Source organism: Schistocerca americana, chromosome 7, assembly GCF_021461395.2.
Source record: "Schistocerca americana isolate TAMUIC-IGC-003095 chromosome 7, iqSchAmer2.1, whole genome shotgun sequence".
Classification (NCBI taxonomy): Eukaryota; Metazoa; Arthropoda; class Insecta; order Orthoptera; family Acrididae; genus Schistocerca; species Schistocerca americana.
In genome coordinates, this window is record NC_060125.1 from 70,420,310 (window position 1) to 71,485,649 (window position 1,065,340).

At 43.3% G+C, this 1,065,340-nt stretch overlaps 1 protein-coding gene and 1 non-coding gene across 2 annotated transcripts; one reads left to right on the plus strand and one right to left on the minus strand.

The window, feature by feature from the left end:
- Positions 1-109,130: 109,130 nt before the first annotated feature.
- On the minus strand, positions 109,131-674,241 carry LOC124622709 (acetylcholine receptor subunit alpha-L1). Its single transcript, XM_047148499.1, has 9 exons — positions 674,110-674,241; positions 673,760-674,008; positions 333,084-333,128; positions 274,700-274,809; positions 223,573-223,753; positions 200,414-200,570; positions 170,863-171,206; positions 155,451-155,900; positions 109,131-112,370 (listed from the first exon to the last, which is right to left on the minus strand). The coding sequence occupies exons 1-9, from the start codon at positions 674,239-674,241 to the stop codon at positions 112,179-112,181; spliced, it is 1,860 nt and encodes a 619-aa protein (XP_047004455.1). The 3' UTR covers positions 109,131-112,178.
- Trnat-ugu lies at positions 609,293-609,367 on the plus strand. Its single transcript has one exon. It is a non-coding gene; the product is annotated as a tRNA-Thr (tRNA).
- Positions 674,242-1,065,340: the final 391,099 nt, after the last annotated feature.

Genomic DNA, 1,065,340 nt, shown 5'->3' on the forward strand with positions numbered 1-1,065,340 from the left:
TGCAATCCACCTCTTTCTTTTCCAATTTGGCGTTTATATATACTATACTTCTCTGTCCTACTTTTATGATTTGTTCTTTCTACATATTGCAATAATAGCTGATACAGTCAGGGGGTTGTTTGCTTCTTAATGTGTTAGTAAGTTGAAATGATAGCATCTCCGTAGTTCTTTCTCTCTCAGATCTTATCTTTTTATTTCTCACTTCTTCACCACGGCCACTTTCTTCAGATTTTTCATTTTTATTTTTATACTGCCATAAATAATTTATTTTAGCAATTCGTGTCTGCATCTGGTAATGTGCTCATGTTCTTGATTCCATACCTGTACCTTTCTTCCAACAATATAGTATCAGTTTGGTTCCTATATTTATGCCCTGGCGATTTCCATGTGTACAGCCTCTTCCTGTGACTTTTAACCATGTATTTGTCACTACCAGCCGCCCTCCCCTGCAGAAGTCTTCCTTCCAAGGCGATGACTTCTTACTACGGTTCCCTTCTCCCACAATGGCGTCCCATTTTTTCATTACTGTTTTGCAACGTCATCTCATTCTCACATCTCACTTATCCACTCCTACCCATTTAACCCTGCCACTTGCATACATTCTTACCCAGTTCGTTTGTCGTAATCACCCCAAGTCTACTCCTTCCCTTCATTTGCCCTGGGCAGTATTTTACGTATTCGTCTGTAATTCACCACACCTATCTCATCTTACCTCAGCAACTGCGATCTGGTTCATATCATTCTTTTCCATCTCTCTTTTAAGGTTTTATTGTTTTCCTGCTTGTAACATTGTTCTGACTTTGCAGGTAGCTATCCTTCTATTTCTATTGCGCCTCCCTTCAGATCAACTTCATTGCAGGTGCGGAAACCAAAACAATGTTTGCACTTAGTGGTAGCTTCCGACAAAGGCTATAACAGCAACGTACATTGCGACATTCATTTATTTTTTATTTACATGAAATTGAGACAAAATGTTTAATGTCGACGTGAAATTCGATTTGATGTATTCGCAAACAAAATACGGGGTGAACATAAAAACCGACAAGCTACAGGAACGGATTCGTAACTGGTAATGGAGGGAAAATGGTCGCATGAACACGTGTCGGGAAATGGATGGTGTGCGTGCAACGATAACAAATCGTCCCGGAACACAGTACAGAGCTGCATCGCATCCACGTCACAACAGATGGTCGTAGTGGCCTCCATGGGATGCAGTGCACACGTTGGCACGTGGCATCATAGATTGCTGTACTCGTTCGCACGTTCCGTCCTCTCTCTGAATAGTGTCACAGGTGTCGTAAACACGATGTGGAAGGTTCTGCACATCAGTAACTGGATCAGTTTACACAACGCATTTCAGAGGCAAGAATCCAGAGGGTTTAAGTTGGCGATCTGCCAGGCCATCCTATTGGGCCTCCACATCCTATCCGACGTTAGGGGAAAACGTCGTTGAGATGTCTGCGAACTGTTACGCGGAAGTGAGTGGTGCTCCTTCATGCAGAAAGCAGATATCCTGTTGTATTGCCAAAGGCACATTCTAAAGCAGCCGAGGCAGAGAATTCCGCAGGAAGCCCTGGTACGTTCCTCCGTGGAGGCTTTGTGGAATAACAATCGGTGCAAGTATGTGGCCACCAAGAATCCCTACCCACAAACTGATGCTGGACCGATGCTGATGAGACGCCTCATCCTCACCCTGAGGATTGTCTGTAGCGCAGAGGTGACGATTATGAGACTGATGATGCCATTTCTGGTAAAGAGGACTAATTACAAAAAGCCTGTGACTGTGATGGTGTGATGCGAGACCCATCTACAGAATTCTTGCCGCTGAAGGAAATCCGATGCTGATAATCCTTGCACTCGTTCCAGGCGACAGTGATACTAGCGGTTGTCAAGCAAGATACACATAATCGTACTTTGGTTTATATCATGTTGGCAGGCCACTTGCCTGGAGGTTGTCGTAGGGCTGATCTCAATATCGCGTAGAACCCTGTCCTCCAAATCTGGTGTACGCACAATCCACCGCCTCCGTGCACGTTCGTCTGTCTCAAAGGACTCATGATCACACAAACGCCAAAAAAGGTCTTGAAATATTTTGCGCTGTGGTTAGTGTCTGTGAGGGTACTTGTTCTGGTATATCCGTGCCGCGTCTCTATCGTTTCCATGTACTTGGCCTTATGAAAACATTGTCTCGGTTTATTCCCAAACTGAATACCCGACTATTTTGGTGCTTTACAGTACGCTGTGTCAATCACACAGCCTGCGACACACAAAGAACACGCGGTATGTGGTCAAAGGAACTTCTATTCGTCAGTGCCATCTGCCGTGGCAACGGTGCATTTCCGGACATATGTTCATAGGCCGCTTTTTTTTTTCCATTTCAAGTCAAGAATTCGTCCTTGCAGTTTGTCGGTGTGTGGTCAAAGGAACTTCTATTCGTCAGTGCCATCTGCCGTGGCAACGATGCATTTCCGGACATATGTTGATAGGCCGCTTTTTTTCCATTTCAAGTCAAGAATTCGTCCTGTGGTCAAAGGAACTTATATTCGTCAGTGCCATCTGCCGTGGCAGCGATGCATCTCCGGACATATGTTCATAGGCCGCTTTTTTTTCCATTTCAAGTCAAGAATTCGTCCTTGCAGTATGTCGGTGTGTGGTCAAAGGAACTTCTATTCGTCAGTGCCATCTGCCGTGGCAACGATGCATTTCCGGACATATGTTCATAGGCCGCTTTTTTTTCCATTTCAAGTCAAGAATTCGTCCTTGCAGTTTGTCGGTTTTTCGATGTTCATCTTGTATACTCTCCCTAATTAAATCAGCCCGCCTAAGTGAGTGATGGAATGCAGCAGTTCTGGATGGCATGGATTCAGCAAGTCCTTCGTACGGTCTGGAGCTATGTGTATCCAGATGTCGAAGCACAGACCACACAGTTTCCGTGGAATACAGGATCAGTGGTTTTTCAGTGCGGGGGTGATGCACGATAGTGTCACATCCATGTTCTACCGATTTCAGATCAGGGGAATTTGGTAGCAAGAGGTCAACTTGATTTCACTACCTTGCTCCTCAAACCACCGCAGCCAGATTCTGGTCTTGCGACACTGACAGGTATCCTAAAGCAAGACTTCGGGGAAGATATCAAGTTTGAAGGAATGCAAGTGGCCAGAAATAACTTTCACGTGGTTCACAGCTGCTGTGGTGTCTTTGTTATCACAAATGCCACAGAAACACAGGTGAAAGTCCCATACCACAATACTATCCACATTAGCCTTCGTTGTTATCATGGTGTATGTTTTCAGGAGGCATTCATCCGAGCCAGCGACACGCTGAAACGTATCGGTTACTAGAGTGCTGACAAGTGTCAAAACTTGATCTAGGCAATCTCCCACACGCGATAAAGACGAAAGAGCTCTACAAAGTAGGTGACATTACTACCTTTCGTGTTTTTGCCATTCCTCTTCCTTTATGAGCTTGGTAATCGCAATTACGACTGTTTAAGTACCATGAGATGTTATTGTTTTAGGGAGAGTCACGTAGCAATCTGTCTATAGGTGTATTAGTGAACAGGAGCTTAAAGATTCCCCTGTCCTAGCCTACCTTACGAAGCTCGTAGGCAAAGAAAGCTGCGGTACCTTCTTCACACAGAACCACACCTCTGTATATCCGAAGATTATTAAAATTATTATTTAGACAGGTCCACTCCTCTCTAGGTCCACTCCGCTCTAGTGGTCGAATTGTGGACGTAGAATAGTACAAATGCTTCAAAAAACCATCTTCTGGCGCAACAATGTGTGTTGAAACCAACGATCTTCTTCTTTTCGTTTATCCATTAGCATGCAAAGCTAGAATGACTGATACTAATATCCGTAGGCACAATTACCTCTCGTAAGCATATTAAAATTTTCAAATGCAGTAAATTTTTTAAACTTCGTGGCAGATTAAAACTGTGTGCCTGGCCGATGCTCGAACTTGGGATCTTAGCCTTCCGCGGACAAGTCCTTTACCAAGCTACCCAAACTCGACTCACGACCCGTCCTCACAGCTTTACTTCCGCCAGTACCTCGTCTCCTTCCTTCCTAACGTCACGAAAGCTCTTCTGCGAACCTTGCAGTACTAGCACTCCAGGAAGAAAGGTCCCGAGTTCGAGTCTCGGTCCGGCACACAGTTTTAATCTACCAGGAAGTTTCATATCAGCGCACACTCCGCTGCAGAGTGAAAATCTCATTCTGGCAGTAAATTATTAATTTTGTAATTTGTGTTAAATGTAGACGCCTCTTGAAAAATAAAACTGATAAAGTTTCACTGATATACTCTATCAGATCGCTATGCTTTGGAAGTCATTTCTAGATTCATAGTTTATTTCTTTTTTGGTAAACTCGATAATTCAAATATTAAACACCATTTTCTTTTATCGTCGTGAGCCACATAAATCTTCGTTCACTAAAAATCGATGCTCTTCCTGATGTTCACAAACATCTCAGTATAAATAAACCGGAATCGTTAATTCACAAAATAATTACTTATGTAACATTTTTCTTCTTAGAAGACACAAAATGTTTTATCGCGTAACACCCCACACACAGATGACTGCTAGGTAAACATTTCAGTGTACATCTGCCATCAAGTGTTGCTCTTTCGGTTGAGCCAACATCGAACTCTGACATGCAACTAAAATTAAAACATTACATTTTTGTTTATGACACATAGTTTCATTGCTTAAAACGTAGGCCACAGCATCTAAGGTAAGTTTGCTGCATCTGCTTCCTACGCACAGCCTTCGCCTCTCTGACGTCTGCGACCGGCGACTTCAACATTCCGACACAGATGGAAGATTTCTTCCGGTGCCGCTTAGCTGCTGCGCCGCTCATGAAACATAAGAAACAAGAAACACGCATATCTGAAAATTTCAAAAGAAGAATTAACATTTCTGTGTTATACCATAGCTAACACGAACAAGTTTAGGCGGATATGTGGTTGCTGCCGTAACTGCTACTGTAAACAGCCCTGTATCATCACGTAGGCCATCCTCGGCACGACGACATTTGGCGGTAGCTAATTTAATTCGTTACTACTTCTAATATTACTAACTGGATAATAGTTTTCATTCCCTCTTGGGCAATGATCTCTGTATGTCAGATACTGTTTAAGACAGTATGGTCTGTACATACAGGGTGTTACAAAAAGGTGCGGCCAAACTTTCAGGAAACATTCCTCACACACAAAGAAAGAAAATATGTGGACATGTGACCGGAAACGCTTACTTTCCATGTTAGAGCTCATTTTATTACTTTTCTTCAAATCATATCAATCATGGAATGGAAACACACAGCAACAGAACGTACCAGCGTGACTTCAAACACTTTGTTACAGGACATGTTTAAAATGTCCTCCGTTAGCGAGGATACATGCATCCACCCTCCGTCGCATGGAATCCCTGATGCGCTGATGCAGCCCTGGAGGATGGCGTATTGTATCACAGCCGTCCACAATACGAGCATGAAGAGCCTCTACATTTCGTACCGGGGTTGCGTAGACATGAGCTTTCAAATGCCCCCATAAATGAAAGTCAAGAGGGTTGAAGTCAGGAGAGCGTGGAGGCCATGGAATTTGTCCGCCTCTACCAATCCATCGGTCACCGAATCTGTTGTTGAGAAGCGTACGAACACTTCGACTGAAATGTGCTGGAGCTCCATCGTGCATGAACCACATGTTGTGACGTACTTGTAAAGGCACATGTTCTAGCAGCACAGGTAGAGTACCCCGTATGAAATCATGGTAACGTGCTCCATTGAGCGTAGGTGGAAGAACATGGAGCCCAATCAAGGCATCACCAACAATGCCTGACCAAACGTTCACATAAAATCTGTGTTGATGACGTGATTGCACAACTGCGTGCGGATTCTCGTCACCCCACACATGTTGATTGTGAAAAATTACAATTTGATCACGTTGGAATGAAGCCTCATCCGTAAAGAGAACATTTGCACTGAAATGAGCATTGAAACATTGTTGGATGAACCATTCGCAGAAGCGTACCCGTGGAGGCCAATCAGCTGCTGTTAGTGCCTGCACACGCTGTACATGGTACGGAAACAACTGGTTCTCCCATAACACTCTCCATACAGTGACGTGGTCAACGCTACCTTGTACAGCAGCGACTTCTCTGACGCTGACATTAGGGTTATCGTCAACTGCACGAAGAATTGCCTCGTCTATTGCAGGTGTCCTCGTCGTTCTAGGTCTTCCCCAATCGCGAGTCATAGGCTGGAATGTTCCGTGTTCCCTAAGACGCCGATAAACTGCTTCGAACGTCTTCCTGTCGGGACCCCTTCGTTCTGGAAATCTGTCTCGATACAAACGTACCGCGCCACGGCTATTGCCCCGTGCTAATCCATACATCAAATGGGCATCTGCCAACTCCGCATTTGTAAACATTGCACTGACTGCAAAACCACGTTCGTGATGAACAGTAACCTGTTGATGCTACGTACTGATGTGCTTGATACTAGTACTGTAGAGCAATGAGTCGCATGTCAACACAAGCACCGAAGTCAACATTACCTTTCTTCATTTGGGCCAACTGGCGGTGAACCGAGGAAGTACAGTACATACTGACGAAACTAAAATGAGCTCTAACATGGAAATTGAGCGTTTCCGGACACATGTCCACAAATCATGTTTTCTTTATTTGTGTGTGAGGAATGTTTCCTGAAAGATTGACCGTACCTTTTTGTAACACCCTGTATATGTAACAGTGCACATCTCGGTCTATTTTTCTTTCACAGTTCCGTCGCAGGAAAACTATTATTTCAGCTGACATGTCAACAGCTTTTAATCATTTCCTTTTATCCGAGTTATTGCGAACCGTCTCAGTCACATTCTCTTAGAATATATGGGGCTTTACATGCAAATAAAGTCATATGTTCATCTATACACAGGGATACGAAATTTGACGCTCTTTTGCTTTTAAATTAAGTTAAAATAAAACTATAGTATATAATTTCGTTGTCCGTCCCAATAGCTGAGTGGCGCCGGCACGGTAGCTCAGCGTGTTCGGTCAGAGGGCTGCATGCTCTCTGTAATAAAAAAAAAACTGAGTCAAGGAATCAACGATCAACTAGAACGGATGTCTTGTGACGTCCGCCCAGACCAAACGCAACGAACTATATCAAAGAAAAAAAATAGTGTTTAGCGTGACAGATTGCCGTCTTACGGGCCCGGGTTCGATTCGCAGATGGCTCGGAGATTTTATCTTCTAGGGGACTTGATGTTATGTTGTCTTCTTCGTCATTTCATCCCCATACGGAACGCAGGTCCCCCAATGTGGCGTCCAATGTATTATGGCCTGCACCAGGGCGGCCGGACCTGCCCAGCAAGGGGCCTCCCGGCCAAAGACGCGAAACGCACATTTCCATTATTTCATTGTCTCGAAGTTAAGTGGTTTACTTTTATCACTCACTCGTTTCTTCAGAATAATCACATGTGCTATTTTCAATGTATTGCTTTAACCTCCCAAAACAATTATCACTTGCGAATTATGAGGATGGCGCTTGGGTCTATGTGCATTCAAAGTTCAACATTCAACTGCGAGAAGCTAGAACATTTGCTAGCCACATCTTCCCTCTTACTTTTCAGTTACGTGTGACTATGTTGCTTTTATTTACACATGCGTAATAATAGTTCTACGCGTCTAAGTGACATCCTTTTCTTAAACATTTTTAATGACATATATCATTCATTTATAATGACTTATGTACCATGTCAGGCTCTTTCCGGTCTTATCTGTCTACGTTACAGGTCTATATTAAACTTTATTTACCATAATTAATTGTTCTGGGGCAACTTTTTTATCACTACCCAGACACTTCCCGTCCACATAAAGCGTTTTGCTTCAGCAAAACATCACTCATGGGAGCCGCTTATCTGCGACATTCCCGCAACTAATACCAATATCTGTCTACGGTAAGAAACGTTTTCTGCACTTAGCCACTGAAACGGATACAGTCAGAACCGAACGACCCGGATCTGAATCAATTCTCGGAAAATGCGTAACTTAGGATGACCCGTTTTGGCCATATTATTTGCAGCTAGACTATAGAAAAACCATTTGCCATACTTAAACCGCACTCTGTTACTACACATCCACCCCTTGGTTGGAGGACGTACTAATAGAGAATTTAAAACTGTCTCCGCCATCTGCATTATTATGTACCCATTTCGAAGCCCCTGCTTTATGTTCTTTAATAATAGAGGTTGCCTTAGCCAACAATCGTCACAATGGGGATTACGCGTCCACTTCCTTTATTTCAGTAACTGGTACTGCCAATTTCTTCTTATGTTTTCTGAAAACCAGGAACCGTTTTACCTATTCTATTCTTTTAATTTGTAAATCTGAATGTGCACGACGACCTTTTCTTAGTTTGCACTTGCGTGGTCCACTGCGTTTGTTATAACAATTTATTCTTATCAGATGACGTAAATTCCTTGTTTATTATGTCTTTTACAATGTTTAGCGAAATTTGCACTAATAGAGCCTACTAATTCAATGTATGCTAGAAGTACCATTAGAAAATTAATTGTCTCTAACTTTCTTATTTCTTTTATATGTACCTTACTCATTACATGCGTCTTTTGCAATAATCGACATTTACATATATGTTCTACATTATTTAAGCCGCTTTTGTCTCCAGTAATAGCATATTTAAGTATTTCAGCTTTGGGGTTTTTTGGTTTCAACTAGACCCCAGGTCCTTGGTTCCTAATGCAAAGTTTCTTAATCTTTCTCTTATACTTTGAGCTACGTTAGTGGGCTTCAACCAAGACCAAGTGCCCAATATCAAATTTCGACAAGTACGCTAATTTCTTGTGTTTCTTTAATCTTCGTTCATTATACTGCCTAACTTGGCCCACTACTTGTGTTATAACATATGTATTTCTCTACGTTTGAGGAGGCCACCTTAGCCTATCTAATAGTGGCTCCCCTCTCACCACACTACCTAACTGCTCTAGTGGAGCAAACCCTGTTCTTATACGGGGTAATTCGTTTATCAGATTCTCAAAGTGTTTCAGTTACTCAAACCACTTGCTCCGCATGCGCGCACAATCCGTTCTACATAATCTGCCTATCGCTTTCATTTCCCATTCAGCCAGGTTTCCCCAAGAATGAAATTTCGTATCTTTAGGTGTTTAATTCCCTAATCTTTCAAGAATTGAGGAAATATCTTTCCTGTGAGCTATCTACAGTTATCAGATAGTATGCGGTGCGGGACATTATTTTTTTAAAAATTGTCTTTAAACATCGTATAATGTTATGAGCTGATGAGCTGTCGCAGCTCTCTAATTTAGACCAACATTCCAATGTGACAGATATATACCGTACACAACGTCTTCCTTCGAGATTATCCGCTAGAATTCCGTAGTACGTAAGTCCCAGATTCCTTTAGGAATAATTAGATATAGTCATATTTCACTGTGCTCGTTAAATTCTTTCGCCCTTTGGCAAACTATACACTTCTTAATAGTGACTTGGATTAAATTATGTAAGTTGTTACAAAAATAATATTTATTCACATGTAAAAAACATTTTCTTGCACTAAAATGGCCACAGCATCTATTCCTTGTGCGCACGGCCTTCGGATCTCTACCATCTGTGTCCGGCCACTTCAACATCCTGGCCCTGGCGGAAAGATTCCTTCAAATGGTTCAAATGGCTCTGAGCACTATAGGACTTAACATCTGAGGTCAGAAGATTCCCTCCACTGCCGCTTTGCTGCTGCGCGGCTCAAGAAACAACAAACACATGTATCTGTGGGCTCCAAAACAGAAATTAACATATTTTATATAAATGTTGTCTGTGTTCTACTATACATAAAGTGAATAACTTCAGGCGGACACCTGCCATATACCGTTGCTGCGATAATTGATTCTGTAAAAACCCCTATATTATCAAACTAGCAGGAGTTTCAAAGTAACTAAGTACTGCGTCTTTGTTTCTACGCAGAAACGTCGCGGAGCGTCATGCAGTCAAAGTTGGTAATAACCGTATCTGTGGACTCCATCGGGGCTATAATGGTGCGGGTAGGGAATGGTGAGCACGAACGATGAAGATGGCTTACCGCGAGAGAAAATAAGCCCACACCCATCCACGACAGTTGTGTTCGTGTAGACTGTCCGAGATTGCATTAGAAGTTGAATTAATTTTTCAGTTTTCTGATACTTTCTTTGCGTAATGAAACACATGGGTTGTGAGTCAAATGTAGTTCACGCTGAATGACTGTGTTCATGGCGTCTCCCTTTTCTCTATAAATTCTAGAAAAGGGTTTTGGTACCTGTATCAATGCAAATTGGTTAGTTGATTGTTCAGTTTTGAGATACTTACATTGTGTGGCGAACCGTATGGACAGTGGTGCATTAGATCTTCCACAGACGGAATAAGTATTTCCATAATGTCACCCTCCTCAATTTAATATGCTGCAAGTATGGTTTCCTTGGCATTTTTATGTACCAGGGTGAATCATTAAATAAGTCACAAATTCAAGAATGCTGCATACCGTTTTAAATTTAGCACTTTTACGTATCTAGAAGGTGGCAGCACAAGCCACGTGGAAAGTAGCCGATACACAGCATTCTGTAGTCAGACGAAGATGGCAGATGCCTATGAGTGTGTACCTGACTAGGACAACGCGTTTCGTATGTGCCACGGGATTGTCCCCAGAACAAGCTCGAAGCGAAAACCGTCCCGTATGTGTTTAGAACTGTATTTCATGGAGATTTGTGTTTAGTTTGATACAGGAATTCGGCAAATGATAAAAAACGTCGCAAACAAGAAGCGTCCAGCCGCCCTGTTTAATTGGTGGTGGCACGTTGTTCCCCATACAGGGGTAATCGCCGCCCCAGCGACATGTCGGTCGTTTGGGTTGCAGCAAATTAAGGAACCAAATAAACTTGTTATATCTCGGGAGGTCACTCGTTAGATGCGAACGCTGCCACAAGAATTCTATGTAGTAGTCTTCTAACCCCTTGTCGAACGATGAGATAAGTGTTATGAAAAGGGAAGTTGATACGCACCATACAGCGGAGATGCTGAGCCGCAGATAGGTACAACAAAAAGTATGTCACAGATAAGCCTTTTGTCAGAAAGGCCTTCGTCAAAAATAGACAACAGACACACACACACACACACACACACACACACACACACACACACACACACACACGAGCGCGCGGGCGCGCGCGCGCAAACGCAACTCACACGTACATGACTGCAGTCTCTGGTAACTGAAACCACTTTTTGACGAAGGCCATTCTGGCCGAAAGCTTATTTGTGACAGTATTTTTGTTGTGTCTATCTCCGACTTAGCATCTCCGGTATATGGTGAGTAGAAACTTTCTTTTCATAGTATAGTTACATTCTATCCTGGATTTTCCTTTGTTTGGTGGGATAGGTGTTTATGTTTAAAAGGGGAATATGTTGAAAAGGAAAATAAATTTCGCGCTGGTACACGCTGCTCTGACGTCTCTGTTTTAGTTTGTGACTTCTTTATTGACTCACCCTAGTATATTGTTAATTTAATTGCTCGACTACGTGATACAATCTTTTTATGATGAACCTCGTGGATGTATAGGCAGCTAGGAGGCACTCAGGCTGAATGAATTTTTCTGTCTTCCCTCACCTAACACTACCGACGGGATTTTGCTTGCCGCTCTATACAAATTATGGGTCTAACTGATTAATTTCAGCGTCCTCATTTTGTCTGAAAATCCACGTGGATTGTATATCTCACGACTATAGGGGTGGTGCCATGGTCTGAAATAATTTTATATTCTAACTCACTGACTGGCTAAGCTTACGCTGAATCACAGCAGCTATTGATTGAGAAAGATTCGTACACTTTTCTATTCATGTATTTCTATAACAAGTGGCTCCTCTGATTACCACCAGGTAATTCAGAACCTCTTCAGATTTTGCGTCTTAACTTTTCCTTACAGACATGGAGAGTCCCAGAGAGTATATTTGTTCTTACCGCTGTTATATTTTGTCTGACCAGTGATTAACAATTGTAAGGTACTCCTAAACAGATATGTGTCTTGTTGTCTGAATTTTTGTTGCTTGTTTGTTGCAACAATTTGAAAAGTACTGGAGGTGCATCAGTAGCAGATACAGAAAAACCTCAAGGAGTGGGCGCTCAAGATATCTTGAACTACCTTTGCTTTTATTGTAATAAAAAATAATCAAGTCTCATGCAAAGTTTAAGAAAGTTTTATTTAAACTGATTATACACATATACAAGACAATGCCATCTTGTGATACAAAAATTTTACAATTGTGGTTCTCTTCCTTAAATGATGAATTCTATTAGCCTCTTCTTCCTGACAAATTGGTTAATTATATCGTCAATAGGACAATCAATGTCAGGGTGAGTGTTCAACATAGCTAAGCCATTAAGGCGATCCTCCTTCATTGTCGACGTCAGCTATGTCTTTCTACGCCGCAGTGTTGAAAAACTACGCTAGTACACTTAGCACAGTCACACTTCGCGTATTTCTAAGATCACCAAGCATCACACTGACTGAAGTCCGTGGTAACAGCCAATAATCGCAGTTGTTCACTTTTTATCACTTCCAAGTAATTGCAACGACTGAAGCTTTCTAACTGACTACCTGGCAGTGACTCTGCTTCCGTTATATATGTGGCTCGGTTGTTTCGAGAACATTAGCTGCCAGAATGTTCGCTTCCAGACTTTTATCTATTGTAAAAGCGACAAGTCAGGGTGCACCTTACGACGTATCACATAAGGGAGAGTTTCCAATGATGACGTCATCCGCCCATTTATGTGTGTGGAACTTCTATTGTCAATTCCTTTCTAGTGCATTCGATAGAAGGCTTTTATAGTAACAACGCGCTTTTAGTAATCCTCTCGAAAGTCACTATTACCGGAGATACAGGCATCAATAGTTTCCCATCCCTATCTCGTAATAGGAATTAGATATGGAAAACTATTGTTACGTTAATAGTAAAAATATTGTTAGGAGTCTCGTACGAGTCTCGTAACCACATTTTTACTGAGAAGCTACTATGACTTACTATTATTAATACTTCACAATCAACTGATCACTCTCACTTTTGACTAATCTTCGCATTTGCACTTGCTACAACTAGTACTTTTTACTTATTCACTCTTCAGTCTTAATATTCCTTCTTCTGAATGTAAACTAGCTTCGTATTCGGCGAATAGTCCGTATTTGTAACGCTACGTATCGAAGGTTGTCTGGACAAGAAAACAGTAGAATATTCGCGACTTTTCTCGAACAAATGCCGGACAGAATAACTCATCGATATCAGTAGAATGGCGGCGACATTTCTCGTAGGTATGTGTTAACTATCTACATGACAGATAGAAACGTATAAAATACGATGACGCGGACGCGTCTGCTGCATAGGAAAGTACAACTCGATAACTCGATTCAGTCGAGTCGACTGACGAAAGAAACGTATGAATAGCGTGCGGGCTGACTGGTGGGGGCGGATCGGGTGGCAATGCGGTCGGCGCCGCAAGGGCAGGGTGGGGTGGGGGGGTGGGGTGAGGGTGCATTGCTGTTAAATAAAAATCGTGATAATTTCCAGGATTTTACTTACCACCCAGTTTCTGCCCCAGTATCAGGAAAATAAATGTTGATGTGCTGTTAATGTTACACTCTAGTTCGATAGCGCCACAGTAGTTAATGTTTTTGATCTGTTCTTGTGAACTAGATAGCATGATTATGTTGTTAACCCCATATGTCGTCGGTTTAACCCGAAAGTGACACAGTGATTCCCTGTGTCAAGTTTTTATTTGCTTGAGTTACTATGCTGATTGCGTATCATCTCTGCTTGCGAGAATGTCTTCCCTCTTTTGGTTTTAAAATATTCAGGCTACTTACTGCGTTTCTCACCGAACCAATCTCAAATTTTGAAGCTCCCGTACGCCCTCCAACCTTAAAATTATCATGTCGTAGGATCAATGTAGGAACATGTAGGGTTCGCTGCTGCAGAACTCTGTGTTCAACGACGTCCTTGAACAGTGTCCTCCGAAAACTTACTATGCTACAGATCACAATCTACCCTTCTTTATGGAGAGACCTCCATGCTCTGTGAAGAGGTGTTGACATCCACCACTTTCGACCTTTCATGAGTTCACCATCCTTCAAGCACTTTTCTTGGATGCTCACAACAGCCGCCCCAGGACAATCGAGCAGCCTAGCTGTTTCCGAATTGTTAGTCGGAATGCGCTGCGACATAAGCAGCAATCCTCCCTTTGTCAGATTCAGATACGTGAATGGATTTACCCATTTCTGACCCACATCGTCCCTGGGATGACTCCTCTTTCATCTCTACTCCGTTTATGTATTTTCCTCAGCGTGTCGCATGTTCACAACGCCATCAAATGGCATTCGGTCTCCTCGTGAGCAGTAGTCATAAAGTTGTTGCACAGTAGATCCACCTACCGTGCATCCGTATAATTTTTTGGAATTATTACTTGGTACAGCCGGAAGAGAATCGGATTCAGCTAATATGGGTATCACAATCACAGTCGCCAGCTGGGGCATGTAAAGAGTACCGCTGGTGCAGAATGCAGGGCGCCGCCCGTAATAGATTTCCACACCGAGCCGAGCCGTGATAAGGGAGTAAAAACGGCGTAGTATGATAGCACCCAACTCGCCATTCAGCAAGGCCTGGAATACGGCGATATAACATGTAACCTCTGAGCTCAGCCTCTCCACGGCGTTCCAGCTCTGACGGAAATTGTGAAGGCAAGTGGGAATGGCAATAATTAAGACACCACGTTGGGGACGAGTCCACTGACACCTCCAGATAACTAGGACGAATGACTGCATCGCCAGCCGCGATGACGTTGTATCCAGCTTAAAGACGACCGTTTCAGAAGCGTCAGACTCAGTGTTTGGCTATGTTCAATGCGTATCCCATTCCGATTGAATGACACTCTCGCTAGTTACAGAATAATTTGCCTGGCGAGGCGTGATGTGCTAAGCGCTGCCGAGATAAGACTTGGCCTCTGAGACTGCAGTCACCTGGCTGCAGGGGAACTTAGCTGCTGGAAATGCCAGTTCTGTTGAGTCACCTTCGTCACTGAAGAAGAATTGGACGAGCCTGGTCCTTCCACACTGGTGATGGACCGTACCGATTGACTGAGAACTACCCCCAACAACCTCTTGCGTAAGACTCCTGAGTACCGCCTCCCTGGCTGTATGCTGCGTTGCTGGTTTTGCTGCTAGACTTCTATATTCGTCACAGACGCCGTCTGTATTATGCTGCTGATGCCCGCTTAAGCACACATGACTTACAGCAGGCTTTCGTTTACAGACGCCTTTTACAACTACCTGCGCGATATCACAGTCGGGTCCTGACCAATACCACGGCCGCAGCCAATGAAACACATTGTCCGCATCCCTTGTCACATTGGAGTGTGCGAATCAACACACCTTCTGCCGCTCCAGAGAAGACGATACGTACCGTAAAAGCACAGGTAATGAATATGTTTTCAGACAACGCTGTTTCACTGATACTTTTGGGCATATGACACCCACACGCGCCAGCTGCACCTACAGCGTCACCAAGTCATCCGCTCAGCCTCCATGTGCGCTAAAAACCCTCACCCGATAGGGGACCACTACAACTAGAGATCAGAGGTGGTCCTCATGCTCACGCCGCTGTAACCGGAGACGAGAAGAGGGCCTCACACTGTCATTACTGCGATCAGCGCCAGCCTCTGACGTCATCGTCATCACCACAGCAGCTTTGCTTCGGCATGCTGTGAACCTGAGAATCAACGTTTCATACAAAGCAGGACTCTGATGAAAAGTATTTTGTCTAGCTGCTAATTGTCAATTTTTATTGTGTCATTGGCGATGTTGGATCGTTTGGACATTCATTTTAATACGACAGTAACTCTTGTACAAGCAAGTGAACATAATGACTTGTGTAGTTTTAAGGCTAACTGTAGTGTGTCATATTCAACACCAATCATGTGTACATTTTAAAACTTACTGGATACGATTTGCCATGAGCGAAGGCTGTGTCACCCATATCGACGTTGCTGTCATTTGGAATGAGATTGTAGCGAGTGTAGGTGGGCTATGATTCGCTGTAACAACTAGAATAACCTGTTGTGTATGGTGTGCTCTGCAATATGAAGCTGGTTCGTCCCCTTTTGTGTCACTTACTGAAGCTCCAAAGAAATGTCTATAGACATATGTTTTCAGATACAGAGATATGCAAACCTGAAGAATACGGCGCTGCGGTCGGCAATGCCTATATAAGACAAGCGTCTGGCGCTGTTGATAGATCGGTTAATGTTGCTACAATGGCAGATTAACAAAATTTAAGTGAGTTTGAACTTGGTGTTATAGTCGGCGCGCGAGCGATGGGACACAGCATCTAAGAAGTAGCGATGAAGTGGGGATTTCCCCGTAAGCCTATTTCACGATTGCCGGGTGAATACCAGGAATCCGGTAAAACATCAGTTCTCTGACGTCATTGCGGCCTGAAAAAGATCCTGTAAGAACGAGACCAATGACGACTGAAGAGAATCATTCAACGTGACAGAAGTGCAACCCTTCCGCAAATTGTAGCAGATTTCAATGCTGGGACAAGTGTCAGCATGCAAACTATTCAATGAAACTTCATCAATAAGGGCTTTCGGAGCCGAAGGCCCACTCTCATACCCTTGCTGACTGCACGATACAAAGCTTTACGCCTCGCCTGGGCCTGTCAACACTGACACAGTAAACACGTTGTCTGGTCAGACGAGTCTCGCTTCAAATTATATCGAGTAGATGGACATGTACGGGTATGCAGAAAACCTCATGGATCCGTGGAACTTGCATGTCAGTAGGAGACTGTTCAAACGGGTTGACGCTTTGTAATGGGTTGGGGCGCGTGCAGTTCAAGTGATATGGGACCCTGATACGTCTAGATACACGTTCTAACATGTGTGAGATTGGTTCTGATCTATCTTCCTACCACAGTTGCGCAAGGACGCTCTGTGAGTGTTTCAGGGGTTTGGTGTTGAACCAATGCCCTGCAAGGTAGGAAGATAACATCTGACGAACGCAGAGTTAAGAAAAAAGCAGCAGTAAGGACAATGATGTAAGGATCCAACGAGCTCAATGTCAGTTCCACTACACTCCCTGTACAAAAAACGTTATCGCTAATAGACAATAGTCTGTGGGTTCAGGTGAAACTATATGTTACCAAAAAATGAAAATCTTAGATTTTCGTACACAAGGTTTATTTTTTCTCTAAGTATGACTTCATAATATTATAATTATAATACATACAGGATGGTAAAATATTGACATTGGGTGTTCCCAACTGTGAAGTGAAATTCCTAACTATTCTAAGGCTCCTTAATTGTAATATGGTTGATGACCAAGTCTGGGGGTCGATAAAATACAAATTAAATACATCTAGGGCCGCAGATATCAATTAAACTAAAAATGCACAATTGAAATAACCAATTAATGGATAATAGTCAGTAAAGAGCAATCAAAAATTGTACATAATTAAAACAATTCAAAAACTTCAGAGTGTAAAACACGCTACAGTGGCTGGTCAATAATTTTTTTTGAATCAGATATCTAGCGTTTATGCTTCAATTAAGCCCGGCAATAGTGAATACGTTTAACTACAGAACATAGTTGACTGTAAAAACAAAATAGGAGAGACAGGGGAGACCGCCGTTCACATTGTCTGAATATCACTTGCTGGGTTAAGACGAACGCGCTTGTTTATCTTTCGTCAACGGCGACAGTGGCACCATTTGGCGCAAGCTATGCACCGGAGAATCTATTCTAAATCTCTCTCGGCTGTTTAACACCAGTCTGATATACATTTACTATGTCTTCGGTGAAGCCGTGACTCCTAGTTGTTGCGTAGCTAAGTTAATTGGCATGGTATTTGGCTGAAATAGCGCTTAAGTCATTTTCCTCAAATTGTTCGCAAGTGTTAACTGTCAGTGCTCGGTACGAGTCTCCATACTAGGAGACTTTGCAGTTTAGCTCCTTACGAGTTAAGACGAGCCTGTGAACAAGGGTTCACATAATGACTCTCACAATCGTCTCAGCATGGCACGAGTCGCGTTGGTCAAACACACGACGATTTGTTGCAAGAGCAAGAGCGAATTTCTCTGTCTACATTTGCCTATATCAAAGTGGTGGCCACACATTTTCTTTCAGGTCAATCATACCGTTCGTACTGCAACGACTAAAGTTTTTGTAGCATACCACAGGCGTCGTTTCTTTCGTAGGGCAGAGCTTAACTTCTGCTACGTAATACTGGGATAAACAGCTTTTGGTTTTTTGCAAGTTTTAACACAGGTGGCTACAGTGACTAGGGTTTCTCCGGTCGATTATCTGCCCTTTCCAGCCGTGTGCCTGTAGAAAGGCTTTGTGAAGGGTCGTCGTTAAAAGCAGGGACAAGGGCAGCTTTTGCCGCTGGCTCCGGCGTCTCATTGTGTCCGCTAGATGTCCAGTTAAGAGGGTTTCAGCCTAACACTGGTACGGGCGTTGCTGTCATAAAATTCTGCTTCCCTCACAATTGGGTCTCATAGCTTGGGTCTGGGAAATTACCTGCATGCAATTACTAGCGGGATGTTAGTTGTTTATGTTCACGAAACGATGGCTTGTTTATTCGCTTTGTCTATCAACAATTCGTACATTTTCACGTAACTATGCTGTGTGGCGTATCGATTTAACTGGAATTGTTTCAGGAATTCAGTGTAAGAAGTGGTATTTGTTTCACATCTTACAACGTATGTAAGCATCCTGTCTGATCACCTGCATCCATTCATGTTCATTAAGCATTCTGATGGACTTCCGCAATCCCACCGGAACAACGCGACGTCCCACACGTCGTCCAGAATTGCTACAAAGTGGCTCCAGGAACACTCTTTTAAGTTTAAACTCTTTCCCTGGCCACCAAACTCACCAGACATTAACACTACTGAGCATATCTGGGATGCCTTGCAAAGTGCTGTTCAGAAGAGACCTCCACCCACTCCTACTCTTACGGATTTATGGAGAGCCCTGCAGCATTCATGGTGTCAGTTCCCCCTTGACTATTTCAGACATAAATTAAGTCCATGCCACGTTGTTTTGCGACACTTCTGCGTGCTCGCAGGGGGCCTACATGATATTAGGCAGGTGTACCAGTTTCCTTAGCTCTTCAGTTTTTTACATGTCTCTATTTTTGGGTAGTAGCAAAATATACACTATGCTGACAGAAACACAAAGCGCTAAGGCGAGTGGTTCTGTGTCTGCTATGAAAGAGCAAAGAGTTAGGTTACAAGCAGTTTTTGATTAGTAAGCCGGGGAATTAGACTGTTATAAAGACTAGGCAGAGCTACTGTGTGCTGAGATACAACAAGTACCAGGGCAACTTTAGGAAACTGATACTATACTGAGTGTATCCTTTCCTATCAATCCAGCTGTACCAAATTTAATATTGTGTCTTTCTGGCAAGCAAACAGAGGACATATCCGCTTTTCTTGATGATGTCTTAGCTACAGACCGGTTGGGCGCTTGGTCTGGTGAAATTTGAGTTCGTATGTCCAATTTTCGGTTGATTGCAAACGTTAAGGCTTACTTTGCAGTTGATACAGCAGGGGAAGGAGCCAGACATTCGCCCTCATGAGCATCCGTACCACAGGATACAAATTTGGCCGGGTGCCAACTGGACATTCGAGTGTGGTTGAAACGATGACACTGGTAACAGCACCTCGGGTTTGGAATGTACGTTCTGACTGTGATAACTTCGTAACCTTCTGTGATCTTGGACGGAAGCACCACACTCTCAAAAGTGAGGAAAAGAGTAAGTATGGGCACTAAGGACGCATATACCTTGCGTACTGCGCAAACATTCAAACAGTTAGCTGAATGTTCATGACAGTGGTACCGTGTGCAGAACAACATTCGCTTCTTTAGGGAGCAACTGGAATCGTTAAAGCAGAAGCATAATGCATCTGTTGAATCATTCCCAGATCAGAAAATCAACGTCCAAACGCAAGAGTAAACGTAGAAGGACGGATTTAAGACAGCGCTAGGCTCACAACGGGGCTCTGAACAGATTTTTGCGTTGTATTACTGCTGAAATGTTACGTAGAGTTAGGCTGGAGAATCTGCCTGAGGTTCGAGTCCTCCCTCGGGTATGGGTGTGTGTGTTTGTCCTTACGATAATTTAGGTTACGTAGTGTGTAAGCTTAGGGACTGATGACCTTAGCAGTTAAGTCCCATAAGATTTGACACACATTTGAACATTTGAATCTGCCTGATTTGGCTGCAGCTATGGAGCTATGGAAACGCCACACAGTTGGAAACGAGACACAGAGACTAGGGGAAGTGGTGACTGTCATATTTCTTCTTTAGCAACAAGACATCATAAGTGTGGATGTGCGGGCCATGTCCAACTACATTGTCGATCAACCGGAATGTTATGACTGTGGAGGAGTGAATCACAAAGAACGGTAATACAGGCGTAAGAAACAGGAAAATCGGTATTAGCAAAATGGTTTGTTAAACACGAATGAAGACATATCAGCTGCCGAAGAATGTTCCCCATAAAGTGTACCTGATACGGCGTAAAACCAAGCGCCGGCACGCCAGTCGGGAACGACAGGGAAGAGGAGGCTGTGAGAAGAAGTCAGCCCACCGTACGCTGACCGACCGCCTTCCAGGATGACAACGCGACAGCAGCGGCCCCTATGTGAAGAGGATAAGCGCCGTTCCCGGCTGGTGGCAGCCCACTTCTATAGCAGCATCAACGATAGCGAATTGGATAACAGCGCCAACATTAGGCATTTCGATAGCAGTTCAGGAAAGACTTTTGTCAGTTATAAATCAGCAGGCACTGCAAAGACTGTTTATTTCGTATGTTGCCCTTCGCTTGCGACACATCTGTGTAATTGGCAGACTTAAGTATCCGTAATTTGTAATAAAACTCATTAATACGAGTTATTTGATTGATTGTCTAGTGAACCGAGCAGGCGGGATTCCTAGACACAACAGCACTATTGCACAATTACATGCAGAGATGAAATGTTGTTCGTGGAAGTTCGTTTTCAGTAGATACAGGGTCGCATCTCTCTTTCGTCGCGCTAGATCTCTTGGACAGAAAAACATTAGGGCGCCTGTGTTACAAGTTATGTGATACTGGTGATAACTGTATATTCTAAGGTGACTGGGGTCAACATTTCTGAAGTTTAATATTGGGACTCGCGCTATTTCTGAGAACACGAATGGGTTTCCAAGGGATGGTGAAGGGTATTCTGCAATTCTCTGGATTGATTTCCTAACTAAACATCGTGATAAAATCTACTCCTAGCTCAGCTAGGAGTAGATTTTTTTCAACAGGGTGATACCGTTACAACTCAGAAAATCTCGTAAGGTGCACAATCATGACTGTGTTGCTATCTGCACGGCATGCAAGCACACTTGGATATCTCATGATAATTTACTGTAAGATTCCATGAAAGTAGGTTGGGTCTCTGTGAGTACATATGTACCACAGGAGATGTTATATGTGGTTCAGCCACTTTAAAATAACAAGCATTTGGATATTATGCACTGTTTTGTATGCAGAAGTGTAACATGCATTACTAATGTGAATGGTGAAAGTATAATTCCAAGTAGCCTGGACAGTGGATAATATGTGTCGACCAAAGGGCTTAATAATAGTCACATTGGATATTTTGGATGAAGAGGATATAGGTAGGTCACATATGACTGCAGCCACAAGCATTCCATCAATGATTCTGCATTACATTACAAAGTGAGTCATCTGCAGAGCAGTGACCGGAGAGCTATGGAAGAACTACCGTTGAAATTTAAGAATCTGTTTAATTCATGGGGTAAATTGTCCATGATCCCGGTCATGTAACACTGCATACTGACAGAAACTAAGGCTGCTCTTTATAGGAATCCATATTATATACCAAAGCAAATTACAACCACACATAGAAGATTTCATTGACTGGCTGGTAGAAGGAATCATAGAACCCGGAGGTACTGCATGTGTGACACCCATGGCCCTGTCCCAAAACAGTCGATAGATGGCACCAAAAAATATCGCTTTTGTAGCGGGTATAGATACCTGAATGCTCGAACCAGCACCGATGCCTTTCTGATACCCACTATCACGGAGATTCTTGATAACTTAGCAGATTCAAATACTTCTCCACAATGGATTTGCGGATTGATTATCTCCATATGAAGGACCTTAAACAGCTTTCACGACTCCATGGGGGCATTTACAATATTGCAGTATCCACTCAGGCTTAAAAATGCACCAGCCACATTTCAGAGTTTGCTAGACGAGGTTTTGCGTGGCCTAAAACACATAAAATGCATAGAATGTCTTGATGATATTACAGTTTTTTTCAGAAGCTATGAATGGACATGTAAAATGGTTGGAGGAACTATTCAGTAGGATATGGTGAACAAGTCTAGCACAAAAAATCGAAAAAGGCAATCTTCCACATTCTCAAGTCAAGTTATGTTATTAGTGCTGAAGGCCTACGAATTGATCGCCGTTTAGTGTCCACAGCTTCTGAATTTCCAACCCCTCAAACAAGAAAACAGTTGTACTCTTTTCTGGGCCCGTGTAAGTTTACCTCAAATTTGTTAAAGATCCATACAGATTGCTCAACCATGAATTATTTTGCTGAAAAAAGGTGTTAAATTTGAATGGTTGCCAGAATCTGAGTGTGCCTTTTATGCATTGGGACTAGCATTAATAGGAGACCTAGCACTAGTGTTTCCTGGTTTTGACAAAGAATTCGTTCTTTCCTGTGACGTCAGAATAGTGCTCTTGTTTGCTTCTCTCTCTGGATGCAGATCATCAGGAGCATCCGAAGCATAAGCGTTGTGACATAAAAACACAATAGAAAGCTATTACTCTACTATAGAGAAGCGGATGGTGTAAGTGATCTGTGGGAACATCTATTCCCAATGTTACCCGTACGCACAGAAATTCGAAGTTGTGTCAGGCTATCGTCAACTGAAATGCTATTTAGCTTTTAAGGATCCCTCTAGCAGGTTCATAAGGTGGACTCTTAAGTATAGTGACTTCGACTACATTCACAAACCCGTGAAAAAACCACACAGACATGGATACTTTGAGACGCAAGGTCGCAGTGCCACAGCCGGTTGGGAAGAGCGTGAATGACTCGCATAAAGCGCAGGCAAATGGCACATACTCTCAAGAATTTAGGACGCAGCTGCACTTCATATTGCACGTGGGTTTACCATGCAACTCAACAAAATGCAGAAAACACGAAATGGTCCCATTGTTGTTGAGGAACGAAGTGTTGCAAAAAGCACATGACCATTTGTTGTGGCATCACTGTGATCAGAGAACGGAGGACAGAAGGGCAGCAAAAAATTTTTGGTGCAGTCTGAGGAAACGTGGTGTGGATCAGTATGTTCGAAACTACACATCATGTGCGCAGCAGGTCGATCTTAGCCGTAAGCTTGGCCTCCTGCACTTGTGATATCACCACCTTATCAACTCAGTTTCCACACCCAGTAAAAATCCTGATCCGAGGGGTGACTGTTACGGAGATTTGACTCATCAGTGCTCTATAGTCAAGTTCCAAAAGCGTCATTTTCCTCGTTGGCAGATGGGTCTTCTGTAGTAATACTGTTTATATCACCTGTCACTTTGCACAGCAGAAGTACAAAAGTCTTAATTGTTGTCTGACCATCTGTTGAACAGGCACAAAACCACCAACATGGACAATACATTCAAGAACACACCAGACGTCGTTGACCACTAACATAACGTTTCACTCTGATAAGCAAGTGCCTGTGTCGAGACAGTACCATTTTCCGTTTAATATAAAACTAGGAACAAGTATACAGGTTGAACCAAAATTCGATCCCCTTGCACCACAGCATATGCTAACAGTGAACAAATACCCCTAACAAAATTTCATCCCATGCATATTTTCGGCAGAAACTCGACTTCAAATAAAGACAGTTTGGCGACATTGTGACCACGTGTGCGATGAGTGTTTTGATTCAGTATCGTTTATCTCCGATGCCCAGTTAGTGAACAGGGCAGAGTTCATTAGTTAGATTCTGGGTAGAGACGCAATTTCTTCTTTAATTTCCTAATTTTTGATTACAACATGCAGTTTTTAGTTTCTTACTCGTAATAGAGAAATTACTCGTGTATTTAATTAATAATAACACAGAAATGAAAGTACTATATTCCCAGTACGTTTTTGAAAGCGAGTGTTTCCAGACAGTGGAGTATCGTCAGGATGTATTATGACGGGATCGTAGGACCATTCTTGTTCTCCCCCCTCTCTCTCCATCCCTCTCCCTGCCTAACTTACAAAACTTAACAATATGAAATGAAAGCAATATGAAGCTAGATAGATAAACATAAGAAACTCTCCTCTTCCTGTGCAGTCACGAACATTGTTTATATAAATATTTTCCGTAGACTTAGAGCAACATTTTACAATTTTTTAAATGTAACATTAGTGTTTTGTATCATGTAGCCGATGCAGTTAAACTAAATGTGTACAAATAAATTTAAATAAAACTTATATCAGTTTTGACTCTGGGGTTAGAAAAGTTCAAATTCTGGCTGTGGACACAGAACGCCGTACGTAATTATCATTTAAGTGAGGTACTCAAACAAATGCTCACTATCCCGAAAGTATAGCTCTTGCAAACGACTTGCGGATGAGATGTAAAGCTTTTGATTTCACAGGGCGACAAGTTTCCTCGTTGTGCTGTGTGAAGTCATCTGGGGTTCGCTTACTTTACGTCAGTTACTGTACCTGTTTGTACACTACTACTGGCTTTGTATATGACAGAGCAACTATACATTCTACGATATAACCGAACGCGATTTCAAACAGAGCATCAAAGGAGCTTGGCATTCCGCGATATCAGGAACCCCAGATCTCGCCTGCATGTCATTTAGAAGGCGTATCGTGATAGATGGTCTCGAAAATCGGAACTCCTTTGAATATGTCACTTACACGAAAATACCGCCACCAGAATATGCATCTGGACACAGAAAATTATGTTCTGAGCGTTGCACCCATACCTACATCTTTAAAAGTTTCTAGCTGCCTAACGAAATTTGACAGCAATTGTTTTGTAAAGAATGAGTTTCCATACATCAGACGCATGACAGAAAACAATAGTGTTTCATTTAAAAATTGAAGCCTATCTCTGTAACTGTTCGGAACTTTATAAACTGTGTTCATAACTCCAGAGAAAGAATAATATTTCATACGCCTACATGTCGAAATGTATAATTCTTACATTTATTATTATGTGAGTTGCAGAGGAAGACATCTTATCCAAAACACCTTGTATACAAAACATAAGAATACATCAAAGACAGTTGCGATAGTAATACACGAGTATGCACAGAACCATCGCTCAGAAATATAAGACACGTACGAGATTCGAAAATGTAAACCGTAACCACTTGCAAGACTAGTTACGCTACGTTTCAGCGCTTTAAAACACATTTGTACTTGATTCCTCGGATTAAAATCAAAATATTTTTAAGAGACTGCTAAATAATGCCGCAACAGAGGAGAATGATGCAGATACCATAGGTATTCGAAAGTTGTGATTTATTTCGCTAACTGATGCCCATTGGCGTCGTTAGAGAATATCAGGGCATTTCACCTACATATGGCACTGCACCACATTTACTCAGGTTAACTGGTTATTGTCCACAAATTTTCAGGAACTTCTTCTTTACCACAATAGTGCTCAGGTTGATGGCGAGTTCCTTGATTTCAGGAAGGCATTTTACATCGTCCAGCACGTTCGTTTAAATACAAGCTTACCTAGTGTCTACCAGATTTGTAATTGCATTCAGGACGTCTTTACATACAGAAACCTACACGTCCCGCTTAAAGAAACAAAATCGTGAGATGTAAAGGTAATTTCTATAGTACTACAAGGAAGTGTGATAGAACAGTTACTGTTTACAACTTCCATAAAAGATCGAATAGAAAAAGTCGAAAACTCCTTAAGAGTATGCGGTTCTCTTCAAGAAAGCAGCAAAGCCAGAAGACAGCATCGATGTTCAGAACTACCGGCAAAGGTTTGGTGCATAGTGCAGGCTCTGGCAGTTAACGCTGAATGTAAGGAGAGATGACATAAGGCACATATATAGGGAAATAAATCCACTACTGTACAAGTACACTATTGATGACAAATTTCTGAAAACACTATCAACCGTAAAATATCCAGGAGTAACTAGCCTGATCGACATTGAGTGGAATGACCACACGAAACGAATAATAGGGAAAAGCAGATGTCAGACTGAAATTCACAGGAAGAATCTTCAAGAAATATCACTCAGCCACCAAGGAAATGTCTTACAAGGGGCTAAGTTGACCGATTCTTGAGTATTGTTCATGAGTATGAGCTCCCTACCAGGTAGGACTGATAGAAGAGATAAAAATGATCCAACGAAGGGCGCTGCGCCGGCAAATGTGGCCGAGCGGTTCTAGGCGCTACAGTGTGGAAACGCGCGACCGCTGCGGTCGCAGGTTCGAATCCTACTTCGGGCATGGATGTGTGTGATGTCCTTAGGTTAGTTAGGTTTAAGTAGTTCTAAGTTCTAGGGGACTGATGACCTCAGAATTAAGTCCCATAGTGCTCACAGTCATCTGAACCATTTTTGAAGGGCGCTGCGTTTCGTCACGGGATCGTTTGGTCGGCGCAACAGCATTGCAGAGATGCTCAACAAACTCTAGTGGCAAACGCTACAAGAAAAGAGTTGTGCATCACTTATAGGTTTACTATTGAAATTTCGAGAGAACAGTTTCTGGGAAGAGTCGGACAGTATATCACTTCCTTCCAGATACATCTCAAGTAATGACCACGATGAGAGAATTTGTAAAAATCAGAGCTTACCGAGAATCACACGCCATTCACAGGTTGAACAGGGCAGGGGGAATCACGTAGTGGTAGGGGAAGTAGCCTGCGCCACACACCACTAGTTGGCTTTGAGGAGTATGATGTCGATGTAGGCACATGAAGTAACTGTCCCGTAACACCATTATACTTACACATACCTATATGTCTTTTATTCCATCTTCGTACTTTTTCTGACAGTCGCCAGTGTACTGCAACAGACTTTCAGTGAATGTCTGTGCTTACCACTTCAGCAGCCTATTGCTCCCATTGCTGCCCGCTGCTGCTATTGCGGACCAGAATTATGCGCGAGAGCAATAAATGTGGACGCCGCGTCACACATGTCGAGCGGCTCTACAGCTCATTTCCCGACAGCCGTCCAAATGTCCTGCCAATCCGCTCAATTGGGCGCATGATCCTCTCCATCAAAGTCCATCCCCTGTCCCCTGTCTGTGTCATGCCATACCAACTGCTTATTATCGAATGCAGATGGCATTAAATCTAAGCAATGCGTTTCCATCTGTTACCAATCATATGATAGGTTTCAAATTAAATGTAAACTTCCTATTAAACTCTCAGTACTAAGTGATGAGAACGTAATGAAGAACCCGCTACGGAGTATGAAATTGATATCCTACATCGTTACCACTGAAACGCCTATGTTACAAAACCCATACTGTAATTTGACAAAAAAGAAATACTTTTTGCGAAATTACGCAAGACATAAAATGAGAGCTCCTTCACGTCAAGGTAAAAATTTAGACAAGGGCATTACTTTTCTATGACGTTCTACCAGGCACAGCTTTTCATGTCATTTTCACGGTTCATTGTTAGAGACCTCTACAGAGAGATATCAGAGCTCACAGGGAAAGATTTAAGTGTTTGTTTCTCCCGTGCTCTGTCCGAAAATGGAACGGCAGAGAAATAGGACGAAAGTGGTTCGATGAATACTTTGTGAGGCACTCGAATGTGAATTGAGTAGTAGATGTAAAGGACACCACCATGTTACCTGCTAAGCTGCATCACGGGAAACATTTCTTATCGGTATATCACCAAGTATCTCGAGTGCAGAGAAGAGAGTTTGAACATTTAAATGTGTGTCCATACGTGTGACAAGAAAATAGTGTAAGTTTGCGATGTGACATTCCTTAGCAAGTCCTCTTGGCAAAGTGTGAAATCGATACTTGACGACAGATGGTACTGACGAGAATTTCGTCTCACATTAATCTGGGACAAGCTGATACCATTTCTAGTTTGGTAATTAGTTTAAGTTATGGTTATTAGAAACTTGAACAAGAAAGACGAATAGAAATGTTTTTGATCAGAAACACATCTACATACATACTCCGCAATCCACCATACGGTGCGTGGCGGAGGGTACCTCGTACCACAACTAGCATCTTCTCTCCCCGTTCTACTCCCAAAAAGAACGAGGGAAAAATGAGTGCCTATATACCTCTGTACGAGCCCTAATCTCCCTTATCTTATCTTTGTGGTCTTTCCGCGAAATGTAAGTTGGCGGCAGTAAAATTGCACTGCAGTCAGCCTGAAATGCTGGTTCTCTAAATTTCCTCAGTAGCGATTCACGAAAAGAACGCCTCCTTTCCTCCAGAGACTCCCACCCGAGTTCCTGAAGCATTTCCGTAACACTCGCGTGATGATCAAACCTACCAGTAACACATCTAGAAGTCCACCTTTGAATTGCTTCTATGTCTCCCTCAATCCGATCTGATAGGGATCCCAAATGCTCGAGCAGTACTCAAGAATAGGTCGCACCAGCCTTCTGTAAGCTGTCTCCCTTACAGATGAACCACATCTTCCCAAAATTCTACCAGTGAACCGAAGACGACCATCCGCCTTCCCCACAACTGCCATTTCTGTGTGCCTTGTAAACACATATGCTTCAATTGGGTTTAAATCAAATTACTTGAATAAATTGGGTTTAACTGCTAGTAAATTGTAGACTTCCAGGAAACTAAAAATTAAACAAAGTGCGGAGTTGTAACGTTGATTCTAAATACACATCTTACACAAAATTAATTGTTGCATTCTCAACAGGATATAGGGTTCACTGTTTCATTTAAGGCTGCTGTTTCTGCTGTATGCTGACAATACATTAAATTTATCTAGCTCTGTTCTCTCAAAATGTTACATGGTGAATCATAAACATGGTATCAGTAGTAAGTGGATAGGTTGGGTGCACTCGGGGATAATTTCTGAGCAAACCCAACCCACCTACAAAATTATAATATAAAAAATAAGATATAAAAAATTGAGTCATTAAAAAATTAATCATACAACAAACTCTAGATCGTAAAATTCATTATTTTTAGTTCTCTTCTTACATTTATACTTTAGGTTAATATCACTATCTTTAAAAAATTGAAAGTCCCAGTTATTTATTATTTTATTAAACCTTTCAGACAAAATAATTTTAAATTTATCATCAAGCTCCAACGAAATTTTCTGCTCATACCTAGTTTTTAAATGTTCACAACCTGTAATGTAATACCATTTATTTACATCTAGCTCACTAATCTTTTTAAACAAATTATTACTGCTTGTGTTATCTAGATTCTTCAGTAGAGTATCCATTTATATAGAAGAAAATTTTAATAATCTCTTAAATTTTTTAATCTTATAAATATGACTAATGTATGGGATGAATTTAAATTTGACATATTTGTCGATAGAAATAACAAACTGCAAGAGATACAAGTTGAATGTAATATTTGTAACAAATATTTTAAACCATCTTTAACTATACAACATTTGAGAAAGCATAACCATGATGTAAAATTAAGCTATACAGAAATATGGGAGGAAATAGAAAACTCAGGTCCTTTCTTTTTTATGACTGTAAAAGTAATAGCAGATCATAATTTACCTATAAATAATTACCAAAAAAATTATAAAACTACATTAAAGCCTACTCATTGTTTTTAATTTTTTTTATCTATAACCAAAAAGTTAGACATCAGAGAATACAACAAAAGGCAACTAATAAATTTAATCTATTGGTGTAAGGAATGTGGTATGAATTTTTTCTATTCATTAGAAAATACAGATACATTATTTAATTATAATTGTATCTTAATATTTTGTAACTACTCTTTTATCACACTGAAATGAGAATACTTTCTGAGTCTGTTTGTTGACTACATTTTTAGTATCATCATCTCTAGTAATCTGGGTGCATTTTTGCTGTATCTTTCCCTTCACAATGTTCAAAATGTTGAAATGTGTGTGAAATCTTATGGGACTTAACTGCTAAGGTCATAAGTCCCTAAGCTTACACACGACTTACCTAAATGATCCTAAGAACGAACACACACCCATGCCCGAGGGAGGACTCGAACCTCCACTGGGACCAGCCACACAGTCCATGACTGCAGCGCCCGAGACCGCTTGGCGAATCCCGCATGGCTATCTTTTCCTTCACTTCACTCTCAATTAATGTCATCATACATTTGCCATTCAGATGTTGGATATTCTTGTAGTTTAATATGAATCCCTTTACTTTCATCTGTGTTTCTTTGTCATTTTTCGCATAATAGTAACTTTTCAGGCCAGTTGAACCCCATCTATAATCCAGTTATTTCTTTATTCATCAGTCCATTCACCTAATTTAAGACCTGTTTCCACAGTATTTTCACCATCATCAATATATACCACAGAATTGTACTCAAAATCTATAATGGATTCACTTAGTTTATCTAACATATATAATCTAAGCCTTGCATTTGGTGTAGTGAATGCAGCTATAAAAGTATTTGTCGCTGTGTTATTTTCCACACAATAGTCCTTGAAATTGAACTTCATCTGAACCATATTGTTGTTATGAAAATTTATATCTATATTCTCTAATCAATCATTCAAAAGTATCTCATAAATAAGATGTAAAAATGTTACATATTCTGTTTGACTCATATTTTGCCTTTGCCCGAATTTCCTCCATAATGAATTAAGACATATCTTAGCAACAGCTCATTTTCCATTATTTTCCCTTATGCTATCAGGGTCTGTGTCAATATCTAATTTCTCTTTAACTGGTTTAGCATACTCTTCACCAGTTTCAAAATCATGTGGGCTGGTCTCTAATTTTATTTTCGGTAAGCCTTTCAAATAATTTTTAAACAGCATATTGCTTTTATTTTTCAAATTCCAAACTTCATACACATTTAAAATTTCATGACCTTTGTCTACAGCTTTCTTCACTTCATCAATCCTCCAAGATCCAATAAAACTTCTTCCATCATCACTGTGATTGCAGTTATCTTTTTTTCTTGAGCACTTTTGACACATAATGGAAACATCAGTTTGTCATTTTTTATCGATTTGTACACATACAGGCAAAACAGGACGATACAATCCTCTAGGCGGCAATATTTTACATTTTATTAAACCATACCAATATTTAGAATAATATCTTTGTCAATATATTTTTATCGGATGTTGTTCAGAATAAAATTCATAAAATTGCACAGTAGGATAAGGACTACATATGTCAATATATTTTATTTTTATGCTAACACCATCAGCTTTAGCTCTTAATTTTATTGCATTTGTTTGACCACCTTAAAAATCAGCACATGTATTCAATGGTTCAATAATTTCAGGTAACTGTTTTAATTTCTTACACTTTTTATACACTTCTGGGTTAAGCAAATCACATTCCCATATTTCCACTAAATTGTATCCAGCATTTCGTATTTCTGCACTACTCATTAATGTCTTTTGATAAAGGTCATCCATTGTTTCTTTACTTTTATTGTTAATTGTCCCACTTTTAAAACTTTTTCACAACCATGCCAATAACAGGAATGGTACTGATAAACAGTATTAGTTTCTTTTCACTAGCTATTGTTACTTTACCACCTTTAAAGCCATATGAGGTAGTATCATTGTTTAATACTGTAGAGTCAGTGTAAAATATAAATTTGGTACGGAACGCTAGCATCTTAGGAATCATATTCCACTTGAAGAGGCCCATCAAAATCTGAATACCAGTAGTAAGTGGGTACGTTGGGTGCAGTCGATGATAATTTCCTGAGCAAACCCAACCCACCCACAAAAATAAAATATAAAAGAATACGATAAGATTTAAGAAATTAAATCAATAATAAATTAATCAAAAATGAATTCTAGACCATAAAATACATAATCATCGAATTTTTCTCTCCTCAATCGATTATACTTTAGTTTAATATCACCATCTTCAAAGCATTCAAAGTCTGACTCACTTATTGCTTTATTAAATCTGTGAAGAAAAAAATTTTAATTTTAGTGTCAAGCTCCAAACAAATTTTCTTTCAATAACTAGTATTTAAACATTCATATCCTGTAGTGTAATACAATGCATTTTCCACTAGTTCACCAGTCTTTATAAAAAAACTATAATAGCTAGCATTATTTATTGTCTACAGTAGAGAGTCCATTTATATAGAATAAAAAAATAACAGTGTTATATATTTATCCAAAAATACTATTCTGAGCATCACATGTTAAATTTTTCTTACCATACATGTCTATGTAGTAAACTATATCTATAGGGATTTTATCATTAAAAGTGTCAACAAATTTCATTGCACTTTTCTGTGGCTAACACATTCACTCTTCTACACATATATATAACAAAAACAGAATAATTCTCAATTAAACTGAGAGGATTTGCACTGACATGATCATTCATTTCAGTGACTCTTAAAATCAAGGAAAGCATCATGTGCTTTCAGATAATTATTTGGTCGATCAAGATTCCAAAATCAGAGGGGAAACTTCATCTATTCCATTTTCACATAGATATTTTGTAATTTAACATGATCGAATGAAATAGAATCAATTAGTTGATTATTTTTTCGTTTAGTTTGGAAAACAACAAAAAAAGTAAGGTATGTCAAATTTTGAAGAATTATAATAATTAGTAACATCTTTTTCCTTCTAATCTGGCTATTTCAACTGTTTCTTCCTTTTTCTTGCTCTAGTGAATATTCTGGTTCATACTTTCCGACAGGAATACGAATTTCCGTCGATTCGACTACAATTTTACATTATTTTGGTTGTGTATCTTTTATTTCAATTTCAGCATCTTTTTTATCCGGCTATCTAAGAATAGTATCTCAAGCACTTGAATTCCAAGTAAAAATTACTGTTAAATCTCCTTTCCACATCACTTCTTTATAATCTTTGAAAAATTCGCCAAACATATCTGGTGGAAAAAGTACTTCATTTTTCTTACTTTTTATCTTAGCATTATCAAGTATATGACCTTCTGTAGTTAACTCAGGGGCTACAGTCGAAGTTAATCTCATAAGGACTGATGAAAAATTGACCGGATGTTCCCTTCTAGACAAAATATTGTTTCTTTTCACTATCCAGCTACCATAATACTAAAACTCATATATAATTGTGCTTCATTTGGATGAACCCATACATCTCCAATATTTATATTAATCTCTGTGTTCTTCTTGGGGACATTTAAATTATTTTTAATCTTCTTATTCACAACAAATGACTAAAACTAATAACTCTCGATTTTGTTCATGATTTAATAAGAATAAAATTTATTAAGACATATCTAAAACAACTGTTGCATATGCACCATTAAAGTCAATCAAATTGTCATTTTCATCAGTTATAGTCATTTCCAAATTTTAAACTGGTTCAAAAATTGGAATATATACAGGTTAATGTGGCTTGTTAATTATTGGTCCACTAAATTCTGCATTAGTTTTGAATGAGGCAATAATTTCAGTTTCTTTATGGAAATCATTGGTATGCTGTACAAACATCGTCCAGCCAAATTAAAATTCATATTCATTAATTCAAATAGAATAATTTCAGGAACATCATTAGCAGCAGTCTTTTAATTACCTTCAACAATTCGGTTAGTAAATCAAAGCATACTTCCAATACTGTCTTTACATGTATATACAATTTTACATCATTACCAATAGTAAGTCCGTTTAAAGTTTCATCTGCTCATCTGCTTTAATGTGAATATTACTGTTTCTCGAATAAGAAAATTTTTCCAAGTTTCTCAAATTATTCTGATCAATTGAAATTTCTGTTGTTTCTACATCACAATGTAATTTTTTTTTTTTCAATGTAATACTTGGTGTTAAAAAATCCAACATTATTGAAGCTGTCTTGTACAGGCACAATTAATCTTTTTTTGAGAACAGATGAGTTGTGAGTCAGTTGAAATAATCTGCTCATTTACTATTCCAAAATTTATTTCATTAAATGAACAATGTTTGGTAACAAAAAATAAGAATTCCAGAGAAGAAATCAAAAAATAATTATGGAAAACATTTACCAAATTATCTTTGATGTACAATCATGGGACCAAGAGGTTGCAGAAAAACAACATTAATAATCGATAATTGTATTCCAGCACTTTGATGGTTGAACTAGGATAAAATTAATCATTTGTACATTTATTCTAAAAGTTTAGATCAACTGAAATATTGAGAATTTATAAAGAGTTTCGAAAAAATTGAAGAAAAGTGTAACAAAAATATTACTAATTTTATTGAATATAATGAAGAGATCATTCCTTTAGATCAATGTCAACAAAATTAAGTAGTAGTATTTGATGACTACATCCTTGAAAATTAGGATATAGTGAGAGAATATTTTACTAGAGGAAACATAAATGACAACATTGCTTTTATGTGGCTCGAAATTACTCAAAAATGCTGAAACAGTTAGAGATAATCTTAATTTTTTAAATATCTTGAACGAGATAATGCGAATTTAAAACATATTTATCGTGAGTGTAATAGTGGTAATTTAAAGTTTGATGATTTTGAAGATATGTATAGTCAAGTTGGAATGATCAGTTTTGATTTTTTATGACCGACATAACTAGAAAAGTGAATAAAGGAAAGTTCACAAATAAAATACATTTCATAGCAACATAAACATTAAACATAAATGCTAAAAAAATTTTAATTAATGTTTTTCCATCTCGTATAGATGTTTGCAAAATATGATCCAGAAGAAGCTAGGTGAAATAGAAGAGTAAAAGAACAGTTAAAAGAAGAGTTTAAAAAATGGAAGAAACAATGAAGAACATAAAATGGGAAATATAAAAAAGAAGATCTACGAGTTGTTGTTGCAATTGAAATAGTTAAATAAGGTATTGACGGATTACGTGATAATGTTTTGAAAATAGAGAAGTTGAAAACCGAATGGTTCCTTAATCTCATTATCAGATAGAAGAATTTAATGACATCCACCAATTAAACAATATGGAAGTCCACAGTGTCAGTACCCTTCAAGTGAATCAGATATTCAAGATTTATTGCTGAAGTATGAAGAAGAAAGAAAAAAGAATAAAAATGTTAAAAAAATAAATGTAAGTGGAAGAATTTTACAATATTTTCATCACAATGAAGATAAGGTTTTGGATTGGGGTCTGTTGGTTCATTTAAATTCGTTGGTAAATTATCAGTTAAATTTGATGGAGATAAATTAACTCTTGGTGATAGAACATATGAAGGTACAGCTGATTTAATGAATCTCCTAACTAAAAACAGGTAACTATGATAGATATGAATACTTTGTTCACTGGTACTGTGTCATCAAATTATTATACAATTCAGGACCATTATATTATGATAATAACCCTAATAAAATAAAATTGAGTGGAGGGAATAAATAAAAACAATTAATAAAGGAAATTGTTGATGGTATTTTTCCAGCACTGAGACAAAAGATTTAGGTGATTCATTGAGAAGTGAATGCTTAGTAAAAAAATATTCAGAGAAACCAATCGAATATTTCTGGATGAATGATGACCATCAATTAATTGACAGATTAGCTCTAACATGTGGGGAAGAATTAGTTTGGAAATAAAAATTGTAGCAATAATGCAAATATTGACAATCAAATTTAGTGATTGTGTCATTTATAATTCAAAAGGAATTCCATATTTGATCAGACTTTTGAATAATCTCCTTCACACATTTTGAAAAAGTGAGAAACTTGGAAAAAGATTAGTCAGTTGGGTTTAAAACAATGTACCAATGCATTATATGCATGTACTAGGATTTAATTACTCTGGACTGTTCACTAAAATTGAAGAAAGATTAGCTAGAGTTTATCCATTAGATGAAGCTTGCATAAAACATGATATGGCCTATAGAGATACTCAAGATGTAGAAAAAGACATGAAGCAAATAAAGGACTTCAATTAGCTGCAAAAGACAGACCACATGCAAGTGATGCAATATTAAAAGGAAATGTTTCCACCACTGTAGATACAGGCATTTGTATGGAAAACGAAAATTATATATGGGCTTAGGTTTGGATGACAATGATTGGGAGTGTAAAAAATATTAATCATTATACTTTTTTATTATATATAAATGAATAACTTTTCAATCGATTATACTTTGCTACAAAGTGGCGAGACTAAACCAAAATCAATTAAGTTTAAACTGAATAATGATAAATTAAATAGTATTCTACCATTTTTAAGTAATGCACAAAAAAGAAAGGTAGAGGAAAAAACTTGTTGTAATTTACTTATTACACAAGGTATTGCTCTTGTGAAAAAGATTATTGAATATCTAACATAAAAGAAGGAAGGCACTGGATTAACAAAACATGAAGATTTTTACTATTACTTTTGATGAAATACCATATCTAGCAATTATTGGTTCACTTGCTGGTGGATCTGCAGCAACTGCAAAGCTGATAAACGATTGGCAGAACAAAAAAGAGATAATGCAGCAATGGAAAAGAAAGTTGCAAGATCTAGAAAAAATTTCAAAAAATAATCAATTTGTGTGCTAATGCATTAAGTAATTTCGATATAGAAGAATTTATTAAGCAATTAAAAATCAAATACTTTGATGATTTTGAATGATTGATGGATTAGCAAATCATCCTAGAGAATATGGATATGAAATAGTTAACTTTGTTTGATACATTTGATCATTTTGTTTCTCATTGGATTTGTTAGCATAAGAATATAGGTATAAATTTTTTTGATTCATTTGGTGGCAATATACAAATTAATCTAGTTAATTATGTGAGAAAAAAGATCTGTACTATAATGCTGAGAGAATGCAAAATTTTAATGAAGAAATTTGTGGTCTATTTATGTTAAAATTGCTGTCATATAATTACCAGTTTAATGATATATGACTTTAATATATGGACATTTCTGGAAATAAGATAATAATAATTTAGATTTTCAACCAAAAGTAAATAATTTAATTGAACAATTTCATAAAGAATTTAATCCTATTTTTAAAGTAACTAGAGGTTTTATTGGCATTAAAGGTAGAAGAATTGCGAATGTAAATGACCCAATGATGCAAAGGATGTAGTGAACAAACATTACTTACTGAATGAGTTATTAAATGTTGTTACAAAACCTGAATATACAAGTAATCTAACAAAGTCGAATAATTATGTCACTAAACCTAATGTAACTAATTAATGTATGAGACAGAAAAAAGAAAAAGCCTTTTCAGATTGTTCCTGAAAAACAAATTTAACTCCATATTGAATTGATTCAGATATCTTAAAGAAAATGTGTATGATAAACAAATAACTGAATTTTCATTTATGACTGGAGGTTAACAAAAAATACACAATTGGGAATATGCTTAAAGGCTTAAAAGAATTATTGTTTTTGGTAAGAGTATTAACAAAGATTTACAGTCTGATGACTTTCACATCACTGTAAGTGTGGCCTCTAAACTATACCAAATAAATAGTGGTTATCAATCAATAATAGTAAACAAATAAAATTTTCTCACCATAAAGTTAAAAGATACTTTTAAAACTGAAACTTCCTGGCAGATTAAAACTGTGTGCTCGACCGAGACTCGAACTCGGGACTTTTGCCTTTCGTGGGCAAGATCTCTACCACTTGCCCATGAAAGGCAAAGGTCCCGAGTTCGAGTCTCAATCGGGCTCACAGTTTTAATCTGCCAGGAAGTTTCATATCAGCACACACTCCACTGCAGAGTGAAAATATCATTCTGGACTTTCAGAACTGTTCCAGTTGATGTAGAGTTAACAATATTTGCTGAAATAATTTAGTTGTTTTATCCTATATAAACGGAAAATCATATTCACACCGTTTGTTTCAAGTGCAAACAATTTAATGAGACTCATAATCCATGCAGATTAACAACTAAAAATGGAGGACATAGATTTGGACGTCTTTGTACAGTATATAAAGCTAAAAAGGCTAGATTCCTCATAAAAATTTTGTTGGTGAAGTGGGTAGCAAGTCCCTACTCCATAATATTCGTGAGGAAATAATTAATAAATTACATAAAGCAACGAGAAAGATTTTTAAATGAAGAAACGTAATTTCTCTTGGTACTGATGATCTATGGCAAGCCAATCTTGTAGATGTACATCCTGGCACATTAAAAAGAATTTCAGAGATAAATCAAGGATATAAATATTTATTGACCATTATCAATATATTTTCTAAATTTGTTTGGGCTGTCTCAGTTAAAGATAAAACACGTAAGAGTGTACTTGAGGCTTTTGAAAAAAGCGAAAAAATTTACAACAGATAATACAAATCATTCTACAATAAAGAATTTAAACAATTGATAAAGAAATATGACATTAGAGATTATTCTACTTTTACTGAATTAAAAGCATCTTTGGTCGAAAGATTTAACAGAATACTTAAAGAAAATATGTCAAAAAGATTTGCTATTCAAGAAATTTCAATTTCAATTTCAGAAAATTTCTGTTGACCAGTTGACATGGTACCCAGTTTCAAAAAGCCCTTTAAGTTTACTGATTCTAGCTTTATCTCCTTTTCTAAGTTTTGGAGATACCAGACCTATCTCCCAGATGGGGTCAAATTTTTCTCATTGATTTCTATTGGTTTCATTTTTATAGCTAAATTTTTTGTGTTACTGTATTCATCAACTTGCTCTTTCTTCATCACCATTACATCAGAAACTATACCTTTTAGTTGTAGACTTTATTTTTCCTTTTCTTTTAAGTCTTGATCTCTTACTTGTATTTCTATTGGTAGCTGTTCATTAATGTTTTGATACTGAATGGCACTTAATTCCTTTGTATGGCTAACATAATACGAAATATTTCTTCAAGTGCAATATAGTAATCTTTAATTTCATTAGCAACCTTTGTTATTAAACTCATTACAAGTTTCTTGAAATTTATACAAATAGTAATATCCATGTATTTTAACTAAGTTATTAGGTGTTAATTGTTTAGTTTCATTTTGAATATATTGATATTCTAAACCAAGTGGATTATAATATTTAATTTCCTTGCATTCAAGATTGTAATTATTTAAAGGTTTAATGTAACCTCCTTTTGTTCATTTAATGTTTTCAGGATTGACAAGTGTTCCATACTTTAAAAAAACACAAAATTTCTTCTGTGATCAACACACTTTTCTCTTCAAATAGTGGAACACAAATATCTTTAAACCAACTGGCTAAATTTAACTGATAATTTTTATGGTGATAAATTCAAATAAATTCATAATAGATGACTGTAGTGGATGTATTAGCTGTTGCTGGAATCAATGTCATTTATATATTAAAAAAATGTATTAAAATTCTATAGCATTATTATTTTTCAGATGCAAAATGTTTAGCACCTGGAATTCCATTTCAAATTTAGTTCTATAATTTCCTTAGATTGTGTCATTATAGATTACAATTTCTTTTTCATGAAGTGTGTATTATACTGCAAAGTTATAAATGCTATAAAAAATACACAGTGAAAAAACTCGTCATAGGAAGAAAATTAAAAGTGTAAATATTTTAAGTATACAACTATCTATGCCACAGCAACGAGAGAGAGAATTCATATATTAAGGAATAATTTTAAATAATCTGATGAAAAAAATTGTCTCAATAAATGGAAGTGTTGAAAACGTATAAAAAATGCAAAGTGGAGAAGTCACTTGATAACTTCCATTCACATTAATATCCAAAGGATAAACATTCACATATGTGTAAAGAATGTTATAACTACTTAGAAGAAATACATATAATAATAAAAAAAGTACATTTTAAACAGTTTGTATCTAATTGCAAGAATCCTTGGGAAAAATATGAGAATCTGAAAGATTTTCTTTGTTTTTACAATCAACAGCAGAAATAGCGAACAACAAAGTGAAGCACAACGTAAAAAATTTATTGGTTGTCAAGGAATTAAAGATTTTAATTGTTTTTCTTATGTCATACATCTAGGGTCAAGCTCCCAGGTAGATGCAAGTCTTTTCAGCTAGAAGATATGCGACAAAAGAAAATAGTGTATACATGTGGGAACCAAATAGTTAAAAGTGCTCTCACCAAAGAATTACAGACAAATAGACACATAAAAATAACTGAAAGTGAAATCAGTACATTTCTCTCCTTAATAAATGGAAGCCTCTCTGAGGAGTTTACAATCGAACAACTCTGTGATTATTAAAGAAGGAATTACTTACATGTTTATTGATGTGGCTTGGCAAGACAGCCAAGCCACTAGGAGGAAGCCGAAACGCACGCGTTTAAGCTCACGCAGGCTGGCGTGAGGTCTGGAACAGTTAGAGTTGAATCTAGTAAAAAAAAGTACATAGCTTCTAGAATACTTAACTTTAATCCATAATTGGTGAACATCGTTCTGACGGTACATGCATCACAAGATAAATAGCAAATGATAATGGCGCCTTGTTAGGTCGTAGCAAATGATGTAGCTGAAGGCTATGCTAACTATCGTCTCGGCAAATGAGAACGTAATTTGTCAGTGAACCATCGCTAGCAAGGTCGGCTGTACAACTGGGGTGAGTGCTAGGATGTTTCTCTAGACCTGCTGTGTGGCGGCGCTCGGCCTGCAATCACTGATAGTGGCGACACGCGGGTCCGACGTATACTACCGGACCGCGGCCCATTTAAAGGCTACCACCTAGCAAGTGTGGTGTCTGACGGTGACACCACATTTATAGCAGATTTAAACAGATGACTTAATACATTTAACTGTTTCATATAATTTACCTACACTGAATTTTCAAAAGTCTAATGAAAAATTTTCCTACTAAAAGACGATAGAATTAATCTCCCACTAAGAGAGTTTGCAGTCGCTCAACTTCATGATCATTGCAGAAGAAATAATTTACAATTTTATAGCTGATTTATAAAAGATCATTTAATTAATCTAATAATTTCAAATAATTTACCTCCTCCTACAAGAGCCCTCGAAAATTTGAAAGTAAGTGAACTCAAAGCTAGCACTAAAAATTTTGGTATTAGAGGATAAAATAAATTAAAGAAATCAGAGTTAGTTAATGCTATTGTATTACAGGAGTTTCAATTTCATCCAGAATTATTGAAAAAAACTAGATCAAGACCAAAACGAGTACCTAATATAAATTATTTTTACAGATTTCATGATGATGTTATCAAAAAAACTCGACCACCAATTCAAGAAAAAATAGTTAGACTAGATGAAATGTGTCCATTCAATAGTAACCTATTTGAGCAAGATAACGAGACCGAACCATCCAAAAAGCATTTATATGATATTAAAAAATTAAGTCATGATTTAATGAAAAATTTAAGGCTTGATCTGTAGACTGCCAAATCGTTTTTAATGATGTCAGTATTTCCAAGCTCAGTACTGTCAGTGAGAAAACAGAGTACATAATGAAAGCTGTCAATCCTATGGTAGATGTAGCTAAAAAGAGAACTAATTTCAGGAAAGGCGATAGGGTGAATGTAACAATGAACAATCCAAAACTGTTTTAACCAATTTCCACAGAACATAAACCATCAAGAATCTGTTCAAGTCTTGTACAATAAAAGCAGAGATATATGAACATCAGATGAGACTATTGATAAGCAGATACCTCATTTAATATTCAGATGATTGCAGTTTCTAGAGGTCAAGGTGGTCGACGTAAAATAGTAACAAATCTATTACAATAATTAATAACAATGTTAAATTGTGTTGTTCTAGAGCAGTAATTGTGGTATCAGCATGCCATACAAATAGCCTTTTGGGCAGAGACCTTACTACAAATGAGATTAAGAAAATCAGATTAGGAGGTAAATACAAATTACAAAAAGAGCAAAGTGAGATACTATGTAATCAATTGAGTGAATACAATGAAGAAGGGTTAACTCTAGATGACATTAAAAATGTTGAAGAATTGTTGGATATCCAAATAAATGTTGCATTTGCAGAGAATTTTAATTCAGTTATCTATAGTGGTTCTGAGAAAGAAATAAAGATATATCTGTATAAGAATCACAACCAATTCGATGTAATTAACAGTATGACTGTTTTCTTGGGATTCGTATATTTCTGTAGTAAATATAATAAGCTGTATAACATCTAAAATAAACATAATTGCAAAATAGAAAGAAAAGCTGTATACTGTGCAAAGGTTCAGTGCATGAAATTATGGAAATCAAGATATACTGTGAAAAGTACAAAACATACTGTTATAATGAAGAATGTTCAAACAATCAACAAGAAGTTTGTAATACAGCTTATAAATGTAAAAACTGTAAATAGATTTGTTTGAGAACTAAAGAATATAAAGGTGGCATTGAAAATTGGAGGAATTGTAAACTAGCAGTGAAAATCAGGAATCATAAATGTTACACACAATACAATTTGCAAAAAGGGGGTATTTGTGAATGAAAATTTGGTGAAGGATTTATAGTGTAAGGTGGTCCACATTGTAACACATACAGTTGCTAGGTTAATGGAGAATTCAAATATTTTTATATTTACCAATGTTTCATAAGCAGTAAAATAATTACTGGTAAACAGATTAAATGCTTTGAAGATGGATTCCCTAAGAGACTGTATTGTACCTATACAGAAGGATACATGTGGTTTGATAACGAAGTTCAACATGAAACTGGTATACATATTCTGAATCGCACAATTGTTCACAATTTTAAGGCAGATACTCTTCATAAATACGAGACAAATAAAGAACTCTGTAGGTGGCTGATATCTGAAAGAAAAACACCTATCACACATTCATAGCTCCCTATGCATAAGGTTTAGAGTTCCCAATTCATTATGAAGTACTGTGTTGAAAATGCAATAAAGCTATGTACCATCTACACAGGAACTCTACTGATGTTACTGGAGATCAAAAAGTTAGGTTTAAAAATTATAAGTAGCACTAATTTTATACAAGTTGCTTTTAGTAGTTTTCCAAAAACTTTTGGTTTGAAAGGATTGAAGAAACGCTAATTCTCTCATTTGCTCAATACACAAGAAAATAAAAATTTCATAGGACCTATTCCAGATACTCAATATTATAGTGTTGGCACTATGAAGCCAAAAGATAGAGAAACATTTCTAAAATAGAGGAACTCCAGAGTCAAAGAAAATTATGTGTTCAATATGAAGGAAGAAATTGTTGAATACTGTAATTCTGATGTAGATCTTTTGAGAAGAGGTTATTTAGAACTGAGAAAACTACTTCTAAAAATACGTAATATTTATCCTTTCTGTTATTTAACTTAAGCTAGAGTTTGCATGGCTATTTACAGATCTATATATTTACCTGAAAATACAATTGTTGTATTGGATAAAGAACAGAGAGAGAATTAAAGTAAAGAATCCATAGCTTCGTTAAACAGTTTAAATGTCCTAATTTTTGTAACATCTGCCACCTCTACCTGCCTAATTTGGGTCTGCCTGCGGTATGAGTTGTAACTTTATAGTGATATAAGAAGTCAAAAACCTTTTGTTATGTAAGCTCAACACTTCAGCAAAACATCGAGAAACATTTTATTTATTCATTAACTGCCAAGCAAGGAGCAAAAATTCCATCAACGTTGTTCAGGCGTGGCTCGCATTTAAATGCTCTGAGGTGGAGGCGCCACAAAACATACACGAAAGATATTTTGCAATAACGTATTACAGAATTTAGATGATCAGAATGTATTTCGCATATTTCTCACATGGATGCAATTAATGGTGCTCAAGGTTTTTGAAACTATTGATATGTGATCCCAAGCGATGTTTCTCAAACAGGTAGTAGCTAATATTAAGGCTGTGCCTTGAAATGGCGCTTAGCTCTATGTAGCGAGAGTTTGGAGGCGTGGCTTCCACAAAGTAGAGTTCTTAATGGGCGTCCCAAAGGCTCTGGTGTTTCAGCCTAAGGGCGTTCTACCAACCTGCACCCAATATACATGTTCCAGTGCTTAGATGAGAAGGGAATAAAAAGAGTTTCTGAAACTTCGTTATCGGATCCCTGTCTCCGTATATCTCCACTATGCTTAATTGCGTCATCGCCGTTTAATATTATTATTTATGTAGAGTTTTAGTTTTTTTTCTTTCACCCATCCATTGTTCGAATGAGCCTTCAAATATCTCGCCAGAGTGTGCAGTAAGAATACATACCACCACCTAGTGAGAGTTTCTCGTGAGCGAAATAAGTTCCGTTACTCTAGTTTCCTTGGTTGTTGACTGTGGATAATGTGTGCTACTAAAAAATCACTTTTTGTTGGTGCATTACGCATCGGTTTAGTGAGTTTCACGTTTTTGGGATTAACAACGGCATTCCACGAGGTCGTAAACAACACAATATGAGTTCAGTGTGTAATTTATCGGGTAAAAGTGTGGAACATGCCCTAGGATGAAAGAAAAAATAATTTGGTGCGTCCAAATCCGATGTAAATATGAAGAAATAATAAACGCCGTGTAAATCCAAGCGAGGATATACAGTATACACACAATTTTAACAGAGCAGTGAAAAATCCAGATGACTGGTTGTGAGCGCTTTATCACTAAAAATGCATTTTTTGTGATACATAACTATAGATACGACAAATACGATGTGTGAATTACCACTGCGTTTGATTGGCTTACTCATGTCAGTCTATCACAGCACAAGATCCGTGACATCATGGGAACATCACTGTTTCGTCATGCTAAATCATAAATGCCGCGGTTGAGCACGCAAAACACTAAACATATCAAGTTTAGAAATGAAAATACCAAAAACATTAAGCATACACAGGAAGTAACATATACATCATTAAAGATCTCTCCAAAAGGCGTATTTTAGTGCTTTTTGTAGCAGTAAACCGTCGGGAAACTTGACTTTGCGGGATAATTAAGCTACCTATACACTTTAGCTTGCAGTGAGCTTTTGATGTTATTTAATAGTTGACTAAGAAACGGGAAGAGGGTACAGTGCGTACACGTTCGGTTAGATTATAATATTGCTCCAACTCCCCACCCCCCACCCTCTCACACCACCCCACCGCCCCAATCCTCCTGATCTGAAGCGTAGCCCGCTGGTCAAGGTTAGTTCCGATCCGTCAATGTCGGAGTCTTCCCCTGTGTGGAAACGACCAGCCGCGCCTGACGTTGATGTATATCGTCTCTATCTGAACGAAGAGCACTGACACTAACTGTAGCTAGAAGTTTTAGACGACTTCACTTGGCTTGCCGTAAACGGAAACTGATTCATTTTCTCTTTATCGTTTAAGTCTCTTACGTTAATGTTTAAGCTATAACACTGTCGAAATACCTGGTGCCGTGATATTTTACTGTTAAGCATAGTACGCCCTTTCCTAATGTGTTCAAAATGAGGACGTACGAAAAATCGTTGTAACAGTGAATATATCTGTAAATAATGGGACCCGTCACATAACTTTTTTCTTATGTGAAAAGGAGGATTTATCGGAAAACTGAAGCTACAGATAATGATCCATGGAAATCTGCCACATCCTTCCCTGTATTTCTATTTCTACAAAATTAACGTTGTTCATATGAGGTAATCTATGTACACCAGCTATTCCGTGTTTAAATTGTGAAGAAGTAAAGTTAAACTAAACTTTTTAAAGTGTAAATTAGTTTCTGTCAGCTCTTGAGAGCTGAACTGCATTAGCGTTCGTCTTCTACAAGGAACATTATGCAAAAGCAGGCTGTTTCTGTCTGCATCTCTTTTAAGTCATTCCGCAAATGGGCTTTGCAACATTAATGAACCGGCGTGGGTCCTTAGTTCGCTGAGGTAGCAGAGAAGAGGAAGGAATTTTAAGCACCCCTGGTGTTTGCTGACAAACTTGGTGTAAAAATCTTTTGTATTTTCTCGCACCAAACAGAGGTATACCTGCAATGATAGATGAAACTGTTGTGTTTTTCCAGCAACTATGCCATTTTAAATTATGTCAGTGCATTCTTTGAGAAGGTATTAACCAGTCCTACACAGGAATTAATAAATCTCCTTGTTTAAAACAGAAATATTGCAGAAAGCTAACTGTAACAATAAAACAGATAGTGTAACATCCTTCTGAGCTATTTCAACGTTAGTAATGAGCTGGATCATACCTATGGACGAAAGCAGTCTTTTCACGATGATTTAGGGCTATGTAAAAAAAAAAAAAAATTCGATCTTCACCAATCACTTCATAGTTACGAAGGTGTACTGCAAAGTAATGCTTCCGATTTTTAGTTTTGTTCACAATATCGGTTGCGGAATTATGTGACATGTATGTTACTCGGTCGACATAGCTGCTTTGTTGGCGGAAGTTGAAACCCTCTGCCGCTAGGGGGCTCCGATTTGTAGCAACGTGTAACATAGCGGTGTGTAACGGCACTACGTCCGTTCGTGAGAACCAGAGTGTCGTAATCGAGTTTCTAACCGCAGATAACGTGCCTTCAGTTGAAATCCGTAGAAGAATAAAAGATGTGTACGGTCATGATTGTGAATCTGGTTGATGAATCGTCGGGCAACACAGACTCAGCTCTCAGGTAAGTGAGGCGTATCACAGGAATATGTAGAGGCCATCACAGCAGAACTGCCATCTCCGGCGGTAATTCGAAAGGAGACCGCCCTTCGATTGTGCCATTGCAGCACTAATCGAAGCGTTAGGGTTTCAAGTGCCAGCCAGCCAGCAGCCAGCAGCCAGCCAGCCAGCCAGAAGCCTGCAGCGGTCCAGCCAGCAGCCAGCAGCCAGCAGCCAGCAGCGGTCCCCACCAGCAGCCAGCAGCAGTCCCGGCCAGCAGCCAGCAGCAGTCCCGGCCAGCAGCCAGCAGCGGTCCCAGCCAGCAGTAAGCAGCGGTCCCAGCAGCCAGCAGCAGCGGCGTCTTCGCTGGCCAGCCAGCCGGCTGACCCCCTGCCGGCAGCAGCAGAGTGGATCTTCGGCCCCAGTGTTACTTGTCGCCTCTCCGTCCTATTTCTTCTGTTTTCGTCATCTTGCCCATCCCTTGTTTGCCACTGTCCTTTTGTTCTGTCCTATGTCTTTCTCTTTTTCACAATGTCGACACCCACCACCACTACTACAGCCACCACCACTGCCATCATCTACACGTCTCCCCCCGCCACTGCCACCACTATCAGGTGGTGTGCCCAATCCCCTCCCACTCAGTCCAGCCCTCCACTCCTCAATCTCCATCTCCCTTACTTTTGTCACCCCATCCCCAGCTCCTCCCTCCCACACCTCCTCTGATCCCTTCCCTCCACTCCCTCCCTCTGCTTCTTCTGTTCCCGCGGCCCCCACTAGGGTGGTTGCCCGGAGGGCCACGGCCCACGCTCAATTCTCCCCTTCACCCTCTTCATCGTCTTCATCATCGCTGTCGCCATCGCCTTCGCCCTCACCATCTCCGGCGCCGACTCCAGCACAGGGACCTGCCGCTCCACGCCACCTTCCTGTTGCTCCCGTCCCGCAAACATCATCCGCCGCTGTCAAACGTCCCAGTGGCACCCGTGCCTCCTCTGCACCTAAAAAGGCTCCGCCTCGTCCCCCTTCCCCTCAACCGATCCTCATAATGACCCTTCCCCGAAGCACATCCGTGACTATTCCCATGCCGACTGGAATGCCTACTGGGATACCCTCTCCACCCAGGTCGATGGCCACACCTTCACCTACCACCACCCTGACAACGTCACCCATGCCGCCTCCTTTCTCCAAAAGACCTTGTCTGCGGCTGTGAAGGCCTACGTCCCTACTGTCACTGTCCACCCCACTGTCCTACCTTACCCCCACAGGCCATCCTCCTCCTCCATGAATCCCATCGTCTCTACTGTGCCTTCCTCCACACATGTGACCCGAACACACTACGACGCCACCGGCAACTTCAGTGACACATCCGAAACTTGCTCGCGGCTAAGAAATGCCGGGACTGGCAACAGACATGCACCTGTTTAACTGCTACCCTTCCTATAAACTCGTCCAAGTTCTGGTCAGTCTTCCATCGCCTTACTGTAATTATACCCTACCCCTACTACCCTCTTCTCCATGATGATCACCCCTACCCTGACACCCTTAGTAAGGCCAATCACTTTGCCTCCTACCGTTCCGATGTCTTTTCCATCCCTGACAGTCCCCAGTTCCATTACTCCCTCTTCCCGGATGTCCGTGATCGGACTGACACCTCTGTCCCTCCCCTCGCTCCTGGTTTCCAGTACTTGGACAACATTGCACACACGGAACTCAATGCCCCTATCAGTACACTGGATCTCATTGCTACACTCGGCACAAAATGCAACACTGCTCCTGGTCACGATCGTGTCACCTACCACCACCTTCGTGAAGCCCTCTCTCTTTCCTCTCCACCCTGGCCAGGCTCTGTAATGTAGTCCTGTCCGCCGGCTACTACCCTGACCTGTGGAAAACCTCCCATATCCTGATGTTCCTTAAAACCGGTAAACTGCCGTCCGCCATCTCCTCCTACCGTCCCATCAGCCTTACCTCGGTCTTCAGCAAGGTCCTGGAATCCATCCTCACCCAACACATCCACCAGCATCTCCGTCAGCACCGCCTCCTTCCCGTTACCCAGTGTGGCTTTCTGCCGTCCTTCTCTTCCAATGACCTTCTCCTTCACCTCACTCATCTCTCTCTCCGAACAGCTTAATTCCCGTCGCTCCACAATCTTCCTCTCTGTGGACCTCGATCGTGCCTATGAAAGCGTATGGCATTCCAGTCTCCTCTTCAAGCTCCAAACCTTCGCCCTTCCCATTAACTAAGTCCATCTGATCGGCTCCTTTCTCTCCCACTGTCCTTCCTATGTCACCATAACACGGATTCCTACACATCTTTTCCCTCTGCCGGTGTGCCCCAAGGCTCCGTCCTCTCCCCCCTTCTGTACCTTTTGTATACGGTGGACATGCCGCCGCCGTCACCTCCCGTCCACCTTCTCCAGTTTGCCAATGACACCGCCTTCCTTGCCCTTGCCCCCACCCTGCAGCGTTCCCAACACCTTCTCCAATCCCATCTTGACTGGTTCACCACTTGGTGCAACCAGTGGTTGCTAAAGGTCAATCCCTCCAAAACTCAGGTAATCATTGTAGGCAAAACCACCCCTGCCTTCCGCCTCCTCGATTTCTATCTCACCATCTATGGCCGTCCTATCGCCCTCACCCCCACCCTTAAGTACCTTGGCGTCACCCTCGACCGTCGCCTCTCCTGGACCCCCCATCTCCAGACAATCCAAACCAAGGAATGTTCCCGACTCCATCTCCTCAAGCTCCTTTCCGGCCGTACGTGGGGTCTGGACCCCTCCACCATAATCCACACCTATAAATCCCTCATCCGCCCTATCCTTTGTTACGCCCATTTGGCCTGGATCTCTGCCCCCCCTACCTTCTATAAATCCCTTCAGATCCTTGAACGCCATGCTCTCCGCCTCGACTATCGCATCCGTCTCTCCTCCCCCACGCAGCTCCTGTGTGACCTCATTCCGTTCCCCCACCTCCTCCTTTTCCTTGGAAGGATACGGATCCTGTAAACTCGATCCTCCTCACCCATTTGTCTCGCCCATCCTCTCCCACCCCTGCCCGCTGCCATGCCTGTATTCCCATGTCCCACCCGGTCTCTGTCTCTCCATCCTCCTTACCGTCTCCCAAGGTGTCTTCTGCCAGCACCCCCTCCCTGATGATGTCCTCCTCCCCTCCATCTACCCCTCCTATCAACTTTGATCCTCCCCTCCCACTTCCTGTGTCTTTTCCTTTGGGCACCCTCCCTCCCCTCTCTATCCTTTTCCCCCCATCCCCCCTTCCCCTTCCGCCACCCCTCTTCCCCTGATCCTCCCCTCCTCCTTCCTCCCTTCCTCCCTGCCCCCTACCTCCCCTGCCCGTGGCATCTCTGCTCTCCCCTCTCCCTGTCCTACCTCCCCCCCCCTCCTCCACTCTTGGCAGGTCCCCGGACTCGTTCACGCTCAGTGAATCTTCGCGCGCCGGAGATCAGCGCCTCGTGTTTCTGTGTGTGCCATCGTTCGTGCTCAAGTGGTTCGGTGTTCTTCGTTCTGTGCTCCTACGTTCGCGTGTGACAATTTTCGTCTCTGTGTGTGTCCAAGTGTCTGAAAAAATTTTATCTTGGACTCTACGCCCCTAAACGGCTCCATGTATTTTAAAAGTGTATGTCTCTGTTTACATGTCCACCGTATTTTTTGCCTAATTGTCTTCATTTGTATCTTTTGTGTTCTCTGTGGCCAAAGAGCGTTGTACTATGCCGCTGATGGCCTGCCTGTAACAGGTTTAAAAATAAAAATTAAAAAAAGCAGAACTGCAGTTTTGAAAACTTGTAAGGTCGCTATAATTTCGCATCTTACAAGCACTCATTCACATACTTTGCCGTGAACTACAACCACAATTAGGTAACATTTGGTAGGTTGTACATCGTGTATATGAATGTCTAAAGGAGACTAGCACTGTCACGTATGCCTTGTACATAACTGTTAATGCTTAATGCATGAAAGGTGACGGGGTGTCTTTACTATCAGAATGGTGTAATGAATGATTGTCTATACTATTAGAGGTTGGAACAACAGTGGAAATGAAACGGCAAGCGGAACTCTAGCCCTGGGTGGATGGCGCACACAGGTGTGGTGGTCCAGCTCCACACAGGAAGTGCCAAGACGGACAGTCTGGATACCTGAGCGCGAAGACACAATACAGGGGCGACCGGCCGTTATTGTAGTAGGGACGGATGGATAATCGGATAATACCTCTCCGGCCGGGGTGGCCGAGCAGCCGCTACGGTCGCAGGTTCGAATCCTGCCTCTGGCATGGATGTGTGTGATGGCCTTAGGTTAGTTAGGTTTAAGTAGTTCTAAGTTCTAGGGGACTGATTACCTTAGAAGTTAAGTCCCATAGTGCTCAGAGCCATTTGAACCATTTCATAATATTTCCGAACTCTGGAAAGCTTGAAAGCACTGAGAGGAACGAAGAAATGCCACCTCGGAAATCAAGCAGGGTGGGTTATTTCCAAGGATTTTAACTCAGAAGCGTATCATTGTACAAGTTTTTCCTCGCAATCTTTCCGCGCTGGACGACAAAAGAGTAGAATATGGTTGATCGGTATTCGGAAGAATCTGTAGAGAGGGAGAATATTTCGTTGTTTCGGGAATACGATTCGTTTTTGGAATTACGAAGGTGGGGAGCCGAGCCTTGCTGGGAAGTGAGCGGTGGAGAGACGAGGTCTTCCGTTGTGAGCGCCCGTGTGTGTCGGTCACTCGGTATCAGACGGACTTACTGTCTTTGCTCACAGGAGAGTTTATAGTTAGAACAGTCAGGCACTGTACTGTTGCGAACCTATACGATTCTGGACTTCACCCCCGGGTTGGAAGTCGTCGTTCAGTATGCAGCGTTCAGTAATTGAGAGCCCTTCGTCTTCCTATACTTACATTGGGACGTTATCTGAACTTCTTCAATGTGGCTGGGAGTTCGCGTTTCTCTCCCGTAGAACGCAGAGAGGAGAAGGCAGTATTGGAGTATATTAGCCAGAGGACCGCTTTCTGCCATCCTAGTGTCTGAAACAGTTTATTTGTGACTTGAGTTCTTCCATCGTCACAGACGAGTACAAGAACCGTCACTTCGACGCACTGGACAAGGTTCATACGGTGATATCGCAAATTGCTTCGGCTTATTAGGGCTATAAGGCTAAACAGCTGTGATTACGTTAGTTTCTTTCCACTGAGGTTGCACACCACCGTACATCATCTTTGAAAGTAGTGTCTTCTAGTGTTTGGTTCGTAGATGATGTCAGTCATTTCGCGTTAGTGATATTAGACTGCACAGTCATAATAAGGGGCAGAGTTGGGCAATTCATTAATAATTTGAGTTAGGGAATGTAGACGATTGTACATAAAGGGTTGATTTTAATCTATAATAAATATATATTGAACAACAACGTTTATCATTTAGTAGTATTAGTTGCCTTCATCATTCATTTATGTTTAGATTGTAATTTATTTGTAAGAAAGAGCATTAAGAGATCCTAAGATCTGCTTCAGGGTGTAGGCAGACAGGGCCAAATCATCATTTTAGCGTTTATTATTTTCCGTTCCGCACATTCATTTTTACACTCGCCTGGAGTAGCATCTTGGAAACTGTCTGCACGGTGTATGACTTCAGTTCTTACTCCCGACGTGAAACAGAGGAAAGTGGACATTAGTCAACGAATTCGTTTGCGTTTCGAGCGTGAGGATGATGATTTTCTTAACAACACTGTGACAAGTGTTGAAAGGTGGGTTCACCATTTTGACCGAGATAACAAGAAACCATCAATGGAGGTCCGCCACAGGTCATCAATGCCAAAAAAGCACAATACCATGCGATCAGTAGGCAAAATCATGCTCACAGTGTTCTGGAATAATAAAAGTGTGGTGCATTTGGAATCTGGAATAATAAAAGTGTGGAGCATTTGGAATTCATGCCCACAGGCACAATCCTAAATCCTGTAAGGTAGTGCGACGCTCTTAGAAAACTACAAAGCATGAATTCAAAAAGTTCATCCATGCGTGGAGTACTCTCTCCTTCAGCTTGACAATTGTAGGCCACACACGTGCGCGGCGACATCCGCATGAAACCGAACTCCTTGGTTTTGGTGTGGTGTCAACCATCGTACTCCATACTGCCCCGACTTGGCTCCATCCGAACTTCATCTGTTTCCAAAACTCAAACAGCACTTTCAAGGACTCTTCATTTTGATAGTGACGAAGCGGCGCAAGCATTGGTAAGTTTATGTCTCCGACAGCGAAGTCAAATATTATGCAGTGATAGTATCAACAAACTGGCCTCGCGTTGGGAGGATTGTGTTCATCGCCAGTGTTCGTCTCGACTGCTTCGAGAAATAAACATGCAGACATGAGAAATAAAGATGCAGAATGTTAATATGTTGGTTTCATTAAAAAGAAAGCTTCAAGAGTTTTCACATAAAAAAAATCGGAGGCACTAATTTTCAGCACGCTCTTGAATTAGTATCGTACCTGTTGCGTTACTGCATGTCTTGAGATCTTCGCTTTCAGTGCTGTCAACAATTTTTATCATTCGCCATCTATTGGCTGTGTTACGTATTTTAGAATCAGGTGAGCGCTCAGAATGAAGTGCGTACCGATGTCCCAGTATTTTCTAGTGAGGTACACAGACGGCAGTTGTCTTTTGTGGACTTTGTATATAACTGAGCACTTACAATGCAACATCTCAATACAGTCCAAATTGCAAAGGTGGTCAGTTTGATCTAAAAAGGATGGACGTGTTGCTGTAGATACCAACGTCTCTCCATGTGGGGTCAATCGGTTCTGTTCACGCTACAAGGAGACTGGTCAGTACACAAGGAGACTGATTACATCCCCATGTAATGATTGTTATCTGATCATTTCTGCCCTGCGGCCTTGTACAAAATACCGGCAGAGCACGTCAAGACGACCTCATAGGTGTCAGAGGAGCCTTTGTGTTCGCTCACACAGCAATAACCAGGATACAGGGACATTTTATTTTTTTTTTTTTTAAATCTTATGGGACTTAACTGTTAAGGTCATCAGTCCCTAAGCTTACACACTACTTAACCAACATTATGCTAAGGACAAACTCACACACTCATTCCCGAGGGAGGACTCGAACCTCCGCCGGAACATTATTACTCAGACGTCCTGTTACAGCACCCCAGTGGACACGACAACGCTTTGTAGGTCGCCTTCAATTCTGCTATTGTCATCTCAACTGGCGAAACGTGTTATCCGTAGACGAGTCCAGATAGCCTCTGACGAATAGTGATAGCCGAGTTCGTGTGCGGAAACACATGGTCAGGATATGAAGGATTTACAAAGTTCTATTATGTTGTGCGGAGGATTCAGTCTTGACAGACATACAGATCTTGGATCACATATTTTCCATCGTCCGCATCGTCACCTCAGCGCCAGACAGTACACGAAACAGATTCTGCTGTAACCTGTGATGGCTGCTACATAAGGTGGAGGCCCTGAATTCCTTCTAATTCCAGGGCCTATGTGGCTGGCGTCAGCAGGCATGTCTCACGAAGCCTGCGTCTCGAGGTGACCCCATTCTCAATATGTAGGACATGCTTGATAGGCGTCTCCTGGTCGTCGTGTACCACCACAGACTCTGCAAGAGAGCTAATGGTCTATCATTGAAGAATGGGAGCGGATGCCATATGATGACCTCCATAGACTTATACCCAGAATACCACGTAAGTATCAGGCAATGACAAACGGCCACGGGGACATAAACGTTGTGGAAGCTCTATATATACACAGAGCAGTAAAACCTTAATAGAACAGTATATAGAACAGTGAAATCTTAACAAAACACGCAAAGTGACAGCTCATTAATTTTTAGGGATTCGCTCTAAGACTCACTATTGTGATTTTACACAAACCCCGACATTTAAAGGTATTACCAAATGTGGTCTACTGTCATGCAGTCATGACACAGACAGGCGATCATAGTAAGTCTGTCAACATATGTATATATGAGCCGTGATCTCTCCCAACTATGCGTTTTCGTGAACTTCACTGTCTATCTGTGTTTGGTTTCCCGCCCTTTTCGTGGTTACATCCTGGTTCTTCTTCCTTCTACGAGTGGCAGCAGTGATGTGTATCGATATCTTTGGTTTGGTCCATATAATTTCCGGCAAGGGGGTCTTAGAGAGTCGGTCGGTTGTTGTTGACGAGGGAAGTTAACTCCGTGCGGTGCAGTCGGCTGGGGCCGCTGGCAGCCTCTGCGCAGTGTCGGAGCGTGTGTGGAGCTGTCCGATCGCTACGAGCTTCGTGGTTCGCCGACCCAGGACATCAAAGTGAGTAGTGGTTTCAACCACCCAAGCAACGTCTATACATGTTGTCATGGTTCGATTCAGTGGTTTGCTGTTGGGGTGGTTTTCCGGACTGAGTGGTTCTACTACTGAGATTTAACCGCCATGCAGTGCAATTAACTATTTTGGTATACTACGATTTGAGTGCACCAGTGGAATTTTCTGTCTTGCGCCTGTTAGTGTTCTGGTTATCTGCCTTGGGCACTGACGTAAATTCAGGCAGTGTTCTTTTGAGCCAGTTAACTATTATTGTGTTTCAAATTCAAGTGTACCAGCGGATTTTTCTGCCTAGCGGCCGTTAGTGTTCCAGTTACCTGCCCTGGCCACTAACGTAATTTCAGGCAGTGTCCTTTCCCACCTGTTGTCGCTGTCCAACATGGTGTGTAATTTTGACAGCTAATATGTACTCCATTGTGGATTATCACGTTTGTAACATTGCCGATTTGAGTTCTCATTTACTGATTGACGAGGAGCAAGTCGTTGTGTCAGTCGGTCCGTGGCTCTCCCCTGGTTGGGTTCTGATGGATCACGTTTAGTTGGGATCACCATCTATCTCACTTAAGTGAACGAAGGCAGACCGACCTCCCTGGAGGCTTTCTGAGTGCCACCGGTGTTTAATTCTCTGTTGTCAGCTGTTTTAAATTTTTGGCTCATGGTTATTTCTTTTGTTTTCTTAAAGTTTTGCAAAATTTAATTTTTAAATTTGTCGTTCAAGCTTAAACACTGAGGCCTTTTGCCTTTAACGATTATGGTAATATATTTTAGAATTTTGAAGTTTAATTGTGGCCTCTAGCCATTGTTATTGCACCTTGCATATGTTGTCTTTAAATTATTTTATTGCTATCTTAATTGGATTTTTATCTCGTAAATTTTTAAGATTTCCTGTTGTTAAATATGCCGTCCTCCTGCCTTTAAAGGTCTCTGGTAATATATTCTGAAGTTTTGAAATCTAATTGTGGCCCTCAGTCATTTGTGTTGCACCTCCATACGTTGTATTTTTGGATTTTAAATTATTTTATTGCTGTCCTAATTGAATTTTTTTGTTTTTTAAGATTTCTTGTTGGCCTTCTGCCTTTAAAGGTCTATGGTAATATATTCTAAACTTTTGGAATTTAATTGTGGCCCTCAGCCATTTGTATTGCACTTTGTGTATGTTGTTTTTGAATTCTTTTATTGCTATCTTAATTGGATTTTTATCTTGTTGAGATTTCTTGTTGGAGGCCTTCAGCCATAAAAGAGTTGCATTCGGTAAAAATTCGACTATGTGCTGCTTTGGTTGTAAACAATAAATCATTACAATAAATAATAATTAGAAGCAGAAACTGACCTCAACCCTTGGCCATTTCCACAATTCTATTGCCTGCGGGTTTAGCGGGCGTCTTAATATATATATATATAAAACAGGAAAATCAAATATTTCTTGTATTTCGTGATACCGAAAGCCGTTAGATAGGCAATCTGCAGCTGAATTTGGTGACTAGATGACAACTTTTGCCGTTTAGTAACGTGTGCACGTAGGTATTTGACACTATATATCGCACGATAGTTAGCTTCCATGTTATAACGTGTTAAATAGAGAAAGTTTAATTATAACCACCCGGTACCCTCTTTCTAACTGGATTTGTCTAATTGGAATAAACCTTTAGCGTATATTAATGAGGTAATTAAGACAGGATTTTATGGATTTAATATATATATATTAAATCTATATAAATATAATATCTATAATATATATAAATAATAAAATGCAGTAAATGAAGCAGGCAAAGAGGAACACAAACGTCTCAAAAATGAGATCGACAGGAAGTGCAAAATGGCTAAGCAGGGATGGCTAGAGGACAAATGTAAGGATGTAGAGGCTTATCTCACTAGGGGTAAGATAGATACCGCCTACAGGAAAATTAAAGAGACCTTTGGAGATAAGAGAACGACGTGTATGAATATCAAGAGCTCAGATGGAAACCCGGTTCTAAGCAAAGAAGGGAAAGCAGAAAGGTGGAAGGAATATATAGAGGGTCTTGAGGACAATATTATGGAAATGAAAGAGGATGTAGATGAAGATGAAATGGGAGATACGATACTGCGTGAAGAGTTTGACAGAGGACTGAAAGACCTGAGTCGAAACAAGTCCCCCGGAGTAGACAACATTCCATCGGAGCTACTGACGGCCTTGGGAGAGCCAGCCCTGACAAAACTCTACCATCTGGTGAGCAAGATGTATGAAACAGACGAAATACCTTCAGACTTCAAGAAGAATATAATAATTCCAATCCCAAAGAAAGCAGCTGTTGACAGATGTGAAAATTACCGAACTATCAGTTTAATAAGTCACAGCTGCAAAATACTAACACGAATTCTTTACAGACGAATGGAGAAACTAGTAGAAGCCAACCTCGGGGAAGATCAGTTTGGATTACGTAGAAACACTGGAACACGTGAGGCAATACTGACCTTACGACTTGTCTTAGAAGAAAGATTAAGGAAAGGCAAACCTACGTTTCTAGCATTTGTAGACTTAGAGAAAGCTTTTGACGATGTTGACTGGAATACTCTCTTTCAAATTCTAAAGGTGGTAGGGGTAAAATACAGGGAGCGAAAGGCTATTTACAATTTGTACAGAAACCAGATGGCAGTTATAAGAGTCGAGGGACATGAAAGGGAAGCAGTGGTTGGGAAGGGAGTAAGACAGGGTTGTAGCCTCTCCCCGATGTTGTTCAATCTGTATATTGAGCAAGCAGTAAGGGAAACAAAAGAAAAATTCGGAGTAAGTATTAAAATCCATGGAGAAGAAATAAAAACTTTAAGGCTTGCCGATTACATTGTAATTCTGTCAGAGACAGCAAAGGACTTGGAAGAGCAGTTGAACGGAATGGACAGTGTCTTGAAAGGAGGATATAAGATGAACATCAACAAAAGCGAAACGAGGATAATGGAATGTAGTCGAATTAAATTGGGTGATGCTGAGGGAATTAGATTAGGAAATGCGACACTTAAAGTAGTAAAGGAGTTTTGCTATTTGGGGAGCAAAATAATTGATGGTGGTCGAAGTAGAGAGGATATAAAATGTAGACTGGCAATGGCAAGGAAAGCGTTTCTGAAGAAGAGAAATTTGTTAACTTTGAGTATAGATTTAAGTGTCAGGAAGTCATTTCTGAAAGTATTTGTATGGAGTGTAGCCATGTATGGAAGTGAAACATGGACGATAAATAGTTTGTACAAGACGAGAATAGATGCATTCGAAATGTGGTGCTACAGAAGAATGCTGAAGATTAGATGGGTGGATCACATAACTAATGAGGAAGTATTGAAAAGGATTGGGGAGAAGAGAAGTTTGTGGCACAACTTGACCAGAAGACGGAATCGGTTGGTAGGACATGTTCTGAGGCATCAAGGGATCACCAATTTAGTATTGGAGGGCAGCGTGAAGGGTAAAAATCGTAGAGGGAGATTAAGAGATGAGTACACTAAGCAGATTCAGAAGGATGTAGTTTGCAGTAGGTACTGGGAGATGAAGAAGCTTGCACAGGATAGAGTAGCATAGAGAGCTGCATCAAACCAGTCTCAGGACTGTAGACCACAACAACAACAACATATTAAATCTATAAAATCCTGTCTTCGAACCATTCTCAAATGGTATCCGTACAAGATCCGTATCGTACTGCAGCTTGCACGACAAGACGTACAACGAGGTGTTGATTTCGCTGTCCACTTTGTCGCAAGTACTGAAGTTGATTAGGACTAGCCCTGGACCATCATATGGACAGAGGAAGTCCATTTTCCTCTCACGGGTGAGGTGAACACAAAAAATTGCCGAGTGTGCGAATCTTCACCTCCAGTCACTGTGCATGAATTTCCTCTGTATGGTGAACTTATCACCGCATGCTGTGGCTTCACTGCTACGTTCATCATTGGCCCATCCTTTTTTGAACAGGTTGACTGGCCGGCGTTACTGCGATATGTTTCGTCTGCATGTCACACGCGCCCAACAGGAGAGAGACGCACTGAACTCAACAGTTTCCATGCAAGAGCATCTCAACCGCACATCACTCTTGAAGTTTACCTGCTTTTCCGAAATAAATTTGGAAACGATCGAATTATCAGCCGATCGTTTCCAAATGCTTGGTCGGCACGATCACCTGATCTCACTGCCTGTGATATCTGGGTTTGGAGGAGCTGCCTGAAGGACAGGGTTTACCAGACGAACATTCTCACATTTGCTGATCTGGAGCGCAGCATATCAAGAGGGGGGACCCTGCATACCTATGGCTATGCATCAATCTGCAGTGCAGAAGGCAATTCTGCACTCTCAGACTCTTCCGAACACTGATGGGCGTCATATTTACCCCTTTTCTAGCAGTAATGGTACCTGTATGTAATGGTATGATGTGCTGTAGCAGCCCATTAAAAGTCTTTCAGTTGAGTTGATTCTGCATTATTTCTCTTCTCCGTGTCCTTGAAATTAATACTTCCAAGTTTGACCCTAATACGATAGTTAGTTCCCTTGTTGTAATGTGCTAAACATGGAAAGTTTAATTGTAATCGTCAGGTATATGTCATGAGGTAGTGCACCTCATATTCTTTTAGGCGTCTGAGGGTACATCGCGTGCCCCATATAGCTTGAACTCCAGGAAGAATAGCTTTGTGAAGTTTAGATCTCCGAAGGATTTCAGAAAAGCTGAGGGAAGGTCGACTACAACTGTTTCGATTTACGTCTTTCAGTCCTCTGTTAAATTCCTCTCCTAGTACCGCATTTTCCTTTTCATCCTCATAAATACCCTCTTCTGCTTTGGACAGAGCAGTTCAAATGGCAGTCGCAACAATAGTCGGCGTGACGACTGATTGCAGTCCTCTGTGTGTATACTAGCTTTTATGCAAAATTCGTGAATCTAGGCAATTGTGGAAGTTCTATATAGCCAAAGTATCAATACTATTTCTAGTCTCATGGGGCCTTCGAAGTCGCACATGGAGCGTTGCATAATCCTCCTCTTAAATCCATAGACTGGATATTCGCATGACAGTCATGGGATTGAGATCTACATAAGCAACAGTATGAAGGAAAGGTATAGAGCTGTCTCCACAAGTCGCTATTCTGCCACTGTCGATTTGCCATTCTTGCTGTCAGACGTTTCAGCTTCATGATAAATAAACTATACTTCGAGACAAAAAAAAAAAAAAAAAATACATCAAGAAAGAATTATCCGAATGGGACGGAAATCGGTGGACTTGATGTACATGTACAGACAAACAAACATTTATTCGAGAAGAACTTCACAAATTGGCCAAGCCAATAGCGCACTGGTCCACCTCTGGCCCTTATGCAAGCAGTTATTCGGCTTAGCATTGACTGATAGAGTGGTTGGATGCCATCTTTGGGATATCGTGCCAAATTCTGGCCAGTTGGTACGTTAGACCGTCAAAATCCAGAGCTGGTTGAAGGTTCCTGCTCTCGACTATGCAGAGATTCGGCAACCCTGCTGCCCAAGGTAGGGATTGGCAAACAGGAAGACGATCACTAGAGACTGTCGCCTTTTGAAGGCAGGTGTTACCTTGCTTAAATGTAAGCCCAAGATGGTTTATCACGAAGGACAATAAAACTTGTCGTGGAATATCGTCGACATACCGCTGTGCTTAAGGATGCTGCTGTAAGGATAACAACCAGAAGAGTTGTGCTATGTACAGAATCACTATGGCGAGCGAAGGTCATGTCGATTTTCCACTGCCGTCCAGGGCGTCACCGCTTCCTCGCTGGTCATGGGGGTTCAGTTCAAAAAGGGACTCGTTACTGAAGACAGTTCTGTTCCAGTCAATGAGACTCCACGACGAAGACGTGTCTGGAGCGACCCCAGACAGTGGTGGGATACGGCTCGACAAGCAGCAGTGATGTTCTGGGGTGCCATTCCTTTGGTTGACATCCGCGGCGGTCTTAAAGCACAGCGGTGCGTCGACGATATTTTACGCCACGCTGTGATGCCCTTCATGGGAAGCCATCCTGGGCTTACATTTGAGGAAGGTACTGCCCGAACGCCCAGGGCAAAAGCTTCTACTGATTGTCTTCGTGCTTGTCAAATCCCACCTTGGCCAGCATGGTCGCCAGATTTCTTGATAGTTGAGAACGTCTGGAACATTATGGCAGTGCCCTCCAACCATTTCGAGATTTTGACGATCCAAAGCGCCAATTGGATAGCATTTGGCACGATATTGGTCATGAGGACGTCCAACAACTCTGTCAATCAATGCCAAGTCGAAGAACTGCTTGCATAAGGACCAGAGGTGGAACGACACGGCCGGACGCTGTGGCCGAGCGGTTCTAGGTGCTTAAGCCCGGAACCGCGCTGAAGCAACGGTCGCAGGTTCAAATCCTGCCTCGGGCATGGATGTATGTGATGTCCTTAGATTAGTTAGGTTTAAGCAGTTCCAAGTCTAGGGGACTGATGACCTCAGATGTTAAGTCTCATAATGCTTAGAGCCATTTCAAGCATTTTTTGGAACGACGCGTTATTGGTTCAAATGGCTCTGAGCACTTTGGGACTTAACATCTATGGTCATCAGTCCCCTAGAACTTAGAACTACTTAAACCTAACTAACCTAAGTACATCACACAACACCCAGTCATCACGAGGCAGAGAAAATCCCTGACCCCGCCGGGAATCGAACCCGGGAATCCCGGCGCGGGAAGCGAGAACGCTACCGCACGACCACGAGCTGCGGACGACGCGTTATTGATTTACTCAGTTTGTGAAGCTTTTTCTCTTGAATAAATTATCGATCTGAATTTTGTGTGTCGGTACATGTACACTGTAATATTTCTGGCTTATTCAGCCATCATATTATGGTCCAGGAAGCTATTCCCAGTGCAGTGGAGACGCAAGAAGCATAGAGATGACACAATGTGGGATGAGGTACCGGTGACAGATGTTAGATTCGGTACCATTCCCGTGAGAAAGACCGCCTGCATGCTGCTGCTCTGTGATTGGCTGCTGTGTTCGATGGTAGGGCGCCAAAATATTAAACTTTAGTTGCTGTTATTAATTAAACTGTCATCCAAATTACTTCACTTTTTTTAAATAAACATCTCTCAACAGCCATCTATCAATCAGTCATTTCAAAATTATTAAAATCAAAGTATTACTAAAACAAAAGACTGACGATATCACTGCCGATGCACTTCGGTGGCGTTCGGGTCACGCCTTGCTGGTTAGGCGCGCGAAGTGTCTCGGGCAGTCCGGCTCTCCAGTTCTGACGGTTCCAGTAGACAGACATGTTGTCTGTGGCAGGATGTATTTCATGTTATTTTAGCCAGTTATAATGACTGTGGAAAGATATGTCCAATACGTCATGATCAAGAATACTTTCTCGTGTCTATATCAATAAAAACGCGAGTGGCATCCCAAATGAGTTATAGGTTATTCGTAGCAGCAGTTCCTTGCGAAGGTAATTTCAGCCTCAAGAAAAAGAATCCACGACCTGAGTGCTGTTTTTCTGCGCTGGGGACATCATCATCATGAAGACAGCAGGTTAGTGAAGTGTACAAGAACTTATGTATTCCACGCAGGGCAGTGGAAACAACAAGGCACCTCACGTGTACTGCATGCACAGTACGAATGTGTTCAGTGACACGTCATCTGCAGTAATGCAGAGGGGGTAAAGAAGGATGAAAGTATTAACACTATCTCACTTTTATTCCTTTTTCTTGCCGTAACACCACATACATCGATTTCCGTATGATTCAAATATAATTCCTTTTTGGTGCGTCGTTTCTTCTTTCCCTGTTTCCATTTTCTTTTTCCCCCTAGTATAACCCATCAACAAGGTGTTACTTCTGCTTACTTTGAGCTGTTTACGCTATGTGCTATTGAGTCACGTATCCTAACGTGTAAGACAATTTGTGGTTTTGGGCTTGTTGTAATTTTAACGGCCAGCATTGTTAAAGAAGAGGTAAATACCAACATATAGCTCCCCGCTGCGGTGCTGATGTATAGCTTCAGCCTGATGTTCTACTAGGAGATGGCAAGAGGACTGGCTGAGAATTTCCCAGGGTACCAGAAGAGCACGTAACAGCAGAGGTGCACTATCGCGTGTGGACAGTAACGCACGGGGACAGCGGATTTATTGGCGGACGCGCAGCGGAGGGCAGCTGCCGCGGTGCTGGTTGTTTGGTGTTCGGTACTTGCCGCCGGGAGGCGCCACTGAGCGATGGCGGACGGCTGCGGCCCCGTGTTCCACGCCTCGCGAGGTTCGGCGGTTCAACAGGACCGTGACCGATGCTGCAGCGTCCCTCCCAGCAAACAGCAGGCCGACACTTCTCCTACTCTCACAGACAGCACCGCATCCATTCGTTACTTTATGGTAACGCTTACATACGGGTAGGTCTTGACGTTGTGCACAATACTCCTTAAGAGTAGGGATGAAGGAGGGGTGAAATATGGGTACTTTTACAAGACGGCTTTCCTCTCAATTCTGTAGCTACGCAATCAGCTGGTGCAAATTCTTTACACTGGCTGATTCAAAAATCGTTTGCAAACCGACGAGGCACATCGGGTCTACAAGAAGGTTGAGTAATCACATAGGAACCGAGGTCGCAAACACCACGAGAGGGCGCTAGGGTTACAACAGGGCGTTGCGCTTAATTGAGCCGTACATTCCCGAGGGTCGAGATGATCTTAGTACGTATCACACAGTCCTGCGAGAGGTCCTGCCGGACATGTTGGATGATGTTCCCGTGCCTGTTCGTCGGCGCATTCGCTTTCAGCACTACAGAGGCCCCAGGCAGTTAAGTAGACAAGTCGTGCTGCATCTGCAGGCAACCTTTCTCGATCGCTGGATTGGTCGCGGTGGGCCAGTCGCATGCCCACCACGATCACCCGATCTGTCCCCAATCGATTTTTTTTCCTGTTCTGTATCTGAAGCGTCTTGTGTATGAAATACCTGTTAAATCGGTGGAGGACCTAGTGGACAGCATTGTTGCAGCATAAAGATATTTTCGAGATACAGCAGGTACCTTTGAGATGGTGCGCCGTTCAATGCAGCGTCAATTTCTGGTGTAACTCGATACGTCTGGACAAAACTTTGAGCATCTGCTGTACTGGTTGTCCATTTGTAGCAAGTGACGAAATAACTGCAACGCCATTTGGTACACCCGGATGGTCCTTGTGACCGCCAGTTCTTATGTGATTACTGATCCTTGTTGTACGCCAGATGTACCGTGTCAGTTTGTAAACGTTATTTGAAATCTCTCTGTATATTTGCTGCCAGCTTCTGTCTCTATGAGGCATCTTCCGGTACTGGTTAAAATTTTCTTACAGCATTTTGTTCCTAATGTATTCAACACAGTTTTCTTGATATTGATTTCAAGAGGCAAACATGTGTAAAAACATACTCACCACTAACACTCCACCCCTGACTCGTTAAAGCATAGACCTCCCATATATAAAACCGATTTATTCGGGTGATTAATTTACAAAGGAATAAGTGTGTTAAGTATTTCACGGTAAGCGTGTAAAGCCTTTATGGATCAAAACACTCGTTGTCGAGGTAGCCAGATTTACACATATAGCAATGTTTATGGCATGATATCACCTGGAAAATATACCATATATTAATGTAATTTTCGAGGTACATCCAGTAATATACAATCCATAACAAAAAGAAAGAAAGCCACTATCGCACCACGAAGCAGTTAAAAGAATGGGAAGGAAATCGATAAATGTGACTTACATGTGGGGCAAAAGAGAATACAATTTTAGTAAAACTGGATGACTTACTCAAGAGAACAGAAATTGAGCAAGTCCGTAACGTGCTGCACCTCCTCTGGCCATTATGCAAGCAGTTATTCAGCTTGGCGCTGTTTGGTAAAGTTGTTGGATGTCCTCTTGGGTGATATTGTGCCAAATTCTGGACTACTGTCGCGTTAGGTAATCGAAATGCCGAGTTGGTTGGAAAGCCTTGCCCTAAATATTCTAAACGTTCTGACCTGGGGAGAGATCTGAGGACTTTGTTGGACAAGAAGCGGTATGCCAAGCATGAAGGCAAGCACTAGGAACTCTTACCGAGTGCGTGTGGTCATTATATTGCTGAAATGTAAGCTCAGCATGGCATGCAACACAACGGAGCGTGGAATACCTTTGACGTACCACTGTGTTGTATGGGTGACCCAGATGAAAACCCGAGCTGTGGCATCCGAGACAATCACTCCTGGCTGTCAGGCCGTATGGTGGGCGACAGCCACGTTGGTAACGCTTTGCTGTCCGGAGAGTCCCCAGTTACGTCTTCGCTGCTCATCGGGACTGAGTTCAAAGCGGTACTCATGACTGTAGACAATTCCACTTCAGTCAATGAATTCCACCTCGAAGACTTGTCAGCAGACGCCCCAGATAGTGTTCAGATACCATTCTGAGTGTTGCCCCCAGCACAGATGTACTCTTAAAGTACAGCCATATGTCGACAGTATTCTATGCCCCATTTTGTTGCCATTCATGGCAAGCTATTATGGGCTTACAATTCAGCAAGATAATGACCAGAATGAGATTTTCACTCTGCAGCGGAGTGTGTGCTGATACGAAATTTCCTGGCAGATTAAAACTGTGTGCCGGACCGAGACTCGGGGCCTTTGCCTTTCGCGGTCAAGTGCTCTACCAACGCAGCTACCCAAGCACGACTGACGACCCGTGCTCAGATCTTTACTTGCGCCTTCCAAGCTTTACAGGAGTGATAGTTCTGCAAGGTTCGCAGGAGAGCTTCTGTAAAGTTTGGAAGGTAGGAGACGAGGTACTGGCAGAAGTAAAGCTGCGAGGATGGGGCGTCAGTCGTGCTTGGGCAGCTCAGTTGGTAGAGCACTTGCCCGCGAAAGGCAAAGGTCCTGAGTTCGGGTCTCGGTCCGGCACACAGTTTTAATCTGCCAGGAAGTTTCAAGATAATGACCGCCCGCACTCGGTGAGAGTAGGAATGGTGGCGTTCACGCCTGCAAAGTTCTAACTTGGCCAAGAAGGTCGCCGAATCCCTCCCAAACTGAGAACGTTTGAAATATTACATGTGCATCACATTCATCGATTTCTCTTCCATTCGGATATTTCCTTCATAATGCGTAATTTTTTTCTTATAGTGCATATGTATAGGGGGTGGTGCAGAAAGAAAACGTTTGACGATGCTGCAGGATAGATTTTTCTGAGAAATAATTGTTACGAAAATGGAATTCAATACGTTACGCCGTTTCCGAATTAATTAGCACTGATGTTATCCAATCAGGCCGCTGCTCTCCCAATTTCAGCTGCGTACAATTACTGTCAGTTTTTCTCATAACATAGATCATAGCGCACGAGACGGCTCAGCCTTTGGGTTGGGTTCGATCCTTACTACCATCCCATGTCCAAATCTTCTATCATTCTCTTGTTTGATCTTAGGAAATCAAACGAAGAACACATTTGGCGACAACATCACAAGTAGGCCGCTTGTATGTTCGTGGGCAACATCCGGATTGGCTAACTTCAATGCTAATTAATTCGGAAACGGAGCAACCTATCGAATTTTTTCTTAACCATTATTTCTCAGCACCATATTTCACGCAACAGGCTTAGAAGCTTTTCAGACTGTTTCTGATCACCCTCTATAAGAAGTAATGGTCGATATTCAGGGCTGTGACAGGAATGATCATTCGAAACCAAAAAATGTGGTAAAGATGGGCTCTAAAACGCACACCTCAGGAACTGTGACCCATTCCTGATCTTCGACTCTGTGAAACAGATCTCTTCTACTGCAAGCTCTGTGTTTTCTATATTTTTGGGAAATGGTAGTATGAACAAAAAAATCCAGGAAACATGGGCACTAAAACGCATCATTTAAGAGCTATGATATGAGCACCAGCTCATGTTCGCTACTTTGAAACACGACTCTTCTAATGAACACGTGCTCAAAACTTTTAAGGTATGCATTGTAGAACACATGTTTACCGGAAATTTTTTTCTTGTTTCGTCCATCCTACCTCTTCCCAAAATATGGAAAGCAAAAAGCTTGCAGTAGAAGAGACTTGTTTCACAGTGTAGAAAATCAAGAATTGCTCATAGCTCTTACAGTACGCGTTTTACAGCCCATGTTTACTTGACTTTTCTGTTTCCAATGATCATTCCTGTCATATCCGTGAAGATTGACCATCACTTCTGAAGCAGCCGGTATATAGAATGAGCCTCGTAACACCCCTAATATTTCGTGAACGTTCGCACATATCGAAACGCAACTGTTAGAGCGTCAAGGGGCACCTATTTTTTGTCTTTTTGTTAATGTTTTTAGCGCTGGTATCAACGAACATATTGAAGAAAGTACCCTTTTGAAACGGAAACGTTTACTTTTTATAACTTCATTCGATAGCTCTTGAGAAGATAGTTACAGTGATATAGTGTCTGTTAATGTAGACGTTGACACCTGTCGTAAAAAATTTGAGAAATCTTCTAGAATTTGAGAGCACGGTGGCCAGTATTGGCATTAGCGGTCCAGACACCGCCATACAATACTCTCGTGCTACGCTGTGTCGGAATCTCAACATATTTGCCTGTTTACTTGTCTGCAGTGCGGGCCGTTCATTTCTACTTGTACACTCCTTGCGTGCTGACATGTACACCAATGAGGAGAAATTGGATATATTGCTTTTATATAACGAATGTAAAAAAATGCCGTAAAAGCAGTACAGCGCCACAAGGGTTTCTATGCCGATCACCAGTGTCCGGTGCGACAGGCAATTACACGAATTATTAAGACGCTAGAGCGCACAGGCTGCTTGAACGTCAAAAGGACACCAAAGAAGACTGCAGCTGACAGAGAATACGAAGAAGATGCTCTGGCTGTGATGCTAATGAACCCGCACGGTGGTACGAGATATATCTCCAAGGGATGTGGAATGAGCCAGACGAGTGTTATTCGCAACCTGCATCGACAGAATTTTCATCCCCATCATCGGTCACTACATCACGTACTCAAGGACCGTTATTACATTTTGTCGGTCCGCCCTTCAGCAACTGAGACGCGACCCTACGTCTCTCCAACGTGTGCTTTTTACCGATGAAGTAACGTTTACTATCAAAGCTAATGTAAGTTTACATAACATGCAGTACCGGGCAGTCGATAATCCACACTGGCTTCGTCAAGTGCAACATTAACGGCCGTGAAACATAAACATATGGGGCGGCATCGTATGACATTACATTGTGGGACTTTACTTCATCTCAGACGCTCTAAACTGATATTCCTATGCACAGTTTCTGACGAACATTTTGCTGGTTCTCTTAGAAGAGGTGCACCTGGATATGCGACAGTGTACGTGGCTGCAATACGACGGTTGTCCAGCTCTCTCGTCCCATGCTGCAACGCAAATGACTAAATGAGAACTTCCTTGAGAATAGGATACGAAGAAATTGTGTTATCAAATAGCCTGCGAAGTCCGCCGATTTGAATCCTTTTAATTTCTTTCTATGGGGGAAACTCGAAGATGCAATCTATGACCATGCCCCAACTATGGCAGACAATATGTATCGTCGAATCGCCGGTGCATGCTCTAACGTATCATGCACCGGAATTACATCTGTTTATCTTTCTTTCGAACTGAGATTGCAAATATGCCTTTCTGTTCAAGGTCAACAGTTTGAAAACATGCTTAAATAAAAGATAAAGTTATTTTTTGGAAGAAAAATGTAACATGATTTAGGTGGTTACCAAATCCTTCTTAGTAAATTGTTTATTTCATTTACGTGTCTACGAAACTGCACTGCCATGTCAAATAAGTTGTAAGACATCATGGTCTCCTGACCTTCGTTGCTTACATATCCCACCCTCATATATTCCGCACATCAAGACACTTCATTCGAACCCAACTCGAAAAGATAAAGTCAATGTTGTATGAATTCATGTAAACGATATGCAAATAACAAATAAATCACAAGTGCGCACCGTGGTTGAAATATTCGAGGCTGGCATACACACACACACACTCAAGACACGACGGTCACAAAAGCTTTTAGTTTGGGAGAGCAAACCGCATGCCAGGAGGCTGGTCCCTTCAGAGGACGAGTCAACCTATCTACGTCAGCCGGCGACTGCCCGTAGAGCAGACAGCGTTTGTCCGAGTGAAAGGGAGAACGACGCCTTGTTCAACTTAATAGCAAATTCCGCTACATTGTGTGGGAGCGCCTAGCCTACGCATTCTTTACAAACATAGCATACAGTTTCAGAGGTTTTCACAGGGAGACAGCAAACGCCAAACGCCGATGCAGCAGATTTCCGGATTGGTCGCAACGCTGATTGGCAGACGATATTCCTGACTCGTTGAGCTGAAGAAGTAATGGAAGAGACCAAAAGATATACTCCTTCATGTCTGGCGTGCAGAGGGGCCGTTCCATTGTCACTCTTGGAGCGAGAACACATAACGATAGTGTGTGCGCTCGTATGTGTACTCAAAGAGTGAGGAACAAGTCTCTCCTCAGTACTTTACTGGGAGAGCACCTATGTCCAGAGTGAATCAGAGTGCGACTCTGTATTGAGTCCTTGCGGTTAAGTGTTGTTCGCTGTGTTGGCCGCCACACTTATTGTGTGGTGTGAACGGACAGAGTTATAGTTAAACGCCTGTGAACGAATTTTGACTGGCATCGCAGTGGACTGGTTATCTGACCGGTGTACCACGCCAATAATTAGACTAGGGGCGAATAGGAGTCCTCGACTTCATCAAGGTGTAGGGAGAGCTTGGTTGGCGAAGGTCAATCCAGATAGAACGAGAGTTATCTTATTTGTCAGCAGCGAGTGGCGCAGACAGCAGTCATTGCAGCTTACGGTATTGTGCGCTACAGCTCTTGCGAGCCCCATATTTCCTCCACAACAATACACTTCACTGCATTTCACACATGACAGCCCCAACCGTACCTAGCAACGTTCTAATGGATAATTATTTAAGTTGAGTAGGCGCGGCTCTCAGTCATTCTGCCAAGTCAATAACAATCTTAAACTTTGTATAGAAATGTCATTAGCGAATACTATCCTTTAGAGGTAACTTCACATTCCGAAAAGAACCCAGAAATAACTTGTTCAGCTCATAACTAAAAGTGCCATTGTGATTTCTCAGAATTTTTGCAAAAACATAATAATAATAATAATAGTTTTCGTTAGTTTCATGTTTTTATTACACTAACTAGCACTACTCCAGTACCCAAGTATCCCACTAGTTACGTAAGAAATTTTGTGAATTTTTGTGTCATTTCCTTACAGCGAACGACTCTAGAAGATATTTATTGCTGAAAGTTTTTCAGGCATTTCTCTTTAGAACGTTAGGAGCGTCTGTCTGATTTCTGTAGTAGTATGAGGGTAGAAATTGCATCTTGCAGGAGTCACAGGGTAAAGGGTACATCTCAGATTAATCCGTGGCACAGAATGACAGAATAGCACCCACACGCTCACAAAGTCGACAGCGTGTACTGCACGTAGCTGGTAACACTGTCATTACTCGCTTACATTCAGCATGAAACGATGTTTCGTTAAGAAGAATATTTGTTTTGCGGTGTACAGGAGGTCATCAAAGTGTTTTAATCAAATGTTTAGTTCGGAGAATGTCTCACATATAACAGAATTTAAAGTAGTATAGGCAAAGACAGTTGCCTGACTGCATGTATTTCACCTCAAAGAAGCACACAGCCACGTAAGCAAAAGATAGGTCAAATCTTCCTTCTTACATTTAGATATTTAATACAGTAGTTACTTTTTGCAACAGTTGATTTCTCTGTTTCAGCAACGTTAATCTGAGAGGATACGCAAATGTGAAACAGTTTTCCTGAGCCTTTTGTGATAAGCCAGAATCTAGCCTATGTCGTATTTCCAAACACAAAATTCGTAGGTGAACCTGTATCTACTTCGTAAGTTGGTTCCAGGGGAAAGATAGCTTTATTCTCGTAGCACAAGCCTGCCTTACGGTATATAAGTACACAGCCTAGTCCGACGCGTCAGCTTGACATTGTCTGCACCGCAAGTGCCTTTCTCGGCCACCGTGCTCTCACATTCTAAAACATTTCTCGTAACTTTTGACGACAGGTTTCAAGGTAACATTAACAAACGTTATGTCACTTCAATTTTCTTCTCAAGAGATATCGAATGCAGTTATAAAAAGTGCACGGTTGAACTAAGAAAAACGAACTTACTTCAATATTTCAGTTGATACCAGTGCTAAAAACATTAACCAGACAAAAGTATACGTCCTCCTCCATGCTCCAATACTTGCGGCAAACAGCGTTTCCCTATGTGCAACCGTTCACGAAATAAATGGGGTGCTACGTATATGGTGTTTCTCCTGTGAGTCGTCAGGTGCATGTTCTAAGCGGATATCTGCTCTGCAGCAGCTTTTGCATTGTGGAGCGTGAGTCATCCCAAACAAATACTCCTCATCATGCCCAGTGTAGAATCAGAGCGTTGGTTTGTTTCCCGTAAAAAAACAAAAAAATTATCTGAATTATCTTCCCTTCAATCCTTCAATAGAGCAGTCCCAGATTAGTCTAGCGCGATATCTGTTGTGCGGTCCCAGTGACAGTTGTGTCTTAAAGACATTTAAAACAAACAAACTTGGAACGAGAAGTGTATATCGCGACGAAATAAATGTACAAAAACCTTGCGTGTTTCACCGACCACATAGGCGGCGTAAAATTTTCCTGTTTTATAGTAAATATTAAATTTAATCTTAGTTTCAAGGAGTAAACTCTTTAAATGTAATAACTGATATGCTATTAATAAGGGAGGAGAACGCTCCTAGATTATTCTTCTCTTCCTCTCTCTTCGCTTGTTCCTGATATTGGGAAGCAGATATCTTGTACCACAAAAACAATGTAAGCATTTACACTGTTAACCTTGTTGATATAGTACCTTAAAATTTATATGTGAGTTATGTCAATGTACACTGAGCCCTCTGTCATGTTCCTTGCGTTGAATTAATTTTTCTTAAGACGGTTACAGCGGCCGCTGCTTCAGCGGACACCATTACGCGTCGACCAATAAAGCGACGTCATAGCGGAAGCGCAGAGATCGCCGGCTTTAACATTTGACAAACATTTTTTCGCAGCAATGAGCCGCAGCGGAGAGCGTAATTAGTTTTAAGCTTTCACTTTTCAGCTTAGGCCGAGAGACAGGATTGGACTACTACAGTGTGCATATGATGTAAGAGGAGTATTCTTAGAGTATTGTGTGGGTCCACAATAATTTAAATATGCTCTTAAAGTACAAATACGCCGAGGCTAATTACAATTCTGCTGAATTTGCATTCTCAAGTAATATTCTTGGAAGCAAGTCAGTCCATTATGTTTGGTGATTTTACTGCTCAGTTGCGGGTTACGTAAAAGTAAAACCAATTCTGAAATAATTTTCTAAAATAGATAAATAACTCAAAAGTCAAAAATCAAAGCGTATATTTAAATCTCTTTGAATGATAGATTTCAAGTAAAAATCATTTAACAATTTTTGCATATTGGACAACACAATTACATTCACGCATGTTTCCCGAAGAGCCACTTCACTTGACGCCCAACTTCGGCTCATGAAAATTTATATATGTGTATGTATTTATTTATGTACTTACATAACCATTGTGTGATATTAATGTGTATGCAAAAGTTTTTTCGTGCACACAACCAACAGCCTGAGACGAAAGACGGAATATGTTCTTGAGAAAGGAAACGAAAGGAATTGAAATAGAAAAAACCTGGATACCAAACAGGTAAGACTTAAAGTGCAAGAGTCCTGGAAAAACTTGTGCGAAATATCAATATCATACAGACATGAGGAATCCGTGGTAAAAGAGATAAGCAGTGCTAACAGTGCAATGAGTGCATCTGTGTATGTATTTGTGTGTTTTGTTTTCGAAGGGGTATATGTACATTTGTGTTACTGATTGAACTTTTAATTGTGCCAAATTAAATCCAAGATGGGTAAAGTAGGTCAGGCAAAGGCACCTGTATCGGACGAGCACCATTTTCTCGATATGGAAGTAGAAAACAATGTTCAGAATGTAAATGAATCCCATGCCACCGCATCGGAAAATATACCTTCCCAAGCGGAAGGGGGGGGGGGGGGGCGAGGCTCTCTGGATACCACCTAATGCACCACAGAGTAATGAACATGTGTGACCTATAACTCCACTGCATGTGCAGGGGGGCGGGTCAAGTAGTAGGGCGGGTGGAACACCGGTGTGTTTACCTATTGCCGCCCCCTTCACAGAAATTTTGCGGCGACTGGATTAGAAAGAGCGGGAGAGAGAACAAGGGTTATTTCAAATGCTGAATGAGCGTGAACAAGAGCGTGATAGGGAACTGGAACAAAGAGATCAAATTTTAGAGTAAAAGCAACAAGAGCGTGAGAGTATACTGGAACAAAGAGAATAAATTTTAGAGAAAAAACTGAGTAGCATACATTCCGAACTTGTGGGAATGCGTGGTGTATGCAAAGAAATACCGGATATAATCCATATCTTAAATAGTGAGATGCAAAATTTACAAATAGAACACACTAGCCTTAAAGACGAGGTTCAAAACTTGGTAAGTCCTGTCGAAAATATGGAGCTTGAGGCACTTCAGAACATAGACAAATATCTATAGGTCCGAGCACTAAAGGTCGAAAAAGAGTTTGATGAGTGGCTATCTGTAAAGGATCGCGACATCTCGTCAAAGATCGATGTAAGCTTAAAATCAGCTGTTGAACAAGCGACAGCGGATCTGAGCGCGAAAACCGACACCATCGCTGCCGCAATTCAAGCAGCATTAGTTCAGATAGAGTCACGTATACCAGCGGAGTTGCGCGTTTGGCAAAGAGATGTCGCTAGGAGACAAACCGAACTGTAATAGCAAGCTGACAGTCGACGATCGGTAGCCACTCAGATTCCTGGGTTGGAAATGAGCAATAACATAATGCGCAGAGCGATTACGCGCATGCACCACCGGTTGACAACAGCAGTTCACAGTTCGGAATGATTTACAGTTCACCGCCGGATCTAAGGATGGACATGGACAGTGGAAACTCACTGTACCATAAAGAGGATAATGTTATTAAACATAGGAAGTTTCCATCGTTTAACAATGAAAAGCGTACCGTACACCCCGTGGTGTTCATTAAAAATTTCCGTAATGTTGTTCCGCGGGGATGGACGGAAAGGCAAAGAATTCAATTCATTGAATCACTAATAGAAGGGGACGCGGCACTCCGGGCAACGGACGAGTCCCAGAGATGCTGCAGTTTGACTACGCATTTCTACAAGAGTTCTGGTCCAGTTGTACACAGGAAAGACTAAGGAAGGAGTTGTACAGTTCTGAGATGTTCAATCCAAGACTGGGAACCCTCCGCAAGTATTTTGAGAAGTATATTAATACGACTATATTCTGGGATGAACCAGTGTCTGATCGGGACATAATAAGGTTAATTAAGATGAAATTACCTAGTGATATACAAAATTACTTTATTAATGTACCGGAATATGACAGGGAACAGTTTATGGAGGTTGTTGACTCCGTAGATTTGCGTATCGAAGACAAGAAAAGTGAAGGTAAACTTAATCACGCAGGTTGTAGCGAGCAAAATCTGAAAACAACTGCAACACTATTAACCAGACACCTAATGGTAACGGTAAACGTAACGAATAAAGACAACAGAATCGGGGGCAGAATGATGGGATGGTATACGAATCAATGTAGGAAAAGATGCCACGACGGGTGCATGTACAACGGATACTATTGTAACGGTAGCCCTCAGTGGCGGAGTAACAGTAACCAAGGGCGCGAGTACATTGGACAACCAGCGCAGTGGCAACCAAATACGACGCCACATTGAGCACACAATTCCAACCAACCTCCGAATATGACAGCTGGTTACAGCAACAAACAACAATATCAAAATAATATGGCTTATCAAACTACACCACAGGGGAGGCAAAACAGCCGACCCAACAATCATAACAATAATCAAAATCATAACGATGTGGCCGAGCGGTTCTAGGCGCTTCAGTCCGGAACCGCGCTGCTGCTACGGTCGCAGGTTCAAATTCTGCCTCGGGCATGGATGTGTGTGATGTCCTTTGGATAGTTAGATTTAAGCCGTTCTAAGTCTAGGGGAATGATGACCTCAGATGTTAAGTCCCATAGTGCTTAGAGCCAGTTATGAATTGTCAACCAACTATAACCAACGCGTCCAACTAAAACCAACCACAATCCGCCCCTCATTGCTGCCTGTGAGAGGGTATAGTGAGGGCACATTCCACACGCAAGAAGCAAATCTAAAAATGCTATGGTACATTAACAGAGTAAGCATTGAAGATGGATTAACGAACGTACCTCAGAAGTGTCAACAACCTGATAAAGACTTTGCGCAGGCCGTATTACAAGCATAAAGCTACAGCTTTCCGATACAGATGATAGTGGGCACAGGTACGTCGGCAATTTTAATTTGAATTTGCCGTTAGAGTTCAGAAAAAGTGTTATTTCTTGTTAGTAATTACGTATGTAGTCATAAATGTTGTGTATTATGCCCTTAGGATATATGCTGAAAAAAATGGGAGACGTATGAACACTGATTTTTAACGCGGACACGAGAGTAGGGTGCGCTGCCACCAAAGACACCTCATGTGTCGTCTGTGCAGGAAATTACGCATTTCACATGCGCATCTAAAGTGTAGTTGCTGTTGTGGTCTTCAGTCCAGAGGCTGGTTTGAATCAGCTCTCCATGCTACTCTATCCTCAGCAAGCTTCTTCATCTCTCATTACCTACTGCAATCTACATATTTCTGAATCTGTTTAGTGTATTCATCTCTTGGTCTCCATCTACGATTTTTACCCACGATGCTGCCCTCCAATACTAAATTGGTGATCTCCTGATGCTTCAGAATATGTCCTACCAATCTCTTTTACTAGTCAAGTTGTGCCACAAATTTCTCTTCTCCCCAGTTCTATTCAATACCTCCTTATTAGTTATGTGGTCTACCCATCTAATCTTCATATTCTTCTGTAGCACCACATTTCGAAACCTTCTATTCCCTTCTTGTTATTTTTCTTCCCAAATAGCAGAACACGTTTACTGCTTTATGCGTCTAATTTCCTATTCTGGATCCCTGAGCATCACCCGATTAATTCCACTACTTTCCATTATCCTCGTTTTGCTTTTGTTGATGTTCATCTTTTATCTTGCTTTCAAGACACTCTCCATTCCGTTCAGCTGCTCTTTCAGGTCACTTGTTGTCTCTGACAGAATTACAACGTCATCGGCGAACCTCAAAGATTTTATTTCTTCTCCATGGTTTTTAATTCCTACTCCGAATGTTTCTTTTGTTTCCTTTACTGCTTGGTCAATATACAGATTGAATAACACCGGGGATAGGCTACAACCCAGTCTCACTCGCTTCCCAACCACTGCTTCTCTTCCAACCCCTCGACTTTTATAACTGCCATCTGGTTTCTGTATAAATTGTAAACAGCCTTTTGCTCCCTCTATTTGACCCGTGCCACTTTCAGAATTTGAAAGAGAGTATTCCAGTCAACATTGTCAAAAGCTTTCTCTAAGTCTACAAATGCTAGAAAAGTAGGTTTGCCTTTCCTTAAGCTAATTTCTAAGATAAGTCGTCGGGTTATTACTGCCTCACGTGTTCCAACATTTCTACGGAATCGAAACTTCCCCGAGGTCGGCATCTACCAGTTTCTCTATTCGTCTGTAAAGAATTCGCGTTAGTATTTTGCAACTGGTTAGGTAATTTTCACATCTGACAACACCTGCTTTCTTTGGGATTGGAATTATTATGTTCTTCTTGAAGTCTGAGGGTATTTCGCCTGTCTCGTACATCTTGCTCACCAGATGGTAGAGTTTTGTCAGGGCTGGCTCTCATAAGGCTGTCAGTAGTTCTAATGGAATGTTGTCTACTCCCGGGGCCTTGTTTCGACTCAGGTCTTTCTGTGCTCTGTCAAAGTCTTCACGCAGTATCATATCTCCCATTCCATCTTCATCTACATCCTCTTCCATTTCCATAATATTGTCCTCAAGAACATCACCCTTGTATAGACCCTCTATATACTCCTCCCACCTTTCTGCTTTCCCTTTTTTGCCTAGAACTAGGTGTCCATCAGAGCTCATGATATTCATGCAAGTGGCTCTCTTTTCTGCAAAGTCTCTAATTTTCCTGTAGGCAGTATCTATCTTACTCCTAGTGATATACGCCTCTACATCCTTACATTTGACCTCTAGCCATTCCTGCTTCGCCATTTTGCACTTCCTGTCGACCTCTTTTTTGAGACGTTTGTATTCCTTTTTGCCTGCTTCATTTACTGCATTTTTGTATTTTCTCCTTTCATCAATTAAATTCAATATCTCTTCTGTTACCCAAGGGTTTCTATTAGCCCTCGTCTTTTTACCTACTTGATCCCCTGCTGCCTTCACTACTTCATCCCTCAGAGCTAACCATTCTTCTTCTACTGTATTTCTTTCCCCAATTCGTGAGAATTGTTCCATTATGCTCTCCCTGAAACTTTGTACAACCTCTGGTTTAGTCAGTTTATCCAGGTCCCATCTCCTTAAATTCCCACCTTTTTGCAGTTTCTTCAGTTTTAATCTACAGTTCATAACCAATAGATTGTGGTCAGACTCCACATCTGCCCCTGGAAATGTCTTACAATTTAAAACCTGATTCCTAAATCTCTGGGATACCATTATATAACCTATCTGATATCTTCCAGTATCTCCAGGCTTCTTCCATGTATACAACCTTATGATTCTTGAACCAAGTGTTAGCTATGATTAAGTTATGCTCTGTGCAAAATTCTACCAGGCGGCTTCCTCTTTCATTCCTTAGCCCCATTCCATATTCACGTACTACGTTTCCTTCTCCTCCTTTTCCTACTATCGAATTCCAGTGACGCGTGACTATTAAATTTTCGTCTCCCTTTACTATCTGAATAATTTCTTTTATCTCATCATACATTTCATCAATCTCTCCGTCATCTGCGGAGCTAGTTGGCATATAAACTTGTACTACTGCGGTAGGCGTGGGTTTCGTATCTATCTCGGTCACAATAATTCGTTCACTATGCTGTTTGTATTAGCTTACCCAAATCTTATTTTTTTATTTATTATTAAACTTACTCCTGCATTATCCCTATTTGATTTTGTATTTATAACCCCGAATTCATCTGACCAGATGTCTTGTTCCTCCTGCCATCGAACTTCAATAATTCCCACTATATCTAACTTTAACCTATTCATTTCCCTTTTTAAGTTTTATAACCTACCTACCCGCTTAAGGGATCTGACATTCCACCCTCAGACCCGTAGAACGCCAGTTTTGTTTCTCCTGATAACGTCTTCCTGAGCAATCCCTGCCCGGAGATCCGACTGGGGGACTATTTTACCTCCGGAATATTTTACCCAAGAGAACGCCATCATTATTTAACGATACAGTAAAGCTGCATTCCCTCGGGATAAATTACGGCTGTAATTTCCCCTTGCTTTCAGCCGTTCGCAGTTCCAGCACAGCAAGGCCGTTTTGGTTAGTGTTACAAAGCCATATCAGTCAATCATCCAGACTGTTGCCCCTGCAACTACTGAAAAGGCTGCTGTCCCTCTTCAGGAACTACACGTTTGTCTGGCTTCTCAATTCGCCGTTGTGGTTGCACCTATGGTACGGCTATCTGTATGGCTGAGGCACGCAAGCCTCCCCGCCAACGGCAAGGTCCATGGCTCATGGGGGGTGGGGGGCGTCTAAATATAGGCCCTTGTAAAACGCAACCTTGATTGAAAATACTAACATTTTTTTAAAATTAAGTATGATTGATATGCATTTCGTTAGGCAGTCATAAGCATAGAAGCTTGCACTTTGAGCTTTTATGAATGTCTTAGACGTAAAAAAATAAATGAAAAAAACACGGACAAGTGGGCAAAAAGTGCAGGCATGACATGGGACTCACCACAGATAGGACGAAAATACAATAGTGTTGTCTAAAATCTGTTCGAAATATTCTGTATATATGCAAACACAATTATGAACTGTAATTTGTAAAGGAAAGAACTGTAGAGCCCTGAGTGAACTGGAAACAGACTTGAATTTAAAAATGTCAGCGCCGAATTTGCTAGCCCAGATAATTAACCTTGAACTATGTGAAACTGTGAAAGTTAAACATTTTATTGTAGGCAGTGAAGTGCAGGTATTGAACGTCATATAGTGAAAAGACACAAAAGATGACAATATCGTGTGTGTGTTCTCTAAAAGTGTGGAAACTGTAACTCAAGGCTAATGCCTTTGAGACTATACTTTCATTTAAACTAACAATACGCATTTGCTCTGCTATGCGCGGACGGCGCAACGAATGCTTGGTAAATAGTAGCGTACTCGTGATTGGACGCTAAAATGTGTCTTTGAGTGCGACATGTGAATAAAGTGTCATTCACAAAACTAGAGTGAGCCGTCTGCACGAAAATAATTTAACGTGTGAACTGCGTGTCAAAACAAAACGTGTCATGAGTTCTGCCACAACGTGCTGGCTTGTGACTTCAAGACCGGCGAAAGCTTCCCATTAGCTGCCAGGTTCGTCCTTTTCCCACTAGTTGTAACGTCTGTAGCGGGAAGGGAGTGTTACGTAGTGTGTATATTTTTCATGTACACTGACGGAGACGAGTTGCGGTGCGTAGTCTTGTCGGCGAGCGGGGCGGCGTACCTCACTCCACTCCGACTCGCCGACAGATGATGGGGGCGAGGCGCTGCATCAGCTGGCCACAACCGGCGCGCCATGGTCTACTGAGCCCCCACGAACCGGCCGTCGACTCTCCGCCTCCAACGGTTACCGGCCAGCGCCTACCAGAACCGCTAGGAACTAGCCTCAAAAACATGGCGCAGAACAGCTTTCTCCGCAACGAATGAACTATTTGTCATACATAACTTCACATTCACCTACATCATTGCAAAAATGAAGCATATCCTATGGTATTACCGAAATCTTGCAATAAGTAATAGTTCCATAACTATAAAAATGGGTCATCTTATCGCTCCGCCTTAGGTTTTAACCTAGGGTTTCCCTCAGGCCTTGCCAAATGGGGAGCGATCAATGGGAATTTGCAAAATATTAGACTATCCCATATACGAGGTGCGACAATAAAGTAATGAGACTGATGTGAAAAAAAAAATGTTGCTTACCGTTTTAGTCAAGTTTAGTGTTGTCATCTTCAAAGTAGTTCCCTTCTTATTGGCCACACTTTTTCCAGCGCTTGTGCCATCTTCTGTAATATCCTCCAAGACCCTCGTCACAGCTTTTTGTACATATTGTGTTGTCTGAAAATGGTGTCCCTTGATCGCCGTTTTGACTCTTGGAAATAGAAAAAAAGCCGCGCGGAGCGATATCTGGTTAATAAGCTGGCTGTGGTAGTACTGAAATTTGCTTTGAGGTTAAAAATTGCTGTAATGACAGATCAGCATGGGATAGCGCATTATCGTGATGCAGAATCCAATTATCAGCAATTTTGGCATGGACACGAAGAACTCTTTTACCGTTTCTCGATTGATGTTCAGTTCTTCTGCAATCATTTTCATAGGTAATCTTCGATCAGATCGTACGAGTTCACGTACCCTGGCCAAGTTGACATCCATCCATGAGTTTGATGGTTGTCTACTGCGGTCTTCATCTTCAACATTCGCTCTGCCTTCACTAAACATTTTATGACAACGAAAAAATTTAGCTCTTGACATAACCTCCTTTCCAAAAGCCTTTTGAAACTTACCGTAAGATGTCGCGTTTTCACCCAGTTTAACGCAAAAAGAAATGGCATACCATTGCGCAATATTATGCGTTTCCATTTCCGTGATGAGAGACACAAATACGTGTTAACTTATTACAGCACAACTCACGACTGAGCAATTGCATCGATGTGCTGCTAGGACTAGAAGCAGCTTATACACCTAGGTGAAAGATATTGTGCCTACGCAAACCTAATCAGTTTCATTACTTTATTGTCGCACCTCGTATGAGTGTCTGTGAGCACAATCTGAGCTGCAACAGCCAAATTCAAAGCAACGAAAGTAAGATAAGACCTCTGTATAGCAATAGAGTTACTTCGTTTTACAAAACCAAGTCAGAGAAGATTTATTCACTGTAATATCACTACCAGTGTACGTAGTGTTTATCTTATTTAAATTCTGTGTAACTTCATGTTTTGTCTAAATAACTACAGATGAAAATGAAAACGAAAAGAACTTGTAATCTCGACAACATGTTGAAACTGTTACTTAAGAGTGAACAGCAAGGAATTTACAAAGTGTGCGAGTGCTGTGCATGCACGCAAGGAAATGATAGTGACAAACAATTGAAAAAAATTGGTGTGCCACGGACATTTCGGGTGGCCTTGTGACGTCCCAGTGACAGTTGTGTCGTAAAGACCTTTAAAACAAAACAAAAAAACAAAAAAAAACTTGGAACAAGAAGTGTATCTCGCGACGAAACACACACATCAGAGTAAACTTTGCATCACCTCGGTTCCGAAAGATCCTGAACTTGTACAGAAAATTGGAATAGAGATCACCCTACATAAACATCATTTCCGCCCTTTTTATTGCTCATGAAAAGCACACATTTCATGTTGTACCGCCATACAGTGAGACCTTCAGAGGTGGTAATCCAGACTGCTGTACACGCCGGTACCTCTAATACCCAGTAGAACGTCCTCTTGTATTGATGCATGCCTCTATTCGTAGTGGCATACCGTCCACAAGTTCATCAAGGCACAGTTGGTCCAGATTGTCCCACTCCTCAGCGGCGATTCGGCGTAGATCCCTCAGAGTAGTTGGTGGGACACGTCGTCCATGCCGGCCGAAGTGGCCGTGCGGTTACAGGCGCTGCAGTCTGGAACCGCAAGACCGCTACGGTCGCAGGTTCGAATCCTGCCTCGGGCATGGATGTTTGTGATGTCCTTAGGTTAGTTAGGTTTAACTAGTTCTAGGTTCTAGGGGACTGATGACCTCAGCAGTTGAGTCCCATAGTGCTCAGAGCCATTTGAACCATTTGAACGTCGTCCATAAACAGCCCTTTTCAATCTATCCCAGGCATGTTCGAGAGGGTTAAGTCGAGAGAACATACTGGCCACTGTAGTCGAGCTCCTCTCGAAGAGCCACAGTCCAGCAACGACAGTAATGTTCTGGCCAGAGCTGACTGCTACCGCCAAGAACGCAGCAATAAACTGAGTCGCTGCTGGAATGTTGTTGATTCTTCGTGTTTTGCTGTCCCTGATAACTATCGATAAAACAAAAAACTTGGGACTATAGTAATTCGGGAGAGCTCTATCGAATGAACATGTAAAATTCCGATTTAAAAGTCACTTTCTTTGTAACGGGAAACAAATCAACGCTTTCAGTCGACGCTGGGTGTCACATGAAAGATGTGACGACCAGTAATTTTTTGAACTGACGCCGGCTACACGGTGCCAAACCGAAATGTGAAGTATCTGCCGAATTACCAGAAAAGTGCCCCTAATTACTTTTAGTTGAGACGCCCCATGTGTGTGTATGTGTGTGTGAGTGGGTGGGGTGATTCAGTTGCCCCTACAGATGGGTTTTATGCAATCCGCATTACGTCTTTACCACGAACGGTACCCAGACAGGCTGTAGCGAACGGAATGACACTGTAAAAAATGCAGATGAGGACTGGTCATGGGATACACGGTATTTTTGGACTGAGACATACTTTACTTCTGCCGCACTTATCTAGGTTTCTCCAGTCTTTGCATAATTAGCGTTACAGTCATACGGATTCATGATGTCTCTGTGTGTTTATTCCGTTTATAGTACTTAAACATTCGTAAATTGTTCGGAGGTTATGTCCTGTTGTTAGTTTCGCTGTTTCCGATGGCGAAACACACTTTATTAGGTAAAATTTCTGAACCACTTACGAAAGAAAAAGTAACATAAACGGAATGGACTTACAGAGACATCGAAAATCTGTATGACTACACCGCTAATTACAGTTTGGAGACTCTTCCGTAAGTTAGGCAGTAATAAAGTACATCTTGTTCCAAAAATACCGTGTTACCCCTTGGCCAAAGTTATGAGAAAGAACTTATATCGATCACGTGGCTGTCGCATGTCTGGATACAGTACCCGAAATATTGTACGGGTTACATAAAAAGAATCGGTAGGGGCAGCTGACTCATCTTGTATGTGCGTGAGTTGGTATTTCTTTCCATGGTAGCACGATTCCTTGACTTCATCTACTTCGAGGGCCCCTGTTTTGGTGTTACGTTTGTTGCTACTCACAATTACTTTCGTTGTACGAACGTATAAACGTATACATACGGGCAATTTCAATACATTCCACAAAGGAGCATGCCGTAGGCAGTGTCTGACTATGCCTCACATTTCATTCAGGCTTAAGGGTCATGCCTCATATCACAACTGGAATCCAGGTCACAAGCGCTGCTGTTCGATAGCATTGTGTGAATGCATTTGTTTCCTTCCTCTACACAGCCGCATTAATAATACATTAGTGAAATATGGAAACGTTACTCACCTAAAGACATTTATCGTTTCCAGTCTATTTTATTTCATGATGTGGAAATTATTTATTTTTGTTACATTGTAGCTGAATGACTTTCCTAGAGCAACAATCGTCAGTTAACGGTTAGCATCTGTGAATCGTGTGAGCTATATCCTGGGTGTCATCATGTTTAACTAGTTGTGTGTAGTGTTCCGTACGCCAAATATCGGTAATCCGGCGCGCACATTCGTTTCTGATCGGCGCCTCCTCTAAGTCCGTGAACCGGCACGCAACGTAAGCTGTACGTATTTTTCATAAAAATACGTGTATGGTGAAGAAAAATAAATGTTCGCACTAAGTAGAATTGAAACTCAAATCAGTTATCCAAAAAAAGAAGGAGGAACTGGCGATTTACGATGTCTTCTATTTCCCAAACTCCCTATGACCAATTTTGTTTCCGAACTCTTTTGTAAAAAACATCTGATAACCAAACCATAGATTTCCTTGTTATAGTTACAGCTGAAAGGTAACTCACTAAATTCTTCATTTGTAAAACTGCAGAACTGTTTCATTCCGTGTTCACAGGGAGCAATCGAGGATGAGCAAAGTACATCCAGATAATACTATGATGTCATTCTTAAGTTTGCCTTTTATTCTTCTAGTTTTTTGTTTGGAAGGAGATATTGAAAATGTACAAATGTGTGTGGACTCCTAAGGGACCAAACTGCTGAGGTCATCAGTCCCTAGACTTACACACTACTTAAACTAACTTAACGCTAACACTCACATCCATGCTCGAGGGAGGACTCGAACCTCGGGCGGGAGTTTGGTGTACCGTTCATTTGTTTATTGTTATGGTCTTCAGTCCTGTGGTACTCTCAGATAGTACTCGCAGCGTCGTTTGACTAGAAGTGAAATTTCCCTAATAGTTACTGCCTGATAGTTACTTGTGAGTATTTTCTACAAGTGTCTGAGAGTGTTGTCAAAGCAGGTGTCGGAAGCGTTTACATGCAGCAGTGTGAGAGAAGGTGTGAGAGCTGAACGATCGCTCTCTGTGACATTTTTCTGTCGTAATTGTATGCATGATGGAAGAGGTGCGATGGAAGATTGTCGGGCTGCAGCTGAACTTTTAATACTTTTAGTGGAAAAAAAAAGTAGAGCACCGTGTTAGTTTTGCATGACAGAGTGAATTAGGTGGCCGGATGATTTTGGAGCGTACAGGAATCTCACCGTAGAGCATTGCGACAGAAGATCCACAGCAATATCGAAATTTTTCGAGAATCACAGCGATGGAAATAGAAGAAACACTCCTTACAACTGAACCCGAAACTGCCAAGCAAGGCCCTATTACTGTTAAAGACAGACTGCTTATCGCACTGTGATTTCTAGCATTAGGTAAGTTTATTATCTTTAATATTTCGTAAAATTACCATGAAATAATGATTCACCGCATTTCATCTTTATACCCATCTCATTCAAAAGTCAAATAAATAGGCATACATGAAGCTTTTCCACTCATAAATTTATTTTGTTGTTTTCACTTGTATTGACTTAAGGAACAACACTTAAATTCCTGAGGATCTACTCATCAACGCTCAATACAACAAAATAAGTAATAAGTAATTTTCTGGGAGCCACACGATTAATTTCAAACATAGCTTCACTTGTTTCTGTGTGTTAATTAATCTATGTTATAAAACAACTTCGACTGATCTTTAAATTGTGAATATTGTGGTAAACACAGGTACTATGAAATCATCAAACCAGATCAACGAGAAATTATTACCAACATGAGAACGTATGATCCCTATTTATTATTATTATCATTATTAAATAAAATAGTCTTTATACACTGCGATGCTTCATCTGCATAGCTCTTAGTAAACCCGTTTATGCACCTGAAAGTAGTCTCCAACTGAAAAGTGAGTGTCGCTACGTAGATTATCCCTCATGGATGCTGCGAAGCTCATTGCTGACGAGGGAACGTTCAGCTGCGATATTTATTAAAAATAATTACTCATCTTTTCACTGTTACTGCTTGGACTTTTCTGTAATGGAGAGCAGAACATTCTCGAAGTACTCCCTCGCAGTTATATCTCTTGTTGACCTAGCGTTCTGTCTTGAAAATTCTGTCCAAATTCTGTCTCAGATTACCGATTTTATTTCACAACTTTCAGCCCACTGCAGAATTTCTACTTCAAACTGCTCATTTATTCATTCTTCACATAGCAGTACGTAAAGTATCAAAAACCGACAAAGATCACCAAATCCCACATTTTCCTGTGAATTTTCGAAAGTGTGATGGCAAAGACAATACGAATCTCTATACAAACAGACGGGGATGAATTTATCCTTTTACCAAGGAGCCGAAACATTTATTTCGATTTGGTCTCAAGATCTGGAATTCCAAGTGACATTTTTGCGCACCCGCTTTATCTTGTGTCATTCATTCCATATACCAGCAAGAAAACGCACCGTATTGACATCTGAAAACACCTTTCCTCAACAGGTCATAAACGCATTTACGTTACGTTAAACGCCACTCTTACTTATTTCTGCAACGCATTTTTGGTAACATTTGTTTTGTAATCCACGTTTTGGGTATTTCATTGTAGTTATACCATTACCTCACTACATAATGTTTTTACGGGGTGTGTACAGAATGCTTATCGTATGTGCAACACACCCACAACCCCTAGGCGAACTGGATGCCGTGCTATAATCACTTTCACGTTTTTATTTAACATCACCGCTTTGCGTTCCTGTAACTTCAGGTAAGCAGAGTTTACAATTTTTGACACTGAATAATGTAAGATTTCACCATTTTTGTATGCCTATATCTGCATTTCACTAAATTACTAGATATGTGAGATTACAGCTCCCTATAAATTTGTCTTTCAGGAAGGCGTAGAATTTTAACAAGTGATGTAGGGTGGACGTATGTGTAAAGCTGTTTGTAAACGGATGATTATGTAAATAATTCGACGTTGGTAAATGAGCTGTAAACAGAACGAAATACACGCGATGACGTCATTATGGCCAGCCGGGATGGTCGAGCGGTTCCAGGCGCTACATTCTGGAACCACGCGACCGATACGGTCGCAGGTTCGAATCCTGCCACGGGCATGGATGTGTGTGATGTCCTTAGGTTAGTTAGGTTTAAGTAGTTCTAAGTTCTGGGGGACTGATGACCTCAGAATTTAGGTCCCATAGTGTTCAGAGCCATCTGGACCATTTTGACGTCATTATAACTAATACAAGACATTTCGTCATAAATCCGTACATATTATGCTACGGTTGCACATATGCTGTGCTACTATGGTGCTTTTAACAATATTGTTTGTTGGAAATTGAATGTTTCGTAACTTAAATAAGTGTCGGACAGTAGTGGTAACCACTTTGTTAGAAGAAATAAGAAGAGAGTACCCAGTTATCGTTTTTCTGCTTCTTAAAGTGTATTGTGCAGATGCCTATAAATTTATCTTTCAGAAAGGCGTAGTATTTTAACAACAAATGATGCAGGGTGAAACTATATGTAACGCTGCTACTAAATGTGTGATTATGTAATTCCAAATATTGTCACGATGTCGGCAATCGTGCGGTAAATAGAATAAAATACACCCAACGACAGGATTCTAACTGCTACAAGATACTGCGTCATTTATCTGCATATATTATGCTACTGTTGGACATATGCAAGGTGACAATTGTGCTTATAACAATATTACTTGATAAAAATTGAGTGTTACAGAACTTAAATAATTGTAATTCAATATTAGTAATCACTTCGTTATTAGAAGTAAGAAGATTGTTGTCTACTATCATTTTCCTGATTTTTTTAATTTCTACCATAACAAGCAGAAATGTTTTTCTTAGAAGACTGTTTATACTTAAATTATTTCAGGCATTTCAGCTCTTTTCTAGGGAGGCCGCCGAACTGCTGCAGACGTTGACAGTGTGGTGTCATTACATGAGGGCGTTGACAGTGTGGCGTGATAATGAATCATTACATGAGGACACGCCATGCCTCAAAACTACCGTCCCCCTTTTTAAATTTCAAAATTGAGTTCGTTTCGGTCATTTTGTAAAATATTCCAAGGAATGCAATTCACACATTTCAATCGTCGTTAAAGATTTCCTAAAATTGCTTGGTGACCGAAAGACATTAGACACATATTTTTCGAGAACTAGGACTGCTACAACTTGTCTACAGGGTAATATATCCTGTGTACGCCATCATCTCACAATACCCGAATTCTGATGACGAGCTACTGCACATGAAACGTAGTTCATTATTTTGGGAGAAAGGAACTTCCATACCTTTCCAGTCAGCATCATTGCCAACTATAATACTAATAATTAATGGAAGATGTTGGATTGTCTGCGATAAGTTACCGTGTAATGAGTGGTTCACATTTACAAGTTTTCACTTGTGAAAAAAGTATGAAGCACGAAGCTTGTCGTTTCGACGGTTAACAGGTGACAGCCTCAGAGACGAACAAAGTTGTACCCTAAGCTGGGGAGTGCTGTGTACTTGTTCCCATGATCCATGAGGGTGCATTTTTGTCTTAGGCAGCTGCTTGAGAAAACGGATGCTCCAAAGCAGCAAGAAGTTTTCCATCCATAGCAATGTCAGTTACCCGATTTGAACAGTAGTGAACACCAGTGGTTCGTGTGACACTTTACAATCCGATGAATATATCATATACCGTCATCTCTGACACATCGTATCAATTTCATGTCTTACCTATTCGGAACACATACTATTTACCACAGTTGTAAATCAGACAGAAGACCTCAGAACATCTCATGTACCTTTCGGTCTTTTCAGATTGTGGGTACTACCAGTTTTGAATGTCTGTTTCCAAAAATTTAAGGACATTTTCTTTCACAATGAAGACAGCTGTGTCTAGTAACTCATTTACAGCTATAAGAGCACCAGTCTGCCTTAAAGATTGCATTTGATGATAGTAGGTTCCGCATGCCATTACTTACACGGTTTGTGTCTCTGGGCGAACAGAATCTAGATTTCAGAGATTTAGGCGACTTGGTGAGACTACTTTCACTGTTTAGATATCTATCTGTGGACTGAAATTCGCCACTGCTAGTGAGCCGAGTTGCGGGAGATCAATAGACTGTTGTTGCCAGCAATCACTCACTCTCTCGGACTGCATTAATGTCTGAACATAAAATCAATTCTTCCGATGGCAGTGGTGGTCACAGACACGCGAAGGCCTATCTTGCCTAACATTGTTATTCGGCATACACAATCGGTTGAATTTAAAACGGCTTACCACTTCTGGTTTGATATGGAGCATGTGACTGATTAATCATTCCAAATTTTTGCTGATTAACGGGAAGAGTAGATGTAACGCAGGTGAATATTTTAGAAAAATCTTATAAAAATGTGCGGAATCTTATCAAGTCTCTCTCTCTCAGTGACAAAGGTAAAAGAAACACCACTGTCATTCACTGCTTTAAGAAGTGATTAATTCTGAAATGTATATCGTGTAAATGAACAACTGCCTATTGAGTAAAATAAAATGAGATAACGTAACACACAGTGAAATTCCAGCATAGGCGGGAGATGATTTCTGTTACTGAGTGTTGAGTACGGCGAACTGCTATCGGAAGAGAAACTTTCACTAGCGTACACTTGTAATACACTGGCTGGAGAAAAATTATGTCACGAAACTTTTGTCCTGGATGTCTGATGTCAATAGGAATCAAAATTACTAATGTTGTGTAGGCCGACAGCGCACAATTTCTAAACTACGGAAACTTGGCGCCACGCGCTCCGATTGGCCACGGGCGGCTTGGCGGCGTATCCGCCGGGGTCCTGACACATCCATTGCAGTTTCATGATAAGAAGTATCTAGAACAAACCCATTAACAGCTGTTAGTTCGCGTACAGAGTTTTTTACAAGTTGTGTCGGCCCTGAAATGGGCCATTTTTTGAAGCTAGGACATTGTGTACTTAAAGTAGGTGCTCGAACTGGCGACCCTCTGAGATTTAGGTCTTGGACAGAGTGGAAACTAAATGGATGCTGGCCGTCATCTCTCAAAACCTCTCAGACTAACCGAAAGAGAGATCCCCTCCCTCCCCCCCCCCCCCCCATGTCGTGTCCAGCCGTTCGAATACTTGTCGCAGGAGCTTCCTGGAAGTGCTCGAGAACGGTCTCTTCAAATGTAGCATCCCGTCGTGTTCGAGGTCTTCCAGCATCACCATGATATAGCGCTAACGAGACTGTTTCGCTAAGTCGCCGGTGAATTGCTGTAACGTTTCCGGGTGTAGGTGGCATCTTGCTGCGTACCGTTCCTCATACAACCGTCGAGCTACATGCGCATTGCCTTCGTCTAGCCCCTAAATATAACCGATATCTCGTTGTTCTTCAAAACAATACTGTGCCGCCATTCTTACCGTATGACTAAACCGCAGATGACTTTTGTGCGCTCCGAAGCGAAGCTTATGTATGTATGCATTTGACGTGAGGTGGGGACAAACAGCAAAACCTATTCGACACGTGTGCGTATCAAGTTGGGGGAGTGACGGGGCGAGGGACGTTTGTGTGCGTGAACCGACAACCATAGCGCTGCCCGTCAACCGACGAGCGTTAACAGGGCAATCCCATGGTCAATCGGAGTTCAAAATGGTGCGTTGGCGACCCACACAAGAGCAGTAATTTTGGTTCCTACTGGCATCAGCTATCCAGCGTTAAAATTTCGTGACAATTTTTCTCCACCCTGTACATTAAGACCTAACGCGTCGAAACCATTACCACAGGAATCTACAGCGTGATTTTTTTCCACCGTGTACACTCTCTTGTGATTGATCGATGAGAGGTTAGGAAACAGAAAAGGGTCTAACGAAAAAGCATGGTTTCCAAGCTAGAGGCCATCCACTCAGTCACACTTTGTTACAGAGACTGCGGTCTAATATGAGCTGTTTTTCTTGTGCAGTGTGCGCTGAAGAGATCATCGTTGATGACTTATTCTTCTAGGATGCGCTGTAAGGATAAAAGGGAAACACTTTATTTATTACACATTCAGCTAGGCTTGGGCACTCAATGGGTCCTTTAGCCTGCTGTCTTTGTTGATGTCTGTCTCCTGTGCAAGGTGAGATATGTCTAGGATGTTATGAGTGACTGCTTCCTCGTGTTATGACAGATCGCCTAAGGGAGGGGGGGGGGGAGGGGGGGTGAAACGTTATTGACTTCGGTACTCGATACTTGTGCCACTTTGCTGGGTTTACCGTTCCTACCGATTCTAATTGTCGAACTTCGTCCCTAAGGGCATCGATTTCGTCAAAAACTCGTAGAGCCTTGTCATGGACCTTCTCTTGTATAGTGGTCTCGTGGAGTGCGGTGCGGATGTCGACGTTTCTTGTCCGCCATGGAGCTCCTGTGATCCATCGGAAGCAAATGTTTTCAAATGTTTTGCAGCGCATGGAGTTTGTTGTAGTTGGAGACGCGCGGAGCTCCCCGCTAGTTTTTTGTCAAAGTGGACGCCGAGGTACTTCACTCCCGGCGACCATGGGATAAATTGATCAGCTATTTGGGGTCTGTCATTCAGAACTGGTTTCCTCCGTGTGAACAGAACGGCTGCCGCCTTCGTCGGGTTGATCGTTATCTTATCTTGCAGCACTCAGCATTCCATTACATCAAGTTGCCGTTGCATCCTAGCGATTAGCTGGTCCAAGTGTCGTCCAGTCGTCAGAAAGGCCGTATCGTTCGCATAAAAACTCGCCGTAACAAGGTGGACTGTTGGGATGTCATTTATATCTAAGCTGAAAAGCAAAGGTGAAATGACAGAGCCCTGCCGAATTCCCGCGGACATCAGTTTCATTTCTGACTTTTTGTCGTCCACTCGGACATACAGTTGTCTATAAGTCCAATGTAACAATCCGCAATAGGGGTAGTGCGATGTAGTTTGACGATAAGGCTCGGCCACTACACCTTATCGTATGCTTTTCAGATGTCAAGGAAGACACCAATTGTGAAGTGCTGCTTGTTGCATCCTTCTTGTATCCGCTCGGTGATCCGTAGGAGTTGAAGTTCGCCTTGAAACCGAATTGTTCGGGTCGTATAACAACATGCGCTGTAAGCGTGTCGTGGAGCCCCTTCAGCAGCACCCTCTAGAGCACCTTGCCAAGGATGGGCAAGAGGTTAATTGGCCGGTAACTGCTGGGTTCTGCTAGATCTTTACCTTTCTTTGGGATTGGAACTATTCGAGCCTTCTTCCATGCCGTAGGAAAATATCCCTGTAGGAGACAGCTGTTGAAGATTCGGGTAAGTAGTAGAGTTGGCTTCCGGGGCAACTGTTTCAAATCGGTGTTGCTTATGAAGTCGTTTTGCCCGTTATTCCGTATCTCTCGGATACTTTTACGGATATCTGCTGGTGTGGTGAGTTTTGGCCGGCTCTGCACAGGCGTAGTACAAAAAGCAGTCCATTCTGCTGTAATGACAGCTTCCTGTTCTTGCAGGCGGACGTCGCTAATGGGGGTCGCTGGTGTAGACATCTGTTCTTGGTAAGTCGTAGCATACTGCTGCGCCTGGGCGAGTTCGTCATAGAGGAGGCCATCGGGTCCTCTGATGGCTCGTTTAGGTGGCCACTGGTGTCGTATGTTCTTGACTACCTGCCCATTCTTGGTTCGAAGTAAGAATTCATCCATCTTATCTTCCCAGACCTGCTGTCGCCACTCGGCCACTCTCCTGTGCAGTTCTCGTGTTAAGACGTGTGTTTCTCGACGATCGACCGGGTTTCTATAGCGAAGCGAACGTCACGTGCTCCTGTTTATCTGTGTCTTCAGTTCTTGGAGTAGAGGCGGGAATTCGTCGAAAGCTACTACATGGTAGACAGTGTAAGTAGCTGCCCTCCATTTGGCTACCTTTATCTTCTCCGTCAAAGTTTGTACAGTGAATTCGATGGCTTCCGGTGTTGAAACGTCCTGGTCGGGCGGATGTTGTTGTCAAGATATGTCCGAAAGTGACCCCAGTTCAGAGTTTGTAAACTGTGGGGAGGAAGGTTGGTCGTTGCGTGTTCCACTATGTTGAGAACAGCTCGGTGGTCCGACGAGAGATCGTCGACGATGCTGAGCTGAAGGTTCGTCTCACGTTTTTGATGAGAGCAATATCTAGGACGTCCGCTTCTTGCCAATCGAAGTAAGGAATCCGTGCGAGCTCTCGTGGACCATGGACTGTAATATCCAGTTCTTCTTCCATGGCAAACAAAGTTCGTCCATGAGGGTTCGTACGCCGGGAATTCCACGTGACGTGCTTGCTATTAATGTCATCTCCTAAGAAGAGTTTGTCAAAATTGGTGAAGATACTGCGTAGGTCGTCTGGCACCAGTTGAGTACCGGGACTGTTGTACGCCGCGATGAAAGTGATGTTGCCAGCCGAACCGTTACTGCTGCCACCTCCAGATGTTGGAGGGGAGGTGTGGTAGTGTTTCATGATGGTGGCGCAGCTCCCTTTTGAGCAGAACCGTTGTCCATCATCCTCGTTGGCCTTGTCTGTCCGTTCTATAGACGTACATGTTACGAAATCTGAGCTCAGCTTTTGGACGAAAGTGCGTTTCCGATAGAAGTGCGATGTTGATTTTGTGACGTTGGAAGAATTCAGTGAATTTTGTTTTCTTGTGTTTCAGTCAGTTGGCGTTCCATATACAGATTTTCAGGTCTCTCGATCCATCTCAAGGTGTCCCAAAGGCCTTCAGTACAGTTTGGGTTAAAGAAAGTATCCCCACTAGTTGTGGTGGGCGTGCTTCAGGAGGAGTCTGTACTACTGGCTCCCGTGTCGTCGCCGGCCGTTCTTGTGATGTTTGCGGACGGTGTGGCGGTGGGTGTGGCGTCAGGTTGAAGCTCCGTATTACAGGAGTCCTCCGTTGAGAGGGCTGCGGAGGAGACCGTTGTCTATATTTCCTGAGAAGTTCCTGGTACTTCTGGCACGCAAGCTGCAGTAATTAGCTGTATGTTCGAATCGCTGGCAATGGCGACATTGAACAGGTCCTTCTTGTCTGTTGTAGGTTTCAATAACGACTTTAGTATATAGAAGGTATTTCATGTCATAAATCTTGTAGTTTTCCTTGTGGGCTGGCAACATGAGCAGCTTGAGGTGGTAATTCCTTGGTGTTGTTGTCTCGATTTTTATACTGGTGGACGTTGATGACCGGGAAACCCTTCTCTATCAATGCATCATTCATTTCGTCCTCCGTAAACTTTGCCTTGACCTACACAAATTATACATATAGGTTTAAACTTTTTCAGTCTGTCTTCTAAGACAATGCGTCGCTTGTTGCTTCGTTTCTTCAGAATCGAAACTGACCTTCGTAGAGGTCAATTTCTACCGGTTTTTCCATTCATCTGTAAATAATTCGTGACAGACTTTTGAAAACCATTACTTCTTAAATTAATTCCTTGGTATTATTTACACAACCGGCTCTTGCCTTCTTTAGAATTGGAATGATGACAGTCTTCTATTTTACTGTTCACTTATTATTGGAAACGAAAGTAAAATGAGTCATATGGCGTTGTTGGCTGAGACATCCCGAAGGGCGGGTTCAAGCACCGTTGTCCCATTCAAGCGAAGGATCACCATCAGTATTGTCTTTTGCTCTAGCCCCTTGAAGCACAGCTGATGGGTTTTGAAATTAATGTAGTACATTTTCGCAAGGTATCGCGATCAGGGACTTTGAGCCACCACGTTTCCTGCTCTTGCCGGTAAAATACGAGTGGTGGCAATTTTTTCTTTTGGCAGGGTTCATACCGGCAACAACTTTTGACCTAGTCGATCTCCACCAAGGATGTACGTTTATTGCTGCAGGGCAATTACTTTTAAGACTATGATTGTCGAGGTCATTCGGTCGCGAAAATCATCTTGCGAACATTCTCACAACTGCGATAGCTCGCTTCCTACTATACACACCAAGATAGAAAAACCACGAAACTATCCCCGAAATCGGTAGATATGATGAACGACTACAGACAAACAAATGATTATAATTTCAGAAAATTGGATGATATGTTAAAGAGAAAGAACTTCACGAGCTGATCAAGTCAATAACTCGTTGTTTTGTCTTTAGCCGATATTCTACGGCCGGCCGAGGTGCCCGAGCGGTTCTGGGCGCTACAGTCTGGAGGAGGATTATTGGTTGGACCCTCCAACATGCTCGTGATTTTGACAGCCTAACGAGCCAGTTGAACAAAATTTGGCACGATATCCCCCAGAAGGGCATCAAAAAAATCTATCAATTAATGGAAATCCGAATAACTCATTGCATAAGGGTCAGAGGCGGACCAGCCCGTTACTGTCTTGCTGAAATAGCAAAGTGCATTGTCTTGAATAAATGATTCAATTTTTCTGAAATTGTAATCATTTGTTTGTCTGTACATTACATCACATCTACAGATTCCCGTCCCATTGGGACAATTCCTTTGTGGTGCGTCTTTATTTCTTTTTTTGCCTATGTGTGTATCCAGAGACTGGTTTGATACAGCTCTCCATGCTACCCTATCCTGTGCAAGTTTCTTCATCTCTGAGTAACTGCTGCAGCCTAAATCCTTCTGAATCTACTTAGTGTATTTATCCCTTAGTCTCCCTCCACGATTTTTACCCTCCACGCCTCCCCCCAATACTAAATTGGTGAAGCCTCAGAACGTGTCTTATGAACCGATACCTTCTTTTAGTCAAGTTGTGCCACAAATTCCTCTTCTCCTCAGATCTGTTCAGTACCTCATCATTAGTTGTGTGATCTACCCATCTAATCTTCAGCATTCTTCTGTAGCACCACATTTTGAAGGCTTCCATTCTCTTCTTGTCTGAATTATTTATCGTCCATGTTTCACTTCCATACATGGCTACACTCCATACAAATACTTTCAGAAACGACTTCCGGACACACAAATCTATACTCGACGTTAACAAATTTCTCTTCTTCAGAAACGCATTCCTTGCTCTTGCCAGTCTACCTTTTACATCCTCTCTACTCCGACCATCATCAATTACTGTGCTCTCAAAGTAGCAAAACTCTTTTACTCCTTTAAGTGTCTCATTACCTAATCTAATTCCCTCAGCATCACCTGACTTAATGCGACTAAATTCTATTATCTTCGTTTTGTTTTTGTTGATGTTCATCTTATATTCTCCTTTCAGGACACTGCCCATTCCGTTCAACTGCTCTTCCAGGTCTTTTGATGTCTCTGACAGAATTAAGATTTCATCGGCAAACCTCGAAGTTTTTATTTCTTCTCCTTGCATTGTAATTTTTACTTCGGATTTTTCTTTTGATGCCTTCACTGCTTGCTCAATATACAGATTGAATAACTTCGTGGATAGGCTACAACCCTCTCAGTGCCTTCCCAACCACTGCTTCCCTTACAACTCCTCGACTTTTACAACTGCCATCTGGTTTCTATACAAATTGTAAATAGCCTTTTAAATGGTTCTGAGCACTATGGGACTTAACTTCTGAGGTCATCAGTCCCCTAGAACTTAGAACTACTTAAACCTAACTAACTTAAAGACATCACAAACATCCATGCCCGAGGCAGGATTCGAACCTGCGACCGTAGCGGTCGCGCGGTTCCAGACTGCAGCGCCTAGAACCGCGCGGCCATCTCGGGCGGCTAAATAGCCTTTCGCTTCCTGTATCTGACCCCTGCCACCTTCAGACTTTGAAAGAGAGTATTCCAGTCAACATTGTCAAAAGCTTTCTCTAAGTCTAAAAATGCTAGAAAAGTACGTTTGCCTTTCCTGAATCTATCTTTTAAGATAAGTCGTATTGTCAGTATTGCCTCGCGTGTTCCAATATTTCGGCGGAATCCAAACTGATTTTCCCCGAGGTCAGCTTCTACCAGTTTTTCTATTCGTCAATACAGAATTAGTGTCAGTATTTCGCAGCCGTGAGTTATTAAACTCATAGTTCGGTAATTTTCACACCTTTCAGCACCTGCTTTCTTTGGAATTATTATATTCTTCTTGAAGTCTTAGGGTACTTTGCCTGTCTCACACATCCCCCTCACCAGATGAGTGAGTTTTGTCATGGATGACTCTCCAAATGCTGTCAGTAGTTCTAATGGAATGTTGTCTACTCCCTGGGCCTTGTTTCGACTGAGGTCTGTCAGTGCTCTGTCAAACTCCTCACGCGTATCGTATCTCCCATTTCATCTTCATCTTCATCCTCTTCCATTTCCGTAATACTGTCCTCAAGTACATCGCCCTTTATAGACCCTCTATATATTCGTTCCACCTTTCTGCTTTCCCTTCTTTGCTTAGAACCGGTTTTCCAGATGAGCTCTTTATATTGATACAGGTAGTTCTATTTTCTCCAAATGTCTCTTTAATTTCCCTGTAGGCTGTATCTATCTTACCCCTAGTGATGTATACCTCTATATCCTTACATGTATCCTCTAGCCGTCGTTGCTTAGCCATTTTGCGCTTCCTGTCGATCTTATTTTTGAGACTTTTTTATTCCTTTGCGTCTTCTTCATTTAATGCATTTTTATATTTTCTCCTTTCATCAGTTAAATCCAGTATCTCTTCTGTTACCCAAGGATTTCTACTAGCCCTCATCTTTTTACCTACTTGATCCTCTGATGCCGTCACCATTTCATCTCTCAAAACTACCCATTTTTCTTCTACTGTATTTCTTTATTTCTTTCCTCCGTTATTGTCAGTCGTTCCCTAACGCTCACTCTGAAATTCTCTACAACCCCTGGTTCATTTAGTTTATCCATGTCCCATCTTCTTAAAACGCCACCTTTTTGCAGTTTCCTCAGTTTTAATCTACAGTTCATAACCAACAAAATTGTGGTCAGAGTCCACATCTGCCACTGGATATGTCTTACAATTTAAAACCTGGCTTCTAAATCTCTGTCTAACCATTATATGATCTGTCTGAACTCTTCCAGTGTCTCCAGGCCTCTTCCACGTATACGACCTTCTGTCATGATTCTTAAACCAATTGTTAGCTATGACTATGTTATGCCCTGTGCAAAATTCTACCATACGGCTTGCTTTTTCATTCCTTACCCCCATTCCATATTCACATACTACTTTTCCTTTCCTTCCTTTTCTTACTATCGATTTCCAGTTGCCCATGGCTGTTAAATTTTCGTCTCCCTTCACTATTGATTCTTCAGTCTCTTCATCTGCGGAGCTAGTTGGCATATAAACTTGTACTACTGTGGTAGGCGTGGGCTTCATATCTATCTTGGCTACAATAATACGTTCACTATGCACAGCGGTGCGGGTCTCTCGCAGCGTCCCCTACGCCCCTCGGAGTATCGGACCTCATCATCATCATGCTCTTCGTAGTAGCTTACCAACGCTCCCATCTTTTTATTCATTGTTAAACCTACTCCTGCATTACCCCTACTCGATTTTGTAATTATAACCCAGTATATACCCTCACTATAACATACGTCCGCCTGCTTAACTGGGTGGTAACGTGTTCGCCTCCCAGGCAAGCGGGCCCAGATTCGATTCCCGGCCGTGATGGAGATTTCGTCCGCCCGTGGACTTTGTGTTGTGTTGTCCTCATCGTCATTTCATCCTCATTACCAGCACACCAGTCGCCCAATGTGGCTTCGACTGAAATAAGACTTGCACTCGGCAGCTGAACTTCCCCGGATGGGGCCTCCCGGCCAACGACGCCATATGCCCATTTAATTTCATTACAACGTACGTAATACTTATTGTCAAAAAAAAGCAATTTAAAGCCCTGTTGAACAGATATAGGGAATTACATTTAAGTTTAGACCTGCATGCTTCACTTGGGGAGAGTTGCTATAAACTTTAACTTCGCTACGAGACTAACGGGAACGGCAGCTGTTGCCAGTCTAATCATACACATTGAAACTGAAACTTAGCTGTAAGGAAACTTCAGCATTCTAACAAAAATAATGTCACCTCCGCCCATGGATCTCGCCATGGTGGGGTGACATGTGTGCCCCACTGGTACAGATGGCCGTAAAACGGATGCAATGGTAATGGAGGGTTATCTATGAAGAGAGCAGACTAACGTATGGTTCCAGAAGAGGTAGAGTTTTCAGTCTCTGAATGGGAAACAGTCTGAATGATTGACTGATTTGGTCTTGTTACAGCAGGCAACGTGGCAACGGTATGCTGGTTGTACAAATAGGTATGAATGGAAGCAAAAGAACATTGCAGCCACTATATTTCCCGAAGACATTCTGATCTGCTGTATGGTTTAATGATGTAAACCTCTTCAGTAAAATATTCCGGATTCAAAGTGGTCCCCTATTCTAATCTAGGGAAGATTCTGTCTTGAGAAAGATAAAGTAGGAGACGAGCATGGATTGTCAGACACTTCAGTCACAAAGGGAGCTTTGAGAGCCTGCAGTGTGACTGTCTACAGATTTGAGCAAGATTTGGCGGGATATTAATGAAGTACGATGGCAGGAAGAACTATATGTTTGTTCAAATGAGTACAGGGCCTTCAACACAAAATCAGATAGCGATAATATAAGAGAAAGTTTAATTGTGAATAAGAAAATATTAATTCGTATCAAATGCAATTATAATTCTAGAAAATATGGACACAACGGAAACACCCAGAACCGAAAAATGCTGGAAGAACATGGATTGGGCGGCGGGGGAGGGGGGCAGGGGGGAAGAAAAGAATTGGGAAGTCGCCTGGCAAAAGTTTTGACATTGCATACTTTAATAAATAAAAACATTTGCTTCAAGAGAAGCATTCCTCACTGTGGGTGAAAAAGCAGTTTGACCAGTATAGAATCAACTTTATGGATATTAATGGCTCATTTGGCAAGCGCATACAAGTCAGAAAAGGGAAAGTTGAAAATTGGAACGAATTTTTGCAAGGGCCATGTAAAGGAAATGATTATGAAGGCTGTATGTTGAATGGTGGTGAGTTGGACACTGGAAGTTACTAATACTGAAGAAAAATGGATCATCGAATGGGGAGGAAGAAAGGAAATGAATTTCCATGGGTTGAGGGGGTAGGTGATGATATTTCAGTGATTACAGTATCAAGTCAAATTTACAGAGAACTTTGCAGTATTAGGTCATTGATCAGTACGGCGTTACACGCCATCTGGTGTGGGTGCACGCAGTGACTCGGCTGTAAGGATGTCGTAAGGACGCAGGTGGACTCTCAGCTGTTGTCACTGATCCTTGATAGCTGGCGCTGGGACTGAGTTGACGCCTAGCCTGGTCCCACATTTGTTTCATCGTGAACAGATATGATGATCTTGGTGGCCATGGTAGTGTCGCAGCATCACGCAAACCGTTCATACAGTATACCGGTTACACGCTGTGTAAATGATAAGTCACCTGACATTATATTTTCGTAAAAGACAAAAGTACGTTTGACTGGCATGCAGAGCTTGTCGATATACCCATTGGGTTAGGAATATGTTTTGCTGCCTTTGGCCATAATCTGTTTCACAAAGCATGGTTTGGTGTCTCTGTGAATAAATCTCGGGTTAAAAAAATAAAAGAAAAATGCCTGATGGATAAACCTCTGTTTGCCACGTCATCGCCAATGATAACAGGCATATCGAACATCTCATAACCTAAATCCAAATCTCTGTAGCGACGTCTACACGATGAATAAAGTGTGTGGACCCTGTAATTTGTAACTAATTTACATTCTTTTCATATAATTCAAAAATTGTCACCCTTATAATGACTGTGCCTAAAGCAGTAGATGTCAACCGTAGGAAGGTAGGTAACTGCAGTACAAATTTTTATTTTGTATTATTTGGTAGCAAAATATATAGCAAAATTGTTGTTGGTTTCAAATTTATTTTGCCACCACGAACTTCAGTGTGAGATTCTAGTAGTCCATCACGTAAAAAAGATTGCGACCTGACAAGAAAGTTGTGATTTTATCATATATATCGGTTTTCAATTTGAAGAAACCTTACAAAACATGTTTTATCAATTTGTTTTGAAAATCTCGACGTCTCCTTATAATTTTACGATGGTCACTCCAAAAGAATTGCGCACTATTCTTGTAAAAATACAGTTTTCATTCTGCATTTGTGAAAGTTTTATAATGTGTAGATTCATCCACCCCGTTCGTTTTCAAACTTAGTTCAATGTGTTCCCGTAAGTGGCGTCGTCACAGCATGTCTTCAAGATGGCTGCTACACTTGACGTTCGTCAGCAGCAACGTGCTGTCATAGAATTCCTGTGCTGTGAAAACGAGACAGTGGGAAACATCCACAAGAGGTTGAAAAAGGTGTATGGACATGCTGCTGTCGATCGCAGTACGGTTAGTCGGTGGGCAAGCAGGTTACGTGATGAAAGCGGGCACGGGATTATTGAGGATTGTCCACGCAGCGGCAGGCCTCGCACCGCACACACTCCAGACAATGTTCAGAGAGTTAACGAATTGGTGACTGCTGACAGACGCATCGCAGTGAACGAATTGTCACGCTACGGTGGGGTAGGGGAGGGAAATGTTTGCATAATACTGAAAGTGTTGGCGTTAAAAGGTTTGTGCCAGGTGGGTTCCCACGATGTTGATAGTGACTCACAAAGAAACAAGAAAAACGGTATGCAGCGAACTTTTGGAACAGTACGAGAATGGTGGAGATGAATTTCTTGGAAGAATTGTGACAGTTGATGAAACATGGCTCCATCATTTTTCACCAGAGACGAAGAGACAATCAATGGAGTGGCATCATACAAATTCATCCAAGAAAAAAATTCAAAACCACACCTTCTGCTGGAAAAGTTATGGCTACGGTGTTTTTCGATTCCGAAGGACTCTTGCTTGTGGCCATCATGCCAAGTGGAACAACCATAAATTCTGATGCATATGTAGCGACACTGAAGAAACTTCAAGCTCGACTGAGTCGTGTTCGACCACATATGGCAAAAGCAGGTCGTTTCGCTGCAGCACGACAACGCACGGCCATATGTCAGTCACAATACCATGTAAGCGATCACAAAACTCGGATGGACAACACTGAAATACTCGCCTTACAGTCCTGATCTGGCTCCATGTGACTATCATCTCTCAGGGAAACTGAAAGACTCTCTTCGTGGAACAAGGTTTGAAGATGATGACTCCCTTGTGCTTACTGCCAAACAGTGGCTCCAACAGGTTGGTCCAGAATTTTAGCATACGGGTATACAGGCGCTGGTCCCAAGATGGCGTAAGCCAGTTGAGAGGGATGGAAATTATGTGGAGAAATGGAAATATTGTTCTTAAAGGATGTATCTACACACTGTAGCCGCGCGGGATTAGCCGAGTAGTCTCAGGCGCTGCAGTCATGGACTGTGGAGCTGGTCCCGCCGTAGGTTCGAGTCTTCCCTCGGGCATGGGTGTGTGTGTTTGTCCTCAGGATAATTTAGTTTGTGGTGTGTAAGCTTAGGTACTTCAAATCAAATGGCTCTAGGCACTACGGGACTTAACATCGGAGGTCATCAGTCCCCTAGACTTAGAACTACTTAAACCTAAGGACATCACACACATCCATGCCCGAGGCAGGATTCGAACCCGCGGCCGTAGCAGCCGCGTGGTTCCGGACTGAAGCGCCTAGAACCGCTCGGCTAAGCTTAGGTGCTGATGACCTTAGTTGTCAGGTCCCATAAGATTTCACACACATCTAAACATTTTTTTTACACACTGTAAAACTTTCAAACATGTAGAATAAGAGATGGATTTTTTTAAAAAAAATAGTGTGCATTTCTTTTGGAGTGACCCTCGTATGTAGAAGGAAGAAGTATGGTATTTTCCCCCGATATACTACAGAATGTATGTTAGTTTCCGTATAGTTCGGTGTACCAACCACAGCAAGTGACGAATAATAGTTGCTTTCCACGCCACACGGGCTAAAATACAGTTGCTCTTCATGGTTTTCTGCTAGGCGGCGAGGAATCTGGCGCACACGCAACTTCGGGTACACTAGTTGGTGAAACAGTGTGTCAGCACTACCAACAGAGACGTGCAGTTGAGCAGCGAGGTGTTTGATTGTGATCCGTCGATCACCTCGAATGAGAGTGTCCGCACGTTCCAACATTGCATGGGTCACAGCTGTGTGCGGCCGGTTATCACGCGGGTGAAATGACGGGTTTGCGCGACCATGTTGCGATGTCGACAGATGCCTCCCCAACGACTCATCGTGCTTCTGTTCACTGCCAAGCGTCCGTAGACATTCTGCAAGCACCCATGAATATACTCGAAGCTCTGGTTTTCTGCCAAAAGGAACTCAATGAGTGCTGTCTGGTTGAAACGCAGACGCCATTTTGAAGGCTACATATAGCACCGCCACCTATCTGAACTTCGTGAAACTATAGGGGCTTACGCAGGTATATTCCTCAATGTCCCACAACAAATTCCGTATTTTTTCAACTGAAACTGTCAGAGAAAGAAACATTTAGCATTACTTAATGAACTCCCCTCGTAACGCGCAAGTACACCTTTTCGCATAGCAAAAACGGAACGGAGGCACCAAAACGAATAGGATCATGACTGGGATATACTTTTATCTTCAGTCGATCCTGTCTATTCAGGCAAACAGTACCTCAAATGGCTCAAATGGCTCTGAGCGCTATGGGACTTACCATCTGAGGTCATCAGTCCCCTAGACTAGAACTTAGAACTACTTATACCTAACCTAAGGACATCACACACATCCATGCCCGAGGCAGGATTCGAACCTGCGACCGCAGCGGTATCGCGGTTCCAGACTAAAGCGCCTAGAACCGCTCGGCCACACTGGCAGGCTCAAACAGTACCTCTTCGTGTTACAAGTATGTCAAAAATAAAATCTATGGTACAGATATTTTTAGCTAAACGTTCTTACCAAAATGTTAGGTGCAAATCCTTGACAGCAGTTCACGTATCGTTACATTGAAGCTTTCTTAGCGAATTGCCCGCATCTCGTGGTCGTGCGGTAGCGTTCTCGCTTCCCACGCACGGGTTCCCGGGTTCGATTCCCGGCGGGGTCAGGGATTTTCTCTGCCTCGTGATGGCTGGGTGTTGTGTGATGTCCTTAGGTTAGTTAGATTTAAGTAGTTCTAAGTTCTAGGGGACTGATGACCATAGATGTTAAGTCCCATAGTGCTCAGAGCCATTTGAACCCATTTTTTCTTAGCGAATTAAAAGAAAATATACAGACGTGTGGCACTGTGCGCTGGGAGACCACGAAAAGAACGTTCGGCCACTTGATGAGAAAGTGCCTACGGTAGTCTCTATCTTAGCGATGAGTAAGAGCTGTCTATTGAATGTTTGTGTTACGTCTAGGTGGCTGTATATGGATGGGTGTGACTATCATGAGGTGTAATGTTAGTGACAGATTACCCCGTCCCGACGCAAAGTACGCTCCTCTCGAACAGGGCTGCCAAGCATACAGTTCGCGGCAATACCTTCAGGTCTACTATTTGCCCTCTCTCCGTGATACTCTGAAGACAGGTTTGAAAATTAATGCACGACATTGGCATACTATCCGGTGCTCAGTAACTCTGTTCCACAAACTCTCCTCCCTTTTCTGGCGAAATACCGTCGGTAACAATGTCTTCCACGACCTCTATTCGAAACGGCTACTTCCGTGTTGCACCTTACAGTCGTGTGTTAGCGACCACACGTATGCCAGCGCATCTGCCAGAAATAGTACAGTATAATAAGAGGCAGCTTCTTATCTTGCTTGATTTCGCTCTTACAGTTAAAATATTCATTCATACTGTAACGATTACTGCACTGGACTCACATTTGGCTCCAAATTACTTCTCACTCGCCGGCCGATGTGGCCGTGCGGTTCTAAGCGCGTCAGTTTGGAACCGCGTGATCGCTACGGTCGCAGGTTCGAATCCTGCCTCGGGCATGGATGTGTGTGATGTCCTTAGGTTAGTTAGGTTTAAGTAGTTCTAAGTTCTAGGGGACTACTGACCTCAGCAGTTAAGTCCCATAGTGCTCAGAGCCATTTGAACCATTTTGAACTTCTCACTCACCCGTCTTGTCAGCTATTTAAATTGTTGCCGGGCACCAGACTGCTGAAGTGAATCCAACAATGATGAGATTAAGAGAAGTTGGAATAGATCATAAGAAGGAAAAGAGGCCAATAGGGAACGACATGGTGGAAAACACACTAATTATTTGTTGGGCTGCCCCAAAAAAAAATGGCTCTGAGCACTATAGGACTTAACTACTGAGGTCATCAGTCCCCTAGAACTTAGAACTACTTAAACCTAACTAACCTAAGAACATCACACACATCCATGCCCGAGGCAGGATTCGAACCTGCGACCGTAGCGGTTACGCGGTTCCAAACTGACGCGCTTAGAAACGCACGGCCACACCGGCCGGCTGTGCTGCCCAAATAACGAGGAAATTAAACAACTGAAAAGTAATTCTGGGAATTGATTTGCCTCATTGGGTTGTAAATTGTAAGTCAACTATCCCGCATGGGATAATGAATGCAGTCGCGTGATGCATCTTGAAGAGGTAGTGGGCAGATGAGCAAGTTGTGGACATTGTTGAGATTACCGTGGTCCCCACAGAACACATCGTTCACGGTGGACAGGGAACTGCCCCACTGTCACAGTAAAGAAGTTTCGTACTCATTACCATAAGTTAGTGGACAGTGGGTCATTATAATTCCAGCGTTGTGAAGGTCCGTCGCTTGCCGAATATGAATCTAGGCATCTCAGAAGATTAGGCGATGCAAATTCCAAAGAACAGCGGTGAGTCACATAAACAAATTTTTGTAACTTATCGACTCTGTTGTTTCCAGTTCTCGTCAATATTGAGCCAAATCTTATGCGACTTAACTGCTAAGGCCATCAGTCCCTAAGCTTACACATTACTTAACCTAAATTATCCTAAGAAGAAACACACACACCCATGCCAGAAGGAGAACTCGAAACTCCGCCGGGACCAGCTGCACAGTTCATGACTGCAGCGCCCTAGACCGCCCGGCTAATCCAGCGCGGCAGTATTGAGCCGTTCATCCAAAGTGATACACTGTTTCTCCAGTTGTGGAATATGTTATCGCTCAGTAATACATTTCACTTCCTCTCCCTTTGTTAGGGAGTCTAAGAAACCTACTTGACGATCCTCACTCCACCGACAAACATTCAGAGGCTGTTCAGGGACAATTTTCGAATATTTTGCTGCAAGGGACTATCCAGAGAAATGCAAACACCGTCAGACAAAACACTATGCCGTGATGTGGATGCGTCGTTGCGGGAGCAACAAACCATAGCGTCGTTGCGTCTCTGTTCCGTTGCAGTCAGTGAGTCCCTACAGGAGGTGCTTTGGCGTCTGCTTACGCTCTTGCCCGCGAGCAGAGCAACTGCGGCGTGTTGGGAACTGAGGGAAATTCGAGCGTACCATGTAGTCGCGATAATACAGGCGGAGCGCAAATTACTGTGAAATTGGGGATGCTCAGTTTTCACAGCAGTGCCCTCTGATAGCAGCAATGTCCAGTCGGCATTATGCAACACGGACAATATCTTCATACAATCCGCCGTGAGAGGAGTAATTTTACACAAAAATACTGTATTTAGTGTATCGTATTACCCTGAATACCTACAAGAAGTTCAGTTTACGAAAGCACATCTCTTGCCACATCAAGGAACAAAGAATACGGATGCGGAATATCTGAAGGATCTTAGCGTGTAAAAGAGATTTTAAGAGGCGTTTGAAAAGTCCGTGCAAAAATAAAAACTGCTTACGTGTTTGGGGTAAACCTTTTTTATTTTTCGATGCAGTCTCCTTTTAGACTTATACACTTCCTCCAACGCTTTTCTAATTTGTTGATCCCTTCCGAATAATAGGAATTGTCCAAGTCTGCAAAATAGCTATTATTGCTGCAATCACCTCCTCGTTTCAAAAAAATCTTTGTCCCACAAGCCATTTCTTCAAATTGGGGAACAAATGGTAGTCCGAGGGAGATAAGTCTGGAGAATATGGGGGATGTGAAACGAGTTGGAATCCTATTTCCATTAATTTAGCGACCACAAATGCTGAGGTGTGTGCTGGTGCATTTTAGTGATGGAAAAGGACATTTTTGCGATCTAATCGCAGGAGGTTTTCTTGCAGCTCTGTTTCCAAACGGTCCAATAACGATGAATAATATGCACCTGTAATAGCTTTACCATTTTCCAGATAGTCGATGAGCATTATCCACTGCGAACACCAAAAGACAGTAGCCATAACCTTTCCGGCCGAAGGAATGGTCTTCGCCTTTTTTGGTGCAGATTCGCCCTTGGTAACCCATTGCTTAGATTGTTCTTTGGTCTCAGGAATATAGTTATGTATCCATGTATCATCCACCGTGACGAAACGACGCTTAAAGTCCTGCGGATTCTTCCTGAACAGCTGAAAACCATCCTTCCAACACTTTACACGATTCCGTTTCTGGTCAAGCGTGAGCAATCGCGGAACCCATCTTGCGGATAGCTTTCTCATGTCCAAATGTTTATACAAAATATTATCAACCCGTTCATTCCAGATGCCCACAGCACTAGCAATCTAAAGCACCTTACCTCTTCTGTCATCCGTCACCATATCATGGAATTTATCGATGGTTTCTGGACTCGTAACCTCCACAGGGCCTCCAGAACGTTCAGGGTCACTTGTGCCCATATCGCCACTCCGAAAATTTTGAAACGACTTATAACCTGTTTTAATCGAAGGTGCAGAGTCACCGTAATGTTTATCAAGCTTCTCTTTAGTCTCCTGATGGTTTTTGCCTTTCATAAAGTAATGTTCAGTCACCACACGAAACTCTTTCTCTTCCGTTTTTTGACAATCACTCGACTTTCTTGATTCACACGAATGCCAAACACAAAGAAATAGACCAATATGGCTGAAACGTGGCGTGTGTTCTTTCCAAAGATACTACTAACTAAACATGATCTCGATACACGCCAGTGGTGCCATCTTTCGGACTGTGCACGGACTTTTCAAACGTCCCTCGTAAAACGTAAAAGAAGCTCTCTGATGAAAAGAAAAGAAAATTCGAACGAATGAGCTACAAAATTGCACTGCTTTTAGTAAAGTCTTAGCGCTCTTTCGTGTACGGTAAGGTAATAAATGAAAACATGGTGGTTTACTGTTGAACATTTATGTTCATTTCAGGTAAAACAGTTTTGTGTGTGGTGTTATCAAACACGACAATTATGCGTCCCGCCCAGTTATGTCAGACAACGTCCTGAGCCAGTTTGCTAAGCCTTTGTAAAGATTTTTTACATATTCTTTAGCGCTTTATGGATGTCTAGGTTTCATGCATGTGACATCCATAGCAGCGCTGCAGAAATACGCTGAAAATTTTGTCATGTCATGAGATATGTTAGTTTATGTGTCTAAACGGATCAGCGCCAGTGCCGTTGGGAAATAAGTCGGGAGTCGTAGCACAGCTGAATGTGAAAACGAAAAGAAGCTGGTCTGCAACTTCAAATAACTGATCTACAGTGCGAACAGCCAATATAAAAACAGTCCAGAGTTATTTAAGCGTTTTATAAGGATCGATCACCTCGTTTCCACAAGTTTCCACACGGCACCCCACCATATTCTCTGTGATACGGAGGAGGTAAAGTACTCGCTGCTCGCAGGCAAGAGCTCAGATTCTGCTCACGGGACACGTTTACTGTGAAGCCATGGTATAACGTCTACTTCTGTTGTCAAAGGCAGGTACCGTCAGAGCCTGTGTAAGAGATACCCAGCGCATGCCGTCGATATTAGCCATGCTGTGCACTATTTTCAGTGTAATACAGATGAAGAGCTAATTGGAGCAAGGAACCAGACGAAAAATGTAACGAGCCACCTGAGGTTGTGGGGTCCCTTACACCAAAATACCCAGAAGATATCCGTGAACATACTATAATCAGACCTATGTTAAGACGCGTTGGATGCAATAGTGGATGTGGTGTCTATTGCCATTTTATACACCTGTAAGTCACATTCAAATTACTCCTTACTCACATAAGACCTTTTTTTTTAAATTTTCACGATCGTTTTACTATACTGCGACTAGGGAACTGATGCTCTTGAACCAATACACATGTACGTTTCCCTAACAGTACTTTCCTCCCTTTGTTTTTATAGGCTGTCCCCCCTGATCTGAATGTGAGTCAGTTCACGCAACTGAAGTCCTGCTCGGCCATTTGGTCAGCAGTCCTATGGTCTCTTTTACAGAGTCCTTTCCATTGCTCTGCGGCAGCCCAATCGTTTAGTGCACTCTCCTCACTGGAGTTTACATTTTCTGTTTTATCCTCCAGAGTAAACGTGCGCGTAAGTTGTCTCCCCTGTGTACAGCGAATGTGACTTGTAATTACGTGCCGAAAATTTCTTGTTGCACTAACGGAGCAACTTTCAATTGTATACATCATCGTACTTACATTTAGTGGGTTAAAACACTTGCTAGTAATTTCTTTCCTAGTTTTGTGAACTACCACAACTTACACAGATCTGCTGGCGTTTTCAGATTTTGTTTTCGATGCTGTGTTTCTCGATTTTGTATTTCTTCTGTAACTTACCCTTCTTACTGAAAATTTTGTAATAAGTTGACCTCTAAATAAATGAACAGAACATTATAGTAGCAAAGTACATTATGATTGCTTCTACAGATATGTAGTAAATTTATGGAAAATCATATTGCGTACAGCCAACAGAAAGCAGAGAACAACACTGAAAGTTTCCTCATATGTAATAGTTTATCCACCAAGAATATTACACAGTACATTACAAAAATATGTAGTATAGTGCACACACACACCTATATGTAAATGACGTCGAAAAAATCGACACTTCATACCGGTCTCTTTGGCACGACACCATGGGAAAATGCAAAAATTTACTAACATGTTGACAATATTTTAGCTTGTTAATCATGAATACCTACTAAAGAAACCAGTTGTACAGTAATCAGAATGCCGAGAACATCAAACAGAATAATTATGCATAAATACTGTTAAAATTATATTTTTCGTTAATAATTGATGAACTGGAACATGTAAGACATTCTAGCCCCGGCTACAAACGTTTCGTACAGGAAACCAGAGCTGTATCAGTCTTGAAAAAACTCTTATTTTATACAAGAGTACAACTTAGACCGTATATGGAGTATTGTTTACTGGCAAGAAAGACCAAACAGGAACTAAAGTAGAAAATACAACTTTCCATAAAGCGTGAATAATAAACTTTACATCTTTCAACTCTACTGTATATGGCAGGTCCACAGTGGTAACGAGACTTTCATGTAACAACAAATAATCGTATTTCAAATGAAATTGTTTAATTTGGACCACCAAAGCATTTTATATCTGTGGTGCTACGAGAAACCTTTTTTTTTCTTTTTCCCCGAAAAATGAATGTGTGTAGAACTCAGTCGTACTCACTGAGCAAACAGGATGTGTTATAAGTCATACTATTTTCGTGAAGTGTGACAATAATAAAAAATTCAGATACCTGAAATTTAATTCACAACTCACTTTTAGTTAGATAAAGAGCAATAAAAAATCATGAAGTAGTGAATTAATTGTTGTCCAGATGACTAGGAATTGTACTACTTAAACTTGGTAATTACGTTCCCCTACACGCATACACCCATCTCCAATTGTTTCGCTAGCGCTATAATGAACAGTATATCTATTTATTTGATCTTCTTTTAGTAACGCGTTTATTGTTAAATTACGCCTCGGGAGATGGGATATCGATTTGACATCAAGCTGATTAACTGTTATGTCTAACTGAAATGGATAATGCCTAAATATGAAATGTAGCTGTGATGAATGAATGTGAAGAGAGGAGAAACAACCGTTTTCTTTCATTTTATCACACTACAGAAACAAAAAACCACAGACATTGTAAAAGCTGATATAATCGACACCCCATCAATAGAACGGCATAAGAATTTTAAAATGTCAGTTTATCTAATCACTCCGCCGGACAATGATTTTTTTTACAAACTTTAGTTACTTAGTTTAGTGAAATTGTTTAACTGAGCTATTATCTTCAACACTCCTGATTTTATTTTCTACCACGTGAATTGTCCATAATTTTTGACAAATATTAAACATGATTAAATACTTTGGAATTATGATTCAATACCTCGTGATTCGTGGGCCACATTTACGAACCTAATGTTATATCCTGCAACACGTGCGGTTCGGTAGTACTACTACGTCATATTTCAATGACGAACTTTGTATCTACTACAAGTTTCAGTTCTGTTATTCGCGGAAAAGTGTGAAGAAAGAGAATGAGGCTTTCCTCAGTTGCAAGTTAAATGCAAATAAAAGAAAATCCGTTTCAATCGAAAAACAAAAGAGCCGCATGATATACGTTTAATACTTGACTAAAATTTTATGTTGCACTGCTCTCAGGCATTTTTGCGGCGGTTTTGGCAGGAAGTGTGCGACGAGCTGCCCTTACAAGGGAAAAATGTAGATCTATAGCGGAATGTTGTGATTAGATTCATTCAGTAACTTACGTGCTCATCTCACATTACATTTGCCAAATAAGGCATCAGCTTTGCGAAATTTGGACGAATGATAAATACTGCAGTCGACATGCCTTCAGTATCAATACATATCTCTTTTTAATACCATCAATAAGTGCATTAGTTACAGCGCAGCCTCTGTGTATGTAGATCCATTAACGAACACTAACATTATCGTAATGTGTTACAGTTATCCTCCTGCAGCTGCTTCCGGATCTTTCGATGTTTTGTGGCGTATCCGTGTGTGCGTTTATACTTCATATCTGCGAATATTTGAAGAATACACTCTTAACGTCAAGATTACTAACTACTTTAAAAAAAATTGAAATACTTGTTGTTCATAAATGTAAAATACAGTTTTTTTTAGAATATTTCCTCCTGATCAGTGCGTAAGATCGCACTGGATTTTCATGTAGATATCCGGGTAGGCAAGATTTGAATGTGCATAATACCTTTTATCCGTCTCAGTCCATAAACAGCTGTTTCATGGGCGATGACGATGATGTATGTGAAAGTATTAAATTATTTATGTACCATTCGAATACCTTTTAAGCAATCCTGTGTCACATACGGGTCCATTAATTCAGAAGCCCAAGTATAAAGCTCATTCACTCCATACTTGCAATAAAAAACGCATGTCTCAATGTAATTCTGATATGAAAAATCAGTAGCAAGATCTGAATAGGGGTATGTCTAGCGCGAGGTTACAGTTTGAAAACTGGTACCTATTTACGACGTCCATAATTGTAGCTATTGTAAAATATTCTTTTGAGCTGTTATAAGATACAGCAGAGATCTAACATACTCCCAGTGGAAGGAAACTTCACGGATGTCGAAAGTCTAAGGACCTTTTACCCGCATGGTTTTCATATTCAACCAGTAAACAATTTTTGAAGTTACTGTTCTATCTTGCGACACAGCAGTGGTGTGATTCTCCGTATATTGTGAATTACGGAATGGCTTGGGACACAGCATCTCGCATTAATGAAATATCTTTGGTTTCCGGTGGAGGTAACTGGATTAAGCTCCAGACTGTCAGTCAACTCGAAGCTTCACTCACTGAAATACTGGTAAACACGACAGCGTAAACTGGCAGCGGAGTCCACTAACATTACTACGATTCGCTGATGTAAATAGATTCAGCACAAAAGCAGACGGCTTTTATTATTCGATCTAGGTTCCCAAATCTCGGCGGTATCAGCTCGTCGCAGACACCCGTCTCGTGGAGCCGGCACCTTAAGACGGTCGGAGGTCGCCGGTCGTCCACTAGAAGTCGATGTCCGGCAGGAACTGCTGCTGGGCCACGGACGAGAGCTCCATGTCGATGGGCTTCGTGTCGTCGTAGAGAGCTGGAGCCTCACACAGGATGGCGAAGGTGCCCACGATGGAGGCGATGGTGAAGATCCACAGGAACAGCCGGTCCAGCACCATCGCCACGAAGCCCCAGTCCTGGTCCTCCTGCAACGACAACGTTTCATTGAGATATCGTCTTTCGTCGTGCTCTCAACTGGTGCCATTCCGATAGGGTGGCAAGATACGACAGAGGGGACGCTAAAAACTATAAAACAGCTGGCGGCTCAGTCTGGAACCGCGCTGCTGCTACGGTCGCAGGTTCGAATCCTGCCTCGGTCATGGATGTGTGTGATGACCCTAAGTTAGTTAGGTTTAAGCAGTTCTAAGTCTAGGGCACTGATGACCTCAGGTGTTAAGTCCCATAGTGCTTAGAGCCATTTGAACCATTTGAACTATCAAACAAGCTGAGACCAAATCATATTAGTTAGAATAAATAACCGCTACTAATTGTGAGTCCTTTCTCAACGAAGACGACATTTTACATATGTTAACGGAACTAGCTGAGTCACCTGGATATACACTACTGACCATTAAATTGCTACAACACGAAGATGACGTGCTACAGACGCGAAATTTAACCGACAGGATGAAGATGCTGTGATATGCAAATGATTAGCTTTTCAGAGCATTCACACAAGTTTGGCGCCGGTGGCGACACCTACAACGTGCTGACATGAGGAAAGTTTCCAACCGATTTCTCAAAGACAAACAGCAGTTGACCGACGTTGCCTGGTGACGTTGTTGTGATGCCTCGTGTAAGGAGGAGAAATGCGTACCATCACATTTCCAACTTTGATAAAGGTCGGATTGTAGCCTATCGCGATTGCGGTTTATCGTATCGCGACATTGCTGCTTCCGTTGGTCGAGATCCTATGACTGTTAGCATAATATGGAATCGGTGTATTCTGGAGCGTAATACGGAACGCCGTGCTGGATCCCAACGGCCTCGTATCACTAGCAGTCGAGATGACAGGCACCTTATCCGCGTGGCTGTAACGGATCGTGCAGCCACGTCTCGATCCCTGAGTCAACAGATGGGGACGTTTGCAAGACAACAACCATCTGCACGAACAGTTCGACGACGTTTGCAGCAGTGTGGACTATCAGATCGGAGACCATGGCTGCGCTTACCCCTCACAGACTGGAGCGCCTGCGATGGTGTACTCAACGACGAACCTGGGTGCACGAATGGCAAAACTCCATTTTTTCGGATGACTCCAGTTCTGTTTACAGCATCATGATGGTCGCATCCGTGTCTGGCGACGTCGCGGTGAACGCACATTGGAAGCGTGTATTCGTCATCGCCATACTGGCGTATCACCCGGCGTGATAGTACGGGGTGCCATTGGTTACACGTCTCGGTCACCTCTTGTTCGCATTGATGGCGCTTTGAACAGTGGACGTTACATTTCAGATGTGCTACAACCCGTGGCTCTGCCCTTCATTCGATCCCTGCGAAAGCCTACATTTCAGCAGGATAATGCACGACCGCATGTTGCAGGTCATACAGAAAATGTTCGGCTGCTGCACTGGCCAGCACATTCTCCAGATCTCTCACCAAATGAAAACGTCTAGTCAATGGTGGCCGAGCAACTGGCTCGTCACAATACGCCAGTCACTACTCTTGATGAACTGCGGTATCGTGTTGAAGCTGCATGGACAGCTGTACCTGTACATGCCATCCGAGCTCTGTTTGACTCAATGCCCAGGCGTATCCAGGACGTTATTACGGGCAGAAGTGGTTGTCCTGGGGACTGATTTCTCAGGATCTATGCACCCAAATTGCGTGAAAATGTAATCACTTGTCAGTTCTGGTGTAATATATTAGTCCAATGAACACCCATTTATCATCTTCATTTCTTCTTGATGTAGCAACTTTAATGGCCAGTACTGTATATTTCATTTAGTCGGAACTAGCGGAATACCCAGTGTCGCCCGGGTACATTTTCTATCTAGCTATTACACCATCTCCTGCTTCATCTCCTCTCTATCCATCTCCCACTCTTCATGTCTCAATCCATTTTCTCCCACATTCCTTTCCATCTGCTCCTTCCGCTTTTGTTCGCGTCCTCCCTCTAACTCCATCTCCTCTTCCTCTTCTCTTTGTTCATCTCCTCCCTCCTCTTTGCCCATCTCCTCTTCCTTCATTTCTCTGTTTATCTCCTTCTCTTCTCCTCTCCTCTCTCTCTGTCCATTTCCTTTCCCCTTCTCTCTTCCCCTCTCTCTGCACATCTCCTCCTCCCCTGTCTGCGTCTATCACCTCCTTCCCGCTCACTGTCTATCCATCTCCTCGTTCCCTCTTCGCTCTCCACGTTATGACAATCATCGCAATAAGATGCTGCTGATTCTCACCCACACAGCATTTCACTCCATATAGCAATCAATATGACAAATTTGGTTGAAGTCATTCCAGGGGTTTAGGATGAGCATTTAACCATGGATTTGCCCACGTAAGCACATGACAAATATATTTCACACATATTTAACACATTTCAAATGTATTTGTTCACGTGTTACACCTGTATCTCTAGCCAACTTCCCTCTGCAGTTTCATTTTCACGCAGCTCAATGTTTATTATGTCATATCTCCTGAACTTTGCGCTGTACAGTGATATAATCTTTCACATACATCCAGTTGTACATGTGGCTACCGTCCATGAAATGTGTTGCGAATAGTGTTAGTACTAAGAAGTAATAAGTTAAAAAGACGTGTATGTTGCAGCAGTTGCTCACGCACTGAAGTGTTTTTGACGTCATTTCTCCTGAACTTTGCCTCGTACTATGATAGAAATTGTATGGCGAATACGGTTAGCAGCAAAGAAGTAGAAAATTAAAACATCTTACTCTACTACGTCAAGTACGAAAGCATGGCACGCAAAAAAAAAAAAAAAATATTTCCTCCCGTCAGTTTGTGCGGGTTGGCAGCGAGAAAAAGTATAGTAAAGGCTTGAAATTATGTGTAAAGTTTGTAACAAATCACTAAGTTTTCACATTCTCAAATGCTGGGTGATTAGAAGATGAGTTTTCCCGCATCGTTGGCTACACTGTTTTCTCACACCCATCCCCACCCCTTTAGTACGTAGGTAGTTCTTAGCCTCACAGCCATGATTTCCAGGCAGTAAATGATATGTGACTCAGAATGGTCACGCGGACGATTTGTGTTTATAATTTATAGCTATTTCGTGCAAACTAGCTGAAATAAAGTCCCTCGTCGCGTTTTTCTGTCTGTGTATGAAGATCAGTCTCAGCAACTAACATAGTGACGTTGACAAGGTTTTCATGGACAAATACAGACTAATCCCGAAGAATGTTTTTGTTCATGACTTTTTAAAGCTGTCCAAGCCAAGTGGTGTGCGCGTAGTTACATACTGCTACATGTGCGAAGCTAGTGCAATTCACTAGTTTTCATGTGTTTCTGGAGCTGTATTACACATTGTCAAAAAAATAGTTAAAAATTATGTACATACATGTGCATGTATATAAGTATTTATGTGAATGTTTATGTTGTGCAGTGTGTGTATGGACTAAGTAACCTTTCGCTCTAATAAAGTTAAAAAAGCCACACTAATTAAAAGACAAATAACCAATAAAAGAAAATTCAAACCAAGCACTGAGTTGTCGTGATATACTTTTAATTTGTGTCTATGACTACGTGTTTACCCAAGTATTCACTCACCACCTTACTAACATTTCCTTTCAGTGTCGACTAATTCAGCTAGGTCTACATGCGGAATGTTGCGTCTAAACTCCTCCGAAAAGCTTGGATTATAATACAATGTAACAATTTTAGTGAAACATAATTCGAGGAATAATGGTACTACGTTAATGAGAAAAGAAAACTGGACCCATTTACCACTGAACTGACTACATAGTACGAGATATGACAACTGCAATAAGCTTGTATTTAGGCCGTATTTAATATGTTGTCATATTAGTGTACGTTCCTCGTATTAGGACTATGGAAATTTTTCTCGCCGCAGTTACACTGTTGTGAACCCCAACAAGTATTCACAGCAAAATCCACTTTATAAATATTAGCGTAACACTTCATCTCCTTGCAGAATTGCTGGAGATCTATGCGATGACTCGCCAACAAATTCCTTTTACGAAACACCTAACACCAGAAACTTGCCAATTAGAATACACGAACAAATCACTACTCGGACGAAAAGACTGCGTCACAACGGACTTACAAAATAACTCCTGCAGCACAATCCTGCAATGTTTAACGTGAAGAAATTCAAGTATGCATTGCCTGGCTCTGAGCGCTATAGGACTTAACATCTGAGGTCATCAGTCCCCTAGATTTAGAGCTACTTAAACCTCAACAACCTAAGGACATCACACACATCCATGCCTGAGGCAGGATTCGAACCTGCGACCGTAGCTGCAGCGCGGTTCCAGACAGAAGCGCCTAGAACCGCTCGGCCACAACGGCCGGCAGGCATTGCCTCCTTACATAATTCCCGAAGTAGTAAAGGGCTCACACCAAAACAGTCCTGTGGAAAACGAAGAGTCAGTGAGATTGTCAACAGACAAAAAATCACCTGCAAGGATTTGGGATGGTATAGTAGCCTGATACAGAAAAAAACTACTGAATGAGCGATAGTACTGTAATCAGTTTCTGCAGAAGGAACTTCTAATCAGTTTCTGCAGAAGGAGACGAAGTTCTCTAGATCGGCAATATTTTCCAAGATTTAAGCTTTCGCAGAATGGGACAAAAATTATTTGCGTGAACAAAATTCTTCAAGATCAGAATGTTACAGTATCAAGGCTACTAAGGTAATAATAAGATACATAAGCCAGAACAACAGGCAGACAATTACAGCTGAGGTTTTTTCGACCGGGAGTTTTTTCCCTCAGCCGTAAGGCAAATACCCATCCTACGCGCAAGTCGCCGAAGTGGCGTCAAATTGAAAGAGTTGCACCCGGCGAACGGTCTACTCGACGGGAGACCGTTGTCACACGACATTTACATTTTAGAGAAATGGCGGAATTTAGAATAAAGAAAAGATAACATCATCCTGCCATCTATCGATTCACCTCTAACAAAAAATCTTACAAAATTAAATAAGCGTCCAATTACTCTAAATAAATTGTGTCACAAGAGAAAAGACTACAAGTACAGTCAAATCTCGATATATCGAACCTCAATATATCAAAGGATTGTCTAAATCGAATTTCGTTTTTCCTCCCTTCCCTCTGTAAGCCCAAAACCTTTGCATAATTCGAAGAAAACTCGTCGTTAATATCGAAGCTTTTGGAAGGTTCGAGAAGGACACATTTTTTTCTCTACATATCGAAGTTCAGTGGATAATAGCTCTATATCTAAGTTACCTCTATGTATATCGAAGTGTGCGCAAATGGGGGAATCCCAGCCCTACCCCTCCCTGCGTCGATGAGATGCGTCATCGAGTTGTGTGTAGCGTTACAGTTCCCTCGCACTCTGTGCAGGTGCGATTTTATTTGAGGCAGTGTTTTTATTTTTTTATTTTTATTTATTTATTTATTTGATCGAGTGTAAGCTGTAAGAGTATTCTGGGTAAAACGTGGAGAAACGTCAAGGAGTCAAGGAGCAAACTAGTCAACTGCTTCCGAGCATGTGGATTTCCGACAACAGGTTAAAATGAGCAGCTGCTACGTTTAAGGGTTTAATAGTTAAGCATGTAAAATCTTAGTCTGATTCTGACTCTGGTTAGTGGTAATTCTGACGGTAGTTTTTATTTATTCAATGCTTACAGGAGACACCGCCTACCAGTACCCTCGAGTCTGAATGAACGAAAGTGGTGACTCACTTTAACACCGCTAACGTGCGTTTAGAAGTTTCTTGGATGTGGGCATAGATGTCGGAGTAGCAGACTGACTAGCAGAAGCCGATATTGTTGACCCTGTGAAGGCAGCGAACGTAAAGGAAGGCAGCAACTATGACGAAGAGAGAGGGGAAGATGGGTAGGGAGAGGTCGAGGAAGCCCAGCCAGAGACGGCCAGGCAGGCCAAAGCGGCTGTCGACACAATGAGAGCGAACGCGGATAAGTGTGAGGAGGTAGGGGATGACGCACAGCTGATGAAAAATTTGAAGCAACCCAAAATTACGGATTACATTTATACCCAATGATGTCTGAAAATTTTTATGTATGTATTGCGTGCACTTTTACAGGATTTAATTTTTACTATAGAAGTATTTTATTTTCAACTTATTAACTGTTGTCTATTTCAGAAGAAATGAGACGATAAGCATAAAAATCTCCCATGAATTCAACACTGGAGCGCCAAAGAAACTGGTGCACCGATGCGTATTCAAATACAGAGATATTTGAACAGGCAGAATACGGCGCTGCGGTCGGCAATGCCTATATAAGGCAATAAGTGTCTGGGGCAGTTGTTACATAGGTTACTGCTGCTAAAGTGGTACGTTATCAATATTTAAGGGAGTTTGAACATGGTGTTGTAGTCGGGGCATGAGCTACGGGCCACAGTATCTTCGAGGTATCGATGAAGTGGGGATTTTCGCTTACAACCATTACACTAGTGTACCGAGAATATCAGGAATCCGATAAAACATCAAGCCCCCGACATCGCTGCGACCGGAAAAAGATCCTGCAAGGGACCAATGACGACTGAAGAGAACCGTTCAACGTGGCAGAAGTGCAACGTTTACCCAAATTTCTGCTGATTTCAATGCTGGGCAAGTGTCAGCGTGCGAACCGTTCAACAAAACATCATCGATATGGGCTTTCGGAGCTGAAGGCCCACTCGTGTACCCTCGATGCTTGCACGATACAAAGCTTTACGCCTGACTTGGGTCCGTCAACACCGAGATTGCACTCTTGATGACTGGAAACTTGTTGCCTGCTCACACGAGTTCGTTTCAAATTGTATCGAGCTGATGGACGTGTACGTATATGGAGTCACTCTCATGAATCAATGGACCCTGCATGTCAGGAAGGGACTATTCATGCTGATGGAGGCTCTTTGATGGTGTGGAGCGCGTGCAGTTGGAGTGATATGGGACCGCTGATACGTCTGGATACGACTCTTGACGGTTGACACGTACGTAAGCATCCTGTCTGATCACCTGCATCCACTCATGTTCATTGTGCATTCAGACGGATTTGGGTGATTGCAGAAGGACAATGCAACACCCCACACTTCCGGAATTGCTACAGAGTGGCTTCAGGAAGACTTTTCTGAGTTTAAACACTTCCGCTGGCCACCAAACGCCCCAGACATGAACATTATTGACCGTATCTGGGGGTGCCTTGCAACGTGCTGTTCAGAAGAGATCTCCACCACCTCGTACTCTTATGGATTTACGGACAGCCATGCAGGATTCGTGGTGTCAGTTCCCTCCAGTACTACTTCAGCCGAGTCCATTCCAAGTCGTATTGCGGCACTTCGGCGTCCTCGCGGGTACGCTACACGATATTAGGCCAGTGTACCAGTTTCTTTAGCTCTTCAGTGTATTTTATATTGCCGGAACTAAAGGTAGGCCTATATCGCACACAAACGTGAAAAAAAACACAATACAGTAATGTAAAAATCGTGGGTTGTAAACCATTTTATTTCTGAAACCTCGTTACATTGAATCTCCGATGTATCGAATGAATCTTGCTTCCCTAGAGGTTCAATGTATCGAGGTTTGACTATACTCGATGAAAGGGACTATACTCTCCTACGGACCTCAGAGACTGAGATGGAAAAATACACAGTCACACAGCAGATATTCCCATTTGCGTTGCTTGTTGTAACAAACCACCGTGAGGCATTAAGCCTGCATTCTGAACTTCTGCTCGACTCTCGGCCCATTCCGTTCGCCAACAAAGCTATTTCCTGATGAGCCATCCGCTTGCAGCTTCCGGCAAAACTCAAACTACTAGTTTGCCAATACCTGCCTCTACCGTTAATGTCCAGCCGTTAACATCCAAAAAGCTATCATCTATTATTGCTAGTAGAGCAAGGTAAGTGCGATAGCTTCTGTGAAGTTAGTGAAGCAGGAGAGACATAATCTACGTGGATGGTCGTGGGACGTGTCTGGACAACTCAGCAAGTAATAGTGTTCCCCACAATATGCAAGGGTCCTGGCACCAGTCACGGACTGTCGCACAGCTTTAATATCAGAAAATTTAGGCTAGTCAAATATCGTTTTAGTCCTGTCAAGTAATGACATTGCTTCGGTCATCAGTCTAAATAGTCCAATAAAAAAGAAATAAAGTCAGGGTGAGGAATTCGTGTAGTAGCAAATTTTTGTACAGCAGTAGCTAAATATCCTGTCTGACCTGGAAATTATTAAAATAAGTTGCAGTTTTTTCAAAGAAAATGCCTTTTGTATGCTACACATAAAATTTGTATTTTAATTTGTTCACCCACACGCGTTTCGCCTTTTTAGAAGGCAGCTTCAGTGGGTATCCTGAGATATTACATGATTTGTCCTTTTTACACATAGGTCATTCTTTCACATCTAGGTTATAGATTTAAAAACAAATCCGTAACGTTTTTTACGAAATGTGAAGGTACTTACAGGTAACTTTTAATTCACTGCATCCAAGCAAACTGCTTGCTTTTTCTCATCTTGCAACCAGGTGCACATCTTACACTTCACTTTCAGTTCACTGTTTTCATTACACATCGCTGTAGCTGCCATATTTTTAATACAGAGATTCATTTGTTTCTCTACGTGTTACCAGCTGTTTTGTGAATGTGTGTGTGTGTGTGTGTGTGTGTGTGTGTGTGTGTGTGTGTGTGTGTGTGTGTGTACTAGATAAGGAGAGATATTTTTAATAATGAGAGGAATCAGATGCGTAATCATTTGTTGGGATTTCTGTCTATTATATGATCAATCAGAGTAAACACTGAGTTGTTGGTCATATTTACTTGGTCATTTAGTAGTTTTTCTTTTCAGCCTTTGTTTTGTACATATGATAATTTTCCTGTAAAGTTAGGAGATATCTTTCACTATTTATTCTAATTATTTTCATATCCTTTTCTCTTGTAGTAGGTTTGTGGTTGTTTTCTCTCAAAAGTTCTGCAATAGTTGAGTGGCTCGTTCCATATTTCCATGCACTGATATGTTCTTTGTACCGGGTGCCAGACGTTCTGCTGGTTTGTCCTATATACTTTCCATCACACGTGTTGCACTGTAGTTGGTATATTCCTGCTTTTTGGTAGATATCTGTGTTTTTTTGTTATTTTTGGAATGTGCCTTTGGACTGAATTGTCTGTTTTGAATGCTATGTTTATCCCTTGTATTTTGAAAATGTTTGTTATTTTATGTGTGAGTTTGTGCTTGTATGTCATTGTGTACCATCTTGAATATTGATTTTTGATGTCCTGTATTCTTTGCGTCGTTATTGTTCTACATCTGCATCTACGTCCATACTCCGCAAGCCACCTGACGGTGTGTGGCGGAGGGTACCCTGAGTACCTCTATCGGTTTTCCCTTCTATTCCAGTCTCGTATTGTTCGTGGAAAGAAGGATTGTCGGTATGCTTCTGTGTGGGCTCTAATCTCTCTGATTTTATTCTCATGGTCTCTTCGCGAGATATATGTAGGAGGGAGCAATATACTGCTTGACTTTTCGGTGAAGGTATGTTCTCGAAATTTTAACAAAAGCCCGTACCGAGCTACTGAGCGTCTCTCCTGCAGTCTTCTGTCACTGTTTGTGCCTGTTTGTGTAGTGTTTTACTGTACTGTTGTTTTTGGGTGTTTATGTACTGCGTTCAAGGACTGTTTTTGTTTTTTAAGTTACATTTTATAAGTTACGTTGACTAAACACAGGAGTTCATTCGCAAAATAATATAAAAAAATTGAAATCAGACCCAACAAACAGATTTCAGCCCAAGGTAAGGAATATGTTAAAAAATATAGACTTAACACTGGATGACAAAGAAAAGGTAAATTAATTCAGAATAATCCTTCAGTAGACCTAGAAGAATGCCGTGACAGAACGTTGCTTCCTCCAGTACAGTATTTTTTACACTATGACGTGGTACGATACTCAGAAGACTGTTATGTCAAATACTTTTAATAATTGGCGATTATTCCATCCTGTGGAACACAAGAACTCTTAGTTCAAGAGAAAAAAATAATAGAAAAATTTTAATAGGAAATTTAATGTAGTTTAATTTTGTTCTGGGAAACATTTCCTCTCGAAGTCTCGTTTTCCTTGTTATTCAAGACAAAAACTAAGAAGTATGCTTTATCGTCCCCCCCCCCCCCCCCCATACACCACAGGGTCTCATTCCACCTGTCAGGATATTTAGTGTGCTGCTCATGGCACTCCCTCCCACCACTAATGCAAAAAATTCCCACGTCACTAATCTTTTCCCGAAATCGACTTTTTCTGGTCTCATTGCTCACGCTAAAAGATATAGCTCTGTAGGCTAGTCTGCACTGTACATGCCTCTTCATCTCTTTGTCTACTGTAACCAACATCCCCTTGAAGCTTCTTACAGTATTCGTGCCTAGGATTCACTCTACAGTTTTTACCTAATACACTTCCCTAAACTGCAAAAGTGACTATTTTTGTACTGCCCATCATGTGTCTTACCAATAGATAGCTTTTCTTGACAATTTGTGCAATAAATGTCTGTTTCCCCCTTCAATTTATTATCTCCTCGTTAGTTATTTAATTTATCTATATAATCGTCAACATTCGTACAAAGCACGACACTATAGAAGCTTCTTGCTGTCTTCTTGTCTGAACTGCTTATCGCACACGTTTCATTTTCGTATAGGGCTCAGCCCTGGACAAATGTCTTTAGAAAAGACTTTGCAACACTCAAATTTGTATTAAAAGTTAAATATCTCCTCTTCCTCAGAAATGTATTGCTTTAGGCTAAGGTGACAAAGGTCACGAGACAGCGATGTGCAAATATGCAGATGGCGTTAGCATCGCGTGCACAGGATATAAAAGGACACTGCATTGGCGGAACCACTGTTTCCACTAAGGTGATTCATCTGCAAGGGTTTCCGACGAGATTGTGGCCGCAGGACGTTAATTAACAGTCTTCGAATGCCGAATTGTAATTGGAGCTAGACTCGTGGAACATTTCATTTCGGAAATCGTTAGCGAATTCAGTATTTTGAGATCCACAGTGTCAAGAGTGTGCCAAAAATGTCAAATTTCAGGCATTACCTCTCACCACGTACAACGCAATGGCCCACAGCCTTCACTTAACGAGCTAGAGCAGTGGAGTTTACGTTGAGTTGTCAGTGCTATCACACGAGTAACATTGCCTGAAATAACGTCAGAAATCAATGTGGGATGCGCGAAGAACGTATTCGTTACGACAGTGCGGCGAAATTTGGAGTTAATGGGCTGTGGCAGCAGACGTCCGACGCGAGTGACTTTGCTAACAGAACGACATCGCCTGCAGGGCCTCTCCTGGGCTCGTGACCAAATAGGTTGGATCATTTTTTTTTTTTTGGTCATCAGTCTACTGACTGGTTTTATGCGGCTCGCCACAAATTCCTTTCCTGTGCTAACCTCTTCATCTCAGAGTAGCACTTGCAACCTACGTCCTCAATTATTTGCTTGACGTATTCCAATCTCTGTCTTCCTCTACAGTTTTTGCCCTCTACAGCTCCCTCTAGTACCATGGAAGTCATTCCCTCATGACTTAGCAGATGTCCTATCATCCTGTCCCTTCTCCTTATCAGTGTTTTCCACATATTATTTTCCTCTCCGATTCTGCTTAGAACCTCCTCATTCCTTACCTTATCAGTCCACCTAATTTTCAACATTCGTCTATAGCACCACATCTCAAATGCTTCGATTCTCTTCTGTTCCGGTTTTCCCACAGTCCATGTTTCACTACCGTACAATGCTGTGCTCCAGACGTACATCCTCAGAAATTTCTTCCTCAAATTAAGGCCGGTATTTGATATTAGTAGATTTCTCTTGGCCAGAAATGCCTCTTTTGCCATAGCGAGTCTGCTTTTGATGTCCTCCTTGCTCCGTCCGTCATTGGTTATTTTACTGCCTAGGTAGCAGAATTCCTTAACTTCATTGACTTCGTGACCATCAATCCTGATGTTAAGTTTCTCGCTGTTCTCATTTCTACTACTTCTCATTACCTTCGTCTTTCTCCGATTTACTCTCAAACCATACTGTGTACTCATTAGACTGTTCATTCCGTTCAGCAGATCATTTAATTCTTCTTCACTTTCACTCAGGATAGCAATGTCATCCGCGAATCGTATCATTGATATCCTTTCACCTTGTGTTTCAATTCCACTCCTGAACCTTTCCCTTATTTCCATCATTGCTTCCTCGATGTACAGATTGAAGAGTAGGGGCGAAAGGTTCAAATGGCTCTGAGCACTATGGGACTTGACATCTGTGGTCATCAGTCCCCTAGAACTTAGAACTACTTAAACCTAACTAACATAAGGACATCACACACATCCATGCCCGAGGCAGGATTCGAACCAGCGACCGTAGCAGTCGCGCGGTTCCGGACTGAGTGCCTAGAACCGCTAGACCACCGCGGCCGGCAGGGGTGAAAGGCTACAGCCTTGTCTTACACCCTTCTTAATACGAGCACTTCTTGATCGTCCACTCTTATTATTCCCTCTTGGTTGTTGTACATATTGTATATGACCCGTCTCTCCCTATAGCTTACCCCTACTTTTTTCAGAATCTCGAACAGCTTGCACCATTTTATATTGTAGAACGCTTTTTCCAGGTCGACAAATCCTATGAAAGCGTCTTGATTTTTCTTTAGCCTTGCTTCCATTATTAGCCGTAACGTCAGAATTGCCTCTCTCGTCCCTTTACTTTTCCTAAAGCCAAACTGATCGTCACCTAGCGCATTCTGAATTTTCTTTTCCATTCTTCTGTATATTATTCTTGTAAGCAGCTTCGATGCATGAGCTGTTGAGCTGACTGTGCGATAATTCTCGCACTTGTCAGCTCTTGCCGTCTTCGGAATTGTGTGGATAATGTTTTTCCGAAAGTCAGATGGTATGTCGCCAGACTCATATATTCTACACACCAACGTGAATAGTCGTTTTGTTGCCACTTCCCCCAATGATTTTAGAAATTCTGATGGAATGTTATCTATCCCTTCTGCCTTATTTGACCGTATATCCTCCAAAGCTCTTCTAAATTGACTCCTGTTTCTTCTTCTATCACATCAGACAAATCTTCACCCTCACAGAGGCTTTCAATGTATTCTTTCCACCTATCTGCTCTCTCCTCTGCATTTAACAGTGGAATTCCCGTTGCACTCTTAATGTTACCACCGTTGCTTTTAATGTCACCAAAGGTTGTTTTGACTTTCCTGTATGCTGAGTCTGTCCTTCCGACAATCATATCTTTTTCGATGTCTTCACATTTTTCCTGCAGTCATTTCGTCCTAGCTTCCCTGCACTTCCTATTTATTTCATTCCTCAGCGACTTGTATTTCTGCATTCCTGATTTTCCCGGAACATGTTTGTACTTCCTCCTTTCATCAATCAACTGAAGTATTTCTTCTGTTACCCATGGTTTCTTCGCAGCTACCTTCTTTGTACCTATGTTTTCCTTCGCAACTTCTGTGATGGCCCTTTTTAGAGATGTCCATTCCTCTTCAACTGTACTGCCCACTGCGCTATTCCTTATTGCTGTATCTATAGCGTTAGAGAACTTCAAACGTATCTCGTCATTCCTTAGTACTTCCGTATCCCACTTCTTTGCGTATTGATTCTTACTGACTAATGTCTTGAACTTCAGCCTACTCTTCATCACTACTATATTGTGATCTGAGTCTATATCTGCTCCTGGGTACGCCTTACAATCCAGTATCTGATTTCGGAATCTCTGTCTGACCAGGATGTAATCTAATTGAAATGTTCCCGTATCTCCCGGCCTTTTCCAAGTATACCTCCTCCTCTTGTGATTCTTGAACAGGGTATTCGCTATTACTAGCTGAAACTTGTTACAGAACTCAATTAGTCTTTCTCCTCTTTCATTCCTTGTCCCAAGCCCATATTCTCCTGTAACCTTTTCTTCTACTCCTTCCCCTACAACTTCATTCCAGTCGCCCATGATTATTAGATTTTCGTCCCCCTTTACATACTGCATTACCCTTTCAATATCCTCATACACTTTCTCTATCTGTTCATCTTCAGCTTGCGACGTCGGCATGTATACCTGAACTATCGTTGTCGGTGTTGGTCTGCTGTCGATTCTGATTAGAACAACCCGGTCACTGAACTGTTCACAGTAACACACCCTCTGCCCTACCTTCCTATTCATAACGAATCCTACACCTGTTATACCATTTTCTGCTGCTGTTGATATTACCCGATACTCATCTGACCAGAATTCCTTGTCTTCCTTCCACTTGACTGACCCCTACTATATCTAGATTGAGCCTTTGCATTTCCCTTTTCAGATTTTCTAGTTTCCCTACCACGTTCAAGCTTCTGACATTCCACGCCCCGACTCGTAGAACGTTATCCTGTCGTTGATTATTGAATCTTTTTCTCATGGTAACCTCCCCCTTGGCAGTCCCCTCCCGGAGATCCGAATGGGGGACTATTCCGGAATCTTTTGCCAATGGAGAGATCATCATGACACTTCTTCAATTACAGGCCACATGTCCTGTGGATACACGTTACGTGTCTTTAATGCAGTGGTTTCCATTGCCTTCTGCATCCTCATGTCGTTGATCATTGCTGATTCTTCCGCCTTTAGGGGCAATTTCCCACCCCTAGGACAAGAGAGTGCCCTGAACCTCTATCCGCTCCTCCGCCCTCATTGACAAGGTCGTTGGCAGAATGAGGCTGACTTCTTATGCCGGAAGTCTTCGGCCGCCATTGCTGATTATTTATCAGAAATTAGGCAGTGGCCGGGATCGAAGACGTTTTGATTATGAATCAAAGACGCTACCCCTAGACCACGGTTGGATCCTAGACGACTGGGAAACTGTGGCCTCGACAGATGATTCGCGACTTCAGTTGGTAAGAGCTGTTGGTAGGAATCGAGAGTGGCCCAGACCCCACGAAGCCGTGGACTCAGGCTGTCACCAAGGCATTGTGCAAGTTGGCGGTGGCTCGATAATCGTGTCGGCAGTGTTTACATGGAACTGGAAGGGTCCTGCGGTCAAACTAAACCGATCATTATCTGGAAATGGTTATGTTTGATTGTTTGTGGATCGTTTCCAAGCACTCATGGACTTCATGTTCCCAAACATGTCACCTGGCTGCAGTTGTTTGTAACTGGAGAACACTGAGGACAATTCGAGCGAATAGTTTGGCTACCCCTATAGCTCGATATGAATTCCATCGAAATTGTATGGGACATAACTGAGAGATGATTTCGTGCACAAAAATCCGGCACCGGCAGCACTTTCTCAATTACGGACGGCAGGGCTCAGTATTTCTGCAGGGGACTTCAGACGACTTGTTGAGTCCATGCCACGTCGAGTTGCTGCGCTATGCCTCCCAAAAGGAGGTCCAGTACGATATTAGGCGGTATCCCATGGGTTTTGTGACCTCGATGTATATTCTTCCCACTTCGAAGATCATAGCTATATTGCTGCCAAAATAACAAAACTTATCTACTCCTTTTACGAGGTGGAGTTGGTAAATAACATTCCCATGTCGACTGTGGGCAGAGTTGTGTGATATGGGCGAAAGACGACACTGCTGGCGAACGCGCACATGGAAGACACCGATACACCATTGGGTAGAGGTCGACCGCGATCAAGCAGATGGCGCTGTCGCAGTGCCTGCGCAAAACGGAGGCCAGCCGCCCAGTCTTTTCCCGGAGCTATGGAGAGAATGTGCGTTTTGGAGTCGTGGTCAAAAACGGAAGTGAGAGCTGTTATCCGCTATGAATGGGCACGTGGAGCATCAGGCACAGAAATTCATAACCGCTTTGTTGAGGTGTATGGGTCAGGTGTAATGTCGAGACAAATGGTGCGGAGATGGTGCCAGCAATGCACTGATGGACGTCAGCAAGTGCAGGACATACGAAGACCTGGACGGACGCGCACGGCCACTACAGATGCGAATGTCAGGAAGGTGGATGACATGATTAAAGCGAACCGGCGTATCACCATCGATGGAGTAGCGGCAGAACTTGGAATCGGACATGAGCGACCTCACAAGGTCATCCATGATATTCTTCGATACAGAAGGTGTCAGCACGATGGGTGCCCCGCCAACTCACCCAAACACACATGGAACAACGCATGTCGTTCAGCCTGGAACAGCTCGTGCGTTACCATGCATCTGGCAATGACCTCCTGTTTCGGATTGTGACGGAGAATGAAACGTGGGTCCACCATTACACGCCCGAATCGAAGGCCCATCCATGGAGTGGAAACATCCGCCATCACCTGTCCGAAAGAAGTTCAAAAGCACTCCGTCTGCAGGTAAAGTGCTACTCACCGTTTTTTGGGACGCCAGAGGAGTTTTGCTGCTGGACTTTCTGGAGGATGCAACCATCAGTGCTGCGCGGTTCTGTGCCACACTGTCGAAATTGTAAGAGGTGATTTGGAAAAAGCGGCCTGGCCTTCTCAGAACTGGCGTTCTGCTGTTGGATGACAGTGCGAACCACACACGGCGACGGCAACGCAAAACCATGTTGCAACTCTTGGTTGGGAGCGGCTAGACCATCCACCTTACAGTCCGGATCTCGCAATAAGTGACTTCCATCTGTTTCCTGCTTTGAAGAAGACTCTCGGCGGAAGGCGCTTTGGCAGCAGTGCTGACGTCAAACAAGCCGTTCAACGCTTCCGTATGCAGCGCCCTGATTTTGTCATGTAAGACTTTTTGAAGCTTATAAAGCGGTATGACAAATGTCTCAATGTAGTTGGAAATTATGTAGAAAAATAAACATATGTCTTATCTTTAATGTCTCATTCTCTTTTTTTTCCTTTCGCACACAACACTGAGCACAGTCGACAGGGGAAACTTATTTTCCAACTCCCCCACGTATAGTCCCATTTCCTAATGTAATTCTGTTAGCACCGCCTCAATTACTTCGACTAAAATCCATTAATATCCTTTACTTTTGTCGATATCTATCTCATACTCTCCTTTTTTCTAGCCACTACTCATTCCGTACAAGAACTTTTCTGGGACCTTTTACGTATCTGGCGGAATCTGAATGCCATGATCAAACTTAAAGGTTTTTATTTTGTCTCTCAGAGCTTTAATTCCTTTTCCTTATTTCACCCAGGCCAAGTACTATAGTAAGCGAAACAGAATTACCTACACGAAATTCTGTGTTCATTTCCACTACGCATTCCACCACATCTCGCAGGTGTTATTCCTAGGACTAGCGCTGCATCGGTATTCATGTAGAGCCGCAATCTGCAGCAGTTAAATGGGAAATATTGGCGACCGTCACCTAAATTACGAATTTATATCAGCGTAGTGTCTCGCTTCGATGTAATATTTAGCCTCAGGGACGTTAATTATCGAGAGTTATTATCGAAATATTTTCGTTAATTACCAACTCCACACGGCGTTCAGCTAATTGTGTTGTTCCGCAAACCCAGCTGCCACACCGCCGTATTTCCAAATCGTGTACTTGGCACAAAAGCAATACACTCACGTTGGTGTTTAATGTTTTTGCAGCGCTACGTTCTACAGTGAACGCAGACGAATTTGCGTCAATTACGTGAAAAGTTTTGTTTTCTGCAGAAGACAGGTGAGCTGTAATCGATGTTGCTCTTGTCCAGAATCATTCCAACTTCCTCGTTCATAATAACTTGAAAACGATAATTCCTCGAAATGGGATTAAATTCAAACAAACGGGTATCACATAATTAAGCTAAATATGAACTACGCTTTGGTTTGACAATGTTGACGTAATTGTATTACGACCTTATTGAAGAAAGCAGACAATTTTGCACATTAATTACATTTTAATTCGACCGCAATAAACTCATATTTTTAACAATAATACTATCATGTAAATGGTAGCTTTGAGTGCAGTTTCTGTCGTCAGTTGCTCGCTTCCATAGTCATATAGTGAAAGTATTTCTACTTATGTGTGGCAATACTAAACGAAATACTAATCAACACCACACACATACACACACACACACACACACACACACACACGCACAAATTAATTTTTCATTTTTGTTTTCGGCATTTGATAATATTGCCCCAGAAATAAATTAAAATACTTCCAATCTGCAGTTCTAACCAATGTTTTGGGGAGGTTTCCCTTGATTATCAAATGAATGCTGAAGCGGGAAGTTACTTCCTAAATACTCTCAGCTGTGAATCTCTCAGCCTCTGCCCTGTCCTTCTCACAACCTATAGGGAAATTGGGTTGAAAAGACCGACCTTCCGTAATAGGAGAGTCAGTTCTGATGAGTAAAAATGAAAGACGCAGGAAAAGGTCATCTAGCCCTGATGAGTAGGAAATGAAAATAAATAAATAAATAAATGAAATAAGAGTAATTGAAATGAAACACTCAAGGGGAAACATCACATGTTAACTTTCATTTCATTGTGCATTGTGGATAAATAAAAAAAAAATTAACAAAATGAAGTCCGTATTTTGTTCGAGATAGTAACAGTTTTTGCATTCCATTTACGCAGTCTGAGGTTTATATTAGGTGTGGATCTTCTAGGAAGAGGCACCACCGATGACCGATGCATTGGGCATAGTGTAGGGTGCCGACTGTTGTTGGATCATACCCATATACCGCACAGGATCAAACTGTGGTGACTAAAAGAGCGAGAACCCAACAGATATGACCACGAAAATTAATCTAAAACAAGGATACTGCCACATAATGGAAAAAAATATTTAAATGAATATTAATACGAGCGGCCTGGTTAAGCATGAAATTAATGGCTACCGCAGCACTCACGTAGACATATATTGGGAGGAGGGAGCTTCTGGCTACGAATGGAAGCAAATTGCCACTATAACAATTAGATTTATTATATGTAAACGTTATCTCCCAGATTTTCATAAAGAATCACTGACCAACGGACAAAGGATGTAACATTATCACAGGCCAATGGCAAGAATGAAACTCAGTAAGGTTAATAAATCGCGGACATGGCCAATGAGTGGTTAAGTTCTTAGTTAAAGGTAGTAAGAGTAGAGCGTACGCGGAAAGGTAACAGCAAACACCATAACACCGCCAAAATTCCTATTGAGAGCAGCAAGTTGAATGTGTGACTTTATGATCACATACTCGGCACCGCAATGGAGAGAATTAGCACTGCAATTGGACGACGACCACACGTGTAATTATGGCCCATCTTTCCAAACCACGCGAAGCGCGAATACGAAACCAGGCAGCACCATCTGCTGGAGAATATGACTTTTGCCCTCTCTTTGTAGTTAGTGCCTCACTTCAGAAATCCACCCAGTGGCAGCAAGCCTCATCTTGTCAGCATCTCTTCTGTACTAACCTGAAGTCTTTTTGTCTTCAAGAGTCAAAACCCAAGTGTTTGCTAAACAAAAGCCTAACGACAAGTGTGTAGTTTACGAAGTGTCCTCCTTCTTTCTGCTCAGGAAATTTGCTGTTCTTCGTCACAGCAGAAACTCACTGGCCATTGTTGGCACCAATCCTGAGTGCTGACCAGTAAAATTAACCTGCAGATGTTAAACGTTCTCCACTCTCATAAATTTTCTGTATGTTGAGAAGTACGGTTCTTAGTCGTGGAGGAAGGCAAAACAAAAATCTGTCCCACTCCACAGTACAATTCTGACAGCGCCTATCGGATGCTTTTCGCGTTGACACACCAAAAACGCGCGGGCTCTCCCGACCCAATCAGAAAGCTGGGTTCTGAAAGTTTTAGCCGAACGTTATACCGAGGCGCTGTAACGAACTTTCACACGTCCTGACGGAAGGCACACCTGCATAGGTGTCTCTTTCTAGCCAAAAGAATCCTGTGAAGAATTTCCCGTTCTTTTGACAACAAAAGCGTGTCCCGAAAACCTTCTGGATAGCGAGCTATGGGAACGAGAATGGACGGTAATGCCAGTCTGGCTACCTGCGGTCAGTTTCATGGAGGCAAATCCCTCTTAAAAGGGCTCTTATTTCGCGCATCTAACTTGCAACGTTTCAAGTCTTCGAAACTTTCTCCAGCTTGGTAAGAAGCGCAGGAAAACAAAAAGTGAAACGAAAATAGCCACTGATTAGCTAATCCATATCTTCAATTGCAGACCAGGGTAACTGAACGACTACTTGACCAAGGGAATTTGCATATCATCCTCTGAAACACGCTAGTAGACAGTTTCAGCGAAAGATGGTCACATCACATTAGGTACGCTTAACATGTCAAACAAGTCATTGACTCGTATGTACCGAAAGAAATATACCTATACTTGCAGTAGGTATTCATTTATTTGCTAATAGCATATTTTGTCTTCTGCCCCCCCCCCCCACCCCACCCCTACCCCACGAATCTCTATCAAGGACTATCGGGAGGCTACTCTCGGTTTGAAGGTAAATGCCTGAACCGGAGATTCCAAACGTGGACACAGTCTGCCCATTACAATCTCGTCTGGTATTTGGTTCCAAAGTCATAGTGTCCAGTCAATCAAAAGTCAAATATCGCACTCTATCTATCTTATCTTCCCTACCCTATCCCCCCTCCCACCCACCCCCCTTCCAAGGTTTTGACTTAGAACTGTTGGAAGGAATGGGAAATCGCCTCCCAATGGCTCACTGTACCCTCTGGGACAGAGAATGAGAAGAACTAAAAACACAATCTTGGAAGGCCTGCAACATAAATTATGTCGTCCCAATCCCCAACACCGACTTAGTTTTCCCAGACAGTGTCCTAGGTTTTCAGTCGAATGCCTGAACTGGAATTCCTATGTCAAAATATTCCCAGAGAGGATCTCTCAGACTTATTCTCGACCGATTGGGTGTTCGCGATTGGGTGTTCGCCTGAAAAGAACAAAGTTGTACATTAGCTCGACCAGTTTTCATGAGTAGTGGAATTAAAAAAAAAATATTTATCTGATCAAAACTGGACTCCCATTACTGGATATTAATATAGGATGTCTCCACCTTTCACCTTTGTGTCGGCATGAGCTCCGCTGGGAGCACTTGTAATGGAGTCCTCGAGTGACTACGGAAGAATGGCAGCCTATTCTCCCTCAAGAGCCGAAACCAGAGACGATAATGATGTTGCTCTGCGGCATCTGGACTGAAGTCATCCCAAAGATGTCGGGAATGTGGGCAGGCAGTCCATTTCAGGAATGTTACTGTCCACAAACCATTGCCCACGGGATGCTGCTTTGCTACGGCTCAGTCAGATTCGTTTCATAGGACTCGCATTCTTGACACATCTCCCGTACTTGCTGTGCTGGTTTTCACGATGCACATGACTTGATTCAGTTTGCCAGCAGGGTCTGTAAGAAGGATGAAGCAATATGTTCAGTTATTACTCTCGATACAAATCCTCACGTGTCCTCACGTGTACCAAAGCCGATCGTGAATGAATGAATATACGTATGCCTCCAATCCCAGTTATTCCGACACCAACCATAGGTGCAATGGACGTCGTGGAGTTATTGCCAACTTGACCTGTTGGGTTACTTTAGCACAGAAGGAAAATTAAGCGCAGAGCGAAAGATGAACATTAGGTTCAAACTTTGGCGTGTGGTAATTGCTCAGATGTAATGGACCTCTCTCCCCTCTACCGGATTTGAAAGTGGTGCCTTTGTACAGTTAGACCTCATTCTTTCGCCACTCTGATAGCGCCAGGGTTATTTAGCTATGCTGCTCTTCTGATCTAGCTCGTTCAATTGCGGACGCATGTGTTTGAATGTACTAATTAACTTGCTGTAGTGTTTAATGTGTTTTGTTTCAACATTATTTATGTTCGATATCCCATAGCATGGTTGGTCCTGTCATTTAATTTTATGGATGAGAGTAATTTGATGGACGTTGCTTTGTTCACACGCGAATTATCACGTCGCGTTGTCAGAGTTGCTCCTTAAGCACTATGGGCTCGATCTTTGATTAAATGTATTTGCTGAATGATCCATCGTGTGTGAACTTAATACCATTTTTAATCGGTCATTGTTTGTGTTTAACATCAGGCCTTTGACCATTTATGCACATTTTGCGATCTCGCGGCTTTTGCAAACTGCTACTATCGACTTTGTACTTCGTGAGATTCTCTCCCGCATCAATCCCTACATCCAGGGAGAAGTATTACTGTTAACAATTTTTCTGATATTTAATATAATGCTTTACATATTTCCTACTTTGTATAACGGCAGTTGCGGATTTCTCCATTCACTCTCTGCTTGGGTTCGTAGTAATAGTAGTAGTAGTAGTAGTAGTAGTAGCAGTAGTGGCGCGTAGAATAAATCGTTACCCACGTCAGAATGTTCAAAAAAAGTTCAAATGGCTCTGAGCATTATGGGACTTAACATCTGAGGTCATCAGTCACCTAGAACTTAGAACTACTTAAACCTAACTAACCTAAGGACATCGCACACATCCATGCCCGAAGCAGGATTCGAACCCGCGACCGTAGCATTCGCGCGGTTCCGGGCTGAAGCGCATAGAACCTCTCGACCACAGCGGCTGGCGTCAAATTTTCGAACTTTGGTGTAATTAAAACACGTCAAATATATTACTGATTTTAAAAAAATACCCGTTACCTGTATGGGATGGAGTATCCCAGAAATAAATTATAAATACACGAAGTGGCCATAATGCCTGAGGTAGATCCGAGAGATCGCCAGTTAATGAAATTCTTCCATTGTGTTTATGGGCCTCGGAATTCTCACACAGTACCATGAGGAGTTTCCACCTCTTAGTAAGTCATTATTAGATTATCTGAATCTGTTACAGGGTGTCCAGAAAAGGACTCCCTGATTTCAAAATTAAATATCTCGAAAACATAGATCGATAGAGGAACGCAGTAAACGGTATGTTTATTGTGAAAGCTATAAGAAGTTTATGCAGCACTTTGAAATAATAGTTAGAAAAGCTGCTAACAGATGGCGCTGTAATCGCCATACGTAATGCCTAGTGTAAATAGTGATCCGAAGCCCAGAGCGATCAGTTCCACTTTTGAAACGTGAAAGGAGGTTAGCGTACCGAAGGAAGAGATTAAAACCATGTACTCTATTGAACAACGCGTTTTTCTGATGCTAGAGTACCACAGGTTAGAAGAGAGTCCTACGGCAACAAGGCAAAGTTTTCAAGCACGATTTAATGTTCCAAAAGGACCCGATGCGAAAACCATTCGTACGCTCTTCGCAAAATTTCAACGAACAGGCAGCGGAACTGATGATCTAGTGGGGCATGTTGGCCGCAAGCAAACCGCAGTTACGCCTGAAAATATCGCCACAGTTTCTGGAATTATTCACCGAAATCCAATGTCATCCGTCCGTAGAATTGCATCTGAGACTGGTTTGAAGCGTTCCAGCACGCAGAAAATACTGAGAAAGAGCCTACACATGTTTCCATTCAAAATTCAAACGCACCAGGCCATACCAGTACGAGCTGTGCAACAAATGGTTGCCTTTGCTAATCAGATGCTCACAATGATTGATAGTGAAGGATTTGATGTTGGCTGCATCTGGTTTACAGATGAAGCACACTTCCACCTGAATGGATACGTGAATAAGCAGAATTGGCGATTTTGGGGTTCCGAAAAGCCATATTGGTGTGAAGCGAAACCCCTGTATTCTCCTAAAGTTACTGTGTGGGCTGCAGTATGCAGCAGAGGCATTATTGGCCCTTTTTTCATTCGAGAATCGGTCACTGGTGCACGTTACGTTGCAGTTTTGGAACAATTTGTCGCCAAACAGCAAGCGTTAGAGGATCGACCAGGTGCTGAATGGTTTATGCAAGATGGATCCCGACCACATCGGACCGAACAAGTGTTTCGCTTTCTTAAGGAATGCTTCGGGAATAGAGTCATTGCTTTAGAATATCCCAAATTTACTGGTGCAGGTATGGATTGGCCTCCATATTCACCGGATTTGACTCCCTGTGTCTTTTTTTGTGGGGCACAGTGAAAGACATGGTCTACCCGAAGCATCCCACCACGCTGGACGAGCTTGAGTCGGCGATCTCTGTGGCATGTGAATCCATTTCGGTTGATACACTACGAAATGGCGAATTTCATTCTTCGTTTGCGCCACCTTAGTAGTGCCAATGGTGAGCATTTTGAAAACATTGTGACGTGATTGTTTGCAAAGATTGTTTTCATACGATTATTTCACTTATGTACGCTGATATGAGCTGTACAGCGTACAGCACCATCTGTTAGCAGCTTTTGTGACTATCATTTCAAACTGCTGTATAAACTTCTTACAGCTTTCACAATAAACATACCGTTTACTGCATTCCTCTATCGATCTTTATTTTCGAGATATTTAATTTTGAAATTAGGGAGCCCTTTTCTGGACACCCTGTATGTAGTCAACTGAACAGGACAGGAGAGATTGCCTGTCAATATTCCATCAACAACAGAGAATAACGCAGGGGTCTTCTACAAATGATACCCTCATATATTACCAATCTAAATACATCTGCGCGGAAAATTCTTTTGAGACATTACCTTCTGGGGCTTCGTAAGATTTCGAATCATCCGATACATAACGGCAAATATCATCAAGTTTCAAGTTTAGCCTACGCATTATCGTTTAACGACAGCAAGGTGATGGATGGTCCGCCACAGAGATATTCAACAAAGATGCGCTTCGGTATGAGATTTCAGTTCTGACGAAAATATATAGAATTACTTCGGTAGCTCTGTGCTCCCATCCATCATCCACTACTCATTCAAGATGACACAGCCCACTTACACACACTATCGCCGAGTCATTATATACTTTATCCCCTAAACAAGATACTATCAACTATTTAAGAGTTATACGATTTTGTTGTGCCCGTGTTGTTTAGAACTACGATGCACGCATGCATTTTCGAAGGAACAGGGAATGTGCCGATTACAGTTGTTATGAAATACATGAAATGAATTCGCTGTTGCGAATATAGACAACCATCGGCTGTATACTGGAATGACGATAATGAATATTTGTGCGGCACCGGGACTTGAAGCCGCATTTCCTGCTTATGGGGAAAGGCGCCTTACCATTATGCTACTCGAACACGCTCCACCGCCACACCCAAACTTCCATCTGTCATCAGCGGGTCCGGCATGTATTTTCGCTGTCGTCATTCCATTATACAGTTGATGATTGTACATATTTGCACCGGCTAACACATTTCGTGGATGTAAGAGTTGTCTCTGGGTATCATGCGATCCAATGCTGGTATTTCACCACTCCTGTTTTAATGTCTCTCTGCATTTCTCAATGTGAGAGTGCTAAACGCGTCAATCCTCACACTCGCGTCATACTTGTTAGTGCGTTCCTGTTGACTGGTAAAATAATCAGGATTGTGTTCACTGGAACAGTGGAAAAGAACTTAGTCGTAAGATTAGAACAGCACACAGATGAACAAGTAAATAACTGCAAATACTGCGCACCTTAATGTAGGAGGAAATGATATGAGCTCAAGAAATTAATATCAGAATTCCAATGCCTAAGCAAGCATTCAAAGGGAAGCAGGAGCTACTGAGGAATTGTTTATATGTTTTCTGTAGAGTGTGGCTCTGCATGGTGCAGAAACATGGGTGTTAAGGAAGGAAGATGAGTAAAATGCGATGCGAAGAAATTCGAAATGCTGGTATGCAGAAGGACGGAGAAAAGAAGCTAAACAGGACGAACTAAGAATGAAGAAGTCTTAAGAAAGGCTGACGAAAACGACAGCGTCTTAAATTACACTCTATTTCCTAGAAACATTTTCTTCATCTGAATTTCGTTCTCATCTTCAGCTATCATCTGCAAAATGATGCACCATATTTCGGGACAAATTGAAGTCATGTCTGCTTTCTAAGAATGATCGTACAGCACCGACGTGAAGTATGAAAGAAGCAGAAATCAAAACACACAACGTTGTTACAGCATATCTCATCGCGTATGACACTTGATCATGAACATGGTACGTTGAATATCGTCCTTGTTATGGGCGTAGAACTACTAGCTAGTTTAGTTCATAGATGACTTATGTTCTTCACACGGTGGTGACGGTGTTGCTTTCTGAGTATCACCATCACTGTGCGTCGTTTGAAGATAACGAGTGCTTATGACGCCTCGAAACTTACGCAAACGTAGAGGTTTTGTGAATATATTTTACATAAACTTTTGGGTATGCGAAACCTTTCAATCGATGGGCGCCATGTTCATTCGTCGTCGGCATAAAACACATGCAAGGAGTATCAGCCGTGAGGATTTCATTAAACGCATTACAATTGCTTTATCCAGTTTAACAACTATGGATTAACGTCTCGGAAGGGAGGGTTAAAATAGATGAAAAAGCACCAGAGGATTAAGAGACGGCTTCATCTGCATGGTTATGAGTTCTGAGATTATAACAATTTATATTTACAAACTATGTATGTCGTTTTTCTAGGCTTCAGTCCTGTAACTGGTCTGATGCAACTCTCGATGCTAATCTATCCTGTGCAAGCATCTCTACGTAGCTACTCCAACCTACATGCAACTGGACTTGCTTACTTTACTCGAGCCTTGGCCTCCGTGAACCCATACACCCATACAAGAAAATCAACCAGATTAGAAGGTCATAAAGCCCGACTATCCGACTACAGCTGCACAGCTGTAAGAAGGCGGCCATGAGAGGCGAAGAAATGCTGGCAAACTACAAATGAGAAACGACTGAAAGTATATGGTGTTACAGATTACAACTGGGAATCAGGAGGTTACAATGTGCCGTGTAAAACCACACTGTGATATTGCTGGCGACAGAATGGTAGACAAGCTAGCCAAGGCAGTCTTCTATGACGGGGATGGGGAGAATGTGGAATTACCAGCTACAGACGTTTTAGAAGTTATCAAATTTACAATCAGACAGAAGCGGAACACAGAATGGCAAGAGTTCTCAAAAGAGAAAGTCAAGGATTATGTTAAAGTGTACCTGGTGCTGATTTCTAACTTCTGTCACGAGAAACATAAATACTCCATAAGAGTCAAGAGCACTATCAGCCGTTTTAGCTTCAACCGCGGCTGTTACCGGAATCATCTACAGAATATTCGTCTGCACGCATCCCCACTCTGCGTCGGCTTTAAAGGAGAAGCTGTAAATGAAAAGATTTTTCGGCTCCCCGAATAGATGCAGCGATGACACACGGCATTTTGGCATTTGCCCCGGGTTCTTCGGCTGACGTTTGTTTGAAGATTTTTCTGACATTTCGCCAGCACGAGCGGCTGGCATACACAAAACTTCACTGTCCATTACTGGAGGTGGCTGAGACTTTGACAATGCTAGTCGTTCGTGCTGAAGAAACGTCAGAAAAATCATCAACAAGCATCGACTGAAGAACCCAAGACGGTCGGGGTGGCCGAGCGGTTCTAAGCGCTACACTCGGGAACCGCGCGACCGCTACGGTCGCAGGTTCGAATCCTGCCTCGGGCATGGATGTGTTTGACGTCCTTAGGTTAGTTATGTTTAACTAGTTCTAAGTTCTAGGGTTTTTTTTTTTTAAATAGAGATGGGGCCCCTCCACGCCCGCACCAACGTGGTGACCAAACCAAAAGTACTACTGTCACCTCCGTAAACATGTTAGTTGTCTAGTAAGTGGATCACAGGATGCTGGGCTGTGATGTTGTCCGTGCGTCTGGGTAAGGCTACGCATTAACACGGTCCATCAGGTGATAGACAGTGGACGAAACGCGAGTGAGGGTAGCGATTTGAAGAGCAGAGGGAAAAAAGAGCCATGGCTCGTGCCGTGGGAGAAAAACCTCTGCGACAGTGGGATGGGTAGTAAGAGCAGTAGTGGCTTACTAGCTGCGATAGCTCATGCAAGGTTGGATTTGTTACTATAGGGGTCATGCATCTAGGGGACTGATGACCTCAGAAGTTAAGTCCCATAGTACTCAGAGCCATTTGAACCAAGAACCCAAGACAGAAGCCAACAGTTTGTCAACAAGTGGCCATGAAAGCCTTTACAATTGTTTTGGATGCAACGACGTAAGTCAGGCGCTCCTACGTCTGGTCAACCATCTGTTTCTGTTGCCGACATGTGTAACTGTAACGCTATCGTTTAAGTCTTAGATAAGATATAGCTTTTATATACGTTTCTGTTAGAAGAACACGTCAAATTTTACTATGAGAAAACTGTAATATTATATCGATATTCGACGCGCAAGTCGCCGAAGTGGCGTCAGATCGAAAGACTTGCACCAGGCGGCGGTCTACACGACGGGAGGCCCTCGTCACACGCCATTATTATTATTACTATTGATTTACAATGTACTGGGCCCTACGTATATGAGCGTTTATTTCCGAACTTAGTCTCCATTTCGTTGACCCTGAGTCAACGTTATCTAAGAGCATGTATTCACTGTTAGTAGAAACTGGTGTCCTGCGTTTGTAGCCTCGTTTTCATTGCATTAATTACACTCTCATCGGCTTTAAACTGTAATACAAGCAGAGATACTTAAGTGGGTCATATGGCCTATATGGCGGGTGAGCAAATGATGTACAAACCAATTTGGTAATGTGTTTTCGAGTTTTGACGCTTTTGTATGGGCGTATTTTGTCGTATAGTGGGAAGTCTGTTTTGGATTCTTGTCAGACTTCTAAGAAACTGTTGCTGATTTTCTTTAGATTCATGACATAATGCCTGACGACTCTAGCAAAACAACCAAAGACTGACATCACGACTTCGTTAGCAGATGGAGATGGAATTTCTTCCGCTTTGGAGATTGCAAGTGGTTTCACTCCTGCGACTACCATTTCGTTTCCAGCTCTGATTTTGTCAGCTGCATCTACGCATATGATTCATAGCAAAAACGTTTCTCCATCAAACTGCTCAGACAGTGGAGATGAAATGTCATTTCTTTGTCTGAAGTCAGCATTCATGGGACCTATCTTGAGCGCATATATAGATATCTCAGTCATTGCACTTCCAATGGTCACCAGTAACTGTATAGGTATCAAGTCAACTACCTAATTCTAATGTACACTCCTGGAAATGGAAAAAAGAATACATTGACACCGGTGTGTCAGACCCACCATACTTGCTCCGGACACTGCAAGAGGGCTGTACAAGCAATGATCACACGCACGGCACAGCGGACACACCAGGAACCGCGGTGTTGGCCGTCGAATGGCGCTAGCTGCACAGCATTTGTGCACCGCCGCCGTCAGTGTCAGCCAGTTTGCCGTGGCATACGGAGCTCCATCGCAGTCTTTAACACTGGTAGCATGCCGCGACAGCGTGGACGTGAACCGTATGTGCAGTTGACGGACTTTGAGCGAGGGCGTATAGTGGGCATGCGGGAGGCCGGGTGGACGTACCGCCGAATTGCTCAACACGTGGGGCGTGAGGTCTCCACAGTACATCGATGTTGTCGCCAGTGGTCGGCGGAAGGTGCACGTGCCCGTCGACCTGGGACCGGACCGCAGCGACGCACGGATGCACGCCAAGACCGTAGGATCCTACGCAGTGCCGTAGGGGACCGCACCGCCACTTCCCAGCAAATTAGGGACACTGTTGCTCCTGGGGTATCGGCGAGGACCATTCGCAACCGTCTCCATGAAGCTGGGCTACGGTCCCGCACACCGTTAGGCCGTCTTCCGCTCACGCCCCAACATCGTGCAGCCCGCCTCCGGTGGTATCGCGACAGGCGTGAATGGAGAGACGAATGGAGACGTGTCGTCTTCAGCGATGAGAGTCGCTTCTGCCTTGGTGCCAATGATGGTCGTATGCGTGTTTGGCGCCGTGCAGGTGAGCGCCACAATCAGGACTGCATACGACCGAGGCACACAGGGCCAACACCCGGCATCATGGTGTGGGGAGCGATCTCCTACACTGGCCGTACACCACTGGTGATCGTCGAGGGGACACTGAATAGTGCACGGTACATCCAAACCGTCATCGAACCCATCGTTCTACCATTCCTAGACCGGCAAGGGAACTTGCTGTTCCAACAGGACAATGCACGTCCGCATGTATCCCGTGCCACCCAACGTGCTCTAGAAGGTGTAAGTCAACTACCCTGGCCAGCAAGATCTCCGGATCTGTCCCCCATTGAGCATGTTTGGGACTGGATGAAGCGTCGTCTCACGCGGTCTGCACGTCCAGCACGAACGCTGGTCCAACTGAGGCGCCAGGTGGAAATGGCATGGCAAGCCGTTCCACAGGACTACATCCAGCATCTCTACGATCGTCTCCATGGGAGAACAGCAGCCTGCATTGCTGCAAAAGGTGGATATACACTGTACTAGTGCCGACATTGTGCATGCTCTGTTGCCTGTGTCTATGTGCCTGTGGTTCTGTCAGTGTGATCATGTGATGTATCTGACCCCAGAATTGTGTCAATAAAGTTTCCCCTTCCTGGGACAATGAATTCACAGTGTTCTTATTTCAATTTCCAGGAGTGTATTAAGTTACGCCAATAAGAGCATCCGCACGATTTGCAAGGACAGAGCAACAGCACCCCTATCAGCTGCGCCAACAGCATACACAGCAGACAAACTTTATGGATGTTCACCAAGGTTCCCACCTCCATAGCAGAGAACTGAGTTACAACACCCTGCTTGTAATGGGTGTTTTACGAGGTGCGACAATAAAGTAATGAGAGTGATTTTCTTTGCAAGATGTGGCAACCCTGCAGGCTTGCGTAGGCACAATATCTTTGACCTTGGCCCATAAGCTGCTACTAGTCCAAGTGGCACATTGATGCAACTGCTGAGTCGTAAGTTGTGTTGTAATAAGTTAACACGTGTTTGTGTCTCTTGTCACGGAAATGGATCCGCATAATATTGCGCAACGGTATGCCATTTCTTTTTGCTTTAAATTGGGTGAAAACGCGGCGACAACTTAGGGTAAGCTTCAGAAGACTTTTGGAAAGGAGGTTATGTCAGGAGCTCAAGTTTTTCATGGGCATAAAATGTTTAGTGAAGGCAGAACAAATGTTGAAGATGAAGACCACAGTGGACGACCATCAGCCTCACGGACGGATGTCAACTTGGCCAGCGAGCGTGAAGTCGTACGATCCTATCGTAGATTATACGTGAAAATGATTGCAGAAGAACTGAACATCAATCGAGAAACGGTTCAGCTAATAATAACTGAAGCTCGTGGTATGAGAAAGATTTGTGCAAAAATTGTCCCAAAAAATCTCACACCACAACAGAGAGAAACACGGAAAAATGTGGCAGCCGATCTGTTAGAGGAAACGGAAATGAATCAAGAATTGTTGAGCCATGTTATCAGTGGTGATGAAAGTTGTTTTTTTCTGTCCGATCCAGAGACAAAACGCCAAAGTTCGCAATGGTGCTAAAAGGGATCGCCAAGACCAAAAAAAGCTCGCATGTCAAAGTCAAAAGTGAAATGCATGCTTGTGTGCTTCTTTGATTCCAAGGGAATTGTTCATAAAGAGTGGGTGCCTGCGGGACAAACAGTTAGCCAATATTACTACAAAGAACTTTTAGACGGACTTCGTAACAGAGTTTTTCGTGTCCGTGCCAACATTGCTGACAACTGGATTCTGCATCACGATAATGCGCCATCCCATACTTCTCTGTCAGTACAGGAATTTTTAACCTCAAAACAAATTTCAGTACTACCGCAGCCACCTTATTCACCAGATATCACTCGGTGCGACTTTTTTCTATTTCCAAGAGTCAAAACGGCGGTCAAGGGACTCCATTTTCAAACAACACAAGATGTCCAAAAGCTGTGACAAGGGTCTTGGAGGATATTACAGAAGATGAGTTCCAGAAATGTTCCCATCAATGGCAGAAGCGCTGGAAAAAGTGTGTATAATCTGAAGGGAACTACGTTGAAGGAGACAACACTAAATTTGACTAAAACGGCAAGCAACATTTTTTTTTCACATTAGTCTCATTACTTTATTGTCTCACCTCGTACGTAGACCCCAAATTGTGGGTTCACTACGGCTCTGCCATCTGTTGGATTTGTTCAAAACTTCGCACACGGGCAGAACAATCATCTAATTTGGAGCGCCTAAACTGGTGTTTTGCTATTATGAGTGTTGGCAAAACAAAAATGGGCAGAAAAGTATTACAAGCAAGACAGACCAACCCAAATTAGAATGAGATTTTCACTCTGGAGCGGAGTGTCCGCTGATATGAAACTTCCTGGCAGATTAAAACTGTATGCCGGACCGAGACTCGAACTCGGGACCTTTGCCTTTCGCGGGCAACTGCTCTACCATCTGAGCTACCGAAGCACGACTCACGCCCGCTCCTCACAGCTGTACTTCTGCCAGTATCTCGTCTCCTACCTTCCAAACTTTACAGAAGCTCTCCTGCGAACCTTGCAGAACTAGCACTCCTGAAAGAAAGGATACTGCGGAGACATGGCTTAGCCACAGCCTGGGGATGTTTCCAGAATGAGATTTTCACTCTTGCAGGTTCGCAGGAGAGCTTCTGTAAAGTTTGGAAGGTAGGAGACGAGATAATGGCAGAAGTACAGCTGTGAGGACCGGCCGTGAGTCGTGCTTCGGTAGCTCAGATGGTAGAGCAGTTGCCCGCGAAAGGCAAGGGTCCCGAGTTCGTGTCTCGGTCGGGCACAAAGTTTTAATCTGCCAGGAAGTTTCAACCCAAATTATATCATATGTGACCGTGGCAGACGATGTAAGTTGGGTTGCTTATCTTAAAGCCAGTGAAACATTTTTCCTGGTCGCTTTATTTTGTCCGTTATGTATATTAATGGCTATATAAAAATTACGGAATTATTTACTGCAGGGCCCTGATATTTAAACCTATATGTCTTATATGCCCTCAAGAGTCCTACTCAGACGTCGAATTATACTACACACGGAAAACATTAATAAAGCCGACAAACTGTATGGACGGATTCCTGGCTGGGAATGTAGGGAAAATGGTCCTATGAACACGTGTCCGCAAATGCATCGTTGTCATGGTAGATGCCGCTGACGAATGACACTTCCTCTGACCACATCCTCCTTGTGTGTTTCAGACTGTGTAAATGATGCAGCGTACTGTAAGCAGCAGAATGGTCCGGTTTTCAAGTCGGCAACGAGCCCAGATGGTGTTTGTGCACACCAATCACATGGGCCGGCCGCAGTGGCTGAGCGGTTCTAGTCGCTACGGTCTTGAACTGCGCGACCGCTACGATCGCAGGTTAGAATCCTGCCTCGGGCATGGATGTATGTGATGTCCTTAGGTTGGTTAGGTTTAAGTAGTTCTAAGTTCTAGGGGACTGATGACCTCAGCAGTTAAGTCCCATATTGCTCAGAGCCATTTGAACCGTTTAAACCAATCACATGGAAACGGTCGAAAGACAGCAAGCACAAAACCAGTACCCTGACAGACACCGCAATATTTCAAGCCCTTTCTGGGCGTTTGTGTGGTCATGGATCCTTTCAGGCAGACGAACGTGCAGAGAGGCGGCGGACTGTGCGTACACCAGACTCGAAGGTCCAGGTTCTACGGGATATTGAAACGAACCCTAGTATAAGCTCCAGGCAAGTGGCCCACCATCTTAGTGTACGCCAAAGTACGATTACGTGTACTGTGTTCCGACTCGATTTGTTGTCGTTGTACGTACACCGTCCGTTTCTGGACACATGTTCATAGGACCTTTTTCCTCCATTTCCAGTCAGAAATTCGTCTCTGCAGTATGTCGGTTTTATTAATGTTCACCCTGTGTCGCTCATTTTCTTAATGTTTCGCACCACAACTGTATACTGTATTTGTTATAGGACGCTTTGAAGCACTCCACCTCGACTATTTTTTCCGAACTATTCAGTTCTTTCTACCTTACATGACCGGCCAGTTTTGGTCTCACAAGCTATTTTCAAGCATCTTAAGTGTCGATGTGCTATACAATTATTATCCTATTAATAAACGGCGATAAAGCCGATCTGTTTTTTAACGTTGTTACCAAAACCTCGTTGCTTCAATAATCTCGAAAAGTTGTTGATCCACTTAATTCAGATTTTTGCATGTTATTCTAATAAACATTTATACACATATAGGCTACATATTTTTTTACATACGCAGAAATATATGTATCTGTCTATACTAAAATATAAAGACGAAACGTCCTTAAGCATTCCCTCAAAAGTAATTCACCTATTTATTTCAGTATTTTAGAATGCTCCAATAAATATTCGGATGAGTAGACGCTGTAGGTTTTTTTCGATATTTTAATACACATATATGGTAAATACGTTAGTGTGTGTGTGTGGGGGGGGGGGGGGGGGGGGACGTAGTTGAGTTCTTGAGTGAAATTTTTACTATGTACTCTACCGAACGTTCAGATAGAAATAGACTAAATAGTGTTTTCAACAACAATGTGCAGGTTTTCTGTTAAAAACGAATACAGGGAAGCAAATGATTGTGCTGTGAAAATATGCGGTATTATTTCTTTCTTCTAATTAGTTTTAACTACGGTAGAAGGGCATGTAAACCCATAAGACAGTTTGTTTCTCCCACAAACAGGGAAAGAAAAATATGTACATTCGAACTTCTCAGCGCTATTCCTCACGTACTAAAAATACCAGAATGCTCTTAAAAAAATTTCGTACTGTACATATTTCCGGCAGTAAATGGAAGTTCAAGGTTGGCAGTCTGGCAACACTGTAACCTCATGTACGGTAACTACATCTTCTAGACCCCAGAAATGGAAGTACAACCGTTATCACTGTCAGCTTTTAAAGAGGTCTTTTGTATGTCGTGGCTGAGAATTGTTTCTCACCACTGCATCTATTAGATTCTGTATACCCTCCGCTAGTGGTTCCATCGATTAGTACCAACTATTAATCGTCCATCTTTCAGGTCCATTAGATTTCGTTAGGGCCTTACGTCACCAGTGGGCTAGCAATGTGGTTTGCAAATAATTTTCAAACCCGGTCTCCATTTGCACGTATTATCAGCGTGGAACCACTAATGATGCCTTTTAACACTGAGTCTGATAAGTGCATGCTGTTTACTATGTCCACGCATTATTATTATTATTATTTCTTTCTTGTCTCAAACGTTATGTCTGGTTAAAAATGGAAGGTGACGCGGACCTTGATCAATCGTGACTTCCTTTTAACTGTACGGTATACGTAACATTGCATTTAGGAACTTTCGGGAAATTGAACAAGTGTCAATAATTACAGACTTCTGTAGTTGTATATATAAGTTTGGATGTAGCTGTATTGCATTGATGTACCGGTGGATATTGTGTGGTATGACTCCTGTAGTTGATAGTATAATTGGTATAATGTCAACTTTATCCTGATGCCACATGTCGTTGACTTCCTCAGCCAGTTGGATGTATTTTCCAATTTTTTCTCCTGTTTTCTTTTGTATATTTGTTGTGTTGGGTATGGATATTTCGATTAGTTGTGTTAATTTCTTCTTTTTATTGGTGAGTATAATGTCAGGTTTGTTATGTGGTGTTGTTTTATCTGTTATAATGGTTCTGATCCAGTATAATTTGTATTCATCGTTCTCCAGTACATTTTGCGGTGCATACTTGTATGTGGGAACATGTTGTTTTATAAGTTTATGTTGTAAGGCAAGCTGTTGATGTATTATTTTTGCTACATTGTCATGTCTTCTGGGGTATTCTGTATTTGCTAGTATTGTACGTCCACTTGTGATGTCATCTACTGTTTCTATTTGTTGTTTGGAAAGTCTGCATTTATCTGTTGTGGTATTGGGATCTTTAATAATATGCTTGCTGTAATATCTGGTGTTTATTGTTTGATCCTGTATTGCAATCATGAGTCCTTCCGTCTCACTGTATATATTGCCTTTTCTTAGCCATGTGTTGGATGCGTCTTGATCGATGTGTGCCTGTGTTAGATGATATGGGTGCTTGCCATGTAGTGTTTTCTTTTTACAATTTACTTTCTTCGTATCTGTTGATGTTATGTGATCTAAAGGGTTGTAGAGGTGGTTATGAAATTGCAGTGGTGTAGCCGATGTATTTATATGTTCTATAAAGAATTTTCTTAAATTGTCTACCTGTCCATAATGTAGGTTTTTTATGTCGATAAATCCCCTTCCTCCTCCCTTTCTGCTTAATGTGAATCTTTCAGTTGCTGAATGTATGTGATGTATTCTATATTTGTGGCATTGTGATCGTGTAAGAGTATTGAGTGCTTCTAGGTCTGTGTTACTCCATTTCACTACTCCAAATTAGTAGGTCAGTATTGGTATAGCATAAGTATTTATAGCTTTTGCCTTGTTTCTTGCTGTCAATTCTGTTTTCAGTATTTTTGTTAGTCTTTGTCTATATTTTTCTTTTAGTTCTTTAATATTTGTATTATCTATTTCTATTTTTTGTCTGTATCCTAGATATTTATAGGCATCTGTTTTTCCATCGCTTCTATGCAGTCGCTGTGGTTATCCAATATGTAATCTTCTTGTTTAGTGTGTTTTCCCTTGACTATGCTATTTTTCTTACATTTGTCTGTTCCAAAAGCCATATTTATATCATTGCTGAATACTTCTGTTATCTTTAGTAATTGGTTGAGTTGTTGATTTGTTGCTGCCAGTAGTTTTAGATCATCCATGTATAGCAGATGTGTGATATTGTGTGGGTATGTTCCAGTAATATTGTATCCATAATTTGTATTATATAGCATGTTGGATAGTGGGTTCAGAGCAAGGCAGACCAGAAAGAACTTAATGAGTCTCCTTGGTATATTCCACGGTTAATCTGTATTGGATGTGATGTGATGTTATTTGAATTTGTTTGGATATTAAGTGTGGTTTTCCAATTTTTCATTTCTATGTTTAGGAACTGTATTATTATTATTATGGTTATTATTATTATTATTATTATTATTATTATTACACTGAAGAGTCAAAGAAAATGGTACACCTGCCTAATATCTTATAGTGCTCCCGCGAATAAGCAGAAGTGCCGCAACAAGAAGTGGCATGGACTCGACTAATGTCTGAAGTTGTGCTAGTGGGAACTGACACCATGAATCCTGCAGGGTTGTCCATAAATCAGTAAGAGAACGAGGTGGTGGAGATCTCTTCTGAACAGTACGTTGCAAGGCATAACAGATATCCTCATTAATGTTCGTGTCTGGAGAGTTTGGTCGCCAGTGGAAGAGTTCAAACTCAGAAGAGTGTTCCTGGAGCCACTCTGTAGGAATTCTGGACGTGCAGAGTGTCACATTGTCCTGCTGCAATTGCACAAGTCTGTCGGGATGAACAATAATGGATGCAGGTGATCAGACAGGATGCTTACGTACGTGTCACCTGTTAGAATCGTATCTCGACGTACAGGAGCCCCATATCACTCCAGCTGCACACGACCCACATAATTACAGAGCCTCCACCAGCTTGAACAGTCCCCTGCTGACATGCAGGATCCTTGGGTTCATGAAATTGTCTCCATAAATGGACGCGTCCATCTGCTCGACACAATCTGAAACAAGACTCGTCTAACCAGGCAACATTTTTCCACTCATCAACAGTCCTTAGTCGGTGTTGACGAGCCCAGGTGAGGCGTAAAGCTTTGTGTCATGCAGTCATCAAGGGTCTACGAGTGGATCTTCGGCTCCGAAAGCCCATATCGATGATGTTTCGTTGAATGTTTCGCACACTGACAATGGTTGATGCCCAGCATCTGCAGCAATTTGCGGAAGGATTGCACTTCCCTCACGTTGAACGATTTTCTTCAGTCGTCGTTGGTCCCTTTCTTGCAGAATTTTTTTCCGGCCGCAGCGATTTGGGAGATTTGATGTTTTACGGGATTCCTCTATATTCACGGTACACTTGTGAAAAGGTCAAACGGGAAAATACCCGCTTCGTCACTACCACGGAAATGCTGTGTCCCATCGCTCGTGCGCCGAATATAACACTACGTTCAAACACAGTTAAATCTTGATAACTTGACATTGTAGCAGCAGTAACCGATCTAACAACTGTCTGATCACCTGCATCCATTATTGTTCATCCCGACAGACTTGTGCAATTCCAGCAGTACAATGTGACACTCTGCACGTCCAGAATTCCTACAGAGTGGCTCCAGGAACACTCTTCTGAGTTTGAACTCTTCCGCTGGCGACCAAACTCTCCAGACACGAACATTAATGAGGATATCTGTTATGCCTTGCAACGTACTGCTCAGAAGAGATCTCCACCACCTCGTTCTCTTACTGATTTATGGACAACCCTGCAGGATTCATGGTGTCACTTCCCACTAGCACAACTTCAGACACTTGCAGTCTTACATAAGCGTTGCCGAAAGCACCACCATATTCTGCCTATTTACTTATCTCTGTATCTGAATGTGCATGCCTATACCAGTTTCTTTGGCGCGTCAGTGTATTATTATTGTCAATGGAAATGAGGAAACATCACGTCCATTACCGTTAGGGAAAGAGTGTGATTCGAAAACGAACGTTCCATAATTAGCTGTGTTGGGATGAGTCATGCAGAAAAAAAGTGAGAGCTGATGCGCATTAGATGAAACAGCACGCTGCTATTGATGACGTGTTTGTACCGTATGCGCTGCTCATCATAAGGGACTAGTTGCTGGCGGAGTAAGGCCCCGTGACAGACTTATGTACATTCGTAAACACGTCATATCACATTTGCTTCTTGTGTTATTCTAGAACAGAGTGGCATGGCATGGCATACACAAACGATGAGTATGTGGATATGCTTCTAATCCTTGGTGCATCTGACAATGGACTTGTGTCGCTGCTCGTGATAATCCTGGTCGACATCAGACAGATAAAAATGTGTTTCATCATCTGGAGCTTCGCCTTTGGGAGACGGGTTCTCTTCTTCCACTATCGGGTGACAGAGGTCGTCGGGGACCCACCGGACTCCAGAAACTGAGGGAGCTATTATTCTGGAGCTCATACACCAAGAACCCGAGCAAAGTACTCGTAACGTAGAAAGCCACCTGCGTGTTTCACAACGCACGGTCGTCGACGTGCTGCATGGGCTTGGGATGCACCCCTATCATCTTTAACGTAACACTTACCTCCCGCAGACCCCCGTCTGCGGATGCAGTTTGTGACTGGTTCCAGCAACAACAGGAAGCCAATTTCATAAACACTGTAATATGATCGGATAAAGCAACATTCACTTGTGAGGGTGTCTTCAATATGCGCAATGCCCACCATAGGTGTGACGTTAACCAGCACGTCGCCCGCGGATATCAGGTTTGCTTTCGCATCATTGTCTGGGCTGGAATATTAGGAGACAGGAGTTTGGATCCCTAGTTGTTGTTTGAACGGCTGACTGCACTGAGGTATCATGCTCCCCTCTCCAGCTATTTGTCTGACGCACTTGAAGACGTTCCGCTTCATGTTCGGCAGAGATTATGGTTCTCACATGATGGTGTAACATTGGAATTAATGTGCGACGGTATTTAGACAGAACATTTCCAGGGAAATGGCACGGACTGGGGGTACAGTTTTATGGCCTCCAAGTTCACCTGACCTAAATCCCGTGTATGTCTTTCTATGGGGACACTTGAAGGAGCAGGTGTATTCTACACCGCCAACACATGTGGAAGAAGTGATAGCACGTGTTCATGCTGCTCTTGTATCTGTTGATGCAGCCACGTTGAGAAGAGTCCAGAGCAGTATGATCCAGCAAGTCGAACAATCATTCATTTGGAAAGTGTTACTGTCACTGTTTGCTAACGTGTTACGTCTGACAGGTGTACTGCATGTAGTACAGACGAGTAGTAGATGTTCAGTTATTTACCTGTGCAATCATCTTCAGCATCGTCCGCCCCCGGTAGCTGAGTGGTCAGCGCCACAGAATGTCAATCCTACGGGCCTGGGTTCGATTCCTGGCTCGGGTGGAGATTTTCTCCGCTAAGGGGCTGGGTGTTGTGTTGTCCTAATCATCACCATTTCATCCCCATCGACGCACAAGTCGCCGAAATGGCGTCAAATCGAAAGACTTGCACCCGGCGAACGGTCTATCCGATGGGAGGTCCTAGTCACACGACATTTACATCTTATCTTCAGCATCTCGAAATTGATATCGTTTTTGTAATTATTCTGTTCTACAACAGGTCATTTCTTTCATCTGTCTATTACTGACTTGCTTCACCACGTTTTTGTTAACTTCGCCGTTACAAAACGCTTTACTACGTAAATAATGTGGAAAACGTATGGCTTAAGAAACAGTGTATACTACAGTATTATATCGCAGAATTAAATTGGCAAACAAAAATAAACACGCCTCCTCCCAGAATCGTACCTTCGACCCAACGCATGCTAAACCAAAACGGTAGCCACTGCATCAACTGCACAGTACTAGCCCTGTATGCCGACAGAGATAGTTACCGTACATGTGATTACAGTGTTTAGAGATTGCCTATCTTTAACATCCATTCAAAGCCGCAAATATGCGCAGGATGAAATTTTGTGAGAGACGCTTTTGTGTTGCTTCTTTGTGACGAATCGCACTGCGAGGTCCGAGTGCGCGAATTTTTCTTTACCCTGTATATTCTTTCTTTTTCTATATTATTTAAAAAAATTGTATGCACAATAACTTGCTCTTCTGTTTTCTTCCTCGTCATCGCTTTTGCAGAAAACAGTAAAGTTGTAGCTATATAATCTCAATCTATGTAGTCCTGCTCATTCGGAAACTAAAACTGTGCAAAACATCGGCATTGAAGCTACTAACGTTACGGATACAGCACCTCGGGACGTCTCAGTCATACACTCTAAAAAATGATACTAACCGTTATACCCACTGGTTTCATGCGACTTCAATTCCCATTCTAGGTCTGCTTTTTTTATTTCAATAAACATGGCTCAAGGTCAGAGAGGGACGGGGGAGGTGGGTTAGGAGAAGATAGACTGATGGAGGAGGCAATGGACATAGAGAAGGGGACAGAGGAGATGAACTGAGAGGGAGAAGGCACAGGGGGTGATGAGATGGACATATATAGGGGAGGGTAGTGATGCATAGATAAACATTGGAGGAGGAGGGGATGGACAAAGAAATGGGGGGAAAAAAGATGGTCAGACTGGAGGGGGAAGGATTTTAGGATGTAAATCAAATCCCACACATACAGGGTATAACGTGTATGATACAGACATTTTATGTGTGGTACCTCAACATATGCACACATCAGTGTGTTGTTTGTTTCCTTCTCTCCATCTAATCGTTTTGCATCCTTGTGTCCACACTTTAACACCTGACCTCCTGCCTGCCGGAAAATAGGCATTACAGGCTTGCTCTTGCTATTTGTGCTTGGACGTACTGACCAACCTATAAACATGCTATTAATAACAGTCGTAACTATTACTCCCCAAATAACGTAAATATTTATGTAATAGTGCTCAGTAACCCATTCTGTTTACAAAAGAAATATCTGCACTTACACCTGTTGGATCCTATATTTAGCAACTACGAAGCATTTCTAGATTCGCTGCTACAATAGAGTCTGGATATTTCGAGCTGGGACTTACGCGTTTCTCTTAAATCCGAGCCTCATACAAAATAAAAATTAAGTAGTGTATAGTGTATCGTTCCCTGATCCGTTTTCTCGACTGGCTCATAGCATAGTTCCTATCAAACCACTCACACTCCTTTGTTGTGACAGAGCCAGTGAGCCCAAACATAGCCTTCTCCCGGTTTTTAATATGTTGACAGAAGCAGAAGTTATGTTCAAAGTGATGTTTTATGTTTGTTATTGTCTGTCAGTGCAGTCAATTGCTCTGTTCCGTTTTATTTGTCGAATGTTTTTGGTTATACAACTAAAACTGAGTGCTGTAACAACGGAATGGAAACTTGTGACTTCAGATGTTAAATTAGAAGCGCTGTAACTACTTGAGAAAAGAGAAAGAGTAAACAACCTTACTCTGGAGTACAGCGTCGTGAAGTTAGTTTTTGTGACTGGAGAAGAAACCAACTCAAACATGAACAGTCTTCGCATGTCCATCTTTCTAGAGACGGTTGCGGGACGCGGCTGTTCGCTACAGGATGTCAAACTAAACACGTTCCAGACATCTAGTTTTCTAGCACATCGGCAGATGATGTTAAAGTGATAAAAACAGCAAAAATCGACTGATACCAGTATTGCTGACCCCTGATTTGATCGCAATCGAGGAAGAATCTCCCTACACGTCGGTCAGAGGTCTGAAGATGATAGAACTCTAAAACGGATTGCCAAGTAAGTAAAGAATAGAAACTAGACAGCTAGAAGGTGTTTCATTTGAAGCAAATGCTATGTAGTATCCCTTAATCCCGATTTTAACCAACATGGTTGGGAGTGTCAGTGAACTTACTGATGATAATAACTTATGAAGAAAACACCACCATTACAAAATATCATTTATTTAAAATGACCGGTTTCGACACACACAGTATGCCATCTTCAGATTGACTGCACGATTTGCTGGAGCTGCGGAAGTGTTGAGCAGCTGCGAGTTGTCAAGACTATAAGCTATTATATTGCGAACATGCAGCTGCTCAGCACGTCGCCAGCTCCAGCAATTGGTGCAGTCAATCTGAAGATGGCCTACCATGTGCCGAAATCGGTCATATTAAATAAATGATATTTTATGATCGCGACAGGTTCCTCACAAATAATTACCTTTTACCTGCAAAAACTGTCGAGAAGTTGGAGATTGAGAAAACACGTGAGGCGCTGTCGATGTGGTTTTTTCATGCCAATGCCGTTTTATAATGTTAGTTAAAATCCGTCCTGATTGCAGATTTCTTCCTCATCACTCACACGACCGGCTTCGGCCATTTAGAACCATCCCCAGATCTGTAAAAATAATGATTATTTTTACAGATCTGGGGATGGTCGACTTCCTTCCCCATCCTTCCCTAATCCGATGGGACCCATGGCCTCCCTGTTTGGTCCCATTCCCCAAATCAACCAGCTAACCAACTGAATGGATGCATCACATTCTCTCATGACAATAACGTGCCTCTCTGAATTGACGATACGATTTGCACATACGTAATGATTATTTTTACAGATCTGGGAATGGTTCTGAATGGGCCGAAGCCGGTCGTGTGAGTGATGAGGAAGAAATTTGCAATCGGAACGGATTTTAAGTAACATTATAAAATCACTGATTGCTGTTATCCCATAAGACATTATGTCTGTTTTTGCATTAAATGTCGTTTTAAATTTCGATAGTGCAAGGGGGTCACTTTGCTGTGCTGTAAAACACTGTGAGAACGCGGCCGCACAGTGACTCACCGCGTCGAACTCGTCCTGGCGCTGCATGTGGTTCTGGATGAAGAGCACGTTGTGGATGGCCTTCTCGAGCTCGAAGGGGTACTTCTTGCGCGTGGCGACGTCGCTGAGCGAGCCGTCTAGCCCGACGACGGAGGGCAGGCCGCCGAAGGCGCCGGCGCTGCCGCCGAAGCGGTTGGTGGCGCTGTGCAGGCCGTTGCAGCCGCCGGGCCGCTGCAGGTGGTGCAGCTGCAGGTGGTGTTGGTGCTGGTGCTGGTGCAGGTGGTGGTGGCGCAGCGAGTCGGGCGACGAGGCGGCCGAGGAGGAGGCGGCCGCCGCCGCCACCGCCGCCGCCGCCGCCGCGCTCAGCTTGGAGTTGTGCGCGTGCCGCAGCAGCCGCTTGCTCGCCAGGTCGGCCAGCAGCTGCTCGGGCACGCGCATCAGCAGCAGCTTCGGCAGCCGCCGGATGAATACCTGCGGCCGGCCACGCGCAAGCGGTCAGCTTCAGCACTCACTCGACGTTCACGTCAAACAGTGCGCTCGTGAGGATACGGAGGAAAGGAATCTTTATTACTGAACGTCTGCATTGGTCACCCCCTCCCCCCCCCCCCACCCCAAACTCTATAAGTCCCTCCAGATCCTTGAGTGTCATGCACTCCACCTCGCCTTCCGTATACACCTCCTGTCCCCCACGCGGATCCTCTATGACCTCACTCCTTTCCCCCATCTACTCCTATTCCTCGAACATCTCCGGATCCTCTATGACCTCACTCCTTTTCCCCATCTACTCCTATTCCTCGAACATTTCCGCATACCCTACACCTCCCGCCTCCTTGAGCCCCCTCACCCCCTGGTTGCTCCTCTCCTCTCCTGTCCCAGCCCCCTGCCATGCCTTCACTGTTGTGCCCCCCCTACCCTCCATCTCTACATCCTTCACCTCCTTCCCCAAGGTGGTTCCCATCAACTCCCCCTCCTGGATGATGCTCTCTCTCCCTCCATTTATCCCTCCTATCAACTCTGATCCTCACCCCCCCTCCTTTCCTCGTCCTTTCCCTGTGTTCCCTCTTCCCCCTTTCCATCCTGTGTTTCTCCCCACCTAACCTCTCCCTACCCTCCCCCTCCAAGTCCTTTTGTATTCCCCTCCTCTGCCTCCCCCTCTCCATGTCACATCTACCCAGCACCACCCACCCCTCTTATGGGTCCTCATCCCCCATTGGCTCCTTTCTCTGCTACCCCCTTAGCTTTTCCTCTCCTTCCCCCCTTTTTAATTTTTCCATCATCTGTCCAGTTTCCCCCCACCTGCTATCGGTTGTGGTATGTCATATCTGCCAATCTTTTAGTGCAGTGTTCCAGTGAGTATTCAGTGTTGTTTCGTCTTTCAAAGTGGTGCGAACAGAAACTATGCTGTCGCTGGGTGTGAATTTTATGTCTTTTGCCATGTTACCATTTAAGTCTCCGATTTCATTGCCTATTTTTATTATATATTATCTTCGCCTTTTTAAAACAAAGTCTGTAGGCTGAAGAGCGGCATACTAAGCTGCTGCCAGCCCGCCCCCTTCGGAGGGAATCGAAATTCAATAAAGAAAAAAAAAAAGGTCACCCTACCAGCGCCTTCCGGATGATGAAGTTCGCCATGACATCTACCCTTTTTACCAACTGTAGCCCGGCCTTGTTCCCCCCACCCCTCCCTACAGTCCACAGACCCCATTTCCTATCCCCTCCTTCCCCGTAAGCGGTCCCCCCCCCCCCCCCCTGAGTCACTGCACTCCCTCCTCAGCTGTTTTCCTATCCTATCCTTTTCCTCCCCAGCCCCTACAGTGCATCTCCCACTCCATGCCCCATCCCCCTTCCCTCTGCCCTTCTAATACCACCCCTTCCCCCCTCCAGTCCCTCCTCCCTCTTATCCCCACCCCTGGCAGATCCCCCAGCCTTTTATCCATCATCGAGTGTGCTGTGTCAGTGGTCTGTTCGGTGCAGATCTACAGTGAGGTCATGTGGTGTGGTTTTTAATTGTATGCTTGACTTGTGTGTAGTTTTGCTGTCCGTGATTTTTCCAAGCTACGCCCCCCCATCACGTGGTGTTTCAATCGTTCTGCAACTTTTTATGCTCCTGCCATACTCGGACATGTGTCTGTTAATTCTCACAATGTGTGGATTTTTTATGTAAAATACATTTCTGATATTTATCTCCATTTTACAGTCACCCCCTTTTTTAATACTTTCTTCCATTATGTTCCTGCCAGCCGCTGTGGCCGAGATGTTCTAGGGGCTTCAGTCTGGAACTGCGCTGCTGCTAGGGTTTCAAGTTCGAATCCTGCCTCAGGCATGGATGTGTGTCATGTTTTTAGGCTGGTTAGGTTTCAGTAGTTCTAAGTCTAGGGGACTGATGACCTCAAATGTTAGGTCCCATAGTGCTTAGAGCCATTTGAACCGTTATGTTCCCCCTTGTTTATATCTATGTTCAACCATGTTTCTCCCTTTTATTGTTTTAAATGTCCTCCTGTAGAATTGTAACATCTCTACGCTGAAGAGCAGCACCTATGCTGATGCCTGCCCGCACCAGGTGGGGAACTGAAAGTTCAATAAAGGAAAAAAAAAAAATTGGTCACCCTGATCCCCAATCCCGTTTGCAGGTTGCCTACACAACAGATTCCAGGGAAAACGGAAGTGTTCTATGTTGTATCATGGAATGCTTTTCAGACTATAGCGAGCACCGTAGAGGAAATATTACGTTACACTGACTTAAAAAAAAAAGCACCTTGAACGACTGGAGATAATTCAAATAACAAGCACATTAGTATGTTCTGCAAAAATTATTAGCATTTGAACCATGTTGGTCTGCGTTTTCAAGGCCGACATCTAATCGCCATGCAACAACCCCTACCGGTTAAAAATGCCTCCAGCTCTCGTTATCGTTGTAAACCGAAGGTAATCGACCAGTGAGATTTGAACACACGTGCAAGATACATCGCAGACGTATGTGCAAATCGTATCGTCAAATCAGAGAGGCACATTATTGTCATGAGAGAATGTGATGCATCCATTCAGTTGGTTAGCTGGTTGATTTGGGGAATGGGACCAAACAGGGAGGCCATGGGTCCCATCGGATTAGGGAAGGATGGGGAAGGAAGTAGACCGTGCCCTTTCATACGTATTATCCTGGAATTTGTCTGAGCGATTTAGGGAAATCATGGAAAAACCTAAATGAGGATGGCCAGACGCGGGTTTGAACCGTCGTCCTCCCGATTGCGTGTCCAGTTTGCTTACCACTGCACCACCTCGCTCATCCACCCGCCAAACTGCTGCTCGTGTAGGACAAAATCCTTCAGGACAGTGTAGGGTGTGTGCCGAATGGTTCACGGAAGGCCACGTAACACTACAGAATGGGTCGGGTCGTACTACCCACACCACCCCCTGAGAAGACCGACATCTCACCCAATGGCATTGCAGGACAAATCTGCGTCCTCCTCGGCTCAGGCGCAACAGTGGGAAAGTGTAACATATCATACAGGGGGCGTCAGTACGTCCCCGAATATCACGGCATGGGTTACGTACGCGTCATCCACTTCTCCGCCTACTGCTAACGAATGTGCAGATACACACGATGGAAATGGAGTACAGAACGACGTCACTGCTGGAGACAGATATTGTTTTCGGTCAAATTCCGGCTCTGTTTGTTTTAAAATTATGGCCGTATTTCGGTTCGCCTCAGACAGGGGGAGTGGCACCACTCTGACTACGTTTGCACAGGACCAACCCATAGCCTTATGGTGTGGGATGCTATTGGGTACAACGACAAATCACAGCTGGTTTTGCCCGCAGCTCGTGGTCTAGTGGCTAGCGTTGCTGCCTCTGCATCACGGGGTCCTGGATTCGATTCCCAGCCGGGTTGGGGATTTGTGTTGTCATCATCCTTCCATCATCACCATCATCATTCGTGATTGTGGCTAGACTGGAGTGCGTAAAACATTGGAATGTGAAAAAATTACGACTTTGTACGGGCGGTGATGACCGCGCAGTTGAGCGCCCCACAAACCAAACATCACCATCACAGCTGGTGTGTGTCCAGGGTACTGTGTCCAGCGTAAGCCACGTGAACGACATCCTGTGACCCGTAGCAATGCCCGTTCCGCACAACATCCCAGACGCCTTTCACCAAGACATTCACGATCACATGTTGCTCCACGAAGACGTGCCTTCTTGATGTCACAGGATGCGAGCTTTTGCCCTGGCCCGCCAGATAACCAGACTTGCCACCAATCGAAAACGTGTGGGATACGGTGAAAAGGCGGTTGCAGCACTGTGACCCAATGCCAACTACCATAGACGAACTTCGGAACCAGGTGAACGCAGCATTGATGGATTTGCCACAGGACGCCAGTCGCGCCTTATACACGTTGATTCCATCACGCATCGCACAAGTTATCAGAGCCCATGACGGACCGTGTGGCTACTAGGCAACTGGACACATGCTGAGCAGAGTGACTTAAATGCTAATCTTTCTGCAGAATATGTTGCGTGAAAATGAATGGCCTATCTCTAGTCATTCAAGGTGTTCTGTTTTTTCTGAACTTATTTGCATGGCCATCTTTCACATCAGATGGTAGAGTCAATTATTATTGGCTCCCCTATCTTAAGCTTACTGCATCTTCTTTGGACATTCTGGAAGTGGGCGTACATACACTCCTGGAAATGGAAAAAAGAACACATTGACACCGGTGTGTCAGACCCACCATACTTGCTCCGGACACTGCGAGAGGGCTGTACAAGCAATGATCACACGCACGGCACAGCGGACACACCAGGAACCGCGGTGTTGGCCGTCGAATGGCGCTAGCTGCGCAGCATTTGTGCACCGCCGCCGTCAGTGTTAGCCAGTTTGCCGTGGCATACGGAGCTCCATCGCAGTCTTTAACACTGGTAGCATGCCGCGACAGCGTGGACGTGAACCGTATGTGCAGTTGACGGACTTTGAGCGAGGGCGTATAGTGGGCATGCGGGAGGCCGGGTGGACGTACCGCCGAATTGCTCAACACGTGGGGCGTGAGGTCTCCACAGTACATCGATGTTGTCGCCAGTGGTCGGCGGAAGGTGCACGTGCCCGTCGACCTGGGACCGGACCGCAGCGACGCACGGATGCACGCCAAGACCGTAGGATCCTACGCAGTGCCGTAGGGGACCGCACCGCCACTTCCCAGCAAATTAGGGACACTGTTGCTCCTGGGGTATCGGCGAGGACCATTCGCAACCGTCTCCATGAAGCTGGGCTACGGTCCCGCACACCGTTAGGCCGTCTTCCGCTCACGCCCCAACATCGTGCAGCCCGCCTCCAGTGGTGTCGCGACAGGCGTGAATGGAGGGACGAATGGAGACGTGTCGTCTTCAGCGATGAGAGTCGCTTCTGCCTTGGTGCCAATAATGGTCTTATGCGTGTTTGGCGCCATGCAGGTGGGCGCCACAATCAGGACTGCATACGACCGAGGCACACAGGGCCAACACCCGGCATCATGGTGTGGGGAGCGATCTCCTACACTGGCCGTACACCACTGGTGATCGTCGAGGGGACACTGAATAGTGCACGGTACATCCAAACCGTCATCGAACCCATCGTTCTACCATTCCTAGACCGGCAAGGGAACTTGCTGTTCCAACAGGACAATGCACGTCCGCATGTATCCCGTGCCACCCAACGTGCTCTAGAAGGTGTAAGTCAACTACCCTGGCCAGCAAGATCTCCGGATCTGTCCCCCATTGAGCATGTTTGGGACTGGATGAAGCGTCGTCTCACGCAGTCTGCACGTCCAGCACGAACGCTGGTCCAACTGAGGCGCAAGGTGGAAATGGCATGGCAAGCCGTTCCACAGGACTACATCCAGCATCTCTACGATCGTCTCCATGGGAGAATAGCAGCCTGCATTGCTGCGAAAGGTGGGTATACACTGTACTAGTGCCGACATTGTGCATGCTCTGTTGCCTGTGTCTATGTGCCTGTGGTTCTGTCAGTGTGATCATGTGATGTATCTGACCCCAGGAATGTGTCAATAAAGTTTCCCCTTCCTGGGACAATGAATTCACGGTGTTCTTATTTCAATTTCCAGGAGTGTATTTTTGCACATTTTGGCAGTTACTGATTAGAAACGGTATTTGTTTGTAAAGTTGATGTGCCATTTACTTACTATCTTTTGTTCGCAGATTCGGCAAACCAATACTTTTACTCCTTACCATTCAAAGTTTTTTATGACGCTAGCTGTATGTGGGCACTGAAATGTGTCGGTGGTAACAGATGAAAATTTATGTCGGATCAGGGCTTTAATTTGCCTTTCCCACTTGACGCGGGCCATCGCTTTGTTACCTCAGCCATCTGAACTTGCTCCCTTTCTAACTCAAGTTCCCAGCCATTTACGCACTACTGACATCGTGACACACTTAAACCCCTTATTCGCAGTTCCTGATCACCGTAAGAGAGAGGGAATAGTGTGCATCCGCACTGAAAGAAAATATCGTTCATAGTCCCACCTTGCTGACACAAATGCGCGCGTCTCTTTGGTCTCTGCTGGCGAGGCCTCTGTGTGTGTAGAAATTACGTGTTTGTTAGGCGACGCAATATACTGTACTGAGTGAAAAAGTTTCAAGGGACACGGGGTAGGTAATACAAGTATATTATTAACCAAAGAGTATTCATGTGTGATTTATGCTTGCGTACAGCATCAACACGTGCAATAAGGAGATATTTCAACAGCAATTTCCTAATACTAAATTTCCTAATCCAAACAAGATTCATCGATTTTTCAATAAATTTCGTGAAACGGTGTTACTGACAAGAAAGGTAGACAGCCACGCCACATACAGTATGAAATTTTCACTCTGCAGCGGAGTGTGCGCTGATATGAAACTTCCTGGCGGATTATAACTATGTGCCGGTCCCGAGTTCGAGTCTCAGTCTGGCACACAGTTTTAATCTGCCAGGAAGTTTCATATCAGTGCACACTCCGCTGCAGAATGAAAATTTCATTCTGGAAACATCCCCCAGGGTGTGACTAAGCCATGTCTCCGCAATATCCTTTCTCCCAGGAGTGCTTGTTCTGCAAGGTATGCAGGAGAGCTTCTGCGAAGTTTAGAAGGTAGGAGACGAAGTAATGGCGGAATTAAAGCTGTGAGGACGGGTCGTGAGTCGTGCTTGGGTAGCTCAGTTGGTAGAGCACTTGCCTGCGAAAGGCTAAGGTCCCGAGTTCGTGTGTCGGTCCGGCACACAGTTTTAATCTGCCAGGAAGTTTCAGCCACATACAGTGCTTACAGAATCATCTCCACATGACGCTGGACATGCTGGTGAAAGACCTCCTGGAAATCCGTTCGGTATATTTTTCAGCAAATGGGAATTTTGTATGAACTATACGATCCCACGAGCCGGAGGGTTGGCTACCAAGTTACAAGCCTATAAAATATCTGTATCCAGGTTAAGCGCCACAACTTAAACCGGATGACCCTTCAAAAAGGTTGCAGTTCTGTAAATGTTCAGAAAGTAGGAGTGTGATGTGATGATGATAGTGGTGAGAAAATAATAGGCCCCATTCTTTTCCCTTAAACATTTAACGGGGAGAGAAATGTAGATAATATTTTGCTGCCTTTTGTTGACCAATTAAGTGAGAGAGAATGTGCTTCGCGGCCCTTCAGCAGTTCACTGCGGTGGCACACAGAGCCAGCTTGTCATTAAATGAGATTCATGACCTGTTTCAAGGCACATTTACCACATGAGACCCCCTGTTCCCCCGACTTAACCTATTGCGATTTTTATTTCTGGGGACGTTAGAATAGAACGTGTACCATTCCACAGGATTTAGAGGAGCTTAAAACCAGCATTCGTCAAGAAACTGCTGTCACTTCTCAAAGGGAACTACAGAGTGTAAAGAACAATTTCCAAAATAGGTGTCAGAAATACTTGAATAATGCAGTGGGGCACTTCTAGCATCTTCTTGCTTAATACACGTGTATAATCTCCGCTGATCATGTAAGACATCTTCAATAATACACTGTCTCTCTCTCTCTCTCTGTCTCTCTCTCTCTCTTTCTCTCTCTTCCCTACACACACACAAACACACACACACTAACACACACACACACACACACACACACACACACACACGCACACACACACATTAAATATAAACTTTTCTAAAAGATTAAAAGGCAGGCAACGATCACAGCCTACACGAAAATCAAATGAACAACCATAAATACAGCAATACCGTGCTGAGTGCGAACAGATGTAACTGCACTTCTATTTCTGAAGTAGGGTGAAATGCAAATGACCCCAATGCTGCGTAAGAGAAAGTGCAAAAAGGCAAAAAAGACTCACGTCCAGAATATGCCTTACGGGCATGTGAGTTCCTACTATCAGGACGAGAAGGGTCTTTGGTGCTCGAGAGATGTTAAGTGCCAGCTTAGGAGCACCGTGGGGCAGTGGTGGGATGCACGAGGAATCGGATGGACAGTCGGTTACGGGAGCACTGGCTGATGTCAGACGAAAGTGTGAAGAGGGCAACGTGTGACACAGGTTCACACGAGAGTGCCACATACGGTGTTCGTGATTCCTTGTCGACAGGCTCACCTGTTGCTGCTCGTCGACTTTCTGACTACTTTCATATAGATGTCGGTTGAAAATGGTGAGTCCCCTTGTGCCATCTTGTCTTTGAGGTATCTTTGGCATTACATCATCACGTTGCGTATTAGCGCTGACAACAATTTCTCAATACATGGGCCCTATCTTATTTGGTCCATGCTTCAATTAATTTTTGTTTTCGCCAAGGGTTAAATGAGCACAACAATCGATTTTTCTTCCAGTCTCTTAGTTTCTACAGTTACGATATACGTTTATTTGTGCTTGAGGACGTTCATAAAATTTATTGAGCAACACCACCTACCCGACCACTCCAGGTCTTGTTTTATTAAGAAAAATTCAGTAAAGTGTTCGTGATGGGGTCTTGTACCCATTAATAACTCCACGAGTTCAAGGCTAATGATTCTTTCTCTGTCTTACAAAGTGTGTTTGCTCTTGTTACGCGTCCTGCACCGGGAGACGTTTGGCTGTATATATAGCGAACGCCTAGGGGTCACCTGCACCCGCTTGTGTGTGTCCCCTAGAAGACGTGTACGTGAAAGGTACTGTGTTTTTTTAAGAAAAAGTCTTTGGTATTTGTTTACATAGTCACTCTTTAGTAGTCTTCTTCACTGGTTGTCAAGTGTTTGAGATTATATCGATTTGGTTATTTATTGAAGGACTTCAAAAGAAAATACAAAGGTCATATGATTCCATGTGTTCCGTATAATATTTCACGATTACGGGCTATAGTTGATTTGTTGTTTATCGCTAAAGATTTCTAAGTTTTTGAAGAATTACATATTTTTTTTTTTTCTAAAACTGTATTGTCTTATGTATAGTCGGACTTTTCTTATGTGTCCCATTTGAGTACACTGTGATTCCAAGCTTTGGTTTAAAATTAAAAAGAAGATTGTTTCAAAAATTGCTAAATCTTTAATTACAAAATAATTGTCTGTATGATCTGTAAACTTTCACTGCACATTTCTGACATCAGCGAAAATGCAATTTTCGACTTTGTTATCATGATTTGAAAATGGGTCTCGGCCCAGTCTTCGAATGAATAAGAAGTAAAAATTTGCACTGGTTTATCGTTCTATTGATTAACAGAAGTTGCTGATGCAAGCTACTCCATTATGCTGGAAGTTCGTATGTAAAATAATTGTTCTTGCTCACTGATTTAATACATATGTTTGGCAAGTGTACTTATTTCCTGCAAGCACACACTCGTTGTTGTGAAAATAATAAAGATTTTTAGCCGTTATTGCATTTTTGTCTCAGTCACCACCACTCCCGGATCCCCATGTCGTGTTATCACATTTCTTTCGATCTCATCCCAAGCTAAAAAAGAAGGAAAAAGCAGTAGCTTGCAGAATATGTAAACAAGTGGGAGGTACACCATAAGTAAATTCCACAGCAACTTCATAAAGAGACACTCTTTCTACTCTATCAAAACAAAAATGTAGAAACAAATGTGTCCATACTTCCAGAATGACCACAGAAAATGCTTTGTAATAAAAGTGAAATGTGTTCGGTGTAAAACTCTCTTTAATTAACTGCAGTAAACTTTAGGCAGAGAAACCAATAATAGTTTAAATGTAGAATATTCTCTTATTCCGTTGTTAAATGATGGTAGCCTATTAATTTTATGTGCTGCAGTCCATTTCTGAAATTAAATAAATTCCTCTGGAAAATTAAGATTTTTTCCAAATGTTAAAACAATATTTCTTTTATTTTAAAAGCGTTGCAATGCAGAAAATCTTGTCACTAGTGTATTTAATAAAGTCTCTGTTACTTTATCACTCTGCCAAACACCAGTACTCTCTAAGTGAAATCATTATGCAGACATGTTATTAAAATCAGTTGCAAGTTAAATACATTTTGATGTTGAAGCTATGTAAAACTGACTGAAATTCCCATTTTTATGTAGGTGAAATTGTTAAGATATTAACAAAACTCAGTTAATTTTCCAATATCAAATGTTTCATGGTAAGAAAAACCTTCTTCTGTTTGGCGCTTGAATTAGGAAATATGACTTAGCGTTATACAAGGTGTCCCATAAGGTTTGGGCAATATTCGGGGATAAGAAAGGAATAATCGTTCAAAGCAAATAAGTATAGTAAACGTGGGTTCTAAAATGTATACCTGAAGAGGTGTGAGCAGTTGTCCATCTTCACCACTGTGAAACACGTCTCTTCCACTGAACAACAACACATAGCTCTTATATTATGTATTTTGTAGCCCATGTTTACTAGACTTATTTTCTTCGAATGATCGCACCCTGCATAAACAGTTTTAAAAATACATAGAATTTTACGTCACAAAGTTCTATAACTAGGGAACTAATAATATATTCCAAATAATTTTAATATATTATATAGCTCTTAAATATGTACAAATCCAAATATTTACAAATGCTGGCTAAAATATAATCCCAAGTCTAGCAACAACAAAAATTGTAAGAAATATGAGATATTCCTTATGCCAGTCACTAGTGGCGCAATCCTTCATTTGATTCTAAAATCAGTCAATAGACAGAAGTGCACACATAGAAATATCATGTGTTCCTGGGTACGCTATCTGCTACGTACAACAGTCTCCCCTACTTCGCATAGTTATTGAAAATTTATTAATTTAAAATGCTGTCATAATCTGCACATTCCGACGTACAAAGGGCAGTCAGATGAAAACGAGACACATGGGATAAAGTACGTAAACTGTTTATTATTTCAAAAGTAATCACCATAGTTGTTATTAAATTTACCACTGGGCCCATCCACACGTTTTCAAGGTTATTTTACGTAGGCTTAGAAGACCTTATACATTCTCTATTCAATTTAGATACCTCACTATGTGATTTCCATATTGTTGGAGCCCGGAAAAAAGAAAAAAATACATAGCATTTGCGTCCGTCGATTTACTTCGACGACGAGGTGTACAACTGGGTACTATAACGGTTCCGTCCACAACATTTTTCCATGAACGCAGTGACCGTCTTGTCTCCATAGAATAAAAGTGTTAACAGTTATGGGCATTAATTTTGAATTTATGAACGGTTTGTTTACTTTTTTTACCACCTGTCTAGTTTTTATTTGACCACCCCTCATATAATGTTAAAGGTTTAACACCACAATTGAAATATTGAAATTAGGAACTGTATACATGTGCTGAGACAGCGAAACTCACAGCATGCAAATTTTCCAGACTATTTTTCATCCAGCATTTGAGAATGAGGCCACTTACCGATTTCCGGTAAACTGTACATGTAATTTCAAACCTCTTCTCAAAATAACGAAATAGGAAGAAAATATATAGCTTACTACATATTCGCCGTTGATGCAGCAAAACCTCAGCAACAGGCACTGTTTTTAATCTATTGCATCTTTTCTAGTAAATCTACCTCTTATCTTTGGCTCTGAGATGTTGCACAGCGATCGCAGCTCCCTCTGGCAATATGACATCGAGTATGGTGAAAGTAGTATCTGTGGAGGAACCAAGCGGAAATGAGGCCTCCTGTCGCTACCCCACCTGTCACTAGGTTGGCGTAACCTGGGAAGGTTAAACAGGGGGCGTGTTCGCCTCTGTCTGGAGTGCAGAGTGGAGTGGATCACTGAAATCCCGCCGAGCTGTCAGAACGTGTTTACCGAAATTGTTCAATTCTCACATTCTGCTTATTGCTACTGAAGTCCGCGCCCGCGTAGAATTTACAGGCTAAACTTTATAAGCGAGGATTTGTGCGTTAAAAAAATCCGTTTAATATTTTAGTTAGATGTTTGTATATTTCATTATACTGGAAGTTTCATCTGTGGAACGTAAATGTACTTGGCACCTTTAATTTGGGTTAATGTTAGCTTCCACCTCTACAAAGAAGTCTGTTGTGAAGTTCGTTAGCAGGTTAGTAAGCAGTGTAAGTTAAGTGCTTCTATCTGACTGTTATTAATAACTATCAGCTGATATTAGTTCTGGATCACGGTATTGGTAGATGTTTAATATTATCACAGACTGTCTGTTCCGTGGAGTGGAAGTGGACATTCGTGTTGCGCGAATGTTATCAGGATTAGTATTAAGAATCGTGTGACTTATGATTAATTTAAACATTTTGGATAAATACTGTGCTCTAATATGTCTTATTCGTTGAGGTTAACGTATTGCGTATTCTGCTTCAGGTTATGCATATCGTGTGTTTATTGTATTTAGGTGGTTTATATGAAAATTTTAGTTTTTTTAGGACACATTGTGTCAGCTTGGCCTGGACTGTCTATGTGCTCAGGAGCCGCAGAATTTAGGGAAATTGGTTAAGAGTTGGCTCAGTCATTGTTCCAGCAGGATTTGTTACAACCATTTAATTCTGAAGATTCCTTACGTCAACTGTAAGTGGTGTCTTAAATTTTCTACTAACTTCTTAGAAGATTGTTAAATTTCGAGTATCGCTCCGTAAGAAATTGCATTAACTACTCAGAACGTAATCATTATTTACTATAATATTGGCTGTGACTTGAGCTTACAGTTATTGGAATTAATCTGAGCTGTAGAGAATTTTGTTGAGTGTGTTTCTGCTCTGGCGTCGGTGCTGTTTACAGAACCTTGTCAGGTCAACTCATTCTCAGTCCAACAGGCTTGCACAGCCACCTGTTCATGCGATTCTATGCACAAGCCTTGGGCAACTAGAGCTCGCGCTGTAAGTCTATCGCAGAGTTATTTCTTCCAAGGGCATCCGTGATTTCTAACGCTGCTGTTTAAAGTTAAGTTGAAATTTTAGAGCAATTCTGAGGCATTCTGTTTGTTAATTAAAGGTGCTTCCTTTTTATAATCTTATTGCGTAAGTTATTTAAACATTTTACTAGCGGCTGAGATCTGAAACGTCATTCTTATTTAATGTTAATTTTAATTATTTGAACATTATTCTCAAATGCTATAAGCATTGCTACCAAGCCTGTTGTGTGAGGTTTTAAATCTTTTGTTCTCCTTCTTTGGTCATTTTGCAATATAGTCTAAGAATTTTTTGGCTGTGGTCTTTTAAGTGGCCTGTTCAGTTTTATTAGATTTTTTATTGATGTCTTCGCCTCATGAAGTTTTGGTGATTTTTATGGCTCTTTAAATTTGGCTCGAAGATGGTATCATTGGTCTTAATTCTTATGGTCTGACAAACAGTTATTGCCTGGCAGTTATAATTGGCATTTTCTGCCTTTACTGATTATTGTTCAGTATTAATATTAATCGTTGTTTAATTAAATTCTTAATTTGGTTTAATGTAATTCAGCCTGTGTAAAATAAATTTGTACGTTCTGCGAATGAATGAACTGTGCCAAGTCCTCATTGGTCTATCCTTTCCTCGTTTTCTTCCTAGCGAAAATAAGACGCCGTATCTTCAGATTTCAATTGAAGTATGTAAAAAGTAGCATTTCTTATAATGGAGTGCTGATTCCTCAGACTATACTCATACACAGTTGCATACTGTTTCATAAAGACAGAATTTATCGATTTCTGTTAAACTTTTGACATGCTGTTCTATACAGGTGAGGGCGGAGAGCCTCTGGTACAATAGAAGACGAGTTACATGAGAAATAGTGAAGGTAGCAGAGGATCAAACAGGCAAAAGAACGAAGTTCCGTAGAAGAATGGAGTATTGAATACAACTGATGAAAGGAGATAATATAAAAATGCGACAAGTAAGGCAGGCCACAGTCGAATAAAGCCGTTTACAAAAAACGATTACTACTCACAAAGAGTGTGACATGGATAAACGGCAGTGGATGGGGGAGCATTGAATGTGCGATTTAGTTTCGTTGCACATCATAATAGGCCCACGTTCTGATGACTGCATTCATCACTCTTACAATAGTACCGTTATTCGTAATATACCAATAATGCGGCAAAGTAGTAGTGCTAACGCACTGTCAGTCTACATTATTTTAGCTTAATTCAAATAAAACGAACAGTTTTATCCCTACAGCCTTATAACTAGATATAATATAATCTTACAATAATAAAAAAAGTCCTGTCATGTAGGTGTAAAATTTTGTTAATTTTCATACTCAGGAAGTACTTCAAAGGAAACTAAAACGAAGAACGACGCAAATTTCGCCAAATACGGGAATGGAGACACTGATTTACTCTTGAACATAGCAGCGTTCGTTCCATTCGTTCCTTAATTGTGCTCTTTTTCTTTCTGTTTGAAAAAAATTGCTGTCATTATTTTCGGAACATTCAGGGGTCTGAGAGTAAGTAAGCGCCACATTTATTCTTTATACAGAGGATCTACGCGAATTTGAATAGAATATCAGCAGTTGGGGTGGGCTTCATGGAGGAAGCATTGTAAGGATAGTTAGGGATAGTGACAGCCCATAATAACAATACTTTCTATATATTGCTTTTCAATTTAAAGTTATCTTCCTTCAGAAAGTTACGAGCATCACGTTTTTACCTTTCAAGGATGATTCGTACACACATACAGAACATCTGAGGCATCATATTATCCTTGGGCAAACGTACGTAACTTTACGCTCAGTATGCAGCGTTCTAACCAATGATCTATCAGGGGAAACAAAGTTGAAAACATTTACGAAAATACAAGAGCTTACCGACCTACAAAATAAGAGGTTTGTATGCGAAATTCTGCCACACAGAAAATTCAATTAAGCAACCAATACCCATAGGTATTTTGATTGCATATTCAATTCAGTGAATGTGACGTGTCATGACTATTACTGAGTGATGCTATAAATTAATTTCTTAACTTAAAGAGATTGTTCCTAATTCGGAAGGTGTGACAGGTTCGAATGAAATGTCCGAAATAGTGAGTACGTCGGTACCGTATCAAACGGAGAGCAGGCAGGGGCTCACCTTTCTGACCCAGGGCGCCATCTTGTGCGTGCTGGGCTTGCGGTAGTGCACGTTGAGCACCATGATGGTGATCACGACGGACAGCCCGACGAGCACCATGGTGAAGAGCAGGTACTTGCCGAGCAGCGGCAGCGCCAGCGACGTGGACGGGATGATCTCGGAGATGAGCAGGAAGAACATGGTCTGCGACAGCAGGATCGAGATGCAGAGCGCGATCTTCTCGCCCGAGTCGGCCGGCAGGTAGAAGACGAGCACCGAGAGGTACGAGATGCCGACGCACGGCACGATCAGGTTGACCGTGTAGAACAGCGTCTTGCGCCGCAGCGTGATGTTGAAGAAGATGTCTGCAACAGCGGCCACACACGAGCCCCATCCGTAACAGCTGCAAATAAATCTCCACTAACAGCACTAACTTTTCACCTCTTGTTGCGCTGTACCATCACTCGCACAGTTAGCTGCCCCGAAACGAACTGAAATCGGTTGGTTTTAAAACCCTCCCGAATTACTCTTTTTGACAATTCTATTTTCCGTCAGAAAATACAAGTTGAAGGGTAGATACTTCATTAACTGTAGAAGTCGATTATCTGTGCTTTGTAAAATGGCCGTGAAGAGATCATATATATTTACTTTGGTTTTGAAACTCCGTGAATCACAGACCATTTTATCGCTACAGAATGTCGTTGACATGCGAATTTTATGAATCGCGGGAAGCACGCTGTTTCGGGTTCGTGATAGAAGCTTCTCTGATTGTTCAAGCAGTGCAATCACGGCTTCTTCAGACGACAGCGATGAGTGTCAAAAATGGAAAAAAAAGAAATTAAAAAATACACACGTATATACGTGTAATTAAACAGAAACAGCCGGAATGAAACAAACTCCATATGGAGGCTGCAATAAAACTAAGTAGTGTATCGACAAAATTGTTATCTGCGTTCCAAGTAAATTTTCTTGTTAGCCTAGTATTTACTAATGATACATGACTTAATTATAAGTAACTATTAACTTATTCCAGCGTTTTGGTTTCTAATGTTGGGATTGGTGAAATATAACCTATTTCATATTTAGAATAATCTATGATGTAATTATTTGTTCTTAATACTAGGTGACAGGAAATGTGATAATATCTACATATTGATGGAGTATGCCCCACTGGTTACTAATGCATTTAGGAATAATAGAGTTACAGTCAGTGTTCAAGAACGGAATGGTACTGTTGCTTATAAAACCTGGTGGCCTCCCTTGTTCTGCCCGCCGCGGTCATACTGTTTTGTAATGAATATTGTTTTAGAGATGTTGCTAAAAATGTCCCACATTTACATTAATGTACAACTGGCGTCGGAGTACTGAGCTCAAAATAGCCAGGTGTCTCACGAATACGTCTCGTATACGAACCACCTCATCTCCCATCACAAGAAGAAGTCCATAGGTCTGGAGGACGCCGTGACCACGGTACTGACCCAGCCTTAGCCATCCAACACTTGGGAGAACTTTATCTGAAACTAATGTTCGTATACAAATTAAATTCCGTGTACAGATTTATAGAGTTATTAGAGCAGATAAAAACTAATACTTTTGTTTAATATATAAATATACGTATACATATACAGATGACGGTAGCACCACGTACAGAAGGTATAAAGTGGCACTGCTTAGGCGGAGCTGTCATTTGTACTCAGGTGATTCGTGTGAAAACGTTGCTGACGGGATCATGGCCGCCCGACGGACTTTGAACGCAAAATGGTAGTTCGATCTAGGCGCATTGGTCATTCCATTTCGGAACTCGTTACGGAATTCAAAGTCCCCAGATCAGCAGTGTCAAGATTGTGTCGAGAATACCAACTTTCAGGGATTACCTATCACCCTGGACAACCCAGCGAGCGGCGGCCTTCACTCAGCGACCGAGAACAGTGGTATCTGCGTTGAGTTGTCAGTGCTAACAGACAAGGAACAATACCAGAAAAACCACAGAAATCAATGTGGGATGTATGACGAATGTATCTGTTAGCACAGTGCAGCGAAATTTGGTATTAACGGTCTTTGGCAGCAGATGACCGAAGCAAGTGCCTTTGCTAACAGCACGACAACGCCTGCAGCGTCTGTCCTGGGCTCGTGACCACATCGGTTGGACCCTTGACGACTGCGAAACTGTGGCCTGGACAGATGTGTGCCGATGTCAGTTTGCAAGAGCTAATGATAAGATTCGAGTGTGGTGCAAACCCCACGAAGACGTGGAACCAATTTCTCAACAAGGTGCTGTGCAAACTGATGGTGGTTCCACAATGGCTTGGGTGCCGTTTACATGGAACAGGCTGGGTCCTGTGGTCCAACTGAACCGATACTTGCTGCCGATGCTTGACTACCTGGACACCATTTTCAGGCGTTATTGGACTTCAGTTCCCAAATAACGGTGGAATTCTGTGGATAACAAGGTACCATGTCACCGGTCTTGAAGAACATTCTGGACAGCTCGAGCGAATGCTTTGGTGACCCAGATCGCCCTACATTAATTCCATCGAAACTTTTATGGGGCATAATCGAGAGGTCATCTCGTGCACAAAATTCTTTACCGGCCGCACTTTCTCAGTTATGGACGTCTATAGAGGCAGAATAGCTCAATATTTCTGCAGGGAACTGCCAACCACTTGTTGAGTCCATTGAATGTCAAATTGCGGCATCAAGCCCGGCAAAAGTATGTCCAATACGATATTAGGAGATATCGTATAACTTTTGTCACCTCGACGTACACTCCCTACTTCGACAATCATGAGTTATTTTGCTGCAAAAATAACAAAATACAGCTACTCCTTTTAGTGTCCCATTTCCTAATATAATTCCGTCACCACTTCCTAAATTAATTCGACTACAATTCATCACTTTTCTTTACTTTTCTTAATCTCTATCCCATATTCTCCTTTTCTTCTAGCTGCTATCCATTCCCCTGAAGTGCTTTTCTGAGTCCTTTTACGTCTTTGGCGAAATATGAATGACCTAGTCGTCCGTAAAGGTTTTTATTCCTTCTCTCAGAGCTTTAATTCCTTTTACGTATTTCTCACTGGCAGAGTACTGTAGTCAGAGTAACAGAATTACCTACACGAAGTTATATGTTCATTTCCACTTTGCTTTCTACCAGACCTCACAGGTACTTTTCCTAGAATAGCGCAACATCGGTATCTATAATCGGCATTCACTTGAGTCGATGACACGTTGAGCTGCTGAACTACGCCGGGCAAAAGGAGGTTTGACGCGATATTGGGAGGCATCCCATGACTTTGCCACCTCAGTACATATCACAAACGTCACAGGCCAGCGTTTCCTCGTTACGGGTCGTTGAAGTGTTTGACGCTTGAGTTCCGACATGCCGTCGCCACTGCTGTCAATAGTGAAAACTTATCCTTTCAGGGCATCTAGATTGGGGGTTGGCGATGGGTTACCACTCCAAGACAGAAAACTTGTTAACGGTAAGCTTACTACAAGAAAACCTCGAATCTGATAACACGAAATGAAGAAAATGTGTGAACGGCGTATACGATGTGGAACGTAGAAAATTCGCAGTTTTTACAAAGCAGTTGCCTCATTGCAGCCTAGTCAAGGTGATCGAATGATATAACATGGATGTAAAAGCTTTACAAGAGATTTTCTGAGAAGTTACTGGTACCCTCGGTGTGGAAAAGTATACCATCTTTTATGAAAGCTGCGAGGCAGGACAAAAATTAGATGTAGGATGTTCTGTGAGTAAGGTTATACTTGCTAACTCATGTGGGATTTCGCCACTGACGTCTAGAATAACAGTATTAAAGTAAGCACCACGATATGTAAAGTGTCGTTTGTGAATTGCCATGTACTAATAGAAGAAAGCACATGTCGACTGAAGGATGAATTCTACGCGAGATCTCAGGTTGTCATGGATGGCATTTGCAACAGCAATTGTAAAGTCTTACTGGCCGATAGGAATGCTTAAGTGAGAAGAGAAGATGTATTCCATTCAACAACTAAAAGACACAGTTCACATGATATCAGCAATGACAACTGCATCGGGTTCCTTACCTTTGCAACATCGAAAGGGATGTTCATCGACAGCAGCTTGGGTGCTGCCAGATGGTAAAACAGTTAATCAGATAAATCGCATTGCAGTTGACATCAAAGCAAAGAACTGGCTGACGGATGTAAAGATAGCACGGGGTGTAGAGTGTGGGAGCGACCAGTTTCTAGTAAAAAGCTGGCTACAAGAACAACTCACAGCCAGAGCTAGAAACAATCTTAAGAAAGTGACATGCAAACACGCCAGTGTGTTCAAAATTGCTAAAAAAGAGACGAATTTTTGGTCCAACTCAACAGCCGCTTTGAAATTCTGCAGGAAGAGAATCCCTCCCTACCGTCATCCCCCACCCCCAAAAGAAATCATGTAAAGAGGATAAAGAGCAGAAGCGATTCAGTCTCGAAAAATGACGTCAAGAAGCGCACTCCTTGATGGCAAAAGCGCTCAACCTCGCTAGGCTACAGACAGTCGATCAGTAGGATCAATAGCGTTCAAGAAGTTCACATTTATTTCTCTGATTATTGTATTGCACACCTTGTGTATCAGATTGTTCCAATACCGGTCATACTCCTGCCGCCTTAGGAGATGACCACCGATTCGCAGCCACGGATGACAGAAGACAGCCTCCAGTACCAGCCGCCACTGACGGATAACCCAGAAGCCCACAAACACTGTGTCAGCCTGGGGCACAAACTGCTCTAAACTCCAGCATCGCTTGCGTCAGTCGGCCTACCATATCGGCAGGTCAGGATCGGCATTCAGCATGACCTCACGCCATCAGACATCGCCATCCATATGATGGGAAAACACGGGCAGTGACCTTGGAGGGATAGTATACGCCCAGAATGATGTTTGAGAGACGGCACACCTGTGGCGTGGTCACTCCTTTCCCGAGCGGAGCTTCCGACGAGGTGCGCCTTCCTCACCAGGGTCCAACCCTGCTGATTAGACGTCACCTCGACACAGGGTTGATGCAACGACATATGGCAGCATGAGTCGGCCACTGGAATCAGCAGATGCCTCGACTGCTTCCTAAGCCACCAGAGATGTACGCTATGTGATCAAAAGTATTCGGACACCAGGCTGAAAATGATTTCCAAGTTCATGGTGCCCCCCATCGGTAATGCTGGAATTCAATACGGTGTTGGACAACCATTGGTCTCTGTCAGCTTCCACTCTCGCAGGCATACGTTCAATCAGGTCCTCGAAGGTTTCTTGGGGAATTCGAGCCCAATCTTCACCGAGTGCTGCACTGGGGTGAGGTACCAATGTCGGTCGATGAGGCCTAGCACGAAGTCGGCGTTCAAAAACATCCCAAAGGTGTTCAGTAGGATACAGGTCAGGTCTCTATGCAGGTCAGTCCATTACAGCGATGTTATTGCCGTGTAACAACTCCGCCACACACCGTGCATTATAAACAGATGCTCGATAGTGTTATAAGATGCAATCGCCATCCCTGAATTGCTCTTCAACACTGGGAAGCAAGAAGGCCCTTAAAGCATCAATGTGCTGTGATAATGCCACGCAAAACAACAAGGGGTGCATCCTCCCACATGGAAAACACGATCACACCATAACACCGCCGCCTCCGAATTTTACTGTTGGCACTACAAACGCTGGCAGATGACGTTCACCGGGAATTCGCCATACCCACCCTGCCATTGGATCGCCACATTGTGTACCGTGATTCGTCACTCCACACAAGGTTTTCCCACTGTTCAATCGTCCAATGTTTACGCTTCTTATACCAATCGAGGCGTCGTTTAACATTTACCGGCGTGACGTGTGGCTTATGAGCAGCCGCTCGACCATGAAATCCAAGTTTTGTCACCTTCCGCCTAACTGTCATAGTACTTGCAGTGGATCCTGATGCAGTTTGGAATTTCTGTGTGATGGTCTGGATATATGCCTGTCTATTACACATTACGACACTCTTCAACTGTCGGCGGTCTCCGTCAATCAACAGACGAGATCGGCATGTACGCTTTTGTACTGTATCTGTCCCTTCACGTTTCCACTTCACTATCACATCGGAAACAATGGAACTAGGGATGTTTAGGAGTGTGTAAATCTCACGTACAGACGTATGACACAAGTGACACCCAATTACCTGACCACGTTCGAAGTCCGTGAGTTCCGTGGACCGAACCATTCTGCTCTCTCTAGATGTCTAATGACTACTGAGGTGGGTGATAAAGAGTACCTGGCAGCAGGCGGCAGCACAATGCACCTAATATGAAATACGTATGTTTTGGGGGTGTCCGGATATTTTTTATCACATAGTGTATTCAGATAAATAAATGAGGCAATATTTAATCCTGTTTTACTGTGCCTGCCGACGCCTCACAAGCTCCTCCGTTTTTTTCCTGACAAACAATAGGTGTTTCCTTACTGAAGATATAAATGAGATAATTACTAACACTTTTTTGCAACTCAGACAACTAATGGAAGAAAGGAACAAAGGAAGTGTCGCTTCTATTCTAATTGTGTTTCATATACCATTTCCATTGTAATCCAGTGAACTGCAGCGTTTTTATTGCGCAAATATCTGAATTTGCCTATCCATATACCCCACAACCCACTATACGTGCTAGGCGGAGGGTACTTCGTACTAAAATCATCGATTTTGTTCATGATACAACCGATGTTGAGTGAGAGAGGAATAACTCTCTGTGTGCCTCTGCGTGCGTCCTGATCTCTGTTATCTTATTGTTGTTTTCTTCGAATACAGGGTTCACCGAGGACTGCGTCGTCTTTCTTCCAAGGATGCTACTCAACTTCCACGAGCATTGGTGTTGCAGTTACGTGTAGGCTACACCGGCCTGTTACACTCCTGGAAGTGCTGTAGGGATACGAAGTCTTTTTGGACATTAGTACTCTCAATGAGTTACCGACCGACGTTGCCAAGCACCGATATCACTTGTTAAAATATTTTCCTGTAATTTAAACTGTATTGTAACATTCCCTATTATTTTGATTACGGGGCTGTATGAAAGGTTCTAAACAGCTGACAATCAGGAGTTTCATGTTCTGTGAGCAATATTTTTGGAGTTAATAGTGTTTTATTGAAATTTGACCGAAATTGCGATCCACTAGTTCCAAGTCGCGAACAAAATTTGATACGAGGGCCAAGTTTAGACGTCGTATTCACTGGGTCGGCACCGTTTTCTGAACGAAGCAGTAATTTTTCAGTTTCCGTTTCCATTTCATTGCAGATTATCTATCATCAGTTGCGGTAGGGGGTCAAAGTTACTATTTTTTTTATTTATTTACACGTCAGGTTCTGCAGGACCAAATTGAGGAGCAAATCTGCAAAGTCATGGAACGTGTCATTACATGAAATTACAACATAAAAGTAATAACAGATTAAACACATGTTTATGTACCCGAGAAAAGTTAGCCCATAAGTTTAAGTAAACGCACTCAACAATACAATAAGAATCAGCTTAATTTTTCAAGGAAGTCCTCGACAGAATAGGAGTGACCCATGAGGAAACACTTCAGTTTAGATTTCAAAGCTAAGATTTTTGAATCTGAGTGGTAGCTTATTGAAAATGGATGCAGCAGTATACTGCACACCCATCTCACAAGAGTTAAGGAAGTCCGATCCAAATGCAGGTTTGATTTCTGCCGAGTATTAACCGAGAGAAAGCTGCTTATTCTTGGGAGTAAGATAATATTGTTAACAAGAAATGATAGTAAGGAATTAGTATCATTGTGTAAGACAATTGTGCAAAGAATGAGAACTTCCACACTGATTACACCAGGCGTAGGGTATCATAAAGTTCGCAAAACAAGTTAGAAAAATTCCTGCATGTGTATTTTTAAAAACAGACGTTGGACTGAGAAGAAAGCACGTGATATTCATTTAAGGAATAATTCCAGGAAGGTGATGTATTTCTGGTATGGGCACTGGGAAGCGGTTGAAAGGTTCATCAGATGGTCGCCTGACTGTAATGATATCTTTACAAGTGTTAAAATCTACAATCTGTTTGCATGCAGTCTATTCCTATCAGATGTATCGGCTGTCCAGGAAATGTTGCGACAAACTTCTAGAGATTGCAGACGACCGTTGAGAAACAAATCTAGGGCAGGAAACCGTGTCCGGAAACGTCATCCTTCGACGCTACAGAACGTAGAAGTTATAGGCACCCACTCCTTGCCACTAGGTCACACCTTCGGCAGCATACGCGACTTTGTACCCTGACAAACCATTGGTGCAAATTTCCGCAATGATGTTTGTTGTTCAATGACCGCGACTGATTGCCACGATCGCCAGTGGAGAAGGTGGACCTAGCAGCTGCGTTGAAACGCCTTGTCGCCTATGATTGGTTCAAATGGCTCTGACACTATGGACTTAACATCTGAGGTCAACAGTCCCCTACTCTTACAACTACTTACACCTAAGTAACCTAAGGACATCACACACATCCACGCCCGAGGCAGGATTCGAATCAGCGACCGTAGCAGCAGCGCAGTTCCGGACTGAAGCGCCTAGAACCGCTCGGCCACTTCGGCTGGCGTCGCCTATGAATGCGATGGCATGTTGTCCCAGTGGATGACAGTTTCGGACACGGTTTTCTACCCACAGTTTATTTTTCTTCTGGAACTCTTTAAAATCTTCGATATTTTTCGGTGTACAGGAGAAAAATAAACTGGAGAAGGAAACGCGTATCTGAAACCGTCATCCACCAAGGCAACAGAGCATCGCATTGATAGGAGACAAAGCCTGTCTATACAGCGCCTAATTCAATCTTATTCACTGGCGACCATGGCGATCGGTCGAGATCACTCAATAACAAAAAACTTTGTCAGACATTCCGCCTATGGTCCGTCAGCGTCCAAGGTCACGTTTGGTGCTGAAATGTTGGTCTAGTCGCAGGCCGTTCGCGCCTATAACTTCGACGCTCTGTCGCATCGTTGGATGATGTTGCCGAACACGGTTTCCTATTGTCGACTTGTTCCTCAAGACACTATCCACAGCCCATTCGAACCTTGTCGCAACATTTCTGGGGCACTTTGTATAAAACGTGAGGTTTGAAGCTGGCCGGAGTGGCCGAGCGGTTCTAGGCACTCCAGTCTGGAACCGCGCGACCGCTACGGTCGCAGGTTCAAATCCTGCCGCGGGCATGGATGTGTGTGATGTCCTTAGGTTAGTTAGGTTTAAGTAGTTCTAAGTTCTACGGAACTGATGGCCACAGAAGTTAAGTCCCATAGTGCTCAGAGCCATTTGAACCATTTTTGAACTATGTCTACATATTAAATTCTATGGGTAGAATTTTATTTCACTTAAATACGGAAGTTTGTTTTTTAAGTATGTCTAAGAGATGGTTCCTCGACACACGGAAAGATGGCACGTTTTCTGGCTTTACATTCAAAAACTGATGTTGGATTGACTGCGAGTAATTGGGAGGATTAGGTATCGGTCACGGAAGTTGTTACTAAGCTTAAGCCAACATAATTCACCTATGTTATATTACTATTGCAACCAATACCCTGACCAGGTTCAAAAGTTAGGCTGTTTGACAAGGTTGTAGATACTCGTTCTTTCACTGACAATCAGCATATATCAGGAGGGGACTATTATCCTCCGCTATCCCGTAGTTTTTACATTGTTGACGAATATGATGAAATATTTCAACGTTTTATTTCTGAGCTGTTTTTGCTTTGCAGTATTCCCACCTTTAAAGAAGGCCATTTTCGCGAAAGACTGACCAAAAGAAACTGATTTAGGAGACACACTTGCAGAAATGACACACGTTCACGGAGCTCTGGTCATGTAGTAGTACTGTGTTTTTCCTTACAATCGTCATTTACACAATCATTAATTCATAATTATACCACGTATTATAGCTTTAGTGATCTAACAAGTTACGAGATTCAAAAACAGTTGCAGGTGTTTCTCCTATACAAATATACAGGTCAGTTCAACGAGGGTTAACATTTAGTCACCTGACAGCTCACGTACGTGTTCCGTTTTGTCCTCTTTGTCACTCTGACGGTGATTGTGTGAACTGGGTTTCAGAATTAAATACACGAATGTTCCATAGACAGCTGTGAAGTATGTGTGAAACATGCCGTCTGTCGCATACATATGTTTCATCTGGAAGAATAAGTTTTGAGTAAGCCAGACAGCGAGAACGATGCATTTGAGGAGACACATTTGAAGCTATACATGCATGAACAGATTTGCTGGCTATACGTAAAGTACGAAAAGAAAAATCTCTCTACGTTGCTCCTCGTGGCGAAACACGTTGTCAGAAACTTGTGAATGAATTTAAATACTATCTGAGTCCGCACAAAATGTGTGATATTCAGAACGTTGCAATGCGGGACGAATCTGGAAAGAAAAATAAACGAGGAAATATTTGTGGAAGTACACCGAAAGAGACTGGAAAAAAAGTCTTTTCGCTTCTATTGCGTTTCCTACGGACCAGGCTATTGCGTCAGGCACAGCACGGAGCGAGACATTCTCGTTCAGTTAGCGTCGCTCCAGAGAGAAACAAAATGCTGTAGCGCCCAGTGTTAGTTTGAGTTAGTTTGAAAGAAGCGGCAGTGGCGCAGCTGCGGGTGGTGTGCACGTGTGGGAACCAGAAGGGAGGAGCAGGGGCGCTGCGGGAGGCGGTGGGGGGAGGGGCGGGCTTGTTAACGGGGCGAGACACCTGTCGGCAGCAGCGCCGCAGTCGATAACAAGCGGCGCCGTGTGGGGGCCGAAGCCGGGGGCGGGCCGCAGGTGTTGGCTCCAGCGCCGCCCCCCAGCGCCGCGCGCGGTACACGGCTGCTGGAGAGGCTCCCTCTGGCTTTACGAACTGCGGCGACCAAATCAGGGTGGCCAAAATACACCGCTCGACAACTGGTAAGGAGAAGTGCCATTGTTAGGAATAATCACAGGCAGTTATGGACAATATGAAACACGGAGCATACCTAATACAGGTGGAGCTGTATATTTGTAACGAACAGTGGTACGGACTGGAAATTAAGGGGAAGCAGGATACCAGAGATATACAACGTGAGCCGTGTAGAAAATGGCTTTTTTGAAGAGCGCGCCGCAGCGCGTTGTGTGAAGCAGTCGCCCTCCGTTTCTGGCGCTGTCGCCGCTGCGGCAATCGCAGCTTTGGTGTCTCCCTCTGGTGGTAAAGGGGAATGGTTGCCTGTTCACGTGCATTTAAGGGGCGCTATGAGCTCGCCAGTCGGTCAGTCGGAGTGAGTCTGGGTCAGTCACTCGTCACCAGTTGTTGGTCGGTCTCTCGTTCGCATTTGTGCGGTAGTTAGTGTCTGTCTGTCGTACGGAGTGCTAGTACGTCTGTCGTTTGGATCAAACTTTAAAGCCGGCGAAATCAGAGTCTTGCCACTCCGCCAGTAACGGAACAGTTAGTGGTCGCCCGGTCGGGGCTGAGTTCCTGAATCTGAGTCTGCGCGTTAGGCCGCCAGTCTGCTCGAGTTGCTCGGGCAACGATCATTGGCGGTTGGATCGATCGGTTGGTCGGTCGAGCACTGAGACAAAAGATGACTTGTCCGCCTTGAGCGTCGGCGCATGTGAGGTCGCCACGTGAGTCCAGTGGGACGCGCATACGGCGCGGCCCACTGGATGGATAGTGGCTTCTCGGCCGACACGAGAGTAACAGGAGTCAACCCACGACATCGGTCTGGCCGGTGCGAGCTGCGACGCCGTGAGACGGGAGATCGGCGCGCCTTCCTGCGTCCGTTGAAGCGGCTGGCAGCGGACGGTTCGGGAGAGCGTTAGGGGTGCTGCGCCAGGTCTTCGCCAGAAATCGCAGTTTATTCGAAGTCAAGTGATTGCAGATATGTTGTTTCATTATCTATTAAATTCTACTTGTTTTCTTGGTGAGGTCACCAGCTGCTTAGTTTTGTGGTCGACCCACCATTCTTCTCCTTTCGCCCACCCGCGGGAAGGTGGTTATTTATGAATTGTGTGGTCCGTTATTCCCTTGTGGAGTAGGGGCGGGTTAGAGCAACCAGCGGTTCGGGTTGTTCAGTAGTCTCCCTGTCAATCTGCCACACGTAAGTAGCTGCTTCTGCCATATTTGTCGGATTCGGTGTTAAGGAATTTTAGGCGCGCAGTCCGGAACCGCAGGACTGCTACGGTCGCAGGTTCGAATCCTGCCTCGGGCATGGATGTGTGTGATGTCCTTAGGTTAGTTAGGTTTAAGTAGTTCTAAGTTCTAGGGGACTGATGACCACAGAAGTTGAGTCCCATAGTGCTCAGAGCCATTTGAACCATTTTTTGTTAAGGAATTTATTGCTTGAAGTGTAACGGCCGAATTCCTGAAATATGTTTTTATCTTGCCTATCATCTTGAGAGGTGGTATATGTGTAATGTGGAGCATGCTTGGCTAACTTTGTATATTTTACGTAAGACTGCATTTCATGTGTTTTAATTTAAATAGTTATTTTAGTATGTGAAGTTGCGACCCTTCCACCATAAGAGTACTTTTTTTTAAGTTGCACCTTCGGTGGCAAGTTAATCTTTTAATGTTAGTGTTTTGTACCATTTCCATCCCTCCTACAGGGCGCATAGGTTATGTGCTTGTGTGAGTTGCTAAAATTTTTAGTCTAAGGTAATCTGATGTGTTGCGGATTTGCACCAGTGTAGTTTTTCAGAGGTTGTTGTGAATGGTCGTGAGTACGGACGTGTCAAAAAGGAGCGGCAAAGTTCTCAGCCCGAAAGCTCATACTGTCAAAAATTTGTTCTTTCTGCCTCTGAATAAATTGTAACTTGATATTTAGAGGGTGCTTTCTGATTATAATTGTAAGTCTGTTTAAAAAGAAAAGGCTCTTAGGAATAAACTTTCAATTTGTTGAAAGAAATTTGATTTGTTTTCGTCTGTTACCAACTGCCAACTACTTCCATTCTGACATAGTGTGATTAAATGTGTTAATGTTCTTGATGAATCACTACTAAAATAAAGTAAATTCTTAAGAAAAGTAAAATCACGGTTCACAACGAACATGGTTGACACAGGTCATACTTCCAACATAAATGTCGACATCCGATTCGCAGTAAGGAACATGCCCTCCTCGGGCACTAATGCACGTTCTGCACCTGTTTTTCATGATGGCTGCCAGAGTCCTCTCCCAAGGCGGTTTCCAGTTCTTCCACGTTTTGGGGGCCAGGTGTTCGTTGAGAAACAGGTGTGTCACAGGCATCCCAGCTGTGCTGTATAGGTTTTAGTTCTGGGGAGTACGCCGGCCGTTTCGCACTATCAATATCTTCACTTTCTAGTGTATCTTGCACGTCGGTGATCTTGTGTGGGTTAGCATTAACAGAAAGTCGGTGTACCGCAACCCTAAACAGAAAAACATGATCAAGAATAATCTCCCTGCAATACCTCTGTGCTCTAAAGGCAGCTCACACGAAGATATACAGCGATGTTCAGACACGGTGCATAATGTTTGCCCACACCATAACACCTAAACCATACCGGTGATGTTCATGAACATTCTGTGGTGTGTAGCGCCTTCCCCTCTGGTGGTCAGAACCACTTGCCACAGTAAAACGGGATTCGTCGAAGAACATCACTCTGGACTCCGTTGGTGACTCAAAACAACATGCTTCCTTTACCAATGTACTCTTTCTTGACGATGGTGTGAAGTGCGAAGTATTTAATAGGCTTTTAATAGGCTTTGGAGCATACAAACTAGCCTGATGTAATCGCCGCGAAATGGTTCTGTAAGAGAGTCGTATACCGGTAGCGGTTACAAGGTCTGCAGAGACACATGTGTTCCTTTTCACCACTAGGGGTACATATCGATCCTCTTGCGACGCGGTAGTCCATCTACAACCACCGGCATGCTTTAGGGTAGCATTTCCATCTTCAGCGGACTTTCGGATGCATCCATTATTGTGGCCAGAGCCGTGACACTTCGACCGGCTTCGAACCGGCCAACTTCTTGTGCACGATGGTAAGCCCAGAAATGATGTCTTGCTGACATGTTGCCGTACGACACAGAATGTCGCACTAATCTGTTCCGCAATAACCTTCGTCAAACACCGTACTACATGAACTGTCGAATGCACACAGAATTGCAAGTAATACGTCCCGCCCTCAATACTTGCTTTTACTACTAGTGATCCGGTGTTCCGTAACCATCGTCGGCTGTTTTCAGTTGTTCCATAACAAGTTTCAGTTGTTCCTTAGCAACTGTCAAATCGTGTAAAACTGGCCTAGAAAATATTTCATGCACCATTTTCAAAAGCGACGAAATTTGCGACATAACAAAGCTGTCAATACGTATTCCTGGAGATTCAGAAGACGACTGCTTAATGACTAAAACACATTCAATAAAAAAACGCTCATCAGTGGATACATCACTTCTTGAAACTTTAACTCACATTATAGGTGTACAGTATGGGTACCTTTTGAGGCACGGGAAACGTCAATAAATACGTGCAATTCATTAGCAAGAGTTGTCCTATGAGGCGCGATGCAGTACGCATTTTATATCTGAAGTCGTGAAGCAATTCGAGTGACAATAGTGTGTGGAGGCTAAACATCGAAACTTGAAGGCTGCTCAACCTACAGGCGCAGGCTGTAATTGTAGGAACTCTGCCAGCCATTATTAGGCTTTTCTTTACCCATGGAACACTGACATATAATATTAGTATCATGCAGCGAGTTTTCACTGGTTTCCCGATAGCGTATGATGGGGTTTAAATGTCCCGTTGGTAGTGAAATGGTTGAAATGCCTGGAAATGTCGTCGCATGGATCACTCCCACGCAAAAGGAAAGTATCATTCTGGAAACAGATACATTTACAATAACTTAACCCATGGTCGTCGCATCTGCAGTGACGAGCAGTCCCTCTCAAAATATACGGAGGGTCTCATTGAAGCCTTCACTGACCGTAATTGTCCTCCCCCTTGTACCAAAACAAATCTCCCGTACCTTATCTTTCCACTCTCCCACCACTTCCCGAAGTCCCACAGTCCGGCCACAGAGGAGCATTCCCCTCGTAACTCAGTATCATCCGGGGCTGGAGCAACTGAGTTACATTCTCCGCCAGGGTTTCGATTACCTCTCGCCGTGCCCTGAAATGAGAAATTTCCTGCCCACTATCCTTCCCACCCCTCTTACAGTGGTATTCCGCAGTCCACCGAACCTACACAATATACTCGTCCATCCTTTCACAACCCCTGCTCCCAATCCCTTACCTCATGGCTCATACCCCTGTAATAGATCTAGATGCAAGACCTGTAAGACCTGTCCCATTCATCCTCCTACCACCACCCACTCCAGTCCAGTCACTAACATCACCTATCCCATCAAAGGCAGGGCTACCAGTGAAAACAGTCATGTGATTTACAAGCTAAGCAGCAACGAGTGTGCTGCATCCTATGTAGACATGACAGCCAACAAGCTGTCTGTCCGCATGAATGGCCATCGAGAAACTGTGGCCAAAACACAAGTGGACCACCCTGTTGCTGAGCACGCTGCCAAACATGATATCCCTCATTTCAATGACTGCTTCACAGCCTGTGGGAAATGGATCATTCCCAAAAAAAAATGGTTCAAGTGGCTCTGAGCACTATGGGACTCAACGTCTGAGGTCATTAGTCCCCTAGAACTTAGAACTAGTTAAACCTAACTAACCTAAGGACATCACAAATATCCATGCCCGAGGCAGGATTCGAACCTGCGACCGTAGCGGTCTTGCGGTTCCAGACTGCAGCGCCTTCAACCGCAGGGCCACTTCGGCCGGCGATCATTCCCATCAACACCAGCTTTTCTGAATTGCGCAGGTGGGATCCCTCCCGGCCTCAACCTTCGTTAGTCACTGTCCTCACCCATCTAGCCCCTTCCCTGTTCCCATTCCAGCACTACGCAGCCGGCATTTCATCGCCACACCCAATCTCTTAATTTCTTTTTATTTCTCTCTTTTCCGCTACATACCCCCCCCCCCCTCCCCATATTCTCTAGTAGCCTCCGTCTAAACTGCAGCACTTCACTGTCCGCCACCCCCACCATAATATCCCTTCCTCTGCCCGCCCCACCCTCCTCCTTACCTTACCCAGTCGCCACTGACATCATGCACTGGTACTGCTGCTCGCAGAGTGGTTTCAGTTGTCTGAGACTGCAGACGTGTGTGCAAGTTGCGTTTGCGTGTGTGTGTGTGTGTGTGTGTGTGTGTGTGTGTGTGTGTGTGCACACGTGTGTGTATATGTGTCTATTGCTGACAAAGGTCTTAATGGCCGAAAGCTATAATTCTGTGAATCTTTTCGTTGTGTCTGTCACGACTCAGCATCTCTGCTACATGGTGAGTAGCAGCTTTCCTTCTCTAATATCGTTACATTCCATCCTGGATTTTCCATTGTTTCATTTTTACCTTTTCTTTGCAGCATTACATTGCTTTGACGTTTGCTCATGGAGGCTTTCAAGCTGCTAAAGCGATAACTGCACTGCACAACAAAGTTGAAGCATCACCTGTTTCAAAACCTCATAACTGTCTTCCATTGCGACGCATAAGTTCGGAATTTGGCTCAAAGATGCCGATAACCTTCTGCTGTAACGGTGCAAACGTGTGGCGCCCTATGAAATCTCCCTCGAGTTCAGCGATGCTTCAAACAGCAAGGCGTCGACACATGCGAAAAAAGAGCAGAGTCCAGAGATTCATGTGAACAGTAAGGTGTGTTAATGATGTCACATTAGCACCGAATTTCGCCAAAATTCTGCCCAACGGCACCGTAAATGTGTCACACTGTGGGAAGGTCGTCACTGTCTCTCTTACCCACATTTCACATCCTGTTTACATGTCTATGCGATGGACGTCAAAACCTTCACACCCAGCGTTGCAATCCCTCGGTTTCCTTACAGGACGCCTGGGGAAACATTTCAATCACACCGACGCTCAGAACCGACACGAAAAGGTCTCAGTGAGTGCATAAATGGCGGGAATGAAACCACTAATTCCCCTGGGACGTTAATTTCCGGACAATGCGCTGCTGGAAACGACTGTTCGCTGTGCTATGAGCAACAAGAAGATGTTCTTGAAAAGCTTTGACACTGATAACAGCCTCGGACGTTTCACCCATTCTCCATGGACATTATTGGGCTGCATTCCCACTGAACATTATCGCATTCCTTTGGAGAGCAGTCTGACCGCAGTTTCTCGTGTACACGTTGCAACCAAAAGTGACAGGTGAAAATCATTTAACGAGTACGATCATCATCCGAAACAGCAGAGTATAGTTATGCTCTTTTAGCCCTCGTGTTTTCTGCCTTCGTGTGGCGTTATCACGCTGGAGTTCAACATTAACATCTGTGTGAATAACACGGCAAAAGGTCTCTCTAAGCCTCCCACAGCTCGGCAATATCTTCGGTGCTGCCTATGCCATTTTGTCTGACACGTTACAAACGTATATGTCAGAAACTTCGACACCAATTCAGACTGGCGGCTGCTCTACCATCTGAAGGTAGGCAAACCACACAAAAGCGATGTCGAAGGACCTGGCTAACCCTCAGGCGTTAGAACAGCAGCGATGCAGATTTTGTATCGGAGTTTCTGAAGATGCGTTTCTAACGTACTTCACAAACGTGCGTGAGTGGCACTGAGGGTGTAGCTGAGCTGAGGGAGGGGGGGGGGAGGTCTTAGATTGGGATTGTCCGTTTGTCCTCTTATTCACGCAAGTGTTAATACTGTACTCCCGCCTTATCACGTCATAGGAGAATCGTGCCCAGATTTGTCTAATGGTTTTAAGGTCCCTAGTGGTTCCATCGTGTACATGTCAGCAAATATCGCGGTCGCACTGCACTACAAAGGCATGCGATCGCGTTCAATGAGGATGCAGCCCCACAATGCTCTTGTGAAATGGTTTAAATGTCTGACGGTATCAGCAGTGTCGAAAGTCGTGAAGAACATCTATGTGTTGCTCATAGCTCTGTGCACTTTCTTTTCAGCCGTTAAATATGTGCGATTCAACACCATAGGGCGAGGGGTGGTTTTTTTGACGCTCTTTATGTTACCCCCTGAGGCCTTTTTGTGTCTGTTCGGAGCGGCGGTGTGTCTGAAATGTCTTCCTAAGGCACCCCTAAGGAAAGCAGGTGACTCGAACGCTGGGTGATGCGGTTCTGACCTCGAGAGCAGGCGAATCAAAAGAGAGTGAAAGGTGGGCAACAGGGTGGGGGGGGGGGGGGGGGGGTTAGCGACCACCTCCCCATCGTGTGACACGTCCACGGTGACGGTTGGCGGAATTGTGGTGTAATTTGATGTCAATTTGACATCATTAACCTCACATTAGCTTTCAAGCTGCCGCCTTTTTAAGCTTGTGTCGCCTCCATACTGTTCGAAAAGTCGCCGAACCCGAGGGTGGGCCACGCTTTTCCACCGTTACAGATGGAGGTTGTAGGCAACTTCGAGCCGAATTTACTACTTGTGCGTTGCAATGGAAGGCAATTATGAGGTTTCGAAAAACTGATCGTTTCATTCTGTTGCACAGTATGTACTGTACGTGACGACGCGCCTTCAGGAATTGACTCGTGCACAATTCTGGCGACGTCTCAGCTTTCGCCTACAGATAAGTGCAGGAAAACACGTGAATTTTAAATGATACAGATCTCACTACCACGTAGACCTGCCGATTATTTTAATGTTCCGCTCCTCACGCACATCTTTGCTTATACAGTAGTGGGTAGATGTAACTGATCATCTCTGAAAACTGCTCGACACAAGGACGGACGAATCATTGAAACTTCACAATAATGATACAGGTATGGATGACCCTCTACATTATTCAGGAACATCCTGAAGCGGTCCAGGATGGAGGCTTCTTCAACAGGATGACTATAGATTTGTTTGCTGTTTCAGCAAGTAGTTCCATAGCTTATAGGTTGCAGAGCAAGTAAATTATTTCAACTTCTGCATATCAAATCAGTACATGCAGCACGTCAACAGTAGTTCACCAACATCTGCATTAAGGTGACCAATCTTCGATGCCACCTCCCTTTTTTTAAAACTAAAAAACTATTTAAATTTTGGGATTGGTAAATGAGTATTAGAATTCACCTTGAAGTGAGCCGCAATTTCACCTTATTTGTCAAGAACATAAACACACTTAAGAAAGGAAGGTTGCTTATAAGAATACCGCAATCATGCGCTGCCATGAGGTGTAATCGGTGAAAATAATAGCATCGACGCAGGAACGCTAAAATGCTAGATGGGACGCCAAATTAGCGCCACAACACAGTGGCGAAAATCTTAGTCTGTCGATAGGAGAAAGATATGGGCGTGCTGTAGAGGTACTGGGATATTTAACAATTTAAACTGAATACTGATGGCATAAGATGCGTGACCGTCGACTAAGAGAATTCTCGAACAGGTTTTGATTGTATCAAAGCGATGCAAAGAATAAAATAATGTGGTGCTACCAACGGTAACGCTCTATGACAAAAATTGTTGCTGGAAACGATTTGGGAATAATAAATAATTTCTCAATAGGAATTATTTTATGTCAATTATTTTATTTACTCTCTTACCGATGAACCAATGCCAAGAAAATATCGACCCACTCAAACAGATGTCACCATCACCTTCGAGGTAACGTAGAGAAATTTTGCTCATGTGCAGAAGAACACTTCTTAAAAGTAGAAGATACATCAGTCCATTGTTTCGAGATATAGACACAGGGATTACGGTAATGAAAATTAAAGTTTGCGTGAAGTTTGTCCACTCAATAACAACCCAAGTTACAGCTTGTTGTCATGTACTGGCACAAAACAATGTGTCCATCTGCGAAAAATAGCACCTCCCTATGACCTCATATCATAAGTATTACTATCTGTAGCCGTCACAATACGCTTCCTTGTTGTGCACCTCAACTTACCTTTACATTTTTTTATTTTGTTACGAGTGACCTGTTGCGTTCCACATGCAAGGCAGCCCGAAACCTATCACAAACTAGTTAGATGCTCGGTAGGCGCTCGTTTCATACGCAAAATGAAAATTTGGAACCTAATCGATCGCTTTCCTGAAGTCAAGGCACATGGCGTCAACCTGTGCGCCTTTGTCTATGGTACTGCGGATCTCATGGAAGAGAAGACGTGATTATTTTTGCAAGATTTCTCCAAAAACGTCATACTAATGTGAGGGTAATTCGTGTTCTATAAATCCCCAAGAGACTGACATTAGCGGTGTAGGCCTATAACATTCTGCACGAGTCCTACGGCCCTTGTTGGAAACGGGAATGACCTGCGTTCTTTTATGGTTTCATTTGCTAAGTACCGTTCATTGCCCCAAGGTCTATGACAAAATCAATTTATCCAGTGTGCAAACGGCAACTAAAGTGATCTTGTAAACACTGTAAGATGCCAAAATTTTTAAACCCGAAAGATACTGATAACGAAAGGCGCCCATTTTTCAGGTAGTCATCCATAACTGATTGCAAACATAAACTATACTGACTGGTACCTCAAGATAAAAATGGAACTCCTAAACAGTGCGAACGCGTGAAAACGTCCTGCGATAAAGGGAACAGCTTATTTCTTTGCTTGTGACTCAAAAATCGTGTCAGGCACAGTACAGATCTGTGCATTTCAACGTTAGTTCGGTGAAAATTTCTGCTTGTTCTTTAGTTATGCACGCTGGTTGAAATGTCATTTCAGCATTCACTCCTGTAAGTCTTTTTCTCTTTCAGATCTTTTGCTTACTGGTTGTCTGCTTGTATGTGGTATTGTATATGATATTGGCGTAAACTGTTTTTAGTTCTTTAAGGGACTCCGCAAAGGCTCAAAATCATGAAAAGTTCAATTTTTACTTTTTTGCGTTTTCTGAATCTGCAGACTATTACCTTTTAATAGATATATAATTTATTCAATTCCGAAGACTACAACTATTTTTAAATTTTTTTTGAAATGTGTTCTACATGGGCGTGACCCACTGTGGCGCTGTTAAACTGCTGTCAAATGGTGTTATTATTAACGTCCGTGTTCATCAGGTACATTTTAGTGATGTGAGATAAAGTATGTGTTGTGGCTAACCTGTGATGGTTCAATATATATCGCTGGTGTGATTGTCGATTGTTTCATGTTTATTTACTCTGTCGTTATCTCGAAAATATTCGTAATTAATTCTGTTTCTTGAGTCTCTGTTTTGTTGAAGTATGATAATGAGTAAAAGTAAAGTTATTAGAAATCCTCTGAAGGCTTTTAAGAAAAGGAGAAATGTTGGAAAGCCAAAGGTACGTGTTATTACTGTGGTGTCACCGCCAGACACCACACTTGCTAGGTGGTAGTTTTAAATCGGCCGCGGTCCATTAGTACATGTCGGACCCGCGTGTCGCCACTGTGTGATCGCAGACCGAGCGCCACCACAAGGCAGGTCTCGAGATACGGACTAGCACTCGCCCCAGTTGTACGGACGACGTAGCTAGCGATGCACACTGACGAAGCCTCGCTCATTTGCAGAGCAGATAGAATAGCCTTCAGCTAAGTCAATGGCTACGACCTAGCAAGGCGACATTAGTAACATTGCATGTATCTAAAGAGTCTCACTTGTATCGCCACGATCTCCAGATGTACCAAAAGGATGGATTAAAGTTAAGTATTCCAGAAGCTACGTACTTTTCTTTATAGCATTCATTACGTATCCTGTTTCAGACCTCACGCCATCCAGCTTTAGCTTAGCGCGTGCCTGTCGGCTTCCTCTCATTGTGTCTAGGCTGTCTTGTCTAGACACAACAATTACTGTAAACAATAAAGACGATAACCAAGTGAGTGAACCTAACCTCTCAAGTACACCTGCCCATAGCAGTCAAAGTGGGAAAGAAAATACTTCACAGAAGAAGCTTGGTTCAATGAGTGAAAACTATGAATGTTTTATGGGCGAATCGGATGTGAATGAAATATTTGATATGTCGGTTCTCAAAGGAATTTTTTCAAACTGTGTAAGATGTATTCATTGTAGTGAAGTTGGTCTGGAACTCTCCATAACAAAGCACGTAGGACTTGCTAGTGAAATACAACTGAAATGTGATAAGTGTTCATACATGACCACCTTTTGGAACAGTGTTTCAGTAACTGCAACTGAAGAAAATGGTAGCAAAATCTACGAACACAACAACGAGCGATGCTTGCTTTAGACAAGGAACGCCTTCGGGCTGCAGACAGGGCTGTAAAGAGTCTAAAAATACAAGCAAGAGTAAACAGGAGGAGGAACAAGAGGAAGCTGGAGGAGGAGTTTGCAGAGGATGAAGATAATCCATCCTATGGACCTGGAATGCACTAAAAAGTTAATCCAATCTTTGTCGCTCGATTCCCGAAACTTTTATTTTCTCATACTAATTACGTTTTCTAAGGATCTTCCAAACAGATTTGTTTCAAACTTTCAGTAAATGTTGCACAGTACTTTCTGCATAATTTAACACAGCCTTTTCCAAAAAACTGTATATTTTTGAATATATAAATAAAAATTGCAAAATAATGTTGTGAATTTTCATTACAATTGAAAAAAAATCATCTTTAATAACTGAAATAAAATTTTGTAAAATCCCTGTGTTAAGTTGTAGCCCATATACCAATAAATAATCTGTCAAAAGTTCAACTTCCTACCTCAAATACTTTGTGAGGAAAGATGTAATTTATAAGCGTTATTTTAACATTGCAAGTATAGGGCGTTCCGGAGCTCCTTAAAGAGCTGTTGAGTATGGAAAAAACGTTCAATTGGAAATGGTTATCAGTTAGGGTAAAGGATAAAGGTGAAGGGCCTGGAAGTGGTTAATTAAGTAGCAGAAATCTGTCCGTCTGCACGTGCCTACGTTCGCCATTAGACTAAGAAACCGAATTTTATAACTTGCGTAACGCATTACTTTAATGTTATGTATAACTCTGCTATGTACCACTACTTTAACTACAAGAGAAAGTAAAATTATTCCAAGCGGCAATACTGTTTTTACGAGAGCTGTTCGGAAAGGAAGATCGGTGGGGTGCGAAATGGAAACCACAATGAAAAACCGATGAAATATTCAAATGGTTCAAATGGCTCTGAGCACTATGGGACTTAACATCTGTGGTCATCAGTGCCCTTGAACTTAGAACTACTTAAACCTAACTAACCTAAGGACATCACACACATCCATGCCCGAGGCAGGATTCGAACCTGCGACCGTAGCAGTCGCGCGGTTCCGGACTGCGCGCCTAGAACCACTAGACCACCGCGGCCGGCGATGAAATATTGCACAGGTATGTTGGGCAGTGTCTCGAGTACGCCCGTCGATGTCTTCACGTCGCTCTTTTCAATTCTGAGTGCACAGTGAGCACGTAAAGATGCTTAACCGAGCGAGGTGGCGCAGTGGTTAGACACTGGACTCGCATTCGGGAGGACGACGGTTCAATCCCGCCTCCGGCCATCCTGATTTAGGTTTTCCGTGATTTCCCTAAATCGCTCCAGGCAAATGCCGGGATGGTTCCTTTCAAAGGGCACGGCCGACTTCCTTCCCCGTCCTTCCCTAATCCGATGAGACCGATGACCTCGCTGTCTGGTCTCCTTCCCCGAAACAACCATCCAACCAACCAAAGATGCTTAGAACAATCGTGTCTCCCGCTAAGTACGAGGGCCCAGTGAGAGATTTTGCCTGACGTCATTAAGCCCACATAACATAACTGTCATCCGTTTTTTTTCTGCATGATAATTCTCGGCCGCACTCTGAAGATGCTCCTGCACCGTTGTCGATGGGAAGTGTTTGTTGATCCGCAATAGAGCACGTAATTGACTCTCTCTGAGTTTCATGTGTGCTCACATGAACAGCTAGCTATGACGACACGACAGCATTCTGCACAGACAACGAGCTGTAGACCAGCGTAGAGAACTGGCAGGAAGCACAAGCGGTTTGCTTCTATGACGAAGGTATTGGAAAGTTGGTACAGCGCTACGACAAATGTCTAAATCGAAGCGGCGTCTTTGTAGAAAAGTAGCTGGCAGGTGTAGCTAAGTGTTCCAAATAAAACATTTTTTGATATTCACTGTGGTTTCCAATCTGCGACCGATCGGACCTTACTTTCTGAATAGGCCTCGTACTAATTAAAAAGAAGGGCCAATATATATACATAGAGTGACCCAGAACTCCAGTGACAAACTTTCAGTGGCTCTTCACAGATGTGTTCTGTGTACATCCGTACAAGTGAAGTGTGACCTCCGGCGGCTGGTTACAGAGTATTACGGCAACTGTGACTTACTCCGTTTGTTACAACAATTATCTCGGTTTCTGTGGAAATACCTTCACAACAGAGGAAAACCGGATAATATGCAATAATCAAAACATACAACAATAAAGACAGAGTGATGTAAACAGTCGTCTGATACAAACGTTCTGCCATGTTGTTCTCATCGCCGAAGGTAAAGTGCAGCGTAGCGTTATTTCACCGCTGTTTCCGTGCATTCAGTGAACCTGGACACGACGTGCATATCGGCCAAATCTTCCTCATCAAACCTATCCATAGAACTTCCGTGTACCACTGTTAATGAAAAATTGATACTTCTGGAAAACAGGCCCAAGAGAAAATCGAGCACGACAAAATGCAAGCTTAACGGCAAAAAGTAAAGTGGTCGCTACCGTTGGCAACAGGACGTACTCGTATCGAAGAAGTTTTTTTCCTGAAAAAGATGCACAGCACATACCGTCGACACCTGCACTTTCTGCATTATTTTAAGTGCAGTACAGACAGGAAGCTAACTGGGGCAACCAACACAAAAATTTTGGCTATTCTGTAACGAGTAGCCGGAGACTGTGGGCCCCTCACATTGAAATACTCAGAACGTGTCCATGAACAATTTCTGGTAACTCGTCGATTGGAGTCCTGTGTCTCCCTGTATATTCGGAGGACAGAATTGTTTCAATGTGTATCTGTGAGAGCTATCTACCCACTGACGGTCCGTGGTAGAACATTTTCAAAACAGTCAGAGTCTAAATCTAAAGTCCCAGTTATCATTCTTATACAGGGACCTTATTTAATAAGGAAAGGCATAAACATGGGAAATGAAGAGCAATTACAGGTTCTGTTGGATGGAAAGAAAATTCTAATGAGACACAATATGGATTGAGAGTAAATCGAAGAAAGACGAAAGTAATAAGAAGTAGGAGACATGAGAATAGCGAGAGACTTAGAATTGCTGGTCACGAAGTGGACGAAGCTATGGAATTCTGCTACCTTGGGAGCAAAATAACCCATGACGAACGAAGCAAGTGGGACGTAATAGCAAACTAGCACAGGCAAAAAGGACGTTCCTGGCCAAGGGAAGTCAGCTAGTGCCCAACATAGGCGTTAGTTTAAAACACAAATGTCTTAAAATGTAAGAATCACGGACGATGGGAAAATCTGATCAGAGGAGAATCAAAGCGTTAGAGATGTAGTCCTATAGAAGAACGTTGAAAATCGCAGGGGCTAATAAGATAAGGAATGAGAAAGTTGTCTTAAGTATCGTAAAACTTTGGCAAGAGATAAAGACAGGATTATAGGACACATGCTAAAGTATCAGGGATTAAGCTCCATAGTACTAGAAGTAAGTGAAGATGGTAAAAACTGTAGGGGAAATCAGTGATTCGGCAAATAACTGAGGTCGTCGGTTGCTAGTGCTAATTTGAAATGAAGGTGTCAGTGCGAGAGAGGAATTCGTGGCGGGCTGCATCAAACCCGTCATTAGACGGATCAAACGCGCGCGCACACACACACACACACACACACACACACACACACACACACATAGACACAAAATCTCTTAATAGTTTCCTGAGGATCTTTATCTTAGGCTCGTTACCGCAGTTTTTCACCTGTGACCTTTAGAACTGGAAGAAATAAATTATTACTGACCTTAGCACTCATGACTGAATCACTTTTAAGTCAATTCAAGCTTCACTTTCAAGAATGAAAGGCGCCACAAATTTTGGTGTTTGATTTGTTCAAATAATGTTTGAAGCGATTCTACGTGGTCGAAAGGAGGAGCAAAGATTTTCAAATTGGTTATTTTTTATTGTACACCACAAAAACAAAATACATTACTCCTCTTCCATCTGAGGTAGCGATGCTGCGATGCGGTTTAATAGCACTGAATCTTCGTATTGCCAGTAACTGGCAGAACTAACCAAACGCCCTCTAGAACTGTCTCTTATTATGTGACCGTGTAGCGTGATTCTTATGGCGTCAGACAAGTTCAGTGTCAGAACTACATAGTCTTTATGAATCAAAAATGTATCTATACAAATATATAGGGTGAATTTCCTAAACCGTGCACCGTAAATACTGCGGGATTGGAAAGTGCTCTTGATGTGAGGTTCTCACGGAATTGACTGATAGTGAGGGGCTCGTATTGTTAGCCACTCAATTAATTGTCATAATACTTAGAAAGTGTAGCTTTTGTGTAAACATATATTTTCTAAGTGGAGAGACGCTACTGACACTGACAAACGAAAAGTACTGTAAATTAGTATGTCAGCGGTGATTGTTGCAAGATTCTACTGCGAGTCGTTAACGAGATGTATTTTGGATAGTAGATTTTGTAAAATATTTGTGGTAGCACACAGTAATGGACAAAAACAGTGCTCACACTTGTTATTTCGTGGATTCTGACCAGTGTCTAGACAACTGACCATCACAGGCTGTGTTCAGACAACTGACCATGACAGGCTGTGTTCAGAATGACCACAGGCAGCAGCAAGACACGCGTCCTGTCTGGCACGGAACGACTGCTCACACGTGCTGGCATTTCACCGGAGATATTCGAGCAGGCTGAAGTAATGGGTCTTGTGTATCACCGAGTGCAGTTGGTAAGTCCTTGCTGACAACGTCTTTCAGCAGTCTCCCCAAAAAAAAGGTGTCTTGCATATTACTAACAGGTTACATCCGCCTTCGTTTTTTTCATCGTTTCATGTCAATGTTTGATAATATACTGTAAATGGTTAGAAAATATATTCACGAATTGGCGGCAGGAGAAAATACATATAAACGTACAGAAGTTTGCAAGCTTCCGGAGCCAGTGGCTCCTTCCTATGAAAGCAGCGTTGAAGGGGAACGAAGAGGGACGGAGGAAGAGGACTGGCGAGGTTTGGGAAATGGTGAGAGTTCGGACAATTCGTCCAGAACACCGTGTTAGGGCAGACTTTCCGGAGAAGATGAGAACGAATGACTGATCGTTGGAGACTGCAATGGACGGGATTTGAATCGTGCACCAGTTAATAAGTGCGGAGAGGTAAGCGCACTGCATGTGATAGAGGTGGGGGGGGGGGGGGGGTGGTAGGGAAAGGCGGAAAAAAAATAGAAAGATCGAAAAATAATGGCCACAGAAAACAAAAAAGGCAACGGAAATGGAGTAGTTACTGCGATGAAGTGCTGAGACCGAAGAAATTGCCGGCCGAAGTGGCCGTGCGGTTAAAGGCGCTGCAGTCTGGAACCGCAAGACCGCTACGGTCGCAGGTTCGAATCCTGCCTCGGGCATGGATGTTTGTGATGTCCTTAGGTTAGTTAGGTTTAACTAGTTCTAAGTTCTAGGGGACTAATGACCTCAGCAGTTGAGTCCCATAGTGCTCAGAGCAATTTTTATTTTTGAACCAAAGAAATTAACGTAAATTAAGGGCAGATGGGTACCATGAAGCAAGGAAATGTTGTAACGCAAGTTTCCATCTGCTGAGTTCTGAAGAACTGGTGTCCATCTGAAGAACTGGTGTCTTGGGACAGAATCCAGATGGCACGTGTAGTTAAACAGCCACTGAGATCACGACTGACACGCTATAGAGCTTTTTCTGCGATGGGGTACTCTGTGTTGCCAGTATACGCCCTCTGGCTGTGCCCATTCGTCCTAACTGAGAACAGGATGGTAGGCATACCAATGTAGAAAGCTGAACGACTGGTACACGACGTGTATCGCTTCAGTGATGTCTCCGCTATTGATAGTGTATTTTTTGCCAGTTACATGGCTGGTATAGGTCGTAGTAGGAAGGTGCATAGGGCAAGTGGCACAGGAGAGGACGGTCCCACGGGGTATGAGCGACAGGGTCGGGAAACGGGTGCAAAAAGGACACAGGATCTGACAAGGATATTGCAGAGATAGCGAGGGCGACGGAAAGCTGTTCTAGGTATGGTGGGCAAAATGCCGAACAAAACTGATCTCAGGGCATGAATCTGTTGAACAAAACTGATCTCAGGGCATGAATCTAGCAAGTCATAGCATTGTCCCTGATTAATACTTGTTCATTCAACACCAGAATAATACTGAGTGACAATAGTGTACTCATAAGTTGTTTTTGTAGGGACCAGCAGTAACAGCATTGGGTGTGATTGTCTGTGTTATCCGCTTTTGAGCTAGGATAGTGGGGTAATTATGTCTAGGGAAGACTGATGTGAGAACCACTCGTCATGGGTAGATTTTTTTTCTACCCAGTCACATAATGCTTAGCCGCGCGGGATTAGCCGAGCGGTCTAGGGCGCTGCAGTCATGGACTGTGTGGCTGATGCCGGCGGACGTTCGAGTCCTCCCTCGGGCATGGGTATGTGTGTTTGTCCTTAGAATAATTTAGGTTAAGTAGCGTAGGGACTGATGACCTTAGAAGTTAAATCCCATAAGATTTCACACACATTTGAACATTTTTTTGAACATAATGCTTAAAGTAATTAATCTTCTTTTTGAAGCAGCAAATTATCTTTGTCGAGGTGTTTCGACCTTGTACATACTTGATTTACTTCAGAGTTCTTTTCAGAGAATGTGTTGAAAAGGAAGTTCCGAGAGCCAGTGAACAAAGTGAGCTTACTGACATGATTCAAATGGCTCTCATAAGCACTATAGGACTTAACATCTGAGGTCATCAGTCCCCTAGGACCTAGAACTACTTAACTACTTAAACCTAACTAACCTAAATACATCACACACATCCATGTCTTACGCAGGACTCGAACCTACGACCGCAGCGGCCGCGCGGCTCCAGACTGAAGCGCCTAGAACCGCTCGGCCACCGGACAGGCCCCAGAGCTCCCACATCAGGCTTTGCAGCAGTGGTATATGGAAGCTATCACCCACAAGAGCTGTTAGGTCACTGGGAGTAAGACGTAGTTCTAGCTAACATTACAAACTAGTATTCTGTGGATGATTTCTAAAAGAGAAATCAACTAAGAAAACCATGGATCAGACCAACAAAGCTGCCAAAGTAAACCAAGCAATATGTGCGATATGGAAAGAGAATAATTTCAAACAGTTGTATATAGTAACCGAAAATGTCGGTAGTGTTACATCAGGGCCAACAGTTATTACGTGAAAATTTTGGATATGACGAACAGAGAGTCTCAGGAATAGATCGACTGGTCGCAAACGACCCTTGAAGTACGAGAAGGGCGGAGGATGCAACAGAGTTATGCTACAGTGTATGTTTGTTGATCACAGTCATCAGTTTAACCCCGCAGCTAATCAACGCATTCTGTCTTAGTGCACTAAAGATCAGGAAACCTACTTCAGTTCCTTCCATCAGAAGTTCCTCATCCCCGAACACGACTGGCTTTTGCACAGTATTGCTTTCAATTTACTCACCTGGGTAGGGTTCGGCGCAGCAGGGGTAGTACTTCTCGTGTCGCTCTGCGGGCACGCCCAGGATGTCCCATTCGACGCTGGGGTAGTACTCGCGCAGGTCGATGCCCACCTTCACCTTGTTGTCGTCGTACTTCTGGTTTATGTGCTTCAGGTCGATCTGCGGAAGGGCAGAGAGCATTAACACGCAAGTCCACTACTTACAGACCAATGGGGAGGGGAGGGGTTCATTGTGTCCACTACAAAAAAATCCAAAAATAAACAGATTTCGTTATATTTCGTTATTTTTTTTACTAATAACATCATTTTAGTTAGGCATTGATACATAAACAGGGTCCAGATAACATCCCTTAGGACAATCTTAGCAATAACAATGCATTTTCTGTAATGTATATGCAGAGAGATATGGACAGAGAGATGGGTGCCATAAAAAAAATATTTTGTGGCATGTTAGTGGTGATGCACTGGCTTTCCACTATTAAATCCATGTGCATTTATGAAATGTTACTCATTATTAATTCACATATATTATTTTTACCGCAATAATTCTTTTTAAGTACAGTGGAGTGCTAGGATTCTACGTGTCAGTCGAAATTACGAGTACGTTAATAACGATGGACATAGAGTTTCCTGTACTCAATATATGAGCTTATAGTAGTGTTCGGTATGCTAAGAATATTACAGGGTTTATTTTGTTTGGATATCGAAATAGTAATTACGTGTCTTCGTTCCACATGGCAGTGCTGTCTGGTTGAAAAAGGGGTCGCCCAAGCGTAAGTGCTAGTTTTTTAAAGGTTTGAACATGGCTGCGTGGTCAGCGACCATTTACAAAGTAAAATTAAAGGAATAACAGCCCTCGGTCGCAAAAAAGAAGTCAGCAACTACAATCAAAAAGTTTTATGCTCTATAATTTTGTATTTATGTTATAGGGCAGTTTGAGTGTTTTACTTCTGGTGAAGGCACTCATAGTAGTGCCTAAACCTAGGTCAAAAGACTTTTTTTGTGACCGAGGGCTGTTATTGCTTTAATTTTGCTTTGTAATTGCTAGTACTAGAACCATGATGCTTGTGGGAGGAGAGGGAGTTTGTTGTGTTGAAGAGCACTGAAGGGGAGGGGACTGATTGGCACTTAAACTGTTAGCAACGCTTATATGCAAGGGCGTCAGCGAGTTACAACGGGTTTACTCTGGTGGAAAGCTCCCTCCCAGAATACCATATCTGCACAGCACTGCCTTTCGCATCAACCACCATGCTGGAGATGATTACACTTATGATTGTGTATCTTCTCTCGACCATTGCTAGTGTGGTGCTCACGGCTGTGCCCCACAAGTCAGAATTCGATGTGTTGGTTGTCCTGCAGATGACATGCTTTTTGTGGAATGATGTTTCAGCTACTGGTCAACTCTCTAGCTGCATATTTTGTAGTGCTCTGTTACACACACAGTATCTTTGGTTGAAAACATCAGAATTTTGGTATGATGTCACACGATCTAGTAATATAGCCGTGGTTTAGTAGGCTGATATCTTCAGCTGTGTGGTATCTCTTACATGCACAATATCTTTGGTTGAACTTGGCTACAGTAATTTGCTATGACGTCATTAACATGACATGAGGTCATTATTTCTGCTAGTGAGTTCGCTTCTAAAACACATACTGTGGCATCACATACACTAGTAAATGAAATGATGGCTTAGCAAGGATGAAGTCAGGGTAATGCTACACTGTGATTTGTTGATAGCTTCATAATGTCGACACAACATCAGGAGCAGTGAACTCAAGTAATTGTACAAAATTTTGGAAAAATATGGGCAAAATATTTAACTTAGTATTGAAATACTTAAATGGGAAGCTGAGAGTGCTTACTTATCGTTCTGGGTATGATATCTGCTGGAGCGACGAATGACGAAATACTAAACTGTTATTAAGAAATGGGCTTCAAGTGACGTCACTTAACATAATTTATTGTTATCAAATAGACACAGACTGATCCTCTTCCTACGCTGTCTGTCTCTAGAGTGGATCCCTCACAGTTATAAAAGATGATACGGGGAAAGAGGAGAGGTTTCCTGATCTTCACTGGTAGAAGTGTGGGTGACAGGGGATGAGGGGAGGGAGATGAGAGTGATGAGGTTCCATTGGGTGACCTTGATCAATTCCTGGTGGTTGGCCAGGTGGAGGGAGTCGGAGGTGACCTTGGATGTAAGGCGACCAAGTGCGTAACATGATGCCAGATGTATAATCTGTTACTAGATGTGGTAAGAATGTAATGTTCCGGAACTGGCATTCATAAACTACTCACCTTGACTTCAATTAGGGTAACTATGATTTTCCTGCTGAGCTAATTTGAATAACAATTGATTTTATTCAGATAGACAGATAGATATTCAGCGATCACAGGCCCTGCAGACCACGCTCTGCTTCCACAAACTGCCTCCATTCCTTTTTGTTTTGTGCCCGGTTCCTGCAGGTGTCTTCAGTTCCCAGGGCTGCTAGGTCCTTCGCCAGGTCGTCCATCCAGCGCTGCCTTGGTCATCCAGTGGGATTTTGGTGTTTGGTTTCCCTGCTAGTGCCTGCTAGTGCCTGCTAGTGCCTGCTAGTGCCATCTTCGCCTGTCTTCCATCTGGCATACGGGCCACATGGCCCACCCATTTTATTCTCATGTTCTTTATCTGATGCTATTATCATTTTATTCAGACGTTCCGTAATATTTTGACTAAACAGCAGAGCTGTATTTGTGCTTGTGTAACACATTTTATCATAATCATTGAGCAAAACAATGCGAAGCAACTGAAATACAAACACACTCTCACACTGTGCAAGTTTCTCTCCATGCACGTTCATCCTCAGAATGGCGCCGCTCTTTCGTATCAGAAAGTCCTAGATCTCTGTCCTGAAATCCTAGGCAATCACGGGCCAGGGATCCTAATAAGGACTGGCTCTGGGCAGCTAATGGGAGACGGGAAACGTATTTTTCAGCCTCTTCACGTGGTAGATGTAATTCCGACGTAGTGTGTCTTGCCTAAGTGGGTTTGGCTCTGAGCACTATGGGACTTAACATCTGAGGTCATCAGTCCCCTAGAACTTTGAACTACTTAAACGGAACCAACCTAAGGACATCACACACATCCATGCCCGAGGCAGGGTTCGAACCTGCGACCGTAGCGGTCGCGCGGTTCCAGACTGAAGCGCCTAGAACCGCTCGGCCACACTGGCCGGCTAAGTGGGTTTATCCCCGTATACAGCGACATTCGCCTGAAACGACTATCTCCTGAAATCACCGTAGGACCAATATTACAAAAGCATTTGAACAGTTCTGCGTTATAAGGTCCACATTCATTTATTATCCCAGTTCTCAGTTACCCCCCTGACCCGTACAGTAAATCCACGTCGTCGTAACTGACACGGTGTGCGGTATTTTCCATCCGTCATGTACAGTCGTCTTATGGGATCCGACGTTGAGCGCTGCTGATTTAGATGCTAGGTCGCGCGGGCGGCGCCGATTAGAATCAATGCACGGGGGAGCCGCACGCTACACGCTATCACGACCAGCGGTGCTAATCGAAGTGGCCGTCGAGGAAATCTATGCTAACTGTAGCCGGCGTTAGGGGGCGTAATACCGGCGACATATCATCTCTGGATACCGCGCAGTACGTGTCTGTTGCCATGGCTACCCGTCTGCCGCCGGGTCGCTTCGCATCCTCCACGGGCCCAGGTGTAATTGTCGCTTCCGATAAATGCAGATAGCGGCGATCGCCACCGGTTACCTAATGCGTAGCGCTGACACACAAGTACTGTTAACGTCGCAGCTGTGTGCGTTGTGAGCAAAGAAACGTTTACAGTTGTACCGTACTGCGGTAGTTGAAAGACAATGAATACAACAGAATACCGTGAAACAATACAGGGCTATTACAAATGACTGAAGCGATTTCATAATTTCACTGTAGCTCCATTCATTGACATATGGTCACGACACACTACAGATACGTAGAAAAACTCATAAAGTTTTGTTCGGCTGAAGCCGCACTTCAGGTTTCTGCCGCCAGAGCGCTCGAGAGCGCAGTGAGATAAAATGGCGACAGGAGCCGAGAAAGCGTATGCCGTGCTTGAAATGCACTCACATCAGTCAGTCATAACAGTGCAACGACACTTCAGGACGAAGTTCAACAAAGATCCACCAACTGCTAACTCCATTCGGCGATGGTATGCGCAGTTTAAAGCTTCTGGATGCCTCTGTAAGAGGAAATCAACGGGTCGTCCTGCAGTGAGCGAAGAAACGGTTGAACGCGTGCGGGCAAGTTTCACGCGTAGCCCGCGGAAGTCGACGAATAAAGCAAGCAGGGAGCTAAACGTACCACAGCCGACGATTTGGAAAATCTTACGCAAAAGGCTAAAGCAGAAGCTTTACCGTTTACAATTGCTACAAGCCGTGACACCCGATGACAAAGTCAAACGCTTTGAAATTTCGGCTCATGGAAGAGGATGCGTTCAGTGCGAAACTTGTTTTCAGTGATGAAGCAACATTTTTTCTTAATGGTGAAGTGAACAGACACAATGTGCGAATCTGGGCGGTAGAGAATCCTCACGCATTCGTGCAGCAAATTCGCAATTCACCAAAAGTTAACGTGTTTTGTGCAATCTCACGGTTTAAAGTTTAGGGCCCCTTTTTCTTCTGCGAAAAAAACGTTACAGGACACGTGTATCTGGACATGCTGGAAAATTGGCTCATGCCACAACAGGAGACCGACGGCGCCGGCTTCATCTTTCAACAGGATGGTGCTCCACCGCACTTCCATCATGATGTTCGGCATTTCTTAAACAGGAGGTTGGAAAACCGATGGATCGGTCGTGGTGGAGATTATGATCAGCAATTCATGTCATGGCCTCCACGCTCTCCCGACTTAACCTCATGCGATTTCTTTCTGTGGGGTTATGTGAAAGATGCAGTGTTTAAACCTCCTCTACCAAGAAACGTGCCAGAACTGCGAGCTCGCATCAACGATGCTTTCGAGCTCATTGATGGGGACATGGTGCGCCGAGTGTGGGAGGAACTTGATTATCGGCTTGATGTCTGCCGAATCACTAAAGGGGCACATATCGAACATTTGTGAATGCCAAAAAAAACTTTTTGAGTTTTTGAATGTGTGTGCAAAGCATTGTGAAAATATCTCAAATAATAAAGTTATTGTAGAGCTGTGAAATCGCTTCAATCATTTGTAATAACCCTGTATATTGGGTTGGTGTATAAGTTCGTAGCGTTTTTCCATAAGTTTAGCGAACACAACACATGCACCTAACAGAGCTTTCAGTCATCAATAGTATATTGTCCTTTGCTGTTCACAAAAGTATGCCGAAGCGAGCGTAAGTTTTAAATTCTGCGACTGCAGAAATCACGCGATTTTGAGCTGGGAAACTTACTTAGCCATGTTAGGAGAGCATTTTCATCCAGACAAAAATAGAAATGAGTGTATAGCATTGTCGGCCGGTGGGCCTCATCTGGGGAAGTTCGGCCGACAAGTGCAAGTCTTATTTCTGTCGATGCCACATTGAGCGACTTGCGTGCCGGTGATGAGGATGAAGTGATGATGAGGAGAACACAACAGCCAGTCCACGAGCGGAGAAAATCTCCAACCCGGCCGGGAATCGAACCCGGGCGCGTTTGTATGGCAGGCAAGCAAGTTACTACCCAGCTAGGTAGGCGTTTCATCCGGAAAGGTTATTCGATAGAGAGAGAAAAAGGTGAAAATCTGAGGGCACAAGATCAGATGAGCAAGGTGGATGTGGAATGATTTGCAAACATAACTCCCGCATAGAGCTTTTTGGTCAGGCTAGCATAATGCAGGTGGGTGTTACCTTAGAATGGCTTCACTTCACGCAGTTTTCTGGTAATTGTTCTTGGATTGAATTCTGCACGAAGTCTCTGTTGTTGACAATAAATTTCAGCAGTGATGGTGACACCTCGTTGAAGCAATTAGTATTAGTATGTCATACCGTCACTGTTCCACCAGATACATAACATTACCTTTCGTGGAAGCGCGCAGGTCTCTGTAGGGAGGGGAAGGGAGGGGCGGGAGGTTGCCTCTTCGTTTGGGCTTAACCATTTCTTTCTTTTCCTTGTGTTAGTATAAAGACACAATTTCTCGTCACCAGTAACAACACAGGATACGAATGGTCGTTGTTGTTCACAAGATAACTTATGAAGAACAAGCAGAGATGCACATATGGCAAATTGAAGATTTTTGTAATTTTGGCTTAGAGCATGTGGCACCAATACTCCAAATCTTTGACACCTTCCTCACTGTAAGCAAATATCGGACGATGGTGGAATGACCACAGTTCATCACATTTTCCAGTACTCGAGTACACCGATGTGGATTAATGCGTTTAAACGGTCTTCATTAAATCCCGAAGTTCTTCCTGAACGTCACTAACTTCAAAACGGTCCTCCTTAAAACGAAAATACCATTTTATTGCCGTGCTTTGTCCAATGTCATTAGCTTCATTCACGGCGAGAATGTTTCTGGCTGCCTGCTCTGCTGTCAACTCTCTATTGAACTCAAACAGAAGAACATGTCGGAAATGTTCCAATTTCTCCACTGGCCACTCTATTTTCTAGAGTACCAAGAGTGAATTAGAAATAAAGGATAAATAACATACAAAACAAAAACGCTACGAAATTATGCACCAGTCCACTACGAAAGGTAGGGTGTGAATCAACAAAAAGATGAGAATAACGTGGCGCGTGTATTCCCGAAAACAACGCAGAAAAATATGAAATAAGAAAAGCGTATTTTTAAACTGTAAACTACGCTTGCGAATACCATTTTCTCGGAGTGAGTGCCGCTGATTTCATTGATCTATCATAACCACAATCCCAGTTACGAATTTCTTCAGTGTCTTTAACTTCTTCATTTGGTGAGATGACAACTATTAGTCAGGTAAACAGTTAAACTGTGTAATATTCAATGCATTAAAGACGAGTGGCATATTTTAGATTAGGTAAGACATGTACTTAAATTCAACAAAATGTGAAATGAAAAGGAAACAGCTAAAATACATATTTTTCGAGATCACATTTACACAAGATCCGGACGCTAACAAGTAAGAGAACCATTATAAATGCAGCATCTGCATGAATAGTATCTCCAGGAACTTCTTTTTGCACTGCAATACTTTGAAACATGGGCACCAGTACTTTGGGCAGAGTAACACGCCGTGATAATGTCTATAGGATTGTTCTTGATTTATTCATGGAAAAGATACTTTACTATTCGACACCGTCGTCAATAGTAGAAAAATAAAAAGCCGATTGTGGCTGCTCATCACAAACTGGTAGAGGCAGTAACTTTATTATACAAAAATTTTTGCAACATATTTACGTACTGTAGCGTGAAAGTGCGAAAATACTGAACCCCGGAATGTAATGTACGGCAGATCTTTTCCTGACACAGGAAGCAGTTCTGTCACCACAGGAGCTGGCGTTAAATTACTTGTTGGGTTTTTATTTTCCACTTGGATCCATTTCAAGACATAACTGTTCTTCGACAGTTTTGATACACTTCCTGTACCTCTTCTGAATATTTTATATATAGTCTTTCTTTTCTTTTAGCAGACAGTTAATGATTCCATGCGTTTACGTCTTATTATATTTCAGGTATTGGAAGGAATTATTAGCAATGTCTTTTTTTCGATATTTGTTTATTTTCTTTATTGTTTTCAATGTACCATCTAAATATATTTAATCTGCCGTTCATCCTCGAATTATGCCCAAAGTATATCGTTAACTGAATATTGGTAGAACAACATTATAATAAATGAAAATGAATAAATGAAAATGTTCTACAGTATTACTTTTATTATGTGAACCGGTTTTCGGCTGACAAGCCATCTGCAGACATTTACTATTGTCACCAAAGAAGTTACATTGCTTGTAAGCAACGTTGGAAGAGAAGTTACATACGGTTTGCGTATCACTCTCCATGTTTCATACCTCCTGAAGTACCCTTATCAAGTACTTATTTTATTTTATTTTATTGGTTTTGTTTATTCATATAACCAGGCTTGCTGTTCCTGTTTTGGTGGCCGAGCGTTTCTAGGCGCTACAGTCTGGAACCGCGCGGCCGCTGCGGTCGGAGGTTGAATCCTGCCTCGGGCATGGATGTGTGTGATGTCCTTAGGTTAGTTAGGTTTAAGTAGTTCTAAGTCCAAGGGGACTGATGACCTAAGCAGTTAAGTCCCATAATGCTCAGAGCAATTTGAACCATTTGTTCCTGTTTTGTGTTAAAGTTTCTTCCTGATTACCCTTTTTTTGTTTGTTGACTGTTCAACTGTTTACTCTTTACATTGCATTACCACCGCACTGTCAAAAATATTATTAACTGTACGTTTCTGCTTCAATCTAGACGTGTAACTTCTCATCCAATGTTGCCTTGTACGCCGAAAACCGGTTAAGAAAATAAAAGTAATACTTTTAGAACAAGAGCAAATTACCACTCAAAGTATCTATTGATGTGTGTTTAAGGCATTGGACTCTTATTGGGGTAAAGATGGGCTCAACACACGCTCATTGATTAATATTTAGATTTTCCAAAAATCACTTTAGGCGAATACACGAAGACGGACATCCTTTCCATCACTCTACAGTCTTTAACGTCATCTATGCTAACGCGTTTCTAAACCATTATCCACTAATCTTCCATTTTTCCACTAGAAAGTCTTTTAATAACACATAAACAGGTGTATATTCATTTCTGTTCAAGGGAGTAAGATGGGAACATGAAATACGTTACATTTCCAGCTATTAGCTACTAAAACACATGCGTCCCTGTGTGTATGAAACTGTCAATTTTGTACCAAAGCATCAGTTATTCAGTTTATATTAGTTAGCTGTAAAGGGTGTCTCAGAAATGTTGCGACGAACTTCGAGGGGTTGTAGAGGGTGTCTTGAGGAACAAATCGAGGACACTAGTCTGTGTCGGAAGCTTCATCCACTGACGCTAGAGAGCAGATGTCGTCAGCTGCCACTAGCCCTCCCTTCCAGCAGCAAACGTGACTTCGTACGACAGACCGTACGTGGAACGACCCGTAGGATTCTCTGTTATTCAGTGATTGCGACTGGTTACCACGATCGCCAGTAGAGAAGATGGAACTAGGTGCAGCGTCTCCTATGAATGCAGCAACAAGCGCCATAGTCTCCACTGGTGACCGAGGCAATCACTACCGATCACGTTAGCTTCCGGAAGGGATGGCTAGTGGCAGCTGCCGAAGCATAAAATTTCAACGTTCAGTAGCATCGGTGGACGACGTTTGCAGACATGGTTTTCCCATCCTTGATTTTTTCCCTGATGAGCGATATTTTAATTGCATGTCCTTTTAGGTAACATTTACAGGTGATGCATGGAATACACTCATGCTGATAAATTAAGGATGATAGCAGAATGTGGTGCCATACAACATTGCACTACACAAAACTGGCGCTAATAGCATAGGCATATAGGGAACACACACGACACAGATCTGTAAGACCACGGTAATGGTGATAAGTAGAGAAAACCATTCCTAAACACATGTGCTAAAAAACGCCACTGTTTCCTGCGCATGTACCCCGACACCATTAAGTGATATGATCACTATGCACACGTACACAGGCAGCACAACGGGTTGGCATACTCTGGATCAGGTGGTCGACCAGCTGCTGGGGTATAGCCTCCATTCTGGCACCAGTGGCTGTCGGAGCTCCTGACGTGTCTTAGGGGATTGAAGACGTGCAGCGATACGTCGACCGAGAGCATCCCAGACGTGCTCGATGGGATTTAGGTCTGGAGAACAGGCAGGCCACTCCATTCGCCTGATATCTTCTGTTTCAAGGTACTCCTCCACGATGGCAGTTCGATGGGGCCGTGCGTTATCATCCATCAGGAGGAAGGTGGGACCCACTGCACCCCTGAAAAGGCGGACATACTGGTGCAAAATGATGTCTCGACACACCTGACTTGTTACAGTTCCTCTGTCAAAGACATGCAGGAGTGTACGCGCACTAATCATAATCCCACCCTACACCATCAATCCACGACCTCCATACAGGTCCCTTTCAAGGACATTAAGGGGTTGGTATCTGGTTCCTGGTTCACGCCAGATGAAAACCCGGCGAGAATTACTGTTCAGACTATACCTTGACTCGTCCGTGAACATAACCTGGGACCACTGTTCCAATGACCATGTACTGTGTTCTTGACATCAGGCTTTACGGGCTCTCCTGTGACCAGGGGTCAGTGAAATGCACCTTACGGGTCTACCGGCGAATTAACCATGTCTGTTCAGTCGTCTGTAGACTTTGTGTCTAGAGACAACTGTTCCAGTGTCTGCGGTAAGGTCCCGAGCAAGGCTGCCTGAGTACTCCGTAGCCGTCTGCGGGCAGTGATAGTGAAATATCGGTCTTCTTGTGGCGTTGTACACTGTGGACGTCCCGTAGTGTAGCGCCTGAACACGTTTCCTGTCTGCTGGAATCGTTGCCATAATCTTGAGATCACACTTTGTGGCACACGGAGGGCCCATGCTTCGACCTGCTGTGTTTGACCACCCTCCAGTCGCCCTAGTATTCTACCCGTGATAAAGTCATCAATATGTGTTCTTTGGGCCATTTCTAACACACAGTCACCATTAGCACGTCTCAAAATGTCTGGACACTTACTCGCTGCACCGTACTCTGACATGCACCAAAACACCTCTGTGTATGTGGATTGCTGCCAGCGCCACCGTGCGACGACCGCAGGTCAGACACACCGCATGGTCTTACCCCGAGGTGATTTAAACCCGCAAACCGCCCACCACAGCGTTGTTTCACCATATATCAGCATTATCCTTAATTTATGAGCATGAGTGTATTGATATATTAAGTTATACAGAATATTCAATGAGTACACCACTCCATAAATTCGATATCACATTGTTACTTAACACAACACTATCTGTTATAATAATTTTTACACTTACTTACACAGTTTTTCCATGGCACGAACTAAGAGGCGTAACAGTGCTAAACAACGCAAAACAACGCTGTCTTTGTATGTTGCTTTAGCAGTATAGGCAAGGTTGTGGTAAGTAAGTGGATTAAATGTCATTGAGCATTTGTGACAGTTTCTTGACGTCTCCCCTCATTGATGCTCTACATCTGCTTCCTGTCGAATCAGTTACTGCCACTCCGTTTTGTCTGAAGTTGCTCGAGTTTCGTTTGAAAGTTTCTGTTATTATGAGCAACTGCGAAACTTCTTCTAATTTACTCTGTATATTTGACTTCCCTGGGAACATGGTTGCTTTCTTTACTGTTGAAACTGCAAGTTCTTATCCAGACAAGTTCCTCATTTTCATTGAGTTCTTAAGTGATCATGCGTTAAAAGGTTATGAAGTGAATTGTTTCTACTCCACGTGCTTCGAAAGAGATGCGCCGTTGGTCGAATTACTGGGTCGGGAATTTTATGATCAACAGACATGAGGTGGTATGCAGTCTATAGAGGCACATGCAGATAGTTATAGTGAATAAAAATAGAGTTATAATGAAGTTATCCGTATAATAATATCAGGTACAAAAATTCACTCATTATTACTATACGGAGATTCAGAGGCACACTCACTGAAATGGCGGCGCAGTCATGGATGTTGTAGCAAGTGAAGGATACTAATCGTCAATGTTCACCAGTTTACAGGGTGGGACACGAAATGTGTTACCATTTTGTTTTTGAATATAAATTTTATTGTCAATACAATCTGAAAGGAACATATACTACAGTGAAGAGTCGTCCATGTAGATTTGTTCTAAGTCAGTACACCCTCAATATGTCCACCATTTCGTTTCATAACTTCCTTCAATCGAACACTGTAGTTAGTGATTACCCTACGGCACACGTCTTCCGTAATTTCACTGCAAACTTGAAGAATAAGTCTTCTGAGCTCCATTAAATTCTACAGCTTCTTGCTACTGCCCTGCCCTTCAACATGCAGTGGTTCATACAAGATGGAGCAAGGCAACATACTGTAAACACTGTATTGGAATTTTTACACGAGCATTTAGACATGCGGATCATTTCACTCAGGTCTCCAAGTCGCTTCAATGACGGACAAAATTGGCCCCCCAATAGTCCAGACCTCAATCCATGTGACTTTTTTCTTTGGGTGTACCTAAAGGAAAAAATTTCCCCGAAACGTGCACGTGATTTAATGGAGCTCAGAAGACTTATTCTTCAACCTTGCAGTGAAGTTACAGAAGGCATGTGCCGTAGGGTAATCACTAACTTCAATGTTTGTTTGAAGGAAATTAAGAAACGAAATGGTGGACATACTGAGCACGTGCTGAGTCAGAACAAATCTGCATGGACGGCCCTTCATTTTAGTATATGTTCCCTTCAGACTGTAATGACAATATAGTTTATATTCAAAAACAAAATGGCAACACATTTCGTACGGCACCCTATATTAGCAATGAAATCTTGCCCCACCAAGCACCAAGTGATGTCATACGCTCTTTCCCCAACCGTCACTCAAGGTTTTAGATCCCACAGTCCAAATATGTCCATAAGATGAGAGATGGGACGGTCTCACGTGACCGGATCGTTGGTGCAGCACCACTGCGTCGCAAGCTGCGGCCGTGGCTGCCAGTCGATAGATGGCGGTACTTGGTGAGTCATCAGACGGGGACGCTGGGCGAGCTGAATTACACGCGGCTGGAGTGCTAAATTGCTCGCGAATCGCTGATGGAGCCCTTTTAAAAGCATCGAGCTTCGTTAATTGCAGAGGCGAGAACAGAGAGAGACTCCTCCTTCAAACCTGCCCTCTCTTTCCCCATAGCTGCCGATGGATCTTGTGTGATCGAAATAAATACTTAGTCACCAAGTACAACAAAGAAAAGCGCCGGCCGGAGTGGCCGTGCGGTTCTAGACGCTACAGTCTGGAGCCGCGTGACCGCTACGGTCGCAGGTTCGAATCCTGCCTCGGGCATGGATGTGTGTGATGTCCTTAGGTTAGTTAGGTTTAAGTAGTTCTAAGTTCTAGGGGACTGATGACCACAGCAGTTAAGTCCCATAGTGCTCAGAGCCATTTGAACCAACAAAGAAAAGCGCTTTTAGGAAGTTCGCACTGAGACGGCTAATTACTGCCTGATGTTATTGTTCCTAAAAGTTCTAGGCTGTCAGCGACTTCTAACTATCACGTAAGTTTTTCACATAATTGACAATGCACATTTTTCCTGTGCAAGTGCGAAAAACTGATGTCCATGTGAAAGTTATTATGCTTGAATTTTTTCGTTAATAACAAAACTATCTTTGTTCGGAAAGAAGGTTATTTCATCTTTTCTCCTTTGTTGATCCCTCACATCTTTTCATCAACCACTAAAATCAGCTTGCTCAGTTTCTTCCTCTCTGAACTTCTGCCAAATATGTTCCTGGAGCATAAAACTCTTTGGCGCAACAGTGCTACGTAATAGTTCGGTTTTATCGGTATTTTGCTTCTTCTGTGAACTCTAAAGGGAAAGCTAGTCTGGTTACGCAGTCATTATCGGAACACGGCAGAGTATCAGAGCCGCGTACTGTTATGGATGTACAAATATGACACACAAAGCTGTCGTCATTTTTATTTTAATACTTCGACGTGGAAAATTCCCTCCTGTAACTCTCACGCATACGTCTTTGACTCTGTAAAACCCAAGTGGGAATCAACGATACTGTTCCGCAACCATATGCTAGGCCTCAAACGTCCCCCAACTATCCACAAGATTTTATTTTATAACAAATCGAGTACCCGGAATTACTCGGTTATGTATTTAGTCCAGTCTTCTATTAGTCCCTCTACCCCTTCCCCCTCTGTCTGTCCTTTTCTTCCTTCATCCCCTCTCCGTTCATCTCTTCCATCCCCTCTCTCTGTCCACCTCATCCACCACCAGTCTCTGCCCATCTCCTCCTGCCCCTCTCCCTATCCATCTCCTACTCACCATTTCTCTGTCAAACCGCTCCCCCCCCCCCCCCCACCCTGTCCACCTACTCCATCTACCTTCACACCTTTCCTCCTCCCTCTATCTCCTCCGCCCCCTGTTTTTATACATCTCGTCCTTCTCCTCTCTCTACCCATCTCACCGTCCCTCATCTCCCTCCTCAACTCTTTTTCTTTCCCTCTGCACCTCTCTGTCCACCTCCTCCTGTTCCCTTTCTCTGTCCATTTCCTCCCTTCCATCCGTCTGTTCATTACCTGCTGTCCTTCTCCCTTCCTCCCACGCCGCTATCCATCTCCACCTTTTCCCTCTCTCTGTCCATTTCCCTCTTTCCCTCTTTCTGTCCATCTCCTCCTTATCCCAATTTCCTCTTGCCCACTCACTCTCCGTCCTCCTGCTCTGCCTCTTGCTCCCTTATTCGTCACGCTCACCCCAGTAGGAGGCTGGTGGTTTCATACCCACAGAATTTCTTACCAGTTTGTAAGTAATATGTGTACCAAATTTGACTGAAATCGTTCTAGAGGTTTAGGATGAACGTTTTACCAATGGCTTTGCGTATGCCAAATATACACTGGTGACCCGTAACATTATGACCACTGACTCTGTGACGATGGATGCCACCTGGTGGCGCTGTGGGCACGTGACACGCTAACAAAACCATGTAAGCGGAGCAGACACGGACGGGGGAACACCCTAGCGGAGATATTGACTGAAAATGGGGAAATCCATCGAGATAAGCGACATTGACAAAGGGCACACTCTGTGACCAAATACCTCGAAACCGACGAAGCTGGTCGACCGTCCACATGCTACTTTTGTGTGCATCAATAGAAAGATTTGGAAGGACAGTCAAACTACTACTAGGCGCCAAATGTTTGGACGTCCACGATTCTTCACAGGACGTGGAGTTCAGAGGCTTCTCTGCTCTGTAAAGTAGGACAGACGATGATCCGTGGCATCTATGCCGAGAGAGCACAATGCTGGTGCACGGACAAGTGTTTCGGAGTACACCGTTCATCTTACATTGTTGAAATGGAGCTCCACAGTATACCACCCCTACGTGTTCACAAACTGACAAAACGACATCGTTGCTAAAGATTGCAGTGCACACGAGAACATCGAGATTCGATGGTCAGTCAATGGAAACGTATCGGCTCTTCGGGGAATCACATTTTTGCTGCACTATGTCGATGTTCGTCTCCACAAACGCCGCCATCGGTGTGAACTGCGGCTCGAAAAATGCAGCGTGCCACGTACGCATGCTGTTGCCAGCAGTATCATGCAATGGGAGACATTCTCCTGCGCTTGAATAGCATCTGTGGTAGTAATCGAAGACAAGCTGTCAGCTGCAAACCACCTGCATCCTTTCATGCTCGACGTCTTCCCCATCAGTGATGTCATCTTTCAGCAGTATAGTTGTCATTGCCTCGAAGCCAGAACCATGCTACTGTGGTTTGAGGAGCATTATAGTGAGCTCAGGTTGATGTCTCGGCCTCAAAATTCCCCTGATGTAAATCCTATGGACCCCATCGTGGTCACTATCGGGCGCCATCATTGCATACACAAATCAGATGCCCGTTATTTACGCGAATTACATGACCCGTGCACAGACATGTAATGTCACATACCTCCACAAACCTACCATCAAACTATCGGATCCCTGATAGGATCAGTGATGTATTTCGTACCAAAGACGGACAAACAAGCGTTAAGCAGGTGGTCATAATATTTTGGCCCATCAGAGTATTTCACATACGGTATATTTAAATATTTCACCTGTATTTGTTCACGTATTTCATCTGTATGTCTAGCGAATTCTGACCTGTAATTTCATTTTTACGCAGCTCAGTGTTTCTGACGTTGTATTTCCTGAATTATGGGCTGTTGAGTGATATAATTTTGCAGATATATCCAATGGTAAATGTGGCTGCTGTCTGCGAAATGTGTTGAGAATAGTGTTCGGAGTAGAGAAGAAACAAATTAAAATGTCATTCGTAACGCAACAGTTTTTCACGCATCTCACTGTTTGACGTCATATCTCCTGATAAAGTTCGTAATAGAGAACTAAAAAATTAAAAAGTTATGCTTCATGCATTTTACTGCATCAACAGCAAAAATATAGTAAGCCATAAGCTTTTTTCCTTTCATCATTTTGTGGTGGTTGTCTTCGAGAAAAAGTTTCGTAATGTTTTGTAATTATATGTGAAGTTCGTTGCACTTCTACACGTGCTCTCATTCTTAAATGCTTAATGACTAATGTAAGCGTACTCGAACGTCGTGGGCTACACTACTTGATCACACTCACCCCCACCCCTATGATAGATAGGTTGATCTTACCCCCACAACAACGATTTACAGTCAGTAAGTGACATGTGTACCAATTGTAGCTAAAATCTGTCTAGTGGTTTAGGAGGAGATGTGGAACATCATTCTTATAATATCTGTGGATACAATACCCACAATCTGTTCACTTAGGGTGAAAGAAGAAGAAAATTCGTTCTCCATTTTAGAACAGCACGAATAGTAATAATAGAACGATACAGAACGGCGAACTAAAATGTAAACATGTGCGTGTCAGTACTTCTACACATAAACAACTATTTTAATGGCTATGAACGCCTCATGATGAACTGAATTCGGTTTTCTGTTGCATTTTGTTCAACTTACTAGTGTAGCGTTAATTGCAAACGTATATCTTCCATTCCTAGTTTAGATATCTGAGCTTCTTTTTTTTAACCTACGTTAGACGTACTTCCTGTGATTGTATCCAGCTTACCATATCAGCAAAACGGAGCATACAGACCTCAAATCACGTAAAAATTTCCATCATTTCCTGCAATAAAAAATTAAGTTCTTACAACAACTGTGACAGAAGTTCTTTGGTATTAAAGGAAAATCGAAAATTAATAAAACTGTAGCCATTATTTGTTCTCCCACTCAAGCAAAGTACAAAGTTTACTTTATGCATTGGAATGTTACACAGAGTTCAAAAATGCTGATCACAGGAACCGTATGCTACACCCAGCATTGCAAACGCTAATAAAATTCCAGCTACCGCTTACGAGTATAATTACTAGCACTTTCCTTACTCTTCTTCGATTTTATAGCCGTTTCCACTCGTTGCACGCTGTCTTGCACGCGCACACACACACACACACACACACAAACAGAGAGAGAGATAGAAACAGAGAGAGAGAGAGAGAGAGAGAGTGGGAGAGAGACGGAGAGCGAGAGAGATGTGGTGCCGTCTCTGCACCAGCTAAAGACATTACGCTTCCCCTTCTGTACGATACGTCATCTGTTGTTGCTTCTCAGAGGAGAAATAATTGCGACTTCACCTCACACGCACTTCGTGCCTCTAATTACCCTTGAACTGTGATTGATCAACCTACAGAAATCATTACAGTCGAAGAATAAAATGCAGAAATAGCCGCTTTCAGTGTTTCCTTTCAACGGCTGTCTGTGTTCATGAAGGCTGAGATCGTCATGTGTACTGCCAATAGAATGATTTTATTCTTATAACAGAAAAAAGGAAACGCCATGAAGAGGGATTAGTTATCACTTTATACAAGCAATTTTGTAAACAAAACTCAGTACAATTCTGCAGAAAGTCTATGAAGGCAAAAATGAAATGGCATGAAGTGCAAGTACAGTTAATACAACGTTAACCTATCTATAGCTACATTTACATCAACATCCATACTGTATAAAGTGTATGGCAAAGGCTGCTTTCCATTGTACCAGTTATTAGGGCTTCTTCCCATTACATTCACACGCGGAGTGCGATAAGGATGTTTACATGGCACTGTGCGCGATGGAAGTTAGCTAGTTCCAACGATCGATGGTGGGATAAATACTTACTAGGTTGCAGTATACTTCTAGGTTCACGATTTAAAGCTGGTTGTTTAGACTATGTAAATAGGCTTTCTCGCGATAGTTTGCAAATATCTCCCAGTGTCTGCCACTTAAGTTTCTTAAGCATCTATGTGACACTGTCCAACAAGTCAAAAGAAGCCAGTGACCTTTCGTACTGCCCTTCTGAGTATAGGTTCAGCATCCACCGTTAGTGATGAGGACAAAGATGTGGAAAACAAATAGAAAAAATTCCAAAGGAATCAATGACTTTGAAAGTAAACTTTGTCAACCGATCTGAGTAAAAGCCCTAAGAGACTTTGATCGTATGCAAAATCAGTAAGTGAGTCAAAATAATCTGTTCATTCACTCAGTGACCATATTGGCACCGAAACGGAAGATGACAGAGAAAAGGCTGAAATACTGAATTCGGTCTTCCAGTGTTTCACTGCGGAAGATCGTAACACGGTCCCGCCTTTCAATCGTCGTACGAACGTCAAAATGGCAGGTATTCAGATAACCGACCGCGGAACAGAAAAACAACTACAGTCACTTAGTAGTCGAAATGTATCATGACTCGATGACATACATGTGAGATTCTACAAAGATTATGCGAAAGAACTTGTTTCCCTTCTAGCAGTAATTTATTGTAGATTGCTTGATGAACGAAGGATACCTAGCGACTGCAAGAAAGCGCAGGTCGTACCCGATTTTGAGAAGGACCGTAGGACACACATACAAATATGTCGTTGACGTCAATCTGTTACAGAATTATGGAACATATTTCGCGCTCAAGAATTATAACGTTCTTAGAGAAGGAAAACATCCTCTATAAAAATCAACATGGATTTCGCGAACAGAGATCCTGCGAAACTCAGCTCGCTCTGTTCCTCCATCAGATCCAAAGTGCCGCTGACAATGGCGCTCAGGTTGATGCCGTGTTCCTTGACTTCAAGAAGGCATTTGACGCTGTCCAACACTTCCGTTTACCGAAAAAAGAATATGACCTTTGAGTATCGGAGCAGATTTGTGACTTGATTCAACACTTCCTTGCAGTCAGAACTCAACACGTCGCTCTTAACGGAACAAAATCGACAGATGTAAACGTAACTGCCAGTGTACTTCAAGGAAGTGTTATGGGACCGTTACTGTTTACAGTATATGTGAATGATCTAGTAAAAAGCGTCGGATGCTCTCTTAGGCTGTTCGCAGATGATGGAGTTGTCTATAACAAAGTATCAATGGCAGAAGATCGTAACGATTTGCAGAATGACCTCCAGAGAATTGAGGAATGGTGGAGGCTGTGGCAGTTGATCCTGAACGTAAATAAATGCAACATACTGCTCATTCATAGGAAAAGAAATCCACTACTATACAGTTACACTCTTGATGACAAACAGCTGGAGACAGCATTTGCCGTAAGATATCTAGGAGTAACTATCCAGAGCGACCTTAAGAGGAAAGACGACATAAAACAGTTAGTGGGAAAAGCAGATACCAGACCCAGATTCATGGGAAGAATCTTAAGGAAATGTTATTCATATACCAAGAAAGTGTGTGACGTTGCAAGTTATTACGGGATAACATTTATTGCAGTAAGATACCTAGATGTGGAACCCGGTGAATGTACAGGAGGCTGCAAACTTGTGTCTTAGCGATGACTCAAAGCACATCTGTCGCTACTAGCCAGCGTGAGAACGGGCTTCTGTGTCACTTAGAACGACCGTACATTTATACCCCCTACGAATCCAGATAAAACGTATTAAATATTAACCGATTATTTTCAAACTTGGTATACTGTTTCTTGTTATTCAGAAGACAATCTCCCCCAAATTTCAAAGCTGTACATATAATAGTTTCGGAGACTCAGAAAGTTACCTAGGACCCACCAAACCGACACTCAGGGCGAAAAATTCAGTTAGGAACGATTACGGTTTGTCGTTTGTTACCATTTGAAAGCATTCACAGAGTTCTCACTATATCAAATCAATCAGTTTGGATTTTTATTTTCAAAACTTTAATAATTGTTCATTTTGTGGTATAAAAATTCAGAAAAAATTGTGTCTGTTTATTACGTTGTTGCGTGAACAGAGGAGAATGAGTGAGAGGGTGTATGTAGGGCATATGAAAAAATTCAGTATTATGTTATGCATAACATTACGTAATTGGAACGTGGGAAAGATGTAATTTACCCACATTACTAATGACGTATGTCTAGGGGTGATTGCTTTTGTAAGGAGGCAACAAGAATATCAGTTAAAAGTGCATTCGTTTTCTAAATTATTTTCAAGTTTAATTTCATTTCGTTTTGTTTTATTAAACATTGTGTTAGTATTTGCATTTTCGGATGACGTAAATTGCTTTCTGAACAGTGACCGGCTTAGGCGAGTTTTGCCTGTGAAAATGATCTCGGAGGATCAGAGAGAGTCGCGGACGTGGAAGGACATGTTAAACGTGATGATTCTCATTATGTGTAAAATGAAGGAATATTGATTTCCTCGCGTTTAGTACGTGTCGTGACTAACGCTGACGTAGTTACGGCGCAGTCCGGAACCGCGGGACTGCTACAGTCGCAGGTTCGAATCCTGCCTCGGGCATGGATGTGTGTGATGTCCTTAAGTTAGTTAGGTTTAAGTAGTTCTAAGTTCTAGAGGACTGATGACCACAGAAGTTAAGTCCCATAGTGCTCAGAGCCATTTGAACCATTTTTGAACGTAGTTACGAGCAGTTTGACGAAAGTTTGGTGTTTCGGGAGTGTTTTGTTGGAAAGTTAGTCGCGTATGAAATTTCGACCTTTATGAAAATTCCGTGTGGCTTATTCTACATTCAGTTATGGAGTATTTGGCGAGCAGTTTCTTTTAAAGAAAGCCACTGTAAAGGACCGAATGTGAAACACATTTGTACTAACGGATCTGTGACTGTGAGATCGCGTTGTCAATCGGGTCGGATTAGTGTAAATTTCTGGCTGCTTTGCGTGTGAAATTGTTTGTATGAACTGTGAACAGAGAACTATAGACACGTTAGTTAGGTAAATGCGGACTTGACAGCCCATTTTCATGTGTGCTAGAAGCAATAAAAAAGGCTTGGCTACAAATTTTTTGAACATTTGCTGTGAGAGTAAATGCATCATATCACTACCAGAAATCTTAATATATGTGAGATTGCAGGAACTGAAATACAACTAGAGTTTACGCGGACATTGCAGGACAGACAATAGGCGGCATTTTCTTCAACGCTGCTTTTTCGCCGTGTAGTAAGTACACTACTGGCCATTAAAATTGCTACACCACGAAGATGACGTGCTGCAGACGCGAAATTTAACCGACAGGAAGAAGATGCTGTGATATGCAAATGATTAGCTTTTCAGAGCATTCACGCAAGGTTGGCGCCGGTGGCGACACCTACAACGTGCTGACATGAGGAACGTTTCCAAACCGATTTTACATACACAAACAGCAGTTGACTAGCGTTGCCTGATGAAACGCTGTTGTGATGCCTCGTGTGAAGGGGAGAAATGAGTACCATCACGTTTCCGACTTTAATAAAGGTCGGATTGTAGCCTATCGCGATTGCGGTTTATCGTATCGCGACATTGCTGCTCGCGTTGGTCGAGATCCAATGACTGTTAGCAGAATATGGAATCGGTAGGTTCAGGAGGGTAATACGGAACGCCGTGCTAGATCCCAACGGCCTCGTATCACTAGCATTCGAGATGACAGGCGTATATCCGCATGGCTGTACCGGATTGTGCAGCCACGCCTCGATCCCTGAGTCAACAGATAGGGACATTTGCAAGACAAAAACCATTAGCACGAAAAGTTCGAACCGTTTGCAGCAGCATGGACTATCAGCTCGGAGACCATGGCTGCGGTTACCCTTGACGCTGCATCACAGACAGGAGCGTCTGCGATGGTGTACTCAACGACGAATCTGGGTGCACGAATGGCAAAACATCATTTTTTCGGATGAATCCAGTTTCTGGTTGCAGCATCATGATGGTCGCATCCTTGTTTGGCGACATCGCGGTGAACGCACATTGGAAGCGTGTATTCGTCATCGCCATATTGGCGTATCACCCGGCGTGATGGTATGGGGTGCAACTGGTTACACGTCTTGGTCACCTCTTGTTCGCATTGACGGCACTTTGAACAGTGGACGTTACATTTCAGATGTTACGACTCGTGGCTCTACCCTTCATTCGATGCCTGCGGAACCCTACATTTCAGCAGGATAATGCACGATCGAATGTTGCAGATCCTGTACGGGCTTTTCTGGATAGAGAAAATGTTCGACTGCTGCCCTTGGCAGATGTTACAAGAGAGGCGTTGTGCATGACGGAGAGATTTACTATTGAAATTTCGAGGAAGCAATTTCCAGGAAGAGTGGGAAAACATGCTACTCCACCCTACATATGTATCGGGTCACGACAACAAGGAGAAAATTCAAGAAATTAGAGCCAATACAGAGGCTTGCCGATAGTCAGTTTTCCCACGCGATACTGACGACTGGAACAGTGTTGGAGGGCTCAGTTAGTGGTAAAAAAGGTACCTTCCTCCACGCACTACTAGGTGGCTTGCGGAGTATAGTGTGAATGTAGATTAGTCACATTTGGTTTGGGTAATACACACATAAACAGCAATCTGGGATGGACCGAATGAGTGTTTTGTATGCACTCTGCTTTGTTGATTCACTGCATTTTCCTGCTAAACTACATATTTCACCTGCTTTATCTACAACTGAGACAATGTGACCGTTCCACATCATAAACGTACAAAGTGTTACATCAGGGTGTGAGTTCACTCCAGTTGTTATTCCTTGGAGCAATGATCACAGAATACTAGTTTTTTAGTATTATAAAGTTTTTAGCGTTTTTGAACATTTAAACCAAGTTGCCAATCTTTGCAGCACTCTGAAATCTTATCGCGGTCCGACTCAATATTTGACAAACTTATTTTTATTAGATAACTGCATAATCTGTGAAAAAGTTTGAAGTTACTATTAACATGAGATGTTTCCAGAATGAGATTTTCAATCTGCAGCGGAGAGTGGCAGATTAAAATTGTGTGCCGGACCGAGACTCGAACTCGGGACCTTTGCCTCTCGTGTTCAAGTGCTCTGTGAGCTACCCAAGCACGACTCACGCCCCGTCTTCACAGCTTTACTTCTGCCAGTACCTACCTTCCAAACTTTACAGAAGCTCTCCCGCGAACCTTGCAGAACTAGCTCTCCTGAAAGAAAGGATATTGCGGAGACACGGCTTAGCCACAGCCTGGGGGATGTTTCCAGAATGAGATATTCACTCTGCAGCGGAGTTTCAACATGTGATGTGTTGACTCACCTGGTCTCCGTCGTAGGTCCAGGAGCCGAACTTCATGAAGCACGTCTGCTGGTCGAACGGGAAGTAGCGGACGTCGATCTCGCAGGACGACTTGAAGATGGCGGGCGGCGTCCAGACGACCTTGCCCGTGTGGTGCAGCACCGCCTTCGTCATGGTCGTGACCACGTACTCGCCGTCAGCACTGCGGACACACGTATGTCAGCGGGGCGTCTGCGGCTGTGTCAGTGACGACAGCGCACAGTGGAACAGCCTCGCGGCGGGTTTTCCGTTTACGAAATAATTACAGTCAGTTTGGGTTGTAATCTATTAAGTCTTATTCGCTTTACACATGCTCACGCACGCACACACACGCACACACACACACACACACACACACACACACACACACACACACACACACACAGCCATGATCCGAACTTGGCTCAGGCACCAGTTTGAATATATGTTACTTCTGCTTCCTATTCAATATAATTTATCTATGTGGTGCCACATAACTCGCCAATATTTTTAAAAAGTTCTGTGCACCATTTCCATACGCTGACAAAGAAACATTTATTTGCAAGCGGTGTCAGTCTTCCTTACCATCAGCCAGCTTCCGTAGCAACGGAGAAATTATATTGGATATTGGACGCAAAAGCTTGCAGGATATAGAGCCGCGTAATGTTTCCAAACTAATTGTGATAATGTCTCGTCCACGATTCGTCTGTGTGATGTCGTCAGTCATACGACCACACCGCCGCCTGAGAGATCCATCCGCCGGATGCGATTCTCTCGATAAACGGAACAGAAGAACGGGTGTGTCAGCCAAAGAGTACACAGCCAGTCGCAGTACTTATCCTCGCCGCGAGGCCACTTCATGTGCAGCAGGAGAGCAGTGCAGCTGTGCCAGTCTACAGTTCGTAGCCGCGCTCAGTGGTCAGCCAGCGCCGATGTTAGCCAGTCATCGTTTGCAGCTCAGTCATTGCTGCCATCAAGTCTTTGTAGCTCCGTTCCAAGTCAGTCCTCAACTTCACTGGATTCAGACATTCAAGATTACGAGAGAGTAATTCGTTACTGCAAGATTTGTGACTTGTAAATTATGTCATTCTACAGACGCTTAGCTGCGCGGGACTAGCCGAGCGGTCTTAGGCGCTACAGTCATGGCCTGTGCGGCTGGTCCCGGCGAACGTTCGAGTCTTCCCTCGGCCATGCGTGTGTGTGTTTTTCCTTAGGATAATTTAGGTTAAGTAGTGTGTAAGCTTAGGGACTGATGTCCTTACCAGTTAAGTCGCATAAGATTTCACACACATTTTTCGAACAGACGCTTAGTCTAAAAGCGTCTTCTATAACTGTCAACCAACTGATCATGGACTACAGCAAAGTAATAAATACTTTCTTATTTTTTACTCCTGCTAATTAATTGTGTTTTCCTGTTGTAGCTACCAAGAAGTCTTGGCATAGTAGAACCCGCGTTTCCACCTCCTTGACTACCTCATATTTGCCACCTCATGTTGATGGACTCGATTATGAGATGGAAGATCGAGAGCCAGTAGTGTGAGTGTACTGTTGTACTGTCGTTTCCATAATCCACTTACACAATGTCCAGTCACATTAATGTAAACACCTCTTCAAAAAATGGTTCAAATGGCTCTGTGCACTATGGGTCTTAACTTCTGTGGTCATCAGTCCCGTAGAACTTAGAACTACTTAAACCGAACTAACCTAAGGACATCACACACATCCATGCCCGAGGCAGGATTCTAACCTACGACCGTAGCGGTCGCGCTGTTCCAGACTGTAGTGCCTAAACCGCTCGGTGACCCCGGCCGGCTGTCAACTGCTGTGGCCTTCTCCACCAGACATCACGGCGCCCAGAGGATCAGCAACCAAACTGACAGCCTGCAGCCGCGGGTTGCCCGCTCGCAGGGACACCAGAGCACTACACAACCGACAGGCAATATTGATGAACGGCCACAACAGCAACAAAACAACACCAACAACACTGCAAAGACACCAGCGGCCACCTGGGGCCACTACCGACGCACATTAACATAAGGAAGAGGTCGCTGCAGATCCCGGAACTATTTTCACACGTCACCCACTTGCCACTTGATGGAAAATAGTTCCGAGGTACTCATCCGCCGAAGCGCTATAAAGACCGGCGCTCGGCCGCACATCGGCAGTTCATCGACCGCCAGCAGACGTAGATAGCTGCCGCCCCGGCAACCCGGCTTGGATCTTCTCGCTGATCTCTGGATTAGGCTTGGTATATCGGAGAAGTCACTGGCGGAAACTAGTAGGAAATTATTTCTGTTGTTTTCTATATTATTCTTGTATGTAGTTGTGATTCGAAGACGGATCTCTATTTTGCGTTGGTGTTACACTTGGAGAATTTTTTTTTGTTAATTGAACAGTCCAATAAATTGTTTTCGGACTTTGATCGTTAGTTTCTTCTGCTTACGCAGACATAGCATCAACACCTGTCAAAAGCCTGAAAGACGACCTTTTGCAGTACGAACGGATGCGAGGTGTGCAGGGAGACAGTGAGGTTCTAGAAACTACTGACAAGTATGTGGAGTCATGTCGACAACAGTGCCATAGAAAACTGCCCCAGGTTTCTTTGTTGAGTATCCATGGCGTGGATGTCCGATCGAGATGCTCCCACAGAGTCTCGATTCAGTTTAAATCCTGGAAGTTTAATGGCCATGAGACTGTGGTAAACTAATGCTGCTGCTTTTCAAACCGCCCACGCACACTGCGAGAGCTGACACATTTCATTGTCCTTTTGGTAGGTGTCCCAGTATCTAGGAAAAACAAGGCTCGTGTGAGTGTGGACATGGTCTCGACATGATCCATTGTGCCTTCCAGAATGACGACATCACCCAACGTATGCCACGAAAACATTCCCGAGACTGTAACACTCCGACGATTGTTGCAAGGTACCTGCTTTGAGACGTCACGCCAACTGCCATCTCTCTGGTGTAGCATAAACCGTAATTCATCTGAAAAGGCCACCTGTCACTATTCACTGGACGTCTAGTTGTGGTACTGACATAAAAATTCCAGCCTTCGTCGCCGATGAACAGCAGACAGCATGAGTGCATGAAACAGGTGCTGCGGCAGAGAAGCCCATACACAGAAACGTATCTCATTGGTAGCCCCTTGGTTCATCTGAGCGGTCAGTTACTCAATATTTGCACGTCTATTGGTTCATGGATGTCTCGCCACTGTCATTTATGGTCCGTGGTGTACCACAGTTGCCTCGGTACCGTTCTTGGACAGCGCCATTTTTCCATGCATGGTATACATGAACCACGGCGGCACGTGAAATGTTTACAAACATAGACACTTCGGACGTGCATCCACCTTGATCCGGAAGTCAGTGATCTTGCACTTTTGTATGTCAGATAAGTCGCCCCGTTTCCGCATTACTACTACGACTGCAATGTTTTGCGCTCCTGTCTCCGCCCCCCCCCCCCCCCCAATCTCCCCGACATTCTTTATACGGGGTGAAGAGAAATTCGTGCACTTGGACTTCACAGCGCTATTCCTAACATACTAGCATTGCAAAAATATCTCTCGTATGATTTCATACTGAGCATATTCCGGGCAATAAATGGACGTTAATGATTGGTATCTGGCACCACGGTAATCACAATTAAGGTAACTATCTCCTTCATCATTTACAGCAGTGCTGTGCAGTTGGTGCAATGGATAGCCTTCTGGGTCAGCTTGCAGGAGGCCAAGGGTTCGATCCTGGTTGAGCCTTAATAGTTTTCATTTTCTAAATGTAGTCTACGTCGTATGGTATCTGGCGTTTTAATCGACATGTGGCGATTACAGTGGATATTCTAGAAAACATTTGCAGTTACGTACTACGAACAAATAAATCGAACTTATTTGCAAAGCACGTTGGTAGCCCTACTAGTGACGTAAGCCCTTAATGTAATGGAATGGATCTGAACGTGGCAAGAATAATACTTGGTATTAACAGATGACACCATTAGGGGAGGCTACACACAAAACAAGTTTGGAGTGTTGTAGATGCAGTGGTGCGAAACAGCTCGCGTCCACGACATACAAAAGATTTCTTTAAAAGCTTACGAATAGAAACGACTGTGCTTCCACTCCTGTGTAAACGTTTTGTAGAAGACAAACTGTAATCGCTGTATGACGATTAAGACGCCAGATACCGTACCACACAGACTACATGTAGAAAACAAAAACAAATAAGCCTGGACCAGAATCGAACCCTAGACCTCTTCCATGGTAACCCAAAAGACTATCCACTCCACCAACTGCACAGAACTATTGCTATAGGCTGACAGATTTCATTAGCGCACAACTGATTATAATGTTTCCAGACTGCAAATCTTCAATGTCCATTTACCATCCGAATTATGCGGAGGACAAATTTTGTGAGACATTTTTGTACTGCTAGTACGTGAGGAATCGCACTCCAAAGTCCGAGTGCGAAAATTTTTCTTCACCCTGTATACCTTCTGCTGGAAGTGTTGCCACTTTCCGTCTGTGAGAGGTTCTTGCATGTTGACGTCGAACATGGGCGGTGGTCACGTTAATGTGACTGGACCGTGTACTTCGTCATAACCACTCTACTGGCCATGGCACTGCATCACATACACTCCTGGAAATTGAAATAAGAACACCGTGAATTCATCGTCCCAGGAAGGGGAAACTTTATTGACACATTCCTGGGGTCAGATACATCACATGATCACACTGACAGAACCACAGGCACATAGACACAGGCAACAGAGCATGCACAATGTCGGCACTAGTACAGTGTATATCCACCTTTCGCAGCAATGCAGGCTGCTATTCTCCCATGGAGACGATCGTAGAGATGCTGGATGTAGTCCTGTGGAACGGCTTGCCATGCCATTTCCACCTGGCGCCTCAGTTGGACCAGCGTTCGTGCTGGACGTGCAGACCGCGTGAGACGACGCTTCATCCAGTCCCAAACATGCTCAATGGGGGACAGATCCGGAGATCTTGCTGGCCAGGGTAGTTGACTTACACCTTCTAGAGCACATTGGGTGGCACGGGATACATGCGGACGTGCATTGTCCTGTTGGAACAGCAAGTTCCCTTGCCGGTCTAGGAATGGTAGAACGACGGGTTCGATGACGGTTTGGATGTACCGTGCACTATTCAGTGTCCCCTCGACGATCACCAGTGGTGTACGGTCAGTGTAGGAGATCGCTCCCCACACCATGATGCCGGGTGTTGGCCCTGTGTGCCTCGGTCGTATGCAGTCCTGATTGTGGCGCTCACCTGCACGGCGCCAAACACGCATACGACCATCATTGGCACCAAGGCAGAAGCGACTCTCATCGCTGAAGACGACACGTCTCCATTCGTCCCTCCATTCACGCCTGTCGCGACACCACTGGAGGCGGGCTGCACGATGTTGGGGCGTGAGCGGAAGACGGCCTAACGGTGTGCGGGACCGTAGCCCAGCTTCATGGAGACGGTTGCGAATGGTCCTCGCCGATACCCCAGGAGCAACAGTGTCCCTAATTTGCTGGGAAGTGGCGGTGCGGTCCCCTACGGCACTGCGTAGGATCCTACGGTCTTGGCGTGCATCCGTGCGTCGCTGCGGTCCGGTCCCAGGTCGACGGGCACGTGCACCTTCCGCCGACCACTGGCGACAACATCGATGTACTGTGGAGACCTCACGCCCCACGTGTTGAGCAATTCGGCGGTACGTCCACCCGGCCTCCCGCATGCCCACTATACGCCCTCGCTCAAAGTCCGTCAACTGCACATACGGTTCACGTCCACGCTGTCGCGGCATGCTACCAGTGTTAAAGACTGCGATGGAGCTCCGTATGCCACGGCAAACTGGCTGACACTGACGGCGGCGGTGCACAAATGCTGCGCAGCTAGCGCCATTCGACAGCCAACACCGCGGTTCCTGGTGTGTCCGCTGTGCCGTGCGTGTGATCATTGCTTGTACAGCCCTCTCGCAGTGTCCGGAGGAAGTATGGTGGGTCTGACACACCGGTGTCAATGTGTTCTTTTTTCCATTTCCAGGAGTGTATGTCGGTATGGTTACTCCCCTATGTAGGAAAATTTTATTAGATTCCTACAGTAAAACATTCGGGCTGAAAGACGGGGTCGATATATAAAACTATTTCCTGACCTGCTTTGGACTGCCTTAACAGATATGACTTGTTAATGGTCTAAGAACTTTTAGACTTTTCGCCGATGATATAATTGTCTATCAGAAAATGGGAACGCCAGAAGACAATGTCGATGCGCATAATGACCATCAAAAGGTTGAAGAACATGCGGGCTCTGGCATTTCACTCAGAACGTAGATAAATATTGCGCATACATAGGAAGAAGAAGTCCACTACTGTACCGCTACACTATTGATGACAAATTGCTGGAAACAGCATCTACCATAAAATTTGTACGAGTACTGAACTGTAATGGCCATATAAAACAAACAGCAGGAGAAGCAAATGTCAGGCTGAGATTCATAGAAAGAATGTTAAGCAAATTCACACATCCACGAAGAAAGTGGATAACAAGGCACTTGTTCGGCAATTTTTTCAGTATTTTTCATCAGTTTGGCATCCTTACCTGGTAAGATTAATACTCGTAGAAGATATACAGAAAACACAAAGAATGTGAGTTAACGAGCATTGCCCTCTCATTTAAATGTATGGCGGAAAGAGTCACCCTACGGGAATTGTGAAACGAACGCTGTCGTAGGACCGTGTGCCACAAAGGGCACAGATTCACCACGAGATGGGGAAATTCACAGGCGTCTATTGAGGCCTAAGCGCTGTCGTGTGCGAGTGAGACAGATAAGAACCTACGTCATAGAGAAACCCAATAGAACCCGCTTGCGGCCGAGGAGACGTATCAGTGTTAAATATGGCGGACCTAAGATCGGCCATAAAGGGGAAACATTAATGAAAACTATTCAATCCTGTAGCAATGCAGGGAATCAAGCCACAGTAATTTTAATCTGCCAACCTCCATGAATTTTCATGGTGATCCCAATAAAACTTGAATATTGACTATATTTGTAAAAATTTAGGATTTACTGTTAAAGTGAAATTAACAAGTTTTGCAACAAATACCTGAATGCTGAAATCTGAACGCTTTGGTCGATCTTAACGATCGGCATTTCATATAGAAGCGCATCATTAAAATGACAAATGTTGTAAATATTAATTCTGTAACTTCATTTGCTTAAAAGATATAGTAAATTTAAATTATCAGCATTTTCAGTTAAGGATCAGAACACCATTTCTTCCACACAAAACACATTGAACAATGACAGCGTGACACCTTATTGAAACATTAAGTAATAGAATATTTGTTTTAAAGTTTAGTGCATAATAGTTACTTTTATTCTTTATTTATTTATCAGAAAGCACACTGGTGCAAGATTACTGGCCGTGACATTCGAAGTTAAGAAGGAAATTGTATTGGCTTTATGTAAAATAACTTAACAATGGATATTATTGTTACTTTATCTGGAATGTGAAAGTTGTCAAGCTTGGGTTATTCAAATCTGTTGAAATGTAAAATAATGTAGAACAAGCTGTAGCCAATCAGATGGACAGCTTCAGGAAAGGGAACTGCCCTAGTCAGTTGAGTGACGATGTTCGGCGCGCGGCAAAGCGCGGCCGGAGACGGGCAGAGAGGCAGTTTTGGTCTAGACACCAGAGAGTACAGCTCGGCTCGACACACCAAAGGGCACAGTTGGGATTGAGACGCGAAAGCGGACAGTCGGTCTTTAGGCAGTTAGGAACTGAAACGACTTTGAAAATTCCTCGTTGTGTGGTATAGCGGGACTTAATCACTGAGCGGTGAGCAGCCGCGCGCCTGGTGTGAACTCTAATTTTTCGTGAAAATAACGAGGTGGAACATCGGACTTGTATGTTGCCATGAGATTGTGAATGATCGAACTGTGTCAAATGGATATGCGCTCCAGTGTAACAGAAATTCTACATACGTCCACTTTCGCTATTAGTTTGCTTTGTGAACAAACATTATTCTAACAAAATGGCAACAATGTGGCCTACATAATTTATGGGTCGTTAGTTTAGTTCCCGATACTACTATTACCGTTACTATATTTTATATTATCTTTGTATTTCGCAAACTTGCCATCAGCCAGACAATTTAACCAAAGGGTCACATGTATCTAATTTAGGGCGTGTAAGGCGACACGTGCGGTTCAACCCCTAGACGAGTTTGAGTCAACACATTACCATGAAGAGGAACCGCATGTGAGCCTGCACATCTATGGGGATGTTAGTTCTCAAGCAGAGTGGCGCGTTTCGTCACGGAATCATTTAGACGGCACGAGAGCACTACATAGACGTTTGAATCTTGCATGGTATCAGTTCTGGAAAAATGTATTGTATGTGTAGGGTCTTCACGACCCCAAAATGATTATACCGTCTATACGGCGATAAAAAGTAGAACGTTTCCACATTAACAATAATGACATATTGCGAGACCCAAGAACATTGTTGGAATTACAGCTCCACTGTTGCATGCCGTCAATTAAGTTGCAAACTTGTAGAAAAATTATATGTGGAATTTTTCCTACCGTTTCCCCTCAGAAGATCAACTAAATCATGTATCCTTGATTTATTTGCCCTCATTGAGCAGACTTGCCTGTTCACAGTTGTGTATTTACGAGATAAATGGTCTCAAATCTACAGAAGCGCACTCTTATATCCTTTAATGTCCAGGATTTGAGGGAATGTACACCTTGCACGGACACCGTCCCCCGTAAGTACACAGGTGCTCATCAAATGTAATATTAGGCCCAGAGACATAAGACGAAGTGCCTGTATAAATGAACATTTCAAACACAGACCGTAAAGGTTCACCTTTTGATCAAGAAACTCCTTTCTTTCTTCTCTCTTGGGCGTTTATCACCGAACCGCCCGTCCTCGATTCCCGACTTTGTCGGAGATTTTCTCCGCTCAGGGACTGGGTGTTGTGTTGTCCTAATCATCATCATTTCATCCCCATCGACGCGCAAGTCGCCGAAGTGGCGTCACATCGAAAGACTTGCACCCGGCGAACGGTCTCCCCGACGGGAGGCCCTAGTCACGCGACATTTACATCACCGAACCGAAGGCGTATCAGAATATCACGAAATTTTGGAAAGCTCACTGTGACTAGACAAATGGTTATGCCATATTCATCTCATCGAAATTCACCCAAGGTTTCACACGTGCGTTGTGTAAACTAATTATTATTAGTAGACCAAAGAATGCCTGTAGTTTTGTAGAGTCAAGTTCAATCCAGCGTTCTAGATACAGATGTAGAACTTTACTGTCTTCTGTAAGATTATTGTTACGCATTAGTGTCACACTTTTCATGTTATTTGTGATAAAAAGTCTGAGACAATCTGCCCTTATCTGTATTTGTGGTCTAAGATGACATGGAATATGCGTAGTTTCACGTATTATTCTCCTGGAAGCCTGTCTGCACTTGGCAGGTGCAATTATGTCATATGATATCTGTCCACTTCTATATATAAGAGAAGGTACGCTAGTTTCCTGAATACTATTATCAGCTTTCTCACATTCATCAACATCCACGTTATCTCCGACCTATATACCGTCCTATCATATGTACATCAGCATCACTCTATAACGTTCTCAAACCAAAGGTCAGGATATGTGAGTATGAATCCCAGAGGGATAACTTATTAATAATTTTTCACGATTGTTTGTTCTTGTGAGAAACATTTCGTGGCCATGTAAAATCTGAATAGAAAACCGAATAACAACCTAATTTGAGTAACAGATTTACGCACTGGATATTATAACTATGTGTATGAACTATTATCCCTGGAAAGCGAACTGTGTAATATTATCTTTTTTGCCATAAGCCGCATTTTCTATCTTATGTTTTGTTTCGTATCGAGTGCAGTGGCCGTATTTGAAGAAGTGCGATTAAGATGTGAGATTCTATGCTTAAAGCTTAATATGTGTGTCATACGTTAATTCAATTATCATTTATAGAAAAGTTGGATCCTTATGTCACGATTTTAATTATTTCAGCATTTCTAGCATTTTCTAACTGCAGCGCTGTCAGTTAACACAGCATCGCATGTGGAGGACAATACGTCTCCATTACGCAGCAAATTCAAATTTACTCAAATATTGCTATTCGTCTTTTTCAGTAACAGCAGGAAAGTGTCTAAAATTATTTCAATTAAGGGTGTTTACCAGGCCATCAACATATATTTCTGGTTTCCTCAGTCTTCTTAATTTTTCATATCCGAGTTACGAACAGCTGCTTTGGCCGGTACTACTGACAGAAATTTAAATAATCTAAACCATGTTCGTCACCGTACATAGTACAAGTGATTCTAAGTAACTTTTCATGGATAATATTAAGAATAATATTTACTTTTACAGTTCTTATTTCGCTCATGTCCTACGGAAGACAGACCACAAGATAAAGTTATTTTTCCTGTACGGCAAGAAGTGAGATAACTCTCATCTCCATTTCCAAAAACTGATTCGTAATCACTGTCACTCTTATGTGTATCTGATAAAATCTGCTCTAGCCAGAGAGAGGGAGTACTTCGCATGGAGAGTTTGACAGCTCATTACTTCCTCCCACATGTATCTCATTAAATGTCCACGAGAAGAAAATTCGAGAAATTAGAGCTAATAGAGAGGTACACCGACAATTGTTCTTCCTACGCGCCATTCGCTAGTGGCACAGGGCTGGGGGAATCAGTTAATGGTACCAGAAGTACCTTCCGCCACACACCATAAGGTTGATTGTGGAGAATGATGCAGATGTAGATGTAGAACGAAGGTGAAACCACGAGTAGGTGACAATGTGTCAGATGTCGGTGACTCACTTGAAGTTCGGAGGTTTGTAGGCTGTAAAAAGAAGGATAGGCTGCGATCTGTGTTAGATCTATCGACAGACTACAATGCTGGAGTAAGTGCAAGCGTTTCGGAGCACATCGTTCAGAGGGGCTCCACAGTAGACGACAAGCAGATAATCTCATGTAGAGCCAACGACGTCTACAAAAAGAACTGCTATCGGGATAGGATCACCAAGTTTGCACCGTTGACCGACGTAAACGCGACTTATGGTAGGATGAACTACGGTCGTTAATATACCAGGTCGATGGTCGCGCACGGATAGGCCGTCACGCATGCTAATGGCTGTCTGAAACATGCACCCTATACGGAAACAAATCGGTTGGGACAGTATTATGCTATGGTGGGATAGCCACCTAGCGTTACATGGAATCTTTTATGGTGATGGAAGGCACCATGACATATGTGGACTTGGTGAAGATTTCTGTGGACCACCTACAACGGTTCAGGCTAAATGTTTCTCATCGGTGATGGCATCATCCAGCAGAACAACTGTCCGTGTCACAAAGACAGAGTAGTTCTACAGTGATTTGAGAAGCATGAGAGTGAATTCAAAATGGTTTCTTGGTCACCAAATTCGCTCCACCTGGCTCCAGTTGTACACATCTAGGACGGCATAGGGCGCCAGTTGCTCACACAAACGGATAGTAGTTTACGCGTATTTGGTGATCTGCGGTCTCAAACCTTCAGAAACTTCCATGCAGAATCTCTTCTGTTTTGAGCTTGCGTAGCCCACCATGCTGACGGTCATAGCGTTTTGTCTTATGACAGTTTCTGACACAATTCGGTAGCGATGGAGTGTTGTGTTGATTTCCTGGTGATGGAGATTTGTTACTGGTTTCTACAGATGGTCGGACAATAAGTTCCTGTACTGTAACACGACTCTGTGTCACGCCAATGTAAACATCACCAACAGTAGCATACGTCCAACTCTCAAAACAGCTTTGTCCTACTAGCAACCGAGTAAGGTGGCGCAGTGGTTAGCACACTGGACTTGCATTCGGGAGGACGACGGTTCAATCCTGTGTTCGGCCATCCTGATTTAGGTTTTCTGTGATTTCCCTAAAATCGCTCCAGGCAAATGCCGGGATGGTTCCTTTGAAAGGGCGCGGCCAACATCCTTCCCCATCCTTCCCTAATCCGACGAGGCCGATGACCTCACTGTCTGGTCTCCTCCCCCAAACAACCCAACCCTCCTACTAGCAAGAGGGATATATTGCCCCATGCGGATTACGATGTATTACTATCCGCCACTTGAATATACCAACTTAAACTGAGATTTGTCAGTTCCGGCGGTTCTTCGATGCTTGGAGAGCCCAAAGCCCATATTTCGGCTCCCACATTAATTTCAGCGTCCTGCGACGAGTGAAGAACAGAAGTACGCTCTTCGGCCGCCATTGTGAAACATCACAGAACCGAGGTGGTTCTGAATGATATTACTGTGGTGCAGCCTTGAACTGATGATTGATTTACTACAATGTGGTCCATCTAGCCGCTGGTAAAATCCACAATAGCGGACGAATGTCTCTTCTCATTAACACGCTGATGCTTCTTGCATTCGACATGAATGTAACCCAAATATACGTAACCACGATACACTCCAGAGTCGTATGTGGAAGCTTCGGTGATAGCACGTATTCAGAGACGATATGTCACGTCACGTGCATTCTCTCTCTCTCTTTTTTTCCTTTTAAATTTTGTATGAAAGACTACGTTTCACAGCCGGCCGGAGTGGCCGAGCGGCTCTAGGCGCTACAGTCTGGGACCGCGTGACTGCTACGGTCGCAAGTTCGAATCCTGCCTTGGGCATGGATGAGTGTGATGTCCTTAGGTTAGTTACGTTTAAGTAGTTCTAAGCTGTAGGCGAATGATGACCTCAGAAGATAAGTCCCATAGTGCTCAGAGCCATCTGAACCAACTACGTTTCACACAATTACCTCACATTAATATAAATGGAACTCAGTTTATAAAATACCACGTGTTGTAACAAACGCACGGTGCAGTGTTCGGTGTAAAGGTTGTTGGACTAAGGGCCAACTTGCTATGAAACTAAATTGTTACAACAGCGCCTGCCAGCCACGTTACCGTTGCGATCAGATCCGTCGATACAGCGCGCCTAGCAGATCCTGCGCTCCGTATGATATTGATGGCATCCTAGCCAAGTGATACGTCCAACCATTTTATTCGCCAAAAGAATAAGAGACACGGCCCTGTCTCGTTCTTTTGCCGATGAACATTTCAGAATCACCAGGAGAGGAATCCATTTACCTGCTACACCAAACTTCAAGAGATCTAAACTATAAAATCTAGACGGATAGAACCAAGGTCTTTGCTTTTCCACGGGACGAATTCCGTTCGCTTGAAACTGTGATCCACGTGATTTTAACACGTTACATACCTTTAAAAATTTGGCTATCGCGACATCAACTAATGCGAGCGACACACTGAAGACAAGGAAGTTATATATAGTGCTGTACGTAGTTCGTCGTTGACGCACTGCAGAAGAGAAGTATCTTCAGTTCTTAGGAGTGAGACCTTCCCTGAAGAGGTACTTCGAGAGTTTTCGGACGTCGTCTCGGAAAACAGATTAACACATTGCTTTCACTTGCTATTGCAACTGGTCTAAGTATGTCGCTTGTGATGGAGGTAATATCAGACACCATTTCGTCATGTCTCACACACAGTCAATCGGAGTTTCGTCTTATGATGATGTTGGATAGGAAGTTGGTGAACCTACTGATTAGAGTGCTGAGTACCGCAGTGTGCGTAGATCATCTTTCGAAAGCAGGAAATTTCTCTGGTGTAGAGAGGTAACAGAATCGGATGGTGGCCTCCTAGCTGCATCCGGCATTTTGCAGAGCTCATTTAAAGATCATGAGTACTCACACTTCGGTTCCTTACTCAATCACATTACGAGTTAGTTCTGTTTAAACCATTTATAGCCGGCCTGAGTAGCCCAGCGGTTCTATGCGCTTCAGTCTGGAACCGCGCGACCGCTACGGTCGCAGGTTCGAATCCCGCCTCGGGCATGGATGTGTGTGATGTTCTTAGGTAAGTTAGGTTTAAGTAGTTCTAAGTTATAGGGGACTGATGACCTCAGAAGTTAAGTCTCATAGTGCTCAGAGCCATTTGAACCATTTGAAACCATTTCTACATCTACATCTGAATCATCAAAAATACTCTACTGGGGCTCGCAGCGGCAAACGTAACAAAGGAGAGGAAGGAAGCCTCCTGTTTGCGCTTAGTTATTTTCTTTCCCGTGTTTCCGTGTTTCAAGTCTGGACGTGGTACACACGCAGAAGCCTAAACTCAGATTAGAATGTATACCGCAGAGACAGGCTGGGCAATGAGGGGGAGGCGTGCTTATAGCGATAAAAAGTGCGATAGTGTCGAAGGAAATTGGCGGAGATCCGAAATGTGAAATAATTTTGGGTGAAGGTCACGGTTAAAGCAGGATCAAACATGGTAATTGAGTGTATCTATAGGCCTCCTGGCTCAGCAGCTGTTGTGGCAGAGCACCTGAAGGAAAATTTGGAAAATATTTCGAGTAGATTTCCAGACCATGTTATAGTTCTGGGTGGAGATTATAATTTGCCAAATATGGACTGGGAGACTCAAACGTTCATAACGGGTGGCAGGGACAAAGAATCCAGTGAAATTTTTTTAAGTGCATTATCTGAAAACTACCTTGAACAGTTAAACAGAGAACCGACTCGTGGCGATAACATATTAGACCTTCTGGTGACAAACAGACCCGAAATATTTGAAACAGTTAACGTAGAAGAGGGAATCAGCGATCATAAAGCGGTTACTGCATCGATGATTTCAGCCGTAAATAGAAATATTAAAAAAGGTAGGAAGATTTTTCCGTTTAGCAAAAGTGACAAAAAGCAGGTTTCAGAGTACTTGACGGCTCAACACAAAAGTTTTATCTCAAGTACAGATAGTGTTGAGGATCAGTGGACAAAGTTCAAAACCATCGTACAATATGCATTAGATGAGTATGTGCAAAGCAAGATCATAAGAGATGGAAAAGAGCCACCGTACTACAACAACCGAGTTAGAAAACTGCTGCGGAAGCAAAGGGAACCTAACAGCAAACATAAACACAGCAAAGCCCAGCAGACAAACAAAAATTACACGAAGCGAAATTTAGTGTGAGGAGGGCTATGCGAAAGCCGTTCAATCGAATTCGAAAGTAAAGTTCGATGTACTGACTTGGCAAAAAATCCTAAGAAATTTTGGTCTTATGTCAAAGCGGTAGGTGGATCAAAACAAAATGTCCAGACACTCTGTGACCAAAATAGTACTGAAACAGAGGATAACAGACTAAAGGCCGAAATACTAAATGTCTTTTTCCAAGCTGTTTCACAGAGGAAGACTGCACTGTATTTCCTTCTCTAGGTTGTCGCGCAGATGACAAAATGGTAGATATCGAAATAGATGACAGAGGGATAGAAAAAAAAATTAAAATCGCTCAAAAGAGGAAAGGCCCCTGGACCTGATAGTATACCAGTTAGATTTTACACAGAGTACGAAAAGGATCTTGCCCCCCTTCTTGCATCTCTAGACGAGCGTAGCGTTCCAAAAGATTGTAAAAGGACACAGGTCATCCCCGTTTCAAGAGGGGACGTCGAACAGATGTGCAGAACTATAGACCTATATCTCTAACGTCGATCAGTTGTAGAATTTTGGAACACGTATTATGTTCGAGTATAATGACTTTTCTGGAGACTAGAAATCTACTCTCTAGGAATCAGCATGGGTTTCGAAAAAGACGATCGTGCGAAACCCAGCTCGAGCTATTCGTCCACCAGACTCAGAGGGCCATAGACACGGGTTCCCAGGTAGATGCCGTGCTTCTTGACTTCCGCACAGCTTTTGACACAGTTCCACACAGTCGTTTAATGAACAAAGTAAGAGCATATGGATTATCAGACCAATTGTGTGATTGGATTGAAGAGCATGTCATTCTCAATGGAGAGAAGTCTTCCAAAGTAAGAGTGATTCCAGGTGTTCCGCAGGGGAGTGACGTAGGACCGTTGCTATTCACAATATATATAAATGATCTTGTGGATAACATCGGAAGTTCACTGAGGCTTTTCGCGGATGATGCTGCAATCTATCGCGAGGTTGTAACAATGGAAAATTGTACTGAAATGCAGGAGGATCGGCAACGAATTGACGCATGATGCAGGGAATGGCAATTGAATCTCAATGTAGATAAGTGTAATGTGCTGCGAATACATAGAACGATAGATCCTTTATCATTCAGCTACAAAATAGCAGGTCAGCAACTGGAAGCAGTTAATTCCATAAATTATCTGGGAGTACGCATTAGGAGTGATTTAAAATGCAATGACCATATAAAATTAATCGTCGGTAAAGTAGATGCCGGACTGAGATTCATTGGAAGAATCCTAAGGAAATGCAGTCCGAAAACAAAGGAAGTAGGTTACACAACATTTGTTCGCCTACTGCTCATCGGTGTGGGATCCGTACCAGATAGGGTTGATTGAAGAGATAGAGAAGATCCAACGGAGAGTAGCGCGCTTCGTTACAGGATCATTTAGTGATCGCGAAAGCGTTACGGAAATGATAGATAAATTACAGTGGAAGACTCTGCAAGTAAGACGCTCAGTAGCTCGGTGCGGGCTTTTATTGAAGTTTCGAGAACATACCTTCACGGAGGAGTCAAGCACTCTATTGCTCCCTCCTATATATCTCGCGAAGAGACCAAGAGGATAAAATCAGAGACATTAGAGCCCACACAGAGGCATACCGACAATCTTTCTTTCCACAAACAATACGAGACTGGAATAGAAGGGAGAACCGATAGAGGTACTCAAGGTACCCTCCGCCACACACCGTCAGGTGTCTTGCGGACTATAGATGTAGGTGTAGATGTAGATGCAGATCGGACGTGGGATACCATTTAAAACGTATTTGGTTCCGTGAGTGAAACACAGTGATTTTTTAAAATACAAGATTTTTAACTCTCGACGCAGAGTCGTTAATGTGCATGACGTAGGTTATATCGTACCAGTGCCCTCGCTCAAAGGCCGTCAACTGCACGTACGGTTCACGTCCACGCTGTCGCGGCATGCTACCAGTGTTAAAGACTGCGATGGATGCCACGGCAAACTGGCTGACACCGACGGCGGCGGTGCACAAATGCTGCGCAGCTAGCGCCATTCGACGGCCAACACCGCGGTTCCTGGTGTGTCCGCTGTGCCGTGCGTGTGATCATTGCTTGTACAGCCCTCTCGCAGTGTCCGGAGCAAGTATGGTGGGTCTGACACACCGGTGTCAATGTGTTCTTTTTTCCATTTCCAGGAGTGTATATAGAACAAGTAGAAGGTACGTACGTCTGAAGGTCCCTTCCGCACACCTCTTTGTTGCAAACGGACATTGCACCAAGCCACAGACACAAATTTGAATACGACGAACAGACACGTCAATGACCGGACGGACATTTCATAATTTTGCGAAAAAATAAAAAAAGAAATGTGACACGTGTGAGACTTGAACCTGGATTTCCCCCTGCGGAATCCAGCGCCGTGACCACACAACCACGACACAGCGGCTACCCAAATATTCTCGAAATTACACATCTTGAGTTTGGACAGTTCACTGTTTTAATTTTGCTTCTTTTTTCAGAGTCCAGCACACCTTCTTCCTATTTTCATGCTCGATCTATGTCCAATTTTTGATGGGCTATCCACTGGGCCATCTTACCCCTAAATCTGTCCGCCCGGGTAGCTGAGCGGTCAGCAGGACAGAATGTCAATCCTAAGCGCCCGAGTTCGATTCCCGGGCGGGTCGGAGATTAACTCCACTCAGGGTCTGGGTGTTCTGTTGTCCTAATCAGCATCATTTCATCCCCATCGACGCGCAATTCGCCGGTCAAATCGAAAGACTTGCACCCGGCGAACGGTCTACCCGACGTTTACATTTACTCCTAAATCTGAGGGGGCTGCGACGAAGAGTTTCCCTTGTAGGGAATAGCCCGCTTAGAACAGGGAACAGCGACCAGGGTACTGGCCAACAGGTATGTGTGTACAGGTCCTGTATTCTCAGCTTCCGTGCCAGTGAGAGGCATACGGCCAAGATTCTACAAACTGCGGCACTTGCTGTGCAATCGGGGACTCTGGTAAGAAAGCCGATTATGATGAACAGTGTCACACGTCGGGCCAGTGTAGAACAAATTACTTTTTACACGTCGGTCTATCTACCCAAAGAACAGCAAGGTGAGATGTTGTTTTCGACAGTAAAGCTTTTTCTACAAAAGTGGAGGTTGCCTGGCTGTTCGAGGTATATTCATCTCTACTGTTTCGCTGCAAACTCGAAGCACTTTTCTCTTCTCCGCATGGAGTGAGAGTTTCTCTTTCTTGCAAGGTAGCAAGGTAACTAACTGGGTCAGCTAAAAAAATATCTGTAAGTGGAATTTCAGGACATCATTTTCTAGAAAATTCATACGTGAAGAAACAGCCCACTGTGTGACGTAAAAAGACATGTAGGCACTGGTCTTCTGACATATATATATATATATATATATATATATATATATATATATATATATATATATATATACTCCTGGAAATGGAAAAAAGAACACATTGACACCGGTGTGTCAGACCCACCATACTTGGTCCGGACACTGCGAGAGGGCTGTACAAGCAATGATCACACGCACGGCACAGCGGACACACCAGGAACCGCGGTGATGGCCGTCGAATGGCGCTAGCTGCACAGCATTTGTGCACCGCCGCCGTCAGTGTCAGCCAGTTTGCCGTGGCATACGTAGCTCCATCGCAGTCTTTAACACTGGTAGCATGCCGCGACAGCGTGGACGTGAACCGTATGTGCAGTTGACGGACTTTGAGCGAGGGCGTATAGTGGGCATGCGGGAGGCCGGGTGGACGTACCGCCGAATTGCTCAACACGTGGGGCGTGAGGTCTCCACAGTACATCGATGTTGTCGCCAGTGGTCGGCGGTAGGTGCACGTGCCCGTCGACCTGGGACTGGACCGCAGCGACGCACGGATGCACGCCAAGACCGTAGGATCCTACACAGTGCCGTAGGGGACCGCACCGCCACTTCCCAGCAAATTAGGGACACTGTTGCTCCTGGGGTATCGGCGAGGACCATTCGCAACCGTCTCCATGAAGCTGGGCTACGGTCCCGCAAACCGTTAGGCCGTCTTCCGCTCACGCCCCAACATCGTGCAGCCCGCCTCCAGTGGTGTCGCGACAGGCGTGAATGGAGGGACGAATGGAGACGTGTCGTCTTCAGCGATGAGAGTCGCTTCTGCCTTGGTGCCAATGATGGTGGTATGCGTGTTTGGCGCCGTGCAGGTGAGCGCCACAATCAGGACTGCATACGACCGAGGCACACAGGGCCAACACCCGGCATCATGGTGTGGGGAGCGATCTCCTACACTGGCCGTACAGCACTGGTGATCGTCGAGGGGACACTGAATAGTGCACGGTACATCCAGACCGTCATCGAACCCATCGTTCTACCATTCCTAGACCGGCAAGGGAACTTGCTGTTCCAACAGGACAATGCACGTCCGCATGTATCCCGTGCCACTCAACGTGCTCTAGAAGCTGTAAGTCAACTACCCTGGTCAGCAAGATCTCCGGATCTGTCCCCCATTGAGCATGTTTGGGACTGGATGAAGCGTCGTCTCACGCGGTCTGCACGTCCAGCACGAGCGCTGGTCCAACTGAGGCGCCAGGTGGAAATGGCATGGCAAGCCGTTCCACAGGACTACATCCAGCATCTCTACGATCGTCTCCATGGGAGAACAGCAGCCTGCATTGCTGCGAAAGGTGGATATACACTGTACTAGTGCCGACATTGTGCATGCTCTGTTGCCTGTGTCTATGTGCCTGTGGTTCTGTCAGTGTGATCATGTGATGTATCTGACCCCAGGAATGTGTCAATAAAGTTTCCCCTTCCTGGGACAATGAATTCACGGTGTTCTTATTTCAATTTCCAGGAGTATATATATATATATATATATATATATATATATATATATATATATGTATATATATATATATATATATATATATTGCTTTTTTCACTGCTGTTAGTCTTTGTAATAAACCTCCATCTCTAAACGTAAGACGGGTCCTCTCTAGCCTATGGGCTGGCCTCTTAGCTGACAGACAGAGCGATACGACCATACTCCGAGTGTCGTTGCCCGTACCCCGCCAACGTGGAGGTGGACCACTAAGCCCTCTTTCTGAGTATTGATTTGCAGCCATAAATACTTATTGAAAAATGACTATACAAAGATTTGACAAAATTATAGTTATAGAGTTGTGAGAGCTGTATATGTGGGAAGGTAGTTCACTGGCTAACTAATAAAACGTTTGATTAGTGGGGCGTTGGATTGGTCTTTTAAAAGAAAAAATAACATCGTTGGCCATTGTTAGGCGGAGTCTTCACAAGGTGAGGTATCTTTTGTGAGGGTTTTGTGCAGAGCAAAGAGGTAAAACAGAATTTCTCAGACGTTCTGGATACAGACGTGGGAGATGATATTGGATAAAGGCACGGAAGTTGACACAGATGTGGAGAACCAGATGCTCTGGGACAGAGAGAAGGAAGAGGACACTTAGACTTCAGAGACGCAATAGACTGTAGACTTGCATATCTGACGTACAGCCTACCGCACACAGGGTGACGATCAGCAGTTGGCAGAACAGGCATCCTTTGGAAGGAGGAAGGCATTTTTCGGTGCGTTGCATTTAATCTTGATTAGTTCACGTGATGTAGCTTTTGGTCAGGTATTCAGAGCTCATCTACGGTCGAACTAGCTTTGTCATTTTCAAGTGCATTTCATGCATCTTTCTGATCGGAGCAATCGGTTCATGCTTATCTGCCACTGCGCTTTTTCGATAATGTCCTGTTGAGATGTCGCTCACTCCTCTCTCACTTGTTCCTTGAGGGCTTTGCCAAATCAACGGAAGTCTCTTTTAATTGTTACAAAATGGAACCGCTGAAACAAATTTGTATGAAAAGTTTGAGTGCAGAATCGCGGTTTTCGGGTTTTGGTGCTGAGCTCCGGTTTGTGCGAGGAACACGCGGTGAAAAGCTTTTGGTTTAGCCTTGACTGGAGGCTATTTGTACAGCTATTCGAACATCTGTCTTACCGTAGCTAAGTCACAATATGTTAAGGAAGCTTTGATCGACGAACCGGAGGTGACACCCGGACAAATTATGCACATCGATTAATTCCTTTGGAAAAGAATATTAATTGGGCCGAAATAAATGCTCAGCTAGTGGCACGTTTTGTATGTGCTCAGCTCGTATATTACGTACAAAAACAGTCACTGTTGTTCGGATTTTGCATGCATAAACAGTCACCCTTAAATAGCTCCGCAGTGGAGAGAGACAGATTGTTCAAATTTGGTCCACCGCCTTATCGGACCTTCGTCTAAGAAAAGTTTTAACCGTTAAAAAGAAATATTGGTGCGTTTGGATTTTACGAGCAAGAAGCTCGTTTTTCTGGCTGATTTTTGAAATGCACCACTTCAATACTTTAAATTTGTACGAATATGTTCGCATCTTGCGCGATGGTAGGTAAATGGATGAACTAAAAACGAGATTTCTTTTGATCCAGTAAAGTAAATCCGTTGTTGAGATAATATGGTTTAAATTCGTGCTAAACATACCGCGTAAAATTCTTTCTTTCCTGAACTGAATCAGATCAATAACATACGCATTCCTTCGATAAAATTGTAAACTCGCTCTCTAAAATCTAACTTAATTCGGATTTTACTAGCAAAAACACGTTTTGTGAGGATGTTCTGTTTTCTTTTTTTTCTTTTTTTTGCCATTTCAAGTTTCAGATTCGTGCGAATCGTATCAAAGTTTGCAAGAATGTAGGCAAATATGTGTAATTAATTGTCGTCCAGCTGTTTGTGGAAGTTTTATCCACTGCCAGAATGCTGCTGTCTAAAGCTGCTCATAAAACGTTCGTAAAATCCGTTTTTACGAGAATCACACGTGCTGAGACGGTCTATACTGACACGGGTGATAGTAAAAAAATGGTATTCTTACGATAGTTATAACAAGCGTTATCTCACATCGTTCGGGTTTTACGCGCACACGTGTTTGCACATTGTTTCGTAGAAGTGCCTTGCATTTTAAGAGCCCTATTTTGATATAATTAATTAAAATGTGTATTTCATTTGACTATGGTTCTATTGTTTGTATCCTTAGATTCACTAAAGGATAATGCAGAGCATTATATCAGCTTGATTCTTAACGGCGAATTTCATGTATAAATGACTGTACACAACAACTTAAATGGAAGAAAGAAGTACGTATGTAAGCTCCACACGTATTAAGCATTTTATTTTTTACAATGAATAGTTGTTGCCCAAGAATGGGATCCTATAAGACATCAGTAAATGAACAAATGCTACAACTTTTTTTCTACATTACTTCTATAAACAAAACGCTTGAAATTATTCTTATGGAAAAAATAGTCCAAGCGAAGCGCTTTAGCGGTTCTATTTTATAGCTCTCCAGGTTAAGTTTTGATTAAAAATTCGGAAATTTGTGGCAAGGTCTTGTGCGACCAAACTGCTGAGGTCATCAGTCCCTAAGCTTACACAATACTTAATCTCACTTAAACTGACTCACGCTAAGGACGTCACAGACACCCATGCCCGAGGGAGGATGAACCTCCGACAGGAGGGGGGGGGGGGGGGGGGGGGAACCGCGCGGGCCGTGACAAGACGCCCTAGACCGCGCGGCTACCCCGCGTGACTTTCATTAAAACGCACACCTAAGAACATAGAAGGTTATGCGCTGTTTAATCTCTCTTGTTGGTATACTTGATTAATAGTATGTGAGACATTCTGACAGTTCAAAGAGGTATTAGCTGTTTTAGTGTGCTGTTTCAGAGTTTAAAGCTAGGTAGTTTATGCAAAACCAGTCACTAACTTTCACAAAAAGCATCATTTACTTATTTCTCTGTGCTTTATAACAATGCTTCCATCATCAGCAAAGAAAATATTAACAGGAAAAAGAAGTTTATTCGCGCTGCAGTTCAGACAAAGGAGACGAATATTTGTTGAATGCGGAGGTGTCCTTTCAGAATGGATGGGACGACACGTGTTGTGAGATGTACCCTCCTCTCACTATACAGGTGTTTTTTTTTCGGGCACATTGTAAAGCGGTATAGCACACGGGGTATTAAGGGCCGCAGCCATCTGTAAGCTCTGCAGCGCGCCACAGTTCGCTGCCCGGCCGGACGATGCGCTCGTGAGCGCAAAATCCAATTAGCTGTGGAGTGTGCAGAGCGGGCGGGGATGTTTAACATGGCCTATTATGGTGCCTGGGGGGCCTCTTTATGCAGCGCAGCGCGCCCGTCTCCTGAAAAACTAGCGCCCTTTTTAGTCCCTTTTCGCCTCTTTTCTCCCTGCCTTTTCAGCGCGCGCACTGCTCTTAAATCTATCCATTATTATTAACCTATGTGCGGTCCGAATTTGAATAATTGCAAAATTACCACAACGTGGCTACGGAGGACTCTGTTCCGGTACACGGAGGGCGAATTTCGAGAGCCTGTAAACAAAGGAGCGATTTAATATGCGGCTGCGTCAGCCGGATTTCGACGGAACCTGCCCGCGGGATTAGATAAATGCAGAATGTAAATCGCAGCATGCATTTTAATAGCGTCGCCCTCATCAGCCGGAAATGGCGACGGAGTTGCTGTGTGTGTATGTGTGTGTGTGTGTGTGAGGAAGAGAGAGAGAGAGATAGAGTGAATATGTGAGTGTGTGGGAGCGTTTACAACGCAGCAGAGAGGTGGACAGCACAGAAACAATAGCGTTGACAGGGTGGTGGTCGTTTGTACATACCAGAGTGCCACAAGGGTGAAACTTACGGGCCACAGATTATTGTCGTAATGAATTAGGTATTAATTTCCTCATCTTACTAACTTACTGTAATTCAGGGTAAACTGTGGTATAATATTTGAAATGTTGAAGCCCAAAACAATTTCTGACATCAGAGTTGTGTATTTGGGACCGAATAGCACCGTACGTCTTGCATAATCAAGGCATCTACGCGTATGACAAATGCGTCGAAGCAGCTAAGCTCAAAAAAAAAAAAAAAAAAAAAAAAAAAAACGGTAGCAGTTGTTGGAGCAAATGCAGGCAAGCTACTCAATGCTGGGTTCACTTGAGTACTTAGCTACAGAATATTGTACCCCTGGATGGTAAATCAGCGCACATGTAAGTATGGTAGATGTTTATCTGAATGAGAATGAGGGACCATTTGTGACACTGTCAGATGCACTCTGGTTCAGTCGTTGCCTCCTCCTTGCGGTACTGTTTCTCCGAATCTGAGAATAAAACCTACCCTGGCGCAAGTTCTTAACAACGCAACAGTCTGATAAGAAATAGCTTCTAAGTATCTCTTTCCAGATTTCACCAGAAATGTGTTCTTAGGCAAGCAAGGCAACATTGGTCTATATTCGGATCAGAGACGTTTCAGATGTCACCGAGAAGTGGAAAGTATGCTGCAATTAACATCTACCCTAGTATAACCACCTAATTTAACACTCGAAGACGAATGCCGGCCGCGGTGGTCTAGTGGTTCTAGGCGCGCAGTCCGGAACCGCGGGACTGCTACGGTCGCAGGTTCGAATCCTGCCTCGGACATGAATGTGTGATGTCCTTAGGTTAGTTTGGTTTAAGTAGTTCTAAGTTCTAGGGGACTGATGACCACAGTTGTTAAGTCCCATAGTGCTCAGAGCCATTTGAACCATTTTTGGAGACGAATGCTGGGCCGGCCGGTGTGGCCGGGCGGTTCTAGGTGCTTCAGTCTGGAACCGCGTGACCGCTACGGTCGCAGGTTCGAATCCTGCCTCGGGCATGGATGTGTGTGACGTCCTTAGGTTAGTTAGGTTTAAGTAGTTCTAAGTTCTAGGGGATTGATGACGTCAGATGTTAAGTCCCATAGTGCTCAGAGCCATTTGAACGAAAGCTGGACTGTCCGCTCTTCACCGTCGCGAATGGTTCAGATTCAGCCACATTCAAACGGGACACGACGGATGTGACAACGTCTTGTGGAGGTTTGGTCCTCGTCAGAGTGCTGCGTGCAACCGTGGTGCTGGGGAATAGACAATAAAAGAATTTCTGGCTAAATACCTGTTCTATGCTTTCAAAGGCGGCCTCGAAGATTTGTATTATGTGACATTGACACTCCGATCTGGTTGTCAAATGTAGACATTAACCTGTAAATACATTGTGTACGTAAACAGTACGTGCGAACTAAGACTGCCCCCCCCCCCCCACCCTCACACATGTACACAGAGCGAATAAATATATCGATACGCGTTTTTCGCCAAGTTATAGCGCACAATAAGGCGAATTCCGTGAAGTTAGGAAGTAAATTTTATCTTTTATACTAGCCAAATAGCCGGCCGGTGTGGCCGAGCGGTTCTAGGCGTGTCAGTCTGGAACCGCGCAACCGTTACTGTCACAGGTTCGAATCCCGCCTCGCACATGGATGTGTGTCATGTCCTTAGGTTAGCTACGTTTAAGCAGTTCTAAGTTCTATGGGACTGATGGCCTCAGATGTTAAGTCCCATAGTGCTCAGAGCCATTTGCACCATTTGAACTAGCCAAATTACGGCACCGATTTTGTTTTCTTTAACGAAACTATATAATCTATTTCTGTGATATTTGAAAGAAGCTTCTAAAAAAGACAAGACATGGCGGCAACGGTATTACATGTAAGGCAAAAGCATCTAACGATATATTATAATTTTTCTGATTTTGTTACAGGCTATTATATCAAGACCGTCGTTTACTTACGTATTAACAAAGCATCGTTGCCGAAATGGGCTCATCGTGAATAATTCATAAAATAAAAACCATTTAAAGAACAGTGTAGGTGGATGATATTCGTAATAATCATGTCATTAAAATGTATGGGAATTGATCAAATAGTATCAACAAAACAGCGCCACAAACCTCTGTTCCGCCGTCAGGAGGTGAGATTTCACAAACGTCTGCCCTGTTATACGAAATGTAAGCAAACCTGTAGCTCAGGTACACTTTTCTTGTTGATTATTATGGCTGTCATACCAAATGCTCAAGATATTTACCTTCGACATTGCTAGATGCCAGAAAACGATTCAGGAGAAACAGTACTCCACGCTGCTAATGGACACCTTGTTTTAAATTTCGCCACCCGTAAAAGCATAAAAGTGTTAAGTTTGGTGAGCGTGTTGACAATTTTGCGTTTCCTGGAAGGCCGTTCCCATGATGTCCAAATTTTCTCTTAAGAGGTTCTGTCATCGCAGTCCGGAATTGGGAGGGGGGGGGGGGGGGCATCATCCGTCATGTTGGTACGAGACTGATGGGCCTACGTCCAGTGGGCAACAACTGCGGCAGCAGCATTTTTGAGGAGCTCGTGATATCTGAGTTCACTTTCATTCCTATCAATTAAACAGGGGCCAATGATATGGGGCTTGAAAAAATCGCACCAAACCTTAATTGACCAAGAGCATTGTCTATATCCATTTCTTTGAGACAGTGTGGATTTTCAACTGACACTGCGTAGATTGACTTGCTCTCCATGGTTTGTAAACGAGGTTTCCAACACAGTTTTGAGTAGATACACAGCATTACTTTGCACTTTTCGTAGATAAAGTTTGGAAAATAGTAAATTATTCCGGAAGTCATTGTCATGAGTTTATAGATGCAGCGAAATGTGAAAAGCATGGAATAAGATGGAATGCAGTGCTCGTAAAATACTCGTTTACTTGGTGTTCTCGTACTTCCGAGATACCTCTTAGTAACATTTCCATTGTGTGTTACAGTTGCTAAATGTTAATTTCATTTGCTTCATAGGTTGTTCTTTTTCCTTGGCGTATTTTACTCTATACACTTCCAGATTCTAGAACATTTTTTATGATGTCTGCAAAGACAGATCATGAGTGCTTGGCACGATTTGAATACTGTTTAGTACACAACAGCACTGCTAGTCTAGTCGTTTGGCGACATTCGCCATAAATCATATCCACTCTTTCGCCTGTGGTACACATTTTGAGTGTCTCAATAGCTTTAGCAGCAGGTTGTCTAATTGTTACAACAGCAGAACACAGACTGATGGGATCCAGGAAGGTGAATACAGGAATCTTACCTGAGTTATGTGTCTGCTAACATTTGGTATAATAGGGCAGACGTTTGTGACACCTCTTCTCCTAGCGGCGGGAGAGTAATTTGTGGCGCTGTTATCATGAGACTATTTGATGAAGTCCCTTGTATTGTATTGTATTGTATTGTATGGAACCAGGGACCTAGAAACGACGAAGAGGCTTCGTCTCCGCCATAGCCCTCAGTGGTTTACAACCCTACAACAGGCTACAGCAATCCACTCACCCAACCGCCGCCCCACACCGAACCCAAGGTTATTGTGCCCAGTGAGCCCTCCCGGGAACGTCTCCTCCAGACGAGTGTAGCCCCAATGTTTGCGTGGTAGAGTAGTAATGGTGTAGGCGTACGTGGAGAGAGTGTTTGCGCAGCAGTTGCCGACAGTGTGTAACCGAGGCAGAATAAGGGGAACCAGCCCACATTCGCCGAGGCAGAAGGAAAACCGCCTTAAAACCCATCCACAGACTGGCACACCGCGTTTCGACACTAATCCGCCGGGCGGATTCTACCCAGGGACCGGCACGCCTTCCCGCTCGGGGGGAAGCAGTGCGTTAGAGCGCGCGGCTAGCCGGGCGGTATATGCGCACTATGGGTACTCTGCAAGATCACTGCTAAGAATTATGTGACCAATTAGGTTGATGCGGTTCGTCCCAAATTGTGATGTAGTGCTCCAAGATGACAGGGCCCATGTTCACACGGCTCTCATCGTCCAGGAATGGGAATGAATTATCGCATCCTTCCTGGCCATCATACTGGAATATTTTTGTGAGTTGGTAGTCAACTTTGCATAGAAGGGAGCGTGCTCGCTATCCCCCTGTAACATCCTTTTCTCAACTTGCCACTACGTTCTAAGAAGAGTGGTATAGGGTTCCCTCCAGAAATCATACATCATGTCCGTAGCTCTAATTCCATCAATGAAGTGTATCAAACATGGTTCTATATTTCACTGTTTTAAGACAGTTTGTGTTAAATACTGCATGGATACAGTAAATCATTTACCGCAGGTGGATAAACTTGTTTTCTGGAGAATTTTAGAAAGAAGTGTACATCTACATTTACATTTATACTCCGCAAGACACCCAACGGTGTGTGGCGGAGGGCACTTTACGTGCCACTGTCATTACCACCCTTTCCTGTTCCAGTCGCGTATGGTTCGCGGGAAGAACGACTGCCGGAAAGCTTCCGTGCGCGCTCGAATCTCTCTAATTTTACGTTCGTGATCTCCTCTGGAGGCATAAGAAGGGGGAAGCAATATATTCGATACATCCAGAAACGCACCCTCTCGAAACCTGGACAACAAGCTACACCGCGATGCAGAGCGCCTCTCTTGCAGAGTCTGAGTTTGCTAAACAACTCCGTAACGCTATCACGCTTACCAAATAAGTCGTCATTTTACCTTTTATCTGGAAGTTACTTGACTTGTATTTCGCGTTCTATGCTGTAGGTGTGACTAAAGATGTGTAGGCTAAATCCTAAGATAGTCTTGAGGAACGTAACTGTTTACAATAGGAACGGCGGTTATCTCTGAAACAGCCGGTTTTCGGTTATATTACGTTTTTCCATGCCAGTTTAACCTGACTATTAAAACCGCTCAGAATAACCGGTTGTGTAAAATAACATTTTTTTTATTTTCCTGTAATAAACGCAAAAATCCAATAAAGACTGAAAAATTTTGGCTCACTCGGTATCAAGATACATAGAATAAAGATATTAAATTAAATAGGCTTATATAAATCTCAGTCCGCCCACCATTCGCTGCTTCTCTCGAAAAGTGATAAATGACTGAATACTAAAAAAAGTCAGGAATATTCTACTATTGAGTCTAATTTTTCGAAAAGCTCCTCAAAAGTCGTATTGTAATCAGAGGTCATACCTCTATTTGGGAATTACGAATAGTCAGTGCTACAGCGGGAAAACTGAAGATGAGGAAGTTTTTTCATGTTAGTTTGTCGGTTTTCAAGGACTACAAGAGGAAAAAGAAGTATATGTAGACACTACAACAAATCTGATGCTTTCTATTTTTCTGTGTATTACGTACGAACGAATCGTTAAGTTTTTAATTTATTAACGTTACCATAATTTCTTTCTACTTTCATTATTTCATAAAAATGGCAGATTAATCTTTGAAATCAAATGAAGCACAGTACTACTTTGCTATGTCACTTCACAAAAATATTTCGAAACTAGGTGTGGTGCCATTCTGCAAAGAACGGATCTACGGCGACGTCAGCGAGAAACTACAGTGCAGAACAAGTGGGGCAGGTGCTGCACGCTGCACGCACACGCGTGCCTGGAGAGGCGACACACGGCAACGGGGACATTATTGTCTCGGCAATGTTATACCAATTCTTATGTCACGTGTTTTGTTTCTGTTGCTGACGCCGGCTGGGGTAGCCAAGCGGTTCTAGGCGCTACAGTCTGGAACTGCGCGACAGCTGTGGTCGCAGGTTCGAATCCTCCCTCGGGCATGGATGTTTGTGATATCCTTAGGTTAGTTAGCTTTAAGTAGTTCTAAGTTCTAGGGGACTGATGACCTCAGAACTTAAGTCCCATAGTGCTCAGAGCAGTTTGAACCATTTGTTGCTGTCGGCATTCTCATGAAAATAGCACTGAACACTTCTCCCACTTCCTATAATTACGCAATATTTCAGACCAATCCAAATTTCGCGATCAAAAATTACTCCTTTTTTGAAAAAGATGTATCTGCAAACGAAAAATTACAGACCAGTATCCCTAACTTCTGTTTCTACAAAATCCTTGAACGTGTGCTTAGTTCCAATACAATAAACTTTGTTGAGACTGAGAAGCGTATTAGCACGAATCAGCACGGTTTTACATAGAATTGCTCGTGGGAAACTCAGGTAGCCCTTTTCTCACATGATATACTGAGAACTATGGAAGAAGGTCAACTGACAGGTTCCATATTTCTAGATTTCCGGAAAGCATTTGACACGGTGTTCCATTGCACGCACTGAAGTAAGGTACGAGCATATGGAATAATTTCAGATATGTGAATGGCTCGAAGACTTCTTAAATAATAGAATCCAGTATGCTGTCCTCGACGGCGAGTGTTCATCAGAGACGAGGGTATCGTCAGGAGTGCTCCAAGGAAGTGTAATAGGAACTCTGTTGTTCTGTATATACACTCATTCTCATAAATTAAGGATAATGCTGAAACATGGCGAAACAACGCTCTGGTGGGAGGTTTGCGGGTTTAAATCACCTCGGAGTATGACATGCGGTGTGTTTGACCTGCGGTCGTCGCTCGGTGGCGCTGGCAGCAGTCCACGTACATAGAGGTGATTTGGTGCGTGTCAGTGTACGGTGCAGCGAGTAAGTGTGCAAACGTTTTCAGACGTGCTAATGGTAACTGTCTGTGTGTTGAAAATGGCTCGAAGAACACATATTGATGACGTTATGAGTGGTAGAATACTAGGCCGACTAGAGGCTGGTAAGACACAGCAGCCGGCCGGGGTGGCCTAGCGGTTCTAGGCGCTACAGTCTGGAACCGCGCGACCGCTACGGTCACAGGTTCGAATCCTGCCTCGGGAATGGATGTGTGTGATGTCCTTAGGTTAGTTAGATTGAGTAGTTCTAAGTTCTAGGGGACTGATGACCTCAGATGTTAAGTCCCATAGTGCTCACAGCAATTTGAACCAAAACACGGCAGGTCGTAGCACGGGCTCTCCGTGTGCCACAAAGTGTGACCTCAAGATTATGGCAACGATTCCAGCAGACAGGAAACGTGTCGAGGCGCTACAGTACGGGACGTCCACAGTGTACAACACCACAAGAAGACCGATATCTCACCATTAGTGCACGCAGACGGCCACGGAGTACTGCAGATAGCCTTTCTCAGGGCCTTACCACAGCCACTGGAACAGTTGTATCCAGACACACAGTCTACAGATGACTGAGCAGACATGGTGTATTCGCCCGGAGACCTGCAAGGTGCATTCCACCGACCCCGGGTCACAGGAGAGCCCGTAAGGCCTGGTGTCAAGAACACAGTACATTGTCATTGAAACAGTAGTCCCAGGTTATGTTCGCTGAAGAGTCCAGGTATAGTATGAACAGTGATTCTCGCCGGGTTTTCATCTGGCGTAAACGAGGAACCAGATACCAACCCCTTAGCGCCCTTGAAATGGACCTTTATTTAGGTCGTGGTTTGATGGTGTCGGGTGGGATTATGAATGGTGCATGTACACCCCTGCATGTCTTCGACAGAGGAACTGTAACAGGTCAGGTGTATCGGGACGTCATTTTATGTCCGCCTTTTCAGGGGTGCAGTGGGTCCCACCTTCCTCCTGATGAATGATAACGCACGGCCTCACCGAGCTGCCATTGTGGACAAGTACCTTGAAACAGAAGATATCAGAGGATTGGAGTGGCCTGCCTGTTCTCCAGACCTAAACCCCATCGAGCACGTCTGGGATGCTCTCGATCGACGTATCGCTGCACGTCTTCAAACTCCAAGGACACTAACTCCGATAGGCACTGGTGTAAGAATGGGAGGCTGTACCCCAGCAGCTGCTCGACCACCTGATTATGCCAACCCGTTGTGCGTCCTGTGAAGTGTGCATGGTGGTCAAATCCCATATCGGGGTACATGCGCAGGAAACAGTGGCGTTTTGTAGATGTGTTTCGGGACAGTTTTCTCAACTTATCACCAATACCGTGGACTTACAGATCTGTGTCGTGTGTGTTCCCTATGTGCCTATACTATTAGCGCCAGTTTTTTGTAGTACCACGTAGTGTGGAACCACATTCTGCAATTATCCTTAATTTATGAGCCTGATTGCACATAAATGATTTGGTTGACAGGGTGGGCAGCAATCTGCGGTTCTTTGCTGATGATGCCGTGGTGTACGGTAAGATGTCGAAGTTGAGTACTGTAGGAAGATACAAGACGACTTAGACAAAATTTCCAGTTGGTGTGATGAATTGCAGCTAGCCCTAAATGTGGAAAAATGTAAGTTAATGCGGTTGAGTAGGAAGATGAAACGTGCAATGGTCGGATAGTGTATTACTACTGTCCTTCATGACACAGTCAGGTCGTTTCAGTACCTGAGCATAAAGTTCCAAAGCGATATGAGGTGGAACCAGCAAGTGAGAACTGTGTTAGGGAAGAGAAATCGTCGACTTCGATTTATTGGGAGAATTTTACGAAAGAGAAGTTCTTGCATAAAGGAGGGTGTATATGGGACGCTTATGCGATCTGTTCTTGAGTACTGCTCGAGTGTTTGGGATCCGTACCAGGTCGGATTGAAGGAAGACATCGAAGCAGTGCAGAGGAGGGTTGCTAGATTTGTTACTGGTTGATTCATACAACACTTAAGCGTTACGTAGGTGCTTCGGGAACTCAAATGGAAATCCCTGGAGGGAAGGCGACATTCTTTTCGAGAAACAAAACTGAGAAAATTTAGAGAACCGGCATATGAAGCTGATTGCCAAACAACTGTACTGCCGCTTTTCCCTTCGCTGTATTTGCGAGTGGAACAGGAAAGGAAATGACAAGTAGTCGTACAGGTTACCCTCCACCGCGCACCGTATTGTGGCTTGCGGAATATCTATGTAGATGTAGAAAAATTTCAGCACTGTTGCTATGGCTAATAGATATTTCGTTTTCTTACTCGCTTATTAGTAAAAAATGAGACACCTACTATAGCCAAGACCAAACAAATAGCGAAAAATACCCATTACTCCTAACTAAAGTAACGGTATCGTTTTTAACGGGTCTCAACTCTAGTCTGCGATGTATATTGACCTAATGGGTAAGATTAGAAGCGCCATGGGGCTGTTTATGGACGGTGATTTTGCTGTAGAAAGGTAACAGCGACAGGAGAGTATAGTGTAACGTAGGAAGACCTAGAACATTTTGATTACTCGGAGATGACTGTCAGCTGAGCATGAACAGGGTAGGAGAAGAAGTCCACTATTGTTCATTTTGCTTTCAACGATAAATCATTGAAAACAGTACCAACAGTAAAACACCTACTACTAGTTGTTCGGTGCTGTGTCAGGTGGAGTGCTCCCAAAATATGAAAAGCAAACGCCAGGTAGAGATACATAGGATGAAAAGGAAATTTAATTCATCCATAAGAGAAGTTGATTGCAAAAGAACTTGTAAGACCGATTCTTCTATGTTGCTCATGACATTAGGACCGTTATCAGGTTACAGTAATAGAAACGACAGACAAGATCCAGTGAAAAGTGGTGCGTTTCATGACGGCGTCGTTATCTATGCCAAAAATCGTTATGGAAATGCTTTCATAAACTCGAGTGGCAGACGCTATAACACTGGCTTTGAGCTTGATGGAGAAGTTTAGTGGTAAACGACTAAAACTCAGAGAGCTCTATGGTGAACCGAGCAACATAAATCTTCCTCCAAATTAGGCCTGTCCAAACGACCGCGACGAGAGTATCTCCAGAGAAATTAGAACTCTTACTGAAGTTTAACGAGAGCTGTTGTTTCCGAGTGCCATTCGTGACGAGTTAACATGTAGATGGAGATGAAAAATGAGCTTCAGTGAATACAGCCGATATGTTTCGTTGCTCTAGAGAAAACTTCCCGGAATACAGTGTTAGATATTTTAAAGTTGCTGGGAAAAGAATGCAGTTCACTATTGTTGCTACTACAAATACCGTCGTCTTCATTTTCACGAAACCTGGCATCAGCAAATATTGCTGTAAAATTGCGATGGCGATGACAACAACGGAGGAAAACCGAAACGTAGTGAGACATTCGCATAGCACTAATGCTATAAAAATGTCCTTACGCATTATTTATTTAGCGGTTATCTTCAACCCTATAGGTAGAGTCTGATAATGAAACTCTGACACCTATTCAATGCGTGCATTACACAAATCTTCTGATGAAAGTAAGAGTCTTAATGCCTTATAAGAAAAATATACTTCTGACAAGATTTGAACAGATACAACACGTCTACAGCCCAGTGGCAAGGACTCATAGATAGATAAAATATTCAAGCAGAAGTACGAGGTTATTCGGAAAGTAAGGAATGGAAAATACAATGAAAATCTGATGAAGCTTTGCACAGATGCGTTGGGCACTGCTTCTAGTACGCCCGTCGATCGCATCATGTTGCTCTATTCAGTTCTGAGCTCACAGTGAGAAGGTAAAGATGGCTAGAAATTAGCGTCTCCTGCCAGGTATGAGGGCCTGGCGAAAGATTTCGCCTGAAGCTATGCAATCCACATAATTGTCATGCGGTTTGTTCTGCACGACAATTATCGGCCGCACTCTGCAGGGGCAATGAAGATGCTCCTGCAGCGTTTTCCGTGGGAAGTGTCCGATCACCCACAATACAGCCCGTTATTGGCTACCCCTAGGTTCATCTGTGCTAAAATGAACCGCTGGCTATGAAGACAATATTTTGACAGAGACAACGAGCTGCAGTGCAGAGTAGAAAATTGTCGAAAAGTACTGGCGGCTGTCTTCTGTAAAGAGAGAATTGAAAAGTTGGTACAACGCTACGACAGCTGTCTAAGTCTGAGCGGCAACTGTGTAGTGAAGTAGCTGGAAGGTGTAGCTAACCGTTGCAAATAAAACAGTTTTGATTTTCACTGTGGTTTCCATTTCGCGACCTATCGTTTCTAACTCTGCGAATAGCCCTCGTATCTTTGTGCTATCTGTTTGAACGTCCACATTGTAGAATGATAATTTTTATATTTATAAGTACCTGTTTCTCCTCTTAGCATTTATTTTAAAACGTTTGCGACTGTGTAGCTGAAGTGCGGAACGTTATTGAAGGTGATAGGTAATGTGAGTATTGTGCTGCATATTTATTCACATCTTTGAAACACTAGCCACTTACAGCAGAAGAATGGCACTAAGGAACGTACGAAGCGGTTCAGTGATGTTACCTCACGTTCATAAATGTACTGCAACCACTGGAAAACAAACTGTTTTTGATGAAACTGTATGAAGGACTATGTATATTTATTGACTGACAGCTGCTTTTATGAGATATTGAAGCATTCACTATTCCCTTTTGCCTCAGCTATGTAAAGTAGGAAGTCCGAATTTTAAGGCTAACTTTTCCTATGGGCGCTCTGCATTAGAGGGTGGAGCTTACCCTGTCCACACTGTTCCTCTCTATGCAAAAGTGTATTAACGCTCACATCTGCGCATCCTTTAATACGACTTCCAGAAAGGATCTCTAAGAATTCTTTCACGAACTCCAATTTAAATGTAGATCTGCTAAACGTATCTTCTTTCAATCTGTTGCGCTGAGTCCTCACTTAGGTAATAGATCAGTTTTCCCAGTTTCTGAAGTGTCATAACTTCACCGACCGTGCCCGAGAGTGAAGATGCTCGTAAAACATTTCGAATAACAGTACTCTGAAAAACTTAATGTTTACAGTCGGTGCATCACTAAGTATAGTTGAATTACTATCAACTGAAGTAGCTCCATTTGCTACTGGTTTACTGCTTTTCAATACTACGAGGTCAGAAAGCAAAGGTTTGTGTTTAGCTCGACTGACTTCAAAACGTTTTCATAACACTAAGTAGTGTTTGATATGGTCTCTTTCATTACATATTAAACATGATGATAGTGACCCAAGAAGCTTGAGAGTCCCCAATACTCACTGCGGCCTGGACCTGTTTCTTAATTTTCAATTTTTTTGGCTTTGTTCCATTTGCGATGAGGAAATATAAATCCACCCAGAGCTCGTTCAGAACTGCGTGAACATTTTCTCAATTCTGCAGTCGGAATTTTATAGCTTCGCTTGGAACTTCTATGGCATTATTGATCAAACGCAGGTTTGTCCTTGGTGAATTACAGTTTCTCCTTATACTTTCAACGTAACGTTTGCACTGTTTGTTGTGGACTGGCAAGACAGCCAATCCACTATGACAGGAAGCCGAAAGGCACGCGTTTAAGCTCACGCAGGCTGGCGTGAGGTCTGGAACAGGTCAGGGATATGAGACTAGCAAAAATAGTACGTATCTGTTGGAATACTTAACTTTAATCCATAATTGGTGAACATCGCTCTTGACGGTACATGTTTTACAGCATCAATAGTAACTGGTAATGGCGCCTTGCTAGGTCGTAGCAAGTGACGTAGCTCAAGGCTATGCTAACTATCGTCTCGGCAAATGAGAGCGTATTTTGTCAGTGAATCATCGCTAGCAAAGTCGGCTGTACAACTGGGGCGAGTGCTAGGAAGTCTCTCTAGACCTGCCGTGTGGCGGCGCTCGGTCTGCAATCACTGATAGTGGCGACACGCGGGTCCGACGTATACTAACGGACCGCGGCCGATTTAAAGGCTACCACCTAGTAAGTGCGGTGTCTGGCGGTGACACCACACTGTTGTTTATACTTTTTTACACTTTAAGAAAGTTTATAACCGACGGAGGTTCGAGTCCTCCCTCGGGCAATGGTGTGTGTGTTTGTCCTTAGGATAATTTAGGTTAAGTAGTGTGTAAGCTCAGGGACTGATGACCTTAGCAGTTAAGTCCCATAAGATTTCACACACATTTGAACATTTTGAATGTGTATAAACTACGTCCCTATTCCGCATAACACGCTCTGTAAGAGACGCTACATTAGACGGCACAAATACAACTGGGATTCGATCCCGTCACCTTCCAGATTCCAGGCACGCTGTTTACCACTAGACCAACAGGACTGATCGGTGATATACAGTGGGTCTGGTAGTAGTATTTTTCTTAGAAATAGAATCCACATTTGTAGTTTCTGAGCTCGTGGTCACGCGGCAGCATTCTCGCTTCCCGCGCCCGGGTTCCGGGTTCGATTCCCGGCGGGGTCAGGGATTTTCTCTGCCTCGTGATGACTGGGTGTTGTGTGATGTCCTTAGGTTAGTTAGGTTTAAGTAGTTCTAAGTTCTAGGGGACTGATAACCATAGATGTTAAATCCCATAGTGCTCAGAGCCATTTTTTTTTTTTTTTTTTTTGTAGTTGCTGAGCTGTTTACTCTTATGTATGGTTGTGAGGGACGAAGAGGGCTACCTGAAGTTTGTTGTCTATAATCAAGTGAAATTTAGCTTCATAGAGAAAACTTCTCTATCTGGCTTTTGTTTAGTTGAGTGGTGTTTACTGTTTTAGAGGCATGTACAAGAGGATGTTCTGTGTCACCCACATTTTTTTTTAATGAAACTACATCGATATTGTGTGTGAAGGCATGAATGGCAAGGACCAGTTATCTGCTAGGGTCAAATGCGGATAGGCAAGCGTCATGCCGAAGACCGTGATATAAACAATCAACAGCAAACAGTGGCCTCTGAAATTTGTCAACTTTTTGCCTCAGGAAGGTGAAAAGTTTGGGTATATCTGATGCCTGGGGGATAAATTTCCCTTAATGTTTAACTTTGGCTAAAAAGAATTATAGTTATTTAAGATTGGTTGGGGGGGGGGGGGGGGCGGAATATGATGATGGATCTGTTGCTGGTATTTGTTGGGCGCAAGCCATGAATACTAAGGATTTGAACCAGATAATCAATCTCTGGCTTGAAGAAATCACATTGATGCAATATGGAGCGAAATCCATTTTATTGCAAAATTTGAAGAGAAGGGGAAGGTTGCTGAGAAGTCTTCCCCTCGATTCACAAGCATCGAGAATGTCATCCAGGTTAGTGCAGTTGGGAATGTGACGGATAGAATGTTCTAGATAACGCTGAAAGATTGCAGGGGCAGCAGTCGTGCTGAAAAGGAGGCGAATGTAGCGATACAGGCTGAAGGGAAAATTAACACCATGAACTGCTAACTGTAGACATGACTCTGCTAAATAAGAGTTAGAAAAGTATTTTCTTCCTATTACTTTATACACAGGTTAATCTGGACGAGGAATGGCTTAAGTCTCCACGACTGATCATGTACAGTTGGTTTAAAATCTGCACAAACGCGAATTCTCCCTTCAGGCTTTTGGAGAAACACTTGCGAATTAGCCCACAGACTTGTAGTAACTGGAGACAGTATGCCTAACGCTTTGAGGCGGTAGGCGATCCTTTTCGGCGCTGAACGTTTCGCGAAGTGCAACAGCTATTACAATGGAGCGAAAGGACGGTCGAAGGTCGTTAAATCCACTTCAGGGTGCACCACACAATTAGTGACGCAATTATGACAGGTATTGAAGAGAGATAATAACACTTCACATACCCCGGATTGTCGAATGAAACCACAGGGTCTTAAATTAAATTTCCACTGGGACACTTAACTCTCTAATTTATCTACGATAACGCTGGAAGCTGAAGAAGTGAATTAATATCTGTGCTGCAGCCGGGACTCGAACCCTACGTGTATCTGCCTAGTAAGCAAGAAGACCCGGGCTCGAGTCCCGGCCGTAGCACAAATATTTATTCACTTCTTCAGCCTCCAACGTTATCGTAGAAACCATAGGGGAAATCATATTTACTGAAACGTCATTCATTTCCAGAAAGAGATAATATTCAAATTGGAACTTTTCAAACAAGGTGGAAAACAGAAGAAATTCTCCAAAAGCGGGCCATTTCAGTATCGGATGAGAAAGGATTGCCCCAGCAGCGGATATATATATATGCACGTGCCCCGCCTTTCTCAGTCATGCTGATTTCACTGACCTAATAGGTGGAACACTGTACACAGTGTATATTTCATGACTGTACTTCCTCCCCCATCGTCCTCTTTCATTTGTATGGTCTACATCTCTTCGAATTTCTTTTCCCTCGATGACATTTAGCATTCCAATATCTTCTGATATCAGTGATCAAGTTCACGCGGTATGTGTAGTCACAAGTCCTGTAAGTGTTTAATAAAATGTTAATTTGACGATGCAGTTTTGAGACCATTGCAGTAAATACTTTTCCTTAATGAAAATAGGCTCTGTTAGGTGCTACTTATCTCGCAATTTTGTAAGAGGTGTCAGTTCATTTGATGACTGTCGATCTAAGTTCTTTAAACTGCTCAACTCTGTCGGAAGCACTATCACCCAATGTTACTGAGGTGGGAAGTTCTCCGAAAGTGCTTCCCCAGCCGCCATATAATTTCTTTCCTGTTGGTTAATCTTTAGTACCATGTTCCTTCTGGCCTGCTCAAATGTCATGAAAGTCGCTACGAATTCCTTCCGGATTCTTGAAACTTGCATAGTCGAGTATTTGCACTGATTTATAAAGGTTATTCCCTAGCTCAGCTGCTCTGCGTCACTGATCACGCTGGCCAAGGAAACGTTAGAATTGGGGCACACCAGTACCCCTCGTTGCGTTACACCATCTCGCATATCTGGTGGGTTAGAAAACATGCCTCCAGTTCTTGTAATAATCTGTAACTGGTTAGTTGGCATTTTCAAGAGCCTTAAAAGGATTGCAGTAATTCCTAGTACAGTAACAGCACGGTAAACATTCTCCTATGCCATCATATGCTGATTTGTAGTAAAGAAAGTGGCGAGGCGTGTGTCCCAAATTAAACAGTCTTTTCTCAAATTTGCTTTACGGTGAATATTTAATCTATTGTTGATTCCCCTGGAGAAATCCACGTTTGTGTGACCCAATCTCTCTCTCCGAACAACTGTCAGGAGACGTTCAAACCCTATGTTGGGAAATACTTTATATCCCAAATTCAGCAGCTTATATATATATATATATATATATATATATATATATATATATATATATATATATATATATAGAGAGAGAGAGAGAGAGAGAGAGAGAGAGAGAGAGAGTGATATGTATTGATATTAGATGGAAATATGGAGGATATTAGAGGGAAATACAGGGTGTCAAGAGGAAAGGGTCAACTGATAACCAGGTGGATAGATGAGAGTCGTGGAGGACCCGAGAAAATAGCCTGTAGGTTATAGAAAGGGCGTTCATCCGAGATGACTGGGAGAAACAGTTGAAAAGGAGAATGTTCACGGATAAAAAAGAAAGAGAAGAATAAAATCAGCTTGGAAGCAATGTACATCAAATGTGTCAAGACCAAAAGAAATTTAAAAATGGTCTGAAGGAACGACGGTTAACGTCATGCGAGATGCGAGAATACCTCCTAGTGCTCACAAAACCAGTCCTGGACGATGCGAGATGTGTGAACAGGGGTTCTGTCATCCTGGGACACACATCTAGCTGTAGGGGAAGAAACATTGTACAATGGAAAGTGCCTGATCACGTAAAATGGCCACAGAGTCATTGGTTGTACTACCACCTTCAAGTTGCCAGGGGTCACAAGGAATACCACGATATCTCTGCCCAAATCATCATCTAACCCCCGCGATATGTTTCACTCTTGGAATGCAAACTCGACCGTCCATATGATTTTCCTCCATTGCTTCGTAGTTAGCGTTATTTGGCTTCGACACAGCCTTCCCCTGTTACGGAAACTCCAGCTCGCTCTGCAGTTCCCTACTTATGGAGGTCCATTTATGTTGCTTTGGCACTGAAAGGGCTCGAGAGTGCGACACTCGATTCTGCAGTGACTTTTTCAGCAGTAGTGATTTAGCGGATGATTTCGGCATATAAAATTCGAGCTCTAACAGACTGACAAAGTTCGAATTCACTTAGGTCCGACACAACGCACTCAGGATTATACAGAACACTGTTCTGATCGGCACTGACTTTTGCAGTGCCCTGAAGGCATTTCGGAAGTGCCGTTCTTGGTCAAACAAAATAGCGAGGCCTATTTCCAATCCCTGTACTATCGTTTGACCGTTTCACAGACTCCTATATGGAGGACATAGAAAGGAACATCACTGGCTTTCATAACAACTGAAATAGTTGAAAACAAAGAAGTCAGTCGGCCGGCGGGGCCGAGCGGTTCTAGGCGCTACAGCCCTGAACCGCGCGACCTCTACGGTCGCAGGTTCGAATCTTGCCTCCGGAATGGATGTGTGTGCTGTCCTTAGGTTAGTTAGGTTCAAGTAGTTCTAAGTTCTAGTGGCCTGATGACCTCAGAAGTTAAGTCCCACAGTGCTCCGAGCCATTTGAACAAAGAAGTCACCAGGTCCAGACGGAATCCCTCTTCGGATTTACTATGTGTACTCTACGGCATTTGTCCCTTACTTAGTTTACATATATGGCGAATGCCTCGCCCAGCGATGGGAAAAAAACGCAGATGACTCCTTTATTTAAGTAAGATACAACAATGGACCCGCATAAGTACAGATGTCTATCCTTAACAATCGTATCCGCAGAATTCTTCAATATTTGAATTTAATAAATTTCCCTGAGACAGGAAAGCTTCTGCCCCGAAATCAACGCGGATTTGGAAATCAACGCAAGTGCGAAACGCTGCTCACCCTTTCCTCCACTATATCCTGCGAACCATGGATGATGGGTGACAGGCAGATTCCATATTCCTAGATTTTCGGAAAGCTTTTGACAGGACGCCTTAATGTATGTCCGATTGTACAGAATAGATTCCCAGATATGTGAGTGACATGAAGACGTGCTAAGTAATAAAACACAGTACATTGCCTTCAACGACAAGTGTTCATCAGGGGCAATGGTACCAAGAGCAGTGTTCCAATGTAGTGTGATGTGACTAATACACATAAATGATCTGATGGACTGGGTGAGCAGCATTCTGCGGGTGTTTGCTGTAGTATACGGTAAAGTACCGTCGTCCAGTGACCGTGGAAAAAGATGACTTAGATTGAACTATTTGGCGTGATGTTCTAAATGTAGGAAACGGTAAGTTATGGATTGAATGGGGGGTGGGGGTGGGGGGGGGTGGGGTGAGGGGGGAGAGGGAAGCGAGTTACCTTAGGTTTATGAAGACTGGGAGAAACAATCTCGTGATGTTACAACAGAGTTATTAGTGGTTTGCTGCTGGACAAAGTCCCGTCCATTAAATATCGAAGAGTAACGTTGCAGAGTGATACGAAATGGAACGAGCATGCTAGGACATTGGGAGGAAGACGAATGGGATCTTCGGTTTATTGGGAGCGTTTTAGGAAAGTGTGAGGGCTGCATAAACTCAGGCGGAACCCCTCAGCAGGCACACTTGGCAGGGGACTCTCACGTCGTCACTGTGGGCTCAGAAACGAAAACTGCGACGTGAGGCGATTGACGAGCCTACTAGAGACACTGTGGAACACATCTGTGCAAAGCTTCATCATATTTTCACTGTGGGCTTAGTTCCGCGATCGATCAGAGGTAAAAAAAAAAAAAGAGAAAATGATCACTTTGGCTTTCGGATAAAATAAATCATCAGTGACTGATAATCGAAGGAAGATTTAAGAAAAATCACTTCATTGATTTTGTCGGTGTAGAGAAGGCACTGGAGAGTCTAAAATGGTGCAAGATGTTCAAAATTTCTGACAAAAATAGCTGTACACTATATGTAAGAATGCTTATTATATAGTACGTGCAAGTTATTCATTTGCTTTTGCAGCTGTTGTAGTAGCCATGTTAGCGGGGAAAATTGATGGATTAAATGTCAGCCTCCTCTACGTCCTCAAACATGTTTCAGCAGCTTTGTGACGTCGTCACTCAGTGCTCTTTATTCAGTTCTGTAACATGTAAACGTGTTTAAAGTGATAGTCATTCTAACGCAAATTATGCATAAAACAATGTTTCACAGTCGTTATGGTCAACTACATTTTTCTACATGACTGTGTTATATATGATCCTCTACACATTATTCGACACAGATAGCTTGTCATCTGCAACTATATAATGTTACTGTGAGTTTCGTTGGCGAATTAGCAAATGACTTTATCCCTAAACGTTATTTTGCTGTCCAAAAATATGGAGTGACTGTATTTTGCGATTACTTACAGTTCGGTTTCGAACATTCGTTTCCATCTTGTTGAGACGCACACACAAACACAACATGTATTTTGTGAAACTTCACTCGTAAAATAACACTTTTCCCCTTTATAAACCACAGTGCTGTGTGTCCGGTTCCTGTTGATGGTCACTTGTCCTCACATCAGCTGGGCGCAAAATACGTATTTTGTTTACTTTATCCCTCCCACGCTGCCTGTGTGTGTGGTTCAGTTGTTCATGTCGTCTTTTCTATACAGCTCCGTTAATGTGTCACACAGTTTGTCACTGCACAGTGTAGTGTAGTCGTTTACAATCTGTTTTCCTTCAGCTAATACCTTCTGTATGTGGATGTCTTCTTCCATAGTAATTTTATGTCACAGCCTGTGGTTGAAGTTTAGTATTTTAAAATCTGTTTCTATTTTAGTTGCGTGATGGTTGTGGGCTTTTTACCGGCCAGCATATGTGTTAGGGGAGCTATTCCATTTTAGAACTCTGACGTGTTCTGAATATGTTGCTTTAACATTCCTACGTGTATGCCCCATGTATACCGACTGACAAGAGATGCACTAGGTTTGACAGAGACGTTGCTTACTGCTGTGGCATTTCTCAGCCTTACTTGCTGTTACAAAAGTCGACTGCTGCTGTCGAACTTTTAGAAACTCTGGGTGCGTGTTTGATTTCATTGAATGTGAATTGATTTTGAGACATATGCTTCTCAACTGTGGCAGGTATCATAGTCATCACTTTTGTTAATGCTTGTTTGGTTTCCTGCGACCAACACGCACAGCGTTTATCAATACGCAGTCTGACAGCCACAGCACAATTCACAGTTCATAGGAAACCTGAAGGAACTTGGTCGGTGTGAGCGAGGAAACTTGACAGTGGATGAATGATAGCAGAAAATCAGCGAGTCTTTGCTAAGTCCTGATCGGTACAGCAACTGCAAGTGTTTAGAGCAATCCAAAGTCCAGACCAGTAGCAGCATCCAGGATCCAACAGTGTGTCTCGGAAATGATGTGTTCAGACTCCAGTCGGCGAACGATCTTACGGTGATGTACCTGGTCTCTGCTAATGAAGGTGTTGTGACCCCTAGGTTAGGTAGCGGGACCAGCCGATTCGCTGAGTGCCCTTCCTGTCCATTGCGATTTGCTTTGATCATCTCATGATTTTGTAAGACGGTAAACTACAGTATCATTAGAAAACTATGGTGGCTGCTCACATTGTCTCCTAAAACGTTTATGTAGGTCAGGAACAGCAAAGGGCCTACAACACTTCATTGGGGAACGCCAAATGCTATTTCTGTTTTACTCGATGACTTTCTGTCAATTACTACGAACTGTGACCTACCTGACAGAAAATCACAACATCACTCGCAAAAACTGAGACGATACTCCATAGGCACGCAATATGATTAGAAGTCGCTTGTGAAGAACGGTATCAACAGCATTTTGGACATAAAAATATGAATTAATTTGATATTCCCTGTCCACAGCACTCATTACTTCGTGGAAATAAAGAACTAGTTGCGTTTCTCAGTAACGATATTTTCTGGATGTATGTTGGCTTTTTGTCAATAAATCGTTCACTTTGAGGTAACTAATAACGTTCAATGCAGTATATGTTTCAAAATCCTACTGCAGGTCGACGTTAAGGATATAGATCTCTAAATCAGTGCATTACTCCTACTTTCTTTCTTCGGTGTTGGTGTGACCTGTGCAACTTTCCCATCTTTAGGTTCGGATCTATCTACGAGCGAGTGGTTGTATATGACTGCTAATTATGGGGCTATTGTATCAAATGTTTCAAATGGCTCTAAATATCTGAGGTCATCAGTCTCCTAGACTTAGAACTACTGAAACCTAACTAACCTACGGACATCACGCACATCCATGCCTGAGGCAGGATTCGAACCTGCGACCGTAGCAGCAGCGCGGTTCCGGACTGAAGCGCCTAGAACCGCTCGGCCACAGCGGCCGGCGTTATTGTATCGCCATACTCGGAAAGGAACTTGACTGGTATACGATCTGGACCGGAAGCTTTGCCTTTGTTAAGTGATTTAAATTGTTTCGCTACACCGACGACACCTAGTTCTAAGTTACTCATGTTGGCTGATTCGAGTTCAGGAATAATTGCTCCATCTTCTTTGATGGAGGAATTTCGGTAAACTGTGTTTAATAACTCTGCTTTAGTATCACTGTCAGCTGTAGCATCACCATTGTTATCGAACAGTGAGGATGTCTCCTAGCTGGTATACTTTATATATGACAAGAATCTCTCTGTATTATTGTGCCAGTTTACGAGACAGACTTTCGTTGTGAAAACTATTAAAAGCATCTCGCACTGAAGTTCGCGGTAAGTTTGGAGCGTCTGTAAGACTTCGCGGTTTTGCGTTCTTTGAAATTTGGCATGATTTTTTCATTGCTCCTGCAACAGTGTTCCGAGTTCTTTTGTATACCATGGGGAATCAGCACCATCTCTTATTAGTTTAGTTGGTATGTATCTCTTAACTGGCGACGATACTATTTCTTTGAATTCAAACCATCTGGTCTACACTCACATAATCGCGTTGGAAGGAGTGGAGACTGTCTCTTAGGAAGGCGTCAAGAGAATTTTTATGTCCTTATTTAAACAGAAGTATTTTGCGTTTATTTTTGGAGTATTCTGATGTAACGGTATCTGTTCTCCGTACAACAGCCTCGGGGTTGCTAATCCCTGTATCCATCATGATGATCCCTACTTGCTCGGATTATTTGTTGCAAAGAGATGAAGTAAGTTTTCGCAACCATTTACCCTTTAGAGTGAGCTCCTGAACTAATTGTTCAAAGTAATTTTCTAAGAAAATAATCAAAACTATTTCGGACGACTGGCATTAAACACATTTTTTAACCAACATACCAAGGGTAGATTGATGTCACCGTCAACTGTCATTGTATGATTGGGGGTACCTATTTGAAACGAGACTCAAGTGTTCTTTGAACTGCTCAACAATTGGATCATCTGAGTCGAGGGTCGCTAGGATGAACCAGTAATTAATTTACTATGGTTTGCAATCTATACCCACAAGAACTATCTACTTCAGTTTCACTACAAGGTGAACTACTTCTGACAGCAACGAAAACTCCACCACCAACTGTATTTAATCTATCCTTCCAGAATACGGTTTGGTCCTGTGTAAAAATTTCGGCTGAACATATTTCCAGCTTTAGCCAATTTTCCATATCTTTAACGATTTGAGCTTCAGTGCTTTCTATCAGTGCTTGGAGCTCTGGTACTTTTCCAAAACATATGTGACAATCTACGACTACAATACCATTTGTTTCTAAGTCTGTGTTTCTCCTGCACCCTCTTAGACTGAAGCCCTATCTATACTTTGTAGAGACCTTCTAATAACCGCCCAGTTTCCTCCACACGGCTCCTGCTACATATGTAGCTGCTTCGTGTAGACCCCTGTCTATCAAGCAGCACCTGGTAACCTATCACTCTATGGAGCAAATATAGGAATCTGCAGCTGACGTAGTCTAGAAACGTCTGAGCTTCTGATTCAGACCCTCCACTCGGATCTGCACCAAAGGACGACAAGCGGTTCTATCAACAATGCTGCATATGGTGAGCTCAGCCTTCGTCTCGCAAGCAAGACTGGCAGTCTTCGCTAACTAATCCAGTTGCCCAAAACCAGAGAGAATCTCTTCTGATCCAAAGCCACGCATCGTCAGTGCGGACATGAGCCCCCACCTGCAGATGGCCGCGCCATGTGCTCTACGTAGCATCTGGTAAGTACTTCCGGTCTGCACACAGAGTGCACACTGGATTTTCTTCTCCTCCTCGGCAGCTACATCACGAAAGAGAGCCATTACGTTCATAATGCTGGAGCTCCGAACTACCTTTAATGCCCAGACCTTATGGGCCGAGAGGACTCCTCCGGAACAGGGCGAGAGACTGCATCTGGCTCATGGATTCTGATAGCCACGAACTTTGCCCCAAACCTGTTCGTCAGACGAACTCTGGGTAGGCAGTGGGAAGGGGGAGGGGGCCAGGGGGAGCCTCCGATCGGCCTCACAGAAAGTCTTTCGCTGCCTTAGAGAGGCCTTTCATGCGACCACAGTTGAGGGATCAACTTCATTGTGGGAAGTACCTGGCGTGGTAACGTCCGGTCCCCCACATGACGCCAATTGGTAACAGCCCCAAATTGCGTAACCAAAGCCTACACTGCCTGGACCTGTGTGGTAAATGTCACCAACTCAGCTCACATCTGAATACAGCGCTCACACTCTATTTCCGTACCAAAGTAAGGAGAACAGTGCACTACACGGTTATAAGAATGGATGACTGTGCCTAGTAATCACACGGACACGCAAGGAATTAAAGAACTAAACTAGTATCGACACAAATAACTGAAACTGAATCGCCCTGTTTGAAGTTCGTGAATATAGGTCGTAATCGAACGGTGTAGTCACCGTTATCTGTAACAGGAACACAATGTGTTGTCTCAATGTTGGTCTAACCGACGCTTAAGTTGCATGAAACATTTTTCTCACCCAGTATAAAGGGGTACTGGTTGCTGTATTCTTCAGATAACACAAGTATTATCGAAAGGTACACCACTCTCTCGGGACATTGGAACCAACTGATGGAAACACAAGGTGTCCATACTTAAAAATAAAGTTTCAAAACGCTGTAGAAACAGATCTACTGCTCAGAATGACACCAAAGTTGAACGCGGGGGGAAACGCCATGGAAGGAAAAAACAGTAGTCATTTTAGCAGTCGATGGCACCTGTAACAGTCTTAACGTAAACGGAGTCAGCTACTAATAACAGATGAATCGCAATACGACGGCTATGGTTCGAGCTGCACATTACACCATTCTACTGTTCAATGTGAATGAGTTCACAAGTTCGGCAGTCAGCACTAGTGACGCTGTTAGTTTGGTAAGCCCATCCACCATGATAATATCGTACCACATCGGATGGGAAGAATACTTTTGTAACTGTCCTGAGGCCAAAACTCGCATAAAAAGCAAAATGACATCATTTTTAATTGTCCTGTCGCCTACTGCATGAAAAGCAAAGTGATATAGGCTTCTAACCGTCGTAAAAATGACGCAGGACCTGTTCAGTACGCTGTCCATCGGTTTCAGCTACCAGCTGAAACAGAAAAACAGCATATTCCACAATAGATCGGAGTGTCTCGTGTGTCATGTTCAGAATGGGTTGCGTAATGCGAGCGTTCAATACAGCTATGTTCGTAACTGGAGCACTGAACACATCTTTCAGATAATCCACAGCGTGAAATCACACGCTTTAAGATCAGGCGATGTGGACGGCAAGACTGTAGGGCCATGATGGCCGATAATTCTAGCATTTCAGAAATGCCTATGCAGCAGCAGCTTCACTCGCTGTGCAATGTTCGGAGGAGCGCCATCTGGCACACGTCGACATCAGTGAACTGCTGGAATGACGTTGGTGCGAAAACACTTTCATAGCGGTCACAGTAATGGTAGAGGTAATAGGTGAGTCACTCGATAAAATACGGCCCTGTGATATAGAATTCCGTTAATCTGTACCACGCACTCACCTTCACAAAATGATGTGGTACCGGCTGATATGCGTGCGGATTTTCCGTTATCCATATTCTGCAGTCCTGCGTATTGTCACGTTCTTTTAGATGCAAACGAGTTTCGTCTGCTCACAGAACGTTCCGTCGCCATTCCCTGTCCACTTCCACGAGAGCAAGAAATTCCAGAGCGAAGGTTTGTATTGCCGGTCGATCAGCAGGAAACATCTCCTGAACATGGGTGATTTTGTACGTATAGCAGTGCAGGATGTTCCGGAGGATTTTATGCACCGTGCTCCCGGGCAAGTCCAACGTTCGGACAATTCCGCGTGCTCAGCATGTCTGTACACCACCGCTCAACCCCTCCTGCAGGTGTGTGGCCACATCTTCGGCAGACGTTGGGTCAGCTACACCGAAGAGCCAAAGACACTGTTATGCGTGCCTAACATCGTGTAGGGCAACCGCGAGCACGCTGAAGTGCCGCAACACGACGTGGCATGGGCTCAACTGATGTCTGGAGTAGTGCAGGAGGGAAATGTCACCGTGAATGCTGCAGGGCTGTCCACAGATCCGAAAGAATACTACAAGGTGGTGATCTCTTCTGAACAGCACGTTGCAAGGCAACCCAGATTTGCTCAATAGTGTACATGTCTGGGGAGTTTGGAGGCCAGTGGAGGTGTTTAAAAGCATAAGAGTGTTCCTGGAGCCACTCTGTAGCAGTGCTGGACGTGTGGTATGTCGCGTTGTCTTGTTGGAATTGCCCAAGTCCGTCGGAATGCACAAGGGCATAAATGGATGTTGGTGACCAGAGAGAGTGCTTACGTACGTGTCACCTATCAGAGTCGTATCTAGACGTATCAGGGGCCTCATATCTCTCCAATTGCACACTCACCACACCATTATATAGCCTCAACCACTTTGAACAGTCGTCTGCTGACATGCAGGGTCAATGGGTTCATGAAATTGTCTCCATACCTGGACGCGTCCATCAGCTCGATACAATCTGAAACGAGACCCGTCTGATCAAGCAACATATTTCCACCCATCAACAGTCCTATGTCAGCGTTGACGGGCCCAGGCGACGCGTAAGGCTTTGTGTCGCGCAATCATCAACAGCACATGAGTGGGCTTTTGGCTCAGAAAGCCCACATCGATGATGTTTCATTGAATGGTTCGCATGCTGACACTTGCTGATGGCCCAGCGTTCAAATATGCAGCAATTTGTGGAAGGGTTGCACTTCTGTCACTTTGAACGATTCTCTTCAGTCGTCGTTGGTCCCGTTCTTGTAACATCTTTTTCCGGCCGCAGCTATGTCGGCAGTTTGATGTTTGACCAGATTCCTGATATTCACGGTACACTCGTGAAATGGTCGTACGGGAAAATCCCCACTTCATCGCTGATTCGGAGGGCCTATGTCCCATCGCTCGCGTGCCGAGCATAACACGTTCAAACTCACTTAAATCTTGACAATCTCGCATTGTAGCAACTTTTGTATCCCGCCTGGAAGGCGACGCGCCGGCCGAAGTGGCCGTGCGGTTAAAGGCGCTGCGATCTGGAACCGCAAGACCGCTATGGTCGCAGGTTCGAATTCTGCCTCGGGCATGGATGTTTGTGATGTCCTTAGGTTAGTTAGGTTTAACTAGTTCTAAGTTCTAGGGGACTAATGACCTCAGCAGTTGAGTCCCATAGTGCTCAGAGCCATTTGAACCATTTGAAGGCGGCGCGTGGGTCTGCTCCTGTAAACGGAAAGGTAGGCCGAATGTAGGAAATGAGTAGGAGCAGGAAAACGTGAAATGCTTCGGTATCGCGTATGGGTTATAGCTCTTTTACTTAACTTTGCGTACAGACGAGCACGTAGGTGCGAAGCCGTTCATCAATCAACTCTAACAGCGGCTAGAAGTTGCAAAGGCAAAACCTGTAGTGGCTCGCCCACTATGAAATAGAAACAATGTTGCTTGGTCGTCTGCTCTTGATCAAATGGGGTGAATCTGGAGCGGAGCTCGTAGAGCTGCACAGCGCCGGCTAGAGGGCGCTGTCGTCGGTGTCTGTCGTAGTGCCAACCTAAGAACTTGCACCTATGTCGTGGCATGATAGCTATTGATAGCACAGCAACAGTAACCGATCTAATAGCTGCGCCAGACACTTGTTGTCTTACTTAGTGGTTTTTCGACCGCAGCGCCGTATTCTACTTGTTTACATATCTCTATAATTGAATACGCATGCCTACACCAGTTTCTTTGGGGCTTCAGTGTCCATTCCTTCCACTGCCACACTACACTTCGAAGGAACCTGTCTTTTCGAATTTTTTAATAATTTTCTCCAGACCTTAAGCAGACGTTAGTCCAAAACATTATTTCTTATACTTGTCAGGAAATTCTGCAAGGCTATTTGCGCAGTCACCGTTCTCGTGAAACAGCTCCATCAGCAGCATGCCATCCTTCATGGAGACAGCCATGGTGGACGTCACGGTTCTAAACAGGCGAACAGCAGTGAGCCGCGAGTCTGTAGGTGTGCGTATTCTGACGTTTACATCCGTCAGCCACTCGTCAAATTTTTGTTACATGACGTTTCTCCCTGCGGTCGTGACAGGGTGCTCAGATTTGACGTAAATTTTAGCTGTAATTCTCTTTCAGCAGCGTTATGGAACTGGAACTTTAGTTCTGGACACACTATAGGAGGAAACAGTGCTAAGCTGTCAGCTCAGTGAGCAGGGCGGATCGCTGGCAGGGAGGCAGGCGCGAGCAGATCACTGAGCACTTACTTGTTGTACAGCACGATGTCGGGCAGCCAGATGTGCTCCGATGGAACGTACAGTTCCGTCACGCCACCGTACTCTGCCGGATCCCACCGGAACTTGTGGTCCTGCCATTCCTGCAAAGAGGAAACACGTACGTTACAACGAGGAGGCGGTCTTCACAGCAACCACAACTAAGGAAATACTTTTACCGTCGAGGTGTAGTGAAAGACAGAAAGGCTACAGTCTGAAGGATAATACGAATGTGTCATGTTGTTGCGAATGGTAGAAAATAGAGTTAAAAATCAAGTATCATGTAGGCTTGGAAATTCTTGCTACCAGCGCGTGTTATGTAATTTCTGGAAATCCAGAATCTACTCTGTAGGAATCAACATGGATTCCGGAAACAGCGATCGTGTGAGACCCAACTTGCTTCATTTGTTCATGAGACCCAGAAAATGTTAGATACAGGCTCCCAGGTAGATACCATTTTCTTTGACTTCCGGAAAGCGTTTGATACAGTTCCGCACTGTCGCTGATAAACAAAGTAAGAGCTGACGGGATATCAGACGAGCAGTGTGGCTGGATTGAAGAGTTTTTAGCAAACGGAACACAGCATGTTGTTCTCAATGGAGAGACGTCTACAGACGTTAAAGTAACCTCTGGCGTGCCACAGGGGAGTGTTATGGGATCATTGCTTTTCACAATATATATAAATTATCTAGTAGATAGTGTCGGATGTTACATGCGGCTTTTCGCGGATGATGCTGTAGTATACAGAGAAGCTGCAGCATTAGAAAATTGCAGCGAAATGCAGGAAGATCTGCAGCGGATTGGCACTTGGTGCAGGGAGTGGCAGCTGACCCTTAACATAGACAAATGTAATTTGTTGCGAATACATAGAAAGAAGGCCGGCCAAAGTGGCCGAGCGGTTCTAGGCGCTACAGTCTGGAACCACGCGACCGCCACGGTCGCAGGTTCGAATCCTGCCTCGGGCATGGATGTGTGTGATGTCCTTAGGTTAGTTAGGTTTAAGTAGTTCTAAGTTCTAGGGGACTGATGACCTCAGATGTTAAGTCCCATAGTGCTCAGAGCCATTTGAATCATAGAAAGAAGGATCCTTTATTGTATGATTATATGATAGCGGAACAAACACTGGTAGCAGTTACTTCTGTAAAATATCTGGGAGTATGCGTACGGAACGATTTGAAGTGGAATGATCATATAAAATTAACTGTTGGTGAGGCGGGTGCCAGGTTGAGATTCATTGGGAGAGTCCTTAGAAAATGTAGTCCATCAACAAAGGAGGTGGCTTACAAAACACTCGTTCGACCTATTCTTGAGTATTGCTCATCAGTGTGGGATCCGTACCAGGTAGGGTTGACAGAGGAGATAGAGAAGATCCAAAGAAGAGCGGCGCGTCTCGTCACAGGGTTATTTGGTAAATGTGATAGTGTTACGGAGATGTTTAGCAAACTCAAGTGGCAGACTCTGCAACAGAGGCGCTCTGCATCGCGGTGTAGCTTGCTCTCCAGGTTTCGAGAGGGTGCGTTCCCGGATGAGGTATCGAATATATTGCTTCCTCCTTCTTATAGCTCCCGAGGAGATCACTAATGTAAAATTAGAAGAGATTCGAGCGAGCACTGAGGCTTTCCGGCAGTCGTTCTTCCCGCGAACCATACGCGACTGGGACAGGAAAGGATGGTAATGGCAGTGGCACGTAAAGTGCCCTCCGCCACACATCGTTGGGTGGCTTGCGGAGTATAAATGTAGGTGTAGATGTAGATGACCGGACGTAGCTTATGTGTAATGTTGACTCTTCCAACAAGATCGGACTATGCCGCATCACGAGGCTCGACAGCCGTCGCAAGACGCAACCCTGCAACCCTTGGACAGCGGCATACGGCCTGCTACCGCGTGACACACACGCAATGCTCAAGAGTACTAGAAACTTCTAGAACAAGTTATGCTGGGTGCATTACCGCTATAAAAAGGCTAGTTGCCACATTGTTAGGAGAGTGATGGGAGCGATGGCTGTGATGGAGTAGCAGGTCAGTCGGTCAGATATGGTTTAGCTGGAGTTCTGATGCTGTGATATCGCAGTGCAGTGCTGCGTAACTACGAGAAGATTTAGACTTATTTCCATGTATCAATACTTAGTCTAGCGCGCTCGCCTCTGCAATATTGGGACTTAGGGATGAGGAGCTACACTATAAAGAAGGCAGTTGAAGGCAGTCCGTAGACTTTGTACATATAATTGTTTATAAAACGGATGTGCCAGGGGTGCTTGCAGTGTATATATGCACTGATTTATGATTGCATCCAGTGTACCCTGTAATCCCAGCCAAGTTCCGTATTCTAACTCACCCTACAGCCATCTTTTCAGTGGAGCAGGTGCACAGCACAGAAGGCAGCCCACGACCTCGAGACGTCCTGTGGAGTAAGTTTTTTGACGCGCATCCTTGCGGTCCTTCACTCCCTCTCAGGACTCGTCAGTGGGACACGACGATGTGTGCACAGAGGTGATACTAACATAACAGATTTTTTTGATATGTTGCTGCAATTTTGCCAGTATAACGTTACCTTCAGCACCGGAAAAGGTTTCTTCATACGTTTTTGAATATACACTCCTGGAAATTGAAATAAGAACACCGTGAATTCATTGTCCCAGGAAGGGGAAACTTTATTGACACATTCCTGGGGTCAGATACATCACATGATCACACTGACAGAACCACAGGCACATAGACACAGGCAACAGAGCATGCACAATGTCGGCACTAGTACAGTGTATATCCACCTTTCGCAGCAATGCAGGCTGCTATTCTCCCATGGAGACGATCGTAGAGACGCTGGATGTAGTCCTGTGGAACGGCTTGCCATGCCATTTCCACCTGGCGCCTCAGTTGGACCAGCGTTCGTGCTGGACGTGCAGACCGCGTGAGACGACGCTTCATCCAGTCCCAAACATGCTCAATGGGGGACAGATCCGGAGATCTTGCTGGCCAGGGTAGTTGACTTACACCTTCTAGAGCACGTTGGGTGGCACGGGATACATGCGGACGTGCATTGTCCTGTTGGAACAGCAAGTTCCCTTGCCGGTCTAGGAATGGTGGAACGATGGGTTCGATGACGGTTTGGATGTACCGTGCACTATTCAGTGTCCCCTCGACGATCACCAGTGGTGTACGGCCAGTGTAGGAGATCGCTCCCCACACCATGATGCCGGGTGTTGGCCCTGTGTGCCTCGGTCGTATGCAGTCCTGATTGTGGCGCTCACCTGCACGGCGCCAAACACGCATACGACCATCATTGGCACCAAGGCAGAAGCGACTCTCATCGCTGAAGACGACACGTCTTTATTCGTCCCTCCATTCACGCCTGTCGCGACACCACTGGAGGCGGGCTGCACGATGTTGGGGCGTGAGCGGAAGACGGCCTAACGGTGTGCGGGACCGTAGCCCAGCTTCATGGAGACGGTTGCGAATGGTCCTCGCCGATACCCCAGGAGCAACAGTGTCCCTAATTTGCTGGGAAGTGGCGGTGCGGTCCCCTACGGCACTGCGTAGGATCCGTGCATCCGTGCGTCGCTGCGGTCCGGTCCCAGGTCGACGGGCACGTGCACCTTTCGCCGACCACTGGCGACAACATCGATGTACTGTGAAGACTTCACGCCCCACGTGTTGAGCAATTCGGCGGTACGTCCACCCGGCCTCCCGCATGCCCACTATACGCCCTCGCTCAAAGTCCGTCAACTGCACATACGGTTCACGTCCACGCTGTCGCGGCATGCTACCAGTGTTAAAGACTGCGATGGAGCTCCGTACGCCACGGCAAACTGGCTGACACTGACGGCGGCGGTGCACAAATGCTGCGCAGCTAGCGCCATTCGACGGCCAACACCGCGGTTCCTGGTGTGTCCGCTGTGCCGTGCGTGTGATCATTGCTTGTACAGCCCTCTCGCAGTGTCCGGAGCAAGTATGGTGGGTCTGACACACCGGTGTCAATGTGTTCTTTTTTCCATTTCCAGGAGTGTATATGTGGTGTCATACGAAGTGCGAGGTGTCACAGCAAACTTGGTGTCTCGCAACGCAACCACAAAAAAAAGACAGTCGCTGCAAACCACATCGACGAATGAGCGACACCGGCGTAACTACCCTCCGAAACGTTTCGCTATGCGGCCGCAACCGATGTTCTACTTACGGCCGAGCACAGCACAGCTCTGCCCAGCCTGAGATCATTGACTAAGACGACAGCATCGTCCTCTAGTAGGCCAGCTGTGTGATCAATGTCTGTGGCAGAACTGCAAGTGAAAGTTGTTAAATGTACTCTGAATGTGAAATTTGTATTCTTGTCTGTATAGAGTGATACGCTATTGTTGGGACACAGTTGTAAATACCCATGACACTCGTGTGGAACTGGATTGTACAAAGTTAAATAATTCTTCTTATCTATGTTATAATAAAGTGAACTAATACTTTATGTGTTGTAGTATACACTCGGTGTGCTCCCGGAGCAAGTAAAGAACCCACTGTTGTACAACAGTACATAAATTCAGCAGAGACGAATGGGGGCGGTGCGAGCCTTAATGATAAGCTGAAAAAGAAAAGATGTGAAGAAAAACAGCTACATATTTCTGGACCAAGTATGACCTGACAAGCAGAGAGGAGGTTCGAATCATTTCAATGAGTCTACGTGGCGGAAACAGGGAAATCCATAGACATAAACGAGTTTCACAATGGGAAAATTTTATGGTCCGGTTGTTGCATTTCGGAAAGGGCGAAGCTGGACGTTTGTTCGCCAGCTAATGTCATGATTATCGATGGAAAGTGGTTGGAGAACAGTAGAACGACGCGAATTCGAAAGGTGTTAGATGTCCACTGCTCATCCCTGCTCCGTAAAGTGGGAGAGCCTGCGATCAATAGCAGATCAGACGCAACAGACGACAGAGAAGACTGGTGGCGCAAATATGAGGAGCAGTAAAATGAAAACCGAACACCCGCATTCATGGCTGTTTTGACTTTAAGGCGTGTCGTAGTTTCTGCAGTGTCTTCATAATTCTGTGCATTGATTATCGTTTCACTATCGAGGAACTGGACGAGCAAAGGACCCCTACAATTGAAAAACTTTGGAGTTCTTTAGCGGAGCAGATGTGCCACTATTGGCATTTCGTTAACCCTCCGGTTGCTGGGGTGCATCACACAGAATCATCCTGTCGCACGATAACGCCCGCCCTTGCACTACAAATCGGACGAAGGCTACGCTTCATCGATTTGCTTCTTAAACACTGCATCGTCATCCGTTGGTTAGCTGGTTCGTTGATTAGGGGGAGGGGACCAAACTACGAGGTCATCGGTCCCATCGAATTAGGGAAGGACGGAGAAGGAAGTCGGCTGTCCCCTTTCAAAGGAACCATCCCGGTATTTGCCTGAAGCACGTACAGCCCGCATCTTTCGCCGTGTGATTTACACATCTCTGTTGATCTGAAGAAAGACATGAGTGAACGTTGGTTTCAGTCGGACGATGAAATGCAAGAGTGCGTGCAGTTGTGGATCTGTCAGCAGACGACCGCGATATACCAAACAGGAATTGATCGTTTCGTCTCCCAGTGGGATAAATGTCTTAATGCCTGTGGTAATTGCTTTTGAATGGAACCATTCTACGGTCTGTTGTTGCGGGTCGCAGATCCGGTGGAGGCAGCATTATACCTTAGGGACATTACTTCGTGCTTACAAAAAGGCGTGTTAATAATTAAAGGCACCGTGACAGCTGTGGGCTCCACGATCATTATTAAGGACCACGCATATCCCTTCGTGGTTGATGTCTTCCTCGACAATGATGGGATCCTCCAGCAGGGAATGGTCCTCGTCAGAGGGCCAGCATGATGATGTTGATACTCTTGCCACAAATTCGCCAGGTCTGTATACAATGGAAGACATCTGGGACGTAATCAGCCCTCACGAACCACGGGCACAGAATTTACGGAATCTGTGGTAGCTGCGTGTAGGAAAACAAATCGGTCAATATGGTTCACTTTGTATCCACAGGCACATCCAAACATTGCAGCCTGAATGTGCCAAACTGTTACATATCTAGGTCGACCCCTCTTATTATACTGATTCCACACAACCGAGTGGCCTACAGTGACCCATTCACTTCTATGGTTTATGTCAGACACGGAAGGTGAGATGACATCCTGGTACCAGTCCTACACCAGCTGCAGGCCTCCAAAGTCACCAATCAACGCATTTAAGGGTTGGCAGTTACGTGTGCTTTTCTGGTGGTCTAGCATACTACGCAAGCAAGAAGGCTTTATTTCAATGTGAAGTTGAATCTACCTTTGACTCGAGCCTAATCACAAGCACTGAAGATCAAGTTTTGGGTCTTAAAAAGATATGAATTTTGTACTGAAACAGAATCCTCAGACACATACCTCTAAATTCTGATTCATGCAGAGTCACGATGCCTTCTTGCAGTGAACACTCCTCTGTGTCCGCTGCTGAATCAGTGCCTTCCTTTCTGAGTTACGAGGGCTCCCGCTGCCATTCTGTGCTCTCTCTCTTTCCAAGCATTTATCCTGACTTGTGGGGTCTACTGTTACGGTTAACCGGATTTGGAGTGTTACTTTTTAAGGGGTCGCTGCATTCCCTTCTCCTCGCCACCCCGTACCCCCCGGGACAGAATGTTTGTACCCCACCTGTCTGCATCTAGTGCAAGCCATGGTGTAGTGCAAACGTGTTTCAGATGTCTGCGAGTCGTGTAACTGAGGCTGAGCGTGGGGACCAGCCCAGTATTCACCTAGTGGGATGTGGAAAACTGCCTAAAAACCACACCCAGGCTGGCCGGCACAGTAGCTCTCGTTGTTAGTCCGCCGGGCAGATGCGATTCTGGGCCGGCGCGCCTACCCGAGATCAGGAAGCAGCGTGTTAGCGCTCTCGGCTACCCTGGCAGGTCGCTGCCATTCTGCGCTATTTAAACAAATTATTCAGTCAATTCTTGCATTCTTCAATTTGTAACTAACCGTAAACCTATGTAGACATTTTTAGGCCCTCGCTAAGTATTTTTCGTACAAAACGACACAACATCTGAAACGTTTGACTACTTTCATCCCCAAATATCAGTATCTGTCACCCTACAGATTTTCCGCTCACCACCTCGATATCGATTTTCTCTCTCGAGACCCTCTGGATTCAAAACGTATCCTTGATCAGTTTTTGTTTAGACAAATACATTTGTTGTACAACTGACTGCTTCAAATGCTTTCGGTTTTAGTCACCCACGAAATTGGTCAAGATCTGATACTGTGGAAGTACCTTGCTGAGTAACAAAATATCTCTGTCAACACGAGACTCACTTCCTCATGACATCATTGGTCTCTCAAGCAAGGAATGGTTCTGCTTTCCGTGTACTACGAATGTGGTCGATTAGTAGTAGTGCCTCGTACACTACGTCGCTGAATCTTCTACCTATTGCAGCAGTTTACACTCGGCAGTTGCTAACTTAACAACGTTGACTCGCTGTGATTTCTACGGACCAGACATTGATTCACATCTCAAACAGTTCGTTTATCCCTGAGTAGCTGGCAACTGTGAAAGTTTTCTCTTTGGCCCACAACTGCTGAAATGTGACAGTGCATGGATTTGGAGTTCACACAACGGTCTTTGAATTACGTGTGACTTATAAGCTGTTAACACATATTCTCATTTTCCATATGTGTGCACAGAGGGTGCTACTACATTAGATGGTTCAGTCTTCACCAGTCAGTTAACAGCTATCTGGAAGAATCTCACGTTTCGAACTTCTTAACCAGGCACTTCAAAAGGTTATGTGAAGTGTATTTCTCAGATGTATCGTTAACAGAGACACTGCGAAAGATCTTCTGCTCATAAATTCCTTGGAGGCAAATAAGCCCCGCCGATATCTTCTCAAACACATCTCAAACTAACATCTAATAATCGACAAATTCCGTTATAAAGCAGTCACGCTGCTGCTTGGCGCTTTCACATTTCTCCTCATAGAGGACAATGTCAACAGCCACGAAGCTTTATTTTGTGCCTCAGACGTAGCGAGATTCATATTGATATGTAATCTCAAATAGGTGCCATCATCTACGATGCAGCAGGACTAAGATTTATATTATTCACTTTGTTTTCTTTTGTCTCCTTCTTAATGAAAAATGGAGACGACACCAGAGAAGTTAGATCACGTCTTTTAGCAGAATGAATCACGGCCAGTGTAGGAGATCGCTCCCCACACCATGATGCCGGGTGTTGGCCCTGTGTGCCTCGGTCGTATGCAGTCCTGATTGTGGCGCTCACCTGCACGGCGCCAAACACGCATACGACCATCATTGGCACCAAAGCAGAAGCGACTCTCATCGCTGAAGACGACACGTCTCCATTCGTCCCTCCATTCACGCCTGTCGCGACACCACTGGAGGCGGGCTGCACGATGTTGGGGCGTGAGCGGAAGACGGCCTAACGGTGTGCGGGACCGTAGCCCAGCTTCATGGAGACGGTTGCGAATGGTCCTCGCCAATACCCCAGGAGCAACAGTGTCCCTAATTTGCTGGGAAGTGGCGGTGCGGTCCCCTACGGCACTGCGTAGGATCCTACGGTCTTGGGGTGCATCCGTGCGTCGCTGCGGTCCGGTCCCAGTTCGACGGGCACGTGCACCTTCCGCCGACCACTGGCGACAACATCGATGTACTGTGGAGACCTCACGCCCCACGTGTTGAGCAATTCGGCGGTACGTCCACCCGGCCTCCCGCATGCCCACTATACGCCCTCGCTCAAAGTCCGCCAACTGCACATACGGTTCACGTCCACGCTGTCGCGGCATGCTACCAGTGTTAAAGACTGCGATGTAGCTCCGTATGCCACGGCAAACTGGCTGACACTGACGGCGGCGGTGCACAAATGCTGCGCAGCTAGCGCCATTCGACGGCCAACACCGCGGTTCCTGGTGTGTCCGCTGTGCCGTGCGTGTGATCATTGCTTGTACAGCCCTCTCGCAGTGTCCGGAGCAAGTATGGTGGGTCTGACACACCGGTGTCAATGTGTTCTTTTTTCCATTTCCAGGAGTGTAGTTGCCAGGGAGTAACTGATGAAATCATAACCAAATTCATTTTAACAAATGGGAATTTTATTCACTTTAATAGTGCCTAAAAGCATTTTTAAAAGAAATAGATTTAAAATTATAATCAGATAGCTCCCTCTAAATATCAAAGTTATAATTTATTCAGAGGCAGAGAGAAACAACTTTTGACTATATGAGCTTTTGGGCAGAGAACCTTGCCGCTCCATTTTGACACGGCCGTAGTTACGACCGCTCGCAACAGCCTGAAAGACTACACTGGTGCAAATCTGCAACACACCAGATAACATTAAACTAAGAGTTTTAACAATTTACCCAAGCACACAAACTATGCATCCCCGGTAGGAGGGACGGAAATGGTGCAAGACACTAACAATTAAAATATTAACCTTGCCACCCAAGGTCCAACTTGATTTTAACTTCTAAGAAAAGACTTACGATGAAAGGGTGGCAACTTTATATGCTAAAATGATCATTTAAATAAAAGCCCATGAAATGCAATCCTATATAAAATTCTACAAGGTTGGCCAAACAATAGTTAAGATGCTCTACAGTACACAGATACTGCCTCTCAAGATCATAGCCAATAATATCAAAGTTGCCAAAGATCAAAACATATTTCAGGTATAAGGCCGTTACACTCCAAGCAATAAATTCGTTATCATACCAAATCCGACAAACATGACAGAGGCAGCTACTAACGTACTGTAGATTGATAGGGAGATTACCGAACTACCCGAACCGTAGGTTGCTCTAACCCGCCCCTACTCCACAAGGGAAAGACGGACCACCCAATTTACAACAACCACCTTCCCGCGGGTGGGCAAACGGAGAAGAATGGTGGGACGACACCGAAGCAAAACGGCTGGTGATCTCACCAGGAAAACAAGTAGAATTTAACAAGAGTAAATCAAACGACATACCACCAATCACTTAACTTCTAATAAACTGCGATTTCTCGAGAAGACCTGGCGCAGCACCCTCAAATCGCTCTCCCGAACCGTCCGCTGCCAGCCGCTTCAACGGACGCAGGAAGGGGCGCCGATCTCCCGTCTCATGGCGTCGCAGCTCGCACCGGCCAGACGGATGTCGTGGGTTGACTCCTGTTGCTCTCGTGTCGGTCCAGAAGCCAGTACCCCTCGCTATACGGCACGACCCACTGGACTCACGTGGCGACCTCACATGCGCCGGCGCTCAGGACGGACAAGTCATCTTGTGTCTCAGTGCGCGACCGACCAACCGATCGATCCAACCGCCAATGACCTTTGCCTGAGCAAAATCGAGCAGACTGGCGGCCTAACGCGCAGACTCAGGAGAAGGAACTAAGCCCCGACCGGGCGACCAGTCGCTGAGTTCTCTTACTGGAGCAGTGGAAAGACCCTTATTTCGTCGGCTTTAAAGGTTGATTCGAACGACAGACATACTAGCACACCGAACGACAGACAGACATTAACCGCCTAACAAATGCGGACGAGAGACAGACTAGCAAGCTGGGGACGGGAGACTGACAGACTGACCAACTGACGAGCTCATAGCGCCCCTTAAATGCACGTGAACAGGCGACCTTTCCCCTTTACCACCAGAGGGAGACACCAAAGCTGCGATTGTCACAGCGGCGCCACCGCCAGAAACGGAGGACGACTGCTTCACACTACGCGCTGCGGCGCGCTCTTCAAAAACAGCAATTTTTACCATGGCTCAAGCAGTATGTGGTTCATGTTCCATGTGTGGACAGAAACGCAAATTTCACCCTCGATAATTCTCAGGGGAAATATGTGTCGCCCAGCAGCATCTATGCTGTGGCGAACGGATTAGCGCTAGAAACCGTCCACATTAAGCATTTCCGGGAAAAGGACTATTTCCGGGAATGGTGCGTACGGCATTGTGGGCCCGAAGTCCCCCATTCGGAGAACGTCGGCCGCCGAGGACAAGTACTTGTTACATTCGACGCCACATTGGGCGACTTGCACGTCGGAGATGAGGATGAAATGATGATGAGGACAACACAGCACCCACTCTCTGAGCGGAAAAAATCTCCTGCACCAGCGGGGAATCGAACCCCGGGCCCTTGGCGTGGCATTCCGCCGCGCTGACCACTCAGCTAACGGGCGCGGACAATTCTGTGAAGAAAAAAATGGTTCAAATCGCTCTGAGCACTATGGGACTCAACTGCTGAGGTCATTAGTCCCCTAGAACTTAGAACTAGTTAAACCTAACTAGCCTAAGGACATCACAAGCATCCATGCCCGAGGCAGGATTCGAACCTGCGACCGTAGCGGTCTTGCGGTTCCAGACTGCAGCGCCTTTAACCGCACGGCCACTTCGGCCGGCTTCTGTGAAGAGTGACTGCCACACTGGAGATGCTCGTTTTCTGCTTTCGAGACGCCGTGGAACGTCTTCTGCCCGACCCTACGGGGCTGCCGAACCCTCCAGACACTCTCCCAGCTACCGGAAATGAATACCTTCCATGCCCACAAAATGTGCCAAACTCAAAGAATAAATTATAATTTGAAGAAAGCTGAAACAAAATCCCAATGTGGTGAGCTACACACGTGTTACAACATATACACGGTCTCTAATACACTTCTGGCCACTACAATTACTTCACCAAGAAGAAATGCAGATGGTAAACACGTATTCATTGGACAAATATATTATACTAGAACTGACATGTGATTACATTTTCACGCAATTTTGGTGCATAGATCCTGAGAAATCAGAACCCAGAAACCGGCCGGAGTGGCCGTGCGGTTCTAGGCGCTACAGTCTGGAACCGAGCGACCGCTACGGTCGCAGGTTCGAATCCTGCCTTGGGCATGGATGTGTGTGATGTCCTTAGGTTAGTTAGGTTTAATTAGTTCTAAGTTCTAGGCGACTGATGACCTTAGAAGTTAAGTCGCATAGTGCTCAGAGCCATTTTAATCATTTGAACAGAACCCAGAACAACCACCTATGGCCGTAATAACGGCCTTGATACGCCTGGGCATTGAGTCAAACAGAGCTTGGATGGCGTGTACAGGTACAGCTGCCCATGCAGCTTCAACACGATACCGCAGTTCATCAACAGTAGTGACTGACATATTGTTACGAGCCAGTTGCTCGGCCACCATTGACCAGACGTTAGCAATTGCTGAGAGATCTGGAGAATGTGCTGGCCAGGGCAGCAGTCGAACATTTTCTGTATCCAGAAAGGCCCGTACAGGACCATCAACATCCGGTCGTGCATTATCCTGCTGAAATGTAGGATTTCGCAGGGATCGAATGAAAGGTAGGGCCACGGGTCGTAATACATCTGAAATGTAACGTCCACTGTTCAAAGTGTCGTCAATGCGAACAAGAGACGTGTCACCAATGACACCCCGTACCATCACGCTGGGTGATACGCCAGTATGGCGATGACGAATACACGCTTTCAATGTGCGTTCACCGCGATGTCGCCAAACACGGACGCGATCATCATGATGCTGTAAATAGAACCTGGATTCCTCCGAAAAAAAGACGTTTTGCCATTCGTGCACCCAGGTTCGTCGTTGAGCACACCATCGCAGGTGCTCCTCTCTGTGATGCAGGTGGTTGTTGTCTTGCAAACGTCCCCATCTGTTGAATCAGGGATCGAGACGTGGCTGTGGCTGTTCGATGGTTTCAGTAATGAATGTGCTTTGACTTGTATTGTGGTGATCCTGATTAATTCCCTGCCTTCCTATTTCGACGTGATTATGGTTCAGACGTGAAAATACATGTAAGTGTTACGCTGTATGTATTAAGAAGCGAAGTACTAAAACCTCGCTTTAGTGTTGGTTTATCTAAGGTAATTTCACATAAATGGCGTGTGTCATCACATTAAAGGAAACACACTGAGATTGTAAAGTGATGTGCCACAATTGTGTAAAAACTTCACTTATTACTCTTTAATAACGTTCCCATTAAGTAATACAACATTAATTAAGGAGACCGGTGCGTAACACTGGATTCGCATTATTGATAACTTCAATAATTTAGATTTTGCAACTGTTCTACGAGGTGCATTCAAGTTCTAAGGCCTCCAATTATTTTTCTAATTAACTACTCACCCGAAATCGATGAAACTGGCGTTACTTCTCGACGTAATCGCCCTGCAGACGTACACATTTTTCACAACGCTGACGCCATGGTTCCATGGCAGCGGCGAAGGCTTCTTTAGGAGTCTGTTTTGACCACTGGAAAATCGCTGAGGCAATAGCAGCATGGCTGGTGAACGTGCGGCCATGGAGAGTGTCTTTCATTGTTGGAAAAAGCCAAAAGTCACTAGGAGCCAGGTCAGGTGAGTAGGGAGCATGAGGAATCACTTCAAAGTTGTTATCACGAAGAAACTGTTGCGTAACTTTAGCTCGATGTGCGGGTGCGTTGTCTTGGTGAAACAGCACACGCGCAGCCCTTCCCGGACGTTTTTGTTGCAGTGCAGGAAGGAATTCCCTCTTCAAAACATTTTCGTAGGATGCACTTGTTACCGTAGTGCCCTTTGGAACTCAATGGGTAACGATTACGCCCTCGCTGTCCCAGAACATGGACACAATCATTTTTTCAGCACTGGCAGTTACCCGAATTTTTTTTGGTGGCAGTGAATCTGTGTGCTTCCATTGAGCTGACTGGCGCTTTGTTTCTGGATTGAAAAATGGCATCCACGTCTCATCCCTTGTCACAACCGACGAAAAGAAAGTCCCATTCAAGCTGTCATTGTGCGTGAACATTGCTTGGCAACATGCCACACGGGCAGCCATGTGGTCGTCCGTCAGCATTCGTGACACCCACCTGGATGACACTTTTCGCATTTTCAGGTCGTCATGCAGGATTGTGTGCACAGAACCCACAGAAATGCCAACTCTGGAGGCGATCTGTTCAACAGTCATTCGGCGATCCCCCAAAACAATTCTCTCCACTTTCTCGATCATGTAGTCAGACCGGCTTGTGCGAGCCTGATGTTGTTTCAGTTTGTTGTCACACGATGTTCTGCCTTCATTAAACTGTCGCACCCACGAACGCACTTTCGACACATCCATAACTCCATCACCAAATGTCTCCTTCAACTGTCGATGAATTTCACTTGGTTTCACACCACGCAAATTCAGAAAACGAGTGATTGCACGCTGTTCAAGTAAGGAAAACGTCGCCATTTTAAGCATTTAAAACAGTTCTCATTCTCGCCGCTGGCGGTAAAATTCCATCTGCCGTACAGTGCTGCCATCTCTGGGACGTATTGACAAAGAACGCGGCCTCATTTTGAAACAATGCGCATGTTTCTATCTCTTTCCAGTCCAGAGAAAAAAAATCGGAGGCCTTAGAACTTGAATGCACCTCGTATGTTACCTGAAGTGGCGGTTATGAGGCGAGCGACGATGATCGTCCAGAAGGCAGGCAACACGGCAAACAGAGGAGAGGCCGGTTTCGGCGCTACACAGCCGCGACATGTGCGCCACACCTTGTGACAGTAAGACTGCTCACTTAGCTCCGATTCAGTTGCGTTTCCGTGTCGTTCAGAAATTGAACTGACAAGTTTTCCAGCTGATGGCTGCTAGACACTGCTTATTATTAGTGAGCTGCCTAAATCAGCCGTATTCCTCTTGTTCTGAGTTAGACTTGTAATAATTTCAAGAGTTATGTTGCAAATTTATTTACTTTGCGAACTTAAGGACTTGGTTAAATTCATCATTTGGAGAGTGGTGCTTGCAATATTGGTGAAAAACTTTACATTTTTGTTGCGGCATTTTTTTATTGAACTACGGCTACAACATGGACAGTAGAGAAGATAAGCTTTCTTACTACTGCTTTTAATCAGTGTTCGTGAAAGTTACGTCGTCCTGTCATTACACTGTCCCAGTGAGAAAATGGTCAGAGTTTCCAAGCTAAAAACTATTCGCGTGCTGTTGGCTGAAATTATATAGTTTTTTTAATTGAACTCAGATATCAGGGAAGTAATTTGAAAATTCGTAGAATCGCATCCTGACAACACCATTTGGAAAAATTTGAACATTCCGGTCTAACCCTATCTAAGAGCAAAAATGGAGCGGATGTGTCGATTCTAATAGATTACCAGCAAACTAAAATGGGCTAATATACGGAGAAACTGGCACCAGTGCAATTCCGTTGTAAAACGCACCCGCAGTAAGACTGCAGACTGATACCAGTTTGCGACGACTACGAGCAACCTTGAACAGCGTATTCACCGCAGTTAATATACATCAGAATAATTCAAAGTGATACGACAGATTCTGAAACTAAAATATGTTCTTGGAATTGTACGCCTCTTTGTCCTTGGAAATACAATCTCTAATGGCATTTCAATACGAGGAGTGATCTATGATCGTTAGAACTGGGTCCACACCTCACTGATCCCTCCAGAAGTTATTGCCAGTAGGTGAGACCGGGTTATGCCGCTACACCTTTATTCAGCCAGCCCTCATTTTGACTCCTGAGGCTGAATGCGTAACGTTCCAGACCTTCCTCAGAAAAATTCGAGAAGCTACCGGGATGGAACCTACGGTCTTACACATCGAAGGCAGCTGTTTTTGATTTTATGAAGTGATCATAGAGCCACGTTCAAGTCTATTTCACGCCAATTCAGCAACTTGCACGCCTTTGTGACGAAGATAAGGTGAAATTATTAACACAACACAAACACACAATCCGTGAGCAAAGAAAATCTCCATCCCAGCTGGTAATCGAACCCTAAACTCCACGATCTAAAGACAGAGGCATTACTAATTTTTTTTTTAGTTTTATACTTTTTTAAACTGGATCTCCTTACCTCCCCTGTCATCCAGTCCTCCAGTTGTTTCTTTGACAGCAAGCTTACCCGCAGTAATTTTTTTCCTGTTAAGATAATTTAATACTTACTGTTTTTTCAGCTTTTTATCGTCTATATCTTTTTATGATTTTTTGATAAACAAATGAACGCTACTTGGCGGGACTATTTAAGAATGTCTTATTCTAATTAAACCTAAAATTCTTCTTCTTTCGTAGTGGTACCTTTCCGTAAAGGAAACTAAAATCTTTTTGTTTCGTGAATACTGAGTTAAAAGGTTTTTCCCTTCCATGACAACACTGGCCTTAATTTATAGCGCATGGAAGATTAAAAGAAAGATAATGGAAAAAATTTCGTTTTCTCCACCGATAAGCATGATGATTACATGACGTAAAAACAATTACATGTATTAGATTAAGAGACCAAAAAATAAATAAATACACTGTAAGGCAGTAACTGATTCCTTATAGCCGAGCTTACGTCACAGGACGTTCCACATGATCGCCAAATCCCACACCGCGCAACTCCTCGTAATCCTCCAAGAAATTCGGAAAATCATAGATCATCATCATCATCATCATCATCACCATCACCATTACCATTTCCTGCTGTTTCGCCAACTCCTAAGGAAACAACAGGTACGACACGTGTGAAGAGGGAAAACAATGAGGTTTACCATCTGACTTCACTAGTTCATCTCTGTCTTACAAGAGGAAAGAGAAAATTGCAGTTGAAAACTTCCAAAGAGAGAAGGTCAAGGTTTGCAGAAATGCGCTGGATATTCCAGAGCAAATTCAGAAAATGATTCATATTCATCTTACTTGAAGATGAGTTGGAAGAATAAAACATCCTTAATGATTCACTATAACTGTGAAGAAAGGGGAATGGATCAGGTGTGCTAACTGCAAGCGGTGACAGCCTGTTTCCTGATCAGCGTCTTAGCCTCAACAGAGGCTTTGAAGAATAAATTGAAATCTTGGCTTGACCCAAGCTTCCGATCGTTGTTACGCCACGGATGACTGATGATTTAGCCAAAACACGTGCTCACACCTAGCTCCTTTCACTCTACGAGGGGAGTTCAATAAGTAATGAACACTTTCTTCTGAAGGCGGGTTGGTTTCTCTCTGGGATTCCTAAACATCGAATTATTCTCCACTCTTTTGGCTAGAAAACCCAGTTTTCCAAATCACCTCCCTTTGGTGCGACGACTTTACGCCACGTTACTGGGACGGCCTGTATGCCCGCATGGTACTATGCTACTGGGCGAGGTCGGAGCCAACGTCTTGCTGCATCAACCACCATCCTCTCACCCACATTCTGCCTCCTGCGGAATGCATCCATCATTGGCCAAAACAGATGAAAGTCGTAAGATGCGAGATCCGAGCTGTGGGATGACAAGGAAGAACAGTCTAATGAAGTTCTGTAAGCTCCTCTCGTGCGGTGTCTTGCGTTGTCGTGCACAAGGAGAAATTCATTTGCATTTTTGTGGGGACGAACACACCGTTTCTTCAATTTCCTGAGGGTAGCGCAATAGACTTTAGAGTTGATCGTTGCACCATGTGGGAGGACATCAAATGAAATAATTCCTTCAGTGTCAAAGAAGGCAGTCGCCATTACTTTACCGGCTGAAGCTCCGGCTTTCAACTGTTACATCGGATTATACACGACTGGCCATTAAAATTGCTAGATGACGTGCTACAGACGCGAAATTTAACCGACAGGAAGAAGATGCTGTGATATGCAAATGATTAGCTTTTCAGAGCATTCTCACAAGGTTGGCGCCGGTGGCGACACCTACAGCGTGCTGACATGAGGCTAGGTTCCAACCGATTTCTCATACACAAACAGCAGTTGATCGCCGTTGACTGGTAAAACGCTGTTGTGATGCATCGTGTAAGGATGAGAAATGCGTACCATCACGTTTACGACTTTGACAAAGATCGGATCGTAGCCTATCGCGATTGCAGTTTATCGTATCGCGACATTGCTGCTCGCGTTGGTCGAGATCCAATGACTGCTAGCAGAATATGGACTCGGTGGATTCTGGAGGGTAATACGGAACGCCGTGCTGGATCCCACGGCCTCGTATCACTAGCAATCGAGATGACAGGCATCTTACTCGCATCGCTGTAACGGATCGTACAGCCACGTCTCGATCCCTTAGTCAACAGATGGGGACGTTTGCATGACAACAACCACCTGCACGAACAGTTCGACGACGTTTGCAGCAGCATGGACTATCAGGTCGGAGACCATGGCTGCGGTTACCCTTGACGCTGCATCACAGACAGGAGCGCCTGCGATGGTGTACTCAACGACTAACCTGGATGCACGAATGGCCAAACGTCATTTTTTCGCGGGAATCCAGGTTCTGTTTACAGCATCATGTTGGTTGCATCCGTGTTTAGCGTTAACGCGGGGAACGCACATTGGAAGCGTGTATTCGTCATCGCCATACTGGCGTATCACCCGGCGTGATGGTATGAGGTGCCATTGGTTGCACGTCTCGGTCACCATTGACGGCACTTTGAACAGTGGACGTTACATTCAGATGTGTTACGACCCGTGGCTCTACCTTTCATTCGATCCTTGCGATACCCTACATTTCAAAAATGGTTCAAATGGCTCTGAGCACTATGGGACTCAACTGCTGAGGTCATTAGTCCCCTAGAACTTAGAACTAGTTAAACCTAACTAACCTAAGGACATCACAAACATCCATGCCCGAGGCAGGATTCGAACCTGCGTCCGTAGCGGTCTTGCGGTTCCAGACTGAAGCGCCTTTAACCGCACGGCCACTTCGGCCGGCCCCTACATTTCAACACGATAATGCACGACCGTATGTTGCAGGTCCTGTACGGGCCTTTCTGGATACAGAAAATGTTCGACTGCTGCCCTGGCCAGCACATTCTCCAGATCTCTCACCAATTGAAAACGTCTGGTCAATGGTGGCCGAGCAACTGGCTCGTCACAAAACGCCAGTATCTACTCTTGATGAACTGTGTTATCGTGTTGAAGCTGCATGGGCAGCAGTACCTGTACACGCCATCTGAGCTCTGTTTGACTCAATGCCAAGGCGTATCAAGGCCGTTATTACGGCCAGAGGAGGTCGTTCTGGGTACTTATTTCTCAGGATCTATGCACCAAAATTGCGTGAAAATGTAATCACATGTCAGATCTAGCATAAAATGTTAGTCTAATGAGTACCCATTTATCATCTGTATTTCTTCTTAGTGTATCAATTTTAATGGCCAGTAGTGCAGGTGGCGTGGTACTACTCCTGTCGTTTTGTTTGGGTTTGAAGTGACGATGTTCAACAAAATACTCTCACGATCAGCTTCGTAACGCGAAAAGAACTCGGCACATGTGGTCCTTCGTTGCTCTTTATGGTCTTCGCTTATGCGACAAAAAACACGGGGGGCACGCACCTTTGTGTACTCAACTGGGGGACGAGTGTGTAAGCACTACCAACAGAGTCGCCCATTTGTGCACCGAGGTGTTTGATTGTGATCTTTTTATTACCTCGAATGAGAGTGTCCGCACGTTCCCACGCCGGAAGAGTCACAGCTGTGCGCGGCCGGACAGCAGCACGCGTCAGATCGGTCAGATATGCGCGACCTTGTTACGATGATGACAGACGTTTCGCCCAGCGACTCACCGTAATTTTGTTTACTGCCAGGACGCCGCATTCGACATTTACTTACGAATATCTGTGAGGCTCTGGTTTTCCGCCAAAAGAAACTCAAAGACAGCTCTGTGACTGAAAAGCACCTCCATTACAGACGTCATTTTGAAGGCTAGGTATTGCGTCAGCACACATCTGCACTTCACGAAATTGTAGCTGCTGAAAAGGTAGTATTCACGATTTCCACTAGAAATTCCTCATTTTTTCAACCGAAATTGGCCGAGGAATGAAACGTGTCACGTAACTTATTGAATTCCCGTCTTATACAGGGTGGTCCATTGATAGTGACCGGGCCAAATACCTCACGAAATGAGCATCAAACGAAAAAACTACAATGAACGAAACTTGTCTAGCTTGAAGGGAGAATCCTGGTGGCGCTATGGTTGGCCCGCTAGGCGGCGCTGCCATAGGTCAAACGGACATCAACTGCGTTTTTTTAAAAGTAGGAACTCCCATTTTTATTACATATTCGTTTAGTACGTAAAGAAATATGAATGTGTTAGTTGGACCACTTTTTTCGCTTTGTGATACATGGCGCTTTAATAGTTACAAATGTATAAGTAAGTGGGGTCACGTAACATTCCGCCAGTGAGGACGGTATTTGCTTCGTGATACATTACCCGTGTTAAAATGGACCGTTTAACAATTGCGGGAAAGGTCGATATCGTGTTGATGTACGGCTATTGTGATCAAAATGTCCAACGGGCGTGTGCTATGTATGCTGCTCGTTATCCTGGACGGCATCATCCAAGTGTCCGGACCGTTCGCCGGATAGTTACGTTATTTAAGGAAACGGTAAGTGTTCAGTCACATGTGAAACGTCAACCACGACCTGCAACGTCGTGCACAGTTCTTCCACTGGGCACAAGAGAAATTACTGCACGATGACAGATCTTTTGCACGCGTTCTATTTAGAGACGAAGCGTGATTCACCAACAGCGGTAACGTAAACCGGCATAATATGCACTACGAGGCAACGGAAAATCCACGATGGCTGTGACAAGTGGAACATCAGCGACTTTGGCGAATTAATGTATGCTGCGGCATTACCGGAGGAAGGATAATTGCACCCCATTTTATCGATGGCAATCTAAATGGTCCAATGTATGCTGATTTCTTAAGTAATGTTCTACCGATGTTACTACAAGATGTTTCACTGCATGACTGAATGGCGATGTACTTCCAACATGACGGATGTCCGGCATAGCTCGCGTGCGGTTGAAGCGGTACTGAATAGCATATTTCATGACAGGTGGATTGGTGGCCGAAGAACCAGACCATGGCCCGCACGTTTACCGGATCTGACGTCCCCGATTTCTTTCTGTGGGGAGAGTTGAAGGACTTTGCTATCGTGATCCACCAACAACACCTGACAACATGCGTCAGCGCATTGTCACTGCATGTGCGAACATTACGGAAGGTGAACTACTCGCTGTTAAGAGGAATATCGTTACACGTATTGCCAAATTCATTGAGGTTGACGGACATCATTTTGAGCATTTATTGCGTTAAAGTGGAATTTACAAGTAATCACGCTGTAACAGCATGCGTTCTCAGAAATGATAAGTTCACAAAGGTACCTGTATCACATTCAAACAACCGAAATAAAATGTTCAAACGTACTTATGTTCTGTATTTTAATTTAAAAACCTACCTGTTACCAACTGGTCGTCTAAAATTGTGAGCCATGTGTTTGTGACTATTACAGCGCCATCTACGACAAAGCGAAAAAAGTGGTCCAAGTAAAACATTCATATTTCTTTACGTACTAAACGAATATGTAATAAAAAATGGGGGTTCCTATTTAAAAAAAAACGCAGTTGATATCAGTTTGACCTATGGCAGCGTCATCTAGCAGGCCAACCATACTGCCATCTGGTTTCCCTCTTCAAGCTAGACAAGTTTAGTCCTTTGTAGTTTTTTCGTTTGACGTTTATTTCGTGAGATATTTGGCCCGGTCACGATGGTTGGTCCACCCTGTATATTCAGGTAACTTACGTTCATATCCTGACGTAGATTCATCTTTGACCTCAGTAAATATGTCAACTGATTCACATATCTCAACGTTAGACTGATTTCCTAAACAACTAAAACATACCTTATTTTAACATAGCAAATGTCTGTCATCGACTCGTCGATTTTAGTAAATTTTCCACTTTTCCGTCTGGCTTTGTCCTTCTCCGTAGCTCTGCGGTCAGCGCCGCTGACTGACATGCGTGATACTCGGTTTTGATTCTCGGTACTGCCAGATATTTTTCCGAGGGGGGAAGACGAATCAAATTGATATTTGTGGCCCATACTAAGATCTAAGGTCACCTGGCAGTACTACATCTCTGTTTCAGTTTCCTTCGTCCCACCCGCCCGGACGTTACACCTTTAGGTCAGTTTCATTATTCGACTCTCCCCTTTTTTTCTATTTCCGCAAACATGCAATGACTGGAGCTCTTGCACCGACTGGCTCGACCGGACATTATATATTACGAAATACAATAATTTCATAAACCTGAAGATGGAATTTTAAAATCTCGAAACCGGTCTTGGTTTTAATAAATAATTAGTACAGTTGAGGCTGGTCTCCCTAAATTAATTATCATAACAGTTTGATAAATGGAAGCCTCTAAGTCAATGAATTAAAAGATACGGCCACATACGTTCCACAATTTGATATTCGCTGAGTCAATCTCAAAAGCTAAATGGTTCTTCACGCTGGCCTAGACACATCACATTTGCAAGGAGCAAAGGATTCACAGTAAAGATAATAAAAAAAAATCCGAAACTTGTTAATTTGTAATTATGTCATGCGTATAGATATTTTTTTCATCATTTGTATCCTATTTCAAGCTGAAGATTAAAACGTTGTCGAAAGTCTTTTCTTTTCATATGTTGTTCGACTGTCTGTCTGTCAGTCAATTTATTAAGACGTTTTCATCTCAGGAACATGTAGATATATCAAGTTGAAACGTATATCACATACAGAGATCTATGTTTCCTTAGCGATGTACAAAAACATAACCTTCTAAGTCAATACAATCGAAACATACAGACATTTGTCACGTATTTTGATAATTGCAAACTCACTCATAAAAACTCATACGGAATGTCTCGTTGACCAAGAATCATGTAATTTGGCACGAAACAAGGTTTCACAGTACCTGCAAAGGAAAAGATCCGAAAATTGTTAATCTATGATCATATCACGTGCAAAAATAATTTTTTATTTGTTATCCGACTTCAAAGTAAAAATTAAAACAATTTCGAAAACGTCGGATTTCTCGGGACCGATGCCTTGTTAGTACCAATGTAGATAATAGCCAAAATTGTGGAGATTATCGATTACAGGGATGCATGAACTCGTCATATACATAGCTGAGTCTGTACGGAACCCTCTGTGTGTGATTCCTTCTCGCACGTACTTTTATGATTTTATTTATGTATTTAAACTGGGGAGCCACCTTACCTTATGGATCATTGCGTTGGTCGTTCCACCGTAGTAATGGCTCTGCTAGTATCCACAGATAGTTTCCCTAAACGTCCAGTGATTATTTTCTGCATATCCCGAAACAGAATACTGTCAGTCTGAAACTTCCGGCAGGCGATGCTATTCGCTCATTGGCAGCAGTAGGTACTGTTAGTTTTAAGTATATTATGCACTGAAAAACACTCCTCTTCTTCGAATGTGGCACATGCAAGCGAAAAGAATGGACACCCCTGTCATGGAGTAAGAAACATATTGCCACGTGACGCAGTCGTCAACAATGCAACGGGTCTGTGCAGCAGCCACATCGTTGCTTAGCAGCAGTCTGTGACGAGGCGGCCAACGAGGAAAAAGAACATCATCGTCCGAAGCGAGCGAAATCTCAAGGAAACCGCATAATGGAATGAAAACACGGACCAACGGCAGTCGTCAGAAGGTATGCCATTAATGACAGCCTGAGATCCGCCAATCTGTAGCACCCTAAACACAGGCGTCCAGCCAACAGCACTTTCTGCGCAGGCGCAACGTAAGTACACACACACATTTAAATGCAATAAATATGATGTAATGCACCGTAGTTTTGTTCAGGCTAATCTGATGTTGTACACAAGTCATTCATACTGGCCGCACGGTATAGCCGCGTGGTCTCAAGCACATTGTCACGGCCCACGCGGCTGCCCCCGTTGGAGGTTCGAGTCCTCCCTCGGGCATGGGTGTGTGTGTTGCCCTTTGCATAAGTTAGTTTCAGTTAGATTAAGTAGTGCGTAAGCTTAGCGATCGATGACCTTACCACAAATTTCCAATTTTTTTTTCCATTCATACTGTTTATTACAGCTTATCTGAAGCAGTTTCTGTAAGAGAGGCCTGGAATTTATAAATTTTGTAATAACAGGAAAGTCGGAACACAACAATTAACTCCTTCTACACCGAAAATTCTCTAACAATTTCACTTCCGCATTCGCTCATATACTTAATGTTCGACAAGTGGAGTCCGTACCTGTGGTGCCTTAAAACACCTGCTTTCCAACGACATATCGTAAGAAAAAGTACGTTGTATAAGTATTTATGACGATTGGAGACTAAATTCAAACATTAAGGTGTATTTTCCTTTTTCAAATGGCTCTGAGCAGTATGAGACTTGACTTCTGAGGTCATCAATCCCCTAGAACTTAGAACTACTTAAACCTAACTAACCTATGGACATCACACACGTCCATACCCGAGCCAGGATTCGAACTTGCGACCGTAGCGGTCGCGCGGTTCCAAGCTGTGGCGCCTAGAACCGCTCGGCCACTCCGGACAACAATTATAACTTGCCTATTATGTCAAGTGTCGTATTAACGGAATGAAATGTGATTTTAAATTACTGTTTCTGTTTACGTATAATGCAATGATTGGGGTAGCTTTCGTCTTTGCTCCCAAATTGTCTTGGATTCTCGTCTCCATAGTACTGAACCGAGAGAAACCGCGGGAATTCGAGCTGCTAGTACACAATTTCAGCTATCAAATCATGTTGTGTGGAAAATGACTATGAGCCGTCATTTTTTAATGCTTCGTTTTATATCCATGGCAAGTACATCGACGCACTGAACGCAGTTTCATGTGGTAGCTGAAATCGAGTATATGCTGTGTTCCATTTCGGTGGTAAGTAATTGGTACCAGTGGGTACCATCTTCAGATGACCTCTTCGCCTCCGAATACCACCGATCAGACGAAACAAGAATTATTTGTGCATTCTGATGCCACCCTCGGAGCAGTGGCAGGCGGGAGTAGCTTTTTCGATACAAGATGAAAGGCTGTGTATCACTTGGGACGGATATCCAGTTGTTTCTGGTTGCTGCCAATTGTAGCTTTCAATACTGACTGTAAAGAGTATCCCCACTAAACGTCTCATTAATTTAAACCATTTTAAATTCAATGACATATAAAGTCTCTCTGATCATTGATTGAGCCTGTTGCGTCTGCTTCCGCTTTCGAGTACGGAGACGTACTGAAAACTATGTCGTCTCTTAGCTAAGGCTGACTACATGATTTGTAATTCCTTTTTCAAAATAATTTGATAAAATAACTTTCATTCTTTCAATACAGGGTAACATTTGACATGAGTGACAGATTTTACTATTTTTTTAGTTTTAGTTTTAAATTTTTTTTCGTATCTTTCTTTCAAGTTTCAGGACCCACTCAACCTCCGTACTCCGAGGGCATAATGTCGTCCTTGTGTGAAGAATTTTAGTTTTGATGTAGAGAGAATGTTGTACCTTCGTTTGCTTTTGAGATTATTGCCGCTATACCTCCATGTAGTTTAAGTTTACTATATTTTGAAGTAATGGCATTCACTTTTTTCGCGCTGCAGTCTTTTCTGAGATTAGAAAAATTACTTCGAAAAATTATGGCTGTTCCAAATGTGAAAGCGTGTTCCAGAGTACTACATGGTCATGTACTGTACGTAGGAACAGACGTTCGGCATTTAGTCTTCTATCTTTGACATTATTACTCTACTACACAACAGAAATCAGTAAATGAAATGACATCGAGCAGAAGTATTGTCAAAAACCAGTTAAGGATATTTCGAAGTAGAAATTATTCGAAACTAAAAGAAGACGGTAAAACTGCTAAGACAGTGAAAAATATCAGTTCATCTGCAAGTATCATGTGTTCCACAATAAAAGATCTTCTGCTTCGAAGTACGAGATGGAGAACGACGGACGAACTATAGCTTAACTCATGTTGTTTAAATAGTTCTAAATGTGCATAGTACCTCCTTCACCACAAAATTCTTTACATCAAGAATTAGCAGTATATTCCAAAAAGCTTTAATATATTCTGCAGCACTGAAATGTCTGGAACGCGAAGTATTTACAAATGATGCGCAAAACGCAACCTTACGTCTAACACCCCCCAAAAACTGCAGTAAATGTCCAAAACTGCCTATGGCTGTTTCTAGTTATTATTATTTCACGTGATTCTTAAATTAGTCGCTAGACTGTAGTACCGACTGTTATATCCTAGCCAGTAATGCCACCCGAGCCCGCTGCCAAAAGGTTGGCAGCATCAAAGTCCGGACGCCGTCCGCATAAGCAGCGCCAGCGAGACAGGAAATCGCCGCAAGTCTGCGCGCGCCACCGCTGGCTTCTGGGTTCTTAAGCGCTGGAGTCGCGAGCGGTAGGACAGTTCTGTATTCGCCGCTCAGTTGTATACTCGCCACCGAATTGTGTACTTGCTAGTCAGTCGTGTGTTCATCGCAGCAGAGTTGTTGTTTGTCGTCAGCCGACGCTGACCTAGCCGCTCCGACTCGAACTAGACAGATTTCGGTAGACACGGAGTTCACTACTGTGTTGCTGTATCTTCGTTAATAAAGATAAGTACCGACTTTTATTTAATCAGAGTGTTTGGGTTTTCATCTTTCTGTTCACTGTTCCAGCGGACCGGTCGGCCCGCTATTAAAAGTGTGGCGGTGACTTCGTAAGCCGTTTCTACAGCAAATTGTTTGTCGCTACGAACACCGCTACAAAACCGACCAAAAACCATCGTGTGTTACTTGGTACACAATCCTCTAGGTATAACATATTGCCATAACTGGGTTTCAGTGCATTATTTCTTGCAATTAAAGCTTGCAGTATTCTTAAATACTTTCATCTTCAAGTTCTTCTGTTTCGCAACCTCTTTCAATAACCTCACTTGATACATTAGTAAATTTGTAACTGTTGTTAGGGCTCATGATGGATTACATACAAAAATTTATTGGTAGACTGCTTCATTCATGAAGTGATGGAAGCAGAGTACCAATAACTTTTTTCTCTCTACAGGGAAGTTCAATAATTATTGCAACATTTTTTTTCTCTGAAAGCATATTTACGATTCCACTACATCATACACTACTGACCATTAAAATTGCTTCACCAAGAAGAAATGCAGATGATAAACGGGTATTCATTGGACAAATATATTATACTAGAACTGACATGTGATTACATTTTCACGCAGTTTCTGTGCATAGATCCTGAGAAATCAGTACCCCGAACTAACACCTCTGGCCGTGATAACGGCCGTGATACGCATGGGCATTGATTCAAACAGAGCTTGGATGGCGTGTACAGGTACAGCTGCCCATGCAGCTTCAACACGATACCACAGTTCATCAAAAGTAGTGACTGGCGTATTGTGACGAGCCAGTTGCTCGGCCACCATTGACCAGACGTTTGAATTGGTGAGAGATCTGGAGAATGTGCTGGCCAGGGCAGCAGTCGAACATTTTCTGTATCCAGAAAGGCCCGTACAGGACCTGCAACATGCGGTCGTGCATTATCCAGCTAAAATGTAGGGTTTCGCAGGGATCGAATGAAGGGTAGAGCCACGGGTCGTATCTGAAATGTAACGTTCATTGTTCAAAGTACCGTCAATGCGAACAAAAGGTGACCGAGACTTGTAACCAATGGCACCCCATACCATCACGCCTGGTGCTACGCCAGTATGGCGATGACGAATACACGCCTCCAATGTGCGTTCACCGCGATGTCGCCAAACACTGGTGAGACCATCATGATGCTGTAAACAGAACCTGGATTCATCCGAATAAATGACGTTTTGCCATTCGTGCACCCAGGTTCGTCGTTGAGCACACCATCGCAGGTGCTCCTGTCTGTGATGCCGCGTCAATGGTAACCGCAGCCATGGTCTGCGAGCTGAGAGTCCATGCTGCTGCAAACGTCGTCGAACTGTTCGTGCAGATGGTTGTTGTCTTGCAAACGTCCCTATTTGTTGACTCAGGGACCGAGACGTGGCTGCACGATCCGTTACAGCCATGCGGATAAGATGCCTCTCATCTCGACTGCTAGTGATACGAGGCCGTTGGGATCCAGCACGGCGTTCCGTATTACCCTCCTGAACCCACCGATTCCATACTGTGCTAACAGCCATAGGATCTCGACCAACGCGAGCAGCATTGTCGCGATACGATAAACCGAAATCGCGATAGGCTACAATCCGACCTTTATCAAAGTTGAAAACGTGATGGTACGCATTTCTCCTCCTTACACGAGGCATCACAACAACGTTTCACCAGGCAACGCCGGTCAACTGCTGTTTGTGCACGAGAAATCGGTTGGAAACTTTTCTCTTGTCAGCACGTTGTAGGTGCCGCCACCGGCGCCAACCTTGTGTGAATGCTCGGAAAAGCTAATCATTTGCATATCACAGCATCTTCTTCCTGTCGGTTAAATTTCGGGTCTTTAGCACGTCATTTTCGTGGTGTAGCAATTTTAATGGCCGGTAGTGTATTATTCCCTACTCGTTTGGCTACAAAACCGTATTTTCCAACATAATGTCCTCTCAATGCGACGATCTTACGCTGCCCTATTCTGTGGTCCTATGTGCCTGCATGGTACCACTCTACTGTTTGACGTCAGAGCCAACGTCTTGCTGCATCAATAGCCTCCCCATCAGCCACGCACAACTTCCAACGCAGCGCATCCTTCACTGTGTCAAAGCGGTGGATGTAGGCAGGTGCAGGGTGGACGAGGAAGGGCAGAGCTGCTGTACAGTGCGCAGACTCGTGTGAGGCCCTGCGTTGTGATGCAGAAGGAGAAGGTCGTTACCATGTTTGTGATGTCGAACACGATAAAGTCGTTTCTCCAATTTCCTGTGGGTAGTTCAATGTACTTGTGTTGATCGCTGCGTCATGAGGGAGGACATGAAACTGAATAACCCCATCAGAGTCCCATGAGACCGTCACCGAGACATTACCGGCTGATGGCTCGGTTTTGGCCTTTTTCTTCTGAGTAGGGGCAGTGTGGCGCAAAAGTGATGAACGCATATTTCACCGCCTGTGTCGACGTTCGACAAAAAAAAGTCACGATCAGCTTCGTAAGCGCAAGCGATTCCGCACGGATGTTCCTTCGTTGCTTTTCACGGTCTTCTGTTATGTGACGATGAACCCGGCGGGGACATACCTTTGAATACCCCAGCGCTACCACTAGAGACGTCCAGTGTCCGCACGTTCGAACACTGCGTGACTGGCCGCTGTGTGCGGCCAGACGGCACGCGAGAGATCGGAAAGATTTGCTTGACCTTGTTGTGACGATGACAGACCCCTCGCCTGACGGCTCACCGTGCTTTTTTTCACTGCCAGGTCCCCGTAGACATTCTGCAGGCGCCTATGAATATCTGCAATGCTCTGGTTTTCATCCAAAACAAACTCAATGCCAGCTCTCTACTTGGAACGAACCTCCGTCACAGATGTCATTTTAAAGGCTGCGTATATCGGAACGTCATGAAACTGTAGGGGCTGAAGCGGTAGTATTCCACGATGTCCTACAGCAAATTCCGTAATTTTTCAACTGAAATTGGCCGAGAAATGAAATGTATTGCATTAGTTATTGAACGGATACCATAATCAGTCGCAGCCCTTAATGTTCGGCGAATTACAGACGAAACGTTCGATCTCTATATGAACTCGATGCTTATCTCCGGTCTCTGAGAACAGAACTTCTGATTTCCAGCAGACTGCCCCGCCTGCATCGAGTCCAGTACTGTGGGTAGGTTAAAACTTCCCACTGACCTGTACTTACAAGGGAACCTCCCCATCGCACCCCCCTCAGATTTAGTTATAAGTTGGCACAGTGGATAGACCCTGAAAAACTGAACACAGATCAATCGAGAAAACAGGAAGAAGTTATGTGGAACTATGAAAAAATTAGTAAAATGTACAAACTGAGTAATGCATGCAAAGATAGGCAACATCAAGGATAGAGGAACCTAGGGGCGTCGTGGTCCCGTGGTTAGCGAGAGCAGCTACGGAATGAGAGGTCCTAGGCTCAAGTCTTCCTTTAAGCGAAAAATTTAATTTTTTATTTTCAGTTTATGTGACAAACTCTTATGTTTTCATCACTATTTTGGGAGTGATTATCACATCTACAAGAAAACCTAAATCGGGCAAGGTAGAAGAATCTTTTTATCCATTCGCTAAGTGTACAAGTTAGGTGGGTCGACAACATATTCCTGTCATGTGACGCACATGCCGTCACCAGTGTCGTATAGAATATATCAGACGTGTTTTCCCGTGGAGGAATCGGTTGACCTATGACCTTGCGATCAAATTTTTTCGGTTCTCATTGGAGAGGCACGTCCTTTCGTCTACTAATCGCACGGTTTTGCGGTGTGGTCGCAAAACGCAGACACTGAACTTATTGCAGTGAACAGAAACGTCAATGAACGAACGGACAGATCATAACTTTGCGAAAACAAAGAAAGTAAAATTTTCAGTCGAGGGAAGACTAGAACCCAGGACCTCTCGTTCTACAGCTACCCACGCTAACCACGGGACCACGGCGCTGCTGAGCTTCCATCTTCCTTGATGTTTTTTATCTTGCATATGGACTATTCAGTTTGTATATTTTACTAATTTTTTTCACGGTTCCACACAACTTCTTCCTGTTTTCTGGATTGATCTGTGTTCAGTTTTTCAAGGTCTATCCACTGTGCCAACTTATAACTAAATCTGAGGGGGGTGCGATGGGGAGGTTCCCTTGTTAGTTAATTTTACTTCGTTGACTATAACAGGATCGGAAACTGGTAGGTATCAGAAAAGTACAATATTGTACTTGTTTGTTAGGTACATGCCTCATTGTGAGATTAATTCTGTCTTTCATATTAGTTAAGACTTTAGCAACATGTCTTGCATGCTTGGTCTTTTAAGTGGTTACAGGTAATTGTGACTAAATAATTAAATTATGCTGTGATGCGCATATGCTGCTAATATCGTAAGGAATTTAGTGACAAAGATGTCAACGGGAGTTCACTATCGTTCGCCCTAAACCCCTGTAAGCGCTGTTCTGGGCAATGTATCTGCAGGAGGACACGGTGGCTGTCGGGGAAGGCAACAAGCATAAAGGCATGCAGATGGTCAGCATTAATGTTCACGTAGTCTACACGTGGCAGCTTTCCTTCAGTTACTACCATAGGTCGCACGGAAGCACAGGTGCAAGTCCTCCACAGCATAACACTTCCCACACCGGTATGCATACGAGAAGTCTTCCGGAACTTGATTCATCTGAGTAGGCGACAAGTTCCCATTGATCTGTGGTTTCAGTCGAACACAGTGTTGGTAACTCCTTACCAATTTTTGACCTACGTGTAACTGTGGAAGTAGCTACATTCTGAATTGATGTTTTTCATAAGCTTGCTATTACTGGCACGTCTATCCATTGATCTAGAAATCATTCCAAGAAATAAGAAAAGGCAACTTACAGGACAATGTTGCGCCGTTTACATAGCATACCGCCTAAAAAATATGTCTTTCACAGAAAACACCGCGCTATTCACATTATAGGTGCATCACATGATTACGATGGTATTTTTGTGGAGAACATCAGTTCTCAGTAAGAGAAGGCACACTCGTTCCACCCATTCGGTAAGCACTGTTGGTTCGCCCATAGCTATGCTACCATGCTATCAAAATAGTGTCAAGCAAAGTTATTACAGAGTGCCGTATTTCGGTAGTGTGTCGGAGTACGTTGGCATACATTTAAAGAAGAAAAATATCCATTCTTCATTCTTTGTTTCAAGGAACGTTGGCAATAGATACAGGTATAATGAAAAGGCCGAATGCAATGACTGCCTCCAGAAATTTGTAGGTCAGACTGGACTCAACTTTAATATACTACCTAAAGCACATGTATATCTCCCCTGCTCCAAATCAGCTATCTCAGTTCATCTAAAAGAAACATACCATTCTGTTTCCAGTCCTGAAAATAATCTGCCGATTGTATTCAAGAAACCGAAAGGTAGTGTTTAAAATTTTTTGTAGGAAACACATGCCGTGAAGGCATTAAAACGAGCCCCATGTTCAACTCTGAATAATCAGACTGAATTAAGTCATTCGCATATCGTAGCGAATTTTGATTATCTGAATTCCCGCCAGTAGTTACTAGTATGGTTTGCACGTCAATCTAGAATCTATACAATACTCAAATATTACTCTATTGGTAATTTTATAATATTGATGTACCAATGTACTCCAATTTATGTTTTATCTTTTCTTTTATAGCTAAAGTAAATTATACTTTTCTTTTAAAGTTACGTAATGCAGTTCCCGCCTTCGATTATATTCCTTGTTATGACTTCCTCCTTTCAGCTGTTCATGTGTTTACTTTTTTCTTCTCTTCGGATCCGTGGCCTTGCGCCTTCGACTGTATTGCTGTCTTCCAGAGACTGCTTTCACCACATTGGCCTGTAAGCAATACGGCGGGTGTACGTATATCTACAGGGTGAAAAGTATTTAAACCGACAAACTCTGGAAGGTTGTAGGGGACACCAAAACAAATATTTTTCCGTAATGTCATTTTTCCCTATGAGGATTATTTAAACTGGTGGATGCCGTATTACGATCTTCAGTTGTTAGAGGCCGTATTAAGATCTTGAGTTGTCAGAGGGCGTATTACGCTCTTCAGTTGTAGGCAACTGCTGTCCACCAGTGTAGTAGTGCTGTCTTCCAGCATGTGGAGCGGGATCCTTCAATAAACACTCTTGCGATAGCAGGTAACATGCGGACGAATCAGACGAATGTAAGAACAGTCCTTCGAGAGCAATTGTTGCGTCCATTTCACTTACAGCGTGTCCGCAACCTGGAACCAGTTGATTATCCAGCCAGTGCACAGTTTTCGCAGTGGTACATGGAACAGTATGAAATGCATCCTACATTTCCATCCTCTGTGTTGTTTACTGATGAAACAACGTTCGAGCGTGATAGAGTCTTCAACATGCACAATACGCATGTTTGGAGTGAGGATAACCAACATGCCACAGTTACTAGCGCGCATCAAGTGCGGTTCTTCGTTAGTGTGTGGGTCGGTGTTGTTGGGGACTATTTAATTGGGCGTATCTGCTACCTAGGCCATTAAATGGCAGGCACTATTACAACTTCCTCGCCAGAGCATTGCCAGAATTGCTGGAAGATGTCTCACCCCCTACAAGACAACGCATGTGGTTCCAACATGACGGGGCGCCGGCACATTTCAGCCGTCGTGTGCGTCGATTCCTGGACCGACGGTTCCCAGAAACGTGGATTGGCAGAGGTGGTCCTGTACCATGGCCTGTTCGATCCCCAGATATGACCCCCCCTGGACTTTTTTGTGTGGGGAGAGATGCGCAACCTTCTTTACGCAACTCCTGTTGCATCAGAAGAAGATCTGGTTGACCGGATAGTAGCAGCAGCAGGTACAATTCAGGATACTCCTGGCGTTTCTGCCCGTGTCAGACAGAACATGATCCGACAGTATAACCTTTGTTTACGTGTCAATGGAGGCATTTTTGAAAATCTACTGTAATTGAAATTGGGTTGTGTTAATGTGTTGTCTCTTGGACATAAGAAATGGAAAAGTGTTTGTTGGTTTAATTAATTTGTCGCCAGAGAAATCTTCCTCTACCGGTTTAAATACTCCTCACAGGAAAAAATGACATCAGGGAAAAATATTTGTTTTGATGTCTCCTACAACCTCCCAGAGTTTGTCGGTTTAAATACTTTTCACCCTGTATAAAATCAGATGTTTTATTTACTTCGGTTACATACAGCTGCTGTCTACCGACTCCTGTAATATACCCTACAGGGTGTTAGGTAGCACGCTATTTCTCACATTTCTTCCATTCTCGACGTTGTAGTTCCATACTACAGTATTAATCTTTGACGCTCTTTTCCCGTCCACACGTAGTAGTTTACCTAGACGTTAGTTAATTTTTACGCATTAGTATCCCATTCATTATTTTTTTCCCAATTTTTTGGCAGGCCTGCCTCATTTAGTAGTCATGCTTTTGACAAACGTCTTACGTTTGTAATCATTTGTTTTATGACGGCCCAGGAGTATGATTTGTCTTTTAACGTCTATAACTTCTCGAACTCTAGGACTCTGTAACTGTGCATCATGAAAATATAGCCACTGTGAATACTTTGTTTCTTTGTAGAACGGTGATACTATCTATGGTTCTGTATTTCCCGTCATTTCATCAAATTTACCACAGTGTATTGTAGCCCTGACAGTAAATCTTGAAGATGCGTCTACACTGACGCGGAACTGGCAGCTCGAAATAAAGCACCTTTACACCGCTATGCAGCTTTAGGAAATACCTCATCATCCCTGACTTTTTCGGTTGTTATGAATTTATGCGATGATTTATATGGTTATTGAGTGTTGAGTGTTTCTTCATTTTTATTCACAACGGCTCTCAGCTGTGGTTCCCCTTTAAAGTTGTTTGGATCTTTGATCCAATCTCTATGATCCTGGGCCGACTGCAGTCGCCACTGATAACGTCGTTGCGTCGAGATGGGAACGAGTGCTCTCCTGCTGCTGAGGACTGTTGCCGGCCGGGGTGGCCGAGCGGTTCTAGGCGCTACAGTCTGGAACCGCGCGACCGCTGCGGTCGTAGCTCCGAATCGTGCCTCGGGCATGGATGTGTGTGATGTCCTTAAGTTTAAGTAGTTCTAAGTTCTAGGGGACTGATGACCTTAGAAGTTATGTCCTATAAAGCTCAGAACCATTTGAACCATTTTTTGAGCACCGTTGTCAAGAATGTGCGCTGGACTGTGTGATCCTAAACACCAGCACTGTGCTTTGATGTCAGAGCTGCCTCAGATCGCCGCCGGTCCTGTTCCACAGAGCGTGCAACTTATAGTTTCAGCGTTCTGCAACCACTTTCCATAGATGCTCAAGACAACAGCAAGTGAACGGGCTACCATTCCCGCTATTACGGGGATGCTCATTCCAAACTGCGAGGCCATGAGCATCTGACGTTTGACAAAATCGCTGATGCCAGTGGACTTCTCCTTTTGTCACCCGTAACGTTGCTAGAAGGGTTCCTCATCCACCTCTGCAACTACTTTCCTTACCACACCACGTGTCTACAACACTACCAGGTGGCATTCGATGTCGCGTTAAGCAGTGTGTAATGGCCATATTTTTTTTTATCACAAAGTAACGGAACACCATTTTGGATAAAAGTTTAATAGTTATCGTAATTTCTTTTTCGTTCCTATTTGTTTGTTTGATATTGCACTATGCGTTAAACGTATATACCGGTCGAATATGTTGTAAATTTAGCTGCACCTAATTTACTTGTAAAGTATACAATGTGTAACGGGTAGAAATGGAGATACATCTATTGTTAACCGAGTACAGAGTACTGAACCACATTACATCATTATTTACGTTATTTGCAGACCAACAATTACAGCTGCTGTAAATCGTATGTTTGTAGGTTGAACAGCAGCTCCAAGCACATGTGACAACAGCAAGCCATTAATGATTATTTTTCCGTGGCAGAATGTAAGGTTTTGAAGTTACGATGCGTAGAGGCAAAATACACTCCTGGAAATGGAAAAAAGAACACATTGACACCGGTGTGTCAGACCCACCATACTTGCTCCGGACACTGCGAGACGGCTGTACAAGCAATGATCACACGCACGGCACAGTGGACACACCAGGAACCGCGGTGTTGGCCGTCGAATGGCGCTAGCTGCGCAGCATTTGTGCACCGACGCCGTCAGTGTCAGCCAGTTTGCCGTGGCATACGGAGCTCCATCGCAGTCTTTAACACTGGTAGCATGCCGCGACAGCGTGGACGTGAACCGTATGTGCAGTTGACGGACTTTGAGCGAGGGCGTATAGTGGGCATGCGGGAGGCCGGGTGGACGTACCGCCGAATTGCTCAACACGTGGGGCGTGAGGTCTCCACAGTACATCGATGTTGTCGCCAGTGGTCGGCGGAAGGTGCACGTGCCCGTCGACCTGGGACCGGACCGCAGCGACGCACGGATGCACGCCAAGACCGTAGGATCCTACACAGTGCCGTAGGGGACCGCACCGCCACTTCCCAGCAAATTAGGGACACTGTTGCTCCTGGGGTATCGGCGAGGACCATTCGCAACCGTCTCCATGAAGCTGGGCTACGGTCCCGCACACCGTTAGGCCGTCTTCCGCTCACGCCCCAACATCGTGCAGCCCGCCTTCAGTGGTGTCGCGACAGGCGTGAATGGAGGGACGAATGGAGACGTGTCGTCTTCAGCGATGAAAGTCGCTTCTGCCTTGGCGCCAATGATGGTCGTATGCGTGTTTGGCGCCGTGCAGGTGAGCGCCACAATCAGGACTGCATACGACCGAGGCACACAGGGCCAACACCCGGCATCATGGTGTGGGGAGCGATCTCCTACACTGGCCGTACACCACTGGTGATCGTCGAGGGGACACTGAATAGTGCACGGTACATCCAAACCGTCATCGAACCCATCGTTCTACCATTCCTAGACCGGCAAGGGAACTTGCTGTTCCAACAGGACAACGCACGTCCGCATGTATCCCGTGCCACCCAACGTGCTCTAGAAGGTGTAAGTCAACTACCCTGGCCAGCAAGATCTCCGGATCTGTCCCCCATTGAGCATGTTTGGGACTGGATGAAGCTTCGTCTCACGCGGTCTGCACGTCCAGCACGAACGCTGGTCCAACTGAGGCGCCAGGTGGAAATGGCATGGCAAGCCGTTCCACAGGACTACATCCAGCATCTCTACGATCGTCTCCATGGGAGAATAGCAGCCTGCATTGCTGCGAAAGGTGGATATACACTGTACTAGTGCCGACATTGTGCATGCTCTGTTGGCTGTGTCTATGTGCCTGTGGTTCTGTCAGTGTGATCATGTGATGTATCTGACCCCAGGAATGTGTCAATAAAGTTTCCCCTTCCTGGGACAATGAATTCACGGTGTTCTTATTTCAATTTCCAGGAGTGTATTTAGTCTATACAGACAGGCGTAATTCACTTAGTGGTGCAGTTACGATCATGCAGAAAACATCAGTGCACAATGTTTGTGACGTGTTTGTGGGAAGAATGTTTGACCTAGAGAAGAAACAGCCAACACGCTGAAGTGTGTACATATTAAGATACCAGATATAAAAAATATCTGCACTTATATCATTTACACCCTTTTTACATCTTGGTCCGAAAGAAAAAAATTCATCTGCGCTAAAACTTTGTTACCAGAACAGTAACAGGGAACAGAAATTAGTGCTTGGACTGGGTGACGCAACAGCGGACGGACACGAACGTGGCCTTAATTTTTCGAAAAGTAATAATTTCACCGAAGGGTAACAGATTTACCTTCCGGTGGAAGTTGGAAGACTTTAAGAAGGAAAAAGCAGTGTTGTTCTGAGACGCAGGACGCAGCAAAAGCGTGAGGAGACGGGCGCGAATTGGAACTTTTCAGAAAACTATTCGATCAGCACTGTTGCAATAAAAAATTAAATTTTCCACAACATATATGATTCTAAAAATTAAGCGAAGAAAATTTGGAAGAAAGAAGAAAAGCAAGCAGCAAGATTTTCAAAGTAAAAGATTTTCCAAGAATCAGCAGAGATCGAAACCAATAGATCAACAAGAACTGAAGAATGTGGAAGAGTGTACCGTGGTTTCACTGTGGCTATGCACTGAACAGTTATTTGTTTGATTTGAGCAGAGACTGGTCTCATTTGTTTCATGAATGAGAAGACCGAAATGTGAACATATTTGTCAAAATTAATCTATTTCCTGTGAGGAACTAAGGATTGCCTGAATGAACATGGTAGCTAACAAAGCGACGATACACCAGCTATTCCTTGGTCTTCCGTTGTTGAATGTACGTAAAAATGTGTCTGTGTAATATCCCAGCATAATACAATCCCCCACTTTGCTCTAACAAAATTCGGAAGTTTAACAGTGAGGTTTCCTTAGCTGGACGACGCATCCAAGTGACGGTGGGAAATGAATTTTCATTGACAAAATAGCATCCTGTTCTCTTCCTGTGAATCCTCAAACATCTGCGACAGAACGATGGCAGAGTTCATCTGCGACAGCGAGAATGCCAGTAGAGACAAGAGAGCAGTCCAGCGATTTATCTATGGCACCGAATATTAATTTTGCGTGAAAGATAAAATCCTCGTAGCAGCTCCTCGTGTAAGCTTTTATGAAATTCAAAACAATAGAATCAGATCAGTTAACCAACAGGAACGACTGAAAATTTAATACATTTTGTTTTCCATCAGCCTAAATCTTTCCAGGGCTAGTAGTTGTCATCGTACGACTTAAGTGAACTGTAAAAACAGTAAGCGCAAAGCACCACACTGAACAGCTGCTACCTTGCTTAACACTGTAATTACGAAATTGGCCCAAGGATGTGTGGCCGGACCGCTATTATTTTCTATATACATTAATGATCTGGCGACAGGTTGGGCAGCAGTCGGCGGTTGTTTGCTGATGATGCTTTGGTGTGCGGGAAGCTGTCGAAGTTGGGTAACTCTAGAAGGTAATAAAATGACTTACACAAAATTTCTATTTGGCGTGATGAGTGGCAGCTAACTCTAAATGTACAAAAATTTAGGTTTTGAGTATGGAAAGCAAAACTGTGATGTTCGGATACAGCATTAGTAGCGTCCTACTTGACATAGTCACGTCTTCCATCTATAAGCTCAACGACTCTTCGAAATTTTCCTCCTCTCGACGTTGTTATTGGTGAACTAGATTTGCAACGCCGCTAAATGACTGATACCACTACCCAACAGAAAAACAATTTTTGAATGTTTCCTGTCTTCATGAGCCAGTTGATACTAATTTTGGATCGAGAAAAACGAATATGACAATGAAAATTTTTCATTGTGACACATACGACGTGGAAGTGTTTCATACTAACGGATTAAGAGAAAAAGATACATTTTAATTACATATGCTAACAACATTGAGAGTGTATTTGAATTTTCTAAATGGTAGTTACATTTTAAGAGTTCTACTACATTGCTGGAAGAATATCTCGCAGATGGTTTGGTCTGAAAAGAATCATGTGGCGGCTACATGACATCGTCGTCTTTTAGCTTGCCTCTTGTAACGGAGTTCCCGAGCATCCCTACACACCGAGCGAGGTGGCGCAGTGGTTCGACACTGGAGTCGCATTCGGGAGAACGACGGTTCAATCCCGCGTCCGGCCATCCTAATTTAGATTTTCCGTGATTTCCCTAAATCGCTCCAGGCAACTGCCGGGATGGTTCCTTTGAAAGGGCACGGCCGATTTCCATCCCCGTCCTCCCCTAATCCAATGAGACCGATGAGCTCTCTGTCTGGTCTCCTTCCCCAAAAACAACCCAACAACCCATCCCTACACAAAGACCAACAGTAATCCGCAACCATTTCTTCATTCCAATGGCCCTGATATCTTTGTTTCATAACAGAAATGTCCGCATGGAATCCTTCTCTGTGTTCATCACTGACAGCTCCACATTTATGGGGGAAAAAGTCTAGGTGGGAGTGGAGAAAATGGATTTTAAGTGACACGTTGCATCCAAGTACATGGCGTTTTTGCAGGAGCACTATCACCAACTGAGTGTAGCAATCATCTCTTTTGTTGAATCTTCCTGGCTTCCGCCAGTACTTCGTCTCCTACCTTTCAAACTTCACAGAAGCTCTCCTGCGAACCTTGCAGAACTAGCACTTCTGGAAGAAAGGTTATAGCGGAGACATGACTTAGCCACAGCCTGGGGGATGTTCCCAGAGTTCGTGTCTCTGTCCGGCACACAGTTTTAATCTGCCGGGAAGTTTCATATCAGGGCACACTCCGCTGCAGAGTGAAAATTTCATTCTGGAAACATTCTCCAGGCTGTGGCTAAACCATGTCTCCGCCATATCTCTTATACCAGGAAACATTCTCCAGGCTGTGGCTAAGCCATGTCTCCGCTACATCCCTTCTTCCAGGAATGCTAGTTTTGCAAGGTTCGCAGGAGAGCTTCTGTGAAGTTTGGAAGGTAGTAGACGAGGTACAAGCGGAAGTACAACTGTGAGGGTGGGTCGTGAGTCGTATTTGGGTAGCTCAGTGGTAGAGCACCTGCCCGTGGTAGGTAAACGTCCCGAGTTAGAGTCTCGGTTCGGAAAACAGTTTTAATCTGCCAGGAAGTTTCATGTCAGCGCACACTCCGCTGCAGAGTGAACATTTCATTTTGAATCTCTTTTGTTGCCTAAATATCCACGAACAACTCCCCTGAAGGCTTCCAAGCTTCCGTTTCTTTCCCGTCCAAAACTTGGCCATACGCAGGATCCCTTACAAGTTCTTGAATTTGTGGCCCAATAAAAGCACATTCCTTAACTTCTGCATCACTTAATTCTGGAAATTTCTCTTTTATGTATTTAAAGGCCAGTCCTTCTTGGTTCATATCATCGACAAAACTTTTCAATAAACCCAGTTTGATATGCAGAGGAGGAAAAAGAACATCTTTTCGGTCCACGAGACGTTTGGCAACGACATTTTTCTCACTAGGGTTAAGATTTCTTGCAGGCCATCTGCTTCAATGTAATGCGATTTACTATCCCTACTGTCCAACATACATAAGAAGCAGGAATGTTTTGTGGACACCAGTAGCATTCCTAAGAGTATGTCAATGACTTTCAAATTACCACAGATTTTCGATTTGTGTTCATGATATTTGATTGAGTCCAAGAGGGCTGTCATATTTGCATATGTCTCCTTCATGTGACCTGCAGGACCAGGTAAACAGCTGCCGTTGTTGCTTTCAAACAAAGCTTAGATGAGTCTGTAAATGGCCTCCATTTAGTTCGACTTTGGTTAAACTCAAAGATTTCATAAGGCCATTAATGTCGCAGCAAACAACAAGGTCGTTTTTCTTCTGCATAAAGGGAAACAGTTTCATGTGACGTTTTCTGCACTGTGTGACTGACATCACTTTCGAGAAGATACCATTGCTGTAGTCAGATGGTTCAAATGGCTCTGAGCACTATGGGACTTAACATCTGAGGTCATCAGTCCTCTATAACTTTGAACTACTTAATCCTAACTAACCTAAGGACATCACACACAACCATGCCCGAGGCAGGATTCGAACCTGCGACCGTAGCAGTTGCGCGGTTCCGGACTAAAGCTCCTAGAGCCGCTCGGCTATTGCTGTAGTCGAGATCCGAGAATTTCTGCCTTCTCCTTTCACAGGCCAAGGTCTCTCATGAGATCACTCGACTCCGCTTGACTCAGTCTGTGTGGTTTATCATCTTTTCCCTCAAAGTCCGAGTCACTGGATGTAGAACGCTTATTTGGTTCTTCTTCCTCCTCTTCTTCTTCCACACTGTCTTCATTTTCTACTCCAAACACACAGTTTTCGGGTGGAGTAGGAACTGGTAAAGTACGTGAATGCAGAATGGGTCTATTAGCAGATCGAAGATTCGGGTGCTGAACATTTCTTTTTTCTTGGTAGAGAATCCTGCCTTTATAGGTGGAGTCAAGAACAAATAGCAGTAATCTGTATGATTTGTAGACTTCCACCAACCATAGGAACAACAAAAGCCATAGATCGTTTCTTTCCTTCAGCCATTCTCGCAGTGTAAGTGAACATGCGTTGCAGCATGTATGTGGATCCCAAGACTTATCCTGGTCCCCTACTTTCATACCGGAATAATGCTGATAGGCAGTCTTCACAATAAACGTCAGGTTGCGTTTCTGGGAGGAAAATGTTATTCCACTATAAATGTAACAAAAATTATTCATCTTAATTACATTGTCATGACACTTTTTTTACGAATTTTACACTACTAAATCACCCACAAACCAGAAACTCTGCTTTAATTACAGCAGAGACTAAATTAAACTCACAGTCACAGCAACAGTATCCATGTTTATGACTTACAAACAGCTTAAGAGTTTATGTGGTTTTGTTATTGGACATGTGTGCCAACTCCGAAAACAAAGTTTCCCCCAAATTGAAAATGTTGACTATGAAAATGAAATGTCACTTTATCTTCATAGCAGGATCTAATCTGTTATTTTTATGGTGAGTTTTTAATTCGGCAAATGAAAATACATACGAATGAACTATTTTTGAGCTCGAAACATTTTCATTGTTCATCGGTGTAGCCATTTCATGACCACGCCTCCCAGTGCAAGGTGGAAATTCTCTACCTTGCTTGGGCTGGTGTGTGATTCTGGAGTTCGCGTCTTCATCGCGATTTCACTGTCACAGCGTTCTTCGCACATTGTTTGAATGTTCATCTGCTGGCATTCGTCACTTATGAGCAATGTCCTTCCCTTTCATATCACATCCTTTTAAGTAGCTTGACTTCTTGTGTGCTGCCTTAGTCTCACACAAATACCCGTGCGATTTCTTGGTGCTTTGTGTCCACGCTCTCTACCTGAGCCTGTCGGGTGCTTGAGTTCTCGACAGGTTCTCGCTTTTTAAGGCAGATAAAAACGGCTGCCCTCAGCTAGAGTAATTCACACGCCTTCACGTGTGCATTCTTGACGCGTTTGCGTCCATGCACCATGCCATTCGATTCCGGGGTCCATCAGTTTTCGGCACACGTCTCAGTGTCCGACAGGGTCTTCACAAGGTGTTCATACTTAAGTGAGGCAAAGGCATTCTCCTGCATTCGAAGAACTGAGATAGATGTAAGAAATTTTGACATTATTGAAGTGTTAAAAAAGAGAAGTCTGAGCTGTGCTGATCACTTAGGATGAACTTTGGAGAACACCCAACCTATAAGAGTATTCTGCAGGACAATAACCGAAACGAGAGGAAGGCCAAGAATTATGTACAGAGTTATTATCCGGGAGGACGTAGATAGGATGAACATCAGCTCCAAATGGACCAACAGTGCGTTCGACATTAAGAAACGGACGAGGTCCGCAAAACGAGCGCGTGGTTCATTAGACAGTAGCCATATGTAACGTAAACACACATAAAGGAGAATGTGTTCTGTGCTTCAAAGATGTTTATTAAGAAGCTGATCCCCGGAATCGGAAAGGCCCATTCCTGAGTCTGATGTCGGACAGTCATATAGTTTTGTCTACTAAAAAACGTGAAGTTACCTACCTGCCAAGTGCACATCCACAGTCCTCGTATGCAATGAAATCTCAGCAATGCAGTACCGTAGCACGCCTCTAGAGGAACCGAAAGCAGATTACGCATACCATTGATAACGTTTCGTATCGCGTGGTAACTGGTTTTCTACTGTTGAAAGAAACCAACGCTGCAAAAGTCCATACCTAATTAGTGAAAGTGTTCGGGAACAGTGTGGCATCATAAGACACAGTGTTTACGGCCCTCAGACACTGTCTGTGTGGTAAAACAAGCACACTATGTGAACAAAAGTATGCGGACACCTGCCTGAAAATTACTTAAAGTCCGTGGCACCCTACATCGGTAACGCTCGAATTCAGTATGGTTTTGGCCCACCGTTAGCCTTGATGGCAGCTTCCACTCTCGCAGGCATAGGACGAATCAGGTGCCGGAAGGTTTTTTGGGAAATGGCAGCCCATTCATCACGGAGTGCAGCACTGAGGAGAGGTATCGATGCCGGCAGGCGAGGCCTGGCACGAAGGCGGCGTTCCAAAACATCCCAAAGGTGTTCTATAGGATTCAGGTCAAGACTCTGTGCAGGCCAGTCCATTACAATGGATGTTATTGTCACGTAACCACTCCACCACAAGACGTGCATTATGAACATGTGCTCGATCGTCTTGAAAGATGCAATCGCGGACCCCAAATTGCTCTTCAACTATGGGAAGCAAGAAGTTGCTTAAAAGATTAATCTAGGCCTTTGCTGTGATAGTGCCACGCAAAACAACAAGGGATGCAAGTCGCCTCTGTGAAAAACACGACCACACCATAACACCACCGCCTTCGAATTTTACTGTTGGCACTAAACTCGTTCACCGGGCATCCGCCATACCCACACCATGCCATCGGATAGCCATATTGTGTACTGTGATTCGACACTCCACACAACGTTTTTCCACTGTTCAATCGTCGAATGTTTACGCGCCTTACACCAAGCGAAGCGTTGTTCGGCATTTATCGGCGTGATTTGTGGCTTATGAGCAGCCGCTCGACCATGAAATCTGTTTTCTCTCCTCCCGCCTACCTTTCATGGTACTTGTAGTTGCTCCTGATGCAGTTCGGGATTCCTGTGTGATGGTCTGGATAGATGTCTCCCTATTACACATGACGACCCTCTTCAACTGTCGGCGGTCTCTGTCGGCCTGTACGCTTTTGTGCTGTACGTGTCCCTTCACGTTTTCACTTCACTATCACATCGGAAATAGTGGGCCTAGGGATGATTAGGAGTGTGGAAATCCCGCGTACAGACTTAAGGTACAAGTGACACCCAATCACCTCACCACGTTCGAAGTTCGTGAGTTCCACGGAGCGCACCATTCTGTCTCTCACGATGTCTAATGGCTACTGAGGTTGCTGATACGGAGTACCTGGCAGTAGGTGGCAGCACAAAAGCACCTAACAGGAAAAACGTATGTTTCTGGGGGTGTCTAGATACTTTTGTTCACATAGTTTATAGATGGCGAAGAACAAAGTGACATACATCTGTCTAAGAAGAACTGGGATTCACAACAGAAGTGAAAGCCCTGGTGCTTGGTGTCCGGTGTATCCCAATCGAGCAAATAGTGGGAGAAGTGGAAATTACCCAGGGATCAGTTTCCTAACCCAACGAGTAGGGTCACTGCCCACTGGTTTCAATTGCCCAGCCCGTTCTTGCACAAGTTTTCAAATGGCTCTGAGCACTATGGGACTTAACATCCATGGTCATCAGTCCCCTAGAACTTAGAACTACGTAAACCTAACCAACCTAAGGCAACCTAAGGACATCGCACAACACCCAGTCAACAACCGTTCTTGCACATGACACAGTCACACATGCTGCTTCTGTGGGCCGTTAGTGATTTGCCAAACATTCCATGCCCCCCCCCCCCACCCCACACACACACGCACACGTCACACACAGACACATTCACATTCTTTTCACATGACACCCATTCACATCTTGTCATGACTCCAGTGACTACATCTCAGGCACTCGCCGCTTCGGGTCCAGCTTTCTCCTGGACCACTGGCGCTGTGAGTCGGCGAAGGTAGCGCCTCGCGGTGGCCCCCGGCAGAGTTATCACAACACGGCTTGTAGTAGCTACAGTTATTGGTCTGTAAATCACGTAAATACCGATGTAATGTTGTTCAGTACACCGTTCTCAGTCACCAATAGAAAAATCTGCATTTACAGCCATTACATACACTATAAGCCGGCGCTTGGACAGGACGAGTCACTCTGGCTTCGAGAGCCTCTCCTGGTCCAGACAACGGGTGCTATCCCATGCTATCCCATCAAACAGGTTGTCTCTAGAAGTCTACCATTAGGGACAAAAGCCACAGTCACAAGTCATCGGCAGTACTTCTTCCCGACTCTGACGCTGGTTGTTATCTTAGAATGTTAGCCTCTGCAGCCGAATAATGTGTTCATCATTAGTCTGAGCGTCCGCCCCCGGTAGCTGAGTGGCCACCGCGACAGACTGTCAATCCTAAGAGCCCGGATTCGATTCCCGGCTGCGTCGGAGATTTTCTCCGCTCAGGGGCTGGGTGTTGTGTTGTGCTAATCATCACCATTTCATCCCCATTGACGTGCAAGTCGCCGAAGTGGCACCAAATCGAAGGACTTGTACCCGACGAACGATCAACCCGACGGGAGGCCCTTGTCACGCGACATTTACATTTACATTCGTCTGAGATATCGTCCGTTTTAGCGAATGACGTGCGGGCTGTCGACCTCGTTTTACTTTTTATCCGTAGTAGCAATGTGGTGAAGGCCATTCAATTTTTCGATCGCGACCTCCGATTTTCTATGGCGTATTTTATAGACCTTTCTCCACGTCCCTGTTTTTAGCTGTCTTCTCTTCCGTCAGTTGGGATTGACATGTAACGTTTTACTCCTCTTTTTGTATTCGTGCTTTACAGTTTTGACATGGGTGCGTACGACGCTAGTTGTTTTTAAACCCTAAAACAAAACAAGAAAAATCATTAGTGGCGTTATTCTGAACAGGACGTCCACCTTTTCCGCCCAAACTCTTATTGTCATGTTATTAAACATTCGTCAGACTCAGACTGCAGACCATGAAGTTAGCATCCAGCAAGTGCTCACCCCCAAATAAGTTCCAGCCATTGTTTATTTCCAAACAGAGCATTCCACTAGTGCTTTCTCTGTTAAATTCGTCGTCATCAAGTGGCCCTTGCACTTACTGTCACTCTGGCCTTATTGTGTTCCGAAGTTCTTTTGAGTATCTGTACCAGTAGCTTTACTCCTATTATGCTACTCCTGTTATTTATGCTTGGCCTTTGTTTACTACTATCGAAGTAGACGTTATTGTCAAATAAACTCCTTGTTACCGTTTTCCTGTTTCGTGGAGTGCGACACAGTAGAGGCCATTAAATGCTGAGCTCAAGGTGAGGAACGGAAAAGATCGAGAAAGACCCACTCAAGTTTTGTCTTTATCTCTTCAGAAACAGTATGAGAACCTAAATCAGCTTGTCAGTGCATACTGCTGAAGTAACAGTTGGCAGTGCAGCGCAAACGTTCACCCAGTCGTGTTCCGCGTCTAGTTCAGGGTTAAGTTCTTCGTGCTGACGATCCGTGGGAGAGGGCAGTCGGAGGGGGAGGTAGTGGGGGCAGTGATTCCGAGAATGCAGCGGAGCTGCGCGGCTACTGCCGGCGCCGGCGGGTCCCGGCCGGTAACAGGGAATTTCCGGGTCTCAGCGGCCGCATCGATCAGCCGTTAACATCGCGCCAAAGCTGCCATCCGATAGCCCCCTAGTGCTCCTGGACGCTCGGAGAATAGATGAGTGCCCTGCTCAGGAGAGAAGGGCGTTTCTGTGAAAGACGACTCGGTGGAACACGATCAAGGCAGTTGCAGCTGAGCTTTTGCTTTGGGGGGAAAAAATAGGAAATACCCAAAAGCTCACCGAACGAAATGGCGCAGTGGAAACGGCACTGTGAAACATCATATCATACGTAAAACAGTTTTCCGTTAACATATACATACGTTAGTCAATAGATGGATTTACAGTTGACTGGAACAAGTACCACATGGTTCTAATGAAAATATAGCTGCTCATAAAGGTCGAGTGTGTGCTATAATTATCGTATGGCAGCGAAACGTGGTATATATTCAGATACATTAAAGTGGATCCAATTTACAATGGAAAAAAGTTAGTCGCAATTTTGGCCACCAGGTGCAAATCTGGCGCTGTGAGTATAAGAAACATGTACAGAAATATTTCCATACATGATCGATTAGGAACATGACATGGCAAACAAGTGAGAAAGGCATAGGGTTGAGTTCATTACTAACCACCACTTACACGTTTTCTTCTCTTTTTTTTCAATATAAGCACCAAAGACGTCGAAGACATGCCATACAGCACCAGATTTGCACCTGGTGGTCAAAATTAGAACTAATGTTTTTCCAGCATGAATCGGTTAGCATTAATACGGTAGTTACAGCCCACATTGGATCTCCAGGAGTAGCTTCACCGTAACTCTAACAACGCGGCAGTTAGTGAGTCGTCTTAGTAAAAGACAGCGAAACAAATACAGAAATACATGCCCTTCTCGCAGCAGCCAAAAATAAAGTTGTTGGTTGCATCAATATCTGACGCAAATCTCACTTCGCATTAAATTCAGCCGGCCGGTGTGGCCATGCGGTTCTAGGCGCTTCAGTCTGGAACCGCGTGACCGCTACGGTAGCAGGTTTGAATCCTGCCTAGGGCATGGATGTGTGTGATGTTCTTAGGTTAGTTAGGTTTAAGTAGTTCTAAGTTCTAGGGGACTGATGACCACAGATGTTAAGTCCCATAGCGCTCAGAGCCATTTGAACCATTAACTTCAAAATACGTTTCTGTCAGTCAACTACGGCACTAGAGATACTATAGAGACATCAGACCTTAATATTTACGCCGTCCGCTGTGGCCGAGCGGTTCTAGGCGCTTCAGTCCGGAACCGCGATGCTGCTACGGTCGTAGGTTCGAATCCCGCCTCGTCATGGATGTGTGTGATGTCCTTAGGTAAAGTAGTTCTAAGTCTAGGGGCTGATGACCTCATATGTTAAGTCCTATAGTGTTTTGAACCATTTGTACCTTAATATTTAGTAAGAAATATTAAGAAAAACTGTTAAAATTCGAAATGAAAACACTTGGGAACATTTTTGGACCTGTAATTGATGAAAATAGTGTGGAATGCTGGATAGTAAAAAAGTGAAAAACTACCGGAGCTGAACAAATACCATAACATTGTTGGAGTGCTAAAGAAGAGACGGCTGAGCTGGGCTGGTCACTTAGGAAGAACGTTACACACTAGACCACCTGCAGTAAAATTCTGCAGGCTGATATGCAGAACGAGAAGAAGAAGATGCGCGAGAATGAGGTGGAGGGACAACATCTGGGAGGACAGACACAGGATGAACATCAACCCCAGACGGACCAACAGAGCGCTCGTCATAGGGAAACGGAAGAAGCGCGTAGAGCAGGAGTGTGGTTGGCTACGCACTTGCCATATGTAACATAAACGATCATATAGCGGAACATGTTCTGTGGTTGAAAGATATTTGATTAGGAGCTGCTCCATGAGCTCTAAAAGCCACACCCGAAAATCTTCTGTGGGGCAGTCGTATAGTTTTGCCATCTACAAACGTAAAACATTATCTGTCGGTGATAATTACACCGTGTGTCGCCAAGTACCGGTACATGTCTGCAGTCCTAGTACACACAAAAATGCCAGTATTGCGGTACCGTAGAAAGCCACTAGAGGGGCAGAAACCAAATGACGTATTCCATTGATAGTGTGTACTATCGCATGAAATTTGGTTTTCTACTGAAGAAGGAAGAGTAGAAGCCTTTGAAATGTGGTTCTACAGACGAATGGTGAAGACGGGTAGATCACATAACTAATGAGGAGGCAATGAATAGAATTGGGGACAAAAAGAAATTTGTGGCACAACGCTTTTAGAAGAACGGATCGGTTGAGAACACATTCTGAGACATCAATGGATCATCAGCTCAGTATTGGAGAGAAGTGTAGAGCGTAAAATTCGTAGAGGGAGACCAAGAGATGAATACAGTAAGCGGATTCAGAAGGACGCAAGTTGCAGTCATTCATAGACGAAGAGGCTTGCACGGGTTGGAGTAGCATGGAGAGCTGCATTAAACCAGTCTTCGGACTGAAGAAAACAAACGCAATAACAGATGAAGGTACAACAACCTGAAACAATTGATGCTCAATTACTGGAAGTGTACGACAACAGTGTGACGTCATATGACGCAGTGGCTAGCTGGCGAAGACACTGCCAGATGTGAGCAAACAAGTGTAAATTACGAACAACGTAGTGAGAAACCATTCGTCTGTGAAGAACCGAGGTTAGCAAGGAAACTCGAGGGCAAGGTGCTCCAATCCCGACGTATTCCAATAGAGGAAATTTTGGAAGAAATGGTCACTAATGGATCTGTTCGCTAACATGACGACAGAAGTCGTCGTCCACAGTTTCCACGTCCCAGTTCATTCTGCACATGAAACTGTCACTCTTGCTACTTCTGTGAGCTGTAAGTGTTTTGCCTGACTCTCCCTGTCTCCCCCTCCCCCACCCCACACAGACACCTCACACAAAGACGCATTCCCTTCACATGAGGCCGGCCGGAGTGGCCGAGCGGTTCTAGGCGCTACAGTCTGAAGCCGCGCGACCGCGACGGTCGCAGGTTTGAATCCTGCCTCGGGCAAGGATGTGTGTGATGTCCTTAGGTTAGTTAGGTTTAAGTAGTTCTAAGTTCTAGGGGACTGATGACCTCAGCTGTTAAGTCCCATAGTGCTCAGAGCCATTTGAACCATTTGAACCTTCACATGACAGCCAGTCACGCTTTCCTCTTACCTCTAATGAAGACAGGAACCACTGTTTGTTGGTCATATTCCGATGGAGGACGAGATAGTTGAACCACCAAGGTCTCCAGAAAATCATCGATACCGGGAAAATCGTGTCGCAAGGGAGTGAACATATGTAGATAAAACCAATGTTGCAGGGTCGAAAGCTGATTTCTTTGAGGTAGTCACCAATACATTCACGAAACAACAGAATGTTACGAAATACGAAAGAAGCAATTAAATGGTGTCTGAACTAGAGTATAAATACTACTGATTGTGCTGTCACCATATATTTTTGAACGCTATTAAAGTAATTAGCGAATATTGCCAAATTTTGTCAGTGTACCACTAAAAACATTAGAAAGTGATATTGTAAATTTTTATGACCACACTTTTTTGGAAGACGTAGTGCTGTTTCACCGAAGAAATTAAAGAAAAGCGTTGGCGTTGTAAATTTCCAAACTTTATTTGATATTTGGGGAATAAAAGTATGACAATATATTACCCTAAATATTTTCATATCCAACTTCCGCAGAAGTTTCGCGCGTCCATAGAATAAAGCCTTTTAAGATGAGTGTGAACTGCGCTGTCGTCAACAGTGTTCTACTGCTTGATGTTTTTAATTGTGCAGTTGTATTTAACCTGCAACATGGCTGAAGCTATTTAATAATGGCTGGTAGGTTTGAAAAAATTTAATGGTGGACATTTACAAGTAAAACAAGACTGAAAATATTATTGCTGACGCTTTGCAGTTGTTCTCTATATTAATGTATCGATTACTTAGGATTTTCAGTATCAAGCGCGTTGTAGCCACCTTACAGAAAACAGAAAAATGAAGCTGATTTTCCGACAACATTTTGGATTCTTTGCAACATCAAAAAGATAGCATTTATATTTTCAGCTGCAGACACAGGTCTATGCATTTCTAAACTGACTGAGCAAAGTTTATTCTGTTGCTAATAAGTCAATATAGCTCCATTTCAAGTAATTATTGGAGTTCTTCAGAATAAAATCCATGTCTTGTGAGAATAATGCCGTCGAAATTCCAATTTTCATACTTTTGAACATATCAAAATCTTTATGTAAGAGAGTAAATGTATTGTTCTTCCCATAAGGAGATAACTGACAGGTAATAAAAAACATTCAGCTCAATGTTCTGAACATTTTATCTACTAATCGCAGTCACTCGATGACTAAATTGCGCTGTACTTGCGTGCATGATTGGTTGGGTGGTTTTGGGGAGGAAATGAAACAGCGAGGTCATCGGTGCCCTAACGCGCATGACTAAATTCATGTATACATATTAAATTATGTCATATGTACGATTTTTCTTCGTGGCTTCGATTGCATTCACAACTGATACAACATTTTCCAGTTCGAAATATTTCAAACACACTCCTACACGAATTAATCAAAAATAGAAGGTAATGGTGTTCAGTAACTGTATAGCACGCAAATCAGTATGGAATATACCTAAGCTGTAAGTCAGAACTAGACAGCATCACAGTCAGTGTTGGTACGACCCCACTCTAGCTGCTAACCGTACCTAACCTCTCTAAAAAGTCTTCGGCTGACCATTTTACCCGAATGCTCCATCATATTGTGTATCTTATGTAGTGTTACTTTATTTTGTTATCCTGGGTACACAGTTTAAGTCTCATGATAGTCTTTTATGACAGTGTATAACGTCCACAGTATTGGGCTTTTAATTCATAATTGTAGCAGATCGTATTATAAGAGTCAAAATTGTTATAATTGGCGGCAGTCGATCCGGAACTGGTTGCTTACGAAGTGGAATTGCAATCTACAGACACGATGTCTACGTCACGCAATGCTCGTTAGATCAAAAACTGCCAAAGAATGGCTTTGACCGAGGAAACAGGTGAAGACGTAACTCTTAAAGCAGGCACAGAGATCGGAGGAAGGTCAAAGGAGTTAGCTGATATTCTGGAAGGCAAGGTAACTCCAGAAGCGACGCAGGTACGTGTAACCTAGGCATCTAGTAGTGAAAAGCTGGGAGTGGACCCTGTTACGAGATTCAAGAAAAGACTTTCAGACATGTCATCAGTAATTACAGCCAACTGTAGCTAGTGTACGAGAGGAAATTTATAGTGTAGTCAAGTACTCTTAAGTAAAGGATTTTGATGCTAAAAACCTAAAGAAGTTGTGAGAAACAAAATTTTCGCAATCAAAGAGGCACTGCAGGAACACCTGCGAAGAGAAATCATATTTACTTGTCTGATCAGGTAGCTGAAACTACTCGTAAGTTGTAGGTGGAACGTGCTTTTTTTTTAAAAAAAAAAAAGAAAGGAAAGCTCTGTAAAAGAGAAGAAGATTCCTTGTGGGGAGAAAATAAAAATGTTGAAAGGCAGCACAGATGAGAAATTGCGGAGTGATTCCGGATACATGGGTATATTTAGAGTATCAAACGACACTATAGAGTCATATTGTGGGAGAGCAAAATTTCGTACACTGCAAAGAGATATATGTAACTGCATGCATATTTCATGAGTTATTGCTCTCACCATGTTGAAAAAAGTCATTTTGATAAAAAAAGGGTGCTTAAAGTTTCAAATTGTATTTTAGTATGGAAACTGAACAAACCTTTAGTCGACAGTACCAGCGCCTTACAGGTGGCCTTTCTTTCCACCGGTGCCGAAACACTCTCGTTTCGACGAAAAATACATTGATTAACTGGCCTTCGCTTACCAACAACCGAACCGTATTTGCGCAATTGGGATTACTTTTCGCGCCTTTTCTATACGTATAAATATGTTTGTCATTTTCAAGCACTCACTTTTTACTTCGTACTAAAAAACATAATAAAGAAGCAAGCGTAATTACAAGTCATGCAGACATGGGACAAGCAAGTGCTATCAGACTGTTTACTATTAACGAACCATGTTACGAAGATAAATCTTTTTGAGAGCAGTATCTTAGCTGATACTAATGTCCCCTTTGATAATATTCGAAAGTAACAAATCCCTTTTCCATCGGTAACTATTGTAGTGTTACATCGGTTGCATTCGAGTGCTCTGACACTAATATGGCCGGTGTCCCACGGATAATTACAGACTTTAGCAAAAAAAAAATTGGAGAGCATTGGATCAGTTGTTCAGAAAACACAAAATGGCTTGCTAGTTTGCCATAACACACCAGGACTTTTATCTGTTGTGAACATTAAAACAAGAGGCTGCTGAGATAAAACAATAAGCTTACCATTTTGTGCCTTGCTTTGTATTAATATTTGTTCGCAGTATCTTTTCTGCTTTTTCGGAAACCTTCATACCAGGCGTTTTACAGTTCCTATTAGGGGTTTTAGAGAGGACCTAGTGGATAACGTTTTGATAAGCAATTCGTGTCTGGTGATGTACCTTCTGGATGTGAAGTAAGTTTGAAGACCGGATCACTTCCAAATCTCTCGCTTCACGGTACACACACGGACGTGACAGTGGGCCTTGGCTTGTACAGTCTACTGGAGTTGCTCCATGTAGCGACCCTGCTGCTCGTTGCACAAGGCGTATCTGTGACGCATGCTTCCACAGACACGGTCCACGGACCTGGCCCGCGTCCGTGAAATACAACAGGCAGCTCCCCTAGTACCGGACGTACCAGTTTCTCGGAGACGTTGTTTTAGTGGGATGAAAATGGTCCGTGCTGGATGAGGCACCCGGGGAAAACTTTTTCGATGCACTCGATGTGCATCTATATCATTAAGTACCGTGCCATGAAGTGGGAAATTTGAAAGTGATCCTATCCTCGAACTCATTTTACATCCGGGCAGCACATGTGTGCAAGGGTTCCTTATCGAAACCTTATCCAGTAAGTCCTCTCTACAACCTATAGAACACTCTAAAACGAATCACAAAAGTCCTTGTAAAACGATCAATCAAAAAGTTTCCCCTTGAAGGCGCTGCCGAAGCGTATATGCAGGTCACCGCGATCTGCAAGCGGTTATACAGGCTCTGGCATGCAGGTATGGAATTTGTGTGTCATTCATATCTTTCTGGTGTGAACTGTTGCAAAGTTATTATCAAACGCATCGTGTGACGAAGAAAAACACTGGCAGACAACTATTAGAGACTGAAGAATGTCCATGGGGCAGCATGTCAGTCGAAAACCATTGCACCTGCCAAAGTGGAATAACGACACGCCATTTTCAGACTGCTAAGTACTTCTTCATCGGAAACTCTCTCCTCTCATAATATGTGTGAATAAAGGTGTAATTAATAAATGTAAGAATCTTCTGCTGAACTGGCGTGTGCGAGGTGTTATTGTTTCCACCTGTCCTACGTAAGCCCGTTCCCTGATTTCTCAATCGCTTTCTGTAATTCAAATGACTAAACTCAAAAGAAATTTGTCGTTAAATAATTTTCAAAGTAATATACAGGGTGGTCCATCTGAAGTGTCCGATGATATTATCTCGAAAACTATACATCGGCTGAATATAGAGGGTAAGACAAGATCTTAAGCTAAGAGGGGGACATCAAATGATACTACACGTGACCTCCAGCCCCCACCCCCTTGGTTGTGGCGGGGAGCAAACTTTAACTCTTAAGCGCAAACGCCCTTTTTTATTGCAGATTCGGATTCTCCATAAAAAAAGTAATCAAGTTTTGTCTGAAACATTTTCTTGAATCATTGACAGATGGCGCTGAAATCGAGAAATACATAAAATTGGTGAAGAACTCTGATTTATTTAGAATTATCCGAGAAAGACGCAGCAAATCGATAAAAAATGTGCACCAATTCTTTCGATAACGCCAAATTAAGCTATTTCTGTACAAAACGTACTGTATCCTACTATTAGCGTTACTCAGAAATAACGGCATGGGCGTAGTAGAGTCATGTTCCCGTGAGGTGCTTCATTAGTGTGAGTCCCCTTGCCTCTCACATGTTCGGATGCTTCATTAGTGTGAGTCCTCTTGCCTCTTACATTTTGGGGTGCTTAATAAATGAAATTAGCCGGGAAGAATTTCTTTCAATGCATAAAGTCAATCGTCTGCGAAAGTTGTCCACAGTTTTCAGCAGCACATCTCGTGGTATGGCTAAACACGCTCTTCAAATGCGTTGCTCTACATCGTTTCGGTTTGTGGGCTGTCTGTCAAAACAATATTTTTTAAATAACCCCACAAGAAAATATCAGGAGGTGTTAGGTCTGGTGAACGTGGAGGCCACTGAATTGGTCCACCACGTCCTGTCCACCGACCAGGGTACCGTAAATTTAAAACGTTCGCACATTTTAGCATAATGTGGAGCTGCTCCGTCCTGTTGGAACCACATTCGTTGCCTAGTTTCTAAATCAACATCTTCCATTCGCATCAACAAATCATCGCGGAGAAATTGTAAATAAGATTCACCAGTAACATTTCGGTCAAAAAAATACGGTCCTATCAAGTAACCGTTTAAAATTCCACACCAGACCACTAAAGACCATTTGTGTTGATTGTCAACGGGTCTGTGCCCATGTGGATTGTCAGGTGACCAATAATGACAATCTTGATGATTCGTTTTTTAATGTGGCTTCATCGGTGAACAGCCGGCCGTTGTGGCCGAGCGGTTCTGAGCGCTTCGGTCCGGAACTGCGCTGCTGCTACGGTCGCAGGTTCGAATCCTGCCTCAGGCATGGATGTGTGTGATGTCCTTAGGTTAGTTAGGTTTAAGTAATTCTAGAGGACTGATGAGCTCAGATGTTAAGTCCTATAGTTCTTAGAGCAATTTGAACCAATTTTTTAGCAATGTGGAGGTAAAATAAGGTTGTTGCATGGGTTATTACGCGAGTTAGATTGGACCACTCAATAATAACAGTAGGTAAAATACTACATTTGCACCGCCACAGAGCTTTAAATGTAATTGATACCTGTAGATTGGAGTCTGTTCACATCTTTGAACCCATCATGCTGTAGAAATCCAAACCTAATACCGAAATTAGATCACTTTTTTTTTTGGCGAATACCACTAATAATGTCACTGTAAGCGTGACTAACGTTCAGTGAATTTTGGTCATATTCGTATTTTCATTTATTTTAATAAAGCGTACGATGGTTTCTTTAATCATAGCAGTCGTGAGTTGTAGGTACCTTCTACATCTTTAAAATTTTTGGTCAGAGTCTGATTTAACTTGGAAAGGCATTATTATTTCGTTACGTAAATTTTACGTGAACACTGGCATTTCTCATAATATTAATATTAGAGAGGAACCTGTTTCGCTACAAGGCCTGCAATAAGGCATCGACGACTCTCGAAAAAATGAAATACCGTATAGAAGCACGAGTCTGTTCTTCAGTGACTTCAGGTAAAATTCATATAGTCACACTGTCCATCTGGAATCGTACACACATCAAAAAAAAGTTCTGCATCACCCTGGTTCCCAGAACTCTTGAAGATAGACGTAGACTGTGGACAATGCATCAGAGACACAGTCCCTTTCACTGTTCAGAGATGCCACTAAACTCGCTCAAAGACGTAAAAAACCATGCATGAGCAGCGCCTATTACACCCAGTGGACCCGACAGCCGATCAGTTCCAGTCATTCCACCAGGAAGGAGATACACGGCTCGTGAAGTCAGTAGTTCAACCGTGCCTAGACGGTCAATACCACGGTTCCATCGCGTCCGCGTTGTTACTTTGTGCCAGGAAGGGCTCTCAAAAAGGGAAGTGCCCAGGCGTATCGGAGTGAACTAAAGCGATGTTGTTTGGACATGGAGGAGATACAGAGAGACAGAAACTGTCGCTGACATGCCTCGCTCAGGCCGGCCATGGAACGTGCCGTAACAGCTGTACGATATGTGAATGCCATCTTCCAACCGATAGTGCAACCATATCGGCAGCACATTGGCGAGGCCCTCGTCTTCACGGACGATAATTCCCGCCCCCATCGTGCACATCTTGTGAATCACTTTCTTCAGGATAACAAAATCGCTCGACATGAGTAGCGAGCGTGTTTTCCATACACGAACCCTATCGAACATGCCTGGGGTAGACTGAAACGGGCTGTTTATGGACGACGTGACCCACCAACGACTCTGAGGGATCTACGCCGAATCGCCCTAGAGGAGTGGGACAATCTGGACCAACAGTGCCTTGATGAACTTGTGGATAGTGTGCCACGACGAACACAGGCATGCATCAATGCAGGAGGAAGTGCTACTGGGTATTAGAGGTAACGGTGTGTACGGCAATCTGGATCACCACCTCTGAAGGTCTCGCTGTATGGTTGTACAACATGTAGTGTGTGCTTTTCATGAGCTACAAAAAGGGCGGCGAAGCTGGAGACTGATATATTAAGCACTTGACAATACTGCCACAATAACAAACTGACGAATGGTACCCAAGTTACGTCTTTGTTTGGATTTCAGAGATTAAGACTGGAGTTTGTGAGAGCTCTCCTCCCAAGGGTGGCATATAATAGTGAGTTGTGGCGCAGCAAACTTGCTATTCTTTGATCAAGTTGCACACATGTCACGCAACTGAATTGTGCATCAAAACATCTTTCAATACTCCGAACTCTGCTATAATTTAAATAAATACTAAAGACCACGGTAGTATTTTTAATTCGAAGGTTACGAAAGTCAAAAATTACAACTTTACTTCAGATATTAGCACCTCGGTCTGTTTATAAGGAGCGGCCGTGGTCCAAGGGTAGAGCCACCGTATAAACTTTGCGTAAAAATCATCAGCAAAAGAAGTCAACCTCACTCTGCCAACATTATTGTCAAAGATGGTGGAAGAACGGACAGAGGTTCAGGCACTGTGTTGCCCATGCGATCCGAAGTTGCCCATAAAGTCGTAAGAATCAGCAATGATCAACAGCTTGAGGATGCAAAAGGCAATGGAAACCATTGCATTAAAGATACACAAAGTGTATCCCCAAGACGTGTGGCCAGTAATTGAAAAAAGGGTCATGATGATCTCTCCATTAGCAAAATATTCCGGAATAATCACCCATTCGGATTTCTGGGAGGGGACTGCCAAGACCATGAGAAAAAGTTTGCTTAACCAAAGAAAGGATGACGCTCTGTCGAGTCGATACGTGGAACGTGGGAAGTATGAACGTGGTAGGGAAGCTATAAAATATGAAAAGAGAAACCCTAACGCTCAATCTAGATGTAGTGGGGTCAGTGTAGTGAAATGGAAAGAAGATAAGGATTTTTCGTCAGATGAGGGTAGGGTAATACCAACAACATAGAAAATGGTATAACGGGAGCAGGATTCGTTATGAGTATGAAGGTATGACAGAGAGTGTGTTTCAGCTAACAGCTCAGTGATAGGTTTGTTCTCATCAGAATCGACAGCAAACCAACACCGACAACGATAGTTCATATGTGCATGCCGACGTCGCAAGCTAAAGATGAAGAGATAGAGAAGGTATATGAAGATATTGACCGAGTCACCTGTGTTAGCGCGGCTTCCCCCGTCGGAGGTTCGTGTTCGAGTCCTCCCTCGGGCATGGGTGTGTGTGTTGCCCTTAGCGTAAGTTACTTTAAGTTAGATAACGTAGTGTACAAGCCTGGGGACGATGACTTCACCAGATTGGTCCCATAGGAACTTACCACCACCAGAATACATTATCTATCCAAAATAATTGATATGGACACTAGTTACGAAATAGTAGAGAACAGTGTTTACTTACGTGCTCCAACCAGACGTTGGTGGTAAGGATCTGATCCTTCAGATTCTGAAAAGAAAAGAAAAATATCTTTAAATTCTCATGAATCAATTCAAATTCACACATATAATTCAGTGCATCCGCAGCGAACGGCAAAACAACAGCCAGAAAAAGAAGGATACGTCTTCTGCTGTATCACGTAAAAGATTTCATGGAATTTCTATCTGTAACCACGTGTAGTAAATAAAAACACCCTAGACTTAATTTTGCTACAGATATTATTTTTCAATAATGGACAACTTTAGAGCATCAGTCAATAATTTTGTTTGAGAATCACATGCACCATCAATACAGAACCGTTGAACGACGATTCATTGTTCATCCCTTTCTCCTTCTGTTCGTCAGCAGCAGCCCATATCCTCCTTCACTTATCACTATTATTCTGCGTTAGGATATGCGTGAAAAAAAGTTTTTGCAACAAAAAAACTGCTAACGACTGAAACTGCTAACCAATAACAAGTTCCAAAGCGTGTGACTCTTAATGGACAGGCAAATCTGATCAAACGGCGACAACAGTTTCGTTGAACTTAAAACCGCATCCAAATGAACAGATCAACGTCACTGATCACTAATCAACCAGAACATTCTGACCACCGATGTAAACCACTTCCAGGCGGTAACAGTCACCTGGTAGGGGAATACCTACTAGTCAGACACATGCACGGTGCATGTAGTATAATTGAGCGTGCTGTTCGTGTGTAGAATGGTGATGGCGCGCGATCTATCTGAATTCGGCCGAATGCAGATTGTGATGACTCGGAAGCTCGGCACGAGCATTTTGGGGACTGCATGACTTGTCAGGTGTTCGGGGAGTGCTGTGGTGGGTGTCTTCAACACGTAGCGAAACCAGGATGAAACCACGTCCAGGAGTCTTGGGGTTGGGCGACCACGCCTCATTACAGATGACAGATGTCGTTGGCTGACCAGACTGCTGATGCGGGACAGGCGGTGAATTGTGGCGGAACAAACATCAGACTTTACTATTGGTCACAAAGCAAGTGTGTCTGAAGACACACTGTAACGAACACGCCTAACTATGCGCTTTCGCCGTCGACGACCCATACGTGTGCCAATGTTAACACCACGACATTGGCAACTACGACTGAAATGGGCTCGTGACCATCACCACTGGACGTTCACGCTGTGCCGACGGGAGGGTGTGAATCCATCACCTTACAGGGTGACAGCTCCTAGGTAGCGGGACGGAGACAAACTGACGGCGGCTCCATTATGCTTTAGGGAATATTCACGTAGGAATCCTTGGGTCGTGTGAAGCACGTGCAAGGCACCATGACGGCCACAGAGCATCGTACGCTGGTTGCAGACCAAGTATTACCCTTCATGACGATCATGTTTCCCGGCGGCAGCGACATTTTTCAACCAGATAAAGCGCAATGCCAAAAGGCCAGGAGTGTGATGGAGTGGTTCGAGAAACGCAGTGGCGAGTTCCAATTGATGTGCTGGCCCCTAGCTCGCCATATGTGAATCCGACCGATCACATCTAGGACGTGATTTAACATGACGTCAGAGCCCATCTCTCCCCTCTCCTGAATTCACGGGAATTGGGTGACTTGTGTGTGCAGGTGTGGTGCCCACTCCTTCCAGTGACCTACCAAGGTCTCACTGGATCCATGCCATGACGCATCGCTGCTGTTATCCGTGCCAAATGCGGACGTATCGGTCTTATGTTAGATGGTCATAGTGTTCTGCTTGATCAGTGAAAGTAACGCCGCTATTTTTAATGTAATAGTGTGCAGGTGTGCACAGTACCTTAATTATCTCTGGCAGTCGTCGTTATTGTGAAATAAAAGCATACATCATGTAACAGAATTCGCTGTTGAGAAGGAATTTTATAACTAGCAAGATGCACTGTACACAAATGGTGCAAAACCAAGAACACACCTGCCTTCAACTAACTGACAAATCTGTAGAGACTGAACTGTAGCTCCACTCGACATTCTACTGAATACGGAAGTCATGATATCGGTCACAGCATCATCCGATGATGATTCAGTAATCAATGAATTCGTTGGAGACGATCTGCTCAACAGAGACAAGGAAGTGTTTCCAACTCGTCAGTTCAAATATGCGACTCGTTTCACGTTAGCGCTTTCGGGTGAGTTAATTTCTGACTGTTCGCTGTCTGACATTCTTACACATTCCAACCATTTTATTCATAAACACTGTGTATATGCTAACTTAGTGCTTACTATATTTACTATATTTTATTCTGACACGGATCAGATTTATCTGTGACAGGCGCCGTTGTGTTGAGTGTCTTATCTGTGACGCTTTCAAATTTTTTTCCTTTTACACACTGTTAACAAAGTTCCAAGCATACGAAACTGATTCCCACGTATTTTGGTGGCACGAAGACTTCTTAATTAATAGAACCAAGTACGCTGTTCAGGACGGCGAGAGCTCACGAGAGGAAGATGTATTGTTAGGGGACCCCAGGGAAGGGCGATAGGACCTCTGTTGTGCTCTGTATATATAAATGAACTGACGGATAGTGTGAACGGAAACCTTGGACTTTTTGCTAATAACTATGTAGCATACGGGAAGGTGGCGCAGTTGACTAACAGTAATAGGGTACAGAAGGACTTTGGCAGAATTTCTACAAGGTGCAATATAATCAATAGGGTAGAGAAGTAAAATAAATACTGTAATGTTCGAACACTGTTTTAGTGCTGTACTCCTTAGCACATTCACGTTGATTAAATACTTAGGTGAGACGTGCAAAGTGATATAGAATGAGACGACACACAAGGGCGGTGGTAAGGAAGACGAATGGTAGACTTCGGTACGTTGAGAGAAGTCTAGGAAAGTGTAGTTCTTCTATAAGGGATATCTATTCTATATACGATGTTCTTTATCGAAAAACTACACTTTCCTAGACTTTTCCCAATATACCGAAGAATAATAGATAAACTCATTCTCGAGTACTGTTAGAGTGTTTGGATGTCCAACCAGGTCGGGTTAAAGCAGGACACCGAATAAATTCAGAAACGTACAGTTAAATTTGTTTACCGGTGGATCAGGTCACGGGTTCCCAAACTTTTCCTCTAACGAAACACTTTGGGAATCTTCGTACTGCGATGGAACACCTTGTTATTTTGCATGTTCATGAAATTTTTAAAAAATGAGAAAAAATTGTTTTATTCAGTAATTACTTCAATTTTAAATCATAACTAATAACACATGTATGACAATAACACTTTTTAAAAGTAGTTAGTATCGTCAAAATATCGAGAAAGAATAACTCGTGCAGCACAGTATGGAAACTTTGAGTTAGATCAACGCGTGAGTATTATGGAGATGGTTCGTGAAGTCAGATGGGAATCCCTGAAAAAAAGATGAGGTTAGCTTCGCGTAACACTATCGAGAAAATTTCATGTACCAGTGTTTGCGACCGACTGAAAAACGATTCTACTGCAGCCAAAGTACATCGTGCATAAGGACCGCGAAAACAAGATAAAAAAATTACGTCTCGATGGACGCATATAGGCAGCCATTTTCCTCTCGTCCCACATGCGAGTAGAACAGGAAGGGAAATGTCTATTGGTTCAAATGGCTCTGAGCACTATGAGACTTAACTTCTGAAGTCATCAGTCCCCTAGAACTTAGAATTACTTAAACCTAACTAACCGAAGGACATCACACACACCCATCTCCGAGGCAGGATTCGAACCTGCGACCGTAGCGGTCCCCCGGTTCCAGACTGTAGCGCCTAGAACCGCACGGCCACCGCGGCCGGCGGAATTGTCTAGGAGTGGTACAAAACACCTTCCGTCATGTACCGTATGGTGGCTTGTAGAGTATGTATATAGACGTAGATATAAAGTATATCATTGTGTCAGGTGGTTCAACTCAGTCACCCACTCGCCTTAAAGAAAATTGCATGGTTAACATTCGAAGTACCGGAAGTATCCATAATGCACCACCGACAGATGATGAAACATTCTGTTTGCCGAGTAAACATAAAGAATGTATAATCATATTACAAACACTTCTTGGTGTGGTGGCGTTAAATATACACTCCTGGAAATGGAAAAAAGAACACATTGACACCGGTGTGTCAGACCCACCATACTTGCTCCGGACACTGCGAGAGGGCTGTACAAGCAATGATCACACGCACGGCACAGCGGACACACCAGGAACCGCGGTGTTGGCGGTCGAATGGCGCTAGCTGCACAGCATTTGTGCACCGACGCCGTCAGTGTCAGCCAGTTTGACGTGGCATACGGAGCTCCATCGCAGTCTTTAACACTGGTAGCATGCCGCGACAGCGTGGACGTGAACCGTATGTGCAGTTGACGGACTTTGAGCGAGGGCGTATAGTGGGCATGCGGGAGGCCGGGTGGACGTACCGCCGAATTGCTCAACACGTGGGGCGTGAGGTCTCCACAGTACATCGATGTTGTCGCCAGTGGTCGGCGGAAGGTGCACGTGCCCGTCGACCTGGGACCGGACCGCAGCGACGCACGGATGCACGCCAAGACCGTAGGATTCTACGCAGTGCCGTAGGGGACCGCACCGCCACTTCCCAGCAAATTAGGGACACTGTTGCTCCTGGGGTATCGGCGAGGACCATTCGCAACCGTCTCCATGAAGCTGGGCTACGGTCCCGCACACCGTTAGGCCGTCTTCCGCTCACGCCCCAACATCGTGCAGCCCGCCTCCAGTGGTGTCGCGACAGGCGTGAATGGAGGGACGAATGGAGACGTGTCGTCTTCAGCGATGAGAGTCGCTTCTGCCTTGGTGCCAATGATGGTCGTATGCGTGTTTGGCGCCGTGCAGGTGAGCGCCACAATCAGGACTGCATACGACCGAGGCACACAGGGCCAACACCCGGCATCATGGTGTGGGGAGTGATCTCCTACACTGGCCGTACACCACTGGTGATCGTCGAGGGGACACTGAATAGTGCACGGTACATCCAAACCGTCATCGAACCCATCGTTCTACCATTCCTAGACCGGCAAGGGAACTTGCTGTTCCAACAGGACAATGCACTTCCGCATGTATCCCGTGCCACCCAACGTGCTCTAGAAGGTGTAAGTCAACTACCCTGGCCAGCAAGATCTCCGGATCTGTCCCCCACTGAGCATGTTTGGGACTGGATGAAGCGTCGTCTCACGCGGTCTGCACGTCCAGCACGAACGCTGGTCCAACTGAGGCGCCAGGTGGAAATGGCATGGCAAGCCGTTCCACAGGACTACATCCAGCATCTCTACGATCGTCTCCATGGGAGAATAGCAGCCTGCATTGCTGCGAAAGGTGGATATACACTGTACTAGTGCCGACATTGTGCATGCTCTGTTGGCTGTGTCTATGTGCCTGTGGTTCTGTCAGTGTGATCATGTGATGTATCTGACCCCAGGAATGTGTCAATAAGGTTTCCCCTTCCTGGGACAATGAATTCACGGTGTTCTTATTTCAATTTCCAGGAGTGTATATAACTTTCACGTGCTCCAACATTGATTTCAAAAGCAAAAGCAGGAAACGGGTTGTGTTTGCGAAAATTTCTAAATATTATCAGTTTCGTTAAACTGGTCTTCCAATTCCTTTTTCTGTCTCTGGATGGATTACAATGTCATCGGCAAACGTTAAAGTTTTCATTTCTTCTTAGTTCCCTTTTCAGTTTTCTCCATTGTTTCCTTCAAAGCTTACTCTACTACAGATAGAATAACATTCTGGATAGGCTACAACCCCATCTCACGCCCTTATCATCTACGGCTTTCCTTCACGCCCCTCGCTTTCTCTGTTTTATCCCTGCTTCGGCCTTGAAAACTTCAAACACTTTTGTCCAGATAACACTGTTAAAAAATTTCTCTACATACAGAAATTACATAATCGTTAATTTGCCTTCATTCGTCCTACCCTCTAAGAAAGACATAAAGAAAGTATATCCTTGCATGACCGTAAATCCCTCCGGAACCGAAACTGATCTTTCCCGATGTCAGCTTCTACCAGTTTACCCATTCTTGGTAAATAAATCATATTAATATTCGTACTTATCATTTGGTGCCATTTCTTATTAAAAACTGTTTTGGTAGTATTCACACCCGACAGGACCTCATGTCTAACGTTTCATCATGTGTCTTACATATCAGATGGCATAATTTTACTATGGATTGCTCTGTCAACGATCTCAAAAATTGTGAGGGAATGTCATCTACTCCATGGGCTTTGTTTCCACTTAGATCATTCAGCGTTCTGTCAAAGTCTTCTCGCAATTTATCTCCATCTTTCCTTCATCTACCTCCACTTCTCTTGCCATAATATTGTCCACAGGTATGTTTCCCTTACACAGAACCACTGTATATATTTTCCATCTTTCAGTTCTCCTTTTTTTGCTTAGCACTGGCTTGAGATCTCTTTAATTCTTCTACAAGCAGCGCTAGTTTGCATGTACTTGTATTACTGCTATGGATGTTGGCTACGTGTCGACCTTGGCTACGGTAAGATGTTCACTAAGCTGCTCGTAGTAGCTTACTGGCATTCTCATTCTCTTACCCATTAGTAGGCCTACTCATGCATAACTCCTATTTAATTTTGTGTTAATAAAGCTGTACTGCTGTCACGAGAAGTCCTGTTTTTCCTGCTAATGCACACCAGTACTTCCCACTACATTTACAGTAGTTCCCAATACATTTAACTTCAGCCTATCCATTTTCCTTTTTAAATTCACTACCCTGCCCACTCGATAAGGGGTCAAGAATTTCACGCACCATCCCACAGAGCGCTAGTTGTATTTTTCTAGATGATAATATCCTCCTGAGTATTCCCTGCCTGGAGATCCGAATTGAGGAATTTTTAACCTCCAGAAAAGATGCAATCATCATTCAGCCAAACAGTAGAGCTGCACGCCCTCAGTAAAACGAATTACGGAACATGTTTCCTTTTGCATTCAACCGTTCGCAGTACCAGCACAACAAGGCGAATTTGTCAACTGTTATAAAGCCAGACAAGTTCATCATCCTGCATTGTCCTGCAAAACTCGAAAAGGCTGCTGATCCTCTTCTGGAATCACGAAATAGTTTGCCTCCTCCACAGATACCTCTAGTATGGCTGCACCTATGGTATGGGTATCTGTATCGTCGAGGCACGCAAGAGACAACGCATTGACAAGATTCGTGATTCATAGGAGGATTTATAGTGGATATAATGTTATTTGTGTCAACTTACAGATGCCAGATATTTCTGAAACTGGAAACACGTATTTGTATCAAGACTATTAACGACTATGTCCCTTTAGTACTCACACTTTAAGAGTCTATCGAAGATAAAGTATTCTTAAGATGTGTTACAATTCTAAGACAAGTTTTATGTTTAGGTACAGATTGAACGATTTTGGGGGCCAGCACATTAATTTAATCTCACCACTATGTTGATCGAACCACTCCATCACACTCCTGGCCTGGTGACATGGCGCAATATCTTGTTGAAAAATGCCACTGGCGTCAGGTAACATGATCGTCATGAAGGGGCATACGCGGTCTGTAACTGTGTACGATTCTTCTCGATACTTCTTGGCCGTCACAATGATTTGCATGAGCTCCACTGGGCCCATAGATACCCACATGAATCCTCCCCATAGCGCAATAGAGCCGCTGCAAGCTTGTCTCCATCCTGGAGTGCAGGTATCAGGGAGCTGTTCTCCTGAAAGGCGACGGATTGGCCCACTCCCATCAGCATGATGAAGAAGGTATCGGGATTGATCAGACCATGCAACGCTCTGCCACTGCGCCAACGTCCAATCCTGATGGTCATGTGCCCATTTCAGTTGTACTTGCCGATGTTGTGGTGCCAACATTAGTACATGCATGGGTCGTCGGCTATTGAAACCCATCGTTAGGAGTGTTTGGTGCACTGTGTGTTGAGACACACATGTATTCTGCCCAGCATGAAAGTCTGTTGTTAGTTCCACCACAGCCTGTCCTGTTTTACCAGTCTGCCCAGCCTACAACGTGCGGCATGTGGTGGTCGCCCAATCCCACAACGTCTTGGTTCCTCCTCATTTTGAAGACACTCACCACAGCTCTCCTCGAACACTCAACAAGTCGCGCAGTTTCCGAACTGCTCATGGCGAGCCTCCGAGCCATCATAATCTGCCCTTGGTCAAACTCAGATCACGTGCCATCCCCATTCTACACGTGGACAGCGTGCTCACTTATACTACAGGCACCGTGCTTGTGTCTGACTAGCAATCATTCCTCCCCATGTGACGCTGCCATCGCCTGGACGGATTTATATCGATAGTAGGTCGGTGCTCATTATCCTCTGCACGACCATTGTATATGATGTGTCGACAGAAGTGCAGACACAGTGTCATTTTGAGGGGGCCGATATGCACGCTATAACCTCACGCAGAATATCGTGAGGTCTGAAACAGGACGCTCAATGAATGCTATCAAGAAAAGTACGTTGCTTTTGGAATACTTAACTTTAATCCATCCTTGTTGTATACATCGTTCTTGTTGAGACATGCTTTAGACGATAATTATCAATTGCTATGTAAGGGTAATGGCGCCTTGCTAGGTCGTAGCCATGGACTTAGCTGAAGGCTATTCTAACTATCTGCTCGGCTAATGAGCGATGCTTCGTCAGTGTAGTCGCTAGAAATGTCGTCCGTACAACTGGGGCGAGTGCTAGTCCGTATCTCGAGACCTGCCTTGTGGTGGCGCTCGGTCTGCGATCACACAGTGGCGACACGCGGGTCCGACATGTACTAATGGACTGCGGCCGATTTAAAGCTACCACCTAGCATGTGTGGTGTCTGGCGGTGACACCACAGTATAAATGTATACTGTGTGGAACATTTTAATCCGTAATGGCGATTAATTCAGGAAAAATATTAGATACATCACAATGTTTTAGAAAAAAGCTGTAGGTGGGAAAAGGGCCACGCATTGCTTTTAATGTCCGTCACCTTGAATTTGATTTTCCAAGTGATTTGGAGATTAAAGGGATTTTCTTAAATGGTAACTCTGATGATGTTCAGTTTAAGATTTGAAAACAGCGGCTTGTTTTAAGTATAAGTGATACATTTTTCAAGGTCTTGCCAAGATACAATGAAGGTTAAATAAGCAAATATGTTTTTAATTCTATTAGAGATTAACTCTAAACAGAGGAAGGATACAGCAAATGGTGGTCATTTTGAGCTAATGCTTAATGGTTAATTTCCAGGTACAAAGTGGAAGGCATAGGTACGCTTTGAATCAAGCACCCCAATGTATGAGTGGCGACGGGACCCTCTCATTGATTTGAAAAGCGATGATCTACGTGTGATTTATGATTGTTCTCTCTTGTAGATGCGAGAGAACATTTATGCGTTGTGGTGTATTTATTTTTGTCCGTTAACACGTTAATTGAAACTTAAAGTTCAAATCTCTATTCACTCTTTCCAAATCCAGAATCACGAATAGCGGTTCCCATGAACCAAAATTCAACCTTCGAATTATCTTCGGTAATTATCTTTAAGATCATGTTTCCTGGTGGTTACAGGTGACCCCTTATGCCCATTCCAATATGATTCTAACACTGTATTTTCCTGTATCACTTCCCTGTTCCGATTTTATCCCTACTAGAACTAAAAACATATCTGCTCATTTGACCTTCATTCAACCTTTCCATGTTCTTGTATAATGTATAATTTAGATGTAAATTCCCCCAATCTTTTCAAATCTTAAACGACGTATTAAGGTTCCCATTTTTAAAAAATCACTATATATTTTCTAAATCACCTTGAAAATCACATTCAAGGTTGCAGCTGTTAGTAGCAATGTGTGACCCTCCTTGTCACTTACATCTTTTCACATTTTACTGTACCTCATCACTATCATGAGTTATTTCCTATTATGGATTAAAAAAAGGTATGAGGGGGAGGAGATGTACAGATTGGTGGGAGTGGGACAAAAAGCGAATTTGAGGAGAAGATGGAGAGACTGAGACACTGGGGAGATGGAGATCGACAGGTACAGGGAAAGATGATCAATGAAAGAGGCGGTAGGGGGAGAAGGAGATGGACCGACAGAGGAAGGAAGGGGAGGTGAAAAGAGAGGGATGAGGGTTAGTTGGTCACAGAGGGTGAAAGGATGAGATGGATAGAGATACGGGACACGGAGAAGTGGAGAAGAGAGACAGTGGAGGGGGATGAGGAGGAGGAGGAGGATTTGGCTGGACGTGCGGTTCACCACGGATACACGGAACGCGTCGACAATACGCCCCAATAGTCGGTACAGCATAAGAAAAGCTAAGGAAGTAATCACATTTGGGAACGTTTCGCACAGCTTTCAACTGCAAAGTGCTGTTGATTACAAAATCAAAACGATAGCCGTCAGCACAGCACCATTTTCTCCAAATGGAACTGCAAAGACAATTCACATTATTTCACGTACAGTTTCAGATTGTAATAAATAGATTTTTCATATCTGTTGCACAGAGAGACAGCGAACGGAAGATGTGCACAGAGAAAGGGGTAGCCGGCCGCGGTGGGCGTGCGGTTCTAGGCGCTGCAGTCCGGAACCGCGGGACTGCTACGGTCGCAGGTTCGAATCCTGCCTCGGACATGGATGTGTGTGATGTCCTTAGGTTAGTTAGGTTTAAGTAGTTATAAGTTTTAGGGGACTGATGACCTATGCCCTATAGTGCTCAGAGCCATTTGAACCATTTTTTTAGAAAGGGGTAGATGAGGAGACGTGTTCAATATATGCGTCGAATGGTTACGCGGGCGAAGCAGCGGAGAAAAGGCTAGTATTTGGTGAAGAACTGGGCCAGTTGTCTGGGATCGAACTAGCGTCTACTTGCATCAGGCGAGGAGCATTTATCAACTATAGGCGTTCGGAAACTAGTGCTCAACAAACGCTCAGTGTCACTGTAAAGTACGATGTAACTTACCGATAAATTCATTGTTAAGGAGGATGCAGATAAAAAATAATAATTTGGAAATTGGCGATAGCTGGTTGATCAACAAGCTTGTGTGGATGGACGGCTTGTGAATTTATTATTACCTAATTTAAGAGAAGATCCCAAGTGTTATGGCACAAGTAATGCACTAATTATTGTATTTCCACAATTATAAAATCTGTAATGTCTGAGAAGTTATTTTATTTATGCGTGAAGTAAGAATGAATATGATAAAGACGTCAAGTGTGTTCAAACAGTCACTGGATTGAAGTTATGTACGCCAATGGGATGTCATTTCTCATGTTGTCAGTGAGCTCTGATAAACGCTTTTGCCACATGATATGCAGAAAAAGTAAATGTCCCTCGAGCCACGGGAACTTTTAAATTTTCATATTCATCAATATTTATATCGAGACACAGCAGCACGTTCATTTGCAATTCAGAGTTACCTCTCCTGAATATTCCACTCCAGTACAGTGAAATGACTCTTTCGCCTACCTACAAAAGAACAGTTAGTACGTTCTCATGTTAAAGCAAACATCATGTAAAACTATTGTTTCTTTGTTTTATAGTAATAGGCTGACTATAAGGGAATCAGATGAAACAGAGGGTGGTCATCTGACAAAACATCAAGAAAATCATGTTTTCGAATCGTTTATTACAAACAGTTTGGTCAATAGCGACCAGGTTACCGGACGGAAAGGGAAACTTTCAAGAGCGATTTATGTCACTGAATAAAATAGCTAAGTCTTTCTGCTGTCAACATTACCCTCTTACCTCTGTTGATCCATCGTGGATACGGGACAAGGGATGGTCAGCCGTTTACCAAAGAGAAATCACCAAACAGCTGTGTGCTTTCAGAAGTTATTTTATTTAGAAGAACAGCTTCGGCATCTCAGTAATACCATCTTCAGGCCCCTATGCACTCCATGTATAGACAATCACATACATCAATGTATGCATAACTTGATCCGTCAGCATCTGGAGCCCGTGAATTTTTGTGAACTATTTATTTCGAAGACATGACAGCAACTACAGGTGCAAGGAGCACCTGATGAAGATAGCGAGTTACGCAATCGAGACATCGCGCAAGTATGACGCAGATTACCGGCAGAAAACCTGATTTTTCAAGATAGCAACGCCTCGACAGGACAGCCTGAAGACCTATATTTGTAAAGTATTAGGAAATGTGAAGCTGTTTTATACACAGAGAGATCGATTCCTTAAGGAGTTAGACGTTTATTGGTATTTATCAAAAAGACTGTTTGTAATGTATTGATTACTCTTTTCTACTGTAGTGTTATCTTGAAGCTGTGAGAAAGGGGACAGGCGCTCCAAGGCGCGGAAGCAGAGACGATGCTGAGGACAGACGAAACTAGGAGAGATATTGTTACATGAAGTAAACCGTAAGGGGAGAGCCTTGCGAAAATGCAGACGCCCCCATACGCGGCCCAAGGGAATTAGTTACCCTTCAAGGAATTAATATGTAACTTCATATGTCGTCTGGACGCTGTGGTAGGTTGCCACCGTAGAACTTTGTAACCAACAGACACTTATTAGCGTATAAAGCCAGCTTCATACCAGCCTGAGAACAGCAACGTCAGTAGGCTCACAAGGGTTACAAAGAGAGCGAAAACGCCAAAAACTGTTAACCTAGCAGTCCCTACTCCGGGGAGCCCAAGGGGCGGTGCTAAATGACGTATATCAATAATGTGGCAAGCCCTACCTGGCAGAGGAGTTACGTTTAGCTTTCAGCTGAACAATGTTGATACGAAATACGGACCTAGTGCAACTGCATTAACATCCCCGCCTTAGGAGCAGTAGAGGGGACCTAACTAAACCGCGATTGGCAGGCACCTGCGATAGACCTACGGGATTGGCTGGGTGGCTCTAAGTGGGAAAAACAGTGACCGCACGCGGCTCTTTAAAACCCGTAGATTCCGCATTTTGGCGGAGTTCTCAGTCAGACGATCTGGCCGCCGAATCCGCGTCCGTCGACTCCAGCCTCGGTCCAGCTCCGCGTAAGTCTGATCTCTCACTTGGAGTGCCTCAGTGAACAGCGTTACATTCAGTATGTTTTGTTTTGCAACTAAGTTGTTGCCTTAAGGTGCTCCTAGTGTTTGCTGCTGTGGTTAGCATCCACTCCTGGAACGTCTGCACTGGTTTCTGTTGTAACGCCGGCCGGTGTGGCCATGCGGTTCTAGGCGCTACAGTCTGGAACCGCGCGACCGTTACGGTTGCAGGTTCGAATCCTGCCTCGGGCATGGATGTGTGTGACGTCCTTAGGTTAGTTAGGCTTAAGTAGTTCTAAGTTCTAGGGGACTGATGACCTAAGATGTTGAGTCCCATAGTGCTCAGAGCCATTTGAACCATTTTCTGTTGTAACGGTGTTACTCATGTTTTTCTAACCCTAGAACTAGCCTCCAGTGTATTGGTTAGCCCTGTCTGGAATAAACAACTATTTCAAAACCCTGTTTGTCCAAGAGTCTTCACAACGACTTCCCTACCGAGTCTCACCACCTGCATTTCTAGTAAATGCCTGTACCAGTGTTGGCTCAGATAGAAGAAAACAATCAAATGCCTTCACTGTGAATTGTTCTTCTGCCCTCTACTCTGTACCGATCGGGAGCGCAGACTGACCAACAACCCCTTGTTCCCTCTCCCACCTATGTCAGGACACGACATGTTACCATGCATAGTAGAGCAAAAATCATGTAGTTACTTAGCTAAATCTGTATTTTACTTGTAACATGGGTAGTAACAAAAATTTAAATTTTAATGTTTATTAAATGCAAAGCGCTGTGCTCTGTAGTGATAAGTAAGTAAATGGCCAGCACACTCTCATTCGCACAAACAAATCATGTACGTACGGCGTGTAAACTAATTCGATCCACAATACATCGATAAAAATCGTTCATATTTTGTACAGAACACATAAATAAATTAACCCGAAGTGAGAGAAAGTTGTTGGACAATTTCATAAGCATCATCAGCACTTATTTCCACCCGTATACAACATCAGTACGTTATTAAAGCTACATCCAGATCGCCTATCACCGTAAAATTATTTATTTGTAAACTCATTTTTGTAGTCCTGACTGTTTAGTAATTATGAAGGCTAATCAGTGTACACATGTTGTGTACACTTTCAACGTATTCACCTCTGACTCATTATCCGATCTTTGCCAAAGTGTTGATATTTGCGTTGAACTGTAATCTGTGTTAATACTTAATGAACGAAAAGCTTTCATGTCTTTGGGCACTTGAGTTTAATTTGAGGTATACAGGAACTCGTAGTAAGTGGCACTTAACAGCGACCATAGTTTCTTTCGGCAATTTTATGAACCAGTAATTTTTATGATCTCGTTACAGCACCCGTGTACGCTAGGACAACCTCTGTTTGATAAATTCAGCTCATTAAATTTACAGTTGTGCGGCACTTGTAACTTTGTAACTTAATTCATGGGATCCTATGGGGAGTGTGGTATCCACCACTATTAAATCTCTGCACCGAGTAGCGGCGCGCTGCATTACAGGCGGCAGAGAAACTCATCGTTGGCCGCACTTCCCTGCTTTCTAGCACCGCAGATCGCCTTCACACGAGTGAGCGCGCTTCAAACAACAGCGATTGGCTATCCATAACTCTCAGCGATTGGCCACCCAGAATATAGAGCAACTGCAACAGCTGGCTGCATTAACGATGGAGTCTTATTTAACTCAGCTACTGACGGCTACAAGCCAGTTCTCATCGTGCTGCGTTCTACTCCACAACTAGGAAGTGCTACTCAGCGGTGGACCTGCTGTTCGATGCTGATTTGGCTGCGCTCTGGACTCGGAATTCGAATGTTATTGGACTTCAACGTTCACTAGGCTTAATATATCGACGGACTTCCGAATTCCGCTGGAATTCGGTATTTCAAAAAAATGGTTCAAATGGCTCTGAGCACTATGGGACTTAACATCTGAGGTCATCAGTTCCCTAGAACTTAGAACTACTTAAACCTAACTAACGTAAGGACATCACACACAACAATGCCCGAGGTACGATTCGAAGTTGCGACCGGAGCGGTCGCACGGTTCGAAACTGAAGCGCCTGGAACCGCTCGGCCACACCGGCCGGCTCCCGGTGTTTCACTTGCACTTCCTGAACATTGGTATAACTTCTGTAAAGTGTTCATCTACAACTTGGCGCTTGGTAACACAATTATTTTCTATCAGTGTTGTACCAATGAACCATAGAACGTTGATATATTTATTGTGCTATCCCTGGTTACAGCAGGGCATGATCTCATTATCAGTAAGAATATCTGCTACAAGACCTTCTCAAATCCACAAGGATATGTCAGTTGCTCAGCCGTAAGTCCACAGTGTTGTTACTGAAGTGGGAGAGAACATAAGGGGCGTGGACAGCGTCATATGTTGAGTGTTCACTACGAAGCACACGGAGATGTCACGTACTTTTGTTCACTCGTGACAAGAATATTCACCACACTGGTGACCATTTCGAGAAATAATCGGAAACACATGAATGAATATGAAAGAGTTTGAAAGGGGTCTCATTGTGGCTTCCCATTTGGCCAGCTGGTCGAATCGCTCACTATCCAGGTTTATAGGGCATTCGGACGTGACAGAGGCCTGATGTTAGACTGCGAGGGAACATGTAGACCGGCAAGGCATACTCGCCGTCAAGGTTCCAGTTGACCATGTCTGCCCACCACAAGGAAGAACTGCCTTAGTGGGCACGAAACACATCGTAACATATTCACATCTACGCCTGCCACTCGAGAGCAAGTAATGGGCGCCATGCAAATTTCTGTGTCATCTCACACCATTGGTCACAGACTGGCAACAGCTGAACTGTGGAATTATCGTCCCATGCTCAGGTTGCCGTTGAAACCACTGTAACCAGATAGAATTAACTGCAGAGTAATGGCGTTGCAAGACGTTCAGTGCTGAATTGAGGTACTTCTCTACCCCAGACGGCCATCCTCGATGAGTAGAGGTGACTTGTTTCAGATCCTATTCTTCCAGTGTTTTGGAAATGTACATGGGTATTATACTGGAGTCATGTAGTAGGGAGAAATCGGATGTGACTTCAGGTCACAGCTGGTACCTATTTAGGTTGCTCTGACGCCACCGTCGTATGTCACATACATTCTGCATACTCACGTGATATCTCTCTTCCAACAGTACATGATCCCGTTTTTCAACAGGACAATAGTCATGCACACATGGGACTTGACTCTATCAACTGTTCAAATGGTTCAAATGGCTCTGAGCACTATGGGACTTAACTGCTGAAGTCATCAGTCCCCTAGAACTTAGAACTACTTAAACCTAACTAACCTAAGGACATCACACACATCCATTCCCGAGGCAGGATTCGAACATGCGACCGTAGCGGTCGTGCGGTTCCAAATTCTAGCGCCTAGAACCGCTCGGCCACTCCGGCCGGCTCTAACATCTGTGAGCGCGATTCTGAGGTACACCAGTGGGCAGTAAGCATGCTAGGTCTGTTCCCGATAAAGCATGTGTAGGCCCATCTTCGACGTCAACTCTGTCCCACTACCAGTGTCCAGGATGTTGAGGTACTGGTACAATAACTGAGCTTGTTTGCTTGCGTATTCATCGTCGAGCTGGAGCGATGTAGGAAGCCGGACGCAGGACTCAACGTGTCCGGCATTCCCATTCCAAGCTCTTCTCTACCTCTCTACCCCACCCTCCATCCCGCACTGCATATGATTTCATTATTTTAATTATTGAGGTGTCTAGTTCGATGTCACGAAGACTTATGTTCTTCGTCGAGCTGTCTAAAGAATTGTAACGTATCTGACGACTCTGAGGTGTACTCCGCCGCCATCACTTAGTGAATCCCGACAAATGAGGTTGTGATACTACCCAAACACAAAATCGAGACGTCCTCTTTCATCGTTCACTCATGTGTTTCCGAATATTTCCTAAGGTGGTCGCCAGTATGGTGAATATTCCTGCCGTGAGTAAAAACTAGATGGCAAATGTAAAACACAGTAATCTCGAAGTGTGTCAATAGCAAATGTGCGTATTCTTTCTTACCTTCCTTATTTAAGTCGTCAACTTTGATGTTTGTGGGGCCAAAACTATATTATGTATCACTTCATTGAAAGTTAGAATTTTCTAAACGTAAAATTGGGGAACGCTCTTTAAGCAACGTAAAACTGATAATGGTCAAAGTATAGAAAATATAAAATACAGACCGGCAATAGCAAAAAAGTTCACCTGAATAAGAGAAAATTGTTAAAATCGAACACAAATTTAAATGTTAGGAACTATTTTCTGAAGGTATTCGCATGGAAGCGAAACAAGGTCAATATGCAGTTTAGACAAGAACGGGACAGACGCTTTTGAAATGTGGTATTACAGAAGAATGCTGAAGACGGACTGATTGAATAACTAAAGAACAAGTGCTGAACGAAACTGGGGACATAAGAAAATTACGGCACAACCTGACAAAAGAAGTGGTTGGTTCATACGAACCTACCCTGAGGTTTCAATGAATCGTCGATTTTGCAAAGGAGGGAGGTGTGTGTGTGTGTGTGTGTGTGTGTGTGTGTGTGTGTGTGTGTGTGTGTGTGTCTGCGTATCGGAGAGGGGAAGGGGACAGAAGCTATAGAGGGAGAACAAACACTCGAAAATGCGTTAAACTGGGTCAAATGCATGTAGGTTGCATTGTTTAGGCCGAGTAAAGGACACTTCCTTAGGAGCTGGGAGAGAGTGTCGGTCTGTGGTACACTTCTCTAACTTTCGCCTCTACCCAGCCCTGTAATAAAAGTTTACTAATTTTCATGTCCTCTTTGTAAGTCATGACATTCACGGTTTATTTACTGCAGTAGGCCCACTTCTTTAAATTACAAAAATTACTTCGCAAAACTATGATCTTCCAAATGTGAAAACATGTTGCAAGGTACAACATGGGCTTGTGCCTACGAAAAAATATTCTAAGAAACTGAAAAGCATTACAGTAGAGAATATCTTGTTTGAACTGCGATCAATAAACTACCTGTTAAATCATTGCCCTACTACACACTAATAATCAGTAAAGAAAACCGAGCTGAGCAGAAATATTACTGTAAACCAAAGTTAACTATACACTGATGAGCCAAAACATTGTGACCAGGCCGTGCGGTTCTAGGCGCTACAGTCTGAAACCGAGCGACCGCTCCGGTCGCAGGTTCGAATCCTGCCTCGGGCATGGATGTGTGTGATGTCCTTAGGTTAGTTACGTTTAATTAGCTCTAAGTTCTAGGCGACTGATGACCTTAGAAGTTAAGTCGCATAGTGCTCAGAGTCATTATGACCACCTGCTTAATAGCTTGTTTGTCGGTCTATGGACCGAAATACATCACTGATTCTGCGTATCAGGGATCCGATAATTTACTGGTAGGTTTGTGGACTGTTGTGGCCCTAGATGTCTGTGCACAGGTCGTGTAATTCGCGCAAATGACGGGCCGCTGATTTGCGTATGTGGTGGCGGCGCCCGATGACGACCCATATGGGATCCACACATCAGGTGAATTTGGTCACAGAAACATCAATGTGAGTTCACTATAACACTCCTCAGATCACTGTAGCACAGTTCTGGTTCCCAGACACGTACAGTAGACTACTGAAAGATAACATCGCCGTCGGGGAAGACACCAAGCATGAAGGGATGCAGGTGGTTCCAAATGGTTCAAATGGCTCTGAGCACCATGGGACTTAACATCTATGGTCATCAGTCCCCTAGGACTTAGAACTACTTAAATCTAACTAACCTAAGGACATCACACAACACCCAGTCATCACGAGGCAGAGAAAATCCCTGCCCCGCCGGGATGCAGGTGGTTCATATTGCTCTAAGAGCTATGCGACTTAACATCTGAGGTCATCAGTCCCCTAGACTTAGAACTATTTAAACCTAACTAACCTAAGGACTTCACACACATCCATGCCCGAGGCAGGATTCGAAATTGCGACCGTAGCAGCAGCTCGGTTCCGGACTGAGGCGCCTAGAACCGCTCGGCCACAACGGCCAGCAGGATGCAGCTCGTTCGCAGCTATCGGCGTATCTTCGATTACTATCACAGGTCCCACGCAAACGCATGAGAACGTCTCCCGTAGCATAATATTGCTCCCACCAGCCTGCGTCCGTGGCGCGCTGCTTGTTCCGAACAACCGTTCAACTCGATGTCGGCGTCTGTAGAGACGACCATCAACTTAGCGTAGCAAAAATGTGATTCATCTGAAGAGTCTACACGTTTCCATTGATCGACGGTCGAGTTCCGATAGTATCGAGCTCACTGCAATCATAACCAGGTGCACATGTGAACATCTATGGGTGGTCTGCTGCGAAGCTCCATGTCCAACACTGTACAATGAGCGGCATGCTCTCAAGCACTTCTGCGTGCACGAGCACTGTGACCTTTCCACAGAGATGCCACAGACCATCATCTATACTACTTTATAGAGCAGACAAGCCTCCGATCTCGACATTCAGTGAAGAGTCGTGGACATCCAAACATTTAGCGCCTGGTGGTATTTTACTGTCCTTCTATCTCTTTCCGAAGATGTTCACGACACTAACACGTGAACATTCAAGCAGCTTCACCGTTTCCGAAATACGCATTCACAGGCATGTCAAATTCCCTTATGTCAATGGATTTCCCCATTTGCAACCAATATCTTCGCTTGGGACGCGCCCGTCCGTGTATGCTCCGTTCATAAACGTTCTTTACCGCATCACGTTCCCCCAGAGTCACCAGGCGGTATCCAATATCGCGGTGGCCACTGGTCACAATGTTTTGGTTTATCAGTGTATTTTGAAATGGAAGCGATTGGAAACTAAAACTTATTTTCATTTTCAGAACAGATGAGATTATTGAGACATTAAGACACTCAGCTGATTTGCGAGACCGGCTGCTGTGGCCGAGCGGTTCAAGGCACTTCAGTCTGGAACCGCGCGACTGCTACGGTCATAGGTTCGAATCCTGCCTCGGGCATGGATGTGTGTGATGTCCTTAGGTTAGTTAGGTTTAAGTAGTGTTAAGTTCTAGGGGACTGATGACCTCAGATATTAAGTCCCATAGTGCTCAGAGCCATTTGAACCATTTGATTTGCGAGTATCGTAGGTTCCATGGTAAAAATCGTCTTCTGTTTCAAGGTGCAAGCTGGTGCACAACCGACGAAATATGCTCCAAATGTGCACATGTTATATAACTAGTTTTAAAAGTATATAGAATATCAGTTGTCATAAAAAATCTTTATCTGCAGGATTCATATTAATTTGCAAATAAAAACTAAACGAGACTCTTCCCGAACAGGCCATGAAGGCCTAACGGTACCGACCGGCAGCCGTGTCCTCCTCAGACCATAGGCGTCACCGGATGAGGATATGGAGGGGCATGTGGTCAGCACACCGCTCTCCCGGTTGTATGTCAATTTCCGAGACCGGAGCCTCTACATCTCAATCAAGTAGCTCCTCAGTTTGCCTCACAAGGGCTGAGTGCACCCCACTTGCCAACAGCGCTCGGCAGACCGGATGGTTACCCATCCAAGTGCTAGCCCTGCCAGACACCGCCTAACTACTGTGATCTGAAGGGAACCGGTGTTACCACTGCGGCAAGGCCATAATTAATATATTATGCTGCTCTTGAATGTGTAGAATGCGAAATATTTAGAAATACTGCAAAAAAAACTCGATATCACGTCTACCAACAACAGAAATTGTAGAAAGTGGCAGAAACTGCTTATCGCACTCTGTAGTGCCCATTCTTTCATGTGAGTCTAATATCAGTCACTGTACCGGCCTTGCCGCAGGGGATACCCCGGTTCCTGTCGGATCACCGAAGATAAACGCTGTCGGGCGTGGCGGCAATTGGATGGGTGACCACACGGACCACCATGCGCTATTGCCATTTTTCGTGGTGCACTCAGCCTTGTGATGCCAATTGAAAAGCTTGGCGACCGATTAGTAGCGCTCCGGTCAAAGAAAACCATCACAATGACCGGAAGAGCCTGTGCAGACTACACGCCCCTCCTATCTGCATCCTCATCTGAGAATGACACGGCGGTCGGATGGTCCCGATGGGCCCCTTATGGCCTGAAGAGGTAGTACTTTTAATGTCAGTCACTTTACTGAAGTACTCACCAAAAAACATCGTATGTTTCTCGGCACACTATCCCATAGGTACGGCCTAATCCTATACTAGTGCGTAGAGGTGCATGAAACCAGTCTTCCAACGTAAAAAGGCAACATTTAGAACAAGAGCTATTCATGAAGTTTTAATCGTAACCGAAAAACACAAAGTTATGTTTTCTTCTGGTACATGCCTGCAATCATCGAAAATATTGATATCCCCCCCCCCCCCCCTCCACGCCACAGCACATCCCATTTCCTTTAGCGGCAAGCTGCGGTTCTGTGGCATGCGGATTTCAGTGTGTTCGATGACTAAAGGTGTGGTATCGATAGCTACGATGCCACGGCGTAGGTGCAAGTTCTTAGATTGGCACTACGATACACACCGACGACAGTGTCCTCTATCCGGCGCTATGTAGCTGTACGAGCGCCGCTCCAGATTCAGCCCATTTGATTCCGAGCCGACGATCAAACAACTTAGCTTCTAATTCATAGGGAGCTAGCCAATACAGACTTTGTTACTTCAGTTACTTCAATGATAGTTTGTCCAACTACTAGTAGCTGTCAGATTTGATTGATGTAACCCTTCGCACCTACGTGCTCATCTCAGCCAAAGTTAAATATTATCAGTTGTATATATTCATACACTAGTAAAAGAGCTATAACCCCATCCGGCCTGGATCTCCGCTCCCCCTAACTTTTATAAATCCCTACAAATCTTTGAACGCCATGCTCTCCGCCTCACCTATCGCATCCGTCTCCCCTCCCACACGCGGATCCTGTATGATCTCATCCCCTTCCCCCACCTCCTCCTTTTCCTTGAATGGATACGGATCCTGTACACCTCCCGCAAACTTGATCCTCCTCATCCGCTTGTCTCACCCATCCTCTCCCAACCCCGCCCGCTGCCGCGCCTGTATTCCCACGTCCCACCCGGCCTCCATCTCTCCACCCTCCTTACCCTCTCCCAAGGTGGCTTCCGCCAGCTCCCCCTCCTTGATGATGTCCTCCTCCCCTCCATCTACCCCTCCTATCAACTTTGATTCCCCCCCCCCTCCCTTCTCTCGCCTTTTCCCCCCATCCCCCTTCCTCCATCCCTCTTCCCCTGGGCTTCCCCTCCCCCTTCCTCCCTTCCCCTATCTCCTCTGCCCATGGCATCTCTGCTCTCCCCTCTCCCTCTTCCTCCACCCCCTCCGCCCCTCTTGGCAGGTCCCCAGACTCGCACACGCTCCGTGGACTTTCGCGCGCCGGAGATCATCGCCGTCAGTGTCTCGTGTGTGTCGTCGTGTTTAGTGTTTAGTGTTCCCCGTCGCTTTCCATCGTTAACCTCTGCCATCGCCATCTTCAGTGTTTGTGCATCGTATCAACAGTTTGCAGTGTGGATTATCGTCGAGTGTGAGCGGCTCCGTGTTTGTCTTTATGTGTCTACTGTTTTATTGCCCACCGTTCTGTAACTTATGTGTCTTCTCACTGTTTTTTCTCATTGTGTATTCTCTGGCTGAAGAGCAGCGTAGAGTGCTGCTGACAGCCTGCCTGTTGTACAGGTTTTAAAATAACAATAAAGAAAAAAAAAAGAGTTATAACCTATACGCAGTACCGAAGCATTTCACCTTTTGCTGCTCCTACTCACTTCCTACACTCGGCCTACCCTTCAGTTTGCTGGAGCAGACCCACGCGCCACCTTCCAGGCGGGATGCAAAATAAAGAAATGCCCCTGCAAATAAAAAAAAAAGATGGTATCAGTTAGATCCTGCAATCACTAAATTTCGTTGCTGATACATGACGGCGATTCATATACACCATCAATAGCTTTCGAACGACTGACGCAATACTATATTTATTGCGTTAAGAGCGGCTGCATGCTCGACTCTACTTCCGTCTAAAGTCATTGTGACACATCGCACACAGCTCGCGGTAATCCGATTTCGAGTACGTTAGTCACGATTGGGCGGGTTCGGCTGACAACTACATTACGCACACAGACACACACACACACACACACACACACACACACACACACACACACTCATACCCGCGTGGAAAATTATTAATGCTGATTAGCAGAATGCCGCGTAATTCATGAAATGATATTTCGGCATGTGATCGCATAATTGGACCCAATACGGTTCAGCGAACTCGCCAGTTAATCAGTCTGTCGGCGCATTTCTGGCGACCCGCAGATTTTACAGCGCGTCCAGTCTGCCCCCTAGCCTAGTATTTGGTAGACTATACCGGAAGTTTCCTGGCCCGGCGTTTCTGCTGGGTACATTTTCGGCAGCGCAGACGCGACTGACCTTCAAAGATGTTCGCTTCAAATAAGCAGATTACTAATATATTTTAGTAGTTGCTTAAACACAGATTTCATCATCACAGATGCTACGCTCAAGTTTGGTAAACGTCATGATTCATCCATTGAAAGCTGCTGACTAAAATTTTTGATCTACGCGACCAGTTTGGGTCCACGCACGCACTGTGTATCCTGTACTCCGATGGAAAGAAAACGGGTAAAGCGTAACAGACACAACCGTCTATATACTGCTTACCGTGTACATGTTTTCGAAAACTCACATAGCACAGTGATATCTCACATGCTCACATGTTGTTGTTGTTGTGGTCTTCAGTTCTGGGACTGGTTTGATGCAGGTCTCCATGTTACTCTATTCTGTGCAAGCTTTTTCATCTCCCAGTACCTACTACAGCCTACATCCTTCTGAATCAGCTAAGTGTATTTATCTTTTGGTCTCCCTCTACGATTTTTACCCTCCACGCTGCACTTCAGTACTAAATTGGTGATCCCTTAATGCCTCAGAATATGTCCTACCAACCGATCCCTTCTTCTAGTCAAGTTGTGCCACAAACACCTCTTCTCCCCAATTCTATTCAAAGCTCCTGATTAGTTACGTGATCCACACATCTAATCTTTAGCATTCTTCTGCAGCACCTCATTTCGAAAGCTTCTATTCTCTTCTTGTCTAAACTATTTATCGTCCATGTTTCACTTCCATACATGGCTACACTCCAAACAAATACTTTCAGAAACGACTTCCTGACACTTAAATCAATACTCGATGTTAACAAATTTCTCTTCTTCAGAAACGCTTTCCTTGCCATTGCCAGTCTACATTTTATATCCCCTCTACTTCGATCATCATCAGTTATTTTGCTCCCCAAATAGCAAAACCCCTTTACTACTTTAAGTGTCTCATTTCCTAATCCAATTCCCTCAGCATCACCCGACTTAATTTGACTACATTCCAATATCCTCGTTTTGCTTTTGTTGATGTTCATCTTATATCCTCCTTTCAAGACACTGTCCATTCTGGTCAACAGCTCTTCCAAGTCCTTTGCTGTCTCTGACAGAATTACAATGTCATCGGCGAACCTCAAAGTTTTTATTTCTTCTCCTTGGATTTTAATACCTACTCCGAACTTTTCTTTTGTTTCCTTTACTGCTTGCTCAATATACAGATTGAATAGCATCGGGTAGAGGCTACTTTTAACAGCAAACATGCCCATGTGCAATGAATGGCGTCAAATAACAAAAAACCGAAATTCGTCGGAGGAAATGGAGACGCGACACATGAAGTAACGTAACAGACTGTGTCTACACATACTACGAAATAACTACATACCTAGCAATTATTCCGTGCTGCCTATTGTCATATAGTGCTATGTAAGTTACATTATCAATAGCAAAAATGTACCGTCATCTTGTATTAATACTCACTTACACGCTAAATCCTGCCAACTGCACAGCTGATAACTGTTTACAAGACTAAACAGAGACGATCCCGAGGTCTGGATTCATCGGTATATACGGTAACTAGTGTTTTATGTTTATAGATGCTGTGTACCATATGTTACTATCAGCGTGTGCGGCAGTCATACGCTCAAATACCGGAATGAAACACTGAATGTATCACTTCACAAAATCGGTACGTGGAAACTTTTTCAAAACATTTGTTTTTGGTAGACACATAACGTCCAGCTAGTAAATGGGAGATATTTACCACATATCAAAATTTACGTCACATTCGGATGCTTCAATTAATTCAGAGAAGGTGGCTACATACTGCATATTAGAAAAATTTGGTATATTATGCCACACATAGCTAACACTTGGTTCTAGGATCATGAAAGACGGTTGTGTAGATGGAAGAAGCCTGGAGGTACTATAAGGTATCAGATAGTTTATATAACGGTAAGACAGAGATTTAGGCACCAAATTTTAAATTGTAAGACGTTCCCTGGAGCAGATGTGGACTCTGACGACAATCTCTTGGTTATGAATTGTAGATTAAAACTGAATAAACTGCAAAAAGGTGCGAATTTCAGGAGATGGGACCTGGATAAACTCACTAAACCAGAGGTTGTACAGAGTTTCAGGGAGACCATAAGGGAACAATTGACAGGAATGGGGGAAAGAAACATAGTAGAAGAAGGATGGGTAGCTCTGACGAATGAAGTAGTGAACGCAGCAGAGGATCAAGTGGGTAAAAAGACGAGGGCTAGTAGATATCCTTGGATAACAGAAAAAAAATATTGAATTTAATTGATGAAAGGAGAAAATATAAAAATGCAGTAAATGAAGCAGGCAAAAAGGAATACAAACGTCTCAAAAATGAGATCGACAGGAAGTGCAAAATGGCTAAGCAGGGATGGCTAGAGGACAAATGTAAGGATGTAGAGGCTTTTCTCACTAGGGGTAAGATAGACACTGCCTACAGGAAAATAAAAGAGACCTTTGGAGAAACGAGATCCACTTGTATGAATAACAAGAGCTCAGATGGAAACCCAGTTCTAAGCAAAGAAAGGAAAGCACAAACGTGGAAGGAGTATATAGAGGGTCTATACAAGGGCGATGTACATGAGGACAATATTATGGAAATAGACGGGGATGTAGATGAAGATGAAATAGGAGATATAATACTGCGTGAAGAGTTTGACAGAGCACTGAAAGACCTGAGTCGAAACAAGGCCCCCGGAGTAGACAACATTCCATTGCAACTACTGACGGCCTTGGGAGAGCCAGTCCTGACAAAACTCTACCATCTGGTGAGCAAGATGTATGAGACAGACGAAATAAGCTCAGACTTCAAGAAGAATATAATAATTCCAATTCCAAAGAAAGAAGGTGTTGACAGATGTGAAATTTACCGAACTATCAGTTTAATAAGTCACAGCTGCAAAATTCTAACACGAATTCTTTACAGACGAATGGAAAAACTGATAGAAGCCGACCTGGGGGAAGAGCAGTTTTTTTTCCGTGGAACACATGAGGCAATACTGCCCCTACGACATATCTTAGAAGAAAGATTAAGGAAAGGCAAACCTACGTTTCTAGCATTTGTAGACTTAGAGAAAGCTTTTGACAATGTAGACTGGGATATTCTCTTTCAAATACTGAAGGTGGCAGGGGTAAAATACAGGGAGCGAAAGGCTATTTACAATTTTTACAGATACCAGATGGCAGTTATAAGAGTCGAGGGACATGAAAGGGAAGCAGTGGGTGGGAAGAGAGTGAGACAGGGTTGTAGCCTCTACCCGATGTTATTCAATCTGTATACTGAGCAAGCAATAAAGGAAACAAGAGAAAAATTCGGAGTAGGTATTAAAATCCATGGAGAAGAAATAAAAACTTTGAGGTTCGCCGATGATATTGTAATACTGTCAGAGACAGCAAAGGACTTGGAAGAGCAGTTGAAGGGAACGGACAGTGTCTTGAAAGGAGGGTATAAGATGAACATCAACAAAATCAAAACGAGGATAATGGAATGTAGTCGAATTAAATCGGGGGATGCTGAGGGAATTAGATTAGGAAATGAGACACTTAAAGTAGTAAAGGAGTTTTGCTATTTGGGGAGCAAAATAACTGATGATGGTCGAAGTAAGAGGATATAAAATGTAGACTGTCAATGGCAAGGAAAGCGTTTTTGAAGAAGAAAAATTTGTTAACATCGGGTATAAATTTAAGAATCAGGAAGTCGTTTCTGAAAGTATTTGTATGGAGTGTAGCCATGTATGGGAGTGAAACATGGACGATAAATAGTTTGGACAAGAAGAGAATAGATATGTGGTGCTACAGAAGAAAGCTGAAGATTAGATGGGTAGATCATGTAACTAATGAGGAGATATCGAATAGAATTAGGGAGACGAGGAGTTTGTGGCACAACTTTACTAGAAGAAGGGATCGGTTGGTAGGACATGTTCTGAGGCATCAAGGGATCACTAATTTAGTATTGGAGGGCAGCGTGGAGGGTAAAAATCGTAGAGGGAGACCAAAAGATGAGTAGACTAAGCAGATTCAAAAGGATGTAGGTTGCAGTAGGTACTGGGAGATGAAGAAGCTTGTACAGGATAGAGTGGCATGGAGAGCTGCATCAAACCTGTCTCTGGACTGAAGACCACAACATCGTGCCACTTTATACAGTACTTGGAATTGCTTGAGTGTTTTATGTAAGGTTGTTTGTTATGTAACTGAAACAGTTAACATTAGATTGTATTTGCAACGGAATCTATATCCGCCTACTTATAATTTTGAAGCTTCTTTTCTCGCTCTTGGAACCACATGCTAAACATATCATAAATTAAAATCCAGATTTTCGTCTGTACGTACAGGCCAATCTCAGGAAGTACCGCAGGATATTCACTAATACGTTGACTAATTCAAGAACAAGGTTTGTGTATATCCATACTATAATTGCGAAGCTGAGGAGGGTCGCTAGTATTATCTAAGTAGTTTCCTTGTGAACCATATGAACCGAAGTTTAGTTACGTTTGCGGAAGTTTAAGAATTATCACTAAGTATTTTGAGTCATATTGCGTTATCCAACAAGTCTACCTGAAATTTGGCTAAAAGTCACTGAAAAAGTGTTTTAGAATTTTAAATAAACTTGGAAGCGAATGTTTCACGATGACTATGAGATGTCAACATCTCCAGTTGATCGCCGCTACATACCAATTATGGCTCGTGGGAACCCCGAAGAGAGGGCAATACGTAGATCCGTGCAACTGGGAGGGCTGTGGCACCCAACACACAAAGCCACTCTCTCCAACCTACTTTCGCTTCGAGGCGTTCTTTTACCCTTGAACTGTGCTATTCGAAGGAGGTGGGCAATAGGCGAAATCAACCTGTATCAGGATGGTGGATTCCCTTAACCGATGAGTGCAGGATGTTTCTGAGAATCTGAAGTAGTGGCGGGAAAAACTGACCAGATAATAAACTGATACCTGTATTTTATTTCTGAATAACAGGTATTTCTCGGCATTTGTTTGGTCTCGGTTGAAAAAGACTTTTTTTATATTTTTTAATAATAAGCGGGTAAAAAAATATCAGTTAGCGATATCATTAGTGCTAAAATTTTTGGATTTAACTAAACTTTTTTTTAATGCCAATTTTTAGCGAGTTTGTTTGCGTGGCCATTCTCCGTATCAAGCACAGAAATACTTGTTTTGTAAATAAAACCCACATTTTCTTGATGCACTGTATTTTATTTCTCCCAGGCGCGTTTCGCCTTTTCCACTTTAAGGCATCATCAGTGGAATCTAGAATGAAACAGTTTTGTTTTTATATGTGTTATTCGCAGATCACAAAACAGTACACTTTTCGTTCTTTACGTAAATAATTGATTACTCACGATTCTTCGCGTTTTTGGTTGGCATCTGCGTTTTCTCTCGCGATCTCAAGTATGTGACCAGATCAGAGGAAATGCAAAAGCCAACCATAAACGCGAAGAAGTGTAAGTAATCACTTATTTACATAAAAAATGAGACTTGATATAATTTACAATCTACAGATAACAAACTGTATCGTTATCGATCCCACTGATGATTCCTTAAAGTGCAAAAGTCGAAACGCGTCTGGGAGAAATAAAATACATTGCAGCAAGAAAAGGCAGTTTTTTTTCATTTGTGTGCCTATATTTCCCGTAGTTGCTTTACAGTTCTCGGGGGTATTTTTGTCCTGTCGTTTCAAGTACAAAATTGCGTGGTTTTCTTCACCAGATACGCTTCGCTCTATTGAGGTAAAGCATCATCAGCGATATGTCATTAAGTTATTTATATATTGATTTGCTTTAAGATCGAAACTATTTTCCGATCTTAAAGCAAATTAAAATGTAAATAACTTAATGACAGACCACAGATGATGCTTTGCCTCAATAACACGAAACGCGTCTGGTGAAAAAATCACACTTTTTTTTTAGGTGCTACGACAGTACAAAAATACCCTCAACAGGAGGCTGTTCTTGTTTACAAAACGATAATTCTTATTCGTAAAATTTCTATTGTTTTGAAATATTGCGTTATTACAGGAAGAGGTAACGTGATCACTGTTATTTTAATAAAAATGCTGACAGAAAGGAGCAGCAAACACACGGCATAAGAATAGGTGCAGCATTCTCGAGTCAATAATGTTCCTGTTACCATATGACATGGCCTGTTGGATGGTATACGTCTGCATGCAGTGTGCGAGACTTGTCTCATCTGGTTTATATGTTAGATTTACGACTCCATATTCGGGCATCAGTTGTATTACAGAAGGTCACCATCCCTAGTCTGCAAGTATTTTGCGAAGCGCGGTATCAACGAAGAACAATGGTCCATTTACTTTAAAAGACTGAGAACGGATGGATCCACAACAAACTTGCGACATAATGCTAGGGTTGGATAAAACTTTGCGGCAACACCGTCATGCGCGCTACGTCTAGCTGTCTGCAGTAGGTCAGCTGAAATAGTGCAGTCAGCCGTGACGGCTGCATTTGTGCCCGTTGCAGTCTCTACCGTCTGAAAGTGCGGGTGGCCCTTCCAGGCACCCTAACGGTATGTTTAGGAAACACGAAAACCGTGCGTGGATCAAGACTGAAATGGTACTTGGTCTGGGTGCACAACTATGTTTTCAGGGTCTGCGCGAGGCGTGTGGCGATGGAACATTGCCATATCGTACGGTAGCGAGTGGGTGATAATGTTTCTGGATGGCAGGGATGTAATTCAGGACAATTAATGGAAACGCTCTGGTTCTCCCCACCCACCCAACGTGCGCCGTGAGCCAGCTGGAACCAAAGTGATGGCTATTGTGGACTACGATATCCATGGGTCAGTCCTGCATCACGTTGTACCGCAGGGGCAGATGGTCACTGCAGCCTGCTGCCTACTACTGCAGTTTTATGTGACGTCACATTCTTCCCGCACTAAGAAGAAAGCGACCTCACCTTATGGCGCTGCATCTGCACATCCTTTATGACAATTCACGATTCCAATAGGGGTGAAAGACAGGGATGTAGTCCATCTCTATATCTAAGAAGCAATGATGGAAATAAAAGAGTGGTTCAGGAGTGGGGTTAAAATTCAAGGTGAAAGAATATCAACGGTACGATTCGCTGATGACATTGCTACCTTGAGTGAAAGTGAAGAAGAATTACAGGATCTGCTGAATGAAATACGCAGTCTAATGAGTGTAGAATATGAACTGAGAGTAAATCGAATCAAGACGAAAGTAATGAGAAGCAGCAGAAATGAGAACAGCGAGAATCTTAACATCAGGATTGATGGTCACGAAGTAGATGAAGTTAAGGAGTTCTGCTATCTAGGCAGCAAAATAAGTAATGATGGACGGAACACGGAGGACATCAGAAGTAGATTAGCAGTGGCAAAAGATATCAAACATAGGCCTCAATTAGAGGAAGAAATTACAGAGAATGTACGTGTGGTGCACAGAATTGTATGGCAGCGAAATATGGACTGTGGGGAAAAAGGAACAGAAGCGAAATGAAGCATTTGAGATGTGGTGTTACACATGAACTTTGAAAATTAGGTGGGCTGATAAGGTAAGGAATGAAGTTCTGCGCACAATCGGAGAGGAAAGGAATATGTGGAAGATACTGACAAAGTGAAGGCATCAAGCAATGACTTCCATGGTACTAAAGGGAACTGTAGTTGGCAAAAGCTGTAGAGGAAGAAGAGAGATTGGAATACATCCAGCAAATAATTGAGGACGTAGGTTGTAAGTGCTCCTCTGCTATGAAGTGGTTGGCATAGGAGAATTTTTGGCAGTCCGCATAAAAGTCAAAAAACAAAAAAACAAAAAAAAATGAAAGAAAGAAAAAGGGATTCCACACGATGAATCCGTGTTGGAGCTGTTTCGTACGTTGGGTTGGGAGATACTGCAACGTCACCGTATTCACCCAATATGATTACATGTGAGTCTTGGCATATGCTATAGTACAAGAGAAGACTTCATCCGTGGCATAGGACAGTCCTTGTGGGACATCGACACAGGTGGACTCGCTGAATGTGTGCGACGACTTCCAACGTGACAGGAAGGAGGTCATCGAGCGGGGGATCATTATACTGAGGGAACGTAATGCAGTGAACGTCTGTTGATAAAGTGTGGTATGAATTATAATAATATTGGTACTGCTCTTTATCCAATCGACGTATAAGGGGAAAACTTGAAACCTAGCAATTCATTTACAGATTACAATATAAATAGAAAATTGCTGATCTGTTGACTGTGTCTACACAGTATTCATTTGTCTGATTGTGGCCCTTGCAAACGGTCATACATGAAAATCAGAGTTCTCAAACCTCAGTTTTCTCTCTTTAGCACTGCTCAAATGGTGCTATGATTCTCGATTACAACGTGATATTTGAGCAGTTTCAAGAAATTAGAATCAGTAGGCGAATACTGGTGATTTTTTTGTTTTCAACTACCGAATGGTGGACAGACTAAGCTTGCTTTTATTTGCCAATTTAATTTAGTATTTTAATTCTATGTATCTTGAATGGAGAATTGGCTGCCGCATATCGTGTTATCCATGTGTTGCTGTTCCAGCCCTTCATTCAAGTCCTTCCTAAGCCGAATTATTTTACATTTTTTGTTGGAGATCTCAACGCCCACTGTTTTTATGTATCCATATCTGACACCTTATTTCTTTACCCTGTATGTCTGCCCGCTCAAGTTCGCCGATATTTACTTTCTAATGTCCCTATTAGACCTGCTCTTACCTGCACTTCAGTTGCCGCAGTCATCAGCATGATCATTGCCCAGTAAGACGACAGGTGGCCTGTTAACAGGTAAGAAATTGTTGCAGCACATTACTGAAATAATCTGTTCTTTCCTTTTGATATAACTGCGTTCACGTGTCTTCTGCAGGAGCTACTAGGTGTACAGTGGAAAGAAGAAGTTAATTATCTAATTTATAGTAGAAAATTTGCCAGCACTATCCAGTGCAGGACGATGTTTCGTTCTCTGCCGACAACTTGAGATGGTTATGGAGCGCCGAAACAGGCAGATAAAAAGCGATTCGTGAAAGGCATGAAATAATCACTCCTCTCTGGTGGGCAGCGCCCTCATAATGACGATATTCTATTGCGAAAGCCTCATTAGGTAAATGAACTCTCACTTCGCCACGCTGCTGACAATTAACAGCGGCCGCCTTTCTTCCTTTCTTTCTAATGATCGCCTCTTGCCGGCCGCCGGCCCTCCCGTGCTGAGGAACTGCGCCGCTGCGCTTTACATAATATAATTGGCGGAGTGCGGAGAACTGATTCGGCGGCGGCAGGTTCCCGAATAAATGGACCTCATTAAGGAGGCGGAATAAAACCCGCGTAATGGTCGAGCGGGTATCCGTTTCCGCATTAATTCAGCGGCTACAGGCGTCGTTACGAAGGCCGGTAATGGCCGTCGGCACGCGGCTCCACACACCTGCTGGTTCCATGCGCCACGGCGCGCGCCTTTCCGCTAACGACGCTACTCGACGCCGCACTAAGGTTTCCCTCCGGCAGCGTCCACGAGGTTAACCAGACAACTTGTGAAGCATGGCCACCATGGAGTGTCGAATCCTGGTTCTGGTCGCGGAGAAATCGTGCTTGAGGTCATAAAAACTTCAGAAAAGCTTGTAGCATGGACGGAATAACAGGAGAACTTCACAATACGCCACTATACCTTTTAAACTGAAAGTACTGCTATTAAATATATCCTGGTGATACCTCAGAATTCTATATGAGTGGAGAAAATTTCTGGTTATATCTGTAACTAGCTTAGTGCCCTCTGCTTCGGTCGTGTGACTGTATGTTCTGCAGAGATATTTTGTATTCGAATTTTTTTGTGACTCGCAAACTGCAAAACCTCCTAAACTTTTCACGCTAGTTAAGGCCTTTGAGGCATGGTCTTTTCCGAATGTACTTCTGACCAGAAAGCTATTCTCATAGCTGGACTACCAAGTTTCTGTTAATCATCCCTTTGGGTTCTTGTGGTGATATTTCCATAGCAACTTTCATCACCTAACACATATTTTCTTTTCCGATTTTTAATCTGTCATCTGCTGCCTCCTCTCTTCTGTTAACTTCTTCATCTGAGAGTAGCACTCGCACCGTATGTCCTCAATTATCTGCTGTATGCATTGCATTCACTTTCTTCCTTTGTTGTTTTTGCTCTCTACGGCTTCTTCTATAGTCACAGAAAGTATCTATCATCGTGTCCCATCTTCGTGTCAATGTTTTCCATACGTTCATTTCTTCGCCATTCCTGAGGTGTACCCTTAATTTCTTATCAGTCCACTTATTTTTCAACATCCTTCTATATCACCTCTTCGAAAATTCGTCGTTTCTCTTACCTTCTGGTTTTTACGCAGTCCGTGATTCAGAACCATACAATGGTGTCCTTCAGACGTACATTTTCAAAAATTTATTCCTCAAATTGAAATGAATGTTTGACATTACTAAACGTCTTACAGCTAGAAGTGTCCTCCTTGCCTGTTCTAGACTGTTTCTTATGTCACTACAGCCCACATATTCGTCCTGAGATAACCAGCATCTGCATCGATATTTAAAAAACTCTTCTTTATTCTTCAATCTCAGTTGTACATTTTTAATTTCATTATGTGGATTATCTTAAGATCTAAGTAGTTGCGTCAGCAACACGTCTTGTTTGATCATACCCTCAAATATCAAAGTACTGTGGTTTGCAACTGCCTTGTAAAGCACAGTACTTTGATATATGAAGTTCTGAACAAACTTTAAAGCTCATCCAGAGTGATTGAATCATGTCATTTAACCAAAACTGTGCAAGTGACACCTGCAAAACACGGTACGTTTATATGAAGTTCTGAACAGACAAGACAGGCTGCTGACGCTACGTCGTAAATTTGAAGACAATCCAGAGTGAGTGGAATACGTCCTGTACTTAAAAATGTGCATCTGAGACTGAAGAATAAAGGAGAACTGTTTTAAATGTTTCTCACGTTTTCCCTGCTCCGTCCATCACATGTTACTTTGCTTCCAAAGTGGCAGAATCGCTTCGCTTTGTGATCCCCAGTTTTGATGTTAAGTTCACGGCTAACCTCATTTCTGCTACTCCGCAAGTCTTCGCTCTTTCTTCAATCCACTCACAATCAGTATTCTGTGATCAGTAAATGACGTTCTGTTCAGCAGCTCCTATAATTCTTCTTCGCTTTCACTGACGATAATAATATAATCAGCAAGGCGTTCGATACGGTTCCCAACAGTCGTTTAATGAAAAAAGTAAGAGCATATGGACTATCAGACCAGTTGTGTGATTGAATTGAGGAGTTCCTAGATAACAGAACGCAGCATGTCATTCTCAATGGAGAGCAGTCTTCCGAAGTAAGAGTGATTTCAGGTGTGCCGCAGGGAAGTGTAATAGGACCGTTGCTATTCACAATATACATAAATGACCTGGTGGATGACATCGGAAGTTCACTGAGGCTTTTTGCAGATGATGCTGTGGTGTATCGAGAGGTTGTAACAATGGACAATTGTACTGAAATGCAGGAGGATCTACAGCGAATTGACGCATGGTGCAGGGAATGGCAATTGAATCTCAATGTAGACTAGTGTAATGTGCTGCGAATACATAGAAAGATAGATCCCTTATCATTTAGCTACAAAATAGCAGGTCAGCAACTGGAAGCAGTTAATTCCATAAATTATCTGGGAGTACGCATTAGGAGTGATTTAAAATGGAGTGATCATATAAAGTTGATCGTCGGTAAAGCAGATGCCAGACTGAGATTCATTGGAAGAATCCTAAGAAAATGCAATCCGAAAACAAAGGAAGTAGGTTAAAGTACGCTTGTTCGCCCACTGCTTGAATACTGCTCAGCAGTGTGGGATCCGTATCAGATAGTGTTGATAGAAGAGATAGAGAAGATCCAACGGAGAGCAGCGCGCTTCGTTACAGGATCATTTAGTAATCGCGAAAGCGTTACGGAGATGATAGATAAACTCCAGTGGAAGACACTGCAGGAGAGACGCTCAGTACCTCGGTACGGGCTTTTGTTGAAGTTTCGAGAACACACCCTCACCGAAGAGTCAAGCAGTATATTGCTCACTCCTACGTATATCTCGCGAAGAAACCATGAGGATAAAATCAGAGAGATTAGAGCCCACACAGAAGCATACCGACGATCCTTCTTTCCACGTACAATACGAGACTGGAATAGAAGGGAGAACCGATAGAGGTACACAGGGTACCCTCCGCCACACACCGTCAGGTAACTTGCGGAGTATGGATGTGGATGTAGATGTAGATGTAGAAATCTATCTTTGACATTCTTTAACCCTGAATTTTAACCTTACTTGTGAACCTGTGTTTTATTTCGGTGATTGCTTTTTCGGTGTATAAAGATCACCAACGGACTTGTCTCAGGTTCCCATCAGACCAGGGAAGTTAAGCGCTGTCGCTCTGGGCCAGCACTTGGATGGGTGACCATTCGGTGTGCCGAGCGCTGTTGGCAAGCGGGGTGCTCTCAGCCCTTGTGGGGCAAACTGAGGAGCTACTTGGCTGAGAAGTAGCGCCTAAGGTCTCGTAAGCTGACATACGACTGGGAGAGCGGTGTGCTGAGCACACGCTCTCCCATATCTGCATCCAGTGACGCCTGTGGGCTGAGGCTGGGGATATCACCGCCGGCGGTCGATACTGCTGGGTCTGTTCGGACGGAGTTTAGTTTAAGATTAAATACTACAGGCTAAAGACTGCGTGCCTTTATTGCATGCATACATTACATGAAACAAAAGAAAAATTCGGAGTAGGAATTAAAATCCATAGAGAAGAAATAAAAACTTCGAGGTTCGCCGATGACAGTGTAATTCGGTCAGAGACAGCAAAGGACCTGGAAGAGCAGATGAACGGAATAGACAGTGTCTTGAAAGGAGGATATAAGATGAACTTCAACAAAAGCAAAACGACGATAATGGACTGTAGTCGCATTAAATCGGGTGATGCTGCGGGAATTATATTAGAAAATGAGACACTTGTAAGTTGTGAATGAGTTTTGCTATTTGGGGAGCAAAATAACTGATGATGGTCGAAGTAGAGGGGATATAAAATGTAGACCGGCAATGTCAAGGAAAGCGTTTCTGAAGAAGAGAAATTTGTTAACATCGAGTATAGATTTAAGTGTTAGGAAGTCGTTTCTGAAAGTATTTGCATGGAAGTGAAACGTGGACGATGAATAGTTCAGACGAGATGAGAATAGAAGCTTTCGAAATGTGGTGCTACAGAAGAATACTGGGGATTAGATGGGTAGATCACATAACTAATGAGAGGGTATTGAATAGAATTGGAGAGAAGAGACATTTGTGGCGCATCTTGACTAGAAGAAGGGATCGGTTGGTAGGGCATATTCTGAGGCATCAAGGGATCACCAATTTAGTATTGGACGGCAACGTGGAGAGTAAAAATCGTAGAGGGAGACCAAGAGATGAATATACTAAACAGATTCAGAAGGATGTAGGTTGCAGTAGGTACTGGGAGATGAAGAAGCTTGCACAGGATAGAGTAGCATGGAGAGCTGCATCAATCCAGTCTCTGGACTGTAGAGCACAACAACAACAACATCCATTTTAGTCTGTGGACTTCGTCATTGGCCTTCCAATCTTGTGGTTTCATCTTGGTTCTTGTACATACTATTTCCCTTCCTTCCCAGTAGCTTACTCAATTTTTTTCAGAATTTCTAACCTCCTGCACCCGAACCATACCGCAAAATACCAGCCCTGTAGTAGTCGTGTAACTAACTGGTCGAAGAGCTCGCTTCCGTACACGCGTCGGTTTCCGCAGAGTCGAGGTTATGGGGTTATGTGGCTCCTCGGCCAGTGTAGTCGGAACACGGCGCACTCACAAGGGAACCTCCCCATCGCACCCCCCTCAGATTTAGTTATAAGTTGGCACAGTGGATAGGCCTTGAAAAACTGAACACAGATCAACTGAGAAAACAGGAAGAAGTTGTGTGGAACTATGAAAAAAATAAGAAAAATATACAAACTGAGTAGTCGATCCGCAAAATAAGCAATATCAAGGACAGTGTGAGTGGAAGAGCGCCGTGGTCCCGTGGTTAGCGTGAGCAGCTGCGGAACGAGGGAGCTTTGGTTCAAGTGTTCCCTCTTGTGAAAAGTTTATTTTTTTATTTTCATTCAATTATCAAAGTTCAGGCACTCACACATAATCAACTTCGCTCTCCAAATTTTCAGGACATGTTTAGATTTGCTTGCACATATGCAGGATTTGACGGTCTACACACGGAAAAATTTGAAAACGTTAAAAACTTGTGTTTTGACAGAGCACGGGGAAAACTGTGCGACTGTGAAACTGTTGCATTCATTTGTTGCAGTTTATGCGACAAACTCTTACGTTTCCATCACTTTTTTGGGAGTGATTATCACATCCACAAGAAAACCTAAATCGGTCAAGGTAGAAGAATCTTTTTACCCATTCGCCAAGTGTACAAGTTAGGCGGGTCGACAACATATTCCTGTCATGTGACGCACATGCCGTCGCCATTGTCGTATAGAATATATCAGACGTGTTTTCCTGTGGAGGAATCGGTTGGCCTATGACCTTGGGATCAAATGTTTTCGGTTCCCATTGGAGAGGCACGTCCTTTCGTCTACTAATCGCACGATTTTGCTGTGCGGTCGCAAAACACAGACACTATACTTATTACAGTGAACAGAGACGTCAATGAGCAAGCGGACAGATCATAACTGCGAAAATAAAGAAAATAAACTTCTTACTCGAAGGAAGACTTGAACCAAGGACCTCTCGTCCCGCAACTGCTCACGGTAACCACGGGACCACCGTGCTCCTGAGCTCTCACTATCCTTGATGTTCCCTATCTTGCCCATGGACTACTCAGTTTGTATATTTTGCTTATTTTTTCATAGTTCCCCACAACTTCTAACGGTTTTCTCGATTGATATGTGTTCAGTTTTTCAAGGCCTATCCACTGTGCCAACTTGTAACTAAATCTGAGGGGGGTGCGATGGGGAGGTTCCCTTGTCAATACACTCTCGCGTTCCTCCTTTCTTGACGGGGGCCCCCCGCGGCTGGCCGGCCACACTCTTGGCCGATTGCCTCCAGAGCGGGCGCACGATGCCAGTGCAGCCGTCACTGTGGTTGCGGCCGTCCGCCTCCGCCCTCGCCACCCCCGCAGTGCGGCGGGCTGAATATTTCACGCAGCAGCCGCCGCCTTCCCGCCCCTCCACCAGGGGCGGCCCGGTCCAGCCAGACCGCAGACCGGCAAAACTGATTACGCTCCGTCTGGAACGATCAGACGCGGCCCCCGCTACCTCACTGACTTCCGCTGGCCCAGACTCGCTCCACCACCGAGGAACAAAATACGAGGGTAATCCCAAAAGTAAGGTCTCCTATTTTTTTATAAGCACAGAACTCTGTCTGTGTGGCAGTTGGTCACACTGTTACGAAGAGTGCTTCACGCGCTGTGTGTTAACACGCGCACGTCGCGGTGACGCGTTCAGTCTTGGCTTGGCAGCCGTTGAGAATGGAGCTCCCGTTGGATGTTACCGCCAAGTGCGAATTGTGTGCAGTTATTCGGTTTTTGAACGCAAAGGCCACTGCGCCGATTGAAATCCATCGCCAATTGACGGAAGTGTATGGTGAGTCGTGCATGGATGTCAAAAATGTTCGTAAGCGCTGTAGAGAGTTTGCAGCTGGTCGGACCGAAATTCACGACGAAAAAAGGCGCGGGAGACCGTCAATTTCTGAGGAGACAGTGTTGGAGGTTGAGCAAAGCACGCGTGGAGATCGGCGGATCACTCTGGATGATCTCTGCACGTTGGTTCCTGAGGTTTCCCGAAGCACAGCTCACATTATTTTAACGGGAACTTTGAACTACCGGAAGGTGTGCGCAAGACGGCTGCCAAGAATTCTGACTGAGGACCACATGCGGCAACGAGTTAATGCTTCCCGCCCGCGCATTTCTTCACCGCCTTGCAGCCGAACAGGAAAACTTTCTGGACTCAATTGTCACGGGTGACGATACCTGCGCATACCACTTTACACCTGAGACCAAACAACAATCACGCCAGTGGCGGCATCCTTCTTCGCCAAAGCCGCGGAAATTCAGATAAACACAGTCTGCCGGTAAAGTCGTGACAACCGTTTTTTTGGGATCGGAAAGGGGTATTGGCCAGCCGTTGTGGCGTAGCGGTTCTAGGTGCTTCAGTCTGGAACCGCGCGACCGTTACGGTCGCAGGTTCGAATCCTGCCTCGGGCATGGATGTGTGTGATGTCCTTAGGTTAGTTAGGTTTAAATAGTTCTAAGTTTCAGGGAACTGATGACCTCAGATGTTAAGTCCCACAGTGCTCAGAGCCATTTGAACCCTCTGAAACGGGTATTGTTGGTTGACTTTATGCCCACTAGGACCACAATTAACGCTGACAGGTACTGTGAGACTCTGAAAAAACTCAAACGGGCAATTCAGAACTGGAGAAGAGGAATGTTGGGCAAGGGCGTACACATTCTCCATGGCAACACTCGCCCACACATCGCTCGCCAAACCGTTGCTCTCCTGCAACAGTTTCGGTGGAACATAATCAATAACCCCCCCCTATAGGCTTGGCGCCCAGTGACAATCACCTGTTCCCTAGGTTAAACGAACATTTGGCCAGAAAGCGATTCAGCAATCTGCAGCAATTTGCGGAAAGGTTGCACTTCTGTCACGCTGAACGAATCTCTTCAGTCGTCGTTGGTCCCGCTCTCGCAGGATCTTTTTCCTGCCGCAGATATGTTTGAGATTTTATGTTTTACCAGATTCCTGATATTCACGGTACACTCGTGAAATGGTCGTACGCGTAATCCCCACTTCATCGCTACCTCGGAGATACTGTGTCCACTCTCTCGTGCGCCGACTATAACACCACGGTCAAACACATTGAAATCTTGGTAACCTGTCATTGTAGCAGCAGTAACCGATCTATCAACTGCGCCAGACACTTGTTGTCTTATTTAGGCGTTACCAGCCGCAGTGCCGTATTATGCTTGTTTACATATCTCTGTATCTGAATACGCATGCCTATACTAGTTTCTTTGGCGCCCCAGTGTACATAGACGCAGCAAAGTTCTCGTGTCATACAGTTCAGGAGATGCACGTGTGCAGAGATGTGACATCAAGTGACTGATGGGTAGACATTATGGTTTCTTGTATTTTCTGTGATGGGCAGTCCTCATGTTCTTCTAAAAGTGTCAATTCCGCGTCAGTCTTAAAAATACTTTCCAGAGGAGTTGAATTTTGCCCGTTTCATAACACTCCCGAAAGAAATCGCGAAAGCTAGGATAAATTAATTGCAGCTCACGAGATAGGCTTTAAACAATCATTCTTCTTCTCCATCAGTGCATGGAACGGCAAGAAGCCCGAGTAAGTAATAGCAAGAGAAGTTCTTAATAACTCTTAGCCTCTGCCATTCACTTCACAGTGATTTGCACAGTTTGGATATAGGTACATATACAGGGTGAGTCACCTAACGTTACCGCTGGATATATTTCGTAAATCATATCAAATACTGACGAATCGATTCCACAGACCGAACGTGGGGAGAGGGGCTAGTGTTGTTGGTTAATACAAACAATAAAAAAATGCACGGAAGTATGTTTGTTAACACAAACCTACGTTTTTTTAAATGGCAACCCGCTAGTTTTGTTAGCACATCTGAACATATAAACAAATACGTAACCAGTGCCGTTTGTTGCATTGTAAAACGTTAATTACATCCGGAGATATTGTAACCTAAAGTTGACGCTTGAGTACCACTCCTCCGCTGTTCGATCGTGTGTATCGGAGAGCACCGAATTACGTAGGGATCCAAAGGGAACGGTGATGGACCTTAGATACAGAAGAGACTGGAACAGCACATTACGTCCACATGCTAACACCTTTTTATTGGTCTTTTTCACTGACGCACATGTACATTACCATGAGGGGTGAGGTAAACGTACACACGTGGTTTCCGTTTTCAATTACGAAGTGGAATAGTGTGTGTCCCACTGGAAACGTGTCGACGTATGTGGTATCAGCATGATGGTGCACCTGCACATTCCGCAATTAACACTAGGCTGACCCTTGACAGGATGTTCGACGGGCGTTTCATAGGACGTGGAGGACGCATAAATTGGCCAGCCCGTTCTCCTGATCATACACCTCTGGATTTCTTTCTGTGGGTACGTTAAAGGAGAATGTGTACCGTGATGTGCCTACAACCTCAGAGGATATGAAACAACGTATTGTGGCAGTTTGCGGCGACATTACACCAGATGTACTGCGGCGTGTACGACATTCATTACGCCACAGATTGCAATTGTGTGCAGCAAATGATGGCCACGACATTGAACATCTATTGGCCTGACATGTCGGGACACACTCTATTCCACTCCGTAATTGAAAACGGAAACCACGTGTGTACGTGTACCTCACCCCTCATGGTAATGAACATGTGCGCCAGTGAAAAAGACCAATAAAAAGGTGTTAGCATGTGGACGTAATGTGCTGTTCCAGTCTCTTCTGTATCTAATGTCCATCACCGTTCCCTTTGGATCCCTACGTAATTCGGTGCTCTCCAATACACACGATCGAACAGCGGAGGAGTGGTTCTCAAGCGTCAACTTTAGGTTACAATATCTCCGGATGTAATTAACATTTTACAATGCAACAAACGGCACTGATTACGTCTTTGTTTATATATTCAGATGTGCTAACAAAACTAACGGGGTTCCATTTAAAAAAACGTAGGTTTGTGTTAAAAAGCATACTTCCGTGCATTTTTTTATGGTTTGTATTAACCAATAACACTAGCCCCTCTCCTCACGTTCGGTCTGTGGAATCGATTCGTCAGTATTTGATGTGATTTACGAAATATATCCAGCGGTAATGTTAGGTGACTCACCCTGTATAGACGTATCTAACCTTATACTTATGCATGAACTTTGTATGTGCATTACGAACGCTGTCATGCCATGGAAGGAAAGATAAGTAGTGGAGAACTTAAGTAAAGGAGTGAAATAAATTAACGATACAGTTGCAGCATAGTGTCCGTGTGATCTAGCGGGCTGTCTCGCTTGCGACGCCGTACGGGGAGGTCGTTGTTTACTTCCGTTCCGTCACGGCACTACGAATGTTGCCAGTTTAGTATTTACGTGAGGTTTTGTGTTTTGTCAGCGTATACCTCAATCCGTCTATGTATACGTTTAAGTGCGCTCTTGACAGCGACGTTGTCAGCATCTTTTGTTTCCGTGGACTGCAGGACTATTCCAACAAAGGGTACAGTGAATTTTTTCCCGATAAATCAGCCTGTCACGTGTAGTCCAGTTCTTTGTAAATCCACCATTGGCTGGTTGATACTTTTCGTCTGATTTTGGGTCAGGTATACACAGCGTATTTTGACACGGAATCTTCTATTTTCTTTGCTACATTTTGTGAATCAGTTATAAGTCGAAAAATTACTGCTTAGCGCTCCAATGGTCGCGTCACTAGGAGGAACATTGGAGGTCGTATTTTATCTGCGTGATACAGGACCAACGTTGCACCATTACCTTCAATTAACCTTAGATGTTGGGGAGAATAAGTAAACGAAACGCAGAACAAACCATATATGTGTTAAATATCAGCAACAGAACATTAATTTATGAAAATTAGAAATAGAACTTTTATGTATTAACATCTAGAAACTTTACTCAGCATACAGTATTTGCATCAAGAAACAGGTAGGAAATTAATATAAAAAAATGGTTCAAATGGGTCTGAGCACTATGGTACTTAACATCTGAGATCAGCAGTCCCCTAGAACGTAGAGCTACTTAAACCTAACTAAGCTGAGGACATCACACACATCCATGCCCGAGGCAGGATTCGAACCTGCGACCGTAGCGGTCGCGTGGCTCCAGACTGTAGCGCCTAGAGCCGCTCGGCCTCTCCGGCCAGCGGAAATTAATACAAAATAACGTCCCTTTCAGAGAAACGGAAACAAAAACGGAAGATGTATCATCAGCCATCGTTTACGATGTCTTCATCAACGTCACAACTATCGGGACAAAACAATGAACAGTGTTGCAGGCATAAATATTGGACACACCCTTTGCACTTGTATTGAGTGAGTCCTGTAGTCTTGTTCGCCCAACATATTTGGCATCGCTTTCGCGTTTTGGTGCCCACGGCAGTTGTGACTCTGAGTGTCGCAGGTGTTTCATTTTGGAGAAAAGGTTCCCGAAGCCGGACTGAAATAGTCCGAGGCAAGTGGGGCAGCAGCGAACTATTTAGCATCTGACCTCTTAATTAGTTCTTTACTCAGAATACGGAGGAAGATTCGGCGGGCCGGCACTTAGATTCCGTTTCCTAGACATATCATCTGGCTGTTTATGCCAGTAAAATTGTACATCGCGTAAAAAATAACTATTGGCCTACGTCTTGTGCCTGTTTGAACACTTTACACAGAACACATTTTATCGACCACGTCCACACCTATTTTATGGCGATTGTAATAGGTAAACTGTGGTGTCACCGCCAGACACCACACTAGCTAGGTGGTAGCCTTTAAATCGGCCGCGGTCAGTTAGTATACGTCGGTCCCGCGTGTCGCCACTATCAGTGATTGCAGACCGAGCGCCGCTACACGGCAGGTCTAGTCTAGAGAGACTCCCTAGCACTCGCCCCAGTTGTACAGCCGGCTTTGCTAGCGATGGTTCACTGCCTACATACGCTCTCATTTGCACAGACGACAGTTTAGCATAGCCTTCAGCTACGTTATTTGCTACGATCTAGCAAGGTGCCATATTCAGTTACTATGTCTTCTGAACAGATAATATTGTGACTCATGTACCGTGAAGAGCGACGTTCATCATTAATGGCTTAAAGTTAAGTATCAAACTAGCTACGTCCATTTTCTGAATTCTTATTCCTTGCCATTTTCCAGACCTCACGTCAGTGTACTTCTTCCCTCCTCACGCCAGCCGGCGTGAGTTAAAACGCGTGCATTTCGGCCTCCTCTAGTAACACGGTGTTGGCTCTTCTGCCAACACTACATAAACACTTCCGGTTTCTTTTGCCCCGGTTGCTTCGTCAATCGCTCCATCCATTGCCATGCTGGAAATCACAATGACGTTTTCCTTATTATATTTATTTTGGGGCACATTCGACACCATAGTGCCCTCTTTGCGGAATGCAAACATACTAGAAAACGCTTCTCTCCTTTTTATGTCTTTCAATTCATTGGGGATTTCCCATTTGTTCTTTTTGAGTGTTCCCACGTAGGTATTTCGCGGCCAAGTCGTGAAGAAGAGTAGTGTCGCTAAACCAGTTGCCAGTAGTGATATCTCGGCCAGAGTTAGCTAGAGGAGTAACCAGATGTTCAACCACGTCTACGGGTTTGTTTCTAACCTGGAAAGTACCGTAGGGTTGCCTTTCTGCGTACATTTCCATGTTCCATGTGTAGTATACACTTGAGTCTACTGCATCTAGTATCTTCAACCCGTATTTTCAGGGCTTGGACGGAATATACTGGATGAAATTACACCTGCCTCTGAATGCCTCTGACTTCTCGTCCTATGTAACATCTTCTCCTGCACAATAACATTGTTGGCAGTTCAGTGCAAACTTACGAAAAATGTCCCGATTAGGGGCAAGACGATCTAGAGCTTTCGCCCTTCTCTTGTTTCTCTGTTGTCAAATCTAAGAACCCGAGGTCAGAAACGGAACCGCACGGGAGTCATGGTGAGTCGGAAAATCTCAATCCCGAATCCGTCGTTAGCCAGTAAATCCTCGATGTTTAGTTTTCCAGATTTTTGGAGCCCAGCAATATATAAAAGCCCAATAAACGCTTTCACCTTTGTTCGATCAGTGGGTCTGACGTCTCTTTCCAGTGAATAGTGATCTTTCAAGGAATCGAGATATTGTTTTGTGAAACGTACAATGATGTCCAAAATGTTGCCATCAAATAAATATGCCCACTTGTCTAAAATTATATGTATGTCACGAGCTCTACCAATCGGGCCCAGGATTTTCCTAAGTAGCTTATGTTTCCCCCTTTTCGACGAACAATAAGGATTTGTTTGCAGGAAATGGAGTCGATGACTTTCCTGCCCTTCTTTTTATGGCAAACATAGAATTCATCGTCCTCTTCGCCCTCAGATGAAACATTCGCGTCGCTTGTATTGTGTAAGCTTAGGGACTGATGACCTTAGCAGTTAAGTCCCATAAGATTTCAGACACATTTGAACATCTTTTTGACTATGTTATTCTAAGGCTAACAAAAGATTTTGCCTGAAATTTATCAAATTCGCTAATATGAAGCCATCGAAAAACTGTAAGAGGTTAAAGTAAAGCATGATTTCCATTTACTTGGTTGTTATTGATCCAGTGACTCTAATAAAACATATCGCAGACGTGTATCTGCAGTAGTTTTTCAGAACATCCAGAGAAGCTAAGAAGTATTTTCGTAACATTTTTAATTTATTAATCACTTGTCTCATTTTTTCTTTGAGTTCCTGACAGTGGCACAAAGATTTCAACAGAATTTATAGAGAATTTAATTTTGGAAAAATGATGCTAATAAGGTTAGTTGAAACAGTGTGATTGTATCAGATAGTTTGCTTTTATTAATACTATAGCACAAGTGAATTCATGTTAAACTTCAGTTAGATACACTGTTTCTATTATGTTCTTTGAGTGAACAATACAGAGCGGTTCTAGGCGCTTCAGTCTGGAACCACGCGACCGCTACGGTCGATGGTTCGAATCCTGCCTCGGGCATGGATGTGTGTGATGTCCTGAGGTTAGTTAGGTTTCAGTAGTTCTAAGTTCTAGGGGACTGATGACCTCAGATGTTTAGTCCCATAATGCTCAGAGCCATTTGAACCATTTGAACAGTACAGAACACTAAGTCGTTTAGAGGTTAGGAAACGACTCAAACAACTCATTAACGGTTGCCAACAATGACATAAAGGTCCCTCCATTCTTAATGGAAAGCAAACAAATTTACTTTTATGATAATATTTGCTTCTCTGGATGTTCTGGAAAATTACTGCAGATACACGTCTGGGACATGTTTTATTAGATTCACCACACCAATAACCACAAAATAAATGGAATTTGAGCTTTGCTTTAACCTTGTACAGTTTTGCGATGGCTTCATACTAGCTAAATTGCTAAATTTCAGGCAAAATATTTTATTAGCTGTAACTCCGTAACTAAACATTTGCGGACCTATGATTACATGAATTTTTTTTTGCTTAGTTTTACTTGTAGAATAACATTAAAATATTTGCATACGTTCGTGAATCACCCTGTATATAATTCCTGTGCTAATATAATATTTGCATACGTTCGTGAATCACCCTGTATATAATTCCTGTGCTAATGTTATACTTTGCGAAAAGTTTTATTCAGCAGTTTTGCTCTTCCTGCATTTCAGATTGTTTTTAATGTGATTCCTGAATGTGCGAAGGGTACCGCCCGTTTCTTTCGTGACGGTATTCCCGCTGCCGGTATTGAAATACTTCGTTCTTGTAGGAGGGTAGGGCGTCGTGTTTTTGAAATGAAATGTGTGTGAATTCTTATGGGACTTAACTGCTAAGGTCATCAGTCCCTAAGCTTACACACTACTTAACCTAAATTATCCTAAGGACAAACACACACACACACACACCCATGCCCGAGGGAGGACTCGAAACTCCGCCAGAACCAGCCGTCGTGTTTTTGGCCTCACCCTTCTTGTTCTATATGCCCCGTCTGGTCCGAGTCAAATAGAGGCGCGTTCGCGGTGTTACAAATAGGAGGTCGTCTCTCTTTTACGCAAGAGTGTTTGGTGTCTCGTATGACGTGGCAATTTAACAGTGTTTTACGTCCTAGCGATCAGTCCCCACGTCATAATTTTTGTTGTTAACGAAGCGAAGTGGTTCTTTCGATGCTTTTGCGTGACATGTGGGAGCAGAAATATCCCATCTTGATTAGGTACACGTTTTTTATCGCCTGCTCTTGTAGCCATATCGACAGGGAAAATTTATCTCATTGTTCCTATGATAGGATTCTTGTGTTTGACGTTATCTCGGTTTCCTTACCTGACGGCTGTGCTCCGGCGGCTAGTGTAAACGTAGAACGGCAGCCTACGAAACTGTTTCGGGCACAATGGATGCAGAATGTATCGCACCTTACGGATAGCGCTCTCGATAAGTAGTGGGCGCCGTGTTGGAGGGATGCCGCCACACTCTTCGCTGATGGATTCGTGGACAGATTTAACGAAGCAGAAGCTCCGTCATCCCTTATAATATCACACTGTGCTGCTCGAGAGGGACAGATAGGGATTTTATTACTCTCCTTTGCGCGAACTATACGAACGAGCGGATGACACGCGTCTACAGAACCAAGAATTAAAGCAAAGCTACTGCAGCTCAAGCGGCTTCAGATCGCGTGTTTACTGGTCAAATCTAAGCCTGAGTTGCTTGTCGAATGGGAACTGATACCACAGTACCACCTGCTTCACCAACAGTCGCGACATCGTCGATCCTTGATTACGTTTCTAACAGTTACTGCAGAGCACCATATGACTGGGAAAAGTGGCATTGTTCGCGCTCTCCACCAGTACTACGCGAAGCTATGCATATAGTGGATAACGATGTGAGATCCTGTCCCGAATGATGCTGGAGTCCTAAGATGGAGAATCATTCTTGCTCAGAACGTTGGATTTTTGGCAATAGTTCATGCAGATTAGGTACTTACTCTTATTGCTGTTCTCCCTTTCGTAAATCTCCCGGTCCTGATGGTCTCCCTATGGAGTTTTATGACCGCTTTCGGACCCTCTTGGGCGCGACGTTTTCAGCAATATTAAACGATTTTATGCAGGCGAAAACCATGCCCGCAGCCTTCAAGGAGATTGCAACGGTATTCCAGAATGAGATTTTCACTCTGCAGCGGAGTGTGCGCTGATACGAAACTTCCTGGCAGATTAAAACTGTTTTCCTGACCGAGACTCGAACTTGGGATCTTTGTGTTTCGCGGGCAAGTGCTCTACCCACTGAGCTACCCAAGCACGACTCACGACCCGTCCTCACGGCTTCAATTCTGCCAGTAAATCGTCTCCTAGCTTCCAAACTTCGCAGAAGATCTTCTGCGAACCTTGCAGAACTAGCCCTCCTGGAAGAAAGGATATCGCGGAGACATGGCTTAGCCACAGCCTGGGGGATGTTTCCAGAATGAGCTTCTGCGAAGTTTGGAAGGTAGGAGACGAGGTACGGGCAGAACTGAAGCTGTGAGGAGGGGTCGTGAGTCGTGCTTGGGTATCTTAGATGGTAGAGCACTTGCCCGCGAAAGGCAAAGGTCTCGAGTTCGACTCTCACTCCGGCATACAGTTTTAATCTACCAGGAAGTTTTACAACTGTATTAATACCGAAACACATCGGCCAAGTCAATGTGGATTTCCTTCGTCCTCTCGTCTTGTTTAATTTTGATTATAAAACTGTTGTGTAGGCAGTCAATAGGAGGTTATCTTCTCTGTTGGCGGACGTGATTGGAGGGCGTCAGAGTTGCTCGATTTTGACTTCAGTAGGGTAGTACTGGGATTTGATTTCAATTGCTGCAGTCGTTTCTGTCCACTGTGCACCTGATTTTTTGGATTTTAACAAGGTATTGGACCATGTTTCTCACAGTTATTTGGCCCATGTGTTGGAGGTGACCGGTTTTACCCGTTAGGCTCATATGGTTCGTTTCAGGACATCGCAACGAAGATACTTGTCAACTGTCAGCTAGCGCCGCCGATCGCGATTTAGTGTGTGTGTATCCCAGGGTAGCCCGCTTTCCGCGTCCTTCTTTTTCCTCTCTCTGGAACCACTGCTTCTCCGTCTCTTACTTCCGTTACGAGGAATGACCCTTTCTAGTGCGATCTTCAACGGTTCGGGCGCATGAGAAGTTTCCCTTGTTAATTGTGGAGTTACATGATCATTGTCGAGTGTCTGATGCAAGGATGAACGAGGTCAAAAGTAAATTTTTTACACTGCGGAGCTTCGATGATGAATTTCCGTGGGCTACTGCTGTAGACCGTCATACGTCATTGGAGGATATCGTCGATAGTTGCCTTCTGAAAAAGACGACACTTAACTGGAAAACTGTAGCTGACAAAATCTAGGGAGGCCATACGGGAACACGAACGGCGCTAACTTACAGTTTTCTAGAAAGCTAGCATTTTCCATACGTACGTGTTCTGAAAGACATTTCACTTTGCTTAATGGCTCTCAGTACCTGCGATGATGACAAAAGAACTGCAGTAATTGCCTGGGCGGCTTTTCTGGTCACAATGCGACCAAACTACGTAAATTTAAGGTTTGGACCTGTGTGATGTCAAGACCAAAGCTTCTGCTTTATACATTTGGAGCACCACTTTGATTATTACCAAGGCCTCACATACTTCTAGAGCTCGGGTGCTCACACTTGGGCGTTCGCTGAGTCTTGCTTCGCCTGTTAATGCTGGTCGCCTTCATTTTGAACTACGGCACATCAGAGAATTTTACCTTGCCGTGAGCTATTTGGATGGCGATATACTGCAACGGCCAGCTTGCTTGGAAGGTGTCATGTGTCACAGTCCCATTGTCGCCGCTGGATTCCCTGGAAGACAAGGTGGAGGATGTTACGCTCCAGGTTAATACGATGTCATTGGCTTCTTCTTGTAATAATTTGATCCCCGCTGGTGACCATTTGCATCGGACTGGGTTTAGTGACACTGCAAAAAGTAGTACGTGTGCTGTTGTTGATACAATCCAACATCGACTTTGTCTGCTGTGGGCATTTGGCGAAGTGGTATTGTCTCCGAAAACAACTGGCTTTCCTTACCAAATCGTTATCATCGTCTACATCACTGATACTGTTCTGTGGCATGCAAATTCGTATTTTTTCGAGAGCAACGTCTAATACAATGACGTTGCTGCTAGATCATTCTGTACACTTTCTGGTTGCACATGATAGGGCAGACGATCACTTGGCTTTTCGCCAGTATACGCATTCTGCATACTGGTGCAGTGGGGAACTGCCCCACATTCTGTTGTGAACATGGTCACATGTACGTTTTAAAGGCAGGGCATTGACTGAAGTCGGATAGGGTTACCGGACACTTAATATGTGTAGAAATGCATAACAGCACTCATGTGAGAGAGGACTAGAATTGCAGTAATGGCTGGTGGGTAGCGGAATCGTAACCGTACAGATGCATTTTATACAAATATAAACTTTCAATGCAGCGTAGTTAGCAAAGGTGTTACATTGCAGCCTTGCTGTGTTAAATACAGGGTGTACACAAAGTCTGGGGACACTTTCAATTATTTATTGCGCAAGACACAAACATTGTACAGATATCATACGTACGTCATTTTGAAGAGAAACCCAGAAAGTTTCTTTTTTTTTTTTTCATGTGAACCGTTACAGCGCAGTTTTGTAATTTTCCGGTAGTCAGCGCTAGTCGCAAACATGGCGAGTTCGGGTGCGGAGCGAGCTTTCTGTGTGTTGAAGTTCGACAAAAACAATGTGCTACAGCTGTTCGATGGATGTTTAGAACCAAGTACGGCAAGAGGCCACCAACAAGGAAGCCCATTTACCACTGGCACAACAAATTCGTTACGACGAGTTGCTTGTTCAAAAATGGCTCAAATGGCTCTGAGCACTATGGGACTTAACTTCTAAGGTCATCTGTCCCCTAGAACTTAGAACTACTTAAACCTAACTAACCTAAGGACATCACATACATCCGTGCCTGAGGTAGGATTCGAACCTGCGACTGTAGCGGTCGCGCGGTTCCAGACTGTAGCGCCTGGAACCACTCGGCCACCACCGCCGGCACGGGTTGCTTGTGCCCGGCAGAGAGAAGCGGACGTCCCGTTGCGAGTGAAGTGAGTGTGGAGGGCGTACGAGAGACACTCATAAGGAGTCCAAAGAAATCGGTGTGTCGTGCATCCCGTGAACTCGAAATGGCTCCAATGACAGTGTGGAATGTCCTGCGACAGAAGCTGTCTATGAAACCATTCAAATTGGAGATAGTGCAGTAGCTCAATGACGACGACAAAGACAAGCTTTTTGAGTTTTGTTCGCAGTTGCAACATTTGAATGAGTATCGGTATGACATTGTTGATCCCTTAATTTTTACCGACGAAGCCACTTTCCACACTAATGGGAAATTGAACTGGCGTAACCGTCGGATATGGAGTACAAAGCACCCACACGAATGCACTGAATTTAAGCGTCATTCGTCAAAGGTAAATGTTTTTTGTGCCTTGTCACGTCGAAAACTGTACGGGCCATTCTTCTTCGCCAAGGGCATTGTCACTGGATGTTCTACTTGGGCATGTTGCAGCAATGGCTGATACCTCAAATGCAATCGGACTCTCCGTTCATCTTTCAGCTGGATGGGGCTCCACCCCATTTTCGTCTAGAAGTTCGTGGGTATCTGAACACGGAGATACCGCATCGATGGATCGGCCGTGCTGCAGAAGGGGACAGCTGTTTCATAACACGGCCTCGCCGATCACCAGATCTCACTCAGTGCGACTTTTTTCTGCGGGGATACATTATAGATCTGGTGTATGTACTGCCTCTACCACGTGATGTAGCGGAGCTCCGGGAGAGAATACGGGAAGCGACTGCCACAGTCGACGATGCCGTGCTGGTATGGCAAGAACTTGACTACCGTATTTACGTCTGCCAGGTCACTCATAGTTCGCGTATCTAATGTTTCTAAAAAACTTGCACAGTTTCTTTTCAAAATGCAATATGTATGAAATCTGCACAATGTTTAGTTATTGTGCAATAAATAATTAAAAGTGTTCTCGGGCTTTATGTACACCCTGTATACACATATATATTTTTTATCTTCATGTTTCCTACATGGTTGTGGGACTTTGTTATGAGATTAATGGAAAACATTATTGTAAAAAAAAAAAAAAAAAAAAAAAAAAAAAAAAAAAAAAAAAAAAAAAAAAGGTAAATGCATGCACGTCAACCAAAAAAGAAAAGAAAAGAAAGCGAATCGAGCACTAGAGTCCAGCACTGTATATCCTAAGTTCAATCCCAGGTAGGGACGGTGATTTTTTTCGTTCCAGTCCGCTCAAGATGCCAAAGGTCCACTCAGTCCGCTATCAAAATGAGTACCGGGTATCTTTCCCAGAGGCAGAAGCCAGGCGTGACGATAGGATCACCCCCCCCCTCTCCCACTCCCCCTCCCCCTCCTCGTACCACGGCGCAGGCACGAGCAGCCACACACACTTTCACTTTATTGTCAATATCAATGAAATTCTTCAGCAGCCGTGTAACTAAGATGTTATTTTATTTTATTTTGACAACAACCAATTTCGGCAATCCACTATGGCACCTTCAGGCCCCATATGCATCTCTCAAAATAAACGATAATCCCATTCAGTGCCATATATCCCTAGATTTCCTGAATTCAAACTGCTTCACGAGAGCTTCACTCGAAGACTCACCAACTCGACTACCAAGTCTTCGAATGAAGCACCTGTGAAACGGTTTGAATTCACGAAATCAACGGATACATGCCACTCTATGGGATTACCGTTTATTTTGAGAGATGCATATGGGGCCTGAAGATGCCATAGTAGAATGCCAAAACTGGTCGTCGTCAAAATAAAATAAAATCTTTGTTACATGGCTGTTGGTGAATGTCATTGATACTGACAATTACTTAACCAGCTGATGTCCCCTGTTAATGATGGACCAACAGAGATTTTCACTTTAATCTGCAACGATGAAGGATAATTGTTGGTGTGCAAGTTTGGTATTTATTCGTTTCACATATCATTTTACTTAATTCAAATTGCTTACGTTTTGGTCGCAGGAACGATGCGGCTGATGAAGAAGCAGAAGAAGAAGAAGAAAAGAGGGAAAACACACTCCCGTGCTTTGTTCACTCGACATAGATAGATAGCTATTTAGGTTTAACCTGAAATGAAGGCTGAAAATACGAGACACCAGTTACTAACATTCAAATTTGTTATCTCTTACATTGTTCTCGATATCTCTGACGTCTTAACATAAAAACATTGTTCGGAGAATGCTGATCTGTGTCAATTACACACAGTCCACAACTATAAAACTTACTTTTTCCGTCAGTGTGAATGAGAAGACCTCACATACTTTATTGTCACATCGTATATCGTCACTTCATAATGGACTGCTAGTACGATATTTGTTTTTGTACCAGTGAATGTGATATCAGTCAGAGGAAAGCATAGGATCATCATTCTTTTCGCGGCTGCGGCCTCCTATATGAAGATATTTCGAATTTAAAGCTGTCACTGGCTCTCAGTGACTGTTGAATTATGTTGTGCGTGTAGCAATGTACAACTGCCTTAAGTTGACTGCAATAATTTGGTTAGAACAGTACACGGGAATGCCGCTTGCTACAATTTTCAAAGACAGCTTTTTTTTATATATATTTTGATCACAGCTGGAGGCAGAATCTGTAGAAAGAATCTTCGTAAGGACAAAGTGAAATGCAATCAGCACAGACCCTCTGCAACTGAATGGTTGTATTTCACTTTATCTTTAAAACTGAATCTGATAACTTTACGCTAAGGTTTTTTAAACGTTTGGTAAGCTGAAAGTTCTTTAAATGTACACTTAAATGAAAAGGGCAGTGCATCGGCGGAGCTCTCATTTTTACTCAAGGTGATTTATGTGAAGAGGTTTCCGACGGGATAATGGCCGCACGAAAGACTCAGGATGTGGTGTGGTAGTTGGAGCTAGACGCATGGGACATTCCATTTCGGAAATGGTTAGGGAATTCACCATTCCGAGGTCCACCGTGGCAAGAGTATGCCGAGAACACCAAATTTCAAACATTACATCTCACTACGGACAACACAGTGGCCGAAGGCCTTCGCTTTAACGATCGAGATCAGAGGCGTCTGCGTAGAGTTGTCAGTGCTAACAGACAAGCAACACTAATTGAAATAACCGCAGAAACGGGAAGAAAGTATCCGTAAGGACAGTGCGGCAAGATGTGACGTTAATGGACTATGGCAGCAGACGACCGATCAGAGTGGCTGTGTGAACAGCATGACATCGCCTGCAGCGTCCCTCCTAGGCTCGTGACCATATCAGTTGAGCACTAGACCACCGTGGTCTGATGAGATTTCAGTTGGTAAGAGCTGATGGTAGGGTTCAACTGGGCGCAGACCTCACTAAGTCATGGATCCAAGTTGTCAACCAGGCACTGTGCATGCTGGTGGTGGCTCCATAAGGGTGTGTGTGTTTGCATGGAATTTTCTGGATTCTCTGTTCCAACTGAACCGATCACTGACTGGAAATAGTTATGGTCGGCTACTCGGAGACCACCTGCAGCCATTCATGGACTTCTTGTTCCCAAGCAACGATATTGCATCAGCGGGCCACAGTTGTTCGCCATTGATTTCAAGAACATTCTGGACATTTCGAGCGAATGATTTGTTCACCCAGATCGCCCGACATGAATGCCATAGAACAGGGCTTCCCAACGTGTGGTCCGCCGGCTCTTTCTAGGAGGTCCGCGGCCACCTTTCACCAAATCGTGTAAAATAATGAGTAAAATTATTGAATAAAGATGTGAAAATCAAATTCATCACTACTTTTTTTTCGTGTGTAAAACATGTTTACTTTTACTTCAGGTCGTATTCCCAAGCAACCTTTGCGGTTCTTAAGCGAGAACGCATACACAGTTTAGTGCAGGAGAATGCGGCTTCTCTGATCGACTGTTTCGCTATAATACGGGGGTCGTTTGTGCGCCGGCTCACGGCGCTAGATGCGCTGAAACCCTTTTACGCATGCGCGGAGCGAGCTTTGTCGACCAATCAGCGAACAGTTTGGACGTGACGTTGATTGCTCTTGGAGAAAGGCAGCTCCAACGTGTGAAATGTCAATTACAAAGTAATTTTAATCAGGCTGTAGTGTGTTGAAAAAAGGGAGTAAATCCACTAGCAAGTGCCTGGATACAGTGGGAATTCAAATTGGATCGTTAATTTCAAGTTGTTTTCATTCATCTCTAAACAAAGGACTATTCATACTTTGGGGAGGGGGGGGGGGTCATTTGGAACATGGCACTTGCATTAAGAAGCTTTCAGTTCCCATGGGTTTCGCTCTGAAAGTTACTGTGCTCTTGACTGATTAGGGGTCCGAAATGGATTTTCGACTGAAGAAGGGTTCCGCCAGCTGAAAAGGTTGGGTATCCCTGCCATAGCAGATTTATAAGACATAATCGAGGGGTCAGTTCGTGCACAACATCCTCCACCGGCAACACTTTCGCAATGAACGACGGCTATAGAGTCAGCATCGCTCAGTATCTCTGCAGCGGACTTCCAATGAGTTGTTGAGTCCATCCATGTCGAGTTTCTGCACTACGCTGGGCAAAATAAAGTCCGACAGAATATTAGGAGGTTTCCGACGACTTTTGTCATCTCACTGTATTAATCACATACACCTCCATATGACGTCTTTTTGTGGCTTTGATTAGTCAGGATCACTCACATTACAGCAAACTCATATAACGTTTGAACTTTTGCTGCTATGCTCAATTATTGTGCTAAGGGTTTGGTGGAAACATTTATCGAAGATTATTATGCATTAGTAAAGGTCTAGCTTTTAGAATACAGGGTTAATAGTATTTAAACCGACAAACTCTGGGAGGTTGTAGGGGACATGAAAACAAATATTTTTCCATAATGTCATTTTTCCCTGTGAGGAGTATTTAAACCGGTACAGGAAGATTTCTTTGGCGGCAAATTAATTAAACCAACAAACACTTATTCATTTTTGTATGACCAAGAGACAATACATTAACGCAACCTAATTTCAATTACAGTAGATTTTCAAAAATGCCTCCATTGACACGTAAACAAAGGTTACACCGTCGGATCATGTTCTGTCTGACACGGGCAAAAACCCCAGGAGTACACTGAATTGTTCCTGCTGATGCTGCTGCTACTATCTAGGCAACAAATTCCTCTTCTGATGCTGCAAGGTTGCTGCAACAAGGTTGCGCATCTCTCCCCACACAAAAAGTCCAGAGAGGACATGTCTGGTGATCCAACAGGTCATGGTACAGGACCACCTCTGCCAATCCACGTTTCTGGGAACAGTCGGTCCAGGAATCGACGCACACGACGACTGAAATGTGTTGGCGCTCCGTCATGTGGGACCACATGCGGTGTCTTGTAGGGAGCGGGACGTCTTCCAGCAATTCTGGCAATGCTCTGGCGAGAAACCTGTAATAGTGCCTGCCATTTAATGGCCTAGGTAGCAGATACGGCCCAATTAAACAGTCCCCAACAACACTGACCCACACATTAACGAACAACCGCATTTGATGAGCGCTAGTAACTGTGGCATATGGGCAATCCTCACTCCAAAATGCGAGCTGTGCATGTTGAAGACTCCATCACGCCCGAACGTTGCTTCATCGGCAAACAACACAGAGGATGGAAATGTAGGGTGAATATCACACAGTTCCAGGTACCATTGCAAAAACTGTGCTCTGGGTGGATAATCAACTGGTTCGAGGTTGTGGACACGCTGTATGTGAAATGGACGCAAGAATTGCTCTCGAAGGACTGTTCTTACATTCGTCTGATTCGTCCCCACGTTACGTGCAATTGCACGAGTGTTGATTGAAGGATCCAGCTCCACATGCTGCAAGACGGCTTCCTCAAATCGCAGCGTTCTTACCGTGAGACGGCGTCCCTGTCCAGGGAATCTGCAAAATGACCCGGTCTCACGCAGACGTTGGTACACAGCAGCAAAGGTCGTATGATGCGGGATATGGCGATTAGGATATTGTTGTTGATAAACCCGATGTGCAGCTCGTTCGTTGTGGTGCGCTACGTAGTACGCACCAACCGTATCAGTGTACTCACTCCAGGCGTATCGCTCCAATTGTAAAGAGAGACAATGCACTACTGCACTGGTGGAAAGCATTTGTCTACAACTGAAGATCGTAGTACGGCCTCTAACAACTGAAGATCGTAATACGCCCTCTAACAACTGAAGAGTGTAATACGGCCTCTACCGGATTAAAAAATCCTCATAGAAAAAAATGACATTAGGGAAAAATATTTATTTTGATGTCCCCTACAACCTCCCAGAGTTTGTCGGTTTAAATACTTTTCACCCTATATACAGAATATACAGATACTGACCTCACTATTTCTACTAGCAAACAGTAATTTTTTTTTACAGGAAATGCATGAAAATTGTATTTTCGTTCGTGGCAGAGATTTGAGTAGATTTGTTACACCAAGAGAGAAACCTGTTATCTAGGCGTGTGCTGTTATAGCTTCCCGTGTCCATACAAATGGAATGTGATTTCCCACAAACGTCCATCAAGCAGGCCAGAGAACCGCAATATTCGGTGTCACTCGTGGCATTGCGACATATTGAGGAGTGCATCGCTTGTGTTCATTTCCTTAATGGCCCGGCCGTGTCCTGCAATCAATCTCCCGCGCGAGGTTATTGCAAAACGTCGACAACGCCCCGCGCACGGCGTTTTACTCAGATTGCTCCGTTCCAACGACGATATTTTACTCGCAGTCGAAAAATTAAACGAAGCTATACGTCGCAGCAAAGAAACAATAGACGAAATTATATATATATTTTAATAGACAATTTGCGAATCATTTTTTGTTGGGTTTCCAAGCTTTATTCGCTCTTTTATTCCTGACACAGCTATTTACCTTCATACAAATATCTTGTTAACATTTATGCTTAGCTAGTTTCAGCTCGTTAACTTTTCTTGTTATTTCGCTATTAAAGTGCTTAGGATTCAAAATAAGGATACAATAGGACTAGCCCTAATTAGGGTCCAGCAGCTCGTGGTCGTGCGGTAGCGTTCTCGCTTCCCACGCGCGGGTTCCCGGGTTCGATTCCCGGCGGGGTAAGGGATTTTCTCTGCCTCGTGATCACTGGGTGTTGTGTGCTGTCCTTAGGTTAGTTAGGTTTAAGTAGTTCTAAGTCCTAGGGGACTTATGACCATAGATGTTAAGTCCCATAGTGCTCAGAGCCATTTGAACCATTTTTAATTAGGGTCCAGGAATGTAAAAACTGTTATAAGACTGTTGTGAGGCAGAACTAAACAGAACCAGCAACTTCCAACAGTCCTGATTCCTTAATGAATGGTACTCCCGTGTATAAAACAGCTTCTAACGTTTGATTACTTTACAAATGAGTTAATCTATTGAATAGTTAAAGTTAAGCGTCTAAAACCTTTAAAGTTAGAAAAAGTTTAGAAAAGGTTATAAATTAGGTTTGAAGTTCGTTGAAAGTTTCTATTTGCTCTCATCATCAAAAGCTGGAAGAATAGACTCTAGATAATTTGCGCTCCATTTTAATAAAAGTTAGTTGTTACGAATATCAGTCTTTATTGCATAATATCTCCAGAATTATGAGTCGTATAATTACATTATTATGTAAGTACTTCAATAGGTATGCAAACTGTGCCCCGAATAGTGTTGGTAGTAAAGAAGTACGAATTAGAACGTCAGGCTTGATGTAGCAGTATTACTGCATGAACAGCGAAAGTGTAATCAGCAGTAAGCGTTTTTCCTTTTATGATTTTGCTGAGGATGTCAGTGAGAAAAATTTTCGTTCGTGTTTGAAGTTGCATGTAAATCTTGTTGTAAATCAATAAATTCTGTCATTCGTAAATTCTTGACGCATAATTTCCGGGTATTCGCGCCCCATAAATTACGCCTCACGGCATATACACATTTTCTATCTGTAATATTTGTTTTATTGTGTTAAACCTTTAACAAAGGATTATACCTCTTAATGAGTGGTTTATGACTGTATTCTGAATTAATAAGTTCGGTCAATTATTATATGAAATATTACAAAACAAATTTTGAGAATCCTAAAGGATCAGAATGGCGGTGAGGTGAATGTTAATTTGAAACGGACCAGAATGAAGGAAATGGTGACAGATGCAGCGAAGGACGTGATAGGCGAAAAGAAAAAGAAGAAAGGTCCTGGTTTGGTCATACTTCCGAAGAAGCAGTAATAGGGAGAAGAAAAGCAAGAGAAAGGTGACTAACAACAATGAACATTGTGCTAATGATTTGTAAATGTCAACATTTCCTGTACTCCATGTGCACATGTGCACTGTTGGAACAATAAATCTTGAGTGAATTAGAAACCTCGAAGAGAATATATACAGGGTGGTCCATTGATAGTGACCGGGCCAAATGTGAGATATTTGGCATCAAACGAAAAAACTACAAAGAACGAAACTCGTCTAGCTTGAAAGGGGAATCCAGATGGCGTTATGGTTGGCCCGCTAGATGGCGCTGCCATAGGACAAGGGGGTATCAACTGCGTTTTTTTTAAATAGGAGCCCCCATTTTTATTACATATTCGTGTACGTAAAGTAATATGAATGTTTTAGTTGGACCACTTTTTTCGCTTTGTGATACATGGCGCTGTAATAGTCACAAACGTATAAGTACGTGGTATCACGTAACACTCCGACATTGCGGACTGTATTTGCTTCGTGATACATTAACCGTGTTAAAATAGGCCGTTTACCAATTGCGGAAAAGGTCGATATCGTGTTGATGTATGGCTATTGTATTCAAAATGCACAACGGGCGTGTGCTATGTATGCCGCTCGGTATCATGGACGACATCATCCAAGTGTCCGGACCGTTCGCCGGATAGTTATGTTATTTAAGGAAACAGGAAGTGTTCAGCCACGCGTGAAACGTCAACCACGACCTGCAACAAATGATGATGCCCAGGTAGGTGTTTTAGCTGCTGTCGCAGCTAATCCGCACATCAATAGCAGACAAACTGCGCGAGAATGGGGAATCTCTAAAACGTCGGTGTTGAGAATGCTATATGAACATCGACTGCACCAGTACCATGTTTCTATGCACCAGGAATTAATGTAAATCGACGACTTTGAACGTCGTGTACAGTTCTGCCAATGGGCACAAGAGAAATTACGGGACTATGACAGATTTTTTGCACGCGTTCTATTTAGCGACGAAGCGTCATTCACCAACATCGGTAACGTAAACCGACGTAATATGCACTATTGGGCAACGGAAAATCCACGATGGCTGCGACAAGTGGAACATCAGATACCTTCGTGGGTTAAAGTATGGTGTGGCACTATGCGAGGAAGGATAATTGGCCCCAACTTCATCGATAGCAATCTAAATGGTGCAATGTATGCTGATTTCCTACGTAATGTTCTACTGATGTTACTATAAGATGCTTCAGTGCACGATAGAATGGCGACGTATTTGCAACATGATGGATGTCCGGCAAATAACTGGCTTGTGGATGAAGCGGTATTAAATAGCATATTTCATGACAGGTGGATTAGTCGTCGAAGTACCATACCATGGCCCGCACGTTCACCGGATATGACGTCACCGGATTTCTTTCTGTGGGGAAAGTTGAAGGATATTTGCTATCGTGATCCACCGATAACACCTGATAACATGCGTCAGCGCATTGTAAATGCATGTTCGAACGTCACGAAAGGTGAACTACTCGCTGTTGAGAGTAATGTCGTTACACGTATTGCCAAATGCATTGAGGTTGACGGACATCATTTAGAGCATTTATTGCATTAATGTGGTATTTACAGGTAATAACGCTGTAACAATATGCGTTCTCAGAAATTATATGTTCACAATTGGAACAACCGAAATAAAATGTACAAACGTACCTACGTTCTTCATTTTAATTTAAAAAACCTGCCTGTTACCAACTGTTCGTCTAAAATTGTGAGCCATATGATTGTGACTATTACAGCGCCATCTATCACAAAGCGAAAAAAGTGATCCTACTAAAACATTGGTATTTCTTTACGTAATACACGAATTTGTAATAAAAAATGGGGGTTCCTATTTTTTAAAAAAAACGCAGTTGATATCTTTTTGAACTATGGAAGCGCCATCTAGCGGGCCAACCATAGCGCCATCTGGTTTCCCCCTTCAAGCTAGACAAGTTTCATTCTTTGTAGTTTTTTCGTTTGACGCTTATTTCGTGAGATATTTGGCCCGGTCACGATCAATGGACCACCGTGTATATGTAGATTAGGGGAAATGAAGGATTTAAATTATGAATGCATGTAATTGTTAATGACTTTTCAAACCTGTCTCTTTCATTGTGTTTAAAGTTTTAAGCTAAAATTTGCTACTACTGACGATTCTGTTTTGGTATCAATCAGAGAATGACATAAATGCTTATATACTCTGGGCCAAATGTAGAGACTCTTTTGAAACTAGAATTCTTTTATATAATATTTTTACTCTCAGGTCACATAAATGGTAACATAACTAATTTTGATTTGTTTGACAGTCATCATAAGATCATATAAAAATGCACAAGAAAATGGGATACTAATTTATGTCAAACTACATTACTAAGTGAAACCAGCTTTTGTGTACAACTGTTTAGACTTGAATTTGATACATACTAACTTGTCATGGTACAACTGAGTAGGACAGAGAGGTGTCGCTCATGTAAATATAGCTGTGTATTGATTTGGCGGACTGATGTCTGCAGTAAACTGCACAACAGTATGAATATTCCAGCGTTTAAGTCAGAAATATAGCTCTTCATATTTTCACAATTAATCCCATATTAGCTATTTCATAATTACAAGCTTTACACTATTATACTGTTACATGTAGCCTTCAGTTCCCCCAATCAGAGCAGATGGACTTACATTAGGGGAAAATCTATTGTCCTCCTCAGCTGTATCTTGGCAGGGTGCTTTGTACCATATTGAAGTACAAATAACTATATGCAGAAATGTATTTGTGTTCCTACTTCAGTTTTGTATTAATTTACTGTTCCCTATCTCTTTCCTTAGAATCTTATCATTATATGATGACTTTTAAGCAAGTTGGAGCTGTTTTGTGTGCCCCAGGCTGGAGAAACGCAATAAAACAATTTTGTCCTTTGAAAAATTTCGTCGTGTACCTTTCCTGCAGACACAACATCGTAACACAGACTGCGGTGGCCGAGAGCACAACATCTTCACTTACGTGCTTCCGTCAGTTAACGGAAGAAAACATGATTAGAATTCAATGGCCCTTTGACAAGGTCGTTAGAGAGCGACCGCATGATGGGACTGATAAAGACCGTCACATGAACCATCCGTGTCCTTAAAAAACATGACTGTTTAGCACGATATCAATTCGATCAACGTCAAGTGGCTGCTGTTTAGATGTGTCCGCTGTTTTCGGTAGCTGCAAACACTCATGTGATAGCCTTTTGTCTTATTGTTAGTTTTTGCCTTTTTCATGTGTGAGCGTTAGCACATTTTATTTTTACAAATAAGTAATGCTGAGTGTCTTACTTACTGATTCGAGTCTGATTATTCCAGTCGGTTGGTTCAACATTCTTTTCTTATTGTTTCATCACAGCAATCTTATTAATTTCCGCGTGAGGTCATATTTTCGAATGATCCTTGCGATATCTTTATGTACAATCTTCCCCTAAATGTACAATTAGATTCCAGTTTACTCGCTGTTTCTGATGTAGTCTATTGCAATCTCTCCAGCGAAACTACCTCGTCGCTGGTTTTCCAATTTTCTGAGACTTGCTAATATTGTAATTGTTACTCGCACATTTTGTGATTTGTTACAATATGGATATTTGATTCATCATAAAGTTGTACTAGAATTGTGTCGCCAGCACGTAACTTTGTCACGAATATAACGATTTTTAAGTAAGGTATGTTTTTGTTTTCTTTTAGGTAATACCTCTCATTCTCTACGAAAGGTAGAGTGGACAATCACATTTAAGAGCCCAGCTGTGTTGCGTGAAATAGCAGCCACACTATTACTGAGGTAGAAGTGGCTCCAGATAAGGATATTTCGAGACAGGGTATACAGTTTCCAAATTTACCTTACAACCAAGGAAAACCTCCTGAAAACCTTGGTTGGAAAAAGGTATTTGGCGTATTCTTAATTTATTTCTGGTACAACACGGCACAGAGAGGAATAAGAGGATCCTGATGAGACCCTATGTATGTTTGTGTAACGCGATGTAGTCGATAACTTAGTAAGGTGATCACATTCTCAAAATGGCTCTGAGCACTATGGGACTTAACATCTATGGTCATCAGTCCCCTAGAACTTAGAACTACTTAAACCTAACTAACCTAAGGACAGCACACAACACCCAGCCATCACGAGGCAGAGAAAATCCCTGAGCCCGCCGGGAATCGAACCCGGGAACCCGGGCGTGGGAAGCGAGAACGCTACCGCACGACCACGAGATGCGGGCATCACATTATCGCATAACTAATATTTCGCTTCACATTTTCATTAATGCAAAGATAATTAAAATTGTTTATGTGCAAAGGAATACATAATTGCGCCAATGAACTCAGTGCCCCTTTGATAAAACTGTTTGCTTTAAAGGCGCCATAGGGAAAAGGAATTGTCCAGAAGAACATTACATTTCTCTGAGGATCACGCGACAAGCGCATAATTTGTTGTGGTCAGCCCCTATGTTCTGTTCACTTGACTTCATCGTGCGATGCAGGTACACGGACCTGGTGCAGGGTCGCTAAATCGATGTGGGGAGGAGGGAGGGATGACACATGAAGTAAAAGTGTGTGAAAGGTGTGATGGAGTTTCGAGGGTGAAACACGCGAATGATACACGTAAAATAGTGAAATAAGTACAGATGTTATGTCCACGTACAATCAAATGTTTAATATGATTAGTCCAGATTGTAAAATAGGTACTACGTTTGTATATTACCAGTTGGTGTCGAGAAACGAAAGTGAACAACGATAATCTACAACTCAAAAGATTAATTGTTTGTTTCTCCTTAAATTTGATTATTTTCCATAAAACGTCATCATGGAAAGGACTCCCCACTCATGTTAGGTCCGCTGTCATGTTGGAGGTGAAACAGAGCACATTATTGGAATGTTCTGGAAATCAACTCTTCAAGTATAGATGACGGATTAGCATTTCACAGGCTGGCTGACTAACGTTTCATTTTGTATGCACATTATATTACAGAAAAATAATACTGCAGTGAATATTAAAGAATATTAAACAAATTAACATTTGCTGGGTCTAAACAGTAGTAAACAGTTCTTATGCCACAGAGTAAAGACATTCAAATGCGATGCTGTTGATTATTTGTGTATAACCTGCAGTAATAATCTTACATCACATAACTGGAGTCATAGTATACCTTGCTCGACATTTATCTGGACAGCATGTATGCGGTTTCTCCTTCTTTTACATTGCTTACAACTAATGGTAAAGAGGTAATCTGAGTTCTGATCAAAGGAAGAGTCAACGTCTTGGCAGCCAAATGCCAGGCAATCTGGTAATGTGGCACAGGGTATCTGAATTGGGTACATTCTGGAAGGGACTTTCAGTTCTGGAATTTGCCTTCCAACCAAGAGAGCAACAGAAAATCTTGATCAGAAACGAGGAGTGAAAAATCCTATTTTTATTTAATTTTGAAGCTATGTGTCGCGCACATTAAATGAAGGCTATTGCAGGATGGACAAAATAAAACTGTACCAGAAAATATTTGATGCTCCTTAAGATAGGCAGCACTACTTATATCACCTGCAACCGGAGCTGATGATGTAAGCTACGTTGGCGATCTTAAGGAGCATCAAATACTTTGTGAATCAGTTCTGCTTTTGCCCACCCTGTATACGTGTAAGTTTGTCCGCCTTCTCTACTCTAATTGGCATAGCAGTTAGTTGGGGATCTGGAACATTCTTGACGCTTGATTACTGCGAGACGAACACCAGGCGAGCAGATATTTGTGCAAAACATTTCCAGTTGAGAGTGAATGGGAGGGATTTCCAGTTTCGACATTTGTAAACTTCCAAGAACTTATAACAGAATCGGTGGATTACAACTATTTTTCATTTATGTGTGGGAAAATGTTCCACATTGTCTCACAATGTGCCATCGTTGTATGATGGCCTTTTTCTACAATATTAATTCACTTCACGAGAGAGAATGAATGGGTCTGAGTAGAACTTCATCAGCAATCTCACCACCAGTGTTATCGCATACTGGTTAGTATAGTCTGGGTAATTTGTGATAAGTGAAGCATGCATCATTCAATGACATAATTTTGCATAGTTGCGAACAGAGCTAGTAGTAGAACTGGTAGCAAAGAAGCTACAAATCAAAAATTCATGCCTAATGCAGAAGATTTACTGGAAGGTATCTCCAGTTATGCCACTGATTCGACAACCAAGGAAAAATGTCTTGAAAACTTTGGTGGCAACTGGGCGATTCCAGTATTCGCCTGATAACGAACAAAAGACCTGATTTCCTAGGTCTAACTGATGAATTTCACACGTTCTTCTTTCTGGGACATCGTTTTCCATGATCCCAGACTAAAAGTAATGTTTTCTGAAGTGTATTCTGGGCCCAGTGAAGACTATACCGGATGTTTCAAAATCCTTATCACGAAATTCTAGTGATGGCAGAGAGAAATATAACGTTTTGATGGAAAATAAGTTTCAAGATGGGATCACTTTAAAATCTCCGGCTTCGCGTTACGCACAATGACCTCTGTCCTGTGTGCTCTACATGAGCGGCACAGGATGTTTTCCGAATACTCGTCGTCGGGTTTCTTCTAAGGGACGTTTTCCTCAAAGACGAGAGTGTAGGGGGTCCATGGGTCACCACAGTAAAACATCCCAGCTGCGAACGTATCGGTTTCTCGCAGACCCTGTTGTTGTCGGGCGGAAACAGTACGTGAGGTCATAATTACAACAGCCACTGTGGCGGCACCATCATCTCAGTTTGTACGTGTACAGTGATGCGGGAGATTTGAAAGTTTTTCGATCTTAAGAAGTGTACATTTCTGTGTATGGGTTCCTTATCAAAATTTTGTCTACTAATTTCCATCTAAAACCTGTAAAACCTGTAGTGGGAATTGTGAAATACGCTCTGTCTTTCTGTATTACGTCGTTCGTAGGAATCGCGACAACTAAATAGTTTTGTAGGATGAGTCTTGTGAGAGTGATTTTTCCTCTGTCAGCAACGATCTCGACGTCTATGAGATATTAAACTAGCAGCTTCCTTCCACTTTCCGTCTTTCACGCTGTTAAAGACAATCATGGCTCTGGGCCACAAATTTGGAAATACTGTAATGAATATTTCAAAACTTTGTAATATAAATTACCAATTAGATCGCTGAACCGTGGGCGTCAAAACCAATGAATTCTTCAAACGTCTTTAATATTACATGACATGCAAATTACTAATGAAATTGCCGCAGGTTGGGAGCCAATAATTAAGTGACATCGATAGTTAAGTGAAATCAAACACCAAAAGTTTATGACATTAAGGGATGAATAAGTGAATGGAACAGATTGTTTAGATGATTAAAGCACGTAATATTAGCTATTATTAAGGTACTTTTTCTACATTAAATTACAACTCTCAAGGTCGATTTGACTGGGCGTTGGCAAGGGGAAAGAGAGGGAAATGAATCAGCTCGCAGTTTTCGTAGTCATTTGTCGTATGGTGAAGTGGGCTGGAAACGCCACGGCGCGTGGCTTCGGGACTGTGTGGTCGCGAGTTGGCTGCCCCCTTTGGTGCCCCACGGCATTAATTATTTCTTCTTACGTGTTCACTATCGGGACTGTTACCAGCGTTTGCCGCTCAGTTCCAATGTTTTTCCGCATTGCTTAGTTACTGTGAAAGCAGTCACACAGTCACAACACTTCTATGTAACGGCTGTCTCTGCATGAGGCCTGGACAGTCTCATGTTTGCGCTTCGTCTAAGAACACCAGCCAACAAGATTTTACTTTTTCTGATAACCGGCAAAAAACTACTAACTTTCATGTTTTCTGGTGTGTTGATGGTGAAAATGTTAATAGAAATCCCAGATCAGAACGCTTTTTCAAGTTGTTAAACCCTTACGTTGTTGCCTATATAGACTTATTCATGTACACTGATCAACCAGAAAATTATGACCAACTACCTAATAGCCGATATGTCCACCTCTGGCACGGATAACAGCGGCAACGTCGTGGCATGAAAGCAATGAGGCCTGAACGGAGTTGGCACCACATTTGCACACACACGTAACCTAATTCCTACACATTCTGTGGAGTGACGTTATGAGCTCTGACGCCACGCTCGATCGCGTCCCAGAAATGTTCCATCCGGCTCAGATCTGGCCAGTCGGGGGGCCAGCCCACCAATGCAACTCGCCACTGTTTTCCTCCAATCACTCCATCACACTCGTAGCCTTGTGACATGGCGCATTATCCTGTTGAAAAATTCCACTGTCGTTCGGAAACATGATCGTCATGAAGGGGCGTACGTCGTCTTCCCCCAACGTACGATAATCCTTGGCCATCACGGCGCCTTGCCCGTGCTCCACTGGATCCATGGATTCCCACGTGAATGTTCGCCAGGGCATAATGGAGCCATTCCCGTTTGTCTCCGTCGCCCAGTACAGGTGTCAAGAAGCTGTGAGACGATGGATTCGCACCCTCCAGTCGGCATGATGATGCAGGTATCGCGATTCATCGGACCACGCAACGCTCTGCCACTGCGTGAACGTCCAGTGCCGATAGTCACGTGCCAGTTTCAGTCGTAGTTGCCGATGTCGTGGTGTTAACATTGGCACACGCGTGGGTCGCCGGCTGCAGAGGCGCATCATTAGAAGTGTTCGTTACAATGTCTTCAGACACACTTGTACTCTGCCCGATATTAAAGCCTGAAGTTAGTTCCACCACAATTCGCCGCCTGTCCTGTTCCAGCAGTCTGCCCAACCTACGACGTCTGACGTGTGTAATTAGGGGTGGCCGCCCAAACTCACGACGTGTGCTCGTGGTTTCACCTTCGTTTCGCCACGTGTTGAGAACACTCACCACAGCACTCCTCTAACACCCGACACGCCCTGCAGTTTCCAAAACGCTCATTCCGAGCCTCCTGGCCATCACAGTCTGTCCTCGATTAAACTCAGATAGAAGTAGTAGAACTAGCAGTAGCTTCTTCCATCCACAGATCTCTATTTACAAGGAGGTAGGACATGTCAAAATATTTACAAGCATATACCAATTTAAAATAAGCTAATTCGTATACACATACATTTACAGACTTCTAGTTAGAGGCTATCATTAGATTTACTCCTGGTATACAATACCTTTTTTCACAAACAACTTATTAAATAATATAACGCCACGCCATTCACTCGTATCTCACTATCAGTCACTCCACACACTATACATACATTGTTTCATCACACTTCACTCACTACACACAGCCGGCCGCGGTGGCCATGCGATCTAGGCGCTTCAGTCTGGAACCGCGCGACTGCTACGGTCGCAGGTTCGAATCCTGCTTCGGGTATGGATGCATGTGATGTCCTTAGGTTGGTTAGGTTTAAGTAGTTCTAAGTTCTAGGGGACTGATGACCTGAGATATTAAATCCCATAGCGCTCAGAGCCATTTGTACCACTACACACACAAACACACACACTGGTGATCTCTGGGCCATTTTCTGTACTGTAACTTCCCATTTGCTATCCTGAAAAACTAAGTCAGCACTCCTCTATAATGAGTGAGATGTTGAGCTCAGGAAGAGGAAAAGGCATTAGTTTTGTGCTATGCGTAGCTTGGGGCTAAGTTCTTCTAGAAAAGGAAAGAAAACATAATGTGAAGGTGTTATGTGGAATGTTGGATGTTTTATAATCTTTATTATAATTTATTTGTATAACATTTTTTTACCAAATCTGTACTCCGTTTTATCTAAGTAATCCTTCAATGTATAAAATATATTGCATAACAGATACTTTTTAGCTGCCTTTTTAAATAAGTGCATTTTTGCAATTTCTTTAATCTTGTTTGGTAATTTATTTTACAGTTTTATTCCTCAGTAGAAAATGCTGTTTTGAGTTTTAAGTTTATTTTTTCTTGGTAAATACAAGTTGAGTCTAGGTCATGTTCCAAGGTCATGGACTGAGCTGTTTGTGCCAGTAATTACCAATGCTATTTTTGATGTTTACAACTGACTGGTAAATGTATTCACACAGAGCAGTTAAAATCCCCAGTCTTTTTAACAGATCTTTACAATGAGCTCGACTACTATTTTTGGTTATTATTCTTATGGCCCTTTTCTGTCCAACGTCCCGTTTTTGCTTATTGACCAATCGTAAACTTCCTTGAGCCTTTCATTTGATTTCTATGCGAGAAGTTCTCTTGTTTTGTCAGTGACTACAATATTGCTGTCATCAGCGAAGAGAATTTTTTCGCCATGAGTAACATTACTGGAAAAGTCACTAATGTATATCACGAATAGTATTGGTCCTAATATGCTACCTAGTGGAACCCATATATTAATGTATTTTGGTTCTGATAAGTGTTTTATTACATGTTTGGGCGTATTTGAAGTATGTGTTATCTCTACTCTTTGTACATTGTCTGATAGGTATGATCGAAACCAGTCATTAGCTACCCCTCTTAAACTTAATGCTTCTAATTTATTTAATAGAATCTTGTGGTCGACTATATCAAAGGCCTTAGAAAGATCCCTGTGACACACTCATCTTTGTCAAGAGCATCAAGTACAACTTTTGTGAATTCTACAATGACTGACACAGTATTTTGCCACTTCGTAAACCAAACTGTGATTCGCTCAAATGGTTGTAATTATTCAGACAATTCATTAATCTGTCTTTCATAATTGCTTCTATTATTTTTAGATTGGTGACAGCAAGGAAATGTGCCAGTAATTTTCCATGTCTTCTGCATTATCTTTCTTAAGCAAAGGTACATTTCTTGCCTGTTTTAACTGCTCTGAAAATGTCCCTGATGTGAAGATTCATTATTATATTTGTTAAGGGGCTGTGCATTATCTCTATGCATTGTTTCAGTACACACATTGGTATTTCATCTAAACCTACTGACATTTAATTTTTTTATTTTTTGAACAGTTTTACTGCCTTCATTCTCTGTGGTTGTATTTAGTGCAACATTATTTACAGGCGTTATATTTGTTTTAGGGAATTTTTACTGTAGTGTCTCCGCAATACTTGAAAAATTCTCGTTTACATAGTTTGCTTAGTGTTGTGGGCCATTTATTATCTTATCCCCCTCCCTTAGCAGTACGTCATTCTGCGATTGTTTGCCTCTACCCCTTTCATTTTTCTTATAAAATCCCAGACTGCTTTGCTTTTATTCTCTGCATTATATGTTATATTGTCATTAAACGACTTTTCTGCAGCAATCAGCACCAACCTATAGGTCTTTTTGTATCCGTGATAGAAATTTAGGAATTCTGGATCACTGCTACTCTTTTTCATGGATCTGAGGTATTTTAGTGTTTGGGAGGACTTCTTAATACCTGCTGTTTATCATCTATTTTTGTGATACGTTGATACAGACATGCATACTTTTGAAAATCCTTTTCGAAATTTAATTTACCTAACGTGGAGAATTTAGAGAATTTCATATTCACATTGGTTTGCTTATACACTTCTTTCCAGCTGTGTTTTGCTAATTCTTTTGAAAAATCTTTTATTTTGATTTCTGATATATGCCGTTTGTAGGCTTGTACTTTAGGGAATGATTCGAGGCCTGATTTTACTGATATTATTTGACAGAGATTATCTGATAGGCCGAGATCTTTTATAGCTGCATCACACTTTTCCCTGTCCGCATTTGTGGCCACATGATCAATTACTGATGCAGTCCTTGTAGTAGCCACTGTTGCACAATTGACCAATAGCGACCTGCCAAAACTTTGAAGAATATTTATGAGGGTGCTGCTGGATTCGTATATGATATTAGTGTTCATGTTAACGTCCCCACACAGAATTCTGTTGATCTTTGTACTTGAGACTTTACCTATAAATTCTTTTAATTTATTGAAAAAAGTGTCCACACTACACTGAGAGATCTATACAGACGCAAAATGATTTATTTCTTGGTAATATCAACCCCTGTTAATTCAAAAATTGATATTTCAAAGTGTACTGAAGTCATGTCTCAATTTGAATTGAGTTCCTTTTCTGATATAAATGCATATCCTCCGCCCCTTGAAGCAGTTCTGCAGTAAGCGTTTGCCCTTTCATACAGTGATAATACTACATGTTGGATTTATGTGTCTCTACACCAGCGCTCTGTAACGCAAACTACTGTGCAGTTCAAAGATTGGAGCTCAACTTCTAACAAATGTATTTTATTTTTTATTGATTGCATGTTTTGATGGAGGATTGATAAGTGTGTGAAATGCTCCATGTTACTCTCTCCAATGGTTTGTGACACCTCGTATGTGTGACATTTGGAGTGTTAAAATCTGTCTTGTGAGTGATTGTTTCAGTATTTTTTAATCTGCAGGAGACACTCTTTAGGCAGGGGAACCTGTTGTCTGGATTTGTCCCAAAAAAGACTGATTTTTCCAACCCATGAGAACAGGTATTTGACCATATGTGGCCCGAGATCCACTCCCTATACCTTCATGAATCAGCTGTAGGAATCTTCCCTTTCCAGTCCTGTTTAGAGATGGGCCATGCTTAGTGAAACCCCTTGTGATTATAGTCCCGACGGGCATCCGAGATACATGAGCGAAATTGGCTGCCCTCAGAGCCATTCCTAACCCCACATTGATTCGCCTCACAGCTCCATCAACTTGTGGTCCATTATGACTTCGGAACAGCTCAACATTATGTACGTTGGCGCCATGAGTCACAGAAGCTACCTTGTCCAGGTCACCACCTATGTCATATGCCCCATCGCTGTCCAAACTGTTTCCCGCCCCACTCACTATCACTACATGGTCCTGTATTGTAAAGTTCTTACATAAAGGCCCTAAGTCTTCTATCACATGAGTTAGCCCTGCATTTTGCTTGAAGATACTGGTGGGCTGGTATGCTGCTCCTACAATTTCCTGTAAGTGAGGGCTTACACCTCGCCCATGGCTACTACCTGGCATCAGCTCTTTCTTCTTTGTACATTCCTAGGCTTAATGGCCTCAGTTGGAGTGTGCTGCACATTTCCTGCTTCTCGTTCTACCTGAGACTCTTCTCCGCTTAACTCTGGCAGTGGTAGATACCTGTTTTCGGTGTTTATGATAAAACTGTCAGATCGCGTTCTTTATCTTCCTATCCTCCTACCACCTGCCAGTTCCCAGCCAACCTCCTCCCACCTATATCCCTTGATCCTTATCAGTTCCTTCATTGCTTCCTCAAACTGTGCCTAATAGATCGCACGCCTCCTTCATTCTACACACGGACAGAACGCTCACTGATACTAGTTGCACCGTGCTTATGCCTGACTAACAGTCATTCCTCGCCAGGTGACGTTGCTATCGCGTGGACGGGTTGTATATACAGTGGTTTGGTGGTCGTATCGTTCCGGTTGATCAGCGTATTTAGCTTGGTATTATCCCTCGGAGGAAGGTCAATAAAGACACAACCACGTTCCATGGTGTTTTTAGTTCTCTGTGGTGATTCCCTGATTATTGTGCAGCAGTAATCGGTCAACATTGACCCACTCCACTTTCCCTCCTATCTCGATTCCATGTCCGAAATTCACTGTTGGTAGCCTTCTCCTTGCTCGTCGGTTGCACCCCGACAGTCGTCGCGAAAGAAGACAAAGTCGGAATCTAGGCAACGTAACTTCAAGGACATGTTGCATCTCAATCTACTGTAGCAGTGAAGAAAATTTGCCGCAGGAACCTTATAGTTCTCTGCCCTGTCATTTCCGAGAAAATTTGTTAACGCGTCAACAAAGGCATCCCAAGGTAACTTTCGATCACCTGTCAGGATGGTGTCGAGAGGCTCATCTTTGTAGAATTTGCTTATATGGCACCCACAGAAATCGCCTCTTTTATTTTCGCCTCACGAAGACGTGGAAATTTCTCGTGCCGATAGAGAAATGTTTCCCCAGTTTTGTCCGTGGCCATAAAGTTTTTTTATTAGGCCCAATTTTACATGAAGAGGAGGGAGAATTATGTCCTTGGATTCGAAGAGTGCTCCGAGCATATCATTTTGAGATTGTGCTTCAACTGATCGACGTTTAGGCCAATTTTCTTGTTTATAATGAAGTGCTTTGTCGCGGCTACCCCAGAGGCACAGGAAGCAACAGAATTTGGCGTGATCCTGCTGTAGTCCAAGTAATATGCCTATCAAATTCATATCCTCGGAAATCTGCCATTTAAACTTGTCATAGTTCAACCGCAATAACAATTGTTTCATGTTATCGTGTATTTCTTCCATGTAAGGTGCATGCTCAATCGGAATCTACGCCAACACGTTGCAACTATGCAGTAGCACACACTCGATGAACAACCTACTTTGATCACTTTCATGGTCAATGCCCATAGCTGCTATTAACCCGCCAGGGTAGCCGAGAGCGCTAACCCACTGCTTCCTGGACTCGGGTAGGCGCGCCAGCCCCGGGTCGAATCGGCCCAGCGGATTAACGACGAGGGCCGATATGCCGGCCAGCCTGAATGTGGTTTTCCACATCCTGCTAGGTGAATTCCGGGCTGATCCCCATGTTCCGCCTCAGTTACACGGCTCGCAGACATCTGAACACATTCGCACTACTCCATGGATTACACTCGACACAGGGAGTTGGGGTACACTAATTCCGTCCCGGGGGGTACGGGGTGGCGGCAGGAAGGGCATCCGGCCACCCCTTAAACATTGACATGCCAAATCCGATTAACGATGGCTGACCCCGCGTAACTGCGGGACAAGGCCCAAGCGATAGAAACATAGACTAGTCCATAGCTGATATTAGCCCCTGTACATCACTAAAATTTCAAGTTCTTTTCACTTTCATAAAATGGAAGGAATGAAATATTGCGATTACGGAAAGGAGTTACATTTACTGTCTTATGAAGACAATTACTCTGTTGTAGCCTTGATGCCAACAGTTCAACTTGATCTTTCAGCAATTGCATATGCCTTACTAGGTCAATAAGTTCACATTGTGTTATTTTGTGAATCTCTGTTCACTCATCATTTCACAAGAAATCAGGGTATCTTGAGGAACTGGATTCTGAAAGTGATGGTGTAGCACTAGTTTCAGTAACACCCCGACACTGTCACAGTCACGTGGGACAGGAAGAGGCAGTCCGTCTCTGTGAGGCGCTGGTCGCAGGGTCGACGGTATGTCAGGATATGTCAAGAAAGACTTTGTCTTCCTAGAAATAACATATGTTAATGAAGTTCTCATACGGCAGCAACAATCATTCACACTGTTTGATGATCGTTGCCAGATCTTGGGTATAGCGAAGCCTATGGAAGATCTCCTACGATTCAACCACGAGCGAAGACTCTAGACACAAGATAGGTATCATACTTGAGGAGCGCAGGGCTTGTCTTGGTACCCGACTTTACAGCCAAAGTACAGTCTGTATGCCTTCCTAAAAAGTAGCGTTATTGGCCTTCTTTGCGATTTCAGTGTAGCAAATGTAGCAAAAATTGGCAGCACTGTTTTTGTATTTGCGGAGCATATTGAACCACAGGAGTTATAACGACCACACGCACTAACTACACTTCAGTAGCACCTTCTTTCACCACACGAACAGAACACAGCTTGTAGCAGACTGAGACTACGCTGAAATGGAACATGCTACGCTCCTCCCTTCCTCTTTCCCTGCCGCTTGTTGCTACAAGCCCGGGTTAAAAACAGCGACAAAATACACACATCTGTTGTTGCCTGAAACTTCATCATTCTGTCTCCCATCAGAACGATTTCGAGGCCTATATGGGAAGAGACTTACAATGGATGGTAATAAAATAACTTGGAAACGAGAGCTAATTCGAGGTTTTTATTTTAGGTTTCGTTATCAGCGTGATCTACATGGTTAACAAACATTTATTTCATGCCAGTTAAATATTCACTATTGACTGCTGGAATATGCTGGCGTTCGTGATTTATAAGCAACCTCCCTACTGTCCGGTTAACATTCTTTTTACAGAAGCAGTCAGCCTTCTTCCGCAATCCCATAGTTTCACATACCTCCCTGTGCGAATCCTTGGTGGCTTGCGTCTGCGCTCCTTCACAGTGCCTGCAAGGGTCCACGGCACGTTTCTCCCTTTTTTTTCTTTAATGCAGTGATAAACTACTGCAGCCAGCCACGAGTTTCACAAGCCTCCACATGTGCATTCTTGACGCTTGGTGTCTACGCTCCATCTTATTGCCTGCAGGGGTCCACAAATTGTCTGCACATTTCACATTGTCCTCGAGGCACTCTGCAAAGCGTGTCCGTTCTTTAAGCGAGCCAAAGACATCTGCCAGCCTACTGCCCCCCCCCCCCCCCCCCCGCCCACCATCCATCACCCGCCGCAATGCGTCTCTGGCACTTGCTGCATGAGGTCCAACTTACCCCTCGTCCTTGGCTGCTGGAGCTGTGCATCAGCGGAAGTGATTACACCAGTGAAAGTATCGCACTATCTTAAAAGTATATCAACCCTTTTTAAAAATTACATCTAGAACAACACGTACTAATGTCAATATCATATAAAGTGTGCACCGTTAAGCTAGATGTCACATTAGCTAAATTTTTGTAAGCCACCTCCATTTCTGCTGGAAACTATAGTCATTCTGTGCTCTCAACAGGAGTGCTTGGAAGAGACAGAAAAAATTAGTGGAGGAGTCAGGATTGAATATGGAATCGAGAGCTGCTAGTTCGGCTCACACCGTAATGTACTACCCAACTCAGACCGAGATCCCACCTGACTATCGCCCAACACATAATTTTAAGGCATTAAAAGTGCTCTGTAGTACGCAGATGTGGGGTACTAATTTCATTCTTGGTTTTCATGTTAACCTGGTAAATCTGATTTAGCACAACATAATCCATTTCGGAGAATTTGCAGTGTAAGATGCTAACGTAACGACAATATCAGCCATTTGATCCAATTTCGACATTCCTGCGAATGCTGTGTATTGCCAGATTTTTAATATCACCTGTGCTTCTCTCAGGATATGCACAATGACCTCTACCACAATGGCCTCTAGCAGTTCGCAGGTGCCCTAATAGCTGGTAATCGTCAGTTGCCTTTACCGTGGTCGCCGGACCAGACAGCCTGACTTTAGCAACGTTTCCACTGCAATATCGACGAAATTCTTCCAGAACAGAATGTCCTTCACGTTACTCTCTTTCTCGTGCTCCACGAAGCGATTTACGATAAGTGGTTGAGTCTAAATGAACTCGGAGTAAAAGCGCAAGTCCAGGTCCCCGAGCGCGGAGGGTCAGTTATTTATCGCTGTGAGCTCGCCACTTCGCATGTAAAAGCAAAACACGCTATGCCGCTCTTAAAGGCTACGAATAGTACCACTAGGAACTCTCAACAGCGATTGTCTAAAAGCTCCTGGAAGTACTACGGCAGGTAACATGCCTCACAGGAGATAAACCAGAGAAGATAAAAGAGAGATACCGGACGCAAACCGAATCTGCACAGAACGACTTTACTTCTGGCAGTATTAGCCACTAGTTTAAATTTAAAAACCAGTCCACATATTTCTGAAGACGGAGCTAACAGCTCCCAAAACTTTAAGACGAATTCTGTGATTCATTGGATCCGAAATAATCTGTTTCACGGCCTGTGCACCTAAGTGACTGAGCGTTAATACTAACACACATAACAATGAATAAACCATAAAAGTTTACGTTTAGAAATATCTACGTTTAGATATATCACGTAATTTTTACAGCCGGTATGTTGCTTTTAGTCAGAAATTATGTAGGGAAGACGCCTCACCGTTAGGGACAGCGTATTAAGAGTTTTACAATTCATGAATCCGTTTTATGTATTATTATTTGGCAGGACTTTTCAAGTGACACCGTTTATGAAGAACCACGAATTGCCCTCCAACATGCCCCCTCGGTATTTCCAATCATAAGCGCGCAATTAACTTTTTGTTGCAGAGGCAAATTTCACTAGCTGTTGAAATTAACTAACTTTGCCGATTTTCTAATGAGCTCGGCAAATGTATCAAACGGTGGAGACAGACTTCGGAGTCCCGAAAGGCACACTACGAGGTGCATTCATGTGACTTGGAGTGTAATTGGTCAATGGGATTCTTCGCTAAGCATTTCACACACTGCCTTTCAGAGCTGCGCTTGCAGGAGGTATGTTCCAAAAGGTCGCTACGTGGCTCCACATAACACTGTATACGCAAAACCTTTTACTCTAGTGCCAACTATGAAGAAGCTACGGTGGAAAGTGATACCTCACGATCCTATTTAATATCTACAAACAGCAGTCAATAAAACGTGAAAAAATGATCTATTATGAATTCTACTATCCCATATTCTACGACATCCTACTATATAGATATAAGATTGCCACCATGTGAAATTTTGCTGCAGTTCGTGTATGGCTATTTAACTGCGTCAATTATGAATGTTTACTTTGTGTTATAAGAACTGTGTATTGATGTCTATGCTCTGCAATTGTCAATAATTTTTAATTTGCGGAACGATGTATGATGCAATCTGACGGCAAAGGGGAATGTTAGAGAATTTGCGATATCCAATATTTAATCTCGAGCACTGAATCTCACACTCCAGCTGTGCAAAACTGTGTCGTGATCCGCTTTCCTCTCCTGAAGAGCTGATTTCCGCGGCATGCCAATAATGTGGTCTTATCTGCAACATGGCAGCGAGGCAAGACAAATGGAAAAAAGTAAATAAACTGTTCATCATTTTAAAAGTAAAGCTGTTAACACATTTATCCCATTGTGAGAAAATGTGGTCAGTGCCTTCATGCAAACCTTTCTGCGTTTGCCTACGTAACCCTGATAGCATCTAGGCAAGCATCTCTTCGACCTGAGCAAATCGACGACCACGAATGTCTATTTTCAGGTCTCTAAAATATGGAAACCGGGTGGGGAGAGATCGGAACTGTACGGAGATGCGTAAGGGCTTCCCAGCGAAACTTCTGCAGCGCATCCGAAACAACCTTAGCAGTATGTGGGTTGGCAACACAATGATGCCCTCCGTCAACAGTCCTGGGCATCGAACTTGATGATGCGCATGTGTATTTGCAAAGCGTCAAGGTGGATATGCGATTTCCGTAAGCCCTGGAGCCCTGAAGAAAACTCTTGGCTGTCAGCTTACATCTAAGGAAGACGTGCGCGAGCGGCACAATCAGTTGTTCCGTAGGTAAGCGCAAATATTTTCCCATGACGACATTGATCGTCTTGTCTCACAGCAGGATAAATGTATTAACAGTTACGGTGACTACTTTCGAATTAATGAACAGCTTACTTACATTTTCTGTTGTCTCTTTTCACTTAACTCCCCCTTATACATTTGTGTTGTAAATTATCATTCTTCACTTTGCTTTTTCGGCGCGAACTGTTGATATACAAAACTACTACCGATTGAACAACCTTGATTAATTATGTTAGACGTTCCATCGCACCGTGACGTTACATCTGTACTTACGTAATTGTTTTACACGTAAAACACTAGTGTTTCTTAGAAATTCGGTACTGTGACCTAATTATGACGCCATTTGTTGTCGTTGCCCCCACTGCTCCCTTCCTACTGACACTTCTTAGCGTCCCTTCCCCCGGGTACGTCATCTTGCTCCGCACCGTAAGATCACGCAGGGGTGCAAAATAAGAAAAACTGCGCTTTCCATTGCTCTTCTGGACAAATCTTTTTCTTTACGGTATTTATGTCATGAAACAGCCATATCAGACGTTCACTGAGTTTAGAGGCGAATTGGGATAGAAGAATTTAAGCCATACGAGCGTTACTAAAAATGCGAGGTGACATCTAAGGTCTCCGAGAATATGGTGTGCTTGCATGGTACAGCATTCATAACGTTCCAATTATTGTCTCGAACAAATAATGGTACAGAGTTACACTGAAGAATCGAAGCAAATGGTACACCAGCTTCATATCGTGTGCGTCCCCGGCGCGCACCCAGAAGTGCCGCAACACGTTGTGGCATGGACTCGACTAATGTCTGAAGTAGTGCTGGAGGGAACTGACATCATGAATCCAGAAGAGCTGCGTATAAATCCGTAAAGAGTACGAGGGGCTGGAGATCTCTTCTGTACAGCACGTGACAAGGCATCCCAGATATGGTCAAAAATGTACATACACTCCTGGAAATTGAAATAAGAACACCGTGAACTCATTGTCCCAGGAAGGGGAAACTTTATTGACACACAAGCAAAAAGGTTCTTCAGGTGGTTTCACCCAAGAAAATTTTCTAAATCTTCACTCTAACCGGCTGAAGGACTTAGTACTTTAATTTTAATGGAACTCGGCTGGAGGCCGCATATCAAGCAATAGGAAGTATTTCAATCAAACGTCTTGTCTTAAAACAATTTAAGCAAATTCGGCTGAAGGCCCCATACGAAACATCACAATCGTGTGCCTTAAGGGCAAGACAAGAATATTAATTTAAGAGATATCAACACTCGGCTGAAGGTCGCACATCAGCAAATAATTTAACGGCTTCAGCCTTAAAAGAAAAGCTTCAATTTTAAAGGCAGAAGGTCGTACCACGGAACGGCGCTCAGAAGTTTCCCAGGGTCGACTTGGAATTGTAACACTAACGCCCGTTTAGGAGAGACAGGCAGCCTGACCAACAACTTCTAAATCGGAAGGCAACCCAACCGACAGAAAGCCGACGGACCAACCAACTACCTGATTTCGGTGAGCAGACCAAAAACACTACTACCAAAATACCAGCGAGGTGAAGAGACGAATAACACGCGTCTTCAAATATTGGTTTGTTAATAAGTCAATGCACAATAACTACTGACCTACATGAACATCGCAACTGCTGTGGAACTACAAGCCGTGGCGGACAGCATCAACACGGTAAGAAAACACTCAGTCGCTGCCCTGTCGCAACCAACCAACTGGCTACTGCAGTACGCAAACAGCATTACAGCATTTAAAGCATTGCTCAGTCGAACTGACAAAGAGTACACAGTGTTGCTGGAAAGACTGCCACAAGAAACTCGAACACTCGTAAAACAATTCACTAATGAACAACTAGAACAAACACCGGCGGACACACACACAAACCGAAGAACGGTCGGTGACGAAAGACACGTCGTCTGACCAGGCGACCGACAAACAACCAACCAAGATCGTTGGTCCTCAAACCATGTGTCTCCTCCGTCCGTCGAGAATTGGGAGACATGGCGATCCGGGCACACTGGGTCGGGCCCAATCATGCAGAGGTAACTCTTGCCCGTTGGCCACGACGTCTCCGCACAAGAAGGAACCGAGCCACGTCCAGCAAGATGACTCAGTGACGAGACCCATAAATGGCCAAAAGACGAAACACTCGTCGCCCAAAGAGGCGATAAACTGAACGACCGACCAACGTTCGATCCCGCTGCCATCTCCGTCCGTCGGACAGTTCATCCTGTGTCGCGAGCGGTCGGCGAGTGCTGGCTGTCCGCTCCTCCCTGGCGCTCCGTCCCCGACTGCTGCTACGCCCCGACTGCACTTCTGCCGCGTTCCTACTCCAACCGCTCCAGGCCCGATCTCTCTCCACGGCACACCACGACCGGGAAGTCATAGCCGCCCAGCAAACATAATACGGCAGAGCTAATATCGATACGCGCTGCAGCTGGCACTCACGGGCAGGCAATACAGCAATTCAGCGACACCAGTAATTGAAATTAAAATGACAAGGCGGCCGCACGGTAAAAACAAGATGTTAAATAATAGATGGCGCGAACGTGAGCCACGCACTGCTCAAAAATACTGTGAGAACTTCTAAAACGAAAGTAATACAAAAAAAAAGAGGTTGAAATTGCTCTGAGCACTATGGGACTTAACATCTGACGTCAGCAGTCCCCGAGAACGTAGAGCTACTTAAACCTAACTAACCTGAGTGTGGTGTCACCGCCAGACACCACACTTGCTAGGTGGTAGCCTTTAAATCGGCCGCGGTCCGTTAGTATACGTCGGACCCGCGTGCCGCCACTATCAGTGATTGCAGACCGAGCGCCGCCGCACGACAGGTCTAGAGAGACTTCCTAGCACTCGCCCCAGTTGTACAGCCGACTTTGCTAGAGATGGTTCACTGACAAATTATGCTCTCATTTCCCGTGACGATAGTTAGCATAGCCTTCAGCTACGTCATTTGCTACGACCTAGCAAGGCGCCATTATCATTTGCTATTTATCTTGTAATGCATGTACCGTCAGAGCGATGTTCACCAATTATGGATTAAAGTTAAGTATTCCAGCAGCTACGTACTTTTCTTGATAGTATAATTACTTTACCTGTTCCAGACTTCACGCCAGCCTGCGTGAGCTTAAACGCGTGCCTTTCGGCTACCCGTCACAGTGGATTGGCTGTCTTGCCAGTCCACAACACTGAGGACATCACATACATCCATGCCCGAGGCAGGATTCGAACCTGCGGCCGTAGCGGTCGCGCGGTTCCACACTGAAGTGCCTAGAACCGCTCGGCCACACCGGCCGGGAAACGTAAGCAAATATAAATCTCATATTTCTTCAGAAATCAATAATATGTAAAATCACAAAAATACTGGCGTTAGTTGGGTTGCAGTACGTCAATTACATTCAGTTCCACAAAAAAGTGTACGCCATAATTTTAAATGTAACGTCCGCAGCGATATCTCTGCAGTGGTCTCGAATCTGTAATCAGTGAACTTTTGTACAGTGTAGAGATACTCCGTGTAAGAGTTCAATGTTTCGTTTTACCCGTTGCAGTTTTAAATGAGTGCAAAATATATGAAGCGTCGCGAAGCAGTGTTGCTTGTAAATCATCAAAAGGGACGAAAGATTTCTTATGGAGCTGCTGCTAAATTTCTTAGTGTGTCAAAGACATTCCTTACGAAGTGAGTCAAACTATTTTTACAGGTTTGAAACGTGGATGATTTAGCGGAGCGAGGGCTAAGGTGCCAAGCTATAATCGATAATGGCGGCTGTTGGATTAAGTATTTGGTAACTGTGCAATTAGTAATAACATGTAGGCCGAGCGGTTCTAGGCGCTACAGTCTGGAACCGCGCGACCGCTACGGTCGCAGGTTCAAATCCTGCCTCGGGCATGGATGTGTGTGTTGTCCTTAGGTTAGTTAGGTTTAAGTAGTTCTGCGTTCTAGGGGACTGCTGACCTCAGCAAGTAAGACTCGTGGTGCTCAGAGCCATCTGAAGCCAATAACATGTAAACATATATTTATAACAGTGTCTTCTATTTCATACAGATAACAGCGTACACTTTCTTGTGGAAATGACTGTACTTCCCGAGAAATAGCAAAGGGGAGTTGACGTTTAAAACAAACGAAACGCGCTGCTATTGCACATCCCGTGATGCAAGCGTGATCCCCACTTATCATTCTTTTTGGCAGGAAACCCCATTTTTATTTTCGGACCTCTTGACAACAATGAAAGTAAGATTGCATATGCCAATCACATCCGTTTTATGAACATAGTGGGATTCACGCTTACATCCCGAATTGTGCAGTAGCTGCGCGATTCGTTTATATCAAACGTCAACTTCCTTCGCAATTTCTCAGCATGTAAGTGACGTATTGCGATGCAGCCAACGCAACTTTTTTGTTTTTCTCATGTTAATGATTACGTAAGAAATAATACGAGGTGGCCATTTGTGTTGAAAATAATATTTGCTTACGTTTTAGAATGTCTCATAGTATTTATTTTCATGAATCATGAATCTATGTCTTACATTCATACCAATGAAAGTCGTTTTTCAGTATCTACTTTTGTTCCAGAGAAATTTGCGCTGAAACGTTTAAGTGACGAACCTGTATATTGTTCCTCCTTATTAACAGTTTCAATTATTGTATACACAACAACGTGTAGTTATTTGTTCCTTACCATGGGTCTTGCAGGAGACAGGATGATGACGATGATGTTTGGTTTATGGGGCGCTCAACTGCGCGGTTATCAGCGCCCGTACAGATTCCCAACCTTTGCTCAGTCCAATCTCGCCACTCAGGAATGATGATGAAATTATGAGGACAGCACAAACACCCAGTCATCTCGAGGCAGGTGAAAATCCCTGACCCCGCCGGGAATTGAACCCGGGACTCCGTGATCGGGAAGCGAGAACGCGACCGCGAGACCACGAGCTGCGGACTACAGGAGACAGGAAATATGTATTTATGGCGTTATCGTTTTATCATTAGAATACTATTACAGAATATGAATCGTCCGAAACTTTGTAATACTAACCATTTGAAAATTAAATCTATGCGAAATATAGTCATTGTAGCTACAATCCTCACACACCTAACAACTGCGGAGGTCTTCTTACACCGTGTATACCAATGATCTCAACAGGCTTACCCCTTCACTTTAACCCTCTAACGGTAAAGTGAAGTTTCCAGACATAAACGGTAAGGTGGGGTTGGATCAGACCCCACCCTCCAAATATCAATTTTTCGGCGTAAAATAAAAAATGAATAATGGGAAAAAGTTTTATAATCAATTAAACACACATAATGTTTGTTATAACAAGTTTATTTTTATATTTATAGTCAATAAGTAATAATATAAAGTATTTTGGAAAGAAGTAGGAACTTGATTACAAAAAAAATACCTAATAGAAATATTTTCTATAAAATTATTGAAAACATAGTAAAAATCAATAAACTCAGACAACAACTAGGAACTTGAGTGCTTTAGAAATTCTAAAGATAGGAACCAAATGAGCAACATCTCTTACTAATTGAGGCGTTCGGTCGTAAAACATGGTAACCAACAAAATGAAAACTTACGGGAAATCGGCTGTTAAGTTTTGAGGAAAATATCAAATAGTTTGCTCTAACAAAACTCACATAATCATGTTGCGCAGATATTCTATGTGTACTGAAAAGTAAAATTCGTCTTAGCTGCTCCTCATAACATTTTGTTTGCGAATATAAGAACTAAAATCAGATGAAAGATGCCCGTAGATATCATATTTTTCATCCACGTATGAGACATTGCTACCTTGTTATGTGCCAGATACCATGTTTCACAACAACTGACGTTAAATGTGGCTTCTGGTACGTGGCAGTTACCACATAGATGGAACCTTAACAGGACGTTTAAAGTGCAGTGGTGTAACATGATAGTCACATTGGAAATAAAATAAAGTAGCCAAAAGTTGTATTACCAATTGTTTTATTAGTAGTTTTTAGGTACAATAATGTTACATTTAATGCTCAGGAACTAAGCTCGTGTAATATCCGTGACATGCCTTTGGAATGTACTTGAACAGGCTGAAGACATCCCTCAATTTTTCCTTATTGACTGGTATTGGTGTATTATACAGCAGTGGAAGAGGTGCGTTAAATTTCCCCAGGAAATCTTCTGTAAGAGTACGACCTTTCAGCTTCAATAATATTTCTTCACCAGATCCGAAATATGATTTATAAACAGTCAGAGAATCTGGTTCTTCGCGAACCAACAGAAGTTTGACAGACGCAGAAATTACATTCTTGGGTGCTGTAAACAATGCCTTCAGTCAAGAAACTTGAAAGAAATCTCCCTTCTGCATTCTGTACACATTAAAGGGAGATGAGCGTTGGGCGTTTTTCAAGATCTGTCCCCGTTCCTCCGGGCAGTACACATACTGAATGTGATCCCTCACATACTGCTCTACTCGGCCGAAATACTGCTCTATCTGATGGCATCATAGTATGTCCAACTACTGGAAAAACATGTTCAACACGTTTTACACGGCCACTTGCCAATAATTTAAGCCAGAGAGCGACTATTGTCCAGTTGTTATTTTGACCACAGCAGTTATCTGATATTACTATCAGTTTCTTGCACTGTATGCCATTCACGGTGAAGTGTTCCAGTATGTAACGTGCAATTTCATCACTTCCTCTCCTATTAGTAGCCACGTCCCAGTAATACAAGTACCCTACGTTATTGGAGCAATCATGAATGCTGAGGTTGTAGAAAAACAATTTTCTTTTGTAAAATGCAGGTCCAATGGATAATTTTGGAATGGGCAACGCCTGTTGGAAATCAAATGTTAGAACAAGGGCTTCTTTGTCCTCTGGGGAAACTTGCAAAAATTGGGCGGCAGCAGCATGTAGGTTGTGTCTCTCGACTTTGTGTCCAATTTCTTGGACTTTAGCGTCATTTTTATCGTTTTCGGCTTGTTGCAGTTCAATTATCATTCAGTCGCAGTCCTTACATGTGTCTGCCTTAGGAGACTTGAATCCTATATTAAATTCTTTCGTAAATATTCTTCTGAACTTGTCTGCAGATACAGGACTGCTACCACTTTCTGAACAGAACTGAGTATATTCTTCAAAACAACGTTTAACTGTGTATTCCATAGACATAAACATCTTATAATGATTTTGCGCCTGGTGTAGTGACTTTCGTATTTGGGAAGTTTTGATATAAAGGTATGCACATTTTTTTACATCGTCTTCTGAATACTTTTTCTTGTGGTGCCCATGTGCACCTCTTTTATCTGATGGTGGAGTATGAGCGCCATTGGTATTTTTTTAAAACCAAAATTTCGACTTTCCCCTACTTTTTTGCAGTCCTTGGATGTTGAGGAAAGCAGTTTTACATACTTCTACTTTTTGCCCCTCAACCAAGATATTGTAAGTAATGGTAAATTTTCTTCGAGAGGGACTTCCACTGTTTTCCGTACTTCTGGCAGATTTTTAACATCTATCAGACCAAATAGATAAGCGTTTTGGATGTTGCAGTTTCCCATTCTGTTGAACTCTTCAAACACCGAGTGTCGTTCGTCAGCATCAATCTTTGAAAAACATTTTTTCTTAAAAAGGCAATCTGGGCCTGCTTCTCGAGGTGCTTGTGGATTTCTTTTCCGCGGTAAGACAAATAGCTTCTACGTAAATTTCTTAATTTTTTAATTTTTTCCTGTTTACCCCACGTTTCCTTTTTCTACCTTTTTTGTTTGATATTTCCTGATCATCTACAGTATCCTTTTGTTCAAGAGGTACCGACGATCCTGCATAACGGACTGTACTAGGCGGATTAGATTTTCCAGAAGCAGTAGTTGACCTTACATCCGCATAGTTTTCATCATGACTGTTGGTTGTAGACCTACTGGTACATGGTTCCGATTCACAATCCTGGTTGATATTGAGCGCGGTCGATTTCTGAAACAAAACAAGGAATACTTGTATCGAAAATCTCATTACCCTTCTTTCTAAAAAAAAAAAAAAAGTGCAAGGGATAATGATAAAAATCTCGTGTGCCTCCCGATTCTGTTGCTAGTCTATCAACTCGAAGCCACTTGGGAGGTTCCCGTATCCCCAACCTGCAAGAGAAGGGATCTACAGTTCATCGCGGAAGCCGAACCGCGGCTGTATCTGGCGTAATTCGTATCTTATTGAAAACGATCGGTCCGAAGATAAACTGAAAACGCTTCGTGATCCGACCAGGATTCAATCTCGTGGCTTTTGGCTTGGTAGTCAAGCGCTTAAGTCGATACACTACAGGACGAAAGGTAAAAGTGTTGTGTTTACGTTTCAGGTAGACATTTCTTCTGAAGAGCTGAGTTACACCATGATAATAGAAAAAATCCTGAGTGATTTAACCTAGTGGGTGTAAAACATGGTAACTCTTGTAGATACCGTGGTCACCTTCGCACATATTTATAATTTGCGAGTCAAAATAGAAGCTATTTCTGTTATTTCTATACAGGGTGTTACAAAAAGGTACGGCAAAACTTTCAGGAATCATTCCTCACACACAAAGAAAGAAAATATGTTATGTGGACATGTGTCCGGAAACGCTTACTTTCCGTGTTAGAGCGCATTTTATTACTTCTCTTCCAATGACATTAATCATGGAATGGAAACACACAGCATATTGCATTGTGTTTATGTTTTACGAAGTTTGGTTACCACGTACTCAGTTCATATTTGATGAAAGAGACGTTCAGAATTTCCATTTTAGAAAAGTTTCAATGCTGAACAAGCAGTAAAACTTGATAAGTGCAGTACATACCATCTTTTACTTCAAACAGATTAAGAAATAATGGCATCTGTTCTTACATTTTTAAGGAGTAATTTGCATCCGATTTGTTTGCAGTCATAAACAGGATAATACTCTGGGCTTTCATCATCGTCATTACAGGATGAACTGTAGTCAGAATTATTGGTAGCGCTCGAAACCTTCGATTCAATTTCCTCATCACTACGGAACAGACTGTGTCGGGCCGCCATGTTTGTTACTTACAATGTTTTACCTGCAGTCTGCTGTCACTTACCATAACATAATACCAACATAATTTCTTACAACGTACACATCTCCCTCAGATTCCTTCGCCAACCCATGAAATCAGCTCTAAGGAGTCCGACGTTGTCAAAAACGCCAATTGGCAAAAATTGTTTGATACCATGTTTTACGACCGAGTGCCTCAATTGTAGAAAATAATTACAGTGCCAGCAGTTTCGAAATATAAAGTTCTCAATAATAAATGTCTTTGTACACATAATGTAATAGGAACAAATAGTAAATGTATAATGTTATCCTGGAAACGATCACATACAGCCCTGAAAACACGTATTTGGCACACTTTATCACATCTCAGTTTCTTTGCAGCCAAGGAGTATAATAATTTTATGCTCCCCACATATACAACGATTACACTTACTACAAAAAGCATTCCCCTTCCTATCTTTTGATCTCTCACAAAAATCACATCTTCTTTTCTTTAGTGGCTGTCCTTGGGCAGGCTTGTCTAATTCGATTGGTTCATTTTCTAAAAGTTTTCCAATAGACGAACGGAGCTCACGGGGAAGATTTGTGTTATTCAACCTCTTTTCCATACGAGGTTTTGTCAAAGAGAGCGCAAGATTTTTGAGAAATGATATTCTCGCTTCATTTGAAAAGCTGTCCATTTTGCTATTGCTTTTGTAAATGATAAAACTATTTATAGCAGCGATGTCTAAAATAGCGTAAAAGTACCGCATGGGCCATCTTCTCTATTTCTTTTTGTGGTCCTGCTGTGCAATGCATATCTAATACATCGACCCTTCCTTTAGTTAGATTGTAGAACTCCACAATTTCAGGCTTATTTGATTTTTCGTTTATCTCTCCAGTCCATATCAGCAAAACTTTTTTATTTTTATTTGCGGTAAATGACACCAAGGTTTTGTCGTCCTGATACATAAATGTTGAAGAGCCTACTGGAGCGGAAAGCAGCATTGATGGTGGCATTTGCGGTTTGTTCCTCCTCAATGTACCCACAAATGTGAGGTTCGTTTGGAGGAGGGCGTCAGTCACCTCCAGCGAGGAGAACCAATTGTCCGCTGTAATGTTTCTATGAGAACCCCTGATAGATTCCGTCAGGCACAAAACATGCTGGGCAGGTCAAGGCAAATCTCCAGGTCTCCTCTTTATTCTGTTGTCCTTGCCAGTGTATGGAATGCGACGCAAAAAATAGAATGTCCTTGCGTCGCAGAGTGACATTATTTTCAACACATGTTTGTCGGGTTTCGATGGGATGTATGTTTTGAATGGACAGGCACCCCGAAAATTCAGTACAGCCTCATCTACTGTGACATATTCAGATGGACTACAATTTTTATACTGTTAGATTCAAACATGTCCCACACTTCGCTGAAAGCCGTAAATTTGTCGTTGATTTTTCTGGTCTCTCTGGTGGCTTTATCATCGAAGCGAAGGTTTTCTAGAAGAAATGCAAACCTTTTCTTGCACATAGAGCAACGGAATACCGGAAGTCAATAGGTTGCTGAGAACCTCTCATCTACACTGAGCATAGAATTTTTTTGGACACCTCTCATGAAGAGAAGGCCCATCAACCCTTTTATTTCAACGCTCTTTGTGGCGACTGAAACCGCTGGACCGTATTGCACTTTTGCCTAGATTTCTCTATTTCAAGATTTATGTACAAAACAATTTTTTCTATAATTTTCGAATCTATAAATAATAAAAATATGTCCAATTCACAAGTGACCCCCCTTGCTTGCCCACGTGGACCAGGGAGAAGAGTAATAATGTTTGACGCTGGCGTCCTAGAACATTTTGAATGGATGGGCTTGTTGGTGCATATTGTCTCTAAGTCTTTACCTAGCTCAAAATTTCTCTCATCATCTACATCTGACTGAGAATTATCAAACTCGACTGCTCCTGCCGCACAATGAAATACATCATCCTCGCCATGAGTATCAGATAATACATCATCTATGGTTTTTGAACAGTTTTCTGCATCGATATTGTCTCCATTCTCTGACTCAGCCTCCTATCGGAGAAACTCGTTGTATATCTCCTCAGGAGTTCTAAGGAGCTGACGCGCCATTTTAGTAAGATACTAGAAGAGAAAAAAAAACTTAGATGTAATATAAACATCAATATGGGGTTGAATCCTCCCCACAAAAGAAACTAATAAGTGTGACGTAAACAGTAAGGTGGGGTCGGATCCAACCCGAGCGCGGGTAATGTAGGTTTCGGTTAGAGAGGGTAGCTGCAGTTCACTCACCAGACTGACGTGGCCTCCTCGGCGTTCTCGGGACGACTGGCTGGTAGGGTAGCTGGAACCACAGCGCTCTCAGAAGAAAATGAGTGGGGAGTTACAAACAAAACAGACTCGCTGGGGTCGGATCCAACCCCACCCTTACCGTTAGAGGATTAAGCGACTTCAGTTAACAATGAATATCTCGTTTTCAGTAAGAATAATTAAGGCTCAAGGTGAGAGAAGAGGTAACAGGACAGGAGGTGGGGGAAGAAAATGGCCACAGAGAGGGGGAGGAGGTTATGCACAGAGAGAGGGAGGCATGAAGGAGAAGTTGGACAAAGGGAGGGGACAGGAGGACAGAGAAGCGGTTCTAGGCACTTCAGTCCGAAACCGCACTGCTGCTACGTTCGCAGGTTCGAATCCTGCCTCGGGCATGGATGTGTGTGATGTCCTTAGGTTAGTTAAGTTTAAGTAGTTCTAAGTTTAGGGGACTGATGACCTCAGATGTTAAGTCCCATAGTGCTTAGAGCCGGAACAGAGGAAGGATGAGAGAGAGAGAGAGGGGGGGGGGGGGGGCAGGAGTTTAGGATGTAAATCCAGAACCATACATATTTTGTAATTGCGAAGAATTACCGGATTCTATGGTAATTTATGGATATCACTACTTCCGGGATACACGCGGCTCTGTTTATCGCGGACTGCTGTCAGTTTCTGAACGTCCTGGCCGTGTGCTGCGGTTAACACCGATCCGCCGCATGACGTTTGCGCCCCGCTCGCGGCCTGCTCGTGCGGCGTTGGCGGATGCTGGCCGGACCGGAGCGCCGGAGGGTTCACGGCCTGGGATGCGGCGACGACCGCCGCCCCCGGCTCCGCCTCCGCCTCCGCCTCCGGCTGCTATCGATTGCCTCCCCTCCCCCTCACCGACCCCTCCTCCAGCGCAGCAGTCGGCATCGGAATCTCGGTTGGACGCCGCTCTTGTTTGCGGCTCGACGAACTGTCCCGTGTGTCCTCGTCGCAGCCCTTCCTCAGCGCCGGATTTCATTACATCGCGGGAATTCCTTCCTCTGTGTGTGTGTGTGTGTGTGTGTGGCCCCTTCCTGGTTCTGGAATAGATTCACCACGGTTTTTACTGAACTGCCGATATCACCACACGACAATCTGTATTAGGGGAAGGAGTTGAACGTGGACGATGGTGTACGTAGGTACACATGATGTTTCTTAATGTCTGTTTCAATCTCGTGACTGAATTTAGGAATGCACACTACAGTTCGCCACTAGCAGTTTCTGACATTTTCTACTGCTTTTATTCCTGTTTGACATTAGCTTCAGTATTGTGCAGTCCTTGTCAGTATTACAAGCTCTACATATTTAAATGTAGTAGTATGTTAAAACTGTTTGCAGGATATCGTTTGTTCCTCGATTACAGAGTTTTAACATGAGTAAAACTCAGTAAATTTTTAAAACTATTTGCATAACGTGTCCGCGTTTGAGTAATATGTGTTTCGTCGGTAATACACACTATTGTACCTTGAACAGAAGGTGGACTTTTAGCATGGAACGAACGATACTTGCAAGTGAAGGGGGTTTCGTTAACGTCTTAACAATGGACCGTGTCTTGTAAATGGATATTTGTTTTTAATTCCAAATGCTTCTATTTCAAAATGTTTTCAAACATGTAACTGCATTTCGATGATAATTTAATTTAATTTACTTTAATTATTTGTTATAAGTGCGTAGTAGAGTAAAAATGTAACAGATTAATTATTAAGTGCAGTACTGACAGAATTTACTCGATTGCAACATTTTTAAACTTGAATATAATATTGCTTCTAGATATATTGATGTATTCTACCTCTGAACAGATTTTCTCATTTGGAAAAACCTTACTTTTCACAAAAAGGCTGTCATATATGTAAACTTAATGTTATCATTTCAAAATGGAATAAGAAAATACACAAAACTTCTATTATGTTTATTTATTTATGCATTTATTTTACCTGACAAGATTAGGGCCTTCAGGCCCTCTCTTACACCTAACCAGGCATACTCAGATTCAACAAATTTCAGTTTCTACAGAACATTAAGGACACATAACATGTTATACAGTATTAATGTTAAAGAAAAAAAATAGAGATTATAAAAGTAGTACAATGATAATTATAACAATAAAAAAATAATTATAACGATCAGGAATAATAATAATAATAATAATAACAGTAACGAGTATGTATATGAAAGTAAACATATTTTTCTTTTATGCATGTCAGTCCTATTGCTAGTTGGGAATTTACTCGTTACATTCTTGCAGCTTGTGAGTTATTCTCATTAAGCAGAGACATAAGACGATAGAATGGGGTGAAAGAGATATAGAAGAGGTAGATGGGTTAGAGGAAGAGAAATAGAATGGTAAAATTCGAAGTTATGATGGAGAGGAGAAAGAAAAAGATGAGAGGAGCACAACAATGGTGGCTATACCGTCCCTAATATGTAAGTCTTGAGTTCCCTCTTGAATGTTGAGTGGTTCTGGATAAGACGCAGATCACAGGGGAGCGCGTTCCATAGTCGTATGGCTGAGATGGAGAATGACACGGAGAAAGATTTCGTGTTATGTAAAGGTACAGCCAATATGCTAGACGTATGCGATCTGGTATTGCGGTTGTGGAATGATGATAGGTGTTTAATGTGAGAAGATAAGTATTGGGGGCACCAGTGGCTAAGAAATCGATGAAGTAAGCACATCGTGTGGAGATCGCGTGCCTTATGTGGGCGTATCCAACCTAGCTGGGAGTATGAAGGACTGATATGATCATACAACCGTATATTGCATATGTATCTAACGCAAGCATTCATCACTAGCTCGAGGCATCTCGAATTTTCACTATTTGTGCCGTGTTGAACTACATCACAGTAGTAAAGATTAGGCAAGACTAGTGTTTGGACTAACTTTTGTTTAACATGGGTTGGAAATATTTTTCAGAATTTTTGAATTGCATGTAGGGAGGAGAGCGATTTCCGGCAAGCTGTGACTGTTTTTTCTTCCCAGTTTAGGTGTTCATCCAAGATTATTCCAAGGTCTTTTACTGTTTTTTGGTATGTTAGTTGGGTACCATTGAGGAGTATTTGAGGGACTGTTTCGCGAAAGTACCGACTGATCAACTTTGGATGAGATATAAGTATGACCTGGGATTTCTTGGGGTTTAGTTTCAGACCTAGGTTCTGTGCCCATCGAGAAACAGAGCAAAGATCTGCGTTCATACTCGCTACTGCGTCAGCAATGTTCTTGGGGCTTGCACTTAGGTACAGTTGGATGTCGTCGGCATATAGATGGTAGTTGCAGGAGTGAATCACTGAAGAAATATCATTAATGTACAGTGAGAAGAGTAATGGACCAAGGACGGAGCCTTGGGGAACTCCAGAGCGCACGTTTTTCCATGATGACTTTTCCGACCCACAAATGACTTGTTGACTTCTGTTTTTGAGGTAGCTGTCGAACCAGTGTATTGCGCTGTTTGAGAAATTCAGTTGCTTCATTTTAATTAGTAATATATCAAAGTCAACTGTATCAAAAGCCTTGCTAAAGTCAAGCAGTGTTAGGATGGTAGCTTCACGTATGTCCATAGCATGTTTAATGTCATCAGTTACTTTGATTAATGCAGTTGCTGTACTATGGTGCTTTCGAAAGCCTGACTGATATATGTCGTGGATGTTATGAGTTTTGAGGTAATCCGTCAGCTGTTCATGGACGATGTATTCTAGGGCTTCAGATATTGCAGGTAGTATGCTGATCGGCCTGTAGTCACCTGGCGACTTAGGGTTGTCAGTCTTGGGTATAGGTTGAATTAAACTTTGCTCCCACTCAGTAGGATATGTACTACTGACAAGAGACAGGTTGAAGATGTCTGTGATAACTGGAGTAATAGTGTCTACGACGTTCTTAATCATGCCAATGCTCACTCCATTATTTCCTACTGCCTCGGAAGAGATTCTCATAATTGCCTTGTGTACTGTGCCGGTAGTGACATGTTTTAGGAAAAAGTTGTCTCTCGAGAGATTGATATCTTGGGGCTGGTAATTTGTCGCTGCGTGGCAGTTTACAGCTGTTGAGAAGAAATCGTTTAATTCTTCTGCAGACGCTTGATAAACAGCGTCAGATCTTCGCTTCCCTATACTGACACTGCGCAGCTTTTTCCACAGTGCAGCAGGTTTTGATATGCCGCATATGACAGAGCGGGCATGTCTGGTTTTGGCATTCCTCACGCTTTGCTTGGTTCTATTTCAAAGTTTCCTATAAGCTTCGTACGCCTCGGGGGTTGGGTTACGCTTGAAGGCCCTATGTGCAGCATCACGTTTATTCATTAACTGGCGTAATGCAGGGGTGAGCCACGGAGCGGGAGCTCTCTTTACCTTGACAGTGCGTTGAGGAGCACGTTTATCATACAGTGCAATAATTTTGCGACATAATTCCCGAATTTTTCCGTCTAAAGTCGGTTCATTGGTTATATCATGCCAAGGGATGTCTGAGCAATCCTTTTGAAGAGCGTCATGGTTAACATTTTTTGGGTTTCTGTAGGTTACCAGGTGAGATTTTTCTTTGGTAGTATGGTTGGTTGTTTCGGGGAAGGAGACCAGACACCGAGGTCATCGGTCTCATCGGATTAGGGAAGGACGGGGAAGGACGTCGGCCGTGCCCTTTGAAAGGAACCATCCCGGCATTTGCCTGGAGCGATTTAGGGAAATCACGGAAAACCTAAATCAGGATGGCTGGAAGCGGGATTGAACCGTCGTCCTCCCGATTGCGAGTCCAGTGTTTAACCACTGCGCCACCTCGCTCGGTGGTAGTATGCTCTGAGTAATTTACGAATATCACGTCATGAGCAGAGAGTCCTGGAGCGGATGTCTGATTGGCGCGAATTATTTTATCTGGTCGCTTTGTTGCTATTATATCTATGAGTGTATGGCTGTGTGGCATGTGATGAGTTGGGTCCAGCGGTGTTAAACTCATATAATTGGAGTGGAACAGTCTCCTTAGTTTTCTGCAGAGGGAGATTTTAACTGAAAGTCGGTGTTTGTGTCGCCCATAATGATTATGTGTTCATACAGCGTCACGAGCGAGGACAGGGCAGACTGAAAGGAGGACGTAGCACCGACGTTTGGAGGTTTATAGATTACTCCAATTAGCAGTTTCTGATTTGATGTATTTATTTCGAAAACCAAGAACTCTGCTTCTCCTTCGCCCTTTGCATCCGATGTGCATAGTATAGTAGATCAGAGTGAACATAGGCACCCACACCACCCCCGTGTCGTGTTTCACGATCTGCCCTTAGGAGAGAGTAACCAGTGATTCGGATAGCGTCGGAAGAAATGTTTGGTTTCAACCAAGTTTCAGAGACGAGGATAATACGGAACAGCGATTGGCACAACAGGTCACAGAACTCGTCGAAGTGAGCCGTTAGCAACTGAGCGTTCGCGTGGGCCACAAAGAGCCCGCCACCGGAACCGGTCCGTCCCATTGTGGCCGCCTGTAGGACCGAGCGCGCTCCGTCTACCTGCTGGCCGGAAGAGGGACAAAAGCTGGATATCGCGGGGGAAGACATATTTACAGGTGTGTCCAAGGTCGTGACTGACTTATAGAGCGGGCTAGAGCGGAAGAATCTGAAACGTATACCTAAGTATAACACTCTCCTCCATTAAACAACCACCGTTCATCCAATGACAGTTGCAGCTTGCCTAACGACCACCAGAGGATGCAAAAAATTTATTTTCGGTGTTTCCCATGTGAACACTGACGGAAATTAAAAATTTAAACAGCCATCATGAATTACTCATTAACACGTCTAATTTTGTGTTAAAAGTTTAACGCAATGTCAGATCTCAAATGTAGAGACTGTGTGTATGTTTCCAGCCAGTATAAATCAGGTTGCACACATTACGAAGTATTATAGATTATATGAGAATGATAGTTCTTCGCGACTTCTAATACACTTTGTACATAATTTCAAACCTTTCGAAACTTGTTTTGAGTCACACACCCCCGCAAAACAATTTAAGGCAAAAAATTTTATCACTTAATGTATTCTCGCTTTTCATTTAGTAAAACTTCAACATCAGACATCATGTCTTAATTTATTATTTGTGTACCACTAATTTTAATCACAACAGATTTTGCAGATAGTATCCATTGATTGACCCTAAAAATGTTCATCATTGTATAACAGTTATTTTAGAAGACATGATGCCATAAAATTGAGGTGGGTAGAAACGTAGCTTGTTTTAACGCTCCATATTTCACTCATTGACTTATTTGTAAAGTACTCATATATTTGAAGCCTTTTTGATACATGAGATGTTTTCTTAATGGAATCGAAAGTCAGGAGTTAGTGCTTTAATTTTGCTTGTCGATATAAAAATGCAGTCATGGTAATACGTATAAGTATTTCTCAGTACATGCGGAAAATAAATCTCGCAGAGAATTCCGTATTTGTTTTCACTTATAGTACGACTACGAGAACAGTACGGGTAGTACTTATTTTGTGATCACATCTCACCGGAATTAAGAACAGAATTCATCGCAGGCCGCATGCAACGACTCGGAATACTGATTGCTGTCGAAAAGAAAAAAAAGGGAATGAAAAACCCAACAACAGACACCTTAAGATACGTCTCTCATCCATCGCGTGGATAAGGGCGAATGTATACGGAAAAATAAATCCATTCTAGTTATGGTGAAACTATCCCACGGTGTCTCTCAATCTACAATCCCTTAAGACTTCTCTTTTTATTACAGCACGTTGAAACCCTCAGTGGAGACGTCAATAATATCCAGCTCGATCTTTTTAATTTCATAAATGAAAATTTCCTGACTGTTTGAGAGACACTTTAAATTTTCCTTTTACACTGGTATGTATAGCAAGAATCGATTTCAGTCTGCCCTCAACCACTGCATGGGCAAAACACTGAGGTACAGCACGCAGAGACATTTTCAGTGTGGGTTAAAAGATATCATATCTCAGTTGATTATGTTATCCTGCCCGCAGTGATTACACCAGTGGCATTGCTCCAAAGAAATGACTTAATAAACATATTCGTGAGCTTGAGCAGGCGTAACAAATTATTCGGTTGCAGTATCGAGTTTGTGACGTCCTATCTCCTCGTATTATATGAAAGAACCGTCGCTGTGTTTGAATTTGGGGTATAACAATATTTTAAATACATCTTAATGGTTCTTGCTAAGAATCTCTTCGTGGGGATTGCAAATTTCAAATATTTCTCTCTTCTCTCAACAACGACAAGACAACTGCCGAGGACTTGGGAACTGGAGGATAAGATAGGTTTTCTATTTTCTATTTACCTCTGTTTGTTGGTTTCAGGCGTGAACGTAATATTTTTAACCTTCCGGTAATGATAATGACAGGATGCAATTACAATGTTTGAATATTTTTTTGGTTTCCGTACCACATACTTAGTTGCAACATCTGAGGCATCTGAATGCACTGTCCCTTGAAGTAGTCGATCTTTAAAGCACTTTTATCACAACACATGGTGAGGAGACGCGCCTCATTCCCTCCAGTTTTACAGAGCGTTTTTGCGACCCTCTTTCTTGCTTGTGATTACGTGTTAAGTATGTGGCTGGTAGGCCACCGTAGCTAAAGGGTCGTCCCAGTTGAGCAGAGGGAAGCCAGACAGGCCGCAGGGTCTTTTAGGACCAGTCCTCTGCAACCCCAATCCCACCCTCCGTCAGCCAGACAGCGGCCTCTAACGTTGTGGTGGACCTCTGAATTTTACAGTTCTCAGCAAATTGCTTCTTGCTCTCGCAAGGACGGGCATTCTAAATATCATTTGCTAGAAACAAGGCCGGCTACGATTCGTGCAGAGAGCTACCAGTAACAAATACGTTTGGGAGACACTGATGAGAGATGGGGACGTCAGTAAGTTACGCACGTCGTCCCACAGTAGCACCACTGTGCAACAAGAATGGTGCACTGTCGGAAAAGTTTTTGCATGCAGAGTGCTACTATGGGATGGTTAAGAGGTGCATCACAGTGTGTAACGGCAATGACGCTGCAACTGGAAACGTACTCCAAAGTCGAAATACGCCAGACGGTACGGTTCTTGCGAACTAAAGGCCTAAATTACACACAAATTGACCTTGAAAATCTGGCGGTGTATGGATCAGTGGTCTAGTGGTAGAGTCTTAGATTAATAATCAAAATGTCTTCGGTACCAGGCTTAAAATTCGACACCGCCCAATTTTAAATGTGGTTGAATGTGTGTGAAATCTTATCGGACTTAACTGCTAAGGTCATCAGTCCTAAGCTTACACACTACTTAACCTAAATTATCCTAAGGACAAACACACACACACACCCATGCCCGAGGGAGGACTCGAACCTCCGCCGAGACGAGCCGCACAGTCCATGACTGCAGCGCCTTAGACCGCTCGGCCGCTCAATTTTCATTAATTGTTATTAATAACCAGCAGTGGCGGCCGAAGGCTTCCAACAGCCTCGTCAAAGAGGACGGAGGAGCGGGCAGAGGTTCAGGGCACTCTCTTGTCCTTAGGGTGGGAACCTGCCCCTAAGGCAGAAGAATCAGCAATGATCAACGGCATGAGGATGCAGAAGGCAATGGAAACCACTCTATTAAAGACACATAACTTGCATCCACAGGACATGTGGCCTATAACTGAAAAACTATCGTGCGATCTCTCCATTGGCAAAAGATTCCGGAATAATCTCGGATTCTGATCTCCTGGCGGGGACCGCCAAAGCGGAGGTGACAATGAGAAAATGATTGAATAACCAACGACATGGTAACGTTCTGCGAGTCGGGGAGTGGAGTGGCAGAAGCTTGAACGTGGTAGGGAAGCTAGAAAACCTGAAAAGGGAGATCCAATGGTTCAATCTAAATATAGTAGGGGTTAGTAAAGTGAAGTGGAAAGAAGACAAGGATTTCTGGTCAGATGAGTGTTGGAAAATATCAACAGCAGCAGAAAATGGTATGACGGGAGTAGGATTCGCTACAAATAGGAAGGTACGGCAGAGAGACTGTTACTGTGAACAGTTAACTCACAGGGTTGTTCATAACAGAATCGACAGCGAACCAACACTCAAACGATAGTTAAGGTATACATGCCGACGTTGCAAGCTGACCACGAAGAGATACACAAAATATATGAGGCTACTAAAAGGGTAACACTCTACGTAAAGGGAAATTAAAATGTAATAATCATGGAGGACTGGGATGCAGTTGTAGGTGAACAAGTAGAAGAAATGGTTACAGGAGAATATGGGTTTGGTACCAGAAATTGGAGAGGAGAAAGACTGATTGAGTTCTGTAATAAATGAGCAGATGCAGATCCAGATCACAAAGCAGTAGTGATGAAAATTAGGCTAAAGTTAAGAGATTAGTCAAAAGAAATTAATACGGAAAAAAGTGACATACGGAAGCACTAAGGAATGACGCGACACACTTAAAGTTATCTAAGGCTATAGATACAGCAATAAGGAGTAGCTCAGTAGGCGGTACAGTGGAAGAGTAACGGAGATCTCTAAAAATAGCAGTAACAGAAGCAGGAAAGAAAACCATAGGTACAAGAAAAGGTAACTGCGAAGAAACCATGGGTAACAGAAGAAATACTTCAGTTGACGGATGAAAGAAGGAAGTACAAAAATGTTCAGGGAAATTCAGGATACAGAAACACAAGTCACTGAGGACTGAAAAAGAAAGCGCAGGGAAGCTAAGACGAAATGGCAGCATGAAAAATGTGAAGAAATTGAAAAAGAACTGATTGTCGGAAGAACTGACTTAGCATATAGGAAAGTCAAAACAACATTCGGTGAAATTGAAAGAAAGGGTCGTAACGCTTAAAGTGAAATAGGAATTCCACTGTTAAATACAGAGAAGAGAGCGGGTAGGTGGAAAGCCTCCACTGAAGGCCTCTATGAAGGGGAAAATCCGTCTGATGTGATGGAAGAAAAAACAGGACTCGATTTAGAAGAGATAGGGGATCCAGTATTAGAATCAGAATTTAAAAGAGCTTTGGATGACTTAACATCAAATAAGGCTGTAGGAATAGATAACATTCCATTAGATTTCTAAAATCATTTGGGGAAGTGGCAACAAAGCCAACGTAAGGCAGAAGGAATAGATAACATTCTATAAGATTTCTAAAATTATTTGGGGAAGTGGCAACAAAACAACTACTCACGTCAGTGTGTAGAATGAATTAGTCCAGTGACATACCATACGACTTTCGAAAAAAATATCATCCGCACAATTCCGAAGACTGTAAGAGCTGACATGTGCCAGAATTATCGCAGTTTAACAGACCGTGCATCCAAGTTGCTGACAAGAATAATATACAGAAGAATGAAAAAGAAAGTTGAGGATGTGCTAGATAAAGGTCAGTTTGGCTTTAGGAAAGGTAAAAGCACCAGAGAGCCATTTCTGACGTTGCGGTTGATAATGGAAGGAAGACTAAAGAAAAATCAAGACAGGTTTATGGGATTTATTGACCTGGAAAAAGCGTTCGACAATGTCACATGGTGCAATTCTGAGAAAAATAGGGGTATGCTATAAGAGAGACGGGTAATATATAATATGTACTAGAGCCAAGACTGAAAAATAGGAGTGGACGACCGAGAACGAAGTGCTCGGATGATGAATGGTGTAAGACAGGGATGTAGTCCTTCGCGCCTACTATTCATTCTGCTCATCGAAGAAGCAGTGATGCAAATAAATAAAAGATTAAGGCGTGGAATTTAAATACCAGGGAAAGAATATCAATGATACGATTCACTGATGATATTGCTTTTCTGAGTGAAAATGAAGAAGAATTACGTGATCTGCTGAATGGAATGAACAGTCCAACAAGTACAGAATATGGATTGAGAGTATATAGAAGAAAGACGAAAGTGATGAGAAGTAGCAGAAATGAGAACAGTGAGAAATTTTACATCAGGATTGATAGTCACGAAGTAGGCGAAGTTAAAGATTTCTGCTACCAAGGCAGCAAAACAGCCAAATGACGGACGGAGCAAGGAGGGAATCAAAAGCAGACTAACACTGGCGTTTCTGGCCAAAAGAAGTTCCCTGTTATCAAACATAGGCCTTAATTTGAGGAATAAATTTCTGAGAATGTATGTTTGGAGCACAGCATTGTATGATAGTGAAACATCGACAGAAGGAAAACGGGGAATGAAGAGAATCGAAGCATTTGATATGTGGTGCTACAGAAGAATGCTGAAAATTAGGTGGACTGATAAGGTAAGGAATGAGTAGGTTCTGCGCAGAGTCGTAGAGATAAGGAATATGTGGAAAATACTGGCAAGGAGAAGGGACAGGATGATAGGACATCAGTTAAGACATCAGCGCATGACGTCCATGGTACTAGAGTGAGCTGTGGAGGTAAAAAACTGTAGAGGAGGACAGAGATTGAAATACATCCAGTAAATAAATGAGGACGTAGATTCCAAGTTCTTCTCTGACATGGCACAGTTGAGGAATTCGTGGCAGGCCGCATCGGACCAGTCAGAATACTAAGGACCCAAAAAAAAAAAAAAAAAAAAAAAAAAAAAGAAAAGAAAGACCATATGGAATGTCCCGTCTTGCCCTAGTTAGTGAAATGGTAGAAATATTTGTCCAAGGCGGCGCGTATATGTTATACTGATCGTGAAGGAAGGCCATCGACATCGACCACAGAGGACGATGTCCGGACAACCGAGGAACTGCTGGATAGCGATCTGCAGGGTGCCCAGTGCAGAAGTTGCTCAGCTGGTGTGCACTCAACAGGCAGTGCCAATTTCAGCTGGTGTGCGTCTCAACAGGCAGTGTCAATTCCAGCGTTCGAGATCGTCTTCAGTATTTGCTCATTGTGGGTTCCTCGATCACTATAACCTGCCCATACTAGGCGCAATGTTAAGCCATAAAGAACAACTGTACAAGATGCTTGGATAATTAAGCAAAATGTTTATTCTCTTTTACACTGAAGAACCAAAGAAATTGGTACACCTGCGTAATATCGTGTAGGGCCCCCCAGTGCACGCACAAGTGCCGCAACATGACTTGACATGGACTCGACTAATGTCAGAGATAGTGCTGGAGGGAACTGACACCATGAATCCTGCAGAACTGTCCATAAATCTGTAGGAGTGCAAGGGGGTGGAGATCTCTTCTGAACAGTACGTTGCAAGCCATCCCATATATGCTCAATAATGTTCATGTCTGGGGAGTTCAGTTGCCTGCGAAAGTTTTTAATCTCAGAAGAATGTCCTTGGAGCCACACTGCAGAAATTTTGAATGTGTGGGGTGTCACATTGTCCTGCTGGAATTGTCCAAGCCCGTCGGAACGCACAATCGACACAATGAATGCATGTGATCAGACAGGATGCTTCCGTACGTATCACCTGTGAGAGTCGTATCTAGACATATCACTCCAACTACACACGCCCCACAACATTACAGGTCCTCCACCAGCTTGAACAGTCTCCTGCTGACATGCAGAATCCATGGATTGCCTCCGTACCTGTACACGTCCATCCGCTCGATACAATTTGAAATGAGACTCATCGGACCAGGCAAGATGTTTCCAGTCATCACCAGTCAAGCATCGGTGTTGAGGGGCCCAGGCAAGCCGTAAAGGTTTGTATCGTGCAGTTATCAAAGGTACACGAGTGGGCCTTCGGCTCCGAAAGTCTATATCGATTATGTTTGGTAGAATGTTTCTCACGCTGACTCTTGTTGATGGCCCAGCACTGAAATTTGCAGCAATTTGCGGAAGGGTTACACTTCCCTCACGTTGAACGATTCTCTTAGTCGTCGTTGGCCCCGTTCTTGCTGGATTTTTTTCCGGCAGCAGCGACTTCGGCGATTTGATGTTTTACGAGATTCCTGATGTTCACGGTACATTCATGAAATGGTCGTACGGGAAAACCCGACTTCATCGCAACCTCGGAGATGCTGTGTCTCATCACTCATGCGCTGACAATAACACGACGTTCAAACTCACTTAAATCTTGATAACCTGCCATCGTAACAGCGGGAACCGATCTAACAACTGCACCAGATACTTGTTGTCTTACATAGACGTTGCCGACCGCAGCGCCATATTGTGCCAGTTTACATATCTCTGTATGTGCGTACACATGCCTATACCGTTCGATTCCCGGCGGGGTCAGGGATTTTCTCTACCTCGTGATGGCTGGGTGTTGTGTGCTGTCCTTAGGTTAGTTAGGTTTCAGTAGTTCTAAGTTCTAGGGGACTTATGACCACAGCAGTTGAGTCCCATAGTGCTCAGAGCCATTTGAACCATTTGAACCATGCCTATACCAGTTTCTTTGGCGCTTCAATGTACGACATACAACACCCCACACATAACAGACAACGCAAGTATGCTTCATCGTTTCAGATAGAAGGTCAGGGAGAGTGCACCATTCAATCCAGATCCTGCGCCATACAAATTCCATGTTTCCAGCATCTTTAAGAAAACATCGTGAGAGAGGAACGAATTTCTGTCGTCAACGAAACGAAGGATTTGTAGAACTTGTCGTCCGTTGTTTGCATAGACTTGAGAACTGAAATACAACGTCATGTACCTATATTACGTTGAAGTGTAGCGCAGCATTCAATGAAATTTGTGTGTCCCGCGCCGGCCGTTGTGGCCGAGCGGTTCTAGGCGCTTCAGTCTGGAACCGTGCGACCGGTACTGTCGTTGGTTCGAATCCTGCCTCGGGCATGGATGTGTGTGATGTCCTGAGGTTAGTTAGGTTTAAGTAGTTCTTAGTTCTAAGGGACTGATGACCTCAGATGTTAAGTCCCATAGCGCTCAGAGCCATTTGAACCATTTTTTTGCGTGTCCCGCCACAAGAATGTGTAACTTAATTTCTAAAATCTGTTCGTACCAGTTGCCTTGGTTAATATGAGACGCTTAGCTATTTCAGATCCACAAAGTTGGTTTTTGAAAAGGAAATACATCTAAAGTAGTTTGTTTGGAGTATTTCTGTAATATCTTAGCCACGCACTACAATGTTAACACAGCGCGTTATGTCAAAGTAACGTGAATTTCGTTCTTGCTCTGCCGGTTTCCCAGGACGCACCACCTAAATTTATTGTTTACTTGTTTACTACCTTGAACACTGAAGGCACTGGAGAAGCAGATGGGTAATAAAAGGTGGGATGATTGTGGTGTAGCACATACGGGCGAAGTTCCAGTTCCAGTTGTAGAATGCTGGCGAACGAACTCCTGGTAAATATGTCCTCTGAGAGAATGAACAAGTGTCTCCATCAGAGAAATACTCTCTTGTCCTGGGAGTTTAGCTTGGTGCCAGTGCCGGCTGTGATCCAAAATAACAAGGAAGCTGACGTTTACCTCTACATCTAGATGACTGCACTGCAATTCTCAGTTAGATGCTTGGCAGAGGATTCATATGACCACTTTAATATTATTTCTGTGCCATTGGACTATCGAGTAGAACATGGGGAAACGCACACCTAAATCTTTTAGTGCAAATCTGATTCCTCTTATCTTGTTAAAATTTCACACCCTATGTGGCCTAAGTTGGCGGGAGTCAGTACAATATTTTCGCATTCCAAGGAAAAGTTCTTTTTTGAAATTTAGTGAAAAGGTCAGCCCACAATTAAAGACACTGATGTTTTAATGATTGCCATCTCGACTCGCATATCACATGCGAGACACTCTCTCCCCTGTTTCCCGAATATACAAAAAAAACTGCCCTCCTATGAACTTTTTCAATGTATTCCATCAATACTATCGGGTATAGGTCCTACACAGTCCACCAGTAGTGGGGCAGGGGGACGGAAAAGTGTAATGTAGGAAGCCTCTTTAGTAGATTTGTTACATGTTCTCCACGTTACGCCAATAAAAAGCAATGTTTGGTTCACTTTCTTCACAATATCCTCTATATTGAACGACGGCAATCCATTTGGCTAGACTCTTTTAATTCAGTACCATTACTAACTTCAATGACAGGATAATGACGACATTTGATGGGCCCCCAGGGCTGGGTACGGGCTTGGCGACCCCGGGGTTCCTGAGCTGGGGACTGGTAAGCGCCGCCAGTCCCCTGTCACCGTAACCTCTAAGCATACTTCAACGACCACCGTGCGGCGCGGCGGTGGAATGTTGTGTGTCTCAGGGAATGGGGATCTTGGCTTGACCGCCCGGATTGCGAGGACGGACTAAACCTCTATAAAAAAAAACCTCAATCTCAAGGTGTGCTGCGCGCTGATGAGATGCATGGCTGTTGAGGTGGAACAGTCGATAGTGGGCAACCTCTGGGGAACCTGCCGCACCTCAGTTGTATAAGGCTTACCTAGGCACGCGGGGCTCTGTCTAGGTGGACTTCTAGTTCCCTAGCTGCTCGTGGGACCGAGATGGATCCTTCGAAATTCTCTTTTCTTCCTCCCAGCGGAAAGGGTGGGCCGCTGGAAGGTTCTAACACCCAGTCTCTTAAGAGGGCCCGTGCAGTCAGTCCCTCTGACTCCGGCGCTTCTTTGAAAAGTCCAGTCTTAGGTAACAGAATGCATTCTGGTAATCCGAATGTGTTTCTCATTGTGAAACGGAAGGAGGGTAGTTTCGAGAAGGTTTCTCCCTTCTATATACAAAAGGGATTGGAGGGAATCTGTGGCTCCTTAAAATCGGTGAAGCGCTTACGTAATGGGACCTTGCTAGTGGAAACTTACAATTCCCAGCAAGCAACTAACCTCCAATCTGCTAAATGCCTTGGAGAGTATGCCATAGACACCGAACTGCACAGCACCTTGAAATAGAGCAAAGGTGTTGTGACATGCCGGGATCTAGCTGATATTCCCAAGGAAGAACTGCAACGTGAGTGGGCTCCGGAAGGTATCGTTGATGTCCAACACATCATGAAGAGGGTTGATGGCACTCTTGTCAAATCCGACTCCTTTATTCTGACCTTCAGTAGCACAACACTTCCTGAACATGTTAAAGCTGGCTTCCTTCGCCTTAGTGTGAGGCCTTATTTCCCGGCCCCAATGCGCTGTTTCAAATGCCAGCGTTTTGGGCATACCACCTTAGGCAGTAAAGGCGACGCGACTTGTGGAAACTGTGGTCAGGCTGCTCATGAAGGAGTTGGTTGCTCGACTCCGGCTAAATGTATTAACTGCTCTGGGAACCACCCTGTCTGGAGTAGGGACTGCCGCATATTTTTAGAGGAACGCAAGGTCCAGGAAATAAAAACAACCAAGCGTATCCCCTATGGTGAGGCCAAGAAGATTTATAAGTCGATGCAACCTCCCACATTTGGTACATCTTTTGCATCCCTGGTACAGAAGCCTACTCCAAAAGTCGATACCTCAACGCAGACTGAGGTGGTGAGTGTTGGCACTAACACCTGTAGCTGTCAGTGCACTTGCAACGCAGCCAGTGTTCCAGAGCCAGTAGCCCCTACTCGAACGGCAGACAAAAGTACAGTGGCGGACTTGGTCCAGCCCCTCGCGCCTCCAACAGCTGAGGTTGTCCCCAAGCCCAGTGCGCCAATTACCACTCCCACATCCGCTCCCCCAAAGTCCACCAAGCCACAGAAAGCTACTGTGCAGCAGCAACAGCGGGTCAAATCCCGTGGTAAACCATCTGACCATGCGGATGTTGTTTTACGCGAGGCTTCATCTGACTCTTCCCCAGAGTTGATGGAGTACGATGTATGTGTGGGGCAATCATCTCGTCCCACGCCTGCCCCTCCACCTGCTGCGGTCTCCCCACCCCGTCGGAGAGACAGGATGAAGGTGCTACCCCCAACATAGATGGCTCCTATACTCCAGTGGAACTTGCAAGGGTTCAGGACGCATGTGGAGGAACTTCGTCTACTTTCTCAGGGTCGACCATTGTGTCTCTGTCTCCAGGAGACGTATTTCCATCCATCATACTCCCCTGAGATACGAGGCTATGCACTCCACAAAAAGGACGACCTGCGTGGAGAGAGAGCTAGAGGAGGCGTAGGTATTTTCGTCAGGACGGACTACCATTCCTCGCCTCTCTCACTTACGACGACTCTACAGGCCGTCGCTGTGTCCGTGCACGTGCGTCATCCATTGACTGTATGTTCACTTTACTTGCCCCCACATGATGCTCTTGATGAAGCGGCCCTCACCGACCTTCTTACACAGCTCCCCCAGCCATTCATTATTTGTGGTGGTTTTAATGCCCACAATGTGCTTTGTGGCTCTGCAATTACCTGTCCCAGGGGTAGAGCAATTGAGAGGCTTCTCCTGTCATCCTGAGCCTACTTGCTCAATGGAGGACAGAGTACTCATTTCTGCACGGCGACTGGGTCGTTCTCTGCCATTGATCTCTCGCTTTGCTCTCCAGCTCTTGCCGCTAGTACTCACTGGGAAGTGGTTGCTGACTTGCACGGCAGTGATCATTTCCCAATCTGGATTCACCTGCCAGATGGCGTGGGCCCTGAAAGGAGACCACCACGATGGGTACTCAGTGGAGCTGACTGGACACTTTATAGCCAGTTGGCCCAATTCGAACACTGTGCGAATGTTGAGTTGTGGGTGGATCATATTACCAACACATTCCACCATGCCGCTGCGGCATCCATTCCACAGTCCACAGGCCACCGGAAAAGGCCACCTGTGCCTTGGTGGAGTGCCGACTGCCGCTCTGCAATCAGGATCAGGCGTGCGGCTCTGCGGCGGTTCAAGTGTCGGCCGACTGCTGAGAATCTTGCAGCCTTTCGGGTGGCGAGGGCGAGATGTCGCCGCATTATTCGTGAGAGCAAGAAGAGGTCGTGGCAAAAGTTCCTAAACACCATTAATCGTTCCACCAAAAGTTCCATTGTGTGGGAGACCATTAGGAGAATTTCTGGCAGAGGAGGGAGGTGCCCCATAGCTGCTGTAATGAATAACGGCACTCTCCACACAGATCCGCGAGACATTGCCCAGACTATGGCAGCATATTTTGCGACAGTTACTGCCACAACCAGTCAGGATCCAGGTTTCCAGCGCCATAGAGCGGTTGCTGAGAGGTGTAGTCTGAACTTCCAGCCCACCTCTCATGAAGTTTACAACTGCCCTTTTTCTATGTGGGAGCTGGATTCTGCATTGTCTGGAGCTCGTGACACTTCCCCTGGTCACGACAGGATCCATTACAGTATGCTATGGCACCTCACAATGCGCAACAAAGAAATCCTCCTCGCACTTTTTAATGCCATTTGGGCGTCGGGTCACTTTCCTGACGCGTGGCGTGAGGCAGTTTTAATCCCTTTTTTAAAACCTGGGAAAGACCGCTCGAGCCCAAGTAGCTACCGTAGTATTGCCCTCACTAGTTGCATTGGGAAGACCTTGGAGCGGATGGTCAACCGCCGCCTTGTCTGGATGTTAGAATCCCGGCAACTACTTAGTCGCTATCAGTGTGGGTTCAGGAGGTTTCGTTCCACCTTCGATAACCTTGCCCTCCTGGAGGCGGCTATCCAACAAGCTTTCCTACGCCGTCATCACCTTATAGGCGTATTTTTCGACATCGAGAAGGCCTACGATACCACTTGGCGGCGTCTCATCCTGGAGCAGCTTCACGAATGGGGTTTTCGTGGTTGTCTTCCCCTTTTTATTCAGTCTTTCCTCTCGCCACGATATTTTAGATACCGAATTGGTGACGTCCTGTCTGATCGCTTTGAGCAGGAGAATGGTGTCCCTCAGGGTAGCGTTTTAAGTGTGACTCTGTTTGCCATCGCTATTAATCGCATTACGTCCATGGTGAAAAGTCCTGTCCAGTGTTCTTTGTTTGTGGATGATTTCTCTTTGTTCTGCTCTTCTTCAAGCCTTGCAACGACAACTCGTCAGTTGCAACTTACGATTAGGCGTTTGGATGACTGGGCGCTGAAGAGTGGATTTAAGTTTTCCACCGAGAAGTCTGTATGTGTTCTTTTTAACCGTTCTCGTTCGATTTTCACCTTTCCTGAGTTGCGCTTGAGGGACACTATTCTTTCTTTTAAAGACACGGTGAGATTTCTGGGGCTCATTTTTGACTCGAGGCTCACGTGGTTACCTCATCTTAAAGACCTGAAACGGCGGTCGCTTCAGGCTTTAAGCATTTTAAAATGTCTTAGCCACAGTACATGGGGAGCTGACAGGACTTGTCTGCTCCAGTTTTACAGGGCGTTTGTGCGATCTCGGCTCGATTATGGGTGCACGGTGTATGGGTCCGCGAGGCCTTCGTACTTAAAGGTTTTGGGCGTTGTCCACCATGAAGGGCTGCGGTTGGCCACTGGGGCATTCCGAACTAGCCCCATACCAAGCCTCTGTGCAGAGGCTGGTGAACCGCCACTTCATATGCGGCGACGGCTACTTACGGTACGCCAGGCGTATAAAACTTTGTCCACACCATACACACCTGCATACCATACCGTTGCTCAGCCTCCTCTGGCACGGTTATTTCATAACCGGCAACGTGCGACGCAGCCCTATGGGATTCGCGCACAGGATTGCCTCGCTGCAATGTCTATGGCTGGTCTTCGTGTTTTACGTCGCGGTTGGAGCAGATCTCCACCTTGGCTCCTCCGGAGACCCAAACTTATTTTAGATTTGACTCGTTTTAAGAAGGATGACACGCCAGATTTTACATTCCAGTCACTTTTTTTAACATTTTAGATGTGCATCACGGTTTCACTGTCGTTTACACTGATGGCTCCAAACAGGAGAATTTCCTTGGCTGTTCTGTGGTGTTCCCTGACCATGTTACCCGGATTCGCCTCCCTGCTGAATATACCGTTTTCGCAGCGGAGCTCCACGCGATCCTGACGGCACTGGAGCAGATGCATCGTGTTCGGGGCAAACGATTTCTTCTCTGCTCCGATTCTCTTAGTGCCTTACAATCGCTGCAGAACCTGTACCCGACTGAAGAGATGGTCCAGCTGATACATAGCCAACTGTACTTGCTCCAACAGCGGGGTAAAGAGGTATCCTTCTGCTGGGTGCCTGGTCATGTCGGCATATGGGGCAATGAACAGGCTGATCGGGCTGCCAAGGAGGCCTGCAGAGAGCAGGATGTGGTCCAGTGTCCTATCCCCTTGCAGTCAGTCATCGCTGCACTCTACAGGAAGTGCATGGAGTTGTGGGAGGACGAATGGCTGGCGGTGACGGCCAATAAACTGCGGTCGGTAAAGTCAACCACTCGGCCGTGGCGTTCCTCCTGTCGGTTGCTCAGGCGGGAAGAGGTGGCCCTCACACGTCTTCGGATCGGGCACTGTCCTCTGACGCATAGCTATTTATTACGGCGGGAGGATCCTCCGTTTTGTGATGCTTGTGGTGTGCACATCTCTGTCCGCCACATTTTAACAGACTGCATTTTATACCGTGATGCAAGGGCAGAAGCACAAGTTGATGGTGATCTGCCCTGTGTTTTAGCTAATGATGAGACGTGTGTGTCTAGGGTTTTTAAGTTTTGTGATGTGTCTGGACTCTGGCCTAAACTTTTAGGCTGGAGGTTTTAGTGTATTGCAGAGTGGCTGGCTCCTCCCTTTTTTTCCTTGCGGTCAGCCAGCCACTTCCATCTGCTTCGTTGTTTTAGCCCCCTCTCTCGTTTTCTTCCTGTGTTGTCCATGTTTTACTGCTGACGCCCTGCTTCATCCCACGCTTCGGTGTGGGTGAGCACATCTTTTCCGATGGTTGTTTCCCGTGTTTTATGTTCCGTTTTATGTAAATATTCTGAGCTCTCTTTTTTTTTTCCTCACTATGATACTGAACGGGCGCTGAAGACCTTGCTGTCGTGCGCCCACAAAACCCCTCTACTACTACTACTACTACGACATTTGATGGAACAACAATAGCTTTAGTGAGTAAATATGATTATTATGACTGTATATGCTGACTTTTTATTAACTTTTTGTTTTAATTAGCTTTTTCCGATTTGACATGTTGTGGGTTTGTTCTTTGCTCTACTGGTACAGTTAGACAATTGCACCGCTTACGGACTCTGGTCAGTCATTGAGGAAACCGACAGATAAACAGGTGTTGGCACGCAGCAGGTATTCAATATTAGTGCGAACAGAGCTAGGGCCTGGCCACAGGTAGATAAGAAATATTATCGGTGTGAAAGTTGCGTGTCCGAAAGGCATCCAGCCGATGCAAGCTTTTGTGCAGATTTACGCCTCCAGTCACAACCCTGGTGTGGGAAGCATAGCAGGGGGATGCGAGAATAACCTGTATCAACAGATGGGCGGCGCTCTACCACGTTTAGAATACTGCTTTCAGAAGATGAACATCTCTAACTTTCTTAAAAAAACATGAGGATGCTGCAGAGTTAACGGAACCATTTTTCGGTTTTGATGAATCGAGAGAAGGTATAGTAATTAAATTCTTTTGTAACTTTTGTAACAGAGTAATCGGCCTTTCCTCCAATTTTCGGAACCAAAGTGGCTGCTCCCTGCATCACATCTAAAGGAACCAAAGTGGCTGCTCTCTGCATCACATCTAAAGGTGTCAAACCGTTTTCTGTTCTACATTTGTAATGACGCATTTTGTTTATCTGAGAGCAAAAGCTTAGACTGAGTATACGTAAAATACAAGAAGAAGGAAAATAAGAGCGTTACACTATGCAACAGGCATAAAAAGTCTACCTGACGCAGAGCGTGGCAACACTGCAACACTGCGTTGCAACATACCCACTTCGCACCCCCGTGAACTTCGCGTCAATCACTTTAAACTAAATCAGTTATTACATTGTTAAACTACAAAATTGAGCTGATTATAATTTCTGAAAACTAGTGTATGTCATTGAATGTGTTAATGTATGTACAAAATGTACGAAGTTTTTAAAACGATAAAGAGTTAGGAACCAATGACGATTTCGATCAAAGAAAGATAACATAAAGAAAAAAGGCTTCTAGCGCCAACTCCGACCGTCACAGTGAAGATAACACGCAGTTGAGAGCGCCTCCACACGATGGCAGCACCTGATAGGATACTTCATGAAAAAAATCAGAGGTCAGAATGAACCCATGTTGCAATGTGCCCATATCTCGCCTACGCCATTGGCGGACTGAAATAGCTAGGGAATGATTGTTCTTTATTTTGTCATGGCGCGAAGAAACGAGCTTGGACCTAAAGAATCTCTGCTGCCTCTGGTCCCCACAGCAATAGCCGAGGGGAGTCCAGTGTTGGAGTTGACAGTATCCCGTTCCTAGCGTCCACTCAGGAGCGCCAGAGACGGACCCAACTCGCTGTTCGTTTTCCATTGTTAATTTATGGTGAGCATGAGAGCAGCACGAGTACGTTAGGATAGTTCCTGATTATAATTCAGTGTGAACATTGCAATCATCTGTTCTACGTCCATTGGTGCATGAATGTATCTATTTCAGTATAACATTCAGCCAAGCAGACTCTGTAACTGATCAGCAGGAAATCGTGAGACATTTCGGTAACACCAGTTGCACTTCTTACTGCCCCCACAACGTTTCAAGTGATTCTGCCAACAGAAGGTATTTATTCTGTTTGTAGCTCTTAATACATCTCATGTTTTCTTTACTACTTTTATTGACAGATTAGTCAGGTGCGTAACCTTATTTGTGCTTTGGTTGAGTAAATTAATGTTGATTTAAATTGTGTTTCTGTCTTCACCTTACGTATTTTCATTCTGATACTGGGCAATTCCCTCCTTTAGGATCCATAGCTAGGGCGTTTAATTCTAGTTTCGTTTGAATCCGTCCATGTACAGTAATTAGCGTGGTTCTTAAGGGAATGTGTCTGTCTCATGCCTACATTTTTGGTTCAGTTTTCACCATTAACACACATGAGGTTTTCAAATATGGTTGTTCTAATTTAAGTTGTTCGTTATTGTAATCCATAGGTGTTTAGTTGAATGAGCACCGTTTAACAATGAGTCATTTATTATGTAATCGAAATTTAACTGATTTATTTGGAACTCATGTGAATGACCTAACACTTTTTGCGGCTTTGAGTCAGTTGCCATTTTCCGCAACATACAGTTATTTCATCCAAGTCATATTAAAATCTTTTGAAGACTTTACTCTTCGCTAAACGATAGCATCGTTTCCAGTCAATTTGATGGGAGGCTCCGATTATATCCTAACAAGAGACAGCCTACACAGTTCCTTAAGGAATACCATACACCACGTTTCACTTTATGACTTCCGTGAGCTACCACTAAGTGTGATTTCTCCGACTGGAAATCACGAAACTAGTCGTGGAATCACATCGATACTCCATTGCCACGGAATGTAATCAAAATACGCTTGTGGAGAATGGTGTCAAATGCTCTCTGGAAATCTAGAAATATAAAATTAACATGATATCCTCTGTCGGTAGTTCTCATAACTTCGAGTGAATAATGAACCCGTTGTGATTCACAAGAGCAATATTTTTTTAATCCATGTTGACTATGTGTCGTCAGATTGTTTCTTTCGAAGAATTTGAAATGTTTCAGCACAATATCTGTTCCAAACTCATAGTACACACTGATGTCACGGATGTGGGCCAATAATTGAGCAGATAACTTCCGTCTTCTTTCTTCTGTATTGGAGTGACATGCACAGTTTCCCAGTCCTTAGGTACGGATTTTCTGTCGAGCGAGCTGTTGTATATGATTTCTAAATATGGAGCATTTGCATTTGCATACTCCGAAAAGTTCTTAATAGGTATACTTAGCCTAGGAGGCTTTTTGGGTTCATTCTAAGTTAGGGTATTCCCTTGCCAGACTTTGCATCACTATGGATCCAACCGTCATGTCTCGATGGGAGAATGAATACTGGCAATGACGGACAGAAATTTGCAGTTGGTGATATAATCAGCTTGTGGTGCTGGTTCTCCTACCAGTTACAGAAACTGTCTATGTAGATCATAATTTATGGTTCCATCGCGAAAGTAGCTGGTTAGAACTGATACATATCCACCGATAAACTCATTAAATTTAGAATATACATCTGTCACATTGTACGCATGTTCCCACTCTGCCTCTCTTAAGCATCACTCACTGTAAGGGTCCTCCATGATTTCAGTGTTCTCTGAATCATTATTACCTACTGTACTGGATACCTTAGTGTACACATCTCAGGACGCAGCACTTAAAGCAGTACATTTTATATTGTGAGGAGACAACAGTATTTAAATTCTAAAGCGAACCTACCCTCTATATATGGAGATAATTCAGCTTCAATATGTGATATTATAGTCCCCTCACATTCTATTGTTCTAGTGTTATCTATTGTTACTGTATCCAACCCTATGTAAGATTCTAACAAACTCTGGAGACCCAGGTTTACAGTTTACTTTGCATTGAGCGGCATGTGAATTTTGACCACGCTCATCACCTCAAGCTCTTTCAGTTCTTTTGCAAGAGACCAAGATGTAGAGAGCCCAAATACATCATCACGAGTACCATCATAGCTGCAGTACATCTCCAGCAAAAAAATCATACAACTAAGTTATTCATATGGATGCCTTGTGGCAATACACGAATATTTTCAACTGTTTCCGTGGGCCTGCAGTACATGATAACACTTTTCGAATGAATAATGCCGGCTTATCCTAGAAATATTGATGATCCACCTATGCACTAACATCGACTCGAGCAGCAGTCTTAACACTGAATCCTGCTTAATTGGTCACAGATGTTCACTAGCAGCTTCAAACGTGTAAACTATTGTGTAAGGCAGAGTTTGCCGCTCATTGTCACTTTTGTCGAAGAAGCAAGAAAATAGAGGAACAGTTTCGCAATTGTCATAAAGGAACGAATCTACCACATATAAATCCTCACATTCGTAAACTATATGACCCTCCTGGCTGAAAGAAATGGAGGTGTCGAAGAAAGGTTGTGTGTACTTATAGTCCTGCTACCATTTCAAAGAATAAAGCAAGTAAACTATTAGAGCTAGGGAATCGTTGATCATTGTAAAACGTTACCACCTCTCTATGTCTCTTCTTTGGTCCTTTGTTGAAAGCGGCATGGAATGCGCAATTTGTCCTCAGGTATGCTCAATTCAAGTCTGTTATTACATTGCAGAGACGGGTCGCGTCAAAGACCTTCCCCGAAGTAGAGTAGACTGACAAGTGCAAGCTACATTTCGACCGAACCCCCACAAGGCAATTAGTTGTACATCATGTGAAGTGCAAGAAGCAAGTTAAACTGTGGTAGTGGAAATCAGTATAAAGGTATAGACAGTTCTAGGGAAATTAACATTAGAATAGATGTGCACAGTAAATTTGCAATAGATCCAGTATACTGACAAATATGCAGTCAAAAGGTATCGGTTGTGATGTCTGTAGTAAATATATAACATGACATCAACGATTCAAGTGTAGAGGGGGAAACTCAAAATAAATGCAGTCGGCTCTGTGCGGTGTTGATGTGTGCGTATGTGCCTTTGCTGCAAATAGGAAACAGACACCAGTAGTGGCAGTGTAAGGTGTATACACGCATCACGACTGTGAGAAAGCCACGCGGAAAACAAAAAATATGGTTCAAATGGCTCTGAGCACTATGGGACTCAACTGCTGAGGTCATTAGTCCCCTAGAACTTAGAACTAGTTAAACCTAACTAACCTAAGGACATCACAAACATCCATGCCCGAGGCAGGATTCGAACCTGCGACCGTAGCGGTCTTGCGGTTCCAGACTGCAGCGCCTTTAACCGCACGGCCACTTCGGCCGGCACACGCGGAAAACAGTTATCATGAGATGAAACAGCAAAAATTAGTGCGTACAAGGAAATGGGACTCTGTAATCATCAAATCGCGGAAACGTTGATCCGTTCAAGGACACATGCTCACTATGCAACATGCGGTAATTGGGTAAGCACGTAACAATAACTTTAGCTTGACTATATCTAAGAGTCAGCTGTGTGTTTGTGCCTTTTGGCCCAATAACATTTAGACATTGATGTGGCTTAAATAATACTAAAATATTAATATGTTAATCATAGGTTTATCAAAACACATGCGAAATCAGATTGGTAACTGAAAAAGGAAATGTGGTATTCGAACACGAAGGATAATATTGTAGCCTAATGCACAGTTTTGTATTCAACTTGTAACTTTATTACAAGTAAAAGAATAAAAAACAGTTAAGAAAAGGTGGTTGTACAATAATAAAAGGATTTCCTGCAATTATATAAATAACTTCAGCGGCAGCGCGCAGAATGACATACGAAAGTCCAGAATGCTAAATAGTCTCCCAGTTCGTAAAACATAACCGACAGTTCTCATAAACTGCAATGATCGCAAATGTTCCATACAAAATTCACTAAAGAACCAAGATGATTTGGTCACTGTAGTCAGTTCTACTCCTCGCTCGTGTAGTTCTATACTGTTCCATGTAGCCACATAGAAATCTCTAATAGGGCTGTTGTTGTTGTTGTGGTCTTCAGTCCTGAGACTGGTTTGATGCAGCTCTCCATGCTACTCTGTCCTGTGCAAGCTTCTTCCAGTACCTACTGCAACCTACATCCTTCTGAATCTGCTTAGTGTATTCATCTTTTGGTCTCCCTCTACGATTTTTACCCTCCACGCTGCCCTCCAATGCTAAATTTGTGATTCCTTGATGCCTCAGAACATGTCCTACCAACCGGTCCCTTCTTCTAGTCACATTGTGCCACATACTCCACTTCTCCTCAATTCTATTCAATACTTCATCATTAGTTATGTGATCTACCCATCTAATCATCAGCATTCTTCTGTAGCACCACATTTCGAAAGCTTCTATTCTCTTCTTGACCAAACTATTTATCGTCCATGTTTCACTTCCATACATGGCTACACTCCATACAAATACTTTCAGAAACGACTTCCTGACACTCAGATCTATACTCGATGTTAACAAATTTCTCTTCTTCAGAAACGCTTTCCTTGCCATTGCCAGTCTACATTTTATATCTTCTCTACTTCGACCATCATCAGTTATTTTGCTCCCAAAATAGCAAAACTCCTTTACTACTTTAAGTGTCTCATTTCCTAATCTAATTTCCTCAGCATCACCCGACTTAATTCGACTACATTCAATTATCCTCGTTTTGCTTCTGTTGATGTTCATCTTACATCCTCCTTTCAGGACACTGTCCATTCCGTTCAACTGCTCTTCCAGGTCCTTTGCTGTCTCTGACGGATTTACAAAGTCATCGGCGAACCTCAAAGTTTTTATTTCTTCTCCGTGGATTTTAATACCTACTAGGAATTTTTCTTTTGTTTCCTTTACTGCCTGCTCAATATACAGATTGAATAACATCGGGGAGAGGCTACAACCCTGTCTCACTTTCTTCCCAACCACCGCTTCCCTTTCATGCCCCTCCACTCTTATAACTGTCACCTGGTTTCTGTACAAATTGTAAATAGCCTTTCGCTCCCTGTATTTTACCCCTGCTATCCTTAGAATTTGAAATAGAGTGTTCCAGTCATCATTGTCAAAAGCTTTCTCTAAGTCTACAAATGCTAGAAACGTAGGTTTGCCTTTCCTTAATGTTTCTTCTAAGATAAGTCGTAAGGTCAGTATTGCCATCCTGATTTAGGTTTTCCGTGATTTCCCTAAATCGTTCCAGGTAAATGCCGGGGTGGTTCCTTTCAAAGGGCACGGCCGACTTCCTTCCCCGTCCCTCCCTAATCCCATGAGACCGATGACCTCACTGTCTGGTCTCCTTCTCCAGACAACCCAACCCTAACTCAGTATTGCCTCACGTGTTCTAATGATCAATTTTAACTGGCGCTGGTCGACAACTACTCAATCTTACCAAGCTTAACGACCAAGAAGACCCGACAAAAGACCATGAGGCATGATCATCTCTCTTATTCCAGAAATTGGTCAAGTGACCAATCACAGCAGTCAAGACTACTACATTCCCTCCGCATCTTACCGAAATAATACATTTTTACTTTACACGAGTGTTGTTTTTTTTTTTTTTTTTTTTTTTGGATACAATCGTCCGCAGTATTAAAACCACACTGAAAATCAGATGAATCTTTGCCTACATGTATGGGTCAGTCTCTCTAGTACGCCCGTCGATCGCGTGAGGTCGCATTTGTTAGTTCTGAAGACGCTATGAGCACGTAAAGACGCCTAGAGCAATAGAATGTCCCAGCTAGTATGAAGTGTGTGGCGAGCTGCCATTCTGTTTCTTCGTGCTGAAGGGTGCAATGCAGCCGAAATTCTTGGAAGAATTAGTAATGTACCTTGTGAAACTCTCATCAGTCACAAGAAAGTGCGATAGTTGTACTTTGAATTACCATGTACAAACGCTCACGATGCAAGTGGTCAGTGAAGAAAGCGGTTGTCAACGGTTGATCTTGTTTAGTGAATGCATCAGGCGACTCAGGAAAAACGACGGTTCACAAATTCCGTGTTAAGCGATACTTTTGCTGAAATTTGGAGGTCAGCCATCTATACCATTGTGAGTGAGAGGCTTCACAACAGCAAATTCTGTATGAAATGGGTTCCCAAATTGTTGAACGACCATCACAAAACACAGCGAATGGGCTGCGCCTTAACATTTCTCCAGCGCTAACACAAATAAGAGGAATATTTTTTGAACAAAATTGTCACAGGGACGAGATGTACGTCCATTTCGAAGAAAAAAAAAGTGACCCAAACAATGGAAACGTTATCATTCCCCAAGTAACCCAGACGAGGGCAAGCGAACTTTCTCCGTCAAAAAGTGTATGGCTACTGTGTTCTGAGGACGAAAAGAAGTTTTGTTGATGGAATTCATGGAACGTGGTACAACGACCACTGCAGCCTCGTACAGCGTCTCTTTTCGGCGTCTACGAGCAGCAATTCAGAACAAGCAGAGACGAACATCGTCATCAGGAATTGTCGATTTTCATGACAATCTCGGCTGCGCACTGCAGCTGCCACAAAGACGCTCCTGCAGCGTTTTAGATGGTAAGTGTTTGATTACCCACCACACAACCTGGACTTTGCTACCTCTGATTTTATCCCTTTGCTCGCTTGAAACGCTGCCTAGGGGGACAGCATTTTATCAAAGACAAGGAACTGCACAGATCTGGCTGAAAGCACAGGTGGGTGGCATCAGTGATGAGAGTATTGGAAAGTTGGTGCGACGCTACGAAGAATGTCCAACACAGAACAAGGACTATAGTGGGAAGTAATTGGAAGTTCCAGCTAAATGTTGCTAAAGAACATTTTCTGTTTCGCTTTGGTTTGCATTTCGCGACCGATCGGATCTTGAACAGAAATAGCTCTCGTACATATTAAATAAACATTTTCCGTAAATCTAAATGTTGTCTTGTATCTAAATATCTGTGCCGTACCCTATTAATGTATTAACTTCCAGTCGTTCAGAAAGAAGTTACAGAATCTAGTGATGCACATGTCGGTGTTCTACCGGCTATTGTCGTACTATGTGACCCACTTATATCTTTAAAAATTTTAAAAATTGAAATTTATATAAATTACTAGCTGACAAACCCGGTATTGCACAAACATTCAGTGTACCAATTTCCTATGAGAAATGAAATCAAAAAGTGAACTGTGTTTTTAGTGCAATATCGATAAAAATTCACTGACATATATTCGTGAAAACATCTTTGAAAGTGTAGTGTAGTAATACAAAGGAAAATGCACAATGCATAAATGTATAAGTACAATATACCATAACTTTCTGTACGGTGGGCGTAGCTGCTTCGCATGTACACAAGGCAGTCTTGTATACGTCTGTGTGGCAACGCCTCTTCACAGCTCTACAGACAGCTAATGTTTTCGCCTACAGCCGTTTGCGCTTCGTTGTTGAAAGCTGTCAAAAGCGCTGCCAGGTGTCAGGGATTTCTGTAAGTTGACTCGACAGTGGGAGTGTCTTGGAAATAAAAAATAAATGTATCATAACTCCCGGCTTCATGTGGCATTTTTTTGACGCATTTCAGTGTTTATGGATCATATCTTTTGAACTACGTGTCTTTTTCACTCGTCTCACTGTTTATGAAGCCCTACCTCCAGAATGGTTAGGTATGTGGTTCTTACTGCCACAGCGGGATTGTTGCCTGACAGTAAGTGATATGTGTACCAAGTTTGATTGAAATAGGTCCAGTGGTTTAGGACGAGACAGGGGACCACACATATACACACATGTATTTTGATGACTGAATTTCACCACAGTCGCTACTGCAGCGTCAGTATGGTGAAGCTAACTAACAGAGAGCATGTGGGAACTTTTTGTTTGCGCTGGTGAATTAGATATTACAAATAACTCGTTTCACAATTTAACCCTAGCAGTACGAAGGCATTGTCCCTAACGCGCATTACGAAGGACGCGAGCGGATATACGTTTTACTCACTCAAAGAAACAAACTTAATAAAAGCAAAATTCGTTAATTGTTGTAGACCTACATTAACAACACGCTTTTTGAAAAGGCAATGATGCATAAGCATTGTCCACAGCCAGAAAATATCGTATACTCTTAGCTATATCAACAAGTGCTACCAAGTCGGCGGTACTTTATGACCACAGTCAAACAATTTAAAAACACAAATTTAGGTAGTTACTGTTTTTAACAGTATACTTTTCAAAGCGACATAGATGTGTAAGTAAGGTCCTGAACCTGTAAATATTCAGTATTAAATTCAACGGGGAATGCAACATCTACTATTAAGACATAAATTTTTGAGTTAAGTTTAACTGAAAAATCGAAAACATCACTAGAAACAATATTTTTTCTCAGAATTTGAAAAAAAGAATGTAAATTACTAGATTACAATATTTTTAAAACATGGGCATGAGGGTCCTCGTGTCAATTTCGCGCGTATGACAACACCGTGCTTGCTCGTAGCGTAGCTGGGGCCGTGACCCATCCGCTAACGTGTTATGTGTATTAATAATATGTCTGCAATTGGTTATTTCCTTCTTACAAATAAATAACGCCACCATGTTGAATAATGCTTTTCGTGCAGCCACAGGACGTCGTGTTACGACTCAAGCTGTGCGTAATAGGCTGCATAATGCGCAACTTCACTCCCAACGTCCATGGCGATACCCATCTTTGTAACCACGACACCATGCAGCGCGATACAACTGTGCCCAATAACATGCCGAATGGACCGCTCAGGATTGGCATCACGTTCTCTTCACTGATGAGTGTCGCATATGCCTTCATCCAGACCCGGTCAATCTGAACCGAGCGAGGTGGCGCAGTGGTTAGACACTGGACTCGCATTCGGGAGGACGATGGTTCAATCCCGCGTCCGGCCATCCTGATTTAGGTTTTCCGTGATTTCCCTAAATCGCTCCAGGCAAATGCCGGGATGGTTCCTTTCAAAGGGCACGGCCGACTTCCTTCCCCGTCCTTCCCTAATCCGATGAGACCGATGACCTCGCTGTCTGGTCTCCTTCCCCAAACCAACCAACCAACCGGTCAATCTGAACGCCTTAGACCAACACCGACTCAAAGGAAGGCCTCGGCGCTTGTTGGTGACGTCACATCAGCTAGGCACGGCGAACGCCAGGTCTGTTGCAGGCAGAAACGCATGGGCGTGCTTATCACTATAAATCTCATATTTTTGGACAAAATCTTAGGTATTGTTTTGGATTCTGGAGTTTTATTTAGATGAAAGATTTTCTTACTATCGTAAAGCTACAAGTGAAGATAATAGTTGTGTATTACGGAATTCTGTCGAAACAAACGTAGATCAATATGAGAAGATGCTTTGCCTCATTGCAAGCTTCGAAAATTTTACATTCAAGTAGCTATATTTACTTGATTCATTTTGTTATCGAAACCTACCCCAACTACCTTACAATGAACTCATTTCTTTTATTTATTTTCGTTTGACATCGTCACTGGAAATGTGAAATAATTTACATGTGTAAATGTCCAACTGTTGCCAGTCATTAGATTACAATCGTTTTCAACGAAAGGAATTCTAAACAGGAAACAAAATAGCTTCATACATCGAAAATACTGCTAAGCTTAAACTTTTTTAAACATGTACAATAGAAAAGGTAAACATCCCCCTCTTGCAAATGAAAGGAGGAACTTTATAAGATAAAAAGAAATTTATTTCATAAAACAAGTATCACTCATTTGTCCCTTCCTCTGTCCCCCGCCCCCTCCCCCAACGTGTACAGTCGCAAGGTATTTCATTAACATTCAGTGCTCCTCACTCCATAGTCAACCAAGATACCTAAAAGAACAGCACCAATATGTTCACAGTTTCTTGTAAAAGCAAACCAGTACAAACATAACTTCCTCAGATTTAAAAATAAGGTAAAGAAGCACGAATTCTGTTGCTGCTGGACCATGAAGTTGTTTTTGTATGTCAATCCTTACAACAGGTGGGAATTTAAGTTCAGGAGTACACTATTGGTTAAGAAGTGTAATGAATTGCACAATTAATTGATTGCAGAAATCACTCAGAACAATGTGTGTTGGTCAACTACCGCCAATAGTTTCACATTTTCATGTGTCAGGGAGGGAGACACCACCATTATGAGTATGCCTATAACAGACCTGGCGTTCGCCGTGCCTAGCTGACGCGACGTCACGAAAAAGCGCTGAGACTTCCCTTTGAGTCGGTGTTGCTTACACGCAGTGTCCAGCGAGTGCAGCGAGGTGGAGGCTGCCTGCTGTTTTGGGGTGGCATTACGTGGGGCTGACGTACGCAGCTGGTGGTCATGGCAGGCGCCGTAACGGCTATACGATACGTGAATGTCATCCTCCGACCGATAGCGCAACCATAGCGGCAGCTTATTTCCGAGGCATTCGTTTTCATGGACGACAATTCGCGCTCCCATCGTGCACATCTTGTGAATGACTTCACTCAGGATAAGACAACGCTCGACTAGAGTGGCCAGTATATTCTCCAGATATGAACCCTATCGAACACGCCTCGTATAGATTGAAAAGAACTGTTTATGGGTGACGTGACACACCAACCACACTGAGGGATCCCCACCGAATCGTCGTTGAGGAGTGGGACAATCTTGAGCAACAGCGCCTTGATGAACTTGTGGATAGTATGATACGACGAATACAGGCATGGATCAATGCAAGAGGACGTGCTACTGAGTACTGTACATCAAACTGGACCACCACCTCTGAAAGACTCGCTGTATGGTGGTACAACATGCAATGTGTGAAACTTCCTGGCAGATTAAAACTGTGCGCCCGACCGAGACTCGAACTCGGTACCTGTGCCTTTCGCGGGCAAGTGCTCTACCATCTGAGCTACCGAAGCACGACTCACGCCCGGTCCTCACAGCTTTGCTTCTGCCAGTATCTCGTCTCCTACCTTGCTAACTTTACAGAGGATCTCCTGCGAACCTTGCAGAACTAGCACTCCTGAAAGAAAGGATACTGCGGAGACATGGCTTAGCCACAGCCTGGGGGATGTTTCCAGAATGAGATTTTCACTCTGCAGCGGAGTGTGCGCTGATATGAAACTTCCTGGCAGTTTTAATCTGCCAGGATGTTCCATATCAGCACACACTCCGCTGCAGAGTGAAAATCTCATTCATGCAATGTGTGGTTTTCAGGAGCAATGAAAAGGGCGAAAATGTTTTATGTGTTGATCTCTGTTCCAATTTTCTGTTCAGGTTCCGGAACTCTCGGAAACGAGGTGACGCAAAGCTTTTTTTAATGTGTATGTGTTGCGAAGCAAAGGTAGCCTTTCCAGTTCCTTGAAGAGATCTCTGTAGACGTTCTTGAATCCTCATCACCAATAACTCATATTGCGTGAATTCCCGCCCCCCCCCCCCCCCTCTACCCCGAACAATGGACCATGCTTTTGGTGGGGAGGCTTGCGTACCTCGGCGATACAGATGGCCATACCGTAGGTGCAGCCACAACAGAGGGGTATCTGTGAAGAGGCTAGAGAAACGCGTGGCGCCTGAAGAGGGGCAGCAGCTTTTTCAGTAGTTACAGGGGCAACAGTCTGGATGATCGTATCATTAACCAAAACGGCCTTGCTGTGCTGGTACTGCCAACGGCTGAAAGCAAGGGGACACTACAGCTATAATTTTTTCCGAGGACACCCAGCTTTATTGTAAGATTAAATGATGATGGTGTCCTCTTGGGCAAAACATTCCCGAGGTAAAACAGTCCCCTACTCGGAGCTCCGGCTAGGGGGTGACTATTCACAAGGGAACCTCCCCATCGCACCCCCCTCAGATTTAGTTATACGTTGGCACAGTGGACAGATCTGGAAAAACTGAACACAGATCAATCGAGAAAACAGGAAGAAGTTGTGTGGAACTATGAAAAAAATAAGCAAAATATACAAACTGATTAGTCCATGTGCAAGATAGGGAACATCAAGGCCACAGCTAGCACAGGAGCGCCGTGGTCCCGTGGTTAGCGTGAGCAGCTGCGGGATGAGAGGTCCTTGGTTCAAATCTTCCCTCGAGTGAAAATTTTACTTTTTTTATTTTCGCAAAGCTATGATCTGTCCGTTCGTTCATTGACGTCTCTGTTCACTGTAATAAGTTTAGTGTCTGTGTTTTCCGAGCGCACCGCAAAACCGTACGATTAGTAGACGAAAGGACGTGCCTCTCCAATGGTAACCGAATACATTTGATCGCAAGGTCATAGGTCAACCGATTCCTCCACAGGAAAACACGTCTGATGTATTCTATTCGACACTGGTGACGGCATGTGCGTCACATGACATGAATATATTGTCGACCCACCTAACTTGTACACTTGGCGCCCGCATCTCGTGGTCGTGCGGTAGCGTTCTCGCTTCCCACGCCCGGGTTCCCGGGTTCGATTCCCGGCGGGGTCGGGGATTTTCTCTGCCTCGTGATGGCTGGGTGTTGTGTGCTGTCCTTAGGTTAGTTAGGTTTAAGTAGTTCTAAGTTATAGGGGACTGATGACCATAGATGTTAAGTCCCATAGTGCTCAGAGCCATTTGAACCATTTTTTTGTACACTTGGCGAATGGGTAAAAAGTTCTTCTACGTTCCCCGATTTAGGTTTTCTTATGGATGTGATAACCACTCCCAAAAAAAAAGTGATCGCATCGGACGGACAGATAATAATTGTCTGAAAATAAAAAATTAAATTTTTCACTTGAGGGGAGACTCGAACGAAGGACCTCTCGTACGGCAGCTGCTCACGCTAACCACGGGACCACGGCGCTTCTGAGCTCACATTAGCCTTGATGGTGCCTGTCCTGTGCATGGACTACTCAGTTTGTATATTTTGCTTATTTTTTTCATAGTTCCACACAACTTCTTCCTGTTTTCTCGACTGATCTGTGTTAAGTTTTTCAAGGCCTCTCCACTGTGCCAATTTATAACTAAATCTGAGGGGGGTGTGATGGGGATGTTCCCTTGTCGGGAGGATGGCTTTATCAGGAGAAACAAAATTGAGTGTCACGATTTTTCTTTATTTACTTTTCTCACTTTCGTCGCACTGGAAAAGAATTGTAATTTTAGTGCGATTTCGGGCTTACAATCGAGGAGAAATGACGTAAGTTCGCTGCGGCTTCCGGCTTGTATTCTAAGATAAATGATATAATTCTCTTATAATACTTACAGCGTGCTGTAGCACAGTCGCACATGATTACCAGCCGCCAGTGGCTACAGCCTCATGTTGCAGCAGCGCATTCAGAGGAGAGGTGGCTCCCGTAACAAACGATTAACGACAGAGAAACACTACGTCGCGCATTTGACTGGTTGCTTACCACCTCCAGTACGTCACCTATATTCTCACTGTTAAACCCCACAGTACGTGGATGCAACGTTAGCGAAAAGCAAATTCTCATTTCCCAAAACATTGGCTACACTATTTACTAATGTTAAAAAGTACAGTAAGTACATTCCGTATTTAAATTAACATACATGAAATTGGTTTTGTATTTAGATAGATTAATTCGCTCTACCTTACTGGCTCTGTTGCCATTTGTAAGCTAAATTAATAAACTATTCGTAAAAATTAAGAGACATACCGTATCGTTATCGACCACGTTCTGAATTCAACAGTTACTTATACACCCAGTAAACAACGAGAGTGTCAGAAGTGGAAGGAAATATATATGGGCTCTAAAATGACAACAGTAACACAAATAAAATGTTATCGAAGAGAAGAGGGAGCATCTCATTCATTTGTAAATTTGCTCAACCGAACACTAACAAACAATTTCGTTCGTTTCACCAAAAATTGTTTCAGCAACCACAGAAAAGAAAAAGAACCTTTTGAGGCTTAGTTTCGTAATCAGAAACGAAAGAAGATAGGTAAAAGAAAAACTAGCAGGTTCTATTACGAAACTTTTGACCAAATCTGTAAACGACGGTCAAGAAACTCTCGCCTATGCCACGTGCTCGACGTCTGGATCTGAAACTATGGAAGCAAGTGAAACAAGACACGTTCCGCTCCTACTGCCTCTGGTGATCTCAACGAAAGCATTGACATGTGTGATGTTGCTGCTGAAGGATCTTCAAGCATTACAGCGGTAGTTTGTGAGAGTTTGACAGTTAGCGAAGACCCAAGCCCGTGGCCTCTGAAAATTAATAGTGATCTTGTTAATATTTTAGTTAAACTTGGTCCTGTTCAATCATACCTATCTCATTAATGACGAGGGAAGGAAGTTGGCTGGCACTTATAACTACAGAAATATTTCTAACGGCGAAAACGTCAAAAGAGGCTGACTTCTTTACTCTTTATCAAAGGATTCAGTGTACTGTTTCTATTGTAGAACGCTTGGGAAAAATGTAGGTAGTCTCTCTGATATGAATGGAGTTTCAAATTGACGGCACTTATCATTAACGTCGAAAAGACATGAAACAAATGATTCCCAGAATTAAAATTGGAAGTCGTTGGTAAAACTGAATAATATGTTACTAATAAAGAACACTGTACATCAGATGCAACTGAAACTAATAGAGAGGTAAAAAAAGCACTGGTGCGATGTGCTACAAAGGATTATTGCTGTTATTAACTTTTGAAGCGACAGTGTCTGGCTTTTTGTGAATCTTCCGAAAAAAAACACGAAGAAATCACATTTAAAAAGAAATTATTGATTTACTAGGCACAATGATAAAAAGTAGGAGAATCTAAATATTTTTCCATCATACTAGAGTGCAATCCGAAGAAGCCACACAGAACACATAACAGTGATATTTAGGCATGTTTACCTAAACTCACACAGACAAGAAAGTACCGATTGTCAGTTCAACTGGCGAGGGCTTGTTAAATTACGTCTTGAATTTTTTCTCTGAACTGAACCTGGACGTTCAAAATTTGATAATGGCTCTAACACACGTGGAAAAAACCAAACGACTGCAGAAAAGAATTGTGGATATCAACATGCCTGTATTTTAGGTTCCTCAGCTCAAAGCTTAATTTTAGTGGCAAGTGATGCAGCAAATACTTCTCACGAGGCCATCAATTTCTTCGGCGCAATTCAAGAAAGTTACGTCTTCTTTCCATCATCAACAATTAGGTGGCCAATCATTTGCCATATTTACTAGAATTAAAACTAAAGTGCTACGAGATGTTCTAGCAGAATTGAACCAAACAAGCCCTTACGGTTCTACACAGGAAACGTATCTGACGCTCTGTTGGAAACTTCAGAGGCCTCTTCTAGTGGAGAATGTAGCACCACTCTCGAAGCGAAGTCTCTTGCATTAAAAATTCAAAATAATAAATTCATTTGTTCTGTTGTAATCTGGTACGATGTTTTGAGCGAAATTAATTCTTTAAGTACAATGATGCAAAATATGACAGATAATACTCAGATACGCAGCAATTTGTTAAGGAGCTTGATCGACAAATTTACAAAGTATTGCATAGATGAAAGCTTTGAAATAATTTCGAAGGAAGCTACCAATGTGGCAAACTAACTAAATGCTGAAGCAAGTTTCTCTCCAATAAATATACATCGTAGAAGAAGAAAACCGACCCAGTTTCAGCATGAACATCGTGACGAAGTTTTGTTAGACACCAAAATGAATTTCAAAGTAGATTTCATTCCGCTTTCTAGATCAGACATAAATTTCCTTAACAAGCAGATTTGAAGAGTTAAAAAGTTTAAAGACTTTTTCGTTTTTTCATTAGTACATTATTTAGTAACTCTAACGTTGTAAATGTTTGCAAATGAAACTTAAAGGCCATTCAAGGAATGAAACCGAAACTGACGGTACTGATTTGTACAGTAAAATTAACGCTTTAAGGCTGCATTTTCTAGAAAATCAGTCTTGTGATCCATATACGATCCTTCAATATATTTTCCAAAATAATTTAATAACAACTTTTCCCAACACAGCAATAGCGCTAAGAATATTTCTTACTCTGCTGTTCACAGTTGCATCTGGTGAAAGATCATTTTCGAAATCAAAAAGTATAAAAAGTTATTTAAGATCAACAATAGATCAACAGAGACTTACAAATTTGGCTATTATTTCAATAGAACACAAGATCTTAGACATTTTATATACTAGATAATAGAAGGTATCGCAGTTATGAAGGCAACAAAAGTACAGCTCGTGTGAGTATATGTAAGTGTCGAAGAAACTTTCACTCAAGTCAGCAAACAAGCTAGAACTGGATTCTTGGATTTGCCAAGAGTGATTCTCATTTATACGTAGTAGGCAGTGAATTAGTATGTAAATGGATTTTATTTTCGTGAAACTTATTATTAAAGAAATTCTGTATCATGAAAATACTGACAGCAGCTGTTTAATACGGGTGAGAAAAGTAAGTTGTGGGGGGGGGGGGGGGGGGAGGCGGCAAAATCTTGTTTGCACGCGGGCGCCATGGGGGCAAGTATCGAGGTATGAAAGGGAAGCAGTAGTTGAAAAGGTAGCCTATCCCCGATGTTTGAACAAGCAGTAAAGAAAATTTGGAGTGGGAAAGTGTAGGGAGAAGAAATAAAAACTTTGAGGTTTCCCGATTACATTGTAATTTTTTCAGATACAGCAAAGGACTTGGAAGAGCAGTTGAACGGAATGGACAGTATCTTGAAAGAATCATATACGATGAACATCAACTAAAGCAAAATAACCATGATGGAATATAGTTGAATTAAATCTGGCGATGCTAAGGGAATTAGGTTAGGAAACGAGACACTTAAAGCAGTAGAAGAGCTTTGCTAGTTGGGGAGCAAAATAGCTGAGGATGGACGAAGTAGAGAGGATATAAAATGTAGACTGGCCATAGCGTCAAAAGCATTCTGAAAAAGAGCAACTTTTTAACATCCAATATATAAATTTAAATGTTAGGAAATGTTTTTTGAATGTATTTGTCTGGAGTGTAGCCATGTATGGAAGTGAAACATCGGCGATAAACAGTTTAGATAAAAATAGAATAGAAGCTTTTGAAATGTGCTGCTACAGAAGAAAGCTGAAGGTTAGATGGGTCATTAAGGTAACTAATGTGGGGGTACCGAAAAGAACTTGGGGTACAAGGAATTTGTGGCACAATCTTACCAAAACAAGGGATCGATGGATAGACACATTCTGAGACAACAAGGGATCGCCAGTTTAGTACTGGAGGGAAGTGTGGGTGGCAAAAATCGTGGAGGGAGACAAAAAGTAGAATGCAATAAGCAGATTCGGAAGTTGCAGTAGTTATTTGGAGATGAAAAGGCTCGCACAGGGTAGAGTAGCACGGAGAGCTGCATCAAACCAGTCTTCAAACTGACGGCCACAACAACAACGTGATTGTGAACACCGCAGTACTTACTTTGTTGTCATAAGTTGTATCAAAAAATTTTCTTTTATCGCACTAGGAATTGAAAGCTTTCTTTTTTGTATCACTTATGACTGACAAAATTTAATGGCAAAAAATAATTGGTTTAGGTGATTCAGGATTTCTGTGGTGTGAACCTCATAAATAAATTTCATTTTCAGGTTTAGTTATAAGAAATCAACAGTGTCCATCTGTTCTACCTGATTGTCATGATGTTTTGCTGTCCAATAAATATTTTGGTAAGGTGTTCGTTTCAACAAGTGCTACAGTTGGAATTAACAGAGAATGATAAGAAACATGACAGGTAGGATTTGGTCTGTCATTTCATATTCATGGTTCAATTTGTTACAAGTCGCATATTGCAACGACTTACAGGTGTTAAAACGCATATAGAAACGCATATAAAGTGCCTTTTGGAAGCAGAGAGACAGAAAAACCACTAGAAATCCCGTACTAAGATGCATGAAACTTTCATTAATTGCTCCTCGTTAAATTTCGGTTGATTTTCAACTTGTTGCAGCGTATCCATCTTTTGAAAACAAAACATCAGTTAGCAGCTTTGGTTCAGCTATCACAGCTAAGTGGTTTTATCGAGTTACTACGAAAAGCCACTGCGTGCAGAAACTCGGGGCTTCGGCAGGTGTTGGGAGGTGAGACCCAGGAGTGGGACGAGCATTGGTTTCCCACAAATCCTAATGCATGCGGACGCCGGCAGAATCCAATTACGTGGAGTGTCAGTGCGCTGCAGATCGACACTAATCGCGTTAGCTGCGATGGTGTCAAGGGCTCGCGGCGGCGCCCTGGCGTCCCGACGCCCGGTGCGCTAACTCCATAGTATACCGTGCAGCGCTAACTGACGTGTCCTGCAGTTGACAGGCAGGGCCAATTTAGGTTTTGCTTCATAGTACGGCAGAAGAAATTTTCAACTCTGGCATTTAATAATTCCCTGATTAACCACTACACAAAGTGCTTCAGCATTATATAGATGTTTCACAACTCAATTGACGCAATTCTGAAAGGAGCAACAATGATTCAACACAAATAATTTTAAACAGAATGTTCGAAAACGCCCATTTTGTTGTTGTTAGTAGATTACTTGAGCCTACCATCCATCTACTCAGGCTATCGGGTCAGAGTAACCTGAATATCTTAAAACGTATTGCTGCAATTGGCCTCGAAACGACGTCACGTAGAAAGATTGTGCAGTTCTCTTCCGAGATAAAATGTGTGTACCACTTGATTTGGGTTGACAAGTGGACACCAAATGCCTCAACGTCAAAATCTTCGACCTCGACTTCTGTTGAGTGTGTCTAAATGACAATGTTTAGTTGCGACACCTGTATATATTCGAAGGATCTCTAGTATGACTAGTGTGCGCCAAAAACAAATGAGTGAAAATAATCATTAGTTACAAGATTTAAAATATTTTGCTATGTTCATAAAATTTGAGACATGTTGTTGACCATACGTGACATGAGAGTTTAGAAAAGTTGTACCATGAGTCACAGCTACTTGTAGATATGTAAAACTAATAAGTAACTGATTCCTACAACCTCCAGAAGTTTCTAACACGAATTGTGGAGAATGTGAAGTAATGGTCATACCTGACCTTTTAACTATATAAAAATGATAAAAACTGTTACTACTTCAATCTGTAATGCTGGTACATGTACACAGTGTTCCTTTCAACAGGGACTATCATTTCAAATTAACATAATTTTAATAAGCTGACGTTGGACAGTCAATTCATTTTCATAATTAAATCCGATTCAAGTCATTTATTACTGTATTAGCAATCATCTGTGAAACTTTGTTTGTTTTATAACAATTACTACAAATCATCTATGAAATTTTATTTGCTTGATAACAATCACTGTGAAAGTGGATTTCGAATTATTTGTGATGTGATAATAGGTGTTCTTGGAGATATGAGCCTTAACGGGTTATTTTCAGAAATTATTATAGAATTTTCTTATCTTGAGATAGCTTATATACAGAACTAGTTTTCATTAAAGTATTTAAATTACTAATGTTAATGAGGGGAATATTCTTATGTTTGGTGCCAATAAGTAAGTTGCAAATCTTTGGTAAAAATTTCGTTACATATTAATCAACTTTATTTTTTCAGTAGCACAAAATACATAGTTGGAGGGAAATGTTAGTGGTGATAGAATCAAACAAATTACTTACTTAGAAATTAAAATTCATAATTTTTGGGATCAGTGGTATAATTTTAGTCATAAACAAAATTAGTAGTGATTACTTGAAAGTAATATTAAGTATTATTATGTTGAGATGTAAATGAAATTTTAACTATTAAAGTTTACATATACTTTATTTATAGCAACCTACTGTAAACGATTTAGGAGACACTTTCGTGCAGTCAGTGTGTAGTACTTGCAGCTGTAATCCAGTTCACCGTAATATCAGAAGTGTATACTATGATAAATAAAATAGTAGCATAATAGAGTATTCAAACCGCTTATTCATTTTATTTGGACAGAAAACGACGGTATAGTCAAAAATATTCGTTGAGAATCAAAGACCATGAGAAACGGGATCAACAGAATGAACTTCAATATGAAATGTTACTGTAAAATCAACAACCATAACAATACGCTCGAACATTCATCGAAAACAAGACGTGTGCTGAATGATGTAGCATATAGTAAGGCGAAATGCTACTATCGACATTTGTATCTACGAGTTATATCACGAATTGACAACTGGTCCTTTCCTCTTTCAGAATATTTGTTAATTTCTCAGAACAGAAATTATGTTTTGCTCTTTTCTACAACATGAAAAAAATATCGTCTGCTAATTATGTACCCTATGTCATTGTACTAGTTATACCAAAAGGATGAAGAATTTAAGTAACTTCTACTTCACAAAGTAAATAAAGATGAAAAATTTGAGATACGGTATTGTGAGTTGGTAAGAGGAGTTACGTAAATTAGACAGTCCCACCTGCTTTGGAAAACTGAACACGGAAGTAAGATGTGTGTTTAGCGTCCCATTGAGTAGGCGTTACGAAATATGAACCACAAGCTCTGATAAGAGTAAACGGGGGGGGGGGGGGGGGGAGGGCGCAGAAGGAGAGAGGAGGGTAGTAAATCAACTGTGCTCATATCAAAAGAACCGTCCTGGTGTTTGATTTACGCGATTTAGGGAAATCATGAGCAACTTAAATTTCTATGCAGCCATAGTCATCAATTAAATTTATACCTTTTTAATAGAATTTATAATCAATATTTCTGAACATCTCTTACCTTCCGGGCTGCAGCGATAAAAAGTTAGTTCAAACTTAATTACATGAACCAAAATCATGTTTGGAGCACCTGAATATGTAGTAAACGATGATGACAGCAAACGAGGCTTATTTCATCAATCAGAAGTCAGAGTTCGTGAAATATCGATATTATTTTCGCGAACTCAGATAGAAAATCTGGGAAGAATAATGAGAAAAAGAGCATTAAGCTTATGACGAATTCCCCATTGATTTCAAACAGAAATTGGTGAGATGGTGCGCAAAATAGCGTAAGATGCAATACATTTGAACGGATAAATTTTATAAGCAATGACATACAAGTATATAAGGAATCCACCAACTCTTATTTTCGAAAAAACGTTTGTGGCCCATTAATGGGAAAGGATTTATGAAGTATAACTGGCCGCGGCCCAGTTCTACAGAAGCGCCAAGACCAGCGACCAGGATAGAAACACCCACTGTATTACTTCACATGTATAGGAAGTTTATATACTGAATAGATTTTTTGTATTTGCGTGTCACCCTTTGCATGCGACACTTCTGTGTTACTGTCAAAGTTAAGTATTGTCATTGATTCATTTCGTAATAAAACTTTTTAATACGATTTGTTTGAACTGCTGTCTAGCAATCAGAGAAAGCAGGTTTCCTAGGCACGCCATATTTGACGAGTAGACAGGATAAAACAGAGAAAGTAACTGATTTTGGTAGCTTTGCAATACTAACGGACAGTTCGAGAAACATGCTTATTAAAATGCAGATTAGAGTAACCAACACAGTCAGAGAAGCATTAACGTGGGACAAAAGATGGATAGGGACGACAGTGATGTATACATTATGTAGAATGTAGTAGAAATTGATGGGTTTGAACCAGATGAAAAATACTAGAAAAGGACTGCAGGAGGCAGAAGACAGCACTCACGTTTAATCGAAGGATATGAATTCTGTCTTAGATAACATCTCATTGAGCCTTTAGGGTAATTCTATATCCAGTCGCACAAGTAAAAAGGAAACAATGGAAAGCGTTATTAGTATTACATTGGATTCAGAAAAAAGTGAACAATCGAGCAATAATTATTTAAGCAAATTTGTAGCACCACAGAAACATCTCCCTGAGAAATTTTAACTGGGAAAAGAGTCCCAACGTTACTTTAAATACCACCCATACCATAAAGGACCAATACGTTAGTACAAGACATGAGAGATTTGGCACTAGAATGAATGCAAGAGAAGGCAGACCATTAGAGGGACAAACCTAATAGAGAAATAATGCTGAGGGTAACATGTGTTACGAGTATCGGCCAAAATCAGGAACTGCACATCCAAAAACAATAGCAGTTCATAACGTTCACGTGAATATCAGCAAAGACAAGATGCATTTCGAACCTTGAGGGCCGACCTATAGGTTCTCTGTCACCAATTTACATTAGTCTTTGAGAAAACGCTAGCACTCGACCTGCTGAGTACGTATATGCATTATCAATGCGATATACTGTGTTATAATGGATCTGCAAGTTCTAAGAAAGTAAGATTCAAGACGGTAAGTTACTCCTTCCGGAAAAAAGCAGTATGGTTGCAACATACACAGGTGCATCTGGGCGATCTTGAGATTTAGCTTTTTCTAGCTCTCTGTTAGGGCTGCAAGGAATCGAACATAACCTCAAAGCAGGATTTCTGTCTTGGCGGGAGGCACTATATTCTAGGATTCTTTTGATGTGTTCTCTGTGCACTTAGAACTGAAACAAACGACTTAACGCTAAAAACTGGCTTACTAGAAACACCGTGCATCCCATTTGTCCAAAGTTTCACCGGAGTTTCACTGTGGTTTCCATGTCACGACCAATCGGCGGCTGAAATAAAATACAGCCCTCGTAAACGTGAGCCCAGTGGTCATTAGCGCACAACATTTGTGTGATCATACATCGAATTCTTAGTGACCATGTTAGCCAGAAACTCAACCCAACAAGTCAGCTGTAGTAAACAAACTTTTGTAATGAATAGCTCAAATCTCTAATAAGTATGTGGTTACAGGTAGTGTACAAAAACGGCTGAATGGGTATATGACATTGATTAATTGTAATCTGTCTCATATTACAATTAAACTGAAATCATCAAATATATTTTCAGGTGTTTGTAAGCAACGGAATGTGTACTAATGACAGTGAACGAAGGAGAAGTGACGAAGCACACGCAGTGATTACTAAAATATATTGTAGCCCAGCGGAAAATTAAAGGTGACATCGTAGCAGGTGAAAGTCAAAGGACGTCCACCAGACCGAATACGTTTTTAATGGATTCAAGGACGACAAAAGCTGTAGTAATGTATTACTTATCATTTTCATATGGCCACTGATCAGTAAAAAAATCAAAAGCGAGTAAAGTGCCAAAGCTTTAGTTGTTTCTTGAGAATATATTTCTATGAAAATCTCGGTACACTGAAGATGAAGCACGTACTTTGTGTAGCAAACCCTATTATGTCCTGTTACTCTGTACGTCATATCTGTCTTTGTATTAAAAGAAAGTTTGTATTGTTTATTTCAGAAGTAATTGTTCATGTTAGTTAACGATTTTGAGATTTATGACGAAACAACGACACATAGGTCTAGGTTGTCGAGAAAAGGGGTTGTTCCATGCAACAAGCAGCATTTTTTTTTCAGAATTTATTCCACTTTCCAAATTCAAAACTTTCATTGGAGAGCTTGTCCGGAACGATCTTCTATGCTGGACGAATCACTTAAAGATACTTTGGAAATTTTGTAAACAGTGTAAAGCCAATTTCAGAAGTGCTGAAAAAAGATGGCAGGGAGGGGTGACTTATAACCTCAGCTGGTGATGAGTGAGGTAGAGGTGCAGCAGTAGAGGAGAACCACAATGCATGGGTGGGAAACAGGCTGCAAATACACAACAGGAGATGAGACTATGTTTATAACTGCAGATTTGGACTGTAAACAGTGGTAAGGGACAGTAGGTAAGAAACAGAGTTATTGCTTGTAAAACACGGTATCCGATGTGCTTTATGCATATCGTTTCATATTTCCACGATAAAACAAGAATTGCCAGATCTATGTGTCATTTCACATTCTGACTAATGGCAACTTCGACAGAATGTCTGCATCTAAATAGTGGTAATTGCCAGAAACACAACTGCCACTGGCGGTACAGTGTTCAGTTTTAGTTCCAGATACATGCTTTTATGGGGCGACTGCTCAGATAATGATCCTGAATACGTTCCGGCCGCAAATGTTTAAAATTATTGCTAATAACGTAAATGTAAATGATTAATTATGTACGTGTATGTTGTGTACGTCACCACTGTTCGTGTGAATTTACATGACAGTGCGATGGCAGAAGTGTTAAGAGCCATCCTGGACAGTGTTTATGTGCCGTAGTGAGAAGAAATGTGTGTGGATTCCTAAGTGAACAAATTGCTGAGGTCGTCGGTCCTTAGACTTACACATTACTTAAACTAACTTATGCTATGAGCAACACAAACGCCCATGCCCAGGGTAGGACTCGAACCTCCGGCGGAAGGGGCCGAGCAATCCATGGCATGGCGCCTCACGTCGTAGTGAGGCAAAAAAAATTACTTTTACGCCCAGCTGAATCACAGATTAATTTTTAAGACTGTTATGGTTTATTACTGCAAAAACTGATAATGCAAGTCTTCGTATCATAAGCTGAAGCAGTTTGGATGTTTTAAAATTCCATTTTTGTAAAGTTTCACAGTAGTAATTTGGTAACTTGACCAGCAAGTAAACGCTGGACATGTCAATGCTCATCCATTTTAAGTGCAGTCCGTTGGAAGTAGACGATATGCTTTTTAGAATAACATTTTAGATACAATTTACAATTATAAAAATCGTAGTTTCTCTAGAAATATATGAAAATAATGACTTATCGCAACAACAAAGTCACAATGCATTTACTTGAAATATCTTAGTTTAAAGATTTTGCTGAAACATTACCGCTCGAATTCTGGAAACAACCAAACTGTCCCTTAGCACTGTTTACATATGAGGCCTGTAATTTTAAATTAAAAACGTGTTGCCGCCGCCTCTCAAAATACACGAAAGGATTCTTTTAGTAGAATGTTCTAGATTATGAATTGTAAGGGTCATTTGTAGTTAATTTCATGAGACAAAAAAATCAATAAAATGGTGAAAACTTGTTACGATCAAATAGGAATTAGCGCGATGGTTGAGCCTGCTGCTAACACCAACTGGAAGAAGTGTCAAGGTGGAACGCTTGAAGGTTTAGTTGTGCCTCTGCACACAGAAAAATATTACAAAATGATAATGTTTCGCTATTATCGTAGAGTGTAAGAAATATCTTTAGGACTTTGGAAGTACACCTAATCTGTTCTGTGAAAATACACTGAAAGTTATGAAAAGAGTTGCAACCAGAAGTTCAAGACGGATTGGGATCGTTGTTGTCGGGCAGGTACACGGTACCCTACGAACAAAACAATTACACTTTCGACTTTAAAGGACCGACAATTTATTGCGCTACGTGACCCCAAAACATACCTGTTAGTACGGCGTCGAGCCTCAATAGTTATGAATACAATCGTCGAGACGTTGCAGCATGGTGCACCATAACTTTGGATGAAGCAATATGACACTCCGGTCCACGCCGCTTGCATTTGAGTGCGCAGTTTCCGTAAGTTGGCGGGTGGAGGCGACGTCCTTGTGGCACGCCAAATAGCGCTCCAAGCAACGTTCGTTCCGGGGTAGATAGGGAGTGCGGCTGGCCATGGCACAGTATCCTCAGCTGCAAAGCGCGCCCGGGCAACGGCAGCGGTATGAGGAAGAGCGTTGTCCTGTTGAAATAGGGCATTTGTGCGGGCGCACACGAAAGGTACGGCCATCTGTTGCACGAACTGTTCCACACACTGTCAGGCCGTCACGGAGCCTTTTCGGAACACTAACGGTGAGTGGACACCATAGGACGTCGCTCTCCAGATCGTAACGCCAGACTGCCACGATGTGTGGTGGGTGACGACAAACGAGTCTTTGTGCCTCTCTCAGTTGCGCCTCTAGACACGAACGCGGTGGTCGTTGGTCGTTGTCTTCAAGGCAGAAGCGGGACTCGTCACTTAAGATGACTCGCTGCCAGTCTGTAGGGGCCCCACGGCCGTCGTTGCCGACAAGAGGCGACTCGTGTGGACACTCCCTGGTTGGATGACAGGCGCCATAAAGGTTGCATGCAGCGAGATTTGCGTCATGCAACCGCTGACCGATGGTAGTAGCAATTACGCTGCATGGAAGACAGGTTAGCCCACTGAACGGACCCCATTGTTTCTGTCAGATCTTTTCGCTCCTGGAAGCAATCCGTAGCTCCTCGCTTCTTGTTGTGCCTCTTCTATGTCCATAATCTACACGCCGTACATGCGTGACTTCTTGTAGCCATTGCCGCAAACAATGGGCAATACTGGTGTCGTGAGGAATTCGTGGCGCGCAGTTCGTAGATAGGTCCAACCCAGCCTCCCGGAGCTCGACAATGTGGCCCCTCTCGAATTCGTGTAGTTGGGCAACGCGCTGCCGAACGTATCGCCTGGACTCGGTGCTCGTTCAGGAGATGCTCAGGTGACGCAGCCCGCTGTCGCACTGGACGGCATGGTTCTTTGATATCCTCTGACAGGGTGACCATTATTGAACTATATGAAGTAAAATCGTCATAATTCTGAACGGTTTGCGTCAGCTCGTTCAAACTGTGCGGTTGACCGCGATGCATGATGGGAATTAGAATGCGTTGTATGGTTTGGCTTAACGACGAAGCCCACTTTCATTTGGATGGATTCATCAGTAAGCAAAATTGGGGCATTGCGTGGACTGAGAATCCGCATTTCGGGATTGATAAGTCTCTCCACGCTCAACAGGTGACCGTGTGGTGTGCAATGTCCAGTCACGGAATGATCGGTGCGATATTCATTGATGGCAGGGTGACTACCGAATGGTACGTGAAAGTTTTGGAAGACGATTTCTTCCCCGTTATCCAAAGTGACCATGATTTCGACAAGATGTGGTTCACGCAAGACGGAGCTCGACCCCATCGAAGCAGGAGAGAGTTTGATGTCCTGGAAGAGCACTTTCGGGACTGTATTCTGGTTTGGGTCCCCAGAGACCACTGGCATGGGCCTCGATTGGCCACCGCATTTTTGCGGATCTGAACACGTGCGGCTCCTTTTTGTGGGGCCATATCATAGACCACGTGTACAGCAATAACCCCAAAACCATTGCTGAGCTGTAAACAACCTTTCAGGATGTTCCGACATGTCAGCGGGTCATGCAGAATTCGTCTGCGCCACCTCACCGCCAATTATGGCAGGTATATCAAACATGTCAAACCTAAATCGGAATATCTGTATTGACGTCTACGTGTTGAGTAAGGTGTGTGCACGCCGTAGTTTTTAACTACATTATGTTTTCTTTTTTTTCATATGGTTGAATAATTGTCACCCTGTATGACAACAAATGAGCGTGATGTCTCCGACCTACCCACGTTTTGCGTGTGCTAAAGTAATCATTGGCATCGCTGATCGTGTGCAACGTGCACAACTGTTCTTAAACCCTGGTCTTCCTTCCATTTCGGAAATGGTAACTGCCACCTGTGCAACTAGCACACGCGTTGCCACTCCCATCTGTCATCTCACAACTGGGCCTTAATTCGGGACCCCCTGCGGGTTTGAGGGTTAGAATAGGCCCGTGGTATTCCTGCCTGTCGTAAGAGGCGACTAAAACGTTTCAGCCTTAATGTGATGGCCCCCTAAGGGGTTTGACCACTACCTTTCAAAATTTTCTGTTAGTGCGTACCATTTGGGGAAGGACCCCTTATGTGGTGCATTCTATATCCATCTTGCCCTAACATCTGGCACAACCGATATTGTCATGGAGTTGGTCTTCCACCAAGCATCCGGCCACATCAGCTGCAGTGTGTTCCGGGTGGCATACATGCCCTCCATTATGCACTTCCATCTTCGCACTCATGACACATATGGATATTTGACACCTGACATCCAGCACGGTAGCCACTCCGTTGTGGTGGGGTCGTCATGTACCCTCTTGGTGGTAGCCCCCTGACTACACAGGGATCGCACTGCTGATGCCTGAGCTGCTACCTCCCAACGTATGCCGAGGAGTAGATGCCTATCCCTCTGGGGCATCGGGACTCCCGGCAAAGGCCATCCTGCCAGGTGGTCTTTGCTGCAGCTGGGTGGCGCCTGTGGGGAGAGCCTCTAGTCGGAGTGGGTGGCATCAGGGCGGATGACCCGCAATGAAGCGTGGTACATCATCTCTTGCTGGTGGGCCCCCGCCAGCAGTCTCTAAGCGATTTAGGTCTAACCTCAACGGCAAGCAATACGATCCAAGATCATTTCCCTCCCTTGCCACTCCATGGGAGGAACACATGGCTAAAAACAGCAGTGGAGATTATTCACCCCAGTACCTTGTCTATATGCGGGTTGATGGTGAATCTTTTATGCCCACCAAGCCTCAGTTTTTTGTGGAGCATTTAGAGGACAAGTTCGGGGAGGGCTTGTCCAAAATGCGCTCTGGGTCAGTTCTCATCAAAACAGCATCCTCTGCCCAGTCACGGAGGTTGCTCGCTTGTGACAGGCTGGGGGATGTTTCAATTAGCATCACGCCCCATAAGAGTCTCAACATGGTCCAGGGTATTATATTCTACAGGGATCTTCTTCTGCAGTCCGACGATGAACTACGCGCCAACCTAGAACGACGAGGTGTTCACTTCGTCTGGCGCGTCCATCGGGGTCCGAGGGGTAATCAGGTAGCCACCGGTGCCTTCATCTTGGCCTTTGAGGGTGATGTCTTACCCTAAAAGGTTAAGGTGATGGTTTACCGTTGTGATGTGAAGCCATATACACCTCCTCTGACGCGGTGTTTTAAATGCTGGAAGTTTGGGCACATGTCATCTCACTGTACTTCCAGCATCACGTGTCGGGATTGTGGACGTCCTTCGCATCCCAATACTCCATGTGCCCCGCCTCCTATCTGTGTTAACTGCGGAGAACACCATTCCCCCTGCTCGCCGGACTGTCGGATATTCCAGAAAGAAAGGATGATAATGGAATATAAGACCCTGGACGGGCTGACCTACCCCGAGGCTCGACGGAAATACGAGCGGCTCCATGCTGTGGCCATGACGTCAACCTACGCCGCTGCTGCAACGACGGTTCTCCCATCATCACGAATCGGCTCTAAGATCGGTCAGAATCCACCAGCCCCCTTGCTTGTGGGGGGCACTTCACAAGCTGTTGCTCCTGCTCCATCTACTTCAGGAGCAACACCCCCCCCCCCCAACAATCGTGGACATCAGTTCCCCCTTCCCAGCCAGAGAAGAGTAAGACTTCTTCAGCTACTCTCGCAAGGAAGAGGTCCCTTGGGGACCTCCCTTCGCAAGTTCCGACCAGCGGCACAACGAGAGAAACACAAACAGAAACAGAAGAAAGTCCCCAAGAATACCAACATTGTGGTGGCACCTGTCCCACCGCTTCCTACAAGCTCTGCGTCTGAGGACGAGGTGGAGATTCTGGCGTCTGCTGAGGACCTCGATCTCGCCGATCCTTCAGACGCCATGGAAAGCACTATCACAGGTGCTCAATCGGAGGCAGCAGGTGACCCAGCGGCGTAATCTGCCTTCCCAGTCCCGTCATGCCTTTCTCAGACATGGACAATACCATCCTCCAGTGGAACTGCAGCGGTTTCTTCCACCATCTAACTGAGCTCCGCCAAATTATCAGCCTGCACGCTTTCTTCTGTATTGCACTTCAGGAAACTTGGTTTCCAGCAATGCGAACCCCCGCCCTCTGTGGCTATCGGGGTTATTATAAAAACCGGGTAGCTTATGAAAGGGTGTCTGGTGGCGTCTGCATATATGTCTTTAACTCTCTTCACAGCGAGTCTGTCCCTCTACATACAGCTTTAGAGGCTGTCGCTGTTCGGGTGTGGACGCCACAGGCAGTTACTGTCTGCAGTCTTTACCTTCCACCGGATGATGATGTCACGCAGCATGTCTTGGCTGCGCTGATAGCCTAATTGCCGCCACCTTTCTTGTTACTGGGCAACTTTAACGCCCATAACCCTCTGTGGGGTGGGTCAGTGGCAACAGGTCGAGGCGCCACTGTTGAGCATTTACTGGCGCAGCTCGATCTCTCGATCTTAAATGATGGTGCCTCCACACACTTCAGTGTGGCACATGGCACATACTCCGCCATTGACTATCGATCTGTAGCCCTAGCCTCTTACCGTCTGTCCAATGGAGTGTGCATGACGACCTGTGTGGTAGTGACCATTTTCCAATCTTTCTGTCACTGCCACGGCGACACTGTTCTGGGAGCCCCAGCAGATGGGCTATGAATAAGGCTGACTGGGACTTGTTCTCCTCCATTGCCGGTATTGAGCCTCTCTCTAGTGACGACATTGATGCGGTGGTTCACTCAGTCACCACCAGCATCGTTACTGCCGCAGAATCTGCCATTCCCAGTTCTTCTGGGTCCCCTCGGCGGCAGACTGTGCCTTGGTGGTCGCCTGAGATCGCTGAAGCGATTAAAGATCGCCGGCGGGCGCTCCAGTGTCACAAGCGATATCCCTGCATTGAACACCTCATCACCTTCAAACAGCTGCGTGCGCGGGCCCGCCGCCTTATCCGCCAAAGCGGTATGTGTCCACCATTGGCCTCCATGTCTCTCCATCGCAGGTCTGGGCCAAGATCCGACGCCTCTATGGCTATCGGACCCCTGTCAGCGTCCCTGCGCTCTCACTGAATGGAGCAGTTTGTACGGACTCCGACGAAATTGCCAACAGCTTGGCAGAGCATTTTGCTCTTAGTTCCGCTTCTTCCAATTACCCACTGGCCTTCCACTCCTTTAAAGAGCGGATGGAACGCCAGAGCCTTTCTTTTCGCATCCACCATTCTGAATCCTACAATGCTCCATTCAGTGAGTGGGAATTTCACAGCGCCCTTGCCGCTTGCCCTGATACCGCCCCTGGGCCAGATCGCATTCACTGTCAGATGCTGAAACACCTTTCAGTGGACTGCAAGCGATGCCTCCTCGACCTTTATAACCGTCTCTGGGTCGAGGGTGAGTTTACGTCGCAATGGTGGGAAAGCATTGTCATCCCCGTTTTGAAACCAGGCTAGAGCCCTTTGGAGGTGGACAGCTACCGCCCCATTAGCCTCATCAACGTTCTTTGCAAGCTTCTCGAACGGATGGTGAGCCGGCGCTTCAATTGGGTACTGGAGTCTCGGGGCCTTCTGGCTCCGTCTCAGGGTGGGTTCCATAAAGGTCGCTCCGCCGCCGACAATCTGGTGAGCATGGAGTCAGCCATCCGCAGTGCCTTTGCCCGCCGTCAGCACCTGGTCGCTGTCATTTTCGACATGCGGAAGGCGTACGATACGACATGGCGTCATCACATCCTTTCTACGCTTCATTGATGGGGCCTTCGGGCCCCTCTGTCGATCTTTATCCTCAAATTTCTGTCGTATCGTACCTTCCGCGTGCAAGTTGCATCCTCCCATAGTTCCTCCCGCGTCCAGGAGAACATGGTACCATAGGGCTCTGTCCTCAGTGTCTGCCTGTTTTTAATTGCAATAAACGGTCTCGCTGCAGCGGTGGGAAATTCTGTCTCCGCTTCCCTGTATGCTGACGACTTCTGCCTTTACTGTAGCTCTATTGGCATTGCAGCTGCTGAACGTCAGCTACAGGGCGCTATCCGCAAGGTGCAGTCTTGGGCTATAGAGCGTCGTTTTCAGTTTTCGGCTGCCAAGACCCGCGTTATGCATTTCTGCCGGCGCCGAACGGTCCATCCTGAGCCGCAGCTTTATCTTTACGGCGAACTTCTTGCTGTGGTGGAGACCCACAGGTTTTTGGCTGTACTTTTTGATGCCCGGTTGACTTGGCTGCCTCATATTCAGCAGCGTAAACAGGCGTGTTGGTGGCATCTAAATGCTCTGAGATGCTTGAGCCACACCAGCTGGGGCGCCGACCGATCTACCCTGTTACGGCTCTACCAAGCGTTAATCCAGTCCCGTCTGGATTGTGGGAGCCTGGCTTATGGCTCCGCTTCCCCATCTCCGTTGCGGGTGCTGGACCCAATACTACACAGCGGGATATGACTTGCCGCTGGTGCCTTCCGCACCAGCCCTGTAGACAGCATACTAGTGGAGGCAGGTGTCCCTCCCCTGCGGTTACGGCGCCAACGTTTGCTGGCCGCTTATGATACCCATGTTTTTAGCTTGCCCGGGCATCCAAACTATCGTCTCCTGTTCCCGCAATCGGTCGTCCATCTGCCAGAACGTCGGCCCCGGTCAGGTTGTACGATCGCGGTCCGCGTCAAAGAGCTTCTCTCTGGGCTTAGGGTTTTCACTGTTCCACCTCCTTTCCGGGCCACTTTGCGTACACCCCCATGGTGTGTTCCTCGCCCTTGCTTTCGGCTCGACTTGGCACAGGGCCCGAAGGTCTCAGTCCCTCCAGAGGCCTTCCGCCGCCGCTTTTATTCCATAATGGCCACGTATCAGGGCTCTGGCATTGTTTACACTGACGGTTCGATAGTTGCTGGTCGTGTCGGGTATGCGCTAACTCTAAGGGACCATTCCTAACAACGTTCCTTGCAGGATGGCTGCAGCGTTTACACTGCTGAGCTGGTTGCCATCTTTCGTGCCCTAGAGTATATCCGCTCCTGTTCAGGTGAGTCCTTCGTTATCTGTAGCGATTCCCTGAGCGGTTTACGAGCTCTCGACCAGTGTTTCCCTCGTTCTCGTCTGGTGTTGGCTATCCTATGAGTCCCTGCATACTCTTGCCCGTTGCGGCCGCTCTGTGGTCTTTGTGTGGACCCCCGGTCATGTCGGTATCCCAGACAATGAACATGTTGACCGCCTGGCGAAAGAGGCCACGAGTAAACCATCTCTGGATGTTGGCCTCCCAGAGACTGATTTGCGGGCAGTCTTACGCCGCAAAGTTTTTGCGCTATGGGACGATGAATGGCGCGAACTGACAACGCGTAATAAACTGCGTGCTGTCAAGGAGACGACAGCTGTGTGGTGGTCATCCCTGCGACTCAGTAGTCCTTTGCCGGCTCCGCATTGGCGACTCCCGGCTGACACACAGTTATTTACTGCGACGGGAGGACTCTCCTCTATGTCGCTGCGGGGCGGCTTTGACAGTGGCCCACATTTTATTGGCCTGCCCCCTTTTAGCTGTGGTCAGGCAGACATTTGCGCTGCCTGATACGCTCCCTTCCCTTTTATCTGATGACCCTGCTATGGCTGGCTTAGTTTTACGTTTTATTCGGACAGGGTTTTTTTATGTTCTTTTGTGTTGATTCTGGCCTTTAGCCTACGATTTTAATCTGAGTTTTTAATGCGTTTCTCGGTGGTTGGCTTTTCCTTTTTTGTTTCTATGGTCGGCCAACCACCGTCACACTCTGTGTGATTTTAGTTCGTCTTGTCTGGTCTTTGTCTAAGTTTCTCTTGTTCTGTGTCATCTGTGATCTATTCTGTTCCTCGTTTTTATTCTCTGTGGGTGTTTTTAGTATTTGGAAAAAGGGACTGATGACCATAGCAGTCTGGTCCCTTTAATCCCACAAACCAACCAACCTTAATTCCGACTACACGCCAGCTGCCCACGTAGCCACGAATAAGACATCCAACAGGTGTCGGAAAGTCAGCACTGCACTTTTAGTGGGTTAAAAATTAGTTACGACATCGACAGTTCAGTACGGAGCGAATGGAGGGAAATAAAGTTACCAGTATGAGCTGAGTGCGTCAACAAGGGACCACAATGCCACGCCAATCGACTCCATGAGCAGAAAGGGGCGCTAGCTGGCCGATCTGCTATCGTCCTCAAATGATTCCAAAGAAACTATTAACTAAAAACACCTGACTCTCACACATCTTGTAGGTTAATTCGTCAGCTTCACGATGAACCGCCTATCATTTCTTTAATACTGATAGTAATTATGATATTTCGGTATTAAGTCAACTACTGCTAGAAATTCTTAAGGTCTGCAGTGAAAAATAAGGTTCGCTATGAATTGCTGTTTGGTGCATGATCAGTCATATGTTGCTTCATATGAAACGTACATAACGTATAGAACTATTCTTTAAACTTGGAGAGATATCGCTGTCTCCACTCTCGAGGAAATGGAGTTTATGTAAACCGCTCTTTCACGATCGCGCAGGCCAGCGAAAAGGTCGCAGAGAAGTACTAATAAATCGGTCATATCTCATAAAGCGTTCGAAGTATCGAAACAAGATTTTGGCAAATGAGAGCACACAAAGGGCGGAGTATTTTTCCATATCGTTAATGTGCGATCCTTCTGTATCTCTCATGATGTTAAAACAACTATAGACTTTCTTCAATGAAATAGCGTAATTTTTAAGGACCATCAATAGCTGGTGAAATGCAAATTGCTGTGAGATTTTTAACAATGTAAGTGAAGAAGTTAAACTTCTGTTTTTATTCTGAGAATGGGCTTTTTCATAAACTATTGACCTGACATGCCTCCAGTTACTAGTTTTATGACACACTATTTTAGGTTTCTGTCGCAGTTTCAACTACATTGGAATATTAGTGATATGAATATTTGTAAACTCTGCTGTGTTTTGGCAAAAGAAACATATTTCAACATGGCTACAAGAGAAATTACGTATTACTCGAAACTCGTCATAGTCGTTCACCATTCCATCTCTCTTAAACTACCTTCTTGGTATGGCTGACAAATCGAGACCTGTCCTGTGGTGTGGTCACATTTGCACTGGTTTCTTTTTTCAGCACTTAAACCTCAGTCGAATTTAGATGAGTATGATATGGACGGAGGCTGATTAAACTATGTCCTTTAGCGTCTGCCAGTCTGTCGACTTGGCACTGTGGAGGTTTTTCCTCGTACAGCACTGTAAGTTACATTAACCTCGCCATATACATTCTACGTTTAATTTTATCCACTGATACATTTCTTTGTATCCAGGATAAAACATCCGCTTTCATCCACTACATCGTAGTAGCTTTAGCCATCAGAACGGTGTAGTTGTCTCATTGTCCATTATTACTGTCGATTTCAGGGGAATATTTTGCAGCGGAACATTGAATGTGTTCCTGAACGTCCACTTTTGTTGCCAATCTAGAGCGTTTAGACGTGGAGCACCGTCGTTATTAATGCAACGCCAACACGAAACACTTGTTCACAATACCTGATGACGACAGAACACTTCAGCGACAGAAAATACCACTCTACAACGAGAGATGACGATCGTAGATGCAATTATTGCTCGACATCACGTGGTAACGTTTATCCACGGCGTGGTAACGGGGGCGCTTTACCAGCTGAAACGCTGGTGTCATGGTAGGGAAAGCAAGCTCGTCATTGGTCTTACCAGGGAAACGCCGTCACGTGACCCAAACGTCAAAAGTCGCAACTACCTTTAAACGCACTATAGACCTTCTATATCCTGCAGCTCTTTGCCTCGTTAGCCAGTGAAACTTGAATTTTATAGCAGTACTCTATAGTAGTATAGGGACGTGTCGCTGGCCCATTTCCGCTATTAACTTCCAGTTAACGTCGAGTTCAGTAGAGACGGAGCACAGGCTCGGATTGTTTCAATGTAGGGGAAGGAAATCGTCCGTGCCCTTTCAGATTAACTATCCCTGCATTATCATAGAACATGGGTTCCCGACAAAATTTTCTTGAGGACGCCCTCATCGAGCATGATTGGTACCTAGTCATATCAATGTATCAAGTACCTAAAAAAGCCAAATTAAGAGTCTTTTTATACGTTTTCTATTTTTGGTACTTAGAAAAAACACTGACGTATTCATTATTGAGAAAACATTGAGCTTAAAACTTTTTCGATTTGGCCATCATTGTTATTGTTAAATTTTTGATTATTGCTCAAAATCTTTGTCTTCATATCTGGGTGTTTAGTATAACAAATTCCTTAAAATAATCTGTTATTGTATGAAATATATTTAATATACTTTTTATTCTAATAGCATCTTGCAGACCCCTCTGGCACCTTCTGGGAACCACTGGCCGAGAACGATTGAAGGCCTGGCCAGGCAGAATGTGGCCCACCGATGCGGCTCAGGCAGAAGCGGCTGTCAGGCGCTTGCAGTGGCAAGTGTAACCGCTCTTTAGAGAGTGGGTAATCAGAAACGAATATTAGATTAAATTCTGTGATACGAAATGACTCAAGAGCCAAGAAACGGTAGTTGTATTGCGAAGTAATAGTTAAAATTGGACATAACAGAGCTGCGTTTTGTTTTGAATATAATATATAAACCAATGCGCAGCATTGATAGCTCTCTTGAGTCTTTGTTTTCAATGGTGCATGTTCGCAGTCTTCCGTGGTAGTCGGAAGTTAGGGATCATAAGCCTAATTAAATATCATTTCGATAACTGGATTAGACATTGGAGTGGTGGATAATAGATTATTTTGAGATATTGGGACAGAAAATAGTTGGACCTTATCATACTAATATCTTTGCCGATCGTTGTCACGGCGATTCTTCTAATAAACGAGACGTGAGATTTAGTGCCCATGAAAAGACTAAATCTGTGCTAAACAGACATTGAAAGAACTCGAACTTATAATTAGTATCGTGTCGCGAGAATTAAGAAACTTAGACACTGTAAAGCCAGAGACATATTTATGATTTATCAGATATTAAAGGTAAAGGACAGTTTATGGGAAATCATATCCTTAGTGATGGGAACGCGAAGGAATGTGGTACAAACTGACTGTTATTATACCGAAACGATACATATTAGGATACACTTCTTCTTCATTGATTCCCCACTGCCATCTCTCATTAATTTCAGAATTTAATAGTGTCAATAAACCAGAATATATACGAGACTTTCTCCGTGTTTTCCAAATCCCAAAAATCAGCTAGTGCGTAGATAATGACATCTGTGAAAATTCAAGGGTTATTCAGAAAAGCTGATCAACCTGTTACAGACAGATACTAGGATTTAACGAAGGCATATTGACTGCGAAGGTAACTAAATCAAATTATTTGGGGAACAAAAATTAGAAAAAAAAGACTGGAACCCGCCTGCTATGTTATTCCCGAGTACTAAATAAAATCACTGTCTTCGGATACGTCGTGGTCGAAAGGGTTTGAAATATCTCTGGAAATAGAAAACGAGATCAGTTTTCAACTGCTAGTTTACACAATTAGATTCAGAACGTGATTCAAAGATGCCCGACCCACACGGCAGGGAATGGTTCTCTACTAGCCGGGACTATATATGTACAAACTTGTGAGATCAGCTCCGTTGCCGAAGGGCGGGCTACTGTGGCTACGTCAGCAGTCACACTGTTGAAGCAGTAGAAATCTCGTTACCAACTTGCACGTGGAACTCGTTATGACGGGTGCCTTCCGTCGCTGACACCACACAGCAGTAAAATGCGCCAGCAAGTGCGCGCAGCCGCTTCGGCTAGCTGCGATGCTGCATTCTGAGTCAACACAACGGTCTCCACTTCTCCACCGCGCCTTGTGAGACCTGCACAATGAAGCAACGAGGGTTTCAACGACACCGCCTGATCCTCTGCGGCTGACCATCGCATGTCTAAGGGCGGGCGCACACGGGAGACTTTTTGTCGCGCAAATATCTCGTCTTTTCCACAGAGTATGTACAATCATATGTGACAGCGCATACGGAGCGACGCGACAGCGACTCAACTTTTCAATTGGTCTGGCCGCCGACAGATGGGCGACGCAGCTATCTCCGTCCTGTCTCCTCTCCCACAGGTAATACATGCGCGCGCACACGGGCGTCAATGTGATTGTCGTCTCTGCTGTCTGCAGTTGGTAACTTTGAAGTTGGTAAAATGGTTGTTGTGAGGGATGAAGACACCGATAGAGAATTGATCATCAATGAAGTAGAAAAGAGGCCTGCATTGTTCAATAGAATATTAAAAAGATTATTCTGACACTAATTTGGAAAGCAAACTATGGGCAGAAGTGTGTGTAAACGTGTGGAGTGCGATCTGGGGACAACGCTCTACGGAAAAAAGTAAGTTTTTATTTTGCAAAGTTGCTTTTATTGATATATTTTAACATTGTTATTATATTACACTTATTAATAATGTTTTGTGGAGAGAACAAGAAAGTTTTTCAGTGTTGTTGAGTCGTAGTGAAATCAGTCCCTCGCACTGCCACGGAACAGATCCTCCAGGGGACGTAAAATAGGTTGCAAAATAGTTGCGTATATCGACAGCGGATATAGTTCTAGCCTGGTGTTCAACGTCTACACTCTGCAGTGGACATTCATATCTGTAAAGTTGATTTCATCTCTTCTGCCCACAAAATTGTGGAGCACACAACATGCTTTGACTACTGAATCGCAGAAATCGATGGTGACATCAAGAGCTCTATGGAAAATACGCCATTTGTTCGCCTGTATGCCAAATGTGCATTCAACTACACGACAAGTAGCTGTATGCCTAAGTTCAAAAATTTTCTTTAATGGGGTTAACGTTTTTTCTTTTAGCAAATGGGTGCAAAATTTTCTTCGATAAATCGAAAGCTACATCAGCAACCAGACAAACGGCATTCGTTTGCCTTCTATATCGTTAGGCAATCTTCGATCGTTCGGTGTGTTCAGAAGGTTACGTTGGTGCTTTTTGCCCATATTCGAATGATTAAAAACTGAAGAATCATCTGATGTTCCATTTGCACCAACATCTATGAACACAAATTGATATTCAGCATCGACCCATGCCATCAACACCATAGATAATTATTTTTATAATTAAAATATTCTGAGCCACAGCTTTGAGGTTGTATTATTCGAATATGTTTTCCGTATATAGCACATATTATCTTGGAGAAATGGTTATTTTTATAGAACTGTTCAGCAACGTGCAAACACTCTTCTTCATATTTCTTGGCACCGTACGTTGCAAAACATTACATATTTCAGCGCATGTTGCTTTCACTATTTTGCGGATTGTGCTAGCACCAATCAAGTAGTTGTACGAAAGAACGTTGTAACTTGATACAGTAGCTAGATACCTGAAAAGAGGTTATAATAAGTTATGAAGTTTCGCAAATGATTTAAAGTAATTCAGTTATAATAGTTTTCATTTTTATTTCATGTAAATAAATCAAAATCCACAACTACGTCAAGCGTTTCAATTTATTGTCCTTGTTTCTTAGGAACGCTGGTACAACAAAGATGGAGAAATCTAAGCGCATGCTTTGCAAGAGAACTGAGTGAGCAAAAGTCGACCAAGTCAGGACAACCAGCCGGAAAGCGCCGAATGTACAAATTTTACGATCAACTTTTATTTCTTCTACCAACCGTAGAAGTACGTGAAACAAGCGGAAATGCTGAGCCAGTAGTAAGCGATGAGGAACCTGAGGAAACAGAGAACATTCAAAGACCACCCATTGTTCGTTCTTCACATAGTTCCTACAATCCAAATAAGAAGAAGAAGAGTTATGAAGAGACTTTACTCGATATACTTCGAGAGAAGAAAGAAGTTGCTTCAATAATGGATGACCCTGCAAGACATTTTGCATTGTCTCTTGTACCTATGTTGAAAGCAATACCGACACGCCGAATGATCGATGCACAAACTGAGATTCTTCAGGTAATAAGACATTTCCAGAACACGTGCCTACCAAATGACACACGTGATGGTTTCAGTGGCGGCGTTCGGTATTCTAGCTTTCTCCACCCCCGCGCGAGTGTTTACTGCAACATATATGTCTGACAATCAACCTACCGCTGGAAACGGATTGTACACCGTCCTCACATTTCTTCATGATCGCGAAAATGTAAACTCATTTCTGACTAATTTTTCTGTGCCTTCAGATGGATCAGAAACTATGTACGTAGCTACACACAATAGTGTTTAAACGTTATACCTGCACTCATTTTCTGCCGTTTCAATCAGCTGCTTTGGACATATTTTATACAAAATGTAATGCTTACTGTTATTAACTGGTTTTCTCGAATAATAAATAATATCAAACTAAATAAGAAATGTGTAATTTCATGTAACATACCTTAACGTAACACCGAGCCTCTCTTGTGGTGCAATCGCCAGTGGCATATTTGTATTTTGGCAGCTGATGGCAGGTCCCAGAATTGTGACTAGCTCGTTAAATGACGTGACACTCATGCGGAAATAACTGAAGAATTTCTCTGGGTAGGAATATTAAAGTGTATTTCTCTTGATTTAGTCTTTCAGACATAAGCGGATGGATCCAATACTTCCGTTTCCGTTGTTTTGTCCTTTGTCGAATGGTAAAAGCACATACCAGTGCAGACTCGAAACAATCCCTCTCTGTGCACTGTGTCGACTGCACTACAAAAACAATTGAAAAATGGGTCCGCTGTCAAGAAAGAGTTGCTCATCATGTGAGCGCTCTCAAATAACGAAGCAACAGGAAAGCAACAAAGACGAAATGGTCGCGCGACAGTATAAATTTCCCATGTGCACCCGCTCTAACGGCAGGCTGTCTGGCCAGGCCTTAACCCGTCATTGGTGTGGCCTGGAATTCTAACGCTAGTGGTGTGTGGCATGTAGCAAACCGCATCTACTTTTTTGCACATTTTGAATAATTTAACATTAAAATTAGTGGTTCAATCAAGTGTAAAATATTGCTATTGATTAATATTATTGTATCATAAAACGTCGGGCGTGCAGCCGCATAAATTTCTTCTTCTAACATTTCGGCCAGCCATTTTCAGTGGGAGCCGAGATGACTGACGCTCCATCATTTGCTCCGGCCGTTTAAACCCGCGGACGCGGGTTCAAACCATTCAGATGAACCATTCATAGTTCAGGTTTCGCGCCCTTTGCTGTCAGTAGTGAAGTAGCTATCAGCAAGCTGTTGTACTATTCGAGGGTTTGGATTTCTGGAATTAAGACTGCTTGTCGTCAACAAGGGAATATCTGCATAAATGGGAAGTTGAATGGCATTCATTATTGTGGAATGGTGTTTCAACAGGCCCTCTTGTCTTTATAACACAGGACGGACTATGTGTTGGAAGCCAGTATAGTGAAGCAGTTCTTAAGCGACCACAGAAAACTCTTATGATTATATTGCGCTGAGAGTCTATCTTAGCTGTTCAAGGACGCCAGAGTACAGCATTCAGCCGTAGGAACCACTATTCTGAGCGCAAAACTTCGTAGTTTATTTGCTGATACTCCCCAGTTATTACTAGGGCGTTTCCACATAAGGCAGCTTCGTGTATGTCTTTGCTAAGAAGTTTCTTCGACATGTTTCTTGAAAAACATAGTCTCATGCAGACTCATTCCAAGACAATTTAGGTGACTCTGGAAGGGAAACAATGTGTTGTTTACAGTGTTGTTTAAATGCGAAACCGGCCGGAGTGGCCGTACGGTTCTAGGCGCTACAGTCAGGAACCGAGCGACTGCTACGGTCGCAGGTTCGAATCCTGCCTCGGGCATGGATGTGTGTGATGTCCTTAGGTTAGTTAGGTTTAATTAGTTCTAAGTTCTAGGCGACTGATGACCTCAGAAGTTAAGTCGCATAGCCATTTTTTTTAATGCGAACTGCTGACTTCGGTTTTAGAAAGAGCGAGTATGAGTCACACATGGTGAAATACTGTACTTATACAATAGGTTGGAATCATCAGTTATACTGTTTTCAGCAGTTTGAACTCCTTTTGCCTCATTTTGCTGAACTGCAAGAGCTACATCATTAGCAGATCTGAACAGGTTACCCATGGTTGGTGCTAAATAGTTATCTGGCGACAAGAGCTATCTTCACAGTAAGATCTACTGTCTAGAAGACAAATGGAATCACATGCGCTAGATAAATATTCTTATTACTGGACAATACCTAGTCAGTGTTAGGGATATTTATTCATATTACCAACATATTCCTGTCCGAAATTAAGTTAATTCATTGGAAATTAACGTTACAGAAACATGACAAAGCAATGTGACAGGTGTATAGGCGTCCCCAACACATCTAAAGGCCAACAAAAGTTAAGCATTGGTCATACAAAGTATTAAGCCCTTGTACACGAAGATTGTATAAACAGAGCAGATGAAGCTACAGTTACCACGTGCGAGTACCATTGCTGTCACCTACCATAAGGCATTCGGACCGAAAGTGACTGTCACAAAAAGCCACGGTCCCGTTTCGACACTGTCCCGCCAGTGGTAAAATGGCGACACAGCCCATTAATTGCACGAAGACATCAGCGACATCGAAAACATAAGACAAGTATTGAAGTGTACTCAGATTGACAAACGGTGCCGGCAGAAAATACGGGATGTAGCATCGGCCGGAGAAAATTTTTACGATGTCGCACATCATTACAAGTAGATCAAGACAGATTACTTTCACAGAAGTGCTTCTGTCGCGTTCACCGTAGGAATCTAACTTGCTGCTTTCAGCGTCCATCATTGTCGTTTCCATGGTTGGTAGAGAAACGATGACTCCAAAAAGAAAGTCCAGACGCGAGGACTGTTGCTGCATCATAAATTAATTGCGTACTATGGAACAACGTAAGCACCAGCGTCAGTCAGCATAGAGCTACAAGTGGCAGCACTTTTGGAAATAGATGTGCAGTGGGCTACACTGAGTAAAGCGTCTGTTTGTTTGATGAGGTTGCTATGGAGTAGTTCTTCATGGTATCTCTTGACTCTGTATTAGAAAAGAGCTATCGGCGTCTGTCAAGAATCAGCCAGAAAGATGCCTAACGTTGAAAACATGGCTACTTTGGCTATCTGAAATTCATCATAAAAATTAATTTTATTTTATACTGTACATGAGACATGTATTTCAGTCTTCAGATTGACACAACCCGCATATATATATACACACACACACAAAAAAAAAGTACTGGTTGATCAAAAGGTCAGTATAAATTTGAAAACGGAATAAATCACGGAATAATGTTGATAGAGAGGTACAAATTGACACACATGCTTGGAATGATTTGGGGTTTTATTAGAACCAAAAATATACAGAAGTTCAGAAATGTCCGACAGATGGCGCTTCATCTGATCAGAATAGCAATAATTAGCATAACAAAATAAGATAAAGCAAAGATGTTGTTCATTACAGGAAATGCTTAATATGTCCACCATCATTCCTCAACAATAGCTGTAGTCGAGGAATAATGTTGCGAACGGCACTGTAAAGCATGTCCGGAGTTATGGTGAGGCATTGGCGTCGGATGTTGTCTTTCAGCATCCCTAGAGATGTCGGTCGATCACGATATACTTGCGACTTCAGGTAACCCCAAAACCAATAATCGCACGGACTGAGGTCTGGGGACCTGGGAGGCCAAGCATGACGAAAGTGGCGGCTGATAACACGATCATCACCAAACGACGCGAGCAAGAGATCAATCACGCGTCTAGCAATACTTCGTTTTTTTGGGTTCTAATAAAACCCCATGTCATTCCAAGCATGTGTGTCAATCTGTACCTCTCTATCTACATTATTCTCTGATTTATTCAGTTTTCAAATTTGTACTGACTTTTTGATCACCTGGTACAATAACAAGTGAACGAAAGCGGTTCCTTTAAGTGGACGCTCGTTAAATTAGCCAATTGAATATCGAGTAACCAGTCGATTCACCAAGAACGTGCCACACACGTCAACTACCATGACCTTATGAAACAAAACCTAATACATACATGACCATATCACACCGGTCCTTAGCTTTTTATAGGTCACACTACCTGAGTACCGAGCGATGCTGCCACGCGGGGTAGCCGCACGGTTTGAGGCGCTTTGTCACGGCTCGCGCGGCTCCCCCTGTCGGAGGTTCGAGTCCTGCCTCGGGCATGGGTGTGTGTGATGTCCTTAGCCTACGTTAGATTAAGTAGTGTCTAAGCCTAGGGACCGATGACCTCTATAGTTTGGTCCCATAGGAACTTACCTCCACCATCAGCAGTGCTCGGGTATGCATTGATTCCAATATTCTATTGATCCATCTCCTAGTTCCATCCCCCCCCCCCTCCCCGCTATCTCTAAATCTTCATCTTTCACCCCCTCTCTATCCATCTCTTCCACCCCCTCACTCTGTCAATCTCCTCCTTCTCCTGTGCTCTTTCCATCCCCTCGTGGCCCTGTCATTGTCTATCTCCTCCTTGCACCTCTAATTCCATCTCCTGCTCCCTCCTCTCTCTGTCCACCTGCTCGTCTCCCTCTTTCTCTCCATCTCCTCCTTCCTCACTCTGCCCCCATTTCCTCTTGCCCACTCCTTTCTCAATGTTATCACGCGCATCCCAGAATGTGGCTGATGTTTCATACTCCCTCAACATATCTTTCCAGACTGTAAACAATATGTTACCAAATTTGGATGAAATCGTTCGAGGGACTTAGGACAAGCCTGTGTACCTATGGCTTTGCTGGCATACGCACACATCAGTATATATTCTATATATGTTTAATGTATTTGATACGTATTAGTACGCATATTTCAACTGTATCTCTAGCAAATTTCGCCTTGTGGTTTCTTTTTCACGCACTTCAATGTTTATGATTTTATATCTCCTAAACAATGTGCTGTACAACGATATAATTTATCACGTACATCCACCGGAAAATGGGGCTACTTTTTCCGAAATGTGTTGTTAACAGTAGTTGATGAAGCAATAAAATAAAACATCATGCACGATGCGGCAGTTTTTCTCCGATCCACTGTTTAGAACATCAGATTGTCTGAACTGTGGGTTGTACAAAGATATATCCTTCTACACATATTCAGCGGTAATGTGGATACTGTCTGCGATATGTGTTATGAATAGAGTTGGTAGAAAAAACATAATAAATTAAAATGTAGTGCATATTGCGGCAGTTTTCCATCTCAGTGTTTATGGCGTCATATCAACAGTTACATTCAGTGATATGTTTGAATACTGTCTGCAAAATCTAGCCGGACGCTGTGGCCGAGCGGTTCTAGGCGATACAGACCGGAACCGCACTGCTGCCACGGTCGCAGGTTCGAATCCTGCCTCAGGCATGGATGTGTGTGATGTCCTTAGGTTAGTTAGGTTAGAGTAGTTCTAAGTCTAGGGAACTGATGACCTCAGATGTTAAGTCCCACAGTGCTTAGAGCCATTTGAATTCTTTTTTGCAAAAGCTATATTGAATACAGTTATTAGTAAGGATGTAATATGTTAAAATATTGTGACTCACGTGAACTTTTACTACATGAAATGCGAAAATGATGTAAGCGATAAATGTTTTTCTTCGTGGGGGTCGTCAACTACAAAGAATTCGGCATGGGATTGACATTGTGTGTAAAGTTCGTTGCAAGTCTCAAACTGCTCTCATTCTCAAATACCGGGTGAGTAAATTATGGCATTCGCACATAATAGGGTACTTGCTTTTGCCCAGCCATATCCCTTCGAGAGGTAGGTCGTTCTTGACCCCATGGCGATGATTTACAGGCAGTAAGTGACACGTATACCAAGCTTGATTGAAATGGGTTGAGTGGTTTAGGAGGAGATATAAATGAACACACATAGATACATACATTATAAGTACATACATTTTTGGAACATGTACGAATTTTGGAAGATCTTCCTCAGCTGGTTAGTCTTTCTACGCGGGATCTTGTAGTCTCTTGATGGAACTGATGTGGTCGCAGGTTCGAATCCTGCCTCAGGCATGGATGTGTGTGATGTCCTTAGGTTAGTTAGGTTTAAGTAGTTCTAAGTTCTAGGGGACTGATGACTTTAGAAGTTAAGTCCCGTTGTGCTCAGAGCCACTTGAACCATTTTTTTGGAACTGATGTCTGTTTCCATCAAGAGATGTTAGTGAATGCCAGTATCCGCAGCGATAAGTTGCTGAACAGCAGGCACGGCCTCGGATACGACGTGCAGCGGGACTGCGTAGCAACAACGAAGCGACTGGAGCTGCGCCTGAGGAAACCCAATTAGGTGCGCGGAAGAGCCTCTGTCGGCCGTAACGACGTCAAAGGCGGCGGCCGTATCAAAGACAAAAGCGGCCTCCTCCTAATGCAATAACTCACAGCGGCGGCAGCTCTCTCGCTGACATCCGGTGGACGAGCGTCAGCTGCCTCCGCCACTTCCAGCTAGCTTCCAGAGTCCGACTGGAGCCATGGCACTGGATATACGCCATCAGATAATGGACACTATAAAAAGGTAAACAACACTGAGCTACAGAATTACAGGGACACTTTTACGTGACCCTCTAATTGTCTGCAGTTGAAACGGAGGCAGCTGGCATCGGAAGCGTGTCATGTGGTTGCCTGCCTGCTAGGCGCCTAGGGCTGTTTGCAGGTTTTCTCTGTAAAGACACATTTTGCAAATTCTCGATAAATGTTAGCGTGTGCCAACGAGCATTTTGCAGAACTAGAAGTCCTTAGAGGGACCCTTTGCCAGTTCATTGACACATGTATTGATGTCACCCCCTCCGTGTTCACACAACAGGAGGGTGTGAATCTGGAGCACTGGAAAACCACAAGCATGCTTTGCTGCTTTGGATCATGTGAAAATTTCGTCGAAATGTTTCGAGCGGTCTCTAGTGGTTCCATCCTGTACACCAGAGCGAAAATTACTGTCGCACTGCACTCCAAAGGGGTGAGGTCATGTTCAATGGGATTGCCAGGCACGACGTCCCTAGAGAAGGGTTGAAGCATCAGAGAGATGTCAGCAGAACCATAGATTCTCAAGAAAGTCTTGCAGTTGCTCTTCGCACTGCGGACTGTCGTTTTCGACCTCGAAATGCGTGGGAGTCAACGTCCCAAGTAAAGGCGTGATTTCATTGACGCCCTTTATGCCACCCCTCAGGCCTTGTCCTGTCAATTCTGAGCAGCGGTGTGTTTGCAATGTTTTCCTCGGCCACTCATTAGAAAACCGCGTGCTTTCAACGCTGAGCCTCGCTCTTCTGACCTCATCGCAGAGGAGGCAAAAGAAGGGGTGAAACGTGGATAAGAGGCGGTATGATGAACTTTCTATGGTGAGACGCATCGGCGGCGGCGTTGGGCAGACTTGTGGTGAAATATGGTGCAAATGTAACAGCATCAACGTAATTTACACGTCACTCGAACATCAGAGCTCCTGCCTTTTTTTCGCATGTTGCGACACCTTGCTGTGTGAAGCTGAGCCCAAGGGTGACCTCGCAGGTCTCCACACTTTTGCACCATTGCAGAGGTGGGGTGTGGGCACATTTGAGCCAAATTTCAAACTTATGCGTCGCAATGGAAGCCAATTAAGGGGTTTAGAAACAGTGATCCTTTCATTATGTTGCGCAGTGTATAATGATCTGAAGAAATAAACAGCTCCAAAAAGAAGAGTTGCTGACACATGTAGACCTGCCGGGGCGAGTGCTGGATTGTGAGAGAATAGCTTAGCTGGTAACGATATTGCTTATAAATTGTCAGGTTCCAGGCTCGAGTTCCCATGTGGCACACAGGTTTAGTTTGAAGTTTCAGTTCTAAAAAGTATTTACGACACTTCAGTACTAACGAAAGTGCCGAAGCTCAGATTCAAGAGAAGTAGAGATTGAAACATGACTGTATTATTGGGATACTGAACAGTTGACGTTTGAGATCTGAAAGTCCTCTTCAGTTACATTAGGAGTGTCCATGTATGGAGAAACAGTGGTGCTGTGTGCAATTAATGCTGCAAGAACTACCTTAGGTACCTTTACAATACACCATAGCTTCCGATATGTCAACATTTAAGTGCAACTGTTTTTCGAAGCACTGTCGGATAAATAGTTTGGACAAGAAGAGAATAGAAGCTTTCGAAATGTGGTGCTACAGAAGAATGCTGAAGATTAGATGGGTAGATCACATAACTAATGAGAAGGTATTGAATAGGATTGGGGAGAAGAGGAGTTTGTGGCACAATGTGACTAGAAGAAGGGATCGGTTGGTAGGACACATTCTGAGGCATCAAGGGATCACCAATTTAGTATTGGAGGGCAAGGTGGGGGGTACAAATCGTAGAGGGAGACCAAGAGATGACTTCACTAAACAGATTCAGAAGGATGTAGGTTGCAGTAGGTACTGGGAGATGAAGAAGCTTGCACAGGATAGAGTAGCATGGAGACCTGCATCAAACCAGTCTCAGGACTGAAGACCACAACAACGACAACTATTTCATCAAGACGATGAATTACGTATTATTATCTCTTTGAACTTTTCCAACTAAGAGAACGGAAATTTAATGCAGGAGACATACTTATGTTGAAGGGAAAATAGTTTGAAGTGAACAGTGGTTAACAGTCATTAATTTTCAAGAGGAGAACGTTATCTGAAGAACCTAATTCTGAACAGTCATAGACACTGCTGCCTGAGTTTCGGTCTTCAACAAGCTTGTATATTAAGCATCATCTGTGGAAACCAGAACAGTGGATACTCATTGAACCTCCGTCAATGTTAAATGAAGATGTTTGTACCTAGTCGGTATCGAAGACATCATTAATTACTTCAGACAGATGATTCATATTGCGTCCACTATCACCTCAATCAGTATCTCACCATACATGTCTGAATTAAATCCACGGACACTTTGTTTGCAAGGACAGTTCCCTATGTTGACCTCATACAAATTCAAGGGAGTGTAATGGTCAGTGTAGTTGCCTTTGGCTAAAAACAGGCACTGAGAAGATATCACGGCAGGTGGATCATTTACGTGACAAGATACAGGACTAAGGCCAATCATGCAGTGCAGTGCCCACTGGTCATTGTCTGGTGGCAGAAATACAGTCCAATGGCGCACGTAGGGGATGTCATGAAGACATGGGTGGCTTGGAGAGAAGGCACTAGGCAGTGTTATTCAGTGGAAGATTTGATTTCAAGGTTAAAGATGAAGTGATGACTGAATCTCTGAACCATGTTTATTAATTTTCAAAAATGGTTCAAATGGTTCTGAGCACTATGGGAAATAACTTCTGAGGTCATCAGTCCCCTATAACTTAGAACTACTTAAACCTAACCAGCCTAAGGACATCACACACATCCATGCCCGAGGCAGGATTCGAAACTGCGACCGTAGTATTAATTTTCAATTAAAAATCATCTTGGAATATGGAACTCCATCAACACGGTTAAATTCACAGAACAATGAGGCCGCTATACTGCCTCTAAATGTACGAATTCGAAGGGGCCCTAGCAGATTGATAAGTCGCTGCTCTTTGGTGGCTATTACTGCCCATCACATAAGAGAGCATTTCTGTCAACAACACTTCTATCCTTTTCAACTGTAATGATGTCAAACAATTACTTGCAATACGTAGTGATGGTCTTCAGAAAAAAATTAACACCTTTTAGTCTGAATTTGATGTTCCATAAAGGAAACGGAACCGATCGCTGGACAACGAAATTATTGTTATAAATTTCCGACGTAACGTAGAATATCAAAAGAAATGTCGCCCATCATGTGCGCCTAATGTGACACTAACTACTCCAAGGGTTGAAAGAACATTTTGCACACAAATCACGTCACCAACCAACACTAGAATCTTCGGGCATAGTGGCATTGTCTTTATCTTTGAGGAATATATCCAAGGAATATGAATAAGGCGAAACATGTGCCTAATAAGGTTCCACTCGTTATAAAGAATTTATCACAATAAATTAATAAATTTGCTACTGTACTCAGTATAAAAGATCGTTGAAAAGTTTCTCTTCTTATCATGACAGTAGCAGACTCATTTGTAAGAGACAAAAATGGACGAAGGAGTGGTAGGGAACAATTGAACGTGTTGTAAACACCAACACGTTAAGTACTACCCAGCGAGTGGACACGAGCAAAACACCCTGTACATGTCACAAACACCTTCATCCAGAAGCAAGCGGTGTCTTTCTGCTATATCAGGGTACGGCGGAATCCTCTCTGACGAGACAGTTGATGCAGCAGCTTAAGTCTTCTGAAAAAGAATTGGTGTTACTGAATGTTCGAACGTTATTAATTCCATAATATTAATATTGACATTGGGATTCATAAAGTTACAGCCACTCAGTGACTAGAACTGTTCGAGAATAAACTCTGATTCATCAAACCAATCACACGATACTGGCCTATCTTTTCGCATTCATTGAGTAGGCCTTGCGGCGTTTAACGCAGATGCTGAATCCGCTGGTAGTACGTTTCAACGTTGTAATAAAATTAAGAGGTCCAGTTCTGCAAGGACGTTGATTGTATTCAGTTTATTCCTTAAAAGTAGCACAGTTCAGTAGACAAATGATGACTGGTCAGTGAGCGAAATCCGTCATGCCAACAAGGTTCAAATGGTTCAAATGGCTCTGAGCACTATGCGACTTAACTTCTGAGGTCATCAGTCGCCTAGAACTTAGAACTAATTAAACCTAACTAACCTAAGGACATCACACACATCCATGCCCGAGGCAGGATTCGAACCTGCGACCGTAGCGGTGGCTCGGTTCCAGACTGCAGCGCCTAGAACCGCACGGCCACTCCGGCCGGCTGCCAGCAAGGCATTGCGGCTGTTTCATCTGCAGTTGGAGAATTCCCACGCAAAACATTTCACTGTTGTTTAGAACTTAACAGAGAAAATTTTAACTTTCTGAAAGGTGAGATAATGACAGTACTGCCAAGAGTGTTGTAGTTATCATCAGCAACACAACACTGCACAGTCGTAGATGATCGATCCAAAGAAACTGCCCTGTTAGGATGGCGCGGAAAAGGCATTTGTAGGTGTACAGACTGGTGGAGGTAATCCCGAAAAACAACTGTTAGTAGTTGTAGTAATTTTAGACTATCGCGAGCTCTCTGTTTGATGGTTGTTAGATGTGTTCACCAGTTTCGTTAGCGGTCGAGCGTTAGTGCTAGGAATTGTGTGGTATTTGTAAGATGGACGAGATGGAAACTGCTGGCGTAGCCGAAGTCATGGAGACGGAGGATCATGGTGAGATTATAGCCTGGGATGTGTGGAGACTGACTTTGAGCTATCACCGGTCACATTGGCGAGTGAATCTCTTGCGGTCGATCCGGAAGGAACGTTAACGGGCTTGGGGGTTTGAGTCTATATCTGTATATTACTCTGCAAACCAGTATTACGTACTTGACAGAAGGATGAGTCGCATTATACAACATATTATGCCTTCTGGCTCTCTGCTAATCCACTGTAGACGTAGGACAGCGGCTGATCAAATATTCAACCAAGAAATTGATAATTCAGTATGCCATCTTCAGGCCCCATATGCATCTCTCGAAAACTATCGATATTGGCATACTGGAGCGGTAAGTTCTGAATTCTCAAGTGCTTCCTCCGAAGACTTGACTATAGTTAAGTCTTTGTAGGAAGCACTTGAGAATTGACATTCCGATCAGATGGTCCCAGTATGCCAATGTCGATAAATTTTGAGAGGTGCACATGGAGCCTGAAGATGGCATATTGAATTGCAGAAACTCGTGGAGAAAATAAAATAACTTCTCACTTGTACGGCTCTTTGGCCAATTTGTTTGTTAAATATTACATCTTCTCCCCGTTTCTCTCGCATATGGAGAACGGGAACAACGATTGCTCCGATCGCAGAGGGCACGCTATAATTATGCTAATCTTGCTTCGCAATCCGTACGTTAGCGATGAATAGTTCTATATACTTGGATTCCTCAACGCTGGTGTCAAAAAATTTTTAGGAAGGCACTGGCGGAAATGAAGTTGTGAGGGCGGGTCCTGTTGCTTTGGTACCTCGCTCGGAATAGTCCTTGCCCGCGAAAGGCGTAGATGTTCAGAGTTCGAGTCTCGGTCTGGCACAAAGTTTTAATCTGTGAGGAAGTCTCACTCGCGAGATTGTTTACATCTAACGTAAAGCCTCTCTGAGGTTGGATTTTACAGCATTTCCCAGAAGCTCCATAATGAGTCGGAAATACGTGACAAGATGTGCTGCCCATCTTTGTATAGATCGAGTATCTTCTGACCGCTCTACTTGGTATGGTTCTCACGCATTAGACCAACGTTTCGGGGTTGGTTACACGAGAGTTTTGTGAGGAATGTTCTTTGTAACGGCATTTCCGCAATATCTTGAAAATGAAGGGAAATGTGCAGCCTGGTTTAGCGTTTGTGAACATTTCATGTATCAGCTGCATGTCGGATCGATGATAATGATAAAAACCGGGCTCTGAGTGCTTCTCTAACGATTGCTCCGTCCTTATGTGCTGTCGTCTCACCAGGTCAACCGCTTCCTCCTAAATGGTATTTTTGCCCATGGTTCATCCACTACTGCCAATATCGTCGAATAACGGCATCGCTCCTATCCACGGGTCGAGCGATTTCGCCGATTACTCCAACAGCCTTCTTTGCGTCCAACTCTGCCTATATTTTTCGCGTGCCTTGCTGCGGAGCGCCCGGTCGCAACTATTCAATTAAAAATCATTTATTTCCAAGAGTTTTGCAATCGTCCTGTCTTCCTCCAAGTGAAGCTTGGTGGTAGCCGTGTTGACCCTGCGTTGCACGGCGTCCAAAAGGAATCTCATGGCGCAGGCCCCTGGAATTGTCTTCGGAGCAGGCCACTGGCATTTTCCAAAGTCAGTACTGCGACTCCTGTCACACGAAGGTATGACGGCCTGTGCGTCACTGCAGCCCGGTGCGACCGTGGACGTTTGTGGAACCTCAGCAGTCTCGTTGGGTGAAGATGACCCCTGTCTCAGGCTCAGACTCTGCATGGTTCAAATGGCTCTGAGCACTCTGGGACTTAACATCTGTGGTCAGCAGTCCCCTAGAACTTAGAACTACTTAAACCTAAGTAACCTAAGGACATCACACACATCCATGCCCGAGACAGGATTCGAACCTTCGACCGTAGCGGTCACGCGGTTCCAGACTGAAGCGCCTAGAACCGCACGGCCACACTGGCCGGCAGACTCTGCATGTCCCTGTTGTCAGTTGTCAAGAAGGCATGTCGACACTAAACCGAACAACGACATGAAGGATATCCCGTGAGGCGTCGCAGCACAAAGCCAGCACGACTGGCCAGGAGTGGCAGCACAGGTGCCCTAATACCGAGTTGAACAGATCGTATAACGGCAGATCGGTTCTTCATCTACAGGAGATCGGCCAGGCACTCATCGTCTGGTAGTCACAGTTATGTCAGGCAGAAATGCAGCTTACACTCATAGAATCTGACAGCTGCATGCGCCAATCTGGCAGCAGCCGGTAACACTTCATAGTATTTCTCCATGTCATCCTGCAGCTAGCTATCCATGATGCAGATGGAGAGCCCAGACTCTGAGAGTGATCTAAAAGAAGGCAAGGGTTTTATAGCAATTGATAACGTGATTCACCCATATGGGAACAGAACATGCTCCCGTTTACTAAGCCTGTCAGCGCTCTTGGCTAGCGTCATGTTTAGCTTCGGGGCATTCAGAGCGTCCCTTTATCCAAAGTGTTCGGCCTGAAACGCGTTCTTGTGTCACCCCTAGGTGAAGCTACTACACATATCCTCGTTACAGAACAGAGTTATGTCTCCTCGGGACTGCCATCTAAGTGTTGAAACAGCTGTTCCTGACGTTCTTTCCCTCACACTCTTGAGGCAATAATTTCACTACCTATTTGCACTTCAGTTATTCCGAGTGTTGGAATTGGTAATGACATTATTGTATACACGACAGGCCTGCATCGTCCCAATTGGTTACAACAAAATTTTATTTATGCTATCAATTACCACTCTGATTGCAGCATTGCCCCTATCCTTTATAAAATTGATCCCGAATTTTTTCACTGTACTAACTAATGTACATGTTTTATTAATTAACTATTAACGGGATATCCCTGTATTTAAATCGAAGTTAATTTCACAAATCTTTATCCCTTAACAATTACACTAATTATTTCTTTTATCTCTTAGTTCTTACCTCTACTATTCAGCTTAAATTACTCCGTAGCATTTCCTATTATACTGTTAAACCAAGCTACAAGTAACTGATACACAGGTAGTTTTGGGTGTCGTATAGTTCTTCGACTATAATAAACGAAAATAATGCAAATAGCAACCACAGTCGGTATAGTAATGGTATCTGAAATGCTTACATCCATTATCCTGATTCTCACAGTGCTGTTGGACGTGTTGCAACATCTCTTCCGCGAAAATTCACGTCTTCTGTGATACTATTAGTTGCTCAAACGACTGAAGGATAATCAAGTTCAAAATATTGTATAGAAGTGTTAGGTTTTGGCAATATCTCTGACTTCCTCACTGACCTAAAGAGCAAGTGGTCTGTCATATTAGTCAGTGATGTACCCATAATTATGAATGGTAGGTGACATATTGTCCTGGCTATATCAAAAATTGTACCATTTAATAGGATTCATTGCCTTCTAGCGCCATCTTGGTGATATGATTTTCCTTTTTTGTAACAATTCAGAAGTATAATCTTTGGATAGTATAATGAAAATATCTAGTGCGCACCTATTCTTTCAAAGTGTGCAAGTGGTTAATACACCCTTCCTCTGTTGCTTCAAATTTCCACAGGAACGACGGTACCTCACATGCTCGTTTGTAACTCTGGACCACTCTGGACAGACCGAGATACCCTCTTGTTGGCAACTCCACAACTCTTCCAAGAACATCAGCTCAAATGTCTCCCCGTTTTGTGAAATTATAAGGGGCGTTCAAAAAGAAACCAGCCGGAGGCATAATTACGGAAACCAGTACCCGTATGTTAGAAGTATTGACCATGGCTGTTGAGACACTTGTCCCACTGTGACACAAGGCGGTCAGTGGCTGTCTCATAAAATTCCCAGGGGGGCGATGTTAACCAGTTCCGCCCGTACAGCTGGACGTCGTCGTCCGAGGTGAATTTTTTGCCTCTCAAAGCCTTTTTAAGGGGACCAAAAATGGGGTAATCACAGGGAGAGAGGTCCGGATTGTATGGAGGGTAGCTGAGAACCTCTCATTTGAATTTCTGCAGGAGTGCCGCGACTGTGTTGGCCGAACGAGGCTTCGCATTGTGGTGGAGCAGAATGACCCCACGTGTGAGACTACCTGGTCGTTTTGATTTGATCACTTGGCGACGAGTGGTCAAGGTTTGCGAGTAACGCTGGGAATTCACCGTTGTCCCGAGCTGCAGGAAGTGAATCAGAAGGGGCCATCGGTCAAAGAAGAACGTCAGCATAACCTTTCCTGCACTCGTGTGGATGGCCAGAATCAGTACTTCTAACATACAGGTACTGTTTTCTGTAATTATGCCTCCGGCTCGTTTCTTTTTGAAGGCCCCTTATATTAGTACTTCACCAGTGCATCCATGTGCCAATTTCCCAGTTCTAACCACTTTCAACATGTAAGGATGTACAGTAAAACATTTATTACTTGTGAGCTGAAGCCCATCCAAATAGACTTTTCTGGCAGTTTCACTTGGTTATATGCATGATCGTAGCGTTGTAATCAATTGGGGGAAGACGATATATAACACCAGAAGGAATAACTCCACCATCTTAACTTGTATATTTTTGTTAATGCAGCCTGCAAACATGCCGGCTCATGGGGTATATCAAGTTTAAAGGCAGGCCAGTGCAAGTGAACATGACTTTATGTATTGCCACATACAATCTTTATACCTCATTTAAGTATTGGCAAGTATCTGTTAACAGATCACTGTAAACTGTTGCTGATATTTCTGCAGTGCAGATATTTCTACTGGTGACTGAGTGCGTTGTACTGAACAAAATTACGTCACTAATCACATCATTTGGAGATTTATAATTACAGCTTTTACAAGTGATACGTTTGTAGTTTTGGTGCTACCTCCAAGTACATGTGGCAAGAGCAAGCTATTAAAGCTTATTATTTCCTAAGCAGCAGGTCAAATGCTTAAGTCTGGACACTTGGTGGCAAGATGGTTAGTCTGCACTGACAGGCATTATAGCCATGCAGAAAACGACCAGCCTTATAGTTTTTGATGTGTTTATAGGAAGACTATTTGAGACCAAGAAAATAAAGCAACCAAAATAGTCATGTGTGTATATTTAAAGTACCTATGGTATCATACATCAATGCCACCCACACCAGCATGTCACAGCAGGCAAAACCGTTTCCGACACAAGCTGAAAGCAGATGCGTGGGGACCCAGAAGATCCAATGATGCATACCTGCTGAACCGCACCTTCAGCAGCTCCGATTATAAGCGCCCTCTGCTGCTGTGATATAGGATAGCCGGCAGCAGATACACGGCCTCGTCTTAGTCACAATCTTCGACAGTCTTCAGACTTAGTCAACCGTCGACAGTTAGCTCATGCATTAGTAGTGGGAGCCTGACACCGCCAGACGCTCTTTAGCAGGCGAACTTTTTATCGCCATTTCTTCGTCTGTAAGGTTTCTTTGCAATATTTGAAGAAATCTACTAGTTAAGTAAACAGTTTACTGTATTTTTTGTTCACCAGTCATTTCTGCTTCGCTACTGTGCTGACGTAAGCTGTTGCCAGCATACCGGTTGGCCAAGACATAGCGCGAAAATCGATAGTAGGCGCTGGATCAAGTGCGCCTACCATGAGAGAGGCCAGAGGCACACTGCCAAGCAACAAGCCGCGAACGATCTCTCGACACATGCATTTAGGCCGCCGTCGCTGTCCGGAGAGCCCCAGTGACTCATTCTGGTCATTTGTTCACAGAGCGCCCTCAGTCCACATCATCAGCTACGACAGTACATAGTAATGATAGCGACTAGTAGCGACACTAAGGTTTGTGATAGCAAGATTACCGACATAGTCTGCAAACGAATCTTATTGATGAGCTTGTACCACAACACATCGACTGTATTCAAGATAAGTAAAGACTTCATGTAAGTAAAGAAGCGTAATGATCCACGCGTGCATTTGTGTCGTAGGGAGAGGATACTGCTCACCCATAACAATTTCCTCTCGCTAGCTTCCTTGGTACAAGATGCTACACCTACAAAGACAGCTGCTGCACGAGTCTGTAGCTGACCTCTCCTTGTGTGCGAAGTAGCACACAACAGTAACAGATACAAAAGTATATGTACCCGTTATACATTGTACACTATTGGCCATTAAAATTGCTACACCAAGAAGAAATGCAGATGATAAACGGGTATTCATTGGACAAATATATTATACTAGAACTGACATGTGATTACATTTTCACACAATTTGGGTGCATAGATCCCGAGAAACCAGTACCCAGAACAAGCACCTCTGGAGGTAATAATGGCCTTGATACGCCTGGGCATTGAGTCGAACAGAGCTTAGATCGCGTAGACAGATACAGCTGTCCATGCGACTTCAACACGATACCAGAGTTCATCAAAAGTATTGTGACGAGCCAGTTGCTCGGCCACCATTGACCAGACGTTTTCAGTTGGTGAGAGATCTGGAGAATGTGCTGGCCAGGACATCAATCGAACAATCCAGATAGGCCCGTAAAGGACCTGCAACATGTGATCGTGCATTATCCTGCTGAAATGTTGGGTTTCGCAGGGATCGAATGAGGGGTAGAGCCGCGGGTCGTAAGACATATGAAATGTAACGTCCACTGTTCAAAGTACGGTCAATGCGAACAAGAGGTGACCGAGACGTGTAACCAATGGCACCTCATACCGTCAGCTGATATGCCAGTATGACGATGACGAATACACGCTTCCAATGTGCGTTCACCACGATGTCGCCAAACACGGATGCGACCATCATGATACTGTAAACAGAACCTGGATTCATCCGAAAAAATGACGTTTTCCCATCTGTGCACCCAGGCTCGTCGTTGAGTACACCATCGCAGGCGCTCCTGTCTGTGATGCAGCGTCAAGGGTAACCGCAACCATTGTCTCCTAGCTGCTAGTCCATGCTGCTGCAAACGTCGTCGAACTGTTCGTGGAGATGGTTGTTGTCTTGCAAACGTCCCCATCTGTTGACTCAGGGATCGAGACGTGGCTGCACGATCCTTTACAGCCATGCGGATAAGATGCCTGTCATCTCGACTGCTAGTGATACGAGGCCGTTGGGATCCAGCAAGGCGTTCCGTATTACCCTCCTGAACCCACCGATTTCATATTCTTCTGACAGTCATTGGATCTCGACCAACGCGAGGAGAAATGTCGCGATAAGATAAACCGCAATCACCATAGGCTACAATGCGACCTTTGTCGAAGTCGGAATCGTGATGGTGCGCATTTCTCCTCCTTACACGAGGCTTCACAACAACGTTTCACCAGGCAAAGACGGTCAACTGCTGTTTGTTGGAAACTTTCCTCATGTCAGCACGTTGTAGGAGTCGCCACCGGTGCCAGTCTTGTGTGAATGCTCTGAAAAGCTAATCATTTGCATATCACAGCATCTTCTTCCTGTCGGTTAAATTTCGCGTCTGTAGCACGTCATCTTCGTAGTGTAGCAATTTTAATGGCCAGTAGTGTAGTTTGGCATCTGTTATTCATTCGAACAGCGCGCTCAGTTCACATCACCAGCTACGACGCTACATAGTAATCGTAGAGACTAGCAGCGAGACTAAGGTTTGCAATAACAAGACTACCGACATCGTCTGCAAAAGACTCTTGTTGACGAGCTTGTAGCACAACACATCGACTCTATTCGAGATAAGTAAAGACTTCATGTAAGTAAAGAAGCCTAATGATCCACGCGTGCATTTGTGTCGTAGGAAGAGGATACTGCTCACCCATAACAATTTCCTCTCGCTAGCTTCCTTGGTACAAGATGCTACACCTACAAAGACAGCTGCTGCACGAGTCTGTAGCTGAACTCTTCTTGTGTGCGAAGTAGCACACAACAGTAACAGATACAAAAGTATATGTACTTATATCCGTCACACATGGTACGACGGCATTTCGAAAAGTAAAGATACAATGGCTCGCTGTCCTTAAATCGAACATTTATTTAGAATACGTCAGTTACATCTTATAAACTGGATTATTTGTTATTTTTCGGCATAATCACCCCCGTTATCCAAACATTTGTTAAGTCGTTGCACAAGCTTTTGTATCCAAGTCACAGAAGTTTGCCACCTGTTGTCGGAACCACATTTCAACTTCATCTCTGATCTCTTCAACGTTGTGGAATGATTTTCCACCAAGATGTGACTTCAGGTAGCGGAAGACATGGGAGTCCGTGGGCACAAGGTCCGGGCTGTATGGCGGATGGTCCAATACGTCCCATTTGAATTGTTTGAGTAGTGCTTTGGTTACGAGCGCTGTGTGAGGCCGAGCGTTTCCATGAAGGAAGCGGACTCCACTTCTCAGCATTCCCCTGCGTTTGTTTTGAATTGCCCTTCGAAGACGTTTCAAAGTCTGGCAATATGCAGCAGCATTAATTGTCGATCCAGGAGGCATAAATTCCAACAGAAGAATGCCTTGTCTGTCCCAAAAAACAGAAGCCATGATTGTCTTCACTGAAATCGACGTTTTGCATTTCTTGGCTTTTGGTGAATTCCAATGGCGCCACTGCACTGATTGTTGCTTGGATTCAGGTGTATGGTGATAAACCCACGTCTCGTCACCTGTCACAATGTGATCAAGGAACTCATCACCTGCTTCAGCATATCGTGTGAGGGAGTGCAAAGCCCATCCTTTTCATTTTGTGTTCTTCCGTTAACAGTTTTGGAACCCAGAGCGCACTCAATTTCCTGTACCCTAACCTGACAGTCACAACGTCATAAAGAGTTGTCATTGACACATCCAGTATGATCTGATGCAATTCTTTCAATGTGAGACGTCTATTCGCACGAATTGCTTCCTCTGTTCTCCGAAGAAGGGCATCAAAGATCACAGATGGAGGACCTGTTCTTTGTTCGTCATGAATATCGGTCTTACATTCAGAGAAATGACGACACCAATTCGTTACATTTTATCGATTCATAATGTTCCCATATACAGAAACAATTTCTTTTTGAATATCCGCTGGTCGCTGACCTTTTGCATGAAGAAAACGTATGACGGAGCGCACTTCGCATTTGGCGGGATTCTGAATCGGTGCTGCCATTTTAAACACGACCTACTCCAACCAGAAGCAACGTTCAACTGCCGAACGACCGCGAGGAGAAAGCTAACGGTTCAAGGTTAACACCAGTGTTGCCAACTTGCTCGCCAAAACTATTCTGTCCTTCTGGCGTACGGTGTATCTTTACTTTCCGAAATACCGAAACACCCTCGTATAATTGCCACAGCTTTTGCCAAACCAAGTTTAGCGCTCTGTGTGCCGGCCGGTGTGGCCGTGCGGTTCTAGGCGCTTCAGTCTGGAACCGCGTGACCGCTACGGACGCAGGTTCGAATCCTGCCTCGGGCATGGATGTGTGTGATGTCCTTAGGTTAGTTAGGTTTTAGTAGTTCTAAGTTCTAGGGGATTGATGACCACAGATGTTAAGTCTTATAGTGCTCAGAGCCATTTGAACCATTTTTGAACTTGCTGTGTGCGAGAAAATCAACACATGAGAGCAAGTACTTTCGATGGTAGGCAGTTCTCTTCCTGCTACACATATGTCTGACGCCATAAAAATTTTGTGAGTACAATATCTGTGCATTCGTCATATTTCACCGCAAGTCAGCCAAAGTTCTGTTAAACTGAGACTCTGGTACATGACTCCCCGTGTCCTGTATATTAAGCACAGTCCCTCCTTCTACCCCGTTGTCAGGCACGTGACTAGCATCCACTGCACAAAAACTTTGCTGTATTACGCAAGGCGGCTGCAAAGTGTGCCGGTGTGCCGCTACAGTCCCGCTTCGCCGCCATCGGCTCGCGCCGCCGCTCATGGCGTATTCAGAGCGGATTACGGCATTTAGCGCCTCCGCCGCCGGCAGGGTCCGCCGCCGGGGGGCCGCGCGCTGTTGCTGCGTCAACACGGGCCGCCTCCCGCCTTTCACCAGCGCCGGCGACGCCTCCAACTTTAATGGCGGACGACGCCGCGGCTGCGCGCCCTGCCTGACGCCGCGTAGCGCACCGGGCCCTGGCGCCGCGTTGTTTAAACATTAAGTCGTTACGCGAGGAGCCGCTGCTAATTAACGATTCATAGCGCACGTCAATGCCCGCCGTCTTGCCGCCTCAAAGCGATTAATTTGGCGCTAATTTCGTCTGCGGCGCACGCTAACGAGATTACGGTCGGTGTGCCGCGCGGATACCGCAGGTGGGAGAAGCCGCAGCGCGCCGTCGACACCGCGCCGCCAGAATGCGGCAGGCGGGCCGCTTCCTTAATGGGCTAGTTACCGCTGCTGGAGCGCTGCTCGTTACGGAACTAAACGCCTCCTGCTCCCCGGGTTCGGACTCCAGTCTAATTGTTTCCGAGTTTGTGCTGGCTCACGGACGGAGGCACGGAGTTGCTTAGCGTGGCAAGGGGGCGGGGAAAAGACGGAGATCGCGAAGTCTGGCAGTGTATTTGGGGATGCAACTTGGAAGCAACTGGCAGAACGAATGCAAATGAATTGTACCTCGCCACAGTTGATTCCTGATTAAGAGACGAGATTTACGTGTAGCGGTTTACCTGGAACTAACCTCAGTGGAGAAATTATGTGCCACCTGATAACCCCGCCCCCCTCCTCCACCCTTAAAAGGCCAGAACGAAGACGTTTGAGTACGACTGTTACCGGCTGGTTATAATTAAGGGGCAGCTACCCACAGTGCTCCAACGTGACCGGCAGTTATCGTTCAGCAGTGAGACTCGATAGACATTCTAATGCAGTATACCAAACCGCCTTACACTTGAAAAAGTTTCGTTCCACTTTTGGCCCCCAGGTGCTAATCTGGCCCTTTTAATTCAAGAAAGACATACAGAAATTTTTCCATACGTAATGGACTGGGAACGTGGGTAGAAGAGGTATAATACAGAAACTATTATACACCGACCTGTACATAGTTTGTTCAATATGAGCACTAAAGATTTCGACGAGATGCTCTATCCGTAAAAAGACATGATAAACAGCTGCTCGCAGCATTTCCGGTGGAATCTGCGTAACGTGTTTTCATGTAAGATGGACCGAGCGGGGTGGCGCAGTGGCTACCACACTCGACTCGCATTCGGGAAGACGACGGTTCAATCTCGCGTCCGGCCATCCTGATTTAGGTTTTCCGTGATTTCCCTAATTCGCTCCAGGCAAATGCCGGGATGGTTCCTTTGAGAGGGCACGGCCGACTTCCTTCCCCGTCCCTCCCTAATCCGATGAGACCGATGACCTCGCTGTCTGGTCTCCTCCCCCAAACATTCCAATCCTATCCATGTAAGATGGGCCTTCAGATCAGACGGAGACAGAACATCGCTCTGGTAAACAAGTTCTTTAAGATATTCCGAGACCTAAAAGTCAAACGATTCAGATCAGTTGATCTTGCAGGCCGCGCATCTGGAAAATCTCTGGAGATAGTACGTTCGTGGAAGGTAGTGTTACAAAGATCTTTCACTGGGCGAGGGCATGAAGTTTTGCGCATGTTACACGAAAACTGTGGTTTCCACATAGTTGCGCTCTTCCAAAGGTAGAATCTAATGCTGGGCAAGAAGGTCTCCAAAACGTGCAGACATGATAATCCTGACACGCCCTCTGTGTGTATACTCTTCAAAGAAGAACGGATCGAGAATAAAGGTTCAAAAATGGTTCAAATAGCTCAGGCCTTCATCCCCCAAAACTTAGAACTACTAACTAACCTAAGGACATCACACACATCTATGCCCGAGGCAGGATTCGTTCCTGGGACCGTAGCGGTCGCGCGGTTCCAGACTGAAGCGCCTAGAACCGCTTGGCCACATCGGCCGGCGGAATAAAGGTGTTTGTTAATCCACACCACACAGTCATATACGGCGAGTGGCATGGCTGCTCGTGCACAACACAGAGCTTAACAGTATACCAGTTTCGGTAGTTTAAAATGTGCTTCGTACGAGTACCAGTTTAAAACAGACCGCCAAACTTTTCGTACTGTTGACCATGGGATGGACAACTCCCGTGGCACAGCACGTGCAGTAGCACTTTTTTGGGCACGTTCTGCATAGTCACCTACAACAAGAGCAACCTCGACAGGAACTTCCACTGGCATAAGACGTCTTTCTGTTCCAGGTGTCACAATAAATTCAGCCAGGTTTTCGGATTTTATTATTATCTTCTTTAAACCATTTTAAGACATCCGGCTTCTCTTGTGCTGAGGATACTCTGTCAATGAAGGCCTGGAATTACTGTCGTTCGCAGAAAACAGTTTCACCGACAATGCACGAACCCTCTTCTCGTTAGTTATACTGTTCACTCTTGTCATGGCTTGTCAGATGACATTGTGAACGTCATACCTTCATACAAATAGTGTACAGCGCCAAATGTATACCAGGCGGCCAATACTGAAACCAATTTTTTCCAGCGTAAATCCTTTCCGGGTTAACGCTTTAGCATATCTACCATAAGATGATGACAGCCCACAATGGAAGTCCGTGAGTAACTGCAATTGAATTATACCAATACGGTACCTTAAGGCAATGAGGCCTTGAAGCTGGTCATGGATGCGAAGTGGTGTGTATATGGCAGCTGGTTGTATGCAGTCACTGCAGTACAATGCGTCGACAAGGAGACGCTACATACTGACAGAAAGAAACTCGTGCATTTCAACGTCCCCATGTCTACACCCTCAATGAAGATACCTGTTTTGGAGATGTATCAAAACAAACTGTCCTACTTGTCAACGCGAAATGGTGAATCACTAGCAACAGCGTGACACAGTATAAGAACAGAGGTCGTGAAAATCTCCTAACCGATAGACGATGCAGACTGCTATCACGCCTTGTCAGTAACATTCTTCTTTGAAGAGATGAACAGCCTTAACAGCAAAATACGTCTTATTATTTTATGTTTTGCCTATAATTTCTTCCGCCTTGCTTTAACTATATTCAGTGTGGCTCATGTAACAGGCGTTAAACACATAGTCTGCCGTCCATGCAAATGTCCTTAGCAAGCAACCACCGTTGTCAGTATTTTAAGAAAATTGCGTCTCCCCCTGGCAGTGTGTAGAGCGCAGGCTAAGACACGCGAAGAAGGTGTTCAGACCTACAGAAATCCATCACAAAATATAAACATGTAAGAAATGTCGTTCTATATGTCCTGGCGCGCAAGTAATATTGGGTATTTGTACCTGTTTTGCAGCGAAGACTGTTTCTCTTCAAAACATTTATTACTTCTTCCTGTATCATCCCGCCATGTACTGCAACAAAGTTCTAATTGTATTCTATTCCAGATCTAATAGGAATTTTAGAATAAGTAGCGAAAGCGTCTGTATTTATGCACCAAGTGCATTTATCACAATATAGAGTGCTTATGCATGTCTGAAGGACATTGTATTGCAATAAATGCCGTTGCTGCACGAACACAGACACTGTCGGCCATAATGATATAATTCATCTGGCGGGGATAAAATGGCGATAGAGAAATAATATTTGCCTTCCTATTTGTCTAACGAATTTTCGAGCATTTTGACAGTCGCTAAGTGACCTATGGAGGTTGGGAGCGTCGCTGGCGTCATGCTCGGATAGCCGAAGTGATTAAGGTGACCGCTCATGGCAAGCGAGAAATCTGGGTTGGAGTCTTGGTCGAACAGAAATTTTTATTTACAGCTGAGCCGGCACGGTAACTCAGCGTGTTCGGTCAGAGGGTTAGCTGCCCTCTGTAATAAAAAAACTGAGTTAATGGAACGACGACGAACTGAAATGGGTGTCTTGCGACGTCCGCCCCGAGCAGATACAACGAACGAAAACGAACAAAATGAGATAAAAAAAAAAAAGTGATTAAGGTGACCGCTCATAGCAAGCGAGAAATCTGGGTTCGAGTCCTGGTCGAACGGAAATTTTTATTTACAGCTGTCGATAATACATATTCACAAAATGTGAATCCATTTGCCAGTGAATTTCCTTCCGTCTCATTAAGATTTAATGCGAATGTTGCAAAGCAAAATGCGTGCAGCGGAGTCGGTTACCTCGCCAAAATATAAAGACACGAACAGGTAAAGCGGAATTACCCATTAATCACAAGAGGCAGATCCGTCATTATAAGAGGAGGCGGTGAGTATTTTGCCATCAGAGAGAAGCAGTAACAGCAGACTGTCAGTCAGAAGAGTTCATTGAGTTAAAACGTATATGGGTTCAGATGGCACTGAGCACTATGGGACTTAACATCTGAGGTCATCAGTCCCCTAGAACTTAGAACTACGTAAACCTAACTAACCTAAGGACATCACACACATCCATGCCCGAGGCAGGATTCGAGCCTGCGACCGTAGCGGCCGGCTAAAACGTATATTAGTCACTGGAAGTCAACTGAGATTAAAAAATCCATCAGGGACAATTCAGCCCTTCTGAAGTCATCCATTCGACTCGTGATTTGGTTGTTGAGTGGAGCACGAAGGAGCAACCACCCAAAAGACGAGGCATAGACGGAAATAGACCTACGAGCAAGCACAGTGACTGTTATACAGGGTGGTCAGAAAGTGCCTAAAACGTTTGTAGCGACGTTGCAGGGCAGGTTGTTCTGAACGTTAAGAACGAAATTCGATACGCTGCGCCGTTTTCGAGTTATTCAGCATTGAATTTACCCAGTCAGGTCGTTGTGCGCGCAAATTAGAGTTTCAGCTGACCAAATAAAGCACTCGATGGGCGATATCGTATCTAGCAGGCTGCTTGAATGTGAGCGCGCGACGCCCGATTGGCTAATTTCAATGCTAAATAACTCAGCAACGACGCAACGTATCGAATTTTTTTCTTAACTTTTATGTGTCAGTACAACCTGCCGTGCAACATCGCTACAAGCGTTTCAGGCACTTTCTGACCATGCCGTATAGAGTGATAAAAAAAAAATGGGGTGCAGTGTTTGAACATCTGCTCATAGGCCACAGATTTCTGTAGTTAAAACTAAGCGATGACTGAGATGCTATAAAGGATGATGCTACTGAACGGTCTGTAGTGACTCTTGTCATACTGTAAGAAAATTGCATCTCCTTCCTACAATGACCTGCTCTGTACAGTAACTGTAATCTTCGACGAAGACCCGTGGAACATAAACTGTATCGGTGGCCCTCCATTAACTTCCTGTAATGAAAAAGACTTTGGTTGGCACTATTAACACGTAACATACTTATTTTACGATAAAATACTTACTTTTCCTATGATGATCGTTTTGAAAGGTGTAATGCAATCTGACCTCTGTGTTAAACCTGTTACTACGTGATTTCTGCTTTCATTCGAGTAGACCGATAATTAATGATTTATTTATGCCAAATAGGAGTTTTCATTGCTATATGTTTGGTAGATCAACAAATAAAGTGGACTATACTGTCTTGACAAATGTCAATTCCAACTGTAGTGTTCCTAGTAATAAGCAACATAGTTAGAACCTGCACTTAATTTTTTCTGATTTAGTCCGATAGCCATAAGCAGTGAGTGATTTTAAGTCGATGATTGGAAACGACTCATTTGGGGTGATGAATCACGCTGTACCCTTTGGCAATCCGATGGAAGGGTTTGGGTTTGGCTAATGCCTGGAAAACGTTACCTCCCGTTCTTTGCAGTGCCACCAGTAAAGTACTAATAATTCCACGCCATAAGTATCTACGCCATCTCTGCAATCGTCTAGTCATGCTAACGACTTTATGTATTCGTTAACACTTCATGTTTAATTCCAACTATGTAAATAAAAATGTTAATGTTAGTTTGTTCAAACTTGTATATCTCAAGTTCTTCACTGATGTTTTGAAATTCTGAGAGTAAGAGAGTCGGTAGAGTCAACCAAATGAATTAAAAACAAACACTATTAGAAACAAAACATTTGGAGCTTTTTCTATTTTAAATTAAAAATCAAAGACGGAAAGTTAAAAGCGGGACTATACTGTATACATTTTAAAACACATCGCAGGAAGGTGAAGTTCTTCTGATAAAAACACGGAAGCACTGCTCCTTCACTACACATCAGAAGGACCTGCACTGGGTGAGAGGTATTGCCGGTGAAGAGGGTATCTTCCATAGGGTTGACGGGGTGGGTAGAAACACAGCGGTCTGTTAGACAGGAAAAACTATGGAGATTGGAGATAAAAGCTGAGGTGGTTAGTGCAATTACAGTCGGTGGGAAAGACGGAGGGCGTGGAATTATGTGTTGTTTTGGTGGGGCAGTGGTTGCGAGAGAAAAGGGATGGGTATAGATGGAGAGGGAAAGAAGAGATGAGAATGATGTGGACTGGGATAAACGGGGAAGAGTTGAAGTTGGGAGGAGAATTTAAAACCGGGGTGAATCTTATTGTCTGAGAGAGGGAGTTCGTTGAATTTGCGTTGGGATCCGATATGGAGTGTGTGTAGGTGCAGCATGTCAGGGTTGGTGATCAGAGGGAAGACAACGAAATCTATTTTGCGAACAGTATAGGAGGTGCAGAGGTATTCAATGTGGGTGATACGGGATGGGAAGTAGATGACATGGCAGAAGATCCAGATGGGGGAAGGTAAACGGATGCTGGGAGTGAGATGGGGTGTAAGGCCTTCGAAGATTTGGAGGAACTTATAGAATATTAGTGGGGCGGAGATACATGCAACCTTTGGGTCGACATGTGTCGATAAGTTACCCTCTAGTTTACTTTAGCGGTTTCTGTAGGGGACGCTAGCTAGCGCTCGGTACAAACAGAATGTTGACTTTCTGTACTTTTGCCATTCTTGCAACAGGAAGATGAGGCGTTGTTACAACAAAATAATACTGGAACATACACCACCCATGAAAGTCAAAGTTCTCTGTAGAACGTGCAGCAACACCCATAGGTAGCAGGATCTTTGTATCCAATCTAGCACGTGTGAGATATGACGCGACGAGAAGCTACTCGTGCAGCTCATCAACCAACGACACTTACCAGAACCACGTGAACAATTCGAGCACACGCGGCGTAACGTATCCTAGGACAGTATCCACCATCTGTTCGATCAACTGGATGCTAGAGTGAGAGCCTGCATTGTTACCTGTCATGGCTACACCACGTACTAATATAGGTGTTTCAGCATGGGTCCATACCTCGTACCTCAAAACAGCTTTCGGCTATTCATCCACAAATGTACTTTTTTTTGTACTCCATAAGCATTGTGACAATAAATATTGGGTGAATTAGAAACCTATAAAAGGGTGTACTAATTTTTTCCGGCAGTGTATTTATATACAGTATATAACAACACGTACGTAGTGAATACAATTTCAAAGGAATCGGCTTTGTACAGAAAAACCTCTTAATTTCGTGTATTAACAAATATTCTTTTAGCATACATTAATCTTAACTTTACTTTTAAAGCTGTTGTTAAAATATGAATAACAATACTTGTTCGGAGCAACTTTATGCACCCAAAACAATCCTCTTAGTCTGCAGCAGAATGTCGACTTCCTAGAAGATTACGACTGTTTACAGCTCCGGGACTCAAACATGAAACCTCGGCTTTGTGGGCAATGATCTTATCGGCTGAGGTGTCCAGATACGACTTACGACCCGCCTTCATAGCATAACTATCGCCGGTAGCTCTTTTCTACGTTCCAGACATCACAGACAGTCACCTGCCTATCATGTGCCACTATCACCGCTGGAAAAGAGTACTCGTATTTCACGAATAAACGACTTATCACAGCCTACATGATTTTTCACCATCTTACTTGCACTCATGCAACGGTTGTGCCCAAAAACACAAAATATGACACCTTGTCAGGAACATTTTGTCCTGAGGTGCTACAGTAATTTCCTATGTTTACAGTAGTAACCTTCGAATGCATTTTGCATATAATTTACTAATTTTAAGTAATGAAACATTATAAAAATAAACTTGTTTGGAACAACAATTGCAAAAGGTTTAAGAAAACGAGCTGATTATATTATATCATAGACTACATATCCAACAGTCGCTAAGACATACTATCCGTTAAAGGAAGCATGATGTGCTAACATTGTAAGGAAACTTACGGGCGGACTGTAACTACTGCTATTTCTACGGACAGCAGCACTTCTGTGTCACTGACACACTACGATTTTTAGCGCGGAAATGATAAAAAAATTTAGCTCCCAATTATAATGTAATATTTTAGCAGCCACCGTATCCATAGAAAATACCGTATTTATGAGCACCTGTTGTTTTGTTCTTAATAATTAGGCTATTACTGATACAATAATTTAACTGATTTCTGTTTTAAAATCTGTATGAGAAACTTCTCATGGGGATATATGTTTAGAACGCGCAAAATAATAAGTTATATGAACAAAGATTATGTATGAGATAATTTGAAGTAGTGACAATTCTGTAGTTTTGAACGTGAAATATAGTTGAGACTGACATACTCGTGATCTCCTATAGGATCATGCGAAGCATTCTGCTTCGTTCAAACATTTTTTTCTGATCTTCCACAATACTCTGATTTTTTCTCCGTGGAGTCTCTTTGTTTCCTCAGCGCATTTTTTCCCTGATTTCTTTGGCGCTCCATTCTCTGACCTAACATTTCACTTGTATTTCTTTTTACTATGCATATTTCTGTCTTGAATTTCTATTGGATGGACTTGTACTTTTTGTAGATCACGTGTGACTTCTATGATCCATGGTAATGTTGACATGGCCCCTTGCTTGTATGTCAGAATTCTGTTGGTGAGTCCTGATGGTGGTAACCTGCTGATGTGGCCATAGGACATTAACCTTCTTTTTTTGATATCTACTGATAGGTTTGCCATCTTCTCTGTGGTTTCCCTAGACTGACATTTCTATTCGTCTACCGTCAGCTTTGACCGGCGAATTTTTCTCATGATTTTGCGTTCTTCGTTCACTATGCTTTCCATTTCGCTTTTCGTATGGTGTGTTAGTATCTCAATTGAATACAGGATTTCAGGCTTGATTACAGTGTTGTAGTGCCTGATCTTTTTTTATACGTATGTGCATTTATTATTATATGTGGCTTGTATTCTGCCATAATTTCTCTTCATACTTTGTAGCAGAGTCTCCTGTGAGATCTTTTCTCCTCCATTAAGTTCGATGATTTCACCTAAATGTTTCAAATCTGTAACTCTGTTTATATTGCCGTATTTAGTGCCTAGCTTTTGTATGTTGCATACAGGGTGTTGGAAAAGGAATCCCTAGTTTTAAGTATAAATTTAATCGGGAAATTAATGAAAAATTACATCAATGTGTACATACCGTGAAAGAGAATTCCTTCAAGTTTTGTTTAGTGTCAGCAGACTTCAACGTGGGATCCATTTGTTGCCCTGCACACGTCGAGACGACATTCCACTTGTCTCCACGTATTCACAAATATTTCAGGTGAAACTGTCCCAACCATCGTGACGATTCTTTCCCACAAAGGATTGATGTCTGTGATATTTTCATTGTACACAACATTTTGTATGTGGCCCCAAAAGAAAAAGTCCGCTGGGATTAAATCTGGGCTTCGTGGAGGCCAAGGTATTGAGCCAGCCCTGCCTACGTAACCTCAGACTTTTACGCACAACGTCATACCCAGTACCTTTAGGCATTCCTAATTGTAGACTGCGTCTGTCCAATGACTTCTTCGGGCTCCGAACACACGAAACACGGATCTGTTCAGCAACATCTTCAGAAGTTCTCGGTCTATGTGGTGATTTTTCTTCTAAAACACCACCGGTTCCCTTGAAAGACTTTACCCAGTGACATATAGTTTTTCCTATAGATGGTTCACCACCACACTGACTTCTAAAATTACGTTGTACTATTGTAATTGACTCAGTTTTCACAAGCCAAATAACACATAGCGCTTTCTGTTGCAGAGTATACATTGTTGCTGAGTTGCTCTGACTACACTGCACACCTGGACTGAACTGAGGGCCACGCCCGGGTTCCCGGGTTCGATTCCCGGCGGGGTCAGGGATTTTCTCTGCCTCGTGATGGCTGGGTGTTGTGTGCTGTCCTTAGGTTAGTTAGGTTTAAGTAGTTCTAAGTTCTAGGGGACTTATGACCACAGCAGTTGAGTCCCATAGTGCTCAGAGCCATTTGAACCATTTTTTTGAGCTGAGGGAGCAGAGGGAAAAAACAGCATTGCTGCCGTCTCAAGGCCAAGCAGACCTGCCAACTGCAGTGGAGCCAAACTTGGAGAGTTGATGAATCAAACACCACAAACTAGAATAGTGTATGCCACTTTGCACAGATTCTAAGACACATTAAAACTAGGGAATTCTTTTCCAAACACAATGTAAATAAGTGTGTGAGTGTGTGTGTCTCTGTGTGTATGGTGTGTATAGCGTAACAAACAGTGCTCCAGCTTGTGACACAGAGATGTGAGAAAGCCCCCGGACTGTATCAGCACGATAGATTAACAATCGTTAATTTATCGTGCCACTCTCAGCTTTTTGTTTATCCACTTTCCCACTTTCGTTTAGACAAAATCTGGGACGGCCCAAAATTCAACCTCATAGACAAACAGATAAAATACGTTAACACACAGAAAAAAGGTTACACAATTCACGGACAGGTGTCACAGACGATTTCTTTCTCTCAGGTTACCTTGACTGCTATAGCCCAGCGGAGGGCATCCCGCCACACAGTTAAAAAACAAACAAAAAATGTAAAAACCAGCCCCAATACAAACGCATAAACGCTAGGGAAACAAAGTAGAAGAAGAAAATAATTGTGTTGTAAAAATCAATTAAATTCTAAGTCTGATAAATGAAATATCTGTATGTCAAACGATAGCTAGTATTCGAGACTGCGTGCTTGGCTGTCTATAATGTCTTCCAATTGTATCCATCACATTGTACATTCGAAATCGGACATGCGACAGTTTGCTGGACATTTAACTATTAACGTGTCTGACCCCATTGCAATATTGCAATTACTAGAGTAGAGGAAAGTAGACAAAGAGTATTAGATTTTTTAAGTTACTGGAACTATTGCCCTGAGCTGCTTCACTTATTTACTTACACGAGCAACCAATAATCGCTTCACTCGCGATTCTTTCATGAATCGAACTCCGTTGTATATAACAGATTCAAACGGCTTAGCTACTTTCTCGCATGTCACTGTTGATGACGTTTCATCTGGTCTACTACGTACCGGACAGTGATATTATTTTCAGGTACATTCAGTGGTACATGTGTATACTGCCTGGAAAATGTTTTGTGAATGCAATTATATCAAATGGCAGCTTTTCCCAAAAGCTGTCACGTAATCTTAGTAATAACCCTTATGCATATCCGACTAGTAAATCGATTCATACCACTAGCTGTGCATGAAATCGACTAGCAATAATAGCAACTGCCAATGATTACAATTGTATGAATCTCTAAGTCTTTTCTTTTGTTACAGCAGCCTTGGTTGTTTTAATTGCCTGGTGAAGAGGAAGAGTCACTTGGAACTCCACCGGCCGTAAAGGTGTTTCTGCTGATACCCTGAGTCTTGCGAACATAACACTGAAGAGAGGCCTCTGGCAACCGAGTAAGAGCACGAGTGGAAACCGAGGGCGGCCAGCCCACCATAAAGCTTCATTTTGCGCGAAGTGAAAAGAATCTGTTGTAGAAAGGGTAGAGATCTGAAGAACAAGAGAGAACACGAGGCCAGGAGCGTCCGATAAGCTGCTACGCCCGGAGGACGCCAGCTGGAATGTGTGTTCAGCATGCACTAAGGATATCTATGATCCGCTCACACTAATTATTTTCGAAGTGGGGGAGACTTTCCAGGTGTACGTGGACGTTGCCTTCTTTCCGATGCCATTAGAGAGATATACTTTATTGATCAACCACAGCAAAATCCAAAAGAGCACGGAAACTGTTAGCCTAATTATTAAATTATCGTTGGCCATAACTTGAAAGGTGGCTTTCATTTGTGACATTCATTTCGCAGATTATTCTGCATATTTGGAGTAAATAAGCCCATATAACGGTTAATTAGAGTTATTAGGTGGATTAGAAAGAGAGATACGTGATGATTATAAAATAATACGGGCTTTGGTAATGATAATATTTAGTTGCATGCTGTAGGTGTAAGCAAAGTGGATTTTCCAGTGGAGGCGGGGAGGCGAAGGCCGGTGAGCGCCGGAAGAGCATTGTACGAGGGCCAGGGGTCCCAGGGGATGCGGCCACTGACCTGCAAGCATCAAAAGGAACGCCGCCGGGTGCCAGGTGAGAGAGAGAGGGGAAATGTCGAGCAGACAGAGAGCGTCCAACGTACGCGCTGGCGCCGCCCGGTCGCGCTCTGTTTTAGCGGCAAATGGGTTGAGCTCTTGTTGGGCAGTTCATAAGCAAGTGCGGGAAACGCTGAGGGTCAACGCCCGCTGTTTGGACAGGGAAATTTTTGGATAGGTGGAGAAATTGTATCACTCCGCAAGGGAGATGTGGGAGGCCTTTGCAGCATCGGGACTGGCTGATTAGAGTTTGGCGGCAAGATTGTCGCAAGAGCATCGTGCAGAGGCATGAGAGCGTCTTGTGTCATGAAAGCGGACAGTCGCAAAGTTCGGTAGCTCTGAGATAGGGACTTAGATTCTGAGTACTGTGCTGTGTATGATCTAGAGTCTGCAGCTACTTTAGGACATCAGCGTCCACGATAGGCATTGCATTGACTACTAGTATAATTGCAGTTGATTCCGCCTTATAGGCTGGCAGTCACCATTGAACGTAGTCAACCAGTGCACAGAGCTATCATACTGGAATTGCACGTTAGTACAAGAGACACTGGGCTGCACCTTAAAGGTTGTAGAGCCAGTCTTGAAAGCGTTGTATACCATTTGGAGGAAATATAGGGCTTGTGGTATTAGCAGTTTCTGAGTAGTTTATTCTGCTCAAGATATTTGAGAGACTTATCTTAATTCAGCGACTTCGCAGCTGCAGTCGTCGCCCCAGCAGTGTCGGCGGAGCCAGCACGCTGGTAGACGGTATTGTAAAACTTGCAGTAGCGGCAGTAAAGTTCAGCAATAGTTGTTGGATCGTGTTCTTGCCATCCACTGAGCATCCGTGCAGTTTTGCTTACGATTCGTTATTGGGTATTTGTCTTTTTGCATGTTGTTTAGTTTGTTTCTTGGCGGTGGTGTCCGAAGTGCGTATTATTTCAGACACAAAAGAGATTATAGGAACGCAGTCACATCGCATTTACCATTTGCTTATCCAGGGGCAAAATTAAATCTAACTTCGCATCAAATTAACATTGAGATTATAGGAACGCAGTCAGATAACTTCGCATCAACTTAACATTAAGGGCTGAGAGCCAATCTTACCAGTGTAGTATATCTAAGAACAGTGTACAGTTTGTTTAATTTGCTTTCATTCACGATTTGTTCAATATGCTATAATTTCTATCATGAGATAATTTACAATAAATACAAGTTATTTACAATATCGCTTTTGATTCAGTAGTAGATGGTAGTTTGCCGTCACTGTCACATTAATATACAGGGTGATTCAAAAAGAATACCACAATTTTAAAAATGTGTATTTAATGAAAGAAACATAATATAACCTTCTGTTATACATCATTACAAAGATTATTTAAAAAGGTTTTTTTTCACTAAAAAACAAGTTCAGAGATGTTCAATATGGCCCCCACCAGACACTCGAGCAATATCAACCCGATACTCCATTTTCATCACTCGTTCTCGGCCGTCCAGAACTTTTCCCTTTGCACAAACACCCATCCTCTGTAAATTGTTTATCCAACGTTTAATACACCACCTATCAGGAGGTTTAACACCATACTTCGTTCGAAATGCACGCTGAACAACTGTCGTCGATTCACTTCTGCCATATTCAATAACACAAAAAGCTTTCTGTTGAGCGGTCGCCATCTTAGCATCAACTGACGCTGATGCCTAGTCAACAGCACCTCAAGCGAACAAATGTACAACTAAATGAAACTTTGTAGCTCCCTTAATTCGCCGACAGATAGTGCTTAGCTCTGCCTTTTGTCGTTGCAGAGTTTCAAATTCCTAAAGTTGTGGTATTCTTTTTGAATCACCCCGTATATTATTTATGTTTAATAACGGACGCTACCCCAAGAAGAACCCCTACAAACTCACGTAGTGTTATCAACGCTGGCATAACCAGCTACGTTTTGTAAAGGAGAGTAAGGACACACTTGTTCTCAGTATGTCATAGAAGACACTTTGCCGAAGGTGATCGCACAGAGCTGCACAACGAAATGTCTCCAACTTAACGGAGAATTCAGACGCCGGAGCTAAATTTAAAATCTTGAGGCACTACTGCAGCCATCAGCTGCTATTCTACATCAGTCGGGTGGTAAGCATGGGCTGTCGTTGCATCCTCTCAGGCGGAGCGAATGCGAAGTCATGTACGAGGGCTGAAACTTAAATAGTGGCAACTATTTATTCACAACCGATGCAACAGAGTTACATGTATGCAACTGTTACTGTCTCTCAAAGTAGTCACCAGCGTTGTGTAGAACCCGTTGTCAGCGATGTGGAAGGCGTAGTATACCGTTAGAACAGCCAGTTCTGTTGATGGTGCGAATGGAGCAGTCTGACGTTATAGTGATTCTCGTGTACGACTGTGCTGGTGTTATCCTAACGCAATACGTTCCTCCACGGCCGACCGTCAAAGCACAGTGTTACTGTTCGTTTTTGGAGCATCACCTGTGACCAGCTTTGCGAAAGAAGCGGCGACACTTTCTGTGCAACCCACCCATCATTTTGCACGACAATGCGCGGGCGCATACAGCGCAAGCTGTGGCTGCTCTGTTCGGTCGATGGGACTTGGAAGTATTGTACCATCCACCATACTCCCCGGACTTAAGTCCCAGTTAGTTTGATTTGACTCCGAAGATGGTGGAAGCATTCTCTTCAGAACTGTTCCAGAGATTCGACAGGCAGTAGACCGCTCCATTCGCACTATCAACAGAACAGGCTCTGTTAAAGGTATACTACGCCTTCCACATCGCTGAAACGGGTTCTGCACAACGCTGGTGACTACTTTGAAGGGCAGTAACAGGTGCAAACATGTAACTCTTTTGTATCGGTTGTGAATAAATAGTTGGCACTATTTTAAGTTCTTACCCTTATATCTTGCATCTCGTTTATCACAGCTAGTTAGCTGCGCTCACCACGCCCTCAGACGACAGTACTGGTGTTTGCTCGTGGCTTCTTTTCAGAATCTTTCATAAAATCGTTAATTTCTTCCGCGCTCGTCATATTCGCAACACATTTTTATATCACTTCTATCACGTATCGACCCACCTGTGCATGATCATAGTACATACACACTAAGAAAGAACAAAATAACCACGCACTAGGAGTTACGCAAACTACTCACAAACTGACTTTCATACATGTATCGATGCAAAATGTAAAACAGTAAATCTTGGCAGTAGATGGATGAATGTGTGATGCTCCAGCGCAATATCTCCAGGCATCTAGCAAGCATAGTAAACGGGGGACATGTCGATACCAGGGCATAAAGCTGACGGTCGCCTACCATACAGCGTGATAACCAGGACTGACAGTCTGGTGTGCCACACCAGGACCCTTTGCCTTTCATACGCAGCACCCTAACAGCACAGCGATAGTTCGACGATAATTTATACTCCGGTTTGTTGCCTTTCATGGCAAGCCATCCTGGGATTACATTTCAGTAGGATAATACCCGCCCGCACACGGCGAGAGGTTCTACTGTTTGTCTTCGTGATTGCCAAACTCTCCCTTGGCCAGCAATGTCGCCAGATCTCTCCCCTACTGAGAACATTTGGTGCATTATGAACAGGGTCCTCCAACCATCTCGGGACTTTGAGGATCCAATACGCTAATTGGACAGAATTTGCTACAGTATCCCTCAGGCGGGTATCCACCAACTCCATCAATAAATGACAAGCTGAATAACTGCTTGCTTAAGGCCCAGAAGTAGACCAACTGGTTTTTTACTTGTTCAGTTTTTGAAGATCTTTACCTTGATTAAATCATCGAGTTTTTATGAAACTGCAAAAATTTCGTGGTCTGTATATTTAGATCACAACCACCGGTTTCCGTCCAATTACGTCAATTCCATCATATTACACTCCTTTTTTCCATTTTTTCTTTGATTGTATTTCCAATCCTTCGTTCTGTCAATAATTGATTGTATAGTTGATTCAGTGGATGAAATATTTTTAATGTCTTTTAACAGTAAATTTGACTGTTAGTTTTCTTTCGTAGTCTGGTGGATCCCGTTATAAATGTCTACGTGAAGTACGGTACGCATACTTTCATTCTTAACTGGACCACATCTTATTTCTTCATTGCATAAGCTGCTATACATTGCGCGAGCTTGTTTACTTTTAATTCACTTGGTTTTGTATGGAGCTTTCTATGACTGTAGGTCAAGATGGTAGAATGGCTAGTATCTCAGGGATATGCTAAACTGCTCAACCGCCATCTCTCAGTTAGTATAAAAGCATGCCTGATGTTGAAAGTCAACCGCAAGAACAGCGGGAATGTAGTAAACAATAAAAAAAAAATCTCATTTTGTGAGAAGTTATAAAGTTTCGGAAAGGTTCGAGATAATGTATAAAACTTGCTGGAAGGCGGTAAGTGCTCTCAATCTCAAATACTGGATGTTATCTCGGTAATTTGTGCAGCATGAATCACACTGCCTCAAGATATATACATATTCTCTATCTCTAATACTTGATTAATTGTGTCAAGCCTTTAAGTAAGGTTATAGCTCTTAATGAGTCATCACGATAGTAATTTCAATTTTTAAATTCCGTCAATAGTTATAGGATGTATTAAGAAAAAAATTTTGTTCCTCCTGGAAGCTACTAGATACGCAAACTGCAACTGGATTTCTGTGACCAGGTGACCGTTCTGGCCATTTACTAGGGCATATGCTGTTGTGAAGTGCCAATAGCCACATCATACGAACACTACATGAATGATTATTTCGTATCGAATACGTTGGTTGATTTTCTCAAGTGTAGTAGTGAATAAATGTCAGACGCATTTTGGAGACACTGTTGACGTGGTTTCTTGTTTGGCCACGAGACGTCATGAGTTTTGTATAGCTCTGCAATTAAGCCGTGATGTTAACATCTTTTGGTTGGGCCACCGCAGCTGGTAGTATTGCAATCGCAGTAGACAGACCTTGTTAAACAAGACAACTGATGAAAGTAATTGACAGGACAGATTTACACTTTAAAGAAATTCTAGGCATCTGTAAACGTTGTCTAATACGATCTTTCCCTTTAAGCGTAAGCATTGTATTCTCCCTCCACACAGAAAATAATTTAAAGAAACACTGGAAATGAAAGTCACGAGGAACAGTTGACGGGACCCTGCTATATTCCCTCTGTCTGTCTTTCACGGTCGACAAAAGGTAAAGTATTTGAAACGGCGGTCGGTGAAGCAACAGAATTTGAGGAAAGGGGGCGTTAAATATCTCGCCTGAGCTGGTGTAGGGAACCGCTGGACCGTTTGAATGCGTTTAGTGGGAGGCGGGTTGCAGCGTGGCCGGTCTGGAGCAGCAGTGCGCCATTTCACTGCTTCCCGCGCTCGTTAGTGGACGCGGAGAGAAAAGCTCGCACAGCTGAATGCTCGCAGCGCGAACCGAATTTCGTTCGACGTTTTCTAGCATAAGTGAATGGTCGATAACCACCGTAGTGTACACTTCATTGCGGCGACATCGATTGTTCTGCGTATTCACGTACCGCAATAAAAGCAGCCATGTTTCTTCGGAAATTTGCAGTGTTTCAGGTTAGACGTTCCATCATGCACAGGTCAGTTACCATCGTCGCGAAAGTGTAACTAAACTGGAGATTCGATGCGGCGCCGTTACTTCTCAGCTTAAGTTTTTGCACTAACCTGTTAGCAGATGCTGCAGACAATCAGTCTAAGGTGCAGAATGAAACTGAGATTTTCTCTAATTTCTTTCCAGATCCGCACCTAATCTGTCCATTTCATTCTCGGCCTAAAACCACCACTGTACAGTGTCCGAGCAACGAAGTGGAACATTGGCGGCTGTACTGGTTGCAGCGAATCGCCAGACAATTATATCATTAGTAATACTTACAACTAATGCGAATGATCCATTTGGTCAATATCGTCAACCAGTATAGCTCTACATACACCTCTTGGTATAAGAAGTTAAGCACCAAGGCGGGTATAACGAAACGTAATGAAACTTTACGACTTGAGAGGGTACATGATATTACACTGCAAGACAAAAGAAAACCGGCGCTACACGAATGGATTATCCCAACTGGACGGAAATCCAAAGGTGTGGTACGCGTGTGCAGACAAACAAATTATGACAATTCCAGAAAAACTGGAAGTTTATTCAACAGAAAGAGCCTCAGAAACTGAGCAGGTAACAACGCGTTGATCCAGCCTCTGGTCCTTATGCAAGCAGTTATTCTTCGTGGTACTAATCGAGAGAATTGTTGGATGTCCTGGGGCATATCATGCATAATTCTGTCGGATCAATATCATAGACTGTCAAAATCCCGAGCTGGTTGGAGGGCTTGCCCACAATGTTCCAAACGTTCTTGGTGGGGGAGAGACCTGTCTATCTTTTTGATCAAGGGAGTTTTTCGAAAGAACGAAGACAAGCAGTAGACCCTCTCACCGTGTGGGAGCGGACACTGTCTTGCTAAAATGTAAGCCCGCAGTGGCTTGCCATTACCGACGAGAAAAAGAAAAAAAAAAAAACGGGAAGAATATCGTCAGCGTAGGGGGGGGGGGGGGGGGCGAAGGGAGGGGGGAGAGAAAGTCGTCGGCGAACCGCTGAGCTGTAAGGGTGCTGCAAAGGAGTCTTTAGAATGAAATGAAATGGCTTCCCAGACACTCACTCTTGATTTTCGGGCTGCATGGCGTCCATCATTCAGGTTGATATCCAACCACCGTGTCGGGCGTCTCCAGACACATCCTCGCTGTTCCTCGGGTCTCAATTCGAAGCGCGACTCATTACCGAAGACAACACCAGCAATGAGATTCCAGGCGGAATGTGCCCGACACCATTGCAAACGGACTTGACGGTGTACTGAGGTCAATAGTAGCTGTGAGCTCAGCTCCCTTTCTGTGAACCGCCTATTGATGGTTCTTTTCTCCACTGAAGCACCAGCTGCACGTCGGATGAATGACGACTGTTCGGTCTTCACGTTCTGTCGTCTTTCTAGAACGACCACTTCCTTTCAGACACTTTGTTGGAACATGATTCACCCATTCCTAGCAACATTGTCGAATAGTGGCATCGCTCCTATTCAAATGTCAAGTGATTCGTCGATTACTCCAACCGATTTCTTTGAAACCAACTACACACTTTCTCTCAAATGCTGATCAGATATCTGTGTACATTTTCCAAGCGTCTCTTATTGTTGTCCAATTGGGTTCATGGAATGAAACTCGCAAAGACTTCATCCGCAGGTATCGACATGTCCTCTATTTACTATCCTCGCCATCGATCAGCAGCCAAAGTTTACAGCCGGCCGGTGTGGCCGAGCGGTTCTTGGCGCTTCAGTCTGGAACCGTGCGACCGCTACGGTCGCAGGTTCGAATCCTGCCTCGGACATGGATGTGTGTGATGTCCTTAGGTTAGTTATGTTTAAGTAGTTCTACGTTCTAGGGGACTGATGACCTCAAATGTTAAGTCCCATAGTGCTGAGAGCCATTTGAACCATTTGAACCAAAGTTTACAATTTTGCTTTTTCCGTCGGTACCTGAAAGAATATAAATTTGTGATCATTTTGCATTACTCCTTCTTCGTGCATCGTTTTTTTTTTTTTTTTTTTTTTTTTTTTTTTTTTTTTTTTTTTTTTTTTTTTGTCTTAGAGTGTATTTCAGTGTTTACTAAATGGAGTGAAACTTACGAAGAATCTGACAACATGCACCCACTTATCAATATGAAACTGACTCACCTCTGCATCGATACGACTGGGAAGCGCATCTGAAAGCTGTTCCAGCCTCTCCTGAGGCAATATGACCTAAATAGTCTGTAACAGGTACTAGTTATTTGTGGTTTCGCAGTTAGATCTGGAAGCTGGAGAGATTGAATAAGAGTCTCTAACAGTTCTTTAGACCAACTTATCGTCTTCTAAAGTTGTGTCCCCAGGACAGAAGACAGCTGGTCGGTCGTGGGATCTTCTTAGGTGGCGGCTGGTATGCTGTCATCTCGAACCCGGTTAGTTTCTGTATCTACTGAAGTGTTGGCAGAAGTGCCAACACCGTGTTGCTAAAGGAGGCCGAAATGCACCCGTTTAATTACACGCAGACTGGCGTGAGGTCTGGAACAGGTCAGAGAAATAAGACTAGCAAATAAAGTACGTAGTTGATGTAATACTTAACTTTAATCCATAATTGTAGAACATCGCTCTTGTGTATACATGCTTCACAATATAAATTATCAAATGCTATGGCGCCTTGCTAGGTCGTAGCAAATGACATAGCTGAAGGCTATGCTAACTATCGTCTCGGCAAATGAGAGCGTATTTATCAGTGTAGCATCGCTAGCAAAGTCGGCTGTACAGCTGGGGCGAGTGCTAGGACGTCTCACTAGACCTGCCGTGTGGCGGCGCTCGGTGTGCAATCACTGACAGTGGCGACACGCGGGTCCGACGTATACTAACGGACCGCGGCCGATTTAAAGGCTACCACCTAGCAAGTGTGGTGTCTGGCGGTGACACCACATCTACAAGGGCTAGATCTGTAGTACTAACAATTTTGGTAGGCGACTCTTCTCATTAATGTATCCTGTTTGATTATTATTTAAATATTCCCTCATTTTACATTGTCTTTTACAACGCTCCACATAGCTTCTTAATTGTACTGTAACTTTTCCGTCCAACTTCCGATACAGAGTACGATATGTCCGTCTAATGAAGAAACAAACCAAAGACACGCTAGCAGACGACATTTTCTGATGTAGGCGAGAAACCAAGCAGAAATTACCACCACTGATGATGCTTTACTTCAAGAAAGCGAAACGCACCTGGTCAAAAATTACGCAGTTTCTTGTAGTTCTAACAACGGAACGAAAATACACTCAGGTATTGGGTTAAAGTTCTACCCACCGAAATCCCAAGCGGTATTGGTTTATCATTCTAGGATCATTAGTTCCAAATATCGTGAATCCCTTCCACCTCTAGTCCTAAATGGGACAAATATCAATTTCTCTCTTTAGCAAAGAGTCTAGGAGTAATACTAGATGAAAATCTAAATTGGATAGAGAACGGAAATTCATTGTGCAAGAAGGCATCAGAATGTCACCATGCCCCACAAAAATATACAATGCTGTTCCTCTTAACCTGAAAAAGAAACATGTACAGCACTTGTATTTCCAGTCATTGGTTGCAGCGATGTTATCCTGCAAGACTTTTCTCATGAAAGCGCACGGCACTTGGAATTAGTTATGAATGCCTGTGTTTGTTATATTTGTGTTGTTCGAATCTTTAATCACATTTCACTATGGTATGCACAGTTATTCTGGCCGACTGAGGACAAGCACAGATATTGCATACACTCTGTCTTCTCTACTGTCTTATCAATGAACAGTGTCCCTCACATCTCTCCTAGACCTTAACGCTCTTGTCTGAACAACATGGCAGAAACACCCGCTCCTATTGGCGCAAAATTCTTTCTGTCCCCCTCCATCGTTCAGCCACGTCTTGGGAATTCGGGTTATGGCACTTGTCGTGTTCTCTTCTTAAGAGTGAGTGGATTCTGAGACTTTGCACATCTCCACGAAGGCATTTTGGAAAATATGAAAGTAATGTTTCAGTTGATGTGAAGATTTCTTTGGAAGCACTTGTCGCTACTTTCTTTGTCTTTCGACTGCTTTGTATTCTATCGGCAGAAGCAATTCGTCAAGAAATAGTCCACACAACAGTGGGTCGGTGACATGGCGCGTTTGCATCCATAAAAATTCCGTCCTTTTGGCAGCAAATGGTCTCCAAGTCGCCTAAAATACCAATGTCCAGAAAATGATTGGGTCATTTGGACAAGAGGGCGCAGTCTGCTCCATGTAAATACAGTCGTTATGAAGCCACTAACCCCTTGCACACTGTATTGTTGACAACTAGGCTCCATAGCTTCGTGGGATCTGCGCCACACTCGAGTTCTATAATTAGGTCTTACGAACTGAAATCGGGACTCGTCTGACGAGAACACAGTTTAGCAGTCGTCTTTGGTTCCAACCGGTATGCCCAGGAGAGACGCTGCAGGCGATGTCGTGCTGTTAGCAAAGGCACTGGCGTCTGTTGTCTGATGCCATTGCAAATTAACGCCACGTTTCGCCACGGTGTCCTAAGGGATACCTTCTTCCTACGTGCCGCATTGATTTCTGTGATTATTTCAGGCAGGGTTGCTTGTCTGTCAGCACTGACAACTCTACGTAAACGCCGCTGCTCACGGTCGTTAAGTGAAGTCCGTCGGCCACTGCGTCCTCCATGTAATGCCTGAAATTTGGGGTTCTCGGCTCACTCTTGACACTGTGTAACTCAGAATACTGAATTAGCTAACGAGTTCCGAAATGGAAACTGTCACGCATCTATCCACAATTATGATTCCATGTTGAAATTCTGTTTACTTACGTCGTGCGGCCATAATCACGTCGGACACTTTTTCACATCAATCACCAGAGTACAAATGACAGCTCCGACTATACACTGGTTCAAATGGCTCTGAGCACTATGGGACTCAACTGCTGAGGTCATTAGTCCCCTAGAACTTAGAACTAGTTAAACCTAACTAACCTAAGGACATCACAAACATCCATGCCCGAGACAGGATTCGAACCTGCGACCGTAGCGGTCTTGCGGTTCCAGACTGCAGCGACTATACGCTGCCCTTGTATACACGATACCACTGACAACTATATATTTACATATCGCTATCCGGCAACTTTTTATCACAACCGTCTCTGACACTTACCAGAGATAACGTTGTAATTTTACGGTTTATACAACGTCCTTCTATCCCCTAACTTGATAAGGAACATTCGCGTACTAACCTTCCACTGACATGGGTATATAAATAAAAAATATAATCGATAGGTTTTGAACACAGGGCACAAAAGCGTGAACTTTGCACAGTGCTGCCATTCGGCTGAAATTATGACGAGCTGAAAAGAATTTGAATTACATCTAAAACTTCGAGTGTCGTTTATTGAAAAAAAGATCAAGTATCTACGGGTGGGCCAGGATACGTTTTCGCTTGTTGTGACCCCTCTTCCACTGGGAGAAGTTTCCCAACAATTGGATTAAGCTTCTTGCCGCGTTCTCCTCTTTAGTGATGTGCAGCGCGTGAGAAGAAATACGCGAAAATTCAGCGATTTTCTCGGAAACAATAACTAGCAGACCTGGGTTAATCCCGCGCACTGCTACACTATGAACCAAGTCTAAAAAAGGGATGACAACCTCACTTTTAGCCTACTCCTACACCAATGAGCAATTGCAAATACAACTCTCCCCGGAAATGGCGCCATGTCTGCAGTCACCAACTGTGTGATGTCGTTATGACGTAATATAGCCAATTAGCGAGGTCCACGAGAAAAGCAGGCCGCGGCGCGTACGTCACGAGGGTAGGCGTGAGGTCTCTCTCTCAGCTCAGCGCACGAAACGCCCATTTCGTAAATGGGTACCTATGCACAAACGAAAATTGCATCAGATACTGCAATCCGTCATTACGGTGTCTTACTGATTACAAGTACTACAAAAAACACAACAGTTTGCAGTATGCCGTAATTTAAGATGTGTGCTCGACATAAATGCTGTAAGAGCTTCTGCTTCATAGCCCTCATTTCATACAAGCTGTAGTGTCTCATACAACCGATAGTCATTTTGGTATGATTTTAGTTGTATTGTACTTAGTACAGTCGTAAAAAACTGGTAGTAGGCCCATGGACATCCGGTCATTGTAGTATTAGTTTGAGTAAGACTACATAATTGTGGATTACGGTAGAAGATGCAATTGTAGTTTGTACATAAATACCAATTTACGAGTTAACAGGCTTAGAAATGCAGTCCGCTGCTGAAACGAACGAGCGAACGAGCTCAGGCCTACCCTCATGATGTACGCACAGCGGCCTGTCTTTCTCGTTGGACTGCGTCAGTCAGACGCCGCGCTTTGGCCATAAAACTAATAGTCACACCGCCTCCACGACTGTCAGGTCTACCAACCTCTAGTCAGAATGAGCCCCCGACGACGATGATGAAGGCAATCATCGGAAGTATATGATTTAATCCGTATTTGAGGTAACACGTTAACTGACGTTTTATCCAAGCACTCAGCGGCGAAGGCCCTGAGGTCATCCTCTAAACCCTTTCAGTGACAACTAATCGACTGAACCGTTACCTTTTGTAGTTCTCTGTGTCGATGAAAGTTCATTGCAGGACGACCCATTCACGTTGACGTCATCTGAAGTGACAGTTCATCAGAGGTGAAACGTACCCAGCCAAACTTTAAAGTAATTCAATCTGACTCTGCGTGTAATAACGAAAACAGAAACACCCACATTCAATATGGCCCAGAACTCTACTCTAACAACCGTTTTACCACGAAAGATTTTACCATCATCTATACGTGATTTGGCCGGCCGCGGTGGTCTAGCGGTTCTAGGGGCGCAGTCCGGAACCGCGCGACTGCTACGGTCGCAGGTTCGAATCCTGCCTCGGGCATGGATGTGTGTGATGTCCTTAGGTTAGTTAGGTTTAAGTAGTTCTAAGTTCTAGGGGACTGATGACCACAGATGTTAAGTCCCATAGTACTCAGAGCCATTTTTTATACGTGACTTCTATTGATGCTAACCATGACATTTATTTTGTTTGAGAGAGATTGGTACCACTCTCGCGATCTAGACTGTGTAGCCGGAATCCCTGTTCTTTGTAACGCACAATGTTCGAATGGCGCGCTCAGAACAGTCCCATAAGGTGGTTTAGAGCGCACGATAGCAGAAGACTAGCACTATCGTCTCGTATCCAGTTCGGGAAACCAAGAACGTTCAAAACCAAAGCCAAGGTTGAACAGCTCCGTGGAGTGCTCGCTTAATCATTTACTCGTTTATTTACAAAACAACTTTCATTCTAAATTCCTAGCTCAATTTATTATCCACAAAATTCTTTCGTCTCTCTAGTGGATTACAATATTTTTTACAAAGGTTCTTATAATCCTGTGCTGTATTACAGATATTCTTCATCCTACCTGTGGTTGAGTTAAAGAGTCAGTGTGTGTCTTCCAACGCACCTTCACAGCCACGCACTTCACACACGCAAGTAAATGTTATACCGATTAGATTTCACCACATTCACGTCGAGGAATATCCAACAGGCCTCCTTTGTCCATCGAATGCTTGTGGTGTAGTGCTTACCGACGCTACGTCTACAACGCTTGCTCCCGATTTCGATTTCCAGCTAGGTCAGAGATTTTCTTCACTCGAGGACTGGCTGTTTATGTTGTACTTATTATCTCATCCCACCTTCTTCACGAAGATCAGCGAGTTGCCCACATGGTATCAAATACAAAGATTTGCATGGAGCAGACCATAAACCCCAGATGACGCATCGCGACCAACAATATCATACGATACCTTCCATTTAATAACACTCGCTTTGACGCGATCCAAAGTTGTCGATAATATCCTCGGAAAGTTGGATTATCTTCTTGTTGGGGTTATCCACCAAATTTTGGTTCTTACGAACCACTAACAAGTCAGAGTATTGTGAACTGCACACGTTAACTTAGAAGGATTCCTGAGCGTCAGAGAACAACATATAGTATAAATCGAGTGTTCTATACAAGGCACCTATCAGACAGGACGAAACATTAACAGAGCTTCTAATACGACAGCTTTGGAAACATATTTCACATAACAAAACAAGATTTTCATGTATATATCAGTTATACTATTTCAACTTCAGTATCAAGTATCGTTTTAAGACAGTGAAAGAAATAAATCATTAAGGATATGTATTCTGTATTTGTTGTTTATAAAACTGCTGCCACCACACCAGATAACTTGTTAAAATGAATCAGTTTTGATGATAAGTGTTTCGTTGGTTCCATAAAGCACGCCTAGTAAAAATAGCTGATATCAAGGCATTTGCTGATGCCATTTTCTCAACAGTACAACAAAAGAAACAGTACTTATTTTGCGGGGACACGGGTTCCTCCAGGGAATTTATCAAACGAAAAACGAGTGATCAAGGCAAATAGAGTACCGCCTGTGGTCCAACTATTACGAAGCTACATCCCAGAGAAAAGTGCTGCAGGAAACCGAGAAGGAAATATCTTTCGCTAAAATCATCTACTTTTCTTCACTCTTACGTTACCTACTGCCTGATTCATTTGTGTTCTGACAATTTTTTTCCTTTTTGAATTTGGAAATCTTTGTCGTGTCATTCTGAAACACACCTTCATTTCGCAACCTACTGTAAGCATTTACAGAAATCATTACTGCGTGTCAACTAAGGCCAGTACAGATATTGCGAAATTAGATCTGCATTTAGGGGTGAATTGTCCCCCAGAAAAAATGTATATAACTTTCGTAACTAAAAAACTTTATTTTGTTCGCCACAGTATTATGGGATGACAAAGTGCAGAAAAAGTCCCTAGGATGAAGATATAAACTACTGCTACTGTGTTAAGTTTCCTGATGAAAAAGTTGGTGAATTTTCTGCAATAGAGGGATTCTGATCCCCATGTAGTCATCCTAATTCAGGTTTTTCCGACATTCCCACAGCCAGTGCAGGTAAAAATGAGGTTGGATGGCTTCATCGCATCTCAAAACGTAATCCAAAGACATACGTCCAATGTTTCCTGACATTTTACGTACTTGAACGATTCAGATGCGCCATGCCGTATTGATATCTCGTTAAAATCCCGGTCTTCATCGCCGGATGACCTGTCCGTTCCTGAAAGACTGTCACTCTTTCTTTCTTTCTTTCTTTCTTTCCATCTGAACTTTCTTACACTAGATTGGCAAAATAAAACTTTTCTGGGAAATACTTCATACACCTTATGATAGGCAACCCGTCTTACATCACGCGCCTCGGGATCGGACGGCGTAATTCGGGTTGCCCAAGCTGCGTGGAATACTTTCCGGGCCAGTCTCGTTTCACCGACCCTGAATGAACTTACGATCCCAGATGTGGCTAGTTCTGACAGCTTTGCTGTTCGGAGAAGGAGAGTCGTTAGTCCCGCCAGTTGAAGGCAGCACCTCACAGCAGCTGCAAAGTTTCCGCTCAACTTGGCCGTCGCAGGCAAGCAAAGAGAACGGCCTCGGCTGAGGAGGCGCGGCAGCGACTGACTGGCGGCGGGGAAGATGGCGCCGCGTCACGTAATCCGGCCAAGTTTGGCCCCAGGGGAGAGGCCGTCAGCCTGCATTTGCAGCGCCTCGTTAGCCAGCCCCTGCCGTGCCGCTCGCCCGCTACGCGTATCGCAGCTGCTGCGGGGCCTGGGATTCACTGTGTAGCATGTGTCCGGCAACTTCCCACGTTCTATCGTATTTAATTCCTTGTCACCACAAAATTATTTCATAAAAACAATTTTATTAACCCCTCAACTATATTTCTGTACTTAAAAAAATCGATTCAGTACTCATGTCTACACCTGCTGTTGCAGTGCTCTTCTGACCAAAGAACGTTTATCTCTCCATGCTAGCCTACTCTGTGGAAATCTCTTCATCTTGGAATAGCTGCTGCAACCTAGAATTATTTGAACCCGCTTACTGCAGTGAAGCGCTGTAGTCCCTCTACAATTTTTGTCACCCCTTCCTCCCCCCCCCCCCCTCCACACACACACTACCCTCCATTACCGAACAGACTGCTCCTGTATGCTTCAGGATGTGCCGTATCAAGTCATTACTTCCCTTTGTCGCATAGTGCCATAAATTTCTTCACATAATTCCAATCCTGTATGTATGGTGCCACAGACTATGTTGGACGTCAACATTCCATAAACACTCACAGACGGCTCGTGGCAGCACTAGCAGTGGAGGGCGTATAAATTGTGTCGCACAGATGCTGGAAACAGTACACTCCTTATTGTAATGCGGAAATGCAGCGATTTATCTAATGTCCGACTGGACAAGGTCGTTGTCTTTTGGATCGAGGGTGGGAGATATTCGAAACGGCTATGTTCGTAAACTGTTCGCATCTCCCAATGATTATACTTTGCATGGCAGAGTGTCACTATCCACAACCGGCGCCTAGTGGTACAAAACGTGCCATAGATGACAGGTGTGAAGGACGGCCATGGAGACTTGTAATTGTTGACCAACTGCCTGACTAGGTGAACCGAGAGGCTGCCAGTAGCACCCTTCAATGACTGCTCAGCGCACATTGCTAAATATGGGCCTCCGAAACATGTGCCAGGTTCATGCACCCGTACTGACTGTTGTTAATCGGCGACGAACGCTGGAATTCGCGCGTCTGTAATGCAACTGGACTTGCACTGTGTGGCGACAGGTAGCCTTTTCCAAAACTGGCTCTGAGCACTATGGGACTTAACGTCTAAGGTCATCAGTCTCCTAGAATTTAGAACCACTTAAACCTAACTAACCTAAGGACATCACACACATCCATGCCCGAGGCAGGATTCGAACCTGCGACCGTAGCGGTCGCGCGGTTCCAGACTGTAGCGCCTAGAACCGCTCGGCCACCCCCACCGGCTAGCCTTTTCAGATAACTCACATTTTATGTTCCATCGGACAAATGACCGTTGGACTGCACGGCGCGAAGCGTCTAAAAGGAAACACCCTGCAAAGAGGGTGGTGATTTATAGTCTGGGAAATGTTTTCTTGGCTTCCCTGGGTGATTTCGTCATTTTTATGGCACAATGGATCATCACAAGTACGCCTCCATCCTTGAGAAGCATGTCCACCCCAACAGGAAGTTCGTTTTCCCGATGTCATCTATAATAGGAGAATGTAACGTGTCACACAGCTCTCACTGTATATGTTTCGTTCGAAGAGCACTACGATGTGTTTACAGTTCTCCACTGGCCGCCATACTCATGAGACCACCTCCATCGGGCTGTTTGCCCCACACCGAGAAACCTAGCGCAGGTAGTCACGACACTGGAGTTGGTATGGCTCCACGTCGACCTTCCAGACTCTCACTGACTCTCTTCCGGCACATCTTTCCGTGCAAAAGGAGACTATGCAGGCTTTTGACAGGTGGTCATATTAATGAGATTGGACAGGGTAGTTCCACTGTGCGAAGCTTCGTGACTAGAAAATAGCACTTTCATATATGTTGTTATTCTATCTCCTCATCTACTTTACGCTGTTCCTCTGTAGCACCATATTTCAAAAGATTCTATTCTCAACTTATCTGAACCATTAATCGTCCATGTTTCGCTACCGTACAGGGCTACGCTATATAAGCTGCTGCTGGAGATTTTCTCAAAAATGTCCCACAGCACCCTCCAAAACCCTGGATGGCTGACCAACTTTTCAAGAATTTTGCAAGGCACTTAAGAGTGTGATACCTGGGAAGGCTCCTGGACCTGACAACATCCCGATGGAGCTTATTGAGGGTGGCGGCTTGCCTCTAAAAACTACTCTTCTCACTCATTCTATTAATGTGGGAAACCCGCAAGGTACCAGCTGACTTGAAGAACCCCACAATTGTCACCATCATCAAGAAGGGCGACAGAAGCGTCTGTGGTAACTACCGGGGAATATCTCTACTCTCTGTCACTGGCAAAATTTTTTGCAAGAATCCCTTCAAATCGCCTCCAGACACTTTCAGAGACTATACTACCGGAGTCTCAGTACGGGTTTCGACCTTCAAGAGGGACAATTGATATGATTTTCTGTCCACGACAACCACAGGAGAAGTGCAGAGGACAGCAAAAGCCTTCACTACTTGTTTTCTACGATCTAGAAAAGGCCTTTGATACATTTCCCAGAGAAGTCATGTGGATGGTCTTAAAGCGCTTCGGCTGTCCTGAACATTTTGTTGACTCGATTGAAGCTCACCACAATGATATGACTGGATACGTCCTCTGTCAGAATGAAACAACTCTTGAATTCCCAATAACAAGTGGGCTTAAACAAGGATGCGTTCTTGCACCAACATTATTTGCATTGTATCTGGCAGCTATGCTTTACGAGACATCCGTAAACAATGCAGGAATAGAACTAAAGTACAGGTTCGATGGAGGATATTTCAACCAGTCGACTCCATTAAAAAATGTCCACCAGTACCACTCGTGTGACAGAGCTGCAGTATGCTGATGACAATGCTTCTCCAGCTCATTCATCTGCAGAGTTGCAGCTGTCAGTTGATTCCTTCAGCAGGGCGTACGAACGATTTGGCCTCTCCATCAATATTCCAAAGACATAGGTGATGGCGCAGCCAGCTCCTGGTTCCTCCGTTCCTGATTTCAGCATATCCATTTATGATACACCCTTGGAACAAGTGGACCATTTCCTCTGCCTAGGAAGCATACTGTCATCTAACTGCTCATCTGGAAAAGATGTGGAGAATAGATTATGTGCTGCCGATGTAGCATTTGGACGTCTTACAAAGCGTGTCTTCCTGATTAAAGACCTAACACTGCACACCAAACTGATGGTGTACAAAGCTGTAGTCATTTCCACCCTGCTATATGGTTGCGAAACCTGGACGTTATATTGCTGTGATCTGAAGAAACTAGAACGCTTCAACCAACAGAAGCTAAGAGATATCATGAACCTGAAATTGGATGACTTCATATCCAACATGGCTGTTCTTGAGAAAGCAAAAATGTATAGCATGGAAGCTCTTATCATTGAGCATCAACTCAGATGGGTCGGACATGTCCAGCGGATGAAAAATGACAGACTTACAGGACAAATGCTGTATAGTGAAGTGAGCACAGGTAAAAGGCCACGTGGTGCCCCTCTCAAACGTTATAAGTACAAGAAAAATAGGAAAAACTTGAACATCGATCCGAGTAACTCGTCCACAATAGCAGAAGATCGAAGTCGCTGGCACTCAGTTACTTCAAATGCTCTTCAAAACTTTGAGCTGGAACGTCGAAGAATGGAGAATGACAACCGCCAGAGACGTAAACTCCTCCAGGCTCAGCCACGTCCTCCACCTTCCATCAGCTGTTATGTCTGTAGCCGCCTCTTCCACGCTAGGATTGGATTGCAAAGCCATCAACGACACTTCCACGCCAGAACCGTGACAAAAGATATCTCAGGAGAGAAATGAAAACTCGGATACGTGTATCAGCCGACGCGTATACAAGAACACTGCCGGAGAAAAATTCCTAAGATTTGCACCAGTGAGTCAAATCAATTTAACTGCCTGCTTAGCAGTGTGTTGGTCCATCTTTTGAAACACAGTACTGAAGCTGTTCCGCGTGGCGTGGATCCTGCAAGTCCTTGATAGGTTTCTGCAGGTATGGAGCACCAGATGTCTACACACAGCTCACGCAGTTCATGTAAATTAGGAACCTACGCATTGTTGCCTCGCAGTTACTGCCCAATAGTATACCAGCTGGGTACCAGCGGGTTCAGATTGGGTGAATTTGGAGCGAAGACATCCTGAGTTCACCATCATGCCCCTCAAAGCACTGTAGAACGATTCTCACCTTGTGACACAGTCAGGTACGCTGCTGAGAGATATCATCGCCGTTCTAGAAGACATGAAGCATTAATGTTGACACAGTTCACAGCTGTCAAACTGCATTCGATTATATCACAGATCCTATGGAAGGTCGGGTGAATGTCAGCCCGGGAAGGCATCAAAGAGCCTCCTCTGAGAATCTTTTCATTTCACTGCCGGCCTACAGCGTCAACTAACCCGATGCGAATGAGAACAGATGATTTGTTTACATATAGTAACGCCCCTGTCTCCTACTTGAATTAGGTCACAGGTCATCCAACCAATCGGAAAATGCTCTATCTACTAATGTGTGTCAATCTTCTGGATGTCTTGTAGATTCCATGCAGTCCTTTTCTGAAGTCCCAGATGTATTTACAAATTACATGTACATCACTTTAAGATATTTATAAATACTTGCTTGAAGATGGATGTTCATTGCGGTTTCTCTTTAACAATCTGACTTCCGTCATGCTTTAATTTCTTGCATTTTATTACTATACCTTGAAAAGCGTCAGAGCTTTCCATTTTTATAATGAAAGGAGATAATTGCTTTTAAAGTCAGTCATTAGTTTAATGCAATATATGAAGTGTGATGGAGGCGAATTATTGTGTCATTAAGCATCGGTAAAGGGCTATGATTCTTCTCTTTGCAAACATTGTACATTTTGTGCAGGAAAGGAATTCTTCTGATGCGTTCCTAGCTGGGAAGCCCGGCGACCAGGTGGACACAGGTAGTGCCCACGGTCGAGCGGCGATCGCGCGCCTATGTCGGCACGCTTCACAGAGGGCAGGCCCCCAAAGAATTAGCGACAATCGAATACGCTGCATACATCATCACGCTGCCAAGGGAAGCCATGGACATTCGCACGTGTGCCCGAGGCAGCGGAAACGACAAATATAGAGCTAAAAGCAGTTTTGTCACGATTCTAGGTAACGCAGACAGAGCGGTGAGTTGAACAGCAACAGCACGACTTGGGTGTGTAAGAATCTCAAGTGGCCCGGGGAACTTGGGCCGTTTCCCGCGAGCAGAACACCTGGGAACGTAGCGGCAATACTCAAAGGGAGAAGTCTTCGTTTATTTGTATACTTTGTCTCACACGGAGTATCGCTCTTTCTTCCTCGCGGAATGCGACGGCAAGGAGGGAGGAAATTTTGAAAGGGACATCTTCATTGTCAAGAATGTAATGTTCACTTTGAAATACAGTACGAGCTACGTAATTTGCGGAAGGGCGGAGACAAGACGCTGGAGGGGAGCGGCTCTCTCTCTCTGCAGGTGCGAGGAGCGCACTAGTATGGGGCATTCCGAATATTGCTTCTGAGGAGGCAGGAGTTCACTCTTGACTGCTTCCGATAACTCACAAGGATTCTCTTATCGCTTGTCATGAGACAATGCACTTTGCATTCGTCGCAAACAGCGTAGAGAGCAAAGTTTGTTAGATCCAAGTAGGCGAGCTTCACTCACTGTGCGGGTTATCAAGAGCTTAACTCAGGATCACATTTTGATTTACTACACGTCCGATGACGGTAGTACTGTTAGAACAGTTTTGAGATTTGTTTAATGCAGTTCACGCAGTTTTGCACTTGCAGATGGACGCAAACCGTCGTCCAGTAATTATAACTTCCAGTAGCAAGTTTCGGTCACTATTTTCAGCTTAGGGCCTGTTGGACGCTATCAACTACGTCGCCGGCACAGTCTTGATGCACGCAATCAGCCGACTCCATCGCCGCGCCGACCACGCTATGAACATGGTAATACAGAAAACGCTACTGTCGCAGGTTCGAATCCTGCCTCGGGCAGCGATGTGTGTGATGACCTTAGGTTAGTTAGGTTTAAGTAGTTCTAAGTTCTAGGGGACTGATGACCTCAGATGTTAAGTCCCATAGTGCTCAGAGCCATTTGAACCAATACAGAAAACACCCGCTTTCCTAACTGCGCATTCTTTCGCTTTCTTCAATTTCTTTGCAATGTGTTAGATGCTCATAAAGACGCAAGGCACGGATTCACCGTTTGCCTGCTAAGAGAGTCATATGTTCAGCTGGTTTTTTTTATTCCTTCCTCATTTATTACACCACGTCATCCCGTCTCGTGTAATTTATTTATATGTTAAATTAGAATGAAGTCATACAATGCTCATGTTAAAAGACAAATACCAGGGCAGGCACTTTATATAATTCACTTGTTGTGAGCTCTTAGTGCCAATTCAGTTGTATTTGTTGGTTTCTTTGACGCTTTCTACAGTATCTGGCGACTCATTTTTTAAATTTTTGTTTATCATTATTTGAATAATTTGTGACTGAATGTTTAATCAATTTGACAAAATTTCAGTAATTGTTGGATATGCAGTTTAATGCAGTTTCACCGACTAAACCACTTATATGTTGAACAGCACTCCTTGCATTTCATCTATAGAATCTAAATAAAATTCACATCTCTTCCTCCCCCCCCCCCCCCAAAACACACGAGGTATCTTGCAATCTGGTAAGCCTACTACAGGCTTTACAGACTGTATTCTTCTTTTTACTGCATATCGCATAATTATATGAATGAAGAACATGTGTGAGCCTGCACGGCTCATGTTCATGCCATTTATTGTTTGTCTTCTTCTATTACTGCACTGCCGCCTCGTTTTCTTATGCCATTTACTGTTGTCACTAACTTCCTACCTTACTCGCCCGTGGGAGGCAGCAGCAGTGCACATCGATATGCGCACTGTCGTACCATCTATGGAGCGACCGATAGTATTTCCGGGTCGTCGTGTGTCTCACTAGTCGGTTGGAGACGGACCAGCAGCGCAGCCGGTGAGGCGTCGACAGCCGGTGCTCGCCGACCGCTGGCGACATACACCAACTGTCCGACGGAGGGAGATTGGAGTGGGACCACCGTTGGTTGGTCGTTCGTTTGTCATCTCACCGACCGACGTATATTTGGTTCTTTCACCATTTCCGGACCTGCAGTTGGTCGGTTGGCGTGTAACAGTGAGGAAATCTCCGCGGCGCGTTCTTTGCCTGGGGCCGCTGGCGGCGTCTACGCGTGGTCGAAGTGTGTGGTGCTGTTCGCATTGCTACGAGGTCCGTGGCTCACCGATCCTGGACACGAAAGTTGTGTTTTGACTTAATATACCAGCAAGTCATGACTGTTCACACTCTGTCGTTTGGATTTCGTTGTTGGCTGTTGGGACATTCCCACGAGCAACACCGTGTGTTTTCAAGTTGGAAAATTTTAGCCACCTTTCGGTGGAGTTTAGCTGTACTTGGTTATTTTGAATTGATGTGCACCAGCAGAATCTTCTGCCTTGTGACCGTTAACGTTCCGGTTACCTGCCCTGGCCGTTGGCGTAAATTCAGGCAGTGTATTTTCCTCATCGTCTTGTCGCTGTCCAGCACGATGTGTACTTTGATAGCTTATTGTATAATTTGTTGTGAGCGCCAATACTTTCTGCGTTGTTCCATTGAACTCCCTGTTGTATGCTGGTAGGGTGAAGCAGAGGTTATCTTGTCGGTGAGTCCGTTGACTGTCTGTCGGTTGTGTTGCCGTCGGATCGAGAATGGTTGGGCCGACTGCCTGTCTCACCTAAGCAAGCGTTAGTGTTTTTATATTCCAAGCCGACCCTCGGAATCTTCTGAGCGCCGTTGGGTGTATTGCATTTTCTTATTTTTTCTTGTTGTCTGTATTTATATGGCTTCTAGCCGATTTTTAAATTAAGGTTGTTTTGCCCTTAACGCGTAAGATTGTTCGGGTCTTCAGCCAAATTTAAAGAATTGTTTCAAGAAAGGCCATTGGCCTTTTTAAAAGTTGAACTTTGTTGATTCTTAAGTGATGGTCCTTCACTCGATTTTGAATTAAAGTTGTTTTGGCTCTTAACGTGTCAGATTGTTTGGGCCTTAAGCCTAATTGAAGAACTGTTTTAAGGTAAGGCCTTTGGCTTTTTAAATATTTGGGTTTGAGTCTTAAATGATGGGCCTTCACCCGATTCTAAAATTAATTTTGTTGGGCTCTTAAGTAGTCAGATTGTTTGGGCCTTCAGCCTAACTGAAAGAACTGATTTAAGATAAGGCCTTCTGACTTTTAAATTTCTTATTTTTATTTGAGTTTTAAGATATGGGCTTTGAGCCGATTTTAAATTAAAATGGTTTTGCCCTTTAGGCATGACATTCTATGGCGTATTCAGCCGGTTATTAAGTTCCAAAAATTAATGTTGTGAGTTTTTTAATTTTTTTTTAATTTTCCTGTAGCAAAACATATCAAATGCTTCTGTTTTCTTTACTTGTGAACTGTTCATCGTCCACCTTTCACTTCAGTACAAGGAGAGGAACTAAATGACTAACATTTTTCGTCACTTATCATTTTAAATTTTCTTGGCTCTTGTAATGTTTGGCTGGATGGTGTGGCCGAGCGGTTCTAGGCGCTTCAGTCTGGAACCGCGCGACCGCTACAGTCTAAGGTTCGAATCCTGCCTCGGGCATAGATGGGTGTGATATCCTTAGGTTAGTTAGGTTTAAGTAGTTCTAAGTTCTAGGGGACTAATGACCTCAGATGTTAAGTCCCATAGTGCTGAGAGCCATTTTGTAATGTTTGGTCGAATAAATAAAGTTGTATGTTCGAGTGTAACTGACATCCGCTTATTTTGGCCCCTTTCCACAGTTTAAACTACCTGTCCCGTCCTGCGGGATCAGCAAGGAGTCTCAATGTGTACGCCTGTAGTAGTGGAATCCTTGCGGCACACACATTTATTGGCTACTGTACCGTAATTTGTTTTGAACAGTATCGCTGTTAACAAAATGACTCTTAGTGTATATGATATTTCATTTATGTGTGACGATGCTGAGGTGATTTTGTATTTATGTTTTGACGATGTCACCATGGCTCCACTATATTATGGCATGTTTTTTTAATTAGCTACTCCGTGTCATATTTAAAGCGCATAATTTTCATATTATGTCAGTAATACTTTCCTTCATAACCTGTTTCATTGTCTTCAGTTGTAGACAATCCACCAGTTTTATTTGCTTTTTACCAACGTTTTGCTGCAGATATAAGGATGGTTATTACTGACCGGAACTGGTAGTCTGAGGCCCTCACAAATTTGTGATCATAGACAGAAATAAAGAAATTTATTTTACCCTTCCTGGATCACTGTTCCATTCGCGAACATGTCGCAGCTTGTGAACCTGAGTAGAGGTTCCAAGAACTTGTCTTTTGCTCTTTAGTGCGAAGCCTGATTGTATGCAGCTGTCCACGTAAATTTATGCTACATTACCCTGTTCATCTCTCGATGGTGTATTCACTCAATCCATCCTGTCAATTGTGAGGTGAATTTCTTTTCTCTCCAGTTCGATTCAGTACCTGTTCATTAGTTCTCCTAACATAATTTCCATCATTTCCCGGAGCAACACATTTGAAATGCTTCTGTTTTCTTCACGTGTGAACTGTTGATCGTCCACCTTTCATTTCAGTGCAACGCCAATAACTAAGTGATTAACATTTTTCGCCACTTATCTTTAAATAACGTTTGTGGATTCCGAGATCTTCATTACTGTAACTAAACCACCATTTACACAAATTTACTTTAATTAATTTGCGTTATCTTCGTCCTTTACACATTCTTAAAAATGTATACCTCTCGTAGTGACACAGAAGTGTAGTTATTTTCTTGAAGAAGTGAAATATCAGGCATAACTATGTAGGCCTCTGCGGCTGATGTCAAACCTGATCAAAATTATTCGTAGTGTTGTAACGCGTCATTTTATATATTCCTTAAAATATAAAAAGCGTATAGTCCATATTTCAAATAATTAATACAATGACACTGTTTAACAACCACAAGAATTTTAATTACCTTAAATTATCAGGCTCTGTCCTCCCAAATAATGTAACTTTTGAAGATTTGTCCTTTACCTTAAAATTTCTCGATGGCAGCACTACCCCGAACCGACTCTAAGCAACATACACATTTTGTCAAAAACAAAACTATCACACTATTCGATTATTTCAGAAAATATAACTCCAGCTTGCAATTACAACAGTTGTTGTTACGACTGTGAAGAGCACACACTGCTCATGACCCAATTATTGATTCCCTGTTACATACATGTACAGCTGGATGTACGAGTATTTTTCTGTTCAAGGTACAGTGCATGAAGAACGCTCTATTGAGGAATCGAAATTGGTAGTTTTAATAAAAAGCTATAAAAACGACGGCTGTTGAAATTTTATTTTTACAAAGATTATTTCACAGGTGCTCTAATGCCACGAAGTTACGAATAACCGGGAAAAGAGTAAACTGGGCGAAAAAATTGTGAGAAATCATTGTAGACGTTTGGTGATATTTCCACACAAACAGGTATCGTGCTATCTGCATACTGATGAAGCATCCAATTCCTCCAGTACGCACGTGATATGAACACATCCACAATGTATCTACTTAGCGTTGTCTAAAGCAATGCCACAAATGCACATTTGGGATCCTGCAGCGTAGATTCCTCAAGTAGTATCGTTGGCTCTCTAGAAGCAGTTCAGACAAACGGCAGCTGTAGAAAGGTTTATTATGCCATTAAGTCACGTCGTTTATGGTTATGGAGACGGGAAACGTGGGATTCGACGCAATAAATGTCGCTCAAAAGTTAACTCTTGCCAACCGGACTGACATCTCTCGTAACTACAGGATAAAACCTAGAGAAGTTTTTGAACTATTGTCTGCGTTGCTTGCAACAGTATCAACAGTTTAGAGAAATGTAATTAAGGTTGCTGAATGTTTTAAACTTTGGTGTCTAGTATTCAGTGTATTATATTCTTCGTATATATGTCAACAGAACATATATAAAATTTAAAACATGGATAGAATGTATGTATAAACCTTTGAGTCCCAACAATATGAAAACGAATATAACTTTAAATTTTTCACAAAAACCTAACACAGTGAGTAACAAATACACGAAAAACTGGCGAAAAGTAAACAATCAATTGCCTTTAGGATGTGGGTACACTTCAGAACCACTATGATATATAGCTTTCAACCACCCATCATTTCATTTGATATATCTGAAAGCAAATTAGCATTTTTCCTAGGCACAGTCACACATCTCGAAACGTCCATGAACTCATAATGACTGAAACAAATTATAGTCCTAAACAACGAACAAAAACGGCCTAAAATTTAATAAATTTTTTATCAAAACTACGTACTGCCACTAATGTTTCATCTCGACATGACTGATAAAACCAATAGTACAAACTCAAATTTAAATTGTATACCTACATTCACTGTCAAAGTTTTCCGCAATATGTCGACTATAAAAAGCGATATATCGCAATCGCCTACAATCACGTAGCACAATTTCCGTGCCGTCCGTTGCTTTGCACGCTGTAAGTGACTGTAGAATGCACTACATTTCTAGAAGCAGCTCAGTGTATCACTACAGGTCTCTGTCTTGTGACAGCATCGGTGGTTTCATGCTAACGGCACTGGAACTTCAAAAAATATTAATAAAGCGTCGATTTAAAAAAATGCGTAACACTGTGCTGTCTCTAATAATGTGATTTTATTTCGCTACCTGTTCCGGTTCAGAACCATCATCAGCGGCAGCTGTTAAACAAATAAAATTGGACAATGTGCCGTACGAAATAAGAAAAACAGTAGTGTAAAATCGATCAAAATACTGAAGAAAATTATCACATCTGTATCACATGTTATACATACTTTAAAATAAATTATCATAGGAAATCACAACTGCCAAGATAATATAAAATCGAAAATTGTGACAAGATATGGACATGATGGCACATTGACACGAGGACAGCAAGTGATATAAAGCAAAACAAATCAAAGAACCTCAATGTCAAAGATGACACGCTTGACCGATTGTGTAGAACTGCCATTAAATAATTATGTGATGATCAGATTACAAAACTAAAGTATTAACAGTTCTCCGCTTTACTAAGATAACATGAAAATACCACAAAAATAGAATATGAAGTAACAGATAAGCAAGATTGATTAATGTAAAAATAGAAAATACTTTACAATTCATCCAAGAAATGTAAGCATGTGAAAAACGAGCTGCAAATCAATCCGTGAAATTAAAGTCGTTCAAGCCATATCAGACGAAAATACATATTAAATTAAAGTAATAAGAAGAAAATACAATTCTTAGGAGTGAAGGAAAACACAAAAAGAATGTAGAATATGTAGATGCAAAACATCTAACATTTTATACATATGACAAAACTAACCAAACATTGAAAAATCCAGAATGGAATGTAACAATACGAGAGAAGGAAAGGTGCTACTCACCATGTAGCGGAGATGCTGAGCAGATATGTGTGCAAGTGGCCGAAAGCTATGATTGTGTGAATCTTTTTATTGTGCCTATCGCGGCTCAGAAAAACTAACCAACCATTTTCTATGAAGAAATATTTCGTCCGAATGACTGAACAATCATGCAATGAAATTAAAATGCAGTCTTATGCATTTTTAAAATTTATTCATGCTGTTGACCATCGTCTAAGGAAGATGTTCAATAAAATGATGGTTTCGGACAGAAACTACCGGTACTCAAAGAGCTAAATTACGCAGCTGCTTCAGTATCCCACAATGAAGTACAGTAACGCACGACGCCAGTAACGGTTAATATAATGAACATAACTGCGTTGCACTACGTGGATACATAACATTTTTAACTGCATGGGCTGCACGCCTTGATAAAGCATTACCTTGCCCTGCGGACACTGTCAGGTTTGAAATTTACTTCAGTGCTCTGGCACTTTGTCATGTGGTTATGAACTTTACTCTGTTGCCTCTTCTCCCTGCCTCTTCTCTCTGCATCGGACTGACCCCACCGACGGAATTTCAGTTCCACAAAGGGGATGTGAAACATGAAGAGGAAATCATTACGTGAGTGTCTATTGCACTGTTTCTCGTTTTATAAATGAATGTCCGTATCTAGAGAGCTGGAAACAAATGGAGTCATTAGGTGGTTACCCCAGGTACAACTAGGTCGAAACTTCAGAGTCTTGGAAAATGGTTGTTATATGAATATCGACGAAGGGGACAATTATGTAACATATACGCCTACACAGAAATCAAAAGGCAGAGCACAAACTGAAGAAACAAAAGTAAACAGAAAATCTGAAATGGAACAAGAAGCATTGGAAAATGGGACTGGAACACAGATGATGATTATTGTACAAAAGCAGTATGGAAGCGGAAGAAAGATACTGAAGTAAAAAAAAAGTGGTTACGAGCTGTTTACATGTGTTAATCTCTAAAGATGGATTCACGTCCTTAATATTTCGGCTAACTTATGGTGGCGACGATGAGATAATTGTGAACGACAATGATTAAAGATACATTACTCCACGGAACAGAAACACAGACAGTGACACGGAGTTTGACAAGATTAGATTCCAAGTAAAATGGTTTTATTAGTAGTTGCAGAATATCGACATTACAAGGGTCAATTCAACAGTCCTGCGCACAGTAAGGTAGACTTAAAGAAAACAATTTATTTTACAAAATAACTTTGCAGGCTTTCCATTCTTACTTTTGACAGCCATCCAACGTCTCGGCAACTTCTGAAATCCGGATAGAACACCTTCGTTGTTGAGCTGTCTGATTACGAGGATCATATCACTGGAATCTTTATCAACTGTGTCACAACGTTTCCATGAGGTTGTCCCTTCGATTCGTAAAATAAATTAAAGTCTGATGGGCTCAGACTTATTTCAGATTCTTATTTCTCGAGCCTTTCCCTCAGTGGTAGGGCATTATGGGGTCATGCATTATCGTGAAAAATGAGGACATCAGCTGCAAGCATGCAAGGCCATCCTTGACGAATTTATGGTCCACAACATTCTGCAGAAACAGCTTGTAATAGGCGCCTGTTGCAGACGTCCGCTGGGGCACTAGCTGTTGCTATGACTCCATTCATATCATACGTAAAAATTATCGTCAGTTTCATCTTTGATGGTTAGCGGAGGAATTTTTTCTGGCGTGGAGAGTCAGAAGTTTCCCACTGTGACGACTGAGACTTAAGTTATGGCAACAGTTCTTTTTCTTCTGTTCGCTAGCGTCGAAGAAATTCTTCTTCGATTCTCTTGCAACCTGCTTTCTGCTCGTCACTCAGATTATACAAACTTCTCACCTGTAACTTCTCGGTTATGATTTTATAAACTGATATGACAGACATTCAAGCCCCATTTGCAGTTTCCTCAATTTTTTCTCAAAGTGTCATTAACAGTAATCAGAGAGGTGCAGTCCGTTCCACTCCTTGGATTATGCTCAGGAATTTCCCGGCGTTCTTGGAAACAAGTAGGCCGCCATGATACGATGCACCACACTTTTTCGACACACCTTTCTCAAAGTGTTGTAAATTTCCGTTAGTTTCTTTCCACGTATAGATTTAATTTAACGTAGAATCGCTAGTCACTATGTGAATCCGACCTGACTCGGTTTTAGTTTCCATTTTGAAACTCATTTAATCACGACATAGCCACGCGAACCAGCAAACACATACACTGGTGTCATACCTAAAGTCTCGCTCACAACTGACATAAATTTCAACTTGACAAGTCACCGTGACGGTCGTGTACGCACAGTGTGCAGGACTTTTGAAATGACCCTCGTAAAATTACGACAAATGAAGAAATAAAAATCGGTATTGACTTCAGAAAAGATGAGGCCTAAGAATTCGAGGAGCCTGTGTGAAACGGTATGGCTTCGTGCAGGAAACGGAGCAAGAAGAGCAGAACGTGGGTCGCAACCATGAGAGAGACCACGACCAAGATTAGGTCTGTCGAAACAAGAGACTATTGTAATGGAAGGAAGACGCATGCAAGGAAACTGGCTAGACGTGGATGCTTTCAAAAGAGATCACGAAAAACGGCCGCTTTGCCTGTAGCACACTGGAAATAAAAGAAAATGAATAAATGCATTTAACTGAACAATGTCTTACACAGACAGTATTATTTATATAACTGAAATCAAACTGGCTTAGCTAAAGTGAAAGACTAGGCAGTGTAAACAGTAAAAACGGGGGAAGCAAGATTATAGTTCGAGCTCCCGTCAGCGACGATGTGATAAGAGACGGAGTAAGGCTCGAATAGGACAGCGCATGGGAACAGAAACAGATAGTCTCTTTTTTAAAGCGCCGCCCCGCTGTTTGCCTGAAACGGTTCAGGGAGACCACGAAAGCCGGTATCTGGGTGGAGGGACGCGGATACGAACCGCAAGCGCACTGCAGCATCTCGCTTAGTTCAAGGCACAATGTGTGTAACACGGTGTTCGTCAGATGGAGGAAATAACGCAATCACCATACAAAGACGTTGTTAAACTTACATAATTTCTGGCTGTTCGAAAAATTCCTCTTTCATAGGAACCGTTAACATGGAAAAAGCGTTCGATATTATAAAATATGGTAAGATGAGCGAACTTAGGAGAAAAAAGGAGTAACCTTTAGGGAACGACGGTAATACGGAATATGTACAGAAAACAAGGAGTAAGTTATTGTTAAAAATGAAATATGAACAAGAACCAAGATAGAGCAACAAGGGTGGAAGTGCTCGTATTAAAAAGGGTGTAAGGCAGGGATGCAGTCTTCCCGCCCCAGCTCGTCATTCTATCCATTGAAGAAAGAATGAGGGAAATAAAAGAGAGATGGATGAGTGGAATTAAATTTCTGGTATAAGAATATCAACGATAGGATTCGCTGATGACAGAGTGTCCTCAGTTAAAGTGAAGAGGAATTACAAGACTGTTGATTGTAATGAATAATGTAATGAGTACAGGATACGGTTTGTGACTAAACTTTAAAGAAAGACAAAATTAATTAGGACTGTCAGAAATGAGATTAGTGATAACGTTAACAACATAATTGGGGACCGTGAAGTAGACGAAGTAAAGGACATCTACTAGCCAGGAAGGAATATAACACTTGACGGCTGAAACAAGGAAAACATAACAAGCAGATCAGCACAAGCAAAGCAGGCATACCTGGCCCTAGATAAGTCTACTATTATGAAACATAGGCCATAATTCTAGGAACAAATGCCACATATACACATTTGGAGCCTAATAATGTACGGACCTGAATCGTGGACTATGAGAAACATAAAAAGGAGAGAATCGAAACATTTGATTTGTGGTGCGACCAAAGGATGTCGAAAATTAGGTGGACTGATAAGAAATTAAGAGTTCTCCGTAGAATCAGTGACGAAAAGAACATGTAGCAACACTGATAAGAAGAAGGGACCGGAAGATTGGACATGTGTTAACACTACAACGAACAACCTTTACAGTAATAGAGCTGCAGATGGCAAAAACTGCAGATAAAGACAGAGTTTGTAATACACTCCTGGAAATGGAAAAAAGAACACATTGACACCGGTGTGTCAGACCCACCATACTTGCTCCGGACGCTGCGAGAGGACTGTAGAAGCAATTATCACACGCACGGCACAGCGGACACATCAGGAACCGCGGTGTTGGCCGTACTATATACTACGAGTATATATGTGCTACGCTGATATGAAGAGGTTGGCACAATTCGTGGCAGGCGAGATGAAGCCAGTGAGAAGACTGCCGACTTACCCCGTCGTCCCTGTCCCGACCCTCGTACTGACCCTCCCACGAAATACGCCCATGATTATTCCCGTGCAGACAGGAATGCCTACCAGGATACCCTCTCTACCCAGGTCGATAGCAACCCCCTCACCTACCACCACCCTGATGATGTTACCCGTACCGCCTCCTTTCTCCAACAGACCTTGCTGAGGCTGTCAAGGCCCACATCCCTTCTGTCGCCATCCACCCCCAACATCCTACTTTACCCCCACAGGCCGTCCTCCTTCTCCATGAATCCCGCCGTCTCTACCGTGCCTTCCTCCACACGCGTGACCCGGACACACTACGACGCCACCAGCAACTACAACGACACGTCAGGAACTTGCTCGCGGCTAAGAAACGCCGGGACTGGCGACAGACATGCACCCGTCTTAATGCTACACTTCCTATAAACTCGTCCAAGTACTGGTCAGCCTTCCGCTGCCTTACTGGATCAACGCTCCCTCCCGACTACCCTCTCCTTCATGATGGTCAACCCTTCCCTGACAACCTTAGTAAGGCCATCACTTTGCCTCCTACCTTTCCGATGCCTTTACCATCCCCGACGATCCCCAGTTCGATTACTTCCTCTTCCCAGGTGTCCGCAATCGAACTGACACCTCTGTCCCTCCCCTCATCCCTGGTTTCCAGTACTTGAACAACATTGCACACACCGAACTCAATGCCCCCATCACTACTCAGGATCTCTTTGCTACCCTCCACATGAAATGCAACACCGCTCCTTGTCACGATCGTGTCACCAATCGCCTCCTTCCTCTCCAGTCTGGCCAGGCTCTATAATGTAGTCCTGTCCACCGGCTAATACCCCGACCTGTGGGAAACCTCCCACATCCTGATGTTCCTCAAACTCAACAAACCGCCGTCCACTGTCTCCTCCTACCATCCCATCAGCCTAACCTCGGTCTTCAGCAAGGTCCTGGAATCCATGCTTACCCAACGCATCCACCAGCATCTCTGCCAGCACCGCCTCCTTCCCCTTACCCAGTGTGGCTTTCGGCCGTCCTTCTCTACTGATGACCTTCTCCTTCACCTCACTCATCTCCTCTCCAAACAACTTAATTCCCGTCACTCCGCTATCTTCCTCTACCTTGACCTCGAACACACATATGACCATGTGTGGCATTCCGGTCTCCTCTTCAAGCTGCAAACCTTCGCCCTTCCCATTAACTACGTCTGTCTGATCAGGTCCTTTCTTTCCCAACGTTCTTCCTATGTCACCATCATAACACGGATTCCTACACCTTCTTCCCCTCCGCCAATGTTCCCCAAGGTTCCGTCCTTTCCCCTCTTCTGTACCTCTTGTGTATGGCGGACATGCCGCCGCCTCCGCCCCCATCCGCCTTCTCCAGTATGCCGATGACACTGCCTTCCTTGCCCTCGCCCCCACCCTGCAGCGCTCCCAACACCTTCTCCAGTCCCATCTTGATCTATTCACCACTTGGTGCAACCAGTGGTTGCTTTAGGTCAATCCTTCCAAAACCCAGGCGGTCATAGTAGGCAAACCAACCCCTTCCTTCCACCTCCTCGATTTCTATGTCACCGTCTATGGTCGTCCTATCGCCCTCACCCCCACCCTTAAGTACCTTGGCGTCACTCCTAACAGTCGCTCTCCTGGACCCCCCACCTCCGGACAATCCAAGCCAAGGCGCTCTCCCGACTCCATCTCCTCAAGGTCCTTTCTGCCCATATATGGGGTCTGGACCCCTCCACCATCCTCCACACCTATAAATCTCTCATCCGCCCTATCCTCTGCTACGCCCACCCTGCCTGTGTCTCCGCCCCCCTACCTTTTACAAATCCCTTCAGATCCTAGAACGCCATGCTCTTCGCCTCGCCTATTGCATCAGTCTCCCCTCCCCCACGCGGATCCTGTATGACCTTATTCCGTTCCCCCACCTCCTCCTCTTCCTCGAACGGATACGGATCCTCTACACCTCCCGTAAACTCGATCCTCCTCACCCGCATATCTCTCCCATCCCATCTCGCCCCCGTCCGCTGCCGCACCTGTATTTCCACGTCCTACCTGCTTTCCAAAATCAGTACCCGTGGTCTAGGGGTAGCGTCTTTGATTCGTAATCACAACGTCTTCGGTCCCAGGATCGATCCCCGCCACTGCCTAAATTTTGATAAATAATCAGCATTGGCGGCCGAAGACTTCCGGCAAAAGAAGGCAGCCTCATTCTGCCAACGGCCTTGTCAAAGTGGGTGGAGGAGCGGATAGAGGTTCAGGGCACTCTCTTGTCCTAGGGGTGGGAAATTGCCACTAAAGGCGGAAGAATCAGCAATGATCAACGACATGAGGATGCAGAAGGCAATGGAAACCACTGCATTAAAGACACGTAACGTGTATCCACAGCACATGTGGCCTGTAATTGAAGAAGTATCATGATGATCTCTCCATTGGCAAAAGATTCCGGAATAGTCCCCCATTCGGATCTCTGGGAGGGGACTGCCAAGGGAGAGGTTACCATGAGAAAAAGATTGAATAATCAACGAAAGGATAACGTTCTATGAGTCGGGGTGTGGAATGTCAGAAGCTTGAACGTGGTAGGGAAACTAGAAAATCTGTAAAGGGAAATGCAAAGGCTCAATCTAGATGTAGTAGGGGTCAGTGAAGTGAAGTGGAAGGAAGACAAGGATTTCTGGTCAGATGAGTATCGGGTAATATCAACAGCAGCAGAAAATGGTATAACAGGTGTAGGATTCGTTATGAATAGGAAGGTAGGGCAGAGAGTGTGTTTCTGTGAACAGTTCAGTGACCAGGTTGTTCGAATCAGAATCGACAGCAGACCAACACCGACAACGATAGTTCAGGTATACATGCCGACGTCGCAAGTTGAAGACAAACAGATAGAGAAAGAGTATGAGGATATTGAAAGGATAATGCAGTGTGTAAAGGGGACGAAAATCTAATAGTCATGGGTGACTGGAGTGCAGTTGTAGGGGAAGGAGTAGAAGAAAAAGTTACAGGAGAATATGAGTTTGGGATAAGGAACGAAAGAGGAGAAAGACCAATTGAGTTCTGTAACAAGTTTCAGCTAATAATAGCGAATACCCTGTTCAAGAATCACAAGAGGAGGAGGTATACTTGGAAAAGGCCGGGAGATACGGGAAGATTTCAATTAGATTACATCATGGTCAGACAGAGATTCCGAAATCATATACTGGATTGTAAGGCGTACCCAGGAGCAAATATAGACTCAGATCACAATATAGTAGTGATGAAGAGTAGGCTGAAGTTCAAGACATTAGTCAGGAAGAATCAATACGCAAAGAAGTGGGATACGGAAGTACTAAGGAATGACGAGATACGTTTGAAGTTCTCTAGCGCTATAGATGCAGCAATAAGGAATAGCGCAGTAGGCAGTACAGTTGAAGAGGAATGGACATCTCTAAAAAGGGCCATCAAAGAAGTCAGGAAGGAAAACATAGGTACAAAGAAGGTAGCTGCGAAGAAACCGTGGGTAACAGAAGAAATACTTCAGTTGATTGATGAAAGGAGGGAATACAAAAATGTTCCGGAAAAATCAGGAATACAGAAATACAAGTCGCTGAGGAATGAAATAAATAGGGAGTGCAGGGAAGCTAAGACGAAATGGCTGCAGGAAAAATGTGAAGACATCGAAAGAGATATGACTGTCGGAAGGACAGACTCAGCATACAGGAAAGTCAAAACAACCTTTGGTGACATTAAAAGCAACGGTGGTAACATTAAGATTGCAATGGGAATTCCACTATTAAATGCAGAGAAGAGAGCAGATAGGTGGAAAGAATACATTGAAAGATTTGTCTGCCGTGATAGAAGAAGAAACAGGAGTCGATTTAGAAGACGGCAAGAGCTGACAAGTGCGAGAATTATCGAACAATCAGCTTAACAGCTCATGCATCGAAGCTGCTTACATGAATAATATACAGAAGAATGGGAAAGAAAATTGAGAATGTGCTAGGTGACGATCAGTTTGGCTTTAGGAAAAGTAAAGGGACGAGAGAGGCAATTCTGACGTTACGGCTAATAATGGAAGCAAGTCTAAAGAAAAATCAAGACACTTTCATAGGATTTGTCGACATGGAAAAAGCGTTCGACAATATAAAATGGTGCAAGCTGTTCGAGATTCTGAAAAAAGTAGGGGTAAGCTATAGGGACAGACGGGTCATGTACAATATGTACAACAACCAAGAGGGAATAATAAGAGTGGACGATCAAGAACGAAGTGCTCATATTAAGAAGGGTGTAAGACAAGGCTGTAGCCTTTCGCCCCTACTCTTCAATCTGTACATCGAGGAAGCAATGATGGAAATAAAAGAAAGGGTCAGGAGTGTAATTAAAATACAAGGTGAAAGGATATCAATGATACGATTCGCTGATGACATTGCTATCCTGAGTGAAAGTGCAGAAGAATCAAATGATCTGCTGAACGGAATGAACAGTCTAATGAGTACACAGTATGGTCTGAGAGTAAATCGGAGAAAGACGAAAGTAATGTAAAGTAGTAGAAATGAGAACAGCGAGAAACTTAACATCAGGACTGATGCTCACGAAGTCAATGAAGTTAAGGAATTCTGCTACCTAGGCAGTAAAATAACCAATGACGGACGGAGCATAGAGGACATCAAAAGCAGACTCGCTATGGCAAAAAAGGCATTTCTGGCCAAGAGAAGTCTACTAATATCAAATACCGGTCTTAATTTGAGGAAGAAATTTCTGAGGATGAACGCCTGGAGTACAGCATTGTATGGTAGTGTAACACAGGCTGTGGGAAAACCGGAACAGAAGAGAATCGAAGCATTTTAGATATGGTGCTATAGACGAATGTTGAAAATTAGGCGGACTGATAAGGTAAGGAATGAGGAGGTTCTATGCAGAATCGGAGAGGAAAGGAATATGTGGAAAACACTGATAAGGAGAAGGGACAGGATGATAGGACATCTGCTAAGACATGAGGGAATGACTTCCATGGTACTAGCGGGAGCTGTAGAGGGCAAAAACTGTAGAAGAAGACAGAGATTGGAATACGTAAAGCAAATAATTGAGGACGTAGGTTGCAAGTGCTATTCTGAGATGAAGAGGTTAGCACAGGAAAGTAATTCGTGGTTGGCCGCATCAAACCAGTCAGTAGACTGATGACAAAAAAAAAAAAACCTGCTCTCCAACTCTCCACTCTCCATACCCTCTCCCAAGGTGGTTTCCGCCAGCTCCCCCTGCCTGATGATGCCCTCCTCCCCTCCATCTACCCCTCCTATCAACTTTGATCCTCCCTCCCTCTTCCTGTGTTTGTTCCTATGGGCACCCTCTCTCCTCCCTTCTCCCTTTCTCCCCACTCCTCCCCCAATCTTCCCCTACCCCCATACCTTCATTCCTCCTACCATCTCCTCTGCCATTGGCATCTTTGCTCTCCCCTCTCCCCCCCCCCCGTTCTTCCCCTCTCGGCAGGTCCCTGGAGTAGCACACATTTAATAGACATTCGCGCGCCGGAGGTCATCGCCATCAGTTTCTCGTGTGTGTGCCATCGTGTTTGTGGTTTAGTGTTCTTCGCCGTCACGCTCCTTCATTCACCTGTACCGTCTACGTCGTCACTGTTTGTGCACAGTGCCGACAGATTTTAGTCTGTTTTTGTCGAGTGTGAACGGCTTCGTGTTATTTGTTTCTGTGTCTACTGTTTTCCGCCCACCCCCCCCCCCCCCACTTTGTTCAGTATCTTCTGTGTCTCCTTTGTATTTTCATTGTCAAACTTGTGGCTGAAGAGCAGCGTAGTATGCTGCTGCCACCCCACCTTATGTAAGGTGTTTAAATAACAATAAAGAAAAAAAAGAACGTTTGACGTGGAAACTGAAATATCCAGCAGTCGCATCCATTGTTTTATTTTAACCCCCCCCCCATGAACCATAGACCTTGCCGTTGGTGGGGAGGCTTGCGTGCCTCATCGATACAGATGGCCGTACCGTAGGTGCAACCACAACTGAGGGGTATCTGTTGAGAGGCCAAACAAACGTATGGTTCCTGAAGAGGGGCAGCAGCCTTTTCAGTAGTTGCAGGAGCAACAGTCTGGATGATTGAATGATCTGGCCTTGTAACACTAACCAAAATTTTTCCCAAGGGCATGGAGCTTTACTGTATGGATAAATGATGATGGCGTCCTCTTGGTTAAAATATTCCGGAGGTAAAATAGTTCCCCATTCGGATCTCTGGGCGGGGACTACTCAAGAGGACGTCGTTATCAGAAGAAACAAAACTGGCCTTCTACGGATCGGAGCGTGGAATGTCAATCTCTTAATTGGGCAGGTAGATTAGAAAATTTAAAAAGGGAAATGGATAGGTTAAAGTTAGATATCGTGGGAATTAGCGAAGTTCGGTGGCAGGAGGAACAAGACTTTTGGTCAGGTGAATACAGATTTATAAATAGAAAATCAAATAGGGGAAATGCAGGAGTAGGTTTAACAATGAATAAAAAATAGGAGTTCGGGTAGCTACTACAAGCAACATAGTGAACGCATTATTGTGGTCAAGATAGACACGAAGCCCACGCCTACGACAGTAGTACAAGTCTATATGCCAACTAGCTCTGGAGATGATGCAGAAATTGAAGAAATGTATGATGAGATAAAAGAAATTATTCAGATAGTGAAGGGAGACGAATATTTAATAGTCACAGGTGACTGGAATTCGATAGTAGGAAAATGAAGAGAAGGAAACATAGTAGTTGAATATGGATTGGGGGTAAGAAATGAAAGAGGAAGCCGCCAGGTAGAATTTTGCACAGATCATAACTTAATCATAGCTAACACTTGGTTCAAGAATCATAAAAGAAGCCTGGAGATACTGACAGATTTCAGATAGATTATATAATGGTAAGACATAGATTAAGGAACCAGGTTTTAAATTGTAAGACATTTCCAGGGGCAGATGTGGACTCCGACCACAATCTATTGGTTATGAACTGTAGATTAAAACTAAAGAAACTGCATAATGGTGAGAATTTAAGGAGATGGGACCTGGATAAACTGACTAAACCAGACGTTGTACAGAGTTTCAGGGAGAGCATAAGGGAACAATTGGCAAGAATGGGGAAAGAAATTCAGTATAAGAAGAATGGGTAGCTTTGGGGGATGAAGTAGTGAAGGCAGCAGAGGATCAAGTAGTTAAAAAGACGAGGACTAGTAGAAATCCTTGGGTGACAGAAGAAATGCTGAATTTAATTGATGAAAGGAGAAAATATAAAAATGCAGTAAATGAAGCAGCCAAAAAGGAATACAAACGTCTCAAACATTAGATCGACAGGAAGTGGAAAATGACTAAGCAGGGGTGGCTAGAGGACAAATAGAAGGATGTAGAGGCTTATCTCACTAGGGGTAAGATAGATATTGCCTACCGGAAAATTAAAGAGACCTTTGGAGAAAAGAGAACTACTTGTATGAATATCAAGGGAGTGAGACAGGGTTCTAGCCTCTCCCCGATGTTATTCAATCTGTATATTGAGCAATCAGTAAAGGAAACAAAAGAAAAATTCGGAGTAGGTATTAAAATCCATGGAGAAGAAATAAAAACTTTGAGGTTCGCCGATAACATTGTGATTCTGTCAGAGACAGCAAAGGATTTGGAAGAGCAGTTGAACGGAATGGACAGTGTCTTGAAAGGAGGGTATAGGATGAACATCAACAAAAGCAAAACGAGGATAATGGAATGTAGTCGAATTAAGTCGGGTGATGCTGAGGAAATTAGAGTAGGAAATGACACACTTAAAGTAGTGAAGGAGTTTCGCTATTTGGGGAGCAAAATAACTGATGATGGTCGAAGTAGAGAGGATATAAAATGTAGACTGGCAATGGCAAAGAAAGCGTTTCTGAAGAAGAGAAATTTGTTAACATCGAGTATAGATTTAAGTGTCAGGAAGTCATTTCTGAAAGTATTTGTATGGAGTGTAGCCATGTATGTAAGTGAAACACGGAGATAAAGATTTTGGACAAGAAGAGAATAGAAGCTTTCGAAATGTGGTGCTGCAGAAGAATGCTGAAGATTAGATGGGTAGATCACATAACCTATGAGGAGGTATTGAACAGGGTTGGGGAGAAGAGGAGTTTGTGGCACAACTTAACTAGAAGAAGGGATCGGTTGGTAGGACATGATCTGAGGCATCAAGGGATCACCAATTTAGTATTGGAGGGTAGCGTGGAGGGTAAAAACCGTAGAGGGAGACCAAGAGATGAATACACTAAGCAGATTCTGAAAGATGTAGGCTGCAGTACATACTGGGAGATGAAGAAGCTTGCAGATGATAGAGTAGCATGGAGAGCTGCATCAAACCATTCTCAGGACTGAAGACCACAACAACAACAACAACATGTACCTTACTGTAGTAAAATGGAAGAACTGGCTGTGTATTATGTCCTACATACAGCTCACAGCCAAATACTTTTTCTGGAAACACCTACAGGGCACGGAATATGAAAAAGAGTTACTAAGCAAGTTCCAAGTAGCTCTGTGATTATACGTAGAAGATTTGATCGCTCAAACTGAATGGGTTATTGTGGTGGCACTTAACTATACCGGAATCTGAGGTAGGGAAGGGATAACATCTCAGAGTGACGCATTGTTCTCTATTGTCATATTCCCAGTTAAGGTTTATAAGCAGAAGTGTAGATGATGCCATCGAAGCTAGCAGTCAGCTCGTCGTGTTCCATCCTGCTACCACCGAGAAGACCGTCGCAGCACGACAGTGTCTCACCCTGGCCGCGAAACAGGATAATTACGTAGTTACACAAGTAAAAACACTCGTCGTCAGCGAAAGATAGCCTGTCCGATACAACACATTACTGATGGAATAACACGGGACGAGGTGCGCGATTTTAAGCATCGCTTACGATAGGCGTTCATTGGTCCTTGGCAATCTAGTCGTGGGAATGGCCTGAGGAAAGCATACCAGTGTCCGCTCCAATTTGCTGAACGATGCTATCAGACAATATCTGACTTTTAGGGATGACGACACTACGTAAAGGTTTATCTGTTTGCGGCGGTCACTGTGACCAAGCGGTTCTAGGCGCTTCAGTCTGGAACCACGCGGCTGCTACGGTCGCCTGTTCGAATCCTACCTCGGGCATGGATGTGTGTGATGCCCTTGGGTTAGTTAGGTTTAAATAGTTCTAAGTCTAGGGGACTGATGACCTCAGATACTAAGTCTCATAGTGCTTGGAGCCATTTGAACCATTTATATCTGTTTGCACTATCTTGAGCTTGCGCACCATTATGTGAATGACACAAATCGCATTCCCAGCAACAAGCAGTACGGAACAGCTTTATGGACTGTCTGAATGAATAACTACGCAACGTAAACGCGTGCGACTCAATGACTGTATGGTCATCTTTTGACCACTTGCAGTCTCTCATCCGACAAATAGCCCTGTTCGCGCACACAGCAAAAACCTCCGACGCAAGTAATGTCCTGCTACACGCCTGCTACATATACGTTTCAGAGTACCACGACATATTACGAGGGCGATTGTGTTAAACGATCCGTTTAGTTTTGATATGTCCACTTTCATATACGGCGGTCCCAAAATAGTACACCTATATGTCCTTCTCAACACATAAGACACTGCTAGGACGCTTGTGTTGATGAGGTCCCATACTCCTTGACAGAGCGGAGGGGACAATGCGGGAGACCCGCACCGCCATACTAGGCAAGGTCCTAGCGGAGGTGGTTTGCCGTTGCCTTCCTCCGACCGCAATGGGGGTGAATGATGATGATGAGGACGACACAACAACACCCAGCCATCTCGAGGCAGGGAAAATTCCTGACCCCGCCGGGAATCGAAACGGTTCATATGGTTCTGAGCACTATGGGACAAAACATCTGAGGTCGTCAGTCCCCTGGACCTAAGGACATCACACACATCCATGCCCGAGGCAGGATTCGACCCTAGGACCGTAGCGGTCGCGCGGTTCGAGACTGAAGCGCACAGAACCGCTCGGACACATCGGCCGGCCGGGAATCGAACCCGGGACCCCGTGATGGGAAACGAGAACGCTACAGCGAGACCACGAGCTGCGGACTGTATTTACAAATAAAAGGGGAAAAAAAACAAGAACGCTGTTGCACAATATGGTCATCAATAATAATAATTCCTTTCCACTACCCCCTTCATTTACGGTCTTACCGAAGCTACTTATTTCCACGGAGTATTTTGGAATCGAATCGACGTCTAGATCGAGCAGCAAAGTAGCAGCTGGATTTTCCAGTATTCGTCACAGTATCTACACTCATGCTCAAAATTAAGGATAACGCTGATAGGTGGTGAAACAACGCTGTGGTAAGCGGTTTGCGGGTTTAAATCACCTCAGGGTATGACCATGCGGTGCATTTGACCTGGGGTCTTCGCACGGTGGCGCTGGCAGCAGTCCACATACGCAGAGGTGTGTTGGTGCACGTCAGAGTACGGTGCAGCGAGTAAGCGTGCAGACGTTTTCAGACGTGCTAATCGTAACTGTGTGTTGAAAATGGCTCAAAGAATACATATTGATGACGTTATAAAAGGTAGAATACTAGGGCGACAGGAGGCTGGTCGAACACATGGGGTCGTAGTACGGGCCCTACGTGTGCCACAAAGTGTGATCTCAAGATTATGGCAACGATTACAGCATACAGGAAACGTGTCCAGGCGCTACAGTACGGGACGACCACAGTGTACAACACCACAAGAAGACCGATATCTCACCATCAGTACCCGCAGACGGCCACGGAGTACTGCAGGTAGCCTTGTTCGGGACCTTACTGCAGCCACTGGAACAGTTGTCTCCAGATACACAGTCTACAGACGGTTTTGCAAGACATGTTTTTCTCGCCTGGAGACTTGCAAGGTGCGTACCACTGACCCCTGGTCGCAGGAGAGCCCGTAAAGCCTGGTGTCAAGAACTCAGTACATGGTCATTGGAACAGTAGTCCCAGATTATGTTCACGAACGAGTCCAGGTATAGTCTGAACAGTGAATCCCACTGGGTTTTCATCTGGCTTGAACCAGGAACCAGATACCTACCACTCAAGGTCCTTGAAAGGGACCTGTATGGATGTCGTGGTTTGATGGTTAGGGGTGGGATTATGATGGGAGGAAGGAGAAGGAGATTAGTGTTCAACGTCCCGTCGACAACGAGGTCATTAGAGACGTAGCACAAGCTCGGATTAGGGAAGAATGGGGAAGGAAATCGGACGTGCCCTTTGAAAGGAACCATCCCGGCATTTGCCTGAAATGATCTAGGGAAATCACGGAAAACCTAAATCAGGATGACTGGACGCGGGATTGAACCGTCGTTCTCCCGAATGCGAGTCCAGTGTGCTAACCACTGCGCCATCTCACTCGGTGATTATGATTGGTGCACGTACACCCCTGTATGTCTTTGACAGAGGAACTGTAACAGGTTAGGTGTATCGGGACGTCATTTTGCACCAGCATGTCCGCCTTTTCAGGGGTACAGTGGGTCCCACTTTCCTCCTGATTGCCGGCCGCTCTCTCCGAGCGGTTCTAGGCGCTTCAGTCTGGAACGGCGCAACCGCTACGGTCGCAGGTTCGAATCCTTCCTCGGGCGTGTATGTGTGTGATGTCCTTAGCTTAGGTTTAAGTAGTTCGTTCTAGGGGACTGATGACCTCAGATGTTAAGTCCCATAGTGCTCAGAGCCATTTGAACCTCCTGATGGATGATAACGCACGGCCCCACCGAGCTGCCATCGTGGAGGAGTACCTTGAAACAGAAGATATCAGGCGAATGGAGTGGCGTGCCTGTTCTCCAGACCTAAACCCCATCGAGCACGTCTGGGATGCTCTCGGTCGACGTATCGCAGCATGTCTTCAAACCCCTATGACACTTTAGGTGCTCCGACAGGCACTGGTGCAAGAATGGGAGGATATACCCCAGCAGCTACTCGACCACCTTATCCAGAGTATGTCAACCCGTTGTGCGGCGTGTGTACGTGCGCATGGTGATCATATCCCATATTGATGTCAGGGTTCATGCGAAGGAAACAGTAGCGTTTTGTAGCACACGTGTTTCGGGACTGTTTTCTCCACATCACCATAACCGTGGACTTACAGGTCTGTGTCGTGTGTGTTCCCTATGAGCCTATGCTATTAGTGCCAGTTTTTTGTAGTGCCATGTTGTGTGGCACCACATTCTGCAATTATCCTTAATTTATGAGTGTGGGTGTAGTATACTTACGTACTGTTCGATGCATAACATAAAACTGCGGCTCTCAGAAAAAATGCCAGTGCTGGCCATTATTTCATCCAATTTACCAGATGCTTGTGTAGTAGAATAAATGTTATTTCAATGTGTGTAAGGTTCGAGACTGTATTACAATAAAAGAACCTCTACTCAACCACGTATTGTCAAGAGGGAGAAATTTATCATGGCATTCTAAGATGAATGTACGATGATAACTTACAACGGTAGGTAAAACTCACAGTAAAGATTATTTTCTTGTTTCTTGTCAACAGACTATTAATTACGTTCACTGCATTATAAATACTATGACATGAAAATATCGTAGATCAGCCATTATAATCCTTTGCCTATCAAGTGTTTTGCGCCGCTTCGATTTCCAGGCAATAAAGGTGAATCCAAGCTTTGTCTAGTGACTTAATAATGCTTGAAGTTCTCTATGTATGCCACAATTTTTCCTAATTCTCAAATGTACTTCTCTGACCAGAATGAGATTTTCACTCTGCAGCGGAGTGTGCGCTGATATGAAACTTCCTGGCAGATTAAAACTGTGTGCCCTAGGGTTAGGAAACCCGATAGATACTAAACACTCCATTTCTGTGTGTGTACGAACTGATTACTGTTTTTTTGCACTTTCTCAGTTCAGATATTAGCCATGCAACAATTGTATGACAGTGTCCCAGGACCAATAACTTTATCGACCATTTCTTCATAGTTTTTAATGTGAAGAAATGGCCGATAAAATTATTGGACATCAGGAATACGCAAAAAACACAGTGTCTGCACAACCTCATTTGGATTAATTAATTTATTCATATATGGCCCTGAGTACTTGGGTGGAACCTAGGGAACTTCTCTTCACTATCTCTGAGTTTTGACTAAAGACAATATATTGATCAATTTAATCACTATCTGATGCTCAACGTTTGTTATATCTCAGAACGCTACATAACTGTGGTTTGCTGGCTTAATGGTAGTGCTTGTTTCGCAGCCTTGGCGTGCTGATATCCACTACTGCTGTGCGCAGCAGAGCGTTTCTTTAGTGCAGAGTTTCGTTTGTGCTGCAGGGAAGTGTCAACTGAACTACAACTGGTTAAACACTGAAGAGCCAAAGAACATGGCACACCTGCCTAATATCTTGTAGGACACCGACGAGCACGCAGAAGTCCCCCAACACAACGTGGCATAAACTCTACTAATGTCTCAAGTGGTGCTCGAGGGAACTGACACCATAAATCCTGCAGGATTTTCCAGAAATCCGTGAAATTACGAGGGGTTGGAGATCACTTCTGAACATCACGTTGCAATGAGATGCTCAATAATTTTCATATCTGGGGAGTTTGGTGGCCAGTGGATGTGTTTAAACTCAGAATCCACTCCGAGTGGCTACTCTGGAGCCACTCTGTAGCAATTCTGGACGTGTACAGTGTCGCATTGTCCTGCTGGAATTTCCCAAGTCCGTCGGAATGCACGATGCAGGTGGTCGGACAGGATGCTTACGTACATCTCACCTATCAGAGTCGTATCTAGACGTATCAGGAGTCCCATATCACTCCAACTACACACGCCCCACGCCATTACAGAGCTTCAACTACCTTGAACCGTCCGCTGCTGACATGCAACGTACATATATTCATGAGGTTAATAGTCCCACTTTTTGCCACTAGGTTTTAAATGGTTCAAATGGCTCTGAGCAATATGGGACTTAACTTCTGAGGTAATCGGTCCCCTAGAACTTAGAACTACTTAAACCTAGCTAACCTAAGGACTTCACACACACCCATGCCCGAGGCAGGGTTCGAACCTGCGACCGTAGCGGTCGCGCGGTTCCAGACTGTAGTGGCTAGATCCGCTCAGCCACACCGGGCGGCCACTAGGTTTTACTCAGCGCTTGTGTAGTGGTGTAGCGCCATCTCACCGCCGCTTGGTTTACCTGCAAAGAGACGTGATGACTGGATGTTGTGTGATGTCCTTAGGTTAGTTAGGTTTAAGTAGTTCTAAGTTCTAGGTGACTGATAACCATAGATGTTAAGTCCTATAGTGCTCAAAGCCATTTGAACCATTTTTTTGAACCTGCAAAGAGAGATACTTTCCACTCTGAGCGGGAAGTTAAGGCCCATGTGTTCATGAGCATGAGGAGAGTGGGGAAAACAGCTCACTGCCTCGAAGGGGTGCGGAGCGAACTACACTCCTGGAAATGGAAAAAAGAACACATTGACACCGGTGTGTCAGACCCACCATACTTGCTCCGGACACTGCGAGAGGGCTGTACAAGCAATGATCACACGCACGGCACAGCGGACACACCAGGAACCGCGGTGTTGGCCGTCGAATGGCGCTAGCTGCGCAGCATTTGTGCACCGCCGCCGTCAGTGTCAGCCAGTTTGCCGTGGTTTACGGAGCTCCATCGCAGTCTTTAACACTGGTAGCATGCCGCGACAGCGTGGACGTGAACCGTATGTGCAGTTGACGGACTTTGAGCGAGGGCGTATAGTGGGCATGCGGGAGGCCGGGTGGACGTACCGCCGAATTGCTCAACACGTGGGGCGTGAGGTCTCCACAGTACATCGATGTTGTCGCCAGTGGTCGGCGGAAGGTGCACGTGCCCGTCGACCTGGGACCGGACCGCAGCGACGCACGGATGCACGCCAAGACCGTAGGATCCTACGCAGTGCCGTAGGGGACCGCACCGCCACGTCCCAGCAAATTAGGGACACTGTTGCTCCTGGGGTATCGGCGAGGACCATTCGCAACCGTCTCCATGAAGCTGGGCTACGGTCCCGCACACCGTTAGGCCGTCTTCCGCTCACGCCCCAACATCGTGCAGCCCGCCTCCAGTGGTGTCGCGACAGGCGTGAATGGAGGGACGAATGGAGACGTGTCGTCTTCAGCGATGAGAGTCGCTTCTGCCTTGGTGCCAATGATGGTCGTATGCGTGTTTGGCGCCGTGCAGGTGAGCGCCACAATCAGGACTGCATACGACCGAGGCACACAGGGCCAACACCCGGCATCATGGTGTGGGGAGCGATCTCCTACACTGGCAGTACACCACTGGTGATCGTCGAGGGGACACTGAATAGTGCACGGTACATCCAAACCATCATCGAACCCATCGTTCTACCATTCCTAGACCGGCAAGGGAACTTGCTGTTCCAACAGGACAATGCACGTCCGCATGTATCCCGTGCCACCCAACGTGCTCTAGAAGGTGTAAGTCAACTACCCTGGCCAGCAAGATCTCCGGATCTGTCCCCCATTGAGCATGTTTGGGACTGGATGAAGCGTCGTCTCACGCGGTCTGCACGTCCAGCACGAACGCTGGTCCAACTGAGGCGCCAGGTGGAAATGGCATGGCAAGCCGTTCCACAGGACTACATCCAGCATCTCTACGATCGTCTCCATGGGAGAATAGCAGCCTGCATTGCTGCTAAAGGTGGATATACACTGTACTAGTGCCGACATTGTGCATGCTCTGTTGCCTGTGTCTATGTGCCTGTGGTTCTGTCAGTGTGATCATGTGATGTATCTGACCCCAGGAATGTGTCAATAAAGTTTCCCCTTCCTTGGACAATGAATTCACGGTGTTCTTATTTCAATTTCCAGGAGTGTTTATTCGCCTGTGGGTCAGTGCAGGCAATAAACACACACTGTTTAGCTGCTTATTGCTCACCTCTCTGCTACATATTGATACATCGTATTGGTTGTAGGCGACAGAGGCCTGAGGGGTACCGACTACTTGCGAAATGTTCTGATTTGGACAACGGCAGCAGGGGCAATAACTGGGTGAGCAATTTAGTTATTTGTTGCCACTGCATGCGTAACGTTCTGTGCGACCTTTTCGTTAATTTCATGCAAGGGTTTCCGTACATTTGTACTGAGTTCATTTGTAAAATATCTGGCATTAAGATAAGAAAAGTAGGTGCTGAAAGTCGTCGATCCAGGAGAAATTGTCGGAAGATTACTTGTTTATTACGTACAAAGGTACACCTCTTTGCTTGTTGTGTAGTAAATCGGTAGGTGTTGTGAAGGAATATCATATGAAACGGTACATTTCTACGAAACAAATTCCTTAATAACAGCTTACAGGGGAATTGCAGAAAGACAAAGTTAAAAATTAATTTCCAATTTGGACAATCAACAACAAATGTTTCCCCAAACCGAGGACACAATGCGACAATTCGGTTAAAGCTAGTTTTTTAATAAGTAGAAAGATCGGCCAGATCCTTAAACCCTTTTGCGGAAAGCGAATTCGTAAAGGAGTAGCAGATGCACTATGTCCCGGTAAAGAAAAAAAGAGTCCAAGGAAATACGTTTTCCGAAACGAACAGTTTTCGACGAATTGGTGTGATGGCTAACGACGTTAATAAAAATTTGTGTGAAGGTGCTGTCACATTCGAAGCATTTTTGATCACCTAGAACGATACAACTGATATGTCAGACACAGTTCAGTTGCAATTTGGGTTCGTGGAGTACACCATAATGGATGAATTATTAACATTACAGTAACTAATATGAATCACTATTGGTGAAAATATATTTGAAGAAGCAAAAAGAACATCATCGAAATGTTGAATCTGCAGTGGAGTCAGCTCGGTGGAGTTTGTTCTGATGGAGCACCTGCGGTGGTGGGTTCACAAGAACGTTTTATTAGAATACAAAATAAAAAGTCTGCTGAATTAAATACTGATAAATCCAATTTAAAATTTGTTCATTGCTTTATTCATCAACAAAGTTTTTGGATGGCCCGCCAGCTTCAGTAAGTACGTGAATCAAGCCCCCAGATCACCAAAGGTTGTCCACGTTGTTGTAAAGGGTTAGGAAGGTTCAGGTTTTCCGTACGAAACATAGCGACTATTGAGAAAAAAGACCGTGCACTGCTGGTAAAGTTGTTTTATCAGAGGTAGCAATAGCAGCGCTGCATTGCAGAAATGTCGCCGACAGAAACAGCTGCGAAGTGGCACCGTGTCAACAAATGGGTTAAGATCAAGAAATTTGAAAAACAGGTGAATTAGATGATGCAGCAGAGACAGAGAGAGAGAGAGAGAGAGAGAGAGAGAGAGAGAGAGAGAGAGAGAGAGGCGACCCATTCCCTTGGTAGTTGCTGATGAAGATTCTCTAGCTACAGCCGACTGAGCAGAAAATGCCTCAAATTCTGCAACCAGTACTCGAGATGTGTCACAGGAATTGTCTCACTCCTGGTCGGCAATTCAACAGATTTTATTTTGCTCCGTATCTTACTCTGGTATCCCTGCAGGATTCAGGATGTGCACCAAATGAAGCCCCACGACAGGCAACAGAGTTGTGAAGTTGTGAATTTGTCCTTTTTTTTTTCTTTTTTGGGCACACATGGAAATGGATTACATGCAGTGGGAGAATATTCACTAGCGGAATGAGGCGCATTTTCCTCTGCATGGTGCCGTGAATGCAAAGAACGTCGCATATAAGTTTCTATTCCGCCACACATTTTTCCGGAAATCCACTGCACCCAGTTAAGTGACTGCGGCATGTGGTTTCCCAAGCTCCTTCGTTCTCGGTTCGTTTTTCTTGCCGGAGGTGATACCTCGTAAGCCTGTTAGGTGTGAAATGACATCTGCAGGATGTAAAGACTGCCTTGTGCAACACGTGATTCCTGCTTTTTAAGAACGCAACTGTGTCCAAGCAACTAATTTCATACAAGGAGAGGCAACACCACATGCTGCTTGCTAGGTGAAATGTTTGCTTCGCGAAACTTTTTGTTGTGACCACAACATCTCAAGGCAGTTTCCAGATGTCTGGCTCATTCCCGACCACTTTGTTGTGGGGATATCTGAAAGATCTTGTCTACCGGTGATTTATCCGAACTATTCCTGATCTGGAGGAAAGCATACGACGGCATATAGCTCTAATTACACTGGATATTCTGCAAGCAACTGACGACCATGCCGTATTATGGATGCTGCAGAATGTTGCAGAGTCGGCAGACCATAATGAACACATTACGTAACTTCTGACCACATCCTAATAAACGTGCCAGAACCAACGTTATCATATGTTTGAACATCTTTTTTCCTGCACCCATATCACATTCCGACTGCTTATAGCGCCATAACTTCATCTGGTGGCAGAAAATTGAGCTACTATTTTTTCAGCGTACTCCGCGAGCGAACCGACTAATGAAGATGCCCATGATGTTCCAGTGTCCTGCAGCACTTGGAACACCGTTATTTTAATAATAACCAGCCGGTGTCACGTCTCCTCGAGGGGAGAAGCATTTGGTTTTGGATTGAACAACTAGAAGTTTACCTCTCTCGCTACTCGGAAGTGGATAAAGTGTAAAGTTGCTTCACGCAGAAAAGTCAGCTATTCAAACTGACAATACTACGGATAGTGTATATGCAAAATGTAAAATATAACGAAGTTTGTGAATGGACAGTCAGGGCACCAATGGTAGCGTAAAATTTAAGCAAATGATAGATATGTTTGCACAGTATCAGTTATTTTGCAGGTCTTGGCTTTCGAACTGTGAGGGTCTGTAATTTACCGTTCGAAGTGCCGTCTGAAAAGATCAGAGAAATAGTTTATATGGGTTAATGTGTCGTAACAGGGAGGAAGTGAGGTCAGAAATTTTTCAGCACGGCAAGTTCAATGGCAACAGAACAGCTTATTGTTATCTTCGTGTCCAGGACAACACAATACGGCTGTTTATAAATTCCAAATAATACAATACAATATCTACAACACCTACATTAGACATTTCATATATCAAAGTGATCTTGTGGCCTAAAATTCAGCTATTTTGATTGCTGAAACAAGGTCCTCCAGAGTGCAGACTTGAGGCAACTTCGAGTAGACCAAGAGGTGTTCACTGTCTTGAAGTTCACTACATTTGCCGGTTGCATCCCCAGTAATGTAGTCCCACAGCTTCAAGTCTTGTTTGCACCGCGTCACTCCACTTCACAGTCTGCTCAAAGTGTTTCACGTCTGGTAGCGCAGTTGGAAACCAGCAGCGGTTTCATCCATTAGGTTTTGTTTGTTACTTCCAGTGTCCTGTTTCGCCACAGTTCTAGTAGGCTAGTGGTAGGTGATGATGTAATGGCTTCAGTTGTTCGGAGAAAGCTCTTCTTTGATTTCAGCCTAGGACATGATGCTTCGTTTCCAAACATGGGATGCATGCAATCATTTTTCTGTTTCTTCTTCTTTTGCCTACTACCAGTTGCCAACTTATAGGCATAGCACCCAGGGATATCAGACGAGAAACAGCGACAGAGTTTGAGAAAGGTAATGATTCCAGGCACCCCATGTTTGGAAGTGAACTATCATACTTTTTAGGTGAGACTCACATGGTTTCTAGATTTTATGTGAAGCTGTTCCTCTTTATAGTACATCAAATGTGCATAGCAAGGCAGGTCCTGTGTTTCACCAATAGCAAAAAATTCCCTTCAAGCGCCGGTGAAAATTTCTGCTTCTAGAAACAGGAGCAGCAAGGGCCTTGCTGATATTCATGAAGCAATGACAAACGCAGGAAGGAAACTTTTCGTTGCCATTCCTTTCTGGATAAAAAAGTATTCATCTCGGTAGTTTGTTGCGGTAATATAATAATGTAGCGGAATCCAAATGCTGTAAAGCAAGCTTCATACATATTCAGTTCACGTACCTTCTGCATGGACGGACTGTTAAATGCTAAACGTATTCAGGTCGCCTCATTAGCGTAAAATTGTTTTAGCACCTTTTACTTATCATGCTCCTGGTTAATCTGATGTAAGTGGGTCACGTGCGTTTTTACTTCCTTGAATAAGAACAAGCACATAACGGAATTGCGACGAATTAGTTAATTCAGTAACGGTGAAGACGGCAGTTATTAAATGTCATTTCAGACAAAGTTAGCTACAAAATTCGTTTAGTTTGTCGTTTGTTGATTCCACAGGGAGTGACAGTCGTGAAGTTAGCAGAGGAACGAATACCAACGCCCCCCATTATTTCTGAGAAATGGCTAAAGTACCACGGGGAATAAAAACTGTAATAATCAAGGAATAGTTGTTACTGGCTTGTCATTGGGGTGAAAATTAAAATAAAAATAATTATGTGGAATATACTAAATGTAATGGTCAAATATTCAAAATTTATTGGCACTTCAAAAATTGAATTAGTAATTACATAGGTCTGTAAATGTACACTCTACAAATTCTTAGAAATAATGTTACACGATCCGGTTGTTTTTCGATATGCTGCTTCGAAAAATGCCAAGACTCTCTCTCTCTCTCTCTCTCTACCACGTAAGGTCTTTTCACAATGTAGTTATGTAGATTAAGAAAATTCATAGTAATCCACGTATTCGAAAACATTTTGTCCAAAAATCATGGTGAAAAAAGTCATTCCTGAGGTATTTTTTTCTTCAGAAGTAATACAAAGACGTATATCATACCGTCTCTCTTTTTTATCCCTAAAAACTCCGTTTCAAAATTTTGTTTCATGTTCTTCCTCAGGGCGATCACTGTGTAGTATCCATCAAAACTCAGCAATCATGCTGATATCCCATCGTCCCTGATACCTTCGTCCCACTTCTTTAATCTCCTGATGGAGTCTTTCTCCCTGTTTCACTCTCAGAGCACCTTCATTTTCTGGAGAATAGCTGACGTGGGAGTCGAGGATACGCAACATCGAGTTCATGAAGGTACCCAATGGTGTGAAGCTATACAGCATTTTGCTGCCGAGAAACTTGTTGATAATTTATTTAGATGACATCCAAGCTGATTTTTATTTTATTATGTTTCGTGTTTCATTAGTCTCCGAATGACAGGGCAGACGAAAACTCCATTGTCTTCTGACAGCTTCGGATGCCTACTCGATACATACTGGAAAACTTCGTCGTTTTTTGATAGGGCTTGAACTAGTTCATTCATAATTTAAAGTGTTATTTAGAGTTGTGGCAGGAGATCTTAATTTGTGGGGGAGGGGTGGCGGGGGGAGGGGGTGCTCGGGGAGGCGGGTGGGGGAGGAGGTTTGGTGAGCTGCGTCAAAGATTCAGATATCACGTTCTCCTTTCCAACTTTAGGAGTTCTACTTGGCCAGATTTTATGGGTACAGTGCTCGTCTTTCGAACGACTGTCACAATAGCGACTAAGCTGTGTTACAAAGTATGAACTAAAACAATTTTTTTGTAGCAGGTATCACTGCAAAACGTCAGGAAACAATACAGGCATTGTTACGATGGTTGTATAGCTACATCTTGCATACCTTACAAATTTATGTCAAACCCGCATGTGGATACGTACTTTACCTGAAATCAGCATCCAAAGGTACACAAAAACATTTTAATCTGAAGTTATTGTTAATCTGTGTTACGTGTCTTTCTGCAGTATGTGTGATAGTAAATGGAGATTCTACATAATTTATGGACTGGCTAATCAACCAATCTTCAACAACAGTTTGTTGCCTCCAAAGTAATGCTCACATCCCGGCAACGAATAGGTTTCAGAAGCTCCTGTTCATTACAAATTTATGATATATCTGTTCACTGATGAAATGTTTTATCTTCTATCTATCGAGTAACAGAGATATTAAGAAATAGAATGTCAGAAGAAAAGTAATCACCAGTACTCTCTAGTAAATCTAACTTGGTCAAAGAGACTTTTTGATAGCCTACAATGAAAAGAAAATGATTGCCACAAAGAAATAAAGTTTTCTCAGATGGTGATGCAAGCTGCTTAGAAACTCATTTTATAAGATCCAAAGAGTTTTGAACAGAAAAAACAGTTGCTTAGAGAGCTGTATTGGAAGCAGCAATGTCGAAGGTCAGCCGAAAGGAAAGAGAGACCAGAATTAATAGAAAGTTGTTGAAAAAACTAGGACTGGTAAAGCTCTCGAAAACGATTTATAATAAGTCGGCGACTAATTGAAACTTTCTGGTCAACAAGATCGTTCTAGAGGCAGATGAAGAGTATGCGTTTCTACCTTTGTCAGCTATTGGGTAGCAGAAACGAAATTAAACCCGATATCGTCTGCCCCATAAGACTAGGATGAAGTAAGCTCGGTTGTCTTCAAGTTAGAAATGTCAATGGACTTGAAGAGTTTTCGACTACTGTATCCTTCCCCTTTTAACTTAGGGCTGTGGAATATGGACATTAAATGAAAATGCTAAAGATAAATTGAGAGCTGCATAGGGAGAATTGGACAGAACCATGCTTATATTAACAGGAAAAGGTAGAAAAAGGGCTGTTTTTTTTTCTGGTAGCACCCAAAGCAGGCAAATACAGTGGGTTATGCTCTGAGAAGGAAATCAGCAGTGGCTGTTGCAAAGCGAATAATGAAATGTGGTCGGAAACAGTCCTGAAGCGGAACTCGAGAGAGGTGGAAAGCCTACCATGCCACTGGGATGAAGACATCTAATATGAGTACCCGAGAATGACACGAGTGCGCGAGCTTTCAAAAAATTATTTGATCTACAACCTTACCTTCACCGTTTTATCTCGAAGTTCGAGGTTTTACTGTGAAAAATTTACAAAATATTTACGATTCAAAGAACTGGCCACCTCTGGCCACTACCTTCTCCCGCCTTTCGAGCAGCAAATGAATTCCGCTGCGGAAGAACTGGACGTCTTTTGAATATATCCATGAATCGATTCAATTTTGCACTTGTTCATATGACAAGCAGTACCGCTCACGCAAGCCATTTGCAATTGATCGAGGAAGGTGTTAGTCAGAGGGATCAATGTCTGGATATTGCGGCGGGTGGAGTAGGAGTTCCCATTTCAACGCTTCCACTTATGTTTCGATTCGTTTTGTGGCGTGGGATCGAGCAGTGTCATGCTGGAAAATCACCTTTCCATGTCTGTCGTTGTATTGTATCTTCCAGTGCTCGGCTAAAACGCACAAATTGCTTTCGATAACGATCTCCTGCGATTGTTTCTGTCTGTTCCAATAGCTCCTAAGACCTCTTCCATCGCCATGCTGGTCTTCGACGTCAAAATCACCGTTCTTGAAGCGCTTAAACCATTCTTAGCACATTCTGTCACTAATAGGTGCTGCACCACAGGTCATACCCGACATTTTATGAGCCACAGCGCATATTTCTCCATGTTGAACCAGAAAGTTAAAACTTCATGCAAAAAACTAGAATTGGACTCGTATGTTGACATATTCATTCACGGAAAGATATGGGGGTTCATTCTTCCCGCGCGCTATACGAGATTGGAATTAAAAATTGTTCAAATAGCTCTGAGCACTATGGGACTTAACATCTGAGGTCATCAGTCCCCTATAACTTAGAACTACTTAAATCTAACTAACGTAAGGACTTCACACACATCGATGCCCGAGGCAGGATTCGAGCCTGCGACCGTAGCCCCGACTGTAGCGCCTAGAACCGCTCGGCCACTCCGGACGGCCGGATTGGAATAATAGAGAATTGTGAAGGTGGTTCGATGAACCCTCTGCCTGGCACTTAAATGTGATTTGCAGTGTATCAGTGTAAATGTAGAGTAACTTTATGATGCAATCACAAGTCGACTAATATTTTGATGTCATTATGTTTACAAATGCCTAAGATTATTGTGTGACACTTCAACCTACCACCTCCACACCTCCACCACTTGCCGCTACTGCTACTGCAAAACAGCGGAAGCAGAGTTATAGACCTAATAGTACATGACTTACAGAGGCTACATCTGACCAGACAGGAACAGCCGCATACCTGCACTGCTGGGCACTTAATTAGGCGTTGTGCTGTATTATGAATCGTCTAGAGTTGTTCCAAGTTTTCGCCTCTGTATGACGTACAGAGATGGCTAGTAAAATTGCGAAACCATGACCGGGGGCACGCAGCAAACGTAAAAGTTGGTATAAACCATACTAAATGCTTATATTTGCAAATGGGTAACATTCCAGTGCAACAGCACAACGCAGGTCGCAAAATGCCATCTATGTTCTGCATATAAGGAAAGACTTCGCTGCTGATTTCTCAATGAGAAGTCGCGTTCGCGCACGTTGGTTGGTTTTTAGGAGACCGTGGTGGTGGTGGTGGTTAGTGTTTAACGTCCCGTCGACAACGAGGTCATTAGAGACGGAGCTCATGCTCGGGTTAGGGAAGGATTGGGAAGGAAATCGGCCGTGCCCTTTCAAAGGAAACATCCCGGCATTTGCCTGAAGCGATTTAGGGAAATCACGGGAAACCTAAATCAGGATGACTGGAGACGGGATTGAACCGTCATCCACCCGAATGCGAGTCCAGTGTGCTAACCACTGCGCCACCTCGCTCGGTTTTTAGGAGACCGTATCGCGCCCCGCGTTGGAAGGAAAAACCTCTCCCAGCACGGGTGGACTAAGTAAACTGTTGTTTAACATTCTGCGTTGTTCGCGATTCCACGTCAGTACGGAATCGATCGATTCAGGAGCATTGTACTAGACGCCATGCAGGATGTCAATGACCCCATGTGACTAGTGCCCGAGAGGACAGTCATAAAGTACGCTTGGCCCCGCTCGAATGTACATCGACGTCACGTACCTTGAGTAAAGATGGTTCAAATGGCTCTGAGCACTATGGGACTTAACATCTGAGGTCATCAGTCCCCTAGACTGAGAACTACTTCAGACTAACTAACCTAAGGACATCACACACATCCATGCCTGAGGCAGGATTCGAATGTGCGACCGTAGCAGCAGCGCGGTTCCGGACTGAAGCACCTAGAACCGCTCGGCCACAGTGGCCGGCTTGAGTAAATAAATGGTTTTGTTTTCGGGAAGAAAAGAAACCACGTTGACAATGCGAAGACGTCTGTAGTAGTGCGTACGTTCAGAATGGTGACTATTGTTGCAGCTTCCCTTCACATGTCAGATGAGAAAAGGGCGGCTTTAGACGTGTGTCCAACGTCAACACTCACACAGTAGTATGTAACGGGACATCCTCCTCTAGCATTACTTTTCCTCAACAGTAGTTGTTGATATCAGTATTATTTTTCGAATTTTGGACAGGTCAGTTTCATCTCAGTTGCTTTTCTGAAATCTTTCATATACGTTTATACACAGTATGTTATATTTCTAGCTAAAATAAATGAAAACTAATTACTTTATAAAATATTATAGTCTCGATGTTATAATCGATGAGCACTAGTTCTGAATGTAGGGTTAGAATTATTTTTTTAGAAAGAATTATTGGCAAACTTAAAATTTCTATTATTAATTACGCAATCCTGTACTGTTTACAATGTCTATTTCTGGATTCATTTACGAAATAATCGAAATTGATAATGTTGAGAGGCACCCACATGCCTTGCTCATACTGTGGCATCAAGCAGTCAGGCCTGCAAGTTGAATGGTCTGCCAAGCGAGTGGATTCATTCTTATTTATCAAGTAACATGAGCTCTAGTACTCACAATTAAGTTACAAATTATTCTCCTGTTTGAATATTACGTAACGGAAACGGATAACGCACATCTGACTATTAGTAATTTACACAACTCTGACTGTTCACTACGCACGGGCAATACCACATTTTCTTTCTTACCCAACGGATTTGATCAACACGTGGCCATCGCACTGAATATGAATGGCGCACACATTATAAATTCTGGATATCATGACAACATACTACTCAAAGGATAAGGCCACCAATCTTTTTCTTTTCACTATCTTTTTTATTCCGATAAATTCTATGACCTAAACACACCATTACATTTTCTACAACAATTAAACATGAGAAACTCCGCCCAGTGGGCATGGCTTTACATTGGTGATTCTCTATCTTATGGTCTCGTAATTATCTAGCACTACAGTGCACTTTCTGGATAGGATGGTGGATCTCTTGCTGTATCTCACACTTCGACTCTCACACCCATCATCACGAAAATTTCCTCCAGACCGAGCGGTACAAAAAGGAACATGCATAGCCCACTGCCTCTGAACCTATCTTGCTACTCTTCCATGCAAACCACACATACTTAAATTACATGAAATATACCACAATTGCAACATGGAATACAACATAAGGAATGGTTACAACGTTATAATTACATCACTTTCAGCTTTCCCAATTCAATTAGTATTCATCCCAGTTTCACAAGAGACTGCCCCACTTCGTAACTTTTCTTTCCTACTATGAACTCAGGAGGATATATGCACGTCTTCCTGTGCAATGCAAGCCAAGTGGCGTTGCTGGATAGACGGCTGACTCACCTTGCTTCACTCTCAGAGTATTAAAGTTTGAATCAAGCGTCACACGGAAACATAACTCGCAAAGTAATATTAAGAACATATTCATCACACACGCGAGTCCTCAACTGATACCATGGACGAGTACTTCTCCTTATCCTTTGTCTCACCACGTGGAAGTACTCGTCTCAATTTTCAAGTCCTGCACACGCCATTTCTTAAACACTTCCAACTTATAGTTCACACGCCAATAATTCAGCTTAACTTTAGCACTCGGAAGTATTTCAACCTATTTCTACACGTGCTTTCATTGTGACCGTTGGTCACTTCCGAAGATTACTACGATCGCCTTAATATTACCTGCCTGACACTTAATTCTCCCCACAAAAGTTCCTGAAATAGAGAAATTATTATTCTAAACTATTCTTAAGTATTCCACATGCATACCATTCTCTCCACTATTCAGTCTTTACGGAGCACACCTAAGACAGGTCTTACCAACACAAGATACAGCGGCAGAGTGCTGAAACATGGCCTGTCTTCAGGTCATCTCGCACCTCTGTCGAGGTGGGGGAAGACCATGCTACCCATTGGTCAGCCACATTTCAGGTGCTCAAAGCTCAGGTAAATTTCACGTATTTGGTTCCACCAAAGGTGACCAAAGGACCGTCTCAGGGATGATAGTATACTGCACATTCACTATCTGCGGTTAGTAGCTACCATACATTCATTCATTTCGCAGATCTCACCAAATTGGATGTAGGGATTTATTTTGTGGGAGTGCACATGTGATCAATTAAATAAATAAATTGTCCTTCTTTCCTATACTGGTATCCGGCTTCGGTGTATTAAGTGAAATTGAGTTAATATTATAAAAAATATGTTGTTCTGACAAGAATAACGAAAAATGTTGTACCTATTTTCGTCTGGCGGTACTGTACCCTTTCAATGTAACGGAAACTAGTAGAAATTAAATAAATAAATTGTCCTTCTTTCCTACACTGGCATCCGGCTTCGGTGTATTGACTGAAATTGAGTTATTATTACAAAAAATATATTGTTCTGACAAGAATAACGAAGAATGTTGAACCTATTTTCAATGTTGGGTGGTACTGTACCCTTTCAATGTAACGGAAACTAGTAGAAATTCATTTGTTAATAAAAATTGTAAACCCTGTGGGATATTGTTATTTCCGCAGAGTGTGAAAGTCGTAAGCTTGCCTCTGATGTGAGTCGGCCAGGGTGGCCGAGCGGTTCTAGGCGCTACAGTTTGGAACCGTGCGACCGCTTCTGTCGTAGGTTCGAATCCTGGCTCGGGCATGGATGTGTGTGATGTCCTTAGGTTAGTTAGGTTTAAGTAGTCCTAAGTTCTAGGGGACTGATGACCTCAGATGTTAAGTCCCGTAGTGCTCAGAGTCATTCCTGATGTGATCGGACGTAGTTTTGCATTTTTGTGCGAACAATGTAATTTCGGCTTTGTTAATGCGGAAAGTAAAAATGCTGCATCATATACTAAAAAGGGAGAGAGTATATTTACGTAGAAAGTGCTGCAACAACAATCTTCAAATTTATTCAGTTCAAACCAACCGTGAGGACTTGATGTGAGATTTTCAGTTTCAGGAATCAGAGCCCTAGCCAAAACGAAGTGGAGCCATCTCAACATGACAAGCTAAGTAAACTTGGAAGTTTATTGTAATCTTCGCTCCTCTCAAATCTTCATAATAAATTACTTGTAGTTGACATTGTTCAAAGTGAACAATAGATGGAATCAGGAGAGAGTGGGGAGCTTGCAAGTGGCACGACTTGTCTATATAGAATCAGCGTCACCCTTGTGAAGAAGTCCTGCTCTCAAGCTCCTTAATACAACCTACTTTTGCACAGTCTGCGTTTATAATGATGAGACAAAACTTTATGACCAAAAAGTTAATAGCGTGTGGGTCGACCTTTGGAACGGAATATGGCAGTGATACGGTGGGGGGTTGATTGCAAAAGTGTTTGGATCTTTCGGGAATTATGTGCCACCACGTGGTAGTTACTGAAATAACGAGCCAGGAGTTTGCGGTAGCTGAGCTGGCACCCTATAGTGGGATCCGTAAGCCAAATTTGGTGAACTGATATGCCATTCCACTCAAAAGACTGTGTCACGAATCTGAACTCGTGACACTAACAGTTATCTTGCTACAAGATGGCACTGCTGTCGAGGAAGACATGAGTCACTTTCCATAATAGCACGCTAACTAATGACCACCGTTTCCAGGATGGACGCTTCCAGGCGCCAGGCCATGAAAATCTACTCAAAGTGAAAGTCCCTCAAGTCAGTGGATTATCTCATTTCCGACCAGTATTGTCCCGATATTGACTCCCACTTCGAGTCTGAAGGGTAATTCAGCTGCCCCTACCGATGTCCTTTTATACATTCCGCAATGTTATATCTGGATTCCAAAAACCAAGCGCCGGATTATCATCTTTTCTCGCTCGCTCCGCTCAAACTACTAATCTTGCCGCAAAACTAAACATCACCTTTCTCTACGATACGTAATGTAGTTGAATTTTGTACAGGTATATGTTTTCTGCACAGGCCACCGGTTTCCAGTTACTCAAGAAAAAGATACAAGAACGACTTTCAACCGCAACACCATTCCCACACTCAGTCCCCAACGGTCAAGACTTCAAGTGTGTTCTTCATAGCACTCCCTCCTACTACTGTACCAGAATTTGTGACTACACAAATTATCAGCCTTACTCGACCCTTTCTTGTCTTCACTGACTGGCCTTATCACGTCGCTTAGTCAAGCACCTAAACGTTGCGAAACTGGTGTTTGGGTAAATTTGACCTAATAATTTCGAGAATCTTAACGGCATTAAATAAAAAGTGTCACCACTGTATGCCGCAGGCCTTCCAACTATGAAAATACTGTATAAGGTTTAAGTATAGCTCGAATCGTCAACATAATTAGTTTTAGAGTAACATTTACAAAACTCGTTTTTCCTTCATTAACCTCACGGGCAAGTCTAGATTAATCATGTTAACAAAATAGTCGACTATGATAGTGGGGTAATAGCCGATTCAACAGAGAGCAAAGAAGTTCTAATATCGGGAATAATTCGCGTAGTCGGAACTTTTTGTACAGTTGTAAAATGGTTCAAATGGCTCTAAGCACTATGGGACTTAATATCTGAGGTCATCAGTCCCCAAGACTTGGAACTACTTGAACCTAACTAAACCTAGGACATCACACACATTCATACTCGAGACAGGATTCGAACCTGCGACCGTAGCAGCAGCGTGGTTCCGGATTGAAGCGTCTAGAACCACTCGGCCACAGCAGCCGGCTGTACAGTTGTAGGAGGGAGTCCCACGAACTACACACTAGAAGTCCTGAAAGCTCATTGATGAGTCTGGATGAGGAGGTGCGTCTGAATATCACTTTTGTACGCTTTTCTTGAATAATTCGAAAACCGTGGCCTCCTATGAAAACATATCCCAGTACAAAATGTAACTACATTAAATTCCTAAAAAAGTTACTGTTCATTTTCTCGGTGGGTTTAATAGTTCGCACGAAGCCAGCGAGAGTACATACAGATCTCGCGCTTAGTTTTTGAAGACCAGATATAACATTGAGGGTTTCATAAAACGCCGTACGTAGTGACATCTAAATCGGTTGGAAACTTTCCTCATGTCAGCACGTTGTAGGTGTCGCCACCGGCGCCAACCTTGTGTGAATGCTCTGAAAAGCTAATCATATGCATATCACAGCATCTTGGACTGTATAACCGTCTGTCTCACGTGGATAAATTTGCGCTACGGTGGTTTAGGGATATGACAGTGAACTGACGTTCAGATCTTGGCCATTAATTTCGATTGATATGAAACGATGGAACACATCTGGGACACTATCGAACGCCAGCTCTTCGCCCAGAATCTACCGGCGAGTAGTTTAAGAGAACTGCGTGGACTGTGCGTAGACAGCTGGTATAACAGACCACTGCACATACATCAAGATCTGGACAGCATGAGTGCTGTTATATTATGTTCCAAAAGTGTAACACCACGGTTTCAAACAGATGCTCATAATACACAGTCGGAAAAAACCCAAACACCAAGAAACAATTGATGCAGAGTAATGTAATTTCAAGAATACATGTGACCGGGTAACTTATTTAAGTGATTAACGATGTAAGATCACAGGTTATCGTAAGCAGAAAAAAAAGCTACGACCAGTGCTTGTACATTAAAAGCGGGTGTATCCACCAGAAATTTGAATGCAAGGTGGCTGACGTGCATGCACCGTGTCGTACACGTGCCGGATGTCAGCTTCTTGGATGGTGTTCCATGCCTGTTGAATTTGGTCGGCCAATACAGAGGCGGTTAACGCTGGTTGTGGAAAACGCTACTGGAGTTGTCTTCTGATGATATCCCATGTGAGTTCGATTGGAGACAGCTCTGGTGATCACTCGGGTCATCGCAGCATGTTGACACTCCGTTTTTTTTTCTTTTTTTTTGGTCATCATTCTACTGACTGGTTTGATGCGGCCCGCCACGAATTCCTTTCCTGTGCTAACCTCTTCATCTCAATTATTTGCTTGACGTATTCCAATCTCTGTCTTCCTCTACAGTTTTTGCCCTCTGCAGCTCCCTCTAGTACCATGGAAGTCGTTCCCTCAAGCCTTATCAGATGTCCTATCATCCTGTCCCTTCTCCTTATCAGTGTTTCCCACATATTCCTTTCCTCTCCGATTCTGCGTAGAACCTCCTCATTCCTTACCTTATCAGTCCACCTAATTTTCAACATTCGTCTATAGCACCACATCTCAAATGCTTCGATTCTCGTCTGTTCCGGTTTTCCCACAGCCCATGTTTCACTACCATACAATGCTGTACTCCAGACGTACATCCTCAGAAATTTCTTCCTCAAATTAAGGCCGGTATTTGATATTAGTAGGCTTCTCTTGGCCAGAAATGCCTTTTTTCCCATAGCGACTCTGCTTTTGATGTCCTCCTTGCTCCGTCCGTCATTGGTTATTTTACTGCCTAGGTAGCAAAATGGTTCAAATGGCTCTGAGCACTATGGGACTTAACTTCTAAGGTCATCAGTCCCCTAGAACGTAGAACTACTTAAACCTAACTAACCGAAGGACATCACACACATCCATGCCCGAGGCAGGATTCGAACCTGCGACCGTAGCGGTCGCGCGGTTCCAGACTGTAGCGCCTTTAACCGCTTGGCCACCACGGCCGGCCTAGGTAACAGGATTCCTTAACTTCATTGACTTCGTGACCATCAACCCTGATGTTAAGTTTCTCGCTGTTCTCATTTCTACTACTTCTCATTACCTTCGTCTTTCTCCGATTTACTCTCAAACCATACTGTGCACTCATTAGACCATTCCGTTCAGCAGATCATTTAATTCTTCTTCACTTTCACTCAGGATAGCAATGTCATCAGCGAATCGTATCATTGATATCCTTTCACCTTGTATTTCAATTCCACTCCTGAACCTTTCTTTTATTTCCATCATTGCTTCCTCGATGTACAGATTGAAGAGTAGGGGCGAAAGGCTACAGCCTTGTCTTACACCCTTCTTAACACGAGTACATCGTTCTTGATCGTCCACTCTTATTATTCCCTCTTGGTTGTTGTACATATTGTACATGACCCGTCTCTCCCTATAGCTTACCCCTACTTTTTTCAGAATCTCCAACAGCTTGCACCATTTTATATTGTCGAACGCTTTTTCCAGGTCGACAAATCCTATGAAAGTGTCTTGATTTTTCTTTATCATTGCTTCCATTATTAGCCGTAACGTCACAATAGCTTCTCTCGTCCCTTTACTTTTCCTAAAGCCAAACTGATCGTCACCTAGCGCATTCTCAATTTTCTTTTCCATTCTTCTGTATATTATTTTTGTAAGCAGCTTCGATGCATGAGCTGTTAAGCTGATTGTGGGATAATTCTCGCACTTGTCAGCTCTTGCCGTCTTCGGAATTGTGTGGACGATGCTTTTCCGAAAGTCAGATGGAATGTCGCCAGACTCATATATTCTACACACCAACGTGAATAGTCGTTTTGTTACCACTTTCCCCAATGATTTTAGAAATTCTGATGGAATGTTATCTATCCCTTCTGCCTTACTTGACCGTAAGTCCTCCAAAGCTCTTTTAAATTCCGATTCTAATACTGTATCCCCTATCTCTTCTAAATCGACTCCTGTTTCTTCTTTTATCACATCAGACAAATCGTCATCCTCATAGAGGCTTTCAATGTATTCTTTCCACCTATCTGCTCTCTCCTCTGCATTTAACAGTGGAATTCCCGTTGCACTCTTAATGTTACCACCGATGCTTTCAATGTCGCCAAAGGTTGTTTTGACTTTCCTGTATGCTGAGTCTGTCCTTCCGACAGTCATATCTTTTTCGATGTCTTCACATTTTCCCTGCAGCCATTTCGTCTTAGATTCCCTGCACTTCCTATTTATTTCATTCCTCAGCGACTTGTATTTCTGTATTCCTGATTTTCGCGGAACATGTTCGTACTTCCTCCTTTCATCAATCAACTGAAGTATTTCTTCTGTTACCCATGGTTTCTTCGCAGCTACCTTCTTTGTACCTATGTTTTCCTTCCCAACTTCTGTGATGGCCCTTTTTAGAGATTTCCATTCCTCTTCAACTGTTCTGCCTACTGCGCTATTCCTTATTGCTGTATCTATAGCGTTAGAGAACTTCAAACGTATCTCGTCATTCTTTAGTACTTCCGTATCCCACTTCTTTGCGTAGCAACATGCAATAGCGGCATTTCGGCGAGCGTTATCTTGATGAAAGACACTGTTAGTAATTCTGTTCACAAATAGCGGCACAAGAGGTCGAATCAATATTTGCAGTGGGTGTGCGTAGAATAACTAAGAGAGTGGTCATGCTATCATACGCAATCTCATCCCAGACCATAACTCCAGGTGTGTGTCCAATTTGTCAAGCAAGCAGACAGGCTCGTTGCAGGCCTCCGTCCAACCAACACACAGCCATCATTGGCACAGCGGCAGAATCGGCATTCATCAGAAAACACAATACACTTCTACTCCGCCTTTCGATGAACTCTCGATTGACGCAGCAGAAGTTACAAACGGCGGAATTTTGGGAGCAGTTCATTGCCCGCTACTGGGCGTCTGGCTAGGTAGTGTTCTTCAAGTAACCAATTTGTAACAGTTCGTTGTTCTGCCAACGGCTGCTCCAATTGTTGCTGCAGCTGCAGTACTACACGCCAGAACCATAAGACGAACGTAGGTTCTGTTCAACAACGCTACCAGCTGTTACCTACCGCAGCTACATTCCTGCCAAGTTTCTCTGCAGTATCGCAGAAGGAACATCCAGCACCTCGAAGCACTATTACACGACTTCGTTCAAACTCAACTGATAGGGGATGTCTTCGTCGTCCTAAAGACGTTCTTGACTAACAACAACCCACTATGTCCAGTCCGAAAAATGCCTAACGCCTACGACCGTCACAGCACGTGTTTAAAGCTTACCTGACTTGCACCCTCACTGTGTTGCACCTAGTGCCACTCTTACGCAACTCGTACGAAATTGGAACAGACGTCGTCATTCAGATGAAGAAGCACGCCTACCAACTTTCGTTAATCTCGCACAACTCCTTCTCGGAGTTGTGATATTTTTCCGTCTCAGTGTATTTCGAGTCATGTGAGACGTGATGGAATGAGTTTTGTTTCTATTTGCATGTCGGACATCATCCTTTGACTACTGACGCAAGTAAGCTGGAATTCTATCCGCCAAGACGATACCAGACAGTTGTCTGATCGACTGAACTACAATATTCCATATCATTAGAAGTGAAAATTATCGAACTATCAGTTTAATAAGTCCCAGCTGCAAAATACTAACACGAATTCTTTACAGACGAATGGAAAAACTGGTAGAAGCCGACCTCGGGGAAGACCAGTCTGGATTCCGTAGGAATATTGGAACACGTGCGGCAATACTGACTTATCTTAGAAGAAAGATTAAGGAAAGGAAACCTACGTTTCTAGCATTTGTAGACTTAGAGAAAGCTTTTGACAATGTTGACTGGAATACTCTCTTTCAAATTCTAAATGTGGCAGCGGTATAATACAGGGAGCGAAACGCTATTTGCAATTTGTACAGAAACCAGATGGCAGTCATAAGAGTCGAGGGGCATGAAAGGGAAGCAGTTGTTGGGAAGGCAGTGAGACAGGTTTGTAGCCTCTCCCCGATGTTATTCAATCTGTATATTGAGCAAGCAGTAAAGGAAACAAAAGAAAAATTAGGAGTAGGTATTAAAATCCATGGAGAAGAAATAAAAACCTTGAGGTTCGCCGATGACATTGTAATTTTATCGGAGACAGCAAAGGACTTGGAAGAGCAGTTGAACGGAATGGACAGTGTCTTGAAAGGAGGATATAAGATGAACAACAACAAAAGCAAAACAAGGATAATGGAATGTAGTCGAATTAAGTCGGGTGATGCTGAGGGAATTAGATTAGGAAATGAGACACTTAAAGTGGTAAAGGAGTTTTGCTATTTGGGGAGCAAAATAACTGATGATGATCGAAGTAGAGAGGATATAAAATGTAGACTGGCAATGGCAAGGGAAGCGCTTCTGAAGAAGAGAAATTTGTTAACATCAAGTATAGATTTCAGTGTCAGGAAGTCTTTTCTGAAAGTATTTGTATGGAGTGTAGCCATGTATGGAAGTGAAACATGGACGATAAATAGTTTGGACAAGGAGAGAATAGAAGCTTTCGAAATGTGGTGCTACAGAAGAATGCTGAAGATTAGATGGGTAGATCACATAACTAATGGGGAGGTATTGAATAGAATTGGGGACAAGAGGAGTTTGTGGCACAACTTGACCAGAAGAAGGGATCGGTTGGTAGGACATATTCTGACGCATCAAGGGATCACAAATTTAGCATTGGAGGAAAGAGTGGAGGGTGAAAATCGTAGAGGGAGACCAAGAGATGAATACACTAAGCAGGTTCAAAAGGATGTAGGTTGCAGTAAGTACTGGGAGATGAAGTAGCTTGCACAGGACAGGGTAGCATGGAGAGCTGCATCAAATCAGTCTCAGGACTGAACACCACAACAACAACAAAATAGAAGTGGCTATACAGTGCATGGAGATTACTGTTGAAAACAACTTGTACATAGAAGCGGGATCCATGACTATTATGATATACGATGCACACCTTGTATAACTTGATTCAGCCATGTGGAACGATTGTTTCAGCGTGTCCCGTTTTCATTTTCTACCAGTTCACTGTATATGCAAAAAAAGCTAGCATGTTTAGACTGTTTGCTACAGTTTTTTCCATCTGGACTTGTAGGCGAGATGGCAATTATTGCAACAGTCCGAATGTTAATAACTAGTGTGACGCCTACACATATGACAAATCCAAGGCCGTAACAATTACTCTCTGTATTGACAGACACGCGTGCGGTAACAGCGGCGCACCTCCAACAGACCGCGGCATGAATGTGTCTTTATGAATATTGCAGAACTGTGTTCCATTGTTTCCATTCAACTCGCTAGCGTGCAGGGCGCACCGCGAGCTCAAATTACAGGGAATTTAGTGGCGGGTTGCTGCCGGGCTGAATGCACGCGTCCAGTAGGTGCACGCATGCGGGCGGCGGTGGCGGCGGCCCTGCGTCCCTTTGCGGCGGCAGCCCTTTGACTACGCACCGCTGTCCGGACAGCCGAAGGCGACCGGAGCGGAGTGCTGTGGACCACGTCCGACTAGGCAACTGGCGCGCGTCATGCGCGGCCCAGCCAGTCGGGCACAAAGCAATCCGAGTACGTATCTGTCAGCGCTTCAAAGCTCCCATAAAAATGTCAGAGACATACCGAAGTGCTGCCGACTAGGAACGCAGGTCTCAATTGTGAATTTCTTTTATAAATGTCTGTCTTCCAGACATCGTTGACGGTGTAGAAAGCAAGATTTCCTTTGCTACCTCATGACTCCATTAACCCTTCTCTACTCTGTGCCTCTTCCCTGGTAGACAACACAACTCACGTGATCTGCTCCTGATGCATATAAAGTAAGTCGGGTTGCCTACCTGAATGTGTATGAGTTTGTAAGGGGCTGTCAAATAAAAACGAGACAAATGGGAAAAAAGTAAACTTTTCATTAGTTCAGAAGTAATCGCCACAACTGTTAACACGTTTACCCCACTGAGAGGCATGATTGTCAGCGTCTTCATGGAAAAATGTTTACGGGTGTCTACGGAGGAGGAGAAATGCGTACCATCACGTTTCCGACTTTGATAAAGGTCGGATTGTAGCCTATCGCGATTGCGGTTTATCGTATCGCGACATTGCCACTCGCGTTGTCGAGATCCAATGACTGTTAGCACGATATCGAATCGGTGAGTTCAGGAGGGTAATACGGTACGCCGTGCTGGATCCCAACGTCCTCGTATCACTAGCAGTCGAGCTGACAGGCATCTTATCCGCACGGCTGTAACGGATCGTGCAGCTACGTCTCGATCCCTTAGTACGTTTGCAAGACAACAACCATCTGCACGAACAGTTCGATGATGTTTGCAGCAGCATTGACTATCAGCTCGGAGACCATGGCTGCGGTTACCCTTGATGCTGCATCACAGACAGGAGGAGCGCTTGCGATGGTGTACTCAACGACGAACCTGGATGCACAAATGACAAATCGTCATTTTTTCGGACGAATCCAGGTTCTGTTTACAGCATCATGATGGTCGCATCCGTGTTTGGTGACATCGCGGTGAACGCACATTGGAAGCGTGTATTCGTCATCGGCATACTGACATGTCACCCGGCGTGATGGTACGGGGTGCCATTGGTTACACGTCTCGGTCACCTCTTGTTCGCACTGGCGGCACTTTGAACGGTGGACGTTACATTTCAGATGTGTTACGACCCGTGACTATCCTTCATTCGATCCCTGTGAAACCCTACATTTCAGTAGGATAATGGACGAACGCATGTTGCAGGTCCTGTACGGGCCTTTCTGGATACAGAAAATGTTCGACTGCCGCCCTGGCCAGCACATTCTCCAGATGTCTCACCAATTGAAAATGTATGGTCAAAGGTGGCCGATCAACTGGCTCGTCACAATACGCCAGTCACTACTCTTGATTAACTGCGGTATCGTGTTGAAGCTGCATGGGCAGCTGTACCTGTACACGCCATCCAAGCTCTGTTTGCCGTATCAAGGCCGTTATTACTGCCAGAGGTGGTTGTTCTGGGTACTCAGGATCTATGCACCCAATTTGCGTGAAAATGTAATTCCATGTCAGTTCTAGTACGAGGGCTGTCCACAAAGTACATTACGTTTTGGAATTAAAAATAAATAAAGTACTGGACATTTTTTTTCATTATATACAGATGAAAGCCACACTTAAATACAACTTTTCTACATAGTTGCCATTTAAATTAAGGCACTTATCGTAGCGATGGACGAGCTTGGAAATTCCTTCGTCGTAAAATTCGGCCGCCTGCGCCTTCAACCACGTGGTTACCTCTTTTGGGACAGAAAAGGTGTGATTTTTGTGGATATCCTGGAAAGAGGCACTACAATAAACTCTCAAAGGTATCGCCAAACTCTGGTCGAGAACAGTGTTTACATAGTCCACAGCTTTGCCATTGATTACTTTCACATGTCCGATGTAAGCCCAGGTTATTGTGCCACATAGCATAATACTGCCAAAACCTGCCTGCATCCTTGGCACGGCGCATGTTTTGAGCAGCCGGTCGTCTGCATGATGGAACACTGGGACACGACCATGTCATCTACATACATACTCCGCAAGTCGCTACATAATGCCTGGCGCAGGTTACCTTGTGCCACTCTTGGTCATACCATTTCCTGTTCCACTCGTGGCTGGAGCGACGGACATTAGCTGTCTGCAGGCTTCCATACGAGTCCTGATTTGCCTTGTCTTATCATCGCCGTTTGTTCGCAAGATGTATGATGGTGGCAGTAGGACTGGACAGCAGAGAATCCCTTATGGCATTCCTATAGACTTTCTCAATAATGTGTCGCAGAAAGAACTAGTATCGCCTACGGGGACTCGCATTTGAGTTCACCGATAACAAAATTAGAAGCCCGCCTCTGAATTGCTTCAATATCTAGCTAATTTCACCTAGTGGCGAGACCATACGCTTCAGTAGCACTCAAGAATGGGCCGCACAATTATTCCGTGCGCAGACTCCTTTATAGATGAGTTAAACGTTCCTAGAATTCGCCCGTTGAACTGAAGTACACCATTCGCCTTCCTTAAAACCGACCGTATGCGCCCTTCCCATTTGACGTCGTTTTGCGACATTACAAATAGATATTTATTCGGCGTGAATGTCTCAATCAGCATAACAGCAACATCCTTTTCGAATAATAAAAGATACTTTGTCTGATCATCTTCGATAGCTTACATTTATCCACTTTTAGAGCAGTACTACCAGTGTCATCGTAACTGCCGTCTGCTTCACATCTCCTGTGCAGCGAGATACGTAAATTTAAGTATTAACTGTGTTTTTCTTACAGGGTGTTTCAAAAATGACCGGTATATTTGAAACGGCAATAAAAACTAAACGAGCAGCGATAGAAATACACCGTTTGTTGCAATATGCTTGGGACAACAGTACATTTTCATGCAGACAAACTTTCGAAATTACAGTAGTTACAATTTTCAACAACAGATGGCGCTGCGGTCTGGGAAACTCTATTCGCCAGACATGAACCCCTGTGACTTCTTTCTGTGGGGACACTTGAAAGACCAGGTGTACCGCCAGAATCCAGAAACAATTGAACAGCTGAAGCAGTACATCTCATCTGCATGTGAAGCCATTCCGCCAGACACGTTGTCAAAGGTTTCGGGTAATTTCATTCAGAGACTACGCCATATTATTGCTACGCATGGTGGATATGTGGAAAATATCGTACTATAGAGTTTCCCAGACCGCAGCGCTATCTGTTGTTGAAAATTGTAACTACTGTAATTTCGAAAGCTTGTCTGCCTGAAAATGTACTGTTGTCCCAAGCATATTGCAACAAACGGTGTATTTCTATCGCTTCTCGTTTAGTTTTTATTGCCGTTTCAAATATACCGGTCATTTTTGAAACACCCTGTACTTGTCACTTCTTTTTCCGTGTGGTTTTGCTGTTAGAAAGCTTTAATTTTCGAGTACTAGTAATAGTGTTCCATAGATTTCATGTTTATTTTGAATACAGCCCAGAGACAGTTAGTGTTTATTTTCATTGTTTCCAACAAAAAATGTCTAGTAACCACAGTTTAGTCAGCTATCGGCCGCCTTTAGTGAATTAGCAGTCTAGTTAAAAGTTGATTAACTCTCTACAGTAAATTGTTGACTTCTTAGGATGGACAGAATGTGTGACTGCTGTGTACGGACTCTGGAGGACCTGGTCACTGTTCGCGAACAGCTGAACGTGCTGATGGCCGCGGTCAGCCGTCTTCAGGCTGCTACCTCGGAGTGTAGCGGCAGTGGGGATCTGGTGCGTCGTATGGTACAGCCCAGGTGTTACATGCTACACTCACATCTCTGCTGTCGAGACATCTTCGCGGGTACCGGGCGTGGTTGGGCCACCCTCTCCCCAAGGGGAGTGGCGGGTTCAGCGGCGTTCGCGGCGCACGAGGTGGAGGGTCAATGTGGAGGCTGGCCGTGTGGCATCGCCCGCTCTGCCTGTGAGTGGACATGTGGCCGCTCCTTCAGCAAAGTCCGAGCAGGCACACGGGGGGTAGGTTTATTAGTGATTTGGAGCTCCAATGTTAGGCGGGTGATGGAGCCCCTTAGGGAAATAGCGGAAAGGTCGGGGAAGGAGGCCAGTGTTCACTCTGTCTGCTTGCCGGGGAAGGGGGGGGGGGGTCTAATCGTAGATGTGGAAGAGGCTCTGCCGGGAGCGAAAGACAGCACTGGGTGCACCCGACTGCAAATTGTTGTTCATATCGGCACTCCTGCCGTCTGGTTTCAGAGGTCATCCTCAGTTCATAGAGGCGGTTAAGTTGGTGAAGGCGGAAAGCCTCGGTCGCGGGATGGGATCTCAGAATGTAGGGCCCCCCTGAATAAGTGCACTACACGCAGGAAGCGGCTACAACGGTAGCGGAGTACGTGTGGAGTGCACATGTGGGTTTTTTAGGTTAGAGAATTCCCTTCCTAGACCCGACAAGACGCCTCCTGAGACGCGACAAGGTAGTTGTAGGCAAAACGCAACAGGGAAAGACAATATTAATGTCGTAATAGCCGGCCGCGGTGGCCGAGCGGTTCTACGCGCTTCTGTCTGGAACCGCGCGACTGCTACGGTCGCAGGTTCGAATCCTGCCTCGGGCATGGATGTCTTTAGGTTAGTTAGGTTTAAGTGGTTCTGAGTTCTAGGGGACTGATGACCTGAGATGTTAAGTCCCATAGTGCTCGGAGCCATTTGAATCATTTTTTGTGGTAATAGTAAAGGAGCATCAATAGAAAGGTCTCAGAACTGCTCTCATGATTGAACGGTCACAATGCCCACATAGTACTAGGGACGGAAAGTTGGCTGAAACCAGATGTAAACAGTAATGAAATTCTAAACTCAGATTGGAATGTATACCGCAGAGACAGGCTGGACAGTGAAGGGGGAGGCGTGTTTACAGCGATAAAAAGTGCAATAGTATTTAAGGAAGTGAAATCATTTGGGTGATGGTCACGGTTAAAACAGGCTCAAACATGGTAATTGGGTGTCTTCATAGGCCCCATGACTCAGCATCTGTTGTGGCAGAACACCTGAAGGAAAATTTGGAAAATATTTCGAGTAGATTTCCCAACCTTGTTATAGTTTTGGGTGGAGATTTTAATTTACCAGATATAGACTGGAGGCCCAAACGTTTATAATGGGTGGCAGGGACAAAGAATCCAGTGAAATGTTTTTAAGTGCATTATCTGAAAAATACCTAGAGCAGTTAAACAGAGAACCGACTCGTGGCGATAACGTGTTAGACCTTCTGGTGACAAACAGACCCGAACTGTTTGAAACAGTTATTGCAGAAAAGTGAATCAACGATCATAAAGTGGTTACAGCATCGGTGATTTCAGCCGTAAATATAAATATTAAAAAGGTAATAAGATTTTTCTGTTTAGCAAAAGTGACAAAAAACATTTTCAGAGTACTTGACGGCTCAACACAAAAGTTTTATCTCAAGTGGACAAAGTTCAAAACCATCGTACAATATGCGTTAGATGAGTATATGCCAAGCAAGATCGTAAGATGTGAAAAAGAACCACCGTGGTACAACAACCGAATTTGAAAACTGCTACGGACGCAAAGGGAACTTCACTGCAACATAAACGTAGCCAAAGCCTTGCAGACAAATAAAAATTACACGATGCGAAATGTAGTGTGAGGAGGGCTATGCGGGAAGCGTGCAACGAATTCGAAAGTAAAGTTCTATGTACTGACTTGGCAGAAAATCTTAAGAAATTTTGGACCTATGTCAAAGCGGTAGGTGGATGAAAACAAAATGTCCAGACACTCTGCGACCAAAATGGTACTGAAACAGAGGATGACAGACCAAAAGCCGAAATACTAACTGTCGTTTTCCAAAGCTGTTTCACAGAGGAAGACTGCACTAGAGTTCCTTCTCTAGATTGTCGCACAGATGACAAAATGGTAGATATCGAAATAGATGACAGAGGGATAGAAAAACAATTAAAATCGCTTGAACCGTGATTTATTTTCAAAGAATATTCTTAAGACTTTATTTTATTATTAGCGATTCATCAGGAACATTAACACATTTAATCACGTTATGTAGGCATGTTAGTAGTTGCCAGGGAGAAACTAATGAACTCATAAACAAATTCCTTTTAACAAGTGGGAATGTTATTCACTTCAATAGTGCCTAAAAACTTAAAAAGTACAATTAGAAAGCACCCTCTAAATATCAAAGTTACAATTTATTCAGAGGCAGAAAGAAACAAGTTTTGATTGTATGAGCTTTTGGCAGAGAACCTTGCCGCTCCCTTTTGATACGGCCGCAGTTAGGGCCGCTCACAACAGCCTCTGAAAGACTACACTGGTGCACATCTGCAACACACCAGATAACTTTAAACTAAGAGTTTTAACAATTTACATAAGCACACAAACTATGCACCCCCCGTAGGAGGGATGGAAATGGTACAAAACACTAACAATTAAAATATTAACCTTGCCACCGAAGGTGCAACTTGATTTTAACTTCTAAGAAAAGTCTTCCGGTGAAAGGGTTGCAACTTTATATACGAAAATGATCATTTAAATAAAAGCCCATGAAATGCAACCTTATATAAAATTCTCCAAGGTTGGCCAAACAATAGTTAAGATGCTCTACAGTACACAGATACCGCCTCTCAAGATCATAGGCAATAATATCAAAGTTTTCCAAAGATTAAAATATATTTCAGGTACTAAGCTGGTACACTCCAAGCAATAAATTCGTTAACACACCAAATCCGACAACCATGACAGAGGCAGCGAGTAACGTACGGTAGATTGATAGGGAGCTTACCGAACAACCTAAACCGCAGGTTGCTGTAACCCGCCCCTACTCCACAAGGGGAAAACGGACCACCCAATTTATAACAACCACCTTCTCGCGGGTGGGCAAACGGAGAAGAATGGTAGGACGACCCCAAAGCAAAACACATGGTGACCTCACCAAGAAAACAAGTAGAATTTAACAAGAGTAAATCAAACAACATATCACCAATCACTTAACTTCTAATTAACTGCGATTTCTCGAGAAGACCTGGCGCAGCACCCCCAAATCGCTCTCCCGAACCGTCCGCTGCCAGCCGCTTCAACGGACGCAGGAAGGAGCGCCGATCTCCCGTCTCACGGCGTCGCAGCTCGCACCGGCCAGACTGATGTGGGTTGACTCCTGTTGCTCTCGTGTCGACCGCGAAGCCACTACCCCTCGCTATACGCCGCGGCCCACTGGACTCACGTGGCGACCTCACATGCGCCGACGCTCAAGACGCAAGACAGACGAGTCATCTTGTGTCCCAGTGCGCGACCGACCAACCGATCGATCCAACCGCGAATGACCATTGCTTGAGCAAACTCGAGCAGACTGGCGGCCTAACGCGCAGACTCAGATGCAGGAACTAAGCCCTACCGGGCGACCACTCGCTGAGTTCTCTTACTGGTGGAGTGGAAAGACTCTCATTTTGCCGACTTTAAAGGTTGATCCGAACGACAGACAGACACTAACTGCCTAACAAATGCGGGCGAGAGACTGACCCAGACTGACCGACTGACGAACTCATAGCACCCTTAAATGTGAACAGACAACCTTTCCCCTTTCCCATCAGAGGGAGACACCTAAGCTGCGATTGCCACTGCAGCGCCACCACCAGAAACGGAGGGCGACTGCTTCACACTACGCGCTGCGGCGCGCTCTCCAAAACAGCAAATTTTACCGCGGCTCATCGCTCAAAAGAGGAAAGGCCACTGGACCTGATGGGATACCAGTTTGATTTTACACAGAGTACGCGAAGGAACTTTCCCCCCCTTGTTGCAGCGGTGTACTGTAGGTATCTAGAGGAGCGTGGCGTTCCGAAAGATTGGAAAAGGGCCCAGATCATCACCGTTTTCAGGATGGGACGTCGAGCAGATGTGCAGAACTACAGACCTATATCTCTAACGTTGATCAGTTGTCGAAGTTTGGAACACGTATTATGTTCGAGTATAATGAGTTTTCTGGAGACTAGAAATCTACTCTGTAGGAATCAGCATGGATTTCGAAGTCGGAGAACACTGCAGTAAGAAAACAGATAAAGATGGCAAAGGAGGAGATTCATGTGGATCTTACCTTGAGGTTGTTTCGAGGTTGTAGAGTGAGATACTTGTACTCGCAGAGCGAATAAAATGTACGAACATGAGCGACGCAGCTATGTTCTATTCCAGCTGGTGAACAGGGCAAGGCGGCGAAAGCCTGTAGCAAGACTCTCCGCGATGGTGACGAACCTGCAGCTGCTGATGCGTCTCGTAGCTAATGTAGCGGTGGCGAGTCCTTTTAGCTACTGCCACGTTCCTGTAAGCTGAAATGTTGCCATCCTCGTGTTTCATTCTTTTCACTCAGCAAACTTTATTCTTCGATATGATAGGGGAATTTCCTTCATAATTTTTAATGTGCGTGCTGTAGGGCTGTATTATAAATGGGAATGGGCGATAACTGTATAGGATTTTCTTCCTAATTCTAAAATGTATGGTGACTCTGTATCTCTGATAGTTATCGGGGAGTGGAATTACGACCCAACGGTTTCCACCAGTTCCAGGAGATGATGCGAGTGTCCGCCTCCGTAGTGTAACGGTAGGGTTACCGCTTACCACGCAAGGGGCATGGGTTCGATTCCCGGCAGGGGACTGGGTGTTGTGTGTCCTTCATCATCATTGACTCGCAAGTCGCCGAAGTGGCTACGGCGGTCAACCTCCCCGAATGGACCCTCCCGTCCAACAATGCCATACGACCATTTCATTTTTTACCGGACACACTACATGTGGGGGGAGGGGGAGGGGGGGAGGGGGGAGGGACACTGACGCCCACCTAACCGCGGGGAGCAGCAGCAGGCCTTCAGCCAATTTTCTGTCGCTGAGTACAGTTTGAACCAGCTTTGACAATATAATCAACGCACGTTCTCCGAAAGGATTTTGACCGGCCTTGCAGTGCTGCATGCCTTGTAAAGATAACATCTCACTATAGTGTACGAGCCACAGGGAGCCTCGACAGGCAGTTGTCTTACCTCATGCCGTCAGGCTGCCAGCGCCACAATCGTAAACATTGGGAGATGAAATTTACAGAATGTCTTGGTGGGGTGGCTTTTGGCTGGTTGCTGCTCGCAACATTGGGAGCGGCGATTTGCAAGAGGTCACCGCTGAAACTTTCTAGAACAGCGTAAAATTGTAAGAAGTCTTATGTTTGGGGGAATGAGGTATGCAGTCTCAAATTGGGTTAAACTGCAAGTTTGATGCGGTCATACCGCGAAGTAGCAGGGAGCGTAAACTTACAGAGGATTCGGGTTTAGATCGGCGGAGGCAGTCATCTGGAACTGGAGTCGACCAGTCGATCCGGCTTTAGCAGTTTAAGAGGACGGCCAGCAGTTCTCTGGAGGGCAGGTGAGCCGCGCCGTACCAGAGGCCGCCTCAGCCTGTGACCTCGCCGCACCTCGTGTCACATAATTTATGAAAGTTTCGCAGCGAAAGCGGCGACAAAATCGCACAGGATGGTAGGCGCATTGTTTCACATTAACTGATTAGTCTATCGTAACGTGACCTCTCGGCTATGTTTCTGCCCTGTGGGGTTCTCACTCCTTTACTCACTTACTTTCCAATGCAGTCACCACCAACACTTAATTTCGCAATTAATGGTCGGTTAACATGAGTGGACACGTCTCTTATCCATTTGGTTTATTCTGCTTCAACATTTATGGTCCGTACTTCTCACACACAGATAAGTGTGTCCGTAGCAGCACCGCTTTTATTTAGGGGTTAGGTTGGGTTATTTGGGGAAGGACACCAAACAGCGAGGTCATCGATCTCATCGGATTAGGGAAGGATGGGGAAGGAAGTCGGCCGTGCCCTTTCAACGGAACCAACCCGGCATTTGCCGGGAGCGATTTAGGGAAATCACGGAAAACCTGTATCAGGATGGCCTGACGCTGGGTTGAACCGTCGTCCTCCCGAATGCGAGTTTAATTTAGGAATTAAGGGTTAGTTAGCACGGCTGGACACGTGTCTCATACATTCGCTTTACCTCGTTTTAACATTTCTGGTCCGTTCCTTCTCAGTGATTCAGACTTACCCTGTGCAGAGTTGTTTTATCCAATGTTTGTTCTGAGGAGAATCGTTTGAAATTGCAGTCAGTAAGCGTGTGTGATTTGTAATACTTGTTTTATTACAGCAGCTGATAGCTCCCATCAACACTTTGCAATTATTAATGTTCGTCAGTGCACCTCTTATAGCAAAGGTTTCCCTCCGTTACCTAGAACACAAGTGATTATCATACATCTGGACAGTAGTGGGGGACTTGCACCATGAGTGGGGATACTCGGTGCATGTCAGTGACAAATTAGACTGAGGAGAGCTTCAACCCCAGCTGCGTCTTACAAAGCTGCCAACCTCAGAAAATAGTGCTGTTGCTAACTACGTGGGAGAGCAGGGGCCAAAACCTATGTGCTTAGATACAGGAACTGACTACGTCTTTTGACTGACAGAGATTTCCAGTTCAAATTCCAAACGTCGGAAGGGGGATTCTCATGTCTCCATGAGGATGAAGAACTATCGTTCGAGGCCTATGTAGTTTGCTACCATTTTCTGTAAACCATTAACTCAGGTTTTAATGACGGCAACAGAAATGCGTTGTCACATTCAGGTGCCCGAGTATGTTTAAATCATTGTCATTGAGCTATCTTTTATATCAAAAATTTTGTAACCTGGATTGAATTTTGAAGGCACTCGAAACAAAACTGATAATGTGTACGCCGGTGGGAAGTTCATTATTAACGGGTCCTGAATCTGTTTATTAATTCGCAGACGATTCTTTCTTTGTTTCCGTCTTTATACGGCCGCCAACGCGCGCGTCTCATCTCGTCGCAGTTGTAGAATCATGGAACGTATTTTGTGCTCAGACATAATGACCTTTCTAGACTCTCAGAAGCTCATCTGAAGAAACCAGCACGGTTTTAGGAAACAGCTGCCATGAGAGACACAGCTGGCCCTCTTTGTGCATGATATACAACAGGCTCTAGATACCGGCTCCCTGGTTGATGCTATATTTCTCGACTTTCGAAAGGCGCTCGACTCAGTTCCGCTCTGTCGCTTGCTACAAAAAGTGCGCGCTTACGGTCTATCCAATGACATATGCGGTTGCATAGAAAGTTTTCTAACAGACAGGGAGCAGTATGTCGTCCTGAACGTGGTAACTTCAAGAGAAACAAGAGTAACTTCAGGTGTGCCCCAGGGCATCGTAATAGGTCCTCTGCTTTTTACGATTTGCATAAACGATCTGGTTGATGGTATTGACAGCGACCTTAGACTGTTTGCCGAAGAAGCTGTAGTCTACAGGAAAGTAGTATCACACGAAATTTGTGAACAAATCAATGAGGATTTGCAGAAAATAAATGCGTGGCGTAATGACTGGCAGTTATCTCTAAATATTAGTAAGTGTAACCTAATGCGTATAACAAGGCGAAAATCCCCATTAATATATGAGCACAAAATAAATGATCAGTCTTTGGAAGCGGTAACATCAGTCAAGTATCTGTGTGTGACTATTCGACATGATGTCAAGTGGAATGACCAGAAGGGGGAAGGCGAACTCTAGATTGCGGTTTATTGGTAGAATCCTGAAGCGATGCAGTCCTTCAACAAAGCAAATAGCTTCCAATACGTTAGTTCGTCAAGTCTTAGAGTACTGTTAGTCTGTATGGGACCCTTACCAGTTGGGTCTGATTCAAGAGATTGAGAAGGTCCAAAGAAGAGTGGCAAGATTCGTGAATGGTACATTTAGCCATCACGAGAGCGTTACAAATCTCATAGAAAGGTTGAAGTGGGACACACTAGCAGATAGACGACGCGCTAAACAGAAGGGACTGCTCACTAAATTCCGAAATCCAATCTTCGCCGAGGATGTAGAGCATATATTATTACCACCAATTTTCAAATCGCATAATGATCATCAATCAAAGACAAGGGAAATAAGAGCTCGTACTGAGGCGCTCAGACAGTGGTTTTTCCCTCGCGCGATCCGCTAGTGGAACAGAGGAAATACGACTTTGGCGCGAATTGCGCCCTCCGCTTGGTAGCTAGCGAAGTATATACGTAGATGTAGTTCGTTGCGTTGCAAACTGATAAGCTGGTGTGTAGATGCCTCCGCAACTGACTGTTACTCGAACCCTGTATTCAGCAGCGTTCACGAGGATCAACACGTTCGGCAAGAAATTCCTTTTCGCTGCAGGTAGCGAGTGGTTGACGTTTGCCAGGCGTTCGTGCCGCTCCACTCTTCGAGAGCGGCCTGGCTGCCGTTCCCCCTCTGTTGTACTGCAGCCGTTCCTTAGCCTCGCAGTGACAGGTGTCAGCCGAAGCCATTCCCGGATATACCCCGCACGCGAGGGCGCCGCCGGCGATAAGGCCCGGCGACCTGACAGGTGGCCAGCAGGTAGATTACGGGCCGCTCCGTCTACGTACACGTCACCAGCACGCGCCGCAGTCGGCAAAAACGTCCGTCCCGCGGAGCGGCGGTACGGCTGTGCCGTCGGCGGCGCGGCGGAAGCCGTCTGGCTCAAAGGCAGGCGCCAGGTCGATATCATCCGGCACGGCACGGGTGGCGGGGAGGGGGGGGGGGGCAGGGGGCAGGGGGCCGGCGGCGTCGCGGTGCGGGGGCGGCGGGCGGCATTCCGCCAGGCAACAAGCGCGCTGCCACCGCCGCCAGCGGGGAGCCGGTCGCGACCTCTCCATTCGTCGGCCGCGCTGCCCGTAGCGACCGTAGAATTACGAGTACTTCAAGTGCTCCGTCGGTGCAAATACTGAAGATTTGTATTTTCTGCACTATATAAGTGATTCAATTCAATGGGTTAACACCATCAGCGTACTGCAATCAGCGTATTGCTGATAGAAATAGGAAGTGTTTCACTACGAACATAACGACCGAAGGCTATGTACTATCTCAAATAGTTATATATGCAGGGCATGCACAGCTGATGAATATCATGATCAATGAAATCATAGGTTCCACCTGCTGAAACTTTGTTTCTATTAACTACGGTACCACTTTCACGGCTTACAGCCGATCTTCATGTGTTAACTACTGTCCGAGAACTAAAGTATAATTATAAACTGTATTGCAAATTTGTACTTTTATATCGGGATTATTTGAAGACTTATACAGGGACTCACAAAAATTAGTAGATTAACCCATCATAAGAATCCACCGTTTTTTAATCAAGATAATGCCATTCAGAAACTATAGTCAGTGTTTTTAGGAAACCTATATAAACTACGGCTACTTGGGAAAGTGCTAATGTTTCCGACTAGATTGAACCGACACATTGACTACTGATTGCATGTAAAAGTATCCTCACTGAATAGCCACAGATACTAGTATACCTGCTTAATATCGTGTAGGGCCCCGGCGACCATGCAGAAGTCCCGCAACACGACGTCACATGGACTCAACTAACCTCTGAAGTAGTGCTGGAGAAAACTGACGCCATGAATCCTGCAGGGCTGTCCGTAAATCCGTAAGAGTACGAGGGAGCCGAGATCGCATCTGAACAGCAGATTGCAATGCATCCCAGACATCCTCAATAATGTTCATGTATGGGGAGTTTGGTGGCCATCGGAAGTGTTTAAGCTCAGAATGGTGTTCCTCTAGCCACTCTGTAGCAATCCTGGACGTGTGGTGTTGTAGCATTGTCCTGCTGGAATTGCCCAAAATCTCCCGGAATGCATAATTGACACGAATGGATGCAGGCGATCCTTACATGCGTGTCACCTGTCAAGAGTCGTATCTTGACGTATCATGGGTCCAATATCACACCAACTGACACGCCCCACAGCATTACAGAGCGTCCACCAGCTTGAACAGCCGCTGCTTACATGCAGGGTCCTTGGATTCATGAGGTTGCCACCATACCCGTACACATCCATCCGCTCAATACAATTTGATACGAGACTCGTCCGACCAGGTAACGTGTTTCCAGTCATCAACAGTCCAATGTTGGTGTTGACCCACGCGAGGCGTAAAGTTTTGTGTCGTGCCGTGATCAAGTGTACACAGTGGGCCTTTGGCTCTGAAAGAACATTTCGATAGTGTTTCGTTGAACTGTTTGCATTCTGACACTCGTTGATGGCCCAGCACTGGAATTTTGGGGAATTTGCGGAAGGGTTCCACTTAACGTTGAGCGACTCTCTTCAGTCGTCGTTGGTTCCATTCTAGCAGGATCTTTTTCCGGTCGCAGCGATGTCGGATATTTGATGTTTTACCGGATTCCTGATCTTCACGGTACACTCGTGAAATGATCGTACTGGAAAATCCCCACTTAATCGCTACCTCGTAGATGCTGTGTCCCATCGCTCGTGGGCCGACTATTAAACCACATTCAAACTCACTTATATCTTGATAACCTGCCATTGTAGCAGCAGTAACTGATCTGTCAACTGCCCCGACTTCAGTGCCGTATTCTGCCTGTTTACATATCTCTGTATTAGAATATACACGCCTATACCAGTTTCTTTGGCGCTTTCGTGTATAAGGAAATGAAACTGTGCTTGAGGCTAAAGCCGATATCGAAGATGAAGCTCAAACGCAGTTAACGGTGAAAACAGTGCACAACCATCGGTAGCAAGTAGAATAAAATACGCAGGCCGCTTTCTTCCCATCTCAAGCCAGCCCCAGAGGTCTCAGCTTGCGCGAGTAGGCCCCGCCTTCACCGGCCACCAGGACACGCTGACTGCCCAGGTAGGTAAGAACCGTCACATGGACTCTGTGTCGCGATACACACGTCACCAAGAGCGCTGGGTTACAATACAGTTTACCGTAAAAGCAATCAAGGTCTCCCAGTGCTTCAAATACAAGTGGCTACTCAGCGGGTTCTGTATACAGCCTTCCTTGTGTCCACAAATTTCCACTTCCTCCAACAGATTCAAAACCTGGCCTTTTTATTTTCTTTTGGAGGACTGCAAGGATTTCAGGAAGACCTGTGGTACGATGCTCTTCATCCCGCACGGACGAGGTTCATCAAGATTTGGATTTTTTTTTTTTTAATTAAAATGTTCCTGGGGCCTTTCACTGAAGGACGTACGAGTCTGCCTTATGGCCTTATGTGTTTCATTGGGCAATCATAGCATTTCATAGAGCAATCAAGTTTTGAATCTATTGGAGGTAGTGGAACGTTTTAGCTATAAAAAAGATAGTATACACATGTCAAATGGACGCTTTGAATTAAAACATCGGAATATTTTGGAAAAATTTGATTGCTTCCACTGTGAACTGTATTTTAGGAGAGCGTCACCTGTAGGTAGGGACACAATTTGATAGTTACTATTTACTTAGTCAGTCAGTGATTCCTGGTGGCCGGTGAAGACAGTGCCCAGTTTCGCAAGCTGCGCCTTCCGTGTCAAGTTTGAGAAGCTAAGAAAGCGGCCTGCCTACTTGGTACCTACGATCCAGCAATGTTTCCACCGATAACTCCGTTGATAATATTCTCTGAATTATAGTACCTTGACTACGAACTTTGGATTCATCTCTGATGTAGTAACGTAGTAATTTCTGTTAACATAAGTTTCCAAATGATTTTAAACAGAGTGTTCAGAAATTCCCGTTACAGACTTGTAGGACTCATGAAGAAGAGTGAGGGTATAATATTTTGAACAGGAAACCATGTCCAGAAAAGAACCGTTTCTATTCTACGATGGTTTCAGTTCATATTTTTAACTCATCCACTTCCGCTTGAGGAACTGAATTAGGCGTGATGCACTACTCTTATTCGGTAACAGTTCTAAAGCAAACGTAACGAAACACACACCTATCACTTAAGTACTCTTGTTTGTATTAATATATTAGCATTAAGTGTTTACATTATTCCAAATCCAAAAAGCTCACAGCATGCACAGAACAGTAGAGAGACAAAGCAGACGTTGAGTGACGTCAGGGGACCGTCTGACATACTACACCTCAGCATACCAGAATAAGCAACTCTGAGACATTTCTCTTTCCCTTAGAAAACGCGTACGCATAGACATGTGAATTGAAACCGCCGTGGAACGGAAACGGTACGCTTCCGGGCATGGTTCCCATTCAGATTGTTACGTACTCACTCCCCTCTGCAAGTGCTAGGCATCTGCAATGGGAATTTTCGAAAACCCTGTATAATAGCACAAATTTACAATACAGTTTGTATTTCAATTCTTAAATATGCATGTTTCAGCTTGTATGTGAAGCTATAAGCCGTGAATCCAGTAGTGTGATTAGTCAAAACCGAGTTTCACCAGCTGCCAGCCATAATTTAATCCCCCATATACACTATCTGATGAAATATATGAAGATGGTATCTGTTCTTTCGGACATGTCCGAATGTCAGTAAGATAGTCTGCTGCGAGTAATGAGTGTAATTGGCAGGGGCACTACGAAAGTTGGGAATGTGGTCTCACGGGGAGCGTGCAATGGATAAATCCTTGCAGTCGCTCTATACTCTGTGCCCTTGGTGGTTCAGATGGATAGAGTGTCTGCCATGTAAGCAGGAGATCCCGGGTTCGAGTCCCGGTTGGGGCTCATATTTTCTGCCGTCCCGGTTGATATATATCAACGCCTGTCGGCAGTGTAGGGTCTTGATTTAATTATCACTTCTTCTGATGAAAACCGAGCATTAGATGTCTACAGACGTGGACCCAGCAGTATAAGAGAAGGTGGGGGAGGATTGTGTTGTCAGTACAGACGCATTAACAACAGACTGATCGATCAGGGGACCTCATTGACTTCTAATGTGGAGGTAACCTGAGTAACAGATTCATCAACGAAATTTCAAATCATCCAAAGCTGCTCATGCCGACTGTTGGTGATGTGACTGTGAAGTAGAAACGCGAAGTAACAACGGCAGCTAAACGAAATATCAGGCAGAATACACCTACCGAGTGACAGAGATCGTCTAATATCGCGGAGAGCTGTTGAAGAACGTCCGATGGAATCGGCGGAAGGAATCACTTGTGAGTTCCTAAGTGGTAGGAAAAGTCCAGCTAGAGCGATGACTGTGCTTCGGGAGTTAAACCGTATGGGGTGCAATGGTAAGAGCAGCTCTGTATAAGCGACGCATTTCTGCAGCCATTGCGAAGCTAAGCTTTTACTGGTGTAAAGAGCTACGCCACTGGAGAGTGGATGAAAAACAAATGTGTGTGAATTCCTAAGGGACCAAACTGCTAAGGTCACCGGTTCCTAGTCTTATATACCTCATAAACTATGCTAAGAACAACACACACACCCAGGACTCGAACCTCCAGCGGGAGGGGCCGTGCAGTCCGTGACATGACACCTCAAATCATACGGGCAATCCGCGCGGCAGAGTGAATGCCCGCTGGCAGTCCGATGGAAGCGTTTGGGTTTCACGAGTGCTGGGAGAACTCTATCTTGTATCATGTGTGGTGCCAACGGAGGGCGTTGTGTTACGGTGTGGGTGTGTTTTTCGTCATTGGCAAGTGCTTTCCTGATAGCGCTTGAAAAACCGCTAAATGCTGAAGGATATACACATATTCTACAGCATTCTGTACAGCGTACAGTACAGGAACAGTTCGGAGACGATGACTGAATCAGCACCACAATGCAATCTTTTATAATGTTTGGATACGGTAATTAACTTTTATGAAAATTTTGATTTTTCCAACTCACTGTTACCTATAGTTACGGATCATTGTTGTATAACACATTCTCCGACTTCTTGCCGCGTCTGTTCAGGTATATCAACAACACCTGTCGGCCTCTGAGCGTTTCAATTAATTATCATATATTCTAGAGAAGCTTCACGGTCATCAATGGTATCTGTTCTTTCGAGAGCAGTCACTATCTTCATATATAGTTAAAGGCTACCCAGCCATAGACCTTCTTCTGTGCGAATGCGCACAAGTTGCCCGAACTCTTACAGTAATCGTCACCATAGTGTGCGCTAGTAATGAGTGGATGGGCACATTACGTATGTAGGTACATTACGTATGTAGATTGCGGACAGTCGGGAATGTGGGTCTCACGGGAAGCGTGCGAGGGATAAGTCACTGCAGTCGCGCTATTCATTTGTGTCCTCGGTGGCTCAGATGGATCAGTGCGAGTCCGCGTCTTGGTTGTGCCATGGCGCACTCGTACCGCAAGTCACAATTAAGATCACATTTCAAGCGGACTACGCAAGACCTCGAGCACTTGACACTGAACGTTTCATCCGGGAAGAACTTCATATTGCAACCCAAGACATCATTGGGATCCATTTTTCTATAACACAAAGTGTCGTATGCATAAAACTGAGCCGGCTGCGATGGCCGTGCGGCTCTGGCGCTGCAGTCCGGAACCGCGAGGCTGCTACGGTCGCAGGTTCGAATCCTGCCTCGGGCATGGGTGTGTGTGATGCCCTTAGGTTAGTTAGGTTTAAGTATTTCTAAGATCTAGGGGACTTATGACCTAAGATGTTGAGTCCCATAGTGCTCAGAGCCATTTGAACCATAAAACTGATCAATGAAGAGGCGTGCACTAATGTTGTGTGCCGACACACGCATGCACTTAAATTTAAGCATCCTGATGGCCACATAGGAACGGTAACGATTGATCACGCTGGATCAGGCCTTCGCCGTCTGAGGGTCTTCGAGCTGCCATTCAAAGACCCGGCAGATGTTGTGATGACATCTTTCAAACCGCACGGCAACGTGGCTGAAAAATGGCAAACGTTTGAGAGCGACAAATTAAGATTGCACTGACGAAGCATGTGCCATCCTATTTAATAATTGGCTGTGGTCAGGAAGGACATGTCCGATCGGCCTGTACTCAGACACCGGTTGGTGAAGTTCCATCCACGGCGACGCCTGCTTCACTCCCCATCACGTATGCAGCGGCTGCAACCGCAACAGCTGTTCCTTCCAAGGATCGTAACACCGTGTTGCAGTCAGTGGTCGCTGACAGTGTGGCGGGCAGCATATCCCCCTCTACGACGTCATCGGCAGACTTGCCTCAAGGCGGTGATCAGTTGTCCCACCGTGACGAACCTAAAGAGAAGATGGAAGTAGAAACAGAAATTGTCCCGACATCTCCCTTCCTACCAATGGAGACGGCATCAGACGATTGCCGCCCGCACTCTGACACAGAACAACGTCCGAAAACAACGGTCCCCCCGCAAACGCAAGAAACGGCGCCATACGCCATCCGATGACTGCGTGCTTCGGATGTCGGACGACACTCAGGACTTTACCACCACAGCTGACCCTTACCGTCACGATGCTACGGCGGATACAGTTTCTGAGCCTCGGTCTGACACCACCACTTCTGCTACTGAACATGCGCGCGAGCGCTCTACTGAAAGCACTGAACAACAGTTACCAATTGCTGCATATCATTCTTGGGCGGATGATGTCGAGGATGAGCCACAGCACAAGGAGGATGCCGAGGGCAGTGATGCTCACTCTGCTGTACCAAGCACCGACCAACCACAGTGACTACGGCTGTATCGTCAGCGTATGTGAGGCCGACCCTGCTGCCCACACCTGGCCTCCTAAATAACCCAGTTGCCAACCTAGCTGACCAAACATACCGTCTAGCAACGATTAACATCAACAACATAACCTAACGATGCTACAGGATCTGCTCAAAGCAGCAGGCATCGACATTGCGCTCGTTCAAGAGTTGTATGTCGCAGACTTCAAGGAAACCCATGGCTACAAGACTTGGGTCTCACATGCGTCGGCCAATGACGTGTGGTGATCTTCCTCCGCGAAGGTATACCCGCAGAAAACGTCGGGTATGTCTCTGACAGCAGAGGCATGGCTCTTACTATCCAAGAAGTCAAACTTATTAACATCCATGCGCCTTCAGGATTTGGTCGGCGTCGCGAACGATCCGCATTTTTCGCTCATACAATCACGCCCCTCTTTATAGGCCATCATGGCGCCTTGATATTCGGAGGGGACTTCAACTGTAGCCATGCACCTACGGATCAGTTACCACAGTGCTACCGACAATTATAAATAATCTTCAATTGGTGGACTCGTGGGAACATGTTTGTGGCGATAGGCCCGGATTTACTCACTACACCAGCCATTTCTCCAGCAGCATCGACCGGATTTACATCTCGCGCTACATAGCTGTGGAGACGAGAGCTGCGGAAGTTTGGCCCACAGAATTTTCTGACCACGAGGCCTACATCTGTGCCATTACCCTCGGCCGCCAGAAGGTATGGCATAGCTGTGGTCCTTGGAAGTTGAACGTCGCCCACCTAGCCTCTCAGGAATGCCCCCTCCCCCCCCCCCCCCCTTATAGAGAACACGTGGGATCCTTGTTGCCACCGGCGTGGCTCCTACCGGTCTACACTGTCGTGGTTGTTACTCTGCGCCAAACCAGCCCTCCGGAAGACCTTGATAGGCTACGGATGAGATGTAGCAGCATGGAAGAGCTATACCATGGACTTTTACTACAGCATCTTAAGGGACTCATTGCCGTACTCACCTGCAAGGCAGGTGACGGTGAACCGTGCCAAGGCACATGTCATCAGATTAACACGATGCCACCTTCAGGGTGCGATCGTCAGAGCGCGCACTCAAGACAGAGTGCCCAGGACGAGTCGTCCATGTACCACGTCATTGCAGAAAGACGGCGCCGACGCAGAACACTGATCCAAGCTATCAGGACGGAAGACGGACGACGCCTTGATACCCAGCGCGATATAGGAAACGCCCTTCATGCTCACTACACTAGGCTGTACTCGGAATACCGACATCCCCCAAAGGTGATCGACGAAGTCTCTCAACTCACTTATGGCACGATATCTCCGATAGCGGCGGCGGATCTGACTGCAGATGTAACGAAAGCGGAAATCATTGAAGCAATACAGGCTGGGGCTGCTCATAAGTCCCCGGGACCTCATGGCCTCCCTCTGGAATTTTACCGGACATATCAACAATTGCTGGCAACAGCATGGACTGACATTTGCTGCGATCTTATGTCTCCCACGACGCAGATCCCTGGGGCGTTCCTAGGACTTATTGTGCCCATACACAAACCACTCAACAGTGACTTGAAGATTTTCACCCGGCTTCTGGCGGCACGCCTAAAGCGATCGGTACAATGTGTTGTGTCGCAGGACCAGGCGTCGTTATGTAGCGACCATAATATTCGCACTGCATTGTGCCGATATCGATATCGTGGTAGCCAAAGCTCACCAACTACCAGGAGTTTTGGCCTCATTCTACTTTATCCAGGCCTTTGACATAGTCGACCACACATTTTTGATGGAGGTACTGCGACACATGGGGTATCCGGACATCACGGTTAAGGAATTGATGTGTCTCCTACGCGGCGCGACGTCCAAGGTGTTATATAACGGCCGTCTCACGCCGCCGATACAGATCGAGCGATCGGTGCGACAAGGCTGCCTGCCCTCTTTTGGCGATATTGTACGCCCTCGTCTTGGAACCTCTGCGGCCTCCGACAACGCCTGACTGGGATGTCCCTTGGTGGACACACTTTTTACTGGAGTGCCTATGCAGATGATCTGGTACTCATTCTTCGCAGTAATGACTGTTCGTGCAGCACTGGCGATGGTGGCGACCTGCGGCGCGGCGTCGGGTAGCCATCTCAATCTCCACAAATCGCACGCCCTGTCTATAGGCAGAGGTCTACCCGACGAGAGCGTCGCACCGCTACGAATCAGTGACACAATTCGCTGTCTTGGCATTGAATTTACATCTGACATGAAGCGTTCAACAGCCCTTAACTACAGGCGTTTATTGAATCAGATGAGAGCAGGAATAAGTGACCACCGTCTTAGACATCTAGACCTCCTGCAACGGACGCGATATGCTAACGTCTATTTGGCGTCACGTATGCCCATTTTGCACAGATACTCCCGATATCACCTACTCTGGCTCACCGCATGTTGGCGGTTTTGGGACCTTTTGTTAATACGGGCATGTTATTTAAGATTTGTTACGAGTCCCTAGCCCTCCCGAGGAGCAGAGAGGATTTAGGCCTTTGTCATGTTCAGAACAGAGCCCTGTTCGTCAGCTGTCACCTGCAACTGTGGCGACGAAGCCAGACATGCCTCACAAGTCTCTTGTATGTAATTATATGTTAACCGGGGACCTAGAAACAACGGAGCCGCAGCCGCAGTGGTCCACAACCCCACGACGACTGCCGCAGTCCACTTCACCCCTTCGCCGCTCCACACCGAACCCAGGGTTGTTACAAGTCTCTTACTGGAGGCCTTACGACCAACCTCACTCGCACCCCCTGTGACGATATCGTACATCTCAGCATCTTTCTTCTGCATCAGCCAATTCTTCCTTGAATTAAGCTACATCCGTACCGCACTGCTACCCACACGCTTGATGATGACGAGGGCGATATATGCTGCCATGCAAATGAACAGGACGCCGAATGTGATTGAAAGCAAACACCCCACTACAAAGTGGCGCGCTGTGTGGCAGGCAGTGAATGCCAGCACCCTTGATACTGACGTGCAATCTGCATGGTACGTAACAGCTAATGGGAAACAGTTGTGCCAGTCCCGCCTACATCAAATCCACCTCGCCGATTCACCCTTGTGTGCCAGGATAACTACCCGATCACTTGTTTTCCCCGGTGAGATGTATTTCCCAAGAGCAAAAACGAACTCTCTGACGCGGATTAGCGGCCACGCTGTTCACTACCTATTCGGTAATGGCGAAAAGGCAGTACCCGATTTTTGGTATTACCTCAACGAACGACATTGTGCGATCGTCAAGAACCCTTAATACAGGAAATATTTTTCTAATTTTCTTTGGAGCGCATTCCATAATCCGCCTCGCAGCTGGATTATCGATGACATGAGAAGATAACCATAGCACCTCCTTCCAGTTCCTTTTTTTATGAGATTGAACAAACAACGTAAACAACACAGGAACGAGACGACAGTCACAGAAAAATTCGCAGCGGGCTATGGTATGGAGCATCCTTATGTCGTAATGGGACGACTTCCTATTATTCTGTTTATATAGCCGAAGAGGAACGGCTTTCCTTCAGCCATTTGTATGAAAATAAAAAACAATAAAAACACATAAAAACAAACCTTCCAAAATACATTTATCGTTTTTCTCATTTTTTTTGTTTTTTTTTTAACAAGAAAAAGAGGGTTAGCTGCCCTCTATAAAAAAAAAAAAAGATGGCTAGAGAGTCTGCCATGTATTCTAGAGAAGCTGCACGGTCATCAATGGTATCTGTTCTTTCGAGAGCATATATAGTTGAAGGCTGCCCACCCATTGACCTTCGTCTGTGCGAATGCGCACAGGTTGGCCGAAATTTTACATGAATCGTCACCTTAGTGAGCGCGAGTAATGAGTGGATTGGCAAATATCTATTAGGTACATTACGTATGTACATTGTGGACAGTTGGGAATGTGAGTCTCACGGGAAGCGGGCAAAGGATAAGTTCCTGCAGCGCGATATTCATCTGTGCCTTAGGTGGCTCAGGTGGATACAGCGTCTGCCTTGTAAGCAGGAGATCCAGGGTTCGAGTCCCGGTCGGGGCACACATTTTCATCTGTCCCCATCGAGGTATATCAACAACACCTGTCGGGGTCTGAGGGTTTCAATTATTTATCATTGATGAAAAAGACATTCCATTATCCTCGCCAATTTGCTTCTCTGATTCCCTCAGATGCTATGCGATGGGTGCGTAGCGCATCGGAATATGCTTCATTAACAGAGCATCATGAATACTGGGCGACCACCCTGAGTAATTAGCTGTGCACCGAGTGGGGTTCCATGGTGTCCACCCAGCAGATCCGTGTACGTCGTTTGACCAAAATGGGGTACACAGAAAACAAAACCAAAATTGAGGGGCTTGATGAAACCACAAAGACACAAGCATCGGTGTTGGAAACGATGTAAGGTGGTTCCGCAGTTGTACAGGGCGATAGACCAGTCCAAGAAAGGGAAACTGTTACTAAATAATTGGATTAGCTCATGATCAGATCGTTGTCTGGGGCTGAGAGGAGGAGAAAAGAAAGGAAAAGGAAGGTAAAGAATGGAGGGAGCTAAAAGGTATTGAACCTACAAGTTCTGAAAAAAAGACTGTTTTTATGTGAAGGGGGTAGCAAGACTCCTTCTACCTCTAATATAGGGAACAAAAGAACCAGGAATGAGTCTAATATTACCGCTTCTCCGGATAAATTTATTCAGAAATGCCGAGGCAAGAAATAGGGAAGCAGAACTATATTACTATAGTACCGGTTTTCAGGATGGCGCTTGTCCAACAAAGACATCCATTGGTCAACATACCCTCGTGGTAGGTGGCTCTCTTTAAGGAGATTGGGGAGGATGCAAGTCCAGGCCTCAAATTCAGGAGGGTCTGGCTGGACAAAGGTGCTCTTATATTTGGCTGTGGGAGGCTGGGAAGATTGGAAGGGGTTAAGAAGTTGGTGTCCAAGATATCTCTGTAGAAGGAGACGAAGTAGCTGGTCAAAAAATATTTTTTTTTCTTTTTGGAAAATTGTGGTAAGTTCCTATGGGACCAAACTGCTGAGGTCATCGGTCCCTAGGCTTACACACAACTTAATGTAACTTAAACTAACTTACGCTAAGGACTACACACACACCCATGCCTAAGAGAGGACTCGAACTTCCGACGGGGTGAGTCGCACGACCTGTGGCAACATGCCTCAGACCGCGCGGCTACCCCTTCAAGACCACAAACATGTCAGTGTGGGAACGGCACCTTTTTAAGGATACTCCTCCTAAGAACCTGTTCGAGAAAGTGTTGGCGCAGAACAAGGTCTCGACATATGTCTTACCTGAAAATTTCTTTGAAAAGGTAGTTAAGGCACCTACACAGGAGGGCAATGTGACAGGCATCTTGGTAAGTGAAAGATCCGAACGTTTCCTATCAGTTAACATCGAGGATGGAATCAGTGATGACAAGTCTGCGACAGCGTCAACGACTAAGGAATATTAAAAATAGGTAGGAAAATAATTTGTGATCAGCAAGAGCGACAGGAAACTAACTGTAGACTATCTAAACAAGCAATATCAAATATTCAACTCTGAGGAAGATGTGGTTACAAACTCAAAAGCATTGTACAATGTGCCACAGAACAAGGTCGTGAGGGATGGATCCACGGTGCTTCGATGGCCGCGTCAGATGCAGCTGCAGAAATAGAGTATCAGCTCTGATCTAAGAGAAGTGAAAGCCTGGTAGTCAGGTTTTTAATGAAGCCACAATGAATGTTTTGAAAGCAATCCCAGAAGAATTCAATCAGTCTGACTAAAAATGAAAAGAAGTTGTAAAGGTAAGCGAAATGGAATCATCTATTACGTCACTCACCGATCGTACTGATGCCGGAACAGGAGATGACGATCATACAGAACTCGGTCATTAGAAACTGCTACACCACGGAAGATCGCAATAGCATTGCTCTTTTCAGTCATAGCATGTTAAACAAATAATGTAAACGTCGTGTGACTAGGGCCTGCGGTCGGGTAGACCGTTCGCCGGATGCAGTTCTTTCTATTTGACGCCACTTCGGTGACTTGCGCGTCGATGGGGGTGAAGTGATGATTAGAACAACACAACACCCTGCCCCTGAAATGAGAAAATCTCCGACAGAGCCGGGAATCGAACCCGCGTCCTTAGAATTGTCATTCTGTCGCGCTAACCACTCAGCTACCGGGAGCGGACATGAATTTTGATATGGCAGATATTGAATTAAGCTATCATTGAACACGATGTCTTGCTCAATGTCTACATAAAGCAAACAGTAGGAAACGCAGATCCTATTCGGACGTTAATTTGGAGACTCTTAGGGAAACAGCCAAAACACACGCTCGACCGATTCTTTGGTATGGGACACTTTACCAAGTTAGATTACCAGAAGCTATAAGAGAAGGTCCAATGAGGAGTGGTTGGTTCGTTGATTTTGCGAGGGGGACCGAACAGCGAGATCATTGGTCCCATCGGATTAGGGAAGGATTGGGAAGGAAGTCGGCCATTCCCTTCCAAATGAGCCATCCCGGAATTTGCCTGAAACGATTTTAGAGAAATCAAGGAAAACCTAAATCAGGATGGCCGGACCCAGGTTTAAACCGTCATCCACGCGAATGTGAGCCCAGAGTGCTAACCAGCGCGCAACGTCACTCGGTAACGTGGAGTCGCGCACTATGTCACAGTATCGTTTAGTTGGCACAAGCGCGCTACCGAAAATACTCAACAATCTCCGACGGCAGACAGTGCAAGAGAGGCATTGCACATCAGGAATAGATCTGCTGACGAAATTTCGACAGCTCACTTTCTGGGAAGAATCGGGCAACGTATTAATTCCTCCTACATATTTCATGTTAAATGACCGTAACGAGAAAACTAGAGAAATTAGATTTTATACCAGCCTTGGTTATTCGTAGATGGACCAGGGAGGGGATGACACCAGAAGCACCCACCGCCAAACACAACGTAAGGTAGTTTGTGGAGCATGGGTGTAGGTACAGATGTAGGAAATGAGCTTCGATAATGAGATTTTCACTCTTCACCGGAGTGTGCGTTGATATGAAACTTCCTAGCAAATTAAAACTGTGTGCCGGACCGAGACTCCAACTCGGCATCTTTGCCTTTCGCGGGCAAGTGCTCTACCATCTGAGCTACCCAAGCACGACTCACGCCCCGTCCTCACAGCCTTACTTCTGTCAGTATCTCGTCTCCTACCTTCCAAACTTCACAGAAGCTCTCCTGAGGACCTTGCAGAACTAAGACTCCTGAAAGAAAGCATAGTGCGGTGACGTGGCTTAGCCACAGCCTGGGGGATGTTTCCAGAATGAGATTTTCACTCTGCAGCGGAGTGTGCGCTGGTATGGAAGTTCCTGGCAGATTAAAACTGAGTGCTGGACCGAGACTGGAACTCGGGAACTTTGCCATTCACGGGCAAGTACTCCTGCCCGCGAAAGGCAAAGGTCCCGAGTTCGAGTCTCGGTCCGGCACACAGTTTTAATCTGCCAGGTAGTTTCCATGAGCTTCGATGTTTGCCAGGCTTTCATGCATTCAAATGAGAGGAACTTAAGGCAGCACTTAACTTTTGTTACATTAACTAGGTTAGAACATACTCAGTTTTTATGTATGTGGAAATCTAAAACTTGCAACTCTTGTTACAGGACAAAAACTAAGTTGTGTATTACAAGATTCGTTGCTTCTTATGAGAGTGGAGCAGTAGAACTAGACGTACTTTTTATTCCGTAAGAGAACGAACTAACCAAGAACTGTATGTGTTATGGTGAATGGTACCATTTCTAGATCAAAAGAAATTATTGGTGATTCCACCGCATATCAAATATCCTTCGATAAACCACATCTACTCGTGCCACGACCCAAGTTAGTAAATGAGAAAGAAATTTACTGAAGCTGGACGTCTTAACCATTGGCTAACTATTGCCCACCACCAGCTAACCGCCGCTACGAAGAGCATTAGGTGCAGACAACATCGATTAGCGCCAACGCGACAAACGGCGGCGACATCCAGCCTAATTTCATGATTTTTCAGGCATAAGGGAATATGATATTTAACAGGTGATTTCAAAAATTAATAACTGATAATTGTCTGGTTTAAATCGAACCCAAAAATTAGTTTTCTATTACAACGTCAATAAGGGGTGGTTGGCAATAATGAAATATGTGTGTTCAAAATTCCATTACAAAAGTGATAACAGACGATTAACTGAAATGCCTATTTGTAAACATGGAAGAGGATTTAAAGTGGATTCGTCACACGTTCTGTGGAATCTTACACTCGAAAGCCCTGCAAAACTGAATGTGAAGTGGGGAGTCCTGTCCGCTTATTTCGTGTGCGAGGAATATAAACACATTTCCAATCTGAGTGGATAACGTTAAAGGCTGTCTAGGGTTATAAGGATCAAGGGGAGAAAAGTGGAAAACCCACACAACGATATAGACATCTGTCATTTTCACGAGGCCTTTTGTCGAAAGTGGGGTGGAAAGCCCAACCGGGCCATAATAACACTAGTTACCTGATGTCTCGCGTTGAAAATGAGAGATTACTTGCAAACGTAAAAGCAAGACACGCAACTGTGCCATGCTACATGTCAGCATCAGGTGTATAATGTGTGCCACATCAACGAGGAGACTATGCTGTAGTGACCCGCTGGTGGCTAGCATACTGGGCACTAAACAGTAATTTGGAATGGACAAGATTGGACAAATATCGGTTACAGATTTTCCCGAAGATATTTCTTTCGTAAGGTGGTCCAGGGATATAACGGAACATCTAAATTTGAATGACTGTAGTCGGATTTGAAACTCGTTGCTTCGAAATGGTATCTTCAACAGAACAAAGCGAGGAGATTGTAGTTTAACCAAGTGTTAAGTGTATATTTGGCTTGACGTTGTGCTTTATCAATATAGGATAACGAAAGATGACCAATTTTTTAAAATGCCATGATGATTTAATGAAAAATTATTATTCCTCGAATGACTGTTATTCATAGGTTGTTGTTCAGAACAGTAAATGTGTAGCGACATTAGGTGTGCACCATTCTCTAAGGTAAGCACCTTAAGATAGCAACACAGATTTGCCAGCTACTGTCACAACATTGAAGGAAGCAGGTCTACAGTAAAGACTGTTTAGAGAGCAGTGAAGCGTACCAGAATCTGGTTATCTGATTATCCAGCCAGTACTGCATAAATTTAACGGTTTTTGAATAAAGCGAGCAGCTGTGAAAGAACAAATCTAGTTTTCGTTAATTGGATAATATTTGCTTACTTACACACGTATTTTATCCATGCATCAAATAACAGAAACATGTACTTTCACCATGTAAATTAACCATTATGTGCTCATGGCCTCATTGGCAAAGGCTTTACACACCGAAGTCGCACATCCTACTGCCGTAGCATAGTAAACCACACTCTGAACAACGCGTTCTGGACAGATCATTAGTGCAGTGTACCACTGAAACTAATTATTTTCGCAAGACACGCATATAAATATGAGAAACGTCGTCTACAGCCTGTTACTTTCTAAGGTTGTGGTCTCTTCGGACACTAATCGCCGGTGAGAGAAGGAAAGTGGCGTCACAAAGTTAAAGAATTTTTAACATTTGTGGCATGGTGCTTTTCCCTTCGTCTGGTATATTCTTAAGGCTTGTCTGGTAATTCCAGTAACTGAGGACAGAATGTGCAGTACTCACCACGTTCTTTTCGAGACAGACACAGCTCATTTACATACATTTGTAATAGCAAAAGCCGTACTGCAGCACTCGTCTACAAGCTCAGAGGCATCGTAGGATTCATTCCGCCCTTTGAAGTTGTATTATAACCTACTTCATACAGAAAATAGATTCTGACCTAAATTAACCTCCTCGACCTCCTCAAAAAAGAGATCGCATGTACTGTGACCAAGCTGTCGGCCGATGGATTTGGCAACCTATGGAGACAGCGTTTGACGACCGTTATAGGTGCCAGTGTGAACGAAAGCCGTTCGTATGAATGATTGACAGACGAGATGACCTGACGTGCGGACTCTGCTGTGAAGCTCTTGCTAGTATGGTGGATAAAAGCTACAGAAACGAGTTATATCTTCATGCATAATGTTTCAAGTATGTGGTCAGGAAAGTGGTATAAGATGGGTAAAGTGTCTTAATGTATTCTAAGAGTGCTTCTGAGAAATTTGATACCCCTTTTCGTTAGGATTGAAACTGATTCTTTGTTAGTGAGGTCTGACAATGTGAGCACCTGATCCATGTCATGTTTAATTTCTCGCAGCATGATATAATGAATTTGACGGCCCTCAGCCACGTCTTACGGATTAATTCGGTAATTTTCCGCGAGTTTGCCTTTGTGAACACTAACCGACAATATGTTCCCACCGTTGGGTGTTCATTAACCCATGCTCGTCCAAACAATTTGTTTCAATCATTTAGTATCGAATAGTAGCCCATAAAATCCAAATGCATCAACATATCTAAAATTTTGAACTTCGCTTTAGATTTTATTTGAGGACCCAATACATCCCATTTTTCTTGACGAGAACGATATCAATTGCGGTGGCATTCATGGTAGAGTAAAGCATGGTTTATGTATTCGTCAACGCGCAGTTGCTCTAAACGCTTTCCGACAGTATGAGCTGGCGCAATTAGACGGAATGTCAAACAAGCGCACACTCGCTGCTCTATTGTTTTTGCGTGTGCATGTGTGAATATTATATTGCATGTTGCTTCACCAAATGACACTGAAGTAAATCCATGTCTACACCCTGACCGAAGCTTCTTTTGTACCTTAGGGGACTAGATAAGGGAAAATTCTTAACAGTTGTCATTATTTGAAATGTAGCTTCCATACTGAGAATAAGTGTTATACACCCCTGAAAATTGAAATAAGAACACCGTGAATTCACTGTCCCAGGAAGGGGAAACTTTATTGACACATTCCTGGGGTCAGATACATCACATGATCACACTGACAGACCCACAGGCACATAGACACAGGCAACAGAGCATGCACAATGTCGGCACTAGTACAGTGTATATCCACCTTTCGCAGCAATGCAGGCTACTATTCTCCCATGGAGACGATCGTAGAGATGCTGGATGTAGTCCTGTGGAACGGCTTGCCATGCCATTTCCACCTGGCGCCTCAGTTGGACCAGCGTTCGTGCTGGATGTGCAGACCGCGTGAGACGACGCTTCATCCAGTCCCAAACATGCTCAATGGGGGACAGATCCGGAGATCTTGCTGGCCAGGGTAGTTGACTTACACCTTCTAGAGCACGTTGGGTGGCACGGGATACATGCAGACGTGCATTGTCCTGTTGGAACAGCAAGTTCCCTTGCCGGTCTAGGAATGGTGGAACGATGGGTTAGATGACGGTTTGGATGTACCGTGCACTATTCAGTGTCCCCTCGACGATCACCAGTGGTGTACGGCCAGTGTAGGAGATCGCTCCCCACACCATGATGCCGGGTGTTGGCCCTGTGTGCCTCGGTCGTATGCAGTCCTCATTGTGGCGCTCACCTGCACGGCGCCAAACACGCATACGACCATCATTGGCACCAAGGCAGAAGCGACTCTCATCGCTGAAGACGACACGTCTCCATTCGTCCCTCCATTCACGCCTGTCGCGACACCACTGGAGGCGGGCTGCACGATGTTGGGGCGTGAGCGGAAGACGGCCTAACGGTGTGCGGGACCGTAGCCCAGCTTCATGGAGACGGTTGCGAATGGTCCTCGCCGATACCCCAGGAGCAACAGTGTCCCTAATTTGCTGGGAAGTGGCGGTGCGGTCCCCTACGGCACTGCGTAGGATCCTACGGTCTTGGCGTGCATCCGTGCGTCGCTGCGGTCCGGTCCCAGGTCGACGGGCACGTGCACCTTCCGCCGACCACATCGATGTACTGTGGAGACCTCACGCCCCACGTGTCGAGCAATTCGGCGGTACGTCCACCCGGCCTCCCGCATGCCCACTATACGCCCTCGCTCAAAGTCCGTCAACTGCACATACGGTTTACGTCCACGCTGTCGCGGCATGCTACCAATGTTAAAGACTGCGATGGAGCTCCGTATGCCACGGCAAACTGGCTGACACTGACGGCGGCGGTGCACAAATGCTGCGCAGCTAGCGCCATTCGACGGCCAACACCGCGGTTCCTGGTGTGTCCGCTGTGCCGTGCGTGTGATCATTGCTTGTACAGCCCTCTCGCAGTATCAGGAGCAAATATGGTGGGTCTAACACACCGGTGTCAATGTGTTCTTTTTTCCATTTCCAGGAGTGTATAACCCTACATTGAAAGCTGCGTTTTAGACTAATAGAGACAGATAAGTGTAAAGAATGACGTTCTGGTGTCGATATAACCAAATAACCACTATCTTTCCTCATAAAAGAAAGATTGTGTGTGACCCCCTCGAAAAGGATAATTTGGAGGACAGAGTAAAACATTGCAGCAGGAAGAATTAAAACTGTAATGGAACAGAAATCACTAGTATCGTAGCTATGATCCTGAAAAACCAAACTGTTACCGCCATCACTCCTGAATATGTCGTTTCGAGGTGTAGTTACCGTTATCCGTTGCGTTTTTAAGCCACTTAGATTTTGGGTGCTATGTAGAATCAATAAACAGTTAACGTCGGTCCCTTACTATGAGTTAAAATCACTGTACCAAGAAACCCACATACAGTAAGACGATGAGATTTGCACAGAAATTACCAGCCGGTATTTAAAGGTATAAGCCCAAGTTGTAGCAAAACAGGACGGAAAAAGAGAGTAATAGCAATTCATCTACCATATTTCCATTCTACCCCGCAGACGGTAACCGTACGTAGTCACCTTATTGAAACCCCATAATTGTGTTCCGTCGCAACGTAGGAGCATGAAATTTGGCTGAATGGTGCCTACAACCTTCCTCTGTAAAGGTTTACGCCCGTGGTGTCCTGTGATTTCCCCCTCCGGCTCGTGAATGCTTTAATCAGCAAGATATTGACAAATGCGAAAAGAAGCAAGTATTTCGAGTGACGTTTAAGGTGGATTAAGCACGTCACATTGGCATAAAGTTTCACTCGAATTATTTCTAACGTCACTGTCGTTGTGTCAGACGATGGGAAGTCCCTCACATCCCTTCTCACCCACATTTCACGCCGTCCTTTGAACCCTCTGCGACAGAGGTTTGAAATCACAGCGTTGAATCACACGGTTTTCTATGAGCGGCCGAGGAAAACATTCCAGACACACCACCGCCCAATATCAACAGGAATAGGCGGCAGGGTGTGGCACAAAGTGCGTCAATGAGATTACCCCTTCCCTTACCTTCCCTTCCCTTCCTTTACCTTGTTGCATCGGTTCCTACACATTTCACTGTCGATAGCGACCGTTTGCTGTGCGATGAGTAACAGCAAGACGTTCTTGACATCTTTGACGCTGGACGATTCAAAACTCCTCCAACGACATCATGCCACAGCAGCAACACTGAACGTGCCCGAACCGCTTTCGAATGTGGTGCGACCGCAATATTTGCTCTTTTGTACAGGTTGGAACCACTAGGCCCCGTGGAATGCCGTTCGACGGAATTTGAACGTGATTCGAAGCCACCAACAGTGCTTATGCTTTTCCAGCCTTCGTGGTTCCCGCCCTACTGTGACGCGACCACGGCGGCCGTGACAGTGTCGCAAGTGTCAATTACGCGGCAATGGGTACCTCTAAGGCCCCCTAGGTCGGTAACACCATCGGTGCCACCCGTACATCATTGCTGCCTCATTTAAAAAGGCTGCTGTACGGAGACAGCCAGTCACTGATTCTGAAAGGCAGCCATTTGGACACCCATGAGCTAAGTGGCGCTACGTCCCTGGTCTGGTTCCTGCTGGCCATATGCGGTATCTAATTGTAAGATATGCCTGTCATGCCGGCGAGGGGGCGTAGAGGGACCCTCTGTCATTTTTGTTTCTTTTTGGTCACCAGTCTACTGACTGGTTTGATGCGGCCCGCCACGAATTCCTTTCCTGTGCTAACCTCTTCATCTCAGAGTAGCACTTGCAACCTACGTCCTCAATTATTTGCTTGACGTATTCCAATCTCTGTCTACCTCTACAGTTTTTGCCCTCTACAGCTCCCTCTAGTACCATGGAAGTCATTCCCTCATGTCTTAGCAGATGTCCTATCATCCTGTCCCTTCTCCTTATCATTGTTTTCCACATATTCCTTTCCTCTCCGATTCTGCGTAGAACCTCCTCATTCTTTACCTTATCAGTCCACCTAATTTTCAACATTCGTCTATAGCACCACATCTCAAATGTTTCGATTCTCTCCTGTTCCGATTTTCCCACAGTCCATGTTTCACTACCATACAATGCTGTACTCCAGACGTACATCCTCAGAAATTTCTTCCTCAAATTAAGGCCGGTATTTGATAGTAGTAGACTTCTCTTGGCTAGAAATGCCTTTTTTGCCATAGCGAGTCTGCTTTTGATGTCCTCCTTGCTCCGTCCGTCATTGGTTATTTTGCTGCCTAGGTAGCTGAATTCCTTAACTTCATTGACTTCGTGACCATCAATCCTGATGTTAAGTTTCTCGTTGTTCTCATTTCTACTACTTCTCATTACCTTTTGCACCACAGGAGGGTGCAAAACAGTAGGGCCGTAAAAGCATAGCCACCCTTTGCTGCCATCTCTTATAGTAATTATTGCCTTCACATATTTCTTACTATGCAGTTGTACACAAAGTAATTTAAGGCTATTTTGTCAGTAGGTGACAGTACGATAGTTTCGTAGTTCTTTTATAATATGTGTTATAGAATGACCATAAACCACTAACTTGATGGCATGTTTCTTTACCTTATTTCTTGCCATTACAGCTTTCGAATATCTTGTTTATCATCAGATGATTATACTGCATTTGCCGGACGAACAGTTGTCAGCTGCTGAATGTTTTGAATACCATAGTGCCCTATAGATTTAAGTGTCAGGAAGTCATTTGTGGAGTGTAGCCATGTATGGAAGTGAAACATGGACGATAAATAGTTTGGCCAAGAAGAGAATAGAAGCTTTCGAAATGTAGTGCTACAGAAGAATGCTGAAGATTGGATGGGTAGATCACATAACTAATGAGGAAGTATTGAATACGATTGGGGAGAAGAGAAGTTTGTGGCACAACGTGACCAGAAGAAGGGACCGGTTGGTAGGACATGTTCTGAGGCATCAAGGGATCACTAGTTTAGTATTGGAGGGCAGCGTGGAGGGTAAAAATCGTAGAGGGAGACCAAGAGATAAATACACTAAGCAGATTCAGAAGGATGTAGATTGCAGTAGGTACTGGGAGATGAAGAAGCTTGCACAGGATAGAGTAGCATGGAGAGCTGCATCAAACCAGTCTCAGGACTGAAGACCACAACAACAACAGTGCCCTATAGTGAAAATATTTTAAACTAATTAGTATTCGAAAAGATACTGAAAATATAGGATAAAAGCGAGTTTGAAATTGCGTCTTAAACGTGTAGAACATGTGCAAAAAATAAATGTGTGCTACTTGTTTTGAATCCTTGTACTTCCTGCTTTATCTCATGACGAAGAATGTTACCGAAGTCGGTAATAGCTGTGTTAAAGAAAAATATCAAATAGGTGGTTGCATTTCTAACACATGGGGGAATACTTTCACTTTATCCATGGCTATTGTTTCTGAAATGGCTCTCTAATTTCCAGATGAGTCCCAATTCATGATTCGCAGCTGAAAATTTATATCTCACGTATTTTGCAATGTGGTGAAAATGTATACGTAGCTGACATTCTTTAGAGGCAAGTGTAATTTGCTACACGATATGCAACGGACGCCATTATTCACACTAACCGTTTGTTCTGTGGAAGAATGAAGAATTTATTATTCAGTTATAAGAAGTATTGATATTTATGGCAGTAATTTAGAGCCATGCTTTGTCAAACGTGATTTTTCAGCCAATGTCAGCTGTGCTAAGAAAAGTACTGCACCAACAGCCCTTGTTACCTAAGTGTTGTACCACATCTCAGGAAACAGACCAGTTGTCCTGAAAAAGAAAAGTTTTGCCATGAACGAAGGGAAGAGTCTTCTTCCCGGAGAGCAGATACAGGCTGACAATTATTGAGTGTGCTCCCTGCCGTCGTTGGATAAGCAGCTTCAGCAGCAAGTCGTATACTCCTAGCTCACTCATTTGTTACATAGTTTAATTCTTAATTTCTTTGCGTGTTTTTGGTACTTGCATTGTTTAATTCATAAATTTCGGGCGTATTATAGTATTTGAGAGTTGTAGCATCGCGTTTTAGTACCTGAATAGTGTAAATTCGCGTAGTCGTTTGTCTTCTGTTTTTGTTTTGAACGGCCAGTGTCGGTCGGTCATAGTCAGTGTGCTCCCTGCCGCCGTTGGATAACCAGCTGCAGCAGCAAGTCGTATACTCCTAGCTCACTCAATTGTTACATAGTTTAATTCTTAATTTATTTGCGTGTTTTTGGTACTTGCATTGTTTAATTCATAAATTTCGGGCGTATTATAGTATTTGAGAGTTGTAGCATCGCGTTTTAGTACCTGAATAGTGTAAATTCGCGTAGTCGTTTGTCTTCTGTTTTTGTTTTGGACGGCCAGTGTCGGCTGGTCACAGTCAGTGTGCTCCCTGCCGCCGTTGGATAAGCAGCTGCAGCAGCAAGTCGTATACTCCTAGCTCACTCATTTGTTACATAGTTTAATTCTTAATTTCTTTGCGTGTTTTTGGTACTTGCATTGTTTAATTCATAAATTTCGGGCGTATTATAGTATTTGAGAGTGTAGCATCGCGTTTTAGTACCTGAATAGTGTAAATTCGCGCAGTCTCCTTCCGCCGCCGAGCAGTGTCAGCAGTGCGCAAGTAGCAGCATTACTGCATTTACTAGGCAATCTTGTATTTTAATAACCGTTTAAATTTTGTCGATTTGTTTGCGCTCTCTGTAGATTAGTTCAGACGTTCTTTGCAAAACAGTTTTTAGTATGGATAGGGACTGCAACTGCTGTGTTCGGATGCAGGCTGAGTTGGCATCCCTTCGCTCCCAGCTTCAGGCAGTGTTGGCTTTGGTCACACAGCTTGAGGCTGTTGCCAATGGGCATCACTGTGGGGGTCCGGATGGGGGTTTGTCGGGGACGGCCAGCTCGTCCCACGCATCCCCTGATAGGACAACGACTGTGGTTGCCCGGGATACTGCCCGCATTGAGGCTGATCCCTCACCTGTGGTAGAGTGGGAGGTCGTCTCAAGGTGTGGCAGGGGGCGAAAGACAATGGAGGGCTGAACGGAAAGCCTCTCCAGTTTGTCTGACGAACCGGTTTCAGGCTCTGTCTCAGGCTGATACTGATCTTCGGCCTGACATGGCTGCTTGTCCTGTTCCAGAGGTTGCCCCTCAGTCTGCAAGATCCGGGCAGTCGCAGAGGGTGGGCTTACTGGTAGTTGGGAGCTCCAACGTCAGGCGCGTAATGGGGCCCCTTAGGGAAATGGCAGCAAGAGAGGGGAAGAAAACCAATGTGCACTCCGTGTGCATACCGGGGGGAGTCATTCCAGATGTGGAAAGGGTCCTTCCGGATGCCATGAAGGGTACAGGGTGCACCCATCTGCAGGTGGTCGCTCATGTCGGCACCAATGATGTGTGTCGCTATGGATCGGAGGAAATCCTCTCTGGCTTCCGGCGGCTATCTGATTTGGTGAAGACTGCCAGTCTCGCTAGCGGGATGAAAGCAGAGCTCACCATCTGCAGCATCGTCGACAGGACTGACTGCGGAGCTTTGGTACAGAGCCGAGTGGAGGGTCTGAATCAGAGACTGAGACGGTTCTGCGACCGTGTGGGCTGCAGATTCCTCGACTTGCGCCATAGGGTGGTGGGGTTTCGGGTTCCGCTGGATAGGTCAGGAGTCCACTACACGCAACAAGCGCCTACACGGGTAGCGGGGGTTGTGTGGCGTGGGCTGGGCGGTTTTTTAGGTTAGATGCCCTTGGGCAAGTACAGAAAGGGCAACAGCCTCAACGGGTGCAGGGAAAAGTCAGGACATGCGGGGACCAAGCAGCAATCGGTATTGTAATTGTCAACTGTCGAAGCTGCGTTGGTAAAGCACCAGAACATCAAGCGCTGATAGAAAGCACCGAAGCTGAAATCGTTATAGGTACAGAAAGCTGGCTTAAGCCAGAGATAAATTCTGCCGAAATTTTTACAAAGGTACAGACGGTGTTTAGAAAGGATAGATTGCATGCAACCGGTGGTGGAGTGTTCGTCGCTGTTAGTAGTAGTTTATCCTGTAGTGAAGTAGAAGTGGATAGTTCCTGTGAATTATTATGGGTGGAGGTTACACTAAACAACCGAACTAGGTTAATAATTGGTTCCTTTTACCGACCTCCCGACTCAGCTGCATTAGTGGCAGAACAACTGAGAGAAAATTTGGAATACATTTCACATAATTTTTTTCAGCATGTTATAGTCTTAGGTGGAGATTTCAATTTACCAGATATAGACTGGGACACTCAGATGTTTAGGACGGGTGGTAGGGACAGAGCATCGAGTGACATTATACTGAGTGCACTATCCGAAAATTACCTCGAGCAATTAAACAGAGAACCGACTCGTGGAGATAACATCTTGGACCTACTAATAACAAACAGACCCGAACTTTTCGACTCTGTATGTACAGAACAGGGAATCAGTGATCATAAGGCCGTTGCAGCATCCCTGAATATGGAAGTTAATAGGAATATAAAAAAAAGGGAGGAAGCTTTATCTGTTTAGCAAGAGTAATAGAAGGCAGATTTCAGACTACCTAACAGATCAAAACGAAAATTTATGTTCCGACACTGACAATGTTGAGTGTGTATGGAAAGAATTCAAGGCAATCGTAAAATGCGTTTTAGACAGGTACGTGCCGAGTAAAACTGTGAGGGACGGGAAAAACCCACCGTGGTACAACAACAAAGTTAGGAAACTACTGCGAAAGCAAAGAGAGCTCCACTCCAAGTTTAAACGCAGCCAAAACCTCTCAGACAAATAGAAGCTAAACGATGTCAAAGTTAGCGTAAGGAGGGCTATGCGTGAAGCGTTCAGTGAATTCGAAAGGAAAATTCTATGTACCGACTTGACAGAAAATCCTAGGAAGTTCTGGTCTTACGTTAAATCAGTAAGTGGCTCGAAACAGCATATCCAGACACTACGGGATGATGATGGCATTGAAACAGAGGATGACGCGCGTAAAGCTGAAATACTAAACACCTTTTTCCAAAGCTGTTTCACAGAGGAAGACCGCACTGCAGTTCCTTCTCTAAATCCTCGCACAAACGAAAAAATGGCTGACATTGAAATAAGTGTCCAAGCAATAAAAAAGCAACTGGAATCACTCAATAGAGGAAAGTCCACTGGACCTGACGGGATACCAATTCGATTCTACACAGAGTACGCGAAAGAACTTGCCCCCCTTCTAACAGCCGTGTACCGCAAGTCTCTAGAGGAACGGAGGGTTCCAAATGATTGGAAAAGAGCACAGATAGTCCCAGTCTTCAAGAAGGGTCGTCGAGCAGATGCGCAAAACTATAGACCTATATCTCTGACGTCGATCTGTTGTAGAATTTCAGAACATGTTTTTTGCTCGAGTATCATGTCGTTTTTGGAAACCCAGAATCTACTATGTAGGAATCAACATGGATTCCGGAAACAGCGATCGTGTGAGACCCAACTCGCTTTATTTGTTCATGAGACCCAAAAAATATTAGATACAGGCTCCCAGGTAGATGCTATTTTTCTTGACTTCCGGAAGGCGTTCGATACAGTTCCGCACTGTCGCCTGATAAACAAAGTAAGAGCCTACGGAATATCAGACCAGCTGTGTGGCTGGATTGAAGAGTTTTTGGCAAACAGAACACAGCATGTTGTTATCAATGGAGAGACGTCTACAGACGTTAAAGTAACCTCTGGCGTGCCACAGGGGAGTGTTATGGGACCATTGCTTTTCACAATATATATAAATGACCTAGTAGATAGTGTCGGAAGTTCCATGCGGCTTTTCGCGGATGATGCTGTAGTATACAGAGAAGTTGCAGCATTAGAAAATTGTAGCGAAATGCACGAAGATCTGCAGCGGATAGGCACTTGGTGCAGGGAGTGGCAACTGACCCTTAACATAATTAAATGTAATGTATTGCGAATACATAGAAAGAAGGATCCTTTATTGTATGATTATATGATAGCGGAACAAACACTGGTAGCAGTTACTTCTGTAAAATATGTGGGAGTATGCGCGCGGAACGATTTGAAGTGGAACGATCATATAAAATTAATTGTTGGTAAAGCGGGTACCAGGTTGAGATTCATTGGGAGAGTGCTTAGAAAGTGTAGTCCATCAACAAAGGAGGTGGCTTACAAAACACTCGTTCGGCCTATACTTGAGTATTGCTCATCAGTGTGGGATCCGTACCAGATCGGTTTGACGGAGGAGATAGAGAAGATCCAAAGAAGAGCGGCGCATTTCGTCACAGGGTTATTTGGTAACCGTGATAGCGTTACGGAGATGTTTAATAAACTCAAGTGGCAGACTCTGCAAGAGAGGCGCTCTGGATCGCGGTGTAGCTTGCTCGCCAGGTTTCGAGAGGGTGCGTTTCTGGATGAGGTATCGAATATATTGCTTCCCCCTACTTATACCTCCCGAGGAGATCACGAATGTAAAATTAGAGAGATTAGAGCGCCCACGGAGGCTTTCAGACAGTCGTTCTTCCCGCGAACCATATGCGACTGGAACAGGAAAGGGAGGTAATGACAGTGGCACGTAAAGTGCCCTCCGCCACACAACGTTGGGTGGCTTGCGGAGTATAAATGTACATGTAGATGTAGATGTAGACGAAAAGAACATAAATTAGTTACAAACTACAGCGTGCACGTACTTTATTCAATATGAAAATGTTACTACAGATATTCGGTTATGAAATGCTCGATATCCCTGCCATCACTGGCAACGATGTGACGCAGACGAATAGCAAATTCTGCATGACCCGCTGAAGTGTCAAAACATCGATACTGTCGATGACCCGATGACCTCCTCAGTTGCTGTTTTGAGCTCAGCAATGGTTTTGGGGCAATTTCTGTACACCTTGTCTTTAATACAGCCTCACAAAAGGAAGAATATGGCGGCCAATCGAGGCTCGTACCTGTGCCCTCTGGGTACAACAGAGCCCGAATGCGGTCCCCAAAGTGCTCCTCCAGGACATCAAACACTCTCCTGCATCGATGGGGTTGAGCTCCATCCTGCATGAACCACATCCTGTCGAAATCAGGAACACTTTCGATAATGGCGATGGAGTGAGATTCCAAAGCCTTCACGTTCTATCTATCTATCGCTTTAGCCTTGTCCCGGAGTTACGCAGGGTCAGCCATCGTCAATCGGATTTGGCATGTTAATGTTTAAGGGATGGCCAGATGCCCTTCCTGCCGCCACCCCGTACCCCCCGGGACGGAATCAGTGCACCCCAACTCTCTGCGTCGAGTGTAATCCATGGAATAGTGCGAATGTGTTCAGATGTCTGCGAGCCGTGTAACTAAGGCGGAACATGGGGACCAGACCCGTATTCACCTAGCGGGATGTGGAAAACCGCCTAAAAACCACATCCAGGCTGGCTGGCATATCGGCCCTCGTCGTTAATCCGCCGGGCGGATTCAATCCGGGGCTGGCGCGCGTACCCGAGTCCAGGAAGCAGCGCGTTAGCGCTCTCGGCTACCCTGGCGGTTACTCCAAAGTCTTCGCGTACCGTTTGGTAATCACTGTGCCATCAAGGATTATCGACCGATTATTCCGTGACTGGACGTTGCACACCAAATAATCACCTGCTGAGGGTGAAGAGACTTCTCGATCGCGAAGTACGGATTCTCTGTCCCCCAAAATGCGTAAATTTTGTTTATTGATGAATCCATCCAAATAAAAATGGGCTTCGTCGTTAAACCAAACCATATATGCACATACTAATTCCCATCATTCCCCGCTGTCAACTGTGCAGTTTGAAAATCCTAAAACAAACCGTTCAGAAGATAAATTTATTTCATATAGTTCAATAATTGTGACCCTGTATTACAGTATCTACTATTTACAGTGCGTTCTTTTGGTGACTCTTTTTGGTGTATTGTATTATGGAGCTAATTATTGTACGAGACTCTGAATCACTGCTACCAAATAACAAAGCTCTTTCTGAAAATCCATCATTTCCCTGCATATCTTTGATGGCGTTGACGAACTATGGGGCCACTAAATTATTAATGTTTCGCTCGGAGCTATTACTGTCACCCCCCCCCCTCTCTCCCTCTCCCCCTCCCCCTCCCAGGATCATCAGGTTGCTGTTGTGGGGCAGCAGCATATGTATAGTGTCTATGACTGCGATGGAGCCGCGCGGGATTAAGAAAATGGCTCTGAGCACTATGGGACTTAACATGTGAGGTCATCAGTCCCCTAGAACTTAGAACTACTTAAATCTAACTAACCTAGGACAACACACACATCCATGCCCGAGGCAGGATTCGAACCTGCGACCGTAGCGGTGGCATTTCAGTGGATTTTGCACACTCAGTATTATCTTTCTTCGACTTCGGCTTACTTCGGAAACGTCTACCATAGCTATAACAAAGTAGCTGCGAATCAATTCAAATTACCTTAAATTGGTGAATTTCACTTACAAGAGAGAGTTGTGATCTCCGTCAGGCCAAATGTCGTCCGCGATGCAGATTCCAGTGGAGAAACACAGGTGTGAGCTTATATAATGTTATGTGACTGGGAAGTTTGAAGTCAACGGTAACCGTTCACAGTGTGAAAACTGTTATGAGGGAACAACTTAACAATTTCGGGAAAAAACCTATTCGTCACCTTATTCTGATGAGCATCCCATTTACCAGCGTGCAACACACAAATTTGTTCTTCTTCTTCACCAACATTGCCGGTCTCAAAAGAAAAAAAGTAACATTAACTTGTTTTCATCTGATAGTTACAATAATGTCCCTATCTACTTTTCACTGTGTTGAAGTCCCTTTTGCAGTCCTATCAACAGAAACAGGATCTCATCATTCTCGTACTCTTTACTAAAGTGGTATTTGACCGAACACACAAATAGCATACCTGCTTGTGAAACGCGATATTGTGGCTCCGATTACGTCGCTTGGCATTTTAGACGTAACTCTATACAAAATGAAACTGAACACATTTGAGATCGTAGCTTAAGCAAAAGCGGATCGACAGCACCATTTATATACAAGTGACCATTGTAACGTTCAACAAACTCACTCGTTTTCTTTAACGCGTCGCAAGGAGAGCATGGCGTCGAAATGACGCTTAGGAGTAGTCACTAGAAATCACTTGTATCCCGGACTGTGCATTTATACACAACGTATTTATTACAAGTGGACTGAGAGCCCTCCTTCCAAGCAGTTCGGACCAATTAGTCAGCTCTGCTGTAATTCCTCTCGAAGATTCTTTGACACTGATTGGTATTACGTTTCAGGTGGACATCACTGCTTTATTTTGGCTCCCTATTTCTCCGCCTATTTAATGTCCAACCAAGATTATTTTGTGCAGACTGACGACGTCGTCATGGGTAGACTTGTTTCTCCCCTGGCGGCCAATCTTTTTAAGGAAAATTTAGAGGAGAAAGCACTTGGATCAGTGGTCCCTAAACAAACGTGTTTTGAAGGTATGAGAATGATACTTTCAAAGTTGCCCTCCTGGGGAAGACAAATTAATGGAGCTTTTCCATCACTTCAGCTCCGTTCATAAGAACGTTCGGTTCAATGGAATGAGAGAAAGATCATTGTCTGCCTTTGTTCTATGTTTGGTTAGAAGAAAAAATGATGGGTCTCTGGAGCACTGATATTTACGGTCAACAAGTTGTCAACAGCCGACGTAAATACGAGCGCGTTTAAAACGCTCGTACACAGAATTCACACGGTCTGAGATGTAGATAGTTCGCCTAAAGCGCTTGCCCCCCTAAAGACAGTGGTCAGGAAAAATGGACATTCTACCCGCCAGACTAAAAGGGTACTGTCAGCTAAAACCAAGGAACAAATAAGCGGGTAAAGAGGAGAGTATGCCGGCCAAATCTCTAGCTTTTCTTCCCTTCGTTCGAAATATTCGCATGAAATAGCAAGAATCCTCCGGAATTTCCAGGTGAAAGTGGTTTTTCGCCCACAATCGAAGACCACAGACCTGCTGGGGTCAGTGAAGAACAGATCGCTATCGCAGGGAGGCTGGAATTTACAAAATACCTATCCAGTGTGATGTCACTTGTATAAGCCACACCATGGTCAGCGCGCAAGATCGCTGCAACGAACGTGAACCCTGCACGTGCCTTTAGCAACAAAGAAAGTCTACTTTTGCTGGACATTGCATCTCCACAGTACATTGAATGGTGTATGTCAAAACAATATTTCTGGATGCAGTCATATCATTTTGGCACCGCATTGTTAAAGATACTACGGTTATAAACAAGGCGCGAAAACAGGGCGCTGCAGTCGGGAAGTGTCGTCCGTCTGTCAACATGGCTTTGGCGCATGAGCGGAATACTCAGCAGCACGCTATATACTGCGGGACGGAGAACGTCTTCGTCAGACTTCGATGGCTCACCTGAGGATGAGTGACAGCGGCCCAGTCCAAATATCATGAAGTATGTTAACGACGACCACCTGCAAGTCCGAAATTTCATAAAAGAATTTCTATTCTCTACTTGTCCTAGATGTTTATCATCGAAGTTTCAGTTACGTTCAAGGATACATTTCATAAAAATATCGTCAGAAAACAATTCATCAAATTCATTTCATATTGGATATCAATAAATCTGCTTCTTTCAGAATTACGTTTCTTACAATTGCCGAAAAGTGTTTTATATCCTTTGTATTTCAGGCTCCATCAGTTATTTTGTGGCCCAAATAACAAAACGCATCCACTACTTTCAGCGTCTGATCTCTTCATTACCTCTACAACAACTCATTTAATTTTATTACATTAGATTAACCTTGTTTTACTTCTGTTGATATTGAAGTCATTATCCATTCCGTCCAACAGCTTCAAAGTGCTTTCATATCTCTGACAGAACTACAACTGCGTCGGAAAACCTCAAAATGTTTGTCGATACAATAATTTAGCAACAGCTGTATGTATTGCAGAAATTTATTTTACGAACTTCTTATGAACTACCAGTTTCGGCATTACATTGATGCCATCTTCAGGCCCCACTCGTCATAGTCGTAAAATCGCTATACACGGAAGGAGCCATATAACTGGATCCGTGAATCAAATCGTCCTGCAACAGCACTTGGTGGCCAGGCGACACAGTTATATGGCTCCTTCCGTGTATAGCGATTTTACGACTATGAAGTGTGGGGCCTGAAAATGGCATCAATGTAACGCAGAAACAGGTAGCACATAAGTAGTTCATAAAACAAATTTCTACAATACATACGGCTGTTGGTAAATTATTGCATCAAGAAATACTTGCCAGTCGATGTCCCATGGTCCATAATGGATCGACGAAGATCAAAATGTTTGTGTCTCCTTCATGAATTTTAATGTCCTTTCCAAACTGCTCCCTGTCTCCCCATAACATTTGCTCTCTCTACGGATTGTATCATCGGGGATAAGCTACAACACTTTCTCACTCCTTCTCCACCACTGATTCTCTTGCATCTCCTTCGGCTATTCCCGTCTACCCTCTGTGCAAGTTCTAAATAACTCCCTGTATTATATTTCGGCTACGTTCAGAATTTCAAGGAGTGTACTCTATTTAAAACCGTCAAATGCTTAATCTAAATTCATAAGGGGCGATCAAAACGTTTCCGTTCGAAGACCACACAGTCCAGAATCGGTATGCCAGTCGGGGAAAATCACCTTTAGCAATGAGGTAACCAGCGCACGGATGCACCAGTTGAAGATTCGATATTGCAGGTGTTATTCTGGTTACGATGCAAAGTTCCTTTGGACACGCACGCATGGCCGAAATAACAGGCATTGCGGCGACCGCAGCCGTTACGAAACACATCAAATAAATTCGCAGTTGCAAGTAAGGACTACCATCAGCGGCACAATGGAATGACAACAATGAAGATACGAGTACAGGTCGTAGGCGCATGGGGTATATGGGTGTTCGGGTCTGGCCGTGAGTCATGCACGGATACACAAACGGTAAGGCGACCGCTAGCGATAAATGGGAAATCCGGGTTCGAGTCCCGGTCAGGCAGAAATTTTCATTGTCGTCATTCCATTCTACAGCTGATTGTTGTCCTTAGCCGCAATTGTGAATTCATTTGATGAAGTTGGAGATTATCGTCTGGTAAAACACCGTGACTTTCTGCGTGAAGAAGTCTGTAACTGCCCGCTGTACATCCTCGTCCGACATGGATCTTCGACCCTTCGAAGCCTTTCTTGCTGGACCGAAGGCGCGATAATCGCTTGAGATCAAAACTATAGGGCGGATGCTCGATAGCCTCCCAATTGCATTAGCATAACACCTGTGTTACGAAATTTGCGACATGTAGACGTGCGTTATCATAAAGCAGCAGCTTCCTTGTCGCAGTTTTACCGGTGTTTTCGCCAGACATGCTGGCCCATACACATTCTTGATTCTCTGATGAATGTCTACCGGTGTTTGTCCTTTGGTAGCCACGAAAAGAATATTTACATCTACATATATACTCCGCATGCCACCAAGCGGTGTGTGGCGTAGGGCACAATTCGCGCCATAATCATATTTCCCCCCCCCCCCTCCCCCCCGAGGGAAAAACGACTGAACGCCTCAGTACGAGCTCTTATTTCCTTATCTTTGAATGGTGATCATTGCGCGATTTGAAAGTTGATGTTAATAATATGTGCTCTACTCTACATCCTCAGTGAAGATCGGATTTTGGAATTTAGTGAGGAGCCCCTTCTGTTTAGCGCGCCGTCTATCTGCAAGTGTGTCCCACTTCAAACTTTCTATGAGCTTTGTAACGCTCTCGGAATGGTTAAATATACCAGTCACGAATCTTGCCGCTCTTCTTTGGACCTTCTCAATCTCTTGAATCAGACCCAACTGGTAAGGGTCCCATACAGACGAACAACACTCCAAGACTGGACTAACTAACGTATTGTAAGCTATTTGCTTTGTTGAAGGACTGAATCGCTTCAGGATTCTACCTATAAACCGCAATATAGAGTTCGCCTTACCCGTTACTTGAGTAATCTGATCCTTCCATTTGAAATCATTTCGAATAATCACACGCAGATACTTGACAGACGTTACCGCTTCCAAAGACTGGTCATTTATTTTGTATTCGTACATTAATGGAGATTTTCGCCTTGTTATACACAGTAGGTTACACTTACTAATATTGAGAGATAATTGCCAGTAATTACACCAGACATTACTTTTCTGCAAATCCTCATTGATTTGTTCACAACTTTCGTGCGATACTACTTTCCTGTAGACTACAGCATCATCGGCAAACAGTCTAATTCAGCTGTCAGTGCCATCAGCCAGATCGTTTAAGTAAATCGTAAAAAGCAGTGGACCTAATACGCTGCCTTGGGGCACACCTGAAGTTACTCTTGTTTCTGTTGAAGTCACCCCGTTCAGGACGACATACTGCTCCCTGTCTGTTAAAAAACTTTCTATCCAACCGCATATGTCATCGAACAGACAGTAAGCGCGCACTTTTTGTAGCAAGCGACAGTGCGGAACCGAGTCGAACGCCTTTCGAAAGTCGAGAAGTATGGCATCAACCTGGGAGCCGGTATCTTGAGCCTGTTTTATATCATGCACAAAGAGGGCCAGCTGCGTCTCGCATGACTACTGTTCCTAAAACCGTGCTGGTTTCTGCAGATAAGCTTCTTAGAGTCTACAAACACGTTGGCCCCGTTTGGGCGCATTTGGTAATACCTTCGCCGTAGTTTACGTTTCCGCATTTGCTGCACGCACGTCGGAAAGTCACAAGTGCCACACTAATACCTAGCCTTCATGTCGGAGATTATGAACCCGCGTCGGAGTTGCGCTACATCGCATGTATGCTGCAGCAACACCCTCAGATGGAAACTTTTCGACCCCTCCTTATATAAATGCTATGTACACATCTTTGCCTTCTTCTGTCTACCTTGTAAGATATGTCATAGGATCTTGGCCTCGCGAGGTCTTACATTTCTCCGGTGTAGAACTTCATCTCACAGAGGTCTTGTTCTCTCAGTCTCTCCATTCTTCTTGTATATAATTTATGTTATATAGCTAGGGAAGGCCGAAATGCACGCTATAAGCTCACGCAGGACGGCGTGAGGTCTGAAACAGGATACGTAATGAATGCTGTAAAGAAAAGTACGTAGCTGCTGGAATACTTAACTTAAATCCATCATTTGTATACATCGTTCTTGATGAGACATGCTTCATACGATAACTATCAATTGCAATGGCGCCTTGCTAGGTCGTAGCCATTGACTTAGCTGAAGGCTATTCTAACTATCTTCTCTGCAAATAAACGAGGTTTCGTCAGTGTTGCATCGCTAGCTAAGTCGTCCGTACAACTGGGGCGAGTGCTAGTAAGTCTCTCGAGACCTGCCGTGTGGTGGCGCTCGGTCTGCGATCACTGACAGTGGCGACACGCGGATCCGACATGTTCTAATGGACCGCGGCCGATTTAAAGCTACCACCTAGCAAGTGTGGTGTCTGGCGGTGACACCACAATTTATGTACGTAATAAATTATTCTGAAAGTAGTAGGAATACAAACAATCCTAAGCAAATATGCAGCGTCTCGAGGTATACAGGAATTAGTGGTCACAGGTCGTTGTTGCGAGAGTGAATACCGCCACACTGAAATCCACCAAAAGCAAATGCAAAACTGTCTCTTTAAAAATGTAGACAAAAATTCGCTTAATGCCCTCGCAAGTGTAAAATACCGTTATTACTGGAGAAGACTACAGGGTATACCAACCCTTTCACATGTCTTCAACTGAGAAATCAGCCTTTATTATGAAGGCATTAGTGAAACGTACACAATGTTGTTGGGAAGGAAGGAAGCTGTAAAATATCTCTTTCTTTGTGTTTCGTTGAGAGTCTATGGTATTTATCCGACAGAATGTGGCATGATATGCCCCAGGAGGACATCCAACAATTCTCTCGATTAGTGTCAAGAAGAATAACTGCTTGCATAAGGACCAGAGGCTGGATCAACGCGTTGTTAATTGCTCAGTTTCTGAAACTCTTCTGTCGAATAAACCGCCAGTTTTTTTTTCTAGAATTGTCATAATTTGTTTCTATGCACATGTGCACCACACCTATGGATTTCCGCTCGATTTAGGATAATCCATCCATGGAGCGTCGGTTTTTAATTGTCTTTCAGTGTAATGTCATGTAACCTCTCAAGTCGTAAAGTTTCATTAGGTTTTGTTTTACCCGACTTGTTGCTTAACTTTTTTTATTGCCAAAGCGTCTATTTAGAGCTCTACTGGTTGACGATACTGACTAAATGTATCATTCGTATTCGTATTAGAGAAGAAAAGATCTCACAGGAGACCCGACTACAAAGTGTGAAGAGAGGTTATGGCAGAATACAGGGCACATATAATAAGAAACGCATATACGTTCAAAAAAAGATCAGACGCTGTAATCACAAAGCTGACAGTAGAGAAATAAAAATGTCACTCTAGGAAAACCACAGAGAAGATGGCAAACCTATCAGTAAGTGTCAGAAAAGGGAAGATTAATGTCCTATGGCCACATCAGCAGGACTCACCAAGCCGGCCGATGTGACCGAGCGGTTCTAGGCGCTTCAGTCCGGAAACGCGCGACTGCTACGGTCGCAGGTTCGAATCCTACCTCACGCATGGATGTGTGTGATGTCCTTATGTTAGTTAGGTTTAAGTAGTTCTAAGTTCTAGGGGACTGATGACCTCATGGTGCTCAGAGCTAGACCTTTATCGAAACCAATCATAAATACAGTACAAAGTAAAAGGGAGGTTATGTACGTTAACCTCTTAAGAACTCCTGTTAGTATAGCCATGGAGCAAATTAAAGTCGTTAACAATAATGTTACGGAGAAACCAGAAAGTGTTAGCAAGATAAGGTTAAAATCTGTAACCAGACTGTGTTTGATGCATTGTGTGTAGCTGTGGGACAACAATATGGTGCGGCGATTAAGTTACTTTCTCTTCTATTTACATGGCGAAGTACGACGTGTGGTGTTCGTGTCGGGCTACGTGACCTGATTAACCTCTGCAAGAAGACGTCGTACGCCTCTTGATTCATTTAAATGGTTGCCGTTACCAGATTAATTATTTAAACAACTATCTTTGCGCATATTTTTCCATTCGACTAACAGATACTAATGAACTAATGTATCACAGCAGGAACTATAATATTACAAAAATTTCGCGTTTGCACTCAAGAGAATAGACAGTAGCCTAATTACTACGAAACACATAAATGGTGGATGATAAAATGTTGTTTGTTTGAATAACGTGTGAGGGTACGTAATAAAGAAAATTGAATTTTTGTACGAAAGTGTGTAAATGTATTGCGTTATCACAGTTACAATTACGTGGCTACGTGACTCGGAGACCAAAATAGACAGTTTTATTCAGTTAATAGCGTTATCGGAGATGTACGTACAATTTCATGAAATTTGGAAAATGGAGTTAAATTGATTGTTAAGTGAACTGGCCATTCATGTTAACTACGCGAGCACGTGTGCAAATCTCGATGTCTCGCAGTGGTCGCCCCACAGGACTCGCATACGGGAGAACGACGCTTCAAATCCCCGTCCAGCCATACAGATTTAGAGATTTAGGATCTCCGTGATTTTCATAAAGCTTTTCAGACAGATAGTGGGTTTTCTTTCCCTGAAAGGGCACAGCCGATATCCTCCCCAATCTGAGCTTGTACTATATCTCTAATGACCTTGATTTCGACGGGACCGGTGTGTTAGTTTGTGGGTCGGTGGAATACATTATAAGAGCTGCAACGCACTTATTCAGCAGTGTGTAATGGTGTTACGAACACGTGGAAGTAATCATTCATGTAGCTTTAATACTGGTTGTTTACTGTATTCGTTATTCTCTTAGCAGATTTTGAAAAGCACTTGAACTATACCTGACGTGTTGGATAATGTTACGTAGTCAGTCTTCTGTGAATGTGTTCCCCAACTTCTAGTGACTGTCCTTTTATTACCTTCTTTTCACTCCTCATTTTCAGGGCAGTGTAGAGACTGCTCAATTCGGAGAATACGGACAGGCTGGGGATAAATAAGGACCATTTCAAAAGGCGTATGCTACTATAAAAAAGTTCCAAAACCGAGGCGAAGTGCCAGGGGCAGGCAGACGAACAAGCATTCCGTTCCTTCTCCAAGCTCGCCCAGCGGAATATGGGACAGTACCCTGTGCCAGGCGAACATAAAATTCTCCGCAGAAGCCTTTTAGCCGGCCGAAGTGGCCGTGCGGTTAAAGGCGCTGCAGTCTGGAACCGCAAGACCGCTACGGTCGCAGGTTCGAATCCTGCCTCGGGCATGGATGTTTGTGATGTCCTTAGGTTAGTTGGGTTTAACTAGTTCTAAGTTCTAGGGGACTAATGACCTCAGCAGTTGAGTCCCATAGTGCTCAGAGCCATTTGAACCATTTTTGAAGCCTTTTAGCAAGATAATAGATATCTTGCCAGTTGTCGCTTCCCAGAGGACCGCGTGAATTTTGGTTACGATGCCTCAAAATAACGTTCAGTTTAAACTTTCAGATTTGGCATTCTAGATGGTTGTTACTGAATATTTTCGTAGTGCACACGGTTATTCGGCTGTGCTGATGAGTCGGGCTTTTGGTAGCTCCCTTCTAAAATTGTTCCATGTAGTGGGAGGGGTTTCCTGCCTTCCTACTCACCTCAGAGCGCTATTGGTTGAAAATAGGAGCCGGCCGGCATGGCCGAGCGAATCTAGGCGCTGCTGTTACGGTCGCAGGTTCGAATCCTGCCTTGGCCGTGGATGTGCGTGATATCCTTAGGTTAGGTAGGTTTAAGCAGTTCTAAGTTCTAGGGGACTGATGACCTCAGAAGTTAAGTTTGCATAGTGCTCAGAGCCATTTGAACCATTTTGAAAATAGAAAAAACATCTGCAAGAATGGGAGCTTGTTTAAAATCTTTACGTGGTTGTGACTGGACAGATGTCCCAATCTTTGTCATTATTGGCCGGCGAATTCCTGCTCTGAAGAAAAAAACCAAGTTACAGCGCGCCCTAAAAGACAACTCTTCTCATAAAGCTATTGGAGAGTGTTTTCATTCTCGGCTACGGAACAGTAATGACACTGGCTGGCGGGCCCTGCGGTTGCATGGAAGGCTCCAAATACTAAGGGACTTAACATTTGAGGTCATCAGTCCCCTAGACTTAGAACTACTTAAACCTAACTAACCTAAGGACATCACACACATCAATGCGCGAGGCAGGATTCGAACCTGCGACCGCAGCAGCAGCGCGGTTCCGGACTGAAGCGCCTAGAACCGCTCGGCCACAGCGGCCGGCTGCACGGAAGGAAGCTTTCATTCGAGAACTGACGGATGAAAGGGTAGTGAACTTTATAGAGTAGCCAGCCGCTACTACGCTGCCTTTCGCATGGAAAAGAAGTGATGGTATGACATTTATTGGGCTGGATATCCCCTTCGGGGTTCGGCTGCCGTGTTTTAAGTCTTTTTCGTTGACGCGAATTCGGCGGCTTGCGTGCCAGTAATGATGGAAATGATGAAGGACACAACAACACCCAGTTCCTTGCCGGGAATCGAACCCGGGCCGCCTTGCGTGGTAGGCGGTAACGCTACCGCTGTCCTACGGAGGTGGACGCCTTTCGCATTAAATTGAGTGCACAGTAATGTGCGCCATCTTTACATTTGGCGACTACAGCCGTCATGAAATACAAGAGAAATGAACAGCCAGCAGCTAACTATTGCAATGACGACAGTGACAAGTTGTACCGGACTGGCGCTCGAACCCGAAATCCCTGCTTATCGAGAGCGGTCGTCTTACCATGACACCATCCGAGGACGCCTCACGGCCAGATCCAAAGTTCCACATGCCATCAACAATGCTTCTACCACATCCGTTATGTATATTCCCGTATAGGGGAGACGCTTTAATTGAAAGACACTTCCCCGGTGTCGACGAATGAATACGATATTGCAGTGACTGTGCTGTTCTGAAGTACGATCCAATGTTCCTTCAGGCATTCATATCAGAAAGAAACTTCTAAACAATACAGGCACTGAAATATCGTATTATTATTCATTTTAATTAACTTGAATCATCGTATGGGGTTTTTACTGTTTCTGTAGGTCACCATATATCGAACTTGCAACAAGATTTACACATAATTTCAAACTTTTAAGAAGTTTTTTTTTTTTACTAACTATCCTCAAAAACTATGAAAAAATAAAGTTTATCGCTTACTACATTTGCACAGTCATACAATAAAACTGCCACCCATGTAGGAATTTTTAATTGATTACTTCCTTAATACTAACTGTATTCACGAATCATTTTGCAGTCAGTATTCACATATACCACTGAAAGTACCTACAAAAACATATCATTGTATAGCACATAGTTCAGGAGATACGATATCAGATAAGGAGATGAGTGAGAAATTGAGGCATCATATATGACCTATTTATTTATTACTTCTTTACTACTAACTATATTCCCAGCAATTGCGCTGAGTGTACCTAAGAAATTATATTATTATATGACACTTATTTCAGGGACTGTCACGCAATAAACAGTGATATGCGAGGAAAACTGCCGAATTATGTATGATGTTCTAACTTATTACATCTTTACTAATGACTCAATTCGTAACACACCAATTCATTGGCAAACAAACACCTTAACACGAAAACAAGAAATAAATTCATCACGCCATGGTTATGAAGGGTGAACTCTGAGGAGGTAATAAAAAAATTAGAAGCAGTAGAGAATATGGAGCAGTGTCACATATCCTTCCTGGACTGAAGGGAAATCTGAGAAAAGAGCTTTTATTAACATGGTAAAGAGAAGGAAATCTAAGTTAATTGGACACCCAATTCGACCTAACAGCTTCGAATAAAAACGTCTTTAAAGGAAAAAATCTATAAAAAAAATCAAGGTAAAGGCGCAGGACACCTACATAAGAATCTCCAGTTGCTACAAATAAATGGTAAACACGGCGAGGACAGAGAAGAATGGCTACATCAGCAAGGCATTGCCTGCAGTTTCTCATGATGATGACTATTAAGTCTGAATTTTTCCATTAGTTCTGAAGCACATTTTTACTAGTGGGCCAGTAGCCAACAATTAACTTGTTTTATAAATAGACGTCTCACAAATTCACTTCGTTTAATTTTGTTTGTGTACCTTTCGTTCTTTGAGAAACCGATACTTGCCGCTAGCTATGAAAGATAGGTAAATAAATTCAAACCAAGTAAGTATTTCATAAAACAAATATCAACCTCTTACTTTTGTTGTTTAGCTACATGAATTACAGGCATCCCCCCTTTTTCCTTCATCTTTGTTCGATTATATTCAATTAGGAATCACATACAGTAATCCACTGTACTTATATACCTCGATTTTCCGCTTCATTTCTTGCTTTCCAATAACTTAACGCAACTACAAATCGTATCTCATTTTTTTCTTTGGCTAGCAGCCTTCTTATTTCTTTTCCTCCTCTTCGAACCACTTTAAGTTTTTATAATATTTCGACATTCACACACGTTTTCCCACTTTCATCTTGTCTCCCTTTATTCTATGAATCCACAGATGCTAATTTTTACTTTCTAAGTCATAGTGAAAACGTTTTTGTGAATCTACTATTGTTAATTGTTATCATATGGCCAAATAATTCTTCTCTGTTAATGGTATCGTACATCTTTGCACTTCTTATCGACTCCAAGACTGTTATAAAACGAAATTCGCATACTTTTTGTTTCACTTAATGACATACAAAACACACATTCCGCATCATACGAAAAAGTTTCTGAATGAACATATTTTTTTAAAAAAATTGTTAAAGATCACCACCTGTGTCTGGAACAACGCAACAATTACTCTGCGGAAGAGTGTTTCTGCCTTGGTTAGCCTGTGTGTGAATGGCGAAAGAGAAAAGTGTATAATTTTGATGCACCATTTCTAGTGGAGCTTCTGTGTGAACTTTCGAATCGACCGTTCACTTTGAGCTATGTATATGTCTCCCATGCGGTTTCCATTGCTCCCTGTTATGTATGCTTCATTGGCTTTCACACGTGAATAAGTTATCAACGTACACGGTCCATCGCACGGCGGATACCTACGCCAATCGGTGCATAGAGGGTAAGCGTATTACATGCGTCTCTGTCGTGTTACACAACTCTACTTTTTATTTTGGTGTGCACTGTCCGTTGAAGCGAATCTTGAGCACATAAACAGGTCAGGGAAAATGTGTCACCTTGGTGAGTACGCCACCAGTTAAAGTTTTCCAGTTTCAAGGCACTCTGCAGCAGTGAGGGTGCGACTAGACCACTGCGTCATCGTTCCAGCTTTGATACAATCTCGTTACAGTCGTTTGGGCAGAATCAGTTTGACTGTTTGTTTACACTCAACAATTCGACGAATGTGCTACTTCTAAAAGTTACTCCCTTCAGGCAACGAAAGTTGCTTCTGCTTACGTTTCTTTGGTTTTGAAGTGTTTTAAGAACGTAGTCGTTTCGGTTTGGAACTCTTTTCTGTGTGCGTGGAAACGTCTCCAGCTTTGAATTCTTCCCATTTGTTCAGAATAATTGTGTTTTCTTTGCCTGCGTTATTGTCTCCGAAAATATCTCATGTTCGCTGCAGAAAGAACAGGTGATTTTGTTGTGGATTGGCAAGACAGCCAACCCACTACCCACTATGAGAGGATGGCGAAAGGCACGCGTTTTAGCTCACGCAAGCTGGCGTGAGGTCTGGAACACGTCAAGGAAATGAGACTAACAAAAAACGTACGTAGCTGCTGGAATACTTAACTTTAATCCATAATTGGTGAACATCGCTCTTGACGGTACATGTTTTACAGCATCAACAGTAACTGGTAATGGCGCCTTGCTAGGTCGTAGCAAATGACGTAGCTGAAGGCTATGCTAACTGTCGTCTCGGCAAATGAGAGCGTATTTTGTCTGTGAACCATCGCTAGCAAAGTCGGCTGTACAACTGGGGCGAGTGCTAGGAAGTCTCTCTAGACCTGCCGTGTGGCGGCGCTCGGTCTGCAATCACTGATAGCGGGGACACGCGGGTCCGACGTATACTACCGGACCGCGGCCGATTTAAAGGCTACCACCTAGCAAGTGTGGTGCCTGGCGGTGACACCACAGATTTTTTTCGTATGTGTCCAATCAATAACAGCGTTTACCATTTTTCTCTATTATTTTCGTTCTTCTCAGTCAATCCTTTTAACTTTCCCTCCTCTAGATAATGTTGGACACATGGTATCCGTAATTGTTACTTGTACTGATTACAATAATGGCAACAACAGTTGCGTAAATATATTTCTATCTACTACCGGTTCCTCTCACAAGAAAATTTCAGATGTTTTTCAAATACTTCTTTTACTAAGGATGTATCAATATTCAGGATACAATGATATGTCTTTACATATAAAGTAATGATTAGCCAGAAGCCGCATGTCGGAAGTCTCCTAGAATTACCTACCATTCCACGTAGTCTTCAGAGCTGCGGCACGTGAGTTACGTGTTATATGTCAACTAAAAAAAATGGTTCAAATGGCTCTGAGCACTATGGGACTCAACTGCTGAGGTCATTAGTCCCCTAGAACTTAGAACTAGTTAAACCTAACTAACCTAAGGACATCACAAACATCCATGCCCGAGGCAGGATTCGAACCTGCGACCGTAGCGGTCTTGCGGTTCCAGACTGCAGCGCCTGTAACCGCACGGCCACTTCGGCCGGCTATATGTCAACTGCGAGTGTTTCGCTTTACTTGTTTCTTTCAAAAGCGCATAGATCAGAAAGTAGGAATACTTCTATTTCATCTTCGTAACTGAAAAACAGAATTGATATTTTGTTGCAACTAGCTAGAAAAAAGGATTGAGAGTATTTGCTGAAATATTCCTATAATTTGTTGTGCTACAGACTTTATACATTACAGAGATATGTTTGTGTCTGATATTAACAGTATATTTCTCAACGCTGTAACTAACATGCTCTAGAACTTTACCAGGGAAACGGCGTCATTTTTCATTAATGTACATATTTTTCATTAAAGTACATATAATTCAAATTTCTTATACTTGAATGAGTATTTAAATTCTATTCTGGACTTAGTGACTCTTTTAAAGTTACTGTTGAATTGTGAAAGCACCGTAAAGAAAAGTGGTGATGTTTGAAGTGATGGCCGTCTCAGAAAGTCTACGGATACCAGGCATTGATTGCTGGCTCCTGTTTTGACTGGACCAAAGGTGGGAATCCTCCTACGTGCCGGTCAGGGGGCCCGAAGTTGGCGTAATACATCGACGAAACACTTAGCCCAATAAAATAACAATTCAGACGGCTAAAAGGTGTTTGATTTGACATTCCTGCTCTGAAAATTCCGTAGTTAGCAAAATGCTGTAATACATTGTGTAGTTCAGCGTCTCTGGACATTCACGGCAGCTAATTTGACAGGCACCAGTCACGCAAGTATCTGGTAGTAGAAGCCTCTGCGGTTACTGTAAAAGTGCCCTCGCCTATCGTTCTTAAGCTGTTACGATCCAACTTAATGGATGATACACTTATAACGGGACATTCGATGTATGAAATAATTGGCATCGTCACTAGTAAACGATCTGTGGAGCTAATTTGCCTTTAAGGTCTAATATGCAGAAAGACGGATTGTTTCCATTCATCTGCAAAAATGCCACACACTTGTGGCCGATTTTCTGCTTAGTCACAAGATTTCACCACTCTGCTCCATCAAAAGCATGTATTTCTTTAAAATCGAGGAGATCTGGGCAGATTGCTTTATCAAATTGATCTCAATACGGTCCCAGGCCTAAATGTTCTCGCAGTGAGGGAAGTTGTTATTCTGCGTACTGATTTCGTTAACAGCTTTCATCGAACGTTATTAACAGGCGAGCATAATCCCACCTCTGAAAAATTTCCCTGTTGGGACAACAAAGTCAAACAAGTACCCACAGCCACGCCCCTGTTCAACTGCCGCATCAATTGGACCTTTTTTCCATATGCATCAGTTTCAATCACGCCTTTTTAAAGTTGTTTTTCTTGGCCTACAAGGTGTTCGGTCCCGAATTATTCTCAATCCAACACTGATAGATTTAAGTCGGAAGCCAAAATGCCAACAAATGATAAATACTGTTGCCTTGATGGTGGCGACTCACAACAAAGTGCTAACTCGCAGGAAGCAGCCAATGAATAAAAATTCTAGTAATTCAAACGCTGCGTAGTTGCTTGTAATAAACTGTTTATGACGTCTTCATACTAACCAACACAAAATACACTCCCTGACAGATCTTTCTTCTCATTGAGGAATGTTTATTATCATTAAATTCATTGCTAGTTAGAAAGCAACAGAATAACAGATTATTGTAGCGAAGCAGAATTTATCCATCGTTGAGACATTTACAGATGAGGCATAACTGTTGACTTCAAAATTGTACACTGGGATATGCCCTCAATAAGAATGTAAGAGTCACACTGGAGCAATTTTCCGTGACAGTTTTTTTTTATCACATAAAAAATGACAAGGCAGGCTATAAATACCATTACACTGTAGACATTTTTACTTACCACGCCAAATAATCACTTAGAATTTAAATTAAGTATTCAAAGTTCCTTCACTTTCATTCACAAACTGATCAGCCATTTCAAGCAACACTGTTTGACCTTCGGAAAATCTGTGGTATACCTCTAATCGCATTTGCAGCAGCCACTAATGCAGGCTGTTCCAGCTCGTCGGCTTCGGGCTTCGTTGTGAGCCGCGAAGCGCTCCCTGCTCCAGGGAGCCGTGTCGCTCGCAGTGACCATTCAAGTGGGCCGGCACGTGGCACGGCTGGCTGAGGCAGACGGCAAGGCGAGCATTTTGATGTGCCATACTCTTCGCTGCTACACCAGGAAATACGATGTTCAGGAAATAAATAAGAAACAACTGTTGCACAAGAAACTGTATACCAAATTTATTGGGCCTCTGTAGCTTGACATTTTCTTTTCCTTAGAACATCGGAAATATCGGGCGTCAAAGTGATCGCAGCGTTAATGCCGAGGATGGCCTTCATTGTTGCATCCTGAAGAAACGACCGTTCCTTACTTTTCACCCTTTTCGTTGCTGAGAAAAGCTGCTAACAACAATACGTAGATCCAAACATGCACATGATATGAGCGGCATTGTTGTGAAGCTTCGGAAATATTTTTTGCTGTAATGAACGATATCATCGTGACAAATCCAACGGTTTGTAGTACCTCTCTTCCATCAAAGTTGAATTTTGTAAATCAATGATCTCCAATTGAAGTGACGGTGACAAGTCATCGGGGGAAACTGAAAGAGGAGTGCTGAACACCTTAAGTTCCATTTCCGAACTAGTGAGGTCTCGGAATCGTGTTTCAAACGACGTAATGAGCTGCTTTAACTTTGCTTAGTGATCAAAAATGGTTCAAATGGCTCCGAGCACCATGGGACTTAACATCTGAGATCATCAGTCCCCTAGAAATTAGGACTACTTAAACCTAACTAACCTAAGGACATCACAAACATCCATGCCCGAGGCAGGATCCGAACCTGCGACCATAGCAGTCGCGCGGTTCTGGACTGAAGCGCCTAGAACCGCTCTGCCACCTCGGCCGGCCTGCTTGGTAATTGCTGAAAGTAGTACCTTCAGGTAGTTTTAAAGAAGCAAGACGATTGAAGAACGTTAAATGTCCATTACTCCTCTGCCTCTCAAATAAACGTAACTTTTCCATGAACGCTTTCATCTGGTAGTGCATGTCAACGATTTAGCTGCCCTTTGCCCTGCAATGACAGATTTAAATTATTCAGATGCATAGTTAAGTCAGCGAGGAACGCCGGGTCTGATATCCATTTTATATCTTTCAGACAACGCATTTCTTCCTCTTTCATTTCGATAAAAAGGGATATTTCCTCACGAATGGCAAAGAGAACATCAAGAACTTTTTCCCGACTCAGCCAACGAACTGTACTGTGGTAAGGTATATCCCCATACTCCGCTTCCATATCTTTCAGGAATCCTTTGAACTGGCGATGATTCATACCGCAACGCCGCACAAAATTCACACGTTTCACGACATCTTTGATTACGTCACCTAACAATACTGTTTCAGCACACAGTGCCTCTTGGTGAATAAAACAATGAAGAGTCAAAATGTCTTTCCCGAATTCGTCCCTGAGTTTATTTTTCAAACGAGAAGCAGAACCTTGGTGACGCCCGATCATTTGTGATGCACCGTCCGTCGCTACAGAATGGAGCTTATCCCACGGCAAATTCATATTGTCCACTGATTCACAAACAGCTTCAAAAATGTCACGTCCTGTTGCGCTGTAATCGAATGGCACCACATTCAAGGGTTCTTCATTTACGTGCAGCTCCATGTCGACACCACGCACAAAGACTGCAAGCTGAGCACAGTCCGATATGTCGGTGCTTTCGTCAAGCGCTAGCGAAAATGCAACAAAGCTCTCTGCCTTTTTCTTGAGCTGTGTCCCTAAATCCGCTGCCATATCCAGGATTCGACGAAACATTGTTTGCTTTGGCAGGCAAACCCCTTCAATTGCCTGCACCTCCCTTGGAAATAAACATTCTGCAACTGCTACCATGCACGATTTTACGAGTGGTCCCACCGAAAACGGCTTTCCACTCGTCGCAATGATGTGAGCGACCCTGTAGCTTGCTCGAATTGCAGATTAAGCAGTTTTTTCTTCGCTCTCAATCACCTGAAAATTATAAACGCATTACAGAACACGAACTATGTTGCATGTTTTGATACCCTCCGTATTACGTAACCGTTTCTGGACTTACGTCTCCTGGTATGTCGTCCTTAAGCCTGGCTAGCAGTTCTCTGCGATAAACGCCTTCTACCTGATCATAGCGCGCTGCGTGAAGACGTGTATAATGTCGTTGTATATTGCACCTCTTCGCAGAATTAAATACTTTATGACATACAAGACATTGCAGATGACCATCCCTCTCAATGAATGGAAAGGTATCCTCCAATAGAGGTACAGGGCTCCCGCAGCTACTCCTAGCTGTCATTGAACACGGATTATTGCGTCAGTTTCGGCTGCATGCGGCCAGGGGGCAGTGAGTTCGCTTTCCCCCTCCACGCGGGCCCGAGCTGCCGCAGTGAGTGCTCCGGAGCGCTCCGGCTCCCTGGAGCTCGGTTCGAACAGCCTGCGCTATGCAATGCACTGATATTCTGTTGTGCCATGTCGTCGGCAGTCCAGAATCACTTTCATATTGCCCCACAGCCAGACGTCAAGTAGGGTGAGACCAGGAAATCGCACTGACCATATAGTAGGTTCGTTACGTCCGATCCACTGGCTGCGGATTATGTTGACTCAAATAGCGACCTACCGGATGGTCATAACGTGCAGGACCGACATTATGAAGAGACCGCGTGTTGTGTCCCGTTGGTAGCTGTACATCCAAGCGCAGTTTATCAAGGAGAGTCTGGAGATACTGCAAATCATTGCCACCCAGTAGCGGCACTTGCAGTTTATATGGTCCAAGTACGCAAATGTCAGTGATTCCTGCTTGAATGATAAAGTGGAACTTATATTGAGACAGAACCTTGACTACTGCCCAAGTATTTGCGTCAGGTCAGATGTGGTGACTGAAAATACTGTATCTGGTAAATGGAGCGTCGTCCATTACTACATGCCTCAGAAGAGAATTTTAAAACATTATATGGTTTGAACATGCAACACGTGTATAGGTTGTACATGAAAGGGATGCAATAATTGCATATACCAAGAACAACAATATTTTAATACTTTTGTCACGTACTCTGCTGTCCAAAATTGAAGCAAAAAATCGAAATTTTGCAAGACTGCATTTATTTTGCCACAAAACAGTGTAATGAGGTGATAGTAAACCGCCGGCCTTAGTGGCCGTGCGGTTCTAGGCGCTACAGTCTGGAACCGCGTGACCGCTAAGGTCGCAGGTTCGAATCCTGCCTTGGGCATGGATGTATGTGACGTCCTTAGGTTAGTTAGGTTTAAGTAGTTCTAAGTTCTAGGGGACTGATGACCACAGCAGTTAAGTCCCACAGTGGTCAGAGCCATTTGAACCATTTGATAGTAAACCAGAAACAATATAATGATTAAAGGACGTAAACAAATGCAGCACGCATAGCAGTAGACAAAACATGTTCGTTTTTTTCCGACTTAACGCATTTACTTACACATTCCAACAACTGCTTAATGCGCTCTGTATGGGTGTGAACACCTCTGCAGGAATGCAGGCATGAAAAGCGACGGGCACACTCTGAAGGATATCATCAATCTAATGTTGGGGTAATAGCACCCATTGTTCCTGCGGCACTCTTCACAAGTCTTGGAGAGTGGTTACTGGATGCTGACGTGATGTAACCCGTGTCCCAAGTGCATCCCACACGTGCTCTAAGGGATTCAAATAGGCCATGCGTCTAATATGTTCTGTTTCCAATAAAACATTAACGACGCGTGCTCTGTGATGTCAAGCATTATCGCCCAGCAGTATGAAATCTGGACCCAGAGCACCTTGCAACAACCGCACATGAGGTCCCAAGATCTCGTCACGATACCTGATAACAGTTAAACCTTGCTGATTTAACGGTACAATTTCATGAAGAGATTTTCGAGTGGTCGACATAATACCTGCCCACACCATTAGGGATCATCCTTGATATCAGTCTCTCTCTGCACTGGTTGGGTCCCAAAATCGTGTTCCACCTTGCTTCCAGATGCAAATCAGTCTGTCCAGACCAGATCGTGATCCCTCTGTGAAAAGAACATTGGCCCACTGTTCGATCGTCCAGATGGCATGTTGACGGCTCCACTCTAGACGTTACCTTCATGTGAAGACGCGTCAGAGGTACACATGCAGAAAGTCTCCGACTACAAAGACCACTTTGCTGAAGCTTTCTGTACACCGTTTGCCTCGATACAGAACGCCCGGTGTATGCTGCGAGGTGAGATGGCAGTTGCCTTGCAATATTGAGGCGGAAGCGTCCTGCCCTTACAGCCAGATAACAGTTCTCTCTTTGTGATGTTCTGCTGGTCGGTGCCACCCTTAGTCTTCGGTCTACAGTTCTGATCTGTATAAACTGTCACCACATCCGGAAAACAACAGAGTTATTCACATTAAGCCATCGAGCCACATCGGTTTGCTACTGTCCTGCTTCCATTCTTGCCATGGTCATCCGCCGCAAGAAACCTGGTAGGCGTCTTCTCTGAGCCGTACTGCACCGCCTGTGACTATGTGCTCCGTGATTGTGGATGTGTAGCTACTTGACAAAAATTCTTCGTTTGATCGTTGTCCTGACGTCATCGTTAGCGTGGTTGTCCGTTGACCATAATGCCAATTTATGTGCAGGACACGATCGTACGGACATCCGTTAACAGTTTGTACGATTATATCGCGAATTAGACATAGAAAGCGGAAATGGGGGTGTGTTTCTTAAATTTTGGACACTATTGTCTTATGGCTTTTTGGGAACGTTATTAACATCAGACTACACTTTTTGTCGTGTACTGTTTTAGCACATTATGGTCCTGTTACAAACTAGAAACATAAGCAAAAAGACAACGTTTTATTGGCAGGACGCTTAGAAAATGTAACAGACCAACTAAGGAGACTGCCTACACTACGCTTATGCGACTTCTTTTAGAATACTGCTGCGCGGTGTGAGATACTTACCAGATAGGACTGATGGAGTACATCGAAAAAGTTCAAAGAAAGGCAGCACGTTTTGTATTATGGCGAAATATGGGATAGAGTGTAACAGAAATGATACAGGATTCTGGCTGGACATCATTAAAAGAAAGGCGTTTTTCGTTGAGGCGGAATCTTCTCACGAAATTCCAATCACCAACTTAGTCCTTCGAATGTGAAAATATTTTGTTGACACCGACCTACATAGGGGGGAACGATCACCACGATAAAATAAGGCAAATCAGAGCTCGTACGGAGAGATAAAGGTGTTCATTCTTTCCGCGCGCTATACGAGATTGGAATAACAGAGAATTGTGAAGTTGATTCGATGAACCCCCTGCCAGGCACTTGAATGTGATTTGCAGAGTATCCATGTAGAGGTAGATGTAGAATTGGTAAGGTGAGGGTAGGACTCGAGTCCTGAGGTTTCCGTACACACTTGATAACGTATGTAGACAGTTCATCCATTCTGGGAATCGAGAATCTAGACCACTTTCGCCTGTTATCGGCATTGATATTGACAATATATCGGCCCCGGGAGTTCCCAAACTTTCGAGAACGCATTAATTTCAAGGTTAACGTTACAAAACAAATGTCAAAAGAAATCTGATGATTCTACTTAAACGAGAAGTACCCTATAGATTCTGATCAGGGAGTTATCGAGCATCAAAACATGTAACAAAAAAGACCGTACGTTTTGATCCACAAACTTCCATTTATTACACCGCCAAGGACTATAGACCTTAGACTCTGACATAAATTTCAATTTAATGCGTTTATCTGTTCCTAAGAGGAAGGGGGCTTAACACACATAAGACTGACGTCAGATTCGTGTGATATACTAATTACAATTTAACTATTTTAGGATTTTTTGTTGTAGTTGATCAATGAGAGGCTGCTTCTTACATAATTTAATGATTCCAGATCAACAGAAAGTACCCTAAAGGTTTTGATGAGTTATTTTGAGAGTAAGAAAATTTGTGACGCAAACGACCGTATTGTTTGATGAGATTGGCCTAGAAGCTTCAGAATCTTGCACCGCCAAGGAACCGTGGGCCTTAGCAAGAGGTCTACATTTTAACTTGAGAAGTCTAAGTACTCCCGAGAAAAAGTGTTTTCAACAGTCGGACAAACAGACGGACAGACGGACAACAAAGAGATACTATAACGGTTCCGTTTACACCGAATGAGGTACGGAACTCAGAAAATAATGTAACTAAAGAGAAAACAATTTTTTCAGTACAAACAACGGTTTTCTTAAAGTACATATAGCAGCAGTCATATAAAAGCGAGACAGTTGGCAAAAAAGTGAGTAACCTGTTTATTATTTCAAAAGTCATCGTCATAACATTTTTTACATTTATTCCACTGTGAGGCAATGCCTCCATGGAAAAATGTTTGCTGCTGGCTACGGAACCATGACTGTACCCAGGTGTGCATCTCCTCGTCCGAAGCAAATCGCCGGCCATGAATGTCCTCCTTTACAGCTTCAAAAATATGGAAATTATGGTGTCACCGCCAGACACCACACTTGCTAGGTGGTAGCCTTTAAATCGGCCGCGGTCCGTTAGTATACGTCGGACCCGCGTGCCGCCACTATCAGAGATTGCAGACCGAGCGCCGCCACACGGCAGGTCTAGAGAGACTTCCTAGCACTCGCCCCAGTTGTACAACCGACTTTGCTAGCGATGGTTCACTGACAAATTACGCTTTCATTTGCCGAGACGATAGTTAGCATAGCCTTCAGCTACGTCATTTGCTACGACCTAGCAAAGCGCCATTACCAGTTACTATTGATGCTGTAAAACATGTACCGTCAAGAGCGATGTTCACCATTTACGGATTAAAGTTAAGTATTCCAACAGCTACGTCCTTTTTTGCTAGTCTAACTTCCTTGTCCTGTTCCCGACCTCACGTCAGCGTGCGTGAGCTAAAACGCGTGCCTTTCGGCTTCCTCTCATAGTGGGTTGGCTCTCTTGCCAATCCACAACAGAAATCGCATGGTGAGAGGTCGGGACTGTATGGAAGATGTGTAAGGGCTCCTCAGGGAAACTTGGACGGCGTTGTCAAGACAACCTTGGCATAATGTGGGCCCGCCCATCACATATTTGCACACCTAGATACAATAGACAACCGCACACATTTTTCCATAAAGGCATTGACCGTCTTGTCTCACAACGGTATACATGCATTCACAGTTATGGGTACTACCTTCGAAATAAGAAACATTTTACTTACTTTTTTTACATCTGTCTAGTTTACATTTGAGAACCGCTTATTCCCAAGTTGATATTCGAGCGTCCCTTATATTCATTTTGATTGAAAATTCAAAGTGAACATCCAATTTCGAATAACAGGCCCAAAAAAACATGCTACTATTAATCAGATTGCGTGCATATGGTGTATCGTCTCAGTTGTGTGACTGGATTCGTGATTTCCTCTCAGAGAGGTCACAGTTCGTAGTAATAGACTGTAAATCATCGAGTAAAACAGAAATATCTGGCGTTCCACAAGGTTGTGTCATAGGCCCGCTGCTGTTCCTGATTTACATAAATGATCTAGGTGATAAACTGAGCAGTCCCCTTAGACTGTTTGCAGATGACGCTGTAATTTACCGTCTAGTAAAATCATCAGACGATCAATTCCAATTACAAAATGATCTAGAGAGAATTTCCGTATGGTGCGAAAAATGGCAATTGGCACTAAACAAAGAAAAGTGCGAGGTCATCCACATGGGTACTAAAACAAATTCGATAAATTTTGGGTGTACGATAAATCGCACAAATCTAAGGGCTCTAAATTCGACTAAATGCCTAGGAATCACAATTAAGAGCAACTTAAATTGGAAATACCACATAGATAGTATTGTGGGGAAGGCGAAGCTTCAGTCTGGAACCGCGTGACCGCTACGGTCGCAGGTTCGAATCCTGCCTCGGGCATGGATGTGTGTGATGTCCTTAGGTTAGTTAGGTTTAAGTAGTTCTAAGTTCTAGGGGACTGGTTCTCAGAGCCATTTGAACCATTTTAAAGGCGAAACAAAGACCGCGCTTTTTTGGCAGAACACTTAGAAGATTCAACAAATCCACTAAAGAGACAACCTGCATTACACCTGTCCGTCCTCTGCTGGAATATTGCTGCGCGGTGTGGGATCTCTACCAGGTAGGATTGACGGAGGACATCGAAAAAGTGCAAAGAAGGGCAGCTCGTTTCGAGTTATCGCGCAATAAGGGTGAGAGTGTCACTGACATGATACGCAAGTTGGGGTGGCGGTCACTGAAACAAAGGCGGTTTTCTTCGCGGCGAGATCTATTTACGAAATTTCAGCCACCAACTTTCTCTTCCGAATGCGAAAATATTTTGTTGACACCCACCTACGTAGGGAGAAATGATCATCATAGTAAAATAATATAAATAAGAGCTCGAACGGAAAGATTTAGGTGTTCCTTTTTCCCACGCGCCATTCGAGAGTGGAATGGTAGAGAAGTAGTATGAAAATGGTTCGATGATCCCTCTGCCAGGCACTTAAGTGTGAATTGCAGAGTAATCATGTAGATGTAGATGTAGAAACATCCCCTCATTCAATTTCGCGACTTATACATGAGGAATCCTTTCGCAGAGATACATGAAGCATTTTACATGGCTGGCTAACGTTTTCGGAAAGTACCCGTAGGCAAAGGAAAAGTGGCTCTGAAAGTATTTCGTACAACTTAAAGAGACACAACCCAACTTATATAAACTAAGCCCACACCAGAAAAAGAAAGATTAGTATTTAACGCCCTATCGTCAATGAGGTTATTAGAGACGGAGCAGAAGCTCGGATTGTTGGAAGACAGGGAAAATAATCGGACGTTCCTTTCTAAAGGAACCATCCTGGCACTCACTTTAAGTGCTTTTTTGGCAGTCACGGAAATTGTAAAGCAATTTGGCCGGACGGAGATGTGAGTAGTCTTCCCGGATAACATAAGTCTGGTTGCCAATCCTAGGGGAATATATATTTTTACAGGACGATCTATTAAACAGGTGCTGCATGTTTGCAGCGACATGCCAGTCAGCAGTAACAAACAAATTTAAACTGAGAATATTTGAAATAGAAATAAAACCAAGGGTAAGCTTAGCTAAATACGATATGTTAACTAAGTGACCTATGTACTCATTATGACATTTTGTTGTTGGTGATCCATACAAAAATTTAATGACCCACATTCATTATCGTAGTCACAAAAGCAACAAGTACTGCGATTACTACGTACATCAGTCTGTATTATTCGCTAATACCAGTTTTAGATAATACATAGTGTTGTGGATTGGCAGGAGCCAACCCACGGGGTTTGGAGGAAGCCGAAAGGCACGCGTTCAAGGTCACGCAGGCTGGCGTGAGGTCTGGAACAGGACAAGGTAGTTAGACTAGAAAAAAAGGATGTAACTGGTCGAATACTTAACTTTAATCCATTAATGTTGAACGTAGCTCTTGTCTGTACATTCTTTACAATATCAATAGCAACTGATAATGGGGCCTTGCTAGGTCGTAACAAATGTAGCTGGAGGCTATGCTAACTAATATCTCGGCAAATGAGAGCGTATTTTGTCAGTGAACCATCGCTAGCAAAGTTGGCTGTACAACTGGGGCGAGTGCTAGGACGTCTCTCTAGACCTGCCGTGTGGCGGCGCTTGATCTGCAATCACTGATAGTGGCGACACGCGGATCCGACGTATACCAACGGACCGCGGCCGATTTAAAGGCTACCACCTAGCAAGTGTGGTGTCTGGCGGTGACACCACACATAGTACCCATTTTTATTGTAAGTAAATTACCTATACATTTACCCTATTTTTTAAATATGGCTTAGGCCTATCATATAGATATGAATGCAGCCCATTCTTTCATTTATGTGTACCACCCATATTTCGGATATCCATACTACACATCTTCAGTGGTATTCTTTTTATGTAATTTTCATGTCTCCATGTGTTCTTGCGCATGTAGAAGTTTGTTCCAACTGGTAGATCACATTTACATATTTCACTTCACGTAACTTATACTGAAGGGCATTGCACATGTTCGACATCTTTACGGCTGACTTCTGTATACTTATGTCTGTTGGACCCAGATGTGACCTGTCGAATTGCATACCCCCTACTAACCCCATTCCACTTTTCAGCTGCTGTCCTGACAGAACACACCATGATCTTGAACAGAGTCCTGTTTCACCACAACTCGTTCACTGGCGCGTTAACTTGACGATGTCCTCTCTTATCCAAAGAGGCACGCATGTAGCTCTTTGGCCTGGATCGATGCGTAATGTGTCTCAAGGGGGTTCTTTTGTCTACAGCGGCCAGTCAGGTGGCTTGCCATGAGACCTTTGTACTGAGCTGTGCATAGCGCATGCCCAATTTGCTCATGAGCTCCGTTTACTTCTGGTGCTAGTTCTGGTTCTGAGTATGCTTCGTCATACTGTCGCAGGTTGCTGTTCTACATCACGCTACTACAAATCTGTTACTGCAATCGTTACATGCTACTGAGTGAATTTGTGCAGGAAGTGGTTGTTCCCAAATTTCACACAGGCACGGTAAGTCTTGTGCCATTATTTGGCATTGCAGTCGAAAACGGAGCTTAGTTTCTTTGTGGACAGGTGCAACTAGAGTTTCCTGGTTGGATCGAAAGATCTATGCAGCTGAATATAATAATTCTAGTTACTAAAGCGCCTCACATTCTGCAGAAGTTAGTTTCACTCGTTGATGTCAATAATTGTAGATACTGTAACGTAATTTGATCTTTCACACTCCGTTTAAATTTCAATGTTGATTATAGAGGTTCACTATACGTCTGAATATTTTGTAAACGGAGTTCTTTTCTAATAGAACATATTATTAATAACTCTGGTTTCAATATTTTTAATTCCTCGTTGTCCTTTCTGTTGATCCGGGGAAGGCCACCAAACGGCGAGGTAATCGGGCCTGTACGGATTAGGGAAGAATGAGGAAGGAAGTCGGGCGCGCCCTTTCGCAGGAACCATCCCGGCATTTACCTGAAGCGATTTAGGGAAATCACGGCAAACTTAAATCAGGGGGTCGGACGGGGATTTGAACCGTCCTCCCCCCGAAAGCGATTCCAGTGTTCTATCCCTTCTGTACCTTAGTGGTTATTTAAACTCGCACTCTTCTACGGACCACAAAATTATTGCATAGCCCGCTTAACTGGCAAATATCTGAAACAATTCACTATACCGCTAATATTACATATATTCATATACGTGATGTGATATTTTAGCATTTCTCGGTAAGTGCTCGTACAGCTGATTGATGACAAATGCATTAAAAGTTCAAACAAATGCTATCTTCTCTGTCTGTGTTCAGAGTTCAGATTTTTTCGTTAAAATAACATTCACGATTGTTTAACATTATGCAAACTCCGTAAACATGTGTATTGCACGTAAGAACATGCATGAGGCGAATTCCATTACAGTAATAGCCTCCTAATTCCTAGTTCCTCTTATTTCCCTTGCTGTACTGTCTAATTATTTCTTTCTGAGACACTTGAACTTGTTTTCCGTTATGCTTGCGAAGATTAATTTAAGGGCTTATTTCAATAGTGGTACAAGTCCATTACCTCCACTTTTCTGCCTATAATGCTTCTGACATTAATGATCCAAACAAACAATAAGAAAGGTTCATCTCTAGCAAGAAGCCATATGCTTGAATATTTCTGGTATCTCAACTGCAGATTTTTCAGCGCTCATTTAGGACTCTGTATCTCAAAATGAACAAAAAATAACTTCCACCACTATTGAAATAAGCCCTTCAATTGTTGTCCGTTACATGTAACTTGCATATTTTTGTTTGTTTGACTAGTTACGTTTACAAAGATCACAGTTAGCTTTTAGTGTGCACCATACTGATCGCTGACGGTCAACATAACCAGCTAATGACCTCTACCTACAAACTGTAGCTCATATGTGCCCAGAGAGGAATGTAAATGGACTGCGTGCTGCCTTTTCAGAAGTATTTGGGAAGGCTGTGTCGTCACAGACCACGCGAAGCGAACTGCACTCGGTAAGTTTGCGGCGCAAACGGTGGCGTCACATTATTTTTACCGCCAAGCGCACCATTTTTCTTTTTCTTCGCGGTATTTGTAGTAGAGTGTAGTCCTCAATATTGCTGTTCTTCACACTCAACAGGCAGGGGATCAGTGATGTCTTGGGCCGGCACGATGTTACTTGGTAGGACGCCACATGTCAAAGGCGACGGTAGTTTGAGGGCTGCGCAGTACCTGGGAGAAGACCCTCCAAACTATTGTTGTGCCCTGTAGCAAATATTATGGTTGTTGTTTCGTTTTCCAAAGCAATAATGCACGAGCACACCGCGTCCAGCTCGCGACCACCTCCCTCCACGACGCTAGTATCAGACTAATAGAATGTCACACAGTACATGCTCACATGAAACGGATTAAACCTGATCGGGACCTGTCGAACATTACAGCGATTCGCCTCAGAGACCGTCCTCAAACACTGGAGGAGTCTCTGCGGATGAATGGCGGGCGGTTACATAATAAACACCTCCACCGCCCTTTGGCCAGTTTGCCAAGGATAGGTCAAGCAAGGTAGAAAGCAGAGCCAGGCAGCATATAAATTTACCCATAAGCAGATTTAAATGGTACTGGCATTATCTTCTTTTGTTTTTATTTCACAATAAAGATATTTTTATTGTTCACTGGCGACTCGCCTCAGCTTGTTTGGGCGACCATTCTGACGTAGCGGTAGTAAAATATATACATTATGTGATCAAAAGTGTACGGACACCTGGCTGAAAATGGCTTACAAGTTCTTGGCGCCCTCGATCGGTAATGCTGGAATTCAATATGGTGTTGGCGCACCCTTAGCATTGATGACAGCTTCCAAACGCAGGCATACCTTCAATCAGGTGCTGGAAGGTTTCTTGGAAAATGACCGCCCAATCTTCACGGAGTGCTTCACTGAGGAGAGGTGAGGCCTGGAACGAAGTCAGCGTCCCAAAACATCCCAAAGGGAGACAAATTGCGTCATGTCAGCATCCACCAGCCACTCTTCAAGACTAGCGAACAGTTCTGCGGGGAGAATGGGCGCTATTGCCTCAACATGAGATTGATGACACTTTCACAGCATGTCCCGTCATCGTGATGCCTGTATTGGTACCAGAGGTGGTCACACCCCATACTGAGCACATTAATCAGTTGTCGGAATGTGTATGGAAATACACTAAGCTGGAAAAAACAAACAATATTTTGTCTGGCGTTACGCACGTTGCAGTCGTTTACAATCTGTATTCATTATATTGTTTTTACTTTACTATCAACAGTTTACACTGTTCTGTGGCAGAATAAACGCAACCTTGCAAATTAACAATAAATTACGTACACAAACGTTCGTCACAAACAGTTCTATTAGTGAAAGCCGTATCAAAATAACCGAGACTAAGCATAACGTATAGACCGGAAAAGCGCGGTAGGTTCTGTAGTTCAAGCACAGGTCCGTATAGACGAAAGTAAATTTCGCATATGTGACTGCCAAGTAACAGGGTTCGGCGAATATTGGTGCCGGCACGGTAGCTCAGCGTGTTCGGTCAGAGAGCTGGTTGGCCTCTGTAATAAAAAAATTGAGTGGATGCATCAACAAACGAACTTTTGCGGATGTCATGTGACGTTCGCAACGACCAAACACAACGATCACCAACGAACAAATTGAAAAAAAAAAGCGGTCTAAGGCGCTGCAGTCATGGACTGTGCGGCTGATCCCGGCGGAGGTTCGAGTCCTACCTTGGGCATGGGTGTGTGTGTTTGTCCTTAGGATAATTTAGGTTAAATAGTGTGTAAGCTTAGGGACTGATGACCTTAGCAGTTAAGTCCCATAAGATTTCATACACATTTGAAAATTTTTTGACACTTTTATTCAACACAATAATTAAATTGACGTCACTGAGATTCAAGATGGTCCCCTGGACATTAGAGAAGATGGAATGTGGCTTTTAATAGGGTGTGTGACTACTGCGGACGGCCGTGTATGCATTGCAAAGTGCTTCCGCACTGACAAGCTTTCCCACCTCTGGCCGTGTGGGGTAATGTTACGCAAACAAGAACACTGTCGAAGGTGATAGTTTTGGCGGTCAAGATATTACGATTTCTGTAGGCATAGAGTTAGTCCCCTCCACGAAAAACACGACCACACCATAACACCACCGCCTCCGTATTTTACTGTTGGCAGTACACACTCTGGCATTAGCCATACCCACGCTCTGCCATGGGATTGGCACATTGTGTACCGCGATTCGTCACTCCACAAAACGTTTTTCCACTGCTCAATCGGCCAATGTTTACTCTCCTTGCACTAAGCGAGGCGTCGTCAGGCATTTACTGATGTGATGTGTGGCTTACTAGCAGTCGCTCGGCCTTGAAATCCAAGTTTTCCTACCACCCGCCTAACTGTCATAGTACTTGCAGTGGCTCATGATACAGTTTGAAATTCCTGTGTGATGGTCTGGATAGATGTCTGCCTATTACACATTACGACCCTCTTCAACTGTCGACGGACTATGTCAGTCAACAGACGTGTTCGGCCTGTACTCTTTTGTGCTGTACGTGTCCCTTCACATTTCCACTTCACTATCACATCGGAAGCATGGGACCTAGGGACGTTTAGGAATGTGGAAATCTCGAGTACAGACATATGACACAAGTGACACCCAGTCACCTGATCACATTCGAAGTCCGTGAGTTCCGCGGAGCGCCCCATTCTGCTATCTCACGACGTCTAATGACTACTGGGGTCGCTGATATGAACTACCTGGCAGCAGGTGGCGGCACAATGCATCTGATATGAAAAACGTATGTTTTTTGGGGTTTCCGGATACTTTTGATCACATAGTGTACACAAACCTTTCTCGTGAATCTTTACATCTATACGTAAAACTTGGATCAAAATCTGCACGTTAGTTTTTGAGGTCAGTCTTCACGTACAGCCAGGAAAACGCAGCGGAAGAATTTTGTTTGTGATATAAGTGGAAGATATGTATAGACTTCGGTAACAGTAATTTGGTTTGGGTGAATGGCCTTGTGCAAGTTATTCAATGGGACGCAACTTCGGCACCTTACTTATCCCTAATACAGTAATCCAACAGGAAAAAGGAGGCAGAGAGTTTGAAGTGAAATCCGACCCACATGTTTCTGGCGGATCACCGCATCACTTGCAGGTGAATGACACGTCATAAGGCAGACTAGAAATTCGGCCATCAGACTGGGATTCGATCGATCGACATTTCGATTTTCCAGGCCGCGGCTTCACCACTAGCCTACTAGCACCTTGCTCAAGTGTCCACTGGTTTTTCGGCGACTGTTTACCGCTTTTTCCGCCAGATACCTTCTCATTCGCAGCTGACCACCATATAGTTTCCATTATTGTTCGAAATCTCACTCCAAAGATTAGATTCAGTTTTTTTTCTATAAAAACAGAAATGAGATGTTAGTCTTGCGTTTGGGACGTATCAGAAAGTATAACACAAGAAACCTGGAACGTCTGAATATAATACTCGTTTCCCTTGCCATTTCGCAGAAGATTGTCAAGATATGTGACTACATAACAACAAAGTGCGCAGTAAACTGAAACTGAATTCTACAGAATTAATACACTATCAGAGTGAACTATAGCTATGCATATATAATAAATTTAAAACACATAATCTTGACTGCAATGGGCAAGTGCTGTCAAAATTCAAATCTAACAGACATTTTTACTGAACCTGGTATATTCATCTACAAAATAGAAGGAGTTGCTTACTGAAAAGTCTTTCAAATTTGTACGAACTGTTCTTCATCCGAAACCAAATTTATGATGGTTGCTGGATATTTATTTAAAATGTGTGTCCCTGAATACTGGATCCCTTTTTAGATCTAAGTAAGTTCTTATTCTTAGTATTGGTACCACGTATTGAGCTATTGGTTGGAAACACAGACATATTATTTGCAACAAATTTCATCAAGGGCTAAATATACTGAGAACCACTGTGAAAACACTCATTTCCTTGAACAGGTTTCTACTTGACGTTCTTGAATTTACACCAGAAACGCCAATTAAACGTCGAACAGATAAAACCTCACTAGTGTTCAAAATTAAAGCAATATGTCACTATTTCCCCGCCCTGTGTCTAATTCACGATATAATCTTACAAACTGTCAACGGATGTTCGTACGATCGTGTTCTGAATGGAAGATGGCACTCCCGTCTACGCACAACCACGACAACAATGATGTCAGGGCACCTATCAAACGGGTAGTGTTCGCCAGGCAGTTTCACAACAACAATCGCTGTGCACAGACAGTGCAGTATGGGAATGAGAAGATGCCTACCAGACACTCTGCGGTGAACTGTCATAGAAAGAATGGAAGCAGGGCAGTCGCAAAAGAATGTCGATCGATGGCATAACGTGCACCACTACCTTCTTTCTTGGATGTGGAGACAGGTTACAGAGACCAAACGTTTATCCCAAAGCCGAGGGCAGGGCGGACGACGTTCGGCACCAGAAAGAGAGGACTCTTAGTTAGCTGCAAGAGCACGACGGCACCGCCTTAGTACTGCACGGAAACTGACGTCTGACCCCACAGCATCAACTGGATTACTGGATGTGTTGTATCGCGGCAAACGGTGTACAGAAGGCTTCCACAGAATAGCCTTTACTGCCAGAGACCTGCTGTGTCTGTAACTCTGACGCGTCTTCACAGAAGGGATCGTCTGGAGTGGAGTCATCAACAGGCCACCTGGATGGTCGAATAGTGGACCAATGTTATTTTCACAGGTGAGCCTCAGTTTGGTTTAGAGAGTGATTCTCGAGGACAGAGACAGATACTGACGACGATCCCTCACGGTGTGGGCAGGAGTTATGTTGACCACTCGAACACGAAGTTTTACGCGTGTATCGTCAAGGCTTAACTCTGTCAGGTATCGTGACGAGATCTTGGGACGTCACCTGCGGTTGTAGCGAGGCGCTGTGAACCCAGAATTCGTGTTGATGGACGATAATGCTCGACCTCATAGAGCACGGGTGATTGATGTTTCCTTGGAAACGGAAGATATTACACGCATAGCGTCGCCTGCCCGCTCTCCCGATTTGAACCCCATTGAGCACGTCTAGGACGCTAGGGAGACAAATTGCGTCATGTCAGCATCCACCAGCCACTCTTCAAGACTAGCGAACATTTCTGCGGGGAGAATGGGCGCTATTGCCTCAACATGAGATTGATGACACTTTCACAGCATGTCCCGTCATCGTGATGCCTGTATTGGTACCAGAGGTGGTCACACCCCATACTGAGCACATTAATCAGTTGTCGGAATGTGTGTGGAAATACACTAAGCTGAAAAAGAAACCAAACAATATTTTTGTCTGCCGTTACGCACGTTGCAGTCTTTTACGATCTGTATTCTTTACATTGTTTTTGTGGTGTCACCGCCAGACACCACACTTGCTAGGTGGTAGCCTTTAAATCGGCCGCGGTCCATTAGTATATGTCGGACCCGCGTGTCGCCACTGTCAGTGATTGCAGACCGAGCGCCACCACACGGCAGGTCTAGAAGAGACGTCCTAGCACTCGCCCCAGTTGTACAGACGACATTGGTAGCGATGCTACACTGACAAATACGCTCTCATTTGCAGAGACGACAGTTTAGCATAGCCTTCAGCTACGTCATTTGCTACGACCTAGCAAGGCGCCATATTCAGTTACTATTGATATTGTGAATCATGTACATTCAAGAGCGACGTTCATCATTAATGGATTAAAGTTAAGTATTCAAGCCACTGCGTTCATTATTTATTAGACTCAACTCCTTTAATTGTTCCAGACCTCACGCCAGTCTGCGTGAGCATAAAAGCGTGCATTTCGGCCTCCTCTAGCAACACGGTGTTGGCTCTTCTGCCAACACATCAGTTTTTACTTTACTATCAACAGTTTACACTGTTCTGTAGCAGAATAAACGCAACCTTGCAAATTAACAATAAATTACGTACACAAACGTTCGTCACAAGCAGCTCTATTATTGAAAACCGTATCAAAATAACCGAGACTAGGCATAACGTATAGACCGGAAAAGCACGGTAGGTTCTGTAGTTCATGCACAGGTCCGTATAGACGAAAGTAAATTTCGCATATGTGACTGCCAAGTAACAGGGTTCGGCGAATATTGGTGCCGGCACGGTAGCTCAGCGTTTCGGTCAGAGAGCTGGTTGGCCTCCGTAATAAAAAAATGGAGTGGATGGATCAACAAACGAACTTTAACGGATGTCATGTGACGTCCGCAACGACCAAACACAACGATCACCAACGAACAAATTGAAAAAAAAAGCGGTCTAAGGCGCTGCAGTCATGGACTGTGCAGCTGATCCCGGCGGAGGTTCGAGTCCTACCTCGGGCATGGGTGTGTGTGTTTGTCCTTAGGATAATTTAGGTTAAGTAGTGTGTAAGCTTAGGTACTGATGACCTTAGCAGCTAAGTCCCATAAGATTTCATGTACATTTGAAAAGTTATTGATACTTTTATTCAACACAATAATTAAATTGACGTCACTGAGATTCAAGATGGTCCCCTGGACATTAGAGAATATGGAATGTGGCTTTTAATAGGGTGTGTGACCACCGCGGACGGCCGTGTATGCATTGCAAAGTGCTTCCGCACTGACAAGCTATCCCACCTCTCGCCGTGTGGGGTAATGTTACGCATACAGAAACATTGTCGAAGGTGATAGTTTTGGTGGTCAAGATATTATGATTTGGGTAGGCATATAGCTGCATGGGGCCACTGACGTTCAAGTCTTCGCACACGGGACTCTCACCCATCTACGTCACTGTGGTCCTGTACTCTGTACCCTTGTGCATCTTTTCATTGGTGCGTTCGGTCTTGCCCTCATTTTTTTGGGTGACAAAGCACGATAGCCTCGAACAGCGTAGGTGGGAGAGCTGTCCTTTCCCCTAACTTAAAACCCGTCACGAACTTCTGCAGCTCAGTCCGGAACCGCGCGACTGCTACGGTCGCAGGTTCGAATCCTGCCTCGGGCATGGATGTGTGTGATGTCCTTAGGTTAGTTAGGCTTAAGTAGTTCTAATGGCTCAGAGCCATTTGAACCATTTTTTTAAACTTCTGCAGTTTGTTGGAGAGACTTACTGCGGCATGTCCATACGCACAATAGATATCCAGCGAATCGCAAATTGTTGAAACGAAATAAGTCAAAATTTTCAATTTCGTTTTTTCATTGAATGGTACATTTAAGAGTATAGCCTGTCGTTGGTGTTGAAATGAAACATGACACGCTGCTACAAGTGGTAGAAAAGATGGTCCACTCTACGCTGTTTGTTGGTGAAACCAAATAAGTCACTGACTTATTTCTTTTCAACAGATGCTGCTCGTTCCCGCGCAGAATCTGTTTTCCTCCAATAGTACACATTGTTCAAATGGCTCTGAGCACTATGCGACTTTACTTCTGAGGTCATCAGTCGCCTAGAACTTAGAACGACTTAAACCTAGCTAACCTAAGGACATCACACAACACCCAGTCATCACGAGGGAGAGAAAATCCCTGACCACGCCGGGAATCCAACCCGGAAACCCGGGCACTGGAAGCGAGAACGCTACCGCACGAACACGAGCTGCGGACAAAGGAAGAATAGTAGTGCAGATTATGAAAGGAATAGGGTAAAGACAGCTCGTACCAAAGGACTCCCTTATCGAAATTACAGAGGAGATTATGTCCCAAGGAAAGCAGTTAGAGAACCTTGCAGGTAAATATCAGTCTTTATTGGAACAACCGTAGGAAACTGTATAGATGTAAATAATATCAGTATCACCAGCAATGCCAGTCTAATGTTACTAATTCACTCTCAGCTGCAGAATGAAATGTTATCACTCCATTGCCATAATTCAACGGCGGTCTTTGTGGCCGAGCGGTTCTAGGCACTACAGTCTGGAACCGCGCGACCGCTACGGTCGCAGGATCGAATCCTGCCTCGGTCATGGATGTGTGTGATATCCTTAGGTTAGTTAAGTTTAAGTAGTTCTGAGTTCTAGGGGACTGATGACCTCAGAAGCTAAGTCCCATAGTGCTCAGAGCCATTTGAGTCATTTGAACCGTAATTCAACGTAATAATATTTTGGCAAGATATCTTGATCTTCCTATCAAAGGCGCCCAGGACTTACATCTGCAGCGCCTTATTGAAGCATAGGAAGTAAAACAGAGGCATCCTCGGGAGTCTGATCCAGAGGGTTGAGAAAACTGTAGGGATGCAACGTTACTTTACCATAAAATGCTTGTAAGTGAAAGGAAACTGGTTTGCAAGAAAGCTTTCTTGAATATACATGCAGGAAAGAATTGGCGCGTATTTCGAATCTGTATATAGATGGATTAGTAAGACACACTTTCCACTTAAGAAAAAGACATGAGCCCATCATTCCAGGATTAATGGACAGCATTCCAACGGCCTACCCAACATACCAAATACCTATTCCCAGAATGAAGATGGAAGATGTGAAGAAAGTCATTGGTTATGTGCCTGCTACAAAGAGATTATTCTATGAAGACGTGCTTTCTTGGCCATTGTTTGATTAAAATTATAGCTAAAGTATAGTTAGTCATTCATTATTGCTATTAAAATGATACAGTTTGTGCTATTTTGTCAGACCATACTAATGTATTATGAAGTGTTCATACAATTAAAACCTAAAAAAAGCAAAAAATATGTTTGTAAACAGTTGAAACCAAATTAGTCAAAAAACTCTGAAATCATTAAATTTCGAAATAATGTACTCTAATTATTTCTCTCTCAATAAAAGCGGAACGAAGTCACTTTCAGTTCTGAAAAATTCCAGTAACGTAGCAGTAATACATATGACAGTATTCACTTTTTTGTTTGTCCCTAAAAGTGTAAAGCAATGACTTATTTCTAACAGAGAAATTACGCCCAGGGGACATCGGCTGGTACGCACTTTTCAATTCAATAAACTTTACCAACAGCAGTGCACTTTAAGACATTTTATATTATTTTAAAAGCAACCAGTTTCGGCAATTCGTTTTGCCATCTTCAGGACCCATACGCTTTTTTTTCGAATCAAAGACCTTAAGGTACAGCTCTATAAAACTGGATATTGTGAATCCCAATCGTTGTGCACAATGAATTTCCGGATCTAGTTGCTTTTAAAATAAAACAAAATATCTTAAAGTGTACGGCTGTTGGTAAAGTTTATTGAATTGAAAAATGACTTATTTAGTATCTACAACTGACGATTATTTTTGTCAGCAACGGTGATGGAGTGCCAGAGCGACGTACAACAGGAACTCCTTAGCAACGTTGTGGGTGACGTCGGAGCACATTGCAGAGCATGCAATGCCGTGCGTGATGATCACACTCTATGAAGAATCATGTCCCATCTTCCCTAATATCCAGGGGATCATCAGAAATCGCGGTGACTTCAGCGTAATTATTGTCTTTGCGTAAAGTGTTTATTTCTTTCCGTTACCTTCTGCGCTGTAACGTAACAGTTATTTTATGTGTGGCCCAAGTGTTACAGTCTTATGTTGGTAGTGAAACATCAAGTGGAAGTTACTTTCGTCCGTAAGTTTTCCTCAACTGTGCATGGATTATAGATATGTTGTTGTTGTTGTTGTTGTTGTGGTCTTGAGTCCCGAGACTGGTTTGATGCAGCTCTCCATGCTACTCTATCCTGCGCAAGCTTATTCATCTCCCAGTACCTACTGCAACCTACATCCTTCTGAATCTGCTTAGTGTATTCATCTCTTGGTCTCCCTCTACGATTTTTACCCTCCACGCTGCCCTCCGATACTAAATTGGTGATCCTTTGATGCCTCAAAACATGTCCTACCAACCGATCCCTTCTTCTAGTCAAGTTGTGCCACAAACTTCTCTTCTCCCCAATACTATTCAATACCTCCTCATTAGTTACGTGATCTACCCACCTTATCTTCAGGGCATTTCATTACCTGCTGCCCTCGAAAGTTAAGCGCACACACACACTGGCAGATATGCAGATAGTTAAGTGAGTAGTTTAGATATAACCGAGAATTTTTCCAGGACTTGAAATAAAAATCTCCGCCCAGTAGAGAAATAATATCTGAACCTGATGTGATAACTGTTTGAGTCCGAATATAAAACGAAAACAAGTTGCGCCCGTCTAGCAGTAATTTGTAGTTTTTTCTACATCTGTGGATGAAGCCCGACCAACAGGCATTACATGCATTGATCAAAAATGATAGTACATTGAGAATGGCTAGTTTCTAGCTGAAATCTAGACCTTCCAATAAAATTTATAAAAGGACGACTGATGGCTGAAATCTATTGTTTACAAGTCAGTATAACAGTCGCTGCATGCAACAGGCTTCTGAATGGAAGGTAACCTGATCAGTTTGTAGTTTTTAATCAGGAGCGCCATCCTTGATGCCGTATTCGTAGGTATCTGGTATTTATTTGAGTCTTCTGTGCACTGTCAGCTAGTGAACAAAACACAATCAAGCAGAAAACTGGAATTGCTGTCTGGGTAAACTGCAAACATCCAAGAAAATAGAGAAGTACGTGATGTTTCCAACAGTGAGAAATCTTCTGATGGGGCAGCGGCTTCGTACATGTCTTAAGGAACTCTTGGACTGTTACTGACATGTATACATACAACGAGATTCAAAATCCCGCAGAAAAATTGCAAGAGCTGACAAATGAGCCACAATACGACAACATGGGAACAGGAACTTACGGTCCTGCAAGTCATCGTGAGTCAATGAAAGCTTAGGAACAGTAGAAACAATAACGAGAGCGATGCATTCGCGCTGTAAGTTCAGCAACTGTTGAAGAAAGCACTACCTGATATGCGTGATCATATCTGGACGTAGCCTGACGGAAGAACTGATAAGGCTGATGTGCAAGTGTGTCATGTACTCAGTGCCACATATTGCAAGCGTTGGATCGGAAACGGAGGTCCAATTGGAGCGGCTGATGCCTGGTGAACTTGGTAGAGTGCTCCAACACTTTATACGAAGATGTTATGCTTGTATTAAATGTGGTGTTCACCATTTTGAGCACCTTCTGTAAAGTACAACATTGTTACGTGAACAGCACATTGTCTTCGTTGAAATTAAGGTGCGTGTGCCTTCTTGTTCCTTACATTCTAAAGATTTTACTGCAGCTCAATACTACTTCGACGACCATTAGTCCATATTCCAAAGTTGATTTCGACTCGTCTATCAGCTCCTTCAGTTTTTGCTCAACCTTTGAATCATACTCTAAACACATCGACGCACATAATTTTGGAGTTCCCACGGCGTCGTTAGAGCAAATGGTCTCGTATATAAGGAAGTCGAAATGCCAAAAAGTGTAACGAGGGTCGACCCCTGATGCACGAACAGGCAGTCACACTGAACTCAAAAAATGAAACTTATTGCGCATAAATGGACGGGGGTGGGACGTTAGATACTTGATTTTCCCTTTGCCATCATCACTGGAAACAGCAAGAACGACGCAATATACATGTGGACTTCTTTCATCCTTTCCTAATCCGATGAGACCGATGACCTCGCTGCCTGGTCTCCTTCCCCAAAAACAACCCAACCCACTTTTTTCATCAGATCAGAAATAATCTGCTACTCACCTTGCAAAGTCTTATTGAGAGCGTTCAAGTGTGCAGTCAGATCAACTAAAAAGGCGAAGTCTACAATCCATTTTGGATCTTCTAATTTTGGCTTTCCTTTTTCCTTCAGGAACTCAACAATAGTGACTCTTAAATTGAAAAATCTTTCGAGGCATGATCCTCGACTTAACCAACGTATTTCCCAGTGGTAAATAACATCTCCGTACTTTTTGTTCAGTTCCATGAGAAACTGTTGAAACTGATGGTGTACTACGCCATGCGACTTCAAAACATATACTATGGTAACTGCCAACTTCATCACGTCTACAAATTTGCATACTTAGCACAAAGAGCTTCTTGGTGTACAAAACAATGAATTCCGTACAAATCTTCTGTCGATCATCCTAGTTTTTTACGCAACAATGCTACCAGCCCATTTTGAGCACCTCAAATTGCTGGCACTCCATCCATGGTGACCGAAACTAACATTTTCCAATTCAGGCCAACGGCTTCAACTGCCTCTTCAACTGCTTTTAGCAAGTCGGTACCCCTCGTTGTGTGCTTCATTGGTACTAAATCTAACAGTTCTTCCGTCACGTGCAAATTTGTGTCGACTCCACCAACATAAATCGCTAGTTGTGCTGTGTCCGAAATGTCGGTCGACTCGTCCAAAGCAACCGAGAATGCAATAAACTTGCAGGCACTATCAATTAACTGCCTTACCAGCTATGCGGCGAGCTATTGTCTGTCTGGAAAGGCTAATTTCACTAAACTTCTTTACTTCCTGTGGCGTCAAGAGTTCCGCCGCCTCAACAATACACTCCTTGATGAAATCACCATCACTGAAAGGCTTATTCACTCTTGCAATTTTGAGCGTTATTTTGTAGCCTGCTCTTAAAAACAGGTCGCTACGTTTGGTTGCAGGCTAAAAACAGGAAACAAAGATTGAGTGAACTCTAAATTCGAATTCTAACGACAAATATGTACAAATACAAACATCAGAAACAAAAAGATTTGTAGGTGGTACTCGCGTTCAGTCCGTCTCGCTGCATAACACTACGTCTTCTTAATTCCTCCAACTTGTTTGATCTATCAACCCAACTAAATCATTAAGTCCTTTGTGAGTGGTATTATAATGCCATTCTATTGGAAAGACAACAGTAAAATGGTTGTAGGAGAATCTGATGCCAGGTACAGGCTAATTGCAACAATGAAAGTGACACAAACACGATCAAGAAAGCATGCAAAGCTTCGTTTCCATAGATATAAGTGCAGCTCGTCAATATTGGCCTTTTGGTAAGCATGATTAAAAGACGAGACAGAAAAAAAAAACAGAAATATGAACTGTGTTCAGTGTGAGAAAGTCTCCGCTGCCACAAGAAAGGCGTTATGCATCACGGGAAGTATTACTGTCAATATCGTGAGAGGTATGTTCTACAGAGTATCAGAAAGCATACTACTTTCTCCCACATACAGCTTACGAAATGACACTGAGGTAAAAATAGAAAAAGTCGACCTTATACTGTATCACACAAACAGTCTTACTTCAGTAGATCAGAACTGATACAAAATGACTTCAGAAAATTAGTATAGGAATCTATCAAATTACAGGCATTTTACCGATGAATTTAAACGTTCTTTTACTTTTATGACGTTAGTTAGTATTTTTGCATTACTTTCTTTTCTATTACGGACACTTATCAACAGAATTCTGTATCAGCTCACAATAATGCTCCATGTTATCTGATGCTTTTAAGTTAAAATTCAGTGAAGTGCAGGATAGATCAGACATCATAATTACTGACTGAAAGTGAAACAACATTAACACTTCTTTCCACACTTGTTTGCCATATCTCGAAGCGGGAAGACTGGAGAAAGACTGACACATTTACAACATATAAAACACAACTGAATCCCAAGCTTTCCGAATTTTTAAAAGCTGTTGGTCAAGTGTTTGACTGACCCCGAAACATGACTCCCTATAAATTACGCAAAGGGCATCATCCGAATTTTCATAGACAAACTAAGAGTGGAGTGGACAAATGGGGAAGCAAATTCAACTATATGAGGTCTGTATACTTGTTTGAAAGTTAACCGGGTTATTAAGAAAAACTTTCTCACACTTTCAGGGCAAATTACGCTATGAGTTACTGTCCGAATTTTCGTAGCCAAACGAAGACTGGGAAACTGACAAACGGTGTACAAAACTGACCAACGGGAGATCTAGTTTTGCATAAAAGGGTTTGAGTGTTTGACAGTCATCCAGCTAAGGAAAACTGAAACATTTTTACCTATTTAAATGATGTGTCAAAAAGATTTCTCCTTTAAGGTCTAGCGGTTTTGCGCATAAAAAGTTGCATTCGTGTGATATTTGTCCCCAAAAACGGCATCGTTCGAACGAAGGGCTAAGCTGACAACATTTCGAGAACAGAAGACGCCAAGAAAGCAATTGAGGTGTCAGAAAGTTTGTTTCTTACAGGTGTATCTACTTAACGTATAAAGTACTGCGTTGGCGTGATATTTGATTTGTGCAACGGCTTCGTTCGTATCAAATACTACATTTAGCACATTTAGAGAACACCTGCCACCGTCGTTTGGACGTTATTTTATTATACTGTAACCACTTTCAGCGACTCTACACACCAGCTTCGGGCCTTAACTGGCGCTGATGGGTTGAACTCAGTTGGTAGTTGATGGTTACAGACGCGACATCGCTTTTACAGTATTGTACGGAAGCCAGTTCACAGATGTTGGCCACTGATGGGATCATACATACGATTGGAATTCAACCCCTTAACGTCAGTTCAAGCCTGACGATCGTGTATTGAGTCACTGAAAGAGCCTGGAATATAATAAAGTAACATCAAAACGACGGCTGCAGGCGCTTTATTTTATTACGCAAGCGAACGGCCGAAGTCTCGCAGCCCGTCAGTCCCAAAGATGAAAAAAAAAAATTCTAGGACAGTTTCATGTACACAACATGAAATACAAAAAAATAAAAAATAAAAAAGGAACGGTCAAACATTTTGTGAAATGATTTGTCTAAACGTAAGAAATAAAATACATTAGGGTAATACCTTGCGCGTGAATGAATGATACTCTCCAGCTAATTAGTTTCCTATTCAGAATGCACATTTTCTTTCCTGATATCTGAAGGATTTTGTGCTCGAAAATTTTTGAGGCTGAAAAAATGTTATAAATTTTACAAACATTTTGGCACAAATGATATAAATATGTCAAGTCCACACAGCAGCTCACCGCCGAGATGACATAATTTACCAGACAATATCGTCTAGTACTCACCAGAATTCAGAGATTCTAAGAGAAGCATTAAAAATAAAATTTTCGATCGGTACATCGTTTGCTGTACATGATTTAGAGCATCATTCAAAGGTGCGACAAACGTTTCTCTAATATATTTCATTTCTTACTTTCATTTCACGGAACATTTGACCGTTTTTATTTTATAAAGAAAATTTTTAGTCATTTTTTGAGGTCATTTCAAAAGTTTTGATACCGATGCATGTTTCTGTTCTGTTGCGGTTTTCCTCTCATGTCCTTTTCGAAACTGCATAATTAAATGTTTCTTTCCAGCATAAATGTTGTAATCAGAAACTTGCATTACACCATGATAATGACCACTTTCAAAAGTGTGTTATTTCCACTATCCCACTGGTTTACAGCATCCAGTACGCTGCATTATTTTAATATTATATCTCTTTTTCAGTTCGTCTGTTTTCACTTGTTTTAAATTTTTACTAAATGCATTATTGTTTAGGTATGGAGAATGAAGACAACCATCTCATATTTTTTAACAAGAATGATTTGTCGTAGTGTGTATTAGTACGTATCTTAACGATGATTCGTCAGGCAGTATTTTACATATCACATAATGTAATTTCTATAATTTATAAAAGCTGTGGAACACAACCAACGAAAAACATTTTAGAACTTAGAATTTGGCTTTTTATGAGTGTTATGCAGATGTGCTTTTCGTTTTTAAAATAATTCGACAGAGGGTCTTTTTACAGAAAAATGTACTCAGTCTCTGTTTACAGTATGGCATGTTAGCGGAGACTCAGAAAATGAGAGAAAGGAAAGATGACGGCTGGGAGAAAGAAAACAGTGTATGGAAGACGATCTACTGGCTTGAGAGAAAAACATTTTGTAATTTGTTCCTTGTGTTCCCAACGTAAGGAAACATACGTAAACCTGCTGCTGAGATACGAGAAATTGGTTAACAGTTTCTTCTTTGTTTTTATACAATTTTAAGTATGTTTTGGTTGTACAAGCACATCGTAAGTAGTCTGAAATAATTTCAGTAAACTTGGTGACAGGAAACGAGAGACATGAAGTTCAAGTTGGCAACAATGCAGTACAAAACACAAACGATGTTGAAGAAATAACGGTGACATATTGATGGGTAAATATGTTGTTACTGCAGGGCAGCAACTGCTGAGTACAGTAAACTTGCAAGAACTGGAAAGTACTATTCTGCAGAGGAAGACAAACTCTTGTACTTTAGTTTCATTAAAGAAGAATGTGAACATAAAAAGAAGACTTTGGAGGCATCTTTTCAAGAAGTTGGATATAAGTAATTTTGTTTTCAAGTCACGGAATAAATTGTTTTTATCGGTATTTACTACATGTCCTAACATAAGTTTTGTTCTGAACAATTATGTTGGATTGTCTGTGTTTGTTCAGGTCAGTCAAGAGCAGATCAGATACACTGACGGGTGAGATTCCGATGTATAGCGGTGTTGTACAACCCGCGGAAAATGCTCTTTGTAATGGATAAACATTTTAGTGCCTCTATAAACGCAATGAGGTATTGGCCACTCCGACATGAATACGGAGTGGCATTGGAGGATATTCTGAAAATTCTGAGACATACGTCTTTGTTTGAAGTGTTCTGTGTGATACCGTGACGATGCTAAGAGTTTCATGTAGTTTTTATCAGAATGACGGTGTATGCAATATAACTCAGTAACATCTGTGTAATAATTATATTTGTGCAAGTCTTGTACGGTGGGTGCTCTGCAGCTTGAAAGTATTTGTTAAAGTGCAGGTTCCTGTAGACCGTGCACTGCATTTGTCTCCTATTTCTCGACTTACATCAATTTTAGTATCATAAGCATTAGCGCACACGACATCTGACGCTCACGTACGTCGTCTTTTATATTTCTTCGACAATGTAAGCAAAATTTTCTTATTTTTTAGATCTGATATGTGTACATAAATTTGAATGTCCTCTTCATCAGATGCCTATATGCCCAAATAGTAACTTGGCAATTAATATTTTTTTAAATGCGGCCAGATGTCTTGCAACAAAGATTATACTGAAACTAATTTAGACCGCGGAACTATACGTACCTCATTTTGAACATAAAATGTCAGTTTGGGCTCAACGGGAGAAATTATATTTAATTTGTTTTTAAGTGTTGTGACAGAAGGTTTATTTCGATCTTACAACAGACGACAAGTCACTGATTTGGAGGAAGCGCTGTACAGACAATGCCTACACAATATGTGAATATAAGGAAATGGAATGACCGATGGTGACGATGAAGCGTGAGACTGGCAAGACGCCGTATAGCTGCGTGAATTATGAACAGAGTGGCAACACTACCTTCATCTTAGGCGCCGCCGCTGTGTGTGTACGGATTTGCACGGGGGAGTCGACAATAGCGGAGTTTAACAGGTGTTCCCGCCCGCGGGTTTGGGCGGCTAATTTGGCATGCAGGGCCGACAAAGGGCCGCGCTGAAGGGCTGGCGGCGGCCCTGCGGCCTCACCCCGCCCCCGCGGGCTCCGCTCCGGAGACTGGGCTGACGCAGCAGCGCGTGTGGCGGGCAGATGCGACGCGACCCCACGCCGGGGCAGGCAGGCTGGCGCCGGGCACCTACCAGGTCGATGAGCTGCGACAGGCGCAGGCCCAGCTTGACGAGCACCGTGTCCGTGTTGTTGCTGACGGGCCGGATGAGGCGGTTGTAGTTGGACAGCAGGTCGTCGTACAGCCGCTTGGCGTCCGGGTTGGCCACGGCCGGGTGCAGCAGCAGCAGCAGCAGCAGTAGCAGCGGCGGCAGCGCGGCCGCCATGCCGGCTCGGCTCTCGCTACTGGGGGCGGCGCTCGGCCATGCCCCCGTCTCGCCGCGCTGCGACCAGCGCCCCCGGCGTCGCTGAGGCGGCGGCGGCGTCGGCGGCGGCGTCGGCTCGGTGCGTGCTCGCAAGGCGCTGCGGCTACGGCGGGGCGCACCGACGCGTGCAGCTCGGGCGGCCGACCGGACCCGGCGGCCTGCGATGGTTCCCCGGGCCGCCACCGCCGCCCGGCGGCAGCACTGCGGCCCAGCTGGTGTGGCGGGGCCGCGGCTGGCGTCACGCTGCGCATGCGCACGCGTCTCCGAGGGGGCGCGTAGCGGGTCCGGTCTGGTACCAGCGCCGGTCACAAAAGATTCCTCCGTTCACACACGGCCCGTTCGAGAATACGAGGGACATTGCATCTAAAATTTGCACCATTTTCCTTTTTACTTACGATTTTCTTCTGCAATATCTCTTTACATTCGTTCAAAAAAAATAAAAAAGTGTGGCTCTGAGCACTATAGGTACTTAACTTTTTTTTAAAATCTCATTTTGTTCGCTTTCGTTTGTTGCATCTGCTCGGGGCGGGCGTCGTAACACATCCGTTTAAGATCGTTGTTGATAGATTAACTCAGTTTTTTTTTAATTACAGACGGCTGCTAATCCTCTGACCGAACACGCTGAGCTACCGTACCGGCCTCTTCTTAGGTCATCAGTCCCCTACAACTTAGAACCACTTAAACCTAAGTATGGACATCGCTCACATCCATGCCCGAGGCAGGATTCGAACCTGCGACTGTAGCGATCCCGCGGTTCCAGACTGAAGCGCCTAGAACCGCTCGGCCACCCCGGCCGGCCGTTCAATACAGTTTCCCTGCTTCTCTATAACAGAATCCCAATGTCTCTGAATCTGTATTACTCATTCAGGAGAACACTTCTCTTCATCTCTCGAATGGTGGCAGAAAACCCTTCCAGACATATACTACTGGCCATTAAAATCGCTACACCAAGAAGAAATGCAGATGATGAACGGGTATTCATTGGACAAATATACTAGAACTGACATGGCGTTACATTTTCACGCAATTTGGGTGAACAAATCCTGAGAAATCAGCACCCAAAACAACCACCTCTGGCCGTAATAACGGCCTTGATACGCCTGGGCATTGAGTCAGAGCTTGGATGGCGTGTACAGGTACATCTGCCCATGCAGCTTCAACACGATACCACAGTTCATCAAAAGTAGTGACTGGCGTATTGTGACGAGCCAGTTGCTCGGCCACCATTCACCAGACGTATTCAGTTGTTGAGAGATCTGGATAATGTGCTGGCCAGGGCAGCAGTCGAACATTTTCTGTGTTCAGAAAGGCTCGTACAGGAGTTGCAACATGCGGTCGTGCATTATCCTGATGAAATGTAGGGTTTCGCAGGGATCGAATGAAGGGTAGAGGCACGGGTCGTAACACATCTGAAATGTAATGCCCACTGTTCAATGTTCCGTCAGTGCGAACAAGAGGTGACCGAGACGCGTAACCAACGGCACCTTATACCATCACACCGGATGATAAGCCAGTATGGCGATGACGAATACACGCTTCCAATGTGCGTTCACCGTGATGTCACCAAACACGGATGCGACCATCATGATGATGTAAACAGAACCTGGATTCATCCGAAAAAAATGACGTTGTGCCATTCGTGCACCCAGGTTCGTCGCTGAGTACACCATCGCAGGCTCTCCTGTCTGTGATGGAGCGTCAAGGGTAACCGCAGCCATAGTCTCCGAGATGATAGTTCATGCTGCTGCAAACGTCGTCGAATTGTTCGTGCAGATGGTTGTTGTCTTGCAAACGTCCCCATCTGTTGACTCAGGGATCGAGACGTGGCTACACGATCCGTTACAGCCATGCGGATAAGATACCTGTCATGATTCCATATTCCGCCAACAGTCATTCGATCTCGACCAACGCGAGCAGCGATGTCGGGATACGATAAACCTCAATAACGATAGGCTACAATCCGACCTTTATCAAAGTCGGAAACGTGATGGTATGCATTTCTCCTCCTTACACGCGGCATCACAACAACGTTTCACCAGGCAACGCTGGTCAACTGGTGTTTGTATATGAGGTATCGGTTAGAAACTCTCCTCACGTCAGCACGTTGTAGGTGTCGCCACCGGCGCTAACCTTTGTGAATGCTCTGACAAGCTAATCATTCGCATATGACAGCATCTTCTTCCTGTCGGTTAAATTTCGCTTCTATTGCACGTGACTTCGTGGTGTAGCAGTTTTAATGGCCACTAGTGTCGATAACGACGTCCACGCGTAGCTTTCCTCAACTTCGGGAACAAGTCTGGTGGATACATGTCCAGGTTGTAGGGAGGACGCGGCAATACGTCCCATCCGCATTCGCGTAGTTTTCGGGCTACAACACTGCCGACGTGCGTGTGACAATTGTTTTGGACAATGAGTGGCCCAGCATCCATCAACTGAGATCGTGTTTCGTGCATTTCTCTGCGCAGGTTTTGCATGAAGTTACAACAATACACTACAGTGACACTTGGTTCCACACGTGACTCTGCCGTGACTCTGTACCTACAACCTGGACATGTATCCACCAGACTCTGCCGTTGGTGATCCTAAGCAAAAGTCATGATTTGTTTGAGCCGTGATTGGGCGCATCGAAGTTTTATGGGCGTGGAGAATCTCAAGCCCCCCAACCACTGGACTGTGATTTCAACTCCCGTTCAAAATTTTTAATCCACGTTTCATCAATATTCCTAGACCTTCATGGTCAAATCGTTGTTTGAGCAAGGATGTAATGTCCTGGTGTTTCTACTTCTCTTCAACAGTCAAACAGTGAGGGATTCATCTGGTAGAAATTCTTCTCTTCTTCAAATCACTTGTCAAAAAACGGAATACCGAAGGTGGGGAATCCCAGTAGCTTCAGATAGTTCCTGACAGGTCGTACTGCGATCTGCGTCAAGAGCATCTACCACAAATTTCTCACTTGGTTCATCTAATGGTTTTGGTCTTCCGGGTCTTGGAAGATCGTGTTTGCTCATACGACCATCGATTGACCCAACGTGAAAGAGTACTAAGATCCACTGTAAACTCACCAAAAACTTCACTTAACGCACTGTGGATTTCTTCCGTACTCTTTTTTTCTTACGCTAAGTTTTGATCTTGATGTATGGCCTCTGATCTTCAATAGTCACAGTATCAGAAACCCCTGCAGGGTCAATCTCTACCTCTCGCTAATTTTACGTTAGATTACACACAGAAAAAAAACTTCTTCCTCAAACTCGCCACAACATTGGACGTAATTTTCATTCCTGTTGCGTCAAACGATCCTCAGTAGTACCAACCTGCGCATTATTTATGAAATTCCCCTCGTATCTTTCCACTTAAGTAACATATCACTTGACATCCGCCAGCATAATGTGCCCATCTACATCTACACTCTATTCTCTGCATCTATGCTCTGCAATCCATTGCGGAATGTGTGGGAGACGATATGTCTGACTACACCAGTTCTTAGGGTTTCTTCCGTTCCATCCTTGTATGGGGCACGGGAAGATCGATTGTTTGAATGCCTTTGTGAATCTCCGAATACGTTGAATACGATGTGGTACGGGTCCTACACACATGAGCAATATTCTAGGATGGTTCGCATGAGTGATTCTTTAAGCGATTGTCATTGTAGACTAATTGCATTTCCCCAGTACTGTACCTATAAACCGAACTCTCCCACCTACTTCACCTACCACTGAGCCTATGTGATGGTTCGATTACAGGCAACGATTGGTTCAGTTGAACCAGAGGCCCCAGTCCATTTCATGTAAAAGCAGTCCCCACCATTACGAAGCCACCACCAGCTTACACAGTGCCCAATTGACAACTTGCTCCTTGGCTTGGTGGCCTCCACTCTATACTCGAACCTCATCATCACCTCTTTCCAACTGAAATAGCGGCTCATGGTCAGAGGTGGCATGCCTTTAGATGCACACAGTGACTTGCCCCTTCTCATATTTATATCTTACTCTGAGTAATTCGATTTGAGGAAGTATGGCCGAGTATTGTCGCTACAAGGCTAGTATTGAGAACTCAGAATATATGAATACTTTCCACTTGCTATTGCTTCACACACGGGCTTCCCACACAGTGTCTCTCGTTACCTGGGTGGCCCGGTGACAGGTGGGTTTTGCTGCTCTTGAAAGCATTATGCCGATGGGTGTAAGGGAGTCGAGTGGATGCTGTGCAGACGCCGACATTGTCATAAGAGCGGGGGCGACACGCCCACAGGGGCCTGAAGGAGCGGCTGGGGCTAGAGATTCCGTTACTTCGCAGAAACTTGGCGAAAACACTTTCTGACAGGCTACCAGCGAGGCGTGGGAATGACTTGTGTTCCTAGGCAGTCTTGGCGGGCAAATTCCTGTGTTTTCTGCAAAATCATAACTGTGATTGGCTTGCTCAGGGGATAGCTCCGTGGTGTATCAAAATCGGCGCAGAAATTGGCGCCAAGTATCTGCATTGATGGAATAGTAGTGCTTCGGCAATAGAGTGGAATTTTCCGCCGGTTTTTGAGTTGCTGATTGGCATGTTTAATCACGGGCACTGCCGTGGGGGCGGGAATGTTCTGTGTTCAGCTTGTATGGATGCTCTTCAAGGGGTCGGCTCTTGCCTTTCGGTCGGAGTAGGTTACAAGACTGAGCTCTCGTTGCTCTGGACAGCCTGCCTTCCGTTGGCTGTCTAATATACCTTCATTTAATTGTAACTGTTTTACGAAGTTGCTGAAGTTTCGACTTCAACGTTACTTTCCGAGTACAGTTGGCAATTGAGCGTTCTGCATACAAGCGGCCTATGTTGTCCGTCTTGAGCAGTTTTGGCTAAAGTTGGCTATATTGGAGTTACTGTGTGACTTCGCTTGTTAAAATCAATCACTGTACCGTCAGTGACTGTGTTGCGAGCCTTTTTCACCTCTCTCAGAGACGCATTTGCGTTGCTAGGAAGTCTTTAGTCTGGAACAACCATACCAGGATAATTTGTTTCAGGCTATACTCGCGACATTATCATGACCACGATGGGATGTCGAAGCAACCAGGCATCGCATCCGGTATGCCAGCCAGATCGTGTCCTTGCATTTAAGAAGACAGCTTGTGTGTTCGTAGATTTTCCCGTCGAATGAGATGCTTGAAGGTCTCTCGGGCATGCAGCCGGGTTGACTGGTCGTTGTTGAACGAATTTTCGACGGCGTAACGTGCCATCATCGTCAGGTTACTCCTGTTGACTGACGTCATTGGCCGGCGGGTGGTGTGGTATATATACCTGTCGCCTCTCCCCTCCACTGACATCGCGTATGGACCGAGGGATGTGCTTGCCGCGGTGGTTGGGGTAGCTTGCGCTGTCGAGATGACTGATGGGCGTCAGTACGCATGCCGCCTTCGGCGGGTGTGGTGCCCCGTTTCCGCTGCTCCAGCAGAACTTTTATTGGTGGATTTCACGCTTGGCTGAGTTGAAATCCGTTGTCCTTGTTAATAAGGTTCTCGTGCAGCCGGATTTCAATTGCTTCCTTGTGTACACAGTCTCAAAAGCGGGATGTGTTGTGCAGGACTTCTGTGTTCTCGTATTCCATACGATGATTTGTCTCGAGGCAATGTTCTGCGATGGCAGATTTTGTAGGCTATTGGAGATCGGTGTGTTTAGTACACCTTTCCTCGATGGTGCGAATGGTTTGCCCCACATATGCTTCCCCACACTCGCACAGTATGATATAAACTCCAGATTTCCGGAATCCTAAATCGTCCTTCACTGTCCCTTCAAGGGACTTGATCTTTGGCGGCGGGCGGTAGACGCATTTGATGTTATGACGTCCTAGAATCCTGCCTATTTTTCCAGATACGTTGCCCGCATATGTTATGTAGGCTGTCGCTTTCGGTGGATCATCATCAGGTGTCGGCTGTGGTGTGGTCTTCTGCTTGAAGGCGCGTCGAATTTGGCGGTCACTAAAGCCGTTCTTCTGGAACACATCCTTGAGGTGATCTAGTTCCAGTTTTAAGTTTTCTTCGTCGGAGATCACACGGGCTTTGTGAACCAACGTATTTAGTACTCCTTCTCTTTGTGATGGGTGATGACAGCTGGAGGCGTGAAGGTACAGATCCGTGTGGGTTGTCTTCCTGTAGACGCTGTGTCCTAGTGTTCCATCAGGCGTTTTCCGTACCAGAACATCCAAGAATGGTAGCTGTCCGTATTTCTCCACCTCCATGTTGAACAGTTCGAGCATTTATTTCCCATGAGGACAAATGACGAAAGTGTCGTCAACATATCTGTAGAAGACTGTTGGTTTTAGTGGTGCTGATTCTAACGCTTTCTCCTCAAATTCTTCCATGTACATGTCGGCCACCACAGGTGACAGAGGGCTACCCATAGGTACGCCGTCTGTCTGTTCGTAATAGTGTCCGTCAAAAAGAAAATATGTTGACGTGAGCACAAAGTTAAATACTTTCGTGAATGTGGGCCCAAATTTCTTCTCAATAAGATCCAGCGAATCCTTGAGTGGAACTCTCGTGAAAAGTGCTACAACATCGAAACTGACCATAAGATCTGAGCTGGCCAGCTTGAGTTTCCCCATACGTTCCACAAACTGAGCCGAGTTTTTGATGTGGTGCTCACATTTGGCAACCAATGGACTCAATACTGCGGTCAAGTGTTTGGCAAGCAGGTTTGTTGGCGCTCCTATAGTGCTCACTATCGGTCTCAGAGGAGTGCCCATCTTGTGTACCTTTGGAACTCCGTAGAGTCTTGGTGGTGCAGCAGCACACGGCCGAAGTTTCTTCGCTGTCTCTTCTGTAAAGGTACTTCGAAGAAGTTCAATCGTCTTGCACTGTATCCGACTGGTTGGATCCGTCGTCATCTTCCCGTAAGCAGGGTCGTCCAAGATCTTGTACATTTTCTCTTTGTATTCTGCCGCCGTTAGTAGAACGGTTATGTTCCCCTTATCCGCTGGGAGGACGACAATGTCTGGATCGTCACGCAGAGAACGCAGCGCGGCACTTTCCCGTCTGGAGATGTTGTGTTTCGGCGGCGCGGCCCTGGCGAGTGTGCGGCAAGTTTCCCGTCGTAACTCCTCCGCCGCGTCGGGTGGCAGCTTGGAGGCGACTTGTTCCACTGCGCTGATGATTTCTGCGACAGGGATGATGGGCACTCCTCTGAGACCGATAGTGAGCACTATTGGAGTGCCAACATACCAGCTTCCCACTCCTGTGCAGACTTTGACGGATCCGGAGCCGGGCCCCTCCTCTGCTGACCCTCCCGCGACGTCTGGTGCACGCCCACAACGCCGCGGAGACCGACGCAAGGCGGGGGGGTCGCCCAACCAGCACTCCTGAAGAACACACGTACAATGTCGAAGAGGAGGCCACTCCCGTCAGCGCCAGTGAAGATGCGGCACCGGCCGCCTCCACCACGGACATTGCAAGTTTGATTGCTCAACTCACCGCGCTGGTGGCGCACACAACAAAACTACTTGATGTCCTCACGCAGCGCCTGACAGCTGCACAGAAGATTGCCGCACCGGCAGCCACCGGACGCTCCTCCACTACTCATCATGGGCAGTGTTAGAGGTCTCACGGTGGTCGCGTGGAACGCCCTTTGTCTATGCACTCAAGCTGGCGAATTTCGTCAATTCCTTCGTGATGAAGCCGTGGACATCTGTCTGCTCAGCGAAACCTGCTTTAAACCGGGCATTGCAGTCAAAGCGGCGAACTACTCCTGTTACCGTGCTGACAGGCCAACTGCCGGTGGTGGAATGGCCATCTACATACGGAACGGGATCCGTCACCACCAGATTCAACTGCCGCCGCTGGTGACGCTGGAGGCGATCGGAGTTGTAGCGCACCCGTCAGCGGGAGCCATAACCTTCATTGCCCTCTACAAACCGCCGTCACATCCATGGGTAGATGCGGACTTTGAATCTCTTCTCTCCATCGGAGGCAAGCTGTTCATCTCTGGGGACTATAACTCCGTCGCTTGGCATTCAAGACTAACCAACGCGGACGGACGCCGCGTCCTACGAATCGTGGATCGCAATGACGCCGTGGTAGTGGGTCCCTACGATCCCACCATCTTCCCCGTTAATGGACAACCGGACATCGTCGACTTCGCGGTCGTGAAAGGCATTCCGCACCGGATCCTCGCATCGACACGGAATGTCCTCTCCTCTGACCATGTGCCCGTTGTTTTTGACGTCGACCTCGACCCACTGCAGTTACCCAGACGTGGAGTGTCGCTCACTGGAGTCAACTGGGATCTCTTTCGCAACACCCTGACCGAGTCCCTAGCTGCGATGCCACCTGTGGCCGACACTGAAGCTGAAGATTCACTCCTCCGCTTCACAACCGCCACCCTCGACGCAGTCAAAGAAGCGGCTCCTCCCAGACACGAGTGCCAGGACCAATCTCGACAGCTGCCCCCCGATCTCCTTGCACAAATTGCGGAGAAGAACAGAGTGTACCGAGAATGGCAGCATACACGGAACCCCCCCCCCCCCCCCCCACTAAACGGCTACTCAACCTTATGCAGCGAGAAATCATGGTGGCTGTGGACGATCACCGCAACCAGGAGTGGGCTAACCGTGTGGCGACTCTTCAGCTTGACGACGGGTCTGCCTGGAGGACCACGAAACACTTCATCCGGCGAACGCAGCGCATGCCGCCTCTCCGAACTGCAGACGGAATTGTCTGTGAACCCAACGCGAAGGCTGACGTCCTCGCCGCTGTTTTTGAAGAGAATTTCAGGCCTGTAGGGGATCCACTGGACGCAGGACGTGAAGGGATGGTCGCCGACCGGCTCCCTCGCTATCTGGAAACGGAGGGCGACGACGCCATCGAGGCCTCAGCAGCTGCAGAAGTCTCGACGGCTCTCAAGGCCCTCAATCCAAAGAGAGCTGCAGGCCCCGACGGCGTCTCCACTGCCATGCTGAAACAACTGCCTGAGGAGGCCTCCACTGACCTGGCTGCAATCTTCAACAAGATCTTTCGCACAGATCGCTTTCCCCTGCAGTGGAAGCACGCTGAGATTGTGGCTATTCCTAAGATGGGTAAAGATCTCCGGCAGCCGAAGAGCTATCGCCCTATTAGTCTGCTGCCTGCCATCTCGAAAGTCTTCGAGCGCGTCTACCTGAAGAGGCTAGAACAACACGTCGCCGCCGAAGCCCTCCTCCCAGATGCCCAGTTCGGCTTCCGTAAGGGCCACTCGACTGCGCACCAACTTCTCCGACTCGTGGAAGAAGCCTTTGATTCCCTGGAGAGGCGCGAATACTTCGGCGCCGTTTTCCTCGATGTCTCGCGCGCTTTTGATAGCGTCTGGCAAGATGGGCTGCTCTTCAAACTTCTTGAATTGGGGATCCCTGGATCGCACATCCGTCTGCTGAAGTCTTACCTCGATGGACGTACTTTTCACGTCCGTGCAGAAACCTCAACAGTCCGTCCCATCAGAGCAGGCGTGCCGCAGGGGTCGGTTCTGGGGCCGATCCTGTACACGCTCTATACGGCTGATACGCCAACGGTTCCTCGTGTGCCCCCTGCACTTTACGCCGACGACACTGCGCTCTACTCTCGAAGTATGAGCGCGGACACGCTTCGCCAGAGGTTGCAGCACGCAGTCGACACCCTCGCCGATTGGGCCATCAAGTGGAAATTACAGTTCAATGGAGCCAAGACGCAATTCTTCATTGCTACCCGTCCTGTCGTCCCAGCCGCTCTGCCGCCAATCATCGTTGGAGGCAGTCCTGTCACCTGGCGACCTTGGGGTCACCATAGATCGCCGCCTCACCTGGAACCCGCACGTGAAGAGCGTCGTAAACAAAGCACGAGGTCGACTTCTCAAGCTCTACCCCCTGCTCAACCCGACGTCGACCCTCCCTCCGCGACTAGGCATCACGCTGTACAGGGCGCTAATCCGCCCTGTCTTCGATTATGTGGCTGACGTCTGGGGGAACGCAGCAGACCAACATCTGCAGAAACTCCAATCACTGCAGAACAGGGCTCTGCGCCTCGCGCTGCACTTACCGAGGGACCTACCATCTGGACCACTGCACGACCTCGCTGAGGTCCGTACAGTTAAGGACCACATCCGCACGGTTGCCCGCCGCTTCTATGAAAAGGCGCGGCAGTCCGAGAACCGACACATACGTTCCCTGGGGCGGAAGATCCAGCGTAATGCCAACACACGCTGGCCCCAGCTCCTTGCAGCATAAGCTGTAATTGCAGACGACAAACAAGTGGAATACCCGTGAAGCCAATCGCCACCAGAAGCCACACCGTCACAATTGAATGGGAGGCAAAACATGCATATGTTGAGAACTCCGCCACACTCGAAGACCGAAGAATTTTGGTGAAGAATCCACTTCAGCTGCCTAGGACGTCAGTCAACAGGAGTAACCTGATGATGATGGCACGTTACGCCGTCGAAAATTCGTTCAACAACGACCAGTCAACCCGGCTGCATGCCCGAGAGACCTTCAAGAAGACAGCTTGGTAATGTATGTCCGCAGCACCGACAGATTAGGGAATATTGGTACGTGACAATCAGAGCTCAGCAGAGAGCGCCTGTTCCCGTCTTTCCTAACGTGGTTCTGTCTTGAGTGTTCATTGTCTGAGTTCTCACTACTGTAGCAGCAATTATTGTTGGGTTGGCTGGGTGTTTCTCTTAAGATTTGAGCTGCAAGGAATTGGCTCCACATACCACTTGGTCATAATTGTCACAATCTAGTTTATGGACAACTTCACCTCCACAGCATTTATTTGAGTATCCAATTTTACGTATTGTAAATGTTTCATGTGTTTTGTGTATTATTTTGAGTTTAGCCATAATAAATCAAATTGTTAATTTGGACAGAACTTTCATTGTGTTGATCGGTAGAGCAACCCTTCCATTTCTCACTACGTTAATGAAACTTTCCGTTATCAAATTAATTTATTGCAGGTGCCAAACTCTTTTCTACTCCACTTCAGGGTCGATTACAGTCAGTTCGCGTTTCTTCTTAATCCATGTGCAACAGCAAAAGTCGGAGTTAGGAAAGGGGGGGGGGCTTAGAGCATCATTTCCATATGAAGATTCGAGAAGAATTTAGTGTTAAATACGCTGCTAGGCCCGGCACCCCGCAATGTGACCAAGGCACGGTTTTCCGATGTCTAGGATCCAACCGATATGGTCTCGAGATCAGAAGACGCGATGTAGGCGATTTCGTGCTGTTACCGATGGCACTCGCGTCGGTCTTCTGCTGCCATAGTCCATTAGCACCATATATCATCGCACTGTCCTAACGGATGAATTCGTCGTATTTCGGTTGCTTCACCCAGTCTTGATTATCTGTTAACACTGAAAATTCGACGCCAATGGGGCTGCTCTCGGTCGTCAAGTGAAGGCCATCGGCCACTGTGTTGTCCGCGGTGAGAGGCAGTGCCTGATATTTGGTATCCTCGGTACACTCTTAACACCGCCGACCTCCGAGTGTCGAATTCCCTGACGAAGTGGAATGTCCCGTGCCTTTAGCTCCAGCTACTATTCCTCGTTGAAAGTCTGTTAATTCCCGATGTGTGACCGAAATCACGTCGGAAACCTTTTCACATGAATCACCTGAATACAAATAACAGCTCCGCCAATGCATTGTCCTTTTATACCTTGTGTACGTGCTGCTACCGCCATCTGCACACATGCATATCATTATGCAATGACTTCTGCCACCTCAGTGCATTCCTAGTCTTTGCGTAAAGTTGGCTCTTGAGACTTCGTAATTACTGATAGGCTTTCTCGGACAGTCAACGTTTATCCTCGACGTTTCGCCAGTTTAGTTTTTTCCGCTCTTCTGTGGACGTCTCCCACGAAAAAAGAAACTGTGACCGTTCGTGCTCCTGTGTGTACGTCCTATTTGGTATTACTAGAGTAATGGTCTAGGGTGGTTCGCACGAGTGATTCATGAAGCAGTCTTCTTTGTAGAGTAATTTCATTTTCCCAGTACTGTAGAAATAAACCGAAGTCTGCCACCTGTTTCACGTACCACTGAGCCTATGTGATCGTTCGATTTCATATTGCTACGAAGGGTTGCACCCAGGTATATATATATATATATATATATATATATATATATATATATATATATATATATATATATCAGTTGCATAATTCGAACTGTCACCCACTGGTATTATAGTAATAGAATATTACGCTTTGTTCATTATTTTGGATTCCTGGTCATTCAAGATAATTTTCAAATCTTTACACCACTTTGGGATCATATCGAAATGTGACTAAATATTTATGCAGCTTCTTTCAGATAATACTTTATTACTGATAACCGCATCATCTGCAAACAGTCAGAGGTTACTGCTAGTATTGTCCACAATATCATTAAGACACAACTTAAATCACGAGGGAACCAACAAACTTCCCAGTGACACCGGAATTGCCTTCTACACCTTTCGATAACTCTCTACCCAAGAAAATATGTTGCCTTCTCCTTACCAAGAAATCCTCAATAGTCACAGATTTCTCTTGACACCCCATACGATCGTACTTTTGATAATAAGCGTAAATGTGATAGTGAGTCAAACGGTTTCCGGAAACCAACAAATACCTTATCTACCTGCCCTTTCTAAGGCTCTTAATAGTAACTTTAATACTGAATCTATAGAATGTGGAAATTGTTTGTCCTTTCCTTTAATTTTTATTTGGTTTTTAAAGCGACCTTCAAACATTATCCACTCAGCCAGCCCCCAATGCATGATAAGTTATAATTTCAAAGGCACAACCAATTATATTCGTCATACATACACAATCGTCCGCAACTCGTGGTCTCGCGGTAGCGTTCTCGCTTCCCGAGCACGGGGTCCCTGGTTCGATTCCCGGCGGGGTCAGTGATTTTTCCTGCCTCGAGATGACTGGGTGTTGTTGTGTCGTCTTCATCATCATCATTCATCCCCATTACGGTCGGAGGAAGGCAATGGCAAACCACCTCCACTAGGGCCTTGCCTAGTAAGGCAGCGCGGGTCCCCCGCGTCGCTCCCCTACTCTCTGTAAAGGAGTATGGGACTCATCATCATCACATATATAGCCAAGACTGATGTCGAACATTGACATTGATTTGTTGAGAATAATTATAATCGTCGTGTGTTCAGTTGCCAAAAAGTAATATAAATGTCTATGCAATGATACATCATGCGTTGCGATTTGTGACATCACACTGGTAGGACGTTGTCGTCCACTAAGTACCAAGCACTGCAGCAGTTCGGTTGTCAGGTGGTATAGCTGTGGGCAGCCGAAAATGATGTGTCCTCCTCCACGTCACAATCATATAGAGGAGAATCAGTCAGTTGTAGCCGATTAGGGTGCAGCCGAAACTGTCCATGGTTGAAGCAGAGGCAGGAGGACATGGTTGGTTGGTTGCTTTGGGGAAGGAGACCAGACAGCGTGGTCATCGGTCTCATCGGATTAGGGAAGGATTGGGAAGGAAGGCGGCCGTGCCCTTTCAGAGGAACCATCCCGGCATCTGCCTGGAGTGATTTAGGGAAATCACGGAAAACCTAAATCAGGATGGCCGGACGCGGGATTGAACCGTCGTCCTCCCGAATGCGAGTCCAGTGTCTAACCACTGCGCCACCTCGCTCGGTCAGGAGGACATGGTAGCTGGTAACATCCTGTGGTGCACACCACGGGAGTACCACGGTCGTACGGGATATGTGGCAGTATAGCTGCATAATACCTTCCTCTTTGTTGCTACAATAGGCATCTCTTATTGTTTTACAAGGTTCTGATACGCTGTCGCACGTCCTGGAGTAGGTCTATGTCGGCAACATGTCTGTACGCCTTTGTCCCTTAGTGGATAGAATTATTACAAAAGCGTGGACAATTTCATTGTCCCTGATACTATGGTGCCCCTTTATTCACACCTTGTTTAATTTCTTCTTCAAATGGTTCAAATGGCTCTGAGCACTATGGGACTTAACTTCTGAGGTCATCAGTCCCCTAGAACTTAGAACTACTTAAACCTAACAAACATAAGGACATCACACACATCCATGCCCTAGGCAAGATTCGAACCTGCGACAGTAGCGGTCGCGCAGTTCGAGACTGTAGCGCCTAGAACAGTTTGGCCACTCCGGCCGGATGAATTTCTTGTTACGAAGCCATTGCTGCAATACGTTCTATGATATGGGTCACCAAGTAATTATCTGCATTATTGACGAATGAGCAGTAATGTTGATTGCGAGCCGACAGGGTACTGACTGTATCTATATCGAAGCCATCAGCATATTTAAGACCATCTGGAATTGCGGTGAGCTTCGCTGTAAGTACCGAAGCTTCCGGAGGAAGCTGGAATTGGACGCTCATCATGATATGCGCTTCCACCGTAATCTGCAGTACGTGTTACATCTGTGGAGAGATCGTGCGAATGTTTCCAACTACATAAAAAGTACTTTAACGGTTGCTGGCTCATGTTAGGTCTCACAAGTGCTGTATCCGTTAGAATGTCTAAATCTTTATCGGATTCTTGCAATCTATCGTGAAACATGGATGTTGCGATTGGGTGGTCAAATACCGTAGAAGATATATGCTAGTGGCGGAAGTTTCTTTATAAATCAATATCCACTAGTAAAGCACTTCTTTGCCGACATCGCAATTACAGAAAATAAATGATCTTGCACAAATTGTACGCTTTTGAGTAAATATTTACGTCCAATATACTGTCTACTGAATTCGAGCGGGAGCTCGTCAGCTTCGACAAGAAGAGTATTCGCGGTGAATGACCGCAGAGCATCCAGGCAGTATCTGATCTCTTTATACTGGCATCTGTCAAGTGTTTGTAGGGCACAATCAGCAAAGACAACCACAGTTCATTTGTGGACAGATAAGCGTACGGTATGAAGTCATATTCTTGGGTCGCCACCCCACCAACCTTCTGTAATTGAATATATAATATTAACTGCCTTTTCACTTTTTTTGTAGTGTGTAGTTAACATTCACAGACAAAGAAAGCTTCCAGTCGATATAGAGATATTTACAACTCGTTCGGCTGGTATACGAAAAGGACCCAGCAACAGTGTTCTTGGTGCTTGTCATATATAACATGTTCCATGTAAATTAAAGCAGCAGATATGGCTGGCGATATTTCCAAGGCATTCCGTTGCAACCAACCGTCAAACTTTTCCCTAGTGAGAGACATCTGAAGCTGACGTTCCATAAGGTTCGTACTTGTAGTGTTGAGGCAGAGTTCGTCTTCGTATTGTATCAGTCCGACGTTTTGTGGCAGAGGTGAATGTAGATCAGCAGTGTATAGATTAAACAGCAGCTGCAAAAAAATCGAAACCTGCGACGAACCTTTGCTGGTGTACCATGGCCCTATGTATCCCTCATCTTTTCGTATGATTACCTCTCTGTTACTGAGTAAATGATATAGATTTCAGATAAACGTAGGAGGCATGGCAAGGTTCTTCAATTGCTGCACTGATCGTGGTAGTAGGATACAGTTGCTGTCTCTGTTAAGTTCCGTACAAACTGCCAACAAATATTTCTTGTCATTAAGTCATTTCTGGATGTCAGTAACTAAAGCGATAAGAGCGTCAGTGATGTCTCGACCTGAATGAGATTTTCACTCTGTAATGGAGTGTACGCTGATATCAAATTTCCTCTCAGATTAACACTTTAAGCCAGACTGTGATTCGAACTCGGAAGATTTGCCTTTCGCGAGGGAATAACGGTCTACCGCAAACACACCTCCATTTTCAATCATCTGTTTTCCGCGCGAACACGAAAGGTATCCAACACACAGTATTAGTTCGCGTTTCGGTCGTCTAGAGGGCAACACGGTTACCTACATTCCCACACTCTAACAGCGCTCTTCATTCCGGCAGACCCTACCGTTAGCTGGAAACGTGAGTCATTCCCACCACAGGCGACACATAGACGGAATCATCCTACAAAACCAGTCACTTATATATTTGATCGCTATACTTACAATTAAATGTTACGACTGCAGTTTCAGATGAATGACATTTGACAATGAGAAAAGTATCGGAAATACATCATGCTGACGGCCGTGGCTCTGGAAATAGAAATATCTCTACCATTCTTAATATTTAACATACTCTTCCCTTTGCTATCACAACATTCTACAGTCATCTCCTCTGCACATGTCGGAACACAAACATATACTTCATAATCCTGATGCTCAAGGTACTACTACTAAGAATAATACTTCGTCAGTAACTGATTGCCTACGACATGAAATAATACTGAGAGAAAATTAGCGATGGGTGGACACGTCTAATAAGTTTTTCTTGTGAGTGATACCACTGTGTCTTAGAAAGGCAGGCGTAATCGTCTCATATGTTAAGAAACCCGATCGCAACAACTACTCTATGTTACTCTCCCAAGCGCTCTTGGTTCTACAGGTGCACACAAGTATCCATGTTAAAAGTTATACTTGCTTTATAAATCGAGGTACGACATTACCTCTGAATGAGGTGGTTTTTTGTCCAGACAAATACCGAGACGGTGATTGCTGAAGTGTATATTGTCATACCTGTAGTCCGTTTGCACGTAGCCCATGATGCAACCTCATGATAAGATCGTTGAATTTTGAAAGTGATTGAGCTAAGGATAAGATCATCCTCCTATAGTACAGGTAATGAAACCTTAAACTGGCCTCTGCAGTGGTTCGAAAGCTGTATAATTAATAGGATCGTCCCACACCGACAGCAGCAGCAGTTTGACAGGTAAATTTAGTGAGGGACGGGCTGTTTCATTCGGATTGCTAGGGGGAATGATCTTCTGGGAAGCTTTGCGACTTCTCTCTCTCCACACTGGACCTCCGCCGCAGCTATGCCGCATCGCACCAGCATCGGCGCCTGGGTGAGTTCTATATCGGAAGAAGTTAATGGAGCTTTTATTGTTCGTAATTTTTCTCTGTTTGATGGTACAGAATAACAGTGATAGCATGTTGGGTTGATAGATGTGAATGGGCGCGGATCTGCTTCAGACTGTAGTACCTGTATCCGGTTTGGAGACGCACCACAATACATGCACCGAATGCTAAAAATACGGCCCTGTTACACTAACTCAGGTCGTTCTGTTTCTACATGGATTGCAGAAGGTGGTGAATATGGCTTTCTCCGACTTCTGCTCAGTTCCGACTTAAATTGGAACTGTCACATACGCAAAGCTGTAGAAATGGGATCAGTTGCAAGATGCGTAGGGGCCGACTAAAACCAGGTTAGAATTTTACTGTAGCAGACATGTTGGAGATAGGTAACTCGTTTCGAGTATAGCTTTTAACATGGAAACGTGTGTACCTATAGAACCAAAAGTGCTTGTGACAGTAACATAGAGTACTTGTTGCGATCAGGTTTTTTAACATATGAGACGATTACACCTGTCTTTCTAAGACACAGTGGTATCACTCACAAGAAAAACTTATTAGACATGTCCACCCATCGCTAATTTTCTCTCAGTATTATTTCATGTCGTAAGCAATCAGTTACTGACAAAGTATTATTCTTAGTATTATACTTGAGCATCAGGCTTATAAAGTATATGTTAGTGTTCCGACAAGTGCAAAGGAGATGACTGTAGAATGCTGTGATAACAAAGGGAAGAGTATGTTAAATATTAAGAATGGTAGAGATATTTCTATTTCCAGAGCCACGGCCGTCAGCAGGATGTATTTCCGTTACTTTTCTCATTGTCAAATGTCATTCAACTGAAACCGCAATCGTAACATTTAATTGTAAGTATAGCGATCAAACATATAAGTGACTGGTTTTGTAGGATGATTCCGTCTATGCGTGGCCTGTGGTGGGAATGATTCACGCTTCCAGCTAACGGCAGGGTCTGCCGGAATGAAGAGGCTATTAGAGTATGGGAATGTAGCTGACTTGACTATGTTGTACTCTAGACGACCAAATGGCGAACTAATACTTAGTATGTATTAGATAGATTTCACAATCGCGTGGAAAACTGAGACGACTGAAAATGGAGGGGTGTTTGCGCTGGACCGTTATTCCCTCCAACGTAAATAATTAGGTTCACTGCTTCTGCATATTTCGCGCCTTTATGTAGGTGAGGGAACATGGACTGTGGTGTGTGCATCTAGCAGGCAAAAGACACGTTTGCTGGTTCTCTAGACATGAGAATGATTTGGAATCTGTTACATCACAGACATCGGTATTCGTGAGTCAAAATATCAGTTTCCTCTTCTTGTTTCGAGTCCTCACGTAAAGATCATCGCAGGCGGGGTAAGCGCTAAAGTTTTGGGTTTGTAGAGAAATAATTTCCAGTCTTTATCTTCGGAATTATGTTGTGCGAGTGATCGATGGGCTACTGCTGCGTGCTTGATATCGAGAAGTACCGCGAAAATGGTATATTATTATGCCGAACCATGCGAAACCACATGTGTTCTTGTAACCCCAGAGTCTGGAGATGGGTGTAGAAAAGCAAGCAAGCAAGCAGGTCTGCACCTGAAACAGTAACGCGTTTGCGCCGAGGGGAAGAGAGGCCAAATTTGTAGAACAGTTCTGAGAGTGACTTCAGTCCACTGAGGGCGCTCTGGTCACCCATCGGGCGTGGATGACTGCCTACCTCGCAGGGAAATATCTAGTGCTGCGAGGGGTATATACGATGCTGTCTGTATTCGCGGTATATGTGCGAGTGATGTAAAACGGATGAGGGGCACTTTGCAGGGTTTAATTGTCGGTGCAATACGGTGATATGTGTAAAATAGTTTTTTTCCCGATGAAAGTCTCGTCTGCAGAAAGAAAGAAAAGGCGGACAGTGCTTCGATACAAGCTGCATGAGTAATTCGGCGGATAAATTCGATAAGAGCCAATCATAATGCTCGATTCATTCACAAGACTTTCTTTTGTGCTATGATATAGGAGTCTCTACATAGCGGTGGGAACGTTTGTGTGTGTTGAAACCAGGAGAGGTAACACGAGATGGACGGGGTACCATGTTAAGACCACTAGGAAGACTGCATTCGATGTTGTTCTGCGCTATTTTCATAAACAGGTTATCTTAGGGCGAGAATTTCCCAGCATACAAGCTGATATATCAAGAAATCGATCGTTAACTACACTCATGCTCATAAATTAAGGATAATGCTGATACATGGTGAAACAACGCTCTGGTGAGTGGTTTGCGGGTTTAAATCACCTCGGGGTATGACCATGCTGTGCTTCTGACCTGTGGTCAGTGGCGCTGGCAGCAGTCCACATAGCAGCGGTGTGTTGGTGCATGTCAGTGCAGCGAGTAAGTGTGCAGACGTTTTCAGACGTGCTAATGGTGTATGTGTGTCGAAAATGGCTCAAAGAACACATGAGGATAACGTTATGAGGGGTAGAATACTAGGGCGACTGGCAGCTGGTCTAACACAGCAGGTCATAGCACAGGCCCTTCGTGTGCCACTGAGTGTGATCTCAAGATTATGGCAACAATTCCAGCAGACAGGAAACGTGTCCAGGCGTTACAGTATGCGACGTCCACAGTATAAAACACCACAAGAAGACCGATATCTCACCATCAGTGCCCTCAGACGGAGTACTGCAGGTAGCCTTGTTCGGGACCTTACTGCAGCCACTGGAACAATTGTCTTCACACAGTCTTCAGACGACTGAACAGACATGGTTTATTCGCCTGGAGACCTGCAAGGTGCATTCCACTGACCCCTGGCCACAAGAGAGTCCGCAAAGCCTGGTGTCAAGAACACACACAGTACTTGGTCATTGGAACAGTGGTCACAGGTTATGTTCACAGACGAGTCCAGGTATAGTCTGAACAGTGATTCTCACCGGGTTTTCATATGGCGTGAACCAGGAACCAGATACCAACCCCTTAATGTCCTTGAAAGGGACCTGTATGGAGGTTGTGATTTGATGGTGTGGGGTAGAATTATGATTGGTGCATGTACACCCTTGCATGTCTTTGACAGAGAAAGTGTAACAGGTCAGGTGTGTCAAGACGTCATTTTGCACCAGTATGTCCACCTTTTCAGGGGTGCAGTTGGTCCCACCTTTCTCATGATGGACGATAACACACTGCCCCATCGAGTTGCCGTCGTGGAGGAGAACCTTGAAACAGAAGATAGGTGAATGGAGTGGCCTGCCTGTTCTCCAGACCTTACCCCATCAAGCACATCTGGGATGCTCTCGGTCGATATATCGCTGCACGTCTTCAAACCTATACAACACTTCAGGAGCTCCGACAGGCACTGGTGCAAGAATGGGAGGCTGTACCCCAGAAGCTGCTCGACCACCTGATCCAGAGTATGCCAACCCATTTTGCGACCTGTGTTTATGTGCATGGTGATCATATCCTACATTGATGTCAGCGTACATGCGCAGGAAACAGTGGCGTTTGTAGTACATGTGTTTCCGGACGGTTTTCTCAAGTTATCACCTATACCGTTGACTTACGGATCTGTGTCGTGTGTGTTCCCTATGTGTGTATGCCACTAGCGCCAGTTTTGTATAGTGCCTCATTGTGTGGCACCACATTCTGCAATTATCCATAATTTACGGGATATCACGTCGTAAAACACATGAACTGCTCAGAGGTGTCTTGGATATGGGACCGCAGTGAGCGTGCGTTGGAGCTCTGCGACGTCAGTATAACACTTGGAGAACTCTATACCCGAAAATAGAAGCAGCTTTCACCAGCTCACTGCAGGTAGCAGCAGCGTGAGAGTGATGACTAGCTCTGGCTTGTGTCCGGCGTCGAAGCGCTCTGCAAATAGGTCTTTGCTTCCGTCTGTTCACGTCAGCAATGTTGCCTAGGTGATCACATATTTCCGAGAGGAATTTCGAGAGGAATGAAACGGATGTTGCTGCCTCATACTTGAGGGTACCTGTACACAATTTGACAGCTGACAGCTATGTCAATTCGAAGGGGCTGCCGGTAGTCTCCTGTGCTGTCTAGGGGACACAGGGTGGTGAACGGTGCTTGCGCATGTTGATTGCGTGACTGTTGCATTATTTTGCTAGCAGGTCTGTAAGCTGTGCTATGCATTATTTGGACAGTTTACGAGTTGATTTCATGTCTGCATTATTTTGGAGCAGTTTGTAGGTCTGTACTGAAATTATTTTGGTAATTTAGGATTTGTTTGTTTGTCTACAAAGCGTTATTTAGGAGTAGTTTATAGGTCTGTCGGCTGTGTGGCGTGACCCCAAGCCTGCATTTTGTATCGGTGTGATAAATATACTATGTTTCAAAATCCATTCCTAAATAATTTGTTCCAAAATAAAGGACACTCTCTAGCAGCCCAGTGCAGGCTGGGTCATTTCCTCCTCCAGACAGTCATCTTGAGTTACATCATGGAACAGATTATTGCACCCTCTGGTGACTACTGTGTACTAGGTCTAGACCTCATGGTGACCACACTGTTTCCCACCATTTTCCCCCACTATCTTGGGTTACGTCACAGAATGGACGAGTGCACTCTCTGGTGGCAGTAGTGTCTACTAAATCCAGACCTCATGGTAAACGCACTGTTTCCCCCCTAAATTCGCCATCTTGGATGACTGTACTGGCATCATCAGCTGACATCATGGCTGCCATCTTGGATTACGTCACGAAATGGACGACAGAGCCCTCTGGTGATGGTGCTGTGTGCTATGTCCAGTCTTTGTGGCGAACACACTGTTTCCTGCCATCTTGGATAACGGTACTTGCATCATCAGCTGATGTCATGGTGGCCATCTTGGATTACGTCATGGGTGAGAGTGTCCTCAGGTGGCAGTAATGTGTACTATCTCAGTTGGACTCCAGACCTCATGGTGAACACATCGGATGGCTGTACTGCATCAAATTGCTTAAATAAATAGTGCACGCAAAATAAAGGCTTATGTCCAGCACGGGTCCAGTCCTCTTCCCGCCATTTCCTAGGATGAGGTGGTGGTCAGGTGACTTAGGTTAGTGGAGGTAGCCCAAGTGACCTATTTTACCGCCATTTTCTTAGGTTAGTAGAGGTATCTGTGGTGTGCTGCATTGTCCTGATGGAATTCGAACTGCCCTTTCATTTCCACCATTTTCTTATGTTAGTAGAGCCCAATTGACCTATCTTCCCCCCAAAATTAAAACTAACCTCCTATCCAAGTGCCAGTCAGGTGACTTAGGTTAGTGGAGGTAGCGCAAGTTCCCTTTGCTTCACGCCATTTTCTTAGGTGTGTTGCATTGTCCTGATGGAATTTGAGCTTCCTGCCATTTCTGGGGGGAGGGGGTTGGGTTAGTGGAAGTAGCCCAGTTGTTCTATCTTCCCAACAAAATCCACCATCTTGGATGACGTCACGGCCGCCATCTTTGATCATGTCATGCGCTATTGCCTAGACTACACACCGCTATCTTGGATGACATCATCACTGCCATCTTGGGTACATCTGGCAACAATGGAGTGTGGGGTAGAACCTGCATTGTCCTAATACATATCGTTGTGTGTTAAGGCCACCTCCATTGCGCCGATGGTCTCTGCACTGTAATGTTCGTTTAATAATGTTAACGATTTAAAACAGAGGATGAAGAAAGAATGCGTTCTTTAATATGTGTACCAAATATGAAGAATGTAAGCTATAGCGGTGGGCTAAGCTGCAGAAATATCATCAATACGATGTCATAAAAATGATTAGCCAGTATATCTGTAATGGGCAAACTGTCTGGCAGTCTATGGTGTCGTGGCGAGAAGTGATTACCGGAGATGGCTGTGAGATCATACTGGTCTGCCCTGGCGGATCATGGGTCTAAACTCTGGAGAGGCCAGGACACATACTGGAAAATCCCCTCTCTTTCCCTTTTAATGTACGAGTATCCAGCATTCCGAACAATCTCCACTACTGATTACTAAGCCGAACACAATGACGACGACTACCAGAAATACTACTGCTAATGCTAATGATAATAATAATAATAATGATGATGATCATAACATTTATTTTTATTTTATTAAAAAACTAGAAACTCGCCTCGATTGCGAAAAAAGCACATAGTGTTAACCTAGATTTCGGCGTAGATAACTACACCTGCTCAGAACAATAAAACCCACAAGTACCTAAAAAGACCTTTGTCAATAAATAGATTGACAAACGTCTTCTTAGGCACTTGTGGGTTTTATTGTTCTGAAGAAGGTGTAGTTATCTACGCCGAAACCTAGGTTACCACTAGCTGCTTTTTTCGCAATCGAGGCGTGTTTTCAGTTTTTTAATATATTAACCAACGATTGCTGACGCGCTGCGATGTTGAAGGTTCTTTATTTTTATTTACAAACGCACTGGAAGATTGCGCGTTTCAGCGTTCGTACTCGTAAAACAGTTTATCGGCCCTTCTACTTACCGAATCACCGAGCGAGGTAGCGCAGTGGCTAGCACACTGGACTCGAATTCGGGAGGACGACGGTTCAATCCCCCGTCCGGCCAACCTGGTTTAGGTTTTCCGTGAATTCCCTAAACCGCTCCAGGCAAATTCCGGGATGGTTCCTTTCAAAGGGCACGGCCGACTTCCTTCCCCATCCTTCCCTAATCCGATGAGACCGATGACCTCGCTGTCTGGTCTCCTTCCCCAAGATACAACAACAACTCTTACCGAATCTTTGGATGACAGCGTCATACAATGTGTCTCGGCTTTCAAATATTCGCACCACTGGTTTCTCATTTGAGGTACAAGCAACTGATAAGCGATCCTGGGCCATACTAATCCTCACATACGTTTTTACGCATGTTGCACAAGCGAGGCTCTTTTCAGCGGGTGCAGTCTTTGTAGGAAGCGTAGCAATTTGGTAAAATAGTTTGAAAGTCACCCTCATTCTGCCAATGGCCTTGTTAAAGACGGCAGAGGAGCGGACTGAGACTCCGGGTACTCCCTTGTCCTACGGGTGGGAAACTGCCCCTAAAGGGGAAAGAATCCTCAATGATCAACGGCATGAGGATGCAAAAGGCAATGGAAACTACTGCTTTAACGGCACGTATCGTGTATCCACAGAACATGTGGACCGTAACTGAAGAAGTGTCATGATGATCTCTCCATTGGCAAAAGACTCCGAAATAGTCCCCCATTTGGACCTCAGCGAGGAGGAACTGCCAAGGGGGAGGTTACCATGAGAAAAAGGTTGAATAACCAAAGAAAGGATAACGTTCTACGAGTCGGGGCGTGGAATATAAGAAGATTGAAGGTGGTAGGGAAACACTGAAAAGGGAAATTCAAAGGCTCAATCTACATATAGTAGGGGTCAGTAAAGTGAAGTGGAAAGAAGACAAGGATTTCTGGTCAGATGAATATAGGGTAACATCAACAGCAGCAAAAAATGGTATAACGGGAGTAGGATTCGTTACGAATAGGAAGGTAGTGCAGAGAGTGTGTTACTGTGAACAGTTCAGTGACAGGGTTGTTCTTATCAGAAAACCAACACCGATAACGATGGTTCAGGTACACGTGCCGATGTCACAGTGTGAAGATGAGGAGATAGAGAAAATGTATGAGGATACTGAAAGGGGATGAAAACCTAATAGTCATTGGGGGATAGGAATGCAGTTGTAAGGAGTAGAAGAAAAATTACTGGAGAATATGGGCTTGGTACAAGGAATGAGAGAAGTGAAAGTCTAATTATGTTCTGTAACAAGGTTCAGCTAGTAATAGCGAATACCCTGATCAAGAATCACAAGAGGAGGCGGTATATTTGGAAAAGGCCAGGTCATACGGAAAGATTTGAGTTAGATTACATCATGGTCAGACAGAGACTCCGAGATCAGATACTGGATAGTAAGGTGTACCCAAGAGCAGATATACACTGAGATCACAATACAGTAGTGATGAAGAACAGGCTGAAGACATTAGTCAGGAAGGATAAATACACGAAGATGTGGGATACGGAAGTACTAAGGAATGATGAGGTATGCTTGAAGTTCTCTGAGGTTACAGATTCAGCAATAAGGAATAGCTCAGTAGACACTACAGTTGAAGAGGAATGGACATCTCTAAAAAGGGCAATCACAGAAGTTGGAAATGAAAATAAAGGTACAAAGAAGATAACTGCGAAGAAACCTTGCTTAACAGAAGAAATACTTCAGTTGATTGATGAAAGGAGGAAGTAAAATAATGTTCCGGAAAACTAAGGAATACAGAAATACAAGTACTTGAGGAATGAAATAAATAGGAAGTGCATGAAAGCTAAGACGAAATGGGTGAAGGAAAAATGTGAAGACATCGAAAAAGAAATGATTGTCGGAAGATCAGAGTCAGCATACAGGAAAGACAAAACAAACTTCGGTGACAGTAAAAGCAACGGTGCTAACATTAAGAGTGCAACGGGAATTGCACTGTTAAACGTAGAGGAGAGAGGAGATAGGTGGAAAGAAGACACTGGAAGACTAATTGTCTGATGTGATAGAAGAAAAATCAGGAGTCGATTTAAAAGAGATAGGGGATCCAGTATTAGAATCAGAATTTAAAGACCTTAGGAGGACTTACGGTCAAATAAGGCAGAAGGGATAGATAACATTCCATGAGAATTCCTAAAATCTTTGGAGGAAGCGGCAACAAAAAATGGTTCAAATGGCTCTGAGCACTATGGGACTTAACATCTAAGGTCATCAGTGCCATAGAACTTAGAACTACTTAAACCTAACAAACCCGAGGACATCACACACATCCATGCCCGAGGCAGGATTCGAACTTGCGACCGTAGGGGTCGCGCGGTTCCAGACTGAAAGGCCTAGAACCGCTCGGTCACAACGGCCGGCTTAGTGGTAACAAAACGACTATTCACGTTGATGTGTAATCTGGCGACATACCATCTGACTTTCGGAAAACATCATCCACACAATTCCGAAGGCGACAAGAGCTGTCAAGTGCGAGAATTATCGCACAATCAGATTAACAGCTCATGCATCCAAGTTGCTTACAAGAATAATACACAGAAGAATGGGAAATAAAATTGCGGATGCGCTAAATGACGATCAGTTTGTCTTTAGGCAAAGTAAAGGCACGAGAGAGGCAATTCTGACGTTGCGGTTAATAATGGCAGCAAGACTAAAGAAAAATCAAGACACGATTAATGTTGATTCCGTTTGAGATCACATCGGGCTTAACTGACGACTAACACGAGGGAGGAGGTGAGGATTCGACCTCACTATCACCAGCTGTAACAGAGGTTAGTGGGGACCATGCCGTCAACGGTAATGAAGCCCCTCTCATCTCGTCAGCTCTATCTTCACGAAGTTCTGGTATGATTCCAGCAAAAGGAAAAGTCACTACATTTCAGAAACTGTTCCTGGATCGCCTCGATGAGAGTTCACAAAAGAAAGAAGACGCCAATCGTTCTTTCTCGATGTCACTCCTTCCACATACGAAGGAACTGGACTTTCAACAGTGTGTCCCCAACTTCTTCTAACGAAGTAAGCTTACAAAACGAGGCGTGCAGGATCCACCCTCTGACACTCCCCCTCAAAACTCTGGTGATTATTCACACTTCCATTTATAAGGTTCTCTGCCTTTTTTTCCTCTTTACCGAAGCCAGTACATACCACCTCCTCTCATTCTACCGTGTCCCACAGGCCCTCCAGTTCCAACTAATTATGAAACTCTACACCCCCAACCCGAAAGTTCCAAGTAATTTTGAAACCCTAAGCCTCCCCGAACCCATCAGCTCCAACTGCTATAGTCGCCCCAACCCAAGTGATGATCCGAATGCTGATTATAAGTCTGTACTCCTCCCCAGCATACCAGGTGCAATTTATCCTCTATGGGATAATTTTGTCATATGGTTTGGCCTTCCTACCACTCATTCTTACACAGACGTCGTGATAACATATGTATATGCGCTCATGTACAAGCTCCACGGATTGATCGATGAGAGAATACAGAACAGGTCTAATAAACTTACGTTCGAAAATAAATGCTAGAGACCATTTATCCAATCATACATTGTTACAGAGACTGCGGCCTAATATGTGCTGAACCATCCAGCCACAGTTATTGTTGTGGCGTAGGTTAACAGCCACGCCACTCGGAAGTAGCCGAAAGGAACGCGTTAACTCACGCAGGTTAGAGATAGGTCTGAAAAAGGATACGTAATGAATGCTATAAAGAAAAGTGCGTAGCTGCTGGAATACTTAACTTTAATCCATCCTTGTTGTACATCGCTATTGACGATACAAGTGAGACACTGTAGATTCAGGCAATAAACTACTAATGGCGCCTTGCTAGGTCGTAGCCATTGACTTAGCTGAAGGCTATTCTAACTATCTGCTCTGCAAATGAGCGAGGCTTCGTTAGTGTGCATCGCTAGATACGTCGTCCGTACAACTGGGGCGAGTGCTAGTCCGTCTCTTGAGACCTGCCGTGTGGTGGCGCTCGGTCTGCGATCCCTGACAGTGGCGACACGCGGGTCCGACGTATACTAACGGACCGCGGCCGATTTAAAACTACCACCTAGCCAGTGTGGTGTCTGGCGGTGACACCACAGTTACAGTGTGTGTTCACATCGTCCAGGCTGAATGCCAGCACTGTCAAAGGCAGCATGCAGCTCAAGTGGATGGATATGTGTGATGTCCGTAGGTTAGTTAGGTTTAAGTAGTTCTAAGTTCTAGGGGACTGATGACCTCAGATGTTAAGTCCCGTAGTGCTCAGAGCCTTTTGAACCATTTGTCTCCACATCTGGAATGGGTTCTGTGTACAAGATGCTTTTGAGATGGCCTCATAACTAGAAATCGCACGGGTTGAGATCCGGTGAACGAGCAGGCAATGCAACTGGACTCCGTCTTCCGATCCATAGACTGGGGAAGACACGATTGAGTTGCGTCCGGACGTTAACAGGGAAGCATGCTGGATCACCATCATGTAGTAGCCGCATAACCCTTCGAATCATCAATGGCACTTTTTCCAGCAGAGGAGGCAAAATTACCCGCAAGAAAAGCCAAAAGTTCCGTCCTGTTAGGTGACGTAGGTGGAAGACTGGTCCCAAAATACGGTCGCCTATTATCCTGCCCCAGACATTCCAGCTGCACCGATGCCGCTGATTCGCTGTCACCGTACCATGAGGGCTCTTCATACTGTTCCACAGATGACCGTTAAGAAAGTTTAAGATACCATTGCGTTAAAGGTAGCCTCATCTGTGAATAGGACGGATGACACAAATCCCGGAATCGTCGTTGCGTGGTGCAGAAACCAGTGACGAAATAGCTCCCGATGTGGAAAGTCAGTAGGTAGTAAGTCCTGCACACGCTGTAAGTGATAAGGTTAGTAACTACTGTCATGGAGAATGTTCCACACGGTCGCCTGGTTTACCCTGTACTGGCGGGCCAACTGCCTGCTACTGACATGGCGGTAGCTTTCCACAGCCTTAGTCACATTTTCCCCCAAGCCTGGCGTCCGAAAATGTTTATCGAGTACGTCCTTCACGATTTCCTGAAATTACTCTGCCCCGGACAAAGGGTGAAACATCGTTGCAAACAATGAATGCTGTCGTTTTTGTCGGCGGTGACAGGTCTCCTGATACAAATTTGCTGCCCGCCGCTCGTTGCCATTTGCCTTTCGGCAAGTAAACATCATGTCTGCAAGTTCTCGATTAGAGTACGGAACCGTTGTTTGCAACGCTGTATCACATCCACTACAAGATGGCTCAGCAAGAGAAGTGAATCGGACACAACATTACCAATTACTATGGCAGGAAAGGGCGCTAGGGCGTGACGTATGAGGAACAGTACCACTCCCTAGGAGAAACCATGCATACTCTAACCGTCTCTGTATAGTACAGTTCGTGTTACGCCGCAGTCTCTGTAACATAGTATGGTTAAATAAATGGTCTCTAGCTTGGAAACTATGCATTTCCGGACATAAGTTCATCAGACATTTTTGTTTCGTATCCTCTCATTGATCAATCCCTAGAGTCTATACACGATGGAAAAAAATCACGCTGTATGTTGATATGTTCTGATAATAATTTATCTGTCCGCAGCTCGTGGCCGTGCGGTAGCGTTCTCGCTTCCTACGCCCGGGTTCCCGGCTTCGATTCCCGCCAGGGTCGGAGATTTTCACTGCCTCGTGATGACTGGGTGTTATGTGATGTCCTTCGGTTAGTTAGGTTTAAGTAGTTCTAAGTTCTAGGGGACTGATGACCACAGATGTTAAGTCCCATAGTGCTCAGAGCCATTTGAACCATTTTTGAATAATTTATCTGCTTGAAAGTAGATCGACTGATACCCTGTAGTAGAGACAGGGGTGTAAATGTGGAAGCGTGTGGGTAATTGGAAACGTCTAGTATCTGGCCTGCAGATTGATGCACTCAAGCAGGGCAGCCAGAAATTGTTGCAATAGTGCCTATTTGTCATGGTAGAGGGTTAACAGTCAGTTGAGCAACAGACGCTGTGGCAGCGATGCAATTTACGGTCGCGCATTTTCTAAACCTTTTTCGACGTAAGTTGTGGTATTATATTTATCTACATAATTTGTACTTATCTTTCTTTACGTCTGATAGCTTATAAAGGGAGATACATGGAAGGTTTTAGCAGTCCTTTGTCAACCTTAAATGGATAGCTGCTTCATGTAATCTACCGAAATTTAAAATGGCCATTGCGTAGGTAATGTGGAAGCATACACACGATGGCATTGTGGAAACGTTTCCACAATACCAACATCAAATACATTACTTCTGATACGTTATGGGTCTGTTTCTAGATGCCACGAAAGCTAACTGATCGGAAACCAAGAGCTATTGTGAAGAAGTTGGATGCTGAAAAGATGATTAAGACTGTAACAGCCTTAAGAGAAAAGCAGATGGGGGTAAGAAGAACAGTAAAAGCTTTCAGTGTACCTCAGACGACACTTCAAAGGTTTGTGCATAGTGGTATGTCACCTGAAGAATGTGTTTCATTGGGACTTGGACGTAAGACTGTACTACCTGAGGCTATTGAGAAACAGTTGGTACAGTATCTCATTGAAATGGATAAACGCTTCTGTGACCTTACCAGATTAGATGTCAAGAGAATGGCATATTAGCTAGCGGAAAAAAATAATATTAATCATCCGTCTACTGCAAATGCTGCAGGTAGAGCTCGGTTTGACCTTTTCCGTAGACGACACTGAAATAAACTCACAGTCCACAAACCTATGGGGACCTCATTCTCGAGAGCAAACGCGTTCAACAGAGAAGCTGTAGACAAGTTTTTTGACGGTTTGGAAGCTGAATACAGTAAACACTCCTATAGTGCTGATCGTGTGTACAGTGTGGTCGAGACTGGGCTGTCTGTCGTCCAGAGCAGAATACCACATATAATTGGACTGAAAGGTAAACGTCAAGCAGGTGCCCTCACATCAGCAGAGCGACGTTCCCTGGTGATTGTCATATGCTGTATGCGTGCTGGTGGTACTTTCATACCACCAATGATGATCTTCCCCAGGAAAAACTGGATTGATACTCTATTGAAAGGGGTACCACCTGAGCAATTGGTAAATGCCATCCTACAAGCTGGATTCAAACTGAGTTCTTCTCCGAGTGGTTTGACCACTTCATTTCTAAGGCAAATCCCTCAAAATAATCTCCTGTGTTGTTAATTCTTGATGGGCATAATATTCATGCCAGAAACCTTCAAGTTATAGAACTCCAAGGGAGAACAATGTTACAATCGTCAGCATCGCCCCTCACACCTCCCATAAAACTCAGCCACTTGGTAAGTCCTTTACGGGCACTCTAAAAACCTATTACGCTGAGTATGTTCGCCAATGGTTGCAACACAGCAGCCGGCCCTTAGGACCATATGACACATCTGAGTTGTTTGGGAAAGCCTACTTAAAGTGCCAGACTGGCTCTACTGATGCAAAAGGATTGTTGGAGACTGGAATTTTCCCATGTATATTTTTGAAGAAATCGACTTTATAGCTGCCACGTCGGCTTTAGATGAGGCCAGACGTCTGAGAGGAACTTATGAGAATCCAGCATCTCCAGGTGGAAGTAATGACCTCATACAAGAAGATACTCAGAACGCATTCAGACCTGTGACAACTGACAGCCCAAGTGAAGATGGCCGAAGAGAAAGCAGGTCAACAACGTTGTCAAATACCTCATCGAACACGTCTGTGTCTCCACAAGATATCATGCCAGCCCCTCCTCTAAAGAGGAAGGTTTCCAACAGAGGTTGTAAGCCATGTTTATCGGCTGTTTTGACATCTTTGCCTTATAAAACACGCCTTGAAGACATTCTACTGAAGGGTAAACAGAAGCTTCTTAATGCACCTGCCAAAAGCAAGAAAAAACGTGAAGCTCCTCCTAGAAAACCAAACAGGAAACGGTTTAAATTTTCTGAGGATTCAGATGAAGAGCCCAATGCACCAACTGTCTCTTCAGGCTAGTGGGGAAGAAAAACCTACTGAATAAGATGCCATTTGTATTTTTTGTGGAGGCACATTTTCCAAAGACGTTCGGGGAGAATTGTGGATTGTGTGTGTGAGGAGTGGAGTCACATATGCGATTTTTCCAGGTGAACTTCGCTTATGAAGAATTTTTCTATTACAGTTGCGTTCAAAAATATTTTTGTCTAATTTAAATTTAACATAAAATAAAATAGTTTCTACCATTTTAATAGTTTTCGTATGAAGTAGTCAGTTTCTCACAATTTTAAGGCGTTTCCACATTACCCGAACTTCTGGAAAAATTAATGAGTTGTTGTGCAAGCAGAAAATGTTTATTAATTTTTAACATATTTAATTTTTGTGTTTCATAATATTACATTCATTGCTAAAACATTATGAATTAGCTTTGGCTAATTTTTGAAGCTGAAAGAGAGGTAGACATTTTTTTCATACAGCAAAAACAAAGTGGATTTTCACATTTACACCCCTACCTATACGTATCTATATTGGAATGTTCTGATTTGAATTTCTGTACTGCAAAGTATTATAACTGATAGAACATATTTTGGAATGTTTAATTTCAGTACGTGTAGAGATAAGTACGAGTACATTGATGTAACTTCAGTTACGTGTTTTACCTACAAGTGTATACATTTATAAGGGTACCTACAAATGTATGCTTAAAATACGAATAGAATGTTCTTCTATTATTTGCAGAAACTTTCGATAGATACGAGTAAGTACAAACTTATTTTTCTTTGTAACTGCTGCTGGTTTCTCTTATTAAATTCAGGAGACGCACGGCCTGAGAGTAGCCGCTGTTCTCGTACTGACTGATGGCCGCTTGCAGTGCAATATCATCCAATGTCATTATGTACCCATTTAATGTCTGCCCATTTCCTAAATTTAGGGCATGTCCTGTCGGTTGAACCGTGGTTCCGAGGACAATGAACACATCTTTGAATAGTACTCTCGGCAACTGACGCTTTATTTACATCGCCATATTTTACACAACGCTGTGTTCCACGGCATTGACCACCTGTATGGTTGTAGCTTAAACACCGACAGCTTTGCAAAACTGAAAATGGCTCTGAGCACTATGGGACTTAACATCTGTGGTCATCAGTCCCCTAGACCTTAGAACTACTTAAACCTAACTAACCTAAGGTCATCACACACATCCATGCCCAAGGCATGGAACCGTAGCGATCGCGCGGTTCCAGACTGAAGGGCCTGGAACCGCTCGGCCACTCCGGCCGGCGTGCAGAACTGATTGGACAGATGGTTTTACTGGGCAACGCATGCCAAGTATTGCAATGTAGTGTGCAAGGCATGACATCAGCCAATAGCACACTTACTAGGACGTCACCGCGACAGAAGTGTCCTCTAATGGAAGAGAAATACAGGCGCCGCTCCTGCCAGACTCGTAGATCGGCACTAGCAGACCGGACAGTATTGTATTGTATGTTAGCCGGGGGCCTAGAAACGACGGAGAGGCTCCGTCCCCGCCGCAGCCGCAGTGGTCCACAACCCCACGACGACTACCGCAGTCCACTTCACCCCTCCGCCGCCCCGCACCGAACCCAGGGTTATTGCGCGGTTCGGCCCCCGGTGGACCCCCCATGGAACGTCCCACACCAGACGAGTGTAACCCCAATGTTTGCGTGGTAGAGTAATGGTGGTGTACGCGTACGTGGCGAACTTGTTTGCGCAGCAATCGCCCACATAGTGTAACTGAGGCGGAATAAGGGGAACCAGCCCGCATTCGCCGAGGCAGATGGAATACCGCCTAAAAACCATCCACAGACTGGCCGGTTCACCGGACCTCGACACAAATCCTCCGGGCGGATTCGTGCCGGGGACCAGGTGCTCCTTCCCGCCCGGAAAGCAGTGCGTTAGACTGCAAGACCGGACAGTAGAAGACGGACACGAGTAGACTCGGACCACAAGAGCCGTCATCCTAACTGTTATACTGAGACTTGTGGCTTATATCAATGGCTTAGATGGACGTTGTATATAGCAAAGGACATTGACTGTTTGCTTATCGCCAATCGCTTGCGAAACGTTCTTTTAAACCAAAGTTAAATATTGTCAAAAAAATGTTCAAATGTGTGTGAAATCTTATGGGGCTTTCAACTGCTAAGGTGATCAGTCCTTAAGCTTACACACTACGTAACCTAAATTATCCTAAGGACAAACAAACACACACCCATGCCCGAGGGAGGACTCGAACCTCCGCCGGGACCAGCCGCACAGTCCATGACTCCATCTCCTGAGACCGCTCGGCTAATCCCACGCGGTTAAGTATTGTCAACCTACTTTATCGTAATAAAAACCATTAATGTTATTTGCTTGAATTGTCGTATAGCCGTCCGAGAAAGCAGCATTGTTTAGGCACCCTATAAGAGGCAAATGGGCAGGACCACCAGTATATACTTCATCATTCTGTGGGTTTTTGTGTACCTTTTCAGAAGCAGCAGCGGAGCTCCTCTTTGGATTTCACGTGATATTATCTCGCCGCCAAGGGATATCAACATCTCTGATAACCCTTCGCTTTTGTAGTAGACTTTTTTAGACATATGCTTACAAATTTCTCTCTGCTCACATTCTGCTGTCAAGTATTTTGTTCGTCGCTAATCCTAGATTTGTTTCAATTCGTACACTATTTGTCCGTGCTTTGGCGCCGTCAGTTATGTGCTGGTTGACTGTTATACCCGCACTGAACATCATTTTTCGTACGACCAATTCATTTTTCGGTGCTTACCACGATAATTATGAACGGTCCGTTATCTGTGTTATTGATTTTATTATTCTTACTACAAAATATAAATCTTCGTCCACTTTTCTGATCACTGATTTCGCGTGACTAGAATGCTTCTGCCTTTGAAGCTACACGATTATGTGAAGTGTAGGTAACTCCCTCAGGTATACACGCAATGTTGGGAGTAGTGGCAACACGAATCATTTTAAGCAGCAAATCTTATTCCAAAGTTCTGCTTATTTGCTAGCAGCGATACATAACGGAAACTACAGCACGGCAGTACGCGGTGGAATGGAGGACTGACCTGGTTAGTTCCTTCCGCCACACGCGCACCCTCCGCTACCGATGTATTTTGCAGCCGGTAATGAAGCACTTCGTCCACTTTCGTCGACTCTGAATAACACTCGCGGAGGGTAGTATTGACGATCTGCCTAGTGTCCAGGGAATTACTCATGGCAAGGGAAGTAATCTGCCACCGATCGTTTGCACTATGTGTTTATAATACCAGTAAAGACACGAGAGAGTATTCGTAGCACCATACTCATCCACTAAATGTCAACAACTCACGACCGCCTGGAACCCACCGGCTACGACGTCCGAACTCCGCCACAGATGGAAGTAAATCTCCTTTCCTTTGAAACAAGTACTGCGTAGACATAACTGAAATTAGTTTCTAGATCCTATTAGAGCGAGAAATTTTAAGACAAGAAGGAAGTCATTTACACGTAACGGATTTCCTGAGACCTTTAAATCATTGAGAGTAAAGGAAATATTATATAGTGTGAACCAGAACCACACTAACTGTCAGACAGTACGGACGAAAACAAGGATAAAGCGGACAGTACACATGGGCTCCAAAATGCATACCTTAAGAGCTGCTTCACTGCTATCAGACATCTCTCTCCTACTGAACCCTTTGTTTTCCTTATTTGGAGAGATGGTCGTTTGGGCCAAAACAAGAAATATCATGTGAACAAGGGCTCTGAAGTGCATACTTAAAGAACTATGACTATTTGTTCATCTTCACTACTCTGATACACATCCCTTCTACTGACCACGCCATCACATATCTTAAGGTATGCATTTTGGAGACAATGATTACAGGACTTTTCTTGTTTCGGTCAAACCTACAGCCTCGCAAAACATAAAAGGCAAAGAGCTCATGTTTAATAGAATTTTTTTTCTGACTTCGATTTGCGCTGTCACCTCTGAAAGTTTGTCGATAGGATTCTGGTTCACACTGTATGTGATTGGTGGATGACAATAGCGAAAAGGGATAGCGTGTAAGTATGCTATAACATAAACAAGAACATTCCAGTAAACATGTGTTAGCAAATGAGCTGTCTGCGACAGAGTTTCGAATGTGTGTCGACCTGAATGTGAAACATTGTTCTCTTCAGTACAAATGAATATCAAATGCGACCTCTTCGATTTGTTTCCGTCTGACTGGGCTGAGATTTTTGCCATTGTCTACCATACCTCGCGCAACGTCGGGGAACGTTGCACCTGCATAATGGGGCACACGAATTGCTTGCTGCTGAAAATATGACGACACGTAACGCGCCAGAATGGTCCGTGATGTATAAGTCGAACACAGTCTCCAAGGTAACCTCACCTCAGTCTTTGGATTGTTCTGTCTGCCGTCATCTCGTAAGTGAAGTGTACAGTACTCTCGTTGATACGGTTAAAAAACTGCAGCAGCAAATGTACAGTCTTGTTAAGATTTATTAGAGGAGACGGGAGTGCATGAAATAACTCATATCTCACTGTAAAGACGAGAATAAAACTTCCTTCAAATGTGAAGACGATACGTGAAAGATGAATATTACGAAATACGTGTGTGTAAATTGTTTCTAACATGTCCCGTTATGAGGGACTGTGGTACTGTATTTATTTTTAAGCTAGGCTATAAGTGCAATTTCAGCCCAGTTAGATGGGATATTAATGCAAAAATTTGCATATCAAATATGATAGAAGCAACCAGCAAAATATTTCATATTGAAGTCAATGGCGGATAGTAACCACACATTCACAACTGCCTCGACAACGGCAAGTTTATGCACAGTTTTTAGTGATACTTTTTTGCTTTTACGAAAATTTGCGGTAACTGTTATCCGTCTCAGTTTCTGCTACTAATTAATTTTCACCTTTTGTAAAAATTTTACATTAGTCCGCGTTTGCGGCACCAAGCGACCGCTTGTGTCGCTTGGGCGTTAAACTGGCATTGAGTACCAACACATCTCTGTGCAATGAGAAACTGCTGTGCACTCTCACTTTTGGGGAAACCACAGTCGAACGCTTGCAACTAAACAACAGGGAAGGTCTCCTGCAAAAGGACTCTCTTTAATAGAATGAGATTTGGCGTCACTGAAGAGCCACATCAAACCAGTCAGGAGGTTGATGACAAAAAAAAAGCTATACTGGAGCAGTTCTTTGTATGTATGCTCCAAGTTTCATGAAGCTATGTAACTTTGGAACGATGCGTCATGCGGAATTTACTTTCGTCCGTAACTTTTACTCGCCAGTTTACATTCTATCCGATATCTCCACAACGCGTATTACCCTCTCACGGGAGCCACCTCTAGTACAATCTGTCTTTTTTTTCTTTTCAAGGCTTTTTCATTTTGTTAGAGAATTATGTGTGGTAGGTAGTTCCCATCTCTGCTACCACTATTGTTATCTAACAACTAGTTTCCATTTCGAGAATCCAGTCAGATAAGCATAGGCTCTTAGTTTACATATAGAAAATGTTATTATCATTGCTATTAAAACAAAACTGGTCCAGAAAGTACAGGGTGTTTATAAATGAATATCGGGGTTTTAACGCTTTATAATATTTATTGCATGAAACTTACAGTTATAACTGATATGTCAAATGAAAGAGCAACTCAAACAGTTTTACCAAGAACCTTATAAATGTTCAATGTGAGCACCATTTGTGATAAGGCACACATCAAATCTATAGCCGAGATCATCCAAAGCCCAATGACAGGGCTTGCTTTGCATGGCCTCCACGTTCACCAGACCTAAAGACATGCGATTTTTTCCTTTGGGGCTTCATCAAGGATCGTGTGTACCTGCTCCGCTACCAGCAGACCTCCATGAATTAAGAAACCGGATTTAAGCAGCTATTGCTACAATCACTGAAGACACACTTATCAACGTACTTCATACCTCTTAATTTAGAGCCGGCCGGAGTGGCCGTGCGGTTCTGGGCGCTACAGTCTGGAACCGAGCGACCACTACGGTCGCAGGTTCGAATCCTGCCTCGGGCATGGATGTGTGTGATGTCCTTAGGTTAGTTAGGTTTAATTATCTCTAAGTTCTAGGCGACTAATGACCTCAGAAGTTGAGTCGCATAGTGCTCAGAGCAATTTTGAACCTTAATTTAGGCCGCTCACCTACATCATAAGGTCCCACAGCAGTTGATGCTAGGCTAGGTTGCCAGTCTTAAGATGAATGAAATATTGTCGACGCCAGTTCCGTTTTGTTCACCCTGCGTTATACTTATAAATAAAGGAAATCTCGAAAAACTTTGACAGTTAGCTATGCCGCTCCACATATATGCAAAAGTAGAAAACAAAGTGAGACACAGATTATGTTACCGCCATGTCCATTCATGGATAGACATATTTCGAACTTTCGTTTTATTCGAAACAATGTGGTACTCTTTACCCACATAAAAACGTATTTCATGATCTGGACATAATACTTGATGAGACTACTCTCTATCCACTATCGTGGGATGGAGATAGCTCGTGGCTGACGTAATAATTATTGTTGTACGAAGCTGTGATCACTCATGACAGGGTCTTCAATATACACTCCTGGAAATGGAAAAAAGAACACATTGACACCGGTGTGTCAGACCCACCATACTTGCTCCGGACACTGCGAGAGGGCTGTACAAGCAATGATCACACGCACGGCACAGCGGACACACCAGGAACCGCGGTGTTGGCCGTCGAATGGCGCTAGCTGCGCAGCATTTGTGCACCGCCGCCGTCAGTGTCAGCCAGTTTGCCGTGGCATACGGAGCTCCATCGCAGTCTTTAACACTGGTAGCATGCCGCGACAGCGTGGACGTGAACCGTATGTGCAGTTGACGGACTTTGAGCGAGGGCGTATAGTGGGCATGCGGGAGGCCGGGTGGACGTACCGCCGAATTGCTCAACACGTGGGGCGTGAGGTCTCCACAGTACATCGATGTTGTCGCCAGTGGTCGGCGGAAGGTGCACGTGCCCGTCGACCTGGGACCGGACCGCAGCGACGCACGGATGCACGCCAAGACCGTAGGATCCTACGCAGTGCCGTAGGGGACCGCACCGCCACTTCCCAGCAAATTAGGGACACTGTTGCTCCTGGGGTATCGGCGAGGACCATTCGCAACCGTCTCCATGAAGCTGGGCTACGGTCCCGCACACCGTTAGGTCGTCTTCCGCTCACGCCCCAACATCGTGCAGCCCGCCTCCAGTGGTGTCGCGACAGGCGTGAATGGAGGGACGAATGGAGACGAGTCGTCTTCAGCGATGAGAGTCGCTTCTGCCTTGGTGCCAATGATGGTCGTATGCGTGTTTGGCGCCGTGCAGGTGAGCGCCACAATCAGGACTGCATACGACCGAGGCACACAGGGCCAACACCCGGCATTATGGTGTGGGGAGCGATCTCCTACACTGGCCGTACACCACTGGTGATCGTCGAGGGGACACTGAATAGTGCACGGTACATCCAAACCGTAATCGAACCCATCGTTCTACCATTCCTAGACCGGCAAGGGAACTTGCTGTTCCAACAGGACAATGCACGTCCGCATGTGTCCCGTGCCACCCAACGTGCTCTAGAAGGTGTAAGTCAACCACCCTGGCCAGCAAGATCTCCGGATCCGTCCCGCATTGAGCATGTTTGGGACTGGATGAAGCGTCGTCTCACGTGGTCTGCACGTCCAGCACGAACGCTGGTCCAACTGAGGCGCCAGGTGGAAATGGCATGGCAAGCCGTTCCACAGGACTACATCCAGCATCTCTACGATCGTCTCCATGGGAGAATAGCAGCCTGCATTGCTGCGAAAGGTGGATATACACTGTACTAGTGCCGACATTGTGCATGCTCTGTTGCCTGTGTCTATGTGCCTGTGGTTCTGTCAGTGTGATCATGTGATGTATCTGACCCCAGGAATGTGTCAATAAAGTTTCCCCTTCCTGGGACAATGAATTCACGGTGTTCTTATTTCAATTTCCAGGAGTGTATTTAAAACATCATGAACAATATAACGTTAACATGCTATTCACCCCAGAGTTTAGATACAAGATAACTTCAAAAATATACTGGTAGCTGTATTTTTGTGGAATTGAAGTGTAAAACTAAGTACGCTCTATTGAAAAAGTTAGCAACTGCTTGTCTGTAACTGGGAAACGTCTATACGTTTTTATAGAGTACGTAGTAACGTTCTGGAATGGTGGTGAGTTTTTGCGATTCACATTAAGAGGCGAAGTTCTGATGATACTACGAGTGAATGGAAATAAACATTGCCTCGTGTGCCAAAATCTCTAACTAGAAGTCCCTAAAATGAGCATTTGTTATTCGTAATATTATTATCTCACTGAAATCGAAATGTAGATACTCACGATTATATTTTTGATTGGTGTTACAATTTATAGCGCCACAATAAGCGTCGAAATACGACTGCATTTGAATGTGCTTTCCCCCTTCCATATATACGTACACTGTTACACAATCGTCTCGCAGTATATTGTGTTTATAAAGGCCAGTCGCTTCGCAGCGCTGCAGTAGCGAAGTTGCAGAGAACCTCTGGGAGTTTCCCAACTCGTATGCCACGGGGACTCTGTTACGAGAGACGCTAGCGTGAACATGCATGTGATTCTGAGGCTAATAAGGGTCTATTGTTAGAAACCATTAGTAAAATAGTTTGGAACTAAATTATTTGACGAGTAGAGAAAGAGATAAAGTAGTCTTTGGTGTAACTTTCAGCAAGAATATACTGCTATATTAAAAGGAATTTCTAGCAGCTGGTATTATTTCCAGAAGTTTAATTTGTAGAAAATGCATTCGTGCCAAGTTTTTATATAGCAACGTCGGAAATTTCGTTAGTGATGTTTCCTGGTGAATCTGCAGCCACAGTCAAGGCAATTCTGTAGTGCTTTTCGTGCAGGTAAGAGAAACTGCTTTACGGCTTCGCATCATAGAACCAAATGCGAACTGAACAGCACCAAATGAATATCCGAAGACATGTTCCTATTTATGAAAAGAAAATTCACAAGCGATCGGAGACCATTGCCGACGAAACTGACGAGCTTCCATAACTGCAGTTTTTCTTTTATTGGCAGGTCACAGTTTCGGCGAAAATATAACGATTAATGCTTGTGTTCTGCGAGGCTATTAGGTCTTGCTATATTAGTTTGGGCTTTGGATAATTAACGAGAATAATTTTACTTAGTTTAGAGATTAATTTTTATCAATGTAGCCACAAGACGTTGTAATTAGACATTCTTAGTATTCCAAAGGTTAATTACTTCACTCAAACATTAAGTGTCACATACATTACGTACATACATACATCTATACAATCTAGGATGACACTTCATCCTAAACATCTTTAATTTACATGCTTAAGTTCGAGTCATTAAAGAATATGGAGTGGGTGGTTTATTGGCAGTAGTATAAAGTGACTGTCTCAAAGAAAAGGGAAAAGAAGAAGGAAGAACTTACCGCCAACTACATGGTGGCGCACGAAATGTGTTACCAAATGTTTCTTTCACAATTTACCACGCACATTAGATATGCCGCTGGGATCTCTACAGCAGTACCAGCAGAGCTTGGAAAAACAAATGAGTTACGAAATGACGTGTAATGCACGATACCGCCGCTAGGAGACCAGTAAGCAGCCATGGCTGACAGTGGGAGACTGACGACACAGCAACGATCGGCAATTGTTACTTTTCATGAAGCGAAAAGCCTTGTTGTGACTCAGAAGCGTTTTCGACAACAGTTTAACACACGATGGGTCCCTTGCGAGAAGACCATCCACAGGTTGTACGATAAATTTGTAGAGGAAGCGAAGCGACCTCGGCCTAAGCCTGATTGTTCGCCGGAGAATATTGAAGCTGTAGGGGTTACTGTACAGAGATGTCCCAGGAAATCGTGTAGAAAGGCAGCAGTCCAACTGGGAATATCCAGACGCTCCGTTCAACGCATTCTTAAAAGTGACCTCCATGTGTACCCATAAAAGATGACCTGTGCACAGAAGCTCACTGAAGAACACAAGCAGCAGAGACTACTGTTTGCTCAGTGGGCGGAGGATAGGGAAGAAACTCTCAACAACGTTTGGTTTTCAGACGAGGCGCATTTTCATTTAAACGGTGTGGTTAGCAAACAAAATGTACGCTTTTGGGTCTCTGAAAACCCACAAGTGCTTCATGAACGACAACATTATGCTCAGAGGATTACAGCGTGGGCAGCAATTTCCAGTCACGGACTTATTGGACCCTTTTTCTTTGAAGAATCTGTGAACAGCGAGCGTTATCTGAGTATGCTTCGCAATAGCTTCATTCCACGGCTTCTTGCTACTGCCTTGTCCTTCAACACACAGTGGTTCATGCAAGATGGAGCAAGGCCACATACTGCAAACACTGTGTTGGAGTTTTTACACGAGCTTTTCGACATGCGGATCATTTCACTCAGGTTTCCAGGTCGCTTCAATGACGGACAAAATTGGCCACCCCAGCGGTCCAGACCTCAATTCATGTGACTTTTTTCTTTGGGGGTACCTAAAGGAAAAAATTTTCCCGAAGCGTCCACGTGAGTTAATGGAGCTCAGAAGACTTGCAGGGAAATTACGGAAGACATGTGCCGTAGGGTAATCACTAACTTCAGTGTTCTTTTGAAGGAAGTTAGGAAACGGAATGGTGGACATATTGAGCATGTGCTGAGTTAGAACAAATCTCCATGGACGGCTCTTCATTGCAGTATAGGTTCCTTTCAGATTGTATTGACAATAAAGTTTATATTCAAAAACAAAATGGTAACACATTTCGTGCGCAACTCTGTATTAGGTCATCACAAATAGATTTAAGATGCAAATGGACATGGACGTGAAAGGGAACTGCACCCATCCTTTCCAAATGAGAAGTCCGACAGTAAGCTAGTAGAATTTTCCAGCATAATAAATTGTACTATTCTTCTCAGATTCACTACTGAGTTTCAAAATCTATTTCATCTACTATACCAGAATTATCAAGGAAGAACCAGCACGAATGCATTTGTACATATAGGCACAGCAGACCCCCTTAAATATTAAGCCAATTTGACTTTAGAGCCAAGAAGAATATCACAAATTTTGTAATTCACAGTGATGAACAACATAAATTTTACATCATTTTGCTCATCCAACTGACTTGAAACACACTTCTCAACTAGGGACCCTGGTAAGTATTGTGAAAATCGAAACGTTACATCCCTATGTAAATGAACGTGCCTCAAATGTCCGACAAGATATATAACTGATTCCTTTACGTGGGGGCAGTAAATCGGGTTAATTCCACAATCATTAAGTAGTTTGTCGTATGGAGGAAGTTCCTAGGTAATACAGTATACGATATCTTCACGTTTCGTGTGGAGTGCACCGAGCCTTGAGAACGCGGATCACTATGGAATCTCACGCGTTGTGGAATAGCAAGCTTCCATCTTAAAACACCCACTTTCACAAGAATAGGAATAATGTAGGTTTTTGGAAATAAGAATACTAAGTAATTTCCTGAATAAAGGGCGGACAAACTATGTATGACGGCAGCTGTGCTGAGATGCTTTCATACTACACAGACGTTGATCCTTCCATCAAGGCCTGATTAAAAACACAAATTAGATTCTTAATTGAGTTTCATGGAAGGAGGACCAGAAGCCAGCGGATACGAAAAAGAGTTCCGCCTCCTCAGCAAATTCATTCAGCGCTCGCACCACGTCATGCGTTCAGGGGCCTCTTCATTCCCGCAGCCACCACTCGTTCTCAAATTAAAACCCGTAGGGCATGCTTGAGCACGTCCCGGATTAATACTTCATCCCGAGTGTAAAAGGGAAAAAAAAGCGAGACCAGGATATGCTACCCAACGAGAAGACGCCCTTCCTTGAGTTACTTGTTATGTCGTATTGAAAACCATTCATTTTGAAGAACACTATGGATGATAAGCACTATGATGTACAATAGTGCGTGAAAATAAACAAGGAGAGAAACGTGAAATTCATTGAACTTCCTAGGCCATACAATGTCTTTCAAGAAGAGGTGAAGAGAGGAAATAAAACGGAAAAACGCAATTACGTTAATGACACGCCTTATAAAATATTAAAACGTAGAATAAGACGTGAGAGAAACAGCGGGTATTCATGCTTCACTAATTGGACGCGACATGTTGGTTCTAACGAATTGAGAAACAAAAAAGTTTATAGACAGCATATATGGATTTTGAGAAGAATGATTATCTACACAAGATGAAGCAATTAAATATCTGTATAAATAAGACTTAATTACAAATGGAAACTACAGGTCGTCTCACTGGGATCTACAGAAAGCAAATGATAATTAACCATTGGACATCACTTGTTATATCACAATGATGTATACATATCGGCTATGTATACTACTCTATAAACATTAAACATAGATCACAAATGTCTGTATAATTTAATAAGTGAAGTAAGAGGGTAATGAACAGTTGAAAAAGGGGATATAAATTATTATGTGTTCCAATAACAAAATTTGCTCCTGACAAGGGAACCTCCCCATCACACACCCCTCAAATTTAGTTATAAGTTGGCACAGTGGATAGGCTTTGAAAAACTGAACACAGATCAATCGAGAAAACACGAAAAAGTTGTGTGGAACTATGAAAAAATGAAGCAAAATATACAAACTGAGCAGTCCATTCGAAAAATAGGCAACATCAAGGAAAGTGTAAGCTCAGAAGCGCCGTGGTCCTGTGGACAACGTGAGCAGCTGTGGAACGAGAGGTCCTTGGTTCAAGTCTTCCCTCGAGAGAAAAGTTTACTTTCTTTATTTTCGCAATGTTATGATCTGCCCGTTCGTTCATTGACGTCTCTGTTCACTGTAATAAATTTAGTGTCTGTGTTTTGCAACGCAAAACCGTGCGATTAGTAGACGAAATGTCGTGCCTCTCCAATGGGAATCGAAACCATTTGATCGCAAGGTCATTGGTCAACCAATTCCTCCACAGGAAAACACGTCTGATTTATTCTATACGACACTGGTGAGAGCATGTGCGTCACATGACAGGAATATGTTGTCGACCCACCTAACTTGTACATTTGGTGAATGGGTAAAAAGATTCTTCTACCTTGCCCGATTTAGGTTTTCTTGTGGATGTGATAATCACTCCCAAAAAAGTGATGAAAACGTAAGAGTTTGTCGCATAAACTGCAACAAATGAATGCAACAGTTTCACAGTCGCACGGTTTTCCCTATGCTCTGTCAAAACATATGTTTTTAACGTTTTCAAATTTTTCCGTGTGTAGACCGCCAAATCCTGCATATGTCCAAGCAAATCTGAACATGTCCTGGAATTTTGGAGACCGAAGTTGATTATGTGTGAGTGCCTGAACCTTGATAATTGTCTGAAAATGAGAAATTTAAGTTTTCACTCGAGGGAAGGCTTGAACCAAGGACCTCTTGTTCTGCAGATGCTTACGCTAACCACGGGAACACGGCGCTCCTAAACAAACATTATCCTTGATGTTTCCTATCTTGCACATGGACTACTCAGTTAGTATATTTTGCTTATTTTTTTTCATAGATCTACACAACTTCTTCCTGTTTTCTCGATTGATCGGTGTTCAGTTTTTCAAGGCCTATGCACTGTGCCAACTTATAACTAAATCTAAAGGGGGTGCGATGGGGAGGTTCCCTTGTGAGACTTGCTTCCCATCACCTACAGCGACGAACTGCGAATCGTTATAAGGAGTATGCAACTGAATCATCAACTCCCTACGATGGTGGTTATTCTGGTGGCAATGAATGACCTCCAGATCCAGGGAGGAGCCGTTAGTTTTCTTTGGAGAAGCGATATCCGCATATAACTCTTCTCTTACATAATACATGGTCGGCAAAATAAAAGTGGCCCAGAAAATATTTAAAATATAGACTGGCTCGAGATTAACTCTTCTTAAGGAACATCACAGAAGATGCAGGGCTGTGCTCGATTTATCAGACTGTGGGACAGACGTAGTTCTGACTGAGGGACAGCAGCAAAAGCGTTTTAAAATGTTCTGATGTCGCTCTTTCGGTGTGTGAGGATTATTTGAGTACACCTGAGCTTCGGATTTGCCTCACAGGTAAAACTCACAGGGAGACAAATCGGGTGATAGAGGTGATCGGGAGACTGCACTGCCTCTGCTTGTTCTCCTCATAGAACACCTCAAGCACTTGTGACAAGTTTGTCAAGGTGTTGTGTGCTGTTGCCCCTTCTTGCTGAAAATATCTACACAGTGGTTCATCCAGTTCCTCTACGTACCGGTTAGCATTAACAGACTGGTGAAAGCCTCGTGTTATGAAGCTGATACCGGACGCTGGGCATCAATCACTAATTTTGAGTTTGTACAACTTCTCTTCAAAATACCGATGTCGATTTACTGATGCATAATGTCGATCGTTCTGTGCGTTCACATACGCTAACAGGCTGAACCAGGCCTCATCTGAAGGTATAAAAAACTGGGGATCCAAAAGCACTGTTTTCATTCCACTCGTAAGCCATTGGCAAGACTCAATACGAAAAAGTTCTACATCCACATATACATCAACATGATTACTCTGCGATTCACAGTTAAGCGTCTGGCAGAGGTTTTATGGGACCACCTTCATGCCATTTCACTACCGTTCCGCTTCCGAACGGCGCTCGGGAAAAACGAGCACTTAAACCTTACTGTCCGAACTGTGATTTATTTATCATGATGACCTATATAGGTGGGCGCCAACGCAATAATTTCGCAATGGGAGAAGAAATTTGGTGATCGAAATTTCACGAGAAGATCCTGCCACAACGAAACACGCCTCTGTTTTAATGAACGCCGCCCCAATTCATGCAGCATGTCCGTGGCAATCCCTCCCCTATTTCACGATAGTACAAAACGAGCAACTCTTCACTGAACATTTCGATGTCCTCCGCCTGTCAAATGTGATGCCTATCCCACACCGCACAGCGACACACTAGAATGCGGCGTAGTGTAAGCAGTCTCTTAAGTAGACGTGTTGCATACAAGTGCAAATCCTTTTTTATGGTGTTCCTACACGACGATCTCTTACTTCCCATTTGCACAGATAAACGGTGTTCATATTTCGTCGGACTTCAACAGAGTAAATATGTTTTCGGGTGTTCGAACGCTTTTCGGACAGTTAAGGATTTTATTCGCTTCATAGCCCGTTTCGCACAACTTTTCCACTGAGCTTTAAATTGGAGAATTTTGCGTAGATTTTCCAAAATAACTTCCATTCTTAATTTGTTACGGTAACAATTCCGCATACGTTATCCATGAACTGTGCTTCGCATAAGACTCGATAACGAACACGCCCTGTTTTCTCGTGAGGACCATTCTGTGCTGCATTTAGCTGATCACTGAACACGTATGTTTCTCTCCGTCACTCAAACGTTATGTCACAGCGAAGTACCCTGGGTAGAGAATGAGGGAGAGTCGCATTCGCAGACACGTCACATAATGGATAGGTCCATCGAAATCATAATGTAAAGCATTATCTATCGTGAGAAGTTCTCTTCATTAACATGGGTTAAGTTTGAACAAGATTTTGACTCATAATTGAACAACAACCTTCAAAGCACAACGGTAATTATAAGGGCAGTTTTAATGGGTGTTTAAGGAATGTAAGAGTATGCTCTCTTACAGAGACACCGCGTGCGGTTTAGATACAGATTGAACTTTGTATGGGTTAACACCAGTCTTGAAAAGCAAGAAGTACAAAAGGCATTCTCAACATATTCAGGGTGGCAACATATCTCTTAGACCGACCTTATGTTGAATCTACCACGCATGCAAAGAAGTAAATAATTTGTCCGCCGATGGCAGTTTGTGAGAACAGTTATTCCGTTGGAGGCAAAAAATATTCAATGACTTGTGCTTGGAGTAACAATGAATTTAGACAAATGATACGTTAGTACATGGGAAATGAGCATGAAAAACGTAATAAATGAATAAAAATTGGACAAAGAGAGGCTAGAAGAATTCTTGGTTATTATTGAAAATTCAGCAACAAGAGTACCTACATCCTCCAAGGTAGCGCGTGGTAATACAATGCCACATACTATTAAAAACAGAATAACATGAAACCTAATATAATTTCAGATCCTCACAGTGATTTTCAAGAATTGGGAAAGTGATGTGATCCATATCCTACATCCAGAGATGACTTACGAAAGACCGATATCAATCCCCGTATATGAAACAAAGCCTCCATCGGAGCAAAAAGATTTAACCTTGGTTAATAAGAAAACACATCAACAGAGTTAATAACCATTTAACAGAATAGTGCGCTAAAGCACCACTAGTAGGCAATATTCTCACTACGAATTCCTAAATATTGCAGCTTAGAAGTGAGCACCTTCGCAGTACACAGCACAGAGGCGTCTGCAGTTGACAAAATAAGCCATGTTGACTGCACCCGGCGTCCACTCGACGAGAAGTGTACGAGTAGCCCCAGTCAGTATTGATGGAGGCCTGGTCTTGTCCAGGCATGACACAGGTGGCACAAACACTCAACGCTGCTGGTTCCAGACACTACTGTCTTCCGTGCCGACGTGAACTTGCTGATCCCTACTTGCTAGTGGGACGACCCAGTTCTCAGTCTCAGAACAATTCGTCAGGCATATTCCGCCAGCCAGCGTAGTTGTTGTCTATTCCATGGGTTGGAGCGAGCTGCTTGATGTGCTTCCACTGTAGAGAGTCTGTTTCTCTCTCTCTCTCTCTCTCTCTCTCTCAAATAGCAGTAGAGCTGGCAGTGGAATACGAGGGAGTACCAATTCGGAATGTTAAGTAGGGATTTCCAGTTCCGGTGTTTGCCTTAAAGTCACGGGCAACCTAGCGAAAGCTTGGATGAGAACAATGGGATTGGAATTATTCACAGTTTATTTTTGAGACAGTGTTGTCAACTGTCCCAAACACGAAGCAAATATCTGCGTCTGAGCGTCGCAGTTGCCGTATAATTAAGTAATATACAAAAAGGTAGTTACGCGATCGTTATTGATACACTGGATATGTCATGTTTTAAATCTAGCTTTGTTACGTAAAGGTAATACCTATTTTGTGTAACTATTTCATAATTCACACATTAATAAATAATTTAAATTGTGTTTACTGCCAGTATAGCCTTGGCCAGATATTCGGTAAATACACTCCTGGAAATGGAAAAAAGAACACATTAACACCGGTGTGTCAGACCCACCATACTTGCTCCGGACACTGCGAGAAGGCTGTACAAGCAATGATCACACGCACGGCACAGCGGACACACCAGGAACCGCGGTGTTGGCCGTCGAATGGCGCTAGCTGCGCAGCATTTGTGCACCGCCGCCGTCAGTGTCAGCCAGTTTGCCGTGGCATACGGAGCTCCATCGCAGTCTTTAACACTGGTAGCATGCCGCGACAGCGTGGACGTGAACCGTATGTGCAATTGACGGACTTTGAGCGAGGGTGTATAGTGGGCATGCGGGAGGCCGGGTGGACGTACCGCCGAATTGCTCAACACGTGGGGCGTGAGGTCTCCACAGTACATCAATGTTGTCGCCAGTGGTCGGCGGAAGGTGCACGTGCCCGTCGACCTGGGACCGGACCGCAGCGACGCACGGATGCACGCCAAGACCGTAGGATCCTACGCAGTGCCGTAGGGGACCGCACCACCACTTCCCAGCAAATTAGGGACACTGTTGCTCCTGGGGTATCGGCGAGGACCATTCGCAACCGTCTCCATGAAGCTGGGCTACGGTCCCGCACACCGTTAGGCCGTCTTCCGCTCACGCCCCAACATCGTGCAGCCCGCCTCCAGTGGTGTCGCGACAGGCGTGAATGGAGGGACGAATGGAGACGTGTCGTCTTCAGCGATGAGAGTCGCTTCTGCCTTGGTGCCAATGATGGTCGTATGCGTGTTTGGCGCCGTGCAGGTGAGCGCCACAATCAGGACTGCATACGACCGAGGCACACAGGGCCAACACCCGGCATCATGGTGTGGGGAGCGATCTCCTACACTGGCCGTACACCACTGGTGATCGTCGAGGGGACGCTGAATAGTGCACGGTACATCCAAACCGTCATCGAACCCATCGTTCTACCATTCCTAGACCGGCAAGGGAACTTGCTGTTCCAACAGGACAATGCACGTCCGCATGTATCCCGTGCCACCCAACGTGCTCTAGAAGGTGTAAGTCAACTACCCTGCCCAGCAAGATGTCCGGATCTGTCCTCCATTGAGCATGTTTGGGACTGGATGAAGCGTCGTCTCACGCGGTCTGCACGTCCAGCACGAACGCTGGTCCAACTGAGGCGCCAGGTGGAAATGGCATGGCAAGCCGTTCCACAGGACTACATCCAGCATCTCTACGATCGTCTCCATGGGAGAATAGCAGCCTGCATTGCTGCGAAAGGTGGATATACACTGTACTAGTGCCGACATTGTGCATGCTCTGTTGCCTGTGTCTATGTGCCTGTGGTTCTGTCAGTGTGATCATGTGATGTATCTGACCCCAGGAATGTGTCAATAAAGTTTCCCCTTCCTGGGACAATGAATTCACGGTGTTGTTATTTCAATTTCCAGGAGTGTACATCGGATATAGCTAAGTACAAGAAACATAGGTGCAACATCATCAAAACTATGTGCTAGATCCATAAAAATTATTTTTACGTCATTAGACTACGTGGGAGCTTCTACAACAGACAACATATATCGCCGGCTGACTGCAAGCCACTAACTTCGTCAATGTTCGTACATTTTGCATTGTGATTCCTTTGGGAGGCAGATGAAATAACAATTTGATTTACTGTTTAAAATGAGCTGTTGCTCATTACCCTAAAACAGGCGAGAGATCTTGCCAGAGCTGAGATTTTCATGACCAGCAATGTAAATAACAGAGGAGGTACTTAGGACAGGTCATGATATTTAAGGTATGAAGAAGGGTAATCTCAAATGCATTTAGTCAATTATTTTGAGGACAGTGGGAATGTCAGGCAAATGGCATTCTGAACGTGACATAATATACCGAATTAATTAGGATTATTTGGAAATCTATTTAGAAATACCTTCCAGAGGAAGTCTGAAGATATAATGAAAGTTTCATTAGAGACAGACTTAAAAGTATAAAAAATTTTTAAAATGTCTTGAATTCCGCACGTATCTGTTCGCTGATACTGAAATAGTGGTGCTCCATACATGGCAGATAAGTTTGCAACATCTCTCTTTCCGATTCTGCATGCTATTGCTAAAACAGACACCTGAGTTATAGTTTCCTCTCCTGACCGCAAGTCAGGCATCAGCAGCTTCCGATACTTGCAGTTGTAGTCCACTCTTACCTCTTATATAAACATTGTGCTTATGATCAAGCTACTAACCGAAATTAAGGGCAGGTGTGAAGATTACAAACATAGGTAAACAGGAGTACTAGTCACAATGAAATAAACAGATATATTGAACACATCTCTTAATCTCTGTATATAAAAGGCAATATCCTGACAGACTAAACTGACAGACTCACCTTCGTCCAGCACAAACCGCTAAAAATAGAAACTTGGAACATGGAGAAGGTGTGGATCCTATACTGTACGTGTCGTTTAAGAAGGGATTTTTTGAAATTCCAATCCTAAGCGGGAGAATTAGGGGATGAGGGGCTTTTTTGAGAAATGTCGTTATTAAGGCAATTTGGAATGTAGACCTACGAAAATGGTGTTTGGTTTCTTGGTCATAAATAAGGTAATACGTGTTTCATCATTTTTGGAAATTTTACACTGTAGGGGTGAAATGATGAATGAATTCCTTTTCTGAAAATGTTAAAAAACTATAAACTATTTTTCAATCTACATCTATGTACATTGGTATTTGACTTCTGTTTCCATGTTTTTGGAAACTGAGGCCCTAGGAGACTAAAATTGGGGATAAGATTTTTATAAAAAATTATTATGAAAGCATTTTTAAAGCTAAATCTATGAAGATTTAAATTTGTTTCCTCATTTAGAAATAAAAAAATACGTGTTTTACTGTTTTGGGAAATTCAACCCCTAAGAGGATGAAATAGGACCTGACCGATTCACTGAATCATCACTGCTCAACTCAGGCCACAGAGAACAGAAACTTGAAATTTGTAGAGGGTGTGGACATTATGCTGTAGGCATCGTTTAAGAAGGGATTGTCTTAAATTCCTCTCCTAAGAAGGGAAAATAGGGGATGAAAGGATTTTTAAAAAATGTCGTTATTAAGGGACTGTTGAAGCCACGACTACTAAAACTCGTATTTGGTTTCTTAGTCAGAACATGAACAATACGTGTTTCAGCATTTTTGGAAATCACGCATTAAGGGGGTAAGATAGTGGACAAAATTTTTTTTGAAAATAAATAATTACTAGAAAACTACTAAAGGATTTTTGTACCTAGATCTGTAATAACTAATATTTGACTTCTCGGTTACAAATTTAGCAGCGCGGGAGTAGCCGAGTGGTCTTGGGCGCTGCCGTCATGGACAGTGTGGCTGCTCCCGGCGGAGGTTCGAGTCCTCCCTCGGGCATGGGTGTGTGTGTTTGTCCTTAGGATAATTTAGGTTAAGTAGTGTGTAAGCTGAGGGACTGATGACCTTAGCAGTTAAGTCCCATAAGATTTCATACACATTTGAACATTTTGTCGGAAATTTTAAAAAAAAGTCGTGTTTTAGGTTTCTTGGAATTCAAGCCCTAATGGAGTGTAATAGGAGATGAAAGTTTGTAAGAAAATATTTCGTTACATTAAAAAAAAGTTATAGCTCAATTTATTAAAATTGGTGTTTCACTTCTCGGCTAAGTAAAAAGAAATACTTGCTCGGGGATGGAAGCTGCAACGGAGATATTTTCACAAGAACGCAAAATACATGATTAATAAAAACTTTGGATACCGCTTTCTGGCCAGAACTACATCCGGAAAAGATCATGGTTACATGGCCTCAATTAGTGTGAAAAGCTTTGGACGTTTTGCAGTTTGTGAACAACATAAAAATTCCATTAAAAAAAACTCTTTGCAGAGCATACACTGTATTCGAGCGAACAGCGGTGGCTAACCTAGCCATAAATATGGGGAAATCACATAGTCAAAATGATAACAGTGCCAGCAGCGCAAAGCATTCTGCAAATTCCCCAGCCTCACTAGAGCGATGCTCACTAATCGGGGAAAAGAAGAGATTCCAACGCAGTTATCGTTCAGTTACACGGTAAAATGAAGACAAGCACACAAGGCATTGCCATAGTGGCAGCAACGATGTTTCCTAGTTCTGTTGCGGTCGTACTTAAGAACTATCGTCTCAATATCCATTAATCCAGCTCTCACGAAGTTAACAAGCAATGAGGCGCTTAAACGGGTGGCTCGTAAAAAGATGCGAGCTTTTCCAGTCGTCTGAGGTTCCAGTATTCATGAACACTATCACAGGTTGCAGCCTAAGCCGCAGGTCCAAGTGACCTTGAGCTAAAATTCTTCTCCCCGGAAGTGGATATTCACTTCTTTACGGGGGTTCGAAGAGTGAGAGCCACTTCGCGCCTTGAGTGTTATTAAATACTTCTGCGCCTAAATAAAACAGGCGACCGACTATAGTGGCATTACTTTCAGTGGCCACCAAAACTTGTTTTATGCTGCATTTCAGGTGAATTCAGTCCGAGAAGTTGAGCTGCCACGCAGTGCAGGACCAAGCGTGGTGAAGCAGTAGTTAGAATACTGGACTATCATTCGGGAAGATGACGGTTCAAACCCGCGTCCGGCCGTCCGATTTAGGTTTCCCTTGATTTCCCTAAATTGCTTCATGCAAACTCCTGGATGGTTCCTTTCAAAAAGGCACGACCGACTTCCTTCCACATCCTGTCTAAATCCGGTGGAACCGATGGCCTCGCTGTTTGGTACCTTACCCAACCAACGCAGTGTAGCCTTCTAACGGCTAACTTCACCCGGGTGTCAAAGCGTGTAGGAAGTGTTCAAATTCCCTCAGAGCCTCGACTTTAACAGAAAACCGCCCTTTGAAGGGTGCTTAGTACCGTCTTCATCCATCTCAGTATCGACTCAAAAATATAAAGGAAAATGTCTGCATGCACCTGTATCATGATAATGTATTTATTATCGCTCGGCTGCCCAAGAATCGTACGCGAAATTAATATTCAAATTTGTGCATTCAGTAAATACTAATGTTTCGGAATCCATTCCCTGCACAAAGTGTTTCATGTCGATTTACACAAATAACTACACTCCTGGAAATTGAAATAAGAACACCGTGAATTCATTGTCCCAGCAAGGGGAAACTTTATTGACACATTCCTGGGGTCAGATACATCACATGATCACACTGACAGAACCACAGGCACATAGACACAGGCAACAGAGCATGCACAATGTCGGCACTAGTACAGTGTATATCCACCTTTCGCAGCAATGCAGGCTGCTATTCTCCCATGGAGACGATCGTAGAGATGCTGGATGTAGTCCTGTGGAACGGCTTGCCATGCCATTTCCACCTGGCGCCTCAGTTGGACCAGCGTTCGTGCTGGACGTGCAGACCGCGTGAGACGACGCTTCATCCAGTCCCAAACATGCTCAATGGGGGACAGATCCGGAGATCTTGCTGGCCAGGGTAGTTGGCTTACACCTTCTAGAGCACGGGATACATGCGGACGTGCATTGTCCTGTTGGAACAGCAAGTTCCCTTGCCGGTCTAGGAATGGTAGAACGATGGGTTCGATGACGGTTTGGATGTACCGTGCACTATTCAGTGTCCCCTCGACGATCACCAGTGGTGTACGGCCAGTGTAGGAGATCGCTCCCCACACCATGATGCCGGGTGTTGGCCCTGTGTGCCTCGATCGTATGCAGTCCTGATTGTGGCGCTCACCTGCACGGCGCCAAACACGCATACGACCATCATTGGCATCAAGGCAGAAGCGACTCTCATCGCTGAAGACGACACGTCTCCATTCGTCCCTCCATTCACGCCTGTCGCGACACCACTGGAGGCGGGCTGCACGATGTTGGGGCGTGAGCGGAAGACGGCCTAACGGTGTGCGGGACCGTAGCCCAGCTTCATGGAGACGGTTGCGAATGGTCCTCGCCGATACCCCAGGAGCAACAGTGTCCCTAATTTGCTGGGAAGTGGCGGTGCGGTCCCCTGCGGCACTGCGTAGGATCCTACGGTCTTGGCGTGCATCCGTGCGTCGCTGCGGTCCGGTCCCAGGTCGACGGGCACGTGCACCTTCCGCCGACCACTGGCGACAACATCGATGTACTGTGGAGACCTCACGCCCCACGTGTTGAGCAATTCGGCGGTACGTCCACCCGGCCTCCCGCATGCCCACTATACGTCCTCGCTCAAAGTCCGTCAACTGCACATACGGTTCACGTCCACGCTGTCGCGGCATGCTACCAGTATTAAAGACTGCGATGGAGCTCCGTATGCCACGGCAAACTGGCTGACACTGACGGCGGCGGTGCACAAATGCTGCGCAGCTAGCGCCATTCGACGGCCAACACCGCGGTTCCTGGTGTGTCCGCTGTGCCGTGCGTGTGATCATTGCTTGTACAGCCTTCTCGCAGTGTCCGGAGCAAGTATGGTGGGTCTGACACACCGGTGTCAATGTGTTCTTTTTTCCATTTCCAGGAGTGTACATGGTTTTATCGACTTCCACTGGCGATCGTGTACCACAAGTTACACAAAGCATTTCGATAGGTCGAGAACGTATGAATATTTCATGGGGTGTGTTAAAGGCCGGAATAATAGTACTACAAGCTCTAAAAATATTGTGGAGGAGTCTACAGAGGAGCACTAAAGAAATGTAATGTCTACTTCATACGATAGGACGCACACTATACTTCCAGTTCCAAAGACCCAAGATACAATCACTGCAGAGAAACATATATTACAGTAGAATTAAAGCAGTAAACAATATGATACAATAAACTAATTGCAACTTTTATACCTAATTATTGAAAAGAACGATTTTATTTATTTATTTACTGTTTCCGAAAGGTGAAGTGCGTATATACTGCAGTCCCGGCAGGTGGGAGTTCTGTGGTGTTTTAGGGGTGTTTGTGCCACTACTTGAGCTCACTAACTGATGAAACCTCGAACACAAACCTTGGATGTTCATTTTCGGTAACATGGTGGCCACCAATCCTTGACACGTTGAAAACCGCGAAAAAGCTTTGATTTGAAAAATTTGGATTTTTTTAAAAAAATGTTAGTCACTCCATTTTTGTATACAAAAACATTTTTAAATCAATTTATGACCGTTTTAAGAAGCACTGGAATAATACACTACGTATTTCGACATTATCTGAGTATTTCCATCTCAGTGTCTTGATCAACTCCGCCATAGCTGGTCCCAAGCCCGGTTGAGAAAGGAGGAGGGGGAGGAGTAACACCTCGTTAAAAAAACCTCGGTTCACCTGGTCCGGGTGATAGTACCTCGTGAGGGCCCCTTTCCAGGGATACGGTGAAGACCTCAACGGAAGCGAAGGCGGAGAAGATGGGCTTCGGTACGGTGGAGCGGCCGGAAGAGGCACCTTTTCTCTTTGGGTACAAAAAGAATACAAGTAGCGACTGAACCCCAGAGGGGCGGCTACAGACAGCGTCTGACTCATGGTGAGCGGGTGACTTTAGGCTGGGCATCCTACTGCCTATGTGGAAAGTAATGGGAAACTACCACATTACATTCCCAAGCAGTACATGGTATGTCTCTCCATGTGAAAGATTACGGAGTTAAAACTTCCCCTCATTCTGATCTCCGGGAGGGGAACACATTGAGAGTAGACATATTTGAAAGGAAGAAAGGGACGGTGAAGGGAGGAAAGATACGGATTGGAACATGGAATGTGAGGACCCTTCTGCAAGCAGGAAAGCTAGAGAATGCAAAACAGGAGATGAAAAGGAACAGATTATATGCCCTCTGTTTCTGTGAAATGAGATGGAGAGAGAAGGGGGAGATAGAAAGTGGAGATTATAAACTGTTTTACTCAGGGGAAATCAAGATTGGTGAAAACGGAGTAGGAATATTGATAGGGCAAAAGTTGAAAAATAAGGTAATGAAGGTACAATATATTGATGGAATACTGATGATGATACGACCGAAGAGTAGTTCACAAGATTTGGTATTAATACAGGTATATATGCCAACCAGCCAGCACAGAGATGAGGAAGTGGAAGAATATTATGAGAAAATACAAGAACTCATCGAGAAAGAAAATAGAAATGCCTGCATTATCACATGGGGGACTGGAATGCAGTGGTGGGTGCGGGAAGAGATGAACATACAGTAGGAAAATTTGGATTAGGAATAAGAAATGAGAGAGGTGAACGACTAATTAGTTTCTGTAAAGAAAATTCATTAGCAGTGGGTAACACATTATTTGAACACCACAAACAGAGACGTTACACATGGATATCAAATTTAAATAGGGAAAGATATCAGTTGGACTACATCCTGATACAAAAAAGGTTTAGGAACTGTTTGAAGAATGCTAAAGCTTATCCAGAAGCGGATATAAATTCAGACCACAACCTAGTGATGGGAGAAATGCAAGTGAAGTTGAAAAAAGTCTGGAGAGGTAAAGCAAAGGAAAGAATAAACATAGAAAGACTCAAAGAGGTAGGAAAGGCAACAGATTTGGAGAACAGATTTATGGAAAAATGGCAAAGAGGTAGTGTTGATGAAAGTGTTAATGACAAGTGGATAAAAATGAGGGAAGGACTCATGGACTCTGCCAAAGAAGTACTAGGAATTAGATCATCCCAAAGTACCAGGAAAGAATGAATAACAGGAAACATATTAAAAAGATGGAAGAGCGCAGAAAGTGGAAAAGTGTAGAAATTGAAGAAGGCAAAAAGAGGTACAGGAAACTGAATAATGAATTAAGAAGAGAAACTGAAGAAGCAAGAGAAAAATGGATGAAACAGAAATGCAACGAAATAGAGAAAATGGAGAGAGAGGGAAAGTATGAAATGATGTATAGACTGGCTAGTGAGATAGTTTTTGAACGTAAAAGAAAGAGGAATAACATACAGAGAGCGGATGGTACTCTAGCAGAAAAACCACAGGAGGTTTTGAACAGATGGCAAGAATATATTGAATGTCTGTATAAGGGGGATGAATTGCAAAGCGAAATTAAGGTTGAAGAGGAGCAATATGTGCCGGAAGATGGAAAGGGATTTACCATCTTGGAAGCAGAAGTAGAAAAGGCGCTGAAGGAGATGAAGAACAGGAAGGCATGTGGAATAGATGATTTGCCAGCAGAACTGTTGAAGAGTCTGGGAAACAGGGCAAGAAAAGAAATAGTCTATCTCTGCAAAGAGATATATGACAAAGGGCAGTGGCCAGAGGACTTCGCTCCAACAGTTATGATACCAACAGAGAAAAAGAGAAATACTAAAAAATGTGAAAAGCACCGGACCATCAGTCTAATTTCTCATGCAGCTAAAGTCTTGCTGAGAGTGTTGAAAAGAAGGTTATATGGCAAGCTGGATAGAGGGATTGCAGAGGAGCAGTTCGGATTTAGAAGAGGAAAATGAACAAGAGATGCTATTGGCCTGCTAAGAACTATACAGGAAAGATATATGGAAAAGGGTAGAGAAATCTTTGCTGTTTTTATAGATTTAGAAAAGGCTTTTGACAGAGTTCAGTGGAACAAGCTGCTTAATATCTTGAAGAGGAAAGGAGCAGATTGGAAAGAGAGACGACTGATACAGATCTATATTTACACCAGAAAGTAAGGATAAGGATTGGAAATAAAATGTCAGAAGGAAGCGGCATTGGACGAGGTGTTAGACAAGGTTGTTGCCTTTCCCCACTGCTGTTTAACGTACACCTTGAAGAGATTGTTGCGAAAAGCTTAGAAGGGAAAAGATGAATATGTATTGGTGGAAAGAGAATAGAATGTATAAGATTTGCTGATGACATGGTATTAGTGGCAGAAAGTGAGCGGACAGTGAATAATATGCTCAAAGATCTGAATGAAGCTTGTGTGCAATATGGGATGCAAATAAACACAGCAAAAACAAAATGGTCATCAGTACAAGACGCAGACAGTCCAATATTAAAATAGGACAATCTACCGTTAGCCAAGTAAGTGAATTTACATATCTCGGAAGCACAATAACTGAGGACTTGAGATGTCACCAGGAAGTGAAAACTCCAATTGTCATAGCAATGGAGGCATTCAACAGAAAGAGGAGACTGTTATGTGGCAAATTAGATAAAGGACTAAGGAAAAGGCTTGCCGAATGTTTCGTCTGGAGTGTGGCACTATATGGGGCAGAAACATGGACTCTGAGACGAGAGGATGAAAAAAGGTTAGAAGCATTTGAGGTGTGGATGTGGAGGAGAACAAGCTGGATGGAAAGAGTGAGTAATGAAAGAGTATTGGAAAGGGTTGGTGAGAGAAGATGTCTGCTGAAGGTTGTAAGAGAAAGGAAAAAGAACTGGTTGGGACATTCATTGAGAAGGGAGTGCTTGCTAGTAGATGCTTTGGAAGATTTGGATTGTGGGAGAAGACTGAGAGGAAGAAGGAGATACAAGGTGATAACCACATAAAGGGAAGAGGAAATTATGCAGACCTGAAGAGGATGGCAGAAGACCGGACAGCCTGGAGAACTACCATGTGAAAACCTGCCTTTAGGCAGAACACTGATGATTATGATGATGGTGTCTTGATCAATACGACTCAACGTAATTTCTCTCCCGACTTGGCTCTCTGTTCAGGAGACGCATTGTTATCGGAGCGTCTGTTTGTGCGAAATCGAAGCCTGAATGAAAGGCTTTAACTGTCTACACTAAATTCTCGCATTTCAGCTCCCTTAGACACCGCCCCAGTGGTTGCTCGTTTGGTCGCTCGTCTCACCGGGCGACGTGTAGTTGGTTGCCGACCGCTTCTGGGTTCTCTGTGTGTGTCGACTTGTGATCCGTCCTCGTTGTTCCACAATCACTGGTTTCAGTAATGTTCGAGTTGTTTGTGGAAGTGTTTCCGCGGAACCATGTGTGGTTTGTGTGGTTTGACTGAGCAGTCATTTTAATGCTGTCTGCATGCTAGTGAATCGGCTGGGATGGAGCAGCAAGCAGTCTCCTTGTCGCAAGCCGGGGCCGCTGGTGGTGTGCACGCGCTGTCGGATCGTGAGGCACTAGCTGCGAGAGCAAGAAATTCGTTGCCCACTCAACCTGAAGTTGAGTGATCAGTTAATCTGTTATGAAACCTCAACTACTGTGACATCTCTTCGTTCATTTGCGGGTTGTTGCCCCCATGGCCATTTGGGACCATCTGGGCTAGCAGCATCGTTTGATGTGTTGAAATCAGCAAAGTCTTGCAATCTTCTTCCTATATTTTGATTAATTATTAAACTGACTGTTACCTATCAGTGAAGTGCACCATTGGTATTTTCTACCCTGTGGCCGTTAACGTTCCAGTTACCTGCCCTGGTTGTTAGCATAGTTTGTAGGTAGTGTGCCTTTTCCTCATCGTTTTGTTGCTGTCCAGCACGGCATGTAGTTCGACAGCCTTTTAAGTTGTTTGGTTCATATTTTGCCTAGAGTGGTTATTTTTTCTCTGGCTATTCTCAGACGCAAATTTGTGGAGGCATAGTGCTGTTCGTGTTCTCGCCCTCGGCCGATATTGGTTGGACGGAAAGGGAATTGCTTAAATTGTTGGTCAGTCCTTGGGCGATACCTAGTTTTGGTTGCCATCCTATCACCTAACTTTAACTCTTGGCTGCCTGTCTCACCTCACCTTACATTTGAACTACCTTCCCAGGACGACCCTTGGAACACTTCTAAGCACCACTTGTTCTGTTTGTTTTAAATCTTGATTTGTAACTTAGTTAAAGTATTGTACGAGGCCTTTGGTTGTGTATTAGTTCAGTTTTCTTTTTCTTTTTTTTTTAATTCTGCGCGGAGGCCTTCAGCCATGTTAAATTAAAATTTTTAGCATTGATAGTCTTAGAAAAAATCTTTATTCTTAGAAATTGTTCTATCTGAAATTGTTTGTAATCCAGGCCCTAAGCCTTTAGTAGTTCCATGTGTTACGCGTGGCCTTCAGCCGAGTATTTGCGAGAACCCATTAATAAGGCCTTCAGCTCTGTGTATTTTCTAAAGGAAAATTTCTTATATAAGAAGCGAGGGGTTTATTCTAAATTATTTATCTTACTTGTTGTGCAGGCCTTCAGCTGTTGTTTCAAATTTGTTTGTGGCCTTCAGCCGTGTAATAAGGTAGGTTTCGGCCATTGTGTTGTAAGTTTAAAAAGAAAATTTCTTGCTTAGAAAAAATTGTTTATTAAAGTGACTTAATTATAGTTGTCCTTCAGATAGTAGTGTAGGCCTTCAGCCGTTAATTGTTTTCATTACATTTTTTTTAAATTTTAACTTCTATTTTTAATTGATTTTGATTTCTAAGCCAGGCCTTCTGCCATTCTTGTGTTTGCTGTGTGGTTTTGGGCCTTCAGGCCCAAAAGCATCTCATGTTTCCTTTAACTAGGCTTTCATCCGTATTGTTTACTTGTGATCTTTTAATTCAATGTGTAAATAAGTGGTTCTTAGAAAACAAAGTTGTGTGTTTGATTGTGCAACTCATAGTAACTGTTTACAGCCCCATCCACAATCTTAAATTTTTACTGTGCGCCCTCTGGGTACCTACCAATCAGATTTCACACATTTCTCAAGCTCTTTGAGAGTTGCTTTCCATTTGAACGTTCTAAACGGAGTACTAGCAGTAAAAGGCAGCCTGGGTGGCTGACTAGTGGGATAAGAATATCATGTAGAACAAAGCGGGAATTATATAAAAATGTAAGAAGTAGTCAAAATGAAGCCACAGTAGCCCATTATAAACAGTACTGTAAGGTGCTTAAAATGTTATTAGGAAGGAAAAGAGTGTGTGGGAAATAGAATAGCTAATTCAAAGGATAACATTAAAACCACATGGTCAGTTGTGAAGGAAGTGTCTGGTCAACGGCACGAGGTTGACGATATAAAGCCAGTTCGTAGTAGGAATATTTCTATTACTGATAAATCCGATATATGTACAGTATTAGACAATCTTTTCTGAGCATTGCTGGTGAATTAAATGAAAATTAAGTCTCTACAGGGAATCATATAACATTCTTGGCAAATGCCTTTCCGAGATTGGTGTCTGAGATACTCCTCTGTAATACACACAAGGGGAGATTGAGTCAATTATTACAAAAATTAAATCACTGGAGACTAAGCACTCTCATGGATGTGATGAAGTGCGTAGCAGAATATTAAATTACTGTGCTGCACATGTTAGCATTGTATTTATCCATATTTGTAACTTTCCCTTTGCGAATGGTCAGTTTCCAGAACGACTAAATTACTCAGTAGTAAAGCCGCTTTATAAAAACGGAGAAAGGGATAACGCACACAATTTTAGACCTATTTCTATGTTATCAGTGTTTGCTAAAGTTACTGAAGAAGTTGTGTGTGAAAGGATAACTGATCATTTTATATCACACAATTTGCTATCAAACACACACTTCAGCCTTAGAAGTCGTTTACAAACTGAAAATTCTATATTTTATTTTCTCTATGAGGTACTGGATGGGTTAAACAAAAGGTTTCGAAAGCTAGGCATATTTTTTTATTTAACTAATGCTTTTGATTGTGTTGATGAGAAAATATTGCTCCAGACGTTGGACCATTACGGGATACGTGGGGGGGGGGGGGGGGAGGGTAGCTCACAATTGGTTTACCTCTTAGTTTAGCAACAAACAGCAAAAGGTCATTATTCACAATGTTGAGAACGGCTGTGATGTGGGGTCTGAGTGGGGTACAGTCAAATGGGGGGTGCCCCAGGGACCAATGGTGGGACCACTCCTGTTCCTTATTTGTATAATGGGTAACTTTAAAATATTTCTGTTTGCTGATGAGACTAAGTCAGTAGTAAAGGATGCTGTGCGCAACATTGGCTCGGTTTCAAATATTGCTGTTCATGACGTAAATTAATGGCTTGTAGAAAATAAACTAACGCTAAATCATAGTAATACTCAGTTTTTACAGTCTGTAACACACAATTCAACAAAACCTGACGTTTTAATTTCACACAATCGGCATATGATTGGTGAAACTGAACAGTTAAAATTTCTACGTGTTTAGATAGACAGTAAACTGTCGTGGAAAGCCCACGTTCAGGATCTTGTTTAAAGAGTTAATGCTGCCAGTTTTACTATTCGAATGATATCTGGAGTAAATGATCGTTCGACACGAAAAGTAGTCTACTTTGCTTATTTTCATTTGCTTATGTCGTATGGTATTATATTTTGGAGTAACTCTTCCCATTCTAAAAGGATATTTTTGGCTCAGAAACGGACGGTTCGGGCAATAGGTGGTTTTAAGTTCGCGATCCTCTTGTCGACCCCTGTTCCCCAAGTCTGGGTATTTTCACATTCGCCTCTCAATATATATATTCTTTACTGCCATTTCTTGTTAACAACATCAACTTATTCCCAAGAATAAGCAGCTTTCACTCTGTTAATACTCGGGAGAAATGAAACCTGCATTTGGATCGGACTTCCTTAACTCTTGTGCAGACAGGTGTGCAGTATACTGCTGCCCCATTTTCAGTAAGCTACCACAGGAATTCAAAAATCTTAGCAGCAATCCACGCTCTTTTAAATTAGAACAAGAGTTTCCTCATGGGTCACTCCCTCTATTCTGTAGAGGAGTTCGCTGAAAACTTATGATGATTCTTGTTGTATTATTGATTGCGTTTACTTAAGCTAATGGCTTGACTTTCTTGGGTTCATAAACATTTTATTTTTATCTGTTATTACTTTTACGTTGTAATTTCATGTACTGACACGTTGCATGACCTTGGAGATTTCTCCTCAATTTGGTCCTACTAGACTTGACGTGTAAACAGACAAATAGACGAACAATTGAAATGTAGGGGTCTTTCCTGAACTGTATTCCTTGAGACTCTGAGCCGATGCAGGGGAGGAAGATGTTCATTAGAACCATCCTTGGGTCAAGAATGATACCGTGAAACTTTTATGTGCCAGTGCGTCAACCTCCGTTGACGTGATCCATTACGAAACAACAGATTTTCCTTAGAGTTTAGTGATCTATTTCGATCATCACTTTTTTATCTTCATTGCATCGGTCCAAATTGTACTTGGAGTCTTCTATTAAATTAAATTAAACTGTTATTTAATTTATCTTTGATCTATTTGCGTTGATTTACGAAATCGTTGCATTTCTGGTGTGTTTCACAGTTTTTGCAGGTGCATGTCAAAAAGCCTTAGCATATGACTTATTATAATGTGCAGTTAAGAGTTTAGAAATACCATTTTGAATAGAAGAATTCTTTTTAGATTTTCCGTCCCTACAGCGATTTACATCGACCCAAAGAATGTAGGTTAAGAGAGAAATTAATGATTGAATCATTATTATTTATTAGACGAGTACATTGTGGTAACAATCCAATATTTTTGTAATAATTGACGAAAAAGTCTAATTGTAATCATACACTCAAGCACGTAACTGGTCTTATGGAATAGTATAAGTTAAAAACTGTTTAAATTTTACAAGAATTTCAGCATGTAGCAGTTCTTCCAAGGCATCTGGTATTACAGTAACAAGTGTGACAACTTCAGCTTCAAAAAATTGGCCGTCTAAACAGTCTTTAGTGCACTCATATCAGAAAAAGTCACAAAAGGTGAAATTTTGTGGTGCATGTGGTGTCACCGCCAGACACCACACTTGCTAGGTGGTAGCCTTTAAATCGGCCGCGGTCCATTAGTATACGTCGTACCCGCGTGTCGCCACTGTCAGTAATTGCAGACCGAGCGCCGCCACACGGCAGGTCTAGAGAGACTTACTAGCACTCGCCCCAGTTGTACAGCAGACTTTGCTAGCGAAGCCACACTGACAAATACGCTCTCATTTGCCGAGACGATAGCATACCCTTCAGCTGTCATTGGCTACGACCTAGCAAGGCGCCATAGCTTTGATAATTAATATTGTGAAGCATGTATCATCAAAAGCGAAGTTCTACAAATATGGATTAAAGTTAAGTATTACAAGATTTTCGTACTTTATTGCAATTCTAACGACATTGTCCTGTTCCAGACCTAATGCCAATCTGCGTGTATATAAACGCGTGCATTTCGGCCTCCTCTAGAAATACAGCACATGGCGACGAGTCTGAAAAGAGTCTAAAAAGGGTCTTCTTATTTCTATTTGCTTAAATTGCTTGTGTCATGGCTTCGCCACAATCTCCAGATGTACTGTCCGAATTTTATCGCTTGCAGAATCAGCAGACGCAGGCCTCATTGGATGCCCTTGGACAGCTCGTCAAGGGTCAACGTGCGATGCAAAACGATGCGGCAGCGGCCGCTTCACAGCTACCGCACCCACACCGTGCAGTTGCACCACCTTTTCGTCAGTTTGATGCGGCAATGGAAAGCTGGATGGAGTGGTCACGCCAATTTGGATATCATCTCGCCGTCTACAGAATTCAAGGTTACGATCGGCAGCCTCACATATTGTCATGTGTAGGGGTGCAGACGTACTGTGTGATAGTGAAATTATTTCCCCGACGCGACGTAGCAACCCTGTCCTACGACGAAATTTTGTCTGCATTAGATGCATATTTCAAAGAATCAGTCAATGTAGTTGCCAAACGGTATACTTTCTTTCGTACCAAACGTACGGCCGATCAGACTAATAGGGAGTGGGTTGCAACATTGCAAGGCCTTACTAGGGATTGTGCTTTTGAGTGTGAATGTGGACTCCCTTATTCAGATCCAATGGTAGGTGATGCAATTGCACAGAACGTTTCTGATGTTCGTATAAGGGAACAAATTTTGAAACTAGTCAATCCCTCCCTTCAACAAGTGATGGACATATTGGATAGGCAAGACACACTTGACTTTGCTCAGGAATCATTTGAAACTTCGCCAGCCGTGTGTCACATTAACCGGCCCGCCGTACGAGCTGCACGGAACTGTAAACAGCCCTCACGCCCGTCCGCGCAGCTGTCACCACGATCTCAACCACGTGTCCCGCGGCAGCAAGCAAATGCAGTGCTAAAATCATGCCCGCGGCGTGCAACCAGACATTCGCATGAGAATTTCCCATCACGCCAAGCTATTTGCTTTTTCTGTAATAAAAAAGGACATGTTCAGAGAGTTTGCCAGAAAAAGCTCAGATCGGACACTAAAAACCATTCCAGGCCCTTTGCTTCGCGCCGGAATCGAACCAAGAATACTCAGGCTCTTGAACCTTCGCCCATGGACATTCGTGTAGTTAATTCCACTCCGCCCAGTGCCACTCTCTCTAACCGTGAATGTGTTCATCCCACAAATAGTGTGCGTCGGCGTCGCAGGAAATCACGTCAAGTAGCAAGTGCTTCTGTACCAGTGTCTGTTCACGTTGCACGAGACAGTCGCTCTTGTCGTCAGCAGGACAATAAACGTTTTGTAGACTTGGACATTAATGGCAACATGTTCCCATTCCAACTCGATACCGGAGCTGCAGTTTCATTGATCAATAAAGACACTTACAAACAACTGGGCACACCTCCGTTGTGTGCCGCAAATGTTAAGTTAAATAGTTATTCTGGTCAGAATATCCGTGTGTTAGGACAGTGCAGCCTTCTTGTAACATACAAGGGACAAACAAAACTTGTGTCTTTTTACATCCTTCGTTCTTCTTCTGCAGTGAACTTGTTTGGTTTAGATTTATTTCAGTTGTTTAACTTATCTATAGCAAATCAGGTCCTATCAGTGAACCAGACTGTGCCTTCAGCCAGTGTTTCTCGTCTATGTGAAGAATTTGCAGACATTTTTGCACCGGGCCTTGGTTGCGCTAAGAACTATAAAGCACATTTGGAACTGAAAGGAAACGAGCAACCGAAATTTTTCCGAGCGTGCAATGTTCCCCACGCATTGCGTGATGAGGTCGCAAGAACATTACACGATTTGGAATCACAAGGTGTAATTGAACGTGTGCAGGCTTCTCTCTGGGCATAACCCTTAGTAATTTTGCCAAAACCTTCCAGAAAATTGAGACTTTGCGTGGACTTCAAGGCAACAGTGAATCCACAAATAGTGATTGCAACTTATCCTTTACCCCGCCCGGAAGATCTTTTTGACAAACTGTGCCCGGGTAAATGTTTTTCGAAGTTGGACCTAGCAGATGCATACTTGCAAATACCGGTGGACGAAGAATCCCAGCGCGTTTTGGTGGTTAACACGCATCTTGGTTTGTATCGATTCAAAAGACTGCCATTCGGGTGTGCATCCGCCCCTGCTTTGTTTCAACAATATCTGCAAACTGTTTGTGCGTCGGTCCCTACTGCAGCAAACTATCTGGACGATATTGTGATCTTCGGAAAGACAGAAGAAGAACACTTAGCCAATCTCCGAACATTATTTCAGGTATTGCGACAAAATGGTCTTCGCTTGCGGAATGACAAATGTGTGTTTTTTGCTCGGGAGTTACCATATTTGGGACATGTAATCAATGCACAAGGCATACATCCGCGTCCAGAGCACCTCCGTGCCATACAGGACTTGCCTTCGCCGCAGAATTTGAAGCAGCTACAGAGTGTGCTGGGCAAAATCAATTATTACCACCGCTATATGCGCCATGCCTCTTCCATTTCATCTCCGCTTCATCGCTTACGCCGTAAAGGTGTTCCGTTTGTCTGGACGATGGAATGTGAACACGCCTTTCGCCAGTTGAAATCGGCGTTGCTTTCTAATACTTGCCTTACGCCATTCGATCCCCAGAAACCCCTTTTGTTGATGGTAGATGCATCGGATTTCGGGATCGGTGCTGTGCTTGCCCACAAAGATGGCTCGCATGATCGCCCTATTGCCTTTGCGTCCAAATTGCTCTCGTCTGCGCAAAGAAATAATTCACAGATAGAGAAATAAGCCTTGGCTCTCGTATTTGGTGTTACTATGTTTCATGATTTCTTGTATGGTCGTCCCGTTACCATAATCACAGACCACAACCCGTTGACATCGCTTTTTCATCCGAACAAGCCTGTACCTCCACGTACAGCGCAGAAATTCATTCGCTGGTCTATTTTCCTCTCGCAGTACCGCTACGATATCTTGTATCGGTCCACTGCTAAGCACGGAAACGCCGATGCGTTGTCCCGTTTGCCTGTTGCTGAGGATAGAGCATTCGATTCCTCCGAACTTGCTTGCATGTTCATTGATGCGGAAACCGATGACGTGGTCGAATCGTTTCCGATTGATTTTCGTCGTGTGGCTACAGCCACAGCTGCTGACCCTGTCCTTGCTACCGTTCTGCGTTTTGTTGCTACGCAATGGCCCTTGTCAAAGTCACGGATCGCGGATCCGTAGGTTCGCCGATTTTTTGCTCACAAGGTGAGACTTTTTGTTCGACGTGGTGTTTCGCTGTTGCGTTCTGATAATGATCAGTCCAGGGTCGTGGTCCCACGTTCGTTACAGTCCTCTGTCTTACAGCTTCTTCACCAAGGACATTGGGGTATAGTGAGAACGAAACAACTTGCTCGGCAGCATTGTACTTGGTTCGGAATCGATGCTCTTCTTGCATGGCGTGTGCCGAACAACAATCCGCACCGCCGCGGAAATTCTTTGCATGGCCAAAAGCCACTTCCCCTTGGCAACGCTTACACATCGATTTTGCTGGTCCATTCTGGAATGCTCGGTGGTTGGTTGTGGTCGATTCTTTCAGTAATTTTCCTTTTGTTGTCAGGATGTCTTCCACGACGTCATCTGCCACCATCCAAGCGTTATCTGCTGTCTTTTGTATTGAAGGTCTTCCACAGACTATTGTTTCCGACAATGGCCCACAATTCATGTCCGCAGAATTTCAGTCATTCTGCAAGGCCAATGGTATTCAAAATCTGACATCCGCGCCGTTTTCGCCTCAGTCAAACGGTGCCGCTGAACGATTGGTCCGGACTTTCAAGTCACAGATGTTGAAGTTGAAAGAGTCGCATTCTCGGGAGGACGCGTTATTGCTCTTCTTGTCCTCGTATCGCTCTCGGCCCCGAGATGGTCGCTCGCCGGCTGAGTTGACCCACGGTCGTCCTCATCGGACCTTGATGTCTTTGCTGCATCCGCCGCATCAGGTTCCTGTGCAGCGGCAGACTCCTGTTTTTGCTCCAGGCGACGTTGTATACTGTCGCAACTATCGAGGTTCACGGCGTTGGCTTGCAGGGCGCATTCTTCGCTGCCTCGGCCGCGCTATGTATCTGGTTTTGGGGGCCTCTGGTGAGGTGCGTCGGCATCTCAATCAGCTGCGCCTCTGTCGTCGCACGGGTTCTGCCGCTCCCCGTCTGCTTTCAGCGACGGTGCCGTCCGGTCAGCGCCCTGGGGACCCATCTACTGGCTCGCCTCACCCCCAGGTGTTACCAACGCTGCCTTCCATTTTGCCACATGGCGACGCGCCGCCGCAGCCGCCGCCTGTTCTCCCGCCGGCGACGCCCGCAGTGGACGCTTCGCTGCACCCGCCAGTGTCACGCGCTGACGCTCGCCTCCCGTGACCAGCTGTCCTCCGACATGGACCTCTTGCCCGCTCCGGACCAGATGTCGTCTTCGCCCGTCGGGTACCCCGACGCGATGGAGGTCGACCCTTCGGCCCCTCCTGTCTATCTACCGGCGCATACACCGCATGTTGGCGTGCACCCTGGACTAGGTTTTCAGGCGTTTCCTAGCTCCCCTCGGACCGAATGGCCGGGTGCGGGTGGCACAGCCTCGCCTGTTGTTAGGCTCCCCACCTCGTCGCATACGTCAACATGGGGTACGCCGATTTGCGGGGGAGGAATGTGGTGTCGCCGCCAGACACCACACTTGCTAGGTGATAGCCTTTAAATCGGCCGCGGTCCATTAGTATACGTCGGACCCGCGTGTCGCCACTGTCAGTAATTGCAGACCGAGCGCCACCACACGGCAGGTCTAGAGAGACTTACTAGCACTCGCCCCAGTTGTACAGCAGACTTTGCTAGCGAAGCCACACTGACAAATACGCTCTCATTTGCCGAGACGATAGTTAGCATAGCCTTCAGCTAAGTCATTGGCTACGACCTAGCAAGGCGCCATAGCTTTGATAATTAATATCGTGAAGCATGTATCATTAAGAGCGATGTTCTACAAATAAGGATTAAAGTTAATTATAACAAGATTTTCGTACTTTATTGCAATTCTAAAGACATTGTCCTGTTCCAGACCTCACGCCAATCTGCGTGTATATAAACGCGTGCATTTCGGCCTCCTCTAGAAATACAGCAGTGCATACATACAATTTACAATCATTAGTCAATTTGAAGTTCTGCTGCTTGCATACCATAATTTTCGGAAATTTTTCCAGCTAGTCAAATTGCAGCAAAAATGCAACTGTAAAGAACAAATATAGGATACAATATTGTTTATGGTATTGCTCCATATGTTCATGACAACCACTAACATGATTAAACAGCGTGACAACGTTGTAATTGACTTTGATGGGAGTTTAAACACTGTTCCTCGAAAATCACAAATCAACATTCTTGTTAGATTCTGGTTACGAAATAAGTCTCAGGATTCAACCCGATATTTTGACTCTGCTTTTATTCAACGCACAATGGCCAGTGACGTACAAGATCCTTTGAAAGGATGTTTTGACTTACAGAATCTTCCAAAAATTTTACAATTTCCGATGTATTGACCAAACATGAATTTTAAAGTTTGGAAGGACTTGAATAATGAGCTAAAAGAAATTTCTTCAAAAACAGAACTGTTTGTAGTCAGATAGTAGCAAACACCATGTAGTCCATGGTTCTTACAAAACTGGCATGTCACAAACAGATTGGGAATTTACACAATTTTTAAGGAACTTATATTATTTGTTTCATGATTCGCCTACACGAAGGAGTCAATATACAGAATATACAGACTCCTCAGACTTTCTTTGCAATTCTGAGGTCCGAAAATGCAAATGTGGCTAAATGACCTTTAAAAATTCATCCATATCTAAGAAATTATGTTTCTCAGTCGGCTCAAAATAAAGTCTGTGTAATTCAGTGAGTTTTACAACTCTATCTGAAGCAGTTAAAGACAAATTCTTTGATCAAAATTGCCTTTTTTTACTGCAACTGCACGTACCTTCGACAATTTTTTACATTATTTCCAAAGTGATGTACATATGGCTCCATTTTTGTTTGACAAATTGTTCACTTTTGCCACATCCTTAATGCAACGGGTTTCAGATTGGACAATTTGATAAACTAAAAATCCCTCATAAAGATCGACATGAAGGATAGGAAGACTCTGATCAATGCAAAATGCTTTCTATTGGATTTTATTATATAAGATGCCCTAAAGAAAGTTAACGACCCGACAGACATCGTTAGGCTTAAATAAGTAATGTGTTCTTGTGTTGTGGCTATGATACAAAAGCTAATTGAAAGATCACCACTGAAAAATAAACTTACAAGTGCCATTTCATATTTGGACCCTTCATTAGTAGTAATAAATGAAGAAATGGCTGCAAAAATGTTGACTCTGTGCCTTGAAATTCTTGTCTTTTGTGAAAGGTTACCTGGCATAAAGGAGATCGTGTTAAACAAGAATTTCTCAATATATGTAGCAATACTCAGATTCAAAAAGAGATCAAATTGTTCAAAATAAGTGAAACTAGTTTGGATGAATTTTGGATGAACATGGTTAAATTGTCACATAAAGAACGTTATAGCTTTGCAGAATTTCTCAAAATCATTTTTACACTTTCGCATGGGAATGCTGTTGTGGAACGAGGTTTTCCGATAAATTCTGAATGAGAATGAGAAACGTCTTATCGCTCAAAGACACATTTATGCTGCGATACATGTGATGGCGGGACTGACAATTTTAAAATCGATAAAAGTTTAATTCTGTCATGCGTAGGCAAGGTCATTGTATAAAGACGATAAAAAGGAAAAAAACCACCAAGTGAAAGTGAAAACCAACAAGAACAAGAATTTGCCAGAGAAAGAATGCAGTCTGAAATTGAAATATTAGACTGTAAGAAAACAAAAATGTTGGTGAAGCAGATAAAATTGCTGCAGAAATTAAACATTTGAGAAAGTAGTTATCATCTAGATATTGTCGATGGTTTTTGAACACATTGTTACAATGCAATATAAATTATAATAGTTTATAAATGTTCCAAGTTATTTGTCTGTCGATCTTGTCATTTACAGAGTCGAAGGCAGAATTTTTTACAGATGTTACGGGATTTTGTAAAATATTGTTAAAACTGTTAAAAATAAAACAATAAAAATAAAATTAACAAATGTAGCAAACTCGCAATTATATGGTTTGCAGAGCATCTGTGTATATTTCTGTGTTTTTTCAGAACCGTAAAAACCTAAAAAACGAAGCATCTTAATTAGAACAAAATAATGTTTCCGTTTAAAATGCACTATTGTACCGGGAACGCATGTGTTACTGGCGGGCACTCTATGACGCCGAATTCTACACGCCCGTTGTTCCTGAAATATTATTTTCCATTTCCCATTTCATCTCCTCTTAATTCCAGAACTCTAAACTTTCAACATTCGCCGTCAGGCATACGTTTTATTACGCACATTAGAAATTAAAATTCGTTGGTGTGGTGCTGGAGTTTCGCAGGACAAAACTTGTTTGACTACATGGATTTTTTTTAAAGACCATCGTTGGGAAAAATTTAAATGAAAATCTGAAACAGAAAAATTAGCTGTTTATTTCCTGAAAGTACAGTATATCATACAATATGCAGCAGGTTTTCAAACTAGCTGTTTATTTCCTGAAAGTACAGTATATCATACGATATGCAGTAGGTTTTCAAATGTTATTTTGGAAATGAATTGTCAGACGCTTCTCTCTCTCTCTCTCTCTCTCTCTCTCTCTCTCTCTCTTCTCTCTCCCTCTCTCTGTGTGTGCGTGTGCGTGTGTGTGTGTGTGTGTGTGTGTGTGTGTGTGTGTGTGTGTGTGGTGTGTGTGTGTCTGTGTGTGTGTGTTTGTGTGTGTATTGTTAACTTAGTATGTATTTTATAGTATGGCCAGTCAAAGTCAAACGTGGCAGGTTAGCTACGCAGAGAACCGGGAATAAGGTGGGTGTGTTTTAACTGCATCAGACACCATTTCACCTCATATCTTGACTCATTGAACTGGTGAGAATTCAACTTTCTTGATGAATATTCAAACTGCTGTATATCAAGTAATAGTTCATGGCTCACCACAAAGTTTCCTCAAAAACAGCCCTTGCACTGATCTGTCACTTCATACTGCATGGTGTAGGTGAGTAGACAAACTGAGAAAAACAGTATGTGTAATATACGAGTTCTTGCGAAGTATTGGTTATCGAATCACACAATGACATTCATTTGCAATGTTACTTATAACCCGTCTTGATTGCAAAAATGTTTATTCACATGACCAGTTTCGGTTCCTCCAGAACCATCTTCGGATCTGAAACGACAATGATACTAATTTACTATCACACAAATACAATCCTTTTTCATCCTATCCGATCAACATCAACTGTACCAAAACGTACCTGCAATTTCGGTTACAGGAGTAACCCGTCCACATACAGCAACCTTTACATGCTGCGTCACATTAAATTGGTTGGCAGAATGCACGTCATTATATTAATTATAAAACTATTACCGACAGGTGGCGTCTGGTACATTCGTTACATTACATATGCACATATTGTATTAAGCATATTTTTCTAATTTAATTTTGTCTCTAAAAATACTTAGATAAAATCGTAGTTGTCACGGTTAAAATCTGTGCTTTTAAAATTAAAATACGCAATAAAATTATCATTTTCGTACAATCGAAAACAAACGGCGATTTCTATATTCATGGAACTGGTGTAGACTTGTCCACCTCCATGGTCTGCTTCCGTGGTTCACGCTATTTCAGTGCTATGCCGTGAGCCGTTCAGTCGTCTGATGGCCGTGCAAGAGAGTCCCGTCAACGACGTTAGGCGCTGCACGCGTCTTCCAGCTTATTCACCATGCACCATCTCTCATCCTTCGGCTTGAACTTCTAACAATACCACCACTTGCAAAGTAGGCTAGAAATCAGATTAATAATGTTGCTCACGCAGCATATGTTCGCTTTATCGGGCAACAACAAAGTTATTGACTGTGGATGGCATCGTCAGAATGGAAATAATGAAATCACTGTAAAAAAAAGTCATTAATTTTGGCACTTATCTTGAATGGATTCCCACGTAGATTTCGTCGAAGTTGTTATGGTTCATCTTGTTGATTCTAGGGTGATTCCACTTTGACTGCTAGAAGGTCCAGGTCTGTATTCTACAATATTTGATGGCCCAACAAATGCGTTTTTCAGGAAATTCTGAATGATTAAACAATCCCAGATCAAAACAATGGTATGACAGAAATAATTTTTGACTTGGTGTTCACGATCCACATTTTTATTAAACTGCTTGTAAATTCACATATTCCTCTACTTAATTGTCACATCATCAAGAAAAGTTTTGTATCAATTTTCATATGTTTAATTTCCACTTTAACCAAACACATGACTTCACTGTTATTTTACAAAGCGAAATAATAACTTAACTTCTGCAAAGTGAAACAAAGACTGCTCCGTGCGCATTCGCGCCAAAAGCGTTACAAGTCAAAGATTATGACAGTCTCACAGAAATGAATACAAAAATGTATGTGCAATCTTATGGGACTTAACTGTTAAGGTCATTAGTCCCTAAGCTTACACACTACTTAACCTAAATAACCCTAAGGACAAACACACACACCCATGCGCGAGGGAGGACTCGAACCTCCCCCGGGATCAGTCGCACAGTCCATGACTGCAGCGCTATAGACCGCTGGCCCAATCCCGCGCAACAAATGAATACACACAAGAACCATATCACTGTAATATATCGATACATTGGAATACCTATACAATAATAAAACCAAACGTGAATATTGTCACAAGAATATCTCTGTTACTTCGCAGAAAAGTAGTACGATATTACCGGTATCGAGAACTGGGGTTGGAGTGCCATAATGGTCACGTAAATAAAGAAGCATTACAAACTTCTATACGCAACATTGATCATCTCAGTGAGTCGTCATAAATACTAAAATAGGCGTTATTATTGAACTCGCTTTGCTCGTTGAGGATTAAATCCGGGTCTTTCTTTTTGTGGGTGTATATTTCAACTTCTTCCAAAATGTTAAGAAACCGTCCCTTATGAGCTCTATGTAGTATGTCTAAGTTCTGTTCAATGTTCGTGACTGAGTGCTTTAAGGCAGCCATATGCGCCCCAAACTCTGTTTTGTTTTGAGAGTAAGTGTGCTCCCTGAATCTGGTCTCAAAGTTCCTACCAGTCTACCCTATATATTGTTTACAGCACTCATTACATTTGATCTTATATACACCTGAATCCTGAAATTTACTCCTACTATTACATATTTTGTGCAATAAATAATTGAAAGTGTTCCCGGACTTTATATACACCCTTTATTTTAAAAATGTGTTACTGGTTGTTTTCAGCACAGTATTTTTGCTAAACTCAGTTAGCAACTTCGAAAATAATTATTTTAACCTGGAAGAAACTAGACTTTGAACATTAAAATTTGGTAGCCACCCCGGATAACAAGCGGTTGCTCATTCTCCTAAATTTTCATGGTGAGTGTGCCGTAGACATTCCCGTCTTCCAAGATCATAAGAGCCACATTTTTAGGCCTCGTACATACATTCTTGGTCTGACATACATGAGCACACGGTTAGCTTTCCAAATAAAACGTTCTTGTCTTCTTCGAAAACGTCTGGTACAATTTCGAACCCCGGGTATGGTTTAAAAATGAAGATCGCTGCGATTATGTCGCCTCAATGCGTGGCTTGAGTCACACATTTCATAGTTGAAGTATCTTCCAGACTCTATTCCTGGGCGAAATAAGACGACTGTGAAAAATACAAGCGGTGTTTCACGGTTTCAGCGTGATGCCTTCTGGAGGGGGGGCGGGGCGGGGGGGAGGAGGGGGTGGACTAATTTTATATCCGGTGGGTTTACTTTGTATTTCAGGTAAAGAATGTCTCACTGGTTTCCAAATTCAAAATTTTCCAATGATATTTATCCTAAACCAGCGACCCATCCCGTCTCGGCACTGGTAGTACTAACAAGGGAACCTCCCCATCGCACCCCCCTCATATTTAGTTATAAGTTGGCACAGTGGATAGGCCTTGAAAAACTGAACACAGATCAATCGAGAAAACTAGAAGAAGTTGTGTGCAACTATGAAAAAAGTAAGCAAAATCTACAAACTGAGTAGTCCATGTGGAAGATAGGCAACATCAAGGAGGGCGTGAGATTAGAGGCGCCGTGGTCCCGTGGTTAGCGTGAGCCGCTGTGAAAGTCGATGTCCTCGGTTCAAGTCTTCCCTGGTGTGAAAATTTTACTTTCTTTATTTTCACAAATTTATAATCTGTCCGTTCGTTCACTGACGTCTCTGTTCACTGTAATAAGTTTAGCGCCTGTGTTTTGCGACCGAACCGCAAAACCGTGCGATTGTTATTGAAGTCGGGAGCTATATTTGCTGGATTCATATTGCCCACGGAATACATCTCACGTATTTACTGCACTCTCGTCCAAAGTAGTGAACAGTCAACTGCCACCCAGGGAGCCTCGTTAGCAGGAATACTCTTTCTTCCGTGCGCTGTAGTCGACTGCCGTCGTGTGTTTCGATGTTTGTTTAGGTGTGGCGTCCCCATACTACGGCGCAGTTACCTCGCATCGGACGGACGGATAATAATTGTCTGAAAATAAAAAATTAAACTTTTCAGTCGATGGACGACTTGAACCAAGGATCTCTCGTTCCGCAGCCACTCACGCTAACCACGGGACAACAGCACTCTTGAGCTCACAATGTCCTTGAAGTTGCCTATGTTGCAAATTGACTGCTCAGTTCGTATATTTTGCTTATTTTTTCATAATTCCACACAACTTCTTCCTGTTTTCTCGATTGATCTGGATTCAGTTTTTCAAGACCTATCCACTGTGCCAACTTATAACTAAATCTGAGGGGGGTGCGATGGGGAGGTTCCCTTGTAAGTATATAGGCCCGTACAACGTGCTTATAATACGTACTGACATACACAGAAATTCTCTCTGAATCAGTCTTTGTATTAGTGAAAAACCGGTGAAACTTCTACAGCAGTTTCTAAGACTACCTTGACATAAAGACAGGAAAACGTGACCAGGCACTTCATTATATACAAATACACACAAACTTCCCTCATGGATCGGTTTTCTATTGGTGAAAACAGTGTAAAAATCTTACAGTAATCCCTGATATTAGTTTTCACATGTAGGCGGCGGGTAACTTCAATTTATAATATCTACAGGTTGTACATACTTCATTGTTAACGATGGTCACTGTGAAAAAATGGCAAAGCACCGCAAATCCATGCTTTCTGAAAGCATAAGGAAACATCTTACCGAATTTACCAGGGATTTCTAAGAAACTGTACCTCATCTGAGGCTATTCTGGATGACATCGTCACGAATCAGAAAGATCCACATGCTGATGCATCTAAATTCCATACTCCCTACGACGTGAACTTGTTTAGACTGTTCTACGAAAAAATATGGCTATTGGCTTGTTGGAAAGCTCTGGGCAGCAAACCCCTGCTGATCATTGCACCCCATGTCTCTTCCTTTCAGAAGGCTTGAGTCTGGCGATGGGATCTGTGTGTGCTGTACGTTTATTTGGGTACATCCGTCGGTCTGTCAGTTTCTGTCGGAGCTTAGTCAGTGTAGAAGTTGAGAGAAACTGCTCTTCTAGTTAAAGCTACGTCTACAGCCCTCCAGAGTCGTCCTCCGCAAGTGGAATGGCGTGTGGTCTATACACTACTCTTCCAGCCATTGGCAGTTTAACAGACTTTGAGCCGCGACATCGCAGTCGGGAAGCTCTCCAGTTGGCATCCGATGGCTTGAGTGTACACTGTCCCAGTCCTCTCACTACGGAAAAATCGATGACAGTACTGATAATCGAACTCTGGTTACGCATAGCAGTCAACACGCTGGGGACCAGGGTGGGCCGCTCCTTCTCCAGCAGCCGTGTACCGGAGGTCGCTACAGTAGCGATGCTTTCTCGGTGACTAGAATAATGTGTAGATGGTACCCTTTCTCTAGAGGGAATGTAGAATACATGCACAAAACTACCAGCTAGCATCTCTGTGGAATTTTGTAACATGGTTTACGCTCGCCTGTTATGTCACTCGTGGAAATTGCAACCTCCTTCGTGGAAATAAACATGGAGTTTGCAGAGAACGATCGTGTGAATCCGAGTTCGCTCCGTATGTCCACGAGACACAGAAGGAAGCAGGTACAGGCCTCCAAGTTCATCCTGTATTCCTCGATTTCCAACCTAATGAACACAACACGAGCGTATCTGTGTGATTGCTCTGAAGGGTTTCTAGCAAACATAACGCATTATGTGGCTCTAAATAGAAGATTTCTGGCTAAAAAGTACTTTCGGGAGTACCGCGTGGGATTGCTATAGGACCAATACTATTCACAGTAAATACACTGAAGAGCCAAAGAAACTGGTTGTTGAGCCAAAGAAACTGGTTGTTGTTGTTGTTGCGGTCTTCAGTCCAGAGAATGTTTTGATGCAGCTCTCCATGTTACTCTATCCTATGCAAGCTTCTTCATCTCCCAGTACCTACTGCAACCGACATCCTTCTGAATCTGTTTAGTCTATTCATCTCTTGGTCTCCCTCTACGATTTTTACCCTCCACGCTGCCCTCCAATACTAAACTAGTGATTCCTTGATGCCTCAGAATATGTCCTACCAACCGACCCCTTCTTGTAGTCAAGTTGTGCCACAAATTTCTCTTCTCCCCAATTAAATTCAATAACTCGTCATTAGTTATGTGATCTACCCATCTAATCTTCAGCATCATTCTGTAGCACCACATTTCGAAAACTTCTATTCTCTTCTTGTCTAAACTATTTATCGTTCATGTTTCACTTCCATATATGGTTACACGCCATACAAATACTTTTAGAAAAGACTTCCTGACACTTAAATCTATACTCGATGTTAACAAATTTCTCTTCTTCAGAAACGCTTTCCTTGACATTGTCAGTCTCCTTTTTATATCCTTTATGTACTTCGACCATCATCAGTTATTTTGCTCCCCAAATAGCAAAACTCATTTACTGCGTCAAGTGTCTCATTTCGTAATCTAATTCCCTCTGCATCACCTGAATTAATTCGACTACATTCCATTATCCTTTTGCTTTTATTTATGTTCATTCCGTTCACCTGCTCTTCCAGGTCCTTTGCTGTCTCTGACAGAATTATAATGTCATCGGCGAATCTCATTTACTACTTCTCCATGGATTTTAATTCCTACTCCGAATTTTTATTTTGTTTCCTTTACTGTTTGTGTATGAGAAATCGGTTGGAAACTTTCCTCGTGTCAGAACGTTTTAGCTGTCGCCACCGGCGCCAACCTTGTGTGAATGCTCTGGAAAGCTAATCATTCGCATATCAAAGGGTCTTATTCCTGTCGGTTAAATTTCTCGTCCATAGCACGTCATCTTCGTGGGGCAGCAATTTTAATGTCCAGTAGTATATATCCAATCTACTTCGACCATCATCAGTTATTTTTCTCCCCAAATAGCAAGATTCCTTTACTACTTTAAGTGTCTCATTTCCTAATCTAATTCCCGCAGCATCACCCGTCTTAATTCGACTACATTCCATTATCCCCGTTTTGCTTTTGTTGATGTTCATCTTATATCCTCCTTTCAAGACACTGTCCATTCTGTTCAACTGCTCTTCCAAGTCCTTTGCTGTCTCTGACAGAATGACAATGTCACCGGCGAACCTTAAAGTTTTTATTTCTTCTCCATGGATTTTAATTCCTACTCCGCATTTTTCTTTTGTTTCCTTTACTGCTTGCTCAATATACAGATTGAATAACATCGGGGAGAGGCTACAACCCTGTCTCACTCCCTTCCCAACCACTGCTTCCATGCCCCTCGACTCTTATAACTGCCATCTGATTGCTGTACAAATTTTAAATAGCGTTTCGCTCCCTGTATTTTAGCCCTGCCACCTTCAGAATTTGAAAGAGATTATTGGAGTCAACACTGTCGAAAGATTTCTCTAAGTCTAGAAATGCTAGAAACGTAGGTTTGCCTTTCCTTAATCCATTTTCTAAGATAAGTCTTAGGGTCAGTATTGCCTTACGTGTTCCAGTACTTCTACGGAATCCAAAATAATCTTCCCCGAGGTCGGCTTCCACCAGTTTTTCCATTCGTCTGTAAGGCATTCGCGTCAGTTTTTTGCAGCCGTGACTTATTAAACTGATAGTAGGAAGAAACTGGTACACCTGCCTAATATCGTATAGGGCCCCCTCGAGCACGCACAAGTGTCGCAACACGGCATGGCATGGACTCGACCAGTGTCTGCTGGAGGGAATGGACGCCATGAATCCTACAGGGCCGTCCATAAATGTGTAAGAGTACGAGGGGGTGGTGATCTCTTCTGAACAGCAATTTGCAAGGCATTCAAGATATGCACAATAATGTTAATGTGTGGGGTGTTTCGTGGGCAGCGGTGCGTTTAAACTCAGAAGAGTGTTCCTGGAGCTACTCTTTAGCAATTCTGGACGTGTAGGATGTCGCATTGTGCTGCTGGAATTGCTCGAGTCCGTCGGAATGCACAATGGACATGAATGGATGCACGTGATCAGACGGGGTGCTTCCGTATGTGTCCCCTGTCAGAGTCGTATGTAGACGTATCAGGGGTCCCACGTCACTCCACACCATTATAGAGCCTCCACCAACTTGAACAGTCTCCTGATGACATGCACGGTCCATGGATTCATGAGGTTGTCCCTATACACGTACACGTCGATCCTCTCAATACCATTTGGAAAGAGACTCGTCTGACCATGCAACCTTTTTCCAGTCATCAACAGTCCAACGTCGGTGTTGACGGGTCCAGCCGAGTCGTAAAACTTTGTGTCTTGCAGTCATAAAGGGTACACGAGTGTGCCTTCGGCTCCGAAAGCCCATATCGATGGTGTTTCGTTGAATGACTCGCACGCTGAGACATGTTGATGGCCCAGCATTAAAATCAGCAGCAGTTTGTGGAAAGGTTGCACATCTGCCACGTCGTCTCTGGTCCCGTTCTGGCAGGACCCTTTCCCAGCTGCAGCGATATATGAGACTTGACGTTTTACCGGATTCCAGGTACTCACGGTACACTCTTGAAATGGTCGTACTGGAAAATCCCCACTTCATCGCTACCTTGGACATGCTGTGCCCATTGCGTGCGCCTACTATAACATCACTTTCAGACTCACCTAAATCTTGATAACTTGTCATTGTAGTAGCAGTAACCGGTCTAACAACTGCGCCAGACAGTTGTTGTCTTATACAGGCGTTGCCGACCGCAGCGCTGTTTACTGCCTGTTTGCGTATCTCTTTATTTGAATACGCATTCCTATACCACTGTCTTTGGAGCTTCAGTGTACAAGTGATCTAGTGGATGACGTGAGAAGCTGCTTGTAGGTTTTTGTGAATGATGCTACTGTGTACAGGAAACAAAATATTTGATCACTTGAACATATACAACCAGTGGCGTCTGCTCTGTAAGAGCACAAAAGCACGTGAACACCCCAATTTTGACATATTGATAATTTTTTTTGGTGATTTTTCTTTGAATGATGTTAAACGTAACGTAGATGCAGTAATCTGAAATACATGGCAATAAATATTTTGCGCTATGCAACATTGCTACTCTAGATTTTGTTAAACTTGGCATCAGGGTCGTGGCCATACCTTCAGTTGTGCAACTTTCAAGGAGCTTTCGCGCATGCGCTTCTGTCGTGACGTAGTTGCCTTATGGATCAAATATGTACGGATTTGATAAACACTGCGCACAATTCATGGCGTGCAGAGCTGGCCTTCACCATTTAGCTACAAGTTTATATCAATGCCACCAGGTGGTACCACATCACAGCAGACTTTTATTCTGATTCGCTTGGCATAAATCCCGCTAAACGGTAGCACACTCAATTCACTCACTATACAGTAAATGTTATAGTTACACTCACAGAAAAACCTATTTTGTCAGTTTCCAAATGAGATACAGTATATTAAGTTTCGAATTTTATTGTACTCTAAGCCATTTGAGGTGCCGAGAATCATAAAGCAAATCATCGTAGATTCTGAGAGTGTGGCATTTATTCATGCTTCTGGCCGGCCGATGTGGTCGAGCGGTTCTAGGCGCTTCAGTCTGAAAACGAGCGACCGCTTCGGTCGCATGTTCGAATCCTGCCTAGGTCATGGATGTATGCGATGTCCTTAGGTTAGTTAGGTTTAAGTAGTTCTACGTTGTAGGGGACTGATGACCTCAGCTGTTAAGTCCCATAGTGCTCAGAGCCATTTGAACCATTCATGCTTCTGACATTTGTTGAGCTTATGGTGGGTGAAGTTCTTCTGTGCTGTAGGCCCACTGTATATATAAACATTCACGAAAAGCTGTCTCACTTGATTGTCTGACATTCACTCAAATGTGGGGTTGACGACGGTGTGCTTTTGGTCTTTATGGTTCTCAGGGCCACATTTTTATTCAAGTCAAGTGACAATGCTGTTAGACATTACTGCCCGAACTTAATCATTTCCACAAACGTCACTTCGGAATTGCTTGTTTACTGTGCTGGCTTCAAATAATGCTTCAAATGGCTCTGAGCACTATGGGACTTAACATCTGAGGTCATCAGTCCCCTAGAACTTAGAACTACTTAAACTTAACTAACCTAAGGATATCACACACATCCATGCCCGAGGCAGCATTCGAACCTGCGACCGTAGCGGTCGCGCGGTTCCAGACTGAAGCGCCTTTAACCGCGTGGCCACACTGGCCGGCACTGTGCTGGCATCGGCTTCCGTGTGCACTGTCATCCTAAACTCTGTTGAATTTGTTTGTGCTAACAGAAAAGAAAATTACCAGGATAAGTTATTCGCAAAGGATCTAAAGCCTCCCAGATTAGATCCATTGAGTCAGACAGCCCTGAAATCAAATAAGCTAGCGCACAAGCGAACGTTTATCGAAGAAGTGTTTAATAAGCGTAAGTTGTTATGTACGTGCAATGTCAGAATGTCCCGGAAGTTGACTCGTGGACTAATACCTATGTTACAGATCGTGTAGATTTGTCCGAAAAAGTAAAAAAAAACAACAAAACTACTCTTACACAAAAATGCGAAACGGGGAGTAGCGAAACATTATTTCGTTCTTTTCTTAATTTATACTTATTTACGTACAAAACTACAAAATTCCACAAAATAGTTCTTCCTTTTTCATGTAAGTTATGCAGATTATTATTTATTTATATTGTTTAGACCCATAGAGGATCACATAAAGCAAATTATGACCTGTGGCTGATATTTTTCTTGTTCTTCCAGAATTGTTTCATCATCCAGCCACGGTTAGCTCGACGTTCATCTCATCAGTTTCTTCTAGGCACCTTGGGTTTGTCTTCTGAAGAAATTAGCCAGCTGTAGAATTTATGTCTGAAGTTTCGATTTTCGATGTCTTTCGGTGTGATTTCGACAATTTTAGAACAATTTAACCTGTTTAATCCAGACTGTTGTCGTTTTCAGTTTCTGTAAGTACGTCAAAATTTTCTTTGGTAGCCGGTTGTAATAGCTCATGATTTGTGCATGGAATTTCAGTGGTCGTCGGCAGAAATCGGTTTCGATGCTGGAATGTTTTTCTGTGATTGTGTGTGACTGTAGACGGTATGCTTCATCTGTGAGTTTTGGGCCAAGGATTTTTCGAATGATTTTTCTTTCAGCCTTTTTGATATTTTCGAGATCTCCTTTGCAATTAAGATTTAGAGTTTCGCTGGCGTCGAGCGTTTCAGGTTTGATAACAGTCGTGTAGTGTCGAACTTTTGTGTTGATGTTTATGCATTTTTTATTGTAGATGCTCGCAACTTTTCCTTATCCTTTCCGCATTTTGAGTTCCTCTGTTTTTTGTGCTAATGTTTCTGTACCTGTAGGCTCAACAGTTTCTTCTACGTGTTTGGTTAACCTTGTTTACTGTGCCGTATTTTGTGATTAAATTTTGTGTTTTGATGTGTTTCGTAGCCATGAATTCTGTTTTAGAAAAAGAAATTTGTAGTCCAACTTTCTCGGCACATCCTTTGAAGACTTCAATCTGATGGATTACTGTTTGTTCATCACCAGAAAGGATCGCCAGGTCATCAGCGAAGGCTACGCATATGACATCGATGTTTTCTTTTCCTAGCCTGATGGGTCTCCACATGTTTCGATTTTTCAGCTCCTGTTCCCATTCTTTGATGACTTTGTCTAAAACGATGTTGAAAAGTAGTGGGGAGAGGCCATCACCTTGCCGGACGCCAGTCTTGATGGAAAAAGGTTGCCTGACTTCTCCGTTGAATTTGACTTTGGAAGTTGTGTCTGTTAGCGTGTGTTGGATGATGCGTTGTGTTTTTGGATCCAGACTATTTTGTTTGAGTATTAAACAGGGACTCTCGATCGATGGAGTCGTAAGCTTTTTTGAAGCCGAGAAATATGCAGATGGTTGGAGATATCGTGTAGCTCGAATTTTCAGTGTACTTCAGGTTGAAAATTTGTTCCGTGCCTGATCCATGTGGTCTGAACCCTGTTTGATATTCACCTATTAGGGGTTCCAGTTGTTCTTGTGCGTGTTGTAAGACGCAAGCGGAGAAGACTTTGTAAGGTACGGAAATTGGGAAGAATCCTCTGTACTTATTCACATCAGATTTGGATGAGTGCGCATTTCCAGTCGTCTGAGAGTTCTTCGTCTCGCAATATGTCCTGAACGACGTGCGTGATTTCCTGTAGTCGTATTACAAGATTTTTCAGTAATTCAGCGGTGATTCCATCTTCTCCTGATGTCTTTCCTTTCTTCAGTTTTCTGATGTGGTGTCGGATTTCTTTTTGTTTCAGTGAATCCCCGTCGGATTTCGTGTGACTTGGGGATGTGTGTAGGAATCGTTCGGACTGTTCAGAGCAATTAAGAAGGTCGGAAAAGAAGTCTGCCGGTTCTTTGCAGTGTTCTTGCTTGCTGAGTGACAGTTTCCCATCGTTTTTCTTGAAGGTCAAATTTTGTGGTGAGTAACCTTTAATTCTTTTAGCAAAATCTCTATAGAAACTTCTGCTGTTGTAATTTCTGAAGTTGCCCTGAATTGATTTGAGCTGTTCGGGGATGTATTTACGTTTGGTTTTCCTAGTTGCTCTGTTTGACTGTTTTCGGATATCGGGGAAGTGTTGTAGGGTTTCCGGAGTTGAATGTATTTTTGAAAGGCTATTCGGCGACTGATGATGGATTGGTCGCAGTTGGAATCCCACATGGGTGGTTTGCCTTTTTCTGAAGTGGGATTAATTCTTTGGCTTTTCTGGTTATGTTGCTACGGAAGTCGGTCCAGTTCTATTTTTTTCATTCTTCTGTGATCTTTATTTCCTGAATTCTAGATGTATCCAACTTTTGGATATGTCGTTTTATATATTGTACTCTCTTCGAAGAGAATTTTACTTCAACTCGGGTGAGGTAGTGGTCCGTATCGATGTTCGCCCACCTCTTCGGACTTGAATGTCGGCGATGATCCTGTAGTGGGCTTAGGATATGGCAGCGTGGTCGATCTGATATTCACCATGGTGTTGGATTGGGGATCGCCATGTTTTCTGTTTTTGTGGGGGTTTTCTGAAGTGGGTGGACATAACTTTGAGGTTGAATTGTTTGCATATGTCAATCAGGCGTGTGCCATTATTGTTAGTATTTTGGTGTGCAGAATGTTTGACGATTATTTTCCGGTAAGTTTTTTCTTTCCCGAGATGGGCGTTGAAGTTTCCCACTAGGATTTTCACGTCACGTTTTTGGATTTTGCTCATTGATTTTTGAGCTGGTTCCAAAATTTTCCGACTGTTTTGGGATTTTTCTTGTTTTCGATGTTGGTGGGCGCATGTACATTGATGGCGGTACATATTTTATTGGCACTCTGAATTAGCATGCTCATGAGTCGATCGTTGATGGGTGTGATTTCTGTAACAGAGTTGATGATGGATTTGTGACGGTGAGGCCGAGCGGTTCTAGGCGCTTCAGTCTGGAACCGCGCGACCGCTACGATTGCAGGTTCGAATCCTGCCTCGGGCATGGATGTGTGTGGTGTCCTTAGGTTAGTTCGGTTTAAGTAGTTCTAGGGGACTGATGACCTCAGATGTTAAGTCCCATAGTGCTCAGAGCCATTTGAACCATTTTTGGATCTGTGTACAAGAAAGTCCATTCCGTAGATAGAGGCGCCTTTTGCGATCTTTTTTTTTTTTTTTTTTTGCTCTTGAAGATCCGGAAGTTTGCGTAGTCCATGGTTTCATTGTCAGTCAGTCGTGTTTCTTGAAGAGCGAGTATGAGAATTTTTTGTCTGTCGATTTCTTGAGTGAGATTATGTAATTTTCCTGTCTGAATCAGTGTACTGATGTTTAGTGCTCCAATAGAGGTTTTCTGCTAGTCGGGAAGTTTACCAGATTTTATCTGCTGTGCTTGTCTGGACTCCCCAGATTCCGAAAGTCCAGTTGCCGTCTGTTGACCAGTGGATTGTGTACCACCTGCAGTGAAGTTCAATTTGCTTGCACAGTTCATGACTGTTGTTGAGGCCCTTGGAATATAATATTTTCAGCCGAGCTCATTGACCTAACAGACGCTGAAAAGAGTACCGGTGATTTTCTGGATTTTGAATTGCGTTGTTATCTGGTCCGCCCCGAGTATCTGATTTCCTCGGTACCACCCATATCTGGGAGGCTTTCCCCTATCCGCAACACGGGGAGGCGCCCGATGAAGTACCCAACAACCTCAGACAGGTACATATTACTATTATTATTATTATTATTATTATTTTCAATTATTCCCGTTTAAGAGAGCGTTTGAACTTGAATTCCTTTATGATCCCAAATTTTCTTCATGTGTTCGCTGTGTTGTTTCTTTCGCTCCGCTGTCCATTTGCATCCTGGTCTCTTCTGTGTTGTGGTGTGAAATTTATGTTTTTTGATGATGTTACTGAATTCAGTTCTATTTTCTGCATCGTTTACTGTTATGTGTGCTTGTCTGAGGTCCTCTTCAACTTCTTTTATCCATTTTGTTTTTCCCCTGCCTGAGTTGATGACTTTAAGAATTCGCTTTGAAATTCTGTTTTCATTCATCCTGTGGATATGTCCGTAGAACTGCATTCTTCTTTTCCTTGTTGTATCCGTAATCTTGTCTGTGTATTTATATAATTCTGATGTTGGTCTCTTCTTCCAGATTCCTTGCTCTTGTATCGCGCCAAAAATTTTCCTGAGAATTTTCCTTTCTTGTTTCTCTATTTCTTTGATTTTAGTTTGCAAACCTATTTGTGTTGTTTCAGATGCATACAGTGCCTCCGGAAGTACGACAGTGTTGTAGTGCCTCAATTTTGCGTTAATGGATATAGACTTTTTGTTATAATAGTTCCACGTGAGTTTATATGCTTTCTGTAGTTTTTTTATTCTTTCCTCATTGGCTTTAGGTTGATCCCTGATGGCTGGATGATTTCTCCCAGGTACTTAAAATGTGGTACTTGTACGATTTTCCCATGGGTTGTCACAATAGGCAATTTGTCTTGTGGTACTCTTTCTATGTACTGGGTTTTCTCATATGAGATTTGCGGGCCAGTTCTTTGTGCAATTTCGTGTAACTTCTCTATGGTGTTAGTGGCTTCTTTTCTATTATTTGTGAGGATTGCAAGGTCATCCGCAAAAGCTAAACACTTCACGTTGAATCTATTATCTTTTCTAATGCCAATGTGGATTCCTTTGACTTCCTTTTCCCATGTGCCGATAATTTTTCAAGAATGATATTAAGGAGTAATGGTGAAAGTCCGTCACCCTGTCGCACTCCAGTTTGGATTTCAAATGGTTCCGAGATATCCCCCATAAATTTAACCTTGGAGAATTATTGTGATTGTTATTGTCAGTGACTGTAGTCGTACAGACTTGATGATAAGCGTAACTGATATACGGTAGATGCTATTAATTTTACAATTTTATGTCGATCCAAAAATAATAATCACGACCCGCCACTGTCCGCAGCTGAGGAACAGATTTATAGAATAAAATTTGCATCAGTTGCCAGTAATTTCTTAATTTATTCCACGACCGGTTTTGAAGCATAAAGCTTCATCTTCAGGTAAAACAAAATAATATGGGAACATGAATATGTGGCGGGCGCACGACAGAGTCATGGAGGATCGTACACGTCAAACAAACGAATGGGAGCGTAGGACCAGCAGCCACGACACGGAAGACGGCTCAGAAGCCAGCTGACAGCGTTGGCAGAAGCGACTGTTCAAAACTGGTTTAGGAATAAATTAAGAAATTGCTGGCAACTGAAGCGGATTTCTATTCTACAAGTATAGAGGAATGGCGCGACTCTAGAAAATTTTAGTGAAGTGAAGGAAAAGCTGCAATATATCTACGCTTGGTACACGGATTAGCAGTTGAACCTCAAGATAAACGAATTCAATGCATTGCGCATTAATAACACAAAACCCTATTACTGTAGGATTACGTGATTGTAAAAACAATTACAGGAAGGAGTCAGATCCACTAAATACCTACAGTATGGGTAAGGAGACATGAAAGAAATTTCATGAAGTCAGGCAGATGCAAGAGAGATTCACTGGCATATTCCTCAGGATGTGTAGTCCACACACGTCGAAGGTAGCTTAGAAAACCAGTATTTGAATCCTGCTGCTCACTCTGGCATCCGTGCAAGGTAGGACTTATAGAGAAAACAGACAAGATCCAAAAAAGTGTACCGGTTATTGCTTGTCATTTTGTCTTTACCGTTCTGTCGTCCCGTTTCTTATTCGATTTACTGGCGTCACTAAGTTGCTGGCTTACCTGCCTGTGAGTGGCAGCAGCAACGCGTATCGATAAGAGCACTGTCGTATTATCTTTGAAGCGACAGCTAGTATTTCCGGCTCGTCGTGTGTCGGTGGTTGAGTCGGGATGGAGCTCCAATGAGGTCTGCACAGCCAGTACTCGCCCGACCGCTGGCGACACGCATGCACTGTCCGACGGAATAACAGTTGGTTGATCGTTCGGCCGGTCGTCTCATAGGGCGGCGTGTATTTGGTCTTTTGATCGTTTCTGGGACTCGTCAGTTGGTCATTTTGCCAGACGTGGGTCTGCTCCTTCCTTGTGCAGAGATGTCGGGTGGCCAATGGGCAAGAGCTCCCTCTGCATGGTTGGGTCCGAGCCAGTGTGCTCGGGTCGTCGTGTCTCCGATTTCCGAGCGGACATCGGGTTGAGTCGGGATGGAGCTCCAGTGAGCTCTGCACAGCCACACACATCCACTGTCCGACGGAAGGAGACTTGAGCGGGGACTACCTTTGTTGGTCGTTCGGTCGGTCGTCTCATAGGACGACGTGTATTTGGTCGCCGACCGCTTCGGTTTCTCTGTGTGTGTGTCGACTTGTCATTCGTCCTGGTTGTTCCACAGTGATTCCTTTTACGATTGTTCGAGTTCTTATGGACGTGTTTTCGTAGAACTGTGCCTAACGTGTGTAATTTCGACTGTGCAGTTATGTTAATACTGTATACGTTCTGGAGTAGGCAGTGGGTCGGTTTTGACATTGCAGCGAGGAAGTCTCCGCGGATGGGGCATTAGGGTAGTGTTCCGCTGTGTGGTTTTCCTCGCCGTGTCGATGCTGTCAGTTCCGCGTGTAGTTTGACAGCCTTTGGTGTTCTTAATTTTTTTTTGTGGTTATTGCACCCTGTCTGTATTTAGACGCCAATATTTGAAGACGTAGTGCTGCTGGTATCTTCGTCCTCGCTGACATTTTCCGCCAGCCGGAGTGGTCGAGCGGTTCTAGGCGCTACATCTGGAACCGCGCGACCGCTATGGTCGCAGGTTCGAATCCTGCTTCGGGCATGGATGTTTGTGATGTCCTTAGGTTAGTTAGGTTTAACTAGTTCTAAGTTCTAGGGGACTAATGACCTCAGCAGTTGAGTCCCGTAGTGCTCAGAGCCATTTGAACCATTTTTGACATTTTCCTGCCGGCCGCGGTGGTCTCGCGGTTCTAGGCGCGCAGTCCGGAACCATGCGACTGCTACGGTCGCAGGTTCGAATCCTGCCTCGGGCATGGGTGTGTGTGATGTCCTTAGGTTAGTTAGGTTTAAGCAGTTCTAAGTTCTAGGGGACTGATGACCACAGCAGTTGAGTCCCATAGTGCTCAGAGCCATTTGAACCATTTGACATTTTCCTTTGCGTGCCGTTGGTCGGGAGGAAGGGAATTGATTAGGTTTTTGGTCGGTCCTTCAGCCGTCCCTGGGTTGGGTTGCCAGCTGATAACTTCCCCTTATTCTTGGCTGCCTATCTCACCTAACCTTACGTTAGATTTACCTCCTCTGGCCGACCCTTGGAACATTTCTGAGCACTACTGTTCTGTTGGTTTCAGATTGTGGTTTTTAGTGTGAAGTACAGCGCGAGGCTTTCAGCCGTCTATTAGTTTAGTTTGTTTTAATTTTAAAATAAGGCCTTCAGCCGACTTAAACTAAGCTTTCGAGATTGATTGGCTTAAAATTATTTTAAAAAGCAGATTTGCGTGCATTTGAAATCTTGTTATCCAGGCCTTACCCCTTGAGTTCATGTTCAGTACGGCTGGTCTCGGCGGAGGTTCGAGTCCTCCCTCGGGCATGGGTGTGTGTGTTCGTCCTTAGGATAATTTAGGTTAATTAGTGTGTACGCTTAGGGACTGATGACCTTAGCAGTTCAGTCCCATTAGATTTCACAGACATTTGAACATGTTCAGTATGTGGCCTTCAGCCGAGCTTTTACGTGAAATATTTTAAGATGAGGGGTTCAGCCGTGATTATTCCTAAAGATATATTAATAACTTGTGTTCGGGCCTTCAGCTGTACTGTTTTCGAATCCTTTTAAGGACATGTGTGATTAAGTGTCTTTAGGAAAATAAAGTTTGTGTGTTTGGTGCAACTAACAGTAACTGATCTTGGCCCCTTTTCACAACCATAACCTGATGCGCTCTGCCCTGCGAAACCAGATTTCAAGCGCGTTTTGCCACAGGTTCGTGCAGTAAGCGTGAAAGCGTCACGGAGATGCTCCTCCAATTTCAGTCGCAGACGCCACAAGACAGGCGTTCTGCGGTGTGATTTACTGTTAAAGTCCCGAGGTCGTACAGTCCTTGTAGAGTCAGCCGATGTATTTATTGCTTCCTCTTACGTAGTCTCCCGAAAAGACCATGAAGGTAACATCGGAAAGATTCGATCTTGGTAACCGTTCTTGCCACAGACCATTCACTACTGGAACAGGAAACGTAGAAGTTGTTGTGACTTGGCAAGACAGCCAAGCCACTAGGAGGTAGCCGAAAGGCACGCGTTTAAGCTCACGCAGGCTGGCGTGAGGTCTGGAACAGTTAAAGGAGTTGAGTCTAGTAAAAAAAAAGTACGTAGTTTCTGGAATACTTAACTTTAATCCATAATTGGTGAACATCGGTCTGACGGTACATGCATCACAAGATAAATAGCAAATGATAATGGCGCCTTGCTAGGTCGTAGCAAATGACGTAGCTGAAGGCTATGCTAACTATCGTCTCGGCAAATGAGAGCGTAATTTGTCAGTGAACCATCGCTAGAAAAGTCGGCTGTACAACTGGGGCGAGTGCTAGTAAGTCTCTCTAGACCTGCCCTGTGGCGGCGCTCGGTCTGCAATCACTGACAGTGGCGACACGCGGGTCCGACGTATACTAACGGACCGCGGCCGATTTAAAGGCTACCACCAAGCAAGTGTGGTGTCTGGCGATGACACCACAGAAGTTACAATGGTACACGAAGTACTCTCCGCGACACACCATAACGTAGCTTGTCAAGTGGAGATGCAGAGCTAGATAGCCATTCTAGCATTGCGATCTTACTATAGTGGAATGTTGAAAATGAAAATTTCGAAAGACGTTACGTCGAAAGAAGATTCACGCCTGTGGCTCTTATACTGGCCTGTGAAGCCAGTGCTTCTGTACTCCATGCTGTCAACGCTATACGTAAGAATTGACAAGATTTATCTCCGCCCATGACATCTGTACTACGCTTGCTGAGAAACGTTTCCACTAGGGCGGAAACTGAACTGGGTTGGTAGACAAAATAGAAGTGTCAGAGCAGTGTCCAGTGGCACCAGTCGCGCAGTTCGCTGGAGCCGTGCTGCGTTTCGCGTTGGTGCCGTTGCTAGGTTGGCATCGTGTAGTTGGTATAATAACGGTTGTCGTCTTCTTCTTGTGTTCATTGGCGCTACTCCGTTCGCAAGCGTTTTCTGTCCGCTAGTGGCAGCAGCGGCGGTTATAGATATCTAGTAACGGTGGTACTATTTTTTGGGCGACGTTATGGTGTTTCCTTGTCGTGTGAGTCGGCAGTTCGGTTGGGGACGGACGTGCAGCCAGGTCAACGCAGCGCGAGAACACGCTGGGAACACTGGCGGCCCACGTGCACTGCCATATGGAAGGACTCTAGTCGCGAAGGGTACAACCTTGTTGTCGACTGGACCCAGGAAGTTTGAGTTGAGTGGACCTTAATTCAAGTAGTAAAACCTCGAACATTGTGAGATCTCGCCATTTGCTTGCGTGTTGCTGCTCGCAGTGTCGCCGAGACGAAGACCAGTGAGTGGAGCATTTGCAGAAGGCGAAACTAATTAACCTTCCTCCACTTCTTATTATTAATTGTTGCATTCTACAGGGTTATTACAAATGATTGAAGCGATTTCACAGCTCTACAATAACTTTATTATTTGAGATATTTTCACAATGCTTTGCACACACATACAAAAACTCAAAAAGTTTTTTTAGGCATTCACAAATGCTCTATATGTGCCCCTTTAGTGATTCGGCAGACATCAAGCCGATAATCAAGTTCCTCCCACACTCGGCGCAGCATGTCCCCATCAATGAGTTCGAAAGCATCGTTGATACGAGCTCGCAGTTCTGGCACGTTTCTTGGTAGAGGAGGTTTAAACACTGAATCTTTCACATAACCCCAGAGAAAGAAATCGAATGGGGCTAAGTCGGGAGAGCGTGGAGGCCATGACATGAATTGCTGATTATGATCTCCACCACGACCGATCCATCGGTTTCCCAATCTCCTGTTTAAGAAATTCCGAACATCATGATGGAAGTGCGGTGGAGCACCATCCTGTTGAAAGATGAAGTCGACGCTGTCGGTCTCCAGTTGTGGCATGAGCCAATTTTCCAGCATGTCCAGATACACGTGTCCTGTAACGTTTTTTTCGCAGAAGAAAAAGGGGCAGTAAACTTTAAACCGTGAGATTGCACAAAACACGTTAACTTTTGGTGAATTGCGAATTTGCTGCACGAATTCGTGAGGATTCTCTATCGCCCAGATTCGCACATTGTGTCTGTTCACTTCACCATTAAGAAAAAATGTTGCTTCATCACTGAAAACAAGTTTCGCACTCAACGCATCCTCTTCCATGAGCTGTTGCAACCGCGCCGAAAATTCAAAGCGTTTGACTTTGTCATCGGGTGTCAGGGCTTGTAGCAATTGTAAACGGTAAGGCTTCTGCTTTAGCCTTTTCCGTAAGATTTTCCAAACCGTCGGCTGTGGTACGTTTAGCTCCCTGCTTGCTTTGCTCGTCGACTTCCACGGGCTACGCGTGAAGCTTGCCCGCGCGCGTTCAGCCGTTTCTTCGCTCACTGCAGGCCGACCCGTTGATTTCCCCTTACAGAGGCATCCAGAACCTTTAAACTGCGCATACCATCGCCGAATGGAGTTAGCAGTTGGTGGATCTTTGTTGAACTTCATCCTGAAGTGTCGTTGCACTGTTATGACTGACTGATGTGAGTGCATTTCAAGCACGACATACGCTTTCTCGGCTCCTGTCGCCATTTTGTCTCACAGCGCTCTCGAGCGCTCTGGCGGCAGAAACCTGAAGTGCGGCTTCAGCCGAACAAAACTTTATGAGTTTTTCTACGTATCTGTAGTGTGTCGTGACCATACGTCAATGAATGGAGCTACAGTGAATTTATGAAATCGCTTCAATCATTTGTAATAGCCCTGTATATGTTATTATTTGTGAAGTTCAACCAGTGGTATTTCTTTTGCCTAGTAGCCACTAACGCCCCAGTTACCTGCCCTGGAGCTTAGTGTATGTGAGCACTGCTGTCCGGTAAGGCGTGTAGTTCGACAGCTTCCTTGATTTGTGGGCCCGGTGGTGTTTTTTTCTCTACTGTGGTAGTAGCGGTTCCTTTCTGCTTCCAGATGCTCTAATCACCGGATTCTGGAGACGTAATGCTGACTGCAGGTTCTGGCTTGCGTGTGTTATTCCATCGTTGCATTGGTCATCGGACGTTAGGTCGATTCGGAAAATATTTATTGGTCGTGCATTTAAACTGACACTAGTCTGAGTTACCATCTCATGAAGTGAATGCAACTCTTGGCTGCCCGTCCCATCGCTTGCGAAGTTTTGAGGGACTTTCCCAGGTTCCCACGCCCGGGTTCCCGGGTTCGATTCCCGGGTCAGGGATTTTCAATACCTCGTGATGACTGGGTGTTGTGTGATGTCCTTAGGTTAGTTAGGTTTAAGTAGTTCTAAGTTCTAGGGGACTGATGACCATAGATGTGAAGTCCCATAGGGCTCAGAGCCATTTGACTTTCCCAGGTCGATCTTTGGAGCAACATCTGCCCACCCACCGCCCCCTTGGTTTGGTCAGATTTGATGACATTTTTTCTAATTTTAATAACTGTATTTTCAAGTTTGCAAATGTTTAACTGGTTCTGAAAAGATTGCTATTCAGGCCTTCAGACGAGAAACATTTTTTTAAATTATTACTGTTGGGGCCTTCAGCTAAGAAATAGTTGAATTTGTTGTCATTAAGGCCTTCAGCCGTGAGTGTAACTTGTCTTAAAATTTTAATTAGTCAATTGTATTCTAACAGTAAGACTTAAAAATATTTTAATAACTCTGATTGCAAGCTGAAGAAGTGAACTGGTTCTTAAAAGGTTGCTATTCAGGCCTTCAGCCGTGAATCAGTTTTTAAATTATTACTATTGAGGCCTTCAGCCGAGAAATAGTTTTGAATTTGTTGTCATTAAGGTCTTCAGCCGTGGAACACTTCTTAATTTATTGTCACCTTTTATTTGTTGTTGTTTCCAAATAAAGTGTAAGTGTTGAAAATAAACTAACTAACAGTAATTGAATACGGCTCCGTCCACAGTCGTATCCCAGTCCTGCCCTCCTTGGTACCAGGTCTCATCGCTATATGTGTGTGGTGTCGTATTCCGCTTGCGTTCAAAACTGACCTGTGATCATCTTCCTTGCACATTACGCCCTACAGCTACCATCAGGGTCGTGCTGGGCAGAACAGTCACTGAAGTTAATGTTTTACAGGTTTATTCATACATTTTTAGCGCGCCTATGGTCTTATTCGGCCGCCGAGCAATTTTCTATAGTATCGCAGTAGGACATCGGCCAGGTAGTTTCGTAGAATATTCTGCCACGCAGCAATAAAGCCCCGCTTACGACTCGGCCGGAAATGTAATTTTGGCTCCTCCCCTTCACCGTAAACAGCTAATACATATTTAGTGGGTACGAAAAACAAGATGCTGTAAATTTATGACGAGACAAATAACAGTGTCTTACTACATTTCACAGGCATTGGGGAACAGACTTGGCACTTTATAGCCGCCGGTGACAATAGCGTTAAAAATGATTCACGGTGCCACGTGGGGCTATAAAACCACCTTTCTCTCCAGGATCAGTGCTAGAGAAACAAACGAACCTGTAGTCTCGTCCAACAGTATAGTTTAGCTTTTAGCGTGTGATACTTATCAGGCAGAGGTTGGTACGAAATGCCATTTTTGCTGTTGAATCTTGAATAATTCCCGACAGAATTACTTTTTGAGCGGATGTTCTCCATTGGCCAGAACTGTGACTGGTTTCATGAGGCCATCCAGCCTATCTTGTTCCATTCTCTTCTTATTACGGTGTCATCTGCACCAGCGGCCTCATTTACTTGTAAGGAAGAGGCTGATAAGCAACCTGATAGTGAAGTGGACGGAGAAGAAATTCCAGATAATGATAGGACGGAAATGCACCGTTCTGGAGCTACTGCCATAAGGTGACAACCAATCAGCGGCGAGCCACAGAAGTGTTGTATTTAATATAACGAGTTACAGCCGACCCCAGGGGTGCAGTGGTTGCTACGTCGTCAGGATGTCAAGTGAATGCAGGTTGAGGCTGTGTATCAGGTCAGTGAAGGACCAGAGAGAAGAGGCTGTTATTAGGTACCATGCTGCGGTAGCCAACTCAACGATGGACAACCGTGTCCAGAGGGCGTTGCCGTGTAGCATAGAGGAGCGTCCACTGGAGTGCTGGAAGTCGACTGCCGTGCACAAGATTCGACCTGTTGCCCCTGTGTCAGGAGACCAGCTGCGGTTGGAGTGCACTGGAAAGTCCCACTGTGGTGCGGCAGTAATTCCATCCGACTTTTTAAACACAGATTTTGATGAGTCTTAGGTACGTTGTAGAGAGGTATATACTCAGCACCTGGTTAGTGGGTATTCATGCGACAGTCCTAAGTTTCTGAGGAAATGGATGTTGAACTTGAGTGTGTACCTACTGTATCGCCACCGTTAAACGTGTCTTGACCGAGAAAACACTGTGCAGGGGTTAAGGTTTAAAAATACCAAACTAGTGGTCTGGTTTCAAACGCTGGCTCTGACCATTACTTCTTCAATTTTTTTCAGGTTGATTGTACAGAATAACATTAAATAATACAGGTCTACATCTTCATCTACAACCATACTCCGCAAGCCACCTGACGGTGTGTGGCGGAGGGTGCCTTAGTACCTCCATCGGTTCTCCTTTCTATTCCAGTCTCGTATAGTTCGTGGAAAGAAAGATTGTCGGTATGCCTCTGTGTGGGCTCTAATCTCTCTGATTTTATCCTCATGGTCTCTTCACGTGATATACATGGGAGGGAGCAATATACTGCTTGACTCCTCGGTGAAGGTATGTTCCCTGAACTTCAACAAAACCCGTACCGAGCTACGGAGCGTCTCTCTTGCAGAGTATTCCACTGGAGTTTATCTGTCATCTGCGTAACGCTTTCGCGATTACTAAATGATCCTGTAACGAAGCGCGCTGCTCTCCGTTGGGTCTTCTTTATCTCTTCTATCAACCCTATCTGGTACGGATCCCACACCGGTGAGCAGTATTCAAGCAGTGGGCGAACAAGTGTACTGTAACCTACTACCTTTGTTATCGGATTACATTTCCTTAGGATTCTTCCAATGAACCTCAGTGTTGCATCTGCTTTACCGACGATTTATTTTATATGGTCATTCCATTTTACATCACTCCTAATGCCTAATTTATGGAATTAACTGCTTACAGTTGCCATTCCCTGCACCAAGCGTCAATTCGTTGCAGATCCTCCTGTATTTCAGTACAATTTTCCGTTGTTAAAACCTCTCGATATACTACAGCATCATCCGCAAAAAGCCTCAGTGAACTTTCGATGTTACACACAAGGTCATTTATGTATATTGTGAATAGCAACGGTCCTACGACACACCCCTGCGGCACACCTGAAATCACTCTTACTTCGGAAGACTTCTCTCCTTTGAGAATGACATGCTGCGATCTGTTGTCTAGGAACTCTTCAATCCAATCACACAATTGGTCTCATGGTCCATATGCTCTTACTTTGTTCATTAAACGCCTGTGGGGATCTGTATCATACACCTAGCGAAAGTCAAGAAACACGGCACCTACCTGGGATCCCGTATCTATGGCCCTCTGAGTCTCGTGGACGAATAGCGAAAGCTGGGTTTCACACGATCGTCTTTTTCGAAACCCATGATAATTCCTACAGAGTAGATTCCTAGTCTCCAGAAAAGTCATTATACTCGGACGTAATACGTGTTCCAAAATTCTACAACTGATTGACGTTAGAGATATAGGTCTATAGTTCTGCACATCTGTTCGACGTCCCTTCTTGAAAACGTGGATGACCTGTGCCCTTTTTCAATCTTTTGGAACGCTACGCCCTTCTAGAGACCTACGCTGCAAGAAGGGGAGCAAGTCCCTTCGCGTACTTTGTGTAAAATCGAACTGGCATCCCATCAGGTCCAGCGGCCTTTCCTCTTTTGAGCGATTTTAATTATTTTTCTATCCCTCTGCCACCTATTTCGATATCTACCATTTTGTCATCTGTGCGACAATCAAGAGAAGGAACTACAGTGCAGTCTGTGAAACAGCTTTGGAAAAAGACATTCAGTATTTCGTCCTTTAGTCTGTCATCCTCTGTTTCAGTACCATTTTGGTCACAGGGACATTTTTTTTTTTTTTTGATCCATCTACCGCTTTGACATAAGACCAAAATTTCTTAGGATTTTCTGCCAAGTCAGTACATAGAACTTTACTTTCGAATTCATTGAACACCACTCGCATAGCCCTCCTCACACTACATTTCGCTTCGTGTAATTTTTGTTTGTCTGCAAGGCAAGTTCCCTTTGCTTCCATAACAGTTTTCTAACTCGGTTGTTGTATAACGGTGGCTCTTTTCCATCTCTTATGATCTTGCTTCGCACATACTAATCTAATGCATATTGTACGATGGCTTTGAACTTTGTCTTCTGATCCTCAACACTACCTGTACTTGACATAAAACTTTTCTGTTGAGCTGTCAAGTACTCTGAAATCTGCTTTTTGTCACTTTTGCTAAACAGAAAAATCTTTCTACCTTTTTTAATATTTCTATTTACGGCTGAAATCATCGATGCTGTAACCGCTTTATGATCGCTGATTCCTTGTTCTGCGTTAACTGTTTCAAATAGTTCGGGTCTGTTTGTCACCAGAAGGTTTAATATGTTATCGCCACGAGTCGGTTTTCTGTTTAACTGCTCAAGGTCTTGCAAAATTATTGAAAAATAGTGGTAGTTGTATTAATTTCGTTTACAAATCAACCATTACAGCACATTTTCTTTTAATATGTACGAAATTAGCTGAAGAGCCAAGGAAACTAGTATAGGCTTGCGTATTCAAATACAGAAATATATGAACAGGCAGAATACGGCGCTGCAGTCGGCAGTGCCCACATAAGACAACAAGTGTCTGGCATAGTTGTTCGATCCGTTACTTCTGCTAAAAGGGCAGGATATCAAGATTTAAGCGAGTTTGATGTAATGATCGGCGCACGAGCGACGGGACCCAGCATCTCCGAGGTAGCGATGTAGTGGGGATTTTCCCGTACAACCACTTCACGAGTATACCGTGAGCATCAGGATTCCGGTAAAACTTCAAATCTCCGACATCGCTGTGCGGAAAAAAAATCCTGCAATTACTGTACCAACGACGACTGGAGAGAAGCGTTCAAGTGACATTAGTGCAAACCTTACGCATATTGCTGCAGATTTCAATGCTGGGCCATCATTAAGTGTCAGAGAGCGAACCATTCAGCGAAACATAATCGATATGGGCTTTCGGTGCTGAAGGCCAACCCTTGAGAACGGGACGACACAAAGCTTTACACCTCGGCTGCACCCGTCAACACCGACATTGGGCTGCTGATGACTGGAAACATGTTGCCTGGTCGGACGAGTCTCGTTTCAAATTGCATCGAGCGGATGGACGTGTACGGGTACGGAGACAACGTCATGAACCCGTGGACCCTGCATGTCAGCAGGGGACTATTCAAGCTGGTGGATGCTCTGTAATGGTGTGGGGCGTGTGCTGTGGAAGTGACATGGTACCCCTGATACGTCTAGGTACGATTCTGACAAGCGACACGTACGCAAACATCCTGTCTGATTACCTGCATCCATTCATGTCCATCGTGCATTGCGACGGACTTAGGCAATTTCAGCAGGAGAATGCGACACCCCACACGTCGAGAATTGCTACAGAGTGGCTCCAGTAACACTATTCTGAGTTTAAACACATCCGCTGGCCACCAAAGTCCCTAGAGATGAACACTACTGAGCATATCTGGGATGCTTTGCAACATGCTGCTCAGAAGAGATCTCCACCTCCTCGAACTCTTACGGATTTGTGGACAGACCTGCAGGATTCATGGCGTCAATTCCCTCCACCATTTCTTCGGACATTAGTGGAGTCCATGCCACGTCGTGTTGCGGCACTTCTGCGTGCTCGCGTGGGCCTTACACGATATTTGGCAGGTGTTTCAGTTTCTCTGGCCCTTCAGTTTACTTTACTGAATAGACTTACTCGCTATCACTTGCATTGTTTTCTCTGCCAAAACAGTCTTTCGGATGGCATTTGCAGCAGAAGCAACCGAAACACAAATTCCTAGCACACCACGCACTTTTCATGGAAGCTACTGCCTCGCAGGCACACGGATTTTGCAGAAGCAATACCAGGAAAGACATTTCAGTTAAATTCAAAAAGGCAATTTGTCTTTGATAAACTTTGATGCGAACCAAGCGTATTTGATCGTTCCTACGAAAAAAGGTGCACTAAACCGATGCTGGTTTGAAGAATGTATGTTTATGGAATCTTCTCTTGAAGCGATTTTTCTATTAAACTTTAGCAAGCCGGTGAGCAGTTGCAGTTCTCTGTGACAAGTTTTACATGCTTGTAAAAATAAACGCCCTACGGTTGGCAAAGTGAGTTATTTTCATTGCGCAGGTACATGGTTCTGTTCATCTACAAGGATTTGGACTGTCTTATCAGTCTACTTTCCCCATGAATCAATAATGTAATGTCACTTTTCTTGTCTCATGCACGGAAGAACAACAGATTTGAAATTTCTTTGTGCAGCACACTGGTGAACTTCGCTATACCGTGCAAGTCACAAACACATTTTGTAATTTATGAATCATGCCGTCAACTCTTGTTTGAACAACAAGGCCATATATAACGTATGGTACTTGCGTAGGTGAGAATACGTAACGGAGTATCTTTCTTGACGCTGTTATGGTGTACTGCGTTGCGTCAAGGCACGACTAATCTTGTTCAACTTCGTTTTCGCTTCTTCTTCCTCAGGCGACCGACTGGTTCTGGCAGCCTGTTTGAGCGGTATTAATTGCACAGTCGAGATCAAAACAAAGGATGAATACTCTCTTCGGTATCTGAAAACCTTTCTGCAGCGATTAATACTTCGTCCATAACTGAAAACTTTTTGTAGCTGACCAGCTGTTTGCAGTTTTAGGTAGGAAACACAAATGAATACAACTTTGAAGGAAAGGGTACTGTAGTTACTGATTTGTAAACAAAATTGATACGACGAAAATTATTAATTTTGAACAATTTTGCATGATGTATACTATTTAAAGATATTCTGTACTATGAAACTGAAAGAAGAAAAGGAGGTGGTACACGGGCAGCGTGGTACACGTGAACCTTAGGTGCTGTACTAGACTGACCCTGTAGAAACACATTTAACGTTACAGATGTAGGAGATGTTGTTGTTGTTGTGGTCTTCAGTCCTGAGACTGGTTTGATGCAGCTCTCCACGCTGCTCTATCCTGTGCAAGCTTCTTTACCTCCCAGTACCTATTGCAACCTACATCCTTCAGAATCTGCTTAGTGTATTCATCTCTTGGTCTCCCTCTACGATTTTTACCCTCCACGCTGCCCTCCAATACTAAATTGGTGATCCCTTGATGCCTCAGAACATGTCCTACCAACCGATCCCTTCTTCTGGTCAAGTTGTACCACAAACTTCTCTTCTCCTCAATCCTATTCAACACCTCCTCATTAGTTATGTGATCTACCCATCTAATCTTCAGCATTCTTCTGTAGCACCACATTTCGAAAGCTTCTATTCTCTTCTTGTCCAAACTATTTATCGCCCATGTTTCACTTCCATACATGGCTACACTCCATACAAATGCTTTCAGAAATGACTTCCTGACACTTAAATCTATACTCGATGTTAACAAATTTCTCTTCTTCAGAAACGCTTTCCTTGCCATTGCCAGTCTACATTTTATATCCTCTCTATTTCGACCATCATCAGTTATTTTGCTTCCCAAATAGCAAAACTCCTGTACTACCTTAAGTGTCCCATTTCCCAATCTATTTCCCCCAGCATTACCCGACTTAATTCGACTACATTCCATGATCCTTGTTTTGCTTTTGTTGATGTTCATCTTATGTCCTCCTTTCAAGACGCTATCCATTCCATTCAACTGCTCTTCCAAGTCCTTTGATGTCTCTGACAGAATTACAATGTCATCAGCGAACCTCGAAGTTTTTATTTCTTCTCCATGGATTTTAATACCTACTCCGAATTTTTCTATTGTTTCCTTCACTGCTTGCTCAATATACAAATTGAATAACATCGGGGAGAGGCTACAACCCTGTCTTACTCCCTTCCCTACAACTGCTTCCCTTTCATGTCCCTCGACTCTTATAACTGCCATCTGCTTTCTGTACAAATTGTAAATAGCCCTTCGCTCCCTGTATTTTACCCCTGCCACCTTTAGAATTTGGAAGAAAGTATTCCAGTCAACATTGTCAAAAGCTTACTCTTAATCTACAAATGCTAGAAACGTAGGTTAGCCTTGCCTTAATCTCTCTTCTAAGATAATTGGAAACTAGGGTCGTTGTAGAAAAAGCCGCTAGGCAGGTACGCACGACAGTTCCTTCGAAACACACATCATATTCATCAAAATCAGTGATTAATAGGTCTGATGGTCCCCTTGTTAGTGCAGGAAGCTGGTACTGCAAAGGAGACTCGAACCAGTGACCGCCGCTGGCCTCCTTGTTGGCCCTACACCTTGTGTAGCCCCCACGACCTGGCAGGACAGATGGGCTGGGAATGATACTGCTACAAAAGTTACAGCTTCTCATACAAGGCGGCAGCGGATCTGTCATGCCAGAGCGCCGTTTCTAAGCATGCACTCGGCAGCACTATCCGAGACCCGAGAGTGAACTAATCCTCCTGCCCACAATGCAAAAAATGTCCATCACTGCCATTCTGGCAGGTTTCACGCAGCGACTGTTACGGCGTAAACACAAGCCTCAGCATGTCAGCCGGGGACGACAGGGAAGAGAAGGCTGTGAGAACCAGTTAGCCAATCGCATACTGACCGGGCCTCCCTTCAGGACGACAATGCGACAGTAGCGGCCCATATGTGGAGAGGACATAAGCGCCGCGACCGACTGGTGGCGTCCCAGTCAGATAGCAGCGTTAACAATAGACTTGGGATTGTCTACACTGAAGAAGACTGCCTATTTTATATGTCGCCCTTTCCTTTCGACACATCTGTAAAATTGCAAAAGTTAAGTATTGTATCTTTTCTTATTGTAATAAAACACATGAATACGACTTGTCTGAATGTTTATCTGTCGAACCGCGCATGCAAGGTTCCTAGACACCACAGCGACAATGGCCCATCTCGCAATAATTCGACAACTCAGTTGCTATCACCGAAATGACAACACCCTGCACCCACCAGCTGCTACGGCTTTCGCGATACTGTTCACACATTCTCACCTACTTGCTCGCAATATGGTAACGGCACTACGTATCTCGTTAAGTAAAGAGCGCTTTCACCGACCATATTAGCTGCAGGTAATGGTTTCAGCTGAATAGTCAAAGCTAGGTAAACTTTAAAATCCTGTCTGCGGCTGGTATCATGAGACAGGAGTTTTCTGTGATATATTCTGGGTAAAACTTTACTCTTGCGTAAACCATGCTTAAGCACTGTAATGCCATTAATTTGTAAAGATCAGAAGGTGTGCTGCAGACACTGCATTACAGAAGACATTCGACCCGTGGTGTTTTAAGGTGCAGTTATATTAGTAATGAATTCTAAGGGCCTCATGCACTGCCTAACAAGAGAAGAAGGAACCACACAGAAGGGGAGGAGGAAACATAATGGAACTTAAAAAATCGAGTCAAATTTACAAAGAAGTTGGCAGTATAACGTTGCACGCTCTCCGGCCAGTCAGCATGTGCTGATTCGTTAGGGAAGGCTGTCGTTTGTGAGCGGGATATGGACGTACTGGTGAAGCCTGCAAGGTCGCCAGATATTTTTCACTACGGAAACCTGACGCAGACGTGAGCGCAGTACGGGGACAATGTATTCCCGATCTTTATCACACCGGCTGAGAACTGTATTAATGAAATGTAGGCAATAGATCGATGATAATTTGTTACATATGCCCTCAAGACCAGTGGAACCAGACCCGGGCACGTCCTCCGCGAATGTCTATCAGAAATTAGCGTGGAACTTTAATGACAGTTGCTGGAGGAAAAACGGCGCAGTTCTCGCGAAACCAGCTGGGTGAATTTGGATAACCTGTACGTGAAGAAAATTGTTCAATCATTAAATTGACAGCTATGCGCATCTCATGTAGGGAGCATGAGCACAAGATACGATAGCTCAAGGCGCGTAATGAGGCATGGAGACACTCACTTTCCTCCCCACCCCTGTCCCCCTGGATTTGCGAATAAAATAGAAAATGGATTCCGTAATGTTGGTAAAATTTACCCTCCGCCATGCACTGTACTCTGGTTTCCAGACTACACACACGCACACACACACACACACACATATATATATATATATATATATATATATATATATATATATATATGTGTGTGTGTGTGTGTGTGTGTGTGTGTGTGTGTGAAAAAGTCAAGAAATAGAAAAAATTGCAACTAATCAGGAAAAATTAAACACTATGTTCAACTTAAACAGCAAAGAAATGGAAAAGCAAGGCCAATTAAAAGAACTAAAAGAGGTTTTGAAAAGAATAATCCTGCTGAAATTGAGGACAACTTCTCAAACAATGATGCCTATTGTTGAAAGCAGACATTTAAAGTCAGACTGAATGAATAACAAACCCCAAGTGTGTGCTTCATGAAAATGGAGAGCTTGGCATAAGCAACACTGAAAATTGCAAAACATTTGCAAAATATTTTGACCAGCTTGTTAATAGTCCAGAGCCAACCTCCAAGCTGGAATTTTCAAACTCTCAGGAAAACCTAGAAGATTTACCTCCGGCTATGTAAGAAATTGAAGAAGTAATTAAAATCTTAAACAAAGTGAAGCTAGTGGAGAAGACGATATATTGCAGCGGGGCTTTTTAAACTGTCTGTACCGAAGTTGAGGAAAAAAATGTGCTTAAATTAATGTTTGGGGAAATCTGAAACACAGAAAAATCGCACGATACTAGGAGGCAAACTTCGTATGTCCACTACATAAGAAAGGCAATTAATGGGGCTTTAATAACTACAGAGGAACTTTTTTGTTATCAGTTGTATATAAAATATTATCCATGATTTTAGTGAACGGAGCAGGAACTACACTGTACAGTCATTTACATGAATATTAAGGTGGTTTTAGGAAGGGAATGATCGTATACTGAAAAATATTTACTATGAAGTCCATCATTCACCTCAGATTACTGAATTCAAAAAATATTGTAATAATGTTTGTTGGTTTCATAAAGACCTTATTTTTCGTTGACAGACAAATTATAGATAAAATAATGTGAGAATTAGGTGTAGAATCCTTATTAGCAAATCTAATGAATGAAATACAAAGACAGAATCTAAGGAGAAATTCACAGGAGAAATATTTCAGCCAGTCGAAACAGACACATGTGTACGACACGTTCTTCTTAACCGTCTTCTAGGAAAAGCAGTGAGCATTGTGAATAATAAGATGAATTAATATAAGATTTCATAGATGGAGTGGGGAAGAGGAAATAAAAGTATTGGAAAAACGTCACCTGAAAACGAAACAATTGTTATGAACATTAGAAAAGCATCTCAATTTCTTAAAAACAGGTATATCCTGTTAGGTCTGCCGGTTTCGGATGTAAGCTATCTTCTGGTACGAAAATCAGTTAAAACATTTCATTTGTCATGCATACTGAAACACAAAGCATCGAATATTTTAATCCACATCAAACACGTAATGAGAAAACTCATTCATAACATTTCCAAGTGCAGCTATGAACGATTTTTTTATTACGTGTTTCATGTGGATTAAAATATTCAGTGCTTTGTGCTCCAGTATTCATGACAAATTTCCTACCAGTTGATGGCTTACGGCCGAAACCGGTAGAACTAATAAAATTCAGTTAATGCAGTTCGGTGGCATAAGATTTTTGAAACATATATCGACAGCTGAAAATTGCTTGAGAAAAGCCTATGCAAATTGAAATGGTTACAAAATTTAAATACCTTAGGGAGATAAGACAAAAATAAGGCATTAATAACAGAAGCGAAATGGGACTGTATACATGCAAGCGAGTATTATAATTTCAATAAATTAGAAATACTAGAAAGACAAATCTTAGGAAAATATTAGGCGTACAGAAAATATAGGAGGTAGGAAATGCCGAAATGATGCAATTTATCTAAACATAGAAATCATATCAGAAACGATGAGAAGAAGAAGAGTCGTATTTTTCTACATTTATATCGAATTCAAGACAGTAGACTTTCTTACAGGGGACAAATAAGGGCTACTAAAAAGTCATAAATTTTCAAAATATATTACACCTAATATTCATGGTTGACCTGAAGTTCAATGGAAAATCTGAAACTAAAATCCAGCCTCTGACGACAACAGTCCGAATCTTCATCAGTGACATCAGCATGGAACTCGGACCAAATAAATGGAGCACACTGGCAACGTTGTTGTTGTTGTTGTTGTTGTTGCTGTTGTGGTCTTCAGTCCAGAGAGTAGTTTGATGCAGCTCTCCATGCTACTCTATCCTGTGCAAGCTTCTTCATCTCCCAGTACCTACTGCAACCTACATCCTTCTGTATCTGTTTAGTGTATTCATCTCTTGGTCTCCTTCTACGATTTTTACCCTCCACGCTGCCCTCCAATACTAAATTGGTGATTCCTTGATGCCTCAGAATATGTCCTACCAACAGATTCCTTCTTGTAGTCAAGCTGTGCCACAAATTTCTCTTCTCGCCAATTCTGTTCAATACCTCCTCTTTGGTTATGTGATCTACCCATTTAATCTTCAGCATTCTTCTGTAGCATCACATTACGAAAGCTTCTATTCTCTTCTTGTCTAAACTATTTATCGTCCACGTTTTACTTCCATACATGGCTACACTCCATACAAATGCTTTCAGAAACGATTTCCTGGCGCTTAAATCTATACTCGATATTAACCAATTTTTCTTCTTCAGAAACGCTTTTCTTGCCATTACCAAACTACATTTTATATCCTCTCTACTTCGACCATCGTGAGTTATTTTGCTCCCCAAATAGCAAAACTCATTTACTACTTTAAGCGTCTCTTTTCCTAATCTAATTCCCGCAGCATCACGCGATTTAATTCGACTACATTCCATTATCCTCGTTTTGCTTTTGTTGATGTTCATCTTATATCCTCCTTTCAAAACACTGTCCATGCCGTTCAGCTGCTCTTCCAGGTCCTTTGATGTCTCTGACAGAATTACAATGTCATCGGCGGACCTCAAAGTTTTTATTTATTCTCCATGGATTTTAATTCTTAATCCGAATTTTTAATTTGTTTTCTTTACTGCTTGTTCAATATACAGATTGAATAACATCGAGGATAATTTGCAACCCTCTCATTCCCTCCCCAACCACTGCTTCCCTTTCATGTCCCTCAACTTTTATAACTGCAATCTGGTTTCTACACAAATTGTAAATAGCCTTTCGCTCCCTGTCTTTTACCCCTGCCACCTTCAGAATTTGAAAGACAGCATTCCAATCAACATTGTCAAAAGCTTTCTCTAAGGCTACAAATGCTAGAATCGTAGGTTTGCCTTTCCTTAATCTATTTTCTAAGATAAATCATAGGGTCAGTATTGCCTCACGTGTTCCAACTTTTCTACGGAATCCAAACTGATCTTTCCCGAGGTCAAATTCTACCAGTTTTTCCATTCGTCTGTAGAGAATTCGTGTTAGTATTATGCAACCGTGGCTTACTAAATTGGTAGTTCGGTAATTTTCACATCTGTCAACACCTCTTTTCTTTGGGATTGGAATTACTATATACTTCTTGAAGTCTGAGGGTATTTCGCCTGTCTCATACATCTTGCTCACCAGATGGTAGAGTTTTTTCAGGGCTGGCTCTCCCAAGGCTATCAGTAGTTCTAATGGAATGTTGTCTACTCCTGGGGCCTTGTTTCGACTTAGGTCTTTCAGTGCTCTGTCAAACTCTTCACGTAGTATAATATCTCCCATTTCATCTTCTTCTACATCCTCTTCCATTTCCATAATATTATCCTCAAGTACATCGCCCTTGCATAGGCCGTCTATATACTCCTTCCACCTTTCTGCTTTCCCTTCTTTGCTTAGAACTGGGTTTCCATCTGAACTATTGATATTCATGCATGTGGTTCTTTTTTCTCCAAAGGTCTCTTTAATTTTCCTGTAGACAGTATCTATCTTACTCCTAGTGATATATGCTTCTACATCCTTACATTTGTCCTCCAGCCAACCCTGCTTAGCCCTTTGCACTTCGTGTCGATCTCATTTTTGAGACGTTTGTATTCCTTTTTGCCTATTTCATTTACTGCATTTTTGTATTTTCTCCTTTCATCAATTAAATTCAATATCTCTTCTGTTACCCAAGGATTTCTACTAGCTCTCGTCTTTTTAGGTATTTGATCCTCTGCTGCTTTCACTATTTCATCTCTCAAAGCTGCCCATACTCCTACTACTGTATTTCTTTCCCCCATTCTTGTCAATCGTTCCCTAATGCACTCCCTGAAACCCGCTAAAACCTCTGGTTCTTTCAATTTATCCAGGTCCATCTCCTTAAATTCCACCTTTTCGCTGTTTCTTCAGTTTTAATCTACAGTTCATAACCAATAGATTGTGGTCAGAGTCCACATCTGCCCCTGGAAATGTCTTACAATTTAAAGTCTGATTCCTATATCTCTGTCTTACCATTATATAATCTATATGACACCTTCCAGTATATCCAGGCTTCTTCCATGTACACAATCTTCTTTTATGATTCTTGAACCAAGTGTTAGCTATGATTAAGTTATGCTCTGTGCAAAATTCTACCAGGCGGCTTCCTCTTTCATTCCTTAACCCCCATCCATATTCATCTACTACGTTTCCTTCTCTTTCTTTTACTACTATCGAATTCCAGTCAACCATACCAATGAATTTTCGTCTCCCTTCGCTATCTGAATAATTTCTTTTATCTCATCATATATTTCATCAATCTCTTCGTTATCTGCGGAGCTAGTTGGCATATAAACTTGTACTACTGTGGTAGGGATGGGCTTCGTATCTATCTTGGCCACAATAATGAGTTCACTATGCTGTTTGTAGTAGCTTACCTGCATTCCTACGTTTTAATACGTAATTAAACCTACTCCTGCATTACCCCTATTTGATTTTGTATTTATAACCCTGTGTTCACCTGGCCAGAAGTTTTGTTCATCCTGCCACCGAACTTAACTAAGTCCCACTATATCTAACTTTAACCTATTTCCCTTTTTATATTTTCTAACCTACCTGCCCGACTAAGAGATCTGACATTCCACGCTCCGACCCGTAGAACTCCAGTTTTCTTTCTCCTGATAACAACGTCCTCCTGAGTAATCCCCACCCGGAGATCCGAATGGGAGAAAGAACGTATAACCATGAGAAAGTGAAGACATCGAAAATCGGATTATCAAGTCAACAAGTACCACCATCCGGAAGCCTATAAGTAGCCATATTTCAGTTGGGCAACATCAAACACGGTCATGTAAAAATGTGATGATCAAAGATTTCATTCAATGAGTCAGAACAATTTTGAAAATCAAACTGAGCGGCGGCAATAGCATCAAGATTCCCAATAGCTGAGCCATACTCGTCATCACGTATGTAGACAGTAGAAGTAGTGAGGCATGCATTAGCACATTGTGTGGAACACAGCAGAGAATCAGTTGTGATTCAAGTCAAAACAGAGAAATTCTGAAGATGGGGCGAGCCAATAATCAGTACCGAAAAAATGTACTCTAGTGAAGCCTGCACATTGAAGGAAATGAGAAGGTGTTGGGGAAGACTGGCAGCACAACAGATAAAAAAAGACCTGATATTATCAGGGGAGGTCGGCTGGGGTGGCCGAGCGGTTCTAGGCGCTACAGTCTGGAACCGTAAGACCGCTACGGTCGCAGGTTCGAATCCTGCATCGGGCATGGATGTGTGTGATGTCCTTAAATTAGTGAGGTTTAAGTAGTTCTAAGTTTTAGGGGTCTGATGACCTCAGAAGTTAAGTCTCATAATCCTCAGAGCCAATTGAACCTTATCAGGGGAATCCTGAAGATGGAGACTGAAAAACGGATTTTTCTGCAAGGGAGAAAGTCATCAAAACCAATTCCATTAAAGCCATAATTCCGATGTCAACAAGAGCCCCAAAAAAGCAATCACTGCAAAGAAACTGTTGAAAGAACGTATACATCGAGAGGTGTCGCACAGCGATCGCTCGTAATGATTACAAGCCGAGGCACAGTGATGTGGAACGAGTGATCCTCTAGGGCGAAATGATGAAATTACCACACGCCAGTAACTAGGACGTGTATTACCACAACTGAGGAAAAGCTGTTGACAATGAAAATGCCGATTTACTGTGGGACATCCGACTTCAGGCAGATCGAATGCTGAAGCACAGTGCACCACACATGGCATTTGTCGGGAAGAATGTAATTTGGATCAGTGACATTGCCATCCCAGACGGTAGTGGAATCGAGAGGAAACAATTTGAACTACTTGCCATATACGAGGACTCGATTTGGCGTTAACCTGTCAATGTAGTCCCAGGAGTTCTCGGCACACGGGGAGCAGTGCTAAACACAGGCATTTGCACGAAGTATCTGCCGATACATCACATGGTACTTGGTACCTTAAAGGTTTACTTCCGGTGCTAAACGTTCGTAAAAGGTTATTAGTTTAGCCGTGATTCCATAGCAAACGATGTATGTGACGTACAGTAGTAGTGGTCATGCCTTCTCACTCGAGGCTGCGCTACACAAACTAACCCTTTCGCTGTATGTTGTATCTCTCGTAGATTTGGCCCCTCGAAACAGTTCTTGTAGTGCACTGGACTCTTCAGAAACTACAAGCAGTTTACCTGTGATTATAAGTGGAAGCGCGGATGGCTAATTTACTTGAAATAAGTCCCAGGATGCCACTACGATGCATTTATTAGCAAACATCATAAAACAATAACAATTTAACAGGTTGAAGTGATTCCTCTCAAAATTTTAACAAAAATCGGGAACATGGTAAAATTGTTTAATACCTAAGAAGAGGCTGGCGAGACTGGCGTACAGTCGAAATCTCTTGCTTATATATTAAAATCTCGCAGCAGTTCGTACATTTTCGGTAATTTAACGATAGTCATTTGTCTACTGAGATAACTGGTTTATTGCAAAGCGTTGTTACGGTAATAAAACTCTGATGACTTGTAGGCTCCTGTTGGTAATTGCTATGCCGGAAGACGACTTTAGTAACTTTTATTTAATTAATAAATTTCTGATTTTCGCAACAGAACATTTGTGCTTCACCAACGTATCGATTGCCAAGGAAGATTCTTTCTCAAGCGATACCTCTCCCCAGTCTAATGACTCACTACCACGCCATATGGCCCACCTGTTACCAATGCTGCCGTGGGAAACAGATTCTGCTTCGATGTGTACGCATTCTGCAGCGCTGCGTAAGGCAGCGAATTACGTCTGCTATCTGCACAGTCGGAATAAAATGTAGGGTTCAGAAAATAATCCTCACACACTTGGGAAGTGTCCGACTAGTGATAAAACACTAAATACAGCAAAGTGCGCTAATCAGCTGTGTTTACTGTCATAGTAACAGTAATAATACGTCTGAGACTATTTAAAACAGCTGGTGGGACGTAAAAATCAACATCCCCGCAGATTAAGGGCTCTACGGGATCTAATGGCTCTGAGCACTATGGGACTCAACTGCTGAGGTCATTAGTCCCCTAGAACTTAGAACTAGTTCAACCTAACTAACCTAAGGACATCACAAACATCCATGCCCGAGGTAGGATTCGAACCTGCGACCGTAGCGGTCTTGCGGTTCCAGACTGCAGCGCCTTTAACCGCACGGCCACTTCGGCCGGCCGGGATCTAACAGAAATGGCACACATGAAGAAACATGTTGCCTCTATTCCCGCCAAACTGCGTTTACTAAACACGATACGGTATTATTACTGGGAGGCTCACGGTGGTTTTGGTTGTGGGTAGTTCGAAATGGAGGAAAAGCTAATTGAAGCCGTACGTGTTCGCAAACTTCTGTGTGATACAAGCCATGAAGATTACTTGAAAACGAAGCTGAAAGCTGAGAAGTAGGAGGAAGTGGCCAATGAAATGATAAGTTGCGTTGTAATTCGTTGTTAACATTCTACATTGACATTGTTAAAACTCTGTAGCAAATTTTCGTGATGTGCTCTGTCCTGGTTAAATGTTTATCAAAAAAGTTGCCTAGGTTCCTTGCAATATCATTCCTTACTAGCGAGTAGCCCTCCAAATCTACCAGTGAAAACGGATTAGATGGATTTAACCACGTCTTTGATATCAATACAGAATATAAATACAGAATATAAAGCGAATGACACAAAGTTCTATGAGCACTGTTTGAATTTGATTTGTTGTTGGATAGCCCTGATGATTTGTTGTTGGATAGTCCTTATGACTAACAGGATTCTGTTTCTGCTACGAAAATACGGTTTCTGTTAATTGATAATAATGAAATTTGCTCACTTCTCGCTGTACACACAGTAGCCCTGGCGACAGCAAGGGCTTTTCTCACCAGCCACTCTGCGCCTTCTGAGTCACGCCATATGGTCCTCCTCTTGCCTTCTTCGGCGTGAGAACCTGTAACCAGTTTCATCAAAGCGATGTAACACACCGATTCGAACTCAAAGTCAGAATCGGAATCCGATTCTTAACTTATATCTATTAACATAGCAGAAGTAGTTGCCGTCTTTGCCAGAGCCAAAGTTCCTCAGCAAACTGCGCATTGAAACTGCGATCCAACTTTTGCGATGATTGTCGCCTTGACTCACGCTGCCGTGAGGAATTTGGCGTGAGCCCCCCTGAGTCAGCTCACGGGCCTGTGTCTCATCCTGCGGCCCGCTAACAGTTTTGGATGCCAGAAGATGACTCTCCACAATATTAGTACGCGAAGAAAAGAGTAGCTTGTTGTATGGTTCATTTTCTTAACTTTTGATACCCACTAAAATAGTGATATAAAAGGCGCTTCAATAAGTAATGCAACACATTCCTTTTCTCGGCCAATGTCGGTTGAAAAAATAAAAGATTTGTTGTGGGACAGCGTGGGACATTCTCTCTTCAGCCCCTAGAGTTTCATGAATATCCGGTAGTTTGGTCGAAGCGCTATAGATGGCTTTCAAAACGGAATCTGTAATGGAGGCACGACCGAAACAAAGAGCTTTCATTGAGTTCCTTTTGGTGGAAAACTTTAGCATCCCATATATGCATAGGCGCTTGCAGAAAGGCTACGGAGAGCTGGCAGTGAACAAAAGCACGGTGAGTCGTTGAGCGAGGTGGCTGGCATCATCATAACAAGTAGCGCGAACCTGCACGATCGCATGCGTGCCGGCCGAACACAGCTGTGACTCCTGTTATACTAGAACGAACGGACACTCTCATTGGAGGTGATTGACAGATCGCAATTACAAACCTCGCTGTACAGCTGGACGTCTCTGTTGGTAGTGCTGACACAGTCGTCCACCAGGTGCGTGCTCTCTGTCTTCCTCACCGCCTAACGGAACCTCACAGAAAGCAACGATGGACCATCTGTGCGAAATTGCTTGCGCGTTAAAGGCGGGCCGCAAGATGAGACGCAGGCCCGTGAGCTGACGCAGGGGGGTCACGCCAAATTCCTCACGGCAGCGTGAGTCACGGCGACAATCATCGCAAGTTGGATCGCAGTTTCAGTACGCAGTTTGCTGAGGAACTTTGGCTCTGGCTGAGATGTTAATAGATATAAGTTCAGAATTGGATTCCGATTCTGAGTTTGTGTTATATCGCTTTGATGAAACAAAACGCAGAAAAAAGTGCGTACATGAAAAGAAAACTAAGTAATGGGGAATTCGCTTTAACTAAGGAATTTGATGAAAAATTCACGAACTATTTTAGATTAAACTGTGATCAATTCCAAGAAGTGCTTGGTCTGATCAAGAATGAAATTGTCAGACAGGGATGCAACGTTACAAGGCCGACTGGAACCAAGGAGAAACTAGCTGTGTTTTTAAGGTAAGCTATTATGATTAACATATCTCTATATATAAAAATGTTCTGTGGGTTTGTGTATAGCCACTAACCTCCGAAAGCTCTTGACCGACAGCTTTGAAATTTTGACACAGCATTGCATTCTAATACAGGATAGTTTTTAGGTACCTATTTCTTTAATATATTATATATAACCTATATACATGTAATTTTTCACGATTTTTCGTAACAATGTTTCCCCATTATAAAATTTGTATAAATTCATATATTGTAGTTACATGCGCATAGTCCAGTGCAACGTTGTGTCCAAATTTCAAAGCATTGGATCTAGGGTTCCCATATATCCAAATGAAGTAACCAAGGGTATTACAGTCTTTATGTCACCTCCATAGTTTTATTTTTTTAATATATAAATATAAAAACATATTTCTCGCTTCCTCGAACTTTCTTAAGTAACTGTTCCTTGGATTAATTGTTTTCATACATTTGAGAACATGTGACGTCTTTATATGATATAAAAGGCACTGTCCTGGTTGACTGAGTGATTGACTCATAACGTCCAGCCGAAACCATTGACGATAGTGTAGGATGTATACACATTTCCCATCCATATTTAGCAACTGCGGAAGTATAGCCAGGTCCGCTAGTTGCCTATACTTCTGTATGCAATATAATATTGCCATCACCACGCACGGCTTCAATTAGCTTTTCCTCCATTTCGAACTACCAACAGCCAGAACCACCATGAGCCTCGCAGTAAACTGCGTATAGGAGACTGCGGTCCGCAGGGTCACCAAGCGCAGCAACTGCGTCACGTCACGCTGCGCTCTAACGTGCGCAGGACCATTCAGTTGTGTGGTTCGCAAAAACTCACCGTGAGTCACCCTGTGTCACCTCACAGACCTGCGTCTCATCTTGCAGCCAGCCTAAGAGGCTGTTCGTGACATTTTTTGTAGATCATCGTTCCAGGTGATGAAATACGGGTTCACCAATTCGAACGAAAGGGCATCCCATAGAATGGCACCACGCTGCCTATTTTCCGAAAAAGAAGTTCAAACTGCATTCTCAGCCAGTAATGTCTCGGCGATGGTGTTCTGGCATTCTGAAGGGGCTATTTTGTTTGATGTCCTCCCTCATAGTGCAGCGATCATCTCTGAAGTGCATTGTGCTACACCAAGAAATAAAAGAAACGACTTCAGCGTGTTCTCCACCTCAGTAATGCAAACGAACTTCTCCATGACCAAGCAAGTCCTCACGCAACTCTGCGCACCCGAGAGGAGCTTGCAGAACATCACAGGACTGTTCTACATTATCGATCCTACTGCCCGGATCTCCCACATCCCGGATTCCGTTTGTCTGTCTGAATGAAGGATGAACTCCGCGGGAAGCAGAACATGGATGATGGGGAGGTTATGGCTGCAGTAAGACGTTGGCTGCAACGTTGACCAGTACAGTGGTACATACCACGTGGGCATACAGGCCCTGCCAGTAAGTTGGCGTAAGGCCGTCCCACTGAACGGAGATTATGTTGAAAAATAGGGTTTTGTAGACAAAAGGGTGGGGAATAATATGGTGTATTGCAATTCTCAATTACACAAAACGGTTTTTTAAAAAAAATATGTTGGACTACATATAAAACGCCCCTCGTGAATATAGATTTTCTTTTTATTACTTAAGCTATGGCGTAATATTCATCGGCATTGCAGAGGTGCAGCAGAAAGAAATCTGTATTGAGTATGTAGCGTCACAAGTTTGTTCCGAGCGAACGTTTGTTTCAGGGTAGCTAGATGCCTGTAATTTCGGAGGCTGACATCTGCCTGTCTAACCGGGAGATACACGCGCGACTGTCACTACCTGCCGTGGGAGAGCTATGCAATGTCTCTCACTGGAAGCGTACATTAACCACCTATAAGAACCTAAATAAATGATATTAAATATTATTCAATCATTTTCAGAATCGGTACACCACCTCTTGACATTCAGGAGAAGATTGTATCCAAATTGCAGCTTTATACCTATCATAGTTTCAGAGACCAAAAAAAAATTCCTAAAAAAAGTAAAAAGTCGACAGTTAGGGAACTAAATTCAGTTAGGAAATATAATAGTTTATCCTTTGGTATGAACTAAAAACATAAACAGATCGCGCAGGGTGCAGTATTAATTAACTGAATTTCCAAATTAAAAGTTTAATTATTTTTCGTTTTCGTAATGTAAAAATCAGATAAAATTATTATTGGTGTCTAAGATTGTTGTCTGAATATATGTAAGTGAATGAGAGTGTATACATGGGACATTCGTCAAATTTTAATGTTGCGTTATATACTGCCTTAAGTAACCTGCAAGAGTTACCCAAGCCTGTCGTGGGAAAATCTTCATAGGGAATTTACCCACTTTGTTGATGACATATGTCTAGGTGTGATTGCTATTGTAACAGAGCAGCCAGAAAGTCAGCTGGAGTAAGATCTGTATGTGTTGTTGTTGTTGTGGTCTTCAGTCCTGAGACTGGTTTGATGCAGCTCTCCATGCTACTCTATCCTGTGCAAGCTTCTTCATCTCCCAGTACCTATTGCAACCTACATCCTTCTGAATCTGTGTAGTGTATTCATCTCTTGGCCTTCCTCTATGATTATTACCCTCCACGCTGCCCTTCAATACTAAATTGGTGATCCCTTGATGCCTCAGAACATGTCCTACCAACCGATCCCTTCTTCTGGTCAAGTTGTGCCACAAACTTCTCTTCTCCCCAATCCTATTCAATACTTCCTCATTAGTTATGTGATCTACCCACCTAATCTTCAGCATTCTTCTGTAGCACCACATTTCTAAAGCTTCTATTCTCTTCTTGTCTAAACTATTTATCGTCCATGTTTCACTTCTCCATGTTTCACTCCATACAAATACTTTCAGAAATGACTTCCTGTCACTTAAATCTATACTCGATGTTAGCAAATTTCTCTTCTTCAGAAACGCTTTCCTTGCCATTGCCAGTCTACATTTTATGTCTTCTCTACTTCGACCATCATCAGTTATTTTGTTCCCAAATAGCAAAACTCCTTTACTACTTTAAGTGTCTCATTTCCTAATCTAATTCCCTCAGTATCACCCGACTTAATTCGACTGCATTCCATTATCCTCGTTTTGCTTTTGTTGATGTTCATCTTATATCCTCCTTTCAAGACCCTATCCATTCCGTTCAACTGCTCTTCCAAGTCCTTTGCTGTCTCTGACGGAATAACAATGTCATCGGCGAACCTCAAAGATTTTATTTCTTCTCCACGGATTTTAATACCTACTCCGAATTTTTCTTTTGTTTCCTTCACTGCTTGCTCAATATACAGATTGAATAACATCGGGGAGAAACTACAACCCTGTCTCACTCCCTTCCCAACTACAGCTTCCCTTTCATGCCCCTCGACTCTTATAACTGCCATCTGTTTTCTGTACAAATTGTAAATAGCCTTTCGCTCCCTGTATTTTACCCCTGCCACCTTCAGAATTTGAAAGAGAGTATTGCAGTCAACATTGTCAAAAGCTTTCTCTAAGTCTAAAAACGCTAGAAACGTAGGTTTGCCCTTCCTTAATCTAGCTTCTAAGATAAGTCGTATGGCCAGTATTGCCTCACGTGTTCCAACATTTCTACGGAATCCAAACTGATCTTCCCCGAGGTCGGCTTCTACTAGGTTTTCCATTCGTCTGTAAAGAATTCGCGTTAGTATTTTGCAGCTGTCACTTATTAAACTGATAGTTCGGTAATTTTCACATCTGTCGACACCTCTTTTCTTTGGGAATGGAATTATTATATTCTTCTTGAAGTCTGAGGGTATTTCGCCTGTTTCATACATGTTGCTCACCAGATGGTAGAGTTTTGTCAGGACGGGCTCTTCCAAGGCCGTCAGTAATTCCAATGGAATGTTGTCTACTCCGGGGGCCGTGTTTCGACTCAGGTCTTTCAGTGCTCTGTCAAACTCTTCACGCAGTATTGTATCTCCCATTTAATCTTCATCTACATCCTCTTCCATTTCCATAATATTGTCCACAAGTACATCGCCCTTGTATAGACCCTCTATATGCTCCTTCCACCTTTCTGCTTTCCCTTCTTTGCTTAGAACTGGGTTTCCATCTGAGCTCTTGATGTTCTTACAAGTGGTTCTCTTATCTCCAAAGGTCTCTTTAATTTTCCTGTAGGCAGTATCTATCTTACCCTTAGTGAGATAGGCCTCTACATCCTTACATTTGTCCTCTAGCCATCCCTGCTTAGCCATTTTGCACTTCCTGTCGATCTCATTTTTGAGACGTTTGTATTCCTTTTTGCCTGTTTCATTTACTGCATTTTTATATTTTCTCCTTTGGTCAATTAAATTCAATATTTCTTCTGTTACCCAAGGATTTCTACTAGCCCTCGTCTTTTTACCTACTTGATCCTCTGCTGTCTTCACTACTTCATCCCTCAAAGCTACCCATTCTTCTTCTCCTGTATTTCTTTCCCCAATTCTTGTCAATTGTTCCCTTATGCTCTCCCTGAAACCCGCTACAACATCTGGTTCTTTCAGTTTATCCAGGTCCCATCTCCTTAAATTCCCACCTTTTTGCAGGTTCTTCAGTTTTAATCTACACGTCATATCCAATAGATTGTGGTCAGAGTCCACATCTGCCCCTGGAAATGTCTTACAATTTGAAACATGGTTCCTAAATCTCTGTCTTACCATTATACAATCTATCTGAAACCTGTCAGTATCTCCACGCGTCTTCCATGTATACAGCCTTCTTTCATGATTCTTGAACCAAGTGTTAGCTATGATTAAGTTGTGCTCTGTGTAAAATTCTACCAGGCGGCTTCCTCTTTCATTTCTTAGCCCCAATCCATATTCACCTACTACGTTTCCTTCTCTCCCTTTTCCTACTACCGAATTCCAGTCACCCACGACTATTACATTTTCGTCACCCTTCACTATCTGAATATTTTGTTTTATTTCATCATACATTTCTTCAATTTCTTCGTCATCTGCGGAGCTAGTTGGCATATAAACTTGTACTACTGTAGTAGGTGTGTGCTTCGTATCTATCTTGGCCACAATAATGCGTTCACTATGCTGTTTGTAGTATCTTACCCGCATTCCTATTTTCCTATTCATTATTAAACCTACTCCTGTTTTACCGCTATTTTATCCTGTGTTTATCACCCTGGAGTCACCTGACCAGAAGTCTTGTTCCTCCTGCCACCGAACGTCACTAATTCATACTATATCTAACTTTAACCTATCCATTTCGCTTTTTAAATTTTCTAACCTACCTGCCCGATTAGGGGATCTGACATTCCACGCCCCGATCCGTAGAACACCAGTTTTATTTCTCCTGATAATGACATCCTCTTGAGTAGTCCCCGCCCGGACATCCGAATGGGGGACTATTTTACCTCCGGAATATTTTACCCAAGATGACGCCATCATCATTTAATCATACAGTAAAGCTGCATGCCCTCGGGAAAAATTACGGCCTTAGTTTCCCCTTGCTTTCAGCCGTTCGCAGTACCAGCACAGCCAGGCCGTTTTGGTTATTGTTACAAGGCCAGATCAGTCAATCATCCAGACTGTTGCCCTTGCAACTACTGAAAAGGCTGCTGCCCCTCTTCAGGAACCACACGTTTGTCTGGCCTCTCAACAGATACCCCTCCGTTGTGGTTGCACCTACGGTACGGCTATCTTTATCGCTGAGTCACGCAAGCCTCCCCACCAACGGCAAGGTCCATGGTTCATGGGGGTTCTGTATGTAAAGGATATTACCAGATTCATTGCATTTTCGTTTTCGTTTGTTAGACATTACTTTAATATTTGTATATCAGAATGACGTAGATGTGTCTGTATGTAAGGATTGGTGCAGGCCAGTTTTGGCGCGAGTATGATCATGAGCGAGCACTCTGATTTGCAGCTAGTATGGTTAGCCAATCAAAATTGAGACGGTTCCCACTCGTTATCTGATAGTTATACTGGGACTGAGGCCACAAAGAAGGAGTCTCTCGCTAGCTTTGAATGCGGACGGTCATGTTACTAGTGCGAGTCAAAATAATGTGTAAAATGAAGGAATATTGAGTTCCTCACATTTTATACATGTCGTGACTAACGCTGATGTAGTTACAGACACTTTTGTAAAGTTTGGATATATTTTTGGAATGGTATTTGCGTCTGAAAATTTGTCCTTCGTAGTTTCCGTGTGGCATGTTTAAGTATTCAGCCACTGAGCATTTTTGGCGAGCAGTTTCTTTTTTGAAACCCACCAGAAGGACCTAATGTAATAACTCATGTTAGTGGTAGAATTAATGACTGGAAACGTTGTCTAACTCGGGTTGTATTTGGACATCCTGCGAAATGAGTGTATGAATTACGAACTTGACGAAAATAACCAATAGTTTAAATGTTTACTGAATAGTACCGTTTCTTTGCTTATAAGAACAAATAAAAAATTTTGTGGGGAAATTTCGGACATTATTTTACAGAAGCCAATCTGTTATCTCTCCGTCCGATAAATTTTTTATTGACAGGTTTTCTACAGAACTTTATTTCATTACTAGAGTTGTGTAGTCTCAGTAATTGTAGATATTAGATGGTGTTTTTTATTAACGCAGCTTTTACATCATCTTGTAAGTATCTATGTTGCCGAGTGAAGGGACATCAGGCAGACGCCGTTCTGAGGTAGGTGAATTTGTAAATTGCAGCCTACACAGCAAAAGCAAACCCAGCCAGGCCACAAGTTGACAGACTGACAATCTCAAGCTTTAGGGACTCTGCCAACCACGTGAATGAACTATACCTGGTGGTGCTGCAGCCATGCGATACGCATAGTGTATTAAGGATACAGGGTACTTATAAATGGTGGAAAAATCGAAGTTTTTTATGAATTTATTAAAGTCTGTAGTCTTTCCTGATTACATTGATGCATACATTATAGGGCTTCAAATGAAAAATGACCTATATAAACCAAATTTTATAGTTACGGTGATGTATGCTGCCACGCCCCCTTTATTTCTGTTACAGAAACCACTATTATTCCGAAAAGATCTGTGAACTTTCTGTTTCCAGCGATTATGCGTATGACACATTGTATATGTTGGTAACAGTGCGCGTTTCTAGTGTCTGTAAATGATTATTTTTGCTAGTATTTACTTTTGTTCCGTTGAAGCAGTTTGTTCACGTGATACTGAATGCTTGTTGCACAAGTGCTACATACCGGGTGATCAAAAAGTCAGTATAAATTTGAAAACTTAACAAACAACGGAATAATGTAGATAGAGAGGTAAAAATTGACACACATGCTTGGAATGTCATGGGGTTTTATTGGAACAAAAAAAAGTTCACAAAATGTCCGACGGATGGTGATGGACAGCAAAACGTCAGTGACTGCGCATGACATCGCTGTAGTTTTTCGCGTGCTAAATTGCGGGGTGTCCGTGCCGTCCGAGGGCTAGATTTGTGATGTATGTTATGTTGAAAGGGAATTAACTGTACCAAACTTAAGAGAGCTTTTAGTTTCTTTTAGGTCTGTACATGGAATGATGTTGATATATTGTCGATTGCAGCAATTACTTCCTGTGTGGGGAGATCCTCTGAGGGACTTGTATTGTACTGTTGCAGTGGTGTCCATCTAAAACGTGCTGCTTAAAACTTAGGACTGTAACTCTCTGATGTTATATATTACTGTTTAATCTTAAATGTCTTGGATATAATATGGATGTTGAGGATTATGTAATTAATTCTGATCGCTGGTTCCTGAAAGGAAGTATTTCGTTTTAAAATATATGCTCGGTCAGAGCCTATTTAAATATGATTTTAACTAATCATTCAAATTTTCTAGTCATGCTTTCTTAAAAGGCTTTCAGTTAAATGATTGCTATTTGCCTGTTTAAATGTTTGAGTGACTTAAAGGAAAAGAATATTATTTTGCAATTTGTACTGATTGTTCCTTTTGGGTAATACCTGACTTATGTGTTCAATAAATGAGTGTCTAGTCAATGGTGGTGCACTGTTCTATTGCTAGCCTACCCCCTTCCATTTTACAGCCTATTGAGCTGCTTTGTGTCGAAATTCTGTTCAGAACACCCCTCTGACCTAACACCTCAGTTCGTTTAACAGGTTACGAAGCTAGCGGTGGCACAACTGTACTGTTACGAAAATGAATAGTGGCGGAAGATGTGGAACACTAACCATCGACTTGTGGTATTTCCCTGACTGTACTGGATGCCCGCTTGGAGAATGTTTACGCGCCGTCTGGCTCGACGAAGACACGAACGCACAACCTTCCACACGGAGGAAGTGTCACCGCTCTTTCAAGGACGTCAGGAGAGTTACATTCCCGGCGGTGACTGTGACCCGAGGAGCAACGCCTACACTTCCTCCCTTGCCCGGCGCTATAGACGCACTGCATGACACTCGGGACACGACGCAAGGTGACAGCGGCGGGTACACGTACTTTCCACGCCATTTATCCAGTCGACTAGACATGGTGTACGTGTCACATGTGCTACGCACGGCGACGTTTGACGCCGGCTGTCAAGGTGTGGCCTACAGCCTTTATTGACCACCAGGCTTACATCTGCACGGTCGCTCGGCCACGACAAAAGACATTACGAAGAAGGGGGCCATGGAAGCTCAACGTTACTCACTTGCGGCATGAGAACTCTTAACCTCGAAGAAAACTATTGACACACAGTCAACATCGGTTTAGAAAACATCGTTCTTGTGAAACACAACTACGTCTTTATACACATGAAGTGTTGAGTGCTATTGATTAGGAATTTCAGATCGATTCCATATTTCTGGATTTTCGGAAGGCTTTTGACACTGTACCACACAAGTGGCTTGTAGTGAAACTGCGTGCTTGTGGAATATCGTCTCACTTATGTCATTGGATCTGTGATTTCCTGTCAAAGAGGTCACAGTTCGTAGTAACAGACCGACAGTCATCGAGTAAAACAGACGTGATTTCTGGCGTTCCCCAAGGTAGTGTTATAGGCCCTTTGCTTTTCCTTATCTATGTAAACGATTTGGGAGACAACAGCCGTCTTAGGTTGTTTGCAGATAATGCCATCGTTTGTCGACTAATAAAGTCACCAGAAGATCAAAACAAATTACAAAACTATTTAGAAAAGAGAGGCTATCTGAATGGTGCGAAAATTGACAGTTAACCCTAAATAACTAAAAGTGTGAGGTCATCCACATGAGTGCTAAAAGGAATCCGTTAAACTTAGGCTACAAGATAAATCAGTCTAATCTAAAGGCAGTAAATTCAACTAAATACGTAGGTATTACAATTACGAAGAACTTAAATTGGAAGGAAAACATAGAAAATGTTTTGGGGAAGGATAACCAAAGACTGCTTTTTATTGGCAGGACTCTTAGAAAATGTAACAGACCTACTAAGGAGACTGCCTACACCACGCTTGTCCTTCCTCTTTTAGAATATTGCTGCACGGTGTGGGATCCTTACCAGATAGGACCGACGGAGTACATCGAAAAAGTTCAAAGAAGGGCAGCGAGATATGGAAGACAGTAACACAGAAATGATACAGGATTTGGGCTCGACATCATTAAAAGAAAGGCGTTTTTCGTTGCGACGGAATCTTCTCATGAAATTACAATCGCCAGCTTTCTCCATATGCGAAAGTATTTTGTTGACACCGACCTACATAGGGAGAAACGATCACCACGATAAAATAAGGGAAACCAGAGCTCGTACGGAAAGATATAGGTGTTCGTTCTTTCCACGCGCTATGCAAGATTGGAATAATAGACGATTGTGAAGGTGGTTCGATGAACCCTCTGCCAGGCACTTAAATGTGATTTGTAGAGTATCCATGTAGATTTAGATGTAGAACGGGAGATTGAAGACACGTGGCGTCAGTGTCCACGGCATCAACGTTCATACGAGTTCGGGTCTCGGTCGGGCACACAGTTTTAATCTGCCAGGAAGTTTCATAACGTTCATACGATTCAACGCTTAAATGATGCCTCTGCTGAGTCAAACCGATTTTACGTAGAACTTTCACACGACAAGGCCAAGATAAGTCACACTGGCAACGGGCGACTTCCGAATTTTGTGTCAAAGGCCTACGCGAACTGGCGACGTAGCCAATGTTTCTCGACCGTCAGCAGCCTGCCCAATGTATCAGAGCACAACTGCTGCGTCCTCGGCAGTGAAGATGCAAGGAGTTAGTACGCGCGAGGATGTTCGATAAATCAAACAACGAATGGCCGTCATTAACTGCACACATCAAAGAAAAGTTTTGCATCAACCCGGTTTCCAGAAGTCCTGAAGATAGACGTTGACTGTGGATATTATATCACAGAGTCCCTTTGACTTCTCAGAAATGTCACTAAACCCGCCAAAAGATGTAAACAACCATGCGTGAGCAGCGCCTATCAGCCGGAGGGTGGGGGGGGGGGGGGGTCCGACAACCGATCAGTTCCAGTCACTCCACCAGGAAGGAGGTACACGGCTCGTGTTGTCTGTAGTTCAATCATGCCTAGACGGTCAATACTACGGTTCGATAGCGTCCGCATTGTTAATTTCTGCCAGGAAGGGTTCTCAACAAGGGATGTGTCCAGGCGGCTCGGAGTGAACCAAAGCGATGTTGTTCGGACGTGGAGGAGATACAGAGAGACAGGAACAGTCGATGGCATGCCTTGCTCAGGCCGCTCAAGGGCTACTATTACAGTGGATACCCGCTACCTACGGATTACGGCTCGGAGGAACCCTGACAGCAGCGCCACCATGTTGAATAATGCTTTCGTGCAGCCACAGGACGTCGTGTTACGACTCAAACTGTGCGCAGTAGGCTGCTTGATGCGCAACTTCATTTCGAGGTCCATCTTTGCAACCACGACACCTTGCAGCGCGGTACAGATGGGCCCAAGAACAAGCCGAATGGACCGCTGAGGAGTGGCATCACGTTCTCTTCACTGATGAGTGCCGCATATGCCTTCAACCAGACAATCTACGGAGACGTGTTTGGAGGCAACCCGGTCACGTGGAACGCCTTACACACATACAGCCAAGCGAGTGCAACAAGGTGCAGGTTCCCTGCTGTTTTGGGGTGGCATTATGTAGGGCCAACGTACGCCACTGGTGGTCATGGAAGGCGCCGTAACGACTGTACGATACATGAATGCCATCCTCCGACCGACAGTGCAACCGTATCGGCAGCATATTTGCGAGGCATTCGTCTTCATGGACGAGAATTCGCGTTCCCATCGTGCACATCTTGTGAATAACTTCCTGCAGGATAATGACATCGTTCGACTAGAGTGGCCAGCATGTTCTCCAGACATGAAAGCTATCGAACATGCCTGGGATAGATTGAAACGTGCTATTTATGAACGACGTGACGGACCAACCACTCTAAGGGGTCTACGGCGATTCGCAGTTGAGGAATAGGACAATCTGGACCAACAGCGCTTTGTGGATAGTATACCGCGAATAATACAGGCACGCATCTATGCAAGAGGACTTGCTACTGGGTACTAGAGTTATCGGTGTGTACAGCAATCAGGACCATCACTTCGGAAGGTCTCGCTCTATGGTGATACAACATGCAATGTGAGGTTTTGTGAGCAATAAAAGGGCGGAAATGATGTTTATGTTGGTTGATCTCTATTCCGGTTTTTTCTGTACAGGTTCCGGAACTCTCGGGTGTGCGTATATAGTGAGAGAAAGGAGGCAGCGGCGACGTACACTTATACAGGATGTCGAAATGGCCGACGGATCGCGTACCACGTTACAGAAGGATATTCCTCGTGCTTTCGCTTACCACTATTTGCAGATTTTATGCGGAAGACCAGCTAGACAGAGCAGAGGTGCTTCGCAAAATGCCAGCGGCCGAGCATCCCACTGAAATGCACGGCCTTCTGGCTACAACCACCATAGATGATCTGCCCTGAAGTGTGGGGCGTTAAACAAGTCATGACAGCCGTTCCAAAACCAAGTGATGATTGTAGACCACAAAACTACCGCCCTTTCACATTATTAAACGGAGGCTACAAAATCTTTGCACGGTTTCTTCGTGACCATCTTCAGGCGGCGATAAAGGTCTAAATACATTTAGATCAAACGTGTCTAGGTGGGAAGATCAATATACACACAGCGCTAGGGGCATGCAGGGATGGCATAGCATTGATGTCGGCTTGTAGAGTAAGATGGCCCCTACTGGCAGTGGATTTCGATCACGCTTCGCGCGTTCATGGAGCGGATGGGAATCCCCGTTACGTTCGTGGACACGACCTTGAGGTTGATTTATAGGGAGCACTATACAGTCTTGGTGAACTGTGATAGCTTAGAACGTATCACGATCCAGTGCTCAGTGCGGCATAATTGCCCCCTGTCGGCCATCTTATTTGCGATCGTTCTTGAACCTGCACTGCACGGCCTCCGGTGGCGCCTTGAAGGAGTCCAACGACCGACCGCCTCTTTCCAATGCCGCCCATACTCCGACGACGTCGTCCTTTTGGTCAAGTGGCCGCCCGTGGTGGCCGAGCCGTTCTAGGCGCTACAGTCTGGAACCGCGCGACTGCTACGGTCGCAGGTTCGTATCCTGCCTCGGGCGTGGATGTGTGTGATGTCCTTAGGTTAGTTAGGTTTAAGTAGTTCTAAGTTCTAGGGGGCTGATGACCTCAGAAGTTAAGTCCCATAGTGATCAGAGCCATCTGAACAATTTGGTGAAGCGAGGAGAAAAAATCCAAGTGGCGCTTGGATGGCTTCAGTAGTATGGAAAGGTAGCGGGTAGAACCATTAACCTAGGAAAGACCCGATGTATGAAAGTGGGCACAGGGCTGCCACTAGGAATAGCAGAACAGGTCACCATTCTCAATTGTTTGGGCCTAGTGTTCCTTGGATACATACAACGTACAGCGGAGGATAATAATCGACATCTACTGCCACAGATTTGCGCAGTGGTACGAAGACACGCACTGCACGCCACAGATATGTTCCAGAGCGCAAATTTCCGACGTCTCTTTGTCACCAAAAATACGTTATTCGGCATACATACTGCCGCTGCTCGCCACGATCGCGTCACAACTGCAGTCAGTCTTCAGACAATTCGTGAGTGCTGACCTCCTCTTTAAATTTAGCGACGATACTATTGGCTTCTAACGAGGAAAATGGAGGCCCTTTTCTGGCGTACGGCTCACACGGCGATCAAAGTTGACGACATAATGTTCCTGGACAAAGCATAATTTCCCACCGCCAGGGCAAACGTCGTAAACCGGATATAGGGGATGGCGACGAATTATCTGTATCGGAGCGATGACAGGTACGTCATAGTCTTCTGGAACGCACTACAAGGGCAACATGTGATCCTACGGCGACACGTGAAGTATTGAACATGTTCTTCCAATTACTTGGGTTTGTTATTCACGGACCCTGCGGCTAGCTTAAATGTTCTAGTACCGAGAAATGAAATAAGAAGATAGCTCAACGTTCAGGAACTTACGTTCATGCTTGATGTACTCAGGGGACTATATACCGTTTCTAAATTAGTGAGAAGCTCACCTGGATACACGCCAACTGGACCGTTGCAGGGTATATCTTTCAGTTTGTTGGCGAATTCTTTAAATCTAGTCGGCCTTGGGAGCTGTTTTATGTTTGGTTGTGCTGAATGGCACCTTTAGTTCGGTATGTTGTGCTTTGCACCTACAAAATGCAAAAAAAACAATAACAAAAATTCATCTAATAAATAATAAAAAACCATTTCGTCTCTTGGACCACATCCACAGGAATGGGATGGAGGAGACATTGTGGTCTGGCCTCAGGTTGCGACCCTTGCCCACCCTGCCTCCACCACCCCATGACCTGATGTAAAGGATCTTGTACTCCGTCTTCAGGCCACGAGTAGCCTATCGGGACCATCCGACAGCCGTGTCATCCTCGGTGCAGGATGCAGATAGGAGGGGCATGGGGTCAGCACACCGCTCTCCCGGTCGTAAGATGGTACTCTTGACCGAAGCCGCTACTATTCGGTAGAGTAGCTCCACAAATGGCATCACTAGGCTTAGTGCACTCCGAAAAATGGCAACAGCGCATGGCGGCCTGGATGGTCATCCATCCAAGCGCCGACCACGCCCGACAGCGCTTAACTTCGGTGATCTCACGGGAACGGTATCCACTCTGGCAAGGCTGTTGCCTAAAGGATCTGTTTAGGCAGATTTAACTCTTGTTATAACATAGTTCACATCGGTTTATTTATTATTTACGTTTCTGTGAGACTTTTACGTGGTATCTCGCCTGCCTGCTCTCACTATTCATGACATTTATTTGTGACTTTAATGTATTCTTACCACATGGACACCGAGCGAGGTGGCGCAGTGGTTAGACACTGGACTCGCATTCGGGAGGACGACGGTTCAATCCCACTTCCGGCCATCCTGATTTAGGTTTTCCGTGATTTCCCTAAATCGCTTCAGGCAAATGCCAGGATGGTTCCTTTCAAAGGGCACGGCCGACTTCCTTCCGCGTCCTTCCCTAATCCGATGAGACCGATGACCTCGCTGTCTGGTCTCCTTCCCCGAAACAACCAACCAACCAACCACATGGACATATGTTTTACAATCATGTGACTTTCATGTATTCTTACCACATGGAAATATGGTTTACAATCATTGTATAGTACGACAAATGCCAGTACTCCAGAAAGAGAGCAAACGTTTTACTCGTCAGACGGACAGTTCATAAAGTTGGGAAAAAAATAAAAATAATTGGCACGAAATGGTTCAGAACATGACTCGTCCACTTCACAGTTCGACATCGTGATCACTTAACCAGCACGCCATCGATGTAACACGCTATTCAGTGTTACGTTTTTAATGTTGGACCATTCAGTTTCTATTTTTCTTTTTTTTGCGTAGTTCAGGGCACTTCATGCTTAATCTGTGTTCTGTTTTTGTGTTAGAAGATAAGTTAAGGAAAGGCAAACCTATGTTTACAACATCTGTGGACTTAGATAAATGACAATATTGGCTGGAATACTATCTTTGAAATTCGGAAGGTGGTAGGAGTAAAATACAGGGAGTTATGACCTATTTTCCACTTGGACAGAAACCAGATGGGAGTTATAAATGTTGAGAGGCATGAAAAGGAAGCAGTGGCAGAGAAGGGAGTAAGGTTTGTAGCCTATCTCCGATGTTATTCAACCTGTACACTGAAGACGCAGCAAATGAAACAAAACAAAAATTCGAGTACGAAGAACAAATAAAAGCATCGAGTCACTTGAAGCAGTAAATAAGTTTCTACACTCCTGGAAATGGAAAAAGGAACACATTGACACCGGTGTGTCAGACCCACCGTACTTGCTCCGGACACTGCGAGAGGGCTGTACAAGCAATGATCACACGCACGGCACAGCGGACACACCAGGAACCGCGGTGTTGGCCGTCGAATGGCGCTAGCTGCGCAGCATTTGTGCACCGCCGCCGTCAGTGTCAGCCAGTTTGCCGTGGCATACGGAGCTCCATCGCTGTCTTTAACACTGGTAGCATGCCGCGACATCGTGGACGTGAACCGTATGTGCAGTTGACGGACTTTGAGCGAGGGCGTATAGTGGGCATGCGGGAGGCCGGGTGGACGTACCGCCGAATTGCTCAACACGTGGGGCGTGAGGTCTCCACAGTACATCGATGTTGTCGCCAGTGGTCGGCGGAAGGTGCATGTGCCCGTCGACCTGGGACCGGACCGCAGCGACGCACGGACGCACGCCAAGACCGTAGGATCCTACGCAGTGCCGTAGGGGACCGCACCGCCACTTCCCAGCAAATTAGGGACACTGTTGCTCCTGGGGTATCGGCGAGGACCATTCGCAACCGTCTCCATGAAGCTGGGCTACGGTCCCGCACACCGTTAGGCCGTCTTCCGCTCACGCCCCAACATCGTGCAGCCCGCCTCCAGTGGTGTCGCGACAGGCGTGAATGGAAGGACGAATGGAGACGTGTCGTCTTCAGCGATGAGAGTCGCTTCTGCCTTGGTGCCAATTATGGTCGTATGCGTGTTTGGCGCCGTGCAGGTGAGCGCCACAATCAGGACTGCATACGACCGAGGCACACAGGGCCAACACCCGGCATCATGGTGTGGGGAGCGATCTCCTACACTGGCCGTACACCACTGGTGATCGTCGAGGGGACACTGAATAGTGCACGGTACATCCAAACCGTCATCGAACCCATCGTTCTACCATTCCTAGACCGGCAAGGGAACTTGCTGTTCCAACAGGACAATGCACGTCCGCATGTATCCCGTGCCACCCAACGTGCTCTAGAAGGTGTAAGTCAACTACCCTGGCCAGCACGATCTCCGGATCTGTGCCCCATTGAGCATGTTTGGGACTGGATGAAGCGTCGTCTCACGCGGTCTGCACGTCCAGCACGAACGCTGGTCCAACTGAGGCGCCAGGTGGAAATGGCATGGCAAGCCGATCCTCAGGACTACATCCAGCATCTCTACGATCGTCTCCATGGGAGAATAGCAGCCTGCATTGCTGCGAAAGGTGGATATACACTGTACTAGTGCCAACATTGTGCATGCTCTGTTGCCTGTGTCTATGTGCCTGTGGTTCTGTCAGTGTGATCATGTGATGTATCTGACCCCAGGAATGTGTCAATAAAGTTTCCCCTTCCTGGGACAATGAATTCACTGTGTTCTTATTTCAATTTCCAGGAGTGTATATCTGGGCAACAAAATGACTCATGGCTGAAGTAGAAAATGGTTCAAATGGCTCTGAGCACTATGGGACTCAACATCTTAGGTCATAAGTCCCCTAGAACTTAGAACTACTTTAACGTAACTAACCTAAGGACATCACACACATCCATGCCCGAGGCAGGATTCGAACCTGCGACCGTAGCAGTCCCGCGGTTCCGGACTGCAGCGCCAGAACCGCACGGCCCCGCGGCCGGCGGCTGAAGTAGAGACGATATAATACGCAGACTGTAAATGGCAAGAAAGCATATCTGAAGATGGAGAAATATGTCAGCATCGAACATTGATTTAAGAAATATGAAGATTTTTTCTCAAAGTATTTGTCTGGAGTGCCATGTATGGAAACGAAATATGGATGATAAATAGTTCGGACAAAAAAAATAGAAGCTTCTGAAATGATCTTGTACAGAAGAATGCCAAAGATTAGCTCGGTAGATTACGTTACTAATGAGAAGCTACTGCATAGAATTGGGGAAAAAAGAAATTTGAGCAGATAACGTGATCAAAAGAAGGGATCGCTTGAAAGGACACAATCTGAGACATCAAGGGATCACCAAATTAGTATTGTGGAGGGGGAAGTGTGGTGGGTGAAAATCGCAGAGTGAGACAAAGAGATGAATACAATAAGCAGATTCAGAAGCATGTCGTTTTGCAGTAGGCATTCGGAGGTGAAGAGGTTCGCACGGGGTAGAGTAACATGGGAAGCCGCATCAAACCAGCCTTCCAACTGAGGACCACAACAACAATAACAACACGAGATGCATTCGAAGTTTCGAATACGAACAACCATCATGTCTGTAGTGGAATGAAGACAATGAAAATTTGTGCTGGAACGGATCCCAACCTGGATTTTCCGCTTTAGGCGTGCGGTCGCCTTAATCGCTTTGGCCATCCGCTCATGATTGACGGCCAGACTAAAATATCCGTATCTCGTCGTCTCTGCCTCAAAACCTGTACTCGTACACACATTACATAATTCCCGTCCAGGGGAGGACATTTTCATTGAAATTCACTGCCTAGTATCAGCGGATAAATATGATAATGCAGTGTGTGTGTTGTTAGGAAATAGGATGCAATGTTCCTTAGGACATACAAGAATGCTCAAACAGTAGTCAGCATTCGTATACAACTGCTCGTTCGACGAAGGACCCCTGCCTAACGTCCGTGAAGTTGCACAGGTCATAAAAATTCTCAAGAAAGGATTGGAGTAATCCGTAGAATTGCAGACCCATGTCACTCACGTCGATTTGCAGTAGGATTTTGGAACACTTGCTGTGTTCGAACATTATGAATTACCTCGAAGGAAACGATTTACTGAGAAATAGACAGCACTCGTTCAGAAACTATCGCTCTCTATTCATGAGTGATGTGGACAGAGGATCTCAAACTGCTTCCATATCTCTAAATATACGGAAACCTTTTGACACCTATCGTCCCAAGCGATTTCAAATCAAATTGCGTGCCTACGGAGGATCGTCTCAGTTGTGGATTTGTTATCTCCTGCCAGTGAAGGTCACTGTAATCGATGGTAATTCATCGAGTCAAACAGAAGTGACATCTGGCGCTCTTCAAGCTTAAGACAATCTGAGCAGCTGTCTCATTTATTTTCCAGATTATGCTGTCATATACAGTCTCGTAAAGTGATCAGATGATCAAAACCAACAGCAAAATGATTTAGAAAAGAATCTGTGCGGTGTGAAAAGTAGCAATTGACTGTAAATAATGAAAAGTGCAATGTTGCCCACATGAGTACCAAAAGGAGTCCGCTAAATTTCCGTTACACGATAGATCACACAAATCTAAAAGCTGTAAATTTAGCTAAATGTTTACAGATTACAATTAGAAATAAGTTAAACTGGAATGATGACATAGATAACATCGTGAGGAAAGCAAACCAAACACTGCGATTTACGAGGGCAGTTCAATAAGTAATGCAACACATTTTTTTCTGAAACAGGGGTTGTTTTATTCAGCATTGCAACACACCAGGTTATTCCCCAATCTTTTAGCTACACAACACTATTTTTCAACGTAATCTCCATTCAATGCTACGGCCTTACGCCACTTTGAAATGAGGGCCTGTATGCCTGCACGGTACCATTCCACTGGTCGATGTCGGAGCCAGCGTCGTACTGCATCAATAACTTCATCATCATCATCCGCGTAGTGCCTCCCACGGATTGCGTCCTTCATTGGGCCAAACATATGGAAATCCGACGGTGCGAGATCGGGGCTGTAGGGTGCATGAGGAAGAACAGTCCACTGAAGTTTTGTAAGCTCCTCTCGGGTGCGAAGACTTGTGTGACGTCTTGCGTTGTCATGAAGAAGGAGAAGTTCGTTCAGATTTTTGTGCCTACGAACACGCTGAAGTCGTTTCTTCAATTTCTGAAGAGTAGCACAATACACTTCAGAGTTGATCGTTTGACCATGGGGAAGGACATCGAACAGAATAACCCCTTCAGCGTCCCGGAAGACTGTAACCATGACTTTACCGGCTGAGGGTATGGCTTTAAACTTTTTCTTGGTAGGGGAGTGGGTGTGGCGCCACTCCATTGATTGCCGTTTTGTTTCAGGTTCGAAGTGATGAACCCATGTTTCATCGCCTGTAACAATATTTGACAAGAAATTGTCACCCTCAGCCACATGACGAGCAAGCAATTCCGCACAGATGGTTCTTCTTTGCTCTTTATGGTGTTCGGTTAGGCAACGAGGGACCCAGCGGGAACAAACCTTTGAATATCCCAAATGGTGAACAATTGTGCCAGTACTACCAACAGAGATGTCAAGTTGAGCACTGAGTTGTTTGATGGTGATCCGTCGATCATCTCGAACGAGTGTGTTCGCACGCTCCGCCATTGCAGGAGTCACAGCTGTGCACGGCCGGCCCGCACGCGGGAGATCAGACAGTCTTGCTTGACCTTGTGGCGATGATGACACATGCTTTGCCCAACGACTCACCGTGCTTTTGTCCACTGACAGATCACCGTAGACATTCTGCAAGCGCCTATGAATATCTGAGATGCCCTGGTTTTGCGCCAAAAGAAACTCGATCACTGCCCGTTCTTTGCAACGCACATCCGTTACAGACGCCATTTTAACAGCTCCGTACAGCGCTGCCACCTGTCGAAAGTCAATGAAACTATACGAGACGAAGCGGGAATGTTTGAAAATGTTCCACAAGAAATTTCCGGTTTTTTAAACCAAAATTGGCCGAGAAAAAAAATGTGTTGCATTACTTATTGAACTGCCCTCGTATTTGTAGAACTCTTAGGAAAGGCAACAGGTCTACTAAAGAGACTGCTTACAATTCACTTGTCCGCGCTCTTATGGAGTACTACTGTGCAGCATGGGTCCCGCAAGAGATCGGATTATCGGAAGAAGTCGAAAAATCTCAAAGAAGGACAGCAGATTTTGTATTATCACAACAAAACAGGGGAAAATGTCGCGGATATGAAGCCGTGAGTTGGGGTGGCAGTCATTAAAACAACGGCGTTTTCGTTGCGGCGAGATCTTTTCACGAAATTTCAGTCTCCGACTTCCTTTCCCGAATGCGAAAATATTCTGTTGACGCCCATCTACAGTGGGAGAAATAGTCACTGTTGAAAAAAAGAGAAATCCGAGCACTCACGGAAAGATTTAAATGTTCATTTTCACTGTGTGCTGTTAGAGCAAAAATGGGTCAAATGGCTCTGAGCACTATGCGACTTAACTTCTGAGGTCATCGGTCGCCTATAACTTAGAACTAATTAAACCTAACTAACCTGAGGACATCACACACATCCATGCCCGAGGCAAGATTCGAACCTGCGACCGTAGCGGTTGCTCGGTTCCAGACTGCAGCGCCTAGAACCGCACGGCCACTCCGGCCGGCGCTGTTAGAGCGGAACGGTAAAAACAAATACACTACTGGCCATTAAAATTGCTACACCAAGAAGAAATGCAGATGATAAACGGGTATTCATTGGACAAATATATTATACTAGAACTGACATGTGATTACATTTTCACGCAGTTTGGGTGCGTAGATCCTGAGAAATCAGTACCCAGAACAACCACCTATGTCCGTAATAACGGAATTGATACGCCTGGACATTGAGTCAAACAGAGCTTGGATGGCGTGTACAGGTACAGCTGCCCATGCAGCTTCAACACGATACCACAGTTCATCAAGAGTAGTGACTGGCGTATTGTGACGAGCCAGTTGCCCAGCCACCACTGACCAGACGTTTCAATTGGTAAGACATCTGGAGAATGTGCTGGCCAGGGCAGCAGTCGAACATTTTCTGTATCCAGAAAGGCCCGTACAGGACCTGCAACATGCGGTCGTGCATTATCCTGCTGAAATGTAGGGTTTCGCAGGGATCGAATGAAGGGTAGAGCCACGGGGCGTAACAGATCTGAAATGCCACGCCCACTTTTCAAAGTGCGGTCAATGCTAACAAGAGGTGACCAAGACGAGTAACCAATGGCACCCCATACCATCGCGCCGGGTGATATGCCAGTATGGCGTTGACGAATACACGCTTCCAATGTGCGTTCACCGCGATGTCGCCAAACACGGATACGACCATCATGATGCTGTAAACAGAACCTGGATTCATCGGAAAAAATGACGTTTTGCCACTCGCGCGCTCAGGTTCGCCGTTGAGTACATCATCGCGGGCGCTGCTGTCTGTGGTGCAGCGTCAAGGACAACCGCAGCCATGGTCTCGGAGCTGATAGTCCATGCTGCTGCAAACGTCCTCGAACTGTTCGTGCAGATGGTGGTTGTCTTGCAAACGTCCTCATCTGTTGACTCAGGGATCGAGACGTGGCTGCACGATCCGTTACAGCCATGCGGATAAGATGCCCGTCAATTCGACTGTTAGTGATACGAGGCCGTTGGTATCCAGCACGCCGTTGCGTATTAACCTCCTAAACTGATCCATTCGATATTCTGCTAACTGTCATTGGATCTCGACGAACGCGGGGGGCAAAGTTGCGATACGATAAACCGCAATCGCCATAGGCTACAATCCGACCTTTATCAAAGTCGGAAACATGATGGTATGCATTTCTCCTCCTTACACGAGGCATCACAACAACGTGTCACCAGGCAACGCCGATCAACTGCTGTTTGTGTATGAGAAATCGGTTCAAATGGCTCTGAGCACTATGGGACTTAACAGCTATGGTCATCAGTCCCCTAGAACTTAGAATTACTTAAACCTAACTAACCTAAGGACATCACACAACACCCAGTCATCACGAGGCAGAGAAAATCCCTGACCCCGCCGGGAACCGAACCCGGAAACCCGGGCGCGGGAAGCGAGAACGCTACCGCACGACCACGAGCTGCGGACCTGAGAAATCGGTTGGAGACTTTCCTCACGACAGCACGTTGTAGGTGTCGCCACCGGCGCCAACGTTATGTGAATGCTCTGAAACTTAATCATTTGCATATCACAGCATCTTCGTCCTGTCGGTTAAATTTCGCGTCTGTAGCACGTTATCTTCGTGGTGTAGCAATTGTAATGGCCAGTAGTGTAGCTTCAAGGCTGTTCGATGAACCTTCTGTCAGGCACTAGTTGTGAATTGCAGATTATCTTTGGTTAATATGTGATACATTAGCATCCTACGGAGGAGGAAAATGTAGTAAATTTTGTTTTGTTGTTGCTGCGGCATGGAGCGCACGATAGTGCGGTCACTGCTGGAGTATGGGATAGAAGGCTTGGCAACCTATTATCCCGTTACTGGCATAAGAACATGTCTCAGTGTGCGGGAAATCTGTAGAGAGTTACTGTCCATACTGTACCATGTAGGCTACTACGCATCAGCAGTTGTTTCGAGTGGCTGTGATACAGTCTCGCCTTTCGTCGTACTATCTGTATTCATAGCAGCCACAAATGACTGCTGGATACAATGTGTGTCTATGTCTCCCTGTTCATATCAACTTCCCCTGACAGCGACGCTTCACGAGCGCTACGGCAGAAAAACGCTTCAGTCGGGTTGCGCGGTAGCTCTTCGATCCACTTTAACGTATCGAAGCGCTGGCGCTCTGTAAAACAAACTGCACGACGCGATAATTCTGTCGGACATCGCCCCCTTCCCCCCGAAAAAATCGCCCTCTCTGCCTTCCCACACCACCAGCAACCCCCCCCCCCCTCCACCCCTCCCCTGACCAATATCGTGTATTAGCTCGCTCCTGGCCGAGTAGCCAGCCGACTGGGATAAGCTGCTATCGCCAGGGACAGCAGCGATTTAGCGGGCCGGAAATGTTGCGTCGCTGCGGACCGTAACGCATATTTGATCGTTCATTTATTACCGGAGGAACGGCGCCAGCGGAGCGCGCCAGCGGCTCGGCGCCAGCGGCTGCTGTCGCCAGTACGCAGCGCGGCGAGCTCTGTGGCGCTGCAAATCCGAGTTAATTAAAGGTGGGATGGCGCGCTGTGCGAGGCACCGAGCACGCAGTCCGTGTGCGCCATGGCGCCCCGGTTCCAGCGCGTCATCTTTTTTGTGTAACTTGATACATTACTCGCTTCGCAAAATGTGTCTGTGTGTGTCTGTACGTCTGCCTGCGGCGTATCGGCGCAGATACTGCAGACGGGACCTGTGCACAGAACATATGGTAGCACTTTATTCAATTACAACACGGTACTAATTTCATGAAAAGTATTCCTTTGCTTAACATCTAGATCCTATGATGGAAAAATACACGCGTGCCCTCCTTTTAAAATAATGAAGCGTACTTACTAATGAAGCGACTGTGTACTGTGCGCTGTACATACGGCATTATTTCTAAATTAAAAATGCTTTTAACCCTGTGGGTCGTTTTTACCAGCGCTCTGTGTTAGCCGGTAGCAGTTGGTACATGTTCGCGTCCCATTTCTGCTATAGCGACCATTGAATTTCAGTTTTTTCATCACCGTAATACTACTCATTTGGAAACCCCGTTCCTGCCATTAATGGATTACGGCGAAAAACTTTTTTTTCTTCTTTTTGCTGCTGCAAAATTTTATTTTGCGACATCCATTCTTCTCTACGTCATTACTGAAGTTACCGAGGAAAGTTGTTACATTCTATGAACTCGTCTGTTTTTAACAGAAACGTACCGAGCCACAATTTAGCATTAACAAAACTTACAATGCGACATTCAGAAAAAAATGTGGCCTGTTTCACCTTTCTTTTCGTTCCTATCGTCCTCTACCATAGTCATTCCATCTTGTTCTGTCATTTCCGAATATATGCTACTGGCCATTAAAATTGCTGCACCACGAAGATGACGTGCTACAGACGCCAAAATTTAACCGACAGCAAGAAGATGCTATGATATGCAAATGATTAGCTTTTCAGAGCATTCACACAAGGTTGGCGCCGGTGGCGACACCTACAACGTGTTGACATGAGGAAAGTTTCCAACCGATTTCTCATACACAAACAGCAGTTGATCGGCGTTGCCTGGTGAAACGTTGTTGTGATGCCTAGTATAAGGAGGAGAAATGCATACCATCATGTTGCCGACTTTGATAAATGTCGGATTGTAGCCTATGTCGATTGCGGTTTATCGAACCGCGACATTGCTGCTCGCGTTGGTCGATATCCAATGGCTGTTAGCAGAATATGGAATCGGTGGGTTCAGGAGAGTAATACGGAACGCCGTGCTGGATCCCAACGGCCTGCAGTCGAGATAGCAGGCATCTCATCCGCATGACTGTAACGGATCGTGCAGCCACGTCTCGATCCCTGAGTCAACAGATGGGGACGTTTGCAAGACAACAACCATCTGCACGAACAGTTCGACGACGTTTGCAGCAGCATGGACTATCAGCTTGGAGACCATGGCTCCGGTTACCCTTGACGCTGCATCATAGAGAGGAGCGCCTGCGATGGTGCACTCAACGAGGAACCTGGATGCGCGAATGGCAAAAAGTCACTTTTTCGGGTGAATCCAGGTTCTGTTTACAGCATCATGATGGTCGTATCCGTGTTTGGCGACATCGCGGTGAACGCACATTGGAAGCCATACTGGCGTATCACATATTGTTCGCATTGATGGCACTTTGAACAGTGTACGTTAGATTTCAGATGTGTTACGACCCGTGGTTCTACCCTTCATTCGATCCCTGCGAAATCCTATATTTCTGCACGATAATGCACAACCGCATGTTGCAGGTCCTGTACGGGCATTTCTGAATACAGAAAATGTTTGACTGCTGCCCTGGCCAGCACATTATCCAGATCTCTCACCAACTGAAAACATGGAAATGGTGGCCGAGCAACTGGCTCGTCACAATACGCCATTCACTACTCTTGATGAACTGTGCTATCGTGTTGAAGCTGCATGGGCAGCTGTACCTGTACACGCCATCCAAGCTCTGTTTGAGTCAACGCCCAGGCGTATCAAGGCTGTTATTACGGCCAGAGGTAGTTGTTCTGGGTACTGATTTCTGAGGGTCTATGCACCCAAATTGCGTAAAAATGTAATGACACGACAGTTCTAGTTTAATATATTTGTCCAATGAATACCTGTTTATCATCTGCATTTCTTCTTGGTGTTACAACGGCCAGTAGTGTATAACCAACGTTCACCCGTGTGTGGCTCGTGTTCGTGCCATATCTCATTTAACACCCTATTTTTAACGAACTGCCGCCTCGTTATGTTAATTTTCAATTACTGGTGTCACTGAGTTGCTGCCTTGCCTACCCGTGAGCGGCAACTGCTGCGCTTATCGATATGGGCCCCGTCGTATTATCTTTGTGGAATGCTATTACTTCCTGGTCGTCGTGTGTCGTCCAGTGAGTTGGAACGCGCCAGCAATGGAGTTCGAACCTCGCAGTCAGACAGTTGGGACGCGGCAGAAGTTTGATCGGGTTGGAGCGGCAGTTAGTTTCGGATAACCAGACACGTGGTCTGGGGGTAGCGTCTTTGATTCATTATCAAACCGTGTTCGGTGTCGGGTTCGATCCCCGCCACTGTCTAAATTTTGATAAATAATCAGCATTGGCGGCCGAAGACTTCCGGCATAAGAAGTCAGCCTCATTCCACCAACGGCCTGTCAAAGAGGGCGGAGGAGCGGATAGAGGTTCAGGGCCCTCTCTTGTCCTAGGGGTGGGAAATTGCCCCTAAAGGCGGAAGAATCACCAATGATCAACGACATGCGGATGCAGAAGGCAATGGAAACCACTGCATTAAAGACACGTAACGTGTATCCACAGGATATGTGGCCTCTAATTGAAGAAGTGTCATGATGATCTCTACATTGGCAAAAGATTCCGGAATAGTCCCCCTTTCGGATCTCCGGGAGGGGACTGCAAAGGGGGAGGTTACCATGAGAAATAGATTGAATAATCTACGAAAGGATAACGTTCTACGAGTCGGGGCGTGGAATGTCAGAAGCTTGAACGTGGTAGGGAAACTAGAAAATCTGAAAAGGGAAATGCAAAGGCTCGATCTAGATATAGTAGGGGTCAGTGAAGTCAAGTGGAAGGAAGACAAGGATTTCTGGTCAGATGAGTATCGGGTAATTTCAACAGCAGTAGAAAATGGTATAACAGGTGTAGGATTCGTTATGAATAAGAAGGTAGGGCAGAGGGTGTGTTACTGTGAATAGTTCAGTGACCGGGTTGTTCTAATCAGAATCGACAGCAGACCAACACCGACAACGATAGTTCAGGTATACATGCCGGCGACGCAAGCTGAAGATGAACAGATTGAGAAAGTGTATGAGGATATTGAAAGGGTAATGCAGTATGTAAAGGGGGACGAAAATCTAATAGTCAGCCGGCCTCGGTGGTCTCGTGGTTCTAGGCGCGCAGTCCGGAACCGCGCGACTGCTACGGTCGCAGGTTCGATCCTGCCTCGGGCATGGATGTGTGTGATGTCCTTAGGTTAGTTAGGTTTAAGTAGTTCTAAGTTCTAGGGGACTGATGACCACAGCTGTTAAGTCCCATAGTGCTCAGAGCCATCTAATAGTCATGGGCGACTGGAATGCAGTTGTAGGGGAAGGAGTAGAAGAAAAGGTTACAGGAGAATATGGGCTTGGGGCAAGGAATGAAAGAGGAGAAAGACTAATTGACTTCTGTAACAAGTTTCAGCTAGTAATAGCGAATACCCTGTTCAAGAATCACAAGAGGAGGAGGTATACTTGGAAAAGGCCGGGAGATACGGTAAGATTTCAATTAGATTACATCATGGTCAGACAGAGATTCCGAAATCAGATACCGGATTGTAAGGTGTACGCAGGAGCAGATATAGACTCAGATCACAATATAGTAGTGATGAAGAGTAGACTGAAGTTCTAGACATTAGTCAGGAAGAATCAATACGCAAAGAAGTGGGACACGGAAGTACTAAAGAATGACGAGATGCGTTTGAAGTTCTCTAACGCTATAGATACAGCAATAAGGAATAGCGCAGTAGGCAGTACAGTTGAAGAGGAATGGACATCTCTAAAAAGGGCCATCACGGAAGTTGGGAAGGGAAACATAGGTACAAAGAAGGTAGCTGCAAAGAAGCCATGGGTAACAAAAGAAATACTTCAGTTGATTGATGAAACGAGGAAGTACAAACATGTTCCGGGAAAATCAGGAATACAGAAATACAAGTCGCTGAGGAATGAAATAAAGAGGAAGTGCAGGGAAGCTAGAACGAAATGGCTGCAGGAAAAATGTGAAGACATCGAAAAGGAAGGACAGACTCAGCATACAGGAAAGTCAAAACAACCTTTAGTGACATTAAAAGCAACGGTGGTAACATTAAGAGTGCAACGGGAATTCCACTGTTAAATGCAGAGGAGAGAGCAGATAGGTGGAAAGAATACATTGAAAGCCTCTATGAGGGTGAAGATTTGTCTGATGTGATAGAAGAAGAAACAGTAGTCGATTTAGAAGAGATAGGGGATCCAGTATTAGAATCGAAATTCAAAAGAGCTGTGGAGGACTTACGGTCAAATAAGGCAGAAGGGATAGATAACATTCCATCAGTATTTCTAAAACCATTGGGGGAAGTGTCAACAAAACGACTATTCACGTTGGTGTGTAGAATATATGAGTCTGGCGATATACCATCTGACTTTCGGAAAAGCATCATTCAAACGATTCCGAACACAGCAAGAGCTGACAAGTGCGAGAATTATCGCACAATCAGCTTAACAGCTCATGCACCGAAGCTGCTTACAAGAATAATATACAGAAGAATGGAAAAGAAAATTGAGAATGCACTAGGTGACGATCAGTTTTGGCTTTAGGAAAAGTAAAGGGACGAGAGAGGCAATTCTGACGTTACGGCTAGTAATGGAAGCAAGGCTAAAGAAAAATCAAGACACTTTCACAGGCTTTGTCGACCTGGAAAAAGCGTTCGACAATATAAAATGGTGCAAGCTGTTCGAGATTCTGAAAAAAGTAGGGGTAAGCTATAGGGAGATGCGGGTCATATACAATACGTACAACAACCAAGAGGGAACAATAAGAGTGGACGATCAAGAACGAAGTGCTCGTATTAAGAACGGTGTAAGACAAGGCTGTAGCCTTTCGCCCCTACTCTTCAATCTGTACATCGAGGAAGCAATGATGGAAATAAAAGAAAGGTTCAGGAGTGGAATTAAAATACAAGGTGAAAGGATACCAATGATACGATTCGCAGATGACATTGCTATCCTGAGTGAAAGTGAAGAAGAATTAAATAATCTGCTGAACGGAATGAACAGTCTAATGAGTACACAGTATGGTTTGAGAGTAAATCGGAGAAAGACGAAGGTAATGAGAAGTAGTAGAAATGAGAACAGCGAGAAACTTATCAGGATTGATGGTCACGAAGTCAATGACGTTAAGGAATTCTGCTACCTAGGCAGTAAAATAACCAATGAGGGACGGAGCAAGGAGGACATCAAAAGCAGACTCGCTATGGCAAAAAAGGCATTTCTGGCCAAGAGAAGTCTACTAATATCAAATACCGGCCTTAATTTGAGGAAGAAATTTCTGACGATGTACGTCTGGAGTACAGCATTGTATGGTAGTGAAACATGGACTGGGAAAACCGGAACAGAAGAGAATCGAAGCATTTGAGATGTGGTGCTATAGACGAATGTTGAAAATTAGGTGGACTGATAAGGTAAGGAATGAGGAGGTTCTACGCAGAATCGGAAAGGAATATGCGGAAAACAATGATAAGGAGAAGGGACATCTGCTAAGACATGAGGGAATGACTTCCATGGTATTAGAGGGAGCTGTAGAGGGCAAAAACTGTAGAGGAAGATAGGAATTGGAATACGACAAGCAAATAATTGAGGACGTAGGTTGCAAGTGCTACTCTGAGATGAAGAGGTTAGCACAGGAAAGGAATTCGTGGCGGGCAGCATCAAACCAGTCAGTAGACTGATGACTTACGTAAATGGATAAAATGCAGTGAGGCGATATGCACATGTACGGAAGATGGTAGTATTGCATACACAAGGTATGAAAGGGCAGTGCATTGGCAGAACTGCCATTTCTATTCAGGAGATCCACGTCAAGAGCTTTCCGACGTGATGATGGCCTCGTGACGGGAATTAATAGACTTTGAACTCGAAATGGTAGTTGAAGCAAGACACATGGGACAATCCAATTTGATAATCGTCAGGGAATTCAGTATTCCGAAATCCACAGTGTCAAGAGCGGACCTGAATACCAAATTTCAGGCATTACCTCTCACCACGGACAACGCAGTGGCCGACGGCAGTCAGTTAACGGCCGAGAGCAGTTGCCAGTGCTTACAGACAAGCAACACCCCGTGAAATAATCGCAGAAATACATGTCGAACGTACGGCGAACGTATACGTTAGGAAAGTGTGGTGAAATTTGGCGGTGATGGGCTATGGCAGCAGAAGACCGACGAGAGTGCCTTTATTAACAGCATGACATCGCCTGCAGCGCCTCTCCTGGGCTCGTGGCCATGTCGGTTGGACGCTAGACGATGGAAAACTGCGGCCTCATGAGATGAGTCCCGATTTCAGGTGATGGTTGGATCCGTGTGTGGCAAAGCCCGCCGACCGGAGTGGCCGAGTGGTTAAAGGCGCTACAGTCTGGAACCGCACAACCGCTACGGTCGCAGGTTCGAATCCTGCCTCGGGCATGGATGTGAGTGATGTCCTTAGGTTAGTTAGGTTCAAGTAGTTCTAAGTTCTAGGGGACTTATGACCTCAGCAGTTGAGTCACATAGTGCTCAGAGCCATTTGAACCATTTGGCAAAGACCTCACGAAGCCATCGACCAAAGTTGTAAGCAAGGCACTGTGCAAGCTGGTGGTGGTTTCATAATGGTGTAAGCTGTGTTTACAGGTAACAGTATGAGTCCTCTGGTCCAACTGAACCGATCATTGACTGGAAATAGTTATGTTCGGCTACTTGGAGGCCATTTACAACCATTCATGGACCTCATATTCCCAAACAACAATGGAATTTTTATGGATGACTACGCACCATGTCACTGTGCCACAATTATTCGCGATTGTTTTGAAGAACGTTCTGGACAATTCGAATGAATGACATGGCCTCCAAGATCACCCGATATGAATCCCATCGAACATTTATGGGATATAATCGTGCGCAAAATCCTTCATCGCTAACATTTCCGCAATTACCGACGGCTATAGAGGCAGCGAGGAATGCGGGGGACTTCCAACGCTTTATTGAGTTCACGACACGTCGAATTGTTGAACTACGCCAGGCAAAAGAAGTTCCGACACGATACCATGAGGTATCGCATGATTCTTATCACCTCAGTGTGGATATCAGTAACAGTAGTGGCAGTTTGTTGCCTTCTTCGCTGAAAGAATGAAATTACATTTTACCCAGAGACAGGGTCTCAAACTATCAGTTTACGACAACAGCAAGTAGTGACCACATTTAAATTGCTGCCGTTATCTGCTCATTGACAGGCATAGCTTCCCAATAAACTTTACTCATAATTTTAAATCTTTCCAACTTCTTTTGAACAGTCACCAGCCAAAACAAAATAATGAAAGGAAATAACGCGTAAATCACCGAATGGAAATAAGATGGTAGCTTACTACATTTAGATCGATTTTTTACTACTAATTATATTCCCAACACATTTCGCCCACGGTATTCATGTGTATCACTGAATGTACATACAATATTATACCATCGCAGGACAAATAGTTCAGGAGATACTATGCCGTTAACATTGACATGCGTGAAAAACAAACGTTTCTTAAAACGAGCATAAATTACCCAGATTGTACTTATCCTTTGCTTGATAATGAGGCCACATGGTGACTTCAAATAAACTTTAAAAATAATCGAGACATTTGTTTTGATATTTTCATTTATGCATAGCTGAATAATCCGAGACTATTAAGACTACCGTTATTACGGTTTTTGTCTTGATCCACAAGCCTGCTGCTGGCTTATGCCAATTTTACAGCAGATTATCTCATTCACAAAATAATCAGAGGTTAGACCTGTTTTATGCATGGGAGCTAGATTGTTTAAGGAAGTGGGGGTGCAGTGTTACTTGTAATATACATTTAGTATTTTCATATAATAATTAATTTACATCACTGCGGCTACCTTGTAAGCGGAACTTACAAGGAACTGAAAATTGAGAGGAACATATTCTTCGAAAGAATCAATATTTACATGCGGCACTTCATTTAAGCAGTACATCAGCAATAAGCTCTCGCTAATCTCTCAGCCTCATGATTCACTCGATAAAAAATCGACTTCCGTATCCATCGTCGTCACTGTTTCACTTAGCAATACGACTGACAACACAGGTCTGCAGGGTGAACCTATGCACGATTGTAAACAACAGGAATGTTGTTTCTTGCATTGACTTCCGCCTACAATCGAGAAGCGATTCTTTCTGTTACATATCTGGTAGTGTCTTGTCTTGCTAAAGTTTCAGTGATGTACCGGTGCTACTTACGGCCCCTACGATTGGTGTCAGACTTTTGTCGACAGCAGCTAAGGTCGCTCTGAGGATGTGCACCTTTACCTGTCTCTATGTTCGCCATACACATGGGAAACAAATCGAAATGCATCCCTCGTTAAATAGGGCTTTTAATTTTGGAGATGTAAGTAACCTTAATCAAGCTATGTTCCACAACTGATTTTTGCACACAGGATATCTGTTTTGCCAACGGACTTGCCGCAGTTCCCGTCAGATCACCGAAGTTAAGCGCTGTCGGCCTGGGCTAGCACTTGAATGGGTGACCATCCGTTCTGCCAAGCGCTGTTGGCAAGCGGGGTGCATTCAGCCCTTGTGACGCAAACTGAGGAGCTACTTGATTGAGAAGTAGCGGCTCCGGTCTCAGAACCTGACATAGGGCCGGGAGAACGGTGTGCTTACCACATGACCCCCCCCCCCCCCCCATATCCGCATCCAGTGATGCCTCTGGGCTGAGGATGACACGGCGGTCGGTCGGTACCTTTGGGCCTTCATGGCCTGTGCGGGAGGAGCGTAAAGGGAACGTGTATCATTGCCACAACTGATCACCTCCTAATTACCCCTCCTGCACCGGTCGGGTCGGTTTTGCATTTTCGAATTGGAAATCCCTGCCCCCTTTTTTACTACACATTCGGATTCCACACCAAAAATACGTTCGGTTTACTCAAACCATTATTTTCCGTTCCTGGTAGATGCTGCAGTACTCGACAAGTATCAAGTGTGTCTCTTTTTGCAATTAAAAATTTGATTAGACATTTCATTTTTTCTTTCTACAACTTACTTTATTTTTCCCCTGCGGTTTCGCCTTTTTCTTACTCTAAGGCATCTGAAGTGAGATTTATAACGTTACAGATTTGTAATTTTTATATTATCAATCAGTTCATATCGCGTTTTCTCTGTAAATTAGTAAAAACTCGATGGGAACTGCTTGCTTATGCAAACATAACAAAACTGTGCCGTTCTAGAGCCCACTGAAGATACCTTAGAGTAAGAAAAGGGCGAAACCCCTCTGGAAAAATGAAGCTGAAGCAAGAAAAAAGAACAAATATTTCTATGCTTGCTGCAGCAAGAAAACAAAACGCATATTTCTATGCTTGCTGCTGTGGATGGTCACGCAAACAAACTTGTTGTTTGTTTTTACGTGGGGTAGTACCTCCAGCTACCGGTGGCAAGAGCAAGCCATTAATGCTTATTTTCCCCTGAGTAGCAGGTCAGGTGTTGATGTGTGGACGCGTGGTCGGAAAATGGGTAGTCTATAACGACAGGAATAGTGGTGCACAAGACATCATGTAAAATTTTTCTTAGAATTGAAACCTCCAGCTGTATTTAAGACTTCATTTTTATTTGGCTACTAGTTTCGACGTTGCGTCAACGCCATCTTCAGGCCCGTACACTTTGATGAGTTTCATTTTTAATAAAAATTATACCAGCTGGTGTCCCACCATCATCTAATTTAAATTTGGATGTACGAAGGTCATGTAAAGTTTGTGATATGTTTGTGGGGACACTGTTCGACACAGAGGAAAAAACAACCAGCACACCGGTGAGTGCACGTATTAAGATACCACGTAAAAAAATATGTGCGCTTACCTCCATTCCCTCTTGTGTAGAATATAACATATATTTTCGATTTGATAGAATGGTCGTAATTATTAAAACATAATGTTTAAGAAAACAGTATTGTCATTCAGTGTGAAAAGATTCTAATTGAATTAAATAAATAGTTTCAGCTGCTAAACTTACTAAGACCTGAAACTTCCTGGCAGATTAAAACTGTATGCCAGACCAAGACTCGAACTCGGAACCTTTACCTTTTGTGAGCAAGTGCTCTACCAACTTTTTTTTTTTCATTTTGTTCGTTGTTGATCGTTGTCTTTGGTCGTTCCGGACGCGCATGACACCCGTTCAAGTTCGTTTATTGATCCGACCACTCAGTTTTTTTATTCAGAGGCCAACCAGCCAACTGAGCCACCCAAGCACGACTCACGCCGCGTCCTAGCAGCTGTACTTCTGCCAGTACCTCGTCTCCTACCTTCCAAACTTAACAGAAGCTATCCTGCGAACCTTGCAGAACTAGCACTCGTTAATGAAAGGAATTTGCGGAGACATGGCTTAGTTACAGCCTGGGGAATGTTTCTTGCTAAGATCTGTTAAGGAAAAAAATTGTTCAAATTGCTCTGAGCACCATGGTGCTTAACTTCTAAGGTCATCAGTCCCCTAGAACTTAGAACTAGCCGGTCAGAGTGGCCGAGTGGTTCTAGGCGCTACAGTCTGGAACCGCGCGACTGCTACGGTCGCAGGTTCGAATCCTGCGTCGGGCATGGATGTGTGTGATGTCCTTAGGTTAGTTAGGTTTAAGTAGTTCTAAGTTCTAGAGGACTGATGACCTCAGATGTAAAGTCCCCTAGTGCTCAGAGCCATTTGAACCATTTGAACTTAGAACTACTTAAACCTAACTAACCTAAAGAAATCACTCACATCCATGCCCGAGGCAGGATTCGAACCTGAGACCGTAGCGGTCATGCGGTTCCAGACTGTAGCGCCTAGAACCGCTCAGCTACCCCGGCCGACTGTTAAGAAAAGACGTTACAACATGAAAACAGGGTGAAATGTAATCCAATTAGAGGGAGAAACCGTACAGGTACAAACAGATCTGAGACACTGCATCAAAACCACTTTTAAATCATTTTCTTAGAAGAAAAGCACCTGACTACGCAATACCTTTTTTCCCTTTTCGCGACAGCTGTATGATCCCCGCTTCCCGGTATGTGCGCCCATGTCTGTTTATTTATTTGTCGTTTCCGAGATTCGTAATATTCCTGTTTGATTATACTCCGGAAATTAGCTGGAAATGGGTGTACTAAAAATAGTAACGCATCTGCTAAAATGTCTCCGGATGTGAGCAGAATGACGAGTGCGGATGGGGGCCGCGCGTCGGACAGTGGTAACAGATCGGTCGTCCCCGGGGGCGGCAGTCCGTGCCACCCCCAGGGTGCGGGAGCGGCGCGTGGGGCGGCCCACCTGGCCGCGGGGCCCCATTAGACTTGTAAATGCAATTAGCGTCAGTCGGCCGTGCCGCGACCGGCCCTATTAACATCTGCCGGCGGCGGCAGGCGGGCGTCCGCCACGGGTTTCCGATGCGCATCCCGCTATGCCGCTCGACCAGCCGGGAAAAGATCACCGCAGTTCCCTACCCGCGAGCAAGTGCCTGTGACTTTAAGGGGAGCCGGAGGTGGTCAAATCCAAAAAATTACGATTTTGTTTTTGCTACCGAAAATTAATTGGAACATTCCTGTTTAATGTAAACTTTGAATCATTGTTCTACTCGCCTTAGAAGTGGAGTTATTACCATTTTCCCCCACGCCTGCAGAGGAAATGGGCGGCCGCTGAATGCATCTAACACCCTCTCGTGACTTCCTGGCGAACTGCTTGGGATTTTCTCGGCCTGTTGCGCATACAGCGCCTTTGTTACGCATACAGCGAATGTGCAAGGGTTGGCTACATTGTTTTCTGTGACAAATGAAGCGCTAAGAGCGCGGAGCATCGCCTCTTTGCTGTTTACCGTTTCGAGTCAGTTCAGTGTTGCGCCTGTTGTTGGTAGTACTATACTTCTTGTGTAAAGCGTTGTTCTGGTTACGATGCCACGTTTTAGTAACCGTGTATATAAGAAGAGGAAGAACGTAGGGAAAAGAAAATTAACACTAATACCAAGTTGCGATACTACAATTACTGAAACAGTGCGTTCTTCTGCTAAGCAACACATGGCCGGCCATAGCCCTGTGACATCTTCTAGCAAGAAGCTGACTGGTGGAAGTGACAGATTTCGTAAATATGTTAGTGACAGTGATGATATTAACGAAGTACTGAATATTGGATTATTATCTTCTGTGCTGAAAGAAAGTGTTCTGCGCAAAATGTGTTTAAGTGTAGGAGTGGGACTAGAGATAACAAAGCACTTTGGTTTAGCTTGTGAGATGAAGATAATCTGTGCATGTTGCAAGTATCAAGTGACTTTCTACAATTCACGTGCCAGTCTCTTTGGTGAAAATGGACGATCTAGAGTGTTTGATGTGAATGTTCGACTTGTGTATGGTCTTCGATCCATTGGAAAAGGGTCTGCTGCTGGTAAACTGTTTTGTGATATGAAACTTCCTGGCAGATTAAAACTGTGTGCCCGACAGAGACTCGAACTCGGGACCTTTGCCTTTCGCGGGCAAGTGCTCTATCAACTGAGCTACCGAAGCACGACTCACGACCGGTACTCCAACTTTACTTCTGCCAGTGATATTATGAACTTGCCATCGCCTCCAAGCAAATTTGAGTGCTATTGTGAACTGGTAGGATCCTCTGTTGAAGATGTGGCTTTGAAAACCATGAAGGAAGCAGTGGAGGAATCTGTAGAAATGAACGGTGGTTCTAGGGATTTGGTAGTGGAATTAGATGGTTCCTGGCAAAAGAGGGGTCATACATCCCTGAATGTGGTTGTAACTGCTACTTGTCGTGATAGTGCAAAAGTGATAGATATTACAATATTATCCAAACATTGTAGGTGCAAAAATAAAATCAAAGGAGAGCACAGTGGAACCTGTGAGGCACATTTTAGTGGATCAAGTGGAGCAATGGAAGTGGATGGAGTAAAACAAATTTTTGAATGTTCAGTTCCCAGATACAACGTTAGGTACAAGTACTACCTTGGGGATGGTGACTCCTAAGGTTTCAAGACTATAGAAGAACTGAAATGAATTTGTAGTTGAAAAGTTGGAATGCATTGGGCATGTGCAAAAGTGTATGGGTGCACAGCTTTGAAGGCTCAAACAAACTTTGGGTTCAAGTAAGCTCAGTGATGGAAAGACAATAGGAAGGAGAGGCAGGCTTACTGATGAGGTGATTGAATGTCTACAGAGATACTATGGGTATGCTATAAGGCAAAATACTTGTGATGTTAGTGACATACGAAAAGCAGTGTGGACATTGTTCCTTCATACTGCCTCTTCCAATGAATACCCTCAACACAGCCTGTGCCCAAAAGATTCCTGGTGCAAATATAGTGCAAAAAAGGTCTATGATCACAAACATGGTTTGCGAGCAGCTGTGATAAATGCAATAAAACCAATTTTTCATTACTTAGCACAGCCAGAATTGTTACACAAATCTCTACATGGAAAGACGCAGAATCCTAATGAGAGTGTAAACAATTTGATTTGGAAAGTGATTCCTAAAAGGGTGTTTGTAAGCATAAAAACACTGCACTTTGGCATTTATGATGCAATAGCAACCTACAACCAAGGGAACAATGTGAAGTTCTGAAGGCATTAGGATTTACAGCTGGGGTGAACACTGTACGAGCACTAAGAAATATTGACAGAGAAAGGATAAGAGTAGCAGAAAGAAGAGAAAGGCATATGAAGTATGATGGAACAACAGGCCAGAAAAAAAGACAGAAGAGGAAGCTTTTGGAGGATGAAGAAGAAAACCCTGATAATCCTATAGTGCAGTAATGTATTGAGAACATTTGATAGCCATTTCCCGTAAATTAGAATTTTTCGAATATAAGGAACATTTTCTCAAAATCCACTCAAGCTAGAGAGATGAAATTTTTATACAGCACTCCTAGTGGTCAAACTTACATTGGAACACAGCCATTTGGCAATATGTTCAGTAGTTTCATTTCAGTTTAATTATAAAGCAATTATTTGTAAAAAATTTGGGTCATTAATAAAAAAAATAATTGGAGGGAAACTAGAAAATATACTCCAAAATCCCTCTGTCATAACTGCAATACAAAACCACCCTATATGTAAAAAAAAATTCAAATTTTTCTATTTGGTAGTTTATTCATAAATGATCCTCAAACTTAGTGATTTTTGCATGGGCAGCATGGGCACCTCCGGCTCCCCGTAAGCCATCAGACGATGAGAAGCGAAGCCCTGCAGCAAGCAAGCACTGGTCTAAAGAAGTCTGACTTCCCGCAGACGAATACTTCAACTTTTCGGTGTGGCTACATTGAAGATTTCCTGGATTCTATGACGACCCAAAGTAAAAACAAAGTGTACTTTCGAGGAAACTGGGCAATACTCTCACGAAAACGTAAATGTTGAACTGTGACGTAGTTACTGGCGTCGCCTTTCGGATTCCTGGTGCCACGAGTTCGATCTGTCTTGTAATGTCCCTCTGTTTTGTGGCCCCTAAGATCTTTGCTCGAAGTTGTTCATGGTGGATTGGGCGTAATGCGGCGTGGTGTGTTGGGTAGTGGCATCTGAACGAGGAGTGCCAGCTCAAACCTACAATTATGGATAGAGGGATGTAAGCGAAAGGTACCGTCATGTGTCATTTCCTGTTGCTACCTTACTAACATAAATACCTCAGAAACAGGTAGGCCATTGGCAATCACAATGTCAGTTAATTACAACACATATTGCGTAATATATCAGATCCCAGCAATAGGAGAATATAAACATCTAGGTCCTGATTAATAAGAGTTTCAGCTAACCAAAATTATGAAATAGCTCCTAATTTAATTGGAAGGAAACAGGCAGGCCATCAATAATGACAGCTTCAGTTAAGTAAAATTTCCAAATAGGCAGTCCTACAATGATAACAGATTCAACAAAGTAGAAACAGAAGTCAGACAGACCTTGAATAATAACAGTTCAGTTAAGTAAAATTATCAAATAGAAAAGAGGGAGGCCTTCAATAATGACAACTTCAGGTAAGTAAAATTGTCAAATACCAACATTCAGGCTATCTTTAATAACACCTTCAGTTAAATGAATACCAAATAAAAAACTGTTAGGCTTTAATGAAAAACCCTTTCCATTAAGTAACCAAGAGTTTCAATTGCGTCCTCACAAGGGGTGCACCAGAAGGTTTATACCCAAGGAGCACAACACAAGACCAAATAGGAAGGTCAAGAAAGATTACAACGGGATGAGCCGCCTTCGTTGGGTACAAACCGGGAAAAGAAATACAAACACGCCAAGGTTAATTACGTGAAAGCAACAATAACTAGCCGAACTGTATACCCGCGTCATTGCAAGACACCGCCTCTACAACGATGACGAAACGCCCGAAAGAAAACTAGGCTGCCTAACTCAATTATATAGCCTCAGCAATTGCAAATTTTGAGACACAGGCAGCTCCTAAACAAATATAAGTGACGGAGCGATGACGTCTTCAATGACCGAAACCGGCAACAGGTCGTACTACAAGAAAAAGGTACTTATCTGATGTTCTAAGACGTTTGGCAGGGAGGTCGGCCAAAACCCAATCATCCAGCTGGTGCCTGACGACGAGGGGCTCCGGCCACAGCATAGAAGTAACACGTTATCCCTGCGGCTCAGTTTAAGATATTCTGTCAACAAACAACCAAGGCGGTATGGACTCAGGAAAAGCAAGCAACAGCCACAATTCAAGGGACCAACGATGAAAGAGATCAGCTAAGAAATCGCAATGATCGCAATAGACCTAAGGGTATCAATAAGAAAATAAGACCTCGAAATCCAGAACTTTACTGAAGTCCACGAATCGAAGCTGAAGCTCGCCGGTTCCAAAGGGGACGCAGAATTCAGCGCACATCGGTGTGCCTGGCTGGCCCGGCTACGCACGAAGACAGAATTCGAAGTCAGCCACGGATTCAAATTGGTCCACAAATATGACCAGAAACCACTCGCTGACAACGCGCCAAAAAGGCTTGCGCAGATGCTCGCCTTAGTCGTCGGCTGGACCAGTCACATCGTCGACTTCTCTTCGTTACCACTCCCCAAATCGCCACGCCACAACACGCCTTCAGCAAAGATATTTGTGGCCTCAAACCAGAGGGATATCACTCTGCATATCGAACTAGTGTCGCCGGGAATTCGAAAGGCGACGCTAGCAACCCCGCCACGGCTCAGTGTTCCTCCATCAACAATTCCGCAGGATCCCAGTAAATAGCCGGCCGCTGGTGGCCGTGTGGTTCTAGGCGCTTCAGTCTGGAACCACGCGACCGCTATGGTCGCAGGTTCGAATCCTGCCTCGGCCATGGATGTGTGTGATATCCTTAGGTTAGCTAGGTTTAAGTAATTCTAAGTTCCAGGGGACTGATGACCTGAGATGTTAAGTCCCATAGTGCTCAGAGCAATTTGAACCATTTGATCCCAGTAAATACACAGGATGTACATTAATACAACCGACAAACTGCAGACACTGATTCCTGACTAGAAATAGAGAAAAAAATGTCCTACGAACACGTGTCTGGAAATGCATCGTTGCCACGATGGACGCCACTGACGACTGATAGTTCCTCTGATCATGTGCCACGTCTATTGCCCACAGATGACGATTCTGCGGATTGGTAATGCCAGTTCTGGTAAAGGCTGCTTCGTCGGTAAAGAGGACTGAGATCCCGTGCTATACCCGCAGGATGGGACAGATAGTTTAATTTGTGGAAAGGGGCCAAAATGAGTGGCTGTCAGTCGCACTCGAACATACTAATTTTCTTCATATGACAAACATTACAAGAGTCAAGAAAACATTAAAAACAGAGCAAGCCAAACATTAATTTTAGAACTTAATTCCCGACTAAATGGGACATTCAATCTCACGCCTCAAGGGCAAAACAACTTTAATTTAAAACCGGCTGAAGGCCAATCACTTAAGATTCAAAAACAAAAATTTGAATTCTGAAAGGCAGAAGACCTCATCTTAAAACATTTCTCTAAATTAGGCTGAAGGCCCAAACAATCTCACGCCTTAAGGGCAAAACAACTTTAATTTGAAATCGGCTAGAAGCCATACATAAACAAACAACAAGGACAAATAAGAAAAGCCTGCACATCAAACGGCGCTCAGAAGTTTACAAGGGTCAGCCTGGAATTCAAACACTAACTTAGGCGAGACAGGCAGTCGGCCCAATAATTCTCAATCTCACGGCAACCCAACAGACAGACAGTCAACGGACCAAGCGACAGGACAACTTCCACTCCACCTTACCAGCGCACAACAGGGAGTTCAATGGAACAACGCAAAAGGTATCGGCGCCCACAACGAATTACACATTCAGCTGTCAAACTACAGGCCGTGCTGGACAGCCACAACACGCCGTGGAAAAAACACTGTCTAAATTTACGTCAACGGCCAGGGCAGGTAACCGGAACGTTAACGGGCACAAGGCAGAAGATTCCGCTGGTGCACGTCAGTTCAGAAATAGTCGAGTTCAACTCCACAGGAGGGCGACTAGAATTTCGCCAACTTGAAAACACACGTTGTTGCTCGCGGGAATGTCCCAACAGCCCACAACGAGATTCAAATGTGAACAGTTGGGGCTGGCTGGTAGATTAAGTAAAAACTTTCGTGTCCAGGATCGCTGAGCCAAGGACCTCATAGCAATGGGAACAGCCCCTCACACTACGACCGCACGTGGACGCCGCCAGCGGACCCAGCTACACACAAAACCACGGAGAGTTCCCCGCTGCTCCACGCCAACTGATCAACTGCCCGCACACGGCACAGCCGGAAAGTGTATGAGTGAGGTCAAAGATAGTACAAGGGTGGGAATATCGATACCTGCTGCAGCTGCATCTCGAAGAGAGAGAGATAGGATAACAGGATAATCGCGATAACCGCGGGAGACTAATCACATAATAGCAACTTAGAACTACTTAAACCTAACTAACCTAAGGACATCACACACATCCATGCCCGAGGCAGGATTCGAACCTGCGACCGCAGCGGTCACGCGGTTCCAGACTGAAGCGCCTAGAACCGCACGGCCACACCGGCCGGCGGTAGTTAGGTTTAAGTAGTTCTAAGTTCTAGGTGGCTGATGACCTCTGCAGTTAAGTCCCATAGTGCTCAGAGCCATTTGAACCATTTTAACAATTACTGCGACACTAACCTTTCCGTTTGCTGTTTCTTCGTGATGGTGCAAATTATTCCACTCTATTCCAATATTTATAAATCTCTATACTATGTTTACAGTTTCTTATTTCTTCGTCTCTTCTACAATGAAGATGTTGGTTTACTTGGACTCAAGGAGCAGGCATATACTCCCGTCCCATTTGTCTTTGACTTGTGACGGACTGGTGTAAGTGGAGGATGCTTGTTCAGTCACCCCACCGTCAATCGTCTTTTGCAACTCAAGAGCGAATTTCTTACGATAAGCCGGAGGGATGTCACTCGGTGAAACACGGAATAGTTTGTGTGCTTTGATTTTGAACTGGTACTGGAATTCTTTTACTGCTACATCATCAGTCTCTGTTAATTCAGCTAATTTCATGCCAATACGCAGTTTGATTTCTGACATTGCCGCTCTCTCCATTGTACCGTGGATGAAGTTCTATTGAATTATCACCCGCATATTTCACCAGAATCTTTAGGCAGCTAGAAGCTATCCGCCCCTTCGTAGCCTCGTCCTAAGTTCGTTATAGCCTTTTGTTCGCTCAGAAAATCCATTGCAAGAATGTCGCCGTTCGCCAAGTTAGGCATCAGGAACAAATTTGCCATATATTTGTGTTCTTAAGATATAAATTTAAGCCTGCTTTGGTGCTTTTCCCCAAGATATCTCCTCGTGTGTCTGGTTTTTTGTACCTTCAACATTGACACATTTACACACTTCATATTAGGTTTTATAACTATTCAGAAATGGCCGGCAGTTGGCTTCCACTATCTTTCCTTCAGTTATTAGGATTTCTACTATTGCATACAGCTGATATCTCTATCTCGTGTCCGATTCTTCGATCAGTATGTCCCCTAAATCGTCATAATCAAATAATTTCATGTTACTGCTTATATTTTCATGTGCTGGTTCATGTACAGTCTTTCCCGCTGTTGGCCCCTGCTCGTCCTGGTTCCTGTGGACGAACTTCTACAACTTGATCTCCTTGCTGACCATTGCCTCGTACATTCCCATTTCCCTCCAGCTGGGTTCCTTTGTTTCTACGATCACCATTCCAGCTACTACTCTGATTGTGCTGGTTGCAGAATTGCTGGCAGTTGTATTGTGGCCTGCCTCGTTTTCTGTTCCAGTTATTTGGTCTTTTGATGTTTCCTTCGTTGTGGCTATGGATTGGATTGGATTGTTTGGGGGAAGAGACCAAACTGCGAGGTCATCGGTCTCATCGGACTAGGGAAGGATGGGGAAGGAAGTCGGCCGTGCCCTGTCAAAGGAACCATCCCAGCATTTGCCTGGAGCGATTTAGGGAAATCACGGAAAACCTAAATCAGGATGGCCGGACGCGGGATTGAACCGTCGTCCTCCCGAATGCGAGTCCAGTGTGCTACCACTGCGCCACCTCGCTCGGTCGTTGTGGCTATGAATGTTATTATTGTTGTCTGGCTGATTGGAAGAAGCCTCGCGTTGTCTTCATTTGTTTTTGGTCTGTTCTTCATTAGTGACGAATTCCACCTCTCATAAAGTTTTCCGGAAGGTTTCTATGTGGTCGCCACCCTCTCCTATCAGAGCTTGATAGTATGAAATGGGCAGTTTCGTGTAGCACAGCCGTATTTTTCGCTATCAGAGCACGATGTGTCTAAAAACCGGATTTTCTTGGTAATTTGATCAAAGAATTGTATAGCACTTTTGAAACGAGATGACTCCGTGTCTCGATACATCATCAACTCGTGTTTGATTCTCTCTTGCGCCTTTCTTCACCAAAAATGACTAAGGAAAACATTTTTGGATTCTTTATGCGATCCGCAAGAGCGTGTTGTCTTCCTCATTGTCACTGTCACGACGCCTTCGAATTGAGCACACACAAAAATAATTCTCTTTTATTACTGCCAGTAGGGCGGTGTTGCCTCGTCAAATTTTTCAGTAAAGTTTTGGATTTGCAGTGTGTTCCTGTTCTCTTTATGATGTTGAAATTTCTGCATGGTCAAATATTTTTCGTGGTCGAATACCTGTTCGTATTATCTCCTGTTCCGCTCTACTATTATATTTCTCTCACACGAACGTTTCTTTTCCGTTCGTGCCCTTTCTACTGCTTGTTGTGACGCGCTCACATGTGTGTCACGTCTCCTCAGCGGAATGCAATCTGGTATTTGTTGTAATTCCTGACTAGTGGTGTGCTCACGCACCGCTTTTGTTTCTTTTCTATAGATTACAGTTGGAGCTGTGCTTCGCATATTCTGTCTCGGCCTGGTGTTTCACCGCTGCTGTGACGCCATTGCTTGTTAGCGGGGCGATGTTCGTTGTCTCAGTATTCGCAACATCGCACCTGCGTGTGCCCGAATCCTGATCCGACAGAGGACTCCTTCTTTCCAAGACGTTGGAGTAGCCTAAAGCTTTCTCATTGTCTCAGTACACTGCGTCATGCTCTTCAGCCATTAGCAAGTCTGAAGGTAGATTTTCTTTATCGTGTTGTGAATCTTACTGAGAACAGGTTTGTCTGCTTTCGCAGTAGTACTGATTCCCGATCGAGTTTCTTGAGCGATACGCTTTGCGCCACGCAAGATGCTTCTCGTATCTTTTACTTTTTTGCGTCTGATTCATCTGATTTGAATCCTGGTCGGAATACCAACACTTGGTTTTCGAGCTGCTCTGTTTTTCTCCCTGCCCCTCTCCTACATTCTCTATTGGTTCATGTGTCTTATTAATTTCTGTTCGTACTACATGTCTTCTTAATCTCTGCTTGCATTTCCTGCCCCATTTCTTTCAAAGACTAGAGAAGAGATGGTTCTGTATATCATGACACTACTTTCTCTCTCGTGTTGTCCTCCATCCATCCAAAATGACGGGTGAGAGTCTCCCTTCATGCGATCGTGTTCTCTGTCTAATACGTATTTTGTGACTGTATGCATCTACTGAACTGTGTCCCGAGCTGGATGGGTGATCCTGCACGGCTTGGCAACTTACCGCTGTATTGTAAGGGTGTCGCATACGACAGCCAATGGGATTTTGCTTTGTCATGAAATCAGCATCCCAGATTTTGTATCCCGCCTGGAAGGCGCGCGTGGGTAGGAACAGGAAAAGGTAATACACGTTGGTACTGCCAATACAGTTAAAGCACCTTTACTAGTGCATAAACACATGCAAACATATTACGTAACTTTGGGTGATGACTCGTAGGTGCGACGTTGTGGCCCCATCGTGACTGATGCAAAGTCTCAATAGCAAACTAAGCTGAAGCGATGTTTCCTGGCTGTCTGATGAAAAGGGGCTGAATCTGTAGCGCTCCTCGTAGAGCTCTCCAGCGCGGGCTAGATGGCGCTGTCGTCAGTGTCTGTCTTAGTGGCAACCTAAGTAGTGGCATTGTAGCTATCGATACCACACCAGACCATCACTCTTGGATGTAGCGCCGTATGGCAGGCAACATCTAGGTATTCCATCACCGTCCGGAACGTCTCCAGACACGTTTTAGATCTGAGTGCAATAAAAAAATGAGTACCGCTTCCAACTGACAATGATAACCAGCACAGACGTCTGGTTATACTATCGTATCCGTATTCCACGGATTTTGTCAGCATGGTGCCGTCGTGGGTCCAATATCTACCGTCGTATTTGTTTTGTTCATTTTCATAACAACGTGTTTCGCCCTTTCTCAATTGCTTTTTGTTTTCGCTAAGATTTGCTGCAGTGGCTTGGACAGAACTTTTCATTCAAGCAGAGGGCTACAAGAGTGAATAATACCGTTCTTAGGGTGTTGTGGTGTGCGTACTGTAAGACCTTCGGTACACACACCATCAGGTTATTTGACTTGTCGCTCTAGCCAAGTAGGGAAGTGTCAGCAATATGTCTCGTGGGCTTATCGTGGCGTGTTTATCTTCTGCCGTTAGGTCAGACGATAGAAATGCCACTTGCACGCAGATTGACGGTGACCAACTTTAAACAGAACTTGATTAATTTTCACACACATTTATTAAACTAATAACAATTATAAACCTTACTTGATTCTGGATGCTATTTACAATTGACAATCTGAAGTTCCTTTGGTCTTGGTACATTAATCTTATTCTCACATATCTCTGATACTTGACAAAGTGTCTATACATTTCTCTTAATGGCTGTGTACAGGAATATGATAATCTTATTAGGTGCAGACTGAAACTTGACTATAGACTAACGCAGACTGATGCAGACTGATGCAGACTGGCTACTCGGAGGTCTGTACACTCGTTACAGTACCTCGAGCGTTCATGTATCACTGCGCGAGTGTGAACCGTGAAGTGAAAAGGTTCTACGTTAGGAGCAATCTCATTGGCTGCGTTACATATTAATACGCGGATCGGCGGAAGCAGAATTTGGTCCGTCTCTAAGACAGTGCCACCTCGTAGTGCGGAGGCGGACGAGCGCTGCGCCTGCGCTGTTGTGCTTCGTGGGGTGCGCTCTATTGGGAAAGTTGTGTACGCGCTGACTACGCGGAACTATGTACACAACAGGTTTAGTGCCTCAGAAGAAAAACCGAATCCCCGGTGAGGTCACTTTTTTGTGTGCCTTCTGTCTGCCTGTTTGAGTAAGTCAGTGTAATCAAAAGATGCAGCCAAATAATTCACATATTTTGATACTTCCAAACGCATTCTTCAGAACCTATACCTGAGACGTTAACGGAGATGTAGCTGTAAACGGGATCGCGCCTCGGTCGGACAACCGATTCTAAGATCTTAGTTTTAACTTAGCCTCACTTTTCAACGGTGTGAGTTATGACCAGAAACATCACGTGGTACTGGATTTCACGTCAAACTGTTGGTCCGCTTTGCCCGGATGAATAACTGGGGTAGCTTAGCGCCACCAAAGTCGCCTGCAATAGAAAGTCTTGCAACAGACCTATGAACCATACAATAGTATTGACTATATACGCAATTAAGTTTGTAGCAAACTCTCAGAACGACAGTGCTACTCATAGTTGTTCGGTTTTTAAATATGAAATATTCTTGGTTAATTTGTTCATTACCGGAACTCACAACTTACCCGCCACAGGAGAATCTTTTCAATTGATTCTACAGCAACATATGTAAGCCATTCTGGAGTTTGTGAACCACATACATAGTTTGTTATCCTTTTTATGGCTGAAAAGCATTTTCCAACTGAGGCATTGGATGAGTTGAAAGTGTACTACAGTTTCACTGTACACAGTCTGGCTTCTACTTAACAATAAAATTTGATAAATCACCAACAATTTTGTGATGCCTTTCTCCGAAAAAAGGACAATAAATCATTCGCAGAAGTCTCTTACTAATTGTGTACAACACTGTTAATATTGATTTACATTATCCACATTTAAATTTAAAAAATTACGGCGTCCAAGTTTCACCCATGTGTCAGTAATCAGTGATTCTTTCCCATGCTGTTTGGAATACCTCAAGCGTGATTTCCAACGTTTCGTCGAGTACTTGTTACACAAGAGCCAATGTCGTAAGCTCTAGCGTCAGTTTAATGGGAATGGATTAGAGTAGCATCATTATTTCAAAATTAGCATGCAGCAGTAGATGAACGATGAAAGAAGTTGGCTGTGATACATTATCACCAGAGCATATGAAGAACACCACATGGCACCTTTAGGCAGTCATTTCTTTACTTCATCTACAGTCATAATTCTTTCGGGTGACTTCGGAAAAAAGTAGTAAGAGTATTGACAATGACAGAAATTATTACATTCTTTGATCTTTTGACATTACTTTTGGTAGCACTGATTTCAGTCGACAAGTAAACGGTGAACTGACATTGCAGTACAAAACGTGTTTATCGCTATTGATTGCAATCAGTTCAAATGAGCAACCATAACTGCAGCATGTTCATATACTGTAAAAATCATCCGTCGAGTTGACCAATAGGTGTGCCATTGCGAAGCACTGAGGAAACCTCCAAGAAAGTACAATCAAGTTGGTTATAATAAAAGATTCACTAGGTGAGCCAGTGCAGACGGAAAACCAGTTACCGTATGTAGGACTGATGTTCAGACAGTACGCTGCAGGATTACCTATGCTCGTAGTCATAATGTCATGAACTGCTGTTACGCACCGGCGACGTAGATTTGAAACACATGCACCAGTTTGCGTAACAGTTGCAGACAGTCAACATGGGCCCGAAAAAATTGAGCAGCGCTTTACCCGTTAAGCTGTTTTATCCGAACAACAGCAGTACTGCTGTTGCTTTTCTCGAGTATCTGCGCATTAAACGAATACGGAAATGTCCTGTTTCCGCAATGGGGTTGAAGAACATGAATCGGAAATTCGAATTAACTGCCGACTTGAGAAATGAACCTGAGAGAGGCCGACGGCCTTTTGCGGCGTAAATTTTTGAATAAGTTACTGTTGCCACGGCTGAGATCGTTGGAAGCAATGTGCCATCTTCAGGCAGTACAAACTGTGTCACGACAGCTAAGCATTCCATGGTCAACCGTTCGAAAAGTGTGATCTGTTTTCCGGAAATGTGGTCCCTGGACTACGGGAGAGACGTTCTTTGGACTCAAATGTTCAATACACGACGGAGCACGACGTCACATTGCCCGTCAAGTCACACGGTTCTTCCGTAACACATATGGAGTTAACCGAATCACTGGACAGTTGTTCGAAACGGCGTAGCAATCAACATCACTATATTTGAGCCAGTGTGATTTCTCGTTGTGGTTTACCTGGAGCCTAGGCTTTATCGAGGGGACACTAACACAAGCTGGAGACTGAAGATGATCGTAGCGGCGGAGGTAGATAACGTCCCACGCGAGATGTTTCGGGCAGTAATAGATCAATCTCTACAGCGCTTCTGAGCTCGGCAGCTTAGATTTTTGCCACATTGAGCAACGTTTGTAACCTGGAAGATAAACATGATAAGCAATTAACAGATTGCCGCTCAGCGATAAATAGGCAATGAGTGCAGTTGGTTATCTTCACAACAACAGCTGCGTGCCTATGCGATGGTTATTACAGTCTAAAACAGAAAAAGGGACGGACCACGAAGGAATTATCCTAATGGAAATTCAATCGGTAGATGTGAAATAAGTGTACATACAAACAAATGATTATAATTTCGAAAAATTTGATGTATGTTCTCGAGAAAGGGTTTGAATTAAGCAAGACTTCGCATTTATTGGTAGAGTTGTTAGATTTCCCCCTGAGAGATACATCTTTTGTCCAATTGGCGCGCTAGATCGTCAAATCTCGAGTTGGTTGCAGGGCCCTGCTCGCAACGTCCCAAACGTTCTGAGCAAGGGAGAGATCTGGCGACATTACTGGCCAGTGTATGGTATGGCAAGCACGAAAAAATTACTTCTTTGGCGTGGAAGCTCACCGGCTAGAACAGAACTGTCTCCAGTGATGAATCTCACTTCGAAATGAGCCCCGATGACCAGCTGAGACGTGTCTAGAGACGCCCCAGACAGTGGTGGGATGCCGACCTCACTATTGCCCGCCATACGGCTCGACACTCAGGAGTGACAGTCTGTGGTGCCACTTTCTTTTCATCGCAGGATACATTCTGTTGTCATCCGCGGCACCCTTCGAGCCCAGCGGTATGTAGACGATGGTATTCCACGCCCCATTTGTTGCCCAGCATAGCAAGTTGTCCTGACCTTATATTTCAGCAACATAATGTCTCCCTGTACACAGCGAGGATTTATACTGCTTGTTTTCTTGCTTGCCGACCCCTACCTTGGCCAGCAAGGTCGCCGTATCTCTGCTAACTGGAAGCACTTGTAGCATTATGGGCAGAGCCCTCCAAGCAGCACGGAATTTTGACAATCTAATGTGACAACTGGAAAAAAATTTGGTACGATCTACATCTACGTAATTACTCTCTATTCACAGTAAAGTGCCTGGCAGAGGGTTCAGTGAACCACCAATCTCTCAGGAGGGCATCCTATACTGTATCAATCAATGTTAAGCCGAATAAATGCTTTCACAAGGGGTCGGAGATGGTCCAACCTGCTCAATTTGTCAAGCTCTTTCTCTTGAGTAAATCATCCATTTTTTTTAAATTATTTGTTGGCCTGTAAATGTACATCACATCTACAGAATTCGATGCCATTCGGATAATTCCTTAGTGGTGCGTCGTTTTTCTTCAGTTTTTGAAAGATAAACTGTTAGCGCTATTTGTGGTGCTGAGTTAACGTAAAATACGCACTTCAGATGGAATTACTCATTTACCTTTACCTCGACGGTGTTTCCAGTACTTCCAGAAAGTAAACTACAACTTGTAGTCCCAACCACACATCAAGGCACGCAGCCACCAAATTGTGGGGCCAGTTGGCCAGGGTTGGCAGGTAGCCGCACTTCCAGGCGCTCCAGCCGCTGCTTATACGTGCCTCTTTTTCCCGAAACTTAACTTCTAGTGAGCGCGAACTTAGGAATTTACTTGAGAATTAAGAAAAATCAGCAGTGCCGATCTGAAAATGTTGTATGATATCACTTTTGTCGACTCATGTGAAAGATACTAGAATAGTTTGTTTCCATTAGTGTAGCCCTTGTTTCCAGTTTATACAGGATAAGCAATGCTTACCTTGCATCCACTGAATACACACCACTTGCTGCCATCTCCACATCCTTCTCCGCTTCAACAGCCGCATTCTGATGTTCCTCGTCTGGTACGTTCACAATGATGCTGATAGCCTCATAGCTGATTGATTTACTTTCATTATCTGCAAGGCCACTCCGCATTCCTTTCCCCTGTGCCTCGGTGGTAGTTTCATTGACGCTTTCTTCCTTCTCAATATACTCTTCCACTTTAATGGCCGCTTTCTTAGGTTCCTTATCGCGTGTGTTAGTACTGATAGGGCTTGTTGGTTGGTTAGTTGATTTGGGGGGAGTGGCGAGGGAGGGGGAACCAAACAGCAAGTTCATCAATCCCATCGGATTAGGAAAGGAGGGAGAAGGAAGTCGGTCATGACCTTTCGAAGGAACCATGCCGTTATTTGACTCAAGCGATTTAGGGAAGTCACGGGAAACTTAAATCAGGATGAGCGGACGCTGGTTTGAACCGCCGTTCTTCCGAACGTGAGTCCAGTGTGCTAACCACTGCGCCACCTCGCTCGGTTGTTATTAGTGATGCTGGTAGCATCCTCAGTGACAGATGGAATATTGGAAGTTTCATTCGCTCCATTCCGTTCCTTTTCTGTTCGACAATATTTTCTGAATATACTTCATTCACATTTCTCCGACTTCCAGGCTGTGGTGTATACATAGTAGTGTCTGTCAGCTCTGACAGAACAGTTACGATGTTCGTTAGTGCTGGTTGACTTTTTCAATAGGCAACTGTGCAGAGCGTCTATGGCCATAGTCACCATTCAAGTTTTCAGTTGAATTGCGTGTAAAACATGTACGGAATCGGATGTCATACACGATATATGCCTTGTGACCACATACAGTCACATAAGAGGGTGCTTTACAATTCTGCTTCTACTATTCGAATGCCGTCGAGCTTACTACACCACAGGATCTCAGACCAAATATCTTCTCTCACGCTGTAAACCGTCTTGTATGAATTAATCAAATGTCTGATATTTTTGAGCACAATTTCGTAGATCCTCACTACAACTAGAAATAAAGATGGACCAAACCAGCGGAAAAAGGATTGAAGATGAACAACTGAAGAAGGTGGAAAGTGTCAATTACTTGGAAAGTGTGATACAGGAAAATGGAAGAAATCAGAATGACATCAGTGAACGTGGCAGACAGGCAGAAGCATTCCTGCGAGGATTTAAGAATAAAGACATCCTCCAAAGAAGCAAGGAAGTAATATATAGAAGATATTGCACCTTGAAATATATCTGAAACATATGTATTGAAGAAAAGAGGTGTAAGCAGATCTGAGGCAAGTGAAATGAAGTTCCTCAGAATTAGGATGAGGGTAACAAGGCGAGATAGGATGAGGAATGACTAGGTAAGGGAAATATTTAAAGAGGAACGCTTGCAGGGCAGAATACGAGCATCAAGGCTTACGTGGCATCAGCACTTAAACAAAATGGAAGACAAGAGGATTCCTAGAAGATACGTGAAATGGAGATGTAAAGGAAATGACCAAGGGGAAGACCAAGGGGAACATCGCTGAAAGGTGTGAAGGAGTGTACTGAAAGAAAGAGACAAATCCTAGACCAGAGTGATCACAAAAGATGATGGGGAAAGAGGACTGAATGGCGAGGCATGTGTTCCAAACGGATCCAGCCTGGGGCTGGAAACTATGTAAGATGACGATGATGATGATGACTTTGAATGATAAACGGAAGATTCTCACAGATCTGAAGTCAAGACCTATGTATGCTGTTAAGACCGTGCTGTCCATTCAGTTATTAGGCGTACGCTTAAATTTTACGCTACCATCAGTGTTCCTGACTACACGCTCACGAACTTAGTCATTTATATGTTTACGTTTGTTAATCTGAATACCCATCGCCTACTTATCAAGCAAATTTACGTCATTAATTCTCCTGTTTCAGAATAGCAACGGAGGTAGCGCTTTCGGTGGAACACCTGAAACTAAATTTCAAGGGTCGTCTCCTCCAGAAAGATGTTTTGCGTAACTACAGTTCAGCTGATGCCATCTTTCAGCACAAATGAAACTCCACTGTGAGCAAGGTCTCTGCTGCAGACAGTATCAGCGTACTTCGGCACGCCACGGCGGCTAAGTAATACTTGAGCTGCTGGGCATAAACGTCAACTTTTAAACTGCTTTGAAACTGATTTAATATGATACCCATTCTGACTTCAATTATAATACACGCTTTCAGAAGAAATGTAACACACATGTGACACATGTTAACGTTCTGAGATGTCAATTTTCAGGTACGAGGAACTGAATGACAAAGGCGTCCTGTAGACATTGAAGTATTCTCGTTGATTATGTAAAATTAGTTCACAACCAGAGGAATATTCTACGTAAATAACGAGAGGCGATAATTACGTACTGACGCGGTACAGATGTAGCTTATTCCGTTACTAGTCTTATCTTTCACAAGTTACAGACCTAATTCAACTAACAGCAAACTGCAGGAGGATCCGGAAGTTCAAATATGATGAAGGCATCGAATTAATGTAGTTTCTCTGCTGCTTGTTTAGACTCTTCATCTACATGAAAGTAAATGACGAATATTGGATGCTACACAGTCAATAGTTTTCTGTCATTCTTCGGTATACGTCTTACATCTTCGGATAAAAAATAAATATCTTTGTGAAAGGGGACAGTACGCAGGTGGAAAAATTTTGACCGTGGTTATTCTAGCACAATTTTTGTCAGTATACGTGCGAAGTAAATGCTGCATCTCATTGTGCAAGCATAACAGTAACAGCAGACGTCACAAATAAGAAATCTGTATAATGAAAAATTTAACGCTGTTCGTTGGTAAACCCATCAGTTGAGAACGGCTTGACCGATCTCGCTAATTTGTTAAAAGTATATTCGGAATAGTCCGAGTTAGGTTCTTAGAGAAAGAAAAGTTGGAAAAGTTGACCGAAAAATTGCAATATTTGGGAAAACGTGACAGTGCTATTACCTATGGGATTTTTGTATGAACCCAAGAGCATAACACACGGTTAGTATTATATATATGCGTAACTCTTTTTTGTTTTTTCGTCGTGCCCCCGGAATAGATGTAAGTCAGTCGAATGACATGAATCGAAAAATAATTGCGAGTCCAGATATGAACAAAAATCTGGAAAAACGCATTCTGACCTAAATTTAAGTAAAATTACATTCGTTTTTACTTTCGTGTTGTTTCGCAATTACGGATCTGCCCAAAAATACTGTGAGTTTTGAGGTAACAAACAGTAGCAAGAAACGAATCAGTTGTCCATTTTGACTTGAACTGTGAATTTCGGATAGCACTTGGGTCAAAATTGACAGAACTAAATTGAACTGACACAGTTTAATCTTAGGGCAATGCCTCCAATAAGACGCAGCAATTTAGGTCACAGAAGTCACTGTGCTAGAGACCTAACGAATTTCCGATTGTACCGAACTGCAGTTCAAGGCAAAGAGCGAAACGAAATTAAACTGAATCGATTATCACAAACATGTTTACCACTTATACAAGGATAAAGAGAAAATGCAAACGAATGTGATGTGCATCGAATGGGATATCATCGGTCAACAGAAATCAACTGCAAGATGTACAGAGAGTGAGTGGGAAGAGGAGGAGATGGATAGAGAGGGTTAGGGTGAGATTCACTAACAGAAGGGTGGAATAAATACATATCACAGCAACGCCGAGTACTTAGCTGGGATGAAATCATTGGTTGGTTGGTTTTGGGGTAGGGAGTAAAGATGGGCCGTTCGCGAACTTTTATTTTGGTCATCAGTCTAGTGACTGGTTTGATGCGGCCCGCCACGAATTCCTATCCTGTGCTAACCTCTTCATCTCAGAGTAGCACTTGCAACCTACGTCCTCAATTATTTGATTGACGTATTCCAGTCTCTGTCTTCCTCTACAATTTTTGCCCTCTACAGCTCCCTCTAGTACCATGGAAGTCATTCCCTCATGTCTTAGCAGATGTCCTATCATCCTGTCCCTTCTACTTATCAGTGTTTTCCACATATTCCTTTCCTCTCCGATTCTGCGTTGAACCTCCTCATTCCTTACCTTATCAGTCCACCTAATTTTCAACATTCGTCTATAGCATCACATCTCAAATGCTTCGATTCTCTTCTGTTCCGGTTTTCCCACAGTTCATGTTTCACTACCATACAATGCTGAACTCCAGACGTACATCCTCAGAAATTTCTTCCTCAAATTAAGGCCAGTATTTGAGATTAGTAGACTTCTCTTGGCCAGAAATGCCTTTTTTGCCATAGCGAGTCTGCTTTTGATGTCCTCCTTGCTCCGACCGTCATTGGTTATTTTACTGCCTAGGTAGCAGAATTCCTTAACTTCACTGACTTCGTCACCATCAATCGTGATGTTAAGTTTCTCGCTGTTCTCATTTCTACTACTTCTCATTACCTTCGTCTTTCTCCGATTTACTCTCAAACCATACTGTGTACTCATTAGACTGTTCATTCCGTTCAGCAGATCATTTAATTCTTCTTCACTTTCACTCAGGATAGCAATGTCATCAGCGTATCGTATCATTGATATCCTTTCACCTTGTATTTTAATTCCAATCCTGAACCTTCTTTTTTCATTTCCATCGTTGCTTCCTCGATGTACAGATTGAAGAGTAGGGGCGAAAGGCTACAGCCTTGTCTTACCCTCTTCTTAATACGAGCACTTCGTTCTTGATCGTCCACTCTTATTATTCCCTCTTGGTTGTTGTACATATTGTATATGACCCGTCTCTCCCTATAGCTAACCCCTACTTTTTTCAGAATGTCGAACAGCTTGCACCATTTTATATTGTCGAACGCTTTTTCCAGGTCGACAAATCCTATGAAAGTGTCTTGATTTTTCTTTAGCCTTGCTTCCATTACTAGCCGTAACGTCAGAACTACCTCTCTCGTTCCTTTACTTTTCCTAAAGCCAAACTGATCGTCACCTAGCGCATTCTCAATTTTCTTTTCCATTCCTCTGTATATTATTCTTGTAAGCAGCTTCGATGTATGAGCTGTTAAGCTGATTGTGCGATAATTCTCGCACTTGTCAGCTCTTGCCGTCTTCGGAATTGTGTGGATGACGCTTTTCCGAAAGTCAGATGGTATGTCGCCAGACTCATATATTCTACACACCAACGTGAATAGTCGTTCGCGAACTAGCGGGTCCAAAGGAACGGTTCACCAAGATGAACGGAACGAGCGAGGAACGAATCCTAAGGAACGGTCTTTCATAGTTCACTTCAGTCGCGGCTTTCTACTTATAGTTCCCGCGAACGGGAAACGGTCGGTCTCGTTCGCGAACGGCACGTCGGCCGGTCTCGTTCCAGCCTCGGTCCCGTTCCCGTCTGTCTCGGTCTCGGTCTCGCTCGGTCGGACTCGACCTTCTTCGTGTGGCCACTTGTCGCAGTTCCACAGCTGACTGCTCATAGTTAGTTTAGTCTCTAGTTGTTGTTTGTTTCGTTCGCTTCGCTAGCCTATTCTAGATCTGTTTGAAACCTTTTCTGAACTCTGAACTTCTGGTTCTTTTCGTATTCAATACAGCGTCCACGAACGGTAATTAAAATGTATTTTATAATTACGTCAACTACATAAAAATTACGTGGTATGTAATACATACATCTTTTCAGGTAACAAAACGGCGTAATAGCTTACTTCACTCTTTCGATAAACAGCAGATGAAATACTAGCAACAAGGCAGGATTTTTTGTTATTACACATCCAAAGGACGTCGGCACGGCACACACGAGTGATCATTTTCCGTCTTTTTGTTTTATACGAGGAAAAGAGCATATTCATTGTTATGGAAGGCAGACCGACTTACAACCGAATGAAGCCAGCGCTTCGCAATCGAGAGTATGGTGTCACATTTTGAAAAGAGAATATGATAACTCCTAGAATACTATTTCAGTGGCACAGGGCGTCGCACGAAACATCGACCCCAAGTACTAGCTAGACTGCTCATTGTCACTTACCAGTCGTCAACAATTGTTTCGAAGTTATTTGCATTAGCTTATTTCTTATCTCTTCACTGCCCCAGCGGAGGTTCGAGTCCTCCCTCGGGCATGGATGTGTGTGTTTGTCCTTAGGATAATTTAGGTTCAGTAGTTTGAAAGCTTAGGGGCTGATGACCTTAACAGTTAAGTCCCATAAGATTTCACATACATTTGGACATCTTCACTGCCTAATCATTACATGTTTATCTATTCTGCTCGTAGCGGTCAACAAATCGTGCGTAATTGGCGAGCAGCCTGTACTCGGGGCCGGTTTTTCGCGCGCCATCTCATATTATTTCACGGCGATCACCCACATAACGCTACAGTTGGCTAAACGAGGTGTTTTGCAGAATCACGAAAATTACAAGCGTGTGAGAATTCTGGTATGAATAAAAACTCTGTACTCCAGGGTGGAGGCTAGTCCCCCTCTTGGCGCCTTCCATCTTCAGTGACCTATGCTACTAATTTTCAGTTTTTCATAAGACCATATACCAAGGACAATGAACGGTGAACGAGTAAAAATAAAGGGTTCCCAAAAAAGATCGATCACCAGTGAACTGGTTCCCAACGACGAAAGACTTAGTCCCTCTCTGGAAGGGACCAAACAATGGCGGCGTTGGTCCCATCGTATTAAGGAAGGATGAGGACAGATATCGCTAGTGCTCATTCAAAGAACTATCCCATGATTTAAGTGTACCAGCTAATGGGAATCATGGAAAACCTAAATCAGGATGGCCCAATGCGGCTTTGAACCGTTGTCCAGTGTGTTAGCCACTGCGCAAGTGGACATATGTAACGAAAGTGAATTATTGGCTAAACTGAACCTTTAATTTACTAGACTTTTACTAGTAAGGAGTCATCAACGTTGGCCGTAACAAGTGTCAAGTGAAACATATACTCAGAATGACACTTAACATCAGAGCAAATAAACATCTTTTTGCAGAGGCAAAGTGTTTAGAAATTTTGCCGTTTGGACTAGAGTATCTTCGTGTACACTGCAGTTTGGTTTCATGGAACACACATCGAATGTTGGAATTAAACATGCTGTCGATGGGAGGTCGTTAGGGACAGATGAGGATAGGGGAAGGAATCACCCTTTTTTTTTTATTTGTAAGACATCGTGGTCTCCTGACCTTCATTGCTTACATACTCCGCCCTCAAAATCATATTCCGCACATCAAGGCGCTTCATTCGAACCCAACTCGATAAGATAAAGTGTATGTTGTATAAATTCATGTGAACGATGTGCAAATAACTATTAAATCGCAAATGCGCTCTGAGCTCGAGTCAGCTCGAGGCTGGCGTACACACACACACATTCAAGACAAGACAGTCGCAGGGGCTTTTAGTTCAGGAGACGAAAACTACACACAGTGGAGCCGGTCCCTTCAGAGGACAACTCAAACTATCTATATCGGCTGGTGACCGCCCATAGAGCAGACAGCGTTTGCCCAAGTGAAAGGAAGAATGACATCGTGGCTCTGGCTCTGAGCACAATGGGACTTAACAGCTGAGGTCATCAGTTCCCTAGAACTTTTTTTTTTTTTTTTGGTCATCAGTCTACTGACTGGTTTGATGCGGCCCGCCACGAATTCCTTTCCTGAGCTAACCTCTTCATCTCAGAGTAGCACTTGCAACCTACGTCCTCAATTATTTGCTTGATGTATTCCAGTCTCTGTCTTCCTCTACAGCTTTTGCCCTCTACAGCTCCCTCTAGTACCATGGAAGTCATTCCCTCATGTCTTAGCAGATGTCCTATCATCCTGCCCCTTCTCCTTATCAGTGTTTTCCCCATATTCCTTTCCTCTCCGATTCTGCGTAGAACCTCCTCATTCCTTACCTTATCAGTCCACCTAATTTTCAACATTCGTCTATAGCACCACATCTCAAATGCTTCGATTCTCTTCTGTTCCGGTTTTCCCACAGTCCGTGTTTCACTACCACACAATGCTGTACTCCAGACGTACATCCTCAGAAATTTCTTCCTCAAACTAAGGCCGTTATTTGATATTAGTAGACTTCTCTTGGCCAGAAATGCCTTTTTTGCCATAACGAGTCTCCTTTTAATGTCCTCCTTGCTCCGTCCGTCATTGGATATTTTACTGCCTAGGTAGCAGAATTCCTTAACTTCACTGACTTCGTGACCATCAATCCTGATGTTAAGTTTCTCGCTGTTCTCATTTCTACTACTTCTCATTACCTTCGTCTTTCTCCGATTTACTCTCAAACCATACTGTGTACTCATTAGACTGTTCATTCCGTTCAGCAGATCATTTAATTCTTCTTCACTTTCACTCAGGATAGCAATGTCATCCGCGAATCGTACCATTGATATCCTTTCACCTTGTATTTTAATTCCACTCCTGAACCTATATTTTATTTCCATCATTGCTTCCTCGATGTACAGATTGAAGAGTAGGGGCGAAAGGCTACAGCCTTGTCTTACACCCTTCTTAATACGAGCACTTCGTTCTTGATCGCCCACTCTTATTATTCCCTCTTGGTTGTTGTACATATTGTATATGACCCGTCTCTTCCTATAGCTTACCCCTACTTTTTTCAGAATCTCGAACAGCTTGCACCATTTTATATTGTCTAACGCTTTTTCCAGGTCGACAAATCCTATGAAAGTGTCTTGATTCTTTAGCCTTGCTTCCATTATTAGCCGTAACGTCAGAATTGCCTCTCTTGTCCCTTTACTTTTCATAAAGCCAAACTGATCGTCACCTAGCGCATTCTCGATTTTGCTTTCCATTCTTCTGTATATTATTCTTGTAAGCAGCTTCGATGCATGAGCTGTTAAGCTGATTGTGCGATAATTCTCGCACTTGGTCAGCTCTTGCCGTCTTCGGAATTGTGTGGATGATGCTTTTTCGAAAGTCAGATGGTATATCGCCAGACTCATATATTCTACACACCAACGTGAATAGTCGTTTTGTTGCCACGTCCCCCAATGATTTTAGAAATTCTGATGGAATGTTATCTGCCTTATTTGACCTAAGGACTTCACATACATCCATGCTCGATGCAGGATTCGAACCTGCGACCATAGCAGTCACGCGGTTCCAGACTGAAGTGCCTAGAACCGCGCGGCCACTCTGGCCGGAATAGCACGCAGTTTCAGAGATTTTCACAGGGAGGCAGCAAACGCCAAATGCCGATGCTACAGATTTCCGGATTGGTCACCTTAAACGAAACGTCATTCTCCCATTTTAGAAGAGCAGTGCTGATTGGCAGAAGATATTTCTGACGCCTTGAGCTGAAGGAGTAATGGAAGAGACCAAAAGATATTCCCCTTCGTGTCTGGCATGGAGAGAGGCCGTTCCGTTGTCGCTCTTGGAGCGAGAACACGTAACAAGAGCGTGCGCGATCGTACGTGTCCTCAAAGAGCGATTAACAAGTCTGTCCTAAGTACTTCACTGGGAGAGCACCTCTGTCGAGAGCGAATCGAAGTGCGACTCTGTATTGAGTCCTTGCGATTAAGCGTTGTTCACTGTGTTGGCCGACACACTTATTGTGCGGTGTGAACGGAGCAGAGTTATAGTTAAACTCCTGCAAGCGAATTTTTGAGTGGCATCGTGGTGGACTGGTTATCTGACCAGTGTACCACGCCAGTAGTTAGACGAGGGGCGAATAGGAGTCCTTGACTTCATCAAGGCGTAGGGAGAGTTTGATTGGCAAAGGTCAATCCAGATAGGACGAGAGTTATTTAATTTGTCAGCAGTGAGCAGCACAGACATCAGTCATCGCAGCTTACGGTATTCTGCGCTACAACCCTTGCGAGCCCCATATTTCCTCCACAACAGTACACTTCACTGGATTTCACATGCAACAGCCTCGAGGATACCCAGTAACATTCTAACAGATAATTATTGAAGTTGAGTAGGTGCGGCTCTCAGCCATTCTGCCAAGTCAATAACAATCTTAAACTTTGTATAGAAATTTCATTAGCGAATCCTATCCTTGAGAGGTAACTTCACATTCTGAAAAGAAAGCGGAAATAACTTGTTCAGTTCTTAACTAAAGGTTCCATTGTAATTTCTCAGAATTTTTGCAAAATAAATAATAATTTTCGGTAGTTTCATGTTTTTCTTACACTAACTAGCACTACTCCAATACCCAAGTATCCTACTAGCAATGTAAGAAATTTTGTGAATTTTTGTGTCATTTCCTTACAGCGGACGACTCCAGAAGATATTTACTGCTGAAAGTTTTTCAGGAATTTCTCTTTAGAACGTTAGGAGCGTCTATCGATTTCTGTAGCAGTGTGGGGGTGGAAATTGCATCTTGCAGGAGCCGCAGGGTAAAGGGTACATCTCAGATTAATCCGTTGCGTAGAATGACAGAATAGCACCCACACGCTCACATATTTTTCATGGAAAGGTCCAATATGGTATAAGAGCTAAACGACTTAAGAAACCACGAAAAGTGTAAATTTGGTGAGCATAGGGGGATTTGTATTCGGTTTCCTAAACTACCTTTCTCGGTACATGAATCACATTACTGAAGTGCTATAACTGATGGACAGAAGAAGACTTTCGAAGTTAGCAGAGCTCATCAGCCAGATTGGAGTTACGGAAGTGCATTGCATGTGCGGTAAAGATTTCCTCTTTTGAGTAGAGCCTGAAACGATGGAGCAATACGCGACTGCCGCAAATCGGTTTAGCTATGGAAACTTTGCGGCTGGCAGAGCGAATTTCAAATCCACAAACATGAAACGAAATCCCGCAGCGTAAAGAGCTTGAGGTACAATGGCCATATAATGCGGTTATTGCCGCAGAGATCGCCGCGGCTTTCAGCGTACAGCGTACAAAGAACTCCGCACAAACTCTGTAACCGACCAGTGCCAGCGCCAGCGCTACGCGGCCGCAGTGTATCGCCGCGTGCGGCTCTAGTGGTAAGCTGTGGATGCAACAGACTGCACTGGCCCGGGACGCGGTCGCCCGTAAAGAGATTAAGAGCTCCACTGACAAAAGCTGCTATTTTACCTTCAACAGCAGCGGGGCTGCACATACAGGGGCATAACGTCTTGCTTTGTCCACTAGCTGCTATACGGTAGACACTTGTGCATATCAACCACACTAAAAGCTTCGTCTGTTTAATTCCACTTGTTTCATCACGAACTACGAGTAAACCCCACACCGATAATGCAAATAATTGAACTTACATATATAAAACAGTTAGCATCTCATTACTTTACAAATGACTTAATCTGTTAAATATAAGGTGATTCAGGTGCCCCTGCCGATGTCGTTTTATGCAACCCGCAGTGATTATCTGGCCTTCAGATACTACGCGCATGATTTTCATATTCTCCTGCTCGATACGCGTTCACTATCAACCCTACAGAAATATGAACAGGACGTTTTTGTCGGAAATTTAAAGTAGAAAAATTTGGTACTGCGGTACTTCTTCGCTGGAGCCTACGGTTTTCGAATTGATCAAGAAACGCGTACGAAACTGACCATCAAACAATCCCCATACTCATCCCTCACCATTCTGGGGTTCTAGGCTGTTGTTCCTGGCATTCCATTCTACCACTGAAAAAAAAAAATTCCGACCACGCGAACTATTCTCTTTATTCGACCTTTTCTCTACTGTAAAGATTGGTGTGGCTGGGGTCAAATACAGGGAACGAAAGACTGTTTGTACAGAAACCAGATGGAAGTTATAGGAGTCGAGGGGCGTGAAAGGGAAGTAGTGGTTGGGAAGGGAGTAAGACAGGATTGTAGCCTATCCCCGATGTTATTCAGTCTCGATATTGAACAAGCAGTGAAGGAAACAAAAGGAAAATTTGGAGTAGGAATTAAAATCCATGGAGATGAAATAACTTTGAGGTTTTCCGATGACATTGTCATTCTGTCAGAGACAGCAAAGGACCTGGAAGAGCAGTTGAATGGAATGGATAGTGTCTTGAAAGGAGGATATAAGATGAACACCAACGAAAGAGAAATGGGGATAATGGAATGGAGTCGAATTAAATCAGGTGTTGCTGAGGGAATTAGATTAGGAAATGAGACACTTAAAGTAGTACATGAGTTTTGCTATTTGGGGAGCAAAATAACTGATGAAGGTCGAACTAGAGGGGATATAAAATGTAGACTGGCAATGGCAAGGAAAGCGTTTCTGAAGAAGAGAAATTTGTTAACATCGAGTATAAATTTAAATGTCAAGAAGTCGTTTCTGAAAGTATTTGTGTGGAGTGTAGCCACGTATGGGAGTGAAAATGGATGATAAATAGTTTAGACCGAAAGAGAATAGAAGCTTTCGAAATGTGGTGCTACAGAAGAATGCTGAAGATTAGATGGGTAGACCACTTAACTAATGAGGAGGTATTGAATAGAATTGGGGAGAAGAGAAATTTGTGGCACAACTTAACTAGAAGAAGAGATCGGTTGGTAGGACATGTTCTGAGGCATCAAGGGACCACCAATTTAGTACTGGAGGGCAGCGTGGAGGGTAAAAATCGTAGAGGGAGACCAAGAGATAAATACATTAAACAGATTCAGAAGGATGTAGGCTGCAGTAGGTACTGGTTGATGAAGAGGCTTGCACAGGATAGAGTAGCATGCAGAGCTGCATCAAAGCAGTCTCTGGACTGAAGACCACAGCATCAACAGCGTGATTGGAGTATTACGCCACCAGGACACTCGATTATATCCTTATCGTTATTAATTTACATGTGCCCGTGAGGATAATAAAAGAAAATCATGTTACGTAAAGGCTATGCTAGAACTAATGACGTCGACAGTTCGATCCAAACTTAACCCTTACAAGCACAGTTATTAGTCAGAATGCCTGACCAATACAACAATGTGATTTTTTATTTTATCCCCGTAAAATTAACAAAAGTTTTAGGTAAAATGTACACAAACTTCGGTTTTACAAGCTGTAAGCGCTCGAATACGACGGTAGCCTAATAATGCCAGTCAATGAAGACCAAGAAAGGTCGAATGTGGGAAATCATTTGTGCAGTAGCAAAACATTTGGGCAGTGGTAGGAGGAGGTGCCTTGAACAACATACTAGGAATCCTGATTGATGGAAGCTGAGTGTGGGAGTGGGGGTGCTTTTGAAGGTTACATTTGTATATTTTTCTCGAATAACTCGAAGACTACGGTCTCTGTCGGAAACGTATCCCAGTACGAAATTTAACATTATATTTCCTACGGAAAAGGTCCTACTCATTTTCCTGTAGGATCAACAGTTTGTCTGTAGCGAGAGAGAGAATATGAAAATCTCGCACGTGGGTTTTAAAAAACAGATAGACTATGAGATTGTAGTTAGGACAAAATGATATCGGTAAGGGCAGCGGAATCGCCCAGTAAAAGGGGCATTCAAAACAAAACAAGGCGCAAGGGGAAAAAAGTAAGTAAACTGTTTATTATTTCAAAAGTAATCGGCGTAACTCTTAATATACATGGTGTATCAAAAAGAATCATCCAATTCAAAAATAAATGATAGCTGTTATATTATTTGAGATACATGAGTGAACAAAGTACTGTTGGAAAGAGCAAACTCGCGAGTTTTCATGGTTCCCGTTAGGTAGCAGTAGTGTGAACTCACTTCAGTTCTAGCAAAAATGGTGTCGGGACTACAGAAACGCGTTTTGTGTTCTACGTTTTGCGCAGTGCGGGTCAGTAATATCTGTTCAGCGTGACTTTCATACAAGGCATGGCATGGATCTTCCTACAGCACACAGCAGTAGACGACGGCACGAACAATTCCGAGAAACAGGTTGTTTGCGTAAAGGCAAATCGCCGAGCTGTCCCCAGGTGTCTGACGCAGACGTCTAAAACGCATCCTCCATAGTTTCAAAAGGAATCCGCAGAAACTCTTTCGCCGTGCAGCTTCACAGCTCAACATGCCCGTGACGTCTGCTTCGCTCACTTACCAACAGGATAGGGCACCGCCACACTGGCATGTGGAAGTGGGAGAATTTTTAAATCAAAGGATTACTGAACGATAGATCGGTCGCACTGGACCAAATGATTCAGTCTTGCATTACTGGCCTCCAAGGTCCCCGGACCTTACTGTGTGTGGTCATTCCTTGTGGGGTTCAATAAAAGACTGTTTACGTGCCTCCGTTACCAACAACAGCGAAAGAACTGAGACATCACATAACAGTAGCTGTGGAAGCTGTAACTCAAAACATGCTCGCTGCAATGTGAGAATAATTTGAATACGGAATTGACACGTGCCGTGAATCTGAAGGTGGCACATTGAACACCTATCAAAAGGTATGAAAAAAAGCTTTTTGAGTTTCCCGTTCATCAAAAAACTAAATTCACTGTGCATGTTTATTAGATTCAGAAATATAGACGTGCCAAATCGGATGATACTTTTCGATACACGCTGTTTTTAACTGATTGTGAGCAAGACGGCCAGCGTCTTCATGGAAAAAGGTTTGCGATCGCCTACGGAAACAGGATTCTGCCCAAGCGAGCACCCCTTCGTCCGAAGTGAGTCGACGGTCATGAATGTCTGTCTTCAGGGCTACAAATATATGGAAATCGCATGCGGAGAAACCGGGACTGTGTGAAGGAAGTATAAAGGCTTCTCAGCGAAACTCGTGCAGCGTAGTTGAGAAAACAGGCATGTCAGCTCCGGAAAAGTCGTGAATAATTTCTTCTGTGACTGCCGACTCCTCATTCACTTTCTAGAACACGGCGTCACAATTGATCCACAGCAGTACGGACACTTTGCAAGAATTGAAGCGCGCTATGGAACGGCCACTAATGTTCACAGACGGTGTCATTCAGTTGCAGTATAATGATCGCCCAAATGTTTCCAATGTTGTTGTGACGGCCCAAAACTGTCCTACACTTTCCCTATACACTGTCTTACACGTTCCCTATACATTCTCGATATCCCCCAATGCGATGTCCATATATTTGGAGTTTTGAAGAAATAAGTTGGAGGCCGTCGATTTTCCTCGGAATAGCAGTTGCACGTCTGGGTACAGTCGTCGTTCCATAGGCAAGCGCAAACAGTTTTCCAAGAAGGCAGTGACTGTCTTCTCTCACAGGGGGATGAATGTATTAACAACTCTGGCGTTAACCTTTGAAATCATAAACAGCTTACTTATTTTTTCCATCCGTCTCCTTTTCATTTGACGTTGAGCATGTAATATCTTCATGACTGAAGACACAAAACTCTAATTACATTCGGTTTTCTAGTTTTCCGTTATTCATCTACAGAATAACGATAAACTAACATTTAACATGCAATAAACTGGGTTTGACAGCTTTCCTTTCGTATACTGACTGAATATTAGCTAGGACTGACTGACAGAATATGTTATTAATTGTGACTGCAGGCCATTTCAAGAAAGTTAGATTAATCAGTGTGTGGATCAAAGCGTGCAATATTTTAAAGTTGGAAATAGTAAAAGCGACTATTCGGCATTTAAACATATAGTTAAACAGCCATATGTATATTTTATCTAGGTACCTCCATTTCTCACGCCAGTAACTGTAAGAACGACACGGAGGGATGACGCAACGTAATGGGGGAGGGCGGTTCAAGGAAAGCAGAGGTGGAGGTCGCAAAAGAGTGAACACGTGCAAGAGAAACACGGAAACTAACTGAACCACGGATGGGGGGTGGGGGGGAGGGGGGGATGCGGTGCTGAGGACAAAGAGAGAGGTGGAGAGAGAACATAAATCAGAGAATTGTTTAACTGACCTCGACAGAGGTAGAACAATAAAACCACGTTAAGACCACAGACAACGAGACTCGACTGGTTTTAACTGGATCCCGGAGGTCGGGTGGTTGCCTGCATCTGTAACTGTGTTTACTCTCCCGGTGGAGGCAGAAAGGGAGAAACGGGAAGCATTAGAGGCTCGTGACCGGGGAGCCAACCGCCCAATCAGCGGCGGCAAATTAGTTCCACCCTAGGGCGAAGCCTTTCATTACGTCAGCAGTCCTGTTCAGCTACCGCTGAAGACTAGACTGTGCTCCGGCGCGGAAGCCCGCGTTCGCAAGATATTCGAGAGCATTTCGTGTTTCCGCTATATTACACCAAAGCTGCAACAGAAGCAATGCCAATTATTGTATCAGAAGCAATGTTGCACAGTTAAACAAATCGATATGGATCAAAATGTCGGCTCCTTTAGGTATAAAGAAGTGATGGCTGAAATAGATTCCAACTCGGACAAGAAATATTTCAAAATGTGAATCATAAACACTCTGCGATACAGTGACCTGACGGATGTTATAACGTTAATCTCACCATGAATTCTGCTGAAAAGTGTCAATTTAGAGAAGAGATCTAGAAAAAGTACAAATCGCAGTAGCGTTTGTTACTAAGAATTACGTTACAACTGTTAATGTTTTATTCATGGTTTCCAGCGGAGTAAAATTTGTGACCTCATTAATCATGGTGACACTGACAGATTTACTCTTTGTTTAACCTAACTTTTCTTCTATTTCCCCATCTAATATATATCTTAAACTATCTATAGAATTAAATGGTTAAAGTCGCCCACTCACAGCGGCAGAATGCCTGTCTAACAACTACCAACAACATCAAAACTTGGTTTCAGTGTGTCATATAATAACTGAACAAATTTTAATATTTCAAATGTTATTATAATATACTCGTTAAGACTTAGTGTCCTACGTTAAGTGTTTAACGATGTAAGACAAGTACTGATGACAATGACTGCGTGTATGTCATGAGGCACACAGTGCACACAGTTACCCAGATTGTATTCACACAGTATTTGAGATGAGAACACTTAACGACTTCCATTAATAATTATACATTATTTCAAACTTCTCGAAACTTTTTGCCATTGGAACCCTTACAAAGAAATGAAAGGCCAATTTGTTTGTACATTAGTGCTGTTCATGTAGTAAAACTTCAGTTTTAGTTTATTACTTTTTTGTTACTTACCCGATTTACAACATTCGTCAGAGACAGTATGCATCATAAAGCTGAATGTTCTGGCAAAATTATGTCTTTCTATGACACAGGTCAGGAGATATGATATCAGTAGTGGGGAAAAGTGAAGAAGAGAAGAACAGAAATTATTCAAAATGGCGGAACCTCCCTCCAAGCCTGCCCCTACACCCTGGTGTAGATATGCCAATGAGTGCACCTTAAATATCAAACTCATATCAAATTAATGCGGTAATTAATTAAGATTATCAATTAATTACTCCTTTCTCACTGCAAAATCCCCAGCCCATAAGGGATCACTCCTCTCCCCCCTGCCTCTTTGGGGAAGCCCAGACCTCACCTCTGGCAGATCAAACCTGTATGCCAGATCAGGAATCGAACCTGGGACCGCTGTATTTGAATTTTGAGAAGTAAAAGAAGAGGTTATGGTGCAATTCTGATGTTGTTGTTGTGGCCTTCAGTCCTAAGACTGGTTTGATGCAGCTCTCCATGTTACTCTATCCTGTGCTAGCTTCTTCATATCCCAGTACCTACTGCAAGCCACATCCTTCTGAATCTGCTTAGTGTATTCATCTCTTTGTCTCCCTCTACGATTCTTACCCTCCACCCTGCCCTCCAATACTAAACTGGTCAGCCATTGATGCCTCAGAACATGTCCTACCAAACGATCACTTCTTCCCAATTCTGTTCAATATCTCCTCATTACCCATCTAATCTTCAGCATTCTTCTGTAGCACCACATTTCGAAAGCTTCTATTCTCTTCTTGTCCAAACTGTTTATCGTCCATGTTTCACTTCGATATATGGCTACACTCCACACAAGTAATTTCAGAAACGACTTCCTAACACTTAAATCTATACTCGATGTTAACAAATTTCTAGTCTTCAGAAACGCTTTCCTTGCCATTTCCAGTCTATATTTTATATCCTCTCTACTTCGACCATCATCAGTTGTTTTGCTCCCCAAATTGCAAAACTCGTTTACTGCTTTAAGTGTCTCATTTCCTAACCTAATTCGCTCAGCATCACCCGACTTACTTTTAATATGAATAACAACAAAAGCAATTCTGATATCAAATGAATTAAGTAATTACTTAAATGGATCATGTAACCACCCCTATCCATTCCCTTCCCAGTGGGAAAAATGGCGAGAAATTCAAATTTTCGTAGTAATTTTAAATTTTCGCGGTTAATTCGAATTATATATTGCATTGCAGAGGACGTAATAATAATAATAATATATTGTGTTCCTGTGTAACGACAAGCTCCGGCAAAGTTATCAAGAACAGAAGAGAACAGAGGACTGTGAGACGACGTCAGCCAATAGTACTCTGACGTACCCTACTCTAGGACGACACTAAGACGGGAGCGGCCTCTGCACAAAGAGAACATAAGCGCCGCGCCGCCTAGCCGCGGGGAAGTGAAGAAGAGCCGTCATACACACGCTACAGCAGTGACTCATGAACAGTATTGCTTTGCTTGCGTTGAAATTGTATGTAATGTAGGACACTCATTATTTGCATGTCCCCATTTGCTTGCAACACATCTTTGTGAATACGCAAAGTTAAGTATTGTCAATGTAACTTACTGTAATAAATTCCATTACTATCATTTTCTTGAATCGTTGTCTAGCGATCCAAGAAAACAGCTTCCTAGGCACCCTATATTAGACGAGTAGGCAGACAGAAAATATTCTTATAAAAAATCAATTTTCATACTGCTGGTGTGGAAGGATGTAGCATACTCTATTTCAACATCTTTCGAATACTGGAGCAGTCCAACTATTACGTCCCTATCCGAGACAACCGACAAAGAGTGATGGAGCAGACTAACTCCTCTTGTCTTATTCATGGGAAATTAGAAAATTAATGAGGAAATGATATTTGTTTCCTGTGGCTGTGAAGCGTGGGAGTTAGTTAGGGAGGTGTAGATGCTACTGATCAAGAGCTAGAAAGCAGCTTTAGCCAGTCTTGTCAATAACTGATGGCTTTTGAGTCTAGCACTATTAGTCTAGCGCTAAAGTGTTCTCCATCCTGTCCAACCAATAGCCCTATCTCGGAAGGACGTATAATAATAGGGTAGCAACCTACCACTGCCGATTTACAAGCGAATAGCTGCGGGTAGGTACATAAGAATGGGTAATAGTGATAAGACAGTGACCCGCTGTCCCAGTTCTGCTGTGTTTTTTCATTCATGGTAATTTCGTCCACCTGCCCCAAGTGGTCAGGGGTGGACTCGCAGTGGCACATTGATGCCACTCGTCAGCTGAGCGAAACACACAAATGTAAAACAGAGATATTATGAAATTTTTAAGGAGATATAATTTGAATGAGGTACATGCAACAAGGAGAACATAAACGGGAGACACTGTCACAAGTTCAAGCCACAGAAAACATAAGCAAAAACCACATTGGATGAAGACATTGAAGGGACAATGGTGGCATTTACAACATAATAAAAATGTGAGGCGTAGCATTTACTCACATGGCACAAAAACATTTTGAAATACTGTACTTGTAGCAGAACATAAGCACTTGACAAGTAAAACAGGAAGAACATGCCAAAGGAGGGGAGGCCAGGGGAAGGGAAAATAGAAGAGGAGGGAGGAGAGTTGAAGGAGGGGAGGCAGGAAGGGCAGCAGGACCTGGGAGCACACCAAGGGAGAGATGGGGGTGGGAGAGAAAGCAATCTGGTTAGAAGGGGATGAAGCGTGAGAAGAACAGGGGGTAGGAGGGGGTAGGAGGTAGGATGAAGCAAAGGGAAGTCAAGGAGAGGGACCCCTAAGCAGGGAGGGGAGAGGAGGATTGGGGTCAGATTTGTAAGGATTGACAGATGTTGGAACGAAGCTCATCATTCGGGATGGGAAGATGGTGAAGTGCCTTTGGGCTACAATGTGGAGGTTGTGGAGGTGCACAGTATGTGGGATGCAGTAGTATAGGTGCTGCAATGTAAGAGGGTTTTGGAGCAGAGGAGACACCAGGGATTGAGAGGGATCGAATTTGCGGATGGTATAGGTGATGCAGATGTGTTCAGGTAAGTACGGAGATGGTGGATGGTGATCAGGTCATAGGGGATCCTCATGGGGGACAGAAGATGGACACAGAGGGTGAGGTAGACAGCATCGCGTTGAAGGATCTAGAGGGATTTATAGAACTAAGGAGGAGCAGAGATCCAGGTGACTGTGGCATAACAGAGGACTGGACAGATCAAGGATTTGTAGCTATGCATGATGGTGGTGGGATGCAACCCCGAAGACTGGCTGGACAGGTGTTTCAGAAGACAGAGCTTTGTATTGGATGGTAAGGAGATGGGGAGTCCAAGTGAGGGGCAGTCATCTGTGAGGCTAAGGTATTTAAGGTGGGAGTAAGATTGATAGGAGTGTCATAAATGTTAAGGAAGAAATCAAGGAGCTGGAAGGAAGGGGTGGTGTGGCTTATGATGGGTGCCTGGGTTTTGGAAGTGTTTATCTTAAGGAGCTACTGGTTACACCAAGTGGTGAACTGGTTAACGTTAGTCTGAAGAGAATGATGGGACTCTCGACGGGTAAGGCAGAGGGCAAGGAAGGCAGTGTCACTGGCATATTGAAGGAGATCGATGGGAAAGTGGTTTGGGCATATTGGCAGTGTACAAGAGATAAATGAGAGGAGAAAGGATGGAGCCTTGGGGCACACCTGCGTTGGGGTAGAAGGTATGGGAATTGGTGTTATGGATAGCGACATAGGAAAGAGGTGCGAGAGGAAGGATGCGATGTGATGCATGTAGTTCATAGGAAGAGCACATGTCTGAAGTTTGAGAAAGACACCGGAATGCCAAACACGATCATAGAAGCTCTGAAGTTCTAGGGAAACAAAATTGGCAGAGCGATGTGGATTAAATCGGAGGGAGAGGAGATGGGTGAGTTTAAGGAGCTGGTCATTGGCAGAGAAGGAGAGCCAGAAGCCACTCTAGGTAACCAGAGGAGGTGGTGTTGATCTAGTGGTGATGGATACAGCAGGAGAGGATGGATTCGAAAACCTTGCTGAGCACTGAGGTGAGGCACATTGGATGAAAGGAGGTATCCACTGATTGGGGTAAAAGCTGCAGGAGAGGATAGTGTTGTACAGAGTGGCAGAGAGAATGGAGGGAGGACATTCCTTTATGTAGTGGTAGGTGATGCAATTGTGACCAGTGGTGATGTTGCATTTGGTGCACAGGATGAGTTGAATGCCATGTGCTGTAATGGGAGTGTTTAATTCGGTCTGAAGAATATGGTCCAACTACTGGAAGCTAGGAGTAAGTGGCAGGACGGTGGTATCTGTACATTCATTGACAGTGGGGAAGATGGAGTAGTGAATGTGAGGATCGTTGGGGATAGAGAAGTCGTCAAAGAGATAGAAGACAAAATGATTGGCCCTTCTGAGGTTACGATGGAAGCGTCGATTTCCATGGGGGAGTAGCAATGCAGGCAGGATTGCTGCCAGTAAAGCGATGAAAGGTGGACCAGTACTTGGAGGAGCTGATAAGGTCGGTGGCTTTGAGCCATGTAAATGTCTGATGTCAGTCTCGGCGTTTCTCTGGTCAAAAATTTATGGACGTGTGTGTATTTGCCAGTGATGAAGGAATGTGCCCAGTCACGAGTGTGGAGGAAGGAATTGTAGAACTGGCAAGATTCATGGAGAGGAAGTATCACCTGTGGAGGAAGGATAAGGCAATTGGGACAGACAGCTTTGGTAGCAATGTGGACTGCCACAGCGACAGGCAGGGTCTTCTGGATGAAGGACAAAGCTTAGGTGATGTTATGAGGGTATTGGAAGGTGAGTGGGTGACTTCCGACCTGGATGTCGATGGATTCCCTTTGAGTATTCCAGTCGGCCAGGAGGTAATCAGGAACGACTTTGGGAAGGATATCTGGACAGAGAGCGATAGGAGGGCGAGGGGCGAAGAGGACGCTGATGAGGACTGGGATGTGATCACTGGCAATGCAGTTGAGGACTTCCATGGTATTGTGTCCAAAGAGATTGAGGGAGATGAAGATGGCACTGGGGATGGTGTTACTTTTGGGACAAGTGTGCTGGGGAAAGGGGACAATATCGCCTTGGATGGAGTCAATAAACTGATGCCACGACTGGAGGTCTGTGGGATCATGGCCATGGACGTCGAGGTCTGCAGCAACTGTACAGGCAGATAAGGTGTGATCAGTATGAGCCTGGAAGTCATATGGGATGGTGGTAGCAGGATGAACATAGATTGTGGCACAGGTGATGGTCATGGTTGGGAGAAAGTCAACGAGGATAAGCTGTTAGGTGGTGTCATTAGGTAGGGATTTTAGTTGGTCAGGGATATGAACGATGTGCCCAAAAGAAACCCCACTATGCCCTAAGGGGTGGTCATTGTTGGTACAACAGAGGACATAGTGATACGTGCAGACAGTGTGGTAAGGTTGAAGGAGAGTTTCATTGATGATTGTCTATGTTGTGGTGGGACAGGGTGAGCATGAAAGATGGTATTCTGCTGCGGCGCCATGAAGGAGGACGAGGGAGGGGAGAAAGGGGAAGAGAGGCTTAGATGATGTTTCAGAGGTGGATATAGACGAAGTTCGCTTGTTTGTAGGAATAGGTGTTGTAGGTGGTAAGATAGAATTATTGTAGTGTACTTTCCTTTTCTCAAACTTTGTGAGAAACGGTTCAATTAAGTAAGTTATATATGTGACAGAGAATACTTCCAGTGAAATTCTATTCAGAGTACAACAAATGCATGTTCGAGCAAGGTAATTAGTTTATGAGTGCTAAAGTCTGAAGTTAACAAAAGGGAAATTTCTTTTAAAACAGACTCTTATTTATACAGAACAATATTGCTTTACAGTCTTTTACTTTAGATTTATGCAACTTCAATTATTGTAATGAAAATCATTTTTCATGAAAATTAAGAATTACTGTAATACTAATCAACAATTGCTTTTGTTGTAACATATTTACACCCATATGCACAGCACGTAGAAAGTGAATGTACCACAATATCTATCAAACAAATAAATTCTTGTAAATATCTTTTTTTACATAAAACCATAATCCAAACCTTTTGTCAAATCACTGTGAGGTACATTAGTGCAGCTTTGTCCATGACAGTTTAGGGACATTGTTGTTCACACATCCGCACTTTCTTCTGCAGCCTTGAGTGTAGCCGCATGAAATCAGTAGCAGTATTTTCTCTGGAGCAGGTGGAGCATGTGAATCTGGGAGAGGGATGACTCTGAGACCCTCCAGCTCCCGTTTCTGGGATCCAATTTGTTCCCCAGTCATAGTTGCACTTGTAAGTAAACTCGGCAAGAGTGTATGCATCCTGCTTCAGTAGTTGGTGGCAAAGGAGAGAGTATAACAGGATTGTTTGCCTGAGCCACAAGTACATTAAAACATTTAACTCGAATGGCATTTAAGATGTCATCATCAGGACTCTCTGCTGTTTTAGTGTAGAGAGAGAGGGGGGGATTAAACTTCTCTCCTGCCTTTGCAATGGTATCAGAAGTGGAAGCAGGATCGTTGAATGTCCTTGGAATATTGCTAAGTTGGGCATACCAGAACGACTTACTGCGTGAAGAAATAGTATTGAATTCTTGCATTCATGAATGAGTGAGGAGTTACGTATATCTTTACAACTGTAACACCTTGCTCAGATGCTACCTTTACTTTCCTTCATCAGGATTATGTTTGTGCCATCTGGAGCAAGGGCGATCTTGACCCGCTATAATAACTTGTTGGTAAAACTTCGAGATATTTGTTGCTTTTGCAACAGTTCCAACATCTGCATCGTCATCCGCAAACCTGATTTCAATACATAACGGTCTAGTTTTTGCACAAACTGTGTAATAAACACTTCCTTATTGCTGAGATTACTGAGAAAGGCGGACTGTGATTCAACACATAACGTCTCGTAATTAAAGAGAATTTCTCCTGAGGTCCTCTTCATCATTCGCCTTTGACATACGTAAATGCAACAGCAACATCATCTCTCTAATGTCCCTGAATATAGGCTATTAAGATGTTATAAATGTCATCGAGAGTTCCATTCTCGGGCCGCAAGACATGGTGGATAAGAAACCCCTGATCTATAGAAAAAGCCTCGGTTCATTATTGTCAATATTCCTTTCAGGTACATAATTGAAAAGATTGTGCAGTGACTACTTCTTCTGTTTTCCTTATCAGTCCACAGAGACATGGGTACACGCGATAATTCGTACGTGAAGCAACCCTTTAAATCATCAGGTGAATTAAACATGTACAGTATTCTCTGAAATAACTGTGTTGTATCTTCTTCATTTATATTTCATTTTCAAGCCTAACGCTTGCCATGCACATTGTCCTAACCATGCTGGATAGCTTAAGCTTCAGAGAACCAAATTTTGGCGAGACAGTAACTATTGTTCGAAGAGCTTCTCCATCAATAGACGTAGCTTTGTAACAGTCTACTTCCTGAGAAGCTACTAATCCAGATCCTAATGAATAAAATTGCTTCTTATAAAGAAATGGAGTGTGTTGTTGCAACCATAGCTGAACAGTTCTTTGAATTTTCTCGTCAATTTCTATCCGCCCATTCCTCAGTTCAACGTGCTGATCACTCAAAACCAATTGTAAATTGCTGAGCTGTTCCATAGCTTTACATACATGATGGGCTGTTGGTACACCGCAAATCCATCAGTTCAACACACTATCGGTGAAACCTCTTCCGTGTGAAACACCTCCAACACTCTTCGGGGTCTTCATAAGCGTTTGTTCTATCGCCATATCGGTTCGTATTCCACGCCAATACTTATCAGAGCGTCGAACCGTGAAGAATCTGTCCTTGGTGAAGTTATCAAATTCCGCGTGTTTCATGATTTCTTTCAGTTTTTCTTTGTCTTGGTGGTAAAAATGACACGCCTTAGCATAAGGAAAGTGTCCAGTTTCTTGGAATATTGGGCGCATAGCTCTCACACATTCTATATGGAGCTCCCAATTCGCCATATGCTTTGCCTAGATGAATCGCAATGCCAAGATGGCAAGTTGAATGTATAGTATCCATAACTGGAAAGTTTTCCCTCTTTGCTTAATATCACCCACTGTGTTGACAAATTTATTTTTCAGCTCTTCAATCACTTGATCTTTTTTCAGAATTCCGAAATACACACCGTTTCCACTAAGATCAGAAATGTAGCCTTTATTATGATGGAAAGGGCACTCATGACTGCAGAGTGAGCCTGAAGTGCCCTCGTGTATGCACGGCCAGATATGGGGAACAGAAACTGAGAGAGTAAATTGTCTCTCACTAAGAATACTACTGCTCCCAAAACAGACATTGTCAAGTGAAAGCCACGTAATCGAATAACTACATCAGTAAATAGCTCATTCCCTCCACTGCAACTACATCTTTAGCTTTCATGTAGAGTAGCTCATCAAACGTCACGATAAATGTTTGCTGTTTGGTCTTCTTACTCTCCGTGATGGCATAAGTTAAAGCAGTTAAAATAGTACTATAATCTGTGGGTGAGTTGTTGATGAATGGAAGCGCTAACACATTTGATTCTGTATTAAGGTTCTCCAGTTGTGATTTTCTCCATAAAACGTTGGCATGCAGAAATAGAAAGCTGTAAAAACATTCCCATCAATCAAGTAAAATCGTGATTGGTAGCACTGTTGCTTTAGTGAATGACTGCTCCAAGTAAACATTTTGCAGAACAATTTCTTCAATTCCAGCTCTATTTTGCCTTCGGAATGTTAGGAGACGAATTTTTTGGCCACTTGCTGTTTCAGTAGAGCTCGGCATGAGACAGAGTTTCGTTACTTTCTGATGTTCTGCGCTCACGCAGGAATCGCACAAATGATTCCACGCATTGTATGGAATGTACCTTTGCCCGTCATTGTTGCAATATTGAAGTCAGCATTATAGAAAACGAAATGTGAGAACGAACCGTTTGAAACATTGGGTTTCCGGAACTGAACGTCAGTAGCCTCAAATAAATTCACAGTGCTATATGAAGAGCAGAAAACCTTATTCGAGACAATTTCAACAATGTTTTTTGATACCACTTTACAAAACAAGTACAATGCAAGACTAAGTTGCAGTGGGGAGATAAATGAACGAGGCCTGGTAGCTGACACAATTGTATGAGATGTTGTTGTACACTTTTAAAGGGGACTGTTCACTACCTTTGTTTTTTGATGAAATTACACCATTCAAAAATTCGTGTAAAGGAGCCATAACTTCAGAATTCTCAGCCAAGTCATTGATATCTGGATAATCGACAATACTGTAAGGAGTCATTCTTATATCTTCACGGATGATAGCTGCTGCTGCTTCTATCATTTTCTTTCTCTCATCTTTTTCATTAACAGTTCCTTCATTGTACCCTGGATTCAAAAGATTGTGGCCACTACCACGAAAACATACAACTGGGAGATTTTTTGCCACTGTGATGAATAAGACCTTATCACTGAAGTGCTCAGTCAGTTTCTTTTTCAAAGTTCGTATAGTATTGTCTCTCCTCCTAGGAGACATAATTAACTTTCTGCAATAAATCGAACAGTGAAAATTGACATTCGTCTGAACTATCCACAAATTTGCATGATTATTGAAAAGCAGCATCAAAGTTGGTATCTTGAGCGCAGCCTCTTTTTCGAACAGATGAGGGGTTACACGCTAATTTAGCATAGAAATCTTGATCGTTGCGGACTTCCGCAGCTACTAAGCACAAAACACTGTCGATGCGCTCGGCAATCTTTCTGCCGAAATCGTCATTTCGCGTTTCTCTGCTTTCTCAAGCAGCGGATGTTTCACAGTTAAATACAGTTAAAGAGCGAACTTCAAACCCTCCACCGCATTTGTGCAGTGTTTTTTGTTCATTTTTTTGTTTCCACCTTTGTGTCACATTTCTCAGCACACATGAAACAGTCTTTTTTGAAATTGAGTGGATAAGAGGAAGATGATCTCAAATTTTTATCATCAGCTTGTGCTACATTCTGATTAATTAGTTTCACGTCGACATTCCTTATGCACTTCAATCAGTCCAGCTTCTGTAGAAGCTAACACGTATCAGACTTTCCAAGCCCTTCGTCACTACTGATGTCTCTCCTACGTAATAAATTCATCACAAATAAAACAGGTAGTAGGGCCGAGCATTATTGTTTTACCAGTCCAGACAAAAGAAATGAGACTAACAAGAAGCACTTCATAACACCACAAACTGATAAATACTGTCACAAACACAGAACTCTCTGGCACTACTTTGATAGTTCACAACATTAGCTCAACTGAACTGGACACTGCGTAGGAATAAACGGCAGCAACAATAGCGGTAGGGGAGCACTGAGTGAATGGGAAGGGGAACTTAAAGTTTTCATTGTTGGCACGTACTCCTGATTTCAACAATACTGATCAGAAAAGAAATATCATCCAGCAGAATATATAGGCTACGAAATTTTTCTGTATACTTAACCACGCTTTTCATTTAAATACTTTGCTAAGTAAGAAAAATTGTAAACTACTACGTTAACAGAATTCTATTCCAATTTTTATACCACAAATACCATTCACACAATTGAAAAGATGCACAAGGTCTTTTTCGTGTAAAGTTTTGCGAGGAATACATTTACTAATAAAAGCTCTGTTCGAAAAACGAGCCTTATTGCTTATAAATTTAAAATATGGTACAAATTGACTTTTGGAGAGGGATAAAAGAAAGATGCACCCCCTACGAAGGTGAACTTTTCCGTTTCTTATTGCTACGCCCCATACCAATATATTCTCGAAGTTTCAAAACTTTATACATTCTTCCCCCCTTTGCTGACTTTCTTACTAGTTTGCCTGGGGTCAGAAGGATTGGGACTGGTCTGCAGTTTCTTGTTGGAGGTGGCAGCAGGGTCTGCAATGGGATGTCTGGGTGGCTTTGTGGTGAGTGGTACTGGGAAGGACGTTGAGGCATGGGGTTGAGTGAAAGGTGACCTGGGGCCGGTCATTTCTGGGGAGTGGCGGCGCCAGAAAGTAATGGTGATGGTGGCGGTGAATCATTGGGAATGGCGATGGTGGCCCACCAGGTGATGACCCAGACAGATGACACGTGAGTCTGGGGCATATGGCGACTGTTGAGAGGAGGGGGGGGACGTGGCAGGGAGAATGACAGTGGCAGAGATTGTCTGGGAGTGATGAGGATGTACAGTGGAGGAGGAGAGGGAGGAGGAGGAGGAAGGGGAGGTGCTGTAAAAGGAGGGGTTGGAGGAAGGGTGGGGAGCTAAAGAAAAGTTCCAGATCGTAATGGTGGAAAGTGTGGAAACGGAGGCGTAAATAATGGTGGTGGTGGGAGTATCCATTGTGGGGCTTCAGGATGAGGGAAGAGTAGAGGGAGCATACTGGCCATGGGTGTCGCCTGGGTAGGGAGGGGACGATGTGGCGATGAACGGTGAGGCAGGAAACGTGGATAACGACGATGAACAGAGACACAAGGATGCCGACAGAGACTGGGACGACAATGGCGAAGACGGCAATGGCGACGGAGGCAGCAAGTACCCCCAGGAGGGCGACGACTTCCAGCAATGGCGACGGCAGCGGCGCCTGCAGCAACAGGCAGCTGGTGGTGGCGATGGCGAAGAGGCAGCAGTGGCAAGCAGCGGCGGTGGTGGGCAGCAGCAGGCAGTCGACCCTGGCAGCTCTGGCCAGCGATGGGTGGCGATGACGGCAGCAGACCCTGAAGGTGGCAGCGACAGACAACAGCGACAGCGACTAGCAACAAAGACACATGAAGACTCGTTGATTTCTTCAGAGGGCAACCCTGGCGAACGAATTGATGAGGGTGGATGAGTACTACTACAAATCCAGTGTCCCTATACATGGGAGTCATGTAGCAACGGTACTGGGGTGTTAAACACACTTGTATGTGTTTCTGAGTCACAAGTCATATCCCAGCCAACAGAAACGTTGGAAATACATCATACGATATTTTCTACAAGCGTGTTCATTATGTTACTTGAACACTGAGCCGTGGCTGGCTCAAATCATGCTTGTCTTGGGTTAAACCTTAGTTGCAGTCCTGTGGTTTTATTTCTCCTGCGGTTATCGCGATAATGTTGCTATCCTCTCTTTGTGTGGCAGCAACAACGTGCATCGATACTAGGACTGCTGTACTAACTTTGGTGTGCCGGATATAGTTTCCGGCTGGGCGATGTGTGACCAGTCAGTAGGTTGGCGTGTAGCACCATGGAAGTCTCCGTTGTGCATGCTCTGGCCAGGGCTGCTGGCGGTGTGCATGCGTGGTTGGAGTGTGAGGTGCTGCATGCGGGTGCTACAAAGTTGGTCGCCCACCAGTCTTGGACATGAATTTTGAGTAATCACTTAACCTACTATCGAGTCTCAACTGTTTACATTTCTTCGTTTGATACTGGTTGTCGCTTTTGGGACATTCCCGAGAGCAACAATGTAGGTGTATTCAAGTCGGCTATCTTCCTGTGGAGTTTAACTTATTTCCTGTTATTGAAGTTGACCAGCTGTATGTTCTGCCTAGTGGCCGTAGACGTCCCGGTTCCCTGGCCTGGTCGTTGACGTAATTTTTGGCAGTGTGTTTTCCTCGTCATGTTGTTGCTGTCCAGTGCGGCATGTAGTTCGACAGCTGAGCTGTTGTTGGTCGCTGTGGGCCTGTGTGTCGTTGTATTGAAATCTTGTGGTCGTTTTCCTGGTTGCGTGGAGCGGCATTGATTTGTTGATTGGTCAGTCAGCTGTCTTGCGGTTGGATTGCCTTCAGATTAAGAAGTCGCTGGACTGGCTGCCTCTCTCACCTAAACAGGCGTTAGTGTTATAACCTCAGGCCGACCCTTGGAAACTTCTGAGCGCCTTTCCTTGTGTGTTACATAGTAATTTCCCTGTTTGGGTTTTAGTAATTTGGTTGATGTGTGGTCTTCAGCCGAGTATCAATATCTCTTAAATCAATCTTCCTGTCTTGCCCTTAAGGCATGAGATTGTTATGCTTTAGTATGGGGCCTTCAGCCGAATTTTGACTGAAACTCTTCTTATTGCTTAATATGTGGCCTCCGGCCAAGTTCCATTACAATTAAATTGCTAGGGCTTTCAGCCTGTTTAGATTGAAGATTTAAAAAAATATTTTTGGGTGAAATCTCCAGAAGAACCTTGTATTTGAATTTCTTGCTTAGGCCTTGTGTCTTGGATTTTGAGCGTGGCCTTCAGCCGATCTAAAGTTAATCAAAGCAAGTTGATTAAAGGTTTGAATGTTTTGCATCTTTGTAATATTGTGTATTGATAAATAAAGTTTGTATGTTGAGTGCAAGTGACAGCAACTTATTTTTGCCCCTTTCCACAAGTTTACAGGCATTTCAAACAAGGTATATGAAGATGAAAAAACTGACCATTCACCTTCAGTCTAGTCCACCTCCAGGAATGTATTGTGTAACAGAAGAGCCAACTCACTGGACTCTTTCTTTGTACCTTCTGAATCCCTATAGGCTAAGCTGCGACTAGTAGTTGGTCGAGCTCTGATGACCATGCCTGCCACTGGGCGTTGACCAGCATTATTACCTTCTAACACACTGCAAGACAAGTCTGCACAGCTTGGGTGTAGAGTTGTAGCTACAGTTTCATCCCCCAAAAATTTTTTAAACTCTTGACTTAAGCCAATCTGAGATAGGCATGCTGTTCTCCATACACCTCAAATTTCTCACTCAATATGTAAATTCCTCCCTTTCATTCACTTTATTTTCGAAGACAGATGAAATCTGAGCATACACACCATTTCACATTGCTAAAGTAGCGTTACTTGTTGATTCTTAGTGTGAAAAACCCAGACAACAGTGTGGCATAGGCTATATTTCCTCTAAGTTCTCTCAGCAGGTGAAAAAGTCTGTCCCTACTAGCTTAATATCTGTAACTTCGTGCATCACAGGACCAAAAAATAAACTCATTTTTGGATCAAGATGGAATGCTATGAGCATACTCTTCTCTGTCACAGCATCCTTCCTCACTTTCTAACTCTCTTAAAATAGGCAACTGCCGCATCACCTACGAAGTATAGCAACACAGAGGAGTTGTAAATATGAGGCTAATACTACCTACCACTATATAAATCAGGTAATGGTGGTGACTTTATTACGATGTTCATTGCTCCCCAGGCAAGGGCCACTCGCCTAGCGAGACAGCTGATAATGATTCCAGACTCTCGAAAGCTGTCCTATCCTTCTCAGAGGGACTGAGCACGTAAATCTTGCTGTGGTACATACTAGAACGCTGAAAAATGTTCTTCTGCTCCTCCCATCTGCAAACCAAAATGTACTCAGACGTGTTTTCTAAATACGCTGAAAATGCTGACCCAGTGAATAACAGCGAAATACCTGTCTGCCGACCACCCCATCCCAAATGTATAAGAGCCTATAGACGTGGGTTTCCCTCGGATACAGTCCTGTAGAAGTCCTATTGGCACCCACCAAATTAAAGGATGTGTGATTCAAGAACTCAAAAGGAAACCCTGGTGGAAATGCAGTGTTCATATGGAGGAACACTGTTAGAATATTTAGGTAAATGACATTTGAAGCTGACAGTATCAGGATTCTACTGCCACCAACATAGAATTAATTATGTTCAGGTCAACTACAAAACTCACCATACACCTTCCTGACTGATTGCAGACAACTGTTAGAAGCCGTAGCAGAAAATATAACCCTTAGGCCTGAAAGTGTTGTTAATAAAAATTCTCTATTTAAACTAGACTGAACTGCATGTGACTGCTTTAGTCTTTAATAAAAACTTGCATCTGACTGCGTATTTAACTGAACTGAACGTTATCTGACTGCATGAAAATATTGTTGGAAAATTAATACTCAAAATACACATTTGACTGCATGAAAGTTTAGTGGTAAAAAGAAATTGAAGTCACCAACCTGCATCTGACTGCGTCTGTGGACTTAGCTCGTGCACTCCTTCCTGTTTAGCCGATAATAAAACATATATTCAACTCAGCCGTAGTGAAATGGCATAAAATTGTCATTCTAGATAACTTTACTCAATTTGGCCCTGTTTGTTACTTAATATAAATTCTGTCCTGATCTGAATAATTTGCCAACTGTGCAATGGCATATAGAATATTTTACTCTGATAAATGAAATTATTAGCTTTACTCATGGGAACTTTAATGTACCTTTTGGTTCAATGCAAGCACAGGATGCAGAGAACGACATAAGGTGTGAGATGAAACTCTAATTTTATCTTTAAAATATTTATTGTTCAAACTTTTAAGGCAGATGTGAAAAACTAAAAAAAACTTCTATAGCATGGATTTACGAGAAAGTTTCACAAAACGCTTATTGCATCAACAACGGGATTTTTATCTAGCTTTTAGACATTATTTAACTAAAGAAAACCTATTTTATTAATTATTATTCCTAGTTTCCCCAGGTATGTGCCGAGTTTCGCTTAACATATAGCTTATGTGCGTAGCGCCAATTCTTACTTTCATGCTGTCACAACCTTGCTGCCTCCTGCAGGCATCTAGCTCCGACTCGAAACATGTCTGCTGTCTCTGCGCATCTCCTCACCACTACTCAAACATTTACCGCGTGCACCTAGCTCTGTTAGCTGTCAAAGATCTTACTACTCGAAGATGTACTACTCGTCCAATCTTGCAGTTGGGAACTATCGACATTTTTCACTGGCTCTATCCTGATCGAATCTCAGCACATACCTTTCACAGCTCTCTGGTCTGATGGACCAGAATTTTGTGGGGGGATCTGTGCAGTTAGCACAGATTTCCCCACGAAATTCGTAAAAAAAATTACATTGGAAGATACAATATAAAATGTACATAGTATTCTCATGAAAAGAGTATTACAGAGCAATGAAATTGATCAATAAACCTAGGATGTTAAGTAAAATGTATAATACCATGAGATTTGCTATTCACAGTGAAACAAAGAACATCAAAATGTACAAAACCAAAACATCTCTATATAGGACCAAAGCATCAGACATATAGGGTATTAATTGAGGTGTATCAAATCAAACTTTACCAACAGTCCAGGTTTGCAAGTCACAGTGACTGAAAGAACATCGAAATGTACATAGCTGGAATACCTGTTACATAATACCATATGTTACGAAATGCAAGCACAGAAATATGAGGGAACATACCTCAATAACACGAAACTCTACCTAACACTAATGTAGAATGTGAGAAAAAATACGTAAAATAGCGAAATACAAGAGAATCATCAATGTCACACAATACTAAGTGTTACAAAATGGAAACATAGAAATATAAGGAAAAATACCACAAAAAATATCAAAGTTTACCTAATAGTTACATCATATAAACTTGAATGTTACCACATAGAAGTATAGAAATATGAGGGGAAAATACCTCAAATCATATCCAAATTTACCTGATAGTTATATAGAATATGGGAAAAAATACATAAAGTATGCAGTAAGATACTTTAATTAATAGTAGGCTTAACTATTACGTCTTTGTCACGTTATGTGACAGCATAAACTGACTTTCAGTTACCATCATTGTCTTGGAGTAAACCTCAGATACATGTTGACTGTCTTTGATAATAGTGAATAAACGGCCTCGGGAGATCAGACACCCTGAGCCCTAAATTAGGTCAATTGTACAGGACAGGTCACATCAGGTGGGAGACCACGCTGACTTGTTATTGAGCTTTAGTGCAAGAAAATAGAAATATGTGGCCTCAGGCAATGGGACACACTGAGCAACCGATTAGGTCCATGTACACAGCATGTCACGTCAGGTGATGGAACCCACTGACCCCAATAGTGAGCTGTAGTAACAGAAATGTGAAGAATAAAAGGCACCAGGTGATGGGACACACTGAGCAACCGATTGCCTGTTAAATCAGGGGATAACTCACCCTGTAACAGAGCGCTCAGGTGATTACAAACCCTGAGCCATGGTAGTATCGAATGTGAAATATATGTCAAGTCAGATGACAACACCTACTGACATTCAGTTACAATTATCAGTCATAGGAGGCATGTTAAGTCAGGTGGCAGTCCACACTGACGTGCTCTTAACATCGTTAACCTCAATTACTTATAGTAGACATTTGACATGAACAGGTGAGCCCACACTGGCTTTTGTCACAATCTCTTAAACTTACATCTAGTAGTCTTTCAGGTGACAATTCTGTCTCTGTTATAATATTAAAAGCAATATACAATAGGCAGTGGACATTTACTGCAAAATGTGTTATCTACATTTAAGTTAACAAGAAATTAATATTTAAAGTAATATACAAGAACTGTATGCAGTGGACATTTGCTGCATAAAGAATGTGTTACATATCTTTAAGGTAACAAGGAATTAATATTTATAGTAATTTACAATAATTGTCTGCAGTGCATTTACTACATAAATATGTGTTACATATCTACGAGATAACACTAATGTTACCAACCCTCTAGCAAGAATAGTCTTTAGTTGAATAAAATCTATGTACAAAAAAATTCCTTTAAAAGGTAGTAAAACATGCTTGCATACTATTTTTTGATAAAGTTCAGTAAAGTGATCCTGCACAAATATAGTGGGAATAAAATGTACCTAATCTTGTTACATACAATGTCAACTGAAGTGCAAGAAAGTCATGCTGCTCAATTGCAGCAGTAATCAATGTTCATGAAGAAATTCCTTACAAGATTCAACAGCACAAGTTTAGGTAAAGTCCTACTCAGTAATTTGACTTTATAGTCACATCAGATAAATGAAACCTTCCATTTACATCATACAGTATAAGCCTCTCGTTATGAAACAGTAAGATCAATTCTATCCCAAAAATTTGTATTCGAAAGCTTCCTTTCTTCTTACCATAAACGTACATTATTAAATAGTCTTCACATAGGTATTTCAATAAAATATTCACAGTGAAAACACTCCCAAATGTCTCACATTAAGAAACATCAATTTGATCCTACAAATTAGTATTGAAAAGCTTCCTTACCTTTTCAACATAAACGTAATTCTCGAAGCCTTGCATATTAAATCCTTAGTACCATGAAATGGGGCATTACAAACAGTCCCCTTTTTTTTGTTCATATAGTTGGTCCTCTAAATCGTGCATTTTAAATCCTAAGTACAATGAAATGGGGCATTACAAATAGTGATTTTAATTAACAGAGAACTGGTACATAGATATCTGACCAAAACAACAGAAAAAATACACTCCTGGAAATTGAAATAAGAACACCGTGAATTCATTGTCCCAGGAAGGGGAAACTTTATTGACACATTCCTGGGGTCAGATACATCACATGATCACACTGACAGAACCACAGGCACATAGACACAGGCAACAGAGCATGCACAATGTCGGCACTAGTACAGTGTATATCCACATTTCGCAGCAATGCAGGCTGCTATTCTCCCATGGAGACGATCGTAGAGATGCTGGATGTAGTCCTTTGGAACGGCTTGCCATGCCATTTCCACCTGGCGCCTCAGTTGGACCAGCGTTCGTGCTGGACGTGCAGACCGCGTGAGACGACGCTTCATCCAGTCCCAAACATGCTCAATGGGGGACAGATCCGGAGATCTTGCTGGCCAGGGTAGTTGACTTACACCTTCTAGAGCACGTTGGGTGGCACGGGATACATGCGGACGTGCATTGTCCTGTTGGAACAGCAAGTTCCCTTGCCGGTCTAGGAATGGTAGAACGATGGGTTCGATGACGGTTTGGATGTACCGTGCACTATTCAGTGTCCCCTCGACGATCACCAGTGGTGTACGGCCATTGTAGGAGATCGCTCCCCACACCATGATGCCGGGTGTTGGCCCTGTGTGCCTCGGTCGTATGCAGTCCTCATTGTGGCGCTCACCTGCACGGCGCCAAACACGCATACGACCATCATTGGCACCAAGGCAGAAGCGACTCTCATCGCTGAAGACGACACGTCTCCATTCGTCCCTCCATTCACGCCTGTCGCGACACCACTGGAGGTGGGCTGCACGATGTTGGGGCGTGAGTGGAAGACGGCCTAACGGTGTGCGGGACCGTAGCCCAGCTTCATGGAGACGGTTGCGAATGGTCCTCGCCGATACCCCAGGAGCAACAGTGTCCCTAATTTGCTGAGAAGTGGCGGTGCGGTCCCCTACGGCACTGCGTAGGATCCTACGGTCTTGGCGTGCATCCGTGCGTCGCTGCGTTCCGGTCCCAGGTCGACAGACACGTGCACCTTCCGCCGACCACTGGCTACAACATCGATGTACTGTGGAGACCTCACGCCCCACGTGTTGAGCATTTCGGCGGTACGTCCACCCGGCCTCCCGCATGCCCACTATACACCCTCGCTCAAAGTCCGTCAACTGCACATACGGTTCACGTCCACGCTGTCGCGGCATGCTACCAGTGTTAAAGACTGCGATGGAGCTCCGTATGCCACGGAAAACTGACTGACACTGACGGCGGCGGTGCACAAATGCTGCGCAGCTAGCGCCATTCGACGGCCAACACCGCGGTTCCTGGTGTGTCCGCTGTGCCGTGCGTGTGATCATTGCTTGTACAGCCCTCTCGCAGTGTCCGGAGCAAGTATGGTGGGTCTTACACACCGGTGTCAATGTGTTCTTTTTTCCATTTCCAGGAGTGTATTTAGAACAGAAAGAAGAGTAGACTGAGAACTCAGAAAGGAAGAATGAGTTCTACAGAGCTCAAGGATACGGGGCACCAACGCCACATGGTGTGTCAGTTAAAGAACAACCGACCCTCTACCCCATTTAGTCCTGTTGTGTAGAACAAAAGTTTAATGTGTTATTACGTGTTAATGTTAAAATCATGTCAATCATGGAAATCATGTGTGAGAAAAAAAGCAAAGTTAGTTATATAAATAACACACAGAGACAATAAAGAGCTTACTAATACTGTAGCTGAAAATAATGGTAGTTATGCTGCACCAAAAGAGATGAGTATCATGGAAATAAAAACACAGTAATCTTATACTGATATAGCATGAAAATAACACATTTAGGGAACAGGCATTAGGAATAGACAACACACTGAGCTCAGTCAAGGAGAGGTACTGTCATGTGTCAGCAAGTAGCAGTGTGACAAAACAGAAATGTGCATAAATAGAAGCATATATGCATAGTATGTGGCCACATAATCAACATCATAAAGTACCAAAGCAAAAGCATTGATTAAAAGATCCATAAGCAGTGTAGCACAAATACGAATAATAAATATGTAGACAAAGTATGAAAATAGCTGTAATGAAATGCAAGAAGTTAATGTCAGATAATAAAGCAAATTCGTATGCCAACACAGAACAAAATTTCAGCAGAAAGCACATTGCAGAAAATAAAGCAAAAATATCAGGCCAACAGAGAACAAAATTGCAGCAGAAAGCATATTGCAGATAATAAAGCAAAAATATCAGGCCAACACAGAACAAAATTAATTTCAGCAGAAAGCATATTGCAGATAAAAGCAAAAATATCAGGCCAACACAGAAAAAAATTGCAGCAGAAAGCATAAGGCAAAATTAGCAGGCCAACACATAACAAAATTTCAGTAGAAAGCATAAGGCAATATTAGCAGGCCAACATATAACAAGATTTCAGCAGAAAGCATAAGACATAACATTACTCTAATCCTGAAATAGGTAATCTTACAAAAAAAAAAAAAAAAAAAAAAAGTGCAGGAACAGAAAGTCACACATAACACACATGATAAGCAATGAGGTAGAAACAGCTGTTTATATCTTGGCGTGAAAAACACATGATAAGAGAAGAAGCAACATATAAGGTAGTACAGAGACATTGTAAAAGGCAATAAGTGTAATACTTTTGGTGCTGTAGGTATGAAAAAAAAGGGTTAATCAAAAAAATGCTGTAGCGTGGCATGACTTAAGTCCTCAGTAGATCCTCAATAACTAGTCCAAAAACAATTCCAATTGGCCTCTAGTAATCCCAAGTTATCACACTATTGCATTAATGGCATCTGAAAAATAGTTGAGAATAAATAAGCAGTTTAAAATTGGACACACAAAATGTTAAGTTTTCAGAAACGCGAATGGTCTTATTCTCAAAGACAAGGGTTAAAATAAAAGTTACTGCCGTAAAGAGAAACTGAATAGCATAAACCATGTGTGAACATATTACTCATATTGTACTCATCATCAAAATACCTGAATATTCGATTGCCCATGGCAACGAGAACATTAATACATCATCTGTACTGGCAACGTAAAGTGAAAATTTTCTGACAGAGGTAAATTCTAGTAAACTTGGTACATCATAAAATCGTTGATACTTGTTCATAAAAGCTGTGAAAATAAATTAACTGTTAAATAGAATGAATGTGAAACTTGAAACTCGTCATTCCTAGTAAATGCAAAACCACATCGCTCACACTTCACATTTCTGTCGTCGTAACTTCAGCACGCAGTATTTGCTAATCATCACTTGTAGCGTCCAAGATCCCAAAGTCTCCACATAAACTTCCAATATCATCTTAAAAACTCTTATAAACCCTCATTTTCTTAAAATACACAAAATTCATCGAGAACATTAGTCTCATCTTCATATCCTCATAGTTAATACTCATATTCAATACACGTAATACAACCTTAAGCACTACGTAAACTTCAGGAAGAATGTTACCACTAGCTCAACATCGACATACAAAGTAGCCTTCGTTACGACAAAATCTTCATACAAGCAGTGCCATTATGTAATAATTCCATGTAATCATCGCAAAGTAATAGCGGTGAGCGATCAACAAAAAAAAAAAAAATTAAAAGAGCAAAATTATCACGTAGTAAGTATCAACATCAAATTGATGAATGATGACCAAAATACTCCACTTCGAACACCAGCATGAAATGAGTCCCACAGAAAACAATAACGTAGTTTATTAGTAATGCGCAGAAAAAAATCTCAGTTTATTACAATATGTAAGAAATCTGTAAATCTCAGGGAAGAATACATGTAACATTAAAAAAAGTGTCTCCAGAAAAAGATGTCTCGGAACTCTTGACTTTATCATATTGCCAGAACAAAACAGAGGTGGTGTTATTTTGAAGTTTGTATGCGGTCAGAATGTTCGCGCTCTGTAGAAGAAAAGCGCACGACGCAGGCCGATGGACTTGAGAAAGGAAAAAGTTCTACCCTCCTGAGGTAGTTGACAGGGGCTCGAAAAAAAAACTAAGTGGCGGACCACCTGTCGCTAATGTGGTTCCCAGGCAACGGTTGCTGCGACGCGCTACGCGCTCGCTAACTGTACTCGGGCCAGGGAGAAATAATGTGAACAAACTAGCTGGACGTATAGAGCTGGGATTACAGAAGTAAATATAAAAAATAAGATTTAGAAAGCTCCCAAAGAAAGCAGTACTGTCTATTCAATAAATGTTTGCAGTTTGTGATGTGATGTACACCACGTGATTTCTTTGCACGTAGGGTTTGCACTTCAATTGCATTACGATGTGCTATACGGACGACGCGATATGAACCCTTATATAACAGAAAGATTTTCTGGCTGAGATTGCGGGCTTTATTGGATAGCCTGTGGGAGCGTACCAGAACTTTATCTCCTACTTCAAAAGAAATATTTCTCTTCGTTGACTTCAATTGGCGCAGCCGTTGGTCAGCAGCTCGTTTAATATTCTGCAACGCAATTTGGATAATCTCGTGATGCCTTAGGCAGCGAGACTGTGGGAAACGTATTAGTTCTGTAATCTTGTCAGGTGGATGTTGGTTCTTTAAAACCAGATGTGGAGACAATTGTGTGGAAGAATTTGGTAACGAATTTATTACATCCTGAATCATGTGGAGGTATTTATCCCAGTCATTGTGTTTTGCATGACAAAAGATCTTAAATAATTTCAACAACTCCTTCATTAAACTTTCTGCTGGGTTGGAAGATGCGTGGTACCTGGAAATGAAAATGGGGGAAATTTTGTGATTCTGAAGAGTTCATCGCCAAGTGCGCGAACGGAACTGCGGCCCATTGTCGGATATTACGGATGTTACATGAGCCACTTCTTTCAGGAAAAGTTTAGTAAAAGCACGTGAAACAGTGCAGGCCGTAGCTTTACATAATGGGGTGAAAGTGACGAATTTAGAAGTTAATTCCACACAGACAAAAACATAGGCGTAACCTCTATTTGTAGCAGGAATCGGGCCAAATAAATCAACGGCCGCCAGCTGACGAAGACGTAGAGGTAAGATGGGGAATGTCTGAGCAGCAGAGGATACTGTAAGTGGTATAGCTTTTTGACAAAGTCTGCCCTTTGCAAGGACTTGGCGAATACGTTTTTTCATATTGAAAAAGTAAGATGTTAGTTTAAGCAGCTGATAACATTAGCGCGGTCCATAATACGCATAGCTAAGGTGAACTTGCCAAATCAGTTTGTTAATTAAGTCTTCAGGGATACAAACAAGCGACGTTGTCGTATCTGGTTTGATACGGCGGAACAGAATATTGTTGTGTATAAGGTAACACTGTCGTAGAGAGGTATTATTAACATTGCGCCATTGTTGTTTCAAGTCTTTCCAGATGGAATCTTTCTCTTGTTCTGCTTTCAACAACTGTTTGTGAAAGTCCATAAAGAAGCAAACTCCATCATCACAGAGACGAATGAAATTATCTTCAAAATCTAAAATGGCTTTATATTTGTTCAAAAAATTGATCCCCAAAATGACGTCTGTAGTGAGGAGCGGAACTATTAAAAATGTTGCACAAAGAAGGTGTGTGTCAACTTGAAATTCCAGATAACATTGTTGTCTGATATCTATACTCTTGTCAGGAACAGAACCACTTATCTTGGTATGCGTAAGCGGAAGTGTTGGAATGGTAGAAATAGCAGCGCATTTTTGAAAGGTGGCTTCACTGATAACAGAAACGGGAGAACCCGAATCAAATACAGCAGAGAATTTTTGTGTGCCAATCGAAATATGAATGACCGGATGATGAACAATAGGTCGCAATTCGGTTTTTTCCAGCAGAAGATCCTCTCGCATATCATCACAACGGATAACGTGTGCCGTTACATTTTCTGAAGAATCATGGCACCGCCTGCTCTGCGCATCCAGTAGGCGGAACAGTTAATTGCTATTGTTGGTATTCTGTCTCATGCTGCGTATCTGCATTATTACGTGGGTTTGGTGGGCGAACCTCTACTAACTGTACTGTTCGACCGAATGAATTGTTGATATCTGGACGGGGGTGGAACCGGGAATTTGGTTGATGAAATGGTACACGTCCGTCATTGCCGTAATTCTGTCGGCTGTCACTGGTTTGTCTCCGGTCCTGATTTGCATAATTATAATTACGATTTGGGAAATTCTGTTGACTGTGCTGATGAGTGGGTGGATGGTTAAGGGTTTGTCGTCGTTGGTAGTCATTATTGTTTCCGTACGGTTGGTGGCGGTTCTGGTGCCACATTTGGTTTCTTTGTACGAAAGCGGAGTTGGAATTATTCCGCTGATTATCCCAGGCTCTCTGACTATTACCGTACCGCCGATTATCTTGTGGGGTATCATTGCGGAATGACATTGAGGAAGAGGTGTGATAATTTTGATTCCTTGAGGAATAGGGATTCACATCATTCTGCTGATACTGGGATACTGGGATTGCATTTCCATATTGGGGTCTGTTATTCGGAAACTGCCTACCGTTATTACGGAAACGATTGTCTCTATTCTGTTGCGTTCCCGCGAAAGAGTGTTGACTAGATCGTGAATTATGAGTTTCGTCTAGTTCAAGAAGCTGTAAGACGTCACGGAAAGTGTTCAAGTTTTCCGTGCGACTGCCTGTCAGCAACGGAACTCGCAATGATCTTGGTAATTTGGAGATACAGAGCTGAATGAGACCAGACGGACTGTAAGGTTCTGTGAGATGTTGGTTTTGTTGGATCATGTAATCAAAATATTGCGTCAAGGTGCGGAATTGTGAGTTATGGAAAGGTGCCATATTTAACAACTGATCTTTTGCAGCACGCTGTGAAGTGGGATTCCAGTAAGCATCCAAAAATTGTTGTTGGAATGATTGGAAAGACAAGCATTGTCGTGCAACGTGTCGCATTCTCGTTGCAGGTTCACCCTCCAAGAAACTACAAGCAAGTTCTAACTGATGTGCGACTGGCCAATTCGGAGGAAACGCAAAAGTAAGTTCCTGAATCCAATAAAGCGGATGTAAATCGTTCGGGTTATTCCGGAACGTTTTGAATTTCTTAATTGAAAGGAAGTGTTTATAATCGACATTGTCCTGGCGGGGAAAGGAAGAAACATCATGGTGTAGGGAAAAACTGCCTGGGAAGGTACTACCTTGTTGAGGGTAATCCTGTGAAAATGGAGCGCGTAAAGATACGAAGGGGGGCTGTTGTAAATAAGCACCATTATTTCCCTGGTGTTCTGCGACAAAATTACGAGGCGCACTGTCGTTCTGCAATTGTTGCTGAATATCAGAAAGTGTATTCCGAATTGAGTTGAGTTCTCTTTTTTGCTGTTCGTTAATACTGACTTGTTTGCTCTTAAATTTGGCCAGGGCTTGGTATTCAGTTGTTTCTGAAAAATGAACTGGGGTTGTATGGTCTGATTCATTGTCTGCGTGCGTTTCCAAAGCAGTTATTCTTTCGGTTATGTTTTCTAACTGTGACTGGAATTGTTCACCCTGTTCACTGACCTTAGTTTCAAGTTGAGTGACGTCAGATGTCAGGGATTCTGTACATGATTGTAAGACCTGTATTTGCAGTGAATGAGTAGCAGAGGTTCTTTGCAACTTGTCAATAACCTCTGTTGGAAGTACTGCATTGATTCTGTTCGTAAGGTCAGTAATGTCACGGTTATGTGTTTCAATGATATCCTGTAATTTCCTGTCATTTGCTTCCTTGTATGTTTCAATAGTGTTTGTCAATTCCTGAGCACGCTTAGCATTGTCAGCACGCAAGGCGTCTAATCGTCCCGTTAATGTTTTGTTACGTTCCGCAATATCTGCACGGTACTGCGCAAATTGTTTGTCACGCTTTGCGTTCTGTTCTTCACTCTTAGCGTCACGTTCCTGTAGTAGTCGAAAATAACGGTCAAATTTATCTTCATTTGTTACTGGGGGCGTCACCTCAGGATTTGAGTGTGGCAACCGATAACTAGGTTTACTAAGGAAAGCTTGAAAACTCTCAGATGAAACAATTTCTCTATCTGTAGAAGGATTTTGCAAGAGAAATTGATTGTTGGAGTCAACTACATTGCTTTGTGCAGGTTGATTAAGCAAAAACGAATCATGGGAAACTGTTTCTACATGGCTTACTGTGTTCTGAGAATCCGAACGCAGAAGAGGAACCGATTCGGAAATTTGTGATTCTGTTGCATCATTACTAGCTGCAGTTTTATTCGCAACTTCCTGATCAGTTTGTGACGTAGAAAGATTAAGGGGCAAAACTGGGTCATTGTCCGGTTGTTGTAGCTTACGCGATTTTGAGGAACTGCGTAGTTTTACTTTATCGCCCAGTCTATTTGTTTCAGACATCTTGAAAGAGACAATATGGCTAACAACAATTTTAAAGTGGACGTAAGTCACAAGACGGCATTTTACAGACAAAAAGAAGAAAAAATATTTAGGACTGACACACAAAATTTGTAAAAATGCAGAAAGCAAGCTGAAATGAATGTTCACAAGCGTAGCAGCAAACACAATATTACGCAACTAGCAAGGCAGCGCACATCTGAAACAATGGTGGCAAAAAAGAATGCTCGAAAACAAAGTCCACAGTCACGGAAAAAATATGTCCAGGAACGTCACCACACTGGGACGTCGCCAAGTGAAAGTGTTGTTAATAAAAATTCTCTATTTAAACTAGACTGAACTGCATGTGACTGCTTTAGTCTTTAATAAAACTTGCATCTGACTGCGTATTTAACTGAACTGAACTTTATCTGACTGCATGAAAATATTGTTGGAAAATTAATACTCAAAATACACATCTGACTGCATGACAGTTTAGTGGTAAAAATTTATTGTTCAAACTTTTAAGGCACATGTGAAAACTAAAAAAAAACTTCTATAGCATGGATTTACGAGAAAGTTTCACAAAACGCTTATTGCATCAACAGTGGGATTTCTATCTAGCTTTTAGACATTATTTAACCAAAGAAAACCTATTTTATTAATTATTCTTCCTAGTTTCCCCAGGTATGTGCCGAGTTTTTCTCAATATATAGCTTATTATGTGCGTAGCGCCAATTCTTACTTTTTGATACTGTCATGACCCGACTACCTCCTGCAGCATCTAGCTTCGACTCGAAACACGTCTGCTGTCTCTGCGCATCTCCTCACCACTACTAAAACTTTTACCGCGTGCACCTAGCTCTGTTAGTTGTCAAAGATCTTACTACTCGAAGATGTACTACTCGTCCAACCTTGCAGTTGGGAACTACCGACATTTTTCACTAGCTCTATCCTGATCGAATCTCAGCACATACCTTTCAGGCCTTTCAGGGGTAGCGCTTTAAAGGTGAATGTAGGCTTCAAATACAAGTGGTTGGAACCGAAAGTAGCACACTCCTTAGGAAGAAGAATTTAAGTATGCCTACACCCATTACAGTGTGTGCATTTTGGGTAAGTGTATAATGCAAATGGATAACCTCGAAAAATGACCGAAACTAGGCAGCTGAAAGCGACCCCATTTTTATACCTGTTTGAGGCCATTGTCAGCTGCTATCCCGACATTAACATGCATAGACTTCAATAAAATGTTTCTATGTTTGTGACCACATTGTCAGTATGTAAAAAGTTTCGGTCACTGTTGCAAGTGACCTGCTTCAGGATGTTTTTATTTACTTTAAACATAAACATCCTGAAGAAGGTGCCTTGCAACAGTGACCCAAACGTCGGTAGTTTTACATATTGACAGTGCGGTCACAAACCCTGAAAAATTTTAGTGACTGTGACAGTGGCCGCGGAGGTCTGCGTTTATGTGCGTCGACCTGTTAATTGTTATTTTTTGATATGTAGCGGTGAACAGTAACATTGATTCGACAGCTCAACACTACATAGTCGCAGTCCACCAATCATTTGAGCCCACAGATATTCTATAATGTGATAGACCTGCGAAGCAAAAGCATCGTGTGAGTGCTGGAAGGATCGTAGACGTTGGCATACTCCAATCGAATATGTAACAGAAATACTAAATCTCTGGAAAAGGCGACTTATTTCTCCTGGAAACAAAAGGTTGGGTGAGGGTGTGTGTTGCAGAATATAATCTTTTTTTTTACTTGATCAGAGCGTGAAATTTGGATAGAAGGGTAAACGATAATACTGGTGCGATATATCCTCCATCCAGTGCCGTCCAGTGGCTTGCGGCGTACTTGTTTTATATGTATAATGTTCACAGGTGATGCTGTTATCTGCAAGCAGGTTAGAAGATCTGTGTTAGGGCAGGTAATTGACCTGAATTAACTAAATCTATTGAACATTAATAGAACTAGAGATCCAAAACACTGCCATCAGAAGCGTTAACAACGGTAAGTATCTGCAACGAGCTGGAGAGAAATGCATATGTCGCGTTTGGATTCAATTGCTGGAATCATAAGGGAATCAAACCAAGCACTAAGCATTGGCAAGTCGGTTAGCTAAAGCAGAAGAATGTGTCAGGCTCAAATTCATTTGCATGGACTGATGGGGGGGTGTAATCCACCCACTAAGAATTGACAGTGTAGGAGGCGAGTGACCGCAGATCCCGTCAGTATGTCACCTAGAGACTGGCACTACAATTCGGACTGAGTTTTGTGAGGTATTAAGATAACAGCTGATGCTGGATGAAACATTGACATTGATTTGGTCTGGCATACACTTGTTGGTAACTGGCTCGCGAGGTACAGTAGTTGGACTTAGTGGTGAACTTAGAGTTCGAGGTGTAAGGAGAACTCCGGTAAATGAAATGATCGTGTGGCATTTATTGGCCGGGATATCCCCTTCGACGACTTGCCTGTCAATGATGATGAAAATTATGATAGAGGACACGCAACAGTCAGTCCTCTGCCTGGATTCGAACCCGGGCCCCCTTGCGTGGTATGCGGTAACACTATCCCTGCGCTACGGAGGCGGACAGGAGAAATCGTGTGACAGACGTAGGAGTCATGTTGGAACAGCTTTTAGCGCTCTGTCATGAGCCAAAAATGAGTTTAATATTACAGTCCTGTCATGCAGGATTTAACAGATATTAAGGCGGTAAGAACAGTTTTTTTTTTTTTAGCAGATGACAAAATACTTAGACGATATACTCTCCCATACTTTTGTGCAGGATTTTCACACTAGGAATCAGCATGTAATGATACTTTAGCTCTGTGGAAATATATATATGCTTCCATTTATTTTGTGTTTGCAAATAATACACGTGAAAGGGAAGAATCCAAATATTACACGAGAAATTCAATTAATATTTATTACATTTGATATTGATATAATTATTATTTTGATTACTTCAGGGGTTAGTTTATTAAAATATCTTTTTCACATCCCCCTCTCAGATCGGGTAAACTAGATTTTTTAAACTGGGTTGTGTCTATGATAGGAGTGGAATTGCAGTTAGAATGCTACGTCCAAGTCGGCTCTGCTTATCTCACACTGTGCAAGAAGTTAGCGAGAGCTGTCAGTGGCCAGCATCACACATAGTCACGAGGCTTTGTCGGACCTGAAGCTACGGCTCAGCCTGTCCCAACCAGGCAACTATAAAGAAGGGCTCTGGTCGGTCTCTCCTTACGTACACAATACACGCGGTAGGTGACGCTGGTCTAAACTGGAGGTAATTGGCCAGTTTCTCTTGAGATGCCGTGTTCAAGTACGATAAAGGGCACGACAGTCGTAAAAAATATTGCATAATGTATTTCCTACGTTTCTGTTGCCTAGGATGTGACTTGCGACTCGGAAATGTGAATTTCATTCTTCAATGCTGTTGTGACATGACTCCTGCATATAGGGTGTTTCCGTAATAGCGTAAAAATATTTAACAGAACATACAGGATGCTCCACTCAACAATTTGAGGTAAGGAACGTCGGGTCGGAGAAGCCAGCTTAAGGAGATAATACGAATAAAATCATCGACAAAATGAACGTACCATTTTTACTGTACCTTACTATATATGGTAAAACTGACGGCCATCAAACTCCATGCAAACATGACATTGGCGGACAATATTCTGACGCACCCTAACAAATATCGCTGTTGTGTTCCGAATCACATCATAGGCAGCTACAATTCTGACAACTAATTCCACCTCTGTATCCACTGGTGTCTCGTACACAAGTGAGTTTAGATATCCCCAGAGGAAATAATCAAGGAGATTCAGCTCAGGAAACTTCGAAAGCCGTGGAATAAGACCCCCCCCCCCCCCCCCCCCCGCCCCCCCACTTCCAATCCAGCGACCAGAAAATACAGCATTGAGATGTTTGCGAACATCGACATTGAAGCTGGAAAACGAAGTGGTAGACAAATTTACTTCCACATCTCCTTAAGCTGGCTTCTCTGACCCCATGTTTCCTACCTCACATTGTTTAGTGGTGCATTCTCTGTGTTCTGTCACATTTTTGCACGCTCTTGCGCCAACACCTTGTTTAGGGAGCATGGATTTATAGCAGTACTGGGACAGTGGGTCGCTGTCCTAATATTATTATCCATCCTTATGTGCCTTCCAGTAGCTGTTCACTTGTAGATCAACAGGAAGCTGATAGTTTGCTGTCCCATTACTATTACTTACCATTCCGATTGCCTAGACTAGCTGGAGTAGCCCTCTAGTTCTAAACTTATAGCGAAAATATCCTCTCCACATCTAGCAATTACTGATGAGACTGACTAGAGCTACTCTCTAGCGTTAGATCAATGACTGCTACCACTCCCCAACTCCCCATGCCCTACAGCTACAGGAAAAAATGTGGATTTTCCCACAGACTTTTCAATTTCCTGCCAAGAGGAGGAGGAGAATTAGACCGTACCAGACTGGATCGATCATCTGGATTGCGACGTCATAGTTAGGCGGCGCCAGTATTCCAAAGCTTATGAAAGGAAGAGAGGTTCTACATCCTTCCACACCAGCGATACGCAAATTGTTAAATAATGAATACACTATTATTATTAATTATCATTTTTATTATTACTATCATGTCCTATGCAATACAATGTAATCAGCACTTGAATTTACCACGAAAATTGGAATTTACCACGAAAATTTGAGTTTCATGCCGATATTGAATTTCCAGCCATTTTTGAACTTCCCGTCATTTTTCCGGGCGTGGGTATTAAGTAGGAGGGGTTATTCGTTGATCAATATAATTAATTAGTCTATTAATTTGATATCAACACTGTGCTAGAGCCTCTTCTTTTACCTTCCAAACGTAAAAGCAAAGGTTTCAGGTTCGAGTAATTGTCTGACACTCAGTTTTGATCTCCCAAGAGGCAGGTCTGGAGATTTCCCAGAGGGAGAGGGCCCCCTGATGGGATTTCCCAAGGGGGGGGGGACACGGTAATTAATTGATCAATTTAACTATTTGTCAATTAATTAGATGTCAATTTTATACCATAAGTGTGCTTGTTGCCACGTCTACACTAGGGAGCACGGGTAGCAGGGGGTCCGCTAACTTGAATGGATTATAACTGTCTTTGTTCTCTCTTTGCCCCACTACTGACATCATAAACATTAGGATGCATGAAAAACTAGGTTTCCTTAAAAGGGAGCGAAATTAACCCAGACGATACTCATCCAATGATTGATATGGTCTCATGCTGATTTATGAGTTATCTTTCTTTTCTTGTAGATGGCTGTGTTTCACTCTCACGACGTCATAGTTTGCTGCTGTTGTGGGTTGGCAGGAGAACCCACACCGTGTTATTAGAGGAAATCGAAAGGCACGCGTTTTAGCTCACGCAGGCTAGCGTGAGGTCTGGAACAGGACAAGGAAATTAGAATTTAGAAAAACGGACGTAGCTGGTGGAATACTTAACTTTAATCCATAACTGGTGAACGCCGCTCTTGACTGTACATTATTCACAATATCAATCGTAACTGAACATGGCGCCTTGCTAGGTCGTCCCAAATGAAGTAGCTGAAGGCTATGCTAACTGTCGTCTCGACAAATGAGAGCGTATTTTGTCAGCGAACCATCGTTAGCAAAGTCGGTCGTACAACTGGGGCGAGTGCTAGGAAATCTCTCTAGACCTGCCGTGTGGCGGCGCTCGGTCTGCAATCACTGATAGTGGCGACACGCGGGTCCGACGTATACTAACGGACCGCGGCCGATTTAAAGGCTACCGCCTAGCAAGTATGGTGTCTGACGGTGACACCACAGCTGCTTTCAAATTGGTTACATAATGTTACGAAGAAATGTTGGAACACGTGAGGCAATACTAACCTTACGACTTATCTTAGAAGAAAGATTAAGAAAAGGCAAACCTACGTTTCTAGCATTTGTAGACATAGAGAAAGCTTTTGACAATGTTGACTGGAATACTCTCTTTCACATTCTAAAGGTGGCAGGGGTAAAATACAGGGAGCGAAAGGCTATTTACAATTTGTACAGAAACCAGATGGCAGTTATAAGAGTCAAGGGGCATGAAAGGGAAGCAGTGCTTGGGAAGGGAGTGAGACAGGGTTGTAGCCTCTCCCCGATGTTATTCAATCTGTATATTGAGCAAGCAGTAAAGGAAACAAAAGAAAAATTCGGAGTAGGTATTAAAATTCATGGAGAAGAAGTAAAAACTTTGAGGTTCGCCGATGACATTGTCATTCTGTCAGAGACAGCAAAGGACTTGGAAGAGCAGTTGAACGGAATGGACAGTGTCTTGAAAGGAGGATATAAGATGAACATCAACAAAAGCAAAACGAGGATAATGGAATGTAGTCAAATTAAATCGGGTGATGCTGAGGGAATTAGATTAGGAAATGAGACACTTAAAGTAGTAAAGGAGTCTTGCTGTTTAAGGAATAAAATAACTGATGATGGTCGAAGTAGAGAGGATATAAAATGTAGACTGGCAATGGCAAGGAAATCGTTTCTGAAGAAGAGAAATTTGTTAACATCGAGTGTAGATTTAAGTGTCAGGAAGTCGTTTCTGAAAGTATTTGTATGGACGATAACTAGTATGGACAAGAAGAGAATAGAAGCTTTTGAAATGTGGTGCTACAGAATAATGCTGAAGATAAGGTGGGTAGATCACGTAGCTAACGAGGAGGTATTGAATAGGTTTGGGGAGAAGAGAAGTTTGTGGCACAACTTGACTAGAAGAAGGGATCGGTTGGTAGGACATGTTTTGAGGCATCAAGGGATCACAAATTTAGCATTGGAGGGCAGCGTGGAGGGTAAAAATCGTAGAGGGAGACCAAGAGATGAATACACTAAGCTGATTCAGAAGGATGTAGGTTTCAGTAGGTACTGGGAGATGAAGAAGCTTGCACAGGATAGAGTAGCATGGAGAGCTGCATCAAACCAGTCTCTGGACTGAAGACCCCAACAAGAACAACAACAATGTTACGTGTGCTACTAGAACCATAATGTTCCTCTGTGTTTAAACCATAATGTTCCTCTGTGTTTGGTAAAAGTTACTTACGGTTTGGTGTTCAATAAAGTGTGCTTGAAAGCGTTGCAATTTTGCTGTGATCGCTGTGTATACATCTACTTTCACTTTATTATAATGTGCTACGTGAGACCACTAAACAGTAATCGGTTACTGTGCCACGTCCGCATTTTTCTGCTAGTACATTTGCCTGTTAAGAGATATGCTTCTCTGTGTTTACACGTTACATACTCATCTGGAGCTTAGTGTGAACTGTATAATGTTGTTTGGTCACGCGGCTAGAGGCGTCTTGTCACGAACTGCGCAGCCCTTCCCGCTGGAGGTTCGAGTCCTCCCTCGGGCGTGGGTGTGTTTGCTGTTTGTAGCATACGTTTGTTTAAGTTACTAGAAGTACCTCAGCAGTTTGGTCCCTTAGCAATTCAAGCACATTTGGATTTTTAAAATGTTGTTCTCCTTACGTGCCAGTATTATGTAAGTAGGCTGTTTAGGTTTTTTTATTGGTAACGCCACCTCTGTATGAAAATCACTGGCTGTGCTGTGTGCAGTCTATGGCTGCTTTGCATTGTTGTAATACTCGCCATTGTAGTGTTGGGCAGCTGGGCTGTTAACAGCGCGTAGCGTTGCGCAGTTGGAGGTGAGCCACCAGCAGTGGTGGATGTGGGGAGAGAGGTGGCGGAGTTTTGTAATTTGTCATGAACTGCTACATATATTATGACTATTAAGGTAAATACATTGTTTGTTCTCTATTAATATCTTTCATTTGCTAACTATCCCTATCAGTAGTTAGTGCCTTCCGTAGTTTGAAGCTTTTATTTAGCTGGCAGTAGTGGCACTCACTGTATTGCAGTAGTTCGAGTAATGAAGATTTTTGTGAGGTAAGTGATTTGTGAAACGTATAGGTTAATGTTAGTCAGGGCCATTCTTTTGTAGGGATTACTGAAAGTCAGATTGCGTTGCGCTAACAAAATATTGTGTGTCAGTTTAAGCACAGTCCTGTATAAATTGTTCAAAGGGGACGTTTGATATGGCGACCCTGCCAGGATACCTCAATGGAATCTTCTGATTTTTATCTTGTAGTTTGTGTAATTAGTGTAGCTATTGTTTATTGCTAGTGCGTAATTGTAGAGAGAATCTCCTTTGTAGTTGCAGTCTTTCATTGTTGTACAGTAAAACAGTTGTGGCATGCATGTAGATTTGCACCAAGTATTTCGCAGCTGCGCTGGCAATTAAGTAGACATTATTTCCATTGCTATGATATTTTATTTTGCTCTTCAAATTGTGCTTTTCTGTGTTATCGTGTGAAATATTGTGACAATTATGGCGTGTGAAAAACGTAATACTAGGCTCCAAAGTAAACTGAGAAATGAAAGTGAAGACGAAAGCAGTGTGCTAGCGCCGCAGAGTAATGAATTAACTAATGTTCAAAGTAGTAATTTGGTAATTGCACATAGGGAAATGGAGCGGGTTGCAAATAATGGTGTACACAGTGAAACAGTAAGTGAACAGGGAAGCATTATCGATCGATCGGTCAGCAACAGCTCGCCTCAGGAATCCGAAATGACAGGAAACAATCTCGGAAATACTGTAGATTGAGGTTTTGGGTCCTCACCGTTTTCTCAAATAAGTCAAGACACATTTTCTGCTTGTCAAAATGTGAATGTTGCCGGTGCAACTTCACTGGCGAAAAGCACTGAGGAACATGTTTCAGACACCAGTGCATTGTTATTACAATCAATGCAACAAATGGGATAACAGCTCAAAAAGTTAGACACAGTGGAACAAAATCTCAAAAAGTTAGACACAGTGGAACAAAATCTTAAAAAGTTAGACACAATGGAACAAAATCTTCAAAAGTTAGATTCATTGGAACAAACTCTTGAACAAACACGTGAAGATTTAACTACTGAGTTACATAACATTGAATCGAAATGTCAAAAAGTCTGTAATGACGTAAAAACACAAATTTGTGAGCATTTTCAACGTATTTTTTTGCGGCATGAAAATGCATTACAGAATCAAGAAGCAGCCATAAAAGAACTGCAAACTATTGTTCAGGAAAATCATGAGACCTTGCAAGCTAAATTTGACTCAGTTGCATCTACCGATTTGGTTACGCAACTTGCAAAAACTCAGGAAAACTTAAAGGACACAGTAGATACTCTGAAACATGGTTCAGGAAAACACACTGAGGAAATAAGTACACTATCGGAGAAAGTAGCCGAACTTTCGGATCAATTCACTAATTTATCTACGAAGGTGGATGATAATCTGAATGACACAAAACCGGCAGTCTTTAATGACACAGAAGAGTGCGAACAAATTAGGAAACTGAAACAAAATCTGAATCAAATTAATACGCAACACCAAGGAGAAATTCGGAAAGTACAAGATCAGCTGACACAGGTAATACAAGAATTACGTATTTCAGAGGACACTCGCGCTCCAACACGGTAAGAGGGACTTAGAAATACGGAAAAGCCGCAAAATAATAACACAGGGCATTTCGGAAGTTATGAAAGAAATTGGCAATGTGCACCGAATTTTGAGATGGAACGGCCGACACGACCTAACAATGACCGATATGCGACTCGCCGACATGATGATTTTGTTTATAAGCTATTCATTACTACACGTAAATTCAAAACATTTAAGAATTCTGGCAACGACATTCATCCACAACCATGGCTCCATCAATTCTCTCATTGTTTTCCTCCCAACTGGTCGTTAGAACACAAATTAGAATTTATGTGTGGCTACTTGGAGAGTGAACCAGCTGTAAGAATGCGATCGGTTATTCACGATTGTCACAGTGAAGGATAATTTTATCGTGCCTTCCTCTCAGCATATTGGTCTCAAGCTACACAAGACCGAGTAAAACATAGCATCATAATGATGAAACGTTTCGAACAATCTGAATTTTCCAGTCTTGTGAAATATTTTGAAGACATGTTGCATAAGAATCAGTATCTTTCAAACCCATACAGGACCTCAGAACTCATCCGCATTTGCTTAATCAAATTACCTGAACATTTACGGCATATTATTTTAGCAGGACGTTGCAAAGAAGACATTGAGGCTTTTCAGGGACTGTTACAAGAATTAGAAATTGACACTGACAATCGTGGAAAGCGGAAACAGGAACACAACAATTACAGGTCATATCCGTCACAATTCCGTGATGACAGAAACAATAACTGGACACGAAAAGGCTATTCTTACAACGCAAATCGTGACCAAAACAGACACCACCCATATGACAACCGCTGGCAGAGTAATAATAGTTACAGAGAAAGATCGCATTTCCGTAGTAATGACTATCACAGAGACAATCAGAGAAACAGACAATATGGGAACCAAAATAATTATTATTACGGGAGACAGAATAACTTTAGACGCAACGGTCCAGCGCGCAGTTACGGTTCAGGGAGAAATTCTCCACCACTTAACCGACAAGAAAGAAACTACAGGAACTACCGACATGACGACAGACGATGTGATCATAACGAAAGACCTGAATTGCGTCAGAACTGGCGGGATTCAAACAGAGCAGGGCCTTCTCGTCAGAGTGAATTTGTAGAAGTTAGGTCTCCTAATCCCAATAACGGCGCGCGACAACAAAGAGACAGACAATGACTCGCACAGCCGGCAGCCGCGTGCGCCCGCTGGCTCCGAGAAAAATAACATAAGACGCTAGCCTTGAGAAAAATTTTAGCATTCTTTACCGATGTATACAACATGATAATTGCTTTGAAGTTGAAACTCTGTGCACTAGGAAGAGTAAAGGTTTACACCACATTTCACATGTAAAACCATTTATTGAGAGATAATCTGCTTTTTAACTTTGTCTTTGCCATAAAACTTTTCACTTTACAGTACTAGTATGCTTTGTCAGACTTAGTATCTGTTAACATGCAACAGTGTTTGAAGTTAAATATCCAGTCAAGAACCAAGAGAACTTATTTAAACAGAAATTACGAATGCATTGTTATTGTGAACAGACGACACAGTGTTATTGTGTGTGTGCATTCTTGCTTGTTAGTTGCACGTTTACGTAACGACTATAAGGCTCACATACTTAGAACATTTACCAGTACTGCTAATGAGATTTTAATGCAACATTTTGGTTTACTTGCAAACACATTATTGATTCAAGGTGCTTTCTGAGAGATACCATGTGACACAGTGGTTAGTTCATTTGACAGCTACACGACTATATCATGACACTACTAATGAGTGACAATTTACAATGTTGCTTTTGCGGTGTATCTGTTTTATATCTGCACACTTTTTCTGTTTTATTCTGGAAAGTAAAACATGTTTAAGTAGTAACTTTTGTGGTATAGCTACAATGAGACTGCCTTTTCCGTAGCACAACAATACGTTACAGCACAGTAATTTCTTCATCATGGCAATAAGCGTAATAACTAAGATATCTATACGCAAAGCATTTCACTTTTGTTTATCATGAGGTAAGTACATTGACTTCTGCAGAACTTAGCTTTCGAAGGACAATGATACAAAGGTTTTCTGTAATACATTTCATTGCATTGTTGTAATCTGTAACACCTGAGGGTATAATTACATTAATCCTCAGGGGGGTACACGCTCATTTTGTGTACCATGTGTTTGGCAAGCACAAGGAGCCCTAGCTAATATGGTATTTGCTTATACAACTTTACACATCGGTAGCATATTCCTCTAACACATAAATTACATAGCTATCTGATCATTTAACTGAGAGAGACAAATATTTATTTTACTACATCAGTGACAGATGTTTACGTAATTACACAGTTGGATAACTTCACACATACGAAATTGTATTCTTGTCTGTACTTCGTGAATTGTTCATATTTTTTTGGAACCATTGTGATACTATAAGAGCTTTGAATGATATATTTGGTATGGGATCACGATTTTTAAAGTACGTTTGAGGTAGATGACACTTTTGACATGAGCAGAGAATTTTTTTTAGGTTTTGAAATTATTGAAGGAAGCTACGACGATTTTGAGATTTGGCTGAGGTTTTATGATGATATTATTACGATGACTATGTGTATTATGCCCCCCCCATGAACCATGGACCTTGCCGTTGGTGGGGAGGCTTGCGTGCCTCAGCGATACAGATAGCCGTACCGTAGGTGCAACCACAACGGAGGGGTATCTGTTGAGAGGCCAGACAAACGTGTGGTTCCTGAAGAGGGGCAGCAGCCTTTTCAGTAGTTGCAAGGGCAACAGTCTGGATGATTGACTGATCTGGCCTTGTAACAATAACCAAAACGGCCTTGCTGTGCTGGTACTGCGAACGGCTGAAAGCAAGGGGAAACTACAGCCGTAATTTTTCCCGAGGGCATGCAACTTTACTGTATGATTACACGATGATGGCGTCCTCTTGGGTAAAATATTCCGGAGGTAAAATAGTCCCCCATTCGGATCTCCGGGCGGGGACTACTCAAGAGGATGTCGTTATCAGGAGAAAGAAAACTGGCGTTCTACGGATCGGAGCGTGGAATGTCAGATCCCTTAATCGGGCAGGTAGGTTAGAAAATTTAAAAAGGGAAATGGATAGGTTGAAGTTAGATATAGTGGGAATTAGTGAAGTTCGGTGGCAGGAGGAACAAGGCTTCTGGTCAGGTGACTACAGGGTTATAAACACAAAATCAAATAGGGGTAATGGAGGAGTGGGTTTAATAATGAATAGGAAAATAGGAATGCGGGTAAGCTACTACAAACAGCACAGTGAACGCATTATTGTGGCCAAGATAGATACGAAGCCCACACCTACTACAGTAGTACAAGTTTATATGCCAACTAGCTCTGCAGATGACGAAGAAATTGAAGAAATATATGATGAAATAAAAGAAATTATTCAGATTGTGAAGGGAGACGAAAATTTAATAGTCATGGGTGACTGGAATTCGAGTGTAGGAAAAGGGAGAGAAGGAAACATAGTAGGTGAATATGGATTGGGGGACAGAAATGAAAGAGGAAGCCGCCTGGTAGAATTTTGCACAGAGCACAACATAATCATAACTAACACTTGGTTTAAGAATCATGAAAGAAGGTTGTATACATGGAAGAACCCTGGAGATACTAAAAGGTATCAGATAGATTATATAATGGTAAGACAGAGATTTAGGAACCAGGTTTTAAATTGTAAGACATTTCCAGGGGCAGATGTGGACTCTGACCACAATCTATTGGTTATGACCTGTAGATTAAAACTGAAGAAACTGCAAAAAGGTGGGAATTTAAGGAGATGGGACCTGGATAAACTGAAAGAACCAGAGGTTGTACAGAGATTCAGGGAGAGCATAAGAGAGCAATTGACAGGAATGGGGGAAATAAATACAGTAGAAGAAGAATGGGTAGCTTTGAGGGATGAAGTAGTGAAGGCAGCAGAGGATCAAGTAGGTAAAAAGACGAGGGCTAGTAGAAATCCTTGGGTAACAGAAGAAATATTGAATTTAATTGATGAAAGGAGAAAATATAAAAATGCAGTAAGTGAAACAGGCAAAAAGGAATACAAACGTCTCAAAAATGAGATCGACAGGAAGTGCAAAATGGCTAAACAGGGATGGCTAGAGGACAAATGTAAGGATGTAGAGGCCTATCTCACTAGGGGTAAGATAGATACCGCCTACAGGAAAATTAAAGAGACCTTTGGAGATAAGAGAACGACTTGTATGAATATCAAGAGCTCAGATGGAAACCCAGTTCTAAGCAAAGAAGGGAAAGCAGAAAGGTGGAAGGAGTATATAGAGGGTCTATACAAGGGCGATGTACTTGAGGACAATATTATGGAAATGGAAGAGGATGTAGATGAAGATGAAATGGGAGATACGATACTGCGTGAAGAGTTTGACAGAGCACTGAAAGACCTGAGTCGAAACAAGGCCCCCGGAGTAGACAATATTCCATTGGAACTACTGACGGCCGTGGGAGAGCCAGTCCTGACAAAACTCTACCATCTGGTGAGCAAGATGTATGAAACAGGCGAAATACCCTCAGACTTCAAGAAGAATATAATAATTCCAATCCCGAAGAAAGCAGGTGTTGACAGATGTGAAAATTACCGAACTATCAGCTTAATAAGTCACAGCTGCAAAATACTAACACGAATTCTTTACAGACGAATGGAAAAACTAGTAGAAGCCAACCTCGGGGAAGATCAGTTTGGATTCCGTAGAAACACTGGAACACGTGAGGCAATACTGACCTTACGACTTATCTTAGAAGAAAGATTAAGGAAAGGCAAACCTACGTTTCTAGCATTTGTAGACTTAGAGAAAGCTTTTGACAATGTTGACTGGAATACTCTCTTTCAAATTCTGAAGGTGGCAGGGGTAAAATACAGGGAGCGAAAGGCTATTTACAATTTGTACAGAAACCAGATGGCAGTTATAAGAGTCGAGGGACATGAAAGGGAAGCAGTGGTTGGGAAGGGAGTAAGACAGGGTTGTAGCCTCTCCCCGATGTTGTTCAATCTGTATATTGAGCAAGCAGTAAAGGAAACAAAAGAAAAATTCGGGGTAGGTATTAAAATTCATGGAGAAGAAATAAAAACTTTGAGGTTCGCCGATGACATTGTAATTCTGTCAGAGACAGCAAAGGACTTGGAAGAGCAGTTGAATGGAATGGACAGTGTCTTGAAAGGAGGATATAAGATGAACATCAACAAAAGCAAAACAAGGATAATGGAATGTAGTCTAATTAAGTCGGGTGATGCTGAGGGAATTAGATTAGGAAATGAGGCACTTAAAGTAGTAAAGGAGTTTTGCTATTTGGGGAGCAAAATAACTGATGATGGTCGAAGTAGAGAGGATATAAAATGTAGGCTGGCAATGGCAAGGAAAGCGTTTCTGAAGAAGAGAAATTTGTTAACATCCAGTATTGATTTAAGTGTCAGGAAGTCATTTCTGAAAGTATTCGTATGGAGTGTAGCCATGTATGGAAGTGAAACATGGACGATAAATAATTTGGACAAGAAGAGAATAGAAGCTTTCGAAATGTGGTGCTACAGAAGAATGCTGAAGATTAGATGGGTAGATCACATAACTAATGAGGAAGTATTGAATAGGATTGGGGAGAAGAGAAGTTTGTGGCACAACTTGACCAGAAGAAGGGATCGGTTGGTAGGACATGTTCTGAGGCATCAAGGGATCACCAATTTAGTATTGGAGGGCAGCGTGGAGGGTAAAAATCGTAGAGGGAGACCAAGAGATGAATACACTAAGCAGATTCAGAAGGATGTAGGTTGCAGTAGGTACTGGGAGATGAAAAAGCTTGCACAGGATAGAGTAGCATGGAGAGCTGCATCAAACCAGTCTCAGGACTGAAGACCACAACAACAACATGTGTATTATGCTGTTGCGGTATGTTTATGGTCAGTAAGCTGATGCTATATGAGTTATTTGATTATGCTACATATTTATTAAGATAAAATATTGTAGAAGTGTTGACGAATAAGGTAAGGAATAATGAGTAGTGGTTAGGGACGCTGATTTGTGAAAATGGTTGTTGGAAACCAAGAATCGTACTTTAAGAGTTATGAAATGTATGTAGATGTGTGAATGTATCACAATGCCGGCGAAAATTTTTTGGACACTGTTATATTCATAAGATTTTGTTTCTACACATTTGCAACGCAAATTCTCGATCGTGAAATTTTGTATATGAGACTGTCACTGTAGCGGAAAATGCTGTCGTAAATATTTCCGTAAGAAAGTTAAGAGACCACCTGCACGTAATGCGTCGTGGGCACCCAGCTGTGTCAGACGCCGGGAGAACAAGTCGTTAGTGAGTGCCCGTCAGAGGCACAGGTAGAAAAAAAAAAAAAAAAAAGGGGAGGCCCTTTCCTCGCTATTGACATTCCTTTGTAGAAAGCATCCCAAATACGACACGCTCAAACTTGAAAACATATGATTACACTGTGGAGCTCTTAATTTATGATTTACTGAAATGCCTAATGAAATGACGAGAAATATTTTTATGTCTATACACCTGATTATGACTACTGTCTCTCTAGTTCAGAGATTTTTCTACTAACTTATGAAATGCCTCATGACTACTGAATGATGTTCTTATGCTTTACTTTGTACATAATTGCTCATTGTGTTTAATATCTAGTTTCTAGCTGCACTGCAGCATTGGTTAAAATAAAATTTTATAGATGTACTAAAATAAATATTTTCTGTCTAGAGATCGAGTAAATAATAATTTTTTCAAAAAAATGAGGGAGTGTAAAAAGACATTTCCCTTAACAGGAATTGCATACGGAATTTTCTTTTCAACTGCTTGGTAATTTATTTGGTAAAGTAACTTCTTGTGGTGCACCACTTTAATGACATAGATATTAAGATGTGAATAGACATTTCCCTTATCTGCGTTGTCATCTTTAGTGTACTATTTTTTCTGCTTGAGTTTTGTCATGTATAGGGATAAGTTTTTGCTTTTGCTTCTGCTGTTTGCCAGGCATACTGCTACTAAATTTCACTTTATATTACTCTGTTAAGCCAGTTTTACTACTGATTTATTTTTCTTGTTTGCTGCGCATTGCCTCATATTAGTTGTAATGTTGAATTGCTTGGTAATTTAGATTTACTGTAGCTTGCTTTGCAAATTTCCTTTTTTTTTTCATTGCTGTTTGTGCTCATTGTTTTGTGCTGCTGCATTGCCTCGTCCCTTAGTTTAGCATCTGAGCTCAGTAGATTTAAGTTAGCTTAAGAGGGGGTAGGCTATAGAAGAGAATGAGTTGCGATGAATTTGAAGAAATGCACAGAGAGGCTATACGAGAATAGTACAGAAAGCAGGTATAGATAGGACTTTTTGGGAATAATGATGAATGAAGGGAGATCTCCAAGAAGTAAAGAAAGTTTTGTTTGCAAAATACTGCAGTAAAACAAACCCTGTCCTTCCTTTTCTATTATTATGCTATGTGTTTGTGTCCCCCTGTGTATTTCTTTTCTTCCTGTCTCTGTGTACTGTTTCATAGATATTTTTTCTGTTCTAGTACTAAGCTACATTCACTATGATGAGGAATACTGTTATCCTCAAATATAATTTGCATTTATAATATGTTATTTTCTTTGTAAAGATGTTTAGACATTATTTATTCTGTTTTGTTTTAATGCTCATGTGTAAAGTTGATGTTTCGAAAGTTATTCTGATCTTTTATGTATGTAATTATGTCATAATTCCTGTAACACTGATGTATATGTTTATTTCTATTCTTTTGTAAAGCATGTGTTACTACAATTGTTATCTATATTGCTGTGTTCTTTAATGATGTATTTTGTACCTTTGTAATTGTATTCTCATGTTGTAATATTGTAATTGACACCAGTTCATTGTTCATTGTACCAATAGGTGTGTGCATTTCATATCTTTTTTATTGTAATTATGAAAAATTTTATCAAATCATTATCGGCCACTGATCAAAACAATTTGTAAAATTTTTTGTGGGGAGCATGGGGGCAAAGACATTGAAACAAATCACATTCTCTTTACGTTTATTTCGTCACCTCAATAGCGCAAGCACCGATAAGCATCATAGGTTCCTGGCAGTTTTTGAGTTACAACATGTTTTTTGTTTCACAGGCTTTCTAGACCTGGATGATTGATACAAAGCGTACGAGAGTCCAGCCGCTTTGGGTTAAGAAATGAACAGCATAGAAAATATTAAGAACTATTTTCTGACAGGCTCTGACGATACAGGAGTTGAGATGGGCTGTGAATTTGCATTTAGGCTTTGGCACTACTACTTAACCTTAGAACATTAAATATCAAATTCTGAAATTTTTACCTTTCTATGGCCAACTCCTTCTATCCTCCACCAGTAAAAGGAACATTAGCATATCAACAAGTACCTCGACTCATGTTTCTTTAAAGAATCGAACTCCGACGTAGACTACAAAAAAGCTTCAAAAGTCTGATTACTTCATTTTTGGCGCTCAATATTTCAGGAACTCGACTAATCATCTTCAGTGGGTTGGCGAGATAGTGGGGGTACTTAAGACCACTATTCGTAGCGTCTGATCGCGCTATTATTCCGTCATGGGATACGGAGCTGTACAAAATATAATTGCCTCACAAATGGAACTACCACTGTAAGTAATGTGTACATCACATCGGCGGGGTCGGGGATTTTCTCTGCCTCGTGATGACTGGGTGTTGTGTGATGTCCTTAGGTTAGTTTGGCTTAAGTAGTTCTCAGTTCTAGGGGACTGATGACCATAGCTGTTAAGTCCCATAGTGCTCAGAGCCATTTGATAGAAATTTGATACTGATGTAGACGGGACGTAACGCCATCCAGGGTCATGAACGAACAAAGTTAGTTGTCCCTCCATTACAAACAATATAATATTTCTTAGCAACTATTCAATTCAATAATAAAACTCGTCTGATATTCTGTACTTTATTCATATTATGTCAGTGTAGAATTTTAGCACGGAACTGTATTTAATAACAATCATAAGTTAAAAAATCCAGCACATACTGACAACATAATGGAACGGCAATTTTAGATATGTCCACCATATCCATTTCTGCTACAGATCCAAATCCACTGCCACTCCCATTTCTGCTGCAGATCAAAAACCGCAACAACTACAGGGTGGAGCAAATAAAAGGATCCTGGAAAAGAGAGTTTCAGGGTACAAAGAAACACAGCAGAGGAAAGGAAATACAGTACCTATGTGACTATAGCAGGTGTAAAATGTGACCACCATTCATATCTTGGGACTTTTGGGCTCAGCTCAGCAAGGTGCTGAAGGAGGATCGAGGCTGGACTGCTGGAATTGCTGCAGTCTCATCTGAAGCGTTTTGCTGCAGTTCTTGAAGACAATGAGGGCTGCTGCGATACACTTTAGACTTGAGGGCTGCCCACACAAAGCAGTCACAAACTGACAAATAAAGTGACCTCGGTGGCCAGCTAGGGCCGCAACAAGGTTGACCTCTGCTAAGGACTCTGTCAGGCGCGAAGATTGTGTAATGTGCTGCAAAGTTCGTTTGGCTCTATGGAGCAGTTGCTCCATCCTGTTGGAAGTAACTGTAGGTCTTTTACTCCTCCGTTGTTGCTGCCACAAATGATTTCAAAATGTTTTCAATGTAACATGCTCAGATCAGCGTCTGATGAAAAAAGATGGGGGCAAATAATGTGGCGTGGAGACACCGCACACCAGACCCCATCCTTTTGATGATGCAATGGTGTTTCGTGGAAGTTAAGCGAATTCTCCGCTGCCCAGAAACTGTGATTCTGTGAGTTAACAAAACCACTCAGATGAAACCAGGCTTCATAAGACATAAAGACTCTATTTACGTCCAAGCCATTCCTTGTTATTTCAGCGAACAGCCACTCACAAAACGGGAGGCGCTGAGGAGCATCTACTGGTTTTCATGTATGCAGAACAGGCACTCGGTACGGATGCACATGCAGGTCCAGGTGGAGTATTCGTCCGCATGATTGACGTTATATGCCAGTCCCTTGCCACAGGCGTCAGGTTCGTTTCACAGGACTCTGAGGCATATTCTGTAAAATGCAGTCACATTTTCTGGGGTGCAGGCACGTTTCAGAATGTACTTTGACGTGTTCCAAACTGATCCTGTCTGACGTCACCATGGGACTAATCACTTTATCATACTCTTTGACACTTTAAACTTCTCAGCAACCAACTGACCTCACCGTTTCCACGACCCTGTTGTCACGTAACTTTTCACAACGAGCACCCGTTGTTCCACTGTGAGTACCATCGTCCGCTTTGCACTGACCCACTCGTACTGATACAGCCAGCACTATGCTCTGAACTGGTGAGGATCACGTGGCGGGTGTACATGAGGTGTGGGTATATGCACGCATGTATGTCCAATCATATTCATTCGTCCGGGTCAGTTTTATTTGCCCCACCCTATTCCAAACTGAGAGTTACACACACAATTTTGACGAACACTGGTGCTAATGATATTAGAACTTGTTAATGTTCCCAGAAAGTCCAAGTCGTTCAACCGCTTCTCCTGTACCTTATGAAGCCAAAGAGTGACTCATCTCCGACTGTGAAAGGTTTTCATGACGATAATCGTAACAGTTCGATATTTTTCACGCAGTGTCAAATCTTTAGTCGTACTACATCTCTCAAATAGATTGTTTTTAAATATTTAGCTCTCGATGTACCCCTTATAATTTTCCGGAAGTACTCATCTTTTACATTCGAGCTTCAACTACATCCTGCACTAATATCGTGAACAAATCACTAGACCACCACAAAATCTCCCATCCCCTCACGCAACAGCTGTCAAACTAATAGCTGGAGAAACGTACGCATATAGCTGGCAGAACCTCACCAAAACTGTAAGTGTTCTACATTGTTCGAAGAATACCCAACATTCGCAGCAATTTCTTGTGGTGCTGTTCGTGAATACGAACGTGCTGATGAAGAATTAACGCCATCAAATAGTTCTTAGGTCCATATGTTAAAGTAAAATCATTACAGAAGTTCTGTACTGCTTTATCTACAGCCTTCTGTGTCTCAGAGCGAACTGACTTACAGGCAGGCAGTTTTTTATGGAGTGCATGTTATTACTCCGCCTCAAGAAAGGACACAAGACGTTTTCCAATATTTAACGTCCAACTAGTGTTAGCGATATACAGCTTTAGTAGTATCCACCCACTGGATGATACGTCGTACAATATGCCCAAAATGCCAGAAAATGTGTCAGCATGAGCTTTGTTTCCGGGATGACAACACAGCTAGCAAACATCCTACATCGTAATATACATTAAAGATTAACATATAATTCAAATGCTATAAGGGATTTCTAAATCATTTCTGATTACTGATGACTTTTAACGTTTCTTGTATACGAAAAAGTGCGGTAATTTTTCATACACCAGTGTGGGTCGCTGTGGCTTAGTTGGTATAGTACTAGCGATTGTATTGACAGCAGTAAATTCAGTAGATTCAAACGCAAGGTCTCACGGCTAGTTCAGATTGCAGTAGGTTCTCTGTGAGCTGTAGTTGATAACCAAGGATTCTCAACCATCTCGACCAGTGACCCACGCATTCTTTTGATGGGTGACAGTATTATTTTTGAGCCAACACACGCCTAGGTGTAATGGAAGTTTGTTACCTGTGTAGACGAAACGTTAAATTGCAACGACCCTTCCCATAAATAGACTGTGATCTAATGTCAGGAATAGAACTGCATTTTAAGTGGTTTGTCAGATAAATTATAAGTGTTTTACATTGTACGTAGAACAACTATCATTCCCAGCCGATTTTTATCCACTTTTTGCCGTATTCTTCCATCCTACCACAAACCCTGTTTAAATTCACCTGTTCATACTTTAATTCCTATCTGTTCGATACTTATAATCGTTCATCGTATCACAAGGTGCAGGGCGAATATCAGATGGGTATGTGTAGTATGAATCGTATACCGCAACAGCTGCTGTAATCTTGTATTTTGGAGTGTATATACAAAACCTTAAACAATGAATGCACATTTTGAATTGTCTAATAATAATAAGAAGAAACTGCAGTTTGCAGGAGAAAAGTAATGTGAGACATTTTACACATTAAATGCTTGGGATCTTGCCTATCATGCTGCATGTATTTGTGAATGGTAACAGCGTGTGATGATTTTAGTTGCTTCCCTAGATATATCTGCCATACAACCATAGTTTTCAGGCTTAATAGCCATCAAGAATAAATTGGAGCACTATTCTGAATTTTTTTTGATGGAAACAATTGTTTATCGAAGCATTAATTTATTAAAGTCAACGATTTTCTGAAATAAAAGTAGTTGTCTCCTATTATGATTAACACCTATTGCCTCAGAACTAAGCACAGATAACTGCAATGACCAATCCGTAAATGTTTATAATGTTACTGGATTACAGTTTATAAGAATGGGGTAAAAAGACAATCATTTTTTACTCGATCAGTGAGTGAGAGTGGGATGGGAGGGTAATCAATTCACCCTCTGCCACCCACTGTACAGCGGCTTGTACATACTAGTTTGGGAGTGGGATGTTCATAGATGATAAGGTTGTCTGCATCAAGCCTTTAGCGAAATTGAGTGAAACCTGAACGTAAACAAATCTAACTAGGACACATAAATACGACTACAAAGCCTATACACTGTCGCTGTAAAAATACTCGGCAGTAACCACCTGGAGCGATTATACATCACGGTGAGATTCATTTGGAAGCTGGATATTTGTGGTAAGTTCCTATGGGACCAACCTGCTGAGATTATCGGTCCCCAGGCTTACACATTACTTAAGCTAACTTAAACTAACGCTAAGAGCAAAACACATCCATGACCAAGGGAGGACTCGAACCTCCGACGGGGATAGCCCCGCGAACCGTGGCAAGGCGCCCAACACCGCGCGGTTCATTAGCAGGAATGTTTAGGAAAACAATAGGCAAGCTCCACCAGGATCACCCTCATATAAAAGGCGACTGCATCCGTGACCTCACAGACTGACAACTAGCACTGTAAGGATGGAATGTTATGTGGCGGTGAGAGTACTGAGAGTGGCGCTGATCGTGATGGAAGTTGTAGTTTTGCAAGCATTTTCCTTGCTGTAGTGGGGGGGGGGGGGAGGGGGGGGGAGGGTTGTTGTTTCAGCACAGTTTGGACTCATTTTCAAATAATGTTTCTTGGAGGGACATGTATGGAGTGTAGTGCTACATCGTCATCAATGGTCACTTCCTTGTTTCTTATAAATTCCTCAAAGACTAAACATCACTTGAAATGTTTCAGATTTATTGGAACACTTCGAAAGAGTTTCTAGCACATTACCCACAAGTGACACTCCAGCAAAGTAAACCAATGAGCAGGGAAATGGTATTTCTGTGATGTCGTCGTACAGGTACTACCTGCATGGCTATAAGTTTAAAATCTATGACATCACCTGTTGTTGTTGTTGTGGTCTTCAGTCCTGAGACTGGTTTGATGCAGTTCTCCATGCTACTCTGTCCTGTGCAAGCTTCTTCATCTCCCAGTACCTACTGCAACCTACATCCTTCTGAATCTGCTCTGTGTATTCATCTCTTGATCTCCCCCTACGATTTTTACCCTCCATGCTGCCCTCCAATACTAAATTAGTGATCCCTTGATGCCTCAGAACATGTCCTACCAACCGATCCCTTCTTCTGGTCAATTTGTGCCACAAACTTCTCTTCTCCCCAGTCCTATTCAATACTTCCTCATTAGTTATGTGATCTACCCATCTAATCTTCAGCATTCCTCTGTAGCACCACATCTCGAAAGCTTCTATTCTCTTCTTGTCCAAACTATTTACCGTCCATGTTTCACTTCCATACATGGCTACACTCCATACAAATACTTTCAGAAATGACTTCCTGACACTTAAATCTATATTCGATGTTAAAAAATTTCTCTTCTTCAGAAACGCCTTCCTTGCCATTGCCAGTTTACATTTTATATCCTCTTTACTTCGACCATCATCAGTTATTTAGCTCCCCAAGTAGCAGAACTCCTTTACTACTTTAAGTGTCTCATTTCCTAATCTAATACCCTCAACATCACCTATGACATCAATATCCAAGAATGCTGACTCAGAGATATGGGCACAGTCCAAAATACTTATCCCAGATTGAGTGGCACTGTAGTTTTCTAACCACACCTTCATCCTCAGTCTTACAAGCCATCAAACAGAGCCACTACTTGTGCTCTGCACTTCATACTGAAAGTTTGATCATCATCATGAAGAGTCACCAGAAATCTACCACCGTTAGGCTTAGCTTAATGTTTCTTTAGAACACAATATGGACTTTGAAAATATAGTGGAAATAGAGAATGTCCGTCAGGGTGCAAAGGTGCAGTTCAAGCTGAAATTCATTGAGGACTGCATGAAAACTGAGAATAATTGACTGCCTTGAGACATCAGTATCGTCTGCAGAAATAGTATATCTGTCGCCAACGTATTCGTATTTGGGGATGAAACAATGAAGTTAACATATCAAGATCCAACAGAGTGTCTATATTTAAAGTGTAGTGACGCGAATCTGCATGGTTTTTTCTCGGTGCACTATGGGTCACCAGGAAGAGACTCGGTCAATGGCGAAGCTACATTAAGCTGCCCTTCAACGATATCGCTAAGTATGTGTTGGTACATAAAGTTCATGATGAGAATGACGAATGAAATGTGTGTAGTGGTGTGTGTATGCCGTCTATACCTAAGTCTGCTAGTATTACTCATGTGCACAGAAATTTCAAGCAAGCAGAATTTACTGTCTGCATTATTAACACTATTAGTGCTCTAACTGGTTTGTGTGACACACATTCCGAATTCAAAGCACATAAAATACTATTAATTGGAAAGTATTGCATGGTGATGAGTAGCGCTGATGTAGGAAAAATTTAATTATAATGTTTTCCACGATGGTGATTTATTTTCCAGATATCACAGAGTATAAAAGTTGTATCAAAATCTATAATAATAAATGATAGTCTCTTACACGTTGTAATTTGTTTTGTTCAGTACACTTGTAACAGCAGATTTAACAGTTCAGATGTCAGTAGTTTACATATCTGCAATGTCTGAGAGACGTTACAGTTTAGTTGATGCTATAGAAGATAGAATTAGCTAGTTTTGGCGTTCAGACACAGGCTGTTCAGAAGACAATACACTTTAAGTTTTAGAAATAACAAAAATTACAGAGTTTTAACAAAAGCTCTATTATTTGCTGTAATTGATATGTCTTTGTTCTAATATACAGTATCCATAAAAAATCTTTTTCATGAAATTTAATCCATATATAAATTCAATGGCGTTCATCCTGGACCGGTGACAAAATTTTGGACGGATCTTCGATACATCTATGGAAGCGACTGTGCTCATCATGGGATGCCTGTTCCCAAACACCAGTACATGCATAGCGTTAGGCAAAATCCCAAGTAATTTATTAATATTTCCTACTGCAAACTGCACTTTCTTCTTATTATTATTAGACAAAGCAAAACGTGAATTCATTTTTTAAGGCTTTGTACATACAGTATACCCCAAAATCCAAGATGACAGCAATTCATATGGTAGATGGTTGATACTGTATACATCTGTATAATCTGTATCTTACACAATGTGATATGATGAATGACAACAATGTATAACTGGAACAAATCGGAATTAATGAATGAACAGGTCAACCACACAAGGTGTTTGTGACTGGGAGGAAGGCTATGGGTGAGTAGTGGATAGAAATCTGCTGCAAATATTAGATGTCCTCATACAACGTACATAACTTATCATTCACATGATGAATCACTTAAAAATTCAGTGCTAGCCCAGACATTAGACCACATTGTCTTTGTAATAAGGCTTGCAGGGGACAGCCCCTTTACCAAGGCTTATAGCATAGAAGAAGCAGCGCGAAACTCCTTAGCTTGGAATAACATAATAATTTTACGTGTTCCTTAGACACACTGATTTTGGCTGTAGATACATCTTGATGTGGTGTATATTTGATACTGACGTGGATGAAGCGTTAAGCCATCCAGTGTCATGAACGAATATAACTACTTTCTCTGCAGCTAAGAACAACATACTATTTATTAGGTGCTTATCAACTCAGTCATAAATCCTGTGTAAGTATTTCCTAATTGGATCTCGGACCAGAAGCCAGGAGCACTAATACTATGTTTCAATATTTGCTGACTACATAATCAAAGAGCAGCTTAAGATTCATCCACCATTCCCTTTTCTATTACAGATTGAAAACCACTGCAATTTCACTTCTGCTATGGGTTCAAAACTATATCTTCTACGAAGCTCAGAGTTACACATACGAAGATCCACATACAGTTTTCACGAATACTGGTGCTAGTGATATAACAGATTGTTAATGTTCCCAGGAAATCTAAGTCTTCCATTTGCTTTTTCTGTGGTTTACGAAGCTTAAGATTGTCCCAACTCTAACTGTGAATGCTTTTTATGACACTAATCGTAACAGTTTGATATGTTTCACGCAATTTCACATGTTTGGTGGTACTACATCTCTCAAATACTCTATCCTTATACGTACTTAGCTGTTGATGCACCTCACGATTCTCCGGAAGACTGTGGGTTTGACATCTGAACTTAAATTGCATTCTGCGCTAATGTCGTGAACGGAACCCTAGATAACCACAAATTTCTCTCTCGTTCCTTCATAAAATAATTGCCGAGGTAAGCGCTAGAGAAACGTATTCAGAGAGCTGACAGAACCTCTCCAAAACTAGAAGTGTCCTACACTGTACATAGGACATCAAGCATATGCAGCAGACTTCCTCTGTTGCTGTCTTCTGGGTACGAATGCGCTGATGTTGATCTAACACCATCAAACAGTCCTTAGATCCATATGTTTAAGTAAAATCAATAGAGCACTTCCGAACTACAGTGTCTACAGCCTTATGTGTGTCATGGATGAACAGAGTGAGCTGAGAGCCATGATTATGGAAGAAAATGTTGGTACTTTGTCTACGGGAAAGGCATAAGACGATTGGGCCTACTCCTATTCTCACACTAGGTCCACATTGGTGTGATGGAAATCTGATATGTCGATTTTTAAATAATATAAGCTTGTTTCATTCTCAAGTATTGTTGCTACGTACCTGGTATGTATACATTTGCATGTTTCACGGCTCTGTTCCCCCCCCCCCCTTCCCGGAGCCACCCTTCTCCTCTCCCCTCCTTCCCCCAGAGGTTTTTTCTCCTTACCCCCTCCCCCCTCCCGAGAATCTGCAGGCCCCCGCACTCAACTGTTTCCCTCTCCCATCCTTCACCCCCCACGCCCTTCGGTGCGCCCCCAACCCTGTTTCCCCTTCTCTGCACCCCCCTTTAGCACCACCCCTTGACCCCCTTTCTTCCCTTCTCCCTCGTATCCGCACCCCTGGCAGATCCTCCCAGTTTGTTTTTCGTCATCAGTGTGCTATGTCAGTGTTGTGTTCGCTGCTGTTCTACTGTAACGTTAAGTGCTGTGATTACACTCGTGTGCTGAACTTGTACATATTGCTGCTGTCTGTCATTGGTCTGTAGTACGCCGCCAATCGCAACTTACATGCTCCAGCCACACTTTGCCTTGTGTTCTTTTAACCATCACAGTGTGTGGTTTTTTGTGTACACTCCTTTTTTAGATTTTTATCTCCACTTTCGCAGTCATCCCTTTTCTACGTTCTCTTCCATTATTTCCCCCTTTTTATATATCTATGTTTCGCCATATGCTCCTTTATGCTGTTTTAAATGTATTCCTGTAATGCACTTACTCTCTCTTGGCTGGAGAGCGGCGCCTAAGCTGCTGCCAGCCAGCCCTGGTTGGGGAATTGAAATTCAGCCACCACAAAGATATCCACCCTCAGGAAGACGAATGTCTGTCTCCTGATTTTTCACTGTCTATGCAGAACATTTGTGTAGGTCATAGATAATTTTCAGATTATGAGATTTGCGACTGCCTATCATTTGGTATACAGCACAAGTGTGTTTCCTGATTATTTCTAGTTCCATGCTATTTTAACTCAGGTCATGTGGAATATGGATGCACTGCTGTCACAACAGCATACTAGCGTTTGGAATCGGAATTTCTGAACTCTTCATGTGCGCACTTCATGTCTTGTAGCGGTAGCTTGCAGTACACAACTTGCTGGGGTGTGGAGTCATGACTCGGCACTATGCAGGGTACAGTGGTCGATGCACAGTGACCGGTTTTTGTCCGAAGCGCTGGGCGAGTTCATTTTTTTTGCTCAGAAGTGGAGGCCGACAATGTCTGAAACCTTTCCGCCGGTCGGCGATGAGAGAATCGAGGCGCACGCCCTGCAATCTCTCTCAAACGATTTTACAGGAACTATTTGGTAAAAAAAAATCAGTTTTATTTTACTCATAGCTTAATTTGTCAGGTTCATTATCGTGTGCGTATCATTTCGTTAATGCTCACAGTTATTGTGATATTTTCGTGGAAGGAAGACACTGCGTAGAATTCGAGAAAGTTTGTAATGTAACATAGAGGTCGCTATGATTTTGCGTTTGATGCTTATTAAATAATATGTTGCACCATATGAAACTTAGATAACTTATTGAATTTTTCTTTAGACTTGGCTGGAGGTCTCTACCTATTACCAGCCTCGAGAAAATTGATCTGATGTAGCACACTCATTTGCGATCGCCCCACACGATCGATAAAGCTAGAGTGAAATACTGACATCATTCCTCATATTTTATAGACTGTTTGAGACATCGAAATGAGATTTCGGCAAATAATATTTTTGCAGTATGATTATTACTCAAAACTTCATTCCATTAATTAGACTTTTTCGACGAAAGAATGCAATGTTTAAGGGCCATCTATAGCTGGTGAAATGAGAAATGCTGTTGGTTTCGGAACAACATAAGTGAACACAATACAAGTTTATTTTTCAGAAGCTACTGACCTCGTTTTTCCTGAGTTCCTCACTTTAACAAACCGATATTTTTTAAAAAATTCCTTTGCAACCGCATCTGCACAACATGTTAGTGACGAGAGACTGTATAAACACAGCTGTGGTTTGGCAAAAGAAGCAAATTTTAACATGGCAACCAGGTAAATGTGTAGGCTTTACTCAAATTTCGTCACCAATGATGCTTATCTGAAACTTACTAATGGTTAACAAGCCAGGCGAAAAAAATTGCTGTATTTTTGGTGAAATTCTTTTTAGATAATAACCACAGCAAAGGTGACAGTAAATCTATTTAAAGGGCCAACCTGCAACCGTGAGCGTTGAGGGCCTCACTTGATTTTTACAGAAAATGTGAGTGTAGGCTACAGCTTAGAATGGGACTTCGCCTTCAGCTTTCGGCATATCCGCTGCAGAACCTGTCTGTAACTTCACCTTCACCACAACTGCTGTCCCCACAAGTGCCCTACTGTCTCTACATCTAGCGGCCATGGCATTCTGCACGCACCGTGTCTGTGGATTGATCCTACAGGGCAGACGTCTCTTCCCACACGCTGCAGTGCAGTGTGATGTGGTGGCTGTTTGCTACCAGACCGAACCCTACTGAGGCTGCCAGTCCACTGAGACTGCTTTCAGAGGCAGCACGAGGCCGTGTGGGCAGCCCTTCCCCTTTCTTGGTGTTCGTTTAAATAAAGACAGACGTCTGCCACCCATATCAGAGTTGTCATGGTCATTCTCAGTCGTACCTCTCCTTGCAAGTTAGAGGGCAGCATCATACACACATCAGAAAAAAGGTTTTGCATCACCCTGGTTCCCAGAACTCCTGAAGATAGACGTTGGCTGTGGGTAGATTTCTGCAGTAGATGACCGCTACCTACGGATTATGGCTAGGAAGAACCGTGAAAGCAACGCCACCACGTTGAATAATGCTTTTCGTGCAGCCACAGGACGTCGTGTTACGACTCAAACTGCCCGCAATAGGCTGCATGATGCGCAACTTCACACCCCACGTCCGTGGCGAGGTCCATCTTTGCAACCACGACACCATGCAGCGCGGTAGAGGTGGGCCCAACAACATAACAAATGGACCGCTCAGGATTGGCATCACGTTCTCCTCACCGATGAATGTCGCATAAGCCTTCAACGAGACATTCGTTGGAGACTTGTTTGGAGGCAACCCGGTCAGGAGAAAGTTGGTGATTGAAATTTCGTGAGAAGTGTCTGTCGCTACGAAAATCGCTTTTATTTTAGTGTTGTCCACCGCAAATTCAGTATCATTTCAGTGAAACTCCCTCCCTTATTTCGCTATAATACAAAACGTGCTACTCTTCTTTGATCTTCATCGATGTACTCTGCCAATCCTATCTGGTAAGGATCCCACACCGCGCAGCAGCAGGCTGAAAGAGGACGGACAATCGGAGTGTAGGCAGTTACTTTAGTAGATCTGTTATCTTTTCTACGTGTCCTGCCAGTAATTCAGACTTTGGTTAGCATTCCCCACAACATTTTGTACGTGTTCCTTCCAATTTAAGTTGTTCGTAATTGTAATTTTTACGGCGTAAAGTCAGCGCCGGCACACCAGTCGGGAACGACATGGAAGAGAAGGCTGTGAGAAGAAGTCAGCCAATCGCAAAATGACCGACCTCACTTCCAGGACGACAAGGCGACAGTAGTGGCCCCTACATAAAGAGGGCATAAGCGCTGCGCGCGACTGGTGGCAGCTCACTTCGACAGCAGCGTGAACCTTAGACAGTGCATGTTAGGAATCTCTATGTAGCACAGACTTGCGTTTCTCTATTCTGAAGAAGTCTCATAATTTTGTAGGTCGCCATTTGCTTGCGACACATATCAAAGTTAAGTATTATAACTGTCTTCTTGTAATAAAACTCATTAATGCAAGTTCTTTGATTGTCTGACGAACCGAGTAGGCAGGATTCCTAGACACAACAGTAATTCCTAGGTATTTGATTGAATTTACGGCCTTTAGATTTGACTGGTTTATCGTGTAATCGAAGTTTAACGGATTCCTTTTAGCACTCATGTGGAGGGATATTCCTCGAAGTTTGTAACGGAAATTTTCGGACACTTGTTTAAGCAGCTCGTTATTGTATGACTGGACAAAACTATAGTTATTACTACTTGTGAGTAGTGCATACTGCGCTGTTAGTGTTAACAATTACTTAATCCAAACTAAAATGCGAATAGTTAAGCTGGTGTTACGCAGTGATATTGTGATGTCCCCTCAGAAAAATTATAAATAACTGTGCTGGTAAACCTCTTACGTTATCCGATTTTCAAATAGCTGAACAAAACTGAACGTACTCAGACATTTCTCTCTTTACTTATTCTGATCCTCACTAAACTGACACACAATATATTTTTTTTTTTAGCGCAACGCAATGTGACTTTCAATAATACCTACAAAAGAATGGCCCTGTCTAACAATAACCTATACCCTCTGTGAATCACTTACCTCACAAAAATCTTCGTTACTCTAACTACTGTAATACAGCGAGCGCCAATACTGCCAGCTAAATGAAAGATTCTAACTCGTGAAGGCACCAACTACTCATAGCCATAGTTAGCAAATGAAAGATTTTGATAGAGAACAAGCAATGTATTTACCTTCATAGTGTTCAAAAGTCATAATACATATATCAGTTCATGATATCCACTCATACAAATTTCCTATTTCTGACGGACACACGTCCAGATGGTCCGCTCTCAACACTCTGCAATCTCTCTCCCCACATCCACCACTGCTGGCGGCTCACCATCAACTGCGCAATGCTGCGCGCTGTTCACATCCGACTGCCCAGCACCACACAAGGGAATATTCCAACGAGTCCAACCATCCAGAGACTGCACGCAGCACAGCCAGTCATTTTCATACAGAGCACTGCCTGGCGTTGCCAACATAAAAACCCAAACAGCCTACTTACAATATGCACCACATTTTGTGTGTGTGTGACCGTCCGTCGTGGCCGAGCGGTTCTACGTGTTTCAGTCGGAACAGTGCTGCTGCTACGGTCGCAGTTTCGAATCCTGCCTCGGGCATGGATGAGTCTGATGTCCTTACGTTAGTTAGGTTTAAGTAGTTCTAAGTCTAGGGGACTGATGACCTCAGATGTCAAGTCTCATAGTGCTTACAGCCATTTGAACCATTCGTAGCCGTGCGGGATTAGCCGAGCGGTCTTGGGCGCTGCAGTCATGGACTGTGCGGCTGGTCCCGTCGGAGGTTCGAGTCCTCCCTCGGGCATGGGTGTGTGTGTTTGTCCTTAGGATAATTTAGGTTAAGTAGTGTGTAAGCTTAGGGACTGATGACCTTAGCAGTTAAGTCCCATAACATTTCACACACATTTGAACGTTTTGAACCATTCGTGTGTGTGTGTGTGTATGTGTTTGTCTGTAGGTGCGTGTATGTGAGAGAGAGACAGCTCGCTTGCTTCCCATAGAAGTTGAGTTAATGTAGTAAAACGTGCTGTGCTATCGCTGCCAGACGTTATAAGTCCAGTGAATGGTACGCTGCGAAGTACTTTTATTAGTTGGTTGATTCCATTCATGTTCTCTGCTGTCTGTACTGCAGAAAACCCCGTGGGGGCCGTGCAACAACGTGCAGTTCCGGGCGGAACTGTAAAGAAAGTAAGCACGGCAAGCTTTGGATTGACGATAAAAAGAAAAAAAAAAAAAAAAAAAAGGAAATACCGCGTTCTGCGAAATACTCGTACAATGAAAATCGTGGCGCAGTGGGTTTTCCAACGATAAACCAAAGTGTTGAGCAAAGTACAACAGCGGAGAGCGCAAGGGGATGAAGCAGTACAGAACAACGGAACGAGAAAATTTAATGAGAACGCGTAATGGACGCAGCACAGGTATTAATTTTTAAATAAATCCCTCCACCTTTTTCTTTTGCCAACAGCGCTGCGGTTCTCTTTATCTCCGCGCTGGCACGCGGCGTGTGCGTCGGTAACAGGCCGGTGTGACCCCGAGAACTCATGCATACATATTACGAGGTTTAGACAGGCGGGCGCGGGCAGCCCGCGTGACTTTGTGCCGAGCCCCTGTCTGGTTTTCGCCGGAGGCTCGGCTTCAATACGGGAAAGGGCGTTTCCCTGCGTCGCTTCCCCCGACTGCAGTCGCCGCCCACTTTCTCCCTCCGCCTCTGGAGGGCGCGCGCCGGCTTAATTTGATGAGGGCCCGGTTCCTTGTTTAATTAATTCGCTATTTGTCCCGTAGAGCCGGGCCGGTCCAGCCAGGGGCTGCTGTGAGATGCCGGCGACCTGGCCATTAGCTTTTACTGCGCCTGTCGCACAGTACAACTGCTGTCCGGCCAGCCGTTTGCCTCGCTAAGGTTAACGGCGGTCGCCTCCAAACTTTCATTTGTTCAGCAACTGGAGTCCGCAATTAACGTTTCCTAACTTAGTAAATGAGACACTTAAAGTAGTAAAGGAGTTTTGCTATTTGGGGAGTAAAATAACTGATGATGGTCGAAGTAGAGAGGATATAAAATGTAGGCTGGCAATGGCAAGGAAAGCGTTTCTGAAGAAGAGAAATTTGTTAACATCCAGTATTGATTTAAGTGTCAGGAAGTCATTTCTGAAAGTATTCGTATGGAGTGTAGCCATGTATGGAAGTGAAACATGGACGATAAATAGTTTGGACAAGAAGAGAATAGAAGCTTTCGAAATGTGGTGCTACAGAAGAATGCTGAAGATTAGATGGGTAGATCACATAACTAATGAGGAAGTATTGAATAGGATTGGGGAGAAGAGAAGTTTGTGGCACAAATTGACCAGAAGAAGGGATCGGTTGGTAGGACATGTTCTGAGGCATCAAGGGATCACCAATTTAGTATTGGAGGGCAGCGTGGAGGGTAAAAATCGTAGGGGGAGAACAAGAGATGAATACACTAAGCAGATTCAGAAGGATGTAGGTTGCAGTAGGTACTGGGAGATGAAAAAGCTTGCACAGGATAGAGTAGCATGGAGAGCTGCATCAAACCAGTCTCAGGACTGAAGACCACAACAACAACAACAACTTAGTAAACTCCACATCGCCCATAGACATTATTTATACCCATACAACAAAATGCTGATGCACAAGAACAGCATGGTGTCAAACTGCCGATGTTTTGCTGCGAGTTGGCAGTCGATGTATCACCTTTTGTTCCCCTTAATTGAGGTTTCATTGCACCGCGCTGCAGGCCGAGGGTGAGCTGGGACTGGTACCTTGAAGCTATTCAAAAGCTATTAATAAAATACAAGGTGTGGATGAAAGTCCTTCCCTGACTACAAAATTTGTTTCTAAAGTATTTTGCCAGATACAGCTACGCGGTTTGTTGCAAATGGCACACTTCGTCTATGATATCGAGCGCACCGCTATCCTGTGATATTGTTTAGAGCGCACGCTGTAGTCGATTATACACTACTGGCCATTAAAATTGCTACGCCAAGAAGAAATGCAGATGGTAAACGGGTATACGTGGGACAAATATATTATACTAGAACTGACAAGTGATTACATTTCCACGCAATTTGGGTGCATAGATCTTGAGAAATCAGTACCCAGAACAACCACCTCTGGCCAAATAACGGCCTTGATACGCCTGGGCATTGAGTCAAACAGAGCATGGATGGCGTGTACAGGTACAGCTGCCCATGCAGCTTCAACAAGATAGCACAGTTCATCAAGAGTAGTGACTAGCGTATTGTGACGAGTCAGTTGCTCGGCCACCACTGACCAGACGTTTTCAGTTGGTGACGGATCTGGAGAATGTGCTGGCCAGGGCAGCAGTCGAACATTTTCTGCATCCAGAAAGGCCCGTACAGGACCTGCAACATGCGGTCGTGCATTATCGTGCTGAAATGTAGGTTTTCGCTGGGATCGAATGAAGGGTAGAGCCAAGGGTTGTAACACACCTAAACTGTAACGTCCTCTGTTCAAAGTGCCGTCAGTGCGAACAAGAGGTGACCGAGACGTGTAACCAGTGGCACACCACACCATCACGCCGGGTGATACGCCAGTATGGCGATGACGAATACACGCTTCCAACGTGCGTTCACCGCGATGTCGCCAAACACGGATATGACCATCATGATGCTGTAAACAGAACCTGGATTCATCCGAAAAAATGACGTTTTGCCATTCGTGCACCCAGGTTACTCGTTGAGTACTCCATCGCAGGCGCTCCTGTCTGTGATGCAGCGTCACGGAAACCGCAGCTATGGTCTCCGAGCTGATAGTCCGTGCTGCTGCAAACGTCGTCGAACTGTTCGTGCAGATGGTTGTTGTCTTGGAAACGCCCCCATCTGTTGACTCAGGGATCGAGACGTGGCTGCACGATCCGTTACAGCCATGCGGGTAAGATGTCAGACATCTCGACAGCTAGTGATACGAGGCCGTTGGGATCCAGCATGGCGTTCCGTATTACTCCTGAACTCACCCATTCCATATTCCGCTAATAGTCATTGGATCTCGACCAACGCGTGCAGCAATGTCACGATACGATAAACCGCAATCGCGATAGGCTACAATCCGACCTTTATCAAAGTCGGAAAAGCGATGGTACGCATTTCTCCTCCTTACACGAGGAATCACAACAACGTTTCACCAGGCAACGTCGGTCAACTGCTGTTTGTGTATGACAAATCGGCTGGAAACGTTCCTCATGTCAGCACGTTTTAGGTGCCACCACAGGCGCCAACCTTGTGTGAATGCTCAGGAAAGCCAATCATTTGCATATCACAGCATCTTCTTGCTGTCGGTTAAATGTCGCGTCTGTAGCACGTCATCTTCGTGGTGTAGGAATTTTAATGGCCAGTAGTGTAGTTCGCTGTTCTGGTGCGGGTGGCGCTCCTGTAGTGATTTGCTGTTACTTCGCTGGTGTGTGTTTGCGGTTGCCATCGGAAAGCGAGAGGGTAGTCGGTTTCCGGGTATTGCACGGACCGTGAAGTTCGCTCTGCCTCACCTGCTGGTGACTAGCGCTAAGGTTGTTGAGCCTCGCAATATGTGCAGAGTGGTCTGTGGCGGAGGCGACTCGCCGCTGTGCTGGCCATGCGGTGGTGATTAATTGGAGTCGGCCTACTTATTCTGCCTGCCTGTCTGATGTGGAGGTCCGGTGGGGTCCTGTGATACTCTGGCCCGGAGACAACTAGTTGCTGAATTTTGTAGTCGTCCTCCAGGTTCAGTTGGCTCGTCAGATTTTCCGCTGGATGCTCCAGCAGCGGTTTCTGAACCACATTCTGATGTGGGACGGCGTTGTTGGAAGTTTTTGGTGTGTGTGTGTGTGGCACGTTACGATATTATTTGGTACTAATTTATTTGCTCAGCTGGAGCATCTTTAGGTTATCGCACAGAGTGGGTCGTTGCCCACCCGGTCTGCTCAGCGTTACCTTTGGTGGTGCCTGTTTGTTCCTTTTTGAAGGAATTCACGTAAGTGGTTCCTGTTGCCTGCCCGGAGTTGCGTTCATGTATGGTATATTTGGCATTTGATGTGTTAGGTAAAGTCTGCCTAAGAAAGGCGGTTTTGGACGGTATATGCATAGTGAATTACTGCTGTTTGGTATATGTGGTCTTCTGGGACCTGAGCAAAACGATCTCGTCAATTTGGTTTGTGTAACAGCATTTGACTATTCGTGTGCGCTTGGCTTTTATTGTTTTGTTTAAAAAAGCGAGAATTGTTTATTAAGTTTTGTGGGTGTTGGCTTCCGGCACTTGTTAAGAGCGCCCGAGTTCACGGCGCCGTGGTTACCATGTGCTGTCGGGATGTTATATTGTTGTTTGATTGTTGAGTTTTATCTTGTGTTGATATTATCTATCGTGTGTTACAGAACATAACCAAGATGCGTCAGTGATGGGCAGTTCTGGGAGGCATGTCGGGGAGCTCTCAGCGGTTTATTTAGGGGACCGTTTCTAGTGGGAAGGCTCCGAAGTGTTGAGAGCTCGCTCGTCTGTGATTTCGTTGGGAGCTTTCCTTGCCCTTTGGTTGCATCGAATGCCATACGATCATGTTTTCATTATTTTGTTGTTATATTTGTTGGTTGTGTGTTGCGCTTCTTTGATTCCATGGTGCCAAGTTGCCATTATTATTATTATTTTAGTTTATTACTGCTCTTAATGTTTTCCGATTTTATGGTGCCAAGTGCCATTATACTTAAAGGTTTTTGTAAATGATCTTAAGTTGCATTGTCAAGTTAACTTACTATCGGATCTTGTGTCTTGGGTAAACTCTAAAAGCACTTTTGTAAAACGCTCTTTGATTTTATGGTGGCAAGCAGCCGTTATTGCTTTTAAAGCTAATTCTTTTAACCATTTGTTGAGTTCTGAAGGTTATATGAATTTGTTGTTACTTAAAAGAGTTTAGTATTGGCAATTTAATAAATTGTGTACAGAGTCTGCTGTCTGGATATTATTGGGTGGAAATCCTTGGATAGTTGTCCTATAAGAACACACATTCCGCTCTTGTACTCTGTTTGTTGAACAATTTTGATTCCATCAGGAACTATTGTGCACAGCGACAGCCGATTGTAAGGGACCAGATGCATACAGCAGAAAGTCGCAATCCCATTAGTTTTTAATATGTTTGCAAATCTAGATTTCGGCTGTAAAGAGCCATCTTCTGTGCATTTTCGTTACGGTTCAACAGACTCGTGGCAGCTCACGTCACCCTATGTTCTTACAGGAGTATAGGCGGAAGGTCACTCGTGGCGTCCCTTCCCTCCTTCTGCACTCGTCGGGAGGAGACACGACTCGTAATGAAGTTCGTCCCCGTCAGTATGACGTGGAACAGCACCTGCAACTCTCGTGAAACACAGCTCCTCCCGAAGATAAGAAATATTGCACTGTTCGTCCGTAACAGTCTTATTAGTATGTGTTACCTGATAAATTGCAATTGTTTATCTTTTATCTTATGCCTTGTTAGTTTCGTTGAGCATTGAAGTCTTGGTTCTTAATCCTATCATTACGGTCGTTTTTCACATCATCCTTAGCGAGGATTAATAATTGCTGTTCGTAATTCCGTTGCTATGCCGTTGCTGCGCCTAAATATTAACAACGGTACAACGTAACGCCAGAGATCACTTACGTTGAAGTAACGTACTTGTAACACGCCGTAATGCTAATTTTCATATTATTCACCTTTCACTGTCTGTTATTCCTGTCTTCACTCAGTCACTTAAAATGTTTAAAAGACTCAATCTCTAGCATGAACATACGTAATATTATTCCTTGAATCATGTAGGATTTATCTCTTGACTCATAGTTTATTAATCTTTTTGTAATTAATTGTTTGTCCCTATCACGCACACTCACCGATATTGTCGTTCAAGATTGTCATCCGTCCAGTAATCGTAACGTTAAACGGCGTATTGGTTTTTCTTCATGACTTTGTATTATTGTGTCCTACTTAAGATTACAAATAGTTTTCTTGTCACTGATCCATTACTATCAAGTTCGCAACTGTTCTTCAGTCCGAAGGTTAAGTCCAGTAAATCAGTATCACTCAATTAAAATCACTGTTGCTTTGATAACGGTAAAGATTACATTATTCAGTCGAATGACTGGGTATGGCTTTAGTCTCTCTCTTACAAACTATCGAACTTTCACAACTGAAACAAACTAATAGCGTTTGCTTCCGGAAGACTATCGCAATAGTACTCTAGAGCGACTCAAGAGCAACTAACTAAACATTTTCATATCCGAGCTGCATTGTAGGTGCATTGAATTTCCTTTTCGATGCGGCTACTACTCTCTCCCATGGTAAATGTTATCTTTGACCGAATTACCTCCTTGGATTTAACCTTCGTTCATATGAATTTAAATTTATTCTATAGATGTTTAAAAGATAATGCACGACAATCCTTCCGTTTAACTCCTCCTTTGTATGTTACAGTATTTAAGTGTTATAGTTGTTAATCAAAACATTATCAGTGGAATTTTTTTTATCACCAATAGTTGTTGTCGCTGTCAAGATGACTCATTTCCCTACTTTAAGTTTTCACCAAGTTTGTTAATTGGGGATTCTGTCTTTGGGGCGTTACACACTCCAACATGAATAAGTACTTTGTGTGTGTGTGTGTGGGGGGGGGGGGGAGGGGTAGGGGTTGTTGGTAGGCTGTTTGATGTGGGGGAAGGGGACCAAAAAGCGATATCATGGGCCCCATCGGATTATGGAAGGATGGGTAAGGAAGTCGACAGTGCCCTTTCAAGGAAACATCCCGACATTTGCCTGAAGCGATTTAGGGAAATCACGGAAAACCTAGATTAGGATGGCCGGACGCGAGCTTGAAGCGTGGTCCTCCCGAAAGCGAGTCCGGTGTGGTAACCAGTACGCCACTTTGCTCGGTTGTGTCCCTGTGTGTGTGTGTGTGTGTGTGTGTGTGTGTGGAGGGGCGCATGTGTGTGAGCGTGCGTGCGGTTGCCTTAGAAGTTGAGTTCCTTATGCCTATACACCTGCAAGAACGTGTGGTGACATGAACTGCTGCGAGACTGTTTAATCATAACGAAAATACAATGGAAGATGGCTGTTCATAGCCGAAATCTAGATTTGCAAGCATAATAAAAACTAATAGGGTTGGAAACGACTGCTGTGTGCCTCCCCATCTGCGCTTGTCGACCGTGTAACCTACACCCTACACTACACGGAGCAGTCACATTAATCTGATCACCGTCTACGATATCAATGTGCCATAATCACTCGCAGGCGGCAGTACTAGTAATAGAGGGAAAACAAAGAGTGTCGGGGATTTTCGGAAAACAGTGCGGTAGAGATTTACGAGTATCTCATGTCCAAAAGGGCATGATTATTGGCTTTGGGGCCAAGGTTGTAAGCATTTGCGGAGCGGGTAAGTTCGTAATCTGTTCGCGTGCGAAGTTGTTGAAGTAAACAGCGTATAGCAAAACGGAGCGATCCAAAAACCGGCGCCAAGTCAGCTGTGGTGCACAACGGGACAGCGAGGACGAGGGCGAATGAAGGCTGCGAAGATGCAGCAGGTGGCAGCCAGTAGGCGCCAGGTTGACGCACACGTGCTGTTTGCAGTTCATCGGCGACGAAGGCTGGAATTCGCAAGCCAGTACCGCAAGTGGGCGCCCATTGACAGATGAGAGGTGGGCTTTTCACGTTTGATGTCCCCCGGAATACGGCGTGAAACACCTGAACGCAAATACCCTGCAGTTTATGGCGTGGGGCAGGGCTTCCCAACGTGTCGTCCGGCTCTTTCTAGGGGGTCCGCGGCCACCTTTCACCGAATCGTGTAAAATAATGATTAAATTACTGAACAACAATGTGAAAATCAATTTCATCACTATTTTTTTTTTTTTTTTTTTGTGTGAAAAACATATGTACTTCAGCTCGTCTTCCCAAGCAGCCTTTGCGGTTCCTAAGTGAGAACGCATACACAGTTTAGCGCCGGAGAATGCGGCTTCTCTGATCGAGTGTTTCGCAACAATACGGGGGTCGTTTGTGCGCCGGCTCGCGGCGCTATATCCGCTGAAACCTGCATGCGCGGAGCGAGATTTGTCGACCAATCACAGCGTTCGCTGGCACGTATGCGTCCCCAGGCATCATTAAATGTTAAACTTGCTTTGTTAGTGCACTATCTATTTCATAAGTCGATTTTTGACCAGTTTATTACTTCTAACGTGGATCGCTGGCTGAAGTCAGGACCATTGAAGAAGGATGCAGTTTTTCCATCGCCTTCACAACAAGGGAAGTTTCCAGTTGAAATTCATGAGGAGGGAGGACGACCAAAGGAAGAATAATCACAAGGAGCTCCACAGCCGGGTTTATTATGTGAAAACGCTCCAAGTACTCCATTGGTTACAGTATACTGTGGAAGTGGAATAACCAAGAAGCGTAAGTACAACGAAAGCTATTTAGAAATCGGCTTTATGGAGACAAAGAAGGGTAAAGCTCAGTGTGTAATATGTGCGCGAGTCCTTCCGAACAGATCAATGTTTCCAGTTAAATTGCGCCGTCATTTTGAAGGTACTCACCCGGATTTCCAGGCTAAAGACATCGATTTTTTCAAAAGGAAGAGTGCTGAACTAGCTGCTTCTCAGCATTGCATGAAAACTCATGCAAAAACAATTAATGAAAATTCATTAAAAGCTTCTTTCTTGGTTAGTTATCGAGTGGCAGAAACAGGCAAAGCTCATACCATTGCAGAAAGTCTCATAAAGCAGTGTGTTAATTATATTGTTTCTTGCGTGCAGACGAAAAGGCAGTAAAGCTTGTATCTTCGGTGCCATTTTCAAACAATACTGTCAAGAGACAAATCAAATTATGTGAAAGACACTATTGTTTCTCGCATCCAACACAATTCATTTTCTCTGCAGATAGATGAATCCACTGATGTTGCAGGATTAGCGATTTTATTGGTTTTTGTCCGTTATGAATGTTCTGAATGTTTTGAGGAGGACCTCTTATTGTGCAGACCACTACCTGCCAACACAACAGCTGCTGAAATATTCCGTCTATTGGACGATTTTTTAAGGACTAGCGAAGTTTCATGATCTAATTATATAGATGTGTGCACAGATGGTGCAAAAGCTATGACTGGTCCTACTGTCGGAGCAATAACGGAAATAAAAGTAAACGCCAAGAATTGCAGTTGTAGTCATTGTGCTCTCCACAGATACGCTTCAACTACGAAACAAATGCCTGTTTCGTTCAAGAAAGTTTTAGACGAATCCATTTAAATCATTAACTACATAAAATCAACACCGTTTAAGTCAAAACTTTTCACAATACTGTGTGAAGATATGGGAAGCCTTCATCGTTCCCTGCTTCTCCACACAGCAGTGAGGTGGCTCTCACGTGGGAATGCACTCTCTCGGTTGTACGAATTAAGATTGGAAGTCTTAGCTCTCCTGTTGGAGCATAACACAAAATTAGCAGGCCTTATTTATGACGAAAATTGGCAGTGTATACTTGTCCATTTGTCAGATATTTTCTTCAAAATGAACGAAATGAATATTTCACTCCAAGGACAAAGTGAAACAATGGTCACTGCTATCGACAAAGTTCGAGCATTCAAGAGGAAAATCAAGTTTTGGGCAGAGAGTGTCGAGGAGGGGGAGGTCGAGTGTTTTCCTCATCTCAAGGAATTTTTGAGAAAACAAAACATTGGCGCTTGGGAAGAATTTGTTTCATCATATTATGGAACATCTCCGAAGCTTGATGTTATTGTTGGAGCATTATTTCCCAACAGCTGAAGATGAGAAGCTGCAGAAATACGAATGGGTGGTCAACCCATTCACTTTATCCAAAAGGCCGAACATTCCATCATCAAACGAATATGAGTTGTTGATAGAAATTGCCACAGAGCCTTCCTTAAAATCAAGTTTTGACATTGACGGTTACTCACAGTTTTGGATCCGTTTGGATAACAAGAAATACTACCCCTTGTTGAAAAGGCAAAACGTGTACTTCTTCCGTTTGCCACAACATACCTGTGTGAATCTGGATTCTCGATCTATGCTGCCCACAAAACTAAGTACCGAAGCCGTCTAGATGCGGAACCAGACATCCGTCTCCAGTTGTCAAGAATTGAACTCAACTTTTCAAAATTGTGTCAGCAGAATCACCCTCAACCATCACATTAGGATTCTATTATTATTCCTACAGACTCATCTATAGTAAAGAAGAAAGCATTTTTCTTCGTAGATACTCAGTGAACGTACCTGAACTATAACTCTGTAGAAATTTTGTTTCTGTCTTCTATCATTTACAAAATAATTATTAATTGAATTCTGTTGGCATTGATATTTTTGTTGCGAAAATTAAAATGATCTCTAAAGCTAATATCTTTTCTTTGTAATATATTCCGTCCTCTCAGTTAAAAATATGGCCTGCCTATACTTAAATTACAGTTACTTGCTATTACTATGACACTGTATTGTGGCAACTGACTGCAAGCGTAAACAAATGAGGACTTTTCACGTGCCACCTCGTAAAAGGTAAACCTCCTCTGCCATAATTGTTTCCTTTGAGAAAAAAAATCTTATATTCTGTGAAATGCTTTGCCTTCTTATATAGAAAGAAGAGAGTCTGTTTGTTTGTTTTCCTAATTTGTTTACAGTCTTGGTTGATACTGTGTCCAAATAATGGTTGAAGATGTCCGCTGTGGCTAAACTGTTGCCACGCCGCCTACCAGTTGCCATCTACCAACTGACAGTACACTGTTAAAACGCCGCCTGCTAGCTGTCGGCTATGGACTGACAGCTGCAAGACTTTCCGAGCTGTTTACATGGGCACGAAAATCGATTGTGGAACTGGAAAACGGCTTTATAAAAACATTGAAGTGTTTACCTGACCAACCAAAAGCGGAACTGGGACATCGGCTTAAGAAATCCGGTTTTGGAGACGCAAGTAAACTGGGTGAATGTATTCCCACACAGCCAGCCGCGGTGGTCTCGCGGTTAAGGCGCTCAGTCCGGAACTGCGCGACTGCTACGGTCGCAGGTTCGAATCCTGCCTCGGTCATGGATGTGTGTGATGTCCTTAGGTTAGTTAGGTTTAAGTAGTTCTAAGTTCTAGGGGACTGATGACCACAGAAGTTAAGTCCCATAGTGCTCAGAGCCATTGTATTCCCACACATTGCACAACAGATGACACAATAGTACTTTACAGGCATTTCCTTGGCCTATTTTCTTTCGTGATGTGTTTGTATCCCGAATCACGGGTCTGCCTCTTTTCTTAACATCCGCGCGGAATGGCCGCACAGTCTAGGGCGCCATGTCGTCGTCGATTGCGCGGCCGCTCCCGCCAGAGGTTCGAGTCCTCCCTCGGGCATGTGTGTGTGTGTGTATGTGTGTGTGCGTGTGTGTGTGTGTCTGAGTGTTGTCCTTAGCGGAAGTTAAACTTAGGTTAATAGTGCGTAAGACTAGGGACTGAAGACCTCAGCAGTTAAGTCGCATAGACTTTACATACATTTGAACATTTTTCTTCGGATTTCACGAAAAACCACACACACACAGACACACACATACACACACACACACACACACACACACACACACACACACACACGACTATTAAGAAAGATGCATGCTCCTTACACAGCAGTAGCCAAACAGTGGAAGTGAACAGACCACAAGCGGCAGCTTGTCAACAGCGAACAGTTTGGGCGTGACGTTGATTGCTCTTGGAGGAAGGCAGCTCCAACGTGTGAAATGTCAATTACCAAGTAATTTTAATCAGGCTGTAGTGTGTTGAACAAAGGGAGTAAATCCACTAGTAAGTGTCTGGATACAGTGGGAATTCTAACTGGATCGTTAATTTCAAGTTGTTTTCATTCATCTCTAAACCAAAGACTATTGATACTTTGAGGGGGGGGGGGGGTCATTGGTAACATGGCACTTACATTAAGCAGCTTTCAGTTCACATGGGTTTCGCTCTCTCTGAAATTTAAAGTTGCTGTGCTCTTGACTGACTAGGGGTCCGCCATGGATTTTCGACTGAAGAAGCGGTCCGCCAGCTGAAAAGATTGGGAAGCCCTGGCCTGGGGAATGCTTTCGTGGCATTCACTCTGTGATCTCGTTGTTCAGAAATGCACAAGAAACCTACAGAAGTATGCATCCATCCTTGGGGGACCATATCCACCCCTACATACAGTTTCATTTTCCTCGGCACGAGCCGATCGGGGTTCAGAGACTTGGCTTATCCTGACCTTCTAAGGAAATTTGTGCATGGGCAGACACAGGACGTTTCAAGAGCATAATTTGGAACCGCCTTACTGAAACCGTATTTGTAGGCATGCATACAACGAAACTAGGAGTTCATGATGCTGTTATTACATTCAATTGTGGTAATATTGGAAAGTGTTGGGTACTGAAAAGGCTGGGAATTAATCCTGGTGCAAGTATGATCACTGCTCTGCAACATTGCGAGAAATGGTGGATAGCCGATGCAGACAGGTCTGCATCTGATATGGCCAAGAAAGCAAGACAAACATCCAGGAAGGCGAAAAAGAAGCTGGAAGACCTACCAGAGGCCAAAGAAGGGCCATCATATGCGGCAGGACAATTTCAATTGACTGTAAGTAACAAATTTCAATAGCTTTTTCTTTAAAGTTAATTTCCCACAAACTTAAATTTTCAGTACATGTGTCCCATTATATCAGAAGCTATCATACATAAATGAATAAAATTTTCGGAGACTCTGCGTAACATAAAAAGCCACCTCTCGTACTACATTCATTAATATTCCCCCATTAGGAAGCTCACAAAAAAATATTTTCTGCAGAAAAACTTAATATCTTTGTTAATAAATTTAAAAAAAATATTTCTTCAAAACTATATAATGGATAAATTAGATTTTACTACAGTTGACTCTATTACCATCATATAACATACAGTAAAAATATTAGGGTCCTGCATCAAATAGTTTTTTTCAGAAATGGGTCAAATACATGCCTAAATTAACACGGGTTAGATAGGCAGGGTGTGGTCCCCTTAAAAAAAAACAGCTCTAAAACCCGTAATTTGCAGCCGTTGTTTTTATAAACCGGTACGTCAATATTTCTTTCGTTGATATATTGATACATCGAACTTTTCTTCGTTATATTGTGAGCCGATAATGATATTTTTTTTAATATCGATATGTTGGATTCCAGATGTTTTAGAAAATATCAACAGTCCTGCTCTGAGGTACGCCTGTATCTCTGGAAACACTGCACTGAAATGCTGTACGCACAGTATGAACAGCATCGTCACTCACCCTTTGCCTTGTCATCAACACCTCAGTCTCTTTACGCTATTGGTACCATCCTTTAGTGCTCTTAGCATCTGCCTGACATTGAACACGGGCACGTTGCAGCTGTCACTGAACTGTGATACGCGACCGTGTTCTATGAATCCACGAATCTCTTTGCGCTTTTTTTCTGCAGAGACGCCACTTGGACATCAACAATCTTACTTTACGCTGCCTGTAGCAAGAGAGAGGAAAGAAATGAAAGGAGCTAGAAAACGTGTTGAATATGAATGCACACTGATGAGCCAGAACATAATGACCACCTACATACTATCGATATTAAGCCCGCCCACGCGACAGCAGCGGTACACGGCGAAGAATTGCTGCTAGTCAGAAACACTCGCGGTGCATGTAGTATCAGGGAACGTGTTGCCCTGTGTAGAATGGGGAAGGCGGGCGATCTGAGTTTAGCTGAGGGCAGACAGTGATGGCCCGGAGGATCAGCACGGGCATTTCGGGAGCCAAAAGGCTCGTCGGGTGTTCGAGGAATGCTGTGCACGGTGTCTTCAAGACGTGGCAAAACCACGGTGAAACCACGTCCCACGTCGTGGGGTTGGGCTGTCACCCCTCATTACGGATGTCGTAGGCTGGGCAGGACAGGCAGCGAACTGTGACAGAACTAACATGAGACTTTAATGTAGGACAGAGTATAAGTGCGTCTGAACTCAGAGTGCACCGAACACTCCGAACGATGGGCCTCCGCGGCCGACAACCCAAGCGTGTGCCAATGTTAACGCCACGACATCGGCAACTACGAATGAAACTGGCACTTGACCGTCGACACTGGACGTTGGCGCAGTGGCAGAGTGTCGCATGGTTTGATAAACTCCGATACCTTCTTCATCATGCTAATGGGCGGACGCGAATCCGAGGTCTGCAAGGGGATCAGCTCCATGACACCTGTACTGCGGGACAGAGACAACTTGCCGGGCTGGGAAACATTCACATGGCCGTCCATGGGTCCAGTGGAGCCCTGGACCATAACGACAAAGGGTTATCGTACACCGGTTGCAGACCACCTACACCCTTTCATGACGATCGTGTTTGTCTATGGCAGTGGCATTTTTCAGCAAGATAATAGGCCGTGTCGGAAGGTCAGGAGTTTGATGGGGTGGTTCGAGGAACGTAGCAGCGAGTTCCAGTTGAAGTGCTGGTCCGCCAGCTCGCGAGATCTGTACCCTATCGAATACGTCTGGGATGTGATTGAACGTGGCGTCAGAGTTCATCGCCCTTCTACCAGGAATTTAGGGGAAATAAGTGACTTGTGTGTGCAGAAGTGGTGACAACTCCTTCCAGCGACCTACCAAGGCCTCATCGCTTCCACGCAACAACGCAAATGTTCTGGTTTATCAGTGTAAAATTACCGTTTGCAAATAGCGCATAGACATGTAAACATACACTCCTGGAAATGGAAAAAAGAACACATTGACACCGGTGTGTCAGACCCACCATACTTCCTCCGGACACTGCGAGAGGGCTGTACAAGCAATGATCACACGCACGGCACAGGGGACACACCAGGAACCGCGGTGTTGGCCGTCGAATGGCGCTAGCTGCGCAGCATTTGTGCACCGCCGCCGTCAGTGTCAGCCAGTTTGCCGTGGCATACGGAGCTCCATCGCAGTCTTTAACACTGGTAGCATGCCGCGACAGCGTGGACGTGAACCGTATGTGCAGTTGACGGACTTTGAGCGAGGGCGTATAGTGGGCATGCGGGAGGCCGGGTGGACGTACCGGCGAATTGCTCAACACGTGGGGCGTGAGGTCTCCACAGTACATCGATGTTGTCGCCAGTGGTCGGCGGAAGGTGCACGTGCCCGTCGACCTGGGACCGGACCGCAGCGACGCACGGATGCACGCCAAGACCGTAGGATCCTACGCAGTGCCGTAGGGGACCGCACCGCCACTTCCCAGCAAATTAGGGACACTGTTGCTCCTGGGGTATCGGCGAGGACCATTCGCAACCGTCTCCATGAAGCTGGGCTACGGTCCCGCACACCGTTAGGCCGTCTTCCACTCACGCCCCAACATCGTGCAGCCCGCCTCCAGCGGTGTCGCGACAGGCGTGAATGGAGGGACGAATGGAGACGTGTCGTCTTCAGCGATGAGAGTCGCTTCTGCCTTGGTGCCAATGATGGTCGTATGCGTGTTTGGCGCCGTGCAGGTGAGCGCCACAAACAGGACTGCATACGACCGAGGCACACAGGGCCAACACCCGGCATCATGGTGTGGGGAGCGATCTCCTACACTGGCCGTACACCACTGGTGATCGTCGAGGGGACACTGAATAGTGCACGGTACATCCAAACCGTCATCGAACCCATCGTTCTACCATTCCTAGACCGGCAAGGGAACTTGCTGTTCCAACAGGACAATGCACGTCCGCATGTATCCCGTGCTCTAGAAGGTGTAAGCCAACTACCCTGGCCAGCAAGATCTCCGGATCTGTCCCCCATTGAGCATGTTTGGGACTGGATGAAGCGTCGTCTCACGCGGTCTGCACGTCCAGCACGAACGCTGGTCCAACTGAGGCGCCAGGTGGAAATGGCATGGCAAGCCGTTCCACAGGACTACATCCAGCATCTCTACGATCGTCTCCATGGGAGAATAGCAGCCTGCATTGCTGCGAAAGGTGGATATACACTGTACTAGTGCCGACATTGTGCATGCTCTGTTGCCTGTGTCTATGTGCCTGTGGTTCTGTCAGTGTGATCATGTGATGTATCTGACCCCAGGAATGTGTCAATAAAGTTTCCCCTTCCTGGGACAATGAATTCACGGTGTTCTTATTTCAATTTCCAGGAGTGTATATCTATAAAAAAGTTATGTGTTAAGTTAACACTGCAACAAACCGCATAGCTGTATGAAGGATAGTTCTTCGTAAATAAATTGTCTTAATCAGGGAATGATTTTAAACTCTGCCTATTTACAAACAGATATTACAAACACATATTGAAATGTAAAATGTACACAGCAGGTACTTTATCAGTTATCAAAACTGGACATAGTTTGTATCTTGGAGATTTAAATTAAAATATTGTTGTCGTCTTCAATTGGAGTATGTCACATTATAGGACTGGGGAACTGTGAATGAGCAGTATGTGTGGCGAGGGAGGGAGGGGGAATTGTTGGAGGGAGAGTGCTTCAGAAAAGGTGTGGAAAGGAAGGGCTGGCGAGAGAAGACGAGGAGTTTGAAACAAATCTGAGATAGAGAACGAAAAAGTGGTGCAGGCGACAAAGGTAGTGCTGTCATGGAGAGGAAGAATACTATTCTCACAAGGGAACATTCCCAAGTGTCAACAAACTAACTTGATGACACTTTGCGTGTGTGTAGAGGAGGCAAAATAATGTAATAGGTATTTTAGTTCATTGCGCCCAGTATCACTTGGGAGGGGTAAAACATATTTGGAGGGAATTTTTTCGAAACCATGATAAGTAAAAAGAAAGTGTGTGAAATCTTATGCGACATAACTGCTAAGGTCGTCAGTCCCTAAGCTTACACACTACTTAGCCTAGATTATCCTAAGGACAAACACACACATTCATGCCGGTGGGAGGACTCGAACCTCCGCCGGGACCAGCCGCACAGTCCATGACAGCAGCGCCTCAGAGAGCTCGGCTACTCCCGCACGACAATGAGATGTAAAAAAAAGGCTTCTTCTATTAAAGTGGGTAAATAATTACCTTTCTTGCAAACATAAATGAATTAATCTGAAATTTTGCAGAATAACCCACCCCAGTTAATCAATGATGAAGAAAGAAACAGTTGTTACAACATAAATTACAACGCCTTCTGGACACATACATCCATGCATCATAAAGCTGATTTCTGAAATACCACTTCTGAAAATAAGCTGTACGCAATGTGCTATCAGAGTATTTTCAGTGTAAATAATTAAGATACCTAAACATTCATTGTTAGTCTAGTTATTTATTTTACTTATATTTGTTCATTGTTTTAAGTTACTTTACGTTTTACATTCTTTTTTCTACTTTTATTGTTTTCTAGCTTACATTTCCACATACACGAATTTCTTAACTTGAAAATAATAAATAGTTATTATTATGATACAAAAGCATTACAATAATGATAATATGTAAATAAATACTTCATTATGCTATACACATTTTATTAACATAATTTCTTCAAACTATATACCTGACGGAGGACACAATATAAAACAAAATTCAGTAGGATTTAAAATTGTCGTGGGTGATCCTCTACGTATCCTAACTTATATCAGTCTTATTTCAGTACATTCGTAACTTGTGGCGAAAAGAATTGATTACGTATTGGTGACTGCACCTTAATTATATTGTTTCTAAAATGGTGGCGTGGCTTTCGCTTAGGCGTTGTGACAGAGGATAAGCGATGCTGTCAACCAAATGATACTATAGCCGCCTCGGCGTAAGAAACTCCCAGACAACTGCAGATGGCTGAATGCAGCAGCTTTGCGCACGTGCCTCAACTAATCACGTAACACGACTTACTAAATGTCTCTAAGGCAAGGCCTCAGTGTTTCCGGAGTTCTCATTCGGTGGTTTCTGCGCATACAGTTCGAGTTTGCACCGGCGTTTTCCACGGACTCTGTCAATGAGTATCTTGATGATTATTAAGGTAATGGCTTTTTGTTTCACAGGAAAGAAAAAGTCTGGGGAAGATGATCTCTGAAGGGTCAAGCACGTGGTTTTGCGTTCCGACTACGGGGTTACTTTGAAGAGGGAAGAGGCAGTGGCGATATTTTGATACCAGCCTATGGCGTAATGGACAGAGGGGTAGAAACTCTCAGAATATTTACTGTGCCAGGGATGACACTGACAATGGTGAAGAAGAGTTGGAACTCAGCTGGAAACTCTGTTCTTGTGACGTTAACAAAGACGAGGGGGAATAATGTGGCAAGTGAGAAGTGTTGGCAACTTATAAGGAAAGGCAACAGTCGGCGTGTACAGAGTGTCCCTCCTGAAAGTCGCCAGATGCACGAGGGTTGCCCAGAAAGCAAAGCATTTTTTTTTCTCAGCCGAAAATAGCGCTGCGAATGCGTAACGTTAAGTATGTATTGTTTGAAGTCTCCTGAGTGAGCGCTCCAAGTTTCCGTCACTTCCGACAGATAGCATAGCTGCAGGACAGTTCCAAAACGGCGTCTGTAGGTGATGTACGTTACATGCAACGTGCCGTCATTGAATTTCTCCCTGCAGAGAAAGGAACAGTGGGGAATATTCACAAACGTTTGAGCAAAATCTGCGGAGGATCTGCTGTCGACAGAAGTACAGGGCTATTACAAACGATTGAAGCGATTTCATAAATTCACTGTAGCTCCATTCATTGACATATGGTTACGACACACTACAGATACGTGGAAAAGCTTTGTTCGGCTGAAACCGCACTTCAGGTTTCTGCCGCCAGAGCGCTCGAGAGCGCAGTGAGACAAAATGGCGACACGAGCCGAGAAAGCGTATGTCGTGCTTGAAATGCACTCACATCAGTCAGTCATAACAGTGCAACGACACTTCAGGACGAAGTTCAACAAAGATCCACCAACTGCTAACTCCATTCGGCGGTGGTATGCGCAGTTTAAAGCTTCTGGATGCCTCTGTAAGGGGAAATCAACGGGTCGGCCTGCAGTGAGCGAAGAAACGGTTGAACGCGTGCGGGCAAGTTTCACGCGTAGCCCGCGAAAGTCGACGAATAAAGCAAGCAGGGATCTAAACGTACCATAGCCGACGGTTTGGAAAATCTTACGGAAAAGGCTAAAGCAGAAGCCTTACCGTTTACAATTGCTACAAGCCCTGACACCCGATGACAAAGTCAAACGCTTTGAATTTTCGGCGCGGTTGCAACAGCTCATAGAAGAGGATGCGTTCAGTGCGAAACTTGTTTTCAGTGATGAAGCAACATTTTTTCTTAATGGTGAAGTGAACAGAGACAATGTGCGAATCTGGGTGGTAGAGAATCCTCACGCATTCGTGCAGCAAATTCGCAATTCACCAAAAGTTAACGTGTTTTGTGCAATCTCACGGTTTAAAGTTCATGGCCCCTTTTTCTTCTGCGAAAAAAACGTTACAGGACACGTGTATCCGGACATGCTGGAAAATTGGCTCATGCCACAACTGGAGACCGACAGCGCCGACTTCATCTTTCAACAGGATGGTGCTCCACCGCACTTCCATCATGATGTTCGGCATTTCGTAAACAGGAGATTGGAAAACCGATGGATCGGTCGTGGTGGAGATCATGATCAGCAATTCATGTCATGGCCTCCACGCTCTCCCGACTTAACACCATGCGATTTCTTTCTGTGGGGTTATGTGAAAGATTCAGTGTTTAAACCTCCTCTACCAAGAAACGTGCCAGAACTGCGGGCTCGCATCAAGATGCTTTCGAACTCATTGATAGGGACATGCTGCGCCGAGTGTGGGAGGAACTTGATTATCGGCTTGATGTCTGCCGAATCACTAAAGGGGCACATATCGAACATTTGTGAATGCCTAAAAAAACTTTTTTAGTTTTTGTATGTGTGTACAAAGTATTGTAAAAATGTCTCAGATAATAAAGTTATTGTAGAGCTGTGAAATCGCTTCAATCATTTGTAATAACCCCGCACAGTCAGTCGCTGGGACAGGCTCTCGCACCTGTCATGTTGCAACGAGCTAATGTTTTCATTCGCGAGGCCAGACACATTAGGACTTGAAAGTTGGCGTTGCATCTGTCAATCAGCAAAGGAAGTGAGGCTGCAATTATTTGCAATCTTGGATATTCAAAAGTGTGTGCAAAACGGGTCCCATGATGTCTAACAGTGGGTCACAAATAGCACAGAAAAAACATTTGTCTTGATTCGTTTGCAACATTTTGAAGCTGAGGCGGACGCCTTCTTGTCCCAGATTGTGACAGGTGATGAAACCTCGATTCACCATTTTGAGCCCGAAACAAAATGACAGCCGATGGAATGGCGCCATTCGCACTCCCCGCAGCAGAAAAAATCCAACGCAACTGCTTCCGCTGTTAAGGTCATGGCGATCGTGTTCTGGGACTGTGATGGTGTGATTGTCATTGACGTGATTCTAAGAGGCGGTACCGTTAACTCACCAGCAAATGTCAACACATTACCAAAACAAAAGACGCGCTTCTAGCGACTTCAGGCCACAGCAACCCAGCAGGTGTTTTGCTGCAACACGATAACGCTCAGCCCCACACAAGTCTGAGGACTTATAAATAGCCGGCTGGAGTGGCCGAGCGGTTCTATGCGCTACAGTCTGGAACCGCGCGATCGCTACGGTCGCAGGTTAGAATGCTGCCTCGGGCATGGATGTGTGTGATGTCCTTAGGTTGGTTAAGTTTAAGTAGTTCTAAGTTCTAGGGGACTGATGACCTCAGCAGTTAAGTCCCATAGTGCTCAGAGCCATTTGAACCATTTGAACTGCTCAATACGTCGCAAAACAGGATTGGACCGTGTTACCCCATCCAACCTACGGCCGTGATCTATGCCCCATTAAAGGATGCCATTCGTGGAAGACATTTTGAGGATGATGAGGAGGTGAGTCACACAGTGAAGCATTGGCTCCGCCATCAGGACAAGTATTGGTACCGACAGGGCATGCACGCCCTTGTTTCACGACCACGATGTTGCTGTCGCCAGTGGGGTACTACTCATTCTTCTTTTTGCAGTGTCGTTGTATAGCACACAGGTAAAACGAATATCGCACTAGTCTAAGGTAGGACAGCCTTATCGAATGGGCACGTAAAATTCCGCTATAAAAATAATTTGTTTTACAATGGAAAACAAATCGAAGTTTCCATAGACGCAGGGTGTCGCATGAAGCATGTTATAGCGGTGTTAGTACGGTCTCACTCCAGGAAAGCGTTGCAAAAACGAACATGCTCATACGTCCGGAAAGACCAGAGAAAATATTCCTGACGACACCCTGTGTATGTGTTCAAATGATAAGATACGGAACGTCGTAACAATTAAACTTCTTTCACTTTCCATGTGCCGTTTTGGGAAACGTCGTGAGACCTCTAGGTGCACCTTGCGATAGAAGTATGAGTCGTTACCTCCTCCTAAAATATTCAAAGCTGACCCTCAGCAGGCCAGGTGACACTATCTTTTTCGATGTTCCGATATTCGTCGAATTCCTCAATTACGGAAAAATCCTTAACAGTGATGCGTACTGTGAGACAATCAGCCTCATCATGAGCAAACGGATTGGGCTGCTCACGGACGGATAACACGCGGCCACACATTTCCAAGATGACACAAAGTGAAACAAACAAGCTGCGACATTATCCCGGAAAAACAGTGACCCGTATATGCAGTAAGTTTCCTTTGATTTATGTCTATGGCCACAAACTTTTTGTTAACAGATTAACGGTTTCGGTCTTTAATGACCATCATCAGATCAGTTTCATAAAACAGGACTTTTTTTATGAAACAGATCTGATGATGGTCATTAAAGACCGAAACCGGTAATCTGTTAACAACAAGTTTGTGACCATAGACGAAAATCAAAGGAAACTTATTACAAAGTGAAACGATGAAGTCCAAGTGGGCAGCCGCCCTACAGCCTGAATTTGTTACCTGACGATTTCCACGTGTTTGGTCCATTAAACATCTTGATGGACCGGCTGCTGTGACACCCGTAGGCTTTCCGAGGACAGGGACTCCTCCTGCTCGTAAAACTTTAGGGTAGTTTTACTCAGGCTGCTGGTTATTACTTCTGAATACAGACTTCATTTTTAGCCACTCTATCGTTTCGTACTTTTTTCTTTTGAACACTCCTTGTACATTACAGCAGGAAAGATAACATACCCTACACGTAAATCAGCGTCAGTATCTTCTGCGAACATAATCATACGAAATGGATCAAACGAACTACGGCAAAGACTCTTCAGGACCTGTGGAAATTTATGTTCAAATGGGTCGTAGCATTACTGGGCAGACAACGTCTTTTGTGATATGCATGTTTTGTCACAGCGTAATTCTACACCGCCGGAAAGCCGTTTGTTTACAGGCAGTGCGACAATCTCACCCATTGTTTTCAGAAAACTTGGCTGGAAAGTATTAAAGGAACGCGGTCACACTGTGGCGTGGAGATGTAAAGGAACACGGCCACACTGTGGCGTGGAGATGTCGTTTCTTCCGGGAAGTGCTTGCAGTAATCCAGAGAATACATAATGCAGACTGCTGAAATGTGGGTCAACGAGCATTATGCAAGATCAGCCACGTGAATAAACGATACACGTCACTGAACAATGAGATGGGCGAGCGACATAGTCTGTCTCATGCTTGCACTATTAACTGTTTTGTGTCTGGTGCAATGCTGTTCTTTTTTTCTTGTCAAAAAAAAAAAATGCAGAACCAGCCTGTAGACAACTACGAAGAAATTAACGCTGAAACATTTCGAGACTGCTTAGTTACCCACTTGCTATCAAATGTCAGTTCCGGTAGACAGTGCGCATTGCCATTCCGCTCAGGTAAATTAGCCACCAACTTCGATCACAAAGCAGGACAAAATCTGATCTCGTTGAAGGGAGATCGTAAACCAGCTATGGAATGAAATCTGACAAAGAGGAGGCATAACAGAAGACACAATACCAAATATATTATTTTCTTTCTCAGGCCATGAGGAAATTGGCGAAGTTACCGACGCCAGTGATATCGTAACAGAAGAATGGCAATGTAAGAATTCGGTGTTACAGTTCTCCGGCATGAAAATTAAAGGCTCTTCACATGTAACTTTGGTAGTCTTTACGTTTCCTTAGGAAGGTCCAAAAGCTATCGCGAGAGCCGACGCTCTTGTGTGTCTGACACTTCACTCCTTACGCCTGATATGCCTGTATTCACTACGATTTCGTTGATAGTTATGTCGTCACAGTATTTCCAGAATCGTCGGTGCTACGAGATGACTAGTACAGGGCGAACATTCGGCCCTGGCATAGGATTACGCTTTGGCGTAACACGGCTAAGCCCATCACAAGGGAAGCTGGCTTTCAAGTTAAGCTTTAATTAGCGCTGATGGTAAAACATTGATATATCGATATTTTCCCAATAAATATCGATATGTATCGGTAATATCTTTCCCCCAGATATATCACTATCAAAATGACAACATCGGTTGCCGATTTTTTACTTTATATTACCTTTTTTCACAATCTTCGGCAAATATTTGAAGTTGTTCTTCGGAAAATCTAGGAGAATATAATTTAACTTTCACTGTGTGAAGGAGTGTTAATACATTTTGAGCTTTCATCACGTCCAATCTCTCTCGTTTACTGGGTGAAGCAATGATATGTGGCACAAAAGAAAAAAGTCAAATCGCATTAGGGGCTGGCGGTGTGACTGGAATAACAATATTTCCGATGTGAAGAAATAGCACCCTAGGTGCGTTGAACAGCAGTTGTTAATGCAACACCAGTTCATATTCAACCAGAATGACATTGCCTATTTGCTTATGCAATTCTAGGGTCAATTCCCAATAAACTGGGAGGTGTTATTGCACTATTTCTATCAATTGGAATTTTATTAATTTTACCATTCTTCACATCGTAATTCTTCAAACACAGTTGCCGAAAATTATCAGTGAAAATATAAATGACAAGATTGGTCTTTACGGTGGGCGGAGATGTGTGGAGGGGAAATGCTGACGTAATCGCCGTTCGGCGTTACCAACAGAAACTGCAACTTTTAGCTTCACCACGCAATTTTGACACTACAACTGCTACCTCTCCGGCGATGGCAGAAATAAAAGACAGGGAAGTCGACATGAAGTGCTAAGGACAAATCCGATGTACGATGAAACCGAACGATGGACCCATCGGACGCCTTCTATTGCGCCACTTACATGCAATTACCGTTGTTAGCAAAGTGGTTATCGCCAAGCGTTAACTTGCATCGTTTTCCTTTCAATTCTTGCTCTAAAAGGGATAGCCGGGCTGCTAGCTTGTCGATGTACAGAATATCTAATAATAAATCAATACTTAAATAAACAGCTCTGAAACAGCAGTATATTTACAATGCGCAGCCGATATTTCTGCAGGCAGGCACGTCGTCATTTTCTTCCTTGGATACATCGATACCTTCTCCGATATATCGAGATCCTCTAATGATAATATTTTAAATATCGATAGATCGGATTGCAGGACAGCCGCTGTGGCCGAGCGGTTCTAGGCGTTTCAGTCCGGAACCGCGCTGCTGCTACTGTCGCAGGTTCAAATCCTGGTTCGGGGATGGATGTGTGTGATGTTAGGTATAAGCAGTTGTAACTCTAGGGGCCTGGTGACCTCAGATATTGAGTCCCATAGTGCTTACCGCCATTTGAATAATTTTTGGATTACAGTAAAAATATCAGCATAGCTACGAACGATCTGAACATAATTTTTTGGACACCGTGAGGAGTTATGTAGTTCGTTTGATCCATTTCGCGTAACTATGACAATATCAGATACTGACGCTGACTAATGATGAAATGTAGTGAAAACCGTTATTACGGTAAGAACTGATTTCGGTGACACATCTCCGCAGACAAGGCGATGAAACAGAGAGGAGGGAACGAAGATGACAGACACCACGAGTATAAAACTATAAGGCTCACTAATTAGTTTGTGAATAATTAACTACATGTATAGTTCTGCAGCAGCATGTGTCGAGATGAAGCTCTTTTGTCTTTTCAAACTGTACTATTGTATTACGTACAACTAATAGTTACAGAGAGTTGTGGTCATAACGAGCGCATTTAATGCAGTAATTTGAACGTCAGAAAGATTCCTTCATTTTGAAATTGTCTGGAAGACGACCATTGCAATGTAGTGTAGTATGGTGCACAGTGTGATGGAATAATATTTTGAGGACAGTCTCTTCGGCACACGCAATTTGCGTAATTTAGCAATTTCGTAATTATGTTTAACCAAAAAATATAGACACTACAAGATACCATGAGCTATCAGTGGACACAGAATTACAAAACGAACAAAATATGCTTGTTTACATGTAACATTAATGGAGGCATCACGAATTTTATGGATTTTTTCTCAACAGTAAAAAAGTCGGTTGACAAAGGTTCCTCGAATGTTGGAGAGCAGACGGTAGGGCTTAATTTCGGCAGGAGAGCCCCGAAAGGCATTCCGGCACCTACCAGAAAATTTTTGTTGAACTAGCACCAGTGATTTAAAGTAATACACGTGTATTCAATCGCCGAGCAACTATAATTTCCCGTGGTTCCGGCACTAGTAAACGTAACAATGTGTGACGTAGATGTCTGCAAGTGGAGGCACTTGTCCTGGACCAGCCCATTCCCCGCCCCCCCCCCCCCCTCCAGTCCCCCTCTGATCCTGAGTACAGAGTTTTTATTCACTACAGAATTCCCATACACTTCTAGAAGTGATTTCCCGTGATTCTGCCGCGCGGGGTAGCCTATCGCTTTGAGGTGCCTTGTCACGGTTCGCGGGGCTTCCCCGTCGGAGGTTCGAGTCCCCTCTCGGGAATGGATGTGTGTGTTGTCCTTAGCGTAAGTTGGTTTAAGTTCATTTAAGTAGTGTGTAAGCTTAGGGACCGGTGACCTCAGCAGTTTGGTCCCACAGTACGTACAACAAATTTCCAATTTTTCCCTGGGGCACTGATGACCTTAGCTGTTTAGTCCCCCTTAAACATCCCAACAACCACCAACACCACCACCACCAATTTTTCCCGTTATTACACGTCAGCCAGTTGTAGCATTATGTAGCTGATCGCAGTGAAACAATACAATTGCAATCACCATATTCTCTTTGCAAAGTGTAACCCCAGACACCCGATAGCGGAGTGCGTGCTTCATTCGTTCGTGAGTCGTCCTCCGTTGTATAGCAATGAGCACGCTGCTACTGTACAACGAACAAAGCGATGGAGGAAAAGAGTCGCTCTTTTGAGCCGTACCCACATCCTTCACTGGCTTCTCCAAAGAACTGTTGCGAAGACAGCTACGGAGCTTACACCAACTGTTGCGGAATTCCACGTCGCAGTGTTGTCGACGCAATCAACAATAACTGAACGTAGCACTTTCTGGAGCATTGTTTCTTTTCACAGAATGCCAAGAACGGTACCGTGTGAGCTGTGCTGAGGCTGAACGATTGATTTCAAATCAGCTTTGTGGTCTTCACCCATGGGGGCCTTCAAAAGTACGTTACGCTATTGCATGGTGCTGGAAGGTCGTGTAGCATGAGGAAGGAAGCTTGGTGAGCTAGTTTAGTGTGTCATGTCCATTTAACAACAAGGGAACGCTTCTGCCAGGTCCTACTATTCATAATCTAAATAAGGCTATTGCAGTGGACGTCACTACGCAAAAGTCCGAAACAACGATCATTCGAATTTTTCAGTGCTGGCAAGGCCTGGTGGGAGTCAGCGAATGATTTTCTAAATAGGGAACAGTTCTTCACAAGTCATGAGGTGACTCCATTACTAAGTAATTCGCACTTTGGGGAAGAAGGAGGTATACCTCTGGCATGGTAATTTGACAGTGCAGTCAGCTTTACACTCTCTGGAGAGTTCTCCAGTAGCCCTTTCTCTTTAGTAAAAATATCTACTTCAGAACAAATGATCCCATACTGTCGATACTGTTTCTGGTGACGATAGGTAAGTTGTATTTTATAGGTTCTCAGGTCACAATACTGGGCAGATTAACTCCGTAATTTTCTACAACACCTGACATTAGATGTGCACAGAATTGCTACTGGTATTTTTTTCATCGAAACTACTCTAATGAGATCTATTTTGCTGTGACATACATACTTGATAATTTACAGTGCGGCGAATTTTAGGACCAAAGCAGCTGAAAAATAATATACTGATAACTTCTTATCTGAAGCAACACACTGGTAGGATTTTTGGTCAATAAGAGCACAAATACCTATAAATCTATCAAGCACTTGTGTTGTTGATAAACAAACAGAGTTTCTTCGTCTTATGAAAGAGGTTCTAATAAATTAATAATTGCTCTTGCTTTGCCTGCAACTACACGTACAACTGAACAATCCTTAAGTATTCTACGAAAGGTAAATATGTTCTGTGTTCTGCAATGAATGAAATTAGGTTATTTGTTCACAGAAAAGGTGTTTGACAAATGTATGCAACAGCATCGTCTTCAAACAGGATTACGTGTAATGATAAATTCTATGTAGTTTCATGGCTGGTCTTTCCTTCATCAGCTCTTTTTAGGAAAACAATTATTTATTATTATTACTTTGAACTGTAACCCAAAAGCTTTCATTTGCTAAGATTGAAACTGCGTTTTTAGTGAATGCGTGTAGATGTAGGCTACGTAAGCAGAGTTACAGATAACAGCCTATCAGCAGCTTTAAAATCTGTTATCTTCGTTTTCACTTTCGAGGAAGATTAATCAATCGTTCTTCATGACTGGTTATTTTTATTTATATCCAACAGTATTCCCATTTCTAATTTTCACATTCAATGAGGTTGACGTTATTGGTATATTTATAAATATATATTTTCTAAATATTTTACTACTTTACTTCCTAACTTATTTATCATATTGTTGTATGTAACATGTCAGATTTAATCGTGAAAGGCAATAGCTTTAGGTCACTGATCACATCCATAATGATTTTAATAATACGAAAAGGTTTACTTTTAAGGTAATCATCAAATCATACTATTAAAGTATCAAGGTAATCTACCTATAACATATAATGAGTGGTTTGTCATCTTTTCTCTGGGATATAACAGTAACTGGCAGTTTTAGACTCTTTTCACTTCCCATCCATGGAAAAATTTTTGGATACGCCCACGATGGGTAGTAAGCGTGGTGCAATGGACAGAGGCGTGGGGTGAGACAACGTGTGTGTGTGTGTGTGTGTGTGTGTGTGTGTGTGTGTGTGTGTGTGCAGTATAGACCAGATCCCATGAGCTTTGTTCCGATGTTGTGAGCGATACATGTCGGTACCTTTTGCCGTAAAGCATATTTCGATTAACAGTGCAGTTGGTATATTCAACACTTCTGACGTCAAAAAGACACAGCATCAGTTCAGTCGTTCAGTTAAAACAATCGTCTGTTTTTTGCGCGAGGCTACTTCTTACTTCTCGAAACGATTGTCTCAGCACGCCTGTGGAGCAGCGTAGCGCACGCCTACAATCGCTGTCACTTCTTGGAAACACACGGTTTACTGAAGGCTTCGGCTGCTATCGACAGCTTTCATGTAATAGTCGTGCCTTCGGTTCCGTGCAACGTTCAGCAGCAAGGTAGTTGTAGCGAGTTCATGCAGCCTGTGCAGCTCCGTGGACTCCAGCTGAGGTTTAAGGAGAAGGGGTGTATTAAAGCGAGACAACTCTACGTTTATAGCAGTTATAGATTTAGAGGACGCTTTTGACATTGTTGACTGGAATACAGTATTCGAAATTCAATAGGTAACAGGGATTACAGAGTGCGAAAGGATATCTTCAACCTGTGCAGAAACGAGACTGCTGGTGTTAGAGGCAAATCACTTGAAAAGAACCAGTATTCGAAATTCAATAGGTAACAGGGATTACAGAGTGCGAAAGGATATCTTCAACTTGTGCAGAAACGAGACTGCCGGTGTTAGACGCAAATCACTTGAAAAGAAGCAGTAGCTGGGAAGGTAGTGGGAAAGTTTCGTAGCCTGTTCCTAACGTTACGTGCAGGCAGTGAAGGAAACAAATTTAAAAACGGTATTAAAGGTCAGGATGAGGATATAAAAACTTCGAGGCTTGTTAATGACGGTAATTCAGTTAGAGATGGCAAAGGATTTGGAAGAACAGTTCAACGGAGTGAATAGCGCCCTGAATCGTGTACAAAAGCAAAATAAGTGTAACTAATGAATTCGAATTTAATCCGTTGATTATAAGGGAATTAAGCTGACAAATGACGTAATAAAAGTAGTTGATGACTGATGTTGGTCAAGGAAGAGAGGATATACAACGCAGAGCAGCAGTTACAGTAAATTTACACGAGAAAAAGAACTCCTTTTAAAGATCGAATGTTAATTAAATGTTAGGAAGTGTTTCCTGAGGGCATTTATCAGGAGTCCAGGAGGGTACGGAAGTTAAACGTGGACTGCAAATGTTTCGGATAGGTAGAGAATAGAAACGGTTGAAATGTGGCGCTAATGAGGACGTACAGAACCGAAGTTGGTAAAAATGAAACACCTTTGCCTGAATCGCGGAAGGGATCGATTGGTTGGGCACAGTCAGTTTGGTAATGGAGGGAAGCGTGATTTGGTCGGTTGGGGTTATAAATCATACAGGCAGCTGAAAGGTATGAATAGAGGAAACAGGTGCATATACACATATCAACAAAAGTGTTGCGTCTCCCTGATGTGTCGTGCAGGTGTGTTGGTATTGTGTCTGTTCTCCTAGCGATCGGAAGGCTACCACTGTTATTTGTAAATAAGTCCGCCCCAGTAGCTGAGTGGTCAGCGTGACGGCTTGCCGTCCTCTGGGCCCGGGTTCGATTCCCGGCTGGGTCGGAGATTTTCTCCGCTCAGGGACTGGGTGTTGTGTTGTGTTCATCATCATTTCATCCCCATCCGGCGTGCAGGTCGCCCAATGTGGCGCCGAATGTGATAGGACCTGCGATATGGCGGCCGGACCTGCCCCGCGAGGGGCCTCCCGGCCACTGACGCCATACGCTCATTTCCATTTTCCATTTGTAAATATACACACGGCTGCTATGTGCGGCACCTACTGTTAGAACGCCGTACTTGAATGGATTGCAGGGTAACAGTTGTAGTGAAAGACCAGTGGGGACACCGGCCGTGCCGGCCGTGCGGTTCTAGACACTTCAGTCCGGAACCGCGTGACTGCTACGGTCGCAGGTTCGAATCCTGCCTCGGGCATGGATGTGTGTGATTTCCTTAGGGTCCTTAGGTTTAAGTAGTTCTAAGTTCTAGGGAACTGATGACCTCAGATGTTGAGTCCCGTAGTGCTGAGAGCCATTTGAACCATTTGAACCAGTGGGGACGCGTTAGACCTATGTGGAACAAGAGAGTGAACAATGCCACGAAGACAATCGAACCAGTGATCGGGGTCACGTAGAAAGCTTGTCAATCAGGAAAGCTGCACGGAGCTTGCGCCGGAGTCAAGGTGATGTTGTGCGGATATGGAATTGGTTCCAGCTGACGGGTAGTTCTGAGGACTTAACACAGCCCAGGCCATCCACGTTCGAAAGGTGCGCAGTGTGATCGATATCTGTAACGTCTGAGACAAAGGAACTACGGGCTGAGTGCTTCACAACTGAATTCCAGGGCCAAAGAGGGTACTGCTTTCCATGTATCACATCAGACTCATAGTAAACGACTGCATGATGTGAATCTCCATTCCCGACGAAAACGGGAGCAATATGTCGAACACAATAGCACCATGAACTTCATTACTGGTTGGCAAGAAATCATGCAGAATGTACGGCCCAGGATTGCCGTCTTGTGTTATTTAAGTATGGAAATCGGATCTATTTGTTCCCTGATAATCGCAGACAACGTGTTTGGAGACAAACCGGTAATATAGAACGCCCGCAACACAGTAACACGTATGTTCAGCACGGCAGTGACGGAGTATTGTCCTGGAGTGACACTACATGGGACCACAATACACTTCTCGTGGTTGTTGAGGGCAGCCTCATTCCTCTATGATACAGGGACGTGATTCTGCAGCCGATAGTGCTACCGCATCTCCAACATTTAGGTGACAATTGTACCTTTATCAGTGATGCTGTTCTCCTTCACCTTGCTAGGATCACTAGAATGGAGTGGCCGGACATGAAGCCAATTGAAGATGTGACGGATCTATTGAAACGACCTGTTTTTCGAAGTCGACAATGACCACATACTCTGCGCGATTTACGCAAAGTCGCCTTTGAGCAGTGGAGCAATTTGAACTAGAGCTGGCTCGCTGATCTGATCGACGATAAGACACCACGAATTCCAGCCTCCATCCCACTGAAGGGACGCCCCACTACATATTTACTTTGATCAGGAACGCTGTCGATACAATTATTATCATTATTTTTGTTATTATTAGTATTCGGTGATATGGACACATTGCAAATGATTATACGTGCGTGAAAGCCAACTTTTGTTTTCTGCCATGACTTTTGAAGTAAGGCTGTGATGAATACCTTTTCTTGAAGCGTGCAGCTGGAGGTTTTAGCAGTTAGGCAAACGTGAACAGACTTAGACTGAACTGATTAGCCTGGAGGGATGCATCATACCATTTTTTATACAGAAAATAACAACATGTGAAGGTAACGACACATATAATTTTATGCTCCAATTTCAGTGCTAACAATTGCTATGCTCTTTTCTTAATTATTGGTTTTTGTGGGCCAAATACTTTTTCATTCTTCCAGATTGTGCCGTTTTCTCCTCATTCTACTCACTCTTCCCATTCTCAGTTTGTTAATTGTTATTGGTAGTGTGATATGTTTGTCATGAAGTACCTTGAGCAAGCTGTATTGCCTTCCTAGTGCTCCATCGTAAGCTGTAATTTCATCACGTTCTCCTTGATCGCTGTGATCCAGCAAATGCCGCTCTTACTGTTCCATTACTTCTCAATTATTCTCCAGCTAATTCTATTTCCTGTTGTCCTCATAAAACGTCCGAGGGAAAGACATTCATTTCTTTTCATTGTTCTTGTCACTGGTTCTATTTTCTTACAATCTGTTTCATTTGAAGATGTTCTATATCCTTATAATCTGTTTCATTTGAAGATATTTTCCTAACTCCGCCTTTGTGGCATTTTTTATTTATACATGTTCTACCTATCCTTCTTTCCACTTTCTATTGCTACAGTGTAGATTGTTTTTAATACAGTTTCGCTGGCATGTGTTATTTGCTGCTGTGTGATTGTTTTGTAGTGTTTCACTTTTATGGCTACTGAGAGGCACTTATGCTATATGATTTTTTGGTAATATGGCGCGTTTTAACCGCGATGAAGACACCAACAAAAATACAGTACATCTGAGAGATAAGACCCTTGGCCACGCTCCTGATGCTCGAAAGCATTTTTCACACATTCCCTAATGCATCTCGTAGAGAAATACACTAATGAAAAGATGGTTAAGAACAAACGCATTTTTCAGCACAGAATAAATACAAGCCTACCTTCAAACCAGTTGTTGTAGAAAAGCTAGAAGCTTTTATTGGTCTTCTTGTTTTGTCTGGAGCCACGAAAAACAATCATGTCCCAATGAAATGGCTGCACGACCGCACAATAAGAGGAGATAGATTCCAAGCTACACTGTCTGGCAACTGCTTTGTTTTTATTAGTAGCAATTTACAAAAAAAAAAAAAAAAAGGTTCAAATGACTCTGAGCACTATGGGACTTAACATCTGAGGTCATCAGTCCCCTCGAACTCAGAACTACTTAAACCTAACTAACGTAAAGACATCACACACATCCATGCCCGAGGAAGGATTCGAACCTGCGTCCGTAGCGGTCTCGCGGTTCCAGACTGACGCGCCTAGAACCGCTTGGCCACACCGGCCGGCAGCAATTTCCAATTAGCCGTTTCCCAGACGCAAGAAGAAAGACGAAAGATAGACAAATTCGCGTTAATCTATCATATTTCGAGTATTCTATCCGAAAAATGTAAGACCAGTTATCAACCAGGTTGATACCTTACTACAGATGAACAGTTAGTGGGTTTTGCGGTTAAGTGCCCATTCAAAATGTACATACCTAGCAAGCGCAAAAATACGGTTGGTTGGTATGTTTAAGGGGGACTAAACAGCGAAGGTCATCAGTCCCCAAAAATGCGGGCTTAAGACCATAATGATTTGAAATCAAGCAACTCGATAACTAATAAATGCTATTCCATGCTTGGGTAAGGGTTCCACACCACCCAGTGTTCCAGCTGCTGTTTATTTTACCAAACTACTGACCAAACCAGTTTATGGTACTTATCGTAATATCACCGGCGATAACCGGTTTACTGATATTCCTCTTGCCATTGATTTGCTGAATACCCACCAACTGACATACATTTGGACCATAAATAAAAATAACCGAGAACTCCCCCCTGAATTCTTCGATATGAAGTACAAGGATCACAAAGTTGGAACGTCGCTTTTCATATTCCTAGACGACATGACAGCTGTTTCATATAAACTCAAGAAAAATAAAATGGTTACTGTCATCTCAACCATGCATGGAGATGATGCTGTATATCCCAACTCCAAAAAACCCTATACGATTGTCAGCTGCAACGAAACCCAAGCGGGTGTCGACGCGTGTAATAAAGTGTGTCAGTACTATAACATTGGCCGAAAAACATATCGATGGAATGTATGCGGGTTTTACAACATGATAAACATTGCTTGCATAAAGTCCTGTTCTGTGTACCTTCATAACTTTTACAACAACAAAGGGAGAGATAGAAACAACGATCAAACAAAACCATTGTCGCGATTTGATTTTATTTTGACGTTTTCTGAAAAGCTTATAAAAACTCGTATGAAGGCTAGGCTTGACACACCAATTCCCCATGACCTGTGAAACAGTATTTATAGATGCCTGAACATGACGCCACGTGCAGAGTCAAAAATGGTTCAAATGGCTCTGAGCACTATGGGACTTAACATCTGTGGTCATCAGTCCCCTAGAACTTAGAACTACTTAAACCTAACTAACCTAAGGACATCACACAACACCCAGCCATCACGAGGCTGACCCCGCCGGGAATCGAGCCCGGGAACCCGGGCGTGGGAAGCGAGAACGCTACCGCACGACCACGAGATGCGGGCCGTGCAGAGTCAGCTCGCGAAGAAATTGAGCAAGGAGTTATTCCCAAAAGAACTTAGTGTAAGTTTTCTGACTACAAAAAACAAAGGAAATAAAAAATGTTGTGGGATTTACGTAAGTTACCAGTGTGTGGTGAACACCACAAAAAATTTGGTCCAACTTGTACCGGTAAAAAACGAGAAAATTCCAATGAATTTTGTGATACTGGTTTCAGTTCTAAAAAACATTATTAATTGTACGTGATTTTATATTGTAATGGATTTTTGTTACTTTTATGAAGTTTGGACTACTATTGGTTCAAATGGCTCTGAGCACTATGGGACTTAACATCTGTGGTCATTAGTCCCCTAGAACTTAGAACTACTTAAACCTAACTAACCTAAGGACATCACACACATCCATGCCCGAGGCAGGATTCAAACCCGCGACTATAGCGGACTACTATTGTTTAATTTTTGCGAGTTTGGTTGTTTTTTGTTTTGCTGTTTTTTGAAGAAATATACATTGGTTTTATGTTATTCCAAGTTATTTAACGTATTTTACTCTAACCCATATCATGAAACTGAAATTATTTATGTGGTTTTCATTATTAGACAGTTATATTGTGTAGGCTTCTCAGGCATATGGTGTGGTCCAGATGTAGGAGCCTGGTGGTGTGGTCAGCACGGTTAACTTTAAGTTTCCATGTGCTGTGGTACAAACTCTCTTCTGAATAGTCCACGTTGCCTCGATGCTGTGGAAGTAGAAGTCCACTATGTTCAACGTAAGGTTGCCATGAGCTGCCTCTTGAGGCTAAATCTACGACTGTCTCGGAGACACGCTCTATCTTACATGACATACACACTCGAACTGACTGAATGAACTGACATAACAGGCTAAACTGGCCCTCCGGTGTACGGCGGAGATCTTAAATACTGGCGGCTGAGAGGGGGTTGGCGGCGTGTTTCCAGCGAGTCTTGTCGTTGGCCTGTGTCGATACTCTCGTAATCTCTATGCCGCATGGTGTGCTGGCGTCAGCGTATGCCAGCACATTGTTGTTCCTAGGTGCGACGGGGGTGCCCCTGGCACTATGTACGCATTCAAAAATCAACTCATGATTCGTTTAGAAATCAACTCAGAATGTGTTCTAAAATGTTCAAATCTGATAGGGATGTGGTTTAAAAGTCGACTGTATGCAAGGCACTTTGTGAATGCAAGGGATTCTTTTCCTCAAGAACATGAATATGGCGCCCCCTGAAGTAGCCGCCCTGGGCAGATACCCCGGTTGTCCCTCCCTCCCCCCCCCCCCCTCCCACCATCCCTCGTAGATCCCCGCCTGGCAGGGAGTACTAAACTGTGTGCAGAGAGCGGAGTCGGTACAAAGTGGTCCCCGCGGGACGCCAGCCACCTGTGACTGCCCTTCACACTCCGCCGGCGGCGCATTGATCGGCCGCGCTTGCTGCACCAGCTGCTGCCTTACACTCCACCCTTCCGTTCCCACTTCGGCCTGCGCCGAAAGGACCATCTGGCATACGCGATCCGACAGCAGCTGGCTCCGCGCGGAACTTCCACGATCGGCGAGGACCTTATACTGCACGGCCGCCGGCAGAAAAAGGCCTCTGACGTCATTTTTCATCTGGCTGCCAGGAAGCAGAGCTCCAGCCGAGAAGACGCGGGCCCTTTGCCCACAGACCCCACCCTTGCTGCTCCCGAAATGCGTATCCTCCGTCTTCGCTGTGTCAATACCAGCGCGGCGTCGGTTCTTCATCGATCCGCTGATGCTGTCTCTGATGTACAGTACGAAGTACGAGTCCTATAAGAGCAGCGTAATAAATCCATCAACTTCCGCTTCAGCACTGATTAAATACCCTATGTACGCTGAAGACCTAGAGTTTCATCTAAGTGCAAAATCAATAAACTTGGACATAGCTATCGATAATTTAATTTCTGACCTTGAGCACTGACAAAATGGGCACAGAATATGAGGGGTAAGCCTAAACTCTTCTCAAACCAGAGCTGTTCTGGTTGGTCATTCTAGTCTCATTAGCCGAAATCACCGGGAATCGCTACCATCTTTAATCTTATTCTTCCCTCAGCAAAGAGTTTAGAAATACTGACAGATGAAAATCTGAACTGCACTGAACACATTGCTGCAAGTGCAAGCAGCCATTAGTACCTTTACATGCCTCACGAAATATAATGATCTCTTCACTTACGAGCCGGCCGGTGTGGCCAAGCGGTTAAAGGCGCTACAGTCTGGAACCGCGTGACCGCTACGGTCGCAGGTTCGATTCCTGCCTCGGGCATGGATGTGTGTGATGTTCTTAGGTTAGTTGGGTTTAAGTAGTTCTAAGTTCTAGGGGACTGATGACCTTAGAAGTTAAGTCCTATAGTGCTCAGAGCCATTTGAACCATTTTCACTTTCGACCTGAAAAACAAACCTATACAAACGCTTTTACCTCTAGTTGTTGGTTACGGGATGTTATCCTACCAGGTATCTCTCAGGAGAGTTCACAGCGCCAGGAACTAGTTATGAACGCCTGTGTTCGTTATATCTGTGATGTTGGACTGTGATCACATTTCACCATCGCGTGCATAGCTAACCTGGCTACGTGCACACAAGTGTAGAAATTTCCATACACTCTGTCTCGTCTGCTGTCACTACCTCTTCACGCTCTTGTTTGAACAACGTGGCAGAAACACCTGCTGCCATCAGAGCAAAAGTCTGCTGTCACTGCCTCTTCACGCTCTTGTTTGAACAACGTGGCAGAAACACCTGCTGCCATCAGAGCAAAATCCTTTCTGCCCCACTAGGACATTCCTCAGTATATCAGGGAACTGTAAATAACAACTCCAAAATGCAGTTAATGATATATCTAGTGAAGCAATATTAATGTCTACATTTGATCCTGTACGTATTCGTTGTTCCGCGGTTCCGGACTCAGCGCCTAGAACCGCTAGACCACGCCGGCCGGCATTCTTGACGTTGTAAACACTTCTTTTTAGTATAGCCCACAGATATAGGCTGAGGTAGTTGGAGATCGTGAATGCCATTCAGTGATATCCCGTCTGCCAGTCTATTCATCTTAAAGTTTTCATTTAGAAAGACTCTTGCAATAGTTCCACGATGCAGGAACTCTCCATCTTGCTGCCATATCAATTTTCCCTTAACCGGCTGCAGAGTTAAAAAAGTGGGCTATTTTGTATTTCTAACAACACTTCTTTAACTACATCTAGGTATTGACGGAAGTGATAGAAGCGTTAGGAAAAAAAGGGCCGATTATCCCAGCGGTGCAAATCCCTGCCGATTCACTCACGTCAGGTGAGTTCCACTCTGTCTCCACCGCCACATGGGGTTTGTAGCTTCGCAGTAGATACAGTTGCCTCTATTTACTCTTTAACTCACCTTAAAAGCTGCATTATTTTATCAAATAACGCTTTTGAGAAATTTGGCATCACATTTTTGTTGTATTGTGTACAGGTAGCAGAACCTCGTACGCCTATACGAATCATTCTCACGTGCGCTTTGAAGCAAAGTAGAATTGTATGAGCTCAATTCCAGTTTTTCTCGATTCTTCGTAGGTTTCTTCCTGCTATTCCATACTTCTTGGATGCTTTTGTTTGAATTTAGTCGGTGACTGTGTGACAACATTAAGTTTGACCTACCTGCACAACGAAGCTATGGTGCTGACCCATTCGTTTCAGACCTTATATTGTAACGTGGTTGCTTTAATTTGCTATGAAAGCGGTACAGATAGTCAAGACCATAAAAGTGGGTTAAAAGCTGTGAGCTGTCTCGGGAAGTTAACCTTGCATTACTGCGCAACTGTTTCACCAGGTTCCCAGTCTAGCTTACCAAATTCCCAACCAGACTAACACTAAGTATAATCTTTTAATAGTCCTACGACAACAGGTGATATATATATAAAATAAGAGAATTTAAATAAAAAGAAATAAATCAGTTTATATTTGGAAATTTATTTTAACATTGATCATTGAAATTTCAGCATCTTAAACTTGATTCATAACTAAGCTGGTGGCTTATTTAGGATTGTGAAAATGTGAGACTGTAATCTTACGGAACACATCAAATACGGAGCCAAGATTGGGAGACTGCATACAACACTGCATTTATAAAATAACACACGAAGAACGTTGTAACATATGCAAGAGGAAATTAACCCCAACCAACCAATTCAATTTTCACCCAAAGAAGTTACGTTCGTAGCGCAATCCTGTCCATCATGAAATTGCCACACACTGGTATACTAAATTCATACTAACTCTCTGTGAAATCTTCCCGAAAAGAATAGCTGAAGGCTACTTTGATGCGCACACCACATGCTTCACGTGGTCAACTTGGTTTATGCAAAGAGTGTAACTCCACAATAATTTTGATAAATAAAATAAATTACATCGAAACGCAATTTACTAAAGGAAAACCTCGAACTGGTCACTAACGTCTTACTATTAACCTGATGGGTCAAACAATTGATCAACACGTGGTTCCACTTTAACTCACAAAGTAGTGACAAACCAACTACTGGAAGATATTCTGAACTGTACACTCGAATCACACTGCATTGCAATTTAAGATAACATTAGATATTTTAGAGCTAAACCTGAAATAAAGGTGATTAAATTTTCAGTTAGGCTGAACTTAAGAAATCCATTGTCCTACGGACTTAGCAGACACGCGCTTAGCCGGAGATCTGACCACTTCAGATGCTCGCCGCGGACAGACTGCCCTCGTCCCTTCCTGAGGGGTGCCTCACAAATACAAACGGAAGTGACCAGAGAGGCAGCTTCCTATACCAACATGACAAGGGACGGACAGGACCATACTAAGGATATAAACCTCTTTGCTTTTAGAAAGCGTAGCTACCTGTTCCGACGTTGGTCCTACTGTTCTCTAGCAGACAGGCTTGTCTGCTACCCTCAAGCATGCAACTAGAAATACATTTGCTCATTCATCCTCTCACACAGAAGGGAAGGGGGATGACAGTATCTTATCATATACAGTATTTAAAAGAAAGTGGATGTAGGTTCCGTATGAGACTGTGTGACATGAATTACATATACACTGTGTTTTAAAGTGTAGTAGTGTGACAGATCGTTCTGGCTTATGTGTGAAAGTAACACGTTCCACTACTCAGTCTCCTCCCAGGCAGTCAGAAACACCACAGTTAATTTAGAAGAGGAATTTATGCCATAAGTGACAAAAGATTTAAGAAATTAACATGAAGCTAATCCAACAGAGACCTTTCATAACCCCAACGCTCCGGGGAAAGACTGTGCAGGGAATTTTTTGGCCATGCTACGACATTCCCAAGCAGGCTTCTCACACCCAACTTAAATCAAAAATGTAAAGAAAAGGCAAAAGGTCACCAGCTACTTGCTAAAACACAATAATTTCAACATATCTTTAGAATCTACCAATTTCAAAGAGAAAAAAAGAAACAACCTGTGACACCTATTTAAAAGATAGTGTAGACCTAATTCGGTCAGCAAGTAAAAACAATGGTTCCTGTGTCATTAATATGAAAACAATTTCTGGTTGTTACCCTTATGGAGTTCACCAGTATTTGCTCATTGCATGAGCCAACTGTTCACAGGAAAATTTATGACTGTTTATTAACAAGTAAAATTTATGAAAATAGCAAAGGTGCCACAGCAATTTAAAAAACATGAAAATAACATCAGTATTATAAAGCAAAACATTACAATGCACAATCCACAAAAGCAAACAAAAGATAAGAGAAAAAACATGTTTTACAAAGTGGTTATCGCAAAATAATTCTATATCTTATAAAACTACTAATTTCTAGAATTAAAATAACTATGTGGCACTAATTTAATCACTCTAATATATTTCAGTTAGTTAGCAAACAATAAGCACTGTGTCATTATACTGAAACTACAATAATTATATGATTGCTACCCTTATGGGGTTTTCACTATAAATATGCTCCATGCAAAGGCTAATCGATCACAGTCCAATGAGAATGAATAGCTATCTGACTGATAAACGAAGCAATGGCACAGGAATGAATTTACAAAACAAAACATCACAAATCTGATACATCACACAAGAACAAACATTGATCAATAAAACAGCTCTGAAAGTACAATAGTCAACATCTAAAATTCTCTGACAGAAACACACGTATATGCATTGGACTAAGACCCGTATAATCACTGTTTACTGACACACTCAGTAGCTCCACTGTTCCGAGGCACAATATAGGGCGAGGCGGGGGGGGGGGGGGGGGGGGGGGTTCATCGTCGCAGCTGTCGAGTAGGTTTTTTTGTCCATCTGTTGCGTGCAATCTCGCCGTCTCTGCCATCTCATGAAGTTTTTCTTGGTGTCTAGGGTTAGCCGGCCGAATTTCAACATCATGAGGTGCTCCGCCTACAGTCCTATTCCCACCGTATTCATCGTAGTATCGATTCTGGTTGCCGTACCTGTAGCGTTCACGATCTTGTCCACGTCCTCGATCATTTCCGTTGTTCCACCTGTGCCCGCGACTGTTACCCCAGTTTCTATACGGCCGGTCGCGATTATTGTTCCGTTCGCGTCGCCACGATCAGTCACGCCGTTGATTAGTACTACGGCCACAACTGCGAACGCGCTGCTGTGCCCTGTAATAACTTTGTGCCTGATTAGGCGGGCATTCTCCTGTATTGTATTCCAACTCTTGGAGAAGTGTCTTAAACGTTTCCACGTCCTCTTTGCATCGTCCCGCAAGAATGACGTGGCGCAAGTGCATCGGCAATTTGCTGATGCATATCCTAATTAGTTCCGCAGGCCCATATGGGTTGTATAAAAATTGATTTGCCTGCAGCATGTGGTCGAACAGGCGTGCTGGGCTGCATAAACCAGACTGGTTCAAATTTGGCAGCATAATTATGCCATGCTTGACCCTATCTCGTGCCGCTTCCGACCAATAGGCGGACAGAAAGGCTTGTCGAAACTCACGAGTGGAGTTGCAGTGACGCGCTGCCGACCTCATGCGAATCGCCGATTCGCCTTCCAAATAGCCACACATATATTCTATCTTATGTGAACCTTCCCAGTTTGGCGGAAGACAAAACTCAAATCGCTCGAGCCATGCTCGTGGATGTATTCCTTTTTGCGAATTTCGAAATATCTCAAACTCTCTCACCGTAAGGAAATGTTTGAAATCAAATCCCCGCATTTCCTCCCGGCAAGGCCCTTGAATGTTTCTATTTTTCTCATGTCTGCCCCTCAAAATACATTCTTCCCTGTCGTCAAAATCTCCCTCGTGGCCGGAGTCCCTCTCTGCACTGTTCGTATGTCTATTTTTAGAGCTATTGGTGAGTTTGGAATCACACGCCATGCGGTTTTCCAGATGCACCACGCGTTCTTGTAATTAGCCTGTTACAGCTTTGTGCCGCCTGTTCACTTCGAACTGTCCCTTCTGAAATCTAAGAAGCGAACGTACTTCTTCGGTCTCTGCGACCACTACCGTTGTAGTATTGCTCTCGCTTTCCGTCACCTTCATCGTGCCTACGATGTCCGCTAATGCCGCAATCTTATCATGTATTTGTCTGTTGTCCTCCGCCCCAGTCTGCTTCAATTGTTCTACTTGCTGTTCAAGTGCATGAATCGCTTGACTGTTGTCCGCTACGGTGTTGCTAACGGACGTGGGACAATGCGTTTCCGCCTCCTGAACCCTTGAGAGTACCTGCTGGCGTTCCCTTTGCCATTCTTCTCTCAGCACTTGGAAATTCCTGAGTAGCTGTTCTTTGCGCTCTTTCGATTCTGCATCGCGACTCCGCTTGCCCTGTTCTAAGGCTTGCAGACGATCATCGATTTGTTCAAATGTACAGGCTAATTCTTTCATAATATCACTTTTTATTTCACTTGCCAGATTGTTTATTCTTTGTGATATATCATCGGACACTCTCTGCATCGACTTGTCGAGTTTATTTGTCTGCTGGATTAGTTTTTTGTCTATTTGTTTGCCTAGCTCGTGGATCGATTTTTCAGATTTCTGCGTCATTTGTTCGCCTAGCTCACGGATCGATTTTTCAGATTTCTGCATCATTTGTTCGTCTAGCTCTCGGATCGATTTTTCGTATGATTCTTTTTGTTCTTGGAACGATTTTTCTGATTTCTCTGCGTTTTCTTTATTTTGTTGCAATAAGGCTTTCATGAGTTCTGCCAAATTTATTTGGTTAGTTGGAGGCAAATTAATTTCTGGCTCTGATGTGAGCCCGTTCATCCTGTTTTGCATTTCCTCTGAAGTATTGCCCAATGCATTCTCGGAACCGTCTGACGCATTAATATTCGAAATCAAATTACCCCCTTGGTCCATGTTGCTTAAGTTGTTGGACCGCCTACTTTTAGCTTGGTTACGTGTCTGCATTAGTTCAATTTATACCCGGTACGCAACACACTAATCAGAATAAACGCATTCCCCAAAAATTACGACAGTCACACGAAAGGTACCCAACCTAGTACGCACTTTTTCACACGTAAAACAAATTTATATCTTTGATTGAAGTAAGTGCAATTTACAAGTGAGAAAAAAACACATACATATAAAACAAACAAATATAGAAAACAAAACAAGACAAACAACACAACGCCGCTCAACAACGCCGTGAATCTTTTGAAAGTCTGCCCAGAAACAACGCAGAAGTTGTTTGAGCGCTGTAGGGAAAAAAAATTAAGATTATACAACGTTCGCAATCTAACGTTTCAGAGGTTCCAGAGTCTAGCGGAATCACAGAACAGGGTCGCCATGTGTAATGTTGTTGCTTTAATTTGCTATGAAAGCGGTGCTGACATTCAAGATAAAAGCGGGTTAAAAGCTGTGAGCTGTCTGGGGAAGTTAACCTTGCATTACTGCGCAACTGTTTCACCAGGTATCCAGTCTAGCTTACCAAATACCCAACCAGACTAACATTAATTATAATCTTTTAATAGTCATACGACAACTGGTGATATATATATAAAAAAATTGAATTTATATAAAAAGAAATAAATCAGTTTAAATTTGGAAATTTATTTTAACATTGATCATTGAAATTTCAGCATCTTAAACTTGATTCATAACTAAACTGGTGCCCTATTTAGGATTGTGAAAATGTGAGACTGTAATCTTACGGAACACATCAAATATGTGGTCAAGATAGGGAGACTGCACACAACACTGCATTTATAAAATAACACACGAAGAACGTTGTAACATATGCAAGAGGAAATTAACCACAACCAACCGATTCAATTTTCACCCAAAGAAGTTAGGTTCGTAGCGCAATCCTGTCCGTCATGAAATTACCACACACTGGTATACTAAATTCATACTAACTCTCTGTGAAATCTTCCCGAAAAGAATAGCTGAAGGCTACTTTGATGCGTACACCACATGCTTCACGTGGTCAACATGGTTTACTCAAAGAGTGTAACTCCACAATAATTTTGATAATTAAAATAAATTACATCGAAAGAAAAACCTCGAACTGGTTACTAACGTCTTACTATTAACCTGATGGGTCAAACAATTGATCAACACGTGGTTCCACTTTACTCACAAAGTAGTGACAAACCAACTACTGGAAGATATTCTGAACTGTACACTCGAATCAGACTGCGTTGCAATTTGAGATAACATTAGATATTTTAGAGCTAAACCTGAAATAAAGGTGATTAAATTTTCAGTTAGGCTGAACTTAAGAAATCCATTGTCCTACGGACTTAGCAGACATGCGCTTAGCCGGAGATCTGACCACTTCAGACGCTCGCCGCGGACAGACTGCCCTCGTCCCTTCCTGAGGGGTGCCTCACAAATACAAACGGAAGTGACCAGAGAGGCAGCTTCCTATACCAACATGACAAGGGACGGGCAGGACCATACTAAGGATAGAAACCTCTTTGCTTTTAGAAAGCGTAGCTACCTCTTCTGACGTTGGTCCTACTGTTCTCTAGCAGACAGGCTTGTCTGCTACCCTCAAGCATGCCATTAGAAATACATTTGCTCATTCATCCTCTCACACAGAAGGGAAGGATGGTGACAGTATCTTATCATATACAGTATATAAAAGAAAGTGGATGTAGGTTCCATATGAGACTGTGTGACATGAATTACATATAAACCATGTATTAAAGTGTAGTAGTGTGACAGATCGTTCTTGTTTATGTGTAAAAGTAACACGTTCCACTACTCAGTCTCCTCCCAGATAGTCAGAAACACCACAGTAAATTTAGAAGAGGAATTTATGCCGTAAATGACAACAGAATTAAGAAATTAACATGAAAGGAATCCAACAGAGACCTTTCAATATGTAATTTGCCACTATCTTGTGTAGAAATATGTTCGGCGCTTGGGAAAAGCTCCACAGACAAATCATAGACATCACTGCAATTATAGAAACGTTTCCATGTTTCCATCTTTGCAACACAAATACACACTGTTAGTTGTTTCTCACTTGACAACAAAGAACGTATCCACAAAATGCTAGTGTCAACTGACCTATGGGTACTATGCACCAAACAGCTTCACAACCACCACTACACTAGGCAATGCAAATTCCAAGCACTGCTCGTGACAAATAACTTATGGCCTAGCCCGCATTTGTTCCCAAATGAAATCAGCGCTAAAAATTATAACTCTTTTTCGAACCCATATCCAACTTCATGAACTCAGTATTAGAAATACGAACAATATTCACAAAAATTTACATTCACTTACTCGTACTTTGGTCCTGAAAGGTATCCATTAGCCCGGAACGCGTATTTTAATAACTCGCAAGGAGCGATAAAAAGATTAATTGGTAATAGAGGTAAGTTTAAGAAGAGCCTATGAAATCTATTGGTGGGAAAACGCTTCTGCTTCACTGATGAATTTATTAGCATACACAGACACACTGCTTATATATATTACTGGAATTATCAAATATTGAGAGTATTATTACAGTTTGACGTCCATACAAATTTACCTCAGTAATGCGATGTTTGTAAACAAGTCTTAAGTTACCTTTTTTAATTTTATTTTTTTATGAGGGTTGGTTACAACGTCCTAGTATTAATCATATCCACCTCCAGGTATCGAACATTTATACAGATGGTAGGCAATGAAAACCTCGTAACACCATTTTGTTAAATTTTACAGGAAAAGCAGAAACGATTTCTTTGAAACTACATAAAGTGATCAGACACATGTATAACTATATAGTAGAAGCCTAGTTATTGACAGACTTGACAAATCTATACGCTTTAAAATCTCTTTTTGATAATGGCGTTACTGGTTACTGGAACTACTAGGTCTTAACAGATAGATGAAGTTACGAGGTTTTCGTTGCCTACTGTCGTCACGTTTTATGACAAGTTCATTTAAATGGGAATAAATTTAATGTTTTCTTACTTATTATATATCTATGTGGACAATTTCACATGCATTGCATGAATTCAAAATGTTTTTCATACTTCTTTTCCAAATTTTTATTGTGTATTATTGTCTTTCTGCCAAGTTCTTGAGACGTGGGACACACGCTTACAGATACTTCAACTCAGTAAAGACAAGGCAATAATTACCAGTCAAACACAAACTCTGGCTTGTAATTTCCAACAGATTCTATTTAACAATTACATTACAATATCAAACTTATGTTACCCCAGAATAATATACATAACTGCCCTATAATTTGATTTTCAATTAAACAGACAAAATGTCTGCCCATTCCAAACAATAAATAATTTTAAAACCGTCTTTAAGAACCATTTAAACAATGAATGGCTTTCTGACAACAACACCCACAGAAGCAGGACACCTTTTAAGATATAACAACAGAAACAACTCGCAATTTCTCTTTATGAATAAGATATTAAAAAACCACTACCATGAATGGCACCTTCCAGGTATTACAAACTTTCAGTGACAGGTAATGGCACAACAGAGGTAGGCGGAAACTGCAACTCAGATCGAACCTGAATCAAAGCTGAAAGGAACTGTGAAGAAGGAAAGATGGACACCTCGGTGTCACCAGGAACAAATAATACAATAGTCAGCTTAAATTCGTCGAAGAACAGGAGTGTACCGATAAACACAGCGACCGCGCTATCGGTTACAGTTATTCAAACAGGCCGTCGCCAAGGCGTCGTCTCCAAGTTAAACGACAGTTACAACGGACGACGGTCACCGCTGATTATACCACTGAAACAACAACATAAAACCACACAGCAACTCGGCAGTACGGGATCAAGAATAACACAGTCCTTAAAACATTAGAAAAATTGCAAAACAGGAATACAATTAGTCTTTGCAGACAAATTAAATCTCCTGCAATCATTTTCTACAACATCAGTTCACACCCTGTTTGCACAGAAACTACGGTACATAAAAATTCACCATGAGATCATTGTAGAATGTGTAGAAACCAGAACACATACTCGGTCTTATAACCCTAAATACTAATTACATACAAGATGTAAAACATTGTCATGAATTTCTCTACTTTACAAAAGAATGCAACTACAGGTGGATTACACATAATAGCAAAAGGCAGAAAGAAGTGCCAAAAAATCAAACCTGTGCTTATTTCGGAGTGCACAGATACACACTTAGGTATACACTCCTTGCCAGTATCTCAAGTGCTTCCAAAACCGGCAATCTTACTCGCACAGGCAACCACTGTTCAATAAATTGTGCACAAGTGGTCTTGAACTGCTCTTCAACAGGGGGAAGCAAGTAAGTGTGTAAAACATCAATGTAGGCCTGTACTGTGATAGTGCCACGCAAAACAACAAGAGGTGCAAGCCCCCTCCATGAAATACACGACCACACCATAACATCATCGCCTCCGGATTTTACTGTTGGCACTACACACGCTGGCCGATGACGTTCACCGAGCATTCGCCATACCCACACCCTGCCATCGAATCGCCACATTGTGTACTGTGATTCGTCACTCCACAGAACGTTTTTCCACTGTTCAATCATCCAATGTTTACCCCCCTTACACCAAGCGAAGCGTCGTTTGGCATTTAACGGCAAAATGTGTGGCTTATGAGCAGCCGCTATACCGTGAAATCCAAAGTTTCTCACCTCCTGCCTATCATAGTAGTGGCAGTGTATGCTGATGCAGTTTGGAATTCCAGTGTGATGGTCTGGATAGGTGTCTGCCTATTACAAATTACGACCCTCTTCAAATGTCGGCGGTCTCTTTCAGTCAACAGACGAGGTCGGTCTGTACGATTTTGTGCTGCACGTCTCCCTTCACTTTTCCACTTCGCTATCAGATCGGAAACCGTGGACCTAGGGATGTTTAGGAGTGTGAGAATCTCGCGTACAGACGTGTGACACAAATGACACCCCATCACCTGACCACGTTCGAAGCCTTTGAAATTCGCGGAACGCCCCATTCTGTTCTAATGAGGTCGTTGATATCGAGTACCTGGCAGAAGGTGGTGAGCCGTGGTAAAATTTGCTGTTTTGAAGAGCGCGCCGCAGCGCGTAGTGTAAAGTAGTCACCCCCCGTTTCTGGCGGCGACCCCGTTGTGGCTATCTCAGCTTTGGTTTCTCCCTCCGGTGGAAAAGGGAGAAGGTTGCCTGTTCACATCTATTTAAGGGCCGCTGTAAGCTCGCCGAGAACCCTTCGGGGGGAATCGAAATACAATAAAGGAAAAAAAAAAAAAACCTCGCCAAGAAGTCAATTGGAGCCAAGGAGGCAGTGTGAGTGTGTCAGTCTGAGTCGGCGAGTCTGGTCAGTTGGTCAGCCAAGTTAGTCTGGGTCTGTCTCTCGTCCACATTGGTGAGGCGGTTAGTGTTTGTCTGTCGTCCGGAGTGCTAGTATGTCTTAGGCCGCCAGTCTTCTCGAGATGGCTCAGGCAATGGGCATTGGCGATTAAATCGATCGGTTGCTCGGTCGTGCACTGGGACACAAGATGACTTGTCCGCCTTGAGCGTCGGCGCATGTGAGGTTCCCATGTGAGTTCAGTGGCCGCGCCGTATACCGAGGCGTAGTGGCTTCGCGGCCGACACGAGAGCAACAGGATTCAACCCACGACATCCGTCTGGCCGGGTCGAGCTGCGACGCTGTGAATTGGGAGATCGGCGCGCCTCCCTGCGTCCGTTGAAGCGGCTGACAGCGAACGGTTCGGGAGAGCGTTTTCAGGGTGCTGCGCCAGGTCTTCACCAGAAATCGCTGTTACTAGAAGTCAAGTGATGCGTTATATGTTGTTTTAGTTACTAGTTAAATTCTATTTGTTTTCTTGGTCAGTCTCTCATCCCCAGCTTGCTCGTTGGTCTCTCGTCCGCATTTGTTAGGCAGTTAGTGTCTGTCTGTCGGACTGCCCTACGTTAATTGCAGCCTCTGTCATGTTTGTCGGGTTCGATGTTAACGAATTTTTTGGTTAAAGGCCGAATTCTTGAAATACGTTTTTTATCTTGCCTATCATCTTGCGAGGTGGTATATGTGTAATGTAGAGCATGTTGTACATTTTATGTAAGTCTGCATTTTATGGGTTTTATTTAAATAGTCATATTAGGTTAGGAGGTTGCAACCCTTCCACCGTAAGAGTCCTTAAAAAATTGCACGTTCGGTGGCAAATAATTTGAGTGTTGTACCATTTCCATCGCTCTTAAGGGGCTTGTGTGAGTTGTTAAATTTTTTTTTTTTTTTACTTTAAAGTAATCTGGTGTGTTGGAGATTTGCACCAGTGTACTCTTCTAGGCGCTCAGTCCGGAACCGCGCGACTGCTACGGTTGCAGGTTCGAATCCTGCCTCGGGCATGGATGTGTGTGATGTCCTTAGGTTAGTTAGGTTTAATTAGTTCTAAGTTCTAGGGGACCGATGACCACAGATGTTAAGTCCCATAGTGCTCAGAGCCATTTGAACCATTTGAACCAGTGTACTCTTTCAGATGTTGTTGTGAGCGGTCATGGTTCAAATGGCTCTGAGCACTATGGGACTTCACATCTACGGTCATCAGTCCCCTAGAACTTAGAACTACTTAAACCTAACTAACCTAAGGACAGCACACGACACCCAGCCATCACGAGGCAAAGAAAATCCCTGACCCCGCCGGGAATCGAACCCGGGAACCCGGGCGTGGGAAGCGAGAACGCTACCGCACGACCACGAGATGTGGGCGAGCGGTCATGACTACGACCGCGTTGAATGGGAGCAGGCAAGTTTCTCAGCCCGAAGGCTGCTACTGTTAATATTGTTCTTTCTCCCTCTAAATAAAATTGTAACTTGATATTTCGAGAGTGCTTTTCTGCCTATAATTTTAAATCAGTTCTTTAAAACCTTTTAGGAATAAAATTCTCATTTGTTAAAAGTAATTTAATTTTCCATCAGTTACTTCCTGAAAACTGCTTCCAGGCGCACCTAGTGTGGATAAATGTGTTAACGTTCTTGATAAATCGCTAGTAAATAAAGTAAATTCTTTAAGAAAAGATTTTGAAAGTAAATACACGGTTCAGGTGGCAGCACAATGCACCTAATAGAAAACGTATCTTTTTGGGCGTGTTCGTATACTTTTGTTCACATAGTGTATCTTAATGACGAAGTGACTGGTACACGTTCACGTGGTAATTAGCATAGCGATAACCACAATGAGCTTGATACCACCTTCCGTTGGCGTTTGCCATATCGCTCTGTACCTCACGCCGCGTCCAACACAGACAGCGTAAGGCAGCACTTGTGACCAATGAAGCCACTGGTGTCATTTTTTCTCCTATTGTGCAATGTTATTCTGCACTGGTTCACTTTCTTATTTTATTTTACACACCAAAATTTCTGATCAGTGTAGGTTAGAAGAAAGCTGGGAAGACGATTACAATCCTGAAAATCGTATGTCGATATCTACATGCGGCACCCATCTCTTATTATTGGTTTGATGGAAACGGCTATGACTACATCCCATGTACCGATCTCTTCACCTCAAAATGGAGCTACCCTACGACAGGGTTTCCCCGGATTTGTCATAGTTCTAATGGCGTCCGTCCACGATATGGACTGGGGGACGACGTGGGGCATTATAAAGCTGCCTGGGGTAAAGACAGACCTATTTTCGTCGGGAGAATTTCGATTGATTGAAAGTAAATAGATTTTAATAAATCTTAGTTAAAAGTCATTAAATGAGGACTGGTGATAAAGTAGCTTCGTTCGTTTTGTATGAAAAAACCAGGGGCGAACACATTTAGATGCTTTCATATACACACCTTTCCTGTGCTTCTGTGTTGAGGTCCATGAGAAGTCGTCAACAGTTGACGGTCGAATGTGCCGCGCCACCGCCCCACCAGCTAAACGGTTGCTTGTGCAGCAAGCCAATTGTGCACGTGAACGTTTCACTTACACACGCCCGTTCCGTGAACGTAGTATCTCGGTACAGCAGTTACAAGGCTTTATGCAACTTTCAGTAATTTATATTCGTGACGATTTCTTTAACTCGTCATGCTTTTAGGCCTGTTTGTATCATGGCTGCTGATCGGTACGAGGCGTTGTCAGCACTGAAAGAGAAAATGAACTGACTTCATCAAATATCCGGGTTTCTGAGTCTTCGTCTGTGATCGGCAATATAAGTGTTTGAAGGCCTATCTGAGTGTGACTCCAAGGCGTGTGCAAAAAAAGAAACGTGTCAACGGATTCAGTATTGAACTGCGCCGGCCGGTGTGGCCGTGCGGTTAAAGGCGCTTCAGTCTGGAACCGTGTGACCACTCCGGTCGCAGGTTCGAATCCTGCCTCGGGCATGGATGTATGTGATGTCCTTAGGTTAGTTAGGTTTAAGTAGTTCTAAGTTCTAGGGGACTGATGACCACAGATGTTAAGTGCCATAGTGCTCAGAGCCATTTGAACCATTTGATTGAACCGTCGTCCTCCCGAATGTGAGTCCAGTGTCTAACCACTGCGCCACCTCGCTCGATGAAAAGCCATCTACTCGGCCTGTTTATAGCAACTTCAATAGGTCGTGCGCATGACAGCTGTTTTCATTTATGTATTCTGACACATACAGTGCCATCTATTGATCAATTTTCAGACTATTTTTTTCTTCTCCCATGCGTTTTCCCCCATCTCCGATAATATTCAGTTGCAATTTGACTTCATTCTGATTAGTGGTGTTATTTCTACAGCGTTTTGAAAGTTTAACTTCAATTATAATCACCCTTCTGACGAAGCAAGATGGGATAATTTTAATTCCCCTCTTGTTTTTCCATCTGCCTCCTTAAATTTGGTTTTTCACTTTTAATAAATTACCACAAACATACGTGAATAGGATCTGCATTTCCATAAAAGAGAAAGGTTGGCCCTCAGTTTCAAAGTATATAACACGAGATCTAATTTTGTGCTTAGTTTTAGGTATGTAATTGATTTTCTAACTTATTTTCACTATTCCTAATTGGTATCTTTTGTTATACGGCGAAATCAGTATTTGTTTCGTAACTTAAAATCTATTGTTCACTTATAAACAAATGTAAATTCTGTACTAACTAGATATATTTGGGAGATGAAACAATATTATTCTTAAAGGATCTATTTGGCTCTATTCGAAGACATGATAGCCAAATCAGCCCTGAATTAATTCCAAAGTAATTAACAGTTTTGTCACAAGTATTGTTTGTGTAGTGATATTTGTGAATTTCATGATTTAAAAAAATAATTTGGCTTTACTCTGGCAGTAGAACAAACTATTATAAAGACGCAATTTTTCGATGTATTCAGTTAATTTAATCAGTTAAGTTTTAATTGTAATTTCTGTAAACTTAACTTCGAACAATGTGTAGTTTCAGCAGATGTTATTGTTATGGTATACAAGGACCCGATTTTTGGTCACGAGACAGTGAGTTCACGGCTGAGTTTCAGATGAGAAACCTGTGTTGATTAAAACTGCAACAATGCTTCAACTTAACTGTGGAATAAGTGTTAAACAATTAGGCCGTGTGTGAAAACAATGACAGTGTCTGCTCCGTACGTACCTGATTATTCTTCAAGATCTGTGAACTTTGTGGTTAGGTTTTACTGCTCGTAGATGTTCAATAGTAAACTATTGTATCACTATGTGGAGGTTTGCCAGAAAACTAATAATGAGGCTTATAGAAGGTTAAACAATACTGAATTGGCCATATAATTGTTTATTATTGCGGGGTTGTGAAAAGTGAAATTACAGTACTGTGAAACGCAACTGTGCACCTGTCGGCTACATTATTTACAGAAGTCAGTGTCGGAATCTACAATCCATTTTTCAGTCAGTGTAGCAACGCAGTACGTCGAGACTGAGGACAACAAACGAAGAAAATACAGCAGGTGGAACCGCTACATCCTCTGTATCAAGAGTTCGACATAAAAGGTTTCCGAAAACAAATATTTTACATCTGACGATTTTTTTATTACTGCACCGTGACTTTCTCGCGTTTGTGTGTGATATAGGCCTATGTTTAGTTTTGGCGGTATAAAAAAAAACTTTCATCGTAAAAAAATAAATTCAGCAAGAGAAAACACAGTACATACAGAAATATTTCCAGAAGTCATTGGCTATAAATGAAGTCCGTAATTTTGGCTTTCTTTAAACTTTTGATCACGCGTGAACAATTGCGTTGTCTATGATTACGGTGGCTGAGAACTCATTATCCCCTACCTCCACACACTTCTCCATCTACACTCTGATTTTGTCGATAGCCGATTTGGCCTGACTGACTGTCACTCCCCCTCCCCATCTTCCCCTTCCTCTTCGTCAATGTTGCCGCCTTGTTTTTCTTTCGCTGTCTTCGCGCAGTCACCAATCTCGGCTTCTGTAAGTGAGCTTGCCACATCGTCGTCCACATCCACGAGATCTTGAAAACGAACGTGAGCGGTGTTAAAGTGCGCCACCACTTTCGTCCATTTGGACTCGAGGGAATTGACAGGGGGTGACTACTGTAAGTACTGTATAAAATATAAACTTCAATCAACATTCCCATAAACCACTGCCAGAAGCAAGCTAAGATTTTACACGCTTCAGTATTACACCCACCAGTTGCTCATTTTCATATGTCATCGAAAATCCACATGTTCCGGAACAACTGACAACTGTTCCCTTTTCACCTTTATCCACGCTTTATCCAGCATTCTCATAGCATCTAAAATGTTGATAGTTGTAGGGCTGTCATCGTCAATATTGAAGACTGTCGCTTGGACCACTTCAGGCGAACCTGATTATTCCTTGATCTAAGGGCTGCAGTTACTACGTAGTGTCAGGTGGTAAAAATTGTAATGTCACAGATTTTAATGGAAGAATAGCATTTTACGCACTGCAGTTGTCCACAAGCAACACAAATTTCAGATTTTCATAAGTCATTTTCCTGTCAAAGTCCTTTAACGAGCTGAAGTCATCCTTGCTTTCTTGTTAGCAGTGCACTCCACAGGGAGTGACTTACATTCAGAAAAAGTCGCGGTGTTTACGTTTTCCTGTCATAACTTGCTTGAGTTTGTCTGTGCCCGTCATATTTGCAACTAACAGTACGGTACCATAATCTTTGCTTAACTTGCCCCCCGTGATATTTTTCTCCTTAGAAAGTCAAAGCTTTGTCTGCATTTAACCTCCATCCGTTTTGTAATCATGAAGGATCATCTGCAGTTCTAACTTCAAGTCATCACGCAATTTGTTGTCTACACTGGCACTTCCCCGACCCACTTGACGGAAAATAACACCGTGTCATTTTCTGAAATTTTTTAACCACCTGTTACCCGCACGTCATACTGTATCCAAACGCTGCTGCAAAATAATCTGCCTTTTCTTTCAATATAAATCCACCAATGTTCACATTATTGTTCCGCTGTTGTCGGAACCACTGCACTAGACACTGCTAAATCCGGAAACTCAGCCTTTCGTTGTCGGTTCCGATCTGTCCCTTCATGTGCATTAATCACGGGGTCTTCATTCCTGATTATTGTCGGCAGTGTGTTTGCTGTTATTTCTAACTGTGCAGCTTTGTATTTCTTTTTCTTCACTCCTGCTATCACTTCATCAGTTAACTTTTGCTTTTCAGGGGCTCTCAGACATTTCCACTTAGAGCCCACGGTTGACACCTACAGCTCACAATCAATAAAAAAAATCACAACCTAAATCGCAGATGCATGGAGGGCGTGCGAACTGCAGCGCAGATCTCACGAACGCATCGACGAAGGGCAGGGAGGGACTGGGATTTCCCTATTTGTACGCACTTTGACATTCAGAGGTACCATATGAAAGACTTCGATATATAGAAATGATTTCGATATGACGAGTCTTTGTTCTTTTCTTTTTTTTTGGTCATCAGTCTACTGACTGGTTTGATGCGGCCCGCCACGACTTCCTTTCCTGTGCTAACCTCTTCATCTCAGAGTAGCACTTGCAACCTACGTCCTCAATTGTTTGCTTGACGTATTCCAATCTCTGTCTTCCTCTACAGTTTTTGCCCTCTACAGCTCCCACTAGTACCATGGAAGTCATTCCCTCATGCCTTTGCAGATGTCCTATCATCCTGTCCCTTCTCCTTATCAGTGTTTTCCACATATTCCTTTTCTCTTCGATTCTGTGTTGAACCTCCTCATTCCTTACCTTATCAGTCCACCTAATTTTCAACATTCGTCTATAGCACCACATCTCAAATGCTTCGATTCTCTTCTGTTCCGGTTTTCCCACAGTCCATGTTTAACTACCACACAATGCTGTACTCCAGACGTACATCCTCAGAAATTTCTTCCTCAGACTAAGGCCGGTATTTGATATTAGTTGACTTCTCTTGGCCAGAAATGCCTTTTTTGCCATAGCGAGTCTGCTTTTGATGTCCTCCTTGCTCCGTCCGTCATTGGTTATTTTACTGCCTAGGTAGCAGAATTCCTTAACTTCATTGACTTGGTGACCATCAATCCTGATGTTAAGTTTCTCGCGGTTCTCATTTCTACTACTCCTCATTACCTTCGTCTTCCTCCTATTTACTCTCAAACCATACTGTGTACTCATTAGACTGTTCATTCCGTTCAGCAGATCATTTAATTCTTCTTCACTTTCACTCAGGATAGCAATGTCATCAGCGAATCGTATCATTGATATCCTTTCACCTTGTATTTTAATTCCACTCCTGAACCTTTCTTTTATTTCCATCATTGCTTCCTCGATGTACAGATTGAAGAGAAGGGGCGAAAGGCTACAGCCTTGTCTTACACCCTTCTTAATACGAGCACCTCGTTCTTGATCGTCCACTCTTATTATTCCCTCTTGATTGTTGTACATATTGTATATGACCCGTCTCTCCCTATAGCTAACCCCTACTTTTTCAGAATCTCGAACAGCTTGCACCATTTTATATTGTCGAACGCTTTTTCCAGGTCGACAAATCCTATGAAGGTATCTTAATTTCTCTTTAGCCTTGCTTCCATTATTAGCCGTAACGTCAGAATTGCCTCTCTCGTCCCTTTACTTTTCCTAAAGCCAAACTAATCGTCACCTAGCGCTTTCTCAATTTTCTTTTCCATTCTTCTGTATATTATTCTTGTAAGCAGCTTCGATGCATGAGCTGTTACGCTGATTGTGCGATAACTCTCGCACTTGTCAGCTCTTGCCGTCTTCGGAATTGTGTGGATGATGCTTTTCCGAAAGTCAGATGGTATATCGCCACACTCATATATTTTACATACCAACGTGAATAGTCGTTTTTTTGCCACTTCCCCCAATTATTTTAGAAATTCTGATGGAATGTTATCTATCCCTTCTGCCTTATTTGACCGTAAGTCCTCCAAAGCTCTTTTAAATTCCGATTCTAATACTGGATCCCCTATCTCTTCTAAATCGACTCCTGTTTCTTCTTCTATCACATCAGACAAATCTTCACCCTCATAGAGGCTTTCAGTGTATTGTTTCCACCTATCTGCTCTCTCCTCTGCATTTAACAGTGGAATTCCCGTTGCACTCTTATTGTTACCACCGTTTCTTTTAATGTCACCAAAGGTTGTTTTGACTTTCCTGTATACTGAGTCTGTCCTTCCGACAATCATATCATTTTCGATGCCTTGACATTTTTCCTGCAGCCATTTCGTCTTAGCTTCCCTGCACTTCCTATTTATTTCATTCCTCAGCGACTTGTATTTCTGTATTCCTGATTTTCCCGGAACATGTTTGTACTTCCTCCTTTCATCAATCAACTGAAATATTTCTTCTGTTACCCATGGTTTCCTCGCAGCTACCTTCTTTATACCTATGTTTTCCTTCCCAACTTTTGTGATGGCCCTTTTTAGAAATGTCCATTCCTCTTTAACTGTACTGCCTACTGCGCTATTCCTTATTGCTGTATCTATAGCGTTAGAGAACTTCAAACGTATGTCGTCATTCCTTTGTACTTCCGTATCCCACTTCTTTGCGTATTGATTCTTCCCGACTAATGTCTTGAACTTCAGCCTACTCTTCATCACTACTATATTGTGATCCGAGTCTATATCTGCTCCTGGGTGTGGCTTACAATCCAGTATCCGATTTCGGAATCTCTGTCTGACCATGATGTAATCTAATTGAAATCTTCCCGTATCTCCGGCCTTTTCCAAGTATACCTCCTCCTCTTGTGATTCTTGAACAGGGTATTCGCTATTACTAGCTGAAACTTGTTACAGAACTCAATTAGTCTTTCTCCCTTTTCATTCCTTGTCCCAAGCCCATATTCTCCTGTAACCTTTTCTTCTACTCCTTCCCCTACAACTGCATTCCAGTCGCCCATGACTATTAGATTTTTGTCCCCCTTTACATACTGCATTACCCTTTCAATATTCTCATACACTTTCTCTATCTGTTCATCTTCAGCTTACGACGTCGGCATGTATACCTGAACTATCGTTGTCGGTGTTGGTCTGCTGTCGATTCTGATTAGAACAACCCAGTCACTGAAATGTTCACAGTAACACACCCTCTGCCCTACCTTCCTATTCATAACGAATCCTACACCTGTTCTACCATTTTCTGGTGCTGTTGATATTACCTGATACTCATCTGGCCAGAAATCCTTGTCTTCCTTCCACTTCGCTTCACTGACCCCTACTATATCTAGATTGAGCCTTTGCATTTCCCTTTTCAGATTTTCTAGTTTCCCTACCACGTTCCATCTTCTTACATTCCACGCCTCGACTCGTAGAACGCTATCCTTTCGTAGAGTATTCAACCTCCCCCTTGTCAGTCCCCTCCCGGAGATCCGAATGGGGGACTATTCTGGAATCTTTTGCCGATGGAGAGATCATCATGACACTTCTTCAATTACAGGCCACATGTCCTGTGGATACACGTTACGTGTCTTTATTGCAATGGTTTCCATTGCCTTCTGCATCCTCATGTCGTTGATCGTTGCTGGTTCTTCCGCCTTTAGGGGCAATTTCCAACCCCTAGGACAAGGGAGTGCCCTCAATCCGCTCCTCCGCCCTCTTTGACAAGGCAGTTGGCGGAATGAGGCTAACTTCTTATGCCGGAAGTCTTCGGCCGCCAATGCTGATTATTTATCAAAATTTGGGCAGTGGCGGGGATTGAACCCGGGACCGAAGACGTTTTGATTATGAATCAAAGACGCTACTGCTAGACCACGTGTACCCACGGTTCACTGAACAGGAAAGATCACTGTAGAGGAAAGATGCGCTCTTCTCGAGCCTTCCAAGATCTTCGACATAACGGCGGGTTTTCTTCGAAATATCAAGATGTTGGGCTTCCAAGGGAAGGGAAAGAAAAAATTCGGTATAAATAGACATTCGGCACATCGGGGTTCGATATTCCGTGGTTTGTACTTTGGTGACAAAATCTTAGGCACAAAAGTAACTATTCTGTGATGTGGCATATGTAGAAGGAACTATTTCAGTATAGTATAGAAAGCAACTGAAAGAAATACGCAATAAGATTAATAGAAATGTCACTTGTATTCCAACACAATAATTAAACTGATTCATGATGACCCGCTGCATATTACGAAAGGCGGGACATTGTCCTTAAACGGGTCTGTGAATACTACCGTCACCAATGCGTGCTCCGCAACGTTCACTCATACCGACCACAGGGCTTGTAAAGGAGTTCTTCTGGCACGGAGATCCATTGGTGTAGCAGTGCTGTTGACAGCTGATGGGATGATCGCTGGTGCATGTGGAGGCGGTGCAACACGTCCCTTCAGCACATGGCAGAATGGCTTGATGGAATTTAAGTCGACGAAACAGGAAGAGCAGTCTACGAGACACTGTGAGGAATCCAGTCTATGAGAAGAGTGTGAGGAACCTAGATATATGATGTTATAGTCCTGTGCCATCTCGGCACTTAATATTTCGTTGTATGTCGCATTCTCAGTGATGCGAGAATACAGAGTAAAGGTGCGAGCCTTTAGTAACGAATATAGGAGACTATGGTATAGGGACGTAGAAAGTGTGATGTACGGAAGGCCTAATTGTTAAGGCGACCGGTCGCCGTAAGCGGGAAGTCCGGGCTCAGGTTCTAGTACGACACATATTTTCATATGTCACCAATAGGCGGTACATCAGTATCTGACACAGTTCACGGCAGGTTACTGTATTAACAGAAACGTATTAGGTCTGTTGTGGTGGCGTTCCTAGATTGTTGAAATAACTTCTCCAGTCTTCCATAAGCATTCCTTTCACCAAGGTCGCTTAGTAATGGAGCAAATGTTTTAGTTTTCAAACAAGAGTGGTTTCCTTTACTATGCATGGATTCCATGCAAAGAACCATAACCGTAACTCACTAGTTGTGGAACTGCGAAAACATTTATCTCAGATACGACTCTGCCACACACAAAAGAAAGAACTGGTGTCGCTGAGCCTGCAGTCATACATGAAGTCATGTTCACGAAACTGGTTACATGAAACGTGTTTCGCAACCTAATGTCGTAGTGCAAACTAGCTTTAACTGTCAGCCACCTCGTCATCCTGAATGAGGTATAGTGGCAACAAACTGGTAACCAGGATCATCGATGTAGACAGGTGACATTACCTTCTGCTCGCGCGCGGTCGATAGCTGCTTACTAACTCACTGACAACATTCATGGCGATCTGTGCACACTGCTCGCCACGGAAATTGCGTTACCAGGAAGAACAGCTCCTCTTGCGAATCTACCTTTCGCGGTGCAAACAGTTTCAGAGTGCTCAGGAAGAGAGTTGACGAGGCTCTGGAACGTACTGATAGGCATGTGGAGCACTGCTGACATCAGTGCTGGGACCAGTTGCTTTAGTTTCTCGGGCGAGGACTCATGGTACGAACAGTCCACTGGAGCTGGCCCCACAGGAGCCGGCTGGGGTGGCCGAGCGGTTCTAGGTGCTACAGTGTAGAACCGCGCGACCGCTACGGCCGCAGGTTCGAATCCTGCCACTGATTCACTATGAGGTTTGAATCCGCGGAGTTTTGTGGCCAGACAAATATGGGGAACTGGTCCTGGTACTCTTAGAACCACGCAGGTGCACTGCAAGCTGTGTGGCACTCTGAATTGTCCTGCTGGAAGATGCCATCGTGTCGAGGAAAAAAAATGCATGTAGGACTGGAGATGGTCCTAAGAGATGGACACGTGCTTGTTTATCCATTGTGCCTTCCACAGTGACGAAAACATACCCCAGAACACAACGCTCCCTTCTCTGGCTCGGTCCCTTCTGACAATTTTTGCACGTTATTAGGTTTCAGACATCTCAAGCCGCACACGGCAACAGCCGTCTGTCCGACAGAGCATGAAATGTATTTCATCTGGAAAGACCACGCCAGTCAGTGGACGTCCAGTTGCACTATTGGTATGCAAATTGCAAACTTCGTCGATGATGACTCGCAGTCAGCATAGCTGCATGAACCAGGTGCATGCTGAGGAGGTCTACACCCAGCAACGTTTGCTGAACGGTCGTTGAGGAGACACTGTTGGTAGCACCTTGGTTCATCTGCATGGTCAGTTGCTTAACACTTGCAAGTCTATTCTCGTGTACACATCTCTGCAGTTAAATTGCTACATTTTTGCGTTACGACAATGACTTCACTGTTGTCCATCTCCCCCAATACTCTGTAGTGCTTCATATCTAGGCCAGAGTCCACCAACTGCAGTAGGTGCATAGTGGTACCATGCCAGTCTTTCAGCAACCACTGTCCATAAGTAGTAACTGGGCAGGTTGGGTGCACTTGGGGATAATTAACTGAACAACACGTACCCACATACAAAAATAAAATAAGATATAAAAATTGAAATAAAAAAAATTTATCCAACCAATGAACTCCAGATCGTGAAATTCATTATCATTATTTTTAGTTCTTTTCATTCCTTTATACTTTTGTTTAATACTATTATCTTTAAAAAATTGAAAGTCTCAGTTACTTATAATTAATAAATCTAGCAGAAGACAAAAAGACTAAAAGATGTATCAAAAGAATTAATAACAATGAAAATTTGTGTTGTCCTAGAGAAGTGTCACATTAACATACCATACAAGTAACATTTTGGGCAGAGAACTAACTACCAATGAGATTAACAAAATCAGAATAGGAGATAAATACAAAATACAAAAAGAACTAACTGACATATTATATAATCAGTAGAGTGAATACAACAAAGAAGGGGTTACTCTGGATGACATTAAAATTATTGAAGAATTGTTGGATACCCAAATAAATGTTATATGAGCAGAGAATTTCAATTCAATTATCTATAGTGGTCCCGAGAAAGAAACAAAGATTTATCTGTATAAAGATCACAACCATTTTGGTGTAATTAACACTATGACAGCTTTCTTAGTATATCATACCTCAGTGATAAATGTAATAAGCTATATAACAACAAGGACTAATACAGATGTAAAATAGAGAGAAAAGTTTCCATATTATGCAAAATGGCAGAACAAAAATGTGAAGAAAACAATATTCAATTTGAAATGTGAAACAGATACTGTTGTAATGAAGACGCTTAAAAACTCACCAAGAAGATTTTGATACACATTACAAATGTGAAGGATGGAAAAAAGATTTGTTTGAGATCTAAAGAACATATACATGGCTTTGAACTTCGCAGAAATTGCAAACAAGCAGTTAAAATTGGAAATCATAAATGTTACATGCAATATAAATTGCAAAAAGGAGGTGTCTGTGAAAGAAAATTTGGTGAGGATGTTATAGTGAAGGTTACCCAAGCTATAATAAAGAAGATTGCTATGTTAATAGCGAATTCAAAGATTTTTATGTTTACCAGTGCTTTGAATGCAACAAAATAGTCGCTGGCAAACAGTTTAAATGCTGTGATGATGAATTTGCTAGGAGAGTGAATTTTACCTATACTGAGAGATACATGCAGTTTGACTATGAAGAAACTCAAGGAACTGGAGCACATATTCCACATCGCATAATTGTTCTCAATTTTAATGGAGATACTGTTTACAAATTTAAGACAAATGATGAATTCTGTCGTTGGATGATATCTGAAAAAAGAACAGTTATCACACATTCATAGCTCCCTGTGCAAAAGGTTACAATTCCCAATTTATTTTGAAGTACTGTGTTGAAAATACAATAAAGCCATATACCATCTACACATGAACAAAACTGATGTTACTGGAGAACAAACAGTTAGGCCTAAAAATTATAGGTAGCAGTAACTTTGTCCAAAGCCCCCTTAGAAGTTTTCCAAAAACTAATTATTTGAAAGAATTGAAGAAGGCATACTTCCCACATTTATTCAATACACCAGAAAATGAAAATTACGTAGGACCTATTCCAGATACTCAATATTATTGTGTTGACACTATGAAGCCAAAATGCCTCAAATGGCACAGCTCCAGTGTTAAAGGAAACTACATGTCCAATATGAAGAAAGGAATTATCGAGTACTGTAATTCTGATGTAGATATTTTCAGTAGAGGCTGTATGCAGCTAAGAAAATAATTTCTAGAGAAAACTAATGTTGATCCATTCTTTTATTTAACAATCACTGGAGTTTGTGTGGCTTTTTCCAGATGTAAATATTTACCTGAAATACAATTGCAATACTGGATAAAGTACAGAAAGAGAATTACAGTAAAGAATCCATAGCTTGGTTAAACAGCTTACACAATAACAGCATTCAACATTCTCTTACTGGCAGAGGCATAAGAATAGCTGGTGCAAAGTAGATGGATTTGGTAAAGAAGCTAATACTGTTTATCAATATCATGGTTGCTTCTGGAATGGTTGTAAAAGTGTTTCAAAAGTGAGATTAACAATAAAAATAAGCAAACAATGGGTGACGTTTATCAAAAGATCTTAACGAGAAGTGCAGAAATATGAAATACTGGGCACAATTGAGCAGAGATGTGGGAATGTGATTCGCATAAATCTTCAAAAATAGTTACCAGAAGTTGTTGAACCACTGAATCCAAGAAATGCTTTTATGGTTGCTGAACAAATGCACCAAAATTAAGAGTAAAAGTTGATGGTGTTAGCACAAAAATAAGACATGATGATGTCTGCAGCCTTTATCCAACTATGCAATGTTGTGATTATTATCTTGAGCGACATGAAAGAAAAATATATAGACCAAGATATTCTACTAAAAACGGTATGGATTCAAATAATGTAAAGTATTAGTCCCTAGAGGACTGTATCATCATGTTTTGCCTGTAGGTATTCAAACTGGTAAAACTGAAAGACTATTGTTTCCTTTGTGTGTTAAATGTGCAGAAGAAAATGCAATCACAGTGATGAAGAAAGAAGTTTTATTGGAACTTGGGTAACATATGAAGTGAAGTTGGGTGTGGAAATGCGGGATAAGGTTTTAGATGCGTATGAAGTATGGGATTTCAGAGATAAAAGTAACATGTTGTTTAAAAATTATGTGAGAGGCATTCTGAAAATAAAACTAGAAACCAGTCTACATAGTGTTGACAATGATGAAGAGTATATCAAAACAGTTAAAGAGAAATTGGATATTTACTTGGATCCTGACAGAATAAAGGAAAACCCTGGAAAACGAGCTGCTACTAAGATATGTCTTAACTCATTATGGGGAAAGTTTGGGCAAAGTCAAAAAATGAGTAAAACTGAGTATGTATCAAATTTACAGCCATTTTATGAGATACTACTGGATGATCGACTAGATAATTTGGATGTAAATTTTATTACTGAGCAGATGGTACAAATGAGCTACAATTTTAAAGATTATTATATGGAAAACAATACAGTTACAAACATCTTCATAGCTGCATTCTCTACACCAAATGCGAGACTTACATTCTATGATAGGTTAAATAAACTAGGAAGAAATATTGTATATTTTGACACTAATTCTGTAGTATTTATTGATGATAGCATAATTTAGATAAAGGCTGCATTTTTGGCAAATGGGCTTAGACTAGACCAAAGTGTTATCATTAATAGAAAAACAATGAAAGTTCTATTTTGAAAGTAAAAGGATTCATATAAAATTACCAGAATATTCAAAAGTTGAATGGTGAATGTATGATAAGGCTAGAAAAGATACAGTTAGAATACAATCAGATAACTAGAGAGGTTGATACTAAAAATTTAGTCAACAAACAGGTCAAGAAAGAATTCTCATTTCAGTATAATAAAAGAGTTGTTCTAGAAAATTTTGATACTGTGCATTAACGATATTAAAAATTAAATAATTTATTTATATCTTCTAATGTAAGGAAAAAATTCATACCACATTCCTTATACAAATAGTGTACATTAGTTAGTTGCCTTCTGTTGTATTCTGTGTCCCCTAAATTTTTGGTTTTAGAGTAAAAGCGTTTAAAAATGAGAGGCAGGCTTTAATGTAATTTTGTAATTTTTGTAAATTTTGGTAAATTATTCATAGGTAAATTATGGTTTGCCATTACTTTTACAGTCATAAAAAAGAGAGAAGATGAGTTATCTATTTGCTCCCTTATTTCTATATCACTTACATTTACATCATCGTTCTATATTCATTGAAAATATTACATTCAACTTGTCTCTCTCACAGTTTATTATTTGTATCGACAAAAATAACCAAATTTAAATACATCCCATTCATTAGTTATAATTAAGAGATTAAAAATTTAAAAGATTATTAAAGGTTTATTCTATATAAATGGAAACAATTCAACATCAGATTCACCAATGTTGAATATTTTTGATTTCATTCAAGAGAAAAAGTGTGAATTAAGTGTAGGAAGTTGGTTTATAGATATTTGGTTCCTTTTGTTTGAAAAGAAAAGTATATTACTTACTGACAATATTTTATTTTTATATGAAAGTCAGTTATTTCACTGTTGCTAATTTAGGACAAAATAAAGATCAATATGTTAAAATTTTTGCAAGGTATTTAACTTCCATATGCAGAAATCAAGCATAATGATCCAATTGCTTTAGAATATGAATGTATTCCAAATAAAATTAGAATCTTATGACCTAGTAATGCTGCACAAGATTAATTGTTTTTATTAAGAGTTGAATGTTTCAAAGAATCTTTTATTAAGAGTTGAATGTTTCAAAGAATCTGTAATCACATTCAATCCAAAACAGTGGAAACATAATGAAATATTACTTAGTTCTAGAAAAAATTATTTGATATCATTTGAAAATATACATGAGAATAGAAAATAATTACAGAAAAGCAATTAGCCATTCAATCTTAAAAAATTGTTGAACAACAGGCTAAAGTATTAAAAGAAAATCAAAAAGAATTCCTTCACTTAAAAGATGTAATATCTGATGTACTAGAGATGAAGAAAGAACAAGCTATTTACATTGTCACATCTAAGCAATATACCAAAAAAACTATTTCAAAGTTGGTTGCATATTATCTGAAAAATCATCTTTCAGGACGAAGACTATCCAGTTATAATAGTGGAAGACCAAGGGACGATAAAATATTTTATGTCAAAAAATACAAATGTACAATAAGAAATTAGTTGAGAATCTGCCTAACACTTTTGTGTACACAGAGTAGATAAAAGAAAAATATATGTGATAGGCACTACAAAATTCTGTCTTATTTTATTGAGAAATTATTAGGCCGGTCCAATGATGTTGTTAATGGAATAAATGACAAGAGAAAAGAGTTATAATTTATCCACCATATGTTTCCTCTGTATAAATGGAGTCGATTGTAGACCTTATTAATAACAATCTTGTTCACAATGCTGCTTATTGTTGAAAATAATAATACATGGTTTAAAGCAACAGATGTTGCTGAAATTTTAGAACACAGTAATCAACAACAAACTATCAGAATAAATGTTGATGAAGGTGATTGTATTTGATTAGAAAATTTATTAAATCAAGGGGTGTTATTCAATAGCACACATTTATATATGCAACCAAATACCATATTCATTAGTGGATCTGGTCTTTATTCTCTTATTTTGTCTTCTAGAAAAGAAGAAACAAAAAATTTAAATATTGAGTTAATGTTGGAGTTTTACCATCAATTAGAAAATATGGTCAATATGAACCACAAAATAAAATTAATTGTTTAGGAAATATAATGAGAAATATGTTAAATGTAGCCAAAGACATAATGCAAGAGAAAAATGAAATTACTAACAACCATGCAACTACTTCAACTGTTAATTGAGATAAAATTAATTTCAAATAAAAAAAATTATATCGGGGAATGTCCATACATTCTATGATATAAGAACGCAAAATTATTCTGTAAATTCTAGATGGAATGAATTATGGCAGATTATTGAGAAATGGGAACAACTTTGAAAATAAGGAATGCAACCTCAATAAATTTATATAATTTAAAGAAAGAAAGATTACCAATAATCTGTCAAGTATATAATTTTCATACAAGTTTAAATGAAGATACTCTTATAAGATAATAATGAATATTAAAATTAAGCATTAAATAATTACTTTATTTTTATCAATCTAACTGTTGTATTATCAAATCCCAACAATGTATCATAAACTTTATCTGTTTTCATTAGTTCTTGTTCATAAAAATATCCATTAGTATGAAACGTCCCCTTTGAACAATTTATATAGGACTGTGCTTAACCTGACACACAATACTTTGTTAGCGCAACGCAATCTGACTTTCAAAATTCCCTACAAAAGAATGGCCCTGACTAACATTAAACTATACCTTTCACAAATCACTTACCTCACAAAAATCTTCGCTGCTCAAGCTACTGCAATACAGCAAGCGCCACTACTGCCAGCTAAATAAAAGATTCAAACTACTAAAGGCACTAACTACTGATAGGGATAGTTAGCAAATGAAAGATATTAATAGAGAACAAACAATGTATTTACCTTAATATCATCACAAGTCATAATATATATATCAGTTCATGACAAATTGCAAACCTCCGCCATCTCTCTCCCCACATCCACCACTGCTGGCGGCTCACCTCCAACTGCGCAACGCTACGCGCTGTTCACAGCCAGCTGCCTAACACTACAATGGCGAGTATTACAACAATGCAAAGCAGACACAGACTGCCCACAGCACAGCCAGTGATTGTCATACAGAGGTGGCGTTACCAATAAAAAACCTAAACAGCCTACTTACATAGAGAAAACATAAACAGCCTACTTACATAGCCCCCATGCTCCCCACAAAAATTTTTACAAATGGTGTTGGGCACTGGCCAATACAGATTTGACAAAAATTTTTCACAATTACAGTAACAAAGATATAAAATGCACACACTTATTAATATTATGTTGGTCAAAAGATCAAAATTTCTCACAGTCCATAAAGACAGTCCACATTGTTCATCACAGTAAAAATGCAGAGTTTTTCTCAAAGTCCAAGCAGTAAAAGAAAATGCACATAGAAGTAGTGGATTTCCATGCAGTCTTGAAGAAGTAGTGTTGACCTTCCAACGGAAAGACAGTGCTGACTCTCGACATGCAGACAGGTAATGGGCCACAACAGAGCAAACCCACAGCAGAGTCATTCGAAGTTTGGAAGAATATTGGTAGGTAGGTCATCACAGAGCAGACCCACTGGAGTCCTGGTAGAGATTGTGGTATTGGTGGGCCACCAGAGGTGCAGACCCACTGCAGTCCTTGTAGAAATAATGGCGTTGGTAGGTCATCATAGATGCAGACCCACTGTAGTCCTTGTAGAGATAATGGTATTGGTGGGCCACCAGAGGTGCAGACCCACTGTAGTCCTGGTAGAGACGGCCAGCAGCCATCCGTTGCGACTGTGCAGGTGCACAATCACCATCGAAGATTCTTGCAGAGAATATAGCAAGTCCATAAACCACCACTTGTGCACTCAGAAAGTTTTTCTTTTAATTGTCCTTAGAACCAGCAATGCTGTTATCCAGTCCCTTGCTGAATTACCAACACACGTGCAAACACTATCAGTCCCTACTTCTCACATATTGTCCATATACTATGACCAACAGAAACGTGTGCAGTGAAATGGAACTTACAAGTTAATAATATCATGAACTGGTGACAATTACAATTTTATAACAGAAGAATACAATAACAAAGGTACAAAATACATCATTAAAGAACATAACAATACAGATAACATTTGTAGTAAAACAGGCATTACAAAAGAATAGAAATAGTCATATACGTCAGTGTTACAGGAATTATGACATGAGTACATACATAAAAGATCACAATAACTTTTGAAACATCAACTTCACACATTAGCATTAACACAAAACAGAGTAAATAATGTCTAAACATCTTTACAAAGTAAATAACATATTATTAATGCCAATTATATTCGAGGATAACAGTATTCCTCACCATAGTGAATGTAGCTTAATATTAAAAGAAGAAAAAATTCTATGAAACTACACAGAGACAATATGTCGACCCTTAGCCGAGGATACCTCACTGGAATCTTCTGATTTTTTCTTGTAGTTTGTGTATTTAGTGTAGCTTTTGTTTATTGCTAGCGCGTAATTGTAGAGAGAATCTCCTTTGTAGTTGTAGTTTTTCATTGTTGTAGAGTAAAACAGTTGTGGCATGCATGTAGATTTGCACCAAGTATTTCGCAGCTGCAATTAACTAGACATTATTTCCATTGCTACGTTATTTTATTTTGCTCTTCAAATTGTGTTTTTCTGTGTTGTCATGTGAAATACTGTGACAATAATGGCGTGTGAAAAACGTAATACTAGGCTCCAAAGTAAACTGAGAAATGACAGTGAAGACGAAGGCAGTGTGTTAGCGCCGCAGAGTAATGAATTAACTGATGTTCAAAGTAGTAATTTGGTAATCGTGCATAGGGAAATGGAGCGGGCGGCAAACAATGGCACGGACAGTGAAACAATTAGTGAAGAGGGAAGCATTATCGATCGATCGGTCGGCAACAGCTCGTCTCAGGAATCCGAAATGACAGGACACAATTTCGCAAATACTGTAGATTCAGGTTTTGGGTTATCACCGTTTTCTCAAATAAGTCAAGACGCATTTTCTGCTTGTCAAAATGTGAATGTTGCCGGTGCAAATGCACTGCCGAAAAGCGTAGAGAAACAGATTCCAGACACTAATACATTATTATTGCAATTAATGCAACAAATGGAACAAAATCAGAGACAAATGGGACAAAATCTTAAAAAGTTAGACAAAGTGGAACAAAATCTCAAAAAGTTAGACACAATGGAACAAAATCAGAGACAAACACAGCAAAAGCTTCAAAAGTTAGACACAATGGAACAAAATCTTAAAAAGTTAGACTCATTGGAGCAAACTCTTGAACGAACACGTGAGGATTTAACTGCTGAGTTACATCACATTGAATCGAAATGTCAAAAAGTCTGTAATGACGTAAAAACACAAATTTGTGAGCATTTCCAACCTATTTTTTCGCGTCATGAAAATGCACTACAGAATCACGAAGCAGCTATAAAAGAACTGCAAACTATTGTTCATGAAAATCATGAGACCTTGCAAGCAAAATTTGACTCAGTTGCATCTACCGATACGGTTATGCAACTTGCAAAAACTCAGGAAAACTTAAAGGTCACAGTAGACACGATTGCAACACAAATGGACACTCTGAAACTTGGTTCAGAAAAACATAGAGAGGAAATGATTTCACTATCGGATAAAGTAGCCGAACTTTCAGATCAGTTCACTAACTTATCTACAAAGGTAGATGATGATCTGAATGACACAACACCTGTAGCTTTCATGGATACTGAAGAGTATGAACAAATTAGAAAATTCAAACAAAATCAAAATCAAATCAATACACAGTACAAAAGAGAAATCCGGGAAGTGCAAGATCAGTTGGCACAAGTAGTACAAGAATTACGTATTTCTGAGGACACTCGCGCCCCAATACGGGAAGAGGGACATACAAATACGGAACAGACACAAAATAATAACACAGGGCATTTCGGAAGTTATGAAAGAAATTGGCAATGTGCACCGAATTTTGAGATGGAACGGCCGACACGACCTAACAATGACCGATATGCGACTCGCCGACATGATGATTTTGACTATAAGCTGTTCATTACTACACGTAAATTCAAAACATTTAAGAATCCTGGCAGGGTCGCCATATGAAACGTCCCCTTTGAACAATTTATATAGGACTGTGCTTAACCTGACACACAATACTTTGTTAGCGCAACGCAATCTGACTTTCAAAATTCCCTACAAAAGAATGGCCCTGACTAACATTAAACTATACCTTTCACAAATCACTTACCTCACAAAAATCTTCGCTGCTCAAGCTACTGCAATACAGCAAGCGCCACTACTGCCAGCTAAATAAAAGATTCAAACTACTAAAGGCACTAACTACTGATAGGGATAGTTAGCAAATGAAAGATATTAATAGAGAACAAACAATGTATTTACCTTAATATCATCACAAGTCATAATATGTATATCAGTTCATGACAAATTGCAAACCTCCGCCATCTCTCTCCCCACATCCACCACTGCTGGCGGCTCACCTCCAACTGCGCAACGCTACGCGCTGTTCACAGCCAGCTACCTAACACTACAATGGCGAGTATTACAACAATGCAAAGCAGACACAGACTGCCCACAGCACAGCCAGTGATTGTCATACAGAGGTGGCGTTACCAATAAAAAACCTAAACAGCCTACTTACATAGAGAAAACATAAACAGCCTACTTACATAGAGAAAACATAGACAGCCTACTTACAAGTATCTTTCATTTTGTATATGACTGGAACAGAACAAATAATATCCTCAATTTTGGAAAGTTCTGTTGACCAACTGGCATGATATTCTTTTACAAGTTTACTGATCCATACTTTATCTCCATTTTGGAGATGCTAGTCCCACGTCCCAGGCCATCCTCAAATTTTTCTCATTAACTTCAATTGGTCTCATTTTTATAGTTGAATGTTTGGTGTTGTTGTATACATGAACTAAATTTTTATCAAGGCAACCCACTTTCCTTGAAGAGTAAACCTTTTCCACACCTTTTCTTTAAGTGTTCTGCTAAATCTTTCAACAACAGATGCTTTTACTTCACTAAAAGTTGAATAACGATTAATGTTATATTTCTTAATCAGTTCATTAAATTCTTTTTGTAGAATTCTTTGCCATTATCTGTTTATAATTTTTTTAGATTTCTAGCATCTGCCTCCATACGACAGGGGTAACTTACCACCTACCACACAAAGGGGTCCAGGTTCGATTGTCGGTAGGGGAATGGATGTTTGTCCTTTATCATCATTGACACGAAGACGCTGAATAGGCCTCTACTAAAAAGTCTTGCACTATGCGGCCTAACCCCAAAAGGGTATATATCCCAGGCAGTAAATGTCATTCAGTCATTTCATTTCATTTTTTGGCTGTCTAGCAATGGATATTATTTCCAAAGCATCAACTATATCCTTACCTGTTTTGTCTTTAACTGGGATAGCCCATGCAAATTTATAAAACACATCAATAACAGTCAAAAAATATTTATACCCTCGATTTATCATCAAAATTCCTTTCAATTCACCAGAATCCATTTTGAGTAGATTGGCTTTCCACACATCATCAATACTGAGAGAAATTACATATCTTTGTTTAAAATGTTTTCTCATAGGTTTATGTAATTCATTAATGTTTTTTTCACGAATATTGGGTGACAGATTTACTCACCCATCCAATTACAAAGTTTTTTTTAGCGAATTTACTGTTTTTGCTTTTACATAGTGTACTTCCATTTTTAGTGGCAACTCTTGGACGATTATTAGTCCCAGTAAATTTGTTACACTTCAAACAGTAGTTGCCATTTTTTGGGGTGCACTGAACTTCATGATGGCGATTGAGGAGCTACTCGACCGAATAGTAGCGGCTCCAGGCAAAGAAAACAATCATAACGACTGGGAGAGTGGTGTGCTGATCACAACCCCCTCCTATCCGCGTCCTCAGCTGAGGATAACACGGCGGTCGGGTGGTCCCGGTGAGCCACATGTGCCCTGATGACAGAGTACTACATCAACTGGAACAGTTTCAAAGAATGTTTTAGTCTTATGGTGAGAAAATTTGATTTGCTTAACATTATTGATTGATTACTATTATTTATTTGGTATAGTTTGTCAGCTACATTTCCAGTGATGTCAAAGTCATCAAATATAAAATATTTGTTTATGTTCTTACCAACATCAATAATTCTTTTAAGCCTGAAAGCATATTCAAAATTGCATTTTTTTCACCTCAAATTAAATGTGAATTGTTTGATTTGTTTATTATGTACTTTCTCTTGAAGATTACTCAAATCAATAACATATGGAGCGAAATATGTTTTTGCAAAATTATCAGATAAAACTTTCTCAATATCTTTCTTGGAATAATAATTTTGAAATTCATATGCAAATGTACATATTGTTGTTTAGGTTCTAATACCTTGTTTCCAAATATCTTCTACTAACTTTATCAAAATAAAGTGGATCATTGATGTTAACAATTCTTTTTTAAAATCAATATGGTATTTAATTACTTTAAAAATTCTATTTTTTTTCTTTCTGAGCCTGATTTACTGAATTTACAATTTTTGCGTCTATTGATGATTGAAAATCTTTTATTTTTGATTGAAAATCTTCAAATTTTGAAATTAATCCATTATTAATTTTTGGCTGAAAATCTAAATCGTTAGTGATATTATTTCCAAAAATGTCCATTTAATAAAGTCAAACTGTCAATAAACTTGTAATTATCTTACAGTAATTTTAATCCAAACAATCATAAGTCACCACAAATTACTTCATTAAAATTTTGTATTTTCTCAGCATTGTAGTACAGAACTTTTTTCCAGATAATTAGCTAAAGATATTGGTATATTAATGCCAAATGAATCGAAATCCAATTTTATACCTCTATCCTTATAACAAATACAATGAAAACCAACATGATAGGATGTATCTAAATTAACAATTCCAGATTTGTATTCTCTAGGATGACTTGGTAATTCATTAATCATATAAGCACCATGGAAGTGTTTGATTTTTAATTGTTAAACTAATTCTTCTATGTCGAAATTACTTAATGCATTGGAATAGATATCGATCTTTTTTTTTTCTAGATCCTGCACCTTTCTTCACCATTACTTGGTTATGTCTTTTCTGTTCTACCAATCCTGTGTCAGCTTTTTTATTGATTATTACTGCATTTGCAATTGCTGCATATCCACCAACAAGTTAAACAATAGTTGCTAGATATGATAATGCAGCCACTAGTTAGATATCCAATAATCTCTTTCACAACAGGAATACATAGTGTAATGAGTAAATTCCCACCAGGTTTTTTCTCTACCTTTCTTTTTTTTGCATCAGTTAAAATGGGTCAATACTATTTAATTGATGATTATTCAGTTTAAATTTAATTGATATTGGTTCAGTGTCACCCTTAAGTAGCAAAGTATAATTGATTTAACTACTCTTAGATGTGATGATAAAAACAATATTGGAATTTAAATAAAAGATACACTCTTAAAAGAAGGTAAAATTGTAGTAGTATCTATGGAAATCCGTCTTCCTGTCTTAAAGTATGAACCAGAATATTCACTAGGGTTCGAAAAAGGAAGATCAGGAAAGGCCAAAAATTCCAGTTTTTTATCACAAACAATTGAAATAATGGGATTAGGAGGAAAATGAAATTTTGAACTAGATATTAGCAATTATTTTAAGCCTCTAGAATTTGGTATGACTTACTTTATTTTCGTTGTTTTCCAAACCAATCTAAAAAATAATCAACTAATTGATTCTTCTTTACTCGATAACGTTAAATTGCATAATATCAATGTGAAAAATGGAAGAAATTAAGTTTTTCTTCACGAAATTTGGTATCTTGATCCAGAAAATAGTTACCCTGAATATATATGATGCTTGACTCTATTTTAAGAGAGTTACTCAATTGAATGACGATGTCAGTGTAAATCCCTTTAGCTTTATTGATAATTATCCTATTTTTGTTATAAATATGTCTAGGAGAATGAATGTGCTAGCCATAGAGAAAAGTTCAGTGACATAGGTGGCACTTTTGACAATAAAATTCCGAGAGTTACAGTCGTGTACATAGTCATGAGCGGTAAGAAAAATGTAACATATGATGCTCAGCATAGAATATTGAGTGAAAATTTTTTTATTGTTATTTTTTGTTCTGTATAAATAGATTATTTATTGAACAGGATAAATAATGCAAGCAATTCTGATTGGTTTATAAAGATCAGTGAGCTAGCGAAAAACGAATTGTATTACTTTATGGGATGTGAATATTTAAATACTAGTTATGGAAGGAAAATTTGTATAGAGCTTGATAATAAATGTAAAATTATTTTGCTGAACAGGTTGCATAAAGAAAAAAATGAATCACACTTTGAATGTTTTGAAGAGCTAAAAATAATGATTAGATATTTCACAAACTAGAGTTCATTGTTTGAATAATTTTTTATTGATGTAATTTTTTATATCTCGTATTATTTTTCTGGGTGGGTTGGTTTTGCTCAGTAAATTATCCCTGAGTGCACCCAACCTGCCCAGTTACTACTTCCATAAGTTCTCACTGTGTGTCGATCTAGAGAATGTGCTGGCCACCCTCCCTCTGTATGAAGGTAGGTCAGGACAACACCTGCAAAGAGTGTTTTTAGTGATTACATCGTCCAGTCACATTAATGTGACCATCGCCTATGTTCGAAGTAAACATACAGTAACGAGACACAGCCATCAGGTGTCGGGAGTCGCAGTGGAAAGCATATAAAACTTGTCAGGGGACGGGGGAAATAGTGCAGTTGCTGTCGAAATGCAGAAAAAGAGAATTTTATCTGACCTCCAAAAGAGCATGGTCATTGGCTTTTGGGCCAAGTGTGGAAGCATTTTCGAAACTGAAAATTTGCAAACTATTCAAGTGACAGCATGGTTAAAGTATACCATGGAAGGAAAGTTCGAAATCAGTGCTGAGGCAAGTATGGTGCACAACGGGCCATGGAGGTGAACAATGGGTCTCAAGATGTGTGCAAGCAAATAGATATGCAGCTGTTGAGTGACTTGCCTGCCCAGATGAATCAAGGGGGCTATCAACAGTGCCTCTTCAATGAAATTTCAGCGACTGTATGAGCCTCCACAGCAGGAGCTGGTTCATGCACTTATGCTGACTTCTCTTCATCGGAGATCAGGGTTGGAATTTCTATGCCATTACCTCAACTGGACGTCCACTGAGTTGCTGACAGGTGACCTTTTCAGATGAATCACGTTTTATGCTCCACCGGACTGATGGCCATTAGCGTTTGTGGCCCTTCAACAGTTGTCGGAAAGGTCCAGGCTGGAGGGTGGAGTATTATGGTCTATCGGATGTTTTCGTGACATTACCAGGGTTATCTTGTCGTTCTGGATCAAACAGTGAATGAACGCAACCAAGCACCTATCTCTGGAGACCATGTCTCGACACAGTGGCATCTAGCAGCAGGAAAATTCAGTGTGTCCACAGTTTGCAATGTACATGCGTGGTTCAAAGAGCATCAGGATGAGTTTAGCGTACTCTTCTGGCCACCAAACTCCCCGTATTCAAACCGAATCGAAAGACTGTTGGTTCACATTGACTGGGCTGTTCGCACCACAGATACACAGCCATGAAACCTAGCGCAGCTCTTTTCGTCAACCGACATTGGGGAAGATCAGTTTGCATTCTGTAGAAATGTTGGAACACGACTTGCTTTAGAAGCTAGATTAAGGAAAGGCAAACCTACGTTCCTAGCATTTGTGGACTTAGAGAAAGCTTTTGACAATGTTGACAGAAATACGCTCTTTCAAATTCTGAAGGTGGCAGGGGTAAAATATAGGAAGCGAAAAACAATTTACAATTTGTACAGAAACCAGATGGCAGTTATAAGAGTCGAGGGACATCAAAGGGAAGCAGTGGTTGGGAAGGGAGTGAGACAGGGTTGTAGCCTCTCACCGATGTTGTTAAATCTGTATATTGAGCAAGCAGTAAAGGAAACATAAATTCGGAGTAGGTATTAAAATCCATGGAGAAGAAATAAAAACATTAAGGTTCGCCGATGACATTGTAATTTTGTCAGAGACAGTAAAGGACTTGGAAGAGCAGTTGAACGGAATGGATAGTGTCTTGAAAGGTGGATATAAGATGAACATCAACAAAAGCAAAAGAAGCATAATGGAATGTAGTCGAATTAAGTCGGGTGATGCTGAGGGAATTAGGTTAGGAAATGAGACACCTAAAGTAGTAAAGGAGTTTTGCTATTTGGGGAGCAAAATAACTGATGACGGTCGAAGTAGAGAGGATATAAAATGTAGACTGGCAATGGCAAGGAAAGCGTTTCTGAAGAAGTGAAATTTGTTAACATCGAGTATAGGTTTAAGTGTCAGGAAGTCATTTCTGAAAGTGTTTGTATGGAGTGTAGCCATGTGTGGAAGTGAAACATGGACGATAAGTAGTTTGGACAAGAAGAGAATAGAAGCTTTCTAAATGTGGTGCTACAGAAGAATGCTGAAGATTAGATTGGTAGATCACATAACTAATGAGGAAGTATTGAATAGGATTGGGGAGAAGACAGGTTTGTGGCACAACTTTACTAGAAGAAGTGATCGGTTGGTAGGACATGTTCTGAGGCATCAAGGGATCACCTGTTTAGTATTGGAGGGCAGCGTGGAGGGTAAAAATCGTAGAGGGAGACCAAGGGATGAATACACTAAGCAGATTCAGAAGGGTGTAGGGTGCAGTAGGTACTTTGAGATGAAGTAGGTTGCACGGGATATGGTAGCATGGAGAGCTGCATCAAACCAGTCTCAGGACTGAAGACCACAACAACAACAACAAGGGTCAAAACGGCTCCATATCCTTTTATATCTTCCAGAATGAGAAAGGAAGTTTCCTTCCCGACTAACAAGATGCCTTTATTCGATGAGCCATCCCTCTTCCTAAAGAAAATCATCGATTCCATGTTGGCAGGACAGCCGTTGGATCCTGAGCAACGGAAGAATTACATTTGCAATAGGCAGTAGACACTACCGCTGTCAGAATACGAAACATGATTGTTCATTTCCCATTCTTACACTAGGCATAAAACTGTTTCCTCATTAATAAGTAAACAACATTTAAATGCGACTTCCGAATGAGATCGACCGTGTAATCTTCCCTTCAGCACGGAATGTAGACGGTGTCACTGCTACGTACTTGGTGCGATTGCATGAAAATGGTTATCATTTCCATAATCAGTCACGTAGTACACTTGATGTTAAAGTGATAATTATAGCACGCCGTCTTCATGGTGTTGCATTTTTAATGATCACCAGTGCGCCTTTCTCCTCTGTAACGACTAAACGAATTTACCCATGTTACCGAACCAGGAAACCAATGATGAATTATCCAGTGACGTATGGTAAAGCTAGTAGACCTGAAGTGGTTGGGGAGAAGACGCACTTTCCGTTTTCATGCCTGCTGGTACCTGGTAGTACCATTCTGTTAGTAGCGAGTTCGCAGTCGTAGTGTGCTGCAAATTCTGAAGAGCTTGTGAGCATATTCACAAGTTTTAGGAGGGAATTTCATCAGCTACTGGCAGTGCTTAGTGTCTGAAATGTCACTAACGTAATGCAATATTGTTATATGGGTGTGCAAAGGAATTAACGAAAAAGCGTTTGATGCAAGCGACAGATAGGTTAATGATAATGGCGTGTGGACTATTTTTACGCTGGAAAGCAAACTGCGTCTACCTCACTACCTGCTGAAGACAGCTGATGCATGAAAGCGATAGGAGAGAAGATGCGAACTAAACGATTTACCATTTGACTGTGCGGCAGTTTGTCTAAAGCACCTGTGTTGTGCTTGAAGCTTAAAAACATCATGCTGAATACCCATAATCGGATAACGAATCGAGCTTATTGAAGTGGAAATGATCTGATAAATGCGGCCAACACTGTAATGACTCATCAGGAAAGTACTTGGGCTCGAATAAACAGATTTGTATTAACGTTTGGTTACAGGACCATTATGTCCCTCTGAATGTGCTGGTGGGTGACTTTTTCTGCAAAACTCTGCAGTCATGCTCTAGATATGACTGTAGATGTAATTGTAGACGCCATACGCAATGCAGCAATCTTAACTGTAAATGTAAATGCGGAATGTCAATAAAATGCTCCGAGCAATGTGAATGAATGCAAAACGCACAGTGAAGAAATGCAAGTTGATCGCATGGCGCATTTGCACATTCTATAGTATCAGTGTTGAACGCCTCTTCAATGACACTTTTGAAGTTGTTCACTGGTTCACCAATATCGTAGCGAGCGTTCTGCCACGCGTAACGAAGCATTGGTCTGTATTCTCCCGCAGATAACTGATTGTAAATGACAGAATGCATATTCATGATAAAGAATCTGTCGCGCAATTTCGGCTGCATATAACTGGAGCGTAGTTTAATGAAGTCTGTTTTTCTCTTGGCATATATTTTATATTGCCTGAAGAAATACGCATCCAGAGGTTGTGCATATTTTGTAGTTTTAGGCGGAATGATTTTTAAATCTAAATGTTTTCCGCCAGATGCTTCCAGTAGTACTCTTTCATACTCACGTTCAGACCAGGAGTCACAAAGTACTAATGACTTTATCGACAAATGTGGATTCAAAACTGACTGAAAAAATTTCTTCAGATGTTGTTTCGTCATCTTCCCACTACACTTGCATCGACGACGACATTTGGAGGGCACTGCGTTTCTATTTCCCTTGACACGCGGGGTCCGAACATTACACTGGATTCTTGGAAGCAAATATAGAGTTTGTCTGTCAATCGTGCGTCCACTGATATAGCAACATCGATCGTGTAACTATGTGTTTCACAGTTAACTGATTGCAACATCGCGACAGTGTTTCTCTCCCTTTTCTGGGATTGTGTTCTGTCACAAGAAAGTCCATAGTTGAACTGACTCTGATCACAGTTCCACAAAGAACTAATATCGATGTATTCTCTCGTGATATGCTCATTGACGTCAGCAACAAACGTTTGAGCTCCTACAATCAGCTCTTCTTCGTCATTCTTATCTTTTCGTGCTTGTTGCCACGTACTCCAGTATGTTTGTAATATTGATTTTAGACTTCAGTTTAGGGTATTTTTTCAGAAACTTGTCGTATGTGTCGAAACCTCTTACGTAATAATCATCGTACATGTTCTCCAGTGTGTTGTCATCAAACGCCGTGATGATACTTGCAACTTTAACCTTCTTCTTGGCAGACGGTTGGTATTCACTGTCACTGCTTCCATCGCCTCTTCCCGCACTTGCCGTAGCACTACCGTTTGCAATGAGTTGTTCGTCATTATCATCCCTATCATCATCATTATGTGTTAGTGTTACAACAGTATCTGTTTCTAACTAATGCTCATATTTCTGCACTATAATACGAGGGGCGTTCAGAAAGTAAGCTCCGATCGGTCGCGAAATGGAAACGACTATGAAAATCCGATAATGCTTTGCACAGATGTGTTGGGTAGTGTCTCTAGTATAATCCCAGTTAGCATCACGTCGCTCTTCTCATTTCTGAGCTCGCAGTGAGTGCGTAAAGATGTCTAGAAAATAGTGTCTGCCGCCAAGTACGAGGGCCTGGTGAGAAATTTCGCCTGAAGCTATCCAGCTAACATTACATAACTGTCGTGCTGTTTCTTCTTCAAGACAATTCTCAGCCGCATTCTGCAGGGGCAATGAAGATGCTCCTGGATCGTTTTCAAATGGAAATGTGAGATTACCCACAATACAGTCGGCAATTGTCTCCCCCTGAGTTTCATTTCTGGTCACATGAACCGCTGTCTTTGAAGACAACATTTTGACACAGACAACGAGGTGTAGGCCAGCGTGAAGAATTGGCGGAAAGCACTGGCGGCTGCTTTCTATGATGAGGCTATTGAAAAGTTGGTACAACGCTATGACAAAAGTCTCAGTCAGAACGGCGACTACGTAGAGAAGTAGCTGAAAGGTGTAGCTAATTGTTACAAGTAAAACATTTCTGATGTTCACTGTGGTTTCAATTTGGCAATCAATCGGAGCTTACTTTCTGAACAGGCCTCGTAGATACCAGAAAACATGCGAATGATTCTTCTTTTACACCAATACCATCTTCACGAAGAAGGGTTCTTCGTAGCTTCATCTCAACCAATCGCAATACATTAGCAGGATTGATTACCAATCGCCGAGCCACCTGACGCTTCAATACATAAATAATGTCACAAAACGCAACTTCAGAGGCACAGTACACCGTCCCTACTGGTCCCGACTGGCGTACCGGCAGGTCAGTGTGCAATGCGGCATGGCATATGCAGAGGCCTCTAACGGACGACTGCAGAGTTTTGCAGATGCGGGAGTATCACTAGTGCAATAAGAGACCTTTACATTATTTCTCACACGATTTTGGTGTATTTGTGTTTGTTAGAGGCCAAGTACTTTCCTGGTCAGTGGAATTCAATAGCGATGATTGTGTAGAGCGTCTAGAACCTAACTCTGAACCTCGATCTGAAGCTGAGTGGTTATACTGTGCAGTGTGCCAAAGGTGATGGTAAGAGGATTCTTCAGTTTACAACATGTGTTGACTTTGTGGAAGAAACGAAAAGGAAAATCAGAAAAAATTGCAGTTATGCAAAAGTAGAATAATACTTCCTATCCTGTAATTTGTTTGTTTAAAATTCAGTCTCCATATCGCATTTCTCTATTTCCATATGACCGTTGTTGAGCCAGATGACTATCTTCAGATTATGAGAAGATGGGCAACTGGCCCGAATCCGGTCATATGTTTATAAAGGAATACATTCTGGAGACTGAATTTGGACGGTTTTGTATACGTAACGGTCGCAGACACACTCTGAAGACGAATATGTCTAAGTTTTGATATACGTGTTTGCTTATTTACCTATCTATGAAACATTTAATTTAGCTTTTAGGTTGATATCAGTTACCACCTGCGTTTGTAATAGTTGTTGTTCAGCTGTTCAGCTGTTCAGCTGTAAACCAGCAGCATGATTTTTCTTTATAATCAAACGGATCAATCCCAAAGTACATTCAAGAGGCATCTATCTTACGCACGATATGTCATATTTCACACTCGAGGTCTAGGAGGAGAGTTGGCAAAATACAATCTGTTTAGGTATTGTCCAAAATTCCAGTTCTTTGGTGTACTTACGGAAGTGATCTTTCTCTCACAGACGAGAAACGAGTGCCAAGCATTTCTACTTTTACGTATGCATGTTTGTGGAATTTAGACAATGTTTTGAAATACGCTAAATTCTCCTCGCTTTATCCTAAAAGTAACGATGTGTACGTAATTTAAATCCTGTCAGCTTATCTGAGAGGAAAGTGTGTTGCTGATAGAACGTCACTACATGACTTCTCTGTTCATACAGTTTTTAATTACATTAATCTACTGGTGTGCTTCAAATATTGTAAATAACTTATCGAAAGTCTGTCTGATATCCAGTTCTTTTCACTGCCACATATTACGCAGATTATGTCATAGTATCTCAACAAACTTTGTTTTCCTCACCAACCGACAAACTCATCATTCCATTTAATAACGTTATTTCATTCTTCCGAGGCCTGGCTTTTAATTAATTCCATCTGCAGATCCATTAAGGCTACCGACTTGCGTACGTAAGTGTTAGTAAAATTTGTGGTCAACACACTACTGAATTCGACGTGGCGAACTTTTGTTTACTTAGTCCGTTCGAAGTGTTTACGAGAAACGGTTTATCAACTTACTGAAAATGGATGAGTTTCAGCTCAGACTTAAAACAGACGACCAGAGAAACAACATAGCTTCGTATGTCTTTTAATTTTTAAAGAGAATGAAATAATATTCGGCAAAATTGCAGCTCTACCGCACAATTCGCAGGTGACCAGAAGGAAAGCATAAATGCTCTCGTTCTCACCATATATAGTATTCTAATTACAAATAAGAGTCATGAAAATTTCTAACTTAAGCAAAGGCAATTTTTTCTGTGCGAGCTATGTGTGATGCAAAAATGTACCGTAGAGATTTCACATAATTTTTGAATACTGAAGCCACTGTAGGTATTAATTATAGTCAGTCGTCTGGTAATCTCATAGTTCCTCCCTTATCCGAATCCGAGACATCCATTCTAGTTCTGGAACTGTCACCTGCTACGTTGATAACTAGTCGATCAGCACCAGAACCCACGACGCCATCCAGGCGCCGCATTTTCTCCTTTTCTTTTATGACGTGGCGTTCTATATGGCATCCGAGCGCTGCAGTGACATGTGAAAAAGCTGCTTGCGTTAGTACTAGTACGTATAGCAGCCTATCAGTTTTGTTATTTTTTCCGACAAATCTCTTAACTTGGCTCCAGATGTAGGTTTTATATTGTAATAGTACAGTGGAAAATGTAAAAATGCTGCATTTGTATAGTGTGCGCGATGTTGTGAAAATGATTGGTTTTCATTTTTCTACTACGCTTTTCATTGTTTCGTGTGAGACTACACATGTGGAATAACACAACGGACATAGTCCAAATAAAGAGACTGTAGTCTTTCATTCTTGTCTTAAGAATGAAATTGTTGTGTTTCCTTAATTTAAGCAACCTTTCTTAATAATCTTTAAAAAAATATTTGTCATTGTGAATTTACATATGAAATGAAAACAGGAATTTCGCCTGCAATATGTAACAATTAGAAACTAGAAGACGTGCATTATTCCTAAGAAAAGATGATGGATTTTATAACTACGAGATGTAGATATTTCAAATTAAACGAAAGGAAAGGATGGAAAACGAGAAACTTGAACCAGCGATCCATGAACTGCACCAATCTATCAATCTACTACGCTACCGCTTCCGCTACATCCAGTTTGTATTTGTCTGTCGACTGTGTGAAATACAGTTCCTTGAAAAACTTCAAAGCAGAATCTTTTTGTAAATTTATGATTAACATTAAGAACAACCTATTTGTTCGCATTTTCTAACCGTTTTCCATATGCTTATCTCAATACAGAGCAGGAAGCAGCGTCAGCCATTTTCATATTGCGTATTAAGAGCGTAACAATCAGAGCGCAATAGTACAGAGACTGTGACTGTACACATTTCTTGAAATAAAAAGTACATAGCTAAAGCGTGATTAAGAAAAACGTTGAAGGCTGTTAACACATTGGAATACACTGAAGTTTCATCTTACGTAACTTTGTAATATGATTTCTAACACACAAGTAGCACCTACTTCCAAGAGCATAACAACACCAGTAGACGTGTCCTACGGCTTCTGACCAATCATCGCATTCGTGTTTGTTTACATTAGGTTTATTTTTATGATGAACAGAGTATAGCTACGGAGCACTTGTAGCGTCACTTAACGTTCACGCTGTGAAGTAACTGGCTGTTTATAGTCTCTCCGAAAAATAGGACACCGCTCTATGCTACTTGAGCCTTGAGTTATCGTTAATGTGTGAAGAGATGAACATTGGTGAAATATAAAAAAAAAAATCCAAGCATATAATGCTCCTGAAATATGTTAAATTCCTTACGTATAATGCTACTGAATGGTCTGTTGGGTGCAATAATATAAACAGTAATGACCTGGTACCTAGAAGGTCTTCTCCGATCTTGCGTAGGTAAGAAAATTATCTCTGCACCCTAATCGTCTCATTACGGTGAGGCACGTTTAGCGGTCATGGCTGGAAATGGATTCTCAGCGTTGTGCGTATCTGCGTGTTATCTTTCACCATAATTACCTTCATTATCGTTATTTTCACTTCTTGTTATTACCAACCAGAAAACCAGTTACATTAAATTTGTTTTCTTCGTTTAATGCCTACTGTAATTATAAAGATACAGTCAAGTCATGTGTTCATATGAGATTGCATTCACTCCTCAGAATTTGTTTAGTTCAAAATACCGAATTAGAAAATATTTCGTTGCTGTTCCCTGTATCCTTGTAAGCTTATTTGATTTCTTCGTCAGTTTATATTTTTCGTACAGAGAACTGATGGCTTAAGAATTTCTCGAATGGGAACGGCGCTTTCCCACGAAAATAATTTCTGGTTCGAGCTGCCCACTTATGTTAAATTTTCTCTGACTTTCGTCCAGAGTCTACATCTACATCTATACTCTGAAAACCACTGTAAAGTGATTTTTGTAGTTTCTCATGTGGTGGGGGTATTCTTTTGGATCTTACTCGTGTACTTCTGGGTCTGCTATAGTTGTCGAAGTGATCGATACATAGGGGCTTGTAATATACTACCAGAGTCTTCGTTTCAACCCGCTATCTGAAACTTTGTAAGTAGGCTTGCTCTGGATACTTTTCGTCATCTTCAAGAGTCTGCCAGTCCAGTTTCTGCAGCACCTCTGTGACACTCTACCACGGGTCGAATACGCCTTGACCATTCATACTGCCCTCCTCTCTATACATACAAAATCCCTTGTTAATCCTATTTGGTAAGCGTCCAATACACTTAAACAATATTCTACAATGAGTCGCAGGAGTGATCTGTAAGTAATCTCCTTGAGACATGTCACCCCGCTTTTGTACCTTGTCTACTGATCTTATACATCTTTCTACTTGTTTTAATCTTCCTTTGTATTTTGGTACTGATTGTTGCCACAATCACGTCATGGACACTGATACGAATTTCGATGTGGACATCCTTGAAGTCAGGTCTACTTGTTGCCATTAGATCCTATAATTTCCATCACGGATGGGGTTCCGAACCATCTGTTATATGTAGTTTCCAGAGATGACATTTAGTAATGTTACAGTAGATGTGGGATCACCCCCACCACTAGAGAACCGGTGATTTTCCCAGTTAATTGTTGAATGACGGAGGTCTGCACCGATAACTACGGTATGATTTGGGAACTTACGTACAAGTGAACTGAGGTTTTCTCTGAAGTTTTCGATTACATCAGGCGATGAGTCTGGTGGACGATATAAGAATCCAATTAATCCCTGATAGTGAGTCTTGCGCAAACAATCTCGCGTCCTGCTTCAGTTCCTAACTCGGTGGATCAGATTGTCTTGTCCAGAGCGACGAATACACTACCTTCGTTTCCCATTAGCCTATCCTTTCGATATATAATTAAAGTTTCCTAAAAAATCTTACTGTTATCAGTTTCATGTTTCAGGCAGCTTTCTGCACCTAGTATTATGTAATTTGACGGGTACCAGGAGTGCTTCAGACTCTGGGGCTTTGTTCCGTAAGCTTCGGCATTTAACTACTACATTTTAGTAGTTTCGCATGTGGTGGGGGCATTCTTTTGGATCTTACACTTATACTTCTGGGTCTGCTATAGTTGTCGATATCTGGACTGGTTGGAGATTTACTTAATCTGAAAAGACCGTGTGAGTACCTGACACATAGTCAGCTGCCTGGGAAGCAGCCAGTGATGTGTAATGTACACCTAACCCACTAAAATAAATAAACGTCGTGTGACCAGGGCCTCCCGTCACGTAGACCGTTCGCAGGATGCAAGTCTTTCGATTTGACGCCACTTCGGCGAATTGCGCGTCGATGCGGATGAAACGATGATGATCAGGACAACACAACACCCAGTCCCTGAGCGCAGAAAATCTCCGACCTAACCCACTTAGCCTACGGATTTCGGCTCTGTGGTGCAAGTCCAGGAAATCGCAGCCAGCTTGTCACAGAAACTTCGAAGTCTTTGGTTCAGACCTTCCACTCGACTATGAACCAGAGCGCCAAATTCGCTTCTGGTGGCAATGCTGCAAATTGTGAACATCACCGAAATTCCGTGCATTAGGCTGATATTCTCAAACACTTTAGCCAGTCGCTGGAATGATTTAAGCACCGCCGCTATCTGCAGTTGGTTGCACCCTTTTTCTCAGTTGGTCACGGACTACGTCCTTCAATATGTTGAATGAGGTCCCCAGGCGTACAGATGTTCTTTCCTGTCTCTTGCTGCCATTTCCCAAAGGGGTACAATTATTCGCCATTCGTTTGAACAGCCGACGATGAACTGCCGCCACCTTTTTGCGTCTGCCTGCTCTTTGACACAGGACAATGCAAGTTTCCTCAAAACCAGTGAATTTAGTCCCACTGGCTCAGTTTCAGTTTAAGTGAGAAACGGCGCCTATAACTTGGTCAGGGGGATCGGTATAACACACCGAGCCTTCCCTAGTGCCCATCTACCTTCCCATCTACCATGTACAGGATGCCTAGATTACCACTGACATGCCTCTCGCTGTCAACTGGACGAGTAACTACGTATGTGGTACTTTCTGCAGAGGACATGGGATTCACATGAGAAGAGTGAACTTGGAAAACCTAGTGTACCAATACCACAGATACATGACCCTCGGGAGCTCTTCCAACAGATCGATCTGCAGCAGTTGCCAATCGTTTGTTAGTAGTCGCAGTGATTGCCAGCTGATTACGATCGCCAGCCAACTCATTCTGTGTTTGGTAACAGCGTTCACTTTTGGGATGCATTGCAGCTGGTGCAATGTGTTACAGGAGGGTCAACAAATACCCTTTAACTAACCCTGCTGACTGTGGTTTAATGCGTTGAGCTAAAAAATTACTACTTCCCTACAAGACCCCACTTCTACTAAGGCTACAGAAAAACATTTGGTAAAATTTACTGGTTTCCTAAAATTTTTTGAGGTCTATTATAATCGTTAACAATGTCTAAAACAGTATTAGTTTACTAGAAATGAAGTTATACTAGTCTTATCTTGAAGCAAAAACTTCATGTAACGCAATATGTTAGTTTCAGTATCTGCTACGGCCACTAAATCACAAATGCGGATCTACTACGACTTAGATTATGCTCAGGACAATGGTAACGTGCAAAAATTCTCAAAACTGTGCCCTTAATTGCGTTGATATACACTGAAATTGGGCGCGATCTACTCTTTGGCAATGACTGTGAATCACAAACGCTGATTTGCTACGATCTAAGTTATCTACAACAGAGTTACTTAAAATGTTAGAAAATTTTCAAAAACATCGTTTTGTAAGCGCACAAAAATTATCAAAAATAAGCCACTTCTCACGAACTTATATAGAACAATTTGAGAACGATTCTCTTGCACGAGGGTAGAGCTACGGTTCTCAAAAGTTTTAAAAGAGCGCAATGAAGTTTACTCTTCTGCTTGACGATAACAATATGCTTTTATCGCAGCATTCGCAATATTGATACAATCAGTGAAGCTAGATACAGAAGAGACGTGACCATTAACATGTGAATCTAGAATTTCAAATCGACACATGAATGTGGCACATGCAGTCTCAAAGAAAGGAAAATTCCGAAGTCGACTTATATATATATATATATATAAGTGCGAGAGTTGCACGGAGTTTTTACATAGCTGCTTCTGCTACAACTTCTACACTGGCATGCAAAAGATAAACACTCAGTCTAAATCGCGAAAATCTGCAGCACCATCAAAGCACGTCTCCCGGCTGGAGCAGCTAACGATGCGACACCGCGTAGTATTACATCTTTACTAATTGTTCCTTCATGATCTCACAGGCAAGGCGCTGCATAAATCATGTTAGAAATGTTATAATTATCCACAGAAATGATTACTGTGCATCTGCAAATCAAGCAAAATAATTGTCATACTAGGAGAGCGATTTGAGAGAGAAAAAGGCATTCTAGTGACCTGTGCCGTTTCCTGGCAGTCTACAAAAGTTTCGTATACATCCCGTCAGCGTAACAGTGCTCTGCAGAACATCAAAATACCGTAACCTCGTCTATACCGTGGGAAATTAAGGCCTGAATTGTCCATCTGTTTCTCTAAATATTGTCTGCAGTTGTACCTCAAGAATGTTCTCTGCAGGGTTGGCCATCATGGACTCGTATCTCCGAGAGAAACTTCTTGCGTTTCCAACACGCCTCGTTTGAATGGTCCCGGGTCGACTGAGAATTAGAAACGAAATACTAGATCAGTCTAGAACATACTTATTTTGAAAACATTGAGTAACACCAATTTCCAAAAGAGAACTAAGGGCTTCAGCATCGGTAGACCTATGAGACCGGTGAAGAAACCAAATTTTCAAAGAATTATCTTTGCTTACGAGAGTGAGAAACATTAAAAAATCGTCTTGGTACCTAAAATCCCCATAGGTTGCTTACACTAAGTAACTGAAATAAAAGGGGCAAGACGTATGTGTGACGACACTGCAGTTCTTTCAAATAAACAATTACACGATACGTCGTTTTATAACATGTCTGTAGAATGCATGGTATCACGGTAGGCACAGAATTTACGTGTAATGATGGAGATAAGGCTAAAGAAATGAAGCCGTTGTCGGAAGACCTATATTCGGACGAAGAGGCGTGCACCAAAAATGGCTGATATGTGAAAATTTGACAACGTCGTGTTGCCATAAGCCTTTGAGAAAGTGCTGACAAATTTGAGTTCTACTCTGAAGTTCGAAGACGTAAAGTGGTACCATGCCCACATCGGTACACGGAAACTCTTTATACAGGGTTTGGTAGAGGGGACATAATGAACAAAATATAGTGCAAACGTTATGATATTCGTGGTAATAATGATCGAGATAAGAGAATTATTATAATTATTAACACACAAATTTTAAATTTGATGCAATGGGGACTTCCATCCTTTAAATTAAAGTATGACCTCTAGCATGAGTCTCAGACTTAAATATGTCCTTCAAAAATACGTTTGAGGAAAGAGACCAGTCATTTTTCACGTGTAAATACATACGCACAGCATTAGATTAACTGAGACGAGTTAAATTTTGTAAACTATTCGTTGAAATGATGTACGGCTTAAGTAATTAACCCGAAAAAAGGACTGGAAATAACTATTTTCGTTAGGACATATATAATGTTGTGAGTGCGTATCGTGTTAACGGAATTACTCACGTTACCTGAAACTATTTGTCGTGACATATTATAAGGCCATGTTTTTACACTCTGGGTTCCGCTCTTAAGCTATGTCAAAATCGATACGTTCAGTGTCAGCGGTGGAGCAATTTACTTTTAACGACTGCTCCAATTCAAGCGTTATCTGCCAGAGAGGCCATGAACAAATGATTTCAGGAGTGGAAAAAACTAATGAAGACGTTCGTGAACCCAGATGATGCCTTCATGTTCTGCAATGTGCTCCAGTGCTGGACACAATGTTCGTAAAGAATTCTCGTGTTAGGGCGTGCCATGAAATATGACCGCAACTGGTTTAGTATACGACGGCGTGCTGAAAAGTAATGGCTCCAAATTTTTATGTGAAAACTCTTATAGGTACCTAAATAAAACCAACTTTATTAACATTCTACATCTGTATTCTCCACGTCTACATATTCATTTCCCAGCATAGCAACTCTGGCGACTAACACGTTTCTCTCAACGAGAGACCAGTTTGTTGATATCGTCACTGCGGAATGTGTGACGTGGTTGACTGAGCAACAACCTTACCTCCGCTTGAACCGCTTCATCACTAGCAAAGTGAAGACCACGAAGGTGTTCGTTAAGTTTTTCTATGCACCGATTAAGTTACATTACCCACCACTATGTTACACGCTACATTTCAGAGCCATCTAGCGGCAGAGGTCTGCAAATATGCATACAAGATGAATAAAGATATAGTATGTTAGTTACATTTGTGTTATATAAAAAACCTTCTAGTTTTCAAGTGAGAAATTGGGAGGCATTACTTTTCAACACGCTCGCGTTTCTTGCTTCCGCACAAATTTGTTCCTTTTTGCGCTCTACTTTGTACACAACATTTCCCTATGGAACTAAAGAACATGTGAGCAGTATGTTTTTATTTACTAAAGAAACTGCCGAACAGCCATATTCTTTTAGAAGTCATTTATTTAGACAACCACAAGCAGACAATTAGATATATCGATGCTTGCATAACTGGAGCCATAAGTATCTGGATTCCGTGAATTCGTTTCTGGAGTGTTAACGTCGAAGCCTTGACAACATGTCATCGAAATAAACACTCCGAAAACGAATTGACTGATTTCAGATATTGATGGCTGCAGTTATGCTTTATATCTAATTGTCTATACATGGCGCGCATAAGGGCTGGAAGATGGCCGAAACTGGTTGCCTAATACATAACTTTTGAAAACATACGGCTATTTGGCAATCTTTCTTTGGTAAATATATGACCTGCTGCTGTCCCGTATTCACAACGGATCAACATAGATTGAGCAGTATACTGTTCATCGTCTATAATATCGCACCACACGTTGATAAACGGATATTTTCATGAATACGTTTCTTCAATACAACTTAATGCGTCTAGGTACCATTACAAAAAAGCAGTAAAAGGCCTCTAAATAGCTTGGATGATCATTTGAATTGGGAACAACGAACTGTTGCATCATAAGTTTTTGAAGTAACATCCTGAGATGTTTAATTAATAATCACGCGAAAACGCGAGTACTGAATACAAATTGAAATTTTGTATCAAACTTCAGAATATCAAAAAGATAAAAAAATACAATTTTTACTTCTTCAGACTGAACAATATTATCGGTATAGATAATTCTTCCACTCAACTATAAAACATTTCGCTTGTCAGTGTCAAATAGTTTTCTGTTTTCATGTGATAAGTAATGAAAAGTAAAAAGATATTTCTTTTGCTAAAAGCTGTGACTCATCATTTGTCGACTAACATTTCTACTCGATAATAAATATAGAATTTAAATGAAATTAAAAAAATTGTTGCAACTAGCGTGAATTCAACCAGAAACATTGTGGCTATAGAGCTGAAAAGGTTCGATACCAGCTACCTAATAACCTTGTACATATTAAGGAAATTTTTTATAATTAACTGCTTTCGGAAATATTAAAACCGAAGCAGGCAACCTTTTGTAATTTTTTGAGAGTTGAGTTGTACTGCTTGAGGAAATTGGTGTTCAGGCGCTGATCTTGAAAATCTACAGGGTGAAAAGTATTTAAACCGACAAACTCTGGGAGGTTGTAGGGGCCTTCAAAACAAATATTTTTCCCTAACGTCATTTTTTCCTATGAGGAGTATTTAAACCGGTAGAGGAAGATTCCTCTGGCGGCAAATTAATTAAACCAACAAACACTTTTCCATTTTTTTGTGACCAAGAGACAACACATAACACAACCCAATTTCAATTACAGTAGATTTTCAAAAATGCCTCCATTGACACGTAAACACAGATTACACCGTTGGATCATGTTTTGCCTGACACGGGCTAAAACCCTAGGAGTATCCTGAATTGTTCCTGCTGCTGCTACTATCCGGACAAACAGATCCTCTTCTGATGCTACAGGAGTTGCGTAAACAAGGTTGTGCATCTCTCCCCACACAAAAAAGTCCAGAGGGGACATATATGGGTATCGAGGAGTCCATGGTACAGGACCACCTCTGCCAATCCACGTTTATGGGAACCGTCGGTCCAGAAATCGACGCACACGATGACTGAAATGTGCCGGCGCCCCGTCATGTTGGAACCACATACGTTGTCTTGTAGGGAGCTGGAAGTCTTACAGAAATTCTGTGCAATGCTCTGGCGAGAAAATTGTAATAGCGCCTGCTGCTTAATGGCCTAGGTAGCAGATACGGCCCAATTAAACAGTTCGCAACAACACCAACCCACAGATTTACGAAGAACCGCGCTTGACGAGTGCTAGTAACTGTGGCATGTGGGTTATCCTCACTACAAAACCGGCCTGAGTAGCCGAGAGGTTCTAGGCGCTACAACCTGGAACCGTGCGATCGCTACGGTCGCAGGTTCGAATCCTGCCTCGGGCATGGACGTATGTGATGTCCTTAGGTTAGTTAGGTTTAAGTAGTTCTAAGTTATAGGGGATTGATGACCTCAGCAGTTAAGTCCCATAGTGCTCAGAGCCATTTGAACAATTTTGAGCCTCGCTCCAGACATGCGAATTGTGCATGTTGAAGACTCCATCACGCCCGAACGTTGTTTCATCGGTAAACAACACAGACGATGGAAATGTAGGATGCATTTCACACTGCTCAGGTACCACTGCGAAAATTGTGCTCTGGGTGGATAATCAACTCGTTCCAGTTTGTGGACACACTGTAAGTGAAATGGAAGTAACAATTGCTCTCAAAGGACTGTTCTTACATTCGTCTGATTCGTCCCCATGTTACGCGCAATTGCACGAGTGCTGATTGAAGGATTCCGCTCCACGTGCTGCAAGACAGTATCCTCAAATTGCAGCGTTATTACCGTGCGACGGTGTCCCTGTCCAGATAATCTGCTAAATGACCCGGTCTTACGCATACGTTGGTACACAACAGCAAAGGTCGTATGATGCGGGATACGGTGATTAGGATATTGTTGATAAACCCGCTGTGCAGCTCGTCTGTTGTGGTGCGCTACGTAGTACCCACCAACGATATCAGTGTACTCGCTCCAGGTGTATCGCTCCATTAGTAAACACAGACAATGCAGCACTACACTGGTGGACAGCAGTTGCCTACAACTGAGGACCGTAATACGTCCTCTAACAACTGAGGATCGTAATACAGCCTCTAACAACTGAAGAGCGTAGTACGACCTCCACCGGTTTAAATAGTCCTCCTAGGAAAAAATGATATTAGGGACAAATATTTGCTTTGATGTCTCCTACAACCTCCCAGAGTTTGTCGGTTTAAATACTTTTCACCGTGTATAAGTAGTATATGAATAAGATCGTGGAGATGCCTGTGTGGGGCATTCTGGAACAGCAGAGGTAACTGAGCTATTAGCTGTCGCGTAATTTGGTAGCTGTATGTGATCCAGTTAGTGGTGAGCTGCCGCTGTATGAGCTATACACCCACTGAAACACGTAGGCTGCGTTGCCAGCCGAAATGAGGCCATTACCAAGTCTGGAGGCAGTGTTAAACTACATTATCGTGACGTCCCCTGGATGTGAGTAATTTATGGCCACTTATACTTGTAATGGATCTGTTCATGAAATTTTGAAATACATTATTTTGTTCCTTTATTTGGCTTTAGTTTATTGTACCACACTGCCAGCAGCTTGGTACACATGTATAAAGTTATGTACAGTGAAATTGCAGCATAAAACATACGAACAATAATTTAAAATTAATTTACAATGTCCACATACATGTAATACACTGAGGCTGTAAAGGAAATAAGTGCAGATATTTCTGTTGATAACTGACAACGATATACTGAACAACATTACATCAGTATTTACAGCATTTGCAGACCAATAATTGCAGCTATCTGGAGTGTATGTTTTTAGGTCGGTTAGTACCTTCAAGTACATGTCGCAAGAGGAAGCCATTAATGCTTATTTTCCCTTGGACATCAGGTCAGGTGTTGACATGTTGACACATGGCAACAGGGCGGTCAGTCCACACTGACAGGCGCAGTCCATTAATGATGCAGTTACGACCACACAGAAAACATCAGGTGGTGAGGTTTCTGACGTCATTGTGCGAGAAGACTGTTCGACAGAGAGACAAAACCACCAACACAGTGATGCCTGTACTTGTTGAGATACCACATATATAGAAATATCTGCATTTATGCCCATTACACCTTGCACCATAGCTAAGGACTTATTAACTACAGGCAAAATAAGAAATAAAAATAATTCCACAGAGATTTGGAAACACATAGGTGGAGGTTAGAGTGTTTACACAATGACACACAGACCGCCAAATTCCGTACACACACATTTTTCGTGGAAAAAAAAGCAGGTCATTTTATATTGGAGGATCCTCATGACATAACGAGTCTGAAGTACTTGCTCAAATGGTAACTTTCAATTTCACAAGGTTTTCCAGTAAGCGGTTTTGCTGTGCTTCGAAGAATCAGCAAGAAAACGGCAGGTAGTTCATTCTCAATGTGCTTTCCTCTGGTAGTCATAGAAAGAATTGTCCTTGATGCCTATGTGACGTACATGTGAGGGGCTTTAACTATGATTTGCATGCATTCGTATCAAGATAATTATCAGCTACCTCCTCTCCTGAAATTTTCTGAAACCAGGGGTGTTTCCAATTACTGGTTGGATCACAGCATAGAAGTCACCTTTATGTAAGATTGAAGCCCTCTCCCCGTTCTTCCTTGGCAAGTAGTCGCATCTGTGACTTGAAGTCTGTAGAATGACGTTCATTAAGGGGCCAGAAACACTGGCTGTCTTATCCACCTGGTCTACCTTCTTTCTGTAGACCAATTCTACGTGAGATGAGACCAATAGAAAAGAGACTCTCAAAACTCTTCGCTTATTTAGCGATGAATCTCATATGACTTTCAATATTTGAATATCAATTTTACCAAATCCACTTAGGGTTTTCTACAGATTCCAATGCGCGTTTTGAGTGTAGCACTATCAGCAGCTTATGGAGGCTCGCATGTCAACCAAATCTGAGATCGTTTCGAATTGCTATCGCACTCAGGGGAAAAGTGGACATTATGGGGGCAGGCAAAATCGTTTGGAATATCTCAGCCTAGAGGCAAGAAATAAAGCCGCTTGATTTCGAGAGCCATCATTTACACGCATGAAAAAAGTGTGGCCAATAAATGTAAGTAGCGTAACTTGAACTGATGCAACCAAAGCCGTTTTTCATGAAACGAATATCGTGGGTTTCCACCGGATATCTGGTTCGAGTGGCATAAGGCGTTGTGTAACTATCTGTTAGACTCCACCGGTCGATGGAACGTAGTGAGATTAATGCTACCACTAGCAGCGGAGTGAAATATTCGGGACGTTAGAAATCGCCTTGATGAAGTGGGAGTCGACGTAGGGCGGCTCGGACATGCGTAAACACGACTCGGCGACATTTCGAGAGCGACGATTCGTCTCCGCGCAGCCGCCGAGAACGCGCCGCCCCCAGCGACAGGCAGGAAGGTCGTTTGAGAACGAGCGGCCGGTAAAAAGGCACAGCTGGGGGGCGCGTCGCCCGCAGGCGGCGGGTCTGACGGATGGCTGCGACTGCGACCCGCCGCCCTCACCCCCTGCCCCCCCCCCCCCCCCCCCCCCCGCCACAGCACCCAGCCACTGGAACCACCTCCGTCTCAGCCCCGCTCTTCCAGCCAAGCTGCATCCGCTGCTGCACTCCACTAAGTTTAAACTGACACTTTTTTCACGCCTGACGCTTTTCCAAGGCGAGAAAGATTCAACAGGTTACGGACAAACGGATGTCTCAACGGCTGAAGTCTGAAGTATAGGATTTGCGGTTGGTTTCGCATCTTTGCCAGACTCTTAACGGCGACCAATGCTATTCAAAATATACATAAATGACCTTGTGGATGACATCGGAAGTTCACTGAGGCTTTTCGCGGATGATGCTGTGGTATATCGAGAGGTTGTAGCAATGGAAAATTGTACTGAAATGCAGGAGGATCTGCAGCGAATTGACGCATGGTGCAGGGAATGGTAATTGAATCTCAATGTAGACAAGTTTAATGTGCTGCGAATGCACAGAAAGAAAGATCCCCTATTATTTAGCTACAATATAGCAGGTCAGCAACTGGAAGCAGGGCCGGCCGCGGTGGTCTCGCGGTTCTAGGCACGCAGTCCGGAACCGCGCGACTGCTACGGTCGCAGGTTCGAGTCCTGCCTCGGGCATGGATGTGTGTGATGTCCTTAGGTTAGTTAGGTTTAAGTAGTTCTAAGTTCTAGGGGACTGATGACCACAGCTGTTAAGTCCCATAGTGCTCAGAGCCATTTGAACCATTTTTGAAGTGGAAGCAGTTAATGCCATAAATTATCTGGGAGTACGCATTAGGAGTGATTTAAAATGGAATGATCATATAAAGTTGATCGTCAGTAAAGCAGATGCAAGACTGAGATTCATTGGAAGAATCTTGGAAATACAATCCGAAAACAAAGGAAGTAGGTTACAGTACGCTTGTTCGCCCGCTGCTTGAATACTACTCAGCAGTGTGGGATCCGTACCAGACAGGGTTGATAGAAGAGAGAGAGAAGATCCAACGGAGAGCAGTGCGCTTCGTTACAGGATCATTTAGTAATCGCGAAAGCGTTACGGAGATGATAGATAAACTCCAGTGGAAGACTCTGCAGGAGAGACGCTCAGTAGCTCCGTACGGGCTTTTGTTGAAGTTTCGAGAACATACCTTCACCGAAGAGTCAAGCAGTATATTGCTCCCTTTTACGTATATCTCGCGAGGAGACCATGAGGATAAAATCAGAGAGATTAGAGCCCACACAGAGGCATACCGACAATCCTTCTTTCCACGAACAATACTAGACTGGAATAGAAGGGAGAACCGATAGAGGTACTCAAGGCACCCTCCGCCACACACCGTCAAGTGGCTTGCGTAGTATCGATTTAGATGTAAATTACCGTTTGAATGAATGAAACGGAAGGCAGAAAGGTTCAACAATGCATTTCAAATGGCGGAATTGACATTGACTGTTGACGAAACTGGAAGCGAACAGGTCAAACAGGAAGTTAATCTGATGGCTTCTCAAAATGAAAGTTTTGACGCCGACGTCGGTCGGGCGAGCTTGGTGCGTCTGCTGACTCTTTTACTAGTACTGGATTTCGTGCTTCGTGTCTTTTAGCTTTTATGTTATTGTTTACCTTGCATTCGTGTCTCATGTAGGCGAGCGGTCCAAGGCGCTGCAGTCATAGACTGTGCGGCTGGTCCCGGCGGAGGTTCGAGTCCTCCCTCGGGCATGGGTGTGTATGTTTGTCCTTGGGATAATTTAGGTTAAGTAGTGTGTCAGCTTGCAGGTTTGCTGATAACATGGTCCTCCTAGCCACAAGGGAAAAAGAATTACAGGATTTGGTAGACACCATTGAAACTAACGGAAAAAAATATGGAATGAAAATTAACACAAATAAAACAAAAGTATTGGCACTAGGAGGAAATAAGGAAATAAAAATTATGCTGAATCGAGAATCTACAACAGGTACAAAATTTTAAGTATCTTGGAAGCAGGATAGACACCGACAGGAAGTGCACCACAGAAATTAAAACAAAGATAGCAACGGCAAAAGAGGCGTTTAATAAGAAAAGGAGAATTTTCTTCAGCGGTCAGGACAGAGAACTCAGGAAGAGACTCATAAAATGTCTTGTGTGGAGTGTTCTTCTATACGGCGCTGAAACATGGACTATGAGGAAGAAAGACAGAGAAAGGCTGGAAGCTTTCGAGATCTGGACATGGCGGAGGATGGAAGGAATAAGTTTGATGGACAGAGTAAAAAATGAAGAGGTATTGAGAAGAGTGGGAGACAAAAGACAGTTAGTAGATGTAATAAAGAGAAGAAAAAGAAATTGGATTGCGCATATATTAAGAAAGAATGACGGACCGATAAAAACAGTTTTAGAAGGTTATGTAGAAGGGAAACGGAGCGAGGAAGGAAGCGATTCCATATACTGGATGACATGATGGACGGTACAACATACAGCAGCCTTCTGAAGGAAGTAATGGATCGCAGAAAATGGAGAGGCAAAGGACCTGCTAATGTAGCAGATAACTGATGATGATGATGAGCGTGTCAGCTTAGGGACTCATGACCTTAGCAGTTAAGTCACATAAGGTTTCACACACTGAAACGTCCCCTTTTGAAAAATTATATACGTGACTGGGCTTAAACTGACACACAATATTTTTAGCGCAACGCAATCTGACTTTCAATAATCCCTACAAAAGAATGGCCCTGACTAACATTAACATATACCTTTCACAAATCACTTACCTCACAAAAATCTTCATTACTCGAACTACTGCAATACAGCGAGCGCCACTACTACCAGCTAAATAAAAGATTCAAACTACGGAAGGCACTAACTACTGATAGGCACAGTTAGCAAATGAAAGATTTTAATAGAGAACAAACTATGTATTTACCTTAATAGTGTTGAAAATTCATAATATACATAGCAGTTCATGACATCCAGTCTTACAAATTTCAAAACTCCGCCATCTCTCTCCCCACATCCACCACTGTTGGTGGCTCACCTCCAACTGTGCAACGCTACGCGCAATTCACATCCAGCTGCCCAACACTACAATGGCAGACAACAATGCAAACTAGCCACAGACTGCACACAGCACAGCCAGTGATTTTCATACAGAGCGCTACGTACCATTGCCAATAAGAAAACATAAACAGCCTACTTACATGCTCCCCACAAAAAATTTTACAAATTGGTTTGGGCAGTGGCCAATAATGATTTGATAAAATTTTCCATAATTACAATAACAAAGATATCACATGCACCCACTTATTGATACAATGTTGGTCAAAAGCTAAAATTTTCTCACAGTCCATAAAGACAGTCCTGATCATTCATCACAGTAACATTGCAGTATTTTTCTCAAGGTCTGAGCAGTAAAAGAAAATGCACACGGAGGTAGTGGATTTCCATGCAATCTTGAAGAAGTAGTGTTGTCCTTCCAACGGAAAAACAGTGCTGACTCTTGACATGCAGACAGGTATTGGTCCACAACAGAGCAAATCCACAGCAGAGTCAGTCGAAATTTTGAAGAGTATTGGTAGGTAGGTCATCACAGAGCAGACCCACTGTAGTCCTGGTAGAGATTACGGTATTGGTGGGCCACCAGAGGTGCAGGCCCACTGCAGTCCTTGTAGAAATAATGGTACTGGTGAGTCAGCAAAGGTGCAGACCCACTGTAGTCCTTGTAGAAATGGCCAGCAGCCATCTGTTGTGACTGTGCAGGTGCACAATCACCATTGAAGAGTCTTGCGGATAATATAGCAAGTCCATAACCACCACTTGTGCACTCACAAAGTTTTTGGAATTGTCCTTAGAACCAGCAATGCTGTCATCCAGTCCCTTGCTGAATTATTAACACATGTGCAAACACTAACAGTCCCTACTTCTCACATATTGTCCATATACTATGACCAACAGAAATGTGTGCAGTGAAATGTAACTTAAAAGTTAATAATATGATGAACTGGTATCAATTACAATTTTATAACATAAGAATACAATAACAATGGTACAAAACATATCATTAAAAACGTAATAATACAGATACATTTTGTAGTAATAGGTGCTTTAAAAAAGAATGGAAATAAACATATACATCAGTGTTACAGCAAATATGACATAAGTAATTACATAAAAGATCAGAATAATTATTGAAACATCAACTTCACACATGAGCATTAAAACAGAACAAAATTAATAATGTCTAACATCTTTACAAAGTAAATAACATATTATTAATGCCTATTATATTTGAGGATAACAGTATTCCTCATCATAGTTCATGTAGCTGAGTATTAGAAAAATTCTACAACATAAGTCTCATCAGATAAACATATAAAGACAGGAAGAACGTAAATACACAAGGGTACACAAACACATAGTGGGATAACACAAGGAAAGGACAGGGTTTGTTTTACTGCAGTATTTTGCAAACAAAACTTTCTTTACTTCTCGGAGATCTCCCTTCATTCTTCATTATTTCCAAAAAGTCCTATCTATACCTGCTTTCTGTACTTTTCTCGTATAGCCTCTCAGTGCATTTCTTCAAATTCATCACAACTCATTCTCTTATGGGCTACCTCCTCTTAAGCTAACTTAAATCTACTGAGCTCAGATGCTAAACTAAGGGATGAGGCAATGCAGCAGCACAAAACAATTAACACAAACATCAATGACAAAAAATTCAAATTGGCAAAGCAATTGCAATATTACAACTAACATAAGGCACTATGCAGCAAACAAGAAAAATAAATCAGTAGTAAAACTGGCTTAACAGAGTAATGTAAAGTGAAATTTAGTTACACTATGCCTGGCAAACAGCAGCAGCAAATGTAATAACTTATATCTAAACATGACAAAGCTCAAGCAAAAAAATATTACACTAAAGATAACAATGCAGATAAGGGAAATGTATATTCACATCTTAATGTCTATGTAATAAAAGTGGTGCACCACAATTTATTCTACACAAGTACTTGAAAAGAAAATTCTGTATGCAATTCCTGTGAAATGTTTTTGTGCTCCTTCGTTTTGTTTTAAGTACATCATAAAGTGATTATTTACTGGATCTGTAGGCATAAAATATCTATATTAGTACATCTATTAAATTTTATTTTAACCAATGCTGCAGTGCAGCTAGAAACTAGATATTAAACAAAATGATCAATCTCTCAACTATAAAGACAATAGATGTAAAATGTTTCTCATCATTTCATTAGGCATTTTAGTAAATATCATAAATTAAGAGCTCCACAGTATAATCATATGTTTTTAAGTTTGAGGGTGTCATATTTACGATGCTTTCTACAAAGGAATGTCAATAGCGAGGATAATGGCCTCCCCCTTTTTTTTTCTCCACCTGTGCCTCTGAAACGGCACACACTAATGCCTTTTTCTCCAGGCGTCTGACACAGCTGGGTGCCCACGACGCATTACGTGCAGGTGGTCAATTAACTTTCTTACGGAAACATTTATGACAGCAGTGTCTGCTACAGTGACAGTCTCATATAAAAATATTTCACAGGTCGAGAATTTGCATTACAAATCTGTAGAAACAAAATCCTGGTGATATAACAGAGTCCAAAAAAAATTTTCGTCGGCATTGTAATACATTCATGCATTTACATACATTTCATAACTCTTAAAGTACGATTCTTGGTTTCCATCTACCTCTTTCACAAACCAGAGTCCCTAACCACTAATCATTATTCCTTACCTTATTTGTCAACACTTCTTCAAATTTTCATCACAACAGATATGTAGCATACTCAAATAACTCATATAGCATCAGCTTATTGATCATAAACATACTGCAACAGCATAACACACATAGTCATCGTAATAATAACATCATAACACCTCAGTCAACTCTCAAAATCGTCGTAGCTTCCTCCAATAATTTCAAAACCTAAAAAAAATTCTCTGCTCTTTTCAATAGTGTCACCTACCTCAAACATACTTTAAAAATCATGCTCTCTTACCAAATACATCATTCAAAGCTCTCATAGTATCACAATGGTTCGAAGAAAATATGAATGGTTCACAAAGTACAGACAAAATACAATTTCATAAGTGTGAAGTTACCCAACTGTGTAATTGTGTAAACATGTGTCACTGATGTAGTTAAAAAGTAATGTTTATCTCTCAGTTAAATGATCAGATAGCTGTGTAACTTGTGTGTTAGAGAAATATGGTACCGATGTGTAAAGTTGTATAAGCAAATACCATATTAGCTAGCGCTCCTTGTGCTTGCAGACACATGGCACACAAAGCAAACATGTACCCCCCTGAGGATTAATGTAATGATACCATCAGGTGTTACAGATTACAGCAATGGAATGAAATGTATCACAGAAAATTCTTGTATCATTGTACTTCAAATATATTAAAAAAATAAATGTTTTAAGTGCGAAATTAATCACTCAAATACGTGTACTGTAGCGCTAAACTGTGCGTCATGTTGTAAGATAATCTCTGTGGAAGTCTCGTAGTTATCGTCCTCCAATAGCTAAGTTCTGCAGAAGTCAATGTACTTACCTCATGATAAACAAAACTGAAATGCTTTGTGTATAGATATCTTAGTCATTACGCTTATTGTTGTGACGAAGAAAGTACTGTACTGTAATGTTTTGTTGTGCTACGGAAAAGGCTGTCTGATTGTAGCTATACCACTAAAGTTACTACTAAAACGTGTTTTACTTTCCAGAATAAAACGGAAAACTGTGCAGATATAAAACAGAAACACTGCAAAAGCAACATTGTAAATTGTCACTCATTAGTAGGGTCGTGATAAAATCGTGTAGCTGTCACATAAACTAACCACTATGTCATCTGGTATCTCACTGAAAGTACTTTAAATCCAAAGTGTATTTTCAAGTAAACCAAAATGTTGCATTAAAATCTCGTTAGCAGTACCAGTATGTGTCCTAAGTATGTAAGCCTGATAGTCGTTACGTAATCGTGCAACTAACAAGCAAGAATGTACAAATACGACACTGTGTCGTCTGTTCACTATAACAATGCATTCGTAATTTCTGTTTAAAAATGTTCCCTAGGTTCTAGACTGGATATTTAACCTCAAACATTGTTGCATGTAAACAGTTTCTTAAGTCCGACAAAGCATACTAGAAATGTGAAGTGAAAAGTTTTATGGCAAAGACAAAGTTAAAAAGCAGATTATCTTTCAATAAACGGTTTTACATGTTAAATGTGGTGTAAATCTTTACTCTTCCTAGTACGCAGAGTTTCATCTTCAACGCAATTATCATGTGGTATACGTTGGATTCTGTAAGGTCCATTGTAAACTAGAAAGAATTTGTCACTCAAGTGTTTCTTCTTATGTGACAATGATTGAGCTTTATTGAGAACTTTCTGACTAATATATAATTTCTTTGCATTTGCTTTACCGTGTAGTTTTCTCCTTTTGTCTGCTCAGATTTTATATTTACAATAGCAAAATCAATTATGTCTTTGTGTCGAAGTTTACATGTATTCGGGAAAGGTACAAGCTCTCTGATTCTGTTCGGTGGTTCTTCATTCTTTAGTACAAGAGTAGGTGGTAAAGCAGTGGAGTCGTGAGGCATTTCATTCAGCACGTTTTGAAATAAGTGTAAATATCTGTCCCAATGCTGATGCTTTCTGTGACAATAAAGTCTGCAAAGCTTATTGATTTCTTTCATAATCCGTTCAGACTGGTTACAATGTGGTGAGTACAATGAAATAAAAACAGGTTTGATTTTATGATTCCAAAGCATGCGTGACCAAACAGCAGATCTGAATTGCGGTCCGTTATCTGAAATGACTTTACTAACGTGGCCAACTTCATGTAAGAAATTTTTAACAAAGGCGTTGGATACAGACCGTCCAGTGGCTTTACGTAACGGAGTGAAAGAAACAAATTTTGAAGTAAGTTCAACAGCGACTAGAACGTACGAAAATCCATTAGATGTTCTGACAAGGGGTCCCAAGAGATCAACAGCAGCAAATTCTTTTAATTTAGAAGGAATAATAGGAAATAACGGAACACGGTGTGAGACAGTAGATGGTTTCGCCTTTTGACAAAGTTTACAAATAGACAAGACTCTTCGAATTCTCTTTTCCATATTGTTAAAACAACAAGTCGTTCGAAGAATATGATAACATTTTCGTGGACCAAAATGTGCGTAGCTGAAATGAATGTATCAAATGAGCTTATTAACAAAATCGTCTGGAATGCAAAGTACCCATAGCTTGTCATCGACAGTGCAGCGTTTGAAGAGTATGTTGTTTCTAACCAGGTAATAATGCCGAATCTGTGTGTGTGTCTTTTCATGCCATTTGCTCTTGGTGTCTTTCCAAATCGGATTTTTATCTTGTTCATGAGCAATGCCCTTTAAAGATGTGGTGATGAAGTTTTCAAAGGCGACTTTCTGAATGTAAAGAATACTGAAATTTTTCTCGAGGTTGCCATCTGTGTTACGTTTCTCAAGCCCAGCCGGTGCGCGTGACAGTGCGTCCGCAACTATGTTCTCCTTGCCGGGAATGTAGACTATTGTGAAGCGGAATTCTTGCAGAAACAATGCCCAACGTTTTAACCTGTCATGATTTAATTATGAAGACATAAGAAATTGTAATGCACCAAGATCACTGTATACTTTTACGTGCTTACCAGAAAGAAAGAAACGGAATTTGTTAAATGCTTAAACGATAGCTAAAGCTTCTAACTCAGTAACGGAATAATTTTTTTCAGATTTTGTTAGCACTCGGCTAGCAAAAACAATGGTTTTCTGAACAGTAGTGTCATTTTCTATGGCTTCTTGAAATAAATGGGCACCAAGACCGACTTTAGAAGAATCCGTGCAAAGGCAGAAATCTTGTGACAAACCTGGATGAGCTAGTATTGGCGCGTTAAGTAGCGATTCTTTCAAAGAATTGAATTCCAACTGTGCTTGTTCATCCCAGTTCCAAATAGTATTTTTTCCAGTGAGAGAACAAAGTTTTGGTGTAACCAGAATTTGCATATTCAGAAAACGACGGTAAAAATTTACAAGACCTAGAAAACTGCGGACTTGTTTTTTTGTGGATGGAACTGGAATGCCTCTTACTGCTTCTAACTTTTCAGGATCCGGCTGAATACCTTCAGTAGAAATAATACGTCCCAAAAACTTCACCTTTGTCCTACCAAATTCAGAATTTTCCAAGTTAACTGTAATTCCAGATTCTGCAAAAATATGTAACACGCTGTTGAGGATGCGATTGTGTTGTTCCCATGAGGCTTCTGCTATCAGAATATCGTCCACATATAAGGTGATTTGACGTTTTAAGAACTCAGGTAATATGGAATTTAACCCGCGAATGAATGCTGCTGAAGAAATGTTCAAACCAAAAGGAAGTTTCCGAAACTGATAACAAACGCCAAAACAAAGGAAAGCTGTGTATTTTCTACATTCTGGATGAAGTTCGATCTGATAAAAGCTGGATCTGAGATCAATAGAAGACAACACCTTTACGCCATTAAAATTTTGAAGAAGTTCTTCCACCGTTTGCAGCCAGTCTGTTTCAGGAATGATGATAGTATTGATTTGTCTCGAATCTAAGACAAGTGTGATCGATCCATTTTTCTTCTCAACAACATGTAAATTTTTGGTGTATGAGCTTACTGCAGGCTCAATAATGCCCTCATTAAGCATAGATTGTATTTCTGTTCTAACACGGTCCCTATAATGTGCTGGAATTACGTATGGTCTAACACAAAATTTAGTGTGCTTACGAACACGAAATTGGTAATGAAATCCCTTGATTGCTCCTGTTTTGTGAGTAAAAACTGTGGAATGTGCTTGCAAAATCTCAAAAAGGTCTTGCCTATCAGTGTCATTACAATTATGAATTGTTAGAATTTTATTCTGAATTAACTCATTAGTATCAAATATGTCGTCGATATCATCCCTGTCAGTACTTGCAGAGTGATCGTTAATGTCTAGTTCCGTAGAAAATTCCGAACTGTTGTCTAACAGAAGGTAAAGCCGATTAATTTCCTCGTCATGGTCTGAGAGCCAATCTTCAAATTTCAAAGCTATTGATTTACCTTCTTTCTCTAAACTTATTTCAGCATCGTGAAAGTTTAAGATTGCTTTGTATTCATTCAAAAAGTCTACTCCCAATATAATTTCCGTCAACAATAATGTAACAATGAGAAAGTTCATAGAGAAGCTGTGGCTTTGACAAAAGAATTCTAAGTTGGTTTGTTGGCGTACATCTACACTTTTTCCAAGGATTGCACCTTGTAATTTAATCTTACGTAACGGAAGTGTGAGGCAATCGTTCGATTTGTTACATTTGCTAAAGGCTGTTTCACTAATTACTGAAATGGGACTGCCAGAGTCAAGTACTGCCATAAATTTTACGTCATTTACTGTAATGTGAATCACGGGATATGCAATGTTGTTATGTTTAACGTCGTGTTCCTGGAGTAAGTTGTCCCTAATGTCTTCCATTTTTACGTAATTACTAGCTACGGTAGCTGCGTCGTCAGTTTCATACGTACGTTTCGTGGCTGCCAGCGGTATGAGTCATTGCCTATTGTCTCTTTGTTGGCGCGCGTCGTTATTCGGATTTGGAGACCTAACTTCCACAAATTCACCTTGTCGAGAGAGCCCTGCTCTGTTTGAATCCCGCCAGTTCTGATGCAATTCAGGTCTGTCGTTACGATCATATCGTCTGTCGTCATGTCGGTAGATTCCATAGTTTCTTTCTTGTCGGTCACGTGGTGGAGAACTTGTCCCTGAATCGTAACTGCGGGCTGGTATGTTGCGTCTAAAGTTATTCTGTCTCCCTTGATAATATTTATTTTGGTTCCCATATTGTCTGTTTCTCAGATTGTCTCTGTGATAGCCATTACTGCGGAGAGGTGATCTTTCCCTGTAGTTATTACTACTCTGCCAACGGTTGTTATATGGGTGGTGTCTGTTTTGGTCACGATTTGTGTTGTGAGAACAGCCTTGTCGTGTCCAGTTATTATTTCTTTCATCGCGGAATTGCGACGGATGTGACCTGTAATTGTTGTATTCCTGTTTTCGCATCCCGCGATTATCAGTGTCAATTTCTAATTCTTGTAAGAGTCCCTGAAAAGCTTCAATGTCGTCTTTGCATCGTCCTGCCAAAATAATATGTCGTAAATGTTCGGGTAATTTGATTAAGCAAATGCGGATGAGTTCTGAGGGGCTGTATGGGTTTGACAGGTACTGATTCTTGTGCAACATGTCTTCAAAATATTTCGCAAGACTGGAAAATTCAGATTGTTCGAAATGTTTCATCATTATGATGCTATGTTTTACTCGGTCTTGTGTAGCTTGAGACCGATATGCTGAGAGGAAGGCATGGTAAAATTCTCCTTCACTGTGACAATCGTGAATGACCGATCGAATTCTTACAGCTGGTTCATTCTCTAAGTAGCCACACACAAATTCTAATCTGTGCTCTAATGACCAGTTGGGAGGAAGACAATGAGAGAATTGATGGGGCCATGCTTGTGGATGAATGTCGTTGCCAGAATTCTTAAATGTTTTGAATTTACGTGTAGTAATGAACAGCTTATAGTCAAAATCATCATGTCGGCGAGTCACATGTCGGTCATTGTTACGTCGTTTCAGCGGTTCCATCTCAAATTCGGTGTGCCTTGCCAATTTCTTTCATAATTTCCGAAGTGTCCTGTGTTATTATTTTGTACTTGTTCCGTATTTCTAAGTCCCTCTTCCCGTGTTGGAGCGCGAGTGTCCTCTGAAATATGTAATTTTTGTATTACTTGTGTCAGCTGATCATGTACTTCCCGGATTTCTCTTTGGTGTTGCGTATTAATTTGATTCTGATTTTGTTTGAATTTCCTAATTTGTTCACACTCTTCTGTGTCATTAAAGACTACCAGTTTTGTGTCATTCAGATTATCATCTACCTTCGTAGATAAATTATTTAGCTGATCCGAAAGTTCAACTACTTTCTCTGATAATGAACTAATTTCCTCCATGTGTCTTTCTACTGTGTCCTTTAAGTTCTCCAGAGTTTTTGCAAATTGCGTAACCGAATCGGTAGATGCAACTGAGTCAATTTTAGCTTGCAAGGTCTCATGCCTTTCATGAACAATAATTTGCAGTTCTTTTACGGCTGCTTCGTGATTCTGTAATGCATTTTCATGCCGCGAAAAAATAGGTTGAAAATGCTCACAAATTTGTGTTTTTACGTAGTTACAGACTTTTTGACATCTCGATTCGATTTTATGTAACTCAGTAGTTAAATCTTAATGTGTTTGTTCAAGCGCGGTGTGGAGATTTTGTTCCATTGGGTCTAACTGTTGCTGTGTTTGTCTCTGGTGTTGTTCCATTGAGTCTAACTTTTGAAGCTTTTGCTGTGTTTGTCTCTGATTTTGTTCCATTTGTTGCATTAACTGTAATAACAATGCATTAGTGTCTGGAATCTGTTCCTCTATGCTGTTCGGCAGTGCATTTGAACCGGCAACATTCACGTTTTGACAAGCAGAAAATGTGTCTTGACTTATTTGAGAAAACGGTGAGGACGCAAAACCTGAATCTACAGTATTTGCAAAATTGTGTCCTGTCATTTCGGATTCCTGAGGCGAGCTACTGCCGACTGATCGATCGATAATGCTTCCCTGTTCACTAATTGTTTCACTGCCTACGCCATTGTTTGCCGCCCGCTCCATTTCCCTATGCACAATTACCAAATTACTATGTTGAACATTAGTTAATACATTACACGGTGGCGCTAACACAATGCTTTCGTCTTCACTGTCATTTCTCAGTTTACTTTGGAGCCTAGTATTACGTTTTTCACACGCCATTATTGTCACAATATTTCACACGACAACACAGAAAAACACAATTTGTAGAGCAAAAATAAGAGAACACATTAACATAGCACTGAAAATAATATCTAGTTAATTGCAAGCGCAGCTGCGAAATACTTGCTGCAAATCTACATGCATGCCACAACTGTTTTACTGTACAACAATGAAAAACTACAAGTACAAACGAAATTCTCTCTATAATTACGCGCTAGCAATAAACAAAAGCTACACTAATTACACAAACTACAAGAAAAAATCAGAAGATTCCAGTGAGGCATCCTCGGCTAAGGGTCGACATATGAAACGTCCCCTTTTGAAAAATTATATACATGACTGTGCTTAAACTGACACACAATATTTTTAGCGCAACGCAATCTGACTTTCAATAATCCCTACAAAAGAATGCCCCTGACTAACATTAACCTATACCTTTCACAAATCACTTACCTCACAACAATCTTCATTACTCGAACTACTGCCATACAGCGAGCGCCACTACTGCCAGCTAAATAAAAGATTCAAACTACGGAAGGCACTAACTACTGATAGGCATAGTTAGCAAATGAAAGATTTTAATAGAGAACAAGCAATGTATTTACCTTAATAGTGTTGAAAATTCATAATATACATAGCAGTTCATGACATCCAGTCTTACAAATTTCAAAACTCCGCCATCTCTCTCCCCACATCCACCACTGCTGGCGGCTCACCTCCAACTGTGCAACGCTACGCGCAATTCACATCCAGCTGCCCAACACTACAATGGCAGAAAACAATGCAAAGTAGTCACAGACTGCGCACAGCACAGCCAGTGATTTTCATACAGAGCGCTACGTAACGTTGCCAATAAGAAAACATAAACAGCCTACTTACAACACATTTGAACATTTGTCGTGTCTCATCGCAAAGATTCGATTAGGAATCAGACATCCACCCCGTATCTGTTCTTCCAAAATGGGCGCCAGATATCGGAAAGCGAAAAATAAATTAGATGTAGCAACACCCAGACGAAGATAGAGTCTATACTGCACATAATCAAAGCTATAAAATTTCTGATAAGGACATGATTATTAAGAGTATGTTTGGACTCTGCAAGTCACTCCAAAATGGGCAGGTTAGACTGTCCAGTATAGTCTGCCCCCTGTCGGGAGATCTCGCAACCTATGTACGGGAGTGGATCTCCCAGGGCCTTTGTGCACATGGGTAAGATTAGCCGCCGTTGTAGCTGCCGAGCGGGTAGCTTCGAGACCCCGTAGCGAATGGGCGTGTTTGTCTGTCAGCTAATCCATGAGCCGCAGTTGGCGCGCTGCCAGTGCACGTTTTAAAGTTCATTCTAATAAGCACTTATACCATATAACTTGTTCCTTCCAATTATTCTGAGTGGAAATAAGGGGTGGACAGTGAGTCCTCTAACACTATACACTCAAACTCCAACGTACCACCACGGGAGGACGAGCCCGTGCGTACATTATTTTTTGGTCCTCCGAGCTGGATACAGTTACCACGTGGAATTTGCGTTCACGCGGATTTATTTTCCGATATTTGTGAACTTAAAAAAAAAAAAAAAAAAAAAAAAAAAACACACATGTGAGTTGCGCACATTATTGGCTTCGTTGGTGACCGCTATCGAGTGTCCCAGGGCCTGTTCGGGACTTCGATAATAACAGCCTCAACAACGGTGATCCGAGGCCTATTTGTGAACCTTTAATGTGTCTGTAATTTAAACGCGGGAAGCACAGAAACGTGTCGGTGACGTCACGTATTGCTCCCGCCGAATCTTCGCGCCGTCGGAGACTGCATCGCCTGCCACGCCAGCTGCCAGTGCCCGTGAAGCCACTGCTGTTCCAGTCCGTACTGCCTCGTATTGCCGCTGCAAACTGATAAGTGCAACTGTTGGCTTCCTGCCATCATCTTCGCAGTCCTAAAATGGAGCACTCAGAGAAAACGAAATTAGTCAACCAGAGAGGTGTAGCAAAGGCCGCTCTCGCGCGCTTAGCGAGCTTTGTGCAGTCTGCGAAATGTTGGAAACAAAATTAAGTCGGTTGACTCGGATTCAGATTGGTTTCGAGTCGTCTGAAACACGACTGGAAACTGAAGACAAATCAGCAGATCATAGTAAGTGAGTCGTTCGTGGCTCGTGTTCATGCCATATCTCATTTGACATCCTGCTTTTACTCTACTACCACCTCGTTAGGTTAATTTCAATTACTGGTGTAACCTTGCATGCCCGTGAGCGGCAGCAGCGGCGCTTACCGATATAATACCTGGCAAATTATATTTGCTGACTGCTATTACTTCCCAGTTGTCGTGTGCTCGGGGTTGGTTCGCATCTGATATGTGACTTGGGAGGCGCTAGCAGTGCAGTTCGGACCTGGCAGTGTTTGACTTAGGACGCGGCAGAAGTTCAATCGGAGCACGGCTGTAGTGAGTTCTGGACAGCCATTACTCGCCCAGTGGTTGCCGATACATCGCACTTGAGTGCGGACCACCTTGGTTGGTCGTCGGTCGGTCACCTTGTCAGACGACGTGTATCTTGGCCGGCGATCGCTTATAGGTTGACTGCGTGTGCCCACTCGTGATTCGTCTTTGTTATTGCATAGTCGCTGCCGTTAGTACTGTCTAGCCCTTCGTGCAAGTGTTCGCGAAATTGTGGGTAGTTTGTGATGTCGAGTGCTCAGTTATTTTAGTGCTGTCTCCATGCTGGTGCGTGCAAGTCGGTCGGTTGGTGTGGAGCAGCGAGAAAACCTCCGCAGGTCATAGCTTGACCAGCCCCGCTGGCGGTCTCTATGCAGTGTCAGAGTGTGTGGGGCTGTTCCCATTGCTACGAGGTCCATGGCTCACCGACCCTGGACACGAAAGATGAGTTTGGATTTAATTTACCAGAAAGTCAAGTTTCTTGCTTGTCAGGTGTTAGATTGTTTGGGACTTCAGCTTGATTAATATATTGTTTAAAGGTAAAGCCTTAGGCTTTCTGCCCAATAAATTTTTTTTTAGTTGTGTTTGAAGTTATGGCCCTTCAACCATTTTAAAATTAAAGTTCCTTGCCGGTCAAGTGTTAGGTGGTTTGCCGCCTTGAGCCTAATTTAAGATAAGGCTTTGTTGTTTAAATTTATTTTACCTTGAGTTTTAAGTCATGGGGCATTCAGCCGTTTTTAAATTAAGGATCTTAGTGTTTCGAGCATCAGACTGTTTTGGGCCTTCAGCGTAATTAAAGATAGGGCCTTCTGCCTTGTGTTTTTTTATTTAATTTTACCTTGAGTCTTAAATCATCGGCCTTCAACCATCTTTAAATTAAGGTTGTTGCTTTTCAAGTGTTAGATTTTGGGCCTTCAGCCAAATTGTACAACTTACTTAATGTGAAGCCTCCTGCCTTCTAAATATTCTTTTTCGCATCTGAATTTTGAGTTAATGGCTTTTAGCCATTTTTTAAATTAAATTGATTGTGCCCTTAAGGAATGAGATAGTGTGGCGTATTCAACCGATAGCTAAGTTCAAGAATTTGAACTGTAATGTTTGGTCTAATAAATAAAGTTATATGTGTTTGAGTGTAACTGACAGCCGCTCATTTTGGCCCCTTTCCACAATTCCAACTACCTGCCCTGTCCTGTAGGTTTAGCAGGGCGTTTCAGTAAGGACAGGGCAGAATTCAAGGATTCATGGGACTTCGTTGAATCCACTTTCACGGCTTCAATGTAGAGGTGCAGCCAGCTTTTGCAGCCTTTGGGCTCGAATACACCAGGCAGTGTTAGTTCTTTGAAACTATCCGCTATTAACTTGCCAGATTCCGAAGGCGACTACCTTAAGTGATCATCATACAAGGACACATTTTGTCTCATTATGAATAACAATTCAATTGATGACGATCGAAATCTTCGTTACCTTAATTCGTCTTTGCGAGTTTAGGGTAAAGGCCTATTGAAACTGTTGTGTCTAGACAAGACAGCCTAGACACAATGAGAGGAAGCCGAAAGGCACGCGCTAAGTTAAAGCAGGAGGGCGTGAGGTCTGAAACAGGATACGTAATGAATGCTATAAAGAAAAGCACGTCGCTTCTGGAATACTTAACTTTAATCCATCCTTTTGGTACATCTGAAGATTGTGGCGATACAAGTGAGACTCTTTAGATACATGCAATGTTACTAATGGCGCCTTGCTAGGTCGTAGCCATTGACTTAGCTGAAGGCTATTCTAACTATTGGCTCGGCTAATGAGCAATGCTTCGTCCATGTAGTCGCTAGCAAAGTCGTCCGTACAACTGGGGCGAGTGCTAGTCAGTCTCTCGAGACCTGCCTTGTGGTGGCGCTCGGTCTGCGATCACACAGTGGCGACACGCGGGTCCGACATGTACTAATGGACCGCGGCCGATTTAAAACTACCACCTAGCAAGTGTGGTGTCTGGCGGTGACACCACAGAAACATATACCTGCCACAACAGGACGCCTATCGAAAACCTGGGGACTTGTTACGCAGAGGTATAATAACCCGAAAAGAATTGCAGCCAGACATGCTAAGACTTTGTTGGCCTTACCTACAGTCAGCCATGGCACAGAGAGCGATTATAGGCAACTGATTAATCACGTATGTAGCCATTTGAAGGCCTTTCAAGCACTGACCTGATGTTCCACTTCATGAAGTTATTATTTCGAAAGAGATTCTGTCTAGTATGCAACTCACGGATCGTCATGAGTGAGAGGAAAAGATGTCTAGGTCAACATTCACCACATTAAATCAACACCACTGCGTTGAGTTAGAACGTCGACTTTGCAGCAGACCCCAGCGTCCGACATTATTATTTTCTCAGGTTTCTGTCCCTGAGAAAGAAAGGGTGCCATTCCTCCACAGACATTCAACACCTCACTGAACATATTCCTAGTAGAGATCAACCCATCGTAAAGGAGAAAGGTGAGCACACTCCGGTTAATGTATAGTAACATGTACCTGGACGCTGTTGCACAGAAAACGCAGGTTCCAGTTGAAACTCGTTCAGTTGTCGTCAAAGTAATATTTGGTTTCGTGTAATTCGGTGATTTACTATAATCCACGGCAGTAAAAGAAAAAAATTGCGTTTTGTGCAACGAAGGTTTCGATGTGTTCCATACACATTCAGTAACCGTTCAGTTGCGAATACAGCTATAGACAGTTATCAGAGCGACTTTGTATTCCCGATTACGATCGTTCTTCAAAATATTCGACTATAATGCTACTAGCATCATCATCGGGCCATACCTTAGTAAAGTAGAACGCTTTATTGAATATGTACAACAGGAATTATATTAAAAATAACGTAGCTTTTGTGTAAGCATAGGTACATAGAAAGACACTGCTTACCCAAGTCACGCGGTAAGACAGACGAGTAACGTAGAAAATAACTTAGCTTTGAATTACGCTTTATAGTACTGACGTAGGTCCCATTCATTATATTAGATCCTGATGATTGGCGTCAGCTTTCCTTAAGGAGCGTAAGATAACGAGTTGAATTATGAGCACTTCCTCGTATCCAACCATAGTGAGAAGACAGAAAAGCGGTGTAGTTAACAGAGTCGTATGACGAGGATACTGCTGTCATAATGCCGCATCTCTCGTCCGTTGGATGATGATGATGATGACAATAATATTTTGTTTCTGGGGCGGTCAACTGGGTTGTTATCGGCGCCGATGCAAATTCCCAGTCTCACCACTTTCCCGAATGATGACGAAATAATGACGACAACACAAACACCCAGTCCCAAGGTGGAGAAAATTCCCGACCCGGCCGGGAATCGAAACCGGGATCCTGTGATCAAGAGGCAGCTACGCTAGCTGCTAGACCACGAGCAGCGCCTTCGTCCGTTGGACAAGACACAGAAAAAATGACACGTCGTATTAGACATAACAGGTAAATGAAATTTGTTATAATCAATTTGTATCACTGTGATATACACGGTGTTACAAAAAGGTACGGCCAAATTTTCAGGAAACATTCCTCACACACAAATAAAGAAAAGATTTTATGTGGAAATGTGTCCGGAAACGCTTAATTTCCATGTTAGAGCTCAGTTTCGTCAGTATGTACTGTACTTCCCCGATTCACCGCCAGTTGGCCCAATTGAAGGAAGGTAATGTTGACTTCGGTGCTTGTGTTGACATGCGACTCATTGCTCTGCAGTAGTAGCATCAAGCACGTCAGTACGTAGCATCAACAGGTTAGTGTTCATCACGAACGTGGTTTTGCAGTCAGTGCAATGTTTACAAATGCGGAGTTGGCAGATGCCCATTTGATGTATGGATTAGCACGGGGCAATAGCCGTGGCCCGACAGGAAGACGTTTGAAGCAACTGATCGAGGTCTTAGAGAGCACGGAACATTCCAGCCTATGACTCGCGACTGGGGAAGACCTAGAACGACGGGAACACCTGCAATGGACGAGGCAATTCTTTGTGCAGTTGACGATAACCCTAATGTGAGGGTCAGAGAAGTTGCTGCTGTACAAGGTAACGTTGACCACTTCACTGTATGGAGAGTGCTACGGGAGAACCAGTTGATTCCGTACCATGTACAGCGTGTGCAGGCAATATCAGCAGCTGATTGGCCTCCATGGGTACACTTCTGCGAATGGTTCATCCAACAATGACAATCCTCATTTCAGTGCAAATGTTCTCTTTACGGATGACGGTTCATTCCAACGAGGTCAAATTGTATATTTTCACAATCAACATGTGTGGGCTGACGAGAATCCGCACGCAATTGTGCAATCACGTCATCAACACAGATTTTCTGTGAACGTTTGGGCAGGCATTATTGGTGATGTCTTGATTGGGCCACATGTTCTTCCACCTACACTCAATGGAGCACGTTATTATGATTTCATACGGGATACTCTATCTGTGCTGCTAGAACATGTGCCTTTACAAGTACCACACAAAATGTGGTTCATGCACGATGGAGCTCCTGCAGATTTCAGTCGAAGTGTTCGTACGCTTCTCAACAACAGATTCGGTGACCGATGGATTGGTAGAGGCGGACCAATTCCATGGCCTCCACGCTCTCCTGACCTCAACCCTTTTGCCTTTCATTTATGGGGGCATTTGAAAGATCTTGTCTTCGCAACCGCGGTACCAAATGTAGAGACTCTTCGTGCTGGTATTGTAGACGGCTGTGATACAATACGCCATTCTCCAGGGCTGCATCAGCGCATCAGGGATTCCATGCGACGGAGGGTGCATGCATGTATCCTCGCTAACGGAGGACATTGTGAACATTTCCTGTAACAAAGTGTTTGAAGTCACGCAGGTACGTTCTGTTGCTGTGTGTTTCCATTCCATGATTAATGTGATTTGAAGAGAAGTAATAAAATGAGCTCTAACATGGAAAGTAAGCGTTTCCGGACACATGTCCACATAACATATTTTCTTTCTTTGTGTGTGAGGAATGTTTCTTGAAAGTTTGGCCGTACCTTTTTGTAACACCCTGTATATTACTTGCCATTAAGTCCATTACTACAATAGGCGTTATTGAAGATAGTGTAAATGTCTATTATTTTTCTAATTCGGTGTAATAAAACTGTAATTATTAGCTGTTTCAGTTTTCAGTTTGAACTTTAACTATGTCTGACTAGATGGAATTAAACGTGGAACTATAAAACGTATTATGTGGTGTGCCTATTCCCTCTATATGGCTGGGTAAAGGAAACTGTCACATATAGCCGTGCGGAGGGGCACGTAAGATCAGGGACAAATGCCGCGTTAGCTAGATCAAGTTACGCTTGTCACAGTTTCACTATAAGACTATCATTGATACAATTAATGTGTTGTCTTAGTGGTCTTTACTTAGAAGACTAGTTTGATGCAGCTCTCCGTACTATTCTATCATTAGCAAGCCTTTTCATCTCTGCTTCCTACATCCATTGTAACCCCCTTACTAGAGTCAAGCCTTTCTTCTATTACCAAACTGATAATTCGGTGATTGCTCTGGATAAATGCTTTAAATTGATCCCTTCTTTTAGCCAAGCTGTGCCATAATTTGTTTTCGCCTGCTTTATTCAGTACATCCTCGTTACTTATTCGTTGCACCTATCGAATATCTGCGGTCTTTTGTAGCACAACATTTCATAAGTTCGTGTCCTCCTCTTGTATGAAGTGCCGGCCGTTGTGGCCGAGCCGTTCTAGGCGCTTCTGTCTGGAACCGCGTGACCGCTACGGTCGCAGGTTCGAATCCTGCCTCGGTCATGGATGTGTGTAATGTCCTTAGGTTAGTTAGGTTTAAGTAGTGCTAAGTCCCATAGTGCTCAGAGCCATTTGTACTTTTTATATGAAGTATTTATGGTCCACTTTTCTCTTACTTACAAGGCTAAACTGCACACAGATACCCTCAGAATTGACTTTCTAAGATTTAAATATTTCCGTGCTGAAACATTTCTCTTCTTCAACGACAATTTTCATGTTATTGCCAGTCACTACTTTATATCTTCTTTACTTTGGCCACTGTCAGTTATTTTTTTGCCCTAATAGCATAATTAATTTGTTTCCTTTTACAACACTTTCCTAATCTAATTCTCTTGTCTCCGCCTAGTTTAGAACGACTAGACCACATCACTCTTGTTTTAGTTTTGGTTGATGTTCATCTTACAAACCATTTTCAAGACCCCATCCATACCGTTCAACTACCGTTTCAAACGATTTGTCGTCTTCGACATGATTATCTTAACGTCTTTATTTAATATCACTGGATTTTAATTACATTTCCATATTTCTCCTTGGCTTCCTTTATTGCTTGCCCAGTTGAATAACATCGGAGAACTGTCTCACTTCTTTCTCAGCCACTTTCATTTCATGTTCTCGTTATCATAGCAATCAGGTTTTTTACGAGTAGCAGAAAACGTTTTGCTTTTTTCTTTCTCAAAATGTCTCTTTCGTTTCCCTAAAAGCAGCGTCTCTTTTTCCTAGTCACACATGTTTCTAGACCACTGCACTACTCGTATAGTCATTCTTGGTTTACCGGTTTGATTTTTCCCTCAGTCTAATATTTTAGATGTCTCCATTTGCTTCGACCTGCATCATTATATTTTTATTTTTTCTTCTTTCGATAGTTATGTTCAATGTCTGTTGAGATATCCAATAATTTTTACTGGGCCTTGTGTTTTTGCGTATTTGATCCTCTGTTGCCTTCACTGTTTCATCTTTCAAAGCTAACTACTCATCTTCTGTTTCAATCCTTTGTTAAACATTGTCAGTGGTACCAATGAATCTCTCAACAAACTCTAGATATTTCAGTTTTTCCAGGCCTACATATGATTAATTTCCTATCTTTATGCAATAGTATTATTACTGAGAGGGTAATAAGCCAATTGAAAATAAATAAATAGTAGTGAATCACACGAATTTTGATTGCATTTCACCCCTACACATTAACATCTACTGTCAAGAAGAAACGGAGGAAGACATGAACACGACTTACTTTCGTGGCCATGATCTTGTCCTTGCAAGTGATAACCATACTCATAAATGACGCCTTATTTCTGGCAGTAAGCTGTAATTTCTTTTTTCGTATTTTATTCGTAGTGGCTAACCAAGAAGGGCAGTTTACATTGTTCTGCATTTTTTCCTTCTTTTCCTTACAGTATCTTTTCGTAGGTGCACTGTGTTACATCTTACGATCTTCTCTCCATCCTAAATTCTTTCATCTAAGCATTTCAGCAGATCTGTGTCTGTGAGATAAAATTCGGAATTTCGTCACATATTGAATAATTTCAGTAATGACTATCTATAATTTTTACGTCTATATTAACATCTGTTAGTTAGCTGTTGCGGTTTTCCACAGATAGAGCTAAGTTTACAATTTCCTTTGTGGCCCTGTTGTTGTCTATCCTAAGGAGGAGACCGTAAAACTGTAACAACCGTTTCGTAAGGGTATCTGCTATTGCTTCTGTGACTTGATAGATCCTCTGGGGATCCTTTTCATCCAAAATCTATTCCCGTAGTTATGTCCTTAGATTTTTCTGAGAAAATTCCTTTTCTTTCTGCAGAGAAGCGTACCCAAGAAAATCCAGTATGGTTTTTGTTTGGCATCTGCGACCAGTTATCGTGGTTCCAGAAGCGTGAAGGGCTTTTGTTTTTACAGATGTGTTGTAGTGTTGTAGATTTGTGTCTTATGTACTCCAGGACAATTTGTGTGTCTTTTGTAGCTACGTATTGCCTCCTTTATCAGTTTCGCGACGTTGCTCAGTCGGTTGAGTAATTTCCTCTAGATCCTTAAATTTGTTTAATTGACAGCTTTTGCTGAATTGCATGAAGGTGGAATGATGGGTCTTGACCTGGTCCAGATCGTGCGTCTTCCGCATGTGGATTTATGAAAAGAAGTTCCGCTGTAAAACCTGCTTCCTAACATTAAGATGTGTGCAGCGTGCGCCAATAGCTAGCGTGGAATCGCTATTGTTTTTTCTGTTTTTTTTTTTGTGACGTATGAGCCGTGTGAACACTGAAAATTTACCTTGATTCCATATCAGTAAATTCTAATATGACAGCACATAAAAATTAACACAGCCTCAGAAATACAGGCGTCACATACGAATTTCAGAGACGGTATTGAATGTGAGGAATTTTTCTGTGTGCACTTCAAAAGGCCCATTATACCACCCAATCAATACAGAAATTTCTCGTTAGAGAAACTGGGTCAGCACGGCCTGCTGTTTACGTTTATTCTGTCATTTACGTCAGTGTCAACGCGCGAGATTTGCATTAACTGTGTTTGCTTTCCTCCTCACCCAGTTTGCATCACATAATTCCTTATGTTCATAAGTTAGCGCCGGCCGCGGTGGCCGTGCGGTTCTAGGCGCTGCAGTCCGGAACCGCGGGACTGCTACGGTCGCAGGTTCGAATCCTGCCTCGGGCATGGATGTGTGTGATGTCCTTAGGTTATTTAGGTTTAAGTAGTTCTAAGTTCTAGGGGACTGATGACCTAAGATGTGGCAGACTCTGCAAGAGAGGCGCTCTGCATCGCGGTGTAGCTTGCTCGCCAGGTTTCGAGAGGATGCGTTTCTGGATGAGGTATCGAATATATTGCTTCCCCCTACTTATACTTCCCGAGGAGATCACGAATGTAAAATTAGAGAGATTAGAGCGCGCACGGATGCTTTCAGACAGTCGTTCTTCCCGCGAACCATACGCGACTGGAACAGGAAAGGGAGGTAATGACAGTGGCACGTAAGGTGCCCTCCGCCACACACCGTTGGGTGGCTTGCGGAGTATCAATGTAGATGTAGATGTAGATGTAGATGTTAAGTCCCATAGTGCTGAGAGCCATTTTTTTGAACCATAAGTTAGCAGAAGACTCGCCAGAGGGAGGCGACGTGATAGTTAGCGTGCGAAATTCGGTAGTAGAAGTTTCCCATCACGATCTACGCTAAGGTGAAAGATCGATGTAGGAAGTCATCCTGCTGCGGCCTCTCAAAGCATCTAAGTATGCTAACACTATAGATTTCCATTTATTTGATATTGCATATGGAGGTATACGATGGATAGGCTGAAGGACTAAATCAGTCTGTGCTCCGTTTTTCACTGGTTGTTCTATGTTCTTGAAGAGGACTGCTTATTTTCTGAAATTGTGTTGCTATCCCAATTGGAAATCTTCTCCCTATTTTCAAAGAGGAAAATCAATGTGGCTTTTCGGATAGCTACTGTGGTCACTACGTTTATGTTCCACATCTTTAACAAAAAAAAAAAAAAAAAAAAAAAAAAAAAAAGGGGCACGTAACCTTATTTATTTTTCCAAGTGAAATAAGGAAGCGATGACATCAGGCAGCATAAGTTAATGTCTTATTTGAGAGCCTGTCGAAATTCGAAAATCAATGCAGCAATCGCGACACCTCATAAAACTGATTCATGCACGACGTATAATAACCAAGTGTTAATTAATCTGTCTTTACGCATTAGATTTCTAAAGTCAAAGTAAAGTTTCCAGAGACAAGGTAATCGCTCTTATCACTTTCACTTGATGAAAATAGCTAGTCTATATGGTTATGACAGATACATGTCCCCATCACCGACGCTGGATGACGGCTCCTCATGACTAGGGCTAGATCTAGACCGCTAAGGTCACACTTCCGTGACATCCTGGCCATCTACACATATATTCGTTGTACGAATCTATTTGACTTGTTCTATTTCGTACGTTAATTCTTTGGTAAATGAAATTGCAATTAAAAACTATCAAAAATGGTACAAATGGCTCTAAGCACTATGGGACTCAACATCTGAGGTCATCAGTCCCCGAGACTTAGAACCCGAGACTTAGAACTACTTAAACCTAGCTAACCTAAGGACATCACACACATCCATGCCCGAGTCAGGATTCGAATCTGCGACCGTAGCAGCCACGCGGCGCCGGACTGAAGCGCCTAGAACCGCTCGGCCGCACTGGCCGGCTAAAAGATATCAGCATGGGAAAAGACCTCAGCACTGTTAAGTTGCTTGATTAAATATTGTTACTTCATGTTTAGTATCCTGGCAGGAATTATAATAACGACGGTCTTCCGATCTGATGTCACTCAAGGCTGCAGTATCCGATACAGAAAAATGGTTCAAAGTCTTCTGAGCACTATGGGAGTTAACATCTGAGGTCAACAGTCCCCTAGAACTTAGAACAACCTAAACCTAACTAACCTAAAGACATCACACACATCCATGCCCGAGGCAGGATTTGAACGTGCGACCGTAGCGGTCGCGCGGTTCCAGACTGAAGCGCCTAGAACCGCTCGGCCACACAGGCCGGCTAGTATCCGATACAGTCAGAGTTTTTGCTCAACCCGGGTCCAGACGTCACGGCCTGTGCAATGGGTGACCTGTCTGTCTGCCGGCTATCATAGATAAAGCAACAGATTCAATTCTATAACCACATCTGATCGAGACCCGCAATGTTGCAGAAACACCACACAGGGTTTAAGTAATTTTATGTTTTGGCTTCTGCGACCAAACAAGCAAGCAGCTATGTGTGATACAGGTCTAGTTCCAGTCATTTAACGTTTCAAAACAAAATTTTGTAAGAAGCAGAAAGCTATTCTCTTACTTGCGTAAGAAGGTGTTAGCGTCAAACATACACATAACATAGCTAATTATTCCATACCGCGCTCCGTTTAATTAAAAGCTGGCTTTATAGATGTACAATTTGACGAACGAAGCGCTTTAACTGAGGGCAGGCATTATAAAATGTCTTAAACGTTGCTGCGTACTTCCGCGTGGACAGAAGCGACCACTTTGCCTTCTTGAGGGACACTAACAATTAAGCCATTCAGAATAACCAAGAGTTTGTTCTTCCTTGTTGACAATGGATTACAAGCTTCTCGAACGTCACAATAAATTCTTTTTGTAAATACTCAGGTCAATACAGCGCCAGATTGCAAGGCCCAGGACTATTAATCTTGTTGGTACTGACAATATCAATTTAAATATTTCGTACGAAATAAGCAGTCAAAATGTCGTGCGGTCGCAGGACGTTACCAATCATGTGTTAAACTCAGTGTAATACATTTTTACTGTGACACCTGTCTGCGAACTTTTTCAGAAAGCAACAGGTGTGTATGCAGAATTCAGTAAAAGAAACAAAGCTTCCGCTGTCTTTGTCATTCGTGACAAATTATTCGTGCGCCGAATAGAAGGCACGCCGTAGGCCAAATAACAAATGCCGGACGCGAGATGGAAGACAGGAGAATTGTAACGATTACAGGCCGGCGGATACGTCGGCACGCAACATGGATCTTGTCCTTCCGCAGTATTCTTGGGAATCATCTGTGACACGTCCTGGATTGTTTTTTGTGCCTTAAAACTTGAATCGGTAATTGTTTATATTTTTGCACATATGTGAAAACAATTAGCTGGTCATCAAAAAGAAACGTCACTCTGAGTTACATTTGTTTCTGTTTCAAATAGAAATTAGAGGATTTTGCTTGAGTTAGAAGGAACACTTGGAAACGTAGTGGTAGGGATGAACACATACAGCTGGCGGCAGTGTTAAACAAACGTGGTATGTATGGATATTTATGCAAGAGCTCAGGTGCGAAAAGTGTGCTAAGAAAGCCACACTCGAAAATATCGCTCCGTTACCATTAAACACGCTGAGGGGCCAGGGAGATTTTAAGCATCTTCCTGTTTAACAACGTTATTAGTAGCTTATACCATTGTTGCTAATTGCTGGTCATATTCCTGTGATAAAAGATGTGTTTGCGCAGATGTTGGAACTGAATGCCAGCGTTCCAAAGGAAACCGTGTTTGAAGATACGCCAAGGCGTCCCCAGTAAGACATTCTAGTATACTGCACCTGTTGTAAGTTTTACGTACAAATTACTATTCGCGGCGTTCCTGCTTACCCTCTGCTGCAGGAGATATTTCAGTTTTACTCTCCTTGCGTAGCTGAATTGGTCCGCCAATGAGAAGAAGAGTTCTACACCACTGGCCATTAAATTTGCTACACCACGAAGATGACGTGCTACAGATGCGAAATTTAACCGACAGGTAAAATATGCTGTGATATGCAAATGATTAGCTTTTCAGAGCATTCAAACAAGGTTGGCGCCGGTGGTGACACCTACAACGTGATGACATGAGCTAAGTTTCCAACCGATATCTCATACACAAACAGCAGTTGACCGGCGTTGGCTGGTGAAACGTTGTTGTGATGCCTCGTGTAAGGAGGAGAAATGCGTACCATCACGTTTCCGACTTTGATAAAGGTCGGATTGTAGCCTATCGCGATTGCGGTTTATCGTATCGCAACATTGCTGCTCGCGTTGGCCGAGATCCAATGACTGTTAGCGGAATATGGAATCGGTGGTTTCAGGAGGGTAATACGGAACGCAGTGCTGGATCCCAACGGCCTCGTATAACTAGCAGTCGAGATGACAGGCATCTTATCCGCATGGCTGTAACGGATCGTGCAGCCACGTCTCGATCCCTAGGTAAACAGATGGGGACCTTTGCTAGACAACAACCGTCTGCACGAACAGTTCGACGACGTTTGCAGCAGCATGGACTATCAGCTTGGAGACCATAGCTGCGGTTACCCTTGACGCTGCATCACAGACAGTAGCGCCTACGATGGTGTACTCAACGACGAACTTGGGTGCTCTAATGGCAAAACGTCATTTTTTAGGATGATTCAAGGTCCTGTTTACAGCATCATGATGGTCGCATCGGTGTTTGGTGACATCGCGGTGAACGCACATTGGAAGCGTGTATTCGTCATCGCCATACTGGCGTATCACTCGGCGTGATGGTATGGGGTGCCATTGGTTCCACGTATCGGTCAGCTCTTGTTCGCATTGACGGCACTTTGAACAGTGTACGTTACATTCCTGATGTATTACGCCCCGTGGCTCTATCCTTCATTCGATCCCTGTGAAACCCTACATTACAGCTGGATAATGCACGACCGCATGTTGCAGGTCCTGTACGGGCCTTTCTGGATACAGAAAATGTTTGACTGCTGCCCTGGCCAGCACATTCTCCAGATCTCTCACCAATTGTAAACGTCTGGTCAATGGTGGCCGAGCCACTGGCTCGTCACTATACGCCATTCGCTACTCTTGATGAACAGTGGTATCGCGTTGAAGCTGCATGGGCAGCTGTACCTGTACGCGCCATCCAAGCTCTGTTTGACTCAATGCCCAGGCGTATCAAGGCCGTTATTACAGCCATAGGTGGTTGTTCTGGGTACTGATTTCTCAGGATCTATGCACCCAATTTGCATGAAAATGTAATCACATGTCAGTTCTAGAATAATATATTTGTCCAATGAATACCCGTTTATCATCTGCATTTCTTCTCGGTGTAGCGATTTTAATGGCCAGTAGTGTAGTAACACCACGGGGTAATCATATTTTTAATTCATATTAATTACGGTCCATGCGTGAGACCGGCATCGGGATGTTGTTACTTTCTTTACAATTGCCAAATAGAGGGAAAAGACATAATAATGTGAACACCTGTACTTACTTGGGAATGAGTTATTGAAAGTGGGTTGGACTCTCATTTGACCGTAATACAGCTACGGATCTTCTTGGAATCCTGGAATATAATGATCGTATAGTCTCCAGTAGTATTTTATGCCACTCTTCGATCAGAACTTCTTTTTACTCCTGGACTGTGCTGGCCAGGGAAGACGCTGCAGGTCAGTTGCAAGCTCCTCATACCACGATTGTACTGTCCTGGCTGTTTGGAAGGGTGCATTATCGTCCTGAAATATGGCATCATTGTTGTGGAACAACGTTTGTATCATGGGGTGCACCAGATCACGTAAAATGTTCACGTAATCGTTCGCTGCAACACGGCCTTTGTGAGTAATGATGGGATCAGCAGAATACCGTGATATGGCTGCCCACACTATCACACTTCCACCTCCATGTTTAATCGTTGGAATCAAGCAAACAGGATTGTAGGCTTCTTTTGGCGTTCTCTAGACGTAATCCAGGCCCGATGTTGGAAATAACGAAGACGTTGAATAGTCGGAACATATGACATGTTTCCACTGATCAGCCTTCCAGGATTTATGCTCCTTACGCAATGTTTTATACTTCTTTCTGTTGCTTGTCGTCACTAATAGTTTCGATATAGCAGCTCATTTATGAACATTCGCTTTATGGACTTCTCGGCACATTGTCTATAGATACGGGGTCTCGAAGATGAGTATTTAACTGTGCAGTCACTTTAACCGCCGTGGTTTTGTGTTGTTTCGACACAATTCGTGTTAGCGTACTATGATCTCTGTCATTAGTTTCGATTTGCGCCGACTATTACGTTTACGTGGTGATATCTTTCCATGTTTTGTGTAGGCTGTCGTGACTGTTGAAACAGTTGCTCTTGAAACACTCAATAACTTGACTGCCTTGGTTACTGACGCTCCAGCTAATCGGGCCCTCACAATCTGCCCTCGTTTGAACTCTCTTAGGTCTTTCACTGCACGTCGACCTCGGCCTCTGAATGTAAATACGAAGTGTGCACTACTCGTAAACAACTTGCACTGACGCCTAGTCCGTGCTGAACACACAGAGTCCAGCGCGACAGTTGTCTTACATGCGGTGCTGACCGTCAAACACAACCACCCCATTATTACCACCGTTCGCATTATTTTGAATATCCCCTGTATATGTGGGGTACTGTTACGGAAATGACTAACTGTTTAAGTTCCACAAATCAGTAAGCAGTACCACTAAGAATCTAAATGCATCTCCAAGGTACAGAAATGAGACAAGCTTCAGGATACTGTACTATAAACATAGTGCATCGAAAACAAAGCCCAGTTCTTACACAATAATCGACAAGCGGGTTAAGTTGGAAACGCTGAAAGCCTCTAGTTACCTTGTTTATTCACAGTTTCGCCACAGCTAGAGGTGTGAGTGATGGGGTTGATGTGTTAAGACGTCCTTTCAGTGAGAGGTGAAGCACGCCAGATGTGATATCCGACCTGCCACACCTCATGCAACGTGCTCCTCATCGTGACTTTGGACCAAAGGGCTCTCCAGGGCCAGTTGTCGGTTGCACCAATCACACAGCTTGTTTACGAAACTGGATGCACATAAAACAGTTGCGTTAACTCTGTTAGCGATCGTCGAATAAGAGCGGAGGAAATAGCACGGAAGATGCTAGACTGGTCGATAGCGAAACGCTGGTAGAAGAGTATATTCCGCAGAACATTTTGAAATACATACTAGTAGAAGTTATTCATTAACTCAATTGAATCTCCGTCACATTTATGGTGATAAATTCAGTATAGAGGGATTGCACAAAAATATGGAAACACAGCGAGAAATACATGTTTGAACAGAAAAGCAGATGCTATCTAAGGCTACACAGGCCGCGCCGTTGTGTTGGACCACGAAAGGCACCTGTCCACTCTCCTCAATACCTTGCAAGAGTCAGCTGTGGTCAGAACAGTGTTCTGCGTTGTTCTGGATGCATTACGTCGGAGATAAGTGAATTCTATCGTTGTCAAAGTGTTGGTGGTCATACAGTGTGTCATTCTTCATCTGTGAGTGACCGTGTCACACAGTTATTGAGAAGGATTGTGACGAAAAAAAAAGGGAACGATAGCTGCAAAAGTCGCTGCAGAACAGAATGTCGCACTCGCGAACCTTGTCAACAACAAAAGAACTCGAAGGGGCCTCCATAAGCAGGGCATTGCAGAGCGGCCTAGAATACGAAGAGTACTCATCCACTGATCAATGATGCAAGTCCTGTAACAGGAAAATGTTGCGCCGGAGTTGTAAACCATGGACTATGGAGCATTTGGACCAAATTCTGCCAGTTTCATCCCAAGAGCGAAATATGCCCTGGATACGACAGTGATTTGATGCCCCATGGACACTCCGCAAGGCTGCGTTGCTGACAAGGATTATGTGGTCAGCTTGGCTGATCAGGTACATTCCGTGGTACAGTGTTTCTTTCACAATTGTGATGCTTTGTTCGAACACCACAGGGGCCTGTTCACAGAGCTAGCGCCATCCAGGACTGGTTTTCTGACCACGAGGATGGATTATTGTTTGTGCCCTGACCTTTAGGGTCACCAGATTGCAGTATTACTGAGCGTTTGTGGTTACTCTTGAGAGAGAGACACTTCATCGATATCCATGTCCATCATTGTTACCCATTTTGCTAGAAGATTGGTATAAGATTCCCTTCAAAACCATGTAGGAAGTGTATTTAACAATCCTGAAACGACTGGAAGCTGTTTTGATTGCCAACGATTTTCGTACACAACGGTAGACAAAGTAATATGTTCGGTATTTACATATTCTTTTCCATCCGCTGAACTTGTACAGAATCCATTGTGAGTCTGCACGTGTATAATATCCATATTCTCGATATTGTATTCACTACCATTATTCTGAAGAAACGTACTTCATCACATAGGTTGCAAGACAGAGATTCGTCCCGTAATTTTGTTCTGCTGAAAGAGATTTTTTCGAAGCTACTGATTATAAATGAAGAAGATATTTACCGGCAAGTTAGAAACATGAGGCACTACATCAAATCAAGAGATAGCTATATATCCCTTACACGAAGTTTCATAACAATAAAAACTTCCAATGTGCAGTTTGTATTTACTTTCTGACACAGACTGGCAGTCACGTTAAGATATCTTATCAATGGAGATACATTCTAGCCGTTGGACTGTGCAACAAGAATGATATCAGGTACAACATTTATAATAAATAACATAAACTACTGCAGATAATACTTCTACTAAATTAATCAGGAAGTCACAGATCCTTTTAAAAAGGAAAGCGAAAGAAATTGGAAATACTTACACAAGAACCGGTAGCTTCCTCTTCATAGTTTACGATAATATAACAAGAGCCCGCATCTCGTGGTCGTGCGGTAGCGTTCTCGCTTCCCACGCCCGGGTTCCCGGGTTCGATTCCCGGCGGGGTCAGGGATTTTCTCTGCCTCGTGATGGCTGGGTGTTGTGTGCTGTCCTTAGGTTAGTTAGGTTTAATTAGTTCTAAGTTCTAGGCGACTGATGACCTCAGCAGTTGAGTCGCATAGTGCTCAGATCCATTTATAACAAGAACCGGTAGCTTCCTCTTCATAGTTTACGATGATATAAACTTCGCTAAACTTCAACATGACCGCAGCACCTAAGTTACATAATATTCCATGCTTAAAGACTATAATTACACATGTCATTATTTCGTGTTTAAATATGACAAACTGTACCAAAAACGACAGGCATTTGATGAGTCATTATTGTGTCGTGGCACTGAAATTGTATACTTACATAGTGCGCAAATTATAACATGAACGGGATGAAATACTAATAGCCATTAAAAACAAAAGTGTATTTAAAGTTTTCAGAAAATGAATTACTAACCATCAGCTGTTTATTATAGACTTATATCTATATCGGTTTCGGTTGTAGACCATCATCACAGGACGTCTGTCAACATAATAAAATGAATTCATGTAACGTACACGAAAATAATATAACGCGACAAAAATATGATTATACAGTGCATATACGTACTTGCAAGATGAACACGGATCGGGCAAAACATATTTCAAGTTCCTTGTCGGCTCATATGACATCAGAGTTATCATAGCCATAGTCCACAATCAGTAGTAAAGTGCAGCACTTGCAATAGTAAGACAGTATCGTAGTGATTAATGCAAGTGCTGAAAAGTATGAAGGAACATATTCAGTTCTGATTTTGACACGCGTCCTGTGATGATAGTCTTTGACTGAAACCGGTAGACATACAGGTTTGTAATAAACAGCGGGTGATTAACAAAGCATTTTCTCAAGTACATATACTGACGAAAAGATCGCATCACCAAAATATAATTAATGTAACTAATGAAATTTAGGGAATACATTTTTATAGGTAACAAACTTAACTTATTGACATTGCAAGATCACATGTTAATGTAAGCGCGAGATAAGCCAGTGCTAATGTGAAATGCTGGTACCTTAATAACCGGTGTGACCGTCAGAATGTTGAATGCAAGCATGCAGATGTGCATGCATTGTGTTGTACAGGTGCTGGATGTCAGTTTGTGGAGTGGAGTTCCACACCTGTTGCACTTGGTCGGTCAACACAGGGAAGGGTTCAAAATGGTGCAAATGGCTCTGAGCACTATGGGACTTACCTTCTGAGGTCATCAGTCGCCTAGAACTTAGAACTAATTAAACCTAACTAACCTAAGGACATCACATAGATCCATGCTCGAGGCAAGATTCGAACCTGCGACCGTAGCAGTCGCTCGGCTCCAGACTGTAGCGCCTAGAACCGCTCGGCCACTAACGCCGGCCAACACAGGGAAGGTTAATGCTGTTTTAGGATAACGCAGGAGTTGTCGTCTGAAGATGTCCCATATGTGCTCAATGGGAGACAGATTTGGTGATGGAGCATGCTAAGTCAACACGTCAACACTCTGGTAGGGCATGTTGGGTTACGGAAAGTGTGTGTGGGTGAGCAGTATCCTCTTGGAAAACACGTCCTGGAATGTTGTTCATGAATGGCAGCACAACAGGTCGAATCACCAGACTGATGAAGAACCTTACTTAAAGGTGCGTGGGATAACCATAAGAATTCTCCAGCTGTCACACGAAATCGCAACCCAGAGCATAACTCCAAGTGTGCGTCCAGTGTGTCTGGACTGCAGAGAGGTTGGCTGCAGGCGCTGAACTGGCGTTCTTCTAAACAACACACGGCCAACACTAGCATCGAGGAAGAACCTTGCTTAAAGGTGCGTGGGATAACCATAAGAATTCTCCAGCTGTCACACGAAATCGCAACCCAGAGCATAACTCCAAGTGTGCGTCCAGTGTGTCTGGACTGCAGAGAGGTTGGCTGCAGGCGCTGAACTGGCGTTCTTCTAAACAACACACGGCCAACACTAGCATCGAGGAAGAACCAGATTTCATTAGAAAACACAACAGACCTCTAGTGAGCTCTCGCTTGACACCAGTGATGTCGCAAATGGAGGTGGCTTCGGATCAGGGGGTCTGGCTCAGACCTGTCCTTGAATTATCCTATTTCTAATAGTTCGTTGTGTCACTGCTGTTCACACTGCCGCTGCAGATGCGCCAGAGCCATACGTCGAACACGATGATCATCCCTCCCGGTAACACCACGTGGACTGTCAGGAGCCCGGTCTTCTTGCGACGACACATTTTCGTGACTCACCGCTATACGCAATCACGTACAATGGCTACATTCCTGCCAGATCTTTCTGCAGAATCGCAAAAGGAACATCCAGCTCCTTGTAGCCCTATTACACAACCTGGTCCAGACTAGTTACACGTCAGTGAGGTATTGATTATGGCGTCTTTGTCACCTGAAAGGCATTCTCGACTAAAATCAACTCACCACGACCAATCTCAAAGGTAAATAAGGCTCGCGACCGTTACAGCGTGTTGTTAAAGCAAACCTGATTCGTATCCTCATAGTGGCACTACTAGCGCCACTGTTATGCGACTGGCGCGAAATCTGGATAGATGTCATCTTCCAGATATAGAAACACGGCTACCGACTTTCATGTCACACAAGTACTTCCTGGTATTGCGATTTTTTTGTCCGTCATTGTATATGTACTTTCCTGTTATTTCGTTATAACAAAAAATGGTTGAAATGGCTCTGAGCACTATGGGACTTAATCGTTATAACATACCGTACTCAAATACACTACTGGCCATTAAAACTGATACACCACGAAGATGACGTGCTACAGACGCGAAATTTAGCCGACAGGAAGAAGATGCTGTGATATGCAAATCATTAGCATTTCAGAGCATTCACACAACGTTGGCGCCGGTGGCGACAACTAAAACGTGCTGACAACAGCAATTGACCGGCGTTGCCTGGTGAAACGTTGTTGTGATGCTTCGTGTAAGGGGGAGAAATGCGTACCATCACGTTTCCGACTTTGCTAAAGGTCGGATTGTAGCCTATCGCGGTTGCGGTTTATCATATCGCGACATTGCTGCCCGCGTCGGTCGAGATCCAATGACTGTTAGCAGAATATGCAATCGGTGGTTTCAGGAGGGTAATACGGAACGCAGCGCTTGATCCCAACGGTCTCCTGTCACTAGCAGTCGAGATGACAGGCATCTTATCCGCATGGCTGTAACGGATCGTGCAGCCACGTCTCGATCCCTAGGTAAACAGATGGGGACCTTTGCTAGACAACAACCATCTCCGCGAACAGTTCGACGACGTTTGCAGCAGCATGGACTATCAGCTTGGAGACCATGGCTGCGGTTACCCTTGACGCCGCATCACAGACAGGAGCGCCTGCGATAGTGTACTCAACGACGAATCTGGGTGCACGAATGGCAAAACGTCAATTTTTCGGATGAATCCAGGGTCTGTTTACGGCATCATGATGGCCGCATCGGTGTTTGGTGACATCGCGGTGAACGCACATTGGAAGCGTGTATTCGTCATAGCCATACTGGCGCATCACCCGGCGTGATGGTATGGGGTGACATTGGTTACACGTCTAGGTCACCTCTTATTCGCACTGATGGCACTTTGAACAGTAGACGTTACATTTCAGATGTGTTACGACCCGTGGCTCTAGCCTTCATTCGATTCCTGCGGAAACCTGCATTTCAGCAGGATAATACACGACCGCATGTTACAGGTCCTGTACGGGCCTTTCTGGATATAGAAAATGTTCGACTGCTGCCCTGGCCAGCACATTCTCTAGATCTCTTAGCAATTAGAAACGTCTGGTCCATGGTGGCCGAGCAACTGGCTCGTACAGTAAGCCAGTCACTGCTCTTAATGAACTATGGTATCGCGTTGAAGCTGCATGGCCAGCTACGCCATCCAAGCTCAGTTTGACTCAATGCCCATGCGTATCAAGGCCGTTATTACGGCCGAAGGTGGTTCTTCAAATGGCTCTGAGCACTATGGGACTTAACATCTGAGGTCGTCAGTCCCCTAGAACTTAGAACTACTTAAAGCTAACTAATCTAAGGACATCCACACACATCCACGCCCAAGACAGAATTCGAACCTTCGACCGTAGCGGTAACGCGGTTCCAGACTGACAAGGGGAGGCCGCCAATTGTGAAATTCAGATTCGATTCATACTGCGCATAATAAAAGCTCATGGCCAGAGGTAGAATGTGGCATAGCACCAAGATGCACTTCTCAGCCGTTTTCGAGAAAATCGACAGTTAAAAGAAACCGTTGCGGTGAAGTACTCTCTACGATTACTAATTTTCTACACCGTTGTGGTGCAGCGGTAAGCGGTCGGATTCGTAATCCGAAGGTCGCCGGATCGATTCTCGCGCTATGCAACCTTTTTTTTTTTAGTATTTGTTTTTTGTAATTCAAATATATATATATGTATATATATATATATATAATTCCCGGCAATCAGTTGCAACAATTATGCATATAATAAGTTGTTGAAAGTCGTTTGTCGTGGAAAAACTGGCGACTTCGAACATCATTATGTTTTCCGCAAACCAAGTTGTATTTCACAAATGTTATTAATTATCTTCATAATGTAACCACGTACAGTTAACGAAAGACGTAGAAACTATATTCCGAAACGAATACGTATAGCGTAAGACAAACGTTTGAATTAGAATAGAGACCCCACGAACACAAACTTGCTGTGGCAGGTATGAAATATAAACTCCGTTACTCGCTCGTTACACTTGAAGGATAGATGTTGAATGGGCCGAAACGAGCCGCCGCATAACAGCGTAGTTGGCTACTAACTTCGAAAGAAGGTAGATGCGGTCCCTAGCGCAACTTGTAACATCGTCGAAAATCATTGCGGACGGGAGAGCTTTGGTACACCCTGTTAAACAAACGGAAAAATGGAGGCGGTACAATTGGAGAGCGATCCGCCTTCACCAGTATGCATAAGCAATTCATTAATAGTATATATATATATATATATATATATATATATATATATTACAAAAAACTAATAATAAAGGACATTGCATGGCGCGAGATTCGAACCGGCGACCTTCGATTTACGAACCCGAGCGCTTACCGCTGCGCCACGGCACTGTAAAAAATTATTAATCGTAAAGAGTATTTCACCGCAACGGTTTCTTTTAACTGTCGATTTTCTCGACAACGGCTGAGAAGTGCATCTTGGTGCTTTGGCACATTACACCTCTGGCCATGAGCTTTTATTATGCGCAGTATGAATCGAATCTGAATTTCACAATTGGCGGCCTCCCCTTGTGAGAGGTGGTTGTTCTGGGTAGTTATTTTTCAGGATCTATGCACCCAAATTGTGTGAAAAATGTAATCACATGTCAGCTCTAGTGTAATATATTTGTCCAATGAGTACCCGTTTATCATCAGCATTTCTTCTTGGTGTAGCAATTTTAATGGCCTGTAGTGTATGTTGCCGAGAGATCCTCAACGCCCTGGTGATAGGGAACAGCTTATATCCATACACGTACGGTATATTATGAAAAGCAGCAAATGCAGTGATCAAATCCGCAAGAATTAATAGGACATGGCGTCTCCTAAGAACTGCTTGTGGTGTAAAAACAATGCTGTATCATACTAGCCACATTCTTCTCAAGGAGACGAAAACGTGAAACTGCAGATTCTTTCTTTCTTGTTTCTAGTGAAGTGGAACTTCTAATTCCCCCCCTTGACGATCCCAGCTCCTTGTCCACGAACCTTTTCAGACCCGTGAGAGGACGCATTAGGCAAGGCTTTGTGATGTAGAAAATAGACAAGTGTTCACTTTTATATAGGTTTTGTTGTTGACGAAAATAACCGCTCTTTCTTCACGACTGCTGTTCTGTTTCAAAAAAGAAACGGTGATGCAGAGGTAGTGATTAGTACACCGCTATATAAAAGCAAATATTGATACATCCTCAGAGAAACACCATCATCATCATTCTCATCATCATCAACATCATCATCATCATCATCAACAGCTGACAACCGCTGGATGAAGCTTCCTCTACGTTTATTTTACATATTACGATTCTAAGTCGTGTACATTCATGCTGTTGAAAGCAAGGGGAAACTACAGCCATAATTTTCCAGAGGAAATGCGGCTCTAGTGTATGGTTACTTAATCATGTCATCCTTTTGGGTAAAGTATTCAGCAGGTAAAACAGTTTCCTATTCGGACCACCGGTTGGGGACTACTCACTAGGACCTCGTCATCACGAGAAACAAAACTGGCGTTCTGTGGATCGGAGCGTGGGATGTTAGATCCCTTAATCGCAAAGTATGTTAGAAATTTTAAAACTGGAAATGGATAGGGTAAATTTAGGTATAGTGGGAGTTAGTGAAGTTCTGTTGCAGGAGGAACAGAACTTCTGGTTAGGTGATTACATGGTTACAAATAAATCAAACAGGGGCATTACAGGAATACATTTATTTATGAATAAGAAAATATGAATGCTGATAAGCTATTATGAACGGCATAGTGAAGGCATTATTGTAACCAAGATAGACACAAAGCCAACACTCACCACTGCTGTACATTTTTATAGCCGGCTGCTGGTGGCCGAGCGGTTCTGGCGCTACAGTCTGGCACCGCGCGACCGCTACGGTCACAGGTTCGAATCCTGCCTCAGGCATGAGTGTGTGTGTTGTCCTTAGGTTAGTTAGGTTTAAGTAGTTCTAAGTTCTAGGGGACTTATGACCTCAGCAGTTAGGTCCCATAGTGGTCAGAGCCATTTAAACCATTTGTACATTTTTATATGTCAACTATCTAAGTAGATAATAAGACTTAATAAATGTATGATGAGATAGAAGAAGTTATTCAATAGTTAAAGTAGAGGAAATTTCAATTCCTGTGGACAACTGAAATTCGATACTAGGAAACGGAAGAAAAGGAGAAACTGTAGATGAATATGGACTAAGGGAAAAGAATGAAAGAGGAAGCCGCCTGGTAGAATTTTGCGCAGAGCATAATTTCATCATAGCTAACACTTGGTTTAACAATCGTGAAGAAAAGCTGCATACGTGGAAGACACCTCGAGACAACGGAAGGTTTCGGATTGATTATATAACGGTAAGAAAGAGATTTTGGAACCAGATTTTAAACTGTAAGACGTTTTCAGCGTCCGATGTGGACTTTGTCCACAAGTTATTACTTATGAGCTGTAGATTGAAACTAAGGAAATTGCAAAAAGGTAGGATATCACGGAGATAGTACTTGGGTAGTTTGAAAGAACCAGAAGTGTTGAGAGTTTCAGAGGGAGCATTAGGCATTGATTGGCTAGAGGAACGGAAAGGAATACAGCAGAAGACGAGTGAATAGCTCTGAAAGATGGAACAGTGAATGTAGCAGAGGTTCAAACAGGTTAAAAGACAAGGCCTAATAGAAACGCTCAGATAACACAGGAGATACCGCATTTAACTGATGACAGGAGAAAAAACAAAAATGCTGCATATGAAGCAGGCGAAAGGCAATACAAACATCTAAAAAATGAGATTGGCAGAAAGTGCAAAATGGCTAAGCAGGAGTGGCTAGAGAGCAAATGTGAGGATATGCAAGGGAGAAGAACATGAAAGCAATATTATAGAAATGGAAGAGAACGTAGGTGAGGCCGGAGATATGAAACTGCAAGAAGAATTTGGCAGAGCACTGGAAGACCTAAGTCGAAACAAAGCTCCGGTAGTCGACGATATTCCTTCAGAACTACTGACAGTCTTGGGAGAGCCAGCCGTGAGAAAACGCTTCCCTCTGACGTATAAGATGTATGCGACAGGCGAAATACCATCAGACTTCAAGAAGAATATAGTAATTCCAGTTCCAAAGAATGCATGTCCTGATAGACGTAAAAATTACCGAACTATCAGTTTAATAAGCCATGATTGCGAAATACTATCACGAATTTTTTCAGAAGAATGGAAAAGAAACTGTTGGAAGCCGATCTCGGGGAAGATCAGTTTAAATTCCGGAGAAACGTACGAACACGCGAAGCAACACTGACTCTACGACCTACCTTTGAGGATGTCTTAAGGAAAGGCCAACCTACGTTTATAGCATTTGAAGATAAAAAAAAATTGACAATGTTTACTGGTATACTCTCTTTGAAATTCTGAAGACAGCGGGGGTGAAATACAGGGAGAGAAAGACTGTTAACGACTTGTACAGCAACCAGACGGCAGTTACGAAAGCGAGAGTTCGGCCGTGGTGGCCGAGCGGTTCTAGACGCTTCAGTCCGGAACTGAGCGACTGCTACGGTCGCAGGTTCGAATCGTGCCTCGGACATGGATGTGTGTGATGTCCTTAGGTTGGTTACGTTTAAGTAGTTCTACGTTCTAGGGTACTGTTGACCTCAGATGTTAAGTCCCATAAAGCTCAGAGCCATTTGAACAATTTGGAAGCGTGGGCACGGAAGGGGAGCTGTGGCTAAGAAGGGAATGAGACAGTCATTTGGTCTGTAAAGTGAGCAAGCAATAGAGGAAACATGAAAAACGTCTGGAATAGGAATTATGGTCCAGGGGGAAAAATTTAAACTCTGAGGTTTGACGATAGCAATGTGATTCTGTCAGCGACAGCAAAGGACCTGGAAGAGCAGTTTAACGGAATGGACAATATCTTGCAAGGAAGATGAATATCAAGAAAAGCAGAACGAGGATAATATAATATAGTCGAATTAAATCAGGGTAGTAGATTAGAAAACTAGGCACATAAAGTAGTTGATGAGATGTGCTATTTGTAAATTAAAATAACTGATGAAGGTCAAAGTAGAGAGGATGATGCTAAATAATGATGGCTGAAGTAGAGAGGATACAAAAAGGTAGATTGGCCATGACCAGAAAAGCGTTTCTAAGAAAAGAAATTTGCTAACATCGAATATGAAGTTAGTGTTACGAGGCAGTTTCTGAAAGTATGGAGTGTATCTATGTATAAAAATGAAATATGGATAATAAACAGTTTAGAGAAGGAGAAAATAGAAACTCTTGCAATGTAGTGCTTCAGAAGACTGCTGAAGAATACATGGGTAGATTACGTAACTATTGTGATGGTACTGAATAGAAATGGGGAGAAAGGAAATTTTTGGCACAGCCTCACCAGGAGACGGGGTCAGTTGGTAGGACCATATACTGAGACATCAAGGGATCACCTGTTTGGTATTGGAGGGAAGTGTGGGGGTAAAACTTGTCGAGGGAGACCAACAGACGAATAAGTTAAGCAGTTTTAAAAGAATGTACATTGCAGTAATTAACTGGAGATTAACGGGTTTGCGGGGGATAGAGTATCGTGGAGGACTACCTCAAACCAATCTTCGGAGTGATCAAATGTGCAAATGTGTGTGAAATCTTATGGGACTTAACTGCTAAGGTCATCAGTCCCTAATCTTACGCACTACTTAACCTAAATTATCCTAAGGACAAACAAACACCGATGCCCAATGGAGGACTCGAACCTCCGCCGGGACCAGCCGCACAGTCCATGACTGCAGCGCCAAGACCGCTCGGCTAATCCCGCGCGGCTCTTCTGATTGAAAACCACAACAACAACAACAACAACAACAACAACACATCCATCCATGCTGTTCGTGAATGTTTTCTAACGTCATTTGCTATTCGTCCATTATGTAGGCTGTGCTTTTATCAAAAATGGTTCAAATGGCTCTGAGCACTATGGGACTCAACTGCTGTGGTCATAAGTCCCCTAGAACTTAGAACTACTTAAACCTAACTAACCTAAGGACAGCACACAACACCCAGCCATCACGAGGCAGAGAAAATCCCTGACCCCGCCGGGAATCGAACCCGGGAACCCGGGCGTGGGAAGCGAGAACGCTACCGCACGACCACGAGACGCGGGCAGTGCTTTTATCCTCTGTCCTACCATCCATTTGTCTGCCTACGTGTTCTGAAAATATCCATTTCATTTGCAATAGGTTCTTGGAACGCATATGCAGTTCCATTATTCTGAAAACTCCAGAAGATAGAGATATGGTGCCATATAAGAATAAGTACAAACTATTCACATAGGTCCGAGCATATGCAACAGGTTCTCACGTATGTAAATGGCTCGAGGACTTATGAAGCAATAGAACCCAATAAATGTAACTCCATCCTATGTCCGGAGTGCGGGACTTCGGCTGGTCGCTTTCCAATAACAAAGTAACAGCAGCCGTTATTATAGTTTTATCTCTTATGCAACCAGTTTCGTCATTACATTATGCCATCTTCAGGCCTGCATATATGGAGTAACACTCGTGTCAGAAACCAAAGTAGCACTGTCAACTGATATCTCAAAGATTTTCTTCCCACGGGCATGTGCGCACCTTGGGGGAGCGTTGCTCGATATATGCAGGTCTGAAGATGGCATAATGTAATGCCGAAACTGGTTGCCTAACAAATAAAACTAAAGTAACGGCTCTCAGTATTTTATTAGTGGCAATAGAACCCTGTACGTGGTCCTCGAGGCCAAGCGTTAGGAATTCTCAAGAAAAGTGTAATAGGACCGCTCTTGTTTTCTATACTCACTAGCGTATGAAACTTGAGGACGAAAGTAACTTTCAGATGATGTTCCACTGCCAAATAACATAGTATTTCGTCGGTCCTCTCTCAAAATGTCATTAACAATAATGTGGGAGGTTTAGTCTTTTGCAATCACGTGAAAATCATCCTCTGCCAGGCAATACACCTCAACATCAAAATTCCATTCCAGCCAGACAAGGAAAGCGTCCTTATTCTCCACCAGCTTACTGTGAACTATGACCGCGAAGATAACACCAGGCCTCACTGTCTTACCCTTATCTTTACTGTGCATACGGCGCGGAGCGAAAGCTGCGGTCGCTCGGCTTGGAAAAAAAATGGCTCTGAGCACTATGGGACTTAACATCTGAGATCATCGGTCCCCTAGACTTAGAACTACTTAAACCTAAGTAACCTACGGACATCACACACATCCATGCCCGAGGCAGGATTCGAACCTGCGTCCGTAGCAGCATCGTGGTTCCGGACCGAAGCGCCTAGAACCGCTCGGTCAGACCGACCGGCGCCTCCGCTTGGAGCACTACTCCCCGTATCAGCTTCCGGCATGTCCACCTTTGTCGCGGATAGCTGCTGCGACATGTCGTGGCATGGAAGAAATGAGGTCTTGGTCAGTCGCTGGAAAGATATGACACGGCATCTGCACACAGACAGGTCACGTAATTCCCGTAAATTCCGGGGAGGGGGTCGATGAGCTCTGACGCTCCGTTCCATCGCATCCCAGATTTGTTCTATCAGATTCAGATCAGGCAAGTCGGATACGTCATGGTGCCCTGCACGAGCTCCACTGGACCCGTGGTTGCCCATGTGAATGTTCCCCAGAGCATAATGGAGCCTCCTCCAACTTGTCTCTGAACCGCAATACAAGGATCAAAGAAATGTTCCCCTGCAAGACGACGTATTCGCGGCCCCCTATCGGCATGATGAACAAGGGATCGGGATTCATCAGACTATTCAACGCTCTGCCACTGCTTCAACCTTCCGTGCCGATGGTCACGCGTCCATTTCAGTCGTGGTTGCCGATTTCGTCGTGTTAACTTCGGCACTTGCATGGGACGTAGGCTCCGGAGGCCCATTGTTAGTAGTGTTCGGTGCACTGTGTGTTCAGGAACATTTGTTCTCTGTCCAGCATTGAAGTCTGATGATAGTTCCGCCACAGATCGAGCCTGTCCTGTTTTACCTGCCTACCCAGCCTAGAACGTTCGATATGAGGGGTGTTCACCCAGCCCAAAGACGTCTGGACGTGGTTTCAACATGGGTACGCCACTTGTTGAAGACACCACAGCACTCCTTGAGCCCCCACAAGTCGTGCAGTTTCCTAAATGCTCGTACCGAGCCTCCCGGCCATCACCACCTGCCATCGGTCAAACTCAGATAGATCGCGCACGTGCCTTCCGTATTTTACACGCGGACAGCACGCTCAGTGATGCTACATGCACCGTGAGGGTGTCTGACTAGCAGTCACTGTTCGTAAGGTGGCGCTGTTATCGGCTGGATGGGTTTATATAGAAAGTAGGTCGGTGGTCATAATGTTTTAGCTCATCGGTGTAGAAAGACGTACTACGGTGTAGTAGGGGAGGTACTGTAAGAACTGCGAACAGAAATAACATCTTTATTCGAAGATAGTAACTACACTGAAATTACCGTCGTTGATATTGTCCCATGGACATTATACGAAATGTGAGATGTTCCTGCGCGCATTACGTGTTCCATCGTAAAAAGGGTAGATGTACCAAGTTGCAATTATGCTACATGCTAACATCTACGGCCACGTGGCGGTGTAAAAGATTGAAGCATCTAAGTCAATGCAGTCAAACGATTTGCCCAGTAATCTCATATATTTTGTAACTCGCTAACTCACCCATCAAAACAAAAAACAAAACGATTCGATTCTTTTTCAGCCACGAAACTAAATTATTTTCAATAGATCATTAGTATTATTATAGTTTTGTGTGACTCTAATGTCGATTACATAAATGATCAACAAACACTTCTTCTCAATTGGTAGCATTAATATGGTTTAGGTTACATGTTTCTCAAATGGTCCACCCACTAGACACATATGTTGCGCTTTGTCCCGTACATCGCTGATGATAAAAATGAGACATATACGTAACAAATGCTAAATGTCTCAAGAAAATGGAGTCCCGAAGTTGTAAATAGTACCTGCACTAGTCCAGAAATTGCTTTATTACTCGTTTCGGAATAGATAAATGAAATAAATGAATTAATTGACAGCGTGACTCAGCGGTAACTACATAAGGGGCACTACAGTGCTATACACAGTTGTGTTATTATTACTGAAGTCGTTAGACACAAAGCATTAACTGCCTAATGTTCAATCTCTGCAAGTTCCAGAAGTAAGGAGCGCAGCAATAAAGTGATCTACAAACAGTAAGTATAGTGCACGCCTCTGAATGTGTTTGATTTTAAATGGGGTTGCACAGTGCAAGTCAAGCAAATGCCGCAGTGGAGAGGAGTAATGCAGCGGAAGCATGTTTTGTAACATGTGTGTACAGTCACTGTGGAAAGTTATCTTTCTATTCTGTGTGTGTGTGTGTGTGTGTGTGTGTGTGAGTGTGTGTGTGTGTGTGTGTGTGAGAGAGAGAGAGAGAGAGAGAGAGAGAGAGAGAGAAAGAGAGAGAGGGGGAGAGAGAGAGAGAGAGATCCTCAAACTAAATGTCATTCATCTTTCATCATTTTAAAAATAAAAGTGTTCCAAGAAAAGTCTTTCACTCTACAGATTAGTTACGTAGTGAAGTGGTGGTAAGAGGAGAGAGGTGGGGCGCAACAGATAGCAGGGGGCCTGGGAGGGCGGGGGTACTAAATAATGTCTGATTGCGCTCAGGGTTAATGGTCTAAGAAAGGGTGGGAACCACTGTCCAAGAGGGTACTTCCCGTTGGCTTGGAATAATGAAATTTGGCAAGAAGCAAGCTTTCAGAGTTCAAGTAAGGGAAAATATCATAAAATGCTTAAATTCTAACTATACCACACAAACAATGTTTCTTTTCTCATTTATTATCCGACTTAAAACTTCCCGGGACTAATATCTTGCCAGTACCATTGTCGATAATAATCAATAATGATCGACATTTTCGATACCTGGGATGAGCTAACTTTCTACATAAATGAATAACTTTGTATGGGACGCGCAGAACACGAGTCCTACTCGCAGGTGGCCAAATTTTCTGTTTGTGGATGTACTTAGAGAATATTTTGTACACTAGATGAGGTTCGTTGGAATATTAATTCTCTACGTGCAATCCCTTTCCTTCCTCCTGAAGCAGAACAATAACTGCATTATCTAGATAATTTATTTTTCCTTTACTGTGCGTCATTTCTGCGGAAAGAGGACCATCTCCAGATGTCTTTTCTTTTTTCAAACATCGAATGGTGTTATAGCTCTTAGAATAATGTAGGATGTAAGAGTCGTAGATTAACAGGTGCATTTTATGAAGAATACTGTGTTATAGTTTGTGTTCACAGACGTAAGGAAGGTTTGTTGCCATAGTACAGCTTTTTGTTTCTAAGCCCGCACCTTATCTTTTCTATAGCCAGACGTATATCAAGCAAGTGTTTCTTTCACCACATACTTTGAAATGTAAACGAATCCGCTGCGATTTTTCAATGTAAGCTTGAAGCAAAGTGGGTTAATTACTCAACAATTTTTTAATGCCCCGGGGGCTTTTCGTTGGACGTTAAGACCTCTTTAAAATCAATACCATGTTCGAAGAGATATTCTCACTCAAATGAGTGACAGTTTTTGTCAAATTAGTTTAAAATTGCGTTAATTATTACTGTACAGAATACGTGATATCGCTGGCGAGAAATTATGTTGTTGCTAGGCAAATGTCTCGGGCTGCGCACACGCAAATTTTAGCCTACGATTGTTGACTTCTTGATTTCTACAGTTTTTCGTAAAAAGGGGACATTGCAAAAAGACTAATTAGTCGATCAAAGTGAAACTGATCCCATTATGAGGTGCTACGATACATTCGGGACTCTTCAAATTCGAAGAGTGTATCTCAAAAACTAACAGAGAGTTTTACTTTGAAAATGTTTGTCTCCCCTTTGCGTAAAATATCAGAATATGTGAGAGGGAAACTCCACCAGAATTATAAAATCCGCACGGATGAATAGAACACGGAACTGCCTATAGAATGACACCGAAAACCCTGGGCTTGTACCGAAAACCATTGCCCAGAGATAATGCGGATTTAAGCAGCCTCGGCGATCCAGGACCAAATACGGACGAGTGGAACTTGATTTCATTGCTTATGAGAAAGATAGTTCAGTTTCGGTGGACTCAGAAAGTTCGCTCACATGTCACTCTTACTGCTGCGGCGAATGGTCAAAATTGTACTTCTTCCGGGACCGACAACTTCATTGAGGAAAAAATAGTACCTTCATAACTCATGTTTTCACGTCAATAATTGCGGCACAGATCGACATTTGCTAAATCTTGCCTCTCGTGTGTTGAAGTGCAGCTTACGAGCAACAGTTTCCGTCGAGCTACCACTGGTGCACGCCAAACAACTAATACTCCATTTAGACGCAGTCATTTCAAGTCTTTGTGGTGGATAAATGATCATCAACAGTATTTGAAGAGCGAGAACTGGTTAGGTTGTAACATAAGGAGCTAACTTTTGCTTTATTTTGTTTTTAATGATCAGTCTTCTGACTGCTTTGATGCGGCCCGCCACGAATTTTTCTTCTGTGCCAACCTTTTCATCTCAGAGTAGCAATTGCAACCTACGTCCTCAATTATTTGCTAGGTGGATTCCAGTTATAACGATATAAACGCGACACGACCATTCGTAGCCACAGTAATCCACGAAAGAGTTGCACGCCAAATACATGATCTGCAGGGTGATTGAGGTCGTTGGTAAACTATCTCCACTACAGCTCCGACAGAAAAAGTAGTGGTTGTTTCCCAAATTCAAAATGTTATAAGTAGTGAGCAGAGGTACGGAGGGGCAACCTGCACAGCAAGTAGAAATTCCTTTTTAAGCACAGTCGTCGCTGCAGTGAATAAAGTTTACAGCGTATTAGAGAAATAATTACAGCAGGAACACAGATCTCCTGAGCAACATGCCAAACAAGAGGCGCTAGATAATGGAACTGTATAGCACTTACTCTGTTCAAATGGTTCCCGAAATAAGTTCTTGAAGAGTAGGTGAAACAGTGTTTAAGAATGGGCCTAGATTTAAACAGGGATTACCTACAGAGTTTGCTCTTCGTCGACGATCAAATAATATTTGCTACAGACGGCTATGATGTAGAGTACATGACGAAGGAGGTCTTAGAAACAAACAGCAATCCTGGACTAATAACATTTTTTTTCTAAAACAAGCTATCCCTTTATAGGGTGTGAATAACACGACATAATCGTAGATGCAAATACTATAGAAGCACGTTAAAATACTTGGGAGTTATAATCTCGGATCAGATATCCAGCAAACAATAAATAAGACAGACGCCAAATCCAGTTAAAGAAGTATTTAATACACTGATTTCTATCCTTTGGTCGATAATAAAATGAAAATAGATACGAAAATGCTTAAAAAAATTCAGTAATGTAAAATACTTATTTATAGAGAGCGGAATACTAAAAAAAGACAAAAAAAGATAGAAGAAGACTTGAAGCCGTAGAAATGTATTTTAGAGAAGACGTTTTAGAGTTTCAAGGCGAAAGAAGATTCGAAATAAACAAATTAGGAGCGAATGAGAATTCGCACCTACATCAAATGGTAGAAAGAGCTCTAAGCACTATTGGGCTTAACTTCTGAGGCCATCAGTCCCGTAGACTTAGAACTACTTAAACCTAACTAACCTACGGACATCACACACATCCATGCCCGAGGCATTATTCGAACCTGCGACCGTAGCAGCAGCGAGGTTCCGGACTGAAACGACTAGAACCGCTCGGTCACAGCGGCCGGCGCACCTACATCATCGAAGTGGTGTGAACACTGCATTTAAAGTAATGTAGGAAGGCCCTGTGAGAAATGGAAAAATCAAGAGCAGAATGATATGCAACGAAAATATCTGAAAGATGTATACAAGGCCTCAGAGACTTGGATAGGAGGTCGCGAGAAACGGCCTACATTGCTCAGAAAAAATCACAAAGAACAGAAAAAAATCCGTCGTATGATGGTTGGTTTTGTCGAGTGTTCAGCCTCCTGTTGTCTTCAGTACGACAAAACTGTTGCCGATGCTTCAGCACTATCCAGTTGGCTGTCGTAGGTGTGGGGTAGGTCAACCCATAAAAACTGTCGGCGTCCTAACGGGTGATAAGTGCGGCAGAAAATGACAGCGGTATGTTTGTACCCAATGCCATGACACGCATATTTCAGTTCCTGTGATTAATGGTTGTACAGTTTGTCTTAGTAGTTTTGAAACTGGTTTGACTTAACAAATGCTTTCAAAGATTTGGTCTTTTGTCAGAAAACGAACTTCCTCATCTCGTGATCAGTAAACTTACGCCATTATGTACGGAAGTGATTTATTTCAATTTTCTACAGGCTAAGTGAATCTAGTGAAGTGTCTTCGTCTCCTTGCTTTGACAGAAGCTGAAAATTCGTGAAATGTGAGTGCATGTAATAATTATTGTAACAATGTGTTTTCGTAGAAATTATTCACATAGATGATATTTCAAAATGATACTGTAAAGTGATGAGTGTATAATTGTGCCATTGTAATGCTCCATGTTATATACATTCAAGCCAAACGCGTGTTGCTAATTGTTTCCTTCTTTAATTCGAAAGATGCATTTAACAGTCCCAAACAACAACTGCAGTATATGAGAGTGAGAGTTATATATTACGATTAAACAAAATCTTATTATACGCATCATATACGACATGAAAGAATCCACTGAAGTTGTCACACAATGTCAGCGTGTTAAGACATTCGGCGTTTACGTGACTATTCTCACGCTCTACGTTCATTATTTTGTATCGCTCTCAGGAGACGAGGTGTTTACCAACAAACTGACAAACACATTAAAAGTGTATCAGACTTGTAAATAAACTATTATTTTTTCTTACGTCACTACTGAGTTTAGAGTTGATACATGGATTTAGAATAGGACACTGTTATAATCATGATTTCCTCTCGAAATCACGGCAGGAAGAACTTGTGTCTCTGTTTGTCCATATTTTCGGAGATGGTTGCGGGTCTCGGCTGCTCGATATAGGATGTCAAATCAAACACTTTACAGCAGTCTAGTTTCCAAACTTATTTTATTTGGCTGCCAGTTTTGACAATTTACTACGTCATTTTCAGCCTCCTGACCGACATTTAGGAAAACTGCACCTCGGTTTTGGTCAAAGCAGGAGCCAGCAATAGTGGCATTAGTAGATTTCTGCTTGCTGTAGCGATTACTTCAACCATCATCTGCCGGCATGTATCCAGTGTCCCACAGGCATTAATAAGTGTGCAGAAAACGTAAATGACTGCTGACACCAGAAAGAAAGTGGTTGTTATATCGTTCATTGCGCTCCTGATTTCCAACATTAAAGTCTTTTCGTACACTTACATAATATCAACGTGGTCGATAAATTCAGTTGAAGGAGGAGGTAGTTTCTAACATTAGTATTCCTACACTCCGCAGGAAAACGTGGTGAACGGAAGAATTTTGAGGTTTATAGTACACTAGTGATCCGTTCCGGACTCGCACGGGCTCCGCTAATTATCTACGGATTTACGACTTGTCTGATGGGTTTGTTTGTTTGTAATAGGTACAGATCCACAGCTTTATTCCGAGTTTTGATGAAATTTAGCAAGAGGAAGATCACTGCCTACATATGATTTCGTAATCTGACTTAAAGATATGTATGTAATATACAAATGGGAAAGATTGTTGCCAAACATCTCAGAAAGTTCTTGTACAATTTACTTCAGATTTCTATACGATTCCGTAGTGAACATTTGGGCGCAGATACGTCTTATATAATTTTTATATGCACAACATATAAACGTATACATATAACAATATTATGAAAAGGAAAATTGATACACGCCATACAGCGGAGATACACACAACGCACAACAAAAACACTGAAATAAAGCTTTCGGCCAGTAAGGCCTACGTCAACAATACACGACACACACACACACACTCAGAGTGGTTTCAGTTGTCTGAGATGTCAGACGCGTGTGTGGGTTGTGTTTGTGTGAGTGAGTGAGTGAGTGTGAGTGTGTGTGTGTTTGTGTGTGTGTGCGTATGTGTGTGTGTGTGTGTGTGTGTGTGTGTGTCGTCTATTGTTGACGAAGGTCTTACTTGCCGAAAGCTTTATTTGTGACAGTCTTTTTGTTGTCTCAGCATGTCCGCTATATGGTAAGTAGCAACTTTCCTTTTCAGAATATAGTTACTTTCCCTCTTGGATTTTCCGTTGTTTGATTAAACATATACAAGGTGCACAATAAGTCCAGGATCACTTTCCAATATTTATTGCACAAGAACTGTATATAAAATATATAAAGGAGAAACATTGTCACCAAACGTTATATAAAGTACTTGACCGATTTACTTCAAAGTCCTTGTCTGCTTTGCTTGGAAATTCTACTTTCAGATGAAACAACGAAGGAAATTAATGAAAAATCTAATGCCTAACAAACTGAATACATCACAGTGAACTGACTGTAACTCCTATCGCGAGAATATATTACTGCGGCAGTATCTGTTTAGGACATAGTACCATCAGACGTCACTAGATCACGAAACAAGAGAAAGCTCAAAAGTTACATACGACATATACCCTAGAAGGTATGTTAGTCAGTGTTTTATAGTTATTTTTATTATCAAAAGCCACTGTGCAACACAAACGCTAAAGCAGTTCGTGGACATAGTATCAACAAAAGTCACTAGATGGAGGACCGATCAAAAGGTCGAACAGAACCCGAGAGTTCCCAAACTGTGACGTGAACTATTCGAACAGTTCGAGTCGTGCCCAAAAACACCCCAACTCGAAACAGTGAAAACTGAGATGAAACAACAGAAGACGATTTCTCGAATAAGAGGGTAAGATACCTACAGTAAAATGTAACAGCAGATGGCGCACCTAATCATCTTTTCACACAGCATATTTTTAGGGTCAAAATATTTCTTGCTGAAAATAAAGTATATTGAAATGAGAGAAGTATGTATTTTACAATACATTTCAGGTACGTTATACGTTACAGACATATAACTTTAATTTGTGATTTAAAATGGAATCAAAGTGTAATCTACGATGTAATTGTTATTACTAAACTTCTGGCTTCAAATTGGTGTGAGTTTGCAAAAGTAGGAACCGGAAGCCTATAACCTAACTTTTATGAATACCGTGGATCAAGACGTAGTCATTCGTCGCATGCCGTTGACACCTTGTGATTCAAATACGGGGTTCGGTGTAAAGCGATTGCAGTTTCCCTTGCGGCTTTAGTTCTCCATTGAGTGTCAACAAGGCACAGGGCGAATCAGTTTGTGTGACAGGTTTCAAACATCCCGGACGACGCCGACCGCTGGACCTAGTACATTATATACACAAACATTCCTCGATAATCAGTCGATCTATTAGTTATATCAAGACCCCTAATGTAGTTCGTGAGGTTGGACTTCACACACGGACAGGGAAACGTGGGGAGCGACTTTAATTTATAATGTGTATAAAAGAAGGCACAGAGATTACTGAAAAAAGGATGACTGGCATTACCCTTACAAGCTACACGGTTTTCGTTTTCTTCAATTGGAGAGCCTTTCCTCACTACTTGTAACAACAGTAAGCCGTTTGTGTGATGCAGGTGAAGGTAAAGCTGCATTCACATTGCACCTCAGTAGAGTGCACAAAGTCTCCAATTATGTAGGGGAAATGTGTATTCTGCACACAGTTCGGCGTCTCAACGTGCTTCTAAGTGTCATGTACAGCGTGTGCATATTTTGTCAGGTTATGACAAGGAGAGTTGTTGCAGGATGCCACAGAGATGCCATCCAAAGGTTCAAGTGTTATGGTCAGTCACAAAACACGGCAGATAAGACACGCGACGGTCGCCCGAGGTCAGCGTAAGATGTTGACGGCTGCCTGATAATTATGCCTCGCTGGTCTCCACGAAGAATGCAACAGAACAGCGCATTCTATTTCTGGACGCGACAGAAACGTCTGTAGCCACCTAGACAGTTGGCAATAGTCTCCACACGAAGTAGAACGGTTCAGGAGAAAATTGCATGAGGGAATCTCAAGAATGGATGAAAATAATAAGCAAAATATACAAACTGAATAGTCCATGCGCAGGATAGGCAACATGAAGGTTAATGTGAACTCAGGAGCGCCGTGGTCCCGTGGTTAGCGTGAGCAGCTGGGGAACGAGAGGTCCTTGGTTCAAGTCTTCCCTCGAGTGAAAAGTTTATTTTCGCAAAGTTATGATCTGTCCGTTCGTTCATTGACGTCTTTGTTCACTGTAATAAGTTTAGTGTCTGTGTTTTGAGACCGCTCCGCAAAACCGTGCGAGCTATATTTGCTGGATTCATATTGCCCACGGAATACATCTCACGTATTTAAGGCACTCTCGTACAAAGTAGGGAACAGTCAATTGCCAGCCAGGGAGCCTCGTTAGCAGGAATACTCTCTCTTCCGTGCCCTGTAGTCGACTGACGTCGTGTGTTTCAATGTTTGTTTAGGTGTAGCGTCCCCATACTACGGCGCAGTTACCTCGCATCGGATGGACAGATAATATTTGTCTGAAAATAAATAATTAAACTCTTCACTCAATGGAAGACTTGAACCAAGGACCTTTCGTTCCGCAGCTGCTCACACTAACCACGGGACCACGGGGCTCCTGCACTCACACTCACCTTGATGTTGCTTATCTTGCACATGGGCTACTCAGTTTGTATATTTTGCTTATTTTTTTCATAGTTCCACACAACTTCTTCCTGTTTTCTCGATTGATCTGTGTTCAGTTTTTTAAGGCCTATTCACTATGCCAACTTATAACTAAATCTGAGGGGGCTGCGATGGGGAGGTTCCCTTGTCAGTCCGAAGGCTGGTTTGATGCAGTTCTCTATGCTACTCTATATAATGCGGGTCTGTCTCCGAATAAGTACTGCACCCTAAATCCATATGAACCTGTTAAAGGTATCCACCTCTTGGTCTTCGTCTACAATTTTTACCCCCCACACTTCCTCCAGTATTAAATTGGTGACCCTTTAATGTCTCAGAAATGCCTTATCAACCGATGCCTCCTTGGAGTCAAGTTGTACCACAAATTTCTTTTCTCCCTAATTCTGTTCAGTACCTCCTAATTAGTTACATGATGAACCCCTGTAATCTTCAGCATTCTTTTGTAGCGCCACATTTCAAAAGCTTCTAGTCACTTCTTGGTGGTGGTGGTGGTTAGTGTTTAACGTCCCGTCGACAACGAGGTCATTAGAGACGGAGCGCATGCTCGGGTTAGGGAAGGATTGGGAAGGAAATCGGCCGTGCCCTTTCAAAGAAACCATCCCGGCATTTGCCTGAAACGATTTAGGGAAATCACGGAAAACCTAAATCAGGATGGCTGGAGACGGGATTGAACCGTCGTCCTCCCGAATGCGAGTCCAGTATGCTAACCATCACTTCTTGTCAACGCTGTATATGGACCACGTTTTACTTCCACACAAGGCTGTACTCCAGACAAATATCCTCAGAAAAGGCTTCCCTAAAACTTAAATCTATAATAATGTATGTTATGAGTGGTCTTTTCTTCAAATACATTTTTCTTGCCATTGCCAGTCTACATTTTATATCCTCTCTACTTCTGTCGTTATCAGTTATTTTGCATCCCACATAGCAAAACTCATCTAGTATTTTCACTGTCTCCTTTTCTAACCTAATTCCCTCAGCTGTGCCTGATTTAATTCGATTCCACTAAACTGCCCTTGTTTTGCCTTTTCTGGACGTTCATCTTACATCTTACTTCAAGACACTACCTATTCCATTCAACAGCTTCTCCAAGTCATTTGGTATCTCTGACAGAATTACTGCGTCATTAGGAAACTCCAAAATTTTTATTTATTCTCCCTGAACTTTAATTCCTTCTATAAGTTTTTCTTTGGCTTCCTTCCCTGCTTGCTCAGAGCGCAGACAGAACAACATCGGGGATAGGCAACAATCCTGCATCACTCTCTTCTCGAGAAGTGTCCCATTCATGCCCCTCGACTCTTGTCACTGCTGTCTGGTTTCTGTATAAGACGTAAATAGCGTTCCGCATCCTTTACTTTAGCCCCTCCACTTAAGGATTTCAACCTGTGTATGCCAGTCAACGCTGTCAAAAGCCTTCTCAAAGACGATAAATGCTATTAAATAGGTTAGCCTTTCCTTAACTTATTTTCAAAGAAAAGTCTAGAGTCACTTGTTCCCCCGCCTGTTTCTATATTTCACCGGAAATCAAACTGATCTTCGCCGAGATCGCCTTCCACCAGTTCTTCTGTAAATAATTCGTGTTATTATCTTGCAACAGCAACCTACTAAACCGATAAGTCGGTAATATTCACACCTGTCAGCACTAACTCTCATTGGAGTTAGAGTTATGACGTTCTTGTTGAGATCTGATAGTATTTCGCCTGTCTCATATATCTTGTAGTCCAGGTGGAATAATTTTGTTAAGGCTGGCTGTCCCAAGGATATCAGTGAATCCGAGGAAATTTCATCCATTCCAAGGGCCTTGTTTCCACGTAGGTCTTTCAGTGCTCTGTGAAATGGTTCTCACTGTGTAATATTTCCCCTCCCCTCTTCTTCTACTTCCTCTTCTCCTGTTATAATAGTCCCTTCAAGTTAATTTCTATTTTTAGCTCCTTGTATATACTCCTCCCACTTTTCAGCGTTCCATTCTATGCTTGGTACTCGCACTTGATATTCATACTGGTGGCTTTATTATCTCCAAACGTCTGTTTAACATTTCTGTAGACAATATCTACTTTTTCCCTTGGTGTACATGTCCCTATATCCTTGCATTTCTTCTCCATCAGTTCATACTTAGCCAGATTTGCTGTATTTTTATATTTTCTTGTTTCATCTGCAAGGACATTATTTCCTGCGATATCCAAGGATCTCTACTACATCTTAATTTTTTAACTATTTGATCCTCTGCTGCCTTCACTACTTCATCTCTCAAAGCTGACCATTCGTCTTCTATTTTATTCCTTTTCTGTCTTTCAATCAGTCGTTGCCTAATGCTCCCTTTGAAACTCTCAAAAACATTTGGTTCTTTCAACTTATCCTGGTCCGGTCTCTTTGATTTTTACAGTCTTCCATATTTTTCACTATTAATCTACAATTCATAATCAATAAATTATGGTCACTGTCTAAACGTGCACCATGAAATGACTTACAGTTTAAAATCTCGTTCCCAACTCTCTGTCTTACCATTCTGTAATCACTCTGAATCCTGCAAGTGTCTCCATGACTCTTACACGTTTACACGTTTATTTCGTGGTTCTTAAACCAAGGGTTAGTGATCTTATGTTGAGGGTAATTTGAAGTTGTGCAGCACTGCCCAGTATTACATTCGAAATTCCGGTGATAGGTTTGTCTTTCAAGGGTATAACCCACGAGCACATCGCGATCGCCTCGACAATATGTTGCTCCAGATTGCAGAACTCAGTCCAGTGGAATGGCCGTTGATAAATACGGACATGAACCCTTTTCAATAAACTTGGCACCAGTTCAAACTTGCGATGCATCTTGTAAGAACCCCCCTCACACTTTGGAAGCTGTTCAAATGGCTCTAAGCACTATGGGACTTAACATCTGAGGTAATCAGTCCCCTAGACTTAGAACTACATAAACCTAACTAACCTAAAGACATTACACACATCCACGCCCGAGGGAGGATTCGAACCTGCGACCGTAGCAGCACGGCGGTTCCGGACTGAAGCGCCTAGAACCGCTCGGCTATAGCGAACGGCATGGAAAGTGTCTCAACCACTTTGTGGACAACACACTAAGGACGATCGAAGCATGTTTGTATGTACGAGATGGAGCAACGTGATGCTGAATCTTACTTAGCAGTAAGTTTTGATTTCACAGTTCTAAATGGAAGCGGTGATCTCTTAACAAAGTAGGTTCCATATGAATGCACTTATGCCTACTTTCACGTCATTCACTGATCAACACGTAACAAGACAGTTCAATACGCAAATGCTCATCTACTATTCCACTACGTGGAAAACGGTAATTACTTAGCATTGGGAGTAATTTCGTTCATATTTTATCATTTCTGGCCATATCTGTGTGTTATTGCGTATGAGTAGTGTACCTTTGTCTTAGGTATAGTACTGCCACGAGAATGTGATAAAGCACTTACAGACCTATGTCGAAACTGTACGTCTGGTGTTCACTACATTCCTTCGGGTTTATGGAGAACCTTGGGAGAGCCAGCCACGACAAAACTATCCCACCTGCTGCGAAGGATGTATGAGGCTAGGGAAACACCCTCAGACGACAAGTGGAGTGTAATAATTCCCGTTACAAATAAGGAAGATGCTAGCAGGTCTGAACATTAACACTCACTTTGCAAGTCTTGGTTCCAAAATAATGACGCGAATTATTAGCAGAAGAATGCAAAAACTGGTAGAAGCCGAAGTTGGGGTCCGGAGAACAGCTGCATCATGACAAGACATAGCGACGCTACTACTTTTCTCAGAAGATTCGAAAGCAAAGCCAAACGTAGATTTGTAGCATTTGCAGAGTTAGAGAAATCTTTTGACTAAATGGAGTGGGATACACTTCTTGATATTCTGAAGCTAACAGCGATAACATACGGAAACGAAATATTGTTTACAACTTGTACAGCAGCTTTGTGAATCGAAGAACATGAAGGGAAGCGGTGGGTGAGAAGGAAGTGAGGCATAAGTAACCTACTGGTAATGTTATTCAGTCTGTCCAGTGAGTAAGCGGTGGAGGAAATTAAAGAGAAATACGGGATGGGAATTAAAGTTAAGGGAGAAGAAATAACGACAGGTTTTCCGAAGACATTGCAGTTCTGCCAGACAATAATGGGTGTGTCCTAAAGCGTGATCTCGCGATTAAAAAGGGCCGCTGACGGCGGAAATGGTATGTCAAACGATGTCGGTGGTCGTAGATGGACTACCAAATCGCAAGGGGGTCGACACATAGCAATAGTGGCCAAAAAGGAAAAGAAATCTCACTCCTAGGCAGATCCCTACAAACTTTGTAACCGCTACCGGTATAAAAGTCTATGCCAGAACCATTTTCCAGCTATTAAATCAAGCTTGTTTGAATGCTCAGAAGCCAGTTAAATGCATCCCACTTCAATAACGCCATAGTCGAAGAGTTCGTTGATACAGGGAGCACGTCGGTTCCAGTCAGCAACAGTGGTAC

Coding starts and splice junctions, on each gene's coding strand:
- LOC124622709 (XM_047148499.1), bottom strand. CDS start 674,241: ATGCGCAGCGTGACGCCAGCCGCGGCCCCGCCACACCAGCTGGGCCGC. Junction 223,754..274,699: donor GACATCGTGCTGTACAACAA/GTAAGTGCTCAG, acceptor GTGTGTCCGCAG/TGCTGACGGCGAGTACGTGG. Junction 112,371..155,450: donor GCCAGGACGAGTTCGACGCG/GTGAGTCACTGT, acceptor TTGTCGTTGCAG/GAGGACCAGGACTGGGGCTT.